We start from the raw sequence: 1,153,433 nt of genomic DNA on the forward strand, positions 1-1,153,433 counted from the left end.
TAATATATGTACTAAAATAAATTTTAACTGCTTTTCCAAGAATCTAATGGAGGACAGACATTTTTAACTAAATATTGAATGTTAGCCAAGTTTTGAGGAAGATACATGAGGCTATGGAAAGTAGAACAAATGGGAAATTTTAGAGTAGTTCCAGAAAGAGTCAGAAAATACTCATGAATATTCCTGATCAGCTGTACATTTAAATATTATGCATATTAATAAATGTATGCAGCACTGTAATGATTTTTGCTTCTCCCCACATTCCTCTCAAAAGGATTTCAGTGGCTGTATCCTAAGAAATTCATAAGTACTAGGATACTTCAGTACAAAATCAGCAATATTTATACCCCTGCAAGTTTAACTTCAGTTTTCCCAAATCAGATTGGAGGTCTGATCTCTCCTTTTCTAATAAATACAAATCACATTTAGTGATTTTTTTATCCTTGCTCCACCACCTGAGACCCACCAGTTTCATAGAGCTGTTTTTTTTTTTTTTTCATTAAAATAAATCTCTGTAATACAGCAACCACACTATAGTTTAGTTCTATAAAATTATCTAAAGTTTTTTTTTCATGATTTATTTTGTTATTTAGAAGATATTTCAAGATTATGGTTTATCTCTAGGTAACAGCAAATTTTTTCTTATAATTATTCAAGGAAGTTTTTCTAATTTCAAAAAATATCTGTGTGATATTTGTAATAACTTATTGACAGGGTATATAACTTGCCCGGGCACCAAGGTGGGTTATAGAAAAGTAATTCCTTCAGCTCACTTACCATAGCTTCCCAAGGTTCCCATGAGTTGTATAAGGCTGGAGTCCTGCGGTTAGTTCAAAGGCTGGTTAGCCTATTGCAGAATTATTCTTCAAGTTTTAAGTGCTGAAGTGGAAGTAACAGTACATTCTAGGTTAAGCCACACAAACCAATTTCACTAAGGGAATGGAAAACTAATTCTAATGGAAAACCAAGGTGATATTTTTAGCCATTCATATGTTCAGTAAATATTTATTGAACATTGCTATATGCAGTTCCTGTTTTACTTGTGGAGAAATATCAATGAGTAAAACAGAAAAAGTTCTCATCCTCCAAGAGCTTATATTCTGATGGGGAGACAGTTATAAACCAAGGCCAACTTATCCATTCGTATAGAGCCTAAGGCCCATGGTACTTTAGGGACCATAAATACGTTTTAATTTTATTTTAAAACTAGTAGAAAAATGTGAATGTTATAATAATGCACCCATCCTGCATTATATTTTTCTTTATACCAATGCAGCTGTAAAATATAATTAAAAAAATTTTTTGAAGAAGGGGACCATTAAAGCAGAAGTGCCTTGAGACCACAAAAGTCATATAGTAGACCAGTAATAAACACATATGAACAACTAAATTATGTGGTATATCAGAAAGTGAGAAGTTCTGTGGAAGAAAAAAAAAAAGGAAGTGTGATAAGAGTCTGGGATAAAACTGTTGGCAATTTTAAATAGAGGTGAGAGAAAGCATCCCTGAGAAGTAACATTTGTGCACAGACTGGAAGGAAGCAGTGCAGACCTCTGCAGGTAAAGAGTGCTCTAGGTGCAAGGATGAGCAGATGCAAAGCCCTGAGACAGGAGTGTGCTTGGAAAGTGGGTAAGCAGCAAGGAGGCTGTTACTGCTGCAGCAAAGTGATCTCTGGGGAAAGGAGCTAAAGGTCAGGCTTTAGGGGTGTTGGGAGTTAGACTGTATAGTGCTTGGAAGGCCACTCCAGACCTCTCTGAGTGATAAAGGAACAACTGGAGGATTTAAGGCAAGGCCACTGTTAGGTGTTAAATTGAGCACCCTAAAAAGTTACGCTGACGTCCTAACTCCAGGTACTCGTGAATTAGATATTTGGAAACAGGGTCTTTGTAGATATAATCAAGTTAAGATGAGGTCACTAGATTGAGTCCTATTCCAACATGACCATTGTCCTTATAAGCAAAGGAAAATACTATGGAAAGACAGAGACACACAGGGAGAATGCCGTGTGATGACAGAGGCTAAATTTGGAGTGATGCAGCTGGCACCTGGAGAAGGCCAACAATTGATGGCCACCATCAGAAGCTAGGAAGAGGAAAGGCAGAATCCTATCCAGAGCCTCAGCAGGAGCATAGTTCTGCTGACATCCTGACTTCTAGCTTGTAGTAGAACCGCTAGACAGTGAACTTCTGTTGTTTTAAGTTACCCAGCTTGCGGTACTTTGTTACAGTAGCTCTAGGAAACTAATACAGTCACTTTGCTCTCACAGCATGTATCTGACTAAGTGTCAAGAAAAAACTATAGCAAGGGCAAGTGTAGGAACTAGGAGGCTATCTTATGTCAAGTGTTCTGGGAAGCAGATTCTAAATCAAAGACTTGCAAACAGAAGGTTTGTCCAGAAGTATGCTCAGAAACAATATTGGGTGGGAATGGAGGTGGATGGGGGGATGAGGGACTCAGAACTAGGCAGGGGGAAGAGTGGAGCTTGCAAAACACCCAGGCAATTCAGTGGGTCTCACTGAATGTGAGATGGTCCTTCAGGGTCAACTTGAAGGAGGTGAGCCTACCATAAGTATCCCTGTGAAGGACAGGTATTGAATTAGTTTCCTGGGGAGGGAACATAATTTTGAGTTAGAGGTCTCCCTTCAGTAGCGGGAAGGAAATACTTGAGGAACTCCTCTGTGAGCAGCCCACATGCTTCAGGCTGTTGAAACAAATACTTTGGTCCTGGGGAGAAAGAATATGCAAGGTGCTTTATATCATCTCCAGAAGAGGATACTGCATTTATAGAAGAGAGATTCAAACAGCATGGGAAAACTGGAATTGGAGTATAGCTATGGAATTCTGTGTGTGTAAATGGTGTAGTTGTTTATGGAGTGTGTGTGTGTATATCCTAGCAAGGATCTTCCATTTGCACAGTACTCTAACTTTATAATATATATAATTTGATGGCCACATTAACCTTGTAGTGCAGGTAAGGCAGATTTTTAAAATACTAATTTCTCCAATAAGGAAAACCCCTAGAAATATCAACTAATTGTCCAATACTTGGTGAGTTAATGGTAAAGGCAAGACTGAATATATGCTCTTCTGAATCCATGTTCTGAGTTGTTTGTTCCAAGTCATATGGCTTAAATATCACTTCACATATGTGATAGTGATTGTACTACACCATTCTGCATATTCTTTTACACCTTGTTATGTTGCAGTACTCCAAGAAAGTATGTGGAAAGAACTGCATAATTGTTTATCAAATCCACAGCAGTTTCTTCCTGGATCCAAAGCTAGACCACATTTGCCAACTTCCTTTACAATTAGTGTAGCCATATGACTGAGTTCTCATGAATGGAATCTGAGCAGTGATAAGGATCATTGTTGTGATCTCATGGACTATAGCCCGCCAGGCTCCTCTGTCCATGAGATTTTCCAGGCAAGAATAGTGGAACAGGTTGGTATTTCCTTCTTCGGGGATCTTTCCGGCATACGGATCAAACCCTTGTCTCCTGCATTAGCAGGAGGATTCTTTACGACTGAGCCACCAAGGCAGCCCGACTCTTAGCGACCCCATGGACTGCAGCCTACCAGGCTCCTCTGTCCATGGGATTGTCCAGGCAAGAATACTGGAGTGGGTTGCCATTTCCTCCTCCAGGGGATCTTCCCAACCTAGGGATCGAAATCCCATCTCCTATGTCTCCTGCATTGCAGGAGAATTTTTACTGCTGAACCACCAGGGAAGACTGCAATAAGAATCCTGCAGGCCCATAAATAAAATGCTAAGGAATCATCCCTCTCTGTTCCCCAGGGTCTTCCCAGTGCAAAGCCATGCATTAAAGATGGACGAGTATCCACTAGCCTGGATCTCTGAATGTTTGAAAGGAACAAAGATACCCATACACTAGCTCCTGTTTCAGTATAGATTCCTAATCCAGTAATTTTTTTTTTTATGATTAGAGAATTGGAAACACAATATGTTTACCTTAGTGTAAGATACGTAGTAGAGTTTGGGGGTTTTACTTCATGACATTTCACATAAGCCTAACTAATGTATCTTATTAAAATATAACACTAAATAACTTAAGAATATACCAAGCTGTTTATATATGTATATTTAATTGTTTCACCATTTTGTGAGAAAATCATTATTTTATTTTTCTAGTTGTTAAATCCCTGAGAGATGAACTAATTAACTAATACCTAAGCAAACGTGAGTTTGAGTGAACTCCAGGAGATGGTGATGGACAGGGAGGCCTGGCATGCTGTGATTCATGGGATTGCAAAGAGTCGGACACAACTGAGTGACTGAACTGAACTGAAGCAAACAAAAAACACTTGAGATTTAAACCATTCCAGCTTGAAAACACACCAGAGAAGGTGGGAAATTTACTCAGTGTTCATATTTTAAAAACTGCATGGAAGAGCTCTGAATAGCCTGGCTTAAGTCACATGGCCATCTATAACAAAACACTAGGTAGAGCTGGTTACAATATGTGATTTGACCTGGTTCATCTGCCTTCCCTGGGTACCACAACGCACAGATCATTACCAATACATAAGTGCAGAGGAAAAGGACACCCAAGAAATAGGCATGCAATTTTCAAAAGCAGGAAGAGGGAAATGACCAGACAAAATCCATTGATGACTATGACTAAGTTATGCTGGCTTCATCAAAAAGGAGAATGTACTGTAACATCTCAAGGGCTGTTTTCCAGAAACTAAGTATAGCAATGTAGCTGGATCTTATAAAAGAAATAGAACTCATGTCCAGACAGCCATTTAAAAACTCTCTCTGCATTTCATGTAGACTCTTCTCTGTGCATATGTTTTATGACTCTTTCTGCAGATTATCATCATTTTCTTCACTTTTGCTGGGTGCCTAAAGGCAAGTTTAAATGATGATAGAATAGTCCAGGTCTCCCATCAAACACAAACCATCTCTGATTCTTGAATTAAAATGGCAGGTAAATGAGGGCCACGTTACAATTTGGTAGCTTACCTGGCCTATTCAGAGAAACAATGACTCTCTCAAGGCCAATTCCCTGGAAACAAGACTTGTTTATCCTGCTAATCAAGCAACTTACCTCCTTCCCTTCCTGATTCAAAGAACCATAATCAAGGAGCAGCGTTCTCATTGGAAAAACTTACTTGCAGGATCTCTACGAATGTTGCCAAAGGTTTAATAAGATAAATGTGTCTAAATGCTGTACTCTATTAATACTAAATGTTCATCCTTGAGAAAGATATTATACTCTATGAATCTTAGTATCATTATTATTAAAGTAGAAATAATACCTATGTCACTGGTTTCTTGGGAGGATTAGGCCTTGCCCATAGAAGGTGAGGATGAGAGATGGACATGAGTGAGTAAGCTCCAGAAGTTGTGATGGACAGGGAAGCCTGGCATGCTTCAGTCCATGGGGTGGCAAAGAGTCAGACATGACTGAGTGACTGAATTGAGCTGATAGAAGGTGAAGGTCATTACTTTAAAAGAGTTTCAGTGCAAAAATAATCTACACAAAAATTAGTCATGCTTTATTTTGAACAACAAAACATATTTTTTTCCTGGCTTGATGGCTAATTAGATGATTTCCAAGCTCTTTTCTAGTTCTTTAATGCAAGTGATTTTTTCCAGTGGACTCCAAACCATTAGCCAAAAAAATAGTGCTTTCAAAGCAAGAGATTCACTAATACCTCAAGGATATTCCAAAGCATGTCATAGCATAAAATTATTTCAGAGGATTCAATTTGTTTTAAGCAACAGCAGCCTCCCCTTGTCAAGGTGACTAACTTGAATTTGATAGCTTTAATTTAGATGTATAACTTTTATTAATATATAATCTTAATAGAGTGATATATAATATTAATCAGACATAACAGATAAATCTCATGTATTTTATAACATATATCATATAATATTTTCCTTGAATTTTTCATCACCAAACATTTATTAAATATCTAATATGGTCCTGAGCCCTGTGTTTTTAAGTAGGCAATAACTATTATTTTTCCTACACTCTTCATTTTGCTTTTATTAGAAAAGAGGTGAGGTGTATGATTGAAGCAAATGTCAGAAATGAGAAAATTATCTAACTGGGAGTTAGATAACTACAAAAATAATATGACCAACATTCCAAGAGGAACAATGCAATATGTGTTCTACAAGCCAAGCTTACAGGAAAATCCAGCAGACAGTATTATAGGCAACCTAATTTCCTAGATATCACCATAATACAGACTGCATGTTAGACTATAACATGTCCGTACAGAATTTTCCCTTTGTGTATATCTTTATTAGGAGTTTAGATATAGATGCCAAATAAAAAATAATTTCTTATTAAGGCTAGCAGTATTTTTAAAATCTGACTGCTTTCTTCAAGAATATATTGCACGAAATCAGTCTTAGATATATAGCAGAAAATGTGACCATGTACCCCTGATCCTCCACTATCAGGGGTGTTGAGACCCTTTGCATAATATAGTCTGAAAACTCCTAATGAAGGATACTGATTAGCGAAATTTGGGTCAGCTGCCCTTGCCTGGTTCAAACATAGCCAAGGGACAGGGCCAAACAGTATGGCCAAAGCCTCCTCATACTTATGTTGAGGAACCACTCTGAGAGAAGGGGGAATAATGAGTCAGTCAGGAAGATCCCCTGGAGAAGGAAATGGCAACCCACTCCAGTGTTCTTGCCTGGAAAATTCCATACACTGAGGAGACTGGTAGGCTCCAGTCCATGGGGTCTCAAAGAGTCGGACATGACTGAGCGATTTCACTTTCACTTTCATTTCCTATTGGTGTCTAAAAAGAATAAGGTTGAGGAGCAGAACCTAACAGGGTGCAATATTTTACAAAGAAACAAAAAGTATTTCCCTTTTGTTCCAGGCTGTGACAATCATTATTAAATACCTGGTTGACCATGGTATTTTAATTTGTAATGTATAAGCATGTTTGCCTTTACAAGAGGGAGGTCTTAAGAAAACAGTTTTGGGTTTTGGAATATTTTTATATTTCTAGAGTCTAGAAGTTAGATACTGTGTTGTGATACTTTAACAGCAACCATGTTTATAAGAGTGCTGAATACTTCTCCAAGGGCCAGTGTTCTATTCGTAACATTTATAGTAAGTAGTTTAAAGCATTTGGTGTTGAACCTAATTTAAAGTTATGAAAGGTAATTTAATTGTGGGATCTAAGACAGAGTAGCAGGGAAAGTTAAAAAGAAAAAAACTAAAAAAGAAAAAGCTTGTTGTTTCTTTCACAGTCATGCAGAACTGGCACGCATGTATGCAAGCATTAGGGAAATAATGAAAAGGAGTTCTAGAAAGACTCTCCACTGAGAAGAAAAAAGGATATAAAAAGAATGTTAAACAATTAGGAGAAGCTCTTTATAAAAAGTATCTATATCTAGATTTATTTTATCTGGGTCTATTGATAAATTTCCAGGTTATTTAGAATGTATAATACATAGATCCTCTTTTGGACCGAAAAAGAGTAAGGCTGAATTGCTTTGAATCAAGGTAAGACTAGATGATACCAAATCAGTAGGGATATATAACCAACCTTTTTAAAATGGGTCCTTTGATGTACATCCCAAGAAATGAAGAACATCACTGGATACTTCTTAGAATTAAACTATCCCTCAGTCAGTCATATATGTTCTGATAGTATATATAATCTTCACTTGAGTCATCATTCTAGTGAACCCCAAATCCCTTAGACTTCTAATCATACCATGGCATACTAGGAATCTGAATACTAAGCTCTGGTACATACATTGCTTGCACGTATGATTGACCCTGAAGTGTATTTAGGGCCCAGTAGCATTTAAGATGATACCTGTATGCTGATAATTGATTAGGTATTAGAAAATATTTTCCTACTAACAAAAGCTTAGTAATTTATAATCTTGTGAAAGTTTACATCTGGTTGAAATACAAGGTCATTTCATGTGAAGGTGGCATTGTCTAGTGTCTGCAGAAGGGACAGTTTGGTTACTAAAAGCCTCAAATATTTGAAGCTCAGCCCAGGGTAGTACATGTCAAGTCATAGGGTAAGGAAGAGTTGAATCATTAATGAATCCTGATTTTCACTTGCATGCATGCCTGCCTGGAATAGTCAACGTTTCTCATTTTACTTGTAGCTAGGTGTTACCAGCTCACCATTTCAGAAAATGAAATGAAAGGGCAAATGGTGTGTGCAACTTTAGGAAAATGTCTCTGGGTGTGCCTTTCTTTTCTTCCTTTTCTTCTCTGCTAGTGTAGGCATGTGTAGTGTAGTGTAGTGTAGGCATGATTGCGAGAACTGGAATCGGGAATAACTACCCTGCGTGGCTGAGCAAGAAGATAAGGAAGGTGTCTATTACAGGTTGGAATGCCACAACAGCCCAGGATCACTAAATACTATACTTTAACCTGAAAAAATAAATAAACTTTTATTTTATTTATTGTTGATGTGTGTTTCTATTGCTTGCAGCCAAAGTGAATCCTAACTAATATAGAATAAATTATTAAAAAAAAAAAAAACCTTTGTTAACTTTAACTAACTTCCCCTAATTGAATAACTATCAATTCCAATCAGGTAAGAAGGCATTTACTGAGTATGCAAAAACAAGATATCTTACATACTTACTTCCTTTATACAACAATTACAACTCAGAGGTGTGCCACTGTGCAAAAGCCTTGTCCATACCTCTGTTTATTTCTGTAGAAGTGACATCCATGAATAGAAACCATGGATTAGTGACATATATATTCTATAAGGCAGGTGACATAATATCAGCTTTCTTTCCAGAAAAATTGTGTCAGTAAATATCACTAGCATAGAGGCAGGCATGTCTCAGTTCAGTTTTGTTAGAGTTTAGTAGTACGAAACTGCTATTTTTCAGCTAATTTCATGAGTGAAACAAAATGGATCTGGTACTTGTATATATTTTTATGTATTGGACTTACATTGACAGAACATATTTCCTTTTTTTTTGGCCATTTGTATTTATTTTGTGAACATGTTATGCATGTTCTTTTCCTAAATTTCATGTGCTGGAGATTTTAGTGTATTTATTTGAAAAGTCTTTTGGTCAGGAAATATTTTAAATTATTAAAATATTTTGATTGTGATTATCTTATTTGATTGGCTATTCAGCTTTTAAAAAATTTTTGGGGAGGGGTTCTTTTCAATTTTATAAATATTGATTTATTTTTCAATTTTAATGTAGTTAAAGTCAACAGTGGGAACTTTTTTGAAAACCACTCTTGCACACAGAGCTACCACATATAATAGCTTCTTTGCTCAAACATCATCTGTCCCGAGAAGAAGGTGTTAAATAGAGTTGTGTAGCAAAGAGGGCATAGCATTTTATTTGATGGTATTTTTGTAGAAGGTTCACCTTAGAAAAATATTGGCACGAGTCATGGATTTCCTGGCAATGGAGTATTGACACATTGTATCTTAAATCAAATAGAGAAGACTATGCCCATCAGATTTAAAATGATTTGGAAGCATGAGGTTTGAACCTAAAGTACAGGTAGCTGCTGTAAAAATTGTTACCCTGACATTTGATTAAGTTGTATAAACCTTTAACCTATTCTTTTCTTTCCAGTGCTTTTCATTAACCATCAGCTATTTTTATTCACACATTTTTTCCCCTTTTTGGTTCTTTCTTCCTCATTTTGTTTGTAATTTTGTTTGAGTCAACTCCTCTGTGGTGAATACTTTAAATTATTTAACTTACAATGCTTAGTTTTCACTTATATCTCACATGTTGATAAACATATTAATTTTATTTTAAAATTTATTTTTCTTACATATCCTACCAGAACTGCCATATCGTGATGTCTGATTCTAAAAATTGGTCTATAGGTGCTGTTTATTTATATTTCTTCTGCTATCACTTATACCATTTAATATCTATATAGCACCTTTCATTCTATATTCTATTCTTTATTACTTTTCTACATATCTACATTGGGGGGATGAATTGAGTACTTTCCATTTTTCCTTGTTTACAAATAAGAGCCTCTTGTCACAATTGGTTAGAGTCTACTCTTTCCAAAATCATTTAAGTAAAAGTGACTCCAGATGTCAGTTTACGGTTTCTTTAAGTACTCTGGGGAATTCATGGATGCCCCATATTAAGCAAATTCAAGTAGCCTAACTTAAGCCTGTGAATATTTAGTTGGTCAGAATTCAGCAATATCATTCAACCTCTTTCCCATTTTTTTTTCCAAAATAAAAAGAATTATAATGTGCAAAATAATGTGGGTACAGATTAATCTTACACAGATGATTGAAATTTGTAATTTAAATTCCAGGAAGATACTCTAATGTGAGAAGGCATACAGCAAGCAACTAATACCTTTAAAAGAACAAGAAAAAAACCAGAATGAGATGAGTGTAGAGATACAATCAAAGTGCTATGGGAATATAATAGAAGGGGTGATTATTTTGAATGGGTAGCAGTTGGTACTGGAATTGAGTTTTGAAGACTGAATGAGATTTTGATAGTCACTTGTATTGGGTTTGGTCTGTTAATTCGAATGCGGTTTTATGTTCTTCAGATGTTGACTCTACCTCCCTAATAATTGAGAGGGCATTAGATCATTCTGAATATATTATATACACTCAAATGTAATTTGGATATAATGTGCTTGTTGGATGCATATAATAAATCTTGGTTTCTCTTATAATTGCAACTCGAATGTACTGATATAGACAATAACACCTTAGCCATTTCAAATTATGAAATTTTAGAGCAGGAAAAGACCTTAGAAATTACCTACTTAACCCTCTCATTTACAAAGAAGGCAGAAAAGGGCTCAGTAATTGAACAAGGTCACTCAGTTAACTTGAACAGACTTTTCCTCCATCAAAAGGCACTGCTTTGGAAGCGGCACCTTTCCATATCCATTATGGTAATTTTTACTGATGTGAAATAAAATCATTTAATCCCCACATCGGATTATCAGAAGATACTTTAACGACTACAATGAACTTGCACGCTGTGGTAAGTTTGAAGGAACATAAAATGGACCAAAGGCAGAAAACGCACTGGGACTGGATACCTGCATAATGAAAATATGGAATAATTTGCACCTGTAAAAAGAGACGCTGGCAGTAGTTTCAATCTGATGTCACTTATTCACCTGGGGTGGAACGAAGGAGGAAGAGAAGAGAGACGGAGGGGGGAAAGAAAGAAAGAGGAGAGAGGGAAGCTCGAAGGGGGAATGTGGGGGTGGGGGGGACGAGAGAGACGGGGGGAGGGAGAGGGAGGGGAAGAGAGAGAGAGAAAGCTTGTCTCAAAGCCGCGAGGAGAGGTACCCTTTGTTTGACAAACCCTGAAAGGAAAGCCTCTTATAGCAGCTCTCTCGTTCCCACCTCCAAGCGTTTGTCGAGCTGCTAGGTGGAGCCCGCGCGGCGGAGCCCGAGCGCACTCCAGATCCGGGTTTTGCCTCCCGCCACCCCTTCTCGCGGCGCGAGCCCCCTCTTCGGCTCTCGGCGCTCGCTTGCCCGCGGCTCATTCTGGGCTCGGCTAGGGCCCCGGCTGCGTCCGCCGCTCGGAGGCTGCACGGCCTCGGTGCGCCCGCGCTCCGACCGGTTCTCGGCGCGTCGCCCGGTTGTCTGCTCGCCCCAGTTCCCAGGAGCGGGGATGCAGATGCTGCCGCTGGTCCGGGTGGGCGCCGCCGCAGCCGCTGCCGCCTTTTCCCGGACTGCTCGTGGCCTCAGCTCCCGCAGCTGCCGCCTGTGACTCGCCCCCTCCCCTTTCTTTCTTCTCTTTTTGCCTCCGTCCTCTTTCTCCGGGTGTGCGCGCGCGCGGGTTGCACGGCTGGCTTTGGCAGAAGCTCGCTCGTGTGTGCGCGTGTGTGAGTGTGCGTGTCTGGAGAGCGCCAGAACCTTGCTCGCTCGCGGGGAGTCGAAGAAGAGAACGAACCGAAGAGGCGGCGGAGGCGGCGGCGGCAGCGCCGAGCCCGGGGCCGCGCGATGAAGCTCCCACATGTCCGCAGCTGCCCGGCCGGGCCGACGAGCTAATCAGCCACCCTCCGGGCTCGGGGCTCCGCGGCCCCCGGGACGCAGCCCTAGGCGGCCGGGCTCCCGCTCCGCCGGCAAGCCCCCGCTGTGCACCTGGGAAGGAGTTTGTGGGGCCCTCGCTCCGGCTCTCGGCGGAGGTTTCGGGCGCGTGGGGAGACCCTCGGCGGCGAGAGAACCCCGAGAGGAGGAGGACGGTTTGGCGGAGAAGGAGCCACCCCTGGCCCTCGCGGCTCCCCCTACCTTTCCCATCGCTCCCGCTGTCCAGCGGAAAGGGGAGGACGAGGAAGAAGAAGAAAAAGAAAGGGGGTGGGGTGGGAGAACTGGATATAAAGATCGACTGGGGGGATGGTGGCAGATTTTTGGTCTCTTCAGCAGCGTGTTTCCTAAAGCGGCAGCAGCAGCAAGAGGAAAAGCAGCCCCAGCTATGACTGCCGCATGTTAATAGCTGCCGCTGGGGTCCCTCGGCTGCTGCTGGAGCCAGAGCCTGACTCCGAAGTTGTGCAACTGTGGACTGGGAGAGACATTTGAACCCTCCACTCTCTTTGCTCCGTTTTTACTCCCTTGGTGTGTGTGAAGCGAGGAAACGTAAAGGAAGACAAGCATTTGGCTTCCCCCGCCACCCCACCACCCCGTCCCTTTTCTTCATGGCTGTGTAGCAGAAGAAAAGGGGGAAGGAGACTTTTCGTTGTTTCCTTGGCCGGGGTCTCCACCTTCCCGCTGCCTTCTCTGCGCTCTGGTTATAATTCCTGGACGCGTGTGCTGGGGGTGTCTACGCTGGGGCCGCTCGGTATTTTGCCCCGGTCTCCATGGTTCGATTGTGGAAACTGCACCAGGCTGCAGGTTGTTGAGCAACTGATGGGACGAGCTCAGGGACCGGCGGTTACGAAAGGTAATTTATTCTTCTCACTCTTCCTAATAGTGGTGGCCCCGGCCCGGCGCAGGCGTCTGCGTCCGCGGGGCAGGCGACCGAGGGGGCGCAGGATTCACGCACACTCAGCCTCCCACTTGCACACTCGCCCGCACACACACTCATCCAGTCGTGATGTGGGGCGGGAAGGGAATCTCAAGGCTGGTGGGCGCTGGGGTTTGGCACGGGTTCGAGGTTTTTCCAGCCACTGGGCGGTTTGGCGGCTGAGAGAAATGAAGGGGAGAGTGGCCGGGGAGCATTCGCAGTCCAGCACTCTGGGGGATAGGAACGGTTTCCACCCTGGGAATTTTCCCTCCTGTCTCACCCCAGTGCATTCCCCTGGTGGGAGCCCAAAGCAAACCAGGGGGCGCCTTCTCTCTGCCGGCCCGGAACCTATGCCGCTTGAGGCCGGAGAGGGCTGGAGGACCCACAGGGACCTGGTGAGGAGCTCGGCTCAGGGGTGATGGGGACTGAGGGGACCCTCTCAAGACACCTGCCTGAAGCATCCATGGGGGTCGCGTTTGCCCAGTTCGTGTCCCGGAGTCGCGGAGCCTCACCACCTCCCCATACCCCGCCCGCTGTGTCCCCTTCACGGGCAGTTTGGTTTAGACCTGCTTGCTCTGGCTTTGTTAGGCGGTTTTGGCTGGAGAAAGCGGCTACTTTCGTGGGTCGCCGGGGGCGGCGTGGTGTTGGGAGTGGGCACTGGGCGGGGGGTGGGGGGTGGGGGCGGTGTTGCAATAATCAGTCCGGTCGGGGCGCCGGGGCAGGGTGGTCAGAGCATTGGTGGCCGCGGTCGGCTAGGTTACAGGTAGGAACGCAGGCGCCCTGTATTTTCTCACCAGTGAAGGGAAAGCTCCGGGCTGCGGCGGAGCTTCAGTGTCACCGCACCCCGGGCGATGGTCCCGCGTCGGAGCTCAGAGGCTAAGCGTGCCAGGCCCCCTGGCACTGTAGGTGGGTGGGTGTGTATGTGTGTGTATAGGGGGGAACCTCCGCTACCGGGGTTAATCGGCAGCGGGATCGGCGTGTTCAGGTCTACGTGTGCGCGCGTTAGTGCGCTCCGGGGATGGCCCGGAGATAATTTGCCGGGATGACAGAGCTGATGCTACTTGAGCTGAGCTTGCTTATCGAAATCGCCTGGGATCCGCTTAACCGGAAAATCTGGTTTGAGGAGGCCGAGGGGGAGGTAGGGGTTCTAAGGAAGCCCTACTGTGTCCCCTGTTCCCTAGTGAGCACCTCTAAGAGATGCGTGCTGCGCGTGAGAATCTCTGGTGCAGCGCGCGATGCACCCCAAATTGGCCCTGGTGAGGACCAAGCGATAGAGTAGTCCTCTTTCGGTCAGGTTGAAATAACCAAGTCAAGCCAGCATAACCCTTGATCCCCAGAATTCTCTGGCCACTCTCAGATAGAAATGTGCGCTGCATAATTTATGGCCAGAGATATCACAGCAATTGGGCGAACTCGAGGCGTGTGAGCCACCTCTGGGTGTCTCCTCCCTGTGCCTGTGTGTGATCCTGCCTGCGGTAGTTAGAGCACATTGTAAACAACGGTGTAAGCAGCCCTGCCAGTCTCCTTCGGAGCCCGACCTGGTGATGTCTGTTGTGTTTACTTTCTTGGGTGGATTACTCATTAGGAAGTATAAGCCTTCTTGGACCTCCGATTTTACATCCTTTCAGCCAGCTGCTGGGGAAATGAGGAGATACACAGACTCTGGCTGGAAGGAAAAATTGCCTTCTGTGTTTTGCTTTGAAGTAAATAGGCAGTCTGCTAATTTAGTGTCATATGGGCTATCAACACTAGTTAAAAGATGTCACTGTAGAGTCTACAGAGAAATAGTTCTTCTGTAATTTTTCATTTGGAGAATGTACTTTGTTTCCCTGAGATTAAACAGAATTTAGCTAGATTTCCCTGGTATATTTTTCAATCTGTAATGGTACTAAATGACCTAGAGTTCCAGCATTCAATTTGTCTATATATGGATTATAGATAGAATTGTCAGTTCTTTTATAGAATCACCACAAGAGATTCCCAGATATTTGTCTAGGAGTTAGAATATTTGTAGTGAAATATCTCACCTTTGTTTCACCCAATCTTTTGTTGTTGTTATTGTTGTTGCCAAGGGTTAAAAGTGTACAAAGACAGTTTTAAAAAGTTGGAAAGCTAATTACTTTTCAGTTTCAATAATCAGAGACATGAAATTCTTTGTTGTAGATTAGCCCTGACTGCTTTCATGTTTGTTGCCCATTGTTTTGTTGAAAGAAAGTATAGCACTGTAAATGTAAAAGGGTACTTTGATTCTGGGTACCATCATTTTCACATTTCTTTCAATTTTAAGATACTGGCATCTTGGAAAAGCTTAGATTACCCCTCAGTTCCCTCACCAAAAAAGGAATACTGCATCATTGATGCCTGATTTTGATTAAGTTATATTTGTATGGGATAGGGCTAGTGGAAAACTTAGGAAATTGTGATTTCATCCATGCGATTCTAGCTTCTTACATTTCTTTCCTTTCTAGAGGGTATGTGTTAAAGCCTTTGCCCTTGCAAGTATTTCTGAAGATTAAAGAGTACTTGTCCTCTTATTTTAGATCTATTCACAGTGATTCCAGGTCCTGTGTTAGAAGATTTGATCAGATCTGTTCTTTGTTTCCTAGCAGCATGTGTTTCCTAGCAGTCATACATTCCACAGGTCCTGATGTCATTAGAACTGTGTCTGTCAGGGTATTGTGCTGTCTTTAGCTGAAGGTGAATGTGTCACAAGAGCCTGAATGCCATTCCCTAGCACTTCTTCATAACTAAGTGTTCAGTAACCTGCTCTGTTGGTGTGCATGGTTGATGAGACTATTTCCGTAAACTCAGGGTAGGAGGAATGATTACTATGAAGGTTTATGTGAACTATTTAAAAATTTTAGATAGATACATTAGGTTGCTCTAGGCATCCATGGCCTAAAGAGTGATAAGCCAGCATGTGATTTGCTTGACGGATAAATGCTTTTGATGTCTCATTTTAAGTTGCTTGGTGTAATTATCCTTCAGATTGGGAGCCCTCCATGAAAATATGAATGGAAGGTCTTTTAGGAATGAGTTTATTAATGATGATCTTCTTGCATTTTGGAGATTTTATTTTGTTTCATTTTGGAGATTTTAAACATTCCTTTGCACAGGGAATAATAGTGAGTATGAGACTTACTGGCTCCAGCCACTGTGGCTGGCATTGTTTCTAGTAATTAGGAAAGACAAATTTTTTATGGACTTGTTTTCCTTTTGATTTCTTGCTGAGCTCTAGTGAAGTTAATCCTAAATAGCAGATTAAAAAAAAAGTTATCAAATCGAAAGAATTGAAGTCAGTCAAATAATATTATGCTAAACTGAAATGTTTTTTCAGATTTCCTTTGGACAACTTTAACTGCTGGATGAAACTCTCTTTGAAAAGAGCTGCCAAGTTAGGAGTGATAGTTACTGTTAGAAGTGGGGCATTTTTTGCCCAGAAATCAGCAAGGAAAACTGCTTGTGTACTTAAAAACAAAATAATTTTGAGAAATGCTATGCAGCTTTAGTTTGGCATGGTGTGAATGGCTATAGCATTTGGAATTAGAGGGAGAATATCTTTCCTTAAGTTTTGCAAATGACTATTTTCCCTTTGATTTCTTAGATTTGCATAGCATTCAAAATATACTCTTGTTCACATAGGGAGGAACCCTAAAGACAGAGGCTGTATTGTAATTTAGCATTTGTTTGCCTTCAAGGACATGTTTGTGCTTTGATCACTATTGCATTTATGTCTTTTTCTTTTATGCAAATGAATTTCCTACTAGACTATCCTATTTTATAATAAAATATAAACAAAAACTTTAAAATATGAGTAAGAGCTTCCTGACATGCTTCCTTTCTTATCTTTGAGTGTGTGTTATTAGGGATTTGCTGATCAGTGGGAGAAAAACTCAGATTTTTCATTGATTATGATTTTGATATTGATGTTTATTAGCCAGTGTGAAACAGTAGTACAAGCGTGTCTGTGAATAGCATTTATGAGCCCAAAGATGTGCACACTGTCCCCCAAATTCTTTCATGTCAGTACCCTGGTCTGAGTCTACGTGGCCCACTGAAATTAACTTTTCTACTGCATAAAGTAACCAGGTGTCATTTTTTTCTTAGAATTGTTAAGTGTGCCCATGAGCTCACAAATACAAATATATATAAAAGACTTAGCTGTTCTACTCTGAGTTCATTGAAATTCTCCATCTGTTTTTAGAGAGTGGGTGAAAGGAAGAGTCCTTTCTGTATTTGATAATAACAGATTCTATGTGTGTTAGTCACTCAGTCATGTCTGACTCTTTGCAACCCCACAGACTGTACCCCGTCAGGCTCCGCTGTCCATGGGATTCTCCAGGCAAGAATACTGGAGTGGCTTGCCATACCCTTTTCCAGAGGATCTTCCCGACCCAGGGATTGTCTCCTGCATTTCAGGCAGATTCTTTACCCTTTGAGCTACAGGGAAATCCTAACAGATTCTATAGATCTTAATAATTTTATGTCTTACTAATGTCTTGTTGACATTTAAAACAAGAATTTAGTTAAATATTAACGAATTTCTTCAGGAGTGATTACATATACACATTAGAAGTTGTTAGCATTTGGTCCATATTCAAGAACTTAAATGGAATACTGTTGGTGGTAATCATAGTTATTGTGAACATTATCTCTGAGATGGAGATATGATTCATCCAACTGAATATTTCTTTCTGGTAAACTTCTGTGTCAGTTATTTTGTAGAGCAGACAAACTTCTCTTTTCAAACTTTATTCTGGAGAAATCTGTGGGTTTGTGGGACCCTTTCAGGGGTACTCTAAGAAGAAAACATTTTCACAAAAATGCTAAGATTGTTTTTTTAAACCTTTAAATCTCATACTTTAACAAGTTTATGGTAGAGTTTTCCAGAAGGTATACAATATGTGATGGCATCATTACTTTGATGGCATATGGCATGCTGGTGTATTCTTGAGTTTTAAAATTTTATGAGCTTAACTATTAGTATTTAAATATTGATGGTTGTAACCAATATAATCAACAGTTGCTTTAGGTCACCAATTTTAAGTGTGTAAAAGGGTCCTGGAACCAGAGAATTTGAGAACCAGTGCAGTTGACTTTTCAAGATCTGCCTCCTTGTATTCCAAAGTTCACCTCACTGGACCATATAAAGAGTCATCTAGGATGAGAAAACAAATTGTTCAAGTTTTAAAAACACACAGGCCAGACGGGTATTTTATTAATTATTTGACATTTTCACTTTTCCCTTCCCAGTGTAGAGAGCTTCTTTCTAGTTTCTTTGGTCCCCAGTTAGTGGAATGGAAACATTAAGGCTATGGGTCTCCAGCATGACGTGCTGATAGTAGCAAAGGAGCTACTGGGAAAATTTAAAATCTAGGCCCCAATTCTTGATATTCTGCTGTCTGGACAGGCAGAACAGCTTGGTGGTGATGAGAAGGAACTCTGTGATGTGTTTGCCGAGGTTTGATAAATTATTTTATTTTTGCCAAGATATTGGCTCTCTCTCTCTATGCCTTAATTTCCTGGTATGTTTTTGTGGGTATAACAACTGTTCCTAATTCATAGGTTTTTCCCATTCTTAAAATTTAATGGGAAAATATATGCAAAGTGTTTGAAGCAGTTATAGGCACAATTATAACTACTTGCTACTGTCATTATTATTATTTTCTAGGTCTCATGAGGGGCCCAGGAAACTTTAATCAATTCCCCATGTGACTATGTGACTGAAATTTACAATTATGTATTATCTCATTGCTTTATAGCATACCTTAAAATGTGATTAAATTTGAAAATTTCATATAAAAGATAATCTTGGCTGTATTTTACACTTGCACTTGAAAACTTAAGAGTTACTGGATTTTTTTTTTTCCTGTATAGTAAGAATGAATCAAACACCTTTTTAGTCTGGGCCAAGTTTGAAGTTTGGTAGAGGATGAATGCCCAATTAAATTGAGATTTCAAAGACCCTAATTGAATATTTATGTATCTTGGGAATTATTAGGGAGGAAATCACTTTTCTGAAGTGATATCAAGACGATTCACTACACTCTTAGTCTGTTAATCACTATCTAAACAGGCCATTTTCAGTGAAAAACATCCTTGGGGTAATTATACACTGTAGTTCTGTTTGTGAGTGGTCATATGCTTGATGAGTAACAGAAACCCCACATAGAGATTACTTTTAATAGATGCTGAAGTTTAAAGATGACCTGTAATACTTCCGAATGGCACTTTGACATCTATTGGAAAACTTTCTCTCTCTCTCTCTCTTTAGTCACTAAGTTGTGTCCTACTCTTGAGACCCCATGGACTGTAGCCTGCCAGGCTCCTCTGTCCATGGGATTCTCCAGGCAAGAATGCTGGAGTGGGTTCCCATTTCCTTCTCCAGGGGATCTTCTTGACCCAGGAATTGAACCTAGTCTCCTGCATTGCAGGCAGATACTTTACCAACTGAGCTATGAGGGAAGCCCTAACCTTATAGAGATATTTATAAATTCCATACATATATTTGAACATATTTCATGGCTAGTTTTGGAGAAGGAAATGGCAACACAGTCCAGTACTGTTGCCTGGAAAATCCCATGGACAAAAAAGCCTGGTAGGCTATAGTCCATGGGATTGCTAAGAGTCAGACACGGCTGAGGGACTTCACTTTCACTTTTCACTTTCATGCATTGGAGAAGGAAATGGCAACCCATTCCAGTATTCTTGCCTGGAGAATCCCAGGGACAGAGGAGTCTGGTGTGCTGCCTTCTATGGGGTTGCACAGAGTCGGACATGACTGAAGCAACTTAGCAGCAGCAGCAGCATGGTTAGTTTAATTTCTGACTTAGGGTGACCACTATGAAATGAGTGCTGTAGCACTGATCTTCTCCAGCTCGTTGGCAAAACCTGACTTTTTCTGCAGAAACTATACTATACTCCTTAGATGGGCGTACCTGGACAGTGTTCCTGATTATGAACTGCTTAGAAATGGTCTTTGGAAAGAGAGACACTTGAATACAGTCTCAGATCTACAACTTTATAGCTATATCATCTCTCTTTGTGAAGTAAAGGTAATAAAATCTGCATTGCTGGTTTGGGGTGAGAAATAGGAAATGAGCAGAAAAGGACCTGATAGAGTGAGCATTTAATAAATGGTACCTATTATTATTAGAGTAATATTAGAAATGTCCTCCGCTACTGAAACTTAGCTAAATCAAATACCATTTTTTTTTATGGAAGAGTTCTCGATGAGCTATGAAAATCAATAGCATTTTCTTAAGAAGTTGAGAAAGGTTTCACATGTATTTTTGTCTTTTCCGTTATCTTTCCCTCTCTCTTGTTTTAACCTTTTAGTAAGTACCTATTTCTGAGCTCTTCCTTGTAATGTTAAAATGTTGTATGCACTTTGCTACTAATTCTGTCCCCCCTCCATCATAATCCTGACAGGAAAATATTTTTGACAGCCACAAAGTGCTGTGTCTGAAGATTGACTTTAAATCAGGTATAAAATGAAAGTAGCAATTTAACTTAAGACATTTTAAATTAAACTCCTGATCATCTTTTCACATGGCGTCAGCAGCTCTTTAAGCTTTAACTGCATCAGAATATTCTACATGTTGTAACTAAATCATCATAAACTTCCAAGATTTAAGGATTTCTCATATTTTTGAAGGATTTATAATCTTAAAGTTTAGTCCTCATAAGATTGCTATAAATGCAGATGAACCCTTAAAATTCAGATCCCCAAATTGTTTTAAAGACTAGAAGTATAGAAGGGGTCATAAATAAGTCCATGTTTTAGAATGAACATGTGTATTTCAGTGACAGTTGCCATTATGAGAAGCTATTAAAATGTGTGACTCATATCTAATCATTCAAAATGTATATTAAAATGGAAAGAGTACAACATGGTTGGTGATAAAAATGAATGAAATAATAAACTGCACATTGGACGGCTGACTTGCTAAATTGTACCAGACTTAAGTGTCTTAAAGTATGACTCAAGAAAACGAAAGCCAAGTAGAAATGACACCCCCTTTTGTTTGATCAGCTTGTGTTGGTGTTTATGCATCCCGCAGAGGCAAAGTGTGTTACTATTCAAGACAGCCCCAGTGGCTCCACAGTAGCCTGAGCCTGTGAGAATAGGGGAGAGACTTAAGCCCAGTTTTTGATGTTCTGCATGGGTGGGTAACCTGAATACTAAAGTGCATTCCATTGACAGCTGACCCTCTAAGAGGGTTTTCAACAGTCTCTTGTTTTGTTTTGGTCCCCCCTCCCCATTTTCCTTTCCTCAGAGTTCTTCCAAATACTTTTGGATAAGAGGAAATGGTCCTGACGGATGATTCTTTTTTTGTATGAGATTTTATTTCTGGCCGGAACGGAAGGGCTCAACTGGTTAACATTTCTGTCTCTTGTTTTTTTTTTTTTTTTCATATTTTCAGTGTTGATTTGTCAGTGGCTGATGGTTGTTGTTTGAACCTTGACTCAGAATACTGATCATGATTTCAAGGAGTAGACAAAGAGTCTATTGAGAAATAGGTTTGTATTAGCATGAGGCATGTGTATATCTATAGACTTCTTTCTGCTGGCTTTAACTGTTCCGTTGAATTTGTCTGTTGAGTTTTAATCATAATACTAACAGTAGTTGACTTTGGAAGAAGAGCTTAGGAAATCCATTTTCTTTTAAAATAACATACCATCATGATTTGAATTTTAGGCATATTCAATTAAATTTCACTTTAGTTTTCAATAAATTTTATGTGTGACAGTTAAATATTATTTTGCAGTCATTCCAAAATGCAACATAGTTTATAACGTCTCAGTTGATGCTGTATGATATATCATATGATAATATCTTCGTTATTATGATTACATATGATCATATGATATATCATATGATAACATCACCATATGATAACATCTCAGTTGTCAAATGGACTTAAATTTAGCTTAAATGATTTAGCAGAATCGGTGTGCTCATTCTTTTTCTTTTAATTGAAGACACCTCCCACTAGCTTTAGGCCATAAATGATTAGGGGGAGGTTTTTGTGTTTCTCACCTGAAAAATCTTGGGGAAGAATGGAGGTTTACCTAGGCATCATAAAAAATTAGCATTTTGACTACCACTAGGATTCCGTTCCAGTTTCATGATCCTGTGCAGACTGTCTCTTCCTTCTCTCTGGCTTCACTCTGGATTCTTAACCTTTCACCACAATCTTAATTAAGTATTCAGCTTTAGATCAATCTATTATCACCAGCTTATGGAGTCAGTAAGAACACTGCAGTTCCTCTGTGGATGGACTAATATCTAGAAGAAAGAAAGGCTCAATTAAGAAAGGGATATTGTCGACAGAAAAAGGTAGAGGGACTGATGAAACCTGAATGTCCACTGCAGTGATCCTTTGTTAACTCATATCAGGCATTAGGAGAATTGGTTAGAAAAGCCGTTTAAAAGGGATGTATTCTTTTCTTTTCAGTAGCCAAAGTGATCATTGGAAAACGGTTTCCTTTTACTTGACTCAGAAAACGCAACAAAAGCATGCCGATCAAGGGAATTCAAATTTTCAGATTCAAGAACATCTGTGAAACTGTCTAATTTGTCCAGGCTGTCCATGTCTGAAAAGCCATTAAATATCTGCAGGTATTATTTACATAAACAGTGTATGCCATTCCCACAATGCCGAACAGGGGACACTGGAGACAGATTCCTTGGTACACAGAGTGCTAACTTTTTGCTACTCTTCCCCACAGTTCTGATCTTATTGGTTAGATCGTTTAGGCATTGAGTCCTAAAATCCAGGTGAAAAATCCCCTAACATGTGCCACTGGGCATGGAACTCATGGTTGGGTTAATTTATGTATAAGCTCCATTAGCCATATTTAGATGGTCCTTAATGAAAAGGAACAAATTGTTCCTAATCCAGAAATGGAAGTTTCGCAGAAGAAAAAGTTATCCCAGAAGAAATCAAAGAAACAAAAATTTATGTCATGGGATTAAATACAGCATAAAATAAATGCAAGTAGAAGTAAAAGGAGAAAAAAGTGGATTTACAGATATAAATCCATCCATCTGTTTGAAACATCTAATTATTTTACACTTGCTAGTGTACTCATTATGTCTTGCTACTGATGGGAATATATTTTTATTCAAATTAACCTTATGTTTAGAGGCAGAATATTCAGAAGTACATCATGTAGGATATTTCAAATACTTGAGTATAGATAGCTTTATTAGCTAAAGCATCCAATGAAAATGTACCTTCAATGTATCCATTAATAATGTTATTGAAATGATAGACATCTAATTTGGATCCATCATCACAAAACCTAGAGCCTAGGTAGTGTTTAATCCTGACACTTGACCAGCTGAAGTTAAATGGTGCTTTAGAGCTATTATTTGTGTAAGATGGGAAACCTTAAATTTACTGTGTTTTATGTTTTATTTATTCAAACAGAAAGTTATTGTTGACTCTTCTTTTAATATGACCAACTTGATATAAATAGTAACATAGGAAAATTTGGGAGAGTTTTTAAAGGTTGATAGAAGCCTTAGTTAGAAGAACTCCTGTGTACTTTCCTTATTGTTGTGTATCTTTGAAGAAGAAAGAGTCCTAAAAATTAGTAGGCTGTCAGCATTTTATTTTTGTGATCTGACGCTATTAAGCAAACTTTGGGAGTATTTCTTTTTGTGGTGCATTTGATTAAAGGTGTGATCTTATCTTGGTGAAATAGCCTGCTGGGCTGCAGACAGTAGTATTCAGAAATGAAATTTGCTTAGAGCCTCTGAGCAGACATTTATTCATTGCGACCCTTACTGAATAATGGATGATAGTGAAATTGCAGGAGTGTGTATGTGTGTTTTCTTGCCTGAATATAAGGGTTGAGATAGAGCAACAACAAAAACGTAATGGTGTATGAAAGGTAGAATAGGTTTATAAATGAGAAATTAACCTACATTATTGCAAATGAATGGACTCTGTGTGGAGGACTCAGACTATCACTATCAAGATGGTGTGCTAGTCCATTTGCTTTGTTTCAGTAATCTTGCTGAGTTCCTTCCTTTTCTGCTATTCCTCTTAGCTTGGTAGATGTTATTCTGGGATTTGTGCAACAATCTCAGTGTATATCCTTTATGTATGCTCTTTTGATTCTACTTGGGTGCCAGTGATAGCTGAATTTTGATTCCTATTCATTCTTCCTAGTGCAACTTACTCTACATTCTTAGTGATCACACTTAAAATTTTTTTTTTCCTATGGCACATGCTCATAATGAATACTTCTGAAATATAGTGATACATAAAGTCAAAACAGAAATCAACCAGTATATCATAATATAATACTACATTGCAGTGTTCACAGGTTATGTCACACATTTTTAGGCTGATTATCCATGTATTTATCTATGTATTATCTGCATTTTATGTGTATTTGTGTCTTTGTTTTAGAAGAATTGAGGTTAAAATATATATAGTTTGTATAATTCTCTTCAGGTTCCCAATGGCATTAATTTTTTACAGCATCATTTTTAATGTTGTAAAATATTTATTTTGTAATGTGGATACACTCTGATTTATTTAAACATTTCCTGAGAAATTCCCTGGCAGTCCAGGGGTTAGGACACTGTACTTCCACTGCAGGGGGTGTGGGTTCAATTCCTGGTCAGGGAACTGAGATCCCACATGCCACACGGTGTGGCTGAAAATAAATAAATAAACTAAAAAAAAAAAATTTGGACTTTTCCTTATTCATGTGAGTTGTATTTTGTGATGATAAATAATATGAAGCTTGGCCTATTCTCTGATGATTTTTGTGGTGGAGATTCCTTGAAGTACAGTTATTAGGACAGAGTAAATAATGACTGTTTGACTTTTACTACTTGGTTATAGTAATCCATATGCATCATTGTCTAACTCATTTTCATGGGAAAATTTGAAGAATTATCAACTGTCGATTGTGTAGAATTAGTAGTTATTAACTTTTCATTATTTATAAAGTTAGTAACAGCTGTAATAATTAACAAAGTTGTTTGATAATTCTAAAGAATTACTATCTCTCATATCAATGCATAAAAGCAGAGGTCAGTAAACTGCTCAGTAATAAAACAATTAAATATACTGGCTATTAATATTTAAATAAGAAAGATAATGGCAAAGAATGCTCGACCACACAATTGCACTCATCTCACACACTAGTAAAGTAATGCTAAACATTCTCCAAGCCAGGCTTCAGCAATATGTGAACCGTGAAAATCCAGATGTTCAAGCTGGTTTTAGAAAAGGCAGAAGAACCAGAGATCAAATTGCCAACATCTGCTGGATCATCAAAAAAGCAAGAGAGTTCCAGAAAAACATCTATTTCTGCTTTATTGACTATGCCAAAGCCTTTGACTGTGTGGATCACAATAAACTGTGGAAAATTCTGAAAGAGATGGGAATACCAAACCACTTGACCTGCCTCTTGAGAAACCTGTATACAGGACAGGAAGCAACAGTTAGAACTGGACATGGAACAGACTGGTTCCAAATAGGAAAAGGAGTATGTCAATGCTGTATATTGTCACTCTGCTTATTTAACTTACATGCAGAGTACATCATGAGAAACGCTGGGCTGGAAGAAGCACAAACTGGAATCAGGATTGCTGGGAGAAATATAACCTCAGATATGCAGATGACACCACCCTTATGGCAGAAAGTGAAGAGGAACTAAAAAGCCTCTTGATGAAAGTGAAAGAGGAGAGTGAAAAAGTTGACTTAAAGCTCAACATTTAGAAAACTAAGATCATGGCATCTGGTCCCATCACTTCATGGGAAATAGATGGGGAAACAGTGGAAACAGTGTCAGACTTTATTTTTTTGGGCTCCAAAATCACTGCAGATGGTGATTGCAGCCATGAAATTAAAAGACGCTTACTCCTTGGAAGGAGAGTTATGACCAACCTAGATAGCATATTCAAAAGCAGAGACATTACTTTGCCAACAAAGTTCCATCTAGTCAAGGCTATGGTTTTTCCAGTGGTCATGTATGGATGTGAGAGTTGGATTATAAAGAAAGCTGAGTGCCGAAGAATTGATGCTTTTGAACTGTGGTGTTGGAGAAGACTCTTGAGAGTCCCTTGGACAGCAAGGAGATCCAACTAGTCCATTCTAAAGGAGATGAGTCCTGGGTGTTCATTGGAGGGACTGATGTTGAAGCTGAAACTCCAATACTTTGGCCACCTGATGCGAAGAGCTGACTCATTGGACAGGACCCTGATGCTGGGAAAGATATAGGGCAGGAGGAGAAGGGTTCAACAGAGGATGCGATGGCTGGACGGCATCACTGACACAATGGACATGGGTTTGGGTGGACTCTGGGAGTTGGTAATGGACAGGGATGCCTGGTGTGCTGCTATTCATGGTGTTGCAGAGTTGGACACGACTGAATGACTGAACTGAACTGATCTTTAATGTCTTTGATTTTAACTTAATATTAAGGTAAAACTGGGCAATAAAACTAATTTATGAAGAATTAAGAAATCCACCATCCAGTTTATGTCCCCATAAAATTTCTTAGTTTTCTTCTCTGCTCTGAATGGACTTAATCTCTCAAGTTCATCTGTAAACATCAATTTTTAACAAAGCTCTTCTTTTCCAAACCTCTCATGGAGCAAGAAAATTGGTGGACTAGATTTGGGCTATTGTAAATTTTAAGGATGAAAAGCAGGAATAAACTGTCAATAAACACATTTATAGTAATTGAAGATTGCCTATAAAAGGAGAATGAGATCAGTAAAGAAAGTAACTGACAGAACAGTATGGCTCATAATTAGTAAATGTCAGCTCAGTTTTTGCTAGGGTTAAGTTTAGTTAGAGATCTGTCCATTGGATAAAAAACGACTACAAAATATTAATGTGTTCAGTAGCACTGAAGTGAAATAGAAGAGGAAAACAGTAGGTTTGTAATGCAAATTTTTATCATTTTAACAATAATGCCAATACCTACAGAGTTTAATTTCATTATTTCATTCTTTGGTCAGAGGGACCAGTTGTTCTATTTTTAACTGTATCTTTTTGATTTCTGCGTCTGTCTTAAAGACATTTATTTAGGATACACATCCTAGCAGTCAAGTTGGAGACCAGTTCTTACTTCACTTTCTATATTTTCTTTAAAAATACGTACCAGAACATATTTATGGGACCGAGTTTAATGCTGGATTAATAATGAATGTATACCTGCATGAGTGTGCTTTATGGACCTAGAAGAAATGAACATGAAAGCAGTTTTTGAAGCTACTGTTGCAGGATAAATTCAAGTGCCATTCAAAATTGCTTTGCACCTGCAAGTAGAATAATCAAGGCATAGAAGGAATCCTAAATGGCACAGTATTGCACACTTTGGTGCCTCGAAAAAAATTAAAATGTTGCTGAGCAATTCCCCTTTTACTAATCAATGGCTATAACGTTTCAGTTATGCAAAATAAGTAAGTTCTAGAGCTCTGCTGAATAATATTATGTCTGTAGTTAATAATATTATATTGTCTGCTTAAACATGTTGTTAAGAGGGTAAATCTCAAAGGTTCTTACCATAGTAAATCTTTTTAAAAAGTGACATGTCTGATGACTATGAGCACATAGCCCGAGGCCTCCTAGAACCTAAAGACTGAAAATGTTAACCCCGGTGACACCACCCTGTTACCTATGTCAGAGAATTGTATCCATTCTGATCACATACCCTGTGACTCCCACTGCCCCTGGCTTTTAAAGTTGCTTTGTTAAAACCCTTCAGGAGCTTGAGGCTTTTTAGGGCATGAGCCACTTCATTTCCTTGCATGGCCCTGCAATAAACCTTTCTCTGCTCAAAAAAAAAAAAAAGTTACTTGTTAGGAATTGAACTGACTTGCCCAAAGTACCATGACTGGTTTATAGCATATGCTGCCTTTTGTTAAGTGTATGCATTGATGTATTTAGTGTATACTTAGATGTATACTTAGTGTTTCCTTTTCACTTGTTTTTTTCTCACATGGATGAATTTACTTACATAAAATTATTACAAATTATTGTAAGGTTTAAGTATTAACTTGCATTTAGTTCTATATTAATGCTCTTTACCCAAAGTAATAAATACACATGTGGAGAGATACAAAATACAAGAACATATAATGTATATTAATGAGAAGCAAAGTGGTAGAATAGCAGAAGCTTGAGAGTCAGAAGTGCATGTTTTCCAACCTGCTCTCTGTTGTGACTCTGAAAACGTGACTCAGCCTCTCCATGGCTTCGTGTAAAATGGGGATAAAAATAATGCTTACCTTTCCAAGTTATTTTGAGGATTAAATGAGATGATAAACATAAAACATATAGCACACTGATAGCTTGTATAACTTGTGTTAGTTTTTCATAGATTTTTAAAGCAGATATCTTCTTTTAAGTAGGACTCTAAATCATTCTGCTTTTTCTGCAGTTCTCAAAAGACCAGCTTTATGCAGTCATTAATTTTGTCATTCACTATGTATTTGTTAGCACCAGATGTCTGCATGATGTTGGGGATGTGGAGCATAATATGGCAAAAAGAGCCTCTGACTTTAGTACTTGCACAGACATAGAAATAAAGAGGTATTAAGCAATGTATCTATCATGAATTGTTAAAATTCTGGTAAGTGCTACAAAGGTCAGGTTCAGGATACTATGAGATAGCAGCAGGATCAGACCTTGTCTGAGTTGACGGGGTGAGTGAGTCTGCAAAGACTTCCCAGAGCAAAGGACATTTGAACTGAGATATGAAGGTTGAGTAGGCAGCCCTAGAGAATGTCTGGTTCACTGCTTCCTTCACATTCTGTCATCAGAAGAGCTCATCACAGACCCAAGCATGTTCAAATGGAGGAGGTTAATAGAGGTGAGTAAAGGGAAGAAAATCGAGCATAGTTACCTTGATTTGACAGTAGAGACAACACATTACAACACCTGAATTTTTCATTTTACCTGAGTTAACACAGAGAATGGTTTAATATCAGTTGTCTGGCTGTGATGCTAAATTTCAGAATGTTATAAACTGTCTAATGACTATCATAAAGTATGATCAGGCACTGTAGATTTGAGATGAGGAGAATACTTAAAATATGTATGGATACTGAAATCAAGATTTCCTAGTTTAGCTTTAGACATGTGTATCTGTGTGTGTGTGTGACCGGGAGAGAGTTTTACTCCAGAAGGTTGGTTTCTGTTCATTTTTATCCTAACTTCTCCCCCTGCCCATTGTCTTAGTAAGTGTGTGGTGTCTTTGGTTCTGAAACTTTAGAAATGGAGGAACTAGTTTTAGGAATACCAGTTCGATAGTTTGGCAGTGGTTATAACTCTTTACTTGTCAAAGAAAAGTAGTAATACATCAATATGGAAAACGATTGTTAAGAGAGATATCGTATAATCATTTAGTAAAGACAGTAGATTTTCTCTAGCATCTCTCCACTGTGAGGATTAAGCTTGTTATTTATTTTTTGAAAGCTTTCCACAGTATATGATGATAAAACTGGTTTTACTGTTATTTAGAACAAATCATTGAATGTTAATAAAGTAACAATGAAGTAAGTTCTACAAAAAAATGATATTAAAGTCTATGAATGAAAAGATAAATAAGTGTGGTTTAAGAAAATTATCTTAGAATAAAAAAAATTAATATAGGAAAAACACTATAATAAGATAGTAACTTTGAATCATTAATCTTTTGCATCCGTTTATCAACATTTTACTGTGTACTTCCTGTATGATAAAATTAAACAGAATAGTGATAGAGATTAGAAAAAAGAAAATAGAATAATTGCCCCAAGAATCTCAGGCACTCCAGGTAAAAGTTTTTCTCACCCTACCAAGCCCTGGAGGATTTGTAAGAACTGGCTAAGCAGACAACCTTCCTGCAGAGGGGATCCTCCAGTCTCAAGGCCTAGAGTGAGATTGGAGCTCAGCTCCTGTGAAAAACCCAGGGAAGGTTCTAGTAGCTGGAACATCAGGATTGAGAGAGGCATGAAATATAGCTAAGGGAGTAAGTACGAGTCCAGAATTTATAGGTTTCTTTTTCCTTTTTTAACTATTTTGGATTTTATCCCAGGAGCAGTGGGAAAATCATGAAAGGTTTGAAGTGAAGTGAAGTTACATGAAATTACTCCGTCGTGTCCAACTTTTTGCGACCCCATGGACTGTAGTCTACCAGGCTCCTCGGTCCATGGGATTTTCCAGGCAAGAGTACTGGAGTGGGTTGCATTTCCTTCTCCAGGGGATCTTCCTGACCCGGGGATCGAACCCAGGTCTCCCGCATTGTAGGCAGACGCTTTACCATCTGAGCTACCAGGGAGGCCCTAAAGGTTTGAAGCAGAGTAATAACAAGATCAGATTTTCATTTTACAAAGATCATGTTGGCTCTTCTGTGTAGATATCATTGGGGGAGGCTTAGTGAGGGAATGTGAAGAGACCAATTAGATGAGAGTCTAAGCTTCTACCTCACCCCTTCTCAGTTGGGAAGTGTAGTCCAGAGCTTTATGTATAAGGAGGGAGTTTGTATTATATGATATCCCTTTCAACTCTAATATGCTGTGCTGTGCTTAGTCACTCAGTTGTGCCCAACGCTTTGTGACTTCATAGACTGTAGCCCACCAGGCTCCTCTGTCCATGGGGATTCTCCAGGAAAGAATACTGGAGTGGGTAGCCTTTTCCTTCTCCAGGGGATCTTCCAAACACAGGGACTGAACCTGGGTTTCCTGCATTGCAGGAAGATTCTTTACCTTCTGAGCCACTAGGGAGCCCAAAGTCATTCAAAGAAATTCCTCTTTTAATGACACCTGAAAAGACAGTAATATAGGTTTATTATAACACTGCAGTGGTGTGATAGTCTGAGTGACAAATGCAAAAATGTTGACAGGATATTATTTAAGAATTTCTAAGACATTTTACCCCTTATATACTTCATTAACAATTTAAATACTATATTTTCCCCTTGTATTCTGTTTTCTAATTTCCCATAACACTTTTTAAATATCTCTTTTATAGAATTTATAACACTCTGCCATGCTAAGTCACTTCAGTCGTGTCTGATTCTGTGTGACCCCATAGACAGCAGCCCACCAGGCTCCCCCGTCCCTGGGATTCTCCAGGCAAGAACACTGGAGTGGGTTGCCATTTCCTTCTTCAGTGCGTGAAAGTGAAAAGTGAAAGTGAAGTCGCTCAGTCGTATCCGACTCTTCGTGACCCCCTGGACTGCAGCCTACCAGGCTCCTCCATCCATGGGATTTTCCAGGCAAGAGTACTGGAATGGGTTGCCATTGCCTTCTCCAATGGCATTTGATTATTTGTCTTCTTGTCTTATCCTTGTATGGAAATATAATTTCATTTATAGTTGGGACTGCTTTTAGTCTTTTGATAACGCAGAGTAGCTGATTATGTAAATAGAGTTTATGTTTTATGTTGATAGGTTATTTTTTTTAAGGATGGAGTTATAGTATGCTAGGTAAGCATCATGCATGAAATATATCTTGGGTGATTTAAAAAATTAGTAGTATAACCTCTAATAACTTGACTGTGTCCATGAGACTTACTGTTTTAGAACATAGACTTTAGAGTCAGATGAACTTAAGTCTAAACTTTAGAACTGCATTCCAAGTAAGAGCTGTGTGATTTTGGGTCATTTTTTGAGTCTCAGTTTACTGTCTGTATCAATGGTTTAATGATATCTATTTCATTGTGATACTATGATAATTAGATTAGTTTCTGTTATATAATACAAGGTTTATATATTGCATATGAGAGTCAGATGGGAAAAATAGATATTGTTATGCTTGCATGTAGCAAGGAGTGAAACATGGTGGTTCAAGCCATCTCTTTTTATCCTTTAATCCCAAAATTTTTGCAAGATTGACATCACTTTACATGTTGTCTTCAATCTTCGTGGCCTTCCATTTGGGATTATTTTGTCGTGTTCCTTCATATATACCATACTATTTTTTTTTTTAATCTCTGACTTATTCTGAAAGGAATGATTATCTAGCAGTTTATGAGATACAAATGGAAGCCTGAAAAAAAAGAAACATTTTAAAATTTGAAGAAAGTTGCTTATTTTAAAAAGGGACAATTTAAGAAAATAGCATTACTCTCATAAAGAATTAACTCTTAGGAAGGATAGGGTATGAACTCAATGTTGAATGGAATACAGTTTTATAAAAACCTGAAGCAATGTGGAATTATAATTAGGTAATAGTTCCCAAAATTATTGGCGGTTTTGAGAAAAAATTGTACTGTTGGTATGCATAATAAGAGCAGTACAGTTTTCAAAAATATTTTGTAGCCAAGTATTCTGAGAACAATTGCGGATGTGTAAGAACTAGGGCTTGGTACCCTTTGTACTTAGCTTGTGAGAACTTGTTCTTCAGAGGTAGCCTTGTAGTATGTCAGTACTTGTATCCTCATGAAGAACTGCTCTTTCAATTTAAAGTGAAGTCGCTCAGTGGAGCCCGACTCTTTGCAACCCCATGGAGAGTAGCGTGCACCAAGCTCCTCGGTCCATGGGATTTCCTAGGCAAGAGTCCTGGAGTGGGTTGCTATTTCCTTCTCCAGGGAATCTTCCTGAACCAGGGATTGAACCCAGGTCTTCTGCAATGTAGACAGACGCTTTACCATCTGAGCCACCAGGGAAGTACATTTCAATTTAAGATATTCTCTATTCTCTAATTGTACTGGGTAGAAGAGTTGCAATTTTAAAACTCTCTTGACAACTAAAAGGACTTTTTGAATGAAAGTAAAAACCCTAAGTTCTTCTTCTGGGTAATTGAATATCTAATATTATTTATAATCCTGCCTGCTCTAAAAATGAATTAGTAATTTTTCTGTAAGTTTTTGAGTCTTTCATTGGAATTAATATTTTATTCTGTAATTGTTTTATTATTTTTTCTGAATGTTGTATTAAAAAGAACTGTTAAACACAGAATGACATAGTTAAGCATATCAAAAAATAACTTACTTTGAATAATTTTGGGTAATTGTAGCAAACCAGATGTTGCTAAGTTCTTATTTAATCAAAGATAAAAAATATTCACAATATAGTTTTGTCTAGCTGTCAGCTTAGATAAATGAATCCATTTCAATCAGCATGCTCCTAGTGAAAAAAGGAGAGGATATAATAACATTTTTCTAGCTACATTTGTTGAAAATAAATATTAATCTTCTATGTGGTTAAAACCATGCTGTGCCAATTTCATCATAACCATAATTGCGGAGAAGCCATTTAGATTTTTTATTTTTATGAAGTTTGCTTCTTTTTCTCCTCTGGAGGCATTGAGTTAAATTCTACTTTTCATTTAGATTATATGTCCATGTAGGTTTGTGTTAATCTTATATTGTCTTGAGGCTACTTGTTAAGACACTATTGGGTGATTTATTCTCCAAATATAATGCTGTGACATGGCCAAGATTTTTTTTCCCTCCCAAACCTAAACTTATTTAAAAAAAAAATGTTGTAATTCTTGTGAGAAATTTAAATATTAATACTGTAAAGATTCCCTGTTCTCTTTTGTTCAGTGGCTTTAGTTAAGAGAAACTGCATCTTGAGCTGTGCTGATTTCTTAGAGAATGATGTATAAGATAAAATACTAAACGAAAACAAAAATCAACCTCATACAACAAAATAAAATAAAACATTAGGCCAGGAAAAAAAACGTTATTTTCAAGCTCCATTAAAAATGCCAGTGAGAAGAATGGCAGAAAAGGATGATAGGTATCAGGACCAAGTTGGTAAGTAATGAGTTTATATGTTTTTGTCTTTTTATTGTGCAGTCAGGGAAGGTGGAAAGAAAATCTCAGACCATAAAGTGAATAATATCTTCTTAAGAAAGGATCGACAATGTCATACTTTCCTGAACTAATAAAAGTTTTGAATTTATGTGCTGTCTTAAGGGATTCCCAGATGGCACGGTGATAAAGAATCTACCTGTCAGTGCAGGAGATGCAAGAGACTTCAGTCCGATCCCTGGGTTGAGAAGATCCCCTGAAGGAGGGCATGGCGGCCCACTCTAGTATTCTTGCCTGGAGAATCCCAAGGACAGAGAAGCCTGGTGGGCTACAGACCATGGGGTCTCAAAGAGTCTGACACGACTAAGCACATACACACACAAACACACTGGGCCTCCACTATTGTTGTATACAGGAGTTGTAGTGAGGGGTTTGATATTATGGTTGCAATTATTGATTTTTATCAAATATATGGAATGCCTGTAGGGAAAACTGTTGGAGCCTTCTAGATGTGGCTCAGAGGGTAAGGAATCTGCCTCCAATGCAGCAGACCCCAAACCTCTATGAGCTGTAATAATTGCCAGAACAAATTGATTGTTCCAGTTTATGCAGATGCTTGTCTAGGCTATTCATAGAGGAAATATAGAAAATAAAGATTGAGTTGCAATTTTATTTCTACCTCTAAGAATAATTCTTAAGGATGTGTCTTAGATTATTATTTTTTTTGAGTCAAACTCGTATCTCAGTTTTATTTGTGTCCTTTTCAGAAAGCAAGTTTTAAAGTGTTCTTAATTGGTAGTTAGGAAATTGGTTGGAAACATATCACAAAATTCTCTTTGGAGAGAGATTGGGATGCCAAGGAAGAAGGGGGAAATCATAGGTATAATTTTATCTCTTTTTACTTTTATTATGGAAGTTTGAGAGAGGAGCAGAAAGCATATTTAATGGTCCTTCTGAAGTTATGACTAGTAGTACAATTTGAGCAGTGAGAAGAGAGTGATGCAAAATTGTCCTTTTATGGATTTCTCATTGGTCTTGCTGCTTCAGTGACTTTGAGAGAGAAATAAAACAATTCTCTTTGCTTCTCCTGGAACACAGTGGTTTTGAATGTAGGTGTAGAACCAGATTGGTGAGTGGTGGTGTCAGTCAAATGCCTTTACTTGTGGTTAAGATTCATATGTCAACAATTGTGGGTGTTTTGCCCACACACTATGGGGTAACAACCTGTATTTGATTTTTATTTTCTTCCTACTGTGCTGAGGGTGTATGTCTGAGTGTTTGTGACTTACTGATTGTTCGGGCAGAAGAGTAGGTTTCTTTGAGGTACCTTGTCATTCTTATACTGCCTAGTTTCTGCCTGCCTCCCTATGCCTTTTGAAGCACAATAGAAATGACAATCTAGAACCAAGCAATCAGCTTCCAAGGGCAAATACTAACAGATTCCAGACTTCAAATGTATCTGAAGAAATCTCCAAATATTGCAATCAAAAATGTGATAGAAAAAAGGTAAGTGTCTTTACATTTGCCACCCTCTCTTTTAAAACTCTTGCTGCTTTGTTTTAAGTGGTCAGTACTTTTTTCACTCATAACTTTTTTTTATTGGTAAATTATAACTTATTTTTAAATACTGTTTACAAATCATACTTTAATTTTTTGTTTCCAAAAATAATCCTTGCGTGAATATCTAAGTGGGGTCTCAAAGATGGATCTGATGAGAATTTCATATCTAACAAACAGTCTTTATCATTACTCTTTTTTTTCCAGCTTTGAGAAAACTTTAAATATGTTTATTTTGCATAGTTATAATTTTTGGGGTGGACATACATATCTAAAATTTGTTTAAGAGCCTTTATTTAGGTCTTTGTTGACAATGTATTCTACATGAATGTAGAATCCACTCTTTTGTTCTTTTAAAACTGATTATAATTTGATATAGTAGTGGCCAGAAACTTGAAATGTATGGACGTTCTTCTGGTATCATGATATGACATGAGTCATTTCCTGGCAGATACTATGGGCTAGTTCATTTCCAATCAAACCTCCCTTCCTGGAGTTGATAGCCCTGTGGCTGAAAGGGCTACGTAAGACTGAAACTTTTCGGAACATGTCCAGTTTTATGTAGTTACTGGGTCAATGTCTGGTTTTCCCATTTCTTCCCTTCTTATCTCTATGCTGTTAGGGGCATTATCCTTTCTGCCTAATCTTCCTTAACCTCAGTGTTGTCCCCAGGCAATATAATATCACTTAACTATCCTCTGCTAGGGAAAAATAGTCCTAATACCATAGTCAGTGTTTCTCTGTGCAGATAATTACAAATATCACCTTGTTGTTCACTCTAGCTGTATGTAGCTTCATATATTTTAACAGGCATCTGGTTTTTTAGGCATCTCTTTTTATTTCCTTTGCTCTTTTAGTGACATCCAATTTAATTCCAGAGCTGAGCTTAGTTCATTCTTAGAGGAGCAAGGCCATTTCTTCTGAGCCCTAGTCAACAATCAAAATTGGTCTTCCAGCAAGAACTCTGGCTCATCCAGTTATTTGGATTCAGTCCTATGTATCTATTTCCTTTCCTGGCCTATGGTCAGAGTGAAAATCCATTGACTGTTCCCCTGGTTTCATTTGTTAATAACATCTTTTCCATCACTGTTTTCTACCATCTTGTTATCTGACTTTTTTTTTGCTAGTAGCTCTCAAGTTCTCATTTTTCTCTAACAGCCTCTCAGAGTGCTCCCCACCCTTATTCTTTGTCTCCCCCAGAATAACTACTTAGAATTTATAATGACTCCTCATGGGTTATAGGAGAGTCACTTTGTTTAGCTTAGAGTTAGTTCTTTATTGTTCCTTTTCAATTCAAATATCAGCATAAACATCAACATTTCTAAACCCAATTATAATTATCATGCTTTCCATCCAACCTTAGCACAACTCTTCCTCTTAGCTTGGTGATGGGTGTCTCAGTATCTGTAGTTATTCTAGTGGCTGAGCTTAAGGACCACTTCTTTAAAAGAAAACACTGAGAATCTATATTAGCTGTAACTGGACACACGTTAGAATTTGTAACAGTAAATAAATCATTTCACTTTGAAGTGTGGGAGGTAGGAAAAATCTTTTTTTTTGAAATATCACATTGGTTTCCACATGGTCAGAAATCTCTTGATTTCTGTGCATATATGATTATTTTAGCTTCAGGGTCATTGATAGAGCTGAGATTTTGATGAGTGGATAGCAGAAATTCATTCACTTTATGGGACTCATTTTAGATTTATGACTTTAGGTGAAATGCAAATACCACTACTTAGTGAATAATCTCTGAATTATAAAGTAGGATATATTTGACCTTTGTTTATTGGCATCACTTTATGAGAAGATGGAGGAGGTGAAAACCCTGAGAGATTTTCTACTTTGACTGCAAATTGCCAGCAAACAACTAGAGGGACAGCTCAGATGGGAATGCGGCATGAAGTTGTCATTTCAACTCACTCTGGAGAAATGTGGGTGTCAATTAGGAAAAATTAATGGAAGGTAGATAGCCTATAAAATCCAACTCTTGTCTTCAATCCTCAGAATAATTTAAAGGTATATGAAAGTAGAGCCTCGTTATCTTTGTAAATTGAGATTATTTAAGCTCAGTGAAGAAGAAACAGAAAATATACCCTTCTGAGAAACCAAATTTAACTCTGTTAGGTATTTAAAACTAGATTATTTTACTAATTTGTGCTTTGGGAGCAAGTTATATATCAAAATGATAATATTTTTATTTAAGATTTTGTTTTCTGGAGCTCAACATGAATGGCAATACTAGCATATAATACATGCTTCATAAATGCGCATTGATGAATGAAGAGGTAAAACTTTATTTTGCCTTAGCAAAGATATCTGGCAAAGATGGAGTGGGGAATTTTAACCTTTTCTTATGGCAATGTATTTCCTGTAAGTGTTTCTTTTCTTTCAGAATTATATTACAATCCTAATGGAAAAGTATAATCTATTCTTTAATTCTGCCCTTGGCTGAACTGAACCTTGGAATTGTATAACTAATGAGATACAGTGTTTTGCTTTTCAGGTTCAAATGTAGCACTTAGGTTTTCATTTTTCATTCATGGCTCTATCTTTGTAAAACCATTCCTTTGTCAAAAATCAAAGGTTAATAAGCCCTAATTGTTAAACACAGCCAGTAGAAGCTATGTTATGCTGGTATTCTAAAACTCAGAATATTTGAAATGGTCTTCATTTGATGTTCTGTGACATCTGGACTGCTCAGCAGTCTACTCTAAAATTTTCTGTTAAAAGAACTGGCAATTTTCTTAAATGTTTTATTTTGGATCAATTGCAACTTAGAAGTTGTAAAAATAATGGAAGAGTTCCCATATACTCCTTAATTAGTGTCCCCTAATGTTATTGCTATGGTTTGAAGGTGTCCTAAATTTCATGTGTTGAAATCCTAATACCTAATGTTATGGTATTAGGAGATGAGGCCCGTAAGAGGTCTTAGGTCATGAAGGTGGAGCCTCATGAACCAATGAAATTTACGGTCTTATGAAAGAGACCCCTCAGAACTCCCTAGCCACAGTGAAAAGACTACCATCTATGAACCAGGAAGCCCTACCAAACACTGAATCACTGCACCATGAACTTAGAAGTTCTATCTCCAGAACTGTGAGAAATAAATTTCTACTTTTATAAGCCACTGACATCTCTGGTATTTTGCTATAGTAGCCTCAACAGCCTAAAATGGTAACTATAGTTCAGTTATCAAATCTGGAAATTAATGTTGATAAACTACTATTAACTAAATTCTGAGCAGAGGTGTCATTGTTAGGTAATTAGAAGTTACATTGTTAAATTTTGGTATATTTTTATTATTTTCATTTTAGCTAAGGAAGATATTTGTTAACTTGCTATTGAATGAATTTAGAAATTATCATAACATGTAACTGTTTTATCCAAGAATGGGTAGATAATGAGGAAACCTTAGGAGTAAAGAGAAGTAGAGAGGTGGGGATAAATTAGAAGTGGTATGACAATAAGAAAAGAAGAAAACTGTTAAATAATAGTGACTAATAAAATTTCCCCTTAGTATTGTAGTAGTTAAAATACTGCCATGTGCTCAGTTGTGTCCAACTCTTGTGACCCCATGGATTATAACCCACCAGTCTCCTCTGTCCATGAAATTTTCCAGGCAAGATTACTGGAGTTGGTCACCAGTTCCTACTCCAGGGTATCTTCCTGACCGAGGGATTGAACCCACATCTCTTGTGTCTCCTGCATTGGCAGGTGGATTCTTTACCAGTCTGACACCTGGGAAGCCTCGAATACTGCCATAGAGGCATTTTAACTTTACCAGGCTCCTAGAATAAGAATACTGCCAATTCAACAAAGTAAAAATCCAGATAAGACAATGCATGCAAAATAACTAAATATAGTTTTGATTTTTTTCATGCAAAAATAGTTCCAGAAGTGAGTAGTCCAGTGCCAGTGTAAAATGTTTTGGATGACAGTGAGACCTGAAGCTCCTATTGCTTAAGCCTAGTCATGTTGCTCTTACATCCTGTGTATTCTCATAGTTGGCCTTCACATCAGCCATGGGAAGAAGGGAAAAAGTTGTTTGGAGGTAGTGGAACTAGTAAAGGTAGAGGAAAACTTTTCTAGAAAATACTCAGTTTCTATATCTTTCTTTTTTTTTTTTTTAATTTAATTTTATTTTTTAAACTTTACATAACTGTATTAGTTTTGCCAAACTATATCTTTCAACAGTGATGAGTCATAGGACCACTCCTAGCTAGAGGGGTGTCTGGAGAATCAAGTAATTTTTAAATAAGCATATTCTTACCCTGAACAATGTGAAGTTTCTGCTACTTAGGAAAAGGGAGGTGAATGACAAGCAGCTAATACTGTCTGCAGAATCCCTTGGCACCGTTCTCAGCACCTGGTGAGTCCTCACCAGCACCTAGTGAGTCCTCATCGTCTGTTAGGCATTCTGCTTTGTTATTGTTGCACTATTGCATGTAAATTCTTTCAGATCATCAGCATTAGACCCAGTTTGGTTAAATGAAACAGTACTTAGTAGAACTGTCAAGTGTTGTGAAAATATTCCAGATGTTGCAGTCTTTCCTTAGCTTTTCTGAATTTCTAATGTGGGGTTCACTGCATAAGTTGTTAAGAAACCATAGTGAGGTCTTTTCCCCAATTTTCTAAAACCCTTTCACCCTCGTTGTTTCTTTATTTGTATGTTACAGTTTGTAAAAAATGTATTATTGTTGATCCCAACCACCTGTCACACGAGTTTCATAGTAGTAGAGCTTTATTTAACCATTCAACGAAATATTTATTGTGCACTAATTAGAAGTTTATATCATGATATGCCTAATAATATCTTGAGGCTTATCAAACTTGCAGATAGGTTGCAAAGATTTTAGTCTTAGATGAAAGCCAGTAGTCCTGGAGAGAAGTGCTGATAAGAACTAGGCTAGTTGGCTTGGGCACAGCCAGGTGGGCATCTGTCCCAGGCAGTCCCCCAGCCCAAGCAGGTGTTGTTTGTGCTATACAAGGAGAATGAGGCAGCACCCCAGTTGGATAAAATGGTCCATTCAATGTGAGGATTGTTCTGTCTCTAGGAGACGATGGTCTCAATGTGTGCAGGACTGAACTCAGACATGCCATATAAGCAGTTTGTTGCAATAAAGGTAGATTCACGTGACTCCATGTGAGGTTGTTGTTATGCTTGTCTTCTCTGGAGGCTGGGTGGGACAGAAATTAAAGTTGGAAGACATCCTATGATTCCAGGTGAGAGGTTTTGTAGAATGAAGAGGCCGCTAGCTAGTAATTCATGCAGGGGAATCATCTATGGAGGGTATTGGGAGGGGACAAAACACAAAAACAAAGCCTCTCCCAGAGTTTGGCCTTGAAAGTGAAAGCATTAGTCACTCAGCTGTGTCCGATTCTTTGCGACGCTATGGACTGTTACCTGCCAGGCTCATCTGTTCATGGACTTCTCCAGGCAAGGATACTGGCGGAGTGGGTAGCCATTCCCTTCTTCTGGGGATCTTCTTCACCCAGGAATCAAACTCTGGTCTCCTGCATTGCAGGCAGGTTGTTAATCGTCTGAGCCACCAGGGAAGCCAGAGTTTGGCCTTGGTCTTTTCTTTTCTTCCCGGTATACTTTACTGTACTTCATCTCTCCATCCTTCCCTCTTCACCGGGCGATTTCAGGCTTATCATTTAGGACTCAGTTTAGATGTCACTCAGCTCCCAAATCTGAATAAGGTTATCCTTTTCTGCATTTCTTAACAACTGCACTTTCTTTGCTGTAGCATTTCTCAAGGCTAATTTTGTCACTATCTACTTATTGTATTTTCCACAAATAGTATCTGTGTTCTTCATTTTATCCCCTAGAGCAATCTCACTGCCTAAGACATGGTAAATGATAAACATAAGGTAATTAAAGATACCCGTAGTGTCAGATATCTGCATTGTAATGTACAATACCTGGATAGGAGTTTATTTGAGTGTATAACACTGAGGAGGTAATGATGACTGTCATGCTATTACAATGCAAGAATGAGGCCATTAGATAGGAAGGAGGAAAGAAGCATTGTTCAACAGATAGAGGTGGGAAATTTAGAGATATGAACTTATGCAAGTACTTAACCTCCCAGAGCCCCAGTGTCCTAATCTGAAAATGGTGGAGAGAATGGTGATTTCTCCCTCCTGGGATTGTGTAGAGATTAAATGTGATGATGTGTACGGAGAAATCAGAGAAAGGCTTGCTACAGAGTAAGTGATCAATTATTGTTACACATATTGTATTACACCTCTTATATATTCTTATCTAGATTTAAAGAGGTAGGATGTCTATTCTAATGTTTGCTTAGGTTTGAATTCCAGTTCTTTCAGTTACTAGCAGTGTCACTTTAGAAAAGTAAGTTTATTCATCCTGAAAATGAGCTAATGATAGCAGCACCTTCACATTGCTGTTCTAAGGATTGACTGGCTTAAAGTATGTAACATGTTTAGAACCAGGCCTGGCATTTCGAAAATGTGCTTTAAGATAGTTGTTATTATAGCAAAAGTCTCTGAAAATACTGTATTAAGAGACGGACCTTCTGCTTTCATTAGAGCGCTCACCAGAATAGAGCCAAAGGAGGCCACACCATGTGTGCGGAACTGCCTCCAGCACAACTCACCCAAAGGTGTCATCAGCCAAGATAATTTTGTTGCCTCTGTGTCAGCCTGAATGTAGATAGTGACAAAGCCTCAACATTCTGTAATGTTGCTCTATTACAAAACTATTTGCTTGAGTGTTTATTATTATAGACTTTTAAAACAAATTTAAAATTTTATAATTAGTACTAAAATTCATTATGAAAAAAGCCATCTGGTTTATTTGAGTACTCTAATGAAAAATCCCTTAATAATGATAACATGTGGCACAGTGGTAAAGAATCTGCCTGCCAGTGCAGGACACACAAGAGATGTGGGTTCGATCCCTGGGTTGGGAAGATCTCCTAGAGGAGGAAATGGCAACCCATTGCATATTCTTGCCTGAGAAATTCCATGGACAGAGGAGCCTGGAGGGCTAAAGTCCATGGGGTATCAAGAGTCAGACATGACTGAGTGCACATGCGCACACACACACATAATAATAATAAAACCTTATATTCAACATATTAAACTTAATTTTAGTTAAGTGCTTCTGCACACATATTTTCACTTAGGACCAGGTCATCTCTTTAGGTCGTCGTGAGTGACTGAAGTGATATGGGTTAAATTCCTACAGTTCTTATTTTACAAACTATTCTCCTTTATTTTAGTTTCCTGTGCTTTTGTCTTCTTTCTTTTTAAAAAGGCTGTTGTGCATCCCTGCTTTATGCCATATACCTCTTCTATATTCTTTCGTCCTTTATCCCTTTGCTTGCAAGAGCGTTAGCTGTTCTTCCCAAGCTATACTGTTAGAATAATACAGTGTTTGTATTTACCATCTAGATCCTTCATTTTATAGACTAAAAAGTTGGAGTTGTAGAAAGGAGAAAGTATTGGAACAGAGTGCTCAGAGGAACAAACGACAATAATGAAGTTACCCTGAAAGCCTGCATGTCTCCTGACCAGCCAGCAGCCCTTATGTCAGTGCTATCTCCGCTGTGGGAGTTGGAGCCCTGGAGAAGGGTACTGAGGGGTGTTCAAAAAATCCCATGGGCAGAGGAGCCTGGTGGGCTACAGTGCATGGGGTTGCAAAGAGTTGGACACGACTGAGCGACTGAGCACATAGCGCTGGGTGGTGGGCCGTATGATATGCAAGACGATATAATAAGGTTGACTTCTCTGGTGCTGACCATGGGAACGTTCCCTTCTTACAAGTATCATTTTCATCATAGATTACTGCTTATTAACCAGTTCAGACAAACAGGTGAAATGAAATTATGTATTTAATATTCAACCAATGTATATTTGAGTACCTATTCAAAACCAGATACTGATCTGGTTACTTGGGATGAGAAATGAGCAACAGCCAAAGATTACTGTTTTCCCAGAATGCTTTTCTGTGGTGGAGAATATATGTAGTAGTAAAGTTAAAAAGTGAGTGAATTACACTGCCTTTTGGAAGGTAATAAGTGCTCCAGAGAAAAGGCAGAGCAGGATAAGGGGATTAGAGGAATAGGTTGAGGGGAAAGGAAGGCAGGTTGTCATATTAAACAGGGTAGGCTTCATTGAGAAGGTCACATTTGAATAAAGACTTGGAGGATGTCAGAATGTATAAGGAAGTTTAATCCAAATTTCTACACAATTTTAGTAGTATAGAAGTTAGAAAATGAATAAGGAAGTTAAAGCATGTTACTTACAGTCTCTCCTGCTTGGGGCATTGAGATACATCATACATAGCTATAGATATGAACTATGTTCTACAGGTAAATAGCCAATTTCAAGGCCATTTGTTAGGGAAAATTTTAATTTATTAATAAGGAGAGAGGCATGTTTTGCTGACAGAATGAGAATGATATATAAAATGACCTGCTTAGGTTAAGAATTTTGGCATTCTCCTTAGTCCCACAATGAAAAGGACCTCTTTGTGAAGGAAAGATTTTTTTTTTTGAAAAATTACATTTTCTTCACTTTATAGTAGGTTCATTATATCTTAAAATGTGTTCTGTATAACGGTTGCTGTATATATCTTTAGTGACATTTGCATCAATGTTTGTATCCAGTTGGGTATGGAAGGCAGTGTTATGTTATCTGAGGGAATGCATGGGCTTGCTCTCAAGGCTCAGCATCAAATTTAAGTTGTTTCTTGACACTGGAAGTTATAGAATATCAGAAGTGCTTGCTAGTACCTCAGAGCAACATACTCACATATTCAGTATTCACAGTCTTAGTAACATTAGCATTCTATTGTTAGTGTAGGGGTTTATTATTATCGTGAGCTAAAACTAAGTAATTCAGAAGTTCTCATATAGTAAGGTATGAGCCCTGTTATTACTGGTGAATGTAGATAGAAGGCTTCTTAATTTGTGATAGTGAAGAACATGATAATACACTGTGTCCATAATTCTTGTTAGGGTGGAAGTTGTGGTTTGGCAGTTGTGGTTTGGCATATCTAAACTGGCGACGTGAGAATTATTTCTGTTGACACTTAACTGAGAAGAGAACTCTGCAATTTTTATAATCATGCCTTGGTTTTAAAACATATTGTGGATCAGATCAGTCAACAAAGAGGTTGAAATTGGCTTCCTGAGACTCCATTAGGTGTTAGATCAATGTGGCACTGACCTGAATATTGTGCTGAAAGGTGTAGCAGAAAGAGGATGAACTTTAGGATAAATCTGGTGTGTGTGCACAAGCATGGGTGTTGTATTGATGTGGTTTACAAGAGGGGTCTGGAATTCTGATGAATAAAGCTGGAGAGGTATGGGGACTCCCTGGTGGTCCAGTGGCTAGGACTCTAAGCTCGCAGTGCAGGGAGCCTGGGATGGATCCCTAGTCAGAGCACTAGATCTTACATGCTGCAACTAAGAGTTTGTACGCTACGACTAACGTTCCCAGATAGTGCAATGAAGATACTGTGCACCAAAGCTAAGATCTGGTACAGACAAATAGATAAATCAAATATGTAGTTTTTAAAAAGCTAGAGAGGTGAGTTTGAGCCAGGTTCTGGGGCTTGGACTTTCTTGTGGTTAACAGGTGTAGGACATGGAGGATAAGAAGTTCTGCAAGAGGGGCCAGTCTTAGGTGCCTCTTGGGAAGATGTTAGGGACCTCACCAGGCAGTAGCCATGGGAATGGTGAGAAGGTTGTAAGAAAGTAAAATATTTTGGAGCTAATGACTAAATTGTGGATGGACAGTAAAGGAGAAGAAATCCAAGTTGATTATATGTTACCTGAGTGATAAGAGAGGATGGTGGAGTCATTTTATGGTGTTAGAGGACCATTAAAAAAAAAAAATGATGGGAAAGGTATTGTATTCAGGATAGGCCGTTTCTTTCACTTCCTCATGGGTATGATCTGGAGATAGATTTCTGAAGCTATGGGGAGGATTTGGGCTAGAGATACAGATTTTGGCATCTTTGGGGTGGAGGTTGAGGCCAAGGTTATGGATTAAATTACTAGGAGGAGTCGTAAAGTACAGGCACAGAATATAGCCAAGGATAAATTCATGAGGAACTCTGAGGGATCCAGACTAGAAAAGGGAAACAAAAAGATATGGTCACAGAGTGCGGAGGAAAAACACTTGGATTTTAAAATAGAAGCAAAGAAAGAGTATTTCAGAAGTTCTTGTTCAAATGTAATTAGTGACCTTTTTCCAGAGTGTTTCAGTGAAAGCTGGTGCTGGCCAAAAAAGATCATTCAGAGGGTTTGTGATTGAAGGAGAGGTGGGTAAGAACAGACAGTAAGTATAAATTATTTCCCCATTTGTTGGGAAGAGCAAGAGAAATTTTTGGCAGTGTCCAGAGGAGAATTATAGATGGCTGTGAGGGTTGGTTTTTTGTTTGCTGCATTGCTCACTTGCACTTTGAAGATAAGAGAGGGTGGAACATAATTGTGAGTTGTAGAAGTCAGTCTGAGGAGAAAATGTGAGCAGATGAAGAACTTAGCTAACAAAGCAAGGTCTCAGGAACACTTGGAAGGAGAGGCTTAGCTTATTCTTCTGCTCATGGAGATAATGCCCACCCTATGTCTATAAGGAATTAATGAGAGAATAGGTTCTCATTTATCTAGTTATATGTCTAGAGGTAAGAGGCATTCAGTAAATGTTTGATCTATTCAGCTCCCAAATCCTCACTCCTGAAATGTGCTTGCTGACCTAGCGTTTGTACTGGCAGATATGTATTAAGTGTTTAACTACACTCTGTTAAACTTATGATAATCTTAAGAGGGTGGAACTAGTTGATCTGTAATTCTTAATTTGCTGTTCAAACCTATTTTTTGGCTAATCTTTTTTATTGCCACATCTTTTCTGGCTATGCCACTGATAGTACCAAGCTTTACAAATATAATCCTTACACTGCAGAATGATAGTGCAGTGTGTGAGAGCTTATAGACCAAAGTGTTGCTTATATAAGTAAGAAAGAAGGGAAATAAAAATTCCTCTAAAGGTGAGATAAGCACAGAACGGATAAAGCATAAAACTATCTCAAAAGTGACTAAATTGCACTTTGGCCTATAGCTCTTTGCTAGATTAAAGTATGATTAGATCTGATGAATACTGTGTCACTCAGGAGAAGAGCCAGTTAACTATGGTTGTGTAGAAAGGAAATTCTTCATCCATTGGTGAGACCATCTGCCCTTAGAGAAAGAATGGGCTGATGGCTGAGACTCTAGTATCTGGGTCCCTGTGAAGGTTATTTCTCCTTGTAAGTTAGTAAGGTGATATTCTGCTTATCTATGTCAATCTCTGTGGGCTTGGATATAGTGAGTCTGCTTTTTAGAGGCCTTTTCTTCCGCTCTAGATGTTCAGCTTTCATTAATGTTTCTAAGTATATGAGAATGAATCCTTCCTGTAAATGGTCAAGGAGGAGACATGCTTTTTTCTTTGGTGAATCCATCAGCCATTTTTCTACTCAACACCACAGAGATAAAATAATACTACTGAAACTTTTCTTCTTTATCTTTTGGTATTTTATGAAAACAATCTTTACTAGATTGAACATGACTGTTATTCTAATAAAGCTTTTTAGGGCTTATACATATAAAATGAACTTTTATGAGCATATATCAATATTATGATAGCCAACTAATTATTTTAGTGATTTTTAGCATCTGTAAGTGGAGGTCTGTTTAAGAAAATCATGGTAAATCCTAGTAACACTTCCTCTGAATTACAGTTGTCACATGAGGTTGTTTTGGAAAAAGTATTATTTATTTCATAATTCAATAAAGTGAATTAGAGCTGAGTTTCCTCAGTGTGGTATATATCAAAACTTTTTTGTCCACCCAATGAAATCATAATTGTAAATCTGTCTAGGTTTGCTTTCTTCCTATCTTTTAAGATAAACAAGGCTATGAATTTGACTTTCTCTTTCAGATTTTACTACATTAATAGCTTTTGCTCTGCATGTGAATTTACATATAATTCTTTACTCATTCCTTTTTCAGAATGCAAAGATATTTATTCATCTGTAGTTGTGTTCCATCAGAGTTACAGTTTCATATTTTACTTTATTGTTGTTGCTGACTACTAAGAGATTGCTTAAGCTTCTTTTCCCTAAAGTTTTTTCTTTTTTTTTAATACATGAGCAGTACATTCTGAAGATGTTAGGATCTCTTCATTTTCCAAATGTATATTCATTTGGACTGCCAGGACTTTGACATAGATTGAACTTTTAAAATGTAAGGAATCCAGAAAAATGGTACCGATGAACCTATTTTCAGGGCAAGAATAGAGACACAGATGTAGAGAATTGGTATGTGAATGTGGCGGGGGATAAAGAGAGGATGAACTGAGAGACTGGAATTGACATATATACCCTACCGTGTGTGAGATAGATAGCTAGTGGGAAGCTGCTGTATGGCACAGGGAGCTCAGTTTGCTGCTCAGCGATGACCTAACAAGGTGGGATATAGGGGTTGGGTGGAAGGGGGGAGGTCCAAGACAGAGGGAATATATGTATACATATAGCTGATTCACTTTGTTATACAATAGAAATTAAAACAGCATTGTAAAGCATCTATCATTTCAGTTCAGTTACTCAGTCATGTCGGACTCTCTGATTCTGTAGTCTGCAGCATACCAGGCTTCCCTGTCCATCACCAACTTCTGGAATTTGCTCAAACTCATGTCTATCAAGTCGGTGATGCCATCCAACCATCTCATCTTCTGTCATCCCCTTTTCCTCTTGCCTTTAGGCTTTCCCAGCATCAGGGTCTTTTCCAATGAGTGTCTTGTCAAGGCTATAGTTTTTCCAGAGGTCATATGAATGTGAGAGTTGGACTATAAAGAAAGCTGAGCGCCGAAGAATTGATGCTTTTGAACTGTGGTGTTGGAGAAGACTCTTGAGAGTCCTTTGGACTGCAAGGAGATCTAACCAGTCCATTCTAAAGGAGATAAGTCCTGGGTGTTCATTGGAGGGCCTGATGTTGAAGCTGAAACTCCAATATTTTGGTCACCTGATGTGAAGAGCTGACTCATTTGAAAAGACCCTGATGCTGGGAAAGATTGAGGGCAGGAGGAGAAGGGGATGACAGAGGATGAGATGGTTGGATGGCATCACTGACACAATGGACATGGGTTTGGGTGGGCTCTGGGAATTGGTGATGGACAGGGAGGCCTGGCGTGCTGCAGTTCATGGGGTTGCAAAGAGTTGGACATGTCTGAGCGACTGAACTGAACTGAACTGAAAGCATCTATACCCAAATGAGAAAAAAAAAAAAATTAAGGAAAGCATTGCATGTATGTTTTCTATATCTTGCCATCCCTTATGCCACGATTTTTAGTTTTTTGGGGGTGGATTCCTGTTGAATATTTAAATAAACTTTTGGCCAACAGAGCTAGGTTAGCTGCATTTTCCCCCACTTCAGGGGGAAGGGGAGAAGGGAGACAGTAGGTTCCTAATAGTCTTTGTTTTTTTGACACAGGGAAGAAGACAAAATGTGATGGAAGAGATCACCACTGACCAAATCCTAGATCTTTTGTCTGTACCAACTCGTTGAGTGAAGCTGAGAAATACCATTTTTTATTTGACCTGAAGTATAACCCTGTCTGCATTTTAGATGTCGTGAATATTGATAAACATTATAAAAGATAGACCTATTGGTTAGCTTTAAAAAAGAAAAAGAAAGCAGCTGTATGATAATTAATGCAGCTGAGTTTTTCTGCAGTTATTAGTATTCTGGAAATACCTCACTAAGTTGCATTAGCTTTTTGAAAACTCTGCAACATCTATTTTTAAAATCTGGTTAGTAGTCATATCTCTAGTATATTAAATGTAAAACAAGATCTCCTTAAAAGGCAGATGATATTATAATATTGTATATAGAAATAATATGTAAGTGAATGGTCAGAGTGAAATATAGAAACAGAACAAAAAGCATTTCTTTTGTAACAATGTGAATCCGTGTAGCTGAGGCATATATTAATAAATTGGCACTAGCTCTTTTGCACTCTTGATAGCTCACTGGTATCAATTCATTGGAGGCTGACAGCTTTCTCTTTTCAGTTGATTGATTTTGAATTTTTCAAACTGATTAATGTTTTCATTTGAATGGTAATGCTGACTTTGCAGAAGATGTGATCTTTTAATTAGCAGATGCTGAGATTAGCATTAGGGCTGAACAGTAATTAGCATTTGTTCTTATAGTACAAGAGCACAAACTAAGTGCTGAAGCAAATAGAGCTCCTGTGTCTACTTTCCATTGTTCTTTAGATCTCATTTATGAGAGAGGTTAATAATTATTGAAATACTTAATCACTGTGGCTCTAAAAACATTTTAATACGTTGAGGATTCACTTAAGAGAAAAATATTTTCAACTCCTTAAGAATTTCTGTGTGTGTATATGTATTGTTTTGTTCAGTCGCTCAGTTGTGTCCGACTCTTTGTAACCTCATGGACTGCAGCACACCAAATTTCCCTCTCCTTCACCATCTCCCGGAGTTCGCTCAAACTTATGTCCGATGAGTTGGTGATGCCATCCAGCTATCTCCTCTTCTGCTGTCCCTTTCTCCTCCTGCTTTCAATCTTTCCCTGCATCACGGTCTTTTCTTTTTTTTTTTTTTTTTTATTCTCACTATTTTTTATTTTTTTTAATTTTATTTTATTTTTAAACTTTACATAACTGTATTAGTTTTGCCAAATATCAAAATGAATCCGCCACAGGTATACATGTGTTCCCCATCCTGAACCCTCCTCCCTCCTCCCTCCCCATTCCATCCCTCTGGGTTGTCCCAGTGCACCAGCCCCAAGCATCCCAGTATCGTGCATCGAACCTGGACTGGCAACTCGTTTCATACATGATATTTTACATGTTTCAATGCCATTCTCCCAAATCTTCCCACCCTCTCCCTCTCTCACAGAGTCCATCACGGTCTTTTCTAATGACTTGGCTCTTCACATCAGTTGGCCGAATTATTGGAGCTTCAGCATCAGGTCTTCCAATGAATATTCAGGATTGATTTCCTTTAGGATTGACTGGTTTGATCTCTTTGCAGTCCAAGGGACTTTCAAGAGTCTTCTCCAATGCCACAGTTCAAAAGCATCAGTTCTTTGGCACTCAGCTTTCTTTATGATCCAACTTTCACATCTGTACATGACTACTGGAAAAAGGATAGATTTGACTGTATGGAACTTTGTTGGCAAAGTAATGTCTCTGCTTTTTAATATGTTGTCTAGGTTTGTTATAACTTTTCTTCCAAGGAGCACACATCTTTTAATTTCATGGCTGCAGCCACCATCTGTGGTGATTTTGGAGCCCAAGAAACTAAAGTCTGTTTTTGTTTCCATTGTTTCCCCATCTATTTGCCATGAAGCGATGGGACCAGATTGGATGCCATGATCTGTGTTTTCTGAATGTTGACTTTTAAGCCAACTTTTTCACTCTCCTCTTTCATCTTCATCAAGAGGTTCTTTAGTTTCTCTTCACTTTCTGTCATAACCGTGGTATCATCTGCATATCTGAGGTTATTGATATTTCTCCTGGCAGTCTTGATTCCAGCTTGAGGTTCATCCAGGCCTGGCATTTCACATGATGTACTCTGCAAATAAGTTAAATAAGCAGGGTGACAATATAAAGCTTTGATGTACTCCTTTCCCAATTTGGAACCAGTCCATTGTTCCATGTTCAGTTCTAACTGTTGCTTCTTGACCTGCACACAGGTTTCTCAGGAGGCAGGTAAGGTGGCCTGGTATTCCCATCACTTTAAGAGCTTTCTACAGTTTATTGTGATCCACACAAAGGCGTAGTCAACAAAGCAGAAGTAGATGTTTTTCTATAATTCCATTTCCTTTTCTATGATCCAATGGATATTGGCCTTTTATCTCTGGTTCCTCTGCCTTTTTTAAATCCAGGTTGATCCTCTGTTAAGTTCTCTGTTCGTAGACTTTTGAAACCTAGCTTGGAGAATTTTGAGCATTACTTTACTAGCATGTGAAATGACGGCAATTGTGCAGTAGTTTGAAAATTTCTTGGCATTGCCTTTCTTTGGGATTGGAATATATATATATATATATATATATAATCCTGTTTTCAAGGTTTACCTAAAATTTTTATAATGGAACTTAAACATTATTTTGTGAAAGTGTGAATTCTTATATATATATATATATATATATATATATGTGTGTGTGTGTGTGTGTGTGTATGTATACACAGATGTGTGTAGTTATCAAATTATCCAAAGTCCTTGTTTCCAGATTGTGCTGATTTCATTAACACACACTGTATATCCAAAGCTACTTTGGGAATTAGTTTAAAATTGATGAACCCCAACTAGAGACAGTATAGTGAAGGTATTAAAAATTGAGGTTTAGTACAACGAGATACCACCTCACACCAGTCAAATGGCCATCATCAAAAAGTCTAAAAAAAAAAAAAAAATGCTGGAGAGGGTGTGGAGAAAAGGAACACTCTTGCACTGTTGGTCGGCATGTAAATTGATACAGCCGCTATGGAAGACGGTATGCAGAGCCCTTAAAAAACTAGGAATAAAAGCATCATGAAAAAAGGAAGTCGCTCAGTCGTGTCCAACTCTTTGTGACTCCATGGACTGTAGCCTATCAGGCTCCTCTGTCCATGGGATTTTCCAAGCAAGAGTGCTGGAGTGGATTGCCATTTCCTTCTCCAGGGGATTTTCCCGACCCAGGAATTGAACCCGGGTCTCCCGCATTGCAGGCAGATGCTTTGCCGTCTGAGCCACCAGCAATCCCACTCATAGGCATATACCCTGAGGAAACCAAAGTTGAAAAAGACACATGTATTCCTTATTCATTGTAGCCCGATATAGAATAGCTAGAACATGGAAGCAACCTAGATGTCCACTGACAGATGAATGGATAAAGAAGTTTTGGTACATATGCACATGGAATATTACTCAGCCATGAATAGGAACACATTTGAGTCAGTTCTAATGAGGTGGATGAACCTAGAGCCTATTCTACAGAGTGAAGTAAGTACAGAGAAAGATAAATATTTCATCAGTCAGTTCAGTCAGTTCAGTCGCTCAGTCATGTCTGACTCTTTGGTACCCCATGAACTGCAGCATGCCAGGCCTCCCTGTCCATCACCAACTCCCAGAGTTCACTCAAACTCACATCCATGGAGTCAGTGATGCCATCCAGCCATCTCATCCTCTGTCGTCCCCTTTCCTCCTGCCCTCAATCCCTCCCAGCACCAGAGTCTTTTCCAATGAGTCAACTCTTTGCATGAGGTAGCCAAAGTACTGGAGTTTCAGCTTTAGCATCATTCTTTCCAAAGGTATCCCAGGGCTAATCTCCTTCAGTTGGACTGGTTGGATCTCCTTGCAGTCCAAGGGACTCTTAAGAGTCTTCTCCAACACCACAGTTCAAAAGTATCAATTCTTCAGCGCTCAGCTTTCTTCACAGTCCAACCTTCACATCCATACATGACTACTAGAAAAACCATAGCTTTGACTAGATGGACCTTTGTTGGCAAAGTAATGTCTCTGCTTTTGAGTATGCTATCTAGGTTGGTCATAACTTTCCTTCCAAGGAGTGTCTTTTAATTTCATGGCTGCAGTCACCATCTGCAGTGGTTTTGGAGCCCAGAAAAATAAAGTCTGACACTGTTTCCACTGTTTCCCCATCTATTATCCATGAAGTGATGGGACCAGATGCCATGATCTTTGTTTTCTGAATGTTGAGCTTGAAGCCAACTTCTTCACTCTCCTCTTTCACTTTCATCAAGAGGCTTTTTAGTTCCTCTTCACTTTCTGCCATAAGGGTGGTGTCATCTGCATATCTGAGGTTATTGATATTTCTCCCGGCAATCTTGATTCCAGCTTGTGTTTCTTCCAGCCCAGCTTTTCTCATAATGTACTCTGCATATAAGTTAAATAAGCAGGGTAACAATATACAGCCTTGATGTACTCCTTACTAACATATATATAGACTCTAGACAAATGGTACTGAAGAATTCATTTCTAGGACAGCAATGAGCAACAGACATAGAGAATACACTTATGGACATGGGGAGAGGGGAGGAGAGGGTGAAATGTAGGGAGAGAGTAACATGGAAACTTACATTACCATATGTAAAATAAATAGCCAGTGGGAATTTTCTGTGTCTCAAGAGACTCAAACACCCTAGAAGGGTTGGATGGGGAGGGATATGGGAGGGAAGCTCAAAAGGGAGGGGAAATATGTATATGTATGTCTGTTTCATGTTGAGGTTTGACAGAAAACAACAAAATTTTGTAAAGCAGTTATCTGTCAACTAAAAAGTAAATAAAAAAAAATTGGGGTTTGGAATCAGACTTAGAGTAAAATCCCTACTATGATACTTTCCAGGGTGTATTACTTGACAGTTTTATTCACAGTGTCTTTAACTGTGCAACCTGAAGAGTGTAATAGAATTGCTATGAAGATTAAAACTGTATTTTACATAAAGCATGTGCATGCTGCATGCTAAGTTGCTTCAGTCATGTCCGACCCTGTGTGAACCCATGGACTGTAGTTCACTAGGCTTCTCTGTCCATGGGATTCTCTAGGTGAGAATACTGGAGTGAGTTGCCATGCTCTCCTCCAGGGAATCTTCCCTACCCAGGGATCCAACCCATGTCTCTTATGGCAGGACAGTTCTTTACCACTTCCACCACCCAGGAAGTCCACATAAAGGATGTAGTATACATTAAATAATGAGTAACTATTACTGTTCTAGGGCTTCCCTCATAGCTCCGTTGGTAAAGAATCTGCCTGCAATGCAGGAGACCTGGGTTCAATTCCTGGGTCAGGAAGATCCCCTGGAGAAAGAATCCCATGGACAGATGAGCCCGGCAGGCTACAGGCCATAGTGTCACAGGAGTTGGACACGACTTAGTGACTAAACCACCACCATTACTGTTCTAAAAAAACCTATTGTAAGTAATGTTAAGTAACATTATTTGGCAAGAGTACTGGAGTAGGATGCCATTGCCTTCTCCAATTATATACATTATATATACATATATATAAATATATGTATATACAAATTATATACATATAATATATATAGTATAATATCTATAAATATATAACATATATAAATGTATGTATATGCAAATTATATACATATAATATATGTATACTATATAGTATAATGTTAAGTAATACGAGATAGGAGAATGAGATGGTTAGATGGCAACACTGACTCAATGGACATGAGTTTGAGTGAACTCTGGGAGATAGTGAAAGACAGTGAAGCCTGGCATGCTGCAGTTCATGGGGTCACAAAGAGTCGGACACAGCTTATCGACTGAACAACAACGTGATGACCTACATTTAAAAAATACAGAAAACCCATTTATTTTAGCTTAGTTAAGCCTAACAAAGAAAATAAGTGCTTTGTTAGTTAAGCCTAACAAAGAAAATAAGTGCTAAGCACCTGTAGGCTAGCTAAACCCCCTTGTTGTACTCTCTTGTGAGCATCATGTATGCCTCTGCCTCCTCTCCAGAAAGCCTTGTTCTGCTGGTCATTGTATCCATCATAGCTCTTCTTCATATAGAATTTCTTACAGATAAGCTGAGGTGTCCCCTCCAGAATTGATGCCTAGCAGTGGCAGTTTCTGTTTTGTTTTTTATTTAAATGGTTTCCTCAACAAATGACAGGAGAAAACAGTCAAACCATGAATGGTGAAATACTTATATAAATTGAAGGCTCTTTTTCCATATATACAATGTGGACTGCATTTTTAGGCTAAAGGTAGAGAAGAGAGTGATAATGTATAGGGATGCTAAACATGTTTTTGACTCAGTGTATATCAAACATCAACATCGTGAGAGTTTAGCCAATGACATTTAAAGAGAAAATTGCCGCTAATCCCCAGTGCCTGGGAGACATGTTGCTATATAGAATTTTTTTTAAACTAGTCATACCATTTAAAATAGCCCTAAAGTAAGTGCTTTTACATCTGTTACTATGGGTATTAGTTTCTCCCAGGAGACATCAAACACAACACTTAAGCTCTGAGTGAGCAGAATAATTGACAACCTAGATCTCTATTCTCACAGTTTGCTGCCTGCCCACTTAAATACAAACAGAGGGAAAGAGCAAAAAATGAGTCAAAGAAGATTTCTAGAAAAGAAAAAAAAGAAGCTTCAAGATATAATGCTTTATTTCTTTGGAGGGTTTAAATGGTACTTGAAGGTAATGAAATTTTAACATGGAGAGAATAAGATTTTCTTTCAGGGTATCACATCCATTGAAAATAGGTAAAACTAAATATGACATTGAAGCAGGAGAGTTTTTACTTTAGAATTAGAAAATAGTTGAGAACCGCATTCTTGAGAAAAAACTGGCTTAAGTTCGTAAACTGAAATACCTGTTTACTTGAGTGTGTATTTAGTTGAACATCAAAAGATAATAAGGTGAATGACTGTTTGGCAAGCATGCATTTCAGTTTTCAGACCTAACTAACAGGAATGTTTCCAAATAGATCTCAGATTTCCTTTTCTGCTCATCTCTACAAGAACTTTTATTCCCTAAGTTCAATATAAAGACAAGTCCATCTGCAGCACCATGTAAATCAATGAAGTTAGGACACTCCCTCACACCATACACAAAAAATAAACTCAAAATGACTTAAAGACTTAAATGTAGGACATGGCACCATAAAACTCCTAGAAAAGAACATAGGCGAAACATTCTCTGACATGTCATACCAATAATCTCTTAGGTCAGTCTCCTAAGGCAATAAAAAATAAATAGGACCAAATCAAGCTTATAAGCTAAAAGAAACCATAAATGAAACAAAAAGAACCTACAGAATGGGATAAGATAACTGCAAACGATTTGACCAACAACTTAATTTCTAAAATATACAAATAGTTCATACAGCTCAATAACAACAAAAAAACTCCAAGCAATCCAATCAAAAATGAGCAAAAGATCCAAATAGATATTTCTTTAAAAAAGACATGTAGAGGGCCAATAGGCACATGAAAAGATGCTCACCATCTCTAATTATTAGATCAATGCAAATCAAAAGTACAAAGAGATATTACTTCACACCAGTCAGAATGATCATTATGAAAAGATCTACAAATAACAAATGCTGGAGAGAGTGTGGAGATAAGGTAACCGTTGAACACTGTTGGTGGGGATGTATACTGGCACAGCCACTGTTGTAAATAATATGGAGGTTCCTAAAAAAACTAAAAATAGGGTTGCCACATGATCCAGGAATCCTACTCTTGGGTATATATCCACAGAAAACTAATTTGAAAAAATACATACACCCCAACGTTCATAGCAGCACTGTTTTCAGTAGCCTCATACATGGAAGCAACCTTAATATCCATTGACAGATGAATAGATACAGCAAATGTGGTGTATCCATGCAGTGGAATACTACACCACAACAAATGAAATAATGCCACTTGCTGCAACATGGATGGACCTAGAGATTATCATACTAAGCATATGTAATCTTGAATTAGGCATCAATATATTGAAATTACTTTTGTCAATATCCATTTTAGCCAGGTTAATCTCTATGTGGCTTGGAAATGCTTTTGCTAGGCAATTACTTTTCCATAATTGTTTCGTTTTTAGGATGGGTAATATAAAGGAAAAAAATTAAATTGTGCTTTCTATCAATATATTTGGTTTTTATAAAATTTGTAAATTACTTATAAGCAGAATATGTAGTTTGAATTGGGAGTGACCTCTCTTCCATTGTCCAATTTTAACCTGAGTCTTTCCGGTACTTTAATAAGCATCACCATATTTATCACTTGGTTATAGCATAATGTAACTTTTTTTACTTGTGCATACAAAAATACACTCGCTATACCATGTACTCTAGGCATGGTTTGAGATTTATATTCTCATTTTGTTTAACAATATATTACTTGAGAGAAATAGGTTTTATGTTTCTTAATATATGTAAATGTTAACAATTACTAAATTTGTGATGGTGTATGGCACAATTTATATTATTAGAATATTCCTGATCATGTAATTCTTTGCTCACTACTCTCACCTAATTCCTTTTTTTCTGGGCAAACCTAAATCATAATTTTATTCGCCTGATTATCTGTTTAATATCTAGCACTTTATACTGATTGTAACCTCAGTGAGGCTGGGATTTACGTCTATTATGTTGCACTGCTGCAGTTCCCGTCCCTGTAGAGGACTGGGCATGTAGTTGGTGTTCAGTAAATATTTGTTAAATGAGGTGAATGAGTGCCTTTCAGACCGATGAAATTGTGCTTCAGTGTTTTTTAAACATTGTTAATTGCCACAAGGAAGCCTATGTATAATTATTAGAATGCTTCTGCAATTTTCCTTTTTCCCATTATTTCATACACTGATTTTTATTTGAATCAAAGGATATCTGCATTATTTTGAACATAAAATCTCTTATTTATATAAGCATAAAATTAGGAATAATGTCTGAAATCTCAAGAAAAACCAAGGCTGGGGTTTATCAGTGAGGAGCTTTCCATTGAAAGACTTGTATAAATTTTTCATAAACATTAGAACTAGCAGTGCAGAAAATACATAGAAATTCCTAGTGCACAAGTTACCATTGCCTGAAGGCTGCTGGCTAACAGTTTCCCCTGAACTATTCAGGAATGCAGTCTTATTTGTTGGCTAAATAGAATATATATGATGATTTCATTTTTGCAGACTGTCATTCTCTTCATAACACATTCTTGATTTCAATGTCCTCACATTGAGGAATATATACATTTTAGAATTTAATTTTACAATTATTGAATAGTTCTATGCAAGGCATTATTTGAAAAACACACCAATAATTTATTGTCTCTGGCTTTATTTGTAAGCTAGTGAAGAAATAGGACAAGTGCTATAAGCAAACTACAAAGTGCCCTGGTAACATTGAGGAGAAAGTTAATTTCAACAAGAGAATCAATGAAATGTTTACTGAAATTGGTGATACTAACATGAACATTTAAAGATGAGTAGAATTTCAGGAGGTGAATTGGTAAGAACACCGTGACCCCACTGTGTATTTGGTGTAGGGAGTTCAATTTCAAACCAAATGGGAAATAAACACAAGTCAGGTAGAGATCAAACCATCTACTTTATTATTACTGGTTATATATTACTTTATTATTATATCAATTAGAAACCACAGTCTGGCAGGGTAGCAGTGGAGATGCAGACAGAGAACAGACTTACGGACATGAAGGTGGGGTGTAGGATGAATGGAGAGAGTAGCATGGAAAGATAGACACTAACATGTAAAATAGATAGATAGCTGGTGGGAATCTGCTGTATGACTCAGGGAACTCAAACCAGGGCTCTGTAACAACCTATAGGTGTGGGGTGGAAGGTGGGAGGAAGGCTCAACAGGAAGAGGACATATGTATACCTATGGCTGACCCATGTTGATGTATGGCAGAAACCAACATAATATTGTAATTATCCTTCAATTTAAAAAAAAAAAAAAAAAAAGAAAGAAATCACGGCCTGGACCTGCTGCCAAATGGCTTCTCAAATACTTCTTCCCTGGAGTTAAACTTGTTCAGACCAAGTGGGAAAAGACACCCAGGTTTTGGGCAAACTTTTTACACCTTTTTCTCACTAAATTGAAGTACATGAAATTACCCACCAAGTAATCTCTGCTTCTTACAAGGGCAGCAGTGACTACAGAATGAAGAGATTGTTAAATATGTTTTCCTCTTGGGAGTAGACGTGTCAACATGAGAGAGGGGATTATGGTTCCCCCTAATAGTAGGTATCTTGATAGAAACTAGCTTAAGCTTTAAATACTTACTAGTAATATTTAAAGAAAGCTTTGTTAATTCTAATATTGGCTTTTTTTTAGAGCTGTCATTTTGTTTTGACGGAAAGCTATTTAATATCCATTCTAGTTCCTTTTCCTTCAGAGACCTTTCAAGGGAAGTCATGTTTGTATTGGTGGAAATCTTCAGCAAATAAAATTAAAAGTCTCTTATGTCTGATTTGTGAATGAAATCCAAGGTTGATTTTAATACCATCATCATAAAATAAGTTAAAGGACATTATATCACTGTGCAATCAAATGAAGCTAACCACGCTATTAAGATTAATTTAAATTAAATTTTACTTCACTACTAAAATATTTTGATTAAATTCTATCCTTGGACTTATGATTTTTTTCTCTATTGAAAGTAAATTTGTACTGGCAATTTCAAATACAACTCATTGATAGAATACAAAAATTAGGATCATTTATTGCTGTCCAGATCTACCTAACTTTCCCAACCTGTCATATTTTATAGAGCAAATATTTGTGGGTTATGGAGTTCAGCATGAGACCTTTGCTTGTGAAAGTTTATTAGCTGACTCCAGTTACACTGATTTATGCAGTAGTAAATTTGATGAAAGGGGAGGGATTGTGTTTTACTGATCAGAAAACACATTGAGAGTTAAACTTGTATTTCAAGTCTTCTGTGGGGAATATTTTCCTTATAAAAATGTTTTAATGACACAAATACCCATTTGATAGAATAGAAATAAAAGTCACTTAAGTAGTATTATAGAAGAGTTGCTGACCTTGGTTTGCTTTTTCCATGAGGCCTAAATAACTGTACGAGTAATAAACATAAAACTGGTGTTTCTTTTTCTCTCTTTAAATAGATGTACACATATGTAAATATACATAGGGCATATTCTCTTATATCATGTGCCTCTGATCTGGTTTTCTTCTCTATTTTCTGCCACTCATCTTTGCTTATTACACCTTATATTGTTTTTCTTTAATAAAATAATACTTGTTCAGAGAGATGTGAAGGGTTTTGAAGGGTTTATTAAAAGGGGTCCTTTCCACATCATCCTCTCCTTGCCCTACTCTTCTGCAGATCCTGGTGTGAAGAACTAAGATGTAAACAAGAGAGACGATTGGGTAGTGGTAAATGGAGAGACAGCATCTTGGCATTGTCTTTCTTTCTCATCGTTTCTCCTCTGAAGCACATTCAATTTTTTTTAAACAAATTTATTTTTTATTGATTTTTGGCTGTGCTAGATCTTCCTTGCTGTTAGGTTTTTCTCTAGTTGTTGTGAGCAAGGGTTACTCTTTGTTGGGGTGTGAGGGCTTCTCATTGCGGTGGCTTCTCTTGTAGGGGAGCACAGGCTCTAGGGCATGCGGATTTCAGTAGTTGTGGCACATGGGCTCAGAAGTTGTGGTTCCCAGGCTGCAGAGCACAGGCCCCATGGCTGTGGCCCAAGGGCTTAGTTTCTCCTCTGCAAGTGGGATCTTCCCAGACCAGGGATCAAACCGGTGTCCCCTGCATTGGCAGATGGATTCTTTACAATGAGCCACCAGGGAGGCCCCCAGCACATTCAATTTTGCTGTCCTTACTTCTGCTTTCTTTGGCAGACTGTCAAGAACAGCTAAAGAAAACCAAATAGACTTGTGGATCAGTGCTATTACACATGTAAGGTTTTTAGCCTCAGCCGAACCTCAGCAGATCCTTTCACTTGTCTCCCAGTCAGCTTCCTTTGCCCATCTATCATGGTGCTTATATTTGCATGTGCTATTCTTTTCCTGAAATATCTTTTTAAAAAGTTCCTCTTCAGATAAACCCCAGTCATCCTTCAAGACTGGCTGGAATGTTACTTGAATTTATGAAGCTTTGCAGCTTGCCCCTTTTTTCTTAGCATCTTCCCCAGGTCCTTCCCCTAGCCTAGCTACTGTCTTTCTTTTGCATGCTTTTAGTGTGTCACAGGTAGCATTGTTACTAGTGTTGAAACCTTTCTCTCCAACATGCAGTTTCTGGAGGCCATGTCCATGCTTCATTCATTTTCTAGTCCAGTGGAGGGCAGGGGGTGGGGGAGGCATGGTTGACATCAGTCTAGGTTTGCTGAGTAAACCAATGCCTTTGAATAGGTTGTTGGTCTCAAAATGTGGTCTGCTGGGGAAGCCAGAGTCGTCGTCTTCTTGACATTTGTCACAAATATCTACCTGTTTATAATGGCCATAGTTTATTTAAAACACATTACTGCATGGTAATAGCATTAAGTGGTAAACAGATGGAAGGGTGAGGAAATAGTTCAAGTAATAATCTAGCTTTGCTCCTTTTAGATAAGGCAATAAAATACCTTCAGGCAGATATCTTTTTTTTTTTTTTTAACAAGGTCTCTCATTAGCTCCCATAATTTCTATAAGTAATTCCTGCCATGGTGTGTTCGCATCAGTAGGCTATTTCTCTGTTTCTCTTCTTCCTGTTTCTTTTCCACCCTCCTCTTTTTTCCTCTGTGCTACTCCCTGTTGCCTCCTGACTATGGCGTTCCTCTAAAAATCTACATAAAATCTACAACTCCTTTCAGATCTCTTTCCATCGGCCACCTGCCAGCTGTTGAGGCAACAGCTGATTCTCCTTATATAGTGAAAGGGTGGGTCCACAGATTCACAGGTGCCAGGCTTCTGGTTCTTTTCCCTCACCATGTTGAAAACCCAAGTTCCTTATTACACAAAATAGCCCAGCTGCCATCTGTCTTGTTACTGGTGATCAGGGAGGAGTTTTCTGTAGAATGGTTCATAGTGGGACTCATTCTGGGGGGAGTAACTAGCAAAACTTACAAATATCAGGCATTGGCATTGGAGGTAAGTTTAGTCATTGCTATCCTGCTGCAGTTTGGGACCCTAAAAGGGTATTATATTATGAAAATGTTCACAAACCTTAATAATTGTTTGTCCATAATTATTTAGTTTCTCCATAAGTTTAAATTTAAATATGTATTTGGTTGGAATTTGGCATTATGACTTTGACTATGTCTCAATCTATAGCAAGTTTCAATTGATTTTGTCTTTTGTCATGTTATTACTTTAATTTTATTTTGCCCAGAACAAATGAAGATTATTTATATCCTAAATAATAGATTTATGCTAATAACCCTTTTCCTATACAGTATTTTAACCAAGATGAGTTTTCAAATTTTTTGGGGGAGGGGGTAATGGATCAGAATTGGGGTGAATGCTTTTTACTCTGATTACCTATTTGTGGAGCATCAAATTTTATCATGTGCTTATAGGAAAGAAACTAGGTTTACAGTCTATAAGGCCACACAATTGAGTGCTTCTACTGATTATCTTTTAAGCAAACACTAATAATATAACAATCTGAGATTGAGATGTTTCTAAAGAAAAGGAAAAGAAGCAAATAGTTAGTTTTTTTCCATATGCTTTAGTTTCAGATATTTTTGTCAGGAGCATATTGGCTTTTTAAAGCATGATCAAAAGCAGGCACTTTTAGTTTTAGCTGAATTCATTTAGCCATTAATAAAAAATATAATGTTCCTGACATTGAGCTACATCCAGGGGATAAAGAAATGAGTACAGCAAACAAAGAGCCTTCATCATATTCTACTCCTATTCAGGGGGTGCTTTTATAAATAGAAATCTCCCTTGTATACTACCTCCTATGCTGCTGCTAAGTCACTTCAGTCGTGTCCGACTCTGTGCGACCCCATAGACGGCAGCCCACCAGGCTCTCCCGTCCCTGGGATTCTCCAGTCAAGAACACGAGTGGGTTGCCATTTCCTTCTCCAGTGTATGAAAGTGAAAAGTGAAAGTGAAGTTGCTCAGTCATATCCGACTCTTAGTGACCTCATGGACTGCAGCCTACCAGGCTCCTCCATGGGATTTTCCAGGCAAGAGTATTGGAGTGGGGTGCCATTGCCTTCTCCGACTACCTCCTATAGGCAGACCAAAATGTATATGACAATTTGTGCATTGTAAATTCTATAAAGTTTAGCTCTTTGTAAAAGTTCATAGGGCATTTACTTTTTGATGGTGTGGATTGTGAAACTTAGGTGGGTTTTTAAATACCCCATCTGCATAATTTGTGATAGCAGTTAAAATATTTTGAAGGGCATATTTTGCACCATGCTGCTGCTGCTGCTAAGTCGCTTCAGTCATGTCCGACTCTGTGCGACCCCATAGAAGGCAGCCCACCAGGCTCTCCTGTCCTTGGGATTCCCCAGGCAAGAACACTGGAGTGGGTTGCCATTTCCTTCTCCAATGCATGAGAGTGAAAAGTGAAAGTGAAGTCGCTCAGTCCTGTCCAACCCTCAGTGACACCATGAACTGCAGCCTACCAGGCTCCTCCATCCATGGGATTTTCCAGGCAAGAGTACTGGAGTGGGGTGCCATTGCCTTCTCCAATTTTGCACCATGCTGCTGCTGCTGCTAAGTCGCTTCAGTCGTGTCCGACTCTGTGCGACCCTCTAGACGGCAGCCCAACGGGCTCCCTGGTTCCTGGGATTCTCCAGGCAAGAATACTAGAGTGGGTTGCCATTTCCTTCTCCAATTGAAAGTGAAGTCGCTCAGTCGTGTCCGACTCTTAGCGACCCCATGGACTGCAGCCTACCAGGCTCCTCCATCCATGGGATTTTCCAGGCAAGAGTACTGGAGTGGGGTGCCATTGCCTTCTCCGTTTTGCACCATACTTCCCACCTAATGCCATAATTGACAGTTGTTCATTTTCTTGCCCCACAATGATATTTAAGTAATGACACTTTTTGCTAAATTTCAGTCAGTTGTGGGGTTTGAATAACAGAATAATTCTACCATTATTTACATTATATAGCATTTTATGTTTTAATGCATTTTCACATAAAAAAATCTGATTGCATTTTCCCAGCCTCCATGAAATATAGCTTTACCAGAAATTGTTATTCCTTTCCTTAAATAATAAAATGATACTCAAAGATGTTAATAATAATAATAATAATAGCAGCTTTTCCTTTTAGATCAAGAACAAAGGTTTGTCCAGAAGAGTACCAGGAACAATACATCACAGTGGCTATGGAAGTTATGCATTATTAACTTTTTCTTTACAGTTGAAAAAAATGGAAGATCAGCCATGGTAGATCCCACCCTACTGCCTGGCTATATCAGGATTTGAACCTAGATCTATCTCAAACTTGATTGGAATGTCTTTATTATATATTCTAATATATTAAAATATGAATATTCTTTATTATATAGTCTAATTATACCCTTCTGTCCCCCTTGTATGAATTAATCAAGTCGTTCAGCCAGTTATTAGAGCTGGAATATCCAGATCTTATGGGACATAATCTGGTGCATTGTCATTCACTGACTCATTATTTATTCAAAGGTTATTTATTGCATGCAGACTTTATTTCTGTGATTGTGTCCTAGCTCACAGAGTTAAGAGCAAAGACACCGATGTGAATTTACAGTTTATTAGTAATGCTTTAAGGAAGCATGAAACTGTTCAAAACAGAATTAATGTGATTTATGTTTTAGAGCTTTTCTATTTGCTCCAGACATCCCCCACAAGGAGAGCAGTAAACTAATTTGAATACCATTTAAAAGTTTCAGAGAGGGAGGGTCAAAAGGGAGGGCATATATATATACCTATATCATGTTGAGGTTTGACAGAAAAGAACAAAATTCTGTAAAGCAATTATCTTTCAATAAAAAGTAAATAAATTTAAAAAAAGTTCCAGAGGGGTAAACTGCTACATGTGTGAAATGCAGTGTTAACTTACTGAGTTGAAGCTTTCTCATTTACTTGTCTTTGCTTCTTTAGCAGTTTGATCAAGTGGTACTGTATATTTTTTTGTCACTCTCATAGATTTTCAGATTATCTTCTAAAACAGACCCATGGTCAGTTGTTGAAATGCTTCATTTTAGAAAGTTACATATGACTAGGCATGCTGTAAATTGAAGTTAAATTACTATTATGTAACATTTCTTTCCAAGTATATTGAGTTTGATTTCCATTATTTTCTAAGATATTTCCACTGCCTTAGTCTGTTTGTTTGTTTAAAGTCTTTTAAAAAACAAATTTCACTGCTGATTTTATAATCAGTTGACTAAACGGCAAATACTGATACATTGATTGATATAATTTGATCTGCAGTAAAACCTAATCTGACGTGATTTTTCTGTGGGTTGATGACACATGGGCAGAAATGGGTAATAGCAAAGCATCTAAAATTAGCTGTCTTATATTTGTCTAAAATACTCTTTTTTTAGACATCAACCAATTTTTCTTTTAACAGTACATCTAATCAATTTCAAAGTGAAGAAAAATAAAGCCTGAGCCAGTTTTGAAAATTATTCCTCCTTGAAATGTTCTGAGTGTTGGAATTTATTTTACAGTTCCAGCTAAGTAGGCTTCTAGGCTGAAAAGAAGGGGATGAATAGTGTCTAAATCTGCTTTAGCAGAGAGCTTGTTTATCGAGCTACACCTCATTTTCCTTTATCTGTCACTGGGTAAATAATGGGTAGAATTTCTTGGTTGGTTGTATTGTACGTGCACAGCATAAAGCTTTGAGTCAACTAACTGTAGCATTTCTGATTCTTCCTCAAGCTGTCTTTAACTTGCTTAGCTCCCTTCTCCATCTCACCTCCCTGCCTGCAATATGATCCAAGCAGAATTATGCAGTTTAGACAATTATAGTCTTCAGTGTCTAAATTTGTACATTCAATCTTGAAGTATAGATCCTTTGCCGGATGAAATAGAAATTACAGTGAAGTAGATTCTTAGGTATGAATTGAGTTTTAATTTTTTTAGGAGCTTTCAACATTTTGTTTGGCAATATTTTTCTGTAAAGGTAATACATTAGTAAGGATTCGCTGTGTCTCATAGCATTTTTCAGAAAACCCAGCATGTTAGGAGCCTAAACAGTATAGAAGTTTCTCTGTCTTGGAAAAGAAATCTCTCAGTGGGCATACATGGTTGAGGTTGTTTCCATGGTCTTCAGAGACCAAGGCTCTTGCCTCCTTCCACCTTTTGACTCTGGCTTTCATTCTCAGGATCACCTTATGTTATGCCATGGCTTCTGGAGCTGAAGCGACCTCATCTACATTCCATATTGCAGGAAGGAAGGAAAAATGCAAAGCAGGAAGCACAAAAGGAATGCATTTTTCAGCTAAATCAAGGCCTTCTAGGAAATTCCACACAGCACGTATATATAGCCTGAATGTAATAACATGGCCACACCTAGCTACAAGGGTGGTTGGGAAGAAACGTAGTCTTTAAGCTGGGGACATTACCCCCTTCGATGAAATAAAGAAAAAAAAAGGAGAATGGATTTAATATGCAACTTGTCATTGTTCATATACATGATGGTTGCTTCTCCAGTTTTCAGTTTTTTCAACTGTAATTTTGGCAAAAGAATATCCTCCCCATGGTGTTTGTGTGAGGGTTGAGGGAGATAGTGCATGAGTGATGCTTAGTCCTGGGACAGAGTAAACATCACCATGGTTACTTTTCTAATTCTCTTTCCCTTGTCATTATTGCAACATTAGAGCAGCAGGAAGTCTCAGGGCTTTATGGACACTTAGGATATGATGATCCACATTAACTTGTGAATTACTTCACTTTTGGGACTAATATGTGCTTTGTTTGCAATTGGTGTCTCCTTGTATTGTCTCTCTTCTATAATGCCTTACATAGCAAAGGGACATTCTATCTTCATGCCCTAAATATAACCGATAACTGGGGATTAGTCACCCTTTGAAGTGGAAAAGGATTAGCCACAGCCAGGATTAATCTATTCTGAAATTTTGGAGACTGTGGAGTTTACTGAAATAATCAGTCTCCTTAAAGAAGCAGGCTGCTCTTTAGTCAAGGATGCTAAAAGAGTGTCAGTAAAGAAGGGCAGGCCTGGGCAAGCCACATGGTTAGTCTCCTTGTCAAAGGAAGCATTGGATTGGCTGATCTCTAAGGTCCTTCTTTTTAAATGATGTAACTGTAGAAATCCCATTCTCTTTAGGGCTTTTAAGACCATGTAGGTCTTCGTGGTGGTTGCTGATTTTTATATAAAGAAGGATAGTGAGGGTGGGCTGATCTGGTGGGCTTTAAGCAGCCCTCACAATTTTATACCATTAAGTTTTGTTTCCTGAGGTATCAAATTGTTTATTTTCCTCTCTGGAGTTCTAAGAATTGCAGATTTAATCAGATTTGAGCTATTTCAAGAAAATACCCTTGAAAATAAAAGTTCAGTGGCGTATACATTAATACATTTTTTTGTTATTGTAAAATGGTACATTATTTTCCTTTCAGTTCAGTTCAGTTCAGTTGCTCAGTTGTGTCTGATTATTTGCTACCCCATGAACCAGAGCACACCAGGCCTCCCTGTCCATCACCAACTCCCAGGGTTCACACAAACTCATGTCCATTGAGTCGATGTTGCCATCCAACCATCTCATCCTCTGTCGTCCCCTTCTCCTCCTGCCCTCCATCTTTCCCAGCATCAGAGTCTTTTCAAATGAGTCAGCTCTCCGCATCAGGTGACCAAAGTATTGGAGTTTCAGCTTCAACATCAGTCCCTCCAATGAACACCCAGGATTGATCTCCTTCAGGATGGACTGGTTGGATCTCCTTGCAGTCCAAAGGACTCTCAAGAGTCTTCTCCAACTCCACAGTTCAAAAGCATCAATTCTTCAGTGCCCAGTTTTCTTCACAGTCCAACTCTCACATCCATACATGAATGCTGGAAAAACCATAGCCTTGACTAGATGGACCTTTGTTGGCAAAGTAACGTCTCTGCTTTTTAATATGCTATCTAGGTTGGTCACAACTTTCCTTCCAAGGAGCAAGTGTCTTTTAATTTTATGGCTGCAATCACCATCTGCAGTGATTTTGGAGCCCCCCCAAATAAAGTCGGCCACTGTTTCCACTGTTTCCCCATGTATTTGCCATGAAGTGATGGGACCTGGTACCATGATCTTAGTTTTCTGAATGTTGAGCTTTAAGCCAACTTTTTCACTCTCCTCTTTCACTTTCATCAAGAGGCTCTTTAGTTCTTCTTCACTTTCTGCCATAAGGGTGGTGTCATCTGCATATCTGAGGTTATTGATATTTCTCCCAGCAATCTTGATTCCAGCTTGTGCTGCTTCCAGCCCAGTGTTTATCATGATGTACTCTGCATATAAGTTAAATAAGTAGTGTGACAATATACATCCTTGATCTACTCCTTTTCCTATTTGGAACCAGTCAGTTGTTCCATGTCCAGTTCTAACTGTTGCTTCCTGACCTGCATACAGGTTTCTCAAGAGGCAGGTCAGGTGGTCTTGTATTCCCATCTCATTCAGAATTTTCCACAGTTTATTGTGATTCACACAGTCAAAGGCTTTGGCATAGTCAATAAAGCAGTAATAGATGTTTTTCTGGAACTCTCTTGCTTTTTCCATCATCCAGCGGATGTTGGCAATTTGGTCTCTGGTTCCTCTGCCTTTTCTAAAACCAGCTTGACCATTTGGAAGTTCACGATTCATATATTGCTGAAGCCTGGCTTGGAGAATTTTGAGCATTACTTTACTAGCGTGTGAAATGAGTACAGTTGTGTAGTAGTTTGAGCACTCTTTGGCATTGCCTTTCTTTGGGATTGGAATGCAAACTGACTTTTTCCAGTCCTGTGGCCACTGCTGAGTTTTCCAAATTTGCTGACATATTCAGTTTAGCACTTTCACAGTATCATTTTTTAGGATTCGAAATAGCTCAACTGGAATTCCTTCACCTCCATTAGCTTTGTTCGTAGTGATGCTTCCTAAGGCCCACTTGACTCCACATTCCAGGATGTCTGGCTTTAGGTGAGTGATCTCACCATCATGATTATTTGGGTCATGAAGATCTTTTTTATACAGTTCTTCTGAGTATTCTTGCCATCTCTTCTTAATATCTTCTGCTTCTGTTAGGTCCATACCATTTCTATCCTTTATTAATACATTTAATTTTAAAAAATTATTTATTTTCAATTGTAAGATAATTGCTTTAAAATACTGTGTTGGTTTCTGCCATACATCCATGTGAATCAGCCTTAGGTATACATATGTCCCCTTCCTCTCAAACCTTCTTCTCACCTCCCACTGCATCCCACCCATCTAGGTCATCACAGGTCACCCTTTTGAGTTCCCTTAGTCATGCAGCAAATCCCACTGGCTATCTATCTATATATAGTAGTGTATATATATTTGACATACACTTTTATGAAAGGAATTGGACTATTTTTCCTCCCAAATGAGCAATGGACTACTAATAACTAAGTTCTTCCAAATAACTCCCAAGTAAATACTTGTTCTGGTATGTGTTCTGCCATTTTCAGAGACTACTTACTATCTCATCTTCATAAATGGGAATATTTATTATACTTGTTTTTTAGGTCAAGGAGGGAGAGTTAAAGAAAATCATGAATGTGAAGTTTGTTAACCATTTATCTGGAGCTAGAGATTATGACTATTTATTACTGGTACTAAATAGTATTCTTCCTATTATGGAAATGAACTTGATAGCTAGCTAATTTAATTGGGGAGATGATCATTTATCTATTGCTAAATAACAACTATCAATAACCTTTTTATTTTGCTCACACACTATATGGGCAGAATTCTGACAATATGCGGAGGGCTTGCCTCTGTCCCACACTTGTCTGGGCACTCAGTGGGGAAGATTCCAATGGCTGAGTGTGCCTGAGGTCTGGGACCTGGATCATCTAGAGGCTCCTTCACTCACAGGTCTGGTTTCCGGGGTGTGGTGCTGTGAAGGCTATGTCCAGCTGTACGATTGACTAGAGAACCTATACATGGCCTCTCTGTGTGGCTTGGATTTCTCCCAGTATGACAGCTGTGTTTGGAAGGGGACATTCAGAGATCAAGTGTTCCAGGCGACCCAGGGGAAGCGGCATGGCACTTTTTGACCTTGCTTCAGAAGGCACATAGCATCACTTTTGCCACATTCTATTAGTTGATGAATTCACAAGCCCTCCCAGGTTCAGGGGGCAGGGCATAGACCTTCTGTGTCCCTGGAAAGTGTGTCAAAGGACTGTAAGGCCATCCCCACTGCCCTCCTGTCCTTATAGAAGGTTGAAAGTGATGAGGGACAAACATGATTTCATTTGAAGATAGTTTGTCTGTAAGTTATTCTCAGAAGTAATGAAACTCTAATCTGTCAACATTTTAATATGACCAAGCAGGTAAAGTTTTTCATCAAAGGTGTAAAATTGCTGAAAATATAATCCTAGCTTTTAATCCTGCTAATCTTCAACCTTTACACTCTCAACTCTATGATAAATCTTTTTCTAAAAGAAAATTTAAAGGTCATTGTGGTGGTCAGGCACATTTTATTTTTCTCATATAGGAGTTATATCTTCCTAAGGTTTTTGAAAAAATAATTTATTTGTTTATATTTATTTTTGGCTGTACTGGGTCTTTGCTGTGCAGACTTTTCTCAAGCTGCAGTGAGTTGGGGCTACTTTCTAGTTGCGGTGTGTGGGCTTCTCATTGTGCTGGCTTCTCTTGTTGTGGAGCCCAGAATCTAGGGCACATGGACTCAATAATTGTGGCTTCCAAGCTATAGAGCACAGGATCAGCAGTTGTAGAGTACTGGCTCAGTTGCTCCATGACATTGGTCCGGGAAAGGATTGAACCCATGTCTCCTGCATTGGCAGGCAGATTCTTTACCACTGAGCTACCAGGGAAGCCCCTAAGGTTTTAATGAAGATTAAATTGTCTATTTTTAAAATGCTTAGAACAGAACCAAGTATGTATATTACAAATCCAAAATAAGTGCTTATTACACTTTAAAAAGGCTTTCCAGGTGGCTCAGTAGTAAAGAACCTGCCTGCCAATGTAGGAGATCTGGGTTTGATCCCTGGGTGTGGAAGATCCCCTGAAGGAGGAAATGGCAACTCATTCCAGTATTCTTCTCTGTCTCCCATGGACAGAGGAGCCTGGTGGGCTATAGTCCATGGGGTTGCAAAGAGTCAAACACGACAGAACGATTAAGCATGCACACATGCATGCATGCACACTTACAAAATGCTTGTAAATCCCTTTTAAAATGGCATAAGGAATAATAAAAGTAAATTATTGTTAAATCAACATAATATTTACCAATATTTGTACCATCAGGATTGTTACTATAATATTTCTGCAGATTTGATAAAAATGATTTTATTAATTTGTTTTAAAGGTCAAAATTTATTGTCAACTAATTAGTGATTCTGATTTTTAAATTACAATGAATATTCTTTCTCAGATCTGTAGTTACAATTATATTTCCAAAGAGAATGTCTCATTAATTTTCCAAATTGATCTCACTTATTTTTTGGAAGCAACAGCATATCATCAAACTTGTTCAGATTTATTTTTGATCATTTCTGACTTGTATTTTAGTTTTCTCAAATTTAAAGTACATTTTCTGAGGGGCCCCAGTCGAATGTTTTAAAACCTGAGATTATAGCACCTGGTGGCTGATGATGCTCTTCTAAACTTACTCAAACCAGAAAGCAAACTTATTTACATCTAAATGACCGTACTTTCTTTTGCTCAGTATCAAGCCTGCTGTTTCATTTTTATTTATAGTGACCTCATGCTTAGAGTACCTTGCATAAGTAGGAGTTTAAAAATTATTTGATAGCCAGGATGAATATGTCTTTTCTTGATGTTTTGATTTCTGAGTGAAGTGAGGATACTGAGGTTAAAATGTGTCGTGCATATTTTTTTAGTTATCACTTTCAGTCTAAGCCAGGCATATGGACAGTTCTGACAGTTAATTTTGTAAATCATTCAGGAATCTGACTGCTTTCTCAAAACATACCTGGGTCTTTCAGGCAGAAGTCTACAGGTGATTGCCCCTAGATGTTTGCCTAGAGATGATTTAGAAAATTGGTGGGGAGCTTTGCTCTTCCCCAGCTATCAAAAATTAACCTGCCAGAAATTTGCAGACACAGCAATGATATGTTAATGATTCTGCATAGGATTATTTTTTTTTTTAAGAAGTTGTCTATTCCAAATTTCAGAGATTCAGCATTTAGTATTTGCTAATTTACTTCTTTATTTGCGCTATGAACAGGACATTAATTATCAGGCTCCTTGACTGTCTCAAACCTCTAGAGTATTGTATTTATTGAACTCAGGTAACCAGCGTTCTGTTACTCCAGCGGTGAACATAGTTCTCATTTGCTGGGAGAAAAGAGAGGAAAATCTTTGCACCAACAACTTAACTCCAAGAGGGACTGTTGTCTGATTTCCAAACAGGCCGGGGAGTAGTACAGTGTCCTGCCGGATCCCCTTTGGTATTCATTATAGCATCCTGACTGGGTCACAGGGTGAGAGCCCAGAGAGCGAGAGGGGCCGAGGTTGTGATGCTTTGTTTATATGTTCAGTTCCACCAAGTCATAAATACATGTATGTATTTATGACTTAGTACACCGTCAGAGCCTTTTATAAATTTATAAATTAAAAAAAAAATCATTGCTAAAAATTTTATGTACTTTGTAATTAAAGTTAGCTTCAAATGCTTTGAGCTCTGAGGATCGAACCAGGTAATCTCCAAAGGCAGTTCTAAATCCCTATGTTTCTATAATACTGGTTATTTTTCTAAACTTTAGCCTCCAGTTTGATTTTTTACCTTTGTTTAATTTTTGGTGTAACCATTATTCTGATCAAAGTGCTGTACAAGCAATCAAGGTGCATTATCAATATTATTGGTTAAAACAGGACAGCTTTTTACCTTTAGCTTTTGCTGTTTTAACTACTTTTCAACCTCGTGCATTTTTTGTTTGCTTGTTTGTTTCATTTACAGGAGTTGATTTACATTCAGCATCTTCAGGTTTAGTCAAAGTGCGTGGTTACTCTTCTATCCCGCTTATACTCCCCATCCTATATAAGTATGTGTGTGGCTCAGTCCTTTGACAGTTTGAAAATGGGATCATAAACTCAGAAGCTTCAAGATCTAAGCAGAGAGTCTTAAACTGGGCATATATTGTGTAAGTGCTGCCAGGTCCTCAGATTATTTTACTAGAAACTGGAAACCCAGATTTTTACTGTTACACATTTTACCTACTTGGTGCCATTTGAAATGATTTTAAAACTCTGAGGGAAAAAAGATAAAAGAAATTAAAAGTGATACGACTTTGGAAGACCAGGTCTACTAGTCCTGTAATTTCTAAACCTTAAACCTTAAAAGGCACACTTTTCAGCTTTGTGCTGACTGCTACTCTGTTGTGAATCATTCCCCCCAGTAGACCCCTCCTCTGGGGCCTCTCCATTCCTGAGTGCTGTGTTTTACAAGTGTGAACTTGCCTAGGAACTATAATTATCCCTGGACTTCAACATGGGTTCCTCAGTAGTAGTTGCCATGCTTATTAAGTTTCTGAAAAATGTCTGTCTCCTGAACTAACATCAATTTCACAGGCATCCAGGGTTGATGCTGATCCTTAGGTCATCCTCACACTCAAAGCTCTTCCTTTTTACTAGTCACTTGTCTTTCTGTCTTACGAATCAACCTACAATGTTTTTCATGTTTTCTGATTTATTCTTCATTTTTCATAGTCACTGCCACTCCTGACTCAGTGCTCATCTCAGCACCAGTGATTGCTTTCATTCTTGTTATCTTTTCACTTCTGTCATTGTGTGCTCCTTCTTACTACTTTTTACACTCTTGCACTTTCTACGTGAATGGAAAAAATGGAAGGGATAATGTCAATAAAGTAACTTAAGTTGTAGCATAAATATAGCAACCACATGTTAGATTAAAGAAGGATGCTGTGGGTTGGTATTAGAATGACATTACCTGACCACTGAATGCATTTGTTTTTGGCAAATCAGGTTTGATATCCCATTGTTCTTCAACACAGACTTGCTCACTTTTGTGAAATTTTGAAAGTGGTAAGTTCTCAAGAAAAGAGCTTCTGTTCTTAGGTAGCTTTTACACACAGAAGTTACAGTATACACAGTATACTGTATATATTCAGTATACATAGACTGGTGCATTAGAGGTCCTGAAATGATTCAGCTGGCCCTCTTATTAAATGCTTTTTGGGTTTCTCTTACTAAACTTGCAGCATTTTAACACTCAGCTAATTTGCTTCAGTCATATCCAACTCCTTGTGACCCTATGGATTGTAGCCCTCCAGGCTCCTCTGTCCATAGGATTCTCCAGGCAGGAATACTGGAATGGTTTGTCATTTCCTCCTCCAGGGGATCTTACTGACCCAGGAATCAAACCCACCTCTCTCATGTCTCCTGCATTGGCAGGTGGGTTCTTTACCACTAGCACCACCTGAGAAGCCTTGGCTTGATTTTATTTCTGTACATCCCATTGTGAGGACAGGACTGTCATGAGTGTTCTCACCAATTGCCTTGTGTTGTTTAGTCTCAAAGTCACGCCCAACTCTTGTTGTTTAGTTGCTAACTTGTGTCTGTCTGTTTTGACACCCCTTGGAATTGTATTCTGCTAGACTCCTCTGTTCGTGGGATTTCCCAGGGAGGAATACTGGAGTGGGTTGCCATTTCCTTCTCCAAGGAATCTTCCTGACCCAGGGATCGAACCCATGTCTCCTGCATTAGTAGGTGGGTTCTTTACTGCTATGTCACCAGGGGTAGGACTGGTTAAACTCAATCTTCTTTGCTTCCCTCTTTACATATCTGATAAGTTTAGAAAGGATGATGTTGTAGTTAGAGATGCCATTTTTAATTATTTATGCTTAAGAAGATGTGCATTATTGTTTTATGTCATCACTATTAAACACATTTATTTTTCATAACTCTGTTATGAAGAGGCCCTGTTATTACTGTTGTACAAATAGGAAATCAAATTGTAGGGAGTGGAAATTACTTGCCTGGATCACACAGGTTGTACATAATTCCTGGGAGCTCTCACTATTCACCATTGTTCTGTGCTGTCTGTGTCTCAGTACTTCATTTCTGATAACTCATGGTTAGTGTAGCCAGGTGGCCCCTGGTAAACAAGAAATCCTTTTCTAGCACCATACAAATCAATTCCTAATAAGTTGTTATGTAAGCTTTTAAAAGAATAATGTAAAATTCTTATGTCGATATCTTGAAGAATTTACTGTTCTCTTCTTTTGCAAATTGAAAATGCATTTGTCTGAGTCTGCCTGGTGACTCAGACCCCTCTCCAATCTTTTAAGTTCCTTCAAAGATAACTGCGTTTGTTGGATCTATTTTGCAAGTCCTTTCAAATAATCTGCTCTTTAGTCAAATGGTCTAGGAGATTGGAATACTTTCCTAGTAATACAGTATTTCTCAACACATTTTCACATTTTCTTACCTTTAGCTCTACTTTTCCTTCTGACCAGTTTTTCTTCTGCTCTTTACAGTCAAGTGATCATTCTGTGATAGAGAATTCTGAGGCAACATGAACATTAGTTGTTTGGCTATCTTTTAATCATCCTTTTAATTATTCTTTATCATTTATATCATTAATTTTAAAATGTATGTCTCCCTTGTCTTCATTTGTGGGTATTTGCTTATTGCTTTAAATTGTTGCAGCACATAGTTAGTATTTAGTTGTTAGAGAATTTAAAAGTAAATCAGAAGTTATTTTCCTGCCAAACTGAATAGAATTTACTAGAATTATGAGTCTTCTCTGAGGTAGTATCAGTAATTACAGACACTTTTTTCCTCTGCATGAGTCAGTAAAAGTACTCGACATTTTTAGGAACATCATATCTTTCAAGATAAATCTTCAAAGTTTAGCTTCTTTTGTTTATTTGTTTTGTATGAAGGAGTATTGTGAGTTAATCAACACTAAATCAACCTGAGAAAGCACATTTTTACTGTGCTTTGCTAGTGATTTACTTTGTGTTAATTTTTACCTTTCATTACTTGTAATCTAGAACAAACCAAGTTTATAAACTCTAAACATGATGAAGGACATCCAGGGTAGAATCACATTTTAAAAATGCAAAGCCAGCTAAGTGTGTCATGCATTTGACTATGTGTATTCTCACATCCTGTCATTTGTATTTATGGAAAAATCTTTATATTTGAAAACTAACTTTAATAGGTGGTGCACTGTTAAAGAATCTACTTGCTAATGTAAGAAACACAAGAAATGTAGGTTTGATCCCTGGGTCAGTAATGACCTCTGGAGCAGGAAGTGGCAACCCACATCAGTACTTTTGCCTGGGAAATCCTTTGGACAGAGGAGCCTGGCAAGCTGCAGTCCATGGGGTCCCAAAGAGTCGGACATGACTGAACACAGCATATACATTAAAAATTCTAACATTTTGGTGATTACTTTTCTCATTTCTTCTGTTTCTAGTCTTTTATACACACAATCAAATTTTAATATGAACTGAAATATGAAAATTATAATAATTTCCAGCTGTACACAAAAGTACAGGAAAAAATCTTAATGTGCTTAGAGTCAGTTTCATTGTAAAATATAGTCTGTGCTTTTATTTTCACCTTTCACTATTTTGAATTCTTTGGCATTGAAATCCAGTATTTCCATGAGGTCCATGTTTCCAAGTTTATTCCTAACATACTTGCCCTCCTACAAATAATATCATAGTAGTTTACGATAGATCACAGAGTCAAAAAAGATCACAAGATCACACTGATCTTGGTCTAATTTTTTGCTCTGTTGAAAGAAATAAGAAATTAAGTTTGGCTCCAAATTTTGGAGAGAGGATAATGTTATTCAAACCAGTGAAGTGGCTCAGCTGTGTCTGACTCTTTGCTATCCTATGGACTGTAGCCCACCAGGCTTCTCCATCCATGGAATTTTCCAGGCAAGAGTACTGGAGTGGATTGTCATTTCCTTCTCCAGGTGTTATTCAAAACAATAGTTTAAATATTTACTCATGATATCTAATTAGTGCTATTTATAATTGTTATTTTAAAACAATAATATTCCTTTGGTATCAAGTTTATATTGTGCAGACCAGTGAATCTATTTGTTTACGGTCATAGACTAGGTATATATTTAGACAGATCTGTGTTCTTTGAACTTAGTTTTAGACACATTGGCTAGGATAGCTTAGGAATACTTTAAATCTATTCTCTGAGTACCAAATTTAAATAGTGGAGATAAATATTAAAATTAAGTTAGAAAGCCTCACTACTGATGATAACAGTCTTGAAATAAAAGTCAAATAAAACATTGTAATGCTCTTATGTTGTCCTTGCTGTTCTATAGTTATGTCATATGAACTTATTAAAGATTATTTCACTTTATAATATTTTTGGATCCATTTTTCTTACTGAAGGTATGGATGTATGTATGTGTGTGTGTGTACCTATGTGTACATGTGCATGCACACTTTTGGGCAGAAGGCACAGTGGTTTGTGGGGAAAATGCGTATGTGGTTTCAACTGCCTGTTTTTCTCCAAAGTAAGAAGAGATGTATGAACAGGTACAGGTTAGAGTCCTTTAAGGTTAGGGCTACCAACTGCCTGGGGACCCCAGGACGAATATTTTTGTAAACCTGAGTGTTACAATTTCTACCCCACCAATACTAAAATGTTGGTAATACCAAGAGATCTTGCTTATTAGCACTGAATGAACTAATGGACCAGGTCCCTTGATAAAATTTAGTCTTGGTTCCAGTAAAAAAAAAAAAAAAAAAAAAGCCCTTATAACATAAGAGGATCCCCAAATGAGGATATACTTCCCTCTATAAGCCTCCATGGTTTCGGTATTGATGATGATTTTTCCAATTGTAATGGAATCTTCATATTGCTCTTGCAATATTTAGGACCCACCAGAACCCTGGGGTGTGTTAGCATGTGTGTTACATCATCCTAATGTGGTTCATGTGGCCTTCAGATCAAGTTTTTGATCTATTCTGGGATGTGTAACATTGGGGATATTATTTTACCTCCTTGATTTCTACCTTGTAGAAGGGGATTACAAATAGTAACTGCTTCTCGATTATGTTAAATAACAGAATGCATATAAAGTGATTAGTTCTGTATCAGGCACATAGTAAGCACTTAGTATTATTGAAATCAACTAATTGTCATTGACACTCCTGAGATGTTGTCAGACTGCTTGAAGAGTAAACTTACAGTACTATTCATAACTATTCATTGTAGACCCTAAACCTATAAAATTAGTGTGTCCGTAACAGTAGGTAAGGTGTTTACCTCAGGATTAATCATATATTGTTCTTATGTGAATATATAATAAACATAAAGTAATTCAGTTTTGAAATATAGATAGGTATGTTGGGTATCACAAGTATTAAAAAAAAGCCCTCATAATGGCACCCCACTCCAGTACTCTTGGAAAATCCCATGGACGGAGGAGCCTGGTGGGCTGCAGTCCATGGGGTCGCTAAGAGTTGGACATGACTGAGCGACTTCACTTTCACGCATTGGAGAAGGAAATGGCAACCCACTCCAGTGTTCTTGCCTGGAGAATCCCAGGGACGGGGGAGTCTGGTGGCCTGCTGTCTATGGGGTCGCACAGAGTTGGACACGACTAAAGTGACTTAGCAGCAGCATACCTCATATACTAATACTTTGCATTCTTAAATCCTATGTCTAAGATAAGAACATACAAATTTGGGCTTTCTTTTCTGTCATGCCAAGATTTTTAAGCATTCCCATATTTGCCTGATTCGCTCCCAGTATCACTTCAGGCATGCTTCTTCATCAATTGAATTTATTTCAAAACTAATTAATGATATATTCCAATAAAATCTTTCACCAGCATCCTCCCATTCCCACCATATTTAATTATTTTAAAATCAAGACAAATAACAATTTGATATAAGATCATCACTATTCAGAACTGGTCAGGCTTCTTCCTCAATGTAAGCAACTCAGCAAAGCAGTTTTCCTCACAGCCTGGAGTCTTGCAGTTTTATCCTCAGTGTTTGTGTTGCATAAAGTCTGACCGAAATGCAAGTTAGTCCTTGTGTCTCACTGACATGATGACATAAAGGAGAAAAATGGCATAATTAGCTTTTTGTATCTTGTACATTTTTTTCTTTGAACATATTTATGTTCTAAAACACTCACTTTCATTGGAAATATATGAGTTTCTGTTATAAAGCGATGCAAATCAATGCATACTCAAATAGGTTACCAAGATATATGCCATTGACATATTAGATTTCCTCTTTTCTACAGTTTCAAAAATCATTACTTTATGATTCAATTTAGAAAACATCTGAGTAAGTACTTAGTATCTAACATTGTGCTAGAGGCTTCAGGGATTTGCAAGGAAGTATAAATATGCTTCTTGCAATCAAGTAACTTCCATAAGATGTGTATGATTAAATGTTAAAATATATGATGAGCGTGAAAGTGAAGTCATTCACTCGTGTCCGACTGTTTGCAACCCTATGGGCTGTAGCCTACCAGGCTCCTCTGTCCATGGAATTTTCCAGGCAAGAGTGGGTTGCCATTCCCTTCTCCAGGGGATCTTCCCAACCCAGGAATCAAACCCAGGTCTCCCAAATTGCAGGCAGATGCTTTACCTTCTGAGCCACCAGGGAAGGCCATGATGAGCATCAGATCAGATCAGTCGCTCAGTTGTGTCCTACTCTTTGTGACCCCATGAACCGCAGCACGCCAGGCCTCCCTGCCCATAGATATTAATACCACACAAGGTCAGAGTTGAAAGAGATCAGAATGATTTAGATATTTGAAGATGATTTCATTGCATATTAAACCTGTAAATTTGTGAAGCTTATGAAGAATATTGGAAAACTGATAATGGTTTGGTTGTTTTATACTTTTTGGACAAGAGATAGACTAGATAGAGCCTCAAATTTTATATCTTCTACCAAAGCATTTAGCTAAAAACTGTTTATAGAAGGAAACAAAATGTGCTTTTCTGTCTATTATTTTCCCTGGGCATTTCTTGATCTACTTGTTAATAAATAATGAGGCTTAGAGACAGTCTAGTACTTGATGGCAGAAGTGGAGTTAATGGTAAGATCACAGGCTTTGATGTAAACAATGTGATTTTGGCTCTTAATTTTGATACTTACTACCTTTCCAATTTTGGAAAACTTATTTAATATCATCATGTCTCTTTTTTCATACATAAATAGTATTTCATGGTAGTTGTGAGAATTAAGTAAGTGAAAAGTACTTAGCAAAAAGTCTGGCACACAACACACCTCAACACATACAAATTTAGCTCTATGTTAAACTAAGAGCCTGGTTTAAGATCTTTGTAATTGTATGAAACCAGATCTGGTTTTTTCATCTCTATAAAGAGAACAATAGTGATTTACCAAGGTGTTTCAAAGGATTGGAAAGATTGGTATTTTGAGATTGGCCATGGAGTGTGTATGTATGTGCAGTGGTGGCAGGGAGAGAATGTTTTGCCATAGAAATTGATAAACACATCAAATCAGAGATCCTTATTTTTTTCAAGAGTTGACTTATAAGCACACTGCTGGATAAAAGAAACATATGATTAAAGAATCACTGTAAAAACTATGATACAACTGTAATGCAGTGTTTCAGTTTAGTATTTACAAGGACATTGAAACCAGCCAGGAATGTCAAGGAAGCATATCTCCTTTGAAAAGAAGTAATGTCTATATTGAGGATTTGCCGTGTGATAAGTGAGGACAATAGTTTCTGAAACAGAAGGAAATAACCTATGTGAGGTTCTAAAGCTAAGAGAGAATTGTTCTTTCAAACAGCTGAGTTAAGTGGGGCTTGGTCTTAGACTTCTATGGAGATAGACATGTTAGGAAAGGAGAGGTCGAAGAAGTAAAATAAAGATCGGGGAAGAACTTAGCTGTGGTTAGAGGATTGACTTTTAACGTTATTCCATGTTAAAGTATAATAATCCAGCCTTATTCATGAGAATCATCTTTATAATAGCTATGAAATTTATTATTTGCAATTTTAAGCAGTTCCACAGTCTGTGGTAATTCATAGCCATCTATGTGGTGCAGTCATTCACCCATCTCTACATAATTATGATCTATTTTTCATTCTTTTGTATTATGTGTTTTATTTTTTAAATGGAAGACTTTATGAAATTAATATATGCATATCTGAATTCTACCTGATAATATTAACTCTCAAAATTAGAAAATGAAGTTAGTTTGGTATGACTTTCCTAGGAACCTCTGTAAGTGGCAATTCTATTTTATACCTGTTTCATTTTTGCCAGGAATAAATATTAACCTCAGAATTGTGTTATTTCTGGGCTTCACTCTTCTGAAAAAACTCAGCTAATGCTTTCTTTCACATTCACTAAAGAGCATATTAGTGATCACCACTGTTAGATCTTTAACTAACCTGGGCTGCTTCTTGCCTGGCCAACCACCCTGAATTAAAAAAAAATAAATAAATAAAAGTCTGCCTTGGTTTCTTTTCATTATATTTTGAATTTGGAACACTAGTTTCTTCCTGATCATATGTATTTTATAATAATTTTACAAGCATTTATCTTGTTATAGAAAGGAGAAAAAAAAATAAAAGTGAAGGACTTCTGTCTCCTCTAATTTTGCCCTACTTTATACAATGCCACCTATACATCAAGAACTAGACTTCTTGTCTGTTTTATTTTGAATAATAAGGAACCAGTTCATTATTTTTGTCCTGTGATGCACTACCACTCTTAAAAACTTCTATGACTCAACCATAAAGGAGTGTATCTTTTAAAATATTTCTGGAAAAATGATCAGCATATCAGCTGTCAAATGGTAATGCTAGGGAAGATTTAAAAAATAGTGCACAGATGTATTAGGAACTGTGCATATTTAGATGAGTTTGAAATGTAAAAGCGGGGATTCCACATTTAAAGTTTCTGAAAATTGTTCAGTGCAATCTTGATATAAAGAGTCATTGGGTAAATTATGAATTCCTGGATGGCTCAGTGGTAAAGAATCCCCCTGCCAATGCAGGAGACTCTATTCCTGGGTCTGGACAGTTTCCTGGAGCAGGGAATGTGTACCCACTCCAGTATTCTTGTCTGGGAAATCCCATTGACAAAGGAGCCTGGCAGGCTACAGTCCATGGGATTGCGAAAGAGTTGACTTAAGACATGACTTAGCCACTGAGCAACAGCAAACTGAAAAGTTAGGTAAATGTAAAATCATTGCAGAAACAATTCATAGTCTGCTTTCTGCTGTGTTATTTTCCAAGTAAAGTATGTACCATTTTGTTAGCATTATTAAATGAAAATAATTGGAATGAAATCAACAGTATGCAATATATTATTTATAGGAATTGAACTTTGTAGTAAAGATATCCCTAATTTTCTCAGAGAGAGGGGATTTAAAATAGTTTATTAATTCACTTTGATATTTTGAAAAGTTAGGAAATTCTTAAGAGGAGGAACCTTGTGGTTGGGGTTTAATCTTTTTAAACTTATCTGTAATTAAATATTAATTATAAAACACTTGTCTTTATATATAGTACCTTACGGAACCTGGAAAATCTGGTTTCTTTGAATTTTTGTGTATAGTTCTAGCTCTTCATTTTGCAGGAAGAAAAAATACTGCTAAAACTTTCATATTTGTATGGAATATCTGTCTACTCTGAAGTGCCAGAAAAAGCCTTAAATGATGTGTGACGTGCTGCTAGTCATCTAATGAGGCATTCAGTGCAATGTGATTATGACTACATTACATGGGTACTGTGGATACTGGTTTCTCAAATGAATCAAAAAAGTTTCCAGGGCCTGCAAGTACTGAAATAGTGCTGCTGCTAAGTCGCTTCAGTCGTGTCCGACTCTGTGCCACCCCATAGACGGCAGCCCACCAGCCTCCATGATCCCTGGGATTCTCCAGGCAAGAACACTAGAGTGGGTTGCCATTTCCTTCTCCAATGCATGAAAGTGAAAAGTAAAAGTGAAGTTGCTCAGTCATGTCCGACTCTTCATGACACCATGGACTGCAGCCTACCTCTGTCCATGGGTATTCTCCTGGCAAGAATACGAGAGTGGGTTGCCATGCCCTCCTGGAGGGGATCTTCCCGACCCAGGAATCGACCCAGGTCACTGGCCAACAGCAGATGTAACGGAGAGAGCATTGTGATTGTGGATAAAATAGACTGTATTTGTCCATTTAGGGTGGACTTTTACTTATTTGCTTCAAGATAATTTTGACTTTCCTTGAAATAAATGGAAGTTATAGACTTGTTGGTATCTTTTATTATCCATGTGGTGTCTGCATGAAAGAAGAAGCAAGTAGATTTCAGGAAGTTTCCATAGCAGTAACAGATGCAATCAAACTGGCCAATATTGGGAATTATTGTTCCATAAGTAATTGTGGTTGGTTTCTAACTTTGATTTTATTCAGTCTAATAACAAGTATTGCTCTAGAGATAATTGTTGATGGTTGCAGACACTGATTTCATTCAATTAAGCTGGTAACCTTTTTAAGAAACTGCCTGGGAGAAAGCCAAGAATTCCAGTCAACTGATTTCTAGGGGAAGTGAATTGCAATTGTCTTAGCCTAGAAAATGTTCCAGGTAGACCACAGCTGTGTTAATTAACCTTTTCTTTAAACTACCTTCTCTACACAGAACTCCAGATGAGCAACATAGCTGAGGACCATGTTATCTGGATTCAGATTTTGCTCAGAGTGATTATAAAGTTGGTAAGACATTATAAAATATGTTTGAGACATATACTAAGAGTATGAAGGATGGTCTGTCTTTGTAAATCACATCAAAATTCAGATTCTCCCTCCTTTCTTCCTTTCTAAAAATCACTGATGTGTGTATTCAACAAAAGCAGAACCAGTGTGTATTATACAAAGATTTGCTTTCTTTATGTCAAATTATAAATCCATAATGATAGATAATATGGTTGGAAGACATTGGAAACCTGGTCTGACATACTTTTTCTTAATGAAATGTAGAATTATTGGAATAGTATAATTGGCTTATGACTAATATGGACAATACTGAAACTTTGCTGTTTATATCTTTTTTGTTTCCCAGAATGGGAGAGGAAAAAATACTTTGTGTTGAAAGTATACATTATATCTGGGGAAAAATGTTTCTTTAAATAAATGAAGCCTTTTGTGTAGGTACCAATGCAAAAATCATAGGTCCCAGTGACCATGTGTGTCAATAAAAGGCATTTATGTGTCATAGCTACACCTAGTCATCTATGAAGTTATATTGTCCATCAAACTAGTAAAAGGCAGGGAAGTATTAATGGGATTCCACAACCATCCATCCTAGCCTAGGTAAGGTAGGAAGAAAACTGATAAACTCTTCAAAATATACTCATTTGAGTGATCTTTATATACAGAATCAGTTCAGTTTAGTTGCTCAGTTGTATCTGACTCTTTGCGACCCCATGAGTTGCAGTACGCCAGGCCTCCCTGTCCATCACCAACTCCTGGAGATCACTCAAACTCATGTCCATCTAGTCGGTTTGAGCTAAGTTTTATTAACTGTATCAACCTGATTAATATTTTTATATTTTTGAAAAAATAGAATCTACCAAAGAACAAACTTGCTAAAAAAATATTCCTGACATTGCCACTGATACTGGGTTTTAGTAGGTAAAGATTCATCATCTGCTGATGATATTCATGTTCACAATTAAAAAGATTATGTCCAAGGTGATTTTGATTGATTGACTTTTCCCTGGCTCATGGCCAGGGTTGCCGCATATGTGTATGGCAACCCACTCCAGTACTCTTGCCTGGAAAATCCCATGGATGGAGGAGCCTGGTGGGCTGCAGTCCATGGGGTCGCTAAGAGTTGTGCACGACAGAGCGACTTCACTTTCCCTTTTCACTTTCATGCATTGGAGAAGGAAATGGCAACCCACTCCAGTGTTCTTGCCTGGAGAATCCCAGGGACGGGGGAGCCTGGTGGGCTGCTGTCTCTGGGGTCGCACAGAGTCGGACACGACTGAAGCGACTTAGTAGCAGCAGCAGCAGGCTGTATCTTTTAGGTTTTGCTCTAACTCATGACAGCAGCAATTGTTTCCTATCTTCCTGGGCTGAATAAAAGGAGGAGAGTAGTTAATAAGGTGACTTTGAACAGTGACAGAGGAATGTAGTGGGTATATGTTATGCTGTAAACAAGTTCTAATCTCTGTAAGAGTTGTAAGTAATATAAGATAAAAAGTATAAATCAGGAGTTTTTACTCGGGGCGGGAAAAGTGAGATAATTGGCTAAAATGGACAAGTTTTGAATTTTACTAGCCTTAAACATGATGAGAAGTTTAATTCAAACTGGCTTTTGAATTAAAGCAATATAGCATACTGTGGGGGTCAGTCAGTTCCAGTAAGTGGGAGGTACTGGCACACATAGTAAGATAATGTGAAAAATTAACTACAACCCAAGATTTTTGACCTTCAGTGCAACTTCAAAGTTGAAAGAGATTAACTTAAAATAATGATCTTTTTAATTTGCATTTTGTATTTTATCTTTTCCTTAGTTCTTGCAAAAGCACATTGGTGCACATAGATATTTGGGATATTATCTATAGTGGTATAAAATTAATAAGGAATTTTATCATATTACCTTTTTAATTTTACATCTTTTAGTCTTTATGTGTTTCTAGAATTCTTTTTTGGGCAGTTACAATTTGATAACAAATCCAAAAGTAATTTGTAGCATTTCAGGTTAAGTTTTTATTTTGTAATGAATCCATTTTCAGAAAGTTTGTCTGATCTTCCTCCTTCATGCCTCTGCTAGTCGCCTGGCACAACTATATCCTAAAGGGCTTGGACTCGATTCTTCACGTTTTTTCTGACTCAGGACTACTTTAGAAAGAGCTCTGTTTTCTAGGCTTTTCCTGTGCTTCACTACAATATTACCTTTAAAAAGTGCATTTAGGGATACTTTAGAAAGATTAAATTGTACTCATACATATTCATAAGGCAGAATAAAGAGCTGACTCTTATTTGGGGTGACTTTTAGAGAGTAGGGATTCTAGACTCTTAAGAAGATGCCATTCAGTTTTAACATACTTTTGTAGGAAAGGAGATTTGTTATATATTGCTTTGATTCACTAAATCTTTACTGGATGTTTTTGGACATATTTGGACAAGCATTCATGACTGGAAAATCCCATTGGTGGAGGAACCTAACGGGTTACAGTCCATAGGGTCGAAAAGAGTCAGACACCACTGAGTGTCCAAACACATAGGCTCGTGTGAACTAGGACAAGCATTTGTGGGCAGGGAATGTTCTACAGTGGATTTTATACTGTGATTTTTCTTACATACAATTTACAGACTGTTCTAAAAATATAGCGATAAAGATTCTCAGGAAGTAGTTTTTCTACTATAGTCACTCATTCTTATAGGATGAAATAGTTTTATATATAAGAATAATCTAATCATTCCAAAAATATTTTATGCTTGACAAAAATTCTATGGATCCGAATTGGGGCTTCCTTGATTGGCTCAGATGATAAAGAATCTGCATGCAATATGGGAGACCTAGGTTCAATCCCTGGGTTGGGAAAATTCCCTTGAGACAGGAATGGCTACCCACTCTAGCATTCTTGCCCGGAGATTTCCTTGGACAGAAGAGTCTTGTGTGCTGCAGTCCATGGGGTCACAAAGAGTCAGATATGATTGACACTTTCACTTTCACATTGTTGTCCACTAATTAAAGTAAGCCATAGGCTAGTGTCAGTGCCTTTGTTTTTAATAATAAAGTCATAGAAACATTACTGTTGTAGAGCAGTGGAGAGTTAGTGTTCAGAATTGTATGTTCAGTGATGAAAATGTCCTGGACTATTGCTAATAAATGAATTCAGTTTAGTTTTGAATAGTATTTTTGTAAATATTCTTCATTTTGATGTATTGTATTTTGTCTAAGTATTATAATTCTGAGCTCAGTAGCAATTTTGATATGTTGAATGCCATGTTTTTAAATACATTTAAAATATTGAAGCAAACTCAAACAAGTTACATAAATGAAAGCAATTGCAGTTCTTGTTGAAAAATTAAGGTTTCAACTCTGTTGGAATATATTTTTCATAACCTTTTCTAAAAGCAAACACCCTATACAATAAATTACTGGCATGTGATATTTAAGAGACATCAATCAGGATTTCATTTTTTTTCAGAGAGGGTCCCAGCTGCAACTTAGCATGAATAAAAATCTCTGTCCCTTTCCCTCAGAAAGATTTATATGGTTCAAATATGAGTTATATAGTGAGTTCTTATATCACCACTGATCATCATCGATCTCAGAGACTGGCCAATCTGTAGACTTCTTCCTCATTTCTGCTGTACAGTAGGCCTGAGAAGTTGAGGCAGGCAGGATTTTATTCATTTGCACGTAGAGGGTCAGTTTTCTTATCCTTCTTTACCCTTCAGCATTCCAGTACAGACTAGAAAGAATATTTAAAGTGAGTTGATATCAGCTTGGTAAAAAAGAAAAATACTGTCCGTCTACTAATACCATGGTTCAATTTAAAAAAAAAAAAAAGTAGGAAAAGGTGTTTTCTTTTCTCTGTCCCTCTCTTATGTACTTGCTCACAGAAACTGAGAGCTACTCAATTAAAAGGCAGGCTGAACATGGACTATGTCTCTCGATCTCTTTCAGTAAAGCGTTGTCCACCTCAAATTTGGATAGGGTGTAGAATATTTTAGTTGTCTTCACTTTTTATTTTGCTACTTTGATTCAAGTATTGTAATTATATGATAAATAGTGTACTGGTATTTTTGGGGAGGTATTGATTGAAATGCTTTTGAAAATACAGACTATTAAGTAAATTTTGTGGAAGTATATGAGCATGCTCTTGGTCCAAAATCTTGGCAAGAAAATATTGATAACTGATTATTTAAATTATGAATATGTATAATTAGTGGCCAACATGCCATTTTTAAATGAGCCCATGTAAATGTTTGATTGATTTCCTAAAACATGGGCTTCACTTTTTAGTCTATAACATTTAGTTTGCTTTTGTTATGAATCCAATGTATTAACTAATCCAAATGGAAAAAATATAAGTAGTTAATGGAGAAGTTAATATTGCTTCAGTTCTTTTGAAAGTTATTCATATTTTGAGTGGTGTTAACTTCTTAGTGTAAAAGTCACAGCCCTAATATTCCGATTTTAAATCATTGCAGGTATTCTCTCCTGAATTCAGTTTTTCCCTCTTTGTAGATGCAGGGTAAAGAACTTCATCCCAAGATTAGCTATCTGTTTTTACTTGCTGATTAACCCAGTTTATATCTTCCTACTATCAGGTATGTTTTAGTCTAGGGTCTAATAAAGTATATAAGAATTTATTGGACTAAGCTATTTTGAGGGAGGTAAATTCTATGGTTTAAGGAAGATATTTGTATATCATAATTTCCTGTGGAAATGCCCTGTGAAATATTTAACATCAAGTTGCTAGCATACCTTTTTAGTAGTTAGTACTAACAGCCTCCTCTAAAGAAAAAGAAATGGCCTTCCTTTTCTTTTTTTCTAGTTGTGTGTGATGTATTAAAATATGACCCATATTTGGGAAAAAACATTATGTAAAATTAAATGTTAGACCTGTAGTACATCATTTATTAATTGGCAAGATAATTTCTTGAGAAACACTGCTACAATACTATAGAAAGTGTGACCGAGTTTCTCAGGTAGCAAAAACTATCTTAATTCTTTAAAACAAAGGACATTTATTTGGAGAGCACTCTTGGGAAAATGAATAATTTTGTCAACTCATTCATTATTTGCCCTTTATACTTAGGGCTTTAAGAAGTGAAAGGCAGGTGATAGTATATCCACTGTTTCTTGGTCATTCAGATGGTAACTTGTTCAATTAAAAATTCTTGTTAGGTCAGACATAATGGATTCTTGTTGTTACTTTAGTATTTATTCAATGAAAGGGATCAATATTTTGGGCCCGAGGGAGCTACATGGATAAGAGACTCTGCAGTAAGTCTCTCTGTTCATTATAAACTTTTGGCTGGCAGGTGCAGTGTCTGCTGTAGGACTTATTTTAATTAGAAGATCAAGGTGGAATAAAAATTCACATATTCTTTTTCTCCCTTTTTAATAGCACATAAGCTTTGTTAGTGCATTTTACATTCTCCTCCTTGTTCTCTTCTGTGTGTGCTCTTTTTAGAAAGGATTTCTAGAAGAGAATTTGAGAACAATAGATCTGATTTTGAGAAATTTAACTATTGTGCATTTGAACTCTGTACAGAGCCCATTTGTTTCAAGTTTAAATAGATTAAATCTTATCGTGGTAATGTACACTCTGGTGGTACCTGATAGGTAGAGAAGTAATCATTCTTCATTAGCATAGTCACCTTTGCCAAGTTTTAAATGTATCTTTGTTTAAATTTAATGAAACTGATTTGTGATTTTTCTGAAGCATGGCATTAAATAAAGCTATAATAAATTCTATTTTGCTTTGCTAGTTGAAGTACTTTCCAAATATGGCCTAATGCTCTATTCAAGTAATAATGTCATTTGCAGAACAAGCTGTCAAATTTGACTTGCTCTAAATTTGGCAAGAGCCAGTATTTAAAAAATTAAACCAAAATGCAAGTCCTTGCCATTCTGCAGCAAAACCTTACTCAGACCATTACATTCAATCTAATAGATGATTTATTAACTTGCCATTTAATTCATCTAAGTAAAAGATTTAAATGAGATCATCGATCTGAGTGCTGGCACGAACCTTTCCAAATCCTTTAGTTCTGCTCCCTTGTTTTACAAATGGAGAAACTGAGACCAGGAGAAATTAAGTGGCATGCCTAAAATTACATAGCAAATTGTTGCCAAGAAAACCCGGTTCCCTCAACCGAGTCTTCTTTTTAAAACATCATGTCAGAGAGATTGGTTGCTGTTTATAAGAAACTATAATGGTTTAAAAATTATTTATGTGAGGACTTCCTTGGTGGTCCAGGGGTTAAGACTTTGTCTTCTAATGCAGGGGGTGTAGGTTCAATCCCTGGTGGAGGAGGTAAGGTCCCAAATGCCCTTTGGCCATATATAACCAAAATATAAAGCAGAAGCAATATTACAACAAATTCAATAAAGATTAAAAATGGCCCACATCAAAAAAAGAAATATGTAAGCCAGTTTGTCTTCAGATCCCAATTTACTTAGAATTACCACAGTACAAATAATTTAGACATGTGCAGCTTGCAAAAACCATCATATTTAAGGGTCAGAATATGTAAAGAATAAATGTTAGAGGCCCAGAAATGTTAGGTATACCCTATAAGACTAAATTTAAAATTATAGGCTCCTGAATGCAGGGCCTCTTCCTGAGTGCAGGTTTACTTCCATGTCTTTATAAAAGAAAACCTTTAGGGTTAAAATTCTAACAGGATGTTGTATGACTGATTAAATTCCATAAAGGCTGAGAATTTGAGAAAATTTTACTGTGACTAGCACCAATATTTCCCATATGGGAATCACATTATTTGTATCACTTTTCAGTTAATATTCTTAGTAAGAAAAATATTGTTTATCTGACATTAGACATTCCTGGAAACATATCCTTGTCTAATTGTGAAGGTCCTAAGCAACGTAGGAGAGTGGCAGTCATAGTAGTTTAGATTTGCTTGTGAGATAACACTGCATCAGAGGAAAGAAGCTTGAAATACAAAGGCATTTGGAGAGGTTGTCAGGAAATTAATGTTACCCGAAGCGTGTTTTTATTATTGCTGCCAATAGGCAGATGAAATGTAAGAATGGCCAAGAAAATCAGAATGTCCTAAACACCTGCCATTTATAGCAGCTAATACAGTAAGAAAGCAAGCATTTCCTTAAATATGGAATCGAGCTCTTGCAATGCCATGAATATCTGATATTATTTGAATGACTTTTCTGATCACTTCCTTCATTGGCTACAGTTATGTTGAAACTTAATTTTGGAAGACTTGATAATGGTAGGTGACAAATTCTTTTCATATCATGTGTATGGGAGATGATAATATTTGTATGGCATATGCATTCCTAGAAAACTCCATCTCGTAATAGACTGTCAAAACCTGGTAGTTAAAGAAAATAACAGAAAAGCAGTAGTGGTTATTGAGCATCTCTTATATGAGACGAATATGAACCCTTTTCTTGGAAAGTGATAAAGATGGGTATCAGTGTTCTTTTCCTATAAAATTAATGCTCAAGAAATACAGCTAAGAAGTAATAGAACAATAATTCAAATCCAGGTGTTTAGTATCCAAGTCAGGACTATATAAACTCAAATGCCTTTAGGAGACAAGAATGTAAAATGAAACTGAAATTTATATATGTTGTAAATCTTTGCTCTTCACTGTGGTATTATATTGATTGTCCAAGTCCTTGATCTTAGACAAAGATTTGACAGAATTGAATGTTACCCAGTATGACAGATCTCTCAAATGAGGTCATACTACGGCATTAAGAAATATAATTATCCTAGGGCTTTTGGTTTCTCAGAGTAAGTATTGTTTAGGTTTTATTAGTATTTCAGATATTTAAATAAATGGGAAAAGTTTGTGAAATACAATCTATCGTATGTCCATAGCACTTCATGCACACATCATTGTGAAGTAGGTCTTTCTAAGATTGATTTTGTGGCATTTAAGAAAAGAAAGTAAATTACTAAAATCAGAAATGGATACAGAAACAGAGAAGCCTACTCTTTTCTGAACTCTTTGCTGAAGGCAGCTGCACTGCATCCCATAGCTAACTAATTTATGGGCGAGTATTCACTGCTTTTGAGCTTCAGATTATTCAGAAGCAGCAATCAAGGCCAGCCCAGAATTAATGTGCAAGTGACCTTTCTCAGAACTGGGTCAGAGGAAAACATCACTTATCATTGGAAGAGGTAGATTTTCAGATGTCATGAACTTCTCTTGCCTCTGTTTGAGCTAAATGGTAGAAGGGTTTCCCTTTCATAGATGTTCATTCTCAGTAGAGAATGAATGGGTGATATAGATCCATCTAATTCTGAATTGTTGCTGTTCATTTGTGTGACGTTTAATGCAAAGCCATAGGGAAGAAAATGATGTGTCCATTTAAAAAAGGACTTTTCAGTGCATATTAAATTTACCATTAGACGTGAAAATACATTGTTTTTTAAGTGCTTGATATTTGTGAGATCTTCAAATACAAGAACGAATTCAGTCAAGTCCAGGTAGTTTGAATATGTGGGAATTATTTGGAACATCTGATTTCTCTAAGTAACGGTGTCTCATAGGACACTAAAACATTTAACTTTCTCATATAAATTAGTGCTTATGCTAAAATAGAGCTTCTAGAGTTTCAAAAATGATATAGTTTAAAATTTTTGTGTTCATTTTTTTGATTTCTGTGACAAACTTAAAATGTTAATGAAAAAAATTTGCCTGGAAGCAGAAGTATGTTCAGAAGTCATGATTTAAAAATAAGCAAAGAGAGTGAATCTAAAAAAAGGGGGAGGTAGGGTAATAACTTACATTTTTCAAATGAAATTAAAGTAATTCATTGGTAAGATTAATGTTGCATTCATGTGTATAAATCAAATATCTGTGTAAGCCTTGCATTCTGTGTAATGAGGGCTTTGGATAGATTTTACTTTTTAAACAGCTTTTTAAAATTAGAAAACAATGCAGTCATGATTTTCATGAAATAAAAAAACAAAAAAACCTGTTCTAACATTTTTCCAAACAGTTTGGGATACACTGCTAGTGAGAATACTACAGACTTTTAAGTCTGGCCTGAGATGGTAACTAAAACCAACATGGATACAGCTATAATCCTAATTAATACTTAGAATGAAAAGTAGATTTTGAATAACTTTAACTGTCAGTCATATTGAATTTATTTTGATATTATTAAGATAGGACTCTTCATTTAAAGTAAATTAGGGAAATTTTGTGTAATCAAATGCCCACTGAAGAGCATTCAGACTGCTGTATATCTATAAAGTATATTCTTCATAGACAGTAAGTTGAAAATAAATAAACTTTGCTCTAAACTATTATGTGGTATTCTGGAGTGATCTTTTGGGTTGACAAAGAAGTTCCATAACATCTTATGGAAAAACCCAACCAAATTTTATGGTCAATCCAATAATATATTTTGGATTCTATTGTCTACTGTCTAGATCTGCTTCCTTCCCATACATGCTAGCTGTTTGAGTAAGTTACTGTCTCAAGTCTCAATATCCTCAGCAATATACAGGAGATAATGAGAAAAACTACTTTTGGCGGGACGTGGGGCTGGAATGGAGAGGGGAATGGCAAACCACTTCAGTATTCTTGACTTGAGAACCCCATGAACAGTATGAAAAGGCAAAAAGTTAGGACACTGAAAGATGAACTCCCCAGGTTGGTAGGTGCCCAATATGCTACTGGAGGTAAGTGGAGAAATAACTCCAGAAAGAATGAAGAGATGGAGCCAAAGGGAAAACAATATCCAGTTGTGGATGTGACTCTTGGCAGAATTAAAGTCCAATTCTGTAAAGAGCAGTATTGCATAGGAACATGGAATGTTAGGTTCATGAATGAAGGCAAAGTGGAGGTGGTCAAACAGGAGGTGGCAAGAGTGAACATCAATGTTTTAGGAATCAGTAAACTAAAATAAACTGGAATGGGTGAATTTAACTCAGATGACCATTATATCTACTACTGTGGGCAGGAATCCCTTAGAAGAAATGGAGTATCCATCATACTAAACAAAACAGTCCAAAATGCAGTACTTGGATGCAATCTCAAAAACGACAGAATGATCTCTGTTTGTTTCCAAGGCAAACCATTCAATATCACAGTAACCCAAGTCTATGCCCCGACCAGTAATGCTGAAGAAGCTGAAGTTAAATGGTTCTATGAAGTCCTACAAGACCTTCTAGAACTAACACCCAAAAAAGATGTCCTTTACATTATAGGGGACTGGAATGCAAAAGTAGTAAGTCAAGAAATTCCTGGAGTAACAGGCAAATCTGGCCTTGGAGTACAGAATGAAGCAAGGCAAAGGATGATAGAGTTTTGCCAAGAGAACACACTGGTCATAGCAAACATCCTCTTCCAACAGCACAAGAAAAGACTCTATACATGGACATCACCAGATGCTCAATACTGAAATCCAACTGATTATATTCTCTGCATCCAAAGATGGAGAAGCTCTATACAGTTAGCAAAAGCAAGACTGGGAGCTGACTATGGCACAGACCATGAACTCCTTATTGCCAAAGTCAGACTTAAATGGAAGAAAGTATGGAAACCACTAAAGCATTTAGGTATGACCTAAATCAAATCCCCTATGATTATACAGTGGAGTGACAAATAGATTCAAGGGATTAGACTTGATAGACTGAGTGCCTGAAGAACTATGGTTGGAGGTTCCTGACACTGTACAGGAGGCAGGGATCAAGACCAACACCTAGGAAAAGAAATGCAAAAAGGCACAATGGTTGTTGATTGTGGCCTTACAAATAGCTGTGAATAGAAGAGAAGTGAAAGGCAAAGGAGAAAAGGAAAGATATACCCATTTGAATGCAGAGTTCCAAAGAATAGCAAGGAGAGATAAGAAAGCCTTCCTCAATGGTAAGTACAAAGAAATAGAGGAAAACAACAGAATGGGAGACTAGAGATCTCTTCAAGAAAATTAGAGATACCAAAGGAACATTTCATGAAAAGATGGGCTCAATAAAGGACGGAAATAGTATGGACCTAACAGAAGCAGACTATTAAGAAGAGGTGGCAGTAATACACAGAAGAACTGTACAAAAAAGGTCTTCATGACCCAGATGATCATGATGGATTGATCACTCACCTAGAGCCAGATATCCTGGAATGCGAAATCAAGTGGGCCTTAGGAAGCATCACTATGAACAAAGCTAGTGGAGGTGATGATATTCCAGTTGAGCTATTTCAAACTAAAAGATGATGCTGTGAAAGTGCTACACTCGATATGCCAGCAAATTTGGAAAACTCAGCAGTGGCCACAGGAATGGAAAGGTCAGTTTTCATTCCAATCCCAAAGAAAGGCAATGGCAAAGAATGCTCAAACTACTGCACAATTGCACTCATTTGACATGCTAGTAAAGTAATGCTCTAAATTCTCCAAGCCAGGCTTCAGCAGTACATGAACCATGAACTTCCAGATGTTCAAGCTGATTTTAGAAAAGGTAGAGGAGCCAGAGATCAAACTGCCAACATCCCTTGGATCATCGAAAAAGCAAGAGAGTTCCATAAAAATGTATACTTCTGCTTTATTGACAACACCAAAGCCTTTGACTGTATGGACCACAACAAACTCTGAAAAATTCTTCAGTAGCTGAGAATTATCAGGCCACCTGACCTGCCTCTTGAGAAATCTGTATGCAAATCAGGAAACAAAAGTTAGAACTGGACATGGAACAGCAGACTGGTTCCAAATAGGGAAAGTAGTATGTCAAGGCTGTACATTGTCACCCCGCTTATTTAACTTATATACCAGTACATCATGAGAAATGCTGGGCTGGATGAAGCACAAACTGGAATCAAGATTGCGGGAGAAATATCAATAACCTCAGATATGCAGATGACACCATCCTTATGGTAGAAAGCAAAGAAGTAAAGATCTTCTTGATGAAAGTGAAAGAGGAGAGTGAAAAAGTTGGTTTAGAACTCAACATTCAGAATATTAAGATCATGGCATCTGGTCCCTTGATTTCATGGCAAATAAATGGGGAAACGGTGGAAACAGTGACAGACTTTATTTTTGGGGTTTCCAAAATCACTGCAGATGGTGTCTGCAGAGATGAAATTAAAAGACACTTGCTCCTTGGAAGAAAAGTTATGACCAACCGAGGCAGCATATTAAAAAGCAGAAACATTACTTTACCAACAAAGGCCCATCTAGTCAAAGCTATGTTTTTTCCAGTAGTCATGTATGAATGTGAGAGTTGGACTATAAAGAAAGCTGAGCGCTGAAGAACCGATGCTTTTGAACTGTGGTGTTGGAGAAGACTCTTGAGAGTCTCTTGGACTGCAAGGAGATCTAACCAGTCCATCCTAAAGGAAATCCGTCCTGAATATTCATTGGAAGGAGTGATGCTGAAGCTGAAACTCCAATACTTTGGCCACCTGATATGAAGCATTGACTCATTTGAAAAGACCCTGATGCTGGGAAAGATTGAAGATAGGAGGATAAGCGAATGACAGAGGATGAGATGGTTGGATAGCATCACCAACTCAATGGATATGAGTTTGAGTAAACTCTGGGAGTTTGTGATGGACAGGGAGGCCTGGCATGCTGCAGTCCATCGGGTCACAGAGAGTTGGACATGACTGAGTGACACTGAGTGACTGAGCTTAGTGATGAAAAGTACTTCTGGGGGTGGAGTTGGGCTAGAATGAGGTAGATGGTGCATGTAAATTCTTAGTACAATTTCTGGCATAAATGTTAACTCACTTATTGTTTTGTTTGCTGAAGTTGTTTTTAACAGAGTAAGGACACATGTTGATGCACTCAGAGCCAGATTTTAGTTTCCTTTGTTGAATTTATTTAATTTGGAAAGGAACATAAATATTTAAGTATGACCACTGTCATTAGCCCAAACCTCTCTTTCCTAAGTATCGTATTTGGAGGAAACTGTGCAGTATGTTGTCTTTCTGCAATTAGCAGAGGCAAGGCAGCACTAAGATCCGTGTCCTGTGTATGGAGAAAGCTGGAGTCATGCCTTTGCCTCCATATGAGTGGCAGAGTTGCCACTTTTGCTCCCATATGCTTGTCTATCCAGCTGTTTTTGCAGAATTATACAAAGGTCCTGTATTTGCTGAAAAATATGCTTGTATGGAAAAGACCCTTTACCATACTTTACCAACAAACATACTGTGATATACTTTGTGTCTTTGAATTACTTCCATCTGTTTCTTAGTCAATGTTAAAAGACAAAGAGAAGTGGTGTTAGAAAATGGAAGTGTAGTTTCATAAAAACTGTGGTAAAATTTTTGTTTATGACCCATTCCCCACCCTCCATCATGAGACATTTGAGAGGAAAATGGCTGCCACACTCACAATTTCAATTTTACCAATTCACAGCTGCATATAATAAAAGCATTTAGAGGTTTTAAAGAATACCTTTGCTGTTAACTAACGTCTGTTCCCCCAAATGGAATTTGTGATGCAAGTCTTAAATGGTTCTTTGTTATTTACCTAATATATATTTTAAATGTATTTCCTCCTACAAACATATCTGTTCCTAGGCATAAAGAATGCCATTTTAAGATAAACTGATGTAATATATTTTAGTGGTTTTAAAAATTGTGAAAACTGTGACTTTTTCCATATAATCTATTGTCTTCAGCAATCTTGACTACAATAAAAGATCTTAAAATAACCTTCATCTTTTTAGTAAAAAGAGAATCTACATGCAACATAATAAAGAGAAATTAAGAAACTTTAAAGTGCATACGTAGCAATATTAGAAGAAAGTTTCCATAATTTGGAAAGGTTTGGCAAGAAAAAGTTAAAGTGTGGAAGTCAGAAATATTCGATGACAGAGTTCTGGCAGGAGTGGTTTTCCCCTACCGTTCAACATGAAGAGTCTCTAGCAGTTTAATGAGCAAATATAAAAATGATAAATGTTGGCATTATTATATAAACCACAGGAGAGACTGCTATCTCCATTATGAAATTGAAGAGTTTTAAATCGTATCCAATTAGTGGAAGACAAGAAGGGAAGACTATGTTACAAGCTTTCAACTACATTGCCCCCAAGTTGTAGACATCTAATTCCCCAGGGTACTGCCTTCCATGAGGGCAGGACTGTTTATGTTGTGTTTAGCAACTTACACCCAGGGTCTAGCCTAGAACTCCTCAGGAAATGTGTTGAATGAATGACTGTATTTATCAGAATGAATGATTTAAAAACTAACGTGTTTAGGGTTCATAATCTGTCTTCTCTGTATGTTTCTTTTGTTATCATAGGTAGAGTGCTGGTTAGGGAAGAATACAAGATGGACACTTAGAAATTGGTTCCTGGCTTTGCCCCTCACTGGTTTTGTGACTTTGAATAAGTCAGTTTCTTTTTCTGGGCTCTTTCCTGGAAGACATTGGTCTAGAATTAAAATTAGGAAAATTTTAACCTTCACACTTATTTCTTTCCTTCAGCTTTATTAAGATGTAATTTGCATAAAACATTATGTAATTTTAAGGTGTACACCATGTTGATTCGATTCATTGATAAACTACAAGATCATTACTGCCACCCAAAGGAGGTTTTAAATAAGGGTCCATTATATGGTTTAGGGCTACATGTGTGATTGTATTCATCTTCACCCTGGTCCTTAGCCTTCAGAGGATAGGACATCTGTATCTATGTCTGTATTGTCCCACAAACTACATGCTCTCCATACTGCTGGAACTAAGTGTTTATTCCTTTCTGTCAGTATTGCCTGCTGTACTACTTAAGCAACTTCACTCCCTTGCATTATCAGATAACTATATTCTCCGTGACACTACAAGTTTATCTGAAGGTAGGAGTTTTGCCTTTATCAACTTTGAATGGTACCTGTGCTGTGTTATACCTAACAAAATACATTCTTCACTAACAACAAAAAGTACCTTTCAGTAATAACTATTTTTCAAGAGCATCTGTACCAGCTGAAGGGTATTTGTTTCTCATTTCTCAGGATGTGCATATACAAGTTCATATTGATAAAGGGTCTGCTACCCTGTCACTGTGTTATCTGAAAGGAAATACCAGGTCTCTAGTTCTCTTTTCTCCAGGCATCACAGAATGTCCTACAGGGTCTACTCAGTCTGCAAAACTGTCTCTAGGTGCTCTTTACAGATTTTAATGAGATCCCTGATGAGGAGCATGCGGGCTGTAGTGTACTTGAGTTTTCACTACTTTTCTTTGCTTCTGCCCTGTCCACTTGACTCATTTAAACAACCTGCCTGGTTCCTGCAGGGCCTTGTGTTTGAACCATGTCTAGACAGATCAGGGTGGGCATTCAGTTACTTACGTATCTAAAATAAAAGCGATGTCTGTTGGCCTCAGGGGACACTCTGTTGAATCTATTTATTCTCTTAAAAATAGAAGTAGAAAACTAAATAAGGATTTAAGAAGTAGACATGTGTGTCTCTACATTTTTTCTTTAAGCAAAAGGTCTGAGACTGTACCACAGGCCAAAGACAGATATTAGGGAAAAGACAATAAGCTGCCATCAGAGTTCATGATAGAAGAGTGTGTGCCCAAAACAGAAAGATAGGAGTTATTCTGCTAAATGAGGAGTAGGTACCTGAGGGCAAAGACTGAGAAAAGAAGTTGATCATCTTATTCAGCAAAACAATCTATTTCAATAAAGGTCATGATGCTGGGCAGAAAGGAATATATGATTTTTAACATCTTCAAAACGTTGCTGTCCACAACAGAGGGTTCTTTCCTTATCTTAACTTTAGAGCTTTCCTGACCAACTCTGTTAAAGGCAAGTCATCCATAAATTTAGACATTTTAAAGCCATTTATGATTTCAGTCCATACAACTTCTTGGGTTCACATATAATGGTTTCAGTGTAGAGAATGTGTCTTTTGTTTGTTATGTATTTACCTCTTTCAAACTTAAAAGAATGGCACTCAGTTCTACAGTATGTGGCTTTAGTAAATTCCATGTAGTCATGATTTTACAGATCAGATTTTGATTGTATTTATTTTTTTGTTTTTGGCTTTCTGGGCTATATGAAGTAGTTCATTCTTTAGTGGAGTTTCCACAGATGTGTTTAAAAGATTATTTTATATCATAGATTTTAGAATTCTTGCCGTTCATTTATAATTCCTTTTAATCAACTTAGGTGGTGATGTATAACTGAGCTCTGAACTTTATTTTATGTTAATATGCCTATTTTTCTTATTTAGACAGTTTTCTCTATTCTTTTTTTCAAGCTGATATGTTAGTAAGAAGATATCTCAAATTTAGAAAAAGCTTGCTTTTTATTTTTTTTCTAAAAATTTTTAACCATCAAATCTTAAGCTTATTACTTAACTTTTTAAAATGACAGTGCGCTCATCTCTAAAATAGGCATAGTATACAAAATATTGGATTAGACAAAAAGTTCATCCAGATTTTTCTGTAAGACAATGTAGAAAAATCCGAATACAGTTTTTGGCCAACCCAATAGATACTGGTATATACATAATTTGCAATAATAGGTAATATACATAGCAGATATAACCAATACACATGCTATACATAGTAGATACTATTGTGAGAATCAAATGATTTGTGAAAGAAACTGGAAACTGAAAGACTAAATAAGTTGAAAAGCTTTTTTTTTTCTTTTTTAACGTAGCTATTATTAAAAAATAATGTCTGGACATTTAGTTCAGTTCAGTTCAGTTGCTCAGTCGTGTCAAACTCTTTGCGACCCCATGAACTGCACCACGCCAGGCCTGCCTGTCCATCACCAACTCCTGGAGTTCACTCAAACTCATGTCCATCGAGTCGGTGATGCCATCTAGCCATCTCATCCTCTGTCGTCCCCTTCTCATCCTGCTGCCAATCCTTCCCAGCATCAGAGTCTTTTCCAATGAGTCAACTCTTTGCATGAGGTGGCCAAAGTATTGGAGTTTCAGCTTCAGCATCATTCCTTCCAAAGAACAACCAGGACTGATCTCCTTTAGAATGGACTGGTGGTAGTCATGCTTTCTAAGGCCCACTTGACTTCACATTCCAGGATGTCTGATGCTATAAAGAGCAATATTGCATAGGAACCTGGAATGTTTGGTCCATGAATCAAGGCAAATTGGAAGTGGTCCAACAGGAGATGGCAAGAGTGAATGTTGACATTCTAGGAATCAGCGAACTAAAATGGACTGGAATGGATGAATTAACTCAGATGACCATTATATCTACTACTGTGGGCAGGAATCCCTTAGAAGAAATGGAGTAGCCATGATGGTCAACAAAAGAGTCTGGACATTCAGCAAGTGTTTTTTGATCATTTCTGGCTTCCTATGGGTGGGGTGTATAACATATACATTTTATTTACTCAAACTTTACTAGAGCCAGCAACCTGATTTCAGTTTCTGATATTGCCATATAATGATGTGCAATTTTGGGAAGAATAAGTCATTTAACTTCTTGAGCCTCAAGTTCTATATTTTGTGGGTGATAAGATAGGACTGACCGATATGGGTTAGAATTATGCCCGTAAATCTTAGAATAGCACATGGATTAAAGTAGTTCAGCAGGGGTTGATGTTGATTTATCTTGATGAATGTGGGTAACATATAAAGTACCTAGCATGTGACAAGATCTAGGTGGACACACATCAATATTAATTCTGTTTCACTTTCTTGTTAAGTTATGGCATTTTTTAAAACTACGAATACCATTTTGGTCAAATTTTCAGTTACTTCGATAAGAGTCAACATCTTGGCATAGAATTTCAATAGAATCCAGAATATAAAATCACAGGGATGTAGTGGAAAGAATGTTTGAATAGAGAGTCTCAAGATCTTAATTCCAGTCCCAGAGCCACACCTTACCAACTGTGTTGTTCAGAACAATTTACTTTACCTTCCTGAAATCCACCTCTCATTTACAAAAATAGGATAATAATATCTATCCTATGTACCAGCAAAGATTGTTGTGAGAATTAAATGAAATGAATACATGTCAAAATGTTTCTTTAAGCTCCATTGCACTATAAATGATGCTATTGTTCCTATTAGGCCAAGCAATGCAAAAGTTAAGAAGGAACACTCAGAAGAAGATAGGTACACCCTCAGACCTGTAGAAGAAGCAGTGATGGGCTAGTTCCATGAGGGAAGCCAGCCAAGAATTTATACCTGTGGGGTAAATTCTCAGTTGTAAGGGTCTGTGGCAGTGAGCAGTCAACAATTTTCAAGAGGCTGGTTAGGAAATTAAGAGAACAGATTAAAGTAAAATTGGGTAATGTTTCCCCTGGATCTTTATACTTGAAAATTTTCAACTGAGATACAGCTGATCCTTTCATTTATTTTTTTAACGGTAGCTGAGTTTGGCTGCCTGCAGTGACACCATGAATCATGTTTATATTCTGAAAAAAATGGTCTCTTTCATCTGCCCTTTCTCTTGCCCCACAACATGCAACTAAGATCTAAAAGTATTTTTTACTCAAGGGAATTTTCTCATCAGATCAAAACTCTGAAGTTCTGTGCAAAGATAATGAGCTAGTAGCAAATTGAATTTTAGGTTTTCCAAGAGTATTGAAATATTTCTTACAGTATTTCTGGTAGGGTTCACAAGTGAAAATATGAAATATGACATTAAATTGCAAAATATCTTAGGAAACATTGCAGTGGTGTTTTGAAGGGAAAATGAAGCACTTCATTAGTAAGAAATGGTTTTGAATCCATATGCAAAAGGACCAGATATGAGCATGTACAGTATCATTCTGATTTATACCACAGGTTTTAGTTCATTTTGTATACAGACATGCCAACTCTTAATTCACATTGAACAAGACTCCTTTAATAATAAAGTCCTTATGTGGCTACAATTTAGTGCCTTAAGTTTGTTGCTGCTCCATGTCTGTTCATGATCATAAAAAAAAAATATTTCAGACTCCAGCAGATTCTGTTTGTCTAGACTGGTTTCAAAAAAAGTATTGCTTTATTTGATAATGGAAGTTGTAATATTTCAGCTTAGAGGCAGTTCCTTTTAAAATATAGATCTATTTGGACTGTCTTGAGGCCAAAAATGTATCACTTCTGAAACTTAGTTTACTGGTATACAAGTAAACTGCTGCACTGAAAACTAGGTATTCATTGACATTTCTGAGTGGGCTTTTTTGTGTTTATTAAGTAAAACTATTTGTTTCCATGAATTAGATCCTTTGTTTTGTATTAGCCATCCGACTGTCTTCCCGTTCATCTGTTCAGAGTACATTTACTGAACACCTTATACAAATGGCATAATAGCAGACGTTGTTGAAAGTGTGATCAAGGAAAGCATCTTTAAAGAGATGACATTTAAGGTCAGGCCTAAAACATTAGAGCCGGCCCTTCATTTCTGTAAGGCTGAACTTAATGATATCTAAAGTCATATCTGTGATTCTGTGTGTGCCTGAGTAGTAGAATTATCTGCTGTGACTGACTTTATCATGTCTCGTTATGGCCTTATATTCCTTCCAATTTGAGAACCGAAGAGGTTTCTGCTGATGTTTTTTCTTTGTTTTGCTTTTTGCCTCATTTTCCATCTATTATTTATTTTTTCCCATCTCCCCTTTGTCCCTTACCTTGTGACAGAAACTCTTGGCTTTACGAGATTAATGTTAAATGTGTTGTTCTTATTTGGTTCTGTTAATAAATGTATGCTTATGGCCAAGTCACTTAACCTCTTTGGGACAAAGTTTCCTCATCTGGAAAATGAAGGTAATTAAGCTTTGTAAACTACTTCAGAGTATTAGAAGGTTACTGATAGTTTAGTATTAAATGTTCTTGTGAAGGATTCTGAGAAGTATAAAATATGTGGGGAATATAATGTGTGTTGGTAATTTCACCCCAGGAGACCCTAACACTATCAAAGAAAATTTAAACCATTGGATGTATTGCTCTCTAAAATACATTTAAAGTATTATTTTTAAGAAAAAAGACAAATAAATGGAAGTAAAGTAGGTTTCTATATAAGGTACTGTTTGTTATCTCTAATCCATCTATATATAGCGTTGCCCTTATAAACAACAGGTAATTTTGGGAGACATTAATAGGGATTACATATTGGATATGTAAATTAAATGTTAACATTTTAATGTGAAATTAAAATCCCCTCTACAAAGTAGGGCTTCCAGGTGGCACAGTGGTAAAGAATCCTGCCAACGTAGGAGATGCAAGAGACGCAGGTTCAATCCCTGGGTTGGGAAGATCCCTGTAGGAGGAAATGGCAACTCACTCCAGTACTCTTGCCAAGAGAATTCCATGGACAGAGGAGTCTGGAGGGCTACAGTTCATGGAGTTGTGAAGAGCTGGACACAACTGAGTGAACATTCCAATGTATAGTTTGTTATTATCTGATATTATTTTTCCTGAGAAGATTATTTCAGAGTGGATAGGCTTTCTGAATTACAGCTTTGTTATTATTTAATGATTCAAAAGGTATATCTTTTTTTAAAAGTAAAAGAAAACACAGAAGTCCATGAAAAGATATATATTTTAATAGCAAATATCAGAATCAATTTGCATAACAAAAGAGCTTAATTAAACGTACTGTGAAACATTCACTTAGTGAAATGCTTTGCAGCAATTCAAACTTTTGATGCAAAATTTAAACATGTTGACCCAGAAAACAGCTGTTAGTTGATTGACAGATAAATGTAAAAAGAAGATCTGGTATATTACACACACACACACAATATTACTCAGTTTAGTCTAGAAAAAAAAAAAAGAATGAAATAGTGCCATATGCAACAGCATGGATGGGCCTGGAGATGATCATACTAAGTGAAATATGCAAGACAAAGACAAACATCACATGATATTGTTTATATGTGAAATCTAAAAATATTATACAAATGAACTTATTTATAAAAATAGGCTCTATGACATAGAAAACTGTATTCTGGTAAGGAAGAAGAAGACAGGGATACATTTGGAGTTTGGGATTAAAATATGCATGTGTGCTGTGCTTAGTTGCTCAGTTGTGTCTGACCCTTTGTGACCCCATGGACTGTAGCCCCCCAGGCTCCTCTGTCCATGGGATTCTCCAGGCAAGAATACTGGAGTGGGTTGCCATGCCCTCCTCCAAGGTATCTTCCCAGCCCAGGGATCGAACCTAGGTCTCACACATTGCAGGCAGATTCTTTACCGTCTGAAACACCAGGGAAGCCTAAAATATACATACTGCTGCTGCTGCTGCTAAGTCGCTTCAGTCGTATCCGACTCTGTGCGACCCCACAGATGGCAGCCCACCAGGCTCCCCTGTCCCTGGGATTCTCCAGGCAAGAACACTGGAGTGGGTTGCCATTGCCTTCTCTGAAATATGCGTACTGCTATATATAAAACAGATAACTAACAGGGAACTATTGTATGACACAGGGAGCTATATTCAGTATCTTGGAATAACCTATAATGGAAGAGAATGTTAAAAAAGAACATAGGTATTTAAATATATGTATAATTGAAGTGAAACTAACACCACATTGTAAATTAACTAATTTCTATAAAAATTAATACAAAATAAATTTTAAGAAAATTAAAAAAAGAAAGATGAGTCACATAATATGACCAACTTTGTTATAAACATATTGATAAAAATGATATTGAGTATTTTTGAATATTGTATATCAAGTAGTATTTTAATTAAAACTTCTGGAAATTTCTGATAGTACTCATTTTTATATGTGACTTTATATATGTCTAAATTTTTGAAAGGTATCAAATACTACTTTATTATCAGACAAAACAATAAAGCTGCTTTCTGTTTTTCTTTTTTGTGGAAAGGCTTTTTATTTTAAATGTAGCAGCATATGGATTGACATGAGTTTGAGCAAACTCTGGGAGATAGTAAGGAACAGGGAATCCTGGTGTGCTCCAGTCTATGGGGTGACAAAGAGTTGGGCACAGCTTAGGACTGAACAACAGCAACAGTGTATACATGTCCATCCCAAATTCCCAAACTATCTCCCCACTCCTTCCCCCTTGGTAACTCTTAAGTTTGTTCTCTAAGTCTGTGAATCTGTTTCTATTTGGTAAATAAGTTCATTGAATCATTGTTACAGTTTCTTTGGAAAACAAAAAAAAGATTGGACTGTTTGAATTACGTTTCCTAAATGGGAATGTTATTCCAAAAACCAGTGAGATTATGATACTCTGAACCAGATTTTTGTTGTGATTATTGTAGCAAGTATTTTTTAAGCTTTTCACATGTAAAGCTCCTTGTGTTATGATTCTTGCAGTATTTTTCTGATCTAACCTTTTGGCACCTCAAAATAGTATTTCTTGTGCATTAAATTGCATTGTGATGAAGAGGTAATATTTTAAGATATTTAACATACTTGGAGTAGTTATATTTTTTTCAATAAGGAATTGTTAATTGTTAAGAATATCTATAGAGATTTTTTTCTTGGATGAAGCATTAAGAACAAGGTGTGGAAAAGAAAGGCAGAATTTAGACTTTAGAATCTTCAGACTGAAACACTCCTTACCTTTCATTTCTTCTAAATGCCTTAAGGCCAAAGGAGCAAAGGCAGGAGAGAATCCTGAGAAGCAATTCTATAGAATTGGATTTTTTATATCTGGGCAAGTTGGGTGACCTCTACTGAGCCTTGGTTGTTTTTCTAGTTACAGTTTTCTTGTACCGCATTCCATTTTTTTTATTTGACAAAACCATAATAATGATTTGGGAAACAGCATTTTTAATGAGAAATATTAAATTACAAAAGTAGGTATGTTTCAAAGTTGAGAAAATCTTTTCAGTTTGTTATTGTCAATATCTATCTAGAGTCACTGAAGTGAATGTGACTTTCAAAACACCTACTTAGATTCTCTGTGTTGATAAGATACTTGGTCCTTATTCTCTGGGTCTTCCAATTCAGAACTATAGCCAACCTATTTTTTATTTTGCTATCAAGATTCTAAGTAGGGTACGGTATCTGCTTTTGCTTGCCTATGAAAAGTGGAGCATTGTAGTAGACTCAGTTCAATTCAGTTGCTCAGTTATGTCCGACTCTTTGTGACCGCATGGACTACAGCACGCCAGGCCTCCCTGTCCATTACCAACTCATGGAGTTTACTCAAACTCATGTCCATTGAGTCGGTGATGACATCCAACCATCTCATCCTCTGTTATCCCCTTCTCCTCCTACCTTCAATCTTTCCTAGCTTCAGGATCTTTTCAAATGAGTCAGTTCTTTGCATCAGGTGGCCAAAGTATTAGGAGTTTCAGCTTCAGCATCAGTCCTTCCAATGAATATTTGGGATAGATTTCCTTTAGGATGGACTGGTTGGATCTCCTTGCAGTCCAAGGGACGCTCAAGAGCTTTCTCCAACACCACAGTTCAAAAGCATCAATTCTTTGGCACTCAGCTTTCTTTATAGTTCAACTCTCACACTCATACATGACCACTGGAAAAACCATAGCTTTGACTAGACTGATCTTTGTTGGCAAAGTAATGTCTCTGCTTTTTAATAAGATGTCTAGGTTGATCATCAGAGAAGGCAATGGCAACCCACTCCAGTACTCTTCCCTGGAAAACCTCACGGACGGCAGAGCCTGGTGGGCTGCCGTCTATGGGGTCGCACAGAGTCGGACACGATTGAAGCGATTTAGCAGCAACAGCAGCAACAGATTGATCATAGCTTTTCTTTCCAAGGAGCAAGTGTCTTTTAATTTCATGGCTGCAGTCACCATTTGCAGTGATTTTGTACCGCCCAAAAATTAAGTCTGTAGTTGGAAGGAAAGTTATGACCAACCTAGATAGCATATTCAAAAGCAGAGACATTACTTTGCCAACAAAGGTTCGTCTAGTCAAGGCTATGGTTTTTCCTGTGGTCATGTATGGATGTGAGAGTTGGACTGTGAAGAAGGCTGAGCGCCGAAGAGTTGATGCTTTTGAACTGTGGTGTTGGAGAAGACTCTTGAGAGTCCCTTGGACTGCAAGGAGATCAGCCCTGGGGTTTCTTTGGAAGGAATGATGCTAAAGCTGAAACTCCAGTACTTTGGCCACCTCATGCGAAGAGTTGACTCATTGCAAAAGACTCTGATGCTGGGAGGGATTGGGGGCAAAAGAAGAAGGGGACGACAGAGGATGAGATGGCTGGATGGCATCACCTACTCCATGGAGATGAGTCTGAGTGAACTCCGGGAGATGGTGATGGACAGGGAGGCCTGGCGTGCTGCGATTCATGGGGTTGCAAAGAGTTGGACAGGACTGAGCAACTGATCTGATCTGATCTGATCTGATAAGGTTACTGTCATCTGCATGTCTGAAGTTATTGATATTTCTGCAGGCAATCTTGATTCCAGCTTGTGCTTCATCCAGCTCAGCATTTCTCATGATGTACTCTGCATTTAAGTTAAATAAGCAGGGTGAAAATATACAGCCTAAAGTTCATCTGGAAGTTCACAGTTCACATACTGTTGAAGCCTGGCCTGGAGAATTTTGAGTATTACTTTTCTAGCGTTTGGGATGAGTGCAATTATGTGGTAGTTTGAGTATTCTTTGGCATTGCCTTTCTTTGGGATTGGAATGAAAACTGACCTTTTCCAGTCTTGTGGCCACTGCTGAATTTTCTAAATTTGCTAGCATATTGAGTGCAGAACCTTCACAGCGTCATCTTTTATGGTTTGAAATAGCTCAACGGGAATTCCATCACCTCCACTAACTTTGTAGTAATGCTTCCTAAGGCCCACTTGACTTCTCCTTCCAGGATGTCTAGCTCTAGGTTGGTGATCACATCATCATGATTATCTGGGCCATGAAGATCTTTTCTGTATAGTTCTTCTGTGTATTCTTGCCACCTATTCCTAATATCTTCTGCTTCTGTTAGGTTCGTACCATTTCTGTCCTTTATTGTGCCCATTTTTGCATGAAAATTTCCCTTGGTATCTCTGATTTTCTTGAAGAGATCTCTAGACTTTCCCATTCAATTGTTTTCCTGTATTTTTTTCTTTGATCACTGAGGAAAGCTTTCTTGTGTCTTCTTGCTGTTGTTTGGAACTCTGCATTCAAATGTGCATATCTTTTCTTTTCTCCTTTGCCTTTCATTACTCTTCTTTTCATAACTGTTTCTAAGGCCTCCTCAGACAACCATTTGCCTTATTGCATTTCTTTTCCTTGGGGATGGTATTGATCCCTGTCTCTTGTGCAGTGTCATGAACCTCGATCTATAGTTCTTCAGGTACTCTATCAAATCTAATCCCAGGAATCTAGTTGTTACTTCCACTGTATAGTCATAAGGGATTTGATTTAGGTCATACTTGAATGGTCTTAAAGAGATGGGAATACCAAGACCACCTGACCTGCCTCTTGAGAAATCTGTATGTAGGTCAGGAAGCAACAGTTAGAATTGGACATGGAACAACAGACTGGTTCCAAATAGGAAAAGGAGTATGTCAAAGCTGTATATTGTCACCCTACTGATTTAACTTGTATGCAGAGTACATCATGAGAAACACTGGGCTGGAGGAAGCACAAGCTGGAATCAAGATTGCCAGGAGAAATCTCAATAACCTCAGATATGCAGATGACACCACCCTTATGGCAGAAAATGAAGAAGAAACTAAAGAGCCTCTTGATGAAAGTGAAAGAGGAGAGTGAAAAAGTTGGCTTAAAGCTCAACATTCAGAAAACGAAGATCCTGGCATCTCGTCCCATCACTTCATGGGAAATAGATGGGGAAACAGTGGAAACAGTGGCTGACTTTATTTTTCTGGACTCCAAAACACTGCAGATGGTGATTGCAGCAATGAAATAAAAAGATGCTTACTCCTTGGAAGGCAAGTTATGACCAACCTAGACAGCATATTAAAAAACAGAGACATCACTTTGCCAACAAAGGTCCGTCTAGTCAAAGCTATGGTTTTCCCAGTAGTCATGTATGGATGTGAGAGTTGGACGTAAAGAAAGCTGAGCATCGAAGAATTGATGCTTTTGAACTGTGGTGTTGGAGAAGACTCTTGAGAGTCCCTAGGACTGCAAGGAGATCCAACCAGTCCATCCTAAAGGAGATCAGTCCTGGGTGTTCATTGGAAGGACTGATGCTAAAGCTGAAACTCCAATACTTTGGCTACCTGCTGCGAAGAACAGACTCATTGAAAAGACCCTGATGCTGCAAAGATTGAAGGTGAGAAGAGAAGGGGATGACAGAGAATGAGATGGTTGCATGGTATCACCAATTCAATGGACATGAATTTGAGTACACTCTGGGAGTTGGTAATGGACAGGGAGGCCTGGCGTGCTGTAGTCCATGGGGTCGCAAAGAGTTGGATAGTACTGATTGACTGACCTGACTGATGTTTAACAGCTGCTCTCAGAAGATCGAATTCAGGACTGTATAATGAGGTTTTACATCACATTTAAAATCCACCTTTGGTTATTAAGTTGATTGGTAATATTTTAATTTCCATATAAAACAGTTTTTGTGTTAGAGTTTTTTGGAGTATGTGGTAGTGTAGCATAGTGGGAAGTTGGCTTTGAGATTGAGGAAGTCAGATTCATAATGCTTTTTAATTCATAACATTTTAGGTGTTTTTTGAGTGAATTTTTTGGGTATTTTGTGGATTCACTAAAGAGATCCCATACCTTTTATTATAATTAACCTGATATATCCTTTCTAGTTACTTTTTTAAATAATCTTTTTATGTTACATCAGATGAACTTTTTTTTATCAATGTTTATCAATGGTGAATACAGTTGATATAAATAAAATGAAATTCTGCAGTAGCTGACATTCAAATTTGATCTTTAGACTCACAATTCAAATTTACTGAATAGTTGGAACCTCTTGCCTGGAGTGTGACAACCAGTGCTTATTTCATTCATTTACAATTACTTGGCAGACCTAAAGTTTTTGTTATTCATTGAAAGTCTTCGAATGTGAAGGACTTCCTCATAATATGATACAAATTTTCATATTTGAGATTGTTCTGTTTAATCATGGTCCAGCTACTTTTCATAGTGAAGAATGCATCGCCTTTTTTTTTCCCCATTGTTTAGTCATGGTCCTGCTATTAATAAAAAATCTACACTGTTGTTTGGAATATGTTCTCATGCCAAAGAGAATCCTAATAGAAGGTTGCATTCAGCTTAGTAGCCAGTCACACATTGTAAAGGTCTTTAATAAAGCCACCAATAATTCTATCACATACTGCCTAATATAATTTGGAAGAATGAAAGTATTCCTCTCTGGTTCCTTTATGTTTATGTTTTTCTTGCAAATAAAGTAGTAAATGTATAACTTTGGTATATTGGAATTGATTAGCCTCCTCCTCTTCATAATTATAGGTAGCACTGGCTTGATGGCTAAAACTTACTTTCCTCAGAAATGGCTAATTAGCAATTGAGATTTTTTTTCAGGGACCCCTTTTCAGTGGTAGTCATGAATAGGACTTTCAGGTCTTTTAACTCCATCTTTTTCTATTTTTTAACTTTTTCTTTCTATTTTTTTCCTTTTGCATCAGCTACCTCACTCAGATGCTGATGATCTCAGTTAGACCTGCCCTAGTCTATTCCTTCAGCTCTGCTGGTTATAAATTCTGTTACCTTGTGCCTAGGAATTCAGAGACACTACTCTCCGTTAACTAAATTTCAGAAATGGTGCCAACTCTTCAATTCTCCAAAGTATAGTAGAGAATCGACTCCAGTGGTTCAGACTTTACTGGTAAAGTTCAAGGATAACAAAAGAAAAATAACACGCAGTACAATACACATGTTATTAAAGAAATTTCATATCTCAAAGGCTTACGTTCATCCTAAGTCTTCTAGCTCCTTACCTGTTTCCAAAACCCTGGGGCAGCTTACTCTACCAAGTGGAGTACTTTATGCACCCACCTCACTGCCCTCTACATTTGGTACAAATTTGAGAGGACCGTGCCCAGAGTCCTTAATCTCCCTGGATGTTGAAATGATTCATAGGGCTAAGGTCCACACTCCACAGCATCCCCCTACAATTATGCAACTATATGCACTTCATCCACAATTACACAGTTGTGGTCCTGTCCCTAATACATGATCGTAGCCAGTGCATTCTGGATTGTTTATTCTTAATAACATATCCTGACTATTTCAGTGTCTTTCCATGCATCTTAATTGATGTGAAGTGACACCGAATGGTCTTTAATTCCAGATCTCCTACAAACAACTATTCAAACAAGCAGGAATTTTCATAGAGCCTTCTCCAGAAGGAACAAAACACCATAACCTTGTAACATATTTATACTTAAGACATATGATTGACTTTCTTAACCAGAGTCCACTGTCTCTCTTTCTAAAATATCTGTATCAAGTGATTCTATTGCTTTTAAGTCTCCTGTGAGAAATAATGGATAGTTGTTTGCTTTATATTAACCTAATAGGGCCATATTCTGCACCCATATGTACAGAAAAGTGTATGGCGATATAAATAAAAGCTCAGTGCCTACTCTCTACCAAAGCATCTGACCACATATTATTTATGAGCTACATACGAATGATGGATCCAGAGATATATTTTTCCTCATTCTAAAAGTATGCATTTTATCTATTAATTGGTGTTTTTTGATTATCAAAGAAATCAGTTTCCTATTTATAAAAATATTTTCATTGTATTACTATGGAAAGTTTAGAAATCTATTATCAATTGCTCTTAAATTAACTTTATCTAGCTGTAAAAATAATTTAACTTTATCTAGCTGTGAAAATAATTGGTGGAACATATCCAAAGTTTTAGCATTGGGGTATTCACTTATATTATATAATGGAAGAATTCATTGAAAGAATGTGTGTTTTCTTAAAATGTCTAAAGAAATAGTGAGATCTCATCATATTGACGTGGGTAGGAGATTAAACTGGAAAATATATCAGCATATGTGAATTGACAAGACACTATCTGTGCTTCCTTTCCTTCCTTTCTTTCCTCCCTCCCTCTATCCCTTACTCTATTCACCTTCAAGTTATCCTGAGTTCTCCTTATTTTATCGTCTTATTTTACCAATGGCTTTGTTTCATCATTCCATGTTAGCTTAATGATCTTAATGGTCAAAAATATGTATTTTTGAGATGGTTGGCCACAGGTAGATGGATATGGTTTCAGGCAATGAAAGAGAAACTACTTAATCTGTCAAGAAAGAAAGAAATATGACCCTGACTTTATTTAGTATAGTGCTTTAGCCAGCTGGAATACCGTACATTAAAAAAAAAAAGAAGAAAAGAAAAAATCCCGTCTCCAGATGCTAATTACAACAGAACAGTTTACCACCTGCACTGATTAAATCAACCTTAAAAAATTATGCATTTATCTTACTGAGTAAAAATAGAGAATATTTATCAACAAATGGAAGAGCAGATATATGGGGATATATATATATATAATATATATATATATATTATATATATATAGTTTTAGTTTTCATACCTGGAATACTGCTGAGTTTTAAGTTATATATGTAAAATGAGGGGTATATGTCTTACAATTTTTGTTGGTTGCTGGAAATACTTAAGTAATTTTCTTGATGTTAAGTTGGACAAAATATAATTTCTAAAATATGAAATGCATATCAGTAATTTTTTTCAGTTTCCCTGGCTGTGTATCTAGACTGCCAAATAGTCCATGGATTGATCCTCATGCTGTCCCCTTGTGGAACAGCCTTGTCCCTCAGTCCCACTTTGCAAATCTGAGTGTCAGTGTCTTGCTCAGCGCTTTTCTGTGCCACTTCATAAGCTTCAGGCTTATGAAACAGGACAGTCATTCATTGTTGCAAACAAAGGAAAACGTGTTCTCCAGACTCACTTTTAACTTATCCTTGCTTCAGTCAGAGGTTTAAAGGGATCCAGTTTGGAGCTCAGCATTATGTTAAAAATCATCTTAGGTTTTGTGAAATGCTTTCTTCTTTTGGTGCTTTCCCTGTGTTCCAGTGATCTTGAATTAATTAATATGGTACCATTAAGAACAAAGAGGGGGCTCTTCCCTCTTAGGAATTTAAAAATCATTTTATTTTACTTGGTGCTTCCACTTGGACTTTTAGTTTAACTTTCCTTATCTTTTTTTTTTTTCTTTTTTTTTCCTGCAACTCATGCATAGGAGAACTGAAGAAGAGTGTTTAATTCTCTTAAAATTAAAAAAAAAATAAACATGATCTTAAATATATTAAAATACTTTGATTTATTCTGCTGTAAAATTAATTCTCTTTGTGGTCAACTGTTTCACAGCATCTTGGCATGGGGATATATAGTGTGTTTTTAAAAATATAGTTATTTGAAACTTGATTTATCATTTTGGCTCAAATATGTGAACCCATAGAATATTTCACATGGATTGCAGTGCCAAATTCATGTCATCCCCCAGAACAAAACAACGAAGTTTGTTTTTTGATTGGAGCTTGGAGTCACTTGTTTAGTATTTTTTCTTTTTTTCCCAACAGTTAAGATTTTTCACTTTGACATGAAAGCCGACGGGTCTTGGCAATGAAATTTTAAAATAATGTTTGACTTTTAACAATTCTGTTTTTTTGGAAGTAAAATTTAAAAGTTTTTTCTAGAATATTTTAAAGCATTTCAGATCGTGACAGAAGTCATAAAATGAAAGAAGATAAATTCAGTCTGACACTTTAAGATGGTATCTGTGTAACTAAGGCAAATTGGTGAGTTGTATATAAATACCCAGTGAATTGGGAAACTGCAAATAGTTAAATATAATAATTCAGTCCGACATGAATTTTTCCCTCTTTTGTATACCCAGACGAACCTTGTGTATCTTTGTAAATTCTTTTGTAAATTCATCATATTCATTGATTTTTTTAGCAGTATGTTATTTCTAGAAGTCCTAATTTGAAAAAAAATAAGAAAAGGAGGGGAAAAAATCCCCCAAATTCAGTACACACACATTCTTTCTCTCAATATATAGTGTTGGAAATAATATTTCTTTCAAAGTTATAAAATCCACAATTTTTCTTTTTAAATGTGGTCACCAGTTTTATGCACATTTCTTTTTTTGTTTTTTCCCCAAATTTTATGCTCTTGTTTTTGGTAAACAAGGTGTCTGTGAAGTGAAAGTTGCTCAGTTATGTCCGGCTCTCTGTGACCTCATGGTCTATACAGTCCATGGAATTCTGCAGGCCAGAATACTGGAGTGGGTAGCCTTTCCCTTCTCCAGGGGATCTTCCCAGCCCAGGGATTGGACCAGGGTCTCCTGCATTGCAGGTAGATTCTTTACCAGCTGAGTCACAAGAGAAGCCCAAGATGTCTGTATTCTTTTGTAATTACTAAAGGACTTAAAATTACTAAAGAAATTTTGTAATTACTAAAGTCAAAGGACTCCTTAAATTTATAAGAAAAAAAGCAGTGTCCAGCTTTACTTTCACTGACTCTTATTTAATGACTGAATATCAGCAATAAATATGGAGCTCTTTATAGTCATGATTTTGCATAGGTAGAAGAGACCAAGTTCTCAGTTCTTGACTAGAAGATACATTATAACACACCAAAGTAGAAACAGTCCAAGTGCAAACTACTTGTGGATATTGTAGTTATATTGTAGAAATGTAGCTATGTAGAAGGCGCACTTCAATGATCATTTGCCCCCTTTAACATCTTAGTATTTTAATAATAGACCATTACTAATGTAGTCTTCTATACTGTGGTCTTGCACCAGAGTATAAATATGTTTGATGCTCTTGTTAAGGTGACACATCCTTTTCTTGTACATTAAGATTTTCATCTTAATGCATTATACCTGTCCGGTGAGGAAAACTTTAATGTGCTCTTCAGACATGGGTTTGGGTGAACTCCAGGGGTTGGTGATGGACAGGGAGGCCTGATGTGCTGCAATTCATGGGGTTGCGAGGAGGTGGACATGACTGAGCAACTGAACTGAAGTGAACTGAAACATTAAAAAAAACAAAAAACCTGGAAAGTAAAAATGTCCACTCTAAGGGTTTAGAGGTAATTTTACTATATTTTTTCTGTATTATAGAAAAATGATTGTTTGAATAAATGTTACTGTTTTGTGTAGATTTATTAAATTGTATAAGAATTCTGTAAGCTTTCTCAGTGGTGATCAAAAGCATAAAAATATGGGCTATGCTTGTGTGATGTTTTTCAAAGGTACTGTTTATAGCTCTGCCTCTTTAGGAGAAATTGAAAATATAGGATGATGGATACAGATTTTTTGGTAGCTTGAGAAAACGTATCTTTGAGAACTATATAACTTTAGTAAGTTAAATTGTTTAATATGATTAATGGTTTTGAGGTATTATAGTTGAAGTAGTGATAATGATTTTAGGAACAGGTAAAAATCTGACCTAGGTAACTTAATAAAATATGTGAATGTATTGATTTTACTAGTGAGTTGAAGGATATATCTGGCTTCAAGCATTATGATCAGAACTAGCATTTCTCTTTCTCTATTTCTTGGTGCTTCTCCCTCACTGTTGACTCTGTAGTCTAGTGACCCGAAGATGGTGTGGCTACAAGCTGTAGGACTACAGGAGTTTTCTTTAAAATCCTGATCGAGAGGAGAAAAATCTTCTTCCCATATTGTTTTGTAAAAGTCCCAGGATCAATGCTATTGACTCCAACTGGCCTGACTGGGAGAAGAGACCTATCCCAGTCCATCTGTAGGTCAGTGAGGATGGCACGTACTAATTGACTTCAATCAATAAAGGGTTATGTTTCAATGAGTATGAGACCAGTTTCCTATTGCTGAGAAATTTGGGGTATTATTTAAAAGATAATGGATGCAGAGTTGACAACCACAGATTTTCACTGTAGTCTTAATTGTTTTATTTTTGGAGCTCATGGACAGTGAGACTACTGATGGGTTGAGAGGGCTTAGCATACGTGTTTTTTAATGTTTTGAATACTGACATTCACCTCCTCGTCCTTATTGTTGTTTAGTCACTAAGTAGTACCTGACTCTTTTGCAACTCCATGGACTACAGCCCACCAGGCTCCTCTGTCCATGGAATCCTCCAGGCAAGGATACTGGAATGGGTTGCCATTCCCTTCTCCAGAGGATCTTCCTGACTCAGGGACTGAACCTGGGTCTCCTGCATTGCAGACAGATTCTTTATGGTCTGAGCCCAGAAGCAGACTATAACGTAATTTGTTTAGACCTTACCCTAATGGCCTGCTGGAGAGGACCATTTTCTCAGTTCTGTGCCATCAATAGTAATAGTATGCCATCAGAAGTTTTGCTGGGAGAAAAATGTTTCTCTGTGCTTTCTAGCTGCAATGTGCCTCCCTTCATAAATGGATTTTTTAACCTAGTCCTTAAGATATCTCCTTGGTTTAGCAGCTTTTGGTTCTATATAACAGAAGTTCAAGCTAGCAGTGACCCTATCCAAAGGACACTTGCTTACTTCAAAAGAATTCCGAAAGAAGGTGGTACCTGTGATGATTTGGTTTTTCAACTGAATCATCAAGGACCTTTTCTCTTTTCAGGGGCTTTTGTATATAATTTTGCTAACTGTAGGTAGTAAAATGGCTTTCAGATATCTTGGCATCAGGTCCTGACATAACAGCATTCAAAAACAGAAGTATAATAGATTGCACAAATGTTTTTCTAAAGTCACCCAGTACTCCACCCCTGCCCCCAATTCCATATCATTAACTAGAACAATAGACCATAAATAAATGTTATCATTTTGTATATTCATAATAGAGACTGTGCCAGGTAGAGTGTGACTGAGAGCAGTTGTGTGGCTGGTATCTCCCACAACTGCTCAAAGTAAATAGGAGATAATTGCTTCATTTTATGTAGAATCATGGGGGTGAGAGACTAGTCCCATACTGAAGACTTGGTAATGAAAACCACTTTTTTATCTGTTTTAGTTCTTGTGCTTTTTCAGTGGTTCTGAATCTTTAGAATAATGTCATTTTAACAAAGTATTTCACATAATAGAAGCAAGTTCTGCTAAACTTGTTATCCTTGCCTGCTTCCTCCATCAAGATGCTAATGATGAAAACAGGATAGGTCAAAATAAATTAGGCAAAAAATTAAATTAAATTATGCATACATGTGCATATATACACACAGAATGTTATATACACCTAGGTATGTATATGTATTATCATGTATTTTGGAGGTGCACATTGCCATGATGTAGCACAACTGAAGAATTCTAGTAATTTTAAATAGCCTTATCATGTTTTCCCTTAATTTCTTATTTCCAAGCTTTTCTTCTTTCATAGGCTCAGATACTGCTCTCTTTCCATTCAAAATCACCCACAGAAAGTATTAGCATCATTTGAGAGAAGTGTTTGCTTATTACACTTTGCACCATCTTTCTCTCTCACTTCATGTTTGACTAATAAGATACTTATCATTGTACCAGACTTATATAAACATGATGTAGATAATTTTGCTTCCCTGGTCACTTGCAACATTAGAAGACTATTAACATGTTGTGTACTAAATTATATAGATATAAATTATGGCAATAGTTGTCTTTATGACATGCTCATGATTTATATTATAAAAGACATGTTTATAGATAAGTTATGGCAGAAAGTGAAGAGGAACTAAAAAGCCTCAATGAAAGTGAAAAAGCAGAGTGAAAAAGTTGGCTTAAAGCTCAACATTCAGGAAATTAAGATCATGGCATCTGGTCCCATCACTTCATGGGAAATAGATGGGAAACAGTGGAAACAGTGTCAGACTTTATTTTTTGGGGCTCCAAAATCACTGCAGATGGTAATTGCAGCCATGAAATTAAAAGATGCTTACTCTTTGGAAGGAAAGTTATGACCAACCTAGATAGCATATTCAAAAGCAGCGACATTACTTTGCCAAGAAAGGTCCATCTAGTCAAGTCTATGGTTTTTCTTGTGGTCATGTATGGATGTGAGAGTTGGACTCTGAAGAAAGCTGAGCACCGAAGAATTGATGCTTTTGAACTGTGGTGTTGGAGAAGACTCTTGAGAGTCCCTTGGACTGCAAGGAGATCCAACCAGTCCATTCTAAAGGAGATCAGTCCTGGGATTTCTTTGGAAGGAGTGATGCTAAAGCTGAAACTCCAGTACTTTGGCCACCTCATGCTAAGAGTTGACTCATTGGAAAAGACTCTGATGCTGGGAGGGATTGGGAGCAGGAGGAAAAGGGGACGACAGAGGATGAGATGGCTGGATGGCATGACCGACTCGATGGATGTGAGTTTAAGTAAACTCCTGGAGTTGGTGATGGACAGGGAGGCCTGGTGCGCTGCAATTCATGGGTCACAAAGAGTTGGGTACGACTGAACGACTGAATTGAACTGAACATAATAGTATTTTTTTCTTATGCTATCAGATTCAGAACTTCTAAGTCAATTTTTTCAAACTTTTGAATGAGCCAGATATTTGGATGTTGCTATACCAAAATTTTTCTCCATGATTATTATCTTTGTTCAGGTGAGATATATTTTTAAAAAGAAGGAAAAGGCAAATTTGGTAATTCCAATATAATGTAAGGAGATAGTAATAGGATACTAAAGACAAAATGTTTTAATTAACATTAATTTTTAAGTCTAATCTGCCTGCAATGCAGGAGACCTATGTTCAATCCCTGGGTGGAGAAGATGCCCTGGAGAAGGAAATGGCAACCCACTTCAGTATTCTTGCCTGGAGAATCCCCTGGACAGAGGAGCCTGGTGGGCTACAGTCCATGGAGTCGCAAAGAATCGGACACAAGTTACCAACTAAACCACCACCTTCAATTTTTAAGTCATGCAACTAAGAAGGGAGAAGCAAAGAGTGCTCCCATTAGAGTAGAGTAAATGAGATGGCCAGTGTCCATTGACTGGCTTAGAGTTTGTAGGGTCAAAAGTATAGAGCCACAATTATAGTGTAGTCAATATAAACCTAAATACAAAAACAGTTATAACTTATACAGTGTCTGTGATCTCTTCATAATTAAAACTACCTTATATATACTGAAATATACTTTTTTTTCATTATGGCTCATGTATAAAATATCATTCTGGGTATTTAATCCAGTTTGTTTAGTTCAAAGAGAAAGTCTTCAAACTTTGGTGAAAGAAAGCAAGGTAATAAAATAATCTCTGTGGGTTTTGGGACTATAGTTATAAAACTAGTAGCATTTTTTGCGGTTTATCTAGAAAGTACCGATAGTGTTTGGAAATTAGATTATTGTTCAATTAGATGGCGAGCTTGTACATGTTTGTAATTACCTTTTGTTTATATGAAAATATACTTGTGTATGTATGTGTAATTTTGTATCCATAATTTGAGCATTAAAAAAAAAAAAGCAGTCTTAAGACTGCCAACAATATAGTCTTCATGACTCTCCTGTGTATCCAATGAGTGCATGGTGGGACAGGAGTGAATCAGTCAAATAAAGAAGGTCTGCCCCAGGGCTTTTCTTTGTTAATAGCAAAGTAAGAGACCTGGAGTCTGAGAAAATCCTGAAAGCTAGGAGGAAGCTGGAAGGCAGGAAATAATCTAGCTGACAAAGGAGGAGAATTTTAGAGACTTTTCTATGTTCTCTTATATGCCTTTTCTCAAAATGCCTCTTTCTTCAGATTGCACCACTGGGAAAGCAAATAGAACCTCCTTGACCAACAACCACGATTCATTTTAACAAAATATGTACTCAAGTGGCTTGACTATAATTTCCTGAGACTACCTGTCCAATTTGAGGCTCCAAGGGAATAGTAAGGAGAGATTTCACAGACTGTCAGGTGAACCTCTTCTTCCTCTGTTTCAGTTACAAACACAGCTAGTTATCAGCACCGAGCACTTGCCTCAGCAAAGCCAGGATGTGCAGAAAACAGAGGTGGTGGATTGCTGAGATAGGTTATGTACCAGCTGGGAGTTTTGTGAAATGAAAGACACCAAGTCAAAACCAAACACTGGTTATACTGAGGGGAAAAAACATGGAGCGGACTCATCAGAAGGAAGAGTGAAGGTATCTGGAGTGGAGAGAACAGTAGCATTCCCCTTCCTCTTTTGTCTTTTAAACCATTATGACACCTAAGATATTCTACTAGGTTTATATTAAATATGATTTTTGAATAAAGCTTTCTTGATTCACTTGCGAGTCATATGATTTAAAGCAGTTGCTCAGACATTTCCAAATGGATTTATTTTCATTTCCTCACAATGATATTGAAACTCTACCTTTTCCTGTAAATGGAAATATTTAAATAGATGAGGTACTCAGAATTTAGACTTATGATTTATTTTACTTGTGATGATATATACTGCAGTACTGAATATGATGTTAGCTAATACCTTACCTATCTGTGTGCATCACAACTGCATTCATTAATCAGAAATTAATAAACTCAGATAGGAATAGTCTGATTGATGCTATACTAGTTGATAATACTTAGAAGAAAGTGACAAAATAGAGAGGTATAATCTATTGCCCCCAGGTATTTGTTTACTCGCTTTTTAATAAGTGAATCCAATTTCAAGTCTGTTGATGAGAATTCAGACCTAGCAAGCAGTAGGAATTGAGGAAGGTTCAACCAATGTGGGATTAATTTAACATCCTAACTGTAACCTTCCTAGTTGTTCTGTTAGAACAAGTAAGTAAATCTCCCTCTGCCATTTTCTCTATTTCATAGGTATGAAATGCTGTCTTGTGGTTTTCAGGGATAAAATGGTAATGACCTTAAGAGTTTTGTACAGTGACTGGAACATACTATAATTTATCCACTCAAAGGCATACATTATATTCTTATTTTTGTGTATCTGAAAATGGATGCCTTATAATATTTGATAGTCTATCAATGTAATTGGTAACATGCGTTTCCCCTTAATGGTGCATAAAATTATGTTCTATCGTATAAGCAGTGGCATCATGTATTTTTTGAAATATGAGTCATAAAATGGCTTCTAAAATAATACTCCACCCTATAATGAAAGGTGTCTTAATGTTTTACAAATTGGGAATAGATGTGCCCAAACTGTTAGTTCCCTTTCCTTTTCCGTAGAACTGTTATGTGATGTTAGACATTGTTCAATACTGATGGCTAATTTAAGCCTCAGTCTATGCTCCATTTATGATGTTTCAGATTATATATATGTGTGTGTGTGTGTGTGTGTGAGAATTATTTTCGATTAATATAGACATCACAAATATGAAGCAAGTAATAAAAATAAATTCTTGTAATTGCACTTAATAATAGCTGTGCTTTGATAAAGATATTTTCACACATCACCAAGTTTCTGATGAAACAGCTGATCTCTACATAATACATGGGGGCTATAAACAGAGTGGAGAATAGCATGGCAAACCACTCCAATATTCTTGCCTGGAGAATCCCATGGACAGAAGAGCCTGGTGGGCTACAGTCCATGGGTCACAAAGAGTTGGACACTAATGAAGCGACTTAGCGCTCACATGTGCATTAACAGAGACTCTATTCAGTATGGAATTGATAATATATGTTATGTGTTTTTAAGTGGACTTTGCCATGGTGTCTCATCTAAAGTAGACTGGTTTTTGTGGCTTTGTTGTATGGATGTGTGCAGTATGAAAAGGATGCTATGAAATAGAGGCTATTGGATTTTTCTGATAAGAAACTAAACAAAGCTAGCTTAATAACACTGTTATTTTTTTCCCCTGCCACTTCAGCAGGTGATGTGATGAAGGAAACTTGAGTGCAGTGATGAAATATCAGGACAAAAACATGAAAGGTTGAGTTATAGGAAATGAGACAGAAGGTAGACTGACTCTTTACCCAGATCAAATCTCAGGTTAACAAATTCTGGTGCTAGGAACAAAGAAAAACTCAGTGCCTTTTCATGGTAAATGTCTGTTAACCCAGTCGTGAGGGAACTTCTGAGAAGCCCTGGTGTGCTTTTCAACAGATTTGTAAATTCAGTCAATACATGAAATAAAAATCAGCAGTTGGGAGTCAGTGCTTTGCCTAATATTTTGGTAGATCAATTGCTTAAGGATTTAAAATCCATCTGCAGTAAGGATGATACATACTGGATTAGAATTAAGGGATTTATTTGGTCTTCTTTTCCCAGAAAACCAGGATTACTTCATGTCAAAACAGTGTCTTGAGAAAGTGTAAATAGCAAAAGGCTTTACTTCAAACTTCATTTGGAGATGAAGACTTTTATTTCCAAAATATTTTATCATTATAAGATATGATTTTGTGTACCGGTATTTTTGAAAGTAAGTAGCTTACTTTATACAAAGCAAAGCTTGTTAAATTGTGTTTATAAAATGCTTCTTGTGAAAGTAGCAGTGCTCAAATACATAGTTTATATCTCTCTTCTTTGGCTCCCTACTTTAAAGTTGCATTAATTATATCTGTGGAATTAAAAATGCTTTATTATGGTATATTTGACATATTGATATTATTTGAAAACTCTCACCAAAGTATTTTGCAAAGAGAACATCAGTTTTATAGCAGTTGATATTCTCCCTATACCTCCTTAAACTATGCCTGTGTGTGTGTGTGCCTATTTGCTCAGTTGCTCAGTTGTGTCCAACTCTTTGCAACCCCATAGACTGTAGCCTATCAGGCTTTTCTGCCCATGAAAATTTCCAGGCAAGAACACTGAAGGGGTTACCATTTCCTTCACTAGGGGATCTTCCCAACCCAATTATCAAACCTGAGTTTCTTGTGTCTCCTCCATTGGCAGGCAGATTCTTCACCACTGTGTGACCTTGGAAACCCTATAAATATTAATAACATGAAAACAATAGATCAGGCACCATGATTGATACTGTTTGTTGTGCTTTTTAATTGCATAGGTAGCTATTTATTTTTAAAGTGTTGTTTTATTTCCTGGATAAAATGGATAATTCTGGTTTCTGAATAGATACATTAAAAATCATTGCTGGATACCAGAAATGTTTCTGGGGTCCCTTTAATTGCATTGAATAGACTGCACCTAATCAGTTTTTGTATTTGGTCCTATGCCTTCCATATTGTATGCCAAGTTACAGATTTCAAGTCTTTTGTCAATAGAAAGGTGATGTTTATATGTACTTTGAAAACTGTAGGGAAGACAAAAACACTGAAGGTTGATTTCTAATTTATTAGTAATGGTGATAAAAATCTGCTGCATTTTTAAGTTTCTGCCTTGAATTTTTGTAAAGTGTGAGACTGCAGATCTTATGTACTAACATAAGATTAACAAAAGATTTTTCCCCTTCTGTTTTTTTTAAACAATTATTTATTTTTAATTGTAGGATGATTACTTCACAATACTGTGTTGGTTTCCGTCGTGTGTGTGCATGCGCGCATGTGTGTTAGTCACTCAGTTGCGTCAGACTCTTTATGACTCCATGAACTGTAGCCTGTCAAACTCTGCTGTCCATTGAATTCTCTAGGCAAGAATACTGGAGTGGGTTATGTATGTCCCCTTCCCTCTTGAACCTTCTTCTCACCTCCCACCCCATCCTACCCTACTAGGTTGACACAGAGCACTGGGTTGGAGCTCCCTGAGTCACACAGCAACTTCCCAGTGGCTATCTACTTTGTATATGGTAATGTATATGTTTCCATGCTACTCTCTCAATTCATCCCAGCGTCTCCGTCCCAAGTTTGTTCTCTATGTCTGCATCTTCATTGCCGCCCTACAGATAGGAGCTGATCAGTACCATCCTTCTAGATTCCATTACATCCATTAATATACGATATTTGTCTTTCTCTTTCTGACCTACTTCACTCTGTAGCTTCATCCATCTTATTAGAACTGAATCAAGTGTGTTCCATTTTATGGCTGAGTAATATTCCATTTTTCTGGCTGAGTAATATTCCATTTTCTATACGTTCCATGACCTTTTTAATCCATTCATCTATCCATGGACATCTAGGTTGCTTCCATGTCCTAGCTATTGTAAATACTGCTGTGATGAACATTGAGGTACATGTGTCTTTTCCAGTTATGGTTTTCTGAGTGTAAATGCCCAATAGTGGGATTATTGGGTTATATGGTAATTTTATTCCTAGTTTTTAAAAGAATCTCCATATTGTTCTCCGTAGTGGCTGATAGCAATTTGCATTCCTGTTAACAGTGTAGGAGGGTTCGCTTTTCACCACACCCTCCCTAGCAATGAATGTTTGTAGACTTTTTGGATGATGACCATTCTGACCCATATGAGGTGATAACTCATTTTAATTTTCATTTGCATTTGTCTAATAATGAATGGTGTTGAGCATCTTTTCATGTGTTTATTAGGCATCTTTATGTCTTCTCTGGAAAAACTGTCTCTTTATGTCTTCTGCCCAGTTTTTGACTGGGTTGTTTGTTTCTCTATTATTGAGCTAAGTGAACTGCTTGTATATTTTGGAGACTGATCCTTTGTCGGATGCTATTTTTTTTATCTTGTTCTGAAGGTTGTCTTTTCACCTTATTTACAGCTTCCTTCACTGTGCAAAAACTTTTCATTTTAATTAGGTCCCATTTGTTGATTTTTGTTTTTATTTCCATTACTCTAGGAGGTGGGTCATAGAAAATCTTGCTGTGATTTATGTCAAAGAGTGTTCTGCCTGTGTTCCTCTTAAGAGTTTTATAGTTTCTGGTCCTACATTTAGGTCTTTAATATGTTTTGAGTTTATCTTTGTGTATGGTGTTAGGTGGTGTCTTAATTTCATTCTTCTACACAAAGCTGTCTAGATTTTGCCCCACCATTTATTGAAGAGACTAAATTTTCTCCATTGTATATTTTTGCCTCCTTTGTTAAAGACAAGGTGCTCATTTATATGTGGTTTAACTCTGGACTTCCCATCTTGTTCCATTGGTCTGTATTTCTGCTTGTGTGCTAGTGCCATACTGTCTTGATGACTGTAACTTTGTCTGAAGCCTGAAGTCGCGCAGGTTGATTACTCCAGCTCCATTCTTCTTTTTCAAAATTTGTTTGGCTAACTGGGATCTTTTGTGTTTCCATATGAATCTTGAATTTTTTATTCTAGATCTGTGAAAAATATCATTGGTAGTTTGATAGGGATGGCATTTAATCTTTAGGTTGCTTTGGTCATTTTCACAATATTGATCCTTCCAATTTAAGAACATAATATATCTCTCCATCTGTTTGTATCATCTTAGATTTCATTCATTAGCATTTTATAATATTCTCCATACAGGCCTTTGAACTTGTTACGTAGGTTTATCCTTGGTACTTTATTCTTTTTGTTGCAGTGATGAATGGGATTATTTCCTTAATGTCTCTTTCTGATTTTTCATTGTTAGCATATAATAATGCAAGGGATTTCTGTGTATTAATTTTATATCCTGCAACTTTGCTATATTCTTTGATTAGTTTTACTAATTTTCTGGTGCCATCTTTAGGGTTTTCTATGTATAGTATCATGTCATCTGCAAACAGTGAGGGTTTTACTTTCACTTTTCCAATGTGGTTTCCTTTTATTTCTTTTTCTTCTCTGATTGCTCTAGCTACGACTTCTAAAACTATATTGAATCATAATGGGCACTCTTGCCTTTTACCTGCTTTTAGAGGAAATACTTTCATGATGGTGTGATCACTCACGCTCACCTAGAGCCAGACATCCTGGAATGTGAAGTCAAGTGGGCCTTAGGAAGCATCACTATGAACAAAGCTAGTGGAGGTGATGGAATTCCAGTTGAGCTATTTCAAATCCTGAAAGATGATGCTGTGAAAGTGCTGCACTCAATATGCCAGCAAATTTAGAAAACCCAGCAGTGGCCACAGGACTGGGAAAGGTTAGTTTTCATTCCAATCCCAAAGAAAGGCAATGCCAAAGAATGCTCAAACTACTGCACAACTGCACTCATTTCACATGCTAGTAAAGAAATGCTCAAAATTCTCCAAGCCAGGCTTCAGCAATACATGAGCCATGAACTTCCAGATGTTCAACTGGTTTTAGAAAAGGCAGAGGAACCAGAGATCAAATCGCCAACATCTGCTGCATCATTGAAAAAGCAAGAGAGTTCCAAAAAAGCATCTATTTCTGCTTTGTTGACTATGCCACAGCCTTTGACTGTGGGGATCACAATAAACTGTGGAAAATTCTGAAAGAGATGGGAATACCAGACCACCTGACCTGCCTCTTGAGAAACCTCTATGCACATCAGGAAGCAACAGTTAGAACTGGACATGGAACAACAGACTGGTCCCAAATAGGAAAAGGAGTACGTCAAGGCTGTATATTGTCACCCTGCTTATTTAACTTATATGCAGAGTCAGATCAGATCAGATCAGTCTCTCAGTCATGTCCAACACTTTGTGACCCCATGAATCGCAGCACGCCAGGCCTCCCTGCCCATCACCAACTCCTGGAGTTCACTGAGGCTCACGTCCATCGAGTCAGTGATGCCATCCAGCCATCTCATCCTCTGTCGTCCCCTTCTCCTCCTGCCCCCAATCCCTCCCAGCATCAGAGTCTTTTCCAATGAATGAACTCTTCACATGAGGTGGCCAAAGTACTGGAGTTTCAGCTTTAGAATCATTCCTTCCAAAGAAATCCCAGGGCTGATCTCCTTCAGAATGGAATGGTTGTATCTCCTTACAGTCCAAGGGACTCTCAAGAGTCTTCTTCAATACCACAGTTCAAAAGCATCTATTCTTCGGTGCTCAGCCTTCTTCACAGTCCAACTCTCATATCCATACATGACCACAGGAAAAACCATAGTCTTGACTAGACGAACCTTTGTTGGCAAAGTAATGTCTCTGCTTTTGAATATGCTATCTAGGTTGGTCATAACTTTCCTTCCAAGGAGTAAGCATCTTTTAATTTCATGGCTTCAGTCACCATCTGTAGTGACTTTGGAGCCCAGAAAAATAAAGTCTGACACTGTTTCTACTCTTTCCCCATCTATTTGCCATGAAGTGTTGGGACCAGATGCCATGATCTTCGTTTTCTGAATGTTGAGCTTTAAGCCAACTTTTTCACTCTCCACTTTCACTTTCATCAAGAGGCTGTTGAGTTCCTCTTCACTTTCTGCCATAAGGGTGGTGTCATCTGCATATCTGAGGTTATTGATATTTCTCCTGGCAATCTTGATTCCAGCTTGTGTTTCTTCCAGTCCAGCATTTCTCATGATGTACTCTGCATATGAGTTAAATAAACAGGGTGACAATATACAGCCTTGACGAACTCCTTGTCCTATTTGGGACCAGTCTGTTGTTCCATGTCGAGTTCTAACTGTTGCTTCCTGACCTGCATACAAATTTCTCAAGAGGCAGATCAGGTCGTCTGGTATTCCCAGCTCTTTCAGAATTTTCCACAGTTTATTGTGATCCACACAGTCTGGCTTTGGCATAGTCAATAAAGCAGAAATAGATGCTTTTCTGGAACTCTCTTGCTTTTTCCATGATCCAGCAGATTTTGGCAATTTGATCTCTGGTTCTTCTGCCTTTTCTAAAACCAGCTTGAACATCAGGAAGTTCACAGTTCATATATTGCTGAAGCCTGGCTTGGAGAATTTTGAGCATTTCTTTACTAGCATATGAGATGAGTGCAGTTGTGCAGTAGTTTGAGCATTCTTTGGCATTGCCTTTCTTTGGGATTGGAATGCAAACTAACCTTTTCCAGCCCTGTGGCCACTGCTGAGTTTTCCAAATTTGCTGGCATATTGAGTGCAGCACTTTCACAGCATCATCTTTCAGGATTTGAAATAGCTCAACTGGAATTCCATTACCTCCACTAGCTTTGTTCGTGGTGATGCTTTCTAAGGCCCACTTGACTTCACATTCCAGGATGTCTGGCTCTAGGTCAGTGATCACACCATCGTGATTATCTTGGTCATGAAGATCTTTTTTGTACAGTTATTCTGTGTACTCCTGCCATCTCTTCTTAATATCTTCTGCTTCTGTTAGGTCCATACCATTTCTGTCCTTTATCGAGCTCATCTTTGCATGAAATTTTCCTTTGGTATCTCTGATTTTCTTGAAGAGATCTCTAGTCTTTCCCATTCTGTTGTTTTCCTCTATTTCTTTGCATTGATCGCTGAAGCAGGCTTTCTTATCTCTTCTTGCTATTCTTTGGAACTCTGCATTAGATGTTTATATCTTTCCTTTTCTCCTTTGCTTTTTGCTTCTCTTCTTTTCACAGCTATTTGTAAGGCGTCCCCAGACAGCCATTTTGCTTTTTTGCATTTCTTTTCTATGGGAATGGTCTTTATCCCTGTCTCCTGTACAATGTCACGAACCTCATTCCATAGTTCATCAGGCACTCTCTCTATCAGATCTAGGCCCTTAAATCTATTTTTCACTTCCACTGTATAATGATAAGGGATTTGATGAAAAGGCAAAATGATAGGATACTGAAAGAGAAACTGCCCAGGTCAGTAGGTGCCCAGTATGCTACTGGAGATCAGTGGAGAAATAACTCCAGAAAGAATGAAGGGATGGAGCCAAAGCAAAAACAATACCCAGCTGTGGATGTGACTGGTGATAGAAGCAAGGTCCAATGCTGTAAAGAGCAATATTGCATAGGAACCTGGAATGTCAGGTCCATGAATCCAGGCAAATTGGAAGTGGTCAAACAGGAGATGGCAAGAGTGAATGTCGACATTCTAGGAATCAGCGAACTGAAATGGACTGGAATGGGTGAATTTAACTCAGATGACCATTATATCTACTATTGTGGGCAGGAATCCCTCAGAAGAAATGGAATAGCCATCATGGTCAACAAAAGAGTCCGAAATGCAGTACTTGGATGCAATCTCAAAAACAGCAGAATGATATCTGTTCGTTTCCAAGGCAAACCATTCAATATCACAGAAATCCAAGTCTATGCCCCAACCAGTAATGCTGAAGAAGCTGAAGTTGAGCAGTTCTATGAAGACCTACAAGAGCTTTTAGAACTAACACCCGAAAAAATGTCCTTTTCATTATAGGGGACTGGAATGCAAAAGTAGGAAGTCAAGAATCACCTGGAGTAACAGGCAAATTTGTCCTTGGAATATGGAATGAAGCAGGGCAAAGACTAATAGAGTTTTGCCAAGAAAATGCACTGGTCATAACCAACACCCTCTTCCAACAACACAAGAGAAGACTCTATAAATGGACATCACCAGATGGTCAACACCGAAATCAGATTGATTATATTCTTTGTAGCCAAAGATGGAGAAGCTCTATACAGTCAGCAAAAACAAGACCAGGAGCTGACTGTGGCTCAGACCATGAACTCCTTATTGCCAAATTCAGACTTAAATTGCAGAAAGTAGGGAAAACCACTAGACCATTCAGATATGCAGAGTACATCATGAGAAACGCCTGGTTGGAGAAAGCACAAGCTGGAATCAAGATTTCCATGAGAAATATCAATAACCTCAGATATGCAGATGGCAGAAAGTGAAGAAGAACTAAAAAGCCTCTTGATGAAAGTGAAAGAGGAGAGTGAAAAAGTTGGCTTAAAGCTCAACATTCAGAAAACTAAGATCATGGTATCCAGTATTATCATTTCATGCCACATAGATGGGGAAACAGTGGAAACAGTGGCTGACTTTGTTTTTCTGGGCTTCAAAATCACTACAGATGGTGATTGCAGCCATGAAATTAAAAGATGCTTATTCCTTGAAAGGAAAGTTATGACCAACTTATACAGCATATTAAAAAGCTAAGACATTACTTTGTCAACAAAGGTCCATTTAGTCAAGGCTGTGGTTTTTTCAGTAGTCATGTATGGATGTGAGATTTGGACTATAGAGAAAGCTGAGAACTGAAGAATTGATGCTTTTGAACTGTGGTGTTGGAGAGGACTCTTGAGAGTCCCTTGGACTGCAAGGAGATCCAACTAGTCCATCCTAAAGGAGATCAGTCCTTAGTGTTCATTGGAAAGACTGATGTTGAAGCTGAAACTCCAATACTTTGGCCAGCAGATGCTTAAAGCTGACTCATTGGAAAAGACCTGATGCTGGGAAAGTTTGAATGTGGGAAGAGAAGCGGACGACTGAGGATGAGATGGTTGTATTGTATCACCGAGTCAATGGACATGGGTTTGCATAGACTCCGGAAGTTGTTGTGGACAGGAAAGTCTGGCATGCTGCAGTTCATGGGGTCGCAAAGAGTCAGACACGACTGAGCGACTGAGCTAACTAAAATGAACTTTCAGTTTTCACAACTGATGATGTTTGCTGTGGGATTGTTGCATACAGTGTTTAATATGTTGAGGTATGTTCCTTCTATGCATACTTTCTGCAGGGTTTTCATCATAAATGTTGTTGAATTTTATCAAAAGCTTTCTCTGCATCTATTGGGATGATCACATGAATTTTATCTTTCAATATGTTAATATGATGTATCTCACTGATTGATTTTCCTGTATTGAAGAATCCTTGCATCCCTGGGATAAAGCTCACTTGATTATGATGTATGATGCTTTTGAACTGTGGTGTTGGAGAAGACTCTTGAGAGTCCCTTGGACTGCAAGGAGATACAACCAGTCCATTCTGAAGGAGATCAGTCCTGGGTGTTCTTCTGAAGGAACGCTGCTGAAGCTGAAACTCCAGTACTTTGGCCACCTCATGCGAAGAGTTGACTCATTGGAAAAGACTCTGATGCTGGGAGGGATTGGGGGCAGGAGGAGAAGGGGACGACAGAGGATGAGATGGCTGGATGGCATCACTGACTCGATGGATGTGAATCTGAGTGAACTCCGGGAGTTGGTGATGGGCAGGGAGGCCTGGCGTGCTGCGATTCATGGGGTCGCAAAGAGTCAGACACGACTGAGTGACTGGACTGAACTGAACTGATGATGCTTTTAATGTCTTGTTGGATTCTTTTTGCTAGAATTTGGTTGAGGATTTTTGCATCTGTGTTCATTTGTGATATTGCCTTGTTTTCTGTTTGTGTGGCATCTTTTCATGGCTTTGATATCAGCATGATGGTGGCCTCATAGATTGTATTTGGGAGTTTTCCTTCCTCTGCTATTTTCTGAAGAACTTGAATAGGATAGGTGTTAGCTTTTTTCCTAAACTTTTGGTATAATTCACCTGTGAAGCCATATGGCCCTGGGCTTTTGTTTGTTGTTAAATTTTCTATTAGTTTAAATTTCTGTGCTTGTGATTGGTCTGTTTATATTTTCTGTTTCTTTCTGGTTCAGGTTTGGAAGGTTGTACTTTTCTAAGAATTTGTCCATTTCTTCCAGATTGTCAGTTTTATTGGTATATAGTTACTTGTCGTAGTCTCTTATGATCCTTAGTATTTCTCACTTGTCTATTGTAAATCTTTTTCATGCTAATTTTATTGATTTGGGTCTTCTTTTTCTTGATGGATCTGGATAATGATTTGTTAATTTTGTTTATCTTCTCAAAGAATTAGCTTTTAGTTTTATTCATCTTTGCTATTGTCTCTTTCATTTCTTTTTGCACTGATCTTTACAATTTATTTCCTTCTTCTAACTTTGGGGTTTTCTTTTTTCTTTTTCTAGTTGCTTTAGGTGTAAGGTTAGGTTGTTCGTTTGATGTTTTTCTTGTTTCTTGAGATAGGTTTGTATTGCTATAAAATTCCCTGCTATGAACTTACCTCTTAACACTGCATTTATTGCATCCCATAGGTTTAGAGTTGTGGTGTTTTCATTGTCGTTTGTTTCTTGGTATATTTTTGTTTCCTTTTTGATTTCTTCAGTGATCTGTTGGTTATTAAGCAACTCATTGTTTAGCCTCCATAAATTTTGTGGGTTTTTTTGGTTGTTTATTTCTTGTAGTTGTTATATATTCTTGTAGCATTGTGGTTAGAAAAGATTCTTGTAATAATTTCAGTTTTTTAAAATTTACCAAGACTTGATTTATGACCCAAGAAGTGATCTATCCTGTAGGCATTTCCATATGCACTTGAGAAAAAAGAGGAATCTATAATTATAGTATTGGTACACTTAATATTGTCCCAGAGATCTCTGAGATTGTCCCCATTTCTTTTTATCCTTTTTTGCTGTATTCTGCTCTGCTTCAGTGTTTCCACCATTCTTTCTTCTAGTTCTCTTATTTGTTCTTCTGCCTCAGATGAGACTACTATTAGTTTTATTGGTTCCCTTTAGTGTGTTTTTAATCTAGTTATTGTGTTGCTCTTTGCTGATTGTCTGTTCTTTAATTATTATAGTTCTTTGTTAAACATTTCTTGTATCTTTTCTGATCTGTGTCTCCCATCTATTTATCTGTTCCTCCATTTTATTTCCATGATTTTGGATCATTTTTGCTATTGTTACTCTGAGTTCTTTTTAGGTAGATTGCTTATTTCCTTTTCATTTGTTTGGTGTTGTGGATTTTTACCATTTTCCTCCATCTGCTGCATGTCTCTCTGTCTTTTCATTTTTTTTAATTTAGTGTGTTTGGGGTCTCCTTTCTGCATGCGGGGTCGGGGGTCATAGTTCCTTTTAATTGTGGAGTCTTTCCCCTCATGGGTGAGCTTGAAACAGTGACTTGTGAAGGTTTCTTTGTTGGGAGTACTTGTTTGTGTTCTGGTGGATGGAGCTGCATATTATCTCTGTGAAGAGCATTGACATGTCCAGTAGTATGTCTTGGGGTGTCTATGTGCTCGGTATCACTTTGAGTAACCTTTCTACTATAGGGGAGGGTTGTGTTTTTGTTTTGCTAATGGTTTGGCATGAGGCATTCAGCACTGGAGATTTCTGGCCTTTGGGTGGGGCTTGGTTTTAATGCAGAGGTCTCATCGATTAATGGTCCATGATGTCAGGAGTTCTCTGGTAGTCTAAAGTCCTAGATTTGGATCTCCCACCTTGGGGATTCAGGCCTGACACTTTATTGTAGCATCAAGACTTCACAGGCCTCAAAGCAAAGAAGACAAAACCCCTAGGGTAACAATGAAAGCACCCCTCAATAGCCAAGGACACCCAAAGAAACTTGCACACTTACAAAGGGAAAATAAGTAAAAATAGAAGAAGAAGAAGAAGGAAAAAAAAAAAGGATAAAAACAAGAGCCAAAAAAGAAGAGATCAATACTGTAGAAATAAGGGAGAACAATTAATGAATTTATTTAGAAATAAGACTTTTTCTTTTAGGTAGTAAAAAATATATATATTTTTATTTTTAATATAAATTTATTTATTTTAATTGGAGATTAATTACTTTACAATACTGTATTGGTTTTGCCATACATCAGCATGAATCCTCCACAGGTGTACACGTGTTCCCCATCAGAAAAAGTAAGTTATAAAAAATAAAAATTAAAGACATAATAAAGAACATGAATAATGTGAAAAAGAAAATCCTAAAGGGAAAAAAGGAAGGAGAAAAATGTATATAAGTGGTAGTTCCACCTCCACCTCCCTAGAAGGCCCTCCAATACTATACTATTCTCTGGACCTGCTGTGGGGACAACTCAGACTCTAATTTGACTCTGCTTCTGTGTGTACTTGCCTCCAATGCCCACAGTTGCCAGAGCTAGGGCTTTTTCTTTTGTGTGAGCACTTTTATTTATTTATTTCCCATTTTTTTTCTTTTTATTTTATTTTTTGACTTTACAATATTATATTGGTTTTGCCATACATCAAAATGAATCCACCACAGGTAGTCTACTTGGTTGATCATATGGATTTACTCTGCAGCTTGTACAGCTGGTGGAAAGTTTTTTGATCCTCTTCCTTAACTAGAGGACCCACATCCCTGTTGAGGTTATGTAGGGCTGCAGTACAGATTTTCTGTATGGTTCTCACTCCATTCAGACTGTCACAGATCAGCTGCTTCACTCTCCAAGATCCCATATGCCTCCTCTCTGTCCCAAACTATTACTTTAATGTGGGAATCTCACCCCTGCTTCAGTTCCTCTATCCCCCAGGTACAGGTCCAGTCCTGCTCTCTCTCCTCCTCTTTTCTCCTCCTCATTTTCCCTTCCTTCCTTTGCTCTACCAAGTTTTGTGTGGATCTATATTCCTTTCTGGTGGTCAGGGACTCCTGCCAGCTTTCAGCTAGTGCTCTGTGAGATCCTCTGCTTTTGAATATGTATTCCTAATGTATGTCTGGAGAGAGAAGTAGTCCATGTTCAGCTATTCCTCTGTCATCTTGATGTCTTATTCCCTTCTGTATTTTTGTTGAATCATGTTTCTATAACTGAAGGCACAGGGTGTCCTGGGGAAAAGGAGGGTTTTTGAGGAGACAGAACTTACTGAGTTTTACTACCTTATTTTTTACCTTAGTTGGAATACCCTCTTCTCTCCTTTTTGATATGTGGGTATAAGGGAGGAAAAGTAATTTTCCCTCTACCCTTGTAAGTTCAGAGCTGTGAACTCCTGTAATAAAAGACAGATAACAAGAAAAAAACAAAAGAAGTTTATTACCTTGTATACCTCATGTGTATATAGGAGATATCCAGAGAAAAATGAGTAGTAACTCCCTGAAGTGGCTTAGAATTCAGTCTTGACTGCCATCTTAATAGAGAAAGGGTAGGGGAATTTATATCTATAAATTGGAGAGAATAGATGATTTTAGGGAAGATGAATGGGCCCTTGGAAAAATAGATGTGGGGATGATAGTTTGAGACAAACTTTGGTTTGTCTTGGTGTGGTGTCAACTTTTAGTCCCCTGTCCTGTGACAAAAGTCAGTCTTTCTTGGGGATGAAGTTCCCAGGAAGTGATTTCTGACGTTGAGTTTCTCTTGGGAGATCTATCATTAGGCAGATAAGAGAAATTCAGAGAAAGCCTGTCCCTGCATTTGCTGTTTTTCATATGCCTATAGCTGAAACTAATCAATGTTTCAGAGCAGTATAATTTGTGGTAAGATATCTTGAACTCCTGTAGTCATATTTTGGGGTAGTATATTTTGATATCCTTCAAGGGTTTGTTTTAATTAAGTCAGGAGATTCTTGTGAAGTTTAAATAAGATACCTTCTAGAATGGTCCTTAATACTCATATATCACTGTTACCACCACCACTCAGTTATTAAAACACTTACCATTTGCCAGGCTTTCTGTTATGTGTTTTATTTTTAGAATTTTGTATAATCTTCCAAATTGCCATTTTACATGCATGGAAAAAGGTTTGAGGAGAATCAGCTCCTCAAGATTACATAGTTAGTACATATTATAACCAAGGATTTCAGCTATTTAAAAAACAAACAAAAAAACAACAAAAAAACATTTTTAATGATTTTTGACATGTTTGTTGCAAACTAATTTGAGCATGTTTTAATTATTAAATGTTCTGGAATTCATTATAAACTTGTTCATGTGAAAGTTATTTAAATTGTTCCTATTTCTATGTGCTTTTTTTTTTTTTTTTTTTTTTTAGTAAAAGCATGAAGATATTACGAAAGCTGTCATGCGACTATCATAATAATATTAAGGGGATAGAATCAGATTAATACTATCTATGCTGTGTTAACCAGCCTACATTTGTGATCCATCTCCTTGGGCACACAAGCTGCTTGCTGTATTGTGCTAGTAAAGATAACCCTTAATTCCTCTGTATCCTGTTTTTGAATCATTTCATTAAACAAAAGCCTTTGAGTCTTCTTTTGTTGTGGAGAACAAATGGTTAGATTTTAGGAACTGTAGCTACTTTTGTTGTTCACAAATTCCAGAGTCTTTCAAAATTTATCATTCACATTCTCAGCTCTGCATACAATCAGTCATTATGTCAGCGGCTGCCCAGGGAGCCTCACTTCAATTCATTCAGCCAAATAATAACCATCAGGACAACCATTGCTACATTAAAAATAATAATAAAATCAAATCCTTAAATAGCAGAGTTCTTTACTTCTGTAGCTAAAAAGCTTATGTTGAGTAGAAAACCCATTGTACATTTTGACAGGAAGAGAAAAGTAATATCTGTTGAAAGTTAAATTGATTAGATTGATATGTTTTAATACTAGGAAAGGTTAGAAAGGGTTCCATTTCCAAATAAATGACTTCAAATGATTTATTACAGGGTACCATAACTTAATCAGATGTTGGCTTTGGTTTTTATAGTCTAGAGGGTGAACAATCAAAAATCTGTAACCATGTGAATAATTATACATTTTGAAATAACTTTAGCATAAACACATATCTTTTGTACTTGTCTTCATTAGTGGTAATGGACACATTGTATATTGAACATTTACCTTGTTTTTGAATATGTGATATAATCTATTTGTAATTAAATAATTAAGAAAATAATTTCTAAAATTATAGCTTGAGTGTTTGTCTCCATCCTTCTTCCACTGTGTACACCCTCCTCATCTTTTTTCTCTGCTTTCCTGTGATGTGTCACTTCCTGCATTCCCTGGCATATCACTGTTTAGAACACTGAAGAAGCACTTCATATATTGCAGGCAAAGCATAAATATAAATATTAATTTATACAGCATCATTGTGAGGCTGTGTCAGGAACACTTTCACTGAACTGTTTTGTGTAATGTCAGGTTCTCCTTATTTTAAATGTCCTTGATCATGTTCTTTACTGGTGTCTTAAACGAAAACCTATGTTTTTGTCAGCATCTTCACTTAATTTCCTTCTCATGCTAGAAATAAGGAAAATGAGAGGTAAGTGCTGACTCAGATGATCAGTTTGCTGGCAACTTGCTTTTAAGTCACATGGAATTAGAGCCATTAATTTATGCACAATATTGCCACCTTTTGCATAAAACTTTACATCTTTGAAAAGATCTGTTTTACTTTCTAAGTTACTCTTAACTTGAAAAAAATGAGAGGTTTTATGTGAACTTAAATTCAGTTTTGGTTATATGAAAATTAGATGCATATGTCAGGTGACCTGAAGACTTGTTTCTTTTTTTTTGATATATGTAGGGTCTGTTGTTAAGAATCTGGATAATTTTCCTTAAAGATTTATGTTGTATATTTTCTCAGCTATAGGCAAAGACTTAGTAATTAAAATTTCACTGTTCATTAGCAAATCTGGTATAATAGATGTGATTTCTTAAAAGGTAACCAAGATAATTTTGGTGTTTATAGTAGAAAATCTATATGGTATCTTTTATTATTTATTATTATTATTACTCGAGAATCCAATGGGCAGAGAAGCTTGGTAGACTGCAGTCTATGGGATCTCAAAGAATTGTACATGACCAAGAGACTGAGCCCCTGGAGAAGGAAATGGCAATGCACTCCTGTATTCTTGCCTGCGGAATCCCATGGACAGAGGAGCTTGGTGGGCTACAGTCCTTGGGGTCACAAGAGTTGGATACTACTTAATGACTATACCACCACCACCAAGAGACTGAGCACAGCACAGTCTCTCTTATTATTATTTTTACCTTGAATGTTTTTAGTTACTGTCTCATTTACCATCAAATTTGGGATCCAGTTTTCTATTTTAGACAAGCATAGGAGCTTGCTGAAGAGTGGCTTTTTAAATTTAAGAATTATTTAGCTTATGCTTATTAATACTGGATAATTCTGATATTTTCTTTTATTGATATTGAAAGAAATAACTCATGTAGTTGAAATACAAGAACTTCTTAAGTTATATTTGCTAAGTATATCATTCTCATATATAATGCCAGTATTTTATCTCCATTTAATCTCAGGTTACTGCTGTCATAGCCTTCATTCAGTGTTTCAATGCAAATGTTTCTAAAGGGTTGCTATGATTTTGCAAATACTTTAAATCTGCCGAACAAATATACATGCTCTAAATGCATAAATCTTCCAAACAGATCTGATATGGGATTAACATGAAACTGGAATAGACCAGACTAATGAATGTCAAACTTAATGTACAGTCTTTTTTGAATAAATTTTACAAGAGAATTGCAGAGTTGGTAAATTACATAGCCATCATAAATCAATACCCTTTAGATTGCTCTGCCTTAGATAAGGAGTTGCCCTGCAAGAGGCCATGACATACTTGAAAGTGAATGCGAAGAAAGCAGTTAAAAGGACAGAGGAACACCCATTAAGGAAAGGGAATGCTTAGGAAATTATTATAAAAGTTGAGGACACAAATTACACATTCCTGGGCACTGGTTATTTTATGCAGAGTGCATGGATGAATGAAATGGCTCATGCTGGTTTTTACTCTAGACTGTTATAGGATTAAGATGTTTGAACTGGTCTTGTAAATTTGCCCTAATGCTTGAGAACGAGTCCTCAAATCTTAATGTTGTTAGTTTCTTAATAAAGATTTTGTACTTATTGATGAGGGGCTTCCCAGGTGACGCTAGTGTAAAGAACCTGCCTTTCCATGCAGGAGACATAACAGACAGGGGTTCTATCCTTGGGTTGGGAAGATCCGCTGGAGGAGGGCATGGAGAATCTTATGGACAGAGGAACCTGGCGGGCTATAGTCCACAGGGTTGCAAAGAATCAGACACTACTGAATCAATTTAGCACATACGTAGTTATTGATAAAGTTGTAGATCATGGTCTCTGTTCTCATCTCAATGTTGTGTAAGAAAATTAACTTCCATGGAGGATATACTGGTAATCTCTTAAAAATATTTCACTATAAGTCATCTAATCATTTTATTATAACTTACTCTGCCATCCACTTTACAATTTTACTGACTAAATGAAAAGTATTAGCATAAAAAGATTGTGAGGTTAAAACACTACTTTTTAAAATACTGTCTATAGTGGCAAAACAAGTTTTGTGAAGAGATGTGAACACTTTTTATTTTATTTTTTTTTAAAAAAAAGCTTTTTCACAGGATCAAATTAACTGCCAGGAAGTTTTGCCAAACAGATTTTAAGGGGAAAATCAGGCTATCCTAACTGTCCAAATGTTTTCTCACGTTTCAAACAAGCAGCTGCTGGGAGTTCATGCCAGTAGTAAACCTTTCAGGCAGAATGTGAGCAGCTGTCAATCTTGTGTCAATATTTTAAATTCACTTACAACTATCTTAATTGGTGTAAAAATGTCTCTTTCCCCCAAAAGGACTAATAGATAATTCCTTTTCATACTTTGCCTCCTTTTACTTCCCTAGTGGTGAAATAGCCAAATAAGAAGCTTTGGAAGAGAAAGAGAGAGATTTCTTTTGAGTATTAGGAGTAAGAACAAATCTCAATTTGTCTCTTGATGAGGGTAAATCAAAAATACCAACAGCAACTAAAATATACTAACAATATGAAAAATGTTAAAAATTATAATCTATAAATAGTTTAGCACATATTTGCATAATAAATTTTAGGGGTTATTGCTAGAACTTTTTTATTTTTATTTTTTTGTAAAGACAGTCTAGAATTTGACCTTCAGAAGCTTATAAGTAAAGATTGGCAGAAGAAAGAACAAAATGCTTAGAAATTAGTTTGAAGATATCTATTAAGCTTAAACACTGGTGCATAATTATCACCTTGACTCTTAGATTATAATACAAAGATTATATTGTAATCCTTGGTCTAAAGAAGTTTTCTTTAAAATAGATAAGACTCAAAAGTGTCAGATATTATTGTATATGTAAATTGAGAGGAAAATGTAAAAGATTGTGCTTGAGATATGATTGTATAATTTTTGTTCACTAGAGTAGGAGGATTTTATTAAAAGCATGATGATGGATAATCGTAGGGTGAGTAATGAGGGGAAAAGATGAAGAAACAGCAAACTGAAGCCACTTGTTTGCCTGGAGACTGAGGATTTGTACAGAGCTAAAGATAGGGAAGTGAAGGCTATCGGTGGAGACACTGAAGCAAATGGTTAAATCTCATCCTGTCCTTGAAAGTTTTTATCTAACAAGTAGGCTTTGGGGAATTTTTCTATAAAAAGCTGAATGATTTATGGAACTAAACATTGTTTACTTCTCCTTGAACAACTTTTCACTTTCTCTTTTTTCCCCCTGCTTAACACTGAAAAAAATTCCTTTAGTCATGGAAAATTTTTATAAGATTTGATTTTACCTCTAATGTTACATTTTTGCTATCCAGGTTCAAAAACTATTAACATACATCATTATGCTTATTGATGATGGTTAAAAAATAGCCATAAAACAAAATCCTAACTCATTATTCATATTGGATTATGAGATATAACTACAAAGTATGTGATTTAGGGAAAAAAACAAACTTTCAGAATTGCAACAATTCATGCAAAAGAGGCAATCTTTTAAAATAGTCATTTTGAGACACTATACTCTTATTCTAGTGATAAGGATATTGCTAACTCATTTTTGAAGTTCTCACTGGAATTGTCTATAACTGGTAATAAATAAGAAAGTAAGAACCACTGTTTTGTCAATACTTATGAAATATTTCTGTCACATCATGATCTGACTTGGCTCAAAATATATTTAGCCTTTCAAACGTGAAATCTATTTCTTACAGTTACTATGAAATGTAATATGGACCTCATCAGTATCTCTGAAACTTTAGTGAGTAATGAATATGAAAATGAATTCTGTCAGAGGTGCTAAATTGAAAAAGGGGTTCCAACATATCTTTTTTTTAAATTGATGGAAAAGTTGCTGTATTATTGCATAAATTTTTAAGGTAAGTTATAAGGAATCACATTCCGTATCATGTATAAATTCTAAGAAACTGTTAAAATTTTCTTTTATAGTATCAACTCATATGACTATGGGAGAAGGCAATGGCACCCCACTCCAGTACTCTTGCCTGGAAAATCCCATGGACGGAGGAGCCTGGTGGGCTGCAGTCCATGGGGTCGCTGAGGGTCGGACACGACTGAAGTGACTCAGCAGCATATGACTATTCAAATTTATAACTTTTCTTTATGGAGTGAAAACACCAAACATCTGCATCTTGAAAGAATAGTTTATATACTAGTTGTGTGGTACTTAGGCTGTCAGAGCTTGTGAGATAGAATGGCTGCTTTGAAAGCCCAGCTTCAGCCTTTACTGAAAAAAGCCACCTTGGCTTCCCAGGTGGTGCTAGTGGTAAAGAACCTGCCTGCAAATGCAGGAGACACAAGAAACGTGGGTTCGATCTTCGACCCCTGGGTCAGGAAGATCCCCTGGAAGAGAGCATGGCAACCCACTCCAGGATTCTTGCCTGGAGAATCCTATGAACAGAGGAGCCTAGTAGGCTACAGTCCATAGTGCTGAAAAGAGTCAGACACAACTGAAGTGATTTAGCACGCAGCACACACATAGCTTTTACATGCTGTGTGGTCTTAGGCTAAAAATACCACTTCTTCTTCCTGGAACTCCGATTCCTCATCTGTGTTTTGGGAATAACAAGAGTGCCTCATAGGTTGTTTTAAAGATTAATAACAGTGTATGTGAAGTATTTAGAATGGTGCCCTGAACATGGGAAATGTTATCTAATGTTGACATATTAATACTGATAAATTTGAATTTTTTTTCTTCACCAGCAAATTTAATATTAAGTGATCCTATGTGTGATTTTCATCTGAAAGTAGTTATGACAGAAACTGTTTCTGAAAGAGTACTGTTATATGCCTAAATCTGTAATTTCCTTTGACAGTTAGGAGTCTTACACTTTTGTAGTAAAAAATTAATTAGATATTTATATATTTTTTTGCATTTCAGGTGGCATCATTAAATGCCTGAAATGTGAGATTTTTAAGTTTAGCATAGCTTTCTTTCTCAGGATTTTAAAGTAAATCATTCTGTGTTCATATACTACAGTAGTGAATTTTATGCATGGTTCCACAAACTACCTAGTATAGTTTGATTTCCTCATTTAATTTAGTAAATACTGAAGAGTGTACACCAATCTTGGATGGCTACATAAAACATGGATGTGATGAAAAATAAAGATATGTTAAATCTTGCAGAAATTACAGTTTAACTGCAACACAGAATCTTTACTGTCTTCACAAGGCATTATGTTCAGTATTAGCAGATGATAATAGATAGCTTGTTTTTTCAAGGGTGTGAACATGTTCATTTCTGTGCCTTGGGTAGCAGCTGTGGCTGCTGTGCACAGATGTGACAGACTCTCCAGGTAAATGAGAGCTACAATGTTGTTTGTGTAGCTGCTGCTGCTAATTGTAGAATATTTGTGCAGTAGCCCTGCTGCCTGACTCTTCTGCTGCTTTCATAGTGGTGAAGACCTCATTGTGTGATTGCTTTTGCCTTCATGTAATTGATTCACTCCTTGTTTTTTGTTTTGTAGTGAAATGCATTTGATTTTAATCCAGGAACTGTGCAACTCTCAAGGGAATAGACCTTGTTCTATTGTAGGTGAAATACTCCCTGTGCTCTTGAGGTCTTGGGACTTCCAGTTTGTTTGTTTATATTATTTGGTAAAGTGATTAAATAATTCACCCCTCCTTTAGGTTATGCCATTGAAAAACAAACTCCTGAATTGTAACAGGCAGTGAGGAGCCCTTATTTATTTATTTTTAATGTTTACGTTTTATACCTGAGGTCACTTTGTGCATTCTCACATTTAGTAGCTTTGAATGTTTTTTGGCTTTTGTATACTAATTAGTGCTTTCCTCTTCTTATGTTGGTTAAAATTTTCAGATTTTCATTTTAGAAGTTATTTGTGTGTGTGTGTGGTGCACATAGCGGAAGGGTGAGTGCTTCCTTATAATAACATGTTTCTGATCATTTCTGTTTTAACAAGCTCCAAAGGACCTTGGTATAATGTTTCCTGGGTGTCTTATTGATTTAAATCTCAGTATTAGTAATACAGTGAGTGTTTATGGAAAATCCCAGAGCAAAGGGATTTTGATAGGGAGGTTCTTCCCATCTTAAAAATCACCTGAAATAATCCTGGTAGTCTTAGCAGTGAATCAGTTTCAACAATGGAACACCAGTGCCTACCCTAGAATCCTTTGTCTTTGGCTCAAATATCAGTCAAAAAAGCAGAGTTCTGGGTCATATGTATTAAGTTATGAGGCAAGATTAAATTGTTAAATTATGAAGTCAGATTCTGTTATTCAAGATCAAACAACTACTGTTTGTTATCAGTCCTAAGCCTTATGCCTCACATGAATCATTCACAGGAATAATTTGAACCATTGATTCTTTGAAACAGCAGATTTTACAAATTTTTTCCAACTATTTTACTTCAAGTCTTAATAAACAAGACATACTTATAGTGTCCATGCTTAGTCACTTCAGTTGTGTCCAGTGAGTTTTTGTGACCCCATGAACTATGGCCTGCCAGGCTCTTCTGTCCATGGGATTTTCCTGGCAAGAATACTGGAGAAGAATTTCCTTCTCCAGGGATTTTCTTGACCCAGGGATGGAACCTGTGTCCTCTGCATTGCAGGCGGATTCTTTACCACTGAACCACTAGGGAAGCCCCCATACTTTAGTTCCAACACTTAAATTGTAAATATTTTCCTTGAAAAGTGAGTTTTAATCTACATTTGGAGCTTCGGTAGTAGGAAATACTAATACTCATGTATTAAAATTTCTATATTATTATATCATTCCAGAACTTAAAAAGTATCTCGTGCTTCTTCTAAGGAAGTTCAAGTCTAAAGTAACAAAACAACTATATTATATATTGTTGTAGATTGTATTATAATATCAGTGAGAATTTGTTTCACAAAAGTATGGTATGTTGGTGTAGGAAATGCTAGAGTTGGTAGGGTCTGGGGAAGCTCTAAAAGGTTCGCTTTCATTTGTCTTTCAGTTCAGTTAAGTTCAATTGCTCAGTTGTGTCTGGCTCTTTGCAACCTCATGGACTGCAGCATGTCAGGCTTCCCTGTCCATCACCAACTCCTGGAGCTTACTCAAACTTATGTCCATCGAGTCGATGATGCCATCCAACCTTCTCATCCTCTGCTGTCCCCTTCTCTTCCTGCCCCCAGTCTTTCCCAGCATCAGGGTCTTTTCAAATGAGCCAGTTCTTTGCATCAGGTGGTCAAAGTATTGGTGTTTAAGCTTCAGCATCAGTCCTTCCAATGAATAATCAGGACTGATTTCCTTTAGGACTGATTTTTAAAGAGAAGTAGGGCATCTAGATTTCCAAGTAAATTTTCCTATTTTTTAAAAATTGTTTAATAATATGTGGTTCATAGAAGAAAAGATGTATAGTATCTTTCCATAAAGTGTTTTGATTTTCTGACTCTCAGATTAGCTTGAATTTTTAAAAAATTGAGATGTAATTAACATGAAATATACACACCTCTTCAGAGAAGGGGATGGCACCCCACTCCATTACTCTTGCCTAGAAAATCCCATGGACGGAGGAGCCTGCTAGGCTGCAGTCCATGGGGTCGAGAAGAGTCGGACACGACTGAGGGACTTCACTTTCACTTTTCGCTTTCATGCATTGGAGAAGGAAATGGCAACCCACTCCAGTGTTCTTGCCTGGAGAATCCCAGGGACGGGGGAGCCTGGTGGGCTGCCGTCTATGGAGTCGCACAGAGTCGGACACGACTGAAATGACTTAGCAGCAGCAGCAGCAGCAGCATACACACCTCTTAAGCCATCTCTTTAATGACTTCTGACAGTATACATACAACTGGATAACCACCACTTAAAACCAAGTTTAGAACATTCTCACCACCCTAGACAGTTCCCTGGTGCACCTTTCCAGTCAATTCCCTATTCTCCAAGTGTGCAACCACTTTCTGGAACCTTATCATAAAGGACAAAGAAATTCTGTCTCTACATCAATCTTTAAAGCCCAAGGGCTAAAACTTCAATGGCCATTTTCTGCTATAAAAGAAAACAAAATGAACTCAAAGTGAACTTCCTTTGGTCAAGGGAAGGAGGGAAAGAAAATAACATTTGTTTAATGCTTACTCTGTGCTGACCACTTTACATCCATTATTGAAGCCTTGTGTGCAAAATAATGCAGTTTTTAAAGCATCTAGATGCAGGAACTGAGGCTTGTAATGAAACGATGACTTGCCCAGTGTCAAACAATTAGTAGGTAAGGTGAGAAAGAAAAACCAGAATCATAATATTAAAGATTTCTTTTTCCTAGTATAAACTTGGAAATGTGTTTTTGAAAATTAATATAATAATGAAAAATGGTTTTCTGTGGTTAGATTACCACATGGTGACAACAGCATCTAAAATATTACTATTGTTGTTCAGTTGCTCAGTCATGTCCAACTCTTTGTGACCCCATGGACTGCTGCACGTCAGGTTTCCCTGTCCTTTACCATCTCCCAGAGTTTGCTCAAACTCACATCCTTTGTGCTGATGATGGCATCCAACGCCCTCATGATCTGTTGCTCCCTTCTTCTCCTGCCTTCAGTCTTTTCCAGCATCAGGGTCTTTTTCAAAGAGTCAGTTCTTCGCATTTAGGTGTCCAGAGTATTGGAACTTCCACTTCAGCATCAGTCCTTCCAATGAATATTGAGGGTTGATTTCCTTTAGGATTGATTGGTTTGATGTCCTTTCAGTCCAAGAGCCTTCTCCAACACTGCAGTTCAAAAGTATCAATTCTTTGGCGTGCAACTCTCTTTATGGTTCAACTGTCACATGCATACATGACTACTGGAAAAAATGATAGATTTAGCTATATGGACCTTTGTTGGCAAAGTGATGTCTCTGCTTTTTAATAAGCTATCTAGATTTGTCATAGCTTTTCTTCCAAGGAGCAAGCGTCTTTTAATTTCATGGCTGCAGTCCCTATCTGCAGTGATTTTGGAGCCCAGGAATATAAAGTCTGTCACTGTTTCCAATGTTTTCCCATCTATTTGCCATGAAGTGATGGGACTGGATGCCATGATCTTAGTTTGTGGAATGTTAAGTATTAAGCCAGCTTTTTTTCACCTTTAGTAAAATATTAATATATTCATTTATTAATTGCCTGATGCTATTCTGACATACTATTTTTGACCTCACAATCAAATTTAAGAGGTAGTATTTTTATTTATATTTCATAGATTAGGAAAATAAGGACTACAGAGTGTATAATCAGGCCACTCAAAATGGCTGCTGTATGGCTTTCTGTAAGTCTACTTCCTGACCTGGGCCTTGCTTCACTTGTATCCTACACATATGACTGACCTTCTTAGATACTTGCCCCAGGACCTAGCTAGTGATTGTTCTCATCAAAGGGGCTGTGAAGGCGGTGCCCATCTAATGGTTTCCCTGGTAACTAGTGAGCCCACCTGACATCAATTCCCCTGCCACTGGTAATCTCACCCCCCAGCATGCCCTATACTGCCACCGTGTCCTTCCTGCCTTGGGATGCAGAAGATGGGGTGTCGCTCTAGAATTTTGCTTCATCCATCCAAGCTTCCCTCATCCATCTAAATGACTGATGTTTCTGTTGCTGACTCCAGTTCTCTTATGTCTTAAATCTGGGCAAATACAGACCTTGTAGGCCTAGGGGTGGGTGGTGCAGCCCAACAGAGTTATTAATTACCTTTTTCAAATTCACATATCAAATTAATCAGTTAACCAGAATTTAAACAGGGATCGTTAACTCTAAGGATTGTACTTTTCATAAAACTATTTTGTTATTTGTTATATTTTAATGATTTAATATTACTGACTTTTACTTTGAAAGAAAACTTGACTTATTCTGTGACAAATGTTTATGGATTACAGATATCAATTTTAATGGGATATGAAATGTGAAAGTACACAAACACTATAGATGTTTCTAAAAGTGTGGAAATGATATGGGTGAAAGATTATATGTTTTATATATGTGTAATATAGTAAAAAATTGTTTAAAGTGCAATTAAGATGCATATCATAATTTACTGAATGGTGGTGTCTGTAGTCCAGATATTAAATAATTAGCAATTTAATGTTTTGTCTCATTGGTGGGGTTGAATAGTACACAAGTCCACCCTTGGTTCTGTCTCATTTAGGAACTAATTGGCAAATTAAAATCAAACTATTTTTTGAATCATCAAGGCTAATTTAAGAGAAAGTAGCTTGAGTAAAATGTGCTGTTTTAAACTATCCCCCGAAATGGTCTCACCTACCTCTTTATAGAGGAAGAAGCTGGAGAACCAAGATCTCCCGAAAGCAAGCTCAAGACTTGTTCTAGTAATTCTCTTCCCAGTGGGAAGAGAAAGATACTTAAGGGCATAGTGGCGTGTGGAGAAGGGAAAGAGCCAGGGACAGACCCACATAGAAGTGTTACCTTAACATTTTTACCTCTGCTGAAATTGAGTACATGACGGACTTAAAGTTAGCGTCTTGCCAATTCTCTTTCTCCTATTTGGGGAACAAATATAGGATGGAGACAGTAGGACTTTCCAGTGATTCTGCCGCTGAGAGTGGAAGGGTGTTGGGGGAATGCAAGCACCTCCTTGGAAGGATGGCAGAGAACAGAGGGACGGAGGGAGGGTGGCCCTTTATTAACTATTCCTTATTGTTTTCATGTACCTTGAGGTTTCCCTGTGAATGACACTACAATGTTTGTGTATTTATAGTTTAATGTTTTAAGACTTCCTTTGGGGACACTTGCTGTGCTTAACCTGCTTATTCACTTCAGTCAGCTGCTAGTGTGTTAATTCATCCTGACACTATAAGTGCATTTGAAGTTCACAATAAAATAAAAACCATTAGTGAAGGTATCAGTCAGTAATAAAAATAAGATCTGCAAAACTTGTACTTTAATTAAAAATGGGGGCTGTTGAAATGAGAGATTAATGGAGCCATAAAGTAGAAAAATTAAAATGCATATGTAAAACTGAATGGAATTCTGAAGATTTACCTTGTCTTAAAATGGTTTTTGAAACCTTACTCTCATTAGATTGTAATTCAGAAGGTCATGAAGCCACAGAAGCAGGAATTTGCATAATCATCATTATTGGATTGATGATAGGTATTATAGTTTACTGTCTTATTTAAAAAGGTAATAGTGGAAAACAATACCATTTTGTCTTTGCATTTTATTTTTCTTAAAAACAAAGTAAAATATTTCTTTGGCAAGTTCTTTAATTATATTTTTGTTGCACATATAGAGAAAAGACTCCTTCAAATTATATGGCCTCAAAGTATATCAAAATGTTTTGAGACATTCAAATGTAAAGCTTTAAATGATGCTCATTTCTAATTGATTTTCCAAAAGGGAGAATGGTAGGAAGGAAGAAGGAAAGTCACATCTGTCAATTACTTTCCTGGAAATCCATATCAATTTGATAAATTAAGAGATGCCTTGGTCCACTGTATGGGCCAGTATCTGAGGTCAGGACATCTGGTACCCTAATTTGGCTCTGTCATATTTGTACAGTGGAGATTTGAGTCAAACCATTTAAACGCTTTTTGTTTTGCCCTCTACCAAGTCTCTACAGATAAACATGCTGGAGGGTAAAAGCTGGGGTATGATACTAGCATCTTATCTACTCCTTGTTTATGTCTGAAATTAATAAGACATTTACTTCCATCTTGATGCTTCCTTAGTGCTATATAGCAATGATCACTTATCGTACTAAAGAATCTCTGATACATGTACACAACTCTAATAAATCATGTTTAGCATAACAGTGTCTTCAGATAAGATTAACAACCTTATGCTTTAAAGAGGTTGCTGCTGCTGCTGCTGCTAAGTCGCTTCAGTCATGTCCGACTCTGTGCGACCCCATAGATGGCAGCCCACCAGGCTCCCCTGTCCCTGGGATTCTCCAGGCAAGAACACTGGAGTGGGTTGCCATTTCCTTCTCCAATGCATGAAAGTGAAAAGTAAAGAGGTTAGCAGGAAAAAAAAGACAGATTGCTGACAATTCACTGTTTCGGAATACTGGTTTTTAAGTATTTTCACCAGTGGACATTCTCCACAAAAAACTCCCTACACAGTCTTCCACCCCTCAGAAATGAAAGATATGAGTTGGTTATCCCATAAATCATCTTTCCAAGAAAGCGAGCTGTTCTTGCAATAGGATGGCAGATGGAACAGCTTTTTACCAGTGGGGGGTTGTTCTCTGCTGCCAAGTATATTGAGGAAAGAAGGAATTATGTTAATTTGTCTGTTATTCTCCTTTGCAAGCAATTTTATATGTATAAGAAGCTCACTTATTTTGGGATCTAAGTTATTATTTTTGGCACTTTGTGTGCTGAATGTATATGCACTGGTTAACCTTTAAACAGATATAAATGCAATACACTATTAAAGGGTCTTCTGCTTGTTGAATTTCAAAAAGTCATGGGAGGTTTAGGTGTAGAAAACATTATAGGTAGTCTCTCTTGCTGCCCAGTTTCTCAAATGTGCAGAGTAGGAGAACTCTTATGAGAGGAGAAGTTTTCTTTACCCTGGCTAAAGCCTAATGAAAAAATATAAAATGGTCCAACTCTTACTCTGATTAAGCATGTGGAGATTATTTTATTAAATGACCAGATTTATAGAGGAATAGAATGCTTCAGCTCTTGGTAAACTTTATTCCTGGTATTGACTTTTGATATACATACAGATAGTTTTACTGTCTCTCCTGAGTTTATACAATGACTACTTAAATGCAGAATCTGTTTTCTCTCTGTGAAGTACAATACCAATTTTCTATTCTTTGCCAAGGGCATGGGTTATTCCAGGGTGTAGTCAAGTGAGCAGTCCATCGGGACACATAATTATATCCTGCTCTTTGGTGCCTTCAAAGAGAATATTTTGAGAGAATTATTAGTTTTCTCAAACAGCCACGCATGTATTGAAATAGCAAGATCAAGTCCAAAATCCTATGAGCTCTTTTGCTAAAAAAGATAACATGTAAAATGCTGCACATTTTCACTATAGTTACTGCTTTCTAAGAAACCCCTTTTCCATGCTGTCTAAGATCAGCTTATTTTTTTAGAGTTCCTTTCTTCTTTTTTCTTTCATTTCTTTTTTCACTTGTCCCACTTGAGGGGAAGATAACTGAATCACCTCAGGCTCTGTGCTTGTGGACCCTATGAATTTAATGCCAGTAAATAAATTATGCATGGGTATATTCCAGTCTAGGCTGTGATTTCAGGTGAGTAGTTAGTATCTTAGGTGTTTTGTGTTATTTAATAGGGAGGAGATAAAAAAGGATATCCAGATCTTAGGAAGGGACATTCTACATTGTGCCAGATTTTAACTTTAAGTAAAATACTGTGTTTGAAAATAGGATTTTAAAATACTGTCTTCTGTGTTCTGAATGCGTATTGGGTGATTTTCTTGAATATTTCTCTAACACCTTATTTGTAGATCCAGGTTACTTCCATTGTGTTGTTATTCTTTCTGGAATATGTGGTTTCTAATATTGCTGTGGGGCTTCCCAGGTGGCTCAGTGGTAAAGAATCTGCCTGCCAAGCAGAAGATGAGGGTTCAATCCCTGGGTCGAGAAGATCCCCTGCAGAAGGAAATGGCAACCCGCTCTAGTGTTAGTGCTTGGAATGTCCCATGGACAGAGGAGTATGGTGGGCTACAGTCCATGGGGTTGCAAAGAGTTGGACATGGCTTAGTGACTAAATAACAACAACATTGCTATGGTAGTATAAAGAGAACTAGAAGACCAAGAACTGTATTTTGCCGGCCAGGTCTGACACATTTCATAATGCAGAACTTACTTATTCTGCAACCTCACTGCAAGGAGAACTGTGAACAGCCCTCTTTTGGTATGTCTAGGAAGTAGTAGCAGTGGGTTACTAGGCTTCATTGTCTCTGCCAATAGTTAGTGCTTTTATAAATTCATAACACAACCTATAATATCATCAGAGTCAATTTCAAATTATGTTACTCACACCTGGATACATTATGTATCTTAGTGTTCATGAAACTCTAAGAGAAACCTAGAACTTAATACTGACACCACTCAACTTCAAGATTTTACAAAGCTACAGGAGTTAAGGTAATATGGTATTTGGTAAAGAGTGGACAGACTGTTTTTGTCAAGATTAATGGAACAGAAAAAAGAATCCAGAAGTAGACTCACAGAAATATAGTTAACTCATCATTCACAAAAGAGCAAAGGCAATTTAATGAAGAAAAGATAGCTTTTCAACAAATGGTAGTGCAGTAACTATATATCCACATGTAAAAAATACGAAATTAGAAACAGCCCTTAAACCTGTCACAAAAATTAACTCAAAAATGAATCAAAGACTTAAGTATAAAACCAGAAAAAACTCCTACTTGATCACATAGAATAAAGTCTAGGTGACCATGGGTTTGGTGAATAATTTATATACAACTAGAGCACAGTATTGGAGAAGGCAGTGGCACCCCACTCCAGTACTCTTGTCTGGAAAATCCCGTGGATGGAGGAGCCTGGTAGGCTGCAGTCCATGGGGTCGCTAGGGGTCGGACATGACTGAGCGACTTCACTTTCACTTTTCACTTTCATGCATTGGAGAAGACAATGGCAACCCACTCCGGTGTTCTTGCCTGGAAAATCCCAGGGACGGGGGAGCCTGGTGGCTGTTGTCTCTGGGGTCGCACAGACTCGGACACGACTGAAGCGACTTAGCAGCAGCAGCAGAGCACAGTATATGAAAGAAAAATACTGACAAGTAAGGCCTCATGGAAATAAAATCTACTCTGTGAAAGACACTGTTAAGAGAAATGAAAAAAGAAATTATGTCTGGTAGAAAAATCTGTAAAACCTATTTGTGACAAAACTGATACCTATTATATACAAAACTCTTAAAAGTGCAATATGAAAAAAAATCCAGTTAAAATCAGAGAACTGAACAGACTGCTCTGTGAAGATGATATGTAGTTGATAAATAAGCCTATGAAAATATGCTGAGCATCATTTGTCATTAGAATATTCTAAATTAAATATTCTATTTAATTACTATTACACACCTTTTAGAATGATTAAAATCCAAACCACTGACAACACCAGTTTGTTGACAAGGCAATGGAGGAACAGGAACTCTAATTTGTTGCTGATGGGACTGCAAAATGATACAACTATTTAGAAGACAGTCAGTTTAACAATTTTTTTAAACTGCATTATTGCTGTATGATACAGCAGTCATGATCCTTGGTATATATTCAAATCAACTGAAAACACATGTTACACAAAAACCTGCTCACAAAAGTTTATAGAACCTTCATTCATAATTGCTAAAACTTGTTAGATATCCTTTAATAGATGCATGTATAAACAAACTATGGTACATCCAGACAATGGAATATTATTCACAGATAACAAGAAATGAGCTATCAGGGTGGTCCACTGGGTGAAATTTCACCTTCCAATGCAGGGAGTGTGGGTTTGATCTCTGGTTGGGGAGAGAAGATACCACATGCCTCACGACCAAAAAACCAAAGTCTAATACAGAAGCAATATTGTAACAAAATTAATAAAGACTTTAAAAAATGGTCCACATCAAAAATAAAATCTTAAAAAAAACAATGAAATGAGCTATCAAGGCACAAAAAGACATGGAGAATTTTAAACACATGTTGCCCAGTAAAGAAGCAGTTTAATTCCACACTGTATGATTCCAATACTGTGGCATTTTTGAAAAGGCAAAACTTACCAGTAAAAAAAATCAATGAGTGGTGTTGAGCATCTTTTCATGTGTTTGTTAGCCATTTGTATGTCTTCTTTGGAGAAATGCGTGTTTAGTTTTTTGGCCCATTTTTTGATTGGGTTGTTTATTTTTCTGGAATTGAGCTGCAGGAGTTGTTTGTATATTTTTGAGATTAGTTCTTTGTCAGTTGCTTCATTTGCTATTTTCTGCCATTCTGAAGGCCGTCTTTTCACCTTGCTTAGAGTTTCCTTTGTTGTACAGAAGCTTTTAATTTTAATTAGGTCCCATTTTTTTTATTTTTGCTTTTATTTTCAGTATTCTGGGAGGTAGGTCATAGAGGATCCTGCTGTGATTTATGTCGGAGAGTGTTTTGCCTATGTTCTCCTCTAGGAGTTTTATAGTTTCTGGTCTTACATTTAGATCTTTAATCCATTTTGAGTTTATTTTTGTGTATGGTGTTAGAAAGTGTTCTAGTTTCATTCTTTTACAAGTGGTTGACCAGTTTTCCCAGCACCACTTGTTAAAGAGATTGTCTTTTCTCCATTGTATATTCTTGCCTCCTTTGTCAAAGATAAGGTGTCCAATAAATGCTGGAGAGGGTGTGGAGAAGAGGGAACCCTCTTACACTGTTGGTGGGAATGCAAACTAGTACAGCCATTTTGGAGAACAGTGTGGAGATTCCTTAAAAAACTGGAAATAGAACTGCCTTATGACCCAGCAATCCCACTGCTGGGCATACACACCGAGGAAACCAGAATTGAAAGAGACACGTGTTCCCCAATGTTCATCACAGCACTGTTTATAATAGCCAGGACAAGAAAGCAACCAGATGGCCATCAGCAGATGAATGGATAAGAAAGCTGTGGTACATATACACAATGGAATATTACTCAGCCATTAAAAAGAATACATTTGAATCAGTTCTAATGAGGTGGATGAAACTGGAACCTATTATACAGAGTGAAGTAAGCCAGAAAGAAAAACACCAATACAGTATACTAACACATATATATGGAATTTAGAAAGATGGTAACGGTAACCCTGTATGTGAGATAGCAAAAGCGACACTGATGTATAGAACAGTCTTTTGGACTCTGTGGGAGAGGGTGAGGGTGGGATGATTTGGGAGAATGGCATTGAAAGATGTATAATATCATATATGAAACGAATCGCCAGTCCAGGTTCGATACAGGATACAGGATGCTTGGGGCTGGTGCACTGGGATGACCCAGAGGGATGGTATGGGGAGGGAGGTGGGAGGGGGGTTCGGGATGGGGAACATGTGTACACCCGTGGCAGATTCATGTTGATGTATGGCAAAACCAGTACAATAATTGTAAAGTAATTAGCTTCCAATTAAAATAAATAAATTTATATTAAAAAAATCAATGGTTGCCAAGGACTCAGGAAAATGGGACAGGATGAACAGGTAGAGCAACAGGGAGCTTTAGGGCACTGAAAAGATTTCATAGGACACTCTACTGTTGGATCCATGTTACTATATATTTAAGTTCTAAGAGTGAAAGTTCTAAATATGAGATGGGAAAGATTATGGTGAGCAAAGGGTACTCCAAGTGGTGGTCACATTCTCAGAGATTGGTAAAAATCAGGTTAGATTTCTCAAGATGAGGAAGTCTGCTCAATTCTTGCCCAAGATCTTAACTCACAGTTGCCTTGTCTCTGAATCCCCTCTCTTCCTTCTAATCTGATATCTAAACCCTTGGTTGTCTATGGACAGTATGTGTTTGATCCTTTATCTCATTTCCATGACACAGAATTAATGACTATTCTTTTAAGTACCCCCAACCTATTCATGGGAGTTGAGTGGAAGTTCTTTCTAACCTAGATTAGTCATAAACACACTAGTGATCAGCCTTGGGATATTAGACAAGGGCTCTATATAACACCTTCTTCCTAGGTGGCTCAGTTGGTAAAAAATCTGCCTGCAAGATTTGATCCCTGGGTTGGGAAGATCTCCTGAAGAAGGAAATGGCAACACACTCCAGTATTCTTGCCTTGGAAATCCCATGGACAGAGGAGCCTGGCATGCTATAGTCCATGGGGTTGCAAACTACAATGAGGTCAGAGACTTAAGTCTCCAATGGTAGTGTTAAAAGTATAGTTCAAGTGATCTTGAAGGAGGTGCTGGAGAGGCAAGGAATCAGGCTGGTCTTGATTTTAAGTCTTGGATATATAGATTAACAGGTACCTTTTGCCATTAACTTCTGGAAACCTTGAATGATCAAGGTTAAGGACCAAGAGTCATATATATGTACTAGGAGTTAGACTAGGTTGGATTTTGTGTAGCTCTTGACTGCTGTAAACAATCATAAGACCATATTCAGATCTCAGTCTAGGTACTAGAGTCGTCAAGATGACACTATTTTTGGCAGCAAGTTAAGTGAACTAACAGAATAAATGTGTCTCATTTTCTTTCTGTTTTCAAGATAAGTACCATGTGTAAAAATAGTTTTGAAATATCATAATTTAGAGTTTTCATAGTTATTAATTGAGTATCTACTATGTACCAAATATGTTTGAGGCACTGGAATGTTGTTGTTGTTCAGTCACCCAGTTGTGTTCGACTTTTTGTGATCCCATGGAGTGCAGCACACCAGGTTTCCCTGTCCTTCACCGTCTTCCAGAGTTTCCCCTAGTTCACGTCCATTGCATCAGTGATACCATCCAGCCATCTCATCCTCTGTCACCCTCTTCTGCTTCTGCCTTCAATTTTTCCCAGCATTAGGGTCTTTTCCATGAATTGGCTGTTCTCATCAGGTGACCGTAATATTGGAGCTTCGGCTTCAGAAGCAGTCCTTCCAATGAAAATTTAGGTTTGATTTCCTTTAATATTGAATACAACAGTAAGTAAAATTTACCCTTGCTGTCATAAAACTTCCTCTACTTGAGGAAGACTGATTATGGAAAACATTTATAAATAATCTAGTGAATAATTCCCAGAGAAGGCAATGGCAACCCACTCCATTGTTCTTGCCTGGAGGATCCCAGGGACAGAGGAGCTGGATGGGCTCCCGTCTGTGGGGTCACACAAAGTCGGACACAACTAAAGCAACTTAGCAGCAGCAGCAGCTTCGTTTTTATACATTTTTGGAAACTACATAAACGGAAGTAGAGAATTTTAGACCATTTTTAATGTCATTTTTACAAGATGTGCTTTATTAAAAATATTAGGAAAATTATTGATAATGTAGAACTTGAGCAGTGTAAATTGATTTTTTTGAAGTTTTTTTCTTCAGTTTTGGGAAATTTTAAGCATTCACCCAGACTTACCTGTTGGGGGTATATATTTAATTATCCAGAAATTTATAAGACGGACACAAACTCTGAAACTTGTAGAAATAAAAGCAGTACTGAAAACTTTGGTCATGTTCTGATGTGTGACCATTGTGGAATAAACCATGAGGCTGGAATGTCTGCTTTAAGAATGCTAGTACATTTTTGAGAGCTAAATCTGGGGGTGGATCTGGCAGACCAACATCCTAGCTTCTGGTATCACTAAAGAAGTAGCAATTATTTTCAATTTTTAAAATATAAAGCAGATTTTTGTTGGAAGCATGTGCAAGTACCCAAGTAGATTGCAGGACAGTTTTGGCCCAAAGATTAATGGGACCATTACAAAGGCTTTCACCAGGTTGTAATTCTAAGGGTGGTTAGAGTACATTCATTATGTACAGCCAGTATCCTTAAGGGGTTTTTGGGAGAGCTGGAAATGGATCTTTCTACATCAAAAGCTATCAACTTGTTTTTCCCTTCTTATGTAAGGCATACATTAGTGACTTTTTAAAAAATGCATTGAATTCGTTACTTTTTTGAAGCGCAGAGTAAAAATGAATTGTGAAATATGAGTACAGATTAGTGGAGAGCAAATTAACTTAGTTCCCAACCATATTTTATCACTGGGTAAAGAAATGCAAAACTGAGAAGTGTATCTTCTATCTTTATAGAATAACAAGGGACTGTATTAGCTTTCCAGGATGCCACACTGACAATTTAAATAACTGAATATCTTCTTAATATCTTTTTTCCCCTCTTCTGTACCCTGATGTAACACTCAAAAAGAGAGCTATTATTTCTGTGCACTGTAAGAATAGGATATTATTGTAAATAAATGATTTTTTCAAATTCAGTCTACTCAACTTTGGAAGAAGATTGTTACAAACAACACCACATGAGGAGACTCAAGATAAGGATTTTAGCTCTGGTTTTGCTAATGGGCCAGATTATTACCTTCTTAGAAATCCAGTTCCCTTAGCAGCAAAAAGGCCATAGTATTAGGTTGCTGCAAACATAATTGTGGTTTCAGACCATGCATTTTAAATCATTATAACTATGCTCAAACAGATCTTTATTAATCAAAATAGGAACTCTTACAATCAACACATTTTTGCCAATGAGAAATAAGTTTGTTTATTACTATAGTGTAAAAATCATGCTTCAGGATTCAACGAACTCTTTGAAAGCATTTTCTGCCTCCTGTTGGTCGTGGAAGCGTTTTTGCTGAAAAATGTTGTCGGGATGCTTGCAGAAGTGGTCATTGGTTGGTGAGTGGTCAGAAGAATATGGCAGATAAGCAAATCTTTGTAGCCCAAACATTCAACTTTTGTAGCATTGAATGTGTGACATGTGGTTGGATGTTATCTTTGAGAAGAATTGTGCCCATTTTGTTGATGGATGCCGGCTGCAGGCCTTGAAGTTTTGGGTGCATCTCATCGATTTGCTGAGCATACTTCTCAGATGTAATGGTTTCACAGGGAATTAGAAAGCTGTAGTGTACCAGCCCCAAGCTTCCTGTATCTTGCATCGAACCTGGACTGGCAATTCCTTTCTTATATTATACATGTTTTAATGCCATTGAGGGATGGTATGGGGAGGGAGGTGGGAGGGGGTTTCAGGATGGGGAACACGTGTACACCCGTGGTGGATGCATGTTGATATATGGCAAAACCAATACAATATTGTAAAGTAAAAAAAAATAATAATAATAATAAATAAATAAATAATAAAAAAAAAGAAAACTGTAGTGTTTCAGACCAGCAGCAGATCACTAAACAGTGACCATCACCTTTTTTGTGTGCAAGTTTGGCTTTGGGAAGTGTTTTGGAACTTCTATTCCATCCAGCCACTGAGCTGATCATTGCTGGTTGTCCTGTGCAATTCACTTTTCATTGCAGTTCAAAATCCAATTGAGAAATGGTTTGTTGTTGTGTAGAATAAGATGACGCTTCAAAACGGTGATTTTTTTTTTAAATTTTTGTTTAGCTCATGAGGCACCCACTTATCAAGCTTTTCACCTTTCCAATTTGCTTCAAATGCCAAATGACCATAGAATGGTATGGGTTGAGTTCTTGGGCAACTTCTTGTGTAATTGTAAGAGGATCAGCTTCGGTGATGCTCTAAGTTGGTCATTATCAACTTCTGATCACGGGCCAATACGCTTCTCTTCAAGGCTCTTGTTTCCTTGGCAAAACTTCTGGAACCACCACTGCACTGGACCTTTGTTAACAATTCTCAGGCCAGATGTGCTGTTGCTGGTGCAAGGTGTCTCTGGTGCTTTATGACCCGTTTTGAACTTGAATAAAAAACTTGCTTGAATTTGGCTTTTATCTAACATTATTTCCCTAGTCTAAAATAAATATTAAATACAGGGCAAGTGATAAGTCATTAGCAAAACAAAACAAAGCAAGAAATGTACATAAAGATTATGTGTGACATAGCCACATTTATTTAAGAATGTATTCCAATATAAAAAGGCTAAGCTCAACAATGCAAAACTGCAGTTACTTTGGCAGCCGCCTAATATATGCCTTGCCTTCATGTCAAGACGTTTTGAGGATCAAATGAGGTAATTCTTGGACAAGTTTGTGAATTATGAAGTAGTATAATATCATTATAGTTTTCTTGATTTGAGTCATCACTCCTTTTCAAAAGAATTAGCCACACACTGCTGAAGTTTTGTTCTGTGGAGTTAACCCCTGGTAGTCGACAGAATGACAGAGGCACTATGAATTAGTCTTCAGATAACCATCAGATCTCTCATCAGTGTAACGGCTCTGTAATCACCCCAAGACACTGCAAGTAAGTTATAGTGCACTGCTGCTGCTGCTGCTGCTGTCGCTTCAGTTGTGTCCGACTCTGTGCGACCCCATAGACGGCAGCCCACCAGGCTTCCCGTCCCTGGGATTCTCCAGGCAAGAACACTGGAGTGGGTTGCCATTTCCTTCTCCAATGCATTAAAGTGAAAAGTGAAAGTGAAGTCGCTCAGTCATTCCCGACTGTTAGCGACCCCATGGACTGCAGCCCACCAGACTCCTCTGTCCATGGATTTTCCAAGGCAAGAGTACTGGAGTGGGGTGCCATTGCCTTCTCCGGTTATAGTGCACAGTTTTGTCTGGTTATAAACAGTTTCATTCTGCAAATATGAAAACTCCCTCAGTTAAATTTTCTGTTTTTTTTTTCTGGACAAATTTAATGTTCTAGAGAATTTGAAATATTTTAAATAGAATTATTATGTTGACAGTCACAATGCTAACTCAATGTCATATTTATTTAGTAATTATTGTGTTGTCAGATATTTGACAAGTCCTGTAAATTGTCAAATTTAATCCTTACAACAACCTTGTATTATTATGCCTGTTTTAGCTAAAGGAAATCTGAAACTTCAAGATATTAAATAACTTGTGCAGGTTACAACTGGTTAAATGGTGTAATTAAGAACCAGACTGCCTGGTTTTAAAATGTGCACTGAAATACTACCTTTTACTACCTTTCTAGAGTCATTTTCTGGTAAAAATATTTCAGAAAAAAATGAGATAGAAAGGCAGCATTTTCATAAATTCAAAGAAAACAGCACTTAAGGAAAACACATGACAGTTCTTCACTTTTATTTCGTTCTAGGGAGAGAAAATTTTAGTCCTCTCTACAAACACTTGGAATAAGTTATTAAGTCGTTTGATAAAAATCTTCACATCAGTATTACTTTCAGTCCCATATGCCCAATATATTTAAAGTTTATCTTTTATTCCATTAAGAACTCTGGATATATTTACATATTTATACTTGACTTAGGATACTCTGAACTAAGAAATAAATGGGAAACTCTGGATAATTTTTGAAAATTGACTTTATTATGTTAGTCTCTAGATTCTCCCACTTTCTCTCTTATATCACAGTTGATGAGTAGTTCTAAATATGTAGAGCCTATGGTATTTAGAATCAATGCATGTAGGCTCAATTCCAGCTTGCTCTTTGTGAGACTATAGTATTGAGATTTAGTGTATCCCACTGAATTCTAATTTGATCATACATAACATGAGAATAACTATTAAATTTTTCCTAATCTGAGAGAATTTTATAAAGTTTTAATGGCATATAAATTATATTATGTAATAAATTATAGGATTATAAGCAATTGATTAAGATAAGGTGTTCATATCTGTGTAACTGTCGTAAATTTTAAATATAAAAGCTACTAAAATATGTGCATGTGCTTTGAAGAACTGTTACTCCTCTGCTCTGGATTGAATTGTTTTCCATTCTTACGTTGAAGTCCTAACCCTAATAATGTGACTGCATTTGGAGTTAGGACCAATAAAAGAGTGATAAAGGTTACATGAGGCCATAAGTGTGTGGCACTAATTAAATACTGTCAATACCAGTGCCTTTATAAGAAGGGGGCTTCCCTGGTGACTCAGTGGTAAATAATCTGCCTGCCAATGCAGAGGCATGAGTTTGATACCTGAGTCAGGAAGATCCCTTGGAGGAGGAAGTGGCTACCCACTCCAATATTCTTGCCTGGTCAATGACATTGACAGATGAGCCTGGTGGGCTACAGTCCATAGGGTTCAAAGAGTTGGACACAACTGAGCAAAGATGCATATACACATGCATGTATATATGAGAAGGTGAGAGACAGCAGAGTTCCCTCTTCCATAAGAAGGCACAGTGGGAAGCCAGCTGTCTGCAAGCCAGGAAGAGAGTCTCACCAGGAACCAAGTTGGCTTGCACTTAGATTTTGGACTCCCTAGCCTGTGAGATATAAATTTCTTTAAACCACCCAATCTGTGGTGTTTTGTTATGGCAGCCCAAGCTCACTAATATACTTTCCTAAGTATACTAATAAACCTAAGGATAGTTGTAATAAATAGAACTAGGAGCAAGTTACTTACTAGTAGTAAATTACACATATAGTGTGAGATTGGGTGAGTGGGGAGAGAAAGAGACAGAGAGATTTTGACCTTAAGGAACTGGCTTAGTCTGGAGAGTCAGTCAGGTAAGAATTGATGTTGAATATGGAGGCTGACCAACACGCTGCTGAATAACCAACAAATCACAGAAGAAATCAAAAAAGAAATCAAAATTTGCATAGAAATGAATGAAAATGAAAACACAACAACCCAAAACCTGTGGGACACTGTAAAAGCAGTCCTAAGGGGAAAGTTCATAGCATTACAGGCATACCTCAAGAAACAAGAAAAAAGTCAAATAAATAACCTAACTCTACACCTAAAGCAACTAGAAAAGGAAGAAATGAAGAACCCCAGGGTTAGTAGAAGGAAAGAAATCTTAAAAATTAGAGCAGAAATAAATGTAAAAGAAACAAATGAGACCATAGCAAAAATCAACAAAACCAAAAGCTGGTTCTTTGAAAGGATAAATAAAATTGACAAACCATTAGCCAGACTCATCAAGAAACAAAGGGAGAAAAATCAAATCAATAAAATTAGAAATGAAAATGGAGAGATCACAACAGACAACACAGAAATACAAAGGATCATAAGAGACTACTCTCAACAATTATATGCCAATAAGATGGACAACGTGGAAGAAATGGACAAATTCTTAGAAAAGTACAACTTACCAAAACTGGACCAGGAAGAAATAGAAAATCTTAACAGACCCATCACAAGCACGGAAATTGAAACTGTAATCAAAAATCTTCCAGCAAACAAAAGCCCAGGTCCAGATGGCTTCACAGCTGAATTCTACCAAAAATTTAGAGAAGAGCTAACACCTATCCTGCTCAAACTCTTCCAGAAAATTGCAGAGGAAGGTAAACTTCCAAACCCATTCTATGAGGCCACCATCACCCTAACAGCAAAACCTGACAAAGATCCCACAAAAAAAGAAAACTACAAGCCAATATCACTGATGAACATAGATGCAAAAATCCTTAACAAAATTCTAGCAATCAGAATCCAACAACACATTAAAAAGATCATACACCATGACCAAGTGGGCTTTATCCCAGGGATGCAAGGATTCTTCAATATCCGCAAATCAATCAATGTAATACACCACATCAACAAATTGAAAAATAAAAACCATATGATTATCTCAATAGATGCAGAGAAAGCCTTTGACAAAATTCAACATCCATTTATGATAAAAAACTCTCCAGAAAGCAGGAATAGAAGGAACATACCTCAACATAATAAAAGCTATATATGACAAACCCACAGCAAACATTATCCTCAATGGTGAAAAGTTGAAAGCATTTCCTCTAAAGTCAGGAACAACACAAGGGTGCCCGCTTTCACCATTACTATCAACATAGTTTTGGAAGTTTTGGCCACAGCAATCAGAGCAGAAAAAGAAATAAAAGGAATCCAAATTGGAAAAGAAGAAGTAAAACTCTCACTATTTGCAGATGACATGATCCTCTACATAGAAAACCCTAAAGACTCCACCAGAAAATTACTAGAACTAATCAATGACTATAGTAAAGTTGCAGGATATAAAATCAACACCCAGAAATCCCTTGCATTCCTATACACTAATAATGAGAAAACAGAAAGAGAAATTAAGGAAACAATTCCATTCACCATTGCAACGGAAAGAATAAAATACTTAGCAATATATCTACCTAAAGAAACTAAAGACCTATATATAGAAAACTATAAAACACTGGTGAAAGAAATCAAAGAGGACAGTAATAGATGGAGAAATATACCATGTTCATGGATTGGAAGAATCAATATAGTGAAAATGAGTATACTACCCAAAGCAATCTATAGATTCAATGCAATCCCTATCAAGCTACCAAAAGCATTCTTCACAGAGCTAGAACAAATAATTTCACAGTTTGTATGGAAATACAAAAAACCTCGAATAGCCAAAGCGATCTTGAGAAAGAAGAATGGAACTGGAGGAATCAACCTACCTGACTTCAGGCTCTACTACAAAGCCACAGTCATCAAGACAGTATGGTACGGGCACAAAGACAGAAATATAGATTAATGGAACAAAATAGAAAGCCCAGAGATAAATCCACGCACATATGGACACCTTATCTTTGACAAAGGAGGCAAGAATATACAATGGATTAAAGACAATCTCTTTAACAAGTGGTGCTGGGAAATCTGGTCAACCACTTGTAAAAGAATGAAACTAGAACACTTTCTAACACCATACACAAAAATAAACTCCAAATGGATTAAAGATCTCAAGGTAAGACCAGAAACTATAAAACTCCTAGAGGAGAAGATAGGCAAAACACTCTCTGACATACATCACAGCAGGATCCTCTATGACCCACCTCCCAGAATATTGGAAATAAAAGCAAAAATAAACAAATGGGACGTAATTAACCTTAAAAGCTTCTGCACATCAAAGGAAACTATTAGCAAGGTGAAAAGACAGCCTTCAGAATGGGAGAAGATAATAGCAAATGAAGCAACTGACAAACAACTAATCTCAAAAATACACAAGCAACTCCTACAGCTCAACTCCAGAAAAATAAATGACCCAATCAAAAAATGGGCCAAAGAACTAAATAGACATTTCTCCAAAGAAGACATACAGATGGCTAACAAACACATGAAAAGATGCTCAACATCACTCATTATCAGAGAAATGCAAATCAAAACCACTATGAGGTACCATCTCACACCAGTCAGAATGGCTGCGATCCAAAAGTCTACAAGCAATAAATGCTAGAGAGGGTGCAGAGAAAAAGGAACCCTCTTACACTGTTGGTGGGAATGCAAACTAGTACAGCCACTATGGAGAACAGTGTGGAGATTCCTTAAAAAACTGAAAATAGAACTGCCTTATGATCCAGCAATCCCACTGCTGGGCATACACACTGAAGAAACCAGAAGAGAAAGAGACACATGTACCCCAATGTTCATCGCAGCACTGTTTATAATAGCCAGGACATGGAAGCAACCTAGATGTCCATCAGCAGATGAATGGATAAGAAAGCAGTGGTACATATACACAATGGAGTACTACTCAGCCATTAAGAAGAACACATATGAATCAGTTCTAATGAGGTGGATGAAACTGGAGCCTATTGTACGGAGTGAAGTAAGCCAGAAAGAAAAACACCAATGCAGTGTACTGACGCATATATATGGAATTTAGAAAGATGGTAACAATAACCCTGTGTACGAGACAGCAAAAGAGACACTGATGTATAGAACAGTCTTATGGACTCGGTGGGAGAGGGAGAGGGTGGGAAGATTTGGGAGAATGGCATTGAAACATGGGTAATATCATGTATGAAACGAGTTGCCAGTCCAGGTTCGATGCATGATACTGGATGCTTGGGGCTGGTGCACTGGGATGACCCAGAGGGATGGTGTGGGGAGGGAGGACGAAGGAGGGTTCAGGATGGGGAGCACATGTATACCTGTGGCGGATTCGTTTTGATGTTTGGCAAATCTAATACAGTGTTTCAGGTTTAAAAAAAAAAAATTGATGTTGAATTTTTAAATTGCAAGACTGGTCATCAGAATTTCTATGTTGCATCCTAGAGGTAGAATATTTTATTCTTTGGGAAAACATAGTGTGTGATCCAAAGGCCTTCATCTTATTGTGTAAGACCCACCCATATTATGAAGAATATTCTGCTTTGCGTAGTTGCTGCTGCTGCTAAGTCATTTCAGTTGTGTCCGACTCTATGCAACCCCCTAGACGGCAGCCCACCAGGCTCCGCTATCCCTGGGATCCTCCAGGCAAGAACACAGGAGTGGGTTGCCATTTCCTTCTCCAGTGCATGAAAGTGAAAAGTGAAAGTGAAGTCGCTCAGTCGTGTCTGACTCATAGGGACCCCGTGGAGTGCAGCCCACCAGGCCCCTGCATCCATGGGATTTTCCAGTCAAGAGTATTGGAGTGGACTTTGCGTAGTTAACTGATTATAAATGTAAATCACATTTATAAAGCACCTTTACAGGAACATCTAGTCTAGTATTTGGCCAAACAATTGGTAAACCATTTGGTTAGCCAAGTTAACATACAAAATTAACCATTGTATTGCTGTAATAAATAAGTATAAATTTAGTAGCTTAACAGCACAAATTTATTATCCCACAGTCTGAAAGTCAGAAATCTGAAATGGTTCTCAGTTGCCTAATACCAAGATGTTAGCAAGACTCAACTTCTGGAGAAAATCCACTTCTTTGTCTTTTCCAGCATCTGTAGGCTGCCTCCATTTCTTAGCTCATGGCTTTATTCCTCTGTCTTCAAAACCAAGTATGTCTTACATTATCATCTCTCTATTTCTTTTCTTCTGCCTTTTCTTCCATTTATAAGAATCTTTATGGTTACATTAGCCCTACACTGATAATCTTAGATATTCTCTTAATCTAACAGTCTGAAGAGTAAATTCCTTAATTCCATTTGTAATCTTAACTCCCCTTTGCTGTATAATTTAAGATATTCACAAATTTGAAGGGTTGGGAACATGAATGTCTTGTGGTGAGATGTGGTGGCTTCTTCTACTGACTTCACTAGCTGACTTATGTGGCCTAAAAGGGTATGGTAGTTGTTGAGACCAGACATTTAAGCAAAAGCACCTAAGTTGGTAGTTCTAGCTCTTCCTTTGAGTTTAACAGGGGGATGACTTTATTTTTTCCCAGATTGAAGTGATAGTTGCTAAGTTATGTTTGACTCTTTGTCACCCCATGCAGTGTAGTCTGCCAGGCTCCTCTGTCAATGGGATTCTCCAGGCAAGAATATTGGAATGGGTTGTCATTTCCTTCTCCAGGGGATCTACCCAACCCAGGGATTGAACCTGGGTGTCCTGCATTGCAGGCAGATTCTTTACCATCTGAACCAAGAGGTTTGCTCATCTATAAATTGAACTGAAAGTGTTTGAAAGGATAAGTGGTTTGATACTTGTAAAGCATCTAGAAGAGTGATTAACACATAATAAGAAATCAGCTCATTTATCTGTTATTATTTTGATTACATAGTTCATCTGTGTTTTTTTAGAAAATTAAAAGTAATTTAACTTGGTTAGGGGAAATGAGAGATATATAATTATTATCACTTTGTTCCATGACTTTTCTTTAGGTTTTATGTCCAAGATAACTTACTTTTTCTATTTTAAATTATCTTAAAAACTAGAGACACAATGATATTTTATGCATATACATATGTATCTAGTAAATAAAAGATACTTCATGCCTGGCAATGGAAACAGGAAAACAAAGCATCACCAAAAATATTGAGCACATTAATATAAGAATTTGGAATAAAATTGATTTTTCCCCACCACTTTCTTGATTTGAAGGAGGTGGAAGTTTTAGAAAAAAGATAGAGTAAGGCAGACTTGATTATTTTTAAGAATATATAACGTTATAATTAAATGCAAAATATTCTCAATAGAAAATCAAAAGCAAAACCAGACTATATTACAAAATCAACTTTAGTCATACATATGTGTTTGTGTGTGATTTTTATTGTTAGAAATGAGACTTAATCTGCCAAATGTTTTATCTGTTAGGCCCTGGCAGCTCAACAGACAAATATAGAAGCCACAAAAATGATATATCTTTATTACATTGAATTTATAAATATTTATAGAACATTTTGATGTGCACTTTTTAGATTTAATATTTTTGACAACAGCGGCCACATATTGAACTTTTCTATATTTTTTTTCTTGGCTTTGACAATTCCTGTCTATAATAAATTTTGTGAATTTAGTTCTTGCATTGACATAGCTAGGTACCTGGGTAATGTAATCCATTAAATCATACATGAAATAAAATGTTAAATTCTGAAAGCCTCAAGTAGTAACCTTATTATCACAATCACAATACAGTTCTTCTGTGTGGACCTCTCACTTTAAAGAGTACTGAATGCATTGCTTAAGAATAGTGTATGCGAAATCTATAACAGATTTTGTACTGATAATTTTATTTATATTGTAGTCCAGTATTTAGATATTGATATATGGTCATATACTAAGGTGGAGTACCTTAGTATATGAAATGTGAGTAGAAAAACATTTTTAATAGCTTAATAGAAAGCTATCACTTTGAAAGTTACGTATGAGTTATCATTTTACAGGCTTTTTCTTTTAAATATTTTTCATTTAACAAATATTTGTTGAGCATGTTCCAAAACAAATTCTACTGGTTGCTGCTGCTGCTAAGTCGCTTCAGTCGTGTCCGACTGTATGCGACCCCATAGATGGCAGCCCACCACGCTCCCCCGTCCCCGGGATTCTCCAGGCAAGAGTACTGGAATGGGTTGCCATTGTCTTCTCTGCTAGTGGTTGAGAAGTTAACAAAATAGAAGAGACACTTTTTCTATGCATCTTATATTCTAGCCTTAAAAAAAACCAATATGATGGCTTTTAACCTTTTCTGGTAATTTTATGGTAGTATTCCTCTGTTATTGGATTAGAGGAGTAAACGTATATTTAATATAATTCATTATATAAAAAGTTAATTTTGAACTAATATGATTAAATAGATTTCTGTGAAATAGAGAAGGGCTTCCCAGGTGGTACAGTGGTAAAGAAACTGCCTGCTAAGGCAGAAAACATAGGGTTCGATCCCTCGATGGGGAACGTCCCCTGGTGGAGGGAGTACACTCCAGTATTCTTGCCTGGAAAATTACATGGACAGAAGAATGTGATGGGCTGTATAGTCCATGGAGTCGCACAGAGTTGGACATAACTGAGCATGCACAACCTCAAACCACAAAAAGAGAAGGGGATCATTGAGCAAATAGTTATTGATTACTTACATATTTAAAAGGATTATGTCTCTTTAGGAATACTAGAACCTATTATACTGAACAGTATAACTTCCTCATAGCAAACTAAGAAGTAGGGCCATGCAGAAGCTGGGACCTTAGAAACTGGATTATTTGCTGTGGTTGTGCATTTGATGAAGCTGAGTCCAGAAACCAGGTATGTTTTATTCCAGGGTAGAATACTCTTGACCCAAGTGCAATGTGGTGTCTAAGTTTTTTAAAGTATTTTATTGAAATATCGTTGATTTACAGTGTTATGTTGATTTCTGCTGTGCAGCAAAGTGATATATATATATATATATATATATATACACACACACATATATTATTTTTCATATTATTTACTATTATGGTTTGTCACAGGATATTGAATATAGTTCCCTGTACTATACAGTGGGACCTTGTTGTTTATCCATCCTGTATATAATATTTGCACTTGATAATCTCAAACTCCCAGTCCTTAACTCCTGCACCCTCCTCCGTGTTGGCAAGCATGATTCTATTCTCAATATCTGTGTCTGTTTCTGCTTCACAGATACATTCATTTGTGTTGTATTTTAGATTCCACATGTAAGTGATATCATGTGGTTTGGTCTTTCTGATTTATTTCACTTGGTATAATAATCTCTAAGTCCATCTATGTTGCTGCAAATAGCATTGTTTCATTCCTTTTTATGGCTGAGTAGTAGTCAACTCTATGTATGTGTGTATATGTGTGTGTGTGTGTGTATCATATATCTCATATCTTCTTCATCCATTCATCTGTCAGTGGACATATAGGTTGTTCCCATGATTTGGCTATATGGTAAATAGTGGTTTTGCTGCAAACGTAGAAGTGTATGTATCTTTTGAAATTATAGTTTTGTCTGGATATCCCAGGAATGGGTTTGCTACAGCATGTACTAAATTGCTTTAGTCATGTCTGACTCTTTGTGGCCCTGTGGACTGTAGCCTGCCAGGCTCCTTTGTCCATGGGATGCTTTATGCAAGAATACTGGAGTGGGTTGCCATGCCCTCCTTCAGGGTTTTTTCCCAGCCCAAGGATCGAACCTGTGTCTTTTATGTCTCCTGTATTGGCAGGTGGTTCTTTACCACTAGTGCCAGCTGGGAGGCCCAGGTGCAGCATATGGCAACTCTATTTTTAGTGTTTTGAGGAGCTTCCATGCTGTTTTCTATAATGGCTGTACCAGTTTACATTCCTAGCAACAGTTTGGTTTGTAAATAACTCATTCTCTTGAGTGAGATGTTTCTACTGGTTAATGTGTGTTGTGTTTTGAAGAATTTGAAAGTCTCTTTGGCCATGGTGTTTGTATGTATTATCATACAGAATAAGTCCTCTGACTTCAAGCCATTATAACCTATTGGAATCCACATGCAGGGAAAAAAATGGTCTGTTTTATCTACACGTCGATGGGAATTCTAGGAAATATATGATTTGTATATAAATTTCAAGTGAGCACTTAAATATTTGAAAATTGTGTATAAAAATTACTATTTATTACTTGTCTAAGTTGTAAGCTGTTTTTTAATCAACAAATTTAAATTTGAATTTCCATAAGCATGAACTTATTTTCTGTAGTTGAAATTTATTTCTAGTTTTTCTCTTTAATTTTTCATACATGGAAAATTTTTGTCAGTGTAATAAAAAGTTACTTTGTTTATGTGAAAAATACTACATGTTTAATATGTTGTTAATGTAAAAAAAATGGAGAAGGAAATGGCAACCCTCTCCAGTATTCTTGCTTGGAGAATTCCACGGACAGAGGAGCCTGGTAGGCTATAGTCCATGGGGTTGCAAAGTGGGAAATGACTGAGCTACTATCACTAATGTAAAAATACTACATGTTTAATAAGATCTTATAATAAGCATTTCTTGAGTAGTTACTCTTTGCTCTTTGCTGGATGTGAGGAGGTGAATTTGCCAATCTCTTTCCTCAGGAGGGAAATATTTAGGAATACAGTCATTTCATTCAAATGCTGTCTGAGACACAAAAATATGTATCTGGTAATATGCTATATTTTATTAGAATTTTTATCAGAGAAAGTATTTATAGTCATAACTATTTTGCTGTTTTAAAACTATTGTAAAAAATAAAAAAATTTAGGTAGCTATCTGTTTATTTCTCCTAATAGTAGACAAAATTAAGTTTAGTATGACAAAGTCTATGAAATTTTATTAAATTTTATTTAGAAGAATTAATTTAATCATGTTTTTTCAGTGTTAATAATCTCCAGCTACCCAGTTATTCCAGTTTAAAAATGTTATTACAAAAAGAATTTAAAATTTGATATTTAGAATATGTTTCACTAAGAATTACTGAGAATTAGTACCATCTGAGTATTTTTTGCCAAACTATCATCATAGTCAACAGAAAAGCATTTAGTGAAAGTTGCGTATTCTGGTAAGCACAAGATTACTAAGCCATCTAATTTTTGAGTGAAATCTCCAATTAAAATATTTGGAAGAGTTTCTCTATGAGATTAATCTTAATGGGCTACAGATCTATACTATTAAAACTTGCTACTCCTTTGTTTTTGCTTTGAAAATCGAATGATTATTTTTATGGAGAAGAATTTATATTCTGAGTTCAAAAATGGTGAATTGTAGTTATATCAGAAAAAGATAGATTTGTGTTGGAAAATTTTAAATTTCTTTTGGGGAGCTTTCGTTTACATGCTTTGGGGTAAATTTTCAACACAGTGTGTGTTAAGATTGAAGCATGCAGCTCTCACTGATGTTATTGGGAATCTCTAGGCTACATTTGCTCATGCTGTGCTGAAAATGTACCTCCTAATGTTTGAGTAGTTTTCTGGCTATCATACATGCTAAAATAGAGTGATTATGGCCCACAGTATAAATATATACTTAGATAGTTTTAAAATATGTGTTTGATAAAGGGTTATGTGAATTGTTATATAGAGCTCCAATCTAATACACTACAACTTAACATTGAAAATAGTAGCATTCAGTGGACTATAGCTTATATTTCACCAGGACCAGATGATATGGTTCATTTTGACTTCATTTTATTCCTTGCTATGATTCTGAACAGAAGCCACTATGGCACAAATGGAGAGCACCCCAATGGATTCATTTATGAAACGCCATATGCTAAGAGAATTCTTAGAGCTTCCCCCTCTTTCCCCTTGTCCTTATTTTTAATCAGTACATCCAAGGCTTCAAGAACAAGGCTTCTATCTAGTGTAAGCTACACAATGAATTTTGCTAATGTTTATTCCTCATTTTGCTTGTTGAGGCAAAGTACAGAAGTATTTTCTGGAAAGTGTGTCCCTAGATTACTTTCTTTTTCTATTTAAGTGCAAGTAGATGCTTTATCATTAACATACTTCTCCATGATTGATTTAGAGAAATTAAAACTTATTGTAAAACTGATTTATCAGATATTTACTGTATTTTGTGTGGTTTTTGTATGGTTTTATATACTTATAGAACTCTATGATTCTTTAAATAGTAAAGAGTCTATTTTTTTGGTCATTGAAGAATGATTATAGAATGTTTCTTATCTAGTACTTTCAGGTTAGTAAGGTTCACGTGAGAAGCATCCTAAGTTTTGCTTTGCTAGTTTTTAGTATTTATTCAAAGAAACATTGATATATGAAGTTTTACAAGAAATATAAGAAAGAAATGTAACCTGAAAATATACCTATATTAAGCCATATGCATTTATTATTGTGATATATTAAATTAAGGAAAAGGAAATGGAGAAGATTGATGATTTTTTTTTCTTTGGAAGACAAATCAGACTAATTCCACAACATGTCTGATTTTAAATGTTTGGCTTTCTCCATGTCAAAAATGTTTTCTCTTTTATACACTTTACTGAGGTTATTGAATATTACTATCCAGAATTAAAGTACCATTAGATACTTTCCAAGTTAGAAAGATGAATAAAGCCCTTGGAATTAGAGTAAGATTACACATTTAAGTGTGATGAAAATGAATTTGGACTTCTTCAATTCATCAAGCCTCTTGATGCCATAAGGAAAATCTACCAGCCTGATTAAAATTGAATGTCTTGGATTTGGGGGGGAAAGTCAATTCAAGGGACAGATTTAGATGTCACAGAGTGGTAGCTGAAATTCTGGGATTAGAGTAGATCACTCAAAAAAGGAAGTAGAATAAGAAATGAAATGTCTAGGGACACCATACAAATAAAAGAGAAAGAGAAACAGAGAAAGACAAGCAGAATTTGAAGAGTTAAGAGACTGTGAAAATGATAGACAAGAAAGAAGCAATTTTAAGAAAATGAAGAACTCAAATATCTAATGTTTCATGTTGTTTTTGGCATATTGAGTGAGAAAAGGGAATTTAATTAATTAATTCATGGATATGTTTAGTAGCTTTAAAGAGATATAACTTGAGCCCTAAAATATTGAAGCCCGAATGGAAAATAAAATGGAAACTGTAATTAAGACTGTCAAAAGTACATATACACAATGGAGTATTATTCAGCCATTAAAAAGAATACATTTGAATCAGTTCTAATGAGGTGGATGAAACTGGAGCCTATTATACAGAGTGAAGTAAGCCAGAAAGAAAAACACCAATACAGTATACTAACGCATATATATGGAATTTAGAAAGATGGTAACGGTAACCCTGTATGTGAGATAGCAAAAGAGACACTGATGTATAGAACAGTCTTATGGACTCTGTGAGAGAGGGAGAGGGTGGGAAGATTTGGGAGAATGGCATTGAAACATGTAAAATATCATGTATGAAACGAGTTGCCAGTCCAGGTTCGATGCACGATACTGGATGCTTGGGGCTGGTGCACTGGGACAACCCAGAGGGATGGAATGGGGAGGGAGGAGGGAGGAGGGTTCAGGATGGGGAACACATGTATACCTGTGGCGGATTCATTTTGATATTTGGCAAAACTAATACAGTTATGTAAAGTTTAAAAATAAAATAAAATTAAAAAAAAAAAAAGACTGTCAAAAATTATTTCAGTACATTGGTCAGTCCCTTAGACTGCAAGGAGATCAAACCAGTCAATTTGTAAAGGAAATCAACTTTGAACATGCATTGGAAGGACTGATGCTGAAGCTGAAGCTCCAATACTTTGGCCACCTGATGCAAAGCGCTAAGTCAAGTGCTTGGAAAAGACCCTAATGCTGGGAAAGATTGAAGGCAGGAGGAGAAGAAGGCTGCAGAGGATGAGATGGTTTGATGGCATCATTGACTGAATGGACATGTGTTTGAGCAAATTCCAGGAGATAGTGAAAGACAGGGAAGCCTGGTATGCTGCAATTCATGGGGTCGCAATGAGCTGGACACAGCTTAGTGACTGAACAACACTGGCCATGAGAAGAAGGAATCAAGTATGATGGTGGTATGAAACAGAGCAGGAGTTGTGGGAGGATGTTTTGATGTTGATTTGTTTCTTTTTCATGGGCAAGATTTGCATTAGTTTGTCACTAGGAAGATAATGTTAATTTATAGTCCACTGTCACCTGTGACAGTGAAAAGGGGCTATTAGTATTTGTTTCAGGATGATAGGCATATACAGGAACTCTGAGTAGCAAACTAGGATATAATAGTTACCCTATTAGGTTGAAGGAATTAAGCCTAATAATTTTCAGTTCTAGACAGACTAAGGTAGCATAAAAAGCTTTTAGGTGTCTGGATGACATACAGAGCAGAAACATTGCCACATTCATTCTGGAGATAATTGGATACAGTGACAGTTTCCCAATGATTGACTGTAAAGTAGAGGCAAAACATATAAGGCCTATGTCAATTTTTTTCATTATATATTTTAAAGAGTATCTTCTTTGCATGAAAGGGAAAGACAGAAACAGCATTTGACACTCTAAACAGTTGTTACAGAGGCATGTATACACAACCCATAAAGGAAAATGACAGAGAATATCATCCATTACAAAAGAAAGCAGCCAGATTTGCAGGGTTTTTTTTTTTTTTTCCTTCGTTTGTTTGTTTTTAAGTTCAGGTTAACTATTTTGGATATATTAAAGGAAACTATATGAGATTTCAGTGAAACTTTATTTGCATATTTTAAGGTTTTTTCTAAAGCAAAATGTTTTTCTGTAAATATGGTAGGAATGTTAGGTGATACAAATGGCCTCTCTTTATACTAAGAGGATCACATTTGGTTTGTTTTGTTACACTATTGAATTCTCCTGGTCCTCCTCCTGCCTTATTGTGTACTGTTCCCCATAGTGCCTCAAGCTGAAAATTGATCTCCAGTCAATAGTGTGCATTTATTCAACCTGCTTCGTAATCGGTCCTGCTCTGTGAATGAAATTCATCGTGGGAGACTTGTTTACTATCTCTGTTAGGACTGACCTGGTTGAAAGCCCTGTCAAGCTGTCTGAATTTGGATGCTTTGGACGTTTGCCGTAAGGAATTCTTTGCTCACCAAAGGAGCTAAATTGAGCGGAGATGAAGGACTGGTGTTCATTGATTTTTTTTCTCCTTGCTTCTGAACAGCTTAGAGGACAGGGTACAAATTTAAAAGCTGTAGCATAAGCATTTAAATAAAATACTCTTCTACTCTTGCAAGTCTAACTGATGTGGTTTCAAATAACTTTATAAAATAAAACAGGTTTATAATTGGGAAAGCATTTAGCTGGCTAATAGAAATTCAAAGAAATCTTTGGCAATATTGTATCATTTCTTGTACCTGCTCTTGAAAGCTGTTAGTAATGCAGGGTTTCCTTCTTAGAGGGATCAAACCATCCTTTGTTTGAAATTAAAATTCAGTCCTTTGATGTTTCACTGGGCCTTTTCTTCCTCTTGCTCTTTTTTTTGATTCTATTCTGATTTATTTTAATTGTAGAAATTCTATTTTTTCTGACATATAAAAAGATAAATGCTCAATGAAAAGCCAACAATACAGGAAATTAGAGAGGAGATAAAGTCACCTGACATGTCTGAAAAATTAATTTTGTTAAGCTTAGGTCACTATCCCTCTGTGCACATATATTGAATTGATGGTGTTCTGTAATCTGCTGTTTTTTATTTTTTTTAACTCAACAGTGTGTTGTGACCATTTTCTAGAACAATAAAGATAGGTCTGTGTTATCTTCATATGACTTAAAGGATTCTGATTTACAGGATTCAGATATTTTACTGATTTTCTATAGATGGACATTTCTAAAATCATAGAAGAATAACTTTGTGTTAATCCTTGTTTCATGTCAGAAGAGAGCTATTCAAGCTGTCTGAGCACAGGGGAATGTGTTAGCCAGGGACAGGTGCACCTCAGAGAACCTGAGGATATTCAGTACAGTTGGGTCTTCTTTAAAGTCTGGAATCAAGGAATAAATTTGGATTATTTTTTGGCACGTTTCATTGTCTTAGCTTCTTTTCTTGCATCTGCTCACAGTGTTTACATCTCTGTGGTTGTTCAGTGGCCCAGTTGTGTTTGACTCTTCGTGACCCCATGGACTGCAGCATGACAGGCCTCCCTGTCCCTTATCATCTCCTGGAGTTTTCCCAAGTTCATGTCCATTGCATTGGTCATGGCATCCAGTCATCTCATCCTCTGGATTGCATTGGTCACGGCATCCAGTCATCTCATCCTCTGACACCCTTTTCTGCCTTCAGTCTTCCCAGCATCAGGGTCTTTTCCAATGATTTGGCTCTTCACATCAGGTGACCAAAATATTGGAGCTTCTGCTTCAGCATTAGTCCTTCCAATGAATATTCAGGGTTGATTTCCTTTAAGATTTACTGGTTTGATCTCCTGCAGTTCAAGGGACTCTCAAGAGTCTTCTCCAGCACCACAGTTTAAAGGCATTAATTCTTTGGATGTCATGCTTTCTTTTCGGTCCTGCTCTCACAACCATATGTGACACTGAGAAGACCATAGCCTTGACAATATGGACCTTTGTCAGCAAAGTGATGTATTTGTTTTTCAGCACACTGTCTATGTTTGTCAGAGCTTTCCTGCCAAGAAGCAATCGTCTTCATGGCTGCTGTTACCATCCACGGTGATTTTAGAGCCTAAGAAGAGGAAATCTGTCACTGCTTCCACCTTTTCCCCTTCTATTTGTTGTTTAGTGATGGAGACGGATGCAATGATCTTAACTTTCTTGTTTTTTAATATTTAGTTTTAACCTGGATGTTTCACTCTCCTCCTTCACCCTCATCAAGAAGCTCTTTAGTTCCACTTTGTTTTCTTCCATAAGAGTGGTATTATCCACTTACCTGAGGTTCTTGATGTTTATTCTGCCAATCTTAATTCCAGCTTGTATCTCTTCTTGCCCAGCATTTCTCATGATGTGCTCAGCGTATAGGTTAAATAAACAGGGTGACAACAAACAGCCTTGTTATACTCCTTTCTTAATCCTGAACCGGTCAGTTGCTCCATACAGGATTCTAACTGCTGCTTCTTGACCTGCGTACAGGTTTCCCAGGAGACAGGTAAGAAGGTCTGGTAATTCCATCTCATTAAGAGTTTTCCACAGTTTGTTGTGATCCACACACTTGAAGGTTTTAGCATAGCTGATGAGACAGAGGTAGATGGTTTTCTGGAATTCCTTTGCTTTCTCTCTGATCCAGCGATTGTTGTCAATTTTGTCTCTGGTTCCTCTGCCTTTTCTAAACCCAGCTTGGACATCTGGAAGTTCTTGGTTCCTGTAATGCTGAAGCCAAGCATGCAAGATTTTGAGCATTACCTTACTAGCATGGGAGATGAGTGCAATTGTCCGGGGGTCCGAACATTCTTTGGTACTACCCTTCTTGGGAATTGGGATGAGGATTGACTTTTTCCAGTCCTGTGGCCATTGCTGGGTCTTTCAGATTTGCTGACTTGAGTGCAACACATTGATAGTATCATCTTTTAGGGTTTTAAATAGCTGTACTGTAATTCTATTGCATCCACTAGCTTTATTGACAGCAGTGCTTCCTAGGGCCCAGTTGACTTCATACTCCAGAATGTTTGGCTCTGGGTAACTGACCACATCATCGTGTTTATTTGGTTCATTGATAGCTTTTTGTGTGTGTGTGTGCAGTTTTCTGTGTCTGTGTATTCTTTCCATCTATTCTTGATATCTTCTGCTTCTATTAGGTCTCTACCATTTCTGTCCTTTATTGTGTCCATCTTTGGGTGAAATTTTCCCTTGATATTTCCAATTTTCCTGAAGAGATCTCTAGTTTTTCCCCTTCTGTTCTTTTCCTCAATATCTTAGCATTGTTCATTGAACAAGGCCTTCTTGTCCCTCCTTGTTATTCTCTGCTGCTGCTGCTGCTAAGTCGCTTCAGTCGTGTCTGACTCTGTGCGACCCCATAGACGGCAGCCCATCAGGCTCCCCCATCCCTGGGATTCTCCAGGCAAGGACACTGGAGTGGGTTGCCATTGCCTTCTCCATGTTATTCTCTAGAACTCCACATTTAGTTGAGTGTAACTTTCCCTTTTCCCCTTACTTTCTACTTCTCTTCTTTCTTCAGCTCTTTGTAGAGCCCCCTCAGATAGTCAGTGTTTACACATTTTCCCAGTGTTTCTTCCTTCTGTTTAAATTTCACAGATGAATTTTTCTATGATCATCTTTGGCTCAATTTGCAGGGCCTTTTTTTCTTAACATTTGGGTTATTAATACATTATCATTGATTAGAAATTATTTTCCCACTTAGACTTTCAGCCTTGTTTATAATAGCTTTGCTATATGGGCATCTAAATTTTTTTATTTCAAAAGTTTTTAAGTATGACAAAATTTTGGGTTAGAGGAATATACATTCCAAGTAAAATTAACTTTAGCTGTAAGTAGTAGTTTCTGTTATTGCTAGGTATAATTTGCTAATGCCAGTATAAAAGTGTATGTAATTACTTGCCGAGTTTAGTCATTATTCTACCTTGAATGTACATTGCAATTCCAGACCAGTCTTTTCCTTTTTGATTTGGGGAAATAGGAGCACAAACTTAGAAGCTCTCTCATAGCATGAAGACTTAAAAAGGTGGGCACATTTACTGCGTTGAAAGTAGACGAATCTCTTAGATATCATGGGTTTCATCTCATCTGCTTTAAAGCAAGGCATTTGGAATTGTAATCTCTACAAATGTGTATTGAGCATCTATAATTTATTGGCCTATTTACATGTGCTCTTTATTTATTCATCATTTCAGCTGTGTAAGATGAGTGTTGCTACCTGCTTCCCATGTGTTGAGAATCTAAGGTTCAGAGAAACTAATTAAACTTTATCATCATATATTTAATAAATAATAGAACTGAAATGTGAATTTAGTTCTTTCAGAATTTAAAACCTGTTGTTTCCCTGGTTATATCATATATTTATGTTAATTTATATACCCCGTGTACTCCAGAAACTTAGTTTCTAATTGGACAGCGGGAATATTGGGTTGGCCAAAAAGTTCATTTGGGTTCTCAGAGTAACTTTTTGACCAACCCAATATTTATTATTTGCCATTCAGACGAGTGATGCTTAACTAGAATGATACCACCCCTGGAGCATTTGAGAATGTGGGAGAACATTTTCATTTGTCACAATGACTGGGAGTTGCCACTTGCATTTAGTGATTGAGGCCATAGGAATATTAAACATTTTGCAGTGTCTACTTCAGGTTCCTGGAACAAAGAATTTCCCCCCACAATTGCGCCCTTGGTGCCCATGTTTAGAAACAGTATTTTTCTGTGATATCTATGAGGGCAGGAGATATTTCTTCTTGTTGTATTATTACTGCCTAGTAGAAGTGTAATGCTTTAGTTTTTCATAATGTGTACTGAAAACTTCCTGGAGTCATAGCCACAAGTAGGAGTAGCCGTACCAATAGGATAGTAGTTATTACTACCACTTAACATACAAGCCAGAGTTTCAGTGCTGAGCATATTTGTTTACTAAGAGAAGATCCAAGGCCTTCATGATGTTATAGATTTTACATCATAAACTCTCCTATGATATTAATTGTTCTCTGCCAGAGTATTTCACTGGTTACTTCCTTCACACTTATATTCTGTTGATAGTTATCTACCAAAGAAATTGTGCTCTTTCAGGTTACCCTTTCTTGGGTCCTTTTCTTTTCTATACTAGGAAGGGGAAGTGTTAGTCATTCAGTTGTGCCCGACTCTTGGTGAGTACATGGAGTGTAGCCCACCAGGCTGCTCTGTCCGTGGGATTCTCCAGGCAAGAATACTGGGGTGGGTGGCCATTTTATTCTGCAGGGAGTCTTCCCGACTCAGGGATCGAACTTTGCTCTCTCACTTTGCAGACATTCTTTACGGTCTGAGCCAGATTCTCCCTTGGCATGCAGTTCCCATTTTTTATTGCCTTGGTAGATCTAACTCACTTTTCCTTATCTAGTTTAGGTATGTAACTGTTCTTTTTGCATAATTCCAGAATACCCTGCTCCTACTGCTATTAAGGTGTTGACCACAGTGCTGTGTTTTAGTTTTCTGATCTTGTTTTTCCTCTAGCCTGTAAGCTCCCTAAAGGTAAGGGACTGTGTTTACTTCAGTAGATAAAAGATTATAGGTTACTTTCCCCATAACTTGAACTATTCTTGATGAGAGCAGTTTTAGAATGAGTAGTCCTTCAGCCAGTTCAGACTATCCAAACTTTGTATTATGTCTTGGCATTCTTTTCATTGGAATGAGTCTTGTAAAAATCTTAGTATATAGTCTCTTCACAGAAGATATATTTATACGGCTTTAAATCCATCACTGATTTTTAAATCTGTCATCGTTTGGCAGTAGACACATTTTTTTTTTGGCTTAATAAGACTAATTTTTTGTTAAAATTTACTCTCTGTAAAGGCTCCATTCCAAAAATATTTAAATCATTTGCTTTAAATAAGCATTTAACCAGCATAGAAGATAACCGCATATACTTTGAAAGTAAAGTACGAACAGGAATTAACAACTGTGAATAGGAGAGAACACTTGAAAATTTATTATTTCTATTTTGTACTGCTATCACAAATTGACTTAAAAGCAAATTGTTTCTTGATTAAATCCTTAAAAGGAATCTTTAGTGGGCCTATGCCACTATTAAAAATGCAAATATTTTAAATTCAGACTTAGAGAAACCACTTATAAATAGAATTCTTGGATATTAACTGCTTTGACTTAAAGGATCTTCAAATTTATCACAATAAAGTCTAAACTAGTTACCTCAATTTTTCAGTTGTATTAAAAATACTTCTATAATAATTTAGTCCATTAAATTTAGGATAGAACACTATAGAAATGATATATCCTCTTTGATTTAGGCTCTTACAGTATTTGATCAATTTTTAAAACATGAAGTTATTAATTGTAATTATGGGTTATAAACAAAATTATGTCGTACATTTCTTTTTGTTTTAAGACATTTCAATATTTTAAGAATAATAATTTATAATATACTTTCTTGTGATTTATCTTTCTCTTAAAAACTATGTACAATAAGAAAGAGTTTATCTTAGTTCGGACTTTGTTGATAATTAAGGTTTTACTATGTCTGTTAAATATAAGCTCATTTGCTGATGAGTGCTAATGACCAAAATGAACTATGGAAATATTAATTCAAATTAAGTGGTTAGAGGATGAGAAAAATAGTAAAGTATCACTAATATTAATGAAACAGTCTTTCCTATTATGATATATATATATATGTATGAACTTATTTTAGCTTAAAATTATGTATACTTGCATATAGTAGTGAAGGAAATCAAGCTGTTCCATAATTCTCTTTAAAATGGTGTATTATTTTATTCTACTTTTTATAATTAAATTGAAATGATGTGTATAAACTGAACTTAAGTGAAAATAAAATTGTCATCTTAAGCTTTGTGGATTTTGTCTCAAAAAAACACATGATTTAAACATGTTAGATCGAGGTTAATGGATGTATTGTTTTTGAAGGCTCTGACAGTTGAGTTGCTGGCGTGGTAAAAGAATTTGTATTCCATTAATGGGTGAACTTCTTACCCATGTAATAAATAGTGTATTTTACAAAGAAGTAAAATGATGAGATTTATTTCCTTTGCTTCAGGGAGATGAGGCAAGGTGCATATGGCTATCTTGACTGACAAAGTTGTCTCCTTATCAAGAAATGACACATAAAAATGGCTAAATTCCAAATCATGAGCACTTGAAAATATTTATTGAAATTTTATTTTATTTGAACTCCTTTGTATATTAGTAAAAAAAATACATTGTGAAATTTTAACTCTGATATAAACAATACTAATATTGTTAACAGTATTAATAACTTTGTTATAAGTTAAGTATATTCTATGTCTTTAGTACATAGAGCTGTGATAACTCAGGGAACATGATTTGAAATCTGGAACTTTTGCATCTTTATAAATATGAACTAATGTAATTTTACTTTATTTTTTGTTCTGTTTTTCAAAGTACAGTAAAACTGCACAAAATAAGTAGTATAATAACTTGGGAATGTACTGAATTGGAAGCTGCACTGTTTTATTTTGCAATGTCACTTAAATGTTTTGTGTTCAATATGGGTATGTTGAATTCTTACTTAACCTTTCAACTTTATTAAATGTCCTGATCTTCTTCTTCCCAAAATATCCTTTAATATAAATTTTATTTGCAAAAAATTAAAATAGATTTCCATAGTTTGCATATAATTTAAATTTATTTCTCTCTTTAAGGGTTGGAATAGATTTTCTGGAGCACTAGGGAGAGAACATCCACCCTCAGAACTAGTTGATCTCCTTCCTCTGATATGATCAGGAAAGAAGCTCTGAGAAAATTGTATTGTGAAGAGATATTAATTACATGTAGCAAAATGTAAAAGCGTGCATTTGGCATGAAATGAAAGTGAAAGGAAACATTTTAAACTTTAAATACCTAATGCATTCCAAGAAAAAAACAGAGATGTGACTATCAAGAACCATCAGTAAGTGTTGTCAGGGACAACCTTTTCTTCCTCATACAAAGTGATCGCTCCCACAGATCTAGAAAATGTGCCTTAGAAGCAAAGTTTTTCTAGTTACATTTTAGGACACTAGGGAAGCTTCTGTAGATGTCTCCACTTGCATTTGACTGTGTTAATCTCCCCCTCCCTTCCCCTTTTTCTTTTTTTGGTTAGGAATAACCAATGTGAATAGAATGTTATACATTTTAAAAAGACTCCTAGACAAGACTAGAAAGTATGTCTTTTTCAAATTCTGTTGAGTTAGATTTTTGACAGCTTTGGTTGAATTTTTCTATTTATCAAATTGGATTTAGAAAGAGATTTATCATCCTAATCGGTTAAATGGGGACAAAAATCTCATCTTAAGTTGTTTTCATTGAACAAAAGTTATCAAATTTATATAGTAGATACAATATTTGCTTCCTTATTGAAGAATGCCTATTATAATCCATACGAAAATTCTTAACTCCTCCTTTTAACGGCACATTTATAAGCTCTTCTTATGAAAAAAGTAGAATATTTATATCTTTTCTTGGTGGAGATTGCTTAAAGTAATGAAACTGGTTTGTTAAAATACTAGTATAATGCTCAGTTAATAACCAATTATTGTGGTTTTTGTTTGAAGAAGAGACATTTAGACGAACCTCATCTCTTTGTAGAGAATTTACCTCTGGGATATGACACTGGACTTTTCTCATATTTCTGTGTAATACCTAAAAAGCAGTGCCTAATGCATAGATTCCTTTTCATTCTGTTTTACTCTTAAAGTTACTCAGCTTTTAAAGGAATATAATTACTGCTTGAGATTATCCCTATAATGAGAAATCACAGCATGCATCTTGAAAAAATGGTTCCCCTTCATCTCTTCTCATTCATCTCCTTGTGAAATTATAAATGCATGAGTGCAGTGTATGGCTATTCAGGTCAAATTCTCTTTCAGGACTGATGTTCCTGTTATACAGTTTATCCATCTATTAGCATGCTGAAATGTCAAAAGCTTCATTTTTTGAGAGTAGAATGTCAGTTTCTTCTTTTACTTAGAGCAATTTACCCAGGGAAAAAGCAAGAGATTTGACAGTTATAGCCATCAGGGCAAAGTCTGGCTGATGATTTGAGAAAATAGGAGTAAATGTTCAAATATAGGGTGCTCTAAGTTTATATGTTTTCAGGATGGTGTATGAGGTAAAAGGGACAGTGCATGTGGTAAAAGGTAAACAGAGATCAGAATAATCTGTGCCTGTGTATATAAAAAGCTGCATCTCATTCCTAAATTTCAGGTTTTGAGAACTATTTTTTCACTCCTCTAAACTCTTGAATTCAAACTCTTGAGTGACTTTTGAATTGCAGCCAAGGGTATCATTGTGATTGCCTGAAAGTTAAGAAGTTTTCAGTTAACTGTTGTTTACATCTAAATATTTAAAACTGTGATTAAGAGCTTTTCATTGATAATTAGAATTTTATTTATTGTATGTATATGGATAATTAAGAAACTAAAGATAGCACATGTATGTGGAAAAGAAGTTGGATAGAGTACAAAGATTCTGTATATTAATGTAGAATATATAAGATGTATTCAACAAGTACTTCATTAGAATATATAAAGTGAAATTATTTTAAAAGTACTATAAATATGAATATTAACTCAGTTGTGTTGATCATTCGGCAGATAGTATTGGGATCAATGAAAGATTACACAAGAGCACAGTTTTCAAAGTGCCAGTCAAAGCCAAACAATGAGCTTCCCCTCAAATTTCTGAAAATTCTCCCTTTGTGAGATAATGGATTGGGGTGGCTCTTCTTCTTTCCCATTTAAAAAGTCAGTTGGCACTGAGGAATGATGTGGTTGTTATCCACATTCCACATGGATTGAAAATCCCTTCCTGCATGCCCATGCTCTGTGATCTGTATGAGTCCACGAGATCCTGTATGGTCTGTGGGCCTCTGCTCCTTTATGTTCTGTCTCTGGATGAGACTGTGCTGTCTTGAGAGGTCTATCTGTTGAGAGTATTTCCCCCATGAAAGGAAAGTGAAGAGCTTGGAGGGGAGCAGGTTATTTTGCAAGCTTCTGAGCCTCAGTGTATAAGTGTGTGAGGAGGTGTTAGGGTGGAAATTGGGCTCATTATGCCTTTCAGTTTATTCGTTTGTTGGTTCCCTGTCAACCTGCCAGCCTCTCTGTGGGACAACTGCCCTTTGTATCATAATCTGCCAACATTCATGGTGGTTGCATTCACTGTACCCATTGTACTTTGGAACTCCATTACAACTGGGGTTTGAATGCAAAGCTTCATGATATCTGGGTATATAGACAGTGTGCTGAGCCATAAAGGCATCCTTTGTATTTCTTAGTCTTCTTATAATCCTTTAAAACAAAACAAAACACAAAAATGCCCAGACCAGCTTTGAAGAAGGGATTTTCTGAGAATAGGAAGGACAATATGCTTTCACCATGCTGTTCCATACTTTTATAATACAGTGTTTGGGAAGAAGGGGAAATTTCTAATATTAAAGCTAGACTTGTTTCTTGGGCTAAAGTTGGGCTATGTCTAAGACTAATTTTCTACCTGTGGAGATGTGAGTGACTTTGCACCTGTCTTCATCTGTTACCCTGCCTGGCAGGTGGCTACATTGATTATTTTTGGCATATGGTTTAGAAGTACCTGCATGACCCTTGTGAGTTCCTACTTTGTCCACAGCAGTCCTGGACAATTCTTAACTTTGAACTTCCTTTTCAAAGGAAGATGTGCCTCTGACCTCTTTATGGTCACCTCCTCTGAGTCTCTTGTTTATCTTCTCTTTTCTGTGAGTGTGCAATTTGGTTTTGAGAGTTAAGAATGACAGAATCTTCAATCAGCAGACAGGTGACAATTATAAATGAAATAAGGAAGGCTTGTTTTTCTTCGTTCCACACCCCCTCCCATTACTTTAGAGACAGAATTCCAGTTCTGAGTTATGAGGAAAAGTGACACAATTGGGATGCTACAGCAAGCTCAGATAAATGCTATGCTCTGCTTCTGTCCTTCCTGCCTCTCCGGGGGCTGACGCAAGCTTTGTGAGGGTCAAGGTACTGTCTTCCTTTCTTCCTCCTTTCTGTTGAAATACTTGACATAATTGGAAATGATATATTTACTCTTTTTGTTAAATATCAGTTTAAACTGATATTTAAGTTAGTACATTAAGGCATTGAGCACTTGCCCAGTACTCTGGTTCACATGTACTTTTCTCATGTAACTGATAAACTTGCATAGGACCATGGAAGTCAGAGCTTCCTTTGGAGATTCTTTGTCTTCTTAAGAATCCTGAGTCTGTTCATGCTACTGTAGCTTGTTGTTTTGGCAGACCATTGACTTTCATAAATTCATACACATGCACACATGCGTGCACACACACACAGAGAACACACTAGTTATAGTAGTGTCTGTTACGGTCTTCATCAGTATGAATACAAGCAGATCCTAGGTCCTTTAGTTACTGTAATTAAAAGAAAAGAAAGTCCCTGTTACATGGTGGTCTCTCTAGCATTGACTTTTTACTAGAGTGGTATTTTCAGGACTTCAATGACAATATATAAAAGAAGGAAGGTGTCTTTCTGTTTTTCCTGTTTGTAGATGGTTCTCAAAATTTAGTGTGCATTTGGTTCACTTGTGTTATGGTATGTGTGACAGAGATGAGACTGATTTGATTTAATAGCTATTATGTGGCACAGAGATATGCATATTAAATAAACATTCTGATTTTCAGAAAAGAGGCTCAGAAAACACAGTTTGAGGACCACTGAGGAAAGCCTTCCTGTGTGGTCTCTAGTGTGTTATAAATGAATCATTCTGTGTGAGGCTTTAATCATCTCAGCTAGTTTAACTATCATTTCTAAGTTTGATCACCGTAAAGGCCATTTAATCTATATATAGTCATTATATCTATATATATGTAAATATATTTTAGATAATATCCTATATTGGTTTCCATTCATAATTCAAAATTATTGAATAAATATTAAATGAATGTCAGTGTACAAATCATAATGAGCATTTTATGTGAATGTGGATTATTATAATCTTCTAACATTGTAGGTAAACTAAACGAATAGTACAGTATTATGAAATTGTCTTTTACATTAGGTAGAGCTTATCAAGTAACCCTATTTCCATGTGTCTACAAACTTAACTCATGATCATTCCATTTCACACATATGTATGATTCCTAATCCTTACCTCCTTGTTCATTAATGAGTACTGAAAGATTTTGCTCTTTGTAGGCCCACCGATAAAATATTTAAGTGCCTTCTCATCAGACTGACTCCAGCAGTGATTGATACAAACTCACTCTTTTCTAGTTTTTGCTTAGGATCCTTAACTTCTCAGTTGTTGCTGTTGTTCAGTTACCCAGTCATGTCTGACTCTTTGTGACCTGATGGACTGCAGCACACCAGGCCTCTCTGTCCCTCTCCATCTCCCGAAGTTTGCCCAAGTTCATGTCTATTAGCATCCAGCCATCTCATCCTCTTATGCCCTCTTCCCCTTTGCCCTCAATCTTTCCCAGCATCAAGGACTTTTCCAGTGAGTCAGCTGTTTGCATCAGATGACCAAAATACTGGAGTCTGATTCAGGGTTGATTTCCCTTAAGATTGACTGGTTTGATCTCTTGGTGACCAAGGGACTCTCAGGAGTCTTCTCCAGCACCATAGTTTGAAGACATCAATTCTTCAGACAACAGAGGGTAAGATGGTTGGGTGGCATCACTGACTCATTGGACATGAGCTTGAACAAACTCTGGGACATGGTGATGGACAGGGAAGCCTGGCATGCTGCAGTCCATGGGGTCGCAAAGAGTCAGACACAAACTGAGCAACTGAACAACAAAAACAACTGTCCAGCTCTCACAACCGTATGTGACCAATGGGAAAACCATAGCCTTGACTATATGGACCTTTGTCAGCCTTCTCAGTACTTGGCATTAAGAAATTATAAGAATAGTTCCAATTTATAGGTTTATTTTGATGCTTGATGAAAGTATATTTGCAGAACCCTTAGCATAGTGCTTCACACATATTGAACCTTCCATAAATGTTTAGTTAGGTGGTCAAGAGTGTCTAGGAAGCACATACTGTCTCTGGATTTTTTATTTTTTTTTATTGTGGGTATCAGCAGTTTTGTTTTTATTTAGGTATTTGTTAAATTCAAGAAGGCAGTTAGATTGGTTTACTTTATACTAAAAGAGATCTTAGAGATTTTTAAATGAACACCCATGCCACCATTTTTCATTTCAGAACCTGAGGAACTTCATGTAGAATAATTAATAAGCTGGCACTGGAACTGGTTAACTTGCTCCAGCTATGGAATACACATCTCCTAGCCTCATTATACTTCTGAATATTAAAGTATGGTGTTCGATGCATGATACAGGGTGCTCGGGGTTGGTAAACTGGGATGACCCAGAGGGATGGGATGGGGAGGGAGATGGGAGGGGGGTTCAGGATGGGGAACACATGTACACCCGTGGCAGATTCATGTCAATAAAACCAACACAATATTATAAAGTAATTAGCCTCCCAAAAAATAAATAAAGTGAAAAAAAAACCATATGGTGCCTTAACTCACAGAATTGGGCTATTGTCATCAAATAGCACACATTTGATAATCACTTACACTGTATAAGATATTTTGTGGTAGTGGTTGGTGGTTTAGTCATTCAGTCACGTCTGACTCTTTGTGAACCTATGAACCATAGCCTGCCATATTCCTGTTCATGGGATTCTGTAAGAATGCTGGAGTGGGATGTCATTTCCTTTTCCAGGGGAACAAAGACATTTTGTATGTATTTTAAATATTTGCAGGAATATAAAAGTGTTTTATACTAAATTTTTAACATTTTTCTCTTTGAAAAGTGCTGTTGGGTCTAATAACAGCATACAGCATATATCAAACAGCCTTGTAACTACAATTGTCTTGCGCTTTGTATATTAATAAAAATTGGAAGACCTGGTTCTATAGTTTGGCAGTGGTTTTGCATGATGATGGAGCCCAGGGGGACAGTCTTAGACCTCTTGGTCCTTAAGTTTGTGAAGCTCAGGTGTTTTGGAGCCAGTTTGCTGCCAGCTGGCTTATTCTCAGAGGCGGTGCTCTGGCAATAATTTTTCAGACAGATAGAAGCAGTCAAATTGGTCAATAAAACTGAGAACCAAAGTTTTGGAATCCCTGTTCAGGATAATTCCTTTTCAGCTGACACTGGCTGCCATGTAAAGAAAAGTACAAAGTTGGAGGGGTATTGACAGACCTTGTTCTGTACTTCATAACATAACTCCATCTGAAGATGCAGTGCTTTATTTTGGCAGCTGTGATGTGGTGATTAGGCACATATTTCAGCCAGGACATGCATCAGAGCCATCATCCCTCAGATTCAAACTAAATTGGGCATTTTCCTCTAGGGAGTAATTCTGCCCTACTCACATCTTACTACTTGCCGCTTATCATAGAGTGGCCCGACTGGCCCCATTAATCCTCATTTTAAAGTCCAGACCAAAATATTACCTTGTCAGTAAACCCTTGTCCACTGTCCTCTTTTATACAATATCTGCCATGCTGCTCTCTATTTTAGCAATCACTGATTTCTAACTTTTTTGTCTGACTTTTGTCTCACAGTGTATATGATTATCAGAAGGTTGTTATTTGATGACATGTGTGAGATGGGCATTCTCACACTCTTACTGTACAGCTTTATTTTTGTTTTTTCAAGTCCCCAGTGTAATGTCAGGCACATTCTCAGTGCTTAATAACAGTGGAATGAATGAATGTGCCATTTGGATACTTCTTTGTAAGGTAGAATTTAATAGATATAACTGATCTTGAGTGAACAGTGTTGCTATTGTACAGAGTAATTAAATGTACTTTATAATGTTCCATCTCAAACTTTCTTGCTCTGAAATAGTACAGATCATCTGGAAAATTTTGCTCAACTTTCTCCTTTAAAGACACTTTTCCAAAGCTGTTTTTCACTGTTATTTAACAGTAAATCAACATTCACAAAGCTAAGATCATGGCATCTGGTCCCAACACTTTATGGCAAATAGATGGGGAAAAAATGAAAAGAGGGACAGACTTTATTTTCTTGGGCTCCAAAAATGACTGTGGTTGTTGACTGCAGCCATGAAATTAAAAGACACTTGCTCCTTGTAAGAAAAGCTATGAAAACCTAGACAGTATATTAGAAAGCAGAGACATTACATTGACAGCAAAGGACCACATAGTTGAACCTATGTTTTTTCCAGTAGTCATGTACGGATGTGAGAGTTGGACCATAAAGAAAGTTAAGAACTGAAGAATTGATGCTTTTCGAACTGTGGTGCTATAGAAGACTCTTGAGAGTCCCTTGGACTTCAAGGAGATCAAACCAGTCCATCCTAAATGAAATCAACCCTGATATTCTTTGGAAGGACTGATGCTGAAGCTCCAGTACTTTGGCCACCTGATGTGAAGAACTGAGTTATTGGAAAAGACCCTGATGCTGGGAAAGATTGAAGGCAGGAGTAGAATAGAATAGCAGAGGATGAAATGGTTGGATAGCATCACCAACTCAATGGACATGAGTTTGAGCGAATTCTGGGAGATGGTGAAGGATAGGAAGCCAGGTGTGCTGCAGTTCATGGGGTCATAAAGAGTTGGACATGACTGAGTTGACTGAACAATTGAAAGACAACAATAATAAATAATGATACACCAAGAGCCAAAGGACTCTCTTTAGGTTTTTTGTTTTTGTTTTTATAGCTTTCTTTCTTTCTATTTTTAATGCAGTGTGTCTGTGTGCAAGGGGTCATGTGGTACGAACAGTGGCAACAACTGCATTAGTTTGAGGAATCAAGACAATTTTGAAGTGAAAGATTTAATATCAGTTCTTAAAGGGAGTTTGCTTTGAATGTACCCTTAGATGAATTGTACCAAGGTAACACTGAGGTTTTTAAAATGCATATTTGGTTTAATGATTTGTGTGTGTGTGTGTATTTTTGTTGTTCTTACATTTATTGCAAAACTGTTTTGTTAAATCTATAATCTATTGAAATTAGTATAATTCTGAGGAATAGCTCCTTTCATATTTCCAAAGCAGTTAAATCTAAAGAGAATTTGTTAACATTGTGATAGTAGTTACTATTTCCTTTGGGAAATTTTCATTTTAATATATTATAATTACAAAATGAATTTATAAATACTTATAAAAATTAAGGACTACAGAAGTGTATCAAGTTGAGTAAAAATTAACAACCCCTCTTATTGACCATAAGTAAATATGGTAAATGATTTAGTATGTATTTTTCTAGATTTTTCTTTATGTATACAATCATGTGTGTGTTCAGTTGTGTCCAACTCTTTGTGACACTTTACACTATAGCCCACCAGGCTCCTCTGTCCATGAAATTTTTCAGGCAAGAATAAAGAAGTGGGTTGCATTTTCCTCCTTCAGGGGGTCTTCCCGACCCATTGACTGAACCCCCCTTGCCTCTGTCTCCTGCATTGCAGGCAGATTCTTTACCACTAAGGTATCAGGGAAGCCTTATATAGTCATATATAGGGTAGTGTATTTATATATGGGCTTCCCAGGTGGTACAATGGTAAAGAATCCACCTGCCAATGCAGGAAATAGAAGAGATGTGGCCTCGATCTCTGGGTCAGGAAGATCTCTTGGAGTAGGAAATGGCAACCCACTTCAGTATTCTTGCTGGAAAATTCCTTGGACAGAAGAACTTGGCGGACTACAGTCCAAATGGTTGCAGAGTCGGACATGACTGAGCACACATGTACACAAACACATTTATATATGCAATATATGCCTATACATATATGTGGTATATACCTATAAGGCCAATAGAATATTCATTAAAATGGAAATGGTATTGTTATTCATAACATTCTCAGATGTTTTTGTTGTTTTAAAACTTATCTTAGAAATCTTTCTGTCTTAGTGTAGATAAATTTGTTTCTTTCCTTTTTATCAGTCTCTGAAGGTGAAAGTTGCTCAGTCGTGTCTGACTCTTTGCGACTCCGTGGACTGTATAGTCCATGGAATTCTCTAGGCCAGAATACTGGAGTGGATAGCCTTTCCCTTCTCCAGGGGATCTTCCCAATCCAGGGATTGAACCCAGGTCTCCCACACTGCAGGCAGATTCTTTACCAGCTGAGCCACAGAGAAGCCCAAGAATACTGGAGTGGGTAGCCTATCCCTTCTCCAGGGGATCTTCCTGACCCAGGAATTGAACTGGAGTCTCCTGCATTGCAGGCAGATTCTTTACCAACTGAGCTATGCTCTAGTGGTTCTTTATTTACCAGGTCCACAGTATAGTGATTCAATCTCCTTTTCTTGGCCTTTTGCATTGTTTTCAGGTTTTTCCTACTTTGATTTCTGTTACAGCACACATCATAGGCATATTTATTGGTGCAAGTATTTTGGGAGATTATATTTGTAAAGTGGAATTATAGGGGAAATTATGAAATATATAATAAATGCTTTTGCTAAACACAATGCAAATGCATGAGTTCCTTCTTTCACATGGTCGTTTTAATAACAGGATCTTGCTATTTTAGAGTAAGTACACTTTCTTCTAATTATAAAATAATGTATATCCATTATAGAGAATTTAGAATTATAGAAATGTTAAGGGATAAAAAGAAAAGCTGTCTAACCCTACCATCTAGAAATAAGCACTGTTGCTCTTTTGATACGTTTAGTTCCAGTCCATATTTTCCTATGCATAATTTTTACTGTACTGATAGCTCGGATTTTCTTATTTATCATTATAATGCATTTAACCCTGCATCTGGAGAAGGCAATGGCACCCCACTCCAGTACTCTTGCCTGGAAAATCCCATGGATGGAGAAGCCTGGAAGGCTGCAGTCCATGGGGTCGCTGAGGATCAGACAGAACTGAGCGAATTCACTTTCACTTTTCACTTTCATGCATTGGAGAAGGCAATGGCAACCCACTCCAGTGTTCTTGCCTGGAGAATCCCAGGGATGGGGGAGCCTGGTGGGCTGCAGTCTATGGGGTTGCACAGAGTCGGACACGACTGAAGTGACTTAGCAGCAGCAGCAACCCTGCATCATTAGAAATATTAAAACATTGGTATACTGATTCCCTCATTGTTCATTATATAGCACTAGCATGATACTTAAACTATATTTCTCTGTTTTATATTGATACTTAATATGTCTCCATTTTCAGCAGTCATAGATAGTAAGAAATATCTTTCATGTAAAGCTTTCTCTGTGTTTTGTATTAGTCTCTTAGCACACATTAAAAGTCATGTAAATGCTGGGTTAAATAGTAGTAATACTATGACGTATTTAGATGCCAAATTATTTCCCACAAAGACGGTATCAATTGCAGTCCTTTTTGTACGGTTTAAGTATGCCTAGTTCAGCATTCTTAGGCTGCTACTGATGGGTTTTTATGATGTTTGGAAGGCTACGATCCATTTCATTTTTAGTCTTAGAATATTATTTCTTATTCATTATAGGTACTCCTTTATGGTTTTGGCTTAAAGTTAAAACTTATTTTAAACCTCTTGAGCTTCGCCAGTTGGCCCAAATTATTAGACATTTCAAGACTATTTACTTATTGTGTAGTTTTACATGCATCATGTGTAGTGGGGTAATCAATGATGAGCAATTCAATAACATAAATGTTTAATAGTAATAATGAAAACCTAGAGTCTCCAGAGAAATTCAGTACGCATGAAAGTTCCTTTCAACTTGGTGTATTTCTTGGTGGTCCCTTTGGAGACCATGTCGTCTGCATCCATTCGTCATACACACTGTGCACCTCAGAGAAGGAAAAAGTGTGTAAGTTTCTTTTTCTGTTGCTGTTTCCTCCTTCATATATGTCTTCTTTTTGTGATAAGCCATATTCCCTGGTGGCTCAGATGGTAAAGAATCTGCCTGCAATGTGGGAGACCCTGGTTCAATCCCTGGTTCAGGACGATCCTCTGGAATAGGAAATGGCTACCCACTCCAGTATTCTTGCCTAGAGAAGTCCATGGACAGAGGAGCCTGGTGGGCTACTGTCCATGGAGATGCAAGATTCAGACACGACTGAGTGACTAACACTATGTTTTTTTGAAGCTTTTGCCACTGAGCTTTACCACTTTCTTTCCTTTTATTGTTGACATGACTGAGCTCTTATCATTTTCTAATTCAAGGAACCTTCTAGGATTATTCTCATAGCTTTCATCTTACTGAACCTGTAACTTCAAACAGCCGTGATCTCAATACAGCTCAGTTATCAAACTATCTCATATAAATTTACCCATATGCCATGATTATCGTAAATCTTATCAACAGATTATTTCAGTTTTCAAAACCACAGAAACCAGACCTACCTCTGATTACAGTCTTCTCTTCTTCCAATTAACTTTCTCAGGTACTGTCATAATATCAGTACCATTAATACGTTAATTTTTGCCCTCACCATGTTCGATTCATTGATCATCATTTTTCTTACAATCTTGCAAATGCTCTCAAAACCCTTGTTGCTCTGTTTTCATCACACTAGCCTGGCAAGATGCCTTACAGTATGTCAAAAATGATGTGTTGGAAGGACCCTGGCCACATCAGGGTTTAGTCCTTGCTCTCTGTGCTGACTAGCAATATAACCTTGGCAAGTCACTATACTAATCTAGCCTGTATAAATTGTAGTGTTTAGACTAGATCATCATTTTCTAAAATATAATAGACACTAGATCCAGATGTTATATATGAAAAAATTCCATAGTCAAATATATTTGGTAACAGCATATTATTCCCTCTTACAAATTCACTCTGCATAATAGCATTTTAAAGGCTCTGAGGAGTCCTATGGGGAGGAAAAAGCAATTTGACATTATTTATCCTGCTATTTCTCAAACTATTTGACTATGGAGCATCACACACTTAATTTCTGTCTGTAGAACTTGAGTCACATTGAACACACATTTGGAATTGCTGGGCCAGATTATCTTTGGCATTGTTTATTTTTGGTCTTTAATTTCATGATTCTGTAATTTGTTTTATGTGCTTGTTTTAGTCACTAAGCATATCTAGGATAGATACAATCCAGAGTGTCCATAATTCAGTGAGATGGATTTATACTACATATCACCCACAAATAGTGCTTGACAGTGGTCCTTCCTTAAGAAGTAATTTTTTGAGATCAGCGGTATTTTATATACTGTATTAGAGAGAGAAAAAAAAACAATGCCTATGACTTATTAACTACAGTGTGGCAAGTAATCCCTTATTCCACAGTCATCAGTCGGTGAATAAGAAGGTTTCTTTAAGACCTTCCTTCAAAGTCACTTAAATGAAGAAATAGATGCACTTTTGTGGGGGAGGCAATGCATATATGTAGGAATTGCCAATACTTGCTTTGCATAATGTAGTGATTCTGATAGGTTGCTGGAGTAAGTACAAGTTAAAGAGATGCATGCAAGTACAGGATTGTACAGTTCAAACGAAATGGAAACTTGATTAACAGAAGTCACTGTCATAGACTAATTGTAATTCTGCAGCATATAAATCCTTGAAAAATGTCCCCTAAAAGGTCAGCCAAAAGTCCTGCTTCTGTCTACTGTTTCCCTGAAGAGAATTTTCAAACTTAGGTATTTCCTGGCATGGTAAAAACCAAGGGACCTTTAAAATAATTTTTAAAATATTTATATAAGTTAAAACAGCATGAGTTTAGTGGAAATGATAGTAGAGCCTTTCTGGTCATTAAGTAATATGAGATTTAGCTTTCAATTTATTTAACTAAATGTACTGTATGCAGGAGACCTGGTTTCGATCCCTGGTTCAGAAAGATCCCCTGGAGAAGGAAATGGCAACCCACTCCAGCATTCTTGCCTGAAAAATCCCATGGTCAGAGTAGCCTGATAGGTTACCGTCTATTGGGTCGCAAAGAGTCGGACACAACTAAGAGATTTCACTTTCATTATATGTGAATGAAAGCTCTTTAAACTGTATACATCTCTTTATTTTTTGTTTGTTCCTATGTTTCATTGTCTTTAATTTACTTTTTTGAGAAAATATTTCTAAATTTGTCCTTTTTCGTGTATTAAGTTAGCATATAAAAGATTCCTGCAAATGTTATTAGTTATGCATTTTAAAATAATTATGTTGGTTTTATTATAAATATGGGATATAATTCCCCAAGAGCATGGCAGAAATAATGAATTAGTACTTAGAGATTTTTCTAGTGCTAATGATTAAATGATTGCTTCAGTAGTGTAATTTTTCAACTCTACATAATTAATGACTCTGAGTAAGCAATTAAATTATGTTTAATTTTGATAACTGTTATGATTAAATAATTACATATTTTGTTATTTCTAAAAATTAATTGTTTTATTGGCTGTGATGTTGATTGAGTCCTCACTTAATTTATTGATTTTTGTTGTATGGGAAATCTTCTCTAAGTCAAACAAATGCCCATGATACAACTAGGCAAAATCTCTATGCATTTACTACACAGGCAAGAATAAAAACTGTGGTTCAAATACAAGAGCAGTTCCATGTATTACTAACTGATTCACGAATTATACCAAGAGGATGGTCATTGATATTTTCTGAAAGGAAATCCTTAAGTGGAATACTACACTTTTCTGTCTCTTTTGCCCTTTTATAAAAAGCTCAACATTTTATTAATGACTTGAAGAAAGACATCAAAGGGAATATTTTCAAGATTTGAGGAGGATATTTATTTGGTAGCAAAATGTTATGTTTCAGAAATAAATTCCAAAATTGGTCTCTATAGGCTATAAAATTTGTATGAGTTATACAAGAAGAGGTTTATGGCATCTTATTTCTTCAAGAAACCATCTGAGAAAATACTCTATCACGATGAAGTGAGTTAGGAGCTGCAAGGTGGGATAGGACTGAGGATTTTTTGTATTCATTCATCAAACCTGATTGAGCGCTAACTACATGCTAGGTTCAGCTCTTCCTGAGCCCCCAAGGAACTCGTAGAACAGTTGAAATAGGTATTTGCTAAATGGTGGTGTTAGTGAAAATAGATGCTCTTTCAGAAGTAGAAGGTTTGTGTAGACACAAAATTAAGACAGTTTTAATACCGACATTACTTAGGATGTTTGAGGTTTCAATTACCGTACCCCAGTTTGACCTTGTGGTGCTATCATTAATGACAATTATTAATATTATCCAGAATAAAATGTTGTATTGAAAATTGAAAAATTGAAACTTAAGAATTAGGGTCATTATTACAAACCCTAACTATGAAAAATACAGTGGTGTAGAAGGTCTAGACTGTATTATATAAAGAAATATTGAAAGACTGTTTAGCCTAAGCAAGAGAATGCTTAGGGATATGAAAGCTTTGTATTGATATGTGCAAATGCCATAATCCATGTTTTTACTATTCTTTGTGTCCTGAAGTGTAAGTGTCCTGAAGATGTGTGAGAGTTAAAACAGTTTTCAGTTTAAAACTGTTTAAGTTATAAACAGTGAGGATATTAGGAACCATAAGCTTCTCTATTGGTATGTGAAACTGTCTTTGAAATGATTGTGAGGGAAATTGCTTTAAACTCTTTATGTACCTTTCATTACACCAAAGTGAATATTTCCAACTGTAGGAAGAAAGAAAAGAGGTATAGATATATATACTTCATGATATTGAGTAGGAAGACAGTATATTCAATTTGATTAATCCTTGTAACTAAGTCTCTTCCTATTGCTATTGGAAGGCACATTAGCTCTTTTAGGCCAGCAGGTATCATTCAATGCATTATTCAAATAATAGAGCCCATTGGGTTATTAATGCACCAATCTGGTTTTCAGTGTATAACTCATAACTACTTAGAATGGTTCTTAGAACTACAGTCTTCGAGTATGATGACTGAGTTCACCAAAACAAACAAATGAAAAAAAAATCAGTGTATACCTGGGTTAAACCTGATTCATGTTTAAAGTCTCAGGGAAAGCAATGACTTGATTCAGATCAAAGGACCTATCACAGGTACTTGAAAGTCTTAGATATTCTGTGAGGAAAATTGCTGAAGTTTTATACTTGCTCAAACCAAAATCAAGAGATGCCTTCACCAGTTTGAGCCATGCTGTATTTCTTCATTAACCCATATTTTTACATTTTATGTATGGAGAGTTTGCATTTGTTTAATCATGATAAACATTCAACTGGAGATATTTGTTAAATATTATTAGAAATTGTGTATCTTTATACGTTCTGTATCTATGGATATAAGCTCTTTGCAGAATTTTTCTTCTTATATCTTAAGAGTCTGTTAGTGAATTATTGGACCCCTAATGGATCATTTGTCTATCATTTATTGAAATCAGACAAACTGACTTGTTAATATTTCTTCATCACCTGAAACCACTGTAGAGCACTCTTAGAGAATTTTAGCACATTTTCTAAGCTTGTAATAAAAGCAGATATTATTGGAAAAGCAGAAAACACGATTACCAAAGAGAAGAAACCAAATGAAACCCCCAAACCCAAGGACAGACACTTTTTATTCTTAAATGCACATATGAATGTTTTAATCAAAATGATTACAAAGTGATTGTTTTCCTATGTAATTGATTCTTTATTGTGTATATATTTATATCATAGAATTTGAAATTACCTCGAGGGTAATTTTTGAATGTTCATTGAGATATTTGTTGATATTTTTATTTAAAACATAAGTCACAGTTGCTCATTCAACATTTTGTAGTATTCTTCCAGGAGTTAATCAGATCATGTAATAAATATTCTTTATTACTGCAGAGCAGAGTTGTGGAGAAAGCATGGTATATTCAAGTGAGTATCCTAGTAGTACTATCAGAATAAATCTATGTTCTTAAAACACAAAACTTATGTTCTTTGGAACGTGGAAGCCTAATTCCTAAGTTAAATTTTTACAAGGCAGAATTAAGATTATTTAATTGGTGAAAATAAATTTCTGTAATACAGAAAGCTTAAATCTGAGAAAATGAATAGTCAAAGGTGTAAAATATGGTAGATATAAAAATGAAATAAAAACTCATAGTAAATCATGACCCTGCCATTTTATTAAACTTTGTTTCATAAACTGAAAGACTTGGCAATCTGATAAATTTGCCTTTTAATATTCAGTGGTTAATTTTTAAAATAAATGATTCCTGTGTCTTCTACTGCAGTAGTTAGCTAAATCTGTCTTAAGGAATGTGGAAATCTTCAGTCTTGACTAAGTAATAATAGAAGATATAAGCATAAAAGTTCTGGACTTAAATCCAGAACTGTTATTTTTACTGTATTCTTGATATGATTTAAGAAGAGAATTTGAAATGAAGATGAATGAGTTGGAAGGGTAGTTATTTAGGATATGTGCATTTCATTTAACTGCCTTAAGGTATTTCTATAAGATCTGATTATGTTTGAGTGCTAAGAAAAAAGCTTGTATCATGTTACTAGTGTCAAATACAAAGGCAGTGTTATTCTTAAAAGTTAAGGAACATTTTGAATCTTATAAAGTAGTGAAACTTGATAAACAGACTTTTGATTTTAGTATTTAGATATATGTTCCAGATTCCCTGGTGGCTCAGAGGGTAAAGAATTTGCCTGCAATGTGGGAAACCTGAGTTCAATCCCTGGGTTGGGCAGATACCTGAAGAAGAAAATGGCAACCCACTCTAGTATTCTTGCCTGGAAAAATCCCATGGATGAAGGAGGAGCCTGGTGGGCTACAGTCCACAGGGTCGTAAAGAGCTGGGCATGACTGAGCAACTTCACTTTCACTTTCCACTTTTGTATGTTGATTCCTTTCCTATATTCTCTGAATTGCAGAAAAGAATAACAATTTTTGAATATTTTCATTCTACCGAGAACAACTTATGATACATTTTTACTTTAAAGATAATTAAGCATTTGGTTATTGCTTTTCTGTGATTATAGAAAATACAATGCAACAATAATACCCTATGATTATTTTAGAAATAAACCTCTTCCCTCTTCCTAAAATGCCACACCATAATTATCTGTATTCTCTCTATTTGGGTCACCATACTATAATATACAGTGTCCCTTTATAAACTTTAATCATGTCCAGAATCCTGGCTGCATCATACACAATGCTATGACTTACTTCTTTGATCATCTGTTAGACAGCACAATATTAGTACTTGTCTTGTAGGTTGTAGTGGGAAACGATGAAATAAGGCTTAATAAATATTAGTACCTTTACATAAACTAACCAATCAAGAATGTTAGATGCCATTATTTTCCTTTAAATTATGGGTGCATGGGGCTTCATTTTCTGTAATATTTATCCATGGCTTCCGAAATTGTGCCTCCCTAGAGTCAATGATTTTTAAATGAATCAGAAAATAAATGAATGAGTGGTTCATAGATGGACTTTTCATACTATACCTCACTCCTACTCATTTTTGAGATAGCCATTGAAAATTTAAAAATATGCTTTACTTCCTACATTTATTCTACAAATGTTTATTGAATAATAACTTAGATCCATGACACAGTCTGAGGTTGTCTATAAATTGGTGGTGGTTTCGGTTGCTGAGTCGTGTCTGACTCTGAGACCCCATGAACTGCAGCAACACACGAGGCTTCCCTGTCCTTTACCATCTCCCAGAGTTTGCTCAAACTCACGTCCACTGAGTTGATGATACATCCTACCATCTCATCCTGTCACTCTCTTTTCCTCCTTCCCTTAATTTTTCCCAGCATCTGCGTCTTTTCCAGTGATTCAACTTTTCACTTTGGGTGGCCAAATTATTGGAGCTTCAGCTTCAGCATCCGTCTTTCCCATGAATATTCAGGGTTAATTTCTTTTAGGATTGACTGGTTTGATCTCCTAGCAGTCCAAGGGACTCTCAAGTGTCTTCTCCAGCACCACAGTACAAAAGCATCAATTCTTTGGCTCTCAGCCTTCTTTATGATCCAGCTCTCACATCAGTACATGACTACTGGACAAACCATAGCTTTGACTGAACAGACCTTTGTTGACAAAATTATGTGTCTGCTTTTTAATAAGCTGTCTAGCTTTGTCATAGCTTTTCTTCCAAGGAGCAAGTGTCTTTTAATTTCATGGCAGCAGTCACCATCTGCAGTGATTTTGGAACCCAAGAAAATAAAATCTCTCACTGTTTCTATTCCCCACCCCCCATCTATTTGCCATGAAGTGATGGGACTGAATTCCATTATCTTAGTGTTTTGAATATTGAGTTTTAAGCCAGTTTTTTCACTCTCTTCTTTCACCTTCCTCAAGAAGCTCTTTAGTTCTTCTTCGCTTTCTGCCATTAGGGTGGTGTCACCTGCATATCTGAAGATACTGATATTTCTCCTAGCAATCTTGATTCCAGCTTAAGCTTCATCCACCATGGCATTTTGGATGATACACTTTGAATATAAGTTAAATGAAATAGTAGATTAGGATGTATTTATTTATTTTAAAAGTTCAGTCATTTTATAAATACAAATTGAGTATTTACTGTCGGTTTGGGCCAGATGTGGTAGAGAGTATTTCAGAAGGGACTCAAACTGGAAACAGGGAAAAAAATTCAAACACAATGTTGATAAAAATTAGAGAACACTATTTGAGATCTGTTGTCAATGGAGCATGAATCCGTATCTGTAATATTTTCAGTTAATACAGACTTTATTTTCTTTTGTATTTTGAAATTTATACTGAAGAGTAATTGCAAAGAAGAGAGTGTAATTTTTCTAAAAAAAGGATGCCTCCTCCCAAATATTCTCATATAGAATATTTTCTTTCTGTTTAGGCAGATGTATACCTTTATAATAATTGTTCTGTCAGAACTATAAAATTAAAAACAGTGAGGTGGTGCTCTTTTTGTTATTCATAAATACTACTTTAGTACATTCAGTCACCTAATGATTTAAGTTATGAATTGAAAGTACTTTTAAAGGTGGCTTAGAGGTAAAGAATCCACCTGCAATGCAGGAGATTTGGGTTTGATCCCTGGGTTAGGAAGATTCCCTGGAGAAGGAAATGGCAACCCACTCCAGTACTCTTACTTGGGAATTCCCATGGACAAAGAAGCCTGGGAGGCTATGGTCCTTGCTATTGCTGAGTCGGACACAACTGAGCATGCATGCATGAATTAAAATATTCAATGCATGTTAGTTTCCAGACATGTCATTTTGACATGACTGGAAAGGATCTGAGTCTCTCCATCTATTTAATTCGTGGCTCAAAATTCCCAAGAGAGAAGTCTTTTCTGTCTAACTACTATAGCTTAGGCTGGTCCTAGCATTTCCAAGGAGGAGTTTGGTGATGTTCTGGGCAAAGTGCTCCAAGTTTTCTAAATTGTCATTTATTTGTGTGCTGTTTTTTTTTTTTTTTTTCCTAAAGCCACATCACAAGACTTGTGGGATCTTAGTTCCCAACCAGAGATCAGATCTACGCCCCCTGTAGTGGACTACCAGGGAATTCCTTTGTGTGCTGTTTTGAATAGGTGCTGCATGTACTAATATATTTGTATGTGTGTATATATATATATATATATATATATACACACCCACATGTCTATGTGTGTATAGCTATATACATATATAAATATGTTACACTGTGCCATTTTACAGAATTTGTTTCTAGTGCATTTTAAATTTATAAGTTCAGTTCAGTTCAGTCGCTCAGTCATGTCCGATTCTTTGCGACCCCTTGAACTGCAGCACGCCAGGCCTCCCTGTCCATCACCAACTGCTGGAGTCTACCCAAACCCATGTCCATTGAGTCGGTGATGTTATCCAACTATCTCATCCTCTGTTGTCCCCTTCTCTTCCTGCCCTCAATCTTTCCCAGTATCAGGGTCTTTTCCAATGAGTCAGCTCTTCGCATCAGGTGGGCAAAGTATTGGAGTTTCAGCTTCAGCATCAGTCCTTCCAATGAACACCCAGGACTGATCTCCTTTAGGGTGGACTGGTTGGATCTCCTTGCAGTCCAAGGGACTCTCAAGAGTCTACTCCAACACCACAGTTCAAAAGCATCAATTTTTCAGCACTCAGTTTTCTTTATAGTCCAACTCTCACATCCATACATGACTACTGGAAAAACCATAGCCTTGACTAGATGGAACTTTGTTGACAAAGTAATGTCTCTGTTCTTTAATACGCTGTCTAGGTTGGTCATAACTTTCCTTCCAAGGAGTAAGCATCTTTTAATTTCATGGCTGCAATCACCATTTGCAGTGATTTTGGAGCCCCAAAACATAGTTATTTCCATAAAAAACCTTGTTAAAGGCCCATTGCTTGCTCAGTCACTTCAGTTGTGTCTGACTCTCTGCAACCCCATGGACCATGGCCCACCAGGCTCCCCTGTCCATGGGATTCTCCAGGCAAGAATGCTGGAGTGGGCTGCCATTTTCTTCTCCAGTGATAAAGTATGAAGTGAGCGAAGTGAAGTCCCTCAGTCGTGTCCGACTCTTTATGACCCCATGGACTGTAGCCTACCAGGCTCCTCTGTCCATGCGATTTTCCAGGCAAGAGTACTGGAGTGAGTTGCCATTTCCTTCTCCAAAAGCCCGTTTAGTAGTTTAAAAATGCTTATGAACAAGGATTGTGTGCTCAGTCATGTCTGACTCTTTGTGACCTCGTGGACTGTAGCCTGTCAGGCTCCTCCATAGAATGTTCCAGGCAAGACTACTGGAGTGGTTTGCCATTTCGTTCTCCAGGGGATCTTCTCAAGAGATCGAACATGTATCTCTTGTCTCCTGAATTAGCAGGTGGATTCCTTTACCGCTGTGCCACCTGGGAAGCCCAGAGAGAGAGATTTATTCATGTGGATTAAAAAAATCATATAAAATTACCATTAGTACCCCAAGGAGGTGCCTTAATAGGTAGCTTTATCTTTCAAACTGTTTTCATGAAAATATCTGTGTTAGTTTCTCTGGCCATTTTCTAGTCAATTTTGTATAATTTTCTAAGTTGCTTACAACTTTGAGGATAAAAAGAAAACTATTTGGTTTTCTATACATCATTTTAATGTTTATATTAAGGTTTTCATATTAAATTTGTTAATGGATAATAGACACATGAGGAATTTGATATGTGACATTACTGAATATAATTAATGAGAGTTGTAAATGTTAAGTGATTGGTAAGAATGTGAAACAGTTGTTCTGATCCGGTTTTGGGAAGTTGTGCTTCTTTTGGTGGGTGTGTTGAAAGAATTGAAAAACTTGGAAATTTTTTGAAAAGTAAGTTTGATTAGATTAATAAGTCTGAAAAAATGTTGAATAAGTCTGAAATAATTGGTGGTTGTGGCATATTAATAAACTAGTTAAGATTAAATAGGAAAGATATAACATTAAAATGTACTACTGTGGAAGAAGGTCTCTTCTAGACTAAAAAATCATTAAAAGCCATATTTAAATGTTGACTATAAACCATTTTAAGATTCTTTTTGGACAAATCAGCAGTAAAAAATAAATTAATAATGTGTGATACTAAATAGTGATTGTTAAATCATGTTTGAGAATACAATGTTGGCTAAATAGAAAGTATTCTTGTTTTTTGATTATTGGGACTGAAAGGCATTCTGAATGTAGTTAAATTTAAAATAACCTCCAACCACCATTCTGAAAGAGATGAAGAGACAAGTTACTTAGCAGTTTTCAATATGTAGATGATTTATATAAATTCATACTTAGCATTTTTCTCTACATTTCTCTAGCTGGAATTAATTTTTTGAAGTAATAATGTTTACCAGTATGACTTCCTACTTTTCTTTCTAATCCCACAAATGGGTTAAAAGGACCATTTTCATTTTCTTGGTAGAACCTACCCCCAGCCATACTTTTATGTAATGTAAAAGTAAAACTGCCCCCATAGTTTAAGAGTCTCTCTTTTATGTAAACTTTTATGTAAAACTACCCCCATAGTTTTAGAGTCTCTCTTTTCTCTCAGAGACATACTATATAAATCATAAATACCAGCCATTTAATTGGTTGCCATTTGCCAGATATGGTTTAAATGATTGACTTCTGTTAAATCTTTAAATCCTCATAACTTCCCTATGATATAAATAATCATATATTGCCTTTTCAAAGGGGAACACCTTGATATACAGACAATCAACTGGCTTATCTTAGGTCACACATCTAGTCTTTGGGGCATCAGGGAATGGTGTCATTAGCCATCTAACTACATTGATCATGCTATTAACCATTGAACTATTCTGCTTCTTATGAAATATTTTATTCCATCACAATATAAAATTTACATTACAATATAAAATTTGCATTACAATATAAAACTTACTTCCAGAAACAAAATTAAGAAAAAAGATATGTCAAGGGCAATGCAAATAATTGTAGAAATGAAGGAAAAGTTAATGGCCAAGATTGTTTATTTGGGTATCAAAGCATGATGGCATATGTTACAGACTTCATATAAAGTTCTCTACTATCCTCAGTGGATAAGACTTTTTTTTTTCCAGTGGCTTTACTGACCCAAATAAAATTCCGACTTTGAACTCTGACTCAATAAACTATTGTAATATATATATATATATAACATTTTAAAAATTATTAATCAGGAATGTGAATGATCTACCCATTACCTGTGGGTTCAGAGAGGCCAGGACAGTGGTTTCTGAAGAAATTAGCATGATTTATTAGTAGTTCCAAGTTGTATTCGTTTCAATTTATCAGCGTGACCTTGCTAGACTCTTTAAAAAGCTTCTAGTTCACCTTGAGCCTCTGTTCTGCCTTGGTTTGAACAGTGGTATAGTTTTATGGCCTCTTTTCAGTTTATACTTGCTAGAGCAGGTCAGTCTCTGGTTTCAACATTTCCTTCTGTCTTAGTCAGAATTGATCGGAATACTTAAGGTCAATGGAGCAGAATAATTTGTCCTTGGCCCTTTCTTTAGTTTCTTAAAAGTAAAAATATAAAGGCTAGTTTCATTTTATAAAAATAGGAGTATAGAGATCTCCTTTCTCTTATCAATTCTTTAACTGCCTGATGGGTAATATTAGACACTTAACTAAGCAGGATTCATTCTCATCTGAAAGTCTGGTAAGATGAAAAGTTTACTGTTCAGAAATGTGAAACCCAAGTAAGATAAAACATATTCATCAGCTACAAACAAGTCCCATATTGTATTATTATATTATTATTATAACTGATTTTTGTTCTTTTTTAAGCCTCTTCCAAAAAGACTTACTCTAAAATACATATTTTGCTTTTAGAATATATATATATATATACACACACACACACACACACACATATATGTGTGTGGGGGTATGTGTGTAGTCTATCTTTTTTGATAATTTCTTAATCTTTTAATAATAGTAATATATTATTCATGTAAATTAGTTCCTGTTATATAAGCACAGCTATTGTGCTTGGTTTAAATGCATTTCTAAGTTCTTGAATGAAGAAGGTACATATCCAACTATGGAAATCTCCTTTGGTAAACTAGAAAAATAATAGATAATATCTTTTTAAGGTAAAGGAGTACCTTTCTAAGAAAGTTAATAGATGATATTTTTCTAAAAGTGATAATTTGGAAATTAAATTGAGTGTTTTCAATTTATGGAAGAAATGTAAATGAGTCCTTTTTGGCCATGTTTGTTGACAAAATATGCCTTGGCATTCAGAGCAGACATTGACCCACTGTCTTTAAGTATATATGTAGTTTTATTTGCTGATAATTTCATTTCTTAGCACAGCTATACTAACTTTCCTACGAGAGTAATGTATCTAGCAGAGAAGAAAAGGAATGGAAGATTTTCAATAAATGTTGCTTATGTGAATGAAGAGTAAATTCAAGTTTATGTTTCACTGGTAGTCTTGTGGCTTCAGAGATAATTTTCATGGTTATATTCAGATTTTGAAGTGTTATTCTAATCTGTTACTTCAGTTCAGTCACTCAGTCCCGTCCGACTCTTTGTGACTCCATGAACCTCAGCACGCCAGGCCTCCCTGTCAATCACCGACTGGCGGAGTCTACCCAAACCCATGTCCATTGAGTCAGTGATGTTATCCAACCATTTCATCCTCTGTTGTCCCCTTCTCCTCCTGCCCTCAATCTTTCCCAGCATCAGGGGCTTTTCCAATGAGTCAGCTCTTCGCATCAGGTGGCCGAATATTGGAGTTTCAGCTTCAGCATCAGTCCTTCCAATGAACACCCAGGACTGATCTCCTTTAGGGTGGACTGGTTGGATCTCCTTGCAGTCCAGGGGACTCTCAAGAGTCTTGTCCAACACCTCAGTTCAAAAGCATCAATATTTCAGCACTCAGCTTTATAGTCCAAGTCTCACATCCATACATGACCACTGGAAAAACCATAGCCTTGACTAGATGGAACTTTGTTGACAAAGTAATGTCTCTGTTCTTTAATATGCTGTCTAGGTTGGTCGTAACTTTCCTTCCAAGGAGTAAGCGTCGTTTAATTTCATGGCTGCAATCACTATCTGCGGTGATTTTGAAGCCCAAAAAAATAAAGTCAGCCATTGTTTCCCCTGTTTCCCCATCTATTTGACATGAAGTGATGGGACTGGATGCCCTGATCTTAGTTTTCTGAATGTTGAGCTTTAAGCCAACTTTTTCACTCTTCTCTTTCACTTTCATCAAGGGGCTCTTTAGTTCTTCTTCACTTTCTGCCTTAAGGGTGGTGTCATCTGCATATCTGAGGTTATCCCTGCAATCTTGATTCCAGCTTGTGCACCTTCCAGCCCAGCATTTCTCATGATGTACTCTGCATATAAGTTAAATAAGCAGGGTGACAATATACAGCCTTGATGTACTCCTTTTCCTATTTGGAACCAGTCTATTGGTTCATGTCCAGTTCTAACTGTTGCTTCCTGACCTGCATATAGGTTTCTCAAGAGGTAGGTCAGATGGTCTGGTATTCCCATCTCTTTCAGAATTTTCCACAGTTTATTGTGATCCATACAGTCAAAGGCTTTGGCATAGTCAATAAAGCAGAAATAAATGTTTTTCTGGAACTCTCTTGCTTTTTCAATGATCCAGCAGATGTTGGCAATTAGAAAGCATCAATTCTTTGATTCTTAGCTTTCTTTATGGTTGAACTATGACATCTGTAGATAACTACTGAACAAAAAACACAGCTTTGACTATATGGACATTGTCGGCAAAGCATTGTCTCTACTTTTTAATACTGTGTCTACGTTTGTCTTAGGTTTCCTTTCAAGGACCAGTGTGTTTTAATTTTATGGCTGTAGTCACTGTCCGCAGTGATTTTGGAGCCCAAGAAAACCTCTGTCACTTTTTCTATTGTTTCTGCATCTATTTGCATGAAGTGATGGGACCAGATGTCGATGATCTTACTTTTTTAAATCTTGAGTTTCATGTCAGCTTTTTCACTCTGCTCTTTCAGCTTCATCAAGAGGCTTTTTTATTTTTGCCATGAGTGTAGAATCATCTGCATATCTCTGGTTTTTGATATTTCTCCCAGCAGTCTTGACTCCAGCTTGTGATTCATACAGCCTGGCAATTTACATGTTGTACTCTGCATAGAAGCTGTACTCTGCATAAGCAAGGTGAGAGTATACAGCCTTGTTGTACTGCTTTCCCAATTTTGAACCAGTCTGTTGTTCCATGTCTGTTTCTAACTGTTACATCTTGACTGGCATAAAGTTCTCTCAGGAGACATGTAAGTGGTATGGTACTCCTATATCTTTAAGTATTTTCTGCAGTTTTTGTGATCCACACAGTCAAAGGCTTTCACAAAGTCAACAAAGCAGGCGTAGTTGTTTTCTGGAATTGCCTTGCTTTCTCAATGATCCAATGGATATGGGCAATTTGAACTCTGGTTCCTCTGTCTTTTCTAAACCTATGTATATCTGGAAGTTCTCTGTTCATGTACATCTGAAACCTAGCTTGAAGAGTTTTGAGCATTACTTGACTAGCATGTGAAATGAGTGCAGTTGTATGGTAGTATGAACATTCTTTCACATTGCTCTTCTTTGGAATTGGAATGAAAATTGACCTTTTCCAGTCCTCTGGTCTCTGCTGAGAGTTCCAAATTTGCTGACATATTTAGTGCAGCACTTTAACATCATCATCTTTTAAATATCTCAGCTGGAATTCTGTTACCACCTCTAGTTTGTTAGTACTAATGTGTCCTAAGGCCCACTTGACTTCATCCTCCTGGATGTCTGGCACTAGGTGAGTGACCATACCATCATGGTTGTCCAGGTCATTAAGACTTTTCTTGTATAGTCCTTCTGTGTATTCTTGCCCTATCTTCTTATTCTCTTCTGCTTCTGTTAGGTCCTTACAATTTCTGTCCTTTATCTCGCCCATGCTTGATGTCTCCAGTTTTCATTGGAGACATCTCTAGTTTTCCATTCTTTTGCTTCTCTTCTTTCCTCAGATATTTGTAGAGTCGCCTTAGACATCCATTTCACTTTCTTAACATTTCTTTTTCTTTGGGATACTTTTGATCACTGCCTCCTGTATGATATTATGAACCTCCATCCATAGTTCTTCAGGCCTTCTGTCTACCTGATCTAATCCTTGACTCTAGTCATCACCTCCACTGTATAATCATAAGTGATTTGATTTAGGTCATACCTGAATGCCCTACTAGTTTTCCCTGTTTTCTTCAGTTTGAGCCTGAATTTTGCAATAATGCGCTCGTGCTCTGAGCCATAGTAAACTGCAGGTGTTTTTTTACTGACTGTATAGAGTTTTTACATCTTCAACTGCAAAGAACATAATCAGTCTAATTTTGCTATTGACCTTCTGGTGATGTCCATGTGTAGAGTCACCTCTTGTGTTGTTGGAAAGAGGTGTTTGCTAGGACCAGTATGTTTTCTTGAATAATATAGATTAATATATAATAATATAGGTTATTGTTTCCACTGTTTCCCCATCTATTTGCCATGAAGTGATGGGACCAGATGCCATGATTTTAGACATAGGAATTTTAGACATAGGAATCTTTTTAGACATAGAAAAGATGATACATGTTAAATCTGTAAAAAATTGAGATATTTAGCCTGAAGAAGAGAAATGTCATATGGATATGACAAAGAGTATTGATGAAATGGTTTCTATAACTACCAAAAACAGAAAAAAGTAAGGTAAGAAATGATCTTTGGCCCCAATTGTATTATTTGCCTTTAAGATAGAATTGTTGAATATGAGAATATTAAAATAATAAAATTATCTATATAAGAAAATTATCTTTCCATGATCAGTTCAGTTCAGTAGTTCAGTCATGTCCAACTCTTTGTGACCCCTTGAACTGTAGCATTCCAGGCTTCACTGTTTATCACCAACTCCCTGCTGCTACTGCTGCTGCTGCTAAGTCACTTCAGTCGTGTCTGACCCTGTGGTATTCCATAGATGGCAGCCCACCAAGGCTCCCCAGTTCCTGGGATTCTCCAGGCAAGAACACTGGAGTGAGTTGCTGTTTCCTTCTCCAATGCATGAAAGTGAAAAGTGAAAGTGAAGTCGCTCAGTCGTGTCCATCACTTAGCGACCCCATGGACTGCAGCCTACCAGGCTCCTCTGTCCATAGAATTTTCCAGTCAAGAGTACTGGAGTGGGTTGCCATTGCCTTCTCCTACCAACTCCCTAGCTTGCTCAAATTCATGCCCATCGAGTCAGTGATGCCATCCAACCATCTCATCTGCTGTTGTCCCCTTCTCCTCCTGCCTTCAATCTTTCCCAGCATCAGGGTCTTTTCAATAGAGTCAGCTCTTTGCATCAGGCAGCAAAAGTATTGGAGTTTCAACTCCAACATCAGTTCTTCCAATGAATATTCAGGACTGATTTCCTCTGCGATGGACTGGTTGGATCTCCTTGCAGTCCAAGGGATTCTTAAGAGTTTTCTCCACCACCACGGTTCAAAAGTATCAATTCTTCAGTGATCAGCTTTCTTTATGGGCCAACTCTCACATCCATACATGATTAAGGGAAAAAAAAAAAAACATAGCTTTGACAAGATGAATCTTTGTCGGCAAAGTAATGACTCTGCTTTTAAATATGCTGTCTAGGTTGGTCGTAGCTTTTCTTCCAAGGAGCAAGTTTCTTTTAATGTCATGGTTTCAGTCACCATCTGTGGTAATTTTGGAGCCCAAGAAAATAAAGTCTGTCACTGTTTCCATTGTTTCCCCATCTATTAGCCATAAAGTGAAGGGACTGGGTGCCATGATCTTCATTATTTGAATGTTGAGTTTGAAGCCAGCTTTTTCACTCTCTTTCACTTTCATCAAGAGGCTCTTCATCAAGGTGGTGTCATCTACATAACTGAGATTATTGATACTTCTCCCGGCAATCTTGATTTCAGCTTGTGGCATCCAGCCCAGCATTTAGCATGATGTACTCTGCATATAAGTTAAATAAGCAGGGTGACAGTATACGGCCTTGACATACCCCTTTCTCAATTTGGAACCAGTTTGTTGTTCCATGTCTGGTTCTAACTGTTTATTCTTGACCTAAATACAGATTTCTCAGGAGGCAGGTAAGGTAGTCTGGTATTCCACTCTTTTAAGGATTCTCCACAATGTGCTGTGATCCACACAGTCAAAGGCTTTGGCATAGTCAATAAATCAGAAGTAGATGTTTTTCTGGAACTCTCTCGCTTTTTCTATTATTATTCAATGGATATTGGCAATTTGATCTCTGCTTCCTCTGCCTTTTCTAAATCCATCTTTTACATCTGCACATTCTTGGTTCATGAACTGTTGAAGCCTTGCTTGGGGGAATTTGCGCATTACTTTTCTAGCATGTGAGATGAGTGCAATTGTGTGGTAGTTTGCACATTCTTTGGCATTGCCTTTCTTTGGGATTGGAATGAACACTGACCTTTTACAGTCCTGTGACCACTGCTGAGTATTCCATATTTGCTGGCATATTAAGTGCAGCTCTTTAATAGCATTATCTTTAGGACTCTAAATAACTCAGCTGAAATTCTATCATCTTCACTCTTTTTGTTCTTAGCTACGCTTCCTAAGTCCTGCTTGACTTCAGACTCCAGGATGTATGGCTCTTGGTGAGTGATCACACCACTGTGATTATCTGGGTCATGAAGATCTTTTTTGTATAGTTCTTATGTGTATTCTTGCCACCTCTTCCTAATAAATCTGCTTCTGTTAGGTCCATTCAGTTTCTATCCTATATTGTGCCCATCTTTGCATGAGATGTTCCCTTGGTATCTCTAATTTTCTTATAGACATCTCTAGTCTTTCCCATTTTACTGTTTTTCTCTATTTATTTGCATTGATCACTGCGGAAGGCTTTCTTATCTCTCCTTGCTATTCTTTGGAACTCTGCATTCAGATGGGTATATCTTTCCTTTTCTCCTTTGTCTTTAGCTTCTCTTCTTTTCTCAGCTATTTGTAAGGCCTCTTCAGACAACCATTTTGCCTTTTTGCATTTCTTTATCAGGATATGGTCTTGATCACTGCCTTATGTACAATGTCAAGAACTTCTGTCCATAGTTCTTCAGGCACTCTGTCTATCAGATCTAATCTCTTGAATCTATTTGTCACTTTCACTGTATAATTGTAAGGGATTTTATTTTTGTCATACCTGAATGGTCTAGTGGTTCTCCCTACTTTCTTCAATTTCAGTCTGAATTTGGTAATAAGGAGTTCATGATCTGAGCCACAGTCAGCTCCTGGTCTTGTTTTTGTTCACTGTATAGAGCTTCTCCATCTTTGGCTGCAAAGAATATAATCAGTCTGATTTTGGCATTGGCCATCTGGTGATGTCCATGTGTGGAGTCGTCTCTTGTGTTGTTGGAAGGGGGTGTTTGCTATGACTAGTGCTGTCTCTTGAGAAAACTCTGTTAGCCTTTATCCTTCTTCATTTTGTACTCCCAGGCAAAACTTGCCTGTTATTCCAGGTATCTCTTGACTTCCAACTTTTGCGTTCCATTCACCTGTAATGAAAAGGACATCTTTTTTCATCTTTACATGATAGTTTTTTTTTTTTTTTAATGAAAATCCTTTCCCTGAGATCAATCTATAAACCAAACTCTTAGAATGATTTGGCTTTTCAGTTCAGTTCAGTTGCTCAGTTGTGTCTGCCTCTTTGTGACGCCATGAATCACAGCACGCCAGGCCTCCCTGTCCATCACCAACTCCCGGAGTTCACTCAGATTCACGTCCATCGAGTCGGTGATGCCATCCAGCCATCTCATCCTCTGTCATCCCCTTTTCCTCCTGCCCCCAATCCCTCCCAGCATCAGAGTCTTTTCCAATGAATCAACTCTTCTCATGAGGTGGCCAAAGTACTGGAGTTTGAGATTTAGCATCATTCCTTCCAAAGAACACCCAGGGCTGATCTCCTTTATTTTTTTCTTTTCTTTTCTTTTTTAACTTTACAATATTGTATTGGTTTTGCCATATATCAACGTGAATCCATCACAGGTATACACGTGTTCCCCATCCTGAACCCTCCTCCCTCCCCATACCATCCCTCTGGGTCGTCCCAGTGCACCAGCCCCAAGCATTCAGTATCCTGCATCGAACCTGGACTGGCGACTCGTTTCATGATCTCCTTTAGAATGGACTGGTTGGATCTCCTTGCAGTCCAAGGGACTCTCAAGAGTTTTCTCCAACACCGCAGTTCAAAACCATCAATTCTTCGGCACTCAGCTTTATTCAGAGTCCAACTCTCACATCCATACATGACCACTGGAAAAACCATAGCCTTGACTAGATGGACCTTTGTTGGCAAAGTAATGTCTCTGCTTTTCAGTATGCTATCTAGGTTGGTCATAACTTTCCTTTCAAGGAGTAAGTGTCTTTTAATTTTATGGCTGCAGTCACCATCTGCAGTGGTTTTGGAGCCCCCCAAAATAAAGTCTGACACTGTTTTCACTGTTTCCCCATCTATTTGCCATGAAGTGGTGGGACCAGATGCCATGATCTGTGTTTTCTGAATGTTGAGCTTTAAGCCAACTTTTTCACTCTCCACTTTCACTATCGTCAAGAGGCTTTTGAGTTCCTCTTCACTTTCTGCCATAAGGGTGGTGTCATCTGCATATCTGAGGTTATTGATATTTCTCCCGGCAATCTTGATTCCAGCTTGTGCCTCTTCCAGCCTAACCTTTCTCATGATGTACTCTGCATATAAGTTAGATAAGCAGGGTGACAGTATACAGCCTTGATGTACTCTTTTTCCTATTTGGAACCAGTCTGTTGTTCCATGTCCAGTTCTAACCGTTGCTTCTTGTCCTGCATATCAGTTTCTCAAGAGGCAGATCAGGTGGTCTGGTATTCCCATGTCTTTCAGAATTTTCCACAGTTTATTGTGATCCATACAGTCAAAGGCTTTGGCATAGTCAATAAAGCAGGAATAGATGCTTTTCTGGAACTCTCTTGTTTTTTCCATGATCCAGCAGATGTTGGCAATTTAATCTCTGGTTCCTCTGCCTTTTCTAAAACCATCTTGAACATCTGGAAGTTCACGGTTCACATATTGCTGAAGCCTGGCTTGGAGAATTTTGAGGATTACTTACTAGTGTGTGAGATGATTGCAGTTGTGCGGTAGTTTGAGCATTCTTTGGCATTGCCTTTCCTTGGGATTGGAATGAAAACTGACCTTTTCCAGTCCTGTGGCCACTCTGAGTTTGGCTTTTAGGTTGTTAATAATAGTTGCTCAGTCACAACATACTTCATTGGGCTTTCTCTCATAAAGTAAAAATAATGAAGACTAAAACCCTTCAGACATTTATTGAGATCTTTTCCTTGCATACTGAATATTGAAAACAATTTTGAGGAAGTGAACTTTCAAATAGCTATTTCTGTAGTAAATGACATTGTCATGTAAATAGCAATTATATTACTAATAATAGATAAATTTTATGTATAAGGGTCTTTTAGGGAATATGTGCCTATGTTATTTCATTTTTTTCTTCAAATAGTACTATTAAGTAGACAGTATTTTTATATTAATATTCATACCATTAAAGAAATGGAGGCTTAGAGGTACAACAATCCAGCAAAGGCTGTGGATATACTAAGTAAGAAACCTGGATATAAGCCCAGAGTTCCTCATCCAGTTCTTTTCTTTCCAGTAGCAATGGGATATTGTGTGGTGTGTGTAATGTGGGAAGCACAGCTTCTTAGTTTGAATTTTTACCAGCTTACTGTGATCTTTTAAATGCCTTAGGTCTTCCTTTGTTACATTTATAAAGTGGAGGTAATTATATTACCTATACCATTTGTCAGGTGACTCATGTATAGAAATATTACCTAGAATATCATAAGTATTAATAAGCATAAGGGATCAGAGAACAGCTCCAATGGATAAGGGAGAGAAGCAAGCTTTGTTTTGACTGATTGCTTGATATTAAAAAAATAATCTTTTTAAATATCTACTTTTGATTTGAGTCTTGATGTAATTGAAACAGTCAAAGAAAGGAGAAAGCAGAATGAAATGGTTAAAAGTATGGGCGTTGGGGTTAAATAGGCTTGATTTCTAGTCCAGGTCCTGACAATTACCAACAGATTTCTAGACCTGCTACATCTTAAAACAGAGACAGAAATGATAGCTTCCCTCATGTTGTTGAGGGGCTTCTGTTGTGGCTCAGATGGTAAAGAATCTGTCTGCAGTGCAGGAGACCCTAGTTCGTTCCCTGAGCCAGGAAGACACCCTGGAGAAGGCCATGTCTACCCACTCCAGTATTCTTGCCTGGAGAATCCCATGCACAGAGGAACCTGGTGGACTACAGAGCATAGGTCACAAAGAGTCAGACAAAACTGAGTGACTTAACACTTCACATGATGTTGAGAGGATTCGATGAGTCCCTGCATGCAAAAAGGCTTAGTGCAGGGTCCAGCATTTAATAAAGTTAGTCATTTTATTTACAAATTTACCTGTATTTTAGAACATATAAAGCAATAAACTGTGAATCAGTAGAGAATGGAGATATATTAGTAAAAAACTATGATCATGCTAAGTCACTCAGTTGTGTTCAACTCTGCAACCCCATGGACTGTAGCCCGCCAGGCTCCTCGGTCAATGGGATTCTCCAGGTAAGAATACTGGAGTGGGTTGCCATTTCCTACTCTAAATAACTATGATAGATTTGTATAAATTAAATTTAGCAAAAATGTTATTAAAAATACCACAGAGTTTACTTAACGTTTAAAAAAATAAACATAAATGGTGAAACATACATATTTGGTCATAAAATTGAAGACAAATATACAGAAACAATTAAAAGAGTTATGAAATCTTGTGTTAATGTAGAAAGTGTTTTGAGGAAGGTTGTATTTTCTTGTGTGCTACTAGGATATATTTGAAAGTGCTATTTTTATTATATGTGTGTATGCAAAAAAGGTTACTTTCTAGTATTTCTGTTGTAATATATCCCAGGGTCTATTGTTAGTATCTATTTTTGAAGTTTGTTGAGACATTTACCAATGACAAGCTCATGTTCCTGTATTTTAATTCAGAACATGACATTGACACCAGTGTCCGAGGGCTAGCCCTTAACTACTTTTTCTCTGATTTTAAATTCTGTATTGTTAATACAACTGCCTAGCATGAATAATTTAAAATATTTCTTTTGTTGCTGCTGCTGCTAAGTCACTTCAGTCGTGTCCGACTCTGTGTGACCCCATAGATGGCAGCCTACCAGGCTCCTTTGTCCCTGGGATTCTCCAGGCAAGAATACTAGAGTGGGTTGCCATTTCCTTCTCCAATGCATGAAAGCGAAAAGTGAAAGTGAAGTCACTCAGTCGCGTCCTACTCTCAGTGACCCCATGGACTGCAGCCTACCAGGCTCCTCGATCCATGGGATTCTCCAGGCAAGAGTACTGAATTGGGTCTCCATTGCCTTCTCTGTACAATATTTCTTTTAGAACTTTATATTGGATGCATGTTCAGATCAGATCAGATCAGTCGCTCAGTCGTGTCCGACTCTTTGTGACCCCATGAATCACAGCACGCCAGGCCTCCCTGTCCATCACCAACTCCTGGAGTTCACTCAGACTCACGTCCATCGAGTCGGTGATGCCATCCAGCCATCTCATCCTCTGTCGTCCCCTTCTCCTCCTGCCCCCAGTCCCTCCCAGCATCAGAGTCTTTTCCAATGAGTCAACTCTTCACATGAGGTGGCCAAAGTACTGGAGTTTCAGCTTTAGCATCATTCCTTCCAAAGAAATCCCAGGGCTGATCTCCTTCAGAATGGACTGGTTGGATCTCCTTGCAGTCCAAGGGACTCTCAAGAGTCTTTTCCAACACCACAGTTCAAAAGCGTCAATTCTTTGGCACTCAGCCTTCTTCACAGTCCAACTCTTGCATCCATACATGATCACAGGAAAAACCATAGCCTTGACTAGACGGACCTTTGTTGGCAAAGTAATGTCTCTGCTTTTGAGTATGCTGTCTAGGTTGGTCATAACTTTCCTTCCAAGGAGTAAGCGTCTTTTAATTTCATGGCTGCAGTCACCATCTGCAGTGATTTTGGAGCCCAGAAAAATAAAGTCTGACACTGTTTCCACTGTTTCCCCATCTATTTCCCGTGAAGTGGTGGGACCAGATGCCATGATCTGCGTTTTCTGAATGTTGAGCTTTAAGCCAACTTTTTCACTCTCCACTTTCACTTTCATCAAGAGGCTTTTGAGTTCCTCTTCACTTTCTGCTATAAGGGTGGTGTCATCTGCATATCTGAGGTTATTGATATTTCTCCCGGCAATCTTGATTCCAGCTTGTGTTTCTTCCAGTCCAGCGTTTCTCATGTACTCTGCATATAAGTTAAATAAATAGAGTGACAATATACAGCCTTGATGAACTCCTTTTGCTATTTGGAACCAGTCTGTTGTTCCATGTCCAGTTATAACTGTTGCTTCCTGACCTGTATACAAATTTCTCAAGAGGCAGATCAGGTGGTCTGGTATTCCCATCTCTTTCAGAATTTCCCACAGTTTATTGTGATCCACACAGTCAAAGGCTTTGGCATAGTCAATAAAGCAGAAATAGATGCTTTTCTGGAACTCTCTTGCTTTTTCCATGATCCAGCAGATGTTGGCAGTTTGATCTCTGGTTCCTCTGCCTTTTCTAAAACCAGCTTGAACATCAGGAAGTTCACGGTTCACATATAGTTTCTCTTTAAACAATTTGTCAATACTATGTATTTTTCTGTCTAAATTTTATATGATATAGTCTTACTCCAGGAGACTGAAGATATTAATATCAATTTAAATATTTTATAATAGGCATAATATAAAATATCAGAAATGATTACTTAATGTTCTTTTTTGTTTACTAATAAAGAATGCAATGATATCTATATTTTGTCTAGATTCCTGAGACAAGAGTCCCAATTAAAAAAAATCTAAAGCTAGTGGTATTTGAATATTTATGATTTTTTTCTAATGTCTGAAAAAGAATGTTTTCCTTTGTTTACTCTGGCAAGTTTTTTCTTTCTTGTAGTGATACTCACTTATTTCTTGAAATCCCTAGAATTGTAAGCCCATAACTTATGATGCCCAGCATGATATAAGCATGTCATTTACTCTATCCTTTTTGAATACTGTTGAGCTATATTATCTTTTGACTCTACCATTTAGTATTTATCTCAAGTTTTGTAAGTTTTACATTCTCTATGCTGCAGATTCTTCATCTGTTGAATTGGTGGTACTCTTTTTTACTTTGTAAGCTAAAGTTTTAAAAAATAAAATAAAAACTTACACATAAAACATGCAGTGTAACATTTATGGCCTTGATAGCAAAAAATAATTTGTGCCTATTATGTGCTGAAAAGGGTTCTAGGTTTTTCATATTGTTTATTTAAAATCTTCTCAATAACACTTTAAGATACTTCAAAATAGCTCATTTTCCCAGTTTTACAGATAAACAAATAGGAACATAAATAACTTAAATTAATACAGTTATTGTCAGAGTCAGAATTTGTAATCAAGTAGCCTGGTTCCAGAGCATATATTTTATGTTTCTTTTTTTTTTTTACTGTTGTTACATAGATATTTCATATGATGTATGTATAATTTATAATAAATAATTGGGGGTGTAATAAATCACTCAGTAGTGATATATCGTGTGGTACTTGAAATATGAAATAGAGTATACAGAACAAGATGATATTATGCTTATCTTATATAAAACCCTATTGAGCGTCTTTTCTGTTTTCAGTTCTTTTTCTAAAAAACAAGATATTTACCTTATGTTTTTGAATATTTATTTATACACGTTTCCTCCGTTGGGTGTGGGGCTTCTTAGTAAACCAGGTTCTTATTTTTTATTTTGTATCACACATAGTAGCGTAGTGACTTCCACCCAGTAGATTTTGAATACATTTTGTAGGATGAATGAGTGAACAAGAAAATGAAACCATTAGCATAAATGGAGAATTAGGAAAGGACAGTCTAAATGTTTCTCATGATATGTATAATACAAACAGGTTGGAGTTTGAAATGGGGACATTTGCTAGATAACCAAAATGCAGTAATAATACTAATGGTTACTGTAATGTGACTTGCAGTAGTCTTTTCATTAATAAGTGCACCTTGATGTTATCAAGTTTTGAACAGCTGTATTTTGGGTAATTTGTAGTAGATGTAATACACAGTAATTGTGCACTCATGTTCTTAAAATGATGAGATGGTTGAATGGCATCACTGACTCTATGGACATGAGACTGAGCAAGCTCTGGGGATTGGTGAAGGACAGGGAAGCCTGGTGTGCTGCAGTCCATGGGGTTCCAAAGAGTTGGACATGACTGAGCAACTGAATGTCATCATTCTTAAAACCATTTTAGCAAATATGATAAGCCTTACTTTAGCCTTAGGTTGTATTTATAGAGGGAACATTAAGCAGCAGAATATTCTCTAAATGACACATAAAAAAATACTTGTCTGGTAAAGGAAATGAAAGATAAAATATAAGCTGATATCATTATACCCAAGCCATTAAACAATAGTTATGATACGATTTTCGTGCAGATGCCACTGCCCAGGTGTTCCAACTAAAGTTGGTTGTTCTAAACAGGAGAGGGGGAAAAAGACACTTTTAGTCTTGAGTTTTCTTGACAACTTTACTTTGGAGATGACAATGCCAAATGCTACAAAACTTCAATCTACCACTAGAAGTTTGACTGACTTTTCTAAAATGTAAAAATATATATTTTAGCTCTAAATAGACTGCTGAAAAGACCAGTACTCTGGGAATTAAACACTTATAGAGAACCTCTCAGCAAAGACAGGTTAATTGATGTTCAAGATCATTTGAACTAAACTACATCAAAGGAAGAATTACACCCTCCATGTACTGAAGACACTTATTTTGTCCTCGGTGCCACCCTTGCCATACATTTTCAGGTGGTACAGGGATAGTTTGCTGTCATGCTCTTCCATGTCAGAAACTTCTCAGTTTTTGGATCAGCCAAAGTTTTGAGAGGGTACTTCATGGTGTACTAAAATTGCTTCTGCTTCAGAACTAAGAGCAATTCCTAGAACTCCTCAACTTTTGCACCACAATATTTTTTGTCTAAAGTATATGTGTGTATGTGTGTGCTTAGCTGTGTCTGACTCTGCAACCTCATGGGCTGTAGCCCCCCACACTCCTGTGTCCATGGGATTTTCCATGCAAGAATACTGGAGTGGGTTGTCATGTTCTTCTCCATAGTATCTTCCTGACCCAGGGATTAAGTCTCTTGCATCCCCTGCATTGACAGGTGGATTCTTTGCCATTGTGCAACCTGAGAGGTGCCTACAGTGTAAACTGTAGAACAACAGTTAGTACCCTTAGAAGTTGCAAATTGTAACCCCAAAACTATTTTGCCTTCTCTTTCTCTCTTGCTCCCCCAAAAACATTAAAAAAATGCTTATTTCTGTTTTGTAAGAATTCTATATAATGGCTGCAACATTTTCAACACATGATGAATATAAATTCATGAGAATAATGATGAAGGGAGGTTTAGGAAAGCTATTATTCTAATTGTGTTATGAAGTTCAGTCAGTTTTTCAACAAAGTAGATTACTTATTGAATAACTGATTTGAATGGGAGTTTACAATTTACAATATAATGAAATGACAGATAATTTTTCCTAAAAGTAGGGTAGTAATTTTAGGGGGAGAAAATTCATTTTATTTTATTTTTTAAAAAGAGATAATGGTACTTAATAACTTTATTTTAAAACAACTCTTCTTCCAAATTGTATAGAGTCACTAGAAATGCTGAAAAGTTGTGAGATTTCTATAAAGCCATAATTTTATGGAACATTTAAGCATCAGTAGTTTGACTAGCTTTACCGTAGACACATAAACATCAGTGTCTGTTGACACACTATAAAGGCACAAGTGGAATGTAGCCTGTCTTGGTGCTGTCTGTGCTAGGTTTTAATAGTGCATCTGCACCTATTTTTCCCAGTGGAAAATGACTGCATGTCACATGGTAGTTTTTTTTTTTTTCCTTTTTTATAACTACTGTATAATAAAATATAGCCATGATAAATAGCATCTAAGCAAATAAAGCAGATTTGGACTGAATCCATTTTGCCTTCATCACTCAGGCTTTGAAGTAGTTGTGTATCCTAAATCAGTTTAATTGGATCACGTTGTATTTGCAGTGAAGTTGAGAAAGATTTTATTTGTTGTTTAGGTAATGTTTTCAGTTTAGTTTCCTCTATACTCCACTGTGTTTGTCCAGATTGTAATGTAAATTGCCATTTAAGGTAGTTGACCTCTTCAGCTATTTTTTTTTTCTTTTCTTTTTTGTTGTTACTATTATTATTGTTATTCCATTACTTTGCCAACAAAGGTCCGTCTAGTCAAGGCTATGGTTTTTCCTGTGGTCATGTATGGATGTGAGAGTTGGACTGTGAAGGGTGAGTGCCTAAGAATTGACGCTTTTAAACTGTGGTGTTGGAAAAGACTCTTGAGAGTCCCTTGGACTGCAAGGAGATCCAACCAGTCCATTCTGAAGGAGATTAGCCCTGGGATTTCTTTGGAGGGAATGATGCTGAAGCTGAAACTCCAGTACTTTGGCCACCTCATGTGACGTGCTGACTCATTGGAGAAGACTCTGATGCTGGGAGGGATTGGGGGCAGGAGGGGAAGGGGACGACAGAGGATGAGATGGCTGGATGGCATCACTGACTCAATGGACGTGAGTCTGAGTGAACTCTGGGAGTTTGTGATGGACAGGGAGGCCTGGCGTGCTGCGATTCATGGGGTTGCAAAGAGTCGGACACGACTGAGCGACTGAAATGAAATGAACTGAACTGAACTGAACTTAATGAAGGAAAGAAAGTGAAGTTGCTCAGTAGTGTCTGACTCTTTGTGACCCCATGGACTGTTTGTTACCTACCAGGCTGCTCCCTCCATGGGATTTTCCAGGCAAGAGTACTGGAGTGGGTTGCCATTTCCTTCTCCAGGGAATCTTCCCGACCCAGGGATCTAACCCGGATCTTCTGTATTGTAGGCAGACTTTTTACCATCTGAGCCGCCAGGGAAGATTCCTAATGCTGGTAATTAAATAGCTCCAAATCAGGGTTTTGTACATTGTTAAGAATTTGCACAATTGCTCTGAGTGTCCTGGGAGCAGGAATAATGTTTGATTGAATTTTGTAGCTGTTACCTAACTCAGCGTCAGATTTTCTGTGGTTTTGTATATTGGATTGATTATTGAATGAAAATGACTATGAATAGTTTTCTTAGTTAAAAATCTAAATATATAAATAGGTTTGCTTTATAATATATTTAAAATTTCCATACACTTTAATGTAAAATTACAAGGTGAAAATATAGAATTTAATTTTGTGGGTGAAAAATGAATCCAGCCGTTTTTCAAACCCTTTCTTACTTACTCTTCCAAAAATACCTTATTCATCTTTGGTCTTGATTTTTAACTATAATAACCATAGCATGCTATGTTTGCAGTTATAATAGGTATATAATAGTCATATAAGAGGGAATAGATATATGACTGTGTTTTCTATAAGGCATGGTCTTTTAGTTCTAAATGTTGTTGGAAGGAATGAGAAACATTAAAAACTTTATTTTCATTTAATAGTTAAAGGTAAATTTATATTTACATATTTTATCACATATGAATTTGAGAACTTAACTTTATTTTTTAAGAGGAAAATTAGAGGAAAATACAAAATTTTTGTTAGAACAGTTAGTATTAATATTTCCTGTATGTTTTGCCTCCTGAAAGCATAATTTACAGTAAATTGATTGTATTCAGTAACAATGGAGACTAAAATCAATTCCAAGTAAATTTTAAAAGCTCAATATATATATTCAGTGATTTTCTTTGTGTTATAGTCTTTGATTTGTTAATCTGAAAAGTACTATTTTGGTTTGATCAACCTTACTTTTTAAAGATTTGTGTTGATTGCTTGCAAGCAACATGTATTACTTTTAAAAGATCTGTGAATAAATATGCTTTCTGCCTGTTTCCTCCCCAAATCCCAACTAATTAAAAAAAAAAAAATTGCCTGGACAATATTTAGAAGAAGTGATATGAATTTCCCCCTTCATGGGTATGTGACATTTAAATAACTTAAAATGTGGGTTTATATGCTCTTCTTTTGATATACATAATATATATAAATAAACTAGATATACTTAAAATCATGTCTTGAAAAGGCATGGACAAAACACACTTATGTATATACATATCCTTTAAACTTTATTAAGGGTGTTAACTTTTAATTGTATTTAATACCATCGTAGTTTGACCTTACTGAATTGAACATGAATAAAAATGCAGTTGTATAGAATCTGGTTTGGATATTGTGTTCTTTGCAGAGAAAATCTTCCGAAAATTGGAAGCAACCCCCACCTGATAAAAATGGCAAAACTCCGAATGTTTGATACTTTGAATAAAACCATTTCCAAACTTCTTTGTAGGTAGATTTCAGTTTTCCTTAGAGCGTTAGGTGTTTGTGGGGGTGGTTAGTCTGTCAGTGTCTTAGTGCTGCCTCTACTTCTGATTTCTACTTGATAGACCCTATAGAAAATACACAATAAGAGTTGACTGAAGGCCTCTCTGTGAGTCAAGCTCATTGAATTTTAGTGCACTGTATTTTCTTTTTACACCATATTTCATGATTAAGGACTGTGTGTTAGATTGATCCGATTTCCAGATGGTGGAGTCTCAGATAAGGAACTTATTGCAGTGGCATATAATGTACATCACTTTAAAGATCTCAGTGCTCAAAATTTTCTGCTTGAAATCTTGCACAAAGTGAAGAATAAAGCTATAGGCAGTGTAAGAATGAAACAGGAAAAAAAAAAAAAAAAGGAGAAAGCAGAGCAGTGTGGTGCAATGGAAATCTGATATTTGATATGTTAGCTAATCTCTTTTGGTCCTGCAGTCAGATTTTTCTCTTTTTTTCTCTTGTGAGAAGCATTTCTTTATTTCTTTCTTTCTGCTTTTTGATCCCATACTCTGCCCCTTGCACAGTTGGAATGTCCCCAAAAGACTTTGGCAGAGGTCACTTCTCAGAAGCTTTTTAAATTTAGTTAGAATACATTTATTGATTTTTTTAATGACCAGTGGAATGAGAATTTTTGGAAAAAGCTCATCTGAGATTCAATGTCTGACTTGGCAGTCCGAACTCTTTTAAACCTTTGAGAACACTTCATTAGACGCCAGGTCTTCATTGTTAGTAAAACTCGGTGAGGATTCTGGCATATTGGATTTTCCTTGGGATTGATATCAGTTGACAGTTTGGCCTTACAGACATTGGAGAAAAAAATGAAAAAAATCATTTTTCTGGAGCTAACAGTCAGAAACTGCATAAGTATGTGACATTCAGTAACACTTTTTAAAAAAATTCAATCATGTGCCTGTTGACATTATTTCGTAGAAAGAGTTGGCACGATAACTTGTTCTTAGACTCTTTTCCTTATTTATAATCATTTGAAATTAAGCTATTTTGTTTGTCTAAATTATCCATAAAGGGAAAGTACATTTTTCTCAACCAAAAACCTGGTAACTAAGAATAGGATAATGCTTAAAGGAAAATATCTTTTTATATTTCAGCATTTCTGCTTCAGTGTACTTTAAAGATTTTTGTTAAAATTTTCAACATGAGATAAAACATGACAAAATTTTCTACATACATATTTCTGAGATAATTCTCATATGAATCCATGAATGTACTAGCTACTTTATTCACGTTATTACCATTCTAACACTCATGCTTCATGTTAGGCTCTAGTGTCTGCATGACTGGTACCAAAGGCAATGAGATGTATTGATTGGAGGGTATTTAAATAATATACATTGAAGGTTGATTATTATGCATTTTATTTAAATGTTATTTGGAGATCATTTAAATAGGAAATATCTGTAATATATTCAAAATGAATGAATTCATATGCAACCATTCAAAATTACCTATAAAGAATAAGGTGACTATTTTTTTCTTTTTGTAATCCACCTTCAAAAGGATGCATTATGAGCTTTAAAATGTACATTCAAAGAAGCAGTGGCAATCAGTATCACTTTATTGAGGTATGTATTTTGAAAATTAATTCTGTATAATTTAGGAATCATAGTTTCATATTTTAAAAAGAATTCTGAGACCACATTTTTTTCTAACTCCTGTATTTAAAAGAAAACATTTATTATTCAAAATTTGATATTATATATTGCTACTGAAGTTGAAACAAGTGGACATGGATCTAAATAATCCTCTTTTTAATAAAAATTCTTGGGTAATCAATTATTGTATATTTCATTACTAATAATGCAAACTGTTCAAATTATTTTGCACTGCTCTGTTAGAAACCATATAAATATATATTTTTTAACAGCTGATACTTCATGATATAAGTAATGAAGAGGATTTTAGTGTATTCTACCAGAAAACAATTATTTAAAAGAATATAGAGTAGGCACTTTTTACTATAAATGACAGAAGCTAGACAACGCCTATTATTATAGAATTTGCAAATCATGACTAGGAAGCAAATATGTGTTATGGTTAAAATATAACCATTTTTGAGGGTTAGAAAGAGATTAAATTGGATGATTGTTTTTTATATTGATAACTTGAAAGCTATTTCTCAAGCAGAGAATGCAAAGAACATTCATTGCTTAGGAAATAATCTTCCTAGAACTCCACCAACTCTTCTTAGGGTTAGAGCAATGGGCTGCTGACTACTTGTAATGCAGAAGTGTTAAAGGGAAAGCAGGAAACCCTTCAGACCTCAGCCATTAATCCATCTTCCCTACACAGAGTTTCTATTATGAACTGAGTCCTTTAAAGTATTGGTTCTAATCTTCAATAGTCACATCTGTTGTATATTTTACCAACTTTTCTCCCATCATGGGAACTTTCTCATTTTTCCTGTAAGCAATGGAGTGCTTGAACTCCTTTTGATGGTGAATTATTCACAGCAGGTCATGTTTTCTTCCTTATGCCATAGGGTGATAGCTGCAGAGTTCCTTACATAGGAACAAGCTAAAGCATCTGTGACTCAGTGCTAGGCCAAGCCCTAAGAAGGAGGTACCTGTGGGTATGAAAACTTGGGTGAGATTAATACTCTTGCCTTTTAGTATCATAATCAAGGCCAAAAGAATATAGTGAAAGCAGACCCCTGAAGGAATTACCAGTCAAATGCAATGCCTTAACCAAGATGAGAGTTTTGGTATTATATATGCCATGAACTTTTATTTATCAGGAAATTACCATTTCTGTGGGGCAGAAACAATCTTTGTGTGTAATTGAATTACAAAGTAAAAGGCCTGTTCTTTGGTTTTGATTTTAATAAAAACTGTTCTCTGTAAGAACTTCGTATACACTGTTCTAATCCTTGATATTAACCACAGAGACTGGGTATACAGTGGACACTGAGGAAGAGCTTTTTCCTTTCCTTCCATGTGTCTATTGATCCTATATTCTTCTACTTTATCTTATCTAACAATCCTATTCTTTATATGTAGGCAACCAATGTATTGGTCACCATAATATTTCTTCCCTTGTCTTGTTTTAGTTATAATTTACTTTTTATTCATCTAAACAAAATGTGAGAAATTCAGCATTTGACCAGTAAAAGTGTTGGATAATATATTGATCTTTGAAGATTATTCTCTATTTTGCATTATCTGTGTACTTTTCCCTTAATAAACTATGAGTTGTCATGTACTGTATATAATTTATATCCTTTGTAGGTCTGTTGACTGTTCCAAAAAATATGTTATATTTTTATTGATGGGGAAGAAGTTTATGACTAATTTATTCTAATTTATTAAAAATGAAGACACTTTAGGTCTATAAAAGACATGGAATTTTTTGTAACATAAAATATATAATTAGTGGGAGTGTGTTCATCTTAACATTGGTCTTTGGTCAACATTATCCCTTCTTTCCTTTATTATTCTCTCATTTTTGTTAAGTTTGCATTCAGTTTACTCTTCTTGCCAGCTTTAGTTATTGATTTGGAAACTTCTTTTGTAATATAGGTGTTTAAAACTCTATATTTGCTTTTAAGCAGTACTTTAGCTGCAATCCATAAACTTTGTCATGTCGTGTTTTGGTTTTTCATAGTTGAAAATATTTTTAAATTTCTCTAGTGATTTATTCTTTGATGCACTGGATATTTAGACAAATTTTTAAAATTTCCAAATATCAGGGATTTTCCAAACTTCTTTCTTTTTGATTTTGATTTTAATTTTGTTTTGGTTTGACAACTGACTTTGTATAGTTTTCAGTTCTTTTAAATTAGGAAAGAGATGGTAAAATTCCCAGGTACAAATGCCACAGCATCCCTACTGTTCTCACCAAAAGTAGAATAGTTTTTCTGGCTTAAGCACTTAATCTGTTGTATAACTAGTCACTTTCCATACTCCTGAAATAGCTAATTTTTGACAGTGTTGTCTAGTTTTATAATGATTTAGAAGTCTGCCTTAAGACACTCTCCTTTATATGTGCTAAGTCACTTCAGTTGTGTCTGACTCTGTGTGACCCTATGTATAGTAGCCCACCAAGCTCCTCTGTCCATGGCATTCTCCAGGCAAGAATACTGGAGTGGGTTGCCATTTCCTATGTCAGGGGATCTTCCTGACCCAGGGATGGAACTCTTGTCTCTTTTGTCTCCTGCATTGGTAGGTGGGTTCTTTACTACTAGTGCCACCTGGGAATTCTCCTTTTGACAATGGCATACATTCGTGAGTCCTTAAACTATCATGTGTGAAAAATATGGTGCATTTAGAACTAAAGTTTGTACTGTCAGTTTCAAATGCACCATGTTTAGAGATGTGTTTGTACCCAAAGTATTCAGGCTAAATTCATGGTGTTACATTAAGGTACTCTATCTTAGCTTCATTCTGTCTGAGGAGCCAGCCAGCAACCCAAGCTGGCTGATGGGAAAATTCTATTTAATGGTATAGACAGTGTCAAAAAGACTCTATGGAAAATAATAGGGACATTTTTGGATTAGTGAGGAAAATGAGACCTTAGATTATTCTGGCAGATAGATTTAAGAGAGGGATAGATGGTAATCCAAGAATATCAAGGCCTATTGCAGTATGACAGATGGAGGGGCCAGTGGTGACAACATGTAATAACAGGTGGCCAAACTAAGTGTCCACTGCTTTGGATTCCTATTTTGGCACTTTTACTTGATAGCCATGACAATCTTTATGAGTTGCCTTTTCTAATCTGTAAAATAGGAATTTTTTTTTTTTGTCTCTGCCTGCTTCACATGGCTGGGATGATTATGATACTGGAAATAGAGGTGAAAAACAAATCTAAACACTCTACAGAGAGAATAATATAGTGGTGCATAGTAACGATCATCCATAAGGACTTAAAGTAGAAAATATTTAAAGATAACTCATAGACTAGTAGATTGAGAGATGAAAGATGGGAGTTGGAAAAATGATTTGAATAATATGATCTTATGGAGGTAGAATGTCAATAGTGTTGTTACTGTATCTATTTATAAAGCTTTATATTTTATTTTCTTAACTTTCAAACAATTTGAAATGATAGATATGAAGACTATATACTTCCTTTTACAGTAAGATAATAAATTGTGGTACCCAGTGTTTATTTGTTTAATTTACAAATGAATTGAGCTCTAACTCTCATAGATAAAAATTTGCCTTATGATAATTTCTTTGATTCATTGTATTTTTATATGAATCTAAGTTCTCATTGATCTTTTAAAAATATCTGTCATGTTAGGCTGCAGATCATCTATTAATTGACATTAAAATGATCTTTTAATTATATGCTTGTGCATGTCACTTCTTTATTGCTTCATGAACCTTTCCTGGACAGTTGAGTAGGAGTTGTCAAATACTTTTGAATTAATGCCACACAAGGATATGGTGGCATTATAAAAAAAATGTCATTTCATCTTAATTCCAGACTGATTTTTACTGAGATTTCTGGGGAATCTCATTTAAATATCAGAATATGAAGGTATCTTCTAATAGTTATGAATCCTAGGAAATTCTGAGATGACTATTTCCTGAAAAATTCACTTAAGGAAGCTTATTTTCTGTCTTCCATTGTAAATGTGCTCTTAACATATATGGACAGTAATAATCAGTATAATGCTATTTGAGCAGCTTGAGGGTTTAGACTCTGAATCTGGAATATTTGTGATCAAATTCTAATTTTACCATTCAGTGTCTCAGAATATTTATTTGTAAAATAAAGAAGATAACAGTTATACCAACCTCAGAAAATTTTTCTAAAGATTAAGCAGATTATAAAATTTTACAGTATTTAAATATTTTTAAGTTCACTGAGAATATTAATTGTTCAGAAAATAGTGTTTAACGTTTAAAAATGTTTTCAAAATGTCTTAAGAATATAAAGTCAAACTTACTCTCTTCCCCCTCCTCTCTTTTTCTCATTTTGTTCTTAGTTCCCATTGAGAACAAAGTCTAAACTCTGTAAGTGATATTTTTGTCTGTTTGGTTCATTTCTGAATCCATAGTACCTAGATCAGTGCCTTGACACAGGGTAAATACTTAATTGCTTTTGGAAGGAAAGGAGAAAAGAAAGAAGTAGTCTATTTTTTAAACTTGCTGTCTTAGGATCAGATTTATCTTTAACTTTCATGTCTTTATCTTGGGTTTTTTTAAATTAGAGACTCAAACTTTATTGTTATGTTATTTTCCATTTTGATATATATATGTGTTTGTTTACATTTTATCAAGAGCAGGGTCTAATTTAACTTTATTTTTTAATTCAAGCAATCTAGTATTCATATTGGAGAAGGCATGGCACCCCACTCCAGTACTCTTGCCTGGAAAATCGCATGGATGGAGGAGCCTGGTAGGCTGCAATCCATGGCGTCGCGAAGAGTTGGACAGGACTGAGCGACTTCACTTTCACTTTTCACGTTCATGTATTGGAGAATGAAATGGCAACCCACTCCAGTGTTCTTGCCTGGAGAATCCCAGGGACGGGGGAGCCTAGTGGGCTGCCGTCTATGGGGTCGCACAGAGTTGGACACAACTGAAGCGACTTAGCAGCAGCAGCAGCAGCAGTATTCATATCCAAAGTACTTCATCTAACTTACTCTTACAACTGACAGTCAGTTTCAATAATTGATCATGAATTGGTTTTTATATAACTTTTATTTTTGGATAGAGAAAGTTTTCATTTTTAATAATATTTTCTGCTGAACATTGAGTTCCTATTTTAATGCTATCATATTTGCAAAATATTTACTTTAAAAATATACCTTCTTTTTACAGAAAGTAAAGACTCCTAAACAAATATAACTGGCCCCAAAAGTATATTTTTAAAGTAAATATTTTGCAAATTTGATAGCATTAAAATAGGAATTCGATGTTCATCAGAAAATATTATTAAAATTAGTGGAACGACAGGCCACAAATAGAAGGTATTTGTACCACTTAACCAACAAAAGATTGCTTTCAGAATTAGTATATAACCCTAAAAGTCAAAAGGGAAAGACAAAGTTTATGGAAGTCATGAGTAGACACTTTATTAAATGTGAAAGGGCAATGAAATATTGCAGTGATACTCAGTTAATTGTATTTATATAAATTTTGAACACTAGTGAAAACATGTCAATATAAACACATTGACTGTTATATCCTCCATGAGTGTTTTCCTTCAAAGTAATCACTTTGATCAAAAATAATCCTAGCAACTCTTCTTTTAAAAATCCCTTTAGACGTGTTTTGGAGAAGGTAATGGCACCCCACTCCAGTACTCTTGCCTGGAAAATCCCATGGACGGAGGAGCCTGGTGGGCTGCAGTCCATGGGGTCGCTAAAAGTCAGACACGACTGAGGGACTTCACTTTCACTTTTCACTTTCATGCATTGGAGAAGAAAATGGCAACCCACTCCAGTGTTCTTGCCTAGATAATCCCAGGGACTGGGGAGCCTGTTGAGCTGCCGTCTATGGGGTCGCACAGAGTCGGACATGACTGAAGCAACTTAGCAGCAGCAGCAGTTAGACATGTTTACTAATTAGAAAAGAAATTCAGCCTTATTGCTCTATACTGATAGAACAGTGTTATTTGGTCTGGTATCTCTATTTGCTTTTCTAGTCCCTTTGTCAGGTCTGTTTGTTTTGCTCCTTTGGTTCTTGTCTTATTACAGCAAAGATTTGAAATGATGGACTAAAGAGTTTAAACCAACAGAGAAATACAGCTCAGTTGCAGCTCAAGCAGACAGAACTTTTGTTCAACAGACCCTGCCAAGACATGGGAGCAGTCCAACCCTGAGGGAGTCATAACGGTCTCTCTTGGCTTCCTTTTTCATACTTCAAATCTCATTCTCTTGGTTGTGCACTGTGTAAAACGGGACTTGTACCCATCACAAGTCACGAAAGGGAGTGCAAATGGGCATATGTATGACTGACTTACAGTTGCAAGTTCTATAACAATAGGATCTGTTGTATAAGTCTTCTCAAAATTCAGTCTGTTATAATCAGATGTATGTATGTATATAATATTTATATATCCTTAATGGGCTCCTAGCTGCCTACGGTTACTTGAGGAAGCACCTGTAGTTTGTATCTACTGTGTGCCTAGGGCCCAAGTGCAATAGTTGGAAAAGCCTCTGTGGTTTTTTTTTTTGTTTTTTGTAGCATTATCCGTGAGCTCTCCTGGGTGTGTCTGGGATGGGTTTTAAAGATCAGCTTGCAATCCGTTTCAGCTAGGCCACTCCTTGTTGCTCATGCCTAACATGAGTTGATGTTAATTGAAGAAAACAGCCAGTCCCATTGCTTTAATGTTTTTAAATCCTGAAACAAAATATAATGCTTCTATTAGTGACTATTTTTCCACTGGCTTTGTTTTCATATATATATCTGATGGTGATCAATAATGTCTGTAAATAAAAGTTCAATTTTAATTTTATGCTAATGGCTTGCTGCCTATAACTAATTCTTAATCCATTTGAGGGACAAGATACTAGAATAGATAATAGATTTTGTCATTGTTTTGGCATGTACATGATTACTTAACCTCTGCTAATAGCACAATACTAACAGCAGGAAGAATACCAAATATCATAATAATTGATATAGGTGATGCTTGTATAAAGCATTAAATGGACTCGCTGTAAAGTTCAGAAATTGAACTTGTTGCATGACACTGAAAACACTGAAATACCAAAGAAAATAACCTTGGAGGACATTATTCCTTTTAAAAATTTATATATATGTGTGTGTGTGTTTATATTATTTCTTTTTTGAGAAAATGTCTGACATTGATAGTATTTTAATAATAAGATAAATAGGAGAAACTGTAGTAATTTATAGAAAAGACTAAAATTTGCCATTTAAGGAAACTTTAATGTTATTGTTTATTACTTCATAATATTCTTAAAGTCTGAATTTCTCTAAATTATTATAATCACATTCTGTGTGCGCTGTGCTGTGCTAAGTTACTTCAGTCATGTCCTACTCTTTGCAACCCTATGAACTGTAGCCCATAGGCTCCTCTCTCTCTGGGATTCTCCAGGCAAGAATAGTGAAGTAGATTTCCCTGCCCTTCTCCCTTCTTCCCAACCCAGGGATCAAACCCTCATCTGTTATGTCTTCTGCATTGACAGGTGAGTTCTTTACCACTAGCACCACCTGGAGAATCCCAGAGACGGGGGAGCCTGGTGGGCTGTCGTCTATGTGGTCACACAGAGTTGGACACGACTGAAGGGACTTAGCAGCAGCAGCAGCAGCGCCACCTGGGAAGCCCCTAAACACTATCTATTTATTCATAAATACACAGAGCATGTATATTTTGGGGGTTTGTGTGTATATGTATGATAGAGTAGTAAGATATGCTAAGGCCTTCCTCCAGTATTTTCTCACAATAGTTCTAGTAATAAAAGTGATTAAACATATCCCAGGATCTTAGCTAAAAGACCCTATGGCAAGAAATAAGAAAGTTTCTTGTAAATCTCAGAATTTATTTTAAAACCCTGTGTGTTCATTTAATTAGGAAAATATTTAAGCTTCATACCTATCAAATTCATTCACTTTTCCCACTGAACATTATAGTAAATTACATGGTACAGGAAGATAAATCACATGTGAATTGAATTTTGTTTTTATATGTGGTTCTGCTTCTCTGGACAGAGAAGCCTGGAGGGCTACAGCCCATGGGATGGCAAAGAGTCAGACATGACTTTGTGACTAGCTGCTATACTCTAACCTTTGATGGAAAAATACATTTGACAAACGATAAGAAATACATGTCTACTCAAATAGTCCTACACCTATAACTATAAAGTGTATATTTTTTCTCATCATCTAATTAATTTTTTTTTTACAGAAATGTTTAAGTGTTCAGTAAATCGGAGGAAAAAAAACATGGAGTTTTAGCAACTGAAGTGCAAATTAAGGTAATTATTAGATTATTGCTGCCAATCATGATTGTTAGTAATTTCAAAGTATATTTACTATATTCAAGTTAGAATATGCTTTTATGTGTTTCACTGAAAATTGAACATATTGTTTGATGGGCTACTGAAATGCAATTTTACATAGTTTTGGAAAATAAATTGACTTTGCTTGTGAACAAATATGTAAATAATATACTACAAAGTACTTGTGAAGAATTGTACTCTAAATATTTGAACACTAATGGGCTGCTAAAAATAATTTCAGCAGTGTTCTACTTTTGAAAAGCATATGGCTATCTTACACTCCTATGTAATATTGGATAACTATACAGATTTTTTTAAAAAATTAGTACATGTATATGACAATTCATTAAAGTCACTTTTGCTTAATTTGTTCTATTTGCTCTCAATTACCTATCCATGATGGTGAAAATGAATATTAGGAAATAAAATGTATGGATCTTATAGATCAGACTATTTAATGTAAAGCACATTCTTTTCAAAAGTAATGTTTTTATTTATCATAAATATATGTATGCAGTTGAACATAAGAGTCTTTAAGGAGTATGACAGTAGGCCAGTACATGTAGTTTGTTTTGCAGCAAATCATTTGAAGACAAAATAATTAATCAATGGTGAAATTGAATTTCCTTTCTTCTTGAAGTTACTAAAGTTAAACTCCTTAAAGTGATTTTGAAATTTCTAAAATGTACACTATTATAAACATGTAGCTTGAAAGTAGAAATATTAACTTTCTTTTCTTTATAAAATCATATTAATCTAATTTTGAATTGAGGATATAATTGGTATGTATTATAAATCATTATAAGCCTGTTTTCAAAGATTCTGTATTTTGCTTTCTACTCTAAGAAGAATATTGAGTGACCTAAGACTATAAAAGCATTGCACTCACCTTTGTAGATACTAAATTTTCCCATTGATTTTCTTTCTTATAGATATTTTGTTTCAGTTTCTTTGTCACTGTTCTCTTCTGCCCGTTCCTTTACAAATGCAAGCAAATAACATTATCCCTCTTTTCCAGAATAGATATGATTCAATCTACTAGCTTATCTATACATTGACATATAAATTTACAGAAGTTCTTTTATTGACTTGAGTAAAGTGGTTTTTCTGGCACTTAGTGAAAGAAATAAATTTTAAAACAGTCTGAATCATTTTTTAAAAAATTAATCCAAGATAAACTTAGATGTGCTCGCTATAGAGAAATTAAGGCTAATGAGAAAGACATGAAGGTCTATAGAAATGATTATATATATTTTAAAAGCATCAGTAGCAAACTGCTAAGGAAACAGACATGGGAGAGCTTACTTTTGCTGGAGGCCCTTGAAACCTTCATGCATGCTGTGAAATTCACTGAGAGCGGTTGCTGATACAGAGAAAGGAAGGCCATGTGGGAGGCCATGCATTCCAGATCAACACAATACCTTGTGAAGGGGTTCATAAAAGAGAAAGGGATGGCCATTGAAGGACTGAGGGATTACACATGTGACAGTACTATGTTAAGAGATGAGTCTGGAAAAGTAGATTTGGAGCAGCTCATATAATATATCATGTTTACCAGATGAAAGCTTAATTTTCCATCTTAGCTGTCTCTAGAGTGCTTAAGTATCCATAAGGTAGTGAGAAAAAAAATTTTCAGAATCTCTCCTGATGCCTATTTTCATTAAGAAATATAAGAAACAACAAAAACCTTATAATATTTAATATCATGATTGCTGCTGGCCCCCAAAATATGAAATTTCTGGAAAAGTTTTGAAATTTTTACAGTATTAAATAGTAGACAGTATTTGCTTCCTGGTTTTTTAATTGACCTATAATACATATACCGTAGGTTCATCCTTTTAAAGTGTATAATTCTGTGATTTTTAGTGTATTTGCAGAGTTGTATACCTGTCACTGCTATCTAATCTAGAAAAAATTTCTCATTCCTAAAAGAAACATTGTACCCATAAGCAGTTACTCCCATTCCTCTCTCATCTCACCTGCAGGAAGCCATTAACATATCTTCTGCTGCTATGGATTTACCAAATAGAGGGAAGCATACAATATTTTTGTATCTGCTCTTCTCACTTAACATAATGTTTTCAAGTTTCAAGTCTTGTGTAAATTAGGACAATTATTTTATGCATGGATAATAGTAATGAAATCACATTTTGTTTATCCATTTATCAGTTGACGGACCTTGGGTTCATTAACACTTTCTGGCTATTATCAATAATGATGCTATGAACATATATGTCCGAGTTTTTGCATAGACATAATCGGACACGACTGAAGTGACTTAGCAGCAGTAGCAGCAGCATGTATTACTTTCTCTTGGATGGATAGGTAGGGTGGAATGGTAACTGTATGTTTCACCTTTTGAGGAACTTCCAAATTGCTTTCCAAAGCAATTGGAAGTATTTTACATTCCCACCAAAATTATGTATGTTCTAATTTCATCATATTCTTGCCAAAAGTTTTATTGTCATTTTGATTACAGCCCTTCTAATGGATGTCAAGTGGCATCTCATTGGATTTTGATGGCAGTTGTATTTTTAAGAGTATTTTAGTATACTGATGTTACAAGTGTTTTGATAAGTGTGTTAAATAGAATCATTGTCTATTTTCAAGTAGACTGATTCTCATATTTAGACAATAGTCTTTACAAAAGTAAAAGTGAGAGTCACTCAGTCATGTCCAACCCCTTGCAACTCCATGGGCTATAGAGTCTGCGGAATTCTCCAGGCAAGAATATTGGAGTGGGTAGCCTTTCCCTTCTCTAGGGGATCATCCCAACCCATGGATCAAACCCAGGTCTCCCGCATTGTAAATGAATTCTTTACCAGGTGAGCTACAAGGGAAGCCCAAGAATACTGGAGTGGATAGCCTATCCCTTTTCTAGTGGCTCTTCTGGACCCAGAAATCGAACCAGGGTCTCCTGCATTGCAGGTGATTCTTTACCATCAGAGCCATCAGGGAATTTTGAGTTAAACTTACAAAATAAAGGTTATTTGATTAATCCCATGCATAAATTAACAACAAATGGTATAGCTGGCATTTTCCCTATTTTTATTAAAGGATATTTTCAGATTCATTATAAGCATTGATAATCGCCTTAAATTTATTCAGGGTATCAAAAACTACATAATCTCTTATATGTGATTAAACTTGGCCTAAGAGCATATTTGTCTTGAGGTATAGGTTAGTGACAGTACACAGCATCATTAATACCAAGATTTTAATAATATCTGGAACACAACTGCACCCCTTTCTGGGTTTTTCAGCAGTGTTTGAAGTCATGCTCAATCTAGCCATTTACAAATTTTCACTAAATTTTTGATAAATGTTTGGAAGTTGTATTTGAGATTTCCTGCAGGGAAGGAATGAAATCATTGGAGAAACCATAGTTCTTCCTGCTGTGGTAAAGATGGTTGAAATCACACGAGATAAATTACATGGCAACAAATAAAATTATGTTACTTTATCACTGATTATTCTTAGAAAATTACATGAGAAACATTGCTTTAACCAGAAAAAAAAAAGTAATGTTAGAACAAATTATGTAGTATGAGAGATTTGTTTTGCCTTTGGACAAAACCTGTTTTTCCAATATCAATCAGTTTATGATATTTGCTAGATTGCTTTTTAAATTCATATTTATTGATATATAATTATGTATATTAAACATATTCTTTTTAATGTACAATTATATTTTGATGCATAAAGTTGTGTTAGAATGTACCACCAAGTAGACTATATCCTTCACCACAAGTTCTCTTGTGCCTGTTTGTAGTCATTCCCTCCTGCCAGTATCATTCCTGGGAATCTCTAGATTCTTCTTTAGTAATGAAATACAACAAAACAAACAATAACCCCTGAGAGGAAGCTGACTGAAGAAGATGCTGACTAAAGTTTTGAAGAAGGATTCTATATATGACCTTCAAGGTGTTACTTATCTTCTCTCTGCCTCAATTTCTTTTTTTTTTTTTTTTTTTTTTGTTTTTTTTTTTGTTTTTTTTTTTTTAATTTTATTTTATTTTTAAACTTTACATAACTGTATTAGATTTGCCAAATATCAAAATGAATCCGCTACAGGTATACAATTTCTTTATTAGACATACGGAGTTAACAACATCATCTACCACATATCATTTAGGGTAGAGCAGGGTATATTTAAACACTTCTGGACACTCATGTTTTTAAAATTAACTATAATTCTTTGAATCTTGTTCGAAAAATTTATTGGAGTATATTTTCCACCATAAATGACTTCTTAGTGTCGATTCAGTCATGAAGAATCAAATCACATTTTTCAAAATAATACAAGTAATTCAGAAGCATCATGCTCACACAAGTTTTGGTTAATGGTTCCATTCTTCCAATTCCTTAGGCACAGATGCTAAGAGTGACTCTTGAATTTTCTTTCAAATGCATTGCATATTCATCAGCATCTTTTGTTGGGCTACTGAGTACCTCTTCTGCTACTACCTTCATCCAATCACAATCCACTTGACTGGAGAATTGCAGCAGTCTCCTGTTTGTTTTTCTTGCTCCACTGTTTTCTCTCTACAACACTCAGTCTTTCTTGCTCTACATTCAACCTTATCTAAACTCCAACTGCCCTGACACCATTTTCATTCACTGACCACAGGAGCCCTCTCTACCAAGGAGCCTTATCCCGAGATATCCCATGGCTTATTTCCTAGGCTTCAGATACCCTCTTCTCATGGCAGCCTTCCTTGAACAACCTATTTAATATTGAAACTGTCTGGGGCATACCCCACCCTCCTCTCTTGCTTTCTTTTTCTCCAGATCATATAATACCACATTACACACAACTCTGTTTATTGCCTCATCCTATTAGTCAATATATTTGAAATATTTCCTCTTTATAGCATTCTTTTAATTTTTACTTTAATGTGTCTTTTATATTGTTACACTGGCCTTGCTCATGACTTTGAATATTAGAAAATTAATTCTGGAGGCATGCAGTGTGGGGGATTGTCTGACTTGAGGCAGGAGAATTATCTGGGAAATATTTGCAATATCTCATGTAAGAGATAATAAAGATTTGATTTAAGGTGACAACACTGGGGATTGAGTAGTAATAATGCATTTGAGACTCTGTATTTAAAGAAAATTGACAAGTAATAGTGACTGATTATATTTGATTAGTGAGAGTTGAAATCTCAGTGGAACAAATCTCAAGAAGCTTGAAACTGATGTCTCCATGGATAGTGGCACCATTTACTGAGCTTTAGGGAGCAGGGTTCTAGAAAACCCTGTGTGTTTCTTATAGAAAAACAATTGTCTTCATAGGAATAATAGAGTTTGTTTTTTTACAGAAATTATTTCCAAAGCTAGATGTTAATTTTTATATCTAGGTAGGAACGATCTCTGAAAATAGAACACTTTAAACTGAAGGTCATTTCATTAATTGTCTCAAATTATTTACCCATTTGTTTATAGAAATTAAGAAAAAAATGTTTTGGTATGCTCTGAAAGTACATTTTCTAATTTCAAAACCACAGTCAGAAAGTGTAAGATGTATAAACTGGCCATGGGCAGAGTAAAAACACATTAATTATTCAGACAGTCATCCTTACTTATTCAATTCTTGGAGATATAGTGGCTGTCAGAATCTGTCAGCTGTATAGTTAGTACCCTTCAGAATTTACATGCATAAATGGTGACCTTTGGAAATTTGCATAAAGATAAGTCTGGCATTGGAATGATAGCTGCCAGTCAGTTTTGCAAGGCAAAAGTTGTCAGCCACCATTTAAACGACAAAATGGGCAATGAAGCAGGGATAGCAAATGGAGTATATACAAAAATAGCAATTATACTTATTTGACCAAAACAAAAAATGTAACTTGGTTATAACTAGAGCTTTATGAAGTTAAAAAAGTTATAACCAATTACTAGATATCTTTGGAACAGTATTTTTGCTTTTCTCACAACATATTTGTTCAAAGTTTTGTTTTATAATATCAGAATTTAAAAATTTAATCATTTAATATGTTTACTAGATTTTGTACTATAAAATCAGTGTATAATTATTATAGACAATTTAGAAATATTGCAAAGAAAGCTTATAATTATCTATAGCCTCACATTCAGAGAAAGCCATAGTTAATGTTTTAGTGTAAATTCTTATTTATCCTTTTAAATAGATAAATATACACATACATATTTATTTATTTAAATAGATAAGCATATTCATAGCCTCATAAATGGGCAAGTACTTTCTTACTGTCATTATACTATATTTTATTCATCATAAATATGACAGATAAACATGTATAAATCCTTTGATACCTAGTGATTATTTTTTGAATAGATTTTTAGTGGTGGAATTATTTGATTTAATTTATGACTCTTTTTAAAACTTTTGATGTATATTAAAATTTCCTTACAGAAAGTCAATTTATCGAAATACCTTCTCCCTTTAATCATTTTCAGATGTTATATTTTAAATGTCTGATTAAAGGTTGCCATTTAGGGAATGTTGTACTAAAATCAAAATCTATGTAAGGCATAAAATCACTTTCAACTAAAAGTGTCTTTTCTTTTATTGTTGTTACTAATTTCAATTTCTATGTTTCTGTATATGCATGTCACTTACGACTTAACACACTCATCACCCTAAACCTGAAACGTGCATATTTCAAAACAGTGCTGAATACCTAAACCAAAGTAAAAAATAAGGAGAAACAAAATTAAAAAACTTTGTGCATTCAAAATAATTATATATAAATCGTGTGATTTATAGAATGTATAGAATATTGAGATTTGTCCCACTGAGACTTCAACTCTCCCTAATCAAATACAACCAGTCACTAAGACTTGTCAGTTGTACCCTTTAAATACAGAGTCTAAAATGCAGTACTGTCACTCAGTCCCCAGCGTTGTCACCTTAACTAAATCTTTTTTATCCCTTACATGGGATATTGCAAATATTTCCCAGATAGTTCTCCTGCCTCAAGTCACACAATCCCCTACACTGCCTGCGTGATTTATGGCGTTGAAAATATTGTGGTGGTTCAAAAAATACTGGTCATTTCTGCCTGAATTAGAGATATTATGTGGCGTATAGAGAGGACTGCTCTAGAATATGAATATTTATAAGTTGGAAGGAATGGAATTTTTGTTTTGTGCCATAGTGAAAAACTAAAAATAGTTTACTACTGACGATTTTTATTTATTTTTTGCAGGAGAGGGATTTTTAAATAATTTTTAAATTGAGTATATACATTTAAAATGTTTTCCTAAGTACATGTATTTCAAATTATGAAGTAATTTGAAAATACTGGAGGAATTTTATCAAATGTGTACACCCATGAAACTGTGATTGTTATTTGTCTGTCTTTATATCTGTCTATATATCTGACTATGTATCTATGCTTATAGTATTTGTTTTGTTTTCTACATTCTATTCTGAGATTTAAGACTTGTATAAACTATGTTTTTATCACCATAAGTAGGATACAAAGTAGTTATAGCACCTAAAAGTTTCTCCTTGCTGCCCATTTTTAGTCATTTTCTGCCTGTGTCTCTAATCAGTAGCAACCACTATTCTGTTCTTTATTCCTACATTTTTAGGTTTTTTAGAATACCATATAAATGAATCATACAATAAGCAGCCTTTTGAAACTGACTTCTTTCACGCATCATAATGCCTTTGAGATTCATCCTTGTTTTTGAGTATATCAACAATTCATATGTTCTTTATTGCTGGCAGTATTCCAATCTATAGATGACTCACAGTTCATTTATCCATCTGTTCCCTTGTTGAAGATATTTGCGTTGTTCGTACTTTTTGGTGAAATTAAAATTCCTGTAAAAATTCATATGTATGTGTGTATGCATAAATTTTCATTTCTTTAGTATAAATACCTAAGGATTGCAGTGTTGTGTCATGGTAAGTGTATATATTATTTTTTTATTGTTTCTGTTTTGTATTTCCAGGTTTATTTTCTTCCTGTTGCTATTTTATTTGTATCTTATGTGACATTGTTGTTATATAAATTGGTGCTATGCAAAGATTTTAATATTCAAGTGCTAAATTAACCTGTTATTTTTTAATGCTAACTTCAAGACCTGCTTTTCTTTATCTTTGATTTTAAATAGAAAAAATTCTATCATCCAAGTGGAAAATGCCGCTTTCATGATATTTCCTTCCATAATATTTTTCACTTTTCTTTAGGATATGTCTTGTTTCCTTTAGTAATTGATCCCCAGACAATTAACCATAGGAACTGCAGTTTAACTGTTTATCCACTAGGTACAATATTAGCTTGTATTCTAATTAAGCAAATTAGTTTTATTCTAACTAAAGCACTTTTTACATAGAAAAGATCCTCACTGAAAAAAAAAATACAATATATTTTAACAAATTTGGTCATTTAGCATTCAAGACTTAAGAAGTGAAAATTTTAAAAAACCTCATATAAAACTTTAGAAATACTAAAAGCTAAATGTTAATCTGTTTATCAAGTATGAGGCATGAATAGCCATTGAAAGTCATCATAAAAAATCTTGTAAATGTAGCAGTCTATTATATTTCAGAGTCAAGTTTCCATATGTACCTAAGAGTCTCTGAATTATACGTAGTTTAGAAATGTGGTTCCCATTAGGAACACCTCTGAATCAGGTTCTGTTCCCTCTAGGCTTGGTCTTGCCATTAACTTGCTATGAGACTGAAGGCACATCATATAATCTCTCTGGATTATAGTATTCTCCTTTGTCCAATTAGTGAGGGTAGTGCTAGATTATCCATAAAGGACCTTCTTGCTCTTAAAAAAAAAAAAATAGGATGCTGCAATTCTGTAGTGATCTTGGGTCATTGAGAAGAAAAGTTAGTTTGTGTGTGTTTAATATACTTTGTCACAAGGCAAGGATATATACAGTATGTTGTAAAAGACTTAAAAATATGTATAACTTTGAAAAACAGTTTTGGTACTTGGAAGAAATCCACTAACTATTCTAGGAACCTTGACTATTATCAAATCATTAATTTTCTTACTATTTTTCAAAAGTTAAGTAATTTTAAAAATTCTAGAATTTGTTTTAAGTATTTACTTGAGTAAATATAAATTGATAACTCCTTTTTTAGTAGTATAGAGCCTTATTGAAAATAGCATTTAATCATTTTTTCCCAGAATTTCTGTCAATACAAATTTATTGAATTAGTACCTCTCCTTAATTATGAAACATAGACTTCATAATGATTTCTCAAATTTTTTTCAGAGTAAATATGAAGTTTTTTTTTGAAACAGAATTTTCACTTATATAATCACAAGGAAAGGGGACTGATTAAAAACATCATCTTTGGTTACATTTACTTAATGCTGGGTAACTACTACCTCATTAAGTAAAATATTTCAAATGCTAAAGAATGTCATTGTGAATCTTGAAGAGGAATAAAGGTTAAAACATTAAATTTGTTTTTAAAAAATGATTTAGTGGGTATTATGTTAATATCTGGGATACTTAAGGCCTCTGGTGTGGTCTAGAGGGATTGTGTTGTCCTTGTCCTGACATAGAGAAAATCACAACTCTAGCAGGGGATAAAGGATCATGTAAAACTAGCTACATTATAATGTCCTAAATACTATAATAGAAACATGAGAAAAAGGACATAATTAATTCTGAATAAAAGGCCTTAGGAAAGCTTTGCAAATTGCTATCATATGGGAAGGATTTTACTTTCTGAGAACAGAGAATGGACAGTCTAAAAGAACAGATATTCTTTATAAAGTACTGTATTCATTAGAAAATAGTGAATATTCTATTTGAGGGACTGTAGTTTTCCTCAGTGATGGAGTATTAGGTAAAGATACCTGAGAAATTTAAGAATAATAAGAGATCCTTTTGATATGATTATATATTAAGTAGAGAACTATATAGCTATATTGTCATGCTTTTTTTTTTTTTTAAGAACAACATCTCTTGAAAGTGTGCGAGTTGCATTAAAGGTGGGATATAACCATCAGATAAGAAACATTAACTAGAGGGCTAGAACTGATAGCTATTGTCTTCTGTAAGCTGATCGGAAACACTAGTGTTTTCAGCATTGATGAATTCCAAGTGCTTAACTTCCTCCACTGTATTTTTATATAAACCTTCGACATATATACCTTTAGAACATACTTAGTTGAGGGGGACTACAGTTTTTCTTCTTTAAAACATTATAAATTTTACACATAAAAATTTCTTTCATATCTTTCCAATTCATCTCACGTACATTATATACATTTTGTTCTTGAGTCCTAAAATGTGTTAGTGGAGGAGAATTTAATTCTTTAAGAAAAAAGAATAAAGAAATTGAATTTCTTGGTTTGGCTTAGTGTTGCCTTCAATGTTCTGAGAACAATAATGCAATTAGATAAAATGTTTATCCACAAAATTTAATTCCTGGGGAGTAGCTTCTCAAATTGCCTGTTACAAGTGTAATGGAAGCAAGCAGTTGTTTGCTGGCTTTGTTGCCAAAAATTGTGAATGGCTAGATTTTTATAAAATGTGGTGGTAATGCATATATAATCATGTAAACTCTCCATTGTCAATTTGAATGAAGAAACTGAATTTTGTAGACAAACAGTTTTTGTTATATTGTCTCAGTGTTCTCAGCCATGAGTGAAGAAATCTTTGATGTTATTAATTATTCCACAAATGAAGTTCTTAATAGAGTTCTTTTTCATTTCAATTTAATTTCATCCTTGATTAAATACACTGAATTAGTACTATTTTGGATTGTTATTTTATGGATAATCTAGTGATAAGTAGTTGAAAAGGAAAGTTTGATATTTATTCTGGGAATATGTAAATATCCAAAGAAAACAAATGCTTCTTATCATTATACCTCTATCAATAAATATTATAGCAGTAATTCCCTCCCATTAGCAGCTAATGATGACATAGCTGAATATATTTTAATTGGCATGAAATTCCATATAATGGACTTCGCCACTGGCTCAGAGGGTAAAAGCATCTGCCTATAATGCGGGAGACCTGGGTTCAATCCCTGGGTTGGGAAGATCCCCTGGAGAAGGAAATGGCAACCCACTCCAGTATTCTTGCCTGGAAAATCCCATGGACCGAGGAGCCTGGCAGGCTATGGTCCATGGGGTCGCAAAGAGTTGGACACGACTGAGCGACTTGACTTCAACTCACTTTCATATAATGACAAGGAATAAATTTAATAGAAAACAATTTGGAAAACATTGATACGGAGGGGAATAGCCCAACCATTCATTTAGAAAGAGTGACAGCGACAGTGAAAGTTGCTCAGTTGTGTCCGACTCTTTGAGACCCCGTGGGGGTCCACTTCATGGAATTCTCCAGGCCAGAATACTGCGGTGGATAGCCTTTCCCTTCTCCAGGGTCCCAACCCAGGGATCGAACCCAGGTCTCCCACATTACCACATTACCAGAGGATTCTTTGCCAGCTGAGAGACAAAGGAAATGCTTAGAAAGGGTAGCACTGTTTTTATTCCCATCTTTAAGATTATCCCACCTTGCTGCTTCTGCTGCTGCTGCTAAGTCGCTTCAGTCGTGTCCAACTCTATGCGACCCCATAGACAGCAGCCCACCAGGCTCCCCCATCCCTGGGCTAATGCTAACAGATCAACAAGGAATAATGAGCTAATGGAATGTCCAACAAACTGTATTCATCATAAATTGAAGACAACATCTGAACTGAGATCATTTCCAAATTGCACTTACTATAGCTTTTGTTACCTAAACGGGAAAGGATGTGTTTCTGAAGTGCTATTATGTGTGTTTTTACTCAAATGCTTGATACATTTCCTGTACATACATGATGCCCACTGATAAAATTCTTTTAACTTTAATTACAGCAGAAAATAAACATCTAGCATAGTTTAAATTAATGAAATAATATTAGATTTTGTTATGCTATGTGTATTTGTCTTTAATACATTTAGAATGTAAACTCAAAGTTCTGGTCCATTTCTGCCATTAATGATGATAATGCCTTAAATTTTATTTATGTATTGCTATCTTTCATAATGTCATAGATCAACAAAAATTGGGTACTCTGAAACTTTTTAAAGAACGTATATATATCAAGTTATATTAAAACACATTTCTTTTTTTGCCATTTAAAAAATTTATTTAATTTTAATGAAGGATAACTGCTTTACATAATTTTGTTGTTTTCTGTCAAACCTCAACATGAATCAATCATAGGTATACAAATACGCCCTCCCTTTTGAACCTCCCTCCCATCTCCCTGCCCATCCCACTCCTCTAGGTTGATACAGAGCCCCTGTTTGAGTTTCCTGAGCCATATAGGCAAATTCCCATTGGCTATCTATTTTACATATGGTATATAAGTTTCTGTGTTACTCTTTCCATACATCTTACCCTCTCTTCCCCTCTCCCCATGTCTATAAGTCAGTTCTCAGTGTCTGCTTCTCCATTGTCACCCTGTAAATATATTACTTTTATTTCCCTTACTCTAGGAGGTGGGTCATAGAGGATCTTGTTTGATCTTGTTCTGCCTATGTTTTCCTCTAAGAGTTTTATAGTTTCTGTCTTACATTTAGGTCTTTAATCCACTTTGAGTTTATCTTTGTATGGTGGTGGAAGTGTTCTAATTTCATTCTTTTATGAATAGCTATCCAATTTTCCCAGCACCATTTATTGAAGAGGCTGTCTTTGCCCAATTGTATAATCTTGTCCCGTTTGTCAAAAATAAAGTACCCATAGGTGCATGGGTTTATTTCTGGGCTTTCTGTCTTGTTCCATTGGTTTATATTTCTGTTTCTATGCCAGTACCATATTGTCTTGATGGCATAGCTTTGTAGGATAATCTGAAGTCAGGAAGGTTGATTCCTCCAGCTCCCTTGTTCTTTCTCAAGACTGCTTTGGCTATTTGGGGTCTTTTATGTTTCCATATGAATTGTGAAATTCTTTGCTGTAGTTCTGTGAAAAATGCTATTGGCAATTTGATAGGGATCACACTGAATCTGTAGATTGTATTTGGTAGTATAGTCATTTTCACAATATTGTTTCCTCCTACCCAGGCACATGGAATGTCTCTCCATCAGTTTATGTCATCTTTGATTTCTTTCATCAGTGTCTTATAATTTTCTGTGTACAGTTCTTTTGTCTTCTTAGGTAAGTTTATTCCTGGATATTTAATTCTTTTTGTTGCAATGGTAAATGGGATTGATTTGTTAATTTCTTTTTCTGGTTTTTCATTGTTAGTATATAGAAATAGAAGTGACTTCTGTGTATTGATTTTGTACTCCTGCAACTTTGCAATGGAGAAGGCAATGGCACCCCACTCCAGTACTCTTGCCTGGAAAATCCCATGGATGGAGGAGCCTGGTAGGCTGTAGTCCATGAGGTCGCTAAGAGTCGGGCACGGCTGAGCGACTTCACTTTCACTTTTTGCTTTCATGCATTGGAGAAGGAAATGGCAACCCACTCCAGTGTTCTTGCCTAGAGAATCCCAGGGAGAGGGGAGCCTGGTGGGCTGCCGTCTATGGGGTCACACAGAGTCGGACACGACTGAAGCGATTTAGCAGCAGCAGCAGCAACTTTGCAAATTCACTGATTAGCTCTAATAATTTTCTGATACTATCTTTAGGGTTTCCTATGTACAATATCATGTCATCTGCAAACAGTAAGAGCTTTACTTCTTTTCTGATCTGGATTCCTTTTATTTCTTTTTCTTCTCTGATTGCTGTAGCTAGGAATTCCAGAACTGTGTTGAATAACAGTGGCAAAAGTGGACACCCTTGTCTTGTTCCTGACCTTAGTGAGAGTGCTTTCAGTTTTTCACCGTTGAGAATAAAGTTTGCCATAGGCTTATCATACATGGCCTTTCCTATGTTGAAGTAGGTTCCTTCTGTGCCCATTTTTTGAGGAATTTCAATCATAAATGGGTGCTGAAATTTGTCAGAGGCTTTTTCTGCATCTGTTGAGATTATCATATGGTTTTTGTCTTTCAATTTCTTAGTATGGTGCATCACACTATTTGATTTGCATATATTGAAGAATACTTACATCCCTGGAATAAACCCAACTTATTCATGGTATATGAACTTTTTGATGTGTTGCTCAATTCTTTTTGCTAAAATTTTGTTGAAGATTTTTGAATCTATGTTCATCAGTGATATTGGCCTGTAGTTTTCTTTTTTGGGTTGTCTTTGCCTGGTTTTGGTATCAGGGTGATGGTGGCCTCATAGAGTGAGTTTGGTAGTATTCCTTCCTCTGCAATTTGTTCAAAGAGTTTTAGAAGCATAGGCATTAGCTCTTCTCTAAATGTTTGATAGAATTCTCCTGTGAAGCCATCTGGTCCTGCGCTTTTGCTTTCTGGGAGATTTTTGATAACAGCTTCAATGTCAGTGCTTGTGATTGGGTTGTTCATAATTTCTATTTCATCATGGTTCATTCTTTGAAGATTGAACTTTTCTAAAATCTGTCCATTTCATCCAGGTTATCTATTATATTGCCATATACTTGTTCATAGTAGCCTCTTATAATCCTTTGTATTTGTGCATTTTCTGTTGTAACCTCTTCTTTTTCATATCTAATTGTTGATTTGATTCTTCTCTCTTTTTTTCTTAATGAGTTTGGCTAAAGGTTTGTCAATTTTGTTTACCTTCTCAAAGAACCAACTTTTAGTTTTATTAATTTTTTCTGTTGTTTCTTTCATTTCTTCTCAGTTTATTTCCACTCCAATCTTTATGATTTCTTTCCTTCTACTAATTTTGGGGTTTTATTGTTCTTCTTTTTACAGTTGTTTTAGGTGTAAAGTTAGGTTGTCTATTCGATGTTTTTCTTGTTTCTTGAGGTAGGATTGTATTGCTATAAACTTCTGTCTTACAACTGCTTTTGCTGCATCCCATAGGTTTTGAGTTGTGTTTTCATTGTCATTTGTTTCTAGAAATTATTTGATTTCCCTTTTGATTTCTTTAGTAACTTGTTGGATATTTAGGAACATGTTGTTTAATTTCCATGTGTTTATGTTTCTTACAGGTTTTTTTTTTCTTTCTTATAATTGATATCTAGTCTCATAGCATTGTGGTTGGAGGAGATGCTTGATACTATTTCAGTTTTCTTAAATATACTGAGATTTGATTTGTGACCCAAGTGGTGGTCTATCCTGGAGAATGTTCCATGTGCACTTGAGAAGGTGTATTCTCCTGCATTTGGATGGAATGTCCTGAAGATGTCAGTAAAATCCATCTCATCTAATGCATCATTTAACACTTGTGTTTCCTTATTAATTTTCTGTTTTGATGATCTATCTGTTGGTGTGAATGGGGTTTTAATGCCTCCTACTGCTATTGTGTTACTGTCAGTTTCTCCTTTTATGTCTGTTGGTGTTTGTCTTGTGTACTGAGGTGCTCCTGTGTTGCGTGCATAGGCATTTACAATTGTTATGTTTTCCTCTTGAATGATCCCTTGATTATTATGTAGTATCCTTCCTTATCTCTTGTAATCTTCTTTAATTTAAGGTCTATTTTCTCTGATATGAGGACTGCTACTCCAGCTTCCTTTTGTTTCCCATTTCCATGGAATATATTTTTCCATGCTCTAACTTTCAGACTATATATGTCTTGGGGTCTGAAGTGGTTTTCTTGTAAATTGCATTTATGTGGGTCCTGTTTTTGTATACATTCAGCCGTCTGTCTTTTGATTGGAGCATTTAATCCATTTACATTTAAAGTAATTCAGTTCAGTCACTCAGTCATGTCTGACTCTTTCGGACCCCATGAACCACAGCACACCAGGCCTCACTGTCCATCACCAACTCCTGGAGTCCACCGAAACCCATGCCCATCAAGTTGATGAAGCCATCCAACCATCTCATCCTCTGTCATCCCCTTCTCCTCCTGCCCTCAATCTTTCCCAGCATCAAGGTCCTTTCCAATGAGTCAACTCTTCACATCAGGTGGGCAAAGTATTGGAGTTTCAGCTTCAACATCAGTCCTTCCAATGAACACCCAGGACTGATCTCCTTTAGGATGGACTGGTTGGATCTCCTTGTAGTCCAGGGGACTCTCAAGAGGCTTCTCCAACACCACAGTTCAAAAGTATCAATTCTTCTGTGCTCAGCTTTCTTCACAGTCCAACTCTCACATCCATACAGGACCACAGGAAAAAACATAGCCTTGACTAGATGAACCTTTGTTGGCAAAGTAATGTCTCTGCTTTTGAATATGCTATCTAGGTTGGTCATAACTTTCCTTCCAAGGAGTAAGCGTCTTTTAATTTCATGGCTGCAGTCACCATCTGCAGTGATTTTGGAGCCTAGAAAAATAAAGTCTGACACTGTTTCCACTGTTTCCCCATCTATCTGCCATGAAGTGATAGGACCGGATGCCATGATCTTAGTTTTCTGAATGTTGAGCTTTAAGGCCACTTTTTCACTCTCCTCTTTCACTTTCATCAAGAGGCTCTTTAGTTCGTCACTTTCTGCCATAAAGGTGGTGTCATCTGCATATCTGAGGTTATTGGTATTTCTCCCGGCAATCTTGGTTCCAGGTTGTGCTTCCTCCAGCCCAGCATTTCTCATGATATACTCTGCATAGCAGTTAAATAAACAGGGTGACAATATACAGCCTTAACATACTCCTTTTCCTATTTGGAACCAGTCCAGTTCCATGTCCAGTTCTAACTGTTGCTTCCTGATGATATATATGTTTGTATTTCTGTTTTCTTAATTTTTGGGGGTGGATTTTGTAGGTCTTTTTTCTTCTCTTGTATTTCTTAACTATACAAGTTCTGTTAACATTTGTTGTAAAACTGGTTTGGTGATACTGAGTTCTCTTAACTTTTGCTTATCTGAAAGCTTTTTATTTCTCCATCAATTTTGAGTGAGATCCTTGCTGGGTACAGTAATCTTGGTTGTAGATTTTTCCCTTTCAGTACTTTAAATATATCCTGCCATTCACTTCTTATCTGCAGAGTTTCTGCTGAAAGATCAACTTAAGTGTATGTGGTTTCCCTTGTATGTTACTTGTTGCTTCTCCCTTGCTGCTTTTAATATTCTTCCTTTGTGTTTAGTCTTTGTTAGTTTGATTAGTAAGTGTCTTGGCATGTTTCTCCTTGGGTTTATCCTGTATGGGTCACTTTGTGCGTCTTCAACTTGATTGACTATGATCTTTTCCATGTTGGGAAAATTTTCAATTATAATCTCTTCAAAAATTTTCTCATACGCTTTCTTTTTCTCTTCTTATTCTGAGACCCTTATAATTCAAATGTTGGTGAATTTGATATTGTCCCAGAGGTCTCTGAGACTATCCTCAGTTCCTTTCATTCTCTTTTCTTTATTCTGTTCTTCAGAAGTTATTGCCACCATTTTATCTTCCAGCTCACTGATTGTTCTGCATCAGATATTCTGCTATTAATTCCTTCTAGAGTATTTTTAATTTCAATAATTGTGTTGTTTGTCTCTGTTTGTTGATTCTTTAATTCTTCTAGGTCTTTGTTAATGGATTCTTGCATTTTCTCCATTTTGTTTTTAAGGTTTTTGATCACCTTTACTATCATTATTCTGAATTATTTTTCAGGTAGTTTGCCTATTTCCTCTTCATTTATTTGAATTTCTCTGTTTCTAGTTTGTCCTTTCATTTGTATAGTATTTCTCTACCTTTTCACTTTTTTTTTTAACTTATTGTGTTTGATGTCTCCTTTTCCCAGGCTTTAAGGAAAGTTGAATTCTTTCCTTGAAGAAGTTTGAATTCTTTCTTCCTCTTGGTTTCTGCCCTCCTAAGGTTCGTCTAGTGGTTTGTGTAAGCGTTGAATACAGTTTGTGCTAAGTTTTTGTTTGTTTGTTTTTCCTTTGATGGGCAAGGTGAGTGAGGTGATAATCCTGTCGGCTGATGATTGGGGTTTGCATTTTTGTTTTGTTTGTTGTTTAGCTGAGGCATCCTGCACAGAGTGCTACTGGTAGTTGGGTGATACTGGGTCTTGCATTCAAGTGGTTTCGTTTGTGTGAGTTCTCACTATTTTTTACACCCTAGAATTAGTTCTCTAGTAGTCTAGGGTCTTGGAGTCAGTGCTCCCACTCCAAAGGCTCACTCAGGGCTTGTTTTCTTTTCTGTTTTCCAGTCTGTCTTGGACTCAGCCAGTGAGGCATGAAAGATTCCCAGTGAATAAATTAAAGACAGTCACTTTCTCCTTAGTGTCAAGGGCCACTCCCTTCTGTCCCTGTAAGTTCTAGATCTCTGGCTCATTACAAAAGATTAATCTCAGTAACAGCCACATGGGAAAGGTGCAGTGTGGACAAGGTCTGAGAGGGGAGGACTTTTTCCAAGCTGCCATTCTCCCCAAATCTCCACATGGTCACCTGAAACACATTTTTAATATCAATCTTGGAAGAGAGATTTTTTGACATATATGAAAATTATTGTCATCATGACTCATTTGCACTGAATTTTTGAGTAGTTTATCATTTGAAAGGCTTCGATCTCTGACAACATATTGTGTAGTATAGGTAAAAATGAAGAGTAACCAAGATGCTTTGGCTTTCCCAGACACTGTATTTTCTGTAATATCCAAGTTTAACTCATCTAAGAAGAAAATTTTATTTGTTGTTTTATTAATGTATAATGTAGTTACTGAAAATTTATTCTAAATCTAGATTTTTTCCAGATAATAAATTAGTTTTTAAAGTGACATGGTAGCACGTATTTGTGCCATGCTTTGGTGTTTCTGATGTTTTTCACATTCAAATTCATATCGCTGAGTATATATTATTTTCCCAAATAGTAGGAAACATATTTTAATGAAATTTCTAGTAACTCATTACCTAGTAAAGAAGAGATTGTCACTCTAGACATTGCGTGGAAATTTGATTTAGTAGAATAACATTTGATATTTCATAATTAGTTTCCAGTATAATAAAATTATATTAAAACTATAAAATAATACATAGCAATATCAATAATGCAGTTTACAGCATTTATTATTTATTATATTAAAAATTAATCAAGTCATTACATCATCATTCACCAATTATTACAAAATTATATAAAGTTAGGATTTTTAAGCGATGAACTTTTCTTTGTTGCATGTTGATATAACTTATGGTTTTTGTCCTGTGGCAAAGCCTTCTTGTTCTCACAGAACTTTCTCAATTTAAAATTTAAATTGTTTTACAAGATCAGTTAAGGAATAGAACTAATGTGACTGAAACAGAATTCCCCTTCATTTCTGTAATCTGGCCAGCATTAAAAACCAAATGGGAAAAAAGATACCCAAAAGGGAAATGGGGCAAATGTGGGGATATGAAAATATGAATGTACATTTTGCCTTTTAAAACTCGTTTAGATATCGCCTTAATCCTCCATAAAATTTTGAGTTTCATAGCATCTTCCTACCTCTTAGTTCCTAGATAGTTATGTTGCCTATATCTTCACCAACTTTTCTTCCCTCTTTTGCATCACAAAGTTGAATGCCAGTATTTCTAAGATGGTCCTTGAGACTAGCCTATTCTATTCTTTGTGTTTTCTGAGTGCCACACATATCTTTAGAAAAATTAAGTAACTGCAGGAGTTTCTAATCTGGAGTAAAAAAAAATAAAATAAAAATAGTAAATGTTTTTTTCAGGCTCCAGAGAAGTATACTGAATTTCTTATCTCTTAAGAATCATTTCTTTAAAGAAGGAATTTTAAAGCATAAAGATTCAACTTCTCTTCTGTATTGAACTCCAAAGATATTTTGATTGTATATTTGTAGAAATAGAATGGATGAGTAATAAATTGTTCACTGGAGAACAGTACTAAACCATATTTTGAACAGGTGAATAAATCTGGAACTGTTGAAAGCTCTAGAGTGAATCATTTTTCATAATATTTTAGAAGACTTTATCACACCCAGGAGGTTAGACTCTGAATGATGAAATAATAAAGTTAATGTTAGTTTTGATATATTTATTTTGCCTTGAGAAAAAAATTCAATGAACATTTCACTAAACTAATCCTGAAAATTTGTCAGAGCTCTTTGTGAAATGTCTAAAAATTAAAATCAAGTAAGGAGTTGAATGTGATTAATTAAGAAATCAGCCTTTGTGAAGCTGAAATTCCATATAAAATTTGAGATTTTAACTTTGGATTTTGATCGATTGAAAATACAAATTTAAGTAGACTTTTCATTAGATATCAGAAGATGAGAAATTTTAGCCTCTGTAAATATATTGATGGTGAATAGCATCACAGTTCAACTTGAACCATATTTTTTTTTCATTGAGATAAGTTACCTTATCTTTTTTCTTGTCTATTAGCATTTAAAGCATGGCAAAGAATTTCATATTTAAAGTCATGATCTGAACTTGATTAGCAAGTTCAATTCATGATAATCCTGTCCATCAACCTTACTCTGATTCAGTTAATACCTGGGAAAATAGTATCTTCTTTTCTACCTTTCCTGACTTCCCTAGGTTTGCTGACCACACCACCTTTTTGGCTTCCTTTGTACTTTTGCCTTCGGACACCATATATGGAGCCGGTGGTACTAAACACTTTCTACACTTTGTTTAAAAACATGTTTGACTTTATTGGTATACTTCTGAAATATGAAGCAACATATTCAAAGGATCTGTCAAAATCTAATATTCAGTTAAAGAAGTGAATCAGATCTGATGTCTAGAACATTTAAATAAAGGAATCGTCTCTTTTTTTTTTCCTTTTCTCCTCTTCTCTTTTGCATTGTGTTTTTCTCCTTTCATAACTGTCTCCCTAACAAACACACATGCACATATACACACCCACGTGCTTTTTTTACTCCTTTATTTTTTCTTACAGTAAAGAAAAGAATAATGTATACTAAAAATAACAGCAGCGAATGGGCCATTTATAGGATAGGACAATTCCTTACTTGTGAGTAGAAAGTATATGGAAATAGAAATTGCCACAGAATTGAACATTACTAAAATTATTCTTATTCAAATGTCAACAGGATATTTGATATGAAAGTATCTTAGTTCAGTTAGTATTCTGTTCTTCATTAATATATAAATAACATGAAATGAACTGTGTGAAACTCTCAGGAACAGAGATGATTTTTTTTATGTTTCACAATAGAAATTAAGATTATTTAGGAAAGGGCACTGGTGAGTAGTTTGACATTGACTTTGAAAGTGTGTTTTCATGGCTAAAGATTTAATTTTCAAAGCAGATTATTTTCCATATGAAATCTAATTTTTAAATGATATAGATCATATATTAGACTAATTTATAGCAGAATTATTAATTCATTATTGTTTCATCTTTTTGGCTAATTTGATTAAGTTTCAAGATCTATTTTAAAAATACTATATATACTTTATATTTTTAAAGTTTAAAGTTTTTAGGTTTGTAAGCAAGAGTAGAAAAAGGTATCAATTAATAATAAGATATTTAACTCTTCATAGTGAATAAAAATGCTAAATGAGTATTTAAAACTACTAATACTGGTTCTTTCACTGTACATATTAAAGATAGGGTTTCACTTCTGTGGACTTGAGTTTCTGCTGTAAATTTGAGAGCACTGAACTTAATGATTGAGATATCTTTCTGATGTTAAATGTTTAATATTTAAATTTTCCTTTGTGCTCCACAAAGTTAAACTCTTCCCTTTGGGAATCTAGAAGTGAGAAAGAATGTCATTTATGTTTGCTCTTATATATGATAAAGTAGATAAGAACTTCAGTTGGAATGACAGGGTATAATTTCCAAATTTAAAATGTTGTGTTGACAAATGCAATAAATTTATACATAGTTATAAGTAGAGGCAGTGCGTAGCAGGGCACATGATAAGTGCAAATATGCTCCTGAGATAATATAATTTTCTATAAATCAAAATAATCAAGAAAGCATATATTTAATGGATATGGAGAGTTTATCAGCTTCTATTAGAGTATTCATTTAAAATAAATGAGGAAAAGGGAAAAGATCTAGTTGAATTTTTAAATCTCAGTTAATTAGAAAAATTTTGCGTATATAGTATCTTAATGATAAACATATCTGGAAGGATCAATTCCTTGTTGAAAGTAGTATAATGATAGAAAGGAGTATGCTACTGCTGCTGCTAAGTCACTTCAGTCATGTCCGACTCTGTGTGACCTCATAGACAGCAGCCCACCAGGCTCTCTTGCCCCTGGGATTCTCCAGGCAAGAACACTGGAGTGGGTTGCTATTTCCTTCTCCAATGCATGAAAGTGAAAAAGTGAAAGTGAAGTCGCTCAGTCGTGTCAGACTTTTAGTGAACCCATGGACTGCAGCCTACCAGGGTCCTCCATCCATGGTATTTTCCAGGCAAGAGTACTGGAGTGGGGTGCCATTGCCTTCTCTGAGAAATGAATATAATTATTATAAAAAGCTTTTGCTCCAGTGAAAGTCAAATGAAATATAAGAACTAAAGACTTACAGTATAAGAAGAAATAGGGTATATATGTGTGTGTGTGTGTGTGTGTGTGTATATATATATATATATGTATTTTTTTTTTTTGTAGAGGAGACTAGTAAGACATCTAGAAATGATTCCTGTTAAAACCTGGCATTTAGTAAAAGAAGACTATCACTATATATTGTCTGAGATTCCTTGTGAATAACTGGCAATGTGAGGCTATAGTAGTCAGAGCTCTTTATTCCTTCCAAACCAGTTATTGTGCTGCTAATTAGAATTGGATATTGCTGGTAGTGGAAATGAGGGAGACTATCAATGTTACTTTGTGTTAAATTTTAATCACACAAGTTAGGACATTCAGAATTATGGTTTCCTTGGTAACCACAACACTAAGCCCTGTGTGAAGGCATTACAGTGGGGGTCTTTGATTAAAAGAAAGTAAACCAGAAGTGAAACAAAATGCTCCATATGTGCAGCTAAAGTTACAAAAAAAAAAAAAGTTCAGTTCCCTTGTCCTTAATTATATTTGTTTAATAGTATGTCACGTGTTTGTGCAGTATACTGAAAGGTCTGTTGTAATTCTCATGTGGATGCTGTGTTTTCATTAGGTTTCAAATGATTATTTTTATAGCAGCTTTTGCATGTTTAAAATTTATTCAATTTATGATTTTCATTTTTAACATCTGCAGAATCTGACCCTAGGGAATTCGTGATAATTCATGTGGAAGAGAATTGTTTTTCAGTGAAAAATTTTTATAAAATGTGTAGATAGAATTGTGTGTTGTGTGCTAGTCACTCAGTCATGTTCAACTGTTTGCGACCACATGGGCTGTAGCCCACCAAGCTCCTCTTGTCAATAGGGTTTCCCAGTCAAGAATATTGAGTGGGTTGCCATTTCCTTCTCCAGGGGATCTTCCCAATCCAGGGACTGAGCCCAGGTCTCCCGCATTGCAGGCAGATTCTGTACTGTGTGAGCCACCTGGACTTTTGCTTATAAGGTTTTTATTTTTTTTTTAATAAAAATAGGTTGACAGCTATTTAAAGTTCCATTTTTAGTAAGTTAATTTTTACCATCAAAGTGAAAAGAGTCCCAAGGAAGAAATGAGATTGACTAATTAAAGACATTGAAGAGCATTGGAACCATAAAGAGAATGTCCTGGTTGTCTAGTAGTTAGTAATCTGGGCCTTCACTTACAGGGGCTTGGGTTCAATCCGTGGCCAGGGAACTAACAACCTGCAAGCCAGGCATTGCAGCCAAAACAAAAACCTACAAAACAGTGAACCCATAAAGAGATTGGTATAGTTAAAAAGTAGTTGAAGACACCGATCACTATAGATAAAATGTACTTACAGAAGAATTTATTTTTGAAGAATACATTTTGGTCAAGAATGGGGATAGAAATCACTAAACCTTTGTGTCACATTCATGTCTCATTTTTACAGAATATAATATTTAGCATATACTGGAAAACAAATGTGTTTCATACAGTTGAATAAAAATACACATATATGTATAAGCATGACAGAGTAATGTTTGTGCTGTAAAAATAGAGGAGATATACTCTGATGAGGATTTTTTCCCTTTACTATAGTGGTGATTTATTGAACATCTATTATAGGGTTAATTATGCTAAATTTGTCATTATCGAAATTGAAATGCTTTAAGAAACAAATGATGTGGTGACATTTTTGACAAGAATAAGTATAAATAAGAAAAATATTTTTCTACATTTTCATCTGTAAATATAAAACATTCTAATCATACTATTACTTCCCATTAATATCTCAAAATATAGACTATAACATATATTCAAATCAGTAACATAGATAAAGTACTTTTCCATGAATACCTAATCATGAAAGAAATGCCAATGGGTCAGACTTTGGCCCATTTTTATACAGAGAGTTAGTCTGTTGCAATATCAGCAAACTTTTTCTGTAAGGGCCAGATCAGATCAGATCAGATCAGTTGCTCAGCTGTGTCCGACTCTTTGCGACCCCATGAATCGCAGCACGCCAGGCCTCCCTGTCCATCACCAACTCCCAGAGTTCACTCAGACTCACGTCCATTGAGTCAGTGATGCCATCCAGCCATCTCATCCCCTGTCGTCCCCTTCTCCTCTTGCCCCCAGTTTCTCCCAGCATCAGAGTCTTTTCCAATGAGTCAACTCTTTGCATGAGGTGGCTAAAGTACTGGAGTTTCAGCTTTAGCATCATTCCTTCCAAAGAAATCCCAGGGCTGATCTCCTTCAGAATGGACTGGTTGGATCTCCTTGCAGTCCAAGGGACTCTCAAGAGTCTTCTCCAACACCACAGTTTAAAAGTATCAATTCTTCAGTGCTCAGCTTTCTTCACAGTCCAACTGTCACATCCATACATGACCACAGGAAAAACCATAGCCTTGACTAGACGAACCTTTGTTGGCAAAGTAATGTCTCTGCTTTTGAATATGCTATCTAGGTTGATCATAACTTTTCTTCCAAGGAGTAAGTGTCTTTTAATTTCATGGCAGCAGTCACCATCTGTAGTGATTTTGGAGCCCCCAAAAATAAAGTCTGACACTGTTTCCACTGTTTCCCCATCTATTTCCCATGAAGTGATGGGACCGGATGCCATGGTCTTTGTTTTCTGAACGTTGAGCTTTAAGCCAACTTTTTCACTCTCCACTTTCACTTTCATCAAGAGGCTTTTTACTTCCTCTTCACTTTCTGCCATAAGGGTGGTGTCATCTGCATATCTGAGGCTATTGAAATTTCTCCCGGCAATCTTGATTCCAGCTTGTGTTTCTTCCAGTCCAGCGTTTCTCATGATGTACTCTGCATAAAGGGCCAGATCGTAAACATTTAAGTTTTTGCATGACATATGGTGTCTGTCCTAACTTCTGAGCTCAGCTGTCATAGTGCAATGGCACCTGTAGTCAATATGTTAAAAAATAAGCATAGCTGTGTTCTAATAAAATTAAGTAGATGAAATGTGAGTTTCATCTAATTTTCACAACATGAAATCTTTTCTTTTAACTACTCTAAAATATATAAAGTAAATCTGAGTTTGTGAGATGTACAAAAACAGGAAATGTGGCAGGTTAGTCATGTGGGCTGTAGTTTGCCAAACCCTTGTCTTTATCACTTTCCGATATTTGTTTTATTTTTATATTTGGAAAGGGTTTGTTTCTTGGTTTATCGAAATACAAATATAATTTAAATACAAATATACTATCAACCTGCATGACAAAAATTAGTACTTAAAACACTAGACACTTATGTATTCAAAATTGCTTTTTAAAATTCTGCATCAATTTCTGTTGATGATGTGAATATTTTATGATCCATTTTATTTTTAAACAATGGTAATATCATCTACCTAGATTTAATAGTATCGCAAAATAGCAGTTTTTTTCCCCCACTTATGAAGTTTAATCAAGGTAAAAGCTAGGCAGATATTTGGGTAGGTGGAGATCAAAATGTGAATAAAGTGATTGGAGAAGGTAGTGTATACTGCAGTGCGCATTGCAGCCCAGAATTAAGCAGATGAATACATATAGGCCTCCCCATGTAGATTGTTGCTGCTGTAAAATTTATTGAATGAAACACTAGAATCTGTGTTTCCAGTGTGTGTCTGGCTGCTCACAGATGGAAGAGAGAGAAGAAACTAGTCAGGTATGTCATGTTCCTTTTCTGAACTCATCAGATAAGTCTCAATGTTTTTTTCCCCACAGCAGAGTGAATAAAAGCTGGCAAATGACAGAAAGTTACAGTAAATGCTGTTCTTTGTCTGAAAAAATACATTTAGAGGAAAGGCTTTTGTTTTTCCTATCTTTTATTCATTCATTTATTCAATCATTCAACACATCTTTTTAGATACCTACTCTATTAGTTGTAGTTACCTACTCTATTAGCGTTACAAATAGCTGTGAAAAGAAGAGAAGCAAAAGGCAAAGGAGAAAAGGAAAGGTATACCCATTTGAATTCAGAGTTCCAAAGAATATCAAGGAGAGATAAGAAAGCTTTTCTCAGTGATCAATGCAATGAAATAGAGGAGAACAATAGAATGGGAAACACTAGAGATCTCTTCAAGAAAATCAGTGATACCAAGGGAACTTTTCATACAAACATGGGCACAATGAAGGACAGAAATGGTGTGGACCTAACAGAAGCAGAAGATATTAAGAATAGGTGGCAAGAATACACAGAAGAACTGTACAAAAAAGATCTTCATGACCCAGATAACCATGATGGTGTAATCACTCACCTAGAGCCAGACATCTTGGAATGCAAAGTCAAGCGGGCCTTAGGAAGCATAACTAGGAAAAAAACTAGCAGAGGTGATGGAATTCCAGTTGAGCTATGTCTAATCCTAATAAATGATGCCATGAAAGTGCTGCACTCAGTATGCCAGCATATTTGGAGAACACAGGACTGAAAAAGGTCAGTTTTCATTCCAGTCCCTAAGGAAGACAATGCCAAAAAGTGTTCCAACTAGTGGACAATTGCACTCATTTCACATGCTAGCAAAGTAATACTGACAATTCTCCAAGCCAGGCTTCATCTGTACATGAACCGTGAACTTCCAGATGTTCCAGCTGGATTTAGAAAAAGCAGAGGAATCAGAGATCAAATTGCCAGCATCTGCTGGGTCATCAAAAAAAGCAAGAGAGTTCCAGAAAAACATCTATTTCTGTTTTATTGATTACACCAAAGCCTGTGACCGTGTGATTTACAACTAACTGTGGAAAATTCTTAAAGAGATAGGAACACCAGACCACCTTACCTGCCTCCTGAGAAATCTATATGCAGGTCAAGAAGCAACAGTTAGAACTGGACATGGAACAACAGACTGGTTCCAAATCAGGAAAAGAATACATCAAAGCTGTATATTGTCACCCTACTTATTTAACTTATGTGCAAAGTACATCATGAGAAATGCTGGACTAGATGAAGCACAAGCTGGAATCACAATTGCCAGGAGAAATATCAATAACCTCAGATATGTAGATGACACCACTCTTATGGCAGAAAGCAAAGAACTAAAGAGTCTCTTGATGAAATAGAAAGAGAAGAGTGAAAAAGTTGGCTTAAAACTCAATATTCAGAAAACTAAGATCATGGCATCTGGTCCCATCACTTCATGGCAAATAAATGGGGAAACAATGGAAATAGTAATAGAGTTTATAGAGTTTATTTTTTTGGGCTCCAGGTCACTGTGGATGGTGACTCTAGATATGAAATTAAAATACGCTTTCTCCTTGCAAGAAAAGTTATGACCAACCTAGACAGCATATTTAAAAGCATAAACAATACTAACCTAGATAGGTTCAGAGAAGGTCTCCTTGAGGATTGAAGAGGAATCTTCTAAAGAAGAAAGCAGCTTGTGAAAAAAAAAAAAAAAAAATCCTTGTTACAGTGGGGAGCATGCTCCTATAGTCTTTCTTGTTCAGTTACTATGGGGAATAGTACCTTGCTTTTTTTCCAATTGTAGCTTAATTTTTGATCTGTAGAAATAAAAAATAAATCCATAGTCTGAAAATATTTAGTTACATTTGAAACAAATTATCTGAAGAAATTTAGAATCACATCATTTGATATTTGTTTATCTTGGCTTTAATGCTTATTAACAGAGGCTGCCTCAACTAGGTGTTGCTCCTACGAAGTAGAACATTCTTTCAATTGATCCATTTTTTATTACCACTTAGAATGCAATATAAAAATCCTGATAGTGTATATAAGTAGTTTAGTCTAAGCTGATATCGTATTTCCTCTTTTCCTTTGCAAAAAAAAGAAAAAAAAAGTCTGGTTAATAGTAAAAGGGAAAAATCTATTATTATTTTAAAAATTCAAGTCAAAAATATCAGAATTTGATATTTTTGATCAGAATATCAGAATCATTAGATAATGTCTTAAATAAAAACTTTGTTTTTTTTTTTCTTGAACTCTAGTGTGTTAGTAGTCCTAATATTGCCAAAGAATATAAAATAATTGAAATATTCATGAGAATAACAGAGTGATGATAAATTCATATACCGACAACTGAGATATAACTAAAGATGTGGTGAAAGTGAAAGTGAAGTCGCTAAATCGTGTCCGACTCTTTGCGGCCCCATAGACTGTAGCCTACCAGGCTTCTCCATCCAGGCAAGAATACTGGAGTGGGTTACCATTTCTTTCCCCAGGGGATCTTCCCAACCCAGGGATCTAACCCAAGTCTCCTGCATTGGAGGCAGACGCTTTAACCTCTGAGCCACCAGGGAAGCCCATATACTTAAAATGCACTTCGTTTGACCAGTTCTTTGCTAAACGCTTTCCCAGAATGGAGCTTGGATAGTTTTCATATAACTACTTACATCTTTGAAAAGAGATGGGGTTAATTGAAGAGGGAAGCTGTAGATGTCAAGAGTGTTTGGAAACACTGCTACTTGCTTATTATGGGGAATACTAAAATATTGGCAGATTAAAAAACAACATGATTTTACAGTGAATAAACAATTCCATTTGGAAAGGAAGCATACAATTTTATACACTTTGATAAATTTTTCCATGTGTGACAGGAGCTCAGTCTTAATTGCACTTAGTATTATAGTAACTATTTACATTTCTTATTACTATATGTAAAAGGGCATAGTTCTGTAAAAGGTACAATTTGTAGACTCCTAGCACTTAATCTTGGAGAAGGCAATGGCACCCCACTCCAGTACTCTAGCCTGGAAAACCCCATGGGTGGAGGAGCCTGGTAGGCTGCAGTCCATGGGGTCCCAAAGAGTCGGACACGACTGAGCGACTTCATTTTCACTTTTCACTTTCATGCATTGGAGAAGGAAATGGCAACCCACTCCAGTGTTCTTGCCTGGAGAATCCCAGGGACGGGGGAGCCTGGTGGGCTGCCATCTCTGGGGTCACACAGAGTCAGATAAGACTGAAGGGACGCAGCAGCAGCAGCAGCACTTAATCTTAATTGTATTAGTTATGACCTACCTAGTCCAGATACATATCTGGAGTAATACCCAAAGGAGTTCTTTAGCTTGAGATTTATGATGACAATAGCAACTTTTGTTCAGAGTGACTTAAGCATTCCTATGGCATGAGAACTATCCATGAAGCCCAATGAAACACCAGGTAATATTCTGGTATACATCACTTATTGTAGTTGATTCAAATTCCTCCTGATTATGAAAAATATCTGATGTGAAATTACAAGTAAATATTAGTACTGACTATGAGACAGATTGTTTTTTGAAATTTAGGGATGCAAAATGAAATTTAGATGTGATCCTAACTTTATCAAATTCTTATGTTGAAAGGCTTCTTTGTATTAAATGCAAAATATGTTTTTCAGATTGCCACATGCTAACCTTTCTAAGTAATGAATGTTACCCTGTGGTCAGCCACAACAGGAAAATAATGCATTTTGATCTGTGTATTTCAACATCTGGTTGTCACTATGATGCTAAACCTATCAGAAATACTCTTTGCCAGATGTGACTTATGGTTACATTATATTTTATTTAGTTCAGCAAAATGTATTTGAAAAGAAATCAAAGATATTACAGGGAATAAGCAAACCTAAGCAGTCCATTCTGAAGGAGATCAGCCCTGGGATTTCTTTGGAAGGAATGATGCTAAAGCTGAAACTCCAGTACTTTGGCCACCTCATGTGAAGAGTTGACTCATTGGAAAAGACTCTGATGCTGGGAGGGATTGGGGGCAGGAAGAGAAAGGGACGACAGAGGATGAGATAGCTGGATGGCATCACTTACTCGATGGACGTGAGTCTGAATGAACTCTGGGAGTTGGTAATAGACAGGGAGGCCTGGTGTGCTGTGATTCATGGGGTCGCAAAGAGTCGGACATGACTGAGCAACTGAACTGAACTGAACTGAAGCAGTTTATTCATTCATTAATTAAAACAGTAAAACATTCATAATGAAAACAGTTAACATTTATTGAGAAGGACCTACACAACTTCTATTTGTATACATAACAATTGTTTAATTTTTATATCAACTATATGAGAGCAGACTCTATTTGTTCTTCATGGTATAGATGACAAAACTAAAGAGAAAAACGTGGGTAGTCATGTAGCTAGTGTGGGCTTTCCCACATTATATGGCAAGCTTTGAATCTGAGCTGAGGCCAAAATGCTAAACAATACAACCTCAGTGTATGCTGGTTTAGTTTCTACTTGACTTTGACCCTACCTAAAAGAAGAACAAATGGTTAAATTTTACAGGTCAAATGACTTTTTAATATTAATGACTATATGCTGCTTTTATGAATAACTAGTACATTTTAAAGATGGTACATATTGAGGGAGATAGATAAGGCAATATTTTATTAAGGTATTTTTCTCTGATGAACATATACTTTTTTTTCTGTATTTAAAATTATTTCTAACATGTGTTGATAGATAATTCACTTTTATTTCTAAAAAGTCATTTCTAGATTTGTATTATTTTAAATTTAAGTCATTTTTTTTATTTATCAAAATATAACAGGGTAAATAATGTGGCTGATAAATCATTGAAATTATTAAACATTTTGAATATTACACATTCATGTTTGGAGAGGCAAAGGTAGTTCAAATATTTTAACTATAGTGTGTTTGTGGAGTAGAATATTCTGTGCAACTTATTCGTCATGTCAATTTAGTAAAAATATAAAACACTGTTAGTATTGTTCCTTAATAGGTGAGCTTATCTAGTGTAATTGCTGAATGATGTCATTGGTATTTCCCTTAGCTAAGAACAGTATGCGTTATGCCACAAATCATTCCATGGAACCAACTGTCATAAAATACTGTATAGGGTTTTATATTACAACTAAGGTTAAAAATAACAAAGTAGAATGTTATGAATTTGATTACTTTAGTCAGATTTGTATAGATTTTATTTCATTCCAATGGTATGCGAGTTAGGCAAATAATTGTATAAGTAATTCAACAGGACTTCTATACTTGGATTTCAGTGATAAAATTTATATTCAGTGCCTAGGTCTGATACAATGAAATCTCATAGTACTTTATTGTACTTTTGCAGAATTAATAATAAAGATAATTTGAGGTAATATTTTTCTAACTGGCCAAGATTTGAGCAATATGGAAAAAACTGTTGAAGAATTATTCTAAAGAAATATGTTTAAAATAATTTATTTGATATTGCAAAAGAGGATATGTCATTAGTCTTTCACATATTAATTTTCTCTTTGCTCAAACCATAATGATAGAATAGCCCAGACCTTTAAGATTTGGACTTCGTCTGACAGTGTAATTTAATAAATATAGTAGTTAATCCTTTAATTTCCCTCTTTTATATCCTATGAAACCCTCAAACTTCAAGGTTTGAGGTTCTCATAATCTTTCTTTATTTGTAACATCTTGATTATGTCTTAGAGTTGCCCATAAGAAACAAAAGAAAACGCCAGCTGTGTAAACCAATTCTGAGTTTACATTGCATCTGGTTTTACCTTCCAAACAAAGTTCTCTATAACAAGTTTCTCTGTCATCATCATAGCTTGAAGGATTGGGAAATAATAGAGAGTCGAATCCTAAGAGATGAAGGAGACTGGATTAGCTCATACATAATGTATATACTTTGCCATTAATTTCAGAAATGCCTGTACTTAAAGCTATAAAAATTATTGGGGACTTCCCTGGTGGTCCAGTAGCTAAGACTTCAGGCTCCCAATACAGGGGGCCTGGGTTTGATGCCTGGTTAGGGAGCTAGATCCCACATGCTGCAACTAACACCTGGCATGGCCAAATACATAAATAAAAATATTAAAAATTCTTTTGACTTGTATTCTCATGTTTATATGTGTATAAATTATAACTGAATGAATGAATTCATTAGAGAATGACAATATATTAGTAAATGAAGGGACTCTTATAAATCATGAATCATAGACTCAAATTATAAATTAATTTTCCATAACAAACATTTTGTACACTATATTAATAGAAATGCATCTGAAAAAAAAGAAAAAAACATTTAAATACAGATGGTGAGCCTACAGTGCATCATATTTTCTAACACAGAGGACAAAGGACAGGAGGGAGAAGGAAAGTAAAAAGATAAAACTTTAAAATAAGGAGTCTTAACTGCTGATTCTAAGATGAATCTGTGCTTCTCAAAGAAATTTTACAAATTTAACATCCAGCAAAGTTCTTTTGAACATTGCACTAAATTGACTATTATACTCTTCAGTATTCTTACTTTTTTGTGTCAAGTTTCCCTGCTCTTTGCCTGTAATGGATTCCAAATGTGCTTAGGCTTATTAGTATGGCCCTTACTTCTCTTCTGGGCCCCAGTTAACCAATGAGAAGGTTATTTTAAACTTCTAAAGCTGCACCTGGGTGTTTGTAGCCCATGGAGATATTAGATCTTTCCCTTTCTTTCTTGATTGTAGAGATTTGCCTGGGTGTATTAACAGACTATACAGACATTAATTTGATCATTCCCTGCTTGTGAGACGGAAAAGGCACTGGCGACCCACTCCAGTACTCTTGCCTGGAAAATCCCATAGACAGAGGAGTCTGGTAGGCTGCAGTCCATCGGGTCGCTAGAAGTTGGACACGACTGAGTGACTTCACTTTCACTTTTCACTTTCATGCATTGAAGAAGGAAGTGGCAACCCACTCCAGTATTCTTGCCTGGAGAATCCCAGGGATGGGGGAGCCTGGTGGGCTGCCGTCTATGGGGTCACACAAAGTTGGACACAACTGATGCGACTTAGCAGCAGCAGCAGCTGCTTGTGAGAATAGGTTACCGGAAGCTGCACATCAGTTTTTCCAGCTCTTACTGATTTTTGACTGAATTGTGGTTTTGCCTCTTTAAGCCTTGTGCAAATGTCCCATGCATACCAGTATTTAACTTGGAATTTGCTTTTTAAATGTAGATTATTCAATTTATATAAGTTTCATGATAATCTGTGATCATAAATCTCAAGATTCTTGAAACTAATATGTATGGTTTTAGATGGACTGAGGTTCAAACGTAGATTCAATGATAGCCTGATTTATTTTCCTGGAAGTTGAATAAGAAAACACTGAATTTAAATAATGCCAAGGTGTTTGTATTGTCTCTTGCTAAATCTAATATACTATTGTGTGTGTGTGTGTGTGTGTGTGTGTTAGTTGCTCAGTCGTGTCTGACTCTTTGCGACCGCACAAACTGTAGCCCGCCAGACTTCTCTGTCCATGGAAGCCTCCAGGCAAGAACACTGGAGTGGATTGCCATTCCCCTCTCCAGAAATATACTATTAAGTTTACTTTTTTCTGAGTTTTATAAATTATTCTTATAGATTAATTTAGAAAAGTCATTAGTAATGCAGAGAGCTGCTGATCAGATTTACATATATTGACTTTTAAGTCTACATAGTGTAGTTTACTTGTTAATTTTGTCTTCTTTTCTCTTAGTGTGTCAGAGCAATTATTTTGTGTATGGAATTCAGATACTGGCATTTTATGCCTCATGACTAGCTCTGCCTGGTTCATTAGTTATTTTTTTTCCAGTTTTTTGTATCTTATACCAGTATTTTATATTTTATTATATTATATATATTTATATTATGTATTATATAAATATTTTTATATTTATATATTTTATATCTTATAAAACAAAGATATGTTTAGAAAAGTCACTAAAAATTCTAATTTTGTTGAAAAAATTTATGAAGATTATGTCTCTTCTCAAACTTTTCCTTTTAATATTTATCAAGTCGCTAAATCATGTCTGACTTTGCAACCCCATGGACCCCCTCCAGGCTCCTCCTCCTATGGAATTTACCAAGCAAGAATACTGGAGTGGTTTGCCATTTCCTTCTCCAAGGGATCTTCCTGACCCAGGAATCAAACTTGTGTCTCTTGCATTACAGACATTCTCCTGCTTTGAAGGAAGAGTCTTTCTCATGGAGCCACCCAGGAAGTCCACACATCAAGCAGTATACATACCATTTATTTTACTTTTTGATATGTCTTAAAATTAGGCATTGTTCTAATCTTAATTCATAACCCCAAAACTCTTGACCAGTTGAGCCAAAAAAAGGAAAAGCATCTTAAAAACAAAATTGTGTACAGAGGTCTAAATGTTTCAGTCATACACAAAGTAACCTCATTTTTTATTCTTTTTTAAGTAATATCTAAAAAAATAATATTAATAAAAAGCCATTTTAACCAAAATTTGAACCAGAAAATAAAATGTTATACTTTCTTTTTAAGGTGACTTGTAAACATGACATAATACCTTTACTGGGATTCAGAAAATTATTACACTTATTTTTATGCTTGATTTATAATCTTAAAATTTAAAATACTGATGATTTGACCTATAAAGTTAATCGAAAGGAAGAATGGATTTTGTTATGCCTTATTTTTAAAGAAGTGTTATCCCAACATTTTTAAGTGAACTTTTTGAATATTTATTCTTTCATAGGATTAATTCAGAGTTTAATTAAGGGATCAGGAAAAGGAATTTTAGGATAGAGGAAATGCAGTTACATTTTTGTCTATGAGTATGTACCCCATGCTGCATCTGCTTCAGTCATGTCTGACTCTTTGCAACCCCATTGACCATAGCCCAACAGACACCTCTGTCCGTGGCATTCTCCAGGCAAGAATACAGGAATGTGTTGTCATGCCCTACTCCAGAGGATATTTCTGACCCAGGGATCGAACCTGTGTCTCTTACATCTTCTGCATTGGCAAGTGGGTTCTTTACCACTAGTGTGACGTGGGAAGCCCCAAGATATAAATCTACTTAATTTTTATAATAATCAATCCATATTAAATTGTGTGTGCATGTATGTAATGTTCTTTTTTGGGAAAAAAGCGTCAATCAGCACTTTGGCAACTGAAAGGGAAGAAAAAACTCTAAAACTTATTTGTTTCCATTTATTCATTAAACAAATTGGTATTGGACATTTTAAAATAGCATGTTTTTCCATAAATTTATATTTGTAATTCTTTAAACCTAGGCTATAAAAATGAAGTTTTGAGAGATAAGCTGGAAAACAGGATATTTTTTATTCTTTTAATTTGTCATATTGCAAGAATTATACAAAGAATTTCTGTATATTCTTCAACCACATTCCCCCAAATATTAAACTTTTACCTGTAACCACAGTTCCTAAAAAAAGAATATCATTTTTTAACATAGTGACATACATGGTTTATCATTCTTTACAGCTTCACATGCAAACACAAATGCAAAGGTAAAATTATGAAAAATTTCAAAATGATTACTGAAGAGCATTTAGCCTAAAGTGCTGAGTGTTGGGTTCATGTGACTGCGTTGGTTGCTTGTCCATGATGCCATCACTGTTTATAAACCTCAAATATTGTCCATTTTACCAGTAATCTCCATTATAGCAAGAGAAAAATCCTTAATCATGCATTATACTCAGTGATCATGCCCCTTTAGACTTTTTTCCTTTTTTTTTGGTGGTGGTTTCTCAGCCCTTCTTTGTATCTCGTTACATGATATTTGTAAATTCTAATAGATAGTTCTTTTATAAATGCCCCTCAATCACACTTTTTCTTATTTTTTCTCATGGTTACATTTATGTTAGACATTTTTGACATGAATACCACAAAAATGATATGATGTTCTCAGTACATCATAATAGGCAAGTGATATCAATAACAAAAATTGCCAGTCTTCCTTCCTCTATTCAGTTCAGTTCAGTTCAGTTGCTCGATCATGTACGACTCTTTGTGACCCCATGGACTACAGTACTCAAGGCTTCCCTGCCTATCACCAACTCCTGGAGCTTGCTCAAACTCACATCCATTGAGTCGGTGATGCCATCCAACCATCTCATCCACTGTCGCCCCCTTCTCTTCCTGCCTTCAAACTTAACCAGCATCAGGGTGTTTTCCAATGAGTTAGTTCCTTGCATCATGTAGCCAAAGTATTGCAGTTTCTGCTTCAGCATCAATTCTTCCAATGAATATTCAGGACTGATTTCATTTACAGTTGACTGGGTTGATGTCTTTGCAGTCCAAGGGACTCCCAAGAGTATTTTCCAACACCACAGTTCAGAAATATCAATTCTTTGGTGATCAGCTTTCTTTTTTTTTTTTTTTATTTTATTTTTAAACTTTATATAACTGTATTAGTTTTGCCAAATATCAAAATGAATCTGGTCCAGCTCTCACATCCATACCTGACTGCTGGAAAAACCATAGGTTTGACTAGATGTACCTTTGTCAGTAAAGTAATGTTTCTGCTTTTTTTTTTTTTTTTAAAGCTTTGTCATAGCTTTTCTTCCAAGGAACAAACACCTTTTAATTTCATGGCTGCAGTCACCATCTGCAGGGATTTTAGAGTTCAAGATAATAAAATCTGTTACTGTTTCCATATCTATTTGCCATAAAGTGATGGGACTGGATGCCATGATCTTTGTTTTTTGAATTTTGAGTTTTAAGGCAGTTTTTTACTCTGCTATTTCATCAAGCTTTCATCAAGAGGCTCCTTAGTTCTTCTTCCCAACAATCAACAGAAAATTTGATTAAAGATTTACTGAACATGGCCCTCCCCATTAGAGCAAGAACCAGATTCCCTCACAGCCAGTCCCTCTCATCAGGAAGCTTCCAGAAGCCTCTTATCCATCAGAGGGCACACAAAATGTAAACCACAATTGCAGAATATTATGCAGACTGATCACTTGGATCACAGCCTTGTCTAACTCAATGAAATTATGAGCCATGCCATATAGGGCCACCCAAGATAGACAGGTAATGGTAGAGAGTTCTGAGAAAACATAGTACACTGGAGAAGGGAATGGCAAGCCGCTTCAGTACTCTTGCCTTGAGAACTCCATGAACAGATTGAAAAGGCAAAAAGATATGACTGAAAGATGAGCTCCTCAGGTTGGAAGGTGCACAACGTGCTACCTGAGACAAGTCAAAAAATAGCTCCAAAAAGAATGAAGAGGTTGAGCCAAACGAGAACAACACCCAGTTGTGGATGTGACTGGTGTTGTAAGAAAAGTCCGAAGCTGTAAAGAACAATATTGCATAGGGACTTAAGATGTTAAGTCCGTGAATCAAGGTAAATTGGAAGTGGTCAAACATGAGATGGCAAGAATAAACATAGACATTTTAGGAATCATTGAACTAAAATGGACTGGAATGCACAAATTTAATTCAGATGACCATTATATCTAGTACTGTGGGCAAAAATCCCTTAGAATAAATGCAATAATCCTCATAGTCAAAAAAAGAGTCTAAAATGCAGTACTTGGATGCAGTCTCAAAAACAATAGAATGATGTCTGTTTCCAAGGCAAACCATTCATTATCACAGTAATCCAAGTCTGTGCCCCAAAAACTAATGCCAAAGAAATTGAAGTCAAATGGTTCTATGAAAACTTACAAAACCTTCTAGAATTAACAGCAAAAAAGATGTCCTTTTCATTATAGGAACCTGGAATGCAAAAGTAGGAAGTCAAGAGATCCCTGGAATAACAGGCAAGTTTGGCCTTGGAGTACAAGATGAAGCAGGACAAAGACTAAAAGGGTTTTGTGAGGAGAATGCACTAGTCATAGCAAACTCCCTCTTCCAACAACACAATGGATGACTCTAGACATGGACATCACCAAATGGTCAATACCAAAATCAGATTGATTACGTTCTTTGCAGCTGAAGATGGAGAAGCTCTATACAGTCAGCAAAAACAGACTGGAACCTGAATGGGGCTCAGATTTTGAACTCCTTATTGCAAAATTCCCTCTTCTGTAAAGATGATATTGAAAAATCAGGATTCTTTCTTAAAAGTTTGCCACAGTTTTGTGCACCTCTTATGTGGATAACTGTCTGATTCACACTAATATAATGCATATTAACACAAGAGCAGTATTTAGCTTCTAGGTTTGAATCATTAATATTTCCAATCTTTCAGATTACAATTTTAGCCAGTACCTCTTTCAGTCTTTATATTTTTTGGATAAATGATCAGTTCTCTTTACCTTATCTTGAAATTTTATTTTTTACACTTTTCTGACTTGTCAGAAATTTCAAGTATATCTTAAGCTGAGCTGCTGAAATGAGTCCTTATATGTAACTTACTGGACATCAGGATATACTTGGGAGATTTGAGAGATTTCCTGAACACTTTCAATTGTAGTGATATTACTGAGAAAATCACTTTAACAATTCAGCTAATGGAGGGATAATTCTATTTTAAGATGAGAACCAATTATTGAAATGATTTAAATATAAAGTCATTAAAACTTTTCTTAGTTTTTAAATTAAATAATAAGAATGTGTTAATATGAATGCTAGCACTCATTTATTCATGTTAATACACACGAATTGAGTTCTGGTAATACGTCATCTCTCAAATGTCCACGCTTGATGACTATGTGCTGTGATACCTTGTTTCAAAAAGCTCACTATTTGGCTAGAGTCATAGACAGGTAACTCAATAATTTTAGTTTAGTGGGGCTATTTCTTATGACAGGGGCAGGCAGATGATGTTTCTGGAGCACTGATATGGGTGCCTGACTCAGCTTAAAAATGTACTGAAGTGTTGTTATGTTTCCCAGTAAGATTGCCTGAATATTTAATAAATTTTAAAGGATGACTAGAGGCTGGGGGCCAGAGAAGGCAATGGCACCCCACTCCATTACTCTTGCCTGGCAAACCCCATGGACGGAGGAGCCTGGTGGGCTGCAGTCCATGGGGTCGCTGGGAGTCGGACACAACTGAGTGACTTCACTTTCACTTTTCACTTTCATGCACTGGAGAAGGAAATGGCAACCACTCCAGTGTTCTTGCCTGGAGAATCCCAGGGATGGGGGAGCCTGGTGGGCTGCCATCTCTGGGGTCGCACAGAGTCGGACACAACTGAATTGACTTAGCAGCAGCAGCAGAGGCTGGGGGCAGCACTCTAAACAGAGTAAATAAATTGGAGATCTCATTCTTTTATCATCTCGAATGGTTATTCATTTTATAACACTGATTCTCCAAAAGAGGTTCCATATCTCCATGAAAATACTCCACCTAATTTATGCAGAAGCAGAAATTTAGGATTAGTAAATAATGTATGACCAACCTAGACAGCATATTAAAAAGCAGAGACATTATATCGCCAACAAAGTTCCATCTAGTTAAAGCTTTGGTTTTACTAGTAGTCATGTATGGATGTGAGAGTTGGACTATAAAGAAAGCTGAGCACCGAAGAATTGATGCTTTTGAACTGTGGTGTTGGAGAAGAGTCTTGAGAGTCCCTTGACTGCAAGGAGATCCAACCAGTCCATCCTAAAGGAGATCAGTCCTGAGTATTCATTGGAAGGATTGATGAAGCTGAAACTCCAATACTTTGGCCACCTGATGTAAAGAACTGACTCATTTGAAAAGACCCTGGTGCTGGGAAAGATTGAAGGTGGGAGAAGGGGATCACAGAGGATGAGATGGTTGGATGACATCACCAACTCAATGGATATGAATTTGAGTAAACTCCAGGAGTTGTTGATGGAACTGAGGAAGCCCAGGGAAGCCTGGCTTGCTGCAGTCCATGGGGTCACAAAGCGTTGGACATGACTGAGTGACTGAATTGAACTGAACTGAGGTACACTGAATCTGTAAGTAATGCTGCAGTGAATATGTGGATGCATATAACCTTTTTGAGTTAGTTTTTTTCGTACTATTTGAATACATAATCAATAATCAGAAGTGTAATTGCTTGATTATGTAATAGTTCTGTTCTTAATTTTTTAGCAACAGTCTTCATTTTTTTTTTCCATTGTGGCTGCACCAATTTACATTCCCATCCACAGTGCACGAGCGTTCCCTTTCCTCCACATCCTTGTCAACACTTGTTTTTTCTTGCTTTTTTTTTTTTTTTTTTGGTAAGAGCCATTCTAACAAGTGTGAGGTGATTATTCATTGCAGTTTTGATCTGATCATCTCTGATGATTAGTGGGCTTTTACATTCTTACTTCACTCTGCTACTGCTACTGCTGCTGCTAAGTCGCTTCAGTCGTGTCCGACTCTGTGCAACCTCAGAGACAGCAGCCCATTAGGCTCCCCCGTCCCTGGGATTCTCCAGGCAAGAACACTGGAGTGGGTTGCCATTTCCTTCTCCAGTGCATGAAAGTGAAAAGTGAAAGTGAAGTCGCTCAGTCGTGTCCGACTCTTAGCGACCACATGGACTGCGACCCACCAGGCTCCTCTGTCCATGCGATTTTCCAGGCAGAGTGCTGGAGTGGGGTGCCATACTTCACTCTAGTGTAGTTTAAAGTGAAAAGTTAGATTTTTTTTAAGGTAGTCTTTTTATTTACTTGTTAATCTCAATTGAAGTCTCCCTAATGTTTTGGGTTTTCAAGGAAACGGATTAAAAAGACGATGTGACTTTATTGCAACTAAGCCTTGATACCAAGCTTGTGATATTCCAAAAATAAACATCACCATCTTGGGGAAATTTTTCCATACACCTTAAAAGTACATAAAATGTTTAATATAGTGAATAATTTAAAAAGGGTATTCAGTTCAATTCAGTCGCTCAGTTGTGTCCGACTCTTTGCGACCCCATGAACCTCAGGAGGCCAGGCCTCTCTGTCCGTCACTAACTCCCGGAGTCCACCCAAACCCATTTCCATTGAGTCGGTGATGCCATCCAACCATCTCATCCTCTGTCGTCTCCTTCTCCTCCTGTCCTTGATCTTTCCCCATCATCAGGGTCCTTTCCAATGAGTCAGCTCTTAACATCAGGTGGCCAAAGTATTGGAGTTTCAGCTTCAACATCAGTCCTTCCAAGGAACACCCAGGACTGATCTCCTTTAGGATGGACTGGTTAGATCTCCAGATCGCAGCCTATGACAGGAGGATTAGATTTGATAATGCTTTGTAAAATAATAAAAATATAAAATACTATAAAATTACCCACATTAAAATATTCCCACATATTAACTGAAAAATTTGGTTTATTGATTTCATACTAAGGAATTTCAAGTACATCAAATATATTCAATATATATTATTGCTTAATATTTCCTAGCATACAGTGTTTGGTATCAACCATGTACTAAAAAATACAATGTTTTTTTAATTAAATTATATCAATTTTATAATTTACATGTAATTTTAAGTAGTATGTAAACAGAAAGAGACATACATAATTCCTGAAGTTATCCTTACATCTTAAGAAATGATACCAACACTTTTATTTTTGCAATTTAAGAAATAATTAATGATGTGAAATTTATTCTTTTAAAATAATACTATAAGTAATTTAGTTGTCTAATAAATATATAATTACTTTTATTTAATTTAAAATTATGTATTATAAATGTTTCTCTTTTGAAATACTGTATGTTTTATGTATATATCTAATATTAACAGTTGAATATGTATGCACATTTTGGAAATTTAATTATACAATTCCCCTAGGATTTACTGTACTAATCATTTTGGTAAATATTTGAACATTTTATTACTTAGATAAAATTTTTGATGTCATTGTGAAAATTATTGGAAGAACCTAATATTTGTATTAATTTACAAATATGCATAATTATAGTGCCTCATTATTCTATATTACAGTTCCTATTGAAGGCCCTATAGTAAAGTATCATAAACAAACATTAATTTAAACAAATTTTAATATTAATTTTTTATTTTCTTTTTAACTAAAACATAGATACATTTTACAGATAGATGTAGGTTGACATATAAGAAATACAATGGAGAGACTTCCTTTACTAAGTTTTCCCCAATAGCGATACATGGCAGAACTGCTGTAGAATATTATAGACTGGGTTTGACTGGTTCAGTGAAATACTTTTGCTTTCTATATGCCTATCTCCTTATATCAATATTTGAAGAGAATTTCTTATAGACACCATATCTGCCAATCTTTGTATTTAATTTGGTTTAAATTTTTGTAGTGTAATTTAATATGTTAAGGCTTGTGTCTTCACTGTTGTTGGTTTTGTGTTGGCTGTACTGTACAACTTCTGGGATTTTAGTTTCTTGACCAGGGATTAAAACCTCGACTCTTGGCAGTAAGAGTGTGGAGTCCTAACCACTTGACCAACAGGAAAATGCCCTGTCTTTATTGTCTTTTATGTGTTTTTATATAATTGTTTTCTTTAGGCATTATATTATATATAAATGACATCATGGTGAACTTTTGTCAACTTTTCACCAGTACAAGTTTCTCCACCAAAATTGCCGAGACTATATCCCTTATGATCCCTTTACCCTCCCTCATGTATAAATAGTTGTCTTATTTTCTCTCCATACATTCAGAACCACATCAGTGTCAAAATTTTGCTACTAAAGTCAAATATAATTTAAGAAAAAAGGGAAAATCTATTTTATAACACTTATTTTTATCTTACTGTTTTCCTTTATAATCAGTGATTCCTACTTTTATTATTTCCATTCAATTTAGAGAACCACTTTCAGGCATCCTCTTAGAATAGTTTGTTTGGCAACACATTTCTTTAGGATACCTTTATTCCCTGTGATTCCTGAAGGAAATGTTCATATGTTTCTTGATATATAATGTAGTGTGTTCACAGGTTCCACTGATTAGTATTTGGTGGGGGTTGGGGGGAATTTTGTGTCTATCAAAATGAGGATAGTAGATCTTTTATTATAGTTTCTAAGACTTTTCAAATTTTTGTTTTCATTTGTTTCTCCTCAGTGGTTTAAATTGGATAATTATTTTGCTGTATATAAAATTATATATCAGTTCAGTTCAGTCACTCAGTCGTGTCCGACTCTTTGCAACTCCATGAATTGCAGCACGCCAGGCCTCCATGTCCATCACCAATTCCCGGAGTTCACTCAAACTCATGTCCATCGAGTCGGTGATGCCATCCAGCCATCTCATCCTCTGTTGTCCCCTTCTCCTCCTGCCCCCAATCCCTCCCAGCATCAGAGTCTTTTCCAATGAGTCAACTCTTCACACTGGAAAAACCATAGCCTTGACTAGACGGACTTTTGTTGGCAAAGTAATGTCTCTGCTTTTGAATATGCTATCTAGGTTGGTCATAACTTTCCTTCCAAGGAGTAAGCATCTTTTAATTTCATGGCTGCAATCACCATCTTAAAAATCTCAAATTAAAAAAAAAAAAATCACATGATGTCAGTAATGTGATGACATCTGACTAAGCTTTTAAGGTGACTATCACAAAAAATGTCCCAAGAGCAATTACAGAAAAACCTTAACCAAGTAAAACAATCATAGCAAAGAAACAAAAAGTTTCAGTAAAGAAACATAAGATGTAAAGAAGAAATAAACAGAAAATTTAAGGCAGAAAAATATAATAATCAAATTTAAAAAACTCAATGTATAACCCCAAGAGCCTAACAGATAATTCTCTTTTTTAATTTCTTTGAGATTTTTTTGGTTAGTCATATGATGAATAATTTTCTTTTAAACTTGAACATTTTGTGTATTATGTGATGAAGCTCTGGATTTTGTTTAAATCTTCTCTTTTAGCTGATTTCTTTGGTTACTGCCCCAACTGGGAAGATTGAGTACTGCTTTGTTATTTTATTGTGGAGATAGAAGTACTCATTTGGCCATTGTTAAAACCTGAAGGGAGCACCTTATCACTGCTGGATGAGGCTTGAATATGAAGTTCCCAGGAGTCCTCTACTGATATCTCCCTGACTTGGAGGAAGAAGAGTGCTCCATTATTACTGGCTATGTGGCTTCCACTTCCTGTGTGCACTGGTAAAAGTCTCTCTTGGCCTCTGCTCACCAACCTTATAAGGGGTATTTAATTACTCTTGTTGAGTGTGGGTATCCAAGTTCCCCATGTAGCTTTTATTGATAACATGGAGTTAGGAGTTCTTATTATTGCCTAGAGGGGATGAAAGTGTGATCTCCCCACTATACCTTCTCTGATATAACCCTTGTGGGGAGAGTATTGAGCTATATTGTTATAATCTAATAGGAGCTGAACTTCAGACATTTCTTGGTATTTGATGATGTCAATGGTGATGGGGTACAATGAGTTCTATGTTGTTTGCCTTGGATAGAGTGTTTTTGTTAAGTTTCCTGCATTGCTGTGATGCATTTTTCCTTATTCCTTGGTTCAAGAGAGGATGCTTTAGTTGAACAGTTTGTTGTTTGCATCTGTTCTTTTTATAGGTTCCTAGGTTTTTGTGTTCTAAGCCTAAATTCTATAAATCCAAGAGAAAACCCAAGGATTCACCACCGTATTGTTCCTTGAATCTTGAGGACCCTAGCTTGTCTGCCTATTCTCTCTAGTTTTCAGGGTCTTATATATGTTTATGTATAGTGTCCTTGGTTTTAAGTTTTACTTAACTGAAGAAATTAAAAAAAAAAAAAAAACAAAGCAACAACAGCAAAGACTCATGTACCTTCTCCCTGGGATCAGAGTTCTCTTTACCTTATTGTTAAGCAGATCAGTCCCAGATACTGCTCTAATTTCCAAACATCTATTCATTTGGATTTATTTAATATTCTGTGTGGACTCAGGATCAAGGAGAGTGAATTGGTTATTGCTAATTTTTTTTTACTATTAATGAAAAAATATTAAAATCATGTCCACTGATATGAAGTATCTTTGTGTATAAAGACCAGATTAGTATGAAACTTTATATTTAATGGAATGCTTTCATGTTACCAATCTACAACTTTACTATTAGCTTCTAACTTTATATTGTTTTAATTTTATTTTTGTTATCTTATTCCCTTTCTATGAGAGTATTTACTTTACTGATTCATATTAATTCAGTCCTTTGACAAATTTTTCATTCTTAAAATATTTGTATGACCAAGTTTTTTTTTAAATCCTTGCTATTAATGTACTAGCAGTTTAATGATAGATATATTGAAGAATGAGAAATTATTGTGGTTTTTATTTTGAAAATATGAGAAAATATACATGTAAACTTAATTCCCTTCTATTTGCTTTCTTTATTCTTTCCTTTGTATTAAGTCTTGGTACCTCGGATTAAGAAACCAAATAAGAGTCAAATGTTCACATGGCATGTCATAAATCTTATTGTTTATTAAAGATATGCGTTTTCAAATAGTAAATGTACATTTGGCAGCTATGTGTGATTTTCGTGTATTTATTGGGAATATTTATGCCCCAAAGTCCTATTTCTAATATTAAGTTAAACCATATTGGTGTGACTGAAATTCATCAACTTTGTGGAAAACATTTCAGAAAATTATCCCAGAAGACCCTCTTAGGCTGTCATAGATAATTGTGATGAGAAAAAAGCATTACATAGAAATAGGAGCTGAGAAGCTAACTTATCTGGAAAAATGGAAAAAATAATATGAAAGGATTTCACTTTTATAACAAGTTTCATAAGTGAAAGTTACTCAGTCATGTCTGACTCTTTGGGACCCCATGGTATATACATCCATGGAATTCTCCAGGACAGAATACTGGAGTGGGTAGGCCTTCCCTTCTCCAGGGGATCTTCCCAACCTAGGGATTGAACCCAGTTCTCCTGCTTTGCAGGTGGTTTCTTTACCAGCTGAGCTATGAGTGAGACAGACGAAGTTTAATGAACTCTTCAATAAAAATGCTTCACTAACTTAAGATACATTGTCCCTTGTATGTAATATAAAGAAGCACTGCCAAGACTATTCTTTCTACTCAGTGCATGTTAATTATTTTGAACATTGAGCTGATAATTGAAGATTTTTTTTTTTTAGAAGCCACACTACGTATTGTATATTTCCACAGAGGAAATGTAACATAAGTAATCGATTATGCAGGTGTTGAAAGGCCACTGGAGCCTGTCAAGCAGGTAACACTCTCTTAGTTTTGGACCACTCTAATCCAAGCCCCCAACTTGACGTTTTTCTAATCTTTTACATACATAGACACATATTCTCTCTGAGATACAGGTATAACATTGTGTAAGTTTCAGGTGTACAATATAATGATTTAATATATGTACATATTACAAAATGATAACCAAATATGCCTAATTAACATTTATATCTATAAGGCTAAAATTTTTTTGTGTGATGAGAAATTTTAAGATCTAGTCTTTTAGCAACTTTCAAATGTACAGTACAGTATTGTTAACTGTATTAGTGTCCTTAACATTTTATTTTTTATTTTTTTTAAATTTTATTTTATTTTTAAACTTTACAAAATTGTATTAGTTTTGCCAAATATCAAAATGGATCTGCCACAGGTATACATGTGTTCCCCATCCTGAACCCTCCTCCCTCCTCCCACCCCACACCATCCCTCTGGGTCGTCCCAGTGCACCAGCCCCAAGCATCCAGTATCGTGCATCGAACCTGGACTGGCAACTCGTTTCATACATGATATTATACATGTTTCAATGCCGTTCTCCCAAATCTTCCCACCCTCTCCCTCTCCCACAGAGTCCATAGAAGATTTTATTTATTCTTTTATAAGTATATGTCACCCTTTTTCCAGAGAATAATTTTATTGCTTAAATTTTCTTCTCTTCTGGTAAAGGTAACATGATTCAAGTGAATATTTTCAAAAGTTTTTATTATTATGTTTGATATTTTGCCTAACTCTTTGATTATTATTCTGTGCTCCGTGTCAGTTTTTGAATTTTGTGAGGGTTTCCTTTTTATTTATTTTGTTCTTATTCCACCTATCAGTGAAATCATACAGTATTTGTCTTTCTCCATATGACTTATTTTACTTAGCATAACACACTCTAAGTCCATCTGTGCTGTTGCAAAAGGCAGATATATAGCACATCCTGTTTATCCATTTATCTATTGATGGATACTTAGGTTGCTTCCATATCTTTACAATAAATGATGCTGTGATGAACATAGAGGTGCATTTATCTTTTTCAATTAGTGTTTTCATAAATACTTTGGATAAATAGCCAGAAGTTGAAATATGGATCATATGGTAGTTTTGTTTTTAATTTTTTGAGGAAACTCCGTACTGTTTTCCATATTGGCTGCAGCAGTTTACATTCCCACCAACAGTGTATAAGGGTTCCCTTTCTCTATATCCTCGCCAGTATGTATCATCTTGCCATTTTGATAGTAGCTATTTTAACAGGTATGAGGTGGTACCTCATTTTGGTTTAGATTTGCATTTCCCTACTAATTAGTGATTTTAATATCTTTTTACATGCCTATTACCCATCTATATGTCTTCTTTGGAAAAATGCCTATTTAGCTCCTCTGCCCAATTTTGTTGTTGAGTTACATGGATTCTTTATATGTTTTGGATATTGGATATCCATTTTATTTGGATATATGATTTGAAAATATGATTTCCCATTCCATAGGTTGTCTCTTTGTTTTGTTATTCATTGTTTAGTTCCTGAAAAGTTATTAGTTAACCTGTGCTTATGCAGTTATATTAAGGGAAATGGAGGAGAGGAGGCAGCAACAAAGAAAATATGAGAATGGTTTTGTTTTTTGTTCGCGCTAGTGGTAAAGAATTTGCCTGCCATTGCAGGAGATGCCAGATATGGGTTCAATCCCTGGGTTGGGAAGATTCCCTGGAGAAGGAAATGTCTACCTACTCCAGTATTCTTGCCTGGAAAATCTCATGAACAGAAGAAAGAGCCTGGTAGGCTACAGTCCATAAGTTTGCAAAGAGTCAGACATGACTGAACACACAAATACTTAACTTTGTGATAATATAGTAAATCCAAGAATTGTATTTATGAATTTTTCCTTTTGGTTTTTCTCTGCTTGTTTACAGGAGTTGATATTTGTTATAAACTGTAAAAGTGGTTTTTCACCTAATTTTTTGTAAAAGACATAAAAATTTTATGTTTCCAACCTTAGTCATCAAAATAATGACATGGAAGTTTTTCTGTTATCATTTCAGCTTAAATTCTCCAACCTTTCATGGCGATCTTAAGCAAATACAATATTTACTTGGACTTCCTAGATTGCTCGGTGGTAAAAAATCCACCTGCCAATGCAGGAGACATGTGTTTGATCCCTGGATCAGGAAAATCCCCTGGAGAAGAAAATGGTAACCAACCAACCAGTATTCTTGATTGTGAAATCCCATGGACAGAGGAGACTGTCGGGTTACAGCCCATGAGGTCACAAAAAAGTCAGACATGACTTAGCAACAACAACAATAATATTTACTTAATCTACCTTATAGCTTTCTGGTTGTCATAAAATAATTGGAAATGTGCAAACCAATATTCTAAGTAGGTTTCTGAATTTTACCTAAGTGGAAGGAGTGTTTTTATTTCCAGCTATTTCTTGTTTTTTTTTTTTTTTTTGCTTTGACTTAAAGTTCTATATGTCTTGAATAAAAAGATGAGAGCCATTAAATTAGGCTTTACTAAGATATATAACTAAATGCTAACCAAATTTATTGTGGAATATATTAATATAGTATTCTATATCAATTATAGATAATTAAAACTAGGAATTGATTAAATTACAACCTACTTACTAGGAGTCACATAAAAAGAAACTTATATTTATGTTATTTTACCTTTCATGTATTGGTAAATCACTTTTGAAAATTTTATTTATTTGTAAATAGTTGCCTATTTTCATGAATTCTTTTTATTTTAGGAAGACTTTTTAAATGAGGAACTAATGAATTCTTGAGAAAAGACAAAAGTGTTTTTTCCCCCCCAAAATTGTATATCTGAAGCAATTTTTGTAGAATGTTAATACTAATTAGTTAGGAAAACTTTAAAAGTTATCTCATGAAGGCAACAATAATTTAAATTTGTATCATCTAGTACATCATTATTGAGGTGCTATTTTTATAAAGACGATAAAATTCTAATAAGTACTAGTAACAGATATCCTGGAATGTGAAGTCAAGTGGGCCTTAGAAAGCATCACTATGAACAAAGCTATTGGAGGTGATGGAATTCCAGTTGAACTATTCCAAATCCTGAAAGATGATGCTGTGAAAGTGCTGCACTCAATATGCCAGCAAATTTGGAAAACTCAGCAATGGCTACAGGACTGGAAAAGGTCAGTTTTCATTCCAATCCCAAAGAAAGGCAATTCCAAAGAATACTCAAACTACCGCACAATTGCACTCATCTCACACGCTAGTAAAGAAATACTCAAAATTCTCCAAGCCAGGCTTCAGCAATATGTGAACCATGAACTTCCTGATGTTCAAGCTGGTTTTAGAAAAGGCAGAGGAATGAGAGATCAAATTGCCAACATCCGCTGGATCATAGAAAAAGCAAGAGAGTTCCAGAAAAACATCTATTTCCACTTTATTGACTATGCCAAAGCCTTTGACTGTGTGGATCACATAAACTGTGGAAAATTCTTCAAGAGATGGGAATACCAGACGACCTGATCTGCCTTTTGAGAAATTTGTATGCAGGTCAGGAAGCAACAGTTAGAACTGGACATGGAACAACAGATTGGTTCCAAATAGGAAAAGTGGTACGTCAAGGCTGTATATTGTCACCCTGCTTATTTAACTTATATGCAGAGTACATCATGAGAAACACTGGACTGGAAGAAACACAAGCTGGAATCAAGATTGCCAGGAGAAATATCAATAACCTCAGATATGCAGATGACACCACCTTTATGGCAGAAAGTAAAGAGGAACTCAAAAACCTCTTGATGAAAGTGAAAGTGGAGAGTGAAAAAGTTGGCTTAAAGCTCAACATTCAGAAAACGCAGATCATGGCATCCGGTCCCACCACTTCATGGGAAATAGATGGGGAAACAGTGGAAACAGTGTCAGACTTTATTTTTCTGGGCTCCAAAATCACTACAGATGGTGACTGCAGCCATGAAATTAAAAGACGCTTACTCCTTGGAAGGAAAGTTATGACCAACCTAGACAGCATATTCAAAAGCAGAGACATTACTTTGCCAACAAAGGTCCGTCTAGTCAAGGCTATGGTTTTTCCTGCGGTCATGTATGGATGTGACAGTTGGACTGTGAAGAAGGCTGAGCGCCGAAGAAGTGATCCTTTTGAACTGTGGTGTTGGAGAAGACTCTTGAGAGTCCCTTGGACTGCAAGGAGATCCAACCAGTCCATTCTGAAGGAGATCAGCCCTGGGATTTCTTTGGAAGGAATGATGCTAAAGCTGAAACTCCAGTACTTTGGCCACCTCATGCAAAGAGTTGACTCATTGGAAAAGACTCTGATGCTGGGAGAAACTGGGGGCAAGAGGAGAAGGGGACGACAGAGGATGAGATGGCTGGATAGCATCGCTGACTCAATGGACGTGAGTCTGAGTGAACTCTGGGAGTTGGTGATGGACAGGAGGCCTGGCGTGCTGCGATTCATGGGGTCACAAAGAGTCGGACACGACTGAGCGACTGATCTGATCTGATCTGAACACATATAATTGACCATTTTAAGTTTATCTCATTTTCCTGTTTCTACTTCCTTTTACCAATCTTTTCTTTTTCTATTTATTCCTCTTCTTCATCCCCACTAAAACAACAAAAACAAAAACACACACCTCTGTTTAAAGTACCTTTTTTCCCCCAATATAGTATATATTTTAGCTTTTCAAATAATCTGTTTATAGAGCCAGGGACACACACTTCAATTATAGGGGCTGTGATATATCTCAGTGTAGGGAATCTAGATAGCATTTTTCCCATGTTCTGACACTAACATATTATTCTCGTTTTTGAGCTATTCTCCAGCAGGGTTTCAGAAGTTAATAGTAGTCTATGCCTTTTAAAGGCAATTTTTCCCTTTCTTCTGTCTCTTTTGTGGTTTAGTTAAGACATTTATCAAGATTCCTCAGTCTCACTAATAAGAAGTTTAGATTATTATAGACAGTAATTTTCAGAATATTAAAAAATACATCTTTCAGTTGTCTTTTTCTATGTGCTCATTTTTAGAATTGGTAAATTATGTAAAATATAATGTGTTATTTGATGTTATTGTTAGTATATATTCACAGGCATAATATTGACTTACATCGGTCTCAGTTTTCGCTGAAAACATAATGGGAGATAAGAAATTAGTACTTTTTTAGTAAAAGCTAAAATGTTGAGTATTTTTAATATTTATATACCTCTTAGAAAAAATAAATAAATAACTATGAACTTCTTTCAAAAGTCATTGAACTTCCTTTTCTTCATCCAAGCCTTCCCCAGATTCTTCAAAAGGATGCTGCTTCATTCAGTTTCAACTTGTGATAAAGAAAAAAGAATAATTGAGTACTAAACTGGGTCAACGTATGTAAGCATTATGTTTAGAAAAATATTTTTACTTGTATTTTTGAATTCCAATACAAATGATTTTGAAAAACGATATAATAAGTATGGGTTTTGGATCGATTCCAAAGTGCTAATAACTGCTTATTTCTAGTGTGCACCAAAGCAAGAAAGAATTGAGATTAATTTTTGGGAAAGTGTTATTGCACTTTGATATCTGTTGCAATCTCTAAACATATAATCAGTGGGCTTGTTTTGTTGAGAGGGATGTATTTCATAAAAGAATTGATCTGTGACACATTGTAATGAAAAAAAGAAGTCCTTCACCACAGATAGTTTGTAAAGCAATGGTTTATAAAAACAGTACTCTTGTCTAGTTTGAATGGCTATTTTTGAGAAAACTTAGAAACGTTTTCCTTAGTGGTAAATATAATGATAACAGATGTTGTAGTTTAAGTTAAATTTTATTTTTTAGTTTAAATCAAATTTAATTTTTTCATTATAAGAGGAGTTATATAGAAATATAATTGAGAATGCAATATCGTGCTTAAACTCTGTCTACTCCATGACTGTCTTACGGAGTTTTAACTTTGGTGAGGCAGATAGTTTTAGGGCAAAACCTTTGACTGCTGGAGTAATAGACCCAAAGGAATCAGATTGATTGCATGTTGATAGTAGAGCAGTGAAGATTTTTGGTAAAATATAATTTCATTTTCAATGAGATACACATTTTAGGCACAATTACTAGTTAGCAGTTGAACTTGGTCCAACCTGATTAAAGATAGAATTTAAAATTTTTTACTATGATGAATCATACAGACACAGGGAAACAATGTAGTTTCCTAGGACTAAGCTTTTGTGTTTTCCTTAGTATGTACCCTTCATTCTCATGCTTGCAAACTGGTGACTGTCTAGTGCCAATCACCATGTTCTGGCTGGAAGGGGAGAAGAGCGGGATGCAAAAAGCTTATTTCATCTAAGGCTACCATTCATTTTGGAGATTTTCTAGATGTTGTGCTTAATAGCTTTCTTATTGTATCCTTTTGTATCCGAAAGAGTTGAAAATATTTCTTTTTTTGCTTAGAACAGAGCTTCTGCCACAAGAAATGAAGTTCTGTTAGTAAGAAGACACTAGAGAAAGGATATCGGGTAATCATCTGGAAGTCTCTGCCATCGCAAAGGCTTGATATTCCCCAGTTCAGCATATGTAGAGCTCTGAACATCTGGCCTGCTTTTGTCTTCAAAATGGAAGCAGATTGATATAAAATTTGGTTTAGGGTCATCTCTGTTCATTACTTCAGTATCTTGAGTGTTATCATCTTCTTTTTTTTTTTTTTTTTTAATGTTCTGGCAGTACTTTATTCCTGACAGTCTTCCTGTTAACATCATATCTTTTTCATTTTTTCTTCGTCTTGGCAAGGGCTATGTTCTTTGATAAAATGATATGTATCGATAAATTCTATAAAAGAAAACACTTTAAATGAAAACAGACCACTTGAATAGGGAAATAACATCCTTCTCAGAAAATTCTCAGTAAGGCCCAATGTTTGTTTTGTTAAATTTCTCATAAAATGCTCTTTTCATATCAATATACATTCATATAATATGCCTAAGTACTAATTGCATTAACTGTGTTGAATGTTCATGCTTCTATGAGTAGAGTTTAAGAGGAAATTCTTGATTGTATATACAGGTCAGATCAGATCAGATCAGATCAGTCTCTCAGTCGTGTCCGACCCTTTGGAACCCATGAATCACAGCACACCAGGACTCCCTGTCCATCAACAACTCCCGGAGTTCACTCAGACTCACGTCCATCGAGTCAGTGATGCCATCCAGCCATCTCATCCTCTGTTGTCCCCTTCTCCTCCTGCCCCCAATCCCGCCCAGCATCAGAGTCTTTTCCAATGAGTCAACTCTTTGCATGAGGTGGCCAAAGTACTGGAGTTTCAGCTTTAGCATCATTCCTTCCAAAGAAATCCCAGGGCTGATCTCCTTCAGAATGGACTGGTTGGATCTCCTTGCAGTCCAAGGGACTCTCAAGAGTCTTCTCCAACACCACAGTTCAAAAGCATCAATTCTTCGACAGTCAGCTTTCTTCACAGTCCAACTCTCACATCCATACATGACCACTGGGAAAACCATAGTCTTGACTAGACGGACCTTTGTTGGCAAAGTAATGTCTCTGCTTTTGAATATGCTATCTAGGTTGGTCATAACTTTCCTTCAAAGGAGTTAGCGTCTTTTAATTTCATGGCTGCAGTCACCATCTGCAGTGATTTTGGAGCCCAGAAAAATAAAGTCTGACACTGTTTCCACTGTTTCCCCATCTATTTCCCATGAAGTGATGGAACCAGAGGCCATGATCTTAGTTTTCTGAATGTTGAGCTTTAAGCCAACTTTTTTACTCTCCTCTTTCACTTTTATCAAGAGGGTTTTTAGTTCCTCTTCACTTTCTGCCATAAGGGTGGTGTCATCTGCATATCTGAGGTTATTGATATTTCTCCCGGCAATCTTGATTCCAGCTTGTGCTACTTCCAGCCCAGCGTTTCTCATGATGTACTCTGCATAGAAGTTAAATAAGCAGGGTGACAATATACAGCCTTGACGTACTCCTTTTCCTATTTGGAACCAGTCTGTTGTTCCATATCCAGTTCTACTGTTGCTTCCTGACCTGCATACAGGTTTCTCAAGAGTCAGATCAGGTGGTCTGGTATTCCCATCTCTTTCAGAATTTTCCACAATTTATTATGATCCACACAGTCAAAGGCTTTTGCATAGTCAATAAAGTAGAAATAGATGTTTTTCTAGAACTCTCTTGCTTTTTCCATGATCCAGCAGATGTTGTCAATTTGATTTCTCATTCCCCTTCCTTTTCTAAAACCAGCTTGAACATCTGGAAGTTCACTGTTCATGTATTGCTGAAGCCTGGCTTGGAGAATTTTGAGCATTACTTTACCAGCATGTGAGATGAGTGCCATTGTGTGGTAGTTTGAGCATTGTTTGGTATTGCCTTTCTTTGGGATTGGAATAAAAGCTGACCTTTTCCAGTCCTGTGGCCACTGCTGAGTTTTCCAAATTTGCTCGCATATTGAGTGCAGCACTTTCAGGATTTGAAGTAGCTCAACTGGCATTCAGTCAGCTCCACTAGCTTTGTTCATAGTGATGCTTTTTAAGGCCCACTTGACTTCACATTCCAGGATGTCTGGCTCTAGGTCAGTGATCACACCATCATGATTATCTTGGTCGTGAAGATCTTTTTTGTACAGTTCTCTGTGTATTCCTGCAACCTCTTCTTAATATCTTCTGCTTCTGTTAGGTCCATACCATATCTGTCCTTTATTGATCCCATCTTTGCCTGAAATGTTCCTTTGGTATGTCTAATTTTCTTGAAGAGATCTCTAGTCTTTCCCATTCTATTGTTTTCCTCTATTTCTTTGCATTGATCGCTGAAGAAGGCTTTCTTATCTCTTCTTGCTACTCTTTGGATCCCTGCCTTCAGATGGGTATATCTTTCCTTTTCTCCTTTGCTTTTCACTTCTCTCCTTTTTAAAGCTATTTGTCAGGCCTCCCCAGACACCCATTTTGCTTTTTTGCGTTTCTTTTCCATGGGGATGGTCTTGATCCCTGTCTCCTGTACAGTGTCACAAACCTCAGTCCATAGTTCATCAGGCACTCTATCTATCAGATCTAGGCCCTTAATCTATTTCTTACTTCCAGTGTATAATCATAAGTTATTTGATTTAGGTCATACCTGAATGGTCTAGTGGTTCTCCCTACTTTCTTCAATTTAAGTCTGAATTTGGTAATAAGGAGTTCATGATCTGAGCCACAGTCAGCTCCCAGTCTTGTTTTTGCTGACTGTATAGAGCTTCTCCATCTTTGGCTGCAAAAAGTATAATCAATCTGATTTCGGTGTTGACCATCTGGTGATGTCCATGTGTAGAGTCTTCTAGAATATATATTAATCATACATAAACTATGCACATATGATTATATATACTTAAGAATAGGTCATATGATTGAAAGAACGAAATTAGGAGTCACTGTTTTTCTTTAGCTAAAAAACATTGTTAAACAGATAATAGGAAAAGTATCAATTTTAATTGTGAAATTCTGATGAATATAAATATAGATGAAACATTCAATCTTAGCCTTAATATTATGAAGAGGTAGTGCTAAAATTTCTAAAGGGTTTGTATTTTGTGATTTTTAGCATTATTTCTGGTATTTGGGGAAGTATGCCTGAGACTTTTTAAAATTAATAAGAACTAGATTTTGTTTTAAGTTAATATATAGTTTGTTTGTGTTGGCTACATGTTGAATACTCCCAAAGTTTTACACTTCTTTTAATCTGTTCTCCTTAATATTTGTTTTGCACATAAACCTTGTATTTGAGAGTCAACTGCTCAGAAAAAAACAGCAAGGCATTGATCATTTCACTAAAGAAACTGAGCTATTAAAATTCTGTTAAGTAGAAAAGTAACCGTGGGAACAGTAGGATAAAGCAAGAAGCCATGAACTTTCTTTATATTTGGGGGAATGTTGAATCTAGTATGGAGCAGATTAGCAAGAGATGAGCTAGAAAGGTATACTGAGGTTTAATTTCAAGAGTTCTTGAATGTTATGGTAGGGAGTTTGGGTTTCATGCTACAGCAGCATGAAGTCATCTGAGACTTGATGAAGAGATAGGGAGAGATCTTTTCAAATAAGCCTGGCTGATAGCAATGTAGAAGATGAAAGTCAGACAAGAGTTCACAGGGCCCTGAACTTGTGGAATTACAGAAATTGAATGAAGGAGGTCGTGTTAAGAGGTATTCTGGATTTGGTTTAAAGGAATTCACAGGCTTATATGTGGAGAAGAATGAGGAAGAGGGAAATCTCCACAATTATAGCAGGATTTGTAATGTGACTGACTAGAAGACCAGTGATGTTATTTTAATAGGTTGAAATCACAGGATGTGAAAGAGTTGGATTACTGGGAGAGGGTGATGATTGTGGGATGTTTCAGAACTGCTGAAGATCTTGGTTGTTTTCTTCCTTACAAGGTTAGAAATGTGGTGTTTTGGAACTTAGAAACAAGACCACAGTTTAATCAAGATATGAAGAATGGGATGTAGTGTTTATAGTAGCCATAAGCCAAGGATGGACTGTAGGGTAAAACCATGTTTAAAAATGGAATTTTGATGAAAACCTTCATATAAAGATGAAGTAGAGGGTGAGGCGTTAAGTGAAGGAAGCTGAGAACGGTTAATGTTAGAGATTCAGAAGGAAACACAGAAAGGGAGGACAATCTCACAGAGGTAATATTGAAGAAAGATTCGAGGAAAACAACCCACAGTGTCAAAGGTTACAAAAGTTAGATCTGAAAAGATTCTGTGATCTGAAAATAGTGTTTCTATTTAGATATTAAGAAGAAATATAATAGCATATCAAGTGAGATTTAGCTCAAAATCCCAGGAAATAAAAGAGATTGGTGGTTGAAAATTTTAAAATGAAATTTAGCAAAGCAACTTTTGTTGCCTAAAAAAATACTTCTGGCAATGGCAAATTAAAGACACACAAGAGTATTTAATGAAATGTCACCCTCAAGTTGTTTCCATTGCACCCTGTCACTCCAGAAAAGAGTGTGTGGGTAGAAAGCACGCTGAAAAATTAGAGGTGAAGGAAGATCAAGCATATGTTAAGTAAACAGAGAAAGAAGACTCTTCAGACTATCATCTTTAGTAGTATGTGGGTTTGTATATTGTATAAGATATATTCTAAAATTACATGTGGTCATTTTACATTCAATATAATTGAACTGATTTTTACCCCAGTACTCTTGTTTAGAGTTGGGGAAATGCTTATAGCTTTATCAGTTTTTCTGTGAACATAAGAGGAAGCTCTATAAATTCTCATGTCTACATTTCAAGAATGTCAATAAATGGTTTTAAAAAAAGTTCCTCTTTGTAGGCATTGTGAGTGAAGAAATTAGGGCATTAGCTTGCCTGAGTACTGGATATTCAGACTCTCAAGTTATTATCAATTACAGTTCAGAAATATGGATGGGAAATAGTCATTTTAATTAGGAGGAGACTCTTGGAAATGAAGTAATTTTTTAAGGTAATTTTCTTGGTGAATGATCACTTGAATTTATTTACCACATGAATGTCACAATGAAATAGATATTTATTGGGTAGTTTTTAATTAGAAATAATGGCTTGTAGAGTTGAAGTGCTGAATCATTTTATCTGTATCATGGTTCAAGTGTCCCTAGTGAAAGATGATCCCATTGATAGGTTTGGAGTATCCTATCTTAATGCTTTGTCTTCTAAAACACAGAAAAATCAGTCTTATATTGATATTCAAAAACTACATCAACAGTGAAGTACAAAGATAATCAAATTATTAACCTGTACTTTGGAAACAAACAGGTAATTTTGCCTTTCATCATAACTGAAGTGCTTTCTAAATTAATAGAAAAATAAGTTATATGGCTACCTATTTCTAAATGTAAATAGTATTGGAAGCGAATCAACCAACCTTATCAAATTTATGAGCATGAGTGCAATAGTGTAACTGATGAGATGGCTTCACTGGTATGAAGGATGTGTCATTCGGAAGGACACATTGATTCAAGTTAGTTCTTTTCTGTTTGTTTGCATTTAATTATGTCCTAAAAAGATTGGTATAGAGAATAAAATATACATGAACTAGCACTTCTGATTTATAAAAGTATATCAATGACATTTCAATTTTGAATACAGCCTCTGTAGGGAGAATAGGACTGAACATGCAGCTTGCATTAACAATATTGAATTCAAATGAAAATTTATTCCTATTTCTCATTCATCTTTTAGCCAAGATATTTCATCCCTACTGAAATGTACATTTTAACATTGCTTGTACTTAAAACCCACAATCAATAAAACTGAGATACAAAAATAAATGAAATTGAAAAAATTATGGACTTAGTTTTATTATTTGTTCGTCCTTTATATAAATGTGGTGTTTCTCAGTGCCCTTTAGGAAATAATGAGATTAAGGAATTGAATCTGCCACTAACTGATTATGGATAGTTAAAATTTTTCTTGTGAACACAGCATATAGCTGATATGTTTATATCATATCAAAATATATTCCACTTAGTATTTTGATATTAAGGGTAGAAGAGGTTTAGTGGCAACATTAAAACCTCAAGCTCAGGAAAGCCTCAGGGTGATTATAAAAAGAATAATGAATGTTAAACAGTAGTTTCAATCATAATGTCTTAGATGTTTAAGTAGCCATTGAATGCTACTAACAGCCTTCTCCTTCCATAAGTCTTGGTTTGTTTCTCAGAAGTTTGTGCCCCACCAGGGTAAGATAAACTGGGTCTGTCTTTAATTTTAAATTATTTGTCTTTGTAATCATTATTATCATCACTTGAAACCAAAGAAAAGAGGTGGATTGGGAATGCAGTCTCAGTATAGTTTCTGTCATTTTAATTGAAACAGTCTGTCTTTGTGAGGAATCTGAGGTAAACTGTATGAACCATGAAATAGGATCTTTGAAGTGCTTAAACAGTCCCTCTATAACACAAAACCAATGGACATGAGGGCCATCTGGCAGAAGCAGCTGTCCCCTGTCTCCCCTTCCTTAATGGGTATTCTCATTCCACAGTAGGTACCATTCCTTTGTCCAGGGAAGCTGTTGTCTCTTTTGAGACTGAACACTCAACACAAGATGGCCTACTGAGATAGAAAACTATTTTTTTGTAGGAGCGTTCAGTCTCAAAGGGGCTTGAGACTGATTCTAATGGCTCAGACAGTAAAGAATCTGCCTATATTGCAGGACACCCGGGTTCTATCCCTAGGTGGGAGAGATCACCTGGCAGAGGAAATGGCAACCCACTCCAGTATTCGTGCCTGGAGAATTAAATGGATAGTGGAGACTGTCAGGTTACAGCCCATGGGGTTGCAAAGATTCAGACACAAATGAATGACTCACACTTTCAGTCTCAAGAGCCTGGACCTTTTTGTTACCTATAACAAGTTCTACTGATATTGAACTGTTCTAATTTTGTGTGTGTGTGTTATACAGAGAGCAAACTAAATATAGTTGACTGTGGAACAATACCCGTTTAAACTGTGTAGGTATACTTATAGGAGTTTAGTTTTCAACAGTAAATACTTCAGTACTAAGTCCTTGATTGGTTTAAATTGTAGATGTAGGGGAATGGAGGTTACCTGCACTGAATATAAATTATAAGAGGATTAACCTCTGCATTGTTTATAGTTTATATGTATCAACAAAATGAATTGGGATAAACAAATGTCTATTGTAAATTCACCATGTAAGAAATGATTGGGAAAGAATGAAAGCAATAAAACCTGAAAAGATAGATTTTAATATTAAATTTTCCTCAGGAAGGAAGATATTTTAAGTCATATTTTTAATGTCAGTAGTAGCTTATAATGTACTTTTCTCATAGAGCCAGTATTTTTAAAATAACTAAAAGGTCTTGCCAACAAAGGTCCGTCTAGTCAGGACTATGGTTTTTCCAGTGGTCATGTATGGATGTGAGAGTTGGAATATAAAGAAAGCTGAGCACTGAAGAATTGATGCTTTTGAACAGTGGTGTTGTAGAAGACTCTTGAGAGTCCCTTGGACTGCAAGGAAATCCAACCAGTCCATCCTAAAGGAGATCAGTCTGGGGTGTTCATTGGGAGGACTGATTTTGAAGCTGAAGCTCCAATACTTTGGCCACCTGATGCAAAGAGCTGACTCATTTGAAAAGACCCTGATGCTGGGAAAGATTGAGGGCAGGAGGAGAAGGGAACCACAGAGGATGAGATGATTGGATGGCATCACCGACTCGATGGACATGGGTTTGGGTGGATTCTGGGAGTTGGTGATGGACAGGGAGGCCTGGCATGCTGCAGTTCATGGGGTCACAAAGAGTTGGACACAACTGAGCAACTGAACTGAACTTAATAAATTAATAGCAATGCTATCCCCTGTTTCTGTGACCATAGAGAAGCTAATTAATTTATCTCTGCTTCAGATTTCTCATAAGTAAGATAGGAATAATAGGTACTTTAGAGTTTTGTCATGGCAATTGAGCCAGTATATGTTGAGTATTCAGAAGGGTTCTAGGGAAGTAAGTTAAATATTTGCTATTATTTTTAAAAATTAGTAATAGCAGAATCACTTGTTTTGTTTGATGTATGTAAGCAAATTGATCTTTTCCCCTGAAGAATTAGTGTAAGACCAAGTTCTTGAAACTGGCTTATTTTAAAATGTAATTGAAAATGTGCTGCCATTTTATGATTCTATAAATGTAATAAATTTTTGCTTATAGTAACTGTACATATAAAAGTTGACTCTTTTAAATCAAGTTATTATGTCATGTTGGCCTGGTTATGACTATTCAGCCATGACGTATTTCATCCATGCTCATCCATTTTTAGTCCATTTGACATGTCTAAATTACCCATTATGCAATAAGATTATAAGGCTTTAACTTTTAAAAGACAAGAGAAGCCTGATAAATAGCAGGTACATTAGACCTTGTCCTAATCCTAAATTAGTATCGCTAATGTCTCATTAATTATAATACTTTTCTTACTCATGCTTGGTGTTTCTGTGTTTCTAATGCTCCATTTAGGCATGAAGTTACCAACTTCCTTAAGCAAAGGATCAGGTTATGCTACAACAGCCTTATAAGGGCTCTCTTAACATTTAGGAGTGGGAGTTCTAGAATAAAAATATATAGAATAGAGATATGATTATTTTCCTGCATTCCAATGATCCTGGTACTTCATTATTCACTGTTTATATCTGGTATTTTCAGTGCTTCTTATGTATATTTTTTCATGATGTTTTGGGCTCATTATATGTAAGAATTGTATCTTGTGTATTATTCTTCTGAGTTGCCATCTCACAGCAGATGACTTGTCAGTAGAAACTTAATAATTAAGTTTGTTAAGTTTAATTTATGAATGTATACATGGTGGATACGATACATAGGTATCATATTAGTGAAATGTTTACAAAGGCATGACATGATAATTTACAGATTCAGGATTGTGAGTGGCTTTAAAAATTAACCTAGCAAGCCACCTAACTCAGCACAAATCCTGTAACTTCTGTGTTGCTAAATATGATGGATAATTTCCAGTCTCATCTTAGTTAAGTCTCAGTAGTATTCAAAACACATAATAACTCCCCTTATTTCTGACACTTTTTTTTTTTAATGCAATGAACTAAATCACATCTCTGGAATTTCCATATCAGTTTCAGGCACCACCATTCAGTATTCCCCTTTGCCTGTTTATTGAGTTCTTTCATTGAGTTTTTTTTATCCTCCTTGTCTTCTTGCATTCCTACTCTGTAAATACTATTTCTGGCTCACAAATTTGTATATATATGGACTTAGTTCCAGACTCATATTTACCTATCTCCTGACATCTCAACTTGGGTGTCTTATAATCTTCAAGGGAACCTTTCATGCAAACATGGGATCGATAAAGGACAGAAAAGGTATGGGGCTAACAGAAGCAGAAGATATTAAGAAGAGGTGGCAAGAATACACAGAAGAACTGTACAAAAACAAATCTTCATGACCCAGATAATCATGATGGTGTGATCACTCACCTAGAGCCAAACATCCGGGAATGAGAAGTCAAGTGGGCCTTAGAAAGCATCACTACAAACTGGAATTCCAGTTGAGCTATTTCAAATCCTGAAAGATATGCTGTGAAAGTGCCGCACTCAATATGCCAGCAAATTTGGAAAACTCAGCAGTGGCCACAGGACTGGAAAAGGTCAGTTTTCATTCCAATCCCAAAGAAAGGCAATACCAAAGAATGCTCAAACTACCACACAATTGCACTCATCTCACATGCTAGTCAAATAATGCTCAAAATTCTCCAAGCCAGGCTTCAGCATTACGTGAACTGTGAACTTCCTGATGTTCAAGCTGGTTTTAAAAAAGGCAGAGGAACCTGAGATCAAATTCTCAACATCTGCTGGATCATGGAAAAAGCAAGAGAGTTCTAGAAAAACATCTATTTCTGCTTTATTGACTATGCCGAAGCCTTTGACCTTGTGGATCACTATAAACTGTGGAAAATTCTGAAAGAGATGGGAATACCAGATCACCTGACCTGCCTCTTGAGAATTCTCTATGCAGGTCAGGAAGCAACAGTTAGAACTGGATATGGAACAACAGACTAATTCCTAATAGGAAAAGGAGTACATAAAGGCTGTATATTGTCACCGTGCTTATTTAATTTATATGTGGAGTACATCATGAGAAACACTGGGCTGGAAGAAGCACAAACTGGAATCAAGATTGCTGGGAGAAATAGCAATAACCTCAGGTATGCAGATGATATCACCTTTATGGCAGAAAGTGAAGAGCTAAAGAGCCTCTTTATAAACGTGAAAGAGAAGAGTGAAAAAGCTGGCTTAGAGCTCAACATTCAGAATACTAAGATCATGGCATCTCGTCCCATCACTTCATGGCAAATAGATGGGGAAACAGTGGAATCTGTGTCATACTTTATTTTTTTTTGGGCTCCAAAATCACTGCAGATGGTGATTGCAGCCATGAAATTAAAAGATGCATACTCTTTGGAAGGAAAGTTATGACCAACCTAGATAACATATTCAAAAGCAGAGACATTACTTTGCCAAAAAAGGTCTGTCTAGTCAAGGCTATGGTTTTTCCAGTGGTCATGTGTGGATGTGAGAGTTGGACTGTGGAGAAGGCTGAGCGCCAAAGAATTGATGCTTTTAAACTATGGTGTTGGAGAAGACTCTTGAGAGTCCCCTGGACCGCAGGGAGATCCAACCAGTCCATCCTAAAGGAGATCAGTCCTGGTTGTTCTTTGGAAGGACCGATGTTAACGCTGAAACTCCAGTACTTTGGCCACCTCATGTGAAGAGTTGACTCATTGGAAAAGACTCTGATGCTGGGAGGGATTGGGGGCAGGAGGAGAAGGGGACGACAGAGGATGAGATGGGTGGATGGCATCACCGACTTGATGGACATGAGTTTGAGTGAACTCTAGGAGATGGTGATGGACAGAGAGGCCTGGTGTGCTGCGATTCATGGGGTCGCAAAGAGTCGGACATGACTGAGTGTCTGAACTTAGTCTTTTCAAGTTATCATTTTCAAAAAGATGAAAAGTAAAAAAAATCAAAAACAAAAAAACCCTCTCTTTCACACCTGTTCTAACTGCCAATCTTCCCATATCAATAAATAAAATTTCCATTGTGCCAAAGACTGTGAATCATTTATGATAACTCTGTCTTGACTGGACACTGCCAGAACATGTCTTAAATGAATCTAATTTTCATTATATTTCTAAAAGCCATCTCCTTAGTCCAAACCACTTAGTTTTTTGATTTAGTCTCTTTCACTAGATTATAACCTCTTAAGCACAATACTTAGATATTTTGAGGTTCTTGTTATTTTTCAAGTGATTAACCCAGCACCAGGCTCACAGTAGTTATTGGAATATATTTGTGAATGAATGTATTTATTAGGGCTTCCTGGAGGAAACTCTTCTATAACCACTTGTAAATGATATGTTGATAAAATTTTGCCGCAGTCATGGTGGAAAGACTGCTGGCAGATAGTGTATTAATTGACTCTGATATTATTTAAAATAAATTCCAATGCCCTTTTGATGAAATCTTTCTAGAACTTTGATACAGTGATAAGTTTTGACAGAGCAATTCATGATTTAAATAAAAGTGTTTTGAAATCATGAGCGTATATATCTTTAACTCAAAATATATGAGTTAGCTTCATAGCTTCTCACTATGAAATTCCATACATTTAATAGTAATAAAATCAGGTGAAGTGTGTAGTAATAAAATCAGATGATATTCTGATTTTAACCCTTTGTTTTATAGTCAGACTAGATAATATATTCATAGAATGGTTTCCTTCTTTAGCATAAATGAGAGCTTAATGTTTATCCTGAATCCTGCTATTTTAAAACTTCTCAATTTGACATGTAGTAATTTTGAATCAGAAAGAATACTTTATACTACGTATTTAGTGAATGTTTATATTCTTATTCATTGAGTAATTTCAAAATTAACCAAAGTACTTCAGATATGCTGTTGTTTTTTTTTTATTTTTAGTTTTTTTTTGTTAAAGCTGATTTTAAAACATGCACATAGCTTGATTTTAACTAACATAAACTAGCAAAATGAAGATTTGTAAATTTGAAGATGTGCATTTAGCACTCCCATTTTTTGATTCAGTCGGACTTTACAAATATTTTTAAATATTAATTAATGATAATTTACATTTATAAAACAGAACTGATTCATTTGAGTTATTTTCAATTGAGATAAATAATATGGCCACTGAGACTTAAAAATGATATCACTCAAGTTTTGAAGAGAAAGTTTTCAAACATTAAATTGAAGAACATAGATTTTATAATTCCATTTATTGTAAATTGTGAAGTAAGAACAATGTAACTCTTAGTTTTAAATGTAAGAACAATTTACCTTATTAAATATAAGTATTTTAATACTTTTATATTTTAATATTTTTAATATTTTTTGTTAATTTGTGTGATGTGACCATTTAAATTTAATATCCTTTATGTAGCTAAAAGTATCATTTTTATGGATTGTAGACCCTGAAATTAAAAAAGAATCATTGATTTTGCCATTTATCTCATGTTTTTTCATGATTAGAACTATTTTTCACTGTCTTTAAAGGAGTTCAAGGTTACTAATAAATATCAAAGAAAAAAATAATAGCAAATATAGAGAGTAAAATGTAGTGATCCCTTTATAATACTCTGGTTAAATTTCAACTACCACCAGACATTCATGGATTCATCATAAATATATTAAGTTCTCTATACCAGTTGATTTCTTGGTGAATGTATCAATACATGTGCCCATTTTCAATGTGAAAATATAAAGGTTAACTTAGGTTTCTATGTATTATATAGGCTTGGCAATGTATTCTATTCTGTACAGTGTATTCTAGTATGTATTCTGTTGTCTATATAATATCATCTCTTTCTAAAATATGTATTAATCAGTATAGTATTCATCATCTCCTTTAATCAATGCATAATCTAGATGTTTAATCCTTCACCTAGGAAACTGTACAAGTCTTTTTTCTGGTCCTCTACCTTGCTCCCTGACAGTCTTTCATCCTTAAAACACTAAGTGAGGGAATTCCTTGGTGATCTAGTGTTTAGGACTTGGTGCTCTCATTGTCAAGGACCTGGGTTCGATCCCTGGTTGGGAAACTAAATTCCTTACAAGTGACATGGTATGGACAACATAAATACACATAATATAAAACAGCAAAAGGAACCTCTCAATTTTTATAATCTAGCATATTTCAAGGAGTGTATTAAGAAGTTAAATTAATAGTAGTTCCAAACTTATAATATTTATACATAAATATAAACTTGCATAATAGACACTTTTTATAAATTTGGAGTTTATTCTAGGAATTTAATTAGTATATAATTCTTGCAGACCTGATATACTCTGAGTAACTTCATTATTATGAAAGGCCAAAAAAAATTAATTTCATTTAACATGTAATCAAGAGTAAGCCAGGATGGGTATTGAATATAGCTTATGATTACAGATGTCAGCAACTTTTCATAATAATAATTTTTTCAATACAGATTAATTCACGTCATTAGCATCTATTTGTTGGTTGATTAAAATTTATTCTTTGTTTCTTGGGAAAATCAAAGATGACAGCTTCATTCATTTTTGCTTTTCTTTGAATTTTAAACTATTTTAAAATTTTGATTTTATATATGGAATAAATGTTTGCTGCTGCTGCTGCTAAGTTGCTTCAGTCGTGTCCAACTCTGTGCGACCCCAGAGATGGCAGCCCACCAAGCTCCCCTGTCCCTGGAATTCTCCAGGCAAGAACACTGGAGTGGGTTGACATTTCCTTCTCCAATGGAATAAATGTTTATGGATATACAATTTGATCAGTACCTCATGCTATAAAAGAACATGATTAATAGGTCACTCACCATGTGGATAAATTCATTCTGGTTCTTCTGTGTTCATTCACGTGTTCATCCATGAACAGTTCCTGAGTGTCAGTCTGTTTTCTATATTAGTACTTGTGATGCCCATCTGTCTCCTTCTACATAATACAAGTATGTCCTTCTACATAACTTACACTTCAGACAGACTTTCTCCATACTTAGTTCATCCTCTTATTCCTGCTTACAATTTCCTTTGTCCTCCTCCCTCCCTTTCCAATACTTGCCCTCAGTTCACGCTCCAGATAATATCCTATTCTTCACTGGACATCAGTGACATTTTTCTCTGAATTCTTTTCAAACTCATCCATACTTAGAAGTTAATCCACATGAATTGTTAGCATTATTAACAAATCTCCATAATTGACTTCTCAGCCCTGTGTACCTTGTTTTTGCTAGCTACCTGGAAAACTCCACTAGGACTGGCTGCACATTTTTTTGTTCTTCTTGGAGTTCCTCATACTTAGTGTTTTGTCTGTCAAAATACAGTCTTTCTTTAAGCATTTTATGATAGAATGATAAGGCAAATCTGCCCTCAGTGAAGTGATGAATATGAATATGACACAGTGGAAAGAAGCTATGAATATTTTAATACACTTTTTAGGAATTTGCATGCTAAAATGCATGCAAACCTATAAAACTGTCTGTAGGTATTCAAGTCACTCTATCACTCTCTTTCGCATTAACCTATTTCAATTCTTTCAAAGTACTAAGTATCAGGAATGAACTTATTTCTTTACATATTTAGTTGCATTTCTGTCTAGGTGATACATAGACTAGGCTCCATAGGAGACTTGTGTGTCTTCACTACTGTGTTTCCAGCACAAGCATAGTTAGTACCTGGAACTTAGTCAGTAAAGATTAAATTATTCATCAATTAACCAAGCAAAAATATACAATTTTAATACTCTAAGATGAGGCCTACAGATGAAATGATGTGCTTGTGCTCAGTGGCTAAGTCTTGCCTAACTATTCTATGACCCCATGCCCTGTGGCCTACCAGGCTCTCTTGTGCATAGAATTTCCCAGGCATGAATACTGGAGTGGGTTACCATTTCCTTCTACAGGGGATCGTCCCTACCCAGGAACTGAACCCTGCATTGTAGGTGGATTCTTTACCACACAGTCACCTGGGAATCGCTTCTCCAAAAATGATATTGAATACCAAATTTAAGGTATTTGGGAAAACATCATTATGTTGTAATAATCTCTTCAATTTAATCTTCCTAATTCAGACTTCATTTGATAAAGAAGTTTCTCTGTAAATCTTTCTGAGATGTATTAACTTTCCAGTCACTGTACTTTGAAATGATTGAAAGATTAGAACAGACCCTTGGAGGTTGAAAGACAGTAGTTGATAAGAGCAACTTTTTCTCAGCTCACACTTTTGTCAAGATTTGGTCTCAAATGATTTTTGAGAGTGACTCCCTTATAAATAAAAGGTGACATTTTTCTTGTAAGAAAATGTATAAATATATTGGCTGAGTTTTTTTTTTAATTTTAAACAAATTCATTTTTATCTTAAAAAGATGACCCTTAGATGCATTTCAAAAAAATATGATACTTTTTCTTTTTTTCCTACACTCATTCTATACCTTCACTCCCTTTTTATCCATTTTGATACCTGTTTTACACATGCATATATACATAAATATATACACAAATAGATTGAACATGTATGCATGTCATATGCAATAAATATCATTGTATTAGTTGTTTCCATCAATTATATATCTGTCCTATCTTTCTTGTAATATAAAGTTTATGGTTCTTAAATTTAGAATATTTTTTTCACACTTCATATGGAAACTGACAAAGTTTAGAAGAAGCAGTTAGTAATTGGGCTGCTCAAGTCATGTAACAGGTGATTCAAATCCTATTTATAAAACACCATCTGTTGTCTCAAGGGACTTCTCAGATGTATTAGCCATGTCAGTAGATTTCTTAAAGTTTGTCAGTGGCTTTTCTTAAGAGAGCATGAGGCAGATGATTTCATAAGAGGGTAACATCTGCAGATGGCAGAAGTTGAGTTGCTATTTGAAAATTTGAAATAGAAATACATATAATGTATCATAATGTGCTGTTGACCTAAGATATCCAACTCAGTTTTCCTATCATGGTTTGCATTGTCCTATGTGTCCTGCACCAGAACACCTAAACTGCCTCTTGAGAATTTTTTTTTCTTTTTTTAAAAAATATATTTATTTTAATTGGAGGCTAATTACTTTACAATATTGTAGTGGTTTTACCATACATTGATATGAATCAGACATGGGGGGACATATGTTCCCCATCCTGAACCCCCCTCGCACCTCCCTCCCCATCCCATCCCTCTGGGTCATCCCAGTGCACCAGCCCTGAGCACCCTGTCTCATGCATCGAACCTGGACTGGTGATCTGTTTCATATATAATAATATACATGTTTCAATGCTATTCTCTCAGAAAATCCCACCCTCGCCTTCTCCCACAGAGTCCAAAAGACTATTCAATACATCTGTGTCTCTTTTGCTGTCTCGCATATAGGGTTATCGTTACCATCTTTCTAAATTCCATATATATGCATTAGTATACTGAATTGGTGTTTTTCTTTCTGGCTTCCTTCACTCTGTATAATAGGCTCCAGTTTCATCCACCTCATTAGAACTGATTCAAATGTATTCTTTTTAATGGCTGAGTAATATTCCATTGTGTATATGTACCACAGCTTTCTTATCCATTCATCTGCTGATGGACATCTAGGTTGCTTCCATGTCCTGGCTATTATAAACAGTACTGCAATGAACATTGGGGTACACGTGTCTCTTTCAATTCTGGTTTCCTAGGTGTGTATGCCCAGCAGTGGGATTGCTGGGTCATAAGGCAGTTCTATTTCCAGTTTTTTAAGGGATCTCCACACTGTTCTCCATAGTGGCTGTACTAGTTTGCGTTCCCATCAACAGTGTAAGAGGGTTCCCTTTTCTCCACATCCTCTCCAGCATTTATTGCTTGTAGACTTTTGGATCGCAGCCATTCTGACCAGCATGAGATGTTAACTCATTGTGGTTTTGATTTGCATTTATCTGATAATCAGTGATGTTGAACATCTTTAATGTGTTTGTTAGCCATCTGTGTGTCTTCTTTGGAGAACTGTCTGTTTAGTTCTTTGGCCTATTTTTTGATTGGGTCATTTATTTTTCTGGAATTGAGCTTCAGGAGTTGCTTGTATATTTTTGAGATTAGTTGTTTGTCAGTTGCTTCATTTGCTATTATTTTCTCCCATTCTGAAGGCTGTCTTTTCACTTTGCTTATAGTTTCCTTTGTTGTGCAAAAGCTTTTAAGTTTAATTAGGTCCCATCTGTTTATTTTTGCTTTTATTTCCATTACTTTGGTAGATGGGTCATAGAGGATCCTGCTGTGATTTATGTCGGAGAGTGTTTTGCCTATGATTTCCTCTAGGAGTTTTATAGTTTCTGGTCTTATGTTTAGATCTTTAATCCATTTTGAGTTTATTTTTGTGTACGGTGTTAGAAAGTGTTCTAGTTTCATTCTTTTACGAGTGGTTGACCAGTTTTCCCAGCACCACTTATTAAAGAGATTGTCTTTTCTCCATTTTATATTCTTGCCTCCTTTGTCAAAGATAAGGTGCTCATAGATGTGTGGATTTATCTCTGGGCTTTCTATTTTGTTCCATTGATCTATATTTCTGTCTTTGTGCCAGTACAATACTGTCTTGATGACTGTAGCTTTGTAGTAGAGCTTGAAGTCAGGCAGGTTGATTCCTTCTGTTTCATTCTTCTTTCTCAAGATTCACTGGTTCCAAATAGGGAAAGAAGTACATTAAGGCTGTATGTTGTCACCCTGCTTATTTATCTTATATGCAGAGTATGTCATGAGAAATGCTGGGCTGGATGAAGCACAAGATGGAATCAAGATTGCCGGGAGAAATATCAATAACCTCAGATATGCAGATGATACTACCCTTATGGCAGAAAATGAAGAAGAACTAAAGAGCCTCTTGATGAAAGTGAAAGTGGAGAGTGAAAAAGTTGGTGTAAAACTCAACATTCAGAAAACTAAGATCATGGCATCTGGTTGCATCACTTCATGGCAAATAGATGGGGAAACCGTGATGAAGGGAAGTAGATGATGAAGTGGAAGGGACATGAAATTAAAAGACACTTGCTCCTTGGCAGGAAAGTTATGAACAAACTAGACAGCATATTAAAAAGCAAAGACTTTACTTTGCCAACAAAGGTCCATCTATCAAGGCTATGGTTTTTCTAGTAGTCATGTATGGATGTGAGAGTTTTACTGTAAAGAAAGCTAAGCACCAAAGAATTGATGCTTTTGAACTATGGTGTTGGATAAAACTCTTGAGAGTCCTTTGGACTTTAAGGAGATCCAAGCAGTCCATCCTAATGGAAATTGGTCTTGAATATTCATGGGAAGGACTGATGTTGAAGCTGAAACCCTAATACTTTGGCCACCTGATGTGAAGAACTGACTCATTTCAAAAGACCCTGATGTTTGGAAAGATTAAAGGGGGGAGGAGAAGGGGATGACAGAGGATGAGATTGTTGGATAGCATCACCGACTCAATGGACATGAATTTGAGTAAACTCTGGGAGTTTGTGATGGACAGGGAGGCCTGACGTGCTGCAGTCCATGGGGTCGCAATGAGTCAGACTTGACTGGACTGAACTGAACTGAACTGAACTGAAGTTGTCCTGATTCTCATTGTTGCTGCCTTTCCTCTTTTTGTTCCTGATGGTAGGGGATGTGATAATGATTATTTTTTTTTAATTTAATTTAATTTTATTTTTTAACTTTACAATATTGTATTGGTTTTGCCATATATCAAAATGAATCTGCCACAGGTATACAAGCAACAACAGCAAAAAGTAATGATCAAATTGTGTTAATGGCATTGAAACATGTAAAATATCATGTATGAAATGAGTTGCCAGTCCAGGTCCGATGCACGATACTGGATGCTTGGGGCTGGTGCACTGGGACGACCCAGAGGGATGGAATGGGGAGGGAGGAGGGAGGAGGGTTCAGGATGGGGAACACATGTAAACCTGTGGCAGATTCATTTTGATATTTGGCAAATCTAATACAGTTATGTAAAGTTTAAAAATAAAATAAAATTTAAAAAAAAAAAAAAAAAAAAAAACAACAAAAAAACTATAGTCCTAATATGTAATAGGTCATGTGGTATTTAATTTAAATATTGTGACAACTGATCATCATTACATTTTAAGACTTATGTTAAATTATTTGTGCAGTGCTTGTATGTTCAATCATTGAGTTGTATCTGACTCTTTGCAACCCCATGGTCTGTAGCCCACCTGGCTCCTCTGTTGATGGGATTTTTCCAGGCGAGATTACTGCAGTGGGTTGCCATTTTCTCCTTCAAGAGATCTTCCTGACCCAGGGATTGAGCTCTCGTGTCCTACATCTCCTGAATTGGAAGGCTGATTCTTTGAAACTTAGGCACCTGAGAAACCCATTTGTCCTGTATTGTGCAACAACAACAATAATAATAATAAATATCAGAACCAGTGTTTGAGTTCAGTTCTCTTTGAGATCCTATAGAGTGACTCTCTAAACTTTATTTTTTCGTTATTCCTCTTCTTTTTGTACTTTATATTTCCTGCCAAACTAATTCATTCTTGCTTCATCAATTTTCATGTCTTTGTAGATAATTCTTAAATTGATATCTATAACCCCATTCCCCTCTTTTTCCTGACTTCTGTGTCTCCAAATGTCTGACCAATGCCTCTGCCTGAAATTACTCTAGAAATATCACAATCTTTCTACAGTATTTAAAATTAATTCTTCTTGGTTAAATCATCCTTATCCTTTTAAATACCCTCACTCAGGACATTGTCTTTGTCTCTGTTCTCTCTTTCAGTTGTTATCTACAAACAGGAGGCACACAGTGTTGATTTTTATCTTTTTCCTTAGTTACCTGCATTGTTATTCAGATATATAGCATTCTTGTAAATATTATTGCTATTCAGCATGTTCTAAAGCCTACAAATAGCCCTACAAATTAAGTCTATATGTCATTGCTGAATAATCTTTCTGAAATATTGAAAAGATTCTCTTTATGCTCTTGACAGTCTTCATTGCCTACACATTTTCAAAAATAAATAGAGAGAGCATGCTTGCCATATTTCCATTTTGGTATTTACTATCTTAGGTAATTGCAAGCCAACACATATTGGTTACATCCAGAGATCTCCTTCACAATTCATAAATTGAAGCTGGACAACTTTTCATTACTTATCAATGTGTCCAAGTCCTTGTGCATGACTCTTTCATCTTCCTGAATGTCCTATCCTCCCCACCCTCTGCCTTTCTGAATTCTACCCTTTATCCATTCTATTTAGGTAACTTTTCCAATGGGAAGTAATCTCTCCCATGAACAAATTGACCATGGCTGGCTGAACTTTGTTCTATGTGTTCTAGATGTTTAATGAATGTCTATTGAATTGAACAGGCCTCATCTAAATTCTAACTTTGGCTATTAATATATAGATAATTTTATAGCTCTAAGTTCACATATAATACTGTTTTTGCTGCCATCATATTAATTCTGATTTTGAGCATATTGTTTGAATATGCTTTCATTTTTTACTACATTAATATAGTTTGAGATCATGTTCATGAAACTCTTGTTTAAAAACTGAGAATATTTTTTACTATTTATTGAAAATTTGGAAGAGTAGTTTCAGCTAAAGGAATAATTTGATTGCAGTGAGCAAATAGTTTTCTTCATCAAAACTATTTATATTTTATTTTAGTGCTTATAAAGTATTACTAAACTGTAAAACATACTAATTAAAATTTTTTTGATCTTGAGAAAATATTTAGAGCACTTAGTAGGTGCAGTGTTCTGAATGTCAGGAAGATGAAAAAGAACCCTAGTCTGTACTTAAAATAGAACTCCAATTATTAACAAAAATCCTTTGATAATAACTATGATACTAGTTCAAATAAAGTATTTTAGAAACACTGAATAGATACAGTTGGTTATTTCACAGAAAGAGTTATATCTGAGTTGAACCTTGAAGCATAAACCTGAGTATAGGAAAGACATTACAAGTAAAAAGTGTTAGTCATTCAGTCATATCTGATTCTGTGACCCTATGGACTGTAGCCCACTAGGCTCCTATGTCTATGGGATTTCCCAGGCAAGAATACTGTAGTGGTTAGCCATTCCCTTTTACAGGGGATCTGCCTGACCCAGGGATGGAATCCTGGTCTTCTGCAATGCAGGTGGATTCTTTACCATCTGACCTAGCCGGGAAGCCCATTGCAAATAGACAGTTTTTGGAGGGATAACTAGTGTGCTGTGCTAGAGAAAAAGTAAGTTGAGCTGATGAGTAGAGTATTAGATATATGTGAGAAAATGACAAGAGGTTAGGCTTAAAAGTAGGCTGGAATAGGTCAAAGAAAACCAGGCTCTTCTGTCCACGGAATTCTCTAGGCAGGAAACTGGAGTAGGTTGCTGTTTACTTCTCCAGGGGATCTTCCCAACCCAGTGATCAAACTCGTGTCTCTCATGTCTTCTAGTTGGCGAGCAAGTTCTTTACCACTAGTGCCACCTGGGAAGCCACAAAGAAAGCCATTAGATCCTTTTAAGCAGAGAGACAACAAAGTCCTAGTAACAGTATTATAAATTCTGGATTTGAGAGGGAGAACTGGTCAGAGAGATCATTTAGGAACCACTTCCAAAAAATTTGGTAAGAATATCATGCTTAGACTGGGATTTAGAACAAGAATGGAATGAGACAAGTGTAGAAAGTCAAAGAAAATAGTACTCCACTGAGTAAGGATTTAAAGGAGAGAGTTAGGTTTCGTCTTGAACTCTGGCTGGGTCGTAATAATACTGCCTAACTTAATAGAGAAAGCAGGGGAGTTTAGGAGGGGAAACAATCATAATGAATTTGTCTTAAGTTTATTAAATACTTAACCTTATATGTAGATTCCTTGAAGTCAAAACATGCTTATGCATCTTAATCAGTTCAGTCATTCAGTCGTGTCTGACTCTTTGTGACCCCATGGACTGCAGCACGCCAGGCTTCCCTGTCCATCATCAACTCCCAGACCTTACTCAAACTGATGGCCATCGAGTTGGTGATGCCATCCAACCATCTCATCCTCTGTCGTCCCCTTCTCCTCCCGCCTTCAGTCTTTCCCAGTATCAAGGTCTTTTCACATGAGTCAGTTCTTCCCATCAGGTGCCTAAAGTATTGGAACTTCAGCTTCAGCATCAGTCCTTCCAATGAATATTTGGGAGTATTCAAGACTCAGTTTTCCCCACAGTCAGTCTTTCCCATCAGGAAGCTTCCATAAACCTCTTATCCTTATCCATCAGAGGGCAGACAGAATGAAAATCAAAATCACAGAAAAGTAATCAAACTGATCACATGGACCACAGCCTTGTCTAATTCAATGAAACCATAAGCCATGCTGTGTAGGGCCACCCAAGACAGACAGGTCATTGAGGAGAGTTCTGACAAAACATGGTCCACTGGAGAAGGGAATGGCAAACCACTTCAATATTCTTGCCTTGAAAACCCCATGAACAGTATGAAAAGGCAAAAAGATAGGACACTGAAAGATGAACTCCCCAGGTCGGTAGATGTCCAATATGGTGCTGGAGATCAGTGGAGAAATAATTTCAGAAAGAATGAAGAGCTAGAGCCAAAGCAAAATAAATAAATAAATAAACCACCCAGTTGTGGATGTGACTGGTGATGGAAGTAAAGTCTGATGCTGTAAAGAGCAATATTGCATAGGAAACTGGAATGTTAGGTCCAGGAATCAAGGCAAATTGAAAGTGGTCAAACAGAGATGGCAAGAGTGAACATCGACATTTTAGGAATCAGTGAACTAAAAATGGACTGGAATGGGCAAATTTAACTCAGATGACCATTATATCTACAACTGTGGGTAAGACTTCCTTAGAAGAAATGGAGTAGCCCTCATAGTCAACAATACAGTCTAAAATGCAGTACTTGGATGCAGTCTCAAAAATGACAGAATGATCTCTGTTTCCAAGGCAAACCATTCAATATCACAATAATCCAAATCTATGCCCCAACCAGTAATGCTGAAGAAGCTAAAGTTGAACGATTCTATGAAGACTTATAAGACCTTCTAGAAATAGCACCCAAAACAGATGTCACATTGATTATAGGGGACTGGAATGCAAAATTAGAAGTCAAGAGATACCTGGAGTAACAGGCACATTTGGCCTTGGAGTACAGAATGATGCAGGGCAAAGGTTTACAGAGTTTTGCCAAGAGAACGCACTGGTCATAGCAAACACCCTCTTCCAACAACACAAGAGAATACTCTACATGTGGACATGACCATATGGTCAATACTGAAATCAGATTGATTATATTCTTTGTGGCTGAAGCTGGAGAAGCTCTATGTCAGTCAGTTCAGCCGCTCAGTCATGTCCGACTCTTTGTGACCCCATGAACCACGGCACACTAGGCTTCTCTGTCTATCACCAACTCCCAGAGTCCACCCAAACCAATGTCCATCGAGTCAGTGATGCCATCCTACCATCTCATCCTCTGTTGTCCCTTTCTCCTCCTGCCCTCAATCTTCCCAGCATCAGGGTCTTTTCAAATCAGTCAGCTCTTCGCATCAGGTGGCTAAAGTATTGGAGTTTCAGCTTCAGTATCAGTCCTTCCAGTGAACACCCAGGACTGATTTCCTTTAGCATGGACTGGTTTGATCTCCTTGCAGTCCAAGGGACTCGCAAGAGTCTTATCCAACACCACAGTTCAAAAGCATGAATTCTTCAGTGTTCAGCTTTCTTTATAGTCCAACTCACATCCTTACATGACTACTGGAAAAACCATAGCCTTGACTAGACAGACCTTTGTTGGCAAAGTAATGTCTCTGCTTTTTAATATGCTATCTAGGTTGGTCATAACTTTTCTTCCAAAGAATAAGCATCTTTTAACTTCATAGCTGCAATCACCATCTGCAGTGATTTTGGAGCCCAGAAAAATAAAGTCAGCCACCGTTTTCACTGTTTCCCCATCTATTTGCCATGAAGTGATGGGACTGGATACCATGATCTTAGTTTTCTGAATGTTGAGCTTTAAGCCAAATTTTCACTCTCCTCTTTCACTTTTATCAAGAGGCTATTGAGTTTTTCACTTTCTGCCATAAGGGTGGTGTCATCTGCATATCTGAGTTTATTGATATTTCTCTGGCCAGTCTTGATTCCAGCTGTGCTTCTTCCAGACCAGGGTTTTCATAATGTACTCTGCATATAAGTTAAATAAGCAGGGTGACTATATAAAGCCTTGACATACTCCTTTTCCTATTTGGAACCAGTCTGTTTTTCTATGTCTAGTTCTAACTGTTGCTTTCTGACCTGTATACAGGTTTCTCAAGAGGCAGCTTCTCAAGAGGAGAAGCTCTATATAGTCAGCCAAAAAAAGACTGAGAGCTGCTTGTGGCTCAGATCATGAACTCCTAAGGCTACCCACTCCAGTATTCTGGCCTGGAGAATTCAGGGTCACAGTCAGACAGGACTGAGCAACTTTCACTTTCACTTTCTGCCTTGTAATAACTCATACTTTAAAAAAATACAACATAAGCATTTACTTGTTAATAGAGTTTTCCATTCATAAGCTAGGATTTTTTTTTTTTTAATTTTAATCAGGAAAAGGAAATGTAGAATATTTTTATTCAAGGCACTTACTGATATGGGGAATTTTTCAATTTGAATTCATTTTTATCTAATGTATCTTGCACTGTGTAGCATTTTAAACAGTAGTTGAAAGACTCTAATACAAAACCATTTTGTTCTAAATCTAGCGCACCATTTCTGACCCCTTTCCTACCAAATTCAGCCAGTTATATCAATGAAATCATATAATTTTCTCAACTAAAGGCCATTTAGTTTTGTTTTATGCAAAACAGTCTGTTTACCAGCAAGTGAAGTAATTTTCCAAATCCCTTGCAGCTTACACAGCTACATTCTTTGCAATTACTCCACTTATTTTTAGATGTTAAATGAGGATTTACAGGAACTCATGCTCTAAAAAACATTTCAGGACTTGCTATTCAATCTTACTTAAAATTTAAGTAATTTTTTTTTAAAGCATTAGGTTCCATGTAGTTTTATGTTTAATAGGGATGTTATATATTATCACTGTTCAGTCTTTATGGTTATTATCTTATCTAAGTAATCCTTTAAAAAGCCCAGGAAATTCCCTGGCAGTCCAGTAGTTAAGATTAAGTGTTGCCAATGCAAGAGGCATAGGGAAATGGGAACCCACATGCCATACAGCAAGATAAGAAAAAATTAAAAACTCCAAATAAACTTAGCATATAAACCAGCCAGTCTTTAATTCTGTTATTTAAAAATATTTCTTTAAATTTGAAGATATTTTTGATCATGTTTTTGCACTTCATGTGATTGTGGTTTTCCTTACTTCTGACCAGTGGTGTGTGAACAGCATATTGGGTTTGCCAAAAAGTTTGTTTGGGTTTTTCTGTAACAACTTATGGAAAAAAACTAATGAAGTTTTTGACCGATGCAGTAAAAATTTGTTCACATGTTTTGGCCCTTCCTACTCTCTGTAGTCATTGAGTAAACCACCTATCAATTTTTCAAAGAAAATGAAGATAAGCCATAACTAACTTCTAACATGAAAGCCTTTTGTTTTTGTTTAGAGTAAATGTGTTTATAAGGTCAGAATTTATTATGAATAATGTGAGATTTATATGAAAAACATTAATTTATTACACTAAATTTATTATTTTTTTAATTTTATTTTATTTTTAAATTTTACATAATTGTTTTAGTTTTGCCAAATATCAAAATGAATCCACCACAGGTATACATGTGTTCCCCATCCTGAACCCTCCTCCCTCCTCCCTCCCCATACCATCCCTCCGGGTTGTCCCAGTGCACCAGCCCCAAGCATCCAGTATCGTGCATCGAACCTGGACTGGCAACTCGTTTCATACATGATATTTTACATGTTTCAATGCCATTCTCCCAAATCTTCCCACCCTCTCCCTCTCCCACAGAGTCCAAAAGACTGTTCTATATATCAGTGTCTCTTTTGCTGTCTCGTACACAGGGTTATTGTTACCATCCTTCTAAATTCCATATATATGCATTAGTATACTGTATTGGTGTTTTTCTTTCTGGCTTACTTCACTCTGTATAATAGGCTCCTGATTCATCCACCTCATTAGAACTGATTCAAATGTATTCTTTTTAATGGCTGAGTAATACTCCATTGTGTATATGTACCACCGCTTTCTTATCCATTCATCTGCTGATGGACATCTAGGTTGCTTCCATGTCCTGGCTATTATAAACAGTGCTGCGATGAACATTGGGGTACATGTGTCTCTTTCCCTTCTGGTTTCCTCAGTGTGTATGCCCAGCAGTGGGATTGCTGGATCATAAGGCAGTTCTATTTCCAGTTTTTTAAGGAATCTCCACACTGTTCTCCATAGTGGCTGTACTAGTTTGCATTCCCACTAACAGTGTAAGAGGGTTCCCTTTTCTCCACACCCTCTCCAGCATTTATTGCTTGTAGACTTTTGGATTGCAGCCATTCTGACTGGTGTGAAATGGTACCTCATAGTGGTTTTGATTTGCATTTCTCTGATAATGAGTGATGTGGAGCATCTTTTCATGTGTTTGTTAGCCATCTGTATGTCTTCTTTGGAGAAATGTCTATTTAGTTCTTTGGCCCATTTTTTGATTGGGTCATTTATTTTTCTGGAGTTGAGCTGTAGGAGTTGCTTGTATATTCTCGAGATTAGTTGTTTGTCAGTTGCTTCATTTGCTATTATCTTCTCCCATTCTGAAGGCTGTCTTTTCACCTTGCTAATAGTTTCCTTTGATGTGCAGAAACTTTTAAGGTTAATTAGGTCCCATTTGTTTATTTTTGCTTTTATTTCCAATATTCTTGGAGGTGGGTCATAGAGGATCCTGCTGTGATGTATGTCAGAGAGTGTTTTGCCTATGTTCTCCTCTAGGAGTTTTATAGTTTCTGGTCTTACGTTGAGATCTTTAATCCATTTTGAGTTTATTTTTGTGTATGTTGTTAGAAAGTGTTCTACTTTCATTTTTTTACAAGTGGTTGACCAGATTTCCCAGCACCACTTGTTAAAGAGATTGTCTTTAATCCATTGTATATTAACACTAAATTTAGATGGTTTCATTCTCAATGGATATCACTTTAAATACATTGCAGATATATCTGATTCTGATGGCTGAATCAGTGTGTGCTGTTAGATGAATAGCAATGACAGGAATTTATATTATGCAGTATAGGCAAGGGACTCCCTCTATTTGCTGGAATAAAAAGGCATTCCTTGTTCATAGTATCAGATCAGTTCTATGCATTTAATAATCATAATAATTTGGGATGGAATGACATTCCATATATGAAGGCATATTTGCATTGCTTCTTGGTGTTTTTTCAGTGTAATGTCATTAATTCTTTCAGGTGAGCAGCTTTTAGAAGTACTTTGTCTCTGGTCATAGGCTTTTTATTCTTTTTTCCTAGCTTATGAATTGTTGAATCCTTAGCTCTGTCTCCTTTCCAAACTCTTGGATTGGTCTATGGACACCTTTATCACCATGCTCAACCCTCCCCCTCAGGCACCAAATTCAGTAAGTGACTTTTATCTTGGTATCTGGGCCCAGCCTCTGATTTGAACCCACTTTGGCTCAACCTGAATTTTGTTCCCTTACTCCAGTTTGTGTATGGCTAGATCCCTGCATTCGTCTCTTTTTTAATCTTCTAATAAATTACAAAGATTTTGGTCATGGTCCTAGATCTTACCTTAAGGTAATTCTTGCATTCTGTATATCATGTACTTACATAGTTTAGTCTCCTATTATAGATATCCCTTTGGGTCACATTTTGTCAGTTCACTCAACTTGCACTTTATTTTTTTATAATCCATGACTGGCATTCAACCGACCCAGTATGGTCTGTATTACCAGAGGCCATACCATGGTTATAAGCTCATCATGAACCAGGTTTCATGGTTTTTTTCCCCCCTCTATAGTCCTTGGATTCTTAGGACAAATACTTTAGATTAGCTTTCTTGAACCTATGAGATGGGATTGACAGCTGACAAATTACTAAAATGTGGTTGTTCCATATGGAATTTCCTTTCATGTTTGTAGGATCTTCATCTTGAAAGACAGTCTAAGCCCCAACCCAGCCTCAGTGCTAGTAGCACTGCCTGTTGGAAAACATGTATTCTGTGTGTCTGTCTAGGGTGGTTGAAGAAAATATAGATGAGCATGAGGGAAGTCAGAGAAGATTTATATAAAGGCAAGGGCAAATTTCTTTTTGTTTAAATCCCCAGAATTTTCCTCAGTGGCAGGCACAGAGCAGTGATACATATTGGTTGAAATCACTAATATTGTGCTGATATTACACATTACATAGGAGAAGCAGGAAGATTCTCCTGATTCCTTCTCACTTGTTGGCAGCCAGGTGTATATTTATTTAACTGCTTTTAGGCTTAGCATGGAACAACAGTAACAAAAAAATATATTTGCTAGCAAATCGTTTGCTGCTACAAAGCTGAAAATATACCTATTAAGAAGAAGTGGACACCAGGAAAATAGTAAGAGATAAAAGACTTTGGACAATATTTCTAAGCAACCTAGCTGTTTAGGATGAGATTCTCTTGGGGAATTTTGGGCAAGTGATTTTCCTGCTTGTGCTTCAGTTTCATCCCTTATTTGTGGAGTAAAAATAATAAAACTGCTATATAGATTATTGTGAGGTTTAAATGACAATTACAAGTGTTTAAAACACCTCTCAGGAGAAGGCAATGGCAACCCACTCCAGTACTCTTGCCTGGAAAGTCCCATGGATGGAGGAGCCTGGTAGGCTGCAGTCCATTGGGTCGCTAAGAGTCGGACACGACTGAGCGACTTCACTTTCACTTTTCACTTTCATGCATTGGAGAAGGAAATGGCAACCCACTCCAGTAGTTTTTGCCTGGAGAATCCCAGGGATAGGGGATCCTGGTGGGCTGCCATCTATGGGGTCGCACAGAGTCGGCCACGACTGAAGCGACTTAGCAGCAGCAAAACACCTCTCAGCACATGCATCATTTGATCAGTCTTACACCTTCTGTCCTGTGGACTTCAAATAATTAAGTTGAAATTTGATTCAAATGCACTTCATTAGCAGCTTTAAAGGGCAAAAATGACATTGAAGATTGAGTGTTGGGAGGTTGAAAAACCCTTCATCACCTAATTTTTTTAAGCAGACCTAGATTCTTAACTCATCTTGATAATTATTTAGTGACAAATTTATTTTTAGAATTTATCTTGATAAATTGTTTCTAGAATTTGGAGTGATGCTGTTAGAATATGTCAGGCCAGAGAATAATGTACATATAGGAAAAAAATAACCTATTGTTTTTCCAGTCTTTTGGAGTCTTTGACCACAGGTATTTATAATCTGTAGAGTGCGTGACTTGCTAAGAATAATGGTGTATGAAACCACGATTTCATTTACTTTGTCTTAAATGAAACAAAATGAAAAACTTTGAGAACATATGGAATAATATATATATATACACATATATATATATATATAAATACACATATATATATATATATATAAATATTCTATTTCTCTCTGCTGATGTTGCATTTGATTTTTCTCATAGCAGTAGAGTTTCAAAGTCAGTTAACAGAATATGTAATCTCAAATTTTGTACAACATTTTCATGTACATCGCTTTCTAATATTTGCAGGGTTGTCATGGACGGGGGACCCTGCCGTCTATGGGGTCGCACAGAGTCGGACACGACTGAAATGACTTAGCATGTACAATGTGTAGTTTGTTTACTGTGCAAGTCAAGGAGGCAAATAAAGTCTGAAACCAGACTCTGCTTTACTTCGCAAGGCATATACTCTAGTATGGGCTGAGTGTGCACAGATGGGGCATCTTTTTCTAATGAATTTGCAATTACCCTGTTGCTGCTGCTGCTACTAAGTCACTTCAGTCGTGTCCGACTCTGTGCAACCCCATAGACGGCAGCCCACCAGGCTTCCCGTCCCTGGGATTCTCCAGGCAAGAACACTGGAGTGGGTTGCCATTTCCTTCTCCAATGCATGAAAGTGAAAAGTGAAATTGAAGTCGCTCAGTCGTGTCCAAATCTTAGCGACCCCATGGACTGCAGCCTACCAAGCTCCTCCGTCCATGGGATTTTCCAGGCAAGAGTACTGGAGTGGGGTGCCATTGCCTTCTACGGCAGTTACCCTATGGGACAGAAATGGTATGGACCTAACAGAAGCAGAAGATATTAAGAAGAGGTGGCAAGAATACACAGAAGAACTGTACAAAAAAGATCTTCATGACCCAGATAATCACGATGGTATGATCACAGACCTAGAGCCAGACATCCTGGAATGTGAAGTCAAGTGGGCCTTAGGAAGCATCACTACGAACAAAGCTAGTGGAGGTGTTGGAGTTCCAGTTGAGCTATTTCAAATCCTGAAAGATGATGCTGTGAAAGTGCCGCACTCAATATGCCAGCAAATTTGGAAAACTCAGCAGTGGCCACAGGACTGGAAAAGGTCAGTTTTGATTCCAGTCCCAAAGAAAGGCAATGCCAAAGAAGGCTCAAACTACCGCACAATTGCACTCATCTCACATGCTAGTAAAGTAATGCTCAAAATTCTCCAAGCCAGGCTTCAGCAATACGTGAACTGTGAACTTCCAGATGTTCAAACTGGTTTTAGAAAAGGCAGAGGAACCAGAGATCAAATGGCCAAAATCTGCTGGATCATAGAAAAAGCAAGAGAGTTCCAGAAAAACATCTATTTCCACTTTATTGACTATGCCAAAGCCTTTGACTGCATGGATCACAATAAACTGTGGAAAATTCTGAAAGAGATGGGAATACCAGACCACCTGACCTGCCTCTTGAGAAACCTATATGCAGGTCAGAAAGCAACAGTTAGAACTGGACATGGAACAACAGACTGGTTCGAAATAGGAAAAGGAGTATGTCAAGGCTGTATATTGTCACCCTGCTTATTTAACTTCTATGCAGAGTACATCATGAGAAACGCTGGGCTGGAAGAAGCACAAGCTGGAGTAAGATTGCCGGGAGAAATATCAATAAGCTCTGATATGCAGATGACACCGCCCTTATGGCAGAAAGTGAAGAGGAACTAAAAAGCCTCTTGATGTGACTGAAGGAGGAGAGTGAAAAAGTTGGCTTAAAGCTCAACATTCAGAAAACGAAGATCATGGCATCTGGTCGCATCACTTCATGGGAAATAGATGGGGAAAGAATGGAAGCATTGTCAGACTTTATTTTTGGGGGCTCCAAAAGCACTGCAGATGGTGACTGCAGCCATGAAATTAAAGTACGCTTACTCCTTGGAAGGAAAGTTATGACCAACCTAGGTAGCATATTGAAAAGCAGAGACGTTACTTTGCCAACAAAGGTCTGTCTAGTCAAGGCTATGGTTTTTCCAGTGGTCATGTATGGATGTGAGAGTTGGACTGTGAAGAAAGCTGAGCGCTGAAGAATTGATGCTTTTGAACTGTGGTGTTGGAGAAGACTCTTGAGAGTCCCTTGGACTGCAAGGAGATCCAACCAATCCATTCTAAAGGAGATCAGCCCTGGGTGTTCTTTGGAAGGAATGATGCTAAAGCTGAAACTCCATACTTTGGCCACCTCATCTAAAGAGTTGACTCATTGGAAAAGACTCTGATGCTGGGAGGGATTGGGGACAGGAGGAGACGGGGACGACAGAGGATGAGATTGGTGGATGGCATCACCGACTCGATGGACATGAGTTTGAGTGAACTCTGGGAGTTGGTAATGGACAGGGAGAGGGAGGCCTGGCGTGCTGCGATTTATGGGGTCACAAAAAGTCATACACGACTGAGCAACTGAATTGAACTGAACTATGGGTTAAGAGCAGCCCTTTATATTTGGGTTTTATATTCATCTAAGTTACAAATAACAGTAAGCATTAGATAATATAATTGAATTCTGTCACAGATGTGTTATGTCCTAGAGTTATTCAATGGCAGATTTAATTATTCTACAGAAATACTTCTCCCAAAATATATGGCACATTCTTATACTCTTCTTTTAACTCTTTGGGAAAAAAAAAGAAACTCTTCTTAGATATTTTATCATTCTCCCTCTGTTAAATAGATGAAGATGCATCATGCACTTGTAATCATGACTAGAACTTAGTATTGTAATGTAGACAAAGAGTTGAATATTAAGATCAGCTTTTTTTTCTTGACTGCTTTAGATTGATAAAATATTCAAACAAATAATATTAAAGATCCTAGTAGAATGTTAAGAGAAAATGTCAGATTATAAGGCATTGATGTGTAATTTGTGAGAAAATGGAAATTTTTTTTTTTTTGAAAATGGAAATTTTTCATATTTGTTTTTTTCACATTGCAAGGGAAGCAAAGGGAATTTAATGAAATATAAATAATATGAAGAAGTGACTCTTTTAAGCTTGAACTTTATAGAATGAATAGAAATCATATAGCTTCTTTCACCTTCATTGTGGATATACTCAGATTTCCAGACTTTTAATATCATTGCAAAGTTTGATTTATAGCTCACTATTTGGTTAATTTACTTTGCTCCTTGGTTTCTCGGTTTATAAAAAGAGGATGATAATAGTGGATATTGTTTGGATTTTTCTAAGAGATAAATATCATAATGTACATGAAGAACTAAAAACAATGCTAGTTAAAATTTTCAGACTCAAAATGTGATATATTATTTTTATAATTATTGGTTTTTAACTACATCTTGCATAGCTGTTTATTTACTCTTTCATCTATAAGTCTAAGCCAATGCTTATTTTAGCATTTTAATACCATACCATATAGTAATATGATAGAAATACATATATTTTCTCTTCATTGTCACTTTCAATTTATGAGAGCATTGGTGTTGGGGGTGTTTAAATTACAAATGAATAGACATGAAAAAAATAATCACCAAGAATTCATTCTTCAGAAGGAAATTATTGTATTATCATTACCTTCATCACACTGTGCTGTGGTGTGCTTAGTCACTCATGATGTCTGACTCTTTGCAACCTCATGGACTCTAGCCCAGTTGGCTCCTCTGTCCAAGAGGCAAGAATACTGGAGGGGGTTGCTATGTATTCTTCCAGGGAATCTTCCTGAACCAGGGATCAAACCCAGGTCTCCTGCATTGCAGGCAGATTCTTTTCTGTCTTAGCCACCAGGGAAGCCCAAGTCAGTTGCCATGGACTACCATTCGTTGTGTTTAGTGAAGGTGTTAAATATGAACACTTTACTTTTTGTTAGTTTCTGAAGTTCTTATTTAGTCAACTAAAAATTAGATATATAAAAAAACCTTTAGCTAAAGAAATTACATTTCTGCTATCTAGATGATAATTTGTGTGAACATACTTTAAGTAATTAACATCATGTTAGAGAATGTTACATACCACAGTGTTTTAGTTCATGGTCCAGACTTGGCATCCAGGAAGTTGTGTGATTTTGAGCAAGTCGTATCTCTTTACTGAATCTAGTTATGCTTTGAATAAATAAGTGAGACTTACAGTTTTTAAACCATATCTTCCTAGTCACACAGTCTGATATTTATTTTTTTCTTCCAGATAATATTTAACTAAAAAAAGAAAAGTTAAAAAAAAAAAAAAAAAGGACAGTCTCGCAACGGAGGGGGAACCTCTGTTCAGGTTCAGGTTCCCCTGCCTTTAAATTCTAAGTGCTCTAAATAAATTATTTTGTCTCTTAAAATTTTCTTATTTAAAAAGGGAGGGAGCATAAATCACTATTATGAACATTGTTTTCTCTCCCAAAATCTACCAGTTATTTACTTTATTAGTTTTTGCAATTAGTCCTGTTTTCTATGAACTTAGCATTTTGGAGCCACACAACTTATAATATAAGCTATATATATATATATATATATATATATATATATAGTTTCACATTAAATTCTATGTCTTTTTGTGTAGATATATTCTTTTAAAAATATGTTACTTTTTGTTACATGACACAGTTTTGTGACAATATTTATTTTAATCTTAACCTTTTATACAGTTTATCAATCTCTGCCTGTTGAACTGACATATTGAGTTTTGTTGTTGTTGTTCATTCACTAAGACCTGTCTGGCTCTTTGTGACCCCATATTCTGCAGCACGCCAGACTTGCTTGTACTTCACTGTTTTCCAGAGTTTGCTCATATCCATGTCCATTGCGTCAGTGATGCTATCTAACCGCCTCATCCTCTGCTGCTGTCTTCTCCTTTTGCCTTCAGTCTTTCCCAGCATCAGGGTCTTTTCCAGTGAGTCAGCTCTTCGCATCAGGTGATGAAAGTATTGGTGCTTCAGCTTCAGCATTATATCTAATATAATTATTTATTTTGGTATAAGACTATTATGTTCATGATTCATATCTATTTGCCCCATCTGTTTTTGTTTTCTCAGCTCATTTAAAATGCAATTGTTTATTATTGAAATCTATGTTTAATAAAGGCATCTGATAAAAATAAAGATAGAAAGTTTTAATATATATAGATTTAATATGTATAAGCAAAATAAATTTCAAATTTTGCTGTCTAGAAATTTCTGTATACTACAGTCTTAGACATTTCAAACATCTATGAATAATTAATAAAAATATTTGAAAACCATTTAATGATCACTTATTGTTTGCTGACTCTTTCGCTTATTATCTAACAGGTTAAATATTCTTGAAGGAGTAAATCTGATATAAGAATAGTCAGACAAGTCATTAGAATAGAATAGGTAGCCTAGAAATTGACCTTGATTTGTATGTGATCAGATTATATGGTAAAATAGATGACTCAAACAAAAGAGATTGAAGTATATCAGAACTGGTGCTCTGTTAATTTGTTAGACAGCCTATAAAAATATATTTCCTCTCTTTCAAACTGTATAACTAATACATTTAAAAGATATAAGCTTTTAATGAAAAAAAGGGGCAAAGGGCAATGCAGCACTTTCTCTGAATGGTGAAGGATGCTATGAGCTTGCAGGTAATAAAACGTATCACAAAAGCTATACAACCACTGTGTTGAATATCAGTAGATTCAACAATTTCCAGATTGATGGATTGGCCAGGTTAGATACTGCCAAGGTACATAGAAGAGGTTACTTATATAACATGCTTTTAAAAATCTCAGAGCAGTCTGGATACAGCGAGATGGGCAATATTTTCTATATAAATGGACATTCAAACTTTGAGCTCATGTTCCTCACCAGAGAATACAATGGAGAAGAAAGTAACATTTGTAAAGATTACATTATGCCTTTGGAAATCTAACTGAAAACCTCCAACTCTCTCTATAGATGGGTGCAAATGTCCACATGTTTGGAGTAGTCAAAATCATAGCCTAATCTGAACATATTCTGGACACCACTTCAACTGGCCAGCCTTCCTTAATCTTTTCTGCTCTGTGTGGATCAGAAAGGGGTCAGCTTCCCAGAAGTCACAAAAAGTCACAGTAACAAGACCAACTAAAGAGTTTTTGCTAAAGTAGACTAAGGTTAATATGTACTGAACTCTGATTTTGTATCACATCATTTTCAAATCCCCTTTTTTTCTCCCTACATAAAATAGATCACTGATTGGTGATTTATGTTTTATACAGGGTCCAGAGTCCTCTCCTTTAGAGCCGATTCCCCTAATTGACTGAAGTGTGGCTGCTTTGGGCTGACAGCCAAATCTCTGAAGGAATTTTCCTTAGACTGGGAGGTGCCTTGATCAAGGTTTTGTCTCTGTCCTAAGAAAGTCTCCAGTAAGTGGTCAATGCTTGGGTACCCAGGCCTTCTCCATTGCTGTACATGACTGCCTTCAAGGGCCATCTTGCTTTGAAGTCTCTTCATTATTAGGGTGAAGCCTCTGTATTCTTATTACAATTCAGCCTTGTCCTCTGCTTAGCTCAGCTTTCCTAATTTCTCTTGGTTACCCCCCTCTCCCCCCAGTATTCTTCTTGCAAACATATCTTGTACTAGAGTTGTGCTTCCCAGGGAATCTGACCTAGAACTCTAGTCATATTCATGATTATATTCCAAACCTTGCAGATATTATTTCAGTTTTTGTTGATTCCTAGAACAGGAAGACAAACTTGTTCTTAGATGAACTTGGAGTGATGTTTGAGAATCTTTTAAATGTACCTTACTTAGTGTTTGAAATTATCGTTGGCATCTTTTTAATCCTTAGCAGGGCTTTACAGCACAAAACATGTAAGACTAATTCTGTATTCTCCTCATTCTCACTAAAATTGTACACATAACTAGAATGATTATGATGTGTTCACAATCTGTTTTGAGATTTGGAGTGTTTGTGACATGAAATTTCATGATGTACTTTTTCTTGATAATGGAATAGGCAAATGAGACAGCTCTTTTTTCACAAAATGCCTGAAACAAAGATGATAGAATGTAAAACAGCTTGGCAATTTATGGACAATTTATTACTATTTTTTCTTGGTTTTTAAATTCTATTTTATAGATTACTTTGGAGAAATTCTCCAGAAGTTTAATGTTGACTTTGCAATGACTTAGAGACACATCCTTGTTTAGGAATCATAAATGAGAACTGATTAAATCTGTAAGTGCTACTGTAGTTCAGAAGTATCATACTGTGCGATTGGGAGACTGTCATAAAAGAGAAGAGACTAGTTCAGTAGTGAAAGATTTGGGTACAGCATTGGGAGAACATCTTAAGTTTGAATAAGGTCAAGTAAGATGGAAGTAAGTTGAAAAGATTTTGACTGTTAGTCTAAGGATGCTGAGCTTTACCTTTTAGGTACTATGCAGTTTTAAATGATTTAAGAAGCAGGTTAGGTTATATATGAAAAATATATTACAGATGAAAAAGTGATACGAAAGGGAACTGGTAAAGGAAGAGAATGGTGGAAGGGCCCTATTTAGGATGTGATCGCAATAAGGCAGGTTATAAGTCTTCTTGATGGTCATATTCTCAATTCCATTATTTGGAAATCTTACAAATATATTTATGTTACATAGCCCTTGGAATGATTCCTATGGTTACTGTTGACGTGGACTATCTCAGATGATTGTGTGGCTGACAGACCCCTTTTAGGCAGTGGGACTAGTGGTGTATTTAGTCACAAAATTATAATTTTGGGATATAATGGTTATTTTATTGATTAAAAGCAAAACAGCCACTGAAGTCCATAGATTAAATATACTGCTTTCTCCTTATCTTCATTGCCTCAGAATATATCCCAGGAGAAAATTAAATTGGTTTGGAAACATTTATGTTTTAAAAAGCCATGTTGCATTTACCTAGAATCTCATGCTTATGTAAATAATGGAAAATTGATTTGAACTTAGATATACATTAATCTGTACTTAAAATTATTGTCCATTTCTTATACAAAGACTCAGTTTATCACTAGATTTCTGTTGTCTCCGCTATCTTGCTTATTTCATTTAAAGGCATTTTGCTAGGTAGTAGCCCTAGGAACATGGACATGGAATAACAGACTGGTTCCAAATAGGAAAAGGAGTATGTCAAGGCTGTATACTGTCACCCTGCTTATTTAACTTATATGCAGAGTACATCATGAGAAACGCTGGGCTGGAAGAAGCACAAGCTGGAATCAAGATTGCCGGGAGAAACATCAATAAACTCAGATATGCAGATGACACCACCCTTATGGCAGAAAGTGAAGAGAAACTAAAAAGCCTCTTAATGAAAGTGAAAGAGGAGAGTGAAAACGTTGGCTTAAAGCTCAACATTCAGAAAACTAAGATCATGGAATCTGGTCGCATCACTTCATGGGAAATAGATGGGGAAACAGTGGAAACAGTGTCAGACTTTATTTTTCTGGGCTCCAAAATCACTGTATTTGGTGACTGCAGCCATGAAATTAAAAGATGCTTACTCCTGGGAAGAAAAGTTATGACCAACCTAGATAGCATATTCAAAAGCAGAGACATTACTTTGCCAACAAAGGTCCATCTAGTCAAGGCTATGGTTTTTCCTGTGGTCATGTACGGATGTGAGAGTTGGACTGTGAAGAAAGCTGAGCGCCAAAGAATTGATGCTTTTGAACTGTGGTGTTGGAGAAGACTCTTGAGAGTCCCTTGGACTCCAAGGAGATCCAACCAGTCCATTCTAAAGGAGATCAGCCCTGGGTGTTCTTTGGAAGGAACGATGCTAAATCTGAAACTCCAGTACTGTGGCCACCTCATGCGAAGAGTTGACTCATTGGAAAAGACTCTGATGCTGGGAGGGATTGGGGGCAGGAGGAAAAGGGGACGACAGAGGATGAGAAGGCTGGATGGCATCACCGACTCGATGGACATGAGTCTGAGTGAACTCCGGGAGTTGGTGATGGACAGGTAAGCCTGGTGTGCTGTGATTCATGGGGTCACAAAGAGTGGGACACGACTGAATGACTGAACTGAACTGAACTGAGCCCTAGGAATAATACTAGGTAAAACTTGCATAAATATTTCTATAGAGCCACATTTCTTACATATATGCTCAAACATATAAATGTACATAACACCCAGATTCATTGATGTATAAATATGTTTATAAATATAAATATACCTATAAATGTATTCAGTTCAGTTCAGTTCAGTTCAGACTTATCAGCTGCTGCTAAGTCACTTCAGTTGTATCTGACTCTGTGAGACCTCATAGATGACAGCCCAGCAGGCTCCACTGTCCCTGGGATTCTCCAGGCAAGAACACTGTAGTGGGTTGCCATTTCCTTCTCCAATGCATGAAAAGGAAAAGTAAAAATACTTTTTTACATTAGTGACTTCACTACTGAAGTCACTCAGTAGTGTCTGACTCCTAGGGACCCCATGGACTGCAGCCTACCAGGCTCCTCTGTCCATGGGATTTTCCAGGCAAGAGTACTGGAGTGGGGTGTCATTGCCTTCTCCAATGTATATGTATAAAATTTATAATTATGTATATACATAAACTTTTATACATTTATAATGTATAAATGTAATACATGCATTATATGTTACCTTTATATCATATATATACACATATTTATACATATATACATATTTATACATTTATAAGATTCGTCTAGTCAAGGCTATGGTTTTTCCTGTGGTCATGTATGGATGTGAGAGTTGGATTGTGAAGAAAGCTGAGCGCCCAAGAATTGATGATTTTGAACTGTGGTGTTGGAGAAGACTCTTGAGAGTCCCTTGGACTGCAAGGAGATCCAACCAGTCCATTCTGAAGGAGATCAGCCCTGGGATTTCTTTGGAAGGAATGATGCTAAAGCTGAAACTCCAGTACTTTGGCCACCTCATGCGAACAATTGACTCATTAGAAAAGATTCTGATGCTGGGAGGGGTTGGGGGCAGGAGGAGAAGGGGACGACATGAGATGGCTGGATGGCATTACTGACTTGATGGACCTGAGTCTGAGTGAACTCCGGGGGTTGGTGATAGACAGGGAGGCCTGGTGTGATGCGATTCATGGGGTCGCAAAGAGTCGGACATGACTGAGCGACTGAACTGAACTGAACTGAATTGTATAGCTATAAATGTAATACATCATTGTAAAATGTATTACATTTATAATATATATAGAAATATATATTTATACATTTATAATTGTATAAAAGTATACATTTATAAGGAGAAGGCAATGGCAGCCCACTGCAGTACTCTTGCCTGGAAAATCCCATGGACGGAGGAGCCTGGTATGCTGCCATTATGGGGCCGCACAGAGTCAGACACGACTGAAGTGACTTAGCAGCAGCATACATTTATAAATGTATTAATTTATACAAATAGAATTGCATTTGTACAACATGTGTGTGTGTATATAAAGGTATATACCTGAACACCTGTCACTGATTCATGTCGATGTGTGGGGAATACCAACACAATATTGTAAAGTAATGGCCTATTATTAAAAAAAAAAGTATTTGTTTATAAATGTATTACAGTGTACACTTCTACAATTATAAATGTATAAATATGCATATATATAAATGTATACACATGCATATATATATTATAAATATAATAGATTATATAATAAATATATTACATTTCTACAGTCACAAATGTATAAATATGTTTATATAGATATATATATTTACTTGAATTCCTTTGACATCAGATAGCTAGCATTTCAAATTTTAAAAAAATATTTGGCACCTGCATTTATATTTCACTTTTCTAGATTCTATGAATTCACATTTGCTAACTTGTTTTCCATGTGGTTCATGAAAATAGTATCACCTTTCCGACTATAGGTAGGTATCATTCTTAATGAACTTGTATCTTCCTAATTCCCAGATCTGTCACTTAATTGTAAATACGTCATTATTAAAAGCTATGTGACTTATGTAAGCAGAGATCCTGTTTATGTTAACAGAGGTATCATTAAGGGATAAGTAAAAAGTAAAAACTTGAAGTATATGTCGGTAGAATCTTTCCAACCTATTTCCAACTGTGAATAGCAGCCCCAATGAGAAGTAATTATCAGGCTTGCCATGACTCTACAGTGGCTTGCTTTGTTCCACTGCTTCACCTAAATAAGCAGCACATTTTATACTATTTTTTTCTGAAGTTTCATTTATCCTTAATTTTATGTATGCAACACCAAGCTAGCTATTACTTACTAGCTATTTTGAATATAAATAAAAGTTATTAATGCTCACAATTTTTAATATAATATTCTAAGCAACAATTCTACCTGTGTACTCATTGCTCAGTTGTGTCTGACTCTTTGAGACTCCATGGACTGTAGCGCTCCAGGGTCCTCTGTATATGCAATTTTATAGGCAAGAATACTAGAGTGGTTTACCATTTCCTACTCCATGATTTGACATTAATACATGTTCTTAGGGGGCTTCCCAGGTGGTACAGTGGCAAAGAATTCACCTGCCAATGCAGGAGATTCAAGAGACTCAGGCTAGATCCTTGGGTCAGGAGTATCCCCTGAAGAAGGAAATGGCAACCCACTCCAGTATTCTCACCTGGAAAATCCCATGGACAGAGGAATCTGGTGGGCTACAGACCATGGTGTCATAAAGAGTCAGAGATGACTGAGTGTGAGCATGAACATGATCATGAGCAAGAAATGTTTATAATGAAAAGTATAATGTCATAGTGAAGAGAATGGATGTGGAACATTCAGGTCTTAAATACTGGCCCTGCCAGCTACTTGGTGAGTGGCCTTGGTCAAGTCACTTATAGTCTCAGTTCTTCATCTTATATGCATAAAGGTTAGGGATACTAAAAGTTCTACTTTGTAAGGTTGAATATAAAAATAGTATAAAATGGGGTGAATATTAAATGGATTAAGATATGATGAGTGCTCAGCACAGTGCCTGTTACAGAGGAAAACTTCAGCTATCTTGTTGCCTATCCTGAGTTATAATTCTCCCTACAGCTGTAAATCTCCATTAGGCTTTATTTAAATAGCTCCTATAACTAAGTTTCACCTTCACTTAGTGAAATTGGAAAAGAATTGAAGAGAATACCCTAGCAGTCTAGCGGTTAGGACTCTGTGCTTTCACTGCAGGGGCCTTAAATTCCATCCCTGGTAAGATCCTATCAAGTGGCCCAGCAATCAAAAAAAAAAAAAAAAAAAAAAAAAGAATAAATCTGTACTACTTTCTGAATACAGGTTTCACTGAGAGAAAAGAGAAGAATATCTTTAGGAAAGATAAATTCTTTTGCTCGATTTTTTTTTAATCCCTCGCTTGAGTTGTTTTTCATTCCTACCTTCTGTTTAGGATAATCTTTAGATAAATTATAATATGACACAAATATTTTACATTTTAAATTCAAAACAAAGATTTATTTTTAAAACAAAGCTATGAGAATGTATGCAAGTAAGATGGGTTTTTTTGCAAAAATGTGATCTATTATTACATTGTACTGAAGTGTGAAGAGCTTGATTTATAACCATGGATAGTTAACATGAATAAATCATACATTACAACAGTGAGCTTCTTCTGAGATTTAGAATGCATTTTTTGCATATAATCAGAATGAATTTGGCTGAACAAGTGGTAGCTTTTTGTTTGTGTGATATATATATATATATATATATATTTGTGTGTGTGTGTGTGTGTGTGTGTGTGTATGGTAAGTATATATGTCTACATACCTATAGTCTACAATCTTTTGTCCATGTAGATTCATATATAAGTATATATAATCACAAACTAAATCATACAAATATATGATTGGACAGGATATAAGATTTTTTTTCCCCCTTAATATGTGAGAGGAGTATTTATCTTTGGAATTTCTTTTGTTTAGAGCTCACTTTATCAGGAAGCATGAAGGCCTTTCACATTGGAAATCCTTCGTCAGTGACAGTGGTATTATAGTTTAAATATGAAAAATTTAATTATGTAGCTAGTAATAATTTTACCTGTTTGTTAAGGCAAAACAAAAGAAAACTCTTAAAAAGTGACTTCATGATTTTGGGCTTATATTTAGTCTATTTTCCTTTTATGTAACTAAAAGTAATCAGTCAAACATAGTGGTGGTGGGGTGGGAAAAGACATATTTTAGATTTGAAAGACTTCAACGACATTGTTTTCTAACTAATGATGACAATTGCAGCAGAAGGAATATCCCATTAAGGTTGGAGGACAGGACAAGGCAGTGGAGAAGCATCAAAGCACTATTATTAAAAATAAAAAAGAAGACTTAATCATAACTTTGGAATATTTTCAAATTTGAAAATGTTTTCCTATGACAGGGATTATAGATGATGAGACTTATAACTACAAAATGTAAAAATACAGCCAGAGCTTAGCTATATCTTGAGGCTGAATGCTGAGACCATTGTATTCTAAGTAGTTTATTCATTTATTCAACAAATGAGTATCAGCCATGTGCCTGGCCCAGAGAGTGTAGGTATGAACAAAATAGACAGCAAAAATGCTTTTCTGTAACTATTACTATAGTATACGCAGTATATATATATATATATATATATATAATATGGAGTATGTATAGTATATAAGGTATATGCTATAGTAATATAATAATAGCCTATACATATTCAACTATAGTAATAGTCATCTATTCAACTCAGCTATTTTTCTCTTCTGTTCTATCCTATTCTACTACATTTTCTTCTTTATTTGGTTATAAAATAAAAGCATTTCCGGGTAATAGCCCTATTGTACTTAAAGAAACTGATTCTTTTACATAACTGAGGTATTTAACATTGAATAAAACTCTTACTTCAGAATTAGATGTAAAACACTTTTGATCTATAACATTATAGATATATGTGTTTAGTTGTTTGGGGCTTCCCTCAAGCTCAGTTGGTAAAGAATCTGCCTGCAATGTAGGAAACCCTGGTTTGATTCCTGGGTCGGGAAAATCTGCTAGAGAAGGGATAGGCTACCAACTCCAGTATTTTTGGGTTTCCCTTGTGGCTCAGCTGATAAGATTTCATTTAGTTATTTGTTACAGACAAATTTCACTCAAGTACTAGGCCTTATATCTGTATTATTCATTTGATCTCTACTAAATTGTCTTTTTGTTTCACATGTATTTAATAATAAACCTGATGATTGAACAAAGTATTATGAAACAAATGTTAAAGGAGTTCAGTGACTTACTTATTCCTTACCTACTACCTGTATTCAAATTTAAAATATGCCTCCTCCAACAACACAAGAGAAGACTCTACAAATGGACATCACCAGATGGTCAGCACCAAAATCAGATTGATAATATTCTTTGCAGCCAAAGATGGAGAAGCTCTATACAGTCAGCAAAAACAAGACCAGGAGCTGACTGTGGCTCAGATCATGAACTCCTTATTGCCAAATTCAGACTTAAACTGAAGAAAGTAGGGAAAATCACTAGACCATTCAGGTATGACCTAAATCAAATCTATGATTACACAGTGGAAGTGAGACATAGATTTAAGGGACTAGATCTGATAGATAGAGTGCCTGATGAACAATGGATGGAGCTTTGTGACATTATACAGGAGACAGGGATCAAGACCATCCCCATGGAAAAGAAATGCAAAAAAGCAAAATGGCTGTCTGGGAGGCCTTACAAATAGCTGTGAAAAGAAGAGAAGCGAAAAGCAAAGGAGAAAAGGAAAGACATAAGCGTCTGAATGCAGAGTTCCAAAGAATAGCAAGAAGAGATAAGAAAGCCTTATTCAGCGATCAATGCAAAGAAATAGAGGAAAACAACAGAATGGGAAAGACTAGACATCTCTTCAAAAAAATTAGAGATAACAAGGGAACATTTCATGCAAAGATGGGCTTGATAAAGGACAGAAATGGTATGTACCTAACAGAAACAGAAGATATTAAGAAGAGATGGCAAGAATACACAGAAGAACTGTACAAAAAAAATCTTCATGATCAAGATAATCACCATGGTGTGATCACTCACCTAGAGCCAGACATTCTGGAATGTGAAGTCTAGTGGGCCTTAGAGAGCATCACTATGAACAAAGCTAGTGGAGCTGATTGAATGCCAGTTGAGCTATTTCAAATCCTGAAAGATGATGCTGTGAAAGTGCTGCACTCAATATGCCAGCAAATTTGGAAAACTCAGCAGTGGCCACAGGACTGGAAAAGGTCAGTTTTCATTCCAGTCCCAAAGAAAGGCAATGCCAAAGAAGGTTCAAATAACTGTACAGTTGTACTCATCTCACACGCTAGTAAAGTAATGCTCAAAATTCTCCAAGCCAGGCTTCAACAATAGGTGAACTCTGAACTTCCGGATGTTCAAGCTGGTTTTAGAAAAGGCAGAGGAACCAGAGATCAAATGGCCAACATCTGCTGGATCATCGAAAAAGCAAGGGAGTTCCAGAAAAACATCTATTTCTGCTTTATTGACTATGCCAAAACCTTTGACTGTTTGGATCACAATAAACTGTGGAAAATTCTGAAAGAGATGGGAATACCAGACCACCTGACCTGCCTCTTGAGAAAACTATATGCAGGTCAGGAAGCAACAATTAGAACTGGACATGGAACAACAGACTGGTTCCAAATAGGAAAAGGAGTATGTCAAGGCTGTATATTGTCACCCTACTTATTTAACTTCTATGCAGAGTACATCATGAGAAACACTGGGCTGGAAGAAGCACAAGCTGGAATCAAGATTGCCGGGAGAAATATCAATAAGCTCTGATATGCAGATGACACCACCCTTATGGCAGAAAGTGAAGAGGAACTAAAAAGCCTCTTGATGAAAGTGAAAGAGGAGAATGAAAAAGTTGGCTTAAAGGTCAACATTCAGAAAACTAAGATCATGGCATGTGGTCCCATCACTTCATGGCAAATAGATGGGGAAAGAGTGAAACAGTGTCAGACTTTATTTTTTTGGACTCCAAAATCACTGCAGACGGTGATTGCAGCCATGAAATTAAAAGATGCTTACTCCCTGGAAGGAAAGTTATGACCAACCTAGATACCATATTCTAAAGCAGAGACATTACTTTGCCAACAAAGGTCCATCTAGTCAAGGCTATGGTTTTTCCAGTGGTCATGTATGGATGTGAGAGTTGGACTGTGAAGAAGGCTGAGCACCAAAGTGTTGATGCTTTTGAACTGTGGTGTTGGAGAAGACTCTTGAGAGTCCCATGGACTGCAAGGAAATCCAACCAGTCCATTCTAAAGGAGATCAGTTCTGAGTGTTCTTTGGAAGGAATGATGCTAAAGCTGAAACTCCATACTTTGGCCTCCTCATGTGAAGAGTTGACTCATTGGAAAAGACTCTGCTGCTGGGAGGGATTGGGGGCAGGAGGAAAAGGGGATGACAGAGGATGAGATTGCTCGATGGCATCAGGGACTCAACGGACATGAGTTTGAGTCAACTCCGGGAGTTGGTGATGGACAGGGAGGCCTGGCGTGCTGCAATTCATGGGGTCGCAAAGTGTTGGACACAACTAAGCAACTGAACTGAACTGACTGCCTGTCTTTACTTTGTTACTTAGACAGGTCAAATATAATGTAAAACACAGTCCCTCAGGTTTTGGGAGGACTTCACTGATGGCTCAGTTGTTAGGAATGCACCTGCAAGGGAGGAGACTGAGGTCCATCCCTGGTTGGGGAAGATCCCCTGGAGGGGGAAGTGGCAACAGACTCCAGTATTCTTGCCTGTGAAATCCTATGGACATGTGAGCTTGGTGGGCTACAGTCCATGGGGTCCCAAAAGAATGAGTCACAACTTAGCTACTCAGGAACAACAACAGACTTTTGGGAACAAGTGAGGATAGACAAGATGATATGTTGGTCAGATAAAACTATTTAGGTTTACTTTTGGGTCTAGAAGAGGTAAATAGAAGTTTTTACAAATTGTGTAATGAGGTGAGTCTCAAAATTTGCATAAGGATTGTCGAAAAGCAAAGATGTTTAAAATTTAGTCATACAAATTTTATTATATAATAAAATGTCGAGCTTTCCCTGGAGCTCAGTGGTAAAGAACCTGCCTTCAATACAGGAGACACAGGAGACTTGAGTTTGTGTCCTGGTGAGGAAGATTCCCTGGAGTAGCGAATGCTTCCTTGGAGAATCCCATAGACAAAGGAGCCTTGTGGTCTACCAGTCTGTGTTGTTGCAAAGAGTCGAACATGACTGAGTGAGCACTCACAGCACAAAATGTAGGGAGTTATATAATTCACTTTCTCTCTAAATTCCTTTTGATGTTTTCCACCAGTGACTATCATTTATATTTTGATATACAGTTTAGTCTTCTGAAAAAAAAAATGTACCCATGATATTTTTTTATAATATAGAGTCATTATAGATGAGAATGCATGCATAGGTTGTATCTTTTACTTAAGTCAAAATATATCATGAAGTACTCTGCATCCCCATAAATGTTTGTCAAAAAGTTTTTCAGTGGCTGTTTGCATTGTTTCTAGTGTCCCTTTATTAAACCATGGTTTGAAAATATATAATTGCCCAAGTTAATATCTTTTCCAATTTAAAATGGTTACATAGTAATTAAAAATTTTATTTCACTCAATTGTATGTAGTTATCCTGAAATAATTAGGCGTTGGCATATGGTGGTCATAGTGCTTAATTTGGAAAATGGTTGGAAATTGATCATTAAACATAAATTAACAAAAATATAATTTTCATCAAATTACTTGCCATCTTATATATTAAGAAAAAGTGAAGAAAAATTTAAAATTCAGAAGACTCTGTTCATTGTCTTTCTCTTTTCTGAGAATACAATTTTGAAAGCAGAGCCCCCACCTTAAATCATGTAATAGTAATGTTGTGAAGTGGATTAGTTTGAAAACCTATGTTAAAATGCAATTACATAGTTTAATAATAGAAATTTAATCAAACTAATGGAGCCTTAATTTACATTTTTAATCTCTTCTGACTTGTTTTTTGTTCTTTGTGACTGGTTAGATTCAGTATATTATTCTGGAATATAAACTGGCAATTAAGATTCATGTATTGGCTTTTAAGGTCTGTGTCAATTTTCTAAAAGTCATTTAGCATTTCTTATTTTACTAACATAAAATGATTTCATTGGACAAGGGTAGAATTTCTTAGTTATTCACAAAGATCTTCAGTTTTTGGAGTTCCTAATTCCCCAATATAAATAAATAAACATCGATTTATAATGCCTCTTGCAAATATAGAATTCAGTCTTTCTGGAAGTGTTCAGATTTCATGAAATGCTTTTTTGCCGTAAATTTGTCAAGATGCTTTGTCAGAGTTAATGTGTTTGTACATGGTAACTATCTAATAATAGTTTGCATGTGATAACATTCTTCTTTTTGTCATAATAAGTGGGGTACTTTGCAATATGATTTTTGACCACTGCAATTCAATTTGTATCTTTTTCATGGGAAGTGAAAATAACTAATTGGATATGTCTATAGATATGAATAGTGGTGTTTTAGTTCATTAAAATATCATAAAACAATTGTTAGTTAATGTATAAAAATTAAAATGTTCTTTATTTTAAAAATCTGAATTAAATGAATTATTCTGCTTGATTTTCATGGAGATTTCTAAAAATGCAGTAAGTAAAATCTTCATTAATAATTGTTTGGTCAGAAGTATTAATATAATTTCAAGACTAGAAATATCAACTCCAATGATGTTTCTTTTTACATTAAATATGTTCTAGATATATGATTTATCAATGTTCTTAAAATATGAGTGTGATCTAATAATATTCACCTTTGCTTTCAAATAGTGATGTGTCTTAGAAGAAATGAATTTGGAAAAATAATAGAAATAGATAAATTCCTAAATTTAATCCTTGGATACCCATTTAACTTAAAAAAAAAATGTTTTCTTGCCCTGTAACTGAATTTTACCTTATCAAATTACCCAACACAAATTATTCAGGTCATCTAATATTACTGACCAGAATTAATTTTAAATTATATAACAAATACAATTTTAAATTATGGAGCTTTTATTTGTTTTCTTTTTGGAAACCCATTATCCCTAAGTGTTCTTGAGATAATTTATTTTTTGAAATAGTGATATTGTAATGTGACTTGGTTGACACTAGCATCTCAGAAATTCAGTTCCATTTATTTTTCTTATTCCTATTTTTCATGTTTTCTTTTAAAGGATTTGATACTTTTAGAAAAACACCAAGAAGATAGTTATTCAAAAACATGTTTATATTTAGTGATATAATGGTAATTTTTTAAGGCTGAACTTTATATCACAGTCAAAATAAATATTTCTCTTATTTAGCTTATCTTCTACTGTATAGAAATTATCTTTATAAATTTGTCTATTAGATATTAAGGATATAAATTTAATCTTAAGTTTTAAACCTTTTCTCATTTTTTGACATTATATTTTTAGGTATTTATCTTAAAAATCAGTAGTAATTAAAAAAGTCATTAGGAACTGAATTGTTTCATCTTTCTAAGTCACCAGCACAGATCTTAGTAGACACCATATTTCATGGATCTATATAAAGGTGGTATGGTAACAAATAAAACCCAAGTTGAATCAATGATTCACCTCCAGATCACCCCTAGTGTAAGTTCCATGTGTGATAGCTGATATGTCAGCTTACAAGTGCATTCTTTATTTTTTGTTTCATCTGTTCAGAGAGGCTGCCTATTGCTAATCAAGGAAAAGAGTAATTTAAAAAAATCAAAAACATCATAAATGCCTAAGCATGTATTATTAACTGCATAAGGTAGAGTAAAATGTAATATTTATACATGTAATTAAATAGCATCTTATTATAAAATTTACATTTGACCTTTAATTTTTATAGCCCTTTTAGGAGCCTGGTTATCTTCATTGCATATGTAAATGGGGATAGGAAGAAATATGATTTCATCAAGTGTTTCTAATTTGACCTGTTCTTAATAATAGCCTAGTAAATTGTTGTCTATCTATTGTTATTTTTCAAGGGTTCCGGAAGGGCCCTGGATCCACTAATCCTTTCTTTTCTGATGAATTTAATCCCCAATAAGATCAATTCTTGGTTTTCATTGAAACGCAGATGTTCCAGGGGAGGATAACAACTTGAGCCCTAGCAGAACTTTATGCTTTATAAAGGAACTATTCACAATATCGCTAAGTAAGGTACAAAAGGAGTGAGAATTTGAGAAAAGGGTGCCTTTAAAGGAAAAAGACATAGTGTTGGGACAATAAGTTTGAAATAGAGGATACTGGGCATCAGTCCCCTGGATGCTTTGGGCTTGGTTTGGTCCAGTTCACCACATCAGTAAAAAAAATTTGTTACGTACTAAAACATAAACTAAAACTCAAACTACCGCACAATTGAACTCATCTCACAGGCTAGTAAAGTAATGCTCAAAATTCTCCAAGCCAGGCTTCAACAATACGTGAACCCTGAACTTCCAGATGCCCAAGCTGGTTTTAGAAAAGGCAGAGGAACGAGATATCAAATTGCCAACATCCGCTTCATCATCAAAAAAGCAAGAGAGTTCCAGAAAAACATCTATTACTGCTTTATTGACTATGCCAAAGCCTTTGACTGTGTGGATCACAATAAACTGTGGAAAATTCTTCAACAGATGGGAATACCAGACCACCTGACCTGCCTTTTGAGAAACCTGTATGCAGGTCAGGAAGCAACAGTTAGAGCTGGACATGGAACAACAGACTGGTTCCAAATAGGAAAAGGAGTACGTCAAGGCTGTATATTGTCACCCTACTTATTTAACTTCTAAGCAGAGTACATCATGAGAAACGCTGGGCTGGAAGAAGCACAAGCTGGAATCAAGATTGCTGGGAGAAATATCAATAACCTCAGATATGCAGATGACACCACCCTTAAGGCAGAAAGTGAAGAGGAACTAAAAAGCCTCTTGATGAAAGTGAAAGAGGAGAGTGAAAAAGTTGGCTTAAAGCTCAACATTCAGAAAACGAAGATCATGGCAACCACTCCTATCACTTCATGGCAAATAGATGGGAAAACAGTGTCAGATTTTATTTTTGGGGGATCCAAAATCACTGCAGATGGTGATTGCAGCCATGAAATTAAAAGACGTTTACTCCTTGGAAGGAAAGTTATGACCAACCTAGATACCATATTCTAAAGCAGAGACATTACTTTGCCAACAAAGGTCCATCTAGTCAAGGCTCTGGTTTTTCCATTGGTCATGTATGGATGTGAGAGTTGGACTGTGAAGAAGGCTGAGCGCCAAAGAATTGATGCTTTTGAACTGTGATGTTGGAGAAGACTCTTGAGAGTCCCTTGGACTGCAAGGAGATCCAACCAGACCATTCTAAAGGAGATCAGTCCTGGGTGTTCTTTGGAAGGAATGATGCTAAAGCTGAAACTCTAGTACTTTGGCCACCTCATTCGAAGAATTGACTCATTGGAAAAGATTCTGATGCTGGGAGGGATTGGGGGCAGGAGGAGAAGGGGATGACAGAGGATGAGATGGCTGGATGGCATAACTGACTTGATGGACGTGAGTTCGAGTGAACTCCGGGAGTTGGTGATGGATGGGAAGGCCTGGCATGCTGCAATTCATGGGGTTGCAATGAGTTGGACATGAGGGAGTGACTGAACTGAACTGAAAACATAATTAGGCAAAGATATGATGACTTGAGAGTGTTCTTGTCCCTTGATAAGCTGTTTCTTTACCATCAACAGCAGGAAGTAATGGATTTGATTATTTGAGAGATATTAAAAAAAATAGTAGAGAAAGAAAATAAAAAACTTTTGTTGAGTTTTGTTTTCGCCTTGCCCTAGTATATTGGGCGAGTCAGCCTAGCCAGATTACATGGTGTTACTTAGGATACACAGTCATTTTTTAATGAGTATAATGCTTGTACACTACCTGCTTCTTGGCAAAAGGCAGAAGGCCAAATCCAAGTAGCAGTCCCTACAACCAAGGAGATTAATACTCAGTCACATTTGGGGCTAATCAGAACTGTTTCAATGGCCTCCTGCTCAGATGTTTGCTTGTTTCCACTTCCAGGGTGTTTGGTAGAAAACTATAAGCCTTAGTTACACAGCTAATAGTCTTCCCAAGGTGGAATAATTTAAAAGTAAAGTGAATGTAGAAAGGCAATGTGAAAAGGACAAAGCCCCTTTTTATTTTTCTCTTTGGAAGTTCAAGGGATTGGCAGGGTATGTGTTGCTGCTGCTGCTAAGTCTCTTCAGTCGTGTCCAACTCGGTGCGACCCCATAGACGGCAGCCCGCAAGCCTCCCCCGTCCCTGGGATTCTCCAGGCAAGAACACCGGAGTGGGTTGCCATTTCCTTCTCCAATGCATGAAAGTGAAAGGTGAAAGTGAAGTCGCTCAGTCGTGTCTGACTCTTAGCGACCCCTGGCAATACCCAAGACATACAGGTATACACCATTAAAAGTATATGCTGTTCCCTTGACTAAAATTTTACCTAGCATCCTGCATGTTTTACTATAATCTGGCAATCCACATTTAGGGGACACATTAAAAAAAATAATAAAGCAACAAAATACACACAATTCATATGGTACTTTACCTTGAAAAAGATTTTAAATTTTTTATGGAATTGGGGGTTAGTTTGTGAGTTGTGAGGAAAGAACTGATATAAAATTTATGTGAAAATAAGAAGGACATGGCAAACCACTCCAGATTCTTGCCTGGAGAATTCCAAGGGCAGAGGAGCCCAGTGGGCTATAGTCCATGGGGTCGCAAAGAGTCAGACACGACTGAGCGACTAACACTTATGTGAAATTGGATAGAAAGTTTCAGCATCATATTAGATACTGAAGCCACCTGTGAACATTTGAAGTTGTGTCTGTTCATTTTCCTTGAGCTAGAAAAGGCTGTGGTCCAAGTGATCAGTTTGGTTAGTTTTCTGTGAGTGTGGTTTTCATTCTGTCTGGCCTCTGATGGATAAGGATAAGAGGCTTACGGAAACTTCTGATGGGAGAGACTGTAAGGGGGAAACTGGGTCTTGTTTTGATGGGCAGAGCCAAGTTCAGTAAATCTTTAATCCAGTTTTCTGTTGATGGGTGGGGCTGTGTTCCCTCCCTGTTACTTGATTTGAAGCCAAATGTGGTGGAGGTAATGAAGATAATGGCGACCTCCTTCAAAAGGTCCCATGCACCCACTGCTGCACTCAGTGCCTCCGACCCTGCAGTAGGCCAGTGCGGACCCAAGCCTCCACTGGAGACGTCTGGACACTGATGGGCATGTCTGGATCAATTTCTTGTGGGGTCACTGCTCCTTTCTCCTGGGCCTTGGTGCACACAATGTTTTGTTTGTGCCCTCCAAGAGTCTGTTTCCTCAGTTCAGTACAGTTCAGTCACTCAGTTGTTTCTGATTCTTTGTGACCCCATGGACTACAGCACACCAGGAATCCTGTCCGTCAACAACTCCCAAAATTTAACCAAACTCATGTCTATAGAGTTGGTGATGCCATTGATCCATCTCATCCTCTATCGTCCCCTTATCCTCCCACATTCAATCTTTCCCAGCAAAAGGGTCTTTTCAAATGATTCAGCTCTTTGCATCAGGTGGCCAAAAGTTTCAGCCGTAAGATCAGTCCTTCCAATGAACACTCAGGACGGCTCTCCTTTAGGATGGACTGGTTAAATCTCCTTGAAGTCCAAGGGACTCTCAAGAGTCTTCTCCAACATGACAGTTTAAAAGCATCAGTTCTTTGATGCTCAGCTTTTTTTATAGTCTAACTCTCACAGCCATACATGACTACTGGGAACACTATAGCTTGGACTAGACAGACCTTTGTTGGCAAAGTAATGTGTCTGCTTTTTAATATGCTGTCTAGCTTGGTCATAAATGTCCTTCCAAGGAGTAAGCTTCCTTTAATTTCATGGCAGTAGTCACCATCTGCACTGATTTTGGAGGCCCCAAAATAAACTCATCCACTGTTTCCACTGTTTCCCCATCTATTTGCCATGAAGTGATGGTACCAGATGCCATGATCTTAGTTTTCTGAATGTTGAGTTTTAAGCCAACTTTTTTACTCTCCACTTTCACTTTCATCATGATGGTCTTTATTTCTTCTTCACTTTCTGCCATAGGGGTGATTTCATCAGTGTATCTGAGGTTATTGATATTTCTCCTGGCAATCATGATTCCAGCTTGTGCTTCATCCAGCCTGGCATTTTAGCCATGTAATCTGCATATAAGTTAAATAAGCAGGGTGACAATATACACCCTTGACATACCCCTTTTCCTGTTTAGAACCAGTCTGTTTTTCTATGTCCACTTCTAACTGATGCTTCCTAACCTGCACACAGATTTCTCAGGAGGTAGGTCAGGTGGTCTGGTATTCCCATCTCTTGAAGAATTTCCCAGTTTATTGTGATCCACACAGTCAAAGGCTTTGGCATAGTCAATAAAGCAGAAATAGATGTTTTTCTGGAACTCTCTTGCTTTTTCAATGATCCAGTGGATGCTGGCAACTTGATCTCTCATTCCTCTGCCTTTTCTAAAACCAGGTTAAACATCCAGAAGTTCATGGTTCACATATTGCTGAAGCTTGGCTTGGAGAATTTTGAGCATTGCTTTCTAGCATGTTAGATGAGTGCTATTATGCAGTAGTTTGATTTCTTTTGCATTTCTTTTCTTTGAGATTGGAATGAAAAATAACCTTTTCCAGTCCTGTGGCCACTGCTGAGTTTTCCAAACTTGCTGGCATATTGAGTGCAGCACTTTCATAGCATCATCTTTTCGGATTCAACTAGAATTCCATCACCTCCACTAGCTTTGTTCGTAGTGATACTTCCTAAGGCCCACTTGACTTCAGATTCCATGATGTCTGGCTCTAGGAGAGTGATCACAGTATCGTGATTATCTTGGTCATGAAGATCTTTTTTGTACAGTTCTGTATATTCTTGTCACCTCTTCTTAACATCTTCTGCTTCTGTTAGATTCATACCATTTCTGTCATTTTTTAGATTATATCCAAGTACTGCATTTTGGACTCTTTTGTTGACTATGATGGCTACTCCATTTCTTCTAGGGAATTTTTGACTACAGTATTAGATATAATGGTCATCCGAGTTAAATTCACCCATTCCAGTCTGTTTTAGATTGCTGATTCCTGAAATGTCGACATTCACTCTTGCCATCTCCTGTTTGACCACTTCCAATTTGGCTTGATTTATGGAGCTAACATTCCAGGTTCCTATGCAATATTGCTCTTTACAGCATCAGACCTTGCTTCCATATCCAGTTACATCCACCATTGGGGGTTGTTTTTCCTTTGTCTCTGTCTCTTCATTCTTTCTGGAGTTATTTCTCCGCTGATCTCCAGTAGCATATTGGGCACCTACTGACCTGGGGAGTTCATCTTTCAGTGTCCTGTCTTTTTGCCTTTTCATACTGTTCATGAGGTTCTCAAGGCAAGTACATTGAAGTGGTTTGCCATTCCCTTCTTTGGTCAGTCCTCTGCAAGTTCTGTTGGTTCCATTGTGGGATTAATAGCAACCTCCTCCAAGAGGGCTTATGCCATACTCAGGTCTGCTGCACCCAGAGCCCCTGCACCAGGCCACTGCTGACCTGTACCCCCACAGGAGACACTCAGACACAGTTCTGGATCAGTCTCTGTGGGTTGGGCATGCATTTCATGCCCTTCTGAGATCTGAGAACCTCAGGCGACCAGATGCTTGGTGAGCTCACTGTTCTGGGTGGGCCATGCATCTTAATCACTTCCCCGGACCCCACTGCTCAATTTCCCGGGTGTGCTGTGGGAACACTGTCTCAGGTGTGCCCTATGTCTCCTCTGGAAAGCTTGAGGAATCACTAAGAACAAAGCTAGTGGAGGTGATGGAATTCCTGTTGAGCTATTTCAAATCCTAAGATGATGCTGTGAAAGTGCTGCATTCAATATGTCAGCAAATCTGGAAAACACAGCAGTGACCACAGGACTGGAAAAGGACAGTTTTCATTCCAATCCCAAAGAAAAGCAATGCTAAAGAAAATTCAAACTATGGCACAATTGTACTCATCTCACACACTAGCAAAGTTATGCTGAAAATTCTCCAAGCCAGGCTTCAACAGTATGTGAACTGTGAACTTCAAGATATTCAAGCTGGGTTTAGAAAAGGCATAGGAACCAGAGATCAAATTCCCAACAGCTGTTGGATCATTGAAAAAAATAGAGCTCCAGAAAAACATCTTCTTTTGCTTTATTGTCTATACTAAAGCCTTTAATTGTGTGGATCACATCAAACTGTGGAAAATTCTTGAAGAGATGGGAATATCAGACCACCTGATCTGCCTTTTGAGAAATCTGTATGTAGATCAGGAAGCAACAGTTACAACTGGACCTGGAATAGATTGGTTCCAAATAGGGAAAGGGTTTCGTCAAGCCTATTTATTGTCACCCTGCTTATTTAACTTATATGCATAGTATATCATGCAAAATGCCAGGCTGGAAGAAGCACAAGCTGTAATCAAGATTGCTGGGAGAAATATCAGTAACATCAGGTACTCTGATGAGATCACCCTTATGGCAGAAAGTGAAGAAGAAATAAAGAGCCTCTTGATGAAAGTGAAAGTGGAGAGTGAAAAAATTGACTTAAAGGTCAACGTTCAGAAAAGTAAGATCATGGCATTTGGTCCCATCACTTCACGCTAAATAGATAGGGAAACAATGGAAATTATGACAGACTTTATTTTTTGTGGCTCCAAAATCACTGCAGATGGTGACTGCAGCCATGGAATTAAAAGATGCTTGTTCCTTGGAAGAAAAGCTATGACCAACCTAGACAGCATATTAAAAAGCAGAGACATTACTTTACCAAAAGAGGTCCATCTAGTCAAAGCTATGATTTCCCAGTAGTCATGTATGGATGTGAGAGATGAACTATGAAGGCTGAGTGCCAAAGAATTGATGCTTTTGAACTGTGGTGTTGGGGAAGACTCTTGAACGTCCCTTGGACTTCAAGGAAATCCAACCAGTCCATCCTAAAGGAAATCAGTCCTGAATGTTCTTTGGAAAGACTGATGCTGAAGCTGAAACTCCTACACTTTGGCCACCTGATGCAAAGAACCGACTCATTGAGAAATACCCTGATGTTGGGAAAGATTGACTTCAGGAGGAAAAGGGGATGACAGAGGATGAGATGATTGGATGGCATCACCTACATGATGGACATCAGTTTGCGTAGGTTCCAGGAGCTGATGATAGACTGGGAAGCTTGTATTGCTGCAGTCCATGGATTCGAAAAGAGTTGGACAAGACTGAGCGACTGAATTGAACTGAACTGAACTGAACTGTTCATTTTGTGTGTTCTTCTGCAGGTGAGTTCAGTTTAGTGCAGCCATTTACCTAAGGGGTAGAGAAGTCAGTTAAAGTTATTGGACCTTTAAGCCTGAAAGTAGTGGACAATACATGAAATGATGGTCCTGGCTGTCTTCCAATAAAACTTTTTTTTTTAAATAAAAACATGTCACTGCTGATTTCACATGAGTTTGTAGATTTTGGCTTAAAGTTTTCTGCCTACCAATTCTTAAATAAGCAAATCTAAAAATTGCATTATGTTTAAATGGTTCCTGAACCACATCAGTTGCATCAGAACAAATTTATGTTTTCAAAATGAGTTTTCAATTTCATTCTTAAGTTTGGCATATTGGAGTACATGGACATATGTATATAGCAAAAGAGTAAAACTTCAAGAGTCATTAATGCCTGTACTAGAAATATAAATATGAACATTTGTTCACTGCAACATGCTAAGTCAGGTTACTCTCTCTGCCAAGGTGTCTTCATATTTTCATTTCTTACATTTAATTTCTTAAATTTAACTTTTTGCTTACATTGTTTACATATGTGGTATTTAAAAGTATCTATTTACTCTAGCAAGCTTGGTAGTGCATTTTGCATTTAATTTAGACATTTGGAAAGATTTTAACTAAAGTTATAAAATCCAAACGTTTCAAATATATTTTTCTATTATTTTAAAATATAACTAATATTATAATTCCTAAAGAATGTTTGTTTTGTAATACACATTTTAATATTGGAACTAGATATATGTATTGCTTGCATTTGATATTGAAGGTATTCTTTCTTCATCTCCTGATTTAAAATTGCTTTATAATTTAGGTAGCATATTTATTAATTATATATTCCTTAGAAAACTTATCAAGGTTGGAACATTTAAATACTTTTTTTACAACCTTATCTAATGCAGGCAAGCAGTTTGTGTTTGTGATATATATCATATCATGGCAAATATGTTTTCTTTGTGGGCATATATATTCAAATATAAAAATAGTGTTATTTGCAAGACTGAAAATATATTTCATTTTAATAAAAATTTTTTTTTTGTTTTAAAATTAGTAAAGTTTGTCCAGAAGAAGATGGGAAGGATTTTAGGAAATAATTGCAAGAAATTTTTAAATAGTCTAAATACAACCTACAAATAGCTACCTTTTTGTCCTAAACAAACAGATTAATCAGCTGTAATACAATTCATAATCTTATGATTAAATATAATTGGGATACAATTGCAAATATATTTATTTGTCCACTTTATAAATAATCTTGATGAATTTTTATTGTAGTTTATTGAAAAAATATATTCTTTCTACTTATATTTCTTATAATTTTAAAATTAAATGTTCAAAAAGTCCAGTAATTACTTGAGTATGAATTAATTCTAACTGCCAAATGATTTTTCCAAAAAGTTCTTTTCTCTTGGTAAGTTAAGTTAGTTCAACAGGATTGTGGAAAATTAAAGTCTGGTTTGTTTTGTGTTTTTGGGCTGGTTCTTGAGTGGTTCAGTTCAGTCGCTCAGTTGTGTCCAACTCTTTGCGACCCCATGAATCGCAGCATGCCAGGCCTCCCTGTCTATCACCAACTCCCAGAGTTCACTCAAACTCACATCCATCAGGTCGGTGATTCCATCCAGCCATCTCATCCTCTGTCGTCCCCTTCTCCTCCTGCCCCCAATCCCTCCCAGCATCAAAGTCTTTTCCAATGAGTCAACTCTTCGCATGAGGTGGCCAAAGTACTGGAGTTTCAGCGTTAGCATCATTCCTTCCAAAGAAATCCCAGGGCTGATCTCCTTCAGAATGGACTGGTTGGATTTCCTTGCAGTCCAAGGGACTCTCAAGAGTCTTCCCCAACACCACAGTTCAAAAGTATCAATTCTTCAGTGCTCAGCTTTCTTCATAGTCCAGCTCTCACAGCCATACATTACTACTGGAAAAACCATTGCCTTGACTAGAGGGACCTTTGTTGGCAAAGTAATGTCTCTGCAGTAATATACATTTAAATATGAGATACATAGTTTAGACACATTGTATCCAATTCAATAAAGATTGCTTCATCTTTAATGTGAGTACTAAAATTATTTAATATTTGATGGTAATATTTAAAATAATTTCCACTTACTGATCCTTTTCAATCTTATTTCTAGATTGTCTCATACATTAGCCAGTATCAGAAAACAAAGCCATGGGGAAATCTGTCATCTCTAAAATGAATGTAAAATACTTTTCATACATTATTTTCTTATATGAAAAATTTTTTGAAAAATTCTGAACATTTTGTATCTTTAGTGTCTCATGTGTATATAAAGAATGATGAACACTGGATAATTCTGCTGTAGTTTTTCTAGTTTGGTAGACCAGGGAGGATACAAAAATCAGATTATGGATGAGTATGATTTACATTACCTTCTTCATGTTATTAAATTGCCAGTCAATGTGTCCAATACCATTGGAAAATTCAGTATCCTCAAGAGATTGTATGTTCCATAAGCTCAGAGACTGCTAGCTTCATTCCCTGCTCTCTCCCTACTTAGAATGTCTGGTATAAAGTAGGCACTGAGTAAATATTTGTTGAATGAATGATGTCTTCCTGTGTTTGTTAGACCAATAAAAGTTCAATTAAACAAATAAACCATTTGTGAAAATTTAGTATATGAAAAACGATGAAGTCAATTTAAAATCAAATAGAACCCAGCTTGACTCTTAGCTATGTTGATTTTAGAAAAGCACCTGAGTGGCCACATTAATAAAGTATGGATGATGATATGTAAATTATAAAACTATTATAAGGGCCAAATGAAAAAAACATGATTTTAAAGCATTTAACAGTGTGTGTATAAGATAGAAGGGCTTCCCAGGTGGCTCAGTGGTAAAGAATTAGTGCAAGAGACACAGGAGCAATGGGTTTGATCAGAAAGATACCCTGGAGAAGGAAACGGCAACCTACTCCAGTACTCTTGCCTGGAAAATCCTTTGAACAGAGGAACTGGAGGGCTACTGTCAATGGGGTCACAAAGAGTCAGACAATACTTAACAACTAAACATCAATAGACCATACAATTGGTTTAAGCATTCCAATGCATAATATACATTTAAAGAAATTCAGTGTCTACTGCTCTATAAATAATTTTTGAATGAATGAATGAATGAATAAACTTATTAATGTGAGGTTTGATTGCATTTCAAGTGTGATCACAGTGAGTGAGTTAGTGAATGAAAGTCAGTCAGTCATATCTGACTCTTTGCAACCCCATGGACTGTAGCCTGCCAGGTTCCTCTGTCCATTGAATTCTCTAGTCAAGAATACTGGAGTGGGTTGTCATTTCCTTCTCTAGGGGATCTTCCCCACCCAGGGATCAAATCCAGGTCTCCCACATTGAAGGAGGAATCTACCATCTGAGCCATCAGGGAAGCACATATATATGTGAATAAATGAAATTTGAGGCTTATATAGTTGGAGAACAGTTTCTTTGAGAAGTGAGGCAGTGAAATACACTCTTATTTCAATTTAGAACACTAGAGTAGAAGTGATCTGTAGTTCTCTTCTCACAGTTAATATGAATGTAGCTCAATCACCACCTAATTATTTTATACCTTTTTCTCCCATTTGTAAATTTGCAGATCTTACTTTGATTGAACATTTTCCCTTTTTCATTAAAAAAAAATTGATTTATTTTCATGGTTCTCCACCTCTCCTTCTCTTTCTCTCTTTTCCTCCCTCCTTCCCTCCCTCTTTCCTTTCATCAATTTTTGATTTTTGGACTACTGTAAATATTTATGAAAAACCACCTATATTTTCTTCTGTATGCATGACTATTGGCTGCTTGTCTGTCTGTCTATGTCTGTCTTATTAATCACTGAATTGACATGTACACTTGGGAAAATGTTCTAATTATTGTAGAAAATTATGTTCTTATTTCCTGAAAATGTTTTGTCACATCTTTGACCTTTGTCAAAGGAAGGATAGATTAGACCTTGGGTAAGGCAAGTATACCATGATATCTCAGGTTACACAGATAAAAAGGGACATGGAGAAGAACACAGGTGTCCAGAGAAGAGAACTTGGGGTAAGGGGGTGAACTGGAGTAAGAAGTAGCTACCTTAGATATGATCTATCAAGCATTTGTCAATAAGACAAATGTGTGAGACAAATGTTCATGTTTTAAACTTTGGGGTAATCTGGCTGGTCAAAATGCCTCTTTTATATGAATAAGTCATAACTGTGGAAAAAAGCCAACATAAAACCTTGAGAAAGCTTTAAAATGGTAGCATTGAATATTGATGCAAAGTTTTAAAGATATCAATCAAATTATTTGTCTGTTTCTTTTTCTGTTGCCATCCTTACAAAATATTGAGTTGTAGAAGTTCACATATAATAGTTCTATGCTATGTATAATGTACAGTAATTTAGGATTAAGTAATTGAAGATTTATGGACTTATGTTCTGACACATTCATATGTAATACTTATTGCTTTCCTTTACTTGTGTGTTAGGGAAGCAATAAATAGCCAGGCTCCAACAGGTTTTTAGCCTGTAGTCTTTATACTTATAAAATCACTTCAGAGTAACAGCTTTCTAAATCATAGCAGTATATAGTATATTGCAACAGGTGCTATGGAGGAAATAAGCATAAAAGGGAATAAAACAAAGTAAAAACCCCATGGTTGAAAAACAGTTGTTACCTCAGGCATAATTTCTTCCACACCTTCTCCTGAGCCCCTGTCTGTATAACCATCCCAGTCTCTTAAGCAGCAGTCAGGTCACTTTGTGAAACTGTGTCTGTGTTTTACTGCCTAGCATGTAAATACCAGGTAGCTCAGCTTTAGCAGTTGTTTTCCTGACTTCATAGCTTTGCTAAATCATTATGAGGTGCAGCTGGGATGCCAGTGCTAGAAGGCTAGAGAGGGATCTCTTTCTTCAAAAAGGTCTGCTTTTGTCAAATCACCCTGAAAGGAACCGTTTTTCTCAAAAAGACTTTTTCAGAATGTCCCAAATAGTTTGTCATATACAGGGTGACTAGAGTTTAGAGAAATATTTCACTTTATCAACAACATCTTTAACTCAACTGAGTTCAAATTCTTTCCTTTGTCCAGAATAATAGTCTCTTAGGAAGCTACATGTTGGAAATAGTAGAGAGCGAACTGAGTGAGACTTACACCAAAGGCTGGAAATAGGACTACGATGATGATTAACTGTAAGAAGCCATTGTTTCTTATTTAATGGACTTAATAAAAAGGGCTTTGTTGCAGTGACTAGCATCAAGAGAGGGAGTGTCATTTAGCAGAGCCTGCACTGCAACCTCAATCATGGAAAGGACACAACTTTTCAACTTCAATCATTGGCTATGAACCCAATCACCTCTTAGTACTGACAGAACTTCTCATTTCTCAAGTGAAAGTGAAAGTGAGGTCACTCAGTTGTGTCCGACTCTTTGCGACCCAATAGACTGTAGCCTATCAGGCTCCTCTGTCCATGGGATTTTCCAGGCAGTAGTACTGGAGTGGATTGCCATTTCCTTCTCCAGGGGATCTTCCAAACCCAGGGCTCGAACCTGGGTCTCCCGCATTGTAGACAGATGCTTTACCATCTGAGCCAAATAGGTAAAATGGAAGATAAAATAGGTTACTAAATTATAAACATGTTGTAATTAAACTCTTCCTACTTCTTGGTGTCCCTGGAGCCAGACTCAGATTTCTGACTTGTGTGCTCTGTTTGGCTGAGCTTTGTCATCTTACCCTGCCCTTACCCAGGGAGCATGGCAGTTTTCTCTGTTCTTATGAGAGGTCCAGCTACCATTACTCCTCACTGATTCCCAGTCAGTCTTTGGATCCTAAAAGGAAAGGCAGTACCCTGCCTTGTGGTCCTGAGTTGAGACTTGAATCAGACTACCTGGTTTGAATCCCTTTTTGGCCACTGTGTGACTATATGGACAGAGATGTCTTCTTTGAAAATTCTTAATTGTTCTATATTTCAATTTTTTTTACATCCATAAAGTGATGAAAATAATGTTTAAAGAATGTTCATGAAGAATGAATTAATTAACCTTTGTCAGGTATTTTGAGTGAAGTTGAGTGCACTGTAGGTATTCAGATAGGAAAGGCTTTCCTAATTATACACCTCTGCTTATGAGCACACAGCCCCATAGATTTCTGTTTAGAAGCATTGGTCAGAGTTGCACCTTTCTGTTTGTGTGTGCATATGTGTGCGTTTGTGTGATTCAATTTTGTCCCTTCATTTGAAAGCTATGCTCTTTGACATTTAAAAACCTGTTTTATAATAAAACTTGTTTTTTGCATCATCCTAATAACATTTTATCCCTTGTAAAATATTTTCAGTTTCTCTTTTGAGATTGAATTTAGAAAAAAAGAGATAAATTTAGCTGTATGAAGATTCATAATTTTTAAATGCTATCTATTTTCAACACCAATTGTAATTTACATCATGAGAATATTACACAGAATACAAGTGACAAGAGAATATATAATGTGGACATTAATTTAGGATATAGTTATTTATGAATTGTTTTGAGAAGTCAAATACAACTCTAATGTGCTTAGGAAGGAGAAGATATTATCTTTTTTCATGGTCATGTCCTCCATAAGACTGTTTACCTGTCTTATTTGTTTAAAGAAGAAAAATACACTGAAGGAATGGTTTGATATTCTACCAGGTGGGTGCCTTATTTTTCACTGTTAACTATATACATTGATTAGGTAAGGCAAATTTAAATGCTGCTTTTGGATTCTAATCACTTTGTCACACTTTTAGACAGTACATCATAGTAAGATTCTAGACAGCTCATAGGAAAGCCTTTTCCTAAAATTGGAAAAAAAAAAAAAACTATGATTTTGAACATCTGTTTCTGCTTTATTGACTATGCCAAAGACTTTGACTTTGTGGATCATAATAAACTGTGGAAAATTCTGAAAGCGATGGGAATACCAGACCACCTGACCTGCCTCTTGAGAAATTTGTATGCAGGTCAGGAAGCAACAGTTAGAAGTGGACATGGAACAACAGACTGGTTCCAAATAGGAAAAGGAGTACATCAAGGCTGTATATTGTCACCCTGCTTATTTAATTATACACAGAGAACATCATGAGAAACGCTGGGTTGGAAGAAGCACAAGCTGGAATCAAGATTGCCGGGAGAAATCTCAATAACCTCAGATATGCAGATAACACCACCCTTATTGCAGAAAGTGAAGAAGAACTAAAAAGCCTCTTGATGAGAGTGAAAGAGGAGAGTAGAAAAAGTTGGCTTAATGCTTAATATTCAGAAAACTAAGATGATGGCATCCGGTCCCATCACTTCATGGGGAATAGATGGGGAAACAGTGGAAACAGTGTCAGACTTTATTTTTCTGGGCTCCAAAATCACTGCAGATGGTCATTGCAGCCATGAAATTAAAAGACACTTACTTACTCCTTGGGAGGAAAGTTATGACCGACCTAGATAGCATATTCAAAAGCAGAGACATTACTTTGCCAACAAAGGTTCGTCTAGTCAAGGCTATGGTTTTTCCAGTGTGAAGAGTTGACTCGTTGGAAAAGACTCTGATGCTGGGAGGGATCGGGGGCAGGAGGAGAAGGGGACGATAGAGGAGGAGATGGCTGGATGGCATCACTGACTTGATGGACATGAGTTTGAGTGAACTCCGGGAGTTGGTGATGGACAGGGAGGCCTGGTGTGCTGCAATTCATGGGGTCGCAGAGTTGGACACAACTGAGTGACTGAACTGAACTGAACTGATAATTTTGAATGGGGAGAAAAATCTTGATCCTCAGTACATTTTGAGGCAGAGTCATTTTAAAAATTGAACAGGTTGAATTTTACGTTCTGGAAATTGATTATCTTAAAGCTATCTGAATCCTATACCTTTGAGAGAGTCTTTCCGTATTCCCAGAGTAGGCGTACCTGAGTTTATTTTACAACTTCAGTAACAACAGAAAATAACAGTAGAACCAATGATACAGGATGGCTCTTATCTGATTTACAAAACATTTACGTAACAGTGAATTCGTAGAATTGCAGAAGTGGTCAATGTAAATATTATTGTACAGATTTTTTGTTATTTTTGAACATTTTAAAATAATATTTAATGGCTGAGTAATACTCCATTGTATATATGTACCACAGCTTTCTTATCCATTCATCTGCTGATGGACATCTAGGTTGCTTCCATGTCCTGGCTATTATAAACAGTGCTGCGATGAACATTGGGGTACACGTGTCTCTTTCCCTTCTGGTTTCCTCAGTGTGTATGCCCAGCAGTGGGATTGCTGGATCATAAGGCAGTTCTATTTCCAGTTTTTTAAGGAATCTCCACACTGTTCTCCATAGTGGCTGTACTAGTTTGCATTCCCACTAACAGTGGAAGAGGGTTCCCTTTTCTCCACACCCTCTCCAGCATTTATTGCTGGTAGACTTTTGGATCACAGCCATTCTGACTGGCGTGAAATGGTACCTCATAGTGGTTTTGATTTGCATTTCTCTGATAATGAGTGATGTTGAGCATCTTTTCATGTGTTTGTTAGCCATCTGTATGTCTTTAGAGAAATGTCTATTTAGTTCTTCGGCCCTTTTTTGATTGGGTCATTTATTTTTCTGGAGTTGAGCTGTAGGAGTTGCTTGTATATTTTTGAGATTAGTTGTTTGTCAGTTGCTTCATTTGTTATTATTTTCTCCCATTCTGAAGGCTGTCTTTTCACCTTACTTATAGTTTCCTTTGATGTGCAGAAGATTTTAAGGTTAATTAGGTCCCATGTGTTTATTTTTGCTTTTATTTCCAATATTCTGGGAGGTGGGTCATAGAGGATCCTGCTGTGATGTATGTCAGATAGTGTTTTGCCTATGTTCTCCTCTAGCAGTTTTATAGTTTCTGGTCTTACGTTTATTTATTTTATTTTATTTTTTTTGGATGGCATCACTGAAGTGATGGACAAGAGTGTTTATTTTTTTCTTTTTTTTTAAATTTTATTTTATTTTTAAATTTTACATAATTGTATTAGTTTTGCCAAATATCAAAATGAATCCGCTACAGGTATACATGTGTTCCCCATCCTGAACCCTTCTCCCTCCTCCCTCCCCATAGCATCCCTCTGGGTCGTCCCAGTGCACCAGCCCCAAGCATCCAGTATCGTGCATTGAACCTGGACTGGCAACTCGTTTCATACATTATATTTTACATGTTTCAATGCCATTCTCCCAAATCTTCGCACCCTCTCCCTCTCCCACAGAGTCCATAAGACTGTTCTATACATCCGTGTCTCTTTTGCTGTCTCGTACACAGGGTTATTGTTACCATCTTTCTAAATTCCATATATATGCGTTAGTATACTGTATTGGTGTTTTTCTTTCTGGCTTACTTCACTCTGTATAATAGGCTCCAGTTTCATCCACCTCATTAGAACTGATTCAAATGTATTCTTTTTAATGGCTGAGTAATACTCCATTGTGTATATGTACCACGGCTTTCTTATCCATTCATCTGCTGATGGACATCTAGGTTGCTTCCATGTCCTGGCTATTATAAACAGTGCTGCGATGAGCATTGGGGTACACGTGTCTCTTTCCCTTCTGGTTTCCTCAGTGTGTATGCCCAGCAGTGGGATTGCTGGATCATAAGGCAGTTCTATTTCCAGTTTTTTAAGGAATCTCCACACTGTTCTCCATAGTGGCTGTACTAGTTTGCATTCCCACCAACAGTGTAAGAGGGTTCCCTTTTCTCCACACCCTCTCCAGCATTTATTGCTGGTAGACTTTTGGATCACAGCCATTCTGACTGGCGTGAAATGGTACCTCATAGTGGTTTTGATTTGCATTTCTCTGATAATGAGTGATGTTGAGCATCTTTTCATGTGTTTGTTAGCCATCTGAATGTCTTCTTTGGAGAAATGTCTATTTAGTTCTTTGGCCCATTTTTTGATTGGGTCATTTATTTTTCTGGAATTGAGCTGTAAGAGTTGCTTATATATTCTCTAGATTAGTTGTTTGTCAGTTGCTTCATTTGCTATTATCTTCTCCCATTCTGAAGGCTGTCTTTTCACCTTGCTAATAGTTTCCTTTGATGTGCAGAAGCTTTTAAGGTTAATTAGGTCCCATGTGTTTATTTTTGCTTTTATTTCCAATATTCTGGGAGGTGGGTCATAGAGGATCCTGCTGTGATGAATGTCAGAGAGTGTTTTGCCTATGTTCTCCTCTAGGAGTTTTGTAGTTTCTGGTCTTACGTTTAGATCTTTAATCCATTTTGAGTTTATTTTTGTGTATGGTGTTAGAAAGTGTTCTAGTTTCATTCTTTTACAAGTGGTTGACCAGATTTCCCAGCACCACTTGTTAAAGAGATTGTCTTTAATCCATTGTATATTCTTGCCTCCTTTGTCAAAGATAAGGTGTCCATATGTGCGTGGATTTATCTCTGTGCTTTCTATTTTGTTCCATTGATCTATATTTCTGTCTTTGTGCCAGTACCATACTGTCTTGATAACTGTGGCTTTGTAGTAGAGCCTGAAGTCAGGTAGGTTGATTCCTCCAGTTCCATTCTTCTTTCTCAAGATCGCTTTGGCTATTCGAAGTTTCTTGTATTTCCATACAAATTGTGAAATTATTTGTTCTAGCTCTGTGAAGAATACTGTTGGTAGCTTGATAGGGATTGCATTGAATCTATAAATTGCTTTCGGTAGTATACTCATTTTCACTATATTGATTCTTCCAATCTATGAACATGGTATATTTCTCCATCTGTTAGTGTCCTCTTTGATTTCTTTCACCAGTGTTTTATAGTTTTCTATATATAGGTCTTTAGTTTCTTTAGGTAGATATATTCCTAAGTATATTATTCTTTCTGTTGCAATGGTGAATGGAATTGTCTCCTTAATTTCTCTTTTTGTTTTCTCATTATTAGTGTATAGGAATGCAAGGGATTTCTGTGTGTTGATTTTATATCCTGCAACTTTACTATAGTCATTGATTAGTTCTAGTAATTTTCTGGTGGAGTCTTTAGGGTTTTCTATGTAGAGGATCATGTCATCTGCAAATAGTGAGAGCTTTACTTCTTTTTAATTTGATTCCTTTTAATTCTTTTTCTGCTCTGATTGCTGTGGCCAAAACTTACGTTTAGATCTTTAATCCATTTTGAGTTTATTTTTGTGTATGGTGTTAGAAAGTGGTCTAGTTTCATTCTTTTACAAGTGGTTGACCAGATTTCCCAGCACCACTTGTTAAAGAGGTTGTCTTTAATCCATTGTATATTCTTGCCTCCTTTGTCAAAGATAAGGTGTCCATATGTGCGTGGATTTTTCTCTGGGCTTTCTATTTTGTTCCTTTGATCTATATTTCTGTCTTTGTGCCAGTACCATACTGTATTGATGACTGTGGCTTTGTAGTAGAGCCTGAAGTCAGGTAGGTTGATTCCTCCAGTACACAATGGAGTATTACTCAGCCATTAAAAAGAATACATTTGAATCAGTTCTAATGAGGTGGATGAAACTGGAGCCTATTATATAGAGTGAAGTAAGCCAGAAAGAAAAACACCAATACAGTATACTAATGCATATGTATGGAATTTAGAAAGATGGTAACAACAACCCTTTATACCAGACAGCAAAAGAGACACTGATGTATAGAACAGTCTTTTGGACTCTGTGGGAGAGGGAGAAGGTGGGATGATTTGGGAGAATGGCATTGAAATACATATAATATCATATATGAAACGAGTCACCAGTCCAGGTTCGATGCACGATACTGGATGCTTGGGGCTGGTGCACTGGGACGACCCAGAGGGATGGTATGGGGAGGGAGGAGGGTTCAGGATGGGGAACACATGTATACCTGTCACGGATTCATTTCGATATTTGGCAAAACCAATACAATAATGTAAAGTTTAAAAATAAAATAAAATTAAAAAAAAAAAAATAAAATAAAATAATATTTAAATACCTATTCTAGGGTTGCAAATGTTCCCATAACAAATAGCAGAAGGAAACCACTGTTTATATTTGAGAAACAGTAAACCAGTTAACACAAACTGGAAGACTTAGGTTGTCTTTGGGTACTAGACTCAGTATTTTTAACATATCTGTGTTTGTTACTATTTTTATGACATTGCTTATGGGACATTGAGTAACAGAAAAACATGATGTGTGTGCTGGTGTTGGAAGGATAATGGAGTAGAACAATACAAAATGGGGTGAAGAGATAGTTGAATTAATAATATTAGAAGTAGTTTCACGATAAGATGTATTATCTTTGATGCATGAGAAAAAATTACTCAAAAATAAGCATATTCTTGTAATTCTGTGGGTTATGAGCCTTAGTGTTACTTAGTTGAGTGTCTCTAGCTTTGTCTCTCTGAGGAGATTGCAGTCAGGCTACTGAACACAGTCTCATCTTTAGGCTCAACTGGACGAGAATCCATTACTAAGCTTACTCACCTGGGACTCTCTACTAGCTGCATCATGACGTCATGACATCATACCAGTTACATCATGACCTTACATCATATATCATGACGTGGCAGTTGGATTCCTCCAGAGTAAACAACACAAAAGGCCTAAGACAAAAACCACAGGATTTTTATAATCTGATCTTTAAAGTGACATCCTATCACTTTTGCTATTCTGTTTATTTGAAGTGAGTCAGTAGATTCAGTTCACCTACAAGGGGATGGATACGTGCGAGTGTAGATACCTGCAGGCAAGAATCATTGGGGGTTCATCTTGAGGCTGCCTACCACAGATATGAAAGCCTGAGATGTAGATTTGGTAGAAGTACTGAAAGAAAGATCTATGTTGAATAAAGTATTGATAGACTTTGGAAAGATAGCCCTAAATTTCAAACATAACTCTGTGTCAACTCAAGATATGACCTTGAAAGAGATAAGAGTTCCCATTGTAAAGTGAAAAGTTGGGTTCAATTACACCTAAGCTTTCATTATTATTTCATATTATTTCCTTTTATCCTTTGTATATCATTGAATTTTAGGAACCAAGGAATATGATTGGTATAAAGGTCTTCTGTGCTACTAATACATGAAATAGATTGAAAACTATGAAGAGACTGCTGGATTTGACAATTAGGAAATTTTTTGACAGAATTCTCAGTGAGTGAAGAAGACAGACCTGACTGGAAGTAATTAGAGGGTGAAGTGGCTGTGAGGTATTGGAACCAATAATTTTTGGTTGCTAAGGTGAGAAATTTGACAGTGAAATGAAAAAGATATGTATGTTTTTGAATGTATATCTTTTTTTTTAAGCACTAGAAACTTTCAATATTTCTGAGAAAGATGGTGACCAGAGAGCCTCAGCTTTATTCACCTTTGTGCCTTAGATACTTCTGTCATGCCTGAAGCAAAGCAAATGCTGGACAAGGCGATAGTCGATGAATGAAAGCAGCTGTTCATTCTCCCTTCATTAGAGGCAGGGCTGTCTGCCTAAGAACAGGCACTAGATTGAGATTGCTTGGACTGAATTAGTTTGGTGACACGTATTTGAGCAAGTTCCTTAAAGGTTTTGTGGCTCAGCTTTTCCATTAGTAAAATGGGTATAATTGCGGACTGAACAAGAAATAAATGAAGAAAAACAAAGACAAACCAAAAACATTTATATTGTTTATAATAGGGCATAAGACCTTGATATATGGTTAATTTTATTATTAAATACTTTTATTTAGGAAAAATATTTACAGTCATTTTCTCTTTGACCTAACCAGCTCTTACTTTTCTTTTATCTGAAACTTTAATCATTTGCTTAACTCTACTACATACTAGTGAAGCAGAAATTTATTCACCTTCTATTAGATGCCAAGCTTTGTGCTAGTTGATGCAAATGTAGAAATGAATGAAATACGACCATGTACTTTTAGGCCTGTCCTCTAGGAAGAGACACATATACGTGAACAAATGAGAATAGTAAAATATTCTTGACTTTGTGATACAATTGTGAATAGAAATTTTTATGAATTTGTCAGAAAAAAATTTACAGGGAAAGAGATTTGTAAATATTATAGAAGTAAGATTTACTTTGTAATGGACAAGATTAATGAATGTATTATTAATATTGATGATTATGGAGCTATTCCTGAATCTTTAATTTTACAATAGAGCAAGCAGAAAATTTTGCAAGGCTCAAGTTCTAGTGTACAATAAGAATGTTAGGATTCTGATGTACAATAAGAATGTGGTACAAATCCCTCTGAAATATTAACAATGTAATCTTGACATTTAGGTATAACTGTCTTATATGAATAACATTTAACTAAAGGAAAGAAAATAATATGAAGATCCGATTTTATCTTTTGTGAATGACAGTGAAAGCAATTAATTTGAGTCTTTTCTATGGGAGGCTTTGTTTTTCCATCAGATTAGTCTCTCAGTCATGTCTGACTCTTTGCGACCCCATGAATCGCAGCACGCCAGGCCTCCGTGTCCATCACCAACTCCCAGAGTTCACTGAGACTCACATCCATTGAGTCAGTGATGCCATTCAGCCATCTCATCCTCTGTCGTCCCCTTCTCCTCCTGCCCTCAATCCCTCCCAGCACCAGAGTCTTTTCCAATGAGTCAACTCTTCACATGAGGTGGCCAAAGTACTGGAGTTTCAGCTTTAGCATCATTCCTTCCAAAGAAATCCCAGGGATGATCTCCTTCAGAATGGACTGGTTGGATCTCCTTGCAGTCCAAGGGACTCTCAAGAATCTTCTCCAACACCACAGTTCAAAAGCATCAATTCTTTGGCGCTCAGCCTTCTTCACAGTCCAACTCTCACATCCATACATGACCACAGGAAAAACCATAGCCTTGACTAGACGGACCTTTGTGGCAAAGTAATGTCTCTGCTTTAGAATATGGTATCTAGGTTGGTCATAACTTTCCTTCCAAGGAGTAAGGGTCTTTTAATTTCATGGCTGCAGTCACCATCTGCAGTGATTTTGGAGCCCCAATAAATAAAGTCTGACACTGTTTCCACTGTTTCCCTGTCTATTTCCCATGAAGTGATGGGACCGGATGCCATGATCTTCATTTTCTGAATGTTGAGCTTTAAGCCCACTTTTTCACTCTCCACTTTCACTTTCATCAAGAGGCTTTTGAGTTCCTCTTCACTTTCTTCCATAAGGGTGGTGTCATCTGCATATCTGAGGTTATTGATATTTCTCCTGGCAATCTTGATTCTACCTTGTGCTTCTTCCAGCCCAGTGTTTCTCATGGTGTACTCTGCATATAAGTTAAATAAGCAGGGTGACAATATACAGCCTTGATGTACTCCTTTTCCTATTTGGAACCAGTCGGTTGTTCCATGTCCAGTTCTAACTGTTGCTTCCTGACCTGCATACAGATTTCTCAAGAGGCAGGTCATGTGGTCTGGTATTCCCATCTCTTTCAGAATTTTCCACAGTTTATTGTGATCCATGCAGTCAAAGGTTTTGGCATAGTCAATAAAGCGGAAATAGATGTTTTTCTGGAACTCCCTTGCTTTTTCCATGATCCAACGGATGTTGGCAATTTGATCTCTGGTTCCTCTGCCTTTGCTAAAACCAGCTTGAACATCTGGAAGTTCACGGTTCACATATTGCTGAAGCCTGGCTTAGAGAATTTTGAGCATTACTTTACTAGTGTGTGAGATGAGTGCAATTGTGTGGTAGTTTGAGCCTTCTTTGGCATTGCCTTTCTTTGGGATTGGAATGAAAACTGACCTTTTCCAGTCCTGTGGCCACTGCTGAGTTTTCCAAATTTGCTGGCATATTGAATGCAGCACTTCCACAGCATCATCTTTCAGGATTTGGAATAGCTCAACTGGAATTCTATCACCTTCACTAGCTTTGTTCGTAGTGATGCTTTCTAAGACCCACTTGACTTCACATTCCAGGATATCTGGCTCTAGGTCAGTGATCACACCATCATGATTATCTGGGTCATGAAGATCTTTTTTGTACAGTTCTAAAAGTTAAGGACACGTAACAACAACAACAACAAAAAAATCAGTGAGAGTTACCGTAAATAGTACTTTTGTGACACAGAGATGGCTTATTTACATTATTTTTTTTTACCAAAAAGGTTTTGTAGAATATTATTAGTTGCTAATTTCAAAGGAAACAACATTATATCATTGAACTTAAATGCTGATAATTTTTTTTTAAGGGAAAACCTGTAACAAGAAGGAAGAGTGAGAACATTTCAAATAATAAACAAAAAATGAGAAAAGTCCTCATTGTTTTATTTTTACAGTTTTTCACCCTAAATAGTAATGAGTATATTAGCTTCATCAATTCCATAATAGATTTTATTAAGAGAAATGATCTGCCTATCTCAAAGCTATAGCAATAAGGAATTACCTGCTGTTTAGTATCTAAAGCACAAATTTATTTCACTTGAGTGCTATTATACTTCATCTATTTATCCAAATGTAATGTATCTCCTCCAAAGATAAATCTATTTTTCTCTGCAGGACTTTGTTGCTGATTAAATTAATATAAATTGCTGTCCAACTCTCATTAAGTCACTGTTGTCCAATTGTACAAAGTTACGTTTTATTTGAAATGATTATTTTCTCGCTAAAGAACATGTGTGCTTAAAAACAATCGAACTATTTTAGGCTAATCTAACAAACTATTTTAGAATGCGATGGAAAATGTAAAATAAATATCTTCTCACTTTGCTCTAATTGAACATTCTGAAGAGAATTTTCACAAGCTGGGGCATTTTCTTGTGCTTCTGTTTTTTTACTATTGATTTGTTCTATAGCAGTATCTATTGCATGTCACATGTCAAAGGGTCCCTTGATTCTCTGTGTAAAAGATAATGATATTTGAATCATGAAATTTTAAGCATTTTGTATCGGAACCTGAAGGAGATAAAATAAATTGGGATACTGTTAAAAGCACTGCTGTATTACTTTAGCTAAGAGCAAAAGAATATGGTTCATTATGATTGAATTCAGGGCTCATTTCTAAAAGTGACATAGATTTATAGTTTTTTTTCTGTCAGTCCTGCTTGGTCCCCATGGTACTAGATCTTTTTTGAAGTATGCAAGAAAGAGTTAGTGCTAATGGCAAGATTTTTTTCTATAAAGTTGTATTTTAAAGTTAGATTTGGGAAATGTTAGCAAAACGACTCTGATTTTTTGAAACTGTGATGAATTATGACTACCAAATATAGGTTTTGATTAATATTCATAAGACAGATCTTACATTTTTTTTGTTTTGCCAAAATACCTGCCAAGATCTTATGTTAAGTGCTGCAACCATAGAGATTCCTCAGAAGCCTTGATAATATTTCAGGGATTTAAACTTCAATTCAAGAATATTAAATCAGGGGTAATGAAGCTTCTAAATTTTATTACCTCAGTAGATTTACAGACCATGTGTGTTTAGTATTGAAATCTATAGACATCATCCTATTCATATTGAAGCAAATATGTGGACTGTATAATGATGAAAAAAATAATGACAGCCTTTAATTTCAAAAAGCACATGATGTTACACAAGAATTTTAATTAAGAATTTAGACTTTACTCTTAAAAGATTAAATGGATTTTCAGAAAAATCTGGCAGCGTCACAATCAGTCTTGTCCCAGGGGCATTTTGTGGGTTGTGTTCAGTTTGGGTCATAAGGTTCCCAATATTTATCATTGTATTTATACATCAGATTTTCTGTTGTGCAATAGCTACTCTTCTATCTTCTGGTGAATTCCTTTCTATATTAAGTATTTGAAAACCTTCATTAACATAATCAAGTATTCAACAAATATCCTTGCATATCAGTATTTTTTAAGAGTGATTATTTCTTCTGGAGAATTTCAGTCCCACCTCCTACTTCCCATTTTATTTATTTATTAAGCAAAAACTTGAACTCAGCTCATGCAAAAAAAAAATGATGACATATACAGAAATAAATGAAAAGATAATGCACTAAATCTTTGTAGTTTGAAAAAGAAGTGTATTGTAATATGTCTGATACCTAATTTTAAAAATCTTTTATAGCTTTTCAATAATTTTTTGTTCAATTTATCTAGTTCCAACTACAGTGTAGGTCTCCATGTATGTGCAGGCTTGACTCTTGCAATCCCAAGGACTGTAACCTGCCAGGCTCTTCTATCCATGGTGCTTCCCTGGCATGAATACTGGAATGGGTTCCTTCTCCAGGGGATCTTCTCCTACATTGGCAGGCAGATTTGTTTTACCAAGAGACACTTGGAAATCCCATAAAAATAGTATAAAATCAAAAAAGTCAACTGCATTAGAAACATTAATGAAATTCCTCATTATTATGTTAGAGTATTCATGGTCAGAATTTTTATCTGGTAATATGGTCAAGCTTTGGCTTGGTGGCCATTTATGTTTTGTTATTAATAAGCTGCAATAACATTTACTTTATTTAAAGAGGTAATGATCCATATCAATAATTATCAAAAAGAGTTGAACCAAAAAAGCCTGAAACTTTTTTTTTTCTTTGTAAAATCATTAATGTTACAAGAACAATTTAATTCTCTGAACAAAACTACTGGGTACAAAAATGTGTGGAATCAAGAATTTGAACTATACCCTTTAGCTCCTTGGCTTCCCTGATAGCTCAGTTGGTAAAGAAGCCTTCTGCAAGGCAGGAGACCTGAGTTGGATTCCTGGGTTGGGAAGATCTCCTGGAGAAGGGAAAGGCTACCCACTCTAGTATTTTGGCTTGGAGAATTCCATAGACTGTATAGTACATGGGGGATGCAAAGAGTCTTGGACAAGACTGAGCAGCTTTCACTCTCACTTTAGCTCCTTGTAAACAGAAATCTATTCCTACTGTATTTATATTTTCTTTGTAAATGTGTTTCAATACTAAGAAGCATGTATAGGGGAAGGATGCAGATAACTTAGGGAAGTTTATAACATTATCTCCTTCTCACTTGGCTTAGGGGATTTAAAAGTTTGTGCATACATACCGCTGTATATAAAATAAATAACAAGGACCTACTGTATTGCACAGGGATGTATATTCAGTATCTGGTTAATAACCTATCATGGGAAAGAATTTGAAAAAGAATAGATAGATGTGGGGGAGTGGGGGATTGGGGTGTGTTTGTGCATGTGTGTGTATAAAATTGAGTCACTTTGCTGTTTACCTTAAACTAATACAGAATTTTAAATACACTATACTTCAATTAACAATTATTTTGAAATATATTTTGTGTTTGAGTTACTACTTTCTATCTTAGTCTTATGGTTCCTCTTTATCTTTATTAATTTAAAAACTATATTTTGGCATACAATGTATAAGAGCTCATTGACTTTTAATGTTTAATTCATTTCATTTCTCCTCTTTGGGGAGGGAGGAGGGTTCAGGATGGGGAACACATGTATACCTGTGGCGGATTCATTTTGATATTTGGCAAAACTAATACAATTATGTAAAGTTTAAAAATAAAATAAAATTAAAAAAAATAAAATAAAAAAGGCTTGAAGAAGATGATTGCAAGAGTTTTCCTTTGTTCTGACACATCAAAATTACCCAAATACGGAGTTTGTACTTTTTACATATATAAAATAATTTCTAGTTAATTTCTCCATAAAGTATCTTAAGTGTCATATGTTTCATTTTTATTTCCTTATAAATTTTCTTTGAGAATAGAGCATAGAATAATAATTACTTCACTTGGAATGTGATCTCCCAAAACCAATAAATTGTTGATCCTTATCAGAGTAATTTTTATAGGTATCTAGGATTAACACTATGCTAAAAGGATTAATGCTATATTTCTTTCCAGATAATTTTGTGTCTTCTGATTAATTTTTAAGATACACACTCTCACACTGAGACATGTATTTGTATCACAGGGTGATTCTGGTAATGGGGTTAGTGATCCTTTGCTTTCTTGGCTAGAGCACTGTAAGTCAACAAAGCAAAAGATGAAGAAAAAAAGAAGGAAACTTAGTGGGGTTATGTCTGAGAGGGGCTAATGGATGCTTTTGGTTTAATGATATCTGAAATGTATTTTTCAATGCTCCGTAGAATTCAAAGAAACTTTTCCATTAACCATTTTAGTCCCAGGGAATACTGATGTTCTGCACAATGCCATTGTTTCTGCTATGTATTTTCATTTCTGAATCTTTTCTATTCAAGAAATCCAGTGTGGGGCTATTTGACTCTTTTCTGTTTGAGATGAAGTGAGTCATTTCTGTATCTTTGTCTTGGATTTGGATGGTGAAATTGTTTTACATTGGATGTTTACTGGCAATATTCAGCAAATTTTCCCTTAAGTACTAATTTGTAATAATACATCCATTTCCATCTAAGATTTTTAAAGGTGCCTGTGAGTACACATGTGTGTATGTCTTATGTTCAAATGAAATAATAACATTATTTCAAGTAATATTTCAATGATGTAGAAAATGTATAGATACACTGTAAAAAATGTTCTTTTCTTTCTATAGCATGGGTCACATAGGAAATATTCATTGTCTTTTCACTGTTTGATTGGTTGGTTAATATTTGTTGGTATACTTCAGCTGAACTGGTGAAGTTTTTCCTTTTTTTTTTTTTATCTTAGTTATGGGCAGATTAACTCTATACAAGATTGTCAAAGAGATGCCTCTTTGACAATCTTGATTCCCAAATAATTTTTTTTCTTTTTTGACACCAGGCTCCCAAACAGATTGAAATTTTTTGTTAGAAGAAAGTTAATAAACCACAAATACCTTAGTATAAATCAACTACCCATGCTTTGTTGTTATGTTGTTCAGTCACAGAACCTTTCGAGCTCTTTGTGACCCCATGGGCTGCAGCACGCCAGGCGTTGCTGTCCTTCACTATTGCACTGAGTTTGATCAAACTCATATCCATTGAGTCAGTGATGCCATCCAACCATTTCATTCTCTGTCACCTGTTTCTCCTCCTACCCTCAATCTTTCCCAGCATCAGGGTCTTTTCCAGAGTAGACTCTTCGCATCAGGTGGCCAAAGTATAGGAGATTCAGCATCAGTCCTTCCAATGAATATTCAAGGTTGATTTCCTTTCAGTTCAGTTGCAAAGTTATGAGCAACTCTTTGTGACCCCCGGACTGTAGCACACCAGGCTTCCCTGTCCATTACCAACTCCCGGAGCTTGCTCAAACTCATGTCCATCCAGTCAGTGATGCCTCCAGCCAGCTCATCTTCTGTCTTCCCCTTCTCCTGCTTTCAATCTTTCCCAGCATCAGGGTCTTTTTTCCTAAGGAGTCAGTTCTGGGCATCAGGTGGCCGAAGTATTGGAGTTTCAGCTTCAGCAAGGGTCCTTCCAATGAATATTCAGGGCTGATTGCCTTCAGGATTGACTGGTTTGATCTCCTTGCAATCCAAGGGACTCTTAAGAGTCTTTTCCAGCACCACAGTTCAAAACTATCAATTCTTCAGTACTGAACCTTCTTTATTATCTAACTCTCGCATCAGTACATGAGAACTGGAAAAATTAAAAACAACAACAACAACAAAACAACCATAGCTTTGACTGTATGGACTTTTGTTGGCAAAGTGTTGTCTCTGCTTTTTAATACACTGCCCTGGTTTGTCATAGCTTTCCTTCTACAGAGCAAGAGTCTTAATTTCATGGCTGCACTCACCATCCACAGTGATTTTGGAGCTGAAGAAAATAAACTCTGTCACTGCTTTCACTCTTTCTCCTTTTATTTACCATGAAGTGATTGGACTGGATGCTATGATCTTAGTTTTTTAACTGTTGAGTTTTAAGCTAGCTTTTCCATTCTTCTCTTTCACCCTCGTTAACAAGCTCTTTAATTCCTCTTCACTTTCTGATATGACAGTGATATCATCTGCATCTGAGGTTGTTAGTATATCTCTACAATCTTGATTCCAGCTTGTGATTTATCCAGCCTGGCAATTTTGCATGATGTACTCTGCAAAGAAGATAAATAAGGAGGGTGACAATATACAGGCTTGTCATACTCCTTTCCCATTTTTGAACTAGACTGTTCTATTTCTGGTTCTAACTGTTGCTTCTTATCCAGCATACAGATTTCTCAGGAGGCAGATAAGGTGATCCGGTGTTCCAATCTCTTTAAGAACTTTCCTTGTTCATTGTCATCCACACAAAGTCTTTAGAGTAGTCAATGAAGAAAAAGTAGATGTTTTTCTGGAACTCCCTTACTTTCTCCATAATCCAATGAATGTTGGAAATTTGATCTCTGGTTTGAGAGTGTATTTATCTGTGTGTTTTTTTTTGCTTCCTGTTTTATTAGATAAAATTGATATACAACTAAACATTAAGTTGTACAGCATAATGATTATATATATATAAATATAAAAAAGTATTTATATATAAAACTTATATATATAAATGATATATATATATGTTATGATACATATATATACTGCTACTGCTAAGTCACTTCAGTCGTGTCCGACTCTGTGTGACCCCATAGATGACAGCCCACCAGGTTCCCCCGTCCCTGAGATTCTCCAGGCAAGAACACTGGAGTGGGTTGCCATTTCCTTCTCCAATGCAGGAAAGTGAAAAGTGAAAGTGAAGTCACTCAGTCGTGTCCGGCCCTCAGCGACCCCAGGACTGCAGCCCTCCAGGCTCCTCCATCCATGGGATTTTCCAGGCAAGAGTACTGGAGTGGGTTGCCATTGGCTTCTCCTATATATCATATATATATGATTATATATATATATATGATTATATATATATATATAATATAATGATTGCCACAATAAATTTAGTGAACATCTATTATACTGGTATAATATTTAAAATGATTCTTTTTTTTTGCAATGAGAACTCTTAGGATTTACTCTGTTGATAACTTTCATAGATAAATACAACAGAGTTAATTATATTGATTGTGCATTATATCTCTAGTATTCATTTATCTTATAACTGGAACTTTGTGTCTTTTGACTACCTTTGTCCCCATACAAAGATATTAAATTGTTATTGACTATGTTACCCCTCTGTACATTTCATCCTTCTAACTCATTTACTTTGTAATTAGAAGAATCAGATACTAAAGTATACATTTTCATTAAAGGTAATAAATAAGACTTATCATAAAGAAAAAGAGACCCTTTTCAAAAGGCCATTATTTTATTTGACTAAATAATCTTATTGCTTTACAAAGAAAAATAATTATCTGCCTTTTATTTTAAGAGGTTTAGGAAAGAAAAGTAAGGGCTATAAGCTTTGTTTTTAAACTATGTTATGTTTCATGAATAACATTAAAAATTATTGCAGTGGTAAATATTCCTAAAAGCAAGACTATGTTTCTTTGGAAATGCAAGTTTCTGAGATATTTCAGAGCATACCTTATTTTTTTTAATATCCTTGAAAGGTAAATCAGTGTCTCCAAAACAAGAAGAAATAGTCTTTTGGGTGCTTTCAAGTATATCTTATTCAGTAGTCATAGATTTACTAGGAAATGTAAAAGCCAGAACTTAGATAATTGTTGCTTCTAAAAAGTAAAGTTTTGTAATTATTCTAATTCACAAAATTTTAACTGCTCCAAAGTTAGTGCAAATATAGTTATTGTTTCAAAAAATATTTTTAACCTAAAGATGCCTCAGCAGTTTGCATGGTAGAAAATCATGTACTTTGGCTTTTTATCTGCCTTCACTATGAATTATATTAGAAGAATAGTTAAATAAAATGTTGGTTAAAAAGGTCCAAATATTACTGTGTATAGTAGTGTGCCAGCTTTGTTGTTTCTGATGGATTTTCCATCACAGTTGATCTGTGTTTCTTTACTATATTTCTAGCTAGAGCCAAGTGTTGAACAATGATGCTATATATCTTTTTTGTACAATTTGCCAATTTTGGTTATTTTAGAACCTAGGTGTTCCTGAATTGTCCTTGTGAATCATCACCATTCTTCAGAGAAAGGACTGAAGAAAGAAATGATTTATGTACTGAAGCATCAATGTGATTTTTAAACTACATAACTCAAAGATATTTTTACCAAAGACAGGGAGACGAGCTTTTTCTAGGGGATCAAAACTGCAGTATCTTTAAATAAATAGAAGCCATTAAGCCATTTTAGAAATATTAATTATTAAGAAAGTCAAATTTTATGAAGAAAGTTTTTTACAGGCAATATCTTAAATAGTACTCTTTGTCCCAATAATTTTAGGCAGCTACTTTTGTACTGCTCATTTCCAAGTTTTGTTTCCTTATGCTTTTTCAATTGCATAGTTTCTAGAATGGATTACTTTTAGCCTAAACTCAGTTAAATATAACTTAGAAGTACCTCAATAGCATCCTCTTATCTAATGGGAAATAAAAAACAGTTACTGTATATAAAAGAGTATCTTGCTCAAATTTCATTTGATTTCATTGATGTGTGTAGATTTTGAACACTTTGAAAAGTATAGACAACCAGAGGATGGAGTGTAAAGACTTCTAGGTGAGATGTGTATGGTTTGTGTGGCTTGGTCTTCATGCATTTTCACAGTTCTTAATGGGACTATTTTTTTTTCCACAACAAGAACAACTTGGTTATTCTTCCCACTAAACAAGACTTTCTTTTTTTCTTTTGTTTTTACCAGTTGTCTTAATTAAATCACCATATTTGATTGATGAAATTATCTTTCTACATCAGAAAATGTGTGTTATTTGTGTAGACATCTTTAGGAGTCATTCAGTTTAATTTTTTAAATGAAAATTCTTGACATTATTATAATTTAAGATGACACTTATTTTTATCATTATAAAATATTCCAGATATATAGAAATTACACTGAGAGTTAGAAATTGACTATTTGAATGATAAGTTTCCAGTACTCTTGCCTGGAAAATCCCATGGACTGAAAAGCCTGATAGGCTACAGTCCATGGGGTCCCAAAGAGTCGGACAGGATTGAGAGGCTTCACTTTCACTTTGTTTTATCTATTCATATGCATTCTGTTTTATTAGGTTACTAAAATCATAATATTTATCGAATAAAATGAATATGATAAAATATATGTCATCATTGTATTAATATTATATATTTGTATAAATTATGTGTTACATATATATGGATCAATAAATTAGTATATTAATGACTAAGTATAATAAGTTCTGTTATAAAATTCTTTAATTATGGGAATCTTAACAAAACCTGACTTACTGACTTACTTTTTTTTTTTTGTCTAAATACATCCTTTATTATTCTATAGTTAAGGAAATTAGTGAAACCTGTTTAGGGTTTCCTTTTTTGTTGAGGTACTGCCACTAGGAAATTTTCAATTTCTTTCTTTTCCTTGACATTTTTTTCCCAGGCTGTTGGTTACTGATTCCCAGATGTAATTGCTTTTTAGTTTTTCCCAATGTTGCTCAGGTCAGCTTCTATAGTGATAGGGCTAGAAATATGATGAATGGAACATAAAGATGATTTCATTCTTGTTTTCTTTAATTCCTGTTGACCGTTTTGCCTGCTAGTTAAACCCTGGAAGTTGAGGAAATGTTGCTGATATGAAAATACATTTCTTTACCCTAAGCAGCAATACCCATAGCTCCATCATATACTTGTTTTATAACTCCTGAAGAATAGATGTTTTAATGATTATTATTTCTACTAAATTATACATATTTTATTATAAAGATTAAACAGAGTTTAGATATAATTTTCTTCCCCATGAAGAATATACTTTGAGGTACAAGCAGCTGTCTTAAAAGTTGAGTTTTGTAAAATGACTGTTTCATAATTTGGTAACTACCTGTACATGCTAAATCATCAAAATATTAATATAAAAATGTATTGATGCATTCAAATTTTTAATCTGTGTTTTGGTGTTATATTAAAACAAGCTATGGTAGCTATTGATTTTAAAACCATTAAGTGTATATTTAAATAAACTCTCAGTCATGTTAAAGTTACAGCATAAATATTGCATCATATGCTACAACCTTAGAAACTCTCCTTTAGCATTAATGGTCCCTGACTCCCTTTGGGTATTTCAGGAATTGATACTCCATAATGGGCCATTAAGGAAGATGTTTAATTTGAGACCTATCCAGGTGCACCCTACTGAGATGAGATAATTTCAAAACCTCTGATTTTCCTCTCGCCTAGTTACTACTGATACGCTAACTGCAAGGAATGAAACATAGCAAAGTTATCTGTATGACTCTTAAAGGGCACTACATTTCTTTCATAGTCTCAAGAACAAGGCATGTAGAATATATAGATATCCTTATGTTAGGAGGTTCTAAAGGAATTATTTTTAGACCTTATCTGTTACACATTTTTTTAATCCACTATTGTATAGTAATCTCTTTATTATCAATACTTGTTTAAACTTCTTTTGAAAAGATACATACTGATCTTTTTTTTTTTAATGTGAATATCAAGTGTTTAAAGTCAAACTGTTTATATGAAAGAGATGAATGGGACTGACTAGTCATGATAACTAAACCCCAGTGAAACTCTGATATAAGCATGTAGCTCATAACGAGATTTAGCTTCCCCTGCATTCCACTTGGTTTTGGAAAGTCTTCAAAGAAACTGTAAGTAGATGTGTAGTTTTTTTTTTTTTTTTTCTTGTGTGCCTGAAGGAATTGGAATAGAATGATAGAATGAATTTGATATTACTACCTCAGTTCTGTAGCTTTCCTGTTCTAGGAAATTACTTTTAATTAAGTCAGTTATTTAGTAACTGTCATTGTTTTCAGAGAAGTAGTGTTAAGATTCCCCACCCTCCCCATTCAGCCTTCTAAACTCATTCTACAGCTTGATATGAGTCTAGTATCTAGTTTGACTTTTAAAGTTTATTGTTCCCAGCTATGCAAATAGCTTTTTACCATTGTCAACTGTATTACTATCTGCACTGGTATGATATTTTTAAATTTTGCTAGAGAAAACATAATCATGTTTTTTATTTCTCCAGCAAACCCTGGTACTTAATTTGTAGCTAAAACTTATGCTAGATAGAATATATTATCATGATTGTCAATTATGAAGTACCCAGGTGATTTCAGTTATAAAATTGTCAAAAAGAAAGCAACATAAGACAATACTAATCTATCCCAATCATGGAGTCAGGGCAGATAATAAAAATCCAGTCAATACTAGAAATGTTTGAGGTTCATGACCTAATCACCTCTCAAAGCCCTCACCTACAAATTTCATCAAATTGGTATTTGTATTCAACATATAACTCTTTGGGGAAGGGGGACAAACATGCAGTTTATAGTATGTAGGTTGTAGAGTCAGTAGTCAATGGGAATGATGAGATAGAATAGGATCTTAAGAATGAAAGTACACACCATGTGTCTAGACTGCTGCTGCTGCTAAGTCAGTTCAGTCGTGTCCGACTCTGTGGGACCCCATAGACGGCAGCACACCAGGCTCCCCCGTCCCTGGGATTCTCCAGGCAAGAACACTGGAGTGGATTGCCATTTCCTTCTCCAATGCATGAAAGTAAAAAGTGAAAGTGAAGTCACTCAGTCATGTCCAATTCTTAGCGACCCCATGGACTGCAGCCTACCAGGCTCCTCTGTCCATGGGATTTTCCAGGCAAGAGTACTGGAGTGGGGTGCCATTGCCTTCTTTATTCAGGTGCAAATCTAAGCATGTTTATTTTTAGCTTTGTGACCTCAGCAAACTCTTTAACCTCTTGGTCTTGCAATTTCCTCATTTGCCAGTTAGGAATAGCAATAGCCCCTTTATTTGAAGTTGTTATAGAATTAATATTAATGTTTATTTATTTATTTTTTGTTTTGTTTTAATTTTATTTTATTTTTAAACTTTACATAATTGTATTAGTTTTGCCAAATATCATAATGTAATGTTTATTTTTAAAATAAATTAAGGGTATTACAACAGTACCTGATAGTAAGGAATCAATAAATGTTCATTGTTATTATGAGGAGGACTATTATTTTGCCTCATGCTCTAGATTTTGGAATAGATTCACCTTCTCCTGTCAGAAGTAGAATTACTTACTTTGAAATAGAAACCCGATGAATCTGCATGTGTTAAATATAGCTTGCTTGCCTTTGTTAATTTCTACTTCCCTTGGAAATAGAAATCAGTCCTTGAATATTATCATAAATGACATTATAAAACAGTTGTTGATTTTTTGAATATCCTTTTAAATAATGGCTGTGTTCATCAGGCTTATTTTTCACAGCTAATATTGATGATAAAAGTTTGAGATTCTATTGATGACAAAAGTTTTCATTTGTAGACACCATAGTATCTATTTTACAAATCATCTACATGGAAAGAGTGTGAGATCTAGTTTTAAGTTTTCCTTATCTCATTTCAAATAGCATTATTTCTCAAACTGGTTGCATTAATGCTATTATTTATACTTAAGTTAATTTCAAACTCACTGATTTTATTTCCTATTGAACATGTCAGTGGAGGCAAATATCTTATCCAAAGCCTATTGGAAATAACCAGATGCTTTGTAGAATCTCAAGGAAAAGGTTAATTCAAGGACACTTTGCAAGGAAATGATCCTTAGTAAAACATCAATCTATTTCATGGCTAAATGATATGCTGCCCTAAAGCTAAAAATAGCATTGCTCATTAAATCCAAATTTGTTCCCAAACATTAATAGACACTTGTTAGATCATAACATTATCTGAAAGACAATTAGATGGGACTTTTACTCTAGAGGACTTTCTTATAAAAGTTACCTTTCTGGATTACCTGTTTTCTTACATAATATCAAATTATGTTTGAAATATAATTATAAGGCAATATGTGTTTTACTTAAGCAGTAAAAAATACTTTGTTAGGATTTCAGACAATGGGTAGAGACTTAGCATTTCATTGTTTGAAAAGTGTGGTGGGTAAATTAAAAAAAATAATTGAATACAAATGGATCTTTTTTCTTATCACTTTGTAATTTGTGGGACAATAGTAGGGAAGGAATGAGGAAAGAATGAAGACTTCAGGAAAGTTATAGTGAAAATGTAGTTTTACTTTTGGACTATTCTAACTCTAAGTTTTTTTTCCTGTATCTTCTTAACTATCTTCTATTTTTTTCTTTTTATTTTTCATCCTGATTTATTCTTTTTCTTTCCACCCTTACAAAATATATAACTTTGATATTCTGTAATATGAGAAATCGTTGTCTTGACTTTATTCAAATAATCTATACTTTAAATCACAGTTCTACACTTGGAGGTCACTGTGAACTCCCAAAGTTCAAACTCTGGTAATATTGTTACTAATACCACTAGCCTAATTTTCTTTCCTCTCCATTTTTTTCTCGGTATGCCAGGACCAATTTAGTCTTCTAAAAGTGTGGTGTTTACATTATACTTTCTGATTCTATCCCAGTTCTCACACAACCAATCATCCATTCCTATTGAACATTCTTCTGTCCCAGTCACCACCAAATGTAATCTCATTTACCATTTATAATCCTACTTTTGAATATAAAACCCTTCATTAAATGAAAACATGGATTTTTCTTACATATTGAATGCCTGCTCTTGCCAGGTATCTTTATAGGTCATGTATGTGTATAACTTTTATTTAAGCCTTCTAACCATATGGTTGAATAAGTATTAATTTTAGGTGTGAACATTAGAGTATAGAAAAATTAAGTCATCTGCCTGTGGTCATACAGCTCACAGCTTGAAGAGAGAACTTTAAAACTTTCTCACTCCAAAGCTCATATTATGCCTTCTATTCATGCTGATTCTGATGGCTCTGTTAAATACTTGATAATAGGAGGTTTTTTTTTTTTTTTTTTTTTTTTTTAATGTGCAGAAAAAAGGGACTAAGAAAGATATGGCCGCATCTGGTTCTAGGTCAATTCAAACATATACTTAGTGTATGTGGAATTTCTTCCAGGTTGTATTTGTCTTGAATGTGTTATAAAATATACAACAGATAAGTCGCAGAGTTAAACACATAGTCTGTTATTTGGTTGTAATACACTTCTGAGTGCACACCATTGCCGTTGTATCTGAAAGTGTGGTAATTTTCTGAAATCAGTATTTTATCTCAGATAGCATAACAGCTGCTTAGAGATGTTATACAAGTTTAGAACCCTGACAAATGCATCATATTATGAAAATGCAAAGTCTTTGATATTTTTGTGTGGTGTCATGTTAGGTACTATCTAAATACTAGTTAGTTTATTAATTTGACGGTTCACTTAATACTTCTATTTTATTTAATATCTTAACTCAGTCTCTTTATATCAAACCAAAGATGATTCACATAAATTACTTTCAGAGCAAAATGCTCAAATGTTTAAGAGTAATTTAGAAGATTAAAAAAAATTTAAATATACTTTGTATAAATATTTGACTTCCCTGGTTGCTCAGATGATAAATAATCTGCCTACAATGTTAGAGACACAGGTTCAATCCCTGGGTTGGGACGATTCCCTGGAGAAGGGAATGGTTACCCACTCCAGTATTCCTGGGGCTTTCCTGCTGACTCAGAAGGTAAAGAAACTGCCTGCAATTCAGGAGACCTAGGTTTGATCCCTCCGTGGGAAAGATACCTTGGAGAAAGGAAGGGCTATCCACGACAGTATTCTTGCCTGGAGAATTCCATGAATTGACTAACACTTTCACTGTAAATATATACCCTGATTTTTGAAAGATAATGTTTGCAGTGATTTTTATTTATGCAAATTGTGCTTTTAAAATAAAGAAATTAAAATTTCAAAATTCATCATTGGAAACTAAGTAAATTGAATTCAAATTCTTTGTATAGCTTTCACAACCTTTTCTCTTCTACCCAAATCCTTCTTTATATGATATTCCCTTGCTCCTTACTTACTCAGTAGACCTCACACACTAGACAAATTAGAGTTCTATAGTATGCTGTTTTTTATCTGCTCTTAACTTTCTTCATAACAACTCATAACCTAGAACAATCCTTCTCCAACCACTGTTTAGTCAAATTTTATCTACTCATGCTCTAGCACAAGTATCCTTACAAACTTAAAAATTCCATAGTCTACTCAAATGCACTCTCATTTGAGAAGTTATATATAATAATTCTCTTGGCAAGCAGCAAGAAAACTTTAAAGAAAAAGTACTCTTTTTAAAGTTTTAGACATTGCGCTGCTACTGCTAAGTCGCTTCAATCGTGTCCGACTCTGTGCAATCCCATAGACAGCAGCCCACCAGGATCCCCTGTCCCTGGGATTCTCCAGGCAAGAACACTGGAGTGGGTTGCCATTTCCTTCTCCAGTGCATGAAAGTGAAAAGTGAAAGTGAAGTCGCTCAGTCCTGTCTGACTCTGAGCAACCTCATGGACTTCAGCCTACCTGGCTCCTCCATCCATGGGATTTTCCAGGCAAGATTTGCTTCTACTCAGTGATCATTAACACCAGACGTTTAAATATTTTATAGGATGGTGATGGGAGAAGTTGTGTAATAGTCATCTAATTTTTCATTTTACTGCTCTACTTCTTTTCCCTAAGAGTTAATTATAACTTGGAGCATCCATTCACAGCAGAATGAGTCTTCCATGTAGAACCGTGTTAGAAAGACATGTTTGTGAGAATAGACACCATGTATCGTTTTATAGGACATGGATTCTGGAGCACTGGCCTGTATGTGCTTATGATTGTATAATATTAATAAATCATGGAAATATTGCCATATTAAATTTGAATATTTAGCACTTAAACTCCTTATCTAAGCATCTATGCATAATTAAATACTCTATTTGAAATATATTTTCCATCCTTGTTAAATGAATATTTCTCAGAAACACTTGATCCTTTTTGGTTAATATGGATAAACTTTTTTTGAAAATGTATCACTTTCATTAAGTTACCATATGTCAGTTTTATATTGCTAAGAAGTTAATATTTGTTAATGAATGTAATAGCAAATCATTCAAATTTCAAAATCTGTCTAATAACCTGGAAGAATACAGATTACACTCAAACAATATTTATAAACATTTCTAAAGTAAGAGGATTTTGGCGGGGGGGGTGCGGAAATAGCTGCAGTTTAGCTATTTGGAATGGGGAAATGTTGCTGAATGGGAAACTGTTGTTTTATAATTAGCAGTGGTGTTATAGGACTATGTACCAATCAGTTATTAAAACAGTGCCACAAGGCATTTTAAACATTCGGCAAGTGCCAAACATATAAAAAAAATCAAGCTCTAAAAATACTTAAATGGCAAACATGTAAATATATAAAATGAAATGTGGATTAATATAAATTTTTAAGGTAGATATGAAATGCAATTTGTAGTTAGCAGAATTTGTAATAAGTGAATATTTAACCGGTGGAACCAATACAATATTGTAAATTAAAAAATAAATAAATACAAAGAGGATATAAAAACATTATAAAGAAGATATTATAGTGCCTTTAATAGGTTATTATGAGGGAAAAGTACAATAATGACATGCAATTTAATTTGGAAAAGATTGAGGTTAAGATATTTTATAGATATGTAGTTAAGAATAGCTTAAAAGTAGAAGCAACAATTTCAAGATGAATAGCATTCACAGGCTAATACTAATCTTTATTTAGAGTATAGAAAGAAAGCAAATATAAAGTAAAATTTCAAATATGATTTGAGAAGGATATATGAAAAAATTAAATTGAGAAAAAATTATGCCATCAGAATTTAAGGTATCAGTTTCCTCAAAGTAAATCAATGTCCAAGTTCAGAAGAACTTTTATTTCAGCAGTAACAAAAAAAATTAGTTTTAGCATATAATTATGCTAGATATGAATTAAGTTTAATCTGAATTAAATAAATTTCATTAAATTTTAATCTGAACAAATAAGGAATTTTCCATGTAATTTATGAGGAAAGATTTTACTTACATAAAGCATTTATAGAATGTTTTCCATATTGTGAATTTTTTTTAATGTTTAGTTGAAAATGAGTCAAATCAGTTTCCTAATTATAATCTTAAATATTAGTGATATAAATTGGAACACTTTCATCAACCTCAATTTTTCCTTTCTAATATTGTTAAGTGTAGTGAAGTTATATAGTTTTGATGGAGGACAGATTACCTTATCAAGATAAATATATTCCTTCAAAGTTTTTGAGAGCTTCTCTGGTGGCTCAGACAGTAAAGAATCTGCCTGCACTGCAGGAGACCCAGGTTTGATCCCTGGGTTGGGAAGATCCCCTGGAGAAGGAAATGGCAACCCACTCCATTATTCTTGCCTGGAGAATTCCATGAACAGAGGAGGTTGATGGGCTACAGTCCATGGGTTGCAAAGAGTCCTTCATGACTGAGCGACTTTCACTCACTCCAGATTTTTGATACCATAACAGGGAAAACTGTCTGCCATCTTCTGATAATCTTTGATATATGTTAGAAACTATCTTTCAGTAGTAATTTTTAAAGCAACTTAATTTTAAAGTAATTTAATATGTTTTATTACTGGAAATTAATATCCTAAGTAACATAGTGTATTTCAAACAAGAATAACATACTGAAAATTCTTTTTAAAAAATAAAATCTTACATTGTCTTAGTATCCATTGCTCATTCGTAGCTTTCTTAAGGACAGTGCACATCTCTCTCAAGGAGACTGTGTATGATTTTCCTAAATATGTAAGTGAGATTTAAGGTGTGGGAGTCAAGCATATGGTCTGTTTCTCAGTTCTGAAGAAATTAAGGAAACAAAGAAATTGGTGAGTGACAAACAAGCATTGGTAGACATGCATGATGACATGACATGTCTGTATCATGCAATGTGTGTGCTAAGTTGCTTCAGTCTGACTCTGTGGACACTATTGACCATAGCCCCCCAGACTTCTCTGTCCATGGGGATTCTCCAGGTAAGAATAATGGAGTGGGTTGTTATACCCTTCTCCAGGGGATCTTCCCAACCCAGGAATTGAACCTGCGTCTCTTATGTCGCCTGCATTTGCATGTGGGTTCTTTACCAGTAGTGCCACCTGGGAAGCCCCAGTAACTTATGGTATGCTAGTCTTCTCAACAAAATACAGGTGTATATTTTTCTCTTATGCAGTTGAAGAAACTGAAATTCAGAGAGCTTTGTAAACTTGCCTAGCACCAGAATGTTCAGTCAGCATGTTTTTAAGTCCTTTGCTGTTTTTTTCAGAAGACTTTTTGGCAAGTTGTGTGTGTGTGTGCACATGTTTCTAGAATATCTCACTTAACACATATCACATTTTGCACAGCCCTTTAAATTATTGGTGAGTACACCTTCTGGCATCCATATTTTACTAGAACTTGTTTAAAAATGGTGATATTTTAGACTTTCAGCCACATTCTCCTATTTTGACCCATGGTATTAACATAGAGCTTTGTACATGGAAAAGTTTAAAGAAATTCTTTAGAGTTGGAAATATATGTTGAACTTGACTTGTCAAATTCTTTTTATTAGTAGTAAATTTTTTTGAGTAATCATTTTGTTCAAGAGTTATTTAATGAGTCTTATGTCTTTTCTTGGTTTTTCTCCTTTATGTGTTTTTGAAAAGCTATGTTTCCGAAATGATTTGAGTAAAAATCCCCTTTGTATGAAAACTGATTGGTTTTGCTAATAACAACACGTAATTGGAAAAGAAAAACATTCCAAAAAGTTTTCTTTCTTTCTTTTTTTTAATGTTAGTATTGAAAGAGTAATGGCTTATTTTTCTGTAGATTATGAACAGTCTGGTCTGGAACATTATCTACTAAAATTTCTATATTATTATTTGTACCTCCAAATTAGCATATTATTGTGGGACTGTGAGTGAAAGGATGGTGAGGCTAGAGTATGAGAACATGTCACTGTCCTCAAATAACAGCTTCCATTCATCTAAATTCCTTTCCCCACCTCTGTTTACACACAGGTGTTTACATAGTAAACAGTACATGGTTACACTGTAATCGTGAAAACAAATTTTTATGCATAAATCAAGTTCAAAGTAATCTTAGTAGACATGGTTTTATGCCCTGCCACGATATCCTAAAATAAGTCATTATTATAGATAATCACTTTCTTATACTTTCTATAATTTTCTCCTGTCCCTTCATCAAGTTGAAAATACATGAAATAAACTTCTGGTTTTCACTAAAACTAGACTTAATTTACTTCATAATTGTGTTACTCATATTTAACTATGGAAATAATTTTTTGATTCCTTCAAAGGGTGCAATATTATAATTTGTCCAGTTTCCTTTTAAGCATGTCTATCTTCTTCTTTCTCTTTGTCCCTCCAGACCTACTTCATATATCCATGCTGTTCCTTTGTTCTTTACTCAGCACAATTGGGTAACATGTTTAAGCAAAGCCTAAGTCTTTCCTCAAAAACTTGCTATATTTTGTCTATTCCTTTCCACAAGTAACACCCCTGATTATGATCATAAGTAAGTAAGTGTTATTCGCTCAGTAGTGCCTGACTCTGCGACCCAATGGACTGCAGCCCATCAGGGTCCTCTTGTCCATGATATTTTCCAGGCAAGGCTACTGGAATGGGTTGCCATTTCCTTCTCCAGGGGATTTTCCCAACCCAGGGATCGAACCCAGGTTTCCTGCACTGGAGGCAGATTCTTTACCAACTGAGCTACAAGGGGAGTCCCATACATCTTGTTTATTTCTACCTTAGAGAGAAGAAAGAGCACTGATGTTGGAGGCAGATGTTCAGTTTGCAATTCTTGCTCAGTAACATGTCTGATTTTCCTTCTCAGTAGACATGAGACAATGTTATCTGCATGATAGATCTATATGGATAATTTAATCATATAATTGTGTAAATACCTAGAAAATTAGTTGTCATATGAAAAGAACTGAAAAATGTTAATTCTTCTCTTTATACTGAGACTTCATTTATTATTATTTTCCCATTACAGGAGAAGTTGTGGGAAAAATTTTTCTACTTTAGTTACATTCTCAATAGTATCCACCAAGGAAGGTATTTAGTATATATTTTTGAAATAGTGAATAAATAACTCACCTAGAAGAGTTGCTATTAAATTAGTATTGTATATATGTATCTTCTACATATATGTGTGTGTGCATGTGTTTGTGTGTATTTGTCTGTGTACATATACATGTCCCTTGATGCTATAGAGGGGAAGAAAAGATAATTGAATGTTGAGGGGGATTGTTTACTTGTTGATGGGTCAGTCAATTTACGTATCCTTATTTAAGTATCCATAATCATATTCATGTAAAAGGCTATTTTAAATTAGTACCTGCTTTCAATTTTATTTTCAGAAAGAGTTATATACTTGTGACATGACAATTAAATATAAGTTCTAAATGTTTTCTTATAAGTCGAAGTGTTAATTAAAAAAACAAGCAAAATGTTACACAGAAATTCTTTTCACATTATTTACCTCAACCTCATTTTTTCTTGTCAATGCTTTCTGTTTGTAAAAGTAAAATGTTATGAGAGTGTTTATTATGAGCTTAGTTTTTCTATTATGTCTGTGAGTTTAGAAAGAAAATTATTATATCTGTTGTTTCCAGATTTAGTTTATTCCATACCTATCTGTACAATTGTGACTCAGTAAATATTTTTGCTTGAATTTTCAAATGTCTTGCTTCTTACACAACCACATTAAAAAGTAAAAGTAAGATAAAATTGAAAACTCATGAGATGTATAAGAATTGTTAATATATATAGCACTTTCATACTTATTGTTCTGAACAATACATATTTTTATGTATTGCATATAATATATGACAAATTTTAGCATATTTAATATTCATGTAACCATATGAATTAAGTAACATTGCTTCCCCACCATTAACAGACAGGAAATCAAGGAACTGAATGCTTAAATGACTTACCCAAAGTCTTAGTACTAGTAGAGTTGTGTGTATGTTAGTTGCTCAGTTGTGCCCGACTCTTTGCAACCCCATGGACTGTAGCCTGCCAGGCTCTGCTGTCCATGGACTTCTCCAGGCAAGAATACTGGAGTGGGTTGCCATTCCCTTCTCCAGGGGATCATCCCAACCCAAGGATTGAATCTGGGTCTCCTAAATTGCAGGCAGATTCTTTACTGTCTGAGCCGCCAGGGAAGCCCACTAGTAGAGCTAATAATTCAAATTAGATGGTCTTGCTTCAGAACCTGTGCTCTTAATTACATACTGTGAATAGTAGTGCCAGAAATTCAGATAAATCTGTGTAATTTTGCCTTATAATGAATGCGAGCACTTCAGAAATATTTTCCAATGTGTTTTGATAGAATGAAGGTTATTACAATCCTCAGTAAACTATCTCTATTTTGAATATTTCTTTCCAGAAAAAAATTTAGATTTATACTCAAAATGTGAAATATATTTCACACTATTTCACAATAGTGAAATATATACTATCAACAATTACTTGAATAGAGGGAAAGAGAGAGGAAAGAAAAAGAAAGAAAAGGAATACCCAGTTAGTACTTTATTGATCAGTTTTAAAGATGCTCACTGTGAAAAACAACATCTTCAGAATTGAGGTCATGTACCTTCAATACTTTTACTTTCTAACATATATATCTGCAAACTTTAAAGAGAGGGCAGCTATATCGGTTTGATTCAGTGAAATAACTTTACAATGCTTAAAATTTTTAGTGTCTTCTATATGTATTTAACACTTTTAAGCAAAATTCCTCATTTTGAGTTGTAGGATCCTGGAAGATAGGTTGCATGTTTTATTCAATATTTTGTCCTATTTTCTTAGCACAGTACTTTGTAATTTAGAGGACACTCAGTAGACTTTTGCTAAATGAATTGATTATGAATGAGCATAATTAATTAACATAAATTATAATTTTCACAAGTTTAATTACAAAAATAATTAGAAAAGTAATATAGTTAAAATTTAGAATAATTTCTGAATTATTCTCAGGGTCTAGAATGAAAGTAGGACTCATACATTTATCTTTTTTGTTCACACATGTAGTAATCATAATGAATGTTTTTTTAAAACTTTTCTATTATTAGTAAAAATTATATTTGTGGATAATATTTACCCTAAGTAAACACCAATGTTTAAACCTATTGATAAATTATACAAATTAATTATTATACAAATGAGTATAGTTTATTTATATTAATTTGTCCAGTGAGACTGAATTATTTCTGTCAGTAAGTTTGGGGGTTGGGAAATAAATACTGTGGTAATACATAAGTTAATAATATCTTTTAGGTTACTTACTTATTTTTATATATGATGTGTGTATTGATTACAATGAGGAAGGGAGGAGGTATACAGATGTTCTTATCAGCAAGGAAACTTTCAAGGAAATGATAAAACCTATATTTGATAACTTTTTTTTTTTTTCTTGTTTGCAGGATTCTGAATTGGGTATTGGTGTTTCTGTTTTGAAGAATATTTCTTTTTGAGCTGTTTTGTTTTTAATCATCCATCTTGGGATACAGAAAAAGAATCAGAAAGACACTTATTTTAAGTTTAGAATTCTCGCTCCTGAGGCACCCTCACTGCCGAGCTCACAACAATGTGGCCATCACAGCTACTGGTCTTCATGATGCTCTTAGCACCGATAATTCATGGTAAGACTTTTAATTATATTTTTCTGTGACACTTAATGTTGTCTCAGTAATTTATATTAGATCCTTTATTTTAAATTTTTGTGCTATGATTTTGCAGTTTTTGCCTACCATGTAATAATAGCTGTAAATAATGTACTTTAAGCTGTAATAAATAGAATGTTGAGTTTTATTTCATAAAATACCATTTAAAATGTGTATCTAACCAAACTATTTTTTTAATTTCATGTTTTATTATTTTTATCACTCTTAAAGAGTATTATTTAAATCATTAACTATCATTAATTATGAATTTAAATGACCTATTTTGCTAAGTAAAATAGCTTTTAATATAGTAAATGCCCTTTCGAAAGAAAATACTCCCAAATTCTACTTTCCTGAATCCAGTAATTATTTGTTTCTGAGTGTTTAGTACCCTGCTCAATCCTTAACACACAAAATTAAATTGAAACCTCTCATTAAGACAGAATTGTGATATCCCTTTTAACGAGAAAAGAGATAAAAAGCATTATCAAAACAGTATCAACATAAGCAAAAATGTATTTTTCCTGAAACATGCTAATATGCTCATAAAAGACTGTTTACATGTTCATTTAGATATCTTGGTACTTATAGCATGAGTATGATAGTTAAATAATCTATCTTCCTTTGCAAATTTTTACAAAACATCTAATTAGTCAATAAATAAGCAAAACAAATTTTGTACCACTTAAAATAATATTTATTTAATCCCTCTAAAAATTGCCAGATTCAAGTCTATACATATGTTACTTTTTCCCAATTTAAAGTTTTCTACTGGTTATCATTGGTTTTGCCCTTAGATGAAAATGGCATAATACAGTCACTGTCGCATATGTTAAGGATAATTATAGCAAAGAAAAAAGGACACAGCTGTATTTGCCACTGCCTAGGAGGTCTCAGAGTATTATAGTTTAGCAGGCAGCTGAAATGACTTTTTAGCCTCCTTGGCTCATTTTTGGTTTTTAATTGACTATAGAAATCTATTGTAGTTTTTCAGTGATGCAGTTCTTAATTTGACTCATTCATATGTTTTAACATGAATTGATTTCTACTGTCATTATAAAAATGGGATAAAATCACTTGTCTTTTGACATTTCCCTAAAGTTTCCCTGCTTTCACAACTTTATTTCTAACAAATTGCTATAAGATAGTGCTTTTTTAAAAAAAATAAAAGTAAAATTATACAACCATCTCATTTTAAACAATGTAAAATTGTTAAATATTTCAAATTTTTCCCTCAATTCTTATACTGATGTGACACTTGCACGTTCATATACTTGGGCATGTATAACATTTTGTGATATGGCACAGTATAGGAATTATGTTCTTTTAAACAAATGCTTTTCTAATTGTCAGTGTACCTAAAGATGATTCAACTTAGCCTTTTTGATATTATGAAAATGTCTCACTCGTAAGTTTATTTGAAGATTAAATAAATAGGATATGTGAAAATTCTAGCACAGAGCATGACTGATATTAAGTGATTGAACATGTTAATTTCCTTCATCATACTATCTACCCTTCCAGTATATTTTTGTTTTAGTAAATTGTAACAGCTAAGAATTAGCTTACCCTGAGAGCTTCTTCATTTGATACTGATATTCAGGAAAAAAAACTCTAAGTATATGTACGATTCATGTTTACAAAGTCAGTCTAAAATTGTACTATTAGAGCAAGGTAGGTTAAAAATAGCAGAAATACACATTGTAAGAAAGACTTTCTTTTCAGAGGTGCAGTTTCTGGTCTCCTAAACCTGACACCTACTTTGTACCTCATGGGTCCCAAAGATCACTGAGCCTTACACCATGATTCTTGAGTTGAGACCTGTATTGAACAAGCATACAGAAACACACATATAATCTCTTCAAGCAACTCTAATAAGTATTTAAAAACTAATAAAGTACAGAAACTATTGACCCTGGTATATAAAAATATATAAAATATTTTGACTAAAAAACTAAAATAATGTTTTTATTTTCTGTGAACTACTTTATATCATCCTATGCATATCAGGCTAAACAATATAGAAACTTTCCACTTATAAACTTTATTCTTATTACCTTGTGTAAGTATTTTAAAATTTTTCACCAGAGAAAATGCAAGTCAGTTTTTGCTGCCTTCTATGGAAGGCTTTCTCCATTGCCTTGTGATGCCACTTCAAACTTGTAAATGAAGGGCTCCATGTAAGCAGATTTTTTGAGTTCAGCTTGCTCATAAACAGAAAGTGTGTGTGCCTTTGATCAGTGCAGAAATATAATAGAATTAGACATTTTTGGAGTCCCCACCAGTCTTGGCTTGAAAGAATACCATATAGCTTTAAACCTGATAGGACTGAAATAAAATAGATGTCTTAGTAATAGAGGTACTTTTTTTCCAAAACATCCCTGGATAGCATGTCCTTGCCTACTGTTGATGCAACGCCTAGCTATATTTCTTTTCCTGATCAGAGAGAATTAACTTTTCTGGACATGACCCAAATTTCTGGCCTTTTCTCCAGAGTATATAATAATGATGACTACTTCCCTGGTGTCTCAGACAGTAAAGAATCCACCTGCAATGCAGGAGACCCGGGTTTGAGACCTAGATCAAGGAGATCACCTGGAGAAGGGGATGTCTACCCACTCCAGTATTCTTGCCTGAAGAATTCCAAGGACAGTGGAGCCTGGCATGTTACAGTCCATGGGGTCACAAAGAGTTGGACATGACTGAGTGACAAGGATGTAGTGATTCAATAGCCATAAACTTTAAATGTATTTGGTACAATTAATTATCACAGCATTCTCATGGGTTTAATATTACTTATTATTATCATCATTACTTTTTATATAACAACTTGACTAAAGTTGCACATGAGACCCAGAGAGGTCTTAAAATGAAGGATTTAGCTTCTTGAGCTCTGGTCTTAACTGCCAGTAAATAATCAGTTCCTATTAAAGCCATTCTTCCCTGTAGAAAATTCCACATCAGCTCTCCTGGTTCTTGTGAACAAATGAGGTAAAAAGGTAGATTGCTGCCTCTTCCATGTTCTGGGCATAGACCGACTGGACTTTGAAGTCTTAACAGATCTGAGATAAAATTTCAGCTCTACTGCCTACAAGTTCTGTAACAGTTATTTGGTAAATTAGTTAACAAATAACATTTATCATAGACTGTGAGTCAGATGACTGTGCTAGCTACTAAAGCTATGGTAATGAACAAGGGATTCTAAATTCTTCCCTCAACCTTATAGTAACTTAGAAATTTGTAAACCTGCTTTTCATCTGTAAGAACAAATACTCCATGTAGGGTTATTTTAAGAAATGAATGATATACACATAGTCCCTAACATAGTGCTTGGCACTCAGTTAATCTGTTTTATTTTCCTACCCCTAATTACTTTGAAATAGAGCTAAACCTCTCAGCATTAGATAAGGAAGATATACAATTATCCTTATTCTTATCCTGAGAATTGAAGTCTTTTGCTACTAGAGTCTCAGCATTTTGATTTTGCCAGAAAATTTTAATACTAGTATCTAAACAAAATTATTGTCAAACTGATTATATATATCATATATATATAAAGACTTAATATATAATTGTCAGTATATTATATTTTAGTATATAATTCTCTATTGTCAGTGGTAGTACTATGTAATTGTAAGTGATGCATTTTTTGCATGATTTCTTCATGGGTAAAATTAGAAACTAAGCTAAATAATTAATTCTGAATAATATTTACACTAGTTGAGTAATCTGTCCCACATCATCCTAGAGAGTCTGGCCAGTATTTTTTATAGGAAAATAAACTTAATTAGTATATCTACATTTTGTGTATATTTATATATATATATACAACTTTAAACTTAAGAAATGTCTCTGGTTCTGTGTTTATCTGTCCATATTTTATGTCTCTGTGTACCTCTGTATTTCTATTTTTCTGTTTTCCATGACTGTGTCTCCTTCCTGTATAACCATAAAATCCTTATCTATAATGCAATGAGACCTGGCAGAAGTAGAGAGAAGTAGTGAAAGCAGATGGCCAATTCTTTGGTGTTAACTAATGTAGTGTTACATGAAGATAAAAGACTTTTTTGTTCTAATGATGTGGTTGGGAGCAAGGGAAGAGAGATCAGAGAACAAAAATCCAGTGATAACATGAGCACCTGGGACTCATCCTGACTGGCAGTAAAACAATATCATGGTTCGGTATAGGACCCACACTAGGAGATCTGTTCTTGGGAGGTACGTCACCCAAGCCATAATGGGTTGGGAGTTGAGAAGGTGATTGCGATGCTCAAATATTTTAACTGCATCTTATGTTCATTAAACCGTACTTAGCAAGTGTATCACAATGATAGAGACAGAAAACAGGATCATTGTAGCTTACTGTATGTAAAAGGAAACAGTATTTTTAATGATATCTTTGCAGAAAAAAGTAGAATTTAAAAAATTCTTTCATGAGCCACCATATATGTACTTTTTCCCAAGTTTATTTTGTGTTGGTAAAGTTGCATGTGTATTTATATATTAATGAACTTTAAAGCTAACAAATTAATTATTATAAACAGTTCTTAGCAGGGACAAAACAATGATCAAACACATATATCTTGTACTATTATGGTTTTATGTAATTTGTTTTATTATTAATCTATTTTTAGTTATAGTAATATTTAATGTGCCAGTGATTGAAAATAATAATTCAAAATATGTTAACCTCTAATAATATGTGAAGCTTGAGAAAGTACTAAATTATATTTTACCACAGAAAATATTACCATATAAATTTTTTTATGAAGTCATGTTTTATTAATGGTGAAAATGGTAGGCTGACTTCTAAGCTCTGCTTAGCTATTTTTTTTTCTAGAAATTAATCATCCTTTAAATGTTTATAATGTTTGCCAGCCTAGGTAATTTGTAATACTTGCAGTAATATCACTATCTGTATGGTCAAATATGTTATACTGAGAAATCTTTGTCATCATCATGATACATGGGATTATTGAGAACACATCCAATAGCATCTATTAATACATTAGCCACTTGGTACTGAAATTCAAAATAAATATTAATATATATTTCAAAAGTTAACTATGCAGTCTCTAATACAACAGTATGTACTACAATATGTACACCTGACAGCTTTCCTTTGTAAGCATGTGTTTAGGAGCCTTCCCTGTGCATTCAGTATGCAGTTTGGCAATTGGAAAATAATTTTATTTTGCCTTTGCATCTGCAAAACATGTTATGTGTGAATTTTATTGTAGTGATACTCCTCTACAAGTAACAAATATGCACTTTGAAAGCAAAGTAGCATTTTCTATTTTCAGATTTTATGTACTGTGACTATTTCGAGGGTTTAGAATCATATATTATTTTTTGTGCTTCTTGGCTTTGGGGTAAACTGATTATACTAGGATGGTCGTTGTGCACTTGATGTTGAATAAATTTCAAGTAGTTTGATGTGTAATATATAAGTATCTAATTGTCTTCCGCTTCTTTGCATTGCTATTTATTTTCATTCTCAATGTAAGAATAGTGCTCTTACATTTATAGTTTCATGTAAATAGCCATAGGGCATTTTTCATACAATTATTTCCTGCATTCAGATTGGAAAATAATTGCTTAATGACCAATCAAAAAATTGAAATGCAATAGGAAAGAGTCTTATCATGCAAATAAGATGCTATGTATCAATGTTACATTATGATCTGTTTTGACAGTTTAGAATAAGGCCCTGTTGAAAACTAGGGTTAAGTCATTCCCTAATTTATTTCAGATTTTTAATTGATGAATTAAAAATAAACTTTTTATTTTAATAATTATATTTTTACTTTATTTGAATCTATGTTTCTTTACCATCATAGCAGAACTAGTTTCTTTAAATATAAAAACTTGTCTTGGTATCAGAAAAACTGTGTATGAATTATTTGACCAAAGGAGTTAGGCTAGCTAAGGATTTGCAAGAGAAATATGCTGGTTGTAATTTCCAAAAGTAATGGCTAGACATCTTCAAGCAAAAACTAGGCTCTCACAGTGACACTTGATAAACTTGCTGTGTTTATTTGATCTATGCACACTGTAGTTTGTGGTGATATGAGTGTCATGAAGTCAAGGTTATAGCTTGATAAAGTATAAGAACATAGTCTCGTATATTTCTTAGTTTGTCATTACCAGTGTCACCTATTTTATTAAGTAATCCTCCTCAAACAAATTTAAATCAGAAGGCAAAAATTCAATAATCCCATGACCTGGTGGTACAATTAATACTAATGGTTGTTAGATATTTTTTGCAGTCGTGCAAGCGCATATTTTTAAAAAGTGGAATAACTTTAGAAATAAAAGTTGTGTCTTTAATACTGATTTCACCTTAAAATTAAGACATTTCTAGCCCTTCATTAAATTTTAAAAAATTATGAATGCATGTTATATAAGGAATCATTGTGTATCTAACCATATATTATTGGCTCAGCACTGAAGGTCATTAATACATTACAGTTACAAATCGCAGTATAAGGGAACATGGTTGTATATAAAATTTGACTGTATCTTTGTACCCATAGAAGAAAATCTCTTGATAATACGGAAAGTAAAAGAATGACTCATTTTTTATTAATTCACAACTATATAAAATAAATGGTCATAAATGATCAAAACAGCCTTGCTTATTATCACCACCATTTGTTTAAAATAATTCCACAAGTTTTGGCTACTATAATAATCAACAAATGTAAACAAGAGTAAATATTCAAATATTAAGATATAATTGTTATTTGCAGGTGGATTATGATGCATTCAGAAAATCAATAATATAATAACTTTCCAGAATCAATGAAAGCACTAAGTTCAGGTTTATGATTCATACATGCATATATGATTACATCACAGTAGAAATGAAATGCCTGAGTTACTTAGGAAATATAGGAGGAGCTACATTAACCTAGGAGAAGAAAACTGTGAAACTTACTGTGAATTGTAAAATACAATACCCAATATACCATGTTCCTAAATAAAAAAAGACTAGGAACAGCAAAATTGTAAGTTATTTCCAAGTTAAATTTTATGTATGTTCACACAACTGCTTTCAGAGTACTGATGTGAGCTTTTCCATGTAGAAATTTAACAAAATTATTCTAAAATATATATTGATATATATAGAATATTAAGCAAAATTTTACAAAAGTGAAAAGAGTAATAGGTAGATATAAATTTAACATATATATTATGAAAGAACAGTAATTAAGATGTAATATCAAAATTAGTGTAATCAATTGTGAAAATGAGATTCCTGAAAAATCACTGCACTGTATATTTGTATTGTAATTTTCAAGGAATGACTCCTCAGAAAATCTAATATCTAAGACAAGAAAGAGTCAAATAAGGATCAAATCAATTGTGTGTGTATGTGTTTCGAATTATATATTATGGAACTTCTAGAGAAAGACTTCTTTGAGTTGCCTACTTTAATTTCCATTCTTAATGTATTAGATAGCGTAAACTTTGGCTGTGGTCACAGTAGAATAAAAAATGAATAATAGCTTCTAGAGAATATATTCTTGTTCACCAAACGTTTCAAGAAAGGTAAATGTTTCTGGTTAGACAGTGTGTGTGTTTGTGTGTGTGTGTGTGTGTGTGTGTGTGTTTGTGCGTGCCTGTGCATGTCTCTGTGTTTGAAGGACAGAGGGGATGCCATTCTCTTGTTCTCACAGTTATTTATAGACTCAGTCTATTAATGGCACAAGAGTTCCAATATCTTTCTGAGGCTCATTGTCATTCCTGTCCACAGAAGAAAGAAGAGTATTGGGAGGATTCCAGTGGGAGGTTCTTATATGGATATGCTTGGAAATAGTGCACATTACTTTTGTTTCCACTTCCATTAATTAAAACTCTGCCTCATAGCCACACCTATAAATAAGTTTGAAAATCATAGTCCTCTTGTGATGAAGGAAGAAGAAACTACTTATAAAATATATCGTAGTTTTTTAAAAATTAGATTTGATGCATCAATATCTTTTTTAATGTATAAATGGGTACTTAAAATATCTTTCTTGAGATATATTTCATATACCATAAAATTTAGTTCAGTGGATTTTAGTGTTTGCATAGTCGTGCACCTTTTAGAATGTAATTAGTCCTCCAAAAAGAAATCCTATATCCATTAGCAGTCACATCCGTCTTCCCCTTGGGAAGACCCAGTCCCTGACCATCAGTAATCAATGTCTCTTTGCTTTTCCCTATTGTAGACATTGCAACTTGCTTCTTTCATTTAGCATAATACTTTAAACATATATGTATACCATGGCATGTATCAGTAGTTCTTGTTTTGTTTCCAAGTAACCTGTTGTATAAATATACCACATTATATTTATCAGTGGATGGAAATTTGGATTATTCCCCACTTTTTGGCTATTCTATATAATGTGGTTATGAAAATTCATGTATAAATTTTTGTGTGGACGTTTTCACTTTTCTTGGGTTTAAACCTAGGAGTGGACTTGCTGAGTCACATGATTACTATATTTAACATTTTGAAGAAGTGCTAAACTACTTTCCAAAGTGGTTGCACAGTTATATGTTGCAAACATTCTTGCATTCTCAACTATATTTGTTACTGTCTTTTTTCTTTTAATCAATCTGGTCATAATGAAGTAGTATCTCATTGTATTTTTTTTTTTTTTTTTGCTACTCAGTAGTTTATTTTTGGTGATCTATTTTAAATATAGTAGTTTGTACATGTCAATCCTAAACTCCCAATTTTGACTTACATTTCTCTAATGCATTATCTTGAGCCCATTTTTGTGTATTTGGTTATTTGCATATCTTACTTGAAGAAATATTATTTAATCATTTCTTAATTTTTATTTTTCATTTCTAAATATTCTGTATATAAATATATTTTTTGTAAAAAGATCACAGGGTACCATTGTTACAGTACATTTGGATTTAAGAAATCTTTAGATTGCATTTTCTAAGAGGCTTTTTGCTTGGATTTGCCCACTTACATCTCAGCTATTTTAAATTCACTTTGAAATCATATATCATTTGTCTAGCCCCACTCCAACTTCTTTTTTACTTATGAATTTGTATCCTAAAAATAGTTCATTAACTTGTTTTTTTTTTATGATTGCAAAAACTACTAATTGACAATGATTGAAACTTTATTCTGATATGTGAATTGTATAGGGCTGAATGATACACAGAATAGGTAATTCATTGGATTCTTCTAGTTAGTTTCCAATTACTCCTCCTTAAGAAAATGATTAAGAACATTAAGCTTTAATTTGATGGCCAAAGCGTTTCTATTTTTGTTCTAGTCTGAATTCTTCTACCCGGATTCAGAAAGTCCTCTTTTTTACATTTTTTGTATCTTTGCTCATATTATAAACAGTGCATCTTTTATTTCCATAGACTTATTTTCTCTGGTATGTTCTACAAACAACTCAATGCCTCTTTAAATCTCAAGAAAGTTATGCTATTTGTTGTGTCTGTCAAATCTACACATGTTACTTAGTATCCTTTGGACTCAATCCTATCACATCTTTAAACAAACAGAAAAAAGATGAGAAATGGAAAAGGACTTGAAGTATTATTTGGAAAGAATCCTAGTCAACTTGCACTATTTCAGCCCATTGGACTTATCTGAAATATTACTATTTTAGGAGAAAATATTAAGACTAAATAAAGATAATGATTTATAAATGATACTACTGAACAGCTTACATTTTTAAGAAACCCTAAATAAAGGAAGATGTCCTATTTAGAAAGTAATGCTTACATGAAGCCCAGAAACTGAAGCTTATAGTATTATTCAATTTAAACTGCTTTGGAATTCTAATTTGCATGGTTCTATTGAATGAAGTGAAAAGATTTCAGGCCTTAGAATCTAATTCCAATTCTGTTACTTCCAAGAAACATGACCTTAAGCAATTTGAATCACAGTTTCCTTATTTTTTATAAGGGTAATTAGGCCTATTTTGTTGTAGTATGAGGATTAAGTAAAATAATGTATAGAAAGGCCTTAGAACCAAGCTTCACACATTTAATCTTGGGAAAATGTGGTCATTAAAACATACCTTTAGGAATTAGACCTAAAAACCAAATGACCTGGATAGTTAGCAAATTTTAAAATACTACACTGTCTTGGGTCACTTACTTTCCATAGAGTTTTTCAAATACTGCATTGTATATTCTTAACCCCCAAATGTGACAGTTTCTCTAATTATGAGTCTACACATTTGTACACACATTCCATCATTATATTCAGGACTCACCCACTGGACTGTAACTAAGTCTTTAATGAGTTACTAATGAACATCTTAAGCTTAGATAAGCAAAAAAAGAAAAAAAGTTTGAGCATTTTGAAAAACTATTCATAGTTAAGCCTGTTGCTTTTAATTAGGCTACAAGCCCAGTGAAATTTCCTGTCTTTACTAATCTTCCCAGGTTTGAAGAAATTGAATAATAAGTGACAGATGTACCCTCCCTTTGATATTATTAATGTAATGTGAGGTAAAAAGGGATAAATACATTGAGCTAAATTAGAGAAATCATTGTTTGATTAAACACAAAGATAAAATAATATACAAATTCAAAATAGTATCTTTCAATGATTCATTTTTTTCCTTAGACTCTGATGACTTCAAAACCAGTTAATTTTGTTGTTGAATTAGAAAATAACAGATGTCATGAGGAAAAAAGATCCAGAGATGATTAGACCTTGTAGATGAAAAAAAATCCTCTATATGGATGAAAGAGCAAACAGCTTTTACACATTACTGCTTCTCTCCAAGCTGTTAGAGATACTGTGAAAGTAGTGATCACAGACACTACCTGAATCAGATCAGGACTATTATTTTCTGTAGCTCTTGTTATAAATCAACAATGGTGGTGACTGTTTAGCAATGATCCATTTTAAAAATTCCTTTTGATAGTGAAGTTGGTGAAACCATGCAGACCTTAAGGGCACATGATTAAATAATGAAGACAGATAATACATAAAATTCAAAGCAACAGGATGGCATGATGCTCCCTCCAGGGAGTACTCATATTTGCTTAAAAGGAACCCTTTTATATCAGTCACAGTGGCTCAGGACAGTGAGAAGAGCTGAGATAGCCCAGATGTTTTACGGGTTACACACTGTTGTTAGAGGCAGGCTTGACATCGTGCGTCCGTACACAAATTAAAAATCAGCATGTCAGTTTTTAAAAGTAAGTGTCCAATAATAATTACACTCTCTATATATGTATCATAATATAAAAACACAGTCAGTTGTTTTGACCTGTGAGCCTGTTAACATGTCTGCTTTCTTATGAACCAGCATTTAGGCATTCATTTTGTATATGTGCTGAGGGTGGGGTTGATTGGTAAAAGTTCCTTATTATTTGAAAAATAATACCAAAAACATTTTCATTCTTCTCAACTACCTTCAGAAATGCCAGTTAAGATTAGCTTAGGATGGGGAGAAAGCACTCACTAACAAGACAGATCTCTATCAAAATATGTATAATTTTTGCTGCTTTTTTTTTTTTTTTCCTACATGTCAAGTACAGGTGTCAATGGGATTAAGGTAAAGTGCCTCATTACTATCGTATAAAGATTTTCAAAGAAATTATCTGGAACATTCTGAAGGCATATTTTATATACCATTAAAATGTTAACATTCTTTAAGAGGAGAGTAGACGAAGGGAAATTAAAGGAATATTTGTATTCTCCAAAGAGTAAATTCCAGAGTTATACTTTTGTTATCATGAATTGAAATCTGTTTGCATTATGTTTACAAAGAGACAGTTGTGACATTTAATTTAAATGAAAATAATGTGCTTTCAAGAGCTGATTTTTTTTTTCAAATTTGTATCAGTACCAGAATTTTATTCTCTGCTTATTCATTTTAACAAATATTTGAGATATTTCTATTGCAGTATTTCAGTATAAGCAACCATGACAGTGAGCCACAATTTTTCTTTTATTTTTAGAACATAGAAGATATCATGGTTGAAAGACAATTAAAAAAAATCTTTTAATGTTGTTTCTTTTGTTTTTTAACACTGGTAATTTAATTTCCCTTTAGCTTTATTCATAACAAGTGTTTGCTTTTTCCACTAGTCTCAGGATGTCTTATATTGCTTTCAGAACTTGAAAGTTCAGTCTTTTGATGAAAGTTTAAAACATTTAAAACTGTTTTATTTTCCTGTAACAAGCTCTGTTTTAGAAAGGAACAAGAAACTCAGTTTGTAAGGAAAGATGCATGTATACATAGAGCATATGAACATTACGTAAGACAAGCATTAGAAGAATCTGTTGAGTTAAATAATATACACATATACTCTAAAGGTTGCTTCATCATATACAGGTAGAAAAGTCATCACTTCTGAGCCATTTCTTCTAAGACCCAGAATTAAATCAGAGTTTTCTCTGTATTAGAACTCCCATGATGTAGTTTCTACCTGGTATTTTCTACCTTAGTCAGATAGAAGTGGAACATTTATGACAATTGCAAGAGATTACTTTGTTGTTGTTAAATTGCTAAGTTGTATCCGGCTCTTTGCCACCCTGTAGACAGCAGCACCACGGGCTTTCCTGTCCTTCACCATCTCCTGGAGTTTGCTCAGATTCATGTCCCTTCAGTCAGGGAAGATATCTAACCATTTCATCCTCTGCTGCCCTCTTCTCCTTTTGCCTTCAATCTTTCTCAACATCAGGGTCTTCAATGAGTCAGTTCTTTACATCAGGTGGGCAAAGTATCGGAGCTTCAGCTACAACATCAGTCCTTCCAATGAATATTCAGGGTTGATTTCCTTTAGGATTGACTGGTTTGATTTCTTTATAATCCAAGGGACTCTCCAGCACCACAACTTGAAATCATCAATTCTTTGGTGCTAAGCCTTCCTTATGGTCCAAGTCTTATATCCATACATCACTACTGGAAAAATCATAACTTTAACTATATAGACCTTTGTCAGCAAGGTAATGTCTTTACTTTTTAGGTTTGTTATAGCTTTCCTTCCAGGGAGCGGATGTCTTTTAATTTCATGGCTGCACTCACCATCCACAATCATTTTGGAGCCCAAGGAAATAAAATCTGTTACAGCTTCCACTTCTTCCCCATCCATTTGTCACAAAGTGATGCAACTGGATGCCGTGATCTTAGTTTTTTGAATGTTGAGTTTTAAGGCAGCTTTTCCACTCTCCTCTTTCCCCCTCATCATTAGGCTCTTTAGTTCCTCTTCACTCTCTGCCATTAGACTGGTATCATCTACATATTGGAGTTTGTGACTAGTTCTCCTGGCAGTCTTGATTATAGCTTCTGATTCATTCAGCCTGGCATTTTGCATGATGTACCCTAAATATAAGTTAAATAAACAGGGTGACACTAAAGCCTTTTCTTATTCCTTTCCCAGTTTTGAATTAGTCTGTTATTCCATTAAGGTTCCAACTTTTGCTTCTTGACCTGCATACAGATTTCTCAGGTGGCAGGTAAGGTGAGCAGGCAGGTAAGGTCTCATATTCTTATCTTTTTAAGAATTTTCCAGTTTGTTGTGATCCACACAGTCAGTGGCTTTAGCATAGTCAATAAAGCTGAAGTAGATGTTTTTCTGGAATTTGCTTGCTTTGTCTATTGCCCAAGAAATGTTGGCAATTTGATCTCTGGTTCCTCTGCCTTTTCTAAATCCAGTTTGTACATCTGGAAGTTCTCAGTTCACATAGTGCTGAAGCCTAGCTTGAAGGATTTTGAGAATAACCTTACTATCATACAAAATGAGTGCAACTGTACCCAGCCTATAAAGCAATTTTGCAGCTGTCATACTTACTTTAGGGAGAAATCCGGAAAGAAGTAATTTGTTAATATAGCCAAGACGAAGGTGATGGCAGAAAGGTAGAGTCTTTCAGGTATGCATAAAGAAACACAAAAAATGGGAAATGACAGTTACTTAAAAGCAAAGAAATAATAGCAATCAGCTCTCTCTCTCTCTCCTCCTTTTCCTTCCTGCTTCCTCCCTCCTCTTCTACCCTTTCTCTATGGATAGATAGATAGATATAGATATGGCACTAAATTGGATTAGATATTTTGTATCATTCAGTTATTTTTTGATAACAAGTATTTCAATATAATTTGTAGCATTTATGTAGCATGTTGCCATTAGTTGAACACTTTTTCACACAAAAGCTCAGTGACTATTCATAGCAACTCTTTGAATCATACATAGTAATATCATTAATTCTAAGTTGCACAAATAAACTTGGAACTGTCAATCTAATGATGTAATGACATTTCACATAGTTATTAGAAGAGAAACTCAAATCAAAATCCCTTAACCAGCTCTTAGAGGCTTCTTCCAAAGCATTTTAATAACCTGTTGAGAATCACCTTATTTTGTAGACCTGTGATTTTAATTAGAAATAAACCAATCAGAGCAGCACATGTTAATAGAAGAATGAACTAGAAAGGAAAGGAAAGAAGTAAAGTTTGATTTAAGGAAAGCAATATTGTATTTGCTTAAATCTTGTAAATAAAAAGACAAATATTTGAAGACAAGTGTCTTCTAGAACTAGATTAATGTGTTTTGCACATAGCCTATTATTTGCATTGAATTTAGACAAGTGGGTGGAGAATGCCATAGTATAGATATGAAATGTTTCTCAACATGAAGAAGGACTTGCTTCTTCATATGTAATTGGGTGGGTGGCTCAAGAACAGAGTGAATTTGTAGTCACAGTTTCCTCATATGAAACTTAGCGATTTTTAGCAGACATAATCTTAGAGTTATTATCTATTGTGTGAGTTGAATGGTTCTTTCCAGACTTGAGATTGCATATTTTTAATGGAATGCCAGACATATAACTGCAATATTTATCTTGAAGACTTAGTTTTATAATAGCTTCAGGAAGAAAAATTAAATTTATATTTATAACTCAAATATTTCCCCAGAATTTATATAATAACTTAGGGGATAACATATATACTGTTTTTTAAAACAAAACTTAAGATTTTAGCTCTGTTCTAAGAACATTAGAGATACTAAGGGAACATTTCATGCAAAGATGGGCTCAATAAAGGACAGAAATGATAGAGACCTAACAGAAGCAGAAGATATTAGGAAGAGGTGGCAAGAATACACAGAAGAACTGTACAAATAAGATCTTCACAAGCCAGATAATCACGATGGTATGATCACTCATCTAGAGCCAGACATCCTGGAATGTGAAGTCAAGTGGGCCTTAAAGCATCACTATGAACGAAGCTAGTGGAGGTGATGGAATTCCAGTTGAGCTATTCCAAATCCTGAAAGATGATGCTGTGAAAGTGCTGCACTCAATATGCCAGCAAATTTGAAAAACTCAGCAGTGGCCACAGGACTGGAAAAGGTCAGTTTTCATTCCAATCCCAAAGGAAGGCAATGCCAAAGAATGCTCAAAGTACCCCACAATTGCACTCATCTCACACACTAGTAAAGTAATGCTCCAAATTCTCCAAGCCAGGCTTCAGCAATACGTGAACCGTGAACTTCCAGATGTTCAAACTGGTTTTAGAAAAGGCAGAAGAATCAGAGATCAAATTGTCTACATCTGCTGGATCATCGAAAAAGCAAGAGAGTTCCAGAAAAACATCTATTTCTGCTTTATTGACTATGCCAAACCTTTGACTGTGTGGATCACAATTAACTGTGGAAAATTCTGAAGGAGATGGGAATACCAGACCACCTGACCTGCCTCTTGAGAAACCTATATGAGGGTCAGGAAGCAAAAGTTAGAACTGTCATGGAACAACAGACTGGTTCCAAATAGGAAAAGGAGTACGTCAAGGCTGTATATTGTCACCCTGCTTAATTAACTTATATGCAGAGTACATCATGAGAAACACTGGGCTGGAGGAAGCACAAGCTGGAATCAAGATTGCCGGGAGATATATCAATAACCTCAGATATGCAGATGACACCACCCTTATGGCAGAAAGTGAAGAAGCACTAAAGAGCCTCTTGATGAAAGTGAAAGAGGAGAGTGAAAAAGTTGGCTTAAAGCTCAACATTCAGAAAACGAAGATCATGGTATCTGATCCCATCACTTCATGGCAAATAGATGTGGAAACAGTGGAAACAGTGACAGACTTTATTTTGGGGGGGCTCCAAAATCACTGTAGATGGTGATTGCAGCCATGAAATTAAAAGTCTCTTACTCCTTGAAAGGAAAATTATAACCAGCATAGACAGAATATTAAAAAGCAGAGGCATTACTTTGTCAACAAAGGTCCATCTACTCAAAACTATGGTTTTTCCAGTAATCATGTTTCATTGTGAATGTTGGACTCCAAAGAAAGCTGAGCGCTGATGAATGGATGCTTTTGAACTGTGGTGTTGGAAAAGACTCCTGAGAGTCCCTTGGACAGCAAGGAGATCCAACCAGTCCATCCTAAAGGAGATCAGTCCTGGGTGTTCACTGGAAGGATTAATGTTGAAGGTGAAACTCCAATACTTTGGCCACCTGATGAGAATAGCTGCCTCATTTGAAAAGACCTTGATACCTGGAAAGTTTGAGGTCAGGAGAAGGGGACAACAGAGGATGAGATGGTTGGATGGCATCACTGACTCATTGGTCATGGGTTTGGGTGGTCCCCGGGAGTTGGTGATGGACAGGGAGGACTGGCGTGCTGCGGTTCATTGGGTCGCAAAGAGTCTAACACGACTGAGTGACTGAACCGAACTGAACAGACTTCATCCATGTGGGCCGTGTTACAGCCCCTCCACTTTTGCTGCTAGTGGTCGGTGACTCAGATTCCTTTGTAGAGATGGTCAGTTTAAAGATTAGTTTGATCTATTCACACAAGATACTCCAACTTCATGGAACACCTTGCAATCTAGTCTCCAATTTAAGAGTCAAAATCTACTTAAATTCGTAGTATTTTTGTGCTTCTCCATCTTACCACATGAAATAATTTTATCATCTGATCCAGACTTATTCTTTATAGGTCCACAGACCTTGCTTTCTAGTATTTTAAGCAGTCTTATTTCTTGTTTAAGGTGAGATTCTTTCATTTAAGGCAGACACTCATATTTTTCAACTGATAGTGATTCCATTCCACATGCATTTTCAATCAATTACAGTTTTCTGCCTAATCTAGCATTTTACCTTTCCTGAAATAATTGATCTCTAGTTCCGTTCTTATGTCTTTTTCCCTTTCCTGCCCTAGTCCTTTTTTCCCTAGAAGCTCTATTCAGTATCCTAACCAAGTGGCTGGTTGTTCCCAAACTAAACTCCTTACCCTGGTTTACAATGCCAGTGATCTGGCTGTTGCTCACCTCTCTGATCTCAGTCCAGACCATTCTTCTCCCAGTCCTGTACAGATTCATTGGCCATTGTGGTAATTCTTGATCAGCCCAAGGTGATTCCAGATTGAGGCCTTTGGAATGCTCTTTACTCCTGATTTTTTATGACTAGCAACTTCTAATTTTGCTTCCATATGTAAATCTGTAAAAATCTAAACATAGTAGCATTTATTATTCTATTTAAAATTCTGTGGATTACTCATATCTATATGATATTAAAATTATTTATGTATTTGCATGTTCTCTGTCTTCCATACAAGAATGGGTGATTCATTAAAGTAGGTATGTAATCTCTCTTTTTCACTAAAATCTCCAGTACCTAGAAAAGGACTTGACATATAATTGCAACTCGAAATATATTTGTTGAATGAATGAACAAGTAAATGCATGCTCCATCACTCCAGATCTTCTTGTTAATTTGGCTGAGGGCGAAATCTCTCAACTTTATTATAACTGAAGCTTGAAGGATACATAATAGCTTCATAATCTTTTCCTAATTTCCTTCCATAGACCATAGATATTTTAGGGAAAATATACCTGTATATATGTTTATGTGGACTTCCCTGGTGGCTCAGCAGTAAAGAATTTACCCCCAGTACAGGAGACATGGATTTAATCCCTGGGTCAGAAAGATCCCCTGGAGAAGGAAATGGCAACCCACTCCAGTGTTCTTGCCTGGGAAATCCCATGGACAGAGGAGCCTGGTGGGTTACAGTTCACAGGATCACAAAGAATCAGACATGATTGAGCGATTGAGCACGCACATATTCATGTAAAAATAATTTTAAAAATAGTCACATTGTCAACTTGGGTACAAGGTGAATGATATTTTGGAAGTTGAAAGATTGGAAAAGATGTCACTGGAGGTGATTTTTTAGATATTTTCATTTTTGTCACAGCTGTATTTGGCCTTAAAACTTGTTACTTCTTTTGATACCTTTTCATTCACACAAACTGTCAAAATAGCATTCAGATTAACTTTTGGCTAGATATTTTAGTGTACATACAGTATAATGAGTTTAAATAAAAATTTGTTTTAGGGTGGTGCCTTAAAGATATATTTTAAACTTTGTCATTGTGGATGGATTGTTTGACAAATTTCTTAATATCATTTTTGCTTTTTATAAGAACTATATCATTTGTCATGATTTGGAGGAGAATGTTTTTACTCTTAATTTTCAAATACTTTAGACACCAAGAAATGGTAGCACTACTGTATAAGCTTCTAGTATTAGAAAGATGATTATAAAATTCTCTTACTTTATCGGATTTCTTAGTTTCTCTCCTGACAGTTGAATGGTAGCCATATAGAATCCTTACCATGTTTTTAATATGCATGTTATAATATGTTAAAATAATTGTGTAATGTAAAATTGTTTTCCTTGTAAAGTCTTTTTCTTTCTGTTAGCGGGAACATTATCATTATCACTCCTATTTATTACACTAGTTGCAATTAGTATAGAAAAGTATATCTGTACCAATTCACACACACACAAAAAAAACTCCTGTACTTAAACCGTTCTGTTTTTCATAGCATAAAATGTATGACTGTTCTGTGAATATTAAAAAATAGTCATGTGTGTGTAATTTTATTTTTTCATTATTGTCTTGGTCTTCCATATTTATCCATTTATCTAATATGTACCATTTGTCAGTAAAATCACTGTGTATATATATGGCAAAAATGTATGTATATATTTTTCATCCTAATGTCCATCACAAACCTTAGTACAGCATCTTTCCAAAAATGTTAAATAACCTGAAACATATAAATAAATATAAAACAATCCATGTAACAATTCAACAAACAAAATTAATAAAAAACTTTCTGAAAGTTTCTTCACCCATTATTATATCAAGCTTTTCTGTGTGTAAATATTTAATTCAATAACCAATATCTTCATTGACACAAACATGAGTGCCCATAAATTAGAACAGAATGCTGTGAATCTATAACAAATATAATCATTATATTTTTTTCGGGCAGCTTTTTCTGCTTTCCATAATTATAGTTAATTTTCTAATCATTGTTAGGAGTTAGGATGAGGTTTTTGGCTTACTTAGGATCGTGATTAACTAGGACAGAGTTACACAGTCCATATCACACTAGCAACCAGGAGATGTGAGCTCCTTAGCTCCAGGGTTGCCTGTGGGGCCTGGGGTGGTGGAGTCCACGGGGCCTAGGGCCCTCAGCAGAGAGCAGCCTTGGGAATAGCCCCAGTAGGGCTCCTCTGAGGCTGGCCTGAGCTAAGCGGAGTCTGATGGTGCGCCCTGCGGTCCCCGCAGGTGGCAAACACAGTGAGCGACATCCAGCCCTTGCTTCTGCACTGCGACATGCTGAGCGCGGCCCAGGAGGCGCTCTACCTCCCAGACATCTCCTTCAGCAGCCAGCTGCGGAGCGCGCCACTGCTCATCGCGGACCAGGGCCCCGTGGAGCTACCAGAGGAGTTCGTGGTCCAGGTGCCCATGGAGCTCAGATCTCAGCCCAAGGTGCGGCCAGCGGTGGGGAGAGAGGGCTGGGGGTGGCTGGGTAGGGGCCCGTGGGAGGCTTGGCCCCAGGCAGTGCCCCAAACGTGTCTTCGCATAGATCTCTGCATTCACTCATTGTGGCCGATGTTTACACCCAGTGAGATACTGACATGTTGTTGAACAATGCATGCTTGTTCTACATTAGAACCTCATCGCTATTTCAAAATGTTTGACTTTAAATTTCCGATTCGGTTTGAAATATTTTCACTGGAAGTTTAAAATTACTCTTAGTGACCATGTCAACGGTTGTAAATTTGAATGGTTGTAAAATACACATTTTAACATTTCTGATCATCTGTTTGAAAAAATATTCCTATCTTTGGAAACTGGAAAGATTTTTGAGATTATGGTGAAAACATCTTGATTAGGAATTGTGTGTAGTCATTTAAAGAATACATCCTGATAGGAAAGTGATGGTTGCAGAAGCAACCAAATTTTTTAATGGAAATGTTGGAAAGTGCTTTCTTTTTATTATTGTCTCTTCAGTTGGCAAGTTCAGTGTGAGACACCCAGCCTTTGAAGTTCCAATGAGGAAAGTTATATAATATTTTTAGAAAATCCAGTTTTATTCTTTTCCTCAGTACTTCATATATATATATTTTATCTTTACATAATATTTAGGCAATAGAGTTTTTTTCTTTTCACTCATCAAACTTTATGAAGACACTCTTATCTCTCTAATTTCCCTCAGGGATCATAATATGTATAATGTAATATGAAATAATATATACAAATATTATGTGCTTATTATACACTATTTATATACTTTATTTATCATTTTCTTTGTGTCTGCAACATGAAAAAGGTTGAGAAACATTTGGCAGGTGGAACCATGAGTATCAAGCTTTATCCCAAAACACACTCACATCTCCTACACCATAATTTAATCATACAGGAAATACTGTCTAAGGAATCTGAAATGCCGCTGTATTAACTGAGCTTATCTTCTGAGCACCATTACAGAACTCTCTGGTAAAATATGTTGGAATACTGTATTTTAAAGGGTTAGTCATCACCTTTTTATCAATTTGAGCTTTAAGAGACCTGTGATATTTAAACCTAATTCTTCAATTACTTCAGCCACATAGAGTAAGTGTGTGGTGATGTTGGCACTCACAGTGGCTCTTTCCACTCAATCACATATTTTAATCAGTGGCCTGCTGCTGCTAAGTCGCTTCAGTCGTGTCCAACTCTGTGCGACTCCATAGACGGCAGCCCACCAGGCTCCCCCGTCCCTGGAATTCTCCAGGCAAGAACACTGGAGTGGGTTGCCATTTCCTTCTCCAATGCAGGAAAGTGAAAAGTGAAAGTGAAGTTGCTCAGTCGTATCTGATTCTTAGCGACCCCATGGACTGCAGCCTACCAGGCTCCTCCATCCATGGGATTTTCCAGGCAAGAGTACTGGAGTGGGGTGCCATTGCCTTCTCCAATCAGTGGCCTAGAGTCTTTCAATTCAGATTAGCACTACTCCCCTGATAGTGATGATTGGGGGTCATTGCTGGGAGGTAAGTGCATGTATTTCTACAGAAGCACATAGAATTGACTCCAGTGTGTTTAGAAAAATCACGGAAAAGATATAATAAATATTCTTTAAGAATTCATTTTTTTTCTTTTCTGTTTTGTATTATCATTTTAAATCTGAACTTCTCTAAATTGGGTACAGTTATATTTTTCACAAAATGTGCTTTAGCAATCAGAAAGTTTTCATCATGACATTGGCTTTTGATTTATATTATGAAAGAGTAACACAACATTAATGTTATTTTTGTTTATTTTATTTTATTTTTAAACTTTACATAATTGTATTAGTTTTGCCAAATATCAAAATGAATCCACCACAGGTATACATGTGTTCCCCATCCTAAACCCTTGCTCAAACACATATATGTTCGTCACAATTTCTAGTACTAGTGAAAAGAAATCTAGAAATGAATTTTACTTTTTGAGTAGATGTTATAAATGTTTAAATCAGCAACTGTAACATAAACACAGAAACACACACAAACACCTGCTGGCAATTCAAAATAGCAGTCAATTAGCATAAGTAGTACTTTTACTAATATGTTGGCTGAATTTATACGTTCCCCAGCTTTTATAGCTTAATAAGATTTTTCTGTATTACTAGCTTTTACTTTTTGCCATGTGTGTGTCAGGTTACATTGTAGTAAGGGGATTAAGTCACATTTTTCTTTCTATTTACAAATAGGAAAATTGAATTAAATTCTATTTTGGGCAAAGACAAAAATGAGGGTATCAGGAAACCTTTACTTGATCTTATAAATGAACACTTAGGTAAATATCATGTGATTTAAAAGGAGCCTAGGTTATTATGTTAATCTGCTATGATGAGGTAATACTTTCTGAAAGTCACTTTTGTGCAAAAGTAATTTTATCAGTCAGAGAGCAACTAAAGGTCATCTTTGAAAGCTCTCTATAGAAAGAATAAAGAAGATGAAGTAAATATTACAGGGGCATAATCTTTATTGATATGGAAAATAGTACATACAGCTAGAACACATGAACTGGTATTAAATATGAAATTAAAATAAGAGATATCACATTACTTTGAGCTCTTCAAACTGAAAAAACATGAAAGAATTAAAACTGGAAAATGTCAATGAACTCCAGCTTCCTCCCTTCTTCTACCTGCCTTTCTAAAAGAAAAACAACAGTCTGTTATAGAAACAAGATATTTTAAGATACAGAAAACTCAGAGAAATATAAATAGTAAAGCTTGATATTAATGCAGTCTTTGATTGGAATACAAAATTGATATTACTTTAAAAAAAGTTAACCTCTGTTTGTTCTATAGATAGCCAAAAGAGCAAATAGAACCCCAACAAACACAGCCTTCACAACATAACAAAAACCCTTTTATTTGTTTGAAATTAAACTTTGCCCTTTTTTCCCCCTTTATATTCATTTGATTCCAGATAGCTAATAGCAGTTCTTTAGAGTTAACGAGTGTTTGGATTCACAGAAATTAGGACTTCACAGTAGAGCAGCAAAGCATAAAGAATTAAAAAACATTGTTCTCAGAAGACATTTTTCTCTTTAGCATATTAAGGCAGAAGGATGTCTGAGGGCAGATTACATGTTAATGACTAGATATCAAGACTTTTCCTTGAAGCTAAAGGAATGTTAATGTGTTTTTTATCAGCATTTTCCTTGCTTTAATTGTGATTTTCATGCAGATGCATCAAAAGTTCATTGAGATGATCTACAAATAAGCCTCCTGCAAGCCACATGTATAGTGTGCAGGGTTCGTACAAGTGTTCTCTCGGAGTATAGCTGAAGCATTTCAATCCTGACAGGTCAAAAAAACTCTAGTAGTACCTTTTGTGGGAGTCAAAATGCTTTTACAAGTGGCTTGTGTAGTCTCTCAGTCTCTTGAGGAATCACATCCACCTCTGCCATCACTATTTTTTTTTCCATTTTCTCCCATTCTTTCTTCCATCTTTTTATGTTTATAGATGAGAATTCTTTCATGCTAATTAAACTCTATTTCATGTTTTAATGCTTTACACAAGTCAGTCTTTAAATTAGTCTGCTGTTGTTGCTGCTAAGTCACTTCAGTTGTATCTGACTCTGTGCGACCCCCTAGACAGCAGCCCACCAGGTTCTGCCATCCCTGGGATTCTCCAGGCAAGAACACTAGCGTGGGTTGCCATTTCCTTATCCAATTAAATTAGTCTGAATACTGGTAATTCCTTCATTCATTCTTGCCTTCATTATGTTTTCCTCTTTCGATTGTTCATAGATGCATGCTGGGCCTTGCTTTAAAGTGGCAGGAAGGCAGAGATGGAGAACTAACAAACTTTAATGGTATTGGGAGATAAAAATAATACATTGTGACAAAAGTTTGCTAGAGGATATCTCTTCCTTGCACCCAAAGAGCCAAGAGCTTTGTTTGTAAAGTAGTGATTAACTTATGCCTTTGTATGTGTGTGTGTGTATTTGATGGTAGGTGCTACCTGTAGGAGCAGTGTTTTAAGAATTCATAATTCTGACTTCCCTGGTGGTCCAGTGGTTATGCAATGAAGGGAACACTGGTTTGATCCCAGGTCGGGGAAGATCCCACACGCCGTGAAGCAACTAAGCACACATGCCATGACAATTGAACCCATGGGCCAGAACCCTTGAGCTGCAGGAGAGAAGCCACCACAATGAGAAGCCCTCACAATGCAACTAAGAGTAGCCCAAGAGCTTGCTTGCTGCAAGTAGAGAAAGTGAAAGTGAAGTCGCTCAGTCCTGTCCGACTCTTTGCTACCCCATGGACTGTAGCCTACCAGGCTTCTCCGTCCATGGGATTCTCCAGGCAAGAATACTGGAGTGGGTTGCCATTTCCTTCTCCAGGAGATCTTCCCAACCCAGAGATTGAACCCGGGTCTCCCACATTGTAGACAGTTGCTTTATTTACCATCTTAGCCACCAGGGAAGTCAAGCAGAGAAAGTTCAAGAGCAAAATGAAGATGGAGCACAGCCAGTAAATAAATAATTAATTTATTTAAAAAAACATAATTCTTATGGAAATCTAAGGACTATTAAGCACTGGACCTTGGCTATCAGTAAATGATACCAGGGAATTTTTTTTTCCCCCAATGGGCCTATTTCCTCTTTGATTCTTCTCTAGCTTTCTGACAGCTTTCTTTGCTCATTAACATTGTAAATGACTGCCTGCCTGAATTGTACACCACTGCCCTTAGCAATGGCACCCCACTCCAGTACTCTTGCCTGGACAATCCCATGGATGGAGGAGCCTGGTAGGCTGCAGTCCATGGGGTCACTAAGAGTCGGACACGACTGAGCGACTTCACTTTCACTTTTCACTTTTATGCACTGGAGAAGGAAATGGCAACCCACTCCAGTATTCTTGCCTGGAGAATCCCAGGGATGGGGGAGCCTGGTGGGCTGCCGTCTCTGGAGTCGCACAGAGTCGGACACGACTGAAGTGTTAGCAGCAGCAGCAGCCCTTAGCAATAGCACTAACCACCAACTGGCACTTACCTTTTAGTTTGAATTTCCAAAAAGAACTTTTAATCCTCATTGGTTAGGCCTGATTAAACCCCTGATTTAATTATTCATGTCACTGGCCATGGATGTAGGGCCACATAGAAGCAGTTTTGTAGCAAAGAGGAAATACAGAGACCCTATTACAAAAGTGAGTATAAAGTCCTATGGTACACGTAAGGAGAGTATCAACTCAGTTTTGGAAGATTGGAAGAGATGCTTGTGAAGAAACATGACATTTAACCTGGGATCTGACAGCCAAATAGTAGTTAACCAATTATAGAGGAAGAAGAAGAAAGATAATATTAATTTTTAAAGAAATGGTACCGGACTACCTTACCTATCTCCTAAAAAACCTGTATGCAGATTAAGAGGCAACAGCTAGAACCAGACATGGAATAACTGACTGGTTCAAAATTGGGAAAGGAGAACAGCAAGGCTGTATATTGCCATTTAATTTATTTGCTTTATATGCAGAGTACATTATGTGAAATGCCAGGCTAGATGAATCATGTGGGGAGAAATATCAACCTTAGATACGCAAATGATACCACTCTCATGGTAGAGCATGAAGAGGAACTAAAAAGTCTCTTGATGAGGATAAAAGAGGAGGCTTGAAACTCAGCATTCAGAAAACTAATGGCATCTGGCCTCATCACTTTATGGCAAACAGAAGAAGAAAGAGTGTAAGCAGTGACAGATTTTCTTTTTGGGGGCTCCAGAGTCACTGCAGATGGTAACTCTAGTCATGATATTAAGACACTTGCTCCTTGAAAGGAAAGCTATGACAAAGCTAGACAGTATATTAGACAGTAGACATTGCTGACAATGACCATATAGTTCAAGCTATGGTTTTTCCAGTAATCATGTATGGTTGTGAGAGTTGGAACATAAAGAAGGCTAAATGCTGAAGAATTGATGCTTTTGAATTGTGGTGCTGAAGACTCTTGAGAGTCCCTTGGACTTCAGGGAGATCCATCAGTCAATACTAAAGGAAATCCATCCTGAATATTTATTGGAAGGACTGATGCTGTAACTGAAGCGTCAGTACTTTGGCTACCTGATGCGAAGAGCCAACTCATTGGAAAAGACCCTGATGCTGGGCAAGGTTGAAGGCAAAGGGAGAAGGCGGTGGCATAAGATGAGATAGGTAGATAGTATCACTGACTCAATAGACATAAATTTGAGCAAACTTTGGGAGTTAGTGGATGACAGAGGAGCCTCATGTTATGCAGTCTATGGGGTTGCAAAGAGTTGGATATGACTCAGCAACTGAACAACAGCAACTAATATAGATAGGAAACAGTAGTACACAGGCCTAGTTCAAAAAGGATAATTTCTATTTGTTTGCCCAGAAATAATCTACAGAAGGTAAATATGGCATGATATAATGTTGTGAGGAGTTTGGAATTTCTCTGATGGCAGTAAGGGCAATATTAAGTTTATTTTAGAGGAATTGAGGGAGGAATGAATTGCCACCTGCATTTGACAAATAAACTAGAGGCTTCAAGGCTTGAAATGGGAGATTATTCTATTAATTCAGATAAGAAATGATGTGGCACTGACTCTGGGAATCAATGACATTGGTGATAATGAGGATCTATTGACAGGAGTTATAGGATACATTGGGTAAGTGAGTAAGACAGAGGGAAAACCCAAAGAAGACTACCAGGTTTCTATCTTGCATGAGTATATGAGGAATGATCCTATCACTTACTGAGATAAGAAAGACAAGAGGAGACAGAGAATGTTGATAAGGAATGATGGTGGTGTTACCCAAACATTTATAAATGACTTCTGCAATACATTCCTGTGAATAGAAACCCAGGTTTCTGGCTCTGAATTTAAGAATGCTCAACTTAAAAATAATATGTTAGTCTGAAAATATAAATATAAATGCTATTAATTGAGCATGACATTCTCATTAAAAAAGAAGAAAAATATTATTATTCTTCATTAGGTATTCTATTTTGCCTTAGGTATAATAAGATTCTTCAACAAATGAGCATCTGGTAGGCATTCAGGCATTCCTTCTATCTAATACTTCCCAGTAATACCTAGCAGAGCTGTAATGGAGCCAAGATGAGATTTGATTTTGAGCTCTCCTGTGTTGCCATGAAACAGCTGGAAGAATTCTTCCTATATATATTCTTTTGGAATGTATACTTTTCAGTACTATGGCAAAGAGGCAAATTGAATGAGGTTAAGACGGTTGATCTGCAGGCCTAAATATATTTGGCATTCATTCAGTTCTTAGTACAATGTTCCATGTCAAAATTCAGAAAGGAAGTAGGAGACTAGTCTCCTCATATTTGGGCTCATTAACAATGTAACAGAGAACATCGTTTAATGAAATAATAACAAAAAATAATCTTCATGTGCATGTGAGAATACCTCAGAAATGAATCTTTATTTATACTTTTGCCTAATTAAAAATGATTAATAAAACAGAATATCTCTTAATGTCATTGTAAAATGATGTTTTATCTTAAGGAAATATTTAATCAATTATTACTCAGCTATTAAAAAGAATACATTTGAGTCAGTTCTAATGAGGTGGATGAAACTGGAGTCTATTATACAGAGTGAAGTAAGTCAGAAAGAAAAACACCAATAGAGTCTATTAATGCATATATATATGGAATTTAGAAAGAGGGTAACAATGACCCTATATGTGAGACAGCAAAAGAGACACAGATGTAAAGAACAGACTTTTGGACTCTGTGGGAGAACAGGAGGGTGGGATGATTTGAGAGGATAGCATTGAAACATATATTATCATATGTGAAATAGATCGCCAGTCTAGGTTCGATGCAGGAGACAGGGTGCTCAGGGCTGATGCACTGGGATGACCCTGAGGAATAGGATGGGGAGTGAGGTGGGAGTGGGGTTCAGGATAGGGAGTGGGGTGGCAGGGGGGTTCAGGATGGGGAGCACATGTAAACCCATGGCTGATTCATGTCAATGTATGGCAAAAACCAGTACAGTATTATAAAGTAATTAGCATCCAATTAAAATATATAAATTAATTTAAAAAATTGATTAAAAGTCTCAAAAAATAAAAGCTGCACTCCCCCAAAAATAAACACTTTCAAGTCATAGATCCAAGACCACAGCTGCAGAACTCACCTAGTTGTACATATGAAGGCATTAAAATAAACTGATGAAGGCAGGGGGAGGTTAGCAAAAACTCATTTACTGTGATAGTTGTAAGACAGTGATTTGGAAATGGAGCCAGTTATACCATGATCTCATCAACATGATAGGGGAGGTCATGGACACTGGAATAAGTGAAGAACAGGAAGAGGTAACATGGGATGCTTTAAAACTTACAAGCCAAAGTACATACATCCAGTAAATGAGATTAGTGCATGCATGCTCAGTCATTCAGTTGTGTTGAACTCTTTTTAACCCTGTAGGCCATGAGATATTCCAGGCAAGAATCCTGGAGTGGGTTGCCATTCCCCACTCCAGGGGATCTTCCAGACTCAAGGATCAAACCAGCATCTCCTGCTTTGGAAGGCAGATTCTTTGCCACTGAGCCACCTGAGAAACCCAAAACAAGATTAGTAGGTAGCACACTTTTTTCTTACCTCACACTACATCTCCTTCCACACATTTCTTATCTTTCAACCCCATGGAGTTTCTAACAATTTGTTAGACAAGCCCTGCCCCCTTCCTTCCACATCTTTGGCAAGTGATCTTATTTTTGCTGGTTGGCATGTCCTATACTACCTGAGTCCTCTTCAGCTCAGCTAAAAATTCAATGTAGGGCAGCCTTGAATTGATTTTTCTCTCCTTGCACTCATCCTTAGCTGTATTCTTGACCAAACAATTTCTATCCTCCCTCTAATTCTGAATTAGAGTGGCCTGAAGATGTGTGTGTGTGCATTTGGTTAAATAACTTCTCTTCACTTCCTCCTTGCTTTTATATTTTCATTTTATATAAGTAATGATCACAGGAAAACCTGAGACTTTTTTACTCTTAATATGTTTTTATATGTGTTATTTATATTGACTTTGATGAGTTATCCTTCTAGCATGTTCTAATGTTCTTACTCCCCAAGTTTTGAAAATCTGGTTTTTATTTTGTTATTACATTGCAGTCTGAAGTGTATAGGTTAAGTTCAGGAATTCAGGGGGAGCTAGAGAGATGAAAGAACTTATAACAGAAGAACAGAGATAAATGTTGCTACAAAAATAGAAACCCTCTGTTTTACAATCTCAGTCTTTTGGATATAACTGTTACTGCAAGAGAATAGTATAACATGGCCTTCAAAGTGCTGTGTTAGCTTCTTGTTTTACATGACAGTATAATATTTCAGATAAAAGCCCCTGTTCATATTTGTTTCTTTCAGTGAGGTTTGCCAGTTTAAACAAAATGTCAGGTCTAATTGATATGCAAAATTTATCATGTGGACACCACCCTTTAGAATTATTGTGTGTGTGTGCTAAGTTACTTCAGCCATTTCTGACTCTGCAACCCTATGAACTGTAGCCTGCCAGGCTCCTCTGCCTGTGGGATTCTCCAGGCAAGAATACTGCAGTGGGTTGCCATGCCCTCCTTCAGAGTATCTTCCCTACCCAGGGATCAGACCTGAGTCTCTTAAGTCTCCTGCCTTGACAGGCAGGTTTTTTACCACTAGGCACTAATTGGAATGCCGTTTAGAATTATTAGGTACACAATATTATATTTTTATATGGGAAGGATAATAGGTATTTAGGAAAATAGGTAAAGTATTGAGTTTAAAAGAATAATAAAATTTCTGGCCTAAAACGTGATGTTTTAAAACATTTCTTTAGGATCTTGTTTCTTCCCTCAAATAGTATAAATACATATAAATACAATCTAGTATAAATACTAGAATGATGTATCCAATGCAAAATAAATGTGTTAATGAGATTGGCCTTCAGATATTTCGAGGAAAATATGATAAACACTTTTGTTTCTTTATGTTGCATAAATTATAAATTATTTTCCCTTTCCATCTGACAAGTAAATTTTTAGTAGCTTTTCAAAATGTTCATAGAAGTTATATTTTTTGCCACTGAAATTTTCTTGTTACCAAGAATTTGTATCATGAAAAAGATTCAAAAACTTGACATTCTAGCCCCAAAAGAGTTAATTAGGGATATATAAATTGTTTCATTAATTTATTGAGTGCTTGCCACATAATAACAATTGTGTATATGTTCCAAAGAAATAGGTTTTACCCTTCCAGTCACAGGTGCTTTTCAGAATAAATTATTTACTGGAAAATCTTTTCCTTTTTCTTATGTTTTCCTTCAACTCAAATAATATGTGATAGTGTGAAAGATCTGAAGTATATTCCAGATATAGAGAGGAAGCTTCCATTATTTTTATAAAAGCCTTAACTTCAAATTAAGATGAAAGGGAAGAGGAGGGCAGGTGTTGTTTTGCATAGAATATCATACATTCATAGATTGGTTTATGTCTGGTTTTTAGATTTTTGCATTATTCATGTATGTCTCCAGCACAGAAATGCAAAACATTTGGCCAGGCACTCTAATTTATTATTTTTCTCTTTCATATGTATAGTTAGCCAAATTGATAATTTCTCTCCCGAGTAATACATCCTAAAGTAGCAATTCCTTTTTCTTAATCATTATACATGTCTTTAACTCTCCACCATTTTGTTTTTATTGCTATTGAGAGAGTAGTATTATGGAATTACAGTAACTGTATGAAATTTAGAGTCTGACAGATATGAGTTCATTCTCACCAGGGGCTTCCCTGGTGGCTCAGATGGTAAAGAACCCACCTGCAATGCAGGAGACCAGGGCTCAGTCCCTGGGTTGAGAAGATCCCCTGGAGAAGAAAATGGCAGCACACGCCCATATTCTTGCTGGGAAATCCCATGGACAGAGGAGCCTGGTCAGTACAGTCCATGGGATCACAAAGAGTTGGACACAACTGAGCGACTAACACTTTCAGCTTTATTGTTTATTAACTGTATCAACTGAGGCCAAGGACTTACATTTTAAAAAATCTTTGTTATCTCATCTGTATAGTGTACTAATAAAAGTATATACATTGTTGTTCTTATGATTAAGCATCATATGTAAATATATCAAATATGATTAAGCTCATAGTTTTTGAGACCCAGTATGCATTCCTTTTTTTGGTGTCTTTTTATAATAATCATACCATAGATAAATAATACAAGATCCATGAAAATTTTTCAATGAACTGTTTAGTTTCTTTTAATATTTTTGTTGACTTTGGAAGAGACAAAATGCTGTACTCAATTACTGGCCTCATGTTCCTGTCACAATCATGGGTTCATAGCTAGGGTAATTGAACACTGAGTGTAAGTATTCTGATAAGAAAATAACTTCAGTTAATTTAGTTTACATGTTGGTTTTTTCTGTAGTGCACACAAAACCCTCTCTAAGGCTATTTCTTTCCTCAAGGATTTATAGTCAGTTGCTGGTGACAGAGAGAGTTGGCAAACCATAGGCATTTGACTCAATGATTTGGTGAAATGGGTGTCATACAACCCCCGGAGAATGGAATGACTACCCACTCTACTCTTCTTGTTAGGAGAATCCCCATGGACAGAGGAGCCTGGTGGGTTACATTACCATAGAGTAATACAAATGCTGTAGTATTTTAAAGGAGGAAGAAATGGCTTCTCTGGTATGAGCTGGGGATTTTGGAGAAAGGAGTACAGGTAAAGCTAAGGCAATGTGGTATTTTTTTATTTCTAGATTTTGATGTGAACCATTTTTAAAGCCTTTATTGAATTTCTTATGATATTGCTTCTGTTTTCTGTTTTGGTTTTGGCTGCAAGGCATATGGGATCTTAGCTTCCTGACCAGGGATTGAACCCACATGTCCTGCATTGGAAGGCAAAGTTTTGAAGCACTGGACCACCAGGAAAGTCCTGATAATGTGATATTTTAACAAACTCTTGAAAAATCCCCAGAATCATTTGCAACCTTAGATGGGAGGTGCTGGCAGTGGACGATGCTCCAGGGAATTGAATTATGTGTGCTAAGTTATAGGTGAAGAAAATTATGACATTTTCATCAAACAGTGAATAGTCTAGTTTAACCCACAATAAGGGAATGAGAAAAGAAGTAATGGGGCAGGAAGTTTGAAAATTAGTCCGTAGCCATCTTATAGGAGGTCTTAAATGCCTGGGTGAGACTTTGTATGTAATTTTGTCTGTTATAGGGATTGTTTGGAAGCTTTTGATCAGAGTTGCAGTTTAGAACTTGTCAGGATTATGTAGGAAGGTTTGTGGTAGAGAGAGACTTGAGCATGGGGAGATCAGTTAGGTTTTTGCCCTAGGGCAGAAGGTAATGAGTGTCTGAACTGGGGAGAAAGCAATGGGGATGGAAAGAAGAGGAACGATGTGAGAGATGCACAGAAATTGAATCTGCAGTGGTTGACTACTAATTGGATGTAGGGAGTGTGGATAAGGGAAAAATCAAAGATGGCTAGATGACTAGGCCATTCATAGAATTAGGATGACAAGAGTAAGCTTTGGTTTTCAGGGGGAAAATGATGAATCCGATCTTAGAAATATTGAGTTAGATGTATAAATGAGAACCAGACTTTGAAACATTAATCTAAATATTGAGGGAAGTTATTGCTAGTAATAGAAGTTAGACACTTTCAACATAAAGGTGATAGATAGTTAAGGTTACTGGGGTTTAGGAGATTGTCAGCGCAGAAAAGAGAATGAGCAAGAAGATATCCTGGGGGCACACTTTCATTTAGAGGAGGGAATATTATAAGCCAGTGGAGGGGTAATCATATCATAGGTTGATACAACTGGCAAAGGAAAGTCCTAAACTTTTAATATGCTTTACCACTCTGGCAGCCTCTGCTGATGTGAATCCACAGAAAGTTCATAAATGCATGATAAGATGATGAGATAGTGTGAGCTAATAAGTGACAAAATGCAAGTATTTTTGATTCTCACTGATAGATTTATGATGTGGCAATCTTTCTCAAATATCATCTACCAAGTAGAGCATATGATAGATGATTAGATTTATTAGTATGTATGTTAGAATTGGGGGGGGTGATTATGTCTAGTGATTTTCTTCTATTTTGGAATTTTCACATATTCTTTTCTCATCATGGTTTAGTTGTGAATCATCAGGCTAAAGTAGTGCTGGAGTGGACACATGTTACAAGTATGTAAAATTTTAAAAAATTTTAATTTCTAGAATGTTGTAATACTGTTTGAGATTCATAGAAAAATGCTGGGATTTTTTTGATGAGACTTGGAAATTAGTAATTAAACTAAAAATTATATACTGCAAAAGTTTTGACTGGCTGAATCTAAATATATGCAGTCAATAGCAAAAAAAAAAAAAACTTGTTTAAACACTTATATCACTTTAAAATTTAAGAATTATACAAAGCAGATTGATTTTTAAATTTTATTTGAAACTGCCGGTCTTGTGAAAGAGTAATTTATTCCCACAGTTTCACATCTGAAAGGAAAAAGATACCATTTGTTCATCTGGTATTTATAAATTATCTTTTATTTTTATTAAGTAATGTGATTATTTATAGCATTAGAAAACTAATATGATTATATTGGGAAGATATTCTACCAGAATTATTTGACTAGCCTATAAAGTTGTGTGTTTTGTTGGTTTTCTTCTTACTCCTTACCTATATTTTATTTGTCCTGTTACACAGATTTGTTTACCATCTTAAACATCTATGACAGCATAGTATTGTTGAAAAGCTACTTGTATGAGGTCCATTTTTTCATGTCTCACATTTTTAGTCAACATATACTTAAATGCATATTCTTAGGAATTTAAACAAAATAAACACGGTTATGTAACCCATGGATAGGACTATACTACATTAGATGTAAGTTAAAATCTTTATTTGTATTGCATTGTAGTTCGGAGAATGTGAAATTTTTATAAGATACTGCCTTACATTAAAGGAAAGTCATCACTAATTGAAAACGTCAAGGCTTGTTTTATTTTTTGCGTTCCATTCCACATGATGTATTCACTTTTTTCCCCTTAAAATATTGTAATGTACACATTGAGTTATGGGGACACATGACAAGGAAGGTGATGAGGCATTTGATAAAGCCTATGGTAATCTCAGTTTCTGCTGCTGCTGCTAAGTCGCTTCTGTCGTGTCAAACTCTGTGTGACCCCAGAGACGGCAGCCCACCAGGCTCCCCCATCCCTGGGATTCTCCAGGCAAGAACACTGGAGTGGGTTGCCGTTTCCTTCTCCAATGCATGAAAGTGAAAAGTGAAAGTGAAGTCACTCAGTCGTGTCCGACTCCTGGCGACCCCATGGACTGCAGCTACCAGGCTCCTCCGTGCATGGGATTTTCCAGGCAAGAGTACTGGAGTGGGGTGCCATCGCCTTCTCCCCTCATATCTGTGCCATGTTTTTAACTCTTGACGTATGGTGGTTGTCTTCATTTGGATTCTCACTATGCACTTTTCTCCCTTTTTTGCATTTCTAATTTCCATTCATATTGTAGTGCTTGGCACCTGGGATATGACACAGTGTAATTTGGTGATGAAGAGGGTGGTTTCTTGGACCAGAATGCTCTGCATTCAGTCCTGACTCTTCTACTTGCTAGATGTGTCACCTCTCTATGCCTTCCTTCTCTTATTTTTCAGATAGGAGTAATAGCAATACTAATTCATAGGGTTGTTATGAGGACTGAGTTAGAAAATGGTACAGCATGCAGTAACAATAAATGTTAGTCCTTGTTTTCCTTCTGTTCTGTTTTGTTCTATACTGTATTCTTTTGTGTCCCTTTCTCCTGGAAGCCTTTCTTGATCCCGGGAGGCTAAGATATAACAACATTATTGTATCTTGTCTATTTACTCATGTGTTTTCCTCTTTGGACTCTGTTTAAGAACAGAGGCTGTGTCTTTCATTTTTATATCCCAGGCACCCAGAAATGAGCATGCTGTATGGTAGACACTCACATTTGTTGAATGAGTAAATAAATTAATGAGATTTTAGAGATATGTGCTGTTGTGTGGGAATTTATATCAGTGCAGTAAAAGCCTCTACGTAAACTACCAGACAAGTGAAATTATGACTGCAAGACACACAGAGCAAGGCATCAAGATTCTGGAATTACATGCTTTATATATTCTGTCGTGGGAAGCCCATTACAAAGCTGTAGGATACATTTGCACAGATAGGAAGAGTTCCACTGGATGGTTGGAAAGGTCACACTTTCTTAATTCTGTTTATGCATTGTCACAATATCCTCATTCACTTTCTGCTTCATCAGCTATTTCTACTACTGATGTGATTACAAAAAACAGATAAACAAGGAAGTTCAATGTTTGGGAGGTATCTACAGGTAACACTAGCTTAGTTTATTAGAGAGATGCAGAGATGTACACTTGACTGCAGCTATACCCTGCTGTTTAATGTATTGGGCTGCTGTGGCTTATATCTGCCTTTTTCAAGAGAAGAACACATGGAATCAGAAACGGACCATAACAGATGTAACTAAGAGGTGCAGATGTAGCTGCTGCTGCTGCTAAGTCACTTCAGTCGTGTCCAACTCTATGCAACCCCATAGATAGCAGCCCACCAGGCTCCCCCGTCCCTGGGATTCTCCAGGCAAGAATACTGGAGTGGGTTGCCATTACCTTCTCCAATGCATGAAAGTGAAAAGTGAAAGTGAAGTCGCTCAGTCGTGTCTGACTCCTAGGGACCCCATGGACTGCAGCCCACCAGGCTCCTCCATCCATAGGATTTTCCAGGCAAGAGTAGTAGAGTGGGTTGTCATTGCCTTCTACACAGATGTAGAGGGGAGGTAACTATTAATCTAGAGGTGATACAATCCGGGCTTTATGAATGTTTAAGATGTATGGTCTTTATATCCCTTTCTAAGTAACACTCTTATTTGTTCCATTCTTGTAATTGTTCCATTAATTCTGTAACATGTGTAAGGGTTAGTAACTTACTCATTTTATGAATTTTGCCTGTATCTCCGAAGTTACTTGCTTATACTTAATGTGTATTTAACATATAAGTTTTACCAATACATTTGTTTCTTATATCTAGTAGCAGATTAAATGTTCTCAATTGAAGTAGCAAATACACACTGCATGTGTTATGGCTAACCATAATCTCTGGTTTCCAAAGATACCAAGTTTATACCTGTTGTCCTCCAATAATCCTTAATAGTATCCTCTCCCATTCTCAAAAGTGTCCTGTTTTAAATGATAATGTATTGGGTTGACCAAAAATTTTGTTTGGGTTTTTTCATATGATGGTATGGAAAATCTGAATGAACTTATTGGCCCACCCAAAATATTGCCACCTTAGTATTAATCCACCATCTGATACTTGTGATACTATGTAAATTGAGATAAGTTATGGAATACCCCATCTATACAATTAGTGGATTAGCTGTTACTTGTAAAGCCCTTGTGAAATCCAAAAGTCTTTGATACTTAGGAAAAAATGTATAAACCATTTTACTTCATTGAGTCTATTCATATAACTACTACCCTAAAGACAAGAACATTTTTCCATTAGAACTGGACCTAAATGAAGGTTACATGTAAATGTTTGCATTAACTACTTTGAATTGTACAAAATTACAGTTTTAATTTATACTTGAGGTGAAATATTTGAGACATTGTGACCATCGACTTTAAAGTTGAAAAACTAAAAGCACTTTTATTAATTTGTTTAAAAATGGAGTATATTAAATATAACATTTTGAAACTATTATATGTGGTTTTTAAAATACTTTATGGCTGTGAGTTCAACCTCTGCTTGTATTCTATCTATATATTGAATTAAATGGTTGGCAAGGAATACTGTTTTTTGAAGAAGGTAATAACTTCAGTTTTCAATGTGATATATTTTCAGATATCCATAGCCAGTTCTGTAGGGATTTTGAGAATAATGGGAATTAAAGTAAATCAGATTTTCGGCAACAGATTTGTATATCACCTACAGAGAGGAAATCATATAAATATATGAATTGTCCCAGAAGGGTTAGTGTAGATGTAGAAAGGAAGTGAAGAAAAATTTGGATAGCACATTTTTTACTGGTAAATTAATTCTTGCCTTGTGGGTCTTTCAAGATTGACAACTAAAAATCTTACCAGAGAGTAACTGAATTTTCTCTACTCTGTAAAAAGAAATCTTCCTGGAATATATGGATATCTGAACTATTTTGTTTTAATGCAACACTGTTTATTTTAGTTTTTTTCATGGGTAGAAAATCCCATGGCCCAGGATTGAGTTTGTTGAACACAGATTATCGAGAGGTTTTGCTGTTTTGAATTTTGCACTTATATATGGTTATTCCAGTTTGAAGGGGCCGGGATATTACAGTCATCTGTTATTCAAGTGTCCCTACTCCCTTGCTTAGCTGATAACCTGATACCACTGAAAAAAATGATTCTACCAGTGTGCTCTTGTACCACATTAAATTTGAAAATACCAGGAGATTTGATGGGTGATTAAATGACTTGAGCTCAGTGGAAACCCTCCTTTTTATAGATGGATGGAGAAGCAAGATTGATGGAAATATATTGATCTGTGTATACATAGCAGTTTATAGGAATTCGTATAGGTGTAGATGGTAACACTTGGCACTCAAATGTAGTAGAGAATTTATCACACTGTCACATTATAGTTATTTATATATGTACCTTTTCCTCCTTACCTGATTATAAAAGTCTTGAGGAACTTTTATTCATCATGCATTTGCCTAGTTTCTTAATATTATATTATCTATGACTTTGGGTATTTATCCAATAAATATATCTTTAATCATATGTTAACCGTAATACAACCAGTTGGTGATGGACAGGGAGGCCTGGCGTGCTGCGATTCATGGTGTCGCAAAGAGTAGAACACGACTGAGCGACTGAACTGAACTGAACTGTAATACAAATAGCACAATGTTTGTGAGCTGTAGACAACCATTTATGAAAGCAGGAGCTAACTGATAAAATACTGATATTCTTGTATGGCATATCACTGACAAGCGTATTAAGCAAATAAAATGAGTGTGCATGTTTGCACACATGTTCTTTCACAGACCTGAATCTCACTTAAATAATTAGATGCTTTGCTCCCATCTCTACCCTGCAGGAAACATGTTTTTCTCCTGGTTTAACTTGTGTTATACTAACAGGCTGCAGTTCTGATTTTAGTTGTTTGCTTCTGGGCTTTGTGGAAGCTGCTCATTAATTCCTTTGGGGTTGTGGAGGGGAGGAAAGGTAAGTACCTTTCATCATTCTGTGATAGCCTCGGGGGTTCATTCAAGAACCTTAGTGGCATGCTGTGGTGAGAGCAATGAACAGCTCTCCAGTTGGAAAGACATTATAATTAAAGCATTTCTTTTCCTTCATTCAGCAAGCATTTACTATGAACCTAGTGTGTGCAAATGAATGACTCTCTTTACATAAATAATAGGGATCTGAAGATGTGACTCCTGCTTGGGAAGAAATGATAAACCAATAAATAAGACAGAAGATGGAATAGAGAGGAGAGCAACCCTGTTGTAAATCATTAGAGGAAAAGGGATAATTATTGGAATAAAATTCCCATATATGATGTGCTCTCTGATTTTCTAATAGTATACCTTGTGTTTCCTCCTGTCTGCATGACTTTGCCCTTAGTAATTCCTAAGAAAAGCAGCAGGTCTTTTTATTCTCTAGTATACTTTTGTTAGCCTGTGGAAGTATTATGTTTTACCCCCCTGATACAGTGTCTGTGTTTCAAATTAAGGTGGTATGTTTTCTACCACATGCATGTAAGATAAGGAAAGGATCATTTTGGCTGTCTGAGCAAATTACTTATTTGATTCAGTTCTGTCTGTTTTATAATACTGATCGTTAACAAGCTAAAACAAGCTAAAAATAGTTGGCAGAGTTGGAGATACCTTTCCTTAGGTGAGATCTTGGAATCAGATAGCGTGCCTCAATTTATATTAAGGTCACCAGTTTATACTGAGTGTGTGAGGAAAGGAGGCAGTCAGATTTGCATGGCTGCATCTGGACAGGAAAAGCATTGCGCATATAGCCACACCAGCTCTTGCTTTATCTTCAAAGTTGGAATAAAAGCTTGTGTGACTTGGAGTGAAAAAAAGTTTATCAGCAAGATCATTAATAACTTGGTACTCAGCTTTTCAAGTTACAATTAGCTGCTCAACAGCTGTGACCTTCAAGAACTACTCATTATTGTTGGTCTGATTGTTCACTCCCACTCAAGTTCTCCTTTCAGAAATAGTTTCTCTGACATCATTGACCCCCAGGGGTCAGAGTGAGAAATGAGTCTTCAAGCATCCATTTGTAAGTCTTGCTTTTGCAGGATGCTATACATGTGTGGATGTGTGTGTGTGTGTGTCTGTGTGTGTTTGAGGAATTCAGCCGATGGTTAATGTTTCACTGTAAATCCAGCTGTTTGGTCAGATCCCAATTAGGATGATGCCTGTTGGAAGAGGGGGCACCCCTGGGAGTAGGGAGATTTAGTGGCCTCAAAAACAAAGTCAAACTGATGGTAACACAGACTCCATTTTATTTAGATTTTTTTTTTTTTTTTTGAAGTCTCAGTGTACATGCTTGCCAAACTCTGTCATGCACTGTGTAGCATCTCAACGGATCAGCAGGGATTTTAAACATGCTGTGTGTTTGGCATACACTGCAACCCAAAGAGAAAGTGAGGATTAGAGCAACTGTAGTGAAGTATGAAATGAAAGCTCAGCTGGAAAAGGAGGACTGGATTATGTTCAGCTTCTTTGCCTCAGTTCCTTTGGATATTAGGAACATGGTGCTCTTAGGAAAAAGGGATTTGCTTTCTCAAGGTGCAGTGCCTAATCTCTGTGTTCTGAAAGGAGGCTTAATTAGGGAAAAGCTATCTGTCATAAAACAAAGAATGAACAAATCGACAAGAAGGTTGATAGAATTTGTTGATGAAAAGGACTTTTCTGCCCAATTATGACTCAGAATCCTATCTTTTACTCTTTAGGGAATCTGGTCAGTAAAATGTATATATAATGAAGTTCGTGAAAATGCAGCCTTGGCAGTTTCAACCTAAGATTTCAAACATGTGAAGTCATTGTGACTCTGGATGGAGACCTCTGGAGAGGACAAGATGGTCTGGTTTCTAGTTCTGACTCATTTGCTTCTACATCATGCGGTCCAGGACAGCATCTCTGGCCTGTGTGCTTTTTAGCTTCCATTTGAGAAGATGGTGGGACTTGGTTAGACTTGCATAGTTTGTAAAGTTTTTGAGGAACTGCAGTTCTTGGCATTGTAATCTCTCTGAGGGCAGTTGTATTTCTCTGTCACCTCTATTTTAACCATATTCACTGGTTTTACTATTACTAGCTTTAGTGACCAAAAGAACCACCAAATAAAATCTAAATAAATTTCAAAGGTCTCTTCCTTTGTTCTCTGACTTTAGCCTTTCTACCACAAATCTGTCATTTCTTTGTCATGTCTAATATCAAATGGTTAGTTTACTATTTTCTATTTTTTGAAATGTCCATATTCATGAATTTTTTCATATTATGATTTCTAAAGCACAGCTTTTTCTTGCTGTTCATGGGGTTCTCAAGGCAAGAATACTGAAGTGGTTTGACATTCCCTTCATGAGAAATGCTGAGCTGGATGAAGCACAAGCTGGAATCAAGATTGCCAGGAGAAATATCACTAACTTCAGATATGCAGATGACACTACCCTTATTGCAGAAAATGAAGAAGAACTAAAGACCCTCTTGGTGAAAGTGAAAGGGGAGAGTGAAAAAGTTGGCTTAAAGCTCAGCATTTAGAAAACTAACATCATGGCATCTGGTCGCATAACTTCATGGCAAATAAATGGGGAAACAGTGGCAGACTTTATTTTTTTGAGCCCCCAAGTCACTGCAGATGGTGACTACAGCCATGAAATTAAAAGACACTTACTCCTTGGAAGGAAAGATATGACCTAGACAGCATTTTAAAAAGCAGAGACTTTACTTTGAAAACAAAGGTTCGTTTAGTCAAGGCTATGGTTTTTCTAGTAGTCACGTATGTATGTGAGAGTTGGACTATAAAGAAAGCTGAGTGCTGAAAAATTGATGCTTTTGAACTGTGTTGTTGGAGAAGAGTCTTGAGAGTCCCTTGGACTGCAAGGAGATCCAACCAGTCCATCCTAAAGGAAATCAGTCCTGAATATTCATTGGAAGGACTGATGCTGAAGCTGAAACTCCAATATTTTGGCCACCTAATGCGAAGAGCTGACTCATTTGAAAAGACCCTGATGCTGGCAAAGATTGAAGTCAGGAGGAGAAGGGGACCACAGAAGATGAGATGGTTGGATGGCATCACCGACTCAATGGACTTGAGTTTGAGTAAAGTCCGGGAATTGGTGATGGACAGGGAGGCCTGGCATGCTGCAGTCCATGGGTTGGCAAAGAGTTGGACATGACTGAGCGACTCAACTGAAAGCATAGCTTTGCATTCAAATATCTAAGTATCCTCTAAAACATAACTTATTATGATGAAATTGAAATTTCATCATTAAAGTTGATACTTTCAGCTAAAAGTCTATACAGACGAACAGCAGCAGCAATAAAAATAGCTTGCTTATTAAAAATGTACTGTGTACTAGGTGCTTTTTGTTAAGTACTTCACATTAATATATGTACTTCATGCCAACCTATGATGTAGGGACTATTTTTATTCCTTTTACAAATTAAGAAATTGAGACACAAATTAAATAACTTATTCAAAGTCTTGCAGAAGTAAGACTTAATCCCAGGCAATCTGTAGCAAAGTCTGAAATCCTTACCTCTATAACCATACTAATATTGAGTGAAATACAATGGACTTTCTTCAGGAAATCTAAGATTTCCATATATTTTAGATATTAGAATTATTAAACACATCCCTAAAACTGAATTAAATCTAGTAAACTCTTGAGGGATAAGATTTGAGAATGTAGCAAAATTGTCAAGTTGAATTCATTGCATTTGAAGATTAACCTGAATTTAATACCCCAAGTTGATATTTCAAAGGTGTATTTTAAGAAAGTTTATATTTGTGCATATTGGAAATCTATCACTGATTACTACAACTGATTAATTACCAAAAGGGGCATCCTTGCATGTAGAAAGGAAGTTGAAATATACAACATTCATTCACTAGATTTTTATCAAAGTTTTCATATGGTAAAAAGGGAAATAGTCACCAAAATAAAGAAAAAAAAAAAAAAGCCACACACCTACAGTCACAATGTAATTAGGATCAGCTGGGTTGAGCTGGGGCACTAATGACTTTGAAGCTTGGTAAGGAAGCGGAAACCTCTGCTACTGCTGCTGCTAAGTCGCTTCAGTCGTGTCTGACTCTTCGCAATCCCATGGACTGCAGCCTACCAGACTCCTCCGTCCATGGGATTTTCCAGGCAAGAGTGCTGGAGTGGGGTGCCATTGCCTTCTCCCAGGCGGAAACCTCTAGGACATTGTTATCAGAGACAGAATAGGAGAAACATTCCAAGTTCATAGAAACTGCTGGCAGCCTAGAAGTCCTAGGAAATGAAGGTCCAGGGCAAGATGGGCAGGAGTTCATGGCCCCAGCAGCAAAGGAAAAGCACTGAAGCAGCTTGATTTCTCAGTGTTGGCCTGTTTTTATTTGTTTCACCCCCAGTGAGAGTTAATCCTGAGAGAACCTGGCCAGCAGGTGAGAATAACTGAAAACAGCTGGCTGTTATGAGGGCAGGGCTAGAGCAGATGCTATTTTCTGGTAGATTTTTTTTTTTTTTTTTGACAATTGGACAAGTCACATGTAGTTTACTCTTTTAGCCAGACATTTAAGTGGTTCTTCCAATAATCCCATGCCCACAAGCCTGCCATTCTTACGTGCTTGAAGCCTGATCTAAGGCATTATAAAGGAAGGATCGGGAATGAAACATTGATATTCTTCAGTAAGGTTGATTTACTTCCATCTCATAGTTAACCTCCAAAGTCACCTTGACAGGGAAGCTCTCATTGGAAAGAGGAAGAGAGCTCCCAAGAAAGTGAGAAGGAATAAGTGTGAGTTCTGTTCAGCTGGACTACCTGGAGAGCAGTTCCTCTGTACATTTCCAGAGGGAGCTCTGGGCTAAAAGAACTAGATGATGATACAGAGTTCCCTTAAGCCTGTAAATGTATCCTCTTCCCTCTTTTCAAAGCAAGCCATCTATAAAGAAAGACAACCAACCAGGCAGATGGAATGGATATATTGAGACATATATACATATCCTAGTATTTCAGTGTCCATGCTGGTTGAGTTTTGAAACCTTTTTATTTTATTTATATTTATTTTTAATTTTATTTTTTATTTTTATCACCAAAAACATTTTGTATTGGGGTATAGCTGATTAAAAATGTTGTGATCATTTCAGATGAACAGCAAAGGTACTCAGCCATACATATACATGTATCCATTCTCTCCTAAAACCCCTCCCAACCAGGCTGGCACATAACATTGAGAAGAATTCCATGTTCTATACAATAGGTCTTTGTTAGTTATCCATTTTAAGTATAGCAGTGTATACATGACCTTCCCAAAGTCCCTAACTATCCCTTCCACCACACCCTCTGGCAACCATAAGTTCATTTTCTTAGTCTTTCTCCTTCTGTTTTGTAAGTAAGTTCATTTGTATAATTTCGTTTTAGATTCCACATATAAGGTATGCTATATGATATTATTTAAATTGTCTGTCCCAGTCTGTCCTTGCCTGGGACCATATTTAGTGACGTAGTGCTGTGAGGTCATGGCAAATGCATCCAAACTTTCACAAGCACTAATTACCAGAAGTGTAGTCAATGAGAGTGTCTTGTTTTCTGATGATTTTTGATCTAGGTAAATTATATGATTTTTTTAGTGTAAATATATAATAATTTATTCAACATTTGAAGTTGAAAAGTAATGCCATGTCTGCACATAAATATCATTTCATTTTTGCCAGTGTATTTTTTAGATAAATCTTTGAAATTTGAATTGCAGGCTACACAGGTAAAATGTATGTATTCATTTCACTAGTTATTTCCAAACGAGCTAGATCTGAGCGTGTTTGCTCTACCATAGCCCCACCAAAAGAATATACTGTCAAAGTTTTAGGTTTTCCAATCTGATAGTAGATAAATGAATATTTCAATGAGTTTTAGTTAGCAGTTTTCTTAATGTGAGAAGGTTGGACAGTTTTTTTATCATGAAAGGCTTGGGATTAGTTTCTTAAGGTTCAGGTCCATTTCCATTTCTTTTTTGTGTGGACTATCTATTTCTATAATGTTGGCTTTATCATCTTTGTTTTTAGAAGTTTTATATTCTAGGGATATCAACACTGTAAGTTGTCATTATTCCCAGTTCTTCATTTATCTTTTATAGAATTTTATATAAATAAAAATTTTATAAATATTTTATAGAAACAAAAATCTCTGTTTTCCTATTTGAAAGTAGGAATGTAATTTGAATCTGGATATTCTCAAAAATATTTAAGCTTAGAAGGATTGTTTGTGATCATGTCTATAATCCACTTATTTATAAATGAGAAAATTGTGGCTCAGAAGCTTCATGTAATTTCCCCACCCAGTTTCATCTCTAAACAAGTTTTAGTTTCTTTATTGTGAACACATATGCTTTTTAAGTGAACTAATTATATTTTCATTTTAGTTGTTTAAACAAAAACAATTTTGAGGAATCTAGCTATGTCTAAACATTTACATTATTTCTAGAAATTAAAAAATAATTCATGTGCATAATATTGGAAAAACGTAGGAAACTTAAAGAAAAAAGCATATATCAAGCTGCTAAAGGCAATCACTATGAAGAGCTCTACATACTTTTTTTTATCTTTTTATCTATGCTGTTTATGTATCTATGTATTTAATGCAGTTGTGATTATACTATAGTTTTTATCTTTTTTCAAGAGTTTGAAAACATCAGACTCGTTAAAAGTGTTTACAAAGTTATATTTGCATGATATTCCATTAAGAAATAGAATAATTTGTGTGTTGTCTATTTTTGTGACATTTCATTTTTACTAATAGATTTTTGCATAATATAAATACATCTTAGAGAAGTGACATTGTATTTTCACACCATTGCTACACCTAACATTCTCCTTAATTTTAATTAATTAATTAAATTCACTTTAATTCAGATTAATTCACTTTAATCCTGCATTCTTTGCTACCACTGTACTCATTGCTTTTTTTAAGTTCACCAAGAATTTCCATTTTGTCAAATTCACCGTTTGTTTCCTCTGTCATCGTCTTAATTGACTTTTCAGCATCATCTGACATAGCTGACAACACCACAATCTCATAGTCCTCTTTTTTCTACACTCTTTTAGGATATCGGGTTACAGAGCGTTCAGATATTATTTGATTCCTCATGGGTGTCACATTATCATCACTCTTCCAGGTTGTTCAATTTTTGTTTATATTTATTCATTTTTATCTTTCCCTGTGGGGGGCAGAATAATGACTTCCCTAAGTGGTCATCATTCTAATTAATTTCTAACTACTATAAATCCCTAACTACTTCCCTAACTACTCCAGAAAGGAACACGACCCTACTGGATTTTAGCCTGTTGAGAACCACAGCAAATTTCTGACTCTAGAACTCTAGAATGACATTTGTGTTGTTGCAAGCCACTTAGTTCATGGTAATTTGTTACTTCAGAAGTAGAAAACCAATATATGCTTCTCATCTTCCTTTCTCAAACTAATTCTTCTCCACTCTAGTGCTTTGGATATATATTCGTTTAGTCATACTTTCCACATTTGTTTAAATGTACCTATATTCTTATAAAATTAGGAAATATTTCATGAGTTTTTGGTTTTTTTTTTTACATACATGAATGCAGAGACGGTATTGTGCTATTCATCTTATTTATTACTTTTTTTCACTCACTATTATTGTTGAGCTTTATCCATATTGCTGTAATGTTTGTTCAGTGATTCAAACATACTCCATCATCAGGTATTCCACTGTTGTATCATATTTCATCATATGAATGTACTGCATTTACCCATCCAGTCTTGTAGTGATTCTGTCTGCTTATCTTAGCCCATCATATGTGTGGTTCACATTTTACTAATCCAGTAATGGATACTTCGCATGCTTCTAACTCTTCATAATCAAAACCAATGTGCTACACGTTGTCCTAGTTGTCTCTTTGTGTATCAGTGTAAGTTTCCTTGGGAATAAATACATTCCAGGGTAGATCACACACAGAAAACTAACTTCACTAAGCAGCAGCAAGTTGCTCTTCAGAATGGTTGCAGCAGTTTTCACTTCAACAAACAGGTCAGAATTTTTCTTTCTTTTTAGCTTCACCCAAGCTTAATTATAGAAGGCAGCTTTTTATTTTGTCTATGGATAGATATTAAGTGGTATTTCAGTGTTTTGATTTGGATTTCTCTGATTACTAGTGAGATTGAATATTCTCTTTCAATACTGATTGGCCATTTGGACAGTAACTTCTGTAAATTGACTCTTCACAGTCATTACCTGTTTTTCTCTGGGGTTGTTTTTTTTTTCCCCCTAGGTTGTAAGAACTCCTAATGGTAAGTCTTTGAGATTTTTAATTGTGCAAATATCTTCTTCCTCTCTTTTGACATTTAGATAGATTTGAGCATAAATCTTTCATTGAAATATAGTGCGAAGATGCCATTTTCTCCCTTTTGGTTTGTGATTAGGAGGTATTTCAAAAACCATTCCTCACCGAATATCATACATATTTTACCTTTCACATTTAGAGCCACTCCTAAAATTCAAGTAAATTAGCTTGACGTTTTTAATATGTTATGAGCTAGAAATAAAATACTTTTTGGATGTAGTGAGCCAATTTTTTTCAATACACATTACCAAATAATACAAGCTCTCTTCAGTGGTTTGTGATGTTATTTCTGTATAACAAATTCTTGTGTACTCGTTACCTTTTTATTCTCTTTCACTGGTTCATTAGCCTGCATCTAATTCAGTATGCCACTATGACTTTGTAATACTCTTTGTAGGAGCAAATTCCTTCCTTTTACTCCTTTTTAAAATTGGCTTAAATTTTTTTAACTAGATTTTCAAGTTTCCATCCAGATTTTATGATTAAGTTTTAATTAGAAATACACTGAATTTAGATTGATTTGTGAGACACTGATAAAGTGAATCATATTAATAGCTAGTAAAAATTCTAGAAGTTCTCTTCAATTTTTATTTTTGTTTACCTCCTACTAATGCTATGTTGTCTTTAATATTTGTGGAGCTAGAACAGGGGCTTATGTGGAAGCCTGCATATCATAAATTCTAGTTGAAAGTTATCAATTAAGCTATCTTCCGTACTCTGCCCATGTTACTACCTTGAAATATAGAGGCTAAAGGAGTTCCCCTGCTTGTGGGGCAAACGATAATAAGCTTGAGGGTGGTTCTGTTCTGCTTGTAGGAGATGCTAGGAAGCTGGGCTTATCCAGGATCTACCCAGAGGCAGGACTGATACCATCAAACTTGAATGAGACAGGGTGGGTAATGCCTTTCCTCTGTATCTCACTTTTCCCACTTCTGGTTTCCAAGCAGTCCTAGGTTCTTCCAAGCAGAGGGGAAAAGAGAAGGAACTCTGTCTTCCTAGACATTGACTCCAGCTAATTTGAGAAAGACAACTTTAAGCAAAAGCAGCCACTCTTTTCTCTGATTTTCTACTGCAGTTTTCCCTCAGTTCTCTCCTTCTACCACCACTGTCCCACCCTTCCCTTCCAGTGCTCAGACTTGCAAGCACTTTGGAGACAGTTCCTATATCTCTCCCAGTGATTCTCTTTGGGTATTGAGCTTTCAAAAAATCTTTCTTATGGCCTACAAAGGAGTTTCTGTGAATGTGAGATGTGGATCTTCTTAGCTAGACCCAAGGCCTCTGCTGCCTCCACCTCAATCCATCAATAAGTCAAGTTCCCTCCAAAACATCATTGCAATGAGTACTTTCCTCCCTAAGCCATTATTATCTCTCACCTAGGCTTTTATAGTAACTTCTTTCTGGTCTCCCTGTATCTGTTTTTATGTTTTTGAAATTAATTCTCCAGAGTACTGAGAAGGAATGTTTTAGAATACAAATTTTCACAGCTCTCCCCTGATTCCCACACTCTAGTGGTTTTTCCTTATTCTTTCAATTAAATAAAAACTCCATCCATTGGTTTATAAAACCTTTACCTGCTATGTCCCTGTTTATATCTGCAGCCTTGTTTATATCACCTTATATCAACACTGAACTGGAGTTGGCTTGTACTGACTGTGAGAATGAATTGATAAATTTTCAAAAAATTTGCAAGTCAGTTGTTAAAATAAACTATTAAAATATTATCTAATCTTACAATAAATTAAATTACATGGTAAATAATAACTAGTTCAAGCTCATCACTTCCTAATTATTTTATTGCATTTTATTATACTATTGTTTAAGCTCTTGGGGTCTTTTCATGTATATTGTATGGGTATGGTTGAATATTTTCTAATGGTTTTACTTAGTGTATAGTGAAGTCATGTTGATAGCTTGATATCAGCTCTTGAGAGAGAATTTTCGCCATAGAAAAGAACAAATATTACAAATCAGTGCTTACTTAATGTTTTGTTGATTGTCTAGACATAAAAATGTGTTGTAAACAGTTGTTAATGCATAGTAAACTATGAGTGGGGCTTCCCTGGTGGCTCAGATGGTAAAGAATCTGCAGTGCAGGAGACCAGGGTTCAGTCCCTGTGTTGGGAATATCCCCTGGAGAAAGGAATGCCTACCCACTCCAGTATTCTTACCTGGAGACTTCCATGGACAGAGGAGCAAAGCAGTCCATGGGTTGCAAAGAGTTGGACATAACTTGAGGCACTAACACTTTCACTTCACCTGAAACCATGGATAGCACAAAAATTTGAGGAGATATTCCAGAATTTAGAAGCTACTGTGCAATATAACACAGAAGTTACATTTCTGATGAACTAGTCAAGTTTCAACATTTGTCTTTGTTATGTTTTCGTCTTGCTCATTAAATAAATAGAAATATCAATCAACATTAACTTTAACTACACTTGTTCATCAGTTACAACCTTACTTTGGCTACAGATATGAGAAGTTAGTGACAGAATTCCGTGAGAGTCAATTGGTTGTATGGAATTTATAACATAGGGTATTATATATGTTACTATTGTTTACAGATTGTACACTGTACATCTTTTATATCAGTAACATTTATAACAAATTTAATATTTGTATATACCCATGGTTTTCTACCAATCAAGCATTGGTTAGCACATCATTGCTCTTCATGCAGTATTTTTATCTTTGTAAGTAATATTTTTTTATTAGAATCATTTTACTTTGGAATTCAGTTAAAGTCCAAGAGATAAGTAAATTCATGGAACTAAGTTGTTTTTTCTTCTATTGTGGTTTCCGAGTTAAGAAAATTAACTGAAGGGTGCTAAAAAAAGACAATACTGTTAATAATGAGAGAGTCAGCATGACAAATTGCTCCCTGGTAAATAATATGCCTGGCAGTGCAGGAGACATAGGAGATGCATGTTTGAATCCTGGGTTGGAAAGATTCTCTGGAGGGGGAAATGGCAACCTACTCCAGTATTCTTGTCTGGAGAATCCCATGGACAGAGGAGCCTAGTGGGCTACAGTCCACAGGGTCACAGAGTTGGACACAACTGAGCAACTGAGCACACACACATACAGTGTGATAAAGTAATTCACTTTTCTTAGACAATTTTGAGCTTGTGTACTTTTGTTATCAACCCTCTCACATTGTTCCTCAGCAAGAATCCTTCTGCCTAGTATTGTTTGAGGTAAGAGAATGAGACTGAGTTTGGTTCAGAAACAAAGGAATGTTTCAATCTTTGATCAGAGGATGGAGGGATGCTAGCTCATCTTTAGTCCATGCTCTTTCCCACAGGCTGTGGGCAGAGCTGCTCATAGGGCTCTCTTTAGTGGGGAGTGGTTGCTTTGGGCAGGGGCAGCTGTGCTTGCTTACCCTTCAGATCGCGCCAAGCACAGTGTTTTGTCTTCTTGCCTGCTGACATCATCTTGAGTCTGTGCGTCCTCTGCTTTGCTTCTGCACAAACCTGTCCGTTTAGGTATCAGGCACAGCCATTTTGTAGGAGGAACTCTGGTCTGAAGTAAAGGGTTTGAGGCCCCTGTGCTCAGCACCCTATGAACACAAAGGAAAAGTAAGAAAAAGCTTAGACTTTGTCTTATTACCCAGATTGTTTTTATTTCTTGAGAAGTCTTAATGGATTTTGCCACTGACACTTTCTCAAAAGAGGCATGCCTTATTTGTATAGGAATTTATATGCTGATTCACACATGTGTGTGTTTTCTAATTGATAGACCAACAAAATATTAAAGGAATACAGATTGCTTCAATGTCCTATAATCTTTGTTGATTCACTTTATGAAGCAACAGACAAAACATTTTGTATATTTTGCTGTGGTGACTGGTGAATCAATGATAAAGGCGCTGAGTCCAGGATAACAAAGAAAGGTGTGTATTGATAAATATGATTCCAAAGTATTCTTACTTGTGAAGCTAATTGATTTTGAGGGGCTGACTAAGGCATAGTTTTAAAGTTGCAATATATTTATTGATTTATGGGTCATTAATCTAGGGAGCTGACCAACTAAGTAGTTATCCTGTTAAATAATAGCACTATAAATCTAGGTAATTCTTAAATATCTCACTATTTACATTATAAATTATACTGTTCATGTGATCTTTCAATTCTCAACTGTCAGCTCGTGTGTGTGTGTGTATGTGTGTATGTGTGTGTGTATGTGTATGATTAGACACTTTTGAAATTTTACATTAATAATATTTATCACATTGTATTAATAGCTAAATAATACTTACTCATTTCAACTCCACAGTTAGTACGCTGTAGCTAAACACCTGATTGAAGAGTCACTGTGCATATTTTTTTGTAGATTAAGAACTCTATGGCTATTTTTCTAGCATCAGGTCTTGCGGCATGTAACTATTTGAAATTGTATAGTTCAGTTCAGTTCAGTCGCTCAATCGTGTCTGACTCTGCGACCCCATGAACCGCAGCACTCCAGGCCTCCCTGTCTATCACCAACTCTTGAGTTTACCCAAACTCATGTCCATTGAATCGGTGATGCCATCCAACTATCTCATCCTCTGTCATCTCCTTCTCCTCCTGTCCTCAATTTTTCCCAGCATCAGAGTCTTTTCAAATGAGTCAGTCCTTCCAGGTGGCCAAAGTATTGGAGTTTCAGCTTCAACATCAGTCCTTCCAATGAACACCAGGACTGATCTCCTTTAGGATGGACTGGTTGGATCTCCTTGCAGTCCAAGGGACTCTCAAGAGTCTTCTCCAACACCACAGTTCAAAAGCATCAATTCTCCAGTGCTCAGCTTTCTTTATAGTACAACTCTCACATCCACACGTGACTACTGGAAAAACCATAGCCTTGACTAGATGGACCTTTGTTGACAAAGTAATGTCTCTGCTTTTTAATATGCTGTCTAGGTTGGTAAATCCTGATTAATTATTTAGAAACTTGCCTATCAAGTATTAGCAAATTCCTAGTGATGTTTTGTGTAATTATAAAGCCAGTTATGTGCTTGTTGGGGAAGAAAATTTTTCCTTTCTTCCCTTTTAGGTTCTTTGGTCAAATAATTAAGTTGATGTAAAACAGATTAACAGGAGGAATACAGATAAAACTGCATGTATATGCAGGAGCCCTGTAAAGATGAAGACTCAAAAGGCAGCCAGGTAATTGAAGATTATATAACATCCTAAGCTAAGGAAAGGGCTAAGGATATAGGGATACAGAATGGTGGAAGGCCATACATATGAAAGCGGAGATGTTTAGAAAACAAAGGTTGCTGTTATCAGTTTCTTAGGTAAAAAGGTAATTCTGTTAACAGCTCTCTTCCTGGTACAGGCCCCTTTTTCCAATGGAAAGTAAAGCTATTGGGGGGGGGGGTATAGAGAATTGTTCCTCAATCTGTTGCGTTTTTGATTACCTTTCACTGAAAATAATCTTCCGGCAAAACCACCATATTTTAGGAGGACTGACAAAATCTGTTCCCTCATGGTCAATGAAAAAACCTATACCTCAAAGGTCATAATTTGAATTCTTCATTTTAGCTAGAGTTGAAAGTATTTACAAAATCATGATACTGTGGATATTTTAATGTTAAAAATATTTTGGTCTTCTTCTTTGCTTTCAAATATGAAAATTAAGAGTAATAACTAGGAGGAGACTGAAGGGACTGTGATGACTGAGAAACACTGAACATTTTATTCATAGAAGGTACTGTCAACATTTATATAAGGTGTGATTGCATTTATACATAACTCATTACTGTTGACCCTTTATCAACATGGTTTAACAGCTCACATCCACTTTTGCAGACTTTTTTCAGAAGGTAACATGTGCTAAATACTAAAGGACTACACTATCCATGGTTGGTTGAATTAGAAGATGTAGAATAGTGGAAATATAGAAAATGTACATATAGAGAACCAACTATAAGTTATATACAGGTATTTGAGGGCACAGAGTTTTGTGCCCCTAACCTCCATGTTGTTCAACGGCCAACTCTATATAAAGACTTAGAAGGTCAGGAATATGGCTTCATAGGTGAATTCTATCAAATATTTAGAGAAGAGCTAACACCTTTCCTCAAAACTTCCAAAAAATTGCAAAGGGAAGAACACTCCTAACCTTAAGAGGCCACTATCACCCTGATACCAAAATCAGACACAGTGTCACAAAAAGAAAATTACAGTCAAAATCACCAATAAACACAGATGCAGAAAGCCTCAACAAGATACTAGCAAACTGGGATTTTATCCCAGGGAGGCTAGAAAACTTCACTATATGCAGATCAATCAATGTGATGCATCATATTATCAAGGGTTCCTTTGGACTTATTCACATAGTTACATTTTCGAAGATGTTTCAAGTGAAACTGGACCTTATAAATTCTGTGTCTGATAATTTAGAGAATTTTTCTTTTCAGTTGTTCAAGAAACAACAGTATTTATATCGCCCATAGATCTCCTTTGTCAAAGTTAATTTTTCTTTAAGTCCTATCTGGAATCACCTTCTTTTGCTCAGAGGCAAAGAGCTGGGAGGTGGCTCTTTGGAAAAGAGGTAAGTGCCAATTTGTAAGCCCTTGGGATAAGTTGGACAAGAAAGGCAATTAAATAAATCTCATCTTGATGCTCTCAGGCCATAACAGCTAATTTGAAAAGACTGCATTAAGTCTTTTAGGATGAAATCTTTGAAGAGAACTCAGGATGCAATTGGTAAAGAATCTGCCTGCAAATGCAGGAGATTCAAGAGACATGGGTTCTCAAGTTCGATTCCTGGGTCAGGAAGATCTCCTGGAGGAGGAAATGACAACTTACTCAGCATAATACTGAATACCTATCCACAGCAAATATCATTCTCAGTGGTAAAGAACTGTAAGCACCTCCTGCTTGGCCACATCCAGTTTACCTTGATTTATGGACCTTACGTTCCAGGTTCCTATGCAATATTGTTCTTTGCTACTTTGGATTTTAGTTTGACCACCAGATATACCCACAACTGGATGTCATTTCTACTTTTGGCCCAACCAGTTCATTCTTTTCTGGAGCTATTAGTAATCTGCTCTTTGCTCTTCCCCAGTAGCATATTGGACACCTCCAACCTGGGGTGCTCATCTTCTGGTGTCACATATTTTTGCCTTTTTATACTGTTTATAGGGTTCTCATGGCAAGAATACTGCAGTGGTTTGCCATTCTGTCCTGTAGTGGGTCACATTTTTCAGAACTCTTCGTTGTGACCTATCCTTCTTGGGTGGCCTTGCCCAGCATGGCTTACAGCTTCATGGAGTCTGATGCAAGCTCCTTAGCCACAGCAAGGCTGTGACTCATGAAGGGGACATAAACACTGCTGTACTTAAAAATTTTTAATCCAGATCAAAACTAACAATAAAAATAAGAATAAATGTTTTCAATGCATAGGTAAAATGGAAAAATAAATATAGATTTGTTTTAGGAAGAGGAGAAAGAATTATTTTAGCTGGATAAAATATTATAGCACAACTATTAATTACGCTCCCACAAACATACAAATTATAAAACTTCTCAGAATGCTAAATGAAGAAAATTAAACTGTATAAATGATTTAGCATTAAAATGGAGCCAACCTCCCCAGTTGATTATACAACTGGTCGATTTCTGTGACTTTTCACCATCATTTAATTTTATTTTTTCCCATATGGACTAATTAATTATTGGCTAACCTTGCAGTATAATAGGGCATCTCTAGTGGTTAAAATGGAAAAGAATCTGCCTGCAATGCAAGAGACCCGGGTTCAATCCCTGGGTCAGGATGATCCCCTGGAGAAGGGAATGGCAACCTATTCTAGTATTCTTGCCAGGAGGATCTCATGGACAGAGAAGCCTGACCGGCTGCAGTCCATGGAGTCGCAGAGTCAGACACGACTGAGCAACTAGCACTTTCTCAATATAATAGAAGGGATGGTTTTTAAGTATTAAGATCAAGTGTAAGCATAAAATAAATGACAATAATTCTCATTCATTGGGCATTTTTCTATCATGTTCTCGGTAATAGATTGCCAGATATTTCTCTAGCAATGATAGATTTATTCAGAATCAGCAAACAATTATAATTTGGAATCTGTGACAATGGTGAACCACAGGCAGTTATGTATACAGCAAGGGGAAAAAAAGGAAAAAAATTTTTTTAAGGAAAGCACTTTTTTAGAGGAGAAAAGGAAGTTGGGAGAGCTCAAAGTGTCTGGAAGAAGAGGTGCTTTTTTTTTTTTTTTCCCCAATATTAGGCTCTGTTATCATCATAAGGCATGAGAGCTCCTCCTTCTGGTTTCTCAACTCTATTTAAATGAGGATTCTGTATTAAACTTTCACACTGTTGGTCTAAACACCTCACCAAGTGGAAGTATTTCGTTAATTAGTGGCTAGGCAACAGGATGATTTGTAGACTTGCTAGAAATTTTCTGAACTTCTCAATTAACTTCTGCAATTGATATCTTTGGGTTTTTAGATTCTCAATCTTGAAACAGAGTTAAAATCCCATTTTTAAATTAGTTTATGCAAATGAAGAGTATTTGAGCTGAAGCAATCAGAATTTACATATCAATGATATGTGGAATTTCCTTTAAATTAGCGCTGGGGTAGTGCCTCTACTTGTTGGAGGACCCTGGAGAAAGTTTTTGAGTGAAAGCTATTAAAAGGAGAAGTGAAGTGTCCATTTTTTCAGTCTTTGTTTTAGGGATTCATTGTAATCCTCATTAATTCATGATTATTAAGAATACTTTTAGCTCAATTTGGAATGATAGTTCTTTAATGAGTACCTCAAAGTCATATTAGCTACAGACTTTTTTTCTGTAAATTAGACTTGGACCTTTAAAATGTTTGATTCTATTTACTTGTAAAAAATTTTCTCTCCTGATTTAGGTTTTTAGTTCTGTCATTTATATTCATATTTTCTGCTTTTTCCTAATCCACCATCTGTGTGTGTGTATGTGTGTGTGTGTGTTCCTGAGAGTGAAAAACTGAAAAAAGGTGAAAGAAGGAAATTTGATTATATATCTAAGTGTTTAAAAACAATTTCAGTTTTTTTTTTTTTTTTTTTTATGGCATTTCTACACTTTAATTTCAGGGTCACATTGAATTAAATTGTATGTCAGAGACTTCCCTGGTGCTCCAGTGATTAAGACTTCATACTACCAGTACCCAGTCAGGACACTAACTTTCCTCATGCCATAAGGTGCAGCCAAAAAAAAAAAAAAAAAGTCTATATAATTGAGGGTAAAACTTTTCTTTCTGCTTTCTTAGTTTCAATATTTGGAGCCTTCACATTAAAGTGACACAGGACAGATTAGCAGGAGAGAAGTTGTATGCAAATGCATATTCATATGCATACAAGGGGACAACACAGAAAAGAAATGAAATCTCCCCAAATGAGATATATGTGGGGACTTACATACCATTTTAACAAAGCATGATAAAGTGTGGATAATGGACTTTTTATAGGAAATGCTTTGGGGATTCTGGTGGAGAGAAGGAATTGTAGGAAAGTGACTGAGAAAGGTAGGGTAATGAGGGTTTTCTAGACAGGTTTGTTGTCCAGTCATCTCAGATAAATGTTGTCTCCAGATTTGTACACTCACTCCTGGAAGGGGAGAAGAGGACACATTTACAAAAGGAAATTTCCTTTGATATTTTCTCTGCAGAAAGGAAATGTATCTCCTGCTTTTAGGTAGAAAGTGGAAGGACAACTCCTCCTGAGTTTTGTTGTTGTTCGGTTGTTCCGTTGTGCCTGACTCTTTGTGACCCCATGAACTGCAGCATGTCAGGCTTCTATGTCCTTCACAAGCTCCTGGAGGTTGCTCAAACTCATATCCATTGAGTCAGCTCTTTCTTAATAGCTTTCAGCTCAAGATAATCCTTACACCAATGTGGCTTATTTTGGGGTGACATGTTCTGGTCCTTTTCATCTGCTTTAGAATGTCACTGAGTGTCCAGTAAGGGAATTTTCTCCCAGTGAATATAGGTATACTTTAATTTTAATATATTGTATACCTTAGCTGTTTGTGCATGCTAAGTGGCTTCAGTGTTGTTAGACTCTTCGCACCCATCAAGACTGTGGCCTGCCAGGCTCCTCTGCCCATGGGATTTCCAGGCAAGGATACTGTAGTGGTTTGTCAAGCCCTCCTCCAGGGGATCTTCCTGACCCAGGGATCAAACCTCAATCTCATGTCTCCTGAATTGGCCTGTGGGTTCTTTACCAGTAGCACCACCTTAGCTCTTTATTTCCTATCTTAAAAATAGCAGAAATCTATATTTTAGTGAATGCAAATGACAAATGAGCCTATTAAAACATAAAGCCAGGGTTATATACATTCTGCCTTTTTTCAGTAAATATTAATTGATTCCCATTGTACTCTAGGAGCTCTTCTAGATACAAGAACAAAATAATGGGATAGAAATAAGCAATAGACAATATTCTGTTTTCTTCAGTAGGCAGCCTTGGGAGAGCAGATAGCGAAAACAAGATTGGAAATAAAATTCATTGGTATACTATATCAAAGGAAAATATTCCTATACCATTCTAGCCTCTTCTGGTATTATAGAACCTAACTTTCATCCATGTCTGATACACAGCAAAACAGTTTACTGACACTAAGAAAATTATAGCATTTAATGCAGGGTACCAAGCAGGGAGAATGGACAACTCTTTTCAAATTACTTGAACTACCTAATGACTTTCATAGAGGGTTTTTAAAGGTAATGTCTTGAGTTAAGGTTACAGGATACATTACTTTCTTCTGATTGGTTGGTGATGACGTAACAGGTGGTATTTTGGGAATCTCAATCATTAACCTTATAGTTCCAGCTAGTCTGGGGTCTGCTTATGGTCACCATATTCCCCCTAGATAGAGGTCTCAGTTTTTGCCTAGGAACTTAACATTATATATCACATTGTTATATGTATCTTTTGAGGAGGAACTAGGACTCTTATTTAAAGGCTGAACCACTGTTCAAGCTGCCTTGCTTAACTTCTTTTCCTTTGTTTATGCATTCCCTCACTTCTCTAGTAGCTGCTCTTTGGAACTCAGCAAAAGCCTAGGAGATTAAAACCTTTTTTCTGCAAATAAGAAATGAGGGACATGGAAGAGATTTTTGTACCTGGGAGGGTTTTGTAGGGACCAGATTGGTTTCAATGCCCTCTCATTTGATACTCCTTTATCCTAAGGGGAACAAGGGTGGGATAAAAAAGGAATGAAGTTTTGAATAGAGAAGTTAATCATAAGCTTGGCAGGGGAACTTGGTTTTAGGGGGACTCTGTTTCACTGGATGTTCTAAGAATAAAACTGACATGAGACATGAACACAAGAAAATTGAATTTAATTTCATACATGCATTAACCCCATATACATGAGAGGTTCAGAGACAGAATGGTAAAATGAACTATACGTGACATCCTGGGCTAAAGAATGGGATAAGGGCCTGAAATTCTCAAGGACATGAGGGTCATTCACAGTGCAATAAAAAGAACAGATATTGGGTAATTAGATGTTTGCTCTGCCATACAGATGGAATCATTTAAATAAAATTTCTCTCTGGTAATAATTCTGTTTTGGAAAAAAAAATAAAAACACAAATTCTTCTAGGTAGTTAAAAGGAGGGCAGTGATTTCTCTTGAACCTCAAGGTCTCCATTGCCTTTAGCATAAAATAATCCACATACCAAGTTGATATGTCTCTGGGAGGCCTGTTCTGAAGCTCTGCAAAAATTGAAAGTGTTAGTAACTCGGTCATGTCCAGCTCTTTGCAACCCCATGGACTGTAGCCTGCCAGGCTCCTCTGTCCATGGAATTCTCCAGGCAAGAATACTGGACTGGGTTGCCATTTCCTTCTCCAGGGGATCTTCCCAACCCAGAGATTGAGGCTGGGTTGCCTGCATTGCAGGCAGATTCTTTACAGTCTGAGCCACCAGGGAAGCCCATGCAATATCGTATATCAAAAACCATGGTATATCATACATCAAAAAGTAATATAAAGAAAAATGTTAGGGTAGATGAAAAAGGTTGCAAATATAAAGAATATAGTCAGAAAAGAATTTAATGAAAAAGTGACTTCTGATCTTGGGGGAGATCATTCCAGACAGAAGGAACAAACAGAAAAAGAAGGCTGAGAAAGTGTATTGAAGAACAGCAAGGAGATTGATGTAACTAAAGCAGAATGAGCAAATGGATGATTGTTGCAGAATGGGAGAATTATGGAAATGGGAGTTGTGTGTTGCGGGGGTTGGTTGGGTCAGAGTAAGGAGTTTGCATCTAAGGAAAATGAGACTTTGAGTAACAGGACTTGACTACCATGTTTCCAAGGATCATTCTGTCTTATTATATAGAGAACAGTAGGGAAGGACCTTCCTTATTTTGAGATGAAAAGTTTTCCTAAAGCTCTTTGGAGAAGGAAATGGCAACCCACTCCAGTATTCTTGCCTGGAGAATCCCAGGGACAGAGGAGCTTGGTGGGCTACAGTCGACAGGGTCCTAAAGAGTCGGATAGGACTGAGCTGAGCGACTTCACTTTCACTTTCTACTGAAAACACTTAGATGCCTCTAGGGCTTGGAGTTAACATAAAAGAGTAAAGCTTAGTATTGAAAGCAACTGAGTGTTAAAAGGATTAAGGAAATGGATGCTTTGCCTCAGTGATAAGCATTTTAACCTGTGGTGAATGAGGAAGCACATTGTGAAAGGGCTGTCATTGCTCACCTCCAGTTTTCACAAAATGATAACATGGGCCCAAGTGTTTCTGGGTCTTCAGATTTTTTACAAGAAGCCAAAAAAATATTAATTTTTATGTTAAATCTGCTGATCTTTAGAAGTATGGCCTCTCACTCATATTTAAAACACTCAATCACCCAACACTACCTGAGCTGATTATAACATTTCTGAGGGAAGGGTTTAAAGGAAGGTTTCCAGTTTTCATTTTCTAATCTATATGTAGCAAGATGAAGCTGGTGGGTTCAACAATGATAAATAAGAGATGAGATAAAGATGAAGGGAGAGAGATTTGCTCTTATATTTTGATCTTTTTAGGTAAAAGGCTTATGAAAATTTTCTTCTTAGACATATTTTGTCATAATCCAATATTGAGTATGACCTAAATTATTTTACCTTTAATATTCTTCAATTTTTATCACAATAAAATGATTCTTAACACATTCAAACACTATAAGACTTTATCCTTAAATAAGAGGAACTCATATGTATGTGTAATATCTAAAACAAATTTTCATTATGGACCCTTAATGAATGCAAGATACAGTCTTTTTTTTTTTTATCATTAAAAATACATCATTGATTCACAGGCATGAGGCATCAGGAAGTGCTAGAATTCAAAGACTCACTATGTGGTTTTGTTAAAAATAAGATGGTAAAAGTAGATAACCCATTTATTATCAATGTGTACCCTCTACGGAATTGGGTATTTTAATGATGCACTGCCTGTTCCAATGGATAGAGCTGTCTAACAGGCATTTATAAGTTATCACCAGTGAAAAATTACCTAGCAGGCTGACTGCATTTTACTGTGTAATGCTAAAGTGCTGTAGGTCCCCAAAGTTGCAGTTAATAAGAGCACTTGAATACTAACTTTTGGAATCTCTCACAGTGTGTGGTTTCTTTAGAATAAAAGTATATGTGTCTGTATATATACTTTGCTTATTTTACCTTGAATCATTGATTGGACTTTTAGTAGTCTGTTTGTTTTTTGTTTTTTTTTTTTTTAATAAAAAATATCTTAAAGAACTGTAATTGACTCCAGCACTTTTTCACGAGAAGGGATTAACAGATTGGCTGGATGACAATATTTACAAAACAGATGAGGTAATATGGATCTTTATTGTAAAATCTTGTGGGAAACTAATGGGTAAAAATGGCACCTTTGATGTAATGGCTTGTGAAATATGATTTAAAAAGTGCCCTAAGTTTGGGGAATTTCACAATATATATCTTGAGTTTTATTAAAGTACCCCTGTTTGGTTCAGATTTTGAGGTTATTGATTTATATTCTTTCCCATCACAACATATTTAAATTTCTGGTTACAAAATATGATGATAGTCTGTTTGAATGGAGCTTTGATAGAACTCTAATACTGTTAAATCATTTTTCTTTTGTGTTTCTAGCTCCTTTCCTCATGGACTTTCCCAGTCTATATTTGATGACCATTTTAGATTCTGAGTGGAAAAAAGTAACACTGTGAGACTGGTGTTTAGCCCTTTGGTAAACCTCTAACAGGGATGGGGTAGCCTGGTAGGCTGCCGTCTATGGGGTCGCACAGAATCAGACGCTACTGAAGCGACTTAGCAGGAGCAGGAGCAAACCTCTAATATATAATATTGCTTTTAGTTCTACTCTCTTTTACCAGTACCAGACATAAGATAGAACTCTCCTTTGTTCCTAGGTACCTATCTATCTGCATAGATTCACTGCCTATAAAATTGCTTGGAGAAATTATTGTTATTATCCAGTTGTTTTTCAAACAATCTCAAAATTCCTCCAATATAAACTTTTTATTTTAAAAATGGATCATTTTAAGCTTCTGGCTGAAATAGGTACTATTTCTAAGTCCTGAAGGAAGTATTTGACATATTCAAGTGTCTTATCAAGTTTCAAAGTGCCTTGAACAGTGGCGGATGATTTGAAATTTCTGAGTGGACTTGAACTTTCTTCTTTCTCATTGGGAAATGCAGATTCTAATACCCCTCAGGTTATCATAAGCGTTAAAGGAGCATACTATGTGCGCATAATAATCATATGCAAATTAAATGAGATTAATGGTTAGCACAAGTCCTGGTGCAGGATAATTGCTTTGTCGTACTTTGGGATTATTATCATCACATATTGTGCTATACGTGGCATAAATGAGACAGGTTGCATAATCCATTTAATGCTGTGTTTTGCACAATGTAAGCTCTCTGTAGTGAGAACTTCTTATAATTGCCACCACCACCATCATCCCTATCCATTGGCACTTTCTCCGTATATAAATTCATATTTTATTTTTTGATTAAGAATTAAAATAATCTATTTGTAGAAACATGATACAGTCAGTACAACTGGTTTAATTCCCTTTAATTTTCGTGTGGTGACTTGAAAGTCTTCTGTAAGTTGTTCTCCCTTTGCCAATATAAGCTGCTTTTGTTTATGGCCTAGCTGAATACTTACATAAAAATTAGAAAATGAAAAAGTTTAAAAATAAAACCGTGGCTTGCACCCAGCATGGCATTTAGCGTTATTAGGCTGAATTTGGCTCGTTCTTGTCTACTAATAGTCAGTGCATCTGACACACTGGCAGTAGCTTTTCCAGCACAAATGTTCATGCCTTGTAATATTTTGTACTCAATGTGTGGACATATTTGTTATGTGTTACTTTTTTTTGGCAGTACCATAAGGGGATGAAAGTGTGACTAAAAATGTTGGAAACAAGAAAAGCATGAGTAAAATATTTGCGTCTTTCTTCCTTATTTGCTTATGTCCATATTAGGGTGTATAGTCCACTGACCTAAAGAGGAAATAATGGGATAGTTACACATAATCATAATTATGTTATTTTTATTCTAGTTTTATAGAACAAAAATGAGCTTTGATGGAATTGTGGAACTGAATATGATATGCGATGTATGTGTTACCCTTTGCAAGTGCTGTATTCATTCATGCCTATTCTGTCTGTATAACATTCTCTTCTCTTCTTTGATCCTTAACCATACCCCTCTGATTCACATGACAAACTCCTAATTATCTTTCAAGATTCAGCTTCAAGACTCATTATATCCTCCTGTGCTATTACTTCTTCCCTGGGCAGGGAAGATTAGAGAGCCCTCTCTCTGCTCTCATGGCTTGCCTTCCACAGTCTGACACTTAGCCTGTTATATTGTTATTGATTACTTGCCTGAAGCAAAATAAAACTATGAACTGGGGAAGAATGCTGGATGTGTCTTTCTGTTGTTTTAAATCTATTATGCCTAGCACAGTGATTAACTTATGATATACAATAAATGATGTTTTATGAAACAATGCATGCTAACTATAATAGTTAATAAGGTATCTTTTATGTATCCAGAAATTAGAGTAATATAATGTAATTTCCCTACAAGTAAAAATGATAATAACTAATGGTAAACTATGTTTGACCTTTAACTGACCAGGAGACTCTAAATGTCCAAGTATATTATATCCTCAAATTGTTGTGATGGTTAGCTTTCTTTTTTGGGAAATGGTGTGAAAATCTGAGCACGTAAAGTGATTATGGTGGATACCTGCCTTTGGATGTCACTAAGTGTATAGGGATTGAGAAAACCAGTCCTACCAAATATGTCCAATATTTCAGATCGCACTGCAAAAGCCTTGTTTTTTTAAACCTTACTTTAAAGAAAGTAATCTTTAGGAGATTAATCTACTAATCTCCTAATTAGTAATCTACCCCTTCATAAGGAAGGGGTGTAATCTACCCCTTGATAAGAACCTAAATAAGTCTTTTATCTTCATCTGGCTGATTTCACATGGCCTCCACACTTAGGCTTGCTATGCATGGATCTCTTTTACTGTGACAATAAGACAGTGGGAAACAGATATGCCTATTTGTTCTCCAGTCATAGTTTTGTTTTCATTGTCACTAAAATATAGACTCTTTGATTTATTTATGATTGCAGCAGTTTTCTTTTAGATGAAATGTCATGATAACTTGTGTTGCTAATAACTTTAAAAAAATTGAGAAAGATAGAGTACCATATAGATAAATTAACATAGTACCTTTTATTTTAACTTTCAAGGTGCTTAAGGAATAGAATATGCTTTATTAATAATACTGATCAGTACATACATTCTAAGGTTTTATATCAGTTTTTTTTTTGCCATCCAGGGAAAATTAATTCTGCCATTCAAGACTCATTTCAATTAGGATGCAGTGCTCCATGTTGAATACCTTCTTTGGCAGTAGATAAAAGAAAAATTAATTCTGCTTGTCTTATTTAACAATGCCATTTAAAAATAATTTCAAAAGAGCACATTTTGTTGCCATTATTCTTACTGAGAAAAATGTCAAGAAAAGAATACATGTTCTGGATGAGGATAGATATTTTAATTATCAATATTTAATTATTTCAATGTATATCTCATTTATAATCTCATTTACCTCTAGGTACATTAGATGTCTTGATACATATTTTCTTCAGAAAGAAAAATAAGTAATTTAATGCTTTCTTTTTTTAAAACAGATGATTCAAGGAAATGGATAAATTTTTGAATACCTGGAATTTTCATAGCCTTATTCTAAATAGTTATTAGTTAATTCCTTACACAGAAAGCAGATATTCTCTGCATGTTTCTTTCTATTATGGAACATACTAACAATTGTTCCATTTCTATTTTATGGAAATTATAAATTACAGTCTATAAATCTCATAAATCTACCAAATAAATAGGAATTATTGGTTTACTTCTAAGTAAGGTTGACTTTAGAAATTACTTTTTGTTATATATCATAATGTTTGCTTTTATATTGTCATTTCATCTATCCTGCGGTTTATTAATTCTAAGCTGAGGCTTGCCATCTTGAGAATTTATTTATTGCTCATAAGATGACCCTAACTCTGATTAGTGTTCTGAGTAAAGACTTATAATTTATATTTAATCACATATTATTTTGGCACTCTTGATGATCACTTTAGTTCAGTTAATCGCTCAGTTGTGTCCTACTCTTCGCAACCCCATGGACCACAGCACGCCAGGCCTCCCTGTCCATCACCAACTCCTGGAGTCTACTCAAACTCATCTCCATTTGTTGGTGATGAAATCCAACCATTTCCTCCTCTGTCATCCCCTTCTCCTCCTGCCTTCAATCTTTCCCAGCATCAGGGTCTTTTCACATCAGTCAGTTCTTTGCATCATGTGGCCAAAGTGTTGGAGTTTCAGCTTCAGCATTACTCCTTCCAGTTAATTTGCTTGGGCTGCTGTAATAAAGTATCACATAGTTGGTGGCTTGAACAACAGAAAGTTATTTTCTCTTCAGTTCTGGAGACCACGAATCTGGGAACAAGGTATCCCCAAAATTCTTTTCCTCTAAGTTCTGTGAGAGAAGGACCTATCCCCTCTCTTCAACTTATTGATGGCTGTCTTCTCTCTGTGTCTCTTCACGGAATCTCCCCTCTATGTTTTGTGTCTGTGTCCACATTTTCTCTTATAGGGACATCAGTCATATTTGATTTCACTCTATCCTAGTAGCTTCATTTTAATTTGATTATATTTGTGAAGATCCTATCTCCAAATAAGGTCACATTCTGAGATGCTGAGGGTTAGGACTTCAACATAGAAATTTTCCTTCAATATGTGTAACAGGATGGAAAATTTGCATTTCAGAAAAACATCTGCAGCTTTTTTTCCTAGTAGGGCTGGATCTGCTATTTAAAGTTTTTTTTTTTTTTAATATGAACAATTTTTCTTGATATCTGTTAGAAGAGATTTAACAAAATGTATTTTGGCATAGACTCAATAGTTTTATTGTGTCTGATGATGGTAAGACATGTATGGTTAATAAATAAAATTAAATATTATTTATAAATTCGGTATTGACACTTTATGTGAGAAACTTTTGTTCTTAAAGGATATTTTTAAAATAATTTAGTATAAACTTGTATAATTTTGCTATCATTAGTAACACATGTGTGCTCCTTTTTATTAAAGAAATGAGTTCTTTATATGAGTAAATATGATCTATTTGCTCAACAGAAATAGGGCATTTTAACTCGTAGAATATGGAACTGCCTGTATTTTATCCATCACCTATTCTACTTGAACTCTAAGCTTGGACAACATTCTTAATCATTTATTTACCATGTTTAATGAGAAGGAAATAGATTCCTGAAGCAGAGAAGCAGCTTGTCAGATGCTATGCAATTAGTCGAAAATGTCCGGTAAGAAACCAAAAATCATAGACTAAAAATCCAACAAATTTTACAACTTTAAATGACCTTTGAGTTCATCAGCTTTGTAATTTTCCAAATGAGGGAACTAAGGCTCAGAGAAGTTGAATAAATAGTCAAAATCATACAGTTAATTCAGTGGCAGAGTAAATACTAAAATGCACGTTTAATTAGTGCACTCATTTCAAAATCAGTTCAAGCAAGATCAATCTCATGGGATGTTTTAGGGGCCACTAGGTAACCTACTCTGATCATCATCACCCCTTCCTCCAAAGACCCCTATAGGTAAATGCTAAAAATAGTTAAGCAAATATATACATAGGTAGGGAAAATAGGCAGAGTATCTGCAGTCTTCACACTATTGAAGTCACAGCTCAATTTGTACTACCACTGGTATCAATAGCCAGTCATTAGGAAGAAAAGTATATTAAAATTTAAGGACAAGACCCTATGTTCTTCTACCTTCTAATTATCCAAGTAGATTGATAGTCCTTAGCCCCGTCTGAAATCTCTATTGAATTAACTGATGATTCCCATACACCATTCTTTTCAAGGCAGTAAGTAAATTAAGTTTAATTATTAATTTGTTTTGTTGTGATTTTTCTTCTTATTATGGTGCCTTATATTTTTCCTCATTCAGTTTCCATTTATCTTCTAATCTACCTAATTATATTAGTATGTGATCTGATTTTGTTTGAAAATTTCCTTTCTATCAATATGTAAACTTATCTCCTTTCATTTTTAATCTTTTTGCATGGCCCCATACCAAATATGTATAAACACTTTAAGAATTCTCCAGCAAATAAGCAAAGAAAACAAAATAGTAGCAATTATAATTTCTAAAATCTGCCTACCATACCCTTCAACCTATTTTCTGCTGCTACTTTTACATCAAATCATACTAATACTTTGAAACTAAATTTATTATTTATCTTTTGTGGGTTTAAATTCCTGTTTTTCGTTCTTTTAACTATACTATAAAACCAATTCTTGTTACGTGAAAGCAGTAGAAGAAAGGAATTCTGAAATAATTCTTCACACTCATAGTTGAAGCTCTGAGGAATTGAGAAATTATACAATGGTTATAAACTGAACAAGTGATAAGTCAGAACTCGGTAAAAAAGAATTTTTCCAGAGTTCATAGTAGCCCCACTGTAATATATTAATGCAAATCTATCAACTAAATGTCTTAGTGCATTTGGACTGCTATAGCAGTTATATACCATGGATGGGGTGATTTACAAACAGTAGAAGATTGTTTCTCATAGTTCTGGCGAGTAGAAAGTCTAAGATCAGGTGCTGGCATGTTTGTTGTTTGATGAGGACCTGCTTTATGATTCATAGATGGCCATCTTTTTGCTGTATTCTCTCATGGTATTAGTGATAGGTGGAAGAATCATCTCTGGAATCTTTTTTTTAATTAGGGAACTAATCCCATGTGTGAATGCTTTGCCCTACTGATTTAATCACCTCCCAAAGACTTCCCACCTGCAAATACTATAATATTGGGAATTAGATTTCAACATACGGATTTGAGGGGAAAGGAGACACAAACATTTAGCCTGTAGCACTAAGTTATAGGTCTTTTTCACTCTTCATCATCAGTGAAAATTCTACATTACTTGATATTAATTGCTAGTTCTTTCATGATCCCCTTCACGCCATCTGATTTTGTAAAGTATAACCATGGTTCTCCTCTTGCTTCTTTAACTCTCTTTTCCCTTCACAATTCCTTCTTCTATTTTTACCCCTTCTCCTCCAAATGAGTCTACTTTTAAAGATAAACCTCAGCTTTCTTATCTTTTCTAGAATTGTGTTTTCTTTTTAATCTGTGGATTATGATTGATGATTTATTTAGAAAGTCAATCTAAAGGGTTGAGATTAGAATTATTTTAATGTACAACAATAGAATAAACCTCATATAGTGAGCATCAGCAGAGAAGGCAAAGGCACCCCACTCCAGTACTCTTGCCTGGCAAATCCCATGGACGGAGGAGCCTGGTAGGCTGCAATCCATGGGGTCGCTAGAGTTGGACACGACTGAGCGACTTCACTTTCACTTTTCACTTTGATGCATTGGAGAAGGAAATGGCAACCCACTCCAGTGTTCTTGCCTGGAGAATCTCAGGGATGGGGGAGCCTGGTGGGCTGCCGTCTATGGGGTCACACAGAGTCGGACACGACTGAAGTGACTTAGCATAGCAGTGAGCATCAGTATTAGTTGGAGAGGCTTCTTTCACTGTCTGTGTGTGTGTGTGTGTGAGAGAGAGAGAACGTTGTATTGGGTTAAGTAAAAATGTATTTATTTCTAGAGAGTCATGGTCAAAAAAGTTTCAGAAATACCTCCCTGTATAGATTGTCTTCCTTGGCAACTGAAAAAAAAAGCTTTATTTAAAAGTTGTTCACATGCAGTAAAATCTATCCTCGTAAAATACACAATTCAGTGATTGTTCGTATGTTCACAGAATTGAGCAAGTGTCATTACACAGAATTTAGAATATTTCATCACTACCACATAAAATCTATAACTATTAGCAGTCACTCACCATTTTTTTTTTCAAATTCCCAAGTGCTAAGCAACCAATAATCTACTTTCTGTCTCTATGGATGTGACTGTCTGTATATTTAATATAGATAGAATAATAGAGTATATTATATCTTACAAACTGGCTTCTTTTACTTGGCACAGTGTTTTCAAAGTTCATATAAGTTATAGCATGTATCAGTACTTTAATTTTTAATTTTCTACTGAGGTGAAAGTCACATAAAGTCAGCCATTTAAAACTGAACACTTATATGGCATTTAATACATTCATTATTATGTGCAATAACTACATATATCACTTTGTTCCTAGTTATTGCTGAAAGATCTTCTGCATTTTGTTTATCATTCATCAGTTGGTGAACATTTGTTTTGTTTTCATTTTTGGCTATGACTATTGCTGCTATGAACATTTGCATCACACTTTTAATGGCAACTTTTTACAACTGTTGTACTTCATGTATTATTTTTAATTCAGGTGATTATCACATGTCACCCAAGATTGATTTACACAAGCACTTGAAGTTTAAGGGCTAAGTAGTTACTGAGTCTTTATATATATAAAAACTTCAGTTCAGTTCAGTTGCTCAGTCGTGTCCGACTCTTTGCGACCCCATGAATCGCAGCACGCCAGGCCTCCCTGTCCATCACCAACTCCCAGAGTTCACTCAGACTCACATCCATCAAGTCAGTGAGGCCATCCAGCCATCTACTCCTCTGTCGTCCCCTTCTCCTCCTGCCCCAAATCCCTCCCAGCATCAGAGTCTTTTCCAATGAGTCAACTCTTTGCATGAGGTGGCCAAAGTACTGGAGTTTCAGCTTTAGCATCATTCCTTCCAAAGAAATCCCAGGACTGATCTGTTTTAGGATGGACTGGTTGGATCTCCTTCAGTCCAAGGGACTCTCAAGAGTCTTCTCCAACACCACAGTTCAAAAGCATCAATTCTTCGGCACTCAGCCTTCTTCAGAGTCCAACTCTCACATCCATACATGACCACAGGAAAACCATAGCCTTGACTAGATGGACCTTTGTTGACAAAGTAATGTCTCTGCTTTTGAATATGCTATCTAGGTTGGTCATAACTTTCCTTCCAAGGAGTAAGTGTCTTTTAATTTCATGGCTGCAATCACCATCTGCAGTGATTTTGGATCCCCCAAAAATAAAGTCGGACACTGTTTCCACTGTTTCCCCATCTATTTGCCATGAAGTGATGGGAACAGATGCTATGATCTTAGTTTTCTGAATATTGAGCTCTAAGCCAAGTTTTTCACTCTCCTCTTTCACTTTCATCAAGAGGCTTTTGAGTTCTTCTTCTCTTTCTGCCATAAGGATGGTGTTCTCTGCATATCTGAGGTTATTGATGTTTTTCCCGCAGTCTTGATTCTAGCTTCTGCTTCTCCCCGCCCAGTGTTTCTCATGATGTACTCTGCATATAAGTTACATAAGGTGGGTGACAATATACAGCCTTGATGTACTGCTTTTCCTATTTGGACCATTCTGTTGTTCCATGTCCAGTTCTAACTGTTGCTTCCTGACTTGCATATAGGTTTCTCAAGAGGCGGTCAGGTGGTCTGGTATTCCCATCTCTTTCAGAATTTTCCACAGTTTATTGTGACCCACACAGTCAAAGGCTTTGGCATAGTCAATAAAGCAGAAATATATTTTTTCCTGCAAGGCTCTGTTTTTCTTTATTAACTTTGTCATTTCTTCTTATCTGGATGATTACAATTAGCATCTTGTTTTTTGTTTTACCATTTTTTCACTGTAAATTCTCTCAAATCTGTCTTGCTCATCTCAAGTAGATTATTTTTCTTAATGTGCAATTATGACCTATCAAGACTCCATGCAAGAATCTCAATGCCTCACATCTGAAACACCTCCTTGCCCCTCAGAGTCTGTGTTCCCTAGGTCCCAATCCTCCTGATGGTCGTGCTCTCAACTAGGAACACCAGAGACATTCACTTGAGCATGTATTATTTATAGTTAGCCCCACAGACTTTTCTGCCACTGGGCCATTGTCATGGCTGGAAGGGCCTTGTGCTTCTTTCTGTTATCTGAGGAATCAACTCGGCAAAAACATCCAAGGGACTCTGAAGAACAAAATTTATTGCTCAGAGATCCTCCAGGGCACACAGTAGATGCAGGAGCCACACAGGAAGGTTGTAGGAGACAGAGGGCAAACATGGACCTGGGGTTCTGCCTTTATTAGTATCCCTGTGTTCACTTTATTGGCTAAGTTGAACTATAAAAGTGGGAATTAGGGTCCAAGAAGGGAGACTCAGGGTCATTCAAGCAGTTAGTTTTCTAGATTACCAAGGGTTTTCTAAAAGAGGGATCTTAATGGATGGGCGTGGCCTAGTTCCTTATCTGATTGTGTCACACACCTGGGGAATATGTTTATTGAAGATGATTGTCTTTTGAAATGGGCACCTCAAAATTAAAAGTTTAGCATCAGACACTTGTACTGTAATCAGAAAGATTAATGTCAGGATCAAACACTGCAGTCTGTTATATTTTTTGCCATTATACTTACTATTAATGGACACAACATAAATTTATGGTTCATTTTCTATCTCCCCCAATCAGAAGTTAGGCTCCATGAGGTTAAATATTTTTTTCTGTTAGTTTACTGCTATGCTCCAGCTTTTTGGACGGTGTGTAGAAACTCAGTAATTATTTGTTGAATGAAGTAAAAATCAAACCCAGACCTCTCTTTAACATAAACTATTACATATTTTCACTAGTAGCATGTATTATTTCTTGCCTTATACCTGTAATATAGCAAAAGTAGACCTCATGCCATTTCCTAAATTAATTTCGGTGTTAATTTCAATTTAAATCAACTGGAGAAGTGGGTGGTAATGGAAATTACTGAGGCTAGAGGCTATGGCTCTGGATTACGGAAGAGGGTTGATCAAAGTCGTTCTGAAATCAAGGTTATCTGGAAAGCCATCGTTAAACAGTGGAAATACAGAAAAAGACATAAGTATGATCTTAAAAAAAAGCGTGAAAACCAAAGGAGATTTATACTCAAGTGGAGACCACAAACATAGGGTACTATATAGTAGACATCAAGGCAATTAGTGGGTTCGGATTAGAGGAGTGTGAGAGTTTGGGTCAGCATGAAAGCAGGTAGCTGTTTTACTGGATGCCTGTGTTAACCTCCCAGGCCCCAAGATGATGCTCTACAGCTTTATTTATACCATCTAATCTACTAGGAATTATTTTTTGTATAATTCTCATATTCACTTAAAACTCAGGCAGTATTGAAATTTACTAGATGTGTAACTTTGATCAAGCACTTATTATGTTCCTGGCACTATGCTTGACAATTGACTTAATTCCTATGAAGGAGATTCAAATTATTATCCTCATTGAATACAGAAGACTACTACTTGAAAAGTTTGAGAAGGTTGTTCATGAATAGATAGCTTTGGATAGGAAACATGACATTTATATTCATTACACTCATTTTCATCTTGCAGAAAATAAAGCTTATTTCTTGGCATATAATAAAAATCAACAGCTGTTTGTTGAATTAATGGCTGAGTAGATAGATAAATAAATTGTATTAGCTTACAAATAATAATAATAAGATGTTCACATCAGATGATGTTTCCCAAATGATGAGTTTGAGTGTTTTTGAATATTTTAATAATATTTGTTAGAGAGTTTTTAAAAATTTTTTGGCTTGTTTTAAATCCTTTTTCTTGGCAAAACTTGCTTTAATCAATTTAGTGTTATGGTAAACAGGCCCATAAACCATAGAAAACACTATAATTATGCAATTCACCACTTTTTAAAAAGTGCAAATATTATTCCAATGGGCTTATATTTTCTCTACAGTAACTGATCAGGGGACCACAAACATTGAAGAAAAGAAACTTCAGCTCTTCATGAATCCTATCTGTGCAGTTATTCTTACTTGTGTTACTTTTTTGCTTCAGTGAAGACCACTTTTAATTCAGCCTCACTTGGTCTTCTATTTTGTCTTGTAGACCAATTTATAACCCAGTTTGTCCTTAGACTTATTAGTTAAAATTCGTTTATCCAGATACTGTAATGTGAGAAAACAAATATGGTTTAAATGCTTATGTTTTTAAAAAGAGCAATTTATGAGACTGTGAATTGTCTAAGGGACTACAGATGAATCCCTTTTTAGTATATACTTTTGAAAATATAAAACCCTATCTTAGAAAACCTAAAGCATGTGACATGATATTCATGGAAATGTGGTATCTCAAAATAGTATAAATTAAATAATATACCAGCAACTTATCGTTTATAAAAATGTCACTTATTTCACAATTTCCCCCCTAAATAGCACTGCATTAATTTGTTTCGTATGAAATTAAATATGGCAGAGATTATTACATATTTGACAATTGTGTGTGTTCTCAAGGCCCTGTTCTGTGATATGACCTCTTCTTTGAGACCATTGAAATAAAGAAGTGCCTTTGACAATTCGAATCTCCAGGCATCTTTATGTAAATGATCATCTTTTGCCAAAAGTTCAGGATATCTGTGACAAATTCTTAGTGTATTTCTGAAGTAAGATTTATAGGCCATCTGAGCAAAGCTGTAGGACCAAAATAACAGTTGTTCATTAATGCAGAAAATCAGCAATAGAAAGACACTTATTCAGTAATATGTGCTAAGCATAGTACTAGGCATTGGGATCTGGTATTATATTCTTTGAAAATTAAATCAAATATCTGAAAATCATTTGTTTACAAATGTCAGCATTTCTATCATATTTGTTTAAACATACTTGTAAAATGATATGGTTTGATTGAAGTGGGATCACTATTGCAATTTATCCCTTCATTTTTTTGGCATGAATCACAGAAAGCCAATTATGAGTATAATCATCCTTTTTGCTCTGTTCTTCAACAACTTATTGATTAAAGTCAACGTCTGTTTATAACAATACATTTTTGAAAGCTTCCTCTAATAAGAATTTGAGCAAGACTTTTAATGAAATTATTTTAAATAACATTGAGCTCTATAAGATTTTAAAATTGTGTTTTAGTAACTTTAAAAACAATCTTGTTAAAATCATTTTCAGTTCAGTTTAGTTCAGTTCAGTTGCTCAGTTGTGTCTGACTCTTTGAGACCCCATGAATCACAGCACGCCAGGCCTCCCTGTCCATCACCAACTCCCGGAGTTCACCCAGACTCACGTCCATCGAGGCAGTGATGCCATCCAGCCATCTCCTCCTCTGTCGTCCCCTTCTCCTCCTACCCCCAATCCCTGCCAGCATCAGAGTCTTTTCCAATGAGTCAACTCTTCGCATGAGGTGGCCAAAGTAATGGAGTTTCAGCTTTAGCATCAGTCCTTCCAAAGAAATCCCAGGGCTGATCTCCTTCAGAATGGACTGGTTGGATCTCCTTGCAGTCCAAGGGACTCTCGAGAGTCTTCTCCAACACCACAGCAAAAGCATCAATCCTTCGGCGTTCAGCCTTCTTCACAGTCCAACTCTCACATCCATACATGACCACTGGAAAAACCATAGCCTTGATTAGACGGACCTTTGTTGGCAAAGTAATGTCTCTGCTTTTGAATATGCTATCTAGGTTGGTCATAACTTTCCTTCCAAGGAGTAAGCATCTTTTAATTTCATGGCTGCAGTCACCATCTGCAGTGATTTTGGAGCCCCCAAAAATAAAATTGGACACTGTTTCCACTGTTTCCCCATCTATTTCCCATGAAGTGATGGGACCGGATGCCATGATCTTCATTTTCTGAATGTTGAGCTTTAAGGCAACTTTTTCACTCTCCACTTTCACTTTCATCAAGAGGCTTTTTAGTTCCTCTTCACTTTCTGCCATAAGGCTGGTGTCATCTGCATATCTGAGGTTATTGATATTTCTCCCAGCAATCTTGATTCCAGCTTGTGCTTCTTCCAGCCCAACGTTTCTCATGATGTACTCTGCATAGAAGTTAAATAAGCAGGGTGACAGTATACAGCCTTGACAGCCATTTGTTTCAGGCTTCAGTTGGTGAAACTATGCTGTGTTCTTTCAAAGTATCATTTTTTTTTTTCATTTCTTTTTTCTTTCATAGTCTTCATGATTATCTGGGGGTTAGTTAACCACTTACATATTTAATTGTTCTTAATGTGTATTCCTTTCTCCCATTTATGTTATAAATTCCCTAAGGTCATGAATCAGTGTTTTATTGATCATTGAATACCCACAGCCTGGAACAGTGTTGGGCACTTCCTTTAATGATCAATTTATTTTTGTTGAATGAACAGATGAAATTAATCACTGATTGATATTTATCTTTTAAGCATGTCAAAATATGTATTTCTCAACCATCACCTTGACAGTTTTTATTTCACAGCTTTCTTGTTTAATGATTTGAGGAAGCATCAAGGTGGATGTTTAGAACTTTATTTCTTTGGTTTTAATCTATTTCAAAAAAGTTGCTGTGTGGTTCTGAAAATACATAAATACTTTGTATTAACTATTTTTAATAGATGGGAAATTTTATTAACCTTAATAATGTATTTTGAGGTTGAGCTGAACAAATAAAATAGAATCCTGGACATGTCTTATATAATTTCATGACACATATACAATTTTCATCCACATATACAATATTCTTTGCTATAGGCTTTATCACCTGTTTTCTGTGATTTTTTAAAATGTGGTTTTTGAAGTCAGTTCATAAGGATTTTGAAACTTAAGTGTGTGAGGTAAGTTTCTGCCTTCAGAATATTTTTGTTGTATTTATTGTTGTTAGAGAAAAGAGAAAAATCTATTCAGAATCCTTCTGGTGGCTTTGCCTTGAAGTTGGGGAGAGGTGAAATTTCACTTCTGACTCAGCCCCATGTATTACATTTTCACTCAAAAGATCTTCCCTAATGTTCAGAATTATTCAACGTATGCTTGGGATTTTTGTTTGTATGTTGCTTCGCTTAAGACTTACAGTTTCATTTTAGCTAGATTTTTTCTACATTCTGATTCCTTGTTTTTCCTAATTTGGAGAAGAAATCATCATCAGTTTTTATGAAAAAGCACGTTACTATTCTTCCTAATCCTACAGTCTGCACGTTTAGCAAATATCTGAACTTTCATAGGCTTAGAGGTTTTGTTAGTACATTGCTCATTTACTGATATCACTTAGTATTGATTTCACTGTATTTAAAACTAGGATTTACATTCAGTATTTAGTGTTTAGTCAACTTCTTAATGAAATGTGTTCATTTAAAAGAATTGTTAATAAAATATTCACTGGGAATAAAGAATAATTCATTTTGCAAACAGCATTGTCCATTTGCAACATTTGTTAGTTTCTGTAAACAGGTAGTAGGAAATTTGGGCTAAAAATCCAATGAACATGTAGATGTGGATTTGGTCAGGCTCTTCTTGATTAGATTTTTTTGTTCTAATCTCTGGTGTATTACACAGACAGTAATGCTCAGCACTGATTTGGTGAGTTTATATATGTGAAAGCTGTTGTAAATCTTCTGGATAAAGAAATTATAAATATTGTTCTATATGTTTTTTGATACTGAAGATTACCAAAGAGTATATTACAAGGTCTTATCTGTTGATGATTTGTGCTGCTGAATTAGAAAGAGATGTCTTAGCATTGCTTTCCTTAAGGATAAAACAAAACAAAAACATGTAAGCCACTCAAAGCTCTTCATCCTTTCCAGTGAATATACTGTGTTTGCGGGAAAGTCGGAGGAGGGGAAAAATGTGAGTAGTTGCTGCTTGTGTATTTCTGAATGGTATTTGCATTGCTTTTGAGTTCATTCACTGTTTAGAAACCCCTTCCCTTTACAATTAAACATCATTTGGTCTTAACCTGTGACATCACTGTTTGTTCAAAACTGATATTTATCCTTCTCTAAATTTCCTGTATATTTCTTATTAAAATCTGTATGACTGCAGATTTTCTCTGGTGTATGACAAGAAAAACATATATTTTAAACTTGGTGATTTGCCATAAAGAAAGTCATTTATTTATATACTGTAGTAAAAATATAATTGCATTCGAAAATTAATGCCTTATTTTAAAATCAATGATTTTCCATCTTACCACAGTAGATTTTCACACAAAGGAAATTTTCATATTAGTTTTTGTGATATAATATTGAAATGTATTAAATGTTAGAAAGAAATTTTAAGATTCTTGAAATAATAATAGTATACTGTTGTATTTTGTGCTATTAAAAAAGGGTTCTGTCAGACACAGTAAGTGGAATAATAACTTGAAATTTGATTCAGACATTAGGCTTAATTTCACTAAAGAAATGGCAATCATAAATTTTATATTATTAATAACTAGTGTGATATTGTCTCATCGCCTTATGTATCTCCTGATATAATCCCCCTTCCTTTGTTCTCTGTGAAACATACAAAGAGAGTCATTGCATCTTTTTTCCTATATGAATTTCTAGTTAAATCCTCTCATTCTTGTGATTTTAGACTAACCCATTTGCCTGGAGAATCCCACGGACAAAGGAGCCTGGTGGGCTGCAGTCCGTGGGGTCGCAAAGAGTCGGACGTGACTGAGCAACTAACACACAGTTTCTTGGTGTACACCAAATAGGGGTGATGATGTTGACAAGCTTTAGAGTTTGGAGTGTGAAATACAATGATATATAAGAAAATAAAATTATACTTTTAAAGCACCTGATATTTGTTAGCTTTCCATCATCATATGATCTTATAGCTTATTGCAATATTTGTTTCATCAATTTCTAGACTGTTATTTTTCACTCTGTTCTTTTTGAATAATCTTTTGGCTAGGGCTTTTAGGATTAATTTAATTAATACTATGTTTTTCTTTTAGGCTGTAATTTTCCACTACCCTATATCAGTTCAATTAAGTTGCTCAGTTCTGTCTGACTCTTTGCAACCCCGTGAACCGCAGCACGCCAGGCCTCCCAATCCATCACCAACTCCTGGAGTTCATCCAAACCCATGTCCATTGAGTGAGTGATGCCATCCAACCATCTCATCCTCTGTCGTCCCCTTCTTCTCCTGCCCTCAGTCTTTTCCAGTATCAGGGTCTTTTCAATGAGTCAGCTCTTCCCATTAGGTGGCCAAAGTATTGGAGTTTCAGCTTCAACATCAGTCCTTCCAATGAACACCCAGGACTGATCTCCTTTAGGATGGACTGGTTGGATCTCCTTGCAGTCCAGGGGACTCTCAAGAGTCTTCTCCAACACCGTAGTTCAAAAGAATCAACTCTTCAGCACTCAGCTTTCTTCACAGTCCAACTCTCACATCCATTCATGACCACTGGAAAAACCATAGCCTTGATGAGACAGACCTTTGTTTGCAAAGTAATGTCTCTGCTTTTATTAAAAAGACATGCTGTCTAGGTTGGTCATAACAGAGACATGCTGTCTAAGTTGATCATAACTTTCCTTCCAAGGTGTAACTGTCTTTTAATTTCATGGCTGCAGTCACCATCTGCAGTGATTTTGGAGCTCAGAAAAATAAAGTCAGCCACTGTTTCCACTGTTTCCCCATCTATTTGCCATGAAGTGATGGGATCAGATGCCATGATTTTAGTTTTCTGAATGTTGAACTTTAAGCCAACTTTTTCACTCTCCTCTTTCACTTTCATCAAGAGGCTCTTTAGTTCTATTTCACTTTCTGCCATAAGCGTGGTATCATCTGCATATCTGAGGTTATTAATATTTCTCCCGGCAATCTTGATTCCAGTTGGGCTTCCGCCAGCCCAGCATTTCTCATGATGTACTCTGTGTATAAGTTAAATTAGCAGGGTGACAATATACAGCCTTGACGTACTCCTTTTCCTATTTGGAACCAGTCTGTTGTTCCATGTCCAGTTCTAACTGTTGCTTCCTGACCTGCACACAGATTTCTCAAGAGGCAGGTCAGATGGTCTGGTATTCCCATCTCTTTCAGAATTTTCCACTGTTTATTGTGATCTACACAGTCAAAGGCTTTGGTATAGTCAATAACACAGAAATAGATGTTTTTCTGGAACTCTCTTGATTTTTCTGTGATCCAGCAGATGTTGGCAATTTGATCTCTGGTTTCTCTGCCTTTTCTAAAACCAGCTTGAAAATCTGGAAATTCATGGTTCACATATTGCTGAAGCCTAGATTGGAGTATTTTAAGCATTACTTTACTAGTATGTCAGATGAATGCAATTGTGCGGTAGTTTGAGCATTCTATGGCATTGCCTTTCTTTGGGATTGGAATGAAAACTGACCTTTTCCAGTCCTGTGGCCACTGCTGCATTTTTCAAATTTGCTGGCATATTGAGTGCAGCACTTTCATAGCGTCATCTTTCAGGATTTGGAATAGCTCAACTGGAATTCCATCACCTCCACTAGCTTTGTTCGTAGTGATGCTTCCTAAGGCCCACTTGATTTCCCATTCCAGGATGTCTGTCTCTGAGTGATCACACCATCCTGATTATCTGGGTTCTGGACATCTTTTTTGCACAGTTCTGTGTATTCTTGCCACCTCTTTTTAATATCCTATATGATTTGGAGTATATTCTGGATCTGATTTCAAGACTCTTTCTGAGTTAACTACTGTTTAGTTCTTTCTGCCATCTACTTACCCTCTTGTAAATATGTCTCCTCTTTCTCACATTTGTTGGGATAGAGTTGATAACATTATGTTTGTTTAAGGTATACAATATGTTGATTTCATACACATGTATTTTGTGAAGTGATTACCATAATAGAGTTAGTTAATACCTTCATCATCTCACATAATTGTGATTTGATTTTTGTTATGGGAACATTTAAAGTCTACACTCAGCAAATTTCAAGTATATAATACAGTTTTGTTATTTGTACTCTCCATGCTGTACATTAGATTTTCAGAATTTATCCATCTTATAAATACTAGAAATTTAAACCCTTTGGTAATATATCTCCATTTCCTTAACCCCCAGCCCCCAGAGACCACTAATCCATTCTCTGTTTCTATCAGTTTGCCATTTTAGATTCCATATATCAGTTCAGTTAAGTCACTCAGTAGTGTCTGACTCTTTGTGACCACATGGACTGCAGCAAGCAAGACTTTCCTGTCCATCACCAACTCCCATAGCTTACCCAAACTACTGTCCATTGAGTTGGTGGTGCATTCCAGCCATATCATCCTCTGTCATCCCCTTCTCCTCCTGCCTTCAATCATTCCCAGCATCAGGGTCTTTTCCAACCAGTCACTTCTTTACATCAGGTGGCCAAAGTATTGGAGTTTCACCTTCAGCATCAGTCCCTCCAATGAATATTCAGGACTGATTTCCTTTAGGATTGACCGGTTTAATCTTCTTGAAGTCCAAGAGACTCAAGAGTCTTCTGCAACACCGAAGTTCAAAAGCATCAATTCTTCAGAGCTCTGCTTTCTTTAGGGTCCAACTTTTACATCCATACATGACTACTGGAAAAACCATAACTTTGACTATGTGGACTTTTGTCAGCTAAGTAATGTCTGTACTTTTTAATACACTGTCTAGGTTTGTCATAGCTTTCTTCCAATGAGGAAACATTTTTTAAATTTCAAGGCTGCAGTCACCATCTGCAATGATTTTGGAGCCCAAGAAAATAAAGTCTCTCACTGTTTCCATTGTTTCCTCATCTACTTGCCATGAAGTGATGGGATCCGATGCCATGACCTTTATTTGCTGAATGCTGAGCTTTAAGCCCGTTTTTTTCACTCTTCTCTTTCACTTTCATCAAGAGGCTCTTTAGTTCCTCTTCATTTTCTGTCCTAAAGATGATGTCATCTGCATATCTGAGATTATTGAGATTTCTCTTGGCCATTTTCATTCTAGCTTGTGCTTCATCCAGCCCAGTATTTTGAACGATGTACTCTGCATGTAAGTTAAATAAGCAGGGTGACACTATACCAACTTGATGTACTCCTTTCCCAGTTTGGAACCAGACCATTGTTCATGTCCAGTTCTAACTGTTGCATCTTGACCTGCATACAGATTTCTCAGGAGGCTGGTAAGGTAGTCTGATCTTCTCATCTCTTTAAGACTTTTACACAGATTGTTGTGATCCACACAGTCAAAGGCTTTGGCGTAGTCAATAAAGCACAAGTAGTTGTTTTTCTGGAACTCTCTTGCTTTTTTAATGATCCAACAATGTTGGCAGTTTGATCTATGGTTCCTCTGCCCCTTCTAAATCCAACCTGAACATCTGGAAGTTCTTGGTTCATGTACTGTTGAAGCCTAACTTATAAATTATGAGCATTACTTTGCTAGCGTGTGCTGCTGCTGCTGCTAAGTCACTTCAGTCATGTCTGACTCTGTGCAACCCCATAGACGGCAGCCCACCAGGATCCCCCATCCTTGGGATTCTCCAGGCTAGAACACTGGAGGTGGTTGCCATTTCCTTCTCCAATACATGAAAGTGAAAAGCGAAAGTGAAGTGAGATGAGTACAATTATGTGATAGTTTGAACATTCTTTGGCTTTTCCTTTCTTTGGGATTGAAATGAAAACTGACCTTTTCCAGTGCTGTGGCCACTGCTGAATTTTCCAATTTTGCTGGCATATTGAGTGCAGCACTTTCTCAGCATCATGTTTTAGAATTTGAAATAGCTTAACTGGAATACTATCGCCTCCACTAGCTTTGTTTGACCTCTACAGACCACTTGACTTCTCATTCCAGGATATCTGTCACTAGGTGAGTGATCATACCGTTGTGGTTATCTTGGTCATTATGATCTTTTTTGTATAGTTTTTCTGTGTATCCTTAAGTTGTATTATACAGTAGTTGACTTTCTCTCGTCTGACTTTCCTTACTTAGCATAATGTCCTCAAGGTCCATCAGTTTTGCAAATGGTGTGATTTCCTATTTTCTCATGACTGAATGATATTCCATTGTGTACATATACCACATCTGCTCTATTCATCCATCCATCATTTTTACATTGTAATATAATTACACTGTTTCCAATTTTTGACTATTGAAAATATGCTGTAATGTAAAAGGGGGTACAGGCATCTCCTGAGATCATTACTCAGGACGTTGAATATTTCTTTCTTTGCTCCGAACTTCTGCCTGGAATATTTTATTCTCTTTTCTCCTATATTCACCTATTATTTCATCTTTAAAGGGTATCTCAAGTTTGCTTCCTTAGGAAATCTATCTTAAGCACCCAAACATTGCTTCATTACTTTGTATTTGTTTCCCATTTTCCTTGTATTTTGGTTTGGTTAAACTTTTCATAGGTTGTGTATTTTCTTATCAACTATAAACTTCCAGAGTGGTAGGAAACACTTAGGAAGATTCTCAGTTCTTTTGCTGTGGACCATCTGTCTGTCTGCTCTCTCCTGCTATGAAGTTTTACCCATCGGATCTTGTTGCCATTATTCTATAACCTTTGGTTTTAGTAATTATGGATACTTTCTTTTGGCTTTGGGGATTTTGCCACACTCACATCATTAGGTCTCTCTAGATTGTTTTCCATTTATATTCATGAGGAATGAAATTTCTAAGCTGTCATATTTCACATATCACATTATCCATGTTATCTTTATATCAAGTCTATCTCTATTATCTGTATTTATGTTTATCTGTCTATTAAGAGATCAATATGGAGAAATTTATAATGAGGGATTGACTCACACAATTATGAAGGCTGAGAAATCCCATGATTTGCTGGTTTTCAAGCTGGCAGCCTGGGAAATGCAGTGATATAGTTCAGTCCAGTTTTCAGGTTTGTAAACCTGAAAATCAGAGTGTCATTGATATACGTCTTGGCCTGTGACTGAGGGACTGTGATCTTGGAGCACCAATGTTAGAGGGTGGAAGATACTTACTTATTCCAGCTCATGCAGAGAGAAAATTTATACTTCTTCATTTTTGTTGTATTCAGACCCTCAACAGCCCACCTTAAATTGGTGACAGTGATTAGTCTTCAGAATCAAATGCTAAAGTTTGTTAATCTTTTCTAGAGAGGGCCTAAAGATACTCTCAGAAGTATCTATCAAACAAAAGATACTGTTTGAGCAGCTACCTGGAGCATCCCTTTGCCCAGTCACATTGACACAATTAACCATCACGTACAAATGTCTGTCATTTTCTTGATTTCATATGATAGCTCTGAAGGTCTTTTTTGCCCGACTTTTGCAATCCCATTCTGTCGAGGACCACTGCTAGGCCTGAGATAGTCACCCATGTGGATGGAGAATTTAAACAGCATCCATGTCTTATGTTTAGTAACACCCAGCAGCCGCCTTATTGTTGTTCAGTTGCTCAGTCATGTCCAACTCTTTGCAACCCCATCGACTGCAGCATACCAGGCCTCCCTGTCCTTCAGCATGTCTCAGAGTTTTCCCAAGTTCATGTCCATTGCATTGGTGATGCCGTCTCAGCCTCTTACACCCTCTTCTCCTTCCATCCTCAATCTTTCCCAGCATCTGGGACTTTTCCAATGAGTCGTCTGTTCACAGCCACCTTGTAATTGATAAATATGCATTTCAAATTAAATTGGCATATCTTTTAAAATCTTTTGAATTGTATATATATATATATTTTTTTTTTAGTAGACTCTTGTTTATCTTGAAATTATACTTTTTAGTCTTAAGAACATTTTGAACAGCCAGGTTGGTGTTTTTGACATTTAGAAAAAGACTGGGATAATTGTGATATGTGAAATTTGACACAGTTTTAGACATTTTATCCCTCATGAATATAATTGGAAGGAATGTCGAATATAATTTTATTAAATGTTGAAACTTATAACAAGTATATATGAATTCATTTATTCAGACACTTGATACATTTTTTAGGCAACCTCCATGTGGATAATTTCACTTAAAGGTCACCAATTTGTATATGTATCTTTAAAAAGAATGATTAATGTTACTTTCATGTTGAAGCTCGATAATTCAAAAGGATAGCTTTGCATTGTTTCATGATATTAATCTCTTTAGAATACTTTTTCCTGTAATTTCAGAATTGTAATTTTCATGCTTTATTTTTTCTTTAACCTCAGACCATAATTGCCTTTGGTTATTTCTTTATGATGTCAGTTTTGTCACTATTACAATTAATTAAATACTAAAGTATTTAAGTGATATGTATTCTTTATTGAAGTAGACTTGTTGAAATTCAGTGTATTGGATGCTTGCTGGTAGGAGATGTACTTTTATATAAAGTAGATGATAGGTTGATATTTCACTGGGTTTCCAATATTATTTTTGTAGCCAAACATTTCAGACTAGATCTTCAGAGCACATTTTTTAAAATTTGGATAAGTATGTTGGCATGTAAAAGAACAAAGAGAAACTATACATATTTAAGAACATTATGTCATAGGCTCTGTTGAAAATTAGAATTGGGAATATTTGCTTTTTGGAGCTTGGTGGGCTGCAGTCCATGGGGTCACAAACAGTCAGACACGACTGAGCGACTTAACTTTCACTTTTCACTTTCATGCATTGGAGAAGGAAATGGCAACCCACTCCCGTGTTCTTGCCTGGAGAATCCCAGGGACGGGGGAGCCTGGTGGGCTGCCATATCTGGGGTCGCACAGAGTCGGACACGACTGAAGCAACTTAGCAGCAGCAGCAGCTTTTTGGCAGCATTTAAGTAATGAAGTATTTTTAAAAGTCATTACTGATAATTTATGGTAGAAAGTAGCCCACTCCCAGATATGTTAGTATTCTGTATAATTAAATTCCTTTAAAATCATTAGCTTTGACTTATAAATGGGTTTTTTTTAATTTTTATTTTTATTTTTTTTATTTTATTGTATTGGTTCTGCCACATATCAACATGAATCCGTCACGGGTGTACAGGTGTTCTCATCCTGAACCCTACTTAATTTACTTCTTTCTCTTAAGGAAAGAGATCTATATCTATATATATATATAGATATTTTATTTTAAAGTTTCCAATAGAACTTTTCTGTTTTTTTTCTTTTTCTTTTATTATCATTGGAATACAGAGGATGAAAATTAACACCTATTAGTAATCTGTGTATGGTACTGAAAATTGATTATTTATGTATTATAAATAATATAAAAATATGTGTATGATAAATTGGATAATAAAATACAATTATATATATAGTTGTATTTTTAAAAATTAATTGCCTGAACTATGTTTAAGCAAAGGGATGGTAATATTAGACTGCCTGTGTGGGTCATTCATAATATTTTTCTTTTATTGATTTTGTAATTCTTCAGTATCATCCAACAGTTTCAATATCCACTCTTTAAGCATTCCTTCGGACCTGATTTCACACTCTATTATTAATAGATAGCTCCAAAATTACTGGCTTAAAAGAATAAACATTTATTATTTTCTATGGTTTCTTTAGGTTAGGTATCTGGAAGTAGCTTAGTTTGCATTTGCAGGTTCTGGTTCAGTCTCTCATGGGTTTGTAGTTCTTCTTTCTGGTGGCTGTAAGGTTAGTCTCCAAGATGCCTCACTCACCTGCCTTACGAGTTCATTCTAGCTGTCAGCGTAGTGTTCAGTTCCTTTTCTGGACCTCTCCTTGGGGCCGCTTGAATGGTTTCAAGATTTGGTAACTACCTTTGTACAAAGTGAGTGGTTCAAGAGAGAGGTTAAAGCTGCAGTGTCTTGTCAATGAACTATTCTTGGAAAGTATACACTCTCATGTCTATCAAGCTATGTTCATTTGAAGTGAATTGCTACAGAGGATAAGATGGTTGGATGGTATTACTGACTCAGTGGGCATCGGTTTGGGTGGACTCTGGGAGGTGGTGATGGACAGGAAGGCCTGGCGTGCTGTGCTCCATGGGGTCACAAAGAGCTGGACACGACTGAGCGACTGAACTGAACTGAACCGAACTAAGTAAAGCACACATTCAGGGTAAGGGCGATGAAACTGGAGAAGTAGCAAAGAATTATGAACATATTTTAAAACTGCCATATAGACCTATTTAGTAAAATCTGTTCTCCCTCTTCTGGGTTGTTTTTATTTACTGCTTTGGTTTTAAGTACTACTTTACAATTCTCAAATTTATAAAGATCTCTTTTCTAAATCATGACCTTTTCAACTTCCTAATAGATTTTGTTCAAGGCGCTGTACTCTAACTTGCTTCTTCCAGAAACCTGGTAGGCATCCTTGTCACCCTCACTTTTACCCTTCATGTTCAACCAATCATTAGTCTCATGTAATTTTTTTTGTCCCTAAACATAGATATATTATCTGTCATTACCATTTAAAGCAACCATTTTATCTTTATTACTGCAAATATCCTTCTAATATGCATTTTCCTCTCTATGCTTAATTTTTTCTTAGTAAATTTAATTTTGTTTAATACATGGGATAATATGCTTCTCAGGTGGTGCAGGAGAGAATCTGCCTGCCAGTGCAGGGGACACAAAGACGCAGGTTCAATCCCTGGGTTGGGAAAATTCCCTGGAGAAGGAAATTGCAACCTGCTCCAATATTTCTTTTCTGGAAAACTCCATGGACAAGGAGACGGGTAGGCTATAGTTCACGGGGTTACAAAGAGTCAGTTGCGACTGAAGTGATTGAGCATGCATGTAGTCACACATACTTGATTCATCTGTCCTGAAGCTAAGTGGTAGTGGCAGGTATATTAGTCCTTTTAGGCAAAATCTTCTTTAAGTAGATAAATAGTGCTTTTCTCTATGTTATGGATATCCAGCATCTAATCAATATACTCATCTATGTGTCTTCTGAGGCCACTGATACTCCAACTTCTGCCTTTATCCTCTTTTACTCTATATGTACTCCTCAAGCTATTTTATGTCATTACCATGGTTTTAGCCTATATTCTATTCTTGAATTCTAGACTCATGAATCCAAATGAGAATTAAACATTCCTGAGTATTATCCTGACACTTAAATTCAATGTGTTTAAAAACTTAATTAATTATACTAGATTAATGCCCTCAACCAACTAACTGATCGCTTGCCTCTTAATCTGTTTAGTCTTTTACTTAGTTGCTATCTTTTGTCCTGCAATCCTGTGTTTCAAGTTCCACCCCCTTCTTTGAGTGTTCCCCTCTATAAAGCTCTAAAGTTATCTTAGCAAGACTCTGACCCCTGTTCTTGAGTCCAGGTGGAAGCAATTAACTCTCCTGTGGTCATTAGCTTTTAGCACCCAGTTCCCAACCTCACCAACCACCTCCCCGTGCCCCCCACCCCCAACCCCCGTCCTGCCCAGGCAATCCTTAGATTGGTATCTTTAGTTACCCAAAACTCACCAAGAATTTAAAGTATTTTGAGTCAAATGTCATCAACCCAGCATTATGATAGGAAAGCAACAAGAGGCTTCAATAGCAGAGTGGCCGAAGTCTCAGAAAATGAAGAATCAGAGTGATTTGTGCTGAACCAAGTGAGCAAAAACTGGGATCTAATTTTCTTGTTGTTTAATCCCTGGTTAAGATCACTTTTAATTAAGGATGTTTTTCACATAGAACTTGGGCACTTTCTGAGGTTCTTGCCATTGGTAGCAGAGAAGTTCATTTTCATTTGTGTCCCCTTTGTCCTGTGGTCAGTGGGTAGTAACAAACTGTAGTACCTATCAGAAGTCTACCAGGTTTCACATTTAGTTTTTCCAATTTATTCTGTCAAAGTCTATCACATACATAATAGGTAACACTCTTATTACTACAGATTAACTCAATGTAAGAAAGTGAGATGGCGCTCAAGAATATGTCTTCTTTGCCCTGTATTATTTTTCCATAGCCGCTTCACAATGCTCAGTGCAATATATCCTGATTAAAAATATGGTAGATTATTTCACTGGATAAATGCAGTAAATATACTATGAAAATACTATGACATTTTCCATCTCATAGCATTTTTCCATAGTAACCAAAGTCTCTCCATTGTTATCATGATAACTGAATGGAAAGCAAGACAAAATGATGAAAATAAAAACTTTTAATCATTTTATTTTTACATTTGAATTGCTCGCTGATTAGAGTATTTAGCAACATAATTAGAAGTAATTTAAGTAGCTAATCAGATAATGTTATAAAATAGTTTCCAGTGATACATTCCTTTAAACAAAGCATACAAATTTAGGAATGTAATTTATCACCGAGTTATTGATACAAATGCAATTATATGTTACATAGTAGAAAGCATCCACAAATCAACCGTGGTACCTTGTAAAAATGTCCATATCTATAACTTTTGAGTAATTCTCATAGGGTTAAAAGAGATACATGGGAAACTGGCCCTCCACATTTTAGCTCTCTTTGCCATTTTTTAGTGTCTGGTTCTAAATCATATTTTGACAGTTAAAGACAGATAAAGCTATGTCTGTGTGTGTACTTGTTTTAGTAAAATTGACTGATGAGTTTAATCAGTCAAATTGTCCACTTAGACAAATGCTTTGACTGTATGATTTGCTTATTTGTTTTTCTTTCTTTATTAAATTAACTTGTTTTAAACAATTTGATTTAATTGGTTAGGTTAACAAAACACAGCAAGATCAACTCAATGTTTGGAAACAGTTTCGATGTGATTTTTTAAAATAGTTATACCAAAGTTAAGAAAAAAACTGTCTCTTAGCAAATGCTCAAGAGTTTACTGTAAAACATTCAGAAAAATTCAGATTTCAAGAACGTTTTGTAAATAAACAAGCAAAAAGTGTCTATTATTCTATTTTAACTGATCAAAGTTATGAAACTAGATTCCAAAATTGAAGCATGTTTATTGTTCAACGATTTTATTAATTAAAATACTATATACATTAATGAAAATGTCTTTTTCCTTGAAAGAATCTCATTATTAAAAAGAACTTCAGGTTTAAAAATAGGTGTCTAGTTTCTAAATAATATATATATATATATATTTTATATTACAAACCATAGAAATGCACATTTTAGAAATTCAGTGTCTGTTGTGAGTCTACCCTGTCAAATATTGACTCAAGATCAAACTTTAAAAATAATGTTACCTCCAATCTCTATGTTCATTCTCTTTGATCAGTGCTGTGTCTGTGATAGATTTGTGTGTGTGTGTGTGTGTTTGCCTGTGTGTGTCTGTCTCTCTGTGTTTAAAGGTGATGGAGGACAGAATAAGAAAGATGCTGAATGAAAAGAATGGAATTAACTGTACAGTTTGGCTTGAGTGACTTACTTACTCGGAAGTTATGCATGGGGTCTTTGGGGGTGTTTATGGTTTTTCCAAAGTAGTATTGAGATAAAAACTAATATCAGTCTCAATTTAGAAATGAATTATGGTTTCATACAACGAATCAGTATTTTCTCTAAGTTTCAAGTGAAAATGTTTATAGTAATAAAGTCTCATTTCCCCATTACAACTCTTTTTACACTTTCTTGTTTCTCTCCTCTCTTCTTTGCTTTTTAGGTTTCATACTTAATGTAAAAGCCATAAGAAAAGTTGAATGTATTTCTTTAAATACATTTTTATGTATGTACACACTGAGTTAATCAACCATCAATTAAAATGTAATGGTATCATGTGTTTATCTCTATAATTAATTCTGTTATATGAATATCAACTTACTAATTGGTTGGTAAACACTTGATTTTGGAATTTCCGTCATGTGCTTTTAAAAGAAGACTTGTTGAGTTATTCCAATTAAACATTTAACTATCTTGCAATAATGTACTGATTATGTTCACAGTCTTAGATTATGAAACTGTTAAATCTGACATGAAAAGACAGACGGTTTGCTGTATGAAAATGAAATATATATGCACAGCAAATATCTGAAACCAAACAGCAAATGAGAAAAACACAAAGGACAAAATTTCAATTTTCTTGCTGTGCAAAAAAGTTTTGCAATAACAAACTACAAATGTGAGCAAGCAGTTCACAAATGAAATATATATGGAGGATTAATAAACATATGGCAATATATTTCATTGTATAAATAAAATGGTGAAAATTAAAATAATGATTGTTATATCATTTTGTCTATCACTGGCAAAATATAAAAGAATTGGTAATCTGTAGTGTTTTTTTTTTATAGATAGAACTATAAAACTTTATTAAAAGCTGTTAAAAAAAATCCAACCCAAATAGAGTGATAAGACTGAAGTGACTTAGCAGCAGCAGCAGCAGTTTTAAAGAAGAAAGTACTGATGATAGAAGTATGCATTTATATTAAGCTTTTTGGACATTTAGTTGTTGATATTTGGCAAACTTCATATATATTTACCCCCCTATAAATTTTATTTATAGACATATGCCATAAAATATATTTAGATAATTATATTTTTTCTTAAGTATCATAGCCAAGTACACAGGTCTGTACTTCTTTACAATATTATGACACAAAAACACTGGGACATTTCTAAGTACCTGTTAACATAAGACCAATTAAATAACATTTTATGTGTATATGTATGTGCAATGCAGGTGTTAAAAATGTGAGATTCAACTAGGAATGAAAAGATTTCCACCATATATTGTTAAATTAATAAGTAAAATAAATCAGTGTATCAAGCAATATGTATAGTGTGATGCTACCTGACTGAAAGTTACTTAAGTAAAATTTAAAAAGGGAAGGGAAGAAAAATACAATGTTTTTTTTCTGTAGACAATTTTTATAGGAAGGTCACCACGTCGTTAACTAGTTACCTCCTGACATTGAAAGATAGATGCAGCAAGGGACCTGAAGGAATTGTAATTTGTCTCCTTACAAATCTCTATCTTCTAAAAGAACATTCACTATTTCTATCATTAATTGAAAACGTATACTGATTTATTTTCATTATTTATTGAAACAATAAAACAGTTTTAAAATTGAAATAGATTACCTTTTTAAGTAAGTATATATAAGCTCAAGAACAGTACTTTTTTGGAGAGGGGTAATGGTTTCCATAGAAAAATGAAACAGATACAGTATTCCTGAGGTTAATTTGAGACTCTTGTTTTACAAATTGGATGATATTTCTGTATAGTCTTTAACACGTCTACCAGCCAGTGCTTTAGAAAATCCAGAGTGCTTTGTTTCCATTTATAAGGGGGAAAACAAACAAACAAACTGTGAGACTAGGTTTTTAAGAAATATTTGTTATAGTTAGATTTTTTTAATTTTATTTTATTTTTTAACATCAAAAACATTTTGTACTGGAGTATAGCTGATTAACAATGTTGTGATAGTTTCAGGTGAACAGTGAAGGGACTAATCCATGCATATTCATGTATCCTTTCTATCCCAAATTCCATTCCCGTCCAGGCTGGCACATAACATTGCGTTCCATGTGGTATACAATAGGTTCTTGTTGGTTATCCATTTTAACTATAGCAATGTGTACATTTGCTTCCCAGAGTCTAAACTGTGCCTTCCACTGGCAACCATGAGTTCATTTTCTAAGTCTGTGAATCTCTGTTTTGCAAGAAAGTTCACTTGCATAATTAGATTTTTAAAAATCCTGTCAAGTTACTAAAGTGAAATGCTCCATTTTTAGTTAAATTTATGAATTGAAATTGCTTTATTCCTTATTATTTGTAGACCAAAAACACATATTTTTCCTTTGTATATAACAAAGATGTTTTATTTTTCTTCCTCCTTTTGGTAGCTTTCAGCCGTGCCCCCATTCCAATGGCTGTGGTTCGCAGAGAGCTCTCCTGTGAGAGCTACCCCATTGAGCTCCGCTGTCCAGGAACAGATGTCATCATGATTGAAAGTGCCAACTATGGGAGGACTGATGACAAAATTTGTGACTCTGACCCTGCTCAGATGGAGAATATACGATGCTATCTGCCTGATGCCTATAAGATTATGTCTCAAAGGTATGATATTTCTAATATTCTTTCTGCATTTAGTATAGACAGTCAACATGCATCTGTGTGACATATTAAGCATAGGTAAGAACATAAAATCCTGTACTTTAGAATACTTTACAGTGCTTTTTCAATATCAAACTGTTCCCCATATCACTAAAATGCTAGTGCCAGAAATTGCAAATGGCATTGGAAAATATTAAAATGTATTATTTATTGTTTCATGTGTTCTCTTCTGCATTCTCTAGGCCTAGATTCATTAGTTGAGAAATCAAATTAATTTTTCAGTTTTCAAAAACAGAATTATGTAATTTTATCCAGAAATTACAGAAAAATATGTTACTACTAATAAATAAATAATGTTACTCCATTAGTGTGGCAAAAGCAAATAAAATTTAGATTCATGGGCAATTTTATAAAAAATATATAGTAAAGGCTATTGATTAATGATTATTTGACCTTGGAAAGCAATTTTAAAAGTTTTCCTTAGATATCTAGTATATGAATTAATTCATTTAATACATTTAAATTGTCTGAAGTATTACAATATTAAAATAAATATAAATTAGAGTATCATACAATATCATTGGATAAGTAAAAGAAAATCTTCAATTCTAAAGAGACTGGTTAATTCAAATTTATAGTTTAGAAAGTTTATATTAGAATTTCTTAATGTTGTTATTCAGTTATTCAGTTGTATCTGATTCTTTGTGACTCCATGGGCTGCAGGCTTCCCTGTCCTTCACTGTCTTCCTGAGTTTGCCCAAACTCATGTGCATTGACTTGATGATGCCATCCAACCATCTCATTCTCTGTTGCCCCCTTCACCTCCTGCCCTCAATCTCTCCCAGCATCAGAGCATTTTCCAGTGAATTGGCTCTTCACAACAGGTGCTTAAGTATTTCTTAATAAATTAGTTAAATACTAAATATCATTCATATATTTGCTCACTATTGTGATTTATCAGAAATCAGTAACGAAGTGATTCATCTTTGACAAACCTTTATACTGTCTGACTACTTACTCACAAGGTATTTTTTTAAAACTTAATAAACGATTTAGTAAATTTGTTTTTAGTTAGAATTTCTATTCAGGCATTTCTTTCTTTTGTTTAAGGATTTCTTAAAATATGGAGGAAGTCATACCATATGCAAAGATAAATTGAATTAAAACTGCAAAAACAGTGATTTTCAGGATTATCTTTCCTGTACTTACGAAAGATTGCCTTATTTTTAACCTTCTTGATACTTAAAATTCAGATACATAAGTCTCTATTTTTATAAATTACTGTTGTGTAAATTATTCAGAGAAATTATATCATGCCAGGATTTTGATGATAGAGCATCTGGGGTATAATGGAAGGATAGTGGTCTCTGGGCAAATCTGAGGGCTCTTATTTGTCTGTTTCTAAAATGCTGGCTCATGGTAAGATGAGTGTTAATGGGAAATAAGATTTTAAAATTAGGAATTCCATTTGATACAAGTTTGGTGATTAGAAAGCTAATCATTTTGTTGCATATAGGTGTTAATATCATCTTTCAAGAGCAGTTTTTCCACAAGTGGTATGGAATCGGCACGATGACTAAATTGTTATTTTATTTGTTTTGGTTAGAAAACCAAACATAGGATTTTTCAGAATCCTTTTTGGGAGTGGGTTGAGGAGGAATTTCTGCTTTTCTGTGATTATGTTTTCATTTAAAATGTAGAGAAGCATTAACTTCTCTAGCTCTTTGATATCTATATGATTTTTCACAAAAAAATTGTCTTAATTCTTTCATTGATATTATTAATGGCTCCCAAAATAAGCCCTTAATCTTATAATTATTGCAAAAAATATTGTTACAATGGATCTTCTGGAGCTACTGAATTAGATGGGATGCATCTGTAAAGTGACAAATCTGCAGAGGAAAATTGCTTTAAGCACCCTGAGTAAATCATTTATAGAATCCTTGCTGGGGGGCTCTCAAATAAGAATTGTCAGTTAACTGTAATAGCTATGGCTAATTCTCCATGGAGGCAAGATTCTTGCTTGCATTTGAATTATTAAATGTACTACATTTACACCTGTCCAAAATAAATGGAGAGAAGATATCTGGTTCCATTTTGTAAGCTCCCAAGATATGGGATGATCACGTCCACTTAAGCTGCTTCATAATGAACTCTCACTGTCATGCCAATGCTAGCATATTTAATAATGCTCATAATTACTAAGTAGCAAATTAATTATGATGTTGACAGTTTAAATAATATGTTTGATTAAAACCATAATAGAAAACATCTTTTTAAAAGGTATTTTAGATTAATTATTGTGTTTTCTTTTATTTAAACTTCTAGAAGGACATTTTATCAGAGTCTACAATTTTTAAGCATGTCTCTAATGGGTGCATTATTACTGAAGTCAAAAAATTATATATGTATCTTTGCAAAACCTTGTTAAAAAGGCTTCATAACTTCAACCTCATAAATTAGACAGATGTCACAGACAAGGACAGGCATGACATGTTATTTCTGTGGATGTTTGAATACACATTGAATGAATGCATAAATAAATTGTATGCTAATATGTACGTTTGATGTGAAAAATTGGGGACTTGTATCAAAAAGGGTATGACACATGATTTCTACATTTTTTTCCCCCAGTAGAACTATAGAATCTGCTCTGGAGAGTTCAGTTTCCTCACTGCCTTTCAGATTAAGCCTGCTGTTCTCAAATCCAAGTGTGTTTTCATACCATTCTTCCCCCAATTTCTCTGAGTATTTTGTGCCTTTTTTTTTTCATTATATTGCTTGAAGATTCATTAAAATGTCAGAACACATTTACTTTCCCTTCTCAGAACTTCTCATGCTGCCCCTCACCTATTATCATCTACATCCATTTCTTTTGCATCTAAATAATAGATGCGTATTACCATATTTTAGATCATTTCCTTGTCTAAAGTAAATAGTAGGCTTCTGGAGTGCAGACTTGCTCTTAATTTTACCTAAAAGTAAACTTTGAATGTAGTAATCATATATATGTATATATTTCAAGTCAAGTCAAATACATATATCTTAAATCAAATCAAATATATGTATTAATGAAGAAATACATATGCTGTCCAATTTTGTCATGCCAATCAAAAGCTTTCTTAAATTTATTATCTGATTCATTTTTGTTTATTTGCATTTTATGTTTATACAGTTGAGTTTAAAATATAATACATATAGCTTTTGAATCTAAATGAACATGACTGGCAACTAATAACTGCAGGACTTTTACATTTTGAATGCACCTGTTATCACCAGCTATTAATGGAAATACTTGTGGTTTTTAATTCTACCAGTATCTGAAAGTTCACGATATGAAGTTCACTGTGAGAGTTACTCTGGAGTTTGGTGGATAAATACATCAGTCATGATTCTAATTCATAAAACTATATATTTTTGTTCAATGAAAACTAAATTGCTATATCATTTGTTCAGTAATTTATTTCTATCTTATTTACATTAATTGAAGAGTTCAAAACAAGAAGTTCTCTGTTACCTACATGGTATTAGGGAGCATTCAGCTGAAATGGAAGTGTTAGACTGGTCTTTGAAGGATTGCAACATTAGTGGAACTGGAAGAGACCAAAGTGATGTTAGATATAGAAGTGGATGAATACTGAAAAAGAACACAGGGAGCAGCTTCTATTCAATAACCATTCACCCGTCCTTTTCTGTCAGGAGTTCATATGATTATTGATGTCTGATGTGCACAACTTAATCTCTCTAGATCCTCTTCCCAATGTGCCTGAGGCCAGCATCTCACCACCAACCATTCCTGTAGATTCAACACATACGCTCTTAGGAAGCCTTGACGATTCGACAATAAAGTAGCTTGGATGCTATTCCCTTGTTACTAAAACTACCAGTGTCCATCTTATAAACTAAACACAAATTCCAAGTAAATATGGGAAGTTTGAAAATCATATTTTGTGACATCCTCAGCCAATTTTTGACAAATATTTTAAGTATCTGATATAATAGCCTTACATTACATACAATTGCCCATAATGTTAAAGTTGAAAAGGAAATTTGAATAAGCATATGTATATGAATGGGCTTCCCTGGTGGCTTAGCTGGTAAAGAATCCTACTGCATTGCTGGAGACCTGGGTTCAGGACACCTGGGTTCAATCCATGGGTTGGGAAGATCCTCTGGAGAAGGGAATGGCTACCCACTGCAGTATTCTGGCCTGGAGAATTCCACGGACTAGTCCATGGGGTCGCAAAGAGTCAGACACAACTGAGCAACATTCACAGTATGTATATGAGTATGTATAGGAGGGTTTCCCTCATAGCTTAGTTGGTAAAGAATACACCTGCAATGCAGGAGACCCCAGTTCAATTCCTGGGTCAGGAAGATCCACTGGAGAAGGGATAGCCTACCCACTCCAGTATTCTTGGACTTCCCTTGAAGCTCAGCTGGTAAAGAATCCGCCTGCAATGTGGGGGACCTGGGTTTGATCCCTGGGTTGGGAAGATCCCCTGGAGAAGGAAAAGGCTACCCACTTCAGTATTCTGGCCTGGAGAATTCCATGGATTGTATAATCCATGGGGTTGCAAAGAGTCTACAGGGCTGAGCAGCTTTCACTTTCAATATGTATATGAAATACTGTGATTTATTGCAGTATAACATACATACTGCTAATTGCACACTGCTGTTGTTCAGTTGCTAAGTCATGTTGGACTCTTTGTGACCTCATGGACTGCAGCACACAAGGCTTCCCTGTCCTTCACTATCTCCCAGAGTTTCCTTGAACTCATGTCCATTGAGTTGTTGATGCCATCCATCAATCTCACCATCTACTGCCCCCTTTTCCTCATGCCCTCAATCTTTCCTAGCATCAGGGTCTTTTCCAATGAGTTGGCACTTTGCATTAGGTGGCCAAAGTATTGGAGTTTCAGCTTCAGGATCAGCCCTTCCAATGAATATTCAGGGTTGATTTCCTTAGTATTCTCTGGTTTGATCTCCTTGCTCCAAGGGAGTCTTGAGAATCTTTTCCAGCAACACAATTTGAAAGCATCAACTGTTCGGCACATAGCCTTCTGTATGGTCCAATTCTCACATCTGTACATGACTGCTAGAAAAACATGGTTTTGACTAGACATATCTTTGTCACCAAAGTGATGTCTCTGTTTCTAATATGCTGTCTAGGTTGGTCATAGCTTTTCTTCCACGGAGCAAGCATCTTTTAATTTCAAGGCTGCAGTCACCATCTTCAGTGATTTTGAAGCCCAAGAAAATGAAATCTGCCACTATTCCATTTTTGCTCCATCTATTTGCCTTGCAGTGATGGGACCGGATGCCTTGTCTTAGTTTTTTGAATGTTGAGTTTAAGCCAGCTTTTTCACTCTTCTCTTTCACCTTCATCAAGAGGCTCTTTAGTTCCTCATTTGTTTCTGGCATTAAGTCAGTATCATCTGCATATATGAGGTTTTTAATATTTCTCCTAACAGTCTTGATTCTAGATTGTGATTCATCTAACCTGACATTTCACATGATGTACTCTACATATAAGTTAAATAAGCAGGGTGACAGTATACAACATTAATGTACTCCTTTCCAATTTGGAGCCAGTTCATTATTCCATGTCTGGTTCTAACTGTTGCTTCTTGACCTGCATACAGTTTTCTCAGGAAGCAGGTAAGCTGATTGGTATTCCCATCTTTTTAAGAATTTTCCAATTCATTATTATCCACCCAGTCAAAGGTATCAAGATAGTCAATGAGGCAGAAGTGGATCTTTTTTTTTTTATTATTTTATTGCCTTTTCTGTGATCCAGTGGATGTTGCCAATTTGATCTCTGGTTCCTCTGCCTTTTCTAAATCCAGCTAGAACATCTGGAAATTCCCAGGTTCACGTACTGTTGAAGCCTATCTTGAAGGTTTTGAATGCTACCTTGCTAGCATGTGAAATGAGTATCATTCTACAGTACTTTGAATATTCTTTGGCATTGCCTTCTTTGGGATTGGAATGAAAACTGACCTTTTCCAGTCCTGTGACAATTGCTGACTTTTCCAAATTTGCTGCAATAGTGAGTGCAACACTTTAAGCACATCATCTTTTAGGATTTGAAATAGCTCTGCTAGAATTCCATGACCTTCACTAGCTTTGTTCGTAGTAATGCTTCTTAAGACCCACTTGTTTTACACTCCAGGATGTCTGCCTCTAGGTGAGTGACCACACCATTGTGGTTATCTGGGTCATTAAGACCTTTTTTGTATAGTACTTCTGTGTATTTTTGCCACCTCTTCTTAATCTCATAAGTGTGCATCTCACAGAATTTTTACAAACCAAGCTCATCTAACAGCAACCAAGTGAAGACAGAATATTAAGTATATCTCAGATATCCCACCTTGTGCTCTGCACCAGCCATATTCCCCCCAACCAAGAATTGCTGTTACTGTATTGTCTATTATCTTAAATTAGTTTTGTTCAATTTAAATTCAAATAAATTGATTCATACAGTATATGATTTTTGGTGTCTAGCTTCTCTCACTCAGTGTGTTCATTTTAAAATACAACTTTATTGAAGCATTTTTATATACTGTGTAATTCACTCATTTTGCATGTATGATAACTTTTTTCTAGTATGTTTATCAAGAGGTGCAATCATTTCCATAAATCAGTTTTAGGATGTTTACATCACCACAGTAAGATTATTCATGCTCTTCGTTGTTAATCTCCATCTCCTTCTCTACCCCGTGTTGTTTCTACTGTATCTTGTCTTTGTGTCTATCCTTAATGCATTCTTTTTAAAGCTAAAACCTGAATATTAAATATAAATATTTAAATTAAATATTAAATATCTAAATATTTAGATTTTACATCTAAAATTTAAAGTCCAGTTAGATTTAGTGGGTGTTTCAATGGGGATATTATCAAAGAAATATTAGCAGTTATTTCTGGAGGCATGGACATAAATATGTTTATTACCTTTTGAATTATCTTGGAATCAAATATCATGAATCTAGACATTTAAGAAGTACCCTCTTTAGAGTTTTCTATCAAGAAGAGATGTTAACTGTATAAAGTAGTAATTTTTTCTATTTAAATAAATGATTTAAGTTTTACTTTTAACCTGCCAGCACCATTTTAGCAATATTACATTTCCACATGTCATAGTTACATCAGGAACATGCAAAAAAAAAAAAAAAAAAAAAAAAAAACAAGTGGTGGGAGGAAGAGAGAAAATCGTTTCTCACCTTTCTGAAAAAGTTCTGTTTCAGTTTATATCAGTAGCACTGCAGGGGATTTTACAGTGTACAAAAAGGGCTTTGTTTTTGTTGCAGTCAATCCTAGTGATGTTCAGAACTCTTTCAATATCAGTAAAGGAGGAAATGGCAAAGTGACAGTTTTTGTATGTACATAGAAGGAAATAGCAACCCACTCCAGTGTTCTTGCCTGGAGAATCCCAGGTACGGGGGAGCCTGGTGGGCTGCCGTCTATTGGGCGGCACAGAGTTGGACACGACTGAAGCGATTTAGCAGCAGCAGCAGCTGAATATATTCTGTAATAACTTTGTATATAGACATGAATTTTTCAGTTTGAGTATTCTCCTTTGCTCCCTTGACACATTCATTGCATTATGTCCTGTATTTCTCTTGGAAATTATAACAAATCAAAAACAATTCCACATTTTCAGGAATTTTTTCATTGAATACATATTTTAATGCAATAAAAAGAACAAAAGAATATAAGCATATAAATGGTAATATATAACTCTTTGCTGTAAGTATGAACAGTAATGTTTGTATGTATGCTTATTAAGGAAACACAAAGGAAAAAAAGAAGAGTGAAGGAAATGAAGGAAGGAAGAAAAGTCCCATTCCCAAAGCCCAAATGTAGAGAATATGGAAAAACTGAAAAGTTTATATCTGAAAGGCATTTATCTCTTCTCTTATATTTTGTTGCATTTTGATTTTGAGAATACCTATTTGGTAATATTCTGCTAAAGTACTTCCTAGTCCTCCTCACTGGTCATCTGATTTTGAATGAAATTATATTATGTATGTGTAATTTGAAATTTAAAAATCAGTAAATTATTCAAGTGTTTCAGGAAAGATTAGGGGAAAAGTTACAGGCGGTTGTGTTGGCTGTCTCTGATAGGCCTTGGGGAGTGTTACCCCCTTGCGCAGCCACGCTCTAACACTGTTCATGGAAACTTGTAATCCTTGGGTTCTTTCTTGACATTCCGCAACATCAAAACTATTTTCATAAAAATTCTGACATAATATTTGCCATTTTCATCGTATTTATTGCAGGCACTGATTGCGCAAAAGCAGTGGTAGGTAACATTAGCAGGGATCAAGGCACTAGCAACAATGTACTTTTAAAAATATCTCAGTTATTTAATTTCTAATATGGTAAATATTGATAGATATAACTCATATAAACTGGTAGTTTGGAAATCTTAATTATTTTAAGAGTTAAGAAGGTCATGAGTCCCAAATTTAGAAAAATTGATGATTTTCCAAAGATTTTTTTTTCATTTCTAATAATTGGGTGAAATTAGTGATTTATGTTCTGTTTTAATTATTTTTACATTGCATAATACTCATCCTATTTGTTTTAAAATCATGTAGACATTTTCTATAAGTGAATTATATTTGAAGGGATTAATATCTCTGTGTTATATAGTACCCTCTGCTAATATAAAATCAAATGAGAATTAGACTTATGCCTAAAACTTACTAACATAATTTTCTGTTCAGATACTCATAACTTACATAAAATTACAAAACCTGCTAAAATTACAAATAAAGTGATTAAAACAGTAGAAAGTTAGAATAGCTATTTTTTGAATAAAATTACTACACAGGTTAGCAGTATGATTTTGTGGGAATGGCGAGATAGCCCTGTTATGATATTATCCTAAACACAAATATTTTAGAGAAACTGAATTTATATAAGTATGTATAATGGAAAATATTTTTCATTTTTGTGTATTGTTGGTATCAGTTTTCTTTTTTAAAAAAAGTCAGCCTTGTAAAGACAGAATTGAAGAATGTTTGGGCAGCTGTTCCCTGGCACTCTATATTTTCTGAGTTCTTTTTAATTGTTTTAATTCATGGTAATTCCAGTGCCTGAAGCCATTAGCAAATGCATTGGGAAATATGCTAAACAAAATAAACCTAAAAGCGACCTCGAAATAGAGGTAGAGTGAGAATGATAGATTTACCTAGGATTTGTTCTGTTTCACATTTGATTTATAAAATATAAGAATAACCTTTTTCATTCATAGTGAAAGATCATCATAATTGTTTCCGCATTTCTAAAATTTTTAGAAATTGTACACCCTGTGGTCACTATGTAGAACTTGACATCTTGTATAAAATGTTTAGAAGATACTAATAAGTGAAGAAGGATAAGAATTTTCTGAAAATTAGAGAACATAGGATAAAAACACTGAAGCTATTATCTTGAGTATAATTTCAATTGAAATGGAAAACAACTAACAATTTATGAGCATAAATTTTGTTACTGATTAATGCAATGTAACTGGACTCTGAAGGAAAATAAGTTATAGTGATATGTAGCAGATATTCAGAATAAATACCTCAGTTTTTCTTATCGTTACAGTGATTTTAAAAGTTGCTGAGGATATTGTGGGAGTGGCTTTCAGAATATATTTACTGTCTTTCATTTTTAATTTTACTGATGAGGAGGCTGAGTTGTACAGAGTTAAGAAATTTATCTGAAATTACTTACTGTATGATTGTGCAAACATACCTGCTCTCTTTGGGCACAAAGCCTATGATTTTTTTTTTTTTTTTTGCTGTGCTCATTTGTCTTCTTCTAAGACACTAAGAATACCTTTTTATCTTTGTAAATTTATGTGTAGTTGATTTACACAATTATGTTAGTTTCAACTATATAGCAAAGTGATTCAGTTATACAGATATATATATATATAAATATATATTTCTGATTATTTTCCAGCTATAGGTTATTATATGATATTGAATATTGTTCCCTGTGTCACACAGGAAATCTTTATTGCTTATCTATTTATACATAGTAGGTTATATTAATATATGTTAATCCTATACACCTAATTTACCCCACCTTTCCTTTTGTTACTGTGAGTTTGACTTCTATTTCTCTGAGTCTGTTTCCCTTTTGGATACAGATTCATTTGTGGGACTTTCCCAGCAGTCCAGCAGTTAAGACTTCATGCTTCCAGTGCAGGGGGTGCAGGTTTGATACCTGGTTAAAGAACTAAGATTCTATAGGCCATGTGGTATGGACAAAAAAAAAAAAAGATTTGTTTGTATTATTTTTTTAGATTCCGCATATAAGTGATACAATATTTTGTCTTTGACTAACTTCCCTCAGTATGATAATCTCTAGTTCATCTGTATCAATTTAAAAAGGATTATTTCATTCTTTTTACAGCTGAAAAATGTTCACATCTTCTTTTACCCACTCATCTGCTGATAGACACTTAGATTGGCTTTTGGCTTTTATAAATACTGCTGCTGTGAACATTGGGTTAAAGTATCCTTTTAAATTAGAGTTGTTTTTTTTTTTTTTTTTTTTCTGGATGTATGCCCATGAGTGGGAACACTGAATCATATGGTAGCTCTATTTTTTGTTTTTTAAGAAACCTCTATATTGTTTTCCATAGTTGCTGCACCAATTTGCATTCCTACCAATAGAATAGGAGAGTTATTATTTGTAAACTTCTTGATGATATCAGTTCTGACTGGTATGAGTTGATACCTCAGTGTGGTTTTGATTTGCATTTCTTTGGTAATTAGTGATATACTAAGAATAATTTCTATCATAAGGAAAGGTCTTTTTACTTTTTTAGTATATCAGAAAAAGCAAGTGAAATATTCAAATCTATCCACATTTCATATAATTCAATCTGTTGTTCAAGCAAGAGAAGGGTTTTAATGAAACCAACCTTACAAAATTGAACAATATAGCCATTTAGTTTCATCTTTGGAAAAATATCCTTTCTTACTGATTTTTACCTTTTGCTGGAGTATTAATGTCTAGAATATTATGTGCGTGAACAAATAGAAAGCATATTTAGTTGTTATTGATAATAATGCCTGGATATGTGTATGGGTGCTTTTTATTTGCTATATATTCTGGTAGTGATTTGTACCTTTCATTAACTCGTATATTCCTCTCAATAACACTAGGAGATACATTTTATTATTATTTCCATTATACAAATAGATTATTAAAGCATATAGAAATTAACTTATTTTAGAATTTATTTTAAGCCCATGAAGTGCCTTAGTTGAGAAATTTGGGGTTTTGTTTACTATAGGAAGAATGATAAAGTATTAAGATTAGTTAAGAACAGTACTCTTGATTGTGTTCATGATGGTGAGTAAAGAAACTCATTACCTCTCATGGAAACAGTCAACCAAATATTGGTTTGGTTTACTCAGGTTTTATTAATATTCAATTATAGCCACAAATTTTTATCATTGACGTTTTTGATAGAAAAATTTATTCTTTGTGAGTCTGACACTCTCCAGCTTCTCAACCCCTTGTTTATTTGAATCAATTATATTTATAGAATGTTTAGTACAATGTTATGTATCTTGTATTGACAGATACATGCACTGATAGAACAAATCTGATTGAGTTACTAAATATTACAGCTATAACCATATATCAAGCAATATTTATTGAGAACTTCATATTAGCCAGACAGTATTCTAAGCACATTACATGAACTAACATATTTAATTCTTCTCTCACTTATATAAAATGGGTACTATTATCATTCTTCCTTTACTGATCTGGGAACTAAAGCATAGAGAGTTTGATGAGCATCCCAAAGTTATACACTTTAATGTCAAAGCTGCAGTTTTAACATAATAAATCCAGCTTCAAAATCATGATAACTACTACAATCTATTGCCTGATGTGCTCTGTCTGAAATATGTACTATTTTTAATAAAAGGCCTTACCCAGGAAAGAAGTATGAACCAGTCACTGTTGCTGAAAAGAAATCAAACACACACATATGTGTGCATGTTCACCCCGCATATATATGTATACATTAGTGCTTAGCTGTCATCAGTTCAGTTCAGTCACTCAGTCGTGTCCGACTCTTTGCAACCCCATGAATTACAGCACACCAGGCCTCTCGGTCCATCACCATCTCCTGGAGTCTACCCAAATTCATATCCATCGAGTTGCTGATGCCATCCAGCCATCTTATCCTCTGTCATCCCCTTCTCCTCCTGCCCCCAATCCCTCCCAGCATGGGGGTCTTTTCCAGTGATTCAACTCTTCACATGAGGTGGCCAAAGTACTGGAGTTTCAGCTTCAGCATCAGTCCTTCCAATGAACACCCAGGACTGGTCTCCTTTAGGATGGACCAGTTGGATCTCCTTGCAGTCCAAGGGACTCTCAAGAGTCGTCTCCAACACCACAGTTCAAAAGCATCAATTCTTCGGTGCTCAGCTTTCTTCACAGTCCAACTCTCACATCCACACATGACCACTGGAAAAACCATAGCCTTGACTAGACGGACCTTTATTGGCAAAGTAATGTCTCTGCTTTTGAATATGCTATCTAGGTTGGTCATAACTTGAAACATGGCATGAAGCTTATTAAATTATATGATATTTTCTCCCTAAGGATAAGTTTTCAGAAAAAAATCACTCAATTGCAAGATGTTTTTTCTTAAAAAATAATGAAATCAAATTCTGTTATTCTTTTTAACATTTTAGAGTTTATAGGGAAACAATTATCCATGGAAATACTTCAGTAAAGATGAACTTACAGGTATTAATGGGGAATAATATACCAGTTTTTGTATGTGTATGGAAATAAAAGGAAATAGATATCAGTTGATGGGCAGACTTTAGCAAAGTGAGGCTCATGAATTAGAAACTACATATATCACATAGGAATTTGAAATACTTATAAAAGAAAATGTATCATGTCAATCTTTTTAAAATCAAACTTGAGTAACACAATATATTAAAATTTCTAATGTTTTATGTAATGAGATTTTAGGTAGCACAAATCTCTATAAGGCTTTTGATAATAGTTATAGAAAACAAAGTGGGTCTTTGTTTGTGCTACACTACAGTAAGTTTGTTTTATTTGTGGTCAGTTTATGCTTATTTTCTATTTTATTTTGCATATTCTGCCACATCATGCTGAAAACATATTGGTAATTTTGCCTCCATGAATACTGTGTTAGACACAAGCTTAAACTGATTTATTTTCTCTTCATTAACAAGTCATTCTGTGCAATACATTTTGAATTTCTCATTATGTTATGTGATTAATTTATAAAAAAATGGTATTTCCCAAGTCATTGGAGAATAACCATTACTCTAGCATTTGTTAGTATGAAAAATTGCATTAATTGATACCAGTTTCTGTGAAATTAGGTATTTACAATACTTTGTCACATATGTTACAGCAAGATATGTAAATCATATTTATTTGTAATTAGACTTACAAATGGTAAAAGCAAAAATATGTTTTTTTTCATGCATATGGGCTTATTTCCATATATAAATATATGTTGAGAGTTTTGGCTTGAAAAGACTTTGATCTTTCCAAAACTGTTAGTACTCATGACTATTAGTACTATCAACCTTATGAAAATAAACATTTGGAGCTGTTTATTGGACATGTTAGTTCATTGAGGAAGTAATATTAGGAAAATAATATGATTCTACAAAAATATTGCCATATGTAAAGAGAAAAGCATACTTCAAAAGTATTATAAAATACAAGAGGATATGGTTATGAGCTAATATGAAAAGAGGAATATAAATGGCTATGGGTTGGAAGTTAACAGTATAGTAATGTTACATGAAAGATTTATAAGTCTTCTACCAATATGAACATCTTACTAAATATACTATTCTAATGTTATTTACTGATTTAACATTGAGTTTCTTATTTCATAGTAATTGGTTTTGCTTTAATTTCAGGATTATGCCCACCAAGTTCTGGCAACATGCTATATCCTTGAGCATTTCTGTTGTATATTATTCAATTATTTCTTCCAATAGCATTTCCCTACTGTGACATTAAAAGAAAACACTGCAACTATAACAACAATAATTATATAAAAGATTTTAATGAAAGTCATAGAAAGTGTAAATTAATAAAAAAGCACAAATCCACATGGGTATTAGAATGGAATATGACCCTTATCCTGCAAACTAATGGAAAGAAAAATGTGTCGTAGTGTAAGTTATGAGGTACATAACATATATCTCAAATGTTACATTATTGTATGTAAATGAAAAGATGATTTTCCTATATGATATAATTGGATATATATTTTATAGCTATAATTGTATTATAATAAACTGTGAGCAACAAATGACCAAAAAGGAGCTGCAATATAAGAAATATCTTCCAGAGTCCTTTAGTCTGTTGTTCCACAGTTTCTTGCAGGAACCAATTGAAGAACACGTTGCTTTGATGGTTGTGGTATGAACTCAGTGTACCCTTAGTTTTGAAACTATTATGTCAGCAGTGTTGGCATGTACCAAATATAAATAAATAATATACCTTCTGAGACAGAAGTGTATAGAGCATTTATTTTATGTATTTGTTGGATGTTGATTGATTTTAGGAAAAAAAAATGTGTCTGCCCTGGAATCACATTGTTATATCATTATCAAAATTTAATGTTTACTTTTTCTTTCATTTATTGATAATTAGAGGGATATGTTTCTCATCCATTTCTTTGTTTTATTTCAAAATATATTTTATTTGTTTTTAGGATGATGGAGAAGACATTTACTATATTTTACTATTTATGATACTGATACTCAAATAGATAAAATGATTAATCCAGAGTTAAATATGATCCTGTGCCTTGAAGTTTAGATATATATTAATCTGTTTTCATAGCTAGTTTATTTGGAAATCAGATTGACTTATCTTTAGTTTTATTAATAAAAGTATGTCTTTTGTTTATTAACAAAATGAAAAAAAACAGTTTAAATTCTTAGACTTTTGAATTCAAAAATAAAATTTCCTAATTATAAGTGGAAACAAATTGGAAATGAGATTTTCAGCAATGGTATAGAGACGTTTTAAGAAAATATGTCTTTTGAAGCTCCAAAATCATGTTAATACCTTTAAAAAGACATTTAGAAACCACCCCCTTACTCTCAGATATGTATGTCCCCTCTTGTAGGTTCAATGCATTGATTGTTTTGCTTTGAGATCTTTGAAACAGACTTTGGTTTCAAATCCAAGCCATGTGTCCCAGTACACATGGATTTCTGAGCAAGTTAGAATTAAAATATTTGCCTTGAAGGGCCATAATGAGAATAGAAAGTTTGTGGTTTTTTTCACATGTGAAATAGCATGATGCCAAAGTGATTGTTATTATGACTAGAGAAATGTTTTCTATATTATCTTCTATTGTTGAATAAGAGGTGTTAGTCTGGATTTGATGTTTGTTTTCTTATGAGTGTCAAAGTTTTTAAATAATTCCTGTCTCCCTCTATCATCAAGTTCATATTCCAAAGATATATGATAGAATGTGTTTATATTTGTAGATGTTTTTCTTGCTGTAGTTTTTAAAAATGTTATGGTCACTGTGTAAAGAGTTCTGGTTCTGGGAAAATCCTTAAAGCACATGAAGTTTATCTTTAAAGCCAGAAAGATTTTTAGGGGTGGATGTGTTGAAGACTTTTACTTCTTTATGTTCTGGGACCTTAGACCTCATTGTTTTAGTATGTTTAGTCTCTCTTCCCTACCCCACTCCTTGCTTTATAGTCCTCTATAAGAATGCTATTACTTTCTTACTTTAAAATTACCTCTGAAACTAAGAATTGTTCTAATTTCAGGTGAAGCACATGCCTCATAATGAGGGAAGAATGCTAACCAAAGTTTTATCTGTCTGGAAAGGAAAAAGAGAAATGCATGCTTAGGAGATAATCCAAACTAGCCACCCCTGTTCCAAAGACAAATTTGAATTTATGTGGACTATCACAAAATGATTTATCTTTTGTGGCTCAGCTGGTAAAGAACTTGCCTGCAAAGCGGGAGACCTGGGTTCCATCCCTGGGTTGGGAAGATCCCCTGGAGAAGGGAATGGCTACCCACTCCAGTATTCTGGCCTGGAGAATTCCATGTGCTGTGTAGTCCATGGGATCGCAGAGTCTGACAAGACTGAACGACTTTCACGTGACTAGATTAATAACAGGCATAATACTGTACAATATGTTACAGATATAAACAAAGCTATTATTTCCTGAAAGTGTTTGTTTCTCTATTTAAGAGTTCACCTACATACTTATAAGAGGCTATATTTTACATTATGAAAATGTCACTTGTCTGAAAAGAAATGTGGCCTCTGAATGTCTTCACAAGTCACTCCTTTAGTCTTATCATTGAATAATCAAGCTTTGTAGATTTTTTTCTCTTCTATTTAAATATTATATTTCAAGCAGTAATCTTTGTAAATTTTTAAAGGAAGTCTTATACTTGTGAATTGTGTCTTACCAGTGTCATTTTATTCTGTCAATATTGTTGGAAACATCTTGATAGACTACATAAGGAATAGTCACCCACACACTGTTTACATTAGTAATAAACAGAGATAAAATTTTAGGAGGGAGTATAGGCAATATCATCTTTACAGAATCTTCCTCTTAATGAAGCAACTAGCACAATGGAGAGTCAGCTGTATTTTTAAACCCAACAAACAAAAGCGTGAAATAGAAACCATTAAGTGTCAGAAGAAAGGGTCTGAATATAAAGTTTGCTAAAACTGAGCATGATAAGTTCTCCTCTAAGGAAATACCTCTTGGGCAATCCAGTCTCAGTTCAGTTCAGTCGCTCAGTCGTGTCCGACTCTTTGCGACCCCATGAATCGCAGCACACCAGGCCTCCCTGTCCATCACCAACTCCCGGAGTTCACCCAGACTCACGTCCATCGAGGCAGTGATGCCATCCAGCCATCTCATCTTCTGTCGTCCCCTTCTCCTCCTGCCCCCATTCCCTCCCAGCATCAGAGTCTTTTCCAATGAGTCAACTCTTCGCATGAGGTGGCTAAAGTACTGGAGTTTTAGCTTTAGCATCATTCCTTCCAAAGAAATCCCAGGGCTGATCTCCTTCAGAATGGACTGGTTGTATCTCCTTGCAGTCCAAGGGACTCTCAAGAGTCTTCTCCAACACCACAGTTCAAAAGCATCAATTCTTTGGCGCTCAGCCTTCTTCACAGTCCAACTCTCACATCCGTACATGACCACAGGAAAACCCATAGCCTTGACTAGACGAACCTTTGTTGGCAAAGTAATGTCTCTGCTTTTGAATATGCTATTTAGGTTGGTCATAACTTTCCTTCCAAGGAGTAAGCGTCTTTTAATTTCATGGCTGCAGTCACCATCTGCAGTGATTTTGGAGCCCCCCAAAATAAAGTCTGACACTGTTTCCACTGTTTCCCCATCTATTTGCCATGAAGTGATGGGACCGGATGCCATGATCTTCGTTTTCTGAATGTTGAGATTTAAGCCAACTTTTTCACTCTCCTCTTTTACCTTCATCAAGAGGCTTTTGAGTTCCTCTTCACTTTCTGCCATAAGGGTGGTGTCATCTGCATATCTGAGGTTATTGATATTTCTCCCGGCAATCTTGATACCAGCTTGTGTTTCTTCCAGTCCAGCATTTCTCATGATGTACTCTGCATATAAGTTAAATAAGCAAGGTAACAATATACAGCCTTGACGTACTCCTTTTCCTATTTGGAACCAGTCTGTTGTTCCATGTCCAGTTCTAACTGTTGCTTCCTGACCTGTGTATAGATTTCTCAAGAGGCAGATCAGGTGGTCTGTTATTCCCATCTCTTTCAGAATTTTCCACAGTTTATTGTGATCCATGCAGTCAAAGGCTTTGGCATAGTCAATAAGGCAGAAATAGATGTTTTTCTGGAACTCCCTTGCTTTTTCCATGATCCAGTGGATATTGACAATTTGATCTCTGGTTCCTCTGCCTTTTCTAAAACCAGCTTGAACATCTGGAAGTTCACGGTTCACATATTGCTGAAGCCTGGCTTGGAGAATTTTGAGCATTACTTTACTAGCGTGTGAGATGAGTGCAATTGTGCGGTAGTTGGAGCATTCTTTGGCATTGCCTTTCTTTGAGGTTGGAATGAAGACTGACCTTTTCCAGTCCTGTGGCCACTGCTGAGTTTTCCAAATTTGCTGGCATATTGAGTGCAGCACTTTCACAGCATCATCTTTCAGGATTTGAAATAGCTCAACTGGAATCCGATCACCTCCACTAGCTTTGTTCGTAGTCATGCTCTCTAAGGCCCACTTGACTTCACATTCCAGGATGTCTGGCTCTAGGTCAGTGATCACACCATTGTGATTATCTGGGTCGTGAAGATCTTTTTTGTACAGTTCTGTGTGTTCTTGCCATCTCTTCTTAATATCTTCTGCATCTGTTACTGCTGCTGCTACTGCTAAGTCGCTTCAGTCGTGTCCAACTCTGTGCGACCCCATAGACGGCAGCCCACCAGGCTCCCCCATCCCTGGGATTCTCAAGGCAAGAACACTGGAGTGGGTTGCCATTTCCTTCTCCAATGCATGAAAGTGAAAAGTTAAAGTGAAATCGCTCAGTCGTGTCTGACTCTTAGTGACCCCATGGACTGCAGCCTACCAGGGTCCTCCATCAATGGGATTTTAAAGGCAAGAGTACTGGAGTGGGGTGCCATTGCCTTCTCCCTGCTTCTGTCCCATTCCATTTTTGTCCTTTATCGAGCCCATCTTTGCATGAAATGTTCCTTTGGTATCTCTAATTTTCCTGAAGAGATCTCTAGTCTTTCCCATTCTGTTGTTTTCCTCTATTTCTTTGCATTGATTGCTGATGAAGTCTTTCTTATCTCTTCTAGCTATTCTTTGGAAATCTGCATTCAGATGCTTATATCTTTCCTTTTCTCAGAGCTTAGAAAACTTGGACTGTCTCCAAATTCACATTGCCACACAATTTCTAGTATAGCTGGACACTTTGTAGGCTAAGGCCACAAAGCCTAAATAGAATTTATAATAAGATACTTCATTATCTTTGAATTCTGAAGACCCTCCTCCATAAGACTAAAACCAGAATTATTTAAGTAGCCTCTTTTACATATGCCCATAGGTTTGGGAATAAAGTAGTTATCTCTTCTGCATTGAGATATTTCCAGAAGGAAAAATTGAACAAGAAAGAAGCAGCTATTTAAACTTACTCCCACTTCTCTTATTTTTCCCCCCTTTCCTGACATCTGGCCTTTGGTTAATAGCACCAATGGCTAAAAATGATTCTGATCTCAGAGAGGCTCATGGCTACAAATAAGGGAAGAACACTCACCACTGCAAATCTGTATATTCTTGAACGAAAATGAGGGAGAGATGGTGGGGTGTATGTGCGTGCTGGTTGCTTCAGTCGTCTGACTCTTTGCAGCCCCACGGACTGTAGCCTGCCAGGCTCCTCTTTGTCCATGGGATTCTCCAAGCAGGAGTACTGGAGTTGGTTGCCATGCCTTTCTCCAGGGGAATCTTCCCAACCCAGGGATCTAACCCATGTCTCTTATGTCTCTCTCCTGTTGTGGTCTTGTTTTTGCTTTCTGTATAAAACTTCTCCATCTTCGGCTTCAAGAAATATAATCAGTCTGATATTTGTACTGACCATCTGGTGATGTCCATGTGTAAAGTTGTCTCTTGTATTGTTGGAAAAGGGAGTTTGCTATGACCAGTGTATTCTCTTGGTAAAACACTGTTAGCTTTTGCCCTGCTTCATTTTGTACTCCAAGGTCAAACTTGCCTGTTACTCCAGGTATCTCTTGACTTCCTACTTTTGAATTCCAGTCCCCTCTGATGAAAAGGATATATGGATGCATATGTCTTTCTGAATTACAGTTTTGTCTCAATATATTCCCAGGAGTGGGATGGCTGGATCAAAATGGTAATTCTATTTTTAGTTTTCTGTGGAAACTCCATATTGTTCTGCATAGTGGCTGTGGCAGCTTACATACCCACCAACACTGTACAAGGATTCCCATTTTTCCATATCCTCTCCATATTTTTTATTTATAGATTTTTTAATGATGGCCTCTCTGACCAGTGTAAGGTGTATTGTAGTTTTGATCTGCATTTTTCTAATAATTACTAGTGTTAAACATCTTTTCATGTGCCTACTGACCATCTGTATGTCTGGATAAATATCTATTAAGGTCTTTTGCCCATTTTTCAGTTTTTTTTTTTTAAGTGTTGTTGAATTGTATCAGCTATTTGTTTATTTTGGAGAATAAGCCCTTTTCTGTTGCATACTTTGCAAATATTGATATTTTCTCCTACTCAGTACATTATCATTTTGGTTTTTTATGGTTTTATTTGCTAGGCAAAAGCTTGTAAGTTTGGATTATGTCCCATTTTTTAATTTTTATTGACTTGGAAGACTTAAAAAAAAAAAAGTGCAGTTTATATCAGAGAACGTTTTGACTATGTTGTCTTCTAGGAATTTTATGTTGTCATGTCTTATGTTTAAGTATTGAGGACATTTTAGTTCCTTGTATCACCTCAACAGAACTTTTTCCAGGCTCTCCTCTTACCTTTTGTGATTTGACTATGGTTCTTTTTGGCAAAACGCTTTGATAAAACGTAATGTGGAACACAGGATCCACTGGGGTGGATAGGGAAAAAAAAAGAAAGAAAATAACTAAGTAACTTAAAGAATTTGTATCATTGAAAAGTGATTTTTTTTTCACTTTTTGTGTATATTCATTGAGTAAATAAAATTGTTAATTTTATTTTGTTAGAGAGACACCTTGATGTTTCATCAATTCAGTTCAGTTGAATAGCTCAGTCATGTCAACTCTTTGGGACCCCACAGACTGCAGCATGACAGCCTTTCTTGTCCATCATCAACCCACAGAGCTTGATCAAACTCATGTCCATTGAGTTGGTGATGCCATCCACTCATCTCATCCACTGTCATCCCCTTCTCCTCGTGCCTTCAGTCTTTCCCAGCATCAGGGTCTTTTCCAATGAGTTGGCTCTTCATATCAGGTGGCCAAAGTGTTGGAACTTCAGCTTCAGCATCAGTACTTCCTATGGATATTCAGGGTTGATTTCCTTTAGGATTTACTGGTGGTTTGCTATTCCCATCTCTTTAAGAATTTTCCACAGATTTTTGTGATCCACATAGTCAAAGGCTTTTGCGTAGTCACTAAAGCACAAGTAGATGTTTTTCTGGAACTCTCTTGCTTTATCAGTGATCGAACGGATGTTGGCTATTTCATCTCTGCTTCTTCTGCCTTTTCTAAATCCAGCTTGATCATCTGGAGGTTCACGGTTCACGTACTGTTGAAGCCTAGCTTGGAGAATTTTGATCATTACTTTGATATTTTGTGAAATGAGTACAATTGTGTGATAGTTTGAGCATTCTTCGACATTGCCTTTCTTTGGAATTGGAATGAAAACTGAACTTTTTCACTCCTGTGGCCACTGCTGAGTTCTCCAGATTTGCTGGCGTATTTAGTACAACACTTTCACAGCATCATCTTTTAGGAAATGAAATAGCTCAACTGGAATTCCGTCACCTCCACTAGCTTTGTTTAGTGATGTTTCCTAAGGCCCACTTGACTTTGCATTCTAGTATGTCTGGCTCTAGGTGAGTGATCACACCATCATGGTTTTCTGGGTCATGAAGATCTTTTTTGTATAGTTCTTCCATGTATCCTTGCCACCTCTTGATGTCTTCTGCTTCTATTAGGTCCATACCATTTCTTTCCTTTATTATGCCTGTCTTTGCAGGAAATATTTCCTTGGTATTTCTAAATTTCTTGAAAAGATCTCTAGTCTTTCCCATTCTATTGTTTCCTCTCTTTCTTTGCATTGCTTACTTAGGAAGGCTTTCTTACCTCTCCTTGCTGTTCTTTGAAACTCTTTGGAACTTATAGGGATATGATTGTATTATGGGTAATTCAAGATCCTTCATTTCAAACTAAATGCATAAGAAAAACAAAAAGCCTGCTGTTTTATTTTGTCAATAAAATTACTTTCATACAAGAAGTGCAAGTTTTACTTTTCAAACATTTAACGAATAGCCAGTGTTTCTATATTGCAGTCGACCTTTATAGAAAGCTTATATATATGAAATGAGTATTGAAAGCTGAGGCTGAGCAAGTCCAGGCTTGATGGCACAGATACATTAAATTAACCATAGAAATAAGCTATTCCTAAAGATTCTCCCACTTAATGCTACTATGTCAGGAATCTTGATAAGTGCTAGGCATTTAAGCATGACTAAAATAGTCCTTCATTATAAGGAGGTTTAATGGAGAAGATTATATAAGCAATTATATTGAAAAAAAATGTGGTAGATGCAGTAAGAATGATGTGGATAATTGATACATTATCTATTTATTATTATTGCAGACACATGTTTGCTATTGAGAATTGTTATGAAACATCAAGGTGTCTCCCTCACAAAATAAACAATTTTATTTACTCAATGGATATACACAAAAAGTGAAAAAGATTATTTTTTAGTGATACAAATATTTTGAGGTCTAAACAAAAGAACTCCTGTAGTAGACTGGGAAGCCTAAAGTGTGAAATCTTAGCTAAATCTTAAAGTGTAGATGAAAAATCATCAGAAGAGCATTCAGGGTTAAGGAGAGTTACGGGATTGCATAGATGGGAAGGGAAGTAAAACCTAATGCAGTTACTGAACTGAAATTCAGTCTAGGAAAAGATGAGGTATATAGACACAAAATAATGGCCTTGACTATCATGTTCAGAATATTGGATTTTATAATGTCTGTAATAATTTGCTAGGACTGCCATAAGAAAATACCACAAACTGTGTGGCTTAAACAAAAAGACATTTAACTCTGAACAGTTCTGGAAGCTAGTTGTTTAAGATCCAGATGTTGGGAGGTTTGCTTTCTCCTGAGGCCTCTCACCTTGACTTGCATATGGCTTCTGTGTGCTCTCTCACAGTCTTTTTTCTGTGTATATGCATCCCTGGTCTCTTCCTATTCCTATAAGTACTTCATTCCTATTGAATTATTGAATTGAATAATGAAAGCCTGAGAGCAAGTTAGAATTGCTATTGAATTATAGCCTCATTTAATTTTAGTTCTTTAAAGCCCCTATTTCCAAATATGGAGTTTAGGGCTTCAACGTATGATTTGGAGGGACACAGATTTGTCTATAATGATAAACATGAAGAATGTCGACTGAAAGATTTTAAGAGAAGAAGCACATTCCTACATTTGTAAAATTTGTGCCTAGATACATAATGAAGATAGATTTGAAGGTAAAAAATAATGGAGGCCTGAGAACAAGTTTGAAACATAAAACAAGCTGTCTGTTATGAAAAACTTAATCTAGAGCAGTTGTAGCATGAACAGAGAATGGCAGACTGAGTTGAGAGGAATGTATCATTAATTGGATGCAGATGAGAAGGGAATTAAAAAATAAAAGTCCCAACATCTGTCTTACAAAAATAGTGGTTCTACCTTAAGAGTACAGGTTAACATAGAAAGAGAATTAAAAAATGGCCTTCAAAGCTGGACCAACCTGCCTCCATTTCCTGCCTCCCACACTTGCCTACACAGCTTTGCTTCTTTGATCTTTTCTCTTTGTACTCCCAGTCTTGCTCCTTCTAATCCAGAGGTGATTGTGCCCTTGAAAAAGACTGACACGAATGCTGTTAGTTCTTCAATTAACCAAGTTAACAGCATAAGTATTGTTTTTGTTACCTTAATGTGGAATGCTGTAGACAGTTTCAAAAGTATATACAGAAAAATAGAAAAACCTCCTAAGTACAGTCAACATTATAAATAAACCAAGGAAAAAAAATCCCCAAACAATCAAACAAAAACTTAGGCAATATTAGAAATGCAAAAGGAAAAGAAAACCAGCACTTTGCAGACTCATTCAATCAACATTTGTTTATTTATGTATTGAATTATAAAGACAGACTGTTAGCTTTAGGGTGGTAATGATAAGAAATGTGTTAAACCTAAGATATGTATACTCTTTAGAGGTTTACTGTAGGAATGCTAGCCATGTGCAGCTAACCTTTTTATTATTAAAAAGAAGTCATAAATTGGACTTTTACAAAAATCTCCTAAATTTTTGAATCAATTAAGGTGTGGGTTGAACAAACTATCTGAAGAAGAGACTTACCTTGTATTTGACTCCTGTCTACTAGAATCTGGGAAATCAAATATGAATTATCATGGATAATGATTATTACATCAAGAAGTCAGTAAACAAGGCTCTATTTAACCTTCTATTTAAAATACATTTCAATAAGTGTAGACAATCTCTTAAGTTCACAGAACCGACAATCTCAGGGTTTGTTTGAGTTTACTTTCAAATTCAGTAGCATGCACATAAGTTCCAAGATTCTGGGTGGTGGTAATGAAAGGAAGAGTAAAGAGCATCAGAGTATAGCTTTGAAACACAAACTGGAGTTATGTCAAAGCTATGTTTTCATAATTACATTTGGTTAGCACCAGATAGCAAAATAATAAATGATTATAGGCTTATTAGAAATGTTTTCCCTCAGACATGATGTCATTAGAAACGGTATGCCTTCACTTATTTGTAATTTGAGAAGATGCTGCCTAAGTAGAGCAAATGAGGCAGGACAAATTGTCTTTGATTTATCATAGTTGAAAAATATAGAAACATACTGTTTATAAATTTTCAAATATAACTTAGCTATTTAGGAATGAAAAACCTCAGATTTGTTACAGAGTATTCTTTTATTGATTTGGTTCTTTTGCTGGCATTTTCACATACTTTACCCTATGTATGCATATGTGTAAGAGTGAGAAGGAGTTGAAATTTTTATCTATTAGTATTATCTTTTAAACCTCTTCCTGTTTAACTTTATGAGGTAAGTCATTTACGGGAAACACTGGAAGTTCATGGGTATATGGAATTTACTATATACTTAGAATATTGAGAATAGTCTAAATCATTGATATATACAATATCATAAAGATGTGACTTAGATTATAAACATACCTGCTGGTATTGTTAGTGGCATCTAGTCAGCTCAATAATATGGCAATGTTTGAAATAATGTATTATCTTTTATGGAAAATTAATAACTCACTGACTTACCCATGAACTTATTTATAATTTCTTGCTTAGGATTATGATTAGAAAAAACTGATAGTTATTTTTGTGTTAAAATTGTGCCTTTATTTTGCATTTTACAGTTTAGCATTCTGTTAAATACATGATAATGTTTATTTGTTTCTGTTTATGTAGATAGGCCTTATCAACTGTGAAGCTATTAACTGTGTAGAGGGAGTCACAGCAGGCATGAGGCAAGGAAAGTCCTTGCCAACAATATTCTTATTGGTTATTCTGTTTGCCAATATTACAATGAAAAAGATACCTGAGTTCCAAATTTTTTAATGTTGAGATTAATTAAAATTTACTCGTCAGTATTCCCAGAGAAATCTATACTATGTGTTATTCTGCACCTTCTGAAATAATAAATTCTAACTCTGAAGACTTGTGCAAATATATAATTAATAATCAAGGTACAATATGCTGCATATACTATTTTGGACTACACCCTAAAGGCTATTTTAAAACCTTTATTGGGTTTCATAAAGTCATTTATGAGTAAGAATGTGCCTGATTAATTTTCATAGCTATTAATATTTAATAGCATAGCTCTTAAAATTAAAGAAATAAACATGGTTCATGGGGAAAACACCCTGACTATCTGGAATTCATTTTTGAAGAATTGTTTCATACATATTATTAGCATATTATTTAGTTCAGTTTCTCTGTATTTTAAGAATTTCAGAATTCTGCTTTCTGAACTTTCTTTCCAATATTTATATATACAGTCCTGATTAAGCAACCCAGCTTCACCTAATATTATTATGTCTTAATCTTTCTTCCCTTTGGCATGCCCCATGTTACTTTCAAATGTGTAATGTTATGATAACAAATATTTCAAATTAGGATCCTCTAGCTTCTGATATGAATTTTAAAAATTGCCCATGAGTAGCTGGTTTTAATGGAGAAGGCAATGGCACTCCACTCCAGTACTCTTGCCTGGAAAATCCCATGGACGGAGGAGCCTGGTAGGCTGCAGTCCATGGGGTCGTGAAGAGTCAGACATGACTGAGCGACTTCGCTTTCACTTTTCACTTTCATGCACTGGAGAAGGAAATGGCAACCGACTCCAGTGTTCTTGCCTGGAGAATTCTAGGGACCGGGGAGCCTGGTGGGCTGCCGTCTCTGGGGTCGCACACAACTGAAGCGACTTAGCAGCAGCAGCAGCTGGTTTTAATATGCAGATAAAATGGGCATAAATTATCAATGGTTCTTTTTGCTGCCTGAGATAAACTCTCCGCCCACAAAAGAAAATGAAATGAAACAAATATATAATAGTTACTAAAGACATGTCACATGTAGGCTGATACACATTTTTGTTTAAAGACATTTTAGAAAGTCAAAGTAGGCATTGTTAGTAATTATGTCAAGATTATAGGAGTACACAAGTAGCGTGTGTGCTAAGTCACTTCAGTCGTATCTGACTCTTTGTAAACCTATGGACTGTAGCCCACCAGGCTCCTCTGTCCATGGGATTCTCCAGGCAAGAATACTGGAGTGGGTAGCTTTTCCCTTCTCCAGGGGATCTTCCCAACCCAGGGATGGGACCAGGTCTCCCGCATTGCAGGCAGATTCTTTACCAGCTGAGCCACAAGGAAAGCTGAAGAATACTGAAGTGGGTAGCCTATCCCTTCTCCAGCAGATCTTCCCTACCCATGAATCGAACCGAGGTCTCCTGCATTGCAGGCAGATTCTTTACCAGCTGAGCCACAAGGAAAGCTGAAGAATACGGAAGTGGGTAGCCTATCCCTTCTCCAACGGATCTTCCTACCCATGAATCAAACCGAGGTCTCCTGCATTGCAGGCAAATTCTTTACCAACTGGGCTATGAGGGAAACCCGCTGCATTGGCAAGCGGGTTCTTTAACTAGGACATGTGTATAATATCTAGCTTCCAGAATTAATTATCTTTTTATGAGCATTTCATGTTAAAATAAGAGAAGTGATACATGTGTCTCTTTTATAAAAGAAACTGATTTTATTTTTATTTTAATGCAGGAAAATCTATGATTTGAACATTTGATTATAGATTTACTGACTCTCTGCCTTAGTACTTTTCTTTAAGACAAGTGTCACATTCCTAAAATCCATTCTTAAATTTAAAACTTATTTGAGTAATGCATTGATTCTTCATGTCTAATGGATCATATTTCCAAAGATTGCCCAGAGGTAAGTCAGCAAACTACATTTTAGAAGATGCGTAATTTCAAATTTGTACATATTAACTTACCTTCTTATATCAGAACTGATCTTTAAAGGATGTCCTTGATCTCAGGGAAATACCACTTAATGTTTTGATACTGTAAGTGATCTGGCAAATTAAAAGAACAACCAAAATATAAGTATTTGTTGAAGAGAAAGCGTCTAAACATAATTTCATGGAGATAATAGTGAGATGGTCAAGTGATTAGAGTGGATCATATTTTTCCTTGATTTTTAGCAAGAATATAGACAAACATTCAGATGTTTCAATTTAATTCTTCTAACGTTATCTGCTTGTTAGTGCAAAGAGAAAAGAAAATGGTTTTAACCATGGGAACAGAACACTACATGAGTACTTTGAAAGAGAAAGTCTTTTATTTCTTTTAGATTAGAAATTCATTTCCTAGAGGTCAAAAAAATAAATACTAAATAGATAGTGAGGTGAAGAATGTTTGCATATAATCAGCATTAGCAATTTTTTTTCTGAAAAGCGACAACTACTTATAAAAATCTTTTAATATTCCTTGGCATAGGGAAAATATTCTGTTTCTTTTTGTTTCTCAAGTCCATTATGTCAAAAATGTCAGTATATTCAGGGGTATTCTCTTTTAGGGAAATGGTAGATGCTCTCACAAATAAACCCCAAATCTTTAGAGGCTTAACACACTGAAGTGTGTTTCTTGTTTTTATAAGACTTCGGAGCTGATATTTTGGCAGGCTATTTTCTTTCATATGGTTATCAAAGAACCTGGGCTCCCTCTAACTGTGATTCCCGTCTTCTCTGGTGCCTAAGAATTCCCTCCATCCAGCTGGCACAGTAGACAGGAGTCAGGGACTGGATACAGAGGAACCCCCCAGAATTGAAGGTGTTAGTTGTTCAGTCGTGTCTGACTCTTTGTGACCCCGTGGACCGAAACCCACCAGGCTCCTCTGTCCATGGGGGTTCTCCAGGCAAAAATACTGGAGAGGGTTGCCATTCTTTTCTGCTGGAGATCTTCGTGACCCAGGGATTGAACTTGGGTCTCCTGCATTGCAGGAGGATACTTTGCCGTCTGAGCCACCAGGGAAGCCCTACAGCTCCTCAAAACTGTGACCTGGAAAGGTCACCTCTTCCAATCATGATACTCTGGCAAGAACAAGTCACATAGCCGAGAATAAAGAAATAAACAGTCATATAGACAACTCCTGATAAAGCTGTCTTGCTGTCCTATAGTTTCTATGAGTGGCTACTTCCCACACTCTGGAGTAAAGAACACAATTTTTTGTTGAATAACTAACTGTCTCTATCAGAGTAACTATGATAAATTTAATTTGATAGTGAAGGTGAGTATTAACAAAGATGAGTTAATTAACAAGCAATACTCAAGCAATACTCAAAGATGAGTATTAACAAGCAATCAGAATGGTACCTCTAGGTGGAGTAAGCTGAGTCCCCAAGGGGAAAAATATCTTCAGTTACTACCTTTTCACAGTTTGAACTAATACCATGTGTGTGAATTATTTATTAATTATATTTTAAAATTTTCTATATAAATTTAATGGAAAAGAATTTTAGTAATCAGTAACTCATTTACCCTAGTGTTTTACTGTATATCATACACATTTTCTATTTACTTAGCCATTACAAAGTGGGAATTTGATGATTAGAAGAGATAAAAGTTAAAAAGATGAAATAGGGTTTGCTTAATTTTCCTGTTAGAAAATATTTCTGTTAGTTCACATGATGAAAGAAAAAAATCTCTTTGTTCTTATCAGATTGAAATCTGGCCAACTTAAGTATATGATAAGTAATTTAGACACAAAAGCAGATATAGCACAATACAGTATAATTGGCATGATTTTGATATTTTTCAGTCTTTCATCCATGAGATCATTGTGAATTTTATCAACTGAAGCATTTACTGGTGGGGAGTCTGCTCTCTTTACCTTTGAGAAACCTGCAAGTGATTCATTCTGCTAAAAGACTCATGAGAAAACAGAGATGATACTCAAAGGCTCACTAGACATTAGATAGTAAAGGTAATCACCTTTACTCTTGTAATTTGTCTTGAAAACATACACCTTAACTTATTTGTGCATCAACCATAATATGAAGAGTCTTTTAACTAGTTCTAAATAATTTACCATACAGTAATGACTTTTTCTTTACTTTTACAAGATGATTATTACCCTTGTTAGAGATCGTAATATTCTTTGAGAGAGAATTAAAAGATGAAGGCACTCAAAAAATCCTTTAATACAAATATCAGTCTATTTTGCCATTGAGAAAATGGATTATATTACTATCTACAAACAGGGATGGACTTGGGCTTCTGTGATGTAGTATGCAGAGGTCCGTCTAGTCAAGGCTATGGTTTTTCCAGTGGTCATGTATGGATGTGAGATTTGGACTGTGAAGAAAGCTGAGTGCTGAAGAATTGATACTTCTGAACTGTGGTGTTGGAGAAGACTCTTGAGAGTCCCTTGCACTGCAAGGAGATCCAACCAGTCCATTCTAAAGGAGATCAGTTCTGGATGTTCATTGGAAGGACTGATGCTAAAGCTAAAACTCCAATACTTTGGCCACCTCATGCGGAGTTGACTCATTGGAAAAGACTCTGATGCTGGGAGGGATTGGGGGCGGGAGGAGAAGGGGACAACAGAGGATGAGATGGCTGGATGGCATCACTGACTCGATGGACATGATTTGAGTGAACTCTGGGAGTTGGTGATGTACAGGGAGGCCTGGCATGCTGTGATTTATGGGGTTGCAAAGAGTCGGACACGACTGAGTGACTGAACTGAATTGAACTGATGCAGAATAAAGGACCATTATAGATTTCACTACTCTGAGAACTGCTAAATTATTGATTGTTAAACATGGGATGTCTCGAATTGTATACTCACCAGTTTAGTCTAGCCAATGTATACATAAAACTGGCAGTCCCACGTAAAGTAACCTCAAGAGCATAAATGGAAGCTGATATCTGGTCTAGAGGAGAAAGGGGAGAAAAGGAAATCTTAAAGCTTCTTAAAATCTCAAGAGGGTTAATTTATTTGTCTTTTTATTTTCATCATCCCAAATCATTGTATAGGAAATATATGTACAATTTAGGCCAAGTCTTTACCCTCATAGAGCTGAAGTAATTTAACAAAAAATGTTGAAGGAGCAGATTATCCCTTAAATTATCATATTTTTCTGACTTACCATGGCCCTTTAGACTCAATATGATATGGACTACTGTCTCACTTTATCTCCTAACCATGATCCCTATTCTTCCCATATTCCCTTTGAATGTTATGATCCTAGATTTGCCCCTTTAAGGTTTTCTTTGTGTTGGTCTGGGGAAGCTTTGAAGCTGGCTTAAATAAGAGCATAATTTTAATTTCTCTTCTCTATGTTTCTTTTTTTTTACATATTTTACTGCAAAGAATGGTATATTTAAGGCCTAAGCATAAAATTCTGAGTTCATATGAAAATTTTCAGTGATGTTTTTGATGGACTATTTCCTTTAAAAAATTGATCAAGAGTGGGTCCTGGAGACCTGTTGCAGTAGTAGATTTAATTTTAATCAGTACAGTGTTACATAAAATACATAAACTGAGATTCAATTATGGAAACATTTGTTTTGTTCAGTCACTCAGTTGTGTCTGACTCTTTGCAATCCCATGGATTATAGCATGCCAGGCTTCCCTGTCCCTCACCATCTCCTGGAGTTTGTTCAAACTCATGTCCATTGAGTCAGTGATGTCATCCAACCATCTTATCCTCTGTCCTATTATGGAAACGCATGTGAAAATATACAATGTGATAGCAGTGCTGCAACTTGACACTATTGAGAACAAAATTCCAACTGCGAAGACACAGGTGCTTGTTAAATTCCTAAATGGTATATGCATCAAAATCATCAGTGTGAATTTGTCCAGAATTTATTGGTGAGGATGCATTATGGGTAGTGAATTAATTCCCCATGTTTAATTTTTAATAAAGTTGAAAACAATTATTTTTACAAAAGAAATAAAATATCCAGGTCTCAAGAAAAATATTGCAAAGTAAAAAGGTCCTACTGCTAACTGTATTTGCAATATTCACAGCCACAGAACTGAAAGCTGTTGCTGGAAGACTCAAAAGCTGCCAGCATACAGTACTCTCACTAATAGCATTATGCATGCTTACATTGAGAGTGATCTCAAAAAATTGAATTTATCCCAAGTGGCAAACTTCAGAAGGCTCTCTTTCCAAACTTCATAGCATGCAGTTCAGAAAGTGATTGATCTTATTAAGCAGCTGCTGTTGTCTGCTATGAGGCAGTGATGCTTAAGGTCACTGCTTATTCTGTGCACCATTTATCCCTACTGAGAATATTTGCACTGCAGGATGTGAGCAATCAATTGGGATCATGATGGCTAAAATATAAAGGCTAGCTTCTGATAGTCTCAATAAGCTGCACTAGATTTAAAGTACATTTTAGCATAGTAATCACCCTAGTGCTCTGAGAATTCAGATAAATTCATCAAGTCTAATACAGAGAAAAAATCCAGGATGCCAAGAAATGATGTATTGGATGTGGAATGATACTTTAGTCTCTGCTTAAAAATCATCTCTTAAAGACTTCTTTCCTGACCTCCATGTCTGAAAGAACAGTGGTGACCCCTACCCCCAAACACACTTATTTTTGTTTCCATCTTCTCACTTATTTTTCTTCAGATATGATTACCAATTTGTATAACTATTTAAATGTATGCATGTATGTGTAGGTCTCATCTGACTAGAGTATCATCTCTATGAGGGTAAGGACTTTGTCTTTCTTAGCTTACTGCAAAATGCTGTTGCCTAAAACAGTACCTGGAGTATAAGAGACACTTTAAAAATAAAAGAATGTTGTGGAGTAAAAAGGAATGTATTATCCTTTTTTCTCACTGGAGCTGAAGTAAGGAATATTTTTTTTATAAACATTATCAGAGTATAGAAAAGAGTTTTACAGAGAACCCTTTAAAATGGACAAAAAGCTATTAATGTATAAGATAATGATAAAAAATACAGTTTGAGAGAAAAAAATGAATATTTATATGAGATATACATAAGGATGAAGATTTTAAGAAATCTAACATCTTGAATTATGATTGCTGTACGTTGACTTTTAGTAATTATTAAATTATCCCTACTATACCTGACATTACTTTAGACTTTATGCATAATAAGATTAATAGAGCATATGTCCTGCCCTTCAAAGGTCCACTATCTGGAGAGAGTTGAAAGCAGCTATAGTATATTTGAATCAATAATGCATGTGTTAAAATACAAGCTAGTATAAGGCACTTTGGGAACAAAGTGAGGAAATGCCTTGCTATTTTGAGGGAAAGCTTTGAGAAAGAAGAGCTATTTAAATTTAATTTTGAAATATGAGATTTGTGTATCGGTTAGACATAAATTCTTTCTCTAGGTATGAGAAAGAATTTGCGTATTCTGGTCAGAATCACGTGTGTATGTGACAGACCGACAGGAGACTGATAAAGAGGGAACAAATTATGGTTTTGAGTATCAGATTAAGAGAGTACATTTTCATTTTATTCTCTAGGTGATAGGAAGCTGCCAAAGAATTTTAAACAAGGGACTATAACTTGAACAAAATTGTATTTTTTAAAAATGATTTCTATGTCCAGAATGTGGTGAATACATTGGAGGGAGACAGTGGCAAGGTGGGAAATTGATATCTTAGACCTCTGGTTTTCCCCCCAAAGTTTTTTCAGTGGCATGCTTGCTTTGGGGAATGTCTGTTGAGAGCGGGTGAAAAAATTTTGCAAGGTCAGCTATGTTTTGGGAATATTAAGCAAAGATAAAAGGTTTATTATTTGCTTTATTATTTTATAATTGCTATTACTATTATTATTATTACAGAACTTCTTAGCAAATTCAGTACAGTTCTGTGCCTTATGAATCTCTGAGTTGGGGGAATGTTATGTCATATTTCCAAACATGATTAACCATGGAACGATGTATCTTCCTTCCTCCTGTAAACTGCCACCTCCAGTCTTATCATCTATGACATTCTTGAATCATCATTAGAGCTAGTACTCAGGAAGACTCTCTCAGCTGGGCTTCCATGAGAAATTAAGTCCTGAAGAAAGTTATTTGAGTTAGTCTTTTGGCAATTTTTCCAGTGGTTCATAGGTAACACCATTCTAGATTCATAAAAGATAAGTTAATTCCTTACATACAGTGAATGCCCTTGGATATTAGAAATTGATTCTTTTTTTTTCCTTTTTTTTTTAATTTTATTTTATTTTTAAACTTTACATAATTGTATTAGTTTTGCCAAATAGAAATTGATTCTTTAATGATCTCTTTAATTAATGAGAATTCTTTAATTCTCTCAATTGAGAGAACACACTTTAAGGGCTGGAGTTAAAGCAGTAGGAGTGTTAAGAAAGAGGCTATGCCAAATACTTTAGTGAGTTATTTTGATATGGAGAGGAATTTATGGCTTGGATAGACAGCTGTTATCATAGATTTTTTTTTATTATTAAAGATAAATGAATAATGCACCAAAAATAATCTCGATACATGTATGTTTCAATTTAAAAGTCTGACATTTTCTTCCTCATATTTACATGGAATCAAGGCAGAGTTCTGTTCTAAATGATGTAGAGTCATTTTAATATAAAGAACAAACTTTTTCTATAGAAAATGATGGGTAAGGAATGTTTGCATCTCAGAGAGTCTGGGAACATATGTTTCAACAAAACTGAACATTTTGTTGAATCACAGGAAGGACATAAAAAATATACTAAAGCTCCAATTGGAAATTATGAGAAAATTAGACACTGAGAAAAATGGTCCCAAATATTTATTTTTTAAGGTTGACAATTTAAGTGGTAGGAAAAGAAAACATGGACTCAAGATATTTGATCAAAATGATTAATTGTTGCATAATATCTGTGAAGTAGGGATATGTTGAAAACAAACATTATTAAAACAAAGCTTTTTAAAATCAATGTCTTATGAAAATATTAAAATTTGCATAGCAGATGCCTGAACCTGATGCAATTAACATTATAAACTATAATTTAAGGTCATTTATATTTTTATTTTCAGAGTGAAAGCCTTTGGATAGTTTAGTGGGAAAAAACAATTTTATCACTACTGAAAATTAATTTTCACTTCTGTAATCAGAGAAAGGATTTAAAATTTTCTGTCCTTCAAAGATGTTGTATAGAATTTTAAAAAACACAAAGACCGCACGAGAAGGCTTGTTTTTCACAAGCAGCTTGATTGATGGAAGATTTCTTTTTCTTTTAAGTAGTGCTGTCTTGCTAGTGAGATAGTCGCAATCCAATTATTGATACAACCTCCCCATGTTGACAAAGATTTTTTTTTTCTTTTTAATTATTATGATTTTGATTGGTACCTGGAAGGCAAGGCTAGATTTCTGATACTATTTTTTTTTACTTTCAATTCTGTTATCCATACTATACAGTGTGACTGATGTTTAAAAAATAAGCTTTTATAAGTATGTTGTATTCTTTTAGGGTGGTATCCAAAATTAGAAAAAAAGTAGCAATAGGTGGGTTGCTAATATTTAAACATTATCCTATAATTTTTGCTTTCTTCCTATATAAAAATCTTATCATTATGATACAGTGGATATTTATTTTGTTTAATCCATTTCATGAAAATCGGGAATTACTGGGATACTTTCATAGATATGGGATTAATTAATTTTGATTTCTAAGGAATTTGATCACAGATGCAAATGGTCTGTATTGTTTATTGGAATGATTTTCCCTTTGTACTAAATGTGTGAAAATACAAATTACACATAGGAATACTGCATTTTTTTTAATAGTGGGCTTATCAAGTTTGATGTTTGTACTATTCAGGACAAATACTGGCCTTTAGAATTTCTGATAATTGCTTGAATACATTCATTTTTCCATATTGTATTTATTTTTTTAAACTTTTGTTCCCATTATATGATTCATATTTTCTTAGGCTTCAAAACCCCTAAGTGTCTGCTTTATCTCAGCTGTTTGAATGAGCACTCCCTTTCTAGGTGTTTAATTCCTCTCATTATTTTTGGTGGTCATTAATTGGTCATTCTACCTCTTGCTTTTTTCCCCAAATTAGCTTGAGTGCTTCCAGTAAGACTGGTACCTCTCAATCGAAAAGAACCTAATTTTCAAAGTTGCTCCAAATGTAAAATGTTAAAGTATGAGGCAGCCAAGAATTCAAACAGCATCTGCCCCATCTCAAGTCACTTGAATGCTTCTTGTTCAGCAACTCTATTTTTATTTTTTCAATATGAATCTTATTGACATAGCTTGAATTCTGAAGACGTGCTTAATATTTCACCCTGACCTATCTGTTCTGTTAATTTCTGTTACAGACTCTACTTGAGTATCTACTTACTTCTGTTATTTACCTTAGGGTCTCTCTGACTGCTCTCTGTCAAAACAGGGAACTTGTTCTAGTAAATTAAGTTCAGTAACATCATACGAATATCTACTATTTTAAAATCTTTAACTGGCCTGAGTTATTAGAACTCACTGACAATATGACATCTTCCTGTCTTTGAAGAGTTAAAAATCTAGTAAAAGTCACATACATAGATATCTTCAGCCTGATATTTTAAGCCTTGAAATTACAGGTGTGATCAGGATTCTGTTGTAATCTAGAAATAAATTATTTGCTCAATATTGAAATTGAAGACTAATAGGTTAGTGCAAACATAATTCTGGTTTTGGACTGTGCAATTTAAATCATTATAACTAGGTTCATACACATTTTTATTAATCAAAATAGGAACCATTGCAATCAACACATTTTTGCCAACAATAAGTTTATTTCTGTAGCATAAAAATCTTTACTTCGGGATTCAACAGACTCTTGGAAAGCATTTTCTGCCTCTTGCTGATTGTGAAAGCATTTTCCTCCAAAAATTTGTCGAGATGCTTAAAGAAGTGGTACTCAGTTGTTGAGAGGTCAGGTAATATGGTGGATGAGGCAAGACTTTATAGCCCAATTCATTAAACTTTTGAATCTTTGGTTGTTTGATGTGTGAGTGGGTGTTGTCCTGGAGAAGAATTGGTCCCTTTCTGTTGACCAATACTAGCTGCAGGCATTGCAGTTTTCTGTGTGTCTCATTGATTTTCTGAGTATACTTTTCAGATGTAATGGTTTTGCCAAAATTCAGAAAGTTGTAGTAGATCAAATGGGCAACAGACAACCAAAGAGTGACCATGACTGTTTTTGATGAAAATTTGGCTTTGGGGAATGCTTTGAAGCTTCTTCTCAGTCCAACCACTGAGCTGGTCGTGGCTATTTGTTGTATAAAGTACACTTTTCATCACCCAACACAATCCAATAGAGGAATTGTTTGTTGTTGTTGTTGTTGTGTAGAATAGAGAATATGACATATCAAAACTGTTACCAAGCTCAAGCTCATTCTGCTCACCAAACAACAGGTCACCAAACAATCAGGAGACTAGTTGTTGGAACAAGGAGTGATGGCTTTAATTGAAAGGCCAGCAGACCAAGGAGATGGCAGACTAGCATCTGGTTGAACCATCTTATCTCAATCAGGATACAGAGTCCTTTTATAGTCTATGCAGAGAGGGGGAAGGGACTTTCAGTTGCACCAACCAATGGCAGAGTAAGACTTAACTGGTTGCTGCTTGACAGTTGCTCACTTGGTTGGGAGGGGGGCCCACCGGGGTGCCCAGTCAATGGCTGAGTAGGATTGTTATAGCTGATGTCTGTCTCAGTGGAGCATGCCAGCCAGAGTGAGGGACAGAAAGGCCCCTTGTGTCTTGGGTCCCATCTGAGACCACCACTGCAAAACAAGAATTTTTTGATTTGTGGTCAGCTCATGAGGCACTCACTTATTGAGCTTTTCATCTTCCCAATTTGCTTCAAATGCCAAATGACCTTAGAATGGTTGACACTGAGTTCCTCAGCAGCAGCAGCAACAACAACAACAAAACAAACATGAAGCAAGAAATGTGCAATAAAATGATGTATAATGTTCCAAAAGTTATTAGAATGTATTCCAATATGAATTGACAGATTTCAGCAGTGAAAAACCATGATTACTTTTGCAGCAATCTAATAGCGCCCTAAGAAAGATTCTGCCTTGGAAAAGTAAGCAAGATATAGGAAGATATTTCTAATAGCAGAAGCCCAGATATGAAACAGAATGAATGTGAGAAAACTATAAGGTTTATATTTTTATTTAATTTATAAATTTTTGTATTGTTATTAATACTTACTTTAAAATGTTATTTTTAAAAGTGAAATTTAATAAAAATAAGATACTGCATAAAATTGCCATATCAGGAGTTACTATTTAACAAATCATCCCAAAACTTAGTGTCTTAAAATGATAAATATTTATCAAATTCGCAGTTTTGTTGGTCAGCTGTGTGATTTTTTTGATCAGATCTTGGCCTGCTAGGCTGAGGCTTGATGGTCTATGATAGCCACACCTATCGTAGGTGGTAGTGGTTGGCAGAGAAAGTCCATTCATTAGAGGAGAGTTGGAGGGATTAGATGGAACTGGTTGTCAGAACTTTCCCTGGCCTTCAGTTCTCCAGGCTTCTTTAAAAGGTGGTCTCAAGGTTCCAAGGGACTGCAAGCTAGAGTAAGTTCCAGTATTCTAGCACTTTTCAAATCTCTGCTTGAGTCATATTTTTTAAAAGTGAACTGTTAACCAAACAAAGTCACTTTGGCCAATCCCAGAGACAATTGTGGAGTAAGAAGCTTCACCTCTTTTTAAGGGAATAGTTGCAATTCAGATTTCAAACATTATTTGTATATAGATAGGAATGATCTGTGGCATATTTGTAATTTACAGTCACCCTGTAGATTTTAATTTTTATCATTTTAATATTTTATTTCTTATTTCATTGTTTTTTTTTTATATTGAAAATTGCATTCCAGTTTGTCTCAGGTCTAATTATTAGTTATACATTTACAGTATGAAGAGTGAATCTGTTTTTTTTTCCTTTTATTTTATTGGTTTCCCTTTTTATTTGAATGTTAAATTATCTGTGTTTTATTTTTAGTTGGAGGATAATTGCTTTGCAATGTGTTGGTTTCTTCCATAGAACAAAGCACATCAGCCATAAGTATAAATGTACCTCCTCCCTCTTGAACCTCCCTCCCTCTCCCCATCCTTGACAAAGGAATGAATGTGAATCAGCTGAATTGAGGTGGATGAACCTAGAGTTTGTTATACAGAGTGAAGTAAGTCAGAAAGAGAAAATAAAATACTTATATTGGCACATATATATGAAATCTAAAAATATGGTACTGATGAACCTATTTGTACAGGATTAGAGACACAGACATTTGTTTGCTTTTGTTACTATTAATTGAACACATTTGCTTCCTTACAGACCTCCTTTATTCTTTCTACTTGGTCTTTTTAAATGCACTCTTCCATAAAAAGATTTCCCCAAGTAGATTTTTTTCTAGAAATCAAAGTAAGAAAATAATTATTTTCTTTGGAATGAGATAGTAAAATTATTTTTAAAAGACATTGTGTTCTACTAAGTATCCACATTTGAAATATTCTGTTTTTGTTTGGTAGCTTTATTGCTAGGCTTCGGCAGAGTATGTTGTGTGTGTGTGTGTGTGTGTGTGTGTGTGTGTGTGTGTGTGTATTTATATATATATATATATAGTCATGCTTTTGGATATATAGCGACTCTGATGATATTTTTTATCTTGTTTGCCCCCAGGTGTCCAAAGTAGTCCTAACTAGTGACTGAAGCTCCTAAGGCTCATTGCTCCTTTCTGGCCACCCGGGTGCCATTCAGAGCAGAGGCATTGTAGCCACTGCAGTTCACACTTGGAAGTTCTAGGGACTGAAACTTACCTCACTTTTTTCTTTCTTTCTCTACTTAAAATATACCATCAGTTTCAAAAGAAACATCCTTCCAAAGGATTTTACATTCTGGAGAAAACAAGTTTAATATCAAGAGGTTACTGCTGGTTAATCAAAGATATGCTGGTACTCATCCTAGTAAAGAAAAAATAGTTAAAATTTCTCTGCATCAAGTTTCTGGTGGAGTTCAGTAAAAAAGAGACAAGTGGAGTAAAATTATAAGCAGAATATTTAAAATCTGTTCTTAGATACTTTTGGATACTTTTTTTGATATTTTAGATATATATATATGTACATATATATACATGTATTTAATGTAGATGTATATATACATATACATGTATCTATAAATAAAATGAAGCCTGCTTTTAGGCTTTTTTTTTTTAAGTTGTTTGGAGTTCTTTAATAATATAGGAAAGTACAAACAAGAACAATTTCCAATATATTTAGCAGATTTAACTCATACAACAAACTGCTTTCCCTTCTGAAAACCATAGTAATGACAGTGAAGAGATTTTTTTTTAAGATGTAAATTCTACAAGAATGGAAAGAAAATAAAGAAAAAGTAGCTAGGCAGTTTTTGAAGCAGGAAAGCAGATGGATGAATAGTAAATAACTATTTGAGTATAACTGAGAAATTTCAGTTCTAAACTAACGTTGCAGAAAGCCTAAAATCAATCCCATCCAAAGGTCTAAAGGAACTGATGGTACTGGTCCAACTGGAGGTGGAAAAGAAAATAAAAATAGCTATTTAATAAGCCACACTCGCAGAGAAGCCTGGACACTTGAATCTACACAAGTGTCTCTAGTTTGCCTTTTATTCTTTCGCTCATATCTTAAGCAGTAATAGACAAAGAAATAGTTTGGCTGACTTATTTTCTACTCTTGTGTATAATGTATGTAGTATAAATTATGCCTTCCTGTAGAATAGTTCATTTCTGTATCTAATTTTATGGATTTACTTGGCTTTTTTCTTTCTTCCTTTTCTGTTTTCCCCTTTAGTTTTTTGTTTGTTCTGTTTTAAACAATTAAGCCTCCATTGGACTGTGGAAGATTCCCCTCATTCAAAGAGTGTAAGTCAATAATGAATAGTCTTACGGCTTTATTTAGTATTGATTAATGATTAATGCTTCCAGAGGTTCAAAATGGACTTAGAAAAGACAGAGGAACAAGAGATCAAATTGCCAACATCTGTTGGATCATCAATAAAGCAAGAGAGTTCCAGGAAAATATCTACTTCTGCTTTCTTGACTATGCCAAAGCCTTTGACTGTGTGGATCACAACAAATTGTGGAAAATTCTTAAAGAGATGGGAATGCCAGACCACCTTACTTGCCTCCTAATAAGTCTGTATGCAGGTCAAGAAACAACAGTTAGAACTGGACATGGAACAACAGACTGGTTCCAAATAGGAAAAGGAGTACATCAAGGCTGTATATTGTCACCCTGCTTATTTAACTTAAAAGCAGAGTACATCATGCGAAATGCCAGGCTGGAAGAAGCACAAGCTGGAATCAAAATTGCTGGGATAAATATTAATAACCTCAGATATGTGGATGATACCACCCTTATGACAGAAAGTGAAGAGGAACTAAAGAGCCTCTTGATGAAAGTGAAAGAGGAGAGTGAAAAAGTTGGCTTAAAACTCATGGCATTTGGTCCCATCACTTCATGGCAAACAGATGGGGAAACAATGGAAACAGTGACAAACTTTATTTTTTCAGGCTCCAAAATCACTGAGGATCATGACTGCAGCCATGAAATTAAAAGACAGTTGCTCCTTGGGACACAAGTTATGACCAACCTAGACAGCATATTAAAAAGCAAAGACATTAAATTACTTTGCTGACAAAGGTCTGTCTAGTCAAAGCTATGGTTTTTCCAGCGGTCATGTATGGATGTGAGAGTTGGACTATAAAGAAAGCTGAGTGCTGAAGAATTGATGCTTTTGAACTGTGGTGTTAAGAGAAGGCTCTTGAGAGTCCCTTGGACTGAAAGGAGATTAAGCCAGTCCATCCTAAAGGAAATCAGTCCTGGATATTCATTGGAAGAACTGATGCTGAAACTGAAACTCCAATACTTTGGCCACCTAATGTGAAGAACTGACTTATTGGAAAAGACCTTGATGCTGGCAAAGATTGAAGGCAGGAGGAGAAGGGGACAACAGAGAATGATGTGGTTGGATGACATTACCAACTCGATGGACATGAGTTTGAGTAAAGTCCAGGAGTTGGTGATGGACAGGGAAGCCTGGCATGCTGCAGTCCATGGGGTCACAGAGTCAGGCACAACTGAGTGACTGAATTGAACTGAACTGAACTAAATGCATTTCAATCTTGCTTTTATATTCTTTTTCCCTAACTTCTTCTTTACCTATATCCTTTCTTTATTATATAGCTTATTTTAATAACATGGATGAATTGAAGCTGATGATTACAATGAAATTATCACAGATTAAATTCTTATCTGGAATTTAAATAATAACAGTGATGACAAGCACACAGTGATCTCTAAAAAATTGGTTCATGCCCCACCTGCACCCTATTACCCCAGTGGACCTCAAGTTTCAGTTGGCTTTTTGGAAATTTTTTAGTGCTTGTAAGTGTGATAATACTTTAAAAAATTAATTAATTTATTTTTGGCAACTCTGGGTCTGTTGCTGTGTGTGGGTTTTCTCTAATTGGAGTGAGTTGGGGCTACTGTGGGTATGTGGCTTCTCATTGCAGTGGCCCCCCTTATTGCAGAGCATAGGCTCTAGGAGTTAGGCTCAGTAGTTGTGACAGACAGGTCTAATTGTTCCATGGACATGGTGAATCTCCCAGATCAGGGATCAAGCCTTGTCGCTTGCATTGGCAGGCATATTCTTAACTACTGGACCGACAGAAATCCTAGGAAAACTTTCTATAGTAAATTTGTAAAATTTGCGTGGAAAGGAAATTTTGTTAATCTTGAATTTTAATTTGTCTTAAAAATTCTTCAATGTTGGGATTTTATCATATGTTTTAACATTTTGCTCCTCTTCACTGAACTGTTTAAAAATATTATACACTTAATAACAATAAAAGTCTTTGTAAGTATAGTGTTTGTTCTCAGTATAACCAACATTATCCATTATTGCTCATGTGTGCTTAGTGAATTCTTCTAACAGCTAATTTTCCTTTTATATACTGTCACTAGGACAGCAGAGCTAATTAATTTGTGTGCAAAAAGGCAATTTTTAGGGGTTTTTTTATGCTTTTAATTTTTGCTGTGAAGTTTAAAATTAAAGAAAAAAATAGTTGTATATTTCATTTCCTGTTATAAAATGGGAAAAGGGCAATTAATTTTTACTTACATAATTTATTCAAAGGTAGAAGGGTAGAAGAAATTGCTGTTTTCATCTATGTCTGTACTTGTAAGCAAAATTTTAGTCAGACAATTAGACCACTTTAATTATTCATCAAGACACTGCTTATATTTTTGTGACTGCTGTTGGTATATTTATATCAAAGTAGTCAGTATTTCTTTAGCATTTTCTGAGAGTTTATAGAACCAAATTTGAGGCATATGCACAAAACAAAGTTTGGAAGTGCATCTCTTTTACATATTAAAAAAATATATCCTAAAGGAAAATGATATAATCATTGATCTGATATTAGTCAGCCAGTTGTATTTATTTTCATTCAAAAAATTCTATAAATTCTATTGAGGGTATTCTGTTAAAGTAAGATAACAGTAATCTAAACCAATATTGATATTATAGCTGCAGGGTTAAAAATTGTCCATATGAAGTCCTCCTTGTGCATTATAAAGTGGTCTATCTTAACATGCTCATCATTGCCTCCCATTTCCCCAAAGCTCTTATAAATTCAATCTGATTTGTTAAGATAACTTTTTATACATTTTGTAGGATAATAGTATTAAAATAAGAATACACTAATAATATGAAAATCATGATGAAGGTGAAAAGAATAGTTATAATTTATTAAATATTTGCTACATGCAGGCGTTCTAGCAGGTGCTTAATGTGAACATCTGCATTTAATCTTCATAATTAAGTAGATAAAAATTTTGTTTCCATTTAAAACAACTAGAGCAGGGAAAATTTTTAAATATTTCAAAAGTCATAAGTCTAGTGAGCAAAGAAGCTGAGATTGAAATCGAAGCAGTCATTTTCAAGGATATGCTATAACCATAACATTCTTCTTTTCCTCCTTAGTGGCAATTTAGTCCAATCATAATGTAACTATAATGATGCCATTTTTCTCAGGAAAAATTATGAAAAACTGAGAAAACCAACTGCTCAGTTCTCAGTCTTTACATCTCAGAAGAAAAAAGAAAATATTGAAAAATAAATGTTTAGTTTCCTTCAATGGTCATATTAATAGGAGAGTGAATAGGAAAATGTGTTAAAAGCTAATTTGAAGTTGACAGTTAACCAGGATCATTCTTACCCATCATGGCCTAAAGTAACATTTTTGCAGTTAAAGAAAATGACTCAGTCATACCTCTTTCAAGCCTTATTCTACTGTCTTATTATGTCTTTGCCACATATCTTCTCTAATGTAAGGTCCTAACTTCTTCCCTAACTTATCTATTTGCTTATTGCTAGTAAAACCAGAGCTTACTCAGCAGTCTTAATTTTCTAAGACCCTGTCCTTCAAAGCAAAAGATAACTTGAAAAAATGAAAAAGAACAGGACCATGTTCAAACATAGCTGAGCTTGAACTCTAGGTCACAACTCTACAATTTAAAAAGATTTTAATATGAATTTATTGTCAAACACAAAAATCCTCTTAATATCTTACTTCGTGTTTGAATCGTATGATGTAATTCTTTCTAAAATAATTTTTACGATTTTTCAAAGATAAAACACATTCAACCTTTGAGAACTGATACAGTTTCTTCCATCATTACCTGTCAGTCAGTTCAATTGTTTAGTCATGTCCAGCTCTTTACGAACCCATGAACTACAGCACGCCAGGCTCCCCTGTCTGTCACCAACTCCTGGAGCTTACACAAAGTCATGTCCATTGACTTGGTGATGCCATCCAACCATCTCATCCTCTGTTGTCCCCTTCTCCTCCTGCCTTCAATCTTTCCCAGCTTCAGGGTCTTTTCCAGTTAATAAGTTCTTCACATCAATTGGCCAACGTATTTCTGCTTAAGCCTCAGCATCATCCCTCTAATGAATATTCAGAATTGATTCCTTTAGGATTGACTAGTTTAATCTCCTTTTCAGTCCAAGGGACTCTCAAGAGTCTTCTCCAACACCACAATTCAAAAGCATCAATTTTTTTGGTTCTCAGCCTTCTTTATGGTCCAAATCTCACATCCAACATGACTGCTGGAAAAACCATAGCTTTTACTATATGGACTTTTGTCAGCAAAGTAGTATCTTTGCTTTTTAATATGTTGTCTAGTTTTGTCATAGATTTTTTTCCAAGGAGCAAGAATCTTTTAATTTCATGGCTGCAGTCACCATATGCAATGATTTTGGAGACCAAGAATATAAAGTCTGTCATCGTTTCCCCATCTGTTTGCCATGGATGTGATGGAACCGAATGCCATGATCTTAGTTTTTTGAATGTTGAGTTTTAAACCAGCTTTTTGACTATGCTTTTTCACTTTCATCAAGAGACTCTTTAGTTCCTCTTTGCTTTCTGCTATTGCTTTCTCCACTTTGCTTTCTGCTTTCTGTGGTGTCATCTGCATATCTGAGGTTATTGATATTTCTCCTGGCGATCTTGATTGTAGCTTGTGCTTCAACCAACCCAGCATTTTGCTTGATGTACTCTGCATATAAGTTAAATAAGCAGGGTGACAATATACAACCTTGGCATACTCCTTTCCCAATTTTGACCCCATCCATTGTTCTATGTCTGGCTCTAACTGTTACTTCTCAATCTGCTACCACTTTCTCAGGAGGCAGGTAAGGTGGTCTATTATTCCAGTCCCTGTAAGAGTTTTCCACAGTTTATTGTGACCCACACAGTCAAATGCTTTAGTGTAGTCAATAAAGCAGAAGTAGATGTTTTTCTGGAACTCCCTTGCTTTTTTGATGATCCAGCGGATGTTGGCAATTTGATATCTGGTTCCTCTGCCTTTTCTAAATCTAGCTTGAACATCTGGACGTTCTTGGTTCACGTACTATTTAAGCCTAGCTTGCAGAATTTTGAGCATTACTTTGCTAGCATGTAAAGTGAGTGTAATTGTGCAGTTGTTTGAAGATTCTTTGGCTTTGCCTTTCTTTGGGATTGGAGTGAAAACTGACCTTTTCCAGTCCTGTGGCCAGTGCTGAGTTTAACAAATTTGTTAGCATATTGAGTGCAGCACTTTCACAGCATCATCTTTTAAGATTTGAAATAGCTCATTTGAAATTCTTTCACCTCCACTAGCTTTGTTCATTGTGATGATTCCTAAGGCCAACTTAACTTCTCACAACCAAGATGTCTGGCTCTATGTAAGTGATCACACCATTGTGGTTATCTGGGTCATGAAGACCTTTCTTTGTATAATTCTTCTGTGTATTCTTGCCACCTCTTCTTAACATCTTCTCCTGCTGTTAGGTCCATACCATTTCTTTCCTTTATGGAGCCCATCTTTGCATGAAATGTTCCCTTGGTATCTCTAATTTTCTTAAAGAGATCTCTAGCCTTTCCCATTCTATTGTTTTCCTCTATTTCTTTGCATTAATCACTGAGGAAAGTTTTCTTATCTCTTTTTTAACTCATGATGAGACTAGCTATAATAAATTGATTGTATTTAATAACTATGATACCTCAGAAACAGCTTATATATTTTATTATATATAATTAAGTTGTATCTTTTAAAAACTCATAAAATATGTCCTTAAGAATTATACTATAAGACTTCCCTGATAGCTCAGTGATAAAGAATCTGCCTTGCAATGCAGGAAACTTGGGTTTGATCCCTGGTCTGGAAAGATTCCACATCCTGCAGGGGAAATAAGCAGGTATATCACAACTAAGACCAAGGCAGCCAAAAACAAACAAACAAAAAAAACACTATAATAGTAGATATGCATCAGTAATGTAGGCTTTCTCATGCTTTAGAGACAAAATTTTTCTTCCTATTAAAATGCAAATGTTACATATTTAAAAATTCTTTTTGAAGTATGCATAGGTTACTATTTTGAAGTGTAAAACTGGAAATTATTTTAAAAAATTGTCCATTTGGTGATAAAGACCCCAAAAAAGACTTAAATGTTGAAAATGAAATGTCTAAAAAATTAAACAATGGCATTTGAACTTTGAACTTTAGATGTAATTATATTAAAGTATTATTTTTCATCCAGTCATTCAGTAGCTTTATTTATCATCCAGTCATTCAGTATTTATTTAGTGCTTGGTATATGCCAGGGAGTATTTATGGCACTGGCATAAATCTGTGAACAAACTAGATAAAATGAATGCTTGTACGTGGGGTAGGCCAGATTGCTATTTATATAACGTGTTCAGAAAAGTTCTTGTTAAAATATCATAAACAAGATTGATATTATTTAGTTCAAAAAGTATATGGACTTAGCTTATAAACTAGGTACTTTTTTCTATTTTTTTGTTCTTTTTTTGGATAATAAACTTAGATGTTAGAGAGAATAATGCCTGTATATATTTATTAGTATGTAGAAGCCTACATGGGAGAAGGCGATGGCACCCCACTCCAGTACTCTTGCCTGGAAAAATCCCATGGATGGAGGAGCCTGGTGGGCTGCAGTCCATGGGGTCGCTAAGAGTCGGACACGACTGAGCGACTGAGCGACTTCACTTTAATACATTGAAGAAGGAAATGGCAACCCACTCCAGTGTTCTTGCCTGGAGAATTCCAGGGACGAGGGAGTCTATGGGGTTGCACAGAGTCGGACATGACTGAAGCGACTCAGCAGCAGCAGCAGCAGCAGCAGAAACTTACATATTGGTTACAATAGATAATTTTTAAAATATTTCTAACAACACTTAGATGATTTCCCCTTTTTAATTTAAATTTTCTTTTTTTTTTTTTTGAATTTGACTATCTGACCATTCACAGGCCAGATATACCTGATATATTAAGACGCATAATACAATCTGAGAACTTGGAGGGGTCTTGACTTAACATGGATGTAGGAAAGGACACTTCACAGAGAATATATTAGCTACTTGATGGAAGAAAACAGTTAATTATAAGTGTGGCTGTAGGCACTCTATGCATATTATTAAAACTATTTTTTAATGGTTATTAAGTATATGTGGAAAGCATTGCATCAATTGACAGTATTTTATTTTGCTCTATTTTATATACTTCTGTATACCTTAGAATGGAGATCCTATTTGGTTCTACAAATAGTAAATATTTATTAAGTAAAACCCTATGTATTTGCAGAGTAAATTAAATTTGCCTTGAAAATGAAGGTTTAAAGTGAATGAGTCCACTTATACATAGATTTTTTTTTTCACTATATGTACATATACTTATTGTCAGTTGAATTGATGGATACAGACTCCATGGATATGGATGAGTGACAATGGACTTGAGTATCTGCAGAGTTTAGTATCTGAAATAGATCTCAAGGCCAATCACTTATGGATACTGAGGGACAGCTGTATGTTTCTCACCATTTTATAGTGTAAGGTATATGTTTATAGAGCCTTTTATTTAAATTTCATATCAAATAATAAAACTGTAGGTAGAAATAATAATCCCTCACTTTAAATGTCTGTAAGAGTCTAATAAATTATTTTTACATGATTTAATGATTAATTTTATTCAGAAATATTACTGTTTTAGTGACTAAGTGAATGTTTCACACACAATAACTTATGTCTGTGTTTGTCTTCAGCTCCATTTCCTCTCCTCTAGATACCTATTTATTTGGATTAAGCCACTTACCATCAAGTATTCCTATTTTCATACAATTCTTGATTTAACATATTTCTTCAAACAGAAAAGTTAGACTGGAAACAAGTTAGAGTCATTGACTATATGCTGCTTCTATTCTCCTCAAACTTCTTTTTTTTTCTTGGTATTCATTTTTATTGTTGTACCTCAATATTTTTTTGATTAAGAGCCCAAGCTTTAATTACCAACAAATTATTTTTTATTTCATTCATTTATATTCGATAAGGAAACTATTTCAAAAATGAATCAAAGCTACATATTATTATTGTTTTTCATTTATACTCTAATAACAGAGCCTGTTTTATCTATTAAAAGCATATTCTTTGCCCTTTTTTATAACATGTTGATACATAAACATACACCCACATATCCATATATGCATTCATATACATTTCTCTAAGAATACAACTGTATTCATACATATTGAGAATTGTAACCCATATGTGTACAGGTATATATTGGTCTCCTTTGTACAGCATAGTATCAGAATATTTTGTCTACTCTTCATGGGCAATGATACATATGAAGATAAAATTATTTTTATTAGTAAATAAGACTTCTGGAAACAATGTTGGTGATCCATAGGGATGATATGAGGAGTTCCCAGTGAAATGGAAATGCACATTTACATGATACCTTTTATATACTACATAATCTGCTGTGTGTTAAGTAATTTTACTAATAATAACTAAATGAGGGACATTACTATCCACATTTAAATGAGGCAATAGAAACATGTTATTCTTTTCACTTCATACAAGTAATAAAATATTGAGATTGAAATCTACTATTTGGAGTGGAAGAGTAACTGAATTCATTCAATACAAAGATGAAACAGGAACAAAACCACCTTCAGGAAAACCAGGTTACTAAAAATGGATATAGATGTTATTTAGGAATCATTTTACAAGAGTTGAAACTATGATCATATTTTCATCTCCTTATTACCAATATTCTTGTAGTCTGAAATTTAGATTAAAATACTGTATATAACTACTACTACTAGCATTCATTTTAAAATACTTTGCTTTTTTTCTATTTTTTAAATTTTATTTTGTATTGGGATGTAGCCAATTTCCAATAGTTGATTGTGATAGTTTCAGATGAACAGCAAAAGGATTCAACTTTAAATAAGCATCTATCCATTCTCCCTCAAACTCCCCTCCTATCCAGGCTGCCACATAACAGTAGCAGAGTTCATGTGCTATACAGTAAGACCTTTTTGGTTATCCATTTTAAATATAGCAATGTGTACATGTCCATCCAAAGTCCCTAACTATTCCATCTCCCCATCCTTCCTCCCTGCAACCACAAGTTCATTCTCTAAGTCTGTGAGTCTCTTTCTGTTTTGTAAGTAGGTTTATTTGTATCATTTCTTTTTAGATTCCATATAAAAGGGATATCATACGATATTTCTCCTTCTCTAACTTACTTCACTCAGTATGACAATCTAGAGCCTCAAACTTTTTAAAAGATGTATTTATTTCTCTATTGATTTGTGTTTTACTATCCTGTTAGTGTTGTCTACCCCTGGCAAGGTTGAAGAAGTAAAAATGTTTCCTCCTCAAGAGGGATCAAATGCAAAAACAAATATTAATCATTAATTAAATTTTGTATTTCAAGTTTCAGGACACTTCCTGAATTATGCTTATAAATTTCATAATTTCTAATTTCATTTCTATTACATTGTTATGAAAGAAAATTCTATAAGTTTATTACTAATGGACTAATGAACACTGACTTTAAAGTGATGTACACTTAAAGTTAATAATAATTTTTATTTGTGAAATTGCCTTTGTTTAATCTTTGTGGTTATTACTATCTTAATCTATAAAATGGAAAAAGTAATATCAAACATATGAGTTTTATGAAAATTAAAGAAAATATAATATACAAGTCACCTTGCAATCTACCTGATGTAAAGGTAGTACACAATTGTATTTCCTTTTGAGTTTTCATCCTCATTTATTAGAACAATAATATTCCATATTGTTCTATCCATATCATATCCATATTCCATATCAGTTTATGTTTTTAGTATGGACATGCCCTATTCCAAAGAAATTGGGGGAAAAATACTCTTCCCATTTTCTTCTGATATTAACAGTTTTATTATCCTGTCCCTTATATATCAAGAGAAATGATTATTCTTATATTCTGTCGAATTTTTCATCTTTACTATACCTCATATTCATTTTACCTTATTTAAAATTTGTCTTTTCTGCTTGTACTTTGTGAAAAATAATAATCATCTTTCTCTAAATGTTCCTTTTGAGCTGGTACATTGGTAACTGTTAACATCAAATCCTAACTCTCAGTATATTGTAAGTATGATAACAGATTGCATTAGAAAAAGTAGAATAGTTGTCAGTGTTTGGCTACTTCAAGGGTGCAGTACTCTCCTTAGCCCCCTTTGCTTGCTTATAGTGCCTTAATTTTCCAATCATTTAAACCATTTTTTGCATTAAGGTTTCTTTTAAAGTATGACCACATTATATTAAAGATTATCTTTGAGTCACTATCTTCTATTTTGTGAAAGGTTGGCATAGTGACGCAAGAGAGGAAAGGACAAGATGCAGAAACGAGAGTAGAGAGAGAATGTAAACATGACTCTTGGACCACATAGGTGCATGTCTTATGGTAGCTGCCCTTAGAGTCAACTTGATAGCGTGGTAGGGAGAGATACACAGTGTAGTAATAATGATAATAATAACTGCAGCTAATGCATAACAAAGCTACATAGGACTTAACGGTTAGTGGGACAAAATACTGCGTGTTTCAGATTCTTTGAGAAAGTATTTGTTTTAAAAGAAAGGAGTTCCTGGAGAATAATGGGTGTTTATAATTTGGTTTACCTATAACTGAGTACATTAAGAAATTTCATTTAACATTATGCATCTCATTGATGATAACTTTCAGTTGAGTTCAGTTCAGTTCAGTCGCTCAGCCGTGTCCAATTCTTTGTGACCACATGGACCCTAGGACCCATGACACCATGCAGGTCAGGAACTGTTGCTTCCTGACCTGCATAACGATTTCTCAAGAGGCAGGTCAGGTGGTCTGGTATGCCCATCTCTTTCAGAATTTTCCACAATTTATTGTGATCCACACAGTCAAAGGCTTTGGCATAGTCAATAAAGCAGAAGTAGATGTTTTTCTGGAACTCTCTTGCTTTTTGGATGATCCAGCGGATGCTGGAAATTTGATATCTAGTTCCTGTACCTTTTCTAAAACCAGTTGAACATCAGGAAGTTCACGGATCACATATTGCTAAAGCCTGGCTTGGAGAATTTTTACCATTACTTTGCTAGCATGTAAGATGAGTACAATTGTGTGGTAGTTTGAGCATTCTTTGGCATTGCCTTTCTTAGGGATTTGAATGAAAACTGACCTTTACCAGTCCTGTGGCCACTGCCGAGTTTTCCAAATTTGCTGGCATACTGAGCGTAGTACTTTCACAGTATCATATTTTAGGATTTGAAATAGCTCAACTTGAATTCCATCACCTCCACTAGCTTTGTTCATAGTGATGCTTCCTAAGGCCTACTTGACTTCATATTCCAGGATGTCGGGCCCTAGGTGACTGATCACACCATCGTGATTATCTGGGTCATGAAGATCTTTTTTTGTACAGTTCTGTATATTCTTGCCACCTCTTCTTAATATCTTCTGCTCTGTTAGGTCCATATGATTTCTGTCCTTTGTTGAGCCCATCTCTGCATGATATGTTCCCATGGTATCTCTAAATTTCTTGAAGAAATCTCTATTCTTTCCCATTCTGTTGTTTTCCTCTATTTCTTTGCACAGATAACTGAGGATGGCTTTCTTATCTCTCCTTGCTATTCCTAGGAACTCTGCATTCAAATGGGTATATCTTTCCTTTTCTCTTTTGCTTTTCACTTCCCATTTTCTCACAGCTATTTGTAAGGCCTCCTCAGACAGCCATTTTGCTTTTTTTGCATTTCTTTTTCTTGGGGAAGGTCTTGATCCCTGTCTCCTGTACAATGTCACAAACCTCCGTCCATAGTTCATCAGGCACTCTGTCTATCAGATCTAGTCCGTTAAATCTATTTCCCATGTCCATTGTATAATTGTTAGAGATTTGATTTATGTCATACCTGAATGGTCTAGTGGTTTTCCCCACTTTCTTCAAGTTAAGTCTGAATTTGGTAATAAGGAGTTCATGATCTGAACCACGATCAGCTCCCAGTCTTGGATTTGCTGACTGTATAGAGTTTCTCTATCTTTGGCTGCAAAGAATATAATCAGTCTGATTTCGGTGTTGACCATCTGGTGATGTCCATGTGTAGAGTCTTCTCTTGCATTCTTGCAAGAGGGTGTTTGTTATGACCAGCGCATTCTCTTGTCAGAACTCTATTAGCCTTTGCCCTGCTTCATTCTGTACACCTAGGCCAAATCTGCCCCATTTATTCCAGGTGTTTCTTGTCAGTCACTCAGTCATATCCAACTCTTTGGGACCCCATGGACTGCAGTATTCCAGACCTCCCTGTCCATCATCAACTCCCAGAGTTTACCCAAACTGATGTGCATTGAGTTGGTAATACCATCCAACTATCTCATCTTGTGTCGTACCCTTCTCCTCCTGCCTTAAATCTTTCCCAGTATCAGGGTCTTTTCAAATGAGTCAGCTCTTTGCATCAGGTGGCTAAAATATTGGAGTTTCAACTTCAATATCAGTCCTTCCAATGGACACCCAGGACTGATTTCCTTTAGGATGGACTGATTGGATCTCCTTGCAGTCCAAGGGACTCTCAAGAGTCTTCTCCAATACCACAGTTCAAAAGCATCAATTTTTTAGCACTCAGCTTTCTTTATAGTCCAACTCTCACATCCATATATAACTACTGGAAAAACCATTGCCTTGACTAGATGGACCTTTGTTGGCAAAGTAAAGTCTCTGCTTTTTAATATGCTGTCTGGGTTGGTCATAACTTTCCTTCCAATGAGTAAGCGTCTTTTAATTTCATGGCTGTAATCACCATGTGCAGTGATTTTGGAGACCAAAAATATAAAGTCAGCCACTGTTTCCACTATTTCCCCATCTATTTGCCATTAAGTGTTGGGACCAGATGCCATGATCCTAGTTTTCTGAATGTTGAGTTTTAACCCAAATTTTTCACTCTCCTCTTTCACTTTCATCAAGAGGCTCTTTAGTAATTATAAATGAGCAATAAGAGCTTAAATTGCAGTGTGACATCTTAACCTGCCTGCAGGGAAAAATCTGTTTGGCTCTCTAGTATGAAAGATGGTTGCTTCTTTCCCCTCACATTTTATTCTTTACATTTTTTCTTGTTCTTTTAAAGTTTTGAGGACGGTGTTCATTTCTGAAAGAGATGGCTGTAAGGAGGTTGAGAACTGTTTTGCTATAACTCAACTTTTTTCTGCTTCAAAATATAGCTTAGGGACAGTCCCGCTTAATAATCTTCATTTTTAAGAAATAAAATTTGACCTTGTTCTTTTTTGATAATATGTAAATTACCTGGAGAATAAGTGCTGCCACAGAATAGTTGTGGTGATTTCTGTTTACATAACACCTATTCCTGCAAAGCAAATACAACCTTGCTTGTATGAGAACCTCTGGGTCTCTGAAATGTGAGATCTTGCTACCTCACTCAACTAACAAATCCATGCAGAAAACACAAGTGAGACTTTAGTGAGAATGATATGATTTGCAGATCAGCAAAGTGAGAATAAGTGAAACTTACCATGTACAGATGGAGATTCTCTTTAGGAATGATTTTGCCTTGAAAGTGCTATGCCAATAGAAACAGTTCCTTTTCATTTTGTAAAAGGACAACTTGTAATAATCACAGGCAACTGGTGCCGATACTATTAGAAATTCATAGGGCTAAAATGTATATTTCATGCTGATGTAGAAAGATTAGTTATTTCTGTCTCCATTGTTACTTATTTTGTGAACTTGCATTTGTAGTTCAGTAACATACATCTTTCATTGTAGGGCCATACATTATTAGTATCTGAAGAGGTACTACATGTTTTTCCTCCATCTTTAAAACAAAAATCCAAGAAATTTGGATTCACCTAAAAATCGTGATGCAGATTGCCAGAATCAGTCATTTGCATTGAACATGTGTCTTAATTGTATCCATGTGTTGGCACGATATTCTGTAGAGACTAATTCTAATCAATTCTGTCTAAACATTCTGGATTTCCCATAAATTACTATGCTAAATCGTTGACAGAATTCCTGCCAGTCTTTGGGCAAATGCTTCCCAATACTGCTATTTTAACATCCCAGAATGAGAGCAGCTTGACAGATCTCTTTGTCTATGTATTTTACAAACCCACCTTATTTAAATGTGAAAGATTACTCCTGTGAAATCACTACTTCAAGAGTATTATATTTTTCATGGATTTTATTATACTGTGTATATTTGACCCATATATTATGCTATTTTTTGAACTGAATTGGCAATTGAAATATTAAAGCAGATTTATACTTATGTAACATTCATGCACATTTTAACTTTCTAACTAGCATGCATGAATGAGTTCTAAGTCATTTCAGTTGTGTCCAATTCTTAGGGATCCTATGAAGTATAACTCACCGGGCTTCTTTGTCTGGGAGATTTCCCAGGCAAGAATACTGGAATGGGTTGCCATGACCTCCTTTAGGGGATTTTCCTGACCCAGGGATTGAATCTGCATCTCTTACATCTCTTGCATTAGCAAGGGAATTCTTTAACGCTAGCACCACCTGGGAAACCCTCAAAATAATATAATGCTAATCAAAAGGTGAAGTTGAGTTCAGTCAAGTCGCTCAGTCGTGTCTGACTCTTTGCGACCCCATGAATTGCAGCACTCCAGGCCACCCTGTTCATCACCAACTCCCGGAGTTCACTCAAACTCATGTCCATCGAGTCGGTGATGCCATCCAGCCATCTCATCCTCTGTGGTCCCCTTCTCCCCCTGCCCCCAGTCCTTCCCAGCATCAGAGTCTTTTCATATGAGTCAACTCTTTGCATGAGGTGGCCAAAGTACTGGAGTTTCAGCTTTAGCGTCAGTCCTTCCAAAGAACACCCAGGATTGATCTCCTTTAGAATGGACTGGTTGGATCTCCTTGCAGTCCAAGGGACTCTCAAGAGCCTTCTCCAATACCACAGTTCAGAAGCATCAATTCTTCAGCCCTCAGCTTTCTTCACCGTCCAACTCTCACATCCATACATGACCACAGGAAAAACCATAACCTTGACTAGACGGACTTTTGTTGGCAAAGTAATGTCTCTGCTTTTGAATATGCTATCTAGGTTGGTCATAACTTTCCTTCCAAGGAGTAAGCGTCTTTTAATTTCATGGGTGCAATCACCATCTGCAGTGATTTTGGAGCCCCCAAAAATAAAGTCTGACACTGTTTCCACTATTTCCCCATCTATTTCCCATGAAGTGATGGGACCAGATGCCATGATCTTCGTTTTCTGAATGTTGAGCTTTAAGCCAACTTTTCCCTCTCCACTTTCACCTTCATCAAGAGGCTTTTTAGTTCCTCTTCACTTTCTGCCATAAGGGTGGTGTCATCTGCATATCTGAGGTTATTGATATTTCTCCCTGCAATCTTGATTCCAGCTTGTGCTTCTTCCAGCCCAGCGTTTCTCATGATGTACTCTACATAGAAGTTAAATAAGCAGAGTTCAATATACAGCCTTGATGTACTCCATTTCTTATTTGGAACCAGTCTGTTGTTCCATGTCCAGTTCTAACTGTTGCTTCCTGACCTGTGTACAGGTTTCTCAAGAGCCATGTCAGGTGGTCTGGTATTCCCATCTCTTACAGAATTTTCCATAGTTTATTGTGAATCACACAGTCAGTTTTCCATTATTGGGATTGAAGCCTTTTGTTAACCACTGACATTGTTGTAATTTCGTATATATATAATATTATCCATGACAGTTCTCTTTTAATCATAGGCCTTTTTAGTGAAAGAAATAGAATCTTAGTAAAAGTAGTTTGATTGAGAAAGTAATTATTTTTTAGAAATATATTGTGTTGTCCACTGAGTTTATATTTTCCTGGAACAAAGAACTGTTAAGACTTCATAGACTCAGTAAGCTGTGGGTCTTTCTCTCTTCCACGTACTTTCTCATTCTTTTTTTTGTCCATCACTCTCTTTATAATTCTATTTTTTTTCGCTTAGTTTTCCAATGTCCAATGTTTCTTACAGTTACTCTGTATAAGGATTGAAAAAAATCCTATTGAAATCAAGTTTACGTGTCTGCAGTTCAAGAAACCAGCCAAAACTGGCTAGCCAAGCACCCAGGGAAGAATACTTAGGTTGGATTGTAAACCTTGGTCACAGAGAGTCACACATTCATTTTCACATGAATGTGTGAAAAGCACATACATAAATATGGAGACTTTTTAATGGACAATGATATAGGTGGTAGTTCTCAAAGAAGAGGTGGGCAGACACCATAAAAGGTGTTCAGTTATATTATCTTTTCAAGAATGTTGTATTCAGTCATTAAACTATGATACATGAAACTAGATGATAGTTTATTCCTCACTGGCCGCCTACCTAGCCTAAATAATTCTGAATTCTAAATAAATATTTACTGTTTGATTAAATGAATGAAGTAATAGTTGGCAAGCTGACATACCTATTGGTATCTCAATTTGTGTTGATAACTTCATTATTTTCCCATTTCCCAGGCTAAAAAACATGACAGTTATCTCCTTTATGCCTCTTTAGTACACTCTCAGACATTTTTCTTGTTTCTGTCCCTTCAGTATGCTTAATGAATTTGTACCTTTCTCAGTATTTCCAATGGCATCTCCCTAATCCTGACTTCTCCTAGATCAGCACTTTCTAAATTGAGTTTTGTGGAATAGTCATATCCAGTGAGATATTAATGTGTGTTCTGGGAAAAAATAATAAAAGGTTTCTATTTTCAAGTAAATTTGGAAAAGATGCATACTCTATCACCCCTTGGATATTCGCAGTGAACATTAGTGCTTTGATAAATTGTACAATAAAGAAACTGTTTTTAATGTTGATTATCCTAGCATTTCTTTAAACATTTAACCAATTAACTCTTTTATCATGGAGTGTCTGTTCAAATCTCATGAGACTGGTGTTCTATATATCAGTGTTTGGGAAATGTTGAGGTGTAGTGTGTTAGAAGGAATTAACCACTTTCTCTTTGTTTCTTGTCTTGTTGAGTCTCTGCACCCTATACCTTCCTATTGAAACAATAATTATGAAATAGCACTATGTAATGGGCATATAGCAAGTGGTTACTAATTCTGTTGACCATATTTAACACCTAGAGAAAAAAGAAAATGAGTTTAATTAAAATCAGATATTATTTGCTAGAATATAACATTTATTAGTTACTTAAAATAAGCTTAAGGTAACTTCAAAAAAGATAACTAGTACTGTTTTCCTTAAAAAAAAAAAAAACCTAATTATTTATGTTTCTAAATGAGTAAAGTTCTTATAAGGGAACTATGAAACAAAATATCTAAATAGCTTCTTATACATACCATCTCAAAAGTAATAATTGGTACTGGGACAAAATCAAACTGCAGTCATTTTGTTCATAACTTCCTTAACATTTAGTTGCCTCTGTATATGTTATTTTATTTTTAATGATGATATTGGGAAATGTTCTACATTTTAAAATTCCTGTCCAGAAAATATATTTATTTATTTTTGTGTACCAGAAATATTAAGGTCATAATATTTTTCTATTTTAAATAAAACATTTCTCTAAATATTGTGAAAGTCACACTAAGATTTTGTTATTGAGCCTTCAAATCTTCATGAGTATTAGCTTGTTCCTTTAAGTTAATGAAAAGAAGCAATAGTGATCATCAAAGCATGCAGTATTTAAAAAACAATAAGGGATCTGCTCTCAGTTTTGCTCTTTGCCCTTTAATTTTTTTTTCCCCTCTGCCTTGAAGCTTAGGAAGACTCTTTTTTGAGCACTTAAATGCACAGTCTGGTGTCATGCCTATTAAGTTCATGATAAAAATGAACCAGGGTCTCAGTCTAACCTAGATACTGGTCCTTGATGTTTTATACCTGGAAGGTAATTATTGTTTCGCTTTTCAGAGCTTCATTACCCCCAAACAACTTTCCTCTGCTCATGCTTATTTTATTCCTCTTGCTAAGGATGATTGCATATAGTTTTTATTGCTGTCCTTAAAGGTGTATATACAAATTATCTATACAGTGTAATTGTTGGCTGAGGTAAATGACCTTTCTGGGTTTCCAGAATGTTTTCACCTTAATTGATCTACCATATATGGCTGCATTGATTTACTATATGTGAATTCACATTATTAATAATTTAAAAGGTTCCTTACTTTTTGTAGGAAATATCATTGATAATTTTGAAGTTTGGAGCTCCCGATAATAACAGTGATGTTCGCAGATTATATTTGAAAGTAATTTACATATTTGTAGATCTACTTTCACATATATTATCTTGTCCTTGCAGCAACACTGAAGATCATAAATATTATTATTCCAAATAATGAAGGGATGAACTCATTATTGGAGAGTCAATTACATTGTGTCCTCATACATATAGTAAGTTTTGGAGCTGGGACTCCAAAGCCTGTATTCTTTACTCCTTTATTCCTGAAGTAGTAATTTAATAACACTGACCCATGTTACAATTTTTTGTTTTAAAGGATGGTTATTGTTTGGCCTACACACTTAGGTTTAACATCTACTTCATGTACAGTCCTGAGTTTGTTTTACCTTTTGCAACTTAGTTTTACAATGCAAAAATCAAGTGGAGAGAACCCCAACATTAATGATAATTTCAAATCATTTCTGAGTTACCATGCTTTGTAAGCATATGATTTCACATATTCTAAAGGCAAAGAAAAGAAACAAATATTAGGGCGCTAGGAAGTAAAAGCAGTATTCTGATTAAGATTGACAGCAGAAGGAGAAGGGGACAACAGAGGATGAGATGGTTGGATGGTGTCACCAACTCAATGAACATGGGTTTGGGTGGACTCCGGGAGTTGGTGATGGACAGGGGGGCCTGGCATGCTGCAGTTAATGGCATCTCAAAGATTCAGACATGACTGAGTGACTGGACTGAACTGAACTGAACTGATCAAGATAACCTAGAAAGTCAGACCACATGGATTTTAATTCACTCCTTCTAAGTGAGCTTTGTGATCTGGCCTACGTTGCTTAAGACTCATTTTTCTTACATGTAAAGGGAATGCCATTAAAGCATTTCCTTGTTAAATTGTTCTGAAAATGAAATGACATAATATGTGTGCTTTGTGTGTTTAGTCACTCAGTCACGTCCGACTCTTTGAGACCCCATAGACTGTAACCTGAAAGGCTCCTCTGTCCGTGAGGAGACAACCCTCTCCAGCCAAGAATACTGGAGTGAGTTGCCATCCCCTCCTCCAGAGGATTTTCCCAACCCAGGGATCGAAGCCAGGTCTCTCACATTGCAGTCAGATTCTTTACCATCTGAGCCACCAGGATAGCCCATAATATGTGTAATTCACTTAATACAGTGTTTCTACTTAGTAAACACTTGCTAATTTTTAGCCATGAAAAAAGTAATGGAATTGTCTTGTTGGTCCTATTCATAATGCTAGTTGTCTTGCTGTTCACAGTGTTCACTCTGTTCACTGAACCCAGGGTAGGTAAGACATGGTCTAGGAGGCTAGAAGACTCTAGGAGCAATAGGAATTGCAGCATATTTATTTTCTCCTGGCTGGCACAGCAGCCATACACAGCCTCTCTCCTGGCTGATGCAGCAACTGTAGCAACAGCCATAACATAAGCATAACTTAGCCATAATGTGGCCATAACATAACCTTGTATAATGTAACCATGGTATTGCTCCAATGTAGCCCTGATGCAGCAGCAGCCAGGGCTTTCATGGCTCATGAAAGCTCATGAAAGCTTCATGAAGCTCATACAGGCATACTGCACACAGTAGCCCATGAGCAAGTGAGTACCTCGTGACATTCATGCACAGTGGTATAAATGATCTCAGATCTCAGCTGTTACATAATCATTATTTACAAAACATGGGGCATGAGTGAGAGGCTGTGGGGCAAGAGAGCCTGACCATGCCACCTTGGCTAATTTGCTCTTTCCCTATAGGAATGAAAACTTGAAACTGTATTGAGACCACTGGAACATCAAAGCATACAGGCATGCAGAGAAGGGGGAAATGAAAAGGGAAACAGGGGAATGAGATAGGGTAATTAAAAAGAAATGCAAAGGGGCTGCTGTTTCTAATAAGGATGTACAGTGTTGCAGGGGAATGTCCCTCCAAACCTAACAAGGAAAAACAAGCTGAATAAACTATAAAATCAGTAAGTTTAGCCCATCAAAGAATCAGGCCCAAAGCAAATGAATAAATTAAAATCCAAAATTTGACAAACCTCTCTTAGGATATATAGCTGCTTTCATTTTTGAAATGTGGGAGGAGGAACTCACTAAAGTAAAAATAAAGCAGCTGAACTTTTAAATTTTTAAATGCTGAATGTGGGCTGGGCGTAGGAGTTTAGAATTTCTAGGAGTCCTAGATACAAGAGGAATCTTTGCTCTCTCTTCATCTTCTTTCTTATTGGCCTTCACTTGAGAGCCCATGAGAAAGGTCAGGATAAGGTCAGGAGAACTGAGAAGTGCATCTTACGAGAAGGCTCACCAAGTCAGCTATAGTCTCCATATGCCGATGAGAACTAAGAGAAATGCTTCTGCATTCGGGGACTCATGTTCAATAAGCAGCAGAAGCAGTCTGCCTCAGGAGAGATCCCCACGTGCCCCCATCTGAGGTTCATTGGCATAAGGCTGAGGCAGGGTATTGTGGTAGGGAGGTCTAGCAGAGCTGAGACTTCCTGAAGAGCCCGCTTAAGTTTGAGGGAAGGCAGAATGAAAAGAAGCCCAAAGGCACCCTCCCGTGAGTGAGTCAATATCTGTCTTCCTTTAGGGGAGGGAGAAGAGAGTTGAGAAAGAAGTTTCCTAAGTCACAGGTACAGAGATGCTGTTGAATGAAGTCTGAAGATGGAGAAGGAATGGGTGTCACCAGTGCACTGGGGTTTAAGATCAGAACTGAGAGAACTCTGACAGGCACTCTGGGCCCTTGCTCTTAAGCGTACCAGGAAGTGTTTTTATACCACTGGGATAGGAAAAAGATTGCTGAAATATACCTCTGGGACATCTGAAAGCAGAGTATGACAACTAAGACAAAATCTGCTGTCACTTAGACTGTAAAGAGAAATTTCTGATTCTACTTTCAACATTTAAGCCTGTAGTAGTCTGAATTTAAACAACACCAAAGCTCTGGTGCATTGTACTAGTTTGATAGATACACTATAAAAAACAACTATAGCCTGAGTGACTTAACAGAAACTAATTTTCTCGTGATTTTGAAAGCTGAAAGACTGAGATCACGGTGTCATCAGAGCTGATTTCATCTGAGGCCTTTTTTCTTTGGATCATAGATAACAGACTTCACCATCTGCCTTCAAATGGTTTTCCTTTATGTGTTTCTGTGTACAGATTTCCTCTTCTTAGAAGGATACTAGTCATAATGAGATGGGATCCAGCCTAATGAGTACCTAGCTATTTAAAGACCCTTTATTTAATCACAATCATATTCTGAAGTGCTAGGAGTTAGGGTTTCAACATATAAATTTTGAGGTTACACGCTTTAGTTTATAATGTCTTTGTAAAGTGTTCCAATTTCCAGTCCAAACAAGAGGTGTACCCTTTTCTTTGTATGAATATTATTCATCTCAGTCCTTATTTTTTCTTATGATGTTCATTTTCAATCCAAAAATTACAATACACAAGAAAATATCCTTTGTCAAAGGAGGGAAGAATCAATAGAAGGAGATCCAAGACATTGCGGTTACCAGACTGGAATTTAAAATACCTCTAATAACACAGACATTAATAACAGGCTTTTGGACACAGCAAGGGGAGGAGAGAATTGGACAAATTGATGTAGTAGCATTGACATATGTGCATTATCATGTGTAAAATAGATAGCTAGTGGGAAGCTGCTATATAACACAAGGAGCCCAGTCTGGCACCTCTCTGGGAGGGGTACAGGAGGCCTAAGAGGGAGGGGGTATATATATATATGACTGATTTGTGTTGCTGTACAGCAGAAACCAACACAACATTGCAAAGCAATTATCTTCCTGTTAAATTTTTTTTTAAATACCTTTAATGTATTAAGAATTTTTCTTGAACAAAGGACAACATATGTGAGCAGATAGGGAATTTCAGCAGATAGAAACTATCAAAAAAATCAAATGTGAATGCTAGAAACAAACAAACAAAAAATAATGCATTGGAGTTAAATAGTTCTTGTGATCTTTTCAGTAATCTAACATGTGAAATAGTGATTCTGGCCAACATTGAGCAATATAAATTTTCTAGCTTAAAGCACAGGAAGAAATGTAACAAAGTGACTAATTTCTGTAAGACTATGTTTAATTAGCATCCCAAGATATAAAAAGAAAGAGAATGAGAGAAGAAATGTTTGAATAAAAATTGATAATTTTCCAACATTAATGAAAAACATCAAACCACAGATCAAAACACTAGAGAACTTCAATCAGTGTAAATTCAAAGAAAAACATACCTCCAATATCCTAATCAAACACTGAAAATCAAAGATAAGAAAGAAAACTCAAGGAGGCAACCAGAGAAAAAAGTATTAAATATAGGACAAGTGATGCAAATGATGCTATTTTTCATCAGATGCAGTGGAATCCATGAAATAACAGAATAGCATCTTTAAAGTTCTGAAAGATAGATCTGGCAACATAGAATTAACACCTCACAAAAATATTTTTCAGAAAAGAAATTGAATTGAAGACTTTTTTTCTAAATTAAAAAAGCCAAAATTTTCTCTGAGTTCTCCATTACAGATATGTTAAAATTAAAAAGGGAAAAAAAAAAAAGATTCTTCAGACTCTTGGGAAATGATAGCAGATATGTATCTGGTTTGCTTTTAGGTGAAGAATACCTTAAAGATATGAAATATATACATATGAATATATATATATATATATACAGGAATAGGTATGCATGTAATATATACATATATTTTATATAATACATAGAAAGACGTTAAATATATTATCAATCTAGTTAGACATTTGTGTGATTAAGGAAAAATAATGGCAGTATAGTATGTCTCTAACATCTATAGAAGTTAAACATATGATAATAAAGAGTACAGAAAATGGGTGGATGATAATTGGAAATATATGGTTGTAAAGTTTTTATGTTTTATTTTTATAAGTAGTGATAAATTAAAGATGCATACTGTAATGTTTTGAGCAATAACTGAAGTAAACAGAGCAAGGCATTTATATGGACTGAATTCTTTCATCTCCCCAAATTCAGTTCCTAACCCCAGTATCTCAGAATGTACCCTTCTTTAGAAATAGCATCATTGCAGGGGTGATTAAGATGAAGTTCTATCGCAGTAGAGTGGACCCTTCATTCAGTGTGAGTGTGTGCTTAGTCAGTCAACCATGTCCGACTCTTTGCAACCCCATTGATTGTAGTCATCAGCCTGTCTGTCCATGGGGATTCTCCAGCAAGGTATACTGGAGTGGGTTGCCACGCCCTCCTCCAGGGGATCTTCCCAACCTAGGAATTGAACACAGGTCTCCTGCACTAAGGCGGATTCTTTACCATCTGAGCCACCAGGGAATCTGTAAAAAAAGGGGAAATTTGGACACTGACAGGAACGCTGGAGAATGCCATTTTAAGATGAAGTTAGAAATAATGGTGATGTTTCAACAAGCCAAGGAACACCAAAGATCACCAGCAAACCACCAGAAGGAAGGGAAAGGATATAGGACAGATTCCGTAGCAAATTAATGAAGGCACAAATAAAAAGTCAGTAGAGAAGATAAAATGGGATACTAAAAATATTTGGTTAACGCATGCCCAAAACAAGAGAGGAAAAAGAAAGAGGAAAGAAGGAAGAGAGAAACAATACAGATCACATGAAACAAAATCAAACACCTGAATAGTAAATTAAATTAAAATGGTGCAGTAATTGCAATGACGCTAAATGGACTCCAGTTAAAAGTCAGAAATTGCCAGACTGGATCATAACAGTTTGTCAGATTCTTATAAAAGTTAACATGTATCAACTTTATGACAGTAATTCCAATCCTAATGAAAAATGAAGATATATATCCACAAAAATATTTGTGTACAAGGATGTTCATACTAGATTTATTGATAATAGCCCAAAACAGGAAATAGCCAACATGTTTATCCATAGGAGAATGGATAAACAAACTGTGGTATATTGCTAGAATATGCAATTACTCACTGATGAAAAGGAACAAACCACTGATGGATGCCACAGAAAGTAAAACTGTTAAAAACGTTGTTGAGTAAAGGAAACAAGACTGCTAAATATATACTGTTTGATTTCTTGGTAACAGAAATCAGATGAATTGTTTGTTTGTTTTAAATGTGTGTTCCAGAAGCATGGGGATGCAGTGAGAAAGGCATATGTGGGTCCTGGGGTAATGGGAATAACCCATGTTTCATAGTGGTGTGGGTTAGGTGAATCTAGACATCTGCCAAAATTGATTGAAATACATTTAAGATCTCTTTATGTATACAACTTGAAAAAATTGCAATAAGAAACACATTTACTTATATTGGCATGCAGTCAATTTTTACTTGACTTTATCTTGAGTGAACAATGTGCACTATGTTTTAATCCAGTTACTACTACCACAACTAGGGCTTCCTTGATAGCTCAGACAGTAAAGCGTCTGCCTACAATGTGGGAGACCTGGATTCGATCCCTGAGTTGGGAAGATCCCCTGGAGAAGGAAATGGCAACCCACTCTAGTACTCTTGGCTGGAAAATCCCATGGATGGAGAAGCCTCGTAGGCCACAGTCCATGGGGTCGCAAAGAGGCGAACATGACTGAGCGACTTCACTTTCTTTCTTTCTCTTTCTACTACTACCACAAATATTTAATATAAATGTTTATACTGAGTTTCAGTTTACAAAGTATTCTGCATATATAGTATTTGACTCGGGCTTAAAAATCACTCCAAGTTAAACAGGAAGGGCTCAGTATGATTATCCCTGTTTTATAGAGGAGATGATGTCACTCATGTTTATTATTCCAGAATCAGTGAGATGATCAGTGGACAAAATGAATCTTAAATGAAAACATTTTGACTCTATCTCATTTCAGTGAATTTCTTCTACTGAAAACATAATTGTATGTAAATTGAGTTCCTCCCCTTCTCAACTCTCACTTAACCTGCCTGCTTATGTAAAGTAGTTCTCTTGGAGCACTGAGTGCCAAAGGGCTTGGTGGTTTATTGCACTGATCCTGTGTTCTAGGACTTCCCAGATGGCTCAGATGGTAAAGAATCTGCCTTCAATACAGGAAACTCAGTTGTCCTAAGCCAGTCATATTGCACCTCTGTGTCCCTGAATCAAACCTAGTTATTGAAAACAGCCAATGACAAGAGTGAGATTATTTTGTTTGTGTGTGTAATAGGTTTAGAAGTAGAGAAATGCCAACTCAATATGTCTTTGTACTCTAAAGTATGAAACCTATATGTTTTTTAACCATATTTTTTTTTCTGTTACCCTCCTTCCTCAACCTCCCCAAGGCTGTTAGATGTGTTGTGATGATTTTTTTTTTTAATATTTATTTATTTGGCTGCATTGGTTCTTAGTTGCAGCACTCTAGATGTTCCTGTGTCTTGCAGGATCTTAGTTGTGTAGCAGTAACTCTGGTTGTGGTGTGCACGCGAGCTCAGTAGTCGCAGTGCATGGGCCTAGCTGCTCCACAACATGTGGGATCGAATCCACGTCCCCTGCCTTGCAAGGCAGATTGTTAACCACTGGACCACCTGGGAAGTCCCTGTTGTGATGATTATTAAAAGATCGTGGGTTGTTGACACGTTAGGTCTTAACAACTTTCTTAAGAGAAATGTAAAACTTTGGAATAATGTTTAATGTAGTATGTGAATAATGTATATCTTAATAAGTAAAATGATATGCACAATTAAAAAAAAATGGAAAATGTATCTCCCAAAGTAGTATAAAACATTACTCCTATGTTCTGAAATCGGTCATAAAAACTTATATACTGGTGAGATCATAGAAATGACATTTCAAGAGTTACATTTGTAACTCAAAACAGGAAAGAGTGAATATAAATTAGAATCTCACTGGAAAGTAGGTTTATCATGCAAAATAGGACAGATTCATTAGGGGGATTTATTTTACTCAATTAATAAAATATAATATCCTGCTGAAGACAATGGCTGAACAAGTATAAACTGGTAGCAGAGAGGTCATAAAATCTCATTAAAAAGGATTTTTAAATTGTAGTCTCAGTAGGGAGTTAAATTAAAGAAAATGAGTCCAGATATTTCTCACCCAGAATTATGTGTTCATAACCATAATTTTTAAACTTTAGTCATAGAGGCCATATTAAGTTCTAATTAATATTGACCATTTTCTCAAATAATTTTAGTATCTATCTAGATTTCTACTTAGTCTTTCATGTTACAGATTACATAAAAAAACAATTGAGACCATCTGTATTTCACAGAGGCTAACGTGTACTCCACGCTCATTAAAGGAAAATGGAATTGTCTGAATAAATTACTTTTGACTTTACTCCTGACAGCTGGAATCTAGAGAACAGTTCAGAGTATAATATCCTTACCTCCCTAGGCAAGAAGTGGTCAGAATAGTTAAACCTCTTTTTACTTTTTGCAAACTTACTACTTAGAATCATTTAAACTGCTGTGATCAGATAATCAGATCATATCATGCTACTGCCACCAACTAAATCTATTCAGAAAGCAGAATATCAAAGAGGAAAAAAAAATATGTCTTAATTTTGTATAGAAAAAAAGTAAAGGAAGTAGTAATTACAATGACATGTTTTTTTAGCAGATGTCATCTTTTGAGAATAAGTTACATAACAGATCCTTCTGCCACTGACAGTATCCATTGGAGGATACTTCTGCCTTCTGTAGTGTGAACTAAGAAGGTTAATGCTACCCTGCAGAAGATTGCTGTTATCTAGTTAGTCATAATTGCCTTTTTAGGGCACACAGTTTCATAAAGTGGGCTTTTGGGAGCAAACCCTGGTTCACTGTATTCTCCATATGACCATAGAGTGGTGACAGTATCCATCATATACTTTTTAAATCTATTTGTCCATATCCATGTCTTCTCCATAGCATAACTCTGGGTGTGAAAATTCCTTTTTATTAATTTCTCAGTTATAGTGATCTCTGTTAGAACTTTGTGACACATACTAGATACTCAATAGATAGTTTTTATTTGTATGTGACACTTTTTCTTAAAATAATATTGATTTCCACAAGTCAGTACCTAGAAAAAGATACCATTTCTATAGGTCATTGGGTGTCATTATCATTCTTGAGTTCTGCTTGGATGGGCTTTTTTTTTTTTCCCTCAAAAAACCAAAAATGATTTATTTTTCTAGAATAAATTTGTTTTCCTTTGTGAATTAACCAGAGTTTGACAAAGCTGTTTCATTTTCTGTTTCACTATTCAGTGTTTGAGATTAATGGATATAGATCTTAAAAAATTTTTTTTTGTAATTTTTTAAAAGCAGGTTTAGGTTAACAAATCAAGAGGAAGAGATTTTCCTTATACGTACTCATACCCCTTGTACTCCACAGCCTCCCTATCATCAGCCTCATTCACCAGAATGATACTTTTTTTTTTTTTAATTAAGGGTGAACCTATATTGACACGTTATAATTATCCACAGTCCACAGTGTGCTTTAAAGTTTCCCTTTGGTGTTATATAATCTATGGGCTTGGACAAAAACATACTCACATACATGAATCATCATAGTATCATAAAGAATATTTTCACTGCCCTAAAAGTTCTTTGTGATCTTCCCACCCACCCCCACCATCAACCATTGATCATATTTTTTATTGTCTTTATAATTTTACCTTTTACAGAAGGTCATATAGTTGGAATCATACTGTCTGTAGGCCTTGCGGATTGGCTTATTTTACTTAGTCATCCACATTTAAGGTATTTCCATGTCTTTTCCTGGTTTGAGAGCTGTTTTGTTTTTACAGCTGAATAATATTTATCGTTTGGATTTGTGAGAGTCTATCCACTCACCTAAAGAAGGCCATCTTGTGTGCTTCTGAGTGTTGGCAGTTATGAGTAAAGCTACTATATTCATCTGTGTGCAGACTTTTGCATGGACGTAAGTTTTCAGTGCATCTGAGTAATTATCAAGGAAAGTGATTGTTGGATCCTCTAGTATGTTTGTTTTGTAAGATACTGGCTAACTGGCTTCCAAAGTTGGTTATAAATTTTGCATTCCCACCAGCAGTGTATGAGAGTTCCTTTGGCTCCACATGCATGCCATCATTTAGTGTTGCCTGTGTTCTGGTTTTTGATCATTCTAATATGTGTGTAGTAGTATCTGGTTTTGGAGAAGGAAATGGCAACCCACTCCAGTGTTCTTGCCTGGAGAAACCCATGGACAGAGAAGCCTGGTAGGCTGCAGTCCATGGGGTCGCACAGAGTCGGACACAACTGAAGCGACTTGGCAGCAGGCAGCAGCACTATCTGGTTTTATTTTTCTCTAGTGACATAGGATGTGGAATACCTTTTCATATGTTTATTTTCCATCTCTATATGGTCTTTGATGAGATGACTTTTATGATTTTCGGCTCATTTCTTAAATTGTGTTGTTTTCAACAGTTCTTTTATATTTAGGATGCATGCGTGTGTGCTCAGTTGCTTCAGTTAAGTGTGACCCTGTGTGAACCTATGGACTGTAGCCCATCAGGATCCTCTGTCCATGGAATTTGCCAGGCAAGAATAGTAGAATGGGTTGCCATGCTTTCTTGCAGGGGACCTTCCAGACCCAGGGATCAAACCCATCCTGCATTGCAGGCAGATTCTTTACCCACTGAACCACCTGGGAAGCCCATGTTTAAAATAGCAGTCCTTAATCAGATGTTTATTTTTCAAATATTCTCTCCTACTCCATAGACTGTCTCTTCATTCTCTTGGCATTGTCCTTTGCCGAACAAAAAATTTTAATCTAAAATTTTGGTGAGTAGGTTTGAAGAATTGGGGAACTAAATCTGCATTTTTTTAAATTTTTTTTTAATTTTTTAACTTTACAATATTGTATTGATTTTGCCATATATCAACGTGAATCCGCCACAGGTATACATGTATTCCCCATCCTGAACCCTCCTCCCTCCTCCCTCCCCATACCATCCCTCTGGGTCGTCCTAGTGCACCAGCCCCAAGCATCCAGTATCATGCATTGAACCTGGACTGGTGACTCGTTTCATATATGATATTATACATATTTCAATGCCATTCTCCCAAATCATCCCACCCTCTCCCTCTCCCACAGAGTCCAAAAGACTGTTCTATACATCTGTGTCTCTTTTGCCATCTCGTATACAGGTTTATTGTTGCCATCTTTCTAAATTCCATATATATGCGTTAGTATACTATATTAGTGCTTTTCTTTCTGGTTTACTTCACTCTGTATAATAGGCTCCAGTTTCATCCACCTCATTAGAACTGATTCAAATGTATTCTTTTTAATGGCCGAGTAATACTCCATTGTGTATATATACCACAGCTTTCTTATCCATTCATCTGCTGATGGACATCTAGGTTGCTTCCATGTCCTGGCTATTATAAACAGTGCTGTGATGAACATTGGGGTACACGTGTCTCTTTCAATTCTGGTTTCCTCAGTGTGTATGCCCAGCAGTGGGATTGCTGGGTCATATATTTTTAAGTAGAAAATAGCTCTTAATGAGTCACTTCCTGTTCAGCAATGTTGGAATGACACATTCCTTTCTCAGATACTCAGTTAATCAAGTTAAGGATTTGTCCCATTACCATTCCTATCAGTTACAGGTATCATTGGTATGAGGAGGGCTTTGTTTTGTTTTTTGGTTTTTAAAAAGTCTTCTCATCTTTCAAGTCTGTGAAGCTACATATCTAATAAGCTATGTGTCTATTCTCTAATTATGGGAGAAAAAACAGTCTAGAATATGAACACTATTGACTTTCACTAATGAAAATGGGAGGAAAATGACTAAACTGGTATTCATGAAGTAACTGCTGTGTGCCAGACACTGTTAAGCACTTTTCATATATTATTTCAATTGCTACCCATCTAAGTCAGGCATTTAGATGAAGAAAATCAGTTTTATTGATGAAGAAATTGAGGCTCATTGGATGTGATAACTTTTAAAAACAGCTTTTCACCTTAAAAGTACTAGGGACATAGTAAGAACGCAGTTTCCTAGGACTTCGGCCTTCTCTTTCCATTATTCTTTATACTATCTTTCTCCCTCTTAAGTAATTTAACTTACAGAAGTAATGCCCCCCCCCAAAAAAAACACATTTTAGTCCTTTTAAGTAACCACTTTTAACAATCAGATAAAAATATATTTAAGAAAATGAGATCTTACTCTATACATTGCTCCAGATATAAAACAGTTAAAATGGATATTAGCTATTAAAATAAGTTTTGGAAAAGAGTGCTAGTAAAAATAATGCTATCTAATTTTTTCTGGTAGTTACATATAGAAGAATCATCACTGACTAGTTAATAAAAAAATCAAATTCATAAATTTCTATAATAATATAATAGGATATATCCTTCTGATATTTGGTATTTTATTAATAAGATAAACATCTCTAATTAATTCATCCTTAGTAGTGGCAATATCTAAATTTGCCAAATAAATTTTTAAAGCTTTAGGCCTCTTACTTTGGGCATGTTTATGTTTTATTTGTATGCCTTCAGTTCTCAGTAAATTTATAGGTTCAACTTTGCTTTGTTTTTTTATATTATTATTTATTTTTTAGAGGTTTTTCATTTCTGAGAATAAAAAGAGGTTGTTTATTTATTTTGTGCAAGGGTTTAACCTTTTGTCACAGCTCTTTATTTTAATGATCTATGATTTTTTTTAAGCTCTAGGCAAAATACAGAATGTCTTTTGGGCTAACACTAATGATTGGTTTCTTATCATTTTACACCCTTTGTTGTTTAAGATGAAAGTTTTAGAGAAAGTTCATTACTTTTTCTTAGATGAGAAAATTAACATATCAATATATTTCTTTGACCTGTAAATACCAAAGTTAGAAGCACTCTCTAGTTATTATCTCTGGAAGATATCCATCTACACACAAACATGAAATTGAGTCCACATCTCAATTTGCATTCCTATTACAGAAATCCTTCAAAATTTAGGAAAGAATTGTGATTCTTATTCCAGTAAATATGGCATACATTTACTAATCTAACCTTGTTTAGCCTTCACTGTGACCTTTTTCAGGTTGGGCAGTTGGAGTTGGAGTTGCAATCCATTGTTTGGTGTCTTTTCCACCCTTGTAGAACAGTATTGTTAATAATTGTGTACAGTAAAACCAGCTAAAGGTGTGAAAATGAAGAAGCAACTTAGGGCAATTAAATCTACCAAAAATAATAAAACCTTTTAATCTTTGTCTTAAAAATAGTAAATATATTTGTATATTTTATGTTATAGGAATTACAAAGAAAATTTATTAAAGAAGATAACCAATGAAATACAATGCTATTTTATAAAGTATAATCAAAATTAGACTTTGATTCTTACTCAAAATACTACATTTTAAGAAATAAATTACAATTGTTGGGAATACATACTCCATAACTTTAGGAAAAATGTATTGAATGGAAGCATATTATAAGACCTCCAAAAGTTTTATCAGATTCCATATGCAATGATCTTGTAAGCACTCTTTATCTTGTCTGAATTTTCTCTATTTTATATTTTGTAATGATGCATTCCTAAAGCTTTTGTAATGGTATATTCCTAAAACTTAAATAGTAAAGGCCAACTTTAATGATTTCATAACTGTTTATTTTAAAAGTTATGACTACTACCCCTCGTGTTTCTGTGTTTGGCATTTTTATTTTAATATGTATTTTGGGGTTTTATTCTAATTTTTTTGTATTTCAATTTTTTGGCCATAGGTGACTATTAAGTGAACTAGTAAATAAACGATATTAATTTGACCTGTATCCTTATCAATTGAAGAAGAAGAATCTGACTTTCTAACTACAAACTCATGACGGAGAATATCAGCTATCGTCACCTTAACCATAGTATATAAAATAATCAAATAAAATAATCTATGAAAATAGTGAAAATTAATGTAGCCCCTATATTTATACATGAGTCATTAGTGACCTGGCAAAATCTATACTGATTGTGGCCAATGAGCAATAAAAAATTTTTCAGTTCAGTTAGTTGCTTAGTTGTGTCTGACTCTTTGCGACCACATGGATTGTAGCATGCCACCCTCCCCTGTCCATTACCAACTCCCAGAGCATGTTCAAACTCATGTCCATCGAGTGGGTGATGCCATCAAACCATCTTATCCTCTGTCATCCCCTTCTCCTCTTGCCTTCAATCTTTCCCAGCATCTGAGTCTTTTCAAATGAGTCAGTTCTTTGCATCAGGTGGTCAAAGTATTGGAGCTTCAGTTCAGCATCAATCCTTCCAATGAATATTTAGGATTGATTTCCTTTAGGATTGACTGGTTTGATCTCCTTGCAGTCCAAGGGATTCTCAAGAGCCTTCATCAACACCACAGTTCAAAAGCATCAGTGCTTTGGTGCTCAGCTTTCTTTATGGTCCAACTCTCACATCCATACATGACTACTGGAAAAACCATAGATTTGACTAGATGGACCTTTGTTGGCAGAGTAATGCCTCTGTTTTTTATTTATTTATTTATTTTTAATTTTATTTTATTTTTAAACTTTAAAATATTGTATTGGTTTTGCCAAATATCGAAATGAATCCGCAACAGGTATACATGTGTTCCCCATCCTGAACCCTCCTCCCTCCTCCCTCCCCATACCATCCCTCTGGGTCATCCCAGTGCACCAGCCCCAAGCATCCAGTATCGTGCATCGAACCTGGACTGGCGACTCGTTCCATATATGATATTATACGTATTTCATTGCCATTCTCCCAAATCATCCCACCCTCTCCCTCTCCCACAGAGTCCAAAAGACTGTTCTATTCATCTGTGTCTCTTTTGCTGTCTCGTATACAGGGTTATTGTTACCATCTTTCTAAATTCCATATATATGTGTTAGTGTACTGTATTGGTGTTTTTCTTTCTGGCTTACTTCACTCTGTATAATAGGCTCCAGTTTCATCCACCTCATTAGAACTGATTCAAATGTATTCTTTTTAATGGCTGAGTAATACTCTATTGTGTATATGTACCACTGCTTTCTTATCCATTCATCTGCTGATGGACATCTAGGTTGCTTCCATGTCCTGGCTATTATAAACAGTGCTGCGATGAACATTGGGGTACACGTGTCTCTTTCCCTTCTGGTTTCCTCAGTGTGTATGCCCAGCAGTGGGATTGCTGGATCGTAAGGCAGTTCTATATCCAGTTTTTTAAGGAATCTCCACACTGTTCTCCATAGTGGCTGTACTAGTTTGCATTCCCACCAACAGTGTAAGAGGGTTCCCTTTTCTCCACACCCTCTCCAGCATTTATTGCTTGTAGACTTTTGGATCGCAGCCATTCTGACTGGTGTGAAATGGTACCTCATAGTGGTTTTGATTTGCATTTCTCTGATAATGAGTGATGTTGAGCATCTTTTCATGTGTTTGTTAGCCATCTGTATGTCTTCTTTGGAGAAATGTCTATTTAGTTCTTTGGCCCATTTTTTGATTGGGTCATTTATTTTTCTGGAGTTGAGCTGTAGGAGTTGCTTGTATATTTTTGAGATTAGTTGTTTGTCAGTTGCTTCATTTGCTATTATTTTCTCCCATTCTGAAGGCTGTCTTTTCACCTTGCTAATAGTTTCCTTTGTTGTGCAGAAGCTTTTAAATTTAATTAGGTCCCATTTGTTTATTTTTGCTTTTATTTCCAATATTCTGGGTCATAGAGGATACTGCTGTGATGTATGTTGGAGAGTGTTTTGCCTATGTTCTCCTCTAGGAGTTTTATAGTTTCTGGTCTTACATTTAGATCTTTAATCCATTTTGAGTTTATTTTTGTGTATGGTGTTAGAAAGTGGTCTAGTTTCATTCTTTTACAAGTGGTTGACCAGATTTCCCAGCAACACTTGTTAAAGAGATTGTCTTTAATGCATTGTATATTCTTGCCTCCTTTGTCAAAGATAAGGTGTCCATATGTGCGTGGATTTATCTCTGGGCTTTCTTGAGAAAAAGAAAGCCCAGAGATAAATTTTGTTCCATTGATTTATATTTTGTTCCATTGATCTATATTTCTGTCTTTGTGCCAGTGCCATAACTGTCTTGATGACTGTGGCTTTGTAGTAGAGCCTGAAGTCAGGTAGGTTGATTCCTCCAGTTCCATTCTTCTTTCTCAAGATAGCTTTGGCTATCGAGGTTTTTTGTATTTCCATACAAATTGTGAAAGTATTTGTTCTAGTTCTGTGAAGAATACCGTTGGTAGCTTGATAGGGATTGCATTGAATCTATAAATTGCTTTGGGTAGTATACTCATTTTCACTATATTGATTCTTCCAATTCATGAACATGGTATATTTCTCCATCTATTAGTGTCCTCTTTGATTTCTTTCACCAGTGTTTTATAGTTTTCTATATATAGGTCTTTAAGTTTCTTTAGGTAGATATATTCCTAAGTATTTTATTCTTTCCGTTGCAATGGTAAATGGAATTGTTTCCTTAATTTCTCTTTTTGTTTTCTCATTATTAGTGTATAGGAATGCAAGGGATTTCTGTGTGTTGATTTTATATCCTGCAACTTTACTATCGTCATTGATTAGTTCTAGTAATTTTCTGGTGGAGTCTTTAGGGTTTTCTATGTAGAGGATCATGTCATCTGCAAACAGTGAGAGTTTTACTTCTTTTTTTCCAATTTGGATTCCTTTTATTTCTTTTTCTGCTCTGATTGCTGTGGCCAAAACTTCCAAAACTATGTTGAATAGTAATGGTGAAAGTGGGCACCCTTGTCTTGTTCCTGACTTTAATTGGTCATAGCTTTTCTTCCAAGGAGCAGGATCTTTTAATTTCATGGCTACAGTCACCATCTGCATTGATTTTGAAGTTCAAGAAAATAAAGTCTGTCACTGTTTCCACTGTTTTCCCATCTATCTGCCATGAAGTATGGGACCAGATGCCATGATCTTATTTTTATTAATGTTCAGTCTTAAGCCAGCTTTTTCACTGTACTATTTCATTTTCATCAAGAGGTTCTTTAAGGATATTTTTTGAATACCTGATTGCCTGCTTAAGAAAAACAAAAAGTAATAATAATAATAATAATGATAAAAAGACAGGGATCAATGACATGACAAAAGATATTTAAATAATATAATCAACTTCAATCAATATGATTCTTGAATAAAATAATTTTTTCCCACTAATGTTGTAGTTTTAAAATATTGGCAGGAAAGGTTTTAGCTTATGCAGGCACTTTCCATATGAGAATGAGGTTAAAAATCTTAGCAACTCATTACTGGTCCATTATAAAGCAAAAATGATTATTTTTTTGGATCATATTACGTGGATAATTGCAATCACCAAACAATGCAAATGGGATGATGAAATGATGAAAACTGATAAATAAGCTAATAAATGTGCACAATGACTATAAATCCTTTGTCTTTAAACTGTTTCCTAAATCACTAAAATACCACTAGATATATTTACATTATTTATTGAATCAGTAAAAAAAAATTGACTGAATTATTACCATGTCTTGTCATTAATTCCTATATGAGAGCATTTCTAATATCCTTATCTAATAGCCTTATCCACCAGCTACAAATTTGAAAATATATTCCAAGTAGTTTTGCTGTTTAGTGCTTTTTACACAGAGACCAGTATTACTTTGGGAAGGGCTTAAAAGTTGTATTGAGTAATGTTTTAAAATAAATTACTTATTAAGATAATATTTAAGATAATTTTAACATTTTAAAAACAAAATTGTTATTAAAAATATTTAAGCCAAAGAAGGCAATATAATTGAATTAACTTATTTTTCAATCTTTCTGACAAAGTTTGCATATGCATATTAAAAGTAATTTCCTTAATACCATCTAAAGGAATTGAAAAGTATATATTGAAAGCATAATTTATTCTCTATGTTTTGCCAAGCACCTAAGGGGTAGCCTTGGTACAATTAACTTCAACAGAATATCACAGAATACTGAAATATTTTTTGTTGTTGCTGATAGTGGTTGTGTTTTTTTGTTTGTTTTGTTTTAGATATCAATATCTGCATGGAATGCAAAGCTATATAATTTTAAATTGGGGGAAATTTTAAAAGTATTACTTAATGGTGAAATGCTTTGGATTTTAATAAATATCGTTCATCTTATTTTTCACCCAGTCAAAAGTTAAAGGTAGCTATTATGGCTGAAATAAAAAACAGAGGGTTCTTTAGGTTCATTGATTAAAAATCAGGGGAGATCAAGCAATGGCCCTCATTCCAAACTAGACCTGTAGTAACACAACGTATGTATTTGTTTTTTGTCTGTGGAGACTTTCTTGATACAATGACAGAGCTGAATAGTTGTGACAGAGCCCATCAATCCCATAAGGCCTAAAACATTTACCACCTGAACTTTAAAGCAAATTTATACTGACTTCTCAAAGGAATACATACATGTATATCATATATAGATTATTGCCATATTATATATAGTGTGTTTTAGAAATCATTTTGAAGAAAAACATTTGGCTACAGAATATATAAACTCTTCTAAGACTTATCTCTGTTTATGCTTCCCTGATCTACAATATTTGTATTTCTGTCATAATTATAATCATCTTTTTTCTTGTAAGAGCATGTTTTATATAATGTCTGCCAATGAAATAATTAATTAATGCCTTAATTACTGAACACTTGCTAGATACAAAAAATGTAAGTACTAATGATATCAAAGTGAATAATTTTGTTCACAATCCACTGAGAGAGTCAGAAATAATCTAAATCAACACGTGCATTATATGCACGGGGCAAGATGTAGTCAGGCCTGAAGGAAACTCAGCTGTTTACTGCTCTAAACTGCAGGGAGCTCAAGCCTAACTTAAAATGACTTACAGAGAAAGGAATTACTCTCTTACCTGCAAAGCCCCGGGTTTAATTGACTTTAGGTCTCTCTATCTACGTGCTCAAGTGAAGCCGCCAGTAATCTGTCTTTCTCCACTTCTGTTGTACCTTGTATTGGGCTTCATTTTTAAGTGTTAGCATATTGGCTTTAAGCAGCAGCAGGATTATGTACTTGAACTTTTAATCTCAGTTTTAGGTTACTAGCATTTTTTTTTTCCCCAGTGTTTTCAGCAAAAATTCCAAGCTTGGATATTATCGACTTCTGTTGGATTGCAAGCCCATCCCTGATTCAGTCAGTGAGACCAGGGAGCTTCATTAAGCAGATGTAGCTCACATGTCTAAAGAGACTGAGCTTGTGAGCAGTGATTCTGCAGAACAAAATTTTCTGCAGAGCAAAATCCAGATGCTCTTACAGGTGTGAGTGCTAGGTGGACAAATTGATATTGACTGCATTCAGTTAACCTGAAAACCTCTTCTAGGGAAACTTTTCAATAATATGTCATTCTATATAACTAGGATTTTCTTTGTGATATTTTGAGCTAAAAATAATATGACTTTTGTATCTGGTCATGGAGAATCAATCAATAGGGAGTAGACTACACTATTTTTTGGTAAAAGTTTGTATTATGTATATCCTGGTGATTAATTAATTTAGAAATTTGAAGCATTTTTTAAAAGTTTCAATTTTTATGTATCACTGATAATTAAAAATTTATAATGAATGTGACTTACATTACTATATATATTCATATATATATATATACATACATATATATATGTGTGTGTGTATATATATGTGTGTGTGTGTGTGTATATATATATATATATATATATATATGTAGGAACATCTTAGTACCCAAATTTAGGTATAAATATAAATACATTAGATTGGATTCTCTATTTCATTATTCCTTATGAGGTAAGATTGAAGTATTTCTGTGTTCAGTTGTGTCTGACTCTTTGTGACCCTTTGGACTATAGCCCTCCAGGATCCTTACAGGGGATTTTTCAGGCAAGGATACTGGAATAAACTGCCATTTCCTCCTCCAAGGAGTCTTCCTGACCCAGGGGTCAAACTTGTGCTTTTCCTGCATCTCCTGAATTACAGGCAAATTTTTTACCTGCTGAGACATCAGGGAAGCCCAGAAATATTTCCAGGGAAATGTGTAAGATTATTAATATACTATAAGATAAGTACCAACTTGAAAAATAAACATAAAAGTGATTTTAACACTTTTGTATTTCTTAGAATTCTCTTCCATGCTCTATTACTTCCTAAAATAAAACTGATTAAAAAATTTATATTATATAGCAAAAGACCTGATATTGTATATATAAGTATATAAAGAAAACTGGAAAAGAAACTATTTTGAAAATGCAGTTATTCTAGAATAATCATGACTTTTTTAAATGAGCTGCCTTATCTATATATTTATATATATATATATTTTTTTGGCATGGCTTTTGGTATCAGCACTATTAATACCTAAAAGAAAGTGTCTTCTTTTTAAGCAATATTGTACTTACACTTATTTATACTATATGGTTGGCCTCTTTTACTTCATACAGGAGCCCTGTGAAATATGGGTACTATTATCTCTATTATATAGATTAGGAGTTTGAGGCTTGGAGAGGTTAAGTAACTTACATAAACTATAATAGCTGATAATTGACCTGTGATAGATTCTCAAGTTTGCATAATTTTTAAGCAAATGTTTTTAACTTATGCAAGACTTCCTCCAATTTCACGGCAAATAGATGGGGAAACAATGGAAAAAGTTAAAGACTTTACTTTTGGGGGCTCCAGGATCACTGCAGATGGTGACTGCAGCCATGAAATTAAAAGATGCTTGCTCCTTCTCTGGTGGCTCAGAAGGTAAAGTGTCTGCCTGCAATGCGAGATCTCTGACCTGGATCTCTGACCCAGGTTCAGTCTCTGGGTTGGGAAGATCCCCTGGAGAAGGAAATGGCAACCCATTCCAGTACTCTTGCCTGGGAAATCCCATGGACAGAGAAGCCTGGCAGGCTACAGTCCATGGGTTGCAAAGAGTCAGATACTACAGAGCTCCTTCAGTTTCAGTTTGCTCCTTGGAAGAAAAGTTATGACCAACTTAAACAACATATTAAAAAGCAGGGCATTATTTTGCCAACAAAGGTCCATCTAGTCAAAGCTATGATTATTCCAGTAATCATGTATGGATGTGAGAGTCGGACCATAAAGAAAGCTGAGCACGAAAGAATCAATGCTTTTGAACTGTGGTGTTGGAGAAGACTCTTGAGAGTCCCTTGGACTGCAAGTAGATCCAACCAGTCCATCCTAAAGGAAACCAGTCGTGAATATTCATTGGAAGGACTGATGTTGAAGCTGAAACTCCAATACTTTGGCCACCTGATGTGAGGAAGTGACTCATTGGAAAAGACACTGATGCTGGGAAGGATTGGGGGGCAGGAGGAGAAGGGGACGACAGAGGATGAGATGGTTGGATTGCAGCAACAACTCAATGGACATGAGTTTGAGTAAGCTCTGGGAGTTGGTGATGGACAGGGAGGCTTGGTGTGCTGTATGTAGTCCGTGGGGTCTCAAAGAGTCAGACATGACTGAGCTACATAACTGAACTGAGCCTCCAATTACCTCTGTCATGTAATTTGAAAAACATGAATTTGAAAATATTTATAATAAAAGCGATACTATATATATAAAGTCTTCATTCAGTTCAGTTCAGTTCAGTTGTTCAGTCAGAAAAGGAAAGATGTACCCATTTGAATGCAGAGTTCCGAAGAATAGCAAGGAGAGATAAGGAAAGCCTTCCTCAGTGATCAATGAAAAGAAATAGAGGAAAACAACAGAATGGGAAAGTCTAGACATCTCTTCAAGAAAATTAGAGATGAAGAGATGGGAATACCAGACCACCTGACCTGCCTCTTGAGAAACCTATATGCAGGTCAGGAAGCAACAGTTAGAACTGGACATGGAACTACAGACTGGTTCCAAATGGGAAAGGAGTACGTCAAGGCTGTATATTGTCACCCTGCTTATTTAACTCTTGAGAGTCCCTTGGATTGCAAGGAGATCCAACCAGTCCATTCTAAAGGAGATCAGTCCTGGGTGTCCTTTGGAAGGAATGATGCTAAAGCTGAAACTCCAGTACTTTGGCCACCTCATGCGAAGAGTTGACTCATTGGAAAAGACTCTGATACTGGGAGGGATTGGGGGCAGGAGGAAAAGGGGATGACAAAGGATGAGATGGCTGGATGGCATCACCGACTCTATAGACATGAGTTTGAGTGAACTCCGGGAGTCGGTGATGGACAGGGAGGCCTGGCATGCTGCAATTCATGGGGTCACAAAGAGTCAGACATGACTTGAATTTAATTCAAATAAAATACGTGTGATGTTACCATAGCTTTAAATTTTGAATAAAAACATGTATTTCCTTTAGATGTATGAGATTCTATTTATATACAGAATATATTTTTCTAACTGGTATTAAAAAAAAAAATGCCTGCTTCCTTGTTAAAATTCAAGATCATTGGTTGACTTGGTCCCAGCTGTTTGGTTTTCTCCAGTGGCTTTTCATGCATTTTCTTAATCATGTTTTTAATGTTGAAGTAAAGCATTAAGTGTTCATTGATGTGCTGAAAGGATGCTTATTGTTTTAGTGAGTCCTATATTTCATCTTTGAGCAGACAGAGATACAAATTTCATGAATGTCCCTTAGTACTCTCTTTTGGTACGACAACTTATATGTATTATTGTTTAAATCAACATCTTAAAAATCTTTAAAAGACTAGTATGAATCTGTAGTTCAGTTTTTTCTCTATGAAATTAAAGTTATATATGATCATTTGTTGAGTGAAATAGCTTTCATTGCATATACATAAATTGGTTAAAACATAAAAAAGTGTTTCTTGTTACACTTTTTTTTTTTCATTTACTGCTGCATGTAGTGAACTCAAGTCCTTGACAATAGGAATAAATATTTATTGGAACCCATATCCCTTAATTTTTAAATCTAAATTTTAAAACTGCGTGTTATAAATGACTATATAAATGAGTTGTTTTGTCCCTAGGTAAAATTTAAGTTCAGAAAAAGTTTCTTTTGTTTTTATCTCACTAGTTTGTAAATTTTGGCAAGTTGAGATGCAGTAGTTATATCCTACACCTCTAGAGTGGGTCTCCATTGATGGGGACAAAAAAAGCCAATGTATAATACAGAAAAAGCAATGAATTTCCTAACTTTTTCTGCCTCCTCACCCAGGTTGTACTTGTTAGTTGACTCCATGTTCATGTCCACTTAGATATTTCAGATTCACTTAGCAATTGCTGCTACCTAACTTTTATCCCCTGCTATATCTCTCTCTGCTGAACTTCCACTGATTTTCTCTGTTGATGTGCTAGTAATGGCAGTCTCCCAGTACTCTTCTCCCCTTATAAAAGCTGCAAGTACATCCTTCAGTTGGCATACATTTGCCAAATGTTGACCCTTTTGATATATTTTTAGAAGTCTATTTACTTATCAGGTAAATTTAAATTCTTGAAATATGGTAAGCAGTAAAAAGCATATTTTTTTTTCACCTTTGCTTCTGTCCATTCTTATACTTTCCTTCAGTCTTCTCCATTTTCTTTCCATCATTTTTATGTAACTTGCTTCCAGCTGAAAAGCCTCAATGGGAGTGCCTTTCCCTCAAACTTAGGAAAGTATCGCTGTATAATTAGACCACAGGGAATGCTGTAGAAGGAAACAGCTACCTTCTTCCCTGTCTTTAGGGACTGCCTATCATCTCTGCAACATGCTCAGACATTATAATCCTCAAGAGCTAATGCTACAGACATACATATATGCCTTATAAATGGTTATTTATAATTGCATATGTTCAAAAATATATTGCTAGCTGATAGTAACTTTAATCAATATCTGACAGTATGGGATTTTATTCACTTAGGTACTGTTCTCTCTGGAGACCCAATTCTTTAAAATCTGTTGTAAAAATTCTCATTTAACACCAAAGCCAAGAAACAAGATTGTGCTTTTAATTCTGTAGCTTACTGACTGCCTCAACCACTTCTAATATTTGTTCTTCTAAGAAATGTGAATCTTTCTGACTAATTTTGAAAATGTTTCTTTCTTTGGAGAATGAACAAACAACAAAGTCTGGTTATTTGAATGTGTATATTGCAATAGAAATTGTTAAACATTTCATATTATGTATTAGAAATCCAAAAGGTGTATACCCCAGATATTTCTGTTGACATATGAGATTTAGGTTTATATCTTAATCTCTTTAAGGATAATGGTAAACATTGGAGAACAAGGGAGTCTGTTTGGAGTCTGTTTAACAGAGTGATACCTTAGAGCAGAATATAGCAGAGAAACAGCGCTTGCTGAGGGACATTGGAGGTTTACCATCAGCTATTTAGAGTTTCTATTGTGTACAGGGGCTTCTCTGGTGGCTCAGATGGTAAAGAATCTGCCTGCAATGCAGAAGACCTGAGTTCAATGCCTGGTTGGGAAGATCGATCCCCTGGAGAAGGAATGGCTACCCACTCCTGTATTCTGGACTGGAGAATTCCATGGACAGAGGGGCCTGGCAGGCTACCATTCATGGGGTCACAAAATACACATCAACACAGAACCAGTGCTTCATGTATCATGTTCCTAATGTAGTTCTACTATAAATTATGCCCCTTCTTGTGTTCTCTGCCTTCTTTTTAATTTTTTAAATAATTGGAGGATAATTGCTTTATAATGTTGTATTGTTTCTGCCATACAACAACATGAATCAGTCAAAAGTATAGATATATCCCCTCCTTCTATTCTCTGCCTTCATGTGTTGTTCCACCACCAGACATTTAATTTCCAAAGCTAGAGTCTTCAACCTTGGTTCCTCCCTCCTTTTAAGTCTTGACATTTCAAGCAATTATCAAGACTTTTCAGTTTTGCCACCTTAAATATATTTTGAATCCACCTATTTCTCCATCTCTGTTATACAATCCCCACGCCTATAGGCCTGTACTTCACAGATTCATTTTCTATAGAAATGTCAGATTAACCTATATCAAAAGTAATGAGAGTTTATTATTGGATGGACAAAAAAGTTCATTTGGGTTTTCCCATATGATGTTATGGAAATCCTGAACAAACTTTTTTGCCAACCCAATACTTCCTTGCTTGTAACACATTCTGGGATCTCACTTAACCAAATAGACTGACTCCAGACTCCTTTAATAACTAACTGGATAATGTGTACACAAATAACAATTTTTCAAAGCCTTGCTTTTCTCATATGCACATGTATACAATCGTATTAAGGTCATTGTGAAGATTATTACAAGATAATGCACATAGAGCACTTTGCACAATGTTGAACTCGGAGGAAGCAATCGATTCATGTTAGCTACTCTATTAACATGTTATACAAAATCTCGGTGTTTGAGCCTCTGTTTGCCTCTCTGACCTCTTCTGTTGTCAGACTGTGTCTTCTACTCCAAGGGCACAAAGTGGCTTCTAGATCTGTATGTAGTTTCAATTTTCTTTCTCTTGTCATCTGTCTGAAATGTCTGCTCTTTTCTTCTAGTAATTTCACCAAGGTGACTATTATTCATCTCTTAACACTCAATTCTGATGTCATATCCAGGAAAGCTGCCCTGATATCCGCTGTTCCGTCCCATTAGATATCTGTATTTCCTAGGGCTGCCAAAATAAAATACCACAAACTAGGTGGCTTAAAACAATGAAAATTCTGTCGCTGTTCTGAAAGTCAGATGTGCTAAATGTCATGGGTTTGAGGTCCTAGATAGAATCCTTCCTTGCCTTCCTAGCTTCTGGTGGTAGCCATCAAACTTGGTACTCCTTGGTTTGCAGCCTCATCACTCTAATCTATGCCTCAGTTATAGTATGATGTTCTTTCTACCTGTGTGTCCAAATTTCCCTATACTGTGATATTGGATTAAAGGCCCACCCTACTCCAGGCTGACCTCATTTTTCCTAGTTTCATCTGCAACAAGTCTAAGTCCAAATTAGGCCTTATTCTTAGGTACTTGGGGATTAACACTTAAACACATTTTTTGAAAGACAATTCCACGAACAATAGTGACTCTCATGTGTACTTTCATATCACCTGTCATACAACTGTTTTTGCATTTAACTCATCATGTGTTAATAACCTGTTCATGTATCTCCTCTAATAGATTTCAAACTCTCTAGAGCATGTGCCAAGTCTAATCTCTTTGTCTTCCTAGCACAGGACACATGATAAGATTTTAATACATGTCAATTAAGTAAGCATATTATTGTTCACTATTTAAAAATAGGTTTTGTGATACAAAAGATTACAAGAGTTGATAATGTCACAAATACCTAATAATCTGGTTTTTTACTTTCTCATTACTACAAAGAGAAAGAATATAGAAATACCTTGATTCAGAAACAAAGAGAATATAGTTCTTTCCCCTGGGTCCTCATTGTTAGTGTAGCTTTGGGGAAAATATCTGATTACTTCATGTTTATCTATAAAATATAAATGAAAGAAATTATAACTTACTGATTCATTTTCAGGCATCATATGCTTTTCCTTCCAGAACCGTCAGAGACTTAATTTAATGAGAAAGTAGAGTCTACTTATGAAGAGACTGATGTGTCATGTTTAGTTCTTAATCTGAAGGAAATGAAGAACCATGAAAGTCAAGTAAGGATTATGAGAAAAGCTGAGATAAATCAGCAGTAGTGAATCTGGTTAAGAAGGGATACTGGAGATGGGGTTGAACACAGAGGTATGGGGCTGATTAAATGTTGGGAAGGACGAGAAAGAGCTTTAGGAAGCAGTGTTGAATGAATTTTTGAACCTGTTATCAAATGGGAAATATCATGATATGGATGTGTGAGTGTGCTCAGTCATTTCTGAACTCTTGTGCCTCCATGGACTATAGCCTACCAGACTCCTTCATCCATGGAATTGTCTCCTTTGTCCAAAAATACTGGAGTGTGTTGCGATTTCTTATGCATATGTTAGTCGCTTCCAGTTCCAGTTCAGTCACTCAGTCGTATCCGACTCTTTGTGACCCCATGAATCGCAGCACGTCAGGCCTCCCTGTCCATCACCAACTCCCGGAGTTCACTCCAACTCACATCCATCAAGTCGGTGATGCCATCCAGCCATCTCATCCTCTGTCGTCCCCTTCTCCTCCTACCCCCAATCCCTCCCAGCATCAGAATCTTTTCCAATGAGTCAACTCTTCACATGAGGTGGCCAAAGTACTGGAGTTTCAGCTTTAGCATCAGTCCTTCCAGTGAACACCCAGGACTGCTGTCCTTTAGGATGGACTGGTTGGATCTCCTTGCAGTCCAAAGGACTCTCAAGAGTCTTCTCCAACACCATAGTTCAAAAGCATCAATTCTTCGGTGCTCAGCCTTCTTCATAGTCCAACTCTCTCATCCATACATGACTACTGGGAAAACCATAGCCTTGATTAGATGGACCTTTGTTGGCAAAGTAATGTCTCTGCTTTTTAATATGCTACCTATGTTAATCACTTAGTCATGTCCAAATCTTTGTGACCCCATGGACTGTAGCCTGCTAGGCCCCTCTGTTCATGGGATTCTTCAGGCAAGAATACTGGAGTGGGTTTCCATTCCCTTCTCCAGGGAATCTTACTGACCCAGGGATCAAACCCAGGTCTCCTGCTTCACAGGCAGATTCTTCATCATCTGAAGGGAAGCCATTTCCTACACTGAAATCTAAAATTTTAGAATTCAGTAGAATGATATTTTTGAAAATATAAGAGGTTTTACATGCCTTTCTCTGTAAATGTGTACCTCAGTGAGACCTCTACTGAAGTTATTATACCCTGTAATTATAAAATATTTACATTTTCTTCACTATTCCCCATTTCATGCCTTTCATATAAGGAGGCAAAGACCTGTAACAGTTGTTTTACACATGAGTGGAATAAAACTCAGGATAAATGGTTTGCTTGCATAATTGTTACTTTGAAAATGGTCTTTTAATTTAAATTTTTTTCTTAAAGCTTATATGTAATTTTAGTCTTACTTTCTCCAACTTCATCTACATGTATTAGTTCCTTTATCAACTAATAATCAACAACTGTTTCTTAATCATTTTCTATCTTCATGGATTATTGTATAATTGTTGAAAATATTGTGTATTTTTGGAGATGGGTAGGGTCTTCCAATGCAGCACAATTCTCCAAACCCAAACTAAATAGCTTCCTAATTTTGTCCCCATTAATCAAGAGTATTTTAATTAATCTGTGATGAAGAAGATCTAATAGCACAGTGATATAAAGGTCACAATATATTAATAACTTTTATTGACAAGAGAATTGAAGTGAAGTGCACAGTGGCTTCTTAGTTGAAGAAGCTTAGTGTCTTCTTTCTTCTGAGTAACTTTCTGCATTGAGCCAGCTTTTTAAAAATGAAATTGTGAGGTTTCAACATATAGTGCTTTGCTTGGTTGTCAGTGAATTTGTTTCATTTTACTTGGAATTCCAAAGTGAAGACTTTGTAGAATTCATTTATTTTGTTTTACATTTTCAATAATTTCTTACACTTTTAATATTAATTATCATACATCTTTGATTCAGGAATCCAGCATTTATGAGTACCTACACCATCCTGTGTTATATATTGCATTATCCTATGTAGTATTGTTTTTGAGTCTTTAAATAATCACAGATTATAATTAGAAGTATGTAGAAAGTGAGACCCTGAGAGACTACATATTTTGTCTTGTTTTTCACCATAGTATAGGTTCAAAGATAGGCTTCTGAGCTTACTTCTAGGATATTTTCTATATTGCTAATGGTATCTAAACTCTTGGCTGTGGACTTTTTAAGTACCTTAAAATTATTCCACATTTCAAGCATTCTCCATAACCTGAAATCTTCCTTTGTGCATTTTGCATATTTTCAAGTGTGTATAAGATTATTTGACTAATATAATATAAATACATTTAAAAATAGTAAAAATAAAATGATCAATTCCCATGGTAGGTTTTTTAATCAAAAAACAATGAAACCACAACTACTATTCTATAGTAGCACAGATTTTTCTTAAAAAGGAAGTCTATATCCTTGAAAAAAATTAGAAACCATTGGCTTACATCAGAACATTCTCTTGGTTAAGTGCTGTATTTGAATAATAAGAAGTCTAGTACATGGTAGGCACAAAGTAGGTATCCATAAAGAACTGTTTTTATTGTATGTTTAATAGTTATAAATATTTATAAATATCTTTCTCTAAAAGGAAGCAATTCTTAAAGAGTACTGTAACAAATGTTTAATTATATTTATATTTACTGATTTTTTGTCTCTCAAGTTTAAGACATAAAGTAATAATTGTATGTTTCATTATAAATATTTTAGAATTGTGCCTTATGCATTATATTACATATTTTATTTCTATTTCATATATGTGATTTCAAATTAATAAAGGATGTTAATAAAGCATGTATTTCATCTTTTTGGGTTCAGTAATTCAAAGTCCTTTCACTTAAACTTCAAAATGATTAGATTATTTGTTAAATATCTATCTATCTATCTGTCTATGATCCTAAATGCAAAAAGAAACACCAAGTGCCATTCATTGAAAATGGCAACCTGGAAACCAAGAAAATAAATAAATTGTGTTTACCTTTTGCTTACTATCTTTAAAGAAAATCTATTTTACCAGATTTTTTTCTTCCTTTTTGCTTTTACTGCAAAGCTTAAATTATTGGTGGCTTTCCCAGCCATGCATAAATTATGAATCATATATCTCAGATAATCACTGTGTTGGATTGAGTAGTATAGTCCACTTGAATATATTTCTCTCATATATGGAATAAAGACCACAACTTTCAAAAGACAAATGTGAAAAGTCCCTGAACACAATGAATGCATTTAAAGTTTTCAAAAATTTTCATCATAGTCATTCTAAGATGAATCAACCAACATTGTTATCATCTTAAGTTCCTTAGGAACTGTTGCAGAGATTATCCAGCTGTGAATGATATGTATAAGCTTTCCAGACATGTGGCAAGATAGGTTTTCATTATGCCAGAGTTCCTAGGTGACCTACACCTGTACATTATCTCTAGAAAGGCTGTTTCTCCCCTCAATACTAAAAATAAATGTAATGTTTTACAGGGAGAGAGATGTACAATAAACATAGGAGAAACTTTGTTTTATAGAAATAAAACTTAAGAAAGTAAAAGACGCTTGCTCCTTGAAAGAAAAGCTATGACCAACCTAGACAGCATATTAAAAAGCAGAGACATTATTTTGCCAACAAAGGTCCATCTAGTCAAAGCTATGTTTTTTCCAGTAATCATGTATGAATGTGGGAGTTGGACTATAAAGAAAGCTGAGCGCTGAAGAAGTGATGCTTTTGAACTGTGATGTTGGAGAAGACTCTTGAGAGTCCTTTGGACTACAGGGAGATCCAACCAGTCAATCCTAAAGGAAATCAGTCCTGAATATTCACTGGAAGGACTGATGCTGAAGCTGAAACTCCAATACTTTGGCCACCTTATGCAAAGAACTGACTCATTTGAAAAGAGCCTGATGCTGGGAAAGATTGAAGGCAGGAGGAGAGGGGACAACAGAGGATGAGATGGTTGGATGGCATCACCGATTCAATGGACAAGAGCTTGAGTAAACTCTGGGAATTGGTGATGGACAGGGAGACCTGGTGTCCTGTAGTCTGTGGGTTCGCAAAGAATCGGACACAACTGAGCGACTGAATTGAAACTGAACTTAAGAAAGCTGTACTGTATAGATGGCATTACATAAAATTTTTGGAGTTAAAATTTGTCAGAATATGAAGTAGTATGGATAATCTTAAAAATTTTCATTTTATATGAATTTTATGTACACTTTGAAGCATAAATATTCACTTTGAAATATTCACATGAAACAGTAAATGTTCACTTTGTTTTAAAAAGCATAATATCTATTAAGAAATTGAGAACTCACACTTATTCCATATCTCATTGATAATCACTGTTGCTGCAGATCCTTTCTAGATATTCCCTAAATTTATGCACATATTCAACTATACACATGTTTAATGTTTTTATTTAAAATGTAAATCTGGAGGTTTTGCTTTCTTTTCAGATTAGTAAAGGAAGAGTTGCTTCACCATTAAATGCTGTCTAGCATACCACAATAGGCATGCAATTTAATATATTTAACCAGACTGTGTACCTTAGAATGCATAAACTATATACATGCTTTCAAAATAAACTGTTGTGTTTTAAATTTGAATAAAGACTTATTTTTATGTCCCAATATTTTTGATAGCTGTGCTGAAGACTTTATAATATTTTAAATATGAGATGCTTTTCACTAAAGAAGGAATCTTGAGAGAATGGTATATCTATACATTTGCTTGTGACAAACCCATCCTCACTAACAACCACAATTTATTCCCTCTTCTCTAAGTGGCTAGTGCATCAAAGGAGACTGCTTGCCTCTCTAGCCCTCTGATGAAGAGCCATCACTGGGTAAAACCAGTCATGTGGATTCCCCTTGTTTTAGGCATAGGCCTTTTTTTTAAAAATTGGGGCCATTGTTCTTTTTCTAATATAAATTTATTATTTTAATTGGAGGTTAATTACTTTACAATATTGTATTGGTTTTGCCATACATAAACATGAATCCACCACGGGTGTACACATGCTCCCCATCCTGAACCCTCCTCCCTCCTCCCTCCTCCCTCCCCGTAAGGGTTGCGTATGGAGTGGCTTTTGGTGTAGAACATCCTTACTCTTAAAATGAGACACAAGGTAGGAACTTTACTTTTTTGGATTTAACTTATTCATGTAAGAACTACAAATACAGTGTCCATTTTAAGACTATAGGACATAAATCCAATAAAATTTCACAGAATCCAAGTCATAGCCATGATGTTAAATGTTCAGTGTTAAATCTCTGAATTAATGAACTTGAATCAATTCATCTTCCAAATTTAATATATGAGATGATACAACCCTTATTTTTAAGCTACTTTAATTTTCATTTGCTTTTTTTTTTTTTAACAGCCTAAAGTAGAAATGCCCTTGCATTTATCTTGTACTTACTGCTTCCTGGAAATACCTTAATTCAAAGTAGGTAGGATGTACACTATAGAATGTACTCTGTAGTGTACATGAATTAGGTCATGACTGGACCTAATTCAAAAGAGCCAGCCCAAACAGGACAGGTACCAGAAAGGAGAGATGAAGCATCTTAGAGGAGATGGACCTGTGAGATTTAGTGGTCTTCAGAAACTGGCACGTGTGGGCTTTCTTTCACAGTTTATTATGCTGTACCATGTATATTATACTTACAAACTATAAAGATGGCTAAACTTATTTTTTTGTAATATAAATCTTACTCTTGTACTCTTCAAAAAGTCCATGTATGAAGAGAGACATGAAAGTTTATTTCTGCTATATAATCTCCTTTGGAAGTCTTCTTATGTATCCTAATATAGGCATGTGCACACATACACACAAAGTTATTCATTTGCTTTTATTTGGCACTTCATTGAAAGCAAATGTGAAGAAATCAAAGACATCTTTCTGAGCTCATGTTGTTCCTTTCGTAGGCTTTCATGTTAAGTGATTTCAGGAGCCAACATTAGTAAAATACCATTTCTTTGCAATTTTCTTTCTCTGGATTTGATTTTTTTTCCTTTTTATTTTTATCACATATAAATAGTTTGATCTGAAAATATTACACATTGAGAAGACAAAAGACTAAACTGAATTCGTATGATGTCTCTAGTCTTAGTCCTGTCACGGCAGCTAGGACGTTCTTGTAGCTTGGGGAAGAGAAGAATGCTTTGCAGCACTCACAGGAAGTGTAATCAATTATGTCTGTTTTTAACTTAAAAAAAAAAAGAAAATCTGTCTGCGAAGTGAACATTGTCTTCAATACGAAAAATACATACATGCAAATATTGTTCCTCTTTTAGAAGAAAACAAGTTATACCTCCATTTACTATACTTAAAGATAATGTATTCAGACACACACTGATTTATTTGGTTAACCAAACATGCAGCTTCAAAAACGTTCAGTCCTGATATGCAGCTGCAAGTAGATGGTTAATAAACTAATATAGAGGCAATTCCTATAATTCTATATATCCATTGTTGTAGCATTCAGCTAGTACTAGAAGATTACAGCTTAGAAATCACTGGCACATAACTCAGAACTGAAATGCTTTTCCAAGCAATGCTTGTGAGCATATTAATTTTAAATGTACATTTCCATTTATTGTGAATGCATGCTTCTATGAGTTGTATTCATGTCTGACATAGCTAATCATCTTGTTTTTGGAATGGGCTCCATAAATATTCTGTGAATGGTGACTAATGATTATGATAATTTGTTCTATCAAATATTACCCAGAGATGTGTGCAATATTTGGCAGTTGGACTTCCTTGCAAGATTTTCAAGCATATTTTTGTATTTTTGGAATATTACTAATATTACTAAGGCAATTTGAAAAAAAATTCCCAGTAATAAAACCCGTAAGGTTCATAAACTTGTTCATACTGTAGTAAGACAATCTGAAAATTTTTCTTTTTTTAAATTGCCTCAGAAATAGTTTAGAGCACAGGCAAATAGTATCCTTTTAGTGCAGTAGAAAATTAGTATATTAAATTGAATTTTGTCAAACTAAAACTGCTTACTTTAGTTGTAAACACGAAATAGTCACTTTTTTATTTATTCATGTAAACGTATAATAACACTGATACATGAATTAATAGATCAGTTGGGTCTCATTAATAATGTCTTAATGTTTGATATTTCATATTTTATGAAGTTTTATTTGTGATATTTTATACTTTATGAAATAAAAAATTAAAACAATGACCTAGTTTCTGTAAAATGCTTTGATAATTGCCTTTGTTGGTCAGGCAAACCTAGCTCATTTTCTCACATCTATTGCAATAAGCTTTATCCACTGAAAATCCCATTGTGATCCAAAAAAAACCAAGCATAACGTGATGTCTTTTAGCCAAGCTGTAATCAAAACGTTTGCTTGCATTGATATGTAAGTATAGGCCTATACATAATTTTAATAAATAAAACTGTAAATTACGGAAATGTTAAACATCTTAGCTGTACTAAACATGCTCTACTATAATAACATGCATCTTCCTATGTAAGAGTTCTATCAAGTGACTGCCACAGGAAGCAATTTCAGTGAGTCTTTTTGCTTAAGTGCTTATGGTAGGCTGTATAATACCTCTTCAATGGTCTTGACATCTTTATTCCCATAGCCTGTGAATTTTACTTTATATGGATAAAAGATTTTTATGTATGCAATAATATTAAGACTTTTGAGATGGAGGCATCATCCAGGATTATGGAGATGGGCCTTAAATATGATCCCAGTGTCCTTATAGAGGGAAGCAAGAAGGTCAAAGAAGGAAGAAGGTAGCGCTGGTCAGAATCAGGGTGAAAAAGGTGATGTGGTGTGGGGCTACAAGCCAAAGGAATGAGGGCAAGCCTCTAGAAACTGGAAAAAAAAAAAAAAGGCAAGAAAACATATTCTTCTCAGACCCTTTATGAAACCAACTCTGCCAACACCTTTGTCTTAGTCGTAGAAGACTATTTTGGACTTCTACCGCCAGACCTGTTTTGTGGCAATTCGTTCCAGAAGCAACAAGAAAACTAACACAGTATCCTAGTCTGTGGTCCTCCTTACTCCTCATTTTGGTCATGTTTTTACTTGCTTGTGTCATATCACATTTGTAATGTAAAGAGTATGAAATAAAATATAAAAATACAAAATATGAATGACTTGGGGTTAAAGAATTACCTTGTGAATCATAGAACTTGATTTAAATTCATTGGTACAGTGTCTTCTGTAAAACATTACAATACTTTTAGTTTATGGTTTAGAATCAATGTTCTCAAAAATATAAACAGCAAATAAGAACCTTATCACTTTTGTTGCTCTTTTTAAATTGTCACTTAAAGTGTATGTGAACAACTTTGGCAGATTCCTTTGTTAATTTTAGGTGTAAAGCTAAACTATAAGAATTAGAGAATTTTTAAAAATATTGATTTATTTTTCTCTGACCATTTAGTTATCATACTAATTGAAACCTGCATGATTCCTTTATGATACATATATTCATATTCTACCAAAAGATAGTTGCCTTAGTCTTCCTAAGCAAGTCCAAACTGAATGATGTATTTGTAGGCCTCAGAGCAATGGACGTGACACATAGGGAAAGTACTGTCTTAAGGAAAAGATAATTGTTCTGATTATGGACATTGAGCAAAATGTTATTGATATTCATAGATGAATTCATTTTTTGTATATCACTACAGTCCATCCTGAGAATTAAAAATTGCTAGTAACCCTGATTCGTTGTTGTTCAGTCAGCAAGTTGTGTCTGACTCTGCAACTCTGTGGACTATACCATGCCAGGCTCCTCTGTCCATGAAATTTCCCAGGCAAGAATACTGGTTTGGGTTGCCATTTCCTTCTTTGAGGGATCTTCCCAGATCAGAGATCACCCCATGTCTTCTGCATTGATAGGCAGATTCTTTATCACTGAGCCAGCAGGGAAATCCTGATTACCTAAACCTTTTTCAGATATTTAACACTAATATAGCATGAAGATAGTACCTTGCTTTTTGCATAAATTATATGTGCTTAGTCACTCTGTCATGTTAGAATCTTTTCAACCCCATGGGCTGTAGCCCACCATGCTCCTCTCTCCATGGACTTTTTTTAAGCAAGAATACTGGAATGGGTTGCCATTTTCTACTCCAGGGCATCTTCCCAAACCAGGAATTGAACCTACGTCTCTTAAATAGATCTAAAACATTTTTCTCTTAGAACAGAATTCCTTACTCATATATGGCTCAGATATTGATGTGCCATATTTTAGATACTGTATTACTTGGGTATACTCAGTGTATGTGTTTCTCATCAGTCATGTGATAAATACTAACATAAATTCATATGACTAATTTTGCTAACAAAAGATACAAAGTACCTATTTTTTTACATGGTCATATCTTGTAATTCCAGTGATTTTAAATGGAATTTTATATATTTGCATGACTAAAGAATTAATTAAGAAGTTTCTGAACATTTGTTGATTTGGATTTTTTGTACACACTAATTTAAGAGCATAATAAAAATATGTAATTGGGTTTATTAATGGATAACCCTATGGATCACAGTACTAGTGTATAAATACAATAATACTTTATTTAAATTTTTTAGTTTTACCATAGTAGAATACTAGAGCCATGGAACCAACCAATATAATCCTTATATGTCTAGTATGTAAGAATGTTTTGAAATACAGTTATGTTTAGTATTCATTTTATATTCTTCATCTATAAATAATTGTAACTAAATGGCAGCTAATGGGATGCTAACTTTTATCTAGATATGGGAGTTAAAACAAATATCACTGTATTAAATTCAGCAGAAAAGAGGCTGATTATTTTCTTTTTTTTTTTTTAATTTTATTTTATTTTTAAACTTTACATAACTGTATTAGTCTTGCCAAATATCAAAATGAATCTGCCACAGGTATACATGTGTTTTCTATATAATTAGAACTTACAGAATAGATAATATGTGCATAAACCTAGCAATTTCAATTTTATTATTTTCTGCAATATATTATGGTGAAATTTTGCCCAATATTACTTTTTAATTATCATACTTAACTAATTTTTTATTATACTGCTATGAATAATATTAGAATGAATAAGTTATCAACAAATGATTCTGTGTCTAATTTATAATCCTGTAATTATGTATATGTTCCCTGACAGTCATCATAAGACATCTAAGTTAAACAATATTACCTTAAAATTAGTACTTATTAATTTGCTTTAAAATTAGTACTAATAACCAATCCTACTGAACATATTATGTAATATTTTAAATAAACTTTTATCAATAGGAGGCAACTGTGCTTAGTTTGAATCTTTGTATATGGATTGAATTAAAATGGCCTGTTTTTTCTTTTTTATGTTTTATATATAAGTAAATCTTATCATATGTATATATAAGTGCATATATATGTAAGTATATATATAAGTATATATATATATGTATGTGTATATATATATATATATATGTTAGTCTTATCACTCCTTCTAACTTGTGTTCAGCAATTCATCTTCCTGATTGCTTCATTCCAACTTGAATTGAGAAGGCCTTGTTATGTTATGTTAATTTAAATTCATAACATCCTTCAAATGCCTGATTCACACCACATCTTAATGAAAATTGGGCCAGTTAGATATTTCACAGCAAGTCTACCTCATCAGATCATCATCAGTTCAGTTCAGTCACTCAGTCGTGTCCGACTCTTTGCGACACCATGAATCGCAGCACGCCAGGCCTCCCTGTCCATCACCAGCTGCCAGAGTCTATCCAAACCCATGTCCATTGAGTCGGTGATGCCATCCAACCATCTCATCCTCTGTTGTCCCCTTCTCCTCTTGCCCTCCATCTTTCAGAGCATCAGGGTCTTTTCAGATGAGTCAGCTCTTCGCATCATGTGGCCAAAGTATTAGAGTTTCAGCTTCAACATCAATCCTTCCAATGAAAACCCAGGACTGATCTCCTTTAGGATGAACTGGTTGGATCTCCTTGCAGTCCAAGGGACTCTCAAGAGTTGTTTCCAACACCACATTTCAAAAGCATCAATTCTTCGGTGCTCAGCTTTCTTCATAGTCCAACTCTCACATCCATACATGACCACTGGAAAAACCATAGCCTTGACTAGACGGACCTTTGTTGAGAAAGTAATGTCTCTGTTTTTGAATATGCTGTCTACATTGGTCATAACTTTCCTTCCAAGGAGTAAGTGTCTTTTAATGTCATGGCTGCAATCACCATCTGCAGTGATTTTGGAGCCCCCAAAAATAAAGTCAGCCACTGTTTCCACTGTTTTCGCATCTATTTCCCATGAAGTGATGGGACTGGATGCCATGATCTTTGTTTTCTGAATGTTGAGCTTTAAGCCAACTTTTTCACTTTCCTCTTTCACTTTCATCAAGAGGTTATTTAGTTCTTCACTTTCTGCCATAAGGGTGGTGTTATTTGCATATCTGAGGTTATTGATATTTCTCCTGGCAGTCTTGATTCCAGCTAGTGCTTCATCCAGCCCAGTGTTTCTCATGATGTACTCAGCATATAAGTTAAATAAGCAGGGTGACAATATACAGCCTTGACATACTCCTTTTCCTATTTGGAACCAGTCTGTTCTTCCATGTCCAGTTCTAACTGTTGCTTCATAACCTGCATACAGGTTTCTCAGGAGCCAGATCATTATAGTACGCCTAAAAACCTATAAGAGTGACTTACATTAGTTTCCCAGAGTGCCATGAAATATATGACACACTCACTCAAGACAAAGGGATCATGGTTTTCAGGTCACCATTCTGGAATCCAGTGCCTATTGTTTAATTAAGAGAGTCTGAAAAGTTATTTCACATCACCACACCTATTCCCTCCACCGTGAAATTGGACCTAGTAATATTCATCTCAAAAAGAAGTGGCAAGTAAGAAATGCATGAATGTGCTTGATTAGTTTAAAGAGTTACTGTAAATCTCAATCTTTTTGTATCCTGGCACATGTAATTTGCATATAAATAATTTATTTGGCTCAGGTGTAAGGAATCCACCTGCCAATGAAAGAGACACGGGTTCAACCCCAGGGTCAAGAAGACCCCTTAGAGAAGGAAATGGCAACCTACTCCTGTAATCTTGCCTGGGAAATCCCATGAACAGAGGAGCCTTGCAGGCTGCAGTCCATGGGGTTGCAAAAGAGTCAGAAATGACTTAGCAACTAAACAACAATGGCCATTTATTTGGCCTACTGTAAAAAGAAATGTAAATCTGCTTTTTTCCTATTTCTACTCGCAATCCAAAGAGTTTATGTGCTTTTCTGTGTGTCAGCTTTTTCTGTGTTGTAGGTTTATCTCAAAAGACTCAGTCTATCTAGAATAAAGTGTGACCAACCCATGCCAAAACAAATGACTAATGATAATAATGAGGATAGCAACAGTAATTAATAATATATCTTGTGCATTTGTATGATACTTTACAGAGTTTTAATACAGTTTTATAAACACATTATCTTTATGAGGTAGTAAAATAATTTGGCCTCCATATTATATATGTAAAGACTGAAACTACACGATATTTCTTTGAGAGTTCTACCTGGTATTTGTTATTGTCACCTGCTTTTTAATTCAAATGCTTTATTTGAAAATTGTCTATTGTTGATATAGAAAAATTTTATTGCATAACATTTCTGATAAAAAATGTTGAAATTTTTATCAAATATTGAAGCCTTAGTGCCATTATACGATAATGGCATTTTTTCCTGTGAATATTAGTAGATTTGATTGCATTTGACTATATTATTGTACTCTTTTCTCATCCTTTATTGTGAGTTTTAAGAATATCTTTGATATCAGAGATACTGAAAATCATTTTTTAATGTATACTTGAATTAAAATGAAATTAAAGAAAACACTGAATGTAAAACACATGAGAACATTCAATTATTTTATTTTGCTTTTATCATAAAAAGTAGAATAAATTTAGTTTTGACAACTTTGATATAATTGTAAAAGTTTTCTTACTGGAATATATTGATCAATAATCTTTAATATAATATTAATTTAATTTTTAACTCACAATGACTGAAATCGTAAAAGAGAAATAAGAAATAAAAGCTGCAGCTTTTGAAATGTAGATAGTTTTTAAACAATCTGTAATATATCTATGGAGAAGGAAATGGCAACCCACTTCAGTATTCTTGCCTGGAGAATCCCAGGGACAGAGGAGCCTGGTGGGCTGCCGTCTATAGGGTTGCACAGAGTCGGACACGACTGAAGCGACTTAGCAGCAGCAGCAGCCGTAATATATCTAATACGGAAATAATATTCTAGAGGTTGTCTACCTTTTGATTTCTAAAGATCTTAATTTATGAAAAGCATTTGATACAGAAATAGTAATAGAATATAACCTATTGAAAATACTGTAAAGCATTGTTTTCAATAGAACAATGATGACAATAACTGCAATATATTATTTATGCAGCATGTTTTGGTTTATATACCTTTTCAAACACATGTCTCATCATTTAAAAGGCTTTCTTAATTCTTCTTTAGTTACCATTAAATAAGATATTTGGGACTCATGACAGCATCTAATGTTTATAATAAATGTGGCTTGCTTCAGTTTTCCTACATATACATTAATAATTAGTATTTTTGTAAATTAAATAGTATATGATATTCAGAATGGTCAGTTCACATGCTTAGATAGTAAGATGGGTGGATGTAAATAATATGCATAACATATTTTAAAATCTAATCTATACAATTATAACCATGTGAAATTATTTTTGATTCAAGACAGTTTTCTTAGAAACAAACACTGTCATAATTGCAAATTTTAACTTTTATGCCCTACTCATAAATAACTAGTAATTTCGTTTGCTGGTATCAAACATTGATTGTTTAAACAATATAAATTTGAAATTGCCTACTTATATCTGAAAATTATAAAAATAGCACTGATTCAAAATTAATTTCATTACTATAAAGCTGTAGTAATTAGGAAACAGGTTGATAATAGGAAGTAAAGCAATAGGCCAAGAAACAAAACATTATATTTATATACAGGGAGAGTGAAAAAGTTGGCTTAAAGCTCAACATTCAGAAAACTAAGATCATGGTATCTGGTCCCATCACTTCATGGGAAATAGATGGGGAAACAGTGGAAACAGTGTCAGACTTTTATTTTTCTGGGCTCCAAAATCACTGCAGATGGTGATTGCAGCCATGAAATTAAAAGACACTTACTCCTTGGAAGGAAAGTTATGACCAACCTAGACAGCATATTCAAAAGCAGAGACATTACTTTTCCAACAAAGATCCATCTAGTTGAGGCTATGGTTTTTCCAGTGGTCATGTATGGATGTGAGAGTTGGACTGTGAAGAAAGCTGAGCACCAAAGAATTGATGCTTTTGAGCTGTGGTGTTGGAGAAGACTCTTGAGAGTCCCTTGGACTGCAAGGAGATCCAACCTGTCCATCCTAAAGGAGAGCAGTCCTGGGTGTTCATTGGAAGGACTGAAGCTAAAGCTGAAACTCCAATACTTTGGCCACCTCATGCGAAGAGTTGACTCATTGGAAAAGACTCTGATGCTGGGAAGGATTGGGGGCAGTAGGAGAAGGGGACGACAGAGGATGAGATGGCTGGATGGCATCACCAACTCGATGGACATGAGTTTGAGTGAACTCCGGGAGTTGGTGATGAACAGGGTGGCCTGGCGTGCTGCGATTCATGGGGCTGCAAAGAGTCGGACACGACTGAGCGACTGAACTGAACTGAATATAATATATATAATATTTATTTCAATCTTATAATTACTTGAGATTAACAATAGTATTTTATTTATAGAATATTTAAATATAATCTTGTTTTCATCATGTATATTTTCATTTTTCAGTATTTCTACTTTTAATTCATTCCAGATAATAGCTGATTTTTCTGTAACGATCTGGATATTACTGAGTTTATATAGCTGCTCACTGTATAAAATCCTGACACAGATTTAGGATTTTCTCTTTTCTAGGTGTGATGTTAAAATTGTATTTCTTAACTGCAAAAAAAAAAAAAAAAAGTCATGTCTTTTAACTTAAGACAACTTTCTCAAAGGGTTTTTCTTGTAATAGGAAAGTACTGCTGATTTTAAAAAATGTTAATACACTAAAATATTTGCACCACCTATTTTCTGTGTATGTTGGTGACAGCCACATTTATGTTAATGTTATTATTAACATTATCAATTGTTTGATAATCATTCTCAGACCTTAATCTATGCAAGAGAATTTTATAGTATGTTGACCATCAGAATTAGCTGTTATTCTATACTGCCTGTTGAGTATGGAATATTGGCCTTTATTACTCTTCATTGACAATACAAAATATATTTTTAAGTTAAAGCATTCACTAATGAATCCGTTTTAATTTAGATAATAAATAAAATCCTCATTATGCCTGACAAATGGTAGCCTCAAGTAAACTCAAACCATTTTGAGTTCTGCCCTAAATACTCCTTATCCAGCTAGTATCCTAGCAAGGATTCAGAGGTATAGGTCATACCAGGAAATGAAACATATCATTAAGAAAATAATAAAAAAAATAATAATTAAGGAAGAAAGAAAGAAACAGAGAGAAAATCTAGCTTGAGATATATTTCTGAGAAAAATAAAATGAGAACATAAAGCAAATGACAGTGAGAATGTCTCATACTGTGTACTTAGCAATACTCTTTTGGGTAGGAGAAGCCATATTTTTTTTTTCCATAGGAATGTCTACTTATTGATAAATTATTGAGTTAAAAAGATTTTGAGTAAAATTTGCTATAACGAGGATGCTCTGAAATTGAGTGTCTTTTTCATAGCCAAAATCATTTTCATTATATGTATATTTACCCATGAGTAAATCTAGGTAACCCAGATCTGTTTAAAAAGCCACAAAAGATGCCTAATTTGTTTTTCTATTTTATTAGTAATGTCTGATCTTTCTCTTTGGTGATTTTAATTTATTTTAAATTATAAGATGCTGACATTTGTGAATAGCAGTCTGCAACATTAATGTCATTATTTGACTGATCATGAGGAATATAAGAGTACGTTCTTAAAAATAGTCTTACTTATGGGATTGTGTATTTTTACACTAATTTGTATAAATTAAAATCTTAGATATATTTTGATATTTAAATATTAACTTTTTACTGAGTTTATTTTTTTTTTTTTTAGGTATAGCTAAAAGTGTTTCAAAAACATATGTTCACTGCCTATAAAAGTGATATGATAATCAGTGAATTTATTTTACTACTGCCTAATAAAGTTCTGAGAGAAGGCAATGGCACCCCACTCCAGTACTTTTGCCTAGAAAATCCCATGGACAGAGGAGCCTGGTAGGCTGCAGTCCATGGGGTCGCAAAGAGTTGGACAGGACTGAGCGACTTCACTTTCACTTTTCACTTTTATGCATTGGAGAAGGAAATGGCAACCCATTCCAGTATTCTTGCCTGGAGAATCCCAGGGACGGGGGATCCTGGTGGGCTGCCATGTATGGGGTCGCACAGAGTCGGACTGACGCGACTTAGCAGCAGCAGCAGCAATAAAGTTCTGTGGTTCTATTTTCTTAATTATTATTATTTGTTTATATAATGAGAGTATTTTCCTACCAAATAGTCCTGTCTTCACATTGACAATATCCTATGGGCCAGTTAATGTTGCTTAAGCTGTATTTTAACTTCTAACTCAATATTGTGCTGTGCTCAGTCTAATATTCAATTAATTACTATGAATAAACTGAATGAATTTTTTAGTGTCTAGCTTTTTAAAGTATACTATAGACATTACCTTAGTAAGCCTAAAACCCTGAATTACCCAAAACCTTGCTTAAATCTGTGTAATTAGAAAGTATTTATTAGATAAAATATGTATTTATGTTAATAATTACTTAACTATATAGACACTTATTATTTTTTCTTCTCCTTTGACTTTAGGTGCAATAACAGAACCCAATGTGCAGTGGTGGCAGGTCCTGATGTTTTTCCAGACCCTTGTCCAGGAACCTATAAATACCTTGAAGTGCAGTATGAATGTGTTCCTTACAGTATGTATATTCTTGTACTTCTTTTAAAAAAGGAAAGATATTAAGCATTGTTTTGCATGCATTGACAACCTATTATCTATAAAACATAAAAATAATCACATAAATTATAATAAAAACTGGATAATTTTAATTTTTCAAGGTCATACATTATCCTCACACTTGGACTAATTCAATGTTGCCTGCATGATCTTGCAGCATTTAATTTTGACTATATTTTTCTATATATTGGTCAATACTTATTCTAAAACTCTTTTCTTATTGCAAGAATATAAAATATTTAGGAAAAAGGATGAATGAATGATATGTCAGTACTATATCCCTCTAGTTCCAACAAACAGCAGTAAAAGTGAATAATATGCTTGTATATATAGTAGCATAGAAATTGATACATTTTCAATTTGATAGAAGCAATTAAATCTAAGCTTCCTCTACTGCCAACATATTGAGAATTAAAAATGTTCATCCAGAGGGAACAGACTGGATAGAAAATGCAAGAATTACATGAACTAAAGCACTCTTTAGAATGTATCTTTTATACTCCCAAGAAGTTAATCTTTATAACCCTTATGTCAGAAAAAAATATATACCAACAACTTATTTTTTTTTCTTCAAACATAATGAAAAATCAAACATTCAGAAATGAAACATTTTTGTTCCTTTTTTTTTTAATTCAAAGGTAGAATCACCATCTCAAAAGAAAAAATTTTGAACTAGTTAATTATTCATGGAATACCTTAGTGAAGATCACTTAGGAAATCCTGTATTCTCATACTAAATATGCAGCTCATCCTAGAGGTAGAAAACTCCTGGGATCAAAAACAAATCCCATGTTCCGATATCCTTTGATATCTCAGAAGAAACGAACTGTCTCAGAATCAGCAAGTATACCGTGCTGAGAGGTATTTCTAGGCTTCACTCATTTCTGTTTATTTTAAAAGTATGTCAAAACCAATACAATATTGTAAAGTAATTAGCCTCAAATTAAAATAAATAAATTTAAATTAAAAAAATAAAAAGCAGTGTGTTGCTTATGAGCTGTTTAAGTGTGCATACTCTGATAATAGAGAGAAATTTGGCCAGCAAGAAATGAATTTAAATGTAAAAGTAATAGTGAAAGCAATCAGAAGAAAATTCCATTGTTTGTTTATTTTAGATGTGATTGATTAGAAGTATATCTAGTGAAGTTTTATAGGCTAACTTTGTTATACAGAAGCATAAGTATATAGGTTTTATTGAAATCCCAGTTGAGGTACCCCATCTTATATTGTTATATCCAGGGACTGACCATTCTATAAAAATATAAAGCTGAATGACCATTTATTGTTCATCAGTCATATTTTAAAGAACTAAAATTTGTAGTCTATTTTAGAACTGTGACAATTATACTTGGATTGCATAATAATAATATCTGTGTGAAAAATGTAGAATAGCTACTTCCAAAGGCATTTTTTAAAAGTATGAATTAAGGTGTGCTTCAGTTTTAAAGACAGTTTTAAGAAACTTAAATTCATATTTTTGAAACATAAAAGCTGAAGAAGGCTTGTTGAATATTGTTTTTTTTACACAATTTTTAAGAATTAAAGAATTTCATAGCTGTTTTTCAATTTTATGTACTTTTTCCAAATTTCTTTGAGGATAACTACTCCAAAATCCTGTGCCAAACTCATTCTGAAAAAATCATTTTCTTAAATCATTTTGATATAAATGAGAACTTGCTCCCACACATTTGTATAAAAGGATTGTGATTTATCACAGATTTCTTCTCTCTTATAAATTCTTAGAGTTGGGCAATTTGATTCCTGAATATCCTGTATTTACAGATTTCTGATAATCCTAAAAATGTACTGATTACTTTAGAAGTATGTCCATACTATATTAGAATATTTATCTGATTATTTCATTAAATAAGAATTATAAACACAGGTGCAACCACTATCCAGGTTATACATGGTTTAATTTATATGATATAGTATGATTATGTTTGTTTAAAGTATCTTCAGTCTGTTTCAGTTAAAAGTATAATGAGTAACTAGAAATTCATTTAGTAAATTTAACTTGAATTTAAAAGAAAAGAATCCAAAAGAAGTTGAAAACCATAAAATAAAATAGAGTGACTCGTTTGAAAGGTAGGATAGTTTAGTAAAAAAATGACCAGGTAGCAGGGCCCTGGCTAATTTAACAAAAATCCCGATTTTTAGCTTAGGTAAGCTGTTAAAATTTTTTGAATCTCACCTTACCAACTTTCCCTCATCTATAGTACAGTCATCCATTTTATCTGTGGTTTCATTTTCCATGATTTCGGTTACCCGTCGTCAACCTCAGTCTGAAATTATTAAATGGAAAACTCTAGAAATAAACAATTTGTAAGTGTTAAATAATATGCCATTATAGGTAGCTGGATGAAATCTGCTGTCCTACCGCAGACATGACTCATCCTCTTGTCTAGTATACTTACTGCATTCACTACCCACTTGTTAGTGTCTTAGTAGGCATCTGGGTCATCACTTCAGCTGTCTAGTGATGAGAGCTGTCATGCCATCATAGTACTTGTGTTCGAGTAACCGATATTTTACTCAGTAAAGGGCCCCAAAGTGCACGAGGAGTGATGCTGGAAATATGGATTTTTTTTTTACTATGACTAATTAATAAATTAAATGTTATCATAGATATGTATAGGAAGAAAAACAGTATATTTGGGGTTCGGAGCTATTTGCAGTTTTAGGGATCCACTGAGGTCTTAGAATATATTCCCCTTAGAATGGTCTTAGCATGCGTCAGTGGGAGACTATTACAAGTCCTGATTTAGGTGATGATAAGCTCCTTTACTTTTCTCCAGAATAAAAAAGCACTGTTGTTGTTGTTTTCCCAAAAATAAAAATATTCACTTATAAAAAGAGCTGACATTTATTAACATTTACTACATGCCATTTACTACACTGGTTATAGGACTCTTTGCGGGTGACCCCATGGACTACACAGTCCGTGGAATTCTCCAGGCCAGAATACTGGAGTGGGTGGCCTTTCCCTTCTCCAGGGGATCTTCCCAACCCAGGGATCGAACCCAGGTCTCCCACATTGCAGTAAGAGTCTTTACTAGCTGAGCCACTAGGGAAGCCCAAGAATATTGGAGTGGGTAGCCTATCCCTTTTCCAGCAGATCTTCCTGACCCAGAAATCAAACCGGGATCTCCTGCATTGCAGATGGAATCCTTACCAACTGAGCTATCAGGGAAGCCATTTATGTTTACATAGCCTCTTTTATTTAATTCTCACAATCTCCTCCCTGTTAGATATGTGTGTCACAGCTTTACTAAAGAAGAAACAAACTCAGTAGGATAAGTAGAGTGTTTTCTTATAAAGTGTAGAATAGCTAGAAAATGGCAGAGCCAAGAGTTGAGTCAGTTTGTAATATTTGTTCTGAAGGACCCAACTCTACTTCCACACATAGATTTTCCCCTTTATATTTTCATGAGTTATTCAGTGGTGTTCAATATTCAACTTTCATCAGTACAGTAATGGCACGTGATGAAGAAAGAGCTTCAAGAACCCAGGCCCTTTTTCTCAGTTCTTTTGCTACTTACTTTTAAGAGGTTTGTATTATTCTCTTAAAGCAGGTGAATCGCTGCAAACTTTTATTTTCCCAAACACCTAGTGAAGCTTTATGGCAAAGACTAATTTGCGCTCTAAAAATACTACCCACAATTTAGAATGAGGCTCTTACCTACATAGTAACTTTAAAAGTTGTTTAAATTACCTGCATTATAAGAAAAAAAAAATCCTTGTACTTAATTAAAATGCTTGTTAAAAGACCTCATTGTATTAGTAGAAGACAGACTTCATATTTAGGATTCAATATTAATATTTTAAACTTTTCTAGCTGTACCACTGAATAAACAACCAAACAAGAGATGCTGTTAGGTTCTGTTGGTCATGTAGTTTTATAATTTCCATTTTAATTTTTTTTTAATTTTGAATTTAAGATGATATTTTAAAATGTATGTGGTGATATATTTTATATTTATGAATGCTTTGATCTTAATATTGATGTATGGGAAAATATTGATATTTTATATTTATTTGTATATATATATATTATATGTATACACACACTGTATTTTTCCATGGTAATATTGATTTTTAAGGTGATGCTTTTTCTTGTTAAAATATAGAAAAGAAGGAATATGGAAATACAGGGGAAAACAAAATTATGTATAAAACATATCAATATTAATTATATATAAACATATTAGAGGTAATATAGAAAAATTCAACAAAGTCTCTTGTATCACATAGGAGAAAGAAAGTTGAAAATATCTAAGATAAGTTTGCAATAATTTTTGCACAGAGTTTTAGGAGTCAGTTAATAGGTGGATAATTGAGCAATAAGTTTTAAAAGGACCTTTGCCTGAATCAATCAAATGTTATGACTTCTTTTGAAAAGATGACAGTAGGAAATAAAATAAGGAAAATGAGTAATTGTTAACAGTGTAGTGAGGCTACTGAATTGTCCTACACCGAGTTTTTTGGATATCTTGTACTCAGTTTTTTTTTCAGATTGTAAAAGTTGGATTTAATCTTTTTTTCCTACTATTTATATTCTCTTGTTTGGTTTTATAGGTACTGTTTTGGGGTAAGATGAATTAATGTTTTTTCTGTTGCTCTTACACCTTAGTTCCACTGTGGTGGCTTTTATAGCTTTTGCCTTTCCTTCTGCGACTTGATTTTCCTCCTTTGTGATATTTTCTCTCCAAGAGATGACCCAAATATTCAAGAGGTTAAACCTCAGCCTTTACCAGTGCCACATATTTGCTCTCTCATCTTCTTCTCACCCTACCCCATGACTTCTAGCCTGATTTGGATAAAAAATTGTAAGCATCTTTAAGTAGAGCTTCCTTCATTTAGCCAATTTACGGGGATGACTTGAGTTAGAAAGAAAACAATAAAACAACTAACCACCTACACAGAGTATTTCTGAGCAAAAATATCTTTACTTTATATCCTGCTGACAATTTGTCTTTCTTCCAAGGCATGCAATTTCACGCACATTACACTCAAAAAGTGCTTGTCTTCTCTCACAGTCCAGCTTTTCTATTCAGTTGTTTCTTCTTTTTAAAAATACAAAGCACAATTTACTTATTCTAGTAATCTTCTCCTCTGGTAGATTTTCTTAGGAGATAGATGTGGGAAGCACACAATTGGAGAGGTACTAGAAACAAGTGTTTGGTTAAACCAGTCTTATTTTATAGCACTTACAGACTTTTTCACCATTCACATTAGCCATCTGGAGTTATGTATAAGATTGGCTTTATAGAAAGACTTGCAAAAAGGGCATTATCATAAATTAATATTCATAATTAATTATATAATCTACTTTTTTTAACTGAAAAAATGCCATACTTTCAACATTTAAAGTGAACAAAGCCTTTAAATATTTAATTATAAGTAACTCAATATATTTTAGGGCTTCCCTGGTAGCTCAGTTGGTAAAGAATATGCCTGTAGTGCATGAGATCCAGGTTCAATCCCTGGGTTGGGAAGATACTCTGGAGAAGGAAATGACAAACCACTCCAGTGTCCTTGCCTAGAAAATCCCATGGACAGAGGAGCCTGGTGGGCTGAAGTCCATGGGGTCACAAAGAGTCAGGCATGACTGAGTTACTAACACACACACAAATATATTTGACAAGTAATGTTTAACTGAGTATATATTTTAAAATGTGCACTGAGTATATATTTTAAAATGTGCACACATTGGTTTCCTACTGGTATTTATTATGTAAGTAAATCTTTATATATTTTACAGCTCATTGTACTGAAATTAACCCATAGGTTTAAGTTTTTAAATATCCAAAAATGTCAAGATATAATTTGATTTCCAATGGCTCAGTACATTTTCCAGTTTGATACATAGGAGATATTCAATAAATATGTATTGAATGATTGAAAGAAGAAAGGAAATGTGATAAAAGTATTATGTTCATTGCTAGAATGATAAAAGAAACTCTTATCTACAAAACAGACCTTATTAACTCAAAGGAAAGATCTATGGTAAAAAAATATATATATATTAATTTTAGTTTCTCCAAGTTATTTGATGTTTGTTACTATATCCCTCAAGAATTCTATATTGTGCTGTGCTAAGTTGCTTCACTCATGTCCGACTCTTGGCAAGCCTATGGACTATAGCTTGCCAGGCTCCTCCGTCCATGGGATTCCCCAGGCAAGAATACTGGAGTGGTCATTTCCTTCTCCAGGAGATCTTCCCAACCCAGGAATCAAACTGGTGTCTCTAGGCCTCCTGCATTGGCAGGCATGTTCTTTACCACTAGTGCCGCCTGAGAAGTGCCTCAAGAATGCTACTAGCAACCCATTTGTTTTCCATATTATTATTTTATACCTTCTTATAATATAGCAAGTATTATCCTTCTATAAGAAGAATATCAGTTATCTAAATTCTGTTTTTAGAATGATACTTAAAAGAAATTCTTCTTTCCTTTCTCCTTTTTCTCCCCACTAGTTTCTTTCTTAAATATTTTCTCTATACTTGACAGTATCTTGCACCTAACATACAATTTATAAAGCTTTTGTAAGTCAGATTATTTAGCAGTTAATTAAAACTTTTATTGTATATAATAAATATGAAATATTCATAAAAATTGCTATTATACATTTGAAAAACAGGAAGGACGAGTGGACTATATACTTTCTTAGGAGTTCTCACCCAAAATTCTCTCATACTTTTGTCTAACTGCTTCACATTTTTATGGAAATTAGTTTCAACTAGATGATATCAGTTGCTTTTAAGATCTCCCTCTTTTATAGTGCTTTCCTCAATCAGTTTATATTGCAGACCAGACACTGTGCTAAATAGTTGGTAGAAAGCTAAGATAAAAATTCTGTCGTTGAGGAATTTAGCCAAATGAGACTCAAGGTCCCCAAAGTTACACTGAAAGCAGTTGAGCACTTCATATTCACAGCGCACCGAGGAGATACGCCTGTCTCATAGCGTTTGATGTTTGTAACGGGTGGGTACCTCTTTAGGGAAGGTTTTCTGAAAGAGATGACCCTTGAGCTGAACCTTAAAGAATGAGCAGACTTTAGTGAGAAGGGCAATCAGTTTGGGCTGATGGGGCAATGACAGATAAGAAACTGTTATGGTGAATATAAAATGAAAACAGTTCGGTATTTGTATAAAAACAAAATACAAGAGTGACAGGAAATGAAGCCATAGATTGGCAGGGTAGGAATCCTGATGTCGCTCTATGCTGGGATTGAGTCCTGATACTCATCACAGTGAGGAACACAAAGATAGAAAATTATTTTTAATGTAATTAACTAATACATTAATTAGAAATACTTGTTTGCAATCTGCAAAAAACAATTTTGACTAAGTTGAAAAACAGTCTTTTGTGGGGAGAGAGGGTTGGGAAATAGCACAGTAATAGTTCCAGAATCAAAAGAGAAAAAGGTAAAACTCAAGTCTGAAAAAATAAGATCCAGTGATCTAGAGAGTGTTAGTGGACAGCAAGGACTCTTTGTTTGGATAAATCAGTTCCAAAAATGGTCTGTGTAATCTAAGTCCTGTAAAGATCTCTACTGGGACATCAGTGTTAGTTGCTCAGTCATTTCCGAGTCTTTGCGACCCTATGGACTATAACCTGACAGGGTCCTCTGTCCCTGGAATTCTCCAGAAAAGAATACTGGTGGTGGTGGCGGTTTAGTCACTAACTTGCATCCAACTCTTGTGACCCCATGGACCGTAGCCCTCCAGGCTCCTCTGTCCATAGGGTTCTCCAGGCAAGAATACTGGAGTGGGTTGCCATGCCCTCCTCCAGGGATCTTCCCAACCCAGAGATCAAACACGGGTCTTCTGCATTGCAGGTGGATTCTTTACCATCTGAGCCACCAGGGAAGGCCTGGGGCATCAGGACTGCATGAAATTCAGTTGTTTCCAAGGAAGGAGAATTGAGTTGTCAAAGAGCCTACATGTAATTAAAAAGAAGCAAACTCCTCAGTAGACTGTGCAATTCAGTCACTCAGTCATGTCTGACTCTTTGCGACCCCATGAGCTGCAGCATGCCAGACTTCTCTGTCCATCACCAAATCCCGGGGCTTGCCCTGTGCTAAATACAGCCTGCAGGGGATTTCTTTAGGCCTCTCAGATATCAACAAGTCAGTTTTAACATTAAGTCTGGAGAACACTTGACTGGTATTACCTTGAGCAACTGCAGACCAGAGCTGAGTGTGTGCTGCACCTTTTAAACAGGGTCTGTTCTTTGCTACTTCGTGTAATTTCCATTCCTTTTGGTATTGTATCTGGTTCATTATGGGCTCCCTAGGTGGTGCACCCTCTTCCAACAACACAAGAGAAGACTCTACACATGGACATCAGCAGATGGTAAACACCGAAATCAGATTGATTATATTCTTTGCAGCCAAAGATGGAGAAGCTCTATACAGTCGGCAAAAACAAGACTGGGAGCTGACTGTGGCTCAGATCATGAACTCCTTCTTGGCAAATTCAGACTTAAATTGAAGAAAGTAGGGAAAACCACTAGACCATTCAGGTAAGACCTAAATCAAATCCCTTATGGTTATACAGTGGAAGTGAGAAATAGATTTAAGGAACTAGATCTGATAGACAGAGTGCCTGAAGAACTATGCACAGAGGTTCGTGACATTGCACAGGAGACAGAGATTAAGAGCATCCCCATGGAAAGGAAAGGCAAAAAAGCAAAATGGCTGTCTGAGGCGGCCTTATAAATAGCTGTGAAAAGAAGAGAAGCAAAAAGCAAAGGAGAAAAGGAAAGATTATTCCCATCTGAATGCAGAGTTCCAAAGAATAGCAAGGAGAGATAAGAAAGCCTTCCTCAGTTATCAGTGCAAAGAAATAGAGGAAAACAACAGATTGGGAAAGACTAAAGATCTCTTCAAGAAAATTAGAGATACCAAGGGAACATTTCATGCAAAGATGGGCTCGATAAAGGACAGAAATGGTATGGACCTAACAGAAGCAGAAGATATTAAGAAGAGGTAGCAAGAATACACAAAAGAATTGTTCAAAAAAGATCTTCACAACCAAGATAATCACAATGGTGTGATCACTCACCTAGAACCAGACATCCTGGAATGTGAAGTCAAGTGGGCCTTAGAAAGCATCACTACGAACAAAGCTAGTGGACGTGATGGAATTCCGGTTGAGCTATTTCAAATCCTGAAAAATGATGCTGTGAAAGTGCTGCACTCAATATGCCAGCAAATTTGGAAAACTCAGCAGTGGCCACAGGACTGGAAAAGGTCAGTTTTCTTTCCAATCCCAGACAAAGGCAATGCCAAAGAATGCTCAAACTACTGCACAATTGCACTCATCTCACATGCCAGTAAAGTCATGCTAAGAATTCTCCAAGCCAGGCTCCAGCAATACATGAAATGTGAACTTCCAGGTGTTTAAGCTGGTTTTAAAAAAGGCAGAGGAACCAGAGATCAAATTGCCAACATCTGCTGGATCATCAAAAAAGCAAGAGATTTCCAGAAAAACATCTACTTTTGCTTTATTGACTATGACAAAGCCTTTGACTGTGTGGATCACAATAAACTGTGGAAAATTCTGAAAGAGATGGGCATACCAGACCACCTGACCTGCCTCTTGAGAAATCTGTAATCAGGTCAGGAAGCAACAGTTAGAACTGTACATGGAACAACAGACTGGTTCCAAATTGGAAAAGGAGTACATCAAGGCTGTATATTGTCACCCTGCTTATTTAACTTATATGCAGAGTACATCATGAGAAACACTGGACTGGGAGAAGCACAAGCTGGAATCAAGATTGCTGGGAGAAATATCAATAACCTCAGATATGCAAATAACAGCACCCTTATGACAGAAAGTGAAGAGGAACTAAAAAGCCTCTTGATGAAAGTGAAAGAGGAGAGTGAAAAAGTTGGCTTAAAGCTCAACATTCAGAAAACAAAGATCATGGCATCCGGTCCCACCACTTCATGGGAAATAGATGGGGAAACAGTGGAAACAGTGTCAGACTTTATTTTTCTGGGCTCCAAAACCATGGCAGATGGTGATTGCAGCCATGAAATTAAAAGACACTCCTTGGAAGGAAAGTTATGACCATCCTCTATAGCATATCCAAAAGCAGAGACATTACTTTGCCAACCAAGGTCCGTCTAGTCAAGGCTATGATTTTTCCATTGGTCATGTATGGATTCGAGAGTTGGACTGTGAAGAAGGCTGAGCGCCAAAGAATTGATGCTTTTGAACTGTGATGTTGGAGAAGACTCTTGAGAGTCCCTTGGACTGCAGGGAGATCCAACCAGTCCATTCTGAAGGAGATCAGTCCTGGGTATTCATTGAAAGGACTGATGCTAAAGTTGAAACTCCAGTATTTTGGCCACCTGATGTGAAGAGTTGACTCATTGGAAAAGACTCTGTTGCTGGGAAGGATTGGGGGCAGGAAGAGAATGGGACGACAGAGGATGAGATGGCTGGATGGCATCACCGACTCGATGGACATGAGTTTGAGTGAATTCCGGGAATTGGTGATGGACAGGGAGGCCTGGTATGCAATTCATGGGGTCGCAAAGAGTCGAACATGACTGAGTGACTGAACTGAACTGAATAATATGTAAATGTAAACATGATGCTAATTATCAGTAAACAAGATGAATTACAGTTCAGTTCAGTTAAGTCGCTCATCGTGTCCGACTCCTAGCGACCCCATGTATCACAGCTCGCCAGGCTTCCCTGTCCATCACCAGTTCCCAGAGTTCACTCAAACTCATATCCATCGAGTCGGTGATGCCATCCAGCTATCTCATCCTCTGTCTTCCCCTCTCTTCCTGCCCCCAGTCCCTCCCAGCCTCAGGGTCTTTTCCAATGAATCAACTCTTCAAGGATTTAAAATTAATTGGATTTGGAGAGTTAGGAAAGTATTTGATTTAGGAAGCAAACTGTTATTATAGACTTACAGTTTGAGAGGTTAACTTACCCATGCTCGCTCACTTACTTCATTTGAAATAGTAAGATTATATAACTAAGGCACTTAACCTTAATTCAAATAAAATTTTATAAGACCCTCAAATTGAATAACATAAACATGACGTTTAAAGAGACATGGAATATAACATTTTGTTTTTAAAATATACAGCATATGGAAAAAAAAGTAGTGAAAACATGTGAAAGTGAAGGTTTTCTTTCCAAAGTGTTTGCTACTAGGAACATCTTATAGCAAATATGATGTGTGAGATCTTCAGAGTTTATTTTTCAGAAAAATTTTTTCTAAATTCTTGTAAAATCAATTGAATTACTGTGAAAGGATATTATTGTATTATAATCATTTATTTTATGAAAGCAGAAAAAATAATTGTGTAGAAAGTACTTAATCCAAATATTAAAATTTTCACATAATAGTACCTCAGTAAAATGTGTAATTAGTAAAGGGAAAAATGTATATATACATATATACAAGGCAATATTACTCAGCCATAAAAGGAGTGAATTTGATTCTGTTCTAGTGAGGTGGATGAACCTAGAGCCTGTTAGGCAGAGTGAAGTAAGCCAGAAAGCAAAAAATAAATATCATATATTAATGCATATATATATATAATCTAGAAACAAATGGTACTGATAAACTTATTTGCAGGTAGTAATAGAGACACAGACATAGAAAAGAGACTTGTGGACATAGTGAAGGAAGGTGAGGGTGAGAAAAATTGAGTGAGTAGCACTGAAACATATACATTACTATATGAAAAATAAATCTAGTGGGAAGTTGGTATATAACAGAGGGTGTTCAGCGTAGTGCTCTGTGACAAACTAGAGGGGTGGGATGGGGTGGGGTGTAGGGGGAGGTTTAAGAGGAGAGGCACATGTATATACTTATGGCTGATTCACTTTGTTGTATGGCAGAAACCAACATGACATTGTAAACAATTATCCTCCAATTAAAAATAAAATTTAAAAAAGAAAGTAATAAGTAATATTCAAAAGAAGAGATATGACAACAGAAGCAGAGATTGGAGGGATGCACATTGAAGATGGAGGCAGGGGCTACTGCCAAGGAATGCAGGTGTCCTGTAAGAAGCTGGAAAGAACAGGGACATAGACGTTCCCCTTGAGCATCCAGAATGAACACAATTCTGCTGACCACTTCATTTTAGCCCTTAAGACCCATTTCGAACTTCTGACAATGTATGTTGTTTAAAATCACCAAGTTTGTGGTATTTTGTTATGGCACCACTAGGATACTAAGTATAACCTGTTAGAATTTTTTTCTGACATGATTAACATATTTGGAAAAAAAAAAACATTGTTTACTTATGACATAAACTAGTGACGACAGTTTTATTTTCTGAATAAAGATTGTTGTGTATTTCTCTAGTGATATTTTTAAAAGGTAAACATGGAAACTGTCTCTGCCATGGACTGGCTGGATATGAGATGCATAACATGTTGTTATAGACAGATATCATTTTAATTCTATGAATATAGCAAGCCTAAAGCAAACCAAAGTCAAGTTAATGGTTCAAAAAATCAATTTTAATGTATTACATATATCTACTGCTTATAATAGGCAACAAAAATATTGAATGGGTGAATAAGTGGTTTATGGTAAACATATGAGCTAATCAGATATGGTGAATAAATGCAGTGAGTTTCCATTTAAATTTTCTTGTACTTTAAACAAAGAAGAATTTTTCATAGTAACTGACTTGTAATATTTGGATTAAATCCATTATTTATGGACTTCCAAGTCAACTCTGCATGTATTAATTTAATTCCATTTTATCAGCACTTAGTTGCTCAGTCATGTCTGACTCTGTGACCCCATGAACTGTAGCCTGCCAGTCTCTGTCCCTGGGATTCTCCAAGCAAGAATACTAAAGTGGGTTGCTGTTTCCTTTTCCAGGGGATCTTTCTGACCCAGGGATCAAACCCTGGTCTCCTGAATTCCAGCCAGTTTCTTTACCATCTGAGCCACAAGGGAAGCCCAATAGAAACCTAATTATCTTCAAAATTTTGCACAATATCTAAATGCCCCCAATATTATAAATATGATTGTTTTCTAACTTCCAAGAAACCATAATCGTCTCATAATTCTGTCATCCTTAGAGTAATCATATTAACATTGAATCAGAAAGGGAAAGGAACTCAATATTCCTTTGTTTTTATAATTGTGTTTTAATAATATATTTTGTCCTCTGTGCTAATTGCTTTTATACTTCAGTTGGAATAGAAACCAATGCAGGATAGAATAATAAGTGACATAGAGACAGAAGAAGTGGCTCCTTCCAAGTGTTCTTCATGGCAATGACATATTTCTAATTATTACTTAGGCACATGGCAGGTCCTGTCACATTTTCCATTCCCTTACCAGTTCTCTCAAGCATGAGACTATAACAGAGTGAGAACCTTAGAATTTATGTTCTGATTTTGCTAATTAATAGCTGTTTTCTAGTGAAATGACTTTATTGCTCTGTGAATGAGTCTTTTCACATAGAAAGTAGGGATCATAATCAATTCATATAGTGTCTGTGAAAATTAAAATTAAATATACATAAAAAGGTTTATCCAGTGACAGCCATATTAACTTAAATTCCCAGTATATATATTAAATTCTGAGAATATCATAGCTATTAAAATTCAGATGGTTGTGACATTTCACCCATTTCTGAAGTTTTTGACAATCAGTGCTATGGTGTGCTTGGACTTAGAATTGTTACGCTTTTAATTTATCCCAGGAAGCCCTGGGTATCCTAGCCATCTCTATTGCTCTAGACTGTCAGTACAGATTCACAGACAAGACTTTTTGTCTTCGTTCTTGTTCTTTTTTTTTTTTAATCACCTCAGGATTTTGAGTCCTTCTTAGAACTAGTTACAGAGCAATCTGTCCTCTGATTTAGCTCTTGAACCAGTGCTAGTTTATGCAGTTGTTCTCTTTGAACCCAAAGTGGTACTAAGACACATCAAACAAATTTTCTCATCTACCCTCGATTCTGTGCATTCTTTTAGCACATATTCCCTACTCTGCATCCTCTTTAGACTAACATTCAATAGAAAATTGGATTAAACATTTACTGAACATGACTTTGCCCATCAGAACAAGATCTAGTTTCCCCCTCCGTCAGTCTCTCCCATCAGGAAGCTTCCATAAGCCTCTTACCCTTCTCCAGCAGAGGGCAGACAGACTGAAAACCACAGTCATGAAAAACTAACCAATCTGAACACATGGACCACAGCCTTATCTAACTCAATGAAACTATGAGCCATGCCGTGTAGGGCCACACAAGATGGATGGGTCATGGTGGAGAGTTCTGACAAAACATGGTTCACTGGAGAAGGGAATAGCAAACCACTTCAGTATTCTTGCCTTGAGAACCCCATGAAGAGTATGAAAGGTGAAAATATAGGACACTGAAAGATGAACTTCCCAGGTTGGTAGGTTCCCAATATGCAACTGGAGATCAGTGGAGAAATAGATCCAGAAAAACTGAAGAGACGGAGCCAAAGCAAAAGTAACACCCAGTTGTGGATGTGATTGCTGATGGACGTAAAGTCCAATGCTGTAAAGAGCAACATTGCATAGGAACCTGGAATGTTAGGTCCATGAATCAAGGCAAATGGGAAGTGGTCAAACAAGATGGCAAGAGTGAACATCGACATTTTAGGAATCAGCAAACTAAAATGGACTGGAATGGGTGAATTTAACTCAGATGACCATTATATCTACTACTGTGGGCAAGAATCCCTTAGAGGAAATGGAGTAGCCATCATAGTCAACAAAAGAGTCCAACATGCAGTACTTGGATGCAATCTCAAAAATGACAGAATGATCTCTATTTATTTCCAAGACAAGCAATTAAATATCACAGTAATCCAAGTCTGCCCGAGCAGTAGTACTGAAGAAGCTGAAGTTGAATGGTCTATGAAGACCTTCAAGACCTTCTACAACTAATACCCAAAAGAGATGTCCTTTTCATTATAGGGGACTGGAATGAAAAAGTGGGAAGTCAAGACATACCTGGGGTAATGAGCAAATATGGCCTTGGTGTACAGAATGAAGAGGGCAAAAGCTAACAGGGTTTGCCAAGAAAACGCACTGGTCATAGCAAACACCCTCTTCCAACAACACAAGAGAAGACTCTATAAAGGGACATCAACAGATGGTCAATACTGAAATCAGATTGATTATTTTTTTTGCAGCCATAGAAGGAGAAGCTCTATACATTCAGCAAAAACAGAACCAGAAGCTAACTCTGGCTCAGATCATGAACTCCTTATTGCCAAATTCATACTTAAATTGAAGAAAGTACGGGAAATTGCTTTTTCTAGGGATTAGACACAGTGCCTGCTAGAGTACCTAAACTATGGATGTAGGTTTGTGACATTATACAGGAAGCAGTGATCAAGAACATCTCCAAGAAAAAGAAATGAAAAAAGGCAAAATGGTTGTCTGAGGAGGCCTTACAAACAGCTATGAAAAGCAGAAAAGTGAAAGGCAAAGGAGAAAAGGATAGATATACCCATTTGAATGCAGAGTTCCAAAGAATAGCAAGGAGAGATAAAAAAGGCTTCCTCTGTGATCAATACAAAGAAATAGAGGAAAACAATAGAATGGGAAAGACTAGAGATGTCTTCAAGAAAATTAGAGATAGCAAGGGAACTTTTTATGCAAAGATGTGCACAATAAAGGATGGAAATGGTATGGACCTAACAGGAGCAGAAGATATTAAGAAGAGGTGGCAAGAATACATAGAAGAACTGTACAAAAAAGATCTTCATGACCCAGATAATCACGATGGGTTGGTCATTCACCTAGACCAGACATCTTAGAATACTAAGTCAATTGGGCCTTAGGAAGCATCACTATGAACAAAACTAGTGGAAGTGGTGGAATTCCAGTTGAGCTATTTCAAATCCTGAAAGTTGATGCTGTTAAAGTGCTGCACTCAATGTGCCAGCACATTTGGAAAACTCAACAGTGGTCACAGGAATGGAAAAGGTCAGTTTTCATTCCAATCCCAAAGAAAGGCAATGGCAAAGAATGCTCAAACTACCACACAATTACACTTATCTCACACGCTAGCAAAGTAATGCTGAAAATTCTCCAAGCCTGGCTTCAACAATATGTGAACCATGAACTTCCAGATGTTCAAGCTGGATTTAGAAAAGGCAGAGGAACCAGAGATTATATTGCCAGCATCCACTGGATCATTGAAAAAGCAAGAGAGTCCCAGAAAACCATCTACTTCTGCTTTATTGACTATGCCAAATTCTTTGACTGTGATCACAACAAACTGTGGAAAATTCTGAAAGTGATGGGGATACCAGACCACTTGCCTGCCTCCTGAGAAATCTGCATATATATATATGTGTGTGTGCATATATATATATATATATATTTTTTTTTTTTGGCTCCAAAATCACTGCAGGTGGTGACTGCAGCCATGAAATTAAAAGACGCTTGCTTCTTGGATGGAAAGTTATGACCAACCTAGACAGTTTATTGAAAAGCAGATACATTACTTTGCCAAAAATGGTCCATCTAGTCAAAGCTCTTGTTTGTCCAGTAGTCATGTATGGATGTGAGAGTTGGACTATAAAGAAAGCTGAGTGCCAAATAATTGATGCTTTTGAATTGTGGTGTTGGAGAAGACTCTTGAGAGTCTTCTCCCATGGACAGCAGAGATATTCTGCCAGTCCATGCTAGAGGAAAGCAGTCCTGAATATTCATTGGAAGGACTAATGCTGAAGCTGAAACTCCAATATTTTGGCCACCTGATGCAAAGAACTGACTCATTTGAAAAGACCCTGGTGCTGGGAAAGATTGATGGCGGGAGGAGAAGGGGAAGACAGAGGATGAGATTGTTGGATGGCATCACCGACTCAGTGGACATGAGTTTGAGTAAATTCTGGGAGTTGACGATGGACAGGGAGACCTGACGTGATGCAGTCCATGGGGTTGCAAAGAGTCGGACACGACTGAGCAATTGAACTGAACTGAATAGTGCTGGAAATTGCATGAATCACACCCAATCTTACGATGGATTTGTGCATTGTGTCCTTTAGAGTCATGTGTTTCTCACTGATGTTAACTTTTTAGTGCTAGTTTATTCACCTCCAGACCCATTTTTCTCCATAGATCGCAATAGATAGTGAAAGCGTTAGTCTCTCAGTCATGGCTAACACTTTGTGACCCCTTGAACTACATGTAGCCCACCAGGCAAATCTGTTAGTGGGATTCTCCAGGTAAGAATACTGTGTTTTCCCATTCCCCTCTCCAGGGAAGATCCCAACAAGGGATCGAACTCGGGTCTCCCATGTTGCAAGAAGATTCTTTACTCTCTGAGCCACCAGGGAAGCCCAACACTAGATAGGATGTCAGTGTCCTCCAGCACCTCCAGGTGGATCCTGGCCACATTCAGTTATTTCACTCAACAAATATTGGTGCAGCCCTTATTATATGAGTTTTCACATATGGGCTCTAGGTTAAGAACGCTAGTGAATAATTATGAAGCAATCTAAACTTTTTTTGGGGGGGGTGGTAAACATCCTAAGATTCAGAGTATAGTTGTATAGTATGATTGTATAGTTATATGTAAATTGAGCTGTCCTTTCCTCATTCTAGTAGACTTCCCTGGTGGCTCAGATGGTAAAGAATCTGTCTACAATGAGGGAGACCCAGGTTTGATCCCTGGTTCGGGAAGATCCCCTGGAGAAGGAAATGGCAATCCACTCCAGTACTATTGTCTGGAAAATCCCAGACAGAGGAACCTGGTAGGCTGCAGTCCATGGGGTCACAAAGAGTCGGACATGAATGAGCGACTTCACTTTCCAACTTCACTTTCTTCATTTACTCTGTTTCTTTAAATTTCTGAATAGTTTTATGTAGCCTTGGAAAACAATAAAATAGGAAAGACTAGAGATCTCTCCAAGAAAATTAGAGATAACAAGGGAACATTTCGTGGAAAGATGTACACAGTAAAGGACAGAAATGTTATGGACCTAACAGAAGCAGAAGATATTAAGAAGAGATGGCAACAATATACAGAAGAACTATACAAAAAAGATCGTAATTACCCGGATAAACACAATGATGTGATCACTCACCTAGAGCCAGACATCCTGGAGTGTGAAGTCAAGTGGGCCTTAGGAAGCATCACTGTGAACAAAGTTAGTGGAGGTGATGGAATTCCAGCTGAGCTGTTCAAATCCTAAAAGATGATGCAGGCAAATTGCTGCACTCAATATGCCAGCAAATTTGGAAAACACAGCAGTGACCACAGGACTGTAAAAGGTCAATTTTCATTCCAATCCCAAGTAAGGGGAATGCCAAAGAATTTTCAAACTACTGCATAATTGCACTCATTTTATATGCTAGCAAAGTAATGTTCAAAAGCCTTCAAGCTAGGCTTCAACAGTTCTAGAACCAAGAACTTCGAGATGTTCAAACTCCATTTAGAAAAGGCAGAGAAACCAGAGAACAAATAGCTAACATTCATTGGATCATAGAAAAAGCAAGGGGATTTTAGGAAAACATCTATTTCTGCTTCATTGACTACACTAAAGACTTTGACTGTGTGGATCACAACAAACTCTGGAAAATTTTTAAGGAGATGGGAATACCAGACCACCTTACCTGCCTCCTGAGAAACCTGTATGCAGAACAAGAAGCAACCATTAGAACTAAACTTGGAACAATGGATTGGTTTAAAATTGGGAAAGGAGTACGCCAAGGCTGTATATGGTCACCCTGCTTATTCAACTTAAATGCAGAGTACATCATGTGAAATGCTGTAATGGATGAAGCTTAAGCTGGTATCAAGATTGCCAGGAGAAATATCAATAACCTCAGACATGAAGACGACAGCACCCTTATGGCAGAAAGCGAAGAAGAACTAAAGAGCCTCTTGATGAAAGTAAAAGAGGAGAGTGAAAAAGTTTGCTTAAAACTCAACATTCAGGAAAAACTAAGATCATGGCTTCTGGTCCATCACTTCATGGCAAATACATGAGGAAACAATGGAAACAGTGACAGACTTCATTTTCTTGGGCTCTCAAATCACTGCAGGCCATGACTGCAGCCATAAAATTAAAAGATGCTTCCTCCTTAGAAGAAAAGCTATGACAAACCTACGTGTATTAAAAAGCAGAGACATTAGTTTGTCAGCAAAGGTCCATATACTCAAAACTATGGTTTTTCCAGTGGTCATGTATGAATACAAGAGTTGAACCATAAAGAAAGCTGAGTGCCAAAGAATTGATGCTTTTGAACTGTGGTGTTGGAGAAGACTCTTGAGAATCCCTTGAACTACAAGGGGATCAAACCAGTCAATCCTAAAGGACATCAACCCTAAATATTCATGGGAAGGACTGATGCTGAAGCTGAAGCTCCAATACTTTGACCAACAGATGCAAACAGCAGACTCATTGGAAAAAACCCTGATGTTGGGAATGATTGAGGTTGGGAAGAGAAGGGGATGATAGAGGATGAGATGGTTGGAGGCATCATCGATTCAGTGATCATGTTTGAGCAAACTCAGGAAGATAGTAAAGTTAAAGGAAGCCTGGCCTGATGCAGTCTATGGGGTCACAAATAGACATGACTGAACAACAGAACAACAGTAATAGACAGAAGGAGTGAGTAAGGCCTTCTTTAAAAGACACAAGTTTAAAATGTATCCCCTTTAATTGATATTTGGCATTCTAATTCAGTTTCTCATATTAATTAAAATTCTTCCATGAAGATTTCAAAATTCAAAATTGCCCTCATGTGAATAACTTGGTTATTTTGTGTTTCTTTACCTTCAATATAGCCTATAATTAATACAATTTGCTGCTACTGCTGCTGCTAAGTCGCATCAGTAGTGTCCAACTCTGTGCGACCCCAAAGATGGCAGCTCACCATGCTCCTCTGTCCCTGGGATTCTCCAGGCAAGACTACTGGAATGGGTTGCCATTTCCTTCTTCAATGCATGCATGCATGCAAGCTAAGTCGCTTCAGTCTTGTCTGACTCTGTGCGACCCCATGGACAGCAGCCCACCAGGTTCCCCTGTCCACGGGATTCTCCAGGCAAGAATATTGGAGTGGGTTGCCATTTCCTTTTCCATAGTACAATTTAGGATAGCATATTGAGACATCAAAAACCCAACTTTCTCAATATCACGAAAGAGCAATCTTTTGTGCATACAGCTTGATTTCAAGTCTTGTAACATGTCTCATAAATTTATTTCAAAATTACTTAGAGAAAGCCAATAAGTGAACATTTTTAGAGAAGGTGGGGTGTGTCATTTCCTTTTATGTTCACTATAGGCTAACTATTTACTTTTGGAAGCTTTCAAATTTACATCCAAATTTCTGCAGCAAATCCTTTCTCATTTTAGTTTTTAACGTAGCTTGAAATAGATTCACTGCTCAGTTACATTGAGATTTAATAGTTTCTAAAAACTGTCTGCAGTTAAAAACAACCAAACAAAACCCAGAAAATGTAATTATGGAGACAAGAAAGGAATGAATCTCTCTCAAAAGGCCGAGAGGAATGATTCTCTCTCAAAAGGCTTTCCTATACTGTTGTTTTTCTTAACTTGCTCTCTTTCCTATTCTTAATCTTAGAAAATTCATTGTTAAGTTTATCAAGACAAAAGGAAAAATTCAGATGAAGACCATATTCAAATTTGTTGGAAACAAAATGCGTTTGTTTCTGCAACAACACTTTTGAGGGATTTTTTTGTTTGTTTTTTTACCTTCTGTATTCATTCTGTTTTCTCAAGTACTGATTGAACTGGTAGTTGGCTGTGTGCATCAAATTCTAACAAACTTTTCTTATGGCTGTATTCTGGCTTTATCCTGATCTGTTCTATCCTACTTATTGAGCTATTTACCCAAGGCTTAATTCCAGGAAAAGTGCTTGCCTAGTCAAAGAATATTGTGGAGATTATCAAGGACTAATACTCATATTGAATTAGTTTCAAATATCAAGCTCAGATCTCATAAATTATGAAATGACTGCCCTGCAACAGATGGTATGTGTTACTCTTTTAAAGAATGAGTGATAAGTGTAAAGTGAAAAACATAAACTATCCTTTGTCTTTAGGACCCAGCAGTCCTTCAGTCATTTTTCAACATTTGCCTACATTTGTGATTAGCACTGATTCTAACACAAAATTCAAGAGTTTATGATGTTATATTACTTGATTGAATCTTACCAGCTGCTGCTCCTCGGGGGTGTCAGATGATATTTTCTAAAATGTTGAAATGCCTTTTCTTTATCATCAGGGAGTAGCTTAAACACTGGCAGTGACTCTTCACTAAAAATCCCATTTGTCATTGGTTCTGAAAGTGCTGAAGATTCAGAACTAATAGGGACCAATGTATGAAGGTCATTTTATTTTACTTAAGTATTAGAAAGCTGGGATCTTGTCTGCCTCATTGATGAAAAATAGAGTTGAAGAGTCTCACTGTTTACCAGAAATATTCAAATGAATCTAGTGTTTTAAAATATGATTTATCTTTTCAATGCAAGCACTTACATTAGTTATTTTGACTCTTCAAATAGCTATACACACAAAAGAATAAAATAGTTTCTGGCATGTAATTAGTGCTTGATAAAAATTTGCTATTAATATTTTAATCTTTCATACAATATGGGTAGAGAGCTTGTCTATTGTTGAAAACACCAAATAAATAATACAATTCTGAACTGTTGTTGTTCTTCAGTCACTAAGTTGTGTCCTACTGTTTGTGACCACATGGAGTGGGGCCCACAAAGTTCCTCTCTGTCCATGGGATTTTCCAGGCAAGAATACCGGGGTGGGTTGCCATTTCCTTCTTCAGGGGATTTTTCAGAACTAGGGACTGAACCCACATCATTCTTTACTGCTGAACCACCAGGGAATCCCCAAGCTAGAAATAGTAATGTACTTTCCTGATTTGGGCTCTTGAGATATTCTACCTGAGTATGTTTTTAAGAGTTAAAATTCTGATATGGACTAGTATTCATCTATCTTTGAATTATTTCAGTATATACTGTATACTTTAACAGAAACTCAAATCTAATTTTATATTAGTGATGGTTGCTAGGTAACTATTTGATGCAAATAGTTCTGAAACATTTAGCAGATCATTCTCTGATTGGAGTGGAAACTGGAGTGACTTAGAAGCTGATGGTCCAGGAAACGATTGAGAAAGAACATTGTGGAGTGTTTAATAAAAATAGACTGTAACTCTTCTACTTGATTTTCTTTCTCTTTGTCAAAATTAAAATATAAAAGGGAGAAATCGCTAGAGAAAAATGAAGTATTTTTCCTGAATAGTAGATATTGTTCTCTGAGCAAGTACCAAGTGTTGACACTATGCTAAATACTTTGTATACAGTATCATTTCCTAACAGCAAGGCCAAGGGCAGCCTTTAGCATGCAGTTGCTTCTGTGTGCCATTACCGCTCACCCTGTTACCAGGCAACAGGTCCCACTCAGCCATTGGTCTGCACCACAGAGAGCCCTCTCACAGGCAACCACCTGTCAATAAGTGACCCTTAGTGGTCATGCTGAGCCTCTGGTCAGCACTGCAGTGGACTACACTCACAAGCAGCCAACTGCCAAGGAGTGTCTGTTAGGAAGAGGATTTTAGCCAAAGGTTGGTGAAGTGGTGGCCTTAATGGAGAGTGAGGTAAGAGGTGGATCCCAGCATTCTCCCTGGCGCCCTCCAGCTCATCCAGCCTTGAAACAGCATGTGAGCTGGGGGTTCAGGGGACAAACTGGGGGCTGTGTTCGGCAGGGCTCGAGAGCCCTCATTAAGGCCACTCACTGGCCTTGGCCCAGGCATTGAGGTAGTGGTGAATGTCTTCCCTATCCCTGTCTCTGTGACCTAACTGCAGTGGCAGTCTGCCTGGGTTGCAGTTTGTGGGAGCTGCTGTACTGCCCTCCCCAGCCATTTTGGTGGCCTGAGGAAGCTACCAATTAAAATCTGCCTCCTCTTAGCTAGGACCAAGTCCCTAGAAGGTGAAAGTATTGCCTCAGGACCTGGTCCTTTCTTGACAGGGCAGAGAAAAACCTCTGTTTGGTAGAGATTTGGGGCTTCCCAAGTGGTGCTAGTGGTAAATAACCCACCTGCCATTGCAGGAGACATGAGATAGGGGTTCACTCCCTGGGTTGGGAAGATCCCCTGGAGAAGGGCATGCAGCCCACTCCAGTGTTCTAGAGAATCCCATGGATAGAGGAGCCTGGCAGGCTACAATCCATGGAGTCACAAAAGAGTTGGACACGATTGAATCGACTTAGCATGCATGCACAAATGGTAGAGATTTACAGAAACATCATTATTGACTTCAAGAACAAAGGATCTGACACCAAGAAGTTTGCAACAACTAACCACTCCCATCTCTCACCTTTCCTAGAAAAGGGCTTTGCTAGAGCTTTCGGGAATTTGTTTTTTTTTAAAGCATGAGCCACCCATCTCCTCTGTTCCAGACTCTGACATTCTGGTATTATTTGGTCTCACTGTGCATCAGGCACACAACTTGCTTTTGGTAACGGTTTTGTCCTATAGCAGTTTGTTTATTTATGGAGTATAGTTCCCATTTAAAAAATAAGGAACACAGGAAAATATTCTTAGTCCTTATTTTGTCCAAGTTCCCATGCTTAGTAGATGGGTGGAAAGAAGGGGTGGGGATTTTATTACAGGTCCCTTTGACTTGTGGAATTCTGTTCATTTTATTAAAGGCTAGTAAAAATAGCTTCTTATCTGGGAATTGATAATTTTTATCAGCTATCTTTTGCAAAATGTTTTACTATTCTTTAGGGAGATACCTAAAAATTAGAGTCATGTTTGCTGAAGTTAGCTTGACATGAAAACAATTTCCATCAGGAGGTGGGAATCGTTATTAGGAACCTGAGTTAGTACAAGGGATACACAAGAGAAACTCATTAGTGAGTAGGGTGATCACTGTCACTTATGCTATATAATTTTATTCTTATAGCAGTTTTTTTATTTATGTAGTATGATTCCCATTTTAAAAATCTTGCAAGTCTTTCTGTGAACTGAATCTGATATATAATGCTTTGTTTCTGTTAATAATTGTTAAACACTTGCATTAGTTTTCTACTGCCACTCTATTGCAACATAGTGATAATTTTATTCCCTTACAGATGTGAAAGTCAGAAGTCTAAAATAAGGTTATTGATAGAATCCATTTCTATTAGAGGAGTCTGTTCCCTTGACTTTTCCAGCTTCTAAAGGGTACCTGAATTCTATGACTTGTGGCCCCTTCCTCCATCTTCAGAGCACATCACGCCACCCTCTGCTTCTGTCCTCAGGTCTCTTCTCTGACACTGACCCTCTTGCTTCTCTTTCATACGGACCCATTATGGGCTCACCTGGATGACTCAGGATTGTCTTCTCATCTCAAAATCCTTAACTTAATCATACCTGTAAAAGTTCATTTTGCAATGAAAATTAAAACATGCACAGGCTCAGGGGATTATGGTATGGACAGTTGAGAAAGAGGGCATTATTCATCCTTCCAAAAATTTTTTTTTAATTAAAGTGCATGATTTTATTTTAAAAAGAGTATATAGTTCAGTATAGAATATACTTCAAGAATTTATGTCAAGCTCTATTGCGCTATTGCGTAATGACCAAATATACTTGTTTATCAAATATCAGCTATCATAGAATGCTCATATCTCATATTATCTAGGAGAAAATGGGCAGTCCATGGCTGATTTCAGATTGATGGATTAAATTGAAACCAGTCTGCTTACCTTTTTCTTCTACAGCAAAGTGTCTTTTTTTTTTTTAATTTTATTTTATTTTTAAACTTTACATAATTGTATTAGTTTTGCCAAATATCAAAATTGTCTTTTTTTTCTGATTACATAAATAAAGAATAAGTGATCATTTAATAAAAATATTACAAAAATATAAATGAAGATGAAAGTAATATTTACTTGAGTTTCCATAACTGGAGGTAAATTCAACTATCTTTGGTTCCAACCATTTTAGGTGTTGCTTTATACATTTATATATACACATGTGATTTTACAAGAATGGAATATATATATATAATATATATATATATAACCTTAATGATATTCCTTAAGCAGTTAGTAGCTATTTCCCCACCATATTTTTCCTCCACTGATTTACTGATAATATTTTATCAAAAACTGTATGAAAGTTTTCTTTGAGTCAAATTTTGTTTTCTCAGAACTTGCTTTTCAATATCTCCACAATAGTTGTGACCATTTACTATTTCCTTCTTTACTAAGCTGTCCCTTTTGACTTATCAATATTTCTTTAAATTTTGAAGCACTCTCACCAATTCAATCTCATAATTATTATTTTATTTTGTTGAATTTCTTATACTTTGAATAATGCAATGATCCTAATCCTTCCACAGACATGTTGCAAGTAGCTTCAGTGTATTCTTAACTACTCATGGAAACATGTGAGTTCTTATCTTGAAAATTAACATACTCCAGTCCTTTTGCTCCTTTGCAATTTCTTCATCTTCCCAAACTATTACATAATTTCATTTTTAGAAAGCGTCCCAGTGTGAGAGTAATTTAGAACCCAGGGAAAAATGCCAGAATCCATGAATGAGAATATTTAAGACAATTTTTCTTTCATTCTTACTTTTGTGAGGTTTAATGATCTTCACTTTTGTGAAAAGATTAGAATAATAACAGAAAGTGTATGCTTTTGTTTTATGCTCTTCTATTATCATACTTTAACTCAATATAGCCACTGTTATTTAGTTTCTTACACAAAATAACCAGATTAACCTTTAAACTGTCACGTTCACTCTTTTCAAGCTTCACAGGAAATGGATCACTTTAGCGCCAAGCAAAATTTATTCCATTTTTTGTGATAGTTTTAGACAAACCAACAATTTAGCATGCCAGAATTCTAACTGGCATGCCTAAAGCTTTTAATGTTATACCCTTAAATTTACTGTTATTAAATCACCAAGAAGTTTCAAAGTGGTAGAATAAAGATTATGTTAAGTCTGAGATTAAGCTGTCACATCATAGTAATTTGATTTTAAGTCTGGCTCCACCACCTCCATTAGTAATCACATCTTTGACAGAGACAAAGTTCATCCAATATGAGTTCTTATTGCAGATGAAGTACTGATGATTTTGTGTTACTTTGGTCAGTCAATAAAGTTAAAAGGATAAAGTTTATTTAGTTTTCAAGTTGAAGTCAAATGTCTATTTAATTAAATTTTCTAGTATTTGGCAAGAAAGAACTAGTCACGTCATCTTTCTTCAGCTTGATATTAAATAGCATATTGTGAATGTTGGTAAAGAATATCTACATTAATATGAAACAGATATACTTGGAATCTATTTAGAAGAGCATCAGGAAGTCCAACTTCTTCGTTAAGATAGTTGATAACTTCTGATAGTCCCCTAATGCTAAAAGTTTGTATTACATCTGCAGGTTTTAAGTATGATATTCATTTTCTAATTGGCTTATGTTACTCTCTAGTATTCTACTTGTTCAAATATTGAGTGTATATATCTATATCTATATATCTTTTATAATTCACAAAATAATTTCTGAACCAAGCAGATGATAATGATTTTAAAACAGTATGTCTTCTACATTTCATTTCTAATCCAGACACCTATCACATAATCATCTCTTCTACCCTGTGCTATTGAAAATTTAGTGCCTTTTTTAATATACTGATGATGTATGTAAAGAAAAAATAAGTAGAAAATATACTATTAATAATGTGGTCACATTATATTTACTTGACAAGATAAAGAACCCACCTGCCAGTGGAGGAGACTTAAGAGACATGGGTTCGATCCCTTGGTCAGGAAGATCCCCTGGAGGAGGGCATGGCAACCCACTCTGGTATTGTTGCCTGAAGAATTTGATGGCCAGAGAAGTCTGGCAAGCTTTGGTCCTTAGGGTCACAAAGAGTTGGACACTACTAAAGTAACTTAGCATGCATGCATATATCATATCACTAAATATATATTATACTTAGTATATATTCAGTGACAAATTGAAGACTTAACTACAAAGAAAACCTTAATATCCTTAAAAAGCTTATAACCAATTTAATGAGAAAATACAAATTCCTGAATTACTCTTATAGTTTTATATGTGCAAAATAAAAATTCTCATGAGCCAGTTTCTATAGAAGTAGAAAGAAATATTCAAAAACAAAAATTGGCAAAGATTCAGGGTAGAAGAATACAGTGAAGTGAGTTAAAAAATTAGTTGTAATAATATTTTAAGTCAAAAAGTATTTAATATTATTTGAAAATTGATAAAAAAAAAAAATAGGTGGGAACATCCAAAAGCTCAGTGAAACAGCAGAGGACCCTATGCAAGAAGATGTTTCCAAGAAAACACTATCAACTTTTTCTGTCCATTTCTGAATTCTCTAGAAACTGGCCTAATAATTGTAGCATATAGTGGTTATGTGTAGGGTACATTACTGTGTCTTTGAATTTTAGCTAGTATTCTCTTTGTAAACTCACAAAACTTCTGTATGAGTTCTTCTTGAGATGGTCTATACTGTTAGCATGGAACTTCATTTACTGATCTCAAGTTATTCTATAATGTGCATCACTTAACCACAGAGAAATTTCTGCCACATGAAAGCCAGGAGTGATTACAAGACTAGAGTAAATCAATCTGATCTATACCCTTATCTCCTAGCTATGGAGTAATATTTAAAATTACTAAATACTAGAGTTAGACAGAGGACCAAAACTGATGCTTTCAAACATTGGTGCTAGAGAAGGTTCTTGAGAGTCCCTTAGACAGCAAGGCAATCAGACCAGTCAATCCTAAAGGAAATCAACCCTGAATATTCATTGGAAGGACTGATGCTGAAGCTGAAGCTCCAATACTTTGGCCACCTAATGCGATGAGCCAACTCATTGGAAAAGAACCTGATATTTGGAAAGATTGAGGTCAGGAGGAGGAAGGGGACAACAGAGGATGAGATGGTTGGATAGCATCGCTGACTCAATGGACATGAGTTTGAGCAAACTATGGCAGATGGTGAAGTACAGGGAGGCCTGGCACGCTGCAGACCATGGAGTTGCAAACAGTTGGACATGACTTTGTGAGTGAACAACAAAAGACTATTCAGGGAGCCTCCCACCATTCAGGATTAGGAGCCATAGAGAAGAATATTACTTATCTTAGTTTTCTATTTTAACTTTAATGAAATTAAAAGACGCTCGCTCCTTGGAAGAAAAGCTATGACCAACCTAGACAGCATATTAAAAAACAGAGACACTACTTTGCCAACAAAGGTCCATCTTGTCAAAGCTGTGGTTTTTCCAGTAGTCATGTATGGATGTGACAGTTTGACTATAAAGAAAGCTGAGTGCTGAAGAATTGATGCTTTTGAACTGTGGTGTTGGAAAAGACTGAGAGTCCCTTGTACTGCAAGGAGATCCAACCAGTCGATCCTAAAGGAAATCAGTCCTGAATATTCATTGGAAGGATTGATGTTGAAGCTGAAACTCCAATACTTTGGCCACCTTATGCAAAGAACTGACTCATTGGAAAGACCCTGATGCTGGAAAAGATTAAAGACTGGAGAAGGGGACGACAGAGGATTAGATGGTTGGATGGCATCACCGATGTGATGCACATGAGTTGTGTAGGCTCCGGGTGTTGGTGATGGACAGGGAAGCCTGGCGTGCTCCAGTCCACAGAGTTGCAAAGAATCGAACAGAGACTGAGTGACTGAACTGAACTGAACTAGTTTTCTGTTCGGTTTCTGACTCATTCTTTGAGACAGTAGTATCAAAACTTATTCCGTTATGTGAAATTATAAAGTATTAATGATGTAAAAATCATGAGTTATTTTTAAAAAGGCATTTACTGAGTTTCAGTGCTATATGCTAGGCACTTAGTGAAATGCTGAAGCAAAAAGTGAAAAAAATAGTGGGTCACTGACCTTACAGAATGAAAAGAAGTTACGCACATTCAAGTTCTTGTGATATTTTCAAATGCTTAGTTTTTAAATTCCACTAATTCCGACCCAGGGATTGAACCCGGGTTTCCCGTATTGTAGGCAGATGTTTTACCATCTGAGCCACTAGAGAAGTCAGTAATTATACATTAAATAAATTATTTAGAGTTGCTTATTTAGTATGTGAGATTATCTCAAGAAAAAATGTCATTAAATATCATAATCATTTTGGTTTGTTCTTCTTCATTCCATCACAGTGTATTGCAATCTTTGATTCCAGCCCCAGCTTATAAAATGAGGTAACTGCATATTACATAGAGTTCCAGAAAATCCACTTTAAATTATGTCTTATGTAAATGGCAGGCTGTTCTTTTGCAATGGGTGGCATTATTTAATCCAGTTAAAATTACTTTCTTTTTAACTCTGGAGCTTTGACTTAAATTAGTTTATCCTCAGGCTTCAGCATCTCACTTAAACCATTAGTGTTCTTCTTCCTCTAGGGACTCCCATTTATACTTTCCCATCCAGAATGTAATCCTATCAGAAATGGTAATTATACTTTATACTCAGTAACATCTTTCATCCAGAGAAGTCTTGAGCATTTTAAAATATGACCTTGTTAATGTTTTCCACCTCCCTGAGATGTAGCCACTAGCTGAGAAGAATTTCTGCAGTTTTACAGATGGAAAAAGTGGGGGAAGGAGAAAAATAGAGTTCTCCAAACATGATTTTAAATATGAGAAGGTATAAGTTGAATATCAGAGGTACTTCACAAGAATATAAAATTTTTTAGAAATATAAGCAATTATAAAATTTAATTTTCATTTAAAAAATAATTTTCCAGTCATTATTCATTAACTGGCTACTCTGGCCCAGTGGTATGCTAAACACTGAGTACAGCAGAAAGCAAAACAGAACCAGGTGAAGTGGGACAAGAAGACACAGCTTTCAGATTCTATAAGGCCTATGGGCCAAGAAAAGGGTTTTAGACTTGGTTTAAGTTTGTTGAAGGGCTTAGAACATGTTTAAGTTTTAAAAAAGAATCATCCCCAATAGAATGTGAAATAGGGGATTTAAGACAGTGAGCAGAGAAAATCCATTAGAATTTTTATTTCCAATGTTGTATATTGGTTGTTTTTGCTCTAAAACTTCACCATGTGCTCAGTGGTTCCTGAACATATAATAATAACTTCTAGAAATCTGTGCAATTATGTAGGAATAAGTAATGTTGAACGTATTGAATTTTCTAATAAAATATGCTGCTTTGTTTATTCAGGAGCTTCTTGAAAATTGTTTAACTTGGGAGAAAGTATTGTAGATAAATCATGCTTTTATGAAATTGTAGACTGATTGGAAAGTTTAGATCTGTACTCAGATAACAAGTACCTACCTCTCTATGTGTCTTATTGGGTAGATAGGGTATTATAGGAGTTCTAAAAAGAAAGTCATCACTAAAGGGGAAAATGACCAGCAAAAGAGAAAGAGGCTATATGAGTCAGTTCATGAAAGTATGTTTAAAAACTCACGAATAGTCATGACATTTATTTCCCAAACACTATGGAAAGTTATAAAGAAGATGTAAATGTATTACATTGTGTTTGTATTCAGTCAGGTGTCAAGTGTTAGTCACTCAATAACGTCTGACTCTTTGTGACTCCATGGACTGTAGCCCACCAGGCTCCTCTGTCCATGGAATTCGCCAGGCAAGAATACTGGAGTGGGTTGCCCTTTCCTTCTTCAGGGCATCTTCCTGACCCAGGGGCTGAAGCCAGGTCTCCAGCATTGCAGGCAGTCTTTACCAACTGAACTACCAGAGAAGACTTTGTATTCAGTGGTCATAGTCTATTGGAAGAACTGCATACTTGCCCAAAACTCTAATACTAGGCACACTACCAGAAGTACCACAAAATAGAATATGAAAGAAGAAATTTAATCTAACTGCAGAAACAAAGCAGTTTTTAAATTTGAGAATAGTAGACAATAAAATATCAAGTTTTCATTCAAGAGAGAACAGATTTTACCTTAAATATCAGTTTGAAAGAAGACCAATAGATCAGAGAATTTTAGAAAATGCTGTGACAGTTGCATTCAAGTGCCTTAAATTCCAGAAAGAATAGTTAAGTAGCTGAATGCCATCATCTAGGTGTTCAGTGATTCCACCTGAACTAAAGTGCTGATGATGATGGGGCGGGGAAATGATATTAGGGTGAAGTGGTGAAGACAATTTGACAGAAACTAACAAATTCTTGAGTGTGGCTTTAAAAAAAAAGCAAGTACTGAGTTTTGAGCCATAATGATTATGCAAGTGGCAGTACTATTATTTAAAATAGGAAAATGAAGAAATGTTGATGTGTAGAGTTCAGTGAAGTGGGATTAGAAGTAAGTTCTTAAAATCTGAAGTTTGAGGTGCTGGGGAAATTTATAGTGCTCAGCAGTGATCATATCCCTGGGTTTAGAAAAGAGCTTGAGGCAGGAAAGAAAAGAATAGCTTATAAAAAATATTTGAGGCATTTTTCCTGAAACCTAACTTAATTCTCAAACCCAAGGTCATACAGCTAATAAGTAGACCTGAAGTCTAACCTCCTTCACCATCATTTTTTTTAACCAAATCACTATGCTTCCACTTCAGAAGGAACTAAATATTTGAGAATCAATTGTAGAGAGGTACGAGTGGAATTTTGAGAGTGGTGCAAGTATCTGAAACAAACCAAAGGGTGGTGGAGGGGGGTGCGGGGAGTGTAGAGAACAAAAATTTTGAAAACAGGATGGAGATATATATGCAGAAGGTTTGTCAAAGTTGAAAGAAGCTAGTCCAGAACCTAGGGAAAAGGCTATTGTCACAAAAACTAGGAGAAGGAAATTTACAGAAAAAAAGAAACACATTAACTTGTAGAATTCTGTAAAGCAGTATTTCTCAAAATATGTTCTACAGAACATTAGCCATGCAACATAATTGAGAAGTGCAAAGGAAAGATTGCGTCTGTCATATCAAGTAAGTTTGTAAGACACAAAATAATAGGCTATCACAACCGTCTTTCTCCTCATCTTCTAGAATCACAGTGTAAATTAGCATTAAAGCTATAGAGACATATGAAATTTAACTTCATCTTAGTGAGCATCTTCTTTTTTTTTTAATGTTTTAAACCTAGGAATTACATATTTGAATATATTTTTAAGAAAAGAATCATTTAGGGGTAGGATGAAGATTCTTAAAGAGGGGCTCTTGAGTCACTAGAATCTAAGAAATGTTAAAAGAGGTGTTGCAGAGATAAAAGGACAGTTTAAATCTGGACTTAGGAATTGGGGTAAACAATGACAGAGAGTTGTGGAATTGTAGAATTAGAAGGAAAGGGTGAGGCCCACTAGTTTAATGACTGTTAAAATTACCCTGGAGCCGGATTGATTACAAAGCTGACTACTACTGGGACTCTGGGCTGTGTAAAGGTTGATAGGAATACCAGTCCCTGAACTATTCTGTCCTGGCAATGACTCCAGTTTCTCTCTCCATGGTTTCTAGACTCCACTCCTTTCAAGTTTCAATCTTTGAACTCGTCCACCTTGATTATGTTGATCTCAAAAAGTATTGCTTAGAACTGAAGACAGAATCCCTTGCCTTTTTCTAGGGCACTGTGTGTTTCATCTTTTCTGACAACATGATCAGAGGGTGGGTTCTCTTTGAATTTTATTCAATTGTATTTAATTTATATGAATCTTTAAAATTCTTCTAATAGCTATCCAACTTTTGTACATGAATGAAACACCTTTTTAAGGTTATTTTATAACTTTGCATTACAATTTGCATTTACATTTTATTAGTATCAGCCCTTTATCCTTGCCTGGTATTTAAAGGACTTTTTCAAATATTCATTCTGAATTTCTTTTTATGGAAGCCCCTAGCTTTGTGTGAATTGCAGATTTTACTTTTATGCCCTTGATTTCTCCAACTGAATATTAATATTAGAGTGATCAGCATGAAGGACAAAGGTTTGCTGAAAGCTGCTATAATCGTTGTCCAACTTTAACTTACCCAGAAATCTCTTCGAGTGCAGTTCTTAATTGCATCCAGCTCATTGGGTGTGGCTTTTTCTCTTAAATTAATCATCTCTATTGTTTTATTTCTACAATCTATCCACTTAAATATTAGGATAAGCTTTTTCAAAGCCATGTGGTGTCCTGTAAAATCTTTATTCCTGCATTTCCTGATTTTCTATGAAGACAGTGGTATTACTTTGATATAATTTGTGATTCTGTTTTCATGTACTTAGTACCCATCTCATCATTCTAGAATCTTGCTTGTACCCTAAGTCAGTATCACTAAATGTTTCTCTAAACATACATTTCCTCCCTTTCTACTAAAGGCATGTGTCTTTCCTCTTGCTTCCCCACAACTTTCCTTTGTATTTTATTATTCTATTTTTAAGGTAGTTTATCATAGTGGCTTTAGAATCTTCATTTATACACTCAAATTCTTTCAACCTCAGTTTCCAGAGCATTGTGAGAGTTAAATAAACTTAAATGCTGGAATGTACTTTGCACAGTAAATGCTCAACAAATCCTGGATATTATTCTTTCAGCACCCTAGTCTTGACTAAGAACCTAGATCCATTTACAAACCTAGGGTGAAAGTAATTTGGGGAACTGTAAGTCATTGAATACATACAAAAGTTTCTTTCAATTACTAAGCTTAAGGAGTGTGAGACTTATGCTGGGAACTTAGTCTTTAATTGTTTCTACAAAAACAGCTTGTGGGAGACATCTTTCCAGTAAAAAATATATAATAGTAAAGGGTTCTGTTTATCCATTCAACATCTTAAAATAACTTTCTGAATTTAAAGTTACAGTGCCAAGTATCAGAAAAATAGGGTATGGTTTTAGGAAAAATGAATCAATTTATAAAAGAGATAGACATCAAGACTGTTCTTTCCATTGTTAGGGAGAGCAAATTAGGACAGTCTTGCTGGGCAGTGACTCAGAGAGGCAGATGACAGAAAAAATGGGTGCTAAAAAAAGACCAAACCTTGTCACCACAGAATTTACATCCACTTCCTTCAACAGGCCATAGGATACTCTTTTATGATATATCTCATCTATTGTTTGCTTTGATATTTAACTATTTTTCTTTATGTAAATGTCTTTACATAAAGACATTTGTTTAGAGGCCAGAATGGAGAAGAGATGAGGAATGGTATCTGCACCTTAGGGAAGTGGTTTCTTATCACTGGGGGCTCAGAATTGCTTGCTTCAAAAGTTGAGTGGAGATACTTTCTTTGGGGGTAGCATCTATACTCTCTAGACGATGTATAGCAGTCCTTGGAAACTCATTAACAATGCTTCAAGGGGCAACGCTATTACCAGCTGAAGGATTTTAAGGGGAACATAAAAAGTAATTGCTAAAGGAGGTCAAGTGTGCCCAGGCTTTGATATCACAGCACATCCAAGACTGATTGGAAAATATGTATCAAAGTCTCTCCACTATTCAGTAAATAAACATTTCCATAGGAGTACAAATATTTGGAAAGGAAGACAAACTATAAAGTATTTTGATTCAAAAAAAAAATAACAGTGTGTTGATTTCTTTTTAATGTTTTTATATCTTTTCAATGATTTGATTTATTTTTGTTGATGTATATTTGCTTTACACTGCTGTGTCAGTTTCTGCTGCATAGCAAAGTGAATTAGCCATACCTAGATCTAATCTAATACATATATCCCCTCTTTTTTAGAATTTCCTTCCCACTTAGATCACCACAGAGCACCAAGTTGAGTTCCCTGTGCTACACAGTAGGTTCTTATTAGTTTTCTACTTTATACACAGTAGTAAATGTATACCAATCCTAATCTCCCTATTTACACCTGCTTTTACCGTTGGTATCCATACATTTGTTCTCTAAGTCTGTATCCTATTTCTGCTTTGCAATAAGGTCAGCTATACCTCTTTTGTAAATTACACATATATGGGTTAATATACAATATTTGTTTTTCTCTTTCTAACTTAACTTCACTCTGTATAACCACCTTTAGATCCACCCACATCTCTGCAAATGACACAGTCCTCTTACTTTTTGATGGCTGAGTAATATTCCATTGTACTTATGTAGCACATCTTCTTTATCTGTTCCTCTGTTGATGGACATTTAGATTACTTCCATGTCCTGGCTATGGTAGAGTGCTACAGTGAATATTCAGGTGAGTGTATCTTTTTGAATCATAGTTTTCTCTGGGTATATGCCCAGGAGTGGGATTGCGGGGTCATATGGTAGTTCTGTTTTTGTTTTTTTAAGGAATGTCCATACTGCTCTTCATACTGGCTATGCCAACTTACATTCCCACTAACAGTTTAAGAGGGTTCCATTTTCTCCACATAGCCTCCAGCATTTATTATTTATAGATTTTTTGACTGTGGCCATTCTGACCATGTGAGGTAATACCTCATTGTAGTTTTGATTTGCATGTCTCTAATAATTAGTGATATTAAACATGTTTTCATGTGTTTGTTGGCCATCCAGCATCCTTGCCTTGAAAATCCTATGGATAGAGGAACCTGGTGAGCAACAGTCCATGGGGGTCTCGAAAGAGTTGGACACAACTTAGCAACTAAACAACAATGTATTCTTTAGAGAAATGTCTATTTAGATCTTCTGCTCATTTTTTAATTGGGTTGTTTGTTTTTGATTCTGAACTGCATGAGCTGTTTGTGTATTTTGGAAATTAATCCCTCCCAGTTTCCATGGAGGCAGAAGCTGGAAGATGAGGAAATGGGTTAATGGCTGCCATGCCCTTTGCATGCCACTCAATATCAATGCTTTGCTTCTGTGGTGCCAGGGCTTCTTCCACAAACTTTTCCAGGGTCTTAATCTTTTTTATTCCTCTTTTTTTTTTCTTTCTTTCATCTTACCTGTTGTGAAGGTATTTTTCTTGTCCTTTTAGGTTTCCAAAATCTTCCACTTATGTTCAGCAGGTCCTTTCGGAGAATTGTCCCTTTTGTAGATGTATTCTTGATGTATGTATTTGTGAGGAGAGACAAACTACACATCCTCCTATTCTGCCATCTTGACTCCTCCCCTCATCAATGATTTTAAACATGTTTGTTTGACTTTGACTTTTTTAAAGCCTTATTTAGTTTAGCTTTTTTTTAAACATGTAAACATCTCGAGCTATCTAATCAGATCTTAGAGACACTTTTCAGCATTATTAAGTGTACTGAGAAATTTTTTAAGCAAACAAAGAAGAATTATGAGAAAGAAATGAAAACCCTTAAGCTTCATGTGCTTGTCTCTCCTCATATGTAACCCAGCATATACTCCTTGGTGTGTAAGATTGTCTGCTGCTTAAGACCTCCTGATGAAAGGCCCATATGTGTTTGCATATTGGCTGCAAGTCTACCAGGACCCCAATATGAGCACTGCGGAGGGCTTAACTCACCATGTCACTGCCCATACTACTTTATTTCAAGCTTACTGTGGGTCACTTCATCTTACTTTCATTCATTACCCCCTTTTGTGGCTATAATGTATAATTTAAGTATGTTTTCTTCAGAATATTGCATTCAACATTACCCCGATTTCAGACATTCTTTTCTGAAATTCAAGCTTCCTGGGTCATTTGGCCCAGTTATTGGCTTATTTCCAAACTTGCCATCTCCCTTTTGTTTAGAATTGCTGACATTTTCATGCTTATTCATGAAAAATACCATGTGAATTTACACTGGCACGGGGAGAAAATGGTTGTGGTGCCAACAGTCAGTGTCATTTGGATTACAGAGGAATTTAAGGCTGTAATAAACTCTCTCTAAATAAGGTAATGTATCAGAGTAATAAATCTTACCTTTCAAATGCCTTTCTTTAATTGCAGTGGCTGTTTTTTTTCCTACACCACTAGCAAGAAAACTTTGATTATTCACAAGTTTTTAATGGTACTATTTTCTGCCATGTTACTGTGTTTTTAAACTCTTAAGGTCTTAGTTTTTTAATGTGGTTTCCAGGTTGAAAATTTAGACTCTCTTTGATCTAGGTGTTTTTTTTTGTTTGTTTGTTTGTTTTTTAAGTAGGAACTGAAAAACTCAATAAAAATTTAAGAAAACACATGATGCTTTCTACTTTATTTTTTTAAGTTATAAATGAAAATTGATCAAAATTAAAAGATAAATTCTAAGATTTTCAACATTTCTTAATCTTTCAGTTTCAGTCCCACCTTACCAACAGAACATTTCATAGAGTTATATCCATTTTGATATTACACCCTTCTTACAATTTATAGCTCGATTGTATCTACTTAAATTTAGCCCTTTATTTTAGGCCATTTTATCTCGAGTTATATTAGGTTGGTGCAAAAGTAATTGCAGTTTCAGACTGTGAATTTTAAATCATTATAACTAGGCTCAAACATACATTGATTAATCAAAATAGGAACCATTCATCAATACACTTTTGCCAACAATAAATAAGTTTGTTTATTCCTGTAGCATAAAAATCCATGTTTTGGGATTCTATGAACTCTTGGAAAGCTTTTTCTGCATCCTGCTGGATATAGAACATTTTCCATGCAAAAAGCTGTCAAGATTCTTGAAGTAGTGGTAGTCAGTTGGTGAGAGGCCAGGTGAATATGGCAGATGAGCCAAAACTTCATAGCCCAATTCATTCAGCTTTTGAAGTGTTGGTTGTGTGATGCGCAGTTGAGTGTTGTCATGGAAAAGAATTGGGCCCTTGCTGTTGACGAATGCTGACTGTAGGCTTTGCAGTTTCCAGTGTATCTCATCAATTCCTTGAGCATACTTCTCAGATATAATGGCTTCACTGGGATTCAGATCTGTTGTGGATCAGATCAGCAGCAGACCACTAAACAGTGACCATGATCTCTTTTTGGTGTGGTTTTGGGTTTGGAAGTGTTTTGGAGCTTCTTCTCAGCCCAGCCACTAATCTGGTCATCACTGGTTGTCATAATAAAACCCACTTTAATCACAGGTCACAATCTGATTGAGAAAGGGGTCATTGTTGTTGCATAGAATAAGCAAAGATAGCACTTCAAAAATTACATTTTTTTGATTTGCAGTCAGCTCATTAGGCATCTACTTACAGAGCTTTTTCACCTTTCTGACTTGCTTCAAATGCCAAAGATCTGTAGAATGATCAGTGTTGAGTTCTTTGAAAACTTCTCATGAAGTTTTACGTAAGAGGATCATTTTGATGTTGCTCTAGGTTGTTGTCAACTATCCATGGCCGACCACTATGCTCCTCATCTTCAAGGTTCTCGTCTCCTTTGCAAAACTTCTTGAACTGTACTGTACATCACTGTACTGTACATTTATTGGCAGTTCCTGGGCCTAATGCATTTTGATTCTATGAATTGTCTCCACTACTTTGTGACCCATTTTGAACTAGAATAAAAAAAATCACTCAAATTTGCTTTCTATCTAACATCATTTCCATAGTCTAAAATACATATAAAATAAATAGCAAGTAATAATGCCTTAGCAAAAAAGCACAAAGCAGGAAGGTTGCATTAAAATGATGTATAACATAACCACATTTATTTAAGAATGTATTCCAATATCAAATGGCAAAGTTCAACAATGAAAAATTGTAATTACTTTTGCACCAATGTAAATATTTATTCTGGTAATTTATTTCATATTTAAATATTACTTAATTTCCCATGTATTTAAACTTCTAATTATTCAATTAGTAGAAATAATATCTTTAGCAAAATTACAAAAATCATAAAAGGGACTCATAAACTTCCCTGGTGGTTCAGTGGTAAAGAATCCACCTGCCAGTGCAGGAGATTCGGGTTGAATCCCTGGATCAGAAAGATCCCCTGGAGAAAAGCTAATGGATTAGTCTTGGAGAATGGACATGAATCCAGTCTTCAGCTTTATAATACCCTTAAATTTATACCATAGAAGATCACTCTTCAAAATGCCTATTTAATTGCCTGGAGACCCTCACCTGCAGGATGTTGTTCCCTTTATCTTGAATCACAGATCCTTTGATTCTTCTGCCCAGATGACATGCCAACAGGAGTATAGCATTCTGTTGAACATCTGCATTCCCAGACAGAATTTTATAAGCACTGTACTGGGTAAGGTTATTGCAGATTATACCTAGAGTATATATTAATGATTCTGAACCTGTGTGTATATGAATATATATTAAGAAACATCAAATACCAGATATCTTGGTGGTTCTCTTGAATGAATTCAAGTTAATTCAAATATACAGCACTGTATATTCACTTTAGTGTGTTCCCATCTCAACATAATACTTTTCTGGACTGCTATCCTTATACACATGTAAAATTATTTTATACATTTCAAGTAAATATTAATGATTTGGATTTTTCTTTTTTAATTAACTTTTCTTTTTATTGAAGGATAATTGCTTTACAGAATTTTGCTGTTTTCTGTCAAACCTCAACATGAATCAGCCATAGGTATACATATCAGTTCACTTCAGTTCAGTTCAGTCGCTCAATCGTGTCAGACTCTGTGACCCCATGGACTGCAGCATGCCAGGCCTCCCTGTCCATCTCCAACTCCCAGAGTTTACTCAAACTCATGTCCATTGAGTTGGTGATGAGATCCAAGCATCTCATCCTCTGTCTTCCCCTTCTCCTCCCACCTTCTTTCTTTCTCAGCATCAGGGTCTTTTCAAATAAGTCAGCTCTAAGCATCAGGTGGCCAAAGTATTGGGGTTTCAGCCTCAACATCAGTCCTTCCAATGAATACTCAGGACTGATTTCCTTTAGGATGGACTGGTTGGATCTCCTTGCAGTCCAAGGGACTCTCAAGAGTCTTCTCCACACCACAGTTCAAAAGCATCAATTCATCAATGCTCAGCTTTCTTTGGAGTCCAACTCTCACATTGATACATGACTACTGGAAAATCTGTAGCTTTGAGTAGATGGACCTGTGTTGGCAAAGTAATGCCTCTGCTTTTTAATATTCTGTGTATGTTGGTCATAACTTTCCTTCAAGGAGTAAGCATCTTTTAATTTCATGGCTGCAGTCACCATCTGCAGTGATTTTGGAGCCCCCAAAAATAAAGTCTGACACTGTTTCCACTGTTTCCCCATCTATTTCCCATGAAGTGATGGGACCGGATGCCATGATCTTCATTTTCTGAATGTTGAGTTTTAAGCCAACTTTTTTACTCTCTTCTTTCACTTTCATCAAGAGGCTCTTTAGTTCTTCACTTTCTGCCATAAGGGTGGTATCATCTGCATATCTGAGGTTATTGATATTTCTCCTGGCAATCCTGATACCAGCTTGTGATTCCTCCAGCCCAGCATTTCTCATGATGTACCCTGCATATAAGTTAAACAAGCAGGGTGACAGTATACAGCCTTGATGTACTCCTTTTCCTATTTGGAACCAGTCTGTTGTTCCATGTCCAGTTCTAACTGTTGCTTCCTGACCTGCATACAGGTTTCTCAAGAGGCAGATTAGGTGGTCTGGCATTCCCATCTGTTGAAGAATTTCCCACAGTTTATTGTGATCCACACAGTCAAAGGGTTTGTTATAGTCAATAAAGCAGAAATAGATGTTTTTCTGGAGCCCTCTTGCTTTTTCGATGATCCAGCAGATGTTGGCAATTTGATCTCTGCTTCCTCTGCCTTTTCTAAATCTAACTTGAATATCTGGAAGTACATGGTTCATGTATTCTTGAAGCCTGGCTTGGAGAATTTTGAGCATTACTTTGCTAGCGTGTGAGGTGAGTGCTATTGTGTGATAGTTTGAGCATTCTTTGGCATTGCCTTTCTTTGGGATTGGCATGAAAACTGACCTTTTCTAGTCCTGTGGCCACTGCTGAGTTTTCCAAATTTGCTGGCATACTGAGTGCAGCATTTTCACAGCATCATCTTTCAGGATCTGATATACTCAGCTGGAATTCTATCACCTCCACTAGCTTTGTTCATAGTGATGCTTCCTAAGGCCCACTTGACTTCACAATACTGGAGGTCTGGCTCTAGGTAAGATCACACCATCATGATTATCTGGGTCTTGAAGATCTTTTTTGTGTAGTTCTTCTGTGTATTCTTGCCACCTCATCTTAATATCTTCTGCTTCTGTTAGGTCCATACCATTCTGTCCTTTATTGAGCCCATCTTTGCATGAAATTGTTCCCTTGGTATCTCTAGTTTTCTTGAAGAGCTCTCTAGTCTTTCGCATTCTATTATTTTCGTCTATTTCTTTGCACTAATCACTGAAAAAGGCTTTCTTATATCCCCTCCCTTTTGAAGCTCCCTCCCATTTCCCTCCCCATCCCACCCCCTAGGTTGATTGCAAATATGTTTATTTTGGAAGGTTTTATTTTTGACAGTGGCTGTATCCTATGTGTTATCACATGACTCCACTGTATTTAACATTTTATCCAGCAGAATTATGTTTCTCAGTTGTATTATGATAGTGATTTTGCACACTGATCAAAATTTGGCACAACATCTGTAAAGGATTTGTCGTATATTATGAATTCTATAGACTTTTCAGACTGTTCATAAAAGTCAGCACACATGGGCCTTAAATCTAAGAGACAGCTCCCTAAATTTCAATGACCTGATTAGATCCTTTTTAAAAATGTACAGTCTCTTCTTATATCAGAGATTGCTTATGGTAGTGTGACTATGGTAGTCAACAATATTATTTGCCTGTTATAATTTGAATGGAAAATGTTCTTCACTACACTAGCTGTATATGATACTTGGTTTGCAGTGTTGAGTTGCTCTTAAATAAAGAATATGCAAAGATTGCTAGTGCTTCTTTTTATCCTTCTTGTCTGTTACTAAAGTTAGGATCCATTTGGCTGCAGGTATGAACCTTACAGTGCTGTCTTAAAACATATGCTTCAGAGATTTTGCTGTAATAGTACAATTATAGAATTAATAGATGCAACTATTAGTAAATTATCAGTAAATTAATGAGAATACCATTAGCTTTAAACAGTGTCAGGAAAAAAACATTTTTGAGGGTTTTTGGAATCATCACAAGTAAAATTATATTTTACATTTGCATTTCATTCTATATTCTATTATATCCACAAATAAACGTATAGCATTTTGGTTAGAATGTAGTTTTTTTTATTATCTGACAAATCATTTATTAACAAATAATTTTTATTGTCTGACAAATCATTTATTAAAAATGTGCCATGACAAGTCCACCATAAGTATATCCTGATTACGCAATCATTTGTGTTAAAAATCATAACTTTTCTATATTTCATGGATTTACTCTGATTATCAGTATCTCATTTTCAATTTTAACTAATTTTTGGAAGAATATAGGTTTTTTAATCTTACATATCTGGATCAAAATATCAAGCTTGTTGATCACGATTGTATGATTTATATATTTGAACTACTTAGTTCACTGAGCTTCCATAAGGAAATGAAGACCTTAACCTGAGTGTTTTTACCAAGATTGATAAAGAATAGGAATCTGTGGGAAAACATGAGAGGACAAAATGTTTGAATGAAGGTTGGTAAACTGGAGGTAACTTACACCTCTTCTTTTGGATTCTTCTATCATCTCTCTGTCTTCTGGGAATGAATAAGGCACCTCTCACAAGATGGCCTTATGACCTACTTCAGGAGAGAAAAGGAAGGTCAGAGAGTCCTTCCTGCACCTGAGGTTTCTTAAAATATTTAATATGTCAAGGCACCATGTCTTAGAGTGGCATATTCTGATCCCCTTCGTGTCCATACAGTTACATAGCTGATATCACAATGGGAACTTTCTTGCCACCTGTTGAAATTCAAGGGATGGTTGGCATCTGCACAAAGGCAAATGGAGCCTTCTTCACTGTGATTTTGGTTGCTTTTGTCTCTTGAAGTCGCATGTCTCTGTATACACTTACCTTCTGTGTTTCTTCTTGGAATGTTTTGTTTTCAAACTAAAATTGCCCTTTTTGAAAAAAGTGACTATCATATGCTTTCAAAATTGGCCATCAGTTAAACATGGGTATCTGAGTTGCACAACACCCAGATACATGGAAAATGATGAGGACTGATATTGCGGTTACTTCCAAATACCCTCCTCATTACAAAGTAATAATATATTCCTGTAATAAGACTTTATTAAAATTATTTTAGTGTGTAAGTATGAATGTCTATATTACTAGCCTGATTCTGTAGGTACTTTTACATTAATAAACATACTGTCATTTTATAATAATTATACAAGTAGTTAATGGTCGTTGGTACTTATTTCCTCCAGTGAGAAACCAGTTATGCTTGTATGACCAGCACTGGTGCACTCTTTTTTTCTCCCCTTCAGTATGTTCTTTCTCTGTCTAGAAATTAGTTCTTATTAACTCATCATTATGTTCATTAAGTCAATAACTCAGCAAATATTTACTGTGTAACCAGTGCTCAAGAAAGCACACATTTTGTTGCCTTTAAATTGCTTACAGATATTTTAGGTTGCTTCCTAATTTACTGTGGTAGATTAATCGACCTTGATCTACTACTTCTCAGTTTAAATGATGTCCTCTCGGAATCTTAAAATTTGCATGAGCTCACTTTTCTTTTTATGAGTTAGTAAATGAAAATATATGAGTTAAAATGGCCAGCATTGCCCATCTTTTCATTCTTTATTCAAGAATTTTGGGTTCCTTTAATCATCCTGAACCGAACGTGATTTATTAAAATAACGTCACATGCTGTATTTTAAACGGCCAAGAAGTAAGAAACCCAAAAATGAATAATGGTTTGTACATAGGTAGTATTTGAATAGTTTCTTATGAAGAAGGTCTATCTAAACACGTTTTCTCTTAAGAAAATAGGAAGGGCTATCAAAAGGCTAAATTTAAATGAATGTCATAAAAAGTAGCAGAAAAGAATTATTACATCTGTTGAATCCCTCCTTGTCCACTGGGTCCTAGCTGCTTGTGAAGTGAGAATATGTGATCTAGGTGATTTATCTTTCTCTTTATATGTTCCCAGAATTCACATGAGAATAGACAGAATCAGCCACAAGTTCTGTTTTTCCCCTTTCTATGTCTTCAGCAGAGGTTCTGTGGAATGTGTAAATTTCAGACCTCAGCTACACTTCTTTTCTGAACTTTTCTCTCAGCTGCATGTAACCAGAAAGGATGTTACAAAAATAAGCTAGTAATATTACAGTAGTAAATATTAATTTTTTTGTGGTGGTTGGAAGAAGGAGTGAAGAAAAACTGCTATGTAAAATGTCATATGAGTAACTATCTTTTCCTATATCCAAAATTGAAGGGACTACTAAGTAAATTTGAAACTCAGTATTATGAGTTAATGGAAGTAAAAGATTAAGGTTTAGGTACTGTTTTTGTTTATGTACATGCATATACACATCCCGGTGGCTCAGACAGTAAATAATCCACCTGCAATGCATGCGAGAGACCTGGGTTGAATCAATCCCCTGGGGAAGGGTACAGCTACCCACTCCAGTATTCTCTCTCTCTCTCTCTCTCTCTCACACACCCACCCACACACACACACACACACACACAGAGGCACTTAGCAGATGCCTCTGACATACATATAGCAACCCCTTGGCTCAACTGTTGACCATCTGGTGATGTCCATGTGTAGAGTCTTCTCTTGTATTGTTGGAAGAGGGTGTTTGCTATGACCAGTGCATTTTCTTGGCAAAACTCTATTAGTCTTTGCCCTGTTTCATTCCATATTCCAAGGCCAAATTTGCCTGTTACTCCAGGTGTTTCTTGACTTCCTGCTTTTGCATTCCAGTCCCCTATAATGAAAAGGACATCTTTTTTGGGTGTTAGTTCTAATAGGTCTTGTAGGTCTTCATAGAACCGTTCAACTTCAGCTTCTTCAGCATTACTGGTTGGGGCATAGACTTGGATTACTGTGATATTGAATGGTTTGCCTTGGAAACGAACAGAGATCATTCTGTCGTTTTTGAGATCGCATCCAAGTACTGCATTTCGGACTCTTTTGTTGATCATGATGGCTACTCCATTTCTTCTAAGGGATTCCTGCCCGCAGTAGTAGATATAATGGTCATCTGAGTTAAATTCACCCATTCCAGTCCATTTGAGTTCACTGATTCCTAGAATGTCAATGTTCACTCTTGCCATCTCTTGTTTGACCACTTCCAATTTGCCTTGATTCATGGACCTGACATTCCAGGTTCCTATGCAATATTGCTCTTTACAGCATCAGATCTTGCTTCTATTACCAGTCACATCCACAACTGGGTATTGTTTTTGATTTGGCTCCATCCCTTCATTCATTCTGGAGTTATTTCTCCACTGATCTCCAGTAGCATGTTGGGCACCTACTGACCTGGGGAGTTCCTCTTTCAGTATCCTATCATTTTGCCTTTTAATACTGTTCATGGGGTTCTCAAGGCAAGAATACTGAAGCGGTTTGCCATTCCCTTCTCCAGTGAACCACACTCTGTCAGACCTCTCCACCATGACCCTCCCGTCTTGGTTGGCCCCATGGGCATGGCTTAGTTTCATTGAGTTAGGCAAGACTGATGGAGAAGCTCTATACAGTCAACAAAAACAAGACCAGGAGCTGACTGTGGCTCAGATAATGAACTCCTTACTGCCAAATTCAGACTGAAATTGAAGAAAGTAGGGAAAACCACTAGACCATTCAGGTATGACCTAATCAAATCCCTTATTATTATACAGTGGAAGTGAGAAATAGATTTAAGGGACTAGATCTGATAGATAGGGTGCTTGATGAACTATGGACTGATGTTCCTGACATTGTACAGGAGACAGGGACAAAGACCATCCCCATGGAAAAGAAATGCAAAAAAGCAAAATGGCTGTCTGGGGAGGCCAAAGAAGAGAGGCGAAAAGCAAAGGAGAAAAGGAAAGATATAAGCATCTGATGCAGAGTTCCAAAGAATAGCAAGAAGAGATAAGAAAGCCTTCTTCAGTGATCAATGCAAAGAAATAGAGGAAAACAACAGAATGGGAAAGACTAGAGATCTCTTCAAGAAAATTAGAGATACCAAGGGAACATTTCATGCAAAGATGGGCTCGATAAAGGACAGAAATGGTATGGACCTAACAGAAGCAGAAGATATTAAGAAGAGGTGGCAAGAATACACAGAAGAACTGTACAAAAGAGATCTTCATGACCCAGATAATCACGATGGTGTGGTCACTCACCTAGAGCCAGACATCCTGGAATGTGAAGTCAAGTGGGCCGTAGAAAGCATCACTACGAACAAAGCTAGTGGAGGTGATGGAATTCCAGTTTAGCTATTCCAAATCCTGCAAGATGATGCTGTGAAAGTGCTGCACTTAATATGTCAGCAAATTTGGAAAACTCAGCAGTGGCCACAGGACTGGAAAAGGTCAAATTTCATGCCAATCCCAAAGAAAGGCAATGCCAAAGAATGCTCAAACTACCACAAAATTGCACTCATCTCACATGCTGGTAAACTAATGCTCAAAATTCTCCAAGCCAGGCTTCAGCAATATGTGAACCGTGAACTTCCAGATGTTCAAGCTGGTTTTAGAAAAGGCAGAGGAACCAGAGATCAAATTGCCAACATCCGCTGTATCATCGAAAAAGCAAGAGAGTTCCAGAAAAACATCTATTTCTGCTTTATTGACTATGCCAAAGCCTTTGACTGTGTAGATCACAATAAACTGTGGAAAGTTCTGAAAGGGATGGGCATACCAGACCACCTGACCTGCCTCTTGAGAAATCTGTATGCAGGTCAGGAAGCACCAGTTAGAACTGCACATGGAACAGCAGACTGGTTCCAAATAGGAAAAGGAGTACGTCAAGGCTCTATATTGTCACCCTGCTTATTTAACTTATATGCAGAGTACATCATGAGAAACACTGGGCTGGAAGAAGCACAAGTTGGAATCAAGATTGTCGGGAGAAATATCAATAACCTGAGATATGCAGATGACACCACCCCCATGGCAGAAAGTGAAGAGGAACTAAAAAGCCTCTTGATGAAAGTGAAAGTGGAGAGTGAAAAAGTTGGCTTAAAGCTCAACATTCAGAAAACGAAGATCATGGCATCTGGTCCCATCACTTCATGGAAAATAGATAGGGAAACAGTGGAAACAGTGTCAGATTTTATTTTTCTGGGCTCCAAAATCACTGCAGATGGTGACTGCAGCCATGAAATTAAAAGACGCTTACTCCTTGGAAGGAAAGTTATGACCAACCTAGATAGCATATTCAAAAGCAGAGGCATTACTTTGCCAACCAAGGTCCATCTAGTCAAGGCTATGATTTTTCCAGTGGTCATGTATGGATGTGAGAGTTGGAATGTGAAGAAAGCTGAGCACCAAAGAACTGATGCTTTTGAACTGTGGTGTTGGGGAAGACTCTTGAGAGTCCCTTGTGCTGTAAGGCGACCCAAGCAGTCCATTCTGAAGGAGATCAGTCCTGGGATTTCTTTGGAAGGAATGATGCTAAAGCTGAAACTCCAGTACTTTGGCCACCTCATGCGAAGAGTTGACTCGTTGGAAAAGACTCAGATGCTGGAGGGATTGGGGGAAAGAGGAGAAGGGGACGACAGAGGATGAGATGGCTGGATGGCATCACCGACTCAATATACGTGAGTCTGAGTAAACTCCAGGAGTTGGTGATGGACAGGGAGGCCTGGTGCGCTCGATTCCGGGGGTCACAAAGAGTTGGACACAACTGAGCGATTGAACTGAACTGAACTGGCTCAACTGTAAATTTACCTTTTTCCTGAGTGAAAGTCACTCAGTTTGCAACTCCATGGACTGTAGCCCACTAGGCTCCTGTCTATGGAGTACTCCAGGAAAGAATACTGCCATAGGTTGCCATTCTATTCTCCTGGGGATCTTCCTGGCAGAGGGATCAATCCCAGAATTCTGCATTGCAGGTAGATTCTTTACCATCTGAGCCACCAGGGCTGCCAAAATTTTACCCAGACCCAAAGTAAACTATTTTGTGAGCACTCAAGCCTACCTCAGTTACCTCATTCTCACCTTCTGTGCTTTCTCTTTGCCTTGTAATATTCTGCCATAAGACTTTCCCCAAGTCTACAAGCTTCTGTGGTTGGCACTGAGCCATTCACTTGGATGCAGGAGAGTTCATCTTGTGAAGATCATTCTCAACTACTGGGGAGAAGGGGCGGTGTATCATTACCCCAGATTTATATTACTCACAGAAATATCTCAGAGATCTGGAAAGAATTTGAGTTTCTTTGCCAAAAGTGGCAATTCCAATAATAATGCATAGTGTGACTTTTCTTCCTTTTCAGTTTTTCTCTCCCCATTTCTTCAACTGCTTTCCTGGGATCACCCCCTGAGTATATGACTACATCAAAGTTCTTGTCTCAGGCTCTACTTTTCAGAGATCCCAAATTAAGATACCAAACCACATAAGATTGCTTGGATTTATTATGTTTGAATAACTCAAAACATTTGTAGGCATCATCTGTCAGTAAGTATCTACCTACCATTATGTAATTATTTAGTGTTATAAAAATATTGCATAGCCTTTTGTGTAAATTTGATTTGCAAAATATTAATCATCTCACTACCTCTTTTAACATTTACCATATTATATACCTTCTTCGAAAGCAGCTGTAATCTTGCTGATGAAGTAATAAGCTTTACATGTTTGAAAAGTTGATCAATGCTCCTCTAGTATTCTACTGAATACTGAATTTCTTGTTAACATACAAATTGAAGTGGTGTCTTACTCCAGATCTCCCAAAGTGAACAATTTCTGCAAAATCTCCTTCCTAAGGCTTATTTTTCAAATGCAGGCTTTCCTAAAAGCTGTGGTTCACATAGGAAGTTGTTGAAAACCTCATAAGAAGAGGTAGGATTTCAACTAATCTTAGGTAAATGTATTAGAGAATGGGAAATTCAGTATCAAATGATAAGTGGTATGTGCATTGTTGTTTAGTTTCTAAGTTGTGTCCGACTCTCTTGCAACCCATGGACTGCAGCCCTCCAGGCTCCTCCATCCATGGGATTCTCCAGGCAAGAATACTGGAGTGAGTTGCCATTGCCTTCTCCAGTGGTATGTGCATGGGCACAGCTATAAGAGAATCATTTTGTTTCATTTCAAAAAAGATAGCTTGAGAGAGAGTGACCCTATAACCAACTTGCTTTTTCTTATGTAAAAGGCAAGTTTGTGTGCAAGAAAATAGTATATAAAAATGAAAGCAAGACATCAATTCACACACAGCTTTTTAAAAGTAAAATCAAATATATCATAATAAAAATTCTGGCATTTATCTACTGAGACATATTTTGTACTTATGCTAGGTATGTAAAAAATACAGTATAGTTATGTTACAGCTGTGGGCATGTTCTGATTTAGTAAACATCAATGTTGTCATAATCAAGGATAAGATGATTGCCACATAGAACTGGGAGAGAGCAGGTTTTATTATCTGTGAGCATCTATTCTGACTGTTGCATACTTGACCAATTGCTCAGAATGGCTTTAGGGGATTGATTATGTAAGCTTATCTATAACCATCTTCTGTGGGAGGTAAGGGACTGTAACAGGGCAGAGTTTGTCTACCTTCAAAATAAAAAATGTTTTCCTTTATAATACTGTTAAGGGAAGTACTATTTCCAACATTTTGTTTAATCCCTCAATTATCAGTTTATGAATATTGGACTAAATTTGCTTTTACTTTATTTTTATGGAAATAATCTAGGTTTGTCAATAAGCCATTGTTATAGTAAATTTAAGAAAAGCATCAAACTAACATTATAAAATTCAGTCAGTTAAGCTCTCTTGTCTCTTTCTATACTGAAGAGTTGTATGGCTCAAGAAACAATAGACTGAATCTTTTAAATCTTAATATACTCATCATTTTCTCTTTTCTAAATATTCCCAAGTATATATCAGAAATATATATCTAGTCCTATTAAACATTTACAAAGTAGCATTTCTGTCAGGGACCAAAAAAAAAGGGGGGGGGAAATAACCTATCTCTCTGCCTTCTTGAGGTTTGCAAGATAAATATTTACTGATTTTAAATTAAAGTGAACATCAGCAAGCTAGACAGATTTATAGAGTTATCTTGTAGGAAAAGGAGCTTGCTCTATTTTCACATGCTTTTTCTGGTAGCAAATGTTTTAATCTACTGATGCCATGGAGAAATGCTACATTAGCTGTAAAGCAGAAAGAGGACACTGTTCAGAGACAGGACCGATAATGTATATAGTGCAGGAACAACTTTGCAAGAATTTAATGGCCCTGAATTCAAATAGACAATATATAGTTTACTAGTCTGAGAGAGAAGATTCATAAAAGACTAGTGCATTCTCCAAATGCATAAACAAAACTTAGACATGAAATTAAGATAATATTTTTTTACAGTGGTGGTAGAAATTAGTTGATTTGAAAAGGAAGGAAAATTCATTTTCATAGCTCTGCTATACACTAGAATTTTGCACTCTGTTCTTCTTTTCATGGTATAAGCATTTGACCTTCATTTTTGCTGCTAAGGATTTATAATTTTCCATCACAAATCTCTCCTCTAAAATTTTTAGGCACAGTAGAACATAGTTCCTCACTGTTTTCTAATGAATCCATGGTACATGCATAACAAATGAACTGATGCTAAGAGAAGACTGGTGAGTTGAGATGCTGCTGCTGCTGCTGCTAAGTCACTTCAGTCGTTTCTGACTCTGTGCGACCCCATAGATGGCAGCCATCAGGCTCCCCCGTCCCTGGGATTCTCCAGGCAAGAACACTGGAGTGGGTTGCCATTTCCCTCTCCAATCATGAAAGTGAAAAGTGAAAGTAAACTCGCTTAGTCGTGTCTGACTCCTAGCGACCCCATGGACTGCAGCCTACCAGGCTTCTCCGTCCATGGGATTTTCCAGACAAGAGTACTGGAGTGGATTACCATTGCCTTCTCTGGAGTTGAGATGGTATTGTTTGAAACTAGAAAATATCAACTTGAGAAATCTAAGAAACCTCATGCTCTCTTTCCAAATGTACATGTCATTTATTTGAAAGTGGATACCAAATTCTGTAGGTCACATACTTTTCATGTAAGTGGTAAATCAGCCAACATTCACAACTTGAGAATTCATTCAAAATATCATAGTTTTGAATCTAATTTTTCAGATTTATTGACATTTAAAATGGGCATCAAACTGTTGTGTTACTTTATTTTCTGAGTGAGAAACTTTAGTCTGTATAAACTGATAAGTAATTCTCAGGAGACCATGTAGAACCATCTGATGAGAATAAGCTTTTGGAGTCAGATTGTCTTTTCTCAAATTCTAGCTCTTTTTCTTTTTTTTTTTTTTTAAATTTTTAAACTTTACAATATTGTATTAGTTTTGCCAAATATCGAAATGAATCCACCACAGGTATACCTGTGTTCCCCATCCTGAACCCTCCTCCCTCCTCCCTCCCCATACCCTCCCTCTGGGTCGTCCCAGTGCACCAGCCCCAAGCATCCAGTATCGTGCATTGAACCTGGACTGACGACTCGTTTCATACATGATATTATACATGTTTCAATGCCATTCTCCCAAATCTCCCCACCCTCTCCCTCTCCCACAGAGTCCATAAGACTGATCTATACATCAGTGTCTCTTTTGCTATCTCGTACACAGGGTTATTGTTACCATCTTTCTAAATTCCATATATATGCGTTAGTATACTGTATTGGTGTTTTTCTTTCTGGCTTACTTCACTCTTTTTCTTACTAAATTTGCGACCTTAAGCGAATAATTTCTCCTTATACTTCATCTGTAAAATGCTGTTTGTACCTGGTGGCTCTAACAGTAAAGAATCTGCCTGCAGTGCAGGAGACCAGGGTTCAATCACTGGGTCAGGAAGATCCCCTGGAGAAGTGAATGGCTACCCACTCCAGTATTCTTGCCTGGAGAATTCATGGACACAGGAGCCTGGCAGACTGCAATCCATGGGGTTGCAAAGAGTTGGACAAAATTGAGCGATTAACACTTTTTCACTTTCATACTTACTTTAATGAGTTGTTTTGATAATTATAGGAGTTAATAGTAGGGGTTTCCACATAGTACACATTCAGTAACTGTTAACTGTTGTTACTATAAATGCTTCTTGTTTCAAGTTATGCAGTTATTGCCATGTTTTAAAATGCCAAAAAATGTAAATGACTTTGTTTTCAGTGTTCATTATTTTTAAATGCAGTGTTTTTTTCTTTTTTAAGTAATTAAATATTAATCTAAAATATCAAATGGGTTTATTAATTAAACATCATATGTAGAAAATATTTACTTCAGTGTAGCAATTACACAATCTACATATATCAGTTAATTTTTTTTCCTTTCATCTTATCTTGGGTGATTTAAGTTTTACCAGTTATTCAAGAGCATCGTAGATCGAGACCTTTTGTATTGATTTAACAAATTCGGAATATTTATTGAGTAGCTTCTATATTCTAGGCACTATTCTAGGAGCTAGGACAGAGCAATGAATAAATGAAAGAGGGACCTTGAATATATACAGCTAACTTTCTAGTAGATTAATAGAGAATGCCATAATATGGATGCTTCTGAGAAAATATATAGTTTCTATTTGAAATTTATTTTTGGTCTTTAGTATTTTTTAATCACCATCTGTCGCAGATTCAGTAATAACATTTTCATGTTCTACCTGTAAACATGAAATTAAAAATTTAAATAATTATCATCTATAGTCAGTTTGTAGGAGAAAAAAAAAGTAAAAGTGAAAGTGTTAGTCACCAAGTCTTGTCAGACTCATTACGATCATGTGAACTGTAGCCTGTCAGGCTCCTCTGTCCATGGAATTTCTTTAGGCACAAATTCTTCAGGCAAGGATACTGGAGTGGGTTGCCATACCCTTCTCCAGATGATCTTCCCAACCCAGGATCCAACTGTACTTCAGGGGTCTCCTGCATTGCAGGCAGATTCTTTACTGTCTGATCCAACAAGAAGCCCATTGTCAGTTTACAAGTTAGCTGGGTTTTTTTTTTTTTTTTTTGGTGTTTGTTTATGGGAAGTTTTTAAATTAAAAAGTGAGAAAATTATACATAATAATGTTATATTGTTGATAGTTCCTTCCTGAATGCTTTAACAAGGAAATTTGTGTTTTATGATCCTTCTACAGATAGCTTTTAAGGCAAAATTAACTAACAGACAAACAACTGTAGTCAAGTTAAACTGTAAAGTATCTTGCCAGTGTCCACTAGAGTAAAAAATAGAGTGATTATTTATTTTATTCTGTGAAACTTGCCTTTCATTTAATTTGACATATTTTACTAAAACAAACTAAACACTACATTTAGTGAATTACTGAATGCATGTTGGCTGGGTATGATAAAGAATGGGATAACACACTTTATGCTGTTCATATTTATTTTAAATTTAATGTCTGTACTTTGGGTGTTGTAAACAGTATATCCATTTGAAGAACTTCCTGCTTATTATTTCCTTTTGCAACTTTCACCTGGCTAATTTGCAATATATCTTTTAAGGAATATTAATTCCTTCTGTTATTGTCTCTCAAAGGAAGAATATAATAGGACAAGGAAAGGAAGGAAGAATATGTTCTGGTTATTAAGAGCATAAGAATTTGACATAAGAATACTTCTTATGTCAAATATAACATTGCAGAGCTAAACACCATTATGAATGATCTCACCTATGAGTGAGAAAAAGGTAGGAACTTTTCACTATACAATTAGCTGTGTTTGACTAGACTAAAATGAAATATTGCTGCTAAATTGTCATAGACACGCTATGATGGACACTGAAGAATAAAGAAACAGAATGAAGAGTAAAGAAACTTCTCCTATGAGAAGTATGCTATGTCTACAGTTTACTCTAGGATGCATAATTAATAAAACATAGTTTTCTTTCTAGTAGGAAAAAAAGTAGCAGATAGTTTTATGTGTATCTATCAACTTTATTACCGTATCCTTAATTATTCTACCTCTGCGTTTCTTCCAAATCTCTCTGACATTCTTGATTTAGGTCAGAAGTTGGCTCCTGCCTTTACCGGTGACCTGTGTGTGCCTTGTGAGTCTGGGATGTGACACTGCCCTAAAAGGCATGGAAAAAGAAAGGCTCTTGTCACAAAAGAGATCTTAAATAGGCAGCTTTGAGAAGAGATTCTTAGGCAAAAATCAGTAAAATACTTTTGTTCAAGTTAAGTTATTGCTAGTTATTAATACTAACCTTTCGAAGGTTTTGGTTGTTGTTGAAATCACATATTTTTCTTGTGGGAAGGAAATCATTTTTTTTATATCTGGTGAGTATAATTTAGTGGATAAAGCACTACTGGCATTTAGAAAGTAATACGGATAACTGAGATACTATTCCTCAACTGATGGATTTATTCAGCAATAGTTTGCACTTGAAAGATACTGATTAGCACTTAGGTTCTTGTGTCAGAGGCCTGGCATTGGATCCTGAGTCTGCTACTTACTATTAATTTATCTTATCTTCATCTAGTTTCCTTCTTAATACTGAAATAATAATGCTGCCATTTTATAATGGTAATGTGACTATTGTATAAATTGTTGTTGTTGTATAGTCGCTAAATTGTGTCTGACTCTTTACGACCCCATGGATCTTAGCAAGCTAAACTCCTCTGTCCTCCAGTAACTCTGGACTTTGCTTAAATTCATGTCTGTTGAGTTAGTGATTCTATCTATATATGAATAGTACATGTAAATTATTTTAAACAATAGATCATCTAATAATTAGTAAGCCCACAGATGTTATTAGTTATCCTCATTATTTTCATCATCGTCAGTTTCTTGTTTGCTGGAGAGCATAGCATAGAGGTTAAGAGTGCAAGCCCAGAAGTTCAAATAGCAGCTCTACCAACTGCTAATTATGTGAACTCTGAACTCACCTGTAGAACACTGACAACATTCTCATCAGGGTTGTGGTGAGGATTAAATAAAATAATGTAGATAAAGTATTCAACAAATAGCCTGATATAGGGTAAGTATTAAATAAATGTTTTAAAAATTAGAAAATCATTTGTTTCAATATCATTAAGGAGAAATTCCACAGAAATTACAAAATGTTTCTTAGTAATTGATTGTAGAAGAAACATTTTGCTGTGTACAATCATTTTGGTAGACAGTGAGAGTTACAATGGACTCTATTATAGAAAGATAATAAGTAGGATCTAAGGAGAATTTTGTCTGTTTACCAGAAGTACTTCACTGTCTGTAAGATTTGCCCCTTCTCTTTTGTGCGTGTCATCAAGTAAAGCATATCAAGTTCATATTTGGAACTATTTGCCTGTGATTTTAAAAATGTATCAGTGCCAGCATTTTTTGACCAGCAGTTATAACAAGACATTAAGATAGACCCTTGTAATCCCTGAGTGAGTGATACAGTGTTTTTGGCCTTCAAGAACTTGCAAGTTCAGTTGATCCTTGAATAACTTGGGGATTGATCTGAGTATAACTTATGGATGGCCCTCTGTATCCACTGATTCAACCAACCATGGACCATGGAGTACCATAATATTTACTATTGAAATATATCTGTGTATAAGTAGTCTTGCATAGTTCAAACTCACATTATTTAAGGGTCAGCTGTGCTTCCAGAAGAAGGATAGAAGGTTAAAATACCAAGGGCCAGGAGAATAGTAAATGAGACAGTATATGTGAAATTAAATAGAATAGATATTAGCAAACTGTAGCCACAGGATAAATCTCCAGTGGGTTGTCTACATACTGGCCCATGAGCTAAGAATATCTTTTACAGTTTTATAGAGTTGTTTCAAAAAAAGGGAGACAAAGACAACTGTGTGACAAAGCTTATACGTGGCTCAAAAAACCTAATTCACTAATTGGGTGTTTGTAAAAAGTTTGCCAATCATTGGACTGGGACATTATAGAATACCATCCTTCATAAACTCTGTTGGAATTGTATACATATTCAATATGGACCTAGAAAATAATTATTAATAGTGCTTATGAAGGAATAACTTAAACACAGAATTTGACTTACTGAGATATATTGTGTGAGGCATTCTGGGTAGGGGCTACAGAGTGAGTAAAAGTTGAAAAATAAATATAGGTATAAAGTATATTGAAAAATAAATATAGGTGGGAAGCACAGGAAGGAAAATGAAAAAAAAAAATACTGTGACAAAATAGTAAAACACAAAATGAGAATATCATAACACATTTTTTGAAATTTATAGCAATGAAACTAAAGACCTAAAGTTTATTCAGATGAATTGGTATTATTGGCATGTTAACTTTATCAAATTCAAAAATCTAAATGAGTAAGTATCTTAAATCTACTTTTCAAGAAATTCATATGACATGTATAGGATATTTTTGGTGTATATTTTCTACTAATGAATTCTGGATCTAACTTTGTTTTTATTTATAATTCTGGTTTCATAATTCTATTATTAATCTTATTCTTATTTACCATGCTATTCCCAAATACAAAATGTTTTCTGCTCTTTGGCTACTGGATCTAGTCCAGTTTGGTTGGGATATTTGGAAGAGTCATACCAAGTAACAGATTATATAGCAGCTCTTCAGATCCCTAAGCTATTTCTCAAAACGTTATTTTCTTTTTTCCTTACTGAATGTCATTGTGAGTTTTGTTGTCTTATTCCCTTGCACCAAGTGATTATACAAATTTTCAATTCCAAGAATAAGTCACAAGATCTTAAGAACTCCAGTGAAAACTAAAAGAATAATATTTAGACAAAAGTAAAGTAAATGGACTTCCTTCAGCTTCTGTTTTTTTGCATCAATAAGATTATGACAAATAGATTCAGGGGATTAGATTTGATAGACAGAGTGCCTGAAGAACTATGGACGGAGGTTTGTGACATTGCATAGGAAGCAGTGATCAAGACCATGCCCCCCAAAAAAGGAATGCAACAAGGCAAAATGGTTGACTGAGGAGGACTTACAAATAGCTGTGAAAAGAAGACAAGAGAAAGGCAAAGGAGAAAAGGAAAGACTCACCCATTTGAATGCAGAGTTCCAAAGAATAGCAAGGAGAGATTAGAAAGCCTTCTTCAGTGATTAATACAAAGAAATAGAGGAAAACAATAGAATGGGAAAGACTAGAGAAGTCTTCAAGAAAATTAGAGATACCGAGGGAACATCTCATGCAAAGATGGGTACAATAAAGGACAGAAATGGTATGGACCTAACAGAAGCAGAAGATATTAAGAAGAGGTGGCAAGAATACACGGAACTATACAAACAAATTTTCATGACCCAGATAATCCAGTGGTGTGATCATTCACCTACAGCCAAACCTCCAGTAGTGTGAAGTCAAGTGGGCCTTAGGAAGCATCACTATGAACAAAGCTAGTGGAGATGATGGAATTCCATCTGTGCTATATCAAATCCTAAAAGATGATGCTGTGAAAGTGCACTCAATATACCAGCAAATTTGGAAAACTCAGCAGTGGCCACAGGACTGGAAAAGGTCAGTTTTCATTCCAATCCAAAAGAAAGGCAATGCCAAAGGATGCTCAAACTATTACATAATAGCACACATCTCACACGCTAGCAAAGTAATGCTCAATATTCTCCAAGCCAGGCTTCAGCAATATGTGAATTAAGAATTTCCAGATGTTTAAGTTGGATTTAGAAAAGGCAGAGGAACCAGAGATCAAATTGCCAACACCGCTGTATCATCAGAACAGCAAGAGAGTTCCAGAAAAACTTCCACTTCTGCTTTATTGACTATGCCAGTGCCTTTGACTGTGTGGATCACAACAAACCCTGGAAAATTCTGAAAGAGATGGGCATACCAGACCACCTTACCTGCCTCCTGAGAAATCTGTATGCAAGTCAGGAAGGAACAGTTAAAACCAGACATGGAACAATGGACTGGTTCCAAATTGGGGAAGGAGTAGGTCAAGGCTGTATATTGCCACCCTGCTTATTTAACTTCTATGCAGAGTACATCATGTGGAATGCTGGGCTAGATGAAGCTAGGAGTAATATCAAGTACCTCAGATACGCAGAGGACACCACCCTTATGGCAGAAATGAAGATGAATTAAAGAGCCTCTTGATGCAAGTGAAAGAGGAGAGTGAAAAACCTGACTTAAAACTCAGCATCAAAAAACAAAGATTATGGCATCCAGTCCCATCACACCATGGGAAATAGATGGAAAAACAAGGGAAACAGTGACAGACTATTTTCTTGGGCTCCAAAGTCACTGCAGATGGTGACTACAGCCATGAAATTAAAAGATCCTTGCTCCTTGGAAGTAAAGCTATGACCAACCTGGACAGCATATTAAAAAGCAAAGACATTACTTTGCCAACAAATGTCCATCTAATCAAAGCTCTGGTTTGTCCAGTAGTCATGTATGGATGTGAGAGTTGGACTATAATGAGAGCTGAGTGCCACAATATTGATGCTTTTGAACTGTGATGTTGGAGAAGACTCTTGACAGTTCCTTGAACTGCAAGGAGATCACATGACTGAGCAGTTGAACTGAACTGGAGATTAGGATAGCCATTTTTGCCCTTACAATGCATAATGTTAAGTGACTCAAAAAGAAAATCACTTTTCTTATTGATTTAATACTATTGAGTTAAAAAGTAAACTGAGTTGAGACTGATATATTAATTCTCTGGCTTCCTTTTTCTAATTTATAACATTTTTACTGTGACTAGATAATAATAAAAAAAAAAAAAAAAAAAAAAAACCACCTTTCAGCTGTAAAACCCAAGGAGAATTAATTGTATTTACTAACTGTCTGAGATTAGATTTAGATTCACTTTGAAATATATTTTATTTTTAAATACACAAAGCTGGATCCATAGAACCTAGTAACAGGCATCAATCAAAAATATATTTCTCAAGAGCAAATGGATGACATTTTCCATAGGAAATTTGATCATAGTCAAACTGTTATGCCTTGTGTTTGTAACTCCAGTTTCTCATAACAGTTCCCCCTTTCTCTGCTGTTCACTTCTATTCTTTTTTATTTTATCTTTCTATATGAGTTCTTTTGAAGACATTTAGAAAGAACTTATCATTGCTAAAAAAGTATTTTGAAAATCACCAGTTATTGGATTGTAAGCTTCCCTAAGGCAAAAATCAGTACTTCCTTTGTAACATGTTCATAAAAGTACAACCAAGTTCATCTTTTTGAGGATTATATTAAATGATCTCCTGAATAATTATTCACATAATACATGTTCAGTGATTGTTAGGTATTTTGATTGTTATTACTTATTTCTGTATTCACATCTCTGAGGGCCTTGCACATAGCAGATACATTTAGTGGATCTAATATATAAATATGGATGTATAGTCGAAGACACTCTGAGGGGACTCTGCCTTTGCTTTTTTTTTTTTTTAATAAATCTAATTGCCACATGGTTGTTACATAGTGTGACAAATTATTATGATAAGGGTACATCCTTGATGAACTAAATGTGATGTTGACTTTACTGTTACCAATAATAACTTTGAAAATTATTATCTTTTACTAGAAACTATTACTAATAGAGTTACAAAAGAGTCAACCAGTAACACCATTTTATTAAAAGGGTCTAAATTAACAGTTGAAGGATTTTACAAGTCCATCAATGGAATAGAGAGTTAATACAAAATAAGAGACAGTCTCAGTTTCTGTGGCATCTACAGATATTATATTTACTTGCTTAAATTATAATGTGGCTAGTGAAAGGATTTTATGAATTATTGATATTTTCAATCTACACACTCCAGGATGAAATTCATTAGGAGGTGATAGTTTAGGAAACACATCATATACAGCCATTGTAATACAGCTGATTGAGCAGCACTTTTATTCACTGGTGCATGGGTATCATTTAAAAACATAATTTAGATGCTGAGCTGCAGAGATTACCCTTGTCTTTCATTTAAAAAAAAAGTATTAGCACTTTATTTATGGAAAGAGACAGATGTCTTTCAGAATTTTTGATACACAGTATACCAAAAATTAATGAACATCACAGATCTTTTTATTTCTGTTTACTGAAGTGCTTTTGTATTTTCTTGGTGGATGTAAAATGCATGAGGAGAGAATTTTCTCTGCTTCAGAATAATAATTAATAGGACATGAGTTACTTAGCACTGGTTTGTTTCTGGTGATAAGAAATATCTTGTTTCCTTGGCCAAGAAATGAGGATGCCATTTTTTTTTCTATTATTTTATCTTCTCCGGAGAGATGCATTACATCACCATTCGGAAGCCTGCTAGCACTGAAAAGTATGACATTCGGTTCCTTTCTTTGAAAATACCACAGTACAATTTATCATTGCATGGTGGTGTGAGAAATATTAATTGAGCTCTTTCTGTGTGCTGGGTATTGAAGATGGAGTGATGAATAAGACCAGAACTTGATTTTGAATTTCAATTCTACTACTACTTAATAAAAGAGCCATATATCTTTGTACCTGTTTTGTCATTTGAAAAATTAAGATAATGAGAATATCTACCTCATATATGTTGTGAGATGATTAAATTAGTATATATGCAATACTGACATATGGGACATGCTTAATTGTTGTTCAGTCACTCAATTATGTCCGACTCTGCAACATCATGGGCTGCAGCACTCCAGGCCTGCCTGTCCTTCACTATTTCCTGGAGGTTGCTCAAACTCATGTCCATTGAGTTGGCAATGCCATCCAACCATCTCATCCCCTTCTCTTCTTGCCTTCAATCTTTCCTAGGATCAGATTCTTTTCCAAAGAGTCAGCACTTCACATGAAGTGGCCAAAGTATTGGGGCTTCAGCTTTAGCATCAGTCCTTACAATGAATATTCAGGGTTGATTTCCTTTAGGATTGACTGGTTTGATTAACATGCTTAATGAATGTTGAGCTTATAGCAGACACAGTGCCTGCCCTTAGGGAGATTCCATTTGTGTTATTTATCTCCTCTACACCCCTCTTGGATTTAGTGACAGAAAGGAAATGGAGAGCAAAAACGCAATAGTGTTTCATTAAGTTTAAATGTTGTGAGAACCAGTATATGATATTAGACAAGTGCTAGGAGTCTGAAACCTACCAGTGTTGATCTTGCTTAAGTTTTTTAAACCTTTTAAGTTTTAGCTGACTTTTATGTTTGATATGGTAGTAACTAGGACCATGTCACATCAAAATATTTTGTTAACTTCAGTTCAGTCACTCAATCATGTCAGATTCTTTGTGACCCCATGGACTGCAGCACGCCAGGCTTCCCTCTCCATCACCAATTCCCGGAGCTTACTCAAACTCATGTCCATTGAGTTGGTGATGCCATCCAACCATCTCATCCTCTGTGTTCCCCTTCTCCTCCTGCCTTCAAACTTTCCCAGCATTAAGGTCTTTTCCAGTGAATTAGTTCTTCACATCATATGGCCAAAGTATTGGAGTTTAAGCTTCAGTATCAGTTTTTCCAATGAATATTCAGGATTGATTTCCTTTAGGATCCACTGCTTAGAAATTACTGTACTAATATAAAATATTATTATGAACTTTTGGTTATCCGCTTATAAGAGATTTTCTTTGTAAATAATGCCCTAGCAAATTTTTTTTAGAAGACTGATTTGTTTATTACTTTTGTTTGCTTTTAGCTTAACTACTCAGCTGTCCTAAGAAGTTCAGTTCAGTTCAGTAGCTCAGTCATGTAGAACTATTTGTGACCCCATGAACCGCAGCACGCCAGGCTTCCCTGTACATCATCAACTCCCGGAGTTTACCCAAACTCATGTCCATTGAGTCGGAGATGCCATTTAACCATCTCATCCTCTGTCGTCTCCTTCTCCTCCTGTGTTTAATCCTTCTGAACATCAGGGTCTTTTCAAATGAGTCTGCTCTAAGCATCTGGTGGCCAAAGTATTGGAGTTTCAGCTTCAACATCAGTGCTTCTGATGAACACCCAGAACTGATTTCCTTTAGGATGGACTGGTTGGATCTCCTTGAAGTCTTAGGGACTCTCAAGAGTCTTCTCCAACACCACAGTTCAATAGCATCAATTCTTCTTTGCTCATCTTTCTTTATAGTCCAACTCTCACATCCATACATGACCACTGGAAAAACCATTGCCTTGACTACACAGACCTTTGTTGACAAAGTAATGTCCCTGCTTTTTAATATGCTGTCTAGGTTGGTCATAACTTTGCTTCCAAGGGGTAAGTGTCTTTTAATTTTATGTCTTTAATCTGCAGTTAATTTGGAGCCCCAAATAATAAAGTCAGCCCACTGTTTCCACAGTTTCCCCATCTATTTCCCATGAAGTGATGGGACCAGATGCCATGATCTTAATTTTCTGAATGTTGAGCGTTAAGCCAACTTTTTCACTCTCCTCTTTCACTTTCATCAAGAGGCTTGTAGTTCTTCTTCACTTTCTGCCATAAGGGTGGTGTCATCTGCATATCTGAGGTTATTGATATTTCTCCCCACAGTCTTGATTCCAGCTTGTGATTCCTCCAGCCCAGCATGTCTCATAATGTACTCTGCATATAAGGTAAATAAGCAGGGTGACAATATACAGCCTTGACGTACTCCTTTTCCTATTTGGAACCAGTCTGTTGTTCCATGTCCAGTTCTAACTTTTGCTTCCTGACCTGCATACAGGTTTCTCAAGAGGCAGGTCAGGTGGTCTGGTATTCCCATCTCTTTCAGAATGTTCCAGAGTTTATTGTGATCCACACAGTCAAAGGCTTTGTCATAGTCAATGAAGCAGAAATAGAAGGTTTTCTGGAACTCTCCTGCTTTTTCCATGGTCCAGCAAATATTGGCAATTTGATCTCTGGTTCCTCTGCCTTTTCTAAAACCAGTTTGAACATCTGGAAGTTCACAGTTCACGTATTAGTGAAACCTGGCTTGGAGAATTTTGAGCATTACTTTACTAGTGTGTGAAATGAGTGCAATTGTGCTGTAGTTTGAGCATTCTTTGGCATTGCCTTTCTTTGGGATTAGAATGAAAACTGACCTTTTCCAGTCCTGTGGCCACTGCTGAGTTTTCCAAATTTGCTGGTATATTGAGTGCAGCACTTTCACAGGATCATCTTTTAAGATTTGATATAGCTCAGCTGGAATTCCATCACCTCCACTAGCTTTGTTCGTAGTGATACTTCCTAAGGCCCGCTTGACTTCACATTCCAGGATGTCTGACTAGGTGAGTGATCACACCATCGTGTTTATCTGGTTCATGAAGATCTCTTTTGTATAGTTCTTCTGTGTATTCTTGCCACCTCTTCTTAATATCTTCTGCTTCTATTAGGTCCATACCATTTCTGTCCTTTATTGAGCCCATCTTTGCACACAATGTTCCCTTGGTATCTCTAATTTTCTTGAAGACATCTCTTAGTCTTTCCCATTCTACTGTTTTCCTTTATTTCTCTGCACTGATCACTGAGGAAGGCTTTCTTATCTCACCTTGCTATTCTTTGGAACTCTGCATTCAAATGGGTTTATCTTTCCTTTTCTCCTTTGCTTTTCACATCTTTTCTTTTCACAGCTATTTGTAAGGCCTCCTCAGATAGCCATTTTCCTTTTTTGCATTTATTTTTCTTGGGAATGGTCTTGATCCCTGTCTCCTGTACAATGTCATGAAGCTCTGTCCATAGTTCATCAGGCACTCTATCAGATCTAGTCCCTTATATCTATTTGTCACTTCCACTGTATAATCATAAGTGATTTGAATTAGGTCATACTTGAATGGTTTAGTGGTTTTCCCCACTTTCTTCAATTTAAGTCTGAATTTGGCAATAAGGAGATCATGATCTGAGCCACAGTCAGTTCCCAGTCTTGTTTTTGCTGACTTGTGTTTGCTGTCCTGTGAAAAGTGTACCCAAATGCATTTTAATAATCTAAGCCAAATGTAACCAAGAAAATAATTTGGTTCAAAATACTACTACATTTCAATAATAAAAAGATTTTTATAGTTATTTAATATTTTACAACTCTCTTATTCTCTTCATAAATGTCATTTCTATATATTAGATTAGGTGAATTAATTACATAAAATTCTGCTCATTTAGAATGTTTAAATTTTAGATAGAAAATGGGTTGTATGACTTGAAGTTTAAAAGGAAAGAAATTTTAAGCTACATTAGCATTAGATACAATTTCATAGTTCTCAGTTATGGCAATTTAGTTCTACCAATTTTTGGTAAGCGACAATTTTATTTCTCTGTAATTTGTAACACTATTTGAAAAAGGTTGACAATGCATGCATATGCTCTCTCATCCATACATTTTCTAATTAAAGAACACAATCCCAAATATTGCATATGGTACAGATATGGACAGGACTAATATAGAACTAATAACATCTTATTTCTTCTAAACAATAACTTGACTGTATTATATTTTATGAATTGTTGTGGAATGATGTGGAAATTTGCTAGTCTTTTTTTTTTTTTTTTTTTTACTGTTTCTTCCTTTTATTCAGAATGCAGTTACCCTTAATTTGAATTTGCCCTGTAGCTAACCACAGGATGTAGCTTGTGACATTAAGTTTGACAAAGGACAACAAGAAAATCACTTTAAGGCAACATATAAACATATTTATGGAGGTTGCATGAATGAAAAAAGTAGTTTGGGTATTAAAATTGAAGACAGAAAAGTAGAGAAACTACTTCCAAGGAGGTTTGGAAATGAACAGCAACGGCTAAAATGTCAGAATTCAGGATATTGGATCAGAGTAACAGACAAGAGGTCCTGAAGAAGACCTAGCAGGGTTGTCATCATACAATTCATTTATCCATGATCCCATAACAGAGAGAAGAAAAGGGAGTATTTTCCACTTGTGTTTCTAGATTGTCATAGACTGTTTTATAGTGACAAATTTCTCTTGCCATTAGAACCTCAAGACCATGCTTTTTTTTTTTTTTTCCTTTTTTTTCTTTGGTTTTACATTTAATGAGTTGAAGATGCAAATTGCTTATAAATGTACTTTCCTCCCTATCCTTTAAAATATTCAAAGACATCATCCCATGTATGATTCTATATAGCAAATACAGATTCTTCCTTGCCGTTTTTTTTTCTTCTTATCACATACCTTAAATATCTACAAAACAGAATTAATTATCTCTATGTGGATTGTGTATTAATTCAGTGGATGTTCATTGAGTATGCATTACGTGCCAGGCATTGTGAGCTTGTGAAGGATACAGGGGTACGCATGGTTTTTATATGCAGGCTGTTTGCATTTACTTCTTCAGGTGAGGGAAGCATCTAGAATTAGATGATGAACAATGACTGGAGAACCCTAAATGTTACTTAGCTTTTCAGTGACAAATTATGTTTGCCATACTAGTTTTTGTTATGGGAATATGATTTGTATGTACTTTAACTCAACTTAAATTATAGGATTGTTTTACTTTAGTCTTAGAAATGGCAAAAAAAATGATGAATGAGCTACAGCCAGTCATGACATAGGCAACACCATAATTTTCTCTGAAATAGAATTGCCTAATAAATCTTAATTTAAAGTCACAAGCAGTGCCAGAGGTGCACTTTACTTGGGCTACAGTTTATGACAGTTTCTTCAAATTAGACCAGGACCAGAGAATTAAAAGTTAAACTTTGCCTAATGACAGTTGAGAAAATAAAGGTAAAATTTATTTGAAAAATAAAAATCTCCATTAAATTATAAGGTAGTAGTTATAAATTATAATAAGTATACCTTATTAATACTTTTTGCCACATATCCATCTTGCTCATTAAGCATTTGTTGGAGAGAGAAATAGTAGTCACCAAGAAGTTAAAGTAATTGCACACAAAAATAAGATGAATTTTATATGGAGTAAGACTAAAGTTGTGTGATTGTACATTTTATGTTGTATAATATAACCAGCTTCATATAATCCAAAGCATATATATTTAGAGCTATTTCAAAGAATGAAGTTAGTTCTAGGAATCCCTTGGTAGGCTAGTCCTTGACAAATGTCAACTTCAGCGTAAGACCCCACTCTCAGCCTCCACTTTCATTGTGTAATGAGCCTCCAGTACAAACTTTTTGAGACTATTGATTAATTTTTAAAGTGCTTACTTCCGTTTCTTCTACTTGTCAGTCTGAGCTCAGATTTGTTAGTAATCTAGTCATGAATTTCATCTCTTAGGTAAAGTATTTAAATGAACTATATTGAAGTATACAGTCCAGTAAATACTACATTTACTTGATATAGGTTTAATTAATGATGATGATAAATTATAATAATATAAGAGTATCATAGAGTTTTTTAAAAAGTCCTAAAAATCCTGTTAAAAATAAGATTTGTAAATTAATGACATATCTTAAAAAGGATAACCCCATTTACAACTTCCTAAACATAAGTTTTCCTATATACCATTTTTGTCTTCTAACACATGTGATTTTGAGCTTTCAAAAAAGTCAAGGAGAGAAATGAGTGTGATTTTGCTGGTAATTGAAGACATGAGCTTAGGTCAAAGCACAAAATCTTACCTGAAAGTAAATATCCAAAAGAGTATTTCTCCCTTGTTTTAAATGTTCCTAGAGTTTTATTTATTGTACATTGTAGCTCAGTTTATCCCTTCCACTGAAATTATCTTAGATTTATATCACTTGGAACCTATTATTTTTCTTTTTAATGCTTGTATCATGAGCCCATTTTCTTTTGAGTCTTTCCCTCTTTTCTCCCTGCTGATCCTTTTTTTTTGTTTGTTTGTTTCCTTGTTGTGTGGCAAATTCTCCCTATAGAGACCAATATTAATTAGAAAAAGAAGATGTGGCTTGATGAGTTTCCTGAATATGTTACAGTTTCTCAAAATTTTCCTCTACTTGTAATAATTGATACCTTAAAATTGTAATGGAATCTAATTTGAAATATACATAACCATAACATGTTGGAGAATCTCAATTTATTCTTATAAGAGTTTGTTGAAAGACTTGCTTTAGAATTTCAGAAAAGCCCAGAGCAGGTGGCTCATTATTTGTATCAACCTTTGGATATATTTTTTCCTGAAGATAGTATTTTTCCACAGTAACATAAAATACTGATGAGTGGGAGGAAGAAAAGCGTCTTCAGTAAGGATTCTAAATATATTTATTCAGGATGAGAGCATTTCCTGTTAATGTGTCACCTCACAAGGTACATTTCTCATTAACTACAGAAAATATTAGGCCCTAAGAGATGAGTTACAGAGTAGTTTCTTCCAAAGAGATCAATTCTTGAGATGGGTAAAAAGCAAGACCATTTTGTTAAGTAGTGGTATAAACAATAATTAATAAATGAGACTATCAAAACTATCTGAAAGCTTTCTATATATAATTACCAACCTATCTTTCAAATAGAAGATCCTTGTGTTATTATTATGAATATTGTATTTCCTGTGTCTATAGTTTGGAATGATATGTTAATTCAATCTTAGCTTAACTTTTGCCTTATTTTTTTTTCAAACTTATACTGTATTTTTAAGCTTATAATGTGGTTGTTTCTTAAAAAATAATTGTATAGAGGAATGGGTTCTTTTAAGAAAGACATAATGTTCAATAAATCAAGTTTGAGTGCAATAAATTATTTACTTTCAGTTTGCAAGAGGTGAATAAAAAGTGCTTGGCCAATATCGTACCATTAATCTATTCTCTTTTCTCCTTTCTCTCTTTACTTCTCTCTCTCCAATAGAAGTGGAACAAAAAGGTAATTAAATACCTTTCATAAATTATATACTATTTATAGGCTAAGTTATTTAACAGTTTAACATCTAGTTAAAATAATTGTTATTAATTTTTATCTATTTTCTGAAAATTTATTTACTACTTCTGCTGCTCAACTTCACTTTAATCTGTTGTACTGACCACTGCTGGTTTGATTATTTTAATCCTAAAACAGTTTAATAGTGTAAAGTTTTAAACCATGCATTTTATTCCTCTTTATTTTTAAATGAGTAGTTAGAAATCCAGTAGATGCTGATGCATAATGACTGCTTCAGATTTGTTTTTATTTCTAGACTAGATAATTTTCCATAGCTCTGGAGTGATTCCCTGTTCTTTTGATTTTTAACTATTAAGGGAAAAGGGGAGATGGTTTTCTGAAATACATTAAAATAAATTGCTTTTGTAAGCAAGGGCTGATTATTAACTAACATAAAGTTTATATACAATTTTGACAAGAATACCTACCCATCCTTTATAATTATAAACATCATATTGCATGTGTGCTAAGTCACTTCAGTCGTGTCCAATTCTTTATGACCCTATGGACTGTAGCCCACCAGGCTCCTCTGTCCATGTAATTCTCCAGGCAAGAAGATGTAATGAGTTGCCATTTCCTCCTCCAGGGGATTTTCCTGACCCAGGGATCGAACCTGCATCTCTTATGTCTCCCACATTGGTTGGCGGGTTCTTTACCAGCAGCACCACCTGGGAAGCCCAGGCATCATATTAGAGTCCTGAAAAATTCTTCCAATAATGAATTTTATTATTAATTATAATTTGATGATGGCCCTCTATCCTTGCTATGAAAGATTTTGACAGTTAAATTTTCCCCTAAATGTCTCATTTTCCCTAAATTGAAACTTTGGACATTTTAACAATGTACTTTTGTTTTTAATAACCTGCAAACCCTAGTTGAGTTTCATCTTAGATTTTCTCTTAGATGTAGGTTTATAATTGCTGTTAAAGAGCTAATCACTAATATCAAGAGAATAATACTTTAATCATTAAAATACGAATCAACCTCCAAATTTCTTGTGATTTCTTAATTTCTCTTCCCAATATACTTCTAATCATTTCAAACATAACAGTGGACTGCATGATTATTTTTCAATGTGTTTGCTCTGCAAAAATATAGGAGCAGTGTTTCCCATAGCAGGTTCAGAAGAAAATTACATCCCATCAGGCTGTGTAGAAAGGGTTCTGTGATCAAATTAATTTGTGGAAATTTGCTCACACTCCTTTCTTCTGCCTTGCGGAGTCACTAATGTACCTCAGCACTTAGAATCCTGATATTATTCTAATTAGATATTTCTTAAGCATGTGTGGCTAGGAATCCCTGTTTTTGTGTTGGGTCTTTTTCTGTGTATGATATATCTAAACCATATAAATAGGTATTTCAAGGACCTCCTTTTGGGAAACATTGCTTTTTAGCCCCTTTGTTACAGATGAATCAGTCAAGCTTTCCTTACCACCACTCACATGATGTGCTACTGAAAAATAAAATTAATCAGACAAGTCCTGCCCATTTTCAGTCTGAAGTATGAGCAGCAAAATATTGTAGCAAGTAATCTTGTTTTTTTAATGTTCTTCTCATGTAACAGTAAAAGGTACATGTTTTTAAGTTCCAATTCTACTGTATTTAACAGGACATTTTTAACTGATTAAAATCTAGATCTTGGGTTCTTCTCTGTAACTTTTCACCTTTTCTTCTTCCCTTATTTCTTCTTTCCTTTCTTTTTCTTCCTTTCTCTTTTTCCTTCCAGTATCCATCCATCACTCATTTTTAATTGTGTGAGTTGCATGCTCTGTGTGTGCCGTAGCAGCTTTAAGGGCTTTTTTGCTATAAGATTCAGTGGCCTGTATTACAAGGTTTTTCTTTTCCTTATTATGTTTTTAATTACTATTGTATTTTCATTTGCTTCTTAATGATAAGTATAGAGTAGTTACTAGCATCAGAGTGAAAACAATATTTTTTAAAAACTTTCAAATAAGATATATGAAACTATCACGTGTAAATGTATTTGTTGTATGTCCATAGAATATACACACATAAGTCACATCTATATAGATAGCATATCCAAAATTATTGCAGCACTCTTGCAAAGGTAAAATGCAAAGGAAAGCACAGCCACTCATAAAAGGCCAAATTTCATCAGCAATTCAAATCAGAATGATTCTAAAGAAATGTCAAAATTAATGTGGAAAAATACTTTACGTTCTCAGAAGAATGCAGCAAAATAATTAAGTGGTGGTGGGTATTTCTTATTAGAGTTGAATTCCACTTGGTGAAAAGTAAGAATATATGACAAAATATTTAAATTAATATAATTATTATTTTGACTCTTTCCCAATTGACAGTTTTTCTTTGTCCTGGACTACTAAAAGGAGTATACCAGAGTGAACATTTGTTTGAATCCGACCACCAATCTGGGGCATGGTGCAAAGACCCTCTTCAGGCTTCTGACAAGATTTATTATATGCCCTGGACCCCGTACAGAACTGATACCCTGACTGAGTACTCATCCAAGGATGACTTCATTGCTGGAAGACCAACTACAACCTACAAGCTCCCTCACAGGGTGGATGGCACAGGATTTGTAGTGTATGATGGAGCTTTGTTCTTCAATAAAGAGCGCACCAGAAACATAGTAAAGTTTGATTTGCGGACTAGGATAAAGAGTGGAGAAGCTATCATAGCAAATGCCAATTACCATGATACCTCCCCTTACCGCTGGGGAGGCAAATCTGACATAGACTTGGCAGTGGACGAGAATGGGCTATGGGTCATCTATGCAACAGAACAAAACAATGGTAAAATTGTCATTAGTCAATTGAACCCTTACACCCTACGGATTGAAGGGACATGGGATACTGCATATGATAAAAGGTCAGCGTCCAATGCATTCATGATATGTGGAATTCTGTATGTGGTCAAATCTGTCTATGAGGATGACGACAATGAGGCCACGGGAAATAAGATTGACTACATTTACAACACTGACCAAAGTAAGGACAGTTTGGTGGATGTACCCTTTCCTAATTCATACCAGTACATAGCAGCTGTGGATTACAACCCCAGGGACAACCTTCTTTATGTATGGAATAACTATCACGTCGTGAAATATTCTTTGGATTTTGGACCTCTGGATAGTAGATCAGGTAAGTTTGACTTTTGATGGTACTTTGCAGGGAACTATTTACAGCTTGAACTTAGTAAGTTTATTGTATATTTTTATTAGACTTCTTTCTCCTGGTTTTTCTTCTGGCCTGTGTTTTGAAAGTTATTCATTTTCTTTTTAGCTAAAAAATGTTGCTGTTAATCACTGTTAAAAAAAAAATTTATAGGCGTGAGAATCCAACTCTTACTCCTCTATGCAGCTAGTCTCCAAATTTCATCCCTTCTTTGAAGGGCATTTTCATTATCAGCTAGTTCGTTTGTGTGCCTGTGTGTGTAGTGAATTACAGAAAACCTTTGCAAAAATAGAATGCTATCTCACCTAATTAATTGTGACATGCCCTACAAAGTGCCCTCTACTTGAAAATGCCAAAGGGTTGGCTTGATATAATTCTTCAGGAGCCCTATACCAATATATTCAACTCACTGAGCACATCATATATGACCACCTCTACTGGGAATATTGTCAGTTTATTCATATGTGTAAGTGTATCTAATAGATATATACAGAAAAATGTTCATAACTGATACAGATAAAAGAATAGATCTCAATTGTAAAAGAAAAAACAGTACAAAACTCAGCTTAAAAAAAAAAAAGACATTTCAACTCCCTTTCTTTAAAAGTATCTTTTTCTTCTCCAGGAAATACTGTTTACTTTTAATATTGTTTGAAGACAGTCATGAATTGATCCATCTTTTACATTTTTAGTTGCATAACTGAGCAGATTTATCTTAGTTTAGAAGTTAAATTATTTTAACTAGCAATTTTACTGTTCAGCTTAGTTCAATCTCTTTGTCGTATCTGACTCTTTGCGACCCTATGGATTGCAGCATGCCAGGCTTCCCTGACCATCACCAGCTCTCAGAGCTTGCTCAAACTCATGTCCATTGAGTTGGTAATGGCATCCAACCATCTCATCCTCTGTCATCCCCTTCTCCTCCTGCCTTCAGTCTTTCCCAGCATCAGGGCCTTCTACTGTGAGTCAGTTCTTCACATCAGCAGGCCAAAGTACTGGAGTTTCAGCTTCAACATCAGTCCTTTCAATGACTATTCAGGACTGATTTCCTTTAGGACAGACTGGTTTGATCTCCTTGCAGTCTAAGGGACTCTCAAGAGTCTTCTCCAACACCACAGTTCAAAAACATCAATTCTTCAGTGCTCAGCTTTCTTTATAGTCCAACTCTCACATCCATACATGACTGCTGAAAAAACCATAGCTTTGACTAGATGGACATTTGTTGGCAAAGTAATGTCTCTGCTTTTGAATACGCTGTCTATGTTGGTCATAGCTTTTCTTCCAAAGAGCAAGCTTCTTTTAATTTAATTTCATGGCTGTAGTCACCATCTGCAGTGATTTTGGAGCCCCCAAAAATAAAGTCTCTCACTGTTCTCATTTTTTCCCATTCCGTTTCCCTGAATTAATGGAAACAGTGATAACATTGTTCTTCCTGATAAAATATAATGGAAAAGTAAGATATAAGTGTCTGAATTTTCATAGTGACATAGCAATTCAAAGTTCATTTTTTTTAATTCTTACAAGTTATTATTTCTTATTTTCTGCATTGTTTTTACCATGCTTTTTACTAGCATGTCATTTTGCTTTATTAACTTACTTCATTATATACATATCATCTTATACAATTAGAGTCTAAGTGCCATATAGCTAGTAATCTTGCTTTTATTATTTTTCATCTGACTATTATTTCTGCCTTCTTAGATCCTAGTGTACTATATAGCATAAAGATAATAAAGATTCAATAATTCTTTGCTGAATGAATGAATGGATGAAAGCATGAATGGATGCCTTTCTATTTCTCACTATGATAGAATGTCAAATTGGGTGGCGTTTTCTCTAATGCCTGAGAAGCTTCTACAAGACTGAGAGCTGTTCTTTCCATGGCCAGCATGTTGATATTATGTTGAACTGCTTTTTGTAGAAGAAAAACCCTAATAGGCAATAGCAGCAAAAGCAACTTCTCATTATTAGTCCTGAAAAATCTTCTAGACCTAGCTAACCTCTGTACAGGTAAGGTTTCTTAAACCAACACACCTTTCAGTTAAAAAGCTAAGCATCTGAAATATTCTGGGAAGACAATTCTCTTAGATCTGCGATATTCTTGAGTATTTTGCCAGTGGAAACTCTATTGTTGAGTGGTTCTTAGCCTTTTTTGACTTTTAATTGTAACCAAAGTAATTTCTAATTGCCTTAAAAGAAATGATACATAGTAACCTAATCATCTTTTGGTGTTAGTGAAATAAGAGCAGCAAAATACCTTAATTTTATTTATTGGTAAAATCATGCATTATTTTTTAGACTAATGATAAGTTTAAATTAATTAGTATTCCAGATTTTAACTCAATGGACTAAAGCAAATTCTTAACTTACTTTTTGTAAATTATCCTTAAAGATGATACTATAGGCCCATGTATTTAGAGACTTGCCAAAAATATTTCTGGCATACAGTAATAAAATTATATTTTTACCCCATACATGTATCCCTATGCATGATAATTCATTGTAATCATGGACACAGGAAAATTATACCACTCGCTTAATACTTTTTGTTTGTTTGCTTATAGAATTAGATTATGAGCCATCTTGCCCACTTATAATAGTTATCATATTTGTTAAAAGGATATTATTAAAGTGGCAAACACTAAGAAATGAAAAATCTCAGCTTTTGAAACAAATCACTATCTTAATCCAGGAAATTCAGTTTTCATTCTTTTTAAATGACAGTGAAATTGCTTCTGTTTTCCAAAAAGTGAGACTTCAGCTATATTAAACTTGTATATGTAATCACAAGGAAAATGACCAATTTTCATGTATGAATGCTCAAATTAAAAAGCTAGAACTTTGGTGTGTTACTATAGTGGAGAGGTAGAAAGAAAAAGTAGAGAATAAGAATGTGTCCATTTTATGCATCAATATGAGAATTTTAACCTAGCATTAACGGAAGTTGTTCACCCTATTATACAAAAACAGTTTCAACTGAGTGTTTTTCTTGAGTATAAATTACACTGACATTTTTTAAAGAAATTTCCTTTTGACTTGTTTTTATGGACATTTTTATGTGTCTGTGTATGGAAACCAACTTACTGTAAATATTTAGGGTCAAAAAAACTACTCTGTAAATTAAAATATCTGGGTATTGGAAGTTGAGACAAATATGTTCCCCTAATGTATAAAAATCCCCAGGTGAAACATCCATCAGATCAGATCAGATCAGATCAGTCACTCAGTCGTGTCCGACTCTTTGCGACCCCGTGAATCGCAGCACGCCAGGCCTCCCTGTCCATCACCAACTCCCGGAGTTCACCCAGACTCATGTCCATCGAGTCAGTGATGCCATCCAGCCATCTCATCCTCTGTCGTCCCCTTCTCCTCCTGCCCCCAATCCCTCCCAGCATCAGAGTCTTTTCCAATGAGTCAATAGAGGTAGCATACTGCTTCTAAACATAAGTCTGGGAGCCAAAGAACTTGGGTTTTAATTCTGCCTCTTGTGCTTGTTGGACTGTGGGCCTCTTGGTCTTAGTTACCTCAACTATAAAATGTAAAAATAATAATAATAATGATAATACCTATGTCCAAAGATTGAGTTTCCCTGGTGGTTCAGTCGTAAAAAATTTGCCTGCAGTGCAGGAGACCTGGGTTCGATCCCTGGGTTGGGAAGATCCCCTGGAGAAGGGAATGGCTACCCATTCCAGTATTCTGGCTTGGAGAATTCCATGGACAGAGTTGTCTAGCAGGCTAAAGTCCATGAAGATTATTGTTAGATTTTAATGAGATGATATATGTATAGATATAGCAAAATTAACATAAAACTACATATCAATCCTACATGGACCATTATTATCCATGTTATCTAATTGAGGGGCTTAAGGCACTACTGCTCATATAATTTTATTAAAAATCACCAGCTACTACAATGCAGCATGAACTTCAAAGTCATGGTCCCTTCTGAGACACTAGAAGTGGAAAGTATGCTTACTGAAACAATGTGTCGAAATTCATTCATTTGATAGAAGTGATCTCAGTATCCCCATGTGCCAGGCACTCTCCAGATGTCAATCTAATTTGAGATCTCATGATTAGATAATTACCATAGATCTGCACTCCAAAAAAAGTGCTTCTGATTTTCAGTGGTGAAATCATATACTCTATGAAGATTTGCTAAATAATTTAAGAAATAAATCAATGAATTATAATATATACATTCATATTTTATATCTTATTATTCAGAATATTATGGTAATTGGAGTAATAGTCCAACAATGTATTTTATTAAGAGTATACATATGCTTCCTTCACTGTTGACCATGCACTCCTATGATCTGGAAGCTATTATCTGGAAGTCACCCCAGTTATTCCCCACCCACCACACACACTTACTTCTTATCTTCCTTCAGATCATAGTGATATTTGGTAATATAAAGGAAGGTTGGTGTGGTAAGAAGTGCCAAAGCACGTTACAGCATCTAGTGCATTTTCTTCTGGAAGTAATTCTAGAATTACTCAATAGTTTTACAATGGGAAAGAAAATGAGCAACTGTTCAATGGATTCTGTTTTCAGAACATCTCAGGTTTTTCCATTGATGAATTGCATGAATCTTTTCAGCTTAGAGAAAATGAAAAGTGTATCCACTGAATACACCTGTGTATTCAAGTGAATAAGTGTGTTTCTTTGAAAATATATTTTGTCTGCAGAATAGGTGGTTAAGTTTTGGACACCAGTATCTTAAATATTTGTAAGCATTATCACCTGAGCTAAAAAATAAATATGTGAAATTGCTTTTTTTTTCCTGAACCGAGGACTAGCAAATCTACAATTTTCCTGAAATGTACTTTTAACTGAGCCTTTTTCCTCTCATATAAAATATGATAAATTATGTATTCATCATTTCCTTCAATGGCTATCTTTTGTTAAGATATACTTTTAAAACTTCCAAACAGTACTTAGCTATTTCACATGTTATTTGAGTGATTCTCATGTTGCCATCATGATTCTAAAAGTCTACTTGATATCTTCATATGTCTGGTGTGAGGGAATCAAGTAGTTACTTTACTTGTCGTTAGTTCACTGCTGTTGAATGACTTCCTCTTGGAGTTCTTTCTCTCAAATCACCTTGTGCTGAGTTCATAATTCATTAATAAAAAAGAGATGTGAAGATTCTTTTACTCTCTCATTTTGTCTCTAAACTGTCGACTGAGCAATCTAAATGTTCTTTGTCAAATATACAAATATTTTCCATTATCTCATCCTGAAGAAAGAAGAAATATGCACAGGTTGATAATAAGAATATACAGAGAAGGTAAAGGCCAAAATTCCTAAAATTAGTATGTCTAACAGATCTACAACCCTATTGGTTGAGATTTAGTGAAACACACCAGGCAGTCAGTATGAACATCAGACGACAATGACATGTAGCTATTGTCTAGTGCCTGCTCTTCTACTTCCCAAACACAATCCAAATTTTGAAAGCCATTTTATATTATGTAAATGTAATCATTTTGTATATGCTGAAGATAGTAGAATCTAAAACAACAAAAAGCCTACACATAACAGTTTAATAATGCAGATAAGGTGAACCTTCTGTCCTTATAATATGCTAATTAAGTGCATTTGTGTCTCCAGTAAAAGCTGTGACTATGTAGTGATGAATAAGAACTTTAAACACACATGACACCTCGTTAAAATGTAATTTTCACATCATATATCTGAGCCCTTTACTTTGACAGCTGAGTAATGTGAATGCTGGGCAGAGAATCTTGAACATTTTGAAGCTGTCACGTGCTTAATAGGTAGCTGAATCTGCTTCCTGAACGGTTTATTTAAATATGTTGCATCCTAGTCACAAAATAGAGCCTGAAAGTAGTGGGATGTTAAAGCAAACTTGCCCTCAGCATATAGGTTATGATTGCCTCATGGTTCCACTTGAGATATCACATTGTCTCTAAAGTTTAATTGATGTAAATCTCAGTAGCTGAGTGCACTTCACAGAAAGAAAAAATAGTCAGCAACTTGTTGCTAATTTCATCCAGGTCTTTATTTTTATGCATCAGCTGTTTGGCTGTCTGCAGAGGCGCCCCCTCTCTTTCTCTCCACTCCTGCTTCTTTGCTTTTAGTGACAGCTGCTGACGGAAGGGCATTGCTGCTGGTGACTTGTCAGGGAGCACAGCCAAAACTTACAAATTTTGCAAAAGCTATTCTATTGCCACTTAATGTCAGCTGAATGCTCTTATGTTTGTTTTTACATTTCTTATATTTTTCTTCTTTGTCATTTTAAGGCTAAACCTTTCCAGAATGACACCCTCTGCTTTTCAGGCTCTTAATATCAAAATCTCAGTCCTGTACAAAGCAAAACTTTTCTGGGTTTCTACAACCAAACCCAGTGTTAGCCTTTCATCCCACATAGAGGTGACCCTCTTAATAAAGGAGACAGATGCAAGGGATAAAAATGTTCAAAATTTTTATTAATTTTTTTCCTACATAGTGACATCCCTGAAAAATGTATAATTATTAGAACAGTAATCAGAATTATTTCTACATGTAGCTCACAGTCATAAAAGATGACTTACTTGTGAATAAGCTTCCCACTCACACCAGCTGTCTTTTCTGTAACCATTTCACTGCTCATTAGCACGTCCACCAGAGGGCAGACAGGTGGAACTGAAACAGTTCGGCTGTTCATTATTAGCACATCTTGTCAGGGATGGCAGCAGTGATTAAAATGGGATTTCTGGTTATCAAGAGATTCCACTTTAGATACTCTACTCTCATCTGTATTACCATAGGTAAGTGAGAACTGACTTTATTACATAGTAAAGTCTGATTTTTGCTTTATTTTTCCGTTGTTTTTTTTTTTTTTTTTTTAATTTTAACAATCAGAATAGGGTTACCAAGCAAAAATACAAATTTAAGCAGAAAAATATTTCCCCCTTAATAACTACTTTGACACCACAAAGCTACATTCTCAGATAATAATGATGAATGACCAAAAATTTAAGATACCTAAATTACAGGAATAATCTACCATGCTATATAATTTTATGGAATGAGACATGTTGTCAGATATCTCTGAAAACAAATGGATTATGTATTTTTGTTTACTTTAATAATAATTCTTCCTGATTTTCTTCTTGCCCTTCAGTAGTACAAATCCTTGGCCAAACTCTATGTATCCACTTAGCCCAAAGAAGACACAAATTGAAATTGCCTACTGTCATGTGACTGAACTATTCTAGCCTTAGAATTTGGATTTTAAAAACTAATTGTTAAAAAATGAAATTCTACCAATAATATACAAATGCACGTGGAATTAGGTATTTGTTGATTTCATGGCTTAGAATTATCTCTTTGAGAAAAAATGGCACTTTATTTGTAAATGCTTTGTTCCATAAAAATACAAAATGATAAACTTTAAAATTTTTTAAAACAAACTTTTCAAAATCTATGAAAATTTTGCTATGTAGTATACATATTTGCATATTAAAAATATACTTTTATGTTTTATAGAGAAGCCCACTGAGATAAATCTGAGAGAAATAGGGATAATAGTGGGGAGCAGTTCTGAAAATTCATTCTTCATTTTGATACAAAAAAAATAAATCCCTTAACCTGTTTGTGGAGAGGAAGCTTGAAAGTGGAATTGAAAAATATTAAGATAGAGGTGAAAAGTGAAATTCAGGCACAAAATCAAGCCTGCTATAGAAGGCCAAAGCAGGGAGCCAAACGGGGCTTAATTCGGAAGTCCAATGATTAATAGTTGTTTCTTCCCCTCTTTCTCCCTTCTTCCTCCCTTCTTTCTTTCCTTTCATTTTTCAAGACACATGTCTTTAGGTAGCTGAGGTATGCTCTGTGGTTACAGTTGTTGAATAGGCCAGGCATTGACCCTGCCCTCGTGGAGTTTATAGAATAGGGAAAACTTAGAAGAAGAAACAAAAGGAGAAAGGGGGACGGTGTGTCAGAAAACAGTGTTACTGATTAGCTACTAATTTTTGAGTATTTTACTTTCTGGCCTTTTACATAGATTATCAAATTTAATCCTAACAAAAATCTTGCCAAAAAAGCATTAGCTTCATTTCCAGTTAAAGAAATTTAGGATCAGAGACAGTAAGTAACTCAAATGTCACATACATAGTCCAGAGTTGCAGTTAAAGTATTAATTGTCAGACTTTCCACTGTGTCGTGTTGCCTCCCTTGGTAATTAAAAAGAATACAGGTGCCATAGTTAAGGAGCAAGGGGAAAGCAGGAAGGCAGTGTACAGATAGTACATCGAATATAAGTAAAGCAGATAAAGTGAAGTAGCAAATGCAAAGCCACAAGGCCACATCAAACTCATTTAGAACAAGGACAAGCAAACAGCAGCTAGTGTTGCAAAGCACCTAGTGAACAGTGCCCCGTGTCTGCTGTCTGTGCAGTGGGGTAGGGCCTTCCTTTGCATCTGCTTTGCCCGAGTGCTTGGCAAGCAGTATTAGCGTATGACAACGGAGCAGCTGTCGGACAAGCAGACCTTCCTCACTTTGATCTCTGGTTTCATTTGCCTGAAGGATGAAAGCAAGCAGTCTCTACTGCTTTCCTGTGAACTCTGCCCACCTGGCTGAGATCTGCTCTCATAAAATTGAGGTGCACTGGTCTTGTCAGGCGGACAAGGCAATGGCACCCCACTCCAGTACTCTTGCCTGGAAAATCCCATGGACAGAAAAGCCTGGTAGGCTGCAGTCCATGGGGTCACTCAGAGTCGGACATGACTGAGCGACTTCATTTTCACTTTTCACTTTCATGCATTGGAGAAGGAAATGGCAACCCACTCCAATGTTCTTGCCTGGAGAATCCCAGGGACGGGGGAGCCTGGCGGGCTGCAGTCTATGGGGTCGCACAGAGTCGGACACAACTTAAGCGACTTAGCAGCAGCAGCAGCAGGTCTTGTCAGGAAGAAGGCATAGGCTGAGGAGCTACAGGTGTTTCTGGAGAGAGATTTGGAGAATTGAAGAGATCATTCCAGAGCACTTCTGTTTTCTAAAAGAAGCACTTGCCATCCCTCCACATTGCACTAGGTTTCACATACATGCCTTAACACTTAAAAAAATACTGTGAAGTGCAGATGTGAAAACTAAGATTCAGAAATGTCAAGTCATCTGTCTGGAGAAACCCAGTTTGTGAACATAGATGTGAACTTTGAAGAAGCCCAGGTTTATTTAACTAAATCATGAAGCTGAGACACTTCGTATATACAATGAAAAAATTGTAATGCACACAAATATACCGTAGAATGTGATATAATGGTGTATGGTTTTTCTGTGTGCGTGTGTGTGTGTCTTCTTATAAATGCTTGAAGAAACAGATTTAATTATTGAAGGATTAGAAGACTTAGAAACTTGCAGAAATTCTGAGCAATTTAAAAGACTTCAGAGATTTGGGGACTGGCTCTTTATTAGATTTACTTTACTTAGCATATTAATTCTATTTTCTTAATCTAGGTGTTTTACTAGCAATACTTTTATGGTTACTATCTATGAGCAAGATTAGTAAAATGGGGAAAAAATGAAGAAATAAAAGAGATGAAGTGGTGAGGCAAGAAATGAGGGGAATAAACATTTTTCTCCTAAAACTAAATGGACAAGAAATGAATGAGTTATTTTACTTCAAGAAGAAAATGGTGAAAAAGCATGAATTTAAAAATGTTATTTTCCAAGATTGATTTAAGAAATAACCTCAAGTGGTTTAAGATAAAATTAAAGACAAAATGTGGCATACTTATGCCTTGCTGGTTGAAATATAAATTGTTGTTAACCACTTTTGAGGGCTGCGATTCATGGGGTCGCGAAGAATCGGACACGACTGAGCGACTGATCTGATCTGATCTGATCTGGCAGTATCTAGTAGAGCGCATGGAGCTTCCCAGGTGACTCAAATGGTAAAGAATCTACCTGCCAATGCAGGAGACGCAGGTTGGATCCCTGAGTCAGGGAGATCCCCTGAAGGAAGACATGGCAACCCACTCCAGAATTCTTGCCTGGGAAATCCCATGGACAGAGGAACCTGGTGGGCTACAGTCCATGATGTCGCAAAAAAGTCAGATAAGACTGAGTGACTGAGCATGCATTTAGTAGAGCCCATGTCTAAGTGATACCTTATATACTAGCAAGGGGCTTCCCTGGTGGCTCAGATGGTATGGAATCTGCCTGCAATGCAGGAGACCCAGGTTTGATCCCTAGGTCATGAAGATACCCTGGAGAAGGGAATGGCAACCCATTCCAGTACTCTTGTTTGGGGAATTCCATGGAGAGGAGCTTGGAGGGCTGCAGTCCACTGGGTCGCAAAGAATCAGACACAATTGATTGACTAACACACACAAATACTAACAAATCCGCTTTTAGATTTGCTTCTGGAGAAACTTTCTTACTTTTGTCCTGAGAGAGCAAGGTTTGTGAGTGGTTGCCCAAGTGAATAATAAGCAGCTGGAATAGGAGATATGAATGTGACACCTATCTTCACTGGCACCAAAAATTATAAAAGCCCTGGTCAGTGTTGAAAAGTGAAAGTGTTAGTACTTCAGTCAACTCTTTGCAACCCCATCCTATAACCCCCCAGGCTCCTCTGTCCATGAAATTCTCCAGGCAAGAATACTGGAGTAGGAAGAACAGTTCCCTTCTCCTTGGATCTTCCCAAACCAGGGCTCGAACCCAGGTCTCCTGCATTGCAGGCAGATTATTTACCATCTGAGTCACCAGGTCAGTGTTGAAGGTAGAGGGAAGCATTATGTGATCAGTTATCTTAGAAAGAAATATACCAAGTCAGGTACTGGTACCCATGAAATGATAAATAAGAAAAAAATCTTATCCTGAGATTTACCCTTTCTAGTAATAGCACCCATCTGGTTTCACGCTGGCTATAATAACTCAAAGAAGCCAGAATTACAGTTTCCCAAGCACCAACAGCCTTTAACTTCTGTAACTCTTTCTCAGAAATCATTGCACTGTTAGTAAAAGAAGCCCTTTCTTGTCAGAAAAGGAAATTTTTCTCTGAAATTTTAATTGAGTGTGACTTATTGTAGTAACTCATGTGTTTCAGCCACTGTGCATATTAAACAATTCTTAAGATTTAATTGCTTAAAATTTGTTTTATATCACCTTCACTGAATTTTCCCCTGAGTATGAATAGATTAACCTGCTATACATTCTAATCTGCCATATATTCTGTATTCTTATAACAGCTTTTAGTATAATGATAATTTTTAAGCTGTCAGGATCATGGCAAAATACTTCAGGGACTGAACAGGATGACTGAGTTGGTTGATCATATTCGAGTTAAGAATTTGCAATGCCATGACATCAGCTTAAGAGCCCAGTTTTTGAAAGCATGGAAAATATAAAATTTTCTAAACCAAATAGGGAACTAGAGGATTTACATGTGAATGAAGGTTGAGGTTTTAATTCTCTGAGTTACAATAGAAAAAGCTGAATTAGTCAGAAGAGATTTGTGCCATAAAAATATTGTATTTCAGGACAGAATAGTACAAAAGGAATTAAAAAATAATTATCTAGTAGAGTTGAAAGGTATATTGGGTTAGATTCTAAAACCATCTATTAAAGTAAAATTAAATATTACCAAACCTATTTTTGAATCTCCTGTAGTAGTTTATAAAATATAATGAGGTTTTAAAAAATATATATCCCTAGAGTACAGAGATAGCATTATATGTTATAGTGTAATGTATATTGTACATAATAAATGGTACCTTTACAAAGTATACTTTTACAGTAATTTAATTACATAACAGAATTGCATGAATTCATGTAAATTGAGTGTAATATCTGTGATACAATTCCTCTGTATTAAAAAAAGAGTTCCATAGTTATTCCTGTGTAAATCATTTACATGAGAACTTTTTCCCCAAACATATATTGATTTGCACTTTCCCATTAAACTTATATGGAAGTATTAGAACACTTATTAAGTGCCTAAATGATACAACTACAAAAGTATTGTGGTATATTTAATGATATGAGAAATGTTCATTATATATTGCTAATTCTTTTTAAAGCAGGTTTAAATGATTTAGAATTTAGGTCATTATACATTTTTCTACTTTCATTTGTGTTTGAAAAATTTTATACAAAGCTTTTAAAAATGCTTTATGTGGAATAAATCTACTCATTATATCTAGTACAGTTATTGACAAGTATAGAATCCAAAGGTTTAATGGTAGCTAATTCTTTTTTATTTGGCCTTGCCATGAGACATGCAGGATCTTCCTCCACCAGGGATCGAACCCATCTACCCTGTGTTGGTAGCGCAAAGTCTTAACCACTTAATTTCTTATTGGTTCAGATTTGAGCTTATCTGGGATTCTTCAGATTTCTTTAGTGAATATGTGCGGTCTTCAAAATATATGAAACACATTTCTTAAAATTAATATTCCACATTACTAGTGTATAATAATCTTTAGAATTTTATGATGAGATATTAAAAGGCCTTCTAGTTGTGTTCAGGACAATTGCCCAACTAACTGATTCTCACCCACTTGTGACTAGGACACACAAACAAGAAAGTGCCAAAATATTCTTGAGAGAATGAAACTGAAAGAGGGGAGCCTTACTCTATTTCTAGCTTTTTTTTTCTTTGCTATAGAAGAAACTTTGTAGTTCTTAAAAGTATTGGGTATTCCTAGAAGCTTTACTTCTACTCCTTGATTACTGAGACATTATTTGGTTTAGTGGTACTTTCTGTCAATTTTGACTTTTAAACTTTTTTAACCATCAGTTTTCACCAGTTGTTTATAAAGATTAAAATTGAAAAGGAAAAAATATAAAAAGAGAACCATGTATTTAAATGTATTGAATAAAAGAGTCAACCTTCCTAATCAGAGATGCAACTTAAATATTTTACTTTTAGTTTTGACAGTAAGGCAGGTTAATTTGCTCATCTATGACATTCAGTATTATTTTCTTATGTATACAACTGTTCCCTTTTTGTGGGCCCCTCTAGATGACTCAGCAGGAAAGAATCTGCCAATGCAGGAGACACAGGTTCAATCCCTGGGTTGGGAAGATGCCCTGGAGAAGGAAGTGGCAACTCACTCCAGTATTCTTCCTTGGGAACTCCCATGGACAGAAGAGCGTGGCGGGGTATAGTCCAATGGGTCACAGAAGAATTGGACACAATTTAGCAAGTAAACAAGAACAACATGCTTTTATTTTCTAAGAAGTAGAAAATAAATATGTTTATTGAATAGTGACTGTTCAGTTCAGTTCAGTTGCTTGGTCATGTCCAACTCTTTGTGACCCCATGGACTGCAGCTTACCAGGCCTCTCTGTCCATCACCAACTCCCGGAGTTTTCTCAAACTCATGCCCATTGAATCAGTGTTACCATCCAACCATCTCATCCTGTGTCGTCCCCTTTTCCTCCACCTTCAATCTTTCCCAGCATCAGGGTATTTTCAAATGAGTCAGCTCTTTGCATGAGGTGGCCAAAGTATTGGAGTTTCAGCTTCAGCATCAGTCCTTCCATGAATATTCAGGACTGATTTCCTTTAGGATGGACTGGTTGGATCTCTTTGCAGTCCAAGGGACTCTCAAGAGTCTTCTCCAACACCACAGTTCTATTAAAATAAGATATCCAAGACATACTTTAGATGACTGAGAAGCACTAACGGTTGTTATCTTTGTGTAATTATATTAAAAACTGTTGACAAACTATTAGAATATTTTGCTGCAGTTTTATGTAATTATTTGGGGAGACAAATAATTTTGTTCTAGTGATCAGTGAGTTTAAATACTCTGATGAATTAAAGCCTCTTTTTATATTTCTTTGTATAATAAAACTTCAGTATTTGCAAGTAGGTTATAGGCAAGAGATTGCTAAGTTATATAGCATAATGGATCTCAAAGCATAGTCCAACAGAAATTTTTTAAAACGCAAGTTCTCAGGTTTCACCCCAAATTAAATCAGAAACTCTGGGGGTGAACTCAGTAATCTATTTTTAATAGGCTGCTAAATTTGAGAATTACTATATAGGCCATAATCCCTCAATTATATAAGCTAGGGTAGTATATACTACAAAGTACAATAAAAATATTACACTACATTTTTTATTTTTTTGCTTTCTAAATTTCTGATTGCCCTTAAAAGGTGTTTCCCAGTCCCCTGTCTGAAAGAAGCTATATAAATCACTAAGGGAACACGTTAAAAGGCAGATTTCCTATCTCTCTCTAATCACAGCCCTAAGATGTTGATTCAGTGTCAACTGAGACCTGGGGACAGTATTTTTAAAAAGTGATTCTGGGTTTGAAAAAATATATCACTGCTTTAGATTCCCTAAGGTATAAATAAAATTTGTATCTTAGCAGGAATGTTATTTTAATGCATTAAGAATCTGTGGAGCGATATATACTATCTACCTTCTCTCTGAGCTAAGGCTGTTCTGGCAGTGAAATACATCACTTTTTTTTATTAAATGACCCTGTTTTGTGTCCTCATAGAATTACTACCTGTGTGGTTGACAGAAAAGAACAGTAGCCTAATACAGGATTGACACGTCCCCTCACAGGCTTGTCCTGGCAAAGCAAGGTGCCATTCATCTTCACCTTGGGTAGCTGGAATAAATTAACACACTGAGAAGAGCAATGAGACGCTTTGTAGTCATGCAGTGCCTTAGGAACACTCATGGTATAATCATGTGTTGGGAAACAAACACCAAAGAGAAGAAAAGGGGCAGGAAAACAAGTCAGGCCTTTCCCTGTAGTTGAAAGAATGTATAGTATAATCCTATGAGCAATACCTCAAACTTCCAAATTTTAATTTAAGGCTAAGTTATATTTCATACTCAAAGGTAATGTTAGCTAGAATTCTGAATTTTTCATTAATGTTCATAATTTTCCAAGTATATTAACACATAGTCAGGAATACGTGATATGTCCTTCTGTCCATTCCCACTAACTTTCATAAACATGGACAGATGATGAGATGTTTTGAAATGCTATTTTGCTCTCTGAATCTGATCACCCTTTATGACTATTTCTTCTGGCTATTCAAGGCAGGCATGAATGGCACTCAGCTTTGCCAGCTGAGATCTGAGTGGAATCAGAAAATGTGCCCATGCTGAATCAAACTGATGTGTAAACTTTCTTTTGTCCAGCCCCCTGCTGCGCTCCATTTTTTCTTTTTTAAGACAGAAACATCTGGTGGCTTTGACTCAATAAGGATGTAAAATTTAAAAGCACATTTTCAAATATGAACCTGTGGAATAAATATGCTAACTCACTTAAAAGGCATTCAAAATTTTATATCATAGTTAGTGCTGTGCCACTAAACAAAGTAACTATTTTTTTTAATTTTATTTTATTTTTAAACTTTACATAATTGTATTAGTTTTGCCAAATATCAAAATGAATCCGCCACAGGTATATATGTGTTCCCCATCCTGAACCCTCCTCCCTCCTCCCTCCCCATTCCATCCCTCTGGGTCGTCCCAGTGCACCAGCCCCAAGCATCCAGTATCGTGCATCGAACCTGGACTGGCAACTCGTTTCATACATGATATTTTACATGTTTCAATGCCATTCTCCCAAATCTTCCCACCCTCTCCCTCTCTCACAGAGTCCATAAGACTGTTCTATACATCAGTGTCTCTTTTGCTGTCTCGTACACAGGGTTATTGTTACCATCTTTCTAAATTCCATATATATGCATTAGTATACTGTATTGGTGTTTTTCTTTCTGGCTTACTTCACTCTGTATAATAGGCTCCAGTTCTAATGAGGTGGATGAAACTGGAGCCTATTATACAAAGTAACTATTTTTAAGAAAAAACTTTTCTTTATGTTAAATTCTCCCTTCATTTTTAAAAATATATCTATTATTAGAGTTATCCCTAGAAATGTTTGCCTTAGTAACTAGGTTGAGTAGTAGTTGTTTATTCTGAAGATATTTTTGTTTACTTTCCTCTAATTCTTTAAATTTTATACTGTCTCTTCCCCCAGTTTAAAGCTGAAAATGCAGTCATTCATTCTTCTTGCATTGAAGTTCAATTTATTTGTTTTGAATGTACTCTATTCTGATTAGGATGAAAGGTAATTTCTGCTATTTTTCCTGTTTAAAATAATATGAAATAATAAAGTAATAAAATAATATGAAGCCTCACACAAGCCTTTGGGATTTTTTGCATTCTTAAACTGTAGGAAAAAGGAAAATCTAAGCTATGGAAAATCTAAAAATCATGTTTCACTAATAGCCATCATGATTACCTATTTTAAATTCTAAGTATATCCTCTTTGAGATAATTCAGAGGCTTTTTAGATTTCTTTAATTATTTTACATAATAAGGCTAACATTTTTATGTAATTCAATCTGTTAACAAATAGTTATTGAATTCTTATGCCCAGCTCTGTACTCAAGATTCTTAAATTAATTACAATGAATATGTGATAGAATTGATCCTTTTAAATTTCAAAGCAATTCATTTAAGTGTTAAAGTGGACTGATTATACTGCTTGAAATGGGATGAGGAGGACACAGTTATCATTTTGCAGAGTATCGATGGGTACTATAAGCAGAGGATGTAACACTGGCTGCATCCTAAATATATGAGCTCCCTGATATTTTGATATGCTAAGGTTTTACCAGATTCATTTCTTTTTCCATTAATGAGAAGGAATAATATTCAATGATTCAGTCTGTAGCACTTAGCCATTATATGCTGAGCTGTATAAACAATGAGCAACTGTATCATTGTGTATATTACAGGATTTTGTTTATTCATTAAAAAATTTTATGACAGCAGTATGGCTTGGCAGCATGCTTATGGTAATGAAGAAGTTAATTAGTAATGTTGAGCAGAATTTCAAGAGATGACTTTTAGTAAGTAATACTGAAAATATTATAGTAGTCATCCACAGATAAACACAAGCTTTAGACAAATGGGAAACATGGTCAGATTACAAAAATCATATTAGAATCCTTTGGCTTTAAGTTTCCAAAGAATAGTGCAGATAAACATACTCACCCACATACCATAATTTCCCTGGGGTTTTTTTTTCCCCTAACAGTAAACTAAAGTAAGTAATCATCTTTAAATAATAAATTCACTCTGATAGAAGACGATGACTCTGCCAGTAAAAGAAGCAGACGGCTTACCAAGAATTCTGGAATTGCATGAGCTTTCCAGTCCAGAAATATTGATAGACATAGTCTGAGTGTGTTAGTCTGCTTCATTTTAGAGCCAAAGAAGTCTTAATTCAAGCACCAGGAAATCCATAATTGGAAAGAATCCCACAGTCACTGCTGATATTTTCCTCTAATTATAAGTGACTTTGTGTGTCATAAGTCCACTTAAGAACTCTGGATTCTGATAAGAAAAGTATTCTCAGTCTCCATTTACTAGATCTGGTGTTATCAGAAATTCACTTCTGCTGGCTATGCATTAGAGTGTCATGCAGTATTTGATACAGTGATATGAAAATGCTTATACTGGTGTACTTTAATGCAGCGTCAATTTTTGCCTGAAGGCTAAACAGAGGTTAAACTTACATTTCTTGATATTTGTAATTTAATGGATGCTATGGCTCATTCAGGAATTCATTGTGATTGTGGCAGGTGACGCTACTTTATTCTTGTGTCATGTCACCATCACCAGTAACTCCATATCTGGGCCAAGCCCACTGGATTAAATATGGAATAAATTCTCATAGACCTGAAGAGGTTACTTTTAATGAGGAAAAAAGGTATTTTTTTCTTGTTTATAAATATCATAGATGTGTGTGTGTGTGTGTGTGTGTGTGTGTGTGTGTGTGTCTCATCTGAGTGGGAAGTGCCAAAGTTATTAAAGCCAAGAGAAGTTAGAAGCTTGGTGATATAAGATATTTTGAAAAGAGATAATGCCAGGAAATTGTACATAAAACCTCTCAAGATTTTTTTAGTTGGACGGGTTATGAGCACACTCAAAATATCAGATTTTATTTATTCAACATTTCATGAGTATTTACTATGTGCAAAATACTTGGCAGAAATGGCTAGAAAAGGAGGAGGAGAGAAAGAGATTATTGATAAATAAATAGAATGGTTTAGGAGAGAAATCAGAGGTGTCTTCAAAGACCTGAAGTCTGTGGATGAGAAGATATTCATACTTCATTCTTCCTACAGTGAGCACGAGCAAGTAGTTAGAAACCATAGGGTGAAGACAGATCACAGTATCTTATAAAATATAACTTAAAATTTTAAAAATTAGTCAATTAGAATTTTGAAGTCCTTTCCTCCTTCCTAAATTTTGGTAATTTCTAAAATGATGCAGAATTGGAAAAAGTTAGCTTCAGCAACCCTGCAACCCTGACAGCTTTCATGCAAACTAGGTGGCAGTGTTTTTAAGGCCTAAACAAATTTCAGAAATATTGTCAACTCCAAATATGGAAACAAAGTTTATTCTAATAATGGTTTGGAACGTAACTGAGTACATGCCATGTGAGGGCATGACTGCCTACTAACTGATAATATAGCTGGTAGCCAGAGGTGGTAGGGTCCTCGTTCCAGCAGTGGTTCTGCCAGAGATTATCTGAATATATTCAAATAATTTTCTTAGCCTCTGTTTTTCTGTAACCAAATAAAATCTCATCAGTACAGTGTTATTACTAAGATTTCTTATAGTAACAGATCCTGTTACTGGCGATTTGTCCTTGGATTATTCTTATTGGGTTTACTGAAACCTCTCTTGGTAACATTAATATAATGTAACATTTTCAAAGTAAAACCATGGTTATGAATAAAGAGGAGCTTTTGGAATGGTGTTTTTAAAAATTATTTCCTTAAAAGGGAATTGTGTCCCCCCACCCCCGTCTTGGTATTCTAAGCCTACAATATTTTTAGGTTATCCAAAAATAATCCAGAAAAATAAGAGTTAGCACATGCACTTGAAGGCTATATTCCTTAGATAGTTGTATGTATACTAGCTGCAGTATCACAGTTCATCTATAGAATGTTAGTTCTGTGGCTTCACTGATACATATCTACATTTATGCTACTAGAAAGCTATTTAATGTTGATTTGACTGTTTTCAGAAAGGCCAATTTCCCCCTATTAGGCACATGTAAGATTAGGGTTGTGATTAGTAAGCAGTCAATTTTTGGCATTCAGTAAGTTCTCTTATTCATAATTAAGTTCACTTACTCATCTTCATACAGAGGAAGAACAGGAAGAACATTCATAAAATGATGATATAATACTCAAAAAGGAAAAAGTTATGAATGACTCTGGGAGAAGGAGAGATATGAGATATTTGGTGAGATACTCATTCCTTAGTTGCTCTTACCCAACAAAGTATTTTATTTCTCATAGTTTTATATATATTTTATTTTTTAACCAATAACCTATCCAAAAGGGTATTATATTAAGTAGTATAAACACTGGATTTTTAAAAATCCAGTTCTTGCTCACAGATGAGCTTATAAACTAACAATATATTTTTACCCTAAATAAGTTCTTGGTCCAGTTCAGTTCAGTTCAGTTCAGTCACTCAGTCATGTATGACTCTGTGACCCAACGGACTGCAGCATACCAGGCCTCCCTGTCCATCACCAACTCCCAGAGTTTACTCAAATTCATGTCCATGTGTCAGTGATGCATTCAGCCATCTCATCCTCTGTCATCTCCTTCTCCTCCTACCTTCAATCTTTCCTACCATCAGGGTCTTTTCAAATGAGTTAGCTCTAAGCATCAGGTGGCCAAAGTATTGGAGTTTCAGCTTCAACATCAGTCCTTCCAATAAACAGTCAGAATTGATCTCCTTTAGGATGGACTGGTTGGATCTCCTTGCAGCCAGAGGGGCTCTCAAGAGTTTTATCCAATACCCAGTTCAAAAGCATCAATTCTTCATTGCTCAACTTTCTTTAGAGTCCAACTCTCACATCCATACGTTACTACTGGATAAAACATAGCCCTGACTATCTGGACTTTTGTTGGCAAAGTTATGTCTCTGATGCTGTGTAGGTTGGTCATAACTTTCCTTCCAAGGAGTGAGTATCTTTTAATTTAATGGCTGCAGTCACCATCTGCAGTGATTTTGGAGCTCCCAAAAATAAAGCCAGACACTGTTTCCCCATCTATTCGCTATGAAGTGATGGCACTGGATGCCATGATCTTAGTTTTCTGAATGTTGAGCTTTAACCCAACTTTTTCACACTCCTCTTTTACTTTCATCAAGAGGCTCTTAGTTCTTATTTACTTTCTGCCATAAGGGTGATGTCATCTGCATACGTGAGGTTATTGATATTTCTCCCAGCAAACTTGATTCCAGCTTGTGTTTCATCTAGCCCACTGTTTCCCATCATGTCCTTTGATTGCAAGTCAAATAAGCAGGGTGACAATATACAACCTTGACGTACTCCTTTTCCTATTTGGAACCAGTCTGTTGTTCCATGTCCAATTCTAACTGTTGCTTCTTCACCTGCATACAGATTTCTCAAGAGGCAGATAAGGTGGCCTGGTATACCCATCCCTTGAAGAGTTTTCCACAGTTTATTGTGATATACACAGTCAAAGGCTTTGGCATAGTCAATAAAGCAGAGATAGATGTTTTTTCTGGAACTCTTGCTTTTTCCATGATCCAGCGGATGTTGGCAATTTGATCTCTGGTTCCTCTGCCTTTTCTAAATCCAGCTTACACATCTGGAAGTTCGTGGTTCACATATTGCTGAAGCCTGTCTTGGAGAATTTTGAGCATTACTTTGCTAGCGTGTGAGATGAGTGCAATTGTGTGGTAGTTTGAGCATTCTTTGGCATTGCCTTTCTTTGGGATTGGAATGAAAACTGACCTTTTCCAGTCCTGTGGCCATTGCTGAATTTTCCAAATGTGCTGGCATATTGAGTGCAGCACTTTAACAGCATCATCTTTTAGGATTTGAAATAGCTCAACGGGAATTCCATCACTTCCATTCAGTTCAGTTCAATTCAGTTCAGTTGCTCAGTCATGTCCGACTCTTTGTGACCCCATGAATCGCAGCACACCAGGCCTCCTTGTCCATCACCAACTCCCGGAGTTTACCCAAACTCATGTCCATCGAGTCAGTGATGCCATGCAGCCATCTCATCCTTTGTCGTCCCCTTTTCCTCCTGCCCCCAATCCCTCCCAGCATCAGAGTCTTTTCCAATGAGTCAACTCTTCGCATGAGGTGGCCAAAATATTGGAGTTTCAGCTTCAGCATCAGTCCTTCCAATGAATACCCAGGACTGATCTCCTTTAAGATGGACTGGCTGGATCTCCTTGCAATCCAAGGGACTCTCAAGAGTCTTCTCCAACACCACAGTTCAAAAGCATCAATTCTTCGGCGCTCACCTTTCTTCACAGTCCAACTCTCACATCTGTACATGACCATTGGAAAAACCTTCCACTTCCACTAGTTTTATCCAAAAAATATTCTAAGGCTTGCCCATTATTTTTTCATGTATTTATTGTAATATAATTTCTTAGTTGATGCTTTTATTGAGAGTCATTCAGCTATCTGAATAAAACAGGCAGTGGTTTAGTAGCTAAGTCGTATCCAGCTCTTGGGACCCCATAGACTGCAGCCCACCAGACTCTTCTGTTCAGGAGATTTCCTGGGCAAAAATACTGAAGTGGATTGCCATTTACTTCTCCAGGAGATCTACTAGACCCAAGGATAGACCCTGGTCTCCTGTTATGCAACCATATTCTTTACCGACTGAGCCATCATGTGGTATCCCTCAAATACCCTTTATATTGTGACTGTGATAAGCCTTACATCCGAAATAGTCCTGTTATTGATAAAAGCAAATGTTTTATATTTAAGAACTTTCATTTTAAATATGAATAACAAAAAATAGATTTTTGTGAAGTCTTATCCTGATTACTTAAGTTTCTTTAGTATTAAAAAAGGAAAAAACAAAATTTGTCTTACAAAGTGATGCTAATTCTTTTGGCATTCACCAGTATACAAAAGATAAAGAAAAATCAAGAATATAAATTAATTAATTACAAAATGCATTAAATTTTCTTAATTTCTCATACTAAATATGCCCTGGGAGGTTGCTGGGGCATGTGACGCTCCTCTGTCCATGGGGATTCTCCAGGCAATAATATTGGAATAGGTTGCCATGCCCTCCTCTAGGGGATCTTCCCAAGATTTCAAATCCAGGTTTCCTACTTTGCTGGCAGATTCTTTACCATCTGACCCACCAGAGAAGCCCCCTATAAAAATATTGTTTTCTTAATTTCTCATACTAGATATGCCCTGTGAGGTTGCTATAAGAAAGGAAATTGCGGTAATATCTTATAAATGTCAAAATTTGTAAATAATTGACTAACTTCACAATGGAAGGTATCATTTCTTTGATTGATATGTCATATAAGATTTAAAACCAAAAATAACATAATGGATTTTAAAAAGTATAGAGCTATATAGGGCTTCCCTTTTGACTCAGATGATAAAAAATCTGCCTGCATTGCAAGAAACCTGGGTTTGATCCCTGGGTAAGGGAGATTCCCTGAATAAGGGAATGGCTACAAATCCAGTATTCTTGCTTGGAGAATTCCATGGGCAAAGGAGCCTGGCAAGCTCGTGGGTCACAAAGATTGGGACACGACTGAGCTAACACATTTCACTTTTTCATGGGACCATATAAGACTGAATTTGGATTAAATAATATTTTGCTACTGTGTTCTTTGAAAATCTTATTGTATGTGCCTTCAATATTATAAAGTAACATCATAAAAAGTGTTTGACAGATTTCAGTATTAGCTTAAGCTTGTGAAAGAAGAAAACAATACAGTGAAATTTAATATCGAAAACAAACCCATTCCAAATAATTCTGTTTTTCTTGAAATTTATCATTCATTGAAAGTTTGCCAGAACTCCTTGTATGTTATATTCCTTATTTTTTTTATTAAGGCCCTACCTTACTTAAAAAAGATTTTGTTATTTTTTTAAAGAATTTAATAAATTATATACTTTATATTTATAAATTTATAATTTATAAATATAAATTATTTATATAAATATATAAATTATATACAAATTCACCACTTTAGTATAGGTTTCTGTAAATTTTATAAAATGTTGTTTTAAATTCACTACTATAATCAAGATATAGAATTGTTATTGTTCAGTCGCTATATAATGTCCTACTCTTTGCAACCCCATGGACTATATATAGCATGCCAGGCTTCCCATCTCCCTGAGTTTGCTCAAACTCATGTCCATTGAGTCAGTATGCCATCCAATCATCTTATCCTCTGTCATCCCCTTCTCTTCCTGCCTTCAATCTTCCCCAGGATCAGGATCTTTTCCAATGAGTCGGCTCTTTGCATCAGGTGGCCAAAATATTGGAGCTTCAGCTTCAGTCTTTCCAATGAATATTCAGGGTTGATTTCCTTTAGGATTCATTGGTTTGATCTTGTTGCAGTCCAAGGGACTCTCAGGAGTTTACTCCAGCAACACAGTTCAAAAACATTAATTCTTTAGTGTTCAACTCTCTTTATGGTTCAACTCTCACATCCATACATAACACTGGAAAAACCATAGCTTTGACCATACAGACCTTTGTCAGCAAAATGATGTCTCTTCTTTTTAACATGCTGCTAGCTTTGTCATAGCTTTCCTTCCAAGGAGCAAGCATCTTTTAATTTCATGGCTGCAGTCACCATCCACAGTGTTTAAAATCTATTCTGCTCCCATTGTTTCCCCATCTGTTTGCCATGAAGTGACAGGACCGGATGCCATTATCTTTATTTTTTGAATGTTGAGTTTTAAGCCAGATTTTTCACTCTCCTCTTTCACCTTCATCAGGAGGCTCTTTAGTACATAGAGTTAAGAGCAAGCACATAAATAAAAACTGAAAAGGACTAAGAAAAAAAATAAAAAATACAGTGAAGGAGGTAATGTCCAACAGATGTAAAGAAGAGTCTTTTGGACTCTGTGGGAGAGGTGAGGGTGGGATGATTTGAGAGAATAGTATTGAAACATGTATATTATCATATGTGGAATAGATCGCCAGTCCAGGTTCAATGCATGAGACAAGGTGCTCTGGGCTGGTGCACTGGGATGACCCTGAGGGATGAGATGGGAAGGGAGGTGGGAGGGGGTTCAGGATGGGGAATACATGTACACCCATGGCTGATTCATGTGAATGTTTGGCAAAAACCACTACAATATTATAAAGTAATTAGTCTCCAATTAAATAAATTTTAAAAAAGAAAGTAATGTCTAAAAAGACATATTACATAATCTAATATCTGGCCACAAATTTGACTGTAAAGATTTTTCCAATTGGTAAGAATATCATAAAAAATTATTTGTGTATGTTTATGTAACTGAATTATCAAATATTGCATTCAAAAATCATTAAATGTTTTTATATGTATTATATATATTATATTATGTATTTAATATATATATTCCATTTCTGAGAATGGATTCCAATGTCAAGAACTGATTCCATTGTTTCAGTGCAATAATTTTTTCCTTGTATGAAGTCAATTTCTTTACCAGTTTAAAAGATGTGTTCTACTTCCCTTTGGAGCAGGATGTAAAGATTCAACTTCCCTTTAAAAATAATGTTCATCACAGATGTAATAATTGCTTATTTTCAGTCTTCTTCTCCAGTCTGAACATCCTTAGTGTTCATTCATGTATCATCATAATAATGTTCTTAAGACTCCTTTTTGCCTTTTCTCTTTCTATTCTCAAAACTGGGCACTACATAGAGATATAATGAGACCACCAATATACAGGTGGTTTGACTATCATCAGTGGTTCACCACTAAAATTTATTGAGCTTTTCCAATGAACTGTGAAGTTTCTTTTTTTTTTTTTCTTTTTATATATAAAAAACTGGAATTTACAAAGATTGAACTGTATCTCTGTGATCATATAACTCAGCTTAAGAACTGAGATTTCAATCTACATTTAACTTTGTGGAGAATACTAAATCATTAAATTCAGACTGAGTAATCAGAGTTTAAGCATCTGTATTGTTCCATTGATTCATGATGAATTTATGGTTAAGAAACCAAGCACTATAAAACTTCCCAATATATGATTTCTTTATTTGAAATATGAGTATGTCTCCTCAATCCTATATATATACATGTACAATCCACATTTTAAAACAAATTCAGAGTAATTATGAGATCTTAAATGAAGGAATTCTTTAAAAACTTAAGTAGAGAATAGGAAATACTTTACTAAATTTTCACCTTGGATTCAAAATATTAGAAATTTATATATTTATGGTATGAACACATGCATTAAAGCAGTGGTATTTATCTTGACTGTGTTTTTAGTTTTTCCTCAAAATATTTTTGTTAAAATATATCTTAAATTTTCTCTATTATTGGAATTAAAAGCAAGTATTTATATAGTGAATTTATATTTTCCTGGAATACTTTTCACTAAATTATACAAACAAAATTATAAGTATTTATTATCAAAGGAAGAAAATTTCAAATGTCCTTTGAAGACTTAATATGACACAAACACATACCAATTAATTGTCAAATGTGCTAAGTAAAGTAATCGCTTTGTCACTTGCTAAAGGAAAATCTTACATTCCACATCACTTTTTCTAAGGCTTATCATATATGTGGGCAGATATTTCAGGAATCTTATACATTTTAAACTTTATTTTTTTCTTCAACTTTAAAATGTATTATTGTTTTAGATTTTCTAATTATGCATGAGATAATATTACTAAGTAGTATACTAAGCTTCCCTTTAATTGACAATTTGAACTTTAAGTATTTAATTGGTACTTCATAATAAAAATGACTGAAAGTCCACTTTCAGAGAATTCTCTAAGGGATGAAATGTCTTCATTACCAGCAAGGTGTAATTAATTTTAAATTATTTCCACTTTTGCCAAGATATATTCATATACTAGAATATACATTCCATAACTCCAGTGGTAAAGATTCCAAAATGACACTGAAAAAGTGTTGCATAATCAAAACTGGAATGTGCAATATAAAGTGTAAATTAATAAATGAACCATGCCCTTTTATTGGCACCCGTTATTAAAACTGGAATGAAAGTTTTCCTATTTGAATCTTTCAGAAAATGAGTCATTTTGAATAGCTGAATTCTCTGTCTATGAGAATGTTTAAGTAGTCAGAACATTTAACACACATTTTAATCTTTTTGAAGAAATTCTTTCTGTAAATTATTCTATACACTATATATATTTAACCACCCTTTTTTTCCTGTAGCCAAGCTAGCTCAACTTGAATTGACTGTTTTAGATTATCATTATGTTTGTGGCTTTTGACCTGACTTACATATATTTCTTATATAAATTCCTGGTTTCAAAGTAAGTGGGTTATACACAAACTGGAATCAAGATTGCTGGGAGAAATATCAATAACCTCAGATATGCAGATGACACCACCCTTATGGCAGAAAGTGAAGAGGAACTCAAAAGCCTCTTGATGAAAGTGAAAGTGGAGAGTGACAAAGTTGGGTTAAAGCTCAACATTCAGAAAACAAAGATCATGGCATCTGGTCCCACCACTTCATGGGAAATAGATGGGGAAACAGTGTCAGACTTTATTTTTCTGGGCTCCAAAATCACTACAGATGGTGACTGCTGCCATGAAATTTTTAAAAGACACTTACTCCTTGGAAGGAAAGTTACGACCAACCTAGATAGCATGTTCAAAAGCAGAGACATTAATTTGCCAACAAAGGTTCGTCTAGTCAAGGCTATGGTTTTTCCTGTAGTCATGTATGGATGTGAGAGTTGGACTGTGAAGAAGGCTGAGCACCGAAAAATTGATGCTTTTGAACTGTGGTGTTGGAGAAGACTCTTGAGAGTCCCTTGGACTGCAAGGAGATCCAACCAGTCCATTCTGAAGGAGATCAGCCCTGGGATTTCTTTGGAAGGAATGATGCTAAAGCTGAAACTCCAGTACTTTGGCCACCTCATGAGAAGAGCTGACTCATTGGAAAAGACTCTGATGCTGGGAGGGATTGGGGGCAGGAGGAGAAGGTGATGACAGAGGATGAGATGGCTGGATGGCATCACTGACTCGATGGACTCGATGGACGTGAGTCTGAGTGAACTCTGGGAGTTGGTGATGGACAGGGAGGCCTGGCGTGCTGCGATTCATGGGGTCACAAAGAGTCGGACACGACTGAGTGACTGATCTGATCTGATCTGATGGGAAACTAAGTGCCTATGACTAAAAACATATATATTCATTACAAACATTTATAGTTCTAAATTAAACTTTGACAGCTCTTATGACAGTAGGTGGCTGTACATTTATTTGTGTAATCATAAGCTACTTGGATTACATTGAATGAATGCATTTGTCATATTATTTCAAATAATCAAAAACTGAAGCTAGAACAGTATTGTTATAGTGAATTACCTCACTTGCATCCATCATCCATTCTCTTTAAATTCTAGGATACTAGATTTATTTATATTTTTTAAAATTACATAACCTTGGCATCCCCCCTTTTACCCCACTGTCACTGTTTTAGTTCAGTCCATTGATCCTCTGTTCAGGTGGGAGTAGGGGTATTACACAGAGAAGGCAATGGCACCCCACTCTAGTACTCTTGCCTGGAAAATCCCATGGATGGAGGAGCCTGGTGGGCTGCCGTCTATGGGGTCGCACAGAGTCGGACACGACTGAAGCAACTTAGGAACAGCAGCAGCAGGGGTATTACAAATTATGTATTACAGTCACCTGAACACATGAAGATTCCAAAACTGCCTCATCCTCCAGAGTTTCACCTGTTGAGAATTATTGCTGGGTGAATCACTGTTTTTGATGGAAGTGTGTCTTCCTTACATATATAGAGACTGAAATGTGGGAGATTGGTTGAGGCTCCCAACATCACTTTCCTATCATCTTGTAGCAACTGATTGATGTTTCAACTTCTAGTCTCAACAGACTCCTCTCCACCCTCATTCTCATTGTCAATCCGTCCTCCACACAGCTACCAGATAATTCTAAAACTCAAAACAATCATTTAAATCCTATAGTTTATTTTCTTGACTTCCTATTGCTTTTATGATTAACCTTACGAACCATATCATGAAAAATATAACCTCAATATATTGTCTTCATCATAAACAATGTGTTGTCATAATTTCATCTAAATTTATACTGTAAATTAGAATACATTTTATATATTTAGCTTCTAAATAAGAATATTAAAGTAAGCTTATTTTAATAGATTTTAAATACATTAAAGACCTGGAAAAGCTAGAATAATTCCCTGATAATGATCTGCATATTCTTTGTGCTCATGCTCAGTCACTCAGTCATGTCCAACCCTTTGCCACCCTGTAGACTGTAGCCTGCCAGACCCCTCTATCCACAGGATTTTTGCAGTCAAGAATACGGGAGTGGGTTGTCGTTTCATAGGAAATATGTTTTACGAGAAAGGATGCTAGGTGCCATCTCCATGATGTCATAACCTATTTTGCAGACAGTCATAGTTGATAAATTTATATTGCCTTTAGAGAACCAAGTAGATCATATTTATTTTTGCAGCTAAAAGAGTCTAAACATGTGATATACTCTAGTCGACGATATTCACACAAAATTAGCCATTTTTCCTACTTATAAGTTTGTTTACCATTGGAGAGTGGGGGTGGATTCACTGTCACCTGAACATTGGCTGGGGGTAATTTTATCCTCACAAAAGTAAAGATGTAAGTGGATGAATTACTACAGCATACAGGCTTTAGTATTTTTCCACTGTAGAAGTTTATACTTGTGTGATGTCCATTACAAACTTCAAAACAAGAAGGAAATTTCTGCTTGTAATACTTTCTAAAAAGAACAAATTGGTTAGCTTTAAAACCAATTAATCTAAAAATGAGAACACCTGTCTCTTCTTAAATACTGTGATGTTTTCCTATGAATTCAGTTTGAGATAATGCAAATCTGAATAGCCATGATTCATTTCTAGTTGTCTGTTTCTTCCAATTTGAAACAAATGAAAGCTTCCTGTTATTGAGTTTCCTGGAAAGGAAAGACAAGTGATTGTTCACTTGCCTGTGGAGATATTCTTAGTGAAGAGGAACTCAAATGCACTTGGTGATGATTGACTGACTTTAAGAATAAGGTAGCAGAGTTTAAGAGGCACTTGCTCATTTGTAAGTCGTAGAGTCGAAATGAGGAAAACCATTAGGTGATGGCTTCTTCAGTTTTCTGTCATGTTTGCTTGTGAACTAATGACCGTTTTAAGCATAGATCTTAACTGAAAATTATTCTAAAGAAAGTCATTCATCACGGTTGCATTCACAATTACTTCCACATGAATAACTTCTTATCTCTTAACCTCTTTTCATGCCTAAGCAGCTCAAAAAATTCATATGCAATAAATGCATTTTACATGAATGGCTTTATGTCAGGCCACTGAGGAGAAATTGAAGAGCTATTCATTGGATTTTTCTGTATATCAAATAGAAACAATAATAGCTATTTTCTAAAAATGAAAAAAAAAATCAGTGTGAGCTCAACCTAGATTTAAAAAAAGAATGGATCAAGAATAATTAAAGAGTAACTACTGATTAGAATTCTTGAGTTTCATTTCTTTCAGTTTATATGTGACCTTGAGGAAATCATTTGAACTCATCTCTGTTCAACTATGACTAGAGAGTACATACATTATGCAAAATTTGAAAATAAAATATAGAAACATAAAGGAAATGAATCACTTTTTCAGCTTATCAGCTACTGTCTGCAAGTGAATACTTTACAGCTGCTGCTGCTGCTGCTAAGTCACTTCAGTTGTGTCCGACTCTGTGTGACCTCATAGACGGCAGCCCACCAGGCTCCCCCATCCCTGGGATTCTCCAGGCAAGAACACTGGAGTGGGTTGCCATTTCCTTCTCCAATGCATGAAAGTGAAAAGTGAAAGTGAAGTCACTCAGTTGTGTCTGACCCTTAGCAACCCCATGGACTGCAGCCTACCAGGCTCCTCTGTCCATGGGATTTTCCTGGCAAGAGTACTCACAGTAAATAGAAGTCCCTTTTCCAGCTTATCAGCTAATCTGTTCAAAGGAACACTTTTCAGCTATTCATAGGGGTTTTCATTGTTTCTTAGAATTATATGTAGTTCAGAAAAAAACCCAAAGATCCTTTTTGGAAAAGGTTTTTTTTTATTTTTTTTTAACTCCCCCAAAAGATTATTCTGTGACCTTTTCAGAAAATATATCCAAAATCTGCTCCTGCTTATGTCTCTTATCCCACGTCCCACTCCCTTGCAGTTGGCACTCAATACAAAGATGGCCCTGTGCTACTTCATGTAGATGAACTTCCCCGTGTTCTGGTACCTTGATGCTGCCTTTCTTTCTTCACTCAGGAAGCCAAGTCCTCTGTACCTTTTGTGATTGGGATGACCATAGAATTAATCGCCCAAATTGGGACACTTGAGAAGAAAAGGAGAGCCAGTGAGACAAGAAGTATGAAAATAGATGTCAACAGCACCGTATGGAACCATTATTTAAGAGCCATTTAAAACATTAGCTCCTCTGTGATGGTTTCTCCCCAAACAGAAATGCATGTCTCCTGTTTTTATTGCTGTTGACCTCCATTATGGCAGTTAACACATTGTATTGGGTTGGCCAGAAAGTTCATTCAGGTTTTTCCGTAACATCCTTGGAATACTTTAAACAGTAATAGATTTCATCCTAACAAAGTAGAAACAGATTTCAAAAGGAAAAAAGAAAACAGTTTGCATCCCTTCTGGTGTTTTCAGTTTTATAATCGAACATTTGATTTTGTGGTAGAGTTGTTTTCCCCTATTCTTTAGAATTTTTAAAAGGTCAGCACTTAACAGCCTGTGTTTTTTTCTTTTTTCTTCTCTCAGGATCACTTTATTTTTTCTTCTAAAACACAGCACTCTTTGCTTTTCCAAAGAATGAAATGGATTTCTCAGAAGTTCTTGGCCTTTTTTTCCTTACATGGACAATTAGAATGAAATTTGGTACTACTTTCCTTCTTTCAGTTCTTTGATAGCTTTTCATCCACACAGAAGTTAAGCAATGCAAATTTATAACAGAAGAAATTCGAAACTCTGGTGCCTAAGAAGGATATTCAGACTCTATGCCACATGATAAAGAATGTATTAAAGTATCAACTGTTTAATTTTAGACCAATGTTAAGTACCCTACAAAAGGGTATATACAAATTAAAGTCCTTAGTTTTAATTTGAAGGTTATACTTTCTTAAAAATTACTACAAATTTGGGGCAGAGAATATGGGGGCAAAACATATTTAAACTGAGACTCAGTTGCCTCATTTGTTAAACAATGATAACTAGAGAAAATACTGTATTGATTTGTTGTAAGGATAAAAATGGATTTATAAAATCCTTAATAGAGAATTTAGCAAAGTGTTAAATATTTAACAAATATCACCAACATTATCATTATCCTTATTTTTATATTATCTTTTATAGCAGTTTATCATTACCCAAACCAATTATTAAACCAGTTGAATTGGTTTATTGAATATTTAACAAAATGTTCACACTATCAGGGGAAAACCCCAAAACACATATTCCTTTTTAGATTAAATTTGACCACGTGAACAAGAATGTGAATGTGAAAGGCACTCAGTCGTGTCTGATTCTTTGCGACCCCAAGGACTATACAGTCCATGGAATTCTCCAGGATAGAATACTGGAATGGGTAGCCTTTCCCTTCTCCAGGGGATCTTCCCAACTGAGGGATCAAACTCAGGTCTTCCATATTGTGGGCAGATTCTTTACCAACTGAGCCACAAGGGAAGCCACAATTTGACCACAGTTCAGTTCAGTTCAGTTGCTCAGTCGTGTCCGACTCTTTGCAACCCCATGAATCGCAGCACGCCAGGCCTCCCTGTTCCTCACCAACTCCCGGAGTTCACTCAGACTCACGTCCATCGAGTCAGTGATGCCATCCAGCCATCTCATCCTCTGTCATCCCCTTCTCCTCCTGCCCCCAATCCCTCCCAGCATCAGAGTCTTTTCCAATGAGTCAACTCTTCGCATGAGGTGGCCAAAGTACCAGAGTTTCAGCTTTAGCATCATTCCTTCCAAAGAAATCCTAGGGCTGATCTCCTTCAGAATGGACTGGTTGGATCTCTTTGCAGTCCAAGGGACTCTCAAGAGTCTTGTCTTCTCCAATACCACAGTTAAAAGCATCAATTCTTCGGCGCTCAGCTTTCTGCACAGTCCAATTCTCACATCCATACATAACCACAGGAAAAACCATAGCCTTGACTAGATGGACCTTCGCTGGCAAAGTAATGTCTCTGCTTTTCAATGTGCTATCTAGGTTGATCATAACTTTCCTTCCAAGCAGTAAGCATCTTTTAATTTCATGGCTGCAATCACCATCTGCAGTGATTGTGGAGCCCAAAAACATAAAGTCTGACACTGATTCTACTGTTTCCCCATCTATTTCCCATGAAGTGATGGGACCAGATGCCATGATCTTCGTTTTCTGAATGTTGAGCTTTAAGCCAACTTTTTCACTCTCATCTTTCACTTTCATCAAGAGGCTTTTGAGTTCCTCTTCACTTTCTGCCATAAGGGTGGTGTCATCGGCATATCTGAACTTATTGATATTTCTCCAGGCAATCTTAATTCCAGCTTGTGCTTCTTCCAGTCCAGCATTTCTCATGATGTACTCTGCATAGAAGTTAAATAAGCAGGGTGACAATATTCAGCCTTGACGTACTCCTTTCCCTATTTGGAACCAGTCTGTTGTTACATATCCAGTTCTACCTGTTGCTTCCTGAGTGCATACAAATTTCTCAAGAGGCAGGTCAGGTGCTCTGGTATTCCCATCTGTTTCAGAATTTTCCACAGTTTATTGTGATCCACATAGTCAAAGGCTTTGGCATAGTCAATAAAGCAGAAAGAGATGTTTTTCTGGAACTCTCTTGCTTTTTCCATGATCCAGCAGATGTTGCAATTTGATCTCTCATTCTTCTGCCTTTTATTAAACCAGCTTGAACATCTGGAGGTTCACGGTTCACGTACTGCTGAAGCCTGGCTTGGAGAATTTTGAGCATTACTTTACTAGCATGTGAGATGAGTGCAATTGTGTGGTAGTTTGAGCATTGTTTGGCATTGCCTTTCTTTGGGATTGGAATGAAAACTGACCTTTTCCAGTCCCGTGGCCACTGCTGAGTTTTCCAAATTTGCTGGCATATGGAGTGCAGCAACATATATGAATTCTCAGTTCCTATCATCTCCTAATCACCAAATTAAACTCCTCCATGCTCAAAGGGTTTAATGAACAGTAATGATACTGTCTCCTTTGTCTCAGAGAAAACAAATGTAAAATAGCCATGACACAAACAGTAATGATGACAAAAGTTTAACATTTGGGCCTTATTATGTGGCAGGCACTGTGCTTCATATTTGTGATTTTTTTCTTAACCCTTACCACAATCCTAAGAAATGGAAATGCTATTGTTTGCTTTTTGTAGATGAAATGGAAACTGAAAGACTAATACACCCACTCCTCAGAATCCATAAGTGATATAACTGTATGAGTACCCACAGGTCTTATGTCTCTACAACCTGTGTTCATAACCATGGTACTACAGTGCCTCACTACTGAAACCCGTGTGTTCTGGGATATGTGGCTTTGATTAGATTAGTGAAACGTATCTCAGCTCAGCCTTGTAAGTGAGGTCTAGCAAAGACTAGCTTCTTAACCATCTAGTAACAATGAGCTAGGAATGCAATAAATATAGGGAAAAAAACTACACACATACTTTCATGTATATTTATCTTTTTAAAGATTCCATTAGTACAATTGAAGCAAGACTTATGCTGTCAACATGAGATTCAGCAGGAATGATTGTTGTATAGGGATATTGAGTGATACTTTAAGCAACTTGTCAAAATTCATTAGCTAATTATTTTCATATTACTTCATATTAATTCTGCTGTAGGAGGTTCATTGATTTAGGTCATACCTGAATGGTCTAGTGGTTTTCCCTACTTTCTTCAATTTCAGTCTGAATTTGGCAAGAAGGAGTTCATGATCTGAGCCACAGTCAGCTCCTGGTCTTGTTTTTGTTGACTGTAGGGAGCTTCTCCATCTTTGGCTGCAAAGAATATAATCAGTCTGATTTCGGTGTTGACCATCTGGTGATGTCCATGTGTAGAGTCTTCTCTTGTGTTGTTGGAAGAGGGTGTTTGCTATGACCAATACATTTTCTTGGCAAAACTCTGTTAGTCTTTGCTCTACTTCATTCCATATTCCAAGGATTATACAGTGGAAGTGAGAAATAGATTTAAAGGACTAGATCTGATAGAGTGCCTGATGAACTATGGATGGAGGTTCATGACATTGTACAGGAGACAGGGATCAAGACCATCCCCATGGAAAAGAAATGCAAAAAAGCAAAATGGCTGTCTGAGGAGGCCTTACAAATAGCTGTGAAAAGAAGAGAAATAAGCAAAGGAGAAAAGGAAAGATATAAGCATCTGAATCCAGAGTTCCAAAGAATAGCAAGAAGAGATAAGAAAGCCTTCCTCAGCGATCAATGCAAAGAAATAGAGGAAAACAACAGAATGGGAAAGACTAGAGAGCTCTTCAAGAAAATTAGAGATACCAAGGGAACATTTCATGCAAAGATGGGCTTGATAAAGGACAGAAATGGTATGGACCTAACAGAAGCAGAAGATATTAAGAAGAGGTGGCAAGAATACACAGAAAAACTGTACAAAAAAGATCTTCACGACCCAGATAACCACGATGGTATGAGCCAGACATCCTGGAATGTGAAGTCAAGTGGGCCTTAGAAAGCATCACTACGAACAAAGCTAGTGGAGGTGATGGAATTCCATTGGAGCTATTTCAAATCCTGCAAGATGATGCTGTGAAAGTGCTGCACTCAATATGCCAGGATATTTGGAAAACTCAGCAGTGGCCACGGGACTGGAAAAGGTCAGTTTTCATTCCAATCCCAAAGAAAGGCAATGCCAAACAATGCTCAAACTACCGCACAATTGCACTCATCTCACATGCTAGTAAAGTAATGCTCAAAATTCTCCAAGCCAGGCTTCAGCAATACGTGAACCGTGAACTTCCAGATGTTCAAGCTGGTTTTAGAAAAGGAAGAGGAACCAAAGATCAAATTGTCAACATCCGCTGGATCATGGAAAAAGCAAGAGAGTTCCAGAAAAACATCTCTTTCTGCTTTATTGACTATGCCAAAGCCTTTGACTATGTGGATCACAATAAACTGTGGAAAATTCTGAAACAGATGGGAATACCAGAGCACCTGACCTGCCTCTTGAGAAATTTGTATGCACTCAGGAAGCAACAGTTAGAATTGGACATGGAACAACAGACTGGTTCCAAATAGGAAAATGAGTACGTCAAGGCTGAATATTGTCACCCTGCTTATTTAACTTCTATGCAGAGTACATCATGAGAAACGCTGGACTGGAAGAAGCACAAGCTGGAATCAAGATTGCCTGGAGAAATATCAATAAGCTCAGATATGCCGATGACACCACCCTTATGGCAGAAAGTGAAGAGGAACTCAAAAGTCTCTTGATGAAAGTGGAGAGTGAAAAAGTTGGCTTAAAGCTCAGCATTCAGAAAACAAAGATCATTGCATCTCGTCCCATCACTTCATGGGAAATAGATTGGGAAACAGTGTAAACAGTGTCAGTCTTCCTTTTTTTCGGCTCCAAAATCACTGCTGATGGTGACTGCAGCCATGAAATTAAAAGACGCTTTCTCCTTGGAAGGAAAGTGATGACCAACCTAGATAGCGTATTCAAAAGCAGAGACTACTTTGCCAGCAAAGGTCCATCTAGTCAAGGCTATGGTTTTTCCTTTGGTCATGTATGGATGTGAGAGTTGGACTGTGAAGAAGGCTGAGCGCCCAAGAATTGATGCTTTTGAACTGTGGTGTTGGAGAAGACTCTTGAGAGTCCCTTGGACTGCAAGGAGATCCAACCAGTCCATTCTGAAGGAGATCAGCCCTAGGATTTCTTTGGAAAGAATAATGCTCAAGCTGAAACTCCAGTACTTTGGCCACCTCATGCGAAGAGTTGACTCATTGGAAAAGACTCTGATGCTGGGAGGGATTGGGGGCATGAGGAGAAGGGGACGACAGAGGATGAGATGGCTGGATGGCATCACTGACTCGATGGACGTGAGTCTGAGTGAACTCCGGGAGTTGGTGAGGAACAGGGAGGCCTGGCGTGCTGAGAGTCATGGGGTCGCAAAGAGTCGGACACGACTGTGTGACTGAACTGAACTGAACTGAACTGAGGTGGTCCATTTTTCCCTGCACCCATTTTGGCTGTTGCTTGATAAGAAGAGTGGTATTTAGATAAGGATAATTTGTAAAGTTTCCAACCTCATAAATTCAGGTCTGAGAAAATGTCTGGTCTTTGGTGTATTGAAAATCATTAACTCAGAGCTGAGATAATGACAACACAAGTTCAATATATAACTGAAACCCTTCATGTTGTTTTCATAAGTAACCCTGCATGATCAAGAAGTTCCCCTGGAGTTTTCCTGAACTATAATTGAAGGTATTTGTTTAAACAACTTTGGTCATATTCTAATAATATAATTCCTTTAATGAATTATGAACATCTAGGCTTGGGCTTCCTTGGTTGCTCATCTGATAAAGAACCCACCTGTAATGCGGGAGACCTGGATTTGATCACTGGGTTGGGAAGATCTCCTGGAGAAGGGAACGGCTACCCACTCCAGTATTCTGGCCTGAAGAGTACCATGGACTGTATAGTCCTTGGGGTCGCAAAGAGTCAGACACTACTAAGCAGCTTTCACTTTCATGCTTGGACTAAACTCCTCTGGAGCCTTTTGTAGGCCATCAAACATAATTCTAAGAAGGATTTTCATGAAAATAGTCCTTCCATGTGTATAATATAATATAGATAATGTGATAACCATATTCTGTAATAACCACTTACTCTTTTTCCTTTAATAGTGCACTTTATGGCACAAAAGTCAAATTGCTTTTTTGTGACCAACTTTTATTTTCTCATCCATGTTCTAGTACTGATGTTCTCCTTCATACTGACATATAGAACTCCTGTCCTATGCAGTTAACTGTGCAATTTGATCAGACTGAAGAGATAATTGAGGATCCACTAGCCTCAAACCTTCCAAGAAGTTAGCACAGTGTCACCTTTGATATTCAGTGGGAGATAACTCAGCCCATCAATATTCAATATTGCCATTTTGGTTTTGAAACTGTAGGTATGACCTCATGCTCTACTGCACAGATAATCTACTTTAGAATATGTTTATTTTCAGAAATAAGATTAGTGATGGGTAATCTTATTTGGGTTATGGTAAGATGGGTAATCAGTAAAGTCATCACTAAAGTAGAGGCTATAGACAGTCGCTTTTGGAAGGTTTATGTGATTTTTTTCTTGAGATAATATTTCTATGAGCATTTAGAACATAATGGCTATTTGAGGACAGCACTAGCACTTGATGTAAAATATTAATGGTAAGACACAATGATTTGTATATACCAAAACATGGAAGAAACTTTGAATTAAATTGAAAGGATTTGAATTCTATTCATTCTCTAGCTATTATTTTTTAATAGATTCTCACATTTATCTCACAGATATAAGATGTTGGATTCTAAAGTAAAGTGAAGAATTCTAGAATTCTTTGTCATTGTAGCAATGAAATATAAAAAAAGAAAAGTAAAAATATTATGATGCCTCATGGTATCATGATGGTGGTTGTGGTTTAATCACAAAATAGTGTCTGACTCTGCAACCCCATGGACTGTAGGCAACCAGGCTTCTCTGTCCATGCGATTTTTCAGGCAAGGATACTGGAGTAGGTTACCATTTCCCTTTCCAAGGGATCTTCCCAGCACAGGGATCAAACACTTGTTTTCTGCATTGCAGACAGTTTCTTTACCAACTGAGCCACCAGGGAAGCCCTTGGTATCATAATATAAGGCTGAATTACTTGTTCTGTACTAAAGGAGGATACAGTAACAAGTCCAGCACTTCTGTATAATATTAGCAGCTCATAGTAGGATTTAACAATATTGATTGATCCCTAATGTCCCTAAAAGTGCATTTTCAAGATATAAAAGTATTTCAATATAGTTAATTTCCAGAAATGAATATTCTCCTTAATGAGTTAATGCTTTATCATCACCAACATTTAGTGATTTAGCTAGTTTCTCTATTTTTGGTAGATATTTTTGTCTAAACTTTCTAAGGCATCCCCCCTTTATTGCCAGTTAATAAGCACTTTAGGAGGTATGATAATGAGCAATTTTTTTAAAAAAATTGTATATTAGCTCTCAATATATTCCCATTCAAAAAGTGATAAATTAAGATGTGTTAGTTGAGTTATAGGTGGTTGAATTAATTGAATCACGGCTATGTAAGTAAGTTTTTGAATGGCCAAGGGAAAAAAGCTGAAGTGATTAGCTTCCTTTTGTAAGGTGTGCTTATTAAGGGAAGAAAATACTTCTGCTACCCAGACACACAGATGCATTTTTACACAAACAAGATGATTTTATTTAAGAAAAACTCAACTCAAATTGGCTAAAGCTAAAGGAAGGAATTAGATGTCTGACATACGTAGACTTCCAAAGAGAGAGGCTTGCTTCAGACCTAAAAAGGAAGCGTTCATTCGTGTTATCAAGGCTCTATATCACTCATCCAGAACCTCAGCTTGCTTGTGATTGACTACTGTTTCAGATATACTTCCTCCACATGCAGCGAGATGATCACTGGCATCTCCAAATGTAAGTTTTTCATAGAGCTCAAGTTCTCTTCGAAAGAATGTTCTTTCTGTCTATTAACACTAGCAAGTTCCAGGGAAAATCATAATAGGATCTTCTGATATATTTGATAGAACTGTCAGAGTAACCAAGTTCAGTTCAGTTGCTCAGTCATGTCCGACACTTTGCAACCCCATGGACTGCAGCAGGCCAGGCCTCCCTGTCCATCACCAACTCCCGGAGTTCACTCAAACTCATGTCCATTGAGTCAGTGATGCCATCCAACCATCTCATCCTCTGTCATCCCCTTCTCCACCTGCCCTCAATCTTTCCCAGCATCAGGGTCTTTTCAAATGAGTCAGCTCTTCACATCAGGTGGCCAAAATATTGGAGTTTCAGCTTCAGCATCAGTCCTTCCAATGAATATTCAGGACTGATTTCCTTTAGGATGGACTGGTTGGATCTCCTTGCAGTCCAAGGGCCTCTCAAGAGTCTTCTCCAAAGCCACAGTTCAAAAGCATCAATTCTTTGGTGTTCAGCTTTCTTCATGGTCCAACTCTCACATCCATACATGACCACAGGAAAAACCGTAGCCTTGACTAGACGGACCTTTCTTGGCAAAGTCATGTCTCTGCTTTTGAATATGCTGTCTAGGTTGGTCATAACTTTCCTTCCAAGGAGTAAGTGCCTTTTAATTTCATGGCTGAAATAACCATCTGCAGTGATTGTGCAGCCCGAAGAAATAAAGTCTGTCACTGTTTCCACTGTTTCCCCATCTATTTGCCATGAATTGACGGGACCTGATGCCATGATCTTAGTTTTATGAATGTTGAGCTTTAAGCCAACTTTTTCACTCTCCTCTTTTACTTTCAGCAAGAGGCTCTTTAGTTCTTCTTTACTTTCTGCCATAAGTGTGATGTCATCTGCATATCTGAGGTTATTGATATTTCTCCCAGCAATCAAACTCTAGACTTTTACTTTATAAATATTTTCACTTTTATGACAACTTTAACTTTTCATAGATAACTATAATATAAATGCCAAGTACCTCTAAATTATGCTAATAGTGCTTTGCTATTCTTTGAGTGTAAAGCTAAATTCTAATTTTTTCAAATTCCTTTGATTAAGACTGCAAACATAAAAGTGGGATAAATCTGCCAAAAATGAACAATTTGCACAAAGAGTTCAGACTTTTCAGCTGACAGCATTTTAGCACACAGAGGGGTGTTGTCAAAATTTTGCTACAGGCAGTTTCATTCTATACAATGACATATTTTAGAGTTTATGAAAAGAATTACGTGGTAAAATTCACTGTCGTCGTCTTTGGAGACTATCCATACCCTTTTATTTCTTGGTGTAAAAATCTAGTCTTATCATATTTGAAGCACTCTGGTCCCACTATTGGAAGCCTATACATGAAATACCTTTTGCACAGAAATTTCTGAATTCAGGTCTTTCGTGGGTGTATATTGATCTCCAACAACTAACTGACATGCTGGCAGGACCTGCTGGGCGCTCTTCATGATCGATCTTCTCACAGATTCCATGGATTAATGAAAAGAGAGGAAAAAAGTTCTGAGCTAATTGGTCTGATTGTGGGGAAAATAAGCATCTCCTTATTTCTTTTCTTTGGAGAAAAAAAATAATTTTATGATCAAAGTGAAAGTGAAAGTCTCTCAGTTGTGTCCGACTCTGAGACCCCATGGCCTGTAGCCTGCCAGGCTCCTCTGTCCATGGAATTCTCCAGGCCAGAATACTGGAGTGGGTAGCCATTCCCTTTTCCAGGGGATCTTCCCAACCCAGAGATCAAACCCAGGTCTCCCTCATTGCAGGGGGATTCTTAACCCTCTGAGCCTCCTCTTCCTGACACAGGAATTGAACCTGGGTCTCCTGCAGTGCAGGCAGATTCTTACTGCTGAGCCACCAGGGAAGCAACTATATCATTACACATATAAAGAACTTCTTTGAACACTGGACCTATAATTAATATATTTGAATTTTTCAACTCCTTTCAATTCAGAAATAACTTGTGGTAAATTTCTTATACTATAGTATCCAAAGTTCTTATTCTAATTCTTCTATAGGTATGCCTTCTCTAATTTTTACTGACTCAGGAGCTGTGAGGAAAAATGCCTGAGGGGCATCATTTGAGAGTAACACATGCTCAGTAGCTTTTACTTGGAGACCTGTGCTGTCTCACTTCTCCATTGATAGCATTTATTCAACCAAATCCAGGCTGCTACTCTTCATTTTCTGTACCTTCCATGGGGACCAGAGCTAAGGGCAAAGTGTAAGCATTTTTTTGCCATCCACTTATGAACTTTTTTTTCAAGTACATTTAACGTGCTTTATCATTCTACTTTGTGAATAAGTATTGCTGTATATTTCCTATCAGAGGGGAGGAAAAGAAAATTTAACATGTTATGTTTTTCTTAGCATGCTAGGATAATCTTTGAAGCAGAACTCTAAAAATACAAGCACAGCAGGCCATCTTCCTGGCTCTGTACTCCAGGGAACAAACTTCTTTATTGTGAAGACCCTAATCTGTACTTTTCTTGTTGCTGCTTGCTTCTGTGCTTCTAGAAGCAAATTTTCATTTGCTAGTTCTCATTTGAAGTAATTCGAATAACACTTTTCAGGCACCATAACCCTTTATTTTGGGGGGCTCCAAAATCACGGCAGATGGTGACTGCAACCATGAAATTAAAAGACGATTACTCCTTGGAAGGAAAGTTATGACCAACCTAGATAGCATTTTGAAAAGCAGAGACATTACTTTGCCAACAAAGGTCCGTCTAGTCAAGGCTATGGTTTTTCCAATGGTCATGTATGGATGTGAGAGTTGGACTGTGAAGAAAGCTGAACACAAAGAATTGATGCTTTTGAATTGTGGTGTTGGAGAAGACTCTTGAGAGTCCCTTGGACTGCAAGGAGATCCAACCAGTCCATTCTGAAGGAGATCAGCCCTGGGATTTCTTTGGAAGGAATGATGCTAAAGCTGAAACTCCAGTACTTTGGCCACCTCATGTGAAGAGTTGACTCATTGGAAAAGACTGATTCTGGGAGGGACTGAGGGCAGGAGAAGAAGGGGACAACAGAGGATGAGATGCCTGGATGGCATCACTGACTCGATGGACATGAGTCTGGGTGAACTCTGGGAGTTAGTGTTGGACAGGGAGGCCTGGCGTGCTGTGATTCATGGGGTCTCAAAGAGTTGGACACAACTGAGCAACTGAACTGAACTGAACTGAACCCTTTATCCTAAATTCACAGTTCTAGTCTTTCCTTTATGGCATTAAATATGTTCAATTCATTAAATACAGATAAATAAATAGAATTATAGTGTCAATTTATCCAATTTTTTACAATTTATTGTAATTATGTAATTGTCACCTACTTAATAAATGTTTTGAGGGGAATAAAATTGATAAAGTTACAATAGAAGGTTTTTTTCCCCTGCTTTTTATTTTGTGTTGGGTTATAACCAGTTAACAATACTGTGACATTTTCATGTGAACAGCTAGGGACTCAGTCATACATGTACATGTATCCATTCTCTCCCAACAGAAGAGTGTTTTTTAAAAGATCTACTTTACATAAACACATTGGGTTAAAGTCTTTATTTGGAGAATTGCCGTGCATCTCATTTGGTAGAGACCTCTTCAAGAACCCCATAAATGTTTTGTGCTAGAAATGGACAAGATGAGAGAGGTGAAATAGTTATAAAATTTGTAACACTTTTTAATTAAGCAAAATTAGTTGCACTGTGAATTTATTTCCATATGTGATGGAAAATTTCCCAGAGTTTTACTATTTGCCTTTAACATTCATCTTAATTGTCTGTGTCTTTATTGTGAATTTTCACCAGATGAGATTGGGTGCATTTATGACCATAAATGAATTTTCATCAGAAATGCATTGAATTTTACAGTGACTAAGACATTCAAGTGAGTCCTACAACAGCACAGAAGACATGGAAACTGAAGTTGTTGTCCTTCCAGCTCTCATGGAGTCTTATACCTGGATGGTCCTATGTAAAGTCTGTGTGTGTTCAGTGAGCTTACTCTTCCAGTAAAGGCAGGGAAGCATGGTGTGCTGCAGTCCATGGGGTCACAAAGAGACATGACTGAGCAACTGAACAACAAAGGCAAATTAGAGAAGTGAAAGGGTGTTTCAGTTTAATATTTATAATATTTTAACAAATGTTTAAACAAGTTTAGAAATCCTAGAATAATTTGAGGGTGTGTGTTTATGTGTGCATGTGACAATAAATATAAATATGCACACAATTGCTACTCATATTTTCCCACATAGCACACAGCTTCTGGAGAACATACATTTATAAATATTATATAAGTTTTCATTACATAAAATGAGTACAAAGCCTACATCATCTTTTTTATTCTTTAAAATTTGATACCTAGGCTGCATGTTGAAAAGGTTAAATAATTGTTATCTTTTTGATATTGTTTTGATAGTTGAATTTAATTATAAGAGAAGAAGTGGATTCAAGAGATGAACAGACTATACCCTTTATGCATTTCTTGCCATAAATCAGATGCCATGGAAAACACCTCTTTTTCTCTCTCTTAAAAAGCACTTTTAAATATGGTGAATCATATTTTCCAAATATCATAAGAGAATTAGGAGAGTGAACATGACAATTTTAGTCTTACAGAGTCACAGTATCTGCCTTGTGCTGGTCCCCTGCCAGTCTTTCCTGAGTCACCCGAGGAGATTTTACTTGTTAATAATCAAGGTTATTTTTGTCTTTCTTATAGATGCAATTAATAAATATTTGTTGAACAATTACTCTGAGACACATACATATTTATTGGGCTCCCTTTACCTTAACAAGTTGATTTTTCACTTAAATCCCATAGTTTTAACCTCTGATTGTAGATTTCAAGAGTTAACAGTTTACTTATTTCCAACACTTGGTATCAGTCATATGAGTGAAAGTCACTCAGTCATGTCAAACTCTTTGTGACCCCATGGACTATACAGTCCATGGAATTCTCCAAACCAGAATACTAGAGTGGGTAGCCTTTCCCTTTTCCAGGGGATCTTCCCAACCCGGGGATCAAACCCAGGTCTCCTGCATTACAGGCAGATTCTTTACCAGCTGAGCCATAAGGTATAGTAGGCATTCATTAAATATTTGTCCTAATGAATAAATGAGTAATTGAGGATATTAATGAAAGCTACTCACCATTTCTTTTTATTTTGCCATTATTGGAGATAAAGAGTTGTTTTACTCAGTTTTTGCAAGTTCCATGATCAATAACTGGTATAAAACTAACATTTGGTATTTTATTTTAAAAATTTACAATTCTTGGACAATGATATATCATCAAGAACATCATAATCACTTTATTACCACAATGCTGCACAAAATTATATTCTTAACATACCAAATATATCTAATAATAACAAGAAATTCAGCAGATACATAATAGCCCACATTTTAATATCCCACTGCACAATTAGATTCTGAATGTTGGAAAACATTCAGACAAAGAATGATTCCAGTTTAATCCAAAATTTGCATGTCTTAATTTCCTCCTCATCAAAATTAGATAATAAAAAGCAATTTTAAAAAATAAATTATTTTTCATTACTTACACTTATCATTTATATTGACTGATGAATTAGATATCAGAAAATCATCACACAACAATGAAATAAGCCAAAAGGAAATAGTTAGTAAAAGGGTAGGAGTGGCAAAGAAATGTGTGTTTAATGAACCTTGATTCTATACTAGACACTAGTCATCTTTATGTCACTATTGATTTCATTCTCACTGTAAATCTGTGACCTAGATAGTTTTGTGAAAGTGGATTGACTCCATGTCTCCCTTTTATATAAAACTTAATTTTCCTATAATGCAGCATTCCTGGCCTTATTTTGTCCAGCCAAGTTTCTACACTTTCTCCATTCTCTGTCATAAAAATAAGAGAAATAAAGGAGGAGAGAGGATGAGTCAGCAAAGCACAGAGAATTTTTAGGGCTGTCAGTTCAGTTCAGTCACTCAGTCGTGTCCGACTCTTTGCGACCCCATGAATTGCAACACTCCAGGCCTCCCTGTCCATCACCAACTCCCGGAGTTCACTCAAACTCACGTCCATCGAGTCAGTGATGCCATCTAGCCATCTCATCCTCTGTTGTCCCCTTCTCCTCCTGCCCCCAATCCCTCCCAGCATCAGAGTCTTTTCCAATGAGTCAACTCTTCGCATGAGGTGGCCAAAGTACTGGAGTTTCAGCTTTAGCATCATTCTTTCCAAAGAACACCCAGGACTGATCTCCTTTAGAATGGACTGGTTGGATCTCCTTGCAGTCCAAGGGACTCTCAAGAGTCTTCTCCAACACCACAGTTCAAAAGCATCAATTCTTGGGCGCTCAGCCTTCTTCACAGTCCAACTCTCACATCCATACATGACTACTGGAAAAACCATAGCCTTGACTAGACGGACCTTTGTTGGCAAAGTAATGTCTCTGCTTTTGAATACGCTATCTAGGTTGGTCATAACTTTCCTTCCAAGGAGTAAACATCTTTTAATTTCATAGCTGCAATCACCATCTGCATAGGAGTCTGGAATGTTAGGTCCATGAATCAAGGCAAATTGGAAGTGGTCAAACAGAAGATGGCAAGAGTGAACATCAACATTCTAGTAATCAGCAAACTAAAATGGATTGGAATGGGTGAATTTAACACAGATGACCATTATATCTACTACTGCGGGCAGGAATCACTTAGAAGAAATGGAGTAGCCATCATGCTTAACAAAAGAGTCTGAAATGTAGTACTTGGATACAATCTCAAAAATGACAGAATGATCTCTGTTCATTTCCAAGGCAAACCATTCAATATCACAGTATTCCAAGTCAATGCCCCAACCAGTAATGTTGAAGAAGCTGAAGTTAAACAGTTCTATGAAGACCTACAAGACCTTTTAGAACTAACACCCAAAAAAGATGTCCTTTTCATTATAGGGGGCTGGAATGCAAAAGTAGGAAGTCAAGAAACACCTGTAGTAACAGGCAAATTGGGCCTTGGAATACGGAATGAAGCAGGGCAAAGGCTAAAAGAGTTTTGCTAAGAGAACGCACTGGTCATAGCAAACACCCTCTTCCAACAACACAAGAGAAGACTCTAAACATGGACATCACCAGATGGTCAACACCGAAATCAGATTGATTATATTCTTTGCAGCCAAAGATGGAGAAGCTCTATATAGTCAGCCAAAACAAGATCGGGAGCTGACTGTGGCTCAGATCATGAACTCCTTATTGCCAAATTTAGGGCTGTGGAAATACTCATATGATACCATAATCGTGGACTGATATCATTATACGTTTGTCCAAATCTGTTGGCTATACAACACCTAAAATGAGCCCTAATACTAAATGGACTTTGGGCAATTATAAAGTGACAGTGTCAGTTCATCAGTTGTAATAAATGTACCACTGTGGTGGGGAGCATGGATAATGGCTACACCTGTGTGGGACAGGATATATAGGAAATCTCTACCTCTTCCTTAATTTTGCTGTAAATTTTTAACTTTTCTAAAAATTCCTCATAAAAAAATGATAAAAAGACAGAATACTAAAATTTGTATAATTATTATGCTATGTCTGGCTCTGCCTTTAACTAGAGGGTGACCTTAGATGAGTCCTATATCTTCAGTTTAGTTGCCCAGTCATGTCCTAACTCTTTGAGACCCCATGGACTGCAGCACACCAGGCTTCTCCATTCATCCTATTTCCTCCTGTAAATCACAACAGTTGGGCTAGATGATTTCTAAGGAAAATATTCCATCTCTGATTTTTGTTTTGCCTAGTTTTGTACAGTTGTGTTTTATGCTTATCATTTATTTACAGTCATCAAGTTATATTGCCTTGTGAAATGATCTCTTTTTTGATTAAAAGAACTTTGCCCTATCTATACTATTGGCCGTATTTTAGATGATTGTACATTCTTAATAATGTAATGCAGGAATTTATATGCATTATAAAGATGTGGTTAAGCAGTTGAAGCTCTAGAACTGTCATTTAGAGCAGTCCTGACAAAATGCAGAATCTCAGTGTGTTACAATATGGCAGCAATTCAAATAAATAAATACATGGTAGATTGTGTATATGTGAGTATGTTATAAGGGCATAGAATAACTCCAGAATGATATACTAGATAAAAGAGATTGCCTGTGGGAAGTATCAATATGATTAAATCCTATCATTTTATATCTACCACATCCATGTATTAGCTATTCAAATAATTAGTTCATTAATATAAATGGAATGTGTTTAAGATATATATATAAGGCTTCCCTGGTGGATCAGATGATAAAAAAGCTGCCTGCAGTGCAGGAGGTCTGGGTTTGATCCCTGGGTCAGAAAGATCCCCTGGAAAAGGGAATGGAAACCCACTCCAATATTCTTTTCTAGAGAATCCCATGGGCAGAGCAGCCTGATGGGCTACAGTCCATGGGGTCTCAAAGAGTCAGACATGACTGAGCAACTAAGCACATCATATTTATTATATCGTGTCTTAGTTTTCTATCACTGATGGAACAAAGTACCACAAACTTAGAAGGATAAACAATGGTAATTTATTATTTCTTTATATTTCTCTAGGATGGAAGTTCAACGTAGGTCTTATTAGACTAAAAGTAGTTCTTTCTGTAGACTGTAAAGAATCTTTATGTTTTTCAATTCTAGAAGCAGCCCTGATTACTTGATTCAGGTCCCCTTCTTCCATCTTAAATGCCAGAAATGACTTATTTAGTGTTTCTCACATTGCATCAATCTGACTTACTCTTCTGCCTCCCTTTTTGACTTTCAAGAACTACTGACATAAGGATAATCTCTCTATCACCACCATAATCACATCTATAAAATCCTTCCTGCCACATAAAATAACATATTCACAGATTCTGAAGATTAGGAGATAGGCATCTTTGGAGAGTTGTTGTTCTATCTACCATAAGCTATAAGCAGAATATCTGAGGAGACTATAATTCCTAAATCAGAATTGCTCTGAAAGAGAAAAAGTCTTAGAAACAGGCTCTTGTATGGCCTGTGCTGATTGATCAACTGAAGTTTATGACCCCTGTTTTCATGCTAACATCACAATTCTGGTCATTAGGTTTGCCTATGTTTTTTTCCAATCTAGCTTTTCACAGTTCTCCACCCTAAACACATACTGTCAGTGGAATAGGTCTGAATATTACCTACTTCAATAGTATTTTCTTCTATGCAGAGCATGGGGTTAGTACAATGATGATAAACATTAGGAAAGATTTGAGTTTGTATATGGAGAGGAAGGCTGCCTCAAAAGTCTTTTCTAGCTTTTGGATTCAAAATGATGCAAGATCTGTGTTACTGAACCTTATCATTTTTAAGACCTCCATTAAAATAAAATTAAAAATTCCAGGGGAAGACTAATACAGTTAACCTATTGTTAAATAGTACATAATGTTTTGTCCATTGTTTGAGGAAAGTAATTTTAGAATCCCGATTGTTCTGTGATTTAGTAATGTAAATACTTAGTTTTAGGTTAGCTTAGAAAAGGAGAACTAAAAATTTCAAAATTTTAGTGTATTTGCCTCTCTCCGCCCTTGTGGTTATATTTATAGGAGGATGTGGAGGCAGTAAGCTATGTTCTAAGAACATGGTCTCTGGACTTGAAACCTGATTCCCACCCACACTGTTGTGTAACCTTTGAAAATACACTTAACCTTATAAAGCTTTAGTTACTGCATTTCTATAATGGGAAGCAACATTTACCTCACACGGTGCTTCTTGATATTAGTCTTGTAGAAAAGAATCATTTTAATTAAAATGATCTTCAGTAGTCAAAGTGTTCATTCCTCTTTGTTCTTATAAGACTATAAAAACTACTAAAAGAGGACTGTAGTTTTTCTATAAAAACTAGAAATTCAGGAAAGAGAAATGCTCTGATTCATTTTCCTTTTTCTATTCTCTTTCTAGTTTATTTTTGTAAACCTTGCTACAATAGGTTTTTGAGACTTCAAGGAATAATTTTGAAGTGATGCCTCCAAAATTCAGTGTTTGTCATTTTAACCACCAAGTCTATTTTTCACACTTGTGAAAGAAAGGGAAGCATTTGTATGGTTTTGTAAAATAGATTCCCCCCTCTATATCTGTGAGCACCTGAAATTCATCATCAATATAAAACATTCCTCCATCCAATACAATTTCAAACCTACAACCAACGAGGTATTTTGCAGGCCGACAGGTTTCATTTCTCTTGGATATGAAAGGCAATTCTTCCCAAAAATTGCTCCATTGAATTTTGCATTAAATTCCTTTCACAGTGTATTTTCTTAATTTTTAGGTATCATAATGGTATTGTGATTGTTTTAAAGAACTCTTATTTTAAAGACACATACTCGAGTAATTTACAGATGAAATTATATGATATTTGGGGTTTGCATCCCATATTCTGGGTGGGATGGGAAAGAGGCTTGGGAGGAGACCAGTGAAACAATATAGGCCATGATATCGGAAACAACATTGCCTCCAAAAATATGACTCAGGGAATTGACCATTGTAAAACAAAAAGGTATGAACTTGGGGCAGTAAATTAGTGAAGAAGTAACAAGGCTTGTTTATGCAGCTTTCTCAGCCCTGTCTCTGGGACAGTGATGCCTTCTGTCCTCCTGGTGCAGAGAGGATACCTTTCGCATGGGAGATTTATGTCCTGCTTTCAGGGAGACCAAGAAGGGCCAGAGTATCTTTATGTATCATTTGTTTCTCAAGTAACTTTAATTCAGAATAAATCAGAGTGGCATGCTTTGGGGTGGTATAGTCTATTCTCCTTCACATGTATTTTTTAATTCTTTCCTTTTTAATACATTTTTGAATTTTTATATTATTTTAATTGACTTTTTCTGTCTACCCTCCTTTGTGGATTCCTGTCCTGTATCCCTCCCACTCATTTTATTGGCAAGTGTTACCTCATATCCTTCTTTCTACTGCCTGGTGCCTGCCATGCTCATTAACTACATTGCTACTTACTGTTCCCTCAGTCTCATCTTTCTTCAGATCCTGTTCTTCCCTCACTTCACTTTCTTCAGTCCAGTGCTATTGTTGTGCTCTGACTCTCACCTCTATCTGGGTACGTATCATACTTCACTGCAATTACCTAAACATGTGTTCAAGCTGCAATCTTTTTATTAAATCATTCTAGTTTCTTGTTTCTATTGTTACTGTTAATACTGATCACAGAATGGGATCGGGTAATGAAGAAATATTTGCTGGATGAAATACACACCAAACATAAACAAAATGCACAGAAGTTACCTTCAAATTACTCTATTTGTTTTCTGTGTGGCAAGTGATATCTACAGAGAATGCCATCAATGACCTTTGAGCCTCCTTCAGTGACTTTATATCCTCAATAAATCAAGCATGTAGTTGTTTCTCTGTTACCTCATATGTTAGTAAAGTCACTGAAAATAAGTGTGAGTAATTGCATGAAGGGGGGAATGGAAACCAGAGTGAAAAGATAGTCATTAAATTGGCAAATTTACAACTCTTTTCTTCTGTAATTACCTTTGATTGGTGTTACATCTTCACCTGAAAGCTAGCTTTTTGAATGCCAGATGGTTATAGTCAGACTATATGAAGACAGAAAAGCAAGCTGTTTTAATACTAGGCACACCCAGTTTTCCATCAGCACATACAACACACTGATCTCTGCTATTTTTTTTTTAATCAGTAGCTGAGATTATTTTCAACAACAACAAAAAATTAAGCTCTTTTTTGAGGAGGCTCTTCTACTTTCAGAGTATTTGAAAAACTTGGAAAAAATCTCATATTCCATTCTTAAAGGCAGTGTAGTGTGTCGCCCCCCTCCCCCCTTTCACGGGTCACTGCCTTCTCGTGGTGATGGGCCTTGCATAACTCAGTGAAGCTGTGAGCCCTATCGAGCAGGGCCATCCAAGACAGGTCAAAGTGAAGAGTTCTAACAAATGTGCTCCACCAGCGGAGGAAATGGCAACCCACTACAGTATTCTTGCCTCAGGAACCCCATGAACAATATGAAAAGACAAAAAGATACAACACCGGAGATGAGCACCTCAGGTCAGAAAGTGTCTACTGTGCTACTGGGGAAGAGCAGAGGACAATTACCATAATAGCTCCAAAAAGAATGAAGAGGCCAAAGTGGAAATGACACTCAGTTGTGGATGTGTCTGGTGGTGAAAAAGCTTGCTTGAAATTCAACATTCAAAAAACTAAGAGTATGACATCCGATCTCATCACTCATGGCAAGTAGAAGGGGAAAAAGTGGAGGCAGTAACAGATTTTATTTTCTTGGGTTCCAGAATCACTGTGGATAGTGACTGCAGCCATGAAAGTAAAAGATGCTTCCTCTTTGGAAGGAAAGCTATGACAAACCCAGACAGCATATTAGAAAGTACAGACATCACTTTGCCGACAAGAGTGCATATAGTCAAAGCTGTGATTTTTTTCCAGTAGTCATGTATGGATGTGAAGGTTGGACCATAAACAAGGCTGACCACAGAGGAATTGATGCTTTTGAATTGTGGTATTGTAGAAGACTCTTGAGAGTCTTTTGGATTGTGAGGAGGTCAAACTAGTCAATCCTAAAGGAAATCAACCCTGAATATTAATTGGAGGGACTGTTGCTGAACCTTAAGCTCCAATACTTTGGCCACCTTATGTGAAGAATTGTCTCGCTGGAAAAGACCCTGATTCTGGAAAAGATTGAGGGCAAAAAAGATGGGGCTGGTAGTGTATGAGATGGTTAGATAGCGTCACTAACTCAATAGACATGAATTTGAACAAACTCTGGGACGTAGTGGAGTTTAGGGAAGGCTGGCATGCTACAGTCCATGGGATCACAAAGAGCTGGGCATGACTTATTGACTGAACAACAATGATAGGTTCCCACCTTCCACATGGAATCATTATTACAGTAGGGCAGAGAAATGGAGAGGTATCACTTTCTATCATTCTAAAGCTTGTAAAAGGAAAATGAATCTCATTAAAAACCCCATGAACAAAAATATGAGATCTATATTATTGTTTGTAAGAAGGGGAAAATGTCATATCTCTAGAGGAAATAATTAAGTTCAGAAGTTGAAACTTTAAAGCAAACAAAAAGAAGGCATGAAATGTTCCTGGATGGCCATTAACTATTAAATTTGTTTACAGCACTGTATAGAAAATGAGGAAAATTTGATTTGAAAGTTGGTGTAACTGGAGAAACCAGTGGGGATTTTGTTATTAAAGTGTGTTTTTATTTCAGGAACAAAGTTGTATTACCAACTACATACTGCTATATTTTATTTGTGTCCTCTTTTACTTATAAGTGAATTATTAATGTGTCTGCATGTAAAATTTGAAATATGTTAGGAAAACCATCTGATAGCAGCACATTTTGGTCTTTCATTCTTAATTAATAGAAATAGATTTGGACTCATCCATATTTTTATCTTTTTACAATTTCCTATAAAAGTCAGATAGTATCTCTTGCCTTTTCTTGAACTTTTCAAATGCTATTCATAGAAATTAAATTAGGCCTTCCAGATCATTGTTTAAAATTGCAACCTGCCAGTCCCACTTCAGTTCCCCTTTAGCCTATTTTAATTTGTTTCCATTGCCTTCAGCATCTCACATATATAATATTTGTTGTATTAATTGCTTATTGCCTATCTTCCCCTATGTAAGAGTGTGGATTATCATTTGTTACGTGCTACCTAAGAAGGCACCTGTCACATATTAGGGACTCCATTTATTTTGTGTGATGAATTAATGAATGAATGAATTTATAATAGTAATAATCATAAAGCTAAAAATTCTAAGCAATTTGCCACGCACCAAGCACTGTTCTAATTGCTGAAAGTGTGTTAGTTCCTCAGTCGTATCCAACCCTGTGACTCCATGGACTGTAGACAGCTAGGCTCCTCTGTCCATGGAATTCTCCATGTAAGAATACTAGAGTGGGTTACCAGTCCATTCTCCAGGGCACCTTCCCAACCCAGGGATCAAACCCTGGTCTCCTGCATTGAAGACAGATTCTTTACCATCTGAACCACCAGGGAAGCCCTATATGTATAAATTTAATTTTCAGAATACCCTATGAGCTCCGTGCTATTATAATCCCCCTTATCCAAATGAGGAAATTAAGGCACATAGAAGTTAAACAGCTCTATAGTTACTGGCTAATAACTTACGTGGTTAATAATTCTATGGCTCAAATGTGGCAGAATCCCAATACTATGATAGGCAGTTCTGTGTCCTGGGCATGATTTTACCTGTTACACTAAGCTGACTTTAGTTTACAGACCTAGCCAAATAGAAAAAAAAAAAAAAAAAAGTACATATTTTTGTAAATAAATAGTTTTCAACCCTTTTTAAGGTCTCTACACACCTGAAAGTTCATGACCCAAACACCTTGAGAATAATAGCTTGCTGAGACTTCAGAGGTAGGAGGGAGTCGAGGGCAGTTTTCTGCAGGCTACTGTATCCCCTTTATCACTGTTCCTCTAACATCACTCTTGACAACCACTGGTTTGATTTGGCTTTTGAAAGTCACCAATTTCTCAAGATGTCAGTTTTCTTATTCTAAAATGTTTGGGACTGTATGCTATCAAATGTCTTCAGACATGCAAATTCTATGGTTCTAAAAATGTATTTCTGTGTTCTGATATGCAAGTAAGGTATTGACAGAAAGAGGGGGGAAAAGCCTTTTCCTGTACCTAGTGCTGGCCAAGTCTTTTCTATATTTGAACTTCAGTAGAAATCACACAGAATTCCTAAATGAGATGCAAATTAAATGAAAGTTGAAAGAGAGATTGAAGATAGAAAAAAATGGCTTTTCCAAAATGCAAAATGGCCCTTCAGGTTCTACTAACAAGCACCCTTAATTTTTCTATATTTTGGGCATGCCTAACACTGGATGGTTCACACATTTTCACTTCAGAATATAAGCTGCTCTTTCTTTTCCTGTGTGTATGTGTGCTTTTTGGCCAGATCATTTTTTCCTCTTCTCTCTCAATGTGGATGACCGAAATCTTGTTTCTATGTTTATTTGGTGAGATTATTCCCTTCCCAGTTGTCTTAATATTAATTATTTCAAAGTTTTATCAATCCTAACTTAACTACACTATCAGCTTAAAAATGAACAAACAAGCAAAAGACCCTGAAAACCATCTCTGTGATAGGGGGACCCTAATATGTCCCTAATGAAAAGTAAAATGGTACCTGGCGGCTCAGCGGTAAAGAATCCGCCTGCCAGTGCAGGAGACACAGGTTTAATCCCTAATCCAGGAAGATCCCCTAAAGAAGGAAATGGCTACACACTCCAGTATTCTTGTCTTTGAAATCCTATGAACACAGGGGCCTGGGCACAGGGGGATATAGTCCACAGGATTGCAGAGTCAGACGCAACTTAGTGACTGAGTAACAACTGCTTCTTTAGAAATCATTTCCACAAAAGTTTAAAACATAGAATTTACTGTGTGACCCAGCAATTCCAATTCCAGGTATATATATTCAATAAAATCGCAACATATGCCTACACAGAAGCTTGTAGATGAAGGTTCATAGCAGAATTTTTCATAATAGTCAAAAGATAGAAATTATTCCCAAAGTCCATCAACTGATTAATGGATACAAAATATATGGTATGTTTTACAATGAAATATCTCCAATTTCCTTGAAGAGATCTCTAGTTTATGTACATACATGTGTATACATAAATGCATATATATGATACCTTCATACAAATGACATCTTAATACAATGCCATCATACAATGCCATCTTCATACAAATGCATAGAAATGTTTCATACAAATGCATATAAATGTATGCAGGTGAATCTTAACCTGGGAATATATTTCTTATAAGAAACAAAGATCACAGATTATAATCAAAATGCTATTATAAATGTATATAGCTCTAAGAATCTAGTAAGATAGAATCAATAACTAATTATAACAATGAAGGTCAAAAAATATAAGTGAAAGTCACCAAGAAAATTTAGAAATTTTGTTAAAAATAGGGAAAATAGAATACTTGCACAATGAAATATTCTTATAACCAAAGTATAGACAACTTCAAAAAAATATTTTTATTAAAAAGCAATTCAAACAAAAATCAATCCATTTAAAATATATGAAGACAAACTATTTAGAATGTTTATTCTTCAAACTGTTTACAGAATAATATAATTCTTATAAACTTTCAGTATGATTTTTTTGCTTTGAAATTTAGAAAACTGCTTTAAAATCAGAAGGAAAAATAATCAGATAATATCATTTTTAATTTGGAAAAGTAAGGAGAATATCATATATTTAGATATACAAAGCTGTGGTTACAAGGATGAGGTGAAACTAGGTATCAGTTCAGTTCAATTTCTCAGTCCTGTCCTACTCTTTGCAATCCCATGGACTGCAGCACACCAGGCTTCCCTGTTCATCACCAACTCCTGGAGCTTGCTCAAACTCATATCATCGAGTCAGTGATGCCATCCAACCATCTCATCCTCGGCCATCCCCTTTTCCTCCTACCTCCTAGTCTTTCCCAGCATCAGGGTCTTTTCCAATGAGTCAGTTCTCAAATCAGGTGGCCAAAGTATTCCATTTTCAGCTTTAACATCAGTCCTTCCAATGACTATTCAGGACTGATTTCCTTTAGGATTGACTGGTTTGATCTCCTTGCAGTCCAAGGGACTCTCAAGAGTCTTCTAGAATACCACAGTTCAAAGGCATCAATCTTCCATGCTCAGCTTTTTTTATAGTCCAACTCTCACATCCACAGATGACCACTGGAAAAACTATAGCTTTGACTAGATGGACCTTTGTTGGCATAGTAATGTCTCTGATTTTTAATATGCTGTCTTGGTTGGTCAAAGCTTTTCTTGCAAGGAGCAGGTCATTTCAGTTCAGTAACTCAGTCGTGTCCAACTCCTTGCGACCCCATGAATCACAGCACGCCAGGCCTCCCTGTCCATCACCAACTCCCAGAGTTCACCCAGACTCACATCCATCGAGTCAGTGATGCCATCCAGCCATCTCATCCTCTGTCGTCCCCTTCTCCTACTGCCCCCAATCCCTCCCAGCATCAGAGTCTTTTCCAATGAGTCAACTCTTTGCATGAGGTGGCCAAAGTACTGGAGTTTCAGCTTTAGCATCATTCCTTCCAAAGAAATCCCAGGGCTGATCTCCTTCAGAATGGACTGGTTGGATCTCCTTGCAGTCCAAGGGACTCTCAAGAGTCTTCAACACCACAGTTCAAAAGCATCAATTCTTCGGCGCTCAGCCTTCTTCACAGTCCAACTCTCACATCCATACATGACCACAGGAAAAACCATAGCCTTGACTAGACGAACCTTTGTTGGCAAAGTAATATCTCTGCTTTTGAATATGCTATCTAGGTTGGTCATCACTTTCCTTCCAAGGAGTAAGCGTCTTTTAATTTCATGGCTGCAGTCACCATCTGTAGTGATTTTGGAGCCCAAAAACATAAAGTCTGACACTGTTTCCACTGTTTCCCCATCTATTTGCCATGAAGTGATGGGACCGGATGCCATGATCTTCGTTTTCTGAATGTTGAGCTTTAAGCCAACTTTTTCACTCTCCACTTTCACTTTCATCAAGAGGCTTTTGAGTTCCTCTTCACTTTCTGCCATAAGGGTGGTGTCATCTGCATATCTGAGGTTATTGATATTTCTCCCAGTAATCTTGATTCCAGCTTGTGCTTCTTCCAGCCCAGCGTTTCTCATGATGTATTCTGCATATAAGTTAAATAAGCAGGGTGACAATATACCGCCTTGACGTACTCCTTTTCCTATTTGGAACCAGTCTGTTGTTCCATGTGTCTTTTAATTTCATGGCTGCAGTCACCATCCGCAGTGATTTCGGAGCCCCCCAAAATAAAGTCTGCCACTGTTTCCATTGTTTCCCCATCTATTTGCCATGAAGTGATGGGACTGGATGCCATCTTAGTTTTCTGAATGTTGAGTTTTAAGCCAACTTTTTCACTCTCCTCTTTCACTTTCATCAAGAGGCTTTTTAGTTCTTCGCTTTCTGCCATAAGGATGATGTCATCTGCGTATCTGAGGTTACAGATATTTCTCCAAGCAATCTTGATTCCAGCCTCTAGGTATAAGACTAGGTATAAGACTAAATTATGGAGGAAAATGTGTCAGATGTTTAAAAACATATATTTGATATGCTTTTTACTCTCTTTGCTCTTTTTGAAGCTGACCACATTTTTATTATTGAATATTATTCACCTTAAATCCAAGAGAAAATTTTATGGCAGTTATTTATGGTTTTAGCTGGTCCTGGGGTCATTATCTGACTGATGATGGGCAGGGCTGGAGCCTGGTATGTTTGGCCACAGGGACCTAGGGTCCCAGGCCTAGTGCCTGTGCACTGATATGAAGGACCATATCCTGGGCCCTCTGGTGTACAGGGTGGTGTCCTGGGGAGGCTGTGGGCTCAGGGGATCTTAAGGCAGCCCCACCCAGTTAGTTACTTGTCCTGATGCATCCCAGTACTGGTGTAAACATGCTGGTGGTCAGGGCGAGGTCCCAGTGCTAACAGACGTGAGGAAAGATTCCAAACTGGCTCTTACCAGTACCATTGTCCACGTGAAAGAAGGAGCTCCCCAGAATGACTGCCACCAGTGTCTATATCTCCACAGTGAGCTTCAGTTTCCTTCTGCCTCTTCTCAAGGTTCTTCAAAGTGAGCTGGTGGGTCTGACCTAAAATTACTGCTTCTGCCCTGAGTCCTGGAAAGTGAAAGATGTTGTCTGTGTCCTTTTGAGGGGAGTTTCTCTTTCCCACAGCCCTCTGACATTAAGCCTCTACTGGCCTTCAAAACTAAAGATGTTCTAGGGGTTGATACAATACTCTCAGACTGCAGAGCCTAATGTGGGGCTCAGACCTCTCTCTCCTTGGAGAGAACCTCTGCAATTGTAATTATCCTACCCCTACACTGCCTAAAATGTGTGGGTGGAGCATTCTGAAGTTACATGATTATCCCAAGAGCAGAGCTAAATGTGCCATTTAAAGGGACCATTTACTTCAGTTTGAATATAGAGGTGAGTTTCAAAGGCAGTTACTTGTCAGAATTTAATCACTAAAATCTACACACATTATTTCCAGATTTAGTATGCTTTCTTTGAGAAACATATTATGATATAGAAGAACAAACTTCAAATTTGTTTGTCAAATGCTTTTGTCAAAAGTCAAAACGCTGCTGGCCTTGCTCTTTGCCTATTAGTTACTTACATTTTTTATTTAAAATTTTGATTTAAATTTGATTTAAAATTTTGATTACATTTTTTATTTAAAAATATGTGTATACTTATATAGTACCTACCTTTGAAACCTTATAGTGATACTGGTTGCATAAAATGAGATGCTGTATGTATAAATACGTAGTGGCTATTATGATATGCAGTAAAAGCCATGTTCCTTAGTTAGACATAAAATCAACACTATTTTATATGCTGAGGTTATTTCGAACCAATATGAAATGACTCTTATTTTCATTTACATGATCAATAAAGTTTAAAACTGATTCATTTGTAACAACACAGGACCTTAAAAATAAAAATGTTTTTGCAACAAAGTATGCAACATAAGTAAACATCAGATGTTTTTATAATTAATATAATATGAAATTTTTAATAAGCTCTATTACACATGAACTTGATAATAGTGCACAATTGCTCTCTTATTACTTTTATAATAGTCCTTTTAGTATTCCTGTGAAACATGGCCAGTGAGTGCACAATATTCTTAGTTACCATTATGAGGGGCTCTGTATATTACAACCTTTTCACTGTGTCTGCTGTTAGCTAGAAAAATGCTGGGAGCAACAGCAGCTACTCTCAACAGGGAGCCATATTAATTATTTGAAATGTGCCTCCTAAGAGGAATCAGCAGACTTTATTACAAGTCGAATATTACTTGAAACGGGAAGGTTACTCTAACTGTTACCATAATCTATATATCGTTAACTTTGTTGTTTAGGAAAAGAGATTAACAACCCTGTAAAGTGCTTTAGTAAATGTATAAAATACAACTGCATATCCCTTGTAGAAAGAAAATGATGGGTTCTCTACTTGTACCCAATTTTTTTTCATATAAAGTGGCTTTAGTAATTGAACTCCATAATTATACTTTCTTGCCTTAAAATTCAAATTGTTTACTGGATTATCAGTATACAAGCTATAGCTACTTTGAGCATTAGAAAATCCTTTTGTTTTTAAGTTAGAATTTTTTTTTTTTTTTCAGTCAGCAACTTGGTCTTCAAAGGAACTTTAACTCATACAACAGAAAGTGTATCACAAGTTAGTGTGTGAGCTGGCAAAATACTTTACAAGAAACAGAATGAATCCATCTACCTGCTTTTTATATTGTGGGTAGTTATTATTTTTCCATCAAACACAATAAGCAAGTAGAAATAGTTTTTAAATAATAAGTAAAATGTTGAAAAGTAATAAATATAAAGTTAATTAGGATTGTAAATAAGTGCTATTAAAAGTGTTATCTGACATGGATGCCTGTCTGCAGATTGTTACTGATCTGCCTTGAAATAAGTGAGAAAATTAAAAGTCAGTGTTTAGAAACATTTAAAGCAAACAGAGTATTTAATGTCTCTTTAGAAAAGAAAAATGGGGACTGTATTTTATATGTCTTGTTTTCAGTTTTTATATTTCATTTTTCTTGCCAATCACTTTTATGGTGTTTTTCAAAGTGTCATTTCACAATAAACATGATTTAAAAGCAACAAGATCAAAATTGGAGAAGGAAATGGCAACCCACTCCTATATTCTTGCCTGGGAAATCACATGGAGAAAGGAGCCTGGTGTGGTTGAGTCCATGGCATCACAAAAGAGTCAGACACTACTTAGCAACTAAACAACAACCATAAAATTAGCTTAAGAAGGACTGTTTTTATTGGTTGATGTTTGGATGATGCATAATGTTTGCATTCTATAAAGCTATGAATTCAGTGTAAAGAGAGATGTGTGAAATCATAAAACTAACCAAAAAGTATAAAAACATTATTATAGTATTTTAACATTTATTTTTGGGTCCACAGGGCAGGCACATCATGGACAGGTATCGTACATCTCTCCACCAATTCACCTTGACTCTGACCTGGAAAGACCCCCTGTTAGAGGTGAGTTGTTGTATTCTTTTTTTTATATATTATTATTTAAAGAAAAAGGGAGTCTATTCATTATTTGATGAAGACAATTAATTAAAGATGATTATAAATATGTATGTTAAGTGCAGTGCCTGTTTAAAAAAAACAGGAGGAAAATGGTTTGTAAGGAATATAAAAGAGAGTAAGTCTTATTTATAAAATAAGATGTGAAATTTTTTTTTGAGAAATGCTTGTAAACCACATAAAAGATGTGGCTCCATAGTGAAAGACTAGTTGAAAACCAACCTAGATTTAAAGATTATTATATAATCATTTCCTTTTTTATTGGAACTTTCTTCTTCTACTATCTTTTTATATATTTTTTTAGTAAATTAAGATGTCTTAAACTAAGTTACATTGACAAATTTATTTCCTTGCAAATTGATGTTTTATGTTTTATTTTTCTTTTAAAAAGTCATTTTAGTAATAATAAAATTTATTTTTAAATTGTATAAATTTAAATTATATATTTAAATTGATGCCATATGTTTAAAGATTTTTAAAAATAACTAGTCATACAAAACAGAAATTAAAAGTAACATTTATCTTATCTACAGAATTTATCTTTCTACTTTTAAAGGATTATTAATAAATTTTAATGTTGTATAATGTTTAATCTGATGTAATAATAGATACAACTTTTAGTTTCATAAATACCAAATATCCTAAGGTTAATTTTTTTATTTAAAGTAATACAGTATATTTTCTTATACTTTTAAAAATATGCAATAAAAATCACTAGATCTGTCTTTTCTGAGCATGTTCTCCATACAGTTTCCTCTGCTAGGAGTCTCAATTTTTTCTTTGCTACCCGTTAAGTTTCTACCAGTGTTTCAATGCCCTGCTTTATCTTCAGTTCCTCTGTTAAGCCTTTGCTGACTATGTATTAGGCAGAAGCTAAATGCATGCCTCTGTCCTCTGGTGCCTGCCTCAGTTATTGTACCTAAAGCAGTGCATTTTATTTTTTCAGGCTAAATGTTTCCCTTTCTTTTTTGTAAGGTCCTTGAGGGCAAAAGTGTCATAATTATTATTTCTCCTCCAACCACTGGTCTGTGCTTGACACATAATGGGAAGTCATACAATGATTTCTGAATGTGACACCCTATATTGTGAAGGATGCATCCTCATTTTTTTTTAAAGAAGTAAGCCGAGCAGGAATAATAAGAAATTTCACAAAGAGGACACAGAATGTACCAAAATATGTGTTTGTAAAGGTTGTGATATTTTTAAGGAAATATGCTAGGTGCACAGTAAAATGAAAGCAGTTTTAGACGAAAGTGGAAAGATGTAATGAGGCAGACTGTAAAGGATTCTGTTTCATATGCCAAGGAATTTGTCTTTTATCCTGGAAAAACAAAGTCATCAAATATTTTTAGATAAGTTAGTGGGGTGTTACATTATAACATTACCAGTTCTTGATATCGGAAAAATATCACTGTTAATGTAGATGATGCAAGATTGACAGAGAGAGGCTGACTCAATAATCTAGGTAAAAGATGAATAGGAAATTAACTGTATTGGTGGCAGTGGTAGGGTCTGAAAGTATTTTGACGAGACATAGCATTGATTGAACAGATATAAGGGAAAGAACAGAAATACCTCTAAGATTGCTTTACTGATTAATTACCTGAATGCTTATAATGTAATTTCTCCTCATGAGGGAAATATGAGTTATGAAAGGATGCCTTGTTTTAACCTTGCTAATTCTTAGTAGAATGTCATTTCCACCAGAGGTGGAGGCCTACTTATGCAAGTTAGTGACTTTAATTCAGTTCTTCATACATAGTCCCAATATAAATTGGGAAGAGTACTGTACAGTCATGAGTAGAATAGTATAATAATCCACTCCGGAATTTAGTGGCTTAAATCAAGAAACATTTTTTATAGTTCTCAGAGTTGGTTGCATTACATGTGTACTGCCTTGACTGAGACTGGGTATTTAGTACTTAGCAGACTGGTCGGTTTTTCAGAGGCGGAAACTCACTAACAGATTTGATAGCCATCTTGATGTCATCTTGGGGCTTCCCTTGTGGCTCAGATGGTAAAGCATCTACTGCAATGGGGAGACCCAGGTTTGATCCCTGGGTCAGGAAGATACACTGGAGAAGGAAATGGCAACCCACTCCAGCACTCTTGCCTGGAAAATCCCATGGACGGAGGAGCCCGGTAGACTGCAGTCCATGGGGTCACAAAGAGTCGGACACAACTGAGAAACTTCACTTTCTTTATTTGATATCATCTGGGTGGTAGCCATATGACTCTCATCTTCTAGCAGGCTAGCACCAGCTCATTCCCATTGTGACAGGATTCCCAGCAGTAAGTAGGAAAGTCCCAAAGTTCAGGTATTGTTCAAGACTGCTTGTGCCATGTTTGTTACGTCCTATTGGCCCAAGTCGGTCACATAATCATCCCCAGACTTAAGAAATAGACTACATCTCTTGAAGAAGGAACCACAATCTGAAGGACTATGGACAGAAGAAGGAGAGGAATTTGGGCCATGTCAACCTATAGTATTCTTGCCTGGAGAATCCCATGGACAGAGGAGTCTGGCAGGCTACGATCCATAGGGTCGCAGAGTTGTACATGACTGAAGCAACTGACCACACCTACAAGCAACCTACTATAGCTAGGTAGATAGAATAAAATAACTTTAGAATAAAATTTGACAGAAATTGAGTGATGAAGGGATTTAGAGACAATAATTTTAAACTTGGGAGTTCTAGAACTTGCTTGTCTTTAATTCCTCAACTGCTACACAGAAGACAGAAATAAGAACTCAATCGTGAGGATTAGAGATAATATAGACTAGAGTCTGGCATTTGATAAGCCCTAGATAAATTGTGGCTATTACTATGTACTTCTGGGTTTGCAGTTGTGGCATATAGGAAGAAATTTGGCATTGAGGCCAGGCAGACCTGCATGACCTTAAGCAGCTTCTGTCTGTCATCTGTAACACAAGGATTGTAATGCAACCCTGGCAAGTTTATAAGGATAAGTGAAATAGTTAGTGTCAATTCCTGGCAAATAACTTGACATAAACTAGACTCTGAAGAGTTAGTTGGCATTATTAAGAGCTTCACTTTAAAGTGGCATCATCTTAGTAAAAGTAGTGATGATACTGATGTGGTGAAGAATGAATTACTAGAATCCAACAGTGTCCTGCTTTATGAAAAAGTCAAAGTATTGGTCCCTCAGTCATGTCTGACTTTTTGTGACCCCATGGGCTGCAACCCACCTGGCTTCTCTGTTCTTGGAATTCTCCAGGCAAGAATACTGGAGTAGGTAGCCATTCCCTTCTCCAGAGGATCTTCCCAACCCAGGGCTCAAACTCAAGTCTCCTGCACTGGAGGTAGTTTTATTTTTTTACCCTCTGAGCCACCTCAAATTGTGTCCTTGACCTTAGAAGGATTGTCCTGATAACTTGCTTGTAGTTCTCAAATCTTTCTTCTATATGCCCAAGACCCTCTTAAACTATGCTGATTAATGCAATTACAGTTATAGTTATTAGCTCATGTGTTATAGTTCTGAACCTTTTTTAAATGAACATTTAATTTAAGAGGTTTGTATAAATCACCAAAATTGTAGTACAAAAGATCTTGTGTTTTTAATTAAAACTATCTAATATTTAATTTAAAACAAATATTGGAAATAGTGTAGAGTAGGCAATATCGTTACTTTGGAACCAAAAATATTTCAACTATCACTCATTTATCATCATTTACTATTTTTAATTACACTGTATATCTTTTATGTTTTTATGAAGTCAAATGACACAAATGACCTAAATTATCTTTATATAGAGAGGGAGTCTCTCATGCATGTTATAGATTTTTATTTGAATATATGCAAAAAGATAAATGAAGTTCTTTATTTTAGAATTCTATCTCTAATAATTTTTGTTAGATTGTATAGCAATATACTTTGAACTACCTGAAAAACCACACTGCTATTTTAGCTTTTCTTTTTCTACTTTTCTTCCATAATTTTATATATGTTGAGACTATGAGAGCTGTGTCTTGATACTCCCCTCCCGCCCACTAATTTACAGTTCACTGTATTCTTTCTCTCTCTTCCTTTACCAGTTTCCATTAGTGTACATGGATGTTCATGTTTTAAGAATTCTTGCTATATACATATTAATTCCTTGAGTATTTTACAGACTTGACTATATTTTCATAGAATACCGTATTTAAGTTATTGACATCAAAAAAGCAATACAAAATTATATTTAGAATGTAGGAAAGAAAGCTGTGACAAAGCTAGACAGCACATTAAAAAGCAGAGACATCACTTTGCCCACAAAATTCCATACAGTCAAGGCTATGATTTTTCCAGTAGTCATGGACAGATGTGAGAGTTAGACCATAAAGTAGGCTGAGTACAGAAGAATTGATCCTTTCAAACTGTGATACTGGAGAAGACCCTTGAGAGTTCCATGGACTGCAAGGAGATCACACCAGTCAGTCCTAAAGAAATCAACCCTAAATACTCATGTGAAGGATTGTTTCTGAAGCTGAAGCTCAAAAACTTTGACCACTTGAAGTGAAGAGCCAGCTCATTGGAAAAGACCCTAATGCTTGAAATGAATGAAGGCAAAAGATGGGAGCGGCGGAGGATGAGATTAGTTAGCATCACTGACTCAATGGATATGTATTTGAGCAAACTCCAGGAAGATAATGGAAGTCAGAGAAGCCTGGTGTGCTGCAGTCCATGGGGTCACAAAGAGCAGGACACAACTTAACAAATGAACAACAGTAATAACAATACATTTACCAATGTTATCACAGGGGATTTTTCAGTAGAAAGTATCATTTATCCAACATACAATTATGTATCAGATTGCTTCTGATATTTTGCCATTTTATACTATTCTAACCCCAAACATTTTGTATTACTTACCACTTTTTTTTTAAATAATGATTTTGCTTTTAGTATTTGAGATAGTGAACTAATTATTGGTAATTTTGGAATTATTTTTAAATTGATATTTTTAAAAATAATTATATAATTGTTTTCAAATATCTATATTACATTTTCATTTATTTTTCATGCTCTTAAATTTTATGTAATGTAAGAATCATTCCAGTTTTAATCTACATGTCACCATACTACCTCCATTCAGTTTTCTTGATTTCTTACACTTTTGCTCTCATTTTTAGGGGGAAAAAGTGTATCTTTCAAAATTGATGCATTTGTTTGTCATAATATATTTCTTCTTTGATAATGTGTATTCTGTGACCAACATGCTTATTGTAACCATATGGATAATATAGTAGCACGTTACCAAATAACCTTGAATAAAATGTTGGAATTTATATTTCAAAGTAGCTGAAGTATATAAATTCAGTAGCACTTACCCACTGATGAGTAAATTTGAGAGATGCTGTTCTTTAAATCTAATGTGATCATACATGGCATTTGGTCACATAATTTATACCTGTGATGATTATATATGCATTCTGCAATTTACAGATTTTATTACTGAACAGGGGTGTAAATTCCAATAGTTTACCAGTGCATTAATTTTACAATACATTACAAGGTAGTTAACCAGAGCTGCCACTATAAATAGAAAAATAGTCACAGCCCTCACTATAAACTACTTAATAAAAATAAGATCCTGAATCAGCATTCACCATTATAGTAATTTTACTCACCACGCATCTCATTAATCAGGACTTAAAAAGAAATAGTTTCAACTAGAAGCCTTATTATTTTTAAGCCCTACATTATTAAAATGTTTGTTATAATTTGTACTGAATTTAATAGGGTTGATTATATATTTCTTATGCATATACATTCTCTATGCTTTTCAGACATATTTCCCAATTGTATGTATTACAATTGGAAATGAAAGTCTACTTTGGTAATTTTGTAGCAGATTTGTAAATAAGGACAAGGGAATTCTTCAGTTCAGTTCAGTTCAGTTGCTAGTCGTCTCCGACTCTTTGCGACCCCATGAATCACAGCGGGCCAGGCCTTCCTGTCTATCACCAACTCCCGGAGTTCACCCAAACTCATATCCATGGAGTTGGTGATGCCATCAAGCCATCTCATCCCCTGCCATCCCCTTCTCCACCTACCGCCAATCCCTCCCTGCATCAGAGTCTTTTCCAATGAGTCAACTCTTTGCATGAGGTGGCCAAAGTATTGGAGTTTTAGCTTTAGCATGAGTCCTTCCAAAGAACACCCAGGACTGATCTCCTTTAGAATGGACTGGTTGGATCTCCTTACAGTCCAAGGGACTCTCAAGAGTCTTCTCCAAAGCCACGGTTCAAAAGCATCAATTCTTTGATTCTCAGCTCTCTTCAAAGTCTAACTCTCACATCCATACATGACCAATGGAAAAATCATAGCCTTGACTAGACGGACCTTTGTTGGCAAAGTAATGTCTCTGCTTTTCAATATGCTGCCTAGGTTGGTCATAACTTTCCTTCCAAGGAGTAAGTGTCTTTTAATTTCATGGCTACAGTCACCATCTGCAGTGATTTTGGAGCCCGAAAAAATAAAGCCAGCCACTGTTTCCACTGTTTCCCCATCTATTTGCCATGAAGTGATGGGACCAAATGCCATGATCTTCGTCTTCTGAATGTTGAGCTTTAAGCCAACTTTTTCACTCTCCTCTTTCACTTTCATCAAGAGGCTTTTTAGTTCCTCTTCACTTTCTGCCATAAGGGTGGTATCAGCTGCATATCTGAGGTTACTGATATTTCTCCCAGCAATCTTGATTCCAGCTTGTGCTTCTTCCAGCCCAGCATTTCTCATGATGTACTCTGCATATAAAAATAAGCAGGGTGACAATATACAGCCTTGACGTACTCCTTTTCCTATTTGGAACCAGTCTGTTGTTCCATGTCCAGTTCTAACTGTTGCTTCCTGACCTGCATATAGGTTTCTCAAGAGGCAGGTCAGGTGGTCTGGTATGCCCATCTCTTTCAGATTTTTCCACAGTTTATTGTGATCCACACAGTCAAAGGCTTTGGCATAGTCAATAAAGCAGAAATAGATGTTTTTCTGGAACTTTCCTGCTTTTTCCATGATCCAGCGAATGTTGGCAATTTGATCTCTGGTTCCTCTGCCTTTTCTAAAACCAGCTTGAACATCTGGAAGTTTACGGTTCATGTATTGCTGAAGCCTGGCTTGGAGAATTTTGAGCATTACTTTAGTAGCTTGTGAGATGAGTGCAATTGTGTGGTAGTTTGAGCATAGCAGGGCTCAATAGAAGTTGCAGTTCTGAAGGTCGGGTGTCCACACCAAGGATCCTTTCTCCCTAACCTTTATTTTGCTTCCTAACTACTCACAAAATACTCTGCACCAGAATAAGGTCTATCACAGACAGAATCACTCAAATTCTCAGTGTTTAGGAGGGAGTTTATTTGGGGAGCTGCATCAGAATCCTAAGCAGAGGTGAATATTGATATTCAGCTATACCAGTTGAGGCACCCTCTTCAGTTGAAATTGTTGTTTTATTGTTTGGTTTGGTTTGGTTTTATTGTGTTTTCTCTAAAATTGGCTGACAGCTTTAGCAGTTAATGATAGAACCCTTCCTATAAATTCTTCACAACATCATTAGCAATTCAATTCGGATAAGTTCCTGTCAATAACCAAGGAAAGACATTAACTTCTGAAAAATGTCTTCCTTGTATGTAACTAACAGTGATATTTTGAATATTATGCTGCAGAAAAATTTGACTGTTCCCAGATACATTCTGCCTTCCAGTATGACAAGACACTAGTAATAAAGCTGGCAAAAACATTGTTATATTTTGTATAGTATTGTGTATAATCTTCTTTTATGTAGGTTCTTATATTTGATCATAAGCCTAATGTGACGTGAACAGTCATGTCCAACTCTGCAACCCTTAAACTGTAGCCTGCCAAGCTCCTCTGTCTGTTGGATTCTCCAGGCAAGAATACTGGAGTGGGTTTTCATTCCCTTCTCCAGGGGATCTTCCCAACCCAGAGATAGAACCTGGATCTTCTGCTTTGCAGTCAGATTCTTTATCATCTAACTACCAGGGAAGCCCCAAAGGGGATGTTGCATTAATCTAATAATACTCAATACTAAAGGGTGTGTTGCATAAGCCTAATACTCAGTACTCAATACCAATTTATACATTTTTAAACTTCTTTTTCTGTAATAAAATGAGTAATATAAACATGGTTCCATTGGCAGATAATCAATGAATAGAATAATGTCAGGCATTAAGTTTCAATTCCAAACTGAATTACATTCAGCAAATCCACACACAGAAAATATTTTTTCAGCTCAAAATAAACAGATGGTCCTGTGTGGTGCATATATTTAAAAAACAGACTATTGCCAAAGATATAGAGTCACAAATATGAGATGTTAACACACAACATTATTTAGTGAAATATAAAAACATTTTATATTGATTAAAATAAAATAAGTTCAACATATCTGGCATTCTTACTGAGGAGTCTCCAGGCTTCTTTACTGTGCTATTATAATGTTTTTCTAACTTATTTGGTTAACAAATATTATATGGTGAAACATAATTCCCAAGCTTTATCCACCCTTATCCTAAGGTAATAAAAATTAAACTTGCATATAATGAAGTACTTTTACCATGTTGGATAAACTTCCTACAGTTGCAAATGCCAAGCTTTTTTTGTTCTGTTTATAGTACACTGTGAACACATACAAAATAGATACAGAGAGTATATAGCTTGTTGTTATTAATGGTAAGCACCACTCCCTTTCATTAAGTATGTATCTTATGTTAGACACAGGAAAAAATATTTTATACACATTGTCTCCTTTAGTCTTACAAGGATCCTGTCACTTTTCATTCAGGCTTATTGGTCATCATCATTCTATTTCTAACATCAAGCATACAACTATAATACAGTAAATTAATAGTTGAATTTGGGCTGAATTTAAGTGAAGTTAAATTCTAACTCAGTGGTAAAATGTACTTTTTTCTCAATATCTTTAGGAATAAGTCGGAGGGTTTTGTAAATTGTAATCTACTTTCAAAGTATAAATTATTGTTGAAAAGTCAATATTTATCATTTGAAATAATTTAATATACTCCTGCAGGTCCCTTGTGGAAGATAGTTTATGTGTTGAGAATAATTATCCAGAGAATAGTGTGATCTGATAGGTTATCTCATTAGGTTCCTAGTCAGCTTATCTTGGTGTTCTGTCCGTGAGCCTGATTGAGAAGAGAGCTTGTTTGAACTCTCCTTCCCCATTGGTTGATTAAATAATATTCTTAGTATCCAAAGGGTATTAAGTGAAGACAGAAGCTTGATACTGTTATGATATGTACATTCTCCTTCAGATTTGGTGTGCCTAATGGCAGATCCAGTGATAATGGTCCTTGACTTGAATATGAAGATTCCTCCATTGGAGCTATTGTTCAAGGCAAGGAAAAGTCTATGGTATTAGGATATCTCTAAGAAGCTATGACCATGGTTCAGTTCACTGAACTTCACGCTTCCCCACACCTCCCAACCACCCCTGGCTCTCTGTGCTCCCTCTTAAGATTGCTCAGTGGCCCAGCTCTCCTAAGAATGCTACTATAGGTTCCAGTACTTCTCTTTGTCTTGTTTTGGTTTTAGTCTCATTAAGGTACATGAGGGTAGAACTGCTTTATTTTGTTCAGAAATAAAATATTTAATGTTTTCCAGATGTCATAACTTTACAGTGAGGTAATACTAGTCATTAATAATAATAGCTAACATTGATTATACAAATTAACCTTAAGACATATAATCACCTAAAAATTATCCATATGATCCCCTTTCTCCCAGTTCTCAAAGACAGTTTCTCATAGTACTCATCAGGATGTTCCAGTAGATACTACTTTTTTGAGTTGACTTGGTATGAACACTTGATATTTATATTTAGTGTTTGTCAAGCTCTATTCTAAGTACTTGACATGGATTAGTACTTCAATAATTTCCCAAATCCCATGAATCAGATAGTATTATTGTTGTAACTTTATGAATGAAAAAACTGAGACATAGAGAATTTCTTTAACTTCACAAATGTCAGACAAGATTAAGTATTGGAACCAAGATTCAAATCGAGGCATCTGAAATCTGGTATGACAGTTTTTCATTTATACAAACTGACTTAATTTCTAAAACTACGTATTATAGCAAGTATTTAGTAATAAAATATCATCAGCAAGCAATGGGAGTCTGACCATTCATAATAGAGTATTTTTTAAAACAAATTCACCACTCTCAGTATTCATTTCAAGAACACATTATGATACAAGCAGTTCAGACACTTATGTACTACTGGTCAATGAGAAACAATTTGTGTGTGTGTGTTTCTTTCTCTATAAAATAGAATATTTTGTTCTGTTGTCATTCTTGTTACCTTCTACTCTTCATAAAATGTGTTACTTTTTCCTCACAAAAGGAGTGTATACTGTGTTTTCCAGTATTCTCTCCCCAAAATTGTTATTTATGTAATCACTAAAAAATAATGTTATACATGTATACTCAAAATAATTGTACTGCCAGGAGCAGACCGCTATCAGCTGTATTCACCACCACCACCAGAGCCTGGGATGGGGAAGAAGGAATTGGCTTGAACTCCAAATATAGCAGTCACCTGCATCCCTACCTGCTGAATACTCACAGCTGCAAGGTTCTCATTTTTTGGTATACCCCCACAACACATGCATACAAATACATATGCCATTCAGAAGTACCATCTTTAAATAAACAATTCTTGACAATAGATTTAGAAGATTGGTATGATAAAGATAAAATATATAGTAAATCCTAAAACTTTAAAATATCTTCTGCTTTTACTGTCAGTTGCCTGAGATGTGATAAAAGCTCTTTTCTCTAGGTTCATCTTTTTTTATCTGGATGGTAGTAGGTGAGGCTGTCACAGATACATCATATATATCACAGAAATGAGGAGAGTGAGGATCATGTTTTCTTAGTTCTAAAAGATATATGTATGGGAAGCATTGACTTTGGGTATTATTAATCCCATGACACCCAAAAGCAGCATTGCCTTTACACTAACAGGCACTTGGCACCCTCAGTGCTGAGAAACACTTTTCTCTTAGCTACTTATAGCTTTGGGTCCAGCAATAATTTCCAGTTCTTCAGAGGCCAGCGAAAAAAAACAAAAAATTCCCTCACTGGAGCAGTTAGTCCTGTTGTTTGGCATCAGGCTTTTCTGGGTGGAATATTATGAAAGTATGCAGCTACAATTCTAATTCTTGTATTTAATCATTATAACTTTAGTTTATGTTAGGCTCAAAATCCTGCAAGCTAAACTTCAGCAGTATGTGAACTGAGAACTACCAGAAGTACAAGCTAGATTTTGAAGAGGCAGAGGAATCAAAGATCGTGGAGAAAGCAAGGGAGACTCAGGAAAAAAAAAAAAAAATCTACTTTGCTACACTGACTATGCTAAAACCTCTGACGGTGTGGAATACAACAAACTGTAGGAAATTATTTAAGAGATGGGAGTACCAGACGACCTTACCCGTCTCCTGAGAAACCTGTATGCAGATCAAGAAACAACAGTTAAAACCAGACATTGAACAACTGACTGATTCAGTGTTAGGAAATGAGTTCATCAAGGCTGTATATTGTCACCCTGCTTATTTAACTTATATGCAGAGTACTTCGTGCAAAATGCCAGGCTTAATGAATCACAAACTTGAATCAAGATTGTTGGAAGAAATATCAACAACTTTAGATATACAGATGATACCACTCTAATGGCAGAAAGTGAAGTGGAGCTAAAGAGCCTCTTGATGAAAGTGAAAAAGCTGGCTTAAAACTCAACATTCAAAAAACTAAAATCATGGCATCTGTTCCTATCACTTCATGGCAAATAGAAGGGGCAAAGATAGAAGTAGTGACAGATTTTCTTTTTTGGGGCTCTAAAAAGCACTGTGAACTTTGACTGCAGCCATGAAATTAAAAGATGCTTACTCCTTGAAGAAAAGCTATGACCAACCTAGGCAGCATATTAAAAAGCAGAGACATTTCTTTGTTGTCGAAGGGTCTTACAGTCAAAGCTATGGTTTTTCCAGTAGTCATGAAGGGTTGTGAGATTTGGACCATGAAGTAGGCTAAGCACAGAATTGATGCTTTCAAACTGTGGTGCTCCAGAAAACTCTTGAGAGCCCCTTGGACTGCAAGAAGATCAAACCAGTCAATCCTAAAGGAAATCAACCCTGAATATTTGTTGGAAGTATTTATGCTGAAGCTAAAGTTCCAATACTTTGGTAACCTAATGCGAAGAGTGGACTTATTGGAAAAGACCTGATTCTGGGAAAGATTGAAGGCAAAAGGAGAAGGGGATGGCAGAGGATAAGATGGTTAGATAACATCATCGACTCAATGGACATGAATTTGAGCACACTCCAGAGATAATGGAGTTCAGAGGATCCTGGCATTTATAGTCCATGGTGTTGCAAAGTGCTGGACATTACTTGGTGATTAAACAACAATAACAAACCTTAGTTTGCTAACTATATATGATCATGGACAAATCCAATAACAGCAACAAACTCTCTCCCAAGATTTTTTTAAGTATCAAACACCAAATATGATACTATATGTGAAAGTGCCTCATACACTATAGATTGCTGTACATTTATTATTAATATAATTTAGCACCAGTGCTTTATTGCTTTAGTCTAGATCTCATTATATCTCATACACATTAAGATCCAGAATATAAGTCCTCAAGAGGGTTTACAATGTTTTAATACTCCTTAAATCCTATTGGCGGGAGAAGGCAATGGCACCCACTCCAGTACTCCTGCGTGGATAATCCCATGGACGGAGGAGCCTGGTAGGCTGCAGTCCATGGGGTCGCTAAGAGTCGGACATGACTGAGCAACTTCACTTTCACTTTCCACTTTCATGCATTGGAGAAGGAAATGGCAACCCACTCCAGTATTCTTGCCTGGAAAATTCCATGGACGGAGAAGCCTAGTAGGCTGCAGTCCATGGAGTTGCACAGAGTCGGACACGACCGAAGTGACTTAGCAGCAGCAAATCCTATTGGCATATCTATGAAATTTTCACATTAAAAATATCCATGTTTACCCTGTGAATTTATGTACATTTAAAATCTCAAAAACGTATCAGACAATAAAGCTATACATCAGCTTTTTTGTCCTTTCCTGAAAGAGTGATTTTTATTTCATATTCTGTGCTGTTACATCTTATGAATAGGTTAGGTTCTGCGTTTATAGGGTAAGACTAGAAAAAACCCACAAAACCCATCTTGAGATACCCTCAAAATTATGTATAAAATATAGTTTATTCAACAGTGAGTTGGATATCAGAAAATGTGAATAAAATACCTCAATTTTCTCTTGGAAGTAGAGGTATTTTTGTGATGATCGTGTGGGAAGACATAGAACCAAGGAAACATAGCTCTTGAGGTCACTCTGGGCCATGTGTCCCTTGAGTAAAATGGCAAATGGACTCTTCTCTCAAATCTTCTTTGAGTTAATATCATTGAATTTAAGTCAAATTAATTTTGCAATAACTATACTATAGGGAATAATTAGGAGAAGGCAATGGCACCCCACTCCAGTATTCTTGCCTGGAAAATCCCATGGGTGGAGGAGCCTGCTAGGCTGCAGTCCATGGGGTGGCTAAGAGTCGGACATGACTGAGAGACTTCACTTTTTACTTTAATGCATTGGAGAAGGAAATGGCAACTCACTCCAGTGTTCTTGCTTGGAGAATCCCAGGGACGGGGGAGCCTGATGGGCTGTCGTCTATGGGGTGGCATAGAGTCGGACAGGACTAAAGCGACTTAGCAGCAGCAGCAGGGAATAATTATTATGTGCTGAACACTGTACAGGAGATGGACAATACAGTGATAAACAGGAGAGAAAACCTGGGCTTAACCTGGTACTGGAAGAAGTTACCAGTATATAAATATAGATTCAACAACCAAGATTATGAATAGGTTATGATTAGAAGTATAAAGGAGGTATATAAGTGGATGGTCAATAAAAACATTTCTAGAGAGATAAATATTGACCTGAACTGTGAGATCAGAATGAAAATGAGTTAACCATGATTAAAGTTGAAGGATAGTGTAATCAAAGCCCCTGACATAGACAAGTCATAGTGTTATTTTTTTTACTAAGCAAATACTGATTAGAGCTTCATATGTGCCAGGCACTCCTGGGACTGTGCAGTTTAAAGGTCTGTCAACACTTCTGTTCTCATGGAACTTACACTCTAGACAGTGAAAGACACAGTAAATGAACAAAATAATTAACAAATATGTGGATGTGATTAGTTCTGAATGTAGAGGGAGGACTGGGGATATAGGCAATGCATTTGGTCAGGACTCAGACTATACAGGACTTTTTCAAGAAAAAAACCAGAGCTGGACAGTAAAGTGGTTAAAATGTTTCTTTTTTAGAACTATTGCAGTAGAATAAAGACCCTGGTATAGACGGGGGCCTATTCTTCAAATACAGCATAAACTAGTGAGAATTTATAGCCGAGGAACAGGGCAGGGATCAGTGGATGGAAAATTACTAAGAGGAAACATCAGAGGTGAGGGTAATTCTGAAACCAACTTCATAGGAGTCTAGCTGAAGACGGGTCAGGGAGATTGGACATCATCAGATGTCCAATGGTGGAGGATGAGGAATATGATCAGATAAGGAAGGCAATCAGATACTGAGGGTGGGGTTCTAATTAAACTAATGTAGCAGAGGCATTGTTAAAACTGAATTTTACAAGTGCATGGATGGACCTGAAAGAAGGTTCAGGAGTCTAATTAAAGTTTGTTCAAGCAAAGAATCTCTGTTGGCCTTGTAGGCCATGCAAGGAGTTTGGGTTTTATATTAAGATCTTTAAGGATTCCTGAGTAATTTTTACACAGAATTTTCCATAATCTGGTTTTGATTTTTAAAAAATGACTCTAGATCCAGTGTGGAAAATGGCATAGGATCCAACCATATTGTTGTGTCCCTTATTTAAATTTCATTTAGAGAATTCCCTCCTGTCACTTGATTTTTTTTTTTTTTTGTTAAGATTCTCTTTTCTACTTCCCACTCCATTTTTCACCTTATTGGCCTTTGGGTAATGTGTGACTTCTCTGATCCAGAAGTAAAGAAAAATTTGGAAATTTGCTGTAGGGCTAACTGCTGAGCCCTTTAGAAGCAGGACCTGAGGGAACACATGCCTGGATTCCAGAAATGCATGGGAGTTATAGTCCCTGGAGGGAAGAAGGGCATTAACTGATAACAGATAGCCCAGGAAATTTGCTATGCCCAGTCTGGGTACACTGAATATTGACCCTGTTAAAGCAAGAACAGCCTTAGATTCTTGGCTGGTGATTACTAGACTGTTAACCTATTGGTCAGGTTGGTCTGCATTGCCTCTGGAACTGGGAAAGCCTTCAGTGTTCACAATTGATCTGATGTGAAATGAAAAGACAGAAGCTAGCATGAGGGATTATAGCAGATCTTTGTGTACTAATCCTAGCCATTCAGTGTATCCTATAGAAACTAAACATTACTTTGGGTATAGAAGGCTTCCCAGGTGGCACGAATGATAAAGACCCCACCTGCCAATGCAGAAAATTTTAAGATATGCGGTTCCATCCCTGGGTGGGGAAGATCCCTTGGAGGAGAAAATGACAACCTACTCCAGTATTCATATTGCCTGGAGAATCCCACGGACAGAGGAGACTGGCAGGCTACAGTCCATAGGGTCGCAAAGAGACAGAAACGAGTGAAGCAACCTAGCACATGTGCATAGGAGGCATTAATACCACTATTTTGCATAGAAATTTTGACTACTTTGTTTAGGATGGATTAGGAATAAAGAAAATTAGTAGGCTATTTCAAGAAGGATTCTTGGGACTGCAAACTTAAAGACAGTAGGTTTGGGAATACAGATGACATGATGGATTCATAGACTCTGCAGTTAAAGTTATAATAGGTCATGGTGGGTTTTTGGATATATTGGGGAGAAAAAATATGTAATTCCTTGATTTATAATTCAGATAATTTGGGTGAATATTGATACTGTCCTGGAAGACAAGGGAAATTCATATTCAAACTAAAGATCACCTATTATTAATTATTTGAATATACATGCAAAATGAAATGTGATTGGAACTTGTTTCCTTTCAGTCCACGGGAGATACGAAAAATAATTTCAGGGGTGTCTGAGACCTTTAACCTTTTACAAGTAATTGAATTGGCCCTTTGGTCACCAGGTGGTTAGTTATCCCAAGATGTAATTTATTTAGAAGAGTATGACTAGTGAAGTTATGGGATACTGAGTCTGATAAAGTTCTTTCCTGGAACCTGAAAGGCATGCCTGCCAGATTTTATTTAGGTTTTAATGAATGAATAAATGAAGGCAAGGCTGTAGAGTTAAAACCACCTCTGGTCATCAAATGGTCCATGCCTTTCCTTTGTTTCACTCTTTTGAACAATTATACTCCTTCATTTCCAGTGTGTATGTTCATTTGAGAGGGGCACCTCAGGGCGTACTTGTTTCCTTTTTTGTTAGATAAAACCATTCTTGAAGATGAAACACAGAACATACAGGCTGCACTGCAAGCACATAAAACCTGGAATACCAGCTGGAAAATGTCTTAGCTTTGTATTTCTGATTTCTTAAAGTTAAAAAAAGGGGGGGGCTGGTAGTGGATAAACATTCACATTTTGTGTCTGTTGTTTTTCTCTGTTATTTAAAAAGGTGATGTTGATGTCTTATAGAGCAAGAGTTTTTAGAAGCAAATTCTCAGAATTTTAACATCCCCAAAAATATGTGGTATTATTTTTCTTTGTAAAATCTATCCAGCTAAACTATTTTCTGATAAGTTTAAATGTATATGAATTAATGCCCTGGAGAGTTTCTTGAGTACTTCATTGTGCATTTTACTGAAATGTGCATTTTGAAAACATTGGTGAAATTTGCCATTTCCCACCTTGCCCCAGCAGCAGCTGGAGCCTGGACCATTTTCGATGGCTGACACTCAGGCAGCACTAATCTAAGGCAAATGGCATATTAAAAGCTACCTCGCCACCTCTTCTTCTATTAGATGTGCCTAAGGTGAAAGAAAGAGGATAATATTGTATTGAAGTTCCATCTATTTTCCTTTTTCTCCTCTTCCCTTTCCATTCCTATTACCTTAAAACTATTAACTACTGGTCATGCTTTTAACATCAAAATACTTACAGGAAAAGATTTGTTTTGAATGAGCAGATGGACCAGTTCTAAGACAAGCTGCTATATTAATAAACATGTGTGGTGCTTTATCTGCAAAGGAGCCTATTTTGACATTTCTCCTGGATGATTTGTATAACCTATCACTATCACACCTGGAGCAGGGACAATAAATGGGCACTTAATAGTCAAGCAGTGTGTGAACACCTTCATTATAACTTCATTATGTCAGATATAATCATCTATTACTGAATGTCAGGCATTTAATTTATGAACAGTTACCCTACAGAATTAGTGGCCATACAAATGAATGGTCCATTCATGTCACTTTTACTGTAAATTTCCTTCTTCCAATACCATCTCCTTTTTTAAACATATAGTATTAATTTGATATCTTTTGGGGATTTTAGAATATAAGATGTGTTGTTTATATTTATGAAATTTGAGAAGAGGGTAAATGTGAATCACATGTGATGTACAATTGCATATATTAATATGCATATCTATTTACAATAATAGTACAGTTCTATCAGTTACTTATGAACTTTTATTTGATTTTGATAAAGAAGTGTTAATGCTCTTAGGAAAAAGCAAAAGTTTTCCCAGAAATCTACAATGATATAAGGTGCATATCATTAATAATACTGTTGTTTAGTGATTAAGTCATGTCAGATTCCTTTGCAACCCCATGGATTGTGGCCAGACTCCTCTGTCCATAGGATTTCCCAGGCAAGAATACTGGACTGGGTTGCCATTTCTTTTTCCAGGAGATCTTCTGAACCCAGGGATTGAACCCATGTCTCCTGCATTGGAGGGTGATTATTTATCAGCAAGCACCAGAAAAGCCCTAACAATGCTGTACTGTGCATCTAAATGTTCATTGAGAGTAAATTTTTATTCTATGTTTTTTAGCACAAAATAATAATAATACCAACAACAATAATAATTCCATTGGGCCATAATCAGCAGTCAAAAGTAAAAGTTGCTCAGTCATGTCCAACTCTTTGCAACCCCATGGACTATATACAGTCCATGGAATTCTCCAGACAAGAAGACTGGAGTGGGTAGCCTTTCCTTCTCCAGGGGATCTTCCCAACCCTGGGATAGAATCCAGGTCTCCGGCATTGCAGGCAGATTCTTTACCAGTTGAGCCACAAGGGAAGCCCAGCAATACTGGAGTGGGTAGTCTATCCCTTCTCCAGCAGATCTTCCCAACCTAGGAATCGAACCAGGATCTCCTGCATTGCAGGCAGGTTTGTTACCAACTGAGCTATGAAATTAAAAGACACTAGACCTAGATAGCATATTCAAAAGCAGAGACATTACTTTGCCAACAAAGGTTCGTCTAGTCAAAGCTATGGTTTTTCCTGTGGTCATGTATGGATGTGAGAGTTGGACTGTGAAGAAGGCTGAGCACTGAAGAATTGATGCTTTTGAACTGTGGTATTGGAGAAGACTCTTGAGAGTCCCTTGGACTGCAAGGAGATCCAACCAGTCCATTCTGAAGGAGATTAGCCCTGGGATTTCTTTGGAAGGACTGATGCTAAAGCTGAAACTCCAGTACTTTGGCCACCTCATGCGAAGAGTTGACTCATTGGAAAAGACTCTGAAGCTGGGAGGGATTGGGGGCAGGAGGAGAAGGGGACGACAGAGGATGAGATGGCTGGATGGCATCACTGACTCGATGGACGTGAGTCTGAGTGAACTCTGGGAGTTGGTGATGGACAGGGAGGCCTGGCGTGCTGCGATTCATGGGGTCGCAAAGAGTTGGACACGACTGAGTGACTGATCTGATCTGATCTGAGCTACAAGGGAAGCCCAATCAGCAGTGGCACTACCTAAATGATATGTATAAGAGAGATAGTGAGAGATAGTGAAAAGAGAAGCTTCAGTTTGTGAGAGAGAAGCTGAGGGAAATAGGAGAACCAGAACTAGCATTTTGTAGTTTTTCATAATTGATGTTCCTACTGGCATCTACAGAACCCTGCAGCCCTTTTCTCTGGACTTAAGAAAATACAGCCAGAGCTTCATCATATCTGTTTCCAAGTTCAGTATTAGAGAGAGCTTCAGTTGTTATGAAGACTCCAGATCTTCAAATTTAAATTACTATCTGTGAAAAAGTTCTTTCAGAGATGTCTCAACTGCTGTCTGTTTAGAAACTTAGGACTGGGGTGATGGTAGGATCCAGTACATGGAAAGAGAAATCTCAAAGGCTATTAAACAATCAGTGCCATTATTAGACCTTGACCTCTCAGATTAGAACAAAATGAATGATACAGACAGGAAATTATTAACAAACTGACAACAGAATTATATGGTATGAGGATGAATCTACATTAATATCAAAACCATATTACAATTGCCTTTGGCTGTTTGAAAGGTTGAAGCTGCCAACAAGAAGCTTCCTCCTATATATTAATAATACAGACCTGCTTTTCTTCTACCCAGTTCCAGATTTCAATGTGATGAATGGTAGCATTCACACAGGAAACTAGGTGGGAGAAGATTATGAATTTCTTCATTAGAATTATAAACTTAAAGAAACCATGTATTTTGGAAGGTTGTCTCACATAACTGAAAAATATCATTGAGGATAAAGAAGGGGAGGATATTTAGTTCTAATATCCCAGAGAAACAAAGGCTCTGGTAGTGTGACAGAATGCATTTGCAAAACCTGAGTACTCTGACACATCTCTAATTGGCATGGACATAGCTGCCTTTGATTTCTGTTCTCTATAGATATCAGTGATCAGTAGTCATATTAGTCTATAGACTATTTCATTGACTTGAATGACTGGAAAGTTTATTAAGGGACCTGGGTTGTACAAGATGATCTTTTAACAACCAACCCAAATACTATGGTTAAGATTTATTTGATGAAAACTCATGCTGAAGATAACATAGAATGATTTTGGCCAAGACTCTTCAGGGATGCAAGCTCCCCAAATGAACTGATTGGACTTCTCTCTTTTACAGATCTAAACCCTTGAGCAAGTGTAACCAGAATCAGGGAAGGCTGGTATGAAGGCTCAGTTGGTTGGCAAAAAAATTTCCAAACCTTCAGAGTAAGCTTCACATAGGAGGGCCCTGAGACAGTCAAAGCACTGATAGCTGACTAGACCTCAGTGCCTATTGTAAACTACCAGACTGAACTTTGCAGGAATCTCATTCACTTACTTTCCTTTCCCCTTTGTCTTCCATATATCTTTCTCACAACTTCATTAGATCTTCACTATCAAAAATTTACATCATTTGGGACCATATTGGAGCATATATCATGATATATAATTGGTAGGAAAAATATGGGTTACCCTGAAATTTCATGTAAAATAACTAGCATAATTTTTGCAGGGACACTTGGTTCATACTACATTTAAAAATGTACAAAGGTGAATACCTTGCCTTTTTGCTTTCAGCTATTATTACAATCTTTAAAATCCATGTTACTGAATAACTTTAGTTATCATCCATACTAAAAGTTGGCTTAACTCCTGCTAAGATACAGGAGCCTGGCACACTGCAGTCCATGGGGTCACAAAGAGTCCAACACTACTTAGACACTGAACAATAAGATACAAAGAAAATTCAAGAAAATATATGATCAAAGATTTTAAATGTTTAATAAGAGAAGTGGAAATGTTAATCAAAATAAAAATGTTTTTTTAAAACACTAATGAAATAGTTCATGGTAGAAAATAGTACGATAGTAATCTGTAATAATAACAGTGGAAGTCTGTGATCTAACTATAATTTTTTCAAGGTGTGTACAATCACAGTGAAAAGACTATAAATTTACAAATCTTACCTTGAACACTAACCATTTGACAAATGTTTATGGAATTTAACAGAAAATTTTAAGATACAGCATCTATTTTAGGCCATAGGGTAACAAAATGTAAATTGCTTTCCATCAGCAAAAAAATGGAATAATTCTAAAATGTAAGCAAAATTCTTTTCCCTCTAATATAATTAGAATCATTATTAAATCAGATACATTAAACTGCTGGGAATTTGGGGACAATAATTAGATTTATTTACAGAAGTTGATTGACATATACCCAGTCTAATGAAAAATTACATACATTTTTGAGAATTAAAGCTTTTTACTGATTTTTTTCTTTTTTCATGTTTCAAATAGTTTGGGGCTTAATCTTTTCATCTTCTAAACTAGAAATAGTTGCTTGATTAAAGCTCCAAAATTCTATGTTCTCTGAGGAACAAATATTGTATAATTAGGGTCCTATCAAATTATGTAAACTCATTATTGTATGCACTGTTGAATAATATATGCGATGCAAATAATTGAAACCTTGGAGTCATAAAGTTGTAAAAGCTAAGTAGAAACAATTTAAGTACATTCTTTCTTTTATCAAAAGCACTAGAATTTTTTTTTCCTTTTTGTAGTCTATGTTTTAGAATAGCCAATCTTAGATTACTGACATGAAATGTTATATTCTCTTGTTCATTTTACCAATCAAATTTGAATGTGTGATATTCAGGCCATTATGCATTTCTAAATCTGAAGTACCCATAATTTCAAATCAAGAGACATGTAAAACCCAAATGTCTTCCTTATGCTAATATTTTTCCTTGAATAAAAATATTATTCATGAATGCTTATTATAGTACTCATTAACATTTCATATTTAAGTGACTGTATTTATCATGAAACAAATTTATTTTTTTGGAACTTTTTGATGTCTTCGCAATTAAGAAAGGAATTAGTGAGTGGTTTTTATTTATTCTGTCATGTGAAATCTTTGCCTTTGTACACATGTAATTTAAAATGACTTTTACTCAGCTTCTATCCAACTGTAACTGTAGGAGTAGTACTGCATAATAGAAGAAAATTTGAAATCTAATACTTAGGAAATATCTTTAGAAAAGCTATTAGCAAATAAAATAAGAACAAGAAAGGTCACCACCAACTGAATGGCAGTTTTAAACCTGGTACAGTGTTTGGTGCTTCACATTGGTTATTTCTAATTCTTATGAAAACTTGGGAAAGTAGGTCTCTTTATCCTCTTTACAGAAATAAGCTGAGACTTAGAGAAGATGTTGTAACTCATCCAGTGTTGTACAGCTATTAAGTGCTAGAGCTGGAATCCTGCAGAAGATTCCAAGCAGCTGCTGCTGTTATGTTCAGTTGCTAAGCTGTGTCTGACTCTTTGTGACCCCATGAACTGCAGCACGCCAGGCTTCCCTCTCCTTCACTGTCTCCCAGAATTTGCTCAAACTCAGGTCCATTGAACCAGTGATGCCATCCCATCATCTCATCCTCTGTCACCCCCTTCTCTTCTTGCCCTCAATCTTCCCCAGCATCAGGGCCTTTTCCAATGAATCAGCTCTTCACATCATGTGGCCAGTATTGGAGCTTCAGCTTCAGCATCCGTCCTTCCAATGAATAGTCAGGACTGAATTCCTTTAGAATAGACCAGTTTTATCTCTTTGCTGTCCAAGGGACTCTCAAGAGTCTTCTCCAGCACCACAGTGCAAAAACATCAATTCTTCAGCCCTCAGCCTTCTTTATAGTCCAATTCTCACATCCATACATGATGACTGGAAAAAACATAGCTTTGACTATATAGACCTTTGTCACTAAAGCAATGTCTCTGCTTTTTAATATGCTTCAGTATTCTTGCCTTGAGAACCACCCCCCCCCACCAAAAAAAATTCCAAGCAGTAACCACATTTTTATAGTCAGTAAAATATATAATAAAAGTAGCAAAATACCAGTATCTCTCAAGAAACAATGTAAAAACAAAAACAATTGTGATAACCTTCTAGAAAGTAAAGATCACACACTATTATCAGGTAACAGTAATCTCCCAGACTTGGAGTTTGAAAGAATGGTATTGAATTATTATTTTAAAGTGAAATGAAGTGAAATGAATCCCATTTGTCAGGATGTACTATATGCAGTTAGGAGTAAGCTTTAGAACTGTCTTGTTTGTTGCTGTTGATAACATTTGTTTCTCATCAAACTCTCAACATCATTGGTCGGATTTCCCAGACCCCAAGTTGTAGCTATATGTAAACCACATTTTGTTGGTATTAGTAATAATTACACTTGCTGGATTATATCATGGGGCAAAGAGGAAGAAATGTGTTCATAAATCTCTTTGATCATCTCATTATATATAAAGATAAGTATCCAGTTAAAAATCAAGAAACCTTGTGAAGTTTCTGAAAAATCAGTGCTATTTTATTTGGGTTCATGGTAGTTTAAAATTACTTAAATGTGAACCTAGCTCTGTAAAAAGGAAACAGAAATAAACAGGAAATTTTTCATAAGTTTCTCATAGCAATTTAGCATTTGTCATATTTAAAGAAAGATTGTCAAGCAGGTAAATTCGAGACCATTTTTGTATTTGTTGAAACTTCAGGTTTTGCTTCTATGAAGTAAATTAGAGCTACATACAAACATGTACAATTGAGTTACTTTGGTTACATATAGATATAGGTTTATCTAATATGTGGAACATCTTGAAGAATCCCCAACTCTCTTTATATTAATGAGTGAAGTTTTAACACAAGCAAAGCTGTAACTTCTCTGGCTGGAAGTAAAACAAAGTCTGTGCCATTTATCTTTAAGAAAATGTCTGAATATGCAAATTCATTTAATTTCTTCCCTTTGTTATATTTTATTGTGAAAGAGATAAGGGAGTTGGTTTAATTTAATGACAAAATAAAAGGCTCTGTCTGTAACTCTCATTCATTCATGTGTCTTAAGTGTCTAGAGAAAATGGAAATGACCTTTTAAGAACTATGAGTTGAATACTAGTGAGACTAGTACAGAGGTGTTCTTCAGAATCACTTAATATAAAGGGTTGTGTTGATAGCTGCTACTCCTGCTAAGTTGCTTGAGTCGTGTCTGACTCTGTGCAGCCCCACAGATGGCAGCCCACCAGGCCCCTCCATCCCTGGGATTCTCCAGGCAAGAATACTTGAACGGGTTACCATTTCCTTCTCCAACGCATACATGCATGCTAAATCGCTTCAGTCATGTCCGACTGTGCAATCCCATGGACAGCAGCCCACCAGGCTCCTCTGTCCACAGGATTCTCTAGGCAAGAATATTGAGTGCTTTTCTATTAAGGAAACTTCATAGGTAGGGTGGAGTGAGGGAGAGCAGGAAGGAAGAAGGCATGTGCTGGACTATTTAAAACTCTCATACTCTGTGTAGTAGTTCTAAAATTCTTTGTTTTTATATAACTATAAAATTTATAGTTGAAAAAAGAAAAAAAAATACCATAAGAATACATTTTTCCTGTTAGTATTCTTGTGCTTTTTTTTTTCAACTGTCATAATTTTCCAGGTTTTCTTCTTTTTAATCATTTGGCTACTTTTGATTTACTTATAGATTTTAGAGATAAGAGATATGAAAAATTACAGATTATAAAAGCATGGTTCTCATATAATGATATAGAATGTCATCTATTTAACTTTCCCAAAGGCATCTAATGTGATTTTTAAAAATCCAATTTACATATGTTAAAAGATAAACTAAGACATATTAAAATTTAAGAATTTATTTGAAAAAATATTGATAAAATCAGGCAACATCCAATCTAGCACATAGAAAGGAGATCTGAGGAGCTATACAAAAATGAAAGACTTTTACAGGCAGAAGGGAGTAAAATCAAGGAAGTTATACTAGGCAAAAATGCAGACTAATTATTGCAAGGTTACTTTCCTTTAGGGGATGGCAAGGGTCTATGAGCAGACTATCTAACTAGTGTGCATGCCTGTGTGTGCTCAGTTGTGTCCAACTCTGTGATCCCGAGGACAGTAGCCCACCAGGGTCCTCTGTCCATTGGATTATCCTGGCAAGAATACTAGAGTGTGTAGCAATTTCCTTCTCCAGGGCATTTTCCCTACCCAGGGATCAAACCCACATCTCCTGCATTGGCAGGCAGGTTCTTTACCACTGCACCACCTGGGAAGCTATCAGGCAATTCACAACTGACTGATTTAAGACTCCATTTCCGGGAAAGACAAAACTGTACTGGGACTTAACATAAGCAGCTCCATTTGGGGCTTGTTGTATTTTTTTTTTTTTTTTAGCAAATATAAGGAAAGGGAATCTCTAAGAGTTTGTGACTGATAATAACACATTTTGGCTATACTACCCTTTGTAAGTCTAAGTCTGAGCTAACTTCTGATTCAATAAGCAGCTCCATGTATTGCCTTTCAGTCAGTTCAGTTCAGTTGCTCAGTCATGTCCAACTCTTTGTGACCCCATGAACCACAGCACACCAGGCTTCCCTGTCCATCACCAACTCCCGGAGTCCACCCAAATCCATGTCCATTGAGTCGGTGATACCATCCAGCCATCTCATCCTCTGTCGTTCCCTTCTCCTCCTGCCTTCAATCTTTCCCAGCATCACGGTCTTTTCCAATGAGTCAGAACTTCGCATCAGGTGGCCAAAGTATTGGAGTTTCAGCTTCAACATCAGTCCTTCCAATGAACACCCAGGACTGATCTTTAAGATGGACTACTTGGATCTTGGAGTCCAGGGGACTCTCAAGAGTCTTCTCCAACACCACAGTTCAAAAGCATCAATTCTTCAGGGCTCAGCTTTCTTTATATTCCAACTCTCATATCCGTACATGACCACTGGAAAAACCATAGCCTTGACTAGACGGACCTTTGTTGGCAAAGTAATGTCTCTGCTTTTTAATATGCTGTCTAGGTTGGTCATAACTTTCCTTCCAAGAAACAAGCATCTTTTAATTTCATGGCTGCAATCACCATCCGTAGTGATTTTGGAGCCCAGAAAAATAAAGCCAGCCACTGTTTCCACTGTTTCCCCATCTATTTGCCATGAAGTGATGGAACCGGATGCCATGATCTTAGTTTTCTGAATTTTGAGCTTTAAGCCAACTTTTTCACTCTCCTCTTTCACTTTCATCAAGAGGTCTTTTAGTTCTTCACTTTCTGCCATAATGTATTGCCTTTAACTGACCTTTTCTAGCTTTGCTTTTCTTTTTCATTGTTTTATTTTACTAGTTATTGTTCTAGGGCCTTTAGTAATAGTAATAGTAGTGTTAGTTACTCAGTCGTGTCTGACTCTTTGTGATCCCATAGAATGTAGCCCACCAGGCTCCTCTGTCCATGGGATTCTCCAGGAAGAATACTGGAGTGGTCCATGCCCTTCTCCAGTGGATCTTCCCAAACCAGGGATCAAACCCGGGACTCCTGCATTGTACGCAGATTCTTTACCATCTGAACACTGAAGCCTTTAGGAGTTTATAAAGAGGTGTTTGTTGTTTGCTTAGTTTTCTTGCTGTCCCATCTTGAAATGACATTTTTTCCCAAAAAGAATGGGTCAGATAATTAGGGAAAGCTATATTCCTGGGTTTACATCTGGATTTGGATGAAGGAAAAGGTTGAAGAATGCATCTGGATGATCTATCAAAATATGCTATTTAAGGAAGTGATTACACCTTCAGCCAAGGGGAGAGATGGTTTGTGTGTTTTGGTTTAGATTATGTTTTCTTAAAGGATTGCTTCCTTCCATCCTTCTTTCTCTTTTTATTTTCCAAGGCTAATAAAAATTTCCTTCTCAAACTTCCTCTAATCTCTAGGGAAAGTAATAACTAAATTCCAGGTGTCCTTTATCAGTATAAACTTAAAATGTACATTGGCTAATTTTTAAAGTCAAATATTCCATATTTTACATTAAAGGCAACCTTTCCACCAGCAGCCTTCCCTTTTCTTTCTTCACTAGGGTTTCTCCTTTTTTTTTTTTCCCTCTCCTATTTTGCCTAAACAAACGCAACCATGGCAACAATAAAAATCCTGGTTCAAACCTTCAACATTTGAAAACTCAAAAGTATGACAGTCTTTCGGCAAAACTGAAAATCATTGGTCTCCATCAGTCCTTTCCAATATGCTGGAGGCTCACTTAAGTATTTGCATATAAATTATGTAGTTTCTTAAATTTTCATATACATCCCCAGGCCTAACAGATAGTCTCAGGTGATTTTCAAGTCAAAATCACAATAACCAGTACCCTTAAGGAAGTTCTTTTAAACTTTTCTGTTCTCCCTACCTTTTCATCTCACTGCTCATCTTAATTGACTCAAAACTTCATGTCAGCACCGCATAGCTGGTAGAGATTTTGAGAATGAAAAATGAGGGAAAAGGTTAACAAAGCAACACAGATTTGTTACTAAGAGTATTTTACACAAGAAGGACAAATTGTCTTTCCAGAGAGGAAGGAACACATCTGTTGTTGTTGTTTAATCGCTGCTGTGTCTGACTTTTTGAGACCCCATGGACTGCACCTTGTCAGGCTTCGCTGTCCTTCACTATATCCCATAGTTTTCTCAAACCCATGTTCATTGAGTTGATGATACCATTCAACCATCTCATCCTCAGTCATCCCCTTTTACTCCTGACCATTTAAAACCATGAGATAATTTCAAAATTGTAGAATGGGAGAAAAAGAATTTTATTGGACAAATAAATTATCATGAGGAAAAAAATTCCACAGTGAAATCATTTGTACCTGCTTGCTATTTTCTTGAATACTTGAGTTCCTTGCTGCCTAAAGGACTTTACTCTTATCTTTGCACACACTGCTATTAGAGTAATACTTGTAGTGGGAAAGGAGAGGGCATGGGAAGAGGCCAGCATGTATAGAGATAAATGACTGAAATTTGACTGCAGTTATTATCCCTTGTAGAAGCCAGCAAAGTTGACACTGTGGGTATTTTGCAATCATTTGTTTAATTAGCTGAAACTCCTAAGGGAAAATTTTATGAAATGGCAAACTTCCAAAGACTAATTTAAATCTGTTTTTCTATGTATGACAGAATTTTTGTAATACAGAGCTGTTGAAAAGGTACCAGTGTATAAAAGTCCATACAGTCAAAACCTTTAATAGCAAAAGCAATATTTTACAGAGAAATGTGAAAGTAAGTTAAAATAAAGGTTAATATAGGTTAAAATATTATTCACCTGAGAGAATTGAGATACATGCTTGCAGGTGGCTAAGAAAATCATATTTTGACTAAGAGGATTATTTTTAACAGTTTCCACCCCCACCCCCACCCCTTTCTTGTTTCCTTTGGATTTTTCTGTGTAGGTAAGTATATAATTAAGTTTACATTCTGTTTTTACCTAGTGGGTTTTTCAAGCTACAAGATAATTCATTTTTGTAACAACTAGAGGCTATTAAGTTTTCATCATCCCACTTTAGTGCTTTCAGAATTTAGATTTAGGTAACTGGTTGATTCGGAGAAGGCAATGGAAACCCACTCCAATACTCTTGCCTGGAAAATCCAATGGACGGAGGAGCCTTGTAGGCTGCAGTCCATGGGGTTGCTAGGAGTCGGACGCAACTGAGTGACTTCACTTTCACTTTTCACTTTCATGCATTGGAGAAGGAAATGGCAACCCACTCCAGTGTTCTTGCCTGGAGAATCCAAGGGACAGGAGAGCCTGGTGGGCTGCTGTCTATGGGGTCGCACAGAGTCAGACACGACTGAAGTGACTTAGCAGCAGCAGCAGCAACTGGTTGATTAAAGAGGCTAGAGAACTAGGTTTTCCTTTGCATTTGGTTACAAAGACACAAAAATACTGTGAGTCGTCCTCCTAGGGGATAAAACAGCAGCTGGCCATAAAGCCAACTCCTCAGGTGTTTTTAGTTTTTTTTTTTTTAAATCTACTGTATCATTTAGAAAATCAAAATCTTATTAATGTACTGATTGCAGTTGAAGAAAATCCATCAGATTTGTTATAATCCTGAAGTTAGAGGATGACTTTATATAAGCTCTGGTTGAAAGCAGTTTGCATTTTGTGTGAAGCTGCATCATTTGTTGTTTGCAGTAGCTGATGAATTTTCTTGAAAAGATCAGCTAAATGGAAGCTTCTAGTCATGAATGCATGTAGTATACACTGAAGATGTAGTTTACGCACTGGAGATTGCAAACAGGTGTTCCGGAACTGGTTCTATATAGGATTGCTTTCAGTAGGAGCCTATGAGGAAACACACACAAGAAAAAGAGCAACTCATAATTCTTATGATTATTACCTCATTCATACAAGTGCCAAATGACTCAAATGGAAAAAGGGTACCATAGGAATAAAGCTTTCAAAAGGTAGGCCTAGGTGGGAAGGGTGTGATAGTACAGACACAGACAGAATTGTTGTTCATGCTATGAAATTGTTTCATTTCCTTCATTCTCAGAAGTTGTCTAGTTGACATCATTTCTAAATTTATAGATATAAACATATAGATATGTAGAATCCATGTAGCAGAGACAACTGGATGTCCAGTGCCTGTTTACCTTTTCTTCAGTGGTAATGGGGCCTTCATTTACAGCTGGACCCTTGGCTACTGGGAATAAAGAGATTTTCCCTTACAGTTAAGATATGTCCTAGCCAACAGTACATAAATAGAGGTGATTTGTGAAACTTCTAAGAAGTGTTCTTGGATGAAGGTGGCATTCTCCTTCCCTTCTTTTGTCCTCCCCACTGGCTGGTTGCAATATTCTAGGGGAGCCATTATAGATCACAAAGTAGATTCTTATGTATGAAGAAGCGATGAATGTGATAAAAGGTACCTGCTTCCATATTAGCCCTGGAAAACTGTTTTGTTTTGAGAGAGAGATAAAATGGTCTCTTGAGTTAACCATTCTTAGGTTGGATTTTTTTATCACCAACAGCTGAATCTCATCCTGTTATACTCTAACATGAGATCCAATAATTATTTCACTAATAGACTGTGCCTATTGTCAATTCATGAGGGTCTCTGATTCTCAGAAGTGTATAAAAATGCAAAAAAGTATATTTTTATGTGGTTTCTCTTTCATCTTTGCTTTCCTTTCTTTTTTTGCAGTTCTAGTTTTACCATAGCAATTGCATTCAAAAAAGTTTTCAGAGAAAAAATTAATTAAAAGCTATATATTTATCTTATTAATGTACAAGTTGAGAAAAGACTGGCTAAAAGTAAATAATGGCAATAAATTTTCTGTTTTGTAGGTTGAACATTACTGCTTTAAAGATTGTCATTGATGTAGCCTTTGTATCCATTCCAACTGTCCTTGCCTTTTGCAAACCTCTTCATATCTTTATGTGGTGGCTCAGTTGTAAAGAATCCCCCTGCCAATGCAGAAAGCACAAGAGTCACGAGTTCGATCCCTGGGTTGGGAAGATACCCTGGAGGAGGAAAAGTCAACCTACTCCTGTGTTCTTGACTGGAAAATCCCATGGACAGAGGAGCCTGGCGGGCTAACGTCCATGGGGTGGCAATTGGACAACTGAGCACATAAGTACCAGCCTTATATCCATTCCAACTGTCCTTGCCTTTTCTGCAAAACTTCTTCATCTCTTCATAGATATGTAGTTTTTAAAATTTATTGTAGTACAATTGCTTTACAATGTGTTAGTTCCAGATATACAGCAAAGTGAGCCAGTTATACATATAAATATAGCCACTCTTTTTTTTTTTTAATTATTTTCCTCTATAGGTTGTTACAGAGTGTTGAGTAGAGTTCAGTTCAGTTCAGTTCAGTTGCCCAGTCATGTCCAGCTCTTTGCGACCCCATGAGTAGAGTTCCCTGTGCTAAACAGCAGGTTCTTGTTAGTTACCTTTTTTATATGTAATTGTGCGTATATATCAGTCCCAAACTCCTAGTTTAGCCCTCCTCACCTTATTCCCTAGTAACCATAAATTTGTTTTCTGCATCTGTGACAGTACTTCTGTTTTATACATAAGTTCATTTGTACCTCTTTTTTTTTTTTTTTTTCAGATTCCACATATAAGCCATTATCAAATGCTATTTGTCTTTCTGTGTCTGACTTACTTGACTCAGTCTGACAGTCTCTAGGTACATCCAGGATGCTGCAAATGGCATTATTTTATTCTTTTTATTTGCAGTATTCCAGGAGACTCAAACTGCCTTCACAGCTTTCGGCCTATTTTCTTTGCCTTATCTGACCAGCTTCCTCATTGCCTTGTGCTGTGGTGTATCTCTTTCACAGTTAACAACACTCTGTGTTGTGACTATTTACATGCCACATGTAAATGTGACTATTTACATGCCAGTCAAAAACAATGGAAATGTTAGTTCCTACACGCCAGTTATCTGTCCAGACTAATGGGCACATAGTAGCTACCCATTAAATATTAGGAAAGAAAAAGAGATGGAAGATAGGAAAGAAGGAAGGGGTTGTCCTTAGAGTAAGTTAGCTTTCTTCTTAATATTAATCAAAAATATTATGTGGATAGGTGTAGTCATCATATACACTACTAGTGTGTACAATAAGCTTTTTTATTACAGTTTTGTGTTTTGATAGTTTAATTCTTGGTGTCCTAATTTTATTTTTTAGACATAAATTCTCTTGGAATGATCCCTTTTCATTTTTGGAAAATTTCTTGTGAGGAAAAGTAAGAAATTATTCATAACTATTTGATCATAAGTCCTGTTATATGTTTCTTTTTATTAACAATTATTATACTCCACTATGCTCTATTTAATGACCCAGAATTTGCTTAGTGGTAATATTAACCCTTAATGACAGAAATCAATAACTATTGTAGGAAAAGTGTGGCATTTGGGGGGAAAATTGAAGAGATTATAGGGATACAGTAAAATAGTTAAACTGAAACAGTGTGAATATTTATATGATGAGATGTAAACCAATTTCTGTGAACAATTACCTCCACCAGTACTATTCTATTAATGTATACTGCTCAGTGCACTTTTATAATATTTATTGTCATTACATTATTTTATCAGTGATTCTTTCATTCTTTGGTTGCAAAACTTTATATTTGCATAATATCTTCATTAAAAATTATGTACTTCCTCATGTAGGACATGTTAAAAATTAAAAAAGAGTAAAATTAAAAATTACTCATATATACACTTCCCACAAAATTATAGTGTTGTCATCTTAGTGTATAGCCACCTTACCTTGTGTTTTGTTTGTACAGGGAATATTATTATACATTCTATTTTTCAATCTATTTTATTAACTTCAAAATAAGTCATGAAAAAAAGTTTACATCAACAAATATTTTTCTACAGTATTATTTGTGTTTGTATTATATTTCATTTGTATGGGTATATTTAACTGTTCTCATACTATGAGATATTTAGTATAATTCCAATTAATTCATATTATAAATAGCTCTGCAGTGAATATTCTTGCAAAGTCTGTGATTATATCTTTTGTGCGCATCTGTGATTGTGTCCTTAGACTAAACTCCTATTTAATGAAATTCCTAAATTAAAGGATAAGCAAAATGCTACCACAACTTTTAAAATATTCATTGACAGTTGTCCTGCAGAAATGTTACACTGATATACAATCTAAGTAGGGCTCTCCCCCAAATCTCACTAACTATTTAGAACCACTTAGAAAAATGTTTAACAATTTAAGTAGAGGGGTGGGTGTGTGTGTGTGTGTGTGTATCACTTGAAAGTAGGTACTATACTTTTTGTATGAAGAATCATTAAATTTTTATCTTAGAATTCTATTTGCTTCAAAGTCCCAGTTGGGAATTTATGTTAAGTGAAATAATATTTATGTATTAAATAGTAGTAGAATGGAAGAATATTTTTAAACCATGTACTGTATCTAAAAATCTAATGTTATAAACCACAGTCTTTTTTTTTTTTGGTGCTGAAATATATTAGCTCTTCTAACTCTGAAACCACATAAGTTAGTTTCCTAAGGAGGCTATAATAAATAATCACCATATATTTTAATGGCTTCAAACAACAGAAATTTATTCACTCCATAGTTCTAGAAGCTAGAAGTTCAAAGTCAAGATGTCAGCTGGACTCTAATCTCTTCAAAGCTTCTAGAACAAGATCCTTTATTGCCTCTTAGCTCCAGAAGTTCCTTAGCTAGAGGCAGCATAATTCCAATCTCTGCCTCCATCTTCACACACTGTCTTCCCTGTGTACCTCTATCTCTAAGTGCCAGTCAAAAAAAAGAAAAAAAGATAAACACCAGTAAAGTTGGATTTAGCACCACCCTTCTCTAGTATGACCTCATCTTAACTTGATTACACCTGAAAAGATTCTGTTTTTAATAAAGTCAAACCACATTCACACAGGGTCAGAAGTTCAGCCGAGCTCTCTTTGGAGGACATATTTTAACCCATTACCCCATATATCTTAAAACTTATCCAATCAATTATTATCTATTTTGATAATGAGGTAATAGTAGTTCTTACTTGTAGGTCAATACTTTTAATAGTATTATCTCATACAATGAGAAATCAATTCAATCACCAAACCCTTCACCTTGTGACTACTTTCTGTTCTGGAGACCCTCTTATATACAAATAATAGGAAAATCAAAGTTCACTGAGGATTTTCTGAGACATGCCACTGATATCACAGGTGACTAGATTATGACAGACAGCAATGAAGAAAGTTCCAACCCATTCAATCCTCTGTTCATACCAGTTTGTAAAGAAGTACTTTATCAAGCTGTCCAAATACTTTAAATTAACCAAACCAACTCACATAGATAGTATATGCATTTTAACAAGTTCAGCTTTTAACAATATACAGTAAAGTTATAGTTATGTTTTCTTCTAGTGAAAAATCTTAGCCACTGTTACAAAAAAATTCATATTTAGCTGATCTGAATATCTTTTTTCTCTACTTTAAGTTCTATTGATTCTTCTCTCATTTTGAAAAAAAAAAAAATCCTACTATTTTTTTTAAATAAGGGCACTTACTATTCTCTATAAAAGTCCTGTGTGCTATCCAGTGATATTTAGCTTTGTATTACCAATGAATTATTTCTTCCTTAGGGCACAAACTTCTAAATGCTGTCTGCTATATTTGCTACCTGGCTTCAGTTAGTGTCGAGTTCTGTGTATCATTAGGATAGATTCTAATGCATATTCTGCTTTCCTGTAAAAAGGAATATTGTATATACTTTTTGTGAGATGTGGCTCAAAAACTGGATCCCCCTTCTTTCATCAGGCACAGACTGGTACATATTAACTCTTACTATGTAACCCCATTCAACAGTGCTTGTTGGGGGTCTTTTTATCCATTTTATATAGAAGTTATATATGTAACCTTTAGGAACAGTTCTTGTTCTCATCTCTGATTTTAATTGTCTTTAGGTTAAGTTTTCAATTCTTTCTTACAAATATTGTATTCGTTTAATATCTAAATGCCAGCAACAACTTTATTTCTTATAAAGACCAAGTGCAATCAACATAACCAAACACATTTAGTTTATTCTTAATTTGAGGGCTGCTTAAAATATTTTCATACCCCAGTGAATATTGCCATGAGTATTTTAGGTATAAACACATTACATGTAAACAAAATGCTTCTGCAAAGCAGATTGACTTGAAAAATATTCCTTTGAATTATGATATAGCATATTTAAGCAATTTTTGGCATTATTTTATTTTCCTAGTTTCTTTTACTGAGGACATCAGAATCTAACTCCTAAGAGATAAGTAGTAACATCCTCTGATCCAGGTCTTGATGAAAACAGTAACTAGAAACTCAGGACAGTGGCTGGTCAGTCTATACTCTCTTAATATTTATTGGGCACATGCCATGGGCCACATGCACTCTGCTTCTTAACCTTATGATTATCTCCTTTTATCCTCACAATAATTCTGAATTATGATTATTATTAATTTTTTCATTTTAAAGATGCAGACACTGAATCTTAGAGAAACTGTATTTTCTTTCCTAGCTTTACGTTTATTATTCAATTTACTAGATACTTTACCATCAGTGAAATACAATACGTAGGACAATTTTGATATCAGACTTTAGATTGTCTTATCATTATTATATGATAGCTTTAGTGACTAAGTTAATCGTACTGATCCATTTTAGATCCTTTGTCCTAATTTTAATTCTAGGCTTAAAAGTTTCAAATTATGCAGGCAAACTGTATTGTTAATGATAGAAAATGTCAGCATAATTGTGCTAGTTTCCTGGGATGCTTCTAGAATGCATTTTCTTTGCAGCATTTTGCCCTTAAAGAACATACAAACATTAAATACTGAAGAGGGTCTGGAGAAAAGAGAAGCCTCTTGATTGTTAGTGGGAATGTAAATTGATATAGACACAGTGGATAACTGTATGGAGTTTCCTTAAAAAATGAATAAAACCACCATATAACCAATAACCCAGTACTGAGGAAACCACAATTGAAAAAGACACATGTACCTCAATGTTCATTGCAGCACTAAGCCAGGACATAGAAACAACCTAGATGTCCATCAACAGATGAGTGGATAAAGAAGTTGTGGTACAAATATACAATGCAATGTTACTCAGCCATGAAAAGAGAGACATCTGTCAGTTCCAATGAGGTGGATGAATCTAGAGCCTATTATACAGAGTGAAGTAAGTCAGAAAAATATTGTATATTAATGCATATATATGGAATACAGAAAGATGGTACTGATGAACTTAACTGCAGGGCAGCAGTGGAGATGCAGACATAGAGAATATACTTGTGGACACACTGCGGAAGGAGAAGTTGGGACAAATTGAGAGAGTAGCATTGAAACATATATATTACCATACGTAAAGCAGAAAGCCTGTGAAAATTTGCTTTATGACACACGGAACTCAAACCTGGTGCTCTGTGACAACCTAGGGAGATGGATGGGGTGGCTATATTAAATAAATTGATTAAAAGCACAAGCAAAACAAATAAACCAAAAAAGGAAGATACTCTGGACCAGGCTATTACTTCTTTATAATAGCACTAATTTTTTTCCATGTTATATAGGATTGTACTTAAGTGGAAACTTAAATATAGATAGAAAATCTGAATTTTTTTGTCAGTAATCTGTATAAAAATTATCCTCTGTGCAGCAAAAGGGAAGATAAAAAAATACTTTAGATACAACGAAATATAAATTATCCCCATCAAGATATATTGCTATTAAAAATTCTGTCCCCAAATGGAATCATCTTTGCCAGTAGCAGTCCCCATTGAAATAAACAAAAGCATATTCCCTAATAATGAAAGTGAATTAAAAAGTGAACCAATGTCATTTTTAATCATTCATTAGTAGAGATTTGAAGAGTTGACTCACTGGAAAAGACTCTGATGCTGGGAGGGATTGGGGGCAAGAGGAGAAGGGGACGACAGAGGATGAGATGGCTGCATGGCATCACTGACTTGATGGACGTGAGTCTCAGTAAACTCCGGGAGTTGGTGATGGACAGGGAGGCCTGGCGTGCTGCGATTCATGGCATTGCAAAGAGTCAGACACGACTGAGCGACTGATCTGATCTGAGCAGAGATTTGAATTGAATGCTTGTATATTTTATTCTAAAACAGACATAACTTTATCTTCTTTATCTACTATTTTTTATGTATATTACCTTGATATTCAAGTCTTTTATCTATTTCTTTTTAAATATAGTGATTTATCCAAAAGTCATATTATGCAGAGAAATTATGAAATCTTTAGTATTAAGTGAACAAAGATATATAGATCAGGAAAGATATATATTAATTTTAAGAGCATTTATTAAGTACTTATAATGTGAATAACAAATTAAGGTTCTTATTCGATGCATTCAAGTGGCACTTTTAGGGGGTAGTTATCTACAGTAACTTTGATCTTGTTAAAAATTTCACCCTAGCTCCATTTCTCCTGATATTATATTTAAAATTATTTTTTTCATTTCAAGTATTATATAGAATAAACCTCTCCAATGACATGTGATACTGTTTGTGTTTTTAATATAACATAATGAATATAGTGGATTTACTTCTTTAAATTTTGAAAGACATTGTCAACATACTATGGTAAAGATTTGTTTTGCTATACAACTAGAAAAACATAGACAGCTTTTACTTTGTCAGGAACTGGTGATATAATTATGTGTTTATGGAAGAAAAAAAAATGTCATAGCTAAAATATATATTGTTAATGTCCAAATTTTTCCTAAGCAATTTAAAATTTGAATCTTTAAGTTTGCATGTTAGGAGACTGCCGGGATGGTGGCCATATTATTAGGTTTTTGTTTACTTATTAGGACAATTTTTTAAGATATTTTATTTATTTTTTTTTTTAATTAAAAAAAGTGGGTGGGGGGGTGCGGAGTTTGTCCGGTTTCTGTAAACTCTGCTTTGTTAACACTGTATTATATTGGTGTGCTACTTAATACAATTAATGTAGATGCCATGGTTATTTAATCTGCTTGTTTCATTTAGTTCAAATGTGTGAAGTTAAAAGTGGAAAACTTTTATGAATGAAGGTTCAAAATATGTGGAATTATCAGACAGATATTTCTGCCAACAGTTCAGATCGGTTTGTTTTAGAACTCACCTTCTTAGAACTACTTCTAACTTCCCTCTTTTGAAACCACCAGCTATTGACTATAGAAGAAAGAAACTTGTTTTTTGCCCTGGAGGGGTATGCATGTCAGAGCTTATCCCTCTTTGTACTCTTGTTCTTAATTAGCACAGTGTCCACGCCAGAGTTGGGGGTAGAGATTCACAAGGGCAAGATTTACTAATCTGGTATTCACCGATGGCCTTAAGCAATCCCTGTTTCTTAAAGAAATACAAACATATAGGATAAATGTAAACCAGTATCTGTTTAAGGATCTCCTGGTTTTCACACTGCAATATCCTTAAGAAATACCTGGCATGCAGATTCCCAGGACCCATCTCCCAGATTCTAACCCTTTAGACTTATGACGTGGAGAAGGAAATGGCAACCCACTCCAGTACTCTTGCCTGGAAAATTCCATGGATAGGGGAGCCTGGTAGGCTAGTCTATGGAGTCGCAAAGAGTCGGACACGACTAAGCAACACACACACACACACACACACACACACACAGACTCATGATAGTGGAATAGAATTTGCATTGTTAATAATGTTGATAATGGTAGCTGATTTATCTCTCTGATCTGGAGAAGTGAAGTGCAAGTCGCTAAATCATGTCCCACTCTTTATGATCCCATGGACTGTACATGCCACGGAATTCTCCAGAACAGAATACTGGAGTGGGTGGCCTTTCCTTTCTCCAGGGGATCTTCCCAACTCAGGTCTCAAACCCAGGTCTCCCACATTACAGGCAGATTCTTTACCAGCTGAGCCGCATCCCTGTAAAACTACTATTATTATTGACAGTTTGTGTTACAACTGTTTATTAAATACTTGTCATGTGCTTGACAACATAGAATGTACTTTTTAAAGTTGTTATTATTGTTCTGTTCAGTTTCTAAGTCATGTCCAACTCTTTGCAGTCCCACAGACTGCAGCATGCCAGGCTCCTCTGTCCTCCTCTATCTCCTTGAGTTTGCTCAGATTCATGTCGATTAAGTCAGTGATATTATCTAACCATCTCATTCTCTACTGCCCCCTTCTCCTTTTGCCTTCAGTATTTCCCAGAATCAGTGTCTTTTCCAGTGAGTCACCTCTTCACATTAAATGGCAAAAGTATTGCAGTTTATGCTCCAGCAACAATCTTTCCAGTGAATATTGAGGGTTGGTTTCCTTTAAGATTAACTGGTTTGATCTCCTTGCCGTCCAGTCTCCATCACCACAATTTGAAAACATCAGTTCTTTGGCCCTCAGCCTTATTTATGGACCAACTGTCACATCTGTACATGACTACAGGAAAAGCAATAGCTTTGACTCTAGGGACCTTTCTCGACAAGATGATGTCTCTGTTTTTTAATATACTGTCTAGGTTTGTCATAGCTTTCCTTCCGAGGAGCAAGCATGTTTTAATTTCGTGACTGCAGTCAGTGTCCATAGTGGTTTTGGAGCCCAGGAAAATAAATCTGTCACTGCTTCCGCTTTTTCCCCTTCCATTTGCCATGAAGTGATGGGACCAGATGACATGGTCTTAGCTATTTGAATGTTGAGTTTCAAGCCAGCTTTTTCACCCTCCTCATTCACCCTCATCAAGAGGCTCTTTAGTTCCACTTCACTTTCTGCAATTAGAGTGGTATCATCTGTATTTATGAGGTTGTTGATATTTCTCCCAGCGGTCTTGTTTCCAGCTTGTATTCCATCCAGCCTGACAATTTGCATGATGTACGCTGCATACTAGTTAAATAAGCAAGGTGACAATACACAGCCTTGCTGTACTCCTTTCACAGTTTTGAACCAGTCACTTCTTCCATGTCTGATTCTAACTGCTGCTTCTTGACCTGCATACAGGTTTCTCAGGGGACAAGTAGGTGATCTGGTACTCCCATCTCTTTTAAGAATTTTCCATAATTTATTGTAATCCACACAGTCAAAGGCTTTTGCATAGTTAGTGAAGCAAAGTTCAGTTCAGTTCAGTCGCTTAGTCATGTCTGACTCAGCAACCCCACAGACTGCAGCACACCAATTCTCCCTATCCATTACCAACTCCAGGAGCTTGCCCAAACTCATGTCCATCGAGTCGGTGATGCCATCCCACCATCTCATCCTCTGTTGTTCCCTTCTCCTTCTGCCTTCAATCTTTCCCAGCATCGGGGTCTTTTCCAAGGAGTTAGTTCTTCGCATCAGGTGGCCAAAGTATTGGAGCTTTGGCTTCAGCATCAGTCCTTCCAAAAGTAGATGCTTTTCTGGAGTTCCCTTGCTTGCTCTATGGTTGATCCACTCTTGGCAATTTGATCTCTGCTTCCTCTGCCTCTTCAAAACCCAGCGTGAACCAAAGTTCATGGTTCATGTACTGCTGAAAGCCTAGCTTGAAGAATTTTGAGCATACTAGCATGCTTCCATGGTGCTGCTGCTGCTGCTAAGTCACTTCAGTCGTGTCCAACTTTGCGACCCCATAGACAGCAGCCCACCAGGCTCCCCCATCCCTGGGATTCTCCAGGCAAGAATACTGGAGTGGGTTGCTATTTCCTTCTCCAGTGCATGAAAGTAAAAAGTGAAAGTGAAGTTGCTCAGTCATGTCCAACTCTTAGAGACCCCATGGACTGCAGCACACCAGGCTCCTCCGTCCATGGGAGTTTCCAGGGTAAGAGTACTGGAGTGGGTTGCCATAGTCTTCTCCAGCTTCCATGGTGGCTCAGTGGTAAAAGAATCTGCCTGAAATACAGAAGACTCAGAAGGAGCCACAGGTTTGATCCCTAGATGGGAAAGATCCCCTGAAGAAGGAAATGGCAACCCACTCTAGTATTCTTGCCTACAAATTCCCATGGACAGAGGAGCCTGGCAGGCTATAGTCCATGGGGTTGCAAAGAGTCTGACATGACTTAGTGACTAAATACCATTTCTAGCATGTGAAATAAGTGCAATTGAACAGTAGCTTGAACATTCTTTGTCAATGCCATTTTTGGGACTGGAATGAAAGCTGAGTTTTCCAGTCCTGTGGCCACTGCTACTTTCCAAACTTCCTGACATATTGAGTACAGCACTTTAAGAGCATCATCTTTAGGTTTTTAAGTAGCTCAGCTGGAATTCCATCACCTCCAGTAGCTTTCTTCATAATAATGCTTCCTAAGGACCACTTGACTTCACACTCCAAGGTGTCTGACTCTAGGTGAGTGACCATAGCATTGTGGTTGTCTGGGTCATTAAGAGTTTTATTGTATAGTGTATTCTTCTCTGTATTCTTGCCACTTCTTCTTAATCTCTTCTGCTTCTCTTAGGTCCTTGCTGTTTCTGTCCTTTATTGTACCAATCTTAGCATGAAATGTTTCCTTGGTATTGCTAATTTTCTTGAAGAGAACTCTAGTCTTTCCTATTTATTGTTTTCCTCTGTTTTTTGCATTGTTCACATAGGAAGGCTTTCTTGTCTCTCTTTGCTATTTTCTGGAACTCTGAATTCAGCTGAGTATAACATTTCCTCTCTCCCTTGCCTTTCACTTCTTTTCTTTTCTCAGCTGTTTCTAAAGCCTCCTTAGGCAACCATTTTGCCTTCTTGTATTTCTTTTTCTTTCGGATGGTTTTGGTCACTGTCTCCTGCACATTGTTACAAATTTCGGTCCACAGTTCTTCAGAAACTCTGTCCACCAGATCTAATCCTTCAAAACTATCTGTCACCTCCATTGTATGTTTATAAAGAATTTGATTTAGGTCATACCTGAATGGCCAAGTGGTTTTCCCTACTTTCTTCAATTTAAGCCTGAATTTTGAAATAAGGAGCTGATAATCTGAGCCACAGTCAGCTCCAGGTATTGTTTTTTGCTGGAACAAAAAAACTGTATAGAGCTTCTCCGTATTAAGCTGCAAAGAATATAATCAATCTGATTTTGGTATTGACCATTTGGTGAGGTACATTTGTAGAATCATCTCTTAGGTTGTTGTAAAAGGATATTGTCTATGCCCATGGTGTTCTTTTGACAAAACTCTGTTATCCCTTGTCCTTCTTCATTTTTTACTCCAGGGCTAAAATTGCCTGTTACTCCAAGTATCTCTTGACTTCTTACTTTTGCCTTCCAATACCCTATGATGAAAAGCATGACTTTTATTGATGTTAGTTCTAGGTCTTGTAGGTCTTCATAAAACTAGTCCACTTCAGCTTCTTCTTCACAACAGTGGTTGGGATTTAGACTTGGATTGCTATTGTTGAATGGTTTGCCTTGAAAAGGAACCAAAGTTATTCTGTCATTTTGAAATTGCACCCAGGTACTACATATCAGGTTTTTGTTGTTGAATATGAGGGCTACTCCATTTCTTCTAAGGGACTCTTGCCCATAGTAGTTGATATAATGGTCATCTGCATTAAATTCTTCCATTCCCATCCATTTTAGTTCACTGAGTCCAATGTCAGTGTTCAATCTTGCCACCTCCTGCTTGACCATGGCCAATCTTTCCTTGATTCATGGACCTAACATTCCAGGTTCCTACGCAATATTGTTCTTCACAGCATCAGACTTTACTTTCACCACCAGACACATCCACAACTGAGGGTCATTTCTACTTTGCCCAGTCATTCATTCCTTCTGAGGCTATTATTAATTGCCCTCGCCTCTTCCCCAGTAGCATATTGGACACCTTCCAAACTGGGGGATTCATCTTCTGACTTCGTATCTTTTTGCCTTTTCGTACTGTCCACGGTGTTGTCTGTGCAAGAATACTCAAGGGAGTTGCCATTTCCTGTGTTTTTGTCAGAACATGTTTTGTCAGAACTCTTCACTATGTACTTTTTAAAGCACTCCAAGTGGAGAAGATCCCCTGGAGAAGGGCATGGCCACACTCACAGTATTCTTGCATGGAGAATCCCATGGACAGAGGAGTCTAGCGGGCTGCATTCCATAGTGTTGCATAGAGTCAGACATGGTTGAAACGACTTAGTATACACTGCTTTTATATCCTTCAGACAACTATTTCTGGTAGAACTATTTCTCCCTATTTTACAGACAAGGTAACTAAAGCCCAGAGATCATGGTTACCTTCCCCAAAATAGCAAAATTAATAAGTTGATTTATGGAAATCCCTTACTTAAATTTCTTAACATTTATTTGAGTAATCATGCTCTCAAATGATTTTCACAAGAAGAATGAAACAAACAAAACAGTAAACCCAGACTACTCTCACATACACGTTCTATATCTGCCATGTGATATCCTAAACAGTGGTTTAACTTGTCTCATTAGAATAGCATTGATTTTTAATGTAAAAGTTTGACAAAATCCCTTTAAATTCAGTTTTTCTTTAGGTTCTGACCTATTTTGGTCTAATTAAACATCCCGTCTTGTGGTAAAAATGAGTTCTTCACAATCAAGAATGTGCACAGTCAGCAGTAGTCTTCATGAGATTTAACAGTTATTAAGTAACTTAAAGAAATGTGAATGAATACTTTGCTTTTCAGTGATAAATAATGCTGAACGTATTTATCCAGCTTTGTGTTCCACCCTTGCTACCATATATGTTATTATCCTTTACATAGTTCACCTAAACTATTCTAACAGTGTAGCCTTTTTTTCACTAGTAAAACTTAACCAAATACATACATACATATATATATATACACATATATATGTATATTTATATATGTATATATAAATCAAGGATGATAAACCAAGAATGACATTTTTGCCAATAAGGATATTAATTGTATATGTATATTTCAAAAAATTATTGGCATCAGTTTCATAAGAAGAAAGAACATTTTAGTCCCTATTCCAGTGATGAAAATGAGAATAAAAATCATAATCTCAGAGTAAAAGATGTTACTTTAAGTTATGGATGGAAGTGACATGGATTGGTATATGTTCCTGCACGGGCTCTTCACAACCGCTGCTTTAGGCAGGTACTGGGTTTGTCTTTTCAAGAGCTTCCTAATGACTTATTCCTTGCTTTTGTACTTACTTATAAAAAGCCACCCTTCAAATTTTCAACAGTTTTTTGATTAATGCAGTATTTAACATTTCTTTTTGAATTTAAGATTTTGTAGCATCATTGCTATGATGCATCATTTCCTCTCTAAGTGGCGAGCAATCTGTAGTGGTTTTTAAATTTCTATAAAAGTGCATTCCTAGTGCTTTTCTCTCAGTCTTCTACTTCCTTTTTGGACTAAAAGCATACTTATTATGCTATTGGTGTCTAATATTATCTTTAAAAAAGGATAAAGAAGTTCTCATTTGCAATTTCAAAATAATACCAATAGTTCTTTTGTTTCTATTTCTTTTTCTTACTACTACTGCAGTAGTAAAGAATCTGCCTGCCAACTCAGGAAACACAGAGACACAGGTTAGATAGATCCCTGGGTTAGGAAAATCCCCTGGAGTAGGAAATGGCAACCCACTCCAGTATTCCTCAGTGGAAAATTCCATGGACAGAGGAGCTACAATCCATGGGACTGCAAAGAGTTGGACACGACTGAGCGACTGCACACACGCTACATTGAAGGCACTAAGAAAAGGAATTCTGGAATTAGAATATTTAGGGACTGTATGGTGTGCTCAGTCACTCAGTCATGTACGACTCTTTGAGACCCTGTGTCCAACCCTGGACTGTAACCTGCCAGGCTCTTCTGTCCCTGGGATTTTTCCTGGCAATAATGCTGGAGTGGGTTGCCATTTCCTTCTTCAGGACTACATAGTATATCTTTCATTTTTTAAAGTATGTTTTCATATTGTTTGTGTGCATTGTTTTCTGACACAACTCCCAAGACTGTCCCCACTCAGATGCCAGCCACAAAAGAGTGCCTGGGCTACCCACACTTCTGCCTGCCCGACTACAAATTCAAGGGGTAACTATGATTCCCTTCCCCATTGCAGGTTCGATAATTCTGTAGAGCAACCCATGAAACTCTGAACTCATGAAAATGCTCTATTATTATTTAGGATTATAGCTTTAGATGCAACTCAAGCCAAACTGAAGTAAGAAGATGTGTGGGGTTCTGCACAGCCTCAGTATCCTCTCTGGGTGTCACCTCCCAGAACATTAATGTGTTCATCTAATCTAGAAATTTTCAGAATCCTAGAATTCAACAGTTTTTATAACCAACTTTCCAGTCCCCTTTCCTCTCCCAGGAGGTTAGATAAAAAGGCCTAAAATTCCCACCCTCTAATCCTGTTTTTGGTCTTTCTGTAACCAGCCCCCTCCATCAAGAGACCCCACTCGGAGTCAGGATGAACTCAGAATTTGTTATTAGTGAGAAAAGACACTCATAATTCTGAGAATTTTAGGAGTTCAGTGACAGGAACCAGGGATCAAGACCAAATATATATATATATATATATATTTTTTTTTTTTTTTTTTTTTACCAGAGTTTGGTTTCTGAAGTGAGTGGAATATTATGATCAGACTTTCCTCTCCCAAAGCATCAATAAGCATTCATAGTGTGTTTACTGTCTCATCATCTGGTAATTTTCTTATGTTCTACTACACAATTTCACTTTTGGCTGCAGCATAATGGCTACAAAAATACTTGGAGAAATTAAAAAGTACTCTCTGCTATGAAGTATTATTATTACTTTAATAATTTTGAAGAACACTGCTCTCCTGAGTCACTAAAGAAGCATGTTTGTGTCCCTTGCCTCTGACCCATAAGAGGGTAAACTCAAAGCCACCTGCTGAGGCTTTTTTGTTGTTGTTGTTACATGATTTGCATTCCTTGAGTTGATGTTTATATATAGTTCCTAATATTTGAAATATATTCTTAATTTCCAGGAGTCCCAGTATCCATCGTAAGAATCAGGTTCATTTGTAAAACTCAATATGGGAGAGCCAGATATGGAAAGTATGAACCATAATGATTACTGTACATAATTTTTATAGAAAAGGGTTCTTTTCAATAGCCCAAACTTGAGATCTATACTTTGAAAGCATTTTTTTTTTGGTGGTAGTTATGGATTTTGATACGTTACAGTTTTCATTTGCACATATGATTTAGTTTATTTGCTAAGAAATCTTCTTTCTTAGCATATTTATAAGCCAGAGTACTTGGGAACTTTTTGTTGTTCAGTCACTCAGTTATGTCTAACTCTTTGCAGCCCTATGGACTGCAGCATGCCAAGCTTCCCTGTCCTTCACCATCTCCCAGGGCTTGCTCAAACTCATGTCCATTGAGTTGGTGGGAATTTATTGCCTCTTTATTGGTAGAACTACATATGTGTGACTATGCTTATATTCATATACTTAGAAGAAGTGATGGAATAATGGTGGGCATCCAGAAAGTTGACTAGTCAATATCTTCCTTGCATAATTGAAACCAACCTCAAAAATAAAAGAAACCATGTAGCACTTGATTTCTGAAATGATTCTCCAGTCAAGGAACCAGCTCCTTGGAGGAATGTCCAGTTCTGGGACTAAGGCAAAAAGTATACAGAACAAGCCTGGAAAATCTTACAGTGACAGAAAGTAAAGAAAGTCTCAAAAACTAAAACAATGGTGATGTGTCAAAGAGAGATGAGAGTGACCAAGAGGGAAGAGCTCCAGTGGCCAAAGTGGAAACAATTTGTGCAACAGACTAAATTATGTAACATTGGAATACAACTTAACAATATAAGAGGAATATCCATGAATTCATACTAATACAAGTAAATGATTAAACAAGTAAATAAATGGAGGGGGAGAGACTGATTTCCTTTAGTAACTTGCTATCAAAGAATACAATATGGAAGGGGCGGGAGGGAAACCCAAGTAAGTTTACAGTGGAGAAATTTGGGAAGCAGTACTTCACTCTTAGGATCGATGCTAATGTCTTCACCAGTCAGACATGTTAATAGCATATACACTTGACATGATGTGATTGAAATGACACTTCACTTCTGTGGCCATCTTTCTAAAAGACTACATTCCCAGTCTAATCATGAGACAGGGCAAGAGACAAGCCCTAATTTAGGGACATTCTACACATTATCTGACCAGAACTCAAAATTATCAACATCCTTAAAAACACGCAAAATGCAGGAAAATGTCACAGTCCAGAGAAAGTTGCAGAGATGTGGCAACTAAATGTAAAGTGACATCCTGGGTGTGATCCTATAACAGTAAAAAGACATTTAGGAAAAGCTAATAAACTGGTGTTTATTTAACCTGAATATTCATTGGAAGCACTATTGCTGAAGTTCCTATATTTTGGCCACATAATGCGAAGAGACTCGCTGGAAAAAGCCCTAATGCTGAGAAAGATAGAAGGCAAAAGGAGACAGGGGAGGCAGAGGATGACATGGTTATAGCATCACCAATTAAAGGACATGAATTTGAGCAAAATCCAGGAGACAGTGACGGACAGAGGAGCCTGGCATGCTGCAGTCCATGGGGTTGCCAAGAGTCGGACGTGACTTAGCGACTGAACAGCAACAACAAATTAGTTATGACAAGTGTCCTACACATTACCTACCGTAATGTAAGATGTTAAAAATTAGGGAAACTGAGTTCTGGGTATGTAGGAAACCAGTTGCAAAGTAATCTTTGCAAACTTTATGTAGTAAACTAGAAACCATTTTTAATTGTAAAATAAAAAATTAAGAGAAAAAAATATGAAACAAAACTCACATTTATAGAGTTGCCTGGGATTTTATATAGAAGAACATTTTCTGGAAGCAATCAAATACAGCAACTGAAAAGATTATGGTGTTTGCTTGCTTTCAACAGAAAGGAGTTCTGATTTAAAGACAATGTTTTGTGAGTGAATTGACAATCAATGAAGAATATTGAGATAGCAATAGGGGATATCAATACAGATTATTTTTCACTTTTACCAATTTTTCTGGGCTATTTAAAAGATCATGACAGTTTTAATTTTGTTCTTTAGATATCAGCAGTATGTTACTAATAAAATGCACAACTGGCCCACACTGGGACTTTAATAATCCACTTTAAATCATCTTAAAGTAGTTTTATGACAGTTGTGTGCTATGAGTGAAGAAAATACTTTCCTAATATTCACTGAAAGGTGAAAGATATAATTCCTTTAGTTTTTTCCAACAAACATTAATTGAATGCCTACCAGTTGTTAGGCTCTGGAGATACAAACTTAATCCCTAATTTCAAAGAAGTTATGGTCTAGTAGAGGGCAATAGGCATATAATCAATAACAGTAATTAAGTAAACTATGCCTTGGTCCATTGAGAGCACTGAAGAAGGATTCATCAATTGCAGAGGACAGGGACAGTTTAAAAAGGCTTTGCAGAACAGGTTATTCCAGAGCTTAAACATCTTTCATCATGCTAAAAATGTTGGGAAACCAAATGCATAGTCTGAAGCCTGAAAGTAGTATATTAGATTCAGGCAACTGCTAGTATTTGAGAGCTTCTCAGCCACGGTGAGTGTAGAAATTCTATAAGAGAAAAGCCTAGAAATACAGGCATACACCAGGCTATAGGGAGCTTTATAAACTTGGCTAGAGTTTTAAATACCAGAATAAAATAATCAAGTTATTCTAGCAGCTGTTTATCAAGGACAATGAAGGTGGCTTGCCTATCAGAACGTGTTGGGGCTTTATTTTAACTTTTTACCACCTAAGCACTGCTAATTTCCTCCACTATGATGAAGAAGTATACTTAAGTGTGGCATTACAACAGCCGTTAAATGTGTTGGGGTAAAACACTGAAGAAACCTTTGGAAGAGCATAAAATTGTAGACAGCTGAGATTAGATGCTGAATGACTGTTTTAATAGTCCACATGAGAGATCTGAATTAAGTTTTAGTGATAATGACAGAGAGGAAGACAAATTTGGGATAATTTGATGAGGCAAAATCATTTGGAACTTAATCATTGATAAATAGTGAGAATAAGATATCCCAAATGAGTTTTCATTATTGAAAGGAACAGAAGTTGGCTTGTGAGGAAAGATAATGAATTAAGTTTTAGCATATTGAGTTTGAGATACCAATGGGAAGCAGAAGTGACATACCCAAAAGGTAATGAATAACATGATCTAGAGCAGGAGTTGCAATTTTTTACTGTAAAGGACTAGATAATAACTCTTTTAGTCTTTGAAGGCTATATAAAGTCTCTATCACAGCTACTTAGTTCTGTTGTTGAAACTGGGAAGCAGCCAGGGTCACTATGTAAACAAACTGAGAGAGGCAATAAAACCTTAAAACACTAAAATTTTATTTCATATCATTTTCATGTCATGTAGTATTGTTTCTTTTTTCTAACTATTAAAAAGAAGAACAAAAAAAATTCTGCTCTCATGGACCATTCAAAAACAGACTGTGGGTGGGAGTGGGAGGGTGGGCAGATTTGGCCCAAAATCCTATAATTTGCTGACTTTTGATCTAGAAAGAGGTCTGGCTTAGAGATGGGAACTTTTTGTTGTTGGTATTAACCTATACAAAGAAGTCTGAAGTGATGGTTGTGAATACCATGATGTCTATGTATTGATGGAGAAAAGAGCATGGCTAGTATGTGGTTAGGGAACCAGAGTTTATGGACTAGGGGTCAGTAATGAGATTTGAGAGGTATCAATAAATGAGATCTGGAAAGTATTAATAAAACAAATCCTATATTTTTAATGAATAATCCTATAATCATTATTTTTTTACATATACTATGACTCTGAATACTATCAGCATATAAACTATACTGCTATTTCCATTTTTCTGTGTAGTTTTCACTGCTTAGTGTACCACCTACAGTAGAATTTGCATTTGAAAATTGTCTAAAGGAGGAGGAATGGTTAGTAAAATATTTTAAAAACCCTTATTTAGAACTGTTTGATTTAACTTAGGAAGTTGTAGGTTGTGTTCTTTTTCTACCTATTAATCTAGATAAGCAAAAAGGAAACTAAATGAAAAGCTTAGAACTTTAAGATAACTTGTAGGTTAAGTAATAATAAAATAATTAGTAATGGTAATATTGCAAATTAGTGGTTACATTTAATTTTTTCAGACTTCAGTCATGATGGTCTTAAGCATTTATGTTTTTCTTAATTCCTTGATGGTGAAAAATGATTAACTAAAACATTTGTTAATGAAGTTCCTCACGATTAGGTAGGTTTCAGTGACCCAAAGCTCCATATTTTTTCAATGTTCTCTTTCCAATTTGTAAGTTGTTAAAAAGTATGACATAGTAATAATAACCGCATGCAGTTCTGTAAGAAGTAGAAGAAATTCAAATGTCAAAAAGTTAAAAATGTTATTAAATGGTATTTATAATTTAGTTCTGATAAAATGCTAGGAAATTAATGTGATTATGAATCCACAGTAATGATCTGTTTCAGCAGTGTGTGGTATTAAAGTGGCATTATTCTTACTAAAGAGGCAACTACTAAACAGAACTAGTTATCTCATCAGTGAAACCAATTTTAAAGAAAGATAGTGCCTAATTATGTTAGCAAAATAAATGATATTATGTTTTTTGGATGCTTGTCTGAGTTAGAGAAATATGATCTTATTGCCTTTAGGGTAATAAAATACCACTATACTAAAAGCTGTTTTTCAGAGCACAAATCCTCATACTTAACTTAAAAAATAGAAGTAAATGTGTGTGTGTGTGTTTATATATATATATATACATATATGTATTTATAGTCATTATTTTGGAATAAAACTTTTAACGACAGGGTATATTTCAGGTTTACCTGTGGAGACTTTTGATTCTGTAGCTTCAGAGTGGCAGGGCTTTGTAATTTTTTAAAGCTTTCCAGGGGTTTTCTAACTTGCATGTCAAAGGTAAGAGACATAGTTGTGCTGTGTGCAAGTATATATACAAGTCTGTGTATTGTTTACTTCCTTCCCTGCATCTGGCTTAGGACAGCTAACCTGAGAACAGTGCCATTCTCTTCTCTTTCTTTTTCCTTAACAATATGGAGATAAACTGAAGCTAGATGAACATTGACTTACCAACATTGTCCAAAATCAAATTATCAGAATTGAAGTGAAATGTGGAATTATTTGCCATGCTGATCAGAAAGTGAACAAATTTACCCACAAGCAGAGATAGATAACCGCAGCTGCCAGCTAATCCTTTCTTTATCTCTCTGAATCTGGGCGGAGTAGACTTTTATGATGCTGGCATCAGTGTGCTGTGCTGATGCCAATATCTTGGTCCTTTTGTTAATGCCAGCATTATACAAATCTTCTCATCCACTTAACTTCATCTGCAGTACTTCCCCTGGGTGCTACATCTAAGAGTTGTCACTGAATGCCTGATTCCCATGCAGTTGCCTCTCACAGTTCCTTCAGGTTGTTAATAGCTGCTATGAGAGTGCCTGCCATGTGGCAATTACTCTTTGGAGCACTTTATGACTTCTTATTCAATAATTGTCACAGTATTACAAGACAGCTAACATCATCATCTAAGGAAAGGCAAAATTCAGGGGAGATGAATGAGACTCTCCCTTTTGATAAGGGCATGGCAAGGTAGAGTAGCCAAACCTCTTTGTTTCCCCAGGACTTAAAGAGTTACCATGACATGAGCCTTTCAGTTTTAAAACTGGGAATGTCCCAGGAAAGCCATGATATGTTGGTTTCTCTATGGTAAGCCCAAGTTCAAAAGAGCATTTGGAATAAGATAACTGTTGCTCAAGAAAGATATAACCTGTGCCAAAGACAGAAACCATGGGGCAGAGCTGTAACTATGAGAAGCCAGAGTCCAGATCAGCCAAGGCATAAACATTTATATGGTTCAGCTGGCCTGACCCACTTTGAGCTAGAGATGTTGGTTGACATTGTTTAATGTGGGTTAGAAGAGAAAGAGACTCATCTCTGATAGGCTATTGAATAACCTGACCCTGGATGAAAACAAAGCAGACTATTCATTGTCCGCTCACACATGTTCCTTGGGGCTCTGTGTAGCACCACTGCCGATAGTATCCTTGTGGAAAACCTCAACTCTGAGTCTCTGTGTGTGCCAGTGGCCTTGCTGTCCATAACAAAGCAATTCAGAATGTGATCTCTGGACCCCTAGGATTAGCCTCCCCAGGACCTTGTTAGAACTACAAATTCCTGGACTGTATCTCAGACTAAATCAGAACCACTCTGAGATAACACAGGAATCAGTTTAAATTCACTCTTCAGGTGTCTATGATGTTCAACAAAGTGTGAAAAGCATGGCTCCAGCAAAAATACTCCAGCACAACTAGTAGATTTGTGGTTCTCATTCTGGTTATGCATCCAAATAATTTTTTTTGGAGGAGGTATATTTTTAAATCAGACAAAAATCAGCTTCCTAAGTTGCATTGCTAAAGTGATTCTGATTTAGTATATTCGGGAACCAGTAGATAGGCAAAAGAACACAGGATTTGAATTTCAGAAGCCAATATTTGCAACCCAACTTTGCTACTTAAATACTGTGCAACTCCTCTCTGAAAGAACAGGTTGAACCAGATGAGCAGAATGAACTTTTTCTGTTCTTACATTCTGTAATATGCTTGATATCCTGAACCCACTAACAAAGACCAAACATTACTGACAAGGAAACATTCTACTTCACTTAGTGTCTGGACATCATTCATGCTCGGTAATTCCAGTTCTGCATCTTTTACTGTGGTAAATTGGATACTTATGTGGGGAGCAGCATACAGACAAACACACTCAAGTATCCATGAATTATTTTATTTTCAAACATTATTTAACAAAAGTCTTGCAAATATATCACCTTAGTTGGGGAGGAAGTCAGATATTTTACAACTTTAGGGCCATAATGTATTATTGGCAACAAAATGAAAAAACCTCACTGCCAGCATGTGGGCACAGTTTGAAGTGATTGAAATCATACAAACATCACTTAATAAGCATTGATTTTTGAGTAGCATAGCTTCAGAAAGGATTGATTTTTAAAGGATATTTTAATTATGCTCTAACAGGTGTTCGGACTGAAATGCTATATTTCAATTATCCATATGAAGGTTTAGTCAGCATTGATTATTCTGAATGTCTAGCTTTGCAAGAGAGCAAAAAGGAAAGTGGTTTTAAATAGACTCTTCTGGCACATATTTTATACTACTAGTAGTTATAGTGTCATCAAACCTTGAAAATAGTCTCAATGTATATAAGTGAAAGATGGTGGAAACTAAGCTGTTATAGAAATAAGCTGTATCTTTGTAGGTTATCTAAGACATTTAATTCCTGAGTTAAAATTCTAAAGAAAAGGTACCAGTGAACTTTTCTATAAAACAAAACTAGAGTTACAGATGTAGAAAACAAACTTACAGTTACCAGAGGGTAACGACGTTAGGTATAAACTGGGAGATTGGGATTGACATATGCATACTACTGTATAAAAAACAGATAACTAATGAGAACTTACTTATAACACAGTGAACTATATCCAATTCTCTGTTATCACCGATATGGGGAAAGAATCTAAAAAAGAGTGGATGTATGTATAACTGATTCATTTTGCTGTTTAGCAGAAACAAACACAATACACAAAAGAACTGTACAAAAAAGATCTTCATGACCCAGATAATCATGATGCGGTGATCACTCACCTAGAGCCTGACATCCTGGAATGTGAAGTCAAGTGGGCCTTAAGAAGCATCACTACGAACAAAGCTAGTGGGGGTGATGGAATTCCAGTTGAACTATTTCAAATCCTATAAGGTGATGCTGTAAAAGTGCTGCACTCAGTATGCCAGCAAATTTGGAAAACTCAGCAGTGGCCACAGGACTGGAAAAGGTCAGTTTTCATTCCAATCCCAAAGAAAGGCAGTGCTAAAGAATGCTCAAACTATCGCACAATTGCACTCATCTCACACGCTAGTAAAGTAATGATCAAAATTCTCAAGCCAAGCTTCAACAGTACACGAACCATGAACTTCCAGATGTTCAAGCTGGTTTTAGAAAAGGCAGAGGAACCAGAGATCAAATTGCCATCTGCTGAATCATTAAAAAAGCAAGAGAGTTCTAGAAAATCATCTATTTCTGCTTTATTGACTATGCCAAAACCTTTGACTGTGTGGATCACAATAAACTGTGGAAAATTCTTAAAGAGATGGGAATACCAGACCACCTGACCTGTCACTTGAGAAATCTGTATGCAGTTCAGGAAGCAACAGTTAGAACTAGACATAGAACAACAGACTAGTTCCAAATTGGGAAAGGAATACGTCAAGGCTATATATTGTCACTCTGCTCATTTAACTTGTATGCAGAGTACATCATGAGAAACGCTGGGCTGGAGGAAACACAAGCTGGAATCAAGATTGCCGGGAGAAATATCAATAACCTCAGATATGCAGATGTCACCACCCTTATGGCAGAAAGTGAAGAAGAACTAAAGAGCCTCTTGATGAAAGTGAAAGAGGAGAGTGAAAAATTTGGCTTAAAGCTCAACATTCAGAAAACAAAAATCATGGCATCCGGTCCCATCACTTCATGACAAATAGATGTGGAAACAATGGAAACAGTGACAGACTATTTTTTTGGGCTCCAAAATCACTGCAGATGGTGATTGCAGCCCTGAAATTAAAAGATGCTTACTCCTTGGAAGGAAAGTTATGACCAACCTAGACAGCATATTAAAAAGCAGAGACATTACTTTACCAACAAAGGTCCATCTAATCAAGGCTATGGTTTTTCCAGTAATCATATGAGAGTTGGACTGTAAAGAAAGCTGAGCACCGAGGAATTGATGCTTTTGAACTGTGGTGTTGGAGAAGATTCTTGCGAGTCCCTTGGACTGCAAGGAGATCCAACCAGTCCATCCTAAAGGAAATCAGTCTTGAATATTCATTGGAAGGACTGATGTTGAAGCTGAAACTCCAATACTTTGGCCACCTGATGTGAAGAACTGACTCATTTGAAAATACCCTGTTGCTGGGAAAGTTTGAAGGCAGGAGGAGAAGGGGATGACAGAGGATGAGATGATTGGATGGCATCACTGACTCAATGGACAAGTGTTTGAGTAAACTCCGGGTGTTGGTGATGGACAGGGAGGCCTGGCGTGCTGCAGTTCATGGGGTTGCAAAGAGTCGGACATGACTGGGCAACTTAACTGGACACAATACAATACTGTAAATTACCTATATGCCAATAATATTTTTTCAGATTTAAAAACTAAAAATCCATTTAGACTTTCTCTTCAGACCAGTTTTCTCATGAATGATTCTCAGATATTCGTTTGAATTTGTGAAATTAGCATGAAATGTTAGGAATTGTTCTTTAAAAATAGCTTCTCTAAACCAGTAAAAATTTCCCTACTGAATTCAAGTCCTTGATCAGAATAGGAAAGCCAACTAACTAGTTTTCCTCTCAGTGCAAAAGGCCTTTTAGGAGCCTCAGTAAATATTAGCAAGTCCAGCGTAAAACCTTGCTTCTTCCTGATCTTGCATTTGATTTGAACATTTCAAAACCCCAGAGTATCAGACATTTAAGTTAAACTGAGCTCACCAGAAAACCAAGCTTTTAGATGTTATTGTGATATTATGACAGTTACTTACTGCCTAAATCACATGCAGAAACTATAGTAATGCTGGCTTTAGAAGATCAGAATTTTGATCTACTATTTCTTTTTATTTGCAGTAGAATAACTTTATGCTACTGTGGCAACAAATAAAGCTGAGGTCACTGGCAGAAACTGGAGCAAATAATGGAATTTTCAAGCAAGATTCTGTTGAATCTGGTGTTAAACTGACTGAGGGGAAAAATGTTACATTTACTGAATATATGGAGTTCTGTGAATAGTGCCCCAAAGACACATTCAAAGAACAGGTTGGAAAAACTGGTAAAGCTGTGAAACTGTTGAACTAAAATGCAGTCATTAGAAGCATAGTATATAATGTTTCATTTAACCGTATTTTGAGGTTATTTTCTTTGATGGACATACACTATCACATGATAGGTACTTTGATCCAGAAAGACCCAAATATCTTAATAATGATGCAGAACCTAGTGATTTTTAGCCTGTTAGGAGAAAATGTAGAGAGTATTACTTATATATGAATGTTTGTAATCCACTTAATTATTTATATCTCACTGAATTAAGTTGGCTTAAACTAAGCGTAAACTATGAAATAAAATTTTAGTCTAGAATAAAATGAGTATTTTAGATAAGAAACTTGAACCATTCACGAGGGTTTAAAAAAAAAAAAAGAAGAAAAAAAAAACAGAATTAAATGTAATGGTTTCTTCAGGGCCTTCATCTAGCTGTCCTGTATCCTGGGCTTCCCAGATGGTGTTTGTGGTAAAGAGCCTGCCTGCCAATGCAGGGGACATAAGAAATGGGGGTTTGGTCCCTGGGTAGGGAAAATACCTGGAGAAGGACATGGCAGCCAACTCCAGCACTCTTGTCTAGAGAATCCCGTGAACAGAGGAGCCTGACAGGCTACCATCCATAGGGTCGCAAAGAGTTGGACACCACTGAAGTGACTTAGCACAGCATGCTGTTGTATCCTGTATGATTTCACTCAGGGTGTAGATCCCCAGGAAGTCTAACTGACCTAGCTTGACTCAGACCAGAGAGGGTCAGGGCATCTTGAGTGGCATTTCACAAGTTTATATACACAAGCTAGATAGTTCTACAAAGCAAAATTGAGATGCTTTTCCAAGCAGAAGAGGTGAAAGTCAGGAAAGCAAAAACAATAAATATTCAACACAGAAAGCAAAGTGAGAATTAATTTTTATTAGTCCTGCTAACTTAGGATAGTTTTTGTAACCAGTCTGACACTTTTCCACTTCAGTTAACAGATCATCAACTATCCCTGAAGCACACACACATTCTTTGTTTGATAAGCAAAAATCCAAAAATGCTTATATCTGTTCCTTCTCCCTATTACCTACTGCGAAATTTCTCACCTTCCACACTTCTGGCAGGTGCCCATTTGGCATTTTGACATCTGGGGCAGGATGATTCTTTGTTGTAGGGTTCTGTCTTGTGTATTGTGGGATGTTGAACAGCATCTCTGCCCTCTACCCACCAGATACCATCCCTCTTGGTTGTTACAACCAAAAATCTCTAAATATTGATGAGTGTCCTCTAGAGTTCACCATCATCCCATTAGTACTCAGTGAACTCTTTGACCATATTTGAAGAAAATATCTTTTTTTTTTTCCCTAATAGTAAGCCTTCTAATACATTTTAGCTATTTGAAAGAAATTTCATATAGAGGAAGATTGCCCAATATACTAATATTAACACTTCTTTTTGTCATAGTCTGTAATCACACATTAACTAAAGGTTCTGAGTCTAATCATAAAACACCTTTTGTTCTAATCCTACCATATTTCTTTCCTGCCTTTATAGCCCCCTTTGCCCCACAATCATCATTTCAGTCCAAAGAATAATCTGATTTTTGAAGTTTCAATTTCCATTTACAGTTCCATATGATAGCAAAATTTCCAAAGTTCATTCACAGTAAAATTTCTTCCCAACTTTCCCTCTCCTCGATGCCATAGGAAGCTTGCTGTGTGAACTGGGTGCCTAGCCTGCTTCCTCTCCGTTTTTCCACTGAACATTTTCCTTGTCTTCTGTGGGACAGACTGCCTCTAGCTCCCAATGGTTTAGCATCACAGGTGAGGAAGAGAGGACAGCTGAGGCATAGGCATCATCTTATGTGATAGATTCAGATGGGGCAGCCGATAGTTTCTCCTTAGGAAGATACATAAAATGAATCTGTCTTGGGCAGATATCTGAAAGCTGAAAGGTCTCACTGATAAATACTTGACTGTGTTCCATGTGAAAACAAATGATGCATCCTCTTCCAGCTGGATGACCATTCATGATTCCTCCTTATGCCCCTGGAAATTCCTTTGTACACCTCTTCTGCTAATACCATTTTTCACCTCCAAAAAGTCATCTTGGGCTTCCAGGCTGCACCCTTCCCTGGTCCTTGAGAACTTATGCAGCCTTGTGTCATCTTGAGAGTAGAGCTATAACCAGTTCTCTGTGCATCTTGGTCTCTTTTCTCTGCTTTGTCAACAAACTCTGGGGCATACATATTAAGCGCCTGTGAATCCTTTCTCATTAGCTTTAAATGAGAGAGAAACAATGACAGCCCTTCAGTAACTTGATCACACTTGATGGTGGCGTATCTCACAGTTCTCACTGTAGTATATTCCTCAGGTTCATATCACTTGTACAAACTACCAGGCCAGGAGTGCAGAGAACTTCCTTAGGGCTGTCTGCAATTTAATGACAGATTTGTCTGCTCTGGAGCTAGTTAGCCTGTCCTCAGCATATATGTTCTCTGTAGCAGGAGGAATTCAGATTCTATTGGTACTGGCCTAAAGCTACCTCATTCTTTTCTTTCATGTCTATAGTAAGTCTGGAAAACACTCGGATTTCCAAATACCTCCAAGCTTTCCAGTATAACTTCTGAAACCTTATAATTAAGGAACTCCCTGTTCAGCAAGTCTTTTCACTGAAGACTCCTTTCACTTCCTGGCATTAACTAAAATGCATGTCTCCCCTGAGCACACCCTCAAGTCCTCTTTTGAAGGAAAACTATTTTCTTGTGTCTGTTGTAATTCTATTTTAGGGATTAAAGGTAGTGTCACATAGATCAATCTTCCACATGCTTGTTGAATAACAATATTAAACAGGACAAAAAAAAAAAACAAAAACAAAGGAAAAACCTCCTCTGTTCTTATGAAGCTCATGGCATTCAGCTGTTTTCCCTGAGAATCAACTACAGGCCAGAGAAGGCAATGGCACCCCACTCCAGTACTCTTGCCTGGAAAATCCCATGGACGGAGGAGCCTGGTAGGCTGCAGTCCATGGGGTCGCGAAGAGTCGGACACCACTGAGCGACTTCTCTTTCACTTTTCACTTTCCTGCACTGGAGAAGGAAATGGCAACCCACTCCATGTTCTTGCCTGGAGAATCCCAGGGACGGCGGAGCCTGGTGGGCTGCCATCTATGGGGTCACACAGAGTTGGACACGACTGAAGCGACTTAGCAGCAGCAGCAACTACAGGCACAGTAGAGATTATGTACAGACTATAAGAATTGTATTGACTTTCTTACAGAATTTTTTTTTTCATTACAACATGAAAAATTCTTGTGTACTTGGCCTTCAAATTCTGTTTCTTAGGTTAAACATCATAAAAAAGGGATTTTGATATTAGCTCATATCTGCTTCTTAACAGATATGCTAAGGAATATTTGCATTATTACTAGTTAGATTAAACCAAACAGAAACCAGAAACTTACATCTAAAGGGAAATTTTTTTGAGATCATCATATCAGCACCTGATAGTAAGTTAAAGAATTAAACTTAAAAATTGAAGAGGAAGAAGACCATTATGAGGGGAAGAGAGGCAGGAGGAGAAAAAGGTTAAGTGTGTGAGAAGGTATTCAGCCAGGTGAAATCAAAGCAAGAAATGAGAAAGGTAGTTAATAAAACATGAGCAGATTCAACCTGATTAAGTATAGGAGTCAGATAGATCTTATTTTGACTCCCTGCAATACTTCTAAGAAGTTGTATTTGGAGTTACTAGCATTGCCTTTCAAATGACAGTAAGGTTTTTTTTTCTTTTTTTTCTTTTTTTCCCCCCAAAAAAGCATTACACAGTAATTTAAGTGAAGTTGATTTTAAGGAGGATCTGGTGGAGTCTAAGATCAAATAGTGTGTATATACTTTCAAGTAGGAGCAGTAAAATGCAACTTAATTGTGCATTAATAGTACAGAGAGTCTTTTAAGCAACACATTTAAACTAGTAGATTCGACCAATGTTTATAGTAAAATATAAGCAAATATTTTATTTTGCTATATGAAAGTGTTCCAGTGAGAAAGAATGGTATCATTTGTTTATTTTTTAAAGTTATCTGAATAACCCTTATGTTAAAGTTTTACCAAATGCATTTAGAGTAATTGATAAGAGGTAATGGATTTTTGCTTTCATGATAAAGGTGAATTTATATACTTTTTCTTATCTATGGGAAATGTCACTTAATCAAAATGTTGCCATTGTATGTTTTTGATGACATTTATTTGTCTGAATATATGCCATATTCCAAAAAAGAAATATAAATGAACTTCTTTTAATACAAGGTACAGCAGAGAACCTTTCAAAATTACTTTCACATTCTGTGTCTTTTATTATATACAAGTTGACATGAAATGTCAATCTTTTATTAGGTCAATGCCATATATGACAGATTGATTTATGTTTTTGTTAAGTTCCTGATTAAATATGTATGATAATAAGTGATAATATAAATAATATAAATGTTACCATTTACTTTGATAACAGTATTTAGATTTTTCACACTAAAATCAGAGTAACTTAAAATATGTTCACAGGCAGGGTGAGTAAAGTGTAAAATTTTTCTTTAGATTAAAATGTTTAGGCCTAAAATGTGAACATAATGTGACTAGAGTTTATTTTGTTCTCTTAAGGCAAAAATCTATTTATCAAGCCATAAGGAAATTACAAGGCCGGTTTTCAGTTCTTTGTTTAAAATGCACTGTAGTGCAGTATGATTTGCATGTTAATGATGTGAATCCAACTGTATAATAAATGAGAAGGGGAAGATATAAACTGGTTTCATGTAGCAGACTTTTTTGTTTTTCATAATCTATTCCTTAAATGTTTAACTTGAGAAGACTTCTATGATATATGTTTATGTGAAAGCTGATAATTTGTGGTCATCAAATGCAGTGGCATTGACGCCAGAAGTTTCATTCTCAGATTTCTCACTCAGAAAGTAACTGGACACTAAAGGCATTTGAACATCTTTGGAAGGCAGATCTAATATAGTGAACAAGAGTCTCACAGAATTTATTCTGTGCAGTGTGATCACTGAAATCAGAAAACATGAAACCACCACAGTTTTTCTTTTTCTCACCAATTTTCCCTGCCCTTGACCCATTTCAAGCATGCAATTGAGATGCTTTGTATTTTGTGTTTTTCATTAATTTCCTAGTATGCTGTTATGTCTATTCTCCTTAAGTAAAAAAGCAAAATACAGCCATTTTTTAGATATTAATGTGTGATTTATGGAAATGTGTTTTAGAAGCATGGAATCACTAGAAATTGAAAAGCATAATCTGTAATTTTGAAAGCCATCCAATTTCCTTTATTTACAGACTTTGACTCCTTTCACAAATTGAAAAGCAACCATCCAGCCATTTCATGTTTAGATTAATATATGTTTAAAATATTCTAAAACCATTATCAGCATGCAGTAGCCCTCTCATTGAATAAATATAGGTAAGAGGTAAATGAAGAAATTCCTGCAAATCAATGGTTCTCAAATGGAGGTGATTTTCCCTATAAAGGTTATTTGGCCGTCTCTAAAAAAAGACTCCGATGCTAAGAGGGATTGGGGGCAGGAGGAGAAGGGGATGACATCACCGACTAGATGGACGTGAGTTTGAGTGAACTCCGGGAATTGCTGATGGACGGGGAGGCCTGGTGTGCTGCAATTCATGGGGTTGCAAAGAGTCGGACACGACTGAGTGACTGAACTGAACTGGAAGTTATGTTTGATGGTCACAACTAAGAGTAGTGAGTACTACTGGCATCTAGCGCATAAAGTCCAAGGATGTTGTTAAAATGCTAAAATGCACAGGACAAACCCCACTCCCTAAGACACACACACAAACACACACACACACCAAAGTGTCAGTAGTATCACTGTTGGGAATTCTTGCTCTCAATAAAGTTGTGGAACCAAATCATATCTGAAATTTTAAATTCTAAATCACATACAACTGTGACAACAGTTAGAACTTTTGTTATCTACTGGTATATAACAAGGTATCTACAGGGGCTCTTCCCGACTCAGGGACGGAACCCAGGTCTCCTAGGTTGGCAGGCAGATTCTTTACTGCTGAGCCACCAGGGAAGCTCCACAAATAACTATAGTTCTTTCTGTTTACTGTTTGATCTATTAGCTATACTATAAAAGACATATTCTATGGTACTTAATACATACATGATGACTGATAAAATTGTATTTTGATAGATATCAAGTATATTTTTCACATTCATAGTATTCAGAGTTTCTATTTTATAGAAAATATACTCATAATGCATAATTTTGGGGACATGAAAATTATATAGTCAAATAGAATTTTCTGTTTCTTTCAAATAACTTCATTGGACATTTGAGCCATTTGCATATCTTACATGGATTTCACACATACACAAAATGTTTATTAAGCACCTATTATCTAACAGGAACTGGGTACTAGGTGTGCAATATTTCATTCTCATTCATAAGTCTATCTTGCCCATTTTTTTAAAAAGGGAACTAATACTTTTCCTGGTTTAGAGGTTTGCCCAAAGTTTCAAAGCTAGAAAGTGCAACAGCTGGTACTCATATGCAAACGTCCTTTCATGTGGTTCTTCCTAACTGGTGGTGTTAAAAAAAAAAAAAAAACACTCTGAGAAGAATGAAATCTTGAACTTTCAATCTAAATTAATGTCCTAAAATAATAAACATACACTGAATACGATTATGAGTCATCTAAAAATGAGCATTTCTTTCACTCTTCCTCCTTTTCTGATTGCAATCATTACAAATCACAGCTATCATTATGATTAGGGATTTAGCGAAATGAAGTGGGATATGAAAGGGAAAAAATAGTTAAGACTGAGAAGAGTATGTTCCAGAAAGAAACATTTGGATCATTGAAGTTGACAGGGAGGCTTTTTGGGACAGGAAGTAAATCCAGGATTATTAGAAGGGAGAGAACAAAGGCAGGGTGGCTTCAGTGATGCTTGAGAAGTAGGCAGGATGAGGATTAGAGGCCTTTTAAAATCATGTTTAAGCATGTCAAATTTATAATAATATCAGTTGGGAGCTTTTAAAGAGTAACAACATTATATTTGCATTTTTCAGAACTCACTCAGGTAAAAGGTGAAAGATTGCAGGTATTTTCGTGATGACTTAACTATTGATAACTGCAACTACCTGGGTGGACCTCAAGACAATTATGCTTGAAGAAAAAAAGTAGTCTCAAAAGTTTCATGCTTATGATTCTACTTACATATCATTCTTGAAAGGTTGAAACTATAAAGATGCAGAATAGTTAAGAGGTTGCTAGGAAATAGGGATGAGAGGGGAGTGTGTAGGTATGAATACAGATAGAACATTCCTGTGTCATTAAGGTGTAGACAAACATGTCTACATGAGATACAATCACACTGAACTATATGCAGGTGTGCATAAATGAATGCAGGTGAAGAACAGTGAAAATTAAACAGTTCTGTACCAATGCCCATTTCCTGGCTTTGACATTATACTGTGGTTACATAAGGATTCACCATTGGAGGGAAGATAAAGGAAGGGACTCTTTGTACTATTTTTTGCAACTTTCTATGACTCTATGCTTATTTCAAAGTAAAAAAGAGTTCTAAAAGGCTATCATAATAGAATAGGCTTAGGTTAGAATGGGATGATAGTAAAGAATGAGAAAGGCAATGTCCTCTGGGCTCAGTGACAATCACATTTGCAAGTCCCAATGTTAAGATTTTGTAATGAATCAAAGCAGTTGATGCTAGAGTGCTTTTATTGAACAAATACTAATTGAACAGCCTCTCTGTGTCCCAGGCTGTTGCAGGCACTGAGAATCATTGTTGGGCAAAACAACAAGAGTCTGTCTTTAATGGGGCTTTTGGGCTATCAGGTGTCTAAAACATGCCTGCAGAGTGTTATAAAATTTTGACACTCTCCTATATAAAGACCAGGCTGTGCTTCTAAGAGATCAAGCTACTGATTGAATTTTATTATGATTTGTGGACTCCTAAATTATGTGGGCCATCTGTAATTTTGATTTTATAGTAGTTTGATCTTATTCATATCATATATTTGAATATTGATTTAAAATGTCCTTTTTCTCTCCACTTTGAAACTAAAATCCCTCCGATTTTACTTTTAAAGCTAATTATTGAATTTAACTTTATTGGGATAAAATGATTTGTATACCCTGCATGCTCCCAAATTTCACAGAGCAGACAAATGATTTTGAAGAAATATTTTCTCCTTATTTAAATTATTCTTACTTAAAAAATATACATATTTCCCATTGGAGTGCAAGTAACAATATCCTATATCTTTTCTAAAGCTGGTTTGGATAAACTAGGTAGTAGATTACTAGTGGGGTTTTAAATGTCCTTCAGAGCTTGAGGTGAAAAGATAAACTTTATGACTATACTTCAGGCTGGTCTAATTTCAGTTCTTGTTATATAAATTCAGGAAATAGTTCAACCTTCTAAATTAGGTGGCTGTTTATAACTTTCCTGAAACAGAGTCAGTGGCATGTTAGGATAACCTGAATTTGATTATAATAATGTTACTGTTGTGTGTGCGCTTAGTCGCTAGTTGTGTCCAACTCTTTGCAACCCCATGGACTGTAGCCTACCAGGTTCCTTTGTCCATGGGGATTCTCCAGGCAAAAATTCAGGAGTGGGTTGCCATGCCTTCCTCCAGGGAATCTTCCCAACTCGGGGATTGAACCCAGGTCTCCCACATTGCACGCAGATTCTTTACCATCTGAGCCACCAAAGAAGCCCAAGAATACTTTAGTGGGTAGCCTATACTTTCTCCAGAGAGTCTTCCTGACCCAGAAATCACACCAGGGTCTCCAGCATCACAGGCAGACTCTTTACCAGATGATCTACCAGAAAAGCCCATGGTATTGTTGCTGAATATCTATTGTAAGTCTGTATTATTTTTAATAATTTGAACACATTATAACATGTAATATATTGTATGTCCTATATTCAAGTGAATATAGGAATCCACATCTTTAAAGCTTTAATTTTTGCTTTCTGGGGAATTAACTTGACCAAATCCACACAGCTAGTAGATGATTATCTAATATTTGAAGTTAAAATGAATGTTCTTTCCAGTACACCTCAGTGTCTTTAAATTTTTTAATATACTGTTTTATGAGGCCTTTGAGTTCTCTTCATAGGCCTCTGAAAATGAACATAATTCTTTTGGAGTTAAAAAAAACTCAGTATAATCAGTATCCATTTTATTTACTTGTTTCCCTAGCAATTTAAAATACATGTGAGATGTGCATATGCATGTATTTGTGTGTATGTTTATGCATATGTGTGTGTATATATATATGTGTATATCCATATATTTTAGTAGAGAAAACTCATAAATTATTATTCCAAATTGTAATTTTTTCCTAAACAATTTGCTTCTCTGATCCATTTATTACTACCTGTGAAATGTATGACTCCATCTTATTAAAAGAAAAATCACCAGGAGAAAGCAAACTGGGGAGGTTTTTATTATTCTATATGGAAGGTGTTCAGTAGGCATGGTTGGCATGATAGTAAAAAGAAAATAAACTATTTGGTATATATTTGAGTGGGGAGAAATCACTAAGTTCCCAACATGAGGACTAGTCAAAACATTTGCCTTAGAGATAAATGTCCTGAAATTTTTTCCTGAATATAAGACAGAAAATACCTTGGCCTAATCACTCAAACACTTAATTCTCTCAAGATAGACAGTTTCTATGCAATATTATTCTTTATGGCATCAGACTTTACTTTCACCACCAGACACATCCACATTATCAGTTATTAGTGAAGTCGCTCAATCGTGTCCAACTCTTTGCGACCCCATGGACTGTAACCTACTAGGCTCCTCCGTCCGTGGGATTTTCCAGGCAAGAGTACCGGAGTGTGTTGCCATTTCCTTCTCCAGGGGATCTTCCCAGCCCAAGGATCAAACCCGGGTCTCCCACATTGTAGGTAGACGCTTTATCATCTGAGCCATCAGGGAGTCCCACATCCACAACTGAGTGTCATTTTCACCGCCCTCCGCTCTTCCTCATATTTGGACACATTCTGACCTGGGGGGCTCAACTTCTGGTGTCATATCATTTTGCCTTTTCATACTGTTCATGTTCACGGGGTTCTTATGGCAAGAATAGTGGAGTAGTTAGCCGTGCTGCAGTCCATGGGGTTGCAAAGACTCAGACACGACTTAGCAACTAAACAATAAAGACAATTTCTACCCCTTCCTTTATTTTAGAGGAAATTAATGGAATTATCAGTATCTATATAAATATGTAAGTTTCTCAAGAGTCTAGGTCTGTATTTTCTGATACTAATCTTATGGCTTAATATTATGGAAGTAAAAGTTTGAAACTCTTGTAAATTAAATCATACAAAATTTAATCTGGAATGAACAATTAAATTATTTAATCCAACTTCATTAAAACCTTAATGTAATGAGATACAGTTACATATATACATATATCTGAACATACTTTCAAAATAAAGCATAGGTAATTATTATATCATGCACTCATCATGAATTACTGAGTATTTAATATATGTCAGATAGTATATTTGCATGGAAAACAGAGTAGAATATCAAATTTCCTTGCATTCAATAAGCTATAGAGTTGAAGAGTTTAAATGTGGTTTTGGAAGGATGAATTAATTTATCAAGTCTGTAATCTATATGCTGATTATTAAGTGACTTAGAAGAACGTTTATGTTTTTACTTGAAATTAAGTTATCATTTATATGATAATTACGCAGCTCTCTTTCTTTTTTATAATTTTAATTACCTGAAGAAAATGAAATGTTTGGTGGTCTTATCAGTGTTAGAGACATGATAGGCACAGTGAAGAGCCAAGATTTGACTGTCTACAACTCATAATACAATAAGCCTGACTACCCTACCCTATAAACTCCTTGAGGAGAGGGGCCATGTCATATTCAATCTTGTATTCCTATTCTAGCAATGAGTTGGATTTCCCATTTGTGTCATTGTTATGTTCTTTGGTTAAAAAAAAAAAATACTTGAGTTTGTTTAATTGTTGCTTTTAAGAAAGTGCTTAGAATACAATCTAATGACCTTCTTTTTTCCAGACTCGAGACATAAACAGCAAAACAAATAGCTGAGAACTTCAGCCACCTTGAACAAAGGCCTTACATTTTATCAGTTTCTTAGGAACTTGTGCATATATAACAGGGATGACCACATATATATCACTTTAAGCATCTGCAGTAGATCAAAGTTTCTAAAATTACATTCTTAAAAAAAAAAAAAACTGGAGCTTAAATTATGAGCTCTTCTTCCCTATTCACTTTGAGTGTTTCATTTCCAGAAACAGAATAATTTTCTTTTTCTTGAGTTTATTTTAACTTCATACTTATAAATAAATCATGTATAACCCATATATTTTGGAACCACTTTGTCTTCATAGGTAAACTACAATTCACAAGTTAATAATAAAACATATGTCACTGCAAATATTAGGTGATAACTTCAGTAACTGGATGTTACTGATGTTACATCATTCACTAACAATGATGTCAAAACTAGGGGAATAAAATACAATATTGAGGCTATAAGTAAGGAATTATTCTAAATCCTAATACCAATTCAGCATCATTACACTCTGAATGTTTTGCTGCTTGATGAGAAATCAGTAAATTCAATTCAGTTGAATTTATTCCCCAAGTTTTTGTGTATGCATAGTTTTGTAACCAACAAAATTTACTTAATATTCTCATAAATCAAAACTTCTGGAAATTTTACTGTAATGAGAAAATCAACATAACTCTGCTGATTATAACTCAGGAATTCTCAGAAATATGTTCATACTGTTTGAAGTTAATATGTCTATGTGGTCGTTTCAATTTTAAGTAAATAACAGTATTTGAGATGAAGCTGAAGAAGAGTTTACTTGAGAAGGACTAACTCTTCTTTTGTTAAAATAAAGACTCAGGCATTGACTCAACTCCACCAACATTATTGAAGGCCTAGTATGTACCAATGAGGAGCATAGTATCCATATTCAAAAGCCATCACCTCTCTTACAGCACCATGTTCTCGTCTGTATGCATGTGACCCATAGTATTCTAGTCATCTTCATCACCACTGAACCCTCAAATATACGGTCAAATAGGAACTTGTTCTCCCTACTTCCATTTCATTTACTCTTGAACACAACAACTGAACTGAACCTAAGTCAGATCGTATCTTTCCTCTGCTCAGAACTTACTGTGGCTTCCCACACCAGACAGAGTGAATACCGAAGTCTTCCCCATACCTGTAAAGTCCTATATGCTCAGTCCCTCAACACCTCTGTGCTCTCATCTCATACTGGTTTTCCCTCATGTTGCTCTAGCCACACTGGCCATCTCACTGCATAGAGACTTTTGCAGATGCTTTTCCCTCTACCTGGAAAGCTCCCCAGTTATTCACATCTCTCAGGCTTCCACTTCCTTCAGGTCTTCCTTGTCACCTTAACAGCTAAGCAAAACCTGACAGCCTATTAAAAATTGCAATTCCCTCTTCTAACACTTCTGATTATTTTCCCCTGTTTTTCTTTTCTACTTGTCATTAGCACTTTTAAATATTTAATATGCTATATATTTTAATTTCTGTCCTATTTATCATACTAAAATATAAGCTCTTTGAGGGTAGGAGTTTTTACTTTTTGTTGTTTTTGTTGTTCATATCAGTATCCCAGTGTTTAGAACAGCACGTGGTAAGCAATCAATAATTCTCAGTTGTGTTGAGGAATAAATAACAATATCATGTCCTGTGCTAAGTCACTTCAGTCATGTGTGTCCGACACTTTGCAACCTCATGGACTGTAGCCCACAAGGCTCCTCTGTCCATGGGATTCTCCAGGCAAGAATACTGGAGTGGGTTGCCAGTCCCTTCTCCAGCAATACCATGACTGATAGTAAATGTTTATTAATCTGTTGTTCTCTGTCATTTACTTTGCCAAGTGTGTTGGTAACACTCTTTAATAAATGTAGATCTTTCTCCACAGCATCTACCAATAAAAGGTTCTTTCTTGGGTGCTGGCCACAACATGTATATATCACTAGTTGTACTTACTCTTCTAAAAGCTGGCATTGAGCAGAGCCCTTGTTAAGTCTTACATGGCAGTAAATGGAAGGGAAGGGATGAAGGATCAGAGACAGCTTTGGAAATAGACTTTTTTCCTGCTTAAAGTTAAACAGAAAGATATGACCCTGCTTGTAGACATCTCTCTGAAGCACAGTTCTGAGGGAAAAAGTTCTATACTGATCCTTAACATTAGTATTTCTGTATTAAACTAAATGAAGTCCTTACAATGTACTTCATAACAAATTAAACATAAAAATATAATTTTTATCAGTGTTATTGCTTCACAAAAATAATTCAATTTAAATATGATTGTTCTGAGATAAGGTCATTTGGGAGAGAGGGGCTTTGTATTCTCCCTGTTCATTTTCTGTTTGACTTATCTCTTGAATTTTCTTAATGGAGAGTAAAATGCATTGATAAAATATATTTTCCAGCCCATCAACTGTAGATATTCTTAGATGCCCTGCTTGCTATTTTCCCCATTTATCCATTCCTATCTATTGTGAAGTTTTACAGTGGGACCCTCCCCTGCTTCCTTGACCTATCCCTGGTGGTCATCTATATTGGCTGGGAGCTTATTAACTCTTAGACCCAAGGCTAAAAGTTGAGAAAATAATTTTTTCATAACACATTGTAACACATAATCTTGTCATGTTAAATTTGAAAAGGTCTCTTGATGGAGATTGTATCCAATCCAAACTCCACAGAATATATAGGAATTATCAGATGGAAATGAGGGTAGGAATACTGTAGCATATGCAAAGACCCTGGGGCCAGAAGAACAGGACAGCTGGGAAACTACTGGTGATTTCCTATGGTTTAAGAGTAGAAGTAAAGATGAAAAAACATTGTACATGAGCTGAAGGAAGAAACTCCTAAGGGCTATAGGCATGAAGAAAAAGCGATCAGCCTTTGTTTGGAAGGCAGATGGAAAACATTCAAGGATTTTAATCTGGGGAGTCACCTATTCCAGTGTATACCCTAAGAATGCCCCTGGCAAAAGGTAGAGAATGGTTTGGATAGTGAAATTTTAGAGAAAAATAAAGAACATTGATTTTCATTATGTGATGCTATTGCTAAATATAGTTTGGTAGGATACTGTAGTCGCTAAAAATCTGAAATCTGTATCATTTAAATAAAGCACAATAATCATATTAAATCAATGCTAAAAGACAAATACATTCACACTTAGCAAGTCTGGAATTATAGCAAACAAAATCTTGTGATAATGTCATTACTCCTCGTGCATTAACCATGTAATTGACACAGTAAGCTGAAGAATCTTCTCACCACACATGTGATGCACATGTAATGGTGCATCTTTATCAGAGCAAGCATGATTGCAAACAAATCTCTTCTCCCAGAGTGTTGTATGTTAATTAAAATATCTAACTGAAGAAGGATGTATTTATTCAGAAAGCATTCGTTAGTACCTATATAATTCTCAAGAAGAAAAGGAAGACAGTTGAAAATCAATGACTGAACTAGAAGACAAAGAACTCAAAATGCTTTGCTTGAAACAAAATTGTAGCTCACTATCAATGAAAAGATACACAGTTCCTTTCAAAAATTTGTTATTCAAAATGGCTCCTTCAAAAGTCCAAATGAGAGATGGCATTATTGAAACTGGAATCAGAAAAGATAACTTGAAATTAATTTTTAACTATTGCCTTACTACTCCATCAAGCAGTAAGAAGTCAAAAAAGAACTTTTTCCATCAGCTGGAAAAATTTGCACAGAAAATGTCTTAACATCCCAGCAATGACACCATTGACACACATTTTTAAACCTATTGCTTAATATTAATAAAATTATATCACTTAATTTTAACATTAATTAATATCAATACATAATATTTAAACTTCAAGTTTTTATTATTAAATTTTCTTAATTTTATGTTTTCTTTTTGAAACATCTAGATAATTTTATATGCAAAAAACATATTAAAATCATTTTTACTGTTGATTATTTTAAGAATTCAGTTTCACTTAGTATTTAAAAATATGTTGCTAAATTTTATATTTGAATTGAATTAAATGCTGGGTCAATCATTTTACTTTCTAAATCCTGAATTTGTGTTTTGCAAAAGTAGATAGTGAAATACTACTGTTCACATTTTTTGCTTTTATTAGCAAAATGTTAAAAGACTGCTGTTTTCATTCACTGATGATGATAGACTGAGCATAGGTAATGGTGATTGGGAAGAAAAAAGTTTTTTAATGAGACAGAATCAGCCAGACCTGACAATTTAAGTATATGTGTATAAAGCAAAAGAAGGGAAAAAAGAATACTCTGCTTTCTTGTATGAACTTTGAGTAAATGTAGTTATGAACATTACCATTCCCATAGAGAGAAGGGACACAAGAGAAAAAGGAGGAAGAGAGGAAACAGAAAAATAAGCAAGAAAACAAAATAGCAAATAGCACCTCTATCCTGTTTTATAGCCCAAATGCACTGTGATGGATTTGGCAACTCTTCCAGATTAGCAGAGTCTAGTTGATGGCACAGTAAAGCAGACCATGAATGACAAACAGAAGGTTCATCACAGGACTCTCTACAGTTTCTTAATCCTGAGATACTTTGAATCTGACCAGAGCCAGTGCCCCTACTGTTTGTTGCCTGTAAGTGAGGCTGAGTAGTTTCTAACCTTACAGTTAGAAAAGCAGTGTATGTTTGTATATATGCTTGTATTCCTATGATGGGAATCTGAATGTATTTTACCAGAAAGATGATTCTCTGCAGTGGTTATTTCTATAATATTATTAGGACATTCCTTTGTATACATTATAGATTTAATAACCTGTTAATATCTAGGCTTCATTGTTAGCTCAGATGATAAAGCGTCTGCATGCAATGCAGGAGACCTGAGTTCAATCCCTTGGTGGGAAGATCCTCTGGAGAAAGGAATGGCTACCCACTCCAGTGTTCTTGCCTGGAGAATTCAGTGCAGAGCGGAGCCTGACAGGATACAGTCCATGGGGTCACAAAGAGTCGGACGTGATTGAGCAACTAACACTTTCACTTTTCACTTAATATCTTGTCAAATAGCCTAACCACTTTCATTTGGATTTTGGAGTACATTGGGAAAATGCCAATTAAAAAAATCTAGTTAGTAAATAATTTATGAACACACCAATAGGAAACTACTTATGGAGATAGTGAATGACAGGGAAGAATAGCACGCTACAGTCCATGGGGTCTCAAAAAGTAGGCACAACTTAGTGACTGAACAACAACCAATATCAAGCTTGAAAGTTCTGATACAATGGGTCAGTTTTTAAGAGCATCAGAGTAAATCACCAAGCTACTCCAATTTGTGTTAAGGAGATTCAGAATTGCTCTTTTACTTTTTAGTTTGTAAGCACTTAAATTTCTGATTTTTTTTTTTTTTTTGGTCTCTCCTCTATTTGCAACAGTTTAGAAACTCACGTTACGGTTAATGTGGAAAGAATACTGTTTTCAGCATATAGCTCTCTCCCTATCTATACTGAGTTTGAAAATGGTAAAGAGAGGGCTTTAAAATATTTAATCCCCTAATTGTTGAAAAGTCCTGAAGCTTCTTAAAGCTTACTGAAGAGTTGAATTGCTCTGTAACTTTGTTTTCTATAGTTAAAGTCGAAGAGAACCACAGACAAGACTACATTTAACATTAGTCAAATGACTTGTTTTGATACTCAAGTGGCACTCTCAAATTTTGATATTGGTTTATCTTTCCCATGTTTAAAGCTCCTTGAATCGTCAAATAAAGAAGACTTCTGACGTATTAGGATGTCTTTAGGTCCTACTGTGAACCAGCAATGCAGGTGTTTTCTTCTGGATTTTATTTCAGAAATCTCTACCACAGGACCTCTTGGCACGGGAAGCACCACCGCCAGTACCACCCTTCGGACCACAACCTGGAGCCCAGGCAGGAGTACCACCCCCTCAGTGTCAGGAAGAAGAAACCGGAGTACCAGCACCCCATCTCCAGCTGTCGAGGTGCTTAATGACATTACCACCCACCTTCCATCAGCATCGCCCCAAATCCCAGCTCTGGAAGAGAGTTGTGAGGCTGTGGAAGCTCGTGAAATCATGTGGTTTAAGACGCGTCAAGGACAGATGGCGAAGCAGCCATGCCCTGCAGGAACTATAGGTAAGTTTGTCCTGCAAAACTAAGCTAAAGGTGTATTGCTAGTTTGGCTTGCTTTCCTAGCATTTTCTTGTCTTGTTTATTTGTTGTCGGTGTGGTTTGGGGTTGGTTTGTTTGTTTTTTGTCATGACATATTTTAACATTTGATTACATTCTGGATTCAGCTAAATTACAATTGAAAGCAAAATATGTCCAGAGTTCGAGAATTCAGCCTAAAGAAGTCACAGGTGAAAATCTGCTGGTAATATTTATGAGACCAGTAGTTCTCACCCATGCTGTGCAGTTTCTAGGTCAAGTTTCAATTAAGCTCCAAAGGGACTTCCCTGGTGGCTCAGATAGTAAAGAATCCACCTGCAATCGGAGAGACCTGGGTTCAATCCCTGGGTTGGGAAGATCCCCTGGAGGAGGGCATGACAACCCATTCCAGCAATCTTGCCTGGAGAATCCCGTGGACAGAGGAGCCTGGGAGGTTGCAGTCCATGGGGTCACAAAGAGTCGGAAAACTGAGCAACTAAACACGGCACAGCACAAATTCCAAAGAGCCAGCTCTTCTACACAAAAGCTCAGAGTTAAATCACTGGGTTGGTGGGCGCTAGTTCTCATGCTTGTCACCATCAAATGTTGATTACACAAAGCTAGACAGAGGAGGCACTAGTTCTCATGTTTGTTACCATCAAATATATATTACACAAAACTAGACTGAGGACTTCTATATTAGATAATCATTGGAACTACATATCATTTAACAAGAGAAAAGATTTAACTATCTTTTATTACCAGTCCTCATAGCCAGCCTTAATAATCAGAGGCTCTTTGTTGTCAGGGATGATGCTGGGAGGAGCCAACCTCCTCTTACCCAGCAACCACTGGAGACATCAATCCTGCATCGTTTTCTGTAGGGAACAGTCAAGAACTGAATAGCTCTTTGCCCTCCACCACCACATCCCCGCCCCCTGCTTTTTTCACGCTTAACAATTCATAATATCCCAAACTCAGAAATAGTTTGATTTCTTATTGTTACATATAAATCATCATAAAGTTAATACTTGACACCCTGTGCATAAAATTTGAATTATTCCATAAAATATGTAAATTAAACAAATAGGCAATAGATGTCATTAGACTAGCATTGTTAGGACTGTCTCTGGGTTTTATTGATTTGATTACTTCAACAGGTTTGTCTTAACAAAGTTTCAGTGTGGACGCGTACTTCTGAATTCCATGGTATATGAAGTGATGGGGTAGATCAAAAGATGTATATTGATTTTTATAAAAGTGCACATTTAATTTTTTTCAGCAAAGTGTTTAAAATTATTCTGAAATCGTCCTTCCCGTTATGAAGGTGCACAGTGTTTAGTCCCATTGTTTTCTATGGTATTGGAATCAGAAAACATTTTTAATTTCTCTAGAACTGTCTCCCTAATTTTGGACCTCAATTCCTTTACCTCTAAAAGATAAATAATAATAACACCAGCTTCTTCAGATGTTTGTTGTAGAGCTTAGTGAAGTACTTTTTCTTTGAAAGCAGTTAGCAAACTGTAAAGAACTACAGAAATATGTCGTTATATTTCTGTGAAAATGAAGAAAGAGATTTAAAGAAAACCTGAAACCCTCCCTCCCAGGTGACTGTGTTATGATGTGGTCTTACTTTTACCCTTTCTCTGTCCCCTCTGCTGATCCTGTGTTCAGGCCCACACAGTCTTTTCTCACTTGAATTATTGTGATAGCTTCCTGATAGCCCCCGCATCACTCCCCGAAATTCATCCTCCATCCTGCTGCCACAGATATCTTTCTAAAACCTAAATCAGCCCATTTGTCTCCTCTGCTTAATGGCCTTCATTGATTTTCCAACACCCGCAGATGACAGACAAGGGCGTTTACGATCTGGCTCTGCCAGCCTTTCCAACTCCATTAAATACAACTCCCCTACCCAGCAGACCTCAATTCAAAACACTTGATTCCCAAAGACAGCATATTTTTCCTTTGCCTGGATGCCCTTACCCACCTTGCAGAGTGATTCCTTTATGACTCAGCTGCTACCTTACATCTGAAAACTCAAGCAATAAGCCCCATGGAGGCTTATTCATTTAATTCATGAAATTATTCCCTGTACCTGGTGTAGTTGTCCGTGAATGCTTGAAAAATACTGAGTGTTTGTTGTGTTATGATTTTCTAATGATAGTTGCTTTGCTTGCCAGGCACTGTAAATGGTACTTTAATAGTCATTACCTCAGTTCAATGATCACAATCTTATCTTTTGCTCATATGTAAAAATATCATGGACATAAAGTCATTATAAGAAAGATTGTTTGAATATTTGAAGCAGACCTATTTCTCTCATTATTTTAGGAGTATCAACTTATCTCTGCCTGGCTCCTGATGGAATCTGGGACCCCCAGGGACCAGACCTTAGCAACTGTTCTTCTCCTTGGGTCAACCATATAACACAGAAGGTAAACCATGTGACTGTCAAGGAAGGCTTTGCCAGTTCTAGATCCTCGGTTGTTGAATATAACAGCTAAAAACAAAATAGTCGATATTTGTTTTAATTAATGTGGAAAAATTTTCCCATTTTAACTCAAGAGTTAATGACAGTTATAATATGTGAGCTAATTCTAGAATTTTGTTCTTCTTAAAGGGCAAATCTGTGTATTTCCCCTAAACTGGCATTATGGCTTATAATAGTTTTATTATTAATACAAATTTTATGGTATTGTGAACTACAGATATAAAAGTCCAAGAGGTATTATAAATCAAACAAGCAAAAGCTTCTAGTATTCATACATATGGATTTTCCTGTGGAAATAATAATTACCAAAAGAAAAAAAATCTACCTTTGGAATCTTTATCCATTTGATAAATGTTCTGTAACCTATTCATTTATCAGTGTTAAAAGTATACACATGTGTGGCAGAATCTTGCAGACTCAAATTTGCAAGGCTTATTTGGTTGCAATATGTTGAACATTTTTATTATTAATGCACTGTGGAGCTTTGAATTGATTTCATTACAAACAGAGACCAGATGTGCATTTATGCCAAAAGGGCTATGGGATGAATCCTTATTATAGCAATTTGTGCAGATTTATGCACTCCTAAAATGGAGAGTCCTTCTATAGCACATTAGCTATGCTGAGGAATTTTTGAAAGAGATTTTTCCTGAGAAATATTACAAGTGATGGCCTCACTAAAAGCCTGTCTGTGCCATTTGCTCTTTTCTCTATTTGTTTTTAACCAGGCTTATCCTCAATAATATACTGTATAATAATCCATAAATATCTACCCAGTAGATCATTTAGCAGATGAGCCATAACTATCTATTTACCCTAAATCATGGAAGACCAGTGGTTATATTGACTCCAGTTACCCTCTTACATATGCATCTCCATACTTGTTGCTATTCATAATGATGCTTCTCCAATTTCAGTACTGTTCCTGCCACAGTTTTTATGTTCTTTGATTTTATTACAATGTAGCTCAGACCCCAGGGCAAATAACTCTTACTGGATGTGATCAGATTAAAAGATCAGTAGCATATCACCTTACATTAGCAACTTTTAAAAAATATTCCCTACATACTTAGCCTGGGGGTTAACATTAATTCAGTAATAATTCACCTAGAAAGCTGTGTTTTCATGATAATTCTTGAATATGGTTGGCATATTTCATTGCAGAAATTACTGGTGACTTTAACTGATAATATTGCTTAATTCTTTCCTTTCCTCTGCAGACCTTCTAATCTTATGACAAAAGACACAGTTCCTTGCAAAAACCAGACAGTTGTTGCCCATTTGATTTAGGGATGGAATGTTTTTATTTTATAACAAATATGTTCCATTCTTTTGGAGGGTTTCTGTATAATCCTATAGCATCTGTAAAAATATATTAAGATTATACAGTTTAGATAGTTGAAATTTATAATACCTTAGCTAGATTACTTATAAATTTGTAGAATTGTCAAACGTTTAATCCCTGCAAATCGACTTATGTGCTTATTGCCAGGTCAGCATTGGAGCTGGTGTTTAACTGGGTCTACCTTTAACAAGATGTCATGCTTAGCAACAACACCAGCTACACAGTGAATAGATCATGATGGCCTTTATATCCCATACCCACTTAGCTAGTCTCTCTTCACTTCTCTCCACTCTTTTCCTTGGTGTATCCATTATACCTCCAACTATTTATCCCATTCATTAAACATAATGGTAGTCTTGAACAGGCTACCACAAAACTCCAACATATTTAAATATTGATGTTGTAAACCTCTGAGAGAGAATCTGCATGCACTTCCCATAGTGATTTGTCTGTTTTCTCTCCCTCCTTCCCAAAGCATCTTCCACAAAATTCATCCTTTTACTCATTTCCTCCCTCAGTACCCAAGTCCCAACAGCAAACAGATGGAACCTGGGCAGAAAATTTGTTTACAGTGGTATTGAGGGAACAAAGGTGAACTGCAAGGGATTAAGAGGAATTCCAACGCTAGGAACACGGATGGAGCTTTTCCCAACCCCAGGCCTATGGTTGCCAGATCAAAGGAATGGTGAAAAATTGGTAACAGAGTGTCTTTGAGAGGAAAGATGATCCCTAGACAAGAGACCCATCCTAGCCTCAGGCAACTTTTCGGAAAAGATCTAGGGGAATACATATTCTGATCTCACCCACCACCATCCCTCTTAATTGGCTTCACCTACTCAGCCTCCCCACTGCTGCTGCTGCTGCTAAGTCGCTTCAGTCGTGTCCGACTCTGTGCAACCCCATAGACGGCAGCCCACCAGGCTCCCCCGTCCCTGGGATTCTCCAGGCAGGAACATTGGAGTGGGTTGCCATTGCCTTCTCCAATGCATGAAAGTGAAAAGTGAAAGTGAAGTCACTCAGTCGTGTCCGATTCTTCCAGACCCCATGGACTGCAGCCTACCAGGCTCCTCCGCCCATGGGATTTTCCAGGCAAGAGTACTGGAGTGGGTTGCCATTGCCTTCTCCAAGCCTCCCCACTAGCCAAACCCAAACAAAAGCCAAAGGGAGAGATGTTGTCTTAAACATATCATGTAAGTCCATTTCTTAAGACAGAGAAAAGGATGGAGGAGGATGGAAAGTGGTCTTCCCTGACTTAAGAAATGGAAAGTATCCAGCAGAGTTCAGTTTTTCTTTACTTCTCTCACCCCTCCTCCCTTTCCCGTCCTTCTCTTCCTCTCTTCACTGCCTCTCTCTTCCCTCCTTCCTTTCTCTTGCTCCATCCTCTTTCCTCTGCTCTGACCTCCCCATTTTTCTTATGTTTTATGCCATGTTGAAAAACTTAAAGTAAAATAGGTATCTGATCTATTCCTCCCCTCCTCCACTCACTGTGGTTCTGAGAATTTTTAAAGTAGAGGAACACTGTTTACCCCCAATAACAGTATAGATGGGGAAAAATAAAGAGGGAGTGATTCTCTCATTTGAACAGTATATTCAGTTTCCCCTACCCAAGTTTGTGGGTACCACTATAGGCTGCAAATATGAATAAATAAATGGATCACGATGCTTACTTTAGTTGGAAAAAGCAAACATTATCATTTTTCTTAAGAAATGAGTTGTGTTTTTTCCTCCTGCAGTCAGGCAAAGAGGGAAGAACCAAGCACAGAATTTTGATCGTTTTGTGATTCACAAATGAAGTCAGGCCACTTACATACGGGTGAAATGATAGATTGAATTTTGAGTGGTATTATAGAGTAGATTACATTTCACTAGAGAAAATGTAAGCCTTTAAAGTCAGAAGAAGTTTGTTAAACGCTGGCCATAATACTTTCATAGTCATGAGATTTAATAAAAAGCCAAATTTGTGTAGAAAGGAAAAGCAAAATACAAAAAGGAAAATTTACCTCAGCAGCAACGGGGAAGTGTAGGGGCAGAGAAAGAAGGAGAAACTGGTAAGTGAGTGGACAGATCAATGGGCAGGTGGACAGAAAGGTAGATACAATGATAAATAGATGATTGGATAAAAAGATTAGATAGTGAAGCTGAATACATACGTCTTCAAATTAATGTTTTAAAAACATTTTCCTGTTTATGGAAACCAACAAATTAGTTTAGAGCTCTGCCTTCTCAGATACATGTGATGAAATATCTGATTTTCTTACCTTTCTCAAAGACTGTTCACTGAAACCATAATCTCTGGCTTTAGTTTGACCTGTAGTTTGGACTCAAGTGTTCAAAAAGGAATTTATATTCTCTATTTTTGCATATCTGTAAAGAATTCATTGTACTTTGTAATCCCTCATATCTTTTTTTTCAATTGAAAACTGTGAAATTATAAATGTGAAGACCCTCCATATTTATAACATTTCCACGTAAAGTGAGATCTGTTTCCTACTTCATTAACTGGTCCAAGTATTATATGCAAAAGAAACACCTGAATTGTTACCTGGAAATAGTCTTTCTGTTTCTAGCAAACTAAAGTATCTTTTCTTTTGTCTGCACACAAGTTACTGACAGATTTTGAAATAATGTAAGGTTCTTCCTGCATTTTCTAAAGAAGGATGTGTAGATCTAGAAATGGTGTTGCTGTTTTATATTATGTGTGTGCTAAGTTGCTTCAGTCGTGTCCAATTCTGTGCAACCCTATGGACTGTAGCCCTACAGGCTCCTGTCCATGGCGATTCTCCAGGCAAGAATACTCGAGTGTGTTGCCAGGCCCTTCTCCAGGGGATCTTCCCGACCCAGGGATTGAACTCACATCTCTTATGTCTTCTGCATTTGTGAGTTCTTTACCACTAGCACAACCTGGGAAGCCCCAGGTTCAGGTTACAGTACAGAATAAACCAACTGTTTGTTCTGGAACTGTGGCTGAATCTTGTACCCAGATCTTAATTTCACCATTCTTTTTGCACCCATAGATCTACTATGGAATAAAAGTAAATTGCTTATTAATTTTATCAGAGATTTGTGGCATTTCCACATCTTCAAGCTTAATTAGCCTACATTCAGTTGTAAGGTAGAGGCATTTTATTGTCTCTAAACCCACTTGACTCAGATTCACAGAAAAATAGGTAGATCTTTCAAAGAAATGGTAGCTTTGTACTTAAACACTGTAACTCCTCCATGAATTGTTTTGCCACCTAATTAATGTTTGATGTATAAAATCCCATGAAATGTCAAAGCTTATTTCAAATAAAATGTTTTCTTCTTGTGTCAAAATTTGAAATGCAAATAGTATCCATCTCTGTCATAATTACTATCCTTAACTACAGCAGCAGGTTTCCCCTCCCTTATTCAAGCCTTAGGTATAATCCCACCATTTCAATACAGGCATTAATTTACTAATCCTCACAAAACTTATAAGATTTCTCAGTATGCATGTACTTATTTCTGAGGAATAATTTTAGCAGAATTTATTAAAAGAATTGTTAGAGATAGACATTGTAATGATGTCTTTAAGCTAGAATTAGCGAAGTAACTATTTCAGTCTTGCTTCTTTGCACAGAAGACTTGAGGCCGATGTAAGATATGTGTATATTTTTGTATGGAAATAAGATAATAATAACTGTGGTGAGTGAAATAAATAGGACAATCAGAAAAAAGAGTAGCTTCTGGATGCCACTGGAAAGACTATGATTCATGCAGGCCTGGTCTGGATAGGCAACCTTTGAACTGAGCTTGAACCTTAAAGTCATAGTACCTATCAGTCAGTCAGTTCACTCAGTTGTGTCCAACCCTTTGCAACCCCATGGACTGCAGCACACCAGGCCTCTCTGTCCATCACCAACTCCCAGAGTTTACTCAAACTCATGCCCATTGAGTCAGTGATGCCATCCAGCCATTTCATGCTCTGTCCTCCCCTTTTCCTCCCACCTTCAATGTTTGCCAGCATCAAGGTTTTTTCCAATGAGTGAGTTCTATGCATCAGGTGGCCAAAGTATTGGAGTTTCAGCTTCAAATTTAGTCCTTCTGATGAACATTCAGGACTGATTTCCTTTAGGATGAACTGGTTGGATCTCCTTGCAGTCCAAGGGACTCTCAAGAGTCTTCTCCAACACCACAGTTCAAAAGCATCAATTCTTTGGCACTCACCTTTCCTTATAGTCCAACTCTGACATCTATAAAAGCCATAGCATTGACTGGATGGACCTTTGTTGGCAAAGTAATGTCTCTGCTTTTTAATATGCTATCTAGGTTGGTCATAACTTTTCTACCAAAGAGCAAGCATCTTTTAATTTCATAGCTACAGTCACCATCTGCAGTGATTTTGGAGCCTCAAAAAATAAGGTCTGCCACTGTTTCCACTGTTTCTCCAGCCATTTGCCTTGAAATCATGGGAATGGATGCCATGATCTTTGTTTTCGGAATGTTGAGCTTTAAGCCAACTTGTTCACTCTCCTCTTTCACTTTCATCAAGATGCTTTTTAGTTCCTCTTCACTTTCTGCCATAAAGGTGGTGTCATCTGCATATCTGAGGTTATTGATATTTCTCCTGGCAATCTTGATTCCAGCTTGTGCTTCTTCCAGCCCAGTTTTCTCATGATGTCCTCTGCATACAAGTTAAATAATCAGGGTGACAATATACAACCTCAAAATATTCCTTTCCTAATTTGGAACCAGTCTGTTGTTCCGTGTTTAGTTCTAACTGTTGCTTCCCGACCCGCATACAGATTTCTCAAGAAGCAGGTCAGGTGGTCTGGTATTCCCATCTCTTTCAGAATTTTCCACAGTTTACTGTGATCCACACACTCAAAGGCTTTGGCATAGTCAATAAAGCAGAAATATATGTTTCTCAGGAACTCTCTTGCTTTTTTGATGATCCAACAGATTTGGCAATTTGATCTCTGGTTCCTCTGCCTTTTCTAAAGCCAGCTTGAACATCTGGAAGTTCATGGTTCATGTACTGTTGAAGCCTGGCTTGGAGAAGTTTGAGCATTACTTTACCAGTGTGTGAGATGAGTGCAATTGTGCATTAGTTTGAGCATTCTTTGGCATCACCTTTCTTAGGCATTGGAATGAAAAGTGACCTTTTCCAGTCCTATGGCCACTGCTGAGTTTTCCAAAGTTGCTGGCATATTGAGTGCAGCACTTCACAGAATCATCTTTTAGGATTTGAAATAGCTCAACTGGCATTCCATCACCTCCACTAGCTTTGTTCATAGTGATGCTTCCTAAGGCCCACTTGACTTCACATTCCGGGATATCTGGCTCTAGGTGAGTGGTCACACTATCGTGATTATCTGGGTCATGAAGATCTTTTTTGTACAGTTCTTCTGTGTATCCTTGCCACCTGTTCTTAGTATCTTCTGCTTCTGTTAGGTCCATACCATTTCTGTCCTTTATTGAGCCCATCTTTACATTGTTACCTTGGTATCTCTAATTTTCTTGAAGAGATCTCTAGTCTTTCCCATTCTGTTGTTTTCCTTCATTTCTTTGCACTGATCACTTAGGAAGGCTTTCTTATTTCTCCTTGCTATTCTTGGGAACTCTACATTCAAATGGGCATATCCTTCCTTTTCTCCTTTGTTTTTCACTTTTCTTCTTACAACTATTTGTAAGGCCTCCTCAGACAGCCATTTTGCTTTTTTGCATTTCTTTTTCTTGGGGATGGCCTTGCTCCCTGTCTCCTGTACAATGTCCCAAATTTCCGTCCATAGTTCATCAGGCACTCTATCAGATCTAGTCCCTTAAATCTATTTCTCCTTTCCACTGTATAATCATTAAGGATTTGATTTAGGTCATATCTGAATGGTCTAGTGGTTTTCCCTACTTTCTTCAACTGAAGTCTGAATTTGGCAAGAAGGAGTTCATGCTCTGAACCACAGTCATCTCTTGGTCTTGTTTTTGCTGACTGTATAGAGCTTCTCCATCTTTGGGTGCAAAGAATAGTAGCTATGGGAGAATCCAATTGATGGCACCACTGCCATTAACAAGAAGCCTGGAAATGACTCTTGGTGCCTCTCTCTCATTTCACTCACACATCCAATCAGAGTGTAAGCCTGTCTGTACTTGTAAATCTCTACCAAATCAGGCCACTCTTCATTCTCCCTGTTGCTCCAACCCTAATCCACAACAGCTTTTTCTACTGTGTTAGCTTCATAGTAGGTCCCCTTTCACTCACTCCTGAACCCTCTAATCCATTCCACTGAGTTCCGTTTCAAATATAAGCCTGAGTAGACCACTCCTATTTAGATTCTTTAATACCTTCAGATTGCTCTTAGCACAATTTCCCAAAATCATCATCACGCCTTCCAAGTGGTACTACTGCTCTGCTCCTGCTCATCTCTCCAGCTGCCTGAACCCCACTCACAAGTACCCTTCGTGCAGCGCCCTTAAGTCTCCCTGCACCTCTTTCCTAAAAGCTTCTCTCTCTGCCTAGAAGCCCCTACCCTCATCCCAACCTAATTTTCTCTTTTCTATTTCTCTTCAGATTAAACATTCTTTCTCAGAGAAGTATTTCGTAAATTATTCCCTAACTTTAAACACCAGGCTAAACTGCCTTTAGGGCTTCTCTGGTGGTCCAGTGGTTAAGAATCCACCTTGCAATGCAAGAGACACCTGTTCAATTCCTGGTCTGAGAAGGTCCCACCTGTGTCAGGGCAGTTGAGCCCATGTGCCACAACTAGCGAGCCCGCACTCTGGATCCTGTGAGCTGCAACAGTAAACCCATGCATCACAACTACTGAAGCCTGAACACCCTAGATCCTGTGCTCCACAAGAGAGGTCACCACAAGGAGAAGCCTGTACATGGCATCCAGAGAAAGTCTGGAAGCAGCAACAAAAACCCAGCGCAGCCAAAAATAAATATTAAAAAAAAAAAAAAAAGTTGTCTTTAAGTTTGATCCATTGCACTGGGATTCTGGATTGAATTCAAAAAAATTAAAATTAAATAATTGTGCAGTTAATTTATTAATAGCTCTTTCCAGCTCCTATTATGGGAAACCACTTTATTTACCATTTTATCCCCAGACATTAGTATAGTGTTATTCATAGAAATTCAAATTGTGGTTAAATAACAAATGAACATATAAAATGATAGAACAGTTTTTGAAATTAGAAATGTTTTATTCTTTAAAACTGTATGTGTATATATATATATATATATATGTGTGTGTGTGTGTGTGTGTGGTAGCAGATTGAATTCTGAAGGTATAAAATATGTTTTTTTAATTTCTTTCCCACTTTTAGTACTCTGTCTTCCCAAAGCATGGTTATTCTAGACATCACTTACTTATATAGCATCCTCTTGGCTCCCTCCACAGTCCCCATCAGAATTTTATCTTACTGGGTCACCCTCAACTTGTCTGTTAACTTTCAACTTATTTGATATTTTCTGTTGCTTTCTTACATAGTTTCCATGTCTTTATTACCCCTGTAATATATTCCCATAAAACCTCACAGACATTATCTTATAATTGCATTTTTGAATTAATACCATCTGCTTTTATGTACCCCGCATACCAAACAGTAGAATGTGAGGTTCCTGAATGTGAGCAAAACTACATATAACATTTGACTTTATTTCTTTAGGAAATAAGTGTCCAAATGATTGTTTAATGAATGAAATAATTTTTTAATTTTTTTAATATTACTACTACAGTTTCTTCAATTTTAAGAGGAAAAGGGGATCATAATAAATAACTAGTTATATCCATTTTTATTTTACTTTAAATATGGTTTTACATTTTTATTTTAAACTTTTTTTATAATTTATCTGTACTTTAGTTTTTTTTTTTTTTTTTTTTTCTGTTGCAACTTTCTTGTTGGTGAACCTTGAGTTCCAGACTTCTTTAGTGGAATTAATTCAATTTATTCTTCATAAATAAATACTTCTTGAATGCTAAAACATAATAACTATTTTTAAGATAAATTACTGATGATTTTTGTATTTGACTCACTATTTACAACAACACACTATCTGTCATTGACACATACATTGGCAACATCACTATCTTTTATGTTGAAAACAGTATATTTTGACTTGTCATCTATATTTTCAGCTTTTTCATTACTGTATTTTTAAAAAAATTTAAATATTTATATAGGGAATTATATAGGCCTTCTTTTTTAGCTTATCATGTCCTACCCCAATACTATAATACTTAATGTTGAAAACATTTGTACAACTACCCAGAACCAAAAAAATAAATTGAATTACAATATGAAAATACCTATTATTTTTTTCTGTTTGTTAAGTAATTTTTCTTTTTATAATGTTTCCTGATAGCTGTAATGAAAGTCAGTACTTGAATCTTTAGTTTTGAAGATAATGTGTTAAAGCCTATTATTTATTCTAGTAGATCCCAGCCTTTTTCCAAAAGGACTCATTTAACTGAATCACAAGACTCCAGAGGTCCATATGTCTTGACATTTTCTCATAGAAAAAATACTATGTGGTAATAAAGACATAGAAGCAAACGATACAATAATAATGATAATAGTAACAATGGTAATAAAACAATTACACAAGAGCACAGTGCTTACCAAAGTAAAACAATAGTAATTTCACAAATATGTTCATTTTTATGAGAACAGCATAGGTGGAACACAACAGGAAATGCAAGACTCTGTGCATGGTGCACCGATTTAAAGAATATTCCTTTGGAATATTATAGGAACTCCAGCTATCTGGATACTCATGTGCACAGGGGTTTTGTAACATTGCTAAGCAATTGTATCAGTTGTTCAGACTTAATTGATGGAATGATGAATCTGAACACTTTGTGCATACTAGCATTTTACCAATTTAATTAATGAATACTGAATTTTATAAATCATTAAGTGAGTTAATAGATTACCAGTAAATAGCTCTAAATTGTATATAATGATTAAATATATGGATTATAATCACATTTATGTCACTTTGTGACTGCTTCAAAGTACTTTCACGATCCATCCGTGGGTCGTGAATGCTACTTTGATCTACATTGACTCTGTTACACATTTATCCTTGAACCTTATAATGTATTCCATTTGGTGTTACAAGTATCTTAGTTTTTCAGGCCCTGATATTTTACAAATTCAATAAACTTAGTGCAGGTGTTTTTCTCTCTTTTCATTTTAAAAGTTTTTAAAAAGTACCAATTAACCATATAATACTTTAACATATTCTTCTTACAATATATATTCTTGTAAAATTTAAGCATTGAACAAAATGATTCTTCTTTTGATTTCCATCTTTCAATTTTGTCCTGTGTGTTTAAACATACACATATATATATAAACACATAAAATATCTACATATAATATTTATTTTTCATAGCATGTTTATATGCTACCCAAGTAGCATTCATATTTCACAAATACCATGCCTATATATATTAGTATATATTTATAATTTTTATATTTGCATTTAAGTAAATATTACATGTTGAAGATTTATATTAACTATTGTTCTCTTTATTACAAAGCTGTTTATAGTATTCCATAATTTTTATATATATGTCCAGTTTTATACAGACATAACCCATTTTGTTTTCTATTATAAGCAAGCTGGAATGAATATCATTGAACATTTCCCTTTCGTAACAGTGGGATTATTTTTTTACGGCTGATAGTGATAAGAAAAATCTCTGTCCTATACAGTCTTCAGATTTCAGAGTTTAATAGACACTATAATTTACATAGGAAGTATACAAATATACACATCAAGTAGTAGTTTATGATTGTCATATGCATTTATACAAATCTTTGTGAACACTTGGTTACTAAGCTGTTTTTGCGTATTTGAATTAGGATTTTCTATAAACTTAAGAATGTGATTGTTAACAATTTAGGTATTCCAATTGCTCCAATTTATTCATTTATTTCTTTAACATTTAGTCCTGCTACAAATATATTAAGTATCCCTGCATAAACAGTGGTAACCACTTTGAGTTTTTTTATTGTACCCCTTACAGCTTTCTGAATATCGATTAGGAAGATAGCCTTACAAAGAGAGGCCCTTTCTGTTTGTGATCCTAAATTCTATATATGACTGTTAAAAACAGAAAAAGAGAAGAAAAGAAAATGTTCTAAATAATGACACTTTTGTATAAGTAATAGTAGGGCAGGCTAAAATTAGGAAAGATATATGCCAAACCATTAACAATCTCTAGAAAGTGGGAATGTATAGAGTCAAAAGAAGAGACACTCATTATTTTTGCATTGCATACCTATATCTATATTGCATAAATGTGTTATAATTGTACTTTAGTTTAATTTTTAAAAAGATAAAGGACATGATAACTTGGAAAATTACACTTATTTACCTTTTTTAAAAAAGTTTTACAAGCCTTCCTTACAAATTAATATATAGTCCTATCTTCTTATTACCCAGAGCTGTCAAATTTGTTCAAGTGATCATAGCATATAAGTTTTATCTCTATTAACATCTTTGGATTGTTGACAATTTGAACAATTCTTATAGAATATATTTAAAAAATCAGAATGTAGTTTTAGAGAAGAAAAGTGCTAGAAACTAAGCAATAGTTTGCTACCAAGTACATGGGGGTGAAATCTTTTACTTAGTAAGAAGATGAAGACCATTTTAAAAAGCAGAGTTTTTATTTGGAATTACATTTTCACAGAGCTTAGCAGACAGTGAGTATTCGTTGTGAACTAAGTGTTAAACTAGACATAATTGAAAATTTGTATTGTTCTCTGAGAACACAGTTGTCCACAACACAAACTCATCAATGTTCAATTTAGAAATGCATAGAGAAAAATCATTGGGCAAACCTTAGACTTATCCCCTCAGATGGGTAAAGTGAGAATCATTTCTAGAAGTTAGAGTCCTCAAGAGGAGCTTCCTAAAGGCATGACTTTCAAGTTAGTTATTAAAGAAAATAATGGATTAGCAGGAAAACTCAGGGAATGTGTACCAAATAAAAGAGGGAGTTTAATAACTTACTTACCTCAATGATTGTAACATATGCAAAAACAATTATCCAAAGAAGCCAATAAAATTACTTAAGATCTCTTTCCTTTTTGTTCTGTTTTCAAAATTGTAGTTGAAATCTGGAGAGACAGCCGCCAACATTGCTAGAGAACTGGCTGAACAGACAAGAAATCATTTGAATGCTGGCGATATCACTTATTCTGTCCGGGCCATGGATCAGTTGGTAGGCCTCCTAGATGTACAGCTCCGGAACTTGACTCCAGGTGGAAAAGATAGTGCTGCACGAAGTTTGAACAAGGTAAGGACCTTAGTTACATGCATCTTTAAAGTTGTAGTGAAATCAGTGAGAATTCCCTGATTAATTTCTCTCTTCATAAAATCAGATCATTCGAAAGAAAACTGCTAGCTATATTCAATTCACTTCACTGTCTCATTATAATAATGCCCTTATTTGACTTTCAATCTAAGGAACAATAAATGATAATCTCTTTGCATATATTTTGAATAATAATTCATTTTCTGTAGAATTATGTTCTGGATGCTAAATTCTGACATGGTTAATATAGATAAATGCCACTTCTTTTGTTTCTTTTTTTTTTTCTCCCTTTCAAGCCTTTATTAATATGATTAATAGTAAAATAAATATCTAATCAATAAAGAGAAATTTAGAAAATAACAGTGAGAAAAGATATAAATAATACATTATAGATTAAAAAAATAATTTAACCTAATTCATATTACATTTAAAAGCTCATTGGACAAAGTATTTGTTTTAATTTTCCTTTTGATTTTTAAGTAACTTATTTTGCATCACTACCATTATAACTTAATAGGTTTTAATGTGTTTCAGCAACTTTGAATTGTAAGTAATAAAAATGTTTTTAAATTTTAAGGAATTTTATGTGTTTTAATTTATAGCTATAAATCTACAATATATGTTTATATACATTATATACACATATGTAAACATTTTGTATATAACTTATATAGATATAAGCATTGTATTTATTTAAATGTATAAAATATGGTTTATATATATTTATAGGGAGTATCATTTATGTAACAAAATTTCACATTGTGAAAAGATAATAGAATTGCTGCCATTAGATAACATATATTCTCTTAATGGCATTTTTGTAATAAAGATGATCAGTTATTGAAACTGCATTTTAAGGCCTTAAATATCAGGGATAATCTTAATATCAGGGATACTTCAAACAGATAGAATTTGGCAGCAACAGACTAATATCCTGTATGGAATTCACTGAATGAATATTCCCCTTTAGAATGAAAAAATAACTTTACAGAGTGGTCTTTGTTGTGTTTATTTCTTTTCTGTCTTATTTGACTGAGAGTCTCATGAGATGGAAGACATTTTTTAAATGATGATTGTTTGACATTAAAGGAAAAAAAAGCTAGATATTTTATCTAGCAGTTTTTCTGCAACTTCATCCTCAGAAAATAGATTCAGTTTTATCAGTTAGATAGAATTTATTACTAAGGTATTTTTTTTGGTTATTTTCATGCTGAGTGAAAAGGAATTATTTTTGCCACTCACATCCATGATAGAATCTCAGCCCAGCCCCTGACAGAATATAATCCACAGCTGTCTATGTAATCTGGGCATGCTGTGATTTTACCAAGGCTTACTGGATGCTGTTAATGAATATCGCTGCCAGCTATTGTTATTATAATGTACTAGAAGTAGTAATTTCTATTAATGCTACATATCCATAACACAACTTGTTATAGAATATTTTGTATTTTTATTTATAAATGATGTTGATGTCTGGCAATATCAGGTAAAGCTGGCAATTAATGTCACATTCTAACAGGCTACAGCTAATCAGCTTGCCTAGTGTGAATATCAAATAACTACATAATGGGCAAATTTCCATTTGTGAAGCTTTTTAATGCTCTCTTTTGTTTCTTATTTAGCTCTTTTCAGTTGTTTATATAATGTGGTTTGTCATATGTTAATTTGCATGATGGGGTAAAGAGATGGGATGGCAAAGGTTATTCACATGCTTCCTGGCTTGCTACTATTTCCTGTGGTTCTCACTGTTCCCTGAAGCAGTTATAACCCAACAGATTTGCAAAGTCAACTCAGTACAAATCAATTGTGCTCCACATTGAAATTCTGGAGAGTTTAGAGACCTTTTAAACCAAGATGCTAGTCAGCAATCCAATGACAACACTGGCAATTTACTTGTACTCATTACTCACTTAATTCTTTAGAGGAGTAACTACTCTATGCTCATTGAAGAATGTATGAATTAAAGTTGGGAGAGTATTAGCCACACAAAAGGTATCAGAGTAACTGCTTCTTAAAATGGGTAATTTTCTCCTTCAACAATCAAGGCTACTGAAGGAAAAAAAAATACTAGAAAAGGAGGAAAACTACAATCTAATTTATAAAATTTGCAGTCATTTATTTAAACCGAACAAATAAATGTATTAATTATTCATTTTATCATCAGGAAAAAAAAATATTTGGTACTGAATATGAGTTGCTGTTAATCTTTTTCCCAGAAAAACATCATTCTATATGCAAACAAATAAACACAGTCTTGTTATTCCACAAAAGTTTCTAAAATATGTAAAATCTTTTGGTCAAAACCATTAAAAGATTTTCTTCAAGAAATAAAAACAGAGATAAATCAGAAGATTAATCACATTCTTTTAATCAGAAGTTACTTATCTCTTGGTATTTGTCCCTTAGAATCAACAAGTCAAATGAGTATGCATTTCTGTTTTCTCAATAAATGGAACTTTTTGTATGTATGAACAAATGGTTTGTGGTACATGTTAACTACCTAAATTATCTTTAAACCACAAACAATTTACTATCTTTAAAAAATGGGTTTCAAATTCTTGACATAATTTAATTACGTAACACATCTTCGTCTGTGGCCCACAAGTTAATAACTAACCTCATACGAAATGAATCATGTCAAAAAAATAAAGCATATTGATTTTTACTAATTCCTACTAAATTTATTCTGAGATTTCTTTCCATCATTAACAGCTTTATACCATCCAGTTATCACTTGGGTTCTGGAAAGGTATTGGTTACTATTTTTCAAGCCAATGCTGACATTTTGCTGCTGCTTAGCTGTCATTCTCTTCTAGGAAGTAGTGCACAACAAAATAAGGTGTTTGTGTAGATGTGTTCTTTTATTTTTCTTGTTTTCTTCTGTCACTAACTTGTTTTTTCTATTCTGTGTTTAATCTGCTGTCTTAATGGATTCAGCTTCAGAAAAGAGAGCGCTCTTGCAGAGCCTATGTCCAGGTACTTTCTGCGTTTTTATAAATGTGTTAAGTTGTTGAATTGTCTCTGTTGGCAATAGCATGTATGGGAATCTGACAGAAAGATGATAATGTATTGAACTTGAAGAATTTCAGGGAGGGCATAGAGGGTGGGAATGGAAAGCTATATGAAAGAGCATGTGCTAAAAAGAAATTTGAAAAGTGACAGTGCTCTATCATACAAGAGGATCACAGACTAGCTAAGAGGTGCAACTTTGGTGTGAGAATTATGATCATCATTGAAAGGTGAGTTGGATGTAATATATAAATCTCCAATTTCTTCAGAGGGGGCTATGAAAACATTTCATTCATAAATTGATCTGGTTAATATTTGAGTAACAAGTCATCCAGAAATGACACTCAGTCAAATAAGATAACAATTCCAGGATACTTGGAATGTTACACTTCTGTACCAAATTGATCAAGACATGCTGTAATGATCTTATTCTTCCACTCATTATAAGCACATGAATCCCAATGCGAATGTTTCAGTTAACATGTTGTATTTGTTTCTAAGCAAGATTAAAAAAAAAAAAAGTTTCTATGTTTATGAGTTCTTGTGGAAAGGAATCCCTGAAGCAAGCTTCATAGTTATTTTTAGAAGGAAAAGAAGGGTGGGGATGTCAGAAGATAGGAGAGAGAAGAAAGGAGAGAGGTGAAGGAAAGAACAAAGGAAGGGAGGCAAGGTCAAACGACAAAATAATTTAGTAATGACTTCACTCTGCTTTATTCAAGGTAAATCAGTCCATGGGTTGCCAGAGTCAGTGCCTCACCGTCAGTAGCACACTCTTCCTGAGGGATATTGGGCAAGAGTTAGTTTTATGGAGACAACTCGAAACAGGGATTGCAAAGAAGTTGGGGATTTCCTTATAAGGCTAGCAGATCCAGTTTTCTAGGGTAAAGTGAGCTGGGTTAGAGGATTGTGACTGGCTCCTTAACAATCATTTCCCATAAATGCAGGTTTAGATTTGTGATATGGGCCAGGCTACTGAGGCAGCTTCCATTCTGTGGGTTCCAATATACAAATTAACTTTATCAGAAGGAAGAAAAATATGAAACTGTAGCTGTAAATTTTATTCCCTATGTGGATATATCAGCATTTTTAAAGGGAAAGGTCAACTACATTTGTAAAGAAGAATGTCCTCAAGACCCGAGTTACTAGTTCTCAGATTGGTAGTCCAGAAATTAAACTGTATCTGTTTATTCACAATAAGGGCATTGTGTGAGACAGTCGTTTAAAAGGGGGAAAAAATCTGCATAACAGAGGTTAAGAAGAAAACCTTTTAATTTGTATTTTTTCTTATAAAATAATGAACCGTTGTATATAAGAAACTGTTCAGGTTTTTCCAATATTTTGGAAAAGAAATTACTTTGGGAGGTTTATGTATATATACTGCTTAGTGTGTGCAATAGATAGAAAAATTGAAGTACTCTTCAGAATTGAAAGCTGAGGATCATTTTTGAGCAGTATTAGGATTGTTTTTGATTGCAATCTATGTTACCCTTTTAACGGGGCCTTGGAAATAATTAGAATTAGCCTTTCAGTATTTAAATCTATGAAATGCATGGTCATTCAAACAAGAATCTCTGATGGAAAATTAATAGCACAGTTTATTCAATGGCTGATTTCCCATTGTTATAATTGACTGGCTATGAATAAATGTTTCAGCTATTGACTAAACATCTGATAAGACCAAATACAAACAGAGTATTGGTGAAGTGGAAATGCTCTGCTTGCTAATACATGACATTATTTCTATTCCTTTTGTATAGATCATTATTCTGTGAAATTCTAGACTGAATAATACCTAAATCTTTAGTCTATTTGGCTTTTAAAAACATGTTTCCTATTATTTCTATGTTCAGAGCACATTCTAAGCTACCTGTGAAATAGGAATGAAGTATACCAGAAAGGTTTTTTGCACTAAATTTGAAAAAAAATATTTATTACAAGATACTTAATTTTTTTTTTTCCTTTCCATGGGCACAAGCAGTGATTCTTCTAGATATGATTTTGACCATCTAAATACATTTAGCATTTAATTGTTTAGAAGTACAGTGTCTATTTTATGAATTATCTAGATCCATTCATTACTTCTTGCATCCCACTTTTTATTTCACACACACACATAATAACAGTGAAATCTGAACTGTCAATAGTCAGCTATGATAACTGATCTATAAGTAAGCAATTAAAAGTCAGTTGGTTTGATTTTTTAAAATTATAGATGAATCTCCTAAAACTTATTATGCTTTTATATCAAGAATTTTAATGAAAATAAAAAATACTGGCTCCAGTATAGTTTATGTTTCCTTATCCAGTTGTAATTTTAGATTACCCTAAAAGTTTTGTTGACTATTAAAATATAGGTATTCACATATGTCAAATTAAAATATCATTACCATATCCCAGACACAATGCATATCTTCATTTAGAGGAGGGGTTTAAGTTTTATGCCAGAGAAGACAAGTAAGGCTTGTGTTCCATATGCATATTAAGTAGTTACCATATGTATTATTACCAGGAGGGGCCATAGAGGTGAAGATGAGTGAATTGAAATCTGGAGAGATCCAATGACTGAACTAGGCCACACAGCTGACACTGATGGCACTAATGCTTCTATCCTGGTGCATCCAGTGCTTCTTTCACACCATGCTTAAGAAGAACAGTGATGTAATATGAAGAATAAATCATTTATTAGGCACTGTGACCATCACTGTGAAAAGCATTTTGCATAAATTCTTATTTCATATTCTTTTGCAGGAACTATTAAAATTTACTGACATTCATTTTTTTCCCATTTTAAATGCTTTAAAAGCAGGACATTTTCCTGGTTAAGAAATATGTTTTGATTTTTGCCAGAAGTTTCCTTTGTCCTACAAATCCCATAGGTGGCATGGACTCCCTGGAGACTCACAGTCAATCTTGCTTGATGGTAATGGAGTCTGCCTGCCAGTGTAGGAGATGTGGCTGATGGGGGTTCAATACCTGGGTCATAAAGATCCCCTGGAGGAGAAAATGGCAACCTACTCCAGTATTCTTGCTTGGAAAATCCCATGGAGAGAGGAGCCGGCGAGGCTACAGTCCGTGGGGTTGCAAAGAGCTGGACACAACTGAGTGACTGAGCACACATACATCGTTATGGATGTGAATCTTTTGAGTCAATCTTTGAGTCAAATTCTAATTATTTGCATACTTAGGCCAAGAATTGATTTAACAATTAGTAAATAACTGCAAATTTTTTTTTAAAGACACACACCTGGTTTCTTCTCTTCTTCCCATCCTTGCTTCCATTTTTCATTTTTTTTAAAAGGCAGATAGTCTATGTTTTAAGTCTTACAAAGTATTTGAAATAAGCTCTCTTTTTTTTAGATTTTCCTTATTTTATTTTATTTTATTTGGACTTAAAATTTACTTATTTATTTATTTAGTTTGTTTCACCTTCATTATCCACTAGAAATCTGTATCCTAGGTATCATCACTGTAAAAGCAACCTCAGCTTCAACTGTAAAAAAAAAATAATAATAATAAACTCACACAGTAGTTAACAAAAACATTTAAGAATTACTAGTTGAGCACATGTGCACAATAATCCTCTCAGTACTGGGAATACAGCAGTGCCCACAACAGGTCAAAATCCCTGTTCACTCTCCTAGGGTGAACTATCTAGTAGCAGAATATAAACAGTAAATATATGGTATGTGAGACAATAATAAATGTTATGGAGAAAAACAGAGCAAGAAATGCATCACTGAGGTGAGGTGACATTTGAGAAAAACTCTGAAGGGGTGAACTGTGAGAATATGTAGGAAAAAGCATTCTAGCAAAGAAAACAGAAAGTTTCTGAGGTAGAAATAAGCCCGTGTTGTCTAGGAAGCCAATGCAACTGGAATGAAGTGAAAGAGAAAAGGATGACAGGACGTCAAGGGCCCAGATCTGACAGACCTTTGTAAGGACTTCAGCTTTTATTCATAGAGAGAAAACCACTCCAGGGTTCTGAGCAGAGGGATGACATGGTCTGATACGTTTTAAAATTAGAAAATAGGTGATAACAGGAAAAGTAAGGACTGAAACAGGGTAACCATTTGGGCAATAACAACTACTTAAAACAGGATATGAGTATGGGATGCTCAAATAATTTTTCTGGTTCAAGATTTTTTTTTCAAAGTGGAACAAATAGGATTTACTGTGTGGATCACAATAAACTGTGGAAAATTCTGAGAGAGATGGGAATACCAGACCACCGGACCTGCCTCTTGAGAAACCTGTATGCAGGTCAGGAAGCAACAGTTAGAACTGGACATGGAACAATGGACTGGTTCCAAATAGGAAAAGGAGTATGCCAAGGCTGTATATTGTCACCCTGTTTATTTAACTTATATGCAGAGTATGTCATGAGAAACTCTGGGCTGGATGAAGCACGAGCTGGAATCAAGATTGCCAGGAGAAATATCAATAACCTCAGATATGCATATGACACCACCCTTATGGCAGAATGTGAAGAAGAACTAAAGAGCCTCTTGATGAATGTGAAAGAGGAGAGTGAAAAAGTTGGCTTAAAGCTCAACATTCAGAAAACTAAGATCATGGCATCCAGTCCCATCACTTCATGGTAAATAGATAGGGAAACTGTGGAAACAGTGTCAGACTTTATTTTTGGGGGCTCCCAAATCACTGCAGATGGTGACTGCAGCCATGAAATTAAAAGATGCTTACTCCTTGGAAGGAAAGTTATGACCAACCTAGACAGCATATTCAAAAGCAGAGACATTACTTTGTCAACAAAGGCCCATCTGGTCAAGGCTATCGTTTTTCCAGTGGTCATGTATGGATGTGAGAGTTGGACTATAAAGAAAGCTGAGTGCCAAAGAATTGATGCTTTTGAACTGTGGTGTTGGAGAAGACTCTTCAGAGTCCCTTGGACTGCAAGGAGATCCAGGCAGTCCATCCTAAAGGAGATCAGTCCTAGGTGTTCATTGGAAGGACTGGGGTTGAAGCTGAAACTCCAATACTTTGGCCACCTGATGCGAAGAGCTGGCTCATTGGAAAAGACCCTGATGCTGGGAAAGATTGAGGGCAGGAGGAGAAGGGGAGAACAGAGGATGAGATGGTTGGATGGCATCACCGACTCAATGGACATGGCTTTGGGTAGACTCCGGGAGTTGATGATGGACAGGAAAGCATGATGTGCTGCAGTTCATGGGGTCATAAAGAGTTGGACATGACTGAGCAACTGAACTGAACTAAAGGGATTATGAGGTGAAGTGTCTGGAAAAGAGAGGTGTTGGAGTGACCCACAGTGTTTTGCCTAAGCAACTGGAAGAATGAATTTGCCTGTTACTGAAATGGTCTATCTATGACCAATTTGGGGGGAACATGAAAAGAACTTCACTAAGAAGTATGTTAAGTTTCTTATCAGATATGCAATATTGATGGTAAATTTGCAGTTAGGTATATGAGCTTAAAATTTAGCTGAACGTTCACGCTAGAAGTCATCATTTAGTAATGTTTCAGAAACCAGTCAATCCTAAAGGAAATCAATCCTGAATATTTAGAAGACTGTTTCTGAAACTTAAGCTCCAGTACTTCAGCCACTTGAGGCGAAGGGCCAACTCATTAGACAAGACCCTGATTCTGGGAAAGACTGAAGCCAGGAGGAGAAGGGCATGACAGAGGATGGGATGGTTTGATGGCCTCTGTGATTCAGTGAACATGAGTTTAAGCAAGCTCCAGGAGATAGTGAAGGGCAGGGAAGCCTGGCATGCTGCAGTCCTTGGGAAGGCAAAGAGTCGGACATGACTGAGTGATGGGAAAACAACAAAAACAAAAACAATGTTTCACTTAGAGTGGCATTTTCAGTCAGTGTTTCATTTCCTAGATGAGTTTATCAAGGAAATGAGTATAGAGAGGAAAGAATCTAGGGCTGAGACCCAGGACACTGTCATATGATGAGGTCCAGGAGAGGAAAAGTAACCAGTAGCAGAGACTAAAGAACATCTTAAGAAGGAGGAGGACCTGAACAGTATGGCATCCAGGAGTCAACTAGAGTTCTTATTCACACAAAAGAAAAGGATGTCAGGTGCTGCTGAATCTGCTCAGAAACACAAATACAGTTTTCAGTGATAAAAGTAATGTCAACATTTGATGAATTTTAAAAGATTCTAAAGCCTGGATACATAAACATTTCTACCTATTGCTTTCTTTCTTTTTTTTTTTTTTGTCTTTAATACAGACTTTCTGTGAACCAAAGTTGCTACTTGCACCTTTGACAATGTGAAAATTGAATTATGCCAGTTTTACTTGTGTGCCTTTGGTGGATGAGACAAGAAAAGATTCTAACCTCCATTTATACTTCTAGGAAGAAATTAATGAGTATTTTCAAGTTCCTTGTTTGGTCACTTAATTGGCTGTGTGACAAAGAGCTCTGTGGTGCATGTCAAACAAGTTTTTGAGTCTTCTAATGATTTGTGCTTTGCTTGACTTGTGATACTATTCTTTGTGGCCTGTCAGGCTGGATATCCTTGTTAAAGTGGCTAGAATAAATTGGCTAGTGGTGGGCATACAATGTAGTATATTAACTACAGCAACGGGGAGTGCTTTTAGCAACTCTTTCAAGAGATTTCAATGTTTGCCCATAAGCATCAAAGCCAACTCAAACTTTCATTTAATATAATTAAAAGGACATCTGAAAGTAGTTTGAATCACGCCAGGTTCTTGAGGTTTGGTAACCCTTTGTTAAAACACTATGAACTTAATATATTTCACAGCTTGATAAATCTGCACTTGATTTGTGTAAGAGAGAAAATATAAATCTGCACCCTGCATGTTTCTGATGCCCTGAACCTATTGCTAAAAGACATTGAGATCAAAGAAAGTGACTTCCATGTAAAAGTAGTTTTCTTTAGATAAAGAAGAGATATGAATTCTTTTTTATACATTGTAGTCATTAAATACTGTTGTAAAGCAATTGTTGAATCAAAAGATAGTAAAACCATATGTAATATAAGCAGTGTAAATAACACAGGCTATTATTTAAGATCTTGGACAGGTCAGTTCATAAATCTAATGATTTGAAAACCTCCAAAGGATAGTGACAGATGTTGATGATGGACTTTCTGCTTTGACGTAAAAAGAACATCATTTTGGGAATCTCTCAAAATCCCCGTGGCTAGTATGTCAGATCAGGCAGAGGTGGCTGCTTTACAAAGTTATTTCCAACTCTTCCATTTTGTACATTTCCTGTAAATCAACAAAATGTTCCTGTTTTCATATATATATATATATGGTTTATATATATGGAATATATATATATAGAATATATATATATATAAATAAATATATATAGAATATATATATGGTTTGTAAATGCTTCAGGAAGTAATTCTAATAAGGGTGGGAGAAAAAGGCCTTTTATTTCTATATAAAATACTTTCACCTAAAACAAAAGTATTTTCTCACTTTTTACCACCAAATTTTATTCTTTCCTTTCTTCTAACTTCTTGATTAAAGCCTGGATCATTATTTAATTGTAAAATTGTTCATTTAAAGTCCATTCTAGTTCATCATTGCTTTCTGAACATGAGTTTACCTTCAAAGAAGTTTTAAATACATAGAACATAAATATATATTATTTCTATGCAAACATAAGAGAGTATACATCAATTTACCTTACTATGTGTCTTTAAAAGCCTTATGATCATATACCTAACCAGAAGGAAAAAAATACACTTAAAATAGCATTAGAGATTTAAAATCCTACTTTCTGAACCTATCATTAGCATTTCTGGTGCAGGTTAGGAAAAAAATGGAAGTTTTAAGGTGTCGTTTGCAGTAAAGTAGTTGCCTAATTACTTGGAACCAAACAAATCATTTTTTAATACTACTCCCAACAGAATTATAATTTTTTTTTTATTTTCACTTATCTCATGTATGAATTTTGTACAGCCAGTAGTCACAGAAACTTAACTATGGTAACTTAAACTAGGACTTTATTTTCATAAATGAAAAGGAAATACAGTTGAAGCAGTTCAAGATTAGTATGAACACTCTATTTCAGAGACCAAGGCCTCATCTGTTTTTTGCTATATTGTCTTTAGCACCTGGGCTTATCTTCAAAATGACAAGATGCTTACTTAGCATCCAATCATCACTTCATGCTAATTTCTACACAGAAAGAAGGACAGTAAACTACTCATTTCTGTTACAACTTTCCAAAAATCTCACCCAACTACATTTAATTGTTTCCCCTACTCCTAACCGTATCCCTTGGCTGTTCGGTTTACATAAGTAAATTCTTCTTTGATAAATACAGTTTTGCAGTTGGGCATAGTGTCCAATGATTCTGTGTCTAAAACAAGAGAATTATTGGGAAATAGTATTCTTAGATGAAATAAAAAATTTTTTTTTTCATATTTGATGGTACATATTGATATATTCATTCAGTTTTGATGTGATATCTGCCAGAGAGTTATAATGGTACAATACCAGTGGTTACTTTTAAATCCTAAGTAGAGATGAAAATGTCCTTTTGATTGTTATATTCTGAAGGCAATCATTTTTGTTCAAAGGAAAAAAAAAAACAAGGTTATTTCAAATTATTTCCAGATGGCATTTCTTTCTTTATAAGTACTTTTCTGAATGGCTAATATAGGTATATGTTATAAAATTAAAAAAGTAGAATAATAGATATGTCTCCTTCCCACTCAGGCCACTGCATTGCTAACTCCAAGGCATGCCACTGATGCTGTGACGTATTTCAGTGGTGTCCCCTAGGAGTTGAATGGTGCAAGCAGCCCTGCCTCTCTCCCCAGTAATTCATATCTCCTTCCTCAAAACAATTACTGTATCAACCTCTTAAGTATCTTACCAGGGAAGACTAGTTTTGCTCACATCCATATTTTTATAATGTTTCTTTATAAATCTTGTCATACAATTGCAAAACAGTGTTTGTTCTCCTTGCCTACGACTAGGACGTTGAGAGTAGCTGTGGCAAACTCACGTTATGTGGTAGCATTCCACCACTGAAAGAATAAACATATACTGATGATCAAAGGCAGTCTTGCATCACAGTTTATATCAATAAAACAAGTTTATCAGTAGGAAACCAGTTGAATAAAATGCTACACCAAATAGTTGAATACTCTCTAGCCACAGAAATGTTTTTAAAATGCAGATTGATCAAGACTTGATCCCACTCAAAGACTGTCTTTTTCCCTTTAAAAAAAGTCCTGTTTTGGACTATAGTGTTTGAGAATTTGACTCCTCTTGCTGATCTCCCACATCTTAGCTGGCCCCTTCCATAAACTTGGAGTCTACACTCCCAAATGACCTAGGACTTGCATTTCATATTTCTGTGCCTTTGTAGTCACAGCACCTTCTACTTGGACTCCTTCGCTACTTGTTCTCCTTTCTCCTTCCCTTCTTCTCAGTAGCATTCACTTGTCTGACAACATTTACTTGATGCATGAATAGGATTATTCCTATATCCTGAAGACCATTTAAATTGTACTTAGCACATGAAAAATGACCTCTAAATATTTACCATTTAATTTAGGCCTTTGTCTAATGTTTCCAATTGCTTGATGGTATTTGCACTGAAGAGTATGAAAGGCAAAAAGATATGACATCAAAAGATGAGCCTTCCAGGTCAGTAGGTGGTCAGTATGCTACTGAGGAAGAGCGGAGAAATAGCTCTGGAAAGAATGAAGAAGCTGCATTAAAACAGGAATGGATCCAGTTGTGGATGTGTCTGGTGGTGAAAGTAAAGTCTGATGTTGTAAGAAAAATATTGTCCAGGATCTGGGATGTTAGGTCCATGAATCAAGGTGAATTGGACATGGTGAAGCAGATGATGGAAAGAGTGAACTTCAGCATTCTAGGAATCAGTGAACTGAAATGGATGGGAATGGGCAAATTTAATTTAGATGACCATTATATCTACTACTGTGGACAAGAATCCCTTAGAAGAATTGGAGTAGCCCTCGTAGTCAACAAAAGGGTCTGAAATGCAGTACTTGGGGACAGTCTGAAAAATGACAGAACGACCTCTCTCTATTTCCAAGGCAAACCATTTAACATCACAGCAATCCACGTCTATGCCCCAACAACGAATACTAAAGAAACTGAAGTTGAGCAGTTCTATGAAGATATACAAGACCGTCTAGAACTAACACGAAACAAAGATGTCCTTTTCATCATAGGGGATTGGAATGTAAAAGTAGGAAGTCAAGAGATACCTGCATGACAGGTAAGTTTGGCCTTGGAGTACAAAATGAAGCAGGGCAAAGGCTAACAGAGTTTTGTCAAGAGAGCACACTGGTCATAGCAAACATCCTCTTCTAACAACACAAGAGACAGCTTTACACATGGACATCACCAGATGGTCAATACCCAAATCAGATTAATTATATTCTTTGCAGCTGAAAGGGGAGAGGTTCTATACAGTGAGCAAAAATAAGACCTGGAGCTGACTGTGGCTCACATAATGAGCTCCTTTTTGCAAAATTCAGGCTTAAATTGAAGAACATAGGGAAAACCACTAGGCCATCCAGGTGTTTCCTTAATCAAATCCCTTATGATAGTTGAGGTGACTAATAGATTCAAGGGGCTAGATCTGGTAGAGAATGCCTGAAGAACTATGGGCAGAGCTTCATCACATTATACAAAGGCAGTGTCTAAAACCAACCCAAAGAAAATTAAATGGAAGAAGACAAATTGGTTGTTTGAGCTGAGAAAAGAAGAGAAGCTGAGAAAGGAAGAGAAACAAAAAGCAAGAAGAGGAAAAGACATAACCAACTGAATGAAGAGTTTTAGAGAATAGCAAGGACAGATATGAAAGCCTTTTTAATTGAACATTGCAAAGAAAGCAGAGGAAAGCAAAGAATAGGAAAGACAAGAGGTCTCTTAAAGAAAATTGAAGATACCAAAGAAACATTTCATGCAAAGACAGGCACAATAAAGGACAGAAATAGTAAGGACATAACAGAAGTTGAGCCTGGTAGGCTGCAGTCCATGGGGTCACACAGAGTCGGACACGACTGAACGACTTCACTTTCACTTTTCACTTTCATGCATTGGAGAAGGAAATGGCAACCCACTCCAGTGTTCTTGCCTGGAGAATCCCAGGGACAGGGGAGCCTGGTGGGCTGCCGTCTATGGGGCTGCACAGAGTCGGACACGACTGAAGCGACTTAGCAGCAGCAGAAGTTGAAGAGATTAAGAAGAGATGACAAGAATACACAGAAGAACTATACAAAAAACATCTTAATGACCTGGATAACCACATGGTGTGGTTACTAACCTAGAGCCAGACACCCTGGAGTGTGATGTCAAGTGTGCCTTATGAAGCATTACTATGAAAAAAGCTAGTGGAGGTGATGAAATTCCAGCTGAGCTATTTCAAATCCTAAAAGATGATCTATAAAAGTGCTATACTCAGTATGTCAGCAAATTTAGAAAAGTCAGCAGTGGCCACAGGACTGGAAAATGAATGCAATGATACAGAAATTTTGAAAATTCTTGGTTCATAGATAAAGCAAGTGGATTCCAGAAAGATATCTACTTCTGCTGCATTGACTACAGTCAAAGCCTTGGATTGTGTGGATCACAATAAACTATGGAAAATTCTCCACAAGAGATGGGAATGCCAGACCACTTTACCTGCCTCTTGAGAAACCTGTATGCAGGTCAAGAAGCAAGAGTTAGAATTGGACATGGAACAACAGACTGGTTCAAAGTTAAAAAAGGAACGTATCAAAGCTGCATATTGTCACCCTGCTCATTTAACTTATATCCAGAATACATCTCACGAAATGCCAGGTTGGATGAAGCACAAGCTGGAATCAAGATTGCTAGGAGAAATAGCAACAACCTTAGATATGAAGATAATAACCACTCTAATGACCTAAAGCTAAGAGGAACTAGAGTCTCTTCATGTGGTAAAAGAGGAGAGTGAAAAACGAGCTTAAATTAAACATTCAAAAAAACTAAGATCATGACATCCAGTCCCATCACTGCACTTCATGGCAAATAGAAGGGAAACAAGTGGAAACAGTGACAGATTTTATTCTCTTGGGTTCTAGAATCACTGAAGATGGTGACTGCAGGCATGACATTAAAAGACGCTTGCTACTTGGAAGCAAAGCTATGACAAACCTAGTGTGTGCATGCTAATCGCTTCAATCATGTCTGACTCTTTGTGACTCTCTGGACTGTAGCCTTCCAGGCTCCTCTATCCATGGCATTCTCCAGACAAGAATTCTGAAATGGTTTGCTATTTCCTCCTACAGGGGATCTTCCTGACTCAGGAATCAAACCCATGTCTCGTGCATCTCCTGCACTGGCAGACATGTTCTTTACTACTAGCACCACCCAGAAAGCTCCTAGACAAATATAAACAGCATATTAAAAAGCAGAGACATCTCTGTGCCGACAGAGGTCCATGTAGTCAAAGCTCTGGTTTTTCTTTTAGTTATGTACAGATATGAGAGTTGGACCATAAAAAAGACTCAGTGCTGAAGAATTGATGCTTTCCAATTGTGGTGTGGAGAATACTCTTGAGAGTCTCTTGGACAACAAGGGGATAAAACCAATACATCCTCAAGGAAATCAACCCTGAATATTCATCAGAAGGGCTGATGCTGAAGCTGTAGCTCCAGTACTCTGGCCACCTGATTAGAGGAGCCAACTCATTGGAAAGGACTTTGATGCTGGGAAAGACTGAGGGCAGAAGGAGATTGGAGCAACAGAGGATGAGATGGTTGCATGACATCACTGACTCAATGGAAATGAGTTTGAGCAAGCTCCGAGAGATAGTGAAGGGCGGGGAAGTCTGTTGTGTGGCAGTCCATGGGTTCACAAAGAGTTGGACACTTCTTAGCCACTGAACAACAACAGCAACAACATTTCCACTGCAGTAGAAATTCTCAAAACACTTCTCTACATCACTGTCACCAGCCCCTCTCCTTTTACTGTCTCTTTTTTTCACCTCATCAGACTTTGCCCTCACTACCTTACTGCAGCTGTACTAGTTGAGGTCATTAATGATTTCATGCTGATGAACTCAGTAGTCAGTTGTCAATTAACTGTACTTAACCAGTCAGAAGACATGATCTCTTTGTCTTCCTTACTATACTATCCTGAAGAAAACTCATTCTCTTGATTTTCCTCCTCTTGATGCTTCTTTGCAGTCTCCTTTCTTCACTCCTTTTCTTCTAAATCCATGGGTTTGGGTGCCTCTTAGCTCAGTCGGCTCTTGTTTGCTCTTTGTTCTGACACTCCTATGTGATCTAGTTGATTTAAGTGGCACCTATGTGCCTAAGACTCACAGATGTTATCTACAGCACAGACCACTTTCGTGAACTCCAAAATTAGTTTGAAGGTAACTTTTAAAATCTTCACTTTTTTTTAAATAGGCATCAAATTCATAACTGAATTCCCAGTCTTCACCTGAAAACTAGTTTTATGTGCAGTATTCACATACTCAATTGATTTGGTTCACCTCCGCCACTTCCTGTTTTCTAAATAAAGCTCCAAACATGGGCCTCTTTAAGATTTTGAAATATGCAAAGCATATTTCCACTTGTTGAATTGCATTCTGTTTATTCACCCTTTTGGAATACCTCCTCCAAATATCTACATGGATAACTCTCTCAGCAACTTTGTCTTTTTTAAATCATTACATTTTCAAGGAGGCCCACTTGGATGATCCTAAGTAAAATCAAAAGCCACCCTGTCCCCAACCCTACCCCTAACTCTGAATCCCCCATCATGTATATTTTCCTTTTATTTTACATGATAGATAGATGATTGGTGGGAAGACCTGATTTACCCCTTGTCTGTTTGGTTAATGTATTTAAGCTTGAAATTCTCATGGAGCCGTTCTAATACAAAGCTTGTACTTCATGTTTCCACAATTATAATGCTTGTCATACTGTATTTTACTTGTTTAATTCCTTGGCTTCACTCTATTGTTATCACTTTGAAGGAAGGAAGAATAACTATCTCTCTTTGCAGTATCTCAGTTAAAGGCACTTAATTAATATTTGTTGAATGAATGTTGAGTAAGTAAAAAGTTAATGGCAACCCACTCTAGTATTCTTTCCTGGAGAATCTCCATGGGCAGAGAAGCCTGGCGGGCTACATCCATAGGGTTACAAAGAGTTGGACGTGACTGAAGGGACTTAGCACAATTTCTATAACACAACATAGATTTGACAGCAATCAATCATTTAATTTTATATAAGATTTAAAAATAATACAGTCAGTTACAGTTTGTTAAATACATTTTTAAATAACAAGTTTCTTGAAGAGGCAGAGTCTTTTTTTGTAAAATTTCTGTTTTATCTTGTTCTACTATTAAAGGTTTTTATTACTATATTCAAGTCAGTTGTATTATACAATCATTTTTATTAAGACTTGAAAGTGCCAACATTTCTCTGTAATATAAAAGGGAGTTCAGAGATTAGTGGTTTTTATATGCTTAGTAATATTAAATAACAGCGATTATTAAAAAAAATCTTAGGTTTATTGATCAGATGTGTAAATATCAGTCACTCAGCTTGACTTCTAATAAAAAAACTTTAAGTTTAAAACTGTTTTGAAGACTTCTAACATTTGACCTTTAAAATTTTGATTCGAATCAATGTCTAAACATAGATTGGAGTACAATGTGCCCTATTCAGGAATGATGTTAAACTTTTGCTCTATTTTATTTTATTCTCAAATGACAAACTTATTACAAAGTCAAAAATGAAGAGTTAAGGTTTTTTAAAGTTTTTAGTTATAAATCAATGTAAATTATATATTTATATATGTGTGTATATATATAGGGAGAGAGAGTCAGAAAGCAAGGAATTGGAGCATAGAAGATCTGAAGACTTATTTTTCTGTCTCTACATAGCCTGAGATTTATACGTGACTTATATTAAACATGGAGAAGGAAATGGCAACCCACTCCAGTATTCTAGCTTGGAAAATCCCATGGGCAGAGGAGCCTGGCAGGCTACAGTCCATAGGTCACAAGAGTCGGACACGACTTAGCACTATCTTTCTTTCTTTCTATTAAACATAAATATATATGTGTATATATATATATATATATAATATAGTAAGAGAAACAATGTTCAGCATGATTACTGTATATATTGATAAAAAATATTGTGTTCATGTGAACACAGGAAAAAGACAAAGATGTGGAGATAAAACATAAAATTTCATTTTTCAAAAGGATGTCAGCAACTTAATTTAAATTTATCCACTAATGGGAGATAATTGCTCTTAACAGAATGGGCTGCCTAATGATTATATACATATATATGAACATATGCTTCAACACAAAAGAAAAAAAATGAAAATTCATTAAAAAATAATGAATGACCTCAAGGACTTAAGATCTAAGTTTATAAATCGTTTATGTAAATATACTTAATGGCTGTAGATTTTCTACACAATACAGCCCAAACTGCTATCATCCTGAAAATCTTCTAAGATCTGAATTATACTCACCATTTCTCTCACTTTACTCTTTTTACACTTTTTTTTTTAATCTATCTTTTCTTACATCATGCATTCTTCTCACCCCAAGCACAAACCATTTCTTGCCTCAATACCTTCGTTTTTTCTTTTTTAATCCTTAACTTGCTTATTATGTTCTTCAGCCTCAAATTTCCTTCTCTTGGGTAAAAAAAGCTTATTTATCTTTTTTTTTTTTTTTTTTTTTTCTTTTGCCTCTTTTATTTACAAGTTTCACTTAAATATCTCTCATGGTGAGAAAATCAATGTCAAAAAGAACATTGGTATACAGTTTACAAATATCAGTAAATATTAAAGAACATGGTTAATTTTCCCAAGTAAATGCTTGATACGAAATATTTTCCAGGAGGTTAGCTACATGTCAGGTGCCCGAGGTGTCAGGGAAAGAGCCTCGAGCCTGCTCAGGAGATGGTCACGCTGCAGGCCTCTGTTTTGCACTTGGTGACACACGTGGCGGCTCACAGGACAAAGCAGCGCCACCAGCCTTTATTCCTAGCCCCAAAGCCACACCAGGGCTTCCTCTGCGATGAGAGCCACGTTCAGAGACAAAGGAACCACTTAAAATGAAACTAGGATAGCTCAGTTCCAGAATATCCTGGTTTAACCTGGGAAATGCAGAATTCCAAAACTGTCAAATGAAAAATAGGTCACTAGGGACTGATGGATGACAAATCAAGCCAGACTCATTCTGAACATTTTCTTGTCGACCTTTTAGGCCAATCATACTTCTGGGGAAAATGTTAATGTACCTCAAAGTTTACACTTTCATTATAATAAATTAGCTCTAATGTTCCAAATAACATCTCAGAAGACTGAACACATAACTTGACCTAACATACTAACTTGAACTTAGAACTTCTCTATCCATTTTGATCAATCCCCAGAAACAGCAGAACTGTATTATTTATATAACAATATCTAAAGTATGCCAATATTACCAACATTTCTTACCTAAAATAAATATGCAATTTAAAGGACCAATAAAGCATAGTTTATTCATAAGTGACACCTTAAACAATCTCATTTTTTAGTTCATTTTAGAAGTCTAAATATCAAAATCTTTACATACAAGGAATGATACATATTTCAGAAGACCTGACAAGTACCACCAACCCCCTCTCAAATTCTACTACCCATCCTCAAGTGGTAGTGTCTGATTCAAAACCAAACACTTCTAGGATCTTTTATCCTTCTCAGCAAGAATTCAGTACTTTCTGTCCCATGCTATATGTTTACCTTCTGCTTTGGAGTGTAGGCAAATTGAGAACAGATTTTCTTGTTTTTCCTAACCTCACCCAGCAGTGATTTCCCTAGTTCTTTGCATATCATACATATTTAATAAAATATGAGTTGCATTGAAAGTTAAAATGAATTACCTTCATTCTCTGCAACTCATTCTGCCTTCCTTCCAAACCATGCTGATATCTGGTCATTCAGAAGACTTCTTGGGTGACATAGCAAAAAGTTACAGGAGTAAAAGAAGATGTTTTCAGTTTCCCTATTGTATTAATGATTTGATAGTAAAAGTAGGATATTTTTGTTTAATGAGGCTTTATTGAATACTAAAATGTCTCAAAACATTTATACATGACATATATTAAACATGGAAAAGGAACTGGAAAGGAAACTAAAATTTACCCTGGAAAAATGAAAATGAACATGATATGTCCCCTGAGGACATCATAATCTAGTGAGAAAGCCAGACTCAAATATGAATAATTCTATTAAAGGTGAATAAGTACTAAAAATGGGAGCCCATTTTGACATTGAGTCTCTGATGATAATGATTTGGATAATACTGGCTTAGTTAATAGATCTTTTCATTTGTACTTAGATAATCTTTGCTCTTATAAAATCAGAGATTTTTTTTTTTTCCCTACTGATATGAAAAGGGAGAAAACTCACTTTCATGTGAATCTTCACTAGATGGCAATAATTCAGCAAAGAGTTATTGAACACTTACTGTGTGCCAGGCAGTTTTGGGCACTTACAAATGACACAATCACTACCTTCATGAAGTTTACCTTTTTCTGAGTGAGTGATCTACCAGTTAAATAGTTTTTTAGGTAAATAAATATCTGACACACCTTAGATAATGATACCTGTTACAAAGAAGACAAAACAGATAATGGATTTAAGTGGGTGACTCTCCTTAGATATGCTGCTAAAGGAAGACCTATATGAGCAGCTGATACCTGAGCTAAAACCTGAATGAGATCATGATTAAAAAGCTTGTCTTCAAAAAAACTACTATGATGTTATAGTTGTATATCCTTTCAAAGGCATTCATTCTGTTTGGATCTTTATTTTAATGGTTTTCAAGCAAAGAAGAAGGGTAACTAAGTTTCCCAGGTGATTTGGTTACCTAGTTTAAGATTTAGAATTTACCTTGGTAAGAAATGCCATTGATATATTTCTCACCATGGACGCTTTTATGTATTCTTGCTAAGGAATTCTAGACTATTTCACAAGCACATTCTCCTAGAAAAATGATGAAAATTGATATTGGAAGATATACAGCTATTTTTCACCAAAATTTCACAGTAGTTACAACAAATAAAAACACTGTGCCTTTTGAAATACATGAAGTGTGATTAAACAGTTTAAAACACCTTTTAACAAACATGCTATAGTTAAATGCTCAGTGTAAAATTAGTCAAATGAATTTGCTTAAGATCTGAATTTAATGATGAGGGGTCAGATAATATTGTGCAATGCTAATATATGTCAGGAAAGATATGGGATGTCCATAATTCTGGTATGAATCTAACTGACTTTTCACACTTCCTAATTTATGTTTGATTTTTAGGAAGGCAAAAGTGACTTTAGAGTCTAGTCTGTAAACTGTTTAATAAGAAAAGTAGTATCTTATATAGCATGCCCCTAACCACCCTCAAATTAAAATATGATGCATCTTATTTTCTTATGCAGTTCACACTTTGTTAATTGGTTAGAAAACATCAAATTGCCCAAAGGCACACTGAAATGTGTGGTGAAACCAGAATATAAAATCCCAGGTCCATCTCCTATTCAGTTTCTTGTGTTTTGAAAATATAGTGGGGTGAATTCACATTTAGTTTCTGGAAAAGATATTTTAATTAAATTAACATCCCCAAATTTTAAATTATTTCAGTCTATAATGTCAAAACCATTAGGTATCTTTGTTTGTTTTCCCTTTTCAACCTTTTGTGGTTAGAATATATTTTAAGATTTACCCAGAATTAGTCTTATTTATTCTAACTTTAGAATATAAATCTTAGGTCAATAAAAAAAAATGATAGCAGATGAGAAATTGATGAGAGCTATTGATCAATGTCCCATTACCTCACTTTAATCAAATGCATTGTGTATTTCCTGTTCAACTTTGGTTCTAAACTGTAGTTAAGTTCATTTCTTTGGAACCAAATAAAATGAAAAAGCAACTTGTATTTTAAAGAAATGTTTTTGAGGTAGTGAAAGCAATACAATAACTAGTTTCACCAGAAAAGCCCCCAAAATGAAAGCTTTATTACCAAATGTCATCATTTGTGTGTAAAATGTATAAATGTATGAATATATACAGGGAAAATGAAATATAGATGTTCTTTTGCTGTTGAATATTTGTGACTGTTTATTTGGTCTTCATGAAACCAGTAACAGGGACATGTCAACAACCTTTGGAAAGCTGACACAAATTGTATTAATTATAAAGCTATTAAAATTGACTTAATTGTGCTATCTCACTAGCAGAAAACAGATAAGTTAGTTCAACCCTCTAGAATACATATTATGAATTTTTTAAAAAATCATGTATCTATTTTTTTACAGTTAGTCTTTGTTGCTATGTGTGGGTGTTCTCTAGTTGCAGTGAGTGGAGGCTGGTCTTTGCAGGGCGTGGGTATCTCATTGTGGTGGATTCCCCTATTGTGGAGCACAGGCTGTAGGGCACACAGGCTTCAGTAGTTGTGGCACACGGGCTCAATAGCTGCAGCTTGTGGGCTCCAGATAGCGCAGGCTCAGTAGTTGTGCATGGGCTTAATTGCTCCATGGCATGTGGAATCTTCCTTTACCAGGGATCAAACCCTCATCCTGTGCAATGGTAGGTGGATTCTTACCCACTGTACCACCAGGGAACATTATGAACTATCGAATACACATGTTCCTCCCATTCCTCCATAGTAGGTAAGTTGTGTATCAGTTCTGCTTGAGATTGGGTTGTAGAAGAGGCATTTCTTCCAGATCTCACTTCAGTGTGAATATTTTGCGATTATCAGGGATGACTTGTGCTGTATTCAGTGAATACCTCTCTTCTTCCCACACTGAACTTTGATATCAAATTAAAATAAAGATAGGATTGCACCTAAACACTTGTTATGAGCCAGGAGACCTTATGAAATGATTTCATTATCATCTCTAATTTACATAAGAGTATAAAAAAGTTAAAAAACTTGTCCAATAGCACACAACTAGTAAGGTGGCAAAGTACAATTGCAGACTCAGCAGATCTGGTTCCAAATCCCACACTGATTTTAGCACCTGAGAATTCTGTCTTAATTCTTGTGTTGACATTTCCTTTTATATACTTAGCCAATCATAATAGGTGCTATTTTAAAAATAAATAAATACTAGGTTTGTGTCTTAACCCACCAAGATTTTAGGACCTGTCATTTCTGCAATAAACTTGGAAATCATTTAGGCTTTAATAGAAAACTTCTATTAAACCTTACCTCAGGGAACATTTTGGGAAGATAATGCAATGTTTCTGTTCTGCCCTCTATAGATTTTATTTTTTTTTAATTTAACAATGCAAAAGGAAAAGAAGCAACTATAGTCAACTCTGAGATGTTCTAAATAGGAAACTGTTTACAAATGGGGTGTTTAGCTAAAATACTGAGTCTTTAAACTGACAGTAAATACATCAGACACACTCCTTATTATCTTAGTTTTGCAATTGAAAATGTATAAGGTGCAATATTTTTGTCCCACAAAGCAGTTGTTAAAATATGCTCAAAATATATAATGAAAAAATATTGCACCTTATACATTTTCAATTGCAAAACTAAGATAATAAGGAGTGTGTCTGATGTATTTACTGTCAGTTTAAAGACTCAGTACTTTAGCTAAAGCACCCCATTTGTAAAGTTTCCTATTTAGAACATCTCAGAGTTGACTATAGTTGCTTCTTTTCCTTTTGCGTTTTTAAATTAAAAAAAAATAAAATCTAGAGAGGGCAGAACAGAAACATTGCATTATCTTCCCAAAATGTTCCCTGAGGTACGGTTTAATAAATGTAAGGTGCTTCACTAATGTTAAAATGGTTGGTCCATAAAGAACTGGCACACGTTTTGTCACATATGAAGTTTTCAGAGCATTTCTAATGAATTAAGAAGATCAGTGAATCCCAGAAAGAATACTTCCTTGCACTCAAGAGGTCAATGTCCTCTGTTTGGCTTCAGAGAATACCTAAACTTTTTTGTTGTTTGATTTCTATCCGGCACCTCCTTTTTTTGGCATGTCCTGTTGGCATCACCCCATAGAGAACTTCCTGGAAAGCAGATCAGATTGCTGTGATCCAGAAATGCTTTTGTCTGGTTTCTAGGTCATGTTTTAAACACATAACAAATGACAGAGCTAAGCATACTATGTGGAAATACTCAGTCATTAAACTCATGAGGGACTTTTTTTTTTTTTTAACAATGCAAAGTACTCAACTTGCAAGTAGAACTATTTTATGTACAAAGCCAGTGATGTTGATTTTTAGCCAGAACTTGGAAGAGCTGGGAAAAATATCAAGAACAACTTTTATCAAAAGGCAGATTAGTTTTGAAGTTGGTGTTAATTGGCAGCAAGGTGTTTCATTATGAAGCTGAATTTTTAACAGTTGTTACTTGGTTACTATGAAAACACCAGCCAGAAGAAAACACTGCAGCTTAAGGGGTATTCCTCCAGTCTCTGCCACTTCCTCTCCCAATGTGTCAATACTGTGAGTCCTGTTTTAGAACACCTATGTACTGCCTGGAAAGTGCCTGTGTTTGCTGTTTATTCAACTTATTTCCGGATTAGATGCATATTTCATAATCAACAGGTTCAAGGAAGATCACTTTCAAACTGCCAGTGGTGTATTTTTCTGTTGTGCAATTCTCTATGTTTGAGTGAAATCTTAAGACCTTAATGGAAAATTGTCTTTTCTTGCAACCCAGAGTATTGAGCTAACCGTGGAAAATATATAAATTGTAACTAGAAAGACAATTCTTTTGGATGAAGCAGAGAGAACCTTGGTACTTTATCTCTATGTGTGAGTGTACTTACTGCTGATTTTTTTTTTTTTTTAAGGAAAAATGCTCAAAGGCCATAGGTAGCAAGCTCCAAGTGTTTCCTCCCCTTCCTAGTAGTAAACAGCACAAATGTTTTTCTTCCAAAGCCCTGGGAGTATGTATGCTTTGATATTTTTCCCTTAGTGACATTTTACTAGCTGGCTAAGAAAAAAATTGGTTTGCTTAGTGAGTTCTTCGGAGAAGGCAATGGCACCCCACTCCAGTACTCTTGCCTGGAGAATCCCAGGGACAGAGGAGCCTGGTGGGCTGCAGTCCATGGGGTTGCTAAGAGTTGGACATGACTGAGCAACTTCACTTTCACTTTTCACTTTCATGCATTGGAGAAGGAAATGGCAACCCACTCCAGTGTTCTTGCCTGGAGAATCCCAGGGACAGAGGAGCCTGATGGGCTGCTGTCTATGGGGTCGCTCAGAGTCGGACACGATTGAAGCAACTTAGCAGCAGCAGCAGCAGAAAGTTCTTAACCTATACATAACAAACTCTTGTATTGTCCTGTCTTTAGTCATCCTTTTGATTTCTATTATGTTTAGCATCTAGTTTTATGGTGATGTATAGAGGAAATCATTTTTGTGGTGATGTGATGGAAGTGTTAGTTTGAATTACTTGCCAACAGTTTCCCAGCCAAATAATTTAATTATGTGATTATAGTCTTATTGAAGCCTTTGCTATTGATTTTAAGAAAGAAGCATAGCTCTATTTGTTGTCCTTCAGAACAAAAAGCAGGTTTTCCTGTTGTCTTGCAAAGTCTCAGCTAGGATTTTACAGCACAAAATAATGAATGCTTCCACTGCAGCATGTCACAGGGGAGGCTAGGACAATACTGAACTCATGCACACCAGTGATTCTTACTTGCTGGGCAGCATGTATGCCTGGATTTCTGACAGCCCTGTGGGTTCACTAGAGACCTCTGTCATTCTGTTCATCTTCTTGTAGGCAATGGTCGAGACAGTTAACAACCTCCTCCAGCCACAAGCCTTGAATGCCTGGAGAGACCTGACTACAAGTGATCAACTGCGTGCAGCCACCATGTTGCTTGACACTGTGGAGGAAAGTGCCTTTGTGCTGGCCGATAACCTTTTGAAGACTGACATTGTCAGGGAAAACACAGACAATATTCGTAAGTGGCTTTTGTTATACAGAAGGGCCAGAGAAGGACAAGAAAGAACTATCATCTTGTTCAGCAGAAGAGGGAAAAGAGAAAAGTGTCATCTATGGTGGACCACATATTATGAGTGGTACTTTATTTCAGGGGAGATAAGTTATTGTTTTTTCTATACTTAGGAGGGTATCACTTGTTGTTAGCTTAGGAGTGTCCTCATAATCACACGTGTATTTCCAAGGACATTTCAATACTGACTATATTAGCCTGACCTGAGATCAAGGACAGTGAGACCCTTTTTTTTCCAATTTTTATGTATGAAACTGATGTATGCATATAAGTTTCTATCTATGGAGGGTAGTATTTTAAATTTTACCCTACGGGTCACTTCAGTTATAATAAGAATCTCTCTGAATTATAAACTATAAAGAAGGTAGTAATTTAAGTTAAAGTGTTAAAAATAATTTTTGATAATTGTGTTGCTAGCTCATAAAAAGTATAAATCTAATTAGTGTGTTTAAGGATGTAGCTGACAGTTTTATTTCAGAAGACTTGATAAAATTATTTCAAAGTTATTAGATTTAAGATAAATCAATATTGATATAATAGTAGAGTGCCAGATTAGAAAAAGATGTCACTTAATTCATAAAATAAAGATAACATTTTGAAAGTAAACTGATAGTCAATGACAAATTGTATTTGAGCTTTAATTTTAAATTCTAGGCTTTATAATTGATAGTCTTACTTATCTGATTTTTAATCATTTTATTTGCTTGATTTTGAAAAAAAATTGAAATACTAAAAAAAAAAAAGAATTTCTATAAACACTGAACTACTATAAAGTATAGCAGATGAAGATCAGTTCCAGTGTTTTGATTTCAGAAATGTTTCAGTAATTAGATTATCTTAACTTTGGCATGTTTCTCAATGAGTACTGACATCTTTTTACCATTAATAGAATTGGAAGTTGCAAGGCTGAGCACAGAAGGAAACTTAGAGGACCTGAAATTTCCAGAAAACACTGGTCATGGAAGCACTATCCAGCTTTCTGCAAATACTCTAAAACAAAATGGCCGAAATGGTAGGTTAGAATGTGTCTAATAAGTTTGATGGAATTGAACTTGTCATTAATTCATTGAGTCTTAGGTTGGAATTTTAGATCTGCTATCTAAAATCTTTTCTCTCCTCTCACTCCACTGATCTCTTTCTTCTCCTCTTTCTTAGCTTCTGCACTAACAATATTTTAATGATATTTGCTCTACAGAATTCCCAGTTATATTTAGAAATTGTTGTTACCTTTCAGATGTAGAAAAATATCAGAAACTTAAATGTGAGGAAAATTGATAGACAACAAAATCCAAAAGTTCTGACTTTTTCCTTTGGAAGGAGTAACACCCACCAACTTGACAGATTTTGCTTCTAACATTTCTAGTGGAAATTTTATTTATAATTTAAAAATTATAAATAAATCATTTGCTATAAACTGCATGGACTTTGAGGGCATTATGCTAAGTGAAATAAGTCAGATAGAGAAACACAAGTATCTCATTTACATGTGGAATCTTAAGAAAAAACAAACTAGCTAACTAACTGATAAAGAAAACAGACTACTGGTGGCTAGAAGTGAAGGGTGACGGTAAGCAAAATGAGGGTAAAATGTAAAAACTTCTATTTATGAAATAAATAAGTCATGAGGATGGTGACTATAGTTAATGATGCTAGATTACCTGATTTGAAAATTGATAAAACAATAGATTTTAAAACTTCTCTCAAGAAAAAGAAAATTAACTCTCTATGGTGATGAATGCTAACTAGACTTATTGTGGTGTCATTTCATAATATATGCAAATATCAAGTCACCGTGTTGTACACCTTAAACTAACATAATGTTATATGCCAATTTTATCTCAATTTTAATAAGAAATCAAGACTGGACTGTCTAGATCACAGAGAGCGTGCTAAAAACGGACAGGAGCTGGAGCAGCTGAGGCAGGAAGGAATTGGACTAGGGAGCATGTGATAGGTCTGTGAGGTCATTTTATTTCATCCTAAGTGTAAGCTGGGGTGAAGGACTCTCTGTCAGTAGGAGAAACTGATGTGGGCCAAGAGCCAAAGAAGGGAAACCATTAGGAAGAATCAGGAATCTGATTTCACTCCACAGAAAATCTTAGTACTGCCTCAATATTCACACTTAGTAACAAAATAAAAACAATTTTAAGTTAGGGTTGATAAAATTTCCAATACTAAAGAATTTTGTTCTGCTGGCAACAAACATAATCTGTTTTTCTTGATATTATTTAAGTCTCTTCTTTTTTAAAACTATTTACCTTGTAATATGAAACATCAGCTTTGAGCTGGTTGTACAACATGAAGTCATCTTCCTATCACATAGCAGGTTAAAAGATATCACCTCCTTATTTAAAAATGTTAATATTAGTGAGGCTTGAGACATACTCTCTATGAGATTATTTTTTTTAATATTTATTTAATTTTAATTATACTCAGTTACTATAATCTGGTACTAAATTGATCTGTATCTACTAGTTCCATTGTCCAAAAGCATCTGTTTACATTTTCTGTATGCTTTGCAAAGGAAAAGCATAGAAACATCATCAAAAATAAGTGAATAAGGATCTCCATGAGAGCAAGAAGCTTTCCCAATATGTTCTGTGCTTGGCACATGGATGCAATCACTAAGGGTTTATCAAATAAATGTGTGGATTTTCAGATATAAAGCCAATGAAGATTGAAATATGTCTACATTAGTCATATAGATATATAGTTTACATAGTCATATAGTTTTGAACTCATTTTATTTACTAAATTTGTGCATGTGTATGCGTGTGTTGTAGGCCACATTTAAGCATGAATTCTAGAGTGGAGATTTTGTAACAACTATATATGTTAAATTGCACTGGTAAAGCAAGGTGGGATGACAGTCTGACGCCATTCCACAAGGGGAAATTGGTATGAATTATCACCAGTTATAAACCAATTAAAACAGCCGTTGTTTCTGTCAATGAGAAAAATACATAGCCATTCCTAAGTTTAGCCCGCCAAAGATTAACATTTTTATGTTAAATCTAGAGGAAAAGAACTAAAATTAAATGCTATGTTGTAACAGTCAAGAAGTATTTAGTACATTATTGTTTGTATTAGAAAGTATAAGAATGCCCCTTTCCGTTATGTGGCTCGGATAATAATCTCTTTACTGGATTAGAAATCTCATAGTATTACTGAGACAGCTAGATAATCAAGCCCAGAAAACGTACAAGAGCAAGGAGGCCCATAGCAGCCTGTGTCACCACAAAGAAACAGTGCTGTGAGACGTCACCGCTGCCACAGAGGGAGGCGCTGCTGCTGCTGCCCCACCTTGAGTCACTAATTCCCCATCTGAAATCTGAGGCTAGTGCATCTGACTGGACACATTGAACTGATGTGTCCAGAGCAACCTGTTTGAAAGGCAAGCTGGGAAAGCAAATATATGTCCCTTTTGTGTCTGTAAGTATCTAAGAGTAGGGCATTTCCCAAACGTGGGAGTGCAATTTAGATATTGGACAGCTCCCTCCTTCCTCAAAAAAATGCATTAATTTTTATCTTTATTCCCACTTCACTTTACGATTCAGGGATTTCCCTGTTGGTTACTACAGTGGTCAGGACAGTGCCTGTCTCTTGGGGAACCAAAATGGATTTATACTGGAAGGAAGACATAGGGCTTTAAGAAAGGAAACTATGTAAAAGTTAAGAGAAACATACTAAAAAGTTAATTTTACAGGGGATTTATATGTAAGAGATTGTCATAAGAGAAAAAATAAGGTAGAAGGACATAAGAAGATGTGATCTTGAATATGATAGTTGAGGTTTAAGACAGGTAAGGAATTTTTAAAATTCATTGAAATACAGTTAATTTACAGTGTTATATTTACAATATAAATATCCATTGTTTTCCATTATGTTAAATATGCTGCACTCTATAGTAGGGCATTGTTGTTTAATCATTCTCTACATAATTTGTATCTGCTAATCTCAAACTCTCAATCCTTCCCTCTCCCAGACTCCCTGCCCTTCAGTAACCACAGGTAAAGATTTTGAATATTTTATTTTGTTTTAATTGAAATTGAGAAATAATTGGAATATAATAATGTACTTAAGTGTTTGATCTCCTTGCTTGATCTGATCTGACAGCAAACAGATCAAACAAGTCAGTCCTAAAGTAAATCAACCCTGAATACTCATTGAAAGGACTGATGCTGAAACTGAAGCTCCAATACTTTGGCCACCTGATGCAAAGAGCTGACTCTTTGAAAAAGACCCTGATGCAGGGAAAGACTGAAGGCGGAAGGAGAAGAGTGGAGCAGAAGATGAGATGGTTGGATAGCATCACAGATGCAATGAACACGAACATGGGCAAGTTCCAGGAGATGGTGAGGGGCAGGGAAGCCTGGCATGCTGCAATCTGTGGAGTCACAAAGAGTCGGACATGACTTGGCGACTGAACAACAGGATCTTAAGTATTTAGCTTGATGAATTTGACTGTTATACATTCCTCTGTTACATCACATGAAATAAGATGACTGATGTTTTTAAAGTGCTGCACTCAATATGGCAGCAAATTTGGAAAACTCAGCAGTCACAGGACTGGAAAATTTCGGTTTCATTCCAATCCCAAAGAAGGGCAATGTCAAAGAATGTTCAAATTTTTGTACAGTTGTGTTCATTTCACATTCCAGTAGGTTATGCTTCAAGCTAGGCTTCAGCGGTGTGTGAACTGAGAACTTCCAGATGTAAAAGCTGGGTTTAGAAAAGGCAGAGGACACAGAGATCTTATTGCTAGCATTTACTGATCATAAAGAAAGCAAGGGGATTCCAGCAAAGCATCTACTTCTACTTCATTGACTCAACTAAAGCCTTTAACTTATATAACATATAAGTTATATATAACTTTATAAGTTATATAAGTTATAACTTTAAATTATATAACATATAAGTTATATAAGCATATAACAACAAACTGTTGGAAAATTCTTAAAGAGATAGTAATACCAGACCACCTTACCTGTCACCTGAGTAATTTATATGCAGTTAAAGAGGTTCATGACATTGTACAGGAGACAGGGATCAACACCATGCCCAAGAAAAAGAAATGTAAAAAAGCAAAATGGCTATGTGAGGAGGGCCTCACATGTAGCTAAGAAAAGAAGAGAAGTGAAAAGCAAAGGAGAAAAGGAAAGATATACCCATTTGAATGCAGAGTTCCAAAGAATAGCAAGGAGAGATAGGAAAGCCTTCCTCAGGGATTAATGCAAATAAGTAGAGGAAAACAATAGAATGGGAAAGACTAGAGATCTCTTCAAGAAAATTAGAGATGCCAAGGAAATATTTCATGCAAAGATGGGCTCAATAAAGGACAGAAATGGTATGGGCCTAACAGAAGCAGAAGATATTAAGAAGAGGTGGCAAGAATACACAGAAGAAAGTGTTTTCCCTGTCCTACTCCTCCACCAGATGAATGGATAAGAAAGCTGTGGTACATATACACAATGGAGTACTACTCAGCCATTAAAAAGAACACATTTGAATCAGTTCTAATGAGGTGGATGAAACTGGAGCCTATTATACAGAGTGAAGTAAGCCAGAAAGAAAAACACCAATACAGTATACTAACGCATATATATGGAATTTAGAAAGATGGTAACAATAACCCTGTGTACGAGACAGCAAAAGAGACACAGATGTATAGAACAGTCTAATGGACTCTGTTGGAGAGGGAGAGGGTAGGAAGATTTGGGAGAATGGCATTGAAACATGTGTAATATCATGTATGAAACGAGTTGCCAGTCCAGGTTCAATGCACAATACTGGATGCTTGGGGCTGGTGCACTGGGACGACCCAGAGGGATGGTGTGGGGAGGGAGGAGGGAGAAGGGTTCAGGATGGGGAGCACATGTATACCTGTGGCGGATTCGTTTTGATGTTTGGCAAAACTACTACAGTATTTCAGGTTTAAAAATAAAATAAAATTAAAAAAAAAAAAAAGAATACACAGAAGAACTAGACAAAAAAGATCATTACAATCCAGATAATCATGATGGTGTGATCACTCACCTAGAGCCAGTCATCCTGGAATGTGAAGTTAAGTAGGCCTTAGGAAACATCAGTACGAAAAAAGCTGGTGGAGGTGATGGAATTCCAGTTGAGCTATATCAAATCTTAAAAGATGATGCTGTGAAAGTGCTGCACTCAATATGCCAGGATATTTGGAAAACTCAGCAGTGGCCCCAGGACTGGAAAAGGCCACTTTTCATTCCAATCCCAAAGAAAGGTAATGGCAAAGAATGCTCAAACTACCTCTCAATTGCACTCATTCACACACTGGTAAAGTAATGCTCAAAATTCTCCAAGCCAGGCTTCAGCAATATGTGAACCGTGAACTTCCAGATGTTCAAGCTGGTTTTAGAAAAGGCAGAGGAACCAGAGATCAAATTGCCAACATCTGCTGGATCATGGAAAAAGCAAGAGAGTTCCAGAAAAGCATCTATTTCTGCTTTATTGACTATGCCAAAGCCTTTGACTGTGTGGATCACAACAAACTGGAAAATTCTGAAACAGTTAGGAATACCAGACCACCTGACCTGCCTCTTGAGAAATCTGTATGCAGGTCAGAAAGCAGCAGTTAGAACTGGACATAGGATAACAGACTGGTTCTAAATCGGGAAAGGAATACATCAGGCTATATATTGTCACCCTGCTTATTTAACTTATATGCGAAGTACATCATGAGAAATGCTGAGCTGAATGAAACCCAAGCTGGAATCAAAATTTCCAGGAGAAATATCAATAACCTCAGATATGCAGATGACACCACCCTTATGGCAGAAAGTGAAGAAGAACTAAAGAGACTCTTGATAAAAGTGAAAGAGGAGAGTGAAAAAGTTGGCTTAAATCTCACCATCAGAAAAGTAAGATCATGGCATCTGGTCCCATCACTTCATGGCAAATAGATGGGGAAACAGTGGCAGACTTTATTTTTTGGGTTCCAAAATCACTGCAGATGGTAACTGCAGCTATGAAATTAAAAGATGCTTACTCCTTGGAAGAAAAGTTATGACCAACCTAGACAGCATATTAAAAAGCAGAGACATTACTTTGTCAACAAAGGTCCATCTAGTCAAAGCTATGGTTTTTCCAGTAGTCATGTATGGATGTGAGAGCTGGACTATAAAGAAATCTGAGGGCCACAGAATTCATACTTTTGAACTGTTGTGTTGAACACTCTTGAGAGTCCCTTGAACTGCAAGGAGATCCAACCAGTCCATCCTAAAGGAAATCAGTCCTGAATGTTTATTGAAAGGACTGATGTTGAAGCTGAAACTCCAATAATTTGGCTGCCTAAAGTAAAGAACTGACTCATTTGAAAAGATCCTGATGCTGGGAAAAACTGAATGCTGGAAGAAGGGCACGACAGAGAATGAAATGGTTGGATCACATCACTGACTCAATGGACATGAGTTTGGGTAAACTCCAGGAATTTGTGATGGACAGGGAGGCCTGGTGTGCTGCAGTCCATGGGGTCGCAAAGAGCTGGACCTGACTGAGTGACTGAACTGAACTGAACTGAAAGTAGCAACTGTTAGAACTGGGCATGGAACAACATACTGGTTCAGAATTGGGAAAGGAGTACAAGCCTGTATATTGTTGCTCTACTTATTTAACTTCTGTGTAGAATATATCATGTGAAATATTTGACTAGATGAATCATAAGCTGGAATTAAGATTGCCAGGAGAAATATCAACAACCTCAGATATGCAGATAATACCACTCTAATGGCAGAAATTGAGGAGGACCTAAAGAATCTCTTGATGAGGGTGAAAGAGGAGAATGGAAAAAGCTAGTTTGAAACTCAACAAAAAACTAAGATCATGGCATGTGGTCCCGTCACTTCATGGCAAATAGAAGGAGAAACTGTAAGCAGTGATAGAGTTTAATTTCTTTTGCTCCAAAATCACTGTAGATAGTGACACCAGCCATGAAATTAAAAGGTGCTTTTTCCTTGGAAGGCAAGCTATGACAAAGCTAGACATCAGAGACATCACTTTGCAGATGAAAGTCCATACAGTCAAAGCTATGTTTTTTCTAGTAATCATGTACAGATGTGAGAGTTGGACTATAAAAAAAGGCTAAATGCCAAAGAATTGACATTTTTGAATCACGGTACTGGAGAAGTCCCATGGACTGCAAAAAGATCAAACCAGTCAATCCTAAAGGATATCAACCCTGAATATGCATTTAAAGGACTGATGCTGAGCTCTAATACTTTGGCCAACTGATAAGAAGAGCTGACTCACTAGAAAAGACCCTGATTCTGGAAAAGACTGAATTCAAAAGGAGAAGGGGTGTCAGAGGAAGAGGCAGTTAGAGAGCATCACCAACTCAATGGACATGGATTTGAGCAGACTTCAGGAGATAGTGAAGGACATGGAACCTGGCATGCTGTAGTCCATGGGATCGCAACAAGTTGGACGTGACTTATCAACTGAACTACAACCCAGAAAATGTCCTGACGTCTCTTTCTGGTTTTCTCACCCCCATCTCCCGACCTGATGAACTGCCTTATTTTCATTAACATTTCTAATTACAAATTTTCTCTGTTCTTAGACTTCATGTAACTGGAATAATAAAGTGTGTACTCTTTCCATCTGTATTCTTTAACTCTGTATAATATTTTGTGGATTCAGTCATGATGCTCCATCTATCATTTGTTTGTTCTTTATTGATGTATAGTAATTCTGTTATTTTAGTAAGCCATAATTTATTTATTCTCCTATTGATATACTTTGATTTGTTTCTATTTTTGGACTTTTGTGAATAAGGTAGCTATAAACATGCTTATACAACCTTTTCTTTCTTTGTGTATATATGTTTCCATGTATCTAGCAAGGGTAGATATATGTTTAACCTTATAAGAAATTGCCAAATATTTTTCCAAATAGCTGAACTCCCACCAATAGTATGCAGAGGTTCATTTGTTCCACACTTTTACCAACATTAGTGTGGCTAGTCTTTTGTAGTGTGAGTTGTGGAGATTCTAGTGGGTATGAAATGCTATCTCAATATTATTTTGATTTTTACTTCCCTAATTATGAATAATGTTGACAGTTTTTCTTGTAACTATTAGCTTTTTATATATCTATAATAAAGTATAATAATACTTTGTAATAATTTTATGTGTTTTGCCATTTTAGTATGAAATTAATTATTTGTTGAGTAGAAGAAATGCTTTATGTATTTATGAGTCATATGCATTTATATTTCCTAGTTTGTGGCTATCCTATTAATTTTCTTAATATTGTACTTTGGTAGACACAGATTTTCAATTTTGATAAAGTTTAGTTTGCCATCTTTTTCTTTTATAATTAGTGGCTTTTAGGTCCTATCCAAAGAATCTTTGCTTTCCCCAAGATCACATAAATATCTGATATTTTGTTCCAGACTCTCTTTGGTTCGAATGAGATAGGGATTGAGGGTTGTTTTTTTTTTTTAGTACTGATATGTTATTTTCGTATCATTAGACTCTCCTTTCCTCATGAATGACTGGCACTTTGGTTGAAATGAATGTTTGAATTTTGTTGTGAATATATATAATATATAAATTTTATTATAATCTAATTAGAAACACCTAGTCTAAAAAGGATGTACAAGCTAATTAGTTTCTTCCCAATTTATATGTACTTATTTTAGGAGAGATCAGAGTGGCCTTTGTCCTTTATAACAACTTGGGTCCTTATTTGTCCACGGAGAATGCCAGCATGAAGTTAGGAACAGAGGCCATGTCCACCAATCATTCTGTTATCGTCAATTCTCCAGTTATTACAGCAGCCATAAACAAAGAGTTCAGTAATAAGGTTTATTTGGCTGATCCTGTGGTGTTCACTGTTAAACACATCAAGGTAAGAAAATGTTTATCCACATTATATTTGTTATAAGTATGAAGTATATTAATTTCCTTTCATTGTCCCTATTATTTGACATATAGAGATCCATTTTCTATAAAATAATGACTTTTTTCCCCTAAGTGAGGGAGGAGAGTAATTCTTGTATATGTATATCAATTCAGTTCAGTTCAGTCACTCAATCGTGTCTGACTCTTTTTAACCCTATAGACTGCAGCATGCCAAGCTTCTCTGTCCATCACCAACTCCTGGAGCTTGCTCTCAAACTCATGTCCATCGAATCAGTGATTCCATCTAACTATCTCATCCACCATTGCCCCCTTCTTTTCCTGCCCTCAATCATTCCCAGCATTAGGGTATTTTCCATTGAGTCAGTTCTTCGAATCAGGTGGCCAAAGCATTGGAGCTTCAGCTTCAGTGTCAGTCCTTCCAATGAATATTCAGGATTCATTTCCTTTAGCATTGACTGGTTTGATCTCTATGCAGCCCAAGGGACTCTCAAGAATCTCTCCAACACCACAGTTTAAAAGTAGCAATTAGGTAAAAGTATTCATAGATGGATTTATAAATACTTGCTATGCTATGCTAAGTCACTTCAGTCGTGTCCGACTCTGTGTGACCCCATAGACGGTAGCCTACCAGGCTCCCCCGTCCCTGGGATTCTCCAGAAGAGAACACTGGAGTGGGTTGCCATTTCCTTCTCCAATGCATGAAAGTGAAAAGTGAAAGTTAAGTCGCTCAGTCATGTCTGACTCTTAGCGACCCCATGGACTGCAGCCTACCAGGCTCCTCCATCCAAGGGATTTTCCAGGCAAGAGTACTGGAGTGGGGTGCCATTGCCTTCTCTGTATAAATACTTATTTGTAATTAAAAAGAACTAGCAATATGTTCAGTGGAACTGGGCATAACTACACATCTGACATTACAAGTAATTACGCCCTTTGTGTGTAGATATAATTTTATGCATATGCAAAGATTGTAGTGTAAATTGAACGAAAAATTTTAAAAACTGTTCTCTCAGAGAGGCTTTCCTGGTGGCTCAGATGGTAAAAAATCTGCCTGCAATGCAGGATTCCCAAGTTTGATCCTGGGGTTGAGAAGATCCCCTGTAGAACAGAATGGCAACCCATAGTTCTTAGAGTACTAAGTGTCTTTGCCTGGAGAATTTCATGAACAGAGAAGTCTGGTGGGCTACAGTCCATGGTATAGCAAAGAATCAAACAAGACTGAGCAATTTTCACTTTCACTTTTCTTCCACTTTCACTTTTATCATCTCAGAAGTTTATTATATACAGCAATTCTTTGCTTTGTAGGATATATTAATTGATGTGATTCTGAGATAATACTAGTATCCCTTCAATATTATTTTTAAATGAATTCACCTGGAATCAAGAGGAATAAATAACATATATTCATATATTCACATTTATGTAGAATTGATAAGCCCCACTTAATATGAAAACATTGGTAGACATCTCCAGAAATATTGGAACATAGTATGAAATTTTGTTAGATGTAAATAAAATGCCTACTTAATTTGCATGATCATAAAGTAGTTATTGGCTTTACTTATTTTTTTTGTTTGTTTTTTTTCTGTAGCAGTCTGAGGAAAACTTCAATCCTAACTGTTCATTTTGGAGCTATTCCAAGCGCACAATGACAGGTTACTGGTCAACCCAAGGCTGTCGGCTCCTGACAACAAATAAGACACATACTACATGCTCTTGTAACCACCTGACCAATTTTGCAGTACTGATGGCACATGTGGAAGTTAAGGTAAGATATACAGCGCATGATAAAATTCCTTAGCATACAGTTAAGACACCAACTATAAAAAGTCTTACCTCTGCACCTATCTTGGAGAGTATTCTAGCTTTTGTAGTAATTCTATTCAAGAACTCTCTGATGTTCAACCCATACCATAGTGGATGATTCAAAGAACTCTTTTTTTTTTTCTAGTATCAATATAGTTCATAATATTGAAATCTGATATGAAATAAAATTTTGCTGATAAAACTTCCCCTGTTATTCCCTGCTTTTATTTTGTATGAATAAATGTCAGACCATACCCTCATGACCTGGACAAGATAGGACCTCAGCATTACAGGTCAGGGCAATGGGGTTAAGAAGCTAGAATCTGTTAGGCTGAAGACTAAGGAGACATGCATGAGATCAAATACTCTCAAAAGGAGTATTGGGAAAATAGCCATTGAACACATTGTAATAATGGTTCTGCCCATTCAAAAGACACAATTATAAGGAAAAATTCAGGTAATGGATTGTTTCCAAAATCATAAACATGACTAACTTGGATGCATCAGTCTCTTTCTAGGTGACTGGTTGTCATGGAAGGCAGGATGAGTATTTAGATTTCAGATATACCTAGGATATAAAAATACAAAGGGATTACTAACTTGGCTATAGAGATTGATAGATGGGTTGTAACAAGAAATTATGATTGTGAATTCTCTTCTCATCTTCCTGATGTGAATAAAAATAGAGGAAGTATCATTCGTTTTCCAATGCATCTTAAAACATGAAAACCATGGCAAAAATTTTATCTACCTGATATCATCAATCCAATAATTTTATCCAAAATTTTCTTTGGCTCTGTTGAAGTTAAAAATGATAAAGGTAGAGGAAAACAAAATCCAAGCCCACTCAGCACCTAATAAATTACCTTAGCTGTGTCAACACAGTCAAATTTGGTCTTTTAAGGACTACAAACAGTATTTTGTCAGAACTTCACAAATTGATAAGCTAAGCAAGATTGGCCACACTAACAAATATTAGATTTAAACCTGGAATGTGTTCGTATGACTCTAGGATTCTCTCTTTTCAGCTTAGGGTATAGATTCAAACACAGGAAAATGTATCATATTTCAAGGAAGAAGAAAATACAATTTTTTGCTCAGTTCATTGCAATAACAATCTCTACTCAGTCCATTACACAAGAATCTTGACTGTGACCATTATTGTATGTCAAAAAGAGATAAAATAAATGGAAATCAGTATTTTCCTTCAGCAGTCAGTAACAAAGTATGCCCTGGATTTCTTATATCACAATCTCTTGCAGTTATGAGAGTCATTCCCATCTTGATCATGCAATGTGAATTTGACACTTGAAAAACAAGAAGCAAACAGAATGATCATCCCTGAAAGTCCAAAAGGAAATGCAGCAACCAAACTTACATTAGACTAATGTCTAGAAATGAAGGCTAGTTTATTCATAAACAGTGAGATATGCAATAACCAGTTAGAATAGATATTTACATTGTCTAGTTATCATTCTCTAATTCTACAGGAAAATCTATAAAGAAAACAAAATTACATTGGAGAATTTTGCTTGATTAGCTTGGAAAGAGCAAGAAGAATTAGCTGAGTCTAGATGCTGTTGCTATTAATCTGTGGTGCCCTGATGTATCTTCGCTCCAGGGCTCTACCTATGTACTGAGTTGCTCTTTTCTATCATCTGTGTTATCCCTGCAATTCATTCAGTACTTCCTTCTTTCTTTTAAAGAATATTTTTCAAGCACCTAAGTAAAGATATTGATGTGTTACACAATAGGTTCTGAATAAATGTAACTCCCTCCTTCTAATCTGCCAGAGATACCAGAAGATTCTAGCAATCTAATGGAACTTAGGTCATTCATGATGCTTACATTTTTAAGGGGAAGGAAAGGGCAGAGAAATGAAGCTTCAGTCATAATTGTGATAAGCCTTATAATTGATACCTACACTGTGATTTATGACACAGAAGGGGTTCATCTAAGGCAGGACTGATCAGAGAGAGGGCTTATCAAAAAAGTGACCTATGCTGAAGGATAAGTAGGATGAATTTAGTAAGGTAAACTGTATAAAACTTGCATCAGCCACATTCTTGGAACAGTTTGCCTTGGGTACACTATTCTCTCTTATCTCTTTGCTACCTCAGCAACTGGTCCTTTTGAGCTTCCTTTGCTGGCGCCTCCCCATCTCCACAGCCTCTTGTGTTGCCCTGGCCAGGAGTGTAATCCTAGATGTACTCCAGGCACTATCCATTTCTCTGTAGTTGATCTCATATGATGGTATGCTATAACCATCATCTCATGATCCCCAGATTGTATCTCCATTTCTTAACTCCAGACTCCTAGATTCAATAGTTAACTTGATATATCCATCTAGACTTCTAATCAGTGTCACAATTCCAGAACAACACTTTTGGTATTTTCCTATCAGTTTTTTCCTTCTTAGTAAATGGTTACTCTGTCTTTCCAAAAGCTCTGGAATAACCCATCCCCACAAAAGACTGTGGGAAGTAAGAGAAAGGAGGTCACTGGTCTCAGCCAATTTACAGTTTATCAAGGGAGAGAAGCATTAAGACTGACTTTTGAAGGAAAGGGATGCACTAAAGTGACAATAGGTCTTCCCAGGCAGTGCTAATGGTAAAGAACTCACCTGCCAGTGCAGGAGAAATAAGGGTTCTATCCCTGGGTTGGGAAGATCCTCTGGAGGAAGGCATGGTAACCCACTCCAGCATTCTTGCCTGGAGAATCCCACGGTCTGAGGAGTCCATAGGGTCACAATAGTCAGACACAACTGAAGTGACTTAGTGCGCACACACATGAAGTGACATTACTGAAAACCTGCCTCTGTGCACCAGTACCAAAATGAATCTCAGATGCAGAATTTTGGGCGATTTAGGAAAGAACATTGCTTTACCAAGTAAAGGGGGCCACTGCAGGTTAATGCCCTCAAAATTGTGCATCCCCACCTGAGGGGCTGTTGTGAGGAGTCTTATATTTAGAGTTTGTAGGCAGGGTTGCTGATAAGGATCAGGGTGCATGCGGGGCCTGCATTCCTTCAATCCAGAGGTCATCTGGCATCAAGTGGTCTTTGGATGAGCTTCTGTGGATTTTGAGGTTCTTCCGTGACCTTCTGTCTGCAATGAAGGAGGCTTCATTAAGTTAACAACTTCCATTTGGTGGGGGTTTTGATTCTGTACAGAACTCAAAGACATTGCTATGTATATGCCTTAAGGAGGAACCAGAACCTTTTCCCAAGGCTGCACTATTATTTCTTGACTGCTCCTTCCTTGTCTCTTCTTCTCCTCCCTTTTCTTATTAGCAACTGTTTGAATCTGTCCTTTGGAACTCAGGGAAGATCATGGAGGTTGAGTGAAGCCTGTTTCGTATTAGAAATGGGGAACATGGAAAGACATTTTTGCCTGGGAGCCCCATAGGGTCCTGCTCAGTCCTACACAGCTGATTAACTACTTTTGAGTTTTCTCTGCTTCTCTTGTCTATGGAAACATTTGATTTTCTTCTCTTTTAGATTTTCTTCTCTTTCCATTATGAAAGTTTATATAATATAGTTTTATACCAAACTGTGGTAGTATGTATGGCATTTTAAAAAAACTTTTCATTATTGAAATCATGTGCAGATTTGCTGCTGTTCCGTAAAATGTTGAATACACTAAATTCAAATATCTGTCTCTTCTCCTACTAGTAATTCTCTTTGTGAACAATCTGTCTGGGAGGAGTATTTTAGTTTGCAGGATCATAAGTTTCAAACTAATTGACTAACGTTTCTTCTGTGGTTTTTGAGAACACAGTAACAAATGCTTTAGAAATCCCCCATAGCTGTTTCCTCTACTCAAATGATAATTCTTTGGGAGAGAATTTAAAAAGTCCCCGTGATCATTCCTGTCAGTTCAGCTTGATGTTGATTTTTATTATGTTTAAAAGGCTTCATTTTCCTTAGTCTGATGCTTGCATCTCTCTTTTGCTCTCTCTTTTCTTTTTAGCTTAGTATATCCTATTGCTTCTACCTCAACATTACCCCAGTCCAAGTATAGGTATTATTTTTCTGTTTAAAAACATTGTATTTTTTAATTTAATATTGATTTAAAACAATTTGAACAATTTCAAACAATTTTGAAATTTTTAACTTCATACCATGGTTTCTGTGTGTCAGATATTTTATAACTAGATTTTCTAGGTTAGAAGGGAATATACTGTAGGGTTCTGCAGTGGGACATGAAGAAAAGTACTTGCTTTTTAAAAAGTCTAATTTTATTTTTAAAGTCCAAAAGAAAAGTTAAGAGTTTAAGAGAGGATTTTATTAGTGAAAAATAGAATGTTTAATGTTTGTTGATAAAGGTGGTACACTTTCATTCCCAGTTTTTTTATTCTCATTTTATATATTGTCATCTGTACTGTAATAGGTTTGAGATGAAGTAGAGATTAAAACTCATAACTGTTCTTGGGCTCCAAAATCAATGTGGATTGTGAACTGCAGCCATGAAAATAAAAGATGCTTCCTCCTTGGAAAAAGAGCTATGACAAACCTAGACAGTGTATTAAAAATCAGAAACATCACTTTGCAGACAAAGGTCCATCTAGTCAAAGCTGTGATTTTTCCAGTAGTCATGTATGTGTGTGAAAGTTAGACCATAAAGAAGGCTGAGTGTTGAAGAATTGATGCTTTTGAACTGTGGTGTTGGAGAAGACTCTTGAGAGTCCATTGGACAGCAAGATCAAACCAGTCATTCCTAAAGGAAATCAGTCCTGAATATTCACTGGGAGGACTGATGCTGAAGCTGAAGCTCCAGTACTTTGGCCATCTGACATGAAGAGCTGACTCATTGGAAAAGACCATGATGCTGGGAAAGACTGAGGACAAGAGGAGAAGGGGGTGGCAGAGGCTGAGATGGTTGGATGGCATCACTGACTCAATGGACATGAGTTTGAGCATACTCAGGGAGATAGTGAAGGACCGAGAAGCCTGGCGTGCTGCAGTTCATGGGATCACAGAGTCAGACATGACTTAGAGACTGAACAATAAGAGTATATAATACTTTAATTGATGTATTTATTCAGAGGAAAAAAAAAAAAACTAGATAACTCACAAATTGAATACCCTCCAAATATGTAAAATTCCATGAAAACAAAATGGTTTTAAAAATGTAAAATTTTATTGTATAATCTTAAATATTAACTCTATCAAAAATTTTGACAACCTCTTAGAACCAAGAACTATTATTGGATTTTCTTATCAAACAATTTCATAGTAATATGTTTCCTTCATAGATTTATTAAAATCTGAAATTATTTATTTGCTAGTATGCTGTTTTATCGGAGAAGGCAATGGCACCCCACTACAGTACTCTTGCCTGGAAAATCCCATGGACGGAGGAGCCTGGTAGGTTGCAGTCCATGGGGTTGCTCAGAGTCGGACACGACTGAGCGACTTCACTTTCACTTTTCACCTTCATGCATTGGAGAAGGAAATGGCAACCCACTCCAGTGTTCTTGCCTGGAGAATCCCAGGGACGGGGGAGCCTGGTGGGCTGCCGTCTATGGGGTCGCACAGAATCAGACACGACTGAAGCGACTTAGCAGCAGTAGCAGCAGCATGCTGTTTTATTGTCTGCCTCCTCTGCTGGACCCTAAGCTCAGTATTATGAACAGAAACCTGAAAGAAATGAGAATCAGTCTTACAGATCATCTGGGGAGAGACTCTTCTAGGCAGAAGGGACAAGAACAAAATCCTGAACTGGGGATAATTCTGATGTGAACTGCAAGAACAGTGTAGTTGGAGTGGAAAAAAATTTTTTTCGTTACTTATTTTCTCCACTCTTTATAGAACTTTAATAGAAAAAGATGAAACAGTGGTAAACACCCACATACTCCTTATTTGGAATTACATTTAAATTTTTGACACATTTGACTTTAACTTTTCTCTGTATGTACATAGCATATATATTGTATTATTTGACTCCTTGAAAGTAAATTGCTGATTTTATAACATTTAATTCCTAATTCTTGCAACAAATGTGTTTCAGGAAAAGTCTCTACCATTAAAACACACAAGAAATTTAACTTTGACTCAGTATTATCATCTACTGTATAATTCATACACAGGTGTTCTAATTATTCTGATACATTGCTTTATAGCCATTGTGTTTCCACTTAGGACCTACTCAAACATCACACATTACCTTTAGTTGTGACATTTCTTTGGTTTTCTTTAGAAGTAACGCCACCTATTTTTGTCTTTCATGAAAATGACATGTTGCAGAGTTCAGGTTGTTTGTCCTATAGAATGTTTCACAGTCTCAGTCTCTCTTATTGTTTCCTTATAATTAGATCCAGGTTACATTTTTTGGGCAAAATAATACCTTGTAGGAGATGCTGTATCCTTTCCATTGTGTAGCTCACAAGGTGAAGAATCTGCCTGCAATGCTGGAGACCTGAGTTCAATCTCTGGGTGGAGAAGATCCCTTGGAGAAGGGCATGGCAACTTACTCCAGGATTCTTGCCTGGAGAATCCCATGGACAGAGGAGCTTGGTGGGCTACAGTCTATGAGACTGCAGAGTCAGGCACAACTGAGCGATGAACACTTTCACTCCCACTGGAAAAGGAAGCCACTTATAGGAGTCACTAAGTTTAATCACCTTGTTAAAGTTACATTGTATGGGAACATTTAAGTTTTTAATTAAGAGAAACATGGATGAAAAGTTAGTTTTATCAATCTCAATTTATTTCATTGTAATCACTTTATCCCACCCTTCATTTGTTCCTCAAATATAAAAGTACTATTTTGGGGATGGACAAAATTTCTGATCTAGTTTGTAATACAGATAAGTAAGTAATCAGCAAAATTAGTGTCTTATGAGAAATGTCTTACTGTTGTGTTAGAGAATGCTGTAGAAACACATGGTGGGCGTGCTGTTGTTTAGTCAAGTCTGACTTTTTGCAACCCCATGAAAAATAGCTGGCCAGCTCCCTCTGTCTATGGAATTTTCCTGGCAAGAATACCACAGTGGGTTGCCATTTCCTCCTCCAGGTAGAAACACATAGGGGAAAGCCTTAATTTGACCTTAAGAGATCAAAGAAGATGCTCTAGATGAAATGCCATAACTTTAAGCAAAATGAGTGACAGGGTTGAGGTAGCATGAAATAAGGTTCAATTTTTATGGTGTGTATTTTCAGTAAATTTTATATTATTTTAGAGAGTATTAGTTGCATTCTTCCTCTTATTTGTTTTATTTCTGAGACATAGCATTTTTAAGCAAAAAAAATAAAAATAAAAAACCTGCAATCTTCTAACATATCCTAAATCCTTACCCTTAAATTTCTCAGGTTCTTGATTGTCTTCAGTAGATAAACATGGCTAAAATAGCAGCTGGAGCTGCATCTGCAATTCTAGTGAGAAATACTTTATAAGAAAAGTAATCAAGTTTAAGGAGATTGCAAAAAGTAGAGATTTGATAAGGACTTCAAGCCTCAGAGAGGCCAGTGATAGTAGGAACTAATATAATTTCTTTAGTGTCTACTAACATTGTCTTATTTGATCCATAGCAGCATAATAGGTATTGTCATCATAATTTATTTCCTTGTTTTATAATCTGAAGGGAAGTTAGGATAAGAAAATTTAGGAAACTTAGTGTCCTGATTCCAGCTCTTAAAGTAATTGCCTCTTCTTCTACAGCACATTATCTGAACTCACTGTACCCATTATTAATCAGGTAAATGAGGGTAATAAAATTATTTTCTAACATTGTCTCAGGGTTAAATTAGTGATTGAACAGCAAAACCTATGAAAATCATGTTGAGAATTATAAAGATTTCTGAAAATATAAAATTTTAATTCACTATATACTCAAGTGCCCTCAAAACCTTTGAGCTTTTGATCCTAGGAGTAGTTAACGATCAAGACTCCAATATTTAATTGAGTTTCTAATAATAAATAGTCCTCTACTGGTACATGAAAGAAAGACATTTAGACCAGTGCTTTGCATCACTGTTCAAAGTGACAGATTATTTTTTTTTACAATGAAATTGTCAAGTTATAAATAGATTTACAGCAAGATATCATCATAACTGCCCAAAACTTCCCAACGCTTCAAAATGGTTATGTGGACATTGTGAATTCCTATAATGTCAGCACCACCAAATTCAATTTAACTACAATCATAAGTTAGTACCAAGTATACATAATCCTTTCATTGATTGCATTTCTTCTTCATGTGTGAGATGATTTTTAAGATAGACCAAATGATGAAAAGACCCTTGCTCCTTGGAAGAAAAGTTATGACCAGCCTAGACGGCATATTAAAAAGCAGAGACATAACTATGCCAACAAAGGTCTGTCTAGATAAAGCTGTGGTATTTCCAGTAGTCATGTATGGATGTGACAGTTGGACTATAATGAAAGCTGAGCACTGAAGAATTGATGCTTTTGAACTGTGGTGTTGGAAAAGAATTTTGAGAGTCGTTTGGATAGCAAATAGATCCAACCAGTCTATCCTAAAGGAAGTCAGTCCTGAATATTCATTGGAAGGACTGATACTGAAGCTAAAACTCCAATATTTTGGCCACCTGATGTGAAGAACTGACTCACTTGAAAAGACCCTGATGCTGGGAAAGATTGAAGGTGGGAGGAGAAATATCACTATTTCCTTCTTTTTTATGTTTGAATAATTTTCTGTTGTGTATACTATATCTTCTTTATTCATTCTTCTGTCAGTAGACTTTTATGTTGCTTCCATGTCTTCACTTCAGTACAGCTCAGTCAGGTCCAACTCTTTGTGACCCCATAGACTGCAGCACCCAGGCTTCCCTGTCTACCACCAACTCCTGGAACTTGCTCGAACTTGCTCATGTCCATCGAGTCAATGACACCATCCAACCATCTCATCCTATGTCGTGCCCTTCTCCTTCTGCCTTCAATCTTTCCCAGCATCAGGGTCTTTTCCAGTGAGTCAGCTTTTCACGTCAGGTGGCCAAAATATTGGAGCTTCTGCTTCAGCATCAGTCCTTCCAATGAATATTCAGGACTGATTTCCTTTAGGATTGATTGGTTGGATCTCTTTGCAGTTCAAAGGACTCTCCAGAGTCTTCTCCAACACCACTGTTCAAATGCATGAATTCTTCAGTGTTGAGCTTTCTTTATGGTCAGCTCTCACATCTGTACATGACTACTAGAAAAACCATAGCTTTGACTAGACAGAATTTGTCTGCAAAGTAATGCCTCTGCTTTTTAATATGCTGCCTAGGTTGGTCATAGCTTTTCTTCCAAGGAGCAAGTGTCTTTTAATTGCATGGCTGTAGTCACCATCTGCAGTGATTTTGGAGCCCAAGAAAATAAACTCTGTTACTGTTTCCATTGTTTCCCCATCTATTTGCCATGAAATGATGCGACTGGATACCATGATCTTTTTTTGAATGTTGAGTTTTAAGCCAGACTTTTCATTCTCCTCTTTCACTTTCATCAAGAGGCCCTTTAGTTATTCTTAGCTTTCTGCCATAAGGGTGGTGGCATCTGCATATCTGAGCTTATTGGTATTTCTCCCAGAAATCTTGATTCCAGCTTGTGCTTCATCCAGACGGGCATTTCCCATGAAGTATTCTTGCATATAACTTAAATAGAATGACAATATACAACCTTTACATACTCCTTTCCCAATTTGGAACCAGTCCTTTGTTCCATCCTGGGTCTAACTGTTGCTTCTTGACCTGCATACAGGTTTCGCAGGAGGCAGGTAAGGTGGTCTGGTATTCCCATCTCTTGAAGAATTTTCTACAGTTTATTGTGATCTAACAGTTGAAGGCTTTGGCATAGTCAATAAAGCAAAAGTAGATGGTTTTCTGGAAATCTTGTGCTTTTTCTATTATCAAATTGATGTTGGCAATTTGATTTCTGGTTCCTCTGCCTTTTCTAACACCAGCTTGAACATCTGGAAGTTCTTGGTTCACATACTGTTGCAACCTTGCTTGGAGAATTTTGAGCATTTCTTTGCTAGCATGTGAGATGAATGCAATTGTGTGGTTGTTTGAACATTCTTTGGTATTGCCTTTCTTTGGGATTGGAATGAAAACTGACCTTTTCCAGTCCTGTGGCCACTGCTGAGTTTTCCAAATTTGCTGACACATTGAGTGCAGCACTCTAACAGCATCAAATTTTAGGATTTGAAATAGCTCAGCCTGAATTCCATCACCTCCACTAACTTTGTTATGATGCTTCCTAAGGCTACTTGACTTCGGAATCCAGGATGTCTGGCTCCAGGTGAGTGATCACACCTGGGTCCCTAAGATCTTTTTTGTATAGTTCTTCTGTGTATTCTTGCCTCCTCTTCTTAATATCTTTTGCTTCTCTTAGGTCCATACCATTTCTGTCTTTTATTATGCCCATCTTTGCATTAAAAGTTTCCTTGGCATCTTTAATTTTATTTAAGAGGTCTCTAGTGTTCCCGATTTTATTATTTTCCTCTATTTCTTTACATTGATCACTGAGGAAGGCTTTCTTATCTCTCCTTTATATTCTCTGGAACTCTGCATTCAGACAGGTATATCTTTCCTTTTTACTTTGCCTTTGGCTTCTCTTCTTTTCTCAGTTATTTGTAAGGCTTCCTCAGACCTCCATTTTGACTTTTTGCATTTCTATTTTTGAGGGGGATGTTCCTGATTGACACCTCCTGTACAATGTCACAAATCTCCATCCATACTTCTTCAGGCACTGTATCAGATTAATCCCTTGAATTTATTTGTCACATCCACTGTATAATCATAAAGGATTTGTTTTAGGTCATACCTGAATCATCTAGTGGTTTTATCTACTTTCTTCAATTTAAGTATGAATTTGGCAATAAGAAGTTCATTATCTGAGCCACATCAGCTCCTGGACCTGTTTTTGCTGACTGTATAGCTTCTCCATCTTCGGCTGCAGAATATAATCAATCTGATTTCAGAATTGAGCATCTGGTGACATCCATGTGTAGAGTTGTCTCTTGTGTTGTTGGAAGAGGGTGTTTGCTATGACCAGTGTGTTCTCTTGGCAAAACTCTTTTAGCCTTTGCGCTGCTTTATTTTGTACTCCAAGGCCAAATTTGCCTATTGCTGCAGCTTTCTCCTGACTTCCTTCTTGTGCATTCCAGTCCTCTCTGATGAAAAGGACATGTTTTTCTTTGACGTTACTTCTAGAAGGTCTTGTACGTCTTCATAGAACCATTCAACTTCTTCAGAATAGTGGTTGGGGCATAGACTTGGATTACTATGATATTGAATGATTTGCCTTGGAAACAAATAGAGATCATTCTGTCATTTGTGAGATTGCACCCAAGTTCTGCGTTTTTGGACTCTTTTGTTGACAATGAGGGCTACTCCATTTCTTCTAAAGGATTCTTGACCTCAGTAGTAGATACAAAGGTCATGTGAATTAATTTCACCCATTCTGGTCCATTTTAATTCACTGATTCCTAAAATGTCGACATCGACTCTTGCCATCTCCTGTTTGACCACTTCCAATTTACCTTGATTCATGGATCTAACATTCCGGGTTCTTATGTAATATTGTCCTTTATTGCCTTGGACTTTATTTCCATGACCAGTCATATCCATAGCTGGGCATTGTTTTCACTTTGGTTCCATCTCTTCATTCTTTCTCAAGTTATTTCTCCATTCTTCTCCAGTAACATATTGGGCACCTACCAACCTGGGGAGTTCATCTTTCAGTGTCCTATCTTTTTGCCTTTTCATACTGTCCATGGGGTTCCCAAGGCAAGAATATTGAAGTGATTTGCCATTCTCGTCTCCAGTGGACCACGTTTTATCAGAACTCTCCACCATGATGCATCCATCTTGGGTGGCCCCACATGGCAAGGCTCCTAGTTTCATTGGGCTAAACAAGATTGTGGTCCTTGTGATCAGTTTGGTTAGTTTTCTGTGAATGTACTTTCATTCTGTCTGCCCTCTGATAAATAAGGATAAGAGGCTATGGTAGCTTCCTGATGAGAGAGACTGACTGTGGGGGAAACTGGGTCTTGTTCTGATGGGTGGGGCCATGCTCAGTAAATATTTAATCCAATTTTCTGTTGATGGGCAGGACTGTGTTCCCTCCTAGTTTTTTGTCCTGAACCCAAACTATGTTAGGGGTATGAAGGTAATGGTGATCTCCTTCAAAACAACTTGTGCATGCACCTTTTTATTCAGTGCCCCGACCCTATAGCAGGCCACTGTGGATCCTTGCCCCCACCGGAGACTCCTGGACACTCACAAGTTAGTCTGGCTCAGTCTCTCCTGGGGACACTGCTCCTTTCTACTGGTGCCCGGGGCACACAAGGTTTGTTTGTGTCCTCCAAGAGTCTGTTTCCCCAGGCCTGTGGAAGTTTTGTGACCAAATCCCACTGGCTTCCAAAGTCAAATTCCCAGGGGATTCTCAGTCCCTTTGCCAGATCTTCAGGTTGGAAAATTTGTTGTAGGTCCTAGAACTTTCTTAACAGTGTAAGAGTTTCTTTGGTATAATTGTTCTGCAATTGTGTTATTACTACCTAAAAGTTACAGTTACTACTTAAAAGTTACAGTTAGTATTTAATACTAATTAGTAGTAGTGCTAATATTGTGAAAACCTATAATTATATTTTTAAATGCTTCTTTCTGTCCTCTGATACAGCAAAAATCTTTACTGTATATTTAAATTTTTAGGCTATATTATTACACATTTTATAAATGTGAGAATTAAATAAGTTAGTACAACAAAATAATTAAACAGATATGATATATGTTTAATAAAAATAACTATGACATGTTTTTTTTTCTATTTGTAGTCTTTATCCTTTTTTTGATAGTGTTAAAACTGAATATAGTGTATAGTAAAATTCACTCTAACCTATAGTTTTCATCTTATGAAACCAGATTACATTAATTCTTAATGTCAATACAATATGATGGCATCAAAATAAATATCTTCTCAACAAAACTTTTCAGCAAAGAATACTTAGGACTTTACTTAATCACTTTGCTTAGTAGGTTTTTAGACTTGTGGGTATTAGTTCCCAGCTCTCCAGAAATTCCCATTCACTTTATATGTACAGGCTTGTTTTGGTAAAACAGCTGTTTTTCAATTTATTCCTTTGCATCTCTGAATTTACCATATAGTCTGTCCATGTCCAAAATATTCATGATTTAGAACCATTTTCAAGCACATCGAATGTCAGCATAAGATAAAACACTATTAGAGATAATGGCTTTAAAGTACTTAAATAGTTGTGAAATTATGAAATAAAGATTGGAATCCAATAAAGTTTTAGTTTTAATATAGAAATCATAAAGTCCTGTTTAACATAACTGCTCTTTTCTGGTGAGATATTTTTTGTAAATAATCTTAAATCCCAAAAATAAGCAATGTTTTTCTCTGTAATTTTTTTTTCCTAACCTACACAGAAGTTCACACAACTCAGGTAGAATAAGATAGAGTATCTTTTATCAGATTCCCTATAGCCGCTTCAGAGCTCATCAAACAGTTTTGGAAAAACATATAAATGTGTCATATTATAATATTTTTCTCCATTGTCATCTGTCATATATATAAAATTTAGAGAAAGACATTTTCCTTGCTTTCCATACTTTGAAAATAGGATTTTATGAAAGTCAGTATTATAGCATCTTGTCTATGGCCAGCCCCAGTAATAGTCATCCTGAAGGCACATGTCTCAAGGAGACTGTCTCCTTCCACTTTCAGAAAGTGAAAAGGCTCATTAAGTACTTCTACACACTTTGAGAAAACTGAAAAGTGACCAAATAATTTCATTACGAATCCTCATTATCACAAATAAGCAAATCACATCCCTTTTTAGAAGCCTTTTCTACAAGGTGTACAGGACATTAAGTGGGTAAGAGCTGTTCATTTTCTTTTGTAAAGAGTTTATAGGCTGAATTACATTTTCCAAAATTTACATTTGCAATGTCTATCAAATATGCAGATTGATATGCAAAGTCTGTTTAATGTCTGGACAAGATATTAACAGTCTTTTGTGTCTTCTGAAGTTTAATCAAAATCTTTATGGAAATCAAGAAGACAATTGAAACTCCATTTTTCAAATTGAAATATATAAGACCAAGGGGAAACATTATTTTGTTTCTGAGATTAAACACATCACTTTTTTGTCATTAGTAAGATCTGACAGAATCAGCTCTACACTGCTGCTGCTGCTGCTGCTAAGTCACTTCAGTCGTGTCCGACTCTGTGCGAGCCCATAGATGGCAGCCCACCAGGCTCCCCTGTCCCTGGGATTGTCCAGGCAAGAACACTGGAGTGGGTTGCCATTTCCTTCTCCAATGCATGAAAGTGAAAAATAAAAGTGAAGTCGCTCAGTCGTATCCGACTCTTAGCGACCCCATGGACCGCAACCTGCCACTATAAGGAAGCAAAACATTGATTATCAAAATTTCCCCTTTTGTCTACCCATAGGACATTTCATTTGCAACCTCTGAATCTGGAAAAGTACATCAGGAAAAATGTACCTTTACAGGTGTACAGACAAATCAAGGGAACAAAGCATTAATGCATGTTTACTCTTTTGGAATACTCAAGCTTATCCCATTGTTCAGTTCTTTCAAACTGAACCTATCTCTGATCTCTGGAATAGTATCATTGTCTTGGAGAACATTTTCCAAGGGTACCAAATTTTATTGCTAAAACTAGGACATTCCTGAGCAAACCTGGATAGGTAGTCACTCTGCCATTGATGCTGTATCTGCCACATTACTAGTTGAATAATCTTGGGTAAATTACTTCTCTGTGCTCCAGTTTCTTCATCTGTAAATTGGAAGTAATAATAGTATAATGTCATATTGTTTTATAGGACTGACTACCCTAATAAAATAAATTAGCACTCGTAGAAGAATCTGGTATTTTGAAAGTTGTGTGTCAGCTATCATCATCATTATTGTTATCACCATCATCATCATCACTGTCAGAAATGTTAAAGATGAAATTTTCTCTCTACCTCACTTCATTTCTTACCCTCACCCCAGTTCTCTAAAATCTTTTTCTTATTTACGGCTTGATTACATCATTTACTTAAAAATATTCTAATTGGCCAGTAACTGTTTTTTTTTTTTAATCAACTGTACTTTTTAAAAACCTATATCCCCATGTATTTCTCAGCTACTGTATGATACTTAGCTTCCACATTTCCTACTATTTTTTTTTTTTTCTGTTTCCTTCATTAATGTAGTGGTGAATCTGGCTCACCAAATGTGATGAAATTTAAAAAATAATAATTCAAATCAAGTAAATCTTACATAACTTAGGCATACAATGCTGTGCTTCTAAAACCAAAGAGATATTCTGAATAAGTTCTGTTGAACTCTGAAGGCAGTGGATATGTATGTTTTTGTGTGCTCTTACTTTCCAGTGTTTCTCTCAGCAATTAAAGTCTGAAAATATTTGATTGATTTTTTTTTTCAATTTGATATAAATTTGGAAATTACTGTTGAGTTATTTTGGTTAATTTACTGTAAAAATCGTAAGAGGTACAGCCTAATCATTCTTTTTACTGTTACTCAACTTTGACCTTCACCCTATTCCACAAAGAAAATCCTTATTTCCTCAAACCATTGAGCCCTTTATTTTGCCAAGTATTTGTAAGGTGACCTTTGTGTTTGATGATCTGTTTGAGCAATGCAAGAAACTATTTCACAGAGTTCTTACCACATTTATCAGAAAATAGGACTTTCATAACTACACTGGCTTCAGTAAAATTCTTGAGTCAGAACAATGCCTTATGCTGATGTGATACATTAATAACAAATCTAGTGCTCCTACATTGGCAAAGAATAAAAAAATGAAACTCATTTTAGCTATATTACAAGTACTTCAAAACAAGATATGTTTGGGAGGCAATTTAAAAACCATATTATTATACCTTAGTAAATCTGACTCAACATTAAAATAATACATTTTAATACAGAAAGTAAAACAGATTCTTGAAAATTACTGGCCAACAATTAATAATTATTATAGGGTAATTGTTTAAGTAGTGTCTGGAAAATTCAGCTTTCTAAAAATATATAAAAGAGAAAACATCCAGAGGGGTTCAGAATTAATTCATATAGTTTGTGTCCCATCTGGAAACACTCATGAAGTTAAAATGAAAAGCATTTCAAAATCTATTTCTCCATCTTGTTTGCTGACTTACTTTTTGGAAAATAAAGTTGGAAATATCAAAATTTACATAAGGGTCTTAGTTGACTCAGATTGAGTTATTTTTATATCATGAGGCAAAAACCACATTTCCCTATTCCATGAATTTGGGCTTTGTTTCATTAAATATACCTATTGGTTTATTTAAGAGTTTTATATTGACAGAGTGACTTTCATAAAACATCATTGTTTAAGCCATCTTTTTCCTTTGTTGAAGTACTTATTCCTTTTGTGGTATTTGAATTACTCAGGAACCCAACAGTGATAGCACAAAGCAGATTCATAGAGATGAAGATAAAAGGGAAATCAGAAACTTTCTGTAGCCTTTACAAAATATCTGCATTTCATATGTGAATATAAACTTTATAAAAAGCTGGAAAAACAAATGTTATTTTCATAAAAATTTCTTTCTAAAATGGAAGAGTCAATGAATTTCCTGGAAGTATATTCTGATGAATCATTCTGCTTGTAAGATTTTTCTCTCATAGTTCTCCATCATCTTTAAGATATTAATTGCCTTGAAGTTTTTTTATTCTTTTTATTTTTTGTGAATTTTCCAAATGTTTATAGTAATGAACAGTTTATGGTACACAGTCTGGAAAAATAGGTATAGAGGTGAAATTAAGTACTTTTGGGCTTTGTTATTTAAACATCATAAACACAATTGTATAGTAATGAAGGGCTTCCCAAGTGGTCCTAGTGGTAAGGAACCCATCTGCCAATGCAGGAGACTTAAGAGATGAAGGTTCAATCCCTGACCTGGGAAGATCCCTTGGAGAAGGGTATGGCAAATGACTCCAGTATTCTTGTCTAGAGAATCCCATGGACTAAGGAACCTGGCAGGCTATAGTCCATAGGGTCACAAAGAGTTGAACACGACTGAGGCAACTTAGCACACACATATAGCAATAAAGGTTGAATTCAGATTCTAAAGTTAAAATCTGTCTCCTCATATGCTATGGATATATTTTGCTCTTAATTTATAATAACCCAAATATTATTAATGATATAAAGTAAACTTACAATGTTATAAGAAGAAATTAGGTAATTAATTAGTCGGTTGCAATAATGTTTGATATCTTTAGGCAAAATAACATTAACATTTGTTCTTGTTACAGTTATTATTTTTCTGTTCTACTCTGTGTTATTCATATAGACTTTTGACTTTTAAATGAAGTTTGCTGTCAAACATGAAAAAATTTAAGAATATTTTTAGATTGCTGCTGCTGCTGCTAAGTCGCTTCAGTCATGTCTGACTCTGTGTGACCCCATGGACGGCAGCTCACCAGGCTCCCTCGTCCCTGGGATTCTCCAGGCAAGAACACTGGAGTGGGTTGCCATTTCCTTCTCCAATGCATGAAGGTGAAAAGTGAAAGTGAAGTCGCTGAGTCGTGTCTGACTCTTAGGGATCCCATGGACTGCAGCCTACCAGGCTCCTCCGTCCATGGGATTTTCCAGGCAAGAGGGATGCCATTACCTTCTCCATTTTTAGATTAACCAAGAACAAAGAAACATTGACTTCCTTACTTTCACATATATTATCTTACTTACCACACAATATCCTGAATCCTCTGTTATTTTATCTCTATATGTATGAGGTTTTGATACTGTAAAGGGTAGGTGGTTGTTCAAGATAACAATTGCAAAATTAGAGTGACAAGGTTAAATCCACATCTTTTAACTCTCAGATTTACTCTGTAGTCCTCTTATTTCCATGCAGAGTTTTGCCTTCCTTGTCATAATTGACCCCTTGATATAGCCACATATTTTAAGATACTGTGGTTTAACAGCCTCCTCATTCTCCAGCTCTATTTTTTTTTTTTAATATCTTGCTCAAGATTTTAGAGCAGGTGATTTATGAACCAAAATGGGAGTTCCCTGCTGGTCCAATGGTTAAGACTGTGCTTCTACTGCAGGGGCAGGGATTCAATCCTTGGTCAGGGAACTAAGATCCCACATTCCTGCATGTCATGTGCCATGCAATGTGGCCAAAAATGTCCCAAAGATTGGGCAGCATGATACAACTTTTAGTTTATAATATAAGGCCATTTCAGAAGAGAGGGATAATTAGAGAGAGATTCATTTATTCGGTTCATATATTAATTGTGCATCTACTCTAGGATGCAACTTTATAGGACCTGAGGATACATTGGGGATCAGAAGATAAAACAACTTATTCTCTTGGAGTGCAATTTCTAGTAGAGGCCACAGATGATAAACAAATACTAATAAAGTATCTAATATAGGTAAATGTTAAGGGTAAAAATAATGCAGGAAAAGTAATAGAGTCAGTTGGTTAAATGAATTTTGCAGTTTTTGATGGGATGATTCAAACAAAGCTCTGTGAGAAGGTGACATTTGAATGAAGCAGTGAATGAAGGTAGTGGATTAAGTCACACAGCTATCTTTTGGAAGAGCATTCCAGACCAAGAGAACATCAAATACAAAGTTTGTGAAGTTGGAATGTGCTGGACATATTCATGGGCCAGAGGAGGCCAACTGGGGTTGAGTAAACTGAATGAAGGGGAGGATAGAAAATGTTTCCACAGAAGTGCAGACTTCTGGGACCTTGTAGATCTTTGTAAAGACTTTGGTTTTTACTTTTATTGAAATGGGAGACATTGGATGCTTCCATCAATGAGTCTTATTATCTGACTCACTGATGGAAGCATCCAATGTCTCTATCTTGTTGAATAGAGAGGAAAGGGCAATACATGAGGGTCAAAGTAGGGAATTCATTTAGGAGGCTGTTAAAAAAAATCAGGTGGTTCTAACCAGTGTGGTACAATTGACATGACTGGCAGCTGTCAGATAGAAGACAGGATCTACGAGATTTCTTAATGGATTAAGAGTAATTTTTGCGTGTGTGTGTAAAAGGAATCAATATGATTCTTAAGTTGGCCAGAAAACTTCAAAGAATGAAGTGTTGCTATTTACTGAAATGAGTAAAACAGAGGGAAATGTAGATTTGGGAGTGAGAGTGGAGGGAGAAACAGGATAAGGGACTCAGTTTTGAACATAATGTTTGATACTGATCCTTTTTAAATTCCAATGGAGATTAAATGGAAGCTAAAGCTATACTGATGTAAGAGGGTCCAGCTCCTAGGACATTTGGTCTAAATGGTGCAGGGTTATAACCATTCAAAAACAAATATTAAGCATTTTTTATGTGGCATATCAAGTACTGATTGCTAGAATATAATAATAAGATATAAGCTTAAAAAGATCTCAAGTCACATCATGATATGTAGTTTATGTCAAAGGTGATTTGAGTCATATAGTGTTCACAAACATGAAACCTTGGAAATAAGAATACTTGATCTGTTATAGCATTGTTAAAGCTATACTAGGAGTTTTAGTCAATTGACCATCCTCTTGAAGAAGGGTTGGTTTTTATCATGGTTTGGTCTCCTGAAATTTCTGTTATGACAGATATAAAGAACACTAAACTCATAGATCTTGTTCACATTTAATGCCCGTCATTCTTTCTCTTTCATCTTACTGATAAAATTCAAGTGGTGAGTTGCATTCGATCATAGTATGGTATATATAAGGTTGTTGATGTTTATGTTTTCTGAGCTAGACAGTATTACCTGAAAGATGATTATTAATTAATTGCTAGACTTTTTTGTTCCTCATTTGAGTGTTTTGTACTTTTTGTACTGTTGTTTTGACATTTGGTCTTCTTCTCTTAACAACTCTGCATGAGGTTTTTGAAAGACCTGTAAAGGCACTGAGTATAGTATATATATGTTTCTAATAATGCAACTACCCAGGAAAGGCAGAAGTTATTTGGTTTCTTTTTTTCTTTTTTTTTAGTTTTATAGGTCTTTAGGATAACTTTGAGAATGTATTATATCTGCCATTATGGAAGACTGCTGTGCTGAACGTTGGTGCTTGATATTCAATTACAGCATCTTTCCTTTAAGTCAAAGCAGAGAGCAAATAGCCCTCTGTTCAGGGAACCAGTAGCACTAACCACTCTCCAATAGTAACAGTAATTTAAGCTGTCAGAGACCAACACTAGTCTGTGTCCCCTGGAGAAAAAAGCAGTTAAAGCAAAATTTCATGTGGTTTTTCTTTCATGATTTGAGCTCCTTCTGAGAAATACATCTAGAGTTATGCAGGAATATATCAAAACTGTTTCATTGACAGTGTCCTAGCAGAGTTCTTTATCAGATAATAACTGTGAAGTTGTATCTGGCGGTATGTGAAGTGCTGTGATTCAGGTTGCAGCATGGTGGCTCACTTGTAAGGAGAATTTCCACATTCAGAATAATCTTTGTATGAAGTTTCCATAAAACATAAAAGGACAAAGTCTGGATAAAATAAAGAATTTTTAAAAACTGTATATATATATATATATATATGAATATATATATATATATGAATATATATATATATGTTTCTAAGGTGAGCTAACAATGTGGGAGACAATGAAATGTAAATAGTAACTCCATCCTAAAACAAAAATCAATGTGTATGATCTCTACAGTTGAAAAGATGTCAATTAGAAACACATCTCTCTGTTTTCTGCTAAAAAATTTGCTATGCACGTTATCCTTTTTTCTACTTATTCATAGATCCATAAAAATCAATGTAATTGAATTGTGTCTTTTAAAATTTTACATAAATGGACTCATACTGTATAGGTACTTTTTCTAGTTGCATTTTTTTAAGTCTAATATTAGATTTTTGAGAAGTATTCATGTTTGGGAGTGTACCTCTAGAACACTAATTTTCTATTCCTCTTTTGAATATCATTTCCTAAGTATCAACCAATATTTATTTATTCCCCTTTTGATGGAAGTTGGGTCTTTAAGACTTTTCAAGAAACCTAGAAAGAAAAAAGGAATTGACAGTCAGATAATTTCTCAAGTCTGCTCCAACATGTTGGCACATAAATGTGTTGGGTTACTGTAAATTCTAAAGCTTCACAGAGTGGTTTTGGATGGGGGCAAACTATCACAGAGTAGAAATAGAGTTTTAAATCTTAGAACAAAGACACAAATGAGATTGTGGAAAAACCAAGAAACATGTCAGGTATGGAACTCACAGGTCTATAAAAGAGCCACAAAATGCAGTTTCAGTGTGGAAGGTCTCATGAGCATATTTCTTTTTCATAATTCTATTATCTGTTTTGGGCTTCTTATATAGTATAGTGATTTTGAATGCTTATTTTCCATCTGTATGTAACAGATTCTATTCATGTAAAACCTTACAGGGATCACAATTCTTGATCTCTTTAAGCCCTTCAGTATGAATATAAATCCAAGGACTATCCTTTTTCTTTTAGATCTTCTACTAAATAAATGGTACACATGTGACTGCCCTTCAGAATTAACTGGGGATCTTTATAAAATCACATACTTTTATAAACTCAACCTTGGAAATTCTGATAAAGGATTTATAGAACAGATAAATTATAATTTTTATTTAAAAAACAACAATAATTCAGAGAACATTTCAATTAAGATACCACTTCCCTAAATGTATAACGATTTTTAAAGAAAACATTCCCTAGCAAGAGTTGTTTAAAAAAAAGTTGTAAAAAAGCAACATGGTGTAGAAAAATGAAAAGCTTTACCTTGAAATCTTTGGCTGGAACTAAATTGTTTTGCTTCAACTATTTATATGTTGAAAATGAACATATCTAAGAAAGGTGTGAACACTACTGGCGAACTGATTTACACCTCAGAGTAAAGATAAAATGCCCTACCTGTGGACTAGGAAAAAATAAATAAGTCTTCTTACTCATTGTTTGTGTGGAGGATTTTTAGTACATTTTTAAAATCATGTTTCATGAATCCAGGCCCTTATAAAGCTGTGTAATTGGTTCTGTATGGCTGGAACTTAACGTATTTTCCGTCATGTCTCCAGCATAGTGATGCTGTCCATGACCTTCTTCTGGATGTGATCACCTGGGTTGGAATTTTGCTGTCCCTTGTGTGCCTCCTGATTTGCATCTTCACATTTTGCTTTTTCCGTGGGCTCCAGAGTGACCGTAACACCATCCATAAGAACCTCTGCATCAGCCTTTTTGTAGCAGAACTGCTCTTCTTGATTGGGATCAACAGAACAGATCAACCAGTAAGCAACTTATGTTGTTATTAGAAAACAATTTCTCCACTTGTAGCTTTCCAATTCTCAAAATATTCTTGTTTGAAAGTGTCCTCTCTTCCAGTTGTCTTAGTTACGAATTTTCATATCTTATTCAGTTTTCCCTTTTTCATGTCAATTGTCATAAAGAAGTAGTGAATATATGGATGTATGAATGTACATTTCTTGAGGAATTCTGTTCATAAATTTGCCTTTCTAAAGAACCATGTTTCTTTATTAGTCTTTACTTTTTAATCACAGAGCTGAATATTGAGGAGAGTTAGGTCATTTAAGGAATGGAGGAGTATCTTTTCTAACATGTATTTGTTGTTCTTTCATAATAAACTTTTTAAAGACAATGGAAATTATGTTGAAAATTGCATGTCTAACATGACTTTTTTAAAATATAAATTTATTTATTTATATTGGAGGCTAATCACTTTACAATATTGTATTGGTTTTGTCATACATCAACATGAATCTGCCATGGATGTACACATGTTCCCCATCCTGAACTCCCCTCCCACCTCCCTCCCATACCATCCCTCTGGGTCATCCCAGCAAAAGAGACACAAATGTATAGAACAGTCTTTTGGACTCTGTGGGAGAGGGCGAGGGTGGAATGACTTGGGAGAATGACATTGAAACATGTATAATATCATACATGAAATGAATTGCCAGTCTAGGTTCGATGCATGATACAGGATGCTAACATGACTTTTCTAATTGACTTATTTTGGAAAATAGTTCAAATTGTATATTGTTTTTATAATTTATATACTCATCCCAAGTTTTGTTTTACACTTCTTATTTTTTCAAGTTCTGTTTACATTTTAAATGCTAATGTCATACTTTATTACTAATGACATTTAGCCATATCAAGAAAGGAAGGGAAGGAAGGAGAGAAGAAGGGAGGAAGGAAGGGAGGAAAAGAAAGAAAAGAGGATAACAAGGAATAGTACCAGCCAACTGTTCTTGATAAAAACCAAACAAAAAATATGATCAATAGATAATATCTAATGTATTAAACAAACTTTATGCCCACTTGTAACTTTTGTGAGGCCCTTTCTATGTCCTTGAGATTCATGAAAATAGCACATTTGTTCTCATGACTAAAACTACAAATGAAAACTCATTTTTTAGAAGACTTTTAGGCATAATAAATCATTCACTTAATGCTGTTCTCTGGTATGAGTCCATATGTATAGTCTTTACAATGAAAAAGCAGTTGAATTCATGTTTGTGATTACACATTCATGATTAATTAAAGGGTGCAATTACAGTGATTATACTTTTAATTGGTTATCATATACAAATGTGACAATTTTTCTCAGAAATGCATATAGATGAATAAGCAAAGTACACATTTTTTTTCTCCAAAAACTACTCTCTGATAACAAAAGTTAATAGTTGAAGCCCTAACTCTAAAAATCAAGAAACTGTGATATTTCCCAAGAAGAAATCATTTCATTCTCTTTTTAACCTGCAATTCAACTGCTCTTTGATTTTTCCTTTCATTTAGAAACCTTCTTTTTTTTGCTTCCTGATGATACATATGGTATGATAAACTTCTCCAAATTTTGCAGACTGCACAAAACTAATTTCTGACAGTAGCATGAGGACAATGATTGGTATGAAACTTGGATAGGTGCAGCTCAGCCCAACTGTCTTTACTCTTGTTGCTGGATATGTGTCCTCTTCCTGCATCTTATATGGCAGTTAGGCTTTGCTTTCTCTCTCTGTGGGCCTCCCTGGTGGCTTAGACATTAAGGAATCTGCCGGCAATGCTGGGGACATGGACTCAATTCCTGGGTTGGGAAGATCACCTGGAGAAGGGAATGACAACCCACTCCAATATTCTTGCCTGGAAAATCCCATGGACAGAAGAGCCTGGTAGGCTTCTAAAGTCATGGGGTTGCAAAGTGTAATACACAACTGAGTGACTTTCACTTCCTTTTTCTCTCTCTAGCTCCTTTGGTGCCTGACTTCCTTATCACCCCTTCATCATCATCTCTCTAACCCAAGGATATAGACCTGCCTTTTGCCTCATTTCTCAAGGAACATACTCATCATTGAATCCATACTAATCAGATCATTTGTATGAATTTGTTGCCTTTTTTTTTTTTGTATAGGAACCACAGATTTTACTTAGGACTCATAAAAAATAAAGACTTCCCCTCCAGAAGAATGAGAATTTCAGGAACAGACATAAGAAAATTAATATATGGTCAGCTGAAACTTGTAGTACCTTAGAAAATATGACAGAGTAAGGGCCAGCTGCCTTTTTTTACCAAGCTTGTGTAGACCAGCATTTAGTAAAATAACACAAAAAATAAGAAAATGAAAGCACTTATGGAACAGTTTATTTTTACCAGATCTACTTTTACCTCTTTGCAGTACAAACTTCGCAATCCAGCTTAAATACTTTCTGAAACAAGGCAAGGAAGAAATAAACAATTAATAATAAGTAATAATCTCATAAACTATTTTAATTATTTTATTTTTATTTTGAGCTATTTTTCTCCTTGGTTTTAGTGTTTCTCCTTCATTTACATTGAAGAATTTAGTATGTTAATAAATACAGGATTATTTATACAGGACCAAGAAAAAAATTTATGAGATCTATTTTAAAACCTTTAGACTAATCTCCAGTATAATTATCAATAGAATCTTCTAAGAACCTTTTCTTACATGTTATACTTTTTTCTTACTATAATGCTCTGCTTTCATCCATATATATTATTAATCAAATGTTAAATATGGCAAATAGATGAAGAAACAGTGGAAACAGTGACAGACTTAATTTTTGGGGGGCTCCAAAATCACTGCAGATGGTAACTGCAGCTATGAAATTAAAAGATGCTTGCTGCTTGGAAGAAAGTTATGACCAACCTAGACAGAATATTAAAAAGCAGAGACATTACTTTGCCAACAAAAGGCTCTTTAGTCAAACCTATGATTTTTCCATTAGTCATGTATGGATGTTAGAGTTGGACTATAAAGAAGGCTGAGCGCTGAGAATTGATGCTTTTGAACTGTGGTGTTGGAGAGGACTCTTGAGAGTCCCTTGGATTTCAGGGAGATCCAGCCAGTCCATCCTAAAGGAAATCAGTCCTGAATATTCATTGGAAAGACTGATGCTGAAGCTGAAACTGAAACTCAATTACTTTGGCCACCTGATGCGAGAAACTGGCTCATTTGAAAAGACCCTGATGCTGGGAAAGATTGAACACAAGAGGAGAAGGGGACGACAGAGGATGAGATGGTTAGATGGCATCACTGACTCAATGGATATGAGTTTGAGTAAACTCTAGGAGTTGGCAATGAACAGGGAGGCCTGGTGTGCTGCAGTCCATGGGGTCACAAAGAGTCGGACATGACTGAGTGACTGAACTGAACTGAACTGATGACTTTTAAATATAGGTTATATGTGATTAGGTTTTAATATATGAATTAAGTATATGAATTTTAAGAATCCTGTCTCAATTCTTTTGCAGACCTATTTTATTACTGTAGTCTTGATAAATATTTATTTTAACTTTATGGCAATTGGAACTTCATTTGATAGTTATCTGACTGACTCATGTGTTCCTTTCCCTAGATTGCCTGTGCAGTTTTTGCTGCCCTATTACATTTCTTCTTCTTGGCTGCCTTCACCTGGATGTTCCTGGAGGGAGTGCAGCTCTATATCATGCTGGTGGAGGTTTTTGAGAGTGAACATTCACGAAGGAAATACTTCTACCTGGTTGGCTATGGGATGCCTGCCCTCATTGTGGCTGTGTCAGCTGCTGTAGACTATAGGAGTTATGGAACTGATAAAGTGTGAGTTTATGTTTTCTTTCCTTTTTTCCCTTCTTTTTAAATCTAGTTAAAATTGAAACTTTGAATTTTCTCAGAAACTAAGATCTTTATATCACCTTACAGCAATAAATGACAGAACTATAGAAGCAAATGAGGATAATTCAATTCATGGGTTGTACTTTTGTTATTATATAAAAAGAGATAGTATTCCGAGATTCCACATCTACATCACAAACTTGAGTAATTGTAAAGGGACGATACTTTTAATGTCTTTCAGAGCATTGAGACTTTTGTCAAATCAAGAATTAGCTATGTTAAACATGTGTATTCAGAGGAGAGTGTAATCTCTGACACTGAAACCTTGTCTCCTTCCTGACATATCAATTCTAGTCACTAGAAAGTAACTTATACCATTAATAGAAAGGTAGATTTATAGGATCAGGGGCAACTTGTGGCTTCCCTTTTTTTCCTGGGTAGCTACTGGGGTCTAGTGATGACCTTTATTTTCAACATACCTTCAAACTGGTGAGACATACCCATAGAGATGTTAAGCATAATTATGGAAAGAAATTCAGTGAAAAATATTCCTGTAATTCACATCATTATAATAACTGGGATCCTGAGAATTAATTAGTTTTCAGAGAAGAAAGTTTAGAAAGAAGAACAAGACAGATCTCTGATGAATACTCACATTTAAGTCATAGATTGAGGAAGGAAAATAAAAATAGAGAAGGAAGAGAGGTGAAAAATAAAGCCTCTGAACTATGGAGAAAGTAAGAAAAAGTTTCAAGGTGGGGCTTTATGTCCAAGATAATGTAAGTAGGGTAAGCATGGAGGAAAAATCATTTGTCCTATTTTGATAAAGTGCTAGAAACAGAAGCCCAATTGGAAGATGTGAAGAGACAAGTCAGTGGCAATAAAGTAGAGTCCTCATGTGTTATCTACAGCTTGAAAACATTTGATTGAGAAATAGTACAAATATTAATTTATGATAGCAGTGATGAAGAATTTTTAAAAGTGAAGCTGCAAGAACATCTACGGTGTGAAGAATCAAGTTGGAAAGAGGAGATTAGCAGACAGAAAGTATCTTATGCCTCATTTGTATTCAACATATATAGGCTGAATGAAAAGGAAAGGTCCTAGGGGGATAGAAAAGCATAGATTAGACATAAGATGAGAAAAACCTTGATTCAGTACTGAAAGTGGCCTTAGAATTCACCTAGTCCAAGGCATTAATTTTACAGATGAAAAAATCAGGAGCCAGGTAAATTGCCTTGCCCATGATGATAGAGGTAGATGGTGGCAGACATGTAATGAAATGTCAGGTTTATTTCCACTAAAACTAGGATGTTTTTGAAATAGTCAGATGACCCCTGTCTTCTGATGTGTGAAGAAAATAACAGATAAGATAAATTTGGAAGTAGAGGAATTTTTCCATCAAGTAGGAGATGCTGATCTTTGCTGAATGAATAGGTGAGGTCATGTTGAAAAGACAGGAGATTTGAAAAGCTTTGAAATGAGCACTATGGAAAATGTGTTAAGGAGCCAATTAGATATTAATAAAAAGATTTCCAAGCAATAGTGAAGGCTCATATGAGGTTAGATAACATCAATTTATACAGAAGTTAATAAGCCAAATTTCATGACTTTCCACCAGCAGTCAGCAGCCTGAATATGCTAGCAATAGAGCAGCTCATTTCCCAGAAGAGAAGATTCAGGAGGGAATGACAAGAGGACTCCACAGTTACAAGGAACATAGTTAAAATAGAATATGCTTTGGTGTAGAAGCACCAACAGTGTATTTAAAAGAACACCATATCACTTCTGTTGAATTTTTTATTGAGAACAGTGACAGGCTACATAAAACCATTTGCCTAATATTGCTAGTAGTAATTATTTTTTAATCTAAACCTTGTGAATTGTTGTCAAATCTAAGGTCATTTTGTGTATCTCGGTGGCAATCATGGACCAGATTAGGATTAGATAAAATTATTGTCTATATTTTTCTGTAAAGACATTTTAGGAGACGGAGATTAGATAGATGATAGAATTTAATTTAAAACCTTTTATTGATATAATTTACGTGCCATAAAGTTCACCCTTTTAAAGAATATGCTTCCATTGTTTTTAGTATATTCAGTGTTAGGCATCCATCACCACTATCTAATTTTAGAATATTTTTATCCTTTCTAAAAGAAACCCATTAGCAGACATTGCCCTTAAATCATAGGATTTTTGTTTTAATTAATATGTTTCCACTCTAATATATTAAATTGACTGACATAGTTATTTGTTATCTATCTTTTCTTAGAATCAATACTATATATTCTCTTGTGACTTTGTTAAAGCCTTGGGTATCATTGCTTTAATTTCCTGCACCATACCTGGAAGCTCTCATTTACTGACATTATTACTTTGTAAGAATAGAAGCTAATTTATTTCCCAGGCATTGATTTGAAACAAGCCTTAATGATAATTCAGTTTCACCATTATGATTTTTCCCAAAACAAGGAGAAGTAAAACAGATACAGATAAAATAATGGATAAATGAAAGAAGTATAGAAAAGGATAGGGAAAATTGTACTAAAACTCTATCACAGGTGGGCACAGAGCACTTAGTGCCTCATTTTTATATTTTCAATAAATTGTCCAGAGAGAGACCTTCAAAATACATGGAAAAAATTTTTGACTTATCCCTTTGGGACTTCAACTAGCCCAGTGTCTATAGAGTTCTGTTTTGCTCTTTGAAGAAGCACGTGTTGAAAAAGAAATGTTATTCAGTCATTTGTATGTACTTGATAAGCTGAAACAAAGAGATCATGTTTTCGTAGGGAGTTTAATCAAAATATTGTTTAAAAATACATATAAGCAAAGAATTTCTAAACAACTAGAAGAATTTATGTATATAGAATTATGTATCTTATTGCTTATTATTTTTTTAATTTATTTATTTTAATTGGAGGCTAATTACTTTACAATATTGAATTGGTTTTGCCATACATCAACATGAATCCACCACGGGTGTACACATGTTCCCCATCCTGAACGCCCCTCCTACCTCCCTCCCCGTACCATCCCTCCGGGTCATCCCAGTGCACCAGCCCCAAGTATCCTGTACCCTACATTGAACCTGGACTGGCGATTTGTTTCTTATATGATATTCTACATGTTTCAATGCCATTTTCCCAAATCATCCCACCCTCTCCCTCTCCCACAGAGTCCAAAAGACTGTTCTGTACATCAGTGTCTCTTTTGCTGTCTCACATACAGGGTTATCGTTACCATCTTTCTAAATTCCATATATATGCGTTAGTATACTGTATTGGTGTTTTCTTTCTGGCTTACTTCACTCTGTACAATAGGCTCCAGTTTCATCCACCTCATTAGAACTGGTTCAAATGTATTCTTTTTAATGGCTGAGTAATATTCCATTGTGTATATGTACCACTGCTTTCTTATCCATTCATCTGCTGATGGACATCTAGGTTGCTTCCATGTCCTGGCTATTATAAACAGTGCTGCGATGAACATTGGGGTACACGTGTCTCTTTCCCTTCTGGTTTCCTCAGTGTGTATGCCCAGCAGTGGGATTGCTGGATCATAAGGCAGTTCTATTTCCAGCTTTTTAAGGAATTTCCACAATGTTCTGCACAGTGGTTGTACTAGTTTGCATTCCCACCAACAGCGTAAGAGGATTCCCTTTTCTCCACACCCTCTCCAGCATTTACTGCTTGTAAACTTTTGGATCGCAGCCATTCTGACTGGTGTGAAATGGTACCTCATTGTGGTTTTGATTTGCATTTCTCTGATAATGAGTGATGTTGAGCATCTTTTCCTGTGTTTGTTAGCCATCTGTATGTCTTCTTTGGAGAAATGTCTACTTAGTTCTTTGGCCCATTTTTTTGATTGGGTCGTTTATATTTCTGGAATTGAGCTGTAGCAGTTGCTTGTATATTTTTGAGATTAGTTGTTTGTCAGTTGCTTCATTTGCTATTATTTTCTCCCATTCTGAAGGCTGTCTTTTCACCTTGCTTATAGTTTCCTTTGTTGTGCAGAAGCTTTTAATTTTAATTAGGTCCCATTTGTTTATTTTTGCTTTGATTTCCAATATTCTGGGAGGTGGGTCATAGAGGATCCTGCTGTGATTTATGTCAGACAGTGTTTTGCCTACGTTGTCCTCTAGCAGTTTTATAGTTTCTGGTCTTACATTTAGATCTTTAATCCATTTTGAGTTTATTTTTGTGTATGGTGTTAGAAAGTGTTCTAGTTTCATTCTTTTACAAGTGGTTGACCTGTTTTCCCAGCACCAGTTGTTAAGGAGATTATCTTTAATCCATTGTATATTCTTGCCTCCTTTGTCAAAGATAAGGTGTCCATATGTGCATGGATTTATCTCTGGGCTTTCTATTTTGTTCCATTGATCTATATTTCTGTCTTTGTGCCAGTACCATACTGTCTTGATGACTGTGGCTTTGTAGTAGAGCCTGAAGTCAGGCAGGTTGATTCCTCCAGTTCCATTCTTCTTTCTCAAGATCGCTTTGGCTATTCGAGGTATTTTGTATTTCCATACAAATTGTGAAATTATTTGTTCTTGCTCTGTAAAAAATACTCTTGGTAGCTTGATAGGGATTGCATTAAATCTATGGATTGCTTTGGGTAGTACACTCATTTTCACTATATTGATTCTTCCAATCCATGAAGATGGTATATTTCTCCATCTATTAGTGTCCTCTTTGATTTCTTTCACCAGTGTTTTATAGTTTTATATATATAGGTCTTTAGTTTCTTTAGGTAGATATATCCCTAAGTATTTTATTCTTTTCGTTGCAATGGTGAATGGAATCGTTTCCTTAATTTCTCTTTCTATTTTCTCTTTATTAGTGTATAGGAATGCAAGGGATTTCTGTGTGTTGATTTTATATCCTGCAACTTTACTATATTCATTGATTAGCTATAGTAATTTTCTGGTGGAGTCTTTAAGGTTTTCTTTGTAGAGGATCATGTCATCTGCAAACAGTGAGAGTTTTACTTCTTCTTTTCCAACTTGGATTCCATCTATTTCTTTTTCTGCTCTGATTGCTGTGGCCAAAACTTCCAAAACTATGTTGAATAGTAGTGGTGAAAGTGGGCACCCTTGTCTTGTTCCTGACTTTAGGAGAAATGCTTTCAATTTTTTACCATTGAGGATAATGTTTGTTGTGGGTTTGTCATACATAGTTTTTACTATGTTGAGGTATGTTCCTTCTACTCCTACTTTCTGGAGAGTTTTTATCATAAATGGATGTTGAGTTTTGTCAAAGGTTTTCTCTGCATCTATTGAGATACTCATATGGCTTTTATTTTTCAATTTGTTAATGTGGTGTATTACACTGATTGATTTGCGGATATTGAAGAATCCTTGCATCCCTGGGATAAAGCCCACTTGGTCATGGTGTATGATCTTTTTAATGTGTTGTTGGATTCTGATTGCTAGAATTTTGTTAAGGATTTTTGCATCTATGTTCATCAGTGATATTGGCCTGTAGTTTTCTTTTTTTGTGGGATCTTTGTCAGGTTTTGGTATTAGGGTGATGGTGGTCTCATAGAATGAGTTTCAAAGTTTAACTTCCTCTGTAATTTTCTGGAAGTGTTTGAGTAGGATAGGTGTTAGCTCTTCTCTAAATTTTAGGTAGAGTTCAGCTTTGAAGCCGTTTGGACCTGGGCTTTTGTTTGCTGGAAGATTTCTGATTACAGTTTCAATTTCCGTGCTTGTGATGGGTCTGTTAAGAGTTTCTATTTCTTCCTGGTCCAGTTTTGGAAAGGTGGACTTTTCTAAGAATTTGTCCATTTCTTCCACGTTGTCCATTTTATTGCCATATAATTGCTGACAGTAGTCTCTTATGATCCTTTGTATTTCTGTGTTGTCTGTTGTGATCTCTCCATTTGCATTTCTAATTTTATTGATTTGATTTTTCTCCCTTTGTTTCTTGATGAGTCTGGGTAATGGTTTGTCAATTTTATTTATCCTTTCAAGGAACCAGCTTTTGGCTTTGTTGATTTTTGCTATGGTCTCTTTTGTTTCTTTTGCATTTATTTCTGCCCTAATTTTTAAGATTTCTTTCCTTCTACTAACCCTGGGGTTCTTCATTTCTTCCTTTTCTAGTTGCTCTCGGTATAGAGTTAGGTTTTTTATTTGACTTTTTTCTTGTTTCTTGAGGTATGCCTGTATTGCTATGAACTTTCCCCTTAGGGCTGCTTTTACAGTGTCCCACAAGTTTTGGGTTGTTGTATTTTCATTTTCATTTGTTTCTATGCGTATTTTGATTTCTTTTTTAATTTCTTCTGTGATTTGTTGGTTATTCAGCAGCGTGTTATTCAGCCTCCATATGTTGGAATTTTTAATAGTTTTTCTCCTGTAATTGAGATCTAATCTTACTGCATTGTGGTCAGAAAAGATGCTTGGAATGATTTCAATTTTTCTGAATTTACCAAGGCTAGCTTTATGGCCCAGGATGCAATCTATCCTGGAGAAGGTTCCATGTGCACTTGAGAAAAAGGTGAAATTCATTGTTTTGGGGTGAAATGTCCTTATAGATATCAATTAGTTCTAAGTGGTCTATTGTATCATTTAAAGTTTGTGTTTCCTTGTTAATTTTCTGTTTAGTTGATCTATCCATAGGTGTGAGTGGGGTATTAAAGTCTCCCACTATTATTGTGTTATTGTTAATTTCCCCTTTCATACATGTTAGCATTTGTCTACATATTGCAGTGCTCCTATGTTGGGTGCATATATATTTATAATTGTCATATCTTCTTCTTGGATTGATCCTTTGATCATTATGTAGTGTCCTTCTTTGTCTCTTTTCACAGCCTTTGTTTTAAAGTCTATTTTTCTGATATGAGTATTGCTACTCCTGCTTTCTTTTAGTCTCTATTTGTGTGGAATATCTTTTTCCAGCCCTTCACTTTCAGTCTGTATGTGTCCCCTGTTTTGAGATGGGTCTCTTGTAGACAACATATATAGGGGTCTTGTTTTTGTATCCATTCAGCCAGTCTTTGTCTTTTGGTTGGGGCATTCAACCCATTTACATTCAAGGTAATTATTGAGAAGTATGATCCCGTTGCCATTTACTTTATTGTTTTGGGTTCGAGTTTATACACCCTTTTTGTGTTTCCTGTCTAGAGAATATCCTTTAGCATTTGTTGGAGAGCTGGTTTGGTGGTGCTGAATTCTCTTGTCAGACTTTATTTTTTTGGGCTCCAAAATCACTGCAGATGGTGACTGCAGCCATGAAATTAAAAGACGCTTACTCCTTGGAAGGAAAGTTATAACCAACCTAGATAGCATATTCAAAAGCAGAAACATTACTTTGCCAACAAAGGTTCGTCTAGTCAAGGCTATGTTTTTTCCTATGGTCATGTATGGATGTGAGAGTTGGACTGTGAAGAAGGCTGAGCGCCGAAGAATTGATGCCTTCGAACTGTGGTGTTGGAGAAGACTCTTGAGAGTCCCTTGGACCGCAAGGAGATCCAATCAGTCCATTCTGAAGGAGATCAGCCCTGGGATTTCTTTGGAAGTAATGATGCTAAAGCTGAAACTCCAGTACTTTGGCCACCTCATGCGAAGAGTTGACTCATTGGAAAACACTCTGATGTTGGGAGGGATTGGGGGCAGGAGGAGAAGGGGACGACAGAGGATGAGATGGCTGGATGGCATCACTGACTCGATGGACGTGAGTCTGGGTGAACTCTGGGAGTTGGTGATGGACAGGGAGGCCTGGTGTGCTGCGATTCATGGAGTCGCAAAGAGTCGGACACGACTGAGCGACTGAACTGAACTGAACTGAAAGCTTTGATTTTTCCTTCATATTTGAATGAGATCCTTGCTGGGTACAGTAATCTGGGCTGTAGGTTATTTTCTTTCATCACTTTAAGTATGTCTTGCCAGTCCCTTCTGGCCTGAAGAGTTTCTATTGAAAGATCAGCTGTTATCCTTATGGGAATCCCCTTATGTGTTATTTGTTGTTTTTCCCTTGCTGCTTTTAGTATTTGTTCTTTATGTTTGATCTTTGTTAATTTGATTAATATGTGTCTTAGGGTGTTTCGCCTTGGGACTCTCTGGGTTTCTTGGACTGGGGTGATTATTTCCTTCCCCGTTTTAAGGAAGTTTTCAAGCTTATTATTAAATTTGTCTTTGTTGTCTGATTTCTGTTACTATTGCTTATTTCTTTTATTTCTAATGGCATTTCCTTCTTCCTGTTCATCATACTTAAGTGTTTATTTGGGTTTTGTTTTTTTTTTGCCAATGTTACCTCCTTATATGCTACATTGATGTTTTTGGTACAAATATGTAAGTCCACAGTCATAATAAACAGCAATTAGCCAGAAATCAAAGACATATTGTCACACATTTTTTTGAAAATTGTCATTAAAATTGATACAGTAAGATTTTTGTTGTAGAAGTCTATTTTACTTATTTTTGGAATTTTATTATCATGCATTTTTACTTGTTAGCCTCAACTGCTTGATTACATCTAGAATAAAACCATTGAATATATATTATAATATTCCAAATAACAGGTTTCTCTTTCTTTTTTTCTCGTCTTAGTGTTCTTAATGTATTTTATTATAGTAGCAATGAGGTTTTATTTCTGAAATCTTTAATAATAATAGCTTACATTTCTAAAAAGTACAGAATCATATCAATGGTAGGAGATAAAATTGGAGACAAAATTGTTTTTGTAGGTTAAATAAATGTTATTTTGATACAGATAGAGGTAACTATCATATTCCATCTGGCTGATGGATTATGATGTGTTTTTCTATGAAAGTTATTAGGGTTGTTGAATTGATTATTATGTACAAAACACATACTGACACACAAAGCATACATAATTTGATTTTGAGAAATTGCTTAGTTTGCCATCAATTTGCAAAGTTTATAAGAGAATCTCACTATTTCATGATAGTGTTTAATGAAATCTTTTAATCTGTGTTGACATTATTCTTGAGACAATTTACTTAGAATTACATTTAGTCGCAATTATAAGATACTTAAAAAAAAAAAAAAAAATCAAATTAAAATTTCAATACAATTGTTAAAAAGAAAAAAAAACCTCAGCTAGTAGACCACAGGTCTAAATTGTACTAACTATGGGATTTTTTCCATTTTCTGTCTTCTTTTATATCTTCCTTTAGTCTCTCTTATACTGTTATTTCGGGCTTTCCCAGTGGCTCAGCAGTCAAGAATCCACCTGCAATGCAGGAGATGCAGGAGTCACCGGTTTGATCCCTGGTTCAGGAAGGTCCCTTGGAGGAGGGCATGGCAACCTATTCCAGCATTCTTGCCTGGGGAATCCATGAACACAGAAGCCAGGCGGGCTACAGTCCATAGGATCACACAGTGTCAGACATGACTTAAGTGACTTAGCATGCAGGCATGCATCCGTACTATTATTTATATAGATATTCAGTGAAGCCATTGGGTATGATTCTGTCAAAAGATAAAAAGTCTGGCATTGACTTAATTAAAACAGAACTGATGTGGAAATTCTGTGATAATTAGTTTGATTTTATGACCTGAAACTAATCAGTTCCTGTAAACTTTATTTACCTCATTATTACCTCCCCAAATGTAAACTGTTTGAACAGTTAATTTTTATTCAAAGGAAAAAAATGCATTTATATTTTATAGCACTTTCCTTGAAATCTAAGTTTAGGGCAGTAAAAGCAGTGGTTAAAGTGATGGGTAGATTGAAAAAGAGCTGGAAGGAAGTCGGTTCCAATAGGAGGAGAAGGGAGAGTGCTGGGAAGTAGTAAACCTCAGAGACTAGCCCAGGAATTAAAGTGCAAGTTCAAAAATTGGTAAGAGGTTTCTGAAAGACGTTGATTAGGTCATGAACATTTATAATGGACCAGAACATCCTTGAGTTCTTGAAGCATAACTGAGCTCTTAAAGATAATTGAAATCAATTTTATGATCTGAAAATTATTATAAATCATCTATTAAGTCTTAGATTTGTCTTCCTAGTGAGCTTAACAACAGCTCTAAAAAGCATAGTCTCTCCTCTGCTAGTTAAAGTCCCCCCTCCAGTTTCTTTATTTCAGCTTCATTCTCTAACCTGCATAATCATTTGAATAGAAAATTGATTATTGATTTTTAAAATACTGGATTATATTATCATTCAAGAAGGAAGCCAGCCAAGGAACATTATCCTTGATAGTATCTGAAAGTTATATGCATAGGTTTATTCAATACATTTACAATGTCTAAGCACTTCATCCTACACATAGAACATTATATATTCATCTGAAATATTTATCTAATCATATTATTATATATAAAATATTCCTACTTGTAATATTGCATTAACATGAAGCATTTACCTCATTGAATATGTTGTCAACAGGCATGTTTGACTTTAAGTTGGCCGGGGGGGATAATATAGATAATGAACCAGTATTTATCATCGACATTTATCAAGCTAATCATTCAATATGTGTGTGAGGAGTGCTCTGTATGTTATATGTTATGTTGTTAAAGCCAAGAGCATGTTTTGTGTATGAATTACAGAGACGGAGGGCTTATTATATCATCATTTCATCACCCAGGAACCTGCACTGAGCATGAGATTATCACTGTATGCAGTATATAAGAATTTAGGGTTCAGCATATTTTTTTTGGTTTAAAGATTTAGCTGTATCACAGAACATCAAGACTGCTGTCTTGTTATTTAGAAAATGTGACCGATGTCAAATGTAGGACTTAACTTCTTACTGGAACCAAAGAAGTATAATACCTTATCAAGAGATCACTTTATAATTGCAAAGATCTAATATTTTCACTTGGGCAATCTGTGATTTATGTGCAACATATACATTTCTCATCTAATCATTTAGAATTTATAATTGTCAACAAAACTTAGATTTTATTATTTTATATCTTGTGTATTTATTCTTTTTGAGAAACACTAGGTTAAGGGACTTTGGAGTCAGGTAGACTAGAATCAAATTCAGGCTCAACTAATTATAAGTGATGTGGCTGTGAGCAAGTCAGTTTCATTTTCTAATTTGTAATATGAGGGTTATTATATAAGTACCTTGCGAAACTACTGCAATGTTTGAAATTGTGTGTGTATGAGTAAATACATATGTGTATGTATGTGTGGGCATATATATGTATAAATATTTATTATGTGTACATGTGGGCTTTCCTGGTGAGTCAGTGGTAAAGAATTTGCCTGCTAATTCAGGAGATGAAAGTCTGATCCCTGGGTCAAGAGGTTCCCCTGGAGAAGGAAATGGAAACCCACTCCAGTATTCTTCCCTGGGAAATCCCATGGACAGAATAACCCGGCAGGCTGCAATCCATGGGGTCTCAAAAGAGTCAAACATGACTTAGTGGCTAGACAACAACAGCAACAAATGAGTGTATGTAAAATATCTGGCATATATAAACATTTATTATATATTACTGGTGCTATTATTCAACTGGGATACAAACTATGATTAGCAACATAGTTTTAATTGCAAAATAAATTTTATTAAAAGCATCCATTTATAAAAGTAATGATTGCAATTCTTATGCTACTGCCTCCTGTTAGTTTAAGCAACATGGGACTATAGGGATTATTCCAATATTTACTATTAATAAATTATAATAGCACTTTTCTTACCTTTGTAGTCCACCATAAAGTTATGGGATGTATTTTGCTGAAGAAATAATGAAACACTTATTTTTAAAAAATAAGTGCATATTGGGTACATGAAGACAACATAACCTATATTTGGTGTATGAGATGTATCAGATGCAAAAGTGGAGCTGAACTACAAATGCTAATCTGGAGTACCAGTGGATCACATTCTATTCCTACATCACTCTGCCAATCTATTTTCCAGTTTATGCACTTGCAAAGTATTTCAAGTTTAGATGGAACAGTGTATTGTGATATAAATTACAGTAAGCTTAGAACTAGATTTATGCTTGAAGTATATATCTGTCCCTTTTCCTCTTTTCTCCTTTCTTCCCTCAGTTCTCCTTATTCCTTCTTTTCTCTCTCAATCTTGCCAGATATATGTAGTACAAATATACAGAGATCTGCATATGTTACAGAAAAAAGACAAATATGTAGTTTACAAACTTTCATAAACAACCTGATATGATGATACCATGTAAAGTTTATGATCTACCAGTAGTGAAGATTGTTTACTGGTTACATTTAATACTTCATCAAGGACAGTTTTGTCTGTGATTTAGAGTTTGCAGAAAATGAAGCAAATACCATTGTTAATTTACATTACTTCAAAAAAATGGTTCATAGTTAGATGTCTACTTTGATAAGAGTGAATAAATAGGCAAAAAAATACAGTGCACCATGGCCTCTTAATTAAGGGGCACTGTATTAAACATGGTAACTTTGAATAAGGAACTGTACTAATGCAGTGTTTCTGGTATCTAAAAGCATTAGAAGTCATATGTTTACATTTTCATTTTGATATTTGGCAAAACTAATACAATTATGTAAAGTTTAAAAAATAAAATAAAATTAAAATTAAAAAAAAAAAGAAGTCATATGTTTTTGGTGACATTTATATATATTGGGCAATTGATTTTACCATTTTTCTAAACACAGAATCATTCATGTCTTTGTGTGTGTGTGTGTTTATTAATTTATTTTTTATTGAAGGATAATTGCTTTACAGAATTTTGCTGTTTTCTATTAAACTCATCATGAATCAGCCATAGGTATACATATATCCCCTCCGTTTTGGAACTCCTTCCCATCTACCTCCCCATCCCACCCCTCTAGGTTGTTACAGAGCCCCTGTTTGAGTTTCCTGAGCTATACGCCAAATTCCCAAATTCCTGTTGGCTATCTGTTTTACACATGGTAATGTAAGTTTCCATGTTCCTCTTTCCATACATCTCATCCTCTCCTCCCCTCCCCTTGCCCAGTGTCCATAAGTCTATTCTCTACGTCTGTTTCTTCATTGTTGCCCTGTAAATAAATTCTTCAGTACCATTTTTCTTGTGAAAGAAGGGCTTCCCTCATAGCTCAGTTGGTAATGAATCTGCCTGTGATGCAGAAGACTCTGTTCCATTCCTGGGTCGGGAAAATCCCCTGGAGAAGGGAAAAGCTACCCACTCCAGTATTCTGGCCTGGAGAAGTCCATGGACTGTATAGTCCATGGGGTTGCAAAGAGTAAAAGAAAACCAGTGAGGAATATTTTAGTAGAAGAGAATTAGCTTTAGAAGTATGGTTTTCTCTGGTCTTGTTTTGAGAAATGAATTTGTTTCATTATTTTTATTTTTCTGTTTTCTGGGTAAACTTTAAGGTAGTACTTGCTGGATCGGTAATTGATATTTTTATGTGAGACTGATCCAGATACCAATACCTTTCAGTTCAGTTCAGTTCAGTCGCTCAGTCGTGTCCGACTCTTTGCTATGCCATGAATCACAGCACGCCAGGCCTCCCTGTCCATCACCAACTCCCGGAGTTCATTCAGACTCACGTCCATTGAGTCAGTGATGCCATCCAGCCATCTCATCCTCTGTCGTCCCCTTCTCCTCCTGCCCCCAATCCCTCCCAGCATCAGAGTCTTTTCCAATGAGTCAACTCTTCGCATGAGGTGGCCAAATTATCATCTAATTTGCAAATGTTTCTTATATTTTGGAAGACAATTCTAGAAGAAAATGATAATTTAGCTATGTAAATTAGCATTACTTCTTTAGCATATTAAACCAATAAACTTGAATTAATGTAGTAAGACTTTTTCAAATATTTATCAATATATGCTGATTTTATAATTTTTTAAAATTGCTACAAAAATTTGATGACATCTTTGTATAGGTACATGGGAGGAAAAGTCAAAGTTTATGGTTTGTGAAAAGTTCTCTTTTAATTACAGGATATATCTGGTCTTACAAGGGTTTCCAAACTTGAGTCAAATAAGCATGTTGTGTCATCAGAATACACTTGCTCTTTCAACAGCGGGTTATCTGTCTTGTTATAGTACTGCTATAAACCTAATATATAGATTATATGTAAATGACAGAAGTTCGTTAGAAAAGAATTGATATAATCTTAAAAATTAAACAAAAATGGCTTTCTGGTGGCTCAGATGGTAAAGAATCTGCCTGCAATGCAGGAGACCTGGGTTCAGTCCCTGGGTTGGGAAGATCCCCTGGAGGAAGGCATGGCAACCCACTCCAGTATTCTTGCCTAGAGAATCCCCATGGACGAAGGAGCCTGGTTGGCTACAGTCCATGGGGGTCACAAAGAGTTGGACATGATTGAGTGACTAAGTACAAAATTAACAATTTCACAAATTAAATGATGCTTAGTGAATAAAGGAAATTTTCAGATAAATCATATTTTTCAGTGGCAGATCTATGCAGTCATTTGCAAACTAGACTTTACTGTGTTTAGTGCAATACATTGTTCCTTTAACATTTGTCTTCCCTTAATTAATGGTTTTACATTATATCTAAGTGACATTGAATTGTCTAGACTTGTGGAATACTATGAGGTGGACTGTATGTGTCCAGGCATGTAAAAACACCCACATAATACAGCTGGCCTTCCAGATCCATGGGTTCAGCATCTATGAAAAAGAAGGACCAGCTGTAAGGGAACTGAGCATCTGTGGATTGAGGGTTTGGGGTCCTAGAACCAATTCCCATGGATACTGAGAGATGTCTGTAGTCTCCCTGACCTTAAAGCCAGGGTGAGTTCTTTCAACACTGGCATAGGAAACTCAGGGCACAAATCACACAAACTTTTGAGATAGTTAATGAGAAAGAGAGGAAATACAGAAACTTTTGAGAAAGCCAGCGTGCAGCCAGAAACAGCAGGTATGGCCATATGGCAATTGAATTAGAAAAGAAATTCTTGCCACATTGCCTTCCAGAAGATAGTCAGGCCCAGGCAGCCCTTAGGGATGGATGATTTATTCAGCACATGTTAAGTCTTTCATATTGCCTCATTCGCTGTTTAGTTCTCCAGGGAATTTAAATCTATTGTACTGAATAGATATTGAAGAATTTTCTTTCAAAAAAATTAAAAAAACACTTATATAGTAATTTTATTTATACCAAATAGATATTGAAGAATTTTTTTACCCTCCTCCCTAAAGAAAACTTCTAAAGTAATTTCACTTCTACATTTAGAGATCACTATGCCAAAAGCACATCTATTTCCAAACAAAGCATTTGCTAAGTAGAGACATTTTTTTCAAAAAAGTATAAAAGTTTTGTAAGACTAAAATTTAATGATGTTATTTTAACAACACATTTGGTGAGATTATGTAAAGTTTTTTAAATTTCCTGCTTAATCCAAGATACTCTGCAATATTGTAATTAAAACTACTATACTTAACCTGTATAGTAACTGTTTTCAGAAATCCTCGAAATATATTTCCCTTTGAAAAAATTTTCAGAGAATGTGTTTTGGTTCTCAGATTAACTCTCAAAAACTTTTTTGACCTCCACATGAACAGGGGCTATACTAATAACAGGCATTCTTAAATGTGCTGTTAGAATAGCATGCTTCTGTAATTTCAGAGGGCTTCCCTGATAACTCAGATGGTAAAATATCTGCCTGCAATGCAGGAGACCTGGGTTCAATCCCTGGGTTGGGAAGACCCCTTAGAGAAGGAAACAGCAACCCTCTCCAGTATTCTTTCCTGGGGAATCCCATGGACAGAGAAGCCTGGCTTTTTAGCAACATTTTTGGACTCTGTGTCTGTGTGTGTGTATGTGTGTGTGTGCACGTGTGCTTATGTATGTTTTAATCTGGGGAAATATTCATGCTTTGTCCTTTATTGATCTTAATTTGTGGGAAAATATAATCCTTGTTGAAAACCCTGAAAGACCCATGGATATTTCCTCTGCCTTGGTCTCCTGGCAACACACACGAACTCATTATTAGAGGGGTAACAAACTAGCCTACAGTCAGAATGAAGACAGTGTTCGTATTTCAACCGTTGAGTTCCCTGGTTTGTTTCTGCTTATTGCCAATACCACACTTTTATTTTTCCATGGCCAAACTTTGTTAACAACAGCACAACAAAAAGTTTACTAAGTACTCAAACAAATTAATGGCTAGTAGTTTGAGTATTGATGGCTTCTCTAACATTTTTTCAAATATGATTATTATGTTTATTGAGAATGAAGAAAAATTATGTAAAAAGACAAACTTGTAGTCAGTTTCTTATTGGACTGCAAATATATCCCAGTGTAAATTATTTTGCAAATATTTTACTTTATAGAATAAAGCGAAATTTTCTTGTTTTAAAATCAGGTTTTTTCAGGGCATTTGGTTATTTCTTTACTTAAAAAAATCTAGCTTTTAACCTTTATAAAAAATTTAAGTTACTTAAAAGTAAAAAGAAAAAAAAAAATAAACCTCACTGGCTCTATTGCTCAGATGATAAAACTGTTAGTATTTTCGCAGGTAGCTTTCAGGAATTTGAAAAACAAAGCATATAGCTAACACCTCTTTTGTGCATTTCCAGTCCTCTGTACACCCATATGAGAGGCAATCACTAACCTGAGTTCGGTGATTTTCCCAATTAATTTAAAAAATTGCATTCATATATAAATATATCTGTCAAAATATGAATATTATAGTTCATATAGATATGTCACTTTAGTTTTTCACTAAACTTTGTTATTGTGATCTATTTTACTGACATATAAAGACCCTTCCTCTTCACTTCTTTATAACATTTCATCACATGTACAGAAAATTTTTTTTTGTTTGTTGCTGTATTGACATACATAAATTTCTTCATAGCTTTTCTGGTTCTCCATTATTGTTGAGATTTAATGAGTAGTTACATAATGAGAAATATTTACATACTTCAGACAACATACATGCTGTTTTAGAATGCTTAGCACACCACTGAACTATTTTCTAGTTTGTTTTTTTTTTAAATTATGCTTCAAATATATCCACATGGCAAATAATTTAAGATATGATTTTTAACATCAAAGGTAATTTATTCAAGATTTACATTAATCTTTCTCATAATAGTCACTTCCATTTTGTCTTCCTGTCATCCTGAAGAAAGAAAATGTAATTTCCCAAAGGCTTTAAGAATTGGGGGAGTATTAAATGTAACTGAGATTAAGTGATTAATAATTTACTTTTGGGTCATGAATCAACTTCATGGGATGCTAAGGATCATTTGCAACCTCAGAAGCACTAGCAGTAACAATGCACTTTTTAAGACTCAAGAACTCTCAAAGGTTGGCTGCCCAACCTAATTAAACTTCAATCTTCTGATACCAAATTTATTTCTTCTTTGTACTGAATTTCCTCAAATCTTCTTGACAGGAAAATGTCACTTTACCTGACAGCTGATGGACAGGTTATGTAGCACCATAATTGGAGAGAAAAGGATAGCTTAAAGCTCCTCGACTTAATGGCTATATGTATGGCTCTTTCTTTCTTTTCTTAAGATTTCTGTGACAGACACAAAAGGCCCCAGCAAATAGGCCCAGTGCCATTTATTCCTGCTTCCTCCAGGGGTAATTATCTTATTCCATCAATAGTGCTGTCAGAAATTGGGCACATAATTCAGCATTTAAATGAACAAGCAGTGTAATATTTCCTGTCTCCCAGTGGAATGCTTTGCAGCTCACATTCTTCTCTGTCACTCGCTCACTCTTGATGTATGTCCCATAGCCAGTCCTTGAACGCCTTCTCTCCCTGTGTTTCATTGCAGATGTTGGCTCCGACTTGACACCTACTTCATTTGGAGTTTTATAGGACCAGCGACCTTGATAATTATGGTAAGAACTCCTAATTAACTATGTGTTTCCCAGGTCAAGAAATAAAACTTTCACTCTCCCTGTGCTGACTATCTTTAATTTACGTAGATTAATTTGGGGGTAAGCATGTATTTATTTGACACTACATAACTCAAGCAATTAGACACTCATTAGTCTACTTTTATATTGTAAAATGCTTAATCAAAACCCTCGGGAGCAGAAAACATGCATTTGCACAAGTTTATGCAGTTATTATAGCTCCTCAGGAACCTGATCTAGCATAATCCATTTGGTTTTATAGGTTTTAAACAGTGATGACTTTGTTTGACAGTAGTACATTTTCTTTCTTTTTCATTTGGATAATTTGAATTATAAATGGAATCAAATTGGAAATGTGGCAAAAAAATAAATAACCTTCCTATTCCTTCCAATTCTGTTTTTATATAAATTTCAAAAACTTTAAAATTTAAGAGGATTTTACTTGAGAATGACAAATAAGTTAGGCAAACATTCTGGAATCATGCTTTCTTTTTTATTTTTAAATGCATAATATCTTTCAAATATGAATTGTTTATCCTAATTTAGATACTATTGTTGGTATCATTATTTATATGCTTATCATTTTAAAATACAAGGTTGCCCCAAGTTCTGAAGTATAAACAAAGCAGGTAACAAGGGCATTTTAACATGTGGTTTGTTTTGTTTTATTTGCAGTCATATGGTCTTTCTTGGTCCAGTGATATAACAATGTCATTGGGGGTGCCCACTACTTTAATTCTAGTTTGTTGTAGCATGAGAATTTAACCAGCATTTTATAACCCTTTTGATCTAGCTACTCACAAATATTATGATTTTGAATATTAGTTTTGTAATGCAGCATTTGAACAATAAGTTAAGGTCCATGTTTGGAGGGTGGATATAATATCAACCTGGAATAGGTATTGTCTTTTTTATAAACATATACTTGACTTTGAATTGTTTTATAGTTTCTACAGCATCATTCCAACTGCTGCTGATTTTCTATTTGCATTTGGCATATCAATGCTTTGTAATCCTTTGGTATCTCAAGTTTCCAAGCTGCCTTTACAAAAAGACTAGATGATTATCTGTGATCCAATTATTTTATGAGAGCTAATTTCCCAGAACAACTCATCTGTCATAGAAAATAGACTTACTTTTTTTTCTACTCCAGTTATGCTACATAACAGTACCTTTTACATTCCAGCTTAATGTAATCTTCCTTGGGATTGCTTTATATAAAATGTTTCATCACACTGCCATTCTGAAACCTGAATCTGGCTGTCTTGATAATATCAAGTAAGTAACTTTTCTTTTGGTTTTCTTTAGGCTACCTTACCTTGATACACTAAACTATTCAAGCTTTTAATTGTATTGAGATATTTATGACAAAATGATAAAGATCAATGTGTTTTATTTGCTATAATAAGATCATTTACTGACTACTGCGGTGACTTGATCTGCCTGAAAATAAGTATAGTGAAGCTTTGTCTTCAAAGAGACTTTTTTCCTCCTAAATTCTAATTTAAAAAATGATAAGTTTTTTATTGAAAGTGTGTTAGTCTCTCAGTCATGCGTGACTCTTTGTGACCCCATGATCTTCCCAACCCAGGGATCGAACCCGGGTTTCCTACATTGCAGTTGCATTCTTTACCAACTCAGCTACCAGGGAAGACCAAGGTTTTATTAGATGCATTTATTTATTTTGTCCAGGAAGCAAATACGTAGTTACTATATTGGGCAGACTCCTGTTTCATAGAGCAATAGCCCTACACCAATGCTCAACATTCCATCTCCTACTTCAGAGCAGTGGGAAGAGAGCAAGATGGTACCACCAGCAAGTACCAAAGGAGGGCGTTTACACTACAGGGGAGGAACCCAGAAATTATTAATCTGGGTGTTTACAGAGGAATTCTTATACTGCTGCCCTTCTGTCCTCCTGAGAGAGAAAGAGAAACTTCACATCTCCCTAAAGTAAAATCCTATGGTATACAAATGTGATTTTACCTTCTTTGAAATGTTAACAAATCTTTTGGGAAGTAAACCCCACCAGAAGACTCTCACTATGCGATCATCTTTTAACTCTCAAGGTTTATCCTTTAACGAAAATCTGCTTTTTTATGCTCAAAAAATCTGAAACATGCAAAGATAAGAAAATATCCACATTCCTTTCCTCCCTAGTAGTACTTCTTTTATATATACACAAAAAGAATCCAATTTACATTTTCTGGGAAAAAAAAAAGCTCTTTAGTATTACCAAGAACTTTGTCTTATTCCCTTAAAGGGTGTGACATTTGAGAAAGAATAGTATGGAGATGTACTTTAGTTATTAACATATAGTCTGTATTAAGTAGCTTTTGTAAGTGATTGCCTATGCTACGTGTAAACTGGTTAAATGTTTTTATTTAAATGAATGTACTTTCAGAGTTTTAATGAGGTTGCCTGTAACTTTCATGTGCTACTGACATTCTCCTTGAACTACCTCAGATAGCAGCTCCGTCACCCATTTCTCATCGACTTACGTTTAGCACCTGACATAGTTCCTTGCCCATAGTTAGTCCTCAATGTGTTTTCAGAATAAAGTAATGCATTAAAGACTGTAGTGACAAAAGTGCATTGAAATTAAGTGCTTAATTTGGTTTAAGGGATCTTCTGTCTATAACAGTTGAAAAAGTAGCTAAAGGGTTAGAAAAAATAAAAATATGATGGAGTAAACTAGAACTTATCTACTGTGAGTAATAGTCTTCTGTAGTTTAATATTACTTAGTTGAGTCATTACACTTTTGAATTATGTACAACTAGACTGCCCTTCTAAAATGTCATTATAGTTCCTTGGACTCTTTGTTCCTAATGGTATTGAATTTAGATCAATTATATAGGCACATAAAATATAACTACTTTATCTTAGCATATTTGTACTCACTTTCGTATAAATTATATCTTTATATGTATCTTTATGTAATATAAGAATGCATTTAATATTTTTTATCATTTTTGTTACATTTTAAAGTACTATCAGAAATAAGTGAATAACACTTTGATATTTATGTGACAGCTTTTACCAAATTAAAAATTTTAGAAATGTCTTGAACTTAGTACAGTCACATATTTTAAAAGATATATTTGTTTTCTCATTATTCATATGTATTTCTTTAGGTAATATGAGTTGAATCTCTGTGATATTACTAATTAGAAAAACAAACACACAAAAGCGATAATTACATGTCATAGTATAGAAGGCATCAAATTTTATATTATGAAGCAAAATAAAGCCTTAAATGATGCTGTCTTGATTTGAATTCTGTATAAATTCCTTTATAGTTTACAGCCTTTGGCAAGTTTGAGCCTTTCTCTCGTCTTTAAAATGGGTACAATAATGAAGCATACATACCATCAAATGAGCCATCAAATGAGCAGAGGAATGTAATCATGAATGTAATGATGATGGTTTTTAAGGAAAAGTCAATAAAGTACAAGGAGATAAATAAGGTAGCTGTTATAGAGAATAAGAGGGTAGTTTTAAGATGGAAAGATATGCATATGGATATGCTGATAGGAAAGAACCAGTTTTAAAAGTGGTTAGAAATAGAGGAAAGGGAATATGTGCTATAATCATGATCCAAGGAACTGAGGGGAATGAGATCCAGAATAGTGGGACGATAATTCCACTTCATTCGATTTCATGAGACACTTTTGTACTGAGATACCATAAACCAGCCAGGGGAATTCTTTTCTACTCAGAATGGATAAAATAGTTAATAGATGTGATGTACATATGTGGTAGAACCAGAGTGGAACAGTAAATTGAGGAATTTCTGTCTATTCTCCTCTACAAAGTAAGAAAAATGGTCATCTACAGGTTATGAGGACATGTGGGATAGAGAAAATTAAGAAAGAAGTCTCAAGAAAATATTTCTTAGAACTTTATAGAATTTGAAGAACATTTTATTTCATTCAAAATATGTTAACTATTTAATAGGTGCTTGTAAAAAAAATCACCAGGGCATAATTAAAAAGAAAAAAAGAGAATTTAAGAAAAAGCAAAATACAAAATCTGGCATCCTTTTGTTTTTAGTAAAAATAAGGATCTGTATAATATAAATTTTTAAGTGGTATGGGTGATATGAGGGTATTTATTTTAAAGGCATAGCATGATTTATTTGGAAAATCTTTTTTAGTATGGACAGAGGGCATAAAAATGTATGTTTTCTTATTATGTTTTGTTTTGTAAAGTAATGAATAAGATCCACCACCTTACACAGTTTGCTGAGAAAATAAGCTCACCATGTAAGACCTTTTGCCAGACAGTGTCTTTCTAAAACTATTCATTGATTTATTAAATATGTGTTACTTTTATTATATATGTTCTTTCACAGAGAAGAAATATCTTCTTTATCCAAAATTTGTTGCTTCTTCCCATATTTACTACCACCACTTCCTTTTATGCCACAGTGAACTTCTGCAAAGCTGCTTCAGTGGTCTTCTGACATTTTCCCCCACATTGATTCTTGCCCCTGCCTTCATTAGCTAGAACGATCTCTTGAAGAGTTTAAATCTGATCATGCACCTCTCTTGGGTAAAACTCATCAGTGATTTCCTGTTACTCTAACACCGAAGTCCAAACTTCCTACCAAAGCCCACTAAGCCTTCCTAATCTAGTTGCCCCTTTCTTTCTACAGCTTCATTTTAAGCCATGTGCCCCTCTGGCCATGCTAGATGCACTCACTTTTCCTTCAGGTCTTATCTGCTATTTCTCTACAGACTTTCTTTTCCCTAACACTGCATGACTGATACTACTCTAATTAATTAATCATCTAAAAACTATTTAGTTATATTTTAATTTAAATTTACTTCATAGTCATCATATTAATAATACTTTGCTGTTGTTGTTGTTATGGGGAGAATATTTGCTAACCAGCTGACATGAAGTGTTCCAGCCTACTTGACAGTTAATTCTTATTATAAGTGGATAAATTAGTGTTTGAATTATAAAAAATAAGTAAATAAATACATTTTGATGTTAGTATATGGTATTCATTTGGTTTGATAATGACTATATTAATGATATACTCTGGGAGAAAATAATAATATATTAAATTGCTATAGTTAACATACTTATGCAGGTAGAGGTATTCCACATCTCAGATATAACCAAAAAATACTTAAAACTACATTTCTGTTTGCTCTTTTCTTACTTGTTCTTTGTCTTCTTTTCATCAAAATAGGTAATTATATTTGGAGGAAAAAAATAACTCCAGTCACTTGAATTTTGGGGTTGAATTTCAGACATAAGGAAAATCTAGCCTAATTTTTTAAAAAATATATATATATATATATATATATAATAAAGCAATTAATGAATTGTTACCAGCACAAAAGTAATTTATAGTATTGCTGAAGCATTATGACATGTATAACTTTAATTTTTGAGGAACATTTATAGCACCTGTGACATTTCCCTTAGAAATAAAAATTGATCATTTCTATAGTTATCAACTACTTGTATTGTTGAAAAACTATTTAACAGCATCACAATGACTTTGAATAATAAAAATAAATAATAGGAATTTTTAGGGCAAAGAAAGAAAATTGGTGCCCATATGGAGAGAAAAAGAATCTGCTAAACTTCCCTTTTCTATATCTGTCCCTTTGCCCTTTTCCAGGGACAGATATCTTCTGCATCCAGAGTTCTTATCTTGACCTAGTCCTGTTTTCCAATTTCTGGTATCTCCCCTTCATTATGATTTTGCATGAGTGATGGATTGGCAAACACAATGTCAGATAGTTTAAAAAAACAGTTTTCACTTTCCTTCCTTCCTCCCTGTGCTCTGATTCCTAACGGAAGGTATAGTGTTGAAGAGAAATAACAACTCATGTTATACACAATTTCAATTTGAATTGGTTATATGATCTCACAAGTTACATCATGGCTCTAAAGTCTTAGGATCTCCTCAGAATTAGGAATAATTGATTCTGCTTTATTGAGTTTTGTTATAATTAAAACTATCATATATATAAAGAATGCAACACATAATTTAGTGTTCATATAGTATGGTTTGATTATTTTTAACCAATCTATGTGGAAATACATTTCTGCCTTTCATTCTTAGTGTTTTCCTTAGTGAAATTTGCTCACGCTCTTATCGAAATCTCACTAGAATTTGACTGGCTTTGTTTCTCATGGCCTGATATGATCCTCTGTTTTTTTTTTTTTGTTTGTTTGTTTTTTCCCTTTTAAAGCAAAAGTTATCCTATTATGAAAGAATTAGGCTCCAGGAGTGAAATGCTCATTTGATTAATAAGTAACAAGTTCTGTAGTTAGTTTTAAATTAGGGGGGAAAAGAAGTGTCTCAGTGAACTTAGACATCTGCCACACATAAAGAAATCTAAGAAGGCTTCTGAGTAGCTTCAGGGATGAATAGAAAAATGTTTTACCTTACTGGTATCCATAGTAACTTACTTATTCCTTAACGAGGTAATTTTTGCTGTGTACTGTATTTCTAGATATTTGTAGAAATAATTAAGTCATTTACCTTTGCTAGTACTACATTAGTACTTCATGGAGTTAAGTGTGGTATGTTCTTAAAAACTGAAGGTGGAAAAGTAGAATGATATAATCATTAAAAATGTAACAGTATCCCAAAAACTTTCAATACTCTGATTTTTCTTCTTTATGTTAATATATTAAGATGGAATTATGTATATATATATGTGTGTGTGTGTGTATATATATATATACACACCTTGCTTTTTAAAGTGGTATCATTTTTATACTGAAGTCAGTGCAGTATCTTAAAAAGAGTTTGATCCTTTATGAAAACTGGAAACCTAGTTCTGAATTATATGTAATAAATATATTTGCCTACTTCAATGACCTCTGGATGAGTTTTGAGGAAAATATAGTACTTTCTCATTCTTCTTAAAATATTAACTTGTTGTTCAGTCACTAATTCGTGTCTGACTCTTTGCGACCCCATGGACTGCAGCATGCCAGGCTTGCCTATCCTTAACAGAAGTTTGAGTTTGCTCAAACTTATGTCCATTGAGTCAATGATGCTATCTAAACATCTCATCCCTTGCTGCCCTCTTTGCCTTTTGCCTTCAACCTTTCCCAGCATCAGAGTCTTTTCCAGTGAGTCAGCTCTTTGCATCAGTTGGCCAAAGTATTGGAGCTTCAGCATCAGTCCTTTCAGGGAATACTCAGGGTTGATTTCCAGGTTCCTATGCAATATTGTTCTTTACAATATCGGGTTTTACTTTCACCACCAGACACATCTGCAACTGAACATCATTTCTGCTTTGGCCAGCAACTTCATTCTTTCTGGAACTATTAGTAATTGCCCTGTGTTCTTCACCAGTAGCATATTGGGCACCCTCCATCCTGGGGGCTTATCTCCCAGTGTCATAACTTTTTGCCTATTCATACTGTCCATGGGGTTCTTTTGGCATGAATACTGGAATGATTTGCCATTCTCTCCTCCAGTGGACCATGTTTTGTCAGAACTCTTCACTGTCACCTGTCCGTCTTGAGCGGCCCTGCACAGCATAACTCATAGCTTCATTGAGTTACTCAAGCCCACTCACCATGGCAAAGTTGTGAGCCATAAAGGGAAAAATATTAGCTGTGAATTAAAAGGTTGAAATATTGTTTTGGACTTTCATAAAGGAAGCTCAGTATAGTTTATATAGTCCATGAAGACTTGAAAACAAAACAAAACAAAAAAAAAAACTTGTGTCTCTATTCAACTAATTTTATTCATTGTTTACCTTCCACCACCCAAACTACTACATTTAAATGAAAATGCCATAGATTTCTAATTATTTTAAGCATTTAAAGATGTGTTTCGAAACTGTCACCTCTTGTGAAAAAAATTCCTCGGCCAACACACTTTGCTGAGATGTGTTTTTCCAAAACTTTTTAATCAAATATAATTGTCAATACCCACACACACTGTGAACACTTTAGTTTTTAAAAGAGAACTAGTAATTGATTTACTTTATTCACTGTAATAAAATAATTTTTAAGAATATTCTGAAAAGAATATCATTCAGTGTCTCATTTTCCCCACCTTCCCTCCATTTCCTTGGTCTGTGGTTAAACATCACTGAAAATGTTCCACAAAGTTATCTTAAATGATCGAGGTATATTTGAAGAGTAATACAATCTAAACAGCACTGTTTGGAGTTCTGTGTATTTTTATGACACCACTAGATTTACTTCAAGTAAGTTAAGATTTTCCTCAGGTTTTAGTTAGTCCTTTACTGATTAACTTAATTTCAACTGCAAACATTTAACAATCACTTCTATGGAAAATTAACTTTAGCCACCAGTTCACAAAGCTGTGCATTCAGCCAGTCTTGTTGCCAGTCTCACTGTATCATGCATTTTAGGCTGTATTTTTAAGTTTTGTGAAATATTAAAAGTGTTAGTCTCTGTTTTCAGGCTTTCTCTTTAAAATGCATTCAGATCCCCATGAGATCTTTCTAGAACCAGGTGTTTTTTACATCACTGTGCTTGGCATACTTCATTTTCTGGGAGCTGACACTGAGAGAAAAAAAAAAAAAACAGTTTGAAGGATGACTGTCACAGGCTCACTGGAAAACTGTTAGGCAGTTTACCTTGAGATCAAATAATTCTATCACTTTTTCCCAAAATGATCAGGTTATATCAGGATTAGGATAATCAATTACAGCCTAAGGATGAAAAAGCCTAAAAGACTACCTAAGGGGGGGAAAAATTATTCTTTATGAGAGAAACTTAAAAGCTGGTAACTCCTGTGTTCTTTATATGTTGGCTAAACTCAGATTTCCTTTGTATCCTATATGAAATGTGCAGTCAGACTTTGGGAAAGCTTAGTAATCAGAATTGTTTTATGAAACCAGCATTTCTGTAGTAATTATACACACAACAACAGAATTAATCTAAAATAAGTAGTTATAACAAGGCTGTAGTTTTTCCCCAAAAATAATTAGGAGACAATATTCACTTAAACTTTCATTAGGTCGGAAGAAATACAAGAAAATTATAAATAAATAATATTTATATTCCATATTATTCATATATTTTATTTGTTTAATGTATAAACAGATTTTATTTTTGTCTTTTACTCACTCATTAATTTATTTAATAAATGAAAAGTCATAAAATTTTGGATATGTATTGAAGATATAACTTACCGAATTGCTAATTTATTTACACAGACTATAAAAGAAAGGTTCTTATGCAATATTGCTCTGTACAGCATCGGACCTTGCTTCTATCACCAGTCACATCAACAGCTGGGTATTCTTTTTGCTTTGGCTCCATCCCTTCATTCTTTCTCGAGTTACTTCTCCACTGATCTCCAGTAGCATATTGGGCACCTACTGACCTGGGGAGTTCCTCTTTCAGTATGCTATCATTTTGCCTTTTCATACTGTTCTTGGGGTTCTCAAGGCAAGAATACTGAAGTGGTTTGCCATTCCCTTCTCCAGTGGACCACATTCTGTCCCATCTCTCCACCATGACCCGCCCATCTTGGGTTGCCCCACGGGCATGGCTTAGTTTCATTGAGTTAGACAAGGCTGTGGTCCTAGTGTGATTAGATTGACTTGTTTTCTGTGAGTATGGTTTCAGTGTGTCTGCCCTCTGAAGCCCTCTTGCAACACCTACCATCTTACTTGGGTTTCTCTTACCTAGGGCGTGGGGTATATCTTCACAGCCACTCCAGCAAAGTGCAGCCATTGCTCCTGACCTTGGACGAGGGGTATCTCCTCACTGCCACCCTTCCTGACCTTCAACTTGGGATAGCTCCTCTAGGCCCTCCTGCCCCGCGCAGCCAGGGCTCCTTGTACTTGGGGTAGGTCCTCCCAGCCATGGCCCCTGGCCTCGGGTGTGGGGGTGCTCCTCCTGGCCGCCGCCCCTGGCCTTGGGCATGGGGGCTTGGGTAGCTCCTCCCGCCCGCCGCCGGTGGCCTCGGTCTCCCATCACTTCATGGGAAATAGATGGGGAAACAGTGGAAACAGTGTCAGACTTTATTTTTCTGGGCTCCAAAATCACTGCATATGGTGACTGCAGCCATGAAATTAAAAGACGCTTACTCCTTGGAAGGAAAGTTATGACCAACCTAGATAGCATATTCAAAAGCAGAGACATTACTTTGCCAAAAAAGGTCCGTCTAGTCAAGGCTATTGTTTTTCCTGTGGTCGTGTATGGATGTGAGAGTTGGACTGTGAAGAAGGCTGAGCACCGAAGAATTGATGCTTTTGAACTGTGGTGTTGGAGAAGACACTTGAGAGTCCCTTGGACTGCAAGGAGATCCAACCAGTCCATTCTGAAGGAGATCAGCCCTGGGATTTCTTTGGAAGGAATGATGCTAAAGCTGAAACTCCAGTACTTTGGCCACCTCATGCGAAGAGTTGACTCATTTGAAAAGACTCTGATCCTGGGAGGGATTGGGGGCAAGAAGAGAAGGGGATGACAGAGGATGAGATGGCTGGATGGCATCACTGACTCAATGGACGTGAGTCTGAGTGAACTCCGGGAGTTGGTGATGGACAGGGAGGCCTTGCGTGCTGCGATTCATGGGGTCGCGAAAAGTCGGACACGACTGAGCGACTGATCTGATATGATCTGATAAGAGAAAGGAGTAGAGTGTGATTCCAAGATTTTTGGCATTGGGTATTGAGATATGACTGTAGAAAAAAGACACACTGGGGACAGGTTAGCAGATTTGGGAGGGGAGTTGAACAACATAAGTTTGAAAGACTTACTAAATATTGCAGTGTAGATGATGCATAAGAAGTTGTAATAATGAAGAGAGCTGAAGATTTAAATTTGAAATCATTGGTATATAGATTTGATTTGATTTTTGCATTTAGTGTTTTTTAGGTATTAAATATTGATTTTATTTTATATATCTTTATTCCTTTCTATAATGGTACATGATTCTGCTTTTTTTTTTCCATTTATGACAATGATATATTTCCTGTTAAACCATTAAGCAAAGTGAGATGATTTTTAAAAAATTAATAATGTAAAGGTGGTATGCAGACATGACAAAAGCTTAAGATAGTGATTTACCAGTCAGATTGGTTTGTGTCACTTGTCATGGTATGTTACTGTTAGGATATCCTTGCTGTGAGTATATACATCATAATGCTCCTAATGAGTAATAAAAACTGAAATCCAGAAGTAGGTGTCTCTGTAGCTGGTTTAATAGCTCAGTGATGTTAGTAAGTACCTAAGCTCTTTCCATCATTTATCACCCTTAGCATATTGGATATTGTCACTCACAGTGTCAACTTGTGGTCCAGAAATGTCTCCTTCAGTTTCCACCATCTTATCTTCAGCAATTGTGTTCAAAAGCAAAAGCAAAGAGAGAAAAGAGTGCTATCATCAAAAGCCTCTTCTATACAATGTTACAAACCTCTGTCCTTAGTACTTCAGGCACTCAGTCTATTAGATCTAATCCTTTGAATCTGTTTGTTACTTCCACTGTTTAATCATAATGGATTTGATTTAGGTCATGACTGAATGGCCTAGTGGTTTTCCCTACTTTCTTCAATTTAAGTCTGAATTTGGCAATAAGGAGTTCATGATCTGAGCCACAGTCAGCTCACAGTATTGTTTTTGCTGACTATATAGAGCTTCTCCATCTTTGGCTATAAAGAACATAATCATTCTGATTTTGGAACTGACCGTCTGGTGATGTCCATGTGTAGAGTCATCTCTTGTGTTGTTGGAAGAGGGTGTTTGCTATAACTAGTACATTCTCTTGGCTAAACTGTTAGCCTTTGCCCTGCTTCATTTTGTATTCCAAGGCCAAACTTGTCTGTTACTCCAGGTATCTCTTAACTTCCTAATTTGCATTCCAGTCCCCTTTGATGAAAAGGATATCTTGTATTAGTATTAGTTCTAGAAGGTTTTGTAGGACATCATAGAACTGTTCAACTTCAGCTTCTTCAGCATTAGAGGTTGTGGTATAGACTTGGATTACTGTGATACTGAATCATTTGTCTTGGAAATGAATAGAGATCATTCTGTCATTTTTGAGATTGCACCCAAATACTTCATTTCAGGATCTTTTGTTGATTATGAGACCTACTCCATTTCTTCTAAGGGATTCTTGCCCACAGTAGTAGGTGTAATGGTCATCTGAATTAAATTTGTCCACTCCCGTTCATTTTAGTTCACTGATTCCTAAAATGTCAGTGTTCACTCTTACCATCTCCTGTTTCAACACTTCCAATTTACCTTTACTCACAGACCTAACATCCCAGGTTCCTATGAAATACTGTTTTTTATAGCAGCAGACTTTTCTTCCACCACCAGTCACATCCAAAACTGGACATTGTTTCCCCTTTGGCTCAGCCACTTCATTCTTTCTGGAGCTATTTTCTCTGCTCTTGTCTAGTAGCATATTGGGCACCTACCAACCTGGGGAGTTCATTGTTCTGTGTCATATCTTTCTGCCTTTTCATACTCTTCATGGGTTCTCAAGGCAATAATACTGAAGTGCTTTGCCATTCCCTTCTCCAAGGAACTGCATTTTGTCAGAACTTTCCACCATGCCCTGTCCATCTTGGGTGGCCCTACACAGCATGGCTCATAGATTCATTGAGTTAGACAAGCCTGTAATCCATGTGATCAGTTTGGTTAGTTTTCTGTAAATTGTAGTTTTCATTCTGTCTGCCCTCTGATGGATAAAGACAAGAAGCTTATGAAAGCTTCCTGATGGGAAGGACTGACTGTGGGGCAATTGGAGTCTTGCTCAGATGGGCAGGGCCATGCTCGGTAAATCTTTAATCCTATTTTCTATTGATGGGTGGGGTTATTTCCCCTACTAGGAGTAATGGAGGTAATGATGACCTCCTTTTAAAGGACTTATCCCAGGACTACTGTATTCAGTGCCCCTTACACCATGCAGGCCACTGTCAACCCACGCCTCCGCTGGAGACTCCTGGACACTCACAGGCAAGTCTGGCTCAGTCTCTTGTGGGGTCACTGCTCCTTTCTCCTGGGTCCTGGTGTGCACAAGGTTTTGTTTGTGCCCTCCAAAGTCTGTTTCTCCAGTCCTGTAGAAGTCCTGTAATCAAATCCCACTGTCCTTCAAAGTCAAATTCCCTCGGTTCTCAGTCCCTTTGCCAGATCCCCAGATTGGGAAATATTCTGTGGGCCCTAGAACTTTCACCACAGTGCAAGAACTTCTTTGATATAATTGTTCCCCAGTTTTTTCTCAAGTCTAATTATCTATTATTAAATGTCTGCTGTGGATATGTCTACATTATAAAAATTCAAGTAAATCTTATGAAAATGGAAGTATTATATTATTGCAGTTCATTCATCCCCAAGTTTTTTGACAGATAGAACTTATTCTAGTCTTTGCTTTTATTTATACCATAGAAGAAATTAATGTAAGAATCTGTTTATTATTTAGGAATTAAAAATGTTGAAATTTACTGTTTTAATCTTTTTTGTTCATTTTTTAAAAATGCAATTGCTGTGCACTTTCCAAACAGGTACATGTATTTGGCATTATCTTGTTTAATTCTATATTGTAAAACTTAATCTTACTTGCTGTTGGTTAAACTCACAAATTCTATCCTAAAGTGTTTTCATTAATTTGTAATATATTTAATATACTTTGAGCTTATAAACAATTATACAAGGAAATAATAGATTTGGAACTATATATTTCAAATATAAATAAAGAGATTTGAGTCACTTTGATTTATTTCCACAAAGATCATCTTTCTTTTAAACATATAAGTCAGTTTTTGCACCAGTGATTACTTAGGGTCATAATTCTTTAAAATATAAAGTGAAAACTATGATTGCTTAAAGGCTGAATGAAATATACGAAATTTCATGGATGTCACAATTATGTGGCTTTTAAGAGCTGTCTTGGTTGCTATAATCAGAACCAACTAGTAAAAACATTTTCTCCTAATATAACAATAAAGTGACTCTGAGAGAGTCGGACATGACTGAGTGACTCAGCACAGAACAGCACAAAATGACACAAATTATTTTAAACTGAAAATTCTATTTACTACAATGATTATCAGCCTATAAATTTGTCTGAAAGTTGACCAAAACTTACGATTTAAAAAATTTGTTGTGAGAAATTTTGCATAAATATTATTGGGCTCAAAGACATTTTTACTTGCAAATCCTAATCAACCCATATTTAAAGCGTTTCTTGGAGATGTTTAAAGAAAATTTACAGGTAATATTAAGTTAAATATTGAATTGCATTTTGAGTCACATACTGCAGGTAAAAATTTAGTCATAGATTCTGAAATAAAAGACCTAAACCCTCTGGTTCTGCCCTTCAGTTCAGTTCAGTCACTCAGTCATGTTGTACTCTTTGCGACCCCATGGACTGCAGCACACCAGGCCTCCCTGTCCATAGCCAACCCCTTCAGTTTACTCAAACTCATGTCCATTGAGTTGGTGATGCTATCAACCATCTCATCCTCTGTTGTCCCCTTCTCCTCCTGCCTTCAATCTTTCCCAGCATCAGGGTCTTTTCAAATGAGTCAGTTCTTCGCATCAGGTGTCCAAAGTGTTGGAGTTTCAGCTTCAGATTCAGACCTTCCAATGAATATTCAGGACTGATTTCCTTTAGGATGGACTGATTGGATCTCCTTGCAGTCCAAGGGACTCTCAAGAGTCTTCTCCAACACCACAGTTCAAGAGCAACAATTCTTTGGCTCTCAGCTTTCTTTATTGTCCAATTCTTACATCCATGCAGCTACTGGAAATACCATAGCACTGACTAGACAGACCTTTGTTGACAAAGTACTGTCTCCACTTTTTAATATGCTGTCTATATTGGTCATAACTTTTCTTCCAAAGAGCAAGCGTCTTTTAATTTCATGGCCGCAATCACCATCTGCAGTGATTTTGGAGCCCAAGAAAAGAAAATCTGTCACTGTTTCCACTGTTTCCCCATCTATTTCCTATGAAGTTATGGGACCAGATGTCATGATCTTAGTTTTCTGAATGTTGAGCTTTAAGCCAACTTTTTCACTCTCCTCTTTCACTTTCATCAAGAGGCTCTTCAGTTCCTATTCACTTTCTGCCATAAGGGTGATGTCATCTGCATATCTGAGGTTATTGATATTTCTCCAGGCAATCTTGATTCCAGCTTGTGCTTCCTCCAGCCCAGTGTTTCTCAAGATGTACTCTGCATGTAAGTTAAATAAGCAGGGTGACAATATTCAGCTTTGACATACTCCTTTCTCAATTTGGAATCAGTCTGTTTTTCCATGTCCAGTTCTAACTGTTGCTTCCTGATCTGCATACAGGTTTCTCAAGGGGCAGGTCAGGTGGTCTGGTATTCCCATCTGAACTCCCCAGGTCAGTAGGTGCCCAGTTTGCTACTGGAGATCAGTGAAAAAATAACTCCAGAAAGAATGAAGAGATGGAGCCAAAGAAAAAATAACATCCAGTTGTGGATGTGCCTGGTGATGGAAGTAAAGATGATGCTGTAAAGAGCAATATTGCATAGGAATCTGGAAAGTTAGATCCATGAATCAAGGCAAATTGGAAGTGGTCAAACAGGAGATGGCTAGAGTGAACATTGACATTTTAGGAATCAGCAAACTAAAATGGACTGTAATGGATTAATTTAACTCAGATGACCATTATATCTACTACTGTGGGCAAGAATACCTTATAAGAAATGGAGTAGCCCTCATAGTCAACAAGAGAGTCTGAAATGCAGTACTTGGATACAATCTCAAAAACAGCAGAATGATCTTTGTTCGTTTCCAAGGCAAACCATTTAGTGTCACAGTAATACAAGTCTATGCCCCAACCAGTAATGCTGAAGAAGCTGAAGTTGAACGGTTGTATGAAAACCTACAAGACCTTCTAGAACTAACACCCCAAAAAGATGTCCTTTTCATTATAGGGGACTGGAAAGCAAAAGTAGGAAGTCAAGGAATACCTAGAGTAACAGGCAAAATTTGGCTTTGGAGTACAAAATGAATCAGGGGAAGATAGATAGAAGAATCAGGGGAAAATAGAGTTTTGCCCAAAGAACACAGTGGTCATAGCAAACACCCTTTTCCAACAACACAAGAGAAGACTCTACACATGGACATCACCAGATGGTCAGTACTGAAATCAAATTGATTATATTCTTTACAGCCAAAGATGGAGAAGTTCTATACAGTCAGCAAACACAAGACCAGGAGCTGACTGTGGCTCAGATCATGAACTCCTTATTGCCAAATTCAGACTTAAATTGAAGAAAGTAGGGAAAACCACTAGACCATTCTGGTGTGGCCTAAATCAAATCCCTTACAATTATACAGTGAAAGTGACAAATAGATTCAGGGGATTAGATCTGATAGACAAAGTACCTGATGAACTATGGACGAAGGTTCGTGATCGTACAGGCAGTAAGGATCAAGACCATCCCCAAGGAAAAGAAATTCAAAAAGGCAAAATGGTTGTCTGAGGAGGCCTTACAAATAGCTGTGAATAGAAGAGAAGAGAAAAGCAAAGTAGGAAATGAAAGATATACCTATTTGAATGGAGAGTTCCAAAGAATAGCAAGGAGAGATAAGAAAGCCTTCCTTAGTGATCTATGCAAAGAAATAGAGAAAAACAATAGAATAGAAAAGACTAGAGATCTCTTCAAGAAAATTAGAGATACCCATGGAAAATTTCATGCAAAGATGGGCACAACAAAGGACAGAAATGGTATGGACCTAACAGAAGCAGAAAATATTAAGAAGAGGTTGAAAGAATACCCAGAAAACTATACAATAAAGATCTTCACAACCCAGATAATCACAATGATGTGATCACCAACGTAGAGCCAGACATCCTGGAACATGAAGTCAAGTGTGCCTTAGGAAGCCACACTATGAACAAAAGGTACTGGAGGTGATGGGATTCCTGTTGAGCTATTTCAAATCCTGAAAGATGATGCTGTGAAAGTGCTGCATGCAATATGCCAGCAAATTTGGAAAACTCAGCAGTGGCCACAGGACTGGAAAAAGTCAGTTTTCATTCCATTCCCAAAGAAAGGCAATGCCAAAGAATGTTCAAACTCCCGCGTAATTGCCCTCATCTCACATGCTAGCAAAGTAATGCTCAAAATTCTCCAAGCCAGGCTTCATCAGTAAGTGAACTATGAACTTCCAGATGTTCAAGTTGGATTTCGAAAAGGCAGAGGAACCAGAGATCAAATTGCCTACATTCTTTGGATCATTGAAAAGGCAAGAGAGTTCTAGAAAAACATCTACTTCTGCTATATTGACTATGCCAAAGACTTTGACTGTGTGGTTCTGCCCTTAATCAGCCCTAATAGTTGCATTTGATCCAACATCAATTTAAGATATCATGTGTTTTGTCTATTTGAAACTGTGAGTGAAATAATGAGACATACTTATGTATTGAAGTTTTGCTATACATCAGGCACAGTTCTGTACCCTCTACATGTGTAAATTTAATCTTCGTAATAGCTCTTTGAGATTTCAAAAGGGATAATTAACTTACCTTGAGACCTTACAGATAGTTAGTGCCAAACCTTGTATTCCAATAGGCCATCTGGTTTGAGTCCATTTCCTAATTATTACCATATATTCCTTATTCTATCTCATTGTACATCTACAAATAAACTGTGCTTCACTTGAGTTTTTTCATAAGGATCATTTTAAAATGAAGACATGCTTAAAGATTTAAATTCAAATATGGACTGGAATACATGACTCAAGAACCCCATCTTCAAAATCCTGTGATTATTTTAATATTTTAAATAATGAGCTGAAAAATAAGGTTAGTAAAGTGCAGTTTTCAGGAATCTTAATGTAACAGTGGTCTTAGAATTAGAGATAGAGATTTCAGAGTACCTAGAATTTAAAGTGAATTACTGAATGAAGTTACCCAAGAAGGATGTGGTTTTGGTAAACAGTCACTTTGGTGACTCGGAAAGTAAAGTCAACATGGTAAATAAAAAATTATGTCATAGAAGCCAAAAAATAGAAGGGGATGATCAACTATAGGATGTTCCTGAGTACTCAAGTATGATGAGATGGAAAAGTTGACAAGGGATTTGACAATGACAGGACATTGTGGAGTTAAGAGGAATGTGTGCCTAAGTAGAGTGGCTTTTATGAAAATGAGAAGTGAGCCTGTATGAATTATATGTTTAGAAAACTCTTGACAAATTTTTCAGTAAAGATAACACCAAAGATTCTTGGAGAATCTGTGGGATCAAAAGGTGTTTTGTTTTGTTTTTTAAAGTAGTGAAGTATGTTTGCTGATGGGATTGAACCTATAGACGAGGAGATGATTCATAAAAAGCAGGAGAGAACAATCCTCAAAGGAGCACAGTTCTTGAGAAGCATAAGAATGAGTGGATATGTTGCCATAATAAGAAAGAGGCATTTCTCTCATTATAAAAGGAGGGAACACAGTGTGTGTGGGTACTGTTGAAAGTAGTTTATAGATTTGGTTTCAGAAACGTGAGGATGTTTCTGTCAGTAGTCTCGATTGAGTTCTCCCAGAAGTGGAGTCTGAGCCAAGGATTCAGCACAAACAATTAATGAAGGGATTCCTTTAATAGGAAATCAATAAGAAAGTAAGGGGAAGCAGGATAGATAATAGGAAGAAGCTATGCAAGGTTGTCATTCTGGTGAAGTCTCAGACTGACCCTGATTCCAAAGGGAGCTCTGGAGTGTAAATAACACTTTGGAACTGTCCAGTGTTAAGGCATAGGAACTGGAATTCTATAATTTCACACCCGTTAGTAATTGACTACAGTCTTGCTGAGGGGCAAGGGATGGGTTGTGAGAGTGGAATGTAAACTCACAGGCACTTCTGGCTGTATGGGCCTAGTAGCTCTGGTACACAAAAACAGTCATCTGCAGGTCATGGCACAAATCTTTATCAGCTAAGCGTGCAGCAGATGAGGGATCAAGTCAGGATCTGTACAAGGGATTGTGAGGTCCAGAGAGTGCACCAATGCATTTGCAACTATCAGATTGCTTTAGGTAAATAGGAGGCAATATTCAGCTGAAGATGTTGGGATAAAAAGGAAGTTTGAGGTACAAGGAAGATGTTCAGTATTCCTCATGGGGTAGGGGAAAGCACATTGATAGGGGAGTTTAGTTGACCTTCTGGATATTGTTAAATGTTATTAGACATTTGTTGTTTGTTCAATACTCATCTATTCAGGGTTGCATATTTTTTCAAATCATTAAAGATGAGAGGAGATGCAAGAAGTTAAAGGTTATAGAATCTAGGCTGGTCAAGCAGGAAAGGATGAATACTAAACGGGGGATATATAGTGAAAGTGTGGAGGGGTCGAAAAATGAGATGTCTGGAGATGCTAGTATATAACAAAACAAAAAAAGGAAATAAATGGTGGTAGTAGATATTTGATGGCAAGACTCTCAGAGGAGCTGGGTTTTTGACAGAGATAAAAATCATGGTTTGGCAGTATTACTTCTACTGCCTGAGCTGTGAGAAAACCAATATTTGAGTTTGTGTGGTCTTCAGGGAAAGCACTGTCAGCAGACAACACTTAAAGCATGAAGGTGACAAAAACACACCCAGGATGGAATATTAGAATGTAGGGGAATTTGTTGATACTAGATTCTGAATTTCAAGGGACAGGATGGAATTTGGGGAGAACAAGGGAAATGGTGGAAATTTGGATTGAATTAAAAGATATGCATATACATTTTAAGTAATTAGATGGAGCAAGCTTGGAACCATTTTTGTGGTCCCCATTCATTATTTACTATCTTTTTGCAGTCACTTATAATCTTAGATAATAGATTTTGTACCCATAGAATGGAAAAATCCCCCTAGATAGATGAAAACACTACTTACACTCTGCCTTAGATACATACATTTCTCCTCAAATTCTAGAAAATATCAAGGTACTTAATCTTAAAAATCACATCTCAGGCTATTTAACTATATTCCAGTTCATTAAAGGAGACTGAAATGCTCTATGATTAAAGATATTATTATATTATTATTATTATTATTATAGATGATCACTGACAGGCAAACTAATCATCACAAATTATGGTTTACACAATCAGGCTGAAAAACTTACTAGCACACTCTGGGTGCATATCAGTATCCCCTAATTCCAAGGGAATACCTCTCATTTAAATAAGAACAACATTAAAGCAAAAACACTTTTTTAAACTTCAGCTTTTCTCATTTTCCTACTTTCAGGAGTACTTTTTTAATAGGAGGGTTACTTTGTTTTTAATAAGTTTACCTCATATTAAGAAGTAGTGAAACAATGTAAGTCACAGTTATTTTAAATAAAAGACTGTGTAGTAAATCACTGGATTTGTAAATAAAATGTGCAGACAGTATAGTGGAATGTTAGGTGTCTTGAGCTGCTCAGTCCACGCTTGAAAATTTCCTAATCTAATTTTCTCTTGGCTGAGTCCCAATTGTTGCTGGATTTTTCCACTATATACAATTATGTATTTTTAAAAGATCTGTCATCCAAGTCCCCTGGCTCTTTTATAAATGTATATTTGAGCATGTATCCTAGAATACTCAGAAATGTTGTTTATAGAAGTTCATATTTTCAATCAGACATTTAAACATGCTAACACAAAAATCCTCTCAGTTCCAGAACTGAGATTAACGGTTTTAGCTTTAATTTCAGGCTGTTTATGAGATAAAGCAAGCATGCCATGAGTATAAAAAGTAGTAATATATCAGTGAAAAATATTGACATAATTGAATATTAACATTATATATGTCAAGAAGTAAAAAAATGGCAAGTTTTCTTTGTGATAGTCATTATCATTGCACTTTTCTCATTTTTCTGCCTTCTTTGAATTTACAACATCTTGTTCAGTTAGCTGTAGAAAGATATCTAAAATTACCAGATCTTCCACTCAGTTACTTTCATTAATGTAATATATAAAAACTTAAAGCAATAAAACAATAAATATTCAACATCTCAGTTCATACTTACAGGAACCCTATTAGTAAAATGATTATGGTCATTTGTTTCTATTTTTAATCATCCTAAAATCATTTTCATTTCCCCTCCTTTTTTTTTTTCAATGAGCCTTTCTGTAAACGTTCTCATTTCTTGCTAATATAAAATTTGAATACTTCGGTTATTGCATGTAGCTTCTCCATTTGTCATGTCTCTGTTGATTCTTGTTTTACTACAGAGAACAATATTATATATTTAAACCATCAACTTTTCCTCTGTAGTGTGTGATTTTGAGGTCTTTGGAGGACATGTTGTATTCCTAGTATGATCAGCCAAATTTCCAACATTGTTCGCAAAATAATCCATCCTTTTCCTCAAGATTTTTGCTGCCACACTGTCCCAAACCAAATCTCTGTGTTCTGTCTTCTATTCCATGGACATAGACTTCATTTCTCTACCATTACTTCATTATTACCAACCTTGCTTAGTATCTGGTAGCATGAGTCCTCCCATTTTGATCATCTTTCAAAATTACTTTATCTTCTCTTAGACTTTCATTTTTCTTCAATGTAAATTTCAGAATCAGTTTTTAAAGTTCTTCTTCACCATTATGCAATAATTGATCATGGTGTTTATGCACCATTAGATTTTGCTATCTAATAGCTTATTTAGGATTTTTAAGTAAGATTTTAAATAAAATATTCTTATTTATTCTTTTATTCTCTTAAATTTTACCTACCTAGTAAGTTATAGTAGTCTCATAAAACTTTTCTTCTTTTTCATTTAGGCCTGACCTATATGAAAAAAGGATTATTTGTTGTTTTAATATTAAATAGAACTTATTTGTAAAATATTCAGGGTCTTGAGGTTTCTTTGGAGATGTAGCAGCAGATGGATAATTGTTCATGTATATGCATATTTTATAAGTTATTGATTTCAAGATTTGATGTCACTGCATCAGAGAATGCAGTTGGTTTGATATTAATTCTTAGTATTTTATTAAGGTTGCCCTTTGGCCTAATGTGTGATTGATTTAAGAACTGTTATTTTGGTATTTGGAGTTTGTATATCTTTAAAGTTTGATTTATGTGTATATTTGCTTAAATTTTCTATACCATTTCTCAATGTTTTCTTGTTGACATAATTTTAAGATTATATTCAGATTTCTAGTTATAAATATATTTAGGGACTACAACATCTCACAGAGCTTCTGTGTTAGAAGCAGACTAGCAGTAGAGATTGTGGGTCATTACCTAGGTCTACTCACTATTCAAGAAACTAGTTGAGGCATAGACTATTCTTTCCTTGGTTGCATTCAATTCTAAAAAGATCACAGTAAGACACTCCAGTATTCTTGACTGGAGAATTCCATGGACAGAGGAGCCTGGAGGGCTACAATCTATGGGGTCACAGAGAGTCTGACACAACTGAAGTGACTGAGCATGCACGCATGCAAGATTCTGTCATTCATTGTGAAAGTGAGTAAACTAGGCCTAATGAAAGTTACATCACTTGACCAACATTAAATAAGACTTGTCTGTATCCTATTGTGTTTCAAGGTCTGCCTTGGTTCCATTTATTAGAATCTTTAGTAAATGCCAACATGTTTAAAATACACAGTTGTACTTTTTTATGTTTTAGTTGTTCATACAAGCAGTTTATAATAAGGTGTTTATTCACAGATAGGGTATTATGAATGCTTCTGTTGCAAGTTGTTGAAATGAGAGGTGATGATAACATATGGTATGAGAAAGATATAACAAATCAATGTGTCAAAACACATTTGGCAAGAATATCTAAAAGTTATCAATTTTTCTCTCATTTTACTTAAAAGTTTTTATATCTTCTAAATTGAAAAAAGAAACCTTGAAAGTATGTTATACCTTTAAAGTACCTTTAAAGTACTTCCTCTCCTTGCATTCTAATGATCTAGCTTATCAGCTTGCAAAACATTGGTCCTTAAATAATGAGCCAGGAAACATGATTCTATCTGTAAGTTTTAAAAAATAAAAGATGTCAATTTGTTGCCATTATTTTAAGATCTTGAGATATTTCTATCACATACTAGAACCACAGTTTTCATAGATTACAAGACAAAAATCATTAGTAAGAAACACAAACTTCTCTTTATATAGTTTGTCATTTACTTTATCCTATTCAGAGTCTCAAGTTTTCAAAAAATCACGAGAAACTATGAAATTCAATTTTATAACAGATATCTTAATGAATTTTCATGAACATTTCACATATAATTTTATCTTGTTTATGTCTTACTTGATGATCAAAGGGTTACGTTTAGTGAAATATTGCGGTTATTAGTGTACTTTTTGACACTGAAGATACAATATATTTATCAATTAAATTTTGATTTCTCATGTAATACGAAGAACTATTGGTTTCTATTTTAATGTTCATTAGAAATCTGGATATATACCCCAGTTCAAATGAAAATGTAGAATTTCATAGCATATACTAAGCCTAAAGAAATCCAGAATAAAACATCAAATAGACTGAAGCTTTCTCAATCTAGATATTGATTTCAGAAAAAGGCAGTGATTCTCCCTTGCTCTTTGGATTTCTAGTTAATATATGAATTTCCCAAACACTTAAAAGAAAAACACTTTTTTCCCTGTAGCTCTTTTTTTGAGGTCAGAAGGTCAGTACACAACAGCAAATGTAATAACAAATATGTGTATGGTACTTTTGTATATTAAAATTATATGTTGTTGAGTAATTTTTTGCATTTTAAATAAAAGGAGCTTTTTGGAACTTTTATTTAATACACACAACAGCCCTATGAACAAAGATCTATATTTATGCACATTTCAAAGATGAAGCTTGTGAGGGTCAGAGTAGATGAATAATGTGCCCAATGTTGTAAAATGCTCATGTAAGTGCAGGCAGGTTGATTCACAAATCAGTGCTTTCAGTTACTAAGATACACTCTCTTTCATGATTAATATTGATAATCATACAATGATCTTATTTGCTTCCAATGTGATTCCAAAATTTTATATTTTAATTGCATGTGTATGTTTGTGCTTAGTTGCTCAGTCATGTCCAACTCTTTACAATCCCATGAACTGTAGCCTGCCAGGCTGCTTTGTCCATGAGATTTCCCAGGCAAGAATACTGGAGTAGGTTGCCATTTCCTTCTCCAGGAAATCTTCCAGACCCAGGGATTGAACCCATGTCTCCTGCATTGCAGGAGGATTCTTTACTGTCTAAGCCACCAGGGGGGAAGCATCTTATTTTCATGGAAACTACCAATTCATTTTTATAAATTTTCATAAATTCATTTTTATAAACCTACTAATTCATTTTATAAATCTGATAGATGGAGATACTAAAGTGTGATAAATTTTTTGCTGTTTGTGTCTAATATACTAATTCATTTTTCATTCTCATAATTGATGCTCCTAATGTCTCTCATATATAAGTCAGCTCTTTGACCATATTGTACTGAGTTATAAGAATTTGTATAACCTTGAGTTGGGGAGATAATATAATTAAAGTTTTATTAGTCATTTATTTAATATTTATTAATCCAGGCAAGAATACTGGAGTGGGTTGCCATGTCCTTATCCAGGGGATCTTCCCGACCCCAGGATTGAAACCATGTGTCTTATGTCTCCTACATTAGCAGGAGCGACTTCCCTGGTGGCTCAGACGGTAAAGAATCTGCCTACAATGCAGGAGACCCAGGTTCAGTCCCTGGGTTGAGAAGATCTCCTGGAGAAGGAAATGGCAACCCTCTTCAGCATTCTTGCCTGGAAAATCCTATGGATAGAGGAGCCTGGTAGGCTACAGTCCATGGGGCCGCAAAGAGTCAGACACGACTGAGCGACTTCACTTTTCACTTTTCTTTACCACTAGCACCCCTAAAAATTCTCTACCATAGAGGCCCCTAAAAATTCTGAACTTTATTCTAAGGATCACTCTTAAAGATAATATTATGACCTTAATATTTAAAATTTTGAATTTTAGATGTAAGGATAAAATGATAAATGTCTGATAAAAGGAAAATGTACTTACTAAGAAAAATGTATATCTTTTTCTTATTTGTACCTTGAAAACTACACAATATGTTTTATTTCATTTTCCATGTCACAACTTGTAAATTCTAAGATAACTTGTAAGTTCCTTTTAACATCACCAAGAACATCTTAAGCCCTTGTGTCCGTATTTTCATAAAACCTTAAAATAATTACAGTAAAATTGTTTCAGTCTTACAACTTGGGATGAATTTTTCTATCAGTGGACTTTCATTGGTGAATCAGAATGAAAATTATTCAACTTTAGAAGCTAGCTATGTAGATTCTTTTAATAAAAAGTGAATCAATAGCATATATCTTTGTCACCATAACATGTGGCAATATTATCATCAATTTAATTTAGATTTGATGGAAAGACATTCTGAAACTAGATTCTTTAAGCCAGTAGAATATCTGACAACATGATGGAAAATAACTGACATATTATAGATAAAGTTTAGTGATATTTAGATTTTAAACTATTGTATATTATTCATGTCATTCTGGAGGTAAAATTAATGAATAGTTCTTTGTCATTAGCATGAATTTCTATATTGCATGTGAATTGCTGCTGCTGCTGCTAAGGTGCTTCAGTCGTGTCCGACTCTGTGCGACCCCATGGACTGCAGCCCACCAGGCTCCCCTGTCCCTGGGATTCTCCAGGCAAGAGTACTGGAGTGGGGTGCCATTGCCTTCTCCGATATTGCATGTGAACTAGGGATTCTTATAGCTAAAACCTGCTTCAGTAATTATTGCACAGGCTAAGCCACAATAAAAATTACTCTAAATTACAGTAGCTTAAAGTTACATTAGAGTATAGAAATAGGTGATCTAAATCTAAAAGGTAGCTCCCCATCAATAAACAGCCTTCCTTTTAGATCTGAGGCTGTACTATCAATGTCTCCTAGGAAAAGAGAAGGATAAAAAGGTCCAGGGAAGCCCAGTTCCAATCTTTTAATTGCCAAGACCCAGAAATGTCACAGTTCACCTATGTTCATATTCCCATGAATTCAACCCATTGCCATCAGTTCAGTTCAGTCACTCAGTCCTGTCCGACTCTGCAAAACCAAGGATTGTATCACTCCAGGCTTACCTGTCCATCACCAGCTCCTGGAGCTTGCTCAAACTCATGTCCATTGAGTCAGTGATGCCATCCAACCATCTCATCCTCTGTCATCCCCTTCTCCTGCCTTCAGTCTTTCCCAGCATCAAGGTCTTTTCCAAGGAGTCAGTTCTTCACATCAGGTGGCCAGAGTATTGGAGTTTCAGCTTTAGCATCAGTCCTTCCAATGAATATTCAGGACCGATTTCCCTTAGAATTCACTGGTTTGATTTCCTTGCTGTCCAAGAGACTCTCAAGCATCTTCTCCAACACCACAGTTCAAAAGCATAAATTATTTGGCACTCAGCTTTCTTTATAGTCCAACTCTCACATCCATACATGACTTCTGGAAAAACATAGTTTTAAATTGATGGGCCTTTCTTGGCAAAGTAATGTCTCTGCTTTTAATATGCTGTCTACAATTGTCATAACTTTTCTTCCAAGGAGCAAGCATCTTTTAATTTCATGGCTGCAGTCACCATCTGCAGTGACTTTGGAGCCCAAGAAAATAGTCTCTCACTGTTTCCCTACTTTCCCCGTCTATTTGCCATTAAGTTATGGGACCAATGCTATGATCCTCATTTTTTTGAATGTTGAATTTTAAGCCAGCTTTTTCACTCTCCTCTTTCACTTTCATCAAGAGGCTCTTAAGTTCATCTTCGGTTTCTGCCATAAGGGTGGTGTTATCGCCATATCTGAGGTTATTGATATTTCTCCCGGCAATCTTGATTCCAGCTTATGCTTCATCCAGCCCAGCATTTCTCATGATGTCCTCTACATATAAGTTAAATAAGCAGAGTGACAATATAGAGCCTTGATGTACTCCTTTCCCAATTTGGAACTGTTCTGTTGTTCCACATCTGGGTTCTGTTGCTTCTTGACCTGCATACACATTTCTCAGAAGGCAGGTAAGGAGGTCTGGTATTCTCATCTCTTTAAGAATTTTCCAATATTTGTTGCAATCCATACAGTAAAAGACTTTGGCATAGTCAATAAAGCAGAAGTAAATCTTTCTGGAACTCTCTGGCTTTTTCTATGATACAATGGATGTTGGCATTTTGATCTCTGGTTCTTCTGCCTTTTCTAAATCCAACTTGAACATCTGATAGTTTTCGGTTCATATACTGTTGAAGCCTCATTGAGAATTTTCAGCGTTACTTTGCTGTCGTGGGAGATGAGTGCAGTTGTGTGGTCATTTGAACATTCTTTTACCATTGCCTTTCTTTGGTATTGGAATGACACCTGACCTTTTCCAGTCCTGTGGCCACTGCTGAGTTTTCCAAATTTGCTGACATATTGAGTGCAGCACTTTAACAGCATCATCTTTTAAGACTTGAAATAGCTCAACTGGAATTCCATCACCTCCAGTAGCTTTTCTCGTAGTGATGCTTCCTAAGGCCCACTTGACTTCGGACTCTAGGGTGTCTGGCTGTAGGTGAGTGATAACACCATCGTGGTTATCTGGGTCAGGAAGATCTTTTTTTGTGCAGTTCTTCTGTGTATTCTTGCCACCGTTTCTTAATATCTTATGCTTCTGTTAGATCCATACCATTTCTGTCCTTTATTGTGCCCATCTTTGCATGAAATGTTCATTTGGTATCTCTGATTTTCTTGAAGAGCTCTCTGCATTCAAATGGGTATATCTTTCCTTTCCTCCTTTGCTTTGGCTGTTCTTCTTTTCTCAGCTATTTGTTAGGTCTCCTCAGACAACCATTTTACCTTTTTGAATTTCTTTTTCTTGGGGATGGTCTTGATACCACCACCTGTACAGTGTCAGGAACCTCTTTCTGTAGTTCTTCAGGCCCTCTGTCTATCAGATCTAATCCCTTGAATCGATTTGTCACTTCCACTGTATAATCGTAAGGGATTTGATTTAGGTCATGCCTAAATGGTCTAGTGGTTTTCTCTACTTTCTTCAATTTAAGTCTGAATTAGGCAATAAGGAGTTCATGGTCTGAGCCACAGTCAGCTCCCAGTCTTGTTTTTACTGACTGTAGAGAGCCTCTCTATCTTTGGCTGCAAAGGATATAATCAATCTGATTTCAGTATTGACCATCTCGTGATGTCCATGTGTGGAGTCATCTCTTGTGTTGTTGGAAGAGGGTGTTTGCTATGCTCAGTGCATTCTCTTAGCAAAACTCTGTTAGCCTTTGCCCTGCTTCATTTTGTACTCCAACTGCAAACTTGCCTGTTACTCCAGGTATCTCTTGTTTTCCTACTTTTGCATTTTAGTCCCCTATGATGAAAAGGATATCTTTTTTTTTGGTATTAGTTCTAGAAGTTCTTTAGGAGTTCATAGAGCCATTCAACTTCAGCTTATTCTGCATTAGTTGTTGGGGCATCGTGGATTACTGTTATATTGACTGTTTTGCCTTGGAACGAACAGAGATCATTCTGTCATTTTTGAGATTGCACCCAACTGCTGAATTTCAGACTCTTTTATTGACTATGGGGGCTACTTCATTTCTTCTAAGGGATTCTTGCCCACAGTAGAAGATATAATGATCTGAATTAAATTTGCCCATTCCAGTCCATTTTAGTTCACTGATTCCTAAAATGTCAGTGTTCACTCTTGTCATCTCCTATTTGACCACTTCCAATTTATCTTGATTCATAGACCTAACAATCTGGGTTCCTATGTAATATTGTTCTTTACTGCATCAGACTTTTACTTCCATCACCAGTTCCATCCACAACTGGGCGTTATTTCCACTTTGGCTCTGTTTCTTCCTTCTTTCTGGAGTTATTTCTCTGATCTCCAGTAACATATTGGGCACTTACTGACCTGGGGAGTTCATCTTTCAGTGCCCTATCTTTTTGCCTTTTGATACTGTTCATGGAGCTCTCAAGGCAAGAATACTGAAGTGGTTTGCCAATTCCCTTCTCCAGTGGACCACATTTTATCAGAACTCTCCACCATGACACATCCATCTTGGGTGGCCCTACATGGTGTGGCTCAAGTTTCATTGAATTAGGCAATGTGGTCCTTGTGATCAGTTTGGTTAGTTTTCTGTGACTGTTTTTCATTTTGTCTGCCCTCTGATGAATTTGCTCAGTAAATCATTAATCTAATTTTCTGTTAATGGGTAGGGCTGTGTTCCCTCCCTGTTGTTCGGCTTAATGCCAAACTGTTAACCCATGCCCCCACTGGAGACTCCTGGACACTCACAGGCAAGTCTGACTCAGTCTCTTGTGGGGACACTGCTCCTTTCTCCTGGCTCCTGTGTGTACAAGGTTTTGTTTGTGCCCTCCAAGAGTCTGTTTCTCTGATCCTGTGTAAGTTCTATAATCAAATCCCACTGGCCTCCATAGTCAAATTCCCTAGAGGTTCTCCGTCCCTTTGCCGGATCCCCAGTTTGGGAAGTCTGTTGTGGGTCCTAGAACTTTCTGAACAGTTCAAGAATTTCTGTGGTATAATTTTTCTGCAGTTTGTGTGTAGATAACTCTAAGTAAAATTGGAATTGGAATTGCAGTCTTTGCTACTGAGTATAGCAAGCAGCTGATCCCCAGAGTTGCCAACAAAAATCACAGAATAGCACCCTGATATCTCTCTCTTTTGGTATTTCTCATTAAGGCAGACGTCTCACTCTAGCAATTATAGTTCAAGTTCTATATATGTATATATATATATATATATGTGTGTGTGTGTGTGTATAACATTTTTAGTGACCCCTAGTTGCTTTACAGTGTTGTGTTAGCATCTGCTGTACAGCAAAGAGAATCAACTGTATATTGTTTTTGAAACATTTAAGTAGCTTAATGTAATTTTGTATAGCCCTTTTGTAGGTATCCCTACATGTTAACCTCTGTAACTTTCTTTACCTATATTGTACTTTATAAATTAAAATAGAGTCATTCTAATCACAAATTTAGCATCATAGATGGAAAATATTGATACCATGGGGATGCATATAGTAGAATAAATATCATGCTATTATCTTCTGTAAGTTTTCAATATTAATATAAGCACAGGATTTTCTTTTTAGGCACAATTTACAAGTGTTAAATATGATTGATTCTTAGAAATTCTTCTCTTTATCTTTTTACATATCCATGGCATTATTTAAATATTTTAGAATTTCATTTCCTTGCTAAAAACTCTCTTTGACTCTTCTAGTTCAGCACTGTCCAATAGAACTTTCTGTGATGACAGAAATGTTCTAGAACTGCCGTGTTCAATATGGTAGCTATTGAAGTTTCTAAGTATTTGTAATGTAACTATTGTGACCAAAGGAAATGAATGTTAAACTCCTTTTAATTAATTTAAATTTAAATATAAATAAACCCATGTGGCCAGTAATTCCATATTAGACATTATAGTTAGTCACTCCCTGCTCCATCTCCAAACTTATTTTCACCACATCTATTTTACAGCATAATATTTACTCCTGAAGCATCATCAAATGAATTTAACTGTTCAACATTTATTATTTTCTATTATATTCTTTGGGGTGGTAAGAAATTCTGTATTTTAAGAATGAAAATATTCTAATAGTAACTATGGGGAATTTATCAAACAATGTGTCAGGTACTATTCTGAGCACTCGATACATAATGTATCATTTCATTATCACAGGAAACTTACATTATAATTATCACCATTTTATAGATGTTAAAATTGACACAACCTCAGGTAATTTATTAATAATTTTTGCCTAATATCAAATAGCTAGTAAGTGACTAAATTAGGATGTAAACCTCAGGCAAACTGGCTTCAAATCCCAGGCTGTCACTCTGTTCTTTACTCTTTTATCACCCTGGAGAGTGAGATTTTTTTATCTGTGGTTCGCTTTGTTCAAAATGCATCACAGTTGGAGCCTTTCTAAGAGCTTTACTTTGTATGCATGATATCAGAAACCATTGCCTCTGGCAAGAGGTAAGAGAATAGAGGATCAAGCTTTCTGTTTCTTTTCAGTCCTGTCACAATTCACTGAGAAGCAACTATGTTAAAAAAAAAAAAAAATCCAAAATATCCCCTAACTAATCTCTACTAATTTGGTGCTTGGATGTCATTTTATGTGGATGATACTAAATAGTACATACAAGTGATGATGGACAGGTGCTGTCTGTTTGCTCCTATTACTACAAAAGATTGTTCAAAAATTTTTCTCAGTGCACCATCAGAAATAATTTTAAAATAGTCTTGTTGATTATTTTCAATGGGCTATAATGTTCTGATTTAACTCAGGTCAATCATCTGCAAGTTAAAATTACTCAGAAGTATACTGTCCATAATTAAGTAATCTCACCTAGTAATATTATAGAATAAGGAGACCTTTAGATGACATGAAATCTGTCATTTTAAGTATGCCCCCAAGCCTTTTCCAGGGTGCTCATAAGATTTCTCATTCTCTAGAGAAATGTGGTCTCTTAGAAATAAATGTCTCTGTCAAGTCACAAGTAATATGTGCACATGATGAAAAAAAAAATGGAATTTTTTAGTCTCATAAGGGATATTACAGTATTGTAAAATTGATTTTGTTCCTTGTTATTTAGGTTCTCATGGTCATTTTAGGATTTACCTTCTGGATATAAAGGGAAGATAATGATGCCTTCTAGGGAGGTGGGCGACAGAGGCCTTTGGGAACCAGGAGAATATTTTTCATATGAAATTCTTTGTCATAAAATGCTAATGTTGGTGTTCTTGTCTTTATGTCTATGCATTCTTTAGCTATGAGGATAACAGACCCTTCATCAAGTAAGAATGACCTGAATGGCTGATAAATTCCATTTATCAGTGTGGTCCCATGAACCAGCTGTCAGATCAGTACTGAAAAATCATTAGAACTTCTGTCATTCACATTGAGGCAGAAGAGCAAACTGTGCAGGAAAATAATCAGGCATACAACTTCTCTGCAGAATAAATATGCTGCAGGTGTATTGCCAGAAAAATTCTGCTTCACCTCCTTTAATTGGATGTCACCTGAACTTAGTGCCACAGTAATAGCAACTTCGTGTGGTACAGACTTGTTTTGCTTTTATTAGCTTTCTCCTTTCATTGTGATGTGCTCCTCTGTGCTGCATATGTCGTCATTTCTGTTGCTTGTTCGGACATCATTCATCTAAAACTATTTCATGATTTAGTGTTATTTCTTCAAATGATTTTCTGGACATGAAACTACCAAGTTACAAATGATACTAATGAAGTTCTTAGGCTAAATATCCAAAAGAAGGGGAAATACCTCCTTCAAAAATTAAATCTTGCATTGCAAAATAATCTCTTTCGAATTTGACACATATCTTGATTATTGATCATATCTTTTAAGCTTCTGAAACAAAGCTACAAGTCTGTACTAATCTAATAAAAATAAATGTAAATGTTAAGATTTGGGCTTTTTCTCCTTTGTACATATTAAAATTCTATGTCCTGCAGCAATAAACAAGATTGGCAACCTTTCGGTGATCTTGCTGTAGACTTTCAGTTTGTTCTTCTGGTGAAGAGTCCTTTGTTTTCATTTTCTCCAGTACCATTTCACTTACTTCTTCATGCTCTTACTTCTTTTTTCTTTAGAATTTGGGCTCATCACTGTTTTATATCATTAACACTTGAGCCCATTATGTGTTTTCTAGTGGATAGCTGACTTGAATATTTTATCCTATCATTTTATTTCTAAAGCTGAATAACAATTTTGTCTTGGTTTAATGGCAACTCTTCCCATTTTTCCTTTTTCCAATATCTGTAAAAAACTGAGAGCTTTATCTTGAAAGTTCTCATACTTCTGAATCTGCTTTTGAAACAAGATATTAACTTCTAAGATGTTTTCTAATTTGTATATACAAACATGTCACATACATGTTTGTGGCATGGCAAACTTCCTTTAGGGATTCTTTATTCAAGATTATTAATTTTTTAATTAAGCACATTAAATTTAGTGGATGTTTCCATCTGGAATATAGTGGCTGATGGTTATAGAAGGAAAATGGTAAATATTTGAGATTAACTTTAATAAGACTTTAATAATATTTAACTACTCGGGACATATCTTTCTTAAAATGTAGTTCTCTCTGAAAATTTATTAAACCCAGCTTCAGATTATAGTAAATATATGCAATTTTCCATCCTTTGTTTTGCAAAGTTTCAATCCCTGTAAATATTCATTTCTTAGACAATGTAAATAGAGGATAGTAGTCTGCTGAAAAGAAATATTAGTTTACCATGTTCAGGAAGGTATACTGGGAAAGGAAAGGATGGGCTAAGACTATAGAAATCTAGACTGTTTTGGTCCTATCATATGTACATAGAAGTTGAGAATATTACATTTTCAATTATTGGATTCCTATCTATTGGAAAGATTTATTTTATGTTGATAGTGAATACATAACCACAAATATATGAACTTTTGTCACCCATTTACTAGTATTGTGAATGGCAGCTTGGAGGAAACTAAGGGAATGGAGTGAGAGTGAGAATTTGTCTTCCGTTCTGGACTACTTTGTTCATACCTCTCCATCCCATTTTCAACTTCATTTTCTCCCATGAATTTACAGACACTTCAAAGACATGAAGGTGTCCTGAGCCTTTGGGCTTCTTTTCAACAAAGCTGCCAATTGCCTGATTTCCAAAGTCTAGTCCAACATAACCCAGAAGACAGCAATCCAAAGGCTGAAAGAGTAGATGGTGATCTAGAGGGAAACTATTTTTTTTTCCATCTACCTTATATCACATTTGTTCTACATAACTACAGAATCAGACAGAAATTTATATGTGTTCCATATATTGGTTCCTTCTGTTTTTATCAGTACACATTAAATTTTTTATGGAAAAAGAGGAAATTTGGAAAAATGGGGTAAAAGTGTATCAGGTGAAGCACTAATGGAAAGAGTCTAGTCAAATAAATGTTATCATACCAATGAGACCAGTGGAGACTAACATAACTTTACAGACGTTCCCCCCTTGCCATTAACCATAACTACATCTCCATATCATTCACATATGTGCTGCAAATACGTGAATAGTTTAATAGTACAAATCTGCTTTGCTTAAATGAATTTCTGTGTTCATAACATTTTCATTCATGTATATCTCCTCAAGCTTGAAAACTTGTAAGTTCTCATTAAAATCTTGAAGTACTTATACCACCTGTCTTACATTTCCTGTCAATAAACTTACCGTAACATTTTTTTCAGTGTCAGTATTGTTGATACAATATGACTATGTAAACTAAAGACAAACTATTTGATAACTCTTAATTTTCTCTTCTCTTTGCAGGTCATGGGTTATAGGTGCAATAGCTCTTCTCTGCCTATTAGGATTGACCTGGGCCTTTGGACTCATGTATATTAATGAAAGCACAGTCATCATGGCGTATCTCTTCACCATTTTCAATTCTCTACAGGGAATGTTTATATTCATTTTCCATTGTGTCCTACAAAAGAAGGTAAGCTAGAATTCTCTGTTCAGGAACAAATGGCATACCAAAAAAAAGAATAAATGGCATATATTCTATGATAACAAAACACCGTAATATAAATCATTCTTGATCCTTTTGTCTCTAAAAAATAAATATATGATTTGGTTAATTTCATTTTTATAATAATTAGAAGAGAAAAACAGACATAAAATGCAATTGTAAAAGTTGATGAATGTGTTAACAAAAAGACAGAATCAAATTTTGATTTAGACAGTGCACAAAAATAATATTCTTACAGATTTGACCTTATTGTCTTTCATATTATTGGCAGACACATGGAATTATATATTAGGAAGTAGATGTTCTAAGATGTATGGAGGCAAAGAATATACATATGCATATATTATATAGCATGGCATAGGAAATATACATTTTTTTATTTTTAAAAAAACTAGTTGTATATTCTAAGAAATATAAATATTAAATAATTTATGATAGAAAGCATTTATTATTTTAGTGAATGGTAAAACACTTAGTAAATATCTCTATGTGTGTGTTAGTTGCTCAGTCATGTCTAACTCTTTGTGACCCTGTGGACTTTAGCCCACCATGCTCCTCTGTCCATGGGATTCTCCAAGCAAGAATACTGGAGTGACTTGCCATTCCCTTTTCAAGGGGATCTTCCTGACCCAGGAATTAAACCCAGGTCTCCTGCATTGCACACAGATTCTTTACTGTCTGAGACACCAGGGAAACCTGAAGATCTCTGAACTTCTTTAAAAGCATATTTTATTAAAATTTATGATTTTGATGATTAGAATGCAATATTTAATTTTTATAATGGTCTATTTTTTATTATTTTTCACATCTACCAGGACCTAAAGTGCTCATTTTAAAAGTTAATTTTAGCAACTAAACACTTACATTGCTTTTTTTTAATCTCAGCATTGATTTTCTCATCTTATACTTTTTAACTCAATTAAAAATGTGGTCTTTATAGTTCTGATCACATAGACCCCTGAGCCAAGACTGTGTCCGAATCCTAGTTCCTCTACTTAATGGCTTATGTGACCTTGGGCCATTTAATTAGCATGCATGTGCTCCAGTTTCCTCATGTATAAAGTGGAGCTAATAAAATAATTATGATACATTGAGATGTGGCACTGAAGATGAAATTGGAAAATGTGATTTTTTTTCCCTAAGCAACAACAAGATCTACAGTTTTTCTTCAGAAAATGAAGAGTAAATATATCAGTCTGTATGATTTTGGGTTTGAAAGACTAAACAAATTTGAGAAATGTGTGTCCACTTATTGAGATGAGTTCAGTTTTATCCTGTTTTCAGCTTTATTCATGTTAGATATTAAAAATATGCTGGCATGATATTAAATGTAGGCTAGAATAACAATGTTGACTTAGGCCAGTTAATGTAGGTTACATAAAACAGGTTATGATGTTAGAATGGATGAATCTTCCTAAATACTTAATGTGCATACACCCCAAATTGCAATCATTTAACCTAATAAATGTTTATTCTTTTTAATCATGGCCCAATTGATGCAGGTGCCTAATGGAGGGACACAGCCAGTGACAGCTCAACTAACCTCACTATTTTATTTCCATAGTAATACCAACACCTTTACCAACACTTTGGGTGTTGGTAGCCAGCAGATAATCTGAGAAAAAGAGAGGGGACCTTGTATAAAAAGTCTGGAAATGGTTCATATCATTTCCACTCACATTCCATCAGATAGGACACCGTCAGTAGTACCACTCAAACTGCAAGCAAGGCTGGGAAACATAGTCTACCTCTTATACCCCAGGAAGATGAAGAATTGGGTATTATAATACAAACAGCTAGCAGTTGATGACACTTGGGCAGTGTGACGACTTGGAGACATGAGCGATGAGTAAGAATAGAAATGGAAGAAAGTGTCTGAGGAGAAGAATGAAAAGATAGTATCTGAATTAAAGATGGGGGGAAGTGTCCAGAAGTAAACAGTGGTCAGTATTATAAAACACTGCAGAGAAGTCAGAAAGACTTGAAAAGATTTCTAGATTTTGTTAGAAAGGAGCCATAACTGATTGTCAAGAGAAATATGTAAAAAGGTGGAAGCAAAATCAGGAAAAGGTAGCATTTGTTCATGTAAATAAGGGAATATTGGGCCATCATAGGTAGTTATACTAACATTTTCAAATAAAGTAAACTGGATTTGCCGATTCTTTTCTATATTAGCTAGAAATTTTGTTTTAATGTGCGTATTGAAATTTTCTATAGAACAGAAAAGATTTTTGTGCTTTATGCATGAATTATTCTGATTGGGATTATTTTCATTAGCTAGTACCTATTAGAGTTTTCCCTTATTATTTTATTATGTCCAAAATACACATCACTGTTTTGATATCCAGGTAGAGATACCAAACCTCAGAATCCAAAAACAAATTATGGGTTTTAGTATATGGGACATATTTAACAGAGGTGAATTTTTAAAAACTACATGTGATCAAGTTCAATTTTGTGATTCATTACAACAGAGTACAGCAAACTACAGTTTTCTTCTTGATTCATTCATTCACTGATGGACAGTTTGGTTACTTCTATATCTTGGCTGTTGTGAATAGTGCTTAAGTGAATATGGGTGTGCAGATATCTCTTTAAGATCCTGATTTTTGTTTTCTTGGGATATAAGCCCAGAAGTGGGATTGCTGAATCATATGGTAGTTCTATTTTCAATTTTGTAAGGCACTTTCATATTGCTTTCCATAACAGTTGTATTTATTTATATTCCCACCAACAGGGCACAATAGCTCTCTTTCCTCCATATTCTCACCAATTATTATTGTGGTTTAGTCTCTAAGTCATGTCCAACTGTTTGCAACCCTATGGGCTATAGCCCACCAAGCTCCTCTATCCATGAAATTTCCCAAGCAAAAATACTGGAGTGGATTGCCATTTCCTTCTCCAGAGGATCTTCCTGACCCAGGGATGGAACATATGTCTCCTGTGTCTCCTACATTGCGGCAGATTATTTACCCCTGAGATACCAGAGAAGCACCAATTCTTATCTCTTGTTTTCTTCATGATAGCCATTCTAACATATGTGAAGTGATATCTAATTGTGATTTTGATTTTCATTTTTCTAATTAGTTATGTTGAGCATCTTTTCAAGCTAGCCATTTGCATGTCTTCTTAGAAAAAATGTCTATTCACTTCTTTAGTCCATTTTTAGTTGGACTGGGGGGGGCTACTTTTGAGTAGGGGGGGCTACTTTTGAGTTGTATGAGTGCTTTGTATATTATTGGTGTTAACTACTTATCAGATGTATGATTGGCAAATATTTTCTTCCATTCTGTAGATAGCCATTCAACTCTGTTGTTTCCTTTGCTGTGCAGCAGCTTTTTAGTTTGATATAGTACAACTTACTACTTTTTCTTTTGTTGCTTGTTCTTTCTATATGTGTGTGTTAGTCGCAGAGTCGTGTCCAAGTCTTTGCGATCCCTGTTCATGGAATTCCTCCAGGCAAGAATACTAAAGAGTAGGTTGCCATTTCTTCTTCCAGAGGATCTTCCCAACCCAGGGATTGAACCTGGGTCTCCCATATTTGGTGAGGTGTAGTCCTCTCCACTAGTCCACAGATAGCTTCTTTTATATTGGAACCCACCTCATGTCCAGCACAGTTGCAGCTGCTCATGCGACCAGACTTCAGGAGAAAAGAGGCTGATTTACTTATGTATAAGCAGAAGCAGCCTAAGGGGCAGGTGTCTAACTTAACATGTACTTCCAAGAGCTTTTGGATGCCCCCCAGTGAGGGCACCAGGGGTGCCATCTTTGGCGTATCCCTCTACCTGCTCTAGCTCTGGGGTGCCATCTTTTTTTCCTCTCCACAGGTGTCTTAAATTTGTAAAAAAATTGATTGACTGATTTAATGAAGCAATGGCACCCCACTCTAGTACTCTTGCCTGGAAAATCCCATGGATGGAGGAACCTGGTAGGCTGCCGTCCATGGGGTCATGAAGAGTCGGACACGAGTGAGCGACTTCCCTTTCACTTTTCACTTTCATGCATTGGAGAAGGAAATGGCAACCCACTCCAGTGTTCTTGCCTGGAGAATCCCAGGGATGGGGGAGCCTGGTGGGCTGCCGTCTATGGGGTCACACAGAGTCGGACACGACTGAAGTGACTTAGTAGTAGTAGTAGGCCTTGGAATTCCCTGGTGGTCCAGTGGCCAAGACTCAGCACTCCCAATGCAGGGGGCCCTGTTTGATCCCGAGTCAGGAAACTAGGTCTCACACACGGCAACTAAGAGTTCGCAAATTAGATGTTGTGTATCGTATAAGATAGTGAGGTTCAGTTTCCTTCATTTACATGTGGTTATCCAGTTTTCCTAATGCCATTTATTAAGAGACTGTATTTTCCCCATTATTTATTCATAGCTTTCTTATCGATATTAGTTAACCATATCAGTCCAGTTCAGTTGCTTAGTTCTGTCCGATCTTTGCAACCCATGGACTGTAGCACCTCAGGCTTCCCTGTCCATCACCAGCTCTCAAGCTTGCTCAAACTCATGTCCATCTTGTCGATGATGCCATCCAACCATCTCATCCTCTGTTGCCCAGTTCTCCTCTGACCTTAAATCTTTCCCAGAATCAGGGTCTTTTCCAAGGAATCAATTCTTCGCATCAGGTGGCCAAACTATTTGGTGGCCAAAGAGTTTCAGCTTCAGCATCAGTCTTTCCAATGAATATTCAGGACTGATTTCCCTTAGGATTCACTGGTTGGATCTCCTGGCAGTCCAATGGACTCTCGAGAGTCTTCTCCAACATCACAGCTCAAAAGCATTAATTCTTTGGCACTCAGCTTTATTTATAGTCCAACTCTCACATCCATACATGACTACTGGAAAATCATAGCTTTGACTAGATGGACCTTTGTCGACAAAGTAATGTCTCTGCTTTTTAATGCTAGGTTTGTCATAGCTTTTCTTCCAAGGAGCAAGCATCTTTTAATTCCATGGCTGCAGTCACCATCTGCAGTGATTTTGGAGTCCTCCAAAAAATAAAGTCTCTCACTGTTTTCCATAGTTTCCCCAACTATTTGTCATGAAGTAATGGGACTGGATGCCATGATCTTTGTTTTTGAATGTTGAGTTTTAAGCCAGCTTTTTCACTCTTCTTTTTCACTTTCATCAAGAGGTTCTTTAGTTCCTCTTCACTTTCTGCCATAAAGGTAGTGTCATCTGCATATATGAGGTTATTGATATTTCTCCCAGCAATCTTAATTCCATCTTGTGCCTCATCCAGCCTGGCATTTCTCATGATGTCTGTATATAAGTTAAATAAGCAGGGTGACAATATACAGCCTTGACATACTCCTTTCATGATTTGGAACCAGTCTGTTGTTCCACATCTGGTTCTAACTGATGCTTCTTGACCTGCATACAGATTTCTCAGGAGGCAGGTCAGGTGGTTTGGTACTCCATCTCTTTAAGAATTTTCCACAGTTTGTTGTGATCTACACAGTCAAAGGCTTTGCCATAATCAGTAAAGCAGAACTAGATGTTTTTCTGATATTCTCTTGCTTTTTCTATGATGCAGTGTTGGCAATATGATCTCTGGTTCCTCTGCCTTTTCTAAATCTAGCTTGAACATCTGAAAGTTCATAGTTTACATACTGTTGAAGCCTCACTGGGAGAATTTTGAGCATTACTTTGCTAGTGTGTGAGATGAGTGCAATTGTGCCATAGTTTGAACATTCTTTACCATTACCTTTCTGTGGGATTGGAATGAAAAGTGACCTTTTCCAGTCCTGTGGCCACTGCTGAGTTTTCCAAATGTGCTGGCATATTGAATGCAACACTTTCACAGCATCATCTTTTAGGATTTGAAATAGGTCAACTGTAATTCCATCACCTCCACTAGCTTTGTTCATAGTGATGCTTCCTAAGGTCCACTTGACTTCACATTCCAGGATGTCTGGCTCTAGGTGAGTGATCACAACATTGTGGTTACCTGGGTTATGAAGATCTTTTTTGTGTAGTTCTGTGTATTCTTGCCAACTCTTCTTAATATCTTCTACATCTGTTAGGTGCATACCATTTCTGTCCTTTATTGTGGCCATCTTCGCATGAAATGTTTCCTTGGCATCTCTGACTTTCTTGAAGAGATCTCTAGTCTTTCCCATTCTATTGTTTTCCTCTATTTCTTTGCATTGATCACTGAAGAAGCCTTTCTTATCTCTCCTTGCTATTCATTGGAACTCTGGATTCAAATGGGTATGTGTTTCCTTTTCTCCTTTGCCTTTCATCTCTTTTTTTCAGCTATTTGTAAAGCCACCTCAGACAACAGTTTTACCTTTTTGCATTTCTTTTTCTTGGGGATGGTCTTGATAACTGCCTTCTATTCAATGTCATGAACCACCATCCATAGTTCTTCAGGCTCTCTGTCTGTCAGATCTAATCCCTGGAATCTATTTGTCATTTCCACTGTATAATTATAAGGGATTCAATTTAAGTCAAGCCTGAATGGTCTGGTTTCCCTACTTTCTTCAATATAAGTCTGAATTTGGCAATAAGGAGTTCATGATCTGAGCCACAGTCAGCTCCTGGTCTTGTGTTTGCTGACTGTATAGAGCCTCTCTAACTTTAGCTGCAAATAATATAATCAATTTGATTTTGGTATTGACTATCTGGTGATGTCCATGTGTAGAGTCATCTCTTGTGTGTTGGAAGAGGATGTTTTTACTATGACCAGGTATAGACAAGGGTTTATTTATGGGCTCACAATCTGTTTCATTGGGCTTGCATTGTAGCTCAGCTGGTAAAGAATTTGGCTGCAATGCGGGAGACCTGGGCTTGATCCCTGTGTTGCGAAGATCCCCTGGAAAAGGGAAAGGCTGCCCACTCCAGTATTCTGGCCTGCAGAATGTATGAACTGTATAGTCCATGGGGTCACATAGAGTCAGAAACGACTGAGTGACTTTCACTTCAGAATCTGATCCTTGTCTATTGATCTATTTTTCCGATACCGTACTGTTGTGATTACTATAGTTTTGTGCTATGGTGTGCAGTCTGCAATGTGATGCCTCCATCTTTGTTCTTTCTTCTCAGGATTGCTTTGGCTGTTTGGAGTCTTTAGTGGTTCTGTATACATTTAAGGATATCTTTTTCTGTATCTGTGAAAAATACTGGAACTTTTATAGAAACTGCATTGAACCTATGGATAGCCTTGGTTCTTATGGACATTTTAACAGTCTTATTTCTTGTAGGAGGTTTTTCTTAAGCCATCTGACTGATTTCAATAATATGCTCATCTTATGTAGTTACTCATATTTGAGTAGAGAAATGTAAAATATTCCATTTTTGAGATCATTTGTTTTATAGGATTATTTGTTGATTGATTCAACTCATTAACAACAAAAAAAAAATCAAACTTTGACTTGTCAGTCATTTTCTAGAGTGTAGGTTGTATGATTGTGTCACCAGAATCTCTACTTTATCATTAAGGTTGTCACGTTTTCTTTGTTGTTAATTATGTGAAACATCTCAGAAAGTTTCATAATTATTTTATTTCTGATCAGAGAGTATAAAAAAAATATTCTTTGGGCAGGTATATTTTCTTTTCCATCTTTATTTTAGAACAACCTCATGTTGAATAATCACATGCCATATCTGATTGGGATAAGATGTTGTATTATGTGAAATAGTGGATTAGAATATGCAAATGACTAAATTGTCAAATAAATTATATTATAATATGAAGAGATACCTCTCATGGAGATGGTGCATGTTATTTTTGCTTTTTTCTTTTTAACATACATGCTCACCACTTCGGATCTAATCATAGAAAAATAAAGTCTGTAATGATTCAGTAAGTAATATAGCTAAATGTGGGACTAGGTATCACAAGATATCTTTATTTACTGGTTATTTATATAATCAGTTCAGAATATTTAACATTTTTTGGTATATTTTCATGGTGAATTCCTGCTTATACAATATTGCTCCCTTTGAAAGTAACAGAAATGGAAGTGGTTCCCTTTCTTCTTCTTTCTCTTAATAGCCCCTCTCTCCCCAAAATATCTGTTTAGGTTTAAATCACTGCACTAAAAAACACATCCTCTTCTAAGGAGAAAAGCATCACCTGTTGAGTTCATGAAGAAAAACAAAATAGGATATAGGTTATGGTGAAAATTTAGGTTCTAGGAGATATTTCATAAATTGAATACAAATTACTAAACTGTAATTGATAATGCCTCCCTATGAGTGGGGATTTTTAAGTTTCCTGAAATTCTAATTAAATATTTGTCCTCATTTTCTCCAGAGACAAAGAATGAGATAATCTAATAGATTAATAATATATAATACCTTATGTTGGTTATATCAATATTAGAAATGTGGCATCTTAGTGAGAGCTTTCTGATCATAGAGCACCTATGAGATTTGGATATTTTCACATAATGCATATCACTTAACCTTTTCAGTCTTTCAGTTTACTTTCATTGCTTAATCTCTTTAGTGTTCTTATTTGTAAAATGTCAGTAATAATTATTTCCTAGATTCATTTTGAGGGAGGAGCCTAGCATAGTTCCTAGCAAAGAATGTTTAAGATGGAGAAGCTTCTTCATCTCTCCCTCCTATCTCACCCTCACACATATCTTCAACAAACACACACACAGAAGTGGTCACAGACTTATTTTAAAAAACAAAATATGAATTGGCTTGTAAATAGTGAATAAAAATGATGATTTCTAATTAATAATAAATGGCATAAAAACTTGGTTGGAAACAATATAATTTAAATATATTAAAATATGTAATTTTGGCATAACCAATGAAAGGCTTTAAAGATTAGCACATCATGCCTCTTTGTTCTGCTCACACTGAGCACCTTTTTTCTCTTATCTATCCTGTCTTTCAACTTAATTCACTAAACCAACAAATTCCAACATATATATTTATTAATTAATTTATTTTTTAATTGAAGGATAATTGCTTAACAGAATTTTTTTGATTTCTTTCAAACCTCAACATGCATCAGCCATTGGTATACATATGAAGATTATTTCAGAAGTCTTCTTCTCTGGAAAGCCTTTCTTGGTCCCTCTCTACTTCTATCAGGCACTCCTTCTCCATGCTTTGATTGACATGACTTTGTATCATTGTTCCTATCACATAATTTAGTGAATGTGAGTTCTTCAAACAAATCTGAATCTAGTCAGTCTCTGATTTTGCCATATTATAGATGGAATGAACTGTAATATATTGAGATAATGTTTAATTTCAAATACTAACTTTAATATATCATACATACTCCTTATTTTTCTCTTGATTCTAAGTAAAATTTCTCAGGAAAGCATGTTTTTATAAGTTTGTTTTAAGTAATATTACATTGTCACAAATTCTGGAAACTATGAACTCATGTGAAATCAATGAAATGCTAAAGATAATATATATACAATATTATTTCATAATGAATGTAAACTTTGTGAATATAAAACCAGTAAGTTATCCTATAATGTGTTTTAATTGATGAACAAGTAATTGGCATTTATTTTTCTTTTCTTTTTAATTTTATTTTATTTTTAAACTTTACAAAATTGTATTAGTTTTGCCAAATATCAAAATGAATCTGCCACAGGTATACATGTGTTCCCCATCCTGAACCCTCCTCCCTCCTCCCTCCCCATACCATCCCTCTGGGTCATCCCAGTGCACTAGCCCCAAGCATCCAGTATCGTGCATCGAACCTAGACTGGCAACTTGTTTCATACATGATATTTTACATGTTTCAATGCCATTCTCCCAAATCTTCCCACCCTCTCCCTCTCCCACAGAGTCCATAAGACTGTTCTATACATCAGTGTTTCTTTTGCTGTCTCGTACACAGGGTTATTGTTACCATGTTTCTAAATTCCATATATATGTTAGTATACTGTATTGGTGTTTTTCTTTCTGGCTTACTTCACTCTGTATAATAGGCTCCAGTTTCATCCACCTCATTAGAACTGATTCAAATGTATTCTTTTTAATGGCTGAGTAATACTCCATTGTGTATATGTACCACTGCTTTCTTATCCATTCATCTGCAGATGGACATCTAGGTTGCTTCCATGTCCTGGCTATTATAAACAGTGCTGCGATGAACATTGGGGTACACGTGTCTCTTTCCCTTCTGGGTTCCTCAGTGTGTATGCCCAGCAGTGGGATTGCTAGATCATAAGGCAGTTCTATTTCCAGTTTTTTAAGGAATCTCCACACTGTTCTCCATAGTGGCTGTACTAGTTTGCATTCCCACCAACAGTGTAAGAGGGTTCCCTTTTCTCCACACCCTCTCCAGCATTTATTGCTTGTAGATTTTTGGATCGCAGCCATTCTGACTGGCGTGAAATGGTACCTCATAGTGGTTTTGATTTGCATTTCTCTGATAATGAGTGATGTTGAGCATCTTTTCATGTGTTTGTTAGCCATCTGTATGTCTTCTTTGGAGAAATGTCTATTTAGTTCTTTGGCCCATTTTTTGATTGGGTCATTTATTTTTCTGGAGTTGAGCTGTAGGAGTTGCTTGTATATTTTTGAGATTAGTTGTTTGTCAGTTGCTTCATTTGCTATTATTTTCTCCCATTCTGAAGGCTGTCTTTTCACCTTGCTAATAGTTTCCTTTGATGTGCATAAGCTTTTAAGCTTAATTAGGTCCCATTTGTTTATTTTTGCTTTTATTTCCAATATTCTGGGAGGTGGGTCATAGAGGATCCTGCTGAGATGTATGTCAGAGAGTGTTTTGCCTATGACAAGCAAAAGCTGAGAGAATTCTGCACCACCAAACCAGCTCTCCAACAAATACTAAAGGATATTCTCTAGACAGGAAACACAAAAATGGTGTATAAATTCAAACCCAAAACAATAAAGTAAATGGCAACTAGATCATACTTATCAGTAATTACCTTAAACGTAAATGGGTTGAATGCCCCAACAAAAAGACAAAGACTGGCTGAATGAATACAAAAACAAGACCCCTACATATGTTGTCTACAAGAGACCCATCTCAAAACAGGGGACACATACAGACTGAAAGTGAAGGGCTGGAAAAAGATCTTCCATGCAAATAGGGACCAAAAGAAAGCAGGAGTAGCAATACTCATATCAGATAAAATAGACTTTAAAACAAAGGCTGTGAAAAGAGAAAAAGATGGTCACTACATAATGATCAAAGAATCAATCCAAGAAGAAGATATAACAATTATAAATATATATGCACCCAACACGGGAGCACCGCAGTAGGTAAGACAAATGCTAACAAGTATGAAAGGAGAAATTAACAATAACACAATAATAGTGGGAGACTTTAATACCCCACTCACACCTATGGATAGATCAACTAAACAGAAAATTAACAAGGAAACACAAACTTTAAATGATACAATAGACCAGTTAGACCTAATTGATATCTATAGGACATTTTATCCCAAAACAATGAATTTCACCTTTTTCTCAAGCTCACATGGAACCTTCTCTAGGATAGATCACATCCTGGGCCATAAAGCTAGCCTTGGTAAATTCAAAAAAATAGAAATCATTCCAAGCATCTTTTCTGACCACAATGCAGTAAGTTTAGATCTCAATTACAGGAGAAAAACTATTAAAAATTCCAACATATGGAGGCTGAACAACACGCTGCTGAATAACCAACAAATCACAGAAGAAATTAAAAAAGAAATCAAAATTTGCATAGAAACGAATGAAAATGAAAACACAACAACCCCAAACCTGTGGGACACTGTAAAAGCAGTGCTAAGGGGAAAGTTCATAGCAATACAGGCATACCTCAAGAAACAAGAAAAAAGTCAAATAAATAACCTAACTCTAGACCTAAAGCAACTAGAAAAGGAAGAAATGAAGAACCCCAGGGTTAGTAGAAGGAAAGAAATCTTAAAAATTAGAGCAGAAATAAATGCAGAAGAAACAAAAGAGATCATAGCAAAAATCAACAAAGCCAAAAGCTGGTTCTTTGAAAGGATAAATAAAATTGACAAGCCATTAGCCAGACTCATCAAGAAACAAAGGGAGAAAAATCAAATCAATAAAATTAGAAATGAAAATGGAGAGATCACAACAGACAACACAGAAATACAAAAGATCATAAGAGACTACTATCAACAATTATATGCCAATAAAATGGACAACGAGGAAGAAATGGACAAATTCTTAGAAATGTCCAACTTTCCAAAACTCGATCAGGAAGAAATAGTAAATCTTAACAGACCCATCACAAACACGGAAATTGAAACTGTAATCAAAAATCTTCCAGCAAACAAAAACCCAGGTCCAGACGGCTTCACAGCTGAATTCTACCAAAAATTTAGAGAAGAGCTAACACCTATCCTGCTCAAACTCTTCCAGAAAATTACAGAGGAAGGTAAACTTCCAAACTCATTCTATGAGGCCACCATCACCCTAATACCAAAACCTGACAAAGATCCCACAAAAAAAGAAAACTACAGGCCAATATCACTGAGGAACATAGATGCAAAAATCCTTAACAAAATTCTAGCAATCAGAATCCAACAACACATTCAAAAGATCATACACCATGACCAAGTGGGCTTTATCCCAGGGATGCAAGTATTCTTCAATATCCGCAAATCAATCAATGTAATACACCACATTAACAAATTGAAAAATAAAAACCATATGAATATCTCAATAGATGCAGAGAAAGCCTTTGACAAAATTCAACATCCATTTATGATAAAAACTCTCCAGAAAGCAGGAATAGAAGGAACATACCTCAACATAATAAAAGCTATATATGACAAACCCACAGCAAACATTATCCTCAATGGTGAAAAATTGAAAGCATTTCCTCTAAAGTCAGGAACAAGACAAGGGTGTCCACTTTCACCATTACTATTCAACATAGTTTTGGAAGTTTTGGCCACAGCAATCAGAGCAGAAAAAGATATAAAAGGAATCCAAGTTGGAAAAGAAGAAGTAAAACTCTCACTATTTGCAGATGACATGATCCTCTACATAGAAAACCCTAAAGACTCCACCAGAAAACTACTAGAACTAATCAATGACTATAGTAAAGTTGCAGGATATAAAATCAACACACAGAAATCCCTTGCATTCCTATACACTAATAATGAGAAAACAGAAAGAGAAATTAAGGAAACAATTCCATTCACCATTGCAACGAAAAGAATAAAATACTTAGGGATATATCTACCTAAAGAAACTAAAGACCTATATATAGAAAACTATAAAACACTGGTGAAAGAAATCAAAGAGGACACTAATAGATGGAGAAATATACCATGTTCATGGATTGGAAGAATCAATATAGTGAAAATGAGTATACTACCCAAAGCAATTTATAGATTCAATGCAATCCCTATCAAGCTACCAACAGTATTCTTCACAGAGCTAGAACAAATAATTTCACAATTTGTATGGAAATACAAAAAACCTTGAATAGCCAAAGCGATCTTGGGAAAGAAGAATGGAACTGCAGGAATCAACCCACCAGAATTCAGGCTCTACTACAAAGCCACAGTTATCAAGAGAGTATGGTACTGGCACAAAGACAGAAATATAGATCAATGGAACAAAATAAAAAGCCCAGAGATAAATCCACGCACATATGGACACCTTATCTTTGACAAAGGAGGCAAGAATATACAATGGATTAAAGACAATCTCTTTAACAAGTGGTGCTGGGAAATCTGGTCAACCACTTGTAAAAGAATGAAACTAGAACACTTTCTAACACCATACACAAAAATAAACTCAAAATGGATTAAAGATCTCAACGTAAGGCATTTATTTTTCTTGATGTCACTAGTGGAGATATGATTTAGAACAATTTCTGTTTATTTTTGTAAGTCTTGTTTGATTAAATTGATTTCCCCCAGAATTGTTGATATATTTTCTTGTTTGAAAGTATCAGCTAAAAAATGTGTATCTCCTTTTATATTGTGGTTTTTATACTACAACAAGGATTAATTAGTTAAGTGCAGTCCTATATAGGAAAGCAATCATATTTCTCTGTAATTATTTATTAGAACTATTTTGATGAAGGTCTTCCTTCATAGTTCAGTTGGTAAAGACTCTGTCTGCAATGCAGGAGACCCAGGTTCAATTCCTGGGTTGGGAAGATTCCCTGGAGAAGGAAATGGCAACCCATTCCAATATTCTTGCCTGAAAAATACCATTGACAGAAGAGACTGGCAGGCTATAGTCCATGGGGTTGTAAGAGTTGGAGATGACTTAGTGACTAAACCACCACCATTTTGAGGGAATAAATTTTAAATATTTTGAATTTTATATTCTCAGATTGACAATTTACCTCTTTTAAGATAAATACATTTCAAAGAAATATAAATTATTTTAAAATGCTTAGCCCAACACATTCTTTTTTTCTGCTCTGTCTTTAAATATTTTGTCTCTTCTTTCTCTCTCACCGTTTCCATTTCCTCTTCTCTCTAACTTCCTGGCTAGACCTCTGCCTAAATGATAGTTGCACCAATAGGGATACTTTGTATCAGATCTATGAAGCTAAAAATAGTGTAGAAAAGTCTTAAGTTTTTGTTTTTTCAACTAAGAGATATCATTATGGTGTGATTAGGCATATGTGTGTTTATGTGTTTTAAAAAGTCCAGTTATACAAATTTCAATCTTCACAGTATGGATATTATTTTATATTGTAAAAAACATATAAAATATATTCTGAACAGACTTTCTTATTCATATCTGTAGGGCAAAATGTTTTAATTATCTGAAAATAAAACTCACACACATTTTATATTTCTAGCCGAAATGAAGTCTTTGCTAATAGAAGTTAATGTTTTTGACTAGGTACGAAAAGAGTATGGGAAATGCCTGCGAACACATTGCTGTAGTGGCAAAAGTACAGAGAGCTCCATCGGCTCAGGGAAAACATCTGGTTCCCGAACTCCTGGGCGCTACTCCACAGGCTCACAGGTAAACAATATTTGTTAATTAAAATGAAATAGCTCTTTTCTGTATTCTATTATAAATTGCTGTCCTTTCTTGATGAGATTTATTTTCTATCCCAAGCATTTAACACAACACAATTTTGTTGTTTTGTTCTAGTGTATCTCAAGTGAAAATGGTTATGACAGAAATTTAAGAAACCAAACTGCAAAACAATTTGAAGTTTAGAGTCTAAGTTTGAATAGTAATTCATGATTTCAGATTGTCCCTAGTTGAATGAAAAATGAAGGTGAGGAAAGGAATTTGACATTTCACCTAAAATTCTAAGAAAGTAATACTTTACATAAATGTTCTTGAGTTAATTACTTCTTTTAACTAGTCTAATAATTCTTTATTGTATACTGAAAATATTTACTTATTAAATAGTTTTAATAGAAAGTTATAACTCATTTCATGTTGTATGCTAGTAGGTCAAAGGGCAATTCAGAATACCAAAATAGCATCATTGATTTAACTGGTCAAAGTGCTTGCTCCCATGAGTCCAGCACTTCAGTTCAGTTCAGTTCAGTCTCTCAGTCTTGTCCGATTCTTTGCGACCCCATGAACTGCAGCATGTCAATCCTCCCTGCCCATCACCAGCTCTTGGAGTTTACCCAAACTCATGTCCATCCAGTCAGTGATGCCATCCAACCATCTCATCCTCTGCCGTCCCCTTCTCCTCCTGCCTCAATCTTTCCCAGCATCAGGGTCTTTTCAAATGAGTCAGCTCTTTGCATCTGGTGGCCAAAGTATTGGAGTTTCAGCTTCAACATCAGCACTAGATATATTAATAATGACTGCATCACCCCTCTCAAAGGAAATTCTGAACTTTTAAGTAACTTGTCTTCTATTTTCCACACAATGTCAGTCCAAAGATTACTATGTAAAAATTTCAGCAACTCGAGGATATGTGGGTCATGCATAAGTGAGTTTGAGTTCCAATTACCAAACTAATATTTCTAAGAATATATGATTCATTGGAAAAAACAATCATTTTTATAGTGTTGTTAATTGAAATTTTCTGAAGAAGACTTGAATTGAAATTCCAAAATAAATTTATAAATTAAGAGCATATTTTCACTATATTAATGCAACCTTCTAACTTAATTTATTTTAATTTGGTAATTATATATATACACATATATATAATAAAAAAGATCATTTGTTCTTTGACTAATTCCAATTGCCTTATAAATATAATAGGTTCAGTTTCCCTAAACAATTCCATTCATATGCTTAGAAAATTAAATATCCTTGTAACTTTTAATTATATCACTTGCCAAGCTAATATATCTTATTCTCTAAAACACATTCATTGTCAGGCTGGACAGTTGTACACACTGAACTAGCGCTTGAAAACCTCTTATAAACCAAAGATAATAAACAATATTCTCAGAAATGTTTTCATCACACTAAAGGAGTTATGTTTTATTTTATAAAGAAAACCACATATCTACTATCAATCTAATAGTTCCAACTAAACATTTTAAAACTAACATGAAACTGTCAAACCTATCAGTTATATGTTAGTTTTAGAATGTTTATTTTTATTTTGACAAGTTATCTTGACACTTAACAACCACAAATTATCATAATAATCACAGAACTTATTCCCACATATAATAGGCAGTTATTTAAAATTTGAATTTATTTTATTATTTCTATGGCTTTGTAAGTTTGCAAAGTTGTAAATTAAGGAAGCAAATGTACCAAATTAGATGGACTGAGATTTCTGAGTCAGGACTAGTAAATTTTCATTCAGAATCTGAGTTTCCTATAAGAGTGGAGGCACACCTGGATACTTTCTGTATGACCTTCTTGTGATGCAGTCCTTCCATTTTCAACCTGATAAATTCTTACCTCTCTTTTTTGTAACAGTCTTTTCAACAATTTTAAATTGAAATTTCTGAGATTCTGTATGTCATTTAACTTGATTTGTTTCTGCATTCCTTTCATATAACTGAGCTCATCAACCATTATCCCACAGCCATTTTATTGACAAATGTCTTCAGTGAAATCATAATATTTCGGAGCTTCATGCATTATATTAGAACAGAGTTGTGCAATGTTTAGCATTACTTCTAACCCACAAGATAAAATACTGCAGCTTAAAAGAACAATCATAAACTTTGTGAGTGTGTAGACCTTGTTTTAATTCTAGCCTTGCCATATTCCTACCAGCTGTGACACAAAACAAGTCATTAAATCTCATTAGCCCTCAATTTTTTCATAAGTAAAGTGGTTTCTCATTTCTTATGTCATTAGGAATATTAAGCTAATGTATATAAAACATGACAAATTGTGTATGCTCAAAAAGTTGGAATAGATATCACTTAGTAGTGGCATTATTGCAGACTATAATTTCAGGTATATATTTTAAAGCTGTGTCTTTTTTTTTTTTTACTTTTATAGTTATAACATCACAATTATAATATTGGGAAGAAAAACCTCACGTTGTTTTCTTGTGCTTAATTTAATACTAATTCTGTTTAACTTTGACAGTCTAACACTACACAAAGTGCTATTACTTAAATATAGTCTGTTTAGGTAGAAATAATAAGTATTTTACATTAACTGTGAAATTCCATGCACAACATCTAAAACACTCACTGATACTGAGGCAAAATTTTGAGAGTATAGGTGTCTTTTTCCACATCAGAGAACTTCTAAAATAACAATCATTATTTTTTGTTGTTAAGAAACATTGGATTTATATTATAAAATGCCAAGCAATATTATAAGCTCTGGTGATAAAATGGTTAAAAGACAACTTCCTCCAAGATCTGGGGCTTTCATACTAACTGTAAAAGGCAGAAAATTTATTAGCAATCAAATAAACCAACAGAAAATATCAGATTATAAAAGTTGGTGCAGAACCAAATATAGCCATATGATGCATAAAGTACAGGTGGTTACTTGGATTAAGTGCTAGGCCAAGACTGTTTGGAGAAATGACAGGAAGGGTGTTCAGGGAAAGAGAATTTCAGGTGAGAGTGCATCAAATATAAAGCCATTTAGGTGGGTAAGAACTTGAAACTTTGGGAGTAGGAAGAATGTCATTGGTTCAAGTGGTGTGTGAATGGGAGATGAAGAAAGCTGGAGACAGATCCTTAGGTATTTGTAAGAGAACTGGAGTTTTGATTTTATTTTGACTATTTAGTAAGTTAAGGATATAATTTAGAAAAGGATGTGACAGGAAATCACCCACATGTAATAAAATCATGTGGCTACTGTGTAGGTAATGGAGGGATATGATTTTTAAGACTAAAAAGTAAAAATCCTCTCCATCTATTAATCTCCCAGTGGTAATCACTTATAAAAGACTGGTTTATAAAAACTCTGACTGAAGTATTGTTCTTTCCACCTTGACCTTTCATTAATTGTTCTCTCATCTATTTTCAGTTGTTTTGTTGAATTTGTAGATGTATTTACTTTTGTTATACAGTATTTTAAACAAAAAATATATGTACCATAGATTAAATTGTGAAGTGTAGTAATAAAATCAACACCTGTGAACTCATCATCAAACTTAGGAAACAGAGAATTTGCCATATGTTTTTCCCTTCTTGTAACTTCTCCCTAAGCAATCCCTGTGTCTCTCTACCAGAGACAATCTACTAACCTTTGTTCATCATTTTCATGACTTATTCTAAAAATTTATTCACCTCTCCAAAAGATGTTAATTACTTCACCTTCTTAAAATATTTCTTTAAAATGGTATCTTATTGTGTATAATCTTCTGCGACTTGTATTCACTGGCATATTCTAAAGCTTGTCCTGGTCCTTTCCAAGAACATTTAAGTATAAGCTTAATGCTACATATTATATATTTTTCTCTGCTGGCAATACTTTACCCTTTTCTCCTTTTACTTTTTCAATTATTATTTGATATAGTGTAATAAGTTCTAAACTCCTAAATCAGGAGTCAAATGATTGAAGTCAAATATTGGTTATACCACTTATTAGGTCTGTGATATTGTACATGTTAACCTCTAAATCTCAATTTTGTAATGAATAGGAGAATGCATACCTCAGGGAATTCTCGGGAGATTTCAGTGAGTGAATACATGAAAAATACATGAGAGAACCTAGAAGAATTAACTGAAATATTTGTTTTTTTATAATATATATTTTATATACACACAATAATTATTATATATCAGGTACCATTTTAGGTGAACAAAAAGGACAGAATTTTTATTTTACTTTTTTCTTTTGGCTGCATGATGTGGCCAATGGAATCTTAGTTCCCTGACCAGGAATTGAACCTGGGCCCTCAGCAGGAAAAGTGTGGATTCCTAACCATTCAACCACCAGGGAACTCCCAAACTTTCTGTTTTTCTAGAGCCTCAAACCTATATGCAGACAATGGACATTACTGTTTGGACATTAAATATAAATATAAGAAATAACTATATTATAATAATATGTTGTATGTAGAAAATGGTAAAGCTATGAGGGCAAAAAGTTTCAGAGTGGGTGCATGAAATACAATTCTATATAGGATTATCAAGTTAGGTCTCTTTAAGGAGAAAGTATTTGAGCAAAGGTAGAAAGAGATGTAAGAGTTATCCATACCCATATCTGAAGAAAGAGTACTCCATGCAGAAGAAATAATCATACAAAACCTAAGGCAGAAGCATGCTTGGCTTGTTACGTAAGAGCAGGGGAACAGGTGTGGCAAGCCCAGGTTGAGAGACTAATAAAATATAATAATAATAGAAGATAATGGGGCCAGCTCAAATAAATGTCACCTAAAAATAGGCAGGGAGGCCTGGTGTGCTGCGATTCATGGGGTCGCAAAGAGTCGGACACAACTGAGCGACTGCACTGAACTGAAAAATAGGCAGGTTTCCCACGTGGTTCAATGGTAAAGAATTTGCCTGTCAATACAGAAGGTACAGGAGACACAGGTGGGCAAGAGCCCCTGGAGGAAGGAAATGACAACCCACTCCCTATTCTTGCCTGGAAAATTCCATGGACAGAGGAGCCTGGCAGGCTATAGCCCATGGAGTCACAGAGTCAGACACAATAGAGCACACATGCAAAAATGATCATAATTCCATCAACTCTCAGTTGAGATGTCACTTCTTCACTGCAGTGTTCTCAGAAATACTCAGTTCAGTTCAGTCTTTCAGTCGTGTCCAACTCTTTGCCACCCCATGAATAGCAGCACGCGAGGCCTCCCTGTCCATCACCAACTCCCAGAGTTCACTCAGACTCACGTCCATCGAGTCAGTGATGCCATCCAGCCATCTCATCCTCTGTTGTCCCCTTCTCCTCCTGCCCCCAATCCCTCCCAGCATCAGAGTCTTTTCCAATGAGTCAACACTTCGCATGAGGTGGCCAAAGTATTGGAGTTTCAGTTTCAGCATCATTCCTTCCAAAGACCACCCAGGGCTGATCTCCTTTAGAATGGGCTGGTTGGATCTCCTTGCAGTCCAAGGGACTCTCAAGAGTCTTCTCCAACACCACAGTTCAAAAACATCAATTCTTCGGCGCTCAGCTTTCTTCACAGTCCAACTCTCACATCTATACATGACCACAGGAAAAACCATAACCTTGATTAGATGGACATTTCTTGGCAAAGTAATATCTCTGCTTTTCAATATGCTATCTAAGTTGGTCATACTTTCCTTCCAAGGAGTAAGCGTCTTTTAATTTCATGGCTGCAATCACCATCTGCAGTGATTTTGGAGCCCCCCCCAAAAAAGTCTGACACTGTTTCCACTGTTTCCCCATCTATTTCCCATGAAATGATGGGACCAGATGCCATGATCTTCATTTTCTGAATGTTGAGTTTTAAGCCAACTTTTTCACTCTCCTCTTTCACTTTCATCAAGAGGCTCTTTAGTTCTTCTTCACTTTCTGCCATAAGGGTGGTGTCATCTGCATATATGAAGTTTTTTATATTTCTCCAAGCAATCTTGATTCCAGCTTGTGCTTCTTCCAGCCCAGCATTTCTCATGATGTACTCTGCATATAAGTTAAATAAGCAGGGTGACAATATACAGCCTTGACGGACTCCTTTTCCTATTTGGAAGCAGTGTGTTGTTCCATGTCCAATTCTAACTGTTGCTTCATAACCTGCATATAGGTTTCTCAAGAGGCAGATTAGGTGGTCTGGTATTCCCATCTCTTTCAGACTTTTCCACAGTTTATTGTGATCTACACAGTCAAAGGCTTTGGCATAGTCAATAAAGCAGAAATAGATGTTTTTCTGGAACTTTCTTGTTTTTCCATGATCCAACGGATGTTGACAATTTGATCTCTGGTTCCTCTGCCTTTTCAAAAACCAGCTTGAACATCTGGAAGTTCACAGTTCATGTATTGCTGAAGCCTGGCTTGGAGAATTTTGAGCATTACTTTACTAGTGTGTGAGATGAGTGCAATTGTGCAGTAGTTTGAGCATTCTTTGGCATTGCCTTTCTTTGGGATTGGAATGAAAACTGACCTTTTCCAGTCCCTTGGCCACTGCTGAGTTTTCCAAATTTGCTGGCATATTGAGTGCAGCACTTTCACAGCATCAGCTTTCAGGATTTGAAATAGCTCAACTGGAATTCCATCACCTCCACTGCCTTTGTTCATAGTGATGCTTTCTAAGGCTCACTTGACTTCACATTCCAGGATGTCTGGCTCTAGTTGAGTGATCATACCATCGTGATTATCTTGGTTGTGAAGATCTTTTTTGTACAGTTCTTCTGTATATTCTTGCCACCTCTTCTTAATATCTTCTGCTTCTGTTAGGTCCATACCATTTCTGTCCTTTATCGATCACATTTTTGCAGGAAATGTTCCTTTGGTATCTCTAATTTTCTTGAAGAGATCTCTAGTCTTTCCCATTCTGTTGTTTTCCTCTATTTCTTTGCATTGGTCCCTGAGGAAGGCTTTCTTATCTCTTCTTGCTATACTTTGGAACTCTGCATTCAAATGTTTTTACCTTTCCTTTTCTCCTTTGCTTTTCACTTCTCTTCTTTTCACAGCTATTTGTAAGGCCTCCCCAGACAGCCATTTTGCTTTTTTGCATTTATTTTCCATGGGGATGGTCTTGATCCTTGTCTCCTATACCATGTCACAAACCTCAGTCCATAGTTCATCAGGCACTCTATCTATTAGATCTAGCCCCTTAAATCTATTTCTCAATTCCACTGTATAATCATAAGGGATTTGATTTAGGTCATACCTGTATGGTCTAGTGGTTTTCCCTACTTTCTTCGATTTAAGTCTGAATTTGGCAATAAGGAACTCATGATCTGAGCCACAGTCAGCTCCCAGTCTTGTTTTTGCTGACTGTATAGAGATTCTCCCTCTTTGGCTGCAAAGAATATAATCAATGTGATTCGGTGTTGACCATCTGGTGATGTCCATGTGTAGAGTCTTCTCTTGTGTTGTTGGAAGAGGGTGTTTGCTAGGACCAGTGCATTCTCTTCGCAAAACTCTTATTAGTCTTTGCCCTGCTTCATTCCATATTCCAAGGCCAAATTTGCCTGTTACTCCAGCTGTTTCTTGACTTCCTATTTTTGCATTCCAGTCCCCTATAATGAAAAGGACATCTTTTTTGGGTGTTAGTTCTAAAACATCTTGTAGGTCTTTATAGAACCGTTCAACTTCAGCTTCTTCAGCTGCCGGGAGCCGGCATATTGAGTGAGGATCTGTAATAGCTCAACTGGAATCCTATCACTGCCTGGAGCCAGCGTGAGGAACTCCGCCCATGACAAAGGTCATGAGGAAGGAGGCTCGGCATACGCAAAGGCGGGATCGAGCCTCAGGAGTCCCCCTGGAAATTCTCGAGCATCTACCCCCAAAACCAGAGTCTGCCTACTTTCTGCTTTGTGCTTTCACCTACACCTCTGACTTTATGGGGGGCTGTCTCCCACTACCTCTCTCTGAAAAAAGAGTTAGCTTACAGCTCCAGTTAATAATTCTTGGATGTGACAGTGTTTCAACCTACAAACTCCTTTGGAAATCCTCTAGCCTGCCTGAATGGGTTTTTCCGGCCACATGTGATTGTTCAGAGCCTCCCAACTGTGAGAGGCAGGAGATGTTCTAAACTGCCTAAACACAGATTCCTTTGAGTAGTTAAAAGATTGATTAGAAATTGTATTGGTGAAGGGTTTTTCACTTGTTGGGCCAATGTTTGCTGCTAAGTCTCCATACTCCTTACCTACTGTGTCCTTGGCAGTGTATTGATTGATATAATGGGTGTATAGAAATGTAAAATGCAGCTTTGTCCAATGCTTTTTGGAAGGCTGGCGCCTGACTTTGGAATAATCACCTTTAGAGAAAGATAAGTTTCTTAAAATGTTAACAGGCCTCCGGGCCAGAAGATGATGTCTATCACCTGAACTTTTGCATATGATAAGTTTGCAGGAAGAAAGCCTGGCTTGCTGCATGACTCTACCCCTTCCCCCATTATCCTCTATGCATAACTTAAGGTATAAAAACTACTTTGGAAAATAAAGTGCGGGCCTTGTTCACTGAAACTTGGTCTCCCCATGTCACTCTCTCTCCCAAATTCCAGCTGAGTGTCCATCTGGAGCGCGGATGTCCTCTGCGACCATTTATTTGCCTGGGCTTCTAAGACCCACTCGAGAAGGTGTCTAAGGTGGGGCACCTTCCGCTATTCGAGAGGGCGCCTGCGGCCTCCGTGGTCAGAGCTAACCTGGTGTCACGGGTTATATTGATTTTCTGCGTAAACCAAGCCACTCAGCTTCTTTTCTCCACTGAATTTCCTCACTGAGCTATCCTCATTCTATTACTCTTTATATCTTTGATGAATAAATAATTAAATAGGTCGCCGACGCCGTCCCCGCTTCGAATACCCTGGATCAGCCGGGGCTGGACCCCGGCATTCAGCGTTACTGGTTGGGGCATAGACTTGGATTACTGTGATATTAATGGTTTGCCTTGGAAACAAACAGAGATCATTCTGTCGTTTTTGAGATTGCATCCAAGTACTGCATTTTGGACTCTCTTGTTGACCATGATGGCTACTCCATTTCTTCTAAGGGATTCCTGCCTGCAGTAGTAGATATAATGATCATCTGAGTTAAAATCACCCATTCCAATCCATTTCAGTTTGCTGATTCCTAGAATGTTGATGTTCAGTCTTGCCATCTCCTGTTTGACCACTTCCAATTTGCCTTGATTCATGGACCTGACATTCCAGGTTCCTATGCAATACTGCTCTTTACAGCATCGGACCTTGCTTCTATCACCAGTCACATCCACAACTGGGTATTGTGTTTGCTTTGGCTCCATCCCTTCATTCTTTCTGGAGTTATTTCTCCACTGATCTCCAGTAGCATATTGGTTTCAGATTTCCTAGACAAGGACATATTCTTTTGTTATGTGCACTTAAAAATTATTTTAATTGTGTATCGTAATAGATATTAACAAAACCACACAAAATTTAAGTGTATGGCACATTGATTTATCCTTCCCCAGATCAATTATTAGAATATTGGCAGCAACTTAGAAACCCTTTGAATGCTTCTTAATCAGTCATCTCAAGACATAATCACTATCTTAACAGTAGCTTTTCTTTTGCATGTATTTGATACTTATCCACATGAAATCATCCAGTACATATTCTTTTATGTTTTCCTTCTTTCCTTGGGCATTATGTTGCTGCAGGTAACTCTGTTGCTTTTTTATTTTCATTACTCTCTGTGTTCAGTCCATTCAGTCATGTCCGATCTTTGTGACTTCATGGACTGTTGCCCACAAGGCTCATCTGTCAATGGGATTCTCTAGGCAAGAATACTGGAATGGGTTCCCATACCTTCCTCCAGGGGATCTTCCCAACTGCCAGATTGAACCTGTGTCTGCCTGCATTTCCTGCCTTACAAGCGGATTCTTTACCCACTGAGCCGCCTGGGAAGCCCTTCATCACTATACATTATTCTATGATTTATGTGTCCATCATACCATTGATAGTCATTGAATTGTTCACAGTTTTCAGCTATAATTAGTAATGCTTCTATAGAAATTTGTGGACATATTGTACTTTTGCATTTATTTCGTTAATTTATATGTGATTAATCTGTCATGTATTAGTCTAGCATCTCCATGAAGGCAAAGATGTTTGTGTTTGCGTTTCCCCTTTGTATTTTTTACATTAAAGAGGCCAATTAATATGTTTATAGTTAACTAACCAATAAAACAAATGTGAGAGATTGATTCCAAGTATTTCAGTTTGAATTTTGAAGTATTCTTCAATAGAAACATTTTTTATGTGTCAGGTTTATTCCATTGGTTTTCTTATTGTACTTTTATTATTTTTGCTTTGTTTGTATGTGTAATATGTGTATTGTCTGACCTATATAACAAAATAGACAGTATTTCCAAAGGATAAACATGACCCAATATTCATAAAACCAATCGTCTAATATTTGAGGATTAGGTACTTCTATTATTTGAGTTCAGATATATTTGGAACATAACCCTTTTGCGAGCTTGGTTTCACCATTAGTACTAGTTAGTACTAGTTAGTATTATAACTTTTTAATCTTGGAAAAGCATCTGAATATATTTTGTTTCCTGTTCACAAGACTGTTGTTTCTTTTTTGATCCCTAACTCTAATAAAGTAACTAAACAGTAAACCAGAAAAAGTCTCCCTCCAGAGTGGAAATTATCAGACACTTAAAAAATTGAATTTCAGAATTTATATAATGATGTAAGAATTTCAGTTCTCTATAAAACTTCCTACTATATGGAAATGAATAAAGATCAATTGACTTCCTTTGTTTCCTTCTAAAGATAGAAAAATCAAGATAGTATGTAACCTGTAAAATTACAGTGATCTTCTTACAAAATTTATAGAAAATGTTAAGTTTCAGTTCAGTTCAGTCGCTCAGTCGTGTCCGACTCTTCGCGACCCCATGAATCGCAGCACACCAGGCCTCCCTATCCATCACCAACTCCTGGAGTTCATTCAGACTCACGTCCATTGAGTCAATGATGCCATCCAGCCATCTCATCCTCTGTCGTCCCCTTCTCCTCCTGCACCCAATCCCTCCCAGCATCAGAGTCTTTTCTAATGAGTCAACTCTTCGCATGAGGTGGCCAAAGTACTGGGGTTTCAGCTTCAGCATCATTCCCTCCAAAGAAATCCCAGGGCTGATCTCCTTCAAAATGGACTGGTTGGATCTCCTTGCAGTCCAAGGGACTCTCAAGAGTCTTCTCCAACACCACAGTTCAAAAGCATCAATTCTTTGGCGCTCAGCCTTCTTCACAGTCCAACTCTCACATCTATACATGACCACAGGAAAAAACATAGCCTTGACTAGATGGACTTTTGTTGGCAAAGTAATGTCTCTGCTTTTGAATATGCTATCTAGGTTGGTCATAACTTTCCTTCCAAGGAATAAGCGTCTTTTAATTTCATGGCTGCAGTCACCGTCTGCAGTGATTTTGGAGCCCCCAAAAATAAAGTCTGACACTGTTTCCACTGTTTCCCCATCTATTTCCCATGAAGTGATGGGACCGGATGCCATGATCTTTGTTTTCTGAATGTTGAGCTTTAAGCCAGCTTTTCACTCTCCTCTTTCACTTTCATCAAGAGGCTTTTTAGTTCCACTTCACTTTCTGCCATAAGGGTGGTGTCATCTGCATATCTGAAGTTTTTGATATTTCTCCCGGCAATCTTGATTCCAGCTTGTGTTTCTTCCAGTCCAGCGTTTCTCATGATGTACTCTGCATATAAGTTAAATAAGTTAAATATAAGTTAAATAAGCAGGGTGACAATATACAGCCTTGACGTACTCCTTTTTCTATTTGGAGCCAGTCTGTTGTTCCATGTCCAGTTCTAACTGTTGCTTCCTGACCTGCATACAGATTTCTCAAGAGGCAGATTCCCATCTCTTTCAGAATTTTCCACAGTTTATTGTGATCCACAGAATCAAAGTCTTTGGCATAGTCAATAAAGCAGAAATAGATGTTTTTCTGGAACTCTCTTGCTTTTTCCATGATCCAGAGGATGTTGGCAATTTTATCTCTGGTTCCTCTGCCTTTTCTAAAACCAGCTTGAACATCAGGAAGTTCACAGTTCACGTATTGCTGAAGCCTGGCTTGGAGAATTTTGAGCATTACTTTACTAGTGTGTGAGATGAGTGCAATTGTGCGGTAGTTTGAGCCTTCTTTGGCATTGCCTTTCTTTGGGATTGGAATGAAAACTGACCTTTTCCAGTCCCTTGGCCACTGCTGAGTTTTTTAAATTTAGTAGCATGTTAATAATACTCGTTCTTTTCATCCCAAACTATTTCTTCTTATAAAATTCTGAATTAAGTAAAATTTTTGTTACTAAAGCTTTAATTTAATGCACATTTAAATATTATATTCTCATAAAATTACAGTGAAAATAATTTTTTTTACCTTAGAAATTAAAATTACTAAATTCTATCTAGAGTACACTTGTATGTATCTTCATATGTATCTTCTATGTAAATACACATGTATCATATGTATCTTTTAAATTGGCTTCCTTGGTGGCTCAATTGGTAAAGAATCCTCCTGCTATGCAGGAGACTGCCTGCAATACAGGAGACACGGGTTTGATCCCTGGGTCAGAAGAAGGAAATGGCAACCCACTCCAGTGTTCTTGCCTGGAAAATTCTATGGACATAGGAGCCTGGTGGGCACAGTCCATAAAGTTGTGAAGCATCAGATACAACTGACTTACTAAACCAACACCATTACATTTATTTCTTTTAAATAGTTATAATGACTTCTGGCATATGCATTTAAGAATACACTTAATAAGAACCAATGATTATCATTAATTTAGTTCCTGATGTTCTCATGCTCCTGTACTACAAGCATGTGGAAGCTGTGTATTTGCCAGATGCCAGAAATAAAAGCCTCATATAAGCCTATATTACAGAAATAAAAAAAAAGAGTGACTTGTGCAAAGGTTCACTGTATAGTGATTTTATTTCCTTTTTCCTTTTTCTTCATCCAGAGCCGAATTCGTAGAATGTGGAATGATACGGTCCGAAAGCAGTCTGAGTCTTCCTTCATTACTGGAGATATAAACAGTTCAGCGTCACTCAACAGAGGTAATTAGAAATAATTTTTCATATTTATTCTTTTTGTGATTACTTTAAGAAGTTCCTAAATGCATTTCTTTATTTGCAACTTCTGGACTTTATTCCATGTGATAGGAATATTGCAAAGATATAAAACGTGGTTGAGTGTAGCAGTGTATTCCATTATTCATAAGGCTTCTTTTCTCAATCCTGAATTTTCAGATCTTTTCTGAAAGTAAGTTAAAAAGTGAGAAATTTCTTTCTCTAGTCATCTGCCACTGCTATAAACTGGTGAGTTGTCAGGCCTCATTGGAAGCTGTGATAATGGGCAATTATGTGGCTATATAGTCTGCTAAGCATCATAGAGTTCCACATTGTCCCAGGTATAGAGCAATTTCTTAGTCTTTGTGGAATTAAAATTATACTGTCTAATATACTTAAGGCAACCTGTGTATTTGTGGAAAAATCCTGTCTAATCTTAATATCAGTAAGACGTGTTCAGATAATATTGGATATTTAAAGATACAGAAGGAAAAACCCACTACATGTAAATTTTATACATATATGTATATAATAATTCTTTCGGTGTGTAGATGCTTCTGGTTAAAATTTTTCTGGAATATCATTTAGATTTTAAAAATGGTGTTCCCTTAACTACTATTTTGTTTGTGCTTGATCTTTCTTATTCCCTCTGTCTCTCTCCCTCTCACTTTCTCCCTCTCCTCCCCCTCCCCATTGTAAGTGTATGTGTGAGTGTGAGAAAGAGAGATTAAAATTAAATTGACTGCAGTAAAAATGGGTAGAAACAATGTTTGTGCAGAGCTGGGGTACACTACAGTCTGTGCTGGGAGATCTTTAGAACATAGTTTTATCTTGGGGATGGTGCTGGCATGAGCACATTTTAATCAGACTGTCCTAAAAGAGACATTTTTTGATGCATACATTCGGTGGTTATTTTCATGACTTTTTTATGATCAATATTGTTATTTTTATTAGCTCCAAACTAGAATTGCTTGCTTTAAACCTGCTTCTGTCTACTTTTTGTTACATCAAATGCTACTTAGAAACAACTAATTCACTAATTATGGCTTATGATTAAGAATGATTCAAATACTGGTGTTCTCAATTACTTTTAGTCAAATAAGTTGCATCTTGTTTATATAAAAGAAGTAATAACAAATAGTGTCTAAGTTAAATTTGATTTAGGGATTCTTCCATGTTGTATAAATCTTGATTGACTTCCATGCTTATATGTGTGGTAGTGATAAAGTAACTATAACCTAGTGATGATATTAAATTTTCTACAACACTTTTGCTTAAGTTAGAATGGTGAGTGCAAATATTCTTCCAAATATGAAGAAAATACATTAAAATAAAACAATTTCCTTCTTGTATTTTTTTTTCAGTTTATTTTACATAGTATCTCACAAGTGTTTTCTTTTTAAGTTTACTTTCATGATTAGTTTTATGAAAATTTAAATATGAATACTCTTAACTCTTTGACATACTTTCTAAATCAGAGCAAATATATTGTCTAAAGTTTAGGAAATAAATTGCTTTCATAGTGACAGATTTTCTTTTTACTTTAAATAATATATAGAAATAATACATTGAAAATGTATGGTATGCTCCTTTAAGAAAACTATTCTTTTATTCAAAGCTATTCTTATTAATAAGATTTTTTGTTAGGAGTATCTTGCATCTAATGATCACAGAAAGCATAGAATGTATTATTTAAACAAAAGATGAGGTTTGATTGTAATAATGCAGCATTTATTTGCTTACTGTGAAGACAGAGAAAACATGTAAACTACTTGGCTTAGCATTGTGATCTAGATTTATATTGACATTAAAGTATGTAGCTTTATTAAAAATTATTTTAAATGAATAATTTTTATGACCTTGATTTTAAGGTCAATTGCACTATGTAAGATTGCTTTGCTCTTTTTAGTTCCTTCTCAGAAATTTCATCGACTTGGAATATGTGCTATGTATGACTAGGTCAGATGAAAATATATTTAAAGAAAATAATAATATTTTATATTGTCTGATTATATATTAAATCTGTTTTTAAAAATCTTTAGTTTTAAAGGATACTTCTTAAAGTTACTGAAGAAAGGGTACAAAATTTCTTGTGATATCCAGTAAGTTATTTGATGATGACTTTGAGGAGAGGGTAAAACTGACTTTATGGTTTGTTTGAAGTATGCCTATGCAGTGATCTTTTCCTTCAGGATATATATTCTTCCTTTCACTCAGTGACTTTAATGGGGAGACATCATAGTGATCTTCTTGATCTCCTGTATTAATTTCCTACTCCCCCGAGTCAGAAACTCCTCATTTTGTTCTCATCTCATTATTTTTTATCTTAGATGAGTCAGTACTTTAAAATTTTATTTCTTCATATAGTATCTCTGAAGCTAGTCTTTAACTTCCTTCTTTAATCTTGTCTTGTTCCCCAGGGTCCTATCTTCCCTGCATTCAGGCGTGTGTATCATATTTAGGTAGGTGGCATATAAGATTCACCCTTCCAGATAAACACTTCAGTCACCTCAGCAGCATAATTATTTACATCTATGTATTCAAAAGATTATATTCTCTATTATTAAAATAAAAATGTTAGGCACTACATCTTTACATCTTCATATATTCTAACTTCCCATTCATTCTTAGTTTCTTACAGTTATAAGTTTTTAATTTCGAACTTCATTTTCCTTTCTTTCTAAATTAAATATTTTAAATCTCTTATGTTTGTCTGTAGAGTGCTTCTGACCTTTGAAAACTACAAGAAGTTGTCTAAAAATCAGTCCTATTTTCAATTCAGGATTTCTTTTCTATTCATACCACTGTCCAATTCATTTAAAGAAAATTATCTTAAATTTCTGTATGTCTTATCATCTGTTCTTCCAAATAAGAACCATTATTATCATCTTTGGGATTCATTAAGAATAGAAGATCTACCATGCAGTGAATAAATCCTTCTCAATGGTTTATATTTTTTCAAATTATCTCTAATGTTGGTTCTTGAACCAACTAGTTATATCCTATGTATCAGATTATCTGTCTAGAATCCCCAATGTGATAAATTTGATTACTATTGGGATTGTACTCCTTGGAATCAAGCAAGACTTTGGAAGATTTATTGATAATTTTCAAATTTATGAAATCATTCTTAGACATTCTCTTGGGGATTTTGTTATTTGGTCACCTCATCTCTTTAAAAGCTTTCATTACATTGTCCTTGGAATATCTATATTTTGAAGATGTTTTCCAAGTGTTCCCTATACATTTTCAGACATTTTTCTTCTGATGACTTGTTTGCCACAATGCTACACACTCATACAAATCCAGAATTTCACGAAGCCAATTCCCCAAATCCCAGAACTAACATCAAGTTAACTTCACCCATGCCACTGTATACACAGGGAGAAGGAGCTTTTTGAGAGCCCTGAGGTGATGGTTGTTTACAGAGAATTTCAGAGAAAGCTAACTCTGATCCAAGCCATGTTTCACAAACCCCACAGGATAGTTTGTTCCTTTGTTCATTTAAATATATACAATTTGCATATACCTTGAAGTCATCCTCAGTTCTCAAGCTGCTCCCAGGACAATGGAACACTAATTCAAATTTTTGGTAGCTCAGAACTCCTGATAGTAGTAGAAACAATTTGTAGCTAAGGTTAGGTTTCCCACCTGTATCCCCTACCCAGTCTCTACTGGCCAAACTGTATTCTGAGTATTTAGATTAGCAAACTTGAGTTTGATCCACATATGTAGCATTTGATGAGAAAGTCTCTGGTAGTTCAGTTATAATAATTGTTACATGTTTCCACTCTTTTTGTAGATATATATAGAAATTGTGATATTTTCTGAAATGAGATCTTATTAGGCTCTATCATCATGAATAATATTTACAGCTCTCATTTTCTTTTTGTTTAATAGTTGAATTGACATCAGAAATTTCAATTTAAAAACAAGGTTTGGTAGGTAGCTGCTACCAATATTTCTGAATTCTCAAAAGGTGCCTCCCCCCTCCCAGCTGTGGACTGCAAAAATGTGCCCCATTTGAGTGGGAGAACCACCAAAAAGGCATTTCTCCTTACGGAACAATGACTTGGCTAGTACTGTGAATTTTATTTTCCCCTACTTCCCATTCTCCATCCCATCAACGTCCCACACAATGCAGATTTTTCTTCATGGAGATGTGACCAGTAAAGCTGTATTTATGTAAGCCAAGTTTAAGTGTTATATGGCAGAAGACTGTCTAATCTGTAGCTGTATTTTACATAGCAGCTTTGATTATGAAGTGTTAACCTAGGAACTTTCAGTAAATTGCTGAACTTTTCAGTGTCTTTGCAGTACAGATATAAATAGTACCCACTTCAGAGGGACCTTGAAAGAATTGAGTTAATATACCATAGTTGCTTACAACATGCCAGGAACATAATAAGTACTATTATGATTATTGTATTCACAAGTTCATTAGTATTTTCTAACAACTGAAAACTGATTCTTGCCAATGCTCTCAAGTAATCGGATATTAAAATTCATCATTCATTGCAAAGGTTTCTTTCACTTAGTAGTTTCTAGTAATAGGTGGGAGGAATGAGGTAATTACCTGAATGTCAAGTAAAAGAAATAATTTACCTAATATGGTGCTCCCCTTGACACTAACAAAAGGAAATAAACTAATAAAACTGAATTGTCTCTTTTGAATTAGAAATTAAATGCAAATTACACCTATGTAGTTGCATTTTCTATTTTTGATTTGTATCTATATTTTAGCATTGAGGAAATAAGTGTAAAATATTTTTTCTCCCTACCTTAGATAGTATAAACAAGCACAACCTTCTCTTTCCTCCAAGCCCTCCTGTGCTTCAGAGGCTTCGAGACTCTAGCTCAATGTAGACCGGTCCTCTAGATAACCAGATACATAGCAGAGTAGAAATATGACTTGTTCCCTTTTTAAATTCATGTCTTCTCAGAACCTGTATTCTCTTTCCCAGGAGGTCGGTCACTGGGACAGATGAAACTTCACAAGAAATCACTGGCTGTCTCCTTAAAATTTAGGCTACTAAACATATTTTATTTTTATATTTTTAAGAAAAATGCAAATGAAAAATATAAGTGGTCTTTCACTGGAATTAATGATTCATATATATTAAAACTACTAGGGTGAAGGCTCAAACTCATTCATCACCTTATTAATGTCAGTAAGTATAATTTGGCTTACATGCATATGATATGTCTTATTGCCCCCAAAGCCTTGCTGTTTTGAAGGATTATAAAATCACTGGCTGTAAATATTAACAGATTCTATTATAATTTGATATCTATTTGTGAAATCTGGAGACACCGTTAATCATATGCCTAAGAGAACTTGCATAGCTAACAGATCAGACTGGGCTATATAACAAATTACTTTGTTATGAATAAGTATTATGATGACATGAGTGCAAATGCAGTAAGTATCCGTGCATGGACACATTTTTTATTTGAGATTCACCATTTTATTTATATCTAGTATTTTTTACTTTTATATTTGTGATTGTTAATGAGGCAACAGTGATTTCTGTGTTTCTTTTCCTTTCTATGTGTCTTCAATATTCCAAAAGTATATGATAAAATAAGAGTATCTCCTGTTTTAGGAAAATCAGTTCGTTACACAAAAGCAAAATGGATACAGATTTTAAAAGTGAAATATTGCATCAAATAGATAATGTAACAATGCTACTAATAACCTGATTCCTTGATTCCTCAAGGAAGACCAAGTAACTTTCAGAATGAACTTTCCATTGCAATATGAGATATATTAAATATTGATCTCTAGTCAGTCTGGGGCATATGTTCTTGCTATAAATTGTTAGCAGGAACTGAAAAAGAAAAACCTTTAAAATGCTTGCCCAGTGAGTCCTACTTATGTTTTGCTCTTAACTTTGTCCCTTTGTTAGGAATCCTTGAAATCATCCAGGCTGTTGCAGCCAACTAACTGTACAATAATAAAAATGGTGTTATTACTATTGTTATTATTATTATAATTTTTAAAGATCTCTTCACAAAGAGGGTTATTTATGTAGAGTAGATTTCTTATTTTTATTGAATATGATCTTTCTCCCTTTATATTTAATTTACAGTTAGCAGTATCTCTTACTGCTTTTTTATAAACCAAACAAGCCACAGTGAGATACCTTGGTAACTTCTAAATATGGTGCTATAGAACATTTCCAATTAGTTTTAAAATACTACTGTTTTGTATAAGTTGCTGAGGATGTAATTTTTTTATTTTAGAGAACAGTATCTTTTTTGAGAACTAAATATGAATACTCCAACTTATCTTCAGAAATTACTAGTGTTCTTTTCTCTGCTAGAACACAATATGCTCCTTTTTAGCCTTCATAAATTTGAAATTTCTCCATTATTGTGTGTAACTGTCATTTTCTTATTGTACACTGTTCATTATTTATTATCCATTATCTTTATATCCATGAAGAACTTGGGTTTCTTGGTAACTTGTCCAAAATCATGTGGCTAATAAAGTACAAAATCTAAATTCCAAACAAGGTCTTTCTGACCAGAGAGCCCTACTTACAGCAATAAAAATTTTCATTATTTTCTTATAATGACAACTTTTCAGGAAGCTTACTGAGGATTAGAATTAGAGATCTTTTCCAAGAAAGTATTTCAGAATGATTTTTATTACCTTGTATGGAAATAAGTTGTTCTTAAAGCACAGTTATTCACATCTTTATTTCTTAATTGCCTCGATATAATATTCATTTCCTTTCACTTTATTTTGTTCTAAGCACAGTTCTTTAGTATGGATTCATTCATCCTACTCACTTAGGGAAACTAAGATATTGTGAGTAAATTGGGAGATGGATTGACAATACCATTTTTTTACAAAATGATTTGATATTGAATATGCAGAATTACTGTTTAACTATATATTTAAATATAACTGCAGGACTTAGGTTGCAAGAATTTATGATCATTCTTTTTTCCTAGAAGTTCTCAAATACCCAAAATATCAAGAAATTTTATTAGTAGAATCCTTTTCTCTTTTATTTTTAATTTCTTGTGTTTCAGTAAAAGGATGAATATTTTGATTAGAGAAAAGATTGTGTTAAAAAAAAAAGCTGGTAAATAGCTTCTGCCTATAATAATTTAGTAATAGAACCAAAGATATAACTTTTGCACATCTCTATATTCCTGAATTTGATGTTCCTTGAACTGTGTCCTCTCAGAGGGCAGTATAATAATACTGAGAAAAAAAATTGGAAATTTATTTGAGTTGATTTCAATTAGGCAGTGTCAATGTTGTAAGTTAAACTTATTAGTTTCATGTGCTAATTTCAGGTTGAAAAAATCTATGAAACATCTTCCAATTCAAAATCTGAAAACAAACAAAACAAGACTGTACCTCTCATATGGAAAAATGCTCCTACTATATTATAAGCATAAAAGTTGTGATGGCATAAATGCAATATATAATATCCAAAGTTAATTGAGTCATCACTTGTTTGGATTTTTTCTAAGAAATAGATTATATTAACTTATATCTGCTATTCTGAAAGTGAATAGAAGCTAGTTTATTTACATGAAAAATTAAAATGTAGAAATGGGATATATTTTTAGTATAAATAAAGTCTTATTAGGAAAAAAAAATACTTAAATTGTCACTGCCAATAATTCTATAGTATCCAGTAGTCCCTGTTTATTGCATAGTGAATCTTTCATTTTATATAGTTCAACCTTATATACAACATGCCATTTAAAAGTAAGTATTTATGTGATAGGCACTCCTTTGATCTTGTAATAGGTTTTCCTCATAACTTATTATTATAAAGGATGTGGGTTCTTCAAAAACTAAAACAAGTTACCCATCACATTCATAGAGTAATGCACAACCCCAGAAAATCACTGGAGAACTAAGATAGGTTTAAGATGATATTACAGATTGAAGGAAGAGAGTTAGTCTTGATGTAGGAAAATAGAAACAATATGTTTCCTGAAATAGCCTCAGTCTAAACAAAACAGAGCTGAGCTGATTATGATTATATGACAAAATAAGTTTTCTCTGAAAAACATTATCAAGAATCTCTGTATTCATAGACATGTTGTTTTAATTCATATCTACTTTTCTCTATATACTTTTTAAATAATGTTTCCAAATTTAAAATTCAAACTTTAGCTGGTATAGGCTTCCCCTTGTGGCTCAGACAGTAAAAAATCTGCCTGCAATACAGGAAACCTGGGTTTGATCCCTGGGTTGGGAAGATTCCCTGGAGAAGGGAATAGGAGCCCACGTCAGTATTCTTGCCTGGAGAATTCCATGGACAAAGGAGTCTGGCAGACTACAGTCCATGGGGTCTCAAAGAGTTGGATACGACTGAGCAACTAACACTAACTTTCACAGACTTTCTTCATGTGAGTTTGGATAATTTACACACTATAAGTTTGCCAATATAGGGCAAAAAATTCTATGAAAAGTCATATTTTCTTCAAATTGGTATTTTAGGTTGTTTATTATATTTTCCTTTGTTCTAAAATTTGTTTTATTCAGCAAAAAATCACAAGCAGTTTGTGATTTACAAATGAATATAACTGTGGGAATAACTACATAGCACATTCTATACACTACATTCTTACTAAAAAGAAATGTGATTTACTGCTATTTTACCTGTGGTTAAGCACTTTGGGCCTATTATATTTGGGCTCAGTATTCTTGTTTTGAGTACTATGCCAAAGTATTCAAAATGTCTAAGTTAAAAGCATACAGAAATATATGGCTCTGACCACAAAAGATGAGTTTTAGAGATGAATGACTGAGTAGTATAGGTTCATCATTTCTACTTGCAGACCATCCACCTCCTATTTTGTGAAGCAAAGACTCACCAAGAATTCTGATTTCCAACCCTGCCACCATTGACTTGAGTAGTCAAAAAACATAAAATCTCTGAGAAGCTTTCTTTCAGCTAATTATGTAAAAAACAACAATGAATACCTAATGGCATAAATTTCTTCAATAAAGTACAACCAGGTTGTGTTGCATTGCAGAGCAAAAAAAAAAAAAAATATATATATATATATATATACACACATATATATATACACATACATAAAATAATACCTTAAAGCTTTTAGAAGAAAATATATTTTAGATTTTAGATTAAAGGAGTTCTTAAAAATAAAATAACAAACATAAACTACAAGAAAAAGAGAATATTCTCAGCTCAAAATTTAAACAGTACTCAAAAAAGGTGAGCTTCTGGAAGGAGATGTAAACAGTACATGTAACAACAAAATGTTAATGCCTACATTGCAATGAATGTCTTCAAATTAATATATAAAATTCAACAATCTAATATGTATGTGGGGAAAAGATATGAATCAGCAATTCTCAGAATAAAGAACACTTACAATCAATAAATATATGAAAAATGACTCCATCCCTCTAGTATTCAGGAAAATGCAAAGTATAAGGGTAGTATGATATATTTCATACTCTATCAAATCGGCAAAATGTCAGCCAAACAATACTAAATCCTGGCAAAAATTTAAGAAATATGGACTATTTGTGAAAGTGTGCATTGATACACATGTATTTGAAAAAATGGAAAATGTGGGCAACATATGACCCATTAATTTTACTTCTAAGTATGTATTGTAGAAAAACTCATGTATCTGGACAAGAAGACATGTATAAAGCCAATTAGCACAAAATAAGGGAAAAGAGAATAGGTAAAATCTAGGCCTCCTGACTGTAAAGCTCTGAATTTACATATTAAAATAGAGGCAACACCTCTACATTCAGAATATTCCATTTTATACTGAACTAACAATAATCCAGTATTTACTCTGGAGACAACATGTCGTTGAAATCCATATTAATAGATTTCCAGTGAATGAATTAGCTATTAAAAGAAACTGAAGTATCTCTCAACCATTTGAAAGAAATTTAATAGGCAGGTTGATTAAAATTTAATAGCAAACTTGTTGGCTATTAAAAGTGCATAGTGTGATAAATCAAGATGTCAGCTCTTCAATTTATGACTGAGAAAAAGTGATGAACGAGCTTTTGAGTTTCAATAAAACATCTCTTCTTTGACACTTTGTAATTTAATTAATTGTTTGAATAAAAACAGTGGGAAAATATAAAGATATGGTTTCTATGGTTTTAAAATTTGTATCACTTTTAAGGACACCATGCAGATTATTTTACTTATATCATTATAAAAATCTTGTTCTTAATATGTCTGTCTCTATTTTATAAAGTAGCCCTTTAAAATTGATTTAATCATTGCTGGCACTTTCAGTAAATTGCATTTGTGTACTGATATTGTTTAGTTACACAAAAAAGCAGAAAAGTAGAAAAAAAAATATTTCAAATAGAAACTGCCTATTGAATCAGTTCTCCATAGGTCTAGAGGTCTCTTTTATCTACTTTTATTTGTTATATAAATTAATATGTGAATATGAAAAATAAACTAACAATTTACAGAAAAGCATATGATGAAAAAGTAATACATTACTATAAGGTTCCTAATAAAATTTTGTTGAAACATAGTTTTGGAGAGGATGCTAAAATATGTTTGAAAGTCATTGACTTAAATATATTTAAGAAAAACTACCAGAGTAATTTTGGCCACCTGATGTGAAGAGCTGACTCATTTGAAAAGACCCTGATGTTGGGAAAGATTGAACGCAGGAGGAGAAGGGGATGACAGAGGATGAGATGATTAGATGGCATCACCGACTCAATGGACATGAGTCTGGGTAAACTCCTGGAGTTGGTGGTCGTCAGGGAGGCTTGGCGTGCTGCGGTTCATGGGGTTGCAAAGAGTCGGACACGACTGAGCAACAGAACTGATAGCTACTGATACTGACTAGAGTCATGTGTGACCTTGAATAAATCATGAATGTCTCTGAACCTGTGTTTCTTTACATATAGTGTGATGATGGTCAGTTCAGTTCAGTTCAGTCACTCAGTCGTGTCCGACTCTTTGCGACCCCATGAACTGCAGCATGCCAGGCCTCCCTGTCCATCACCAACTCCCGGTGTCCACCCAAACCCATGTCCATAGAGTCAGTGATGCCATCCAACCATCTCATCCTCTGTCGTCCCCTTCTCCTCCTGCCCTCAATCTTTCCCAGCATCAGGGTCTTTTCAAATGAGTCAGCTCTTCACATCAGGTGGCCAAAGTATTGCAGTTTCAGCTTCAACATCAGTCTCTCCAATGAACACCCAGGACTGATCTCCTTTAGGATGGACTGGTTGGATCTCCTTGCAGTCCAAGGGACTCTCAAGAGTCTTATCCAACACCACAGTTCAAAAAAGATTTAGATAATGTTAAAATCTCATTCCATTGTAAATTCTTGGTTATAACCTTTTTCCATTGTTACATTGCCATTGATTAGGTGATACTTACATATGTAAGGTATACTTTGGGTATTTCTGAATCATTTCTTCCAGATTTCTTGTTTATTTTAGGTCCCTTGTTAAAGAAAAAGACATGTGTTTTTTTTTTTTCCCCTGCATATCACTTTTCTTAAATATTTAAAAAGGAAGTAAAAGCCACAGTACTCGCATTCTTGTATTAGCACAGTTGAGCACACAAACATACACCTATTTTGCATACAATTTTAAGGGTTTCACAACTTTGTAGAGACCATTTCCTGCTGAAAGAGTCCTTGCTTTACACTGCAATTAGTATTCTAAATTTCTATAGAAAATACATTATTGGTGAAACTATTTTTATTTATACAAAATGAAGTCTCTGCTGTGGGACAGTATTATTATCTGAAGACAAAAGCACAAAGACATCACTCAAGCGTAACTCTGCTTTGTGTAAAACTATGACTTATATGCATTGGTCAATATATATAATGAAAATGACATCATAGAAGACAAAACAAAACTATGCCAAACCAAAGGAGAGAGAACCATGACGGAATTGAATGGAGGATGAGGTATATTAAGGAGGGAGGAATCATCTGGGTAAAGCTATTTTATTGAAATAAACCAAACAGAACATTTACTATGCTGTATATTTATACATAAGAATTTGAAAATTGACGTATATTGATATGTGACTATTAGAGAATGGTTGTATTCAATTGGTTCATTGAATCACCACAGTCTTAAATTATACAATTTTGCCCATTTAATATGATCAGTATGAATGTAAGTGCCCTTTTTTTAATGAAGTGTGAGGGGCAAAGGAGAGTGATAGTTCTAGTTATTTTAAGAGCTTTTCAGTATACTTTTGTTAGCCTGCTGTCAAGAAGAAACATTGTTTGAATTATGTTTCTGAATCATATAATATAGATTCAAGTGAGATCCAACTGTGATCTTGTTTCAGATCTGTTCTTTCCTTCACAATTTCAAAGCAGGTGACTCTGCCTTAGATTTTCCGTCCTCAATTACACATATCACATTGAACTAGCCTATGCAGTGCTGTCATTCAGGGCCTCCCAGTGTCAGAACACATAGTTTAGTTTCCTAAGAAAAGAAATGTAGCAGGTTTGCGGTAAAAGACTACACATTTGAAAAGAATATACTCATCATTCCATTCAAATTTTACTCATTCAAAAACTTATATATCAACCTCAATATTTAGATTTTTTTTTTTAAAAAACCTCTTCTTAAAATGACTACCTTTGATTTTACACTTAGTCTTTTTCAGTAGCACAGGGTCTGACAAAAAACTGTCAGAAAAACCTCTAAGTTTTCAGTGTGGAATATGAAAATCCTATTTTGTTTTCTATCACGCTTTTACCAAAAGTAAAGATTTTGTGCTTAGTCCTCTGTTGACAGCCTTCTTAATGAGTCACGTATGTTGAAATTCAATACTAATCCCTTTCCTATGGTTTTATTAAAGAGCAGCCCCTTGTTTCTGATAGCAAATAATCAAGTTTGACTAGACTGTAGTCAGGATGTAATGAGTCAAAGAATTAAAGAACAGCTATATTTACATAGCCACCTTAAACTGTTTTACCCTATTTAAGCTTTTTGAGTCATAGCAGTCTGTTCTGTTTTTTTTCCCCTCTAATTATTATCTGCAGTTAATATTCAGGTAGCATTTACTATTTACAAATAATTATATGAATATTGTCTTTGCTTTAATAATTTCAGTATTTCATGGCAGGCAGTGCTGTTTCCCCGCCCCCCTCTAATTATTATCTGCAGTCAATATTCAGGTAGCATTTACCATTTCCAAATAATTATATGAATATTTATCTTTGCTTTAATAGTTTCAGTATTATGGTCATCAGTGTAGTATTGGAAGGAAAATAATCACAGTAGATGGTGAAATAGGTGGAGAAACAGTGGAAACAGTGGCTGACTTTATTTTTTGGGCTCCAGAATCACTGCAGATGGTGATTGCAGCCATGAAATTAAAAGACGCTTACTCCTTGGAAGGAAAGTTATGACCAACCTAGACAGCATATTAGAAAGCAAAGACATTACTTTGTCAACAAAGGTCCGTCTAGTCAAGGCTATGGTTTTTCCAGTAGTTGTGTATGGATGTGAAAGTTGGACTATAAAAAAAGCTGAGTGCTAAAGAATTGATACTTTTGACTGTGGTGTTGGAGAAGACTCTTGAGAGTCCCTTGGACTGCAAGGAGATCCAACCAGTCCATTCTAAAGGAGATCAGTCCTGGGTGTTCATTGGAAGGACTGATGTTGAAGCTGAAACTCCAATGTTTTGGCCACCTGATGTGAAAAGCTGACTCATTTGAAAAGACCCTGATGTTGGGAAAGATTGAAGGCAGGAAGAGAAGGGGATGACAGAGGATGAGATGGTTGGATGACATAACCGATTCAATGGACATGAGTTTGGGTAAACTCCAGGAGTTGGTGATGGACAGGGAGGCCTGGCGTGCTGCAGTTCATGGGGTTGCAAAGAGTGGGACACGGCTGAGTGACTGAACTGAAATCACAGTAGGAATTATACAAATGACACTCTTAAAAAATTTACTCAAAGTATAAAACTCTTAGAGTTGAAAAAAATGATTTTGTTTTAGTTTTCATCTTTTCACAATGTCATGGATTTCACATAAATTTTTTCTTTAATTAAGGAAATATTTATTGAGCTCTTAAGAACTATCCTAGACATGAGATACAGAGCAGTGAAAAAAACCATATGTATTCTCTGTTTTCTGGGGTTTACATTACAGTGAAATTAGCACATGAACAGGATTTTCCCATACACAGTGTTATAACTATCTTCCTCGCCACCTCCCACCATCAATTTATTTCTATCTTCAAACTGACTAACCAGTAGGCTTAACATTTTAGTGGCAAATTAGTGACAGATGGTCTGTAAACTTTGATCTTCTTGGAAGTCTTCAGCAATTTCACAGTTATTAGAAGGGGAGTTTATAAATCAGTAGCTATTTGGAGGGAAAGGGAAAAGACAGGTTGGACAGAACCTTGGAAAACAGTATCAGAATTCAAAGTGACCCAATTAAATTGGAGAAGCAGCCAGAAGCAAGCAGAACAGACTTGGGCAAAAGACAAATGAAATGCAGTGCAGCTACAGAGAAAAGACATAGGCATAACTGTGCACGTAAAAGATGAAGGAAGATAGATTCTGTGCAGGTGTTTAGATAAAAGATTGGGCATTAGCAACAAGCAGAGTTTTTTAGTACAGCCAGTGCTATCTTTCATAACTTAAATGCCTAAATGTGAGTGGGTACTGTGAAAGTAAAATTGTTAGTCGCTCAGTCATGCCTGATTCTTTGTGACCCCATGGACTGTAGCCCTCCAGATTCCTCTGTCCATGGGATTCTCCAGGCAAGAATACTGAAGTGGGTTTCCATTTGCTTCTCCAGGGGATCTTCACAACCCAGGGATTGAACCTGGGTCTTTTCTCATCGCAGGCAGATTCTTTACCACAGAGCCACCAGGGAAGCCCAAAGATAGGCATCACATTCTAGGAAAATTGCACTTGTTTGGCACGCCAACAGGAAACATGGCCTTTTGAGATTACAACAGCTATGAGTGTCCATGAAAAGGTATTAACTTCTTACACAAGGTGAATCGAATGAAGCATAATTGTTGAGATATTCAGATATCTCCCTCAAAATTTCAAACTAGCAAACTCATAGAGCTTATCTAAAACCTTATAGTTTTTGCAAAACATTGATCACCAAACTGCACATCCTGCTCTGTAGTTCCTATAACTGAGCCCATACTTCTTATAACTCTTCGGTTTCAGGACTAAAGTCAGTTTCAGTGACACTAATTATATTAGTTTTAAATGGTGCATGAGGTATAAAAATGAATGATAGTAAAAAAGCCAACAATGTAAATAGTGATTCTTTTTCTATCAGGAAGAAGGGTCCTTAACACCAACGATAAAGAGAAAGCTGATTTTAGTTTTAATTTTTTTTAAGTTTTTATCTGGTTTTAAATTCAACAGCAGGTGGATCTCCAATAATGTCACTCATTAGGACTGTAGTTTAGTAGCTGATTCTTCCTTGCCCTCAGACTTGAAACAGCCTACCAAACTCTTGTGGTAGAGATGGATAGTGTACCATTCAGCAACACTGTATCAAATACAGCTGTATGCCAATCCATTGCTGCTGTTTATTGCTGGCCTTTTCTAACTTAGCAGGAATTGATGATAAATAACAAAACTTTCAAATTCAGTCTTCCACATTAGTAGATTTCACTGATAAAAGTGCTTTAAATTTAAAATACATTTAAAGATTAGGAAACCCCTAAGAAAAACAGAACAGGAACTTTATGCTAGGAAAGCTAGAACCAGATGGATTATCTGTACAAATTTTGATATGGAACTCCACTTTTTGTTCTCTTATTATTAGCTTTTTTGAAAACCAAATTCTAAACAGAAACCAAAATTTGAGTCACCTGCTTCCTGCTTATGCTTGATTCTTCCCAACTCAATTGTTTACTTGTTCTCTAGGTCATCTTTTTTAAATTATATTTTTATTATTTATTAAAGTTCAGGTAAATTGACATATTAGTTTTCAGTGTATGGCATAATTAACTTCTTGTATATATTATGAAATGGTCACCACGATGAATCTAGTTCATATTCATTACCGTACATAATTAGTTTTCTTCTGATGGTAACTTTTAAGCAGATTATCTTTTACAAAGGATAATCTGGGGATTATTATATAAAAAGGGATATTTTCTTTTATAAGCTATGTGAAGTAAGGAAAAAAAGTGACAAGCCATCTTCCCAGCCTACTGTTTGTTTTCCTATTACTTTAAATAATGTGTAGGAATGAAGGGAAATATATAGAAATGCACATGTAAGTCTCAGCGATAAAGATCTTACCCTTATTTGATCTATGAGAAAATATAAAGAGTTTGAATAATTTCACATTTTTAAGTTTTACCCTAGTTCATTTTAAGTTCTTACACCTTTCATTTTTTATTTAAATTTTCATTTATAGTAACTTTAGAAAACAATTACTTGTATTAGAAGACTAACCTTTTTTATTTGAGAAAAGGCTGCAATCATAAATATTACATAGATACAATTTGCAAGTAGTTTGTTTTTAAAAAATGTTGGGCAAATCAAATCCTGTCTCAGTCAGTTTATCTTAAATTTGTGCAACATCAGCAATATCCGTGTTTAAGATTAACAGTATTCAGTTTCTTATCTGAAAGACCACTATAGCCAACTCATTTTAGCTTTCCTTACTAATATACCATGTATTCAATTCATCAATGAAAAATAATATCCTGATGTACCCATTTTATAATAAGCTGAAGATCTGTCATCTCACTGTGTAAAGACATGTACATGTATATGAAATACAAGTTTAACAAATATTCATCAAGCATATAGTAAGTGAAAACTTATGTGCCAGTTCTTTGCAGAAGGTGTAGGATGTAAACATATGGCTTATTTCCTAATATAACTGAAACCTTTCAGCTCTACAAATCAGACAAGCTTTGCCTGGCCATGAAATTCTCCAGGCCAGAATATTGGAGTGAGTAGCCCTTCTCAGGGTATCTTCCAAACTCAGAGATTGAACCCAGGTCTCCCACATTGCAGGCGGATTGTTTACTGTCTGAGTCACCAGGGAAACCCAAGACAAGGTTTATTGTACTTTAAATCAAGAGTTTACTTTCCCAATTTTGAGGTTAAAATACTTATTTGACTGGTAATTTACTGTATAACAGTATGATTAAAAGAATTAAAACTGCCATGGAAAGTTTTCCCTTTTCACTTTTTTAACATTTCTGTGAGCAACTGAATGTTCCTATTTTATGCATTCAGTATAGATTACTTTTTGAGACAGTTGTAGATTCACTTGCAGTTGTAATGAAATACTACAGAGAGCATGTACCTTTTTCCCAGTTTCTCTCAATAATATCTTGTAAAAGTATGCTACAGTCTCACAGCCAGCATATTGACATTGAAACTTCCCACCAATTTTGCTCAGATTTCTTCAGTTTTACTTGTATTTAATTGTATTTGTGTGTGTGTGTGTGTGTATTTAGTTCCTTGTAATTCTATCATAAGAATGAGTGAATGAGTGAGTGAGTGAAAGTCGTTCAGTTGTGTCCAGCTCTTTGCGACCCCATGAGTAGGTTTGTTTAGCCACCACCATAGGCAAGATACAGAGTCGTTCCATCAAGGATGCCTCATGTTGCCCCTTTATGACCATGCCCACCTCCTTCCCACTTGCATTTTTCAACCCTGGGAGCCATTAATCTGTTCTGCATTTCTATAATTTTGTCATTTCTAGATTATTATATACATATTTATGGAATCATTCAGTGTAAATCTTTTGAATTGTCTCTTTTACCCAGTATAATTCTCTAGCAACTCATCCAGGTCATTATGTGTATTGATAGTTGTTCAGCTTTATTTCCAAGTAGTATTCCATGGTATGGATGTGCCACAGATTGTTTAACCACTCACCAGATGAAGGACATCTGGACACTTCCCCATTATGGACTATTAAGAATAAAGCTGCCCTGAATCTGTAGGTTTTTGTGCCAGCGTGAATTTCCAATTCTTCGATAAAAGTACAAGAGTACAGTAGCTGGGTGGTATGGTAATTGTACATTTAGGTTTTTTTAATTTATTTATTTATTTTAATTGGAGGCTAATTATTTTACAATATTGTACATTTAGTTTTATAAGAAAGTCCAAACTACTTTTCAGAATAGCTGTACTACTGTATACTTGCATCAGCAAAGTATGAGTGATCTCATTTCTCTTTATCCATGCCAACATTTGATGTCATCACCATTTTTAAGTGTATAGTGATATCTCATTATGGTTTTAACCTGTTATTTTCCTAAACCATTCTTTCTCCTTTTCTCATTATGAACTTGTTTGCCGCCTGTATACACTTTTCCATGACACATCTGTTTATACCTTTGGTCCATTTTCTAATTGAATTGTTTTCGGTTTTGTTTGTTGTTGATTGTTTTTTACTGTTGACTTTTTGGAGTTCTCCAAAGTCCCAGATATCCCAGATACTAGTCCTTTGTTGGACTGCAAACATTTGTAAATTGTTTGTAAATGTACCTTTTGCAAATATTTTCTCCTGTTCTATATGTTATATTTTCATTTTCTAATATTTATATATTTAAATTAATAAAGTGTTTTCAACCTACCCTTATACAGTTTGTATTTTTCTTTCTTCAGTGATTTTTCCTTTATCATCTAACATAAATACATATATATCTATGTTTTTCATATATGGCCTAATTTAATAAAACTGTCTTCTAAAGTTTTTGCCTTTTTGGTTAAATTGCTATGAAAGATGGGAAGTTGTAATGCATGCTGACAGTTTGGTAGAGACTAAGTACTTCTATTCATAAAGAAATGAAAGAGTTTAACTTTCTTACTTTGCTATGCCAAAACCCACCAGTTGGAAAATGGAAAATGTAATTATATGTATTGGTTGATACCATGAACTTAATATTTAATTTAAAGTATTTTAGAATAATATCCTTATGATCATTTTATCAGATTTGAAAGTTCACCTAATGCTTACTATGGTGAACTAACAAGTATGATTGCATTTTATTTTATTTCAATTTGAATAAGTCTTCTTCATAGAATTGTAAGTAATGTCAAAATCTTCTGTTGTGTCCACAACTGCTCTCCAAATGAGTGTTTTATCATAAATGTTGCCTTTTATTATTTTCATTGGAAACAACCCCGTGGTTTCTGTGATTGAATGAATGTTTTAATTTTAGCTTTTCTTTCTGTGTTTTAAACTTTCTTTAAGCTTTTGTGTTTTGTGTTTTGTTTATATGGAAGACTATATTTTGCTTTTTTAAAAAATCTTTCATTTTTAGCAAGCATGGGAATATATTCTTGCTTACACTCTGGGAAAGAGAACCCCCTAAATGTGGCTTAACATTATAAATCATCTTCTTTCTTTCCCATTGACTCAGATATGTGCATTGTTGGAAACATGTGTGCTTTAGTGGCATATATTTTTGAGTCTGACTAGCTGCCTGCCTGTAATCAGGACTATATCAACTGTTATCATTCTAAATGTTTCCTTTCTTTTTTTCAAACACATTTGCCTGATTGACCTTTTTTTTTTTTTTTTTTTCTCTGTCTTTCTATGGGGCTGCTCCAGGAGCCATGGCTAATCATCTTATAAGCAATGCTCTGCTTCGTCCGCATGGTACTAACAATCCCTATAATACATTGCTTGGGGAACCGGCGGTCTGTAACAACCCTTCTGTCAGCATGTACAACGCACAAGGTGTGCTGGAGTTTATCTTAACTTTTTCAAGTGAAAGTCCCATTTTATGTAGCTTTTATGGCCACATTCTATTTTTCTTTCCTTCTTCCTGCCTCTTCTTTCTTTTGGAAGCAGACACACAGACTCTTTTCACCTTTCACCCTTCTTGGTGCTTTTATTTTCCATTTTCCTTAGGTTTTCCTTAGTAAGAAATGGATTTTTTCCTTCTGATAAACAAATGCTTGATTCACCAATATGTGTTTGTTCTCTGTAATGTTATAAAATGTTTTGTGGTTTGTCAGTACTTTTCTTGTTGTTGATTGATTTCCATACTAAATACCTATGTATTCATTTTGAGAAATGAACTATTTGCCTAAGGTAAGTAAGATAAAGAAGACTTGATTCAGTGATCTTAATGCTATAAGATCAAGAAAGTAATCTTACTCTCTTCTACCATGAAACACACTCTAGGCACAAATATCAGTACTAATGAAAGCACTTAGATCAACTTCATGGAAAACACTGAAATAAGCTGTGGAGGAAAGAACAGTGAACTGAACAGTAACAGATCAAGTTCTACCCTATCTTAATATTGCCTATATGCACTGACTCAGGAAGGTCGTGAAATGCTTTTTCTACTGTGGCTGCATGTTAACAGCAAGGGTTTTGGATATGGCTCCTCTGTATATCCTCCAACTTTAAATTATATCTCAGATAAGCATGTCTCTTTAAAACCACTTACAATCTAAGCATTTGTATGTGACACTACCTTTTTTAAGATAAAAATATATTGGGGCACAAGAAATTAAAAATATTCATATCATAAGTAAAGTGACCACATAAAAAAATTACTCAAGTAAAAGTTTTATAAAAGAAAAAATTTAGTCAGTGATCCAACTATTTAAAATTATATTTGAAAATAACTCACTATAACAGAGAGACTTCAATAGTTCCTTCAAGCTGGACATGATAGATTAGATATATTTTAACTTTCCTAGGCAATCTTGAGTAAAATGTCTATTATCCTTTTTTGGGAATATGTGTGTGTGTGTGTGTGTGTGTCCTTCTTAGTCAGAGGTGAAAAATTACTCGCATGAATGTGAAAACTTGGTGTGAATGTTTATTCCAAAACAAAACATTTTTGTTGCAACATGGTCTTTGGGTATCTCTCTAAAATTATCTGAGTTTCCTAGGTGACACCTTGTTAGATACAAAAGACGATTATAAATGATTTCAAAAATTTCAAAGCCAATAATTCAGAAGTGACTTCAGGAATATAGTCAAGTTGTTTGTCAGTAGGAAAAATAATTAAGCAAACTGTTAATTTTATCCAGTTTCTTAAGATTTACACCTGAGAATCATAGACCTAGAATTAAAAGAAGGGAGAGAACGCACTGAATCCTCTTTGCTATGCTATGGACATTCTGTCAGCCTATGCTTAAGTATTTCCTCTAATGATGCCCTTCCTAGCTCAGGATCTTAAATATTCAATTGTTGAAATGTTCCATTTGTTATAAATATTTTTCTTTCCACCAAGCCGAAATTTGCCTCTGGCCATGATGCTTAGCTTTGCCTTCTCGAACAAAGATGAGCAAAGCATTTTTCTGCTGTCTGTGGCATCCTTGAAATACCTGAAAGTAGTTAATCAGGCTTCTTTTAGTCACCTTTTTATTCTAGTAAAGCAGCCTTAGTGCTATCAATAGAAGAAAGTTTCTTCATGGTTACCCCCTTTATATCATTTACTGTTTGCCAATATCCTTATTTCGTTGTAGCACTCAGTGGTGTGTATATCACACAATGCACCAAATGTGGTTTGGCAGAACAATTCTGCAGACTTTACGAAGGCTTGTCTGGGGCTTTTCTTTATTTTCATTAGTCTAAATGACAGATAACCGTGTCATTAGAAGCATTTTAAAGTGTGCTGACGTATTAAGTTTTAAATGATACTAAATGAAGATTTACACCATATTTGCAAATTATATCTGTTCTACATTGTTCACCTTACACAAAGAATTGTTGGAAATTGGTTTAAAATAAGTAATAAATTTAGATCACATTTTATTTAGCTCTTTTGACTATTCAGATATAATTTCTAATGTCATACATAATGAAAAAGTAACAATCATTAATCTATGTTTTCCCTAATTCCGTATTTACCTTCTTGTCTTACTTTATTACTGACATTCTAAATTAGGAGATTTTTCTAAGTATGGAACACTATTATATAAACACTTTCAAAGTGAATTTTTCATGACAAAATTTAAAATAATACCATATAAATCCAAAGTTTTATTCCTGTCAAGCCTATTACTGAATATTACTATTAAGATTATCAATAAATTCACAAAGGTTACTTCTGAATGGATTTGTTGTTTATGCCAGTAAACTACATTTGGCTGACTTTTCTTAAAAACAGAAGTAAATAATTTTATTATTGGTTTTCAGAATCAGAAATGGAATTGTTCAACTACTTTATGTTTTAGTATTTTTTAAGATGTTAAGAAACTATGGTAGTGCTTAAAATGATGTTTTACCACTGACCAAAAATAAAACTTGGTGACTATCATATTGCTACTAATCTTATGCTTTCAGATGAATGCACTTATATTCTTACTGGCAAGGTGAAATCTTACATGAAATATAGGTGGCTCGGTATGTACTGGAGTGGTTTATGTTGAATTACGACTTGGTTCTGTTCTGTTGGTCCTTTAATTCTGTTATACCAATGCCATCCAAGCAAAGAAGCATTTGGATTTAAAGTATCCATTTTTGTTTTTTATACCTTTATTTAAAATATGTAAAGATATGTTATAGTGTTCCTGATGCATATAGACTTAGGAACAAAAATGAATAATATACCTTTGTTAGATTGGATTCAGATTCTCTTTGTGGAAATATTTAAAACTTCATGCACAGTATTTCTGGACCATTATCTTCCTATCAGTATTGGATAGTTCAGTTTTTGTTAGATAAATCTTATTATAGATTAACCTGTCAACAAAATGTAATATATAGAGAAGTCATGCTTTTACAAGTTAATTTACATTTTAAGGTGACTTAATTCAATTCTAAAACTTTAAAGAAAGACATATCTTTAGGATGGGATACATGAAGAATACATTATAGTTGTCAAGAATACAAGGTTATAGTATAAAGTATATAATTAAATATTCTGTTACAGCTTTCAAAGTCTAAGGCAAGATGTGAAGAGAAGGAGGTAGAGGAGAGTAGTGCATGAAGTCAATCAAGATTCCCCTTCTGATCCCAATTCTGCCACTGTTAGCAGAGGGGTGTTAGATAAGGCTCAGTCTCTCTTGGCTGCAGCTTCCTCATCTTGCAAAGCAGAAGCTGAACTTCAGTTACCTCTCCTGTGCTTTCCACTTCTAAAACGTTATCATTTACAGAAGGGGCCATAATGAGCCTACAAGCAATTTACATCTGTTGCTATACTAATTTGGCTTTTTATTTCAAATTCTTCTTCTTTAAAAGAAATTTTCTCTGCATTTTGAAATATTGTTGGTCTTTTGCTGAGAAGCAAATCAACTTTTAAAGTACAAAAACAGTACCTCTAAAGCAGTGGTTAAATTGTAACAAGTCTGAATCTCTTGAAATTATCTAGCCCAGCGACTTTGCTGACTTTTATTTTGTGATGATTTAATCCTCTTATAAAGAAAATCAGCAAGAGCAGTTTTTTGACTGGATTAAAATATGAGAATTTTTTAAAATAATGTTTTTATAGTTGTTTTTAAAGTATTAACTTTTAAAATGTTTGATTGCATATGATTATGCAACAATCCAGAGGAAAACTTGATATTGATTGGTGGTATTTTTTTCCCTTCACATTTTCATGATACAGAATAATGGTTGGATTTAACATTTTTCTTTCTCCATAGTTAAACAACTTTTGAATATGAGCTCCAGAAATGACAGTATTGATCAGTATTATTTACAAATGATAAAAAGCATTTGTATAGGTACAGTGGGAAAAAAATAACCTTTGTACATGAGAAGATACATAAGAAAACAAACATAAAAACTAAAAAAAGTGTTTTTCTTTTCTCTCTATACAAACTAAAGAATTTACTAATAATCTAACTGAAAAAAACTTAAAGTGACATTCCTTAGAAGCAAGTATGTCCTAACATGTACACACAAATATATATGTAATATTGAATTAAAATTGTGGAAAATGTCATGGCTTGCCCTCAGGATTTTACTCTCTTTGGTTGGTGTGATAATTTTAACTTTAAAATAAATGTGTATTTGTTTGAAATTTACAAACTGACTAAACGCTTATTACTCATTTTATTAGCATGTGTTATGGGGGTTTCTTATTTTCTAACATTTCAGTATTTTTAATTATGATAAGCCATGTAACACAGACTCATGAATTTTGGGGCAGTGGAATTATTTCCTTTGACTCTTTTTTCTGCATATCATCAATTTGCTTTTTACTCATGTTTCTTCTACTGTCGCTGTAAGCTTACTTGTTGTTTTTTCTTTCCTTTTCTCCATGCTGTCGTTTAGAGCCCTACAGAGAGACAAGTATGGGAGTAAAGCTAAACATTGCATATCAAATGTAATTTTTTTTAGTTCACTTTTATTGCATCACATATAGATGATGTAGTTATTAAAAACAGTTCATCTCACAATTTAAAAACTAAAGAACCTATAAATCAACTTATATAAATATATGTTAACAAAGATTAGACGCTTTTGTTGTCTGATTCTTTTATCGTGTCACGTAACATAATTGTTAAGTCTCATGTAATGTTTGTGTGAGTTAAATTGTTTTTAAATTAAGCATTTATTTTTGCTAAGTAATTCATAAACTTTTAATTTTCATTACTACATTCCATCACACAAATACATGTCACATAGAATGTATCCACCTTCTTTTAGTATGGCTGTTTTCAACCTGTACCTAATGCATTGACAACAGAAATAATAAGCACGTTTCAATGCATCAGTTGCTCAACCATAACCATCAAGCATACCATAGCAGCCTCTACAGCAGCAATCACCCATCACATATGGCCCTTTAAAAAACATTTACTTTTATTTTTTCTTAACATCGTGGATTTGTCTACAAGATATCTTATAACATGAAAATAAATCGCTTCACCCTATGTCTGTGATGGCTGCTTTTTTAATGTATTCAGTGCATTGTTATTTTTGAAAACTGTGTTACTTGAATACAGAGTATGCATCAGAAGTCCATATAAAAATTGATATATTTGGAACACTTTATTTAAACCAGTAATGAACTAGCTCACTTTTGGTAAACATAACTGCATCACAGATATAGAATGAATGCTATATTTTCACAAGTTAATGATGTATTGAGAAGTTTAATGGAATTCTTAAAAAAAAATTGTTCTATAAAGAAGTACCCTTATTTAGCAGTATTGGTTAAATGTTTGTGTTTTATTTTATTTTGTGGTTGCATTTGAAGTAATTTATATAACTATTATTGATTCTTGGATTCTTGTTCATTCAAGAAAATGCAAAAACCTTGAAGAAGCACATGGTCAGATTTATATCACTGCAGCTGTATCTTCCCAGAATAAGATGTTTAATCTCTTTTAAACCCAAAGTTTAATATGCACACAAAGTCATCACTCATTATGAAATGGAACCTTAAATACTGACACTATGTTTTTAGGAATTAGATCCCATGTTTTATACATTCTTTTGTAGAATGATCTAATGACCCTAACGATTACTAATGGATAGATAATAGTAATCAAAGTGCTTATAACAGAAAAAAAAATGGAAAGTAAATCAAAATATTTCTGTTTTGAAAGTTCCCATTTGCAAATTATTTTGATGTGCCATTTATTTACCTAGGCATTATTTCATAACTATATCATTCTGACAAATTTAACATAATCCTTTTGTGGTTTTTGTATAGGGATTTCTCAGTTTTACAAAATTACATACCAAATTGTTAGACAGTGCTTGAATCTTCTACTTTGATTAGTATATTCAAAGTACCACACCATGAATTATGTTAATTCTATACCTATTTCAATGTTAAGACAACACATAAAATTAAAAGGTAATGAATTATTGACTTTGGTGTGTATAAATTGAAAGCTGTGAATGGCTACAGAAAATTTTGTGTTTTTTTCCTAACTTATAACCAAATATGTTTCAAATAGTGTCAGGCAATGTTTGTATGGAACTTTATAGGGTTTTGTGCAAATTTATAGAGTTTTAAAATTCTTTTAGAGATTTACTGTAAATACTTATTTTCTGTTTATAAGATTTCTATCAATTGTCCAAGTTTACATATATATATTTATATAGATATGTATATATAGATTTAATAGTACTTTTTTATTTCTAAACATTTTATACTTGATTAAAATTGCTACCAATTTATACGTACTTCATAGTCGGGTGTTTTTGCTTTTGTGTCTGTGTATGTGTTCTATGGCCAATTGGACATGAATGTCATAATGTTTTGTGATCTTTTTCAGAGGGGCTTCTGAACAATGCCAGGGATACAAGTGTCATGGATACTCTACCACTGAATGGTAACCATGGCAACAGTTACAGCATTGCCAGTGGTGAATACCTGAGCAACTGTGTGCAAATCATAGACCGTGGCTATAACCATAACGAGACCGCCCTAGAGAAAAAGATTCTGAAGGAACTCACTTCCAACTATATCCCATCTTACCTGAATAACCATGAGCGCTCCAGCGAACAGAACAGGAATCTGATGAACAAGCTGGTTAACAACCTGGGCAGTGGGAGTGAAGATGATGCCATTGTCCTGGATGATGCCACCTCCTTCAACCATGAGGAAAGTCTGGGCCTGGAATTGATTCATGAGGAATCAGATGCTCCTTTGCTGCCCCCAAGAGTCTACTCCACAGAGAACCATCAGCTACACCATTATACCAGAAGGCGGATCCCCCAAGACCACAGTGAGAGCTTTTTCCCTTTGTTAACCAACGAGCACACAGAAGATCTCCAGTCACCCCACAGGGACTCTCTCTACACCAGCATGCCAGCACTGGCTGGCGTGCCCACTGCAGAGAGCGTTACCACCAGCACCCAGACCGAACCCCCACCGGCCAAATGTGGTGATGCTGAAGATGTTTACTACAAAAGCATGCCAAACCTAGGCTCCAGAAACCACGTCCATCAGCTGCACACCTACTACCAGCTAGGTCGCGGTAGCAGTGATGGGTTTATAGTTCCTCCAAACAAAGATGGGACCCCTCCAGAGGGAAGTTCAAAAGGACCAGCTCATTTGGTCACTAGCCTATAGAAGATGACAGAAATTTAAGCCAACAAGACTGCTAACACCTGATAGACTGTGCTGAGTTGATATACGCAGTGGTAATAATGTGTGTTCTTTTAAATCTTTATGCTGTTCCTGAACGACAAACACAAACTCTCAGACTCCTTTTTTTTTTTTTTTTTTTTTTAAACTGGGATTTTTAGGTCAGCCCAGGGGAGAAAGATAACTGCTGAAATTCCCCTGTGCCCTCTCCTTTCTTGCCCTTCACCCCCCGCACCCAAGATGGAGACTTCATTATGTTAATGAACGAGATTTGAAGAAAATGGCACTCATTGTGGCCTTGTTGAATTATGTTGTGTTTGTTCTAACATCTCTGATGCTCTGTTACTATAATTACAAGGACCTGATTTTTTCAAAGGCCAGAATGGTTGTTTGAAGTTAGTAACAATGCTGCATCTAGACTGGAGTGTTGCACAAACATACAAGCAAAGCAAACTGTATCACATAGTGGTTTTTAGTCATTCACAACCTGAATTCACCACAGTGGGAATAGCTGTGGTATACAAAATCAAACAACAGAATCAATAATGAAATGGAGGGGAATTCTAGAATTATATGCTAAATGCATATTTTATGATTTGCTGTATTAACTGATGATAAACTAATGGCAGAAAAAAAACTGAACAATTTCTATGTAATGTACAGATACTAGCATTGCACATGTAGTCTGCTTTCTGTTCCTCCAGAATTTGAGTCCTGTTAATGTAGTGGAAAAAAAAAAAAAAAAAGAAATTTTCTTTTTCTTTCGTGCTGGTCTTGCAAGTTTGTCTACCAGTTAAGAGCAAAGTTTCCTTCCTTTCTTCTTTCTTTTCTTTCTTCATTTCTTTCTTTTCTTTCCTTTCTTTCGTTCCTTTTTTCTTTAAAATTTCACCTGGCAAAAAATAAATAAATAAATGAAGCTATCACTTTATAAGAATCATTTTCTAGTAATGCAAACAAATTATTTTTTACAAAAAAATAAAATAAATAAAATTAGACTTCCTTCCCTCACTATATATCTTTATTCAGTCAGAATATTTCCAAGAGCATTTTTGCAAGTTAGAGCAGGAAGAACTTTTATGTTTACAGTGCACATCTGTTGTAATGCAAAGCATATTTGGCAAGCAGTTCATCACTAAGACAGTAGCTATGATTCTAGAAGTCAAGAGATGTCAGTAGAACTAGTGGGGCTTCTGCATGTGAAAAACGGTATCCCATAGGTGTGAAAGTGCTGACTACTCAGTCTGATCCCTAAGTGGGCACCTGCACTACCAATTTTTAAAGGAAATTCACTCAATTGTAGAAAGAATCAAAAGGTCAAGTTATTTTGAAGTGATTTAAAAAAGAAAACTCCTCTGTTTATTAACAGGAAAATTATTTATTTGACAGGATTTTAAGTAATGTAGGATTATAAGAGGTAAATTAGCAGCACATACAATTTTTTTTTTTAATTTATGATCCATTTTGTATGGTCTCAAAGTTGGATGACCTCATTACTAATATTTGTTGTAAAAGTGAAACTTGTTTGCCAACCAATAAACAACTGATTGAGATTTAGAAGATATTGTATTGATGTATGTACTATATGATTAATTATTCTTTTCATTTTTCTCACCTTTCTTTCCTTCTGTTTTCAGTATATAAATTCTGCTAATCCTCTGTGACCCAAATGAGCCGTGCTAAAGAAATCAATCTGCCTAGGTGAATAAACTAAGCACAAAATTAGTTTTTGCAGACAAAGTATAAGAGAAAAATGAGATGGGCATTTTTATGTTGGCTGAAATAAGATGCATAACTTACTTTCAAGCAGGTTAATATATAGATTACTATGTGCTTATTTATAAGCCAGCTTCAGTCACACGGCTTATTATAAAAGTCAGCTTCAATCAGAGATTTAAAGTATTCGGAAAAGAAGGATCATATTTTTTCCTCCATTGTATTCTTCATTTTGATGTTAAATAGTTAAATTCATTACATTGGCTAAAAATGCAAGAATAATGGCAAAGAGAATACCCATTTTATAAACATAAGACATTTTTATGCTATTTTTTGGTTGTTTTTCTATGTATAGATAAAATGAGAGGGAAAAAGTCCTTTCAAAGAAACTTTCTAGATCTCCAGTTACTGAAGAATCTTTACCAGCAATGTGCAAGCATGGGGACCCTCCTAGGGCAAAGTTAGAATGAATTTGCCAAATTATAATTTCTAATTGTATTATATGATTTCTTGGTGATTTTTTTTCTTTATTTTTTCAAAAAATTTAAACATCAGCCACCTATAAATTAATTTCTTGAATTAAGATTAGAAAGAGTAGTTTAGAGAGTAGCCCGTAATCTATGTATACGGTTTTAATATAAAATGAAACCAAAAATTCTGTACTGGGCCAGAGTACATCATAACCTTAAATTAATATCACCTCAAAATATCTTATGCATCATTCCTTTTAGTCACTTGACATAAATATTTTTTAAGTCTACACTTGTCTCTAAGTTACAGGAGAACCACAAGCTTTATGAGTAATTAGGTTTTCAATTACCACATACGGCAATATTAGCTCCTAAAAGGTGGTTAGTCTATCTGGTATATAGAATACATTTGATAATGAATGAATCCCTTTTAGACATGCTTAAGGTAATTTCAGAAACACAAATGTAGTCTGTGGATTTATGAGTACTTACGCTAGTTTTGCCAATCCAAAAGTAATCTATATGAAAACAACTCCATCAATAAGAAGCTAGTTTCACAGAATAATGGGGAAACTACCTCAATTCAGCTTGCTGATGATGCCAATTCTGATTTTCTGCTATTGCTACCTCCCTGACCATTATTTTTTGTGTTTCATTATATGGAAATTTGAAGCTGATAATCTCCCAGCTCTACATAGTCCAAGTTGAAGAAGATCACTTGAATACATAGACTGATGGGGAAAGCCCTTCAGTTCTGTTGGTAACCACCAAGCGCTTATGTCAAGATGAAAGGGTCAGATTTTTGAACTTGCATACATCATAATTGGTGTGCTTTCAGAGAGACTTAAGATCCCAAAGACTTTCACAAGAAGAGATTATTCCCCCAAATTGAATGTGACTATAGTGAAGACAAAATAGTGGATGAAAGAGTTAATTATGTATACATTTCAATAGAAATTTGTGTCTGTCTGTCATGTATTCCTCTAGTCCTCTTTACAGGAGCAAGGGTTGAATTCCTGAATTTGAATCTTCTTTCACGTGCATTTTCATGTGTGGCAATTGATAATAACTTTTAAATTTTCTTAATCATATTTGGGTGACCCTATACTTTCAGTACTCTGTGACATTCATCACCCTTTTATTTGCATATTTTGGTGTATTTATCTGATTTTCCATCAAAAAGTAAATTTTCACCAAACATACTATACTACATTGTACATTATTTGGAGAACTGGAAGTAAAAGTTATGCAGTGAAACAAGTTATTATTTCCAAGTAAAATAACATTTTTATAACATTTTACAATTTGTTTCCTTTTTGAGGTCTGTTTCACATGATACTTTAATAGGGCATTAGCTTACAAACCTCGTGTCTAGTTGATTTAGAAAATGTTGGATTGTTGCATAGCCCATGTTCCTAATTGATAATATTTATGGAGAAATATAAATTTTGTGAGGAGAAATAGGCAGGAATTCCAATTAAGTTTTTGAGCATCTTTTGTTTTCACTCTATTAAAATTAAAAATACTATAGTTAAATAATAAATTGTTATGCTAAAATAATCATAATGGCAAAAAATAATTGGCATGAAAAATTATCTTGAAGTTAAAAATAGTCAGTATAATGTAGTAATTAAATGCAGGTAAAGGACACCCCTTCACCTCCTGTAATGCAAATTTTATAATGACTGAAATTAAAATGTAGTTGTGATTTGTATTTTTAAATTACCATTAGCCTAAAAATGTTGACATTATGAGGAAAGGTTTTTAAGATTTCATATTTAAATTTTTTAATATTAACTTAGTTGGTATAACAAAAGTTTTCATAATAATGGAAAAAAGGATATATTATAAATGAATTATTTAAGAACCCATAAACTTAAAGTCAGGCAATATCTGCAGCTTTTTCCCTCAAACCTGTTCAATCCATTGTAATTTGCCTGCTTTAAAAAATGAGATTAAAAACTTCAAAGACTAACTTTTTGCTCAATTATGGAGACCAAAAGGGAGAGGAAAATATTTCTTCTAGGTTGTCTAAAGATCAACTTCAAAATCATCACCTCCTATTAGTGAAAGAATAATTCCTTTTTTTAGAAGTTGTCCATCAGTACTGTACCAAAGTGCAACTGCTTATGGTATTTTTCAAAAAACACTGTAGAACTAGTATGTAATTGTTCATATTTAGAGAGAGAAAAATTTAGAAAGAAAAAAATAAGAACCCAAATCCTAATTTGATTTGATTTTGAGTAACTCTGAAAATGCTGACAAGAATGTCCTTTCTTCTTTAACAAATATATATTTTAGATAAAATAGCAATATGTATGATCTCCCCAATGTACTATAATAATAGTATCAAGATATTAAGAATTAATTAGCTCATGTTTAGCAATTCCTAATTATAGCTCACTACCTAAGTAATTATTATGCATTTCTAAGTAATACTTTAAATATGTCTTATGTTAGATTTCTATACATAAATTAGTAACATGGAAGCACAAAAGTGAAGCAGCAACATTGCAAAATAGCTTATGGAAGCATTTTTGTGCAAATGAATTCTACATGAGAATCATCTTTGAGCTTGTAAAATAAATTCGATGGATCCCAACCATAAATTCAATTTTGTAATCAGTAGCAAAAAGGTCCCTATATAATCATCTGAAGAATATTGACAAATATCTAAATTTTCATTTCCAGACTAAAATAAGTTCAAGTGTTTATAGCTTCTTCTTTCCTGCTTAGGCCAGAAGAGGAACTTTCCTATTTGCTAATTAACCTGATTACTTCCTCTTTGCTTTAAAAAGGAAATCAGCCAACTTTCATCTGTACACATACTTCCATATGCCATTTATTTTATTTCCTGTTTGCAGAGGAAATAGCTTGTTTACATTATTGCAAACTTTGTGATTTTTGCAATGAAACAGATAGTTGTTATGGTTTTGCATCTTCTCATTTGAAATAAAGTTATTGCCATTCCCTATTCTTAAGAAGTTAAAAGCCAGCAATTCTTTAATATCTAGGATCTTTAAGTTATTATTCAAATGTGTTGATTTCAACATTTCTGTCTCTTAATAGTACATCACACAAATCTTTCTAAACTCATATCCCCTTAGAGTATTTCAAAGGTAAATACAAACTATGATTTTTAAGAAGGCGTGTGAAAGGAGAACTTTGATTTATGTGAAGAAGTCATAGAAGACTATATAAGGAAAAAAACCTCTGTTGAAGTAATAAAGTGTTTTCAGCCACAATATGTACAGAAGAGCAGAACCAAGTTGAATTCATGGTGAGGTAACTAGAACTAAATTAGAGATACAGAGAAAGGTTATCTAGAAAGAAATAATAAAATTACTTAGAGTGATAAAAATCTTAAACACTGTACCAAATGTTATTGATGTATTGAAAAAAATCAAATTTAAGTTTACCATATTATAATTTTTACCACAGAAAACACTAAACACTTTTAACCCTCTTTAGAGATTTCTTGTTTAGTCTTGTCTCAAGGAAACATGAATATTTTATAAATGTCTCTTAAATAGGAGTATTTTTGCCTCAATTCACAGTCACGCTGTAGTCTGCTTACTCGATTGTATGTCAACATAGTTAATGCTACTAGTAGCTTTGTACCTTTTAGAGCTTTATTATGAATCTTTCTAATAAACATTAAATTAACATTAAATTGGAATTATGTACATTGTGCAAAACAATTCATAACTAAGCAATAATCATTAATTCATTATATATATATATGAATAAACTTTGAGACTGAATAATACAAATAATTAACAATGCTGAAAATAGTACTCTCAAGTCCTCCTCTCTCTTCAGTTATTGTAGTCAATTCATAAAATTCTGCAGGCAGTTGTACACATGACGTGTTATCAAAGTACTCCATAATCCAAGTAAGTCTAAAAGTTCCCAGTGCTTCTTTCATTCTAAAATGCCAAAGGAAAGAGCTTGAAAGAAGAAGAAAGTAATGCCTTCTAAGGATCTTATTTAGGTAAACATTGTCATTCAGAATGAATAATTTTAAAAGGAAAATGTTCCATTTTGTGGTCTGAGGGAGAGGTTATTAAAATCTACAGTTAGCCCAATGTTGGATAATTTTAAATTTTAAAGGAGTTAAGTTTGTCTCAGTGGCCCAAGAGTGCAGAATTTCACAATATATTGGCAAGGAAATAGGTTTAAAATCCATACCTAAATTGGCTTTTAAATGTTAAGAATTCCTCTGATTCTTCTGAAAGTGGAGCAGGTAAAATAGAGCCAGATTCAAAATGAAATATATTGGTTGACCTCAAAAGGCAAAATAACAACACCTCTTTAGTAGTAGGTAGAGGTCTTTGGTGATGGAACTCAGGATACAGTGACTAAACAGAATGTCTTCTTATGCTGACCACTGCCTTGTCCTCTAGTGCATTTTTTAATGCCTTGTATTTCAATTTGTCACCATGTCTTATGTTTTGAATGACATCATGAATCAAGAGATTAGGAAAAAACATTTAAAACTGATTTTCATGCCTCATTTGAAAATAGAGATTTCCTTTACCATCCTAAGTAATATAAGATGATATGTCTTGAAGCAGCTGTGGACAATCAGAATGTGTTCATTTATAAACAAGTCTTATTTGTATATTCTAACACTGATCTTTGCCTATGAACTACAAAGTTAAGAATTGTAGAGAGGGTCAACTTGATTTCCCTTAATGGCTTCTGTGAATATATTGGTAAATGGAAGGATAATTAGAAAAGTTTTTTCATACTGTTTTCCCACTTGCCAAGCATTAAATCTAATTCAAAATACATCTTTTTAAAAATGATAGTTTATTTTAAAAACTAACAAATAATGAACCATTTCTCATTGATAAAAATCACTTTTTTAGAAACTAGAATATAGCTATTGCAGGCTTTGGTCTCTTACATTCTCATATATTTACACATGGCATTAAAATTATCATATACACTTACCAGATTTCAATCTATTGGATTTTTTCCCTTGTACAACGTTTCCAACTTTTTTTTCCCCTTAAATCTTCTGTACAATCACATGTAAAATCATAAGCTACAAACCTCAATAAAAAAATATCAGTAAACAATAAGTGATGTAGTCACTGTTATTATATGGTAATACCCAAACTCTGGTTTGGGAACAGTATTTCAACTGCAAGATAATAATTGAAACATGGACTCTTACTATCCCCACCCCTTTAATCTCCTCTGACAAGCTGAAAATAAAACAAGAAACTATTTTGTTTATGTTTTCAGAAAACTGCCATCTGAGGTGTCTATGAGTTGATTCATTATTGCCAGGAAAACAGAAAGTTAAATTCAGAACTTGGTGTTTGCCCTTAAAGTTTGCCAATGATGTAACATAATCAAATGCAGTCCTGTATCTGCTGCCTGATCAATTTCTTTTTCCTCCTCTCAAACTGGCAAGTAGGGGAATCAGTCACCAATGAAACTTTGGCTCAAAGGAGAACTAGGTGCTCTGTGAAAGTGAAGGTGTTAGTTGCTCAGTTGTGTCGGACTCTTTGCGACCCCGTGGACTGTAGCCCACCATGAAATGCTCCAGGCGAGAATACTGCGGTGGGTAGCCATTCCCTTCTCCAGGGAATTCTCCCAACCCTGGAATTGAACCTGGGTCTTCTGTATTGCAGGCAGAGTCTTTATCATCTGAGCCACCACTATTCTTCTTTTGAATAAAAGGCATGATATGTAGTAAATGTTGTAGATCGCAAAGGTAGACATTATATAATCATCATTCTGTACTGTCAGGGATTCTGATTATTTGGTTTACTAACTCTTAGCATCAGTACAAATTTCAGCTAGAGGAAATATAATTTAGATGCCTCTACTTTGTAATATTGAAAATACATTTTCATAAAAAAAAAAAATACTTTGGAAAGGAAACAGAAATCAGGAACTCTTGAGTGGCTAGTGTGTACCTGACTCTTTACAGTGCCTCATTTGATCTTTCCAATCATATGGTGAAATGGATTTTTTCACACAAAGGAAATTGAAATTCATACCTCAGAGTCATAGAGCTAGTGAGTTTTGAACCAAACTCTCTTTTTTGGTTCAAAAAAAAGATTTTTGGGGTCAAAGTCCATTGTATTAATCTCATCAACTAAATGATTAGTTGAAAAGAGGTAGCTCAGACGGTGAAGAATCTGCCTGTAATGCAAGAGACCTGGGTTGGATCCCTGGGTCGGGAAGATCCCCTAGAGAAGGGAATGACAACCTACTCCAGTGTTCTTGCCTGGACAGTTCCATGGACAGAGGAGCCTGGTGGTCTGCAGTCCACTGGGTCACAGAATTAGACATGACTGAGTGACTAACACTTTTACTTTCACTTCTTATTTAAATAAAGGAGGGAAAACAGATATTCAAGGAAACTAAGAAAAACATGAAGCCTGCTTTTTAAAGAGCTAAAAGTTTATGCAAACTCCATTTTACTAGGCAGTTGGCAGAAATAGAGAAGTGTCACTGACTGTACACTTCTGAAAAATTACTTTTCTAAGAATAGAGCATCTCATCTCTAAAGTAAATGCAATACCTAATTTGTATGGGATATATAATGTACTTGACACACATGAAATTCTCAAAAAAAAAAAAAAAACCTCTTAAAACAGATTTTTCATACTAAATAAATTATATGTGTGTGCTGTTTTTCAGCAAGTCTCATTTGATGAAAAAAAATGTCTTTGAGTTTAAACGTTTTGGGGAGATGTCAGGCTAAACAAGGTAACATAACTTTTTATCATAAGATTTCAGAGAATGTACTGCAGAGTAAAAGAGGAGTATTTATTGTGTTGTTTCCTAAACTTAATTGGCCCTAAAATCCTCAAGGAATCTGAAGAGCAACAATTTAAAACTATTAACCTATGGAACTCAGTTGGTAAAACACTGCCCAAAATATTTTTGTTACAACTGCATTTTTTATTTCCCCTGAGTATTTTACATCAATGAAATGCTGTAGGTGTGACTCCTTCAATATTAATTGGTTTTTATAACTCATCATAAAATAATGTTACAAAAGTATTGGCTCTAAACCTCTGGTCCTATTCTGCAGGTGGCGAAAGAGTAATTAAAATGAATGACACCTTAAGAATTCTGCCTAGTCATAGAATCCCTTTATTTAAATATACCTTCCTATCTTCTAACAGCAAATATCCATTTGGCAACAGACACTGGAGACAAAGAATTTTTACTCAACAATCGTGTTTCTCATTTACAAAGAGAGACTGATTCAAATCCCTATGAAACACAATAACTGTGCTACATTTCGTTCTCTTATTTTGAAGAGGATGATTAAACTTATCTTGCTATTTTCCTATGTTATTATAAAGATCAATAAAATAGCTCAGTATTTCTCAGCCCTGTCATCAATGAGAATCACCTAGGGTATATTAGGAAAAAAAAAAAGAAAACAAACACACACCTCATTCCATAGCAATTAAATCTAAATCTCTGGGTGGTGACCAAGTATAAATTAATCTTCAGAGCCCACAGGTGACTTAATATGCAACTTGAGCTGAGAATCACAGAGTTAACAGTTTAATAAATACTGGTAAGTATTAACATTAATAAAATGTTTAAATATGCTTAAAATTTATAAAGTTTCTCTTTAAAGCAGAAATGATATACAGAAAATTACAAAGAAAATTTCTTATCCTCAGGTGAGACTGATTAATCATCTAAATAGTTTTTCTCTCAATTTATGAAGATAAATTATATATTGTTCAAATATAAATCAACTGGAATATTAAATATATTTTTCATTTTTTAATTCATAGATGAAAAACTCTTGTTCAGAATATCTGGGTTTCTATCACCATTTTCAAGTTCATGAATATTATCATATAGAAAGAAGTCAGTTATTAGTTTTAGATCATGCAGAATTCAAAGATAAATATCAGGAATTAACTTCATGGAACAAAAGTTTCTTCAAGTTTTCCCAGGAAATTTGACTACTACCAAACCATATATGTACCTGGTATTTTGCACAGCTATTTACAAATCCAGCTATTCAAAAATCTACTCACTATAAACATGAGTTGCTTGTAAAATGAAGGATATACCTTTTTACTATTAACAATGCATTACAGATAGTAAATTAAGTTTCTTCAATATAATGCCCAGCTAATATTTACCTGGTGGTCATCCAATTCACATTTTTATTTTAAGTTCTAGTAAACAACTAATAGTGATTCCTGAATGTTTCTCTAATCAGGAATAGCAGGGAGGACCCCATGGAAGGTAAGAGAAAAATCAGTAACCATTCATTAGAAATAACCACTTATGCTGGGTTCTCACAGCCACTAGTGTTCTCCTTCAATGGTTAGCAATAATACATAGAATTAATACATCTAAATTACCAACCTACTTAACACATAACTTTCATGGATAAAATGATAGGATGTCAAATAGTTTTTACTCTAGTGACAACTGATCAAATGTTAATGTCTGCTTGGAACACACCTTTTGAAAGCTGCATCTAAGATTAGTAAGAAGGAATCCCATAATGAATTTTTTACGTCTGCTGTAATAAGGGGGGAAAAAAAACCACGGGTAATAAATCAACTCATGTGCAATTTATATATTTATATAAACATATAGTATATAGAGAGAGTCTGGTGGGCTCTAGTCCATGGGTTGCAAAGATTTGGACATGACTGAGTGACTAACACTTTCAATTTCACTTTTCATCTCTTATATACAAGTTGTTAATACAAATATCTGATACATATTTTAGAAGAATCCAGAGTCCTAACTCCTTTTTGATGATAGCTATTTCAGTTATGCAATGATAGAAAATATTTTACAAGGGGAGCAGAAAAATTATTTATAATCATTCATTCCACCTCTTTCTCATGTTCACTTTATATTACTTATTGAGCTATGTTTAGAAGATTTCCGTTCCCATTATTTTCACAAAGCTATACCTAAGCTCTCCTCTCCTCTATCTAGTCATTACTTCCATCTTACCACATCCCTGTCTGGTCTCCCTCATATTCAGGCTATATTCTATCTGCTGCTGCTGCTGTTAAGTCGCTTCAGTCGTGTCCAACTCTGCGCGACCCCATAGACGGCAGCCCAACAGGCTCCCCGGTCCCTGGGATTCTCCAGGCAAAAACACTGGAGTGGGTTGCCACTTCCTTCTCCAATGCATGAAAGTGAAAAGTGAAGTTGCTCAGTCGTGTCCGACTCTTCACGACCCCATTGATTGCAGCCTACCAAGCTCCTCCGTCCAAGGGATTTTCCAGGCAAGAGTACTGGAGTGAGTTGCCATTTCCTTCTCTAATTCTATCTAATCTCATAGAAATATGAGATCTCTTTTCTCTTTAATATTTTCCTCCTTATCAATCTCATTCTCGGTCTCTCTGTTATCTTTACTTGTGGCCTTACTCACTTTCCTTTCATAGGTCTGTGTTTCACAAATGTCATTTCTGTCTTATCTAATGTTTCTTATCAACAGCATCTTCTCCCACTCAGTCAAAAGATTTACTCATCAGCCAATCCTTTCTTTTGTTTCCCTTCTTTTCCTGTCAATATTCCCAGACCCACTTTTGTGTTAGTCCTCAACCAAAATTTTTTTTCTAGGTCATTTTCATCCATCTCTCTCTGGACTTCTCTGCTCATCACTCTAAGCCATCTGTGTCCCCAGTGTACAGGGTAAATTCACAGAATTGCAGACCTGAGACAAGTCTTGAAATCATTTAGTTCCATCCTTTTACTTCACAGATACGTAAACTGAGGACTACAGAGGACATGGAAGTGTTCAATGTCATAAGATTCATGCTGGAGCTAATTCTTGAATCAGGGTTTCCTGATTAGCACATTTTATACAATATTATTTTTAAAATGTTTTCCTGGTTTACCCTTCCTATGGCAATATGTCTGCCTTACATGTGATATAGTTTCTCCTCTCTTTCTATAATTTAAAGATCCTTTTTTTTTTTAAGCAACAGAACCAAAACTCAATCTTTCTTAAGCTAAACAAATTAAAAAATATTTAATGGGATTTATTGATTCATGTAATCATGGAGGAAAAGGGTGAAGACAAACCTAATTAGGAACCAGGACAATGAACACAGTAAAGACTTGTTCTGTGTCTTATTTTTATCTACTTTTCCCTATGTGCTAGCTTGATTTCCCTACTGAGAAGCAGTATCTGATGGTGGCTGAGTTTCCAGACTTTGAACCTATACTGCTTGAGTTAAAAGCCTGCTTCTCCATTTTCTAGTCCTGTGATTATGAGCAAGTTCTCTATAGTTCAGTCCCCTTCTCTGTTAATATGTGAGATAATACAGTAAAATTGTAAGTTAATAAAATGCTTTTAGAACAGTGCCTTACATGTAATACATGCTTAAGAACTGTTTCCTATTCTTTCTTTTGCAACAAGACAGTCTCTTTTTATAGAGAGTCATGTTTGGCAGCAGCTTTGGATTTTGAATCAATCAGAGTCATGAAAATCTAAAAGAGCATTTGGTTAGAAAAATCACAAGGAAGGATTCAGATTCACCATGCTTGGTTCTCATAGCTTACCCTGGACCAGTTTTCCCTCTGGGATTATGTACCATGATTGGAATAGCCTAGGTTACTGTTCCTATCTCCTCTAGGACAACAAAGTCTTAACAGGAGCTATGTAAGGGGAATGCTGGACAAACACACTTGGAGTAGAATCAGTTCTTACAGTGCTGTGTCTCATCCAGTCCATCTGAGACATGGGCCTTGTAAATGTCACTCTTTCACAGCTAAATCCTGCTTTACATCTGACTGACCTTAACGGATTATTTTGATTTAGTTTCAGTTCTATCTCACAAAAGCACCTAGTAAACCCATAATCCAATCAATATTATAAAAGTGGCATATTTCCCTCAGTTACAATTAATTTCTCTCCTTTCCTTAATAAGTCTAATTATAAACATTAGAAAATCAGAAATGAATGTTTCATTCTTCTTATTCTTCTCTCAGTCAATTCCTGAATTTTACTTTGTAAGTTTGAAAATTTCAAGTACAGAAATACTACTTTTTCTTACACTTATGTGTCCTTGAAAAGATAATTAAATTGGTTTTGATGAAAAAACTCTTTCTCAAAAAAAGGTGGAGATGAAAATGCTATTAGGTTTAATCCAGGATTAGCAAGAGACAGCCAGAGAAGCTGTTATACTCATCCAGCATGAAAGTTTAAAACTGAGGGATACACCCCACTACAATACATACATCTGTACAAAAGAATAATTACATTTCAGTTCTGACATGCTGCCACCAGTTGGAAACAGTCTTTCAGATAAAATGGTCAGGACTTTTTCCAAGGTATGCCTTGCACAAAAAGCAGTTTATTTGAATATGTAGTGCTGATATTATCTTCCAACACACATACAAACATACAACTATTGGGAGGAAAATGAGAAAAAAATATATATGTGTGTGTGTGTGTGCGCGCGCGAGCATGCGCTAAGTCGCTTCAGTCATGACCGACTTTGTGACCCCATGGACTGCAGCCTTCCAGGCTCAGTGGGATTTTCCAGGCAAGAATACTGGAGTGAGTTTCCATTTCCTACTCCAATATATATATAATTCTAGCAAACAAAAGCAAATCCTATCAGCTTTCCACCAATTTCACTGCTGCTACTGCTAAGTCACTTCAGTCACGTCCAACTCTGTGCGACGCTATGGACAGCAGCCCTCCAGGCTCCTCTGTCCACAGGATTCTCCAGGCAAGAATACTAGAGTGGGTTGCCATTTCCAATTTCACTAAGGAGGAATATATATGCGTTATACTCTGGGGTGTTCTATATTCTTTAGGTTAAAGAAAAGATCCAACCCCTTGTATAATGCCATAGGATTTTCAGTTCTACCAAAAGAAGTCAAAAGTGAAACACAATTATAGTCCTACCTCTTCTGCTTCATGATCCATATGATTGTATAGTTGTGTTTTATTTATTAGTTTCTTCAGTTTTAAGTGGAAGTAATTATTGAGATTTTTGTGAATAAACAAACTAGAAGTGCTACTAAATTTTGATTTTTCTTTTGAAGCATTTCCAGAAATATTAAAAGCTAGACAAAAATAAAAACTAATTGAGTGCTCTCATTTAAAAAAAAAAAATAGTTTGAAGTGTTCCAAATCTGAGATGCAAAAACTTGGATATATCAGAGGAAATTTCTATTTCCAGTAGACTTAATTTCAAACAAGCTAGAGGGGAGACCATCATAAGGAAATGATGCAAATCTTTAATTAGAAAAAATTAAAGCCTAATAGTGATTTAATTACAGATAAGATTAAATTTTGCCATTTAAAAATAAAATCCAATTAAATGTTAACGCTCTATTGGGAGTTTGCTAGATTTAAAAGCCTGAATTTTGGAATTTTGGAACTTGATTACTAAAAAAGGCCTCATCCTTTATCTATACAGGCTTTACATTAAAGCAGTTGCATAATCTCAGTATGCTAAAGTTTTTAAGATGATAGAATGTTCAACCATTTCCTGTCACCCTACCTAAATGCTAACAATATACAAAGACAACACATACTTTCACTTTTCTTGGAGGAATATCAACTTCAAGAACAAGGGAAAATACTGAGGATTAAATCACACTTGGGGCTTATAGAGTTGCATGCCCCAAGTGTTTGAAAACACTTTCAAGAGAAGGGAATACAGAAAAGGATTTTAACTCTCAAGACTATTGTAACTTAAGCATATTGTGCTGCAAATAAATCCTGATGTGACTGTCATGGAAAATAGATGCTGTAAAGACCATTCTTTAGAGGGTAAATACAAACTGTCTATGCAAATAATAAAACCTTTTTGATTAAATGAGCTGAAGCTCGGCTGTCTTCTGAGTTTTAGAATGTTCTTCAGCAATTCTGTGCCTCAGTTCAGTTCAGTTCAGTCACTCAGTTGTGTCCGACTCTTTGCGACCCCATGAATCACAGCACGCTGGGCCTCCCTATCCATCACAAACTCCTGGAGTTCACTCAAATTCATGTCCATCGAGTCGGTGATGCCATCCAGCCATCTCATCCTCTGTTGTCCCCTTCTCCTCCTGCCCCCAATCCCTCCCAGCATCAGAGTCTTTTCCAATGAATCAACTCTTCTCATGAGGTGGCCAAAGTATTGGAGTTTTAGCGTTAGCATCAGTCCTTCCAAAATTATGTCCCTAGTGAGATTTAATTATCTCATTAGATATTTATTTACTACTATATATTAAGTTTCAGTGCACCATTATAGTTTGTGGACTAACAAATACATAACTGCTACTAGATAGAAACAAGTTACCCAAATAAGTATTTCCAATTATTAATATTTCACAAATATATAACAGTATCCCCAGAACAATCAGTTTGAAGTACATTAAGGAGGCTTGTGGATGGAATATAACATAGAGGAACAGAAGATTGGAGAGGGTCACTTACAGGTAAGTGACTTTTTAAATACATCCTGCTAGGATTATTTTTTTCTCTCAAAAGCTACCCTAGCTTGGCAAAAAGAATGTTTAAGATGTTAAAAACTGAGACACAAAGGACTAGAGATAAAGCTTTTGAATAACTATTTCCTTTTTGTAGTTCTTAGAGGAAAAAAAAAAATGATCTACTATCCTCCAGTAAATGACTGTTTATCTTACACCTCTTATTCAAAGAGTTTGGAAACATTGTCAGGCCTTCAAAATAATCTCTATCATGATGACATTTCCGCAGCAATGAAGTGTAAGAAAGTTACTATAACACTTAAGTCAGTGTTTCCCAAACTATTCTGATAATCTTCAGTTCTTTGAGATACTATGTATGTGTGGGGGGTGGGCATGGGAAGGAGGGTTTTCTGTGAGTCAAATAAATTCAGATTAAACAAATTGAAACACATTTTTTAACCCAAGGTTTTCAAAATCTGTAATATTTTTGTGTTTTTGCCAAAACAGCATAAATATTCAGTTCATTTCAGTTCATTTTAGTCACTCAGTCGTGTCCGACTCTTTGTGACCCCGTGAATTGCAGCACGCCAGGCCTCCCTGTCCATCACCAACTCCCGGAGTTCACTCAAACTCACGTCCATCGAGTCTGTGATGCCATCCAGTCATCTCATCCTCTGTCATCCCCTTTTCCTCCTGCCCCCAATCCCTCCCAGCATCAGAGTCTTTTCCAATGAGTCAACTCTTCACATGAGGTGGCCAAAGTACTGGAGTTTCAGCTTTAGCATCAGTCCTTCCAAAGAACACGCAGGACCGATCTCCTTTAGAATGGACTGATTGGATCTCCTTGCAGTCCAAGGGACTCTCAAGAGTCTTCTCCAACACCAAAGTTCAAAACCATCAATTCTCCAGTGCTCAGCTTTCTTCACAGTCCAACTCTCGCATCTATACATGACCACAGGAAAAACCACAGCCTTGACTAGATGGACCTTTGTTGGCAAAGTAATGTCTCTGCTTTTCAATATGCTATCTAGTTTGGTCATAACTTTCCTTCTAAGGAGTAAGTGTCTTTTAATTTTATGGCTGCAATCACCATCTTTAGTGATTTTGGAGCCCAAAAAAATAAAGTCTGACACTGTTTCCACTGTTCCCCCATCTATTTGCCATGAAGTGATGGGACTGGATGCCATGATCTTCATTTTCTGAATGTTGAGCTTTAAGCCAACGTTTTCACTCTCCACTTTCACTTTCATCAAGAGGCTTTTGAGTTCCTCTTCACTTTCTGCCATAAGGGTGGTGTCATCTGCATAGCTGAGGTTATTGATATTTCTCCTGCAATCTGGATTCCAGCTTGTGCTTCTTCAAGCCCAGCATTTTTCATGATGTACTCTGCATAGAAGTTAAATAAGCAGGGTGACAATATATACCCTTGACGTACTCCTTTTCCTATTTGGAACTAAATATTAAGAAGATAATATTCAGGGTTATGATGGGATAGAAAAGAAGGAAATTAAAGTAGAAAGAATGGTAGTGATTACTAAGTCCATGATGTATTGATTTCTAAACCTAGTTCTGGATCAGCAAGATCTCAAGCCTTCTCTGTTTTGTACAAAGATACCTAAGAGGAGTAACAGAACAGACTCACTCTTTGGTGAATAATCAACTGCATGTTACCTACCCAGTCATCCTTGTCCCTCTTAAAAGAAGTGAGATGGATATTTGTCAGGGATAAACTAAAATAACTGAAGCTATTACTGGAACACAGCCACATGCATTCAATTTGTGTCTTTTATTGCTGCTTCTGGTTACAAATGTAGAGTTGAATAATTGTACAGACCCCTTACAGCTGGCAAGACAAAAATATTAAGTATCTGGCTCTTTTTAAAGAAAAATCTTTATTTAATGCCAACTCCAGCATTAGTAGTTAGGGGTACACATTCTGAAACAAGAAATCAAGCTTCAAATCTTGGACTGTTTCTGATTTAGGTAAGTTACTCAATCCTTCAGTGCCTCAGTTTCCTCATCCACAAAACATGGGTAATAATTTTACCTCTCCCATAGAATTTTTATAAGAATGAAAGATGTTAATATATGAAAGCACTTAGAATATGTGATGCATATCTGTGCCTGACACACACAAAGTATATAGAAGTACTAAACTATTATTACTATTACTAATAAAATCCTGATATTATATTACCATTGCAGTTTGCTGAGGTACAAGTCAATATTACTCACCCTTTCTTGTGGCTGAAGGTGTTTAATGAGATTTTGATAAAAATTATTGATATTGCTTCCAAGAAGTCTCTGTAAAAGCGATTGCCTCTGCTAGGCATTGTGTCTTTCATCATTCCTTCTCTTCCCTCCTATGATGGTTGGAACTTTAGCAGTCATCTTGGACCATTCAGTTCATTTTAGTCACTCAGTCATGCCTGACTCTGTGACCCCATGGACTACAGCACACCAGGCTTCCCTGTCCATCACCAACTCCCAGAATTTGCTCAAACTCACATCCATCGAGTTGGTGACGCCATCCAACCAACTTATCCTCTGTCAACCCCTTCTCCTCCTGCCTTCAATCTTTCAATCATCAAGGTCTTTTCCAATGACTCAGTTTTTCATCAGGTGGCCAAAGTACTGGAGTTTCAGCTTCAGCATCAGTCTTTCCAATGAATATTCAGGACTGATTTCCTTTAGGATTGACTGATTTGATCTCCTTGCAGTCCTAGGGACTCTCAAGATTCTTCTAAAACACCACATTTCAAAAGCATCAATTCTTTGGTGCTCGACTTTCTTTATGGTCCAACTGTCACATCCATACTGAAGAAAACATAGCTTTGACTAGACAGACCTTCGTTGGCAAAGTAATGTCTCTGCTTTTTCATATGCTGTCTAGGTTGGTCATAACTTTTCTTCCAAGGAGCAAGCGTATTTTAATTTCATAGCTGTAGTCACCATCTGCAGTGATTTTGAAGCCCAAGAAAATAAATTCTGTTACTGTTTCCATTGTTGCCCCATCTCTTTGCCATGAAGTGATGGGACTGGATGCCATGATCTTAGTTCTCTGAATGTTGAGTTTTAAGCCAGCATTTTCACTCTCCTCTTTCACTTAGGCAACCTTTAAAAGGCAGCTATATGTTAAAGATGGCAGAGCAAGAGATTGAAGGAGCATGAATCCCTGCTGAATATGCTGCTTCTGTAGGACCCTGAACTGTCTACTTTCAGACTTCTTTCACCTGAGCAAAACTAAATCACTATCTTTTTTACTTATTGTTACTTAGATTTTTCTCTCACATGCAACTAAGCATAACTCCGAACTGATAGAGCAGTGAATCAATTAAAATTATTATTTATTTCCTTTTTTTGAGAAGAGTGGGAAAAGATAATAATGCCTTTTTTTTTTTTTTTTTAAGAAAAATAAGGAAAGAGTGTGAAAGGTTTTTGCTGAACCACAAAAGACGCTGGGATTCTTGGCCTCCAGAGGAGAAGAATTCAATCCGGTCCCAGAGATGAGGCTTGATTGCTCAGAGTTTTTGTGCAATAAAGTTTTATTAAAATATAAAAGAGATAGAGAAAGTTTCTGACATAGACATCAGAAGGGGGCAGAAAGAGTGCCCCCTTGCTAGTATTAGCAATGGAGTTCAGATCAGATCAGATCAGCCCCTCAGTTGTGTCCGACTCTTTGCGACCCCATGAATCACAGCACGCCAGGCCTCCCTGTCCATCACCAACTCCTGGAGTTCACTCAGACTCATGTCCATCGAGTCAGTGATGCTATCCAGCCATCTCATCCTCTGTCGTCACCTTTTCCTCCTGCCCCCAATCCCTCCCAGCATCAGTCTTTTCCAATGAGTCAACTCTTCGCATGAGGTGGCCAAAGTACTGGAGTTTCAGCTTTGGCATCATTACTTCCAAAGAAATCCCAGGGCTGATCTCCTTCAGAATGGACTGGTTGGATATCCTTGCAGTCCAAGGGACTCTCAAGAGTCTTCTCCAACACCACAGTTCAAAAGCATCAATTCTTCGGTGCTCAGCCTTCTTCACAGTCCAACTCTCACATCCATACATGACCACAGGAAAAACCATAGCCTTGACTAGATGAACCTTTGATGGCAAAGTAATGTCTTTGCTTTTGAATATGCTATCCAGGTTGGTCAAAACTTTCCTTCCAAGGAGTAAGCGTCTTTTAATTTCATGGCTGCAGTCACCATCTGCAGTGATTTTGGAGCCCAGAAAAATAAAGTCTGACACTGTTTCCACTGTTTCCCCATCTATTTCCCATGAAGTGATGGGACTGGATGCCATGATCTTCGTTTTCTGAATGTTGAGCTTTAAGCCAACGTTTTCACTCTCCACTTTCACTTTCATCAAGAGGCTTTTGAGTTCCTCTTCAATTTCTGCCATAAGGGTGGTGTCATCTACATATCTGAGGTTATTGATATTTCTCCCAGCAATCTTGATTCCAGCTTGTGTTTCTTCCCATCCAGCGTTTCTCATGATATACTCTGCATAGAAGTTAAATAAACAGGGTGACAATATACAGCCTTGACATACTCCTTTTTCTATTTGGAACCAGTCTGTTATTCCATGTCCAGTTCTAACTGTTGCTTCCTAACCTGCATACAAATTTCTCAAGAGGCAGATCAGGTGGTCTGGTATTCCCATCTCTTTCAGAATTTTCCACAGTTTATTGTGATCCACACAGTCAAAGGCTTTGGCATAGTCAATAAAGCAGAAATAGATGTTTTTCTGGAACTCTCTTGGTTTTTCCATGATCCAGCGGATGTTGACAATTTGATCTCTGGTTCCTCTGCCTTTTCTAAAACCAGCTTGAACATCACGAAGTTCACGGTTCATATATTGCTGAAGCCTGGCTTGAAGAATTTTAAGCATTACTTTACTAGCGTGTGAAATGAGTGCAATTGTGCAGCAGTTTGAGCATTCTTTGACATTGCCTTTCTTTGGGATTGGAATGAAAACAGACCTTTTCCAGTCCTGTGGCCACTGCTGAGTTTTCCAAATTTGCTGGCATATTGAGTGCAGCACTTTCACAGCATCATCTTTCAGGATTTGGAATAGCTCAACTGGAATTCTATCACCTCACTAGCTTTGTTCGTAGTGATGCTTTCTAAGGCCAATTTGACTTCACATTCCAGGGTGTCTGGCTCTAGGTCAGTGATCACACCATCATGATCGTCTGGGTCATGAAGATCTTTTTTATACAGTTCTTTTGTGTATTCTTGCCATCTCTTCTTAATATCTTCTGCTTCTGTTAGGTCGATACCTTTTCTGTCCTTTATTGAGCCCATCTTTGCATGAAATGTTCCTTTGGTATCTCTGATTTTCTTGAAGAGATCTCTAGTCTTTCCCGTTCTGTTGTTTTCCTCTTATTTCTTTGCACTGATCGCTGAAGAAGGCTTTCTTATCTCTTGCTATTCTTTGGAACTCTGCATTCAGATGTTTATATCTTTCCTTTTCTCCTTTGCTTTTCGCTTCTCTTCTTTTCACAGCTATTTGTAAGGCCTCCCCAGACAGCCATTTTGCTTTTTTGCATTTCTTTTCCATGGGGATGGTCTTGATCCCTGTCTCCTGTACAATGTCACGAACCTCATTCCATAGCTCATCAGGCACTCTAATCAGATCTAGGCCCTTAAATCTATTTCTCATTTCCACTGTATAATCATAAGGGATTTGATTTAGGTCATACCTGAATGGTCTAGTGGTTTTCCCTCCTTTCTTCAATTTAAGTCTGAATTTGGCAATAAGGAGTTCATGGTCTGAGCCACAGTCAGCTCCTGGTCTTGTTTTTGTTGACTGTATAGAGCTTCTCCATCTTTGGCTGTAAAGAATATAATCAATCTGATTTCGGTGTTGACCATCTGGTGATGTCCATGTGTAGAGTCTTCTCTTGTGTTGTTGGAAGAGGGTGTTTGTTATGACCAGTGCATTTTCTTGGCAAAACTTTATTAGTCTTTGCCCTGCTTCATTCCATATTCCAAGGCCAAATTTGCCTGTTACTCCAGGTGTTTCTTGACTTCCTACTTTTGCATTCCAGTCCCCTATAATGAAAAGGACATCTTTTTGGGGTGTTAGTTCTAAAACATCTTGTAGGTCTTCATAGAACCTTTCAACTTCAGCTTCTTCAGTGTTTCTGGTGGGGTCATAGACTTGGATTACTGTGATATTGAATAGTTTGCCTTGGAAATGAACAGAGATCATTCTGTCATTTTTGAGATTGCATCCAAGTACTGCATTTCGGACTCTTTTGTCGCCATGATGGCTACTCCATTTCTTCTAAGGGATTCCTGCCCGCAGTAGTAGGTATAATGGTCATCTGAGTTAAATTCGCCCATTCCAGTCCATTTCAGTTTGCTTATTCCTAGAATGTCGACATTCACTTTTGCCGTCTCTTGTTTGACCACTTCCAATTTGCCTTGATTCATGGACCTGACATTCCAGGTTCCTATGTAATATTGCTCTTTACAGCATTGGACCCTGCTTCTATCACCAGTCACATCCACAGCTGGGTATTCTTTTTGCTTTGGCTCCATCCCTTCATTCTTTCTGGAGTTATTTCTCCACTGATCTCCAGTAGCATATTGGACACCTACTGACCTGGGGAGTTTCTCTTTCAGTATCCTATCATTTTGCCTTTTCATACTCTTCATGGGGTTCTCATGGCAAAAATACTAAAGTGGTTTGCCATTCCCTTCTCCAGCGGACCACATTCTGTCAGATCTCTCCATCCCGCCCATCTTGGGTTGCCCCACAGGCATGGCTTAGTTTCATTGAGTTGGACAAGGCTGTGGTCCTAGTGTGATAAGATTGGCTAGTTTTCTGTGAGTATGGTTTCAGTGTGTCTGCCCTCTGATGCCCTCTTGTAACACCTACCGTCTTACTTGGGTTTCTCTTACCTTGGGTGTGGGGTATCTCTTCACGGCTGCTCCAGCAAAGTGCAGCCAATGCTCCTTACCTTGGACAAGGGGTATCTCCTCACTGCCGCCTTTCCTGGCCTTCAACCTGGGATAGCTCCTCTAGGTCCTCTTGTGCCCGCACAGCTTACTGTGAATCAAAAGAATGTCTGGAGATTGTAAAGACCTTACTACACCCACTCCAATAATTTACATTTTAAGATTACAGGATTAGCCAGAAGGTTTTTTTCAGAAACTGTCCTCAAGCAGGATATATTATTGTTATATAATCCTAAGGAATGTAGAGGGGAAAAAAAGTTTGTCCTTTCCTCCTCTTTGAGAATTTCAGACCCCTCTCTCCTTGGGGACCCCCAGTTCTTATCTGATAAGAACCTCAGGTTCTTATCAATCTTCCTAGGAATTGACTCTCTCAAGTGGTAGGGCTTTACACTTCAACATTAAACTACAGCTTTGAGGATGGTCTTATTTTAGACTGCTTAAAACAGGACTATTCAATTTAACTCTAATCTCTTCATGGAATATATATATTATTGTAGGAAAATCTCAGCTATCATTTAGCTCCAGCACAGCATGATTTCTCATTACTAGCCTACAGTTATCAGAGGAGTTCCCTTTCAAAGTTGTAATCATTATGAAAATGAAGTGAAGTGAAGTGAAGTCATTCAGTCATGTCCAACTTTTTCGACCATGTGGACTGTAGCCTACCAGGCTCCTCCGTCCATGGGATTTTCCAAGCAAGAGTACTGGAGTGGGTTGCCATTTTCTTCTCCAGGGGATCTTCCCAACCCAGGGATCAAACCCAGGTCTCCCACATTGTAGGCAGACGCTTTACTGTCTGAGCCACTAGGGAAGTCCATTATGAAAATGGCAATGTACTATTTAGTCAAAAGATAGTGAAGTTCAATTAAAACCTGATAGCAACACAAATCTTTCTTGTCTCATGCATGAATGCTGTTTATATCAACATTTTACTACTCAGTTAAAAATGAGCACTAGAAAAAGTTTAGCAAGAGTCATAATAGCAAACACATCAGGAAATGGCTATTTAACAAATACTACAGTATCTTAATAGGGGGTGTGATAATCAGGTATGTGTTTTTTTTTCCTCTTGATAAAGCCATGCCATTTTACCCAAAGATGTCAGTAAGGTGAAACTCTGTCCCAGTAACACAAGACACGCATCATATGATACAATCACTTGCAAATGATAAACAATTGGTTGGTAAAATCACTTTGGGATAAAAGTATTGCTTAGATGGACATTTCTGAATGTCTCTGCACACATACAAGTAACTCTATTACTTGAAATTAAGAGGAATAAACAGGAAAAGGATAATTAAGTGTACTAGTAGGTGAAGAAACTAGTTTTAATAAATGATTACAAGGAAAAATAGTGAAGATCGTTAGAGCTTAACACATAAGTATTTATAAGTGACTGAAGGATTGATGTGATAGGTTCTCAAACAGATTACTGCCAACTGACAGACAGGTGAATGCTTTCCTTTACTGCAAATGGTCACACGTCCAAATTAAATGAAGACAACCACAGATGTCTTTTATAAGCATCAGTATTTTTTTTTTAATTTAAATTTATTTATTTTAATTGGAGGCTAATTATTTTACAATATTGTATTGGTTTTGCCATACATCAACATGAATCCACCACGGGTATACACGTGCTCCACATCCTGAACCCCCCTCCCACCTCCCTCCCCTTACCATCCCTCTAGGTCATCCCAGTGCACCAGCCCCAAGCATCCTGTATCCTGCATTGAACCTGGACTGGCGATTCGTTTCTTATATGATACTACACATGTTTCATTGCCATTCTCCCAAATCATCCTCCCCTCTCCCTCTCCCACCGAGTCCAAAAGACTGTTCTATACATCTGTGTCTCTTTTGCTGTTTCTCATACAGGGTTATCATTACCATCTTTCTAAATTCCATATATATGCGTTAGTATACTGTATTGGTGTTTTTCTTTCTGGCTTACTTCACTCTGTATAATAGGCTCCAGTTTCATCCACCTCATTAGAACTGATTCAAATGCATTCTTTTTAATGGCTAATACTCCATTGTATATATGTACCACAGCTTTCTTATCCATTCATCTGATGATGGACATCTAGGTTGCTTCCATGTCCTGGCTATTATAAGCAGTGCTGCGATGAACATTGGGGTACACATGTCTCTTTCAATTCTGGTTTCCTCAGGGTGTATGCCCAGCAGTGGGATTGCTGGATCATAAGGCAGTTCTATTTCCAGGTTTTTAAGGAATCTCCACACTGTTCTCCATAATGGCTGTACTAGTTTGCATTCCCACCAACAGTGTAAGAGGGTTCCCTTTTCTCCACACCCTCCCCAGCATTTATTGCTTGTAGACTTTTGGATCACAGCCATTCTGACTGGCGTGAAATGGTACCTCATTGTGGTTTTGATTTACATTTCTCTGATAATGAGTGATGTTGAGCATCTTTTTATGTGTTTGTTAGCCATCTGTATGTCTTCTTTGGAGAAATGTCTACTTAGTTCTTTGGCCCATTTTTTTATTGGTTTGTTTATTTTTCTGGAATTGAGCTTCAGGAGTTGCTTGTATATTTTTGAGATTAGTTGTTTGTCAGTTGCTTCATTTGCTATTATTTTCTCCCATTCTGAAGGCTGTCTTTTCACCTTGCTAATAGTTTCCTTTGTTGTGCAGAAGCTTTTAATTTTAATTAGGTCCATTTGTTTATTTTTGCTTTTATTTCCAATATTCTGGGAGGTGGGTCATAGAGGATCCTGCTGTGATTTATGCCTATGTTCTCCTCTAGGAGTTTTATAGTTTCTGGTCTAACATTTAGATCTTTAATCCATTTTGAGTTTATTTTTTTGTATGGTGTTAGAAAGTGTTCTAGTTTCATTCTTTCACAAGTGGTTGACCAGTTTTCCCAGCACCACTTGTTAAAGAGATTGTCTTTAATCCATTGTATATTCTTGCCTCCTTTGTCAAAGATAAAGTGTCCATAGGTGTGTGGATTTATCTCTGGGCTTTCTATTTTGTTCCATTGATCTATATTTCTGTCTTTGTGCCAGTACCATACTGTCTTGATGACTCTGGCTTTGTAATAGAGCCTGAAGTCAGGCAGGTTGATTCCTCCAGTTCCATTCTTCTTTCTCAAGATAGCTTTGGCTATTCGAGGTTTTTTGTATTTCCATATAAATTGTGAAGTTATTTGTTCTAGCTCTGTGAAGAATACCGTTGGTAGCTTGATAGGGATTGCATTGAATCTATAGATTGCCTTGGGTAGTATGCTCATTTTCACTATATTGATTCTTCCAGTCCATGAACATGGTATATTTCTCCATCTGTTAGTGTCCTCTTTGATTTCTTTCACCAGTGTTTTATAGTTTTATATATATAGGTCTTTAGTTTCTTTAGGTAGATATATACCTAAGTATTTTATTCTTTTCATTGCAATGGTGAATGGAATTGTTTCCTTAATTTCTCTTTTTTTTTCCTCATTATTAGTGTATAGGAATGCAAGGGATTTCTGTGTGTTGATTTTATATCCTGCAACTTTAGTATATTCATCAGTATTTTCATGTGCAAATGATACAAACTTATAAAGCACCCAAAGAGCTACATAAGAAAAATCCCCAAACTTGTATTACAAATACAATAAAACATGTCCTGTGGCCTGTTTCACCTCACCCAGCATTAAAAAGTCCTTATAAGACCTTCAACATTAGGTACCTGGTTCCCTCTAAATTCATCTTCTATACTCCTCTCTTCATTCTTTCCCTTTGGCCACACTGTTTTTGGTGCCAGTCCTTAAGGATAGAAGGTGTGTTTTTGCAAAAAACACTTGCAATTGCTGTTCCTTCTGCTGCAGGGCTCTTTCTTGAGAAAATCCCCAAAGATACTGCCCACACTTCCTCAGTGAGGCTTCTGCTGGCCAGCCTATCTAAAAATTCAGCAATCTCCTCCTCCCACTCTTCCTCTGTTTAATTTTTCTTTTGACATACTGTCATTTTTACTTATTTATCTGGCATTGTATCTGTCTCTCCAGATTTTATTTCCATGAAGGTCGTGATTTATGTCTGTGCTATTTATTAGTGTATTCCCAGTACCTGGAATAGTATATGGCATGTGGCAGCACTAAATAAATATTTGATAAATGAATAGGTCAATGAATGGATTGGGAATAATGAAAAACTTTAAAATAGCATATTATAAAATTTGGCACTGGTATCAATTTGGTATGCATTCCTTCTAAAAACTTTCTAGGGATATGCCAATGTGTATATGTGGCCTAGGTATACATTCATACATGTATATGTATGTTTACATGCAGATATAAGCATGCTTTATACTTTATATAATTATATATTTTAAATTTACTTACATTTATATATTAGCATTTAATATGTTACTTATTTTCAGCAAATGGCTTTTTTTTTTTTTTTTACATTTTGAGTAGTTCAATGACAGCTTCCTATGTGATACATGAATGTTTCTATTATTTTTTTATAACAGTAAATTTTTCCAACCAGGTTCAACCTCCAATTTAAGTTAATTCTAGCTTTCTGTCATTCTTTTTACACATAATCTTTACACTATATTAATGTATCTATAGATAAACTCCTAGAACCAAAATTGTCAAGTCAAAGATGTGTGCTGTTTTAAATGTGTTATAATAGATAAACATAACCCCCCAAGTACTTCCCAACCTCCACTATCATCAAGCATTGGCCAGTGTGTTCATCTATATCTCTATCCATCTCCTTCCTTCCCATTTTATTTTGAAATAATTTTTGTGATTTACTTTCCTTTTCATGAAGCAAATCATGCAATTATATCCATACATATATGTCTCTTTAAGAGATTACTGCTTCATTTACACACAACTGTGATATCATTTACATGCCTTAAAATAAAAGAATAATTCTTTTAAAATTCTCAAATACCTAGTCAGTGTTTATATATTCAACTGCCAATTGTTTGGAGAAGGCAATGGCACCCCACTCCAGTACTCTTGCCTGGAAAATCCCATGGACAGAAGAGCCTGGTAGGCTGCACTCTATGGGGTCGCTCAGAGTTGGACACGACTGAGCAACTTCACTTTTACTTTTCACTTTCATGCATTGGAGAAGGAAATGGCAACCCACTCCAGTGTTCTTGCCTGGAGAATCCCAGGGATGGGGGAGCCTGGTGGGCTGCCGTCTCAGGGGTCACAGAGTCGGACGCGACTGAAGCTACTTAGCAGCAGCAGCAGCAGCAAGGCTGATTAGGTCTTTAAGCCATTTTTTCCCCCTTGATTAAAAAAAATAAATTTTGTTTTTTGTTTGTTTGCTTTGTTATTTGTTTGCAACAATCAAGGTTTTACTTGAGACATCACTATGATGTCTTTTGCTCGTTTCCTCCGCTCTCTGCACTTCTTCTACAATGAGTGTTGGATCCAGAAGCTTGAGTAGATTCATGTACAGTGATTTAAGCAAGATTACTTCATAGGTGATGTTTCACTCTTTTCTTTCATCATCAGGAAGCAAATCATATCTGTTTGTCTCTCTATATATAGTATGAGTAGCCATTGATAATGACATCAATATTCATGTCAATATATGTGCAGTCATTTTCATTATTTGAGGATTATTTCCCTAATGGATTTCTCAAGAAGGGGCATGGGCATGAGAACTGAGTTCATAGAAGATTTAAAAAGCTGAACTGTGACTTTTATACTAAAAAATTTGGCAAGAAAAACAGAGTCAAATTTGCTTTTCTTGAGTATCTGAAATATGATGAATGTACTACTCCTTTGTCTTTTGGCATAAAATGCTGCTATTGACAATTAGGTGACAATCAGGTCTTCTTTACTCATATGTAGCTTGGTCGTTTTGACAATGTTCACAGGAATTTTTTTTTCTTAAAATTTCTATGATGTTATTAAAATATGTCTTCAAGGGTGGCCATTCTGGGTCAAGTTTTTCAGTATGCATTCCTTTTCAATATGGCTTGTATTTTCAGATAGTTTTCTGAATTATAACTTTTGGCATTTTTTTTTTCATTTCTTGGAATTGATTTTGTTTTTGTTGAGGACATCTATTATAGCTTACTTCTATTTCATTCCACTGTTTCCTTCTTCAGGGATTACTATTATAGATATATTGAAACTCATTTACCCACATCTTTATCTGTGTTTTCCTTAATTTCTTATTGCTTTCCTCACTTTTTGTTTTTACAATTTTCCTTTTTTCTTTGTATTTCTTTTAAGAAGTTATCTATTAAGTTTAGTAGCTTAGATATTCTTTATAATTATTTTTATTACTGAATAAATTTTTATTTCTATTGTTTTAAGTTCAATCACCTTGTCTGAACTTTTAAAATCCTAATATATATTGTTCTTTCACAACTTATCATTTTATTATTTATTCCACTGTATTTTAAAATTTTAGGTTATAATTTTAATCTTTTTGGAGCATATCTGTCCTGCTTTAATGTCTGTGGGAAGTTCTGCTCCACATTCTTTCCTTACTTCCAAAAGTTTTGTATGAGTTTCAAACCAATCCCTGTGTCCCATTTTTATCTGAAATTAGTTTTCCTAAACTTTTAGAAAGGAGAGGTGGATCAGAATTTTTGTTTTAGCTTAGTAGTTTCAGGGGTCCTTCTCATTGCCATAAAGTGTTATGAGAAATGTGATTTTCTGAACTCTTCTGATCTGGCACCCTTCTATTTTTATTCAGACCTTCACTTTTCTTACCTTGTCCCTGTCTTGCTCACTTGGAATCTATTCCCCAAACTTTCTTCTCATTGTGGGACTTTGTTCTAGATGGTAGCTTTGCCTGGTTAGTTTTGAATGTTCATAGAAACCATACTGCTCCATCCTGTCAGAACTTACCATGGAACTTGTGCACCCAAGAATTGGAATGTGCAAAAACTCCCCCACTTTTAGCTCCTGTGCTTTCTGGTAAAAATCTTTTGTAATTCTGGAGTTCTCCTCCTTTCAGATCATTCAGATTCCCATTTGCTTAATTTTTATCCCTTTAATGAATGCTATGAATTGTAGTTTATAATTATTGGTGATCTACTCCCATCTGCTAGTATTTTGGAGTCCATGGAAATACTTTGTCAATTTTATTGCAGCTGCTAGCTGTGAGGTTTGGGGTTTTACTATGCAGTTTCTGGATCTCTTTTTATAACGGGATTTTGGAAGGTCCAACATTGCACCACTACAACCATCATTTCATAATATTCTAGCAAAGATGGTACGTGGATTTTTAATTTTGACAGGCGGGACAAATTTCCCTTAACAAAGTCTTAGTCCTTGTACTCTCATATATAGTTTATGAGAGTTTCTTTTCCCCATCCCATGGCTAACATTAGATATTATTACTTTTCATCTTTGGCAGTCTATCAAGTGAACAGTTGTAGATCACTGTATTATGTTTCCTTTCATGAATGCAATTTATGAAGAAGGGGTATTGAGCTGTATTCATAGATATACCGGACAATCATGTTTATTTCCTGTGAACTAATGTTTTACATATTTTGAATGTATTTCTAACAGGGCTGCCTGGTCTTGTTTGTCCTGGTTTATTAATTTAATATATCAATAAATTGGTTAAATAATTTAGAGAATTTTAATGTAGTAATTCATATTGTCTTAAGTGTTCCATGTCATTTGTTTTTCACAGATCATTTTGTTGTTTAAACCTTATTATCCAAATATTTTGTTTTCTTCCATGGTTTGAAATTCCACATGTATTATTCTCAAATTGCAGAACTGTATTTGGATCAATTAATGAGCATTTAATTCTGATTCACTGACATGCCTGTCTACTCTTTTTTTTTTATTAAATCCAATTAATAAATTGTAAAATTATTACAACATATAAGGTATAATGTAAAATTATCTGCACAGCATATTTAATCTATAAGGACTATGTTCCTCTAAACATTTTTTCCTTAATGTTTCTTTCCATTATGTGAAGCTTAATTGTAATTTTTGCTTTCTAAGGAAGTAAGAGGCTTCCTGAGGATACATATCTCAGGGTGGGCAGAGGCAGCATTTGAAATAAAATCTGCCTGGCTCCAAAATTTATACTCCATATACATAGTTTTTGTTTGTAAAAAATTCAGTTCACTCAGCAAGAAAAACAACTCTGTCATGTGTACTATGTGCCAGATTCTGTGTTAACTGCTAATGCTACAAAGATAAATTATTTTATTTTTGAGCTTGAGAGGTTATTGCTTAATATCCTATTGTAATCCTTTTTTATTGCCAATTTCCCTCCAGAAAAATTATATATAAATCTTTATAAAATCTTTTAAAACCAAAGAAGTAGTCATTTTAAATATCATAAATACATCAGTTAGGCACAGAGACAGTTTCTAAAATAATTTTTGTTTGGAATCATTTTTATGAGAGCAGAATACTTAAAAAAACAGAAGCAAGCTTTATATTTTAAAAATAAAAGAATAAGTATAATCTCTCCTACAAAATGGCCCCTTTAGAGTTTATACCTAAAGATCCTAATTCATGTTCCTTAATTCTCCTTTAAAGATTGTCTAAGCTATTGGAAAACATGGCTCAAAAACCTCAAAAGGTTTCAAATCCTTCCTCCTTATATTAGTTATTTATAGCTGCATAAAATATTACCCTGGATTGCCTTAAGACAACAATGTTTATTATCTCACAGTTTCAGTAGGTCAGGAATCCAGGTGAGGCTAGGCTGAGTATTCTGTTTCAAGTTGCAATCAGTCAAGATGTCAGTCAGAAGAGCAGTCATTATCAGGTTCAACTGACAAAGGGTCCACTTCCAAGCTCATTCACCAAATTGTTGGTAGGACTTAGGGCTTCAGTTTTTCACTGGCTTCTAGTCAGTGGCTGCTTTCAATTCCTTGCCACTTGGACCTCTCTATAGTTCAACTCAAAACAGGGCACCTTGCTTCATCAGAACATTCAAGCAAGAAGATAAGAGAAAGGTGTGTCAGCAAATGGCAGAAAGATTTGAATCTAGTCTTGGTAGTACCATCCCATGGCCTTTGCTGGGTTCAAATCATTAGAAGCAGATTACTAGGTTCACCCCACATACAAGTAAAGGGGATCATAAAATGATATAAATAACAGGAGGCGGGCGTTACTACAGATCATCTTAGAAGTCTGCTTACAACTATCCTCTCTGTACTGATTCTGCTACCCTGACTTGTCTGTGTAACACAGTAATAGAAGAAAAGAAATAATTTACAAATTATTATCAATAAAATTAAATATAGATATTCTTAGAATAAAGTTTTGTCAATATATTCTTTAGTTTTGCTATTACTGATAAACTTAACAGGTATTTAATGACTTACTGCATGGCCAGTGGTGAACTAAATTTTGTACAAGCTTATCTCTTTTAGTATTCACATAAGGTTACCAATAGCCTTAAGAGTTAGGTGATCACTGTTCCCCCATATTATATTTGATAAAACCAGGGCACAGAGAATCTAAGTAACTTGGCTCAAGTCATACAACCAGTAAAACAACTATCTCCAACTCCACAACTGCCATCACTACATTATAAACAGAAAAATGTGTTTATTTTTAAGCTCTCTCTAAATATTGTGAGCTGGACACTCTCTACTACATTTCTGGTGACTAATTCTGAGACCAAAATCATCATCTAGGTAGGACTTGGGGTATCTGTTTGAAAAAAATAAATAAGTAAAAGCTGACTATGAGTTAAGGTTGAGATATATATCCTATAGTAAGACTTTGCTGCACAGAAATTTTATAAGCCTGCAGCAGTTATTAGCCTGAACTGTGAAAAAAACCTGAACAGACACAAACCATTTGCAGATAATTGTGCTGTCATTCCTACTTCATTACTTTTAATAGAATTGAATTTGTGGTGCTCATGCCCAGATTCATGAGTGCTACCTTTAGGACGAAGACACGTCAGGTGTCTTTATTCCTAGGTGAATGGAATGCTTTGGGGAGGAAGTCACTGTGCAGCACAAAAGACACATTCATTTAACTAAGGGACCATCTTCATTAAAATAAAATAATTTTTAAAATGGTTTCAGATGACCCTGTATATCTAGCCTGGCTCTTGGTACAAGAGATGTGATGATAGAAAACAATTATACAATGGAGCTCTCAGGGCAAATTTGGTATCTGTTCCAATAAATATCAAGCAGGGATTACATAACCCACTCTTTTAAACTCTGAGAGGGAATGAAACCTGAGTCAAACAAATATATATTGAAAAGGGTTACTTTTGTATTCAATCAGTGATGAGATTAAAAAAAATAAAACTTTAAAACATTTTATAGGAAAAGAATTTAATTAATAAAGCTAAACAGTTAAACATAATACTCAGGTTCCTTTGCTTATCCAAATGAACTTTTTCATAGCCTTGAACCCACTCCATTTTGTCGTTTAAGTCACTTTATCAAATGAATATCTGTTCAATAAGTTGTACTTCCCAGATGGCGCTAGTGGTAAAGAATCTGCCTGCCAATGCAGGAGACACAAGAGACCTGGGTTAGATCCCTGGGTTGAGAGGAGCCTCTGGAGGAGGAAATCAGAAACCCACTCCAGTATTCTTGCCTGGTAAATCCCATGGACAGAGGAGCCTGGTGGGCTACAGTCCACGGGGTCACAAAGGGTCAGACACAACTGAGCAACTTAGCGTGCAGACACCAGATGACCAAAACACATGTTAAAAATGTTGAAGAATTTAAACTTCCTGACTTGCAGCTAGTTATCAAGACAATAGGATAGTTGCATAAGGATTGACATAGTCCGTATCAATGGAATAGAATTTAAGCTCCAGAAATAAACCTTTACATTTGCTGTCAATTGATTTTGACAAGATGCCAAATCAATTCAGTTGTGGGGAGGATTGGTGGGAAGAACAGAAGTCTTTCTATAAATGTGTGCATATGTTTAGCTGCTCAATCATGTCCGATTATTTGCGACTGTAGTCCTCTAGGCTCCTCTGTTCATGGGATTTTCCAGGCAAGAATACTGGAATGGGTTGCCATTTTCCTCTTCCATGGGATATTCCTGACCTAGGGATCAAACCTGTGTCTCCTGTGTCTCTTGCATTGGCAGGTGGATTCTTTACCCACTGAGTCATTGGGGGTGCTGGAGCAATGAGACATCCAGATGTCTACCTCACATCATATGTAAAAACTAACTAAAAATGAATCAAAGATCTAAATTTAAAAGTTCAATATATGAAACTCTTAGAAGAAAACACAGAAGCCAATTTTCATGACCTTGCATTAGTAAATGGTTTCTTAGTTATAATGCTCAAAGCACAAATAACAAAAGAGAAAATAGATAACTTAGGCTTCTTTAAAAAAAGTTTGTGCTTTAGTACCACCAAAGAAGTGAAAAAACAGCCTGCAGAATGGAAGGAAATATTTGCAAGTCATAAGGAATTTGTATCCTAAATATATTAAAAAAGAATCACAACTCAATAAGAAGAGGTTAAATAATGTAATTAAATAATAGGTAAAAATTTAAAAGACATTTCTCCATAGAAGATATACAAGTAGCAAATAAACACATGAAAACATGAGAAGAGAGGCTAGTATCCCTAGCCATTCAGATCAGATCAGATCAGATCAGTCGCTCAGTCGTGTCCGACTCTTTGTGACCCCATGAATCGCAGCACGCCAGGCCTCCCTGTCTATCACCAACTCCTGGAGTTCACTCAGACTCACGTCCATCGAGTCGGTGATGCCATCCAGCCATCTCATCCTCTGTCGTCCCCTTCTCCTCTTGCCCCCAATCCCTCCCAGCATCAGAGTCTTTTCTAATGAGTCAACTCTTCACATGAGGTGGCCAAAGTACTGGAGTTTCAGCTTTAGCCATTAGGGAAAGACAAAACTACCATGAGATGCCCCTTCACAAGCACTAGAATGACTGAAACAAAGACACACAATAACAAGTTCTGGCAAGGATGTGGACAAATTAAAACAATTAAACACTGCTTGTGAAATTGTAAAATGTGCAGGTGCAAGGATGGCAGTTTGGCAGTTCCCCCAAAAGACTAAATAAACAAAGGCTACTATATGTGGCAGTGGTTCTAAGGATGTACCAAAGAGCATGGAAACATGACCACATACAAAATTACACACACATTTTCATAGCAGCATTGTTTGTAAGGTCAAAAAATGGAAACAAACCAAATTCCACTAACATAAATGGTTGAACAAAATGTGGTATATTCATGCAATGGAATATTATTCACTTATAAAAAGGGAATGAAGTATTGGTACATGCTAAGACCTGGATGAACCTCAAAAATATCATGCTATGTAAAAGAAGCCGGTTACAAAAGACCAAATATTGTATTTTCATTTAAATGAAATCTCCAGCATTTGTGAACCCATAGAGAGAGTGGTTATTAACTGCCAAAGGCTTAAGGAAAGAGAAATTTTGTGGTGGCTGCTAATGTGTATGGAGTTTCTTTGAAGTGTGAATAAAAAAAAAGATCTTGAAATTAGTGATTGTATTTGCACAATTCTGTGAACATTAAAAACTATATTTCAGACAAGTGAATTTTATGTTATGTGAATTACATCCCATAGAAGTTTATAAGAAAACTGTACTTGTCTCATTATGTATTTGTCTATTTTTTCTAATTACAGTGTAAGTTTTTGTTTTTGCCTGAATATTAAAAATTCATTAAAATTAAAGGATTATGTTTTTCTGGAAAATTATACTTATTATCTTCAATAACTAACCATCAGTTCAGTTCAGTTACTCAGTCATGCCCAACTCTTTGCGACCCCATAGACTGCAGCATGCAAGGCTTCCTTGTCCATCACCATCTCCTGGAGCTTACTCAAACTCATGTCCACTGAGTCAGTGATGCCATCCAACCATTTGATCCTCTGTTGTCCCCTTCTCCTCCCGCCTTCAATCATTCCCAGCATCAGGGTCTTTTCAAAGAGTCAGTTCTTCATCAGATGGCCAAAGTAATGGAGTTTCAGCTTCACAAACAGTACTTCCAATGAATATAGAGGACTGATTTCCTTTAAGATGGACTGGTTGGATCTCCTTTCAGTTCAAAGGACTCTAAAGAGTCTTCTCCAACACCACAGTTCAAAAGCATCAATTCTTCAGCACTCACCTTTCTTTATACTCCAAATTTCACATCCATACATGACCACTGGAAAAACCATAGCCTTGACTAGATGGACCTTTTTTGGCAAAGTAATATCTCTTCTTTTTAATATGCTATCTAGGTTGGTCATAACTTTTCTTTAAGGGAGTAAGCGTCTTTTAATTTTATGGCTGCAATCACCATCTGCAGTGATTTTGGAGCCCAGAAAAATAAAGTCAGCCACTGTTTTCAGTGTTTCCCCATCTATTTCCCATGAAGTATTGGGACCAGATGCCATGATCTTCGTTTTCTGAATGTTGAGCTTTAAGCCAACTTTTTCACTCTCCTCTTTCACTTTCATCAAGAGGCTTTTTAGTTCCTCTTCACTTTCTGACCTAAGGGTGGTGTCATCTGCATATCTGAGGTGATTGATATTTGTCCCAGCAATCTTGATTCCAGCTTGTGCTTTCTCCAGCCTAGCATTTCTCATGATGTACTCTGCATAGAAGTTAAATAAGCAGGGTGACAATATACAGCCTTGACGTACTCCTTTTCCTATTTGGAACCAGTCTGTTGTTCCATGTCCAGTTCTAACTGTTGCTTCCTGACCTGCATATAGGTTTCTCAAGAGGCAGGTCAGGTGGTCTGGTATTCCTATCTCCTTCAGAATTTTTCACAGTTTATTGTGATCCACACAGTCGAAGGCTTTGGCAGAGTCAATGAAGCAGAATAGATGTTTTTCTGGAACACTCTTGCTTTTTCAATGATCCAGTAGATGCTGGCAATTTGATCTCTGGTTCCTCTGTTTTTTTTAAAACCAGCTTGAACATCTGGAAGTTCACAGTTCACGTATTGCTGAAGCCTGGCTTGGAGAATTTTAAGCATTACTTTACCATCCTGTGAGACGAGGGCAATCATGCGGTAGTTTAAGTATTCTTTGGCATTGCCTTTCTTTGGGATTGGAATGAAAAGTGGCCTTTTCCAGTCCTGTGGCCACTGCTGAGTTTTCCAAATTTGCTGGCATGTTGAATGCAGCACTTTCACAGCATCGTCTTTCAGGATTTGAAATAGCTCAGCTGGAATTCCATCACCTCCACCAGCTTTGTTCATAGTGATGCTTTCTAAGGCCCACTTGACTTCACATTCCAGGATATCTGGCTTTAGTTAAGTGATCATGCCATCGTCATTATCTGGGTCATGAAGATCTCTTTTGTACAGTTCTTCTGTGTATTCTTGCCACCTCTTCTTAAAATCTGCTTCTGTTAGGTCCATACCATTTCTGTCCTTTATCTAGCCCATCTTTGCATGAAATGTTCCTTTGATATCTCTAATTTTCTTGAAGAGATCTCTAGTCTTTTCCATTCTGTTGTTTTCCTCTATTTCTTTGCATTGATCCCTGAGGAAGGCTTTCTTAACTCTTCTTGCTATTCTTTGGAAATCTGCATTCAAATGGGAAGATCTTCTCTTTTCTCCCCTTGCTTTTTGCTTCTCTTCTTTTCACAGCTATTTGTAAGACCTCCTCAGACAGCCATTTTGCTTTTTTGCATTTCTTTTCCATGGGGATGGTCTTGAGCCCTGTCTCCTGTACAATATCACAAACCTCCATCCATAGTTCATCAGGCACTCTATCAGATCTAGTCCCTTAAATCTATTTCTCACTTCCACTGTATAATCATAAGTGATTTGATTTAGGTCATAGAGTTGACTCATTGGAAAAGACTCTGATGCTGGGAAGGATTGGGGGCAGGAGGAGAAGGGGATGACAGAGGATAAGATGGCTAGAGTTTGGGTTAACTCCGGGAGCTGGTGATGGACAGGGAGGCCTGGTGTGCTGCAATTCATGGGGTCACAAAGAGTTGGACACAACTGAGTGACTGAACTGAACTGAACTGAATTGAATGGTCTAGTGGTTTCCCCTACTTCCTTCAATTTAAGTCTGAATTTGGCAATAAGGAGTTCATGATCTGAGCCACAGTCAGCTCCCAGTCTTGTTTTTGTTGACTGTATAGAGCTTCTCCATCTTTGGCTGCAAAGAATATAATCAATCTGATTTCGGTGTTGACCATCTGATGATGTTCATGTGTAGAGTCTTCTCTTGTGTTGTTAGAAGAGGGTGTTTGCTATGACCAAGGTGTTCTCTTGGCAAAACTCTATTAGCCTTTGCCCTGCTTCATTCCGTACTCCAAGGCCAAATTTGCCTGTTACTCCAGGTGTTTCTTGACTTCCTACTTTTGCATTCCAGTCCCCTATAATGAAAAGGACATCATTTTTGGGTGTTAGTTCTAAAACATCTTGTAGGTCTTCATAGAACCGTTGAACTTCAGGTTCTTCAGCGTTACTGGTTGGGGCATAGGCTTGGATTACCATGATATTGAATGGTTTGCCTTGGAAATGAACAGAGATCATTCTGTCGTTTTTGAGATTGCATCCAAAAACTGCATTTCGGACTCTTTTGTTGACCATAATAGCTATTCCATTTCTTCTAAGGAATTCCTGACCACAGTAGTAGATATAATGGTCATCTGATTTAAAGTCACCCATTCCAGTCCATTTTAGTTCGCTGATTCCTAGAATGTCAGTGTTCACTCTTGCCATCTCCTGTTTGACCACTTCCTATTTGCCTTGATTCATGGACCTGACATTCTAGGTTCCTATGCAATATTGCTCTTTACAGCATCGGACCTTGCTTCTATCACCAGTCACATCCACAACTGGGTATTGTTTTTTTTTTGGCTCCATCCCTTCATTCTTTCTGGTGTTATTTCTCCATTGATCTCCAGTAGTATATTGGCACCGACCTGGGGAGTTCCTCTTTCAGTATCCTATCATTTTGCCTTTTCATACTGTTCATGGTGTTCTCAAGGCAAGAATACTGAAGTGGTTTGCCATTTCCTTCTCCAGTGGACCACATTCTGTCAGACCTCTCCACCATGACCCATCTGTCTTGGGTCGCCCCACACGGTGTGGCTTAGTTTCATTGAGTTAGACAAGGCGGTGGTCTGTGTGATCAGATTGGCTAGTTTTCTGTGGTTGTGTTTTCAGTATGTCTGCCCTCTGATGCCTTCTCACAATACCTACCGTCTTACTTGGGTTTCTCTTACCTTGGACGTGGGGTATCTCTTCATGGCTGCCCCAGCAAAGCGCAGCCGCTGCTCCTTACCTTGGACGAGTCACCCCTCCTGACCTTGAACATGGAGTAGCTCCTCTGGGCCCTCCTGTGCCCGCGCAGCCACTGCTCCTTGGATGTGGGGTTGCTTCTCTTGGCCGCTGCCCCTGACCTTGGACGTGGGGTAGCTCCTCTTGGCTGCTGCCTCTCCCTCAGACGTGGGGTAGCTCCTCTTGGCCACTCCTGCGCCGTTGCAGCCTGGCACTCTCAGTTGATGCCCCTGACCTTGGACATGGGGTAGCTCCTCTTGACTGTGCTTCCTGTGTGTGAGATGAGTGCAACTGTGCAGTAGTTTGAGCATTCTTTGCCATTGCCTTTCTTTGGGATTGGAATGAAAACTGGCCTTTTCCAGTCCTGTGACCACTGCTGAGTTTTCCAAATTTGCTGGCATATTGAGTGCAGCACTTTCACAGCATCATCTTTCAGGATCTGAAATAGCTCAACTGGAATTCCATCACCTCCACTAGCTTTGTTCGTAGTGATGCTTTCTAAGGCCCACTTGACTTCACATTCCAGGATGTCTGGCTTTAGGTGAGTGATCACACCATCATGGTTATCTGGGTCATGAAGATCTTTTTTGTGTAGTTCTTCTGTATATTCTTGCCACGTCTTCTTAATATCTTCTGCTTCTTTTAGGTCCGAACCATTTCTGAACTTTATTGTGCCCATCTTTGCCTGAAATGTTCCCTTGGTATCTCTAATTTTCTTGAAAACATCTCTAGCCTCTCCCATTCTGTTGTTTTCCTCTATTTCTTTGCACTGATCATTGAGGAAGGCTTTCTTATCTTTCCTTGCTATTCTTTGGAACTCTGCATTCAAATGGGTATATCTTTCCTTTTCTCCTTTGCCTTTCACTTCTCTTCATTTCACAGCTATTTTTAAGGCCTCTTCAGACAACCATTTTGCCTTTTTGCATTTCTTTTTCTTGGGGATCGACTTGATAACTGCCTCCTGTACAATGTCATAAACCTCTGTCCATAGTTTTTTAGGGACTCTGTCTATCAGATTATATTTTTCTGGAAAATTATACTTATTCTCTTCAATAACTAGCTATGCTTTTTGACATAAAGTCTATTTTGTATTATTTATTCAACTGAATCCACTTTCTTTCTTAAGAATATGGTGAATTATAACTTTTTAAGAATTCTTTTTTTTCAAGTATCTATTTTCCAATTCTAAACCTTTCTCCTATCAGTAACAAAGCCCTTTGAAAGTCCTTAAACAATGTATTCATTTACTTTATGTTTTGATTAAATTTTCAGTAAAAGGTTTTTTGACTGTAATTGACTGATTGTTACTTTTTTCCACTCAGTTTTTCTGAAGTCATACTTCCCTAACTGGTCAATGTCAATAGCATGGCCATGGAACTTTGGGGAATTCAGCTAAGGAGATAAGTATTTTGGGAGTAGAGAATTTTGTTTATGTGGTTTATAGAGTTACTTTCTTGGATTTTTAATTCTTGTTTGTCTTGTTGGTGTGGGAATGCCTTCTAAGAGTTCTCCAGCCACATATGGTATAGTCTTACCTGGCTTCACCACATAGAACTTATGGCCCTGAGGCTGAGCTGCCATATGAACTTGCCCTACAGTCCCTAGCAACAAAGATATATGTGAAGTGGAGGAGAAAAATGTTTTGCAAAACATGAATGTAGGAACTTACTTATTAAAAAAAAAAATCTTCCAATCAAATTGTAAGTATAAGATGTTGTCCTTCTTGGTGCTTATTCAAAACAGAAGCTGTGTCCTGTCTGGTACATATCCAATAATTTACATGTACAGTTATAAATACACACTTTTTAAAAAAGTACCTTACATAACAGAATTCAGTGTTCGGTAGGGCACAAACCTGTAAACATGCTGTAAATAAGTACACTAGCATGTCCACCCTTGTTTTATGCATCTCAACACGTGGGAGCACATCTTAGTATATTTGATGCATTTGTCTTTTAAGTTGCAGCTGTATGGCTCATGCTAAAAAAAGAAAGGTTTCCTGCTGATGTGACCCAAAATACTAACATTGATGAATATACCATAAAATATGCCACACAATGAGTCTGTAAGTAATTTGATTGATGAATACATAATTCTTTAATGTATTCCTCTGTACAAGAAGATTTTAAAGGCTCTGAAACCTCATAGCTCATATATAAAACAAACAGGTTTTCCTAATTTTAACAACAACCACCAAAAAAAGTCTAAATGATATTACTAATGATAAGCCATAAAATTGAAACTTTTCTACTTTACCAATATTAGAAACAAACTTCAATCATGCTTAAAAAATTGGAATTGTTTTTCTTTCTGTTCACTAAAAATTTCCCAAAATCTTTATTCTATGAAAAGCAATACAAAATATTCAGCCAAAAAGTTTAGGACATATAAAGATATGTCCAAAAGGAGACTTTTAAAGTTCAATTGTTTGTTTTGGCTTATGGTATTTGTGATGTGTGTGTGCTAAGTCACTTCAGTTGTGTCTGACTCTCGGTGACCCTATAGACAACAAACCATTAGGCCTTTCTGTCCATGGGATTCTCCAGGGAAGAATACTGGAGTGAGTTACCATGTCTTCCTCCAGGGGATCTAACCCACTTCTCTTAAGTCTCCTGCATTGGCAGGCAAGTTTTACCACTAGCGTCAGGTGGGAAGCCCACTTGTGGTTTTTGCCAGCTCTTAAAACATAATTTGTTATGATTTTTCATTCTAAATAAATATTAAATTTTATACCAGATTTGTTATTAGTTATTCTTTATATCTTTTTCTTAGAGAATCCCAAATTAAATAAGCCCCTGGATTCTTACAAAATCTGTATTTCTGTCTATCATTTATTTTATTTTTGTCACATAGTGTATATAAAAGTATTTCACTGCAAACTTTTTTCTGAATTTCCATGTCGACTGCTAATATTTTTATTGGTCATGTGAATTTTTTTTGAAAATTTTCCATCCATTTTGACCATTTATTTTATCATTTAAAAATTTTTCATATTCTACTTTGTGAAAGTCTTTTTATATGTAACATCTTAGTACTTTGTTAAGTATATTGCAAATATTTTCTCCCACTTTGCAACATTTTGACTTACTTTAAAACATCTTTTGATAAATATGTTCTCAGTTTTGATGTAGTTAGATTTATGTCTTTTTATTTATTTATGGTCAATGCTTTTTTTCTAAAGGTTTTATGTTTTTTTTCCATTTTTACCACGACTGACATGTTGCAAAAACAGTGCAGACTAACCTGGCAACCTTTGCAGGACTTGGCAATGATTCAAAACTAGTTTAGTTAAAAAAAAAAAAAAAAAGGAACATATTTTGTAATCTATCTTCAAGGTCTTCAGGAGAAGGTTTGAATTCTATACTTTATTATTAAGCCAACAATTCAGGACTAATATATCTCTCATCTTAAAATAATTATTTTATTTATAATAATAATTGTTAAAATAATTTATAATAATAACTTTCTGTCCAGAGGTTTAAAAAAAAAAAAACAGGAAAGAAAAGAAAAATTAGATTTCCCACTGGCTGGCAGTGTAGCCATCGCCCCAGCTCTACTTGGCAGTGACACTGTTTTCCATTAAAGGCTCTGTAGGGGCCCAAGGCCCTGTGGGACTGTGGCTGGTCCCTTGACCACTTTGCTGGGGGCTGTCCCCCACCAGGCTTTCCTCCTCCTCCTGGGCCAGCGGACCCTGTAACGACATGACAGGGACACATACCCTGACCCGCTGGCCCCTGCAGGGACCAGAGGACCCCTGACTCTGCTTGCAGGCACTAACTTCTTAGAGTTAGGACATTCAGAACAGGAGCAGAGTGGGGGAGATGGAAAAGAGTGCAGAGTCCAGAGTAGACCAGCCAGACTTCATTTGGGGGCATTTTCAATAAAGCAGAGAACTCAGTCCTGAGAAGGTAAGCATCTGGGAGACCGGGCACAGCCACAGATAGGTGGGGGTCTGGAGGCGGGGACAAGGGCTGCTCTAGGAGAGCCTATATTCCCAGGGACCCACTTCTTGAAGCCTCTCTGTTTCCCGTCAGCCTTAGGCTCCCAGGAGATGCACACCTCAGCAATCCCCAGAGTCAGGGTGGATGTTGAGCATGGGCAGCCCTGCCTCATCCACACTGGGGGGTCCTCAGAATTCTGGGCAAAGCGGGGCCAGGGATGTCACCGTAGCAGCGGAGGACTGGACTGGTGTTAGGGCCTGCATGCTCGCCTTTGCTGCCGCAGCAACCAAGGAGTCTGACAGGCTGCTCCTGTGAAGCTCCGCCTTGTAGGGAGGGGCAGGGCTGCAGTGGGTTTCTAGAATCCTCAGGCTTCCTGGTACCTGGCTGACACATGATGCAAATCTGCTGGTGGAGTGGAGGCTGGGGAGCAAGATAACTGGCCAGTGGGGTTAAACACACCAAGGGGGGAGGTCAGGGCAGGAGCCTGCTCTGCCTTCTGTACCTGTACACCCACAGGGTGACAGGACACATTTGTCACCAGCAGTAGGTGGCAAACATACCTTGACCTGTTCTACCATAAATAGGGTGTTTTCTAAAAGGAGTCCAAGGCACTGGTCTTCCCACAGGCACCCTCAGACAGCAGTGCACCAGCCTCTGTCTGTCACCCAGGGCGTCCCTTAGAGACACTCTGATTGACAAGGCAGGACCCTACTCACGTGAGATGTACAGATTTTTGGTGTCTGGTCCCAGCCAAAGTGACTGGCACATCTGTGCTTCTGAGCTTACAGGAACCAGTCCACACAGTAAATAGAAGTGGAGACTCTGAACACAATATGCTTCCCCCACCTCCGCCCAGGGTCCTACCTGCCATAAAGGAACAGGCAAAAAGTTCTGAAGCGGGAACACAGGTGAGGGCAGAACAAGATTAAAGATATTTAGCATCATTTTTCTGGACATGAACACTAACTCCTGACTCCGAATCCCATACTCTAGTTGGACTTGAATATACCACGTACCCCAAGCCAGCCAGGGCCCTGAGGAAGAAGCCCTAGAAACGTGAACACAGAGCTGGTTTTCCAGGAGCCTTGGGGGAGGGGAGCTGGGGGTCCTAAATTACAAATTTCTGTGGTTGTTTTGTTATAGTTAAAAAGCACAAGGGGGCACATTTTCACAGTTAACGGATGCTGGACACTTATGAAAGAAAATATATATATATATACTCCAAAATCACTGCAGATGGTGACTGCAGCCATGAAACTAAAAGACGCTTACTCCTTGGAAAGAAAGTTATGACCAACCTAGATAGCATATTCAAAAGCAGAGACATTACTTTGCCAACAAAGGTTCGTCTAGTCAAGGTTATGGTTTTTTCTGTGGTCAAAATGTATGGTTGTGAGAGTTGGACTGTGAAGAAGGCTGAGCGCTGAAGAATTGATGCTTTTAAACTATGGTGTTGGAGAAGACTCTTGAGAGTCCCTTGGACTGCAAGGAGATCCAACCAGTCCATTCTGAAGGACATCAGCCCTGGGATTTCTTTGGAAGGAATGATGCTAAAGCTGAAACTCCAGTACTTTGGCCACCTCATGCGAAGAGTTGACTCATTGGAAAAGACTCTGATGCTGGGAGGGATTGGGGGCAAGAGGAGAAGGGGATGACAGAGGATGAGATGGCTGGATGGCATCACTGACTTGATGGATGTGAGTCTCAGTGAACTCCGGGAGTTGGTGATGGACAGGGAGGCCTGGCGTGCTGAGATTCATGGGGTCGCAAAGAGTCGGACACGACTGAGCGACTGATCTGATCTGATCTGATCTGATATATAAATATATATCAAGTTTCAGTCACAGCTCTAAGGCAAAGCTACATTTCTCACATGGACAAAAATGAGATACCTAAAGTCGGACGTTAAGGAGGTGGGTTCACACGTCCCTCACAGCACCTTGGCCTGGATGACGATTTCTGGGTTCTTTATGTCCTTCTTGCTCTGGATCATCCTCAGCTCCAACTGGGCCAGGCTGTGCTTCAGTCCTTCCCCAGAGTGGCTTTTGCACATTTTTTGACGGTCTGCTGCAGAATATGGGGCACGGCCAATGGAGTCTTCTTGCAGGCCACCTTGAGATTGTTGAGGACCACAGGTCTGAGCTGGTGATGATCACCCTGTCAGTGCCCACTGAGTGCAGCATATCCATCACCACTAAGGCTTTTACCTGGCTTTATCCCACCCAGCAACTCAGCCTCAGACTAGTTGGGAGTGATGATGTCTGCAACTTGCAGGACTTCTCTATGTAAACAGGAAGGAGATCCCCAGGGTGGCACATGGACCTTCTCCATTCCACGTGTGTCCCATCTTGGGGTCTCATGTGCACACAAGCCTGGAGTTCTGCTGCTTCAGCTCTGCACGATGCCCGCCACCATGGCCAGGAAGAACAAGCCTTTCGTGTAACTGGGAGCATGTAGTCATACTGGTTCACCTTGTTCAGCTTTAGCCCGTCTTATAGCTCCTGGAGCTCTTCTGAGTTTAGCTCTCGGCCCTTCCCGTGTGAGTAGCCTGTGTGGTTTGACTACTAAACCGTTTAGGGCATCTACCTCAAACTGCAAAACCTGCAGTAGGAACGTGGTCACAGAGCTGTGAACCTTGCTGCACCTGGCATACCTCCATGCAGTGGGGGTGGGGCGGGGCGGGGGGAAAGTGGGATTCAAGGCAGAGGCCGGGTGGGGTCAACGTCTCAGTCGCAAGCAGGGGCTGGGCTCTGGACAAGCTCTGAGTGGGCGTGCCAGACAGTCTTCCTCTCTAGAGGTATTTTATTTATTAAAAAAAAAATACATGTATTTATTTAGTTTCCACTGTGTTGGGTCTTAGTTGCGGCAGCCGAGCTCTCCCTTTTAGCCGCGTGGACTCTTCCTTGCAGCTGGCTGGCTTGCCTCTGGTTGTGGCCCAGCGCTCAGTGGGCTCCCTAGTTTGCAGCTGGCGGCTCTCTAGTTGAGGCACGCAGGCTTAGTTTCCACAGGCATGTGGAATGTTAGTTCATGACCAGAGATGGAGACCCTGTACCCAGCATTGGACAGCAGATTGTTAACCACTGGACCACCAGGGAAGTCCCTAAAGGTATTTTTTAGAAATTTTCATGGCCCTAAATCTAAAATCTTTTAAAATAGGTTCTTCTACCAGACACTTAAAACATTTCATTTTTGACATTTAAGTCCTTAAATTTTTGCATTCTATGTTTATACATGGAATGAAGTTGATTCAAATTTTATCTTTTTTCCATATGGATAGTCGTTTTTCCCTAAACATTTTCCTTTCCCAACTAATCTGAAATTTAACCTCTGTCATCTCTGTCATGTATCAACATGTGTGGCTACGCTTCATAGTTTTCTATTTCAGTTGTTATTAATATTTTGTTTATCCTTGTACAAGTTTACACTTCTCACTTATTGTAGCTCTATAATAATTACTGATAACTTTCTGGGCAGTGCCTTTCACTCTTTTCTCTGGCTCTTACTGGCCTTTCAGTCCTCCACGTATAGTTTTAGGATCAGATTATGTTTCATGAATAACCTTGGTGTACCTTGGAATTGTACTGAATATAATCTTTATCAGGAGATATATTATTTCCAAATATCAGTCTTTCGACCACAGACATGATATATTACTCCATATATTTAGTTGTTAACAAACACCTGTTTATAAAGCTTTAAAAATTTCCATTAGCAGTCTTAAACATTTAAAAAGATTATTGATAGAGGATCCTGCTGTGATGTATGTCGGAGAGTGTTTTGCCTATGTTCTCCTCTAGGAGTTTTATAGTTTCTGGTCTTACATAGAGATCTTTCTCTATGACCCACCTCCCAGAATATTGGAAATAAAAGCAAAAATAAACAAATGGGACCTAATTAAACTTAAAAGCTTCTGCACAACAAAGGAAACTATTAGCAAGGTGAAAAGGCAGCCTTCAGAATGGGAGAAAATAATAGCAAATGAAGCAACTGACAAACAACTAATCTCAAAAATATACAAGCAACTCCTACAGCTCAACTCCAGAAAAATAAATGACCCAATCAAAAAATGGGCCAAAGAACTAAATAGACGTTTCTCCAAAGAAGACATACAGATGGCTAACAAACACATGAAAAGATGCTCAACATAACTCATTATCAGAGAAATGCAAATCAAAACCACTATGAGGTACCATTTCACGCCAGTCAGAATGGCTGTGAGCCAAAAGTCTACAAGCAATAAATGCTGGAGAGGGTGTGGAGAAAAGGGAACCCTCTTACACTGTTGGTGGGAATGCAAACTAGTACAGCCATTATGGAGAACAGTGTGGAGATTCCTTAAAAAACTGGAAATAGAACTGCCTTATGATCCAGCAATCTCACTGCTGGGCATACACACTGAGGAAACCAGAAGGGAAAGAGACACGAGTACCCCAATGTTCATCGCAGCACTGTTTATAATAGCCAGGACATGGAAGCAACCTAGATGCCCATCAGCAGATGAATGGATAAGAAAGCAGTGGTACATATACACAATGGAGTATTACTCAGCCATTAAAAAGAATACATTTGAATCAGTTCTAATGAGGTGGATGAAACTGGAACCTATTATACAGAGTGAAGTAAGCCAGAAAGAAAAACACCAATACAGTATACTAACGCATATATATGGAATTTAGAAAGATGGTAACAATAACCCTGTGTACAAGACAGCAAAAGAGACACTGATGTATAGAACAGTCTTATGGACTCTGTGGGAGAGGGAGAGGGTGGGGAGATTTGGGAGAATGGCATTGAAACATGTATAATATCATGTATGAAACAAGTCGCCAGTCCAGGTTCGATGCACGATACTGGATGCTTGGAGCTGGTGCACTGGGATGACCCAGAGGGAGGGTATGGGGAGGGAGGAGGGAGGAGGGTTCAGGATGGGGAGCACGGGTATACCTGTGGTAGATTCATTTTGATGTTTGGCAAAACTAATACAATATTGTAAAGTTTAAAAATAAAATATAATAAAAAAAAGATTATTGATATAGTATTGTAAATTATGGTATCTCATTGTATTTTCAAAATGTTTATTACTGTTAATATATTTCCTATTTTACATTTGATGTCTCATTCTTTTTTCTTATTACACTTGCTTAAGACTTCAAATCAATGTTTCATAAAATATTGGTACTTTGTGTACTTGTCTTAGTCCTGATTATAAAGAAAACTATTCTAATATTTCAGGATGGTATTTATCTTAGATCTGTTCTCTTTATAAGATTCAGGATGTTCTGCTATAAATTCTTGCTTACTAATACTATTCATTATGGTGTGTATTGGATTTTATTAAACACTTTTTTCAATCTAAATAGATGATCACATTTTCCCCCTATAATCTGTTAATGTGTTGAATTAAATGTATGACTGAAAATATTGACCTAATCTCCCATAACTGATATATCTTTTTGGCCAACAGATATTATTTGAAAAATACATTTGGATTCCATTTACTAATATTCTATTTAGGATATTGCTGCTGCTGCTAAGTCGCTTCAGTCATGTCCGACTCTGTGCGACCCCATGGTCTGCAGCCTACCAGGCTTCTCTGTCCATGGGATTCTCCAGGCAAGAACACTGGAATGGGTTGCCGTTTCCTTCTCCAATGCATGAAAGTGGAAAGTAAAAGTGAAGTCACTCAGTTGTGTCTGACTCTTAGCGACCCCATGGACTGCAGCCTACCAGGCTCCTCCATCCATGGAATTTTCCGGGCAACAGTACTGGAGTGGGGTGCCATTGCCTTCTCCCATTTAGGATATTGCATCTGTATTAATGAGTGGAACAGTTCTGGAATTTTCTTTTCTGATAATATATTTTTCTGGGTTTAATATCCGGCATATCCATGAATAGTAGAATGATTTTGGAGGATTTTCTCTTTTTGATTGTCTGTGATATTTGGTGCGATCTGTTTTTTTGAAAAATTGAAAGAACTCTATCTCCTGGTTTCTATTTTTATTATTAAGAAATAAACTATCTAGTGTTTATTCCTTTGAAAAGAACCTTTTTCCTCTAATTGTAATATATTTATCTTTTTACTTACTGTCTGAGGTTTCATTAAAATATTTCTTTGTATGGATTTATTTAATTTATTCTGTAAACCCCACACTTTGAATCTTTTTGAATCTTTTGTTTGGCATCTTATATTAGTTATAGAATATTCTCAGCCACACTCCGTTAGAACTACTTATGTTTTAGGGGGAAATTATCCATGAGAATTCTGAGCCCTAAAATGAAGCTTTTTCCCTCTAGAGAAGATTTTCATTTGTTTCTTTCAAATCCCTAGTAGAACTAGAAATCTCCATCATCTTTACTGTAAATTTATGACACATTTTAATGTATTAACTGTACAGTATGAATTTTTGGCCTCAAAGTCACCTTGGGACCAGTCTGAGTTACTACTTCACAAAGTCAATTCTATGTTATAGATTGGCTCTGGAAATTTAATTTTGCTGATTTATTTAAACAATGTTATTGGTTGTGTTTAGGATTAACAACCATACTTTGAGTTTGCACTTCAGTTAGTCTAAACACTTAAGAAATAGGACGTTTGTTCTTTCCTTCAGATCCCAGTTTGTTATAGCTCTATAATACCTGTGTTACTGAAATGATCTGATTGCTATATATGTGTGAATTCAGTTTAAGATTAAGGTTGGATGGGTTTATTAGCTATTCAATTATAGAATTCATCATTGAATGTTTACAGAAAGTTGATTTGGCTAGAGTCCAAAATGTGGAGATGTTTTTATGGCATTGCTTATTTGTAAACATTTTGCTTAATCAGGCTAAACTTTTAAGCAGTTAAATATGAATAGATACTGTGAATAATAATCTAAGCACCAGAGTAGTTTAAAATACCTTTATCTAAAGGAAAATTCCGTTCTGGTGCCTTTATTAGCAATCAACATATGTATTTAATGTAAGATTTTTCATCATCGTAATTAACTACTGAGCTTCTGAAAGATGAAACACACATTTTTTAGAAGCAGTTTGCCTAGCTTATAAAGATATAATGTTCAGTCTTATATATCACTTAATAGATTTTTCTATCATTGCACATCTTTAAGTTTAATGATTGCTATCTGTATTTATTTAGAACCAAATATAAAGCAGCAGATGTACTGAAATAATATATTTGATGCAAATATTCATTTCAACAGTGTGCATGTAATATATATTACTATATACATACTTGTGCCTACTTAGCACAGACGTCCAGCACTACACATAAATGTGGCAACCATGATTATGACTCCCAAGGTCATGTGCTTTTAGATGTATAATGATAAAGTACATTACACTTCAGAGTATAAAGTTAGCAGTCCTTAGGTTGTATGAAACGGAAACTTTCTCAGCTTGAGCAAAAAGCTAATTTGTTAGGACAGCTGTATATTTGGGCCTCGGGGATAGAAATTAGAATGGGAACACACTAAAGAATACATTAAGTTAATCCCTTGGTGTCTCTTATGTCTATCTTTCTCTGAACATCATGCTTTATTTTTCTCCTTCATTGGAAGACAGTTTTTGTCTTGCCCATCTTCTCGGTAGAAAATGACACCAGCATTTGCTCTGGAATTTATGTAAAGTCGTGAGGTAATTGAGAAAGACTAAATTGGCTCTCTCTGGGTCTCAGTTCTCAATATTTGACAAGGAACTGATTGGCTGAGTTCTGAGCTCACTCCTGGGGTGTGAATCAAACAGAATCTTGATGGTTTCCACTGTACCAGGGTTGATAGAGAGAAAAGGGAATATTTGGAGGAAAGAGTTGCTGGACAACAATTTAGTAGTATCTCTTATATTTAATTGGAGGCTGCATTCCCTAACTCCTTACCACGCGAAACGTGGTCAGTGGAATAATAGCACTGGTATTACCAGGGAGCTTGTCAGAAATTTAGAATCTCTGCTGCACGGTGTCTCTTATGAAATTTGGATTTGCATTTAACAAGATCTTCAGGTGATTTGAATGCAGATTAAAAATTAAAACATGGTTCTAATCTGGTAAAAAGTCAGGACCAGGTGTATAAAAATTGATTTTATTCAAGTATCTTTTACTCTTTTAGCTTCCTAATTTAACCTTTTAACATTCTGGCAGAATCCCCAACAACTGCTATACATATATTTAATATATATGTATATATATTTAATTATAAAAGTAATCTTGACAGTGTGTCAATCACTGCAAATTCATTTTCATTAATGGAAAAATCAGTTTAAGATTTAGATCCTAATAATTCAGGTCAATAGTTCCAATTTTATATGTGGAGGATGGCATAATGTGTCTATTGACAATGTATTTCTAGTATTTTAAAATTTTACAAATATGACTCATTTATATTAATTTCCAGAGAAGGGAATGGAAATCCACTCCAGTATTCTTGCCTGGAAAATCCCATGGACAGAGGAGCCTGGAGGGCTACAATCCATGGGGTCGCAAGAGTCAGACACGACTTAGCAACTAAACCACCCCCACAACCATATTAATTTTAAAAAAAGAAAAATAACTGATTGGACAACTCAGATGGAAACAACTAATTCAGGTAACCTTGATGAAGATGTTTAAGATCATGAAAATCATCAGCTCTTAGGTTATCATATTCTTTAATTTTTCTGTAAGCACATCTTATGGAATAAAATATTGGCTGAGTGTCATTAATGTTTATTACACACTAAAACCTTCCTAAATAATATGTATAGATTTTTCTGGTTTATATTTTGTGGTGTTCAGATTGTGACCTGCCATTAACTGAACATTTACAAATATAATTATTTTTTTCTAGGCTTTCTTTTCTTTCTTTATTATAGTGCTATACATTTTAACTTGGGCTTCGGATATGGAGCTGGACTGACTTGGATTTGGGTTTAACTTCTTACTAGTTTCATGGTCTTGGGCTACTTGCATCAGCTACCTAAGCCTTGGATCCTTGTTTGTAGAGTAGAAATAATCATTATAATTTTTTTTCTATAGAATTGTGAGACTTGAAAGAGACAATGATTATGTCCTTGCAGAGAGTTAGCATGCTGTTTCGTCAGGCCACTCAAGATGGCTGTGTTCTTGTTCTTATCCCTCGCTCGAGTAGTCCACACTACATGTATACCCTACTGACATGAACATGCTTGCCCTCAACCCCAGCTAGTGATTGTTCTGATCCTTAGAGCAGATGCAGCTCACCTGATAGTTCATTAAAGTGAAAGTCCTTGTGATGAGCCAACCTGCTGTCAATTTTCCTTATAAATTATAGCCTCCTTCTGCCCAGAGTAGCAAAGATGGCTGCCTATCCTGTCTATTTGCTGTCCATACTAAGATATCACTCCAGAATATTTTGCTGAGGACAGGTAAAATTCCCTGTCTAGTATGCCATCCAGGGTTTCCCTGGTGTCTCAGTAGTAAGGAATCCACCTGCCAATATAGGAGATGCAGGAAACATGGGTTTGATCCCTGCTTCAGGAAGATCCTGTGGAGAAAGAAATGGCAACCCATTTCAGTATTCTTGACTGGGAAACCCAAGGACAGAAGAGCCTGGTGGTCTATAGTCCATGGGGTTGCAAAGAGTCAAGACAAGACAGCGCACACACATACTGTCAACATCTCTATCACTGTCTTCCAGCTCTTTCATTGGCCTTGGGGCTGGGCAACAATAGCTCCAACACATCAGTAAAAATTTGTTGTGGTTATTATTTGGCTAATGGGTCTTCATTGCTGTGAGCAGGATTTCTCTAGTTGGAGTGAGTGGGGGCTACTCTCTAGTTGAGGAGCACAGGTGTCTCATAGTAGTGGCTTCTCTTACTGTGGAGGGTAGGCTCTATAGCATACGGACTTAGTTGCCCCTCAGCACGTAGAATCTTCCCAGACCAAAGATCGACCCTGTGTCCCCTGCCTTGCAAGGTGAATACTTAACCACTGGGCCACTAGGAAAGTCCACAATTAGTTACTATTATAATTATTTACCTTTATATGCTCACCTTAACTTTATTTCATTTGGTTCTTGACAGCAAGTTTTTTCATGTTCCTTTTGGAAACATTTTTACCTTATCTAATCACCAACAAAAGAAAGCTTTCTTCTTTGTTTTTTACTCAGTGGCTAGTTTGGGTTAGAAATTTATTGCCAATAGATCTTCTTGAATGGGACTTTGAAAATCGTATGTGTTGCCTGTATTTGGTTATAAACTCCATTGCAGTTTTCAACTTGATTCTTATTTCGGTTGATTTCATGTAATCATATACCGTTGTATATACTGTATCAGAAACAGGTAAGCAGAGAAAAGTCAACATGGAAGGCATTGTTTGATGTTTATATATATTTTATTTTATTTTATTTTTTTTTCTCTCTTTTTTTTTAATTTTATTTTATTTTTAAACTTAACATAACTGTATTAGATTTGCCAAATATCAAAATGAATCCGCCACAGGTATACATGTGTTCCCCATCCTGAACCCTCCTCCCTCCTCCCTCCCCATTCCATCCCTCTGGGTCGTCCCAGTGCACCAGCCCCAAGCATCCAGTATCGTGCATCGAACCTGGACTGGCAACTCGTTTCATACATGATATTTTACATGTTTCAATGCCATTCTCCCAAATCTTCCCACCCTCTCCCTCTCCCACAGAGTCCATAAGACTGTTCTATACATCAGTGTCTCTTTTGCTGTCTCGTACACAGGGTTATTGTTACCATCTTTCTAAATTCCATATATATGCGTTAGTATACTGTATTGGTGTTTTTCTTTCTGGCTTACTTCACTCTGTATAATAGGCTCCAGTTTCATCCACCTCATTAGAACTGATGCAAATGTATTCTTTTTAATGGCTGAATAATACTCCATTGTGTATATGTACCACAGCTTTCTTATCCATTCATCTGCTGATGGACATCTAGGTTGCTTCCATGTCCTGGCTATTATAAACAGTGCTGCGATGAACATTGGGGTACTCGTGTCTCTTTCCCTTCTGGTTTTCTCAGTGTGTATGCCCAGCAGTGGGATTGCTGGATCATAAGGCATGTCTATTTCCAGTTTTTTAAGGAATCTCCACACTGTTCTCCATAGTGGCTGTACTAGTTTGCATTCCCACCAACAGTGTAAGAGGGTTCCCTTTTCTCCACACCCTCTCCAGCATTTATTACTTGTAGACTTTTGGATCGCAGCCATTCTGACTGGTGTGAAATGGTACCTCATAGTGGTTTTGATTTGCATTTCTCTGATAATGAGTGATGTTGAGCATCTTTTCATGTGTTTGTTAGCCATCTGTATGTCTTCTTTGGAGAAATGTCTATTTAGTTCTTTGGCCCATTTTTTGATTGGGTCATTTATTTTTCTGGAGTTGAGCTGTAGGAGTTGCTTGTATATTCTCAAGATTAGTTGTTTGTCAGTTGCTTCATTTGCTATTATCTTCTCCCATTCTGAAGGCTGTCTTTTCACCTTGCTAATAGTTTCCTTTGATGTGCAGAAGCTTTTAAGGTTAATTAGGTCCCATTTGTTTATTTTTGCTTTTATTTCCAATATTCTGGGAGGTGGGTCATAGAGGATCCTGCTGTGATGTATGTCAGAGAGTGTTTTGCCTATGTTCTCCTCTAGGAGTTTTATAGTTTCTGGTCTTACGTTTAGCTCTTTAATCCATTTTGAGTTTATTTTTGTGTATGGTGTTAGAAAGTGTTCTAGTTTCATTCTTTTACAAGTGGTTGACCAGAGTTCCCAGCACCACTTGTTAAAGAGATTGTCTTTAATCCATTGTATATTCTTGCCTCCTTTGTCGAAGATAAGGTGTCCATATGTGCGTGGATTTATCTCTGGGCTTTCTATTTTGTTCCATTGATCTATATTTCTGTCTTTGTGCCAGTACCATACTGTCTTGATAACTGTGGCTTTGTAGTAGAGCCTGAAGTCAGGTAGGTTGATTCCTCCAGTTCCATTCTTCTTTCTCAAGATCGCTTTGGCTATTCGAGGTTTTTTGTTTTTCCATACAAATTGTGAAATTATTTGTTCTAGCTCTGTGAAGAATGCTGTTGGTAGCTTGATAGGGATTGCATTGAATCTATAGATTGCTTTGGGTAGTATACTCATTTTCACTACATTGATTCTTCCAATCCATGAACATGGTATATTTCTCCATCTGTTAGTGTCCTCTTTGATTTCTTTCACCAGTGTTTTATAGTTTTCTATATATAGGTCTTTAGATTCTTTAGGTAGATATATTCCTAAGTATTTTATTCTTTCTGTTGCAATGGTGAATGGAATTGTTTCCTTAATTTCTCTTTCTGTTTTCTCATTATTAGTGTATAGGAATGCAAGTGATTTCTGTGTGTTGATTTTATATCCTGCAACTTTACTATAGTCATTGATTAGTTCTAGTAATTTTCTGGTGGAGTCTTTAGGGTTTTCTATGTAGAGGATCATGTCATCTGCAAAGAGTGAGAGCTTTACTTCTTCTTTTCCAATTTGGATTCCTTTTATTTCTTTTTCTGTTCTGATTGCTGTGGCCAAAACTTCCAAAACTATGTTGAATAGTAATGGTGAAAGTGGGCACCCTTGTCTTGTTCCTGACTTTAGAGGAAATGCTTTCAATTTTTCACCATTGAGGATAATGTTTGCTGTGGGTTTGTCATATATAGCTTTGATTATGTTGAGGTATGTTCCTTCTATTCCTGCTTTCTGGAGAGTTTTGATCATAAATGGATGTTGAATTTTGTCAAAGGCTTTCTCTGCATCTATTGAGATAATCATATGGTTTTTATTTTTCAATTTGTTAATGTGGTGTATTACATTGATTGATTTGCAGATATTGAAGAATCCTTGCATCCCTGGGATAAAGCCCACTTGGTCATGGTGTATGATCTTTTTAATGTGTTGTTGGATTCTGATTGCTAGAATTTTGTTAAGGATTTTTGCATCTATGTTCATCAGTGATATTGGCCTGTAGCTTTCTTTTTTTGTGGGATCTTTGTCAGGTTTTGGTATTAGGGTGATGGTGGCCTCATAGAATGAGTTTGGAAGTTTACCATCCTCTGCAATTTTCTGGAAGAGTTTGATCAGGATAGGTGTTAGCTCTTCTCTAAATTTTTGGTAGAATTCAGCTGTGAAGCCGTCTGGACCTGGGCTTTTGTTTGCCGGAAGATTTTTTATTACAGTTTCAATTTCTGTGCTTGTGATGGGTCTGTTAAGATTTTCTATTTCTTCCTGGTCGAGTTTTGGAAAGTTGTACTTTTCTAAGAATTTGTCCATTTCTTCCTCGTTGTCCATTTTATTGGCATATAATTGTTGATAGTAGTCTCTTATGATCCTTTGTATTTCTGTGTTGTCTGTTGTGATCTCTCCATTTTCATTTCTAATTTTATTGATTTGATTTTTCTCCCTTTGTTTCTTGATGAGTCTGGCTAATGGTTTGTCAATTTTATTTATCCTTTCAAAGAACCCGCTTTTGGTTTTGTTGATTTTTGCTATGGTCTCTTTTGTTTCTTTTGCATTTATTTCTGCTCTAATTTTTAAGATTTCTTTCCTTCTACTAACCCTGGGGTTCTTCATTTCTTCCTTTTCTAGTTGCTTTAGGTGTAGAGTTAGGTTATTTATTTGACTTTTTTCTTGTTTCTTGAGGTGTGCCTGTATTGCTATGAACTTTCCCCTTAGGACTGCTTTTACCGTGTCCCACAAGTTTTGGGTTGTTGTGTTTTCATTTTCATTCGTTTCTATGCAAATTTTGATTTCTTTTTTGATTTCTTCTGTGATTTGTTGGTTATTCAGCAGCGTATTGTTCAGCCTCCATATGTTGGAATTTTTAATAGTTTTTCTCCTGTAATTGAGATCTAATCTTACTGCATTGTGGTCAGAAAAGATGCTTGGAATGATTTCTATTTTTTTGAATTTACCAAGGCTAGCTTTATGGCCCAGGATGTGATCTATCCTGGAGAAGGTTCCATGTGCGCTTGAGAAGAAGGTGAAATTCATTGTTTTGGGATGAAATGTCCTATAGATATCAATTAGGTCTAACTGGTCTATTGTATCGTTTAAAGTTTGTGTTTCCTTGTTAATTTTCTGTTTAGTTGATCTATCCATAGGTGTGAGTGGGGTATTAAAGTCTCCCACTATTATTGTGTTATTGTTAATTTCTCCTTTCATACTTGTTAGCATTTGTCTTACATACTGCGGTGCTCCCGTGTTGGTTGCATATATATTTATAATTGTTATATCTTCTTCTTGGATTGATCCTTTGATCATTATGTAGTGACCATCTTTGTCTCTTTTCACAGCCTTTGTTTTAAAGTCTATTTTATCTGATATGAGTATTGCTACTCCTGCTTTCTTTTGGTCCCTATTCGCATGGAAAATCTTTTTCCAGCCCTTCACTTTCAGTCTGTATGTGTCCCCTGTTTTGAGGTGGGTCTCTTGTAAACAACATATGCAGGGGTCTTGTTTTTGTATCCATTCAGCCAGTCTTTGTCTTTTGGTTGGGGCATTCAACCCATTTACGTTTAAGGTAATTACTGATAAGTATGACCCCGTTGCCATTTACTTTATTGTTTTGGGTTCGAATTTATACACAATTTTTGTGTTTCCTGTCTAGAGAATATCCTTTAGTATTTGTTGGAGAGCTGGTTTGGTGGTGCAGAATTCTCTCAGCTTTTGCTTGTCTGAAAAGCTTTTGATTTCTCCTTCATGCTTGAATGAGATCCTTGCTGGGTACAATAATCTGGGCTGTAGGTTATTTTCTTTCATCATTTTAAGTATGTCTTGCCATTCCCTCCTGGCTTGAAGAGTTTCTATTGAAAGATCAGCTGTTATCCTTATGGGAATTCCCTTGTGTGTTATTTGTTGTTTTTCCCTTGCTGCTTTTAATATTTGTTCTTTGTGTTTGATCTTTGTTAATTTGATTAATATGTGTCTTGGGGTGTTTCGCCTTGGGTTTATCCTGTTTGGGACTCTCTGGGTTTCTTGGACTTGGGTGATTATTTCCTTCCCCATTTTAGGGAAGTTTTCAACTCTTATCTCCTCAAGTATTTTCTCATGGTCTTTCTTTTTGTCTTCTTCTTCTGGGACCCCTATGATTCGAATGTTGTAGCGTTTAATATTGTCCTGGAGGTCTCTGAGATTGTCCTCATTTCTTTTAATTCGTTTTTCTTTTATCCTCTCTGATTCATTTATTTCTACCATTCTATCTTCTAATTCACTAATCCTATCTTCTGCCTCTGTTATTCTACTATTTGTTGCCTCCAGAGTGTTTTTAATTTCACTTATTGCATTATTCATTATATATTGACTCTTTTTTATTTCTTCTAAGTCCTTGTTAAACCTTTCTTGCATCTTCTCAATCCTTGCCTCCAGGCTATTTATCTGTGATTCCATTTTAATTTCAAGATTTTGGATCGATTTCACTATCATTATTCGGAATTCTTTTTCAGGTAGGTTCCCTATCTCTTCCTCTTTTGTTTGGTTTGGTGGGCATTTATCCTGTTCCTTTATCTGCTGGGTATTCTTCTGTCTCTTCATCTTGTTTAAATTGCTGAGTTTGGGGTGTCCTTTCTGTATTCTGGCAGTTTGTGGAGTTCTCTTTATTGTGGCGTTTCCTCGCTGTGTGTGGGTTTATACAGGTGGCTTGTCAAGGTTTCCTGGTTAGGGAAGCTTGTGTAGATGTTCTGGTGGATGGAGCTGTATTTCTTCTCTCTCCTTTTGAAGAGTTGGGCTGCTTTTCTGGGTGCCTGATGTCCTCTGCCGGCATTCAGAAGTTGTTTTGTGGAATTTACTCGACGTTTAAATGCTCTTTTGATGAATTTGTGGGGGAGAAAGTGTTCTCCCCGTCCTACTCCTCCGCCATCTTGGCTCCTCCTCCTGATGTTTATATATATTTTAAACACAAATAAATCTCTAGCTTCCTTACTTCCTGATTGATTATTAGATTTGCCACAGATAATTCATGAAACATTTTAGAAGTTGGAACCTCCAGGTTAGAAGTTTTGTAGTAAATTTATACTTTTCTATAATCATAAAGGCAATCATTGATCTCAGAAATGTTTATCTTTGCAAATATCCCTTTACTATTTAGGTGAAATATTTTTCTGATTCAATATTGTTATTTCTCATATATTTCCTAGGATGAAAAATTCAGGTAGAATGTATCTCACATTCAAACACACTGAATTTTCATTTTTCGCAGTTTATTCTTTTTTTCAAGTTTGGAACCAGTGGAGAGAGAGACTTAGAGGTCAGACAAAAAGCAAAATGTCACACTCATTTGTCTCATGAGTAACTGGAAAAGGTAAATTTAGATGTAAAGCTAAATAAGCTTACTAATAATCCATCTCTATATTAGACTAACTCACCCCATTAATGGGAAAACTGTATAATTCCAGAGTGGACATATCAGACTTTTCCCCTCTTGTGAATAAGACAATAAATAGACCAGAATACATGCCTTCTGCAAACACAATAGAAGCATAGAAATTTCCAAGAGACTTGTACTTCTTTCTTCCAGCACCATATCCTCATGAACATCATTTCTCCTTCTATGATCAAGGTAATTTGAGTTTTACTTTTTTTCAAGGTAATACAGTGAAATAGCACAAACTTTAATATTACCTTGGAATCGAAGACATCTTTACTGCTGGTAAATAATTGCATTCTAACATTCTGGTTAGTTTTCAAAATCTAAGCATAGATTATCCACCTTAAATATATTATCATTTTAAACTTCAGTCAGGTCAGTTCAGTCACTCAGTCGTGTCCTACTCTTTGCGACCTCATGAATTGCAGCACGCCAGGCCTCCCTGTCCATCACCAACTCCCAGAGTTCAATCAGACTCACGTCCATCGAGTCAGTGATGCCATCCAGCCATCTCATTCTCTGTTATCCCCTTTTCCTCCTGCCCCTAATCCCTCCCAGCATCAGAGTCTTTTCCAATGAGTCACTCTTCGCATGAGGTGGCCAAAGTACTGGAGTTTCAGCTTTAGCATCAGTCCTTCCAAAGAACACCCAGAGCTGATCTCCTTTGGAATGAATGGGTTGGATCTCCTTGCAGTCCAAGGGACTCTCAAGAGTCTTTCTCCAACACCATAGTTCTAGAGCATCAATTCTTCAGTCTTGAACTTTCTTCACAGTCCAACTCTCACATCCATACATGACCACAGGAAAAACCATAGCCTTGACTAGACGGACCTTTGTTGGCAAAGTAATGTCTCTGCTTTTGAATATGCTATCTAGGTTGGTCATAACTTTCCTTCCAAGGAGGAAGCGTCTTTTAATTTCATGGCTGCAGTCACCATCTGCAGTGATTTTGGAGCCCCCAAAAATAAAGTCTGACACAGTTTCCACTGTTCCCCCATCTATTTCCCATGAAGTGATGGGACCAGATGCCATGATCTTCGTTTTCTGAATGTTGAGCTTTAAGCCAACTTTTTCACCCTCCTCTTTCACTTTCATCAAGAGGCTTTTTAGTTCCTCTTCACTTTCTGGCATAAGGGTGGCATCATCTGAATATCTGAGGCTATTGATATTTCTCCTGACAATCTTGATTACAGCTTGTGCTTCTTCCAGCCCAGCATTTCTCATGATGTTCTCTACATAGAAGTTAAATAGGCAGGGTGACAATACACAGCCTTGACGGACTCCTTTTCCTATTTGGAACCAGTCTGTTGTTCCATGTCCAGTTCTAACTGTTGCTTCCTGACCTGCATACAGGTTTCTCAAGATGCAGGTCAGGTGGTCTGGTATTCCCGTCTCTTTCAGAATTTTCCACAGTTTATTATTGTGATCCACACAGTCAAAGGCTTTGGCATAGATAAAGCAGAAATAGATGTTTTTCTGGAACTCTCTTGCTTTTTCCATGATCCAGTGGATGTTGGCAATTTGATCTCTGGTTCCTCTGCCTTGAACCATCTTGAACATCTGGAAGTTCACAGTTCACGTATTACTGAAGCCTGGCTTGGAGAATTTTGAGCATTACTTTACTACCATGTGAGATGAGTGCAATTGTGCAGCAGTTTGAGCATTCTTTGGCATTGCATCTCTTTGGCATTGGAATGAAAACTGACCTTTTCCAGTCCTGAGGCCACTGCAGAGTTTTCCAAATTTGTTGGTATATTGAATGCAGCACTTTCACAGCATCCTCTTTCAGGATTTGAAATAGCTCAACTGGAATTCCATCACCTCCACTAGCTTTGTTCATAGTGATGCTTTCTAAGTCCCATTTGACTTCACATTCTAGAATGTCTGGCTCTAGGTCAGTGATCACACCATCATGATTATCTTGGTCATGAAGATCTTTTTTGTAGAGTTCTTCTGTGTATTCTTGCCACCTCTTCTTAATATCTTCTGCTTCTGTTAGGTCCATACCATTTCTGTCCTTTATCAAGCCCATCTTTGCATGAAATGTTCTCTTGGTATCTCTAATTTTCTTGAAGAGATTTCTAGTCTTTCCCATTCTGTTGTTTTCCTCTATTTCTTTACATTGATCACTGAGGAAGGCTTTCTTATCTCTCCTTGCTATTCTTTGGAACTCTGCATTCAGATGTTTATATCTTTCCTTTTCGCCTTTGCTTTTTGCTTCTCTTCTTTTCACAGCTATCTGTAAGGCCTCCCCAGACAGCCATTTTGCTTTTTTGCATTTCTTTTCCATGGGGATGGTCTTGATCCCTGTCTCCTGTATGATGTCACGAACCTTCGTCCGTAGTTCATCAGGCAATCTACCTATCAGATCTAGTCCCTTAAATCTATTTCTCACTTCCACTGTTTAATCATAAGTGATATGATTTAGGTCATACCTGAATGGTCTAGTGGTTTTCCCTACTTTCTTCAATTTAAGTCTGAATTTGGCAATAAGGGGCTCTAAGCTTATGTAAGATCACATAGAAATTTGTGACACCCTCACAAAAGTAAAATCTAGCCCACTCTTTGGAACTATCAATTCAAACTTTTTTTAACTTTGAATGTTTAATTAAAATGCTGTACGTTTCCTCTTACCATTGTGAAATGGTGCACCTTCTTTACTACACCTCTGCTAACTTCATATATTTCCTTCTGCCCAACTTTTTTTTCCCCTAGTATATTGATAGTTTCAGGGTGGGAGGAATCTCACTGGGTAGGATTCATGGCAAACCATTAATTACAATGAAATTGCACTTATAAAAATCTCAAATCTCAAATTTAAAATTTATTTTTACATTTTTTCTTCTTTGGATCAACTCAGTTTACTTTGATTCCTCTGGCTCCAACCTGAGTTAGACTCATTATATCACTATAAGAAGCTAATCTCTTCCCATGACATTATGTACATGGAATGCATAAGAAAACCACAAAGACAAGATTTATTTGTCAAATCTCTAGCTCTAAGGTTTCAAGAGTGGACAAAGAAGTTGAAGTTTTGTTTGTCATTTCCATTTTTATATCTTAATTTTAGTTTTCAAGATATTGTCCCCCCCCCCCTTTTTTAAGGAAAACCTACAAATTTTATCATTTAGTTTAACTGGACATCATCTGAACAGATTTGAGGACATCATTTTTTTTTTCAATATAAATACCCATTTAAAAATACACATGTTGGTTATTAGTTACATTCTTAAAGATGATTAAACTATCCTCTCTGGACAGTTTAACAGCCTTATTACTGCATTCACATTCAACCATCTGGTTTACCTAAAGAAAATTTAAAGGATGATGTCACCAGAGTACCTCATCTACATTGAAAGAATTACACTGCATGCACAAGAGTATTATTAGAAACATATGTTTAGTTTAAAGACGCCTTACATTTCATTCACTGTGAGCCAGATTCTATCAGTGACAAAAATTTCTCAGGAAGTTAGATAACATTTGAATTTGTTAAATTACCACTAAAAGGCACAGCACCTTAAAACTAGTTTCAAATATCTATTGCACCAATCAAAACTCTTGATTTACTCTAAGGGGAACTTTCTCCTCTTAAAACAAATAGAACAAAACAACACAAATGTATTATAGTTGAGAAAGCATAGTAAAGATTTATACAATGTACCAGCATGTATATTGTCTCATATTTAAAGACAGGGAGATCAACATTTAATCTCACAGTGAAATTATTGACCTATTTCCACAGAGAGTTAAAAAATTGAAAAATGGACTGGCTTCAGAGAAGAAATGCAAAAGACATAGTGGAACATCTGAAATAAGCAATCAGAACAAAGCATTCTTTGAGGGCTGACCTAGTGTTTCAGTGACTTAATTTTAAAAGAAAGAGCTGTCTATAATATTATTTTAGAACTCCCTCCTCTAAATCAGTTGCTCATAATCTCTTTTTATGATATTTTTTCCTAAAAGACAAAAAACTTTAGCAAAACTTATCTTACTTTAAAAAAATAGTCTGTCACTAGCCTGGAAGAGGGGTGGTAGATATCAAACAACGTCATATTTCTGAGAACAAGGATAAAGATGGAATGATTTTTAGATAGGCAGGCAACTACATCTGCTTCTAAGGGCTTATATGAAATCAGTTTTAATGTATTCAAATTATTCAGGGTACTTGAAGTAGTATAATGTTACTACATTATGCGTTAATGTATTAATTGCTGTGTTTCTTGTGAAAGCTACATCTCTCAATGGGAAAATGCCCTTATATTTTCCAATGTAAAATGACAAGATAAGACTATACCTTAAAGCCAATGAAATTGATAATATGGTACAAGATATAAGTGACCTACAAATAATGAGGTCTCCTAAAAGATTTTGTTTGTTGCTAAGTTAGGTTACATATATAGAATGGTCTGTGACTTACCAAATATTATAAATTTAATGTCATATTAAAATGTTGTTTATTCTGTAGGCTTGTAAGTATCCAAAAATTTTACCAACTTCCAGACTGGGATACTTTTAGGAGATAATGCAGTAAAGTGAATGGCACATGGGTTTGGAAAAACAAGCAAACAAAAAGCCCCCAAACAAGAGCCTGAGTTTTAATCCTAATATCTTTATATACTAACAGTATGGGTCAGAATGAGTCATATAATCTATTTGAGCCTGTTTCCTGTTCTGTAAAATGAGAAAATGTTAAGGTGCTATGTATATGACATGGGCTTCCCAGGAGATATTAGGAGTAAAGAACCCTTCTGACAATGCAGGAGACATAAGAGATACAGGTTCAATCCCTGCATCAGGAAGATCCCCAGGAGGAGGGCATGGCAACCAACTTCAGTTTTCTTGCCTGGAGAATCCCATGGACAGAGGATCCTGGTGGTCTATAGTCCACATTTGCAAAGAGTCAGACACAACTGAAGTGACGTAGCACACACGCACGTATATGACATATACTTATTCCACTTTCTAAAGTTATGACCAACCTAGATAGCATATTGAAAAGCAGAGACATTACTTTGCCAATAAAGGTCCGTCTAGTCAAGGCTATAGTTTTTCCAGTGGTCATGTATGGATGTGAGAGTTGGACTGTGAAGAAAGCTGAGCGACGAAGAATTGATGCTTTTGAACTGTGGTGTTGGAGAAGACTCTTGAGAGTCCCTTGGACTGCAAGGAGATCCAACCGGTCCATTCTAAAGGAGATCAGCCCTGGGTGTTCTTTGAAAGGAATGATGCTAAAGCTGAAGCTCCAGTACTTTGGCCACCTCATGCAAAGAGTTGACTCATTGGAAAAGACTCTGATGCTGGGAGGAATTGGGGGCAAGAGGAGAAGGGGACGACAGAGGATGAGATGGCTGGATGGCATCACCAACTTGATGGACGTGAGTTTGAGTGAACTCCGGGAGATGGTGATGGACAGGGAGGCCTGGCGTGCTGCAAATCATGGGGTCCAAAGAGTCAGACACGACTGAGCGACTGAACCGAACTGAAGGCTTCTTAACAAATCACCCCAAAACTTAATGGTGTACAGTTGTCCATGTGTTCTGTGGCTCCAGAATTCAGCCATGTCACAGTGGGGATGGTTTTTTAAATGCTTTTCTGTCCTTCACCTTAGCAATTATCTCTTCCCATGAACATCTCCTTCATGTTGGGCTTCCCAGATGGTAATGAACCTGCCTGCCAGTGCAGAAGAGGTAAGAGATGTGGGTTCAATCCCTGAGTTGGGAAGTTCCCCTGAAGGAGGTCATGGCAACCCATGCCAGTATTCTTGCTGGAAAAGCATAACACACACATGGCATGATGTCTGGGTTGCTAGAATGAGTGTCCTGAGAGAGCGAACTCAGTAAGATTATTCTACCATACTCCATTTGTTAGAGCACTTTCAAGTCCTTGCCCAGACAAAATGGAACAATACTTCTTAATGGGAAGATTTTCAGTCACGTAGTATGAACATGTGGGATGGGTTACATACATTGTGTGACCATTTTTAGAAAAAAGAATTGCCTGCAGTACTCAACATGTAGAAGCTATTTTTATATAGTATGGAATTGTGGAAAAGGCATGGATTTGGGATCAGGATATTTTACCACTTAAAAATTCTTGTTATGTATGTCTCTTACAAATTCTTCACCTATTAAATTAGTATGATACACTTATTTTGAAAGTTTTTTGGTGAGGATTAAAGAAATAATATGCAGAAGTATTTGACAAATACTGCATGCTCAGTAAATGCTTCTCCCGATTTTGGCTTAGCAGGTAATGGCACTAAAATTGCCTCAGTCTGAGTCTGCTACAAAATCAGAGTTCCCAACAAGGCAAAGCAGTTGTGAATAGGCCAAATGGATGGATTTCTGTTTAGAGTCAAGCTTTGAGCAGTGTATTCAGAACCAGCAAAATATAACTTTCTATCTGGAAAAGTCCAGTGTCATCCACAAGCTTAAGGAACAAATTGAATCACAGACTCCTGGAATCTTAGAGAAGTAAGTTGGCTGACAGGGCAAACTCCACATTTCATAGATAAGAGAATCAAGAGAGATTAAATTGCTTATTCAAGGTTGTACTCTAAGAAGAAAGTGTGTGGCTGAAATTCATGTCTGCTAACATGTAGGTTCAAATCTTTAATAGTCAACTATGCATATTATGAACTTTATACCTTTTTTCCTCTGGAATGGAATCCTACATTAATTACAGCTAAGCATATTATGTGTGTGAATATAATAATAACATGATTGCAATAGTTAATAATATGACTTATGAGAGTTTTTCAAAATCTTTATTAGAAGAAATAATTATTCTATTATGGGAAACAATCAGGAAACTGAAGCTGAAAAATATTTTCCAACTTTCCAAAAATATACCTTTTCAGTTTTAAATGTTTGATATTGGTTAATAAAAAACACAAATATGATTGTATCCATGTCTTGCTCAGCCACTAAATCATGTCTAACTCTTTGCGACCCATGGACTATAGCCTGCCAGGCTCCTCTGTCCATGAGATTTCCAGGCAAGAGCACTGGAGTGGGTTGCCATTTCCCCCTTCAGGGGATCTCCCTGACACAGGGATTGAACCCACGTCTCCTGCATCTTCTACATTGGCAGGTAGATTCTTTGCCACTGATCAACCTGAATTGATCATAGGTATGTACTGAGCACGTCAGTCAATTTTCCCATGGAATCAGACTTCCAGGACTGGATGCAGACAACTGAACTGTACTTCCAATCATAGTTGGTACATTGAGCGGTTGTGAGAACTAAGTAGTATATTAGTTCCCTGTTGTAGCTGTATTACTACAACTTAGTGGCCGAAAGCAATACAAATGTATTTTCTTACAGTTCTAGACTCAGAAGTCCTAAACAAGTTTCATTTGGTTAAAGTCAAGGTGTTGGCAGGTTTCTCTGGAGGCTCTTAGGAGATTTTTTTTTTTTTCTTTTTTTCAACTTCTAGTAGCCATCTACATTCCTTGTGATTATATTTAGAGCCACATAGATAATCCAGAATAATCTTTCCACCTCAAGATATTTAGTCACATCTATAAAGTCCCTTTGGTCATATTAGAAGACATTCACAGGTCCTAGATGTAGGAGTCTTTATTCAGCCTACCAGAAGTGGCATGATACATACTTATTGGTTTACCTCTTGCCTGGCTCTAAGTGAAGGCTCAATAAAAAGTAACAGATTATTATATAATACAGTGATTTTGTATTTATACACATAGTCATCATTTGCATCCCTTGAAAGCCACACTGTTGCGTGATATTATTCAAAGACTGTGGTTGCCAAAACAATAAAGTTAAAAATTGTCTCTGAGCATCACCTAGTGGAATGACTAGAAACCGGTAACACTCCAAAGCCCTTCCCACTCCTCCTCACATGATCTTAAGAAGGCACCTCTGTATTCTATGCATTTTTAAACCTTCTTTCCTCTTCTCCCCTGATGCTCACTCTTGATACCTTGATCTGCAGAGATGTCCGCCTTCACCTTTTCCTGTGTCATTGCTATTTTATCCCTGCTGCCGTTGCATCTTACCTCTGTCCCTGCCAACTGGATTTGCTCCACTCTCCAGGGAAAGAAATTGGGTGAAATTCCCAACCCCTTTCTCTCTTCATCACTCTGATGATTCAACATCAGTTTTGAGCCCTTCTCTTCCCCTAGATTTCCATTTTTTCTTTCTTTTAGCAACTTGACTGTTGTATGCTCCTTTATTATTGATAATTGCTATCTATAGATCTCTTATAGCTGTCTCTTGCAGAACACTTTAAGCAGCTTTCCCTAGGCTAAAATGGAGGACATTACCATCAGCTGTTTCACTTACACAAGTTCAAGATGAAGCCATTCTTTTCCCAAACACAGAATGAGTTTTATGTTGTTCAAGGATGTGAATAATGATTTAAAATTCAGTGTGTATCAATTGTGTGTTGATAAACATGGAATCCACAGTCTCTGCCCAAGAAGTTTGTTAGTATGGGAAATAGAAAAAAATCAAAACATGATACAGGTAATTATAATCCATAGTGACATGCTAGAAAATGTTAGACATTCAGGGTGTAATAGAAGCATGTAGGAGAGGCAACTATTGCTGATTTGAAGGGTCAGAATTTGGTTCCTCTAGAAAATGTTCTGTATGAGGAGACTTTAAGAATCAACACTCCTTAGACTAATGAAGTGCAGGAGAGGATAGGACCAATGGATGCATGGAGAATACAGTTTTCAAAGGAAAAAGAAAAGCCTAAAGCAGAGACTTGGAGGATAAGAGAGGGTATTGTGTGTAAAGTTCTGAGTGAATTTCAGGATGCTGAAGCATTGAGTATGACAGGAGAATGGGAGAAAGAAGGCTGGATAGGTTCACAAGATCCCAAGGGCCTTGAGAGTGATTATAAGAAGTTTATATTTTATATAAAGGTCAAAGAGGAATTCCTGAAGTGAAGTGGTATTTTAGGAGTAGTGTTTAGGAAGATCATTATTTGATTCATACTGCAATGGAAAAAGGCAAAAGGGAAGACTGGAGGTGAATTGGGTGGGGCAGGGTAGAACTTATTACACTAAAACAGTTGAACTTCATTCTAAACTGGTGATTGTGACAGGTTAAAGTGGAGAAATGGTTAGAGGTAAATCTCACAGTATTTAATGCTTGTTTGAATGTGAATGTTATGGTGAAATTAGAGAGAGAGGTGTTCCTGGTACCTGTCATATATAGATTCTTGGTTGTGAGATTACTTGTCAGACTTTAGGATCCTTTCTCAATTTGTCTAAGGTGGCCCTTCATTTTTGCATGAAAAGAATTGACAAGCTGGAGATCATGGTGCACTCACAGATTTTGCCCTTCAGTTAGGCCCCTGTTGCACATCTACATTTTTTTTTTTTAATGTTCCTTATTGTTTAACCATTGCATGGGATTCGTTTCTCCAACCCTCCCATAGAATTGGATGAAACTGATCCCCACAAGTCTCACAAATCAAGAATAAGATAGGAAACATATGACTACAAATTAGTCAGAAAGGCTAGTTATTTAGGAGACCAGAGTATTTTGGTGAGGCCCCTGGGAATCTTTCAGCTAAGATACCTTGACGGTTTCCTTCTGCTCTTTAGGAGGTATCAGAGGCGATGGTCTTGTTAGACACAGTGAGGCAGAATTTCCCTACTCATCTCCTGTCTATTTTCAGGGTCATTTCCTGATGTGATGCCAGAATGTTTTAAGGTGCTGAATTATTAGTAAATTAGAACCAAAAGGTAGAGTAAAAGATTTCATAACTAGGACATGAGAGAAAAATCTTTATCCAATGGATTATTTCTTCTCCCTCCTGAGGAATGATCTTAGACTGTCAGATTATATCCAACATGACCACAACACACACTACATAACCATTAGGAATTCATCTCCTGTTATGACAGGAATTGGTAAGATCTGTGGTTGCAAAGCTCTATAGATGGCTAGTCTTTGCAAACAGGGGAGAAGCATGACTCATGGGTTTCTCAAGTGTGACAGAATTCTTTAATTTTTCATTAAAGGATGTGAAAAGTTTAAACAGTTGTCTGAATTTTCTAACAGAGAAAACCAAGCAGACAAATTTCAGAAAAATATGAAGTACTCTTTTGGCATGCCAATGTATTTTTCTTTGTATGCCCTATGGAGGACAATGAACAAATACTATAATATTAGTATTCAAGAAATATAAAACAAAATGAAAGCAAAACAATAAACAATACAAACATAAATATGCAGATAATTTTTTGATTGTATTACATGGAGGACTTTTAAAAGCACAAAACAAATGAAAGAAATCACAAAAGATGGTAATTTATATCCTTTAGAAAAATTTCTGTACACAAATGTTCATCAAATCAAATGTAATGACAAACTAGAAGAAAAGATATGATTAAGAAATTTGACAGGAATATAGTCTAGAACCTTAAGCTCTTATTCTTTAAAAAACAAATCCACAAGAAAATTTTAATACTTCAGGACATAATTTGGAAATAACTCACAGAGAATTACCAATAGCCTTTAAGTATATTGTGACTACCATTTGTTTTTCCTCAAACCCTCTAGCAGTTCTTTTCTTCTCTTCTGATATCACTCCATGAAGTTCATTTGAGGACTCTCTTCCACACCCACACCCCCGACCCCAGTGTTGAACCACGTAGTCTAAGCTCAAGTCAGTCAATAGTTCAGGGCTGGACACATGTCCTAAGACGATCCATTCAATTCCTAGACTGTTGCTGGGGTCTGCCTGTAAACAAGCTTTTCCACTGAACTTGAACCCAAGAATATATGATGTTTCAGTTATTGCAGTTATCTTGCCACTCTGAGAATAAAGTGTACATATAGAAGAAAGAAGAGCATAGCAAGTAAACAAATAAAAAGAGACTAGGAAAGGATGACATTGTTTGGAGTCTAGAAATTCAGCTGTGCTTGGAAAGTAGTTACAACGTTTCTGCAGAACAATATGTTAATATTAGGCTATATGACTCAGAATATATGTTAATACACTAAAATGTTAATAAAATCATATTGCATATATCTGGTTGATATAATTAGTAATCCTTTTAATTTCCTTTTTTTAAATTTTATTTTATTTAACTTTACAATACTGGTTTTGCCATATATCAACACGAATTTGCCACAGGTATGCATGTGTTCCCCATCCTGAACCCTCCTCCCTCCTCCCTCCCCACACCATCCCTCTGGGTCATCCCAGTGCACCAGCCCCAAACATCCAGTATTGTGCATCAAACCTGGACTGGCAACTCATTTCATATATGATATTGTACATATTTCAATGCCATTCTCCCAAATCATCCCACCCTCTCCCTCTCCCACAGAGTCCAATAGACTGTTCTATACATCAGTGTCTCTTTTGCTGTCTCTTATACAGGGTTATTGTTACCATCTTTCTAAATTCCATATATATGTGTTAGTATACTGTATTGGTGTTTTTCTTTCTGGTTTACTTCACTCTGTATAATAGGCTCCAGTTTCATCCACCTCATTAGAACTGATTCAAATGTATTCTTTTTAATGGCTGAGTTTTTTTATATTCCATTTTATTTCCTAAATTTTTCTAAAATGACATGTATTTTGTTCTTTACTTTTTATATTCAGAGAAGGCAATGGCAACTTTTATAAATTGGAAAGAATATGTTATTAATTATATTAATGCTAATTAATTTGATCAGTTGTATGAGCAACATGACAATATATATGAATTTAGACTCAAAAAACATTTATTCTCATAAATATGGTAAAATTATACAAGTTATCCATATTGTGAAGTTTGAGGATACATACTTCTGGACTACCAATTCTGCCCAAGACTTCTGATATCAACTGCAAGTTTTGGAGGTTACCATAATCAGTCAAAATTTGAGCAATTAGCTAGAAGAACTCACAGCATTTGCTGAAAGCCAGTATACTCATGATTTCAGATGACTACAGGGAAAGACAATATATGAAAATAACAGCCAAGGTAAGAGATGCATAGGGCAGAGTCTGGGAGGGTTCCAGATATGAAACTTCTACTGACTTCTGGAAGATCTATACTCCATGCATTGATGGCGAAAGTACACCTGAAATATTGTCAAACAGAGTTCACCTGAGTTTCAGTGTCCAGAGTTTTTACTGAGGCTTTGTTACATAGGTATATAATTGATTGATTGATTGCCCATGTGGTTAACTTAGCCACCAGGTAGATTATTCTGCTTGGACTGCCACAACAAAATACCACAGACGGGATAACTTAAACAACAGAAATTTATTTATTCTAGTTCTGGGAGGCTGGGATGTCCAAGATACAATGTCTTGGTAAGGTAGATATCATTTTGAGGCTTTTTTTCCTCCCAACTTTTAATCACCATCTTGCTCTGGGCTCACAGAGAAAGAGCTACCTGATGTCTCTTATAAGAGCACCAGTCTCATTAGACCAGGGCCCCACCCTCATGAACTCATCTAACCAAAATTACCTCCCCAAAGCCCCATCTCTAGACCATCAAGTTGTGGTGTAGGGCTTCAAAATATTAATTCTGGAAGAACAAAAACATTTAACCAATAATGCCGGGTCAACTGATACCATGAAATTCCAAAGCTCCCACCCATCATTCCAGTCTTAATATATGTGCTGTTGAAGCAAGCACAAAACCCCTACTCCAAATCACATGGTTGGTTTTCTAGCCAGGACCAGCACCACAGTAAGGTCCAGTGTGGTCAAAGACCCCATCTTTGAACAAAGACATAAAACACCTGTCACAAGCATAGGACAAAGGCCAACCTCTTTGGGGGCAAGGTCAAATTCTTTACCACACAGAAGAGCTAGTTTTATAAAAAATAGTTTAGCTTAGTAAAGTACAATAAAAGAACAACTTTGTTCTTTCCCCTTTTCTGTGTTTTAATATAGGCTCTTTTTCCTGACCTGATGGCAATGTCTGTGGCAGATCATGTGGCTATATAGTCACTGTCAACTATAAAAATGGTCTTGTTTAATATTAATTTTTTTTAAAGTTTTTCCTCTCCCTTTCCTCACACCAAATCTGTGGACTATTTGTTCTGTTTTTTTTTTTTTTTTTTTTTGCTTTTGTTGTTAGGTGTCTAAGGGTTTATGATGTCTATCTTTGTGAATTTTACCTTTTATCATTAAAACATTCATCTTTGTTTCATTAAAATAAATAAATTCAAACAAACAAACCAAAGAATTGACTCTCTCACTGCCAAGGTAAGGTTTAGATGCAACAGAGAAATAGAGTAGATATTTTCATTGGTTGGATACGGTATAAACTGATTCTCAATACACTCCGACATATCAGGCCTGCATAGGTTTATGTAGGCTCTTACACAATAGATAATCGTTTTGTGCTGGTCTCTTTCACCCTTTTATTAGTTTTGTCCCCCAGTCATTCTGTCCCCTAGTCCACAACTCCAGATCAAGCCACTTACCCACAGTGGTATCCTTGTGGTCCAAGGGAACTTATGCCTTCTAGCTTATAAAATGCCAAGTTTAGTTAAATTTTTCAAGTTGATAGGAAATACCCTATTCAGCATTCCATCAAATGTCCCATAACATATGGCATATGTTACTATGCTCATTTACTGCCCAGAAGAACTAAGGCATATGGCTGCCTGCTTACTGTACCATCCTCTCCCTTCGTCTTGTCACTAAATGTTACCAAGGCTGGCATCATCCTCTCCTCTGAATTTCCCAAGAGAAGTATGTATAGTCTTTCTCTTCACATTACCCACAAATCCAGAAGACTCACATCAATTTTTCTTAAGAATTCTCTCATGCTTTATGTCATTAGATCTGTAGTTTCACAAGCATAAGATACAAATAATGAGAGTGATGCTGTAGAAAATTCTTATTTATATGAATAATTTTGGGGGTTGCCTGTCTTTACTTGGTGGTAGTGGGACAGTCGGAGAAGGCGATGGCACCCCACTCCAGTACTCTTGCCTGGAAAACCCTATGGATGAAGGAGCCTGGTGGGCTGCAGTCCATGGGGTCTCGAAGAGTCAGACACGACTGAGAGACTTCACTTTCACTTTTCACTTTCATGCATTGGAGAAGGAAATGGCAACCCACTCCAGTGTTCTTGCCTGCAGAATCCCAGGGACGGGGGAGCCTGGTGGGCTGCCGTCTATGGGGTCGCACTGAGTCGAACAGGACAGAAGTGACTTAGCAGCAGAAGCAGCAGCAGTGGGACAGTGGATACAGTCCTTCCTTTCCACAGAGTGAGGCACAGGCTTCTCTACTCCTATGAATTTCCTTTAAGTAATTTCCTCATGAATCTTCCAATCATTTTTAACAAAGACTGAAAGTGGGTGGTGGGAGTTGATAGTCAAAGAACCAATTTAATTGCATGTTATTAAGTTCTGTGGGAATATGTAGCTCTCTTTGAGTGAGGGAGTTACATATCACCTACTGTCTACAGCTTTAGGGATTTCACCAATTTTTAAAAGTTGAATCGAAATATCCCATTCAGCATCTTAAAACATGTGACACACGTTACTGTGCTCATTTGCTGCCCCCCAAAACTAAAGCCTATTGAACTAACATAGACTTAGGGAAAGTATTACTTCTGATTGATATGTCTTATTCTAATCTAGAACGTCTTAATGCTACTTTAGAGAAGGACTCTTCTAATGGAGGGATTCTCAGGCTTCTGACATAATAAGATTCTGAGAAATCACAACAATGATCTGTACCTAACCACCCCAAAATTCAGTGGATTGAAATAACACATTTAATCTTGTGTATCTTTTTGTCTTTTGGGGCTTGGATGATCTCAGTTGAACTTGACTAGATGGTGCTCTGCAGACAGTGGTACCACAGATCCTGCTTCTAATTAAAGGTCAAAGGCAGAGTGGGCATATTCAGTGTCTCTCATTTTCCTTGTGTCAGAGATGTCCCTTCCTCTCATAGCATTGGCATAGGGGTGCAAGAGAATAAGCACAACACGTATCCTGCTAAGATCCAGGCTTGGCACTGGCATATTATTGCCTCTGCCCATAGATCCTTAGTAAAAGGAAGTCATACGGCCAAGCCAGAGTCAAAGGGTGGTGAAACTTACTCATGATGAGGCCATGGAAAAGTGTGGATGATTGAGGGAAGAAGAATCAGGGCAGTAATTCAATTCAATCTAAAACAGCATTGTTTGATGAATATTTTACAACTTTGGGCTTCCCTGTGGCTCAGTTGGTAAAGAATCTGCCTGCGACGTGGGAGTCCTGGGTTCTATCCTTGGGTTGGGAAGATCCCCCAGAGAAGGGAAAGGCTACCTACTCCAATATTCTGGCCTGGAGAATTCCATGGACTGTACAGCCCATGGGGTCACAAAGAGTCAGACAGACAGAGTGACTTTCACTTTCTCTTTTAGTCATGAATGACTCTTTTTGACCCCATGAACCATAGCCTACCAGGCTCCTCTGTCCATGGAATTCTAAAGCTGACCACCAAAGAATTGATGCTTTTGAATTTCAGTGCTAGAGAAGAGGCATATTTTGGTGTAGCATATTCTTATAACCTTCACATTACTTATTACAATGACAAGGTTATATTTCTTTGTGTGATTGTTTAATTAATATTTCTGTTACTAACTTGAATATGGGCTCCAAGAAGACAGGAAACATGCTGTATTTAGTTACTGTGATATCACTAATGTCTTGCGCAAACCACCTCCCCCAAATTCAGGAAATACATTTATTGAATTATTTTAACATTTCTTACAGTGTAGGATAAAAACAGTTCAGGATGGGGAACATATGTATACCTGTGGCAGATTCATTTTGATATATGGCAAAACCAATACAATATTGTAAAGTTAAATAAAATAAAATTAAAAAATAGTTTATAATATCTGAGGTTATATTATTGTAGCATGAGTGAAAAAAAGGAAGGTGTGTTGTATAGATATTTATATATTGTCACGTAATGATTCCAACTTTCCCCCTTAGTCTTGTTTCCTTTTTAAATCAAGTTTTCTCTTAAATTAAACCTCACCAAAGAGGTTCCATCTTTATAACTTCTCTTTCTTCCTTCTTTCACATCATTCTGTTCTTTTATCTTTAAAACTATGTTTTAATACTAAACCATAAACTAACCTGATTCCAAACCCTAAAAGCCTGAATTTTGGTAAATCTCAAGGGCTTCCCCATCAAGCTAAAGAAAAACACTGATTTGCATGAGTGGATAAAGTTTTACCATCTCAAATTCCTGTTATAATTAGTTTCAGAACAGTAGATCCATGTTATGTCTATTTCTATTCCTTTCCTCATCTGTGGCAAGGGAATGAGTCATTAGAATTTTAATGTTTGCATTACATGCCAGCAGTGGTCTGTTGTAATGCTTTTACTTAAATATTCTGAATTCTGACTGGCTAATCCATTCTACCTTTAATTGTAAGAAAACTGGAATGGGCTGCTAACTCAAACAAGAGAGCCTGGAAAAGGTCAAATGAGTGCAAAATCGGCTGTCAATCATTAAATGGTGACAGAATTAGAAGGCTTGCTTTTGTGACTAAGATTGAAATTGAAACATAGAATGTCACCACATGAATTCTCTAACATTCACAATGAATGTGGTTGGAGTAATAACAGGGAAGAACTAACAATTTTAAAAGGATTATGTTGCATTTGATTCTAAATTCCAAAAGGACACATTCTTTAACCATATGAAATGGCTCAAATGATAATGGGGTGGTGATAGTGTGCTGTTCTGAACTTATCCAAATGCAGATTTTTGAAAATAATTTTATTTATTTGATTTTTATTATCTTTGGCTGTGGTGGGTCTTCGTTGTTGCACAGGACTTTTTCTCCAGTTGCTGCAAGTGGGGGCTACTCTCTAGTTGAGGTGCACTGGCTTCTCATAGTGGTGGCTTCTCTTGCTGCTAAGCATGGGCTCTAGATATGCAGGCTTCAGTAGTTGTAGCTCCCAGGCTCTAGATGCTGGCTCAATAGTTGTGGTGCATGGGTTTAGCCACTCCATGTCATGTGGGATTTTCCTGGGATCAGGGATCGAACCTGTGTCTCATGCATTGGCAGGTGGACTCTTCACCACTGAGCAACCAAGGAAGCCTCAAATGCAAAACATTTTTGATAAACATCTAAAAAGAAGCCAAAGCCTATTCTTGAAGCAATTCATAAATTTCACTACTAAGATAGTATACCTTTTCAATTTGGTCTAGTGTTTATATTTTTTTAATTTATAAATAATTGTTCTGATTTGTAAATTATAGGTGCTATTTTTAGAAATGAATTTGCTTTAATTTCATTTACTTTTTCGCTACATTTTAATCTTCAGACTCACTTTTTTTTTTCCCAGAAAGGCTGCCAAATAATACTCCTTTAGGTTTCTAATTTATCATGTATTTAAATAGACTTTCAAAAAATAATTGTACACGTTGTCATTTCTTTTGCTGTGGATTAGTTCAAATTTGCTCTTATTTTTCATTGCTTTTAAAAGTCACAAAAATAGATCTCTGCCATCATTTCAGGGCTGAAAGCAATGTAGCAGTCACAAATTTAGTGCTTTCTTTTTTTTTTAAACTCTCATGTTATCTGTGGACTATTCAGAATAATTGTTTTTCCTTTCACTCTCTTCTGCAAATTTCCTTTTCTTGCCATGCTACATTTCCGAACCTTGATTGTAGGAAAAGAAGTTTCAGTCTAATGATTGAATGGAATTTGTAGTGTTACCTGTATGGTTTGGTCTCCTACTCCCTCTATCTCTCTAAGTCTTTGGCAATTAAATTTATTTAATTCTTTGCCAGGTGTTGAGACTATTATCAAACTCAGGTTTGGCTGCTTGCCCCTCAAAAGATGATACTCTAGAGGCAAGTGTTGGTTGAAAGGAAAGGTTGCTTTAATCAGAAGGCTGATAATCTGGGTGGACTCCTGTATCCAAAACCAATTCTAATCGCAGTATACTGTTGAGGCAGGAGGTTAGATTTTGTATCAGTCTCCATTACATGCAGACTGACTCCTCATTATCTTTCTTCAGATTTTATCTAGACTGCATGATCTGCCTGTGGGATTGCTGAGGAAATTTTGAGGAGTGGAGAGCTAGTCATTCTTTATTTACTTAATTCTTCATTCCCACTTCTTTTAATCTAGGAAAATAGTCCACAGGTTTGGTAATGCATGGTGTGCACTCAGTAGAGCATAAATCAGCAATAAGGCTAAGTTGCCTAGTGATCTAATTTCTATATTTAGGTTCTTCTAAGGTTAAAGGGGAATGAACAGGAAAGGGCAAACAGCAAAGGGGCAAAAGAGCTGCTTTCAAGATTTTCAAGGTCATCTGAAAGGATCTTTTCGTATATGGATAACAACTCATAGCACTTGACTGTTTATCATATCATAATATCTTTGGCTTAGCAATTGCTTTGTTACTCAGCAGGCTCAGAGAAAAATTTTTTGATCATTGGGGTTGTCCACAGACAGGCAATCTGTAACAGCAATAGAAATATTGGAAGTTGAAAAGCAGCTGTAAATAGAAGTATGAGATAAATTATTGTTACTCTCATAACAAAAGTAAAGAGCTAAATTAGCTGATCCAGGAGAAAATCAGAACTTCGTGCTTAAGGATATAATTTTGTATTTCATGGAAGTTGAGAGGTAAACAACAAAATCTTATGTGCCAACTAATAGAAAAATAGAGAAGGCCCAGAAAATAGAAGTTACTATTAAAGTGTGTGATTTATAGGTCTGCCAGAGGGGACTCTAAGAGTCTCGATTTCAGTGAAATTATTTGAAAAATCTATTCAGAGATGTGCTATGTCGAGGGCCAGGGAAGAGTGGAATAAAATTGATAGAATCCTTCATCTTCACATGCTCAACATATGACTTAAAGGCTCAGTAAAAGAGCAGTTGGCAGTATTTTAAGTCCATGATATATAAAGGAAGCTGTGTTACCATTATGAGTCCTCATTAAAACCGACTAAAATTCACAGTCAGATTAAGCAAGTTCAGTTTGTTCAGTATGTATGCATATTGATTATAGTGCTCTTTTTGACATTGCAGAGGGAAAAATAATCAAACTTGTAGAATGCCGTGGACCTTGGACTTTATGTTTATAGATCCAATTTTCTTGTCATTACACCCCCCTTTACATGGTTTTAGTCTTGATCCATAAGATGAATGGATCAAATAAAGGAATGCTTTGTGGGTATGGATTACCAAAAGTAAAAAAAAACTAAGAAGATGAAAAACTAATCTGATAAGGCATGAACAATATATGTGCTGTGGTAATAGAGTGTGGCTCAGATGTAACAACAGACATTTGATAATTACAAATATCTAATTTAATGTGCTATTTTAGCCTTGCTGAGTCTGAAACATGCATAAGAACATCTTACATCACTGGCCATGGTTGGAGGAGTCTAGGTCACTTTGTCATTTGCAGCTCTTTAATGACAATAAATTCATTAGTTCAGCAAGACTGAAGTAAGAATTAAAAGTAATCACAAAAATATACTATTTCTATGGGCTTCGAGTTTTTAAAGGGCTCTTAGAGGTAGCTGACAGAGAAGGCAACGGCAACCCACTCCAGTATTCTTGCCTGGAAACTCCCCTAGATGGAGGAGACTGGTAGGCTGCAGTCCATGGGGTTGCGAAGAGTTGGGTATGACTGAGTGACTTCACTTTCACTTTTCACTTTCATGCATTGGAGAAGGAAATGGAAACCCATTCCAATATTCTTGCATGGAGAATCCCAGGGACAGAGGAACCTAGTGCGCTGCTGTCTATGGGGTCGCACACAGTCGGACACGACTGAAGCGACTTAGCAGCAGCAGTAGAGGTAGCTGAAGAAGCAATCTGTCAAAAGAATTGAGTACCTATTAAGCTATGGGCATTGCATCAGGTGCATAAATGGACTACAAATAAACCATAAAACCCAGTCAAGAATCTCAAACAACAGACTATCTTGCTTGAGAAATAAAATCTGAAGAAACAGTAAAGAGCAATTCAAATCTCTGAGATCTAGCCTATCAGTGCCTAGAATATACTGACCATCATTAAATGTTGAGTAAGATTCACTCTTTCATTCATTTGAGGACTGAAAACACCACTGGAGTGGGCATAAAAGTACATACTACCTTGAGAGGAGGAAGCTGCATAGGGGTTGGCAAGAATGACCTTTCAATAATCTCTATTTAACTCAATTGCTCTTGGAAATTAGTGTGAAAAATAAAAAATATAGATGTAGAGGAGGAAAGATAATGTTTCCTCTGTGAGCCAGACATCCTGGAATGTGAAGTCAAGTGGGGCTTAGAAAGCATCACTATGAACAAAGCTAGTGGAGGTGATGGAATTCCAGTGGAGCTATTTCAAATCCTGAAAGATGATGCTGTGAAAGTGCTGCACTCAATATGCCAGCAAATTTGGAAAACTCAGCAGTGGCCACAGGACTGGAAAAGGTCAGTTTTCATTCCAAACCCAAAGAAAGGCAATGCCAAAGAAGGCTCAAACTACCACACAATTGCACTCATGCCACATGCTAGAAAAATAATGCTTAAAATTCTCCAAGCCAGGCTTCAACAATACGTGAACCGTGAACTTCCAGATGTTCAAGCTGGATTTAGAAAAGGCAGAAGAACCAGAGATCAAATTGCCAACATCTGCTGGATCATCAAAAAAGCAAGAGAGTTCCAGAAAACATCTATTTCTGCTTTTTTGACTATGCCAAAGCCTTTGACTGTGTGAATCACAATAAACTGTTGAAAATTCTGAAAGAGATGGGAATAGCAGACCACCTGACCTGCCTCTTGAGAAACCTGTATGCAGGTCAGGAAGCAACAGTTAGAACTGGACATGGAGCAACAGACTGGTTCCAAATAGGAAAAGGAGTATGTCAAGGCTGTATATTGTCACCCTGGTTATTTAACTTATATGCAGAGTACATCATGAGAAACCCTGGGCTGGATGAAGCACAAGCTGGAATCAAGATTGCCGGGAGAAATATCAATAACCTCAGATATGCAGATGACACCATCCTTACGGAAGAAAGTGAAGAGGAACTAAAAAGCCTCTTGATAAAGGTGAAAGAGGAGAGTGAAAAAGTTGGCTTAAAGCTCAACATTCAGAAAACTAAGATCATGGCATCCAGTCCCATCACTTCATGGGAAATAGATGGGGAAACAGTGGAAACAGTGTCAGATTTTATTTTTCTGGGCTCCAAAATCACCACAGATGGTGCTTGCAGCCATGAAATTAAAAGACGCTTACTCCTTGGAAGGAAACTTATGACCAACCTAGATAGCATATTCAAAAGCAGAGACATTACTTGGCCAACAAAGGTCCATCTAGTCAAGGCTATGGTTTTTCCAGTCGTCATGTATGGATCTGAGAGTTGGACTGTGAAGAAAGCTGAGTGCTGAAGAATTGATGCTTTTGAACTGTGGTGTTGGAGAACTCTTGAGAATTCCTTGGACTGCAAGAAGTTCCAACCAGTCCATTCTAAAGGAGATCAGTCCTGGGTGTTCATTGGAAGGACTGATGCTGAAGCTGAAACTCTAATACTTTGGCCACCTGATGCGAAGAGTTGACTCATTGGAAAAGACTCTGATGCTGAGAGGGATTGGGGGCATTAAGAAAAGGGGATGACAGAGGATGAGATGGCTGGATGGCATCACCATCTCGATGGACGTGAGTTTGAGTGAACTCTAGGAATTGGTGATGGACATGGAGGCCTGGTGTGCTGCAATTCATGGGGTCGCAAAGAATCGGACATGACTGAGGGACTGAACTAACTGAACTGACTGAGTTCTTGACTGAGACCCTGTAATAAAAGAATAACAAAAGAAAAACAAGTTTATTAATGTGTACAACTCATATATTGGGGTAGGAAATGGGAACCCACTTCAGTATTCTTGCCTAGAAAATTTCATGGACAGAAGAGCCTGGTAGACTACAGTCCATGTGATTGCAAAGAGTCAGATACAACTGACTGGGAGCAATAACTACTTGTGTATACCTAAAAGATCCAGGAAAAACTGACTAATGCTCTGGATTGGTTTAGAACTCAACCTTGAGTATCATTTTAAGCCAAAGATAAAAGAAAGAAAGGTGTGCATTTGAGGGAGGCCAGTTATGGAGAGGTTACTAGGAAAAGCTTGATAAATAAGGATAAGGTTTGTTAGGAAGACTTAAGCAGGTGCTTTCTCTATTGATAAGATTCTCTTGTGACTTTAGAATCATCTTCCTCTTTCTGGTATAGAGAGGGAGATGCCTTTACAAATGAAGATTTGATTTATGAAGATTTGATTTATACATGTAAAATTCTCTTTCAAAAGGGTACTTTCTACTTCTTTACAGATCTTTTCCTATTGTGCTATTTCTCCAAATAATGTATTATGCCAAAGAGGTATATTTTGAGGTGGAATACTCTTATATCCTTTATAGAAGGATATTTTTCTTCCCTGGTGGCTCGGACAGAAATAATCTGCCTGCAATGCAGGAGTCCTGGGTTCAGTCCCTGGATTGAGAAGATCCCCTGGAGAAGGGAATGGCTACTCACTCCAGTATTCTTACCTGGAGAATCCCATGTACAGAAGGAGCCTGGTGGGCTACAATACATGGGGTTGCAAAGAGCTGGACATGACTGAGCTTAATTAAATTAAACTTACTTATATAGGTCATTACAATCTAGAAGAAAATTTAAGTTGAACTTATATGTTTTAATGTAATTAATTTTGTTTTTGTTTTTTTGAATTTACAGGAAAAGTGTACGAACGTGTTAAGCAGTTAATGAATACAAATACTTCCCCCCCCCATTTTTATGTTTGTGCCACAATCAACTTTTTGAAAGATGTTGGTTTGTTTTTCTTTAGTTGTTGTTGTTTAGTCACTAAGTCATGTCCAACTCTTTGGGACCCCATGGACTACAGCACACCAGGCTTCCCAGTCCTTCACTATCTCTGGTGTGTGTGTGTTAGTTGCTCAGTCTTGTCTGAGTCCTTACAACCCCATGGACTGTAGCCTGCCAGGATTCTCTGTTCATGAGATTTTCCAGGCAAGAGCTCTGCAGTGGGTTGCTATTTCCTTCTCCAGGGAATCTTCCTAACCCAAGAATCAAACCCAGGCCTCCAGCATTGCAAGCAGACTCTACCATCTGAGCCACCAGGGAAGCCTCATAGTTTGCTCAAACTCTTGTCCATTGAGTCAGTAACACTACCTAATCATCTCATCCTCTTCTGCCCTCTTCCCCTCTTGCCTTCAATCTTTCCCAGCATCAGAATATTTTTCAGTGAGTCAGCTCTTCACATCAGGTGGCCAGAGTTTTGGAGCTTCAGCATCAGCATCAGTCCTTTTAATGACTATTTAGAGTTGATTTCCTTTAGGATTGATTAGTTTGTTCTCCTTTTCTTCAGTAAAGTCCCCCAAATTATATGAATATTAGGCCTCATAAAATTTATTCATCCCTTATAAAAATTTAGCAATAATAATTTAAAAATACATTTGGTTAAAAAACATGAACTCTTAGTTAACCAGATATAAATTAGGTTTTTGGCATTTTCTATTAAGCTTGTGATAATGAACCTATAATATTGACCCAGAAATGACAGAACTGTCACCGTAGCTAACAGGTAAGTTAGTTATTAGGGTCATTAGATAAATAGGAAAAAGTTCATAAAAATGGAAGTGTTATGAGTATCACTGGATAATCATGTATATAAAACTTGCCACATATTTGCATGAAAAGTCTCAGTATAGGTAAACCCATATTGATATCTATTAAAGTATAATGATTTGAACTCCTCAACATCATCTTATTTTTAAAAACTGATTTTATAATTTTTTATCATCAGGACTCATCAAAACTCAAAGGTCAGTGCCTTTGAAATAACTTAGGAGATTTGACAGAAATTCTTTCATAATAATTTTCTAAAAACAAAAAATTTCCAAAAGAATTGGTCTATAATCATATTTTCCTAGACAGTGTATGGTATGATGTCTACATTTTTTTAATAGTGGTAAACACATCAGGTTCTAATGTAAGGCTGATACTTATCTTTTTTATATCATTATTTTGAGTTTATAGTGCTGTGATTTTTGATTATTGTGATGTTTGGAAAAATAAATCTGCATTTACAGAAGTGATTCTTTCATCCAACCATGTCTCCCTACAATTGTTCTTCTATTCTTCAAATTCCACTTCTCAAAGACTTCCCCACTGACCCTCTTTAACTCTCTCTCTCTTCTGAAATCTTATATTACTTATTGCTTTACAAATACTCCTTATAAATTATTCCTCACTGCTGTCTAAATCTTTCATTTTTCAAGTCTAATCTCCCCAATTAGCTTTTAATCTCTATCAAGACATGGTCTGTGTCTTTGGACTTCTTGCTACTGCTCACAGAAATGTATGTAAGTAATTAATATTTAATGTGATTGAATTTAATTTAGTTTGATGTAGATTCCAATGGATTTTTTTCCAATAAGATGGTGTGAGATTTTTAACTATTAAAAATATGTAACTATTACTAATTTCAGCCCATTAAGTATAAAACTTATCCAAAAGATGAGCCAAGACTTGTTATATTTTGCAGTCTTGAGATACACTTCACAGGCTCTTCATCTAATCACTTTTCTATTCATCTTGTACAAATCCCAGCCATAAAATATAACATGCCATTGGCTCAGCTTGGATTTATTATAAATCCTTGCTCTACAAGAAACCATGTATTTATATATTCATGAAAAAATATTATTAACTGTAGAAGAAAGGACATATTGATAAAAATTTAAATATATTATTCAAGAAAAGAGATAATAAGTGTGTCAGGCCAGATTTTAGTACTGCAGAGAGGGGATAACTTCTGGATGGGGGGGAATCTGATTACTGGTGTCTGCCCCTTTCACAATTTGACTACTTTCTTCAAACATTTTTTTAAAAGATAGATATATATTTAAAGCCATTTAAGTTTTGTTGAGCTGTATAAGTTTAACTGTTAAAAAAAAATGAAACAGCTTTATTTTTCTTCAATCACTGTCATTAGCTGTGCTGTAACATATCTCCTTTTCTGGTCCCTTAAACAATATTTAAGAGAGATTCCCTAGTCCCAGTCAATCTCACTTACTATATAACCAGTGAAGTTAGAAAATTGAACCATAAACTCTTTTTAAATCTCATCTCTGGGACTTCTCTGGTGGTCCAGTGGTTAAGAATCACCTGCCAGAGAATGGATAAGGAAGTTTTGGTACATATACACAATGGAATATTACTTAGCTATAAAAAAGAACACATTTTAGTCAGTTCTAATGAGGTGGATGAAACTGGAGCCTATTATACAAAGTGAAGTAAGTCAGAAAGAGAAACACCAATGCAGTATATTAACACGTATATATGGAATTTAGAAAGACAGTAATGACAACCCTATACGCAAGACAACAAAAGAGACACATATGTAAAGAACAGACTTTTGGACTATGTGGGAGAAGGTGAGGGTGGAATTTCTTGAGACAATAGCATTGAAACATGTATATTACCATACGTAAAATAGATGATCAGTGAAACTTCCATGATGAAGCAGGGCACTCAAAGCTGGTGCTCTGGGAACAACCCAGAAGGATAGGGTAGGGAGAGAGGTTGGGGGAGGGATTCAGGATGGGGGATGCATATACACCCATGGCTGATCATGTTGCTGTATGGCAAAAATCACCACAATATTGTAATTTGCCTCCAATTAAACAAACAAAAAAGAATCCACCTGCCAATGCAGGGGACATGGGTTTGATCCCTGGTCTGAGAAGATTCCATATACCTCAGGACAGCTAAGCTTGTGGGCTACTTCTGAGTAGGCTACTTCCTGAGTGCTGAAACAACTGTGCTCTGCAACAATAGAAGCCACCACAATGAAGAGTAGCCCCAACTTGCGGCCACTAGAGAAAGTTCACGTGCAGCAACAAAGACCCAGCATTGCCAAAAAATAAAATAAGTTAAATCTCATCTCCTTACCTCTACTTGTTGCAGAAGATTCCTGGCTTCATTACCTGAAGGGAGTGCTGAGGAGTACAGCTCTGGAATACATCCATTCCCTCTCTCTTCCAGGTCCAGATTTTTTTTTTTCTGTCAGGAATTGAAGATACAGTTTAGGGGACAAGATTATCCTCATCATTTCAGAGGGAAGAGATAAAGTGTCCCCCTTTTTCTTTTTTTGATATAAAACTTTTCAGGATAGTTGGCAATTGGATGAATAATTGTCCTAAAAAGATATGTCCAAGTCCTAGCCCCTGGCACCTATGAATGTGACCACATTTGGAAAGAGAGTGTTTGCAGATGTAACAGAGGATCTAGAGATGAGATCATTCTAATTTTAGAGGAAGGCCCCTAAATCCAATGATGTGTATCCTTGTAAGAGAAAGAAAAGGGGAAGACACAGGGACATACAGAAAAGGATGTCATTTGACGATGGTGATTGAGATTAGAGTTTTATATCTGCAAGTCAAGGAACTTCAAGTATTGCTGGCAGGAGAGAGAAACAAGGAATGAATGCATTCTTCCTCAAAGCTCAAAGGATTCTGATTCTCTTTCTCAAAGCTTCCAAAAGGATCCAACACTTCAGACACTTTGATTTTGGACTTCTGGACTCCAGAACTGGGTGGTAATAAGTTTCACTTGGTGTAAGTCACCTAGTTTGTGGTAAATTGTTACGACAGCCATGGGAAACTAATGCAGACTTGTTCTTGATGCCTGTGTGTGGCAAATGTTTGCCCTGTCAGGGTGTATTTGCAAATTCTTAAGATAATTCTAGGCCATTTACACTGTCATTTCCTGAATCTGAAAGGTCAGCTTCAAGTTCAGATTTTCCTCCTAGTCTTAATCCCTGTAGAAGATAGTATATTCAAAAGTTTGTGCTGCTCTCATCCTCTTGCCTTGAGGTCAATCCTCATTTATGGCTTACTGAGAAGATAGCTAAGACACTCTGTTGTATTACACTGACAAACGCTGAAAACAGGTTGCTCTAATTCTTTCATTTCTGTCAGTTCAGTCGCTCAGTTGTGTCCAACTCTTTGCAAGCCCATGAACCGCAGCCTGTCAGGCCTCCCTGTCTATCACCAACTCCCGGAGTCCACCCAAACCCATGCCCATCGAATTGATGATGCCATCCAACCATCTCAACCTCTGTCACTCCTTCTCCTCCTGCCCTCAATCTTTCCCAGTATCAGGGTCATTTAAAATGAGTCAGCTCTTCCAATCAGGTGGCCAAAGTATTGGAGTTTCAGCTTCCACATCAGTCCTTCCAATGAACAGCCAGGACTGCTCTCCTTTAGAATGGACTGGTTGGATCTCCTTGCAGTCCAAGTGACTCTCAAGAGTCTTCTCCAGCACCACAGTTCAAAAGCATCAATTCTTCAGTGCACATCCATACATGACCACTGGAAAAACCATAGCCTTGACTAGATGGACCTTTGTTGGCAAAGTGATGTCTCTGCTTTTGAATATGCTATCTAGGTTGGTCATAACTTTCCTTCCAGGAGTAAGCATCTTTTAATTTCATGGCTGCAGTCACCATCTGCAGTAATTTTGGAGCCCAACAAAATAAAATCTGACACTGTTTCCACTGTTTCCCCATCTATTTCCCATGAAGTGATGGGACCAGATGCTATGATCTTCGTTTTCTGAATGTTGAGCTTTAAGCCAACTTTTTTACTCTCTTCTTTCACTTTCATCAAGAGCCTCTTTAGTTCTTCTCCACTTTCTTCCATAAGGATGGTGTCATCTGCATATCAGGTTATCGATATTTCTCCCGGCAATCTTGATTCCAGCTTGTGCTCTTTCCAGCCCAGCGTTTCTTATGATGTACTCTGCATAGAAGTTAAATAAGCAGGGTGACAATATACAGCCTTGATGTACTCTTTTTCGTATTTGGAACCAGTCTGTTATTCCATGTCCAGTTTTAACTGTTGCTTCCTGACGTGCATACAGGTTTCTCAAGAGGCAGGTCAGGTGGTCTGGTGTTCTCATCTTTTTCAGAATTTTCAACAGTTTATTGTGGTCCACACAGTCAAAGGCTTTGGCATAGTTAATAAAGCAGAAATATATGTTTTTCTGGAACTGTTTTGCTTTTTCCATGATCCAGCAGATGTTGGCAATTTGATCTCTGGTTCCTCTTCCTTTTCTAAATCCAGCTTGAACATCTGGAAGTTCACAGTTCACGTATTGCTGAAGCCTGGCTTGGAGAATTTTAAGCATTACTTTTCTAGTGTGTGACATGAGTGTGGAATAACAGTTTGTGGTAGTTGAAACTGGTTCTCCAAACTCATAATTAACTCAGGAGTGGGGGCGGTGGTAGACAGCATCTGCCCTCAACTGCTGACCAGCCCTCCTTAGAATATATGGTAGTTAGTGTTTCTTTGGAGAAGGAAATGGCAACCCACTCCAATATTCTTGCCTGGAGAATCCCAGGGACAGAGCAGCCTGGTGGGCTGCCATCTGTGGGGTCGCACAGAGTCGGACACGACTGAAGCGACACAGCAGCAGCAGCAGTGTTTCTTTGTCTTCAGTTTTGGATGCTGTGATTTGGGGGGCACTGGGAAACATTTTACTCAATAACATTGCATGCACTTTACATGAAATCTCTCCATTAGATATATATAAGTGTGTGGATTTAAATCTTTAATGTGAAAAAACAGCAAGATTTGCTTTTACTATTTATTTGATACCCAGTTGACCTCTTCAGTTTACTTTTTTGTAAAATAAGAGAATTGGACAAAAATCAGTTATTTCTTACTCGAGTTATTTTAAGAGATAGAAGGGAAAATAGACCCACAAAGTCATTGTGAATGGGGGCTGTGACCAACTTAAAAAGTGTCAGTACTTACCTCATATATTAACATTGTTTGCAAGCCAGTTTTTATCCTCTGCTGGTTAGCCTTTAACGGCCATTTCACATTAAATTGTCCATTCATCTATTTCCATAGATCTATGCTCTTTACACAATCTGAGAGCATTTTTTTTTTTCTTGTCTTAATGATTGGAAGTGGGAGATACTAGTCTCTTTTAGTGAGAAGAGACCAGAAATATTATATATGCAATTCACCTTTGTTCCACATGATTTTCAAATGACTAACAGGGCATTCATGTGGGGGACATATTTGTTCATATTTATTCAAATTGAAACTCAATTCTGTTTTTTATATAGAGAAATATAGATAAAGACATCTTGCATAATTTTATAGAGATACTTTTCCAGAAATATACATTACTGTGTATTTGAGGGATTATTGCACTTTATTTTGTTTAAAATCTTATCCAGCATTATTTAGTATCAGTCACTTTTTGACAAAATCATTTCAGCAGCAGCAAGCTAGTCATAGAATTTGAGTCTCCAGTGCTTCACACCTGAATCAGGTAGCATTTGTCATTTAGCATTTATGAAGTTATATGGACAAAGGCCAGCATCTGACTATTTCATGAAATCGTATGTAGTTATGCCTAGGAGTGTACATAATGATCTTTAGATTTTTTTCTAAAAAAGTGTTTTTTTACTATTTATATGTAAATAGCAGATATGAGTTTGTGTAAATTCCAGGAGTTGGTGATGGACAGGAAGGCCTGGCATGCTGCAGTCCATGGGGTCACAAAGAGTCGGACATGACTGAGTGACTGAACTGAACTGAAATAACAGATAGGGCATTATATACATTTTTAGAAAAAAAAAACTACATGTAGTTAGATTTTCATATCTATGATCTTAACATTTAGGTTAAGCAAATATTGCAAATTATTTGCTGTAAAAAGGGGAAATTGGTTTGATAAAACTAATCTACACCTACCTCCAGAGAGCTAAAAAGTTTCAAAGGTCATCAGAATTCTAGTGTACATGTATATATACATATATGGATCTTAACTTATTCCTTGCAGTATACATGTTAAATGTCCTTTACCATGCCATTGTCCTCACACTATGAACTTCTTTTTGGAGTCACCAGGGGTTTAAAATAGTCTATTTTAAAATACTGGACTACCTGATCTGCCTCTTGAGAAATTTGTATGCAGGTTAGGAAGCAACAGTTAGAACTGGACATGGAACAACAGACTGGTTCCAAATAGGAAAAGGAGTACGTCAAGGATATATATTGTCACCCTGTTTATTTAACTTATAGGCAGAGTACATCATGAGAAACGCTGGACTGGAAGAAACACAAACTGGAATCAAGATTGCCAGGAGAAATATCAATAACCTCAGATCTGCAGATGACACCACCCTTATGGCAGAAAGTGAAGAGGACTCAAAAGCCTCTTGATGAAGGTGAAAATCCAGAGTGAAAAAGTTGGCTTAAGGCCCAACATTCAGAAAAAGAAGATCATGGCATCCCGTCCCACCACTTCATGGGAAATAGATGGGGAAACAGTGGAAACAGTGTCAGACTTTATTTTTCTGGGCTCCAAAATCACTGCAGATGGTGACTGCAGCCATGAAATTAAAAGACGCTTACTCCTTGGAAGGAAAGTTATGGCCAACCTAGATAGCATATTCAGAAGCATGACATTACTTTGCCAACAAAGGTTCGTCTAGTCAAGGCTATGGTTTTTCCTGTGGTCATGTATGGATGTGAGAGTTGGACTGTGAAGAAGGCTGAGCGCCAAAGAATTCATGCTTTTGAACTGTGGTGTTGGAGAAGACTCTTGAGAGTCCCTTGGACCACAAGGAGATCCAACCAGTCCATTCTGAAGGAGATCAGCCCTGGGATTTCTTTGGAAGGAATGATGCTAAAGCTGAAACTGCTGTACTTTGGCCACCTGATGCGAAGAGTTGACTCATTGGAAAAGACTCTGATGCTGGGAGGAATTGGGGGCAGGAGGAGAAGGGGACGACAGAGGATGAGATGGCTGGATGGCATCACTGACTCAATGGACATGAGTCTGAGTGAACTCTGGGAGTTGGTGATGGACAGGGAGGCCTGGCGTGCTGCGGTTCATGGGGTCACAAAGAGTCAGACACGACTGAGCAACTGATCTGATCTAATTACTATTTAAAATGTGTGTGTGAAAGTCACTCAGTTGTGTTTGACTCTTTGTGACCCCATGGACTGTATAGTCTGTAGCATTCTCCAGGCCAGAATACTTGAGTGGGTAGCCTTTCCCTTCTCCAGGGGATCTTCCCAATCCAGGGATCAAACCCAGGTCTCCCGCGTTGCAGGCGGATTCTTTACCAACTGAGCTATCAGGGAACTTCAACTTGGTACCAACTTCCAGATAACCTATTTGTTTGATGGTTTCCTGAATAGAAGCAGTTTTTCAATTTTCATCTTAATATGAGAGAAGTATAGCTTCCTAAATATTGTCTATGGTTATTTTTAGATTTTTACAAAATTCTTTTTTCCACAATTACAATATTTATTAGACTGAGGAGTTTTAAAATTTAAACTAATAAATTGAAAACTCAGTATTAAATGACAAAGTATTTTCAGCATTATAATGAGAAAGGATCATTTTATTTTCAAATCCTTTTTCTTTCTAGCTGAATTTATAATTAGTGAGCACATGTTAAAAAAAAGTGAGATATTAATGATCTATTGATAGATGTCTCATAGAATGAGGTCAAATATTATATATATATATATATATATATGTACGTATATTACAAAGAAAATTCTCATTATGGAAGAAAATTGTCATTTGTCACAGAAAATTTCCGTAGAATTACAGGTGGCATAAAATTACAAGAAGTTATTTATCTGATCTCTCCCTTTTCAGTTATGTACTCCCTTTTGTCTATAAATGTATCTTCCCATTTGCTCAAAACTTTACTTCCCTTTAATAACAACTAAAACATATAGAGAACAATTTCTACTACAATTTTAAACTAAAATCTGAGGATTCTGCAAACATGTGATGAGTACTTGATATAGTTGAAAGTTAATGGAGATGTAGTCAGTGATAGAAAGTGTCAGAGAAGCTTTATATCTCTTATTTTTCTCCATTCTGCAATTATAAAATAGATAATTCACATTTTAAAAAGTTCACATATTTGTTTTATTTATTAAGTTGGACAACAAAAACAAAGTGTTTTTTAGGATAGGTATTTCTATATCTTCTTTATCCTAGTATTTTCATTCTTTTTACATTATTTTCACTTCTTTCATAAAGTTATAGATATCTGTGATATATGCATAAATTTGGAGATTGAAATAAAACCCAGGTTGACATTAATGTATGAGCAGGAGTATAATTCAGAAAGAATACCTTTATATTGTTCATAATTGTTTCTATTTTGGACTGTAATTATTAAGGGAATCTGCTAACAGAAGATTGTTTGGCAGAGAATTTAACTACAGTGTTCTGTAACACACAAATTGCTCCTAAAGGTAGAAACCTAGCTTGAAGGAACCTAGAATTGTCATGTCCTTGAGGGGTGCTTAATCTCAAGTTCATGGCTGAAATTGTAGGCCATATTTTAAACATTGTTCTGTGTGTGTAGGTGTGTTTGTGTTTTTTTAAGTGTGGGGTAGGGTGTAGCCTATTTAGTATTTTTAGACTCTCAAATCTGATGGCCTATGACCCTCTACACCTTAAGACTGCTGAAATCTCAGCTTTATGCCTCTAGATAATTTACAGGAAGATATTTATTTTCCCCTCTATTTTTAATATTTCACTGAATAAATAAATTATCCTGCCCTTTAATTGATAAAGGTGATACACTCGTTTGGTCATTAAAATCCTCTAACACTATTGGCTTTAACAGGCTTTACTCAAATAAAAGCTAGTTCCATTTCATTTTTAAAGCCATTAAGCTTTATCCAAGTAACATTCCTGAAAGCTGTACATTTCATTTGTGCATTCTAATGGCTTAATTTAGTAACTTAATAAGCTTATCTCCAGTCAAAGATAAAGTGGCATTTATATAGACTCTAGGGTATGTGTTAGGACTGAATTTTTCCTGCTTCAGTTTCAAACTAGACTCGATTTTGATGATATCAGATACCAAAGTGAGTGTAAGACAAATCTACCTATGAAGATTTTCAAATAAATGGATTAAGAACCTACTCTTTTATTTCTTGAACATCTCATGGACTTGGACATTATGAAGATGGTCACAGTGTGAAGACAGGATCTTATGAAAGGGATTAGTAAAGAGGTTTCTCTGGAGCTGTTGTACTGCTTGGTTGCTCCATCCTCTTTTGAGGAAGAGGCTTTAGGCAGGGAGTTACTCTCCAACCCCAAGCTTGAAGAGGGCAGGCTTCTAGGCTCGCAATTCTTGTCCTTTGAAATAGTCAGGAAACTTTGACTATTTGTGCCTGACCAAAACAAAGCAAGGTAAAGCTGAATGAACTCCTGAGTTTCTTCCTGCTCAAGAAATCCAGTGGAGGAAAGAAGGTCCTATTAACAACTTTGGTGGCTGTACTGGGATAGGCCCACCCTCACCAATCTTGCCGAGGAAAGAGAGGTATGATTGTTTCTAGGGAGTCAGATGTGAACCACTCAATGAGGATTTGGTGGGGGGCGGGGTGAGAAGTGTCCACTTGGATATCAGGAGGAAGCAATACGGGCTGGAAGTGTATTCTGGATGCTCTGGGTCTGGGGCTGAGTCATAAGTCCACGTGTAGTAGAGACAGATCCACCGAGGACAAGGGCATTTCAGGCAAGAGGAGGAGCATGGAAGCATTCTAAAGCTCATAAAAGATTATGAGAGAAGGAGTTGGCTTTGTTTATCAGCTGGGTATGCTGAATTCACCGAGAGATTTACCCATCTATTTCACCGGGAGAATCCCCTGGTGGCTCAGAGGTTAAAGGGTCTGCCTCCAATGCGGGAGACCCGGGTTCGATTCCTGGGTCGGGAAGATCCCCTGGAGAAGGAAATGGTAACCCACTCCAGTATTCTTTCCTGGAGAATCCAGTGGACGGAGAAGCCTGGTAGGCTACAGTCCATGGGGTCTCAAAGAGTCGGACACGACTGAGCGACTTCACTTTCACTTTCACTTTCCACCCAGACAGCACAGAGTCACCCAGTCAAGCAAATCTGCTAAGAAGCTACACTGCAGCTTTGCAAGTAAAGAGAGAAGCTAATAGAGAAGTGGCGCTTACCACCCTCATCCAGCTTCCTTGAGCTTTCAGTTTGTGGAAGAAGAGATTTCAAGCAACATCAGGATTGAACTGTTTTGAGTATCTGATAGGAGATATTCTAATCACTGAAATAAAATGTATTTGTAAACCGAAGTGACCATATTGTGATTTACTCCCCTTAAATGTGCAAAAAATCCTTGGAACCTACTGAGCTTCCATCCACATCTACAGGAAGATGGTCTTTATTATAGAAAGTTTGAAGGGATGGTGGGAGAGCAAAAGAAAGTTTGTGTTTTATTTATGTCTTAGGTTCTGTTTGTTCATCATACTAGTTATACTGCTGACAAGGAATTCAGGCCATTAGTACTTCTTGAAACGGATTCTTATTTTGAGCAACATACTATTTTTTTTTTTTTTTAACAGTGCCTTAGATGAATAGATGGGTAGAATCTAATAGTACTCAGCTTTCAACAGATACGTTTTAGTCTCTATCATTTTTACTATTATTCAATAAGCATAAGCCATATATGCTTTATCCTTGATATCTGTGCCATACTATTTCAGGTTACGATATAGTTCATTTCCAATCTTGATTCTCAGAAGAACATAATCACTTATGTTAGTGAGAGTGTGTCATCCAGGGTCAGTATTCATGACTCATGGGAGACACAGCTATGTCTCCCAACTCACTAGCTGGAGATGAGAAAACTCTGACTTTTAGAGACAGACTGTCTGAAAGTCATAATGTAAAACTGCTTTCTAAACTAATTCAGCTAAATAATATTTAATATCAGATTTTAGTGACTTTCTCATGACTGTCAGCTCTCCAAGCTCCCACATGACACTTTAATTAATTGTTCCTCCTTTAGTGGCTCGTTTTTGGTCAGATCCCTTTCCTTAGAGTAGCGTTCCCCCACACCCCTTTATACACATCATGGCAGAAATGTTGTCTGAGATTCCACTATTGTTAAATGTAGCCCAGTATCATTTAAATATGTTACCTTGATGATGGTGATGTCACTCAGATAGCTGGCCTACAAGGAACTAGCACAATTTCACTTGTTTCATTTTAATGGGTCCCCTTGGCTTTGAGGCTATAAACTAAAATACCACTGCAGTCTCCTCCAGCAATCTCAAACTTAATTATTCCACTCCAGGAAGCCATCTGATGGCCCTGCAGAGACTTGCTTTTGCTCTCAAATGCAGTCCCTTATTGTGTAGCCAAATTACCTTTGTTTCTTCTTCTTTTTTTTTTTTTTAATTTATTTACAAACAGCATGGAAAACTACTCCTCAGCACAACTTAATAGGTGATTAGCACAAATATGATTTCAAGAATTTAGATTGGGTATTTGTCAGGGTTTTCTTTTTATTCTTTCCCATGTAATTTCTAAGACTTCTTAGATACCATTCCAAGTACTGGGCATTGTGGGTAATATGGTATAAATTGCTAGGAGAGCTGACTCAGATCTTTTCCTCTACTAAGTTTTGATATTATTTATTAAGTTTCACAGTTCAGATGACACTTCTTATATGCCTATCTCTACCAATATCTTTTTTTGCTGCTTTGAGCAAATTTAGTTTTCTAAGCTAAAATTTCTAACTGATTTTGCAGAAAACAGAAGAGAGACAGAGACACATTGCAGGAGAAAGAGCCAGAGAGGTCAGAGATTTGCAGATGTTGTCATCTGCAATACACATTTATCTATGAAAATGGAAATAGTCACTAACATATTTGACGAGTGATGGAAATTTTTAAAAATTTCACATTTATAATATGAAATAATAGTAATTTGAATATTTTCACAATTTGAATAATAACAAAGAAAAATTCAGCTCACAGTCAAAAAGAAGACTGAACTGAAACCCAGAAACTCTTTAATAATATACAAAGGAATATTTGGACTCTATTCAATACTTTGTTCTATGAAGACTAATAGGAATCTTATTTCTTGCTTCTGTCTTGCAGTCTTTAAAGATAAAGGGGTAGCTCTACATATGCTGTGTTTCCTACTAATAAAATTTTCTTTCTATTGCTAGTCTTAGGCTTTAGGAAAGAAATGGTAAGATGAGAGAGGAAAAAGTGAAAAAGCCTGGCTTTATTGTACTTTATGTGTGCAAGTAGTTTTTAATTTTGTTCTTTTCAGCATAATGCTTTCATCTGTGCAAGAAATTAAGTGCATGAGAATTAATATGCTCCAGTCAATAGAAGAAGCAATAAAATATAACTGAAGAGAAAGGACCCCCATCATGTACATTCTTTATAGACATTTACTTCCCCATGTGGGTGCAATATTTACTTCCCTGGATTGAAGCTTCACACAAAACAAGAATTAGATTTTCTTCATTTTGAGCTTACAAGCCTACTTCATTTAACAACTGTGGAACTGAGAAAGAAAAACAGATGGAGGGACAGATAATATTTGGAAAAAGAGCCAGAATGAAGTTGAATTCCACTTGTTTATTTTGGGTTTCGGAGAATGTGGAGAAAAAGAGATTGAATTTAAACACACAAAACCTACAAACACTTTTTCTAAAATTCATTTTAGTTTATCCTCCCTGAACAAACTGAACAATATTTATGAAACTCTGTCTTAGTCCCAGTGACCACTTTTGAATTACTGGATGGTCAGGAGAGAATCGGTGAGCACATCAAAGATTGGCAAGTCATTGCAGACAGAGCAGGCTGATGCAGGTGTCACATAATCTATTGATTCAGCATGAATGATTCCCTATAAAATGAGTTCCTATACTTTTCAGACACATTGAAAAACATACAGGTATTGACAGATGTTATTTGCTTAGGCTTAGAGACAAATAAAAGCAAATATTAAGATTTTACGTTTAAGAAATGCCAATTTAAATAATCCCCGTATGACCTAATATCAAATACTTTATGATTGAAGGCCAGTATATCAAAATATAAAGTCTATATATTGTTACCAAGTAAGTGAAACATATAGTTTCCGACTCAAAGGGAACTAAAAGGTTAAAATGACACAATAGTCTTGACAAAACTTTGAAAATATTTAAATAAGCCTACAGTTTGGGCTTTCATTTTGATTACAATAAATTTCACCCTCTTAAACTCTTGTAGAGAGATTATTTTCCATATTCAACAAAGTAAAACATATTTTAAGCAAGTATCTTTCTATTATGAGGATTGATTTAGTCAACAAATATTAATTCATGGCACTTGGCGCTGTTTGACTAAGTATTTTTCACTCCTGGTCCATCAAACAGAAAAATTTTAGGGAGGACAGATACCATTTTGTCATGTCTGAAGTTTCTAAAACTTTAAAGAAATGAAGTACAGAATTTCAAACACATACTCACAGGATACCTCCTAGGTTCTTGGAAGGGATGTGGTACAGTGTGGATCCCAAATTTTAAGCTGTATTAGCCTCATAGTTAAGCTTACCCTGGTCTCTTGTGATCTGACAGAAAGCATGATTCTCCTGTTCTGTGAATTGGTAATAAATGGCAGCAACATGAAAAAAAAAAAAAAGAGAGAGAGAGAAAAAAAAAATGCACTTTTCTTTGCTTTTCAGTACAGGGATGAAAAAAGTTTTATTCAACTTCCAAGCATCAAATTGTTATAAGTATGCCTTTCCCTACTTCTTTAGTGGTATTACCACAGGGACGTGTTGTTTGGGGGGTATGTGTGCTCAGTTGCTTCAGTTACATCTAACTCTTTGTGACCCCATGGACTATAGCCTGCCAGGCTATTCTGTTCACAGGATTCTCTAGGCAAAAATACTGGAGTGAGTTGCTATGCCATCCTCCAGGTGCTCTTCCTGACTCAGGGATCAGACCTGCATGTCCTGCATTGCAGGCAGATTCTTTATCACTGAGTCACCAAGGAAGGGCAATTGAGCTAACTAACATGTAGCAGGAGGTGAATCCCACAGCATCAGAAAGTGCATTATGGAGATATAGTCTAATACAAGCAACTTCAGTTCAGTTCAGTCACTTGGTCATGTCCGACTCTTTGTGACCCCATGGACTGCAGCACGCCAGGCCTCCCTGTCCATCACCAACTCCCAGAGTTTACCCAAACCCATGTCCATTGAGTCGGTGATGCCATCTAACCATCTCATCCTCTGTTGTCCCCTTTTCCTCCTGCCCTCAATCGTTCCCAGCATCAGGGTCTTTTCCAATGAGTCAAAGTATTGGAGTTTCAGCTTCAACATCAGTCCTTCCAATGAACACCCAACACTGATCTCCTTTAGGATGGACTGGTTGGATCTCCTTGCAATGGAAGGGACTCTCAAGAGTCTTCTCCAACACCACATTTCAAAAGCATCAATTCTTTGGTGCTCAGCTTTCTTTATAGTCCAACTTTCACATCCATACATGACTACTGGAAAAACCATAGCCTTGACTAGATGGACCTTTGCTGACAAAGTAATGTCTCTGCTCTTTAATATGCTGTCCAGGTTGGTCATAACTTTCCTTCTAAGGAGTAAGTGTCTTTTAATTTCATGGATGCAATCACCATCTGCAGTGATTTTGGAGCCCAGAAAAATAGTCTGACATTGTTTCCACTGTTTCCCCATCTTTTTTGCCATGAAGTGATGGGACCAGATGCCTTGATCTTAGTTTTCTGAATGTTGAGCTTTAAGTCAACTTTTTCACTCTCCTCTTTCACTTTCATCAAGAGGCTCTTTAGTTCCTCTTCAATTTCTGCCGTAAGGGTGGTGTCATCTGCATATCTGAGGTTATTGATATTTGTCCCGGCAATTGTGATTCCAGCTTGTGCTTCTTCCAGCCCAGCATTTCTCATGATGTACTCCGCATATAAGTTAAATAAGCAAGGTAACAATATACAGCCTTGATGTACTCCTTTTCCTATTTGGAATCAGTCTGTTGTTCCATGTCCAGGTCTAACTATTGCTTCCTGACCTGCATACAGGTTTCTCAAGAGGCAGGTCAGATAGTCTTGTATTCCCATCAACTTAAGACCCTGTAAATATTAAGAAATAGTGTGGAGCACAAACCAGGAGTGAACCTAGGGTGTCAGAGCAGGGATTCAGGCTAGGGAAAATGAGGTCATGACAATTCACTTACTAACTGAGACTGGGTTTTGATAGCACATTTATGGAGCACCTATTTATTGGCCGTGTGTTATGCTAGGCCCTAAAGATGTACATATAACTAAAACTGACTATCAGGGAATTACAAATCTTGTGGGAGAAGTACCTTCTCCAACATGTAGCATAACTTATTTCTAAATTATAAAAATCTATATAAATCATGAAGTGCCTTGAGTGATTATAATTTGTTTACTTAATTCAGAAATCACTCCATTCCTCCACTCTACCTGCAACCTTGATTCAGGAGGCACATCTTTGATTACCTCCACTGCCATTTCATCCAATCTCTATGCCATTTCAGGTTTTCACAGATGCTGGAACTTGGTTAGCTCTTAGAAGGTGCATCTGGGGCAGGATTTGCTTTGCATGGTAAAGTTAGTTGTCCCACATTTGGATGTGAGAAAAATTAAAGAATAGAGAGATGGATCATTTTATTGGCATGCTTCGTTCACTATAGAAATGATGGGATATCTGGCTTCATGATGTCAGGAAAGAGGAGGTTCCTGGTTTCCTTCTTCACATGAGACTACCCTTCCCTAGAAAGTCACCCCATAGTCTCTGGAGAGAAGATGCTTTCATGGTGCTTTGCACTCCTTGCAGCTATGGACAACACCAGTGACTTTAGTTAAATGCTGACTTCATCCATCAGCATTGTAGGGGAGGAAAAAGTGTTCCTAAATCCTCTTACAGTCCCTTAGCTGGTCTGAAAATTAAGCTAACAAAAAGCAATTAACAGTAGAAAAGTACACAAACTATGAGACACAGGAGCTTTCATTAAGGAAATGAAGACCCTAAGAAATATACCTGAGTATTTTATTGCTAGGTTTGATGAAGAATACATAGTTGTACAGATACACAGTAGGTCAGAGTATGAGATAAGTATAGCTCACAGGGGAAACAGCATGGACTGTTTGTTCAGCTTCTTCTTGGTGTCCCATTATCTTTGGAGATAAGGATGCTCATTTCCTCTGGGTATAGGGAGGTCATCTCTCACATAGATATTTCATGGTCTGTTTCAGGGAAAAAGGGCAAGGTTGAAGTTGGAGTATCTTCCTGAATTTGCCATTTTCTGAGACTCTTTCAGCTTAAAATATTCAATATGCTGAGGTTACATATTTTAGATTAGCAAGTCCTGAGCCCCATCAGCAGCATTGCAAACATTTGATCACACCCTTCTCCTTAAAACATTTTCTTCTCCTGACTTCTGGGACAAAGTTCTCTCCTGGTTCTACTCTACCTCATGAAGTTGTTCCTCCTGAGTCTACTCTGTTAGTTTCATTCTTCTTAATGTCTACAAGTTGGAGTGCTTGAGACTCATTCTTGAAGCAACCTATCCTGTCAACCTATTGAGACACTTCCAGTGATCTCATCAGATCACTTACATGGCTTCAAATAACACTGATACTGTGATGACTCTAACATTTATATCTCCAGCCTGAACCACTTCCACAGAATCCAGAAATGTATGTCAAACTTCCATAGATACCTCCACCTGCTGCTGCTGCTGCTGCTGCTAAGTCGCTTCAGTCGTGTCTGACTCTGTGTGACCCCATAGATGGCAGCCCACCAGGCTCCCCCGTCCCTGGGATTCTCCAGGCAAGAACACTGGAGTGGGTTGCCATTTCCTTCTCCAATGCATGAAAATGAAAAGTGAAAGTGAAGTCACTCAGTTGTGTCCGACTCTTAGCGACCCCATGAACTGCAGCCTACCAGGCTCCTCTGTCCATGGGATTTTCCAGGCAAGAGTACTGGAGTGGAGTGCCATTGCCTTCTCCTCATGTCCACCTAGATTTGTCAAATTAATGTATCAAAAATTGTGTTCCTGATTTTCCTTCTTAAACTAAATTTATCACCTATAATCCTACCTTCTAGTCAGTCAATTCCATTAGTCTGACTGCTCAGACAAAAACTTTGAAATTATCATTGATTTCTCTCTACCCTACATCCAAACCAACAGTAAATTCAGTTGTCTCCATTTTTGCAGTCCAATATACATATTAATTTTTACCATCTCCATTGCTAACATTATTTCTTGCCTAGACTTTTGCAGTAGCCTCATAATTGGTCTCTGTTGTCACTTTTGTCTTACTACAGATTAGTCTCTTCACACAGTCAGGGTGATTATTTCTGACATGTCAGATTACATCATCCCCTACAAAGCCCTACAGTGGTTATCCATCTCCACAAGGCTAAAATCTAAAGTCCCAATTACGAGTATCATCACATTTTTATACTTTCAACTCCTCTTATCCTACTTGCTTGCTTAGGTCCAGATATGCTGTCCAACTTGCAGCTTCTTTAACATGTAAAACATGTTTCAACCTCAGGACTTTTGCATTTGTTCTTATTGTGTTCTTCACCAAGATATTTACATATATCATCCCTCACTTGACTCTTAACTATCCTCAGACAGAGAAGAGGCAACACCTACCACCTGGAATTCCCTATTCATCTTACCTGATTTATTTCTCTTTGTACAAGTTATCATTTATCATATCACATATATTGTTTTAAGTTTTATTGACATATGAATTTGTGTAAATTTATGGTGTACTGTGTAAGATTTGATATGCTCATTTTGCAAAATAACTACCACAGTAGGGTTACTTAACATCTCCATCACCTCATACAATTACCATTTCTTTCTTTGTGGTGAGAACATTTGAGATCTACTCTCTTAGCAATTTTCAAGTATATAACACAGTTATTGCTAACTATAATCACCATGCTGCACATTAGATCTCCAGAGCTTTTCATCTTATAACTGGGAGTTTGTACCCTCTGACTGACATTTCCCCATTTTTTCCTCCCTCAGCCCCTGGGAACTATCATTCTACTTTTTCTATGAATGTGATTTTCTTTTTCTAGATTCCACATAATAGTGATAGATACAGTATTGGTCTTCCTCTTTCTGACTTATTTCTCTTAGCATAATGTCCTCATGGTCCATCCATGTTGCCACAAATGATAAGATTTCCTTCTTTCTCTTGGCTGAATAATATTCCATTGTACATATGTACCTTATCTTCTTCATCTGCTAATCCATTGATGAACACTTAGGTTGTTTCATATCTTGGCTACTTATGAATACTGCTGCAATGAACATGATAGTGCAGGTATCTTTTGGGGATCTTGATTTTATTTCTTTTGGATTTATACCCAGATGTGGGATTGCTGGATCACCTGTTAGTTCTAGTTTTAACATTGTGAAGAAACTCTGTACTGTCTTCCATAGTGGCTGATCCAGTATACATTCCCATCAACAGTACACCAGGGACTCCTTTTCTTATCATCCTCGCCAACATTTCTATCTTTTGTCTTTTCAGTAATAGCCATTCTAGCATGAATAAAATGTCATCTCATTGTGATTTTGATTTGCATTCTTCTGATGATTAGTAGTGGAGAAGGCAATGGCACCCCACTCCAGTACTCTTGCCTGAAAAATCCCATGGACAGAGGAGCCTGGTGGACTGCAGTCCATGGGGCCTAAGAGTCGGACACGACTGAGCGACTTCACTTTCACTTTTCACCTTCATACATTGGAGAAGGAAATGGCAACCCATTCCAGTGTTCTTACCTGGAGAATCCCAGGGACGGGGGAGCCTGGTGGGCCGCCGTCTATGGGGTCACACAGAGTCGGACATGACTGAAGTGACTTAGCAGCGGCAGCAGCAGCAGCAGATGATTAGTAGTGTTGAACATGTTTTCATTTACATTTTGGTCATTTAGATGTCTTTATTGGAGAGATGCCTATATGAGATCCTCTGGATGGAGGATGATCCTCTGTCCATTTTAACATCAGTTTTTTTTTTTTTTTTTTTTTTTGCTATTGAACTGTATGAGTTTCATATATATTTTAGATGGTAATCCCTTATCAAATAATTGATTTGCAATTATTTTCTTCCATTATATAAGTTGCCTTTTTATTTTGTTGATCGTTTCCTTGGTGTGCAGAGGTTTTTTTGTTTTTATTTATTGTAATCTCATTAATTTTTGCTTTTGTTTCTTGTGCTTTTAGTTCCAGTTTCAAAAACTCATCTCCAAGACCAATGTAAAAGAGTTTCCCCCCCATGTTTTCTTCTAGAAGTTTTATAGTTTCTGGTCTTATGTTTAAGTTTTTAATCAGTTTTGTGTTAATTTTTGTGCATGATATAAGGTAAGGGTTTTATTTCATTTCATGTGATTATCCAGTTTTATCAACACTATTTATTGAAGACTCTACCTTTTCAACATTTATTATTCTTGGTTCTCTGGTTAAAAATTAGTTGACCATATCAGTAAAGAATCTACTTGCAATGCAGGAGACTCCAATTCGATTCCTGGGTTGGGAAGATCCCTTGGAGAAGGGATAGGCTACCCACTCCAGTATTCTTGGGCTTCCCCGGCACCTCAGATGGCCAAGAATCCACTTGCAATATGGGAGACCTGGGTTCGATCCATGCATTGGGAAGATTCCCCAGGAGGAGGGCATGGCAACCTACCCCTGAATTCTTGCCTGGAGAATCCCCATGGACAGAGGACCTGGTGGGTTAGAGTCCATGGGGTTGCAAAGAGTCAGACATGACTGAGCGACTAAGCACATAGCACGCATATAACTGAAGGTCTACTTCTGGGCTGTTGAGTCTGTACCATTGTCTATGTATCTATTATTGTGCAAATTCCAACTGTTTTGATTACTATAATTTTCTAATATAGTTTTGAAATCAAGAGTGCTTCCCTTGTGACTCAGCTGGTAAAGAATCTGCCTGTAATACGGGAGACCTGAGTTCAATCCCTAGGTTGGGAAGATCCCCTGGAGAAGGGAAAGGCTACCCACTCCAGTATTCTGGCCTGGAGAATTTCATGGACTGTATAGTCCATGGGGTCACAAAGAGTCAGACACCACTGAGCAACTTTCACTTTCACTTGAAATCAAGAAGTGTGATACTTCCAGTTTTTTTGCTTTCTCGTGATTACTTTGGCTATTTGGAGTATTTTGTGATTCCATATAAATTTTAGAATTCTTTTTTCTATTACTGTGAAAAATACCATTGGAATTTTGATAGGAATTGCATTTAATCTATAAATGCCTTTGAGTAGTATAACCATTTAAACTATATTAGCGTTATTTGTTAACAATATATAGAATTAGCCATAATATTTGCTATATGTCTTAAAGGATGCTTAAAAAGATTTCGAAGAAATAATTCTAATATCCTATTATTAACCAAAAAAAAAACCAGTCTTAATGTATTTTCAGGAAAAGAGTTCTAAAAGAATATGCTTTAAATGAAAGGGGCTATTTTCTGGACAGTGTAAATAATGGAATGTAGAATAACTTCTTAGCCATCTGGCTTTTCCATCTTCTACAGCATGCATGAAGAAGACCAATGTCAAATTGGTCAGTCACTGTGTTACTGATGGTACATTTCCTTTTTAACTTTAGCAGATTTTATTTGAATAGATGGCATGCAAACATATTTCTATGATAAGCTGGTGTTGATCACTTTGTTTACAAACACCCAGGGATGTTGGGTTTAGAAGCTGCGAAGACATTCAGCACCCATGAGGCTCTTTTTGTTTTGTGTTATATTTACTTCTCAGGTGGGGTTAATGATGATTCTTTCAAGAACTTGACAGTTGTATTTCTAGTATGCAAAAATGTTTCCAACTGCTTTTAGTGATAGGCTTAATCTAAGAGTAACAAAAAAAATCTCATTTTTCCTCCCCTGGGGCCCTTCAACACTTCAACATGTGGAACCAAGAAACTGTTTTTTTTAAGAAGTGACAGAAATTGCAAGTATGTCTAGCAATTTTGGGGAAATATCATCTGTGAAAATAGTTTCATTATTCAACACTTCTGAAATGTGAAAATGAAATACACAAAACCAAACCAAAAGCACCATGGGACTGAAGAGTTTGTAAAATAGAATATAATATAGAAGAATAGAAAATAAAGCCTGCATATTATTTATTGGCGGCTTCATATTCTTAACATGGGGCCAATACAGAAGAGCATAAGCAGATGTCTTCATGACAATATACCAGGAAAATAAACCTATAAATACTGATTTTTATTCTATACCTACCTAACGTGCAGAATTTGTCAAATTTCTTAAGCTTATATTTGTCAGAAATATCTGTAAAACAGTTGTGTGGCTTCCTTAAATTTTAACTTAATGTTAGATATATTTTTATTTGTTATGATGGAGTTGAACGGCAATTCCATTATGCTTTATAATTACAAAATATTTTTTGTAAAACAGAATGTTAAAATTTTAGAAAGATTGAAAAAGGTAAAAAATCTTGAAAGGTCTTTCTTTAATTTTATAAGGAAGTGAAACTTAAGATCAGTTTGTCAATGAAACGATTTAAAGTATAGGGCCTAATTTTGGTTCATTCTCGATTGTCTATGGCACTCCACTCCAGTACTCTTGTCTGGAAAATCCCATGGATGGAGGAGACTGGTGGGCTGCAGTCCATGGGGTCGCTAAGAGTCGGACAGGACTGAGCGACTTCACTTTCACTTCTCACTTTCATGCATTGAAGAAGGAAATGGCAACCCACTCCAGTGTTCTTGCCTGGAGAATCCCAGGGACGGGGGAGCCTGGTGGGCTGCCGTCTCTGGGGTTGCACAGAGTCGGACACGACTGACACGACTTAGCAGCAGCAGCAGCAACATATCTTAATAGTATTACTGATTAAATATTAATCTTTTAAACTATCTTAAATATCTTATAAAATTCTGGTTCTCTCTAATACAATTTATATTAAATATTAGATAGAAGGTAGACATAAGATGATAAGTCTTTTAAGGGAAATATATTTACTTCACATATGTTTTCTACTTTTCAAAATAATCCCAAATTTCTGTATATTTTCAATATAATCTGACAGGTTTGGGTATAACATATGGTTAATCAGTCTGGATTCTGGATTGCAAGCCACACTAATAGTTAGCTAACTCATCTGAAAAGGAATTTCTTGGAAATATATCAGGCCATCAGGCTTCCCACATGGGTCAATGGTAAAGAAGCTGCCTGCCAATGTAAAAGACGCAGGTTCGATTCTTGGGTAGGGAAGATTCCCTGGAGTAAGAAATGGCAACCCACTCCAGTCTTCTTGCCTGGAAAATTCCATGGACAGAGGAGCCTGGTGGGCTAAGTCCATGAGGTTTCAAAGAGCTGGACACAACTGGGTGACTGAGAACACCTACACATATAGGCCATCACTCAAATTTATTGGGCGGACTAAAGAACCAGGCTCAGAGAATGAATAGGAAACAAGGAAGGTTCAGCATCAAGATTCCTAGTTCTGGTCACACTGCGAAGTTGTATGATCTGATCTCCATGACAAAATGCTGGTGCTAGTGAAAGTTGCCCCTTGAGAATATATTAAAACTTAGGCCTTTGTCTTCACACCCACAAGATTTCATGTCCATCCTAAGACTCAGTATTATAAGTAATACCATTCACTTGACTGATACTAGGTCAAGTGCCTGGACCCTTACTCTCAAGATAATGGAGAAACAGTATCTGATCTCTTCAGCGTGAGAATTTACATTTCATCCAAGACTTAAACAATGGAAGAATCCTCTCCACCAAATAAGAAGAAACACTGAATGATGGGAAACTAAAGATGTCCTTTAAACTTGGCATTCTATAGTATATAATGTTAGTGTTACTCAGTCATGTCTGACTCTTTGTGACCCTATGGACTGTAGCCTGCCAGGTTCCTCTGTCCATGGAATTCTCCAGGCAAGAGTACTGGAGTGGGTGGCCATTCCCTTCTCCAGGGGATCTTCCCAACCCAGGGATCGAACTCGGGTTTCCTGTATCACAGGCAGTTTCTTTACTGTCTGAGCTACCAGGGAAGCTCATGGTATATAATCTTTTATATACTAAAAAATTTGTGTTTAGTATATAAAATTTTATATATATAAAAATGTGGATTATTGTTATCCACATTTTTTATGTTCTATAAAGTCTCCTTTAACGCTGAATTAACCAATACTAAGCATTGCAGTTAGGGACAAATACAGAATCAGGTTCTTTTGAGCCTCTGGCTACATCGTTTTCCTCAATCAATCAATGTATAACTTTTTTTTGTTTTTATGTGTAAAGACAAATTTATTTACATTGTATTTACAACACTACATTGTTGATTCATTAACCCTTGACTCATGACCAGCAGCACTACAACTGATATCTGAATGAAGCTTGTCTAATGCATGTATTTTCTCCATAAGACATATCACAGCCTTTTTGACATTTGTAACATGAGAAAGCACTTTGGAACTGTGCTTGCAGGCTATTTTAAACACCAAAATCATCAACAAAAGCACAAAAATGAAAAAAAATTAAGCATCTTTTTTTTTTCTATGCTTTCATTAAGTACCTTTGATATATAGTTTATAGCTTATCCTCTTTTTAATTTAGAATTCCTCATCCGAAGAAGCGATCACATAATTAACATGATCAGACAGTTCATTTTTGCTTATTTGTCCCTGGTTTTCATGGCAACACCCTGACCTTTGTGAAAGTGGACAGCGCTGACATTTTGTCATCCTCATAAGGGAGGGACATATGTATTTAGGAACGTCCAGACCTCATTACTTCATAGAAATAGACTGAGACCTAGAATATCTGCATTATGTGCCATTTTATAATTCTATCCAAACACACAGATCAAGTTATTGTATCTAATGGCAGAAATCTGCAACCTGCTTTCTTCGAACTGTGGTGCTAAATAAACTGTGAAAAGAACACTTGCTCATAGTATGAGAGCTAAAACAAGAAGGTAGAATGTTGCTTTGTTCAATTTCCAAAGGAAACGTGAGTGCTAGTACTGAACATTTTTTGCTGCTCTGTGCTTGAGTATGTCTGCAAATGACAACAAAGATACCACAAGTATTGATTTGGGGTTTAAAATAAATTTCAGCTACTGTATGGATTAAAAAAGATGAAATTTGTGAACAATGAGGACACAGTGTATATATATGTATATACTGTATATATACACTATACTATACACTAGTGTAGTATATGTATATATTACACTATATGTGTGTGTGTATATATGTATACACTTCCCTGATGGCTCAGACAGTAAAGAATCTGCCTGCAATCCTGGAGACCTGGGTTTGATCCCTGGGTTGGGAAGATCCCCTGGAGAAGGGAAAGACTACCTACTCTAGTATTCTTCCTGGGAAATCCCATGGACAGAGGAGCCTGATGGGCTACAGTCCATGGGGTCACAAAGAGTCAGATATGACGGAACAACTAACACATAAATAGATGAAATTGACAAGTATTGCTATGATTTTGCTATGATTTTTTTACATATGCATGTAAAAACTGCAATTATTAGTAGTGTAAGTCAGTGATCTAACATACTTGAAAATTCTTTATTGGCATTGATACCTTTCAGCATTTAAAATTTAGTTTATTACTGGATAAATATGATAATGTGGGAAGTTATATAACTTCTCTATTTAGTAGTCTAGGTTAATTCCTAATACTTTGAAAAATTTTTTACATCTATGAATTTGCTTATCCCTTGTAGGTTTTAGTTTTGCTTCATTATGTCAAAATCTCTTAGCCATTATTTGGGTATTTATTACAAAAAGCTAGTACCCAAGTTCTGTATACTATTTTCAATCTCTAAACTACATTTAAAAGTGGTCATCTAACTAGTTACTTGCTCTCTTTGTTCAGGAATACTAATTGAAATTGAATTTTTTTTTATTTTTTATTTTCTGTATCTAATGAGTTGGATAGATCTCATTGGTCCAAATTCCTTTCCAGAGCATCCAGCAAATTAAAGATATCAAAGCATAAATAAGGCTAATTCCTGTCAACATTGCCACTTTTGATTTCTTTCTGGACATTTGCAGAAAGTTGGTATGACTTAGTGCTCTCAGTATGTTAATGTTTTTGGTCTTTTTCAGCTTTTTCTTTGATCACTGACTTTTGATCTTTGGTTTATGTCAATGAAAATGATAATAAGAAACATATTTTATAAAGAAATGAGAAATAACTCTCAGGTCCAAAAAACATATTCTAGATGAGAAACCTTGCCACCCCTATAGTTAATGTTGGTATTGTTGATAACTCTGGCAAAGGTGGATCAGGATGGGGAACACATGTATACCTGTGGCGGATTATGTAAAGTTTAAAAATAAAATAAAATTTAAAATCTTCAAAAAAAAAGAAACAAAAACAAAAGGATAGCATTAGGACTGGTTTGAAGCAAAGGTTTTGATCAGGGATATAGTAGACTTTTACATCAGTGTGAGGCTGAACAAAAAAATCACTATAGGTAGGAGTGGTATGGTAGACATCTCGAATCTAGACTCTAAAGAAATTTCCCCTGAAGTATATGAAATGGTAGAACATCTCAGAAATCAGAGAATGAATATGACTGCTTCTAGAAATTGCAGCCTGGTTGGCCTCTGCTCCATTTTATACTACCTCTTGGAGTGGGTAGGCTTGGGTCTTGAGATATCATTTTAAGCAAAAAAAAAAAAAAAAAAAAAAAGGTCAGGAGCTTGCAGGAGAAGGTCAGACATGCTAAAATAATCTTTTGAAAATAATAGGTCTACAATAACATTAGGTACAAGTGTATGAATTTCTGAAGGGAAGTGAATTCAGTTTTGGAAAATAATGAAAAATGGAGAAGGCTCTAAGACCTAATATCAATATTTCACATATTCATTTATCTGAAATGAAAGCAATTTTTTATGTCTAAAATAAAGAAGAACTATTGTAATTCATTGATTCTAAGATGCACTTTTTCACATTTTTAACATCTCTGAAACCTGGAAGCATCTTACAATCAATGGCACCCTATAATTAAAATTGAATAATGTTTTTCTTTGTGAAGTGTAAAATAATGAGATGTGTTACAAGTGAACATAACTTTGATTTGATTAAATATAGTAATATGTCCAAATTTGGAGAAAGATATTCATTAATAAAAATAAGATTAATAAGCTATACAAAATAAACATTTAAAAACAAATTTAGCAGAATATGTTACAGTTTAACCCTAGAGCACAATGGACCTCTTTTAAAGATCAACTTTCTGTCATTTTGTACACAATTCTTTCTGTATATGTGTATGTGTATTTTTCTCCATAGTCTGTAGTTTTAATCCAGTACTAACTTGGTGTAATGTAGTAGTGTTAGTCTCTCAGTCATGTCCAACTCTTTGCTACCCTATTGGACTGTAGCCCAGCAGGTTCCTCAGTCCATGGGATTCTCCAGGCCAGAATACTGCAATGGGTATCCATTCCTTTCTCCAGGGGATTTTCCCAACCCAGGAATCAAACCCGGGTCTCCTGAACTACAGGCAGATTCTTTACCATCTGAGCTACAGGGAAGCCCACAATACTGGAGTGGGTAGCCGTGGGTGGCCATTCCCTTCCCCAGGGGATCTTCCTGATCCAGGGATCCCACCTGCATCTTTTGTGTGTCCTGCATTGGTAGGAGGATTCTTTACCACTGCGCTGCCTGGGAAGCAGGTTCTAAGTTGGTATTCAAAAACTGAAAAACATCTTAAATAATTAAGATGATTAATTATAATATTCCAAATAATGATTATGTAGTAGATATTTTCTAACTATTACATTAATCAGTTTATATAGGTAGCATTTTTTCTTTTTTGATTTTTCGTTGCTCTTCTAAGATCACACAGCCTAATAGTCATGAATCCACCTAAATGTGTAGTTCAGTCTATCACTTACACACAGGAATAAAAAGTAGAAAGGACTTTCTACTGTTCAAGTTCTCAAATATATCCCTACATTACATTATAGTGTCTAGAAACTGTCAATTTTCATTTTGACATCTAAAAAACTAAGTTGAATAATAATTTAGAATAATATCTTCTAATTTTAAAAATGATATCTTTGGGGGAAAAATGTATACAATGGGAAAAAATATCAAACAAAATTGAATTGTCTTCACACTGTCATTTTAGGGGAAAAAAGCACTAATTAGGGGTAGATAAAATTTTTTTAAGATGGAAAAGTAGAATAATAGTCTTTTAGTAGTTATGAATTTCAAGCGCCAGACTACTTTGGAGAAGTAACAAAAATGGTCTTTCTTCAAAAGAGTAACAGGAATTTAGAGTTGTTTTTTGCCTATCAAAGACTCAAGAGGGATGAAACTGTTTTGCCTTAAAAGATTCCAGACACAGAGAAAATGGGAAAGGTGGCCTTAAAATGGAAACAGCAAAGTGAGGAATTGAAGAACAAAGAGAGGAACATGACTGTAAGAGATCTTTTGTGGCAGAGATGGCTAGGAATTTAGGGGCAATACTGGCTGCCATTTTATCTTTAATCTTTAGTTTTTTTGTTCTGTAGTAATGGTGTTCCAGTATTCCATGAATTTGGTTGATGTTTCACACAACACCATTATGTAAATTGCACCTTGGGGAATGGAGGCAGCACAGACATGTTTCAGAGTGTAACCTTTGCAGCCAGGCTTGCCTGAATTCAGATCCTGACTCCATGTATAGCCGTCAGCCTTTCTGTGCTTCATTTATCTTTAGCCCCAAAAATGGGAGTAAAGTGTTCTTAATCCATGGAGTTGTTTTTAAGATTCAATCTGTTAATGCATATAAAGTTCTTGTACCAATGCAAGGTCTAGTGTTAAAATTAAAAACAAGTTTTGGCATAAAAATCACACACAGATTCCTGAAACACCCTGGGGTAGCATTGGGTTTTACTAAGTAATTTAAAATTGAACTGGGAACAGGGGTTTAGATTAAAGCATCTGTGCAAGTCTAAGGGTCCCTTCTGCAAGTGTCCCTTCTAATTCTGTGTGGTGTCTCAGGAATGCTCAGAAATAGTCAGCAGAAGAATGAACCTGCTCCCTTTTCACGGAGTGAAGACTTAAATTGGCTTTTTAAGGCTATTAATGAAGGGTAACTCAGGCGTGCTGCAACTCATGGGGTCACAGAGTCAGACATGACTGAGTGACTGAACTGAACTGAACTGAACTCAGGAAGAATGCATTACATCAGACTCTTCTGGTTATATATGTAACATGGAAAATGAAATATCCCAGTCATCTTGCTCTCAGAAATACCCTCTGTTGAGAATTTAATGTACAGAATATGTCTTTTTGCATACTCTTAATAAAATTATTTTACTTTTAAAGGAAGAAAAATATGTGCCCAATAATCATTTTCATTTTCCTGAATTGACCCTTCTGTTTTCATTACATACAAGGTAAGATGCTGCTTTGAAAACTGGAGGGCATAATGTTACCAAACCAAACTTAGGTGCACTCACCTATACACTATAAAGCTCATTTACTGTCATTGGGTGGTGCTGACAGAAAGGGCAACATTCATTGCAGGGCATCCATCAGTTAGTTCAGAGCAACTAGTGCTCAAAATATCCAAACCCCCAATGGAATTCAGGAAAGCGTTTTTAAAGGTAAGGTGAGAGAGGGGCATCTTGGAATAAGAAGTCAAGTGGGCCTTCAGAAGTATCACTACGAACAAAGCTAGTGGAGGTGATGGAATTCCAGTTGAGCTATTTCAAATCTTGAAAGATGATGCTGTGAAAGTGCTCCACTCAGTATGTCAGCAAATTTGGAAAACTCAGCAGTGGCCACAGGACTGGAAAAGGTCACTTTTCATTCCAATCCCAAAGAGAGACAATGCCAAAGAATGCTCAAACTGCCACACAATTGCACTCATCTCACACACTAGTAAAGTAATGCTCAAAATTCTCCAAGCCAGGCTTCAGCCATACTTGACCATGAACTTCCAGATGTTCAAGCTGGTTTTAGAAAAGGCAGAGGAACCAGAGATCAAATTGCCAACATCTGCTGGATCATGAAAAAGCAAGAGAGTTCCAGAAAAACATCTATTTCTGCTTTCTTGACTATGCCAAAGCCTTTGACTGTGTGGATCACAATAAACTGTGGAAAATTCTGAAAGAGATGGGAATACCAGACCAGGTGACCTGCCTCTTGAGAAATCTGTATGCAGGTCAGGAAGCAACAGTTAGAACTGAACGTGGAACAACAGACTGGTTCTAAATACGAAAAGGAGTATGTCAAGGCTGTATATTGTCACCCTGCTTATTTAACTTATATGCAAAGTACATCATGAAAAACACTGGGCTGGAAGAAGCACAAGCTGGAATCAAGATTGCCAGGAGAAATATCAATAACCTCAGATAGGCAGATGACACCACCCTTATTGCAGAAAGTGAAGAAGAACTAAAGAACCTCTTGATAAAAGTGAAAGAGGAAAGTGAAAATGTTGGCTTAAAGTTCAACATTCAGAAAACTAAGATCATGGCATCTGGTCCCATCACTTCATGGGAAATAGATGGGGAAACAGTGGAAACAGTGGCTGACTTTATTTTTCTGGGCTCCAAAATCACTGCAGATGGTGATTGCAGCCATAAAATTAAAAGACACTTACTCCTTGAAAGGAAAGTTATGACCAACCTGGACAGCATATTAAAGAGCAGAGACATTACTTTGTTAACAAGCATCCATCTTGTCAGGCTATAGTTTTTCCAGTAGTCATGTATGGATGTGAGAGTTGGACTATAAAGAAATCTGAACACTGAAGAGTTGATGCTTTTGAACTGTGGTGTTGGAAAAGACTCTTGAGAGTCCCTTGGATTGCAAGGAGATCTAGCCAGTCCATGCTAAAGGAGATCAGTCCTGGGTGTCCATTGCTAGGACTGATGTTGAAGCTGAAACTGCAATACTTTTGCCACTTGATGCGAAGAGCTGACTCATTTGAAAACACCCTGGTGCTGGGAAAGACTGAAGGCAGGAGGAGAAGGGGATGACAGAGGATGAGATGATTGGATGGCATCACTGACTCAATGGGCATGGGTTTGGGTGGATCCCGGGAGTTGGTGATGGACAGGGAGGCCTGGCATGCTGCAGTTCATGGGGTAGCAAAGAGTTGGACATGACTGAGCGACTGAACTGAACTGAATTGAGAGAGCAGCATGTCAGAATATGTAATCAGTTTCTGCAGAATTTTCTGGTTGTTGGTGATGATGTAATAGGATGATGTCACAGGGGGTTAAGATTGTAAATCCCTAGGCTCCAGTAGGCCTGGGGGCTGTGTACTAATGGTCACCAAGTAGTTAATGTTTTCCAGTGGTGTGGGTAAAAGTGTGTGTAAAATCAAGAGGTATCTAAGTATTTCAGAAGGGAGCTAAAGTACAGGATATGGGGGGAGGAGTCTGTCCCAGGAAGGTCCCATAGAATCCTGCTTGGTTATAATAGGTATTCTGGTTTTAACTTGCATTATTCTATATAAATTGTTTTTTATTTCAAGGACCCAATTTCATCATAGTTTAAATGAAAATATTTAGCAAATCTTCCCTGAAGCAACTTCCAATCTAAAATTATATAATTTTAAGTGTTCAATAAGTAATTTGGTTGATTGGATTATAGCAAAAGGGCTTTTACATCTAAAAACAAGTATTTTCTTTTTTGAAAAAATGGTTACTTAATAGCCCATAGTCCACAACTTCTAGGTTTTACCAAACAAATCACAAGTCTAAATACTTCAGGTAACTGAGAATGTGATTCTTAATGATTTTTCTCTGTATTTGGTAGCATTACATCTCCATTGTATTTAATTTCATACCTCTTCATTCTTTTACTTGTGAAAAATTTGATGAGAGGTTGAGTTTTTAATCTAATAGCTGTACTTGGCTACAAGTACACATGACAGTTTCAGTAAACTAGAGCCCACTCGATTGAGGTGGACTTGTGGCAGGAAGTGGGCCCCTTCCATGGTCTGAGAGTGGGCTCTTGTCTAACATTTGGAAATGAATTATTAGAGGAGACACACGTGCTGACAAAGCAAGAGACTATTATTGGGAAGGGGCAACTGGGCAAAAAGCAGGAGGGTAAAGGGACCCGGAAGAACTGTCCTGCCACGTGGCTCTCAGTCTCAAGTTTTATGGTGATGGTATTAGTTTACAGGTTGTCTTTGGGCAGTCATCCTAACTCAGGGTCTTTGCTGGTGGTGCTTGTATTGCTCACTTGGCCAAGATGGATTCCAGCAAGAAGGATTCTGGGAGGACACATGGACTGCTGTCTCCTGTCTCCTTTTGATCTTTCTTCTGGTTGATGGTGGTTTGTTATTAATATTAATAGTTTAATGTTCCTTACTAGGACCTCCTATTGTAATATAACTCATGCAAATGGCAGCTGTGGTGCCTGCCCAGGATGTGTGATTTCAGTCAGTGTTTCCCCTAACAGATTAACTTGCCCTATTTATTTTTAAAGAGCCTTCGGTAAGAATGATGATCAATTTATAACAATTGGTGTTATGACTGGTGGTATCAGTGGAAAAAGAAGCAGACAGATCTATAGCATAATCTGGGAAAATAAAAGGAAAAGAAAGGTTTAGTCAAAGATTACAGTAGATAAAACATTAATTGCTAGAATTTTTTTCTCCAGCCTCTTACAGATTTTGCCTTAGTTATCCAAGTTGACTTAAAAAATATACACAGCCTAAAAATTGAGTTATAGTTTATTTGGTGGAAGTTTTTAGGACTTCAAGCCTGGGAGGCAGCATCTCAAGGCAACCTGAGAGAACTGCTCTAAGGAGGTGAGGTGGGAGGAGCCAGGTTATATAGAAGTTTTGTAACAAAGGGCAGGTAGTCTGGATGTCAAAAAATGATTGTAAGTTAAAGAAAATGAGATATGTTAAGGAATTTAGCACTTTTCTAGTGTGAGAAGATGGAAGAGTCTGGGCTCACTCAAATTCTTTCTTTGATATGCACCTCAGCTATCTGGGGCCAATATCCTGTGTTTTCACATCCTGTGTTTTCACATCCTGAGTTTCCTCAAGGTTCACCATAGGAAGTGACTGCAGTCTAATGGCTGTTAGATGGCCATATTCTTTCCTTCCTGAGTTTCCTCAGGGCTCACTGGCTCATATTGGAGTGCTGCATGGCTGCAATTGTTGATGACTGAGACAACCTTTGTTTACTGATATGTAGGAAATATTCCATTTCTCATCCATCACCACTTAGTCTGCTGTTGTGGTATGATTTGCTGTAGGTAGATGTTCTTTAGAATGAGTAGCACGTAAAGACATTATTCATTTAACTATTAGCATTTAAGTTATCATGTTTGTTTTTGGCATCAGGACTAGTAAACGGAGACAACTTTGGGGACTATTGTGGGAATCCAGAGTTGGGAGGGTCCATGGTAAGCAGATAACTGAATGAGAATTATAGACACATTGGTGGGTAGCAGGATTAGTATGAATAGAAGGTGCATGGAGGGAAGACAAACTTGCTAATGCACAAGTTCTCTGAAAATTACCTTTGAATTTTAATTATCTCTGAAAGTTGGCCCCCAGAATTCCAAAGGAAACTGGGCTAATTCAAAATGTAGATGCTTTAGTCTGAGATGCTTTGAATTTGTTTATTCAGCTCAAGGCATTTGCTCTCTACATATGTTAGTTTAGGATTATGATGCCAGATGTTTCTTATGGAGGATGCTGGCAATGAAATTCCTCACATATTTACCTTTTGATTTTTATCTAGGAGGCTTTGACTGAATGCCACATGATCAGAATTAAAATAAATACACAATCAAGTTTTTTAAACTTAAGATTTAGTAACTCTTCTCACAGAGATATTCTTGTTAAACTTAATGTCATTTATAGTAGGCAATTCTCTCAGTTTTGTTGATTTTATCTTGTCTGCAATTATATGCTGTGAAATAAAATTAAAAATATATAATTACAGTCCTCTTGGTAGGCTGTTGACTATTTTGAGTTAAAAAGGATTCTGTGCTGGCAGCAGAAACACAGCAGCAGTGGTCTAATTTCCTCTAATCCACTAGGTGCCTGTTTAATTACAATCTTCCATTTACTAGCTCTTTGGCTATATTCCATCTTTGCTTGTATATTTTTTTCATTCAGTTTATTGTCCATTTCTATTTCATCGAGTAATGTATAATACAGACTTTGCCTGTTTTGCTCCCTCAGTTGCACACGTTGTTGAGTCATTTCTATATTTTGCTATTTAATTGATTTTAATTTTATTTTTTATTGGGAGAAGAAACATATTCATAATAAAGTTTAGGATTTAAAGTTTTTTTTTTTTAAGTCAAAACATTATGGAAAGTAACAGAGGAGTTTAAAAGTCATTTCATCTGTCAGATTGATGAATTAAGTCGTAGATACTGGAAAAAAAAAGAAAACAGATATTGGTAAAGGAGTTTTGTTGTCATATAATATAATTTGTTAATTGGTTTAATGAAAGACTCAGCTAGTTTTAAAATGTTATGTATGTATAATGATTATATAATTCTTAAAACCAAAAAAATTAATTTAAAAAATTAATTGAAATGTAGTGGATTTACAATGTTGTATTACAAATCAACCAAATATTGAATTAATTAAATAAATGAAAAGCATACAATTTTTTAATTCATTTTATGTACAGTGATTATGTAGATACATATTGATTATGGGCTTTTAATTACATACATGTTAAATATATGGAGTTTCTATCTGCTGAAACAGTTTTGTGATTTTTGTGGTGTTAGATTTGTATGGAATGTGTTAGAGTCAATAGAATTAATGGTAAAGGATTTGGTTTACAGTAAATTTATTCAACTTAGATTGTAATCCACATAAGGGTGGGGATCTTGTCAAACTTTAGCATCATAGTCTGAGACTAGTGCTAAATATAATACCTGGCAAATAGTATGAGGATTTAAGTAAATCTTTTCTTTACAGGCATAAGACCTGAACTTATAGATTTAACAGCAATACACAGCCAGATATACACAATGAAGTTTGGCCAAATACAGAATAAGTTTAACCTTGTGAAGTCTGTTGTCAGCAGTTAGAAGACAAAATCAGGAAAGTAGAGAGAAGCAATCAGGAAGGTAGAAAGAAGCAATGACAAAAATTCTATCAAGAATTAGAAGCTAATGGTAAAATGTTAGCTTTTATAGGGACTTCCCAGGTGATAAAAATAATTCTGCCTGCTAATGCAGGAGATGCAAGACACAGGTTCAATTCCTGAGTTGGGAAGTTCCTCTGGAGAAGGAAATGGCAACCCATTCCAGCATTTGTAGATTAAAAAAGTTTAAAACACAAATGTTAACTTTTCTTAGATTAAAATAAATGATAGCTAGGAGTTAGGGAGAAGGAAATGGCAACCCACTCCAGTGTTCTTGCCTGGAGAATCCCAGGGATGGGGGAGCCTGGTGGGCTGCCATCTATGGGGACACACAGAGTTGGACACGACTGAAGTGACTTAGCAGCAGCAGGAGTTAGGGAGATATCAAATAGAAAGGGGAACAAAGAATTATTTTAAAGTGATGAACATGTTTTGTATCTAAATTGTGATGGTGGTTACATATATGTACAACATTTCCAGAACTCAGAACTATTCACTTGAAATGGGTACTTTTTACTGTTTGTGGATTATATTTTTCAGTATGGTTGATTTAAAGAATGTTATTAGAGAGATGAATAGATAGGTGATGCCTGATAATCTGCCTTGTAAAAAACTTTAGCCTAAGAAACATTTTACAACCTGACTGGAAGCCTAACTTGGAAATAATTTGTTGACTAGAAAATCAATGACTGTTATTTTCATTTTATTTTTTTCACCTTTCCTGGCTATTAGTCACTGTGGAAGCAATGCATAGAAAATAGTAAAGGCTCAAAAGGACCAAGAAATCTCCTTAAGCTCTTTAATTACTATTAGAGAGTGAGTTAGAAAATAAGATCACTCGATATAACTCATTGCAATTCTGAACAGACGTTTTTGTGATGACATAAAAATTCTTTTTTTTTTCCTTTGAAGAGAGTTATTTTATCTCCAGTTTTGCTGTAATTGCTCACTTTTATTTATTCAGAACAGACCTGCCTCATTTTCTGGGACTGTACTATGAGAGTCTGGTCATAAAGTCCTGTCTGACTTCAAATTATGTGCTTCTTTAAGCTTTCCCACTGGAATGCAATCTCACTCTTCTAACTTTAGTGCTTAGCAATGAAGTCATCATGTCATATGCTGCAAATAAATAATGTGGAAAAGTTAATTACTCTCTTCAGCAGAATTTTTTTAACTTCCAGTGAGATAATCTAGATCAGACAAGCTGGGGTTTTGTTTTGTTTGCTTCTATATTCTACAAAAAAGTATGTAATATATTCTCATTTGAATTTTAGTCTCCATTATCTTAAATTAGATGCCAATTCCATTTGAATCTAGGATCTCTGGGTATGTTGTAATGACCATTTTTCATACTCAATGATTGTCCACCACATTTTGAAAACTCCATTTCATCTTGGGGGAATATTCTTCTTTATAAGCCTTGTATTCTTTTTTCTAAATTAATTAGTTAATTTTCATTGGAGGCTAATTACTTTACAATATTGTAGTGGTTTTTGTCATACAAAGTCTTGTCTTCTTAATAGATTACCAGGAATTATTTTTTTAGCCTCCCTTGAAAATAGGCCATGAAATTAGAGGTCTCTGCCAATTAGAAGCATCCATTCAAAAGTCTGATTTGTAAGAGGAGCCAGCATTACATGTTGGACATTCCCTGGAGTGCCAAGCTTCCACCATCATATGAGTTTATTTATTCCATTAATTTATACCTAAGATTTCATAAGAAGGTCCCAATGAGTAATTGATAGAGGAAGAAGAAAAAAAAAGTGAGTTCGGTTTGGTTTATAGATCATCCTACATGGTATATCAGAAATGTGGACCTCTGCAGTGTTACAATAATACTCAGGGATATTCCTAAATGAGAGTGGCAATGAATTTATATCTCAAAGGGGAGAATTTGGGGCTACACTTCTAATTGTTCATTTGTCTTATAAGGAAAGAAGACATTAGACACCTTTCACACCCACTCATAGATGCTGAATAATAGTAAGGTTGTATCAGTTCAGTTCAGGTCAGTCGCTCAGTCATGTCCGACTTTTTGTGACCCCATGGACTGCCGCATGCCAGGCCTCCTTGTCAATCGCCAACTCCCAGAGTTTGTTCAAATTCCTGTCCATTGATTGAGTCGGTGATGCCATCAACCATCTCATCCTCTGTTGTCCCCTTCTCCCCCTACCTTCAATCTTCCCCAGCATCAGGGTCTTTTCAAATGGGTCAGTTCTTCGCATCAGGTGGCCAAAGTATTGGAGTTTCAACTTCGGCATCAGTCCTTCCAATGAATATTCAGGACTGATTTCCTTTAGGATGGACTGGTTGGCTTTCCTTGGAGTCCGAGGGACACTCAAGAGTCTTCTCCAATACCACAGTACAAAAGCATCAATTATTTGGTGCTCAGCTTTCTTTATAGTCCAACTATCATATCCATACATGACTACTGGAAAAACCATACCTTTGACTAGACGAACCTTTGTTGGCAAAGTAATGTTTCTGCTTTTAATATGCTGTCTAGGTAGGTCATAACTTTTCTTCCAAGGAGCAAGTGTCTTTTAATTTCATGGCTGTAATCACCATCTTCAGTGATTTTGGAGCTCCCCCAAAATAAAGTCAGTCACTGTTTCCCCATCTATTTGCCATGAAGTGATGGGACCAGATGCCATGATCTTAGTTTTCTGAATATTGAGTTTTAAGTCAACTTTTTCACTCTCCTCTTTCACTTTCATCAAGAGGCTCTTTAGTTCTTCTTCACTTTCTGCCGTAAGTGTGGTGTCATCTGCATATATGAGGTTATTTATATTTCTCCCAGCAATCTTGATTCCAGCTTGTGCTTCATCCAGTCCAGAATTTCTCATGATGTACTCTGCATAGAAGTTAAATAAGCAGGGTAACAATATGCAGCCTTGATGTACTCCTTTCCCAATTTGGAACCAGTCTGTTGTATAGGTTGTATAGGCAGGGGCTTTTGAAGGAAAAATAATGGTGGATTGCTGGCAAGGCATTTTAAGGAAGGGCTGTTTAGATAGGAAATAAAATTTACCTAGAGTGTGAGATTATTTGTTTTCCATTAAAATGATGAAACTAAGCATGCTTTCTGTGAAGGAGTTTATTAATACTCAGATACAGAGGATGACCCAGCTAATACAAAAGTGAGTAGCCATGCCAATACAAATGAGTTCAGTTCTTGTTTTCAATAAGAAAGATATGCACGGAATCAACAAGTCTTTCTGTTAACACAATCTGACTAGTTTCTGACTATGTTAGATTTCTGGTTCGCCAACCTCATAGGGTAAAACCCTTACCCCCTGCATATAGATACCATCCATACTTGAGGGTAGAGTGCAAACTAGCCAAGAAGGGATAGATGACTTACCATAAACTGTACAACTTGGCCTTACTAGATTTGGCCTTACGGAATAAATTACTCTTTGAAATCTGCATTTGCCTTCTCTCTTTTCCATAATTAATATATATGGCTAATTGAGTGCCTAGTCTTCCACTATGATATCCATGTACCAGTGCTTCTGGCCCTGGAACTGATTTTATAGGAACAGAATTAAGGCACAGATATATATTCACTGGGTTTGTAGGTCTAGCTAGGTACTGTGTCAACCAAAAGTTGCTGATCTTGCTGTGTGCAAGATTATTGAAGACACATTATGGCACCAATCTTATGAGGCCATTCTGCCATCTTGCAGAATATGGCATCTGTTATATAGCACATGGTAATATACGGTGTTTTGTCTTAGAATCTGCGAGCAAAGAAATTGGGAGTCAGAATATAAGCTCTCACTTTTATACCTTATGATCTATTGACAAAAACTATAGTTCATGATCCATGATTTTTGGCTTTGTTGATTCAGAAGTCTTAGTAGTCAAGAAAAGATTATTTCCACACTGGGACACAACTGTGTGTGTACTCAGTCACTCGGTCATGTCTGATTCTTTGTGTCCTCATGGACTGCAGCATGCAGGCTTCCCTATCCTTCACTATCTCCCAGAGTTTGCTCAAAGTCATTTCCATTGAGTCAGTGATCCCATCTAATCATCTTATCCTCTGTCACCCCTTATCCTTCTCCCTTCAATCTTTCCCAGAATAAGGGTCTTTTCCAGTGAGTCAGCTCTTTGCATCAGATGACCAAAGCATTGGAGCTTCAGCTTCAACATAAGTCCTTCTGATGAGTATTCAGAGTTGATAGGGGAAAAAGTGGAAGTAGTGACAGGTTTTATTTTCTTGGACTCCAAAATCACCGTGGATGGTGATTGTAGTCATGGATTTAGAAGATGCTTGCTCCTTGGAAAAAATCTATTAGAAACCGAGGCAGCATATTAAAATGCAGAGACATCACTTTGCTGACAAACGTCCATATAGTCAAAGTTATGATTTTCCCAGTAGTCATGTACAGATGTGACAGTGGGATCATAAAGAAGGCTGAGTGCTGAAGAATTCAGGCTTTCGAATTGTGGTGCTGGAGAAGACTTAAGACTCCCTTGGACAGTAAGGAGATCAAACCAGTCAATCTTAAATGAAATCAACCATGAATATTAATTGGAAGAACTGATGCTAAAGCTGAAGATCTAATACTCTGGCCACCTGATGTGAAGAGCTGACTCATTGGAAAAGACCTTGATGCTTGGAAAGACTGAAGACAGGAGGAGAAGGGGGTTGCAGAGGATGAGATGGTTAGATAGCATCACCGACTGGAAAGGACATGAATTTGAGCAAACTCCAGGAGATAGTGGAGGACAGAAGAACCTGGCGTGCTGCAGTCCATGGGCTTGCGAAAAGTTGGACGCAGTTTAGTGACTGAACAACAACAAAGCACTTACTAAATTTTTTTTGTATTGCAATCATGCATACATAATTTATGAAAATAAATTTATGCAAAACATACTCTAGTAAATGTTCGCTATGATTTCTTCTGGCTCATCTTAAGTAAGTAAGTCCCCTTACTCAGTAACTGAATTGTACAGATTTTGAGTAATTAAGGAGCATCTAAAACAGTAAGTTATTAACCATTTAAGCGAATAGGTGTGTGCTCAGTTGTTTCAGTTTTGTCTCACCCTTTGTGAACCTGTGGACTATAGCCTGCCAGCCTCTGTCCATGGGATTCTCCAGGCAATAATACTGGAGTGGTTTTCCATCCCTCATCCAGGGGATCTTCCTGACCCAGGGATCCAACCCATATCTCCTGTGTCTCTGCCTTGCAGGTGGATTCTTTATCACTGAGCCACTGGGAAAGCCCATTTTAGCAAGTAGATCATGTCAAAGACAACCTTTTCATTTGTTCCACCCAAGCTAATAAACTGCTCATGTTCCAGTGTGGTGCTTGTCTCTGAATGGCCAGGTTCTCACTCAGAATGCTCTTCTTCTTCAGCCCTTACTAGGCTCTCACACCTCAGTTAGAAATCCGAGAGGCACAATCTGTGCAGGTTTATATGCCTAAGGGACGGTAGTGTTTCTTCTGCAGTTTAGACTGGAAACTATTCACAAAAAGTGGGGGAAAAAAAAAACAGAAAACAAAACTCCAGACAACAGAGAACCTTTCATAATGTCTATTTTCAGGCCTCTTGCCATTTCAATATGTCTTTTTCTGGATGTTCTGCCTTTGTTTGCTCTGTTTTCTAGTGCTTCCTTTTATTCAAGCATTTAAAGACAAAGTACTTACACAGACCAAAGGAATCCTGTTTTAGGTGGATAGATTCAAGACCTCAGTTCTGTTGTCTTCGGGGCACACAGAGCGAAACAACTGAGCCTAAAAAGGTTTTGGGAAAGTGCAAGGAGCCTGGAAATAATCCATCTCTTCACATCAGGGTTTGTGTGTACTTCTGTTATCAGCAGGGATTACATGTGAAGTCTCTACTTTGCTCACTGGCTGCTCAACAGGCACAGCATTAAATCTCCTCATCTCTTCTACTTGTGAATTTTAATTGGTGGGGCTGGTACACAGCATAAAGCCACTTTGGCAAAAATGGCATGTGTGGGCATTTAAACAAGACTGGCAATTTTAATTTTATTTTCACTCCAAATTAGAAAGGCAAAAAAGAAAAAAAAAAGAAGAAATAAAATCTTTCTTTGTCAAACAAAAGGTTTTTTTTTTTTTTTTTTTTTTTTTTTTTTTCATTTGGGTTCCAGGAATAAAGAAAAAAAATACTTAAAATAAAACTTGTCTATGTCTTTTTAAAGCAGTTGCTTAATAAGCTTTGGCTTACAATTTCAATGTGGAATTTCCCTAGACTACTCTATTTATGATAGAGGCTGGATATTATAGTGGCGTTTTATGTGCCTGGTCTACATTTTAAAGCCCATCCCTGTTGTTTAGGACCAGAAATGGACACAATTTAATTCTGTTTATTATAGAAATCAAGTGCTTTTGGAGAGAGACTTGTGAGCAGCTGTTTAATATTGTCTTTCGGCTAATATAGAGGTTCATTTCTCTTTCCCTCCAAGGAAATAGCAATTCATGATATTTCTGGAGGTTCTTTTCTACAGAAATGCAGGCCTGTTGCCAGGATTTAGGAGGGAAAAAGATATGCTGTTAATTGGTGGGGCTGGCTGTTTCTGACAGGTGTCAATTTAAGACCTGTATTGCAGTAGGATTTCAGAGGATTCTGCAAAGAAGATATCAATAATCAAAATAGAAAAGGAAAACATATTTTTGTTATATAATTTTTCAGCTATTTTTAAACTTCTTGTAGCTAAATTTAATAGGAAAGATGTTTTGAAACAAAGATGAGCAAGAATTATCTGCATTCCTTGGAGACTATGTTCAATAGTTAAGGAAAATAATTTTCTTTTGAAAACAGTATGGTTAAAATAATTGAGCAAGTTTTAAGGTGAGATGATTGAACAATTATATTTATGGTGGTAAATAACTGAAACAGTCTCTTGAAACAGGGCCTTGAATATAGCATTAGATGTGTTTTACAGTGATGTAGAGGAGACTATTAGACTTGGAAAATTAAATGACATATGGTTCTTTGTTTGGTGTATATATATGAATAAAAAAGGTACCTCCAGGAGGAGACATTCTCATATTCTCTTTAAAGGCCAGTTCTGGCTCTAGATTCACTATCTTAAATCTTAGAGTCCATTTTGTTAGTGTTAAGAGAGAGACAGCCACCTGACTAAGAATTTCAGTGATGCTCTGAGTCAAAGAATAACAGTATCCAGATAATTGCCTTATTCTTCAGTGAATTGTATGAATATAAACTAAATGTGAACTACTTTGACAGTTGGAGTAATACTGAGGAATTAATAAATGGAGTAGGATTTGTACTACACATAAAGTTTGGGCCAAATGCCCATTTAAGATAGATCTTGAGAGCATACATTGGTAGATTTCTACAAGAACGTGGGTGGTCTCATAGGTGTGTGTGCTTTCTACATTAAGACTACGTGGAGTGAGGTTATTTCTTTTCATGTTCCATGATTACTTTTTTTTTAAATCATACATGATTTTGGATGAACTAGTTTGGGTTTCTTCTCTCATGTTCTTTCTTTCCATTAAAAAAAAAGTTACTAAATTTAAAATCTATTGCATAAACATCACATTTTGACTGAGTTCTGTAAAATGATTCAGAAGCAAATTGTTTAAGAGTCAAGGTAGTGTTTGCCACCTGCTTGCCTGAGAAGCTGATGTATCAGAATATAGATTTTCACTCTTACTGTGGGAAGCACCTTGTGAAAATGCATCCCAAGAGTCTGCTTTCCATTTCCAATTAGGTGGGAATCAAAATATATAGGATGTTTACCTTGAAAACTTGGCTTGCAAAGAAAGCTCTTTGAAATAAAAGATAATAGATATACATTATTTTATGGAAAATAAAAATTTTAATAAGAAATTTTGGTTCATGAGGATTTTTGGATTTCAGGGAAGCATGAAATCTCAAGCTCTCAGAAACAAGGATGTTGGAATAAAAGGGAGGAGAAACTTGGGAACTTGATGATGCATTGCTGCGATCTCCATCTTGGACTACCTGTTAGAATTACAATATTTTGTTGTTACTGTTAAGCCCTATAAGCTCTGTTTCATTGTGTTGTTATATAAAGGTGAACACAATACCAACTGAAACATTTTTCCAAGCAAATTGGAATGGGCAAACTGCATGAATCTGTCTCTCCGTGTTTCTCTCTCACTTTCCCTCTCATCTCCTCTCCTTTTGGGTTGGAAATTGACGTGTCAGTCATACACACACCAAAATACACTTCAAATAAAATGAAATAAAGCTTAACTTTAAGTTTTAGTCTTTGAATACACATGTAACAATTCTTGCTTCTCTATATGTGAAGAAATTGGGTGTTTAAGTTGGCTGTTTTCACAACTTAGGAGAAAGCTATCATCTGAACTGTTCACTTTTTACTCCCTTGAACTGCCATATGGGAATGCATTTATAACAACTTGAACTTTGTATATGAGCATGATCCAACTTTAGTCTTGTCCTGTATTTCAAAAACATGTGGGCAATTTTCATCGATTACTTTTCATGTTTCTAGTCCTCTATGGCTATATCAAGAAGCAAAACTTGTGGAAATAGTACCAGGCGGTGATCCTGTTTTAATAAGATTTTTAATCTAATTATATGTGTTGTAAGGTTCAAATAACATTTGGATCAACTGCCAAATTTTAGGGTGCTTAGCTGAATTGAACTTCTGAACTTAGGAACAAGTTCACTTTTCAATGCTTAAAAAGACTCTTCTCGTGAAAGCAAATCCTTTGCTCTGGTCAGAATTTATATATATATATATATATATATATAAATAAAAGTCTAGTCTGCTACATTTGACCTATATATTAATATATTTATACATAGTCTATTTATCTTACTACTAAGAAAGTGGAACCATTAATTTCAGAAAATGGCAGGTATTTGTTTTTCTAAGATGGTGAATATATATTTTGAATGGTGTCCTATTATGTTCAGATTGGGAAAGAAAATATTTCCTTTTTTATGTTTGTAATTTAAATTAAGTTGATGGCCAGATGATGTAATCTCTGACTATAAAAGATAATGTTTTCCAATTATGGATAACAAACAAGCTCTATATGGATTTTATAATGCCCTCCCCACTTGTTTTAATACATATGTGATGCTATCGGCAATGGCACCCCACTCCAGTACTCTTGCCTGGAAAATCCCATGGATGGAGGAGCCTGATGGGCTGCAGTCCATGGGGTCGCTAAGAGTCGGACACGACTGAGTGACTTCACTTTCACTTTTCACTTTCATGCATTGGAGAAGAAAACGGCAACCCACTCCAGTGTTCTTGCCTGGAGAATCCCGGACGGGGAAGCCTGGTGGGCTGCCGTCTATGGGGTCGCACAGAATCGGACACAACTGAAGCGATTTAGCAGCAGCAGCAGCAACAGCTCCCTGTAAAATTTCTTATTAATTATGTTTTACAGGAAATATACGAGTATTAGAGGTATAATGATTGAGCATCTGAATTAGTTGTTGAATTGAGATCATATGACTCTTAGTCCATTTTTCATTCCACTGTGCCGCAACTACCTCATGTGATTAGTCTTTTTCAAGAAACAGAAGAAAACACAATGATTAATATGGAAACAGGTAAATTTTTTTGTGAGGTACCAAGTGGCAAATTTCGGAGAAGGCCATGACACCCCACTCCAGTACTCTTGCCTGGAAAATCCCATGGACGGAGGAGCCTGGTAGGCTGCAGTCCATGGGGTCGCTAGGAGTCGGACACGACTGAGCGACTTCACTTTCACTTTTCACTTTCATGCATTGGAGAAGGAAATGGCAACCCACTCCAGTGTTCTTGCCTGCAGAATCCCAGGGACGGAGGAGCCTGGTGGGCTGCCGTCTGTGGGGTCGCACAGAGTCGGACACGACTGAAGCGACTTAGCAGCAGCAGCAGCAGCAAGTGGCAAGTTTAAGTAAAGCTGGACTCTGAGCTAGCTAAGCCATACACAAATCAAAATTATGGGGGAGGAGAAGTTGTGATTGACAGAAAGTGCTTCCAACAAGACAGAGGAGGTGGCCCTAATTTTCTTTTTTCTAACTCCAGTCTGTGTACCACCTGAACCATGAGGTTCTTCTCTACATTTTTTTTTTTTTTAAGAAAATAAAAAGAATAGCAACATAAGGTTCTGATGTTCTTCAGTAAGTAATAGATTCAAAAGGCATTTAAAATTTTATTTTAATTTTTAGAAGGTTGAAAAATAGCTTTCTTTCCAACATCTTCACCCAAAGAAAATTTTAAAATTCTAAAGTATTTAAATAATTTAAACTAAATATAGAAAACCAGTCATTCAAATGCTGTCATAGATCCAGTTAATATATTATTATGAATTATTGCAATTGCTTGAAAAATATTTCTCTGGCTGAATTCAACCACTTAAAGGTGTCTCTAAATACAATCTCAGGCAACTATTTCCTCTTCTCTGAGGATTCTTCTGAAATGACAGAAAAACCTTAACAAAACAACAGACACAAAATTGTCCTTTTGTTGTTATTTAGTCACTAAGCTAAGTGGTGTCTGGCTCTTTGGAGACCCCATGGACTGAAACCCTCCAGGCGCCTCTGTCTATGGGATCTCCCAGGCAAGAATACTGGAAAATCAAGAAAAGGTTTTGCCAGAACAACAAAAGGTTAAAGGGATTCTTGAAAGATAGAAAGCAAGTGATGAGCCTGAAGGAGAAGAAAACAAAAACTGGCCCTGGGCACTAGACAGAAGCTTAGATCCTCTCCAGAAACTCCAAGATCCGGATCTACATGTACAAGTGGTAGAGAGCCAGCCAGGGACCCGCACAGTGATCGTTACAGCACTGCCTGTTTCTCCTGTGAATAAATAGGCTGCCAGTAATGACGTTTACCCCTGGGCACAAGCCAGGGAACTGCTCTGGAGAGAGTTTGTCATTGGCCTCAGGGGTGAATTTATTGAGTCCAGAGAGAGAGAGATAAAGAGAGAGGAGAGAAGCACAGTGGAATTTGAGGTTAACAGATTCAAACAGTGTATGCAAAAAAAGACTCCCCTATCTTCCCCCACATCAAAAATTCCCCCAAACTATCTATCCTCTTTAATTTGTAAAATGTTGTTGGAGGGGAGTTTCCAGTTGCCTACCTAGTGGTTCTTTATTCATGTACCCTGTTGGCAAATCTGTCACTAGACCCGGTCCAATAAACTAAAACCACCAATTAGTGTCTCCCATTCAAAGAATGTGGTTCATTAAGGGGGGGAAAATCTATCTATCGATCTATCTTTGCTATCTCTACTGTCTCTGTCTCATCATCTTCTATGTACAGAGAAGACTCATGCAAGCCATCTTACTAACCAACATAGTATTTAATTCAAAGTACCACTGACTCCATGTGTAGTAGGTACATTAGACAAGAAAAATTCACAAGTTATAATCATGAAAGCAACTTTATTTTCATCTTCCACTGTCCTTTTTATCCTACTGGTCAGGCAGAATAGATTTTCCTGACTCTTTCATGAAGACTCATGATTCTTCCATTCATTCTCCAGTGACAGAAAAGTGTTTTGGTTGCTATAAATAGTCTGGATTCATGCCTTAAAGTTTCTAGTTTATTTTATTAATTGACTCTTCAATATTTGTTCAAAGATAAGACTTCCCAGATCCCTCAGTGTCTGTGGGTGGTCTGCCTGCTTTAAAGAAAGGGGTTATTTCAATTCCTTTCTTTCTCTCACTTCTTTCTCTTCTGATAAACTTTTCTACCTCACCCTTCAAAAGTTTTAGACAAAATATAGTGGTAAAATATCACTTAGCTCATAATATTGTTGTGAGAAATGAACTTATAAACCATATTTAGAATCTAGACTCTAATGACTGTAAACCATGCTTATTTTATATACCACTAAAATAGGAAAAATGAATTTTGCCACTTAAACTATGACACACACTTTTAAAATCTCTTCTACTTTTTTATTATGGAAAGAATTCCCTTATGTTTATTTATACTTAGATATTTTTTGACCATTCTAATATATATATATATATATATATATAAGCTCTAAGTGAAGCACATTTATTAATACCATTCTAAAGCTTCACTTCCAATTCAGTCTAACAGGTCTGAATCACTTTTGACTCAGTGTCATTGATGTCTGTGTTTTTCTACACCCTTTCCTTTCTGTGCCATAGATGTCACTAGTGATATGGCACTTCTCAAAAGAATGTTCCATTACTTTTATGGTATTTATCCTTCTTAAAAGTTTCAATGAAGGTTTCTTCTTAATCTTATCAAAAGCTATCAACAAATGGGTTTTAGACAACGATCAGAATTCACATATTTTTTTCTCGAAAGATCCTTAAATAGTTCATTGGTTAAAATATTTAGAGGGGCAGTTGTCTAGTTATTCCATTCAGCGATGCCATAGAAGTAACCAAATACAGTTATGACAGACAATGACAGCTGCAGTAAAGGCTAATTAAGAGTGAACCATAGAACTCTACTGACTGTCGGATACATCCGGATTTCAGAAGTGTTACAATATGAAAATGTAGACATCTTGAAGTTGATGCAATAAAATGTACACACTCCTATACGTGTGTGTGCATGTGTGAATCATGTCTGGCCATGGTTAAACCTTCTATATGTATCAACTACAATTACTGTGATTATTATTTCAATTTGAATGATACTCTAGAAGGGTGGTTTTGTGTGCTCTGGGACAGGCGTGTATTTAAAACTAACTTTTTCTATTCCAGGAAATTGTGAAGGGATTTTGAAGCTTCTTGGAAAAATGTGACTCTACTCTGTGATATGGTTGATGCATTTCTCTCTAGCTGCCAACTGTTCACTTTTTGTCAGTCCTACACAGATATTCTTTCTTGTAGGCCAATAGCATCCTCCCATTCTTGGGAAGGATTTAAAACTTCCTTCTCTTATATATAGTGTACCTCTGGTCCACGAGAAACATTCAGGAATCCTGTAACCAACCTAATCAGAAATCAGACAATCTTAAGGGAGTATCTATTCTCCACTTTGCCCCTTTGAAAAGCAGCTGACAAGTACAACATTCTGCATCTATATTTTCAGAATACAAGTCATACCCAGTTCTGTTCAGTTAGTTCAGTCACTCAGTCGTGTGCGACTCTTTGAGACCCATGGACTGCAGCCTGCCAGGCTTCCCTATCCATCACCAATTCTTGGAGCCTGCTCAAACTCATGTCCATTGAGTTGGTAAAACAATCCAACCATCTCATCCTCTGTTGTCCTTTTCTACTCCCGCCTTCAATCTTTCTCAGCATCAGGGTCTTTTCAAATAAGTCAGGTGGGAGAAATATCAATAACATCAGATATGCAGATGACACTACCCTTACAGCAGAAAGCAAAGAGGAGCCAAAGTACTGGAACTTCAGCTTCAGCATCAGTCCTTCCAGTGAATATCCAGGACTGATTTTATTTAGGATTGACTGGTTTGACTCCTTTCTGTCCAAGAAACTCTCAAGTCTTCTTCAAGACCACAGTTCAAAAGCATCAATTCTTTGGCACTCAGATTTCTTTATGATCCAACTCTCACATTGATACATGTCTACTGGAAAACCCATGGCTTTGACTATATGGACCTTTGTCAGCAAATTAATGTCCATGCCTATTAATATACTGTTTAAGTTTGTCATAGCTTTTCTTCCAATGAGCAACTGTATTTTAATTTCATGGTTGCAGTCACTATCTGCAGTGATTTTGGAGCTCAAGAAAATAAAGACTCTCACTGTTTCCATTGTTTTCCCATCTATTTACCATGAAGTGATGGAACCAGATGTCATGATCTTCATTTTTTGAATGTTGAGTTTTAAGCCAGCTTTTTCTCTTTCCTCTTTCACTTTCATCAAAAGGCCCTTTAGCTCCTCTTTGCTTCTTGCTGTAAGGGTGGTGTCATCTGCATGTCTGAAGTTATTGATATTTCTCCCACCAATCTTGATTCCAGCTTGTGCTTCATCCAGCCCAGAATTCCACATGATGTACTTTGTATATAAGTTAAATAAGCAGGATGACAATGAACAGCCTTGAGGTACTCCTTTCCCAATTTGGAACCAGTCTGTTCCATGTCTGGTTCTAACTGTTGCTTCTTGAGTTGCATATAGATTTCTCAGGAGGCAGGTGAGGTGGTCTAGTAGTTCCCACTCTAAGAATTTTCCACAGTTTTGTGAACCAGATAATCAAAGGCTTTGGCATAGCCCATAAAACAGAGGTAGATATTTTTTCTGGAATTCTCTTGCTTTTTCTATGATCCCACAGATGTCAGCAGTTTGATCTGCGGTTCTCCTGTCTTTTCTAAATCCAGCTTGAATATCCGGAAGTTCTTGGTTCATGTACTGTTGAAACCTAGCTTGGAGGAATTTAAGCATTACTTTGCTAGTGTGTGAAATGAGTGCAATTGTGTGGTAGTCTTAACATTCTTTGGCTTTGCCTTTCTTTGGAATTGCAAAGAAGACTGACCTCTTCCAGTTCTCTGGCCACTGTTGAGTTTTCCAAATTTGCTGGCACATTGAGTGCAGCACTTTCACAGCATCATCTTTTAGGATTTGAAATAGCTCAGCTGGAATTCCGTCTCCTCCACTAGCTTTTTTCATAGTGATGCTTCCTAAGGCCCACTTGACTTCACACTCCAATATTGATCACTGTAGATGGTGACTGCAGCCATGAAATTAAAAGACGCTTACTCCTTGGAAGGAAAGTTATGACCAACCTAGATAGCATATTCAAAAGCAGAGACATTACTTTGCCAACAAAGGTCTGTCTAGTCAAGGCTATGGTTTTTCCTGTGGTCATGTATGGATGTGAGAGTTGGACTGTGAAGAAAGCTGAGCACCAAAGAATTGATGCTTTTGAACTGTGGTGTTGGAGAAGACTCTTGAGAGTCCCTTGGACTGCAAGGAGATTCAACCAGTCCATTCTGAAGGAGATCAGCCCTGGGATTTCTTTGGAAGGAATGATGCTAAAGCTGAAACTCCAATACTTTGGGCACCTCATATGAAGAGTTGACTCATTGGAAAAGACTCTGATGCTGTGAGGAATTGGGGGCAGGAGGAGAAGGGTACGACAGAGGATGAGATGGCTGGATGGCATCACTGACTCGATGGATGTGAGTCTGCGTGAACTCTGGGATTTGGTGATGGACAGGGAGACCTGGCGTGCTGCGATTCATGGGGTTGCAAAGAGTGGGACACGACTGAGCGACTGAACTGAACTTGCTTGAAATGCTCCCTTGGTATCTCTAATTTTCGTGAAGCGATCTCCTGTTTTCCCCATTTTATTGTTTTTCTCTATTTCTTTTCATTATTCACTTTAAAAACTGTCTTGTCTCTCCTTGGTATTCTCTGGAACTCTTCATTCAGATGGGTATGTTTTTCCTTTTCTCCTTTGACTTTTGCTTTTCTTATTTTCTGAGCTATATTTAAGGCCTCCTCTGACAACCGTTTTGCTTTCTGCATTTCTTTTTCTTGGGTTTGGTTTTTTTTTTTGTTTGTTTCTTTTTTAATTTTATTTTTAAACTTTACAATATTGTATTAGTTTTGCCAAATATCGAAATAAATCCGCCACAGGTATACCTGTATTCCCCATCCTGAACCCTCCTCCCTCCTCCCTCCTCATACCCTCCCTCTAGGTCGTCCCAGTGCACCAGCCCCAAGCATCCAGTATCGTGCATCGAACCTGGACTGGCGACTCGTTTCATACATTATATTATACATGTTTCAATGCCATTCTCCCAAATCTCCCCACCCTCTTCCTCTCCCACAGAGTCCGTAAGACTGATCTATACATCAGTGTCTCTTTTGCTGTCTTGTACACAGGGTTATTGTTACCATCTTTCTAAATTCCATATATATGCGTTAGTATACTGTATTGGTGTTTTTCTTTCTGGCTTACTTCACTCTGTATAATAGGCTCCAGTTTCATCCACCTCATTAGAACTGATTCAAATGTATTCTTTTTAATGGCTGAGTAATACTCCATTGTGTATATGTACCACTGCTTTCTTATCCATTCATCTGCTGATGGACATCTAGGTTGCTTCCATGTCCTGGCTATTATAAACAGTGCTGCGATGAACATTGGGGTACACGTGTCTCTTTCAATCTGGTTTCCTCAGTGTGTATGCCCAGCAGTGGGATTGCTGGATCATAAGGCAGTTCTATTTCCAGTTTTTTAAGGAATCTCCACACTGTTCTCCATAGTGGCTGTACTAGTTTGCATTCGCACCAACAGTGTAAGAGGGTTCCCTTTTCTCCACACCCTCTCCAGCATTTATTGCTTGTAGACTTTTGGATCCCAGCCATTCTGACTGGCGTGAAATGGTACCTCATAGTGGTTTTGATTTGCATTTCTCTGATAATGAGTGATGTTGAGCATCTTTTCATGTGTTTGTTAGCCGTCTGTATGTCTTCTTTGGAGAAATGTCTATTGAGTTCTTTCACCTCCTGTACAATGTTATGAACCTCCGTCCATAGTTTGCCACATTCACATGTCTCAATTAAGTGTGCAGGGTAAAAGTGCAGTGTATGTCACAAGATTGTCTACAGGGCCTATCTAATTATTTATGACCTTTTGATCATTAAAATACATCTTGACTCTGTCAAGTAAATCATATCTCAAATGTACAGTTCCTTCTCCTAGAGGAATGATAATTAGTTTTTGAATATACCTGTGACCAAAAATATTTTTCTGTTAATACTTAAAATTTTTTTTAATAGATGAGAATGATTAGTCAAAGGGGAGAAATTTTCAGAAAGGAAAATGCTGAAAATATTTGTAAACTTTTGGAAAATTTTTTCTCTCCCTCTTTTTATGTTAGTATAAAGTATAAGAACCCTCATGTACTAAACTTGCAGCTTCTGTGGGTCAAATATGGAGCTATACTTAGAAACAGATGAACCTCCAACAATATAAAATTATTTGGTTTGTCCTGAAAATAATAAATCTCCCAGCTCCCCAGTTCCAAACAGATTATTTTGAGGTATTGCTAATTTACACAGTAGATAGTGCATCAAGCAAGAGAGACATGTGCTTGCTTTCAAGGTATAGTCTTAAGGGTTTAAGTTTGTTATATGTCTTCCTGAGTGACTCAGAGGAGTGGTTTTTCTTTGGAGTTGACCCAGGGTTCGAGTGAGACCAAGATGTGCAAAGATGATATCATCTTGTTCTTCTGGCAACCAAATAAGTTGGTTTTCAAATTAGGGTCACATCAGGTCACTTCAGGAAACAGGAGTGGTGAGTGATCTCAGCACCTAGTAGCTACCACTAATACCACATTTGGGAGATTTTGCTGTGGCAGCTGAATCAACAGCTGGGATTCTAAAATCCCTAACTTGCACATAGGATTTAGCTTTCTCACCCACAAAATTATGGTCCTATATTTACCATCTGTGTGTCACTTTATATTTATGAAATTATAAAAATAAGGATTTTTTGGGAAAGAAATATTTTTGAAAATAATTTAAAAGCATAATTCTTGATAAGACATGGTCCCTTAGACATAACAATAGCTCATTAACAAAGAGTTGCTATTAGCTAATAATTTTTGAAAGAAATCATTATTAATTAAAAAAAATGATGAGTTGTTGAAAACACTATGTCCTTTTCCAGTAATAGCAAAAAGCCTTCAAAATTACTGCAGAGCTCATCCAATGCTTTATTCTTTTTAACTATATCAATGTCAGTGTACAATGGAAAGAACAATGAAAGCTAACCTTGTGCCACCCTTGAATGTCTTTTGTTTTTTGCCTTGTATTCAAAGGGCAAATACTTTTTGCTAGAGGGTTTGAATTGAAGGAACTGGCTGCCAAAATGCAGGTCACTTTGTCAGGTGGAGGACAGTTTGAGAAACAAAGAAACATGATTCTACCAGGCTAATATACACAGGTGAGATGCAAATCTCCTACCAGTTGTTCCCATTTGTGTCATTAGCTGTCCTGTCCATAAATAAACACCCTCTCTGTGAAAAAGCTTCTAGGTACTATGCGTGCCTTCTGAGCTCTATCAACCTGCAAACCAGGATAGAGTGATCAGAGAGAAAGTGTTCCCCAAATAGGCTGTCACTATAGACTGAGGCACTGTACTGATCTTGGGAACAGAGGGCATGACTTCTAGGTGCTTCTATGGAGAAGTGTGTCAGTTTTCATATATACTCTTCTCTTAATAAGGAATCAGTGAGTGTTGGTACATCTCTGCAGTACAGTCATCTTGTGTTCACTGTTGATAGTATTTCATAGCTATGAGGAAACTCACAGATTCACCTCTCACAGAGGAGAAATATTTTCACATTTGCCTTTTCCAGGAACTTACTTTTCTTATTGCAGATGACTGACTTCAAGTGAGAGTGGATTTTTTTTTTAAATTTGCATTTGGGGAATTATCAATTGAAGCATACTGTTTAGTGCAGGGAAGAGAAAAACTAGGTAGAATTCTACTTGAAATATTCAGCTACTCTTTCTACAGATTTTTAGAAATACATTAACTTTTACAAAGACACATTTTCATTGTTTCAAAATAGCTTTAAGTTTTTAATCTGATGTTAAAATTTTTTAATAATCAGAGATGATTTTGTTTTTCATGAAAGATTTCCTGTATTGGTAATTCCATAAGTGTATGGTCCTAATTTAACATAATTGCCCTGAACTAAAAATAAGCAACTATGTATCTGTAGGGTTTAAAACAAGGGCAGCCTTCCAAGTAAATTGTAAACAAATTGACTATCTTAAGATTTTCATTCTTATCTAAAAACTCATTCTTTGCCAGTAAGGTTCATAATTTTCTTTGTGGCTAGAAAAGCATAGCTCTTAAATGGCTCAGTATCCTTAGCCTTCTTGATCTAGACAAGTAAATGCAAGCCCAAGCCTCATGAAGAATGATTGATCTAGTTACATGAGCATAATTGTTCCATTAGGAAGAATCAATTTGTTAAAGCTTTAGGGGAATACATATAAATTTCTTTACTCTTACAATATCAACTTGCTGCTCCTTTATCCCTTGTAAACCTCAGTAAAACAACCTTATCTACAAAGAGAAGTCTGCCTTGGCAGTATTTATAAAATATAAATACTAGCAGCTAGATGTAGCTAGACATGGAGACAATCAAGTGAGGGGAAATCAATTGGCATCTATTTAATACTCTATGATGTGTGAAAACTATTCCAAGAAATTGTTTCTTTTTCCTTTTTTTTTCCTCTCATAAGGGAGAAATCAGTACTTTTAGTAAAAATTTACATCCGATTTTTAAAATAGAGTTAAGAAGATTTAAAGGTATATTAAGACTCTTGAGAGAGAGAGAGACAGAGCTTCATTCTAATTTATATTTTATAAATACTGCCAAGGCAGACTTCTCTTTGTAGATAAAGTTGTTTTACTGAGGTTTACAAGGTATAAAGGAGCATCTTATAGCAGCAAGTTGATATTATTAGAGTAAAGAAATGTATATGTATATAAAACTGTTATTCTGTGGGCATTATGATATACCACTAATAGATTTACAGGGTTATAGGGCTTTATAACAATACACTGAATTTTGCAGTTTTTGCAGGGATATGCATTTTCACAGAGACACTGCAATTTAGCCACTTCTATGCAATGCCAATTACTCATGTGGAAACCGAATTTCAAGGTCATCTTGATTGTGGTAACCAAACCCGGGCTTGATTCTAGGCCTTTTGGACCTAGAGGATATCTAGATAATCTTATTATTTTATATTTAATGAAATAAAAATTTTGAGATTGTTCAAGATCATAGCCTAAGTTTACTCATATTAAGGGAAGCTTTCCTGAATCATTTAAGAATTTATAAATGTATTTTATTATAAAGAACTTAAACTATATGCATTCAAAATTTATTGGGTTGGCCAAAAAGTTCATTTGAGATTTTCCACAAGATTCTTGGCCAGTTCAGTGAAACACGAAGTCATCTTTCTTCTCAGTCTACAACTTTTGTCAGATTGCTGTGAAACATTTCAGACACAGCCATATGGATTTAACCACAAAGGAACATATCTAAATACATACATGTAGCCTGTCTCCCATACAGTGTCTGATTCATTTGTTTATAAAATTAGTAATATTTTTATGTTTTTTTTTTTCTGTAACCTGGTTTATAACCTTAATACATACAGAGAAATTATTATATTTAGAATAGCTATATTATTCTTTAAAATTACTACAAATATTACATAATATTCTAAGAGAACACACTAGTTATAGCAAACACCCTCTTCCACAACACGACTCTACACATGGATAGTGCCAGATGGTCAAACCAAAATCAGATTGATTATATTCTTTGCACCCAAAGATGGAGAAGCTCAATACAGTGAGCAAAAATAAGATCGGGAACTGACTGTGGCTCAGACCATGAACTCCTTATTGTCAAATTCAGACTTCAATTGGAGAAAGTAGGGAAAACCACTAGGAAATTCAAGTATAACCTAAATCAAATTCCTTATGATTATACAGTGGAAGTGACAGATTCAGGGATTATATCTGATAGAGTGCCTAAAGAACTAAGGACGGAGGTTCGTGACATTGTACAGGGGGCAGTGATCAAGACCATCCCCAAGAAAAAAGAAATGTAAGAAGGTAAAGTGGTTGTCTGGGGAGGCCTTACAAACAGCTGAGAAAAGAGAAGTGAAAGGCAAAGGAAGAAAGGAAATATATAGCCATCTGAATGCAGACTTCCAAAGAATAACAAGGAGAGATAAAAAAGTCTTCCTCAGTGATCAATGCATAGAAATAGAGGAAAAAAAACACAATGGGAAAGATGAGAGATCTCTTCAAGAAAATTAGAGATACCAAGGGAACATTTCAGGCAAAGATGGGCACAATAAAGGTCAGAAATGGTTTGAACCTAAAAGAAGCAGAAGATATTAAAAAGAGGTGCCAAGAATACACAGAAGAACCATCCAAAAAAGGTCTTCATGACCCAGATAACCATGATGGTGTGATCACTCACCTAGAACCAGACATCCTGGAATGGGAAGTCAAATGGCCTTAAGAAGCATCACTAAAAACAAAGTTAGTGGAGGTGATGAAATTCCAGTTGAGCTATTACAAATGGTAAAAGATGATGCTGTTTAAGTGTTGCACTCAATATGCCCAAAAATTTGGAAAACTGAGCAGTGGCAACAGGACTGGAAAAGGTCAGTTTTCTTTCCAATCCCAAAGAAAGGCACAAAAATGTTAAAATTCCTACACAATTGCACTCATCTCACACACTAGCAAAGTAATGCTCAAATTTCTCCAAGCTAGCCTTAAGTAGTACATGAATTGAGAATTTCCAGATGTTCAAGCTGAATTTAGAAAAGGCAGAGGAACCAGAGATCAAATTGCCAACATCTGTTGGATCATAGAACAAGCAGATATTTCCAGAAAAACTTCTACTTCTGCTTATTGTCTATGCAGAAGTCTTTGACTGTGTGGATCACAACAAACTGTGGAAAATTCTTAAAGAGATGGGAATACCAAACCACCTTATCTGCCTCCTGAGAAACCTATATGCAGGTTAAGAAGCAACAGTTAGAATTGGACACAGAACAACAGACTGGTTCCAAATTGGGAAAGGAGTACTTCAAGGATGTATATTTCCACACTGCTTATTTAACTTATATGCAGAGTACATCATGCAAAATGCCAGGCTGAATGAAGCACAAGCTGGAATCAAGATTGCCAGGAGAAATATCAATAACCTCAGATATGCAGATGACACCACCCTTATGGTAGAAAGCAAAGAAGAACTAAAGAGCCTGTTGATGAAATTGAAAGAAGAGAGTGAAGAACCTGGCTTAAAACTCAACATTCAAAAAACAAAGATCATGGCATCCAGTCCCATCACTTCATGGCAAATAGATGGGGAAACAATAGAAACAGTGAGAGGCTTTATTTTCTTGGGCCCCAAAATCACTGTAGATGGTGACTGCAGCCTTGAAATCAAAAGACATTTGTTCCTTGGAAGAAAAGCTATCACCAACCTAGGCAGCTTTTAAAAAGTAGAGACATTACTTTGCTGACAAAGGTCTATCTTGTCAAAGGTATGGTTTGTCCAGTAGTCATCTATGGTTGTGAGAGTATGACTATAAAGAAAGCTAAGCGCCAATGAATTGATTCTTTTAAACTGCTGGGTTGGAGAAGACTCTTGAGAGTCCCTTGGACTGCATGGAGGTCCAACCAGTCTATCCTAAAGGAAATCAATCCTGAATATTCATTGGAATGACTGATGCTGAAGCTGAAGCTCCAATACTTTGGCCACCTGATGCGAAGAACTGACTCATTGGAAAAGACTGTGATGCTGGGAAAGATTGAATGCAGAAGGAGAAGGGGACGACAGAAGAGGAGATGTTTGGATGGCATTGTTGACTCAATGGATGTGAATTTGAGCAAGCTCCGGGAATTGGTGAGGGACAGGAAGCCTGGCGTGCTACAGTCCATGGGGTCACAAAGAGTTGAACATGACTGAGACTGAACTGACTACATAATAGTTGCATGTGTCCTAAGTTGCTTCAGTTGTGTCCAGCTATTTGCGACTCTATGGACTGAAGTCCACCAGGCTCCTCTGTCCAAGGGATTCTCCAGGCAAGAATACTGGAGGGGTTGTCATGCCCTCCTCCGGGCATTATTGCTGACTCATGGATCAAACCCGCATCTCTTATGTCTCTTGCATTGGCAGGTGAGTTCTTTACCACTAGGGCCACTTGGGAAGCCCCTGCTGCTAAGTCACTTCAGTCGTATTCAACTCTGTGCGACCCCATAGACGGTAGCCCACCAGGTTCCCCGTCCCTGGGATTCTCCAGGCAAGAACACTGGAGTGGGTTGCCATTTCCTTCTCCAATGCATGAAAGTGAAAAGTGAAAGGGAAGTTGCTCAGTCATGTCCAACTCTTAGCGACCCCATGGACTGCAGCCCACCAGGCTCCTCCATCCATGGGATTTTCCAGGCAAGAGTACTGGAGTGGGGTGCCATTGCCTTAATAGATAAAACCCCTTATTTATGTGATCTCTAAACTACATGTTAAATAAACTCTACATTTCCTACTGATTTCAAAGGTCAACTCAGCAATGTATTAATTTCTTTCTTATATGTAACATGAAGTGTATAATCCTATGATTGGGTCTGAGTCTTTTAGTGAGCCTGCACCTCTGGACTGTGTACTTGACAAGTGTGTCTCAGCGCCCCCCTGCCCCCACCCAGCCCCGCCCTGTTAGGTGGCATAGCATGGCTAGAGTGGACTGGAATTGAATATTTTCTTTCTCCAGCTTGGTAACAGAAATTTCCCTTGCCCAGGTCAGTTAGGCTCTGATAATACCTAGCAGGTTAGGCTTTGTTAACTAGTTTCCCCTGAGGGCAGCCTTGTGAAGGAAGACAGAGTGCTCTGGTATATTTTACAGTGTCTCCTTTTCCCCTCCGTTTTGCAGAATGTTTAAGGGTATTTTCCTAAAATATATACTGTGGGAATCTGGTCAAGCTCCTAGGTAAAGCTCACAGTCTCACGGAGCCCTCATCTTAGAGGATTTCCTTGGGTCTTTTAGGGGTCAGAGTTGCACCAAGTTCAAGCAATTGGTCAATTACACTTTAGGTTTTCCTCCCAGGGCACTGCTTCTGGCTGCATGTGTCTTTTGCTCCAGGAAGAAACCATTCCCTGTATTCACCTGTCTCTCCAGTTTTGGGGGGCTGCAGATTGTCCTTTCTTAAGAATCCTTGAAGAGCTGTTGATTTTTTTGAGTCTGTTCAGCTTTTTATTTGTTGATAGGGTGGTGTGGCAACTTGTGAACAGTATGTTTTCTTTTATATCTGATTGTTATTTATAGGAAGATATTGATTTTCACCTGATTAGTATATGGTGAATTTGATAATTAGTAAATTTAGTACTGTTTCAGTTTATATTTCTATTCTCAAGATGGAAAATTATATCTGTAAAAATGATAATTCTCATTTTCTTTTAAGTTTGCTTATATATTTTTGTTTGTTAAAAGCCAATTTGGTTTTATTAGTATCTTCTGTTGTTTATTCTAGTTTGTTTGCTTTTTTATTTTATAGTTTAAGAATTTGTGCTTTAAGATTTGTTAATTTCCTTCTATGTCTTTGAACTCCTTTTCTTGTATATCTGAAAACATTTCAACTCGGGGGATTGTTTTGATTGAATTCAAAGTTAAAAGAAAATATGTTCCAGGATTCAATATTATTGATGAAAGGATAGCAATATGACTCTGATTCTTTGTAAGTATCCTAGGTTAAAAGAAAGAGATAGCAACTCTTCCCACCCCAAAAAAGGCTGTTATGAAATGCAAATAAGGGAAACTCAAATGACCAACAGTTACATGAAAAGATACTCCCATAACCTAAAATATGCTGTTGCACTCTCGGACTGGAGGAAAAAAATGATAGTTTTAAAATAATGGAAGATATTTAGATAGAAATCTTGTGCACTGTGCTGAAAAGACAAACTGGTTCAACCACATTGACAAGATATCTTATATCACTTGATGAAATTATGTGTGCCCTCACCAAAATCCAGCAATCCAGCTCCTAAGTGTATATCCCAGAGAAATCCTATAAAGCATGTAAGGAGTCATTGATGATGATTTGTAGTAGCAGAAAGTTAGAGGCAATTGTCTTTCACTGGGAGAGTGAATGTGTGTGATGTGGTGGTTACACTCTAAAATGTACCATGAAGCAGCTAGAAGCAATGACTAGATATGCACATAAAATCTGATAGCTCTTTGGGAGAGTGTTGCATGAAAAAAAAAAAAAAGAAAGAAAAAAAAAACATAAGGCTTCTAACAAAATGCCATATATATGTTTTAAACATTTAAATTCAGAACATAAAACTTTATATGCTCTTATTAATATGGAAAGTAAAAGGCCAAGAATAATCAAGATGTTTCTGAAGGATGAAATTAAGGATAGAAGACTAGTCCTACAAAATATGTTGAGGGCTTATTTTGAAGCTTCAGTCATTAAAAGAGGTGCTCTTGTAAGGAATAAAATAGAAGATTGGGAAACGGACACATGCATTGATTGTATTTCAATTTATGACAGAAGTGACATCGTAAATGAAGACTGGAAGGACATTTAATTAGTGAATTATAAAAATGCTTATTGATATGGAAATACCAGCATGGTGAAGTAAAAACTATGTGCCCAGCAAAAAGGGAAAAATAGAATATTCATGAAAAATCCTAATTATGCTAAAATTATATTCTAAATAATCAGACTTTTAAGTTATTGTGTATTTTTTAAGAATAGTTTAAGATAATATTTCCAGTTGGTTAGATACTTTGTTAATAAATTAAAAAATTTTTCAGAATGATAACATAGTTAGCTAACTGAGTCTGGAGTTTAAAATATAATTTGTAAATTTATTTATTTTTTTATGATGAAAATTTTATTTTATTTTTTGACTTTACAATATTGTATTAGTTTTGCAATATATCAACATGAATCCGCCATAGGTATACATGTGTTCCCCATCCTGAACCCTCCTCCCTCCTCCCTCCCTGTACCATCCCTCTGGGTCGTCCCAGTGCACCAGCCCCAAGCAAAAAAATAAAATAAATAAAATTAAATATAATTTGTAAATTATTGAGGATTTCATATGATCAATGTGTATACATGTTCCACCATCTGTTGAAAAGAAAATGTGATATCTATTATCATGGTAGTATGTTTGTGTTCAATATGAATTCTATGTCATACTTCTGTCATTTATATTTTCTGTTTTAGTGTTTTGCTTACAGATTCTGTCATTTTGTTTTAAATATTTTTATTTTTTAAGATTCTTTCTATTTCTACTATTTTGAGAGTTTATACTTTTATTTTGGTACTCATTGAAAGTAAATTTATAAATTTCTATAATATGCTTAAACATCTATATGATTTATGGACTTAGTGTCTTCTATTGACTATCTACTATGATGGTTAAAATAGTACATTTAGTGTCCCTTCATATCTCTTTATGCCCACTCCAGTCATTTGATCATTTTGTTGATTTTCATAGATATTGAATGCTGTTGAATAAATTGGTACAAAGCAGAACAATTATGGATCTGTTTTTATCTTGTCACACAATGCCCCTTCCTCAGTTCTTTGCAGATTGGGTTGTGGAAAAATGATGATTGCAGTTTTGATCCTTGCACTTATCCTTTTATAAATTTGTTGAAAGTTGTACTTTGAGGTTCAGTTCAACTTCCTGAGGGTATAACTTGTGATCTTAAAATTGCCTTTGTATTTTCTTCATTTTTTTCCCCCCACTCAAGTCATTAGCTTCATTGAATACATCACTTCTTTCAGTCAGAAGATGCAGAAGATGGCAGAACTGAGGTCTCTGGCCAAGGAGCTAATAGGGAAGAACATAGGAAATGGAGTATCCTTGAACCTTTTGCTCTTAGTCATTCATTCCCTTAGAGCTTCTGCTCTATTTTCTCCTTTGATCTCTGTTCCAACTGAATGTGGTTTTCAAGATTCAGGCAAATGTTTATTTTATTAAAAAAAATAGCATTGTAAGTCTTGTTTTTAATGAAAAATAAACATATTCAAAATAAAAAAATTATATAATATATCCCATATATTCCTCACCCAGCTTCTTATAATTATCAACTCATGTCAGTTGGATTTATCTATTCTCCTTTCCTGTTGCTCTTCTTTCTCTTGGATTACTTTGGAGAAAGTATCACATATCATCCCACTTTGTGTGTATTTTCAATGTATCTCTAAAAGATGACTCATTTCAAAATATAACCTTTCTTATTACATAAATGGCTAGGAGATATTCCTTAATATAATTGAACATACAAAGATTGTTTAGGGTCCCACAATTATCTATCACTCTTTTAAAACAATTTAGTTCCATCATGATCCAAATAAATTCCATGTGCAGCAATTGGTAGATAGGTCTTTTAAGTCTCTTTTAATTTATAGCTTCTACCTTCATCTCACTAGTATTTTTCTCACAATTATTTGTTGAAGAAACCTTATAGCTTGTGTTATAGAATTTCCCACAGTCTAAATTTTCTGATTGCATCCTGTGATATATTGAAATGGGTCCTCTTTTTTTTTTTTTTTCCCTGTAAATTAATCAGACTGAGGCTTGATGCTTTTGGACAAAGCTACTTGATAGGTGATGCTATATTTTCATTAGAAGTGTCCTTATGGTGAATTTAGCAGATGACCCCTGTTAGATCCATTATTTTATAAAGGGTTGTAAAAGGGTAGCATTCTAATTCATTCATTCCTTTTCAATTATTATTTGAAAAGCTTAGTTTAATAAAGCATTCTCCCCTATCAACCCTTTGTTTATCTGAATTCAGAGCATATGGAGATACAACTACAGGGGCAATGCTTGAGCCTTTTCTCTGTTTACTGGATTTCTAGATAATGTGTTGGCTTTTTAGCATCTGCACAAACATGAATTAGTTTTTTAAAATGTATTTTTAAAAAGCTTATGCATTTAAACATTTGATGGGCTTTGAGCAGTTCAAATTACTATTCTTATTTATTTTCAAATTTTCCTAGATTTGGATAGTAGGAGTATCCCCCAGTTAGCTTCTGAGTCCTTTTGACATTATTTCAGTAGTGTTTGCTTTCTTACTGTTTAGTTTGACAGCATGCTCCCACCTCAACTCACATTTTCTACCCCAGCTTGAAATTAAAAAAATTTTTGAGGTGTTCCAGTTGCTTTTGGATAAATGGTATTTGAAAACCAAAAAGATTTTTATTGTTCTTGTGTAGGTCTTTTAGTGAAATGACATATTTTAAAAGACCATTTATTCATGTTTATACTCCAATTAAAATTTAATGAATTTAGTAATTCTTGATTTTTACTTAACCAAATTCTTTTTACATGTAAGTTTTCTTTTCTCATGACCAAAATTCCAATTTTCAATGATATCATTATTATCATTCATTTGTCCTATATAGCACACTAAGGGAAACAATACTAGCTCTCAAAAATATGATTACTGAAAATAGTTTGATAATTCTTTTCACTTTTTTTTCCCTTTTAGTGTACATCTCATTAGGAAAGAACACTTGATTTATTGTCCTTTAAAAATCACTTGAAACAAATATTTCCTCCAAGCATAGTTATTTTATCAGCTACACAAGGCTGTGCTCATTTTTTTTTAATCTTCTGTTGGGATTTTAAAATTTTTTAAGTTATTTTTTGTATTTATGGAAACTACTTGCCATTGTATCAACTCTTATTTTTTTTTCCAAAAACTTTTTTGTTGTTTTTATTTCCTCATTTAAGAAAAATATAAGCAAATATGTTCTTTTTGGTCAATGGTAGGTTTTAAAACATCTTTAATGATGAATAACATCTGTGTGTGTGTTTATGCATAGTGTTTATGTATGAGAGGTTGTGGGGAGAGAGAGAGAAAGGGAGAGCAAAAAAAGAGAAAAAGCACAGTTTCAAGAATGTGCGCTAAAATTTGGCATGGCAAGCAAATTCGAATTTATGGGAACTTTTCAAGATGTGTTCACTGCACATATATTTATACTAGGAGTCTGTTTGATGTTAAATTTAATTTGACATTAAATTTAATTTGACATTTGAAATTAATAATTTACATGACTTTTTTCTAACATATCCTCTGAGATTATTTACTTTACAAAGCCTATGTTATTTCAGTGAGTTTGTTTAAATAATTGTGAATATTATCTTCATTTATGTTTTAATGAGTAAAAATATCTTTGACAAACACAAGTTCATTTGGAAATACTTTATTAAAATGTTGCAATTTATAGTTATGAGTTGAATGTGACTTGATAATATTTACTTTTAACTGAGAATGAAATAAGCCTATCATTATTTTATATAAACACTACTATATTGATTCTTCAACTTTGACCTAATATAGCTCTAATCTTTGAGAATATTTTTGCTAGTTTGCCTATTTTATGACAGCCAATGATCTTCGCCTCCTGGTATTTATACCCTTAAGTTGTCTCCTTCCACCTTAGACACAGCTTGATTCAGTAAACTTTTCTCACTAATTGTTCATTGATTTTAATATGTGTTATCAGTTCAGTTTAGTTGCTTAGTTGTGTCCAGCTCTTTGCAACCCCATTGACTGAAGCACAGCAGGCTTCCCTGTTTATCACCAATTCCTGGAGACTGCTTAAACTCAAGTCCATGGAGTCAGTGGTGACATCCAACCATCTCATCCTCTGTCGTCCCCTTCTCATCCTACCTTCAATCTTTCCCAGCATCAGGGTCTTTTCCACTGAGTCACTTCTTTGCATCAGGTGGCCAAAGTATTGGAGCTTCAGCTTCAGCATCAGTCCTTTCGATGAATATTCAGGATTGATTTCCTTTAGGATTGACTGGTTGTATCTCCTTGCAGTCCTAGGGACTTTCAAGAGTCTTCTCCAACACCACAATTCAAAAACATCAATTCTGCGGTGCTGAGATTTCTGTATGGTCCAACTCTCATGTCCATACATGACTACTGGAAAAACCATAGCTTTGACTATATGGATCTTTGTTGGTAAAGTAATGTCTCTGCTTTTTAATATGCTGTCTAGTTTGGTCATAACTTTTCTTCCAAGGAGCAAGTGTCTTTTAATTTCATGGCTACAGTCACCATCTTCAGTGATTTTTGAGTTCAAGAAAATAGTCTCTGACTGTTTCCATTGTTTTTCCACCTATTAGCCATGAAGTGGTGCGACTGGATGCCATGATCTTCGTTTTTTGAACGTTGAGTTTTAAGCCAGGTTTTTCACTCTCCACTTTCACTTTCATCAACAGGCTCTTTAGTTCTTCTTTGCTTTCTTCCATAAGGGTGGTTACATCTGCATATCTGAGGTTATTGATATTTCTCCTGGCAATCTTGATTCCAGCTTGTGCTTCATTCAAGCCTGGCATTTTGCATGATGTACTCTGCATATAAGTTAAATAAGCTGGGTGACAATATACAGCCTTGATGTACTCCTTTCCCAATTTGGAACCAGTCTGTCGTTCCATGTTTGGTTTTACTGTTGCTTCTTGAGTTGCATACAGATTTCTCAGGAGGCAGGTAAGGTGGTCTGGTATTACCATCTCTTAAAGAATTTTTCACAGTTTGTTGTGATCCACCAGTCAAAGTCTTTAGTGTAATGAAGCAGAAGTAGATATTTTTTTTCCTGGAATTCTCTTGCTTTTCCTGTGATCCAGTGAATGTTGGCAATTTGATCTCTGGTTCCTCTGCCTTTTCTAAATTCAGCTTGAGCATCTGGGAGTTCTTGGCTCACATATTCTAGAAGCCTTACTTGAAGGATTTTGAGCATTACTTTGTTAACATGTGAGATGAGTGCAATTGTGCGGTAGTTTGAACATTTTTTGGCATTGCTTTTCTTTAGGATTGGAATGAAAATTGACCTTTTTCAATCCTATGACCACTGCTGAGTTTTCCAAATTTGTTGGCATGTTGAGTGAAGCACTTTCTCAGCATCATCTTTTAACATTTGAAATAGCTCAGCTGGAATTCCATCACCTCCATTAGCTTTGTTCATAGTGATGCTTCCAAAGGACCACCTGACCTCACACTCCAGAATGTCTAGCTCCAGGTGAGTGATCACACATCATGGATATCTTGGTCATTATGATATTTTTTGTATGGTTCTTCTGTGTAATCTTGCCACCTCTTCTTGATAATCAGCTTCTTTTAGGTCCATACCATTTCTGTCCTTTATTGTGCCCATCGTTAAATGAAATGTTCCCTTGATATCTCTAATTTTCTTGAAGAATCTCTAGTACTTAAATTCTATTTTTCCCCCCTCTATTTCTTTGCATTGATCACTTAGAAGGCTTTATCTCTCCTTGCTATTCTTTGGAACTCTGCATTCAGATGAATATACCTTTCCTTTTCTCCTTTGCCTTTCGCTTGTCTTCTCAGCTATTTGTAAGGCCTCCTCAGACAACCATTTTTTCTGTTTGCACTTCTTCTTGGGGATGGTTTTGATCACTGCCTCCCATACAGTGTTACAGACTTTTCAGAGCTCTTCAGGAGTTCTATCTGTCAGATCTAAAGCCTTGGATCTATTGGTCACCTCCACTGTATATTCATGAGGGATTTGGTTTATATCATTACTTGTTATAGTAGTTACATATATTGATAACTGTCAGATCAATGACATGTTAAAAAGAAGACTTTATTTACTATGATTCTAGGCCAAATGCTCAAGAAATTCAATTAATGGATGATTGATGACACTTTCCAAGTGACTCGTCATGGTTGAAAATATGTCAAGATCTGGAGGAAATGTGGTGAGAGGTGAGCATTGTGACAGTGTAGTCGTGTGGAGACAGCGTGGAAGGGAAGAGAAGTTCTTAATACCTTGGAGCTGGAACTTGGGAGCATGAGAGTCTAAAGGAAATTATATATATGTGTGTATATATATATATACACATACACACACACACATATGCTTACCAGTGTGATGGCACAGTTTGTGATATTTTTGGCCATACATTCAAGAAAATCTATAGTCAGACCCTTCTGACTGGTCAGTATGTAAAGAATTAAACTTATATTTCTTTGTGGTGGATCCTGGTTTTTGCAGTCAGTGCATGCTGGCCTAGACTTACATAGATTTTACCTATTGTTTCATCTTTCTTCTTCCCTGAACTCATCCTAGCCACAGGTCACATCTGCTCTTCTGACCCTCTGTATCAATGCATGAAGATACCATCCAACAGAGGACTCAAAATGGAAACAAAACAGCTATCCTTAACATTTGCCTGCCCTTTTATTTTCATATTCTTTGAGTCTTGTCAAGATTCTTGCTAAAATACCTCTCAGATTTGTCCTCTCTGATCACAACCTCACAGACATTGTTTTAACTTAGTAACTCCACAGCTGTGTTGTGATCTATTAAAATAGCTTCCTGATTCTTGTGCCTGTGTTCAGAATCTGTCTAGCTCTAAACTATTCTCTCCACTTCAATTAATTGTTGTTGCAAAACATAGATAAAATAACTCCAAATGTTAGATGAAAATCTTAAATGGCATTTAATTACCAACTGTTAGAAGTCCAGATACCTCAGGATGTCATGCAGGTTTTATCCCATTGGCACTATATATCTTTTTAAAATTAATTTTATTGTAATATAGTCACTTTACAATGTTATGTTAGTTTCCACTATACAGCAAAATGAATCAGCTATACATATACATATATCACCTTGTTTTAAAATTTCCTTTCCATTTAGGTCACTACAGAAAATTGAGTAGAATTCCCTGTGCTGTACAACAGGTTCTCAGTAGTTATCTATTTTATACACAGTAGGGTATATACGTCAATCCCAATCTCCCAGTTCATCCCCCACTTTTCCCTTTGGTATCCACATGTTTGTTCTCTACATCAATGTTTCTGCTTTACAAATAAGTTCACATGTACCATTTTTCTAGATTATACAATATTTCATTTTACTTCCCTGGTGGCTTAGAGGGTAAAGTGTCTGCCTACAATGCAGGAGACCCGGGTTCAATCCTTGGGTCGAGAAGATCTCCTGGAGAAGGAAATGGCAACACACTCCAGTATTTTTGTCTGGAAAATCCCATGGACAGAGGAACCTGGTAGGCTGTAGTCCATGGGGTCGCAAGAGTCAGACATGACTGAGCGACTTCACTTTCTTTCTTTCTGACTTACTTCCCTCAGTATGACAAATCTCTAGGTCCATTCACATCTCTGCAAATGGCATAATTGTGTTCCTTTTTATGACTGAGTAATATCCCATTGTATTTTATACACACACACACACACACACACACACACACACACACCATATCTTCTTTATTCTTCTGTTGATGGATGTTTAGGTTGTTTCCATGTCCTAGCTATTGTAAATAGTGCCACAGTTAACATTCAGTTCAGTTCAGTTCAGTCGCTTAGTCGTGTCCGACTCTTTGCGACCCCATGAATAGCAGCATGCCAGACCTCCTGTCCATCACCAACTCCGGGAGTTCATTCAGACTCATGTCCATCCAGTCAGTGATGCCATCCAGCCATCTCATCCTCTGTCATCCCCTTCTCCTCCTGCCCCCAATCCCTCCCAGCATCAGAGTCTTTTCCAATGAGTCAACTCTTCGCATGAGGTGGCCAAAGTACTGGAGTTTCAGCTTCAGCATCATTCCTTCCAAAGAAATCCCAGGGCTGATCTCCTTCAGAATGGACTGGTTGGATCTCCTTGCAATCCAAGGGACCCTCAAGAGTCTTCTCCAACATCACAGTTCAAAAGCATCAATTCTTCAGTGCTCAGCTTTCTTCACAGTCCAACTCTCACATCCATACATGACCACTGGAGAAACCATAGCCTTGAGTAGATGGACCTTTGTTGGCAAAGTAGTATCTTTGCTTTTGAATATGCTATCTAGGTTGGTCATAACTTTCTTTCCAAGGAGTAAGTGTCTTTTAATTTCATGGCTGTAGTCACCATTTGCAGTGATTTTGGAGCCCCCCAAAATAAAGTCTGACACTGTTTCCACTGTTTCTGCATCTATTTCCCATGAAGTGATGGGACTAGATGCCATGATCTTCGTTTCCTGAATGTTGAGCTTTAAACCAACTTTTTCACTCTCCTCTTTCACTTTCATCAAGAGGCTTTTTAGTTCCTCTTCACTTTCTGCCATAAGGGTGGTGTCATCTGCATATCTGAGGTTATTGATATTTCTCCAGTTAACATTGAGGTGCATGCATCTTTTTAAATTATAGTGCTCTCTGAATATATGCTCAGGAGTAAAGTCCTTGTTTCCATACTTTTTCCAGGATCTTGGATCATCTTTACTGTCATTACTCTGAATTTGTTCTGAGGTAGATTGCCTATTTTCTCTTCAATTATTTGTTATTATGGGTTTTTACCTTGCTCCTTCATCTGCAATATATTTTTCTGTTGTCTCATTTCATCTAACTTCCTGTGTTTGTGTTCTCATTTCTGCAGGCTGTGGGGTCTTGTTCTTCTTGCTTCTCATGTCTGTCCCCTGGTGGGTGAGGTCAGTCCAGGGGCTTGTGTAGGCTTCCTGGTGGGAAGGACTGGTGCCTGTGTCCTAGTGGATGAAGCTGAGTCTTGTCCCTCAAATAGACAGGGCCACATCAAGGGGTGTATTTTGGGCTGTTTGTGAACATAGTGTGACTTTTGGCAACCTGTTTGCTGATAGGTGTGGCTGTGGGCCTATCTTGCTGTTTGTTTGACCTGAGGCATCTGGTATTGGAACCTGCAGGCAGTTGTGACCCAATATATCTTTGGGGATTACACTACAATCCAAAAGAATTCCCTAACTGTATAGAGAATCTATTACTGAGGGTCTTGGTAGCATTTGATTGGTCCAGGGATGGGCAAAAAACAATGAAAAGGCAACCCAAACCCCTTTTTTCGGGGGAAAATGGGAAAAAAATTTGGAGTTGGACTAAAGGTATAGATAGAAATATAGAGATTGAAACTTGGTCTCTCTGCATATGACTTGACCTCTTTCACATAAATTTAAGGGACTGTTGACAGTCATCTTCCTTCTTTCATGTGACCTGAGTAGTATTAATAGTAGGTATATGGAGAAAAATCATTTAGACAGGTTATCAGAAGCAGCAAATATGCAAATTACAGAGCTTGCTCCTCAGGACCCGTGAAACCTTCTAGTTGCTGATTTTCTGAGACATGGATTTCTATTTGTTATGGAAAAAAGAAAAAAAAATTAAGCCAATGAATATAGTGGTATTGGGGAAAAATAGAAGATACAAGTAATTCTGCTAATTACTAACTGAGAAGGATAAATTTATTTGCCTGTTCAATTTTAACACAGAGATAATTAAATTTAGCATACAGATAATTTAAATTAAATTTAACCCACAGAGATTTGAAATTTATTATCTCTCTATAAAAAGTTATAGATATGTATATATATATGTGCATTTATATGTTTATTATATTGATTGTTAAAGTTAGATAAGGAAGCCATTAACAGGACAGTAGCATAGTTATTCACTTGTCCTTTTCTTTTGTTTATCTGAAAATTTAAATCTTTGCTATTAGCTCAGAAAAAATATTTTTTTTCTCTGCAAACAATACTTAAAGTGTAATTGGAATGAGGTGTATTTTCTCAGCCAGGTGTGAATCAAGGCAAACTATGCCCTTTATTCCACCTTTAGCTTACCTATTCCAGAGAAGGCAATGGCACCCCACTCCAGTACTCTTGCCTGGAAAATCCCATGGCAGAGAAGCCTGGTAGGCTGCAGTCCATAGGGTCACGAAGAGTCGGACACAACTGAGAGACTTCACTTTCACTTTTCACTTTCATGCATTGGAAAAGGAAATGGCAACCCACTCCAGTGTTCTTGCCTGGAGAATCCCAGGGACGGGGGAGCCTGATGCGCTGCAGTCTATGGGTTGCACAGAGTCAGAGACGACTGAAGCTACTTAGCAGCAGCAGCAGCTTACCTAATTCATGATTACATGTTAGATTCTTGTCAAATAATAACATCGGTGAAAGATATGTGGAACTTCTCTATTGTCCCCAGATGTATAAGGCTTAATGCTGAAGATAAATGGGCTCTAAGTACCCAATTTCTTAAAAAAAAAATCCTACTGTCAGTTAAGTTTAGAATCTTCCCACATTTCCCACTCTTAATTCCTGGATATTCATCTTGAGGCATGTCTCCTATATTGGCTAGACTGTACTGGAGACAGATATAAATATGTAACTAGTGATTTAATTAGAGTAATTTCTGACAGTGATAAGTACTCTGAAGGCTACAAACATTGCATGTGATAGAATGTGACTGGGGCAGAGATTTGGGGTAGGGTGGTCACAAAACTCTGAAAAGATAACAGTGGGCTGAGATCTGAGTAATGAGATGGATTCATCTACCTGAACACTCACAGGAAGAATATTTCCTCCAGAGGAACAAGTGCAAATATTAGGAAGTTGGAACTTACCTAAAGTAATTGCAGGACAGAAAGAAGATCAAGCGACATCCAAGAGGCATCAAGCAAAAAAGTTAGTTTCATGACTTTTATTGTATTTGTTAAGATAAATCTGACTATAATAATATAAACCGTTTGGCCTTTTCAGTGTTTTAGTGTTTATGGACTGTAATCCTTCAGGCTCCTTTGTCTGTGGGATTTCCCAGGCAAGAATACTGGAGTACGTTACCATTCCCTTCTCCAGGAGATCTTCCCAACCTAGGGATAGAACCTGGGTCTCCTGAATTGCAGGCAGATCCTTTATAGTCTGAACCCCCAGGGAATCCCCATTTGAATTATTATGATTAATTACAAAAACTGTGAACGATTCTTAGATACTCTTTGCATGATCAAGTAGTGTGTTCTAAAGATAGAATAAAGCCTTGTTTTCATAGGAAGTACTTTTTGTTATAGGCATGATGTCCAGAAATTTTATATAACATTCTATTTAGCACTTTACAGTGAGAAAAGAAATAGTCAATATCATTCAAATACTTTTGTTTGATTATAAAAGAAAATAATATCTATTCATCATGTTAGCTATCCTGAACAGTTTGAAGTTGCTAACCTAATGTGGTTACCAGGTAGGATTTTTCTCTTTTTTGAGGGGGTCAAAACACAAAGTTCTTTTCCTTTCCCTAGAGGAGTTGGCAAGTGTATACTTTTAAACTTACTGTAAAACTTTAAAAGTCATCACTTTGAATAGATCTTTATTTTAAGATCTTAAGAAGACTATCAGTGACTGATAAAGTAACACAGGAGTTTATTCTGTTGATGACTTGCAGGAAGTTATTGTGAGTCAATATATAAGATTCATCAGCACACTGTCTAACGCAGCAGAAATTGACTTGCGGGCATAGGTGTACTTCAGTACTGTAGTTATTAGCTCCATTTGTCAATATGGAGAAATGAAAGCTAAGAAAGATTAATTGGGTTTGCCAGGGTTACAAAACATTGGAGTGACAGAACCAGAAAAAGAGCCTGTGTTGTCTGACACCCAAATCTTAGCTCAGCATCCTACATAATTTTGCCTCCAGCTAAATACTACTGGTTTGGTGGATAGCAGGCTCAATGCATTGCTTTTTATTGTGACTTTTGGGTAATTAATGACTAGGAATGCCTTTTTTGTTCTTTCTAAGACGTTAAACTGTTTCTCAGTGAGTTCTCAGTCATGAATCTTTGTTCTGTACTTGCCTATATTTCTCGCCCCATTGACTTCACAGCGAGATGGAATACAGGAAAGATGTAAAGCCTTTGCCCTTTTTTCCATTAGGGGCAATATTTTTCCAGTTCAGTTACAGGTTTAAACATAGGCTCTTTGTTAGCCAATTCATCCAACACCTCACTCACATACAGCCCAAACTTACAAATGCTTCCTAAATCTTTATGTTCTTATTCTATTAATTTCAGAGAAAAAGTAATGCAATGGTTTTACACTGTGTCTTTTTATCATGACATAGATGAGTTCTGCAGTAACTTATAGAAAAAATGGGTTACCAAGGATTGTTGATTAAATCCTATTCATTTGTGAATGACTACATTTTAACCCCATTTCTCATGGGCCAGGATTTGTTTCATAAATCAGATATGCCTTTGTGAAATGTAGCAATATTTTGAGAAATGTAAATAATGACATTGAAGTTTTCCAGTCAATAGTATAATATATTTAATTAATTTTCTTACCACTTCCCAAGGGCAATTGAAAATGGAGGATTTTCCCTGTTCAAAATATGCTGAACCCACTTACAGTAGTATATATATCTTGATTAAAAAAAAAAAAAGAATATGGTAAGGTGCAAAGGAAAGAAAATGCAATAAAATGCTTGTTGCTCTAGGAGCAAAAGTACCTGGATAATAAGATGCCAGTCAATTGAGATTTCACCCCAGATAACAGAACAAAACATTAGTAACACTAAAGCTGGAGAGAATAAACCCATAGTTGGTTCTTAATTTGTGACTTTTTAAATATTTGAGTGATTTATTTGTCATTTGTAGTTTTTCTTTTAAAATACATGTATTAGAAATCCTGATTTCATCTAAAAGATTTGAAATTAAGGTTTATTTTTCAGAAACTTCACATACTTTGTCATTGCATTTAACCAACCTGATTTATAGTTAACATGCCTGATCCATACAGTTTCATTTTATTACATGTAATTTAATTAACAGTATTTCAACAAAATGAATAATACTCATTAAGTTTTTCAGAATATGCTCTTCTGATTATTACAGTACCTAGATTTTTCTTGCATGGTGACTATTTGACATAACTAGATGCATCTGTTAAAAAGTTAATATCTAATCTAAAGAATTTTTTTCTCCTTTGATTGATGGACAATTTGTAAAGAATGTAGATTGTCAAGAAGCCTTTCCCTTTTCCTTCCTGAAATCCCTCTTTTAAACCATTGCTAGCAATTTCCTGTCTGTGCTGGCGTTCAAGGCATAAGATATCCTTGTCTTTGACAGCAAAGGACATTTGTTTTGTTTGAGCTGCATTCTTATCAGTGACAACAATAAAATTGTCAAGTGTGTTATTTGAAACATCAAATTCAATAAGAACCTTTGTGTAAGTAAGGGACATTGGATATAATAATGTTTTCTTTCTTAACCAATGGAATATATAGCTAGACTTTGGAATAATTGGATTAAATGATAAATAAAATATAACTACAAAAAAATGTAGTTACAAGGAACCAAGGAAGATATTTCTGTAAATGATAGAGTAGAATTTAAATTTGTTGAATTATATATTTGGAATCAAGGGAACTGTAACAACATTTGCATTTAAAAATGCAAATAAATTTACTTCTCAACAAAGATTTGAAATTAAGTATCTGAGATGTCACTAAAAAAGTGAATGAAATAAGATAAAATTTACTCTCCTATATCGCTTTTTATTTAGAAAATCTCACTGTCAATTGGAAATAATAATAGTCATTCATTCATTTTCCATATTGGTTGAATCCATGTCCTTCCAACCCATATTTCTGAATGAATTCAGTCTTTGTAAATAAAAGAAAATGTACCTAAGTATCTTATGACTTTTTGAGATAAATTAGAAGAAAAGAAGTTTAAAGATTAAATTTAAGATTCACAAATTTTAAAGTTTTAAGATTTGTTCTACTTCTGGCAAAAATCATAATGATATTAAATCTTAGAAGAAAATTCAGTTAGAATAAAATTCATAGTCTTATGAGCATGTAACTATATTCTGTTAAATTAAAATAGTGCTAAATATGTTCACAATACAAGATCCTATGCACAGTGTAATAATTGTGGAATTATTAAAACAGTTATTAGTAATTTTTATTGTCTGTGCTGCACCTCTAAATTACATTAATAATTATAAGTAGATCATATTTTTATTTTACAAGCACAGACATACTTCACTCTTTAATTTATTGGTTTCTTGCTTTGCAAAATTCCTAAAACATAAATTTAGACAATGTACCTTAAAATACAAAATTAATTAACACATATAATAGGGATAGGATTATATTATATTTTAAGTGTATTTTCTTATTTAAATTACATTTTCTTGGAACACTATAGACAAAAGAGAAAATAAAATACATGATATTGTAATCCTTACCAAAAAATTTTAGGTAAGAATTATCATATCATTTTTTTCTTTAGCATAGCTAAAAAGTACCCTCTGAAGTTCTATTCCTTCTGGAGTAATGTAAAAGCTACATGGGTCCAAGAAGACAACTTCTGTTCAACAGATGGGGGTGGGGTGGGGTATAATGTATTAGGGCTTCCCTGATAGCTCCGTTGGTAAAGAATCCACCTGCAATGCAGGAGATCCTGGTTCAATTCCTGGTTCGGGAAGTTCCACTGGAGAAGGGATAGGCTACCCACCCCAGTGTTCTTGGGCTTCCCTTGTGGCTCAGCTGGTAAAGAATCCACTTGCAAAGTGGGAGACCTGGGTTCAGTACCTGGATTGGGAGGATCCCCTGGAGAAGGGAAAGGCTACTGGCTCCAGTGTTCTGGCCTGCAGAATTCCATGGACTATAAATATAGTCTATGGGGTCGCAATGAGCTGGACATGACTGAGTGACTTTCACTTTCATTTTCATAATGTATTAACTTATTTCCTATGGGCAAATACATCTGAGGGGGTGTCCAGAATAGAATCCACTAATGTTTAAACTGTACCTGGGGTTTCTTGTGTCTAAAGTGGAGAAAAGGAAAGGGTAAGATTCTTATCATTATAATTCTTTCTCTTCTTCATTCTATTTCTTCTTTGCTCATGTCTTCCTCACTCACTTGTTCACCTGTGTATACTCCTGACCATATGCAGTCCAAGACTGATGGCCAGATTCATTTCTAGATTTGCTACTGAATTGAATCAGTTTCTCTGCTACTGAATGAACAAAATGCAGGAAACTATTTAGGCATGTGGGAAATAATGATTTTATTTTTAAAGATTTTACTGAGAAAGAGTATTAGCTCTGAATTTTGTTGTTGTTAAGTTGCCTAGTCATGTCCAACTCTTTGCGACTCCATGAACAGCAGCATGGCAGGCCTCCCTGTCCCTCACCATCTCCCGAAGTTTGCACAAGTTCATGTCCATTGCGTTGGTGATGCCATCCAGCCATCTCATCCTCTGATGCCCTGCTCTCTTTCTGCCATCAAATTTTCCCTGAATTAGAGGATGTTTTAGAAGTTGAAATTAATAAGTGAATGCATAATTAAAGTTACTTATTTTTAGAGCCATATATCCTTCAAGGTTTTTTTTAGCCATGAGATATTTAATGATAAAGTACATCAAAACGAAAATGTCTCAGATCCATTTACTCTTTATTTTTAAGATTTTTAAAATTATTTTTGGCTGTGCTGGATCTTCATTGCTATGTGTGCTTTTCTCTAGTTGTGGGAGCAGGGGCTACTCTTTAGTTCCAGTGTACGGGCTTCTCACTGTAGTGGCTTTTCTTGTTGTGGAGCATGGGCTCTAGGGCACAACGTGCTTCAGAAATTGTGGCTCTGGGGCTCTAGAGCACAGGCTGGATAGCTGTGGTGCATGGGCTTAGTTGCTCTTTGGGTATGTGGGATCCCCCCACATCAAGGATCCAACCCAAGTCTCCTGCATTGGCAGGTGGGTCCTTTACCACCAAGTCACCAGGGATGCCCTCCATTTACTCTTTTAAAATGTGTTAATATGTATTAATAACAAGTATATGTGTTATGTATGAAATTACTAATCTAATGATAGTGTCAGCCAAATATCCTAGAATTTATTCAATAATCACATGATTTTTCCCTCTCATGCACAGCGTACAAATAGTTGCTATTTCACCTATGATATGTCCAGACTTTTACCAGATTACCCTACTTCTGGCAATCTAAAGAGAATGCATATATATCTGTTCTATTCGGTGTTTGCACACAAGCAGCCACCTGGCTCTAGAATCTAACTCTCCACCCGCTCAGTTTACCATGTGCTCTGTAGTTTGTCATCTCACCCTTTGTCTTAAGACTAACTTCTCTCAGGTGACTATTATTGGCCCAAACTACTTCATTTTACATTAGGGCAGAGAGCTAGCTTTTCGGCTCCCTCCAGGAATCACTGAGAAACTTGTAATGTTTAACACTTTACTGAAGACTTGGGAACAATGGAAGAAAAATTTAACATGAAGAACTTTTAAAAAGGTGTTTTCTAGAACCACTCTCAGTAGAAGCCAGGATCAATTCAGTTCCTCCTACACCTACCACAGACTCTGATACAGAAAGGTGCTGGGTCAGTGATGTTTTTGTGAATTCCTTAATGGAATTAAATGTTTGTAAAATTCACATATTCAAATATATTCACAGAGTTTTTGAATTAGGAGCCTCTTGACCACTAATCTGCCAACTTGCTTCAGGGTTCAGTTTATGTCCTCTCTGAAAGAATGACTTTGAGAAATTCTCTAATCCAGGCTTATCTCTTGAAAGCTAGCAGTAACTAAGCCATTTTCTGCTCCTCTTCCAAGTAAGAAAATCACTTCTGAAGTACTGATTGTTATAATGCATTCATTATTCTAATATCTGCCATTGTTGTTATTTGGTTGCTAAGTCATGTCCAACTCTTCTGTGATCCCACCAGGCTCTTCTGCCCCTGGTATTCTTCAGGCAAGGATATTGGAGTGGGTTGCCATTTCCTTCTCCAGGGGATCTTCCCAACCCAGGGATTGAACCTGTGGCTCCTGCCACATCTTCTACATTGCAGGCAGATTCTTAACTGCTGAGCCACAGCAGAAGCCCCCAGTAGTATGATACATTTAAGTACAAACAAGCACATGTTGTTTTAATTGATGTGATATCAGTCAGCAACTCCATTCCCTTTTTGAATTTCTTTCCCTTTACTCTGCCTGAGTGAGTGATAGTTGCTCAGTTGTGTCCAACTCTTTGCAACCTCATGGACTGAATTCTTCAGGCAAGAATACTGGAGTGGGTTGCCATTTCCTTCTCCAGGGGATCTTACCGACCCAGGGATCTAACATGGGTCTCCTGCATTGCAGGCAGATTCTTTACCATCTGATCCACCAAGGAAGCCTTTCCTCTGCCTGCCCCCCATTTAGTTTTCTGACTCAATCACCCTTGAAACTTGGTACTCTCACTGTCAGGCCCTTAACAATTTGTCTCCACATAGTTCCTACCGGTTCCATTTCTCCATGATCCCCTCCTGTCTGGCAACCTTAGCAACTCTCCAAGTTCATCTTTCATCCAAAGAAGGGGACAAATTAGATCAAAAGAAGGGATATTCTGTAATCAAATAGTCTGCAAAATTGCCCTTAGGAAATTTCCCAAGAACTTATGTCAGGATAAATAAACATGCCAAGGAATTCTGAAGCCTGTGTGGATCACAATAAACTATGGAAAATTCTGAAAGAGATGGGAATACCAGACCACCTGACCTGCCTCTTGAGATATTTGTATGCAGGTCAGGAAGCAACAGTTAGAACTAGACATGGAACAACAGACTAGTTCCAAATAGGAAAAGGAGTATGTCAAGGCTGTATATTGTCACCCTGCTTATTTAACTTATATGCAGAGTACATCATGAGAAATGCTGGGCTGGAAGAAGCATAAGCTGGAATCAAGATTGCCAGGAGAAATATCAATAACCTCAGATATGCAGATGATACCACCCTTATGGCAGAAAGTGAAGAGGAACTAAAAAGCGTCTTGATGAAGGTGAAAGAGCAGAGTGAAAAAGTTGGCTTAAAGCTCAACATTCAGAAAACTAAGATCATGACATCTGGTCCCATCACTTCATGGAAAATAGATGGGGAAACAGTGGAAACAGTGTCAGACTTTATTTTCTTGGGCTCCAAAATCACTGCAGATGGTGACTGCAGCCATGAAATCAAAAGACGCTTACTCCTTGGAAGCAAAGTTATGCCAACCTAGATAGCATATTGAAAAGCAGAGACATTACTTGGCCAACAAAGGTCCATCTAGTCAAGGCTGTGGTTTTTCCAGTGGTCATGTATGGATGTGAGAGTTGAACTGTGAAGAAAGCTGAGCGCCGAAGAATTGATGCTTTTGAACTGTGGTGTTCGAGAAGACTCTTGAGAGTCCCTTGGACTGCAAGGAGATCCAACCAGTCCATTCTGAAGGAGATCAGCCCTGGGATTTCTTTGGAAGGAATGATGCTAAAGCTGAAACTGCTGTACTTTGGCCACCTCATGCAAAGAGTTGACTCATTGGAAAAGACTCTGATGCTGGGAGGGATTGGGGGCAGAAGGAAAAGGGGATGACAGAGGATGAGATGGCTGGATGGTATCACTGACTCGATGGACGTGAGTCTGAGTGAACTCTGGGAATTGGTGATGGACAGGGAGGCCTGGCGTGCTGGGATTCATGGGGTTGCAAAGAGTTGGACACGACTGAGCAACTGAACTGAACTGAATGAGCCCAGCTCTTCCAGAATTGGGAATTCATTCTGAGTCTGCCTTGGGTGTACTGGACTGAAGTTAAAGGGAGCAACTGAGCCTGAAGCAGCCATCAGCTTAAGTTGTCATGATGAATATTGATGCACAGGCACACATGAGCATTGATGTTTTACTTGACATTTTCTTTAAAGTAAAATTACTTGTGTTTTCATGATTTCTAACACAGTATTAATATACAGTAAACTGCTAGCAACTTTTTGTATTTAGCTATTTCTTTAAGAAGATTTGAGTGTGCATATACTTTATTTAATAATCTTTGAATTTTCTATAAAAATGGATTATAAAGATTAAAGAATTACAAAATTTATCATTAATAGCATTTCTTGATTTGCTTATTCACTACTCATTAAAAAAAATGTATCACTTACTCATGCAGATTATCAAACGAATGGTGTTTGGGTCCTTTGGGAGGGTAGTTCTGATTTTCCCCAAAGTGAAGCAGACCTCTCTGGTCAGTGTTAGAGGTAGGAAAGAATTTAATATTATTTTTTAATTGAAGTATAGTTGATTACAGGTTATATTATTTTTGGATGTACAACATAGTGGTTTGATATTTTTATAGATCATATTCAATTTAAAGGTTTTATAAAATATTATATTCCCTGTGCTATATATTGCATCCTTGTATCTTATTTACTTGTTTTTTTTTTTTTTTTGTTTGTTTTATTTATTCATTTTTTTGGCAATATGGCTTGTGGAATCTTAATTCCCCAACTGGGGATTGAAGCCAGGCCCACAGCAGAGAAAGCGCCAAGTCCTAATCACTGGACCACTAGAGAATTCCTGTTTTTTATTTATTTTAAGCCTTGTAGTTTGTACCCCTTGATCTTTTTGCCCTATCACACCCTCCCACCCACTGGGAGCCATTGGTTTGATTTCTTTATGTATGAATCTATTTCTGCTTTGTTGCATTATTTCATTTTCTTTTAGATTCTACATGTAAGTGAAAACATATGGGGGGGGAGGAACCAAGATGGCGGAGGAGTAGGACAGGGAGAACACTTTCTCCCCCACAAATTCATCAAAAGAGCATTTAAACGTCAAGTAAATTCCACAAAACAACTTCTGAATGCCGGCAGAGGACATCAGGCACCCAGAAAAGCAACCCAACTCTTCGAAAGGAGGTAGGAAAAAATATAAAAGACAAAAGAGGGAGGGACGGAGTTCCGTCCCGGGAAGGGAGTCTTAAAAAGAGAGAAGTTTCCAAACACCAGGAAACCTTCTCACTGCCGAATCTGTGCCGAGTTTTGGAAGCACAGAGGGCAACATAAAAGGGAGAAAAAAAATAAATGAACAATTAAAAATCGCAGATTGTGAGCCCTACGGTAACTCCCCCAGCGGAGAAGCAGTGCAGACGCCTGCACACGGCATTAGCAAGCGGGGGTTGTGCAGGGAAGCGCGGCGTGGGCTGTGTCCCTTAGAGTAAGAATCGGCCCGAATGTCCTGAGCGCTATCTGAGCGAAATAATTTGGGCTAGCAAACCAGACTGTGGGATATCTACCATGCGAAAAGCCAGCCCTAACCTAAGGCACCGCCAGGCCGGCGCACAGAACAAAGGACTGAACAGAGATAGCGGGTTGCAGACCTTCCCCCTCCGGTGACAGGCAGCCAGAGCCGTAAGGGGGCAATTGCAGCCCAAGAGAGACACTATCTATAAAACTGTAAGCAGGCTTCTTTGCTAACTAAAACTTCTTGGGGGTCTGGACGGTCAACATCTGCCTGAGAAGGTGCGCTGGTTTTACACCCAGATAACCGAGTGGCGGGGAGGCGATAAGTCGCAGCATTGGCGCCCGCCAAACACATCACCTGAGCTGCTTGGATCTGGGAAGAGCACAAAACGCAGGCCCAACCTAGTCTGCGCCTCTGAGGACTACCCGAGTGCCTGAACCTGAGCGGCTTGGACCTGGGAGGTACATGCAGCCCAGGGCTGGCCTCTGATTGTTCCCGGTGGAACAACCTAGAGCCCGAGCAGTGTGGGCAGGGAGGCTACACGTGCCGTGAGCGGGGGCAGACCCAGTGTGGCTGAGGCACTGCGAGCACATGCCAGTGTTATCTGTTTGCAGCATCCCTCCCTCCCTCCCCACAGCGCGGCTGAACAAGTGAGCCTAAATAAAATAAAAAAAAATAGTGGCCTCCACCGTCCCCTTTGTGTCAGGGCGGGAACCAGACACTGAAGAGACCAGCAAAGAGAAGAAGCTATAACAGAGGGAAACGCCTTGGAAGCTACAGGCCATAGATTAAAACCCTGTGGTTACTACGAACTACATAGGAAGGGGCCTATAGATCTTGAGAAATATAAGTCAGACCAAGGAACTAGCCAAAAAATGAACTGAACCCACAATACTCACAACAAAACCAGAGAAAGACCTAGATATATTTTTACTATTTTTACGATCAATCTTTCTTTCTTTTTTTTTAATTAAAAAAAATTTTAAGTCCTCTATTGTTCTTTAATTTTCACTTTTATAACTATTACTTTGCAAAAAAAAGACCATATTTTTTTTTCTTCAGCAAACTTCATATATATATTTTATAATTTTTTGACCGTGTTTTTTTTTTTTTTTCTTTTTCTTCTTTTCTTTAACATTGTATTTTTGAAATTCCAAACTCTACTCTAGATTTTTAATTTTAGCCTTTTGGTATATGTTATCAATTTTGTACCTATAGTTTTTTTTCATAATTTCTGTGACTTTTTTTTCCCTCTGTTTCTTTCTCTTCTTCTTTTGTATAACATCGTATATCTGCAATTCCAAACTCTACTCAAGATTTTTAATTTATGCTTTTTGGTATTTGATATCAATTTTGTATTTGTATTTTCTTTATAATTTTTGCGACATTGTTTTTGTTGGTTTGTTTGTTTTCTCTCTTTATTTTTCTTCTTCCTTTTTTTAACATTGTATTTTTGAAATTCCCAACTCTACTCTAGATTTTTAACTTTTGCTTTTTGGTATTAGTTATCAATTTTGTACCTGTAGTTTCTTTATAATTTTTGCAACCTTGTTTGTTTTTCTTTGTTCGTTTTTTCTCTCTTTCTTTTCCTTCTTCTTTTCATTAACATCGCATTTTTGAAATTCCAAATTCTACTCTAGATTTTTAATTTTTGCTTTTATGTATTTGTTACCAATTTTGTACCTTTAAGAACCCAATCTTCAGGACCCATTTTTCACTAGGGAACGAGATTACTGGCTTGACTGCTGTCTCTCCCTTTGGACTCTCCGTTTTCTCCACCAGGTCGCCTGTATCTCCTCACTAACCCCTCTCTACTCTACCCAACTCTGTGAATTTCTGTGTGTTCCAGATGGTGGAGAACACTTAGGGAACTGATTATTGGCTGGATCTGTCTCCCTCCTTTTCATTTCCCCCTTTTATCCTTCTGGCCACCTCTGTCTCCTGCCTCCTTCTTCTCTTCTCTGTATAACTCCGTGAACATCTCTGAGCGGTCCAGTTGTGGAGTGCACATAAGGAAGTGACTACTGGCTAGCCCACTCTCTCCACTACTGATTCCACCTCATCTCATTTGGGTCACCTCTAACTCCCTCCTCCCACTTCTCTTCTCCATGTAACGCTGTGAACCTCTCTGAGTGACCCTCACAGTAGAGAAACTTTTCATCTTTAACGTAGATGTTTTATCAATGGTGCTGTATAGAAGGAGAAGTTTTGAAACTACTGTAAAAATAAGACCGATAACTGGAAGTAGGAGGCTTAAGTCCAAACCCTGACTCCAGGGAACTCCTGACTCCAAGGAACATTAATTGTCAGGAGCTCATCAAATGCCTCCATACCGACACTGAAACCAAGCACCACACAAGGGCCAACAAGTTCCAGGGCAAGACATACCAAGCAAATTCTCCAGCAACAAAGGAACACAGCCCTGAGCTTCAAGATACAGGCTGCCCAAAGTCACCCCAAAACCATAGACATCTCATAACACATTACTGGACATTTCATTACACTCCAGAGAGAAGAAATACAGCTCCATCCACCAGAACATTGACACAAGCTTCCCTAACCAGGAAACCGTGACAAGCCACCTGTACAAACCCACACACAATGAGGAAATGCCACAATAAAGAGAACTCCACAAACTGCCAGAATACAGAAAGGACACCCCAAACTCAGCAATTTAAACAAGATGAAGAGACAGAGGAATAGCCAGCAGATAAAGGAACAGGATAAATGCCCACCAAACCAAACAAAAGAGGAAGAGATAGGGAATCTACCTGATAAAGAATTCCGAATAATGATAGTGAAATTGACCCAAAATCTTGAAATTAAAATGGAATCACAGATAAATAGCCTGGAGGCAAGGATTGAGAAGATGCAAGAAAGGTTTAACAAGGACCTAGAAGAAATAAAAAAGAGTCAATATATAATGAATAATGCAATAAGTGAAATTAAAAACACTCTGGAGGCAACAAATAGTAGAATAACAGAGGCAGAAGATAGGATTAGTGAATTAGAAGATAGAATGGTAGAAATAAATGAATCAGAGAGGATAAAAGAAAAACGAATTAAAAGAAATGAGGACAATCTCAGAGACCTCCAGGACAATATTAAACGCTACAACATTCGAATCATAGGGGTCCCAGAAGAAGAAGACAAAAAGAAAGACCATGAGAAAATACTTGAGGAGATAATAGTTGAAAACTTCCCTAAAATGGGGAAGGAAATAATCACCCAAGTCCAAGAAACCCAGAGAGTCCCAAACAGGATAAACCCAAGGCGAAACACCTCAAGACACATATTAATCAAATTAACAAAGATCAAACACAAAGAACAAATATTAAAAGCAGCAAGGGAAAAACAACAAATAACACACAAGGGAATACCCATAAGGATAACAGCTGATCTTTCAATAGAAACTCTTCAAGCCAGGAGGGAATGGCAAGACATACTTAAAATGATGAAAGAAAATAACCTACAGCCCAGATTATTGTACCCAGCAAGGATCTCATTCAAGTATGAAGCAGAAATCAAAAGCTTTTCAGACAAGCAAAAGCTGAGAGAATTCTGCACCACCAAACCAGCTCTCCAACAAATACTAAAGGATATTCTCTAGACAGGAAACACAAAAACGATGTATAAATTCGAACGCAAAACAATAAAGTAAATGGCAACAGGATCATACTTATCAGTAATTACCTTAAACGTAAATGGGTTGAATGCCCCAACCAAAAGACAAAGACTGGCTGAATGGATACAAAAACAAGACCCCTACATATGTTGTCTACAAGAGACCCACCTCAAAACAGGGGACACATACAGACTGAAAGTGAAGGGCTGGAAAAAGATTTTCCATGCAAATAGGGACCAAAAGAAAGCAGGAGTAGCAATACTCATATCAGATAAAATAGACTTTAAAACAAAGACTATGAAAAGAGACAAAGATGGTCACTACATAATGATCAAAGGATCAATCCAAGAAGAAGATATAACAATTATAAATATATATGCACCCAACACGGGAGCACCGCAGTATGTAAGACAAATGCTAACAAGTATGAAAGGAGAAATTAACAATAACACAATAATAGTGGGAGACTTTAATACCCCACTCACACCTATGGATAGATCAACTAAACAGAAAATTAACAAGGAAACACAAACTTTAAATGATACAATAGACCAGTTAGACCTAATTGATATAGGTCTATCATATAGGACATTTCATCCCAAAACAATGAATTTCACCTTCTTCTCAAGCACACATGGAACCTTCTCCAGGATAGATCACATCCTGGGCCATACATCTAGCCTTGGTAAATTCAAAAAAATAGAAATCATTCCAAGCATCTTTTCTGACCACAATGCAGTAAGATTAGATCTCAATTACAAGAGAAAAACTATTAAAAATTCCAACATATGGAGGCTGAACAACACGCTGCTGAATAACCAACAAATCACAGAAGACATCAAAAAAGAAATCAAAATTTGCATAGAAACGAATGAAAATGAAAACATAACAACCCAAAACTTGTGGGACACGGTAAAAGCAGTCCTAAGGGGAAAGTTCATAGCAATACAGGCACACCTCAAGAAACAAGAAAAAAGTCAAATAAATAACCTAACTCTACACCTAAAGCAACTAGAAAAGGAAGAAATGAAGAACCCCAGGGTTAGTAGAAGGAAAGAAATCTTAAAACTTAGAGCAGAAATAAATGCAAAAGAAACAAAAGAGATCATAGCAAAAATCAACAAAACCAAAAGCTGGTTTTTTGAAAGGATAAATAAAATTGACAAACCATTAGCCAGATTCATCAAGAAACAAAGGGAGAAAAATCAAATCAATAAAATTAGACATGAAAATGGAGAGATCACAACAGACAACACAGAAATACAAAGGATCATAATAGAGTACTATCAACAATTATATGCCAATAAAATGGACAACGTGGAAGAAATGGACAAATTCTTAGAAAAGTACAACTTTCCAAAACTCGATCAGGAAGAAATAGAAAATCTTAACAGACCCATCACAAGCACGGAAATTGAAACTGTAATCAAAAATCTTCCAGCAAACAAAAGCCCAGGTCCAGATGGTTTCACAGCTGAATTCTACCAAAAATTTAGAGAAGAGCTAACACCTATCCTGCTCAAACTCTTCCAGAAAATTGCAGAGGATGGTAAACTTCCAAACTCATTCTATGAGGCCACCATCACCCTAATACCAAAACCTGACAAAGATCCCACAAAAAAAGAAAACTACAGGCCAATATCACTGATGAACATAGATGCAAAAATCCTTAACAAAATTCTAGCAATCAGAATCCAACAACACATTAAAAAGATCATACACCATGACCAAGTGGGCTTTATCCCAGGGATGCAAGGATTCTTCAATATCCACAAATCAATCAATGTAATACACCACATTAACAAGTTGAAAAATAAAAACCATATGATTATCTCAATAGATGCAGAGAAAGCCTTTGACAAAATTCAACATCCATTTATAATCAAAACTCTCCAGAAAGCAGGAATAGAAGGAACATACCTCAACATAATCAAAGCTATATATGACAAACCCACAGCAAACATTATCCTCAATGGTGAAAAATTGAAAGCATTTCCTCTAAAGTCAGGAACAAGACAAGGGTGCCCACTTTCACCATTACTATTCAACATAGTTTTGGAAGTTTTGGCCACAGCAATCAGAACAGAAAAAGAAATAAAAGGAATCCAAATTGGAAAAGAAGAAGTAAAGCTCTCACTGTTTGCAGATGACATGATCCTCTACATAGAAAACCCTAAAGACTCCACCAGAAAATTACTAGAACTAATCAATGACTATAGTAAAGTTGCAGGATATAAAATCAACACCCAGAAATCCCTTGCATTCCTATACACTAATAATGAGAAAACAGAAAGAGAAATTAAGGAAACAATTCCATTCACCATTGCAACGGAAAGAATAAAATATTAGGAATATATCTACCTAAAGAAACTAAAGACCTATATATAGAAAACTATAAAACACTGGTGAAAGAAATCAAAGAGGACACTAACAGATGGAGAAATATACCATGTTCATGGATTGGAAGAATCAATATAGTGAAAATGAGTATACTACCCAAGGCAATCTATAGATTCAATGCAATCCCTATCAAGCTACCAACAGCATTCTTCACAGAGCTAGAACAAATAATTTCACAATTTGTATGGAAATACAAAAAACCTCGAATAGCCAAAGCGATCTTGAGAAAGAAGAATGGAACTGGAGGAATCAACCTACCTGACTTCAGGCTCTACTACAAAGCCACAGTTATCAAGACAGTATGGTACTGGCACAAAGACAGAAATATAGATCAATGGAACAAAATAGAAAGCCCAGAGATAAATCCACGCACATATGGATACCTTATCTTTGACAAAGGAGGCAAGAATATACAATGGATTAAAGACAATCTCTTTAACAAGTGGTGCTGGGAAATCTGGTCAACCACTTGTAAAAGAATGAAACTAGAACACTTTCTAACACCATACACAAAAATAAACTCAAAATGGATTAAAGATCTAAACGTAAGGCCAGAAACTATAAAACTCCTAGAGGAGAACATAGGCAAAACACTCTCTGACATTCATCACAGCAGGATCCTCTATGACCCACCTCCCAGAATATTGGAAATAAAAGCAAAAATAAACAAATGGGACCTAATTAACTTTAAAAGCTTCTGCACATCAAAGGATACTATTAGCAAGGTGAAAAGGCAGCCTTCAGAATGGGAGAAGATAATAGCAAATGAAGCCACTGACAAACAACTAATCTCAAGAATATACAAGCAACTCCTACAGCTCAACTCCAGAAAAATAAATGACCCAATCAAAAAAATGGGCCAAAGAACTAAGTAGACATTTCTCCAAAGAAGACATACAGATGGCTAACAAACACATGAAAAGATGCTCAACATCACTCATTATCAGAGAAATGCAAATCAAAACCACTATGAGGTACCATTTCACACCAGTCAGAATGGCTGCGATCCAAAAGTCTACAAGTAATAAATGCTGGAGAGGGTGTGGAGAAAAGGGAACCCTCTTGCACTGTTGGTGGGAATGCAAACTAGTACAGCCACTATGGAGAACAGTGTGGAGATTCCTTAAAAAACTGGAAATAGAATTGCCTTATGATCCAGCAATCCCACTGCTGGGCATACACACTGAGGAAACCAGAAGGGAAAGAGACACGTGTACCCCAATGTTCATCGCAGCACTGTTTATAATAGCCAGGACATGGAAGCAACCTAGATGTCCATCAGCAGATGAATGGATAAGCAAGCTGTGGTACATATACACAATGGAGTATTACTCAGCCATTAAAAAGGATACATTTGAACCAGTTCTAATGAGGTGGATGAAACTGGAGCCTATTATACAGAGTGAAGTAAGCCAGAAAGAAAAACACCAATACAGTATACTAACACATATATATGGAATTTAGAAAGATGGTAACAATAACCCTGTGTACGAGACAGCAAAAGTGACACTGATGTATAGAACAGTCTTATGGACTCTGTGAGAGAGGGAGAGGTGGGAAGATTTGGGAGAATGGCATTGAAACATGTAAAATATCATGTATGAAACGAGTTGCCAGTCCAGGTTCGATGCATGATACTGGATGCTTGGGGCTAGTACACTGGGACGACCCAGAGGGAGGGTATGGGGAGGGAGGAGGGAGGAGGGTTCAGGATGGGGAACACATGTATGCCTGTGGCGGATTCATTTTGATATTTGGCAAAACTAATACAATTATGTAAATTTAAAAATAAAATAAAATTAAAAAAAAAAGAAAGATAACATACATTTTTGTGCTTGTCTGACTTACTTTGCTAAGTATAATAATCCTTAGGTCCATCTATGTCATTACAAATCAAAATTTCATTATTTTCTATGGGTGAGTAATATTCCATTGTCTGTGTATCTGTTTGTATGTACATATGTATGTCACATCTTATTCATCTATTTGTTTGTTGATTGATATTTAGGCTTCTTCCATGTCTTGGCTATTGTAAGTAATGCTGTCTGAACATTGGGGTTCATGTATTTTTCGAAGTAATGTTTTCTTCGAAGATAATTTAGAGACAGCAGTATAAATTAGTTAGCCAAAGCAGCCGGAGAAGGCAATGGAAACCCACTGAACTACCTTGAGTGGAAAATTCCATGGACGAAGGAGCCTGGTAGGCTGCAGTTCATGGGGTCATGAAGAGTCAGTTACGACTGAGTGACTTCACTTTCACTTTTCACTTTAATGCATTGGAGAAGGAAATGGCAACGCACTCCAGTGTTCTTGCCTGGAGAATCCCAGGGATGGTGGAGCCTGGTGGACTGGTGTCTATGGGGTCTCACAGAGTCAGACATGACTGAAGTGACTTAGCAGCAGTAACAGCAGCAGCCAAGGCAGCAGTGGGTATTGGAGAGTGATGGGAGGTACATTTGGATTAATATGATTCTCATTTTAAAGTCAGTATATAAATTTTTCATTGAAGGAAGAAGGAAATATTGAGTTCAAAAGCTTTTAGTTTGTTAAATTATAGAAATTTTACAACTTTTTAGTGTTATCTAAAATTGTATATTATGCTCTCATAACAAAAGGAATTAAGAATAAAACTGTATGCCTCTGTCCATTCTAGAGTTGAAATTGTGGTGGGGGACCCTATTACTTACGTAAAGTTCCATAGTAAAACTTAAAAATGATAAATTTTGGGGAAATATCCAAACCTCATGAAATTAAAAGACGCTTACTCCTTGGAAGGAAAGTTATGACCAACCTAGATAGCATATTCAAAAGCAGAGACATTACTTTGCCAACAAAGGTCCATCTAGTCAAGGCTATGGTTTTTCCTGTGGTCATGTATGGATGTGAGAGTTGGACTGTGAAGAAAGCTGAGCGCCGAAGAATTGATGCTTTTGAACTGTGGTGTTCGAGAAGACTCTTGAGAGTCCCTTGGACTGCAAGGAGATCAGCCCTGGGATTTCTTTGGAAGGAATGATGCTAAAGCTGAAACTCCAGTACTTTGGCCACCTCATGCGAAGAGTTGACTCACTGGAAAAGACTCTGATGCTGGGAGGGATTGGGGGCAGGAGGAGAAGGGGACGACAGAGGATGAGATGGCTGGATGGTATCACTGACTCGATGGACGTGAGTCTGAGTGAACTCCAGGAGTTGGTGATGGACAGGGAGGCCTGGCATGCTGGGATTCATGGGGTCACAAAGAATTGGACACGACTGAGCGACTGATCTGATCTGATCTGATCTGAAGTAAAACTCAAGTGACAAGTATTTAGGACACAAATCCCAAGTGCAAAAGTTTTTGTGAAAAAAATGTTCTGAATCATTTTCAAACATTGGATAGAAGCTGTGAATCTCCTTTGTGAAGCTATAAGAGAAAAAAATGTAATGATAGCAACTGAAAGTTAGCATCTACTTAGGAAATAACAATATTCCTCTATATTTACTGTCTGTGTGTGTGTGTGTGTGTATACTAGATCTTGGTTTTGATTTTGTTACTAATGCAGAAAGCATCATAAGTCCAAGCATCCTATGACAGCTAGAGAGATACAAACTAGGAGTATATTCTTATTTCAACTTTGTGACAAATATTGTTGCAGGTGCCAAAATAGGTGCAACATTTTCAAATTATCACCTGTGTTTGTTTACAAGAAGGAAAAGTGTCATGCTGCTTAGTGGAATGTTATAGCATTTTGATGCTAACATCTATACTCTGTGCAAGACAAAACTTTAAACTCTTCCATCTGTGATAGTACCATATTTTGTTGAGAAGAATTCGTGCCAATTGTACAGCTGTGTGATGGCAGCCAAAAATAAAGAGATGTTGTAGTTCAAGGATTATAATCTATTAAATATTTTAATTTTAGAAACTCGGGATACAATTTGGTTTCTTTAGATCACGGATTTGTTGGATTTCTAAAAACAGCCCACAGTTGAATCAGTGAAGGATTCACTGTTCATACCTTCAGTCCTAAATTAAACCTATATACCGGAGTAAAAAGAGAACAGGATTTTCATTCTTTCTTCTTAACATAAATGTATTTCACTGACTTATTCTACATACTCACAGGCTGGTTAATTAGCTATCTTAACACTCCTAATGTAATTGACTGCTCACATTGAAAGTGTAACCATTTGCTTGTGTGGCACTGTTCTTGGGAGCTATTGATACTCATAAAAGACAAAGAAATATAGTGCATTTAGATGTTGGAAAATCTTATGCATTATGTAATATCCAAATGTAACAATATGAGTGAATATTGATAAGGGGCCTATGTGCCCTCGTTGTTCTACTAACCTGTCAGTTTTAGAAACAAAATCATGCATCCATTTCACATTGGTATAAAACGTCTATGAATTGCTACAAGAAATAGTCTACAAATTAAAAAGATATTAAGCATGTCTGTCCAGATGGGTAGAAGCAGGAGGAATTTGGAATTTTAAAGTTTGCATAATCTGTATAATGGCTGGCTGCCCATGAGCTGTCTGCCAGTTCCATCACCTTGATTTTGCTTTCTATCTCCTGACCGCTCATTATACTTTATTTAAACATTTCTTAATGACTCACTCAATGTCAATAAAGCTCCTTTCTCTCTCATGAAAACCCCTCAAGGTTCTCCATAGCTTTGATCATTCGTTACTCATTCGTTACCAATCTAATGCTCTATTTCATACAACCAACATCACTTACTCTATTTTATGCTTTGGAGAAGGAAATGGAAACCCATTCCAGCATTCTTGCCTGGGGAATCCCATGGACTGTAGCTTCCTAGGCTCCTCTGTCCATGGGGTCACAAGAGTCGGACACAATTTAGCCACTAAACCACCATGATGCTTTATTCTCCCTTCGACTGAATGTGCAGAACCAAATATATCTGGCATCTGGATATAGAGTGTGCTATGTATCTTCAGATTTAAATTTCATCAACCAAAGCACTTATAAGTTCTGGTTAGATTGACATGCTGTTTATGTTATGGTTTGCATATTAAATGTCTATAAATGTATTACTTTGAATATGTTGTCATACAACTGTCACATTAAGAGTAAAATAATTTTTGCATCTTTATCTTTTTGCCTTGTGCCCATTTTTATTTCCATCACCATTTTACATATATATATATATATTTACACACACACACATTCCCCAAATCCCTCAGTGAATTAGATCTGGGGAAGGATCCCTTATGATGCTGCATAGAAGAGAACAGAAATTTTTACCATCACTGAACTGTAGTTTGGAGCCTGAATTTATTTTCTATGAGCCTCTTGAACCACTAATTTAGAAAAAGGATAGACTATTTAATGCTAGCAGCTTTCAACTATTTTTGCTTTAGACTTGTTGAATATTATTACATTTTCAGTTGTATTGGCTTTATAAACTGATCCCTGTGGAACTATCATTTCCAAAGGTAGTGTGTCTTCTTTCAAGCCTGGATTAATGCCACTGAATTCACCCTTTGATGTTAATAATTAAAAAAGAATAAATACTCCTTGTGGATTTTTTCTTCAATGTAATTTAAGCTTCATTTCTTTCTCAGTAATATCTATCTGATAAGATTTACATCAATGATGAACACTAGTTGGAGCCTGTAGTTCATTTTTGAATTGTTGGCAATAATACTAAGTGTGTTTCTGTAGTCTCTCTGGATTCATGAGGCTCTATACAGAAAACCTGTTGATTTTCTCAATGTATATTTGGTTTTATTCAATCTAGAAGTATATACTGTGCATGAGCCATTTTAACTGGTGCTATGTAGGAACCAAAACAAAAGATATATGGTAACTTTCTCAAGTTATTGCAATGCATTAGGGAATATAGGTAGTGGCAAATAACTGCATTAAAAATAAAACAAAGAATATGTTCTAAAAATGATAAAATTCATTGTAGGAGTAGAGACAGGATAGTTTTTTATTGCTATTCATTCCCAAGTAATAACCCATGAGTAGTCCTAACATATTTGAGGTTTTTTATGGCAAAAAAGTGAAGAGGAACTAAAAAGCCTCTTGATGAAAGTGAAAGTGGAGAGTGAAAAAGTTGGCTTAAAGCTCAACATTTAGAAAACGAAGATCATGGCATCTGGTCCCATCACTTCATGGGAAATAGATGGGGAAACAGTGGAAACAGTGTCAGACTTTATTTTTTGGGGCTCCAAAATCACTGTAGATGGTGACTGCAGCCATGAAATTAAAAGACGCTTGCTCCTTGGAAGAAAAGTTATGCCCAACCTAGACAGCATATTCAAAAGCAGAGACATTACTTTGCCAACAAAGGTCCATCTAGTCAAGGCTATGGTTTTTCCAGTGGTCATGTATGGATATGAGAGTTGGACTGTGAAGAAAGCTGAGCGCCGAAGAATTGATGCTTTTGAACTGTTGTGTTGGAGAAGACTCTTGAGAGTCCCTTGGACTGCAAGGAGATCCAACCAGTCCATTCTGAAGGAGATCAGCCCTGGGATTTCTTTGGAAGGAATGATGCTAAAGCTGAAACTCCAGTACTTTGGCCACTCATGCGAAGAGTTGATTGACTCATTGGAAAAGACTCTGATGCTGGGAGGGATTGGGGGCAGGAGGAGAAGGGGACAACAGAGGATGAGATGGCTGGATGGCATCACTGACTCAATGGACCTGAGTCTGAGTGAATTCTGGGAGTTGGTGATTGACAGGGAAGCCTAGTGTGCTGCGATTCATGGGGTAGCAAAGAGTTGGACACGACTGAGTGACTGAACTAAACTAAACTATGGCAATTCATTTTAAAGTTATCCTCTTCAAATTGTACTAAATAACCACATTCTTGCTTTCAAAAAATCTTGGAGAAAAGCTACTTGTAAATTCAATGCCTCTGATTTGAAAGTATACAATTGTTTCTTTTACTTGACTTTAATATAGTGAAAACACTGTAGAATATCCTAGAGTATATAACTGAAAAAATCTAATGTGAGTTTTAATCTCACATAAATTATTATAAATTGATGAATGTGGAAACCACTGGTATAAAAAATTTCATCTCATTGAATAATATTATGACTCATTGATGAAATACTGGGCCATTTGTCTATTTTCAGAAACCCAACGGTATTAAAACTAATACAGCTACACGGAAATGAAAAAAACGTGAAAAGCCTGTAGGAGATACACAGTGGTACTAGAAGTTTCATTAAGTAGAGCTTTAGGGCCAGAAATCTTGTTTGTGAACTTACCTTGTAGCTGTGTTTACTTAGGAAGTCCATTATTTTTCCTTATAGTATAGATGTGTTGGAATGGCTGGGGGCTGACAGAGAACTGGAAAGGAGAAACCCCATCTTCACAACAACCCACGTCATAACCCCTGCATGAGATCATTAATTGAAAATTTTATTGTGTTAAATAACCTAACTTATGATTTGTATCTTGGGGGAATTTTCCATTGGCCTGAACAACTGAAATTACTTTCAATGGCACTAACTGAGAAAGAATATTTTTTACAACATAGTATTTGATATCCTTCCTTAATAGACATGTTTCCAACATGCACATCTCACCTGGACTTTAACATGATCTCTGATAAATGTGATATATTTCCTATACTGTTATGGTGAATTTGCTCTTTAGACAAATTCTAGTTTGGGGCATGTTTTAGTTTCAGAAGTCTGCTATTACAAAATACCACAGACTGAGTGGCTTTAAGCAACAGTTCATTTTCTCATAGTTCTGGAGGTTTGAAGTATAAGACCAAAGATGTCAGAAGTTTTGCTTTCTCTAGAAACCTCTGTTTTTGGCTTGCAAAATGGACATCATCTCATGGTGTCCTCACATGGCCCTTCTCTGGTGTCTCACCTTGTAGGTCCTAATCTCTTCCTCTTATAGGAACACCAGACATATTGGACCCTATGACCTCATTAACTGTCATTATCTCTTTGAAAGGCCTGTGTCCAAATGTAGGCACGTGGTGGGGTAGGGCTTCAACATATGAATTTGAGGGGGACATAGTTCAGTCCATAACAAAGAGTTAAGGGGCTTGGATTTGCTGAACAATGAGAAACTCTAAAAAGTACCCTAAGTAACTAAGGAAATAGTATAGGCTATGAAAAGAGGCTTTGTCTAATATTTATGGCTGTTTGTTTTACCCATGAAGAATGGCAACAATTGTTCAAATTAGAACTCTTTGAATCATTCATTACTCTTCACTCTACTGCTATTTAGTGAATTACTTGGGAGAATAAAATCTCTTCTAAAGATCTGTCCAGTCCTTCAGGTTTCCTCCAGTCTTAGTGCGGATATGTTAACTTACATCATCACTAGATTAATAAGGAAATTTCCCCATTAGTATTGATATTTCTATCATTCTCCTAATTTTAAATTCTTCCAATTCATTCTCAGTTCAACATCTAAAGCACTTTACCTTGACCACAGAACTGAGTGAAACTCCCAGCATAATTTAATAAGCTTCTGTCAGTGTCTATACCCTTATCCTCTGTCTCCTTTGTCACTCTTTTCTTTTCTTGCTCACCTCTTACATTCTATGTTTCAGCAGACTAAGCTGGCATTTCTTGAGAAAGATAATGTTCCCTCTTGTCTCTGGTACTTTATATTGCACAATGTATATACTTTACACATGTGGAAATTTTAGCCTGAAGCCCTTTCTGCCAAGAATCTTGTTCATATTTAAGGTCTTAGTTAAGATAACATTTTCTCTAGGGAACCTTTCAAGTAAAAAAAAAAAGAAAGTGTTAGTCGCTTAGTCATGCCCGACTCTTTGTGACCCTATGGACTGTAGCCCACCAGATTCCTCTGTCCATAGGATTCACCAGGCAAGAATACTGCAGTGGATAGCCATTCCTTCTCCAAGGGATCGTCCCAACCCGAGGATTGAACCTGGGTCTCCTGCATTTCAGGCAGATCCTTTACCATCAGAGCCACCAGGGAAGCCCATTGGAACCCTTTATTGACCCTCAAATCTGGGTCAGATGATTTTTTAAGTTACCACCAGAACCTTTTATTTGTATTTAGTTGATCCCTACTTCTCTCATAGTATTTCTCTGATTACATTGGAATTACTGTTTTTTTTTTTAATAGTATTAAAATAGAAGCTCCTAGAAAAATAGCAATCCTGTCTTACTCACTGCTTTATCCTAGCATTATTGTTTAGCCTGGCACATGGTAGGTCTTCAGTAGGATGACATTACTGAAGCAATAATTAGATTATGAAAGTTCTTCTAAGCTATATAAATTCCTAATAGGTCAGAGATTGATGGCAGGGTAATAATTCCAAAATTATAAGTTCTCTTTAATTATATTGCTTTTGCTGTATATTCTTCTGTTTCTGTCATTTTATATACTGGAGAATGTTCTATATTTTTGATCCCAAGAATTAGGTCACCACTTTTTTTTTTTTTTTTTTCACCTTGCATGATACAAAGTAAAGCTTGAAAGATGGTGATACAGTGTATAAACTGACAACTGGGATGAATTGAAAAACTGAAGCCCAGCGACCAAATTAACTGAGAGGAAGAAAGTAAAAGGACAGTCTGTGTGTCACAGGGAATGCTTCAGGCGGCTGAGGCTGCTGCCGTCAAGCTTCTGACTGATAACAGAGCTGGTAGCTATCATTACCAGATTGCTTTCAAAGGACAGGAGACTCTGCAGCTGTATGTACCTGTGCATTTTAAGAGAAGAAATGTCCACCCAAACATCAAGGCTGTAAATTGTATGTGACAATGAATTAGAGCTTTATTCTTCAAACAATGAAACTGAAATGTGATTGAAAGTGAGTGAAGCATGAAAAAGGAACTTACATGCAAAACACTCCAGGAAGAAAGCTGTGTAATGACTGTGCTAAAAATGTATCATTTCTAAATATATGTTGTCAGTTTCATCAGGAATTGGGTCCTGGTTTGTAAACATTTAATTAAATAATACATTACAGAATAAAATTACTTTTTGCTTTAGATAAAGACTTAGACTATATAATTACTATGAGAAATGCTTGTGATCTTTGTTCCTTGGGTCTTATATGCCCTGAATTCTTTAGAAACCTTTATGATATTTTGCTACTGTATTCCTTTAAATAAAGTATATATTGAGCATATCAAGTCCTCTGTGGACTGTGAGTGAAAAGGTTTGCTAGTCATACAGACCTTGCTGCTTTTGTGAGTATAATGAAATTGCCTTGTTGCCCCTGAGAAGAAAGTTTACCTTTTGGACTACATGGGTTGAGGTAATGTCCTATTATGGTAATTTTACACCTGGAAAGGGAAATCTTTGATAAGCAAAGTACATGTGACTAGAGAAAATATTTGTCCAATCAGAAGTAAGAGACCAACTGTTTAAATCTTCCCCCAAAGAACTAGAGCATCGCCAGTAGTAGGCTTAATGTTGCCTTCAGTGTACTGTTTACATAACTACTTTGATATCAATAAACACACATTTATCAAGTAATTACTGTGATGTTTAAGACAGTGTTGGGCAATGGAGACACAAAAATAAAGATTCTAGATATTATTCTTGCCATCAACTTGCTCACATTCCTTTGGAAAGCTTGTGATTTTTCTTAATAATATTGTCTTTTCAAAATTTTAGTCTCATCATGATACTTTGTTGATAGCCTTCAATGTTTTCCCTTTGCATCTGGAATAAACTAAACTGGACACCGTGGTTTATAAGAGAGCAACTGGCCTAGTCTAAGTTTGCGGTCTCTCCCATCATCTCATGCCTCACTGTGTTCTTTCCGGTCTTTGTGTGGTCATTACTCACAGTGTTATTCTCTGCTGCATGTTTCTTCCTCAGCGAGATTTTCCTTCATCATGATATTTAACAATCACTCGTGGCTCAGTGGTAAAGAATCTGCTTGATAATGCAGGAGATCTGGGTTTGATTTGTGGTTTGGGAAGATCCCTTGGAGAAGAAAATAGCAACCCACTCCAGTATTATTGCCTGGGAAATCCCGTGGACAGAGAAGCCTCAGGCTACAGTCCATGAGGTTGCAAAAGAGTGGGACACAACTTAGGGACTGAACAACAGCTGCCCTCTACACACCCTTAAGTCAGTGACTATCTCGTTTCACTGCTTAATATTCTTAATAGCTTTTATCACTATCTGAAATGTTTGGTTACCTTAAGAAAAGTCCCAATGAAATTAAGTTTGATGGGGAGTAGATTTTCTGGTAACTGCTGAACTTGTGTCATATAAATGTGTGGCTTATAGAAGGTGCTTGATGAGTATTGTTATGTGAATGAATGACATTCTTGAGAGGGTTTGGTGGTTCAACATATGGAACCACAGTCATCCATACACCAGTAGTTTCCATACAACTGCAGAAGTGGAAGAAGCTCAGGAAGTCAATCAAAGCATTTATGTAAAATAGTTTAACAAGTCTCCCATTAAATGCATATTTATAAAATATAACTGGACACTTAGATGTAGGAAGAGATGCAGAATTTCCCCTCAGTGAAGTCCTCAATACTGAAAGACTTACATTGGCATGAGATCTTTCCCATAAAATTATACATCAGATGAAGTCCTGAGCATCTATTTCTTGAAAATGAACATATTCCTAAAACCTTGGTTATGAAATCAATTTTTACAATATATTTTTAAAAGTCATGAGTTTGGATCAATAGATCTCATATTAGTGTGCTATTTATAAAAATATATAGATATTCAGAAAGTGTATTTTCATGTAAGAATTTCTTAGAATATATCTGTAATAGGTATATATGTTGTAAAATTAAAGTGACACTTCTGGTTAACTTAAAGCATGGCCAGGTTTCAAACTTTACAAATGCCTTACTACAGTGAGGCATTTTAAAATTGGTTTAAATTTTAAAAAGTAGTTTGGAGTAAATATATGCATGTTAGGCACTGTAGCACATGTTGTTTAAGCTGCATCCCTCTTATTAAAGACTTCACTTGCAAATACTAAGGGTGCATTGAAAATGTTTATTATCTACCAATTTCCTTTTTAGCTTGAGAGACAGTATTCAATATGATAAATTACCTTTATGGTAGAAAATTCATTCTAGAAAAGCCCTCTGAAGTGAATACCTGTTAAACTAGAAGAGCTTTAAAATGAATAATACATTTTATAATGAGAAAAAGGAATTGAAAGATGAAGCACTGAAATAAAATGCCTGATGCTTGAAGGAAAAAATGAAACTGGATAACATGTAAAATTTACCTTTCTGAGTCATACCTCATTAAAAAAAAAAGATATAACAGTAGAGGTAACATGAAATGGCAAATGTCATGCTCAAATAGGTTTTTGCTGCATGTAATTATGTTATTTTAGTCCATATGATTAAACTGTAGTCTTATAGGTTGCTTTGAGTTAACTTTAAAAATCTGATATTGTAAACTCAGTTTTGGGGAGGACATGATTCGTGGATAAGTTTCCAGTTGTTCCACTGGGTAACACTCAGATTGAAGTCTTCTATTTTCCATCTATCCTTCAGGTTCCTCAGAGCAAGTATTGCTGAAAAACATGCCTTGGTAATATTTCCTTAGAAACATAGTCACTTCTGGATAGAAAAATAGCCTATAACACCTAAATAAGTTGCTTCTGTGCAAACCTCTCTCATTCCCTTTCCCACCTCCTTTCCACCCTTCTCCCCCAAGTCTGTCTGTCTCCTCAAACTTCCTTTCTGACAAGTTACCTTTAAAGTGACTCAGTGGCTGTTTTCTCGTTCAAGTTTCAAGTCAGATGCAGTGGGGTTTGTCAGAAGGAAGTCACTCCTGAACTGCTGTAATAAGAGAAGCTCTCCTGACTTGAAGTTTGCAACATAAAAGCTCTCTAGGAAGAATGAAATGGCAGCTGGGAACAGCACTTCAGGCATTGGAAGCAATATAACAGCTGTTAATGGACAGCATTGCTCTTATAGACCTCTATGCGATTTTCTTAGCCAGGGCCACATCTGCAGGGCATTATGAATCTGCCAGAAGATTAAAAAATTCGTTTACCCTTATCGAAATGTCTGAGGGAACTATTTGAAGGGTGAGAGTCCTTTGTAGCTTTTATGAGGAGGCCTTTTTGGCAGCAAGAAAAGACATGTATTAGAAAGGCCAGTTTTAAATTTAAACTAAAAAAAAAAAAAATCTTGTTTTAGGACCTGAGTAGTAGAGTGAATGTTAAAAAGTGAAAAAAAAAAAAAAGTAGCTTCTATGAGCTGACAAGATTATTATTAGTAAAAAGATTATCAATAGTCAAAATTCTTTTAATATTCCAACTGAGGTTATCACTTATGTATTAATTTCTATCTCTGAATATATACATATATGTATACATATAATGCACATAGATATTCTAACATAGTACACACCTGAGACATCTGCTCATATTATGTAAATTGTATTTACATAAGGCTTTTATGATTTTCAAAAAAAATTTAATTTAAAATTTAAACTTCAAAATAGAAAGGTAAAATAGGGCAAATATTTTTGTTTTCATACTACAGACTGGGATACTGACGTTATGAGAATTTGTCTTTTGTTCTCCAAAATCGCCACAGCAATTGAATGTAATACTTCTAGTTCTAAGTCAGTGTGATGCCTAGTACAATACCTAACACAGAGTAGATATCCATTTGTTTTACATTAAAGAGAAATATTGTTAATATTGAAAATTATAACATGAAAAATATAATTTAATAATATCAGTTATATTGTTGCAGGAAGGGATACCCCTTTCAGAGCCGAAGGGTGGGCTCTTGTCTAACACTTGGAAATGAATTGTTCAAGGAGATATACTTGCTGACAGACCAAGAGACTTTGGAAAGGGGCACCAAGGTGGAGGACAGCAGGGTAAGGGAGCACAGGAGAACAGCTCTGCCACGTGGCTGGCAGTCTTGGATTTTATGGTAATGTGGTTAATTTCTGGGTTGTTTCTGCCCAATCATTCTGACTCAGGGTTCTTCCTGGTGGTATGCATATTGGTCAGCCAAGATGGATTCCAGTAAGAAGGATTCTGGGAGGTTGGTAAGATGTATGGACTGGCATCTCCTCTCTCCTTTTGATCTTTCTCAAATCCTTCTAGTTGGTGGTAGCTTGTTGGCTCCTTGTTGCTTATCAGGACCTCCTGTTGTGAAGTTATGCAAGTGGTTACTATTGGGCCTGGGCAGGTTGGGCATCTTTGGTCAGTAGTTCCCCTAACAATAATGGCATTCGTAAACATAAAAATATTGAAAATAAATTCATGTGACTTTTGATGGAATTTACCCTGATCTTGGAGAAAAATAGGTAAGTGGTCACAGGTTACTGCTTAATATATATGACTAGAAGATCAAGAAGGGGCATGTATTAATACTAGTGGAGGTCACCTGCCTCCATAGAAAGTTATGTTCTCTTGCTTATAAAGTTCCTAGATATGAGACAATTCTCAGACCCAGAAATCATAGACTGAACAGCAGTGATCTCCCTACCCTCTCCCCTAAAAGACCTAGGACCACTTATTTAGGTAACCATACAGTGGGGGATGGGGAATAATAGATGACTCTTGGATGTAGGATCTGAATTGATGCTGACCTGAAGTGTTGTCATGGAGGGTTGAAAAAGATCAGGTACCAAATAGAGCTGAGGTCCATCTCACAGTGGGCCCACTGGATCAATTTTGGCTCTTTTCTCTGGTACATAAATGGATATTCTAAGTTGTTGGCACAACCCTCATACTTCTTTCTTGACCTAATAGAGTAATAGCTAGAAGTAAAGAACTAAAAGTCTTGAAACTTACCCTTCAAGATAGTAAACTAAAAAACACTGGCTATTCTCTAACTAGGCAGTGAGATGGGGCCAACTCTTCAGGGCAGTGATATCCCCAAGCTTCCCTATAGGATCAGATTGAAGCTAGTCTTTAGCTGAGACCACATTCTTACTATGCCTTTTTCCTCTGTGCTTCCCACTTTGAGTGCTTGCATTCTCCTGGGAGCATTTTCCCATTAAGTCATCTGAACGTTAATTCTAGATTTAGATTCATCTCTAGGGAACCTATATATTTTTTAAAATTTTTATTTTATATTGTGGTAGAGTTGATTCCCAATATTGTGTTAGTTTCCTGTATACAGCAAAGTGATTTAGTTATACATATTCATATATCTATTCTTTTTCAGATTCTTTTCCCACATAGGTTATTACAGAGTATTGAGTACAGTTCTCTGTGCTAAATGTTAGGTCCTTGTTGATTGTCTATTTTTCTTATAGTAGTGTGCATATGCCAATCCCAGGGACCTCCAAGGTGGCTCTAGTGGTAAAGAATTTGCCTGCCAATACAGGAGACACAAGAGACGTAGGTCTGATCAGGGGGTCAGGAAGATCCCCTAGAGTCGGAATTCCCACTACAGTATTCTTGTCTGGAAAATTCCATAGGCAGAGGAGCCTGATGTGCTACAGCCCATGGGGTCACAAAGAGCCTGACACAATTGAGCGACTGGCACATTTTCTAATCCCAACCTTTCAGTTCATTCCCTTTCCCCGTCTTTCCCCCTTGGCAGCCACAAGCCTACCCTCTAAGTCTTTAAGTTGGTTTCTGCATCCCTTTTTTCACCTGTATCATCTTTTTTAAAGATTCCATGTATCAGTGGTATCATATGGTATTTGTCTTTCTCTGTCTGACTTACTTCACTTAGTATGATAATCTCTAGGTTCATCCATGTTGCAAATATCATTTTTCATTCTATTTTATGGCTGAATAATATTCTGTTGTATATGTACCACATCTTCTCTGTCCATTCATCTGTTGATGGACATTTAGGTTGCTTTCATGTGCTCGCTATTATAAAGAGTGATACAATGAACATTGAGGTGAATATATCTTTTTGAATTATTGTTTTTTCCAGATATAAGCCTAGAAGTGGGATTGCTCTATTAAATAGTAGCTCTATTGTTAGTTTCTTAAGGAACCTCCGTACTGTTCTCTATAGTGGCTGTACTGATTTATGTTCCCACTAAGGAGGGGCAAATCTATAATATTTGAAATAACATCCTCTGCTCTTTACCACCTTTCATATTCTATCCTATCACCTATTTTAATTTTGCTTTTTACATACCTCACAGTTACTTTATATTGTTTTTCAGTGGGTAGTTTGCTAATTTATTCTTAAAAGGGATATTTAGTAATTCAGTTTAACATATACTTTTTCTATTCTTATTGTATGTATAGATTTGAAGAGGAATACAATTAAATAAAGCCATAAGTAAGAACTTAGGAATCTATATTATTATAAGTTTAATCTAGTTTTGGGCTTCCCTTGTGGCTCAGCTGGTAAAGAATCCTCCTGCAATGTGGGAGACCTGGGTTCAATCCCTGGGTTGGGAAGATCCCCTGGAGAAGGGAAAGGCAACCCACTACAGTATTCTGGCCTAGATAATTCCAAGGACTGTATAAACCATGGAGTCAGAAAGAGTAGGACACGACTGAGTGACTTTCACACACACCCACAATCTAGCTCTAAACTTAGATTATTTTTACATATTGAAAAAATGAGTTCTTTCCTTTTTATGCTGATAATCTATATCTTGGATTACCTGGAATGCAAAAGTAGGAAGTCAAGAAACACCTGGAGTAACAGGCAAATTTGGCCTTGGAATAGGGAATGAAGCAGGGCAAAGACTAATAGAGTTTTGCCAAGAAAATGCACTGGTCATAACAAACACCCTCTTCCAACAACACAAGAGAAGACTGTATACATGGACATCACCAGATGGTCAACACTGCAATCAGATTGATTATATTCTTTGCAGCCAAAGATGGAGAAGCTCTATACAGTCAGCAAAAACAAGACCAAGAGCTGACTGTGGCTCAGATCATGAACTCCTTATTGCCAAATTCAGACTGAAATTGAAGAAAGTAGGGAAAACCACTAGACCATTCAGGTATGACCTAAATCAAATCCCTTATGGTTATACAGTGGAAGTGAGAAATAGATTTAAGGGAGTAGATCTGATAGATAGAGTGCCTGATGAACTATGGAATGAGGTTGGTGACATTGTACAGGAGACAGGGATCAAGACCATCCCCATGGAAAAGAAATGCAAAAAAGCAAAATGGCTGTCTGGGGAGGCCTTACAAATAGCTGTGAAAAGAAGAGAAGTGAAAAGCAAAGGAGAAAAGGAAAGATATAAGCATCAGAATGCAGAGTTCCAAAGAATAGCAAGAAGAGATAAGAAAGCCTTCTTCAGCGATCAATGCAAAGAAATAGAGGAAAACAACGGAATGGAAAAGGCTAGAGATCTCTTCAAGACAATTAGAGATACCAAGGGAACAGTCCATGCAAAGATGGGCTCGATAAAGGACAGAAATGGTATGTACCTAACAGAAGCAGAAGATATTAAGAAGAGATGGCAAGAATACACAGAAGAACTGTACAAAAAAGATCTTCACAACCCAGATAATCACGATGGTGTGATCACTGACCTAGAGCCAGACATCTTGGAATGTGAAGTCAAGTGGGCCTTAGAAAGCATCACTATGAACAAAGCTAGTGGAGGTGATGGAATTCCAGTTGAGCTATCTCAAATCCTGAAAGATGATGCTGTGAAAGTGCTGCACTCAATATGCCAGCAAATTTGGAAAACTCAGCCTTGGCCACAGGACTAGAAAAAGTCAGTTTTCATTCCAATCCCAAAGAAAGGCAATGCCAAAGAATGCTCAAACTTCTGCACAATTGCACTCATCTCACACGCTGGTAAAGTAATGCTCAAAATTCTCCAAGGCAGGCTTCAGCAATATGTGAACCGTGAACTTTATTTTTCTGGGCTCCAAAATCACTTCAGATGGTGACTGCAGCCATGAAATTAACAGATGCTTACTCCTTGGAAGGAAAGTTATGACCAACCTAGATAGCATATTCAAAAGCAGAGACATTACTTTGCCAACAAAGGTCCGTCTAGTGAAGGCTATGGTTTTTCCTGTTGTCAAGTATGGATGTGAGAGTTGGACTGTGAAGGCTGAGTGCTGAAGAATTGATGCTTTTGAACTGTGGTGTTCGAGAAGACTGCAAGTCCAAGGGACTCTCAAGAGTCTTGAGAGTCCCTTGGACTGCAAGGGATCCAACCAGTCCATTCTGAAGGAGATCAGCCCTGGGATTTCTTTGGAAGGAATGATGCTAAAGCTGAAACTCCAGTACTTTGGCCACCTCATTCGAAGAGTTGACTCATTGGAAAAGACTCTGATGCTGGGAGGGATTGGGGGCAGGAGGAGAAGGGGACGACAGAGGATGAGATGGCTGGATGGCATCACTAACTGTTGGACGTGAGTCTGAGTGAACTCTGGGAGTTGGTGATGGACAGGGAGGCCTAGCGTGCTGCGATTCATGGGGTCACAAAGAGTCGGACACGACTGAGCGACTGAACTGAACTGAACCTAAGATATATCATATATCTTAAATACTATGGTATATCTGTACTCTAAAATATAGCATGTTCCTAATTGCTCCCTATTGGTTAACAGTCGTTTTATAAATAGTGTAGTATGATCTTTAACTATCCCAAGATGCCATCCATCTAAAGATTGTCAACTTTTTGCACATTTAAGCTTCTGAAACATGTAAAAGGTAGTGGATATAGTTTATTATACGGAGTAAGTTTTTAAAACCCTTATAATTTTTGGAATTGAGTAGACTTTTAAAATTGTTATAGTCTTTATAGCAATATTAGCTTTGATAAATATATCTTTTTCTCACTTTAATTGATTGAAGTATTTCAGAAAATATTTTATAGTAACCTTTAAAATATAGTGACAAAACTTAAAAATATAGCACATTAAATCAAGAAGTTTACATATACGTAGAGAAAGCAGACACTCTGAGTTTATCTGAAGTTGTCTTGCGTATTATTTTTGTTGTTTAGTTGCTAAGTCGTGTCTGACTCTTTTGTAACCCCATGTACTATAGCCCACGAGATTCCTCTGTCCATAGGATTTCCCAGCCAACTCTATTGGAGTGGGTTTGCCATTTCGTTCTCCAGGAGGTCTTGCTGAACCCAGGATTGAACCCGCATCTCCTGCATTAGTGGTGGATTCTTTATTACTGAGCCACCAGGGAAACCTGTCCTGCATATTACAAAGCCTAAAAATTTAAAACCTTGAGACAGTGTTATTTTGGTGGGAGTTTATAGGTAACAGCAACCTGAACAAAGACAGGACAATTCAGCACTTTTAAAAGTATTAATATCATCAAAGAATTAAGTCCACTAATGGAAGCATTAGAACTGATTTTTCCTTTGCTTTATCTTGCTAGATGATCTGAGATATAAATATTGTCATCAAAAAAGGGGTTTTATTTGATCAACATTGAATGAATGATAATATAAATTGCTACTTACTGTGTTTTTCCTCCACTCCACTCTTTGCTTTAATCCCATGCCTGAGTCCATTTGAGTTACAAGGTCACAGTTGCTTGTATGGCCACAGTTGGCAAACCAGTAAATAGAAACTGTACATGTTTGATTTTTTAAGTAACAGTCTATGGATGAAATTAAGAGATCTGGAAGAATCCTTCCAGGATGCTTCCCACTGAGTGTTTGTAATTCCCCAAATTCATATATTAAATCCTAACTCTAAATGTGATGGTATTAGGAGATAAGACCTTTGTGAAGTGATTAGCTCATGGGAGGAGGACCATCATGAATGGGATTAGTGGCTTTATTAAGAGACCCCAGAGAGTTCCCTTGTCTCTTCTGTCACATGAAAATACAGCCAAAAGGAGCCATCTATGAACCAAGGAAGAGGCTCTGTGCTCTAACCCCTCAACCCCTGAGACTTACCATTCAAGCTTGGGATAATAAAACTGCCAGATAAATTTGGGCAGCTATGAGTTTAAAGGAGCTGTGCTTTCCAAATTTATCTGTAAACTGGAAAACTGCAGCCTTGCAGGCATTTGCTATACCATTATGGCATGAGAACAAGAGAAGATAGATGGTTATCAGAGTTGGATACAGGGTAATTACACAGCCTGGTTTGCCCAGGACAGTCCTGATTTACATCTGCTTTTCAATAGCATTTGTCTCAGACAACATGTTCCAGTGTGAGATGATAAATTAGATGATCACTCTTGTTGTAAATTGCAAATAGGATCTGAAGTAGCCCTGTAAAATTTCCCATAGCACTGGATTGGAGTGAGAATGTGGCTGCATTTTGCTGTTTCTCATTCTATTTAAGGAGAGGCAACAGTTGAAAGAGGCATACATAAGGAGACTGCATTTAACTCTGGGCACCTAGATGAACAGAGAGATGCCCACAACCACGTCAAAATTTACCTGGCAGTAGATACAAGTGGCAGCATAGTAAACAGTATAACAAAATAGTATTACCCCTGTCCGTTAATGTCACCATGGCACTGTCAAATACCTGTAAAGGGAGCCTAAATTCATTGCAGATGGCGACTGCAGCCATGAAATTAAAAGATGCTTGCTGCTTGGAACAAAGGCTATGACCAAACTAGACAGCATAGGAAAAAGTAGAGATATTACTTTGCTGACAAAGGTCCATCTAGGCAAAGTTATGGTTTTTCCAGTAGTCATGTATGGATGTGAGAGTTGGGCCATAAAGAAAGCTGAGCACCAAAGAACTGATGCTTTTGAACTGTGGTGTTGGGGAAGACTCTTGAGAGTCCCTTGAACTGCAAAGAGTTCAAACCAGTCCATCCTAAAGGAAATCAATCCTGAATGTTCATTGGAAGGACTGACGCTGAAGCTAAAATTCCAATACTTTGGCCACCTAATGCAAATAACTGACTCATTGGAAAAGATCTTGATGCTGGGAAAGAGTGAAGGCAGGAGAAGGGGATGACAGAGGATGAGATAGTTGGGTGGCATCTCTGACTCGATGAACATGAGTTTGAGCAAGCTCTGGGAGTTGGTGATGGACATGGAAGCCTGGTGTGCTATAGTCCATGGGATCACAAAGAGTCGGACATGACTGAGCAACTGAACTGACCTGAAATGAATGTTTATCTGAGATTGAATCAGATTATGTTTTTAGCTATCTTTGGAAACTAGGTTCAAACTAAGTTCAGTTACAGTTTATAAAGAAAAAAAAAAGTGAATATAGGTTAAGGAATGTGTTACCAACTAACTACATGTGTTTTTCAAACTGTTCTCTGAGAAGGTCTATAGGACTGGTCCTCAGAGTGATGTCAGGGGCAATGGGGTACCTTGAACGAGGTATCTGAGCTCACCACCCCTGCTTAAATTAGTTTGATTCTGTTCCTACTTGTTTTAAAAAAAGGCTTAATTGAAGAAAATATTTTGCTACTAATATAAAGATATTAGAATCACCTGTATTCCTCTATTTTTCTCACAGCCCATAACCAACACAAATTTTACTGCTTCTGTTTTCAAAAGTTTGATCATTTCTTGCTCTCTCCACTGTTAACCACCATGTTCAAAACTATGATCATTTCTCACTGGGATTAATGCAAGAACCTCCCAACTGATTCCCTTTTCCTACCTTTGTTACCCAATAGCTTGTTTTCAAAAGACCAGCTGGAATGATCCTTCTAAAAAGATAAGTAAAATCGGGTCATTTCTGTGCTCATGCATCTTCTATAGTATCCCATCCCTCTTAAGCCCTACACAACATGCCCCATATGGTACCTCCTGTCACAAGGCCCTATTTGAGCTGCCCTCTTCTACCTACTATCTGTCTGATCTTGTCCTTTTCTACACTTTCTTATTCTCTCTGTTCAGTTGATTTCTGAGCATCACTGTCTACACAAATATTCTCATTATTTATCCACTTTAGAGTTTTTGCATTTTTCTATTCACTCTGACTAGCCCACCCTTCCCCCAGAGCAGGCATTAAAAAATAAGTTTAAAGGCCACTAGACTCAGTTATTTCTACAAAATCATTTTTATGACTTTAGTTTTGTAATTATAAAAAAAATTATTCATTGCAATACCTGGAATTGAACCAAATGTTCTCTTAAAACCTCTAAAGTTGAAGAACTCTGAATCTGTTATATGGTTTTATGGTGTCAGTTTCCAAAATGTCTATATATCTCCTGATAGGAGAATTTGGGACCATTGATGTCAGTATTAAAGAAATTACAAATAGCATAGATTCAACTACCAATATTTATAGGATAAGGATACCTTGGCTATCTTATGTCATGTAACAAAGAATTTAAATTGCATTTGTTAAAATTTACAGACTTTAAATCTTAACCATAATAAATTCAAGGAACCCTGTTTTGTGTTCATGTTAGTCTTTCTTGTAGTCCTCACATATTTAGACATTGCTTCTAAAATTAATTTTAAGATCAAGCCAAAACTACTGTCCAAAAATGTTAAGTAACCGTGTATTATTTCTAGAAATAAACCGTTGAATGCAAACTTCTCAAGAGAACAGTGTTCAAATGATCAAGTCAGTGAGCTTTTTGAGGACCCAGCTAATTTGTTTTTCTCATATGGTAGGCAGCCACAATGGAGAAGGCAATGGCAACCCACTCCAGTACTCTTGCCTGGAGAATCCAATGGATGGAGGAGCCTGGTAGGCTGCAGTCCATGGGGTTGCTGAGTCGGACATGACTGAGCGACTTCACTTTCACTTTTCGCTTTCATGCATTGGAGAAGGAAATGGCAACCCACTCCAGTATTCTTGCCTGTAGGCTCCCAGGGACAGAGGAGCCTGTTAAGGCTGCCGTCTATGGGGTCGCACAGAGTCGTACACGACTGACGCGACTTAGCAGCAGTAGCAGCAGGCATCCACAACAATGGCCCTGGATTGTTCACATCTCCCAGTGTTCACACACTTGTATAATCTTACTCCCTTGACTGTGAGATGGACTTAATTCTGATGAATAGAATATAAGAAATGATACATAGTCATTTTTGAAATTAGGTTATAAAAAGTCTATGTCTCTGTCTTGGGTTCTCTCCCTTTTGGGTGCTCTCTTACCTTGGTGGTTCTGGGAGAGGTCAGTCTGATATCCTGAAGCTGCCCTTTGGAGGATCCTACCTGACTGAGCTTGGAAGGAGATCTTCTGAGCCCTGCCAAAAACTATGTGAGTGAATTTGGACACATATCTTCTGCAGGCTGAGAACCTTGTGAGTGGACTTGGAAATAGTTCTTCCCAGCTGACTCTTGATATGATACAGCAGTCCTAGCTGCCATATTGATTGAAGCTTTGTGAGACCTGCTGTGATATAAACACTCAGCTAAGCGCTTCCCTGGTGACTCAGACAGTAAAGAGTCTGCATTCAGTGCAGGTCCTATTCCTGGGTTGGGAAGATCCCTTGGAGAAGGAAATAGCAACCCACTCCAGTATTCTTGCCTGGAGAATCCCAGGGACTGAGGAACCTGGTGGGCTACAGTCCATGGGGTCTGAAAGAGTCGGACATGGCTGAGTGACTAACCTCTCTTGAATCACTAATCGTTAGAAACTATGACATAATAAATGTCTGTTATCACACAATATCATGAGAATATCATGCTAGGGGTATGCTATCTAAGGATGACATTACATATTACTGTAAAGTTCTTTCTTAAATCCTGCCCTGCTTTTTGGGAATTATCAGGCTATAAGAATTGTTATTCTCACTAGTGAAAGTGAAGTTGCTCAGTCATGTCCGATTCTTTGTTATTCTCACTAGTCAGAGAGTAAAAATAACAA

At 36.1% G+C, this 1,153,433-nt stretch overlaps 1 protein-coding gene and 1 pseudogene across 1 annotated transcript; one reads left to right on the forward strand and one right to left on the reverse strand.

Annotated features, from left to right (window-relative positions):
* The first annotated feature begins 61,756 nt into the window (after window positions 1-61,756).
* On the forward strand, window positions 61,757-962,233 carry ADGRL3 (adhesion G protein-coupled receptor L3). The gene is made up of 26 exons (XM_055588685.1): window positions 61,757-61,882; window positions 83,519-83,592; window positions 232,135-232,204; window positions 276,015-276,251; window positions 379,580-379,798; window positions 399,398-399,601; window positions 470,187-470,400; window positions 572,220-572,329; window positions 642,205-643,005; window positions 702,869-702,949; window positions 775,070-775,372; window positions 777,719-777,822; window positions 790,311-790,496; window positions 793,452-793,490; window positions 816,287-816,470; window positions 817,411-817,533; window positions 826,192-826,400; window positions 828,003-828,179; window positions 850,369-850,461; window positions 854,072-854,292; window positions 871,981-872,047; window positions 873,252-873,343; window positions 906,317-906,485; window positions 921,310-921,435; window positions 934,410-934,506; window positions 960,669-962,233. The coding sequence occupies exons 5-26, from the start codon at window positions 379,744-379,746 to the stop codon at window positions 961,466-961,468; spliced, it is 4,455 nt and encodes a 1,484-aa protein (XP_055444660.1). The 5' UTR covers window positions 61,757-61,882; window positions 83,519-83,592; window positions 232,135-232,204; window positions 276,015-276,251; window positions 379,580-379,743; the 3' UTR covers window positions 961,469-962,233.
* Window positions 962,234-1,006,112: 43,879 nt separating this feature from the next.
* Window positions 1,006,113-1,033,815, reverse strand: LOC129657084 (pyridoxal kinase-like; annotated as a pseudogene).
* Window positions 1,033,816-1,153,433: the final 119,618 nt, after the last annotated feature.

The sequence above is a fragment of the Bubalus kerabau genome, chromosome 7, assembly GCF_029407905.1.
Source record: "Bubalus kerabau isolate K-KA32 ecotype Philippines breed swamp buffalo chromosome 7, PCC_UOA_SB_1v2, whole genome shotgun sequence".
Lineage (NCBI taxonomy): Eukaryota > Metazoa > Chordata > Mammalia > Artiodactyla > Bovidae > Bubalus > Bubalus kerabau.

What these genes read in the sequence shown, in the direction of transcription:
- ADGRL3 (XM_055588685.1), top strand. Translation starts at nt 379,744, where the DNA reads ATGTGGCCATCACAGCTACTGGTCTTCATGATGCTCTTAGCACCGATA. An exon ending in TCACTGTTAAACACATCAAG is followed by an intron (nt 826,401 to 828,002) that starts GTAAGAAAATGT and finishes TTTTTTCTGTAG; the next exon opens with CAGTCTGAGGAAAACTTCAA. An exon ending in AGTTATGGAACTGATAAAGT is followed by an intron (nt 854,293 to 871,980) that starts GTGAGTTTATGT and finishes GTTTCATTGCAG; the next exon opens with ATGTTGGCTCCGACTTGACA.